The sequence below is a fragment of the Schistocerca americana genome, chromosome 3 (assembly GCF_021461395.2).
Source record: "Schistocerca americana isolate TAMUIC-IGC-003095 chromosome 3, iqSchAmer2.1, whole genome shotgun sequence".
NCBI lineage: Eukaryota > Metazoa > Arthropoda > Insecta > Orthoptera > Acrididae > Schistocerca > Schistocerca americana.
The window spans coordinates 977811787-978938820 of record NC_060121.1 but is presented as its reverse complement, the minus strand read 5'-3'; the positions used below and the strand labels follow the sequence as shown (position 1 = coordinate 978938820).

General features: G+C 43.7%; 1 protein-coding gene and 4 pseudogenes across 1 annotated transcript; 4 read left to right on the top strand and 1 right to left on the bottom strand.

Annotated features, from left to right (window-relative positions):
- The first annotated feature begins 220682 nt into the window (after positions 1-220682).
- LOC124606883 (mannose-binding protein C) lies at positions 220683-1026905 on the top strand. Its single transcript, XM_047138980.1, has 5 exons — positions 220683-220926; positions 667159-667479; positions 998195-998310; positions 1011010-1011118; positions 1026160-1026905. Exons 1-5 carry the CDS (start codon positions 220794-220796, stop codon positions 1026402-1026404), a joined length of 924 nt encoding a protein of 307 aa, XP_046994936.1. The 5' UTR covers positions 220683-220793; the 3' UTR covers positions 1026405-1026905.
- Positions 306756-306873, top strand: LOC124608019 (annotated as a pseudogene).
- Positions 581171-581288, bottom strand: LOC124608099 (annotated as a pseudogene).
- Positions 863626-863743, top strand: LOC124607814 (annotated as a pseudogene).
- LOC124608126 lies at positions 986317-986434 on the top strand (annotated as a pseudogene).
- Positions 1026906-1127034: the final 100129 nt, after the last annotated feature.

The window sequence follows — 1127034 nt, the reverse complement described above, 5'->3', positions numbered from 1 at the left end:
ATATAAACACACACTACAGCAGCACCAAGAGTTGGCATGTCCTCAGTTCCTAAAGCACAGGCTTCGAGTTCATTTACATTGCAAATTGACCTGTTTCCCATTTTCTACCTTCACCGTTACCCTGCTGTTGTTTTATAGCCCAACTCTCGAAACCACATTGTTCAAAACGCTTAATCTCGCATCATCAGACCTGACTTGGCGAGTTTCTCCTTCGTTCTGAAGATTTCAGATCTTTTCCTGTACGAGACAAACTGCACTACAATTGCTCTAGGTTTTGTAGATCCCGGTGTCCTACGTCCCAGTCCATGACTTCTGCCAATGTCGTACAGTGCGACCTGCAGGCCTAAATTCTGAAAACAAGATTCGCCACTAATTTGTCTGTGTTCTCTGTGCTATTCTGTTAAATTCCGTACGGTCTGAGATTATCGCATCTCTGATGTTTTTCGAGTTCGTCAGACTTTTAAATTGTACGACAAACATATCTGGCAAATTACCTGAGTTGTGATGCCGCTTGTCGGACGGAATATGTATTAGGCTTTATCTCGTAGTTGTACGGGGCATGCAGTAGTTAAAAGTTTATTTTGTGCTCTGAAAAAACAAATTTCTTTGTGAAGCTAAGCATATGTACTCTTACAGTACGTGAAGTCTATTTATAGTTTGTACAGTAGATAACTAGACTCACTATTAATATAGTGTAGAAACATTTAAAAGTACCCAAATAAGTTTAAAAAGTATGGCGTCATTTTATACATCGCGCAACCATGTACTGGTACATTTTAAGATAATGTTCGCTGTATATGGTTTACAGCTGATTTGTCTGATAATTGTGCTGCTATACGTATTACCAACTGTAAAAATCTAAATGTTCATGTTTCGAAGACCGAATTTCAGACATCTTATTATTTCATTTTATTTAACCACGAATCGAAACAGGTTCTGTTAAATCTACAGTCTTCAAATATTGTCTAACTACATGTGATTCATCGTTCTACTAAACACGTAATCATAACATACAGACAGACAGAAAAACAGACGGATAAGAAGAAAATTTATGTGATGTAATTACAACTTAGAGTTTTTGGACTTGTTCGATTACTTATACCGTGAAACCTTGCTTTGAGCAAAATTTTATGATTCTTGGTCAGCGGGGAGTACCCTAAGCGTTTTGGTGAGTGAGTGTGCGAGTATCGAAATATGTGACATAAATAGCGTATCTTTTGAGTGAATTCACTCGGAGGCCTAAATTCTTTAAATCGCCAAGGGAAAGTAGACCGTTGTGTGTGACATAAATTTCAACTTGATACTTCTACCCGTTCCTGAGAAAAAGAAGTCTTAACTGTCGGACAGTGAGACAGCAGAAAGACAACAAACAGATCCTATAACGGCTTTGTTTTCACTGACTGGCGTACGGAACGCTAAAAGAGAGTGGAGAAAGATGTTTATCATTTTTAGCCCAATAAAAACGTGTTCCTGCAGTTACAGGAGCCCAAATTACGCAATAACAGTGATAATTATCATTGATAAATATTATTATTATTATTATAGCAATTTTATCAAATTGTCACTTTTCTTGCAAGATTACACTTCTTTAAAAAATGATTCAAATGGCTCTGAGCACTATGCGACTTAACTTCTGAAGTCATCAGTCCCCTAGAACTTAGAACTACTGAAACCTAACTAACCTAAGGACAGTACACACATCCATGCCCGAGGCAGGATTCGAACCTGCGACCGTAGCGGTCGCTCGGTCCCAGACTGTAGCGCCTAGAACCGCTTGGCCACTCCGGCCGGCAATCCACTTTGAGGAGGAGGGTGAGAACAAAAAGGTGAAAACACGAGATGGTTTGAAGAATATGAGAATGATACAGGTCTATTTGTGGAGCTTGAAGACGAACTTTAGGGTCTCATTGTGCTACTTGAAACCCACGTGTTTGGATGTTATCGAACTGACTTGCGAAGGCTAAACTGTGATTTGGCACATGAAAATGAGATGAAACATAGATTTAAATATGGGGTGGCGAGTAAACAGCTTCATGTCTTGGCGTCCTGTACTGTCTCAGCGCCAACCAGATGCTACTTCTACAGCTACAGCATATGGCTTCAAAAAACAAGCTGTCACGAAATTTTCTTTCTGATTTAGTGAACAGCACATGGTTTCCACGCTATGTGGATATGCAATAACGGACAAGACTAGCCCATTCACAGTGTAGAAATCTCAAAAGATCATTCCACGAAGAGGGAAGCTCCAAGCGATGGCTATAGGTAGTACAGAAAGCTGAGCAAAGAGCAAGTGTGTTTGTTGTTTCATTGTTTCGGGCGTGTATATGCCTGCAATGTTAATATTTAAGAGAAACCGATTTTTTTGTGATATAGAACCTGGAACTCTACCTGGAACCGATTTCCCATATTTTCAGACAGTGGTTGGATGATTAGTGATTTGTGTGTCCAGTTGATGGAGCACTTCATCGAAACTGTAAAATCTGATTCTAACGGAAAGGTGTTACTAATATTGCACGGACATGCAACACTTACAAAGAAGTCTTCAACCTGTAACTCTAGCTAGAGGTGATGATGTAATGACGCCTCGGCTATCTACAGACACCGCTCACAGGCTACAACTACTAGATCTCGCATATTTTAAGCCTCTTGCAGATATCTGCAACCGAGTAGCTGGCAACTGGTTTCGCACTAATCCTAACAGCGATATTGGTCAGACAACCGTGCCTCCGATGTTAGGAGTGTCTTATGGCAGGGCTACGACGGTGCAAAGTGCTTCTCCAAAACTGGAATCTGACCTCTCGGGGATCCGCACATTTTTCAGCATTCGGACTTCTTGGAGACTAAATACAATCCATGAGCAGAACTTAGAAATGAGGAAGAAGAAATGAGTGCCCAGACAAATCAATAACTCCCAGGAAAATCAAGACAAACTAATGGAAACTATGCAGTCCCGAAACCTTCAACTCTCATAAAGGAAACCTCTATTAGGAGTGTGTAGGAGTGTGTAGGTAGACCGATAAGTTATCAGAACTATTTTAACACTAATAAAAAGAAAAAGAAGCAGAGCACCATCACCTGCTGTTGAGACCAACGGTAGTCGTTACAAAAGGCGCCTCCTTGACAAAAAAATCTGATAAAAACAAATATAGGCCTAACAAAATTGCAACTGGCAAAATGGAACGTGGCATTACGTTATCAATCTGGTTCTGCGAATTCTGCAGAGTTGACCAGGACGAAGAAATGATTAAGTTCATCAAACGTTTGTATGGTTCCACAGCAGGTGTGCCAAGCTAAATGCGAGAGAGAACCTATTTTATTGTGGTAGTTGCAAACTTGAATGAATAGCTAACGTTCAGTGTGGAAGTCCACCAGCAGCGCAACATTTTAGATAATGAATATTTATTAATGGTTCAAATTTGCTTCCTAATGTCTCAAGAATTCTTATAAATAGTGGTCATACTCACCAAATCTCTATATTCCTTGCAACAGTTGAGTAAATCTTTAGTGGTACACTTTATAATAGCAGTGGTGCAATGTATAAGATCTGCGCCTCTCCACCTACTGTGTTATATCTTTTAAACTACACTTGTGGTCATAAATTAAGGATAATTGCAGAATGTGGTGCCACACAACGTGGCACTACACAAAACTGGTGCTAATAGCATAGGCACATAGGGAACACACACGACGCAGATCTGTAAGTCCGCGGTAATGGTGATAAGTTGAGAAAACCATCCCGAAACACATGTGCTACAAAACGCCACTGTTTCCTGCGCATGTACCCTGATATCAATATGGGATATGACAACCATGCTCACGTACACAGAACACAAAACGGGTTGGCATACTCTGGATCAGGTGGTCGAGCAGCTGCTGGGGTATAGCCTCCCATTCTTGCACCAGTGCCTGTCGGAGCTCCTGAAGTGTCCTAGGGGTTTGAAGATGGGCAGCGATACGTTGACTGAAAGCATCCCAGACGTACTGGATGGGGTTTAGGTCTGGAGAACAGGCAGGTGACTCCATTCGCCAGGTATCTTCTGTTTCAAGGTACTCCTCCACAATGGCAGCTCGGTGAGGCCGTGCATTATCATCCATCAGGAGGAAGGTGGGACCCACTGCACCCCTGAAAAGGCGGACTGGTGCAAAATGACGTCCCGATACACCTGACCTGTTGCAGTTCTTCTGTCAAAGACATGCAGGGGTGTACGTGCACCAATCATAATCCCACCCGACCCCATCAAACCACGACCTCTATACAGGTCCCTTTCAAGCACATTAAGGGGTTGGTATCTGGTTCCTGGTGCACGCCAGATGAAAACCCGGCGAGAATCACTGTTCAGACTATACGTGGGCTCATCCGTGAACATAACCTGGAACCACTGTTCCATTGGCCATGTACTGTGTTCTTGACACCATGTTTACGGGCTCTCCTGTCACCAGGGGTCAGTGGAATGTACCTTGCAGGTCTCCGGGCGAATAAACCACGTCTGTTCAGTCGCCTGTAGACTGTGTGTCTGGAGACAACTGTTCCAGTGGCTGTGGTAAGGCCCCGAGCAAGGCAACCTGCAGGACTCTGTGGCTGCCTACGGGCAATGATGGTGAGATTTCAGTCTTCTTGTGATGTTGTACACTGTGCACATCCCATACTGTAGCGCCTGGACACATTTTCTGTCTGCTGAAATCATTGCCATAATCTTGCTGTGTTTGACCAGTCTCCAGTCGCCCTAGTCTTCTACCCCTCATAATGTTATCAATATGTGTTCTTTGAGCCATATTCAACACACAGTCACCATTAGCACGTCTAAAAACGTCTGCACACTTACTCGCTGCACCATACGCTGACATGCACCAACACACCTCTGCATATGTGGACTGCTGCCAGCACCACCGTGCGACAACTGCAGGTCAAATGCACCGCATGATCATATCCCGAGGTGATTTAAACCCGCAAACCACCCACCAGAGCATTGTTTCACCATGTATAAGCATTATCCTTCACTTATGAGTGTATAAAAAATTTATTTTCGAAAGTTTTGGCATATATGTCTGGTATTACGTTTACCTAATTTATATTAGATCACAAAATCACCAGGAAAATGATGACAGTGGTAAAATTTATCAGACTTTACCCTAATAAAACAAACAAATACCGTCTGAACAGGCCTTGAAGGCCCAACGGTACCGACCGGCCGCCGTGTCATCCTCAAACCTCAGGCATCACTGAATGTGGATATGGAGGGGCATGTGGTCAGCACATCGCCGTCGCTCCTGTTGGCCATTGTCAGTTTTCGTGACCATTGCCTGACAAGGGTTGACTGCACCCTGATAGCCAACAACACTCGGCAGACCCAGACGGAACCAATCCACGTGCGTGTTAGCACTGCGGCGAGGCTGTTGGGATCTTACTGCAATGCCAGACGAAAAAAATGAAGCAACCCGAAGAGAAGGAGGAAACGAAATGAACTTCATGGATTGAAAGGGTTCATGATGTTATTTCAGTGATTAAATACGGACTAAATTTTACAAAGAGCTTGGCAGTAAGAACCCATTGTCAACACCAGGTTCCATCCTCCTTGGCTGGGATGCATCTACTGTTTCAGTTGCGGAAGGTTTCATAGAGGCATTGTATTAGCTCCTGAAACAAGCTGGCCCTTAACTGGCACTTAATATCCTGGATACTGGCGCTGACGTGGAGATGAAGTCAAAGGTGGTGCCACACATGTTCTATTGGGGACAGTCCTGAAGATCCTGCTGGTCACGGCAATAGCTCAGCATCACGCATACAGTTCATAGAGGCACGTGGTATGTATGGACGACCATTGGCCTGTTTAAGAGTACCACCACAATACTGCCACACGAGATGTAACACATACACTACTGGCCATTAAAATTGCTACACAACGAAGATGACGTGCTACAGACGCGAAATTTAACCGACAGGAAGAAGATGCTGCGACATGCAAATGATTAGCTTTTCAGAGCATTCACACAAGGTTGGCGCCGGTGGCGACACATACAACGTACTGACATGAAGAAAGTTTCCAACCGATTTCTCACACACAAACAAAAGTTGACCAGCGTTGCCTGGTGAAACGTTGTGGTGATGCCTCGTATATGGAGGAGTAATGCGTACCATCACGTTTCCGACTTTGATAAAGGTCGAATTGTAGCCTATCGCGATTGCGGTTTTTCGTATCGTGACATTGCTACTCGCGTTGGTCGGGATTCAAAGACTGTTAGCAGAATATGGAATCGGTGGGTTCAGGAGGGTAATACGGAACGCCGTGCTGGATCCCAACGGTCTCGTATCACTAGCAGTCGAGATGACAGGCATCTTATCCGCATGGCTGTAACGGATCGTGCAGCCACGTCTCGATCCCTGAGTCAACAGATGGGGACGTTTGCAGGACAACAACCATCTGCACGACCAGTTCGACGACGTTTGCAGCAGCATGGACTATCAACTCGGAAACCGTGGCTGCGGTTGCCCTTGAAGCTGCATCACAGACAGGAGCGCCTGCGATGGTGTACTCGACGACAAACCTGGGTGCACGAATGGCAAAACCTCATTTTTTCGGATGAATCCAGGTTCTGTTTACAGCATCACGATGGTCGCATCCGTGTTTGGCGACATCGCGGTGAACGCACACTGGAAGCGTGTATTCGTCATCGCTGTACTGGCGTATCACCCAGTGTGATGGTATGGGGTGCCATTGGTTACACGTCTCGGTCATTTCTTGTTCGCATTGACGGCACTTTGAACAGTGGACGTTATATTTCAGATGTTGTAACGTTGTTGCTTTAATTTTCTTCTGCAAGCGGTGCTGATAGACAATAAAAGCGGTTTAAAATCTGCGAGCTGTCTGGGGAAGTTAACCTTGCATTACTGAGCAACTGTTTCACCAGGTATCCAGTCTAGCTTACCAAATTCCCAACGAGACCAACATTAGTTATAATCTTTTAATAGTCATACGACAACCGGTGATATATATATATATATATATAAAAGAGAATTTAAATAAAAAGAAATAAATCAGTTTATATTTGGAAATTTATTTTAACATTGATCATTGAAATTTCAGCATATTAAACTTGAGTCATAACTAAGCTGGTGCCTTATTTAGGATTGTGTAAATGTGAGTTTGTAATCTTACGGAACACATCAAATAGGGAGCCAAGATTGGGAGACTACATACAACACTGCATTCATAAAATAACACACGAAGAACGTTGAAACATATGCAAGAGGAAATTAACCGCAACCAACCGATTCAATTTTCACCCAAAGAAGTTACGTTCGTAGCGCAATCCTGTCCATCATGTAATTACCACACACTGGTACACTAAATGCATACTAACTCTCTGTGAAATCTTCCCGAAAAGAATAGCTGAGGGCTACTTTGATGATTACACCACATGCTTCACGTGGTCAACTTGGTTTACACAAAGAGTGTAACTCCACAATAATTTTGATAATTAAAATAAATTAGATCGAAATGCAATTTACAAAAGAAAAACCTCGAACTGGATACTAACGTCTTACTGTTAACCTGATGGGTCAAACAATTGTATAAGCACGTGGTACTGGTCTCACAAAGTACACCCCACGTGGATTGAACATAAAGAAAAGTTGCTATATTGAAAAATATTGTCAAGACGAGACATTATAATCTCACGCACATTCGCATTTAAGATTGATGATCTTAGTTAGAGTTACTGGTCAACACGTGGTTCCACTTTACTCACAAAGTAGTGACAAAGTAACTACTGGAAGATATTCTGAACTTCACACTCGAAATACACTGCGTTGCAATTTAAGATAACATTAGATATTTTAGAGCTAAACCCGAAATAAAGGTGATTAAATTTTCAGTTAGGCTGAACTTAAGAAATCCATTGTCCTACGGACTTAGTAGACACGCGCTTAGCCGGAGATCTTACCACTTCAGACGCTCGCCGCGGACAGACTGCCGTGGTCCCTTCCTGAGGGTGGCTCACAAATGCAAACGGAAGTGGCCAGAGGGGCAGCTTCCTATACCAACATGGCAAGGGACGGACAGGACCATACTAAGAACAGAAACCTTTCTGCTTTTAGAAAGCGTAGCTACTTGTTCCGACTTTGGTCCTACTGTTCTCTAGCAGACAGGCTTGTCTGCTACCCTCAAGCATGCAACTAGAAATACATTTGCTCCATTCATCCTCTCACCCAGAAGGGAAGGGGGATGCAGTATCTTATCATATACAGTATATAAAAGAAAGCAGATGTAGGTTCTGTATGAGGCTGTGTGACATGAATTACATATAAACTGTGTTTTGAAGTGTAGTAGTGTGACAGATCGTTCTTGTTTATGTGTAAAAGTAACACGTTCCACTACTCAGTCTCCTCCCAGATAGTAGTCAGAAACGCCACAGTAAATTTAGAAGAGGAATTTATGCCGTAAATGACAACAGATTTAAGAAATTAACATGAACGGAATCCAGCAGAAACCTTTCATAACCCGAACGCTCCGGGAAAAGACTGTGCAGGGAATTTTCTGGCCATGCTAGGACATTCCCAAGCAGGCTTCTCACACCCAACGTAAACTAAAAATGTAAATAAAAGGCAAAAGGTCACCAGCTACTTGCTAAAATACAATAATATCAACACATCTTTAGCATCTACCAATTTCAAAGAGAAAAAACAATTTGTGACACCTATTTAAAAGATGGTGTAGACCTAATTCGGTCAGTAAGTAAAAACAGTGGTTCCTGTGTCATTAATATGAAAACAATTTCTGGTTGTTACCCTTATGGAGTTCACCAGTATTTGCTCATTGCAAGAGCCAACTGATCGCAGGAAAATTTATGACTGTTTATTAACAAGTAAAATTTATGAAAATAGCAAAGGTGGCACAGCAATTTAAAAAAAAACATGAAAATAACATCAGTATAATAAAGCAGAACATTACAATGCACAATCCGCAAAAGCAAAAAAGAGACAGGAGAAAAAAAAACATGTTTTACAAAGTGGTTATCACAAAACAATTCTGTATCTTATAAAACTAATAATTTATAGAATTAAAATAACTTTATGGCACTAATTTAATCACTCTACAATATTTCAGTTAGTTATCAAACAATGATCACTGTGTCATTATACTGAAACTACAATTAATTATGTGATTGTTACCCTTAAGGGGTTCCTCACAATAAATATGCCCCATGCAAAGGCTAATCGATCACAGTCCAATGAGAATGAATAGCTATCTGACTGATAAACGAAGCAATGCCACAGGAATGAATTTACGAAACAAAATATCACAAATCTAATACATCACACAAGAACAAACATTGATCAATAAAACAGCTCTGAAAGTACAATAGTCAACATCTAAAAAAAAAACACCAATAAATAAAACACCTGGAAAATACAGGAGTCAAAGTCTAAAAACAAAAAACAATAAATAGAACACCTGCAAAATACAAGAGTCAGTAGAATAAACACCAATGAATCCAACCCCCTGGAAAACACACGACTCAAAGTTTCTCTGACAGAAAAACACGTATATGCATTGAACTAAGAACCGTATAATAACTGTTCGCTGACACACTCAGTAGTTCCACTGTTCTGAGGCACAATACAAGGAGAGGGGAGGGGGGGGGTGCTCGTCACCGCAGCTGTCAGTACGGATTTTTGTCCATCTGTTGCGTGCAATCCCGCCGTCTCTGCCCTCTCATGAAGTTTCTCTTGGTAGCCCGTGCCACGTACATCTCGATTTGGTTCCATGTTTGTGTTGTCAAATTCGTGTAGTATCCTCGTTTGACGCGCCAGGTTGATATTCCTGGGCAAGGATGACACTTAATGGCTCTTCTTTGTGCCACCGTTAGCTACCAGAGAACATCGAACTATGATTTACTGTCGCTTGACAGTGGGCATCCGCCAGGAAATGTTGATAGGCATCGTTGACGTCTGCCAGTTTCTCTGGACAGTATGTGTCAAAAGGCTCCACGCCCCTTGTGTTGTTAAATTCTTGAGTTATCCTCAATTGGCTCGCCGGTTTGATATGCCTGGGCAAGGATGACACTTAATGGCTCTTCTTTGTGCCACCCTTAGCGACCAGAGAACATCGAACCATGATTTACTGTCACTTGACAGTGGGCACCCGTCAGGAAATGTCGATAGGCGTCGTTGACGTCTGCAAGTTTCTCTGGACAGTACCTGTCAAAAGGCTCCACTCCTCTTTATCCCCTGTCTTTTGTCGTTTCACCGCAGCTGTCTCGTCACGGTCGCGTACGAGTGGTGCGTTGCCAGCAGATGGATTTCCACGCGGTGGACTGCTCGGTCATCTCAGGTCATCGCCTCCACGAAGGGTCGCACTGGTGTGGTGGGCCATTAGCTCCGGGCGCAAGGGAAAGTGATTGTCCCGTACCCTTCTTTTGTTGTGACCGCGCTCCCAACGTAGCCCGGTTGACAGTGTGTCCTGCTGGGAAACCCGCCAGTTTTCAACTAGCCCTCCTCCTCGCTGCTCCCACTGTCACATAAGAGTTTAGCTGGTTTGCTTTCACGTTCTCAACTGCATTCACAGAAATTGTTCATCATAGTTACGTGATTACAAAATGTCATACATAATACCACTTAGTAATGTCTTTCACAGTTTTTAAGAACGAAAGTGAGACTTAATTCTTTTTTTTAAATAAAAAATGTTAGATGAATCGACAGTATAAAATTAAAAGTTAAATGGCTTGACAATATAAAAAATAAAAGTGAAATGACTTGACAGTATAAAAATAGAAATTAAGTGAACTGACAATATAATATCTAAATCCATATCACTAATGTGGTTCACTTGCGTTTTAAGAAATCAAATGCTACTTATTAATTCACTAAAATGAATAGGATTATGCTTTGTGGACGTATAGGTCAGGACAGCATAGGGTTCAAATGTTATTTACACACACACATGCACACCTGTTGTCTATACTACAAACTAACTACCCATAAACATGTATTACTCAAAATTCTACTTCAATCCACTACTAGTTAACTCAACAAGCTACTTCAATGCTACTTCAACACAGTGTTTATACTACTACAACATTGTTCCAATTCGTCCTCTTCTTGACGCTCGTGGCACATGTCTTGTCACATGATAAATATGGAGGAACTTTCCTTAAACATACATAGTAAAAAGAACAATGGTTAATTACACGCCAAAACATTTATACCAGTTGACACACCTGATAAGAGACTCGCAATTATACATTTATCATACTCATATATTCACACATAAAACAGTAAGAAAATTTCATCTAAAATTACGTTATCACAAGAATTAATCACACAGATGACTCTGAGCAGGGTAAAAATATTTTCATTATACAGGTTATACTACATTTTCTTACCCATTTCGTTCACTCTTTAAGTTACCTTTCGCTTCCAAATCAGTTATTTCGCCTGTGGTGGTTATTCTGGATTCATTTCTTATGAATGGCAAAATTGTGGTCTCCTCTATTCTGTAAAACAGTTTCATTTTAACATATTGAACTTACAACAAACACAAAAGATCCGAATCCTCCTGTAGTTTAAATGACAAATGTTTTGCTTCACCCTTATTACCTTAAACCAAGCTTTCCTTCGGTCCCATAATCAAAATTATTTAATCTTGCTCTACCTTCAAGAGGGAAATTTCCTCAGTACAAATCATATGGGCTGCAGTGCATCCCGCACCAGCGAAAACAGTAAGCTGTAATGCTCACAGCATCAGCAAAACACATAAACGTCACTTTTCTAGGACAAGTATTAACGCAGAATAATTTTTCAGGCTTTGGCTCAACATCAATCAAGACTACAGAAAGGATCCATATTTCTGTTCCATTCTCCATTTGCTGAAAAACTGCTCGTATTTGACTACCACAATAATATTTCAGGGCCACGTAAATTACACAAACCACAATTCTTCTTTCACCTTGAAGGGAATCAATATATTTACGAAATCCACAGACAGCACTTTACATACTCAGCTATAAAGAACAAAAAAGACATATATCATCAATATTAACATATCATCGCATATTGAGAAGCCAATGGTTAAACAATCGTATTATCGCATCCTGTTTTCAAGATTCTAAACTTACTCATTCCTTTCTCAGAGTTCTCCTATCTTAAAATATTCATACAGCACGCATACTATAGTAAGAGATCCTCATTTATACTGACAGATATAGAACAGTAATAGATAGACAGTAGCACTGAAAGCAGAAAATCGGAATAAAGGCTGGGGACCTGGGTTTGCCAGACCCATAATACCCACAGATCGGATATTCCCCTGAGTTTTGCATTAATTCAACAAAGATCTTGCTTCTCTCAGAAGCGACTCTTTTCAATTTACACAAAAAACCATAAACAGCATTTCACTCATTCACAAAGAAACGTTTTATCTTCACCTTTGAACCAACCTAAATCCTAATTGCACAAGAAAAGAAAAAAAATTTAAAAACATCACTTCAATCAATCACATAGAAACATCTTTATCATTATTTTTACCAACATATTATTCAAAATGCATACGTCACAAATTTAAACTAATCAATTCTTTCTCCTCACCGTCCTCTCTACTTCTCACTGTCCTTTCTACTCATTTGCCATGTCGCTCATTTGTTCCAATTGGGCGCCTTCTGCGCTGATCGTTTGTCATTGCCGGTTTTGTTCATTTCCATTTGCTGGATTATGTCTAGGGTTAGCTGGCCGAATTTCAACATCATGAGGTGCTCCGCCTACAGTCCTATTCCCACCGTATTCATCATAGCATCGATTCTGGTTGCCGTACCTGTAGCGTTCACGATCTTGTCCACGTCCTCGATCGTTTCCGTTGTTCCACCTGTGTTCGCGACTGTTACCCCAGTTTCTATACGGCCGGTCCCGATTATTGTTCCGTTCACGAAGCGACGACCAGTCACGCCCTTGATTAGTACTACGGCCACGACTGCGATCGCGCTGCTGTGCCCCGTGATAACTTTGTGCCTGATTGGGCGGGCATTCTGCTGTATTATATTCCAACTCTTGGAGGAGTGTCTTAAACGTTTCCATCGTCCCGCAAGGATGACGTAGCGCAAGTGCATCGACAATTTGGTGATGCATATCCTAATTAGCTCCGCAGGCCCGTATGGGTCGTAAAGAAATGGATTTGCCTGCAGCATGTGGTCGAATAGGCGTGCTGGGCTGCCGAAACCAGACTGGTTCAAATTTGGCAGCATAATTATGCCATGCTTGACCCTATCTTGTGCCGCTTCCGACCAATAGGCGGACAGAAAGGCTTGTCGAAACTCCCGAGTGGAGTTACAGTGACACGCTGCCGACCTCATGCGAATTGCCGGTTCACCTTCCAAATAGCCACACATATATTCTATCTTATGTGAACTTGCCCAGTTGGGGGGAAGACAGAACTCAAATTGCTCGAGCCATGCTCGTGGATGTATTCCTTTTTGCGAATTTCGAAATATCTCAAACTTTCTCACCGTAAGGAAATGTTTGACATCAATTCCCCGCATTTCCTCCCGGCGAGGCCCTTGAATGATTCTATTTTTCTCATGTCTGCCCCTCAAAATACATTCTTCCCCGTCGTCAAAATCTCCCTCGTGGCCGGAGTCCCTCTCTGCACTGTTCGTACGGCTATTTTTAGTGCTATTGGCGAGTTCGGAATCACACCCAATGCGGCTTTCCAGATGCGCCACGTGTTCTTGTAATTCGCCTGTTACGGCTTTGTGCCGCCTGTTCACTTCGAACTGTCCCTTCTGAAATCTGAGAAGCGAACGCACTTCTTCTGTCTCTGCGACCACTGCCGGTGTAGTATTGTTATCGCTCTCCGTCACCTTCATCGTGCCTACGATGTCCACTAATGCCGCAATCTTATCATGTATTTGTCTGTTGTCCTCCGCCCCAGTCTGCTTCAATTGTTCTACTTGCTGTTCGAGTGCGTGAATCGCTTGACTGTTGTCCGCTACTGTGTTGCTAACGGACGCAGGACAATGCGTTTCCGCCTCCTGGACCCTCGAGAGTAACTGTTGGCGTTCCCTTTGGCAATCTTCTCTCAGCACTTGGAAATTCCTAAGTAGCTGTTCCTCGCTCTCTTTCGATTCCGCATCACGACTCCGCTTGCCCTGTTCTAAGGCTTGCAGACGGTCATCGATTCTTTCATAATATCACTTTTTATTTCACTTGCCAGATTGTTTATTCTTTGTGAGATATCATCGGACACTCTCTGCATCGACTTGTCGACATTATTTGTCTGCTGAATTAGTTTTTCGTCTATTTGTTCGCCTAGCTCGCGGATCGATTTTTCAGATTTCTGCGTCATTTGTTCGCCTAGCTCTCGGATCGATTTTCCAGATTTCTCTGCGTTTTCTTTATTTTATTGCAATAAGGCTTTCATGAGTTCTGCCAAATCAATTTGGTTAGTTGGAGGCAAATTAATTTCTGGCTCTGATGTGAGCCCGTTCGTCCTGTTTTGCATTTCCTCTGAAATATTCCCCAATGCATTTTCGGAACCGTCCGACGCGTTAATATTCGAAATCAAATTATCCCCTTGGTCCATGCCGCTTAAGTTGTTGGACCGCCTACTTTTAGCTTGATTACGTGTCTGCATTAGTTCAATTTATACCCGATACGTGACACACTAATCAAAATAAATGTATCCCCCAAAATTTACGACAGTCACACGAAAGGTACCCAACCTAGTACGCACTTTTTCACATGCAAAACAAATTTATATCTTTGATCGAAGTCAGTGCAATTTACAAGCGAGAAAAAAAACACATACACATAAAACACACAAATATAGAAAACAAAACAAGACAAACAACACAACGCCGCTCAACATTGCCGTAAATCTTTTGAAAGTCTGCTCAGAAACAACGCAGAAATTGTTGAGCGCTGCAGGGGAAAAAAAATTAAGATTATACAACGCTCGCAATCTAACATTTCAGAGATTCCAGAGTCTAGCGGAATCACAGAACAGGGTCGCCATGTGTAACGTTGTTGCATTAATTCGTTCTGAAAGCGGTGCTGATAGACAATAAAAGCGATTTAAAAGCTGTGAGCTGTCTAAGGAAGTTAACCTTGCATTACTGCGCAACTGTTTCACCAGGTATCCAGTCTAGCTTACCAAATTCCCAACCAGACTAACATTAATTATAATCTTTTAATAGTCACACGACAACCTGTGATATATATATAAAAAGGAGAATTAAAATAAAAAGAAATAAATCAGTTTATATTTGGAAATTTATTTTAACATTGATTATCGAAATTTCAGCATATTGAACTTGATTCATAACTAAACTGGTGCCTTACTTAGGATTGTGAAAATGTGAGATTGTAATCTTACGGAACACATCAAATAGGGAGCCAAGATTGGGAGACTGCATACAACAATGCATTCATAAAATAACACACAAATAACGTTGAAACATATGCAAGAGGAAATTAACCACAACCAACCGAATCAATTTTCACCCAAAGAAGTTACGTTCGTATCGCAATCCTGTCCGTCATGAAATTACCACACACTGGTATACTAAATGCATACTAACTCTCTGTGAAATCTTCCCGAAAAGAATAGCTGAGGGCTACTTTGATTCTTTCACCACATGCTTCACATGGTCAACTTGGTTTACACAAAAAGTGTAACTCCACAATAATTTTGATAATTAAAATAAATTACATCGAAACGCAAGTTACTAAAGAAAAACCTCGAACTGGTTACTATGATCTTACTATTAACCTGATGGGTCAAACAGTTGTATAAGCACGTGGTACTGGTCTCACAAAGTACACCCCATGTGGATTGAACATAAAGAAAAGTTGCTATATTGAAAAATATTGTCAAGACGAGACGTTATAATCTCACGCACATTCGCATTTAAGATTGATGATCTTAGTTAGAGTTACTGGTCAACACGTGGTTCCACTTTACTCACAAAGTAGTGACAATGCAACTACCGGAAGATATTCTGAACTTCACACGCGAATTACACTGCGTTGCAATTTAAGATAACATTAGATATTTTAGAGCTAAACCTGAAATAAATGTGATTAAATTTTCAGTTAGGCTGAACTTAAGAAATCCATTGTCCTGCGGACTTAGCAGACGCGCTTAGCCGGAGATCTTACCACTTCAGACGCCCACCGCGGACAGACTGCCGTGGTCCCTTCCTGAGGGTGGCTCACAAATACAAACAGAAGTGGCCAGAGAGGCAGCTTCCTATACCAACATGACAAGGGACGGACAGGACCATACTAAGAATAGAAACCTCTCTGCTTTTAGAAAGCGTAGCTACCTGTTCCGACATTGGTCCTACTGTTCTCTAGCAGACAGGCTTGTCTGCTACCCTCAAGCATGCAACTAGAAATACATTTGCTCATTCATCCTCTCACACAGAAGGGAAGGGGGATGACAGTATCTTATCATATACAGTATATAAAAGAAAGCAGATGTAGGTTCCGTATGAGACTGTGTGACATGAATTACATATAAACTGTGTTTTGAAGTGTAGTAGTCTGACAGATCGTTCTTGTTTATGTGTAAAAGTAACATGTTCCACTACTCAGTCTCCTCCCAGATAGTCAGAAACGCCACAGTAAATTTAGAAGAGGAATTTATGCCGTAAATGACAACAGATTTAAGAAATTGACATGAAAGGAATCCAACAGAGACCTTTCAAGTTGTTTAGCTGTAACTAGTGTTATGCCCAGTCTCGAGGTGCAGAATCGCTCAGACTACAGTAATTTGGGTCATGTTCAGCAAACTAAGTGTAATGAAGTCGTGCGGTGTTTCGATTTGAAATTAATAGACCGACTGGAAACGGCAGCTGAAAATGTAATTCAGGAAACCCCTACACACTTTGACCTAAATGTAATAAAGACAGATGTCAATCACTTTAGTTGGAGACAAATCCAAAAGGAACTATTGGATGAGTTTGAGGAGCAACCTGTACAACCTAGAATAAGCCACCCTATAATAATAGTGAATATGTTGGGTATCAACGTACGTTGCCTCTTAGACAGTGGAAGTGAGGTGAGTGGGATATCTCAGTCCTTCTTTGATGCATTACCCGGTAAAGACAAGCTTACCGTAATGAGGGTATCAGGACTAAGAATAATTGGTGCTACTGGCAAGGTGTCAAAAACGGTAAAACAAGAAGCTTTGCTGCCCCTTAATATTAATGGTAATTTAATTGATCATCCATGCTTAATTGTAGACAATCTCAGTATTGAGGTTTTAATAGGCATAGATTTCTTGTCAAAATATCAGAATATTGTTGACTTTGAAAGAAGCCAGTTAAAAATCGTCTTGCCGATAACCGGAGTAATTACGGTACCTTTTATTGATAAACATGTAGTAACTAATGATGAAAATTGGGAGCTGCCTATACGAGTTCTGAAAAATAGGAGATTTTGGGACGAAGGTGTTAATCTTAGTAAAAGTAAGCTAAACACAGAAGAAGAAGAAGAAGAAGAAGAAGAAGCAATTATTTTGGACAAGATCGAAGCTAAATTGCAGGAAATCGATAAAAATTCAGCTAATCAGAAGGAAGAACTGAGACAGGTTTTAAAAAGGCATCATAAGGTATTTTCAAATCGACCTGGCGTGGTCAAAGGTTATGAATGTCAATTAAAGGTGAAACCTGGCCAAGTGTTTTTCAGGAAGCCATACCAAATACATGTAGCTAGGAAGGAGGCGGTTCGAAAGGAGATGCAGAGAATGCTAGAGTGGGGTGTGATTGAAAAAGCGGTCAGTGAGTACAATAATCCTCTTGTTGTTGTACCAAAAAGAGATGGGAGTGTCAGATTGGTCTTCGACGCTCCTTGGTTGAATGAAATAGTGGTTAGGGAAAGTGATAGACCGCAGAACATGGAGAAGTTATTGCAAAAGTTCCGGGGAGTAAAATTCTTAACCTCTATGGACATCACGTGTAGATATTGGAATTTGCCACTGGCGGAAAGTTCAAGGAAGTACACAGCTTTCTTGTACAAAGGAGTTTGTTACCAATACCGTGTGGTACCTTTCGGACTTAATATCTCTGTTTGTGCCTTCGTACGTGTGATGTGCCATGTTTTAAGACCAGCCTTAAGCAATAAAATAACAGTCTACGTAGATGATCTGTTAATAGCAACTCCTACCTGGGAAGAACACATAGTTTTATTAGAGGAAGTGTTAGAGGCTATTGAGAGAGGTGGCATGAAACTAAATATTGAAAAGACAGAGTGCGTTAAAGAGGAAATAGGTTTCTTGGGGTATATGATAAGTGGAAAAGGTATTCTGCCTGACCCAGGCAAGCTAGCAGTCATTGAAAAATTTGAGGCTCCCAGAAACAAGAAGCAGTTGAGATCGATGTTCGGCCTTTTCGGCTTCTATAGACGTTTTGTCAGTGATCAGGTTTTTAATGTGCCCTGTCTTCACCTCCTGCTGAAAAAGAATACCCCTTGGGTTTGGACAGCAGTATGTCAACAGGCGTTCGAGGTGCTTAAACAATCTTTAATTAATAGTCCTATTTTACATCATCCTGATTTTGAAAAACCATTCTGTATGTCTGTTGATGCTAATGGCTATGATATAGCTGTGGAGGTATTCCAAGTAGAAATAGAGAACGAACAAGAGATGCACAAGACTATAGCTTTCGCAAGTAGATCTTTACAGGCAGCAGAGAGAAATTACGGCATCTCAGAACTGGAAGCATTGGCAATTGTATTTGGGGTACAGAAGTTTGAGCAGTATCTATTAGGTCACAAGATAATTGTTTACAGTGACCATAAGGCGTTGACCTTTTTAAAGACCTGTAAGTTGAGGAATGCTCATTTGGAAAGATGGTCATTGTATCTCCAGCAGTTTGACCTTGAGGTTAGATATATTCGAGGGAAAGACAATCTGGTAGCTGATGGGTTATCTAGAAGTGCAGAGCTCTGTGATGACGCGGGAATTACAGCAACAGACCTAAGTGAAGTACGAATGTTTGCGTTGCACTAAGTAAAGGAAGAAAGTGCATTAAAGAGGGTGGTTAAGAACTTGAGACGTGAGCAGAATGCAGATGACCAGCTGAAATTAGTAAAGAGCTACTTGGAAGATGTGAACTACCATAAGGTTTCGCAATACTACTGTCTGCATAAAGGTATTCTGTTTAGGAGGAAAAAGGTAGGTGTTTCTGAGTGGAAGCTGTGCTTTCCCTCACAACATGTAGACTTACTTACCGACTATGTACACCTGAGGTATGGGCACTATGGTGCAAAGAAGTGCAATGCAAAATTAAAAGAGAAGGTTGTGATTGACAACATGTACCGCCGTGTTGCCAAGCGTCTAGCATCTTGTGTAGTATGCCAGAAAGTCCGTGTTGCTAACTCCAGAATACAAGTGGATATGCATTCAGTAGAGCCAACTGAAACCCTAGAATTACTGGCTTGTGATTTGTTTGGCCCTCTTCCTGCTTCGAGAGGTGGGTGCACCCATGTTTTTGTTGTTGTGGATGGATTTAGTAAATATGTTAAGCTATACCCAATTAAAAGAGCAAATGCAAAAACATTAGTAGAAAAGTTGGAAAAAGATTTCTTCGTGAACGTTGGCATTCCGAAGAATTTTCAGTCGGACAATGGGCCTCAATTTACTTCTGATAGATTTAAAGAATGTCTGGATAAGGCCGGAGTGAAACATCTGAAAATATCTGCCTATTTCCCCCAAGGAAATATGAGTTAACGTATTATGAGAGAATTGAATAGGCTTTGCAGGACTTATTGTGCTCGGAAACACTCAAGTTGGGCAGAGCACATGAAGTATTTTGAAAATGTAATTAACAACTTAAGGCATGATGCAACTGGTTTTGCGCCTTGCGAATTGATGTTTGGCCAAGAACCGCACAATGTGATTGCAGATATGGTAGAATTCCCTATTCTAACGCAAATATCCACAGACGAGAAGAAGTTGAAGGCTAGGGCAAATATAAGAAAAAGAGCATTGGAAAGGAAGAAGCGTCATGACGCAAAAGCTGTACCCACCAGTTTTGAAATAGGTCGGTTAGTCCTTGTCAAAACCAAGGAAAAATCAAAGAAAATAAATGCAGAAACAAAGAAATTCATGTTCGTATACCAAGGACCTTTCAGGATCATAGGAAAACCACATGCCAATGCATATAGGCTAGAGTACCCTAAGAGTAAAAAACTATTCGGTCTCAGGGACGTGATCGACCTAAAGAAGTTCATAGGTAGTGAATGAATTCTGTAGGGAGGAGGTTGTTCTGTAACCTCTAAACAGTGTGGCAGCTGTGCAGTCCCAGCTGTGTGAGATCTTCTTTCCATTTCAGGTCTCACTCATTCTTTATCTTTCCTGTCTACAAAAATGTTGACCCCTTCTTTCCAATATGAAAATTTTAATAAACTAATGAATTCTGTAGGGAGGAGGTTGTTCTGTAACCTCTACACAGTGTGGCAGCTGTGCAGTCCCAGCTGTGTGAGATCTTCTTTCCTTTTCAGGTCTCACTCATTCTTCATCTTTCCTATCCACCAAAGTTTCGACTCCTTCTTTGCAATACAAAAATTTTGCGTCATGGCTATCAAGCCATGAGTTCTGTAACCATTCTATATACCGATTAGTGAAAAAAAAGAACCTAATTTGACAAACCTAACAGTGACATAAACAACAAAGAAGTATAATGTAATTAAGATACAAAGGTATTTGAGTAACAAGTATGTATAGAACCCTGGTAATATTATAAGTACAAAGTAGTTGTTTTATTAGAAATGGTCCACCAACAGTAATTTAAAAAGATATACAAATTCGTGTACAAGCAGGATCTGAAGTGGTAGTGAAACCTAGTGTATGCATTAGAGCTAACTAATTAATAGTAAAAGAGATTGCTTAGCGTTATGAAAAATACACAGATAAGTTGTAAGAATGAACTCACCTTGTGTAGCAAGGAATGGCAGTCTAATAGAATTGAACAGTGTTTGTGGTTGAGACGTGAAGGACACGTCTTTGAAAGGTTGGAGCTGGCCATTATTTTGGTGTTGAGTGCGTGACAGGACACACCTACATGTATTGAGGTTATGAGTTGGAGGCGTGAATGCGACCATAGGTACCCTTATGTTAGATGAGACAGAGCAGCTCATGGTGTCCTATAGGTTTAAGGAATTTAGCATTACGCTCGTCCATAATTACTTAATGCACTTTAGTGGTAGGTCGAGAGAGACTACCTGTGGTTTCAGCGTCCGATCGAGTGGAAATGGATTGCCACGTGAGCAAACTGATCAGCTGCAATACACTATAGATATGAAATAAATGTGCTATCCTATGCTTTAAATGTTAATAGAGTGAGTGTTAAATAAGTACATACACTAGCAACATATTTGAGTAACATAATGGCAGATGTGAAACATTATTTATAGCTCAGCATAAATACACTTCGATGAAGTAAGTACATAATTGCAGATGTGGAACTGACACAGCAGCAGAGGACCAATAAGTGGATTTTGTAGTCAACTAAATGTAGTGTGTTTTGAACACTCAGAACTGTACTATTTCCATAAGTTACTCACATGTACAAAGAAGCTGAGAAGACAACTACTAATCAAATATACTCATACTATCTCTAAGAATAAGGTAATCGAAGATGAGTCAGTTAGGTAAATAAAATACAAATTTGTCAGGAATGTACCGAGCATTGGTTCAGTGTACTGGCACAGAAATAACAAATTGAAATTAAAAGGGATTTATGATTGTATGCCTAGAGCATAAATTTTCTCTAGTACGTGACTAACGGCGGTTTGAGCCATTTGTTTATCGATTTTATGACAGTTAAGTAACTGCGAGAGTAAAATTGAAAAAGTTCTGTTAGCTTTGTTCCAGTAACATATTAAAAGATAAAATGTATATATCCCCATTTTATTGTGACCCACCCTTAGATATTAAGTGAACAGAGTCTGAGGCACTCTTTTTGTTTGTTCTACAGGACAAACCAGATAATGGCAGCCTGGTAGCTGCGTGAAAGCGTGGGGTGACTTTGACACAACTCACAGTGACCCCTCCCCTTTCCCCATGTAATTTAGAGTTAACGTGAAGGGCGCACACCATAGCAACTTCCCCTCCTCTACCCTTGTGAATGGAAGTGTAGAACGCAAGCCAAAGCGGCTACAACCACGTGTGTAAAAATGAAATTGTCATGATTTGTGAAATTTTCTTTCATGTTTAGAAAAGACTGCTAAGATATAATTATCTGTTTATGTATCAGGAATAACTGTGTTATTTTTTTTGAATTTGTGTATGTAAAAATGTATTTAATGGATTTAATATTTTCATAATTTTACATATTTTATGTGTTTTTCTGTCTAAGGCAATATGTATGCCAAAGTGTTTCATTGATTTTGCTTAAATTTTGAGGGATAATGTTGCTTAAGACGCAGTGAACATGCCAGCAATTTAAATAACTGAAGTAGGTAGCCTAATCAGTTTTCTTTTAATATTTCTATATGTTTACATTTCAATTTTAATTTTTCATAGGGAGTTAAGCTGTACTCTTGCTTCCCTTTTTGTAATTAAATTTTTTTTTGTTCATTAACATTCAAAAAAAATTTAAGTAGAGGGTGATGTAGGGAAGCAGCCTACTCACGCCTTATAAAATTCTCATCAGTCTTTCCATTGTGTGCCAGCCTAGTCCGCTGTAACTAGCTCCGACGTCATAAATGTTGCACAATACTTTAAAAATCAAGTAAATAACCTGAAACGTTTCTAGCACGTCAGGAGTAATACTAAATCAATATGTGTTGAATATCAGTTCAATAACTTTAACCATTTTCGAAATTTGGACGTTTTTCTGTAAAAATCATTGGCGCAACAGAAAAGAGCTAGAGATTTCAAATTTATATTTAGATTCCTTTTTCATAATAATTTACTAGAAACAGTATTCTGGATCTCACAAATTAAAATTTTTGTTGAAATTCATGATTTTCTGGTTTTTGTCTTAGAAATTAAGGAAGCAAGATAGATTAAGTAGGCGAATAAATAAAGCTAGGATGTTTAAATTTAAGTAGAAGGGAGATCCGCTATAATCATAAAGATATGAGAAGTTTCAACTGAATAACTATAAAATTATAGCAATAGCGTATCTCCAAAGGGCAAGTTCACTACTGCGTGTAGTGTAATTAAATTCATTCTCTCGCCCAAAATAATTGACTTAGCCACGTCAGACTTTTATTATGATTACTTACCTGTGTGGTGAATGCACATTTAAATTTAGAGCTTCATCGGCCATCAGCATAGGAAGCGATGATTTATTCAATAAGTTGAAGTGGTGCATTACTAGCCCAGCGGCTAGTCGGGAGAGCAATTTTGATCAGGCGTTCCCTTAGCCGTCCGCACTGCGGCTTTACATATAAGAATGCTGCGTGAAGAAGTAAGGCCCCAGTTCTCTCCAGACGCTGATTAGCGCACCATCTGTGCCGGGAGTCGCGTCGCGACGGTATCATTGCTATAAACAGCCTCGGATGCAGTAATAAGACACTCGGGATATGCGTAACCATGAAATCATTTTCGAGTGATATGTTAATTCTGGGATGACTTTAATGATCTATCTTCAGTTTGCGTATGTCGTATTTTCACGTGCCGCGAGGGATAAACATTCTACCATTATTTAGCATGGCGTTTGATGAACATTATCATCAAATTATGGCGAGCATTCACTTAAACATTTAATTTGAATAGTTATAGTTGTATCAGCGCATTAGACTCTGAACTGCTCTGGTAGTTGGATTGTGTGGATTCATTTTTTTGGTCTGTGACTTTCAGAATATAGTGAACATTTTGAGAGAATCGTTTTTGATTATGAATCCCAGACAATCTCCTAATTCCTCAGAACTATAAGCTGTAGCTATAAGTGTATTTCTCAGATGAAGTGGGCACTAGGAGTTCTAATTACAGGCTTCACGTTTTCCTAATCTCTTTCTGGATGCCAATATTGTAGTTAGAGAGCCAGTGTTGAGAATGGCAAACAACAGCATTAAATAAATATAGGAACATTTTATATGACAACATAAATTCCACCAGCCGACCCACTATTTGTGCATCGGCCGGGAAATCCATCTTTTCTACATTACAAAACATTCTACATTTAAATAACAACATAAATTCCACCAGCCGCCCCACATAGTGTGCTCAAAGTTCCCATTATTTTCAACCAAAATTTTCTTTCGTTCTGTATGGATTTTAATTAGGAATGAAAACACATCTATAATGTTCTAATGTTTTCAATTAATGCTAGTGGACTCAAAATCCCCACTATTTTCGAGTAAAATTTTATTTCACTCTCTACAGATTTTAATTAGTGCCCTCAAAACTGGCTTGCATTTTGTAAATAGTAGTAAGTGTGTATGTTGAGTGCACTTGGTTTGTTTGTAATGTGTAACCTTTTACGAATTAATTAAATTAATTAATATATATTAATATATTTATAATATAATATAATGTAATTAATTTGTAAAAAAGCTTATGCATTAAAAACATACCAACTGTTTCGAATGTACCCACTTACTACTACTGTTATTTGAACAAGTAAAAGAATTTTTCCTGAAAACCTTTTATGTGTTTTTGGTGTTTGTGTGTGTGTGTGTGTGTGTGTGTGTGTGTGTGTGTGTGTGTGTGTGTGTGTGCGCACAGAGAGAGAGGGAGAGAGATACCAACTACACTGTTTGAGTGGGGAGTAGATATGAATATAATATAAAATCAAGGATTCGTAGGATACAAGGCAATTAATTTCATACTGACTTAAGAAACCATTTGTAATGTTTCTGTGATTAATTATCTTTGTTTTAAAAATTTATTGCATACTACATAAATTAGCCTTGTACTAGACAATAGTAGATTCAGCTGTTGTGATTTTAAATATTTAACCTAATCTGTCATCTAAGTATCCATGTGAATGTACAATAATCACATAGTAATACCAAGAAAAATTGCATAATACATTTCAGGTGGACAACATGTTAATATTACATTTAAGACATACATTATCTATAGATTGTGGAGTAATATGCTAATTACTGTTTTCAACAATAATTAAATCACTAATATATGCCAATTCTTGAGGTAATATATTTGTGAAAGGAAACATATTAGGGTTCTTTTGCTTGATATGCATAAGTAATTCTCTGTATCAAAATATTTGATCTGTCGTCCACTAACAAAGTTCAGTATAGCTATACTGACAAATCCACATACATAGCAGCATAACTTGTGCACTGAGGTAAGACTATGTGAATATACATGAGTTTGAGTATTCGTATGTAATGAAGTAATTTTAAATGATGTATCCAATTTCATTGTGAACTTACTCAACTATCCTATGATATATTGATATATAAACTGTATCACTTGCAAAAGTAAGACAATCGTAAAATTAGCCTTTTGCATGGCTGTTGTATGAGTATCAGCAATGATTTAGTAACTGAGTAATTCAGCAGTCATAGTGGAAAGAATCAGCATTCAGTGTTCTGAATTCTCTTAATTGTAACTAAGAGCTTAGCCACAGCATTCGACAAGAGCTACGTGATAAAGCAATTGCTACTGGAGTACTGACCACTGAATGCCAAAACTAACAAAACCCACTACACTGTGGAGTCGTTTGTATTAGGAGGTGGCATAATTGTGTGTAATCTAATATCTGTTTGTCTATGTATTTTGCGCAGTTGTCACTGTTTATATGTAAGTTGCATCCACTGTTGCTTTGGAATTTGCTCTATACTAAAGAATGCTATCGTCAAGAAATTTTCGAGAGTATCCAGAGATTTTCAATACATCTGAATATGCTGCTAATCAAACAAGTTAAGTAAGTTTGGGTTTTAAGATTTCCTTTAAATTTGTGACTCTGTGTGAGGCAACCATTTCCAATGCAATCAAAATTAATGAGACCATTCATGAACAGTTCCATATCACTTGATAATGTAGTTTGCGTATTGAGTATAATTTATTGACCAGTCATAGGCTGAACCTTGCTTTTACCAAATAAATTCAGGCACTGTGAACCATAAGTGCCCAAAGCACACTGTCATCGATGCTGTGATTGTAGCATATATGCAAGCTGCTGACATCGGATGGTTTTGCAGTGAACTATCTTTATCTACACATGTAACCCTACTGCAGTAAGGAATACCTCGGCAGGCAGCTCAGTTGAAGAGGGAATGGACGTCTCTAAAAAGGGCAATCACAGAAGCTGGAAAGAAAAACATAGGTACAAATAAGGTGACTGTGAAGAAACCATGGGTAGCAGAAGAAATACTTTAGTCGATCGATGAAAGAAGGAAGTAAAAAAATTGTTCAGGGAAATTCACGAATACAGAAATACTAGTCACTTATGAATGAAATAAATAGAAGTGCAGGGAATCTAAGGCGAAATGACTGCATGAAAAATTGAAATATTTTCAGAAGGAATGGCTCAGCATACAGAAAAGTGAAAACAACCTTCTGGAAATTAAAAGCAAGGATGGTAACATTAAGAGTGCAACGGAAATTGCACTGCTAAATGCAGAGGAGAGAGCAGATAGGCGGAAAGAATACATTGAAGGCCTCTATGGGGGGGGGGGGGGGGAGGGGGATGGGAAATTGTCTGATGGTGTGACAGAAGAAGAAACAGGAGTCGATATAGACATCAGGGATCCAGTATTAGAATCATAACTTAAAAAGAGCATTGAAAGGCTTAAAATTAATTAAGGCAGATGAGATACACAACATTACATTGGAATATCTGAAATCATTGAAGGGGGGGGGGGGGGGGGGGGGTGGCAACTAAACAACTATTCAAGTTGGTATGTAGAATATGAGTCTAGCAATGTACCATCTGACTTTCGGAAAACATCATTCACATAGTTCTGAAGATTGCAAGAGCTGACAAGTGCAAGAATTATCGCAGGAATAATGTGCAGAAGAACTGAAAAGAAACTTGAGGATTTGGTGCAAGATTTACTAAATTGTGGCCAAAATATGGATAAGCTACTGGGAAAGACGGGGAATATACAATATGTACAAGAACCAAGTTGGAATAATAAGAGTGAAAGATCAAGACAAGAATGAAGTGCTCTGACGAAAAGGGGTGTGCCACAGTAATGTAGTCTATCGCCCTTTCTGTTGAATCTATACATCGATGAAGCAATGAAGGAAGTGAAAGAAAAGTCCAGGAGTGTAATTAACATTCAAGTTGAGAGACTATCAATAGGATTCGCTGATGACATTGCTGTCCTCAGTCAAAGGGAAGAATTACAGGACCTTCTCAATGGAATGCGAAGCCTAATGAGTACAGGATGTGGATTGAGAGTAAATCGAAGAAAGATTAAAGTAATGAGAAATAGCAGAGATCAGAACAGCGACAAAATTAACATAAGAATTGTGGATCACGAAGCAGAATAAATTAAGGACCAATGACGCACAGAGCAAGGAGAACATCAAAAGCAGAATAGCACTGGTAGAAACAGCATTCCTAGGAAGAGAATTCTACTAGTATCAAACATAGGCCTTCATCTGAGGAAAAAATTTCTGAGAATGTATATTTGGAGCACCGCATTGTATGGTAGTGAAACATGGACTGTGGCAAAACCAGAACAGAAGAGAATCGAGGCATTTGAGATGGGGTGCTACAGACTAATGTTGAAAATTAGGTGGACTAATAAAGTAAGGAATGAGGAGGCTCTGCACAGTATCAGAGAAGAAAGGAATATGTGTAAAACACTGACATGAGAAAGGCCAGAATGATAGGACATCTGTTAAGACATCAGGGAATAGCTGTCATGATACTAGAGGGAGCTGTAGAGGGAAAAAACTGTTGAGGAAGAAATTGGAATGCATCCAGCAAATAATTGGGGACGCAGGCTACAAGTGCTACTCTGAGATGAAGAGGTTGGCACAGGAGCTGTTGAGATCCGTAAACCAGTTCATTTCAGAGCAACAGGGGCGCATATCAGCCGAGCAGCTTGCACAGAATGTCGGTCAATATAGGGAAAGGCAACAACAAACAACGATCATTTTGAGCACTGCTGTGCCAAGTGTCTTCGCAGCCTTAACTTTTTTATGTGTAGTTTTCATTCTGACCAGGCAGAGAGCCAATTCCAGGAGGGAACCCAGAGTAGTCCAAGTCTCAGTGGATTGGATACCGAGGGCGTGAGACGAGTAGGTAAGGGGTTGATCGAGCAGCGGTCGCCCAGTACGAAATTTTTACATTTTGTTTCATGACATGTGTTTTAAGGGGCACTAGACTACATTTAAGTTTTCTAGAAGTAAGGAAATGTGTCATAGGTGCCGACCCAAACGAGTTAAGAGTTAGGTAAAGGTCGACCCGGTGACCAGGTTTTTCTGAAGGGGAGAATAATGTAGTGGCACCACAGTTTGAGATAGGAAAGGTAGATTCGGTGCAACATTTCTGAGTGCACAAGTTACAGGCAGGCACGAGCCTGCTGACAGTAGGTTACACTGACCAGCGGTTGCGAGGTAGAATGGAGGCCACAGGGACGTCGAACCACTGAAAGGAGTAAATGCAGAGGTTTGCATGTCGCAAATTACAGGCAGAAGGGGCCCACTGGCGCAACCCAGGTGTTGTGAGTTCTTTATTTGTCAGAAAAAATAACTAAAGGGACAACAGTACTTTTTACAGATGACACAAATATCCTAATCAAATCACGTGATGAGGAAAGCCTACAAAAAACAGCTACAGGTATAATACAAAATTTGACACAGTGGTTCAGAACAAACAAACTAATAATAAATAATGAAAAAACAGTGACAGTCAATTTCCACAATTCACAGAAACTACATCCTGCAAGACCAGTTTTTAAAATTGATGGAAAAACTATCTCATCTGTGAGCGACACAAAATTTTTAGGTATACATATACAGCGAAACCTAAAACGAGAGACACATCTTAACCATGTAAATAAAAAGCTAAACACACTTATGTACGCAGTAAGAATCCTCGCACAAAATACAAGCCGTGCGTCTGTGATCACAATGTACCGTGGCAGTATTCAGTCACTGCTGATGTACGGCATTATCTTTTGGGGGAACTCCGTAGGTACAAACAAAACATTTAGGCTACAGAAAAAGATTGTTAGAATAATAAGCCATGCTAAGTACAGAGACTCCTGTAGACCAATATTTAAAAATCTCATCATACTGCCTCTTCCTTGCTTATATATGTATGAAATATTAAATTTCAGAAAAGGTAGTATTTTAAAAGATGGAAATATCTTCAAGTATAACTGTGATTACCACCCTCATGATACTAGGCAGAAACATTACTTGCATGTCAATACAGTAAGTACAAACATTTGTAAGAGAGGAGTGTATCATACTGGCATAATGCTGTACAATCACATGCCATGCTATTTGAAACATACGCAAAATTTACAAAAGTTTAAAGTGAAACTGAAAGAGTACTTGCTTGACCACTGCTTCTATTCTGTTTCCGAGTTTTTAGAGTACCAGAAAAGTGTAGTGTAATTGCTCAAATATTCTTAATAAGTTTATCATTTTATTTGTTATATTAAATTTGTCATCAATATTCAACATGTATTGAATACTTCTTAATTATAATATGTGCATGATGATGTATACTTTGTACCAACCTGACTTGTCCTACATCCAGAATGAGATTTTCACTCTGCAGCGGAGTGTGCGCTGATATGAAACTTCCTGGCAGATTAAAACTGTGTGCCCGACCGAGACTCGAACTCGGGACCTTTGCCTTTCGCGGGCAAGTGCTCTACCATCTCAGCTACTGAAGCACGACTCACGCCCGGTCCTCACAGCTTCACTTCTGCCAGTATCTCGTCTCCTACCTTCCAAACTTTACAGAAACTCTCCTGCGAACCTTGCAGAACTAGCACTCCTGAAAGAAAGGATACTGCAGAGACATGGCTTAGCCGCAGCCTGGGGGATGTTTCCAGAATGAGATTTTCACTCTGCAGCAGAGTGTGCACTGATATGAAACTTCCTGGCAGATTAAAACTGTGTGCGCGACCGAGACTCGAACTCGGGACCTTTGCCTTTCGCGGGCAAGTGCTCTACCATCTGAGCTACCGAAATGAAGCTGTGAGTACCGGGTGTGAGTCGTACTTCGGTAGCTCAGATGGTAGAGCACTTGTCTGCGAAAGGCAAAGGTCCTGAGTTCGAGTCTCGGTCGGGCACACAGTTTTAATCTGCCAGGAAGTTTCTTTGTCCTACATTGTTTGTGCAAAATATGTACCTAAACACAATTTACAGGACCAATAAAGAAATACAAATATGACTCGGAGCGGTGTGTTAGCAAGACAGAGGCGCACAGACACGTAAAAATAGGTGCCAGTTTTCTAACGAGGCATTCAAGTGAGATAGCTCCCCTGGGTGGCGGGGCGTGTCACACCACCAGCTACATGCAGCAGTAGGTGGGATGCCAGAATTCCAGTCACTGGCAGGTCGTTGGTTCGACCCTTTGAGGCTGACGTGGGGTCCATAGCCAGCCAGCGATGGGCCCCTCCATGGCGTGCTGCCACATGCAGTCGTTTCGGCTTCCAACATGCACCGGAGGCATCCCTAGGCGATCACTGAAGATTCGGATGTCAGATTGCAGGTGCTTGTTGTCGCCCGTGATCTGAACCACGATGGTGAAGTAGTAGTAGTAGTAGAGGGGTTTGTGGGCGCACGACAGCAAGGTCTTCAGTGCCCAGGATGTTGAAGAGCATGCAGTGGGCTGCCTGCAGCTCCCGGCGAGCGGCGCTGAGGCGGCAGGGGTGAAGACCGCTGAGTCGAGTGTCAGCACATCCTGACGTCGCGGCAGTTGTAGCTAACACACAGCTGTGTGTCGCATGCGTCTTTGAGGCAGGCATTCTGCCCCAAGCTGTTTCGCAGTCAGCAAAGTGCTGTCCTCAGCATTGCGGGATCTGGTGACACAGACCGAGGGGAATGCGGCACGTCATTGGAAACAATTAATCACTTAGAAAGCTCGGACGAGTTTTAATATGGTGCCTTCTTCCTCTTCCCACTACTTTTAGTGTTGCTGTTACATTCGGTGTCAGAAGTTCCCAGTAAAGCAAGAACCAATGTAACACTACACAAGGCACCTTGGAGGATAAGACCTTTGACAGTTGATTGTTGGAAGAATGGATGTAACAGAGGCAAAAGTAGAAGAAAGCGACACTGGGTGGAGTTGGTCATAGTTTTGGAAAGCCTCAGCATAAGATAGGCGATCCAGGAACTTGTACTCCAGGATCTTCTTGTCACTCTTGCAAGCTGTGCAATCTGGTGAGCGGGGAGAGTGGCGATCGTGACAACTGACACACACAGGTGGCGGAACCCACATTAACCACACAGGGGGGCCTCCGTACAGTGGGAAGACACGTGCTCAAAACGCAAGCACTGAAAGCAGGTCATGGGTTTTAGGATGTATGGCTTCACATCACATCTGTAGAACGTAACCTTGAACTTCTCTGGGATGGTATCTGCCTCGAAAGCCAGAATGAAGGCGACAGTATTGGTGTGGTTGTCTTTACAACTCCTCTGCGCATATTGAACAAAATGAACGCCATGTCGCTGCAGATCAGCCCTATGAAAAATCACTCCCTGGACTGTATTCAGAGACCGTACCTCTTCGTACTTGTGATCGTCTTGACAACAACCCGGGTAACAGAGACTGGGACGTTGCCAAGATGATCACAGGCACCAGAGGTGACGATCAGGCGGCAAAAGAAAATGTGATCAAAAGCGAGCCCGACCACATCTTACTGGAAGACACCAACAAACCTGTCCTCGATATTGTCCACAAAAAACAACAGCTTTTTGGCGGTGGATGTGTCCTCACCCGTCTTAGTACAGACTAGGTTGTGGGAGGTAAGTGTTACATTCCAAAATGGCAAGCCTCGCTCTCCTCCCAGAGTAAAGGCAGAGAAGAGAAGATTTTAGGGTCATACAAAGCAGCATTCAATGATCTACACATGGGAAGAGATGGGCATTTGAGAAGGGTCAGATGTTTGCATCTTGAAATGCTTCATGCACCATACATCTGCCCAGATACCACGCACTACCAAGAGGGACTCACTGCATGGGCTGCACCCAGCCATAGCAAAGGCCGTCTGGCATGGTGAATGTTGCCAGGATGACGAGCACTCCCTCCTTGGTATACATGGGGAGTCAACAGCTCAGGTAGCAGTTGTATGATCCCTGTGTTGTCAGGGGGCCCAGCCAGATGGGTACATAACACCACACAGACTGGCTACACGCGTTGGTGACCTAGTAGGGTGAAGGGGGGCTACAGCAATCATGGAATTCTTTTAGATAAGCTAAATCATTATGGTTTGAGTGGGGCAGTGCACAAATGGTTTAATTCATACTTAACTGGAAGAATGCAGAAAGTCGAAATAAGTGGTTCATGTAATGTTAAAACAACAGCTGATTCCTCAAAATGGGGGGCTATTAAGTACGGGGTCCCACAGGGTTTGGTCTAAGGTCCTTTACTGTTCTTGATATACATTAATGACTTACCATTCCACATTGATGAAGATGCATAGTTAGTTCTTTTTGCTGATGATACAAGTACATTAATAACATTAAAAAACCAAGAACTAAGTGATGTAATTGTAAATGATGTTTTTTACAAAATTATTAAGTGGTTTTCAGCAAAAGGACTCGCTTTAAATTTTGATAAAACACAGTATATACAGTTCCGTACAGTAAATGGCATAACTCCAGTAATAAATATAGACTTTGAACAGAAGTCTGTAGCTAAGGTAGAATTTTCAAAATTTTTAGGTGTGTCCATTGATGAGAGGTTAAACTGGAAGCAACACATTGATGGTCTGCTGAAACGTCTGAGTTCAGCTACGTATGCTATTAGGGTTATTGCAAATTTTCGTGATAAGAATCTCAGTAAATTAGCTTACTATGCCTACTTTCATTCACTGCTTTCGTATGGCATCATATTCTGGGGTAATTCATCGCTGAGTAGAAAAGTATTCATTGCTCAAAAACGTGTAATCAGAATAATTGCTGGAGCCCACCCACAGTCATCCTGTAGACATCTATTTAAGGATCTAGGGATCCTCACAGTAACCTCACAGTATGTATATTCACTTGTGAAATTTGTTGTTAATAATCCAACCCAGTTCAAAAGTAATAGCAGTGTGCATAGCTATAACACCAGGAGAAAGGATGATCTTCACTATGCAGGGTCAAATCTGACTTTGGCACAGAAAGGGGTAAATTATGCTGCCACAAAAGTCTTTGGTCACCTATCAAACAGCATCAAAAGCCTGACAGATAGCCAACTAACATTTAAAAGTAAATTTAAAGAATTTCTAGATGACAACTCCTTCTATTCATTGGCTGAATTTTTAGATATAAATTAAGGGAAAAAAAGCAACTTAAACATTAGTGTCATGCAATATCTTGTGTAATGTAATATCTTGTACAGACATCTTTTATTAACCTGACACGTTCCCCACATCATTATGAAGTGTCGTATTCATGATCTGTGGAATAAGTATTAATCTAATCTAATCTAATCAAGGAAGAAAGAGGCAAAGGAAGGGGGAAAGCTACCCACACCGTAGATGCTAGTACGGTAATTCTTCCCTAGATGGCTCACACTAAAGACAATAATATAGAAGTGGAGTTCAAACCCCAAGTGGGAACCATAATGCCTAAAGGAGGAAAGAGAACAGGCAAGAGGAAAAAATCGTAAGGATTACAGGGAACCAGTTGAATACCCGGGTCTAAATAAATAACAACACCAAGAGGGGTGAAGGAGGGGGCTGTGGGGCAGGAGTGAGGATGGGGAGGGAGGGGCACAATGAAGCAAAGGCAACCCAGGAAAGAAGAATGGGCTGCAGTAGCTTGGGGCACCATGTGTGTTGTACACGAACTTGCAAAAGAATTGTAAGCACCCTGCGGGTGGGGGGTTGTTTACTGGAAAGAAAGGTATCTGGTAAGTAGATACTTCAAGTTACATTTAACTTAGGAAATGCAGTACACAAACATGAATTTCAGTAAGTTTTCATACAAAAAAATTACATTTTTGGAATAGATGTACGCAGAGAATTTTCATTAACGATTTTCATATTGCAGTATGTGGTGATTCGCAATATGAGATAAATAATAGTAATCAGTCAATAATAGTAAATAAATCAAGTTTTCTAACTGTAAGACTGAAGAAATATGCAATTAAAGCACTGCCTAAAGATATGAAAATAATTTTATGTGGTGAAAGAATTTAATTAATTTTTAATCTACATAAATGGATCATATATGATGTCTAAAATGTAAAACATTTACTGACACTCATCTTCCAAATAGAACAACGAAAAATGGAATACAAGGAATTGAAGGAATTTGTGCAATTTGTAGAACTTAAAAAGAGTAAATTCATTAAAAGTTTTGTAGGTGAAGGGGTGAGCACTCAATCTAAGATTCCATCAGGGGATGCACTACCTCACCCTAATGCCATTGCAAAGAAACTTGACTTCAAAGCATTCGTCAAAACTTAGGAAAGTGACAACAAACTAAAGAGATTCCTCAAATCATCACCATGTATACAGCTATGATGTATTCAGATTCCACACTCAAACAAAGTGCTATACTGTGACATACGAACATCACAAATGTGACCATTTGTTACACATTTCTGCCAGCAAACAGTTTCCTTTTACCACAGACTCTCTCTTCTGGGAGTAAGGGCTACTATGCCACTAGTCAAAAAGGCATTTGTTCATCCAAATATTAAGAAAGATTGTAAGGCATTTGTTTATCAGCAGAATAAAATACTTTGACACATTATACCTCAATTTCATACTTTCACACCACCAGTCAACAACTTAAGCCTGTCCATATTGATATCCTTGGTCTTTACTACAATCGGGATACCAATACTGTCCAACAGCAATTGGCCGTTTCTCTCATTGGCCTCATCAAAGTAGATAGTTCCTGCAAAACAGTATGGGTAGAGGTTATACTTGACAATCGGACAAAACTATTAATTGGTTTGTTTTACCAACCCCTCGTCTCAGAAAATAAAGTTGCTGAACACTTCGAAGAAAACTTGAGTCTCATTTCAAGTAGGTTCCCCACTCATACAATTATAGATGGTGGTAACTTCAATGTAGTCTGGATGTGCTGGAAAAATTATACGTTTAAAGCTGATGGCAGGCATAAAATGTCATATGAAATTGTACTGAATGCTTTCTCAGAAAATTATTTTGAACAGTAAGTTCATGAGCGCACTAGAAGCGTAAATGGTTGCAAAAGCATACTTGACCTCTTAGCAACAAATTATGCTGGACAAATAGGGAGTATCATGATGGATACAGGGATCAGCGACCACAAGGCAGTTGCTGCTAGGCTGAATACCGTAACACCCACAACCATCAAAAAGAAATGCAAAGTACACATATTTAAAAACACTGATTAAAATGCTCTTAATGCCTTTTTAAGAGACAGTCTCCACTCCTTCCGATCTGATAATGTAAGCGTAGAAAAGATGTGGAATGATTTCAAAGAGATGGTATTGAAGGCAATTGAGAGATATAGACCACATAAATTAATAATGTGATGGTACTGATACCCCATGGTACACAATAAGGGTCAGATTGGTGTTGCGGAAGCAACAAAAAAAGCATGCCAAATTTAAAAGAACGCAAAATCCTCAAGATTGGCAAAGTTTTGCAGAAGTTAAAAATATAGCGTGTACTTCAATATGACAATGAAACTCTGTCTCTGAATCTCACAGGAAACCCAAAGAGATTCTGGTCATACATAAAGCATACCAGTGGCAAGATGCAATCCTTACCTTCACTGCGCTATAACAACAGTGAAGTCACTGATGACAGTGCCACTAAACCAGAGTTATTAAACACGGATTTCTGAAACTCCTTCACCAAAGAAGATGAAGTAAATATTCCTGTATTCCAGCCAAGAACAATTGCCAAGATGAGAAACATAGATTATATATCCTCAGTGTAGCAAAGCAGCTTAAATCACTTAATAAAGGCAAGGCCTCCAGTCTAAATTGTATACCAGTCAGGTTCCTTTCAGAGGGTGCTGATACAATAATTCCATATTCAGCAATTATATAGAACCGCACGCTCATAGAAAGATACGTACCTAAAGACTAGAAAATTGCTCAAGTCACACCGATACCCAAAAAGGAAAATAGGAGAACTACACTGAATTACAGACCCATATCATTAATGTCGATTTGCAGTAGGGTTTTGGAACATATACTGTGTTCAAACATCATGAATTACCTTCAAGAAAACGATTTATTGACATGTAGTCAGCACGGATTCAGAAAATACCATTCTTACTCAAGAAGTAATGTGTACTATCAACAAATTGATTCCATATTTTTAGATTTCCAGAAGCCTTTCGACACAGTTCCTCACAAGTGTCTTCCAACCAAACTATATGCCTATGGAATATCGCCTCAGTTGTGTGATTGGATTTGTGATTTCCTGTCAGAAAGGTCACAGTTCATAGTAATAGATGGAAAGTCATCAAGTAAAACATAACTAATATCCGGCATTCCCCAAGGAAGTTTACAGGTCCTTTATTGTTCCCGATTTATATTAATTACATAGCAGACAATCTGAGTAGCCCTCTCAGATTGTTTGCAGATGATGCTGTCATTTACAGTCTTGTAAAGTCATCAGATGTTCCAAAATGAATTACAAAATGATTTAGATAATATATCTGTATGGTGTGAAAAGTGACCCTGAATAAAGAAAAGTGTGAAGTTATTCACAAGTACTAAAAGAAATCTGCTAAATTTCTAGTACGCGATAAGTCACACAAATCTAAAGGCTGTAAATTCAACTAAATGCTTAGGGATCACAATTACAAATAATCTAAATTGAAACAATTGCATAGAAAAACTCTACTGTGGGTAGAGCAAAACAAAGACTGCTATTGACAGAACACTTAGAAGGTGCAACAGGTCTACTAAAAGGACTGCTTACACCACATTTGTCTGCCTTATCCTGGAGTATTGCTGTGTGGTGTGGGATCGTCATCAGATGGGACTGATGGATGACATCGAAAAAGTTCAAGGAAGGGCAGCTTGTTCTGTATTATTGTGAAATAGGGGAGATGGTGCCACAGACATGATACCTGAATTGGAGTGGCAATCATTAAAGCAAAGGCATTTTTCGTTGCGACGGGATCTTCTCTTGACATTTCAATCAGCAGTTTTCTCCTCTGATTGCATAAACATTCTGTTGGTACCCACCTACATAGGGAGAAATGATCATCACGATAAAATATGAGAAATCAGGGCTCACACAGAAAAATTTAAGTGCTCACTTTTCCTGAACACCGTTCAAGAGTGGAATGGTAGAGAGACAGCTTGAAGGTGGTTCATTGAACCCAGTGGCAGACACTTTATTGTGAATAGCAGAATAATCACACAGATGTAGATGCAAAGAAAGTTGCAATGGGAACAACTGTAGATACATCTTTCTTTCACAAGTGGATTACTGTTGTACTGTAACAGCCTTAGATTTAATATTATACATGGATAAGGAAGTTTAAGATACCAGTTTACATAGGAGTGGGCAATACACAATTTCAATGTATTACTTGACACAATTTAACTTCTATTATATTGTTGTATATTTATAATTACATTTATTTAAACTTACTGTCACACAAAAGTTTTAATACAAATAATGTATCAGATTTCACCAACTGTTTTATATTTTTATAAGGACTGACACAAGGCTAAGCTAGATGGTAAGATGGAGGTTGTAAAAGTTAGTTAGTGGTGGTTATATTGTCAGAGTTTGAAACAAAAATGTACCATTCTTTACCAGTTTATGCAAAATTTAAATGCTGTATTTGATGTTGAGACAATGCAAAATAACATGAGCTTACAATCAATGTTTTATCCCATAGTTTGAAATATGACCTGGACCTATCGCCAACTACAGACATGTAGCCAATTTCATTAGTTATGTATTTGTCAAATTCAGTATATTCTCTTGTCATAAAATAAAGTACAAAATATGATTATTTTTGTTAATCGGCTGGACTGTTGCAGTTATATATGTGACTGGAGATTGGAATACCTGTCTCCAAATCACTGTAGGTAAGTGCAAACAGTTCGAGTCATACCTGTTTGCACTTTCAACACTACTTGGTGGAACGGAATTCAAACCTATGCTTACTGCTTCACTGCCATCAGTCACACAGAGTAACTCCATCAGATGCCACGTCACAGAGCATTGAGTTGTTAGCCTCCCTATTGTTCATACTTTTATTTTAGTATTATTTTCTTGACACTCCATGATCAAATAAATAAATTTTTTCTTCCCCTTGGTTCTTAAGACATACATATTTTCCCAGTTACTACAGGAAACAATAGTTTTTATTTTTATAGGTTTGGCCGTTTCCACACTCCCATTTTTATTATTTTTGTCATACATTACATTTTTAACACTATATATTTTTAAATGCAGCTCTCACAAACTCCTAACAATAAATAACAAGTAGCACATAATTTTTACACCCTACAAAGAACTAAATTACTCCTCCTAGCAACATAACAAATTACATTCTCTACGACAATGAATATTTTAAAGTAGATTGAAATTTGCAGACATAACTGCACCTATAGTAATTCATTATTGTTAATTTTTTTCTCCAACATTTTAATTATTCATCTGGTGTCTTTTCTTCTATCGATGCCTCAAGTTTCTTCACTTTCCTCCTCCTTTCAAGGTTCACCTTTGAAACCACTCATGTGATCTCCAAGCTAAGCTGCAACCACTGTGCTGCATTCTATGTGGGCATGACAACCAACTAGCTGTCTGTCCGTACGAATGGCCACTGACAAACTGTTGCCAAGAAACAAATGGACCACCCAGATGGTGAGCATGCTGCCCAACACAACAGCCTTCATTTCAATTACTGCTTCACAGCCTGTGCCATATGGATCCTGCCCATCAACACCAGCTTTTTTGAATTTGCTTAGGTGGGAACTTTCCCTACAATATATCCTGCGTTCCTGTAACCCTCCTGGCCTCAACCTTTGTTAGTCATTGTCCTCACCCATCCAGCCCCTTCCCTGTTCCGCCAGCACTACACAGCCCTCCTTCCAACATCGCATCCAGTCTTTTTACATCTCTCTTCTTCCGCTGCCCCCCCCCCCCCCAACCTCTTATCTGCCGTCCATCTAACCTCCAGACTGCATATAGCTGCCTACCCTCTCTCCACCTCATCCCTGCTTGCTCCCTAGTAGCACTTCACTATCCCCCACACCTACCCTATCCCTCCCCCTCCCCACCCAAGCCTCCTCCTTACCCCGTCACAGTTGCCGTCCCATCATGCACTGGTGCTGCTGCTGCTCAGTGTGACTTCAGCTGCCAGAGACTGCAGTTATGTGTGTGAGAGTTGCGTTTGCGTGGTGTGTGTGTGTGTGGGGGGGGGGGGGGGGTCTATTTGGCCTTGCTGGCCAAAAGCTTATTTATGACAGGCTCTCTGTTGTGCCTATCTGTGACTTAGCATCTGTGCTATATGGTGAGTGGCAACTTTCCTTTTCATAACATTCCTACTTTCTGCCCTTTTCTTTTTCAGATTTTCTTGACTCTTATATCTCCTGTGGGCAGCTCTAACTTTGGTCAACAATATTTGGGTAATTGGGATAATCTGAAGGCTCTCATAGAATGTTATTGCATCTTCCACTATTCATTGAGCAACTGAACTTTATTCACGTCAGTTTTTGATGAGCAAATTTTTATTTAATGAAAAATCACACTCAACTGTTGCATTCCTGTTTGAAAAGTCTGAACTCTAATTCATAATTTGCCAATGTTCCTGGTATTTTTTATTACATAGCACGAATCATGAATAAAAGTCATCTATTACTGAAGAACAACTTGTGTTTTCCAAGTTAGTTTAAAAATTTTGTCCAAAAGTGGTAGGGGCTTCCCTGCAAATACTATACTGGGATTTGGTTTTCTTAGCGACAACGTCAGAGATTCTATTAGCAGTATAAAATGATACTAGTAATATGTTAACCATAAGCTTCCCTTCCTCTGCTTGGTTAAGCATTATATTAGGCTTTAATGGCATCAGACAGATGTTCTACCAAGAAAACTAACAAATTATGAGAAGAAATGTTCGCCATGATTTACCTTCAGGAGGTGAAATGTGTAGTACTGCCGGCAGACATATAGCGTGAGGCAAATAAAAGTAGCACTAACAAGTTGATACAAATGGACGTGGATGTATGCGTATAACTACACCCCGTGATATGTACACCATACGTACACCTGCCACATGATCCACGTCGGTTCTGAGCATAGTGCGGGCCGAGTCTGTGTGGGTTTAGTGCTGCAAAGGAGACATTGGTACTCACAGTGGTGCAGCAGGTGTTCACTGTGGAAGGTTACATATGCTGTAGGGCATACTCAGCAACTCTGTGCTGGGTACCCTCAAGACGGACAGTTCTTTTATGACCATTCATGCATTCAGCCAGTTTAGTGGTCATCATACCTACACAAAATGTTGTGCAGTCAGCACAAGCAAGTTGATAAACAACATGTATTGCTCTGCTGGTAGCTCTGCCTTTGATATTCTAGGATTTACCAGTGGTAAGTCTGGAGTAGATGATAAAGGGTGGATGCTTGGAACAAGTTTTACAGTTAAGATAATGGTTTGGGTATGTCATAAGGATGTTAGGCCAGGTGATAGGTGACTAGTGGGTGGTGTATGGAGGATATCAGGGAGACAGTATCTCATTTCAGGGCTTGACTTCAGAAAAACACAGCCTTGTTGGAGTTAAATATTGATGCATTCAAGGCCTGGATGTAACTAGGTCATATTGGGGCTGTGGCTGAATGTTTTGAAACGGTAACTGTATTAGTAAGAAGGTGATAGGATGATACTGCCCGTGAGTTTTTTTTGTGAATAAGATTTTTGAGGTAGTTGCAGGAAAGGAAAACCTGGGAGATGTAGCTGATGTATGTGTTGATGGATTTTGTGACGGAGCAGATACATTTGCCTAGGCTGTAGGAAAGGGAGTGTTTGTTTTACGTGGATTAAAGTTCGGATATGGGCTTCAGTGAGGTAGAGGTCAATTTCAAGGAAAGTTACTCTGTATATGGAAAAGGATCATATGAATTTGAGTTCAGAAATGGAGTTGCATGAAGTGGAGTAGTTCTTCTTCACCATGAGTCCAGACCATAAATATGTCATCAATAAATCAGTACCAAGCCAGGGCCCAGCTTCTGAGTCTTGAGGAAGGCCTCTTCCATTATGGTGAATCTGGTTGCCATAGTAGCCTCTCTGACTTAGCTGTGGGTGTGGCCCTTGAAAGTGGATTAGTTGTGGGTAAGGACAGAGTTGAGGAAAATTTGATGAGTTTTTATTTTTTTCATCTCAGTTTCATGAATATACAATTTATCTCTGCAGTGGTTACCAGTTTCTGGTGAACTCACCCATTCTCAAATTATTAACTGTAACTAGTTACACAGCACAGTACGAAAACACACAAACTGTTACGCACAGGTAAGTCAAACTGTGAACAACAAATACACTGCTTGATACAACAGCCTAAGCAGTTTGTGTCTTTTGGTATGACACTGAGTAACTAGTTGTGGCTAATAACAAGGTCTATTTGAGAATAGGAGTGTCAACCCAAAACTGTTAATTTGTGCAGCAGTAAATTGTATACTCATGTAACTGGGATGGACAAAATAAAAATTTATAAAACTTTTCCTCAATATTTTACAGTTGCAGAGCTACTATTCCAAAGCTGCAGTCTCATATCAGCAAGGATGAAGTTGACTAGTGTGTCAGTGAACAAGGGCTTAGGGAGACTTTCAGGTGGCTGCTGAGGGAAGTAGTGTTCTAGTGCTGAGAGACTGTATGTGCAAAATATGATTGTGCAAAGAAATCACATCACATCAGTGGTGGCACGGAGGGTTCCAGGTAGAAATGGATCTGAGATACTCTAGGAAGTGATTTGTCTTTTGCGTAGGACAGAGCCTCTATATGATGGATGGGAAATGCAGGCAGAACAGGGATGAGATGCATTCGGTGGGGGCTTTAAGGCCAGTCATGGTGGGACGGCCAGGATGGTTGTATTTTGAGAAGTAAGTACAAAGTGGGGAGTATGGCCCTGGTTTTCTATGGAAATAGTTGTGAGCCCTTGTGAGGGACCTAGGGCTTTCAGGATTATCTGCAGCTGTCTAGAGGAAAGGTATGGGGCTATTAGGGACAGTTTTCTGCACTGAGGTGTCTGAGAGCACAATACCCCTCAGTCACATACTCCTCACAGTCAAATACTATAGTAATTGAGCCTTTGTCCTCAGGGATAACACACAAAAACTCCTTTTAAGGGAAGTTAAATCTTCTTTTATTTTATGAACACTCAAATCAGATTTTCTTTTAGAATGAGATATTACAGACTGAGATCCAATGTTTGTAAATCAAAACTTTTCTGTAAACACTGCAGTAAGCTTGTACATTAGTAGGTACCTTTCTTCACCAGCCAACAAATTGAGGGTTGATTTCAGAGTATAATCACTGTTCATTGAAAACATTGTCATTGGAAGTGACAATAGCTGAATTAATGTACAGTGTAATGTAACATATCAAGAATCACATATTTTAGTACAATACATTGGACTACTATACAAGTCGATACACTTCAATTCGATTACATGTACCTGTATAGGATCATATAATTATTTATAACTTACACCAATGGAGTAACTTGTATGAAACAATATGAATTATTAATAAGGAACTGCCACAATTGTAGGAAAGTGCAAGATGAATTTATTTCTGTCCAAAATTATCATTTTGTAATATTTATTGTTAAAAATACTCAGGGTGTAATTTTTGGAACAGAAAGCACGTGTAATTGATAAACTGAATCATAAGAACTATGTTATGTTTTACAATGTGTGTAATATTATACTTAAATAATTTCATAAATGTTTTTGATAATTGTAAGTTAATTAAAATATGTCTAACAACATCCAAGGGTGTCAATATTATTCTAATGTTATATATACTGTATTACAGTGGCTGTAATCACATGGCAGTAGTTTTTGCAATGTGTGTTAGTATCGTTAGAAGGAGCTGTATTTTTGGAAGTAATATTTTTTTAAGATGTAGTTCAGAAGATGTTTTTATGAATAAACAGCACATGTGATCTATAAATAGATTTCAACTACTTATTGTAAGGAAAAGTTACTAAACCAAAATTGCAAGTTTAAATATCAACAAACTCAGCAAGAACTCAGGCTATTTGTAATGATCAGTATGGAGAACAATGATTTCCTCCAAACAATTACAACAGCTAAGCACAAATAATGCAAGCAGCATTACCTTTTCTAATAATAAGTAATATACATTGCAAATATGTGTTGTTCACAATCTGAAACACTTGGAATCAATAAACTGGAAATTTTTCAATTTTATTAATTTATTCTCATGGCACACTTAAGAAAAGGGAATGTTACATTGGACAAACACTACGACTGACTGGAGAATTCTTCACTAGCTCATTAAGCACCAACATTGATGCTTCAGACCACACACAAAATCTACACTTTCAGATCTGCAAACTTTGCCCGGCAGTTTAAATAAACTATCAAAAAATTTTAGATATACACTACTGGCCATTAAAATTGCTACACCATGAAGATGACATGCTACAGACCCGAAATTTAACCGACAGGAAGAAGATGCTGTGATATGCAAATGATTAGCTTTTCAGAGCATTCACACAAGGTCGGCGCCCATTCACACAAGGTTGGTGCCGGTGGCAACACCTACAATGTGCTGACATGAGGAAAGTTTCCAACCGATTTCTCATTCACTAACAGCAGTTGATCTGCGGTGCCTCATGAAACGTTGTTGTGATGCCTCGTGTAAGGGGAAGAAATGCGTACCATCACGTTTCCGACTTTGATAAAGGTCGGATTGTAGCCTATCGCGATTGCAATTTATCGTATCGTGACATTGCTGCTCGCGTTGGTTGAGATCCAATGACTGTTAGCAGAACATGGAATCGGTGGGTTCAGGAGGGTAATACGGAATGCCGTGCTGGATCCCAACGGCCTCGTATCACTCACTAGCAGTCGAGATGACAGGCATCTTACCCGCATGGCTGTAACCGATCGTGGAGCCACGTCTCGCTCCCTGAGTCAACAGATAGGGACGTTTGCAACACAACAACCATCTGCACGAACAGTTCGACGATGTTTGCAGCAACATGGACTATCAGCTCGGAGACCATGGCTGTGGTTACCCTTGACGCTGCATCACAGACAGGAGCGGCTGCGATGGTGTACTCAACGATGAACCTGGGTGCACGAATGGCAAAACGTCATTTTTTCGGATGAATCCAGGTTCTGTTTACAGCACCATGATGGTCACATCTGTGTTTGGCGACATCGCAGTGAACACACATTGGAAGTGTGTATTTGTCATCTCCCTACTAGTGTATTACCCGGTGTGATGGTATGGGGCACCATTGGTTACACATCTTGATCACCTCTTGTTAGCATTGACAGCACTTTGAACAGTGGGCATTACATTTCAGATGTGTTATGACCTGTGGCTCTACCCTTCATTCGATCCCTGCAAAACCCTACATTTCAGCAGGATAATGCATGACCGCATCTTGCAGGTTCTGTATGGGCCTTTCTGGATACAGAAAATGTTCAACTGCTGCCCTGGCCAGCATATTCTCCAGATCTCTCACCAACTGAAAACGTCTGGTCAATGGTGACAAGCAACTGGCTCGTCACAATACGCCAGTCACTACTCTTGATGAACTGTGGTATTGAGTTGAAGCTGCATGGGCCATATCAAGGCCGTTTTTACGGCCAGAGGTGGTTGTTCTGGGTACTGATTTCTCAGGATCTATGCACCCAAATTGCGGGAAAATGTAATCACACGTCAGTTCTAGTATAATATATTTGTCCAATGAATATCTTGTTTATCATTTGCATTCCTTCTTGGTGTAGCATTTTAATGACCAGTAATGTAGTTTATTTTCCAGTTTCAGCCACATATATTAAAAGTATGACTAGTTTCAATCCACCTGGATCATATTCCAGTCTATGTAGTGGTGTCAACAACCCATCATGTCTTTATTGCAAATACACATTAGAATATTGATAACAACTGTCATTCCATACAAACATGATCTGTTATTGATGCAGCTACGGAGATCTGAAGATGAGCTAGAGAGATCAAAACTAGTCACCCTGCCCCTGAAACTAGAAAATTATATATACTCTTAAATATCAATATAGATGCAAGGTCTCTCAAGACAAATATGTCAGTTACAGTGAACACACAATGCAGAGCAACCATTCATTTTGTGGAACTTTCACTCCTATAAAAAAATCATTGTCCAACACGACACCACTGTATTTTCACTACATATGTACAGTTTCATTTAAGAGGTGATCGCCACTGTGTGCCTCTAGTACTGGTTTGAATCCACTCACTATGAATTTCTGTAAAATCAATAGCTTTGACACTTATTCAGCTGTTAACGTAGCTGTGTTTCGTATGTTTGACTATAAACTCTTGACCAATATGCACACAACAGAAGCAAAGACTACAGTTGTTTAACAGTTTGGGCAAGTGCATTTCCTTCACTGTTGGTGCAGCCGTAACATTGTCAAACTGGCTTCAAGTTGTTGAGACATCATTCCATTAAATACTACTTTTTTTTAGTTTATGAAGGATATGTCAACTTACTATGTTTTGCAGCACATTCTCTGATGATTTTATTTACTTGGGTCATTCCATGTCAGTTCAACCAGGGGCTCCAGCTCATAGTCTCAGATTTGACTGAAATTCAGTACACTAATTCTACCATGTGTGGAACATTCGTGTACAAAGTATTAGTTTCCCTGCCAATTAGTTCCAGAATTATGGCTTGTGAAAGAAGGTGGTGTGACCCGGAAATTGCAACCCGCATCTGGCAATCTATCTTCAGACCCAACTTCAGGTCTTAATAACTTTGGAACTATTCCACACAGTCCAGTGAAATTTTTACAACCCAGTAACATCCATTTAGAGAACACACTCCATGAATCAAAATACCAACAACATATTTCTAAGGGAAAATAAAAAATTCCAAAATGTGATTAAAAAAATGTAATACGTTAAAAAGTACATATTGTAGGTGCCCTCTATGCCAAATATAATTCACTCAAAAAGGGTATAATTTTTTTTGTGGTAAGCTTAATGCAGCCTAAACACACACAGAATGCATCATGCCCATATCAATCACAAAAACTGAGTTACATGCACACGAAAATACAAAAATTTGAAAAATTACCTGAAAAACATGTATTTTCTAAGTGTGGTAGCACAAAAGGGACAAGTGGTATCCAAGCCTAATTTCACACACTGCATAAGTAGACCATAATGATATATATCTCAAAATTTCACCATGTTATTGCAAGACATTTGTGTACAATGGAAGTTGACAGATCTATTTGGTGATGTGGCCATTGTTTCACAACACAATTTTGTAAAAACATGTCATAAACTGTTCTGCCTCCTCTTATCCTCTCCCACAACTGTTTAATCACCAAGCAACAACATATAGACAGATATATCATTAATGTTTACTGCACCTTAACTGCTGAAAACCAGTCGATTGTGCTTCGAGCAGAAGTTCTCCCACACTTTAGCTACTGTACTCTGTACATTGAGTGGCAAATTGTACTATCTTCCTGACACTGTGGTAAGAACTGGAACTGTCATAAGAATATGTTCAAAAAGAATCCAACACCTGTCTGCCAAATGTGGCCAATGAAATGAACTTGCTGGTCCTGCTGGTGCCATGAAGTTCACAAATACATCACCTTCTGCTTCACAGCACTCTGCAACACATCCTAAGCACTGTTTGTCATCATAAACAGCAATAACATAGCAACCTGGTTGTATGTTGCTGCTTTTGCTTCTGAATCCTGAGTCAGACACACTGTGAAGACACATGTCGTGCATGAACCTATAGTTATAACTGGACAGTCTGCTCATCTGCACATTATCAGAGTCTGCTGGAGAGAAGTGATATGTCTCCTTGTGCCTGCAACAGTTTTAACGTGTTCTAGTCTGCTTTTTAGCAACTTTTTGACTGATTTAACCTCATCTTTTGAAGCATAGAATGACTGTATACCAGAGATATTTTTCTGTGGTGGTGGTGGTTGGTGGGATGTTTAAGGGGGACTAAACAGCTAAGGTCATCAGTCCCCCATATTTTTCTGTACCCAGGTAAATAACTGAAGAGGTGTTAGAATGCAACCTTCTGTAGGATGCCGCAGACTAGCTTGTGATACCATGCACTTAATGGTAGCACCAATACCATCACATACATTTTTACCATGACTTGTTGCGAAAAAATTCCATTCTGCGTGAATCTGAAAATCATGGTAATGCATGCATAAATTTTTGAGATTTTTACAGTTTTTGTACTGACTAGCTGCTCCATCACTGAAGTATTTCACAAAATGTATGTGAGGCAGCTTGTTTTTCACATATGCCATGACAGTGTGAATGTGGGCATGAACTGCAATGGCATCATGAATTAAACAGTCACTAAAAATGCACAGGTTCATGACAGACACATCACCTGTATCACCTCTATAGTAAATCGCAAATGGCTGGAGAGTTGCTTGACTATTGTCCCTGTGATATCCTTAGATGTCATCTTGAACTATAAATGCATAATTTTCAGAAAAGTCTAGTATTACTATAATTTCATCTTGTTTCAAATTATCCTTACAAAACTGGAGATAAGCCCATTGTGGTGTTGCTGTGAAGCTGTGTGTGGTCAGTTTGTCCATTTTTTGACAACACAATTCAACAAAATCTTCTACCTTACTTTGCTTGGTTTCAAGACTTGTGCAAACCATGTGTGTCCATTGCTTATAAGAAACAAGTTCATTGTCATCCATAACGAGTTCACCATACAGTTTGTTATTCATGTGTTCTGCAAGATTTGCCTTACCATGACACTTTCCACACCTGTGTATCATGCACTGGTAGGAACTTATGTCACACACTAGCAGCTTCATTGCACCTTTGTAATACAGACCAGAATCCTGTATAGCAGCAAACATCAGCTTAGCATTTTGATGGGTCTCACATACACAAATATTGCATCTGCCCCTTGCCCCTACAGGCACAACCCATTTTGGCCGAAGACTGAAAAAAGATGATAAACCTACTTTAGTATTGGAATACTTTTCCTTTAATTCTACATATAGTTCTGATATATTGCTTAGCAACAGTCTTTTTTTGCATCTCTACATGTACATTTCCCATTTTCACTGTTACAGTCTTTTTTTCCAGACATTTTTCAGCTGTAGTCATTATTTTCATAAAACTCCGACACTAGCACCTTTATTTCTGAACTCAATTGCTTACTCTGAGCCTTCTGAAGCTGTGGAAGCACTCCTTGGGTTGCATTTATTTTCCTAGCTTGCTTTACCATATATGTAGAAACATTGAATTCCTTTGCAGTGTAGTCAATAGACCAGCTGGAAGGTGCAAGGGAAAGAATAGCTATTTTTTCTGGTGTGTGGATATGGCACATTTTTCTTTCAAATCATGCACAATTTTGTTGAAATCAAAGCATTTGTGGCATGATTTCTGTTCCTTTGGAGCAGATAGTTCTTCCTCTTCCACCATTAGCATGTCAGCTATTTTGTGTTTTAATTCCATTTGAGCTTCTTGTAATTTTCTTCTACCATAGCTGGGCCTGTCTCTTTTCCCAACTTTGTGTGTCTTCATGGGAGACAAACCAAGAGCAGTCACTGAAGTGTTTAATTGGTCATCCGCTGTGGTTGTAGGTGACTGATACTCTTTTTCACTGTCATGTAAATTATCAGAATATTCTTCATTTTTTAGCAGTGTAACACACCTAGAACATAACTTTTGTCCTGATTTCATGTTAAGTCCCATGCACTGATTCACTTTCAATACTGATTTTATATCAGTTTCTCTGAGGCTACACTTCACTGTCTTTTTATGAGTCCGAAATGGATCAAAACAACTTCTTTGTAGGAAAGAATACTTATCCAGAAACACTTTCATATGATGATAACAAACACTGAAGTTTCCCGGAACTGTACTTCTTGTGCCCACAGGGTGTATCCAGGATCTCCATAGCAACAAATCTTGGTCCGATTCATCCAGATCATATAGTACAAAGCAAATGCCAGATTTTGTTCCATATGTTGTTTTATGACATTCAGATGCTTGTGCTCTACCGTTACTGCAACTTGTTTGAACAAAAGCACCACTAATACACTCTTCTGCCTCCATACTGACTTTCCACAACAGTACTGACCAGTCTGAACTAGAATCTTAAAAACATGAGTAACCTATGATTGTTGCTTGTTTCCTTTGTTGTTTCTGCCTAACAATGACTCATTCTGTCCCTGATAACTACCATTGTTTAATTTTCTGTTGCCTAATGGTTCCTAACAATTGCTGCAGCTTTATCTGAAACAAGCTGTCTGCATCATCACTATTACTTGCTAAATCGTGTTGAAAAAAAAACGTAACCAAATACATCTCTCTCAACTTCTATTGTACACAAATGCCTTGCAATAACAAGTTGAAATTTTGCCACATATTATATTATGGTCTACTTATGCAGTGTTTGAAATTTGGCTTGGAAATCACTTGTCCCTTTTGTGCTACCACACTTGGAAAATCCATGTTTTTAAGGTAATTTTTCAAATTTTTGTATTTTCTTGTGCATGTAACTCTGTTTGTGTGGCTGATATGGGCAAGATGAGTTCTGTGTGTGTTTAGGACACATTAAGATTACCACAAAAAAAAATTATACCCTTTTTGAGTGAATTATATTTGGCATTTAGGGCACCTACAATATGTACCTTTAACGTATTACATTTTTTTAATCACATTTTGGAATTTTTTATTTTCCCTCAGAAATATGTTGTTGGTGTTTTGATTCATAGAGTGTGTTCTCTAAGTGGATGTTACTGGGTTGTAAAAATTTCACTGGACTGTACGGAATAGTTCCAGAGTTATTAAGACCTGAAGTTGGAGCTTAAGATAGATTGCCAGATGCGGGTTGCAATTTCCGGGTCACACCACCTTCTTTCACAAGCCATAATTCTGGAACTAATTGGCAGGGGAACTTTAAATTTTGTACATGAGTGTTCTACACTTGGTAGCATTGGTGTGCTAAATTTCAGCCAAACCTGAGACTATCAGTTGGAACATTTTCTCAAATTGGTTGAATTGACATGGAATGGCCCTTACTTATTTTCTATCTGATTACTCATGTGCTCTCCTGCATTCCTTAATACATTGACTGCCACATGCATTCACTGCCAGACCCGGCCACACCATGGTGTCAGGCATGAGGCTTTGCTGTGGTCACCGGCGAGCAGACGATGTTAGGTGAAAGGCTCTGCTTTGGCTGTTGGCAGCCTTGTGGCAGTCAACATGTCAAATAATATTGGTACTGTTTTTCATAGATTTGAATCGTTTTCTTGTCTCCAGTCCTACTGACTGGTGATCCTTTAGAAGGTCTTTCAATATTATTGGAAATTCCAGTTTACATAATGTAAGAAATATTCTAATACTCCAAAATCATCAATATTTAATTCCAATATAAACACTGACAAACTGAGAGAATATACATATCGTTAATTTAGTCAAATTATGTGCTAAAACACACAGTCAGTCTGAAAGGTACTCGCCCCGACAGGTGAATAAAAATGTACACTGGATGCACAAAAAATTATATTCATTCAGCTATCAACGTTAGCTTTGTCAATACACTCTTAGTTTAGTACAGAAAGTCTTTTCTTTGAATGTCTCTCAGATGGCAATCAATAATGGATCCATGTTGAATTGTTTTGAGAATATACTTAACTTTATGGAAAAGAAAGGAGACTCCTAGTTCCAAATTATGTGCGTACTGGAGAATGAGATGTTTCTGTTGCATGATTTTTGGTCAGTCACATTCTAATACATTCTCATGCAGCAAAACCGGTTCTCAAATTGCTAATGTCTGACTTATTTAAGATAGTAATAAATCAGACATTTGCAGAAAGGTGTAACCTGTGTGACTATGCTGTGGGATTAATGAGGAATACTTTTTAGGTCTAAATAATACATTTTGAATCTCTAACATTGGACTTGTCCCCTTGCAGGTTTGGAGTTTTGTGGATGGACTGTATTTAAAATGCCATATTTCATCACCAGTTGCTGAGTCAAAGGGGTGAAATGCCTAACTTAATTATCTTTCCTGCCACTCTTTGTGGCTTCAAATATCATTAAGATTGCTTTCTTGGTTCACAGATGCACAAAAAAGACTGACATATCTAGAACTTTTGAACCCACAACTTAACTATTGAATTGGTCACAAAGTAAAGTTGCTGCTGTAGATGACCAAAATTATGATATTTTTAATGTGTGCAAGATTTGTTTCCTAGACAAACTCTTACATTTTCCATGAAAATCATTTTGAAAGAAATAACCAGTTTGAAGAAATTGCACATAACCAGATCTCAGCTGTGAGAAGAATGTGATGGAGTCAAAGTCTGCAGTGTGCTTGTTTTGTGCATTGTGTCATGATTTTCAAAGTGAAACAAACATATATGTTAGACCCTCTTTGGAAACTTGACCAAGCGAATTTTGAAAAATGGCGGAGAGCCTGCTTAAGCATATCAATTTGATGGTACCATCCTACAGCTTCAAGTGTGACTGTAGCAATGATTCCATTTGTAGCAAAGAAACCACACACAATTCTTTACCTTTGTTACACCTAAAGAATTGGGGATGCCCATACACATTACAGTTGCTTATCTGTGGATAAAAATGGTAGGTAGTCATGCATTGTTACTAGTTCTGTCAGCAAGAATTAGACCTATCATGCATAATGAACCATGAACCATGGACCTTGCTGTTGGTGGGGAGGTTTGCATGCCTCAACAATACAGATAGCCGTACCATAGGTGCAACCACAACGGAGGGTTATCTGTTGAGAGGCCAGACAAACATGTGGTTCCTGAAGAGGGGCAGCAGCCTTTTCAGTAGTTGCATGGGCAACAGTCTGGATGATTGACTGATCTGGCCTTGTAACATTAACCAAAATGGCCTTGCTGTTCTGGTACTGCGAACGGCTGAAAGCAAGGGGAAACTACAGCCGTAATTTTTCCCAAGGGCATGCGGCTTTACTGTATGATTAAATGATGATGGTGTCCTCTTGGGTAAGATATTCCGGAGGTAAAATGGTCCCCCATTCAGATCTCCGGGCGGGGACTACTCAAGAGGACGTTGTTATCAGGAGAAAGAAAACTGGCGTTCTACGGATCGCAGCGTGGAATGTCAGATCCCTTAATCAGGCAGGTAGGTTAGAAAATTTAAAAAGGGAAATGGATAGGTTAAAGTTAAATATAGTGGGAATTAGTGAAGTTCGGTGGCAGGAGGAAGAGGACTTCTGGTCAGGTGAAAACAGGATTATAAATACAAAATCAAATAGGGGTAATGCAGGAGTAGGTTTAATAATGAATAAAAAAATCGGTGTACGTGTAAGCTACTACAAACAGCATAGTGAATGCATTATTGTGGCCAAGATAGATACGAAGCCCATACCTACTACAGTAGTACAAGTTTATATGCCAACTAGCTCTGCAGATGATGAAGAAATTGATGAAATGTATGATGAGATAAAAGAAATTATTCAGGTAGTGAAGAGAGACGAAAATTTAATAGTAATGGGTGACTGGAATTCATCAGTAGGAAAAGGGAGAGAAGGAAACATAGTAGGTGAATATGGATTGGGGCTAAGAAATGAAAGAGGAAGCCGCCTGGTAGAATTTTGCGCAGAGCATAACTTAATCATAGCTAACACTTGGTTTAAGAATCATAAAAGAAGGCTGTATACATGGAAGAACCCTGGAGATACTAAAAGGTATCAGATAGATTACATAATGGTAAGACAGAGATTTAGGAACCAGGTTTTAAATTGTAAGACATTTCCAGGGGCAGATGTGGATTCTGACCACAATCTATTGGTTATGAACTGTAAATTAAAACTCAAGAAACTGCAAAAAGGTGGGAATTTAAGGAGATGGGACCTGGATAAACTGAAAGAACCAGAGATTGTACAGAGTTTCAGGGAGAGCATCAGGGAACAATTGACAGGAATGGGGGAAAGAAATACAGTAGAAGAAGAATGGGTAGCTTTGAGGGATGAAATAGTGAAGGCAGCAGAGGATCAAATAGGTAAAAAGATGAGGGCTAGTAAAAACCCTTGGGTAACAGAAGAAATATTGAATTTAATTGATGAAAGGAGAAAATATAAAATTGCAGTAAATGAAGCAGGCAAAAAGGAATACAAACGTCTCAAAAATGATATTGACAGGAAGTGCAAAATGGCTAAGCAGGGATGGCTAGAGGACAAATGTAAGGATGTAGAGGCTTATCTCATGACGGGTAAGATAGATACTGCCTACAGGAAAATTAAAGAGACCTTTGGAGAAAGGAGAACAACTTGCATGAATATCAAGAGCTTTGATGGAAACCCAGTTCTAAGCAAAGAAGGGAAAGCAGAAAGGTGGAAGCAGTATATAGAGGGTCTATACAAGGGCGATGTACTTGAGGACAATATTATGGAAATGGAAGAGGATGTAGATGAAGATGAAATGGGAGATATGATATTGCGTGAAGAGTTTGACAGAGCACTGAAAGACCTGAGTCGAAACAAGGCCCCAGGAGTAGACAACATTCCATTAGAACCACTGACAACCTTGGGAGAGCCAGTCCTGACAAAACTCTACCATCTGGTGAGCAAGATGTATGAGACAGGCAAAATACCCTCAGACTTCAAGAAGAATATAATAATCCCAATCCCAAAGAAAGCAGGTGTTGACAGATGTGAAAATTACCGAACTATCAGTTTAATAAGTCACAGCTGCAAAATACTAACATGAATTATTTACAGACGAATGGAAAAACTGATAGAAGCTGACCTTGGGGAAGATCAGTTTGGATTACGTAGAAATGTTGGACCACGTGAGGCAATACTGACCCTATAACTTATCTTAGAAGAAAGATTAAGGAAAGGCAAACCTACGTTTCTAGCATTTGTAGACTTAGAGAAAGCTTTTGACAATGTTGATTGGAATACTCTCTTTCAAATTCTGAAGATTGCAGGGATAAAATACAGAGAGCGAAAGTCTATTTACAATTTGTACAGAAACCAGATGGCAGTTATAAGAGTCGAGGGGCACGAAAGGGAAGCAGTGGTTGGGAAGGGAGTGAGACAGGGTTGTAGCCTCTCCTCAATGTTATTCAATCTGTATATTGAGCAAACAGTAAAGGAAACAAAAGAAAAATTCGGAGTAGGTATTAAAATCCATGGAGAAGAAATTAAAACTTTAAGGTTCGCCAATGACATTGTAATTCTGTCACAGACAGGAAAAGATTTGGAAGAGCAGTTGAATGGAATGGATAGTGTCTTGAAAGGAGGGTATAAGGTGAACATCAACAAAAGCAAAATGAGGATAATGGAATGTAGTCGAATTAAGTCAGGTGATGCTGAGGGAATTAGATTAGGAAATGAGACACTTAAAGTAGTAAAGGAGTTTTGCTATTTGGGGAGCAAAATAACTGATGATGGTCGAAGTAGAGAGGATATAAAATGTAGACTGGCAATGGCAAGGAAAGCGTTTCTTAAGAAGAGAAATTTGTTAACATCGAGTATTGATTTAAGTGTCAGGAAGTCGTTTCTGAAAGTATTTGTATGGAGTGTAGCCATGTATGGAAGTGAAACGTAGACGATAAATAGCTTAGACAAGAAGAGAATAGAAGCTTTCGAAATGTGGTGATACAGAAGAATGCTGAAGATTAGGTGGGTTGATCACATAACTAATGAGGAGGTATTGAATAGATTTGGGGAGAAGAGGAGCTTGTGGCACAACTTGACTAGAAGAAGGGATCGGTTGGTAGGACATGTTCTGAGACATCGAGGGATCACCAATTTAATATTGGAGGGCAACGTGGAGGGTAAAAATCGTAGAGGGAGACCAAGAGATGAATACACTAAACAGATTCAGAAGGATGCAGGTTGCAGTAAGTACTGGGAGATGAAGAAGCTTGCACAGGATAGAGTAGCATGGAGAGCTGCATCAAACCAGTCTCAGGACTGAAGACCACAACAATAACAACATGCATAACGAAATGCCACCTTGTAGGTAAAACTGTCTCATACTGAACCACTGAAAACCTTTCTAAAATACAGGTTTACACATTGGTTAAGGTATGGAACTTGTATTAAAGGGGAGCAGGGGTTCAAATCACCATCCTACTATTCAGATTTAGGTTTTAAAAAATTTTCCTAAATAGCTTCAGGTGAATACTACAGATTAAAAGAGGCCACTGATGATTTTACTTTTTATCCCAGTCCAATATAGTACAAGTTAATGTTTCATCTCTGAAGGCATCAAAGTCAGTGAGATGATACTGACCTTCCTTTTTTTATTAAGAATGTTGAGTAAGATCTTTGAGACAATCTCTGATTCAATCCCATGAGTACACTACATTAACTAGTTTATGCTCAAATTCACTCAAACTGAAAAAAAAAAGAAAAAAAATCATCCCATCTCATGGATTTAGTTTGGTTTCAATTCTATGTCTTACAAAGACTGAATACTGTGCAGTAAACCATAGGAAGTGGTTCTTCCACAATCAATACAGAGTTGTAATCTGTCAGTATAGCCTAAGACTGGATGCAATTACTAGATATTGGTCTAAGAAACGATAGTGGAGCAGAATATGGTTTGTCTGAAAACTTTTAGATTTATCATCGTAATTTGCCACTTGACCTTCCTTTTTTAAATCTGTATGTCCTTCAAGAATACAATACTGGAAAACACTGGGTTTACCACACAATGTAACCATCCACCTCAATTGGTCTTCAACACAGGAAAAATGTCACTGTATGTATGTGCATACCAAACTCAAGTTCATAAACTGATCCACTGTTTTCTCCCTCTTCTTTATATGACTATCTGCTATTGAACATCTCCACTACACAGTGGCTGACTTATTTAGCATTCCATTATTTTGTATTCTACTAAAACATTACTTAATTATATGCTTCAACAGTTTGTTTAAAGGTAGGTGTTCTGCTAATCATGAAGGGCATTAATGTGAAGTCTTTTTAAGTGTGTTGTAGAGAATAGCGTTTTTCTTTGACAAGCATACGCTACTTATCTTTAATGAGAGTTACTAATGCAACTCAAGAAGTGGTTCATTTATCTGTAACTCTATGATGTAGTATTCTACCACTGCCTTTGAGAGCTCTTCCTCATAATACGATCTACAGAAGCAACACGTTGGTGAATGAATAAATCACCGTTTTGTCAGTTCTTGTTCTGTTACAAGACTTTTAGTCATATAGAATACCATTTCAAAAAACAACCTCAAATTTATCATGAAATGTGATGTGTTGGACATTGGCATTTGGTTCTTGCAAAAACATTACTAATTACAAAAAAATGTTCAAATGTGTGTGAAATCTTATGGGACTTCACTGCTAAGGTCATCAGTCTCTAAGTTTACACACTACTTAACCTAAATTATCCTAAGGACAAAAACACACACACCCATTCCTGAGGGAGGACTCGAACCTCCGCCGGGAGGCCACCAAGCTCACTTTATCTTCTTCTGGCTCATTTTTAACAAACCCTGGAAACTTTTTTGTATCACACAATTTGATGAAATCAGTGACTACAGCTTCATTAAAATTATTTCCTATTATGACATTTTAAGTTCTGGAACTTTGATCCTCCAATAACAGCACTGAGCACCTTGTGTGACAAGCATGCTGTTCCCAAAACCCCACAACATACAGTCAGTTCATTTGCAGTGTTCAAGTAGTGTGACGTACACACCTAATCATGACAGTTCCAGCAGCCAAGAACATTCCCTGCCTTTTATCTGAGCCTTAAAGGACATGCAGCTGACAGAGAATGTGGCAAATACCATGTAACAGGTGTCAAATTTTAAGAGGGTAGTAACAAATTATAGGATCACAATAATATTACTTGTTCATCCTCTGTGAGATTCTCCTGGAAATCTTCAATATAAGTGTCACAAAATATCAGTCATTTCCTTTTGTTTGACAATTAATTTAATGTATAAGTTTTTATTTCCTTTTCAAATAGTGATAAAAAGTCCTTTGTGAGTTTGTGAATGCAGAATAAGAGAACTAAATCACTTTTACACATTATTATACAACGGAAGGATTGTTACTCACTGTAATAATGACACACCAAGTGGCATACAGGCACAATGAAAAGACTGTTACACACAGAGCTTTCGGCCAAAACTCTTCTTCAGAAAGGAAGAAGAAGAAGAAGAACAACAACAACAACAACAAACACACACACACACACACACACACACACACACACACACACACACACACACTTTTCACACAACCAAGCACATGGCTTTCACTAATGACTGCTATCTCCTGTCATTCAAATCAAAATGCAACTGTCAAGCTGAGCGGAAGCAGGAAGCTTTGGGGAAGAGAGGAGCGGGGGTGAGTGGAATGGGGAGTGGAAAAGCAATGGAAAACAGAAAGGAAAAAGCCCAGTGAGCGTGAAAGCACAGAGTTGTGCATGATGAGGATGGGGATGTGATAGATTAGAGGGACAGAAACGGTTGGGTAGAGAATGTGGAGACAGTAGATACTGTAGGTTGAGGCTGGGATGATTTCAGGAGTGGAGAATGTGTTGTAAGGATAACTCCCATCTGCACATTTCAGAAAAGCTGGTTGTGGAAGGGAGGATCTACACAGCTCAGGTACTGAAACAGCCGTTGAAATTAGGCATGTTAAGTTCAGCTTTATGTTGTGCCACAAAGTGAGCCACTTTGTTCTTGGCCACAGTTTGGCGGTGGCCATTCATCCTGGTGGACAGCTGGTTGGTTGCCATACGAATATACAAAGCTGTGCAATGATTGTTGCAGAGCTGATGTGACAGCTGTTTATGCAGGTAGGCTGGCCTCTGATGGGGTAGAATAAGTGTGTGACAAGACTGGAATAGGAAGTGCTGGTTGGGTGGATTGAGCAGGTCTTGCACCTGCATCTTCCACAGAGATATGATCCGTGTGGCAAGGGTTTGGGATTGGGAGTGACACGGGGATGGACTAGGATGTTGCTGAGGTCGAGTGGATGATGGAACACTACTTTAGGAGGGGTGGGAAGGATCTCGGGTAGGATGTCCCTCATTTGAGGGCATGATGAATGATAATCAGAGCTCTGACAAAGGATGTGAGACAGCTGTTCCAGTCCAGGATGACGAAGGGGGCACTTCTTTGTAGCTGGTTCTTAGGGATGATAAGGTGTGTGGAGGGGGGGATATGGCATGGGAAATCTGTTTTCTAAGTCCTTCTGCATACTGGGCAAGAGAGTTCTTGTCACTGCAGATATGCTGTCCCCATGTGGCCAGGCTGTATGGGAGGGATTTTTTGGTGTGGAAGGGATAACAGCTGTTGAAATGCAAATACTGTCGGTGGTTAGTGGGTTTACTGTGGATAGAGGTGTGGATGGAGCCATCAGAGGAGAGGAGGGGCTTAAGACTTTAAGCAGGGATTGGAATTTATGCTGGATTTCTGGTATGGGATCACTTTGGTATAGTTTATAGGTGGAGGAGTCAGACAACTGGCAGAGACATCCCACCAGTTACACGATGTGGTCTACCACGACTGCGGCAGAACCTTTGTCGGCAGGTAGGATGTTTAGATCACAATCTGTTTTGAGGCTGCACGTAGCCGTCTTTGCTTCTGTTGAAAGGGCTGCGTATTGCCCTAGCCCTGTGGAAAGCCCTAGTGCAAGACTGTCCAATTCAGTCACTTAGCACTTTCTATTCCAGTCCTGTCATGGGTTTACCCTACCCTATCAGAGGCCAGACCACCTGTAAAAGCAGTCATGTCATATACCAGCTCTACTGGAATCATCGTACAGCTTTTTATATTGGTATGACTATCACCCAGCTGTCCACCAGGAGGAATGGCCACCTTCAAACTGTGACCAAGAACAAAATGGACCAACCTGTGGCATAACATGCAACTGAACATAGCACACTTGATCTCAATGGCTGCTTCACAACGCATGCCATCTGGATGCTCCACTCCATCACCACTTTTTCTGAACTGCACAGATGAGAGATATCCTTACAACACACTGTCTGCTCCCGAAATCATCCCGGTCTCAACCTAGGGTAAGTTACTGTCCTCAAACCCTCCACCCAACAGTTTCTGCCCCTCTGTTCTACCACGACCATCTAATTTACATCCCCTCACCATCATTGTGAGTCGCTGCTCTGCCATTGCACCCACTGGTCTTTTCCCCTCTGCTCCTTTTCCACTACACACTCCCCCTTCCTCTTCCACATTTCCCTATGCTGCGCCTTCCAGCCTTGTCCTGTCACCTAGTCCCCACATGCTCTGCCACACAGCACTGACTCCTCTCCCCCCCCCCCCCCCCCCCCCCGCCCCTCACGTGTATTTTGCTGTCCCTCCCCCTTTCCTGCCTCACTCCAGATTGCTGCTTCCACTTCCACTCTACGTGATGGTTGCATTGTGGCTGGAATGCTCAGATATAATGGTCATGTGTATGTGTTATGTACTTGCTCATGAGAATACGTGTGTTTTTTTCCTTTCTGAAAAAAGTTTTGCTCAAAAACTCAATGTGTAACAGTCTTTTTGTTATGCTTTTCTGCAACTCAGTCTGTCATATTTACGTTAAGTAGCTATCTATCCTTTTCATAATATTGTTGATATTTCAACCTGGACCCTTCAGTGTTACACAGAATCGTAATGTATCACACAATAAATAGTGGCAGGATACTCCACAGTAATGATATGAACCAGCCAAGCTGGACTGCCATTTCAATGAAATATGGAAACATTTGTGAACTTTGCAACACAAATAATAGCAGTTTTGACCAAGATGAACTTTATGTTATGGATTTTTTACCAGAAAATACACTATCATTCAGATTAAAAAACTATATGCGGTCTCCGTCTGAGAATTCAGTATGATGTGAAGACACTACGTCTTACTGCCGTGGTCTCTCGAAGGCATGACATGGAATGAAAGAGGGGCCCAGACATGTTTCTGAGGATCTCCCCGCATGCAGTTCATAAGACAGTCTGCAATGCACAGTGTTTGTTAGAGCACAACAAAGAACAAGTTTCCTATCAATCATACCTCAGACAGTTTTCATGGGTGACATGACAGCAACTGTGGAGCCACGGGGAACTGTGGTACCGATTGTACCTTAAACAAGGCATGCACATTCTACCTGACATATAGCTGTATTTCGTACTTGTGAAAAAATGGAAAGTGGAGCTGCTTGAAGGAGGGCCAATACTTCATGCTATAAAGACTCTGCCACAGCAGTTGCTGTTCATATTAATGTCAACAAGCAGATGAGATTAGCTGTTGTGTCGAACAGCACCCTGGATAGAAAATTTCATTCTGAAAATATCTCCCGGGCTGTGGCTAATCCACGTCACTGTAATATCCTTTTCTCCAGGAGTGCTTGCAGAGGAGAGCTTGTGTGAAGTTTGGATGGAAGGAGACAAGGTACTAGTGGAAGTAAATCTGCAAGGGCACGTTATGTGTTGTGCTTGGGTAGTTCTGTCGGTAGAGCTCTTGCCCACAAAAGGCTAAGGTCCTGAGTTCTAGTCGCGGTCCGGCTGTGTAGTATGTCAATTTATTGTTAATTCTCAAACATATATACACCAAAGCCTACCAGACAGCTTCCTATACCAATCTACATATTTCTAACACTTTGATCATATTGTGTAATTTACAATTACGGCTGCCCATCTTTACCTATATTGATGGGAGTCACAGAGGATAAACTTAGGATAAAGTTAAAAATTGAAAGATCCCCCTACAGTGTCTTTGACAACACTGTCACCAATACAATTTGTAACTGACCAGAAGTAGGGAACTACATTCCATGTCTTGTGAAGCAGCAGAGCAAGCCGAGTCTGTAACTGTTGTTCCAGACCAATCCCACTCATGGCACCCATCCAAGTGTACAAGCTTTCTCTAGGTGCACCCGTGTTGAGGAGGTCCAGTGTTTGTGGTACAAAGAATCCATGTTTTCTTTGATGTTTAAGGTAATAGTTTTATCACTGTACAGTTTGTCATCAAAGTTTCTTTTACAGAAACATGCAGGGAGAATGTACATCATGTGCTGGGAATGTATTTCTTACATTGGAATATTGACAACGTTGCATTGATCATGACTAATAGGTCGAAAGTTGTACAGCTCTAGCATTATAGGGTGTTTTTAAGTTTACTTTAAGAGTCTGCATTTTTGGACCAACTATTTCTGTTACATCAACCACTTTCTTCATCTTTCAAATCTTCGATCTTTTCATAGCATCTGCCCTTTCTTCTATAATTACCAGTTGTTTCCCATCTTCCCTTATTATGTTAACAGTTTTACTCAATTTCCCAATTACATTTCATTTTTCAACCCTAGTATGGTATTTTACTTTTGTTTATGGGAATGGATGTAGTCCTACATTTGTATGTAATATAGTCAGTACAAAATGTTACCTTACCATTAACATTGTTATCTAATTAATTGTAAATAAGACTCCTGACTCCACACTCCACACTTCAACAGTAATCAAGATAACTGTGTCAATGCCAAGTAAGTTATACTGGAAGAACAGCAGTTGTAAAGCGAAATCAGAAATGCAACTGCTTACGAGTAATAGATTCCTGTTAATTATCTCTGTGCAGAACACTGACCTCTCTTGTATGGACAATTTAGATACAATATCACAAAATCCAAACAAATACTCTAATTGGACAATATTCGTACATCAATCCACCACTGACTGGCAATTTGCAAACTTTATTTTGCAGAATGAAAAAATGTGACATGGGTTCTTTATATTTTTTCTTAATTAATGCCTCCATAATCAACCTTAGTCACTTCTAGCATATACGTTTTAATATTGTAAAAATGTAAAACACTGAAATGATGAGAAGCAAAACTACAAATATCATGAAAAAAGGAAGCAAAAGTAGAATATAGTTCAGAATTACAAGGTATATTATATATTATAAAAATATGTGTGTTAAAACCAAACCCGAGAGGTGATCAACAAAAGAGGCAGTATTGAACACCATATAGCCTGCTACAAATGTAGAAATTCTATCAAAATATAGCGAAGCAGGTAACTAATAAAGAGGAATGGAACAACACTGAAGATCAAATAGTATGATAAGAATATTCAAGTTAGAATTTTTTGTGGGGGTTGGTGGCGGGGAGTGGTGGATGTTTGGTCTGCCAGTATCAGATCTGTACCCATGTGAACTAGTTTAATAGTGTCTGTGTATCTACAAATATTACAAGCAATTTAACTCTATGCAATCTGAGTTGTGAAACATGCTCTCTGCTACAGCCTATTGGTGTACAAATAACTATATATTACCTCCAAATCATTCTGTTTCACTGGTGGTACACCATACAAATATCCTTTGCCATTTGATCTGCTGTGTGTCTAATGGATCCACTCTGGAAGGTATGCGGCATTTAATAAGGATGGTTGATACGTATACTGACTGATATGTCCTGAGAGAAGAAAATACACACTGGCAGCTAGAAGAAATTAAGTTAAATTTCTGTTTGCTTAATGTATTGTCTTTCTCACGTACCTTGCAACGTCCAGTTAAACAATGATGGAACTATTTGCATCACAAAAACTTTAGTAGTAGGAAATGTATCTTGTGCTGCACATGTTGATACCAATAAAAAAAAGCAAGGGAAAGAACTTCATTTTATTTTGTGTGAAGTGGCTACCTCACTGAATCAAGGTAAAATAGGAGAGACTGGAATTTACTTCTAGACTGTCAGAATTTTACAATCAGTTTCTTGATCATAAACTACCTACTGAGCAATTGCTGTAATGACCAGAGAGACTAGAATTAAGACCACAGACATTTTACACATATGCTACATCTCCCCTTATCTATGCAGACGCATGCCTTTATTTCACTATATACTTCACGAAAGGTATTGCGGCTGCACTCCTTTAAAAGATGTACTTTATAGGGTGTAGAGAAATATCCGCTACCAGTCACAATGAAAGATTATTTATTCGTCACACGAACGGTTTCGGGATTGTGGCCATTCTCAGGTGTTTATACATTCATGTACATGTTTATATTGCAGGAGATCACTGATAGAATATAAAGAAAATTATTTGCGGGTGACTACACAGATACAACTGGAACAATTGTAAGTGGTAAGGCAGCATTTGTCGAAAATATATCTGTACTTACATAAAGATGAAGTATCGTTATTGTAATTATGTTGTGGTGACAGTTTTTCCAGTCAGTTGCACATTTGTTGACATTTTCACGTCCATGTTTCAGTTTTATTTTTAATTTAGCTGCATATCATGAGTTCATGGCACAGTAGTGAAATAGGCAGCTAAATTTTCAAAAACTCAAACATGGACGTGAAAATGGTACAGGGCTATAGGTAGAGTGGTCGAAGAATGCCCTATGGAAGAGTCAAATCTTAAGCTGCCTGTACACCAGATTGAACAAGTGTACGTGCATCAATGTACAGAGCATTCCTTTTGGTGAAACCGATGGCAAGATGCATTCGTTGTAGTTCGTTTGGCTTTCACAAGTGTTCGTTTATGATCCACAGCTAATCGTGAGTCAGATGTAGAAAGTCTGTGATTTTTTTTTCTTCATTTGTTTCAATTCATAAGCGAATCCCAACAATTTAAGCTGTGTTGCTAGGTTACTCCATAGCCCCATCCTCAAAAGTCATGATATATTCACGGAAAGAAGGCAATGCATTTTTAAGAGTGAAGACTGTAAGCATAACCACAGCTTTGGAAATCTACTAAACCAGCATCTTGCACCCGAAAAAAATAAATTATTTTCAGTGACTATCATTAGCTATTCTATAATATCGCGATATCCAAATAAACGAAGGAATATATTAGAATCTAAACAGTTTTCGTTACCCTGTAACCTAATGGCAAAGTGCTACTCCCACATAATACAAATTTCAAATTCCTATGAACCAAAGGCAATATCAGCAAACTTTATTTACAAAGTGAAAGAAATGAGGAACGACAGTGTTGTTGAAAACCAACATTTGTGCATTATGATGCAAACAAAATATAAACTAACTTCAGCTGAAAGAAATTATGCATGACATTGTTACTGGCTGTCAACACATGGCTTATGACTGGCCGTCATTTTCTGTGTTACGAACAACAACATGTCACTTGAAAACTGTTCACACTAGAAGTGCATTTTAACTGTACCTGCTGAAATACTTTTAATTCCACACAAACAGCTGAAGAAGACGATGATTTGCTTACTTGCTTCATTCAGACATGAACAGTATAAACAGTGTACCATTTCAAGCATGAGTGCTAGAATACCACTCTGAGTGGTTTGTTTTCAAGGCCTCGTCTCTTCTGTTTGTCAAATTTGACGTTAGAAAAAGCAAATGCTCAGAAATAAGATATTGCTTACTGTTGTAGTAACAGTATTTTCTTTAACAGTAACTTTAAAATCACTTACCTTTAGAGTTTAGTGTAGATTTCTGTACACACAATCAGTTTTTTCTATAATGAAACATGATAATGATAAAAAATGATAAGAAATAATGATAATGAAAGAGACAGTGAAGACCACACAGACTGCATTTATGTAAACAACATGCTGGTTACAACTCAGTTGCCTGCGACCAGCAAACAACACATAAAATAACTACCAGATTGGTGCGTAAATCCAAGTTTCCACAGGAATTAATTTCTTACACAAGGATCCACCCACCACCTCTCGAGTAAGTTAACTTATATGTGGAAACACTCAAAATGCACACAATCATGTCAACTTAAATGCAAGTTACAAACATTAAAAGGTGTTCTACTTTCTTGCATGATGTCACTTCCCCCACCATTGTGTATGAGCTTCAACAACTACCAACAGGTGGACTTACTCTCATTCTGCTCTGGATCATTCAACAGCACAGATAGAGAATTGTTTGTTTGTGTATGTATAAAGTTACCATCATGCCAAAATAATGGGCTTAGTCTTCAAATAAGTAAATAAACTCTTTCTAAAGTGGCAAAATGTTCTTGAACATAAGAGTGCTCATATTGGTGCTATCATTGAGTAATGACTGTTCTGCACATAAGTACAAAATTTGGTTACGAAATTAACTACTGTACTAGTAAAACAAATGTGCAGTTATAGCACTTGTAACCTATCAAAACATGGACTAACTCTAAAAATAAAAACGAAGCTGAACTGCTGAGACAAAAATCTTACCTTCCAAAACAACTTCAGTGTACTGTATATAACATAAACATTTAGAATTAGTGTTCTTCAGAATGAAATATGTGTAATGCAATGACTCCAGTCGCCAGGTATTCCAGTTGTTGTTGTTGTTGTTGTTGTTGTGGTCTTCAGTCCTGAGACTGGTTAGATGCAGCTCTCCATGCTACTATATCCTGTGCAAGCTTCTTCATCTCCCAGCACTTACTGCAACCTACATGCTTCTGAATCTGTTTAGTGTATTCATCTCTTGGTCTCCCTCTACAGTTTTTACCCTCCACGCTGCCCTCCAGTGCTAAATTTGTGATCCCCTGATGTCTCAGAACATGTCCTACCAACCGATCCCTTCTTCTAGTCAAGTTGTGCCACAAGCTCCTCTTCTCCCCAATTCTGTTCAATATCTCCTCATTAGTTATGTGATTTACGCATCTAATCTTCAGAATTCTTCTGTTGCACCACATTTCGAAAGCATCTATTCTCTTCTTGTACAAACTGTCTATCGTCCACGTTTCACTTCCGTACATGGCTACACTCCGTACAAATACTTTCAGAAATGACTTCCTGACGCTAAAATCTATACTCGATGTTAACAAATTTCTCTTCTTCAGAACACTTTCCTTGCCATTGCCATTCTACATTTTATATCCTCTCTACTTCGACCATCATCAGTTATTTTGCTCCCCAAATAGCAAAACTCCTTTACTACTTTAAGTAACCCATTTCCTAATCTAATTCCCTCAGCATCACCCGACTTCATTCAACTACATTCCATTATCCTCGTTTTGCTTTTATTGATGTTCATCTTATATCCTCCTTTCAAGACACTGTCCATTGCATTCAACTGCTCTTCCAAGTCCTTTTCTGTCTCTCACAGAATTACAATGTCATTGGCGAACCTTAAAGTTTTAATTTCTTCTCCATGGATTTTAATACCTACTCCGACTTCTTCTTTTGTTTCCTTTACCGCTTGCTCAATATACAGATTGAATAACATCGGGGAGAGGCTACAACCCTGTCTCACTCCCTCCCCAACCACTGCTTCCCTTTCATGTCCCTCGACTCTTATAACTGCCATCTGGTTTCTGTACAAATTGTAAATAGCCTTTTGCTCCCTGTATTTTACCCCTGCCACCTTCAGAATTTGAAAGAGAGTATTCCAGTCAACATTGTCAAAAGCTTTCTCTAAATCTACAAATGCTAGAAATATAGGTTTGCCTTTCCTTAATCTTTCTTCTAAGATAAGTCGTAGGGTCAGTATTGTCTCACGTGTTCCAACAGTTACCAGCGGAAAGTTAGTGAGAAACGTAAACTCTCACTGCTTATGGATCAGATGAATGATAAGGACATGTAATTTCTATCTACTTCTGACAAGACCAATATACTGATCAAAATTCTTTTGAAGTCAGCATGGTGTGTAACGAATTTGTTTTTGTATCTTTAGTGCTGTACCTAACTTGTTTTGTATGAATCGATTATGTACAAAAAAAGATATGATTAAGAGTTGCCATGCCAACCCTGAACCGAGCAGCATGCCTCATCGAACATTGAAGTTCTCCGATCTTGAGCTGTGGACCGTCTTCATGTGAAACCACCACAAGCTGGACAATTGTTATCTGCCAACACTGGCCCAGTGTTGTGTTTATATCAAGTCATACAAGAGTGAAATTTTCGAGGACGATCATTAATGCTAATTTCACATAACTCTGAAGTTATTAACCAGATCAGATTTAGCTTCACACGTAACAAAAGAAAGAACTTCATCGTACTCTGTAAACTATTGAAGTAAAATAACTCAGATTTTTAATGCAGTTAATACATTTATTTAGATAATATAAAATAAATTGACCAAAAACGAATTTTTCTATTGTTGTTGAAAGTGTAAATTTGTATCATACTTCAGACTTGAATCAAAAATTTTAATGTTAAATTGATAGGGTGGCAATGAATGTAGTTAAATTAAATGTTACGATATGTAAGCACAAACATACAATTGTCCTTGAAAATTAAATGTAACTACATCAAAATTTTCATCGAATGCTGAATTGAAGTAAACTTTGTAACAATAACAGACAACTTACTCATACAGAAATCAAAGACCAACATTGAAAACCTGTAAAAATGAATAACGAAAATAAAGGTATTCCTGAAAGTAATTTGTTGTTTGAGGGTCTTAATTGATTGATTCATCAAAGTGCAAATTCCCTTACCAAATATTTGACATGGAGGCACTGTCTCCACACCAGCGATATGTTTGACAGGGACAGGTGCCTACTGCTCGCATCAGGCATGCTGTGCCATCTCACATTAAACTACTAGTGATATTCAAATATCTAGCAACTCGAGTCACTGTTATACATGAATTGAATTCCGAAGAGCAATAGTTCTAAACGTTTATGTTATGTACAGTACACTGAAGTTGTTTTGGAAGATAAGAATTTTGCCTCAACACTTCAGCTTCGTTTTTATTTTCAGAGTTAGTCAGTGTTCTGATAGGTCACAAGTGCTATAAATGTACTAGTATGGTATTAATTTCATAACCAAATTTTGTACTACTGTGCAGAGCAGTTATTACACAATGATAGCACCAATATGCACACTGTTATATTTGCATAGTATTTTAATGATCTTCAAGAATAATTTTAAATCTCTAAATCAATAAATAAATTTTCAGTCCATGGTGACATTCACATTCAAAGTCTAAAGCAAAAACTTATTATAATTGTAGTGAAATAAACAAATACCTTTACAGTACCGTCTGTTCTGCAGTAATACAAACCTCAGCAAGCTCACACTTTCAGTTTAACCACTTTTTAGCAAGTTCTGTATCTTCAAACGATTGTAAGGAGTTGCTGAACACTAGAGTGATGTTCCTATCACACTGTTTAAGTAGCAGATACAGCATTTCATTTGTGGCAAAAGTATATTGACATTAGTTTGATCATACTAGTAATAATCCTGAGGTTTTAATAACAAATAAAAGACAAAAACATAGACATAAATTTTATTAAAATATCTAACACTCTTAGAATTAGATGGAAATGGTAACGTGCTAACTCACACACTTTTCTAACTATGAACAATAACTGGTAAAGCTACATATGGATGACAATGAGTTGTGCTACTTGAGGATTAATGAAGATACATCAAAATACCAAATAAATCTATCTGAAGTATTAGTGCATGAGAGTTGACATGCAATAGGTTTACAGCACACAGATTTTTATAGATTAAAATGTATCTGTACTATAATGGATCTGATTTACAATTATCTCAAGGTGACATCAATGTTATTCAAAGGTTATGTGGTAAAATGTTACATACACCAACGCATCCAACTATACCAAAAACTACACCAGTTTATTATCTACATCAATTGAACCAGTTGAATCATTATGTTAAAATAAGAATATAGGTTATTTCTTATTTGTGAATGGAATATTAGATATTTTTTTATAAAAGATGGATGTGGAAGCTTGATAATGATACAATACCAAACTCACAATTAATAAGTAACTGGTTAACACATTCCCACAAAATTTACGAACTATAACTGGTGTATATAAAAGGCCAAGCTGTGAAGTTGTAATATCTGTCGACAACATGATATATAGCCAGTATTTAGAAACATTACAATTTATTCCAGGATATCCAGAGTCATGGCCCTGGAAAGGTTTCTGTAAATATTCATTATTAAGAAGAACATTTTTATTCTTTAATGATTTTTTTTTCTGTGCTGAGTTGGATGAGTGCAACTTTAAATGTAAAGTATGTGGTACTATAAAAAGACAATTTCTAGCATTACTAGTAGGTATAAATTCTGCAGTAGGTACATTAATGATATGCTGTATTTTTTCTAATACAAGACTTTTATGAGTATAATGAACTCACAAAAATAGTAATAAAAGGTGGATCAAGCGATTTATGACTATTTGGTATAGACTGTATTAAACCATCTTCATTAATACCAGGTCTAACTATTGTATCAAAATGTAAATTATGAAAACTTAATGATTTTATTGCTGTATAAATTGAGTTGGTAGCTAAGCTTATAGTGTCACTAAAACCATTGAAAAAATTGCATGATATTGTTATAGACAATGTGTATCATATTATAGATGTAGATATCATTATTACCAAACTGAGCTATAAAACATTTATAGAGCTCAATAACGATATGAAAATTATATTACCAAACAGCTGTGCACAAAAAAAGGTTAGGATAGTTGTACAGCTGTGAATTATTGTCACAATAAATGAAAAAGTTACATATATATACTGAAAATAAAATTAAGATTCTTATGTCTAATAAATTGTTATCAGTGTAACAATGTAAAAAGTACTGATGAATTTTACTTGGATAAATATCAAACAGATGGTCATGGACATTTATGCTAACAATGTGCATTTTATTATACTGAGAGTATTATGATATTCATAAATATTACAAAAGGTTCCATGTGAATGTGATAGATGTTTAGCTAGGAGCATATACAAATGACATGTAAAAACATTAATTCATAACAATCTCACAGACACTAAAAATTCTTAATAATTATTATAGCTATAAAAAGATAAATCTGTATCTAGGTATGAAAATAATTAATAGTTTTTATATCTATAAAACAGTACATCTAATTGCAAAATCAAAAATAGTCCTTTGATTTTACGTACTTGTTAATTGTTGTTAAATATTATATGTGTCAAAGACACATCTGCATCTAGTTATTCTATCACAGATAGAAAAGGAATTCTCAATAGTTTTTGTTCTATTTAAATGGAGCATATAAATTTGAGAAGTCTAACATCTATTCCAACATTAATTGAATTCAGAACAACTTTGAACATAGCTGACATTTGCAGCAACCGTATACACAAATTTGAAAAATATGTAAAATTCTGCCAACCGGTTGCATAGGTTTTCTGTATAGCTTGACCAGGTTGCGTCACCTCTAAGGGTGACTTCATCAGAAGGTAAGGTAATTACCTGTGTTTAGGATCTTCTTTCTGATGTCTTTGTACTTTGAGACAGCCTTTGATACATGGGTGGGTAAGAAGCGTACAACTTTGAACATGGCTGACGTTTTCAGCAACTGTATACACAAATTTGAAAAATGTAAAATTCTGCCAACCGGTTTCATAGGTTTTCTATATACTGGGTTTCGTTACCTGTAAGGGCGACTTCATCAGAAGGTAAGGTAATTACCTGTGTATAGGATCTTCTTTCTGATGTCTTTGTACTTTGAGACAGGCTTTGATACATGGGCAGGTAAAAAGCGTACAACTTTGAACATGACTGACGTTTGCAGCAACCGTATACACAAATTTGAAAATTGTAGATTTGTAAATAAATAAATACAGCTCTAATGATTTTTTATATAAATGTTTACATTTTCCGGTACATCCCCCCTTAACTTAATGGATGTGTGTGATGTCCTTAGGTTAGTTAGGTTTAAGTAGTTCTAAGTTCTAGAGGATTGATGACCTCAGACATTAAGTCCCATAGTTCTCAGAGCCATTTCAACCATATTTTGAAAACATGTGCCCAGACGACAACACAATCAATCTGTTGTTAAACAAATATCTTCCCCTGGTCTGATGATGTAAAATATTAGATCGGACTGAAGTGGGTTTCATTAAATCGAAATCTCTTTTACGTTCAGGTGACCAAATCCATGCTGTATTTTTATGGAAAAAGACTCAACAGCATTTCGACATGATCCTCCAGAAAAAAATACTAATCCTAAAAATACTTTAAGCCGTTTCTTTGTTCTCATGTATTGGCAGTTGTGAATAGCATTGATTTTTTTCTGGTTTTGGTATTATGCCAGCAGATGATATTATGTGACCTAACAGACTTAGATTTCTAAAGATTTGCTGTTATTCCTGCATTTGCAAATTTCCTTAAGACTCTGGGACATCAATGGGTCACATCGACCACGTAAAGCATGGTCTTTGAACTCTAACTGCTCTGACGTACTGCCATGTTAATGTTCCAGTCAGCCTTTGTACCTTGTATAGTGTACACGTGTATCTTTCTTTGTGCTGAAATATATGTATGTATAGACACTATGGAAACAGTTTGTTTCATATACAATTATCCGTATTCCTGTTTCCCATATTGGTGACCCCAAAGTTTCTACAACTTCAGCACCGGCTGTGTGGAATCAACAGGTTTTACATTCGATGCAATGGCTGCCTCACCCAACGTTTTAAACAAGGATTTGGAGGCTCAGCTACTACTACCAGGCCACTCCAATCCGCTGCCAATGGTTGTTTCGCTGCTAACGGACAGTGATTCACAATCTCCAATGAAGTTAACCTCAAACTTTGCAGCTCTACAATTGCCGAGTGTTATGCTGTTACCTCAAACAATGGACTCAGGTTTTGTGTTGCTGGACTGTGCACGCCAACATGTGAAAGGTGTTAGTGGACGATTTCCAGAATCGTGTAACGACTGAGCCCTCGTGTAGTGTTCAAAGGGACCCGAATTTGCACACGTGCTTTGATCCTCTACACGCCGCAACGTCGGTTACAGTAGTGCCACGTGCAATGCCACCATTCGTGGAAAACGCACACGTGGTCGACCGCTATGACGCTTTGCCAGCTTTGCCTTCCTCACAATTTAATAACAGATATTTTTATACATTGAGTTCGCCAGGACCAACCACCAGATCTGTCGACCAGTTTCTCGACCACATGGGTTCGAGCACACCTGACGGCGCTTCACCACCCAGGAACATTGTACCGCAACAATGTGACAGCCAGCAGGTTTCACCAGTGATTTATGGCCCTACCACAAGGGATGTGTTTCCGATGTGCACAGAAAACTCTCGCTGTTGCCACATCAAGTACCAAACCGCCGCCCCCTACCCCCTCTCACTCACAGGGGACCCGGATTCTGACCATAGAGCCACTCACTCCATCCGCTGTACCGTCTGCGCCTGCTGCGCTGGCCTTTCGCGTCATTTCCGAGATGGTCAATGTGAGTACTGTGCCTTTAACCTTCGGTCCAGTTTATGGGCTTACCTCAAGTGCCGCTCATCCATTTGTTCCCATGATACCAACCGTGCCTGATGCGTCGTGCTTCCGTGACTCATCAGGGACATTGCAACTGGCCATTGTTCAGGACATGTTTGCTAGTAACACGCCCACGTCAGTAGTGCCGGGTTACAGGACAGCCTATCCTATCACGGGACAGCTTGCCAAGATACGCTGAAGCCACCCTAGTCCCCCCCCCCCCGCCCCCCTGACCATCTGCCGAAGCTACCTCCTTTATACGAGGACAACCACATTTCATGGTTCGCGCTTGTGGAGCACCTTTTTGAGTTACATCAGGTGACCGACGACAATTCTAAATTTCTATGTCTCGTCACGCACCTCCATGATCACTCAGATGTAATTTGTGACCGCCTCCTTTCGCCACCATCGCCACCAAAATACGAGTTCGCCAAGAAGACAATATTGGACTGACTCGCCTGCTTGCCACAGGAATGAATAATAAAGATCCTGTACGAGGAACACCTGAGGAACTGCACCCCGTCACAACTCTGGCGCTGCCTTTGGCTACTTGTGAGCGAACACACGATGCCGGATTTTACCCTGTGGGCAGTATGGTCTGCCAAGTTACCAACCAACCTGCAGATACACTCGCTACCACACTCCTTCGAGTCTATCGGCTCTCGCCTTCGCATTGCAGATCAGCTGTATGCACTACATCGACAAAAACAACCAGCACACCTCTCACCACTGGTTGGCACTACGCCGCCTGTATACCGGCCATCTGTGGGCAGAGGCAGGCTCGTTCGGCCTCCATACCATCTACACCACCGGGCAGTACTCGTTCGCTCTCTCCTCTTCCTGAGCACTCAAGAATTGCACACGCACCATACGTCCCGGTTTACATTCCGGAACAGATCAACTAAGACAAACCTCCTCCACTGTCACAATAATTGCCACTGCCACATCCGGCTGTCTTGTACTGTTGGTATCACAAGATTTTTGGGGATGAGGCCAAGAAGTGCAGATTACCTTGCCAGCACCCAAACGCCGACTACGGGATCTAAAAGACGCCGAGTCCTGTGGGGAACTTCACAGGCGTCCTCAAACATTGCACTCCGTCCACTCGTCCTCTTGGCCGAGCGGTCGTTTATACGTGACCGACATTTCGTCACGGCTTGTTTTCCTTGTCGACACAGCTGCTGACGTGTCCATCATACCTACATTGTAACACCCCACCCGTCACTTATCTGGTTTTGGCGTGTGTTCACCCGAGCTAATTGACTAACAGATAAACAGAGAGTGCAAAACTGCCGCAATATCGGATAATGCAAAGAAAGTAATAAGGCCCTGTGACTCCTGATTGAACTGTGATGGTAGTGTTGACATTAATTGATTCAGAATTGATCACTTTTAATTAAAAAGGGGTGCAAATTGATGTCATATTCAGCTATTGAACACCAAATGCAAAAGTAGAACATAACATTAATTAAGAAAGTGACTTGGGATTTCAACTACTTGATTGAAGACAGATGCAGTCGATCAGCACAAATTTATTTTAACTCCCAACCTTCAATCATCACATTACATGAGTCTCCTATGAGGCAGTGGTAATAAATTGCGTTTACGTGGAGTAAAGTGCGATAAATAAAAAATTAATTCCTATCGACTGACCCAGGTGTAATGCGAAGTGCGAGAAGAATTCCCCAATACACGGCCCATGAATCCCTCGTGGAAACTTTGACCCAACAAATTAATCAGTGGACTAATTAAAGCCGGAGCGGGTGCAATATCACCGAATTCAGCATGGCGGGGCGTCGTCGTTGTGAGGACGTCGGCCGATCTCGTGGTGCTGCAAGGCTGCACTCGTCTATTCGCTCCTAGCTATCTTGCTCAGTACATAGCTGAACGATAACTTTCTATCTCCAAGCTCAATCGTTCCGTTTGCTAAGTCCTAAACTGCAGAGATGCCCAATCTCTCTCAAGCAAGCTGAGTAAAAAACGCCACGTCCGCACTCTAGGCACGCTGGGAATGGAAGACCACTATGGAGACTTCTCCCAGTCCGCTCTTCACCTTGGTTTCCCCTCCAGCAAAATCACTTACGCCAGTTGCAGCGCAAGTCGCGTTAATTATGTATCGCTTCCCAGCGCCAACCAATGCCTGCTATGGGAAGTGAACAAATTCCCACAAAATTTCCCTTCCTCTCAACTTCTGCTATTTAGACCCTCCCAGGCCATCCATCAAAATTAGCGTCTGCACAAAACACCAATTTTTCCGGAATTCTGACTCCCAGGAGAGTACTTAAAATTCCTCGGTCCTACGTTCCCATCGGAGGCCAGTGTGTTTCATTCTGTCGCTCTTCACCTGATTTACTTCAGACTCTGTGGACTGTGAATTCAACATGAAGTTGCTATAGTCACGAACACGCATATTTTGGCCTCTGTTGACCGCTCCACCGTAGCTTTGTGCGACTTTCCCGCATGTTTCACTGAAAACGGGACAACAGACATTTACCATCAGGCATACAAGTTCTCCGTCTGCTTCCCGGTACACCAGCATGGGGTCAACCACCCACTCCCTGTCACTCATCTTAAGGCAGCTGGAGGCCACACCCTGTTACCGCTTTTCAGAGCTTGAGCTGCCCTAAGGTGCCTATTGTCACTTCCCTTCACCGCTCCCCAGCAGGCCATGGTCAATTCTGAATACTTCCCTAGGATAAACTAGCTTCCAGTAAATCGACGGGTTTCCACAAAGTTTTCCTGTCGTGTGAATTTCTTTAAAACCATCACCCGACATTAATCATTCCAATACGTCCATACTATACATTCTACAAGATGCATTGTGCCGTGTCAGTCATTTTTGTTCAGCCCTACTGTTCGCTCAACATGAGTTAGGTGATCTCTAATGACGTCATGTAAGGGGCATAGTTCTTGCCATCTTACAACATCGTTGGCTCCTCCCATTTTTTCACCGACGAAGTCGCTTCTATGCTCTGTCAACGAATCAACATTACAAACTGTCAGCTCTGTTAAAGTTATGGTGCATCTATCTCCTTCTCTTCGTTTCCTGTTGAATTTTTACATCGCCGACGTTCACAAACCAATCCTCGGTATGGATTTCTTGTCCCATTACAAACTCTCCCTGAACATAGTCCAAAGTTCAGCGCTACTCCACCCTTCTGACTCTCAGATACGTTGCTCATGCACTTATGCTCATTGTTCCATTTCCACCGCAACATGTGATTTGGTTTGCGAGTGCTCCACCCTCGCCGACAAAATTGTGACCTGCATCACTAATCTACTGTACAAGTGCGACACAGTGGCGCAACTCTGTCGGCAAAACGAAGTGTTGAAACAACGCATTGCTCACACTTTCGAAAAGCTCACTGTGGGTCGTACCTCGCTGCTGCACCTGAAATCCACAGTTCCTTCACCTGATCGACCTTCATCAGCAGACACCAGCGGGGACACTCATCAGCTTAGTTCAAAAACATTCATTGCGTGTGATGATTCGTGTTCAGTGATCTCTGAACCCGCCACTCGCCTGCTATGTGCAGTGCCATGTGTTTCAAACAGTGCTTGTAATAAAGTGACGCATGCAATATGAACACGCCCACCGTGCAGGCAGCCGACCCGTGTGTTGGTAAACATTCCCCCTCTTTCGCGCGCCAACCACGTGATTCGGCAGCCATCGCCGTTCCCTGCGCGACGCCAACGCCTCTCTAGCCTGCGCCGGCTACTCAAGGCATAGCTAACAACAGACAGTCACTGCGCGCGCCGATCCGCTCCATCCTGCGCGTGCAGCCGACCTCTCCTTAACAAGCGCACGCCACGCTCACATAGTAGGCATGTGACTTTGATGCTGCCTTTTCCCACTTACGCTAATGGCTACGCCTTATCGCACCCCACTCATCCCAAAACTTCACATCAGGATATTGGTCAGCCTCGTGTGCAGTTCTCAGTCTCTTCCGTCACTGACGGAATGACACACAAGATAATTACCACTGCTGGCCCTCCTATTAGGCACAAGGTTAGATGCCTCAACCCCATTAAGTTGCATGCGGCCTGGCAGCAAATTAACGAACTTCTGGAGGCAAGCATTCTACAGCCATTGGACAGCAATTGGTCTTCACCAATTCACCTCGTCACTAAACATGACAGTTCTTTTCGAAAGTGTGATGATTACAGACGCTTAAACGCTCGTACCGTCATGCACAATTACCCAACGATGAACATAAACGATTTCACCCATATGTTATAGGGCGCCACAATCTTCAGTGTCATTGACTGTAAACGTGCCTATCACCAGACTCCCGTAGCGCCGGAAGACATTCCAAAGACTGCTATCATCATGCCGCTCGGTTTGTTCGACTACAAATAAATGCCATTCAGCTTAAAGAATGCGGCACAAACGTGGCAACGTTTCATTGACTCAGTCTTACGACAGTTCAAGTTCTGCTTTGCATACCTGGATGACATCCTCATTTTCTGCAAGTCGACTGAGGGCGACGAAGATCATTTATCCCAGGTCCTCCAGACCCTGGACTCCAATGGTGTCGTGGTCAACAAAGATAAATTCCAATTGCGCCAGTCTTCTGTAACATTTTTGGGTTCACCATCTTCGCAGATGAAATACAGCCTCCCAAATCCCGCATGCAGGCTATCACGTCATTGCCACCCCGGCTACGTACGAAGAATTCCGATATTTCCTGGGTACTACAAATTACTAACGCCGACATCTACCTTCTGCCGCCGCCGTGCAGGCCCCTCTGACGGACTCGCTCTCCAGCAAGCAGACTTCAGGCCTTAAGCCAGTCCATTGGACTGAACCTATGCTAGAGGCCTTCAGGGCTCTAAAGACAGTGTTACCTCGCCCACCCTGATCTATCTGCTGAGTTGTTCATCGCTATGGACGCCAGTGACATCGCAGTCGGGGCAGTATTACAGCAACGCAAAGACGACACAGTTTCACCCGTTCATTTCTTCTCTAAAAACCTGTCTATAGCACAGACGAAATATTCCTCTTTTGATATAGAGGTTGTCAGGACCAGATCTTTAGCTTAAGGCAAATAATGGAGAAATCTTATGAGTGGAACAGGGAATTGTATCAATGCTTTATAGATCTAGAAAAGGCATATGACCGGGGTCCTAGGAGGAAGTTATTGTCTGTTCTACAAGATTATGGAATAGGAGGCAAACTTTTGCAAGCTATTAAAGGTCTTTACATGGATAATCAGGCAGCAGTTAGAGTTGATGGTAAATTGAGTTCATGGTTCAGAGTAGTTTCAGGGGTAAGACAAGGTTGCAACCTGTCTCCACTGTTGTTCATATTATTTATGGATCATATGTTGAAAACAATAGACTGGCTGGGTGAGATTAAGATATGTGAACACAAAATAAGCAGTCTTGCATATGCAGATGACTTAGTTGTGATGGCAGATTCGATTGAAAGTTTGCAAAGTAATATTTCAGAGCTAGATCAGAAATGTAAGGACTATGGTATGAAGATTAGCATCTCCAAAACGAAAGTAATGTCAGTGGGAAAGAAATATAAACGGATTGAGTGCCAAATAGGAGGAACAAAGTTAGAACAGGTGGACAGTTTCAAGTACTTAGGATGCATATTCTCACAGGATGGCAACATAGTGAAAGAACTGGAAGCGAGGTGTAGCAAAGCTAATGCAGTGAGCGCTCAGCTACGATCTACTCTCTTCTGCAAGAAGGAAGTCAGTACCAAGACTAAGTTATCTGTGCACCGTTCGATCTTTCGACCAACTTTGTTGTATGGGAGCGAAAGCTGGGTGGATTCAGGTTACCTTATCAACAAGGTTGAGGTTACGGATATGAAAGTAGCTAGGATGATTGCAGGTACTAGTAGATGGGAACAATGACAGGAGGGTGTCCACAATGAGGAAATCAAAGAAAAACTGGGAATGAACTCTATAGATGTAGCAGTCAGGGCGAACAGGCTTAGATGGTGGGGTCATGTTACACGCATGGGAGAAGCAAGGTTACCCAAGAGACTCATGGATTCAGCAGTAGAGGGTAGGAGGAGTCGGGGCAGACCGAGGAGAAGGTACCTGGATTCGGTTAAGAATGATTTTGATGTAATAGGTTTAACATCAGAAGAGGCACCAATGTTAGCACTGAATAGGGGATCATGGAGGAACTGTATAAGGGGGGCTATGCTCCAGACTGAACGCTGAAAGGCATAATCAGTCTTAAATGATGATGATGATGATGATGATGATGATGATGATGATGATAGAGAACTTCTGGCGGTCTATGAAGCCGTCAAACACTTTGTCCCTGACATCGAGGGCCATTCTTTCTTCATCCTTACTGACCACAAACCACTGGCGGATGCTTTCTCCAACCCTCCCGAGGACCCACCCCCTCGGCGTTTCCGCCACTTCGACCTTCTCTCTCAATTTACTACGGACGTACGCTACATCAAAGGCACGGAAAACACCCCCGCTGATTTCTTTTCGCGGATCAATACTGTCTTATGCATCGTCGATTTATCCGACCTCGCCACTCTCCAGTCCTCTGACGAGGAATCTCAAGCTCTCCTTACGGATCCTCAGACATCACTAGTGTTTACCCAAGCCAAGTTCCCCCGTTTCGGACGAAGCGTGGTGCGACTCTTCTACCCTCACTCTGCAGCCGTCGCTCCCTCCCACGTCGCGCCGACAAGCCTTTGACACCTTGCATAACCTCGCCCACCCTGGCGTCCACGCCACCACATGCCTCGTCACCTAGCGTTTTGTTTGGAAAAATGTTAAGCAGGACTGTCAAATCTGGGCACACAGCTGCAGTTCCTGCCAATGCAACAAAATCGGACTTCACATCTCCCACTCCTTGGCAAGTTTGACATTCCGCAAGGACGTTTTCGTCATGTACGTATCGACCCCTACAGGAGGGCTACAAATATATCCTCTCCACAATCGATCGCATGTCTCGTTGGGTGGAAGCTGTTCCTTTACCCAACATCACAGCAGAAACCCTGGCCAAGGGATTTGTCTCATCATGGGTCGCTAGATCGGTTGACCATCCACCATCACCACCGACCAGGGTCGACAGTTCAAGTCTGCACTTTTCACGATTCCTTGTAACATATGCGGTATTAAAAAAATTCATACAACAGCCTACCACCTGCAAAGCAACGGTTTAGTATAACAATGTCACTGCTCCCTTAAAACAGCACTCAGGAGCCATGACTGCCTCTGGTCTGAAGCGCTTCCTTGGGTGCTACTCGGTCTCCATTTGACCTTTAAACCTGACTTACAGGGAACCATCTCCGAATTCTTTTTCGGCTAGAACCCGGTTCTACCTGGGGAATTTATCCTGCCACAAGCACCCGAGGATTTCCCCACCTCCACAGATTTTATTACTAGAATGTGCACCCACTTTAGACACACACAGCTACACCTGCCTATCAGTCATTCCCCGCCTGACACTTATGTGCCAGGTGCACTCAACACGTGCTTCCACGTTACGCTCAGGGACGATTCCGTTAGACAACCCCTGCAGCCCCCACACATCGACCCCTTTGAATTACTCCGGCGGGGCGAGACGATGTTTGACATTATGGTTAAAGATCGCCTGAAGACTGTTTCACTACATAGGCTCGAGCCTGCTTTTATGGACTCCGACGCTCCTCTGCTGTCCCAGTCGGACCATCCGGACGAATTTTCCATTGCTGAGCCTGATAATGAGTTAGCTCATTCCATGGTAGGGGCTTCTCCTTCTAATGATTCATCACCGCAGTTCGCAGGTTTCCCAAGCATGTCGTCATCAACCCCGATGCGCAGGTTTCGATAATGTTTCATTTACTGGAGAGACTTGCTCCCCAACTTTCAACTTGCCCTGCAATGTACCACCTAACCGCGTTGCCAACGTGTTGATTGTCGCTTTCGATGCCAGTGTGCTCGTGCTCCTTACAGACACTGCAGACTCGACACTCAATGAGGAACTAGATGTCAAGATAATGCATAGCCTGTCCCTCCCCCGAGAGTGCGATCCATCAAGAGTTCGCGTGTTCATCTCCTCGGACAGCTAGATCTGCGTTAGGGGCAGGCACGCTTGCATGCCACAACCCTCCCCATACCTCTACTCCTGGGCCTGCCAAAGCATCGTCCGCCCCCGCTGGTTGTCTGATTACGATGTCGACCTGCAGCCCATCATCGTGCCTTTGCACATCGCCCTGACTGAGATGGTGCTTCACCTTGCACTACTCACTCTGACGCCGATGCCCGACGCCTACGCCAACATGACCTCCCCACAGGCCTCACAGGGGCCGTACTGGGGCCAGGGGGGGGGGGGGCTCTGTGGCCGGGGGGGGGGGGGGCCTCTGTGGCATTGATAGGTCACATCGACCATGTAAAGCATGATCTTTGACTCTTAACTGCTCTGACAAGCCGCCATGTTAATGTTTCAGTCAGCCTTTGTACCTTGTACAGTCTACATGTGTATCTCTCTTTGTGCTGAAAAATATGTATGTATAGACATTATGGGAACAGTTTGTTGCATATACAGTTATCCATCTTCCCGATTCCCATAACTCTTCCAATTAAGTCTAAATATTCCTCCCAAGTGGGAGTTGCAATTAGTAGGTCTTCCACGTACAAAACTACCTTGCCTAGTAAGTTCAGGCCTGAGATCGTGTCTAAAGCAGTGATGAATACCCCAGCACTAAAATTTAAACCAAAAGGTGATACAGGGGATGGGTAGCTCTGCTGTGCGAATATAAACACTGTATACTTATGTGATTGTTTAGTAACACCTACCAGTACAATGATTTTGGATCACTGTTTGTTAATTATTTTACTGCATGAAACATCTGTATTTGTTCTTGAAGATTTTCCAGGCACATATGGGCTGTTACTATGATTCGATTGATTTCCCTCACGTCTAAAACCATCCACACACTACCTCCTGACTTAGCCACTACTAACAATGGGCTAGTGTGTATAGAGGGATAAAGAGTGCTCAGTAATTCGCCACAATGTCATTCTCCTAATTTCTTTGTTGAACGCCACTGTTTTGGTCCACAGAACAGAATTGACTGAGTGGTGAAATGTTTTATGAGGGATTACATACATACTGTATACATAGCTTCAGATAATTTTGTTTTTATAGAAAATATGTTTAAGTACTTAGCAAGGAGGTCACAAAGTTGCACCTGTTGTTGTTCACTCAAACACTACATCTTTGTTATGGAAGCCCGACAGACTAGTATCAGCATCATTTTTTTGTGACAAACTATTCACAAACATGCGTTCGGAACACTGGTTACTCATATTTAGTATTTTAGGCTTCCTTCACCTTACTTTCAGACCATGGCAGTATTTGTCATGAACTGCTCAAGTTTTTATTAAACTTAGTATCATCTTCTCCCCATTATCCCTTGAAAACATATACCACTAATAAATTCAAGCTTTCCCCTCTCTCAAGTAGGAATTCAAGACCAAAGAAAGACAAAGAGATGTTTGGAGAAAAGAGCACCATCTGTATGAATATCAAGAGCTCAGATGGAAAACAATTCCTAAGCAAAGAAGGGAAAGCAAAAAGGTGGAAGGCGTATACAGAAGCTCTATACAAAGGTGATGTACTTCAGGGCAGTATTATGCAAATGGAAGATGATGTAGATGAAATGGGTGATATGATATTGCATGCAGAATTAGACAGAGCACTGAAAGACCTAAATCGAAACAAGGCCCTGGGAGTAGACAACATTCCATCATAACTACTGATAGCCTTGGAAGAGCCAGCTATGGCAAAATTCTTCCATCTGATGAGCAAGATGTATGAGACAGGCGAAATACCTTCAGACCTCAAGAAGAATATAATAATTCCAATCCAAAGAAAGCAGGTGTTGACAAGTGCGAAAATTACCATAATATCAGTTTAATAAGCCATGACTTCAAAATACTATCAGGAATTCTGTACAAACGAATGGAAAAACTGGTGGAGGATGGCCTCGAGGAAGCTCAGTTTGGATTCTGTAGAAATGTTGGAACATCTGAGGCAATACTGACCCTATGACTGATCTTAGAAGATAAAGGCAAACCTACATATATAGCATTTGTAGACTTAGAAAAAGCCTTTGACAATGTTGACTGGAATATTCTCTTTCAAATTCTGAAGGTGGCAGGGATAAAATACAGGGAACGAAAGCCTATTTATATATTGTACAGAAACCAGATGGCAATTATAATAGTTAATGGGCATGAAAGGGAAGCAGTGATTGAGAAGGGAGTGAGACAGAGTTGTAGCCTGTCCCCGACATTATTCAATCTGTATATTGAGCAAGCAGTCATGGAAACAAAAGAAAAATTTGGAGTAGAAGTTAAAATCCATGGAGAGGAAATAAAAACTTTGAGGTTTGCCAACAACATTGTAATTCTGTCAGAGTTAGCAAAGGACCTGGAAGAGCAACTTAACGGAATGGACAGTATCTTGAAATGAGGATATAAGATGAACATCAATAACATCAAAACGAGGATAATGGGATGTAGTCAAATTAAATCAGGTGATGGTGAGGGAATTAGATTAGGAAATGAAACACTTAAGGTAGTAAATAAGTTTTGCTATTTGGGAAGCAAAATAACTTATGATGATCGAAGTACAGAGGATATACAAGTAGATTTGCAGTGGCAGTAAAAGCATTTCTGAAGAAGAGAAATTTGTCAACAGTGAGTACAGGTTTAAATGTCAGGAAATCTTTTCTGAAAGTATTTGTATGGAAGTTAAACGTGGATGATAGAACAGTGTAGATAAGAAGAGAATAGAAACTTCTGAAATGTGGTGCTACGGAAGAATGCTGATGATTAGATGGGTAGATCACAAAACTAATGAGGATGTACTGAATAGAGTTGGGGAGAAGAGGAATTTGTGGCACAACCTAACTAAAAGAAGGGATGGGTTTGCAAGAGACATTCTGCATCAAGGGATCATGCGTTTTGTGCTGGAGGGAAGCGTGCAGGGTAAAAATCAAAGAGGGAGGCCAAGAGATAAATACACTAAGTAGATTCAGAAGGATGCAGATTGCAGTTGTTATTTGGAGATGAAGATACTTGCAAAGGATAGAGTAACATGGAGTGCTGCATCAAACCAGTTACTGGACTGAAGACCACAACAATGATGACAACAACAACAAAAACAACTACTACTACTCCAAAACAGTACAAACTAAACAATGAGACTGATATTAAATTGTCACTGTAACTCAAACCTTACTTGAAGGTGCATAAAACTACAATTTTTGATGTAATGTTGTATTTTTTAATGAATTGAGTGGTTAAAATCTGGCATAGACCATTTTACAAAAAGTTGTTTACATTCTTCATTTTAGTTCTCTACTCGTAGAGTATATATTGGCATGCTTCATGCATATTAGCATCTGTTTTAGCACTTTTCCCAGATTTCACATTAAAGTGTACAAAGTAATCTACGTGTGTGAATGCTAATTACTCTATCTTTGTACATCGTATAAGAACAACTGGCATTATATTTTCTGTACGTAAGAAGATATATTTCTGTTCTTTTTGTCCTTCACAGTACAAGTCTCTACAATTTTTTCTTTGTTAACATTAATGTCTCTGTTGTCATACCATAAAGCATGTTTTGTTAAGCAGTTTTGCCCATAAGAGTTTCCCAAACAAGAGTTTTTGTGTTGAGAAGGATCTTTCTGCTGTTGCAGTTTGATACAGGAAAAGAAAGAGTCAATATTAAAGATCTAATTTAAGAGAACATTTATGGAGTGGAAAACAACATAGCCTGGCAGAAGTATTTTGTGTGCATCTTCCCTCTTCCATTTTGCCGCCCACAGCTTGATCTCTGTCTTCCGATTAGAAATGCAGTCACTTTCATCCCTCCTCCTTCCCTCCAATTAATTTGTAGCCTGTTTCTGCATCCATAACCACTGACTTCATGGACCATACTGAAGATGAGCAATTTTGTGATAGAAGTCTGTCTAGACTTAAAATGTGTTTACAGGATGTTGAGTTGCCAAGATGTGACGCTGAGTGTTGGAATATCTGCCAGACTTCCGGCTTGGTGGTACAACAGGGTGAGTTCTACAACCACTTTTTCTTGCTTTTATTTCAAAAATGAGAATTCATCATTCAGGGTCTTGGTTGGTTTGCTAACATCAATACTCTCTTTTTGCAAGATGCAAGACACTTACTGAGATCGCCTTGCTGGATAGCCTATGTGGTGGGTGTATCTAGGGGTGTCACTATGTATCTCCCCCCATGCATCAAGAAGACGAAAATTATCCACCAACATATGCAAATCCAGACATAGTGAGTAGCTGGGAGTCTGGTCCTTTGGACGAAGGACATAGTCGAAGTTGCTTCCTTCTATGTAAGGCTCATATTGCCTCACAAATAAAGGTACTATTTCTTCCATCAAGAACATAGTTTATTTATGTCTGTGTGACAAGCCTGATGGGTTTGTATAAATTAATGACCTGGGGATCAAATGTGGTAAGGGCCATACGAGGTCCAGGTGGGAGGACAACCACATCTGTGAAAGGCATACCTTCACAGATGTAGAGTGCCATAGGCACTCTGTGTGACTGCCGACAGAGGAAAAACAAATGCATAAAGAGTCTGAATTGTAGGAAGACACCTCCTGTAAAAGGGTAACATCAACTTCTGATGCTCTGCAGCTTCACCCTGTTGCTAACCATATTGATACTAACATTGCAAATTTGTATGTATGGTGTAGTGGTGCTGGAAGAGGATCTATCATCATCAGAAGTGGTGAGGGGTGGTGTCAACAGATATCACCACACCATGTTCCACATCACAGATGGGAGTTCTATTGGGTATCAGTGCAGAATGGTGATGGTAACTCTTGGTGGGGTGGGGGTGTGCTGGCTTCTCCTCGACATTGAGCCCCATGCGCACATATCGGGGGACTGTGCTGAGTTCATATAATCTTCTCTGAAGAGTGAGGGTGGTCATGTAATGACTGGGGAGACTGTGGCCTCTACCCATATGTCTGATGGGGAAACATACACAGTAGTCAATGTTGCCAAAACTACTGTCATCCAAAGCTGTTCATCATTGTTGCCACCAGCTGACATCATGATGTGAATGTGTTTTGGGCAGGTAGGATTGGCATCATCATGGGTGTAATGCCTCCAGGCCCTGCAAGTAACCAACAGCGAAATTTGTCCTGGCATGGTGGTTATTCCAGAATGAGATTTTCACTCTGCAGCAGAGTGTGCCCTGATATGAAACTTCCCGGCAGATTAAAAGTATGTGCCGGACCGAGACTCGCACTTGGGACCTTTGCCTTTCACAGGCAAGTGCTATAGCGACTGAGCTACCCAAGCCAGACTGACAACCCAGTCTTACAGCTTTACTTTATGGTTCATTAGTCATGCTTGTTTAGTGTAGTCAGTAGAGCAAAGGTCCCGAGTTCGATTCTCATCTGGGACTCAGTTTTAATCTGTCAGGAAGTTTCATATCAGTGCACACACTGCTACAGATGAAAACTCAGTTCTGGTGCTGAAACAAAGTGGGTACGGAATGATGGCCACCCATCTGCCTTCAGCAGTGCAGTGATGCGGACATGTGACTGTGTTTCGCAGTCAGGTGCAGCTAACCAGTGTTTGTGCTTACCATGGCTGTAACCACGTGCCATCGTCCCTAACAAGACATCATGGAGAACAACTACTGCAAAGTGACATTGCATTTCACTTTTTGCAATGACTTCGCCATCCCAAGGAATTCAGTGGCAAACAATTATGTTTGATAAAGCAAAAATACTGCCGACTGACATCAAACAGATTTATATTTCCATAATAGTACTGGCCATATGAAAATGTTTAAGGATGCAGCAGGTGAAAAGTTACAGGAGAGACCCCCCATGGGCTATACTTCTGTCACTCTACCCACATCATAGGACCTGTCATCATTGACCATAATGGTCTTGCCATTCAAACTTCTTCCGGACATTGTCATAGAGGACTTCCAACCCTATGATACAGTCATGGATTACACTGCTGAAAAGTAGGTGTAGCTCAGGATATATCCCATCCTGAATGGTGTTTGGCAATTTCGCATCGAACTTCTGAGCTATGTACCCTCCTACATCCAGGTCAGAGGTTGCAGGGTCGTAATTTTATACAATGGTCAATCAAGCATGCGCTCTGGTTGCAGGAAAGAGGGTAATTTATGGCCAGAATGCCTTCAACAACATACTGTGTAACTTCCTCTTACAGATGTGCCATCCCTGATCACCACAACTGTCTTGTCAGTGACATATGCTGTGGCACTCACTGTGACGGTACCAGCTCCCAGTCTGTCCCATGGCCACCTCGAACAGCACCATGCATCTCCCCACCATCACTCAGATGTTGTTACAGTCACTAACAATGAGGAGGCTGGCTTACAGCCTTCTCCTCCAGCCTGCAGTGTAAGGAGTGACTACACCCTGCAGCCACTTGATTCATTCATTGTGCCCAGGTGCTCTTCGAACCAGGACATTGCATCTCATTGCAGTCATCTGATATGGAGTAACACATTCGTGAACAATTATCTCCATGCTGAATCAACTTTGCTGTCAGTGACTCACAGGGCCTGGAGAGTTCCCCTACCCAAGATGATGCTGTTCCTGCACATTCGGATGACATTCACACCACGATGTCAGCTGATGGTGACAGCGATGGACAGCCTTGCCCGACAGTTGCCTTGGAGACATTGACTACTATGGATGTTTCCCTGTCGGACATAGGATTGAGACCACAGTTTACCCACAGCTACCTTTCTCATGACCATGTTTGTTGTCAGTGAATCACTGCTACATGGATGTCCTGTGAGCAACATCTCGCTCAGTTCCTTCAACGCTGCTGCGGTGGATCACTTGCACAAAACCTGTGATCTAGAGGGAGTTCAACCAATGCAGCAGAGATGTGGCAACTTCGCACAGGGATATTACACTGTCTTATGTGGGCATGATGACCTGCCACGATTGTCTGATGTCGATCATGAACGCCAACATATCAAAGTCAAACTTCTGTCCCTTCAATGCAGCAAACTGCGAGTCATGATGGTGTATTCATGCTGTCAAGATACCATTGAAGAGGAGCCTCCATCCATGGCTCATATCACATCTGACCTCTGTCATCGAAGACATTCTCTGGTCTCCAGCCTTAGCACTCGGGATAGCAATTGTGTCGACACACAAGCAGCAGTCATCTCAACCATCACTAATCATTACCAACAATTTTACGAACTTGACAGCGGCAGCAGTTTCCAACTCTTTATCCACACTCTTAACAACATGGAAGTGGCAGCTTGGTAACAGTGATCACAGCAGATGAGGTGGTGTATGTGATCGCCAAAAGCGTGAAGAACAAATCCCCAGACCCCGGTGGCCTTCCGGTGAGTTTAATCGGACCTTCAGTGCATTGATGCTTCCACATAGGATGGAGATGTTGGAGGAGTTGTTCAGTCCTTCCTTCCCCATTTCAGCAGATTTTGTCAATGGCATTCTCATACCAGTACCCAAATTTACAGGGAAAACGCACATCATCCACATACGCTCCCTCACATTACTCAACTTGGATTATAAAAGCTATGCGTTTCTCTTCATGGCGCACATCTGTGAGGTGTTACCTGCAGCACTTTCTCCAGAACAAGCATTGTGAAGCTGCGGAGCTACCCTCTGGGCAGCCATAGGTGAATGTTGGAACCTTACTGTGCTGGCTGCGTCCTGCCATCTCCATGCAGCACTGGTGTCGACAGATTTCATCAGCACCTTCAGCTCTGAGTTTGTGACAATTTTCTCCTCTTGGTGACAGAACATATGGGGTTCCCTCCACTATTCATAGACGCCATTCGCTGCTTACTTTGCAGTGCCATGTCTGTGGTCCAGGTGAACGGATAACTGGGTGGACCTATCCCTGTCCAGCATTTGGTCAGGTGGGGATTCCCTTCGTCCACCGTTTTGTATGTGATCATCTTGAGGCATCTTACCAAAGGCCTCCTACCCCATTTTATAGGGCTTACACTGTGAAGCCACATGTTTCACTGCTGGGCCTATGTGGATGATTTCCAGCTTCTTGCGTGCTCACTTATGAAAACGCATGAAGTAATAGCATGGATCCAACATTACAGACAATCATCAGGTAGTCATCTCAATGTTACCAAATCGATGATCATGAACACTGGATGCAGACTACGAAATCAGGGGCCACTACCATTCCCTACTACAACAATGCTCCGTTACCTGAGTATTGACTTCACCAGCTCCACCCAGCACAACACAGCAAAAACATACTGCTGATTGCTGAAGTCCATCAGTAATGCATTCGCCATAACCTCCTGCACAACCTGGATCCGCTACAGAGAGAGAGCCTTATGTCAACATATATATTGGTCCATGCCAAGCAAGTATTCCCTCCACCATCAATCCTGCAAAGTAAGCAGCGAATGGGGTCTATGAATAGTGGAGGGAATCCCATATGTTCTGTCACCAAGAGGAGAAAATTGTACTTGGGTCCTTCATTATACACACACACACACACACACACACACACACACACACGCCATGCTGAGATGTTGGCGTTGGCAGGAACCTTCACCATCCCTTACTCTTACTCACCTGCCCCACTGATCAACGAGCAACATGATGCATGTTGCTCCATCCCTGTCTAACTTCTCCACTTGTTTTGTTGAACTTAGCTACATACACAATGCTCTTCTGAAAATGCACTCCCGGTGGCATTTTTGTAAGTTGTTGTTGTTGTGCACCCCCTGCACTGCATTGGAGACACAGCACACGGTTGTCCAATGATCGACGATGTGGAAGACTGTCCATGCTCCTTTCCTTCCATCTCACATCATGGCATTTTGATACCACGTTGTTAATGGAAAGTTCTCCAACAACCAACGACTATACCGTAGTGGTCTGGCTGTGTCACCACTTTGCACAAAATACCTATGCAAGACACTGATGAGCACCACCTTACACGCGCTACAAAGCACGAAGTCTGGTTCCTAATACAACATATAGTGGCCTGCTATCTCCACACCCCGCCAGCAGTGGTCCACCCCTGTCCCCTACTCCTACCACACATTTCTCATTTACCCCAGCTGAACACCATGCTACCATATGGTCCATGGTCAGGCAATCACCTATCCTTCCTGCAATCCCCCACACTCCACACGTGAATTTTGCTGCCATATAATGAATGGTCACACTATGCCCGAACATTTATCCACATATTGTCAGATCTTTGGCATCTCTTTGCACAGCATTATCAACAACCTGCCCGCCCTCCCCCCCCCCCCCCCTTCCTGTAGTCAGGGAGTACTCAACCTCCTACATTCTTGGCACGCGTGTGATCAATTGTGGCGCGGCTGCTACGGTCGCAGGTTCGAATCCTGCCTCGGGCACGGATGTGTGTGATGTCCTTAGGTTAGTTAGGTTTAAGTAGTTCTAAGATCTAGGGGACTGATGACCACAGATGTTAAGTGTCATAGTGCTCAGAGCCATTTGAACCATTTGATCATTTGTGGTGTACCAGCATGTTCCGGCTGATGGCCTAAATATATACTGGAGGAATTGTACAGTCGACCACTTTTTTTCATGAGTTTAAATTTTAGTTCATGTCAGCCTGTGATATCGCAGGCCTTGGGGCATATGGCTTTCCCCTCTCCCAAGCCCCAAGAATGGCTTGATATGCTGACCCACAGTCATACTATATATATATATATATATATATATATATATATATATATATATATATATATATATATATATATAAACCATTTTGTCAGTTACCTTGAACCAATCCCTTTCCCATTGTAGCGGGTGGGGGAGTACATCACGGCCAGGTCTCAGGTTGCAAACCCTGCCCTCTTCGCCCTCTTGTCCTCCCCACCATGACTCAACGTCATTTTTTTTTAAAAGAAAAAAGCAGGTAGACCACTAGACCACTTGCCCGTGAAAGTCGAAGGTACCGAGTCTGAGTCTCGGTCCGGCGCACTGTTTTAATCTGCCAGTAAATTTCATATCAGTGCACACTCCTTTGCAGTGCGAAAATGTAATTCTGGAGTTCTAGAATATCTTGCTCAAATAAAGTGGATAAGGAATGACGGCCCCCTAGCATAATATTCGCCATAAACGTTGCGAAACCAGTAATATTCTCTTTGTAAGGAATTTTATTGTCACAGAAGAACTTGGCAGTCTCCTGATACAATGTATGACTAGTAGTATCAGCAAGTGGAATCTGTCCTAGAAACGGATCAGTTATTTTGCCAAAGATAAATGTTTTCAGCAACCCTTATCTCTTGATGCAACAACAACAAGGCTAAATTTATTTGTCTTGCGTGTTTCAGTTTCACAGCTACATTTGTTCTGTTACAATGAACACGTATTGCAACTTGTGAATCAGAACACACTGCCTGGATGATTTTTGGTAAATGTTCAATAACCCGAAGTGGAAAACCTTGATCTACGACAAAACTAACAAGGTGAAAGTCACTGGCCTTAACTGTATCATGTAATCTTGTGATGCCACTAACTGATGGGATATCGATTCCACAATTAATTCCATGCGCTTTACCACACGCGAGCCTTACTACATCACTTACTAGGCGTAATTTGTACATAAATGACCTGATGGACAGGGTGAGCAGCAATTAACAGCTGTTTACCGATGACGCTGCGGTGTACGGGAAGGTGTGGTCATTGAGAGACTGTAGGAATATAGAATATACAAAATTTCTATTTGTTGCAATGAATGGCAGCTTGTCCTAATGCAGAAAAATGTGAGTTAAAGCGGATGAGTAACAGAAACAGTCCTGTAACGTTCGAATACAGCATTAGTAGGGTGCAGATTGACACAGTCACTTAGATTAAATACATAGGCATAACGTTGTCAAGCGATATAAAATGGTATGAACACGTCTGGTTGATAATAGGGAAGACGAATGTTCGACTTCGTTTCATTGGGAGAATTTTGGGAAAGTGCAGTTCATCCATAAAGGACGTGACGTATGGAACGTTAGTGCGACCCATTCTTGAGTACTGTTCTAGCCTTTGGAACCCCCACTGCATCGAATTAAAGGAACACATCAAAGCCATTCAGAGGTCGGCTTCTAGATTTGTTATCGGTAGGTTCGATCAGCACGTAGGTATTGCGAAGATGCTTTGGGAACTCAAATGGGAATTTTTTAATCTCTGTTTTGTAATGAAAACAAAGTACTCTCTTTCGGTGGAAGTTCTTCTTAGTTACATCAGTTTTTTTCTTTCTTCTTTCGTTTTGTCCATCGAAGTCTCCACTAAAATGTATTTTGCGATACTAGATATATTGATTTATGATATATATACTTTTTTAATTCGTATTGTGTATCGTGGTTTCCACTTGAGCTGTGGAGGTTTTTTTATGATACTTTCCGATAAAAGTTTCTCTTACTGGTATGTGATTGAGTACTGAAGTTGTAACCCGAAATGTTTCTTTTCCCGACGCAGAAATTCCCATAATCAAAACTGACAGTCTTATATTAGTATCAAAATATGACTGGAGGTATGAAGTTATGGTTGCCAGAGGCAAGTTCACTACGTCACTGGCCACTGAAAGGTGGCTACACTGTGCCACTGCGCCAGAGAGTGCGCCAAAGAGTACTATTAAGCCGCCTCCACAGTGCGTGTTGAGAGTTCATGGCAGTCAGTGATTGTCGGGAGTTCGTAGCACTCTGTGCTAGCAGAGAGCTCGTAGAGGACAGTGTGTGTTCGTACCGAGATGTGCTAGTGGGCACTGCTTGTCGTGAAGTCGGAGCGATATGTTGTAGTAAAGAGTGTTGTTCCATGTTTTAAGCAGTTATTTGAGAGTTCATAGCAGTCAGTGCTAGTAGAGAGCTCGTAGAGGACAGTGTGTGTTAAGGGTTCGTGCCGAGATGTGCTAGTGGGCACTGCTTGTCGTGAGTCGGAGTAAGATGTTGTAGTAAAGAGTGTTGTTCCATGTTTTATGCAGTTATTTGATGGGAGAGATAGCAGATGTTATTGTGTGCATTTCGTCAATATATATGAAGGTAAAAACTACAATGTTCTTTTATTAATTGTGTGTCTGAAATAGTGCGTCACTACAGGTTCAGTCAACAAAGCATCTGGCTTGTGTTCTTGTATTAGAGTGAATTCTGGTTTTCTTGCGTAATTATAGTTTTTCTAAATTTCTTTTGTCACGTCAGTATAATTGATATTTAAGAATTCTTGTCTTGTTTGAGAAGAACCGTGCCAGATGTGGACGTTGAGTCACACTCCCACATATAGAACAGTTACTTTTGTGCTTATTGGTTTGTAGGTTTTATAGTTGCTGGGGGACTTAATTAATTAACTGTGTTCACGAAAATTTTCTTACATTGTTTGTTGCAGTCAGATAGCGTAATAATACTAGTCAGGGCCAGCCGATTACGAGACACAGCGTAATCGGACATACAGTTACTAAAACTAAAAACATTTTCAATTGATAATTTAATTAAGCCAACTCTTCTACTATCAATCTATCTAGTGAGTAAGTGAACAATAACCGAATATGACTAATTGTACCTAAAAGTGACTTTGGAATTTACTGTTTGGACTTATTGTACCTTCAGCAGCATTCATTCGTAGCTTAAATGAAATTTTACCTGTTTGTCTTCGTGACAATATTACTTCTTATGTTGACGACATTCTTATCGCTAAACGTTCTTGGAGTGAACACAACAAAATTTTGGATTCATTATTACGTATTTTTGCAAAAGTGGGCATTACAGTGAACTTGGAAAAATCTGAATTTGGTCGTTCTCAGGTGAAATTTCTCGGTCACATTATTGCTACAGAAGGTATTCTTCCTGATCCAGAGAAACTAGATGCTATTCAGTTCGCAATGACATTCTTTTTAAACGAAAATCGGTCGACAACTTTGTTTGGTTAGTGTGTATTCCTGATGAGTGGGTCAATAAATTGATTTGGTATACGCATTTCAGTTATGCCCACTTTGGTCCCCGAAAATGCTTTCATAAATTACGAGAAAATTGTTACTTCAGTAATATGGAAAAACGTATTCGATCTGTTCTTGCTAAATGCAAATTATGTCAAATGGCTAAGCCTCCAACGATTTCTCACAGAGCACCGTTGTTTCCTGTCATTCCAGCGAAATTAAAGGAGATGGCTGCAGTCGATTTGTTCGGTCCAGTGGTTCGTTCTACTAATGGTTTTGCGTACATTTTCGTAGCAGTGGAATTGAAGTCAAAATATGTGTGTTTTACACCTTTACGCAAAGCAACAGCTCGTTCAGTATCTAATGCTTTCCTCAAACATTTTCTTAAAGAAGTTGGTCATGTTGATAAGGTTATATCAGATAATGGATCACAGTTTCGTTCTAAAATTTGGCTTCGTACTCTACAGCGTCGTAAAATTAAACCAATTTTCATCTCACTTTTTCACCCTCAATCTAACGCTTCAGAGAGGTGGATGAAGGAAATCAATAAATTGTGCCGTCTTTATTGTCATCAGAATCACAGAACTTGGGATCAGTATCTTCATATTTTTCAAAACATTCTGAATGAACTCCCTAATGACTCAACTTCTTTACCGCCTATATTGATATTAAAAAATAAAGTACCAACAAATCGCATATCTGAAATCATTCCTTTTCCGCCTTCACGGAAACTGCGGCATTCTGAAGTTGTCAACCTGGCTCTACAAAATATTGCATCTGCGGCTGCAAGAAGAGAGAAATCAGCTAAGCGTCCTGGTTGTTCAAAATTCTTGTCAGTTGGTCAGAAGGTGTTAATTAAGTCCCACCGTTTGTCTCACAAAGGAAAAGGCTTATGTCGCAAATTTTTTCTGCTTTATAACAGTCCATATAGAATTCGCAAAATTATACATGATAACACTGTTGAAGTAGAAACTCTTAAATCTCGACGCTCTAAAGGAATTCATCATATATCAAACGTTAAAATTTTTGTGGAATGACATACTTTTGAGAAACGAACAGCTAGATGAAAACATGCGGAGAGTACAAGGATACCGCGGTGTGTTTTGGCGGCGGCACATACTCAAAGCAACAGTGAAGTCTGTGAGCCGCACAAGGCAGTCGTTGACCGCGAACAATAGCTTCCTACGTCACGCGCCCACAGCTGATCGAGCGCTCAGTGCGAATGCACTGACAGCCGTAAACAAACACACAGTCTAATTTCTCCGACTAAATTCTGTATAAAGCTATAAGGACTTGTTGAATTGTGATATTAACATTCAGTATTTTGCAGGATACGGTGTATAAAGTATTTAAGACCTTCAGGTAAATTCTGTGCGTGTCCGACGTTAAGACGACTTGCTATCGAGAAATTTTCAGGAAGAATGTAATTTCGAAGAAGAAACTAATAAACTAAAAAAGGGTAATTATTAATTGAGTTCATTTTTCAGGTAACATATTTCCACTTAGGTACGTACTTTAGACGTAAATTGCTGCTCACGATTACGTGATTCATACTTTGTGCTAATTTCATGTTCTATGAATTTACTTGTGAAGCGACATGCTTGCGTACGTTAACTGATTTTGACAATGATTATTAATGAACTGGGTTGTGACTTGTATATATTGTGCATCGCTTGGCTGCACTGCTATTTCACTGATGTCATATTTTTTAATTACGTGCCTGCTGTGCTTATTTATTTAAATTATAATTGTAACCTGATTAGTTGTGCTGATATGTATGTAAGTTATACTTTGTGATTTATCTGCTTGCGCCTTCATGTTTACTTATTAAGATGACATATGAACATTTATTTGCTTTTGCTGATATGATGCTAATGACCTGTTTACTGCTATGCTTATGGATTGCATATTTATACATTTCTGTTTGTCGTCACAACTACTCTTTAATTTAGTATATAGAAATGCTGATATACTGTGTATGAACATAGAGTTTTGGTCACACTATTGTATTAATTATAGATTGTTCGCTTGGCAGAGCCTCGTTGTAGGAATTGTGCTGCATCCACTTGTTGACATTCTGTTCTCTACTGGTATATTCACTCGCTATTGCATGTTTTGCTTACGCTCAGTGTCATATTTTTAAGATAAAGAAAATTAACTGCTATAATTCGACGAACGACATTAGTACAAGAAAGTCATAGAAGTCACATGAGCTGAGGTTTTATGGAAGCTGTATAAATTTATGCTAATAGGAAGGAGGCTAACGACATGACATACCAATACTAGGTTTAGACCATTGACAATTATCACACTGCATTTTCGTGAGCAATTGAAATAGGAAGTGACACTTGACACAAAAAATACTCCACATGTTTGCTTCTGCTATGATTCTTGAAGTGGTGTACACACTGTGAAATATTATGATCATTCACACTCCGTAATCGTACTTAATTACTGAGAGTTATTCGAACTAAGTCTGTTAGAGGTCAGGTATGCATTTCTTTTATTTAATGATGGACAAGGAACCAAAATGTATCTTATAATTTATAATGAGTAGAAAATTTGGGTCAGATGGATTACACAGAGGTTGTGTGTGGACACTGTGTCTTCGGATTGTATGGGATGCTGAATTGAAGTTGCATTAGGATTTTGTCTGTACTTGTTCGAGGAGACTGACTAGAGGAAAGAGTTGTTATGGAAGTGAAATGATATTGGGGCTGAGGTTTATATTTATCGACGTATTATTGTAGGTATTGAGAGTATATGAAGTTGATGATTATTGGAGTTTTTGTGGACAAGAGGTAAGGTAAATGATATTGATGATAAGAGTTATATGTATCGATGTATTGAAGAAGTATTAGTGACGTATTGAGATTATGTGAAGCTGATGATTATTGGAGTTTTGGTGGATAAGAGGTAAAGTAAGGGAGGAGCATATTTTTTTTGTTGGTTTTATGGAACAAGGAGGATGAAGAGAGCAGACTAGAACACTAAAATAGAAGGAAGATAGTCTATACACACACTTTGTTAAATCACTAAGCAGTATATACTTTTTTTTGGAGAGAGGAAGTAATTGCATATCTTGGCTCACTGACAGTTGTTCAACAACAATACATTTTGATCTGGCTTGGCAAACATTGGTCTTGACATGATGACTATGACGTTGACTAACTATTATTGACTATTATACATTGCTGCCAGTACTACTTGATACACATGATGAACATCAGATTTAGACAGAATTTCATTTACACAATTAACACTATTCAGTTACACAGTAGTACTTAATGTGGATGAGAGATGAGTGAGTGTGTTTTGTGTGTTTTCCTTTCCTAATCCTACCCACCTATCTCCTAAATATTATTTTATTTGTTGGTAGTGGCTTGCACTGACACCCATGAATATTATAGGTTTACTGATATTTGTGTATTGTAATAGTTAATAGGACAATTATCTGACATCATTTGTGTGTTTGTTATGATTTGTATGTTACTGTAAAAGCATTTGTATGTGCATTCAAACTATTGTTCATGCCTGAACTGTCTGATTAGTGAAGATAAATATTCTGAACTGTTACCTGCACTTTTCAACATGATGTGTGACATTTGGTCGTGTTTAATTTCTGCTGATGAACTGTGTGATCAGTGATTGTAAAAAAAAATTATGGACTGTTACTTGTACCTTTTCTACATGATTGGTGCCAGCAGGACATGTTTAATTTCTGCTCATAAACTCTGATGAACAGTGTGATCAGTGCTAGTGAATTTGATAGAACTGTTTCTACTGAAATGATGTTACTTGTTGCTGTCTGCACCTACTCAACATTGCTGGGTGCAACTGATGGACTGCTTCTACTGAAATAATGTCACTTGTTGCTGTCTGCACCTGCTCAACATTGCTGGGTGCAACTGATGGACTACTCCTACTGAAATGGTGTCACTTGTTGGTGTCTGCACCTGCACTCAACATTGCTGGGTGCAACTGATGAACTGTTTCTACTGAAATGAAGTCACTTGTTGCTGTTTGCACCTGCTCAACATTGCTGGGTGCAACTGATGAACTGTTTTTACTGAAATGAAGTCACTTGTTGCTGTCTGCACCTACTCAACATTGCTGGGTGCCACTGTTAGAACTGTTTCTACTGAACTAATGTGACTTGTTGCTGGGTGTACCTGCTAAACTTTACTGGGTGCAACTGATGAACTGCTTCTACTGAAAAGATGTCACCTGTTAGTGTCTTTTTTTTTTTGTTTGTATAAACTAATCATTGAAAGCATTTTATGTGAACATTTGTATAAACTGATTTTTTGTATATTGTGTAAACTATTATGTAAAGTCACATGTATGAAAAGAAGTTGTATTGCTTACTGTATTTCATATATTAGGTTAGTAAAAGGTCAGTGAAAAGCCAAAATTTTTAACTAATTATGTGATATTTAGGTATTAATATTATCTTTTATTTTTGTCTATATTTTTCTGGACGAATTTGGTGGTATTTTCACCACCAATGCTGGCAAAAATACCATCAAATTCTGGCCTGTGGAGGAGGGGCATATGAAAGGTGGCTACACTGTGCCACTGCGCCAGAGAGTGCGCCAAAGAGTACTATTAAGCCGCCTCCACAGTGCGTGTTGAGAGTTCATGGCAGTCAGTGATTGTCGGGAGTTCGTAGCACTCAGTGCTAGCAGAGAGCTCGTAGAGGACAGTGTGTGTTAAGAGTTCGTACCGAGATGTGCTAGTGGGCACTGCTTGTCGTGAAGTCGGAGCGATATGTTGTAGTAAAGAGTGTTGTTCCATGTTTTAAGCAGTTATTTGAGAGTTCATAGCAGTCAGTGCTAGTAGAGAGCTCGTAGAGGACAGTGTGTGTTAAGGGTTCGTGCCGAGATGTGCTAGTGGGCACTGCTTGTCGTGAGTCGGAGTAAGATGTTGTAGTAAAGAGTGTTGTTCCATGTTTTATGCAGTTATTTGATGGGAGAGATAGCAGATGTTATTGTGTGCATTTCGTCAATATATATGAAGGTAAAAACTACAATGTTCTTTTATTAATTGTGTGTCTGAAATAATGCGTCACTACAGGTTCAGTCAACAAAGCATCTGGCTTGTGTTCTTGTATTAGAGTGAATTCTGGTTTTCTTGCGTAATTATAGTTTTTCTAAATTTCTTTTGTCAAGTCAGTATAATTGATATTTCAGAATTCTTGTCTTGTTTGAGAAGAACCGTGCCAGATGTGGACGTTGAGTCACACTCCCACATATAGAACAGTTACTTTTGTGCTTATTGGTTTGTAGGTTTTATAGTTGCTGGGGGACTTAATTAATTAACTGTGTTCACGAAAATTTTCTTACATTGTTTGTTGCAGTCAGACAGCGTAATAATACTAGTCAGGGCCAGCCGATTACGAGACACAGCGTAATCGGACATACAGTTACTAAAACTAAAAACATTTTCAATTGATAATTTAATTAAGCCCCCATGCACCACAGATATCGTAGTTTCCATTTCATCTGAGTCATTTGTAGCAGTAAGTACCATTTCCACATGACCTCTTATGCCCGTGATTTTGTTCGTCAGCTAGTTCCTATGGAGAGAAGTTCATTAAAGACTCCACACATTAGCAACACGGGGTGATTCAGGAGGAATATAACTTGTGAGGTGATTCTACATGAGAAAATAAAAGTCCTATGAATATGTGTCCGATTTTAGATCGTTACAGAAATGGATGATACTTGCTTGTCTGGTCCACTGAATCGGCGATCTATGATGTTGCAGGTACATCTGCCGCCGTTGCCCCAGTGTCTCGTCTTTCAAAAGTGCAAATAGGTATCTTCTCAGGAAATGTGCGTATGCAGGGCCGGCATGCGGTTTGGTAGGAACACAGACCTTATCAACTGGTCATCAATTATACCACACTAGACTTTCAATGTGAAACTAATCTTCTCAGTATATCCATTGTGGATGACGAACTGCTACTGTTATTTGAATTATTACCAAACAAACGCGAGAAATTAATCTACACTACTGGCCATTAAAATTGCTACACCAAGAAGAAATGCGGATGACAAACGGGTATTCATTGAACAAATATATTATACTAGAGCTGACATGTGATCATATTTTCACGCAATTTGGGTGCATAGATCCTGAGAAATCAGTACCCAGAACAACCACCTCTGTCCGTAAAACGGCCGTGATACGCCTGTCCATTGAGTCAGAGCTTGGATGGCGTGTACAGCTAGAGCTGCCCATGCAGCTTCAACACGATAGCACAGTTCATCCAGAGTAGTGACTGGCGTATTGTGACGAGCCAGTTGCTCGGTCACCATTGACCAGACGTTTTCAGTTGGTGAGAGATCTGGGGAATGTGCTGGCCAGGGCAGCAGTAGAACATTTTCTGTATCCAGAAAGGCCCGTACAGGACCTGCAACATGCGGTCGAGCATTATCCTGCTGAAATGTAGGGTTTCGCTGGGATCGAATGAGGGGTAGAGCCACGGGTCGTAACACATCTGAAATGTAACGTCCACTGTTCAAAGTGCCGTCTATGCGAACAAGAGGTGACCGAGACGTGTAACCAATTGCACCCCATACCATCACGCCGGGTGATACGCCAGTATGGCGATGACGAATACATACTTCCAATGTGCGTTCACTGCGATGTCGCCAAATATGGATGCGACCATCATGATGCTGTAAACGGAACCTGGATTCATCCGAAAAAATGACGTTTTGCCATTCGTGCACCCAGGTTCGTCGTTGAGTACACCATCGCAGGCGCTCCTGTCTGTGATGCAGCGTCAAGGGTAACTGCAGTCATGGTCTCCGAACTCACAGTCCATGCTACTGCAATCGTCGTCGACCTATTCGTCCAGATGGTTATTGTCTTGCTAACGTCCCAATTTGTTGAATCAGGGATCGACACGTGGCTGCACGATCTGTTACAGTCATGCGGATAAGATGCCCGTCATATCGACTGCTAGTGATATGAAACCGTTGGGATCCAGCACGGCGTTCCGTATTACCCTCCTGAACCCACGGATTCCGTATTCTGCTAACAGTCATTGGATCTCGACCAACGCGAGCAGCAATGGCGCGATACGATAAACCGCAATCCCGATAGGCTACAATCCAACCTTTATCAAAGTCGGAAACATGATGGTACGCATTTCTCCTCCTTACACGAGGCATCACATCAACATTTCACCAGACAACGCCGGTCAACTGCTGTTCGTGTATGAGAAATCGGTTGGAAACTTTGCTCATGTCAGCACGTTGTAGGTGTTGCCACCGCCGCCAGCCTTGTGTGAATGCTCTGAAAAGCTAATCATTTGCTTATCACAGCATTTTCTTCCTGTCGGTTAAATTTCACGTCTGTAGCACGTTATCTTCGTGGTGTAGCAATTTTAATGGCCAGTAGTGTAGTTTCCCTAGTGTCATCCATCTACATCTACATCTGCATCTACATTGATACTCCGCAAGCCACCCAACGGTGTGTGGCGGAGGGCACTTTACGTGCCACTGTCATTACCTCCCTTTCCTGTTCCAGTCGCGTATGGTTCGCGGGAAGAACGACTGTCTGAAAGCCTCCGTGCGCGCTCTAATCTCTCTAATTTTACATTCGTGATCTCCTCGGGAAGTATAAGTAGGGGGAAGCAATATATTCGATACCTCATCCAGAAACGCACCCTCTCGAAACCTGGCGAGCAAGCTACACCGCGATGCAGAGCGCCTCTCTTGCAGAGTCTGCCACTTGAGTTTATTAAACATCTCCGTAACGCTATCACGGTTACCAAATAACCCAGTGACGAAACGCGCCGCTCTTCTTTGGATCTTCTCTATCTCCTCCGTCAACCCGACCTGGTACGGATCCCACACTGATGAGCAATACTCAAGTATAGGTCGAACGAGTGTTTTGTAAGCCACCTCCTTTGTTGATGGACTACATTTTGTAAGCACTCTCCCAATGAATCTCAACCTGGTACCCGCCTTACCAACAATTAGTTTTATATGATCATTCCACTTCAAATCGTTCCGTACGCATACTCCCAGATATTTTACAGAAGTAACTGCTACCAGTGTTTGTTCCGCTATCATATAATCATACAATAAAGGATCCTTCTTTCTATGTATTCGCAATACATTACATTTGTCTATGTTAAGGGTCAGTTGCCACTCCCTGCACCAAGTGCCTATCCGCTGCAGATCTTCCTGTATTTCGCTACAATTTTCTAATGCAGCAACTTCTCTGTATACTACAGCATCATCCGCGAAAAGCCGCATGGAACTTCCGACACTATCTACTAAGTCATTTATATATATTGTGAAAAGCAATGGTCCCATAACACTCCCCTGTGGCACGCCAGAGGTTACTTTAACGTCTGTAGACGTCTCTCCATTGATAACAACATGCTGTGTTCTGTTTGCTAAAAACTCTTCAATCCAGCCACACAGCTGGTCTGATATTCCGTAGGCTCTTACTTTGTTTATCAGGCGACAGTGCGGAACTGTATCGAACGCCTTCCGGAAGTCAAGAAAAATAGCATCTACCTGGGAGCCTGTATCTAATATTTTCTGGGTCTCATGAACAAATAAGGCGAGTTGGGTCTCACACGATCGCTGTTTCCGGAATCCATGTTGATTCCTACATAGTAGATTCTGGGTTTCCAGAAATGACATGATACGCGAGCAAAAAACATGTTCTAAAATTCTACAAGAGATCGACGTAAGAGATATAGGTCTATAGTTTTGCGCATCTGCTCGACGACCCTTCTTGAAGACTGGGACTATCTGTGCTCTTTTCCAATCATTTGGAACCCTCCGTTCCTCTAGAGACTTGCGGTACACGGCTGTTAGAAGGGGGGCAAGTTCTTTCGCGTACTCTGTGTAGAATCGAATTGGTATCCCGTCAGGTCCAGTGGACTTTCCTCTATTGAGTGATTCCAGTTGCTTTTCTATTCCTTGGACACTTATTTCGATGTCAGCCATTTTTTCGTTTGTGCGAGGATTTAGAGAAGGAACTGCAGTGCGGTCTTCCTCTGTGAAACAGAATTGTGGGCCTTCGTGGAACCATTTGCACGTAAATGTAGCCTCATCTGTAAATGAGTGGTATTGCACGACGTCTCCGTGTACAGCCAACCATTCACAAAATTTTTGTCCGCCTACTGAGACACCTGGATGCAGATTTTGCACGGACTGCACGAGGAATGCGTACAGGCCCGTAGAATGTAACGTACGCCACACTCGCGTTTGTGGAATATCGAGCTGACGGCTGATCAAGGGATCACCAATTTAGCATTGGACGGCAGCGTGGAGGGTAAAAATCGTAGAGGGAGACCAAGAGATGAATACACTAAGCAGATTCAGAAGTAAATATGTGTGCAGCTGTTGCCCAGATGAGAGGTCACAGTGCTGCCATCTGTTGGAGAACCTCACACCTCATGCAGGATGGATCAGTCTTCTGTCCCACCATTATTCCCTCCAACACAGCACCTACACAGCATTTCGGTAAGTTATATTAACATGTGTCTTCATTTTCATTGATGTATGTATGTAGTCTTCAACCTGTTCCCGTCCGTTTCGGTTTATTTTCGCCTCACAAACTGTGTGACATTCTCCCTGAATCGCTCTGAATACTGCTGGCATTTCGAGAGACATATCGTCTGCAGTCGACCACTCACTTCGATCCCGCCACACACGAACGATGTACCAAGCGACTCAAACCAAATATGTCGAACGCCATTATGATGGGAAGTTCTGTTATGGAAAATCATTTGCCACTTTTAGCAAAATTGCGTTTGTCGATTATTACTCGTAAAAGAACAGGAGCATGAAATTTGTTAAACTTATTTTGGAACTGCGATCTATCCGCTAGGTAGTGTACAGGTTTTAATTATTTGATAGTTACATAACAATTATTGGAAATGTTCACAATTTTTGGGTCATCTTTCATCAGCTCATTATTAGCCTTTAACAATTTTCACATTTTCCTCCTACGTTCCAAATAGTTTCTATGCTGTTGCTAAAAGTATTTTATCTTCAAAAGATATGCTTCGTATTCGAGGAGACTACGATTCAAAGCTCCATTCAGTTCAGTCAGATTTTCGTGATTTCCCGAAGTCGCTTTCCGTCCCTATCTACACGCAACACGAGCCCCAATGACCTCATAATCCACGGAACACTAAACCATAATCTTCCTTCCTTCCTTGAAAATACATTTTGACTGTATGATGATTTTTCTTAGAATTTCCCAGTACAATTTGTAATGTGATTTAACCTCGTAACCATGACGTCCCTTGATGCTTATTCTGCATGTTGTTGTGATTCTATTTGTAGCCTGGGATTTAGGAGCGTTTAATGTAGGTACACATACTAATTTTTTTTTTACGACAACTTTTTTCAAGTTAAGTAAGCTACGTCTGTATCACAGAATGAAGTATATTTTTCGTTCTCTCCAGGAGTGTTTTGTAGATCTTTCCTGTCTGTATTCCGCCATAGCTTTGGCTGCAACATTTGTTCACATCTCGTCCCGTTCGTTCTATAGATCAAATTAATTGATGTTTGAGATCTAATGCAGACCGACTTTTGATCTAAGTAAAAGAGTTAAATGATCACATATTTTTATCTCTTACGGATTTCGGAAACCAATATTACGTCTCTCTACTGTAATTTATTATTTGATATATTGATTTATTAGTATTGACTGCTACGTAAAATACAATAGAGGCCGTAATAAGAAAATTGATTTGTAGGTGGCCAAAATAAATGTTAAGTTATGATTTACTTGAGCGCCAGGCTCCCGACAAATCATTTCAAAAGCTCTTAGCATCTTTGAAAATATTTAGTTTTTGTCAAAATAACATTATTTAACTTTTCCACTTTAAATAACTTAATGACTTGCAATGATATTTACTACGCTGGCTATTGAAGTAATTTGCACAAAATAGCAATTTTAAATATGCCACGTAATGGCGGCCAATTATTACCACTCAAAGATCACCGCTGCTCGCTTCGCAGCGACTGAAAAATGGTAAATAACCCTTTTCAATTGACACTTTATGAAGAGGTGCTTGTATAGGTTTTTAAATGACACAGTGCACTCACTTTTATACATATTTTCACCAAGCACAGGATACACTCTAATCAATCCCTAAGCAATAGAACAAACAGAACAAATGCTATCCTATACGTAATCTCTCCAATACAATAGCGATCGTACCTTACAGACTGCAGACCAACAGCAGAAGAAAAATTCATTGTCTTTTTTCAGATTATATATAAGAACAAAGACTACATTCTAGGAACTGTAAGTGTGAAAGATAAGCTACGCCAATGAAACGGATCGTCAGCTGAAGAGAGAAACGTAACAAACATTTTAGCCGAGATAATACACAGTCCAGATTTCACAACGAGACGGTTCGGATGTGCGAGCAGGATCAGCCAGATTAGTGATCTGCGAATACCACATCCCGAAGCATTACTTCCCACATTTCACTCCATCAACTGCTTCATGACATTGCCTTTCAGATTTGGTATCAGTTCTGCGGATGGTGTCTGTGAAAACTGCCCTGGCATGCGACCTTTCAATGCAATATTTTGTAACAGATGGAGCATAAACTATGGGCAGATCAGACTTCGCATTACATACCACTGGTCATTTGAAATTCCACGCTGGGTGACCGAAGTGGATAAACGCAGTTGTGGTGCGAGCTTTTCAGGAATTGCATCATTGCCACTGCGGACAATTCCTAATGGATATGCTGCCGCAGTTATTGGAAAACATCCCACTGGATACAGCGCAGTCCGTGTGGGACCAACATGATGCATATTCCACCCATTTCGCACAGATAATTACAGACTTTAACAGCAGAAGACTGGTTGAAGTCTCTCTTCATCCCCCTACACAAGAAAGGCTCAATGAGTAACTGCTCAAACTAATGAACTATTGCTACCGTATCGCAAGCAAATAATTTTGCTCTACAAATTGAACCAGTGTTTGAAGTCCTATATTCATTCCTCACATAACCGCAGAACAAGCAGGTTTTGTCGAAGGAAAGAAACTCGTGAACAGATTCTCAACATACGACGAATGATCGAGAAATCGAGAGTTTTTGTTCCTGTTTTCATCTGCTTCCTTTACAGGAAAGCCTTTGACAATGTTGCCTGGGAAAGTCGTGAAAGGTGCTTGCAGAGTTCCATGTGACATCACAGTTGGCAGCAGTGATCAGTACACAATAATCACTTCACAGCTGTGAAAACAAGTGCTGGCCCGTGTGATTTCTTCAGTGTATCAAAAGACGTCAGCTGGGTTGTCTCAACTGCACAACATCTGTGTAGAACAAGTCATTGTGAATGCTTTTGATAGTTCGACCAAAGGCTACTCAATTGGTTGGGTTGATTTGGGGGAGGAGACCAAACTGCGATGTCATCGGTCTCATCGGATTAGGAAAGGAAGTCGGCCGTTCACTTTAAAGGAACCATCCCGGCATTTGCCTGAAGCGATTTAGGGAAATCACAGAAAACCTAAATCAGGACGGTCGGATGCGGGATTGAACCGTCGTCCTCCCGAATGCGAGTGCAGTGTGCTAACCACTGCGCCACCTCGCTCGGTTCTCAGTTGGTGGTAGAATTATTGACAACCTCCAATTTTCTGACGGCACAGTGCTTTTAGGCAGCAGCGAAGATAAACTTGCTAAGCTACTAACAAAAGTAAAGGACATTAGTCTGTCATATGGATTAAACATCACAGTTAGCAAGTCGAAACTCATGACAACTGATCGAGGGGCACAGGTTCATCTCACAGATTGATTAAAGGAACCGGAAACTGGGCATTCTTTCATCTGCGACACGGGACGTTGTGAAGAGGAGATGAGAAGATGGACCACGCTAGGGCGAGTGGCTATGAAGAAACTCACCAAAGCCGGACGGTGTGGCCGAGCGGTTCTAAGCGCTTCAGTCTGGAACGGCGCGACCACTACGGTCGCAGGTTCGAGTCCTGCCTCGGGCATGGATGTGTGTGATGTCCTTAGGTTAGTTAGGTTTAAGTAGTCCTAAGTTCTACGGGACTGATGACCTCGGATGGTAACTCCCATAGTGCTCAGAGCCATTTGAACCATTTTGAACATCGCCAAGATATGGCAGAAAGAAGCGATAACGAACACCACAGAGGTCCAGCGTGTTAGAAGCACTCGTGTTTTCGGTCTTCTTTTATGGTTGCGACATATGGTCTCCTAACGCCAAAGACAACAGCGTATTGTTGTCTCTCAGTTTTGGTGCTGACGCAGGTTGATGCGCATAAAATGGACCGAAAGTAGAACAAATGCGTCCATTATTAACCAACTCATAATCTCAAGCCGTCTTTCTTCTCGTGTCATCCAAAACAATCTCCAGGTCTTTGGCCATGTTGTGAGAAGAGATGGAGAAAGTCTAAATAAAATAATAATGGAAGGGAAAGTCGGGAGCAACAGGCCTAAGAGATGCAGAAGCCTGGTTCACGCGGTGAAGACGCTCAGCAATGAGCACAACGATCTATGACGATGCATAGCGGAACATTAGGACACCGTTGGACTGGGCGTTCGAAAAACATAAAACACCCAGTAAGCTCGCCATACTTAGGACCTCTGGCATTTAATCGATCGGAAAAATTAAAACAAGAAGTCAAAAGGAAAACATGACAACTTCTGATGGTTCAAATGGCTCTGAGCACTGAGGTCATCAGTCCCCTAGAACTAAGAACTACTTAAACCTAACTAACCTAAGGACACCACACACATTCATGCCCGAGGCAGGATTTGAACCTGCGACCGTAGCAGTAACGCGGTTCCGGAATGAAGCGCCTAGAACCGCTCGGCCACAACGGCCGGTTAACAACTTCTGAAGGCATGAAATGTCGTATAACACTTGCCTGTCCAGATGAAATTCAACGTGCAGTGTTGTCCCTCCGGAGTAGCGAAAGGTCAACATTTCTAGCGCTTAATGACAATCTCATTAATGAACATTCAAATCGTGCCTGAGTTGCATGTTTACCTACAATTGGTGCAGGAGGGGAGGCTTTTGTGGGACCTCTTCTCCTGACGACTGCAATGTGTTTAAACACTCGTAGTTGCCTGCGCTACATGACTACCTACAAAATTGAAGTATAGATGAATGCATAGTAAACAATCAAAATAATCTTTGAAAAAAAATTGACTAAGTTGCAGGTTCGAAAAAAAATACTACGGAATTTGAACGAGAGCTCATCGTCTCGGTTTGTTGTACCGTCATATATACACACGCTAATATTACACTTTACACAAATAAATGGTGACTCAAAAGAAAGGGAAATTCTGGAACGTATCGTGGCAACACTGCGAGGTAGGTGTTGCCGAATGACATATAGAATGCTGCTCGCACTGTCTTGTCTCTTAGTGAACAGTAAACATGGAGCAAGGGTCAGTGTGCTGCGTGCCTTTGCGGTAAAAGCTTATTGCAAGAACGGAAGTGTGGTGGTCGCGCGGCGAGAATTTTGGCGTCGTTTCAACATCGGACGGCATGGTCGTGCTCCCTCGGCGCATGCAATCAACACCTAGGTCCGCGTTGAAGAAGCAATCTGCAGGGAGCCCCTGAACCGCTCGTAGAGGAGGCTGTGCGAACTGCATTCGTAAGAAGCCCACAGCGGTCTGTTCGATGTCGCGCAGAATCTCTACAGTTGCGTCGTTCGAGTGTTCAATGAATACTAAAACTAGATTTCAAGCTCCACCCGTACAAACTGCAGATCGTTCAGCGACTTCAACCTAACGATCTGATAATGCTTGGACAATATGCTGAAATCTTCAACTTTTGTAGTCCTGTCTTCCTCAGTTGCGTGTAATATTACGGTATACTGATAATTTTTACTTATGGACCGTCTGACAGCAACTGAATAAAACACAATTTTAGTGCCATACGCGTTTCGCCTTTATTTTCTGCAATGTTGAAAAACATTGCATTAAAACAAGCGTTCAGTGCATAGTGCTGTGGAATGTGGAAAAAACAGCAAATTGGCGCTCATAGGAAGAAGAACAACACCAAAAATGCAACAGGAGCGTAATATGTAAGAAACTGTCTACGCAATCTGCCACTGATGATGCCTTGCAGAAAATAAAGGCGAAACGCGTATGGCACTAAAATTGTGTTTTATTCAGTTGCTGTCAGACGGTCCATAAGTAAAAATTATCAGTATACCGTAATATGCTGAAAGCCTGTTAGCAGAAATGCACGACGACTAGAATTTCATTAACAACCTGTGGATGTCGGACGAAGCTAACTTCCACCTCAGTGGCTTTGGCAACAAACAGAATTTTCGCTGTTGGTCTCAGCAAAATCCACATCAGCTACACGAGCGTATGCACACCACTAGGGTTATTTGTATGGTGCGCTAAGTAATAATAAAAAAAAATGTTCAAATGTTCGTGAAATCTTATGGGACTTAACTGCTACGGTCATCAGTCCCTAAGCTTACACACTACTTAACCTAAATTATCCTAAGGACAAACACACACACCCATGCCCGAGGGAGGACTCGAACCTCCGCCGGGAGCCAAGCAATCGAAAGGCATTCATTATAGGTCCCTATATCTTTTCTAACACGACAATGTGTACGGAACCACTGTAACGTCTGTTCGGTATGTTGTCATGGTGGAAAGTTGTGTTGCGCATGAACTGCCCCATTTTTCTGCCAACGATTGGTTTCAACGTGACGGGGCAACGGCGCATACGCCACGGATATCGATGGGAGCTGTATGACGATTGTTTGGCAATCGTGTCATTTCAAGGCACAGTCACAATTCGTGACCCTCAGGGTCGGCTGACCTAACAGCGTGTGATTTTTTTATTTTTATTTATTTATTTTTTTGTGGGGCCACCTTAAGGGTGCCGTTTACCGTACTCGACTTGCAACCACTGAAAACCTTAAAGCGAGAATACGCGAGGAAACCTCCATGATTCCTACTGAAATGTTAGGTCGAGCCACGCATCAAGTTCCTACCAAGCTGCAGGAATGTGTGCGCCGGGGGGAGCTCATCTATCGGATGTGATGTTAGAATAAGAAATAAGAAAGAATAAGAAATAAGAAAGAATAAGAAACAAGAATGCTTGTGACATTAATAACGGCATACCCTGTACTGTATACTGACATAAATAAATATGTGAAAAGTAATTGTGCTCATCCATTAATCTCAATTCCAAAATTTCCCGTCCTTTTGAATCACCCTGTACTGCGAACTCCATCAGGAAAAATAAGAGAGAAGAAGTATTAACATTAATTAAACCAGGGCAACTGAAATAATAAAATGTTAATTAGTTTAAGTAGCTCACCAAGCTTAGTCGTTTATTGTCGCAATAGTAGTTACAATGTGGCGTACGTGGGCGCCAATCCTCTCTGAATGTCCAAGACAGAGACGTAATTTCTTAAAACATTTTTCGTAATGGAGCGAGGGAAAAAAGTAGGACGACAAAGATTCAAAAGTTGTGCGCAGAGCGCCTTTGGATTCTTATTATCGCTACGGCAGAGATTATTACTATCGTAGATTCCGCGATTCAACTGAGATCATATTACACGACGGAGCTTTGGCTTGCGACGCCATTATCTCGTATTTGATCAGGTGCCACACTTGTTATGCAGTTAGGGTCTTCTTCGAAAGCTCTTTCCAATACAACCAAAAAGTGTATAGTTTCATTAAACTGAAAAGCAAAGTTGATGTTATAATTCGGCAACAATAAACGTTAAAAATTACTTACGTGTGACAGATTAATTAAACTGAAAAGCAAAGTTGATGTTATAATTCAGCAACAATAAACGTTAAAAATTACTTACGTGTGACAGAAAACCGTCACATTGTCGGTTATAACTTCGCGAAAACAACAGCTCGTTATGTTTACTCGTTGTAGGTACATTTGGGATGGGCTGTGTTATCTGCCTCATTCAGTATGTCCGTAGGCTGGAAAGGAGATTTTTATTTGGGGTGTAGAAACGTTTTTCCGCTCTAACCGTTACAACAAAGTGAAAGTCGTGTGTTGTGTGGGGGCGGTGCACGCTAACAAAGCCAGTATGCAAACACGGAAAGCACAAATCCGCACTTTCCACTCGTTACGTTATCTACAGATCGCGCGCCCGTTGCGAGACACCGCTATCAACCTGGACACCGCCAGTAACAGCGTATGACAGTATCTTATCTCACTCCTTTCTAGCAGTGAAGGGGTAAAAAAACTGGGTTTATTCGTCGCCCAAGGTTCGATGTAATACCGATATCAGGGCAGGCGCCACAGCCGTGGAAACACACGTCATAAACGCCGGCTCACGAAACGGTACTCAACGATATCTGGAACGTTCTCCTTTCTACCTATGCATGGACGAAATTTGATCGGCATGTATGCCGTGCAGCGGACATTACTCTCGCTTCCGCATTTCCTATTTAATGTTCGTACAGACCGTACTACGAGTATAGAGGCCAGACCATTACCAGCAACAGAAGCAGTATGGACGCCGCGTTTACCCTCGACTTCGACAGCTGAGGTCCTCAGTGGAAAGATGATTCGCGCCACAAAAGCAAAATTTTACATAGAAACACGTTTTATTTGCTGTTTCTCCAGTCGGGCTTGTGTCGAACAATGTCACTAATAATTCCGGTACTGCCTTTCGTAATTTCAAAGTTGGAAACCTATTTCTCGTCATATTTGCCACTCCAGCTTCAAGATTCGTCCAAATACTTTCTGTAAATGGCATTATAGACGTCATTTGACTATAAAATTATTTGTTTGTACAACCCATTGCTGCAATTTCAGCGGAGTGGCCATTATCAAATGGAAGTACTTTAAACTCGTTTCACTGGAGTCGGTTTACTTAATCACTTTTGTGACAAGCCAGGTCTATGCGGCTTTGCTGCGGTGGGGACTAACGATGATAAAATTGCTGAAGACAACATAGTGTATGAAATTTGATAAACAGTGTGGAGCCAGCAACGTAAATGCAAAATACACTGCCTTACATGAAAAGTGAAGCACCCAGAGGACATGGTTGCAAGTTTGTACACATGATGACCATCGGCAATTCTCTGTGACAGGTAGAACGGCTACCAAAGTGCATCATCACTACTGTTCCTGTTTAATAATGTTATCAATGGTGGTAGGCCCCCATGAACCATGGACCTTGCCGTTGGTGGGGAGGCTTGCGTGCCTCAGCGATACAGATGGCCGTACGGTAGGTGCAACCACAACGGAGGGGTATCTGTAGAGAGGCCAGACAAACATGTGGTTCCTGAAGAGGGGCAGCAGCCTTTTCAGTAGTTGCAGGGGCAACAGTCTGGATGATTGACTGATCTGGCTTTGTAACATTAACCAAAACGGCCTTGCTGTGCTGGTACTGCGAACGGCTGAAAGCAAGGGGAAACTACAGCCGTAATTTTTCCCGAGGGCATGCAGCTTTACTGTATGATTAAATGATGATGGCGTCCTCTTGGGTAAAATATTCCGGAGGTAAAATAGTCCCGCATTCGGATCTCCGGGCGGGGACTACTCAAGACGACGTTGTTATCAGGAGAAAGAAAACTGGCGTTCTACGGATCGGAGCGTGGAATGTCAGATCCCTTAATCGGGCAGGTAGGTTAGAAAATTTAAAAAGGGAAATGGATAGGTTAAAGTTAGATATAGTGGGAATTAGTGAAGTTCGGTGGCAGGAGGAACAAGACTTTTGGTCAGGTGATTACAGGATTATAAATACAAAATCAAAAAGGGGTAATGCAGGAGTAGGTTTAATAATGAATAAAAAAAATAGGAGTGCGGGTTAGCTACTACAAACAGCATAGTGAACGCATTATTGTGGCCAATATAGACACAAAGCCCACACCTACTACAGTAGTACAAGTTTATATGCCAACTAGCTCTGCAGATGATGAAGAAATTGATGAAATGTATGACGAGATAAAAGAAATTATTCAGATAGTGAAGGGAGACGAAAATTTAATAGTCATGGGTGACTGGAATTCGAGTGTAGGCAAAGGGAGAGAAGGAAACATAGTAGGTGCATATGGATTGGGGCTAAGAAATGAAAGAGGAAGCCGCCTGGTAGAACTTTGCACAGAGCACAACATAATCATAGCTAACACTTGGTTTAAGAATCATGAAAGAAGGTTGTATACATGGAAGAACCCTGGAGATACTAAAAAGTATCAGATAGATTATATAATGGTAAGACAGAGATTTAGGAACCAGGTTTTAAATTGTAAGACATTTCCAGGGGCAGATGTGGATTCTGACCACAATCTATTGGTTATGAACTGCAGATTGAAACTGAAGAAACTGCAAAAAGGTGGGAATTTAAGGAGATGAAACTTGGATAAACTGAAGGAACCAGAGGTTGTAGAGAGTTTCAGAGAGAGCATAAGGGAACAATTGACAGGAATGGGGGAAAGAAATACAGTAGAAGAAGAATGGGTAGCTCTGAGGGATGAAGTAGTGAAGGCAGCAGAGGATCAAGTACGTAAAAAGACGAGGGCTAATAGAAGTCCTTGGGTAACAGAAGAAATATTGAATTTAATTGATGAAAGGAGAAAATATAAAAATGCAGTAAATGAAGCAGGCAAAAAGGAATACAAACTTCTCAAAAATGAGATCGACAGGAAGTGCAAAATGGCTAAGCAGGGGTGGCTAGAGGACAAATGTAAGGATGTAGAGACATATCTCACCAGGGGTAAGATAGATATTGCCTACAGGAAAATTAAAGAGACCTTTGGAGAGAAGAGAACCACATGTATGAATATCAAGAGCTCAGATGGCAACCCAGTTCTAAGCAAAGAAGGGAAAGCAGAAAGGTGGAAGGAGTATATAGAGGGTTTATACAAGGGCGATGTACTTGAGGACAATATTATGGAAATGGAAGAGGATGTAGATGAAGACGAAATGGGAGATAAGATGCTGCGTGAAGAGTTTGACAGAGCACTGAAAGACCTGAGTCAAAACAAGGCCCCGGGAGTAGACAACACTCCATTAGAACTACTGATGGCCTTGGGAGAGCCAGTCATGACAAAATTCTACCATCTGGTGAGCAAGATGTATGAGACAGGCGAAATACCCTCAGACTTCAAGAAGAATATAATAATCCCAATTCCAAAGAAAGCAGGTGTTGACAGATGTGAAAATTACCGAATTATCAGTTTAATAAGTCACAGCTGCAAAATACTAACATGAATTATTTACAGACGAATGGAAAAACTGGTAGAAGCGGACCTCGGGGAAGATCAGTTTGGATTCCGTAGAAATGTTGGAACACGTGAGGCAATACTAACCTTACGACTTATCTTAGAAGAAAGATTAAGAAAAGGCAAACCTACGTTTCTAGCTTTTATAGACTTAGAGAAAGCTTTTGACAATGTTAACTGGAATACTCTCTTTCAAATTCTGAAGGTGGCAGGGGTAAAATACAGGGAGCGGAAGGCTATTTACAATTTGTACAGAAACCAGTTGGCAGTTATAAGAGTCGAGGGGCATGAAAGGGAGGCAGTGGTTGGGAAAGGAGTGAGACAGGGTTGTAGCCTCTCCCCGATGTTATTCAATCTGTATATTGAGCAAGCAGTAAAGGAAACAAAAGAAAAATTCGGAGTAGGCATTAAAATCCATGGAGAAGAAATAAAAACTTTGAGGTTCGCCGATGACATTGTAATTGTGTCAGAGACAGCAAAGGACTTGGAAGAGCAGTTGAACGGAATGGACAGTGTCTTGAAAGGAGGATATAAGATGAACATCAACAAAATCAAAACGAGGATAATGGAATGTAGTCAAATTAAATCGGGTGATGCTAAGGGAATTAGATTAGGAATTGAGACACTTAAAGTAGTAAAGGAGTTTTGCTATTTGAGGAGCAAAATAACTGATGATGGTCGAAGTAGAGAGGATATAAAATGCAGACTGGCAATGGCAAGGAAAGCGTTTCTGAAGAAGAGAAATTTGTTAACATCGAGTATAGATTTAAGTGTCAGGAAGTCGTATCTGAACATATTTGTATGGAGTGTAGCCATGTATGGAAGTGAAACATGGACGATAACTAGTTTGGACAAGAAGAGAATAGAAGCTTTCGAAATGTGGTGCTACAGAAGAATGCTGAAGATAAGGTGGGTAAATCACGTAACTAATGAGGAAGTATTGAATAGGATTGGGGAGAAGAGAAGTTTGTGGCACAACTTGACTAGAAGAAGGGATCGGTTGGTAGGACATGTTCCGAGGCATCAAGGGATCACAAATTTAGCATTGGAGGGCAGCGTGGAGGGCAAAAATCGTAGAGGGAGACCAAGAGATGAATACACCAAGCAGATTCAGAAGGATGTAGGTTGCAGTAGGTACTGGGAGATGGAGAAGCTTGCACAGGATAGAGTAGAATGGAGAGCTGCATCAAACCAGTCTCAGGACTGACGACCACAACAACAACAACAACATGGTGGTAGGGTAAATCAGGGACATGAACAGCCTTGAATGTTGAATGATCGCTGTGAAGGAAACGGAGGTACAGCGTACTCGTGTGAGACCGTTATCCACACCTGGCAGAGTTTGGAAGTGGATCCTTGTGGGTCTCCATTTGGTCGGTTCGTCAAATCGAGCAATAGCCAGATTTGTACGATATTCGGTCGTGGGAGTGACCCAATGTCTAACAGTGTCATTGACCTGATGTTTGGACTACATACGGAAACATGACGGTAGACATACTCGTCATCAAGGTTCTGGTCGACCACTGGAAGGGAGTATCGTCATATTGTATACCAAGCACATCATAATCCCTTTACATCTGCGCCTGTTCTCCGAGTACGAGTAACTGACTATCTGCAACGTTCTTTGCCATCCCGCACCTTTAGTCGGAGGCTAGCAGCAGTTGAACTATGGAATTACCATCCCATGCGTAGACTTATGTTAACAACACAGCGTGAACGGCTGCGTTTGGAGTGCTGGATGGACTCTTGATGAATGGCACTGTACTTGGCTCAGTGGTGAGTTGTAATTCTCATATACCCCAGATGACCATTATCCTACAGTTTGCAGTGACCTCGAGAGAGCTTCCATTCTTCCAATGTTTGGGAGGGGCACAGCAGTGTTACTCTTAGCCTCATGTTGTAGGGTATGACTTCAGTTCACGACTGGTAGTTATTGAGGGAACTCTGCTGATACAACAGTACATCACAGACATCCTTATCTGTTAACCATCATGTGGCAGTATTGTGGTACCATTTTTCAACAGGACAACGCTCATTCTCACACAACACCTGTCTGTTTGAACTGTCTGCATGGCGCCTGTGGCCAGCGATACCCACAGATTTGTCCCCGATAGCACGTGTGTAGGACCTGCTCAGGCGTCAGCTCCAGCCCGGTGTCACTATTCAGGATATCAAGACTTGTTACAATGGTTGTGTCCCACGTTGCCTCAGGAGAAGGCACAACGGCTTTATGGTACCCTTCCAACCGAATCATTGCTTGCAACCAGGCCAGATGGAGTGCAATGCCATACTGGTAAGTGGGCTTATGCTGCAAGTTCTTTGCCAATTTGACTCGATTTTGCAATCACTGCAATAACATGACACACCATCTCAACCTTCAAAGTTTCGTTTCGTTTCCTCCTCCCCTTCTGGGCGCTTCACTTTTTTTTTTACCAGGCAGTGATTTTGACCACTGAATTCACTCACCGCAATTGCGTTCTAACAACATAAAAATGTTCTTCATTGCACCCCAGTAATTACAATTAATCCTACCCCATATACTAAAATTTTACTTTAGAGTTTAATGATTGTACAGTTATCATACTAATATTCAACCAATTTCCTTGGTACATTATGTATAGATATTCCTAGCACATACGAAGGGTTGATTTCAATAGTGGTACAAATCCATTACCTCCACTTTTCTGTCTATAATGCTTCTGAACTTAATGGTCCAAACAAACAGAAAGAAAGGTTCATGTCTAGCAAGAAGCAATATGCTTGAATATTTCTGGTATCTCAAGTGCAGATTTTTCAGCGCTCATTAAACTTTAGGACTCTGTATCTCAGAATGAACAAAAATGGACTTGTACCACTATTGAAATAAACCCTTCATATAACCCCTTCCAAAAAAACAAAACATGTAATAAACTTCTGAATGGTGGGCTCCATGTGGTTCCCAAGTTGTGCAGCGACAGTAAACCATAAAATTACCAAATAAGCAGCAAACAGTCGCAAAATCATGTTTTCTTTAATTACTTTTGCAAATAGATTTCAACTGATTAACAGCCATCATGTTTGACCTTTGCTTAAGACAGTGTTACCACTCAGGGCACATATTCGTTGAAAGCACCGATGATAGTCGTTAATCAGTTGAAATCTATTTGCAAAAGTAAATAAAGAAAACATGATTTTGCGACTGGTTGCTGCTTATTTGGTAATTTCATGTAATGAACTGTTCCTAACACCCCAATCAAATGATGACAAAATAACTTCTTACACTGGAATGAATTAAAATTTTATCTCATTAATCAAACCACTATGTTCTAAACTCCACACACCAAATTTGTGTCTCCATCTTTCTGCCGTCACACACTAAAATTGTGCCTTCGTACTCTCTTTTCGTACATCATAGCATCGTCTGATTATGCAATAACAATAATAATAACTTAACAACAAATCTTACATGCTACACATGAAACTATATGTATTAATTTAAATAAATTGCAGTGAATCAGGAGTGCTCAAAAGCTCCTCCTGGCATATCACTGCAAAACTTCCAAATGTGCTATATGCTGTTCTCCGCTGATAATCTCTTTAAATTTTAATTTCCATGTCTTGCCCTCTTGTTCATATTCGAGGCACTTTTCCTTGCAGTTCAGTAAAGTTCTATATTTGCTCGAACAGTCTATACCCAGCACCACATCTTTCACTAACTCACCGACAATAAAACTGGTCTGGCGTAACCACAAGCGCCGGAACGATGATGAGAAATGGAAGAGCAGAGAAGGTAGTGATACGACGTCGGCCAATGGTGCACTGATTAGGACCGCACCACGACGGGAGCGACACCTGCAAGAAGTGAACATAAGCGCCGCTCCTTCCAGCCACAGGGACATTAGCGATCGAATCGGCTCAGTATGTGGACATCAGTGGACAGACTTGATGAACCTTGTGTATAGCCAAGAGTTTACTGTTTGCATGTCGCCCATCTTTTGTGACTACTCCTTGCAAGTGTCCAAGTTAAGTATTGTCAATCTTCTTTACAGAAATAAAACTACTGATGTTATTTGCTTTAATTGTTGTATAGCATTCCGAGAACGCAGCATCCCTTAGGCATCCTACACGAGACGAGTGGGCAAGACAAAAACAAATCATTCTAAATTCGAACTTACCACACTTAAATTCCAATAAAATTTCATTTAGTATAGGACTACTTCGTCCACCTGCAGCAGTTTTGATTTTTATTGCTTGTTTCTGATTCTTATTTGCATGTAAAAAATTCTCAGATACCACTGAAACATTGCTTGCAAAACCGAGAAACACACACACTCTTTCGTGATAAGCGTTGATCTCGTTACGGGCTGCATATTTTCAATTACTCCGCTCTTTAAACATTTCTCTCTTAACAAACCGCTTTCGGTATGCCTTGCCTCCATCTTGTGGTGCGAAAGCTAACCGCTTCACCTCCCCCTCCAGCACTCTGGGAAATCCCTTCTCCTTTCCGACACATGTGTTCACAGACTCCCCCCCCCCCCCTTTCTCCCCATTGACAGCTCGCCAAAGTTGGCGTTTCCTAACAAGATTATGGCTATTTCTCTCACTCATAAGCTCACCAGACAAAACGTTAGTCACCTCACACTGGTCGCTTTGGAGCCCTGTAGATAGAGTAGAACTGTTGGTCATGTATCCCTCCACCACTAACTCCTAGCAGTGGTTGGGTGTGTATAATGCCAATCGGTTGTATCGAATCAGCGAGGCAAGATGGATCGACCTGGAGACGGGGCAGAGTGGCACTATCGTGTTTGTACTTTCCCATGACCATAGAAATGAAGATGCCCGGTATATTGGTGCATCAATGAGGATAGTCCAATATTTCTACAAGGAATAGTGTATAACTCACTTTCATGAAACACGACGGAAAGAACAGTGGTCATAAAAAGGTTCTAATGAACATATATTGGAGACGTGTGTCACGCCTTCTAAATGTGAGGAATTAGGGCTGTCAGTAAATGCAGGTCCGTCTCAGTTTTCGAGCGAACGTTGAGAAGGGAACTGCATGCAATAGAGATTTGGAGTCAGGTAACTCCAAAAGCCCATTGCTTACAGTGGCACATGAAGCTGCATGTCTTCAATGGTCCAAACAGCACAGCAACTTGACCGTAGCTGACTGGACGCGTGTAATGTAGTCCGACGGTTCGTTACTTTGGCTCTTTTCAAACAATGCAAGATGTAAAGTGTACTGAGGATTCAATGAGGCATTTATATTACAGATTGTGGAGTGTTTAGTTCAGGATGGATGTGACTCTCTAATGTTTTGGTGGTGTCTTTCGTACCATGATTTGGTCTCATTTGTTCAGGTTACCGTTTACATGTTCACCCTTCTCGCTGATGAAAAGCTACAGAAAAATACGGGTAACAAAGAATCGAACACCAAGAACGAACTGCTCGGGCTAGAAAAGGTGTAACACAGGGATGCAATGTTTAGCCTGTACTGTTCAATTTATACATTGAGGACACAATGCCGGAGATGAAAGTAAGTTGCAGGAGTGGGATCAGAATTCAGGGCGAGAAGATATCAACAGTAAAGTTCGATGATTCTATTGCTTTCCTCAGTGAAAATGAGGAAGAACTGCAGGACCTGTTGAATGGAATAAACAATATAACGAGCATACAATGTGGATTGAGAGTAAACGGAAGAAAGGAATGAGGAATAACAGAAACGCAATTAGCGATTACCTTAAGATCTAAATTGGGAACCATGAAGTGGACGAAGTCAAGAAATTCTGCCACCTTGGAGGCAAATTAAGATGTGACGAACAAAGCAGGAACATAAAATGAGACTAGCGCAGGCAGAGGGGCCAAACGAGGTCTATTGGTATCAAGGGCTGGCCTTAACTTGAGAAACAAATTTCTGAGAAAGTGCGTTTAGAGTGCAACATTGCATGAAAATGAATATTGAACTCTGGGAAAACCGGAACGGAAGAGAATAGAATGATTTGAGATGTGGTGCTACAGAAGAATGTTGAAAATAAGGTGGACTGATAAGACAAGCAATCAGGAGGTCCTCTGCAGAATAGGCGAGGACAGGAACACGTGGAAAACATCGCCAAAAAAAGGGGTAGGATGGTAGGACGTACGTCAAGACCTCAAGGAATGTTGGATTACGTTGTGTAGTTAGGTTATCAATATAATAACGCTGGACGTAAGAGATCACACCAGCTATCTATTAAAAGAATTCGGTACCTTATCTAGGTGGGGCATATGAACTAACGCACGTCTTATCTATAATTATTGTTGCTTTCGGCGTCGCTGCGCCTTTGATTAGAGTTTCTGGCTTTATCTTTCTCTTACCGTGTAATGCAGCAAGAGATCGGTAAGGACACGATGCTTCTCTAGCGTTACTTTCATAGTGAACAACACGGAAGCGAGGTACGCTATCTTATCGAAACTATCTGAACACTTACCAATGGACATTAATGTGGATTGTGTCCACATTTCGTCTAATGGCAGTTTGAAGTCTGCTGGAGACACTTTCACTGGGGTGTCTGAAGGAATGGCAGCCCTTTCTTTCTCAAGATCGAGACCAGAGGAAATAGTGACGGTAGACTCTCGGGTCTGGTGCAAAGTTGACATTCTGACTGGTCCCAAAGGTGTTCCAATGAGTTCAGATCAGGACTCTGGGTAGGCCAGTCTGTTTCAGGAATGTTATTGTCTACAAACCGTTGCCTCAAAGATGTTGCTTTATGACAGGGAGCATTGTAATGTCAATACATCGTCTCAGAACTGTTCCCCTACAGCACGCATCTATATAGTTAGTTAGTGACATATTCCATAGACCATTTGAACGATTGTTTTGTCGAAATAATGTGGAACGAGCCAGTTTGCAGAAGATGTATGTGTCATTAGTGTTATCACTAATGAACATGTTGTTCTACTCGTGCAGCTACTCTTAAAAGCAAGTGTTTTCTTACAGGTCAGCAGTTTCAAAAGACGTAAAATTCGTCCATGAAATCGAAGAAGTTTTCTAAAAGAAATGGTTTTAGACTAGGCTAAACTTCCTTTGCAATATGTTAGACCTGGTCAAATGATCCAAAATTTTTGTCGCTGCATACTGAACCCCTTTTTGAGCCACTAACAGCTGAAATAACGGGCAATAAAGGCCATTTTTTCCTCTATTTTGTGTATGGTTATCACTGTTCTTGTCAAATTATGATGGATTATTTATGGCGAAATTCGTTTGTGGTGGTGCAGTTAAAATGCCTGACTCTTTGAAGGGGTACCTACGTGACGACGGCAGATGAACAGCACATATTATTCTTACTGCTCTCTCTTGTGCAATCAACACCCCCGAAAATTGTTCCATAAGGCGTTATTGACTGTAAATGTACAACATTTGTCAAGAAACTGGTTCGTTTGTTTCCAAGGCTAGCAATTATACAAAGAACAAAAGCAGCAGAAGCCAATTGTTTGACCAGATCAGTAATATGTTTCTTCCACTTAAGTTTACATCAATAAACACACAGAAAAGTTTCCCACAAAAAGTTCTTGGGCTGGGATCAAATACCTAATCTGTGTTGTCTGCTTCGAAGAGTTGATATTGTTGCTGTTGATGTCGAAAGCAAGGATAAACTTAAGTCCTGGTGTTACAAATACTGATCAAGTAGGTAGTAATGCCCACATTAATTCGTGCCACATGTAGCTTTGAGTTTCTATCTTGCTGATTTCAAGGTACAGCTGTGAAACGTTGGTACAGTGTGTGCCTTTTAGAATCCATTACATGTTTACTAAACTTTTCGGCACAGATGCCGCGTCTATACTTCAAGCAAAACTGGGGGTACAACAGTGCTTCCACATGGACATTATATACAATTTGCTACAATGACGCGATTGTTAAAAACAGAAAATTAAAGAATTACAATGAATTTTGGCAGATAACGGTGCATTAAATGACAATGAATAAATTGTAAAAGAAAATTACGTTAGATAACGTATGAATTTCGTTACAGAGCAGTCTCATTCATAGTGAAAATAATCAGACACGTAGATATAACAATACATATCATATTTTAGTGGATTATTCCTAAAATGAATTCTTCCTAGCATGTTTCCTAACTTCAATAAAAATATACTTAATTTCAGTAAAATAATCTTTTCAAAACTGAGTATAGCAGACAGGATAATGCGTTGTAATTACATAGTTATACACGTATTTTAGTTGGAATCTGTTCTTTGTATTTTTTAATTGTATTAGTTTGGAACTATGTATCATCGATAATGATTATGACTGGATTTTACCGATTTTAATTACTTTCAAATTACTTCTGTTATCAATAACTATGGTAGAAGAATTTTAGCAATATTACGAGAATAGAATAGTTTTAAGCATTCCTACCAATTGCAGTGTCTACTTGAGGTATAATGAATCCATCATGTAGGTTTATTTCATGGTCACAGTTCCCGAAGTATAGTATTACCAATGTTGCCCATATTTGGCTATGCTTAGGATTGGAGTTGATATGATATTCAATTAATTAATGTAAGTGAGAAACTGCCGGTAACTTGCTTGAAATAAATGGTAACTCTTACGTTTCAACAGTAAAAAATTTGAAGCGTTCTACCTTGTTCACTGACTCCTATTCTTGTGCTACATCAATTGGTGATGTGACTCAGTTCTGTGTACAGAACTGAATATGGTGCGTTTCCTTAAAATTTGAGGAGAGTCCAGTTTTAGAGAACCACTTAATAATTCGCTGGAAAAAACCACTAGCAATCTCTTCGTTGCTTTCTCTCTAGTGGGATTTATTATGAAATTAGTATTATCTGCAAAAAGTACCAATGGTGCTTGGTGCAGCACACAATGCTGTAATGTGTTTTCATATCCATCTGCATTTAGTGTTTTCTTAAGTGCAATAGGGGGACCACGCCCCAACCGCGAGAAATACCCCCATGTCATAACTTCACTGTTGGCACTATACATGATGGCAGGCTCTCCAGGCATTCGACAAATTCAATCCATTTCATCCGATTACCATGGAGCATAGCGTAATTCATCACTTCAAATCACTCCGTGTCCGTCCGTCCGTTATCCGGTAGCGCGGATTTTTACACCAGCTCAGACGTCGCTTAGCACTGGCTTCAGAAATATATGGTTTGTGAATAAATTCTCGGTGCTTTTTGAGTAAATTCTCGACCATTATACGTTATTATTTTTAACGCTGGAAGTGTACACCTGTGTCACTCTGACCGTGGAGTTCTTTGTTTGTTACTGTACTTGCGCTACTGCACGAATACAATCCACTACCACCAATGTAAATTCAGTGATACCCAAAAGAGCACGGATTTCGAAGTTGTGCGACAATGCACCTTCATTAATTTGACAGAAATAATTTTTGAATGGTCACTGTGACCCTGGGGAATACATTGTGCAACTCCAGAATGAAACTTTCACTCTGCGGTGGAATGTGCACTGATACGAAACTTCCTGGCAGATTAAAACTGTGTGCCGGACTGAGACTCGAACTCAGGACCTTTGCCTTTCGTGGGCAAGTGCTCTACCAACTGAGCTACCCAAGCACAACTCACGACCCGTCCTCACAGTTTTACTTCTGCCAGTACCTCGTCTCCTCCTCGTCTCCTTCCAAACAACTCGCAGGAGAGCTTCTGTTAAGTTTGGAAGGTAGGAGGCGAGGTACTGGCAGAAGTAGAGCTTTGAGGACGGGGCGTGAGTCGTGCTTGGGTAGCTCAGTTGGTAGAGCACTTGCCCTTCTTATTAAGGTACATTAAAAGAGAGAGAGAGAGAGAGAGAGAAAACCTACTGCATAATGTATTTAGTGAAAAGAAAAGTGTTATTGAATCATTAAAAGAAACGAATGTTAAAGACGTTTACAACCTTGCTCGGGCTTGGGAAAGCTTTACGATTAAAGTGTCAGTATCTGCGTGGGGCAACTGTGGCCAGATCTTCCTTTATTAAACGGGCACAAAAAATGTTTTAAAGAAGGTAAAGAGATTGAGAGATTGAGGAAAACGTTGAACATATTAACGACGAGGAAATCATGCAGCTCCAAGAGACAATTCACGATATCTGTTCAAATGATTCTGAAACACTGTCTGTTAGCCGTTTAAATGACTGGTTATTCGGAAACCAAGACGAAAATTGTCAGGTGATGAGTGATAACTAGATAACCTGAGACGTGTTAAGTACATATGACATTGAAGAACAATCGGGAACTTTGCCAGTATAGATAGTATTACATGCTATGAGTGCATTTAACGAATGTGTCATGTGAACTGAGGAATACGACGTAGAAGCACCTGATGTTTTAGTTTTAAGGAGGCTAGAAGAGAAAGCTTAAAAAATCTCTTTGATCTCGAAAAATAAAACAAAGGTTGACGACTTCATAGCATAGAAGAAGTCGATTGATGAAGATGAATGTAAAAACGATTAATACATTAAAAATAAAATTGTTTTTGTTTCTCAATTAAAATGTTTGTTGCTGTAAACATGTGCGTAAAATGTTGTTAATATATGATCTCAGTGTTACACAGTATTTTTGTTTTGTTTTGTCAGTCAATTAAATGTTTTAATATAAAAAACCCAGTATTTTTGATAGAAACTCCAATAATCCGACAATTTCTATAATCCGATACATCCCGGTCCAAAATATGTCGGTCTACAGACACTCAACTGTTGTAGAATGCGGTAAGTAAAGAAACAACGTTCACAACGGACAAATAAACGAAAACATCTGCAGGTGGAGTGAACATAAGTTGTATGCACTCCACAAAAAGTGGGTTTTGAGGCGTAAACTGTTGGCGTCCCTTGTCGGGAAAGCGGTGTCATTCGAATCATTGTGTTGCCCCGTAAACACTGTCACGGACGCTGTAAATAGTTTTGATTTTATGCGTTAGGAGCGCTGCTGTCGCTTGACGTGACGAGTCGGTCCGCGAAATTAAGGGGACCACACTGTGGTTCAGGTCGAAAAAAATCGATTTTCGGTTTTCATCATATTTCGATAGATTAAGATTTTAGTTAAGTACTCTGAAAAGGATTTTGCTGGAAAACATTTTTTTTGAGCATTTTGCTACCACGTGTGTTTATGTGCCACGCCCACTTTTCTGTCACCCGCTTTTCTGCATGTATTTTAGATCTTTATATCCCCTACATTGCACCCTAGGGATTTTTTTAACTCCCGAGTGTGTTGGCTATCCTTGGAATGCAACGGTCGGTATTCTTTTGCTTCTACTGCTTGTTAACAACATGCTTTCAAACACGTGGTTAGTTCTGTTCAAGTCTGATTGAGAGTAGTTGTTATGCTTATTTTCGCAGTGCTTGTCTACATGTGTTTTGTTGTGTTTATTGAAGATGACGAAACGTAAAGGCACTTTTCTAGAGGAAACAAGTTTAGAAAGCTTTCTGTACAAGAGGTTATGTCGCCTGGCAACGATATTTCTAATTGTAATTCTTCAACAAGTGCATCATCAAAGAAGCTCTCACCATATCAAGAGAGTTACAACGAATTTAACTGTAAGTAACAAGGGGTGTGGTAACATTATTATAAATTTGAGAATATTATCAGATGTAATTTTTAAATTTGTACAATGTAGACAGCGTGGTGAGTTACAGAGTGTGAAAATTTGTGAGAGTGCGCCAGTGGGAGAAAAGGCCTAGCAATTGCTTTGGATTTAATTTGCAATAAATGCTCAGCTGTGATTTCATTTATGAGCTCTTCAAAACCAGATGTAAGTGGCCCTCATGAAATCAATACTATGCCTTACGATCCATTGGCAAGGGCATGGTTGCAGGGAGAACATTTTGTTCAGTGATGAACTTACATCAACCACCAAACAAATTTGAAAAACAGACTGCAATATTAGAGAAAGCTGTATGCGAGGTCAGTGAGGAAAGCATGAAACTGGCTACTAGGGAAACAGTGGAAGAAAATGATGGATGTTCGGATACTGCAGTTGCACTTGATAGAAGTTGGCAGAAAAGAGGACATACTTCTCTGAATGGAGTAGTGAGTGCCACGAGTGTATACACCGGTAAAGTGTTAGATGTGGAGATAATGTCTAAATATTGCAAATGTTTTAAAGTCAATGAACATAAAGAACGCAACTGTGTGGCTAATTTTAGAGGAACAAGTGGTGGTATGGAAGTTCATTGAGTACAACAAATATTTCATCACTCCATAGAAATAAGAGGCATATGGTACGCCAAATATTTGGGCGATGGTGACAGTAAGGTATACAACAATGTGGTGAACTCTAAGCCATATGGAGATGCCATTATTAGCAAAATAGAATGTGTAGACCATGTTCAAAAACGTTTGGGAACAAGGCTGAGAGAACTAACTGTTGATATGAGAGGAAAAAAATTAGAAGATGGAAAATTGTTGACTGGACAGGGTCGGTTAACTAAAACTGAAATAGAAAACTTGCAGGTATACTATGGGAGGCAGTTAGGAGAAATAAAGAAAACCTGGAGGCAATGAAGAGAGATGTTTGGCCCATATTCTTCCATACGTCCTCTACCGATGATAAGCCATCTCACGGATTGTGTTCATCAGGAGAAAATACGTGGTGCATATACAATAGGGCTCAGGCAACTGGAGAATCTTATTCTCACCAGCATTCTCTTCCTGCTGCTGTTATTACAACAATTAAACCTATTTTCAGAGATTGGGCTCATCCTGATCTTCTAAGGAAATGTCTGCATGGGCAGACACATAACCCAAATGAATCTTTCAACAGCATAATTTGGAACCGCCTTCCTAAAACTGTATCTGTAGGCATGCATACAATGAAACTAGGAGTTCTTGATGCTGTTATTACATTCAGTTGTGGTAATATTGGAAAGTGTTGGGTACTGGGAATTAATCCTGGTGAAAATATGATCACTGGGCTGCAACATTGCGATAAAATGAGGATAGCCGATGCAGACAGGTCTGCATCTAATATGGCCAAGAAAGGAAAACAAACATCCAGGAAGGGGAAAAAGAAGCTGGAAGACCTGCTAGAGGCGAAAGAAGGGCCATCATACACAGCAGGACAGTTTTAATTAAACTGTAAGTAACAAATTTCAAAAGTTGTTTTGTTGAAAGTCAATTTCCAGTAAACTAAAATTTTCAATACATATGCCCCATTATATCAGAAACTATCAGAGATAAATGAATGAAATTTTTCAGCGACTCTGCATAACATAAAAAGCCACCTCTGGCACTACATTCATTAATATTCCCCGATTAGAAAGTTCACAAAAAAATATTTTCTGCAGAAAAAAACTTAATTTTTTTCTTAATAAATTTAAAAAAGTATTTCTTAAAAATTATGAAATGGATAAAGTAGATTTTAGTACAGTTGACTCTATTAGCATCATGTAACATACAGTAAAAATATTAAGGTCCTGCAACAAATAGTTTTTTCAGAAATGGGTCAAATACTTGCCTAAATTAACATGGGTTAGATAGGCAGGCCGTGGTCCCCTTAAGAAAACTGTGAATCAGGCTCGAGGGTCACCTAAGGTTGTTGTCCATGCCTGGACTACACGATCAGCAAACAAAGACAGCAGACTGCCACTACCATTAAGGAGTATCTGTCGAGAGTGAACGGATGCAGAATGGCCACATAAATCCATCCGTAGGAGAGGCAGGCGCCGAATCGGAATTTATCCGAAGAATCCCAATGAAGTGGAAGTCATCCGCGGAGTACGATTCTTACAAAATTCTAGTAAGACTAATTCTTGAATGTCCCAGAACATTTATTTGGTTTGAAGCGGAGCGTGGGCTGTTAGAAAACATTCTGACAGATTAAAACTCTGGGATGGACCTGGACTCTAATCCATACTACCTTTCTAACTATGCTAATCACGTGAGATTTGCCAGACAACATTAGCGCTTTAATTCTTGTACCTCTTCGCCCGTTTTCCAAACTCCAGAGAAGCTGTCCTCCTTAACGCGCTGGACCAGCACTCGTGCTGAAGAGAAAATCGCTGAGAAATATGACTAAGAGTTTCTTTCCAGATCGAATTATCCACTCTGCCGTGGTGCATATGCACTGCCTAATATAAGAAGGGAGAAGGAAACGGAATTAAATTTCACGAGTTGAGGGACCATGTGGTGTTATTTAAGTTATTCCAAATTCGAGATAAATTTACAAAGAACTTGGCAGTTAGTTAGTTGCGTGTTCGATTGGTCAATCGCACGGTACGGTAACCGTTATGATGTGGAACGGGTCAAGTACACAAGAAATGCACGTATGAAACAAGATTCTTTAATGCATATATATATATATATATATATATATATATATATATATATATATATAGATTACAATACAGAGTTAAGCATTAATATTTCTATTATTTACCCCATTCCCTTAAATGGCACAAAATGCATATACTAAATTTATAGATTTATTTATTCCTATTCAAGAATTCATCTATCGTATAGAAGGAGTTGTCAAGGAGATATGATTTCAATGTATTTTTGAAGCTATTCCTGCTGTCTGTCAGACATTTTATTTCATCTGGTAATTTGTCGAAAATTTTTATAGCAGCATATTTTACCTCTTTCTGTGCCAAAGATAGGTTGAGTAAAGGATAGTGTAAGTCTTTCTTTTTTTTCTGGTATTATAATCATGAACGTCACTGTTGTTTTTAAACTGGCCCGTGTTGTTGAGAACAAATTTCATTAGTGAGTAAATGTACTGTGAGGCTTTAGTAAGAATTCCCAATCTTTTAAAAAGTATGAACCCAGTTCCCAAAACGACTTTGCACTCTCTCTGGCCTGGAAGCATAGAGTGTATCATCGGTGTGGAAGGCTGTGATAAAGCAGTTGCATCCTCTTCTGACACAAAGTGGCCCAGAACTGTTTCTTGATATTCTGTGTACTGACCTCGGGAAGGAGTTGACATCCGAGCTGGTCGCACCACACATGTTCCGTGGCAGGGGAGTGCCTCAAAATCACGCAGACAGTTAATGGGTCACGTGCCGTGTATGGGACGAGCTTTGTCCTGCTGAAAAGTGGCACCACGGTGCTGTCACATGAGAGGTAGCACAAGTGGATGTAGGATGTCCGTGACGTACCGACGTGAAGTCAGAGTTCCTTCAGTAGCTACAAGCCGTGACCTGTAGTCACATCCGATGGCTCCACGCCTCATAACACCAGGACTGCGCCTCTCCACAAATTTTGGACGAGTGGGACCTCTGCCCAGGTGGTTGCCGTACCTGCGGAAGACAGTCACCCAGGCTAGTGCTGAACCGCGATTCTTTTGTTGAACACTGTGCGACGCCATTCGTCAGCAGTCCATGCTTCTCAGTCACGGCACCACACCAGACACAGCCGTTTGTGTTGTGGTGTTAGTGGCAGCCTAGGCATGGGACCATTAGTCCCTAGTCTGACGGCCAGTCTCCGACCAATGGTACAGGATAACACAGAATGTCACAGCGTATCCATTATTTATTCTCGGATGGCAGGCACAGATGTGAAAGGATTACGATGTGCCTGGTGCCCAATACAGCGATCGTCCCGTGTGGTGGTGAGACGCGGTCGACCAGAACCTTGACGGAGAGTGTGCCTGCTCTCACGTTCTCATGCAGCCCAACATTGGGCAGGTGTCACATACGAACGGCCCACAAACCTGGATATCGCACGATTCGTGCCAGCCGGCCAAACAGCAATTCACAATGAGGTCCCATTATCTGTCAGGTGCTGATAACGCTGCCTCACACGATTATGTGCCAACTCCGTGTCCTTCATAGCGATCACTCACAGACCTTGTATTCCCTTCCAGACCTGGCAACAACAATGAACACGAACCGCATTAACCTACAATAATGGCTGTTCTACGTGTCACAGACAATTCAGCTCAAATAATTTACGTACCTACCGATGGTGAACACGTGTACCAAGTTACATCGCAGCCAGCCATCTCTTCTGGATGCTTCACATTTTTCTGAGGCACTGTTTCTAAATAATTATTACGTTTGGAATTATCGCTGATGTTTAGGAGCAGGTCTGAGGAGTTCTCTTCCCCTTTTCAGTAAGCCAGTCAAATGGAAACCGAACACCCGTCACGTCGGGGCATGGCATATTTCCATTCAAAAGTAATCACCACACGTCTTAAGACATATATCCACTGGGACACGCGACGATCAATTCCTGTTCCGCAGAACGCCGTAGGCGGCTGATGTCCCCCAAACCCCATCCACTCCTGTACCTTCTAGTCCGACTGAAACCGACGTCCAAGCACATCTTTCTCCAGGTCGCCAGAGATATGAAAATCACACGGTGGAAGATGCGGGCTGTACGGAAGCCAGCAGTGGAAAAATCCCACATCTTCCTCATCAGAGAAGTGCAAAACTGTTCACACAAGTTCCGGCAAAGTCGTCAAGACCTCCTCCTTCGACTGCAGGGGCTCTTTGCTCGTCGAGCACCTCGAGAGTGGATCCACAACCAATGCGCAGTGCTATGAAGACACTTTGCAGAAAGTGCGACTTGCCATAAAGTCAAAACGACCACGAATGCTGTCGGACGGAATCATCCTGATGCACGATAATGGCCGCCCCCACACTGCCAATTGGACGAAGGATACGCTTCAGCAGTTTGGTTGGGAAACAATGCAACATCCTCCGTACAGCCCGGATCTTCCGGCGTGTCATTTTCATATTGCAACAATGGGTGCGGTTGTGGATCCGTCAGCGACCGGCCGCTTTACATCTACATACATACTCCGCAGTCCACCATACGGTGCGTGGCGGAGGGTACCTCGTACCACAACTAGCATCTTCTCTCCCTGTTCCACTCCCAGACACAACGAGGGAAAAATGACTGCCTGTATGCCTCTGTACGAGCCCTAATCTCTCTTATCTTATCTTTGTGGTCTTTCCGCGAAATATAAGTTGGCGGCAGTAAAATTGCACTGCAGTCAGCCTCAAATGCTGGTTCTCTAAATTTCCTCAGTAGCGATTCACGAAAAGAACGCCTCCTTTCCTCCAGAGACTCCCACCCGAGTTCCTGAAGCATTTCCGTAACACTCGCGTGATGATCAAACCTACCAGTAACAAATCTAGCAGCCCGCCTCTGAATTGCTTCTATGTCCTCCCTCAATCCGACCTGATAGGGATCCCAAACGCTCGAGCAGTACTCAAGAATAGGTCGTATTAATGTTTTATAAGCGGTCTCCTTTACAGATGAACCACATCTTCCCAACATTCTACCAATGAACCGAATACGACTATTCGCCTTCCCCACAACTGCCATTACATGCTTATTCCACTTCATATCGCTCTGCAATGTTACGCCCAAATATTTAATCGACGTGACTGTGTCAAGCGCTACACTACTAAGGGAGTATTCAAACATTACGGGATTCTTTTTCCTATTCATCTGCATTAATTTACATTTATCTATATGTAGATTTAGCTGCCGTTCTTTACGTCAATCACAAATCCTGTCCAAGTCATCTTGTATCCTCCTACAGTCACTCAGCGACGGCACCTTCCCGTACACCACAGCATCGTCAGCAAACAGCCGCACATTGTTATCCACCCTATCCAAAAGATCATTTATGTAGGTAGAAAACAACAGCGGACCGACCACACTTCCCTGGGGCACTCCAGATGATACCCTCACCACTGATGAACACTCACCATCGAGGACAACGTACTGGGTTCTATTACTTTAGAAGTCTTCGAGATTGATGCCGTATTCCTGGACTTCAGGAAGGCATTTGATACGGTTCCGCACTTACGTTTAGTGAAAAAAATACGAGCTTACGGAATATCGGACCAGGTTTGTGATTGGATTCAGGATTTCCTAGAAGAAAGAACACAACATGTCATTCTTAACGGTTCAAAATCTGCAGATGTAGAGGTAATTTCGGGAGTACCGCAGGGAAGCGTGATAGGACCTTTATTGTTTACAATATACATAAATGACTTAGTTGACAACATCGGTAGCTCCGTGAGGCTATTTGCAGATGACACGGTTGTCTACAAGAAAGTAGCAACATCAGAAGACTCGTACGTACTCCAGGAGGACCTGCAGAGGATTAATGCATGGTGCGACAGCTGGCAGCTTTCCCTAAACGTAGATAAATGTAATATAATGCGCATACATAGGGGCAGAAATCCATTCCAGTACGATTATGCCATAGGTGGTAAATCATTGGAAGCGGTAACGACCGTAAAATACTTAGGAGTTACTATCCGGAGCGATCTGAAGTGGAATGATCACATAAAACAAATAGTGGGAAAAGCAGGCGCCAGGCTGAGATTCATAGGAAGAATTCTAAGAAAATGTGACTCATCGACGAAAGAAGTAGCTTACAAAACGCTTGTTCGTCCGATTCTTGAGTATTGCTCATCAGTATGGGACCCTTACCAGGTTGGATTAATAGAAGAGATAGACATGATCCAGCGAAAAGCAGCGCGATTCGTCATGGGGACATTTAGTCAGCGCGAGAGCGTTACGGAGATGCTGAACAAGCTCCAGTGGCGGACACTTCAAGAAAGGCGTTACGCAATACGGAGAGGTTTATTATCGAAATTACGAGAGAGCACATTCCGGGAAGAGATGGGCAACATATTACTACCGCCCACATATATCTCGCGTAATGATCACAACGAAAAGATCCGAGAAATTAGAGCAAATACGGAGACTTACAAGCAGTCGTTCTTCCCACGCACAATTCGTGAATGGAACAGGGAAGGGGGGATCAGATAGTGGTACAATAAGTACCCTCCGCCACACACCGTAAGGTGGCTCGCAGAGTATAGATGTAGATGTAGAATCCCGTATGTTCGTACCTTAGTTAGGAGTCTGCAGTGGGGCACCGAGTCAAACGCTTTCCGGAAGTCAAGGAATATGGCATCCGTCTGACACCCTTCATCCATGGTTCGCAAGATATCATGTGAAAAAAGGGCGAGTTGCGTTTCGCAGGAGCGATGCTTTCTAAAGCCGTGCTGATGCATGGACAGCAACTTCTCTGTCTCAAGGAAATTCATTATATTCGAACTGAGAATATGTTCGAGAATCCTGCAACAAACCGATGTTAAGGATATTGGTGTGTAATTTTGAGGATCCGTCCTTCTACCCTTCTTATATACAGGCGTCACCTACGCTTTTCTCCGGTCGCTCGGGACTTTACGTTGGGCAAGAGATTCACGATAAATGCAAGCTAAGTAAGGAGCCAATGCAGTAGAATACTCTCTGTAAAACCGAATTGGAATCCCATCAGGACCTCGCGATTTATTTATTTTCAACCCATCCAGCTGCTTCACAACCCCAGGGATGTCTACCACTATGTCCATACGGGAATCTGTACGAGACTCAAACGGCGGTATGTTTGTACGATCCTCCTGCGTGAAAGATTTCTCAAATGCTAAATTTAAAATTTCAGCTTCCGTTGCCAGGCCAGACTGATCAGTGAGTGACTGGATGGAAGCCTTCGACCCGCTTACCGATTTTGCGTAAGACCAGAATTTCTTTGGGTTTTCAGCAAGATCTTTTGCTAAGGTATGACGGTGGTACTGGTTGTATGCTTCGCGCATCGCTCTTTTTACAGCAGCACGAATCTCTACTAACTTTTGCCTGTCCTCATTCTCCCGATCGTTCTTGTACCGCGAGTGTAACTGTCTTTGATTCCTGAGCATTCTCCGAATTGCGCTGTTAAACCACGGTAGGTCTTTTCCGTCCGTAACCCACTTTTTCGGCACGTACTTCTCCAATGCGTGATTTACAATGTGTTTAAAATTTGCCCACAATTCTACCACGTCCATCGTACCGGAAGTAAATGAAGTCGATTCATTTACTAAGTGGGATGCTAACAACTGCTTATCTGCTCTTTCTAGTAAGAATACTCTCCTAGCCTTCTTGACCTACTTTTTGTACTTTCGTAAGGATTTGATCGTCTCATCTCTCAGTGGGATAAATGTCTTACCGCGGGTGGCGATTACTTTTGAGTGGAACCGTTCCATTGTCCCATTGTGGCAGGTTTTCGTTTTCATTTGACTGCCCTTTATAAGTAAAAATTCAGTTAGGCAGGAAGTGGGGATGAAGACGAATATGCGAGTGGACCTTCATCGCCTGCTAGTTTCTTAGACTCTTCTGATTGGAATTTGACAAGTTTATATTTAATACCACTCGTAATGAGGAAAATGAACGCAAGTAACCAAAGTTTTAACTTTCATTAGAAGATACGTTTACATTATCAATCCGCTTACGTAATTTTAGCTAATAAGAGAATTAACCGTCTTGTAAAGCCATTGCTAATGTCCTCTGTAGTGTCCCATCACAGTGTTTTACTTCGTGTAACCATTTGACTGCGTAAGATATCATTTTCATCCATTCTCGCTCCCATCTTTTGCTTTTTCGTCCTGATGTGTCCAATGCGCACTGCTGTTTTTCTGGGGGGAACCCTGGAGGATGCGTACCCCTAAACTTTTTTACGATGTTGAGAACTTGGAAGAATGCCAAAGATTTATTTCACGGACGTAAATTTTATATCATTTTTTCGTGTTGGTAATTGCAATACGGAACGATACCAGTGCAGTTTTTGGTGGGAAAAGCGATGTCGTCGACTGTTTCAAGCATTTCGAAGCTGCGGCAACCGTTCTCGACAGCTGAATCGCTGGCAGCCAGTTCGACAAGCATGTAGTGCCCTCGCCCGCTAATAGTGGGCGATGGTAGTGCTAAATGGATATGCGTACGCTCAAACGCCGAGCTACCGATAGATGTCTCTACCGTCCCGCTACCATGATCCTTCGCGATTCATTGCCATCTTTCTTTTGTTGTTCTTTATTCGTTTGCGCTTTCTGTTCCGTTCTTGTCGGTTGAGCGAAGTTTTACACTGTGTCCTGTCTTTCGATGCAACTTGTAAGTTAAGTTGGACGTGAGAGATGAGCAGAAAACTAACAAACTGTGCTTCATTTGAGGTGATGTAAACTGAAGTGTTCGATACCACATTCTCTTGTATGTTTGGGTGTTTCTCGGTATAGCTTGCTTCATTTGAGTTAAGTCAACTGAAGAGTCCGATACCATTTTTTTGTAGTTCGACATGCTGATGACGTCATGGCTAAAAGCAGACAGGTGGTATCTCATGCTTCAGTTATAAGTAATTTTCGCTGCATTATATCCAATGTCGGAGTACCGTCAAACTTTTTTTTAGATAAAAAACACTGCCAATGCGTATAGAAAAAGTGATATGGAGAAAGACACGAAATGTCACTGATTAGGTCGGATGACATCGTGACCAAAGAACGTAGTGTTGTCGCGCAATAACATGGCACACAAATCGTGCGATGTTTTGTCGTGTATTTACATGTCCAGCGGAGACCTAGCCTTCAGGGAAACCTGTACCGCACGTAATAAAGACGATGTATTCGCATCAATAACGTTAGAGATGACTAAGAAAAGTATGTTGTTAAAAAATTTCTCATTGGTAATGCAGTTCGATAAGTCTTTTCCATCAATGCTGGAAGGATGTTAGTTGTACATAGATTTGGAGATCGCTTGCCATTTAGCTTGAAATTGGAATCGACGGAGAATTGGACGGGTATCGACTAATGAAAGTCGTGACGGTTATCTGAGTCTGTTTTTGTCCTTAGACGCACGTGCCTTAAATACCTTGACAAAGATGAATTTTAGTCGTTTATAGGCGCTGGAAGTTTTTTTAGCTAATGGCTTTAGATCTCTCAGATGAGTACTCGCTGGAGTTTTCTGATCTCTTTTTAATGCGGTTATAAGTAGCTGAGTTTTCCGACTGCTCCCTAATGTATATATTGGTTGTTATGTGTGCATAAGTAATTAGTCGAAATGACATGTTTGCAGGATGAGTGACTTTTTAACGCCTGTCCTACTAACGTGCCAAAGTCTCTCTTTGGCAGAGACATATTGAAATCACTTCCAGAACAGCCTTCTTTGCAACGACTTTGGAATGTGACGGAAACCCTACTCAAGTTGGGAAATCGCATAAACAATTTCGCAGTTTTCCTGCTTCCTTAGAAGTCCGTGCCTATTATTTACGAACAAATGACCTGGTTGCCAGTAAAATCCATTCGTATTTTATGACGCTATTTTAAATAGAGGTTGAAACCTCCCCTTAGAAAAATTTATGAATGATTTGTGCCGATAAACCCCTTGCGTTATTTGATTTTCAAACAGCTGAGCAAAACTGAACGTACTCAGACATTTCTCTCTTTACTTATTCTGATCACCACTAAACTGACACACAATATTTTTAGCGCAACGCAATCTGACTTCCAATGATCCCTACAAAAGAATGGCCCTGACTAAGAACGACCTATACCTTTCATGAATCACTTACCCCTCAAAAATCTTCGTTACTCGAATTACTGCAATACAGCGAGCGCCACTACTGCCAGCTAAATAAAAGATTCTAACTACTGAAGGCACTAACTACTGATAGGAATAGTTAGCAAATGAAAGATTTCGGTAGAGAACAAACAACGTATTTACCCTAATAGTGTTCAAAAGTCATTATATATATATTTGCTTTGGAGGGTGGAAAATAATTTTAGGAATTTTTTCACGAAAGGGGTGTTAGCTAACTCGGTTTGTTCGTTAAGGATATAGTCTGGGGTGCAGTTTTTGTGTGTGTGTATTTCTATTTCTTCTAATATATTCATAGTGGCTCCTTTTTCTGCTAGATGTAAAATTTTTAAATTGTTCTCAATGTTTGTCTCTGAATGGTTTTCTCCAGCAATATGGGCTGCAAATGCAGGTTGAAGTTGCCAAGCCTTAAAGCATCAATGTGTTCTCTGTACCTAACTTCAAAACTTCTACCTGTCTGTCCAATGTAGAATTTTGGGCATTCATCTCATTTGAGTTTGTATACTCCTAATTTACCGTAGGGCCTCTTGGAGGTATTTACATCATGGATTACTTTTTGTTTTAATTTATTATTTGTGGAAAAGCTGATGATGTTATAATGAAAGTATGAAAACCGTCTGAAGATGAATCGTAATGATTGGAAACTGGTAACGGTACCTTTTGAATAAAGGAACTGAAAATAAATTTGTGGCTGGTTGCTGTCTGAACACCATCAATATTTTTCTTCAAATAACAGCCACGGTCTCCATTTATGTCATCATATGACAAAATTGCATGTCCTAAGTGTTTTTCCGTGTGGTTGCTGTTAATTTTTAGTGAGTATCTCGTGCATTACAGAGAGGAATCTGATAGGTTTATAGTTTTAATTTTATTGTTAGCCTTCTTTCTTGTAAAGTACAATAATTGGAGCTTTATTCCAGTTTTGCGAAATTGTCTTCTTCTGCAGACACGTTTTACACAGTTCTGCGAGTTTGTTTTCTGTTAATTATATTCGGATTTGATCATTTATATTGCAGCATCATTTCCCGTCACCTCGAATGTTTTTATACTTAAACACTACATCCTGAACGCTGTTATTTCTATTATTAACTGTCTATCTTTCTGATTAATTTCTTATACCGTACAAACATTTACAAAAATCTTCCAGCACTTGTGCAGCTCCCTCTCTGATGTTGATTACTCAGCCATTTAGCGTCTTAATTGATGAAACGTAGAGTTAACAGTCGTTTGCGTAGTATTCGAGACATGATCAGCTCAATAATTCAGTTGATTATTAAGTTGTGAAATGAATTTCTTATGTATTTAGCGTAAGTGCTTGCATTTCAGTTCCGTAGTGAGTTGATGGCGTGATGAAACGGTGTAAACATGTTCGGCGGGTACTGAATTCAGTTCCCATTGTAACTACACAGAGTTCGGTTTCGTTTGATTTTTCTGACTCACACTACCAAATCCAGAAAATGTTCCTTAAGAGACTACTACCGATTCGTTATCCCACTTGGCCTGTATCTCTTAAGAATTTCGAGATTGGGGATAATTACAATTCCGCTCAGTACATCAGTAGTTTTCGATCCGACACATGCAAGAAATTTTGTTGCAGACCACACCTCATTTCGTACTGCAGGATCGAATTACTGCCAGCAGATTTATCAATGACAGTTTATCGCTTCAGTTGCGCAGGTGCCTATTTCCCACCACTGAAGAGATAGACATCGAGTAATTGTTACAGCGCCTTGTTTGATACCTGGTTTCAGCAGTGGCGCCTCGGGGCAAGTTAGTGGGTTTGTAATCGCGTGCCGAAGTCAAGAACTAAGGACCGGCCGGTTGAAAAAAAAGGAAAAAAATTGAAACTGTATACAAATTAGAGACACACGCCGTTGTTTATTTTTCTACGTAATTTGTGTCTGTGCAATTTCTTTCATAAGACTTAGTATCGCGAAGCAACTTTTTGAATCTTTATGCATACATTTAAGTTGCCTGGTGTTTAGCTAATTTTCCACTGGTACTTTCTCTCCTCAGTGTCTTACAACCGTTGAAACTTTAGTCTGTTCTGCAGGTGCAGACAGATACGTTAGTCAATGAGTCTGAAGTCCGAAGTACGATTTGGGCTCATTGTTCACGTACTATTCATAACTGAATTTTTGGCACAAGCGAGAATGAGGTGCAAGCAAAATGTGCAAACGCTATTCTCTGGTCCTTGCAAGCGGCTGTTGTAATATTTTCGGAGCTCAACACATTTGCAGTTAAGGACAGTTTAACATTGTCAGTCGTGTTTATGAAATAAATATGTACTCGTAAGGCTACGGCATTGGCTCACTTTCACATTCGTTGGCTGACAGAGATGGTCCGTTTGCATGCGAGTCCTGATATTCCTCTCCTTATCGCAGACATTCAATCCGCTTCCTGGACTCGGTGTTTCTTCTGAGATTGACGTGGATCGTCGTGATTCTTACAGTTGTGAACCCAACAACATTACTTACCTTTGAAGAGGAGTCTTGAACAGACTGCTCAACATCTAGGATCTTTTTTTCCACACCTAATCTTGTCTTTTGGCCAAAGTCACACACACACATTCAGACAGATTGCTGGAAGAAATTATTGCTCAGAGCGCACCAGTCACTTTTTTTGAATAATTATGTTTTATTCCATGAGCCGGTTTCCGAACATTTTCAGGTTCGTCTTCAGATGGTTTCAGGAAGTTACATCATTATTGCTAGCATAATGCTGGGTGCTGGCTCTATGACAAAAAGATGGAATACACTTTAATGTACCGCCATGACTATAGATTATCTGTCGATATGGGTGTAAATTTAGGTTTTTGCTTACTGCGACAGTATAGGCGGCTTCTTTCGGTTAGTGTCCACCTGTCTGCCTCCATTTTGATGTCCAGTTGTTATATCACTCCACACACTTCCACACAAACTATATTAATTTACACTCTGACAGCGAGACTTTTCAGCATCCAGCATGCGCTTTACAGCTGTTGCTTCTAACAAAGATATTGACAGAAAGATATGGCATAGACCTACTTTGCACAGCTTTAGTCCATTACAATCACTATAACTTTTGTACATATACATGTAGCTAAAATAAACATTATCTACTTGTGGGGCGGCGGGTGGAATTTTATGTTTTATATAAAATGTTTTGTAATGTAGAAGAGATGCATTTCCCGGGCAATGAACCATATGTGGGGCGGCGGGTGGAATTAATTGTTTATATAAAAATGTTGTTCCTATTATTTATTTAATGTTGTTTGCCGTTCTCAACACTGGCTCTCTAACTACAATATTGGCAACCAGAAAGTGATTAGCAAAACGTGAAGCCTGTAATTAGAATTCCTAGTGCCCACTTCATCTGAGAAATACACTTATAGCTACAGCTTATAGCTCTGAGGAATTAGGAGATTGTCTGGGATTCACAATCAAAAACGATTTTCTAAAGTTGTTCAGTATATTCTGAAAGTCACCGACCAAAAGAATCCACACAATCGAACTAACAGAGCAGTTCAGAGTCTAATGCGCCGATACAACTACAACTGTTCAAATTAAATGTTTAAGTGAATGCTCGCCATAATTTGATGATAATGTTCATCATACGCCACGCTAAATAATGGTAGAATGTTTGTCCCGCGGCGGCACGTGAAAATACGACAATACGCAAACTGAAGATCGATAATTAAAGTCAACCCAGAATTAAAACTTCACTCGAAAATGATTTCATGGTTACGCGTATCCCGAGTAACTTACTACGGCATCCGAGGCTGTTTATAGCAATGATACCGACGGAACGCGACTCCCGACACAGATGGTGCGCTAATCAGCGTCTGGAGAGAACTGGGGCCTTGCTTCCTCGCGCAGCGTTCTTATATATAAAGCCGCGGTGCGGACGGCTAAGGGAACGCCTGATCAAATCGGCTCTCCCGACTAGCCGCTGGGCTAGTAATGCACCACTTTAAGTTATTGAATAAATCATCGCTTCCTTTGCTGATGGCCGATGAAGCTCTCAATTTAAATGTGCAATCAGCACAGAGGTAAGTAATCATAATAAAAGTCTGACGTGGCTAAGTCAAATATTTTGGGCGAGAGAATTAATTTAATTACACTACACGCAGTAGTGAACTTGCCCTTTGGAGATACGCTATTGCTATAGTTTTATAGTTATTCAGATGAAACTTCTCACACCTTTATGATTATAGCGGATCTCCCTTCTACTTAAATTTAAACATCCTAGCCTTATTTATTCGCCTACTTAATCTATCTTGCTTCCATAATTTTTAAGACAAAAACCAGAAAATCATGAATTTCAACTAAAATTTTAATTTTTGAGATCCAAAATACTGTTTCTACTAAATTATTATGAAAAAGGAATCTAAATATAAATTTTTAAGTTTCTAGCTCTTTTCTTTTGCGCCAATGATTTTTACAGAAAAACATCCAAATTTCGAAAGTGGTTAAAGTTATTGAACTGATATTCAACACATATTGATTTAGTAGTACTCCTGACATGGTAGAAACGTTTCAGGTTATTTACTTGATTTTTAAAGTATTGCGCAACATTTATGACGTCAGAGCTAGTTACAGCGGAATAGGCTGGCACACAATGGAAAGACTGATGAGAATTTTATACAGCGTGAGTAGGCTGCTTCCCTACATACTCTTGCTAATACCCCAGATCATGTTAATAACAGCAGAAATAAGTCAATAGTTCATCTAAAGGTCTGTTATTAATTTAAATTTAAATATGAAGGTCCTACTCACACAAACAACTGCATCTCATTGCAGATACATACACTCTGTGTCACTGATTCCTGGGTATTCATGTTAATGCCAATCATGATAAAAAAAAGAATTGCTATAAACTGCCTGTTTTATACGTAATATACAAATAGAAATAAGATCTCACACCACCTGAAGTTTGTTCTTGTAATCATTTATTTATTTATTTTATTTTGTGCTTTCATGGTATCGCCAGTCTGATTAAAATATTTGCCCTCATATCGACTTTAATACATGTAAAGATGAACAAATTACATCTCTGTGCAAAGAAGGCCTATGCCATATCTTTCTGTTAAGATCTTTGTTACAAGCAACAGCTGTCAGAGTGTAAATTAATATAGTTTGTGTGGAAGTGTGTGTAGTGATAAAACAACTAGACTTCAAAATGGAGGCAGACAGATGGACACTAACCAAAAGAAGCCGCCTATACTGTGGCAGTAAGCAAAAACCTAAATTTACACCCATATCGACAGATAAGCTATAGTGATGGCGGTACATTAGAGTGTATTCCATCTTTTTGTCAGAGAGCCAGCAACCAGCATTATGCCAGCAATAATGATGTAACTTCCTGAAACCATCTGAAGATGAACCTGAAAATGTTCGAAAACCGGTTCATGGAATAAAACATAATTATTCAAAAAAGTGACCAGTTGCACTTTTTCATAACTTATTTACATTCAATATACAGTCACGGTTCTAAAATATCCGTAATGGATAAGCATAACTTTTCAGTTCCACGACTGTAGAAATGACGTGGTTTTAAGGCGAAAAACTCGTCCAGCCATGTTCGGAGCGCATTTTCATACAGAAAGGAAGTTCCCTGAAGGCTGTCCGACAGAGAGCGGAAAAGGTTAAAATCTGAGGGCGCAAGATCAGGTGAATGAGGTGAGTGCGGAGTGACTTCCCAACCCAAATCTTGTGTAGTATTTTTTGTCAGTCGATCAGAATACTGGTGAATGTTATCGTGGAATAGCATCACTTCATGTAGTTTTCTTGGTCGTTGTTCTTGGATTGCGTCGGAAGGGCGTCTCCGCTGTTGACAACAGATGTCAGCAGTGGTGGTTACAACTGAGGAAGCAGTAGTTCACCACGCCATCGCTGGTCTACCAGATGTTGTAAGACGTAAGCGTTGCCGGCGATGGGCGCGGCATGACAGAGTCTCTGACCAGAGAGTAGTATGTCGTTAGTTGTTGCTTGTCGCTAGTCTGCGCTTGTCTGCGCGAGTCGACAGTAGTCTGGTGTTGTCTGCGTTGAGTCGGCGGGAGTCGGCACGTGTCGGCTGTCTGCTCTGCTCGCGACTCTGGTCAGGACTCTGCAGCATGAGTATTGTTGTAGAAGGTAAAGAAGCAGCATTGCGCATAACTAATAATGTTTGTTAATTGTCATTTAATTTGTTCCAAAAAATGCCCCAATTATAATTTTTATAATATAAAGTAACTTTTTTAAAGAAAAGCATTCATTTCAATTTAAAGAATATTTCCAATGCATGATCATTCCTTCCAAGAATCAAAAAAAATATACGCCAGCATTTCACGAAGCTGTGTCGAAAAATTTCTACTTAAGAGCAGATATATTTGCAGTTTTTCCTTTTTTATTCAGAATAAAGGGCCGAAGGGCAGCGTTGCTGTCCTTATAAAATTTATCAGTTACTAATTTTTTTATTATTATTTCCGGGTGTACGAATTGAATTTTGAGGTTACATTAAATGTGAATGCATTTCTGCACACAGACTATAAATGGGAGCAAATTTTGTTCAGAGGTCACAATATTTAAAAAAAATCATTTAATTATTAATTTTGTGAGGAGTTTACGCATGGTTCATGGTCCATTTCCATTTTCATTCATACATATTTTTTCTGTGGGGAGGTTACAATGTATAACATTATCTTTTGCGGATGCGTGCAGGTCTTTGTATGAAGAGTTACTGCTCTGTTTGGGCTCAGCCTTTTCCTTACGTTACCATAAGGACACCACCTCTCGTTACCAGTAACGATACAGGATGAGAATGGTCGGTGGTGTCGAGAGCCAATTGATCACGAAGAAGCAGATATGCTCATATGGCCGCTTGCTGATTTTTGTGATTTTGTCTCAGAACTTGCGGCACCCGTACACCCGATTTGTGGACCTTATCTATTGCATGCAAATGTCGCACGACGGTGGATTGACCACAGTTCATCACATTTGCCAGTTATCAAATACACTGACATGAATCACTGTTTGTCAATGCGCTTGAACGATGTTCATCAAACCCTGAAGGTCTTTGTGCATGTAGAGACACACTCGTGTCAAAATGGTCCTCCTTTAGATGGCAAAACCTTTTTTTAGCCTTGTCCTGTCCCATGGCATTATGCCATACTTGGCACAAAAGTTTCTTCCTCCACCACTGTCACTCTGCTACTGAACTCAAACACAAGAATAAGTCAGAATGTTACGATTACTGCACTTGCCACTCCGTTTTCTAGTGTCCACAGCTCCACTCACTATCTCCAAATGACAAAATGACAATACGTAAACTCAGATAGCAACAGTGAACCGCAAATAAAAAATAACAACCGATAAATAAATCGGTAGCAACCCCGGATACCAACATGCAAAAGAAAAACACTAAGAACTTATGCACCAACTTAATATTTCTCGAAAAGCATATTGTGGACGACCAGCCTCTATAAAAAAAAAAATCTAGTATTACTTCCACTTTCGGCTTTTACTAACCATCAAATACAAGAAGTTTTCCAGTTACAGTACCTGTGTGGGTATATAGATCACGCCCTGACCCACTCTCATGAGCTGGGCACCACACCTCAGTAAACAGAATTTAACACTAGTTCAGAAGACAAATGTGTAGATAACGGAAGAAATCATTCTGCCTCTGGAGACTTGTAAACCGTTGCGACAACGTGATTATTAAACATATGAAGCATTGCTCGGCAAATACCTACTAACTGTACAGAATCAACTACTGATAATACTGCACTAAAATTTTTTAACGAACCATCGAACACAAACTGACTATCGAACACAAACTAACCCATGACCTCATCTAATAGGTATCAAACAGAAAGCCGACATCAGAATGACACCACCAACGTAGGGAGTATTTACTTCACCGCCCAATCCTCGACACCTGTGCAAATCTTATCCATTCCATTCTTAAAGTCATCAGCGTAGTTTTCCTCTCTACACCCCGAAAATTATACCAGTTTTTAAAGGTGCTTCAGGCGGTCGCAGTTTCTTATTTCTCCTCCCTCTCCCCTAAATACACTACTGGCCATTAAAATTGCTACACCAAGAAGAAATGCAGATGATAAACGGGTATTCATTGGACAAATATATTATACTAGAACTCACATGTGATCACATTTTCACGCAATTTGGGTGCATAGAACCTGAGAAATCTGTACCCAGAACAACCACCTCTGGCCCTAATAACGGCCTTGATACCCTAGGGCATTGAGTCAAACAGAGCTTGGATGGCGTGTACAGGTACAGCTGCCCATGCAGCTTCAACACGATACCACAGTTCATCAAGAGTAGTGACTGGCGTATTGTGACGAGCCAGTTGCTCGGCCACCGTTGACCAGACGTTTTCAATTGGTGAGAGATCTGGAGAATGTGCTGGCCAGGGCAGCAGTCGAACATTTTCTGTATCCAGAAAGGCCCCTACAGGACCTGCAACATGCGGTCGTGCATTATCCTGCTGAAATGTAGGGTTTCGCAAGGATCGAATGAAGGGTAGAGCCACGAGTCGCAACACATCTGAAATGTAACGTCCACTGTTCAAAGTGCCGTCAATGCGAACGAGAAGTCACCGAGACGTGTAACGAATGGCACCCCATACCATCACGCCGGCTGTTACGCCAGTATGGCGATGACGAATACACGCTTCCAATGTGCGTTCACCGCGATGTCGCCAAACACGGATGCGACCATCATAGTTCTGTACACAGAACCCGAATTAATCCAAAAAAATGACGTTTTGCCATTCGTGCACCCAGGTTCGTCGTTGAGTAAACGATCGCAGGCGCTCCTGTCTGTGATGCAGCGTCAAGGGTAACCGCAGGCATGGTCTCCGAGCTGACAGTCCATGCTGCTGCAAACGTCGTCGAACTGTTCGTGCAGATGGTTGTTGTCTTGCAAACGTCCCCATCTGTTGACTCAGGGATCGAGACGTGGCTGCACGATCCGTTACAGCCATGCGGATAAGATGCCTGTCATCTCGACTGCTAGTAATACGAAGCCGTTGGCCTCCAGCACGGCGTTCCGTATTACCCTCCTCAACCCACCGATTCGATATTCTGTTAACAGTCATTGGATCTCGACCAACGCGAGCAGCAATGTCGCGAAACTTTAAACCGCAATCGCGATAGGCTACAATCCAACCTTTATGAAAGTCGGAAACGTGATGGTACGCATTTTTTCTTCTTACACGAGGCATCACAACAACGTTTCACCAGGCAACGCCGGTCAACTGCTGTTTGTGCATGAGAAATCGGTTGGAATCTTTCCTCATGTCAGCACGTTGTAGGTGTCGCCACCGGCGCCAACCTTGTGTGAATGCTCTGAAAAGCTAATCATTTGCATATCACAGCATCTTCTTTCTGTCGGTTAAATTTCGCGTCTGTAGCACGTCATCTTCGTGGTGTAGCAATTTTAATGGTCAGTAGTGTATAATTTTCTGTCACTCATACAATGTACCGCAGCTGACTAGTATTTAATAATAATGATAATAATAATAATCTGCTGTCATTAACGCATACTACATTGCTTTAACATAACTTGTAAGATTAATAATTTACACGATATAAAATCCAAGTGTGCTGTCACCATTATCAGTGTTTCAATTAGCAATACGGCTGTGAAGGCAGGGCTGTAGACAATGGCTTCGTGAGAGTGTAGGTATGCAATTTCTTTCAGTCGTTGGCAGCTACGATCTGGTAAGTTAGTGGGTCTGTTGTTTATTTCCTTAGTGGAGGACCTCTCCCTTTCTACCGTGCATTACTCTGCTTCCTGTGGTTTGATACTTCTACCTGTGGATTCAAGAACTAGTGGTGAGCAACAAGCCCCGAAACTGTTAAAAATCGCAGTGAGTGAGAAGTCCCAGTTCTCACGACAACACCTTCACCCTATCTGGCTACACTTTCAACCATAAATAGAAGTCACAGGTACAAGCAGCAACTGAAAGTAGAATTTAAGTTTCAACGGCGTGCGCTATCTGTTGGCCGAAGGTCGTACGTCTTTCTAAGAATCTTTTGTCAGGCTACCGAGTCAGGCTGCGATTTCAGTCACAAGTAGTAACTAAAAGTAGCATTTAATCATTGTAACATTCAACGACACGTGCTGCATGTTGACCGACGTTCGTACTTCGTCCTAAGAAACTTGTGTGTCACGCTATTATTAACTACCTAAGGTCGAAAAAATGAATGAAGAAACTGATTTGTTCCGAGAAAAAGTTTACATTTGGTGTTTTATATGGCAGCAGCACTGATTTATTTGGCTAGAATGTGGTATTGGGAACCACACCGTCTTCTCGGAATCCTGGTTGTGCAGCGAAGCCGAAGGTCTAGGTTAGGTTGAAAGGTGGTTACTCGGTTGAGAGCCGGTGAAACCAATGAATGTGAATGCCAAATAAAGGTTATGGTAACAGGGTGACCTATAGTGTAGCCTGCCGTTTACATTCGGGCCATATTTAAACACACTTAACGAAATTTTCGTCGTAAAAACGAAAACAGAAAGATAATGACAAGACTCCGAAGAGTATTCTGATACGTATCATACACGTATATCCTATATAAACTACAAAAAAATGCAAGAGGGAGTCCAGTTCATAACATCTACGACTTGTTTAACAATAGTGCATTCACAAGATGCCGGCCGGTGTGGCCGTGCGGTTCTAGGCGTTTCAGTCTGGAACCGCGTGACCGCTACGGTCGCAGGTTCGAATCCTGCCTCGGGCATGGATGTGTGTGATGTCCTTAGGTTAGTTAGGTTTAAGTAGTTCTAAGTTCTAGGGCACTGATGACCACAGATGTTAAGTCCCATAGTGCCCAGAGCCATTTGAACCATTTTTTCACAAGATGGATATTTGCCTTCAACTCTACGATATACAGGTAAGCTTTTGTGTATAACTCCAAGTATTGCAGTTGAACTGATTAAGATGTCAGCTTTTACTTGCATATCATTATATAAAGTGATTTCACGTTAAAAATCATGTTTGGTGTACAACAAAAATGAAGAGTGTGCACAAACTTTAGCATTATAACCGTGTAACCTGAAAAACTATAATATCGTGTGGTTCAATTACTTATGATACTTAATATTGCCCATTGTAAAGTGTAGTTTTAAAAAACAAGTTTGGTGCACAAAATTCCGTGCAAGTGGATTGTATCTTTGCTTATGATGTTTGGTTACCTAATAACTAGTGTCCCTTGCAAACGCTGATCAGTTGTTTCCTGAAGTAGGCCAAATAAGCTGAAAACTAGTTACAAAGAAACAAATGTTAGTAGAACAAAGTCAGTGTACTTGCTAGTCAACCTTAAATACTTCATTTGTTGTTTTTTAATATTCGTTATTTTATCTGTTTGAGCAGTAGAACTTTATTTATATTTTGATGATATTAAGCTGAAGAGCAGTAATATGACGATGTGGCAATAATAGAAAAAACGACATAGTATACTGGGTGTTTACTAGACCTAGTGGTAGAAATGGACAGTATTTGTATAATGCTGCACTCATCGTGATGCAAGACCTCTGGCTGCCTCATGCTATCCCCACCTCTCCAACCTGTGGAGCTATGGGCTTGCCTACATCAGTCGGTGTGAGGTCTGCAGAAGGTACTCGGTTTTTCGACTGGGTTGATGCTGTCCTGGACCTTTCCCTAACTTGTGTTAATCTTTCCATCCCTTCAGAGCTACTATATCCGACTTTTTCTAAATGCTTTGAAGACGTGTTCTCGGGTTATCAGTCGAGTCGTATCGTCGAGTTGGCGCAGCGTTGCAACGAGTTTCTCACTCGTCATCTTCAGGCGGAGTGACGGGTTCATGTTCAATTCTATCCTTTAAAGCATCTGGGCTACAGACTCCTCTGCCTAGGGGCCCAAGAGATGGGCCAGTAAGACGTAGCGCAGCTGGTGGTTGAACATCAGAACGTTTCTGGTTTAATTTTGTTAACGCTATACCCCATGCAGAACTGAAATGGAAAACACTGTCCTAGTTGACAAGATCGTCATGTATATCTTATTTTCACTGCCTCTCTGGGGACTCAATAGCTGAATCCATTAGCGTGGCACACTAGCTTTGTCTGCTCAAATATAAACGTAGGTCCTTCGCTGATGCTGTGTTCTGCCACTTCAGACCTGTCAGTTTGGTCGAGGCAAACACTCCTTGCATATTCTGAACAGCAGTGCACGTGGCCGATGTACTGCATTCTGCATTCGTAACTGAAGCTGTAGATGTCAGGTGCCCATCGCCCTAACTCGTCTTCGTCTAATCCAAATATGTCCTTGACTGACCATCTCCATCACGCCACAGCCCCCAACCAACTGGCGCGACGTCTCTGCCAGAGACATGCGACTGGCACAACTGTCGGGCCCTCGGCGGACAAGTCTGCGGTTCAACAGAAGTAAGAGAGTGACCTGGACATTTCGCCTGAAGATGACCAGTAGGAAACTCGTCGAAACGTTGCAACAAGGTCACACCAGGACTCGGCTAATATGACTGAAAAGCCTACAGTCCCATACCTTCTACAAACTGTTTTGCATTTTTCAATTCTGATATACCGTCTACTGTTTCCTGCCGCTACTGCTCCTTCCAGTAACAAGTTAACTATTCCATGATGGTGTGGCAGATGTCCCACTAACCTGCCCCTTCTTATAAGGGACATCTGTAAAATCATTTCCTCACGTATTCTTTATAGTACTACTTCATTTGGCATTTTACCTGTCCTCTTGATTTTTAACACACTTCAGTAGCAACACATTTTAAATGCTTCGCCTTTTTCATCTTCAGATTTATGATCGTGCAGGTTTCACTCCCATAAAAGTGTGGTACACTTTCAGGAACTTCACCCCCACTTCAAAATCAATATCTGATACCAGGAGAGCTCTTTCACTGAAGGAAACTGTCTTCGCTCCGGCCAGCCTACTTCTGATATCTTCCTCGCTTTGATCAAGGGTAAATTTCTTTCCTAGCTAGAATAATTCTTTCATTTCTTCTACTACTACATCGTTCCTGATTTTGACGTTAAGGAAGGCGTTATTATTCATTCTGTTACCCATCGTCACCTGCACCTTTGCTGTGTTTTTGCTTAAGCTGTAGACCCGGACTAAAAAAGCGTGATTAAATAAAATTAACCCGTACTTAATGTCAAAAAGGCAATGTAAGAGCCTACCATCTGGAAATTTTGAATAAATGTTCAAACAAAGTTTTTACTTTTGAGTCCATGGACACGTAGTCCGATTCTTAAAGATCTCTACTGATGTCGTAAAACCTTCCCTTGCGTACCAAGGGTTTTGTGAAACATTTCTAACACAGCATAATATTATATATACGCGGCAAATCACTGTCTAATCGTATAATGAACCTCGTCCTATTGGCTGAGCTGGTGCAGGGCAAATGTGCTTGCCATCTGTTATACATTTACCACTTGAAAAACTAACAAACAATGAGCTGTGGTGATGGGTCTGAAATTAATCAAAGTGCTGTTCCAAGCTGCTTCTCAGGAACTGCGTCACATCATCACACCTGATCGCTGAAATATACTGAGAAAGACAGCTGGCGCATGCGTGGAAAAGTATCATAGCCGCCTTTCTTTCAGAGCAAACAATGCAGGAAAATGGGAGCAGATCCCAAAAGGTAATGTAGTCTCAGTGTGGTAGACAGTGGCATGGACAAAGGAAATCCTGTAATACATTATGCATATAGATGCAAAATGTGGTAAACGAACGTTATAGTGTTGAAAACAGTTTTACATAAATTGTTGTCCCACATGAACAATGCAAATCGTGTCTCAGTTTTGCACAGACTGCCGAAATATGTACTCAGTTGATGAGACCCCATATGAAAGCTGCAAAATGTTTCCCTTGGTTTTTAAAATATACAGTACTGACCATTAAAGTTGCTACACCAAGAAGAAATGCAGATGATAAATGGGTATTCATTGGACATATATATTGTACTAAAACTGACTTGTGATTACATTTCACGCAATTTGGGTGCATAGATCCTGAGAAATGAGTACCCAGAACAACCACCTCTGGCCGTAATAACGGCCTTGATACGCCTGGGCATTGAGTCAAACACAGCTTGGATGGCGTGTACAGGTACAGCTGCCCATGCAGCTTCAACACGATACCACAGTTCATCAAGAGTAGTGACTGGCGTATTGTGACGAGCCAGTTGCTCGGCCGCCATTGACCAGACGTTTTGAATTGGTGACAGATCTGGAGAATGTGCTGGCCAGGGCAGCAGTCTAACATTTTCTGTATCCAGAAAGGCCCATACAGGACCTGCAACATGCGGTCGTGCATTATCCTGCTGAAATGTAGGGTTTCGCAGGGGTCGAATGAAGGGTAGAGCCATGGGTCATAACATATCTGAAATGTAACGTTATGAAAGGTCTCTGTTGGATTCCCTTCATGTCAATTTCTTAAATCTGTTGTCATTTACGGCATAAATTCCTCTTCTAAATTTACTGTGGTGTTTCTGACTCTATCTGGGAGGAGACTGAGCAGTGGAACGTGTTACTTTTACACATAAACAAGAACTATCTGTCACACTACTACACTTTAAAACACAGTTTATATGTAATTCATGTCACACAGTCTCATACGGAACCTACATCCGCTTTCTTTTATATAGTGTATATGATAAGATACTATAATCCCCTTTCCCTTCTGTGTGGACGGATGAATGAGCAAATGTATTTCTAGTTGCATGCTTAATGGTAGCAGACAAGCCTGTCTGAAACTTCCTGGCAGATTAAAACTGTGTGCCGGACCGAGACTCGAACTCGGGACCTTTGCCTTACCAACTGAGCTACCCAACGACTCACGCCCCGTACTCACAGCTTTACCTCTGCCAGTATCTCGTCTCCTACCTTCCAAACTTTACAGAAGCTCTCCTGTGAACCAAAGGCAAAGGTCCCGAGTTCGAGTCTCGGTCTGGCACACAGTTTTAATCTGCCAGGAAGTTTCATATCAGCGCACACTCCGCTGCAGAGTGAAAATCTCAATCTGGGGAACGTCGGAACGGGTAGCTACGCTTTCTAAAAGCAAAGAGGTTTCTATTCTTGGTATGGTCCTGTCCGTCCCGTGTGATGTTGGTATAGGAAGCTGCCTCTCTGGTCACTTCCGTTTGTATCTGTGAGGTACCCTCGGTAGGGGCACAGGCCAGTCTGTCTGCAGCGAGCGTCTGAAGTGGTAAGATCTCCGGCTAAGTGCGTCTCTGTTAAGTCTGTAGGTCAATGGATTTCTTAAGTTCAGCCTAACTGAAAATTTAATTCAGGTTTACATCTAAAATATCTCATGTTATCTTAAATTGCAACGCAGTGTAATTCGAGTGTGAAGTTCAGAATATCTTCCAGTAGTTGCTTTGTCACTACTTTGTGAGCAAAGTGGAACCTCGTGTTGATGATCTGTAACTCTAACTAAGCTCATCAATCTTAAATGCGAATGTGCGTGAGATTATAACGTCTCGTCTTGAGAACATTTTTCAATATAGCAACTTTTCTTTATGTTCAAAAAGTAACACGTTCCACTGCTCAGTCTCCTCCAAGATAGAGTCAGAAACACCACAGTAAATTTAGACGAGGAATTTATGCCGTAAATGACAACAGATTTAAGAAATTAACATGAAAAGAATCCAACAGAGACCTTTCAACGTCCACTGTTCAAAGTGCCGTCAATGCGAACAAGAGGTGACCGGGAAGTGTAACCAATGGCACCCCATACCATCACGCCAGTATGGCGATGACGAATACACGCTTCCAATGTGCGTTCACCGCGATGTCGCCAAACACGAATGCGACCATGATGATGCTGTAAGCAGAACCTGGATTCATCCGAAAAAATGACGTTTTGCCTTTCACGCACCCAGGTTCGTCGTTGAGTACACCATCGCAGGCGCTCCTGTCTGTGTCGTAGCGCCAAGGGTAACCGCAGCCACGGTCTCCGAGCTGATAGTCCATGCTGCTGCAAACGTCGTCGAACTGTTCGTGCAGATGGTTGTTGTCTTGCAAACGTCCCCACCTGTTGACTCAGGGACCGAGACGTGGCTGCACGATCCGTTACAGCCATGCGGATAAGATGCCTGTCATCTCGACTGCTAGTGATACGAGGCCGTTGGGATCCAGCACGGCGTTCCGTATTACCCTCCTGAACCCTGCGATTCCATATTCTGCTAACAGTCATTGGATCTCGACCAACGCGAGCAGCAATGTCGCGATACGATAAACCGCAATCGCGATAGGCTACAAACCGACCTTTATCAAAGTCGAAAACGTGATGGTACGTATTCTACTCCTTACACGAGGGATCACAACAACATTCCACCAGGCAACGCCGGTCAACTGCTGTTTGTGTATGAGAAATCGGTTGGAAACGTTTCTCATGTCAGCACGTTGTAGGTGTGGCCACCGGCGCCAGCCTTGTCTGAATGGTCTAAAAAGCTTATTATTTGCAAATATGACAGCATCTTCTTCCTGTCGGTTAAATTTCGAGTCTGTAGCACGTCATCTTCGTGGTGTAGCAATTTTAATGGCCAGTAGTGTAGTTGTGTGTTCTCCCATGGTGCGTCCCGTTTATGCAAGTGATTCCTTCCAGCGTTTGTTCTTCAATCGTGTAACCGTACAATAACAGGTCTTTCTGTCTACCTGTATGTATTCGCAATACGGTACATTTGTTTATGTTGAAGGACAGTTGGCACTCCGTGGACAAAGTGTCGATCCTCCGCAGGTCTTCCTGAATTTCACTGCAGTTTTCTAGCGTTGCTGTTGCTCCGTATACAACAACACCATCCGCGAAATGCCACTTGGAATTTACGGCGTTGTGTACTAGGTCACTTATACGTGCTGCGGAAAGTAACGGTGCTATGGTACTCCTTTGGGGCACTCCCGAAGTTACTTTTACGACTGAAGATTTTTCGCCACTGAGAATGACTTGCTGTGTTCTGTTTGCTAGAGACTCTTCAGTCCAATCGCACAGTTGTCTCGATATTCTGTAAGCTCGTATTTCGTCCATTAGGTGGCAGAGCGGAACTGTATCGAATGCCTTCCGGAATCAAGGATCACGGCATCTACCTGCACGCTGTAGCTACTGCTCTTTGTGTCTCGTAGACGAACAGAGCGATCTGGATTTCGCACGTACGTTGTTCCTGGAACCCATGTTGATTCTTAAGGAGGACGTTTTCAGTTTCCACAAATGTCATAATACGCGAGTATAAAACATGTTTGAAAATTCGTTTGATAACACTATCAGATATGAAACAGTTTGGTCTACTAGCGGATGCAAGACTTCCGCCGTAATCATATCTAGCCGAGGTGCTTTCTTCTACTTCATTACTGACGGCCGCAGTTCCTGCTGGGCAAATGGAATCACAATTCTACAATTCTCATGCTGCTCTAGTAATTCAGAACGGAGATACCGATGGCACGTGTGTCTTTCATCGTCGCATCGTCCGGTAGCAGAGTTCACAGGATTTACGTCTCGTAGTCTGCCGTCATCTTGCCTTCGAATCCTCTCCAAGTGGACAACACAGTGGATGATCGAATCTTGTTTGTTGGAGGTTTGTGAGGAAAAACTCCAAAATACACTACTGGCCATTAAAGTTGTTACACTACGAAGATGACATGCTACAGACGCGAAATTTAAGACGCTGTGATATGCAAATGATTAGTTTTTCTGAGCATCCACACAAGGTTGGCGCCGGTAGCGACACGAACAACGTGCTGCCATGAGGGGAGTTTCCAACAGATTTCTCGTACACAAAGAGGAGTTGACCGACGTTGCCTGGTGAAACGTTGTTGTGATGCCGCGTCTAAGGGGGAGAAATGCGTACCATCACGTTTCCGACTTTGATAAAGGTCAGATTGTAGCCTATCGCGATTGCGGTTTATCGTATCGTGACAATGGTGCTCGCGTTGGTCGAGATCCAATGACTGTTAGCAGAATATGGAATCGGTGGGTTCAGGAGGGTAATACGGAACGCCGTGCTGGATCCCAACGGCCGCGTATCACTAGCAGTCGAGATGACAGGCATCTTATCCGCATGACTGTAACGGATCGTGCAGCCACGTCTCGATCCCTGAGTCAACAGATGGGGACGTTTGCAAGACAACAACCATCTGCACGAACAGTTCGACGACGTTTGCAGCAGCATGGACTATCAGCTCGGACACCGTGGCTGCGGTTACCCTTGACGCTGTGTCACAGACAGGAGCGCCTGCGATGGTGTACTCAACGACGAACCTGGGTGCACGAATGGGAAAACGTCATTTTTTCGGATGAATCCAGGTTCTGTTGACAGCATCATGATGGTCGCATCCGTGTTTGACGACATCGCGGTGAACGCACATTGGAAGCGTGTATTCGTAATCGCCATACTGGCGTATCACCCGGCGTGATGGTATGCGGTGCCATTGGTTACACGTCTCGGGCACCTCTTGTTCGCAATGACGGCACTTTGAACAGTGGACGTTACATTTCAAATGTGTTACGACCCGTGGTTCTACCCTTCATTCGATCCCTGCGAAACCCTACATTTCAGCAGGATAATGCACGACCGCACGTTGCAGGTCCTGTACGGGCCTTTCTGGATACAGAAAATGTTCGACTTCTGCCCTGGCCAGCACATTCTCCAGATCTCTCAGCAATTGAAAGCGTCTGGTCAATGGTGGTCGAGCAAATAAGCAACTGGCTCGCCACAATACGCCAGTCACTACTCTTGATGAACTGTGGTATCGTGTTGAAGCTGCATGGGCAGCTGTACCTGTACACCCCATCCAAGCTCTGCTTGACTCAATGCCCGGGCGTATTAAGGCCGTTATTACGGCCAGAGGTGGTTCTTCTGGGTACTGATTTCTCAGGATTTATGCACGCAAACTGCGTGAAAATGTAATCACATGTCAGTTCTAGTGTATTATATTTCTTCAATGAATACCCGTTTATCACCTGCATTTCTTGTTGGTGTAGCAATTTTAATGGCCAGTAGTGTACGTGACACCATCTGGTGTTTCACATATGCTTCCTTTTTCTTTCCTTGGTCGGTGTAGTAGGACTTTATTTTGTTGTTTGATCGTTAGATAGAAATTCAACTTCCTTTGTCGTTCTGTTTCTCCTAAAGATGTCTGGTAATATATTCTCGTCCATGCCTTTGGACTGTCTAACAAATGCCGGCAGGGGTGGCCGAGCGGTTCTAGGCGCTTCCGCCTGGAACCGCGCGATCGCTAAGGTCGCAGTTTCGAATCCTGCCTCGGGCATGCATGTGCGTGATGTCCTTAGGTTAGTTAGGTTTAAGTAGTTCTAAGTTCTAGGGGACTGATGACCTCAGAAGTTAAGTCCCATAGTGCTCAGAGCCATTTGTCTAACAAATGTTGGCATCGCCCTGTCTTGCGCCGTCTGCAACGTTCACTTTAATTCACTTCCTTACGTGGAGCTGTCTTTAATTCTGTCTGTAAAAGTTCCCATATCGTTTGGCGTAGATTGTTTCTTCGCTCGGGCTGGATGTTAGTATATAAGTAATTTTCTGCGACTGGTATTGTGTAATAGCTGAGATTACGATCATACGTTTTAGATCCGTCACAGATGTATCAGTTTTAAATACGGTCACTGACTTCCGAGTTTACATGGGTGATATCAGTACCTGTTTTGGCACCTGCGCGACTTCAGAAAGCAACCCTGCTAAGAGACGGTGGGGTTGGGCTGATGTGGGGAAGCAGACCAGACAGCGGGGTCATCGGTGTCATAGGATTAGGAAAGGACGGGGAAGGAGGTCGACCGTGCCCTTTCAGAGGAACCATCCCGGCATTTGCCTGGAGCTATTTAGGGAAATGACGGAAAACCTAAATTAGGATGGCCGGACGCGGGGATTGAACCGTCGTCCTCCCGAATGCGAGTCCAGTGTGCTAACCACTGCGCCACCTCGCTCGGTACTAAGAGGTCTACTCATGAGATGAAATCCAAGTTCTTTTATTGTGTCCTGGAGGCAGAGTGCGCTCTTGTCAGTTACTCTGCTGCTCCACAATGTTGATTTCGCATTTACATCCATCATGGTGTCGACCTACCATTGCTAACAAGTTACTAACTTCTCTGTTGTATCTCCTGACTCTATTGAGAATATTGAGTTGTAATGTAGAATTTGTATTAAGACATTCATTATTTCTCTTGTCACAGCGTGTTCATCGCAGAGAACGACTAACAGAGCAGCAAGCTTTATTTTTTCGAGATGTCAAATAAAACTTTATCCGTCGTAAACACAGGCTGACGCCAAGCAAAAAGAGAGAGTAAAAATTGTGTCATAGCTAATACCGTTAAGACAATTGCTTCATACACGCACCTTCGCACACGCCCACTTGTCGAACAGGATATACACGAGCGACTAAGAGGTTTCACTTTTCTTTTGTTTGGCTTCTGCGTAGACGTTGTCGATTTAGCGGGCGTCCTTTGTCAACATACAAGGACGGACAGCTAACAAGCTGTCGCCCAGTTATGCCTTCAGGGCTTCGCCGATTGAGAACGCGCAGAACAAGTCGGGCGCAACGGCCTTTCTTGGCAACATGCTGTTTTCCCGGTGCACTGTATCATTTTTCACTAACTCAGTCCCAGTTCCAAATTTCGAAAGTTGAGTATCGTATCAAGTGGACGGCCTGAATATCAAAATACCGTCAACAGATCGCAAGAAGCGTATCGTCTTTTGCAGGCAATGAAATGTCGTGTGGCTAGGGCCTCCGGTCGGGTAGACCGTTCGCCGGGTGCAAGTTTTTCGATTGGACGCCACTTTGGCTATTTGCGCGTCGATAGGGATGAAATGATGATGATTAGGACAACACAATACCCAATCCCTGAGCGGAGAAAATCTCGGACCCAGCCGGCAATCGAACCCGAGCCCTTAGGATTGACATTCTGTCGCGCTGACCACTCAGCTACCGGGGGCGGACATTATAGATAATTATCATGATCAGTGTTCTGCCAAAAGGCAGGTTTTCACATGGTAGTTCTCCAGGCTGTCCGGTCTTCTGCCATCCTCTTCAGGTCTGCATAATTTCCTCTTCCCTTTATGTCGTCTATCACCTTGTATCTCCTTCTTCCTCTCAGTCTTCTCCCACAAACCAATCCTTCCAAAGCATCTGCTAGCAAGCACTCCCTTCTCAATGAATGTCCCAACCAGTTCTTTTTCCATTTGTAAGTAGTCTGTTTAGGTTTTTATATTGGTAACGCCACGTAGCGCTCTGTGTGAAAATGACTGGCTGTGCTGTGTGCAGTCTGTGGCTGGTTTGCATTGTTGTTTGCTATTGTAGTGTTGGGCAGCTGGATGTTAACAGCGCGTAGCGTTGCGCAGTTGGAAGTTTTCTAAGGGGACGTTACACTTTCTCTTACAACCTTCAGCAGACATATTCTCTCAACAACCCTTTCCAATACTCTTTCATTACTCACTCTTTCCATCCAGCTTATTCTCTCCATTCTCCTCCACATCCACATCTCAAATGCTTCTAACCTTTTTTCATCCTCTCGTCTCAGCGTCCATGTTTCTGCCCCATGTAGTGCCACACTCCAAACAAAATATTTGCCAAGCCTTTTCCTTAGACCTATATCTAATTTGCCACATAAGAGTATCCTCTTTCTGTTGAATGCCTCCTTCGCTATGGTAATTCGAGTTTTCACCTCCTCGTGCCATCTCAAGTCTTCAGTTATTGAGCTTCCAAGATATTTAAATTCTCTTATTTGGCTAATGGTAGATTGTCCTATTTTAATACTGGACAGTCTGCGTCTTGTACTGATGACCATACTCTTTGTTTTTGCTGTGTTTATTTGCATCCCACATTCCACACCAGCTTCATTAAGATCTTTCAGCATGTTATTCATTGTCCGATCACTTTCTGCCACTAATACCATGTCATCGGCAAATCTGATACATTCTTTTCTCTTTCCACCAATACATATTCCTCTTTTCCCATCTAAGATATCTTATAGATAATGACAGGGACATTTGAATGTAATCAACAGAAACTTTACAATATTCAGTTGGCAAAAGACATGGGATAGAGATGTGCACGTATACAGATGGCGATAGCATGGCTTACACAAGGTATAAAAGGACAGTATATTGGTGGAGCTGTCATTTGTACTCATGTCAAAGCGGTTCTGACGTCATTAAGACCGGACGACGGGAGTTAACAGATTCTGAACGCGGAATGGTATTTGGAGCTACACGTATGGGACATACCATTTCGGAAATCGTTAGTGAATTCAATATTCAAGAGTCCACAGAGTCAAGAGAGCCGAGAATTCGAAATTTCAGGCATTACCTCTCACCACAGACAACGCAGTGTGCGACGGCCTTCACTTAACGACCGAGAGCAGCGGCATTTACGTGTACATGTCAGTGCTAACAGACAAGCAACACTACGTGAAAAAAAAAAAAAAACGCAGAAATGAATTAGGGACGTATGACTAACGTATCAGTTAGGAGAGTGCGGCGAAATTTGGCATTAATGGACTGTGGCAGTAGATGACGTAGGGGAGTGCCTTTGCCAACAGCACGTCACCTGCAGCATCTCTCCTGGGTTCGTGACCATATCGGTTGGACTGTAGACGACTGGAAAACCGTGGCCTGCTCAGATGATCTCCGATTACATTTGGTAACAGCTGATGGTAGGGTTAGAGAGTGGTGCAGGCTCCACGATGCCATGGATCCAAGTTGTCGACGGCCGGCCGCGGTGCACTAGCGGTTCTAGGAGCTCAGTCAGGACCCGCGAGACTGCTACGGTCGCAGGTTCGAATCCTGCCTCGGGCATGGATGTGTGTGATGTTCTTAGGTTAGTTAGGTTTAAGTAGTTCTAAGTTCTAGGGGATTGATGACCACAGATGTTAAGTCCCATAGTGCTCAGAGCCATTTGAACCAAGTTGTCGACAAGACTCTGTGCAAGCTTGTGGCGGCTCCATAATGATGTAGGCTGTGTTTACATGGATTTTATTGGGCCGCGCGGGATTAGCCGAGCGGTCTATGGCGCTGTGGTCATGGACTGTGCGGCTGGTCCCGGCGGAGGTTCGAGTCCTCCCTCGAGCATGGGTGTGTGTGTTTGTCCTTAGGATAATTTAGGTCAGGTAGTGTGTAAGCTTAGGGACTGATGACCTTAGCAGTTAAGTCCCATAAGATTTCACACACATTTGAACATTTTTTGGTTTTATTGGAGCCTCTGGTCCAACTGAACCGATCACTGACTGGAAATGGTTTTGTTTGGCTATTTGGGGAAAATCTGCAGCCAAACAGCGATGGAATGTTTGTGGATGGCAATACGCCCAGCCAGTGGGCCACAATTGTTCGAGCGAGTGATGTGGCCAGCCATCGAACATTTACGGGACATAATTTTGTACACAGTGGTTCCGTATTCGAATCGAGAGTTTGCCGACGTGGTGTTTACTTACGGAAAGGCGAATGGCAAAGGACGGTGGACAGCAAGGTTGCACCAGGAGACCTAGCCCCGCCGACAACAACCACAGCAATCAATGTTTGCAACAGTGTTTCGCCGTTTGTCTGAGACAGGGTCGTTACAAGGAGCTGGAAATCATGAATGACGTACCCGAAATGTTTCGACACCAGACTTGGAGGAAAATGTGATTAACACTGTGGAAGGCGACCGCCGTGTCAGTACCAGGCAGTTGGCCCGCCAGAACAGCGTAAGCCAGACTATATTGTGGAACACTCTCCATGACAATTGTCACTACCCTTATCAGCTACAGCGTGTTCAGAGCTTACCAGTGACAGACTTACCAAATCGTTAACAGTTTTGTCGCTGGTTTCTTCACCAGGCAACTAGAATTCTGGGATTAGTGTCATCCTTCCTATTCACAGATGAGGCCACCTTTCCACAGAGTGGTATCTTCTTCTTTCTTAACAGTCATCTGTGGGATAGTACACAGGACCCTCCATGGTATGGTGACAGCGGTTAGCCGGAATGTGTGGACCGGGATAACTGGTGAGCGTATTTTGGGACCAGTCTTCCGTCCTCGTCGCCTAACAGGCCGGAACTATCGGCGTTTCATGCCGCTGACTTTGCCTCCCCTGTTGGAAGAAGTGCCACTGATGATTCTACATCTACATAGATACTCTACAAGCCACCGTACGGTGAGTGGCGGAGGGTACCCTGTACTACTACTTGTCATTTTCTTCCTTCTCCAATCGCAAATAGAGCGGGGGAAAAAGACTGTGTATGCCCTAATTTCTCATATGCTATCTTTGTGGTCCTTATGTGCAATGTATTCTGGCGGCAGTAGAATCGTTCGGCAGCCAGCTTCAAATGCCGGTTCTCTGAATTTTCTCAGTAGTGTTTCTTGAAAAGAACGTCGCCTTCTCTCCATGGATTCCCATTTCAGTTCCCGAAGCATCTCCGTAACACTTACGTGTTGCTCGAACCTACCGGTAACAAGTCTAGCAGCCCTCCTCTGAATTGCTACGATGTTCTTCTTCAGTCCAACCTGGCACGGATCCCAAACACGCGAGCAGTACTCAAGAATCGGTCGCACCTACCCGTTCTCCATTACAGTTGAACCACTCTTTTCTAAAATTGTCCCAATAAACCGACCATTCGCCTCCCCTACCGGATTTCTCACACGCTCGTTCCATCTCATATCGCTGTGCCCATCGTTATGCTCAGATACTTAAACGACTGGACTGCGTGAAGCAGGACACTAGCAATACTGTATCCGAACATTACAGAGCTCATCTTCCTAAGGGTTATGTGCATGCTACGTGATGGTGCTCCAGCCCACGTCACCGTTAACGTCCGGTCGCATCTCAGTCGTGTCTTCCTAGTCAGTGGATCGGACGAAGTGGTCCAGTTGAACGACCTGCTCATCCACCGGATCTCAACCCGTGCGATTTCTAGTTTTTCGGCCACCTCAAAAGTATCGTGCATGCAGAGCCCATTCTAGATGTAGAGACAATGGAGCAGCGTATTCATTCGGCCTTTGACAGTTCGGATGCAGCCTGGGCGATGTGAACGTGTGAGACAGAACATGCTTCGGCGCGTCCACACATGAGTTGGGGAACATGAAACCCATTTTCAACACATACTGCAACAGCGGCTGTATGGTACAACGCTTATTTGTCCATTAGAGCTTTTTTGTTCCGTGTCCTCTCATCGATCAGTAACTAGAGTTTTCTCCCTAGACGGTGCAAAACAAATGACTTTATATATATATATATATATATATATATATATATATATATATATATATATATATATATATATATATATATCGTGTATATACAGGGTGGTCCATTGATCGCGACCGGGCCAAATATCTCACGAAATAAGCATCAAACGAAAAAACTACAAACAACGATACTCGTCTAGCTTGAAGGCGGAAACCAGATGGTACTATGGTTGGCCCGCTAGATGGCGCTGTCATAGGTCAAACTGCAATCACCTACGTTTTTTTTAAATAGGAATCCCCATTTTTTATTACACATTCGTGTAGTACATAAAGAAATATGAATGTTTTAGTTGGACCACTGTTTTCGCTTTGTGATAGATGGAGGTGTAATAGTCACAAACATATGGCTCACAATTTTAGACGAACAGTTGGTAACAGGTAGGTTTTTTTATAGTAAAATACAGAACGTAGGTACGTTTGGACATTTTATTTAGGTTGTTCCAATGTGATACACGTACCTTCGTGAACTTCTCAGAACGCATGCTGTTACAGCGTGATTACCTGTAAATACCACATTAATGCAATAGATGCTCAAAATAATGTCCGTCAACCTCAATGCTTTTGGCAATACATGTAACGACATTCCTCTCAACAGCGAGTAGTTCCCCTTCCGTAATGTTCGCACATGCAGATCTGGTGAACGTGTGGGCCGTGGTATGGTGCTTCGACGACCAATTCACCTGTCATGAAATACGCTATTCAATACCGCTTCAACCGCACGCGAGCTATGTGCCGGACATCCATCATGTTGGAAGTACGTCGCCATTCTGTCATGCAGTGAAACATCTTGTAGTAACATCGGTAGAACATTACGTAGGAAATCAGAATACATTGCACCATTTAGACTGCCATCGATAAAATGAGGGCCAGTTATCCTTCCTCCCATAATGCCGCACCATACATTAACCCGCCAAGGTCGCTGATGTTCAACTTGTCGCAGCCATCGTGGATTTTCCGTTACCCAGTAATGCATATTATGCCGGTTTACGTTAGCGCTGTTGGTGAATGACGCTTCGTCGCTAAATAGAACTCGTGCAAAAATCTGTCATCGTCCCGTAATTTCTCTTGTGCCCAGTGGCAGAACTGTACACGACGTTCAAAGTCGTCGCCATGCAATTCCTGGTGCATAGAAATATGGTAAATGTGCGGATTAGCCGCGACAGCAGCTAAAACACCTACTTGGGCATCATCATTTGTTGCAGGTCGTGGTTGACTGTTCACATGTGGCTGAACACTTCCCGTTTCCTTAAATAACGTAACTATCCGGCGAACGGTCCGGACACTTGGATGATGTCGTCCAGGATACCGAGCAGCATACATAGGACACGCCCGTTGGGCATTTTGATGACAATAGCCATACATCAACACGATATCGACCTTTCCTGCAATTGGTAAACGGTCCATTTTAACACGGGTAATGTACCACGAAGCAAATACCGTCCGCACTGGCGGAATGTTGACTATTACAGCGCCATCTGTCACAAAGCGAAAACAGTGGTCCAACTGAAACATTCATATTTATTTACGTACTACACGAATGTGTAATAAAAAATGGGGATTCCTATTTTAAAAAACGCAGTTGATATCCGTTTGACCTATGGCAGCGCCATCTAGCGGGCCAACCACAGTGCCATCTGGTTTCCCCGTTCAAGCTAGACGAGTATCGTTGTTTGTAGTTTTTTCGTTTGATGCTTATTTCGTGAGATATTTGGCCCGGTCACTATCAATGGACCACCCAGTGTACACGAAATATTTAAAGAAAGAAAGACAGGAATTAAGCATGCTATGGCCACCCTCCCAGTTATGCACAGACTCGAGAACTGCCAAGGCATGCATACACGTGTGTTGGCAAAGTGGAATAGTGTAGCAACAACACATGTAGAAGTAGGCATAGTTGGAGTTACTCCGCAAACGTTCAGTTATTCCGAGGCTGCCAGTAACATACCTAGTTATACGAGCTGGAAGTTATCCACTGGGAACCTGAGTTTATTCCTTTTATTTTATGTTATTTTTAATTGATTCTTATTTTCGATATTCCGTTTTATTTCTATAGTAATATTACCAATGGTTGCTGCTAACGTAACTTATTACCACATACATCATATGAAATATTATGTCACCATGATTACTGAATATATACGACCAGTTTAGAGTTTTCAGATAACATGTTTAAAATTCGTGGCAGTAAACTGAATCGTATTAGGTTTCGAACAGACTTTAGAGGTTGGAAGATTATTGCTAGATATTGAACTTGGATTACATGTGAAAGTAAATCTGTTTATGTCCAGATATGAAAATTATGTCCAATCGTATACAATAGTTTTCCGCATGAATCACAGCTAGGCACATGATCGTACTGGAAAATTTAATAAAAAATTACCTAGGCAGTTAATACCGCAACGATTTATAGTGGAAATAGCAAAACGAAAATTGAATGTAGGTGAAACTGAGCAACCACATTGTACATTGTAAGATATGTCACGAATCATATAAGAAACGTGGCTTGCAGCCATTTTCAGTGAAAGGGGAATATGCTCCCAGTTTATTGTAGTGATACACGAAACATGATAAACATATTTTCTGTAGAACAAAGCAATGAGCCTCCCCCTCCTACGTCAGCACGAAAACCTACCTTTCTGCTGAAAACATGCATAGAAATGTGAAGTGTAATGTTCATAGTGGTTACTACTATTGTTGACGTGAAATCGGAGAGAAAATCAGAGAATTCTACCACCTGAGGTAACCAAGTAACTCGTTTGAGTCGGCCAGAGTGGCCGAGCGGTTCTAGGCGCTACAGTCTGGAACCACGCGACCGCTACGGTCGCAGGTCCGAATCCTGCTTCGGGCATGGATGTGTGATGTCCTTAGGTTAGTTAGGTTTAAGTAGTTGTAAGTTCTAGGGGACTCATGACCTCAGAAGTTAAGTCCCAAAGTGCTCAGGGCCATTTGAACCATTTTTTAACTCGTTTGAGATCTAGTTACCGTGTACCAACTGTTGAATGCAAATCGGCTTGGTTCATTTAAGAGTAAATAGGAAAATACGTGGCAAGGAGAATGACTGTAAGGAATGTTTAAATTGAAACTCAAGTTTTGTAGATGATCTCAATGAAGTAGGTGAGGCATAACGATACGGGTGCATACCTGTGCCTAGAGAACACGTGACATACAAAATAGCCAAACTGTCCGGAAAATTCAACGAAGTATGATTTAATATACACATCAGAACATTTACGAAGATTCACTTAACTGCCTGTGTCGCCATTCGAATGAATCAATAGCAAGCAGAGTCTCTGCCGAACCTCGAAACTTACTCGCCTCACAAAGACACAAAGAGCCGATAACCACATGTGAGACGCGAGTCCAACACGGGAAAGTTATAGCAATTCCGCGGCGTGAATCAAGAAAAACCTAAGCGCAGAACACACGTATGTCGTGAATGATTAGCGGAATCTGATTGCAAATGTGCGTTTACTGCACGCAACCAAGCTACCTGTTACCACCTGACCATACAGTAACACTGCAACTGCGGCATTCGGCACCGAAGACGTCTTCTGTGCCATGTAAGGTCGTTGGGGAATGAGGGCTGGCTGTTATTGATTGGTATTCGGTTGAAACCAATATTTCTTTTATTTAAATCCTTCATAGAAAATGAGTCGGTTGTGTCCAAGGGACTTTTACTTCCTGCTCGCTGGAGCTAGCAATGGCGCATCTGCAGAATGGCTGCAGATGGAATGCGGCCAGACATGACAGTTACTCTGAAGCAGAGAAGGGAGAGATTAGTGTTTAACGTTCCGTCGACAACAAGTTCGGATTAGGAAAGGACGAGGAAGGAAATCGGCCTTGTCCTTTCAAAGGAACCATCCCGGCATTTGCCTGAAGCGATGTAGGCAAATTACTTAAAACCTAAATCAGGATGGTCGGACGCAAGTTTGAACAGTCATCCTCCCGAATGCGAGTCCAGAGTGTTAACCAACGACCCACCTCACTCGGCACTACTCTCAGACAGAGAGGTCTGTACAAATAATATGGACTTTTACAACTGACAGACTCTTTACAACAATGTCGCGGATTTTGCAGGTGGAAATATTTTTCAGTTCCAACTACGGGCACCAGGTGCTGTGGTCATCATCGTGATTCATAGTCTCACATACATAACACAAGAAAACGTCAATGAATCGCAACGATTTAAATATTAATTAAAATTTTTCAATATCCGTTAAAACGAGCACGTTTCCCTAAAACACCAAAACCAAATGCATTCAGTAACATAATCGAAATCTCTGTTGGATGGCGTCCTCAAAGTCGTAACAACGAATTTGCGATCTCCAAAATTTTGCCGATCTCCACACACACACACACACACACACACACACACACACACACACACACACACCAGCAGCCGTCACAAACGGATAATCAACACAGGTAACCACCGGCCAAAACATCAATAACAAGGTTGGTTAGATCAGACACAATAATTCTGCTTCTCCAGTTATTAACTCCACCATCACAGCCATTTGATACGCTACGGCACAACTACTGTGTATTCTATAACTTAGTAATAAGTGTCGCTAAGTAGATGGCAACGGCCATTAATACTAAGTTTTATTTAAGTTCTCGGGTACTAATCCGCTTATTCTTGGGCGGTGCTACCCGCGATAGTAAATGTACTTTCGTTAACTACGGGGAGTAGTCCCTCCCTTTCTGCACAGGTTCTAGTGTAAGTGAATTAATTCTTACAGTAGAACCTCAATTTGGAACTAGACAGTGGTCAGTAGAGGTGGCAAAAAATAACGTAACTGATAGAAATAACCGGTTACTGAAAAGTAACGGTTACTGCGATAACCGTTCCTCTGATACAGGCAGTTATTTCAATAACTGTCCAATGTCAACAGTGCCTCGCGCCATCTGTTGACCGACGATCGTACTACGCTTTCCCGTCAACTCATCGGAGATCTGGCTAGGAACTAACAAGGGAACCTCCCCATCGCACCCCCCTCAGATTTAGTTATAAGTTGACACAGTGGATAGGCCTTGAAAAACTGAACACAGATCAATCGAGAAAACAGGAAGAAGTTGTATGGAACTGTCAAAAAATAACCAAAAATACAAACTGAGTAGTTCATGCGAAGATAGGCAACATCAAGGACACCGTAAACGCATGAGCGCCGTGGTCTCGTGGTAACGCGAGCAGCTGCGGAACGAAAGGTCCTTGGTACAGATCTACCATCGAGTGAAAGTTTAATTTTTTATTTTCAGTTTATGTGACAAACTCTTATGTTTTCATTACTTTTTTGGGAGTGATTATCACATTCACAAGAAAACCTAAATCGGGCAAGGTAGAAGAATCTTTTTACCCATTCGCCAAGTGTACAAGTTAGGTGGGTCGACAACATATTCCTGTCATGTGACGCACATGCCGTCGTGTTGTATAGAATATATCAGATGTGTTTTCCTGCGGAGGAATCGGTTGACCTATGACCTTGCGATCAAATGTTTTCGGTTCCCATTGGAGAGGCACGTCCTTTCGTCTACTAATCGCACGGTTTAGCGATGCGGTCGCAAAACACAGACACTAAACTTATTACAGTGAACAGAGACGTCAATGAACGAACGGACAGATAAACACTATGCAAAAATAAAGAAAGTAAAACTTTCACTTGATGGGAGGGGTTGAACCGACGACCTCGCTTGCTGCAGCTCCTCACGCTACCACGAGACCACGGCGCTCGTATGCTAAGTGTCACCATGATATTGCCTATATCGCCCATGGGCTACTCAGTTTGTATATCTTGCTTATTTTTTCACAGTTCCACACAACTTCTTCCTGTTTTCTCAATTGATCTGTGTTCAGTTTATCAAGGCCTATCCACTGTGCCAACTTATAACTAAATCTGAGTGGGGTGCGATGGGGAGGTTCCCTTGTAAGGAGATGGTAGACCATTTGGAAGGCGTTCTATAGGCCATGGGAATAACTGTGAGACTGCGCGCCATCTGTTGATAAGAACTGTGTACTACATTATGCGCCTTCGTTACTTTTAGCACAAACAATTAAATAAAGTTAATGTCCGAGCGGTGGCTGATAGGAGCTGCAGTACAGGCATTAACAAGTACGGTCGTTCCCTTAAGCCACCGCCTCATATGTCAATTTAGCTTGGACGGGCTGTATAAAGAGAGGTACCATAAGGAATTCGAGCGACTATGGAAATAACTGTCAGAGATCGGTATTTTCCTCTGGCAGTTATCGTTATTGGCTCACAGTTCTCGCTCTCTGGCAGTTATCAGACTACCATTACAAGTAACCTGGAAGTTGGTAACGGAATAACTGTGCGTCCGTGTTCCTGATACAGTGACTCCAGTCTTAGACCCCGGTGATATTACAGAGACGATAGTTACTGGAGCGAACAAATATTTACGTACTTCTTCGGAAATAGCCGCTGGCCATCGCGAATGACAAATAACATGTCAGAAAGTATAACATAATACAGTTGAATATAATAATTATTATCCTCATTATTTGTCAGGAGATTGTCAAAATATGTGAATATATCACAGTAACTGCTAATATTTACAGAATTGATACACTGTCAGAATAAAACACAGTCACGCACTTTTAATAAATTTATCATACACAGAATACCCGATCTTGACTGTTGTAACCAAGTGCTGTCAAAACTGAAATATAGCAGAATTTTTATCCAAGCTGGTCTATCCGTCTCTGTTACGATATTCATCTACAGAGTAGAAGGAGGGGTCAATGGAAGCGTCTGATTCCACCCGTCTGCTTCGACGTAAAGGTGTTGTGGTGTGTGAATGTCATTACGGCACGGTGTTTATGAGTTGGTTTTTGCGTGTGTGTGTGGGGGGGGGGGGGGGGGGGAGGGGGGGGGGGTGCCGATCTAGTTTGCAGTGCCGGAATTTGCTGGTGGTAATTAATTTTTTTTTCTAGCTGTGATGTTTTGGGTATTTATGGAGTATTGAACGTGATTTAATTTATGTAGGGATGATTGATTTGTGGACTTTTGGGATTGTGGTTTTATTTTTCGCAGTTGTAGGTGTTGGGTTTTTTGGCATCAGTAGCTGTGGTGGACCTATATAGGTCACCGGAAATGTCCGATTCCCATTTTCATAGTTGTATGTGTTGATGTTTTAGTATCGTCATCTGAGGTTGGCCTATGTAGGTCAAGGGAAATGTCCGATTCCAATTTTCGTACTTTTAGTTGTGTGTATTGGTGTTTTGGTATGGTCACCTATGGTTGACCTATATTGTTCAAGGGAAGTGTCCGATTCCTGTAGATTTTTGTTGGTGTAGCAGAATGCTGTATTTTTTTTTTTTTTTTTTTTTTGTTCTTCATTTTGTGTTTTGGGATCATGGTGTTTTTTTACTAGCTTGTCCTCACACTAAAACCCCCAACTTCCCGCAGTTGTCCCGTTGGTTTGATTGTATTTTTGGTGGGAGATGTTATTGTATTATTTATATGTATCTTCGTGTTTGTTGCCATGTGTATGTAGTGACGTCATAGACACACTTAAAATAGCCATTTCCGGCATATTGATGAAGAGTGGAATCAGACACTTCTGTATCAAATAGTCTTTCAAACACACTGTAAACCGTGCTTTATCTGAAACCAAGTTTTTATTGGTTGCTGACTTGCTGGCAGTTTATTGAAAATGCATGTTCCTGAATATTGGACCAAGGTAAGTGATTTTAGGTCTTTATGGTAGATTGCTGTTAACATTTCTAGTACTGATATGTATTGAGCTATTGGTTGGAAATACGTGTAACAAATTTCATTAAGAAATAAAATATACTAGGAAGCAGTGGTTAGAATACAAAGTTCCTTGAACAGGTTCCTACATGATGTTCTTGAATTTATACCACAAACGGTTTTTATTACACGCTTTTACATGCGAAAAACTTTTGCTACGTTTGATAAGTTACCACAGAATATGCTCCCTTATGAAATAATAGAGTGAAAAAATGTTGGCCGGCCGCGGTGGTCTCGCGGTTCTAGGCGCGCAGTCCGGAACCGTGCGACTGCTACGGTCGCAGGTTCGAATCGTGCCTCGGGCATGGATGTGTGTGATGTCCTTAGGTTAGTTAGGTTTAAGTAGTTCTAAGTTCTAGGGGACTGATGACCACAGCAGTTGAGTCCTACAGTGCTCAGAGCCATTTGAACCAAAAAATGTGGTATGCCCTTCCCAACTGCATTTATTATCGAGTTGTAGTCCCAGAAATGTAACACTGTCAACCTTTTCGATCCGTATGTCTTCATATGTTATAAACATGCTGTAGCTGGAGAAATCGACCAGTTTCCAAATCTGACATAAAACTTGGATTAGCGTACTCACACTTTCCCCAATAGGACTAGCTTTTACAGCACAGGAGTAAACGAACCTGTCACATTACGTATATTTTTTGTTGTATTACAAGGCTGTACACTTTATTCTATTATGTGAGCAGCACAAGAAATTAAGCTTCGAATTTAACCTACAGGGTACTCAGTTTTCATATTACTTCATACTTAAAAACGCACGTTGTTAACATTTTACTTAAACAGTGCTGTGGCGAAGTTCCGCGTACTTTATGTCGCAGCTGCGAAGATAATATTTCTAATAGCGACCGATAACCTACATACATATGATATGACACACTAATAATCGTTCTAACATCAACTAAAATGTACCCGGAGTTAATAAGCTGAGGTTATGACACGATTCATACGACATTCCTGCTATTTCACACTACTCGCAGTTATACTGATAACTAAACTGATAGATTCCAACTATGTCGTTATTTAACTGTAGCCCCTCGGAGTATTCGGTATTCGCTAGCGAAAAATAACTTGGCAGTTATTAATAACCGTTAATGATAACGGTTATCAAAGAATAACTGGAACTGTGATAACAGTTACTCCAGAATAACCGTTTGGCCCACCTCTAGTGGTCAGTGTACTAACGCTATTTGTCACTGACAAACAGTTTGCGCTATGGCACCTATTCTTTAAAATCCACTTACAATTAAACACGGTGAAGATACTACACTACACTAATTAATATATGCTATGCGTAATAACCAACACTCACAAATTCACAAAAATTTCACCAAAGACAAAATGACCGCAACAGACCAAGCAGTCACAGCTAGATAAACGACAGCATCAGTTTCCACCCAAAAGCGCGCAACCACTCTCTTCAGAATTTTCAGTAAAGACGAAATTAGGTAAAACAAAGTCGACCCAACGAAGTAACATACATGAAACAGAATCTAAGCTTATCTACGCCCCTCAGACATAGCTTTCAAAATTCCCTCCCCCCCACCCCCTACAGACGGTGGCACACTTCAACCAAGCAACTGTTTAGGCAACAATGGTGTGACTGCGTTGCTAGTTTTTCAAATAATGAACAACAAACACGATTATGGCTTTTTCCTGTATGACATCCAGAATACCTGTTCATAGATCCACAGCCTGCAAAGAACTCACAGGCTATTATACCGGGTGGTTATAATTAAACTTGTCCTATTTAACACGTTATAACACGGAAACTAGTTACCCTAAGAGTACCAAACTTGGTAATATTAATGTTCAGAATATGGGGTGCATGATTTCCACGCGTCACAGAGCCACAGTCCAGTTCCAACTGTGGCCACCAGGTGCCGTGGTCAGTCATCGTGATTCACAGTCTAACACACCTGACCAGTCGCACTCACTTGTTGACGTGTCAACATGAGCTTGGACAAAAGGAGCAGGGCACTTTTGGTGCAGCTCTATTATCAAAACAACAATAATGCTTCGGCTGCACTTCGGGAATATCTCTGGCTGAAAGGATTACGGAAGGGTGCTCTTCCACTGCGGAGCATGATGAAGAAATTGGAATCAGCTCGAGAATTCGGCGTCGCTGTGGGAAGAGGATGACGACCGGTTGCACTACAGGTGGTTGATGAAATCGCTGTTGTTATGGGAAACACGCTACGCGCAATTCGCGATCGCCATGCAGTGAGCGTGCTGCGTCACGACAGTTGAACACCCCATGGTCCACAGTACGGAACGTGCTTCGAACCAATCTCAGTTGGGATCTGTACAAAATCCATACCGTACAGCAGCTTGCACCGAAAGACACACAGCGACGAGTTGACTTTGCTCTCCACTTTCTCGCAAGGATTGAATTAGACGATGGGCTGGCCCTGGACCGACCTATGGACAGACCAAGCTCATTTTTCTCTGACGGATGACGTGAACACGCAGAATTGCCGAGTATGGGGATCTTCACCTCCAGTCACTGTGCACTAAGTTCCTCTGTGTGGTGAACGTGCCACGGTACGGTGTGGCTTCATGGCTACGTCCATCGTTGGCCCATTCTTTTTTGAACAGGTTGGCGCTTAAGGACAAAAGATGTGCAGTGTGACTGGCCAGCGTTACTGCGATATGCTTCGCTAGCATGTTTAATGAAATGAAATTAAATTTAAAAAAATAAAAATAAACAGTTACCTTTTTTTAAAACTTTGTTTTTAGTTAATTTGCCTTTCTTTCTTTCTGTACGTACGAACTTTGTTGTAGAACCCCTTATTTACGTGTGGTAATAAAAATTCATTTAGACAGAATTAAGTACATTTAAAATTACGTGAACTTAGTCAACCCTCTCATGCTGATAAATTCATATTAACTGATTAAGAATATTTAGTTGAGAATTAAATCTTTTACATAATTCGGCCTTGGCACACGTTTTCTAAATGCAGTGGTCTTTTTTTTTTTTTTTAATATTTACTGAATTCTTTCCCGGCGTTAGCTATGGAACACAAGACTGTCTCTATTAGCAGAAAATGGTTAAATATTGCCAAGCCGACCTGAACGTTTAATTATCATTGATAAAACACACTTCGCTATACATTTAAGTTATTTGAAAGAACCAACAAATTGTTAAACTTCAACGTTAACTATCCGCCTATGAATGCACAAATGTGAAACTAGCAATAAATTCCGTCAGTCTCAGGATCGCTGTAAAAGAAAAACATTTACTTAATTCACTGCTAATTTTTATCTGCTCCCGATTTACGGGTTTGGTTAATTTTTCTTAGCGGAACAATTTTTTAAATGTGCCGCCGCTGCAAATCGTTCGGTCGCGGCACAGCCCAGCAACACCAGCGATAGCGATAATTGCTAAAAATGCTGAAAATTCTTTAAAGAAATATTATAGATGAGATGGGCAAGCTAATTTACATTAGTAATACACACTTTTGATAAATTATAATGTATTTAGACTACAACAATAATTCAACTTACATTAGTTTGTAATTTCTCCTCTAATGGCGGCTAAATCTAGATACAGACACATGAAGTCTACCCATTCATAAAATGCTACGTCACAGCTTGCTCTCACTTTCAGCTCTCCAGGAGGACGACTAAGAATGAACACTATGTATTCCTATTTATACGACTATCAACCGTTATTGTCTCTTTGCAATCTGCGGCTGTATTTTACATTTTTCTTATCGCAGATATTGACACATTTCGTAATTACATTATGAGTATAGAAATATTACAATCATAAATACATCGATAATATTATTACAGAAAATATTACAATAATAATGAATGTCCTTTACACAAAATTAAATAATATTTTTTGTTAAATAATTACAGTATATACAAATTGCTTCATAGGGGCGTATATAGTACAATTAAATTTTAGTTTATTAATAATGTGTGTGCGGCCAGGGAACGTTACACATGTCATACCCGCCCTAAGGGATGGAGACGCATTGAAATGACCGAATTATACACTATGTGATCAAAAGTATCCGGACACCTGACTGAAAATGACTTACAAGTTCGTGGAGCCCTCCATCGGTAAAGCTGGAATTCAATATGGCGTTGGCCCACCCTTAGCCTTGATGACAGCTTCCACTCTCGCAGGCATACGTTCAATTAGGTGCTGGAAGGTTTCTTGGCGACAACCAGCCCATTCTTCACGGAGTGCTGCACTGAGGAGAGGTATCGATGTCTGTCGGTGATGCTGCACGAAGTCGGCGTTGCAAAACACCCCAGAGGTGTTCTGCAGGATTCAGGTCAGGACTCTGTGCAGGTCAGTCCATTACAGGTATGTTATTGTCGTGTAACTACTCCGCCACAGGTTGTGCATTATTAACAGGTGCTCGATCGTGTTGAAACATGGAAACGCTATGCCCGAATTGCTCTTCAACAGTGGGAACCAAGAAGGTGCATAAAATATCGATGTAAGCCTGTGCTGTGATAGTGCCACGCAGAACAACAAGGGGTGCAAGACCCCTCCATGAAAAACACGACCGCACCATAACTCCACCGCCTCCGAATTGTACTGCTGGCACTACACACGCTAGCAGATGACGTTCACATGGCATTCGCCATACCCACACCCTGCCATCGGATCACCACATTATGCACCGTGATTTGTCACTCCACACAACGTTTTTCCACGGTTCAATCGTCCAATGTTTACGCTCCTTACACCAAGCGAGGCGTCGTTTTGCGTTTACCGGCGTGACGCACGACCATGAAATCAAAGTTTTATCACCTCCCGCCTAACTCTTATATTACTTGCAGTGGATCCTGATGCAGTTTAGAATTCCTGTGTGATGGTCTTGATAGATGTCTGCCTATTACACATTACGACCCTCTTCAACTGTTGGCGGTCTCTGTCAGTCAGCAGACGAGGTTGGCTTGTACGCTTATGTGCTATACGTGTCCCTTCACGTTTCCACTTCACTATCACATAGGAAACAGTGGACCTAGGGATGTTTAGCAGAGCGGAAATCTCGCGTACAGACGTATGACACAAGTGACACCCAATCACCTGACCACGTTCGAAATCCGTGAGTTCCGCAGAGGGCTCCATTCTGCTCCCTCACGATGTACGAGGGCAGTTCAATAAGTAATGCAACAGATTTTTTTTCTGAAACAAGGGTTGTTTTATTCAGCATTGAAATACACCAGATTATTCCCCAATCTTTTAGCTACACAACACTATTTTTCAACGTAATCTCCATTCAATGCTATGGCCTTACGCCACCTTGAAATGAGGGCCTGTATGCCTGCACGGTACCATTCCACTGGTCGATGTCGGAGCCAACGTCGTACTGCATCAATAACTTCTTCATCATCCGCGTAGTGCCTCCCACGGATTGCGTCCTTCATTGGGCCAAATATATGGAAATCCGACGGTGCGAGATCGGGGCTGTAGGGTGCATGAGGAAGAACAGTCCACTGAAGTTTTGTGAGCTCCTCTCGGGTGCGAAGACTTGTGTGAGGTCTTGCATTGTCATGAAGAAGGAGAAGTTCGTTCAGATTTTTGTGCCTACGAACACGCTGAAGTCGTTTCTTCAATTTCTGAAGAGTAGCACAATACACTTCAGAGTTGATCGTTTGACCATGGGGAAGGACATCGAACAGAATAACCCCTTCAGCGTCCCAGAAGACTGTAACCATGACTTTACCAGCTGAGGGTATGGCTTTAAACTTTTTCTTGGTAGGGGAGAGGGTGTGGCGCCACTCCATTGATTGCTGTTTTGTTTCAGGTTCGAAGTGATGAAGCCATGTTTCACCGCCTGCAACAATCTTTGACAAGAAATTGTCACCCTCAGCCACATGACGAGCAAGCAATTCCGCACAGATGGTTCTCCTTTGCTCTTTATGGTGTTCGGTTAGACAACGAGGGACCCAGCGGGAACAAACCTTTGAATATCCCAACTGGTGAAGGAGTCACAGCTGTGCATGGCCGGCCCGCACGCGGGAGATCAGACAGTCTTGCTTGATCTTGCGGCGATGATGACACACGCTTTGCCCAACGACTCACCGTGCTTTTGTCCACTGCCAGATCACCGTAGACATTCTGCAAGCGCCTATGAATATCTGAGATGCCCTGGTTTTCTGCCAAAAGAAACTCGATCACTGCCCATTGTTTGCAACGCACATCAGTTACAGACGCCATTTTAACAGCTCCGTACAGCGCTGCCACCTGTCGGAAGACAATGAAACTATACGAGACGAAGCGGGAATGTTTGAAAGTATTCCACAAGAAATTTCCGGTTTTTTCAACCAAAATTGGCTGAGAAAAAAATGTGTTGCATTACTTATTGAACTGCCCTCGTATAATGACTACCAAGGTTGCTGATGTGGAGTACCTGGCAATAGGTGGCAACACAATGCACCTAATATGGAAAACGTATGTTTTTCGGGGTGCTCGGATACTTTTAATCGCATAGTGTATATCGATCGTTTCCAAATGCTTGCCCGGCACGAACACCTGATCTCACTCCCTGTGATTTCTGGTTTGTGGGGCTACCGGAGTGACAGGGTTTACCTGGGGAACATTCACGCAGGCGCTAGTCTGAAGCGCAGCGTATCAATAGAGGTAGTTAGCGTGCCTATGGACAAGCTTCGTTCTGCAGTCTTGAGCTTTCAGACTCTTCTGGACAGTGATGGCCGACATGTTGAGCCCCTTTTGTCGCAGTAATAGTACCCGTATGTAATGGCGTGATGTAACGTTGCAGCACATTAAAAGAGTTTCACTTGAATTGATTCTGCATTATTTCTCTTCCCCATGTGCTTGACATTAATGCTACCAAGTCTGCTTGTACGGTAATTAGTTTCCGTGTTATGACGTACTAAACAGGGAAAGTTTAATTATAGCCTCCCGGTACAGTCGAGCTCTAATGCCAGTGCGATAAATTCAGTGGCGTGAGCCAACAGCAGAACTAATGTGCCACACGGAGGAAGAGTCCAGAGTTGCGGCAGATACGAAAACCGATGACTGGCGGTGGATTGTTTTCGAGTTACCGTCTACTTCACTCACAAAAACGTAAGTTAATACACAAAAGAATGATAGACCTTGGCTGCGAGCCGTCATTGATAGAAATCAATGGGGAAAGTAGAAAATTTGCTTATATATAAAAATATACATATACATACTCGTGTCTGCTTTACGAATCGTCACGAGCATTTTCCCTGCTGTTTCGGCAATTATTTGCAATTTCGTATTGGCGATGTGTAGATTGAGGCAGCCCAAACAAGTAGTTCTCATTACGTCTTTGGTGCGACACCCAGCGTCGATGCAAAGCGTCGGTTTGTTTCTAGTTGTGACACTACTAGACAAACGGCCATCTAAATTTACACTACTGGCCATTAAAACTGCTACTCCACGAAGATGACGTGCTACAGACGCGAAATTTCACCGACAGGAAGAAGATTCTGTGATATGCAAATGATTAGCTTTTCAGAGCATTCACACAAGGTTGGCGCCGGTGGCGACACCTACAACGTGCTGATATGAGGAAAGTTTCCAACCGATTTCTCATACACAAACAGCAGTCGACCGGCGTTGCCTGGTGAAACGTTGTTGTGATGCCTCGTGTAAGGAGGAGAAATGCGTAACATCACGTTTCCGACTTTGATAAAGGTCGGATTGTAGCCTATCGCGATTGCGGTTTATCGTATCGCAACATTGCTACTCGCGTTGGTCGAGATCCAATGACTGTTAGCAGAATATGGAATCGGTTGGTTCAAGAGGGTAATACGGAACGCCGTGCTCGATCCCGACAGCCTCGTATCACTAGCAGTCGAGATGACAGGCATCTTATCCGCATGGCCGTAACGGATCGTGCAGCCACGTCTCGATTCCTGAGTCAACAGATGGGGACGTTTGCAACACAACAACCATCTGTATCAACAGTTCGATGACGTTTGCAGCAGCATGGACTATAAGCTCGGAGACCATGGCTGCGGTTACCCTTGACGCTGCATCACAGACAGGAGCGCTTGCGATGGTGTACTCAACGACGAACCTGGGTGCTGGAATGGCAAAACGTCATTTTTTCGGATGAATCCAGGTTCTGTTTACAGCATCATGATGGTCGCATCCGTGTTTGGCGACATCGCGGTGAACGCACATTGGAAGCGTGTATTCGTCATCGCCATACTGGCGTATCACCCGGCGTGATGGTATGGGGTGCCATTGGTTACACCTCTCGGTTACCTCTCGTTCGCATTGACGGCACTTTGAACAGTGAACGTTACATTTCAGATGTGTTACGACTCGTAGCTCTACCCTTCATTCGATCCCTGCGAAACCCTACATTTCAGCAGGATAATGCACGATCGCATGTTGCAGGTCCTGTACGGGCCTTTCTCGATACAGAAAATGTTCGACTGCTGCCCTGGCCAGCACATTCTCCAAATCTCTCACCAATTGAAAACGTCTGGTCAATGGTGGCCGAGCAACTGGCTCGTCACAATATGCCAGTCACTACTCTCGATGTACAGTGGTATCGTGTTGAAGCTGCATGGGCAGCTGTACCTGTACACGCCATCCAAGCTCTTTTTGACTCAATGCCCAGGCGTATCGAGGCCGTTATTACGGCCAGAGGTGGTTGTTCTGGGTTCTGATTTCAAAAATGGCTCTGAGTACTATGGGACTTCTGAGGTCATCAGTCCCCTAGAACTTAGAACTACTTAAACCTAACTAACCTAATGACATCACACACATCTATGCCCGAAGCAGGATTCGAACAGCGACCGTAGCGGTCGCGCGGTTCCAGACTGTAGTGCCTAGAACCGCTCGCCCACTCCGGCCGGCGGTACTGATTTCTCAGGATCTATGCACCCAAATTCCGTCAAAATGTAATCACATGTCAGCTCTAGTATAATATATTTATCCAATGAATACCCGTTTATCATCTGCATTTCTGCTTGGTGTAGCAATTTTAATGGCCAGTAGTGTATAACAAAATTGCTTTTAAAATTTGTCGAAAGATGGCTGTGACATGCTAAGACTGTGTAGAAAGTTTGATATATGTGATGTTGGAGAGGTTTCCAAATATGTGTTTGTAAGATATGTAAAAAAAAAAAAAAAAAGGGAAATATACAATTTACTAAATAATGTTTCGTCATAGATTAACGAAATCAAAATGTTCGTGTATGTTATTTTATATATTTGTGCTCGTTGTCACTTGTATTATACATGGTACACGCTTAGAGATAGCCGAGCGAAGTGGCGCAGTGGTTAGCACATTCGAGAGGACGACGGTTCAGTCTGCAAAATCCAGGTCGTCGCAGAGGGTGGGCTTACTGGTAGTAGGGAGCTCCAACGTCAGGCGCGTAATGGGGTCACTTAGGGATATGGCTGCAAGGTAGGGGAAGAAAACCAATGTGCACTCCGTGTGCATACCGGGGGGAGTCATTCCAGATGTGGAAAGGGTCCTTCCGGATGCCATGAAGGATACAGGGTGCACCCACCTGCAGGTGGTCGCTCATGTCGGCACCAATGATGTGTGTCGCTATGGATCGGAGGAAATCCTCTCTGGCTTCCGGCGGCTATCTGATTTGGTGAAGACTGCCAGTCTCGCTAGCGGGATGAAAACAGAGCTCACCATCTGCAGCATCGTCGACAGGACTGACTGGGGACCTTTGGTACAGAGCCGAGTGGAGGGTCTGAATCAGAGGCTGAGACGGTTCTGCGACCGTGTGGGCTGCAGTCTCCTCGACTTGCGCCATAGGGTGGTGGGGTTTCGGGTTCCGCTGGATAGGTCAGGAGTCCACTACACGCAACAAGCGGCTACACGGGTAGCAGGGGTTGTGTGGCGTGGGCTGGGCGGTTTTTTAGGTTAGATGGCCTTGGGCAAGTACAGAAATGGCAACAGCCTCAACGGGTGCGGGGCAAAGTCAGGACATGCGGGGACCAAGCAGCAATCGGTATTGTAATTGTCAACTGTCGAAGCTGCGTTGGTAAAGTACCGGAACTTCAAGCGCTGATAGAAAGCACCGAAGCTGAAATCGTTATAGGTACGGAAAGCTGGCTTAAGCCAGAGATAAATTCTGCCGAAATTTTTACAAAGGCACAGACGGTGTTTAGAAAGGATAGATTGCATGCAACCGGTGGTGGAGTGTTCGTCGCTGTTAGTAGTAGTTTATCCTGTAGTGAAGTAGAAGTGGATAGTTCCTGTGAATTATTATGGGTGGAGGTTACACTCAACAACCGAGCTAGGTTAATAGTTGGCTCCTTTTACCGACCTCCCGACTCAGCAGCATTAGTGGCAGAACAACTGAGAGAAAATTTGGAATACATTTCACATAAATTTTCTCAGCATGTTCTAGTCTTAGGTGGAGATTTCAATTTACCAGATATAGACTGGGACACTCAGATGTTTAGGAAGGGTGGTAGGGACAGAGCATCGAGTGACATTATACTGAGTGCACTATCCGAAAATTACCTCGAGCAATTAAACAGAGAACCGACTCGTGGAGATAACATCTTGAACCTACTGATAACAAACAGACCCGAACTTTTCGACTCTGTATGTACAGAACAGGGAATCAGTGATTATAAGGCCGTTACAGCATCCCTGAATATGGAAGTTAATAGGAATATAAAAAAAGGGAGGAAGGTTTATCTGTTGAGCAAGAGTAATAGAAGGCAGATTTCAGACTACCTAACAGTTAAAAACGAAAATTTCTGTTCCGACACTGACAATGTTGAGTGTTTATGGAAGCAGTTAAAGCCAATCGTAAAATGCGTTTTAGACAGGTACGTGCCGAGTAAAACTATGAGGGACGGGAAAAACCCACCGTGGTTCAACAACAAAGTTAGGAAACTACTGCGAAAGCAAAGAGAGCTTCACTGCAAGTTTAAACGAAGCCAAAACCTCTCAGACAAACAGAAGCTAAACGATGTCAAAGTTAGCGTGTGGAGGGCTATGCGTGAAGCGTTCAGTGAATTCGAAAGTAAAATTCTATGTACCGACTTGACAGAAAATCCTAGGAAGTTCTGGTCTTACGGTAAATCAGTAAGTGGCTCGAAACAGCATATCCAGACACTCTGGGATGATGATGGCATTGAAACACAGGATGACACGCGTAAAGCTGAAATACTAAACACCTTTTTCCAAACCTGTTTCACAGAGGAAGACCGCACTGCAGTTCCTTCTCTAAATCCTCGCACGAACGAAAAAATGGCTGACATCGAAATAAGTGTCCAAGGAATAGAAAAACAACTGAAATCATTCAACAGAGGAAAGTCCACTGGACCTGACGGGATACCAGTTCGATTCTACGCAGAGTACGCGAAAGAACTTGCCCCCCTTCTAACAGCCGTGTACCGCAAGTCTCTAGAGGAGCGGAAGGTTCCAAATGATTGGAAAAGAGCACAGGTAGTCCCAGTCTTCAAGAAGGGTCGTCGAGCAGATGCGCTAAATTATAGGCCTATATCTCTGACATCGATCTGTTGTAGAATTTTAGAACATGTTTTTTGCTCGCGATCATGTCACTTCTGGAAACCCAGAATCTACTCTGTAGGAATCAACATGGATTCCGGAAACAGCGATCGTGTGAGACCCAACTCGCCTTATTTGTTCATGAGACCCAGAAAATATTAGATACAGGCTCCCAGGTAGACGCTATTTTTCTTGACTTCCGGAAGGCGTTCGATACAGTTCCGCACTGTCGCCTGATAAACAAAGTAAGAGCCTACAGAATATGAGACGAGCTGTGTGGCGGGATTGAAGAGTTTCTAGCAAACAGAACACAGCACGTTGTTCTCAATGGAGAGACGTCTACAGACGTTAAAGTAACCTCTGGCGTGCCACAGGGGAGTGTTATGGGACCATTGCTTTTCACAATATATATAAATGACCTACTAGATAGTGGCGGAAGTTCCGTGCGGCTTTTCGCGGATGATGCTGTAGTATACAGAGAAGTTGGAGCATTAGAAAATTGCAGCGAAATGCAGGAAGATCTGCAGCGGATAGGCACTTGGTGCAGGGAGTGGCAACTGACCCTTAACACAGACAAATGTAATGTATTGCGAATACATAGAAAGAAGGATCCTTTAATCTATGATTATATGATAGCGGAACAAACACTGGTAGCAGTTACTTCTGTAAAATATCTGGGAATATGCGTACGGAACGATTTGATGTGGAATGATCATATAAAATTAATTGTTGGTAAGGCGGGTGCCAGTTTGAGATTGATTGGGAGAGTCCTTCGAAAATGTAGTCCATCAACAAAGGAGGTGGCTTACAAAACACTCGTTCGGCCTATACTTGAGTATTGCTCATCAGTGTGGGATCCGTACCAGATCGGGATGACAGGAGATAGAGAAGATCCAAAGAAGAGCGGCGCGTTTCGTCACAGGGTTATTTGGTAACCGTGATAGCGTTACGCAGATGTTTAGCAAACTCAAGTGGCAGGCTCTTCAAGAGAGGCGCTCTGCATCGCGGTGTAGCTTGCTCACCAGGTTTCGAGAGGGTGCGTTTCTGGATGAGGTATCGAATATATTGCTTCCCCCTACTTATACCTCCCGAGGAGATCACGAATGTAAAATTAGAGAGATTCGAGCGCGCACGGAGGCTATCCGGCAGTCGTTCTTCCCGCGAACCATACGCGACTGGAACAGGAAAGGGAAATAATGACAAAATGGGTCTGAGCACTATGGGACTCAACTTCTGAGGTCATCAGTCCCCTAGAACTTAGAACTACTTAAACCTAACTAACCTAAGGACATCACACACAGCCAGGCCCGAGGCAGGATTCGAACCTGCGACCGTAGCGGTCGCACGGATCCGGACTGAAGCGCCTAGAACCGCTCGGCCACCACGGCCGGCTAGGTAATGACAGTGGCACGTAAAATGCCCTCCTCCACACACCGTTGGGTGGCTTGCGGAGTATAAATGTAGATGTAGTAACACGCACGGATATCCGAGACGGTCCACTGCCCTCCAGGGAAGCTGCCTGAAATCAGTTAGTTGCCAGCCTTAAATGTTTACATGTACAACTACGTACACTGGTGTCCGAAATTAAAGAAACTGGTGTAGAAACCCGCGACCCGCCATCCTGCTTTAGGTTTTTCGTGATTTCCCTAAATCACTTCAGGCAAATGTTCGGATGGTTCCTTCCTCGTCCCGATGGAAGCGATGACCTTGCTGTTTGGTGCCTCCCCCCCCCCCCCCCCCCCCAAATCAACCAGCCAACCAACCAGGCTTAGGGACGATTCGTAGGATACGTGTTATGTAAAAGATGCATTGCTTCTTTACTGTACGGAAGTAACTGTGGGAAGCGTAAAACGTGGCTTGGGTTCTTGGCGCGCTACCTGTGTAGTGCGAGCGGGAACGAGAGGACGCAGTCTGTAGGCAGCAGTGAAAGAGGCAACACTCGAAAGGAGCAGGCGATGCCTTGCCTAGAAATTGTTGCACAGTAGCCTCGGATGACGACTGCTGGATAATTACGGCTTTAGTAAAAGTTGTTGGACTATTTTATGGACGTTGAAACGAGGCCAAGAGGAATTAATTAGTCCGTACTACAAGAAACCTGTACGCCGTACCATGGGTGGTATTGCCGCCACTATCATTCGCCGCACCCAGCGCCTGCATCCAGCAGGTTACGAACCGTATAACTAGAGCTGTAGAAGCGTGCGTGAACCATTAATTCAAAATTAACTTTTTTTGAATAATTGTTGTGTTGAACATAAAATTTGCGCCAGCCTGTTATTTTATTCGTAATCACTCACCTACGTAAGGTCCTTTGTTGCTAGGTGGGGTCGCTTCAAAAATATGAAGGTCAACTTTGTTTTTTTTTTTTTTTAATGGGATGCTATAGTTTGGTACTTATTTTCTGATAACGGCTATCGAGACGAATCCAGTGATGTGAAACAGTAAGGTCTTTGAAGCTGAGCGAAGGTCAAAAAGGTGGCATGAACGTCCATTTACAGAAAGTATTCGAAGTGATGACCATTGGTATCAATGGAGTGCTGCATATCATGAATTGAGTGGTATTCCTTATCACATCAGCACTTATCGAAGCACATGCTCTGACAATTCTCCCTCTCATATCTTCAGGTGTAGTTGCAACGTCTTTATAAACAATGTCTTTTACCAATCGCCACAAGAAAAGAAGCAGAGGTATCAAGTCTGCCGAACGAGCCGGCCACGACACATCTCCCCCGCATCCAATCCAACGATTTTGGAATTGTCTCTGCAACTCATTTCTAGCCATAAGCGAAAAATGTGCCGGACTCCCATCGTGTTGTTACCACATTCTGTGCTCTGTTCCTAAAGGTATTTCTTCCAATAACAGACCTAATGTTTCTTGCAGGAATGTGGTGTACTTCCTACTATTAAGTTTTCCTTCGATGTAATAGGGGCCTATAACTCTGTCCTCCATAATCCGGCACAATACATTCACCGCCCACGGGTTTTGGTGAGCAACTTGCCGCAGCCAACATGGATTTTCAGTTGCCCAGTAATGCAAGTTATGCAAATTAACATTTGCGTGGTTCGTGAATGTAACCTCGCCACTAAATAAAATCAAATTAATAAATGTGTCATACCTCTGAATCTGAAGTTGAGCCCATCGGCAGAATTCAATGCGACGCATACAATCCGTACCAGTTAATTCTACACGGAGGGTGATATGGTAAGGATGATATTTATGGCGATGCAGAAGACGAACAACACTACTCTGGTTCATGCCAGATTCCCTTGCGATTTGACGCGAACTAACACAAGGCTCTCGAACTACAGTGGCAAGAGTACCAATTTCCTTTTCCTCGTTAGTAACTTTCCTTTGCCGGATATGTTTCTGATGCATTAAAGATCCAGTTGTTCTCAATTTATCATACACATATTTAAATATACGACGTGTAGGGTGAGTACGTTATCTTTCAGCGTATAAGTCTCTAGCTCTCACTGAATTTCGTTGGCATTTTCCGTAAATGAGAAGCATATCGACTTGTTCTTCGAAGGAATACACCATTCGCATTCGCTTGATTCGACTATACTGGTGTCATCGTTCCTATTAGTGTTGTATTGCGAAACTGTCGAGTGGTGTTTACATGTGAATGGCACGTTAGATGGATACGCCGTATTCGGCGAATATTTACCATTTGCACTATATACGAGAGAGAATTGTCGGAGCATGTGCTTCGATAAGTACCGAAGTGAAAAGGCATACCACTCAATACATGATAAGAAGATTGCAGCTCTGGACTGATACCAATAGTTATCACTTGGAACACCTTCCGTAAATGGACGTTCGTGCCACCTTTTTGACCTTCTTTGAGCTTCAAAGAGCTTACTGTTAAACATCATTGGATTCGTCTCGATAGCCGCTGTCAGAAAATAAGTACCAAAATATAGCATCCCATTTAGAAAAACGAAGTTAAGCTTCATATCTCTGAAGCGACCCTACCTAGCAACAAAAAATCAACGTCATATTATGGCCCCCGTTGTCCCATGCAACATTTGTCCCACAAACTTTTCAACTACTATCATACTTTCGGAGATATTCTAGGTGACAATAGTTAGTGACTCACCCTGTATACGCGAAAGTGTGTTTGTTATCTTTTCACGACTAAACCGCTGGACAGTTTCTTGGCAGTTCGCGTGCGACAACACAAGTACATGTCCGAAACACCACAGTAGCGTAATTTTGGAAATAATATTACCAAGCGCAACTCGGTTTCCCAAGACGTGATGTCACTGTGCTCTGGAAAACGCACACATGTACACACTGACTGCCTTCGCACAGTGATCAGCTAGTTAGATTGTAACGTAGAGGCAAGCTGCAAAGAAGGTGACCAAATGCGCATCACGCATACGATCCACTGCAGTCTGCGACTACCGACAGTCCACCACGCACACGAGCACCCTTGGCCACGACTCGGCATCGAACTAGGTCCGCCGGTGCACTCTTCTACTTACGAGACCACGAAACCAATTAGCCCGACTTGCATATAAGCCACACTTCACGCAAGTAATTAATCGCGAAACTGCACTTCTCCGCAAGCGTGGCAGACGGCGCCGAATGATGGCCTCTTCTGCTGTGTTCGGTGGCACTGGAAGAGATTCCGTCCTCAACAGGCTCCGAGTAAACGGCCGCTAGGGAGCTCTAAAGTGGTAGTTCAAACTCACGTACGGCAAGCACTTGCTTCATTTCTCTCCACACTATGGAACACAAGAGTAGCTGTCAAATCCATGTCCCAGCATCCTCTGCGAGCAGGCAATGATACGAGCATCACTGGTTTGCTCACCCGGAAGCGAAAGAAGATGTGCAGCATGGAGGTAAGAATAAGGGGAGGTGGCGCTATGTGTCCCAGCCGTACTACGTTTTGAAGCCATGGGGGCGTGGCTCGCTGCCATGACACTCTGACCAAAACATTGCCAGTGTGCTATAGCGCTGCGTGTATTACAGTCGCTAATTGCACCATATGCGCATGTAACGTCATCAGATTGGTTGTTTCAAAGTTTTTGTTTAAAATAAAATCTCGTAAAGGCGAAATTCCGCGTTTCTTCTGATTAAAAATAGTTTTTAATGTAATATTACGAATAGCTAGCCTTCAATGTGAACGATACAATTTTGTTAATTCAGTAATAAACGCATATCACAAACTAAATAATAGAAACTGAAAACTAAGTTAGCTATACCCTCCCTCCAAAGCCCCATAAATACATCTTGTTTGTAATACGTACTGGGACATTTCAGTTACGTTACACTACTGGGAAACACTGTTCATTACCACCAATATTTACTGAAATACGGTACATAGAATGGCAAATCTACACAGTGTCCTGTTTAGGCCTATACTTTACGCCAGTTAATGTAGTGTTAGCTTTTAGTTTGGTACATGATGAAGACAAAGTGAGTTACTCAACACTTCGATTATCGACGATACGTACGTATTATACTGAAACGTGAACTTGAAAACTAAGTATTTAATTCTTTGAATTAACATACCTTTTGCAAATGTTTTGGGTGTGTAGGGAAAACTGATGGTACAGCATTTTCTCGGAGGCTTACTGTTGAAAGGGAAGTTCGGTCTATTCCTCTTCTCGGAAATGCTGAGAACATATAGTGCTCCATTTAGACGCACACCAATTCTTCCTCCTCCACAGAGCTTTCCGACTTTCATTTTTAGGAAATCTAAAATCATACAGGAGAAAAACACGCTATAGTACAAGTACCGATGTAGCGCACGTTCATTCACAATGAAGTTGTAAAATCACACTTAACGAGACAACTTACACATGAAATGTTATTCCCTTCGATTTCGCATCACAATCAGAACGATTCGTACATCCGAACACCACACAAGTCACCATAATAGCGCAAAATCCTTCCAAAAGCGAGCGACAAGCCTATGCACACAAGCTTACAGCAGCAATGTTTTGGTCGGATTGAGATGGCTACCCTCGGCTATACATAGCTTCACAGCTGTGACGTCACGGCGTCTCCCTCTATTCTTACCTCCATGACGTGCAGGGTGCCTCATAGATTAACTCCAAAGATGACTAAATTGTTTGAAGTCGATACTAGGTATAGAATAGCGTCTATGCAGTAGCCCAGCGGTAACTAGCAAGCGAAAATAATTGAACAGTAAAATAGCAAATTTAATATTGAAAGTTGCAATGTAACTGTCAACTTTCGAGGTATACTTCTTCACTCTGGCGATGTTATCAAAATAGTACACGAAATGATAGAAGACTGCTTCAAGCATACAGTGAATTCTTTAATTTGCACATTTCTATTCCGTAATGTGAACTGGGATTTTAATTTTGGGACACCTTAGTTAAGGCTTAAAGGCCACTTAAGTGAAAACACTATATGGTATATCACAATTGTACGTTATGTCAATTAGCGAACATGATTCAGACGTCCTGACACCAGTGCACGTTTGTTTTCTTATGAGATGTATGGTCAACCGCAGTGTACACGGACGGATCACACGACAAAGGAAGCATTATAATCTTCACGTTGCAAGCATATCCTTAGGTACTGTCCGAAAAATACATTTCCTGTAGTCTACCATAAGAACTGAATGATATTATTGATAAATCACAGTTTTCTAACACTAACTTACATCTTCTTCCTCCCCCCACCCCCTGTAAAATTCCTTATGTTCCCTAATGATTACATTAGTTTTACTTAATATGTTAGGCTAATCTGTTTGGTGGCGAGCGGAAGTGTTTAACTAGACGAATACCAATCAGGTTTGCGTAAACATCGAAGCACAACATCCGTACTGATAAAGGTGACAGATGACCTGAAACAATATGGGCAGACAAGAAGCGACTATCATTTGCTTCTTAGATTTCAGCAAAGCATTTGATACTGTCGACTTCGACATCTTACTAGTCAAACTTAGCGGTCTAAATTTCTCACCAAGTTCAGTGCAATGGTTTCGCTCATACATGACGTCTCGTCAGCAACGCGTCCTGTCCGGGAATATAAAATCACAATGGCGGCAGGTAGTGTCAGGCGTTCCCCAAGGCTCAGTATTAGGTCCTATACTCTTCTCTCTGTATGTCAATGATGTGTCATCCGTTCTGACCTATTGCAAATATCGTATGTATAAGTGCGAAACCAAGCAATCTTAAGAAAGCTATCGAAAATTTCAATACTGATCTCGATGCACTATCAAAATGGGCACAGTACATAGGACTAAAACTAAACCCATCTAAAACCCAAGCGGTACTTGTTGCTCACTCTAAGATCATTAGCCCAAAACATCGGGAATCCGTACCATCTCGTATCCTAAATGGAATAAATATTACCTTCTCTCCCTCAGCAAAGAGTTTGGGAGTAATAATAGATGAAAATCTAAATTGGACAGAGCACGTAACTGCAGTGTGCAAAAAAGCATCAGCATCCCTTCACGTCCTACAAATATATAAAAAACTCTTCCCTTTCGATCCGAAAAAGAAATTAGTACAAACGCTTATACTCCCAATCATTGACTACAGCGATATTATCATTCAAGGCCTCTCTCAGGAAAATTCGCGACGTCTGGAACTGGCCATGAATGCCTGCGTCCGATATATCTGTGACGTTCGACTTTTTGATCACATTTCACCAGCATATGCAAAATTGTCCTGGCTGCGCGCAGACAAACGCAGAGATTTCCATACACTCTGTCTCATCTACTGCCTTATAAATGTACACTGTCCCTCATATCTCTCCTCGTCCCTAACGCTCATGTCGGAACAACATGACAGAAACACACGTTCCCATCATAATAAAATCCTCTCCGTTCCACTGCATCGCTCAGTCACCTTCTCCAAGTCCTTTGCAGTAGCGGGAACCCGACTCTGGAATAACCTCCCTGGTTATGTTACAGAACTTAAAAACACGTCCGGCTTCAAAAAACAGTTAATGACGTACCTACTTAAGCAACAGTAATGCCTTCCTCTGTACATTAATACATCTCATTACTTCCCTCTTTCCTCCTCCTTTAATCTCCCTTTCCCAAAACTCGCTATACTAGTAAACATCTACTTTACACGCGAAGATATTAATGTACATCTGCACAAATCTTCATTACTATTGCCAATTTTTCTCATGTTTATCATTATTAATTGTTTTTTTTACTGTTATTATTATTGTTTTTATCATAATTTGTATGTATAGCACCTGTTGTAAAAATACTGGCAGCATTTACTTTATTAGGTCTTAGTCATTACTCTTTATTCATACTGTCACAAGAGTAATCTAATTTTCTTACTCAAACTATTGTCATGATGTAACTCAGATGTGTAAAATGCTGCATGTGTGGAACACTGGTCCGATGTAAGAGAGGGCCTGATGACCCTAATCTGATCAGGTTAAATAAATAAATAAACTCAGAAGAGTGTTCCTAGAGCCACTCAGTAGCAATTCTGGACTTGTGGGGTGTCGCATTATCCTGTTGGAATTGCCCCAAGTCCGTCGAAATACAGAATGGACAAGTATGGATGCAGATGATCAGACAGGATGCTTACGTACGTGTTATCTATCAGAGTCGTATCTAGACGTGTCAGGGGTCCCATATCACTCCTACTGCACACGCCCCACAACATTACAGAGCCTCCACCAGCTTGAACAGTCCCCTGCTGACATGCAGGGTCGCCGGCCGCGGTGGTCTCGCGGTTCTAGGCGCGCAGTCAGGAACCGTGCGACTGCTACGGTCGCAGGTTCGAATCCTGCCCCGGGCATGGATGTGTGTGATGTCCTTAGGTTAGTTAGGTTTAAGTAGTTCTAAGTTCTAGGGGACTAATGACCACAGCAGTTGAGTCCCATAGTGCCCAGAGCCATTTGAACATGCAGGGTCCATGAATTCACGAGGTTGCCTCCATACCCGTACACGTCAATTCGCTCGATAGAATTTGAAACGAGACTCGTCCGACCAGGCAACATGCTTCCAGTCATCAACAGTCCAGTGTTGGTGTCGACGGGCCCAGGCGAGGCGTAAAGCTTGGTGTCGTGTAATCATCGAGGATACACGAGTGGGCCTTCGGCTTCGAAAGCCCATATCGATAATGTTTCGTTGAATGGTTCACATGCTGACACTTGCTGATGGTCCAGCATTGAAATCTGCAACAATTTGTGGAGAGGTTGCACTTCTGTCACGTTGAACGATTCTCTTCAGTCGTCGTTGGTCCCGTTCTTGCAGAATCTTTTTCCGATCGCAGCGATGTCGAAGATTCGATGTTTTACCGGATTTCTGATATTCACAGTACACTCGTTAAATGGTCGTACGGAAAAATCCCCACTTCATCGCTACCTCGGAGATGCTGTGTCCCATCGCTCGTGCGCCGACTATAACACCACGTTCAGACTCACCTCAATCTTGATACACTGGTGTCACCGCCAGACACCACACTTGCTAGGTGGTAGCCTTTAAATCGGCCGCGGTCCGTTAGTATACGTCGGACCCGCGTGTCGCCACTGTCAGTGATTGCAGACCGAGCGCCGCCACACGGCAGGTCTAGAGAGACTTCCTAGCACTCGCCCCAGTTGTACAGCCGACTTTGCTAGCGATGGTTCACTGACAAAATACGCTCTCATTTGCCGAGAGGATAGTTAGCATAGCCTTCAGCTACGTCATTTGCTACGGCCTAGCAAGGCGCCATTACCAGTTACTATTGATGCTGTAAAACATGTACCGTCAAGAGCGACGCTCACCAGTTATGGATTAAAGTTAAGTATTCCAGCAGCTACGTACGTTTTTTGCTAAGTCTAATTTCCTTGTCCTGTTCCAGACCTCACGCCAGCCTGCGTCAGCTAAAACGCGTGCCTTTCGGCTTCCTCTCATAGTGGGTTGGCTGTCTTGCCAATCCACAACAGATACCCTGCCACTACATTTTTCTATTATCACGTTCTTACAATTAACATGTGGTTATACATATTCAAAAATAATAATAATCAAGCAACAAACATGGTTGTCAAACGTAGAAGACTCTTCCTCATACATGTCACGGTACAACGTCCATGATTAGCGGAGGCGCGAAACAGTCACGTAACTGTGTTTACTGATAACTTATAATGTGGTAATGTAGTCCTAAGACATGTTATGTTGAATAAATCACACATTTTAGGCAACTGCTGCATAATTATCTCCGTACTGTTTGTTTCGCATCAATGTATTTTTCAACGGAAAAATTCGAGAGCTCTCGAGCTTTTACGATTAATCTCGAATGTTTTCGAATTAATACAACTTGGAAACGGCAGGTCAGCACTCGTGCAAAATCGTTTTAACCGATGAGTTGTGCAATGTGTAAGGGGCACTCAAATGAAAACGAGAGAGATGGAAAAAAGTAAATAAACAGTTTATTATTTGAAAAGTTATCGGTGTAACTGTTTATACAATATCCCACTGTGAGACAAGACGGTCAGTGCCCTCATGGGAAAATGTTTGCAGATGCCTACGGAACCATGACTGCATCTAGGCGTGAACCTCTTCATCCGAAACAAATCGACGGCCATGTCTTTCTTGAGGACTCCAAGATATGGAAATCGCATGGGGAGAGCTTAGGACTGCATAGAGAATGTGTAAGGGCTTCCCAGCGAAACTTCTACACCACTATTGCGAAGGTTATTTCAACAATGCTCGTATAGAATGTTCGTACAGAAATTAATAGTTGTTGTTGTTGTGGCCTTCAGTCCTGAGACTGGTTTGATGCAGCTCTCCATGCTACTCTATCCTGTGCAAGCTTCTTCATCTCCCAGTACCTACTGCAACCTACATCCTTCTGAATCTGCTTAGTGTATTCATCTCTTGGTCTCCCTCTACGATTTTTACCCTCCACGCTGCCCTCCAATGCTAAATTTGTGATCCCTTGATGCCTCAAAACATGTCCTACCAACCGATCCCTTCTTCTGGTCAAGTTGTGCCACAAACTTCTCTTCTCCCCAATCCTATTCAATACCTCCTCATTAGTTATGTGATTTACCCATCTAATCTTCAGAATTCTTCTGTGGCACCACATTTCGAAAGCTTCTATTCTCTTCTTGTCCAAACTGTTTATCGTCCACGTTTCACTTCCATACATGGCTACACTCCATACCTATACTTTCAGAAACGACTTCCTGACACTTAAATCTATACTCGATGTTAACAAATTTCTCTTCTTCAGAACACTTTCCTTGCCATTGCCAGTCCACATTTTATATCCTCTCTACTTCGACCATCATCAGTTATTTTACTCCCTAAATAGCAAAACTCCTTTACTACTTTAAGTGTTTCATTTCCTAATCTAATTCCCTCAGCATCACTCGATTTAATTTGACTACATTCCATAATCCTCGTTTTGCTTTTGTTGATGTTCATCTTATATCCTCCTTTCAAGACACTGTCCATTCCATTCAACTGCTCTTCCAAGTCCTTTGTTGTCTCTGACAGAATTTCAATGTCATCGGCAAACCTCAAAGTTTTTACTTCTTCTCCATGAATTTTAATACCTACTCTGAATTTTTCTTTTGTTTCCTTTACTGCTTGCTCAATATACAGATTGAATAACATCGGGGAGAGGCTACAACCCTGTCTCACTCCTTTCCCAACCACTGCTTCCCTTTCATGCCCCTCGACTCTTATAATTGCCATCTGGTTTCTGTACAAATTGTAAATAGCCTTTCGCTCCCTGTATTTTACCCCTGCCACCTTCAGAATTTGAAAGAGAGTATTCCAGTTAACGTTGTCAAAAGCTTTTTCTAAGTCTACAAATGCTAGAAACGTAGGTTTGCCTTTTCTTAGTCTTTCTTCTAAGATAAGTCGTAAGGTTAGTATTGCCTCACGTGTTCCAACATTTCTACGGAATCCAAACTGATCTTCCCCGAGGTCCGCTTCTACCAGTTTTTCCATTCGTCTGTAAAGAATGCGCGTTAGTATTTTGCAGCTGTGACTTATTAAACTGATAGTTCGGTAATTTTCACATCTGTCAACACCTGCTTTCTTTGGAATTGGAATTATTATATTCTTCTTGAAGTCTGAGGGTATTTCGCCTGTCTCATACATCTTGCTCACCAGATGGTAGAGTTTTGTCATGACTGGCTCTCCCAAGGCCATCAGTAGTTCTAATGGAATGTTGTCTACTCCCGGGGCCTTGTTTTGACTCAGGTCTTTCAGTGCTCTGTCAAACTCTTCACGCAGTATCTTATCTCCCATTTCGTCTTCATCTACATCCTCTTCCATTTCCATAATATTGTCCTCAAGTACATCGCCCTTGTATAAACCCTCTATATACTCCTTCCACCTTTCTGCTTTCCCTTCTTTGCTTAGAACTGGGTTGCCATCTGAGCTCTTGATATTCATACATGTTGTTCTCTTCTCTCCAAAGGTCTCTTTAATTTTCCTGTAGGCAGTATCTATCTTACCCCTGGTGAGATATGTCTCTACATCCTTACATTTGTCCTCTAGCCACCCCTGCTTAGCCATTTTGCACTTCCTGTCGATCTCATTTTTGAGATGTTTGTATTCCTTTTTGCCTGCTTCATTTACTGCATTTTTATATTTTCTCCTTTCATCAATTAAATTCAATATTTCTTCTGTTACCCAAGGACTTCTATTAGCCCTCGTCTTTTTACGTACTTGATCCTCTGCAGCCTTCACTACTTCATCCCTCAGAGCTACCCATTCTTCTTCTACTGTATTTCTTTCCCCCATTCCTGTCAATTGTTCCCTTATGCTCTCTCTGAAACTCTCTACAACCTCTGGTTCCTTCAGTTTATCCAGGTTTCATCTCCTTAAATTCCCACCTTTTTGCAGTTTCTTCAGTTTCAATCTGCAGTTCATAACCAGTAGATTGTGGTCAGAATCCACATCTGCCCCTGGAAATGTCTTACAATTTAAAACCTGGTTCCTAAATCTCTGTCTTACCATTATATAATCTATCTGATACTTTTTAGTATCTCCAGGGTTCTTCCATGTATACAACCTTCTTTCATGATTCTTAAACCAAGTGTTAGCTATGATTATGTTGTGCTCTGTGCAAAATTCTACCAAGCGGCTTCCTCTTTCATTTCTTAGCCCCAATCCATATGCACCTACTATGTTTCCTTCTCTCCCTTTCCCTAGTCTCGAATTCCAGTCACCCATGACTATTAAATTTTCGTCTCCCTTCACTACCTGAATAATTTCTTTTATCTCGTCATACATTTCATCAATTTCTTCATCATCTGCAGAGCTAGTTGGCATATAAACTTGTACTACTGTAGTAGGCATGGGCTTTGTGTTTATCTTGGCCACAATAATGCGTTCACTGTGCTGTTTGTGGTAGCTAACCCGCACTCCTATTTTTTATTCATTATTAAACCTACCCCTGCATTACCCCTATTTGATTTTGTATTTATAACCCTGTAATCACCTGACCAGAAGTCTTGTCCCTCCTGCCACCGAACTTCACTAATTCCCACTATATCTAACTTTAACCTATCCATTTCCCTTTTTAAATTAATAGTAGCCAGATGAATCATGATACCTCAAAAAGAAACATGTACATTACCATTATTTCCATGACGATTCTGATGGTGTAATCAGATTTTCAATATCTTTATTAGTTTAAAGTTTAGTATCAGACTGTAAATTATACAAGCAGCACCCAGCAACGAATTTCCGAAATCTAAACAGTTCATCCGATTTCGTCGATCTATGTGTCTTTAGAAAGCTATTAGTTTAAACGTAAGTTAGTATGAATTACAGGCATGTAACTTGAATAGTACATGAGTTATTGGAAGTCAAAGTGGATGATTAATACTAATTGCGTCAGGCCATAAGTACTCCACAGTGACACGAAAAACGGTAGCAGCATGCTTGTAAATATATTTATTCGTCTATGTCTGTTTATATCCGATATGTACGACTCATGAAGAAATTGGTTAAATATTTAGAGTGTTTTAGAAAGCACAGAGACATTAGGCTACTGGCCTACCTTTTGTTCTACTCCTTTGATATATGTTTATTTAATTTGTTTATGTATCTAATAATGTGTGTTAGAGCGTGTTTATAGTCCAGCCATAGGAATATTCATTTAATTTCAAGTCAGTTAAATGTAAATCCAGTATTTCGAATGTGTTTCATTACATATTTACTAAGATGGTATCTGTTCTTTCGGACATGTCCGAAAGAACAGATACCATCTTAGTATATATATAGTTAAGGCTCACCGGCCACTTGACCATCTTCTTCTTCTGTGCGAATCCACAAACAGTGCCCGAACTCTTACGGGAATCGGCAACGCGCTGCGAGTAATGAGTATAATGGGCGGGGGCACTACGAATGGTGTAGTGCGGGACAATACGTTGAGAATGTGGGTTTCGCGGGAGGCGTGCCAGAGATAAATCCCTGCAGTCGCGCTATCCTCTGTGTCCTCGGTAGCTCAGATGTAGACCAGCACGGCAGCTCAGCGTGTTCGGTCAGAGGGTTACGTGCCCTCTGTAACAAAAAAAATTGAGTTAATCGATCAACAAAGAACATAAACGGATGTCTTACGACGTCCGCTCCGAGCAGATGCAACGAACAAAATGAGATTTACGAGGTGCATTCAAGTTCTAAGGCCTCCGATTTTTTTTCTCCGGCCTGGAAAGAGATAGAAACATGCGCATTGTTTTAAAATGAGGCCGCGTTCATTGTCAATACGTCCCAGAGATGGCAGCACCGTACGGCAGATGGAATTTTAGCGCCAGCGGCGAGAATGAGAACTGTTTTAAATGGCGACGTTTTCCTTACTTGAACAGCGTGCAATCATTCGTTTTCTGAATTTGCGTGGTGTGAAACCAATTGAAATTCATCGACAGTTGAAGGAGACATGTGGTGATGGAGTTATGGATGTGTCGAAAGTGCGTTCGTGGGTGCGACAGTTTAATGAAGGCAGAATATCGTGTGACAACAAACCGAAACAACCTCGGGCTCGCACAAGCCAGTCTGACGACACGATCGAGAAAGTGGAAAGAATTGTTTTGGGGGATTGCCGAATGACAGTTGAACAGATCGCCTCCAGAGTTGGCATTTCTGTGGGTTCTGTGCACACAATCCTGCATGACGACCTGAAAATGCGAAAAGTGTCATCCAGGTGGGTGCCACGAATGCTGACGGACGACCACACGGCTGCCCGTGTGGCACGTTGCCGAGCAATGTTGACGCGCAACAACAGCACGAATGGGACTTTCTTTTCGTCGGTTGTGATAATGGATGAGACGTGGATGCCATTTTTCAATCCAGAAACAAAGCGCCAGTCAGCTCAATGGAAGCACACAGATTCACCGCCACCAAAAAAATTTCGGTTAACCGCCAGTGCTGAAAAAATGACGGTGTCCATGTTCTGGGACAGCGAGGGCGTAATTCTTACCCATTGCGTTCCAAAGGGCACTACGGTAACAGGTGCATCCTACGAAAATGTTTTGAAGAACAAATTCCTTCCTGAACTGCAACAAAAACGTCCGAGAAGGGCTGCGTGTGTGCCGTTTCACCGAGACAACGTACCCGCACATCAAGCTAACGCTATGCAACAGTTTCTTCGTGATAAAAACTTTGAAGTGATTCCTCATGCTCCCTACTCACCTGACCTGGCTCCTAGTGACTTTTGGCTTTTTCCAACAACAATGAAAGACACTCTCCGTGGCCGCACATTCACCAGCCGTGCTGCTATTGCCTCAGCGATTTTCCAGTGGTCAAAACAGACTCCTAAAGAAACCTTCGCCGCTGCCATGGAATCATGGCGTCAGCATTGTGAAAAATGTGTACGTCTGCAGGGCGATTACGTCGAGAAGTAACGCCAGTTTCATCGATTTCGGGTGAGTGTTAATTAGAAAAAAAATCTGAGGCCTTTGAACTTGAATGCACCTCGTAAAAAAAAAAAAAAAAAAAAGATGGATAGAGCGTCTGCCATGCAAGCAGGAGATCCCGGGTTCGATTCCCGGTCGGGGCTCACATTTTTATCTGTCCCCGTTGACGTCTGTCAACGCCTGTAAGCCAGCCTAAGGCTGTTCATTTCATTGTGTTTCATTATGTTTGTGTGGGTGCGTTAGCTTGAAGACATGGTGCGAGCGCTCTAGCCAATCACAGCGCTCCTAAATGGGGAGGCTGGATGGAAGGGGGAGAAGAGTTTTGGGCAGGATGGCACAGGACACGGGAGGTACTGGACGGCGCGACTGACGCAGAGTGGCGGAAAAGACCTGGAGTGGAGCAGTTTGCGTCTGGTCGCAAGAGATAGAAATATTTCGTAGTGCCGACTTGTGTACTTGTAAGATTTCCGTGGCTTCTGCAGTGAAGACGTAGTACGCGTTTGGAAGTGAATATCTTGTGAGCTATGTTGTTGTTCATAACTAATTACGTGAAGTACGAATCTATTGTTCCTCTGTTATTCATGTTACGTTTTATTTAATTGATGGACCATCGACATCAATAAGTGTTTCGCAGAAATATATCGCATTCTCAAAAGTACTTCTACTGTCGTACTCATCATTTAAACTCGTTCAAAATACTACCTGCAGATTTTATTTAATTGCAATCTTTCATTTATAAATTTCTATATTAATTCACAATTGCCGAGTGATAAGAACCTTCGACCATTCGATTCATGTGCATATTCATATTGTATACTGTAGACTCAGCAGTATTTGGCTTGTAATGCGGTAACTACGTATCTCAGCCCCTGGACAACGAAACCAGCCAAAACTTTTAATATTTCAACTCTGAGTCGGAGGGTACGTACTTGAGCGCCATCACATTTTAATTTGAAAGCCTGCAAGCGGATGCGCTTGATTTTCTACACTCTTTTCACTAACGTTGTTAATTTAATCTTTCCCGGGAGGGTAATGGAAGAAAATAGACTTTTTAGTCGTTATTCAAAAACAAATTGTATTTACAGTTCGATCTAAAGTTAAACTTTACAAGCAGAGTAGTTTCGTAGTAAGAAGTCCAGAGAAATAAAACGATTTAACTGATAATTTTGCGCTGATAAAATTCACAATATTTTGAGGTGAAATTCACACAAACGCCAATTTTACATTTTGTAAGTGTAAGATAAGCGAATTTTTAATATTCAACGACAATTTTACCCAAAATTTCGAGCGGCACGCATACGCTGTAGCTTATGAGGTCTTTGTAGGTCAATTTGAGGTTATTTCCTTGACATATCACATGTGTCGTATGTCAAATTGTTCGTCTCATTGTCTTCTACACCACTGTGGTACGTTGGTAGCAGGTCCCGTTTACGCCCTGTAGAGAGGGGCTACATAAAAAGAGAACTGTTGTGTGAGCGAACAATTCCAGCAACGTAGTTCAACAAACAAATCAGCGAATACAGACTATGATTGTCGGGCGAGAAAAAAATTTAAATCCATTGATACAATAATGAATCAAAGCGAAAGTGTAAACTTTCCACTAGAATTCCTAAATTCACTCATTATTCCCACAGTACCCTCGCAAGAAAGCTTCTAAACAATATCATGGAAACTGAAACATCGACCGGTAAAGAGAAACGCAAGTCAGTACTCATGCCACGAATTCTATTTATTTCATGTAATTTACCGCGCAGCTGAAAAAGACCACAATTACTTTTTTTCCTTCTTCTCATACTTCGTCTTTCTGCCCCTTCTGCTTCGTCCTTCCTCTTTTCTTTTAGCCGGCCTGTGTGGCCAAGCGGTTTAGGCGCGTCAGTCTGGAACCGCGAGACCGCTACGGTCGCAGGTTCGAATCCTGCCTCGGGCATGGACGTGTGTGTTGTCCTTAGGTTAGTTAGGCTTAAGCAGTTCTAAGTTCTAGGGGACTGATGACCTTAGAAGTTAAGTCCCATAGTGCTCAGAGCCATTTGAACCATTTTTGAACCTCTTTTCCTTTCATTCTTTCCCACAAAAGTGCGCCATAATGTATAAGGCCCCCAAGGGCATATGACTGGGCTGGTATACCTTGTTCGCGCCACTGGTCGATAAGCAGTATCTAGCAGACAGACACACACAAGCGCATCGCGTTGAGCAGTCGGCGACGGGGAGCAGTTGTAAAACAAAGCATACGGCTGAATGAGGCGCTTTTGGGTTGTTAAGAAGGCAGGGCGTGAAGCATTCGAGGCCTACCGTAGCAGAATGCTGTCGAAAGATCTCTCAGAAAACCGAAGAAATTCTGGTCATACGTGAAGGCTGTTAGTGGCACCAAAATAAGTGTCAAGACACTCATGGACGAGGCAGGAACTGAAATAGAGGGTAACAAAGTGAAAGCAGAAATGGTGAACTCTGTTTTCAAATATTTCTTTACAAGGGTCACTTCAAGACTAATGGTCCAGTTAGTTCTCGCACCACTGAAAAGATCAGTGAAAAAGATTTTAGAGTCAGTAGCGTTAAGAAACAGCTAAAATCGTTAAAAGTGAGCAAAGCACCAGGCCCCGATGGATTCACAATCACATTCTGCACGGAAGCTGTGGCTGACTTACTCCTCTTCTTAACCGTAATATACCGTAGATCCCTAGAACAAACAACTGTTGGGGACCTACGCAGTGGTTGGAAGGAGGTACAGCACACACCCGTGTACAAGAATGGCAACAGAAATGATCCACTAAGGTGTCTTCTAATGACCACGACATCCATTTGTTGTAGACTCTTAGAACATATTCTGGGGTCAAATGTAGTGAGAATTCTCGCACAGAATGACCTCCTCCATGTTGACCAATATGGATTCTAAAAGCATTGGTCATGCAAAACGCAACTTGTGCTTTTCGCACATGACATACTGAAAGCAATGGATCAATGCAATCAGGGAGCTGCAGTATTTCTCGACGACCATTTGACTCAGTATCCCAACTACGCTTATTATCAAAATCACGACCGTATGTGGAATCAAGCGAAGTCTGCATCTGGGTTGAGTATTTCCTGGTAGGGATGATGCAGTAAGTTACGTCGGATGGATAGCCATTGACAGATGTAGAGGTAACTTCAGGTGTGACCCATCGAAGTGTGTTGAGGCCCTTGGTAATCATATTGCATATTTATGACCCTGCGGATAGTATTAATAGTAACATCAGGCAGTTCACAGATTATGCAGTTATCTTTAACGAAGTACTCTCTGGAAAAGAATGCACAGATATTTAGTTGTATCTTGATAAGAATTAAAAGTGGTGCAAAGGCTGTCATCTTTTTTTTAAATTTTCAGAAATGTAAACTTGTGCTGTTCACAAAACGAAAAAAGCGTAGTATCCCATCAGTATAGTATCAGTGACTCACAGTTGCAATCGGTCAGTATAAAGGCTACAAATATCCAGATGTAACGAAATGCAGCGGTCACATAGGCTCAATCGTAGGTGTAGCAGTTGGAAGAATTCAGTTCACTGGCGGAATACTAGGGAAATTCAATCATTCTACAATGCAGATTGCTTACAAAACGTTAGTGCGACCCATCCTAGAATATTGCTCAAGTGTATGTCACCCGTGCCAAATAGGACTAGCAGGGGATTTTGAATGTATACAGAGAAGGGCAGCACAAGAAGCCACTCTCGGGAGTTTGTCACGGAGATTCTGAAAGAAGTGAACTGGTAAATGTTCGAAGAGAGACGCAAACTATCCGTGAAAGTCTACTTAGAAAGACTTAGAAACGGTAACTGATGAAGCTACGACTATGCTACAACCCCCAACGCATCGCTCCAGTAGGTTGTTAGGTTACTTACAGTGCGCACGGAGGCGTTAAAACAACATTCTTTTCGCGATCCATAGATCTATATCTACAACTACATCTACGTGATTACTCTGCTATTCACAATAAAGTGCCTGGCAGAGGGTTCAAAGAACCACCTTCAAGCTGTCTCCCTACCGTTCCACTCTCGAACGGTACGCTGGAAAAACGAGCACTTATATTTTTCTGTGTGAGCCCTAATTTCTCTTATTTTATCGTGACGATCATTTCTCCCTATGTAGGTGGGTGCCAACAGAATGTTTTCGCGACCGGAGGAGAAAACTGGTGATTGAAATTTCATGAGAAGATCCCGTCGCAACGAAAAACGTCTTTGTTTTAATGATTGCCACTCCAATTCACGTATCATGTCTGTGACACTATCTCCCCTATTTCACGATAATACAAAACGAGCTGCCCTTCTTTGTACTTTTTCGATGTCATCCGTCAGTCCCACCTGATGCGGATCCCACACCGCACAGCAGTACTCCAGAATAGGGCGGACAAGCGTGGTGTAAGCAGTCTCTTTGGTAGATCTGTTGCATCTTCTAAGTGAATCGCAGTCTTTTGTTTTCTCTACCCAGAATATTATGTATGTGGTCGTTCCATGTTAGGTTATTTGTAATTGTAATCCCTAAGTATTTATTTGAATTTACAGCCTTAAGATTTGTGTGAATTATCGTGTAATCGAAATTTAGCTGATATCTTTTAGTACTCATGTGAATAACTTCACATTTTTCCTTATTCATGGTCAATTGCCACTTTTCGCACCATACAGACATCTAATCTAAATCATTTTGCAAGCCGTTTTGATCATCTGATGACTTTACAAGACGGTAAATGACAGCATCATCTGCAAACAATCCAAGACGGCTACTCAGACTGTCACCTATGTCGTTAATATATATCAGGAACAATAGAGGGCCTATAAAACTTCGTTGGGGAACGCCGGATATTACTTCTGTTTTACTCGATGCCTTTCCGTCTATTACTACGCACTGTGACCTTTCTGGCAGGAAATCACGAATCCAGTCGTACAACTGAGGCGATACTCCGTAGGCACGCAGTTTGGTTACAAGACGCTTGTGAGGAACGGTGTCGAAAGCCTTCTGGAAATCTAAAAATATGGAATCAATTTGACATCCCCTGTTGATAGCACTTATTACTTCATGAGTATAAGGAGCAAGTTGTGTTTCACAAGAACGATATTTTTTGAAACCGTGCTGACTATGTGTCAATAAATCGTTTTCTTCGACGTACTTCATAACGATCGAATACAGTATATGTTCAAAACCCCTACTGCAAATCGACGTTAGTGACATAGGCCTGTAATTCAGCGGATTACTCCTACTAGATGAATGGAACGGGAAGAATCTGTAATAACTGGTACAATGGAAAGTACCCTCTGCCGTGCACATCACAGTAGCTTGCAGGGCGTGCAAGGCCATGGGTGTATATGTAGAAATATGATGCGTTCCGTCTCTAAGATGTAGGGTGTGTAATCTTTGAATAGGACACAAGCGAACAAACTCCCCAATCCGAGCTTGTGCGCCGTCTCTAATGACCTTTTCATGCACGGGACGTGAAACCTTAATCTTCATCAGTACAAGAGATGACAAAGAAAACCAAAACGGCAACTTAAAAGAAGGTGGGTGACTGACATCAAAAGTCATGTAGGACCAACAACGAGGTATACAGCTGAAGACGTTGTGTTGTTGTTGTGGTCTTCAGTCCTGAGACTGGTTTGATGCAGCTCTCCATGCTACTCTATCCTGTGCAAGCTTCTTCATCTCCCAGTACCTACTGCAACCTACATCCTTCTGAATCTGCTTAGTGTATTCATCTCTTGGTCTCCCTCTACGATTTTTACCCTCCACGCTGCCCTCCAATGCTAAATTTGTGATCCCTTGATGCCTCAAAACATGTCCTACCAACCGATCCCTTCTTCTAGTCAAGTTGTGCCACAAACTTCTCTTCTCCCCAATCCTATTCAATACCTCCTCATTAGTTACGTGATCTACCCACCTTATCTTCAGCATTCTTCTGTAGCACCACATTTCGAAAGCTTCTATTCTCTTCTTGTCCAAACTGGTTATCGTCCATACATGGCTACACTCCATACAAATACTTTCAGAAACGACTTCCTGACACTTAAATCTATACTCGATGTTAACAAATTTCTCTTCTTCAGAAACGATTTCCTTGCCATTGCCAGTCTACATTTTATATCCTCTCTACTTCGACCGTCATCAGTTATTTTACTCCCTAAATAGCAAAACTCCTTTACTACTTTAAGTGTCTCATTTCCTAATCGAATCCCCTCAGCATCACCCGATTTAATTTGACTACATTCCATTATCCTCGTTTTGCTTTTGTTGATGTTCATCTTATATCCTCCTTTCAAGACACTGTCCATTCCGTTCAACTGCTCTTGAAGATGCTATCGCCTGCAGAAATCTAGACTAGGCTCACACACGGCAAGGGAAGAGACCCCTAGAGACCAAGAATTGTTGTTGATAAGGAAATATTACAAAAAGTTAAATATTTTAGTAATCGATGATGTGATATTACACATGAATCTGATAGAGATGCAGAGATGAAAAGGCGGAGTTCTCAAATGTATGTGGGAGAATTAAGAAGTGTTTGAAAAACAAAATGGAGAGAAAGACACCATCGAATTTTTTTAAAGAAAGTGGCTGTTCCTACTTTATTGTACCGAAGTAAGTAATGGGTAACATATAAACAACAAGGGAGTACGTACGTATTAGGCACCTGAAATGAGATTTCACAGAGCAGTAAAAGGATGTAGCTGGTTATGGAGATTTAGGAATGACGTTGGGAATGAATTGAACATCTATAAAGTAGGAAATACGATTCACGAAAACAGACCTAAATATAATAAACACGTTAACAGGCTCAGTAGCCAAACTACACCTTTCAGAATCACAGCATAACCTAGCAGGAGAAGACGTGAAGCAAGACGAAGGAAAAGTTGGGATCGCAACAGACAAATGCCTGACACTTCAAGAATAGCATAAGAATAAGAACAATGTAATACCAGCACCAAACTGTATACGTTTTATCAAAATTTAAACAAAGAGCTCCACAAAGACATATATTTCACTGTCACAGCACCAGAGAATTAAGCTGAATTATCGCCGGTACAATTTCGCTTTTCATATGTTTCTGAGCGATATTCTGTCCGTCTGTCTCCCTGCCTTCCAGTGAAGCGGGACTGTATAAAGACTTCGGAGCGCAGAGCACGATTTCCGCCATTACATGCACGCTATTTGATGTAATGTAGATAAATGCTAGGACATGGCCACAGGCATTGTTATAAAGCACTGATCACACAGAGAAAAGAGAAGGTACAACTTATATTTTCTTGGAGTTCTTATTTGTACTTAGCAACCTAACTGCACTCCAGCATTAATCTGAAACCCATGTGTTTTTAAGAGAATCTTTCCATATTTGAAAAAAAATGTGTGTTAGACGCCTACGAGTATTGATTCCAGTGGAAAGTAAAAAAATTTCCTTATCGTAAATACTATTCGCCTCTACGCAACAGAAAGTACGTATGTATGAGAGCCTGTACTTCATGTTAATGACGTTCAAAAAATTTTTTAATAATTAACACTCTTGCAAAGATGCATAATAACAAATAAGACACATAACGCCTCTATATAACTGCAACTTGACTAAACAGAATGAATACAAATATTGTGTGTAAAATTATTTTCGCGGACTTCAGATCAAGAAGAAGAAATTTGTGAAATGCCTGGTAGTACATTGAAGGAAATGGAAACTGTCAGTGCCATACTTACAAAGCTTTATAGAAATGTTCATCATTTAACGGGTATTAAATGATTAAACTTTCACTCCATTTGGCCGGCCGCTGTAGCCGAGAGATTCTAGGCGCTTCAGTCTGGATCCGCGCGACCTCTACGGTCGCACGTTCAAATCCTGCCTCGGGCATGGATGTGTGTGATGTCCTTAGGTTACTTAGGTTTAAGTAATTCTAAGTTGTAGGAGACTGATGACTTCAGATGTTAAGTCCCATAGTGCTCAGAACCATTTGAACCATTTTTTCACCCCGTTTGGAACCGACATGCATCATCAAGACGCGGTGTGACCTCGACGTGCGTGAATACAGTCCCGTATTCATCGTGGCGTGGAAGCCGTCTATTGTCATTTTGAGGAATTTCTTACAACTCCAGTAATACATGTTTTATCAGTTCGTAAAGTGCGCTGCTGGAGACTGGTACGAAAGTATACATGCCTTCCAATCACATACCAGACACCCTCTGTAGTTGACAAATCAGGGAGACCAGGCAGACTCATGAAGGACCGGTACACACCGCAAGGCATTTGTGTTGTGAATTTCAGTGTGGCGTCTCGCGTCATCCCGCTGGAATATGACGTTTTCCGTCCTGGTCATGAAGGGTGCGACAACAGTTTTTATCATTCTTGCAGCGTACTGGCGAGCAATCAGCTCCCTTCTGCAATTACCACGTAAGTGTTAGTGTCATATGCAATAGCTCTCCACCCCATGATTCCGGGAGTTGGTGGGGTACGAGAGTCAAGAATATCTGCTTCCCGTGATTTTGCAGCAGGTCGGCTATGGACACGCTTTGCGTCGATCTGACCGCCAGAAATAGAAGCGATCCTCATTGCCGAACACAAGAGAATACCACACGACATCCCAGCTGGCTCTGAGTCCACACCATGCATGTCTATGACATCTATGGTTTGGGGTCAGTGGTAAATGACACACGGAAATTTGAGATCTCAACCCAGCTTCCAGTAACTTGTTCCCGATGGTTGTGGTGACGCTCTGCCTGGTGACCTTCGCCCACATTTCAGCTGTCCATCTGTTCTTGAGAGCCAGTCGATTAGTTGTACTATATTCTCGTGGCGCAATCCTTCTGGAAGGATCCATGTACACTGTTCCTGCCACACCGTTGTCACGAGTCCGTCCGGTCACTACGGGCGGCAGTGTGAGTGATCCCTTGGTATGATGCTCCCAAGTCCCTCATGTCAATTATTTGTCTTCTCTGGGTGTCCAAAAGATGGTGATAAGCTGAAAGTGTACGTCCCCTGAGCACACCTGTGTAGCAACCAACACGTAAAAAATCCAGCAGCATTTGACGCATCCAATAGTCTCCACATACTGACACCATTCATCATCTATAAGAATGGCTCTTTTCTGTATTGATGTTACTGAAAATGAGCTCACATAACGATAGAAATTTTATGAAGATACCTCACAGACATATGAACACGAGCGGTATTCATAAAGTTTTAGTTATCACTAAGAAAAAATCAAGCTGCGACCACAAAACTTGGTGATGGTGTTACCTCTTCTCTAAAAATGTGCCCTTCAATGCGATACATTTTTCCCAACGGTGGATGGTTTGAAGGAGAGATTAGTTGTAAAAATCTACAAAATGGCTGTTCAGAAAATATTCCACCTCGGGAATCATCTTGTCATCATTCTGAAAGTGCCTTCCACGCAATAGTTTTTTCAGCTGGGGAAAGAGAAAGACGACACCAGATACCATACCAGGAAAAAACAAGAGGTGACGCAAAATTTCGTGGTACAAAGAAACTTGTGTGAAAGATGGCTGACGTAGTGTTTAGTGTATCTGGGATTGTAAATCAGTTAAGATTCTTAGACGCCAGAAAGGCATCTGGCCCAGACGGTATCCCCGTAAGACTATATGTTAACTATGCTACAAATATAACACCATTCTCATACATCATCTATCAGAGATCATTGGAACAGCGGGAAGTTCCACGGGACTGAAAGAAGGCTCAGGTCATAGTAATCTATAAAAAGGGGAGAAAATCGGATGCACATAATTACCAGCCAGTTTCACTGACATCGATTTGTTGTAGAATCATGGAACATATTTTGTGCTCAGACATAATGACCTTTCTAGACTCTGAGAAGCTCATCTGCAGAAATCAGCACAGTTTTAGGAAACAGCGGTCATGCGAGACACAGCTGGCCCTCTTTGTGTATGATGTATAACAGGCTCTAGATACCGGCTCCTAGGTTCATGCCATATTTCTCGACTTTGACAGCGGCATTAGACTGTTTCCCGATGATGCTGTAGTCTACAGGAAAGTAGTATCTCACGAAAATTGTGAACAGATCAATGAGGATTTGCAGAAAATAAATGCTTGGTGTAATGACTGGCAGTTATCTCTCAGTATTCGTAGCGTAACCTACTGTGTATAACAAGGCGAAAATCCCCATTAATGTACGAGTACAAAAAATAAAAAAAATGCCCAGTCTTTGGAGCGGTAGCATCCGTCAAGTATCTGGGTGTGCCTATTCGAAATGATCTCAAATGGAATGATCAGATTACACAAGGCGAACTCTAGATTGCGGTTTATTGGTAGAATCCTGAAGCGATGACACTACATCTACATTTATACTCCGCAAGCCACCCAACGGTGTGTGGCGGAGGGCACTTTACGTGCCACTGTCATTACCTCCCTTTCCTGTTCCAGTCGCGTATGGTTCGCGGGAAGAACGACTGTCTGAAAGCCTCCGTGCGCGCTCTAATCTCTCTAATTTTACATTCGTGATCTCCTCAGGAGGTATAAGTAGGGGGAAGCAATATATTCGATACCTCATCCAGAAACGCACCCTCTCGAAACCTGGCGAGCAAGCTACACCGCGATGCAGAGCGCCTCTCTTGCAGAGTCTGCCACTTGAGTTTATTAAACATCTCCGTAACGCTATCACGGTTACCAAATAACCCTGTGACGAAACGCGCCGCTCTTCTTTGGATCTTCTCTGTCTCCTTCGTCAAACCGATCTGGTACGGATCCCACACTGATGAGCAATACTCAAGCATAGGTCGAACGAGAGTTTTGTAAGCCACCTCCTTTGTTGATGGACTACATTTTCTAAGCACTCTCCCAATGAATCTCAACCTGGTACCCGCCTTACCAACGATTAATTTTATATGATCATTCCACTTCAAATCGTTCCGCACGCATACTCCCAGATATTTTACAGAAGTAACTGCTACCAGTGTTTGTTCCGCTATCATATAATCATACAATAAAGGATCCTTCTTTCTATGTATTCGCAATACATTACATTTGTCTATGTTAAGGGTCATTTGCCACTCCCTGCACCAAGTGCCTATCCGCTGCAGATCTTCCTGCATTTCGCTACAATTTTCTAATGCTGCAACTTCTCTGTATACTACAGCATCATCCGCGAAAAGCCGCATGGAACTTCCGACACTATCTACTAGGTCATTTATATATATTGTGAAAAGCAATGGTCCCATAACAACAACAAAGGAAATTGCTTACAATACTTTAGTTCGTTCAGTCAGAGAGTATTTTTCGTCTGTGTGGGACCCTTACTAGTTGGTCTGATTCAATAGATTGAGAAGGTCCAAAGAAGAGTGCCAAGATTCGTGACTGGTACATTTAGCCATCGCGAGAGTGTTACAGATCTCATAGAACGTGTGAAGTGGGACACACTTGCAGATAGACGACGCGATAATCGGAAGGGGCTGCTCACTAAATTCCGAAATCCGATCTTCGCCGAGGATGTAGAGCATGTATTATTACCACCAACTTTCAAATCGCGCAATGATCACCATTCAAAGATAAGGGAAATACGAGCTCGTACTAAGACGTTCAGACAGTCGTTTTTCCCTCGCGCTATCCGCGAGTGGAACACAGGGGGGGGGGGGGGGGGGGGCGGAATATGACTTTGGCGCGAATTGTGCCCTCGGCCACACACCGCTTGGTGGCTGGCGGAGTAGGTGTAGAATGTGTGCTGTGCAGAATAGGCTGGGTCGATGTCGTGGGGCAAAAAGTTCCCAGTGGATATCTTCCCAAGACACTTTGTATTGACAGCCTGCTGTAACCATGACACAAGATTTCGGTACTGTGCTCATGTGACAGTTTGTCCCTTACAAGCATAACCTGTTAGCACCAGACAATGACAGTCTAAAAAAATCGGCTTAGGCTAATAGGATGATTATGGGATTTTAGTGTTTTTCGGCGGTGGTGAGCGACATGTTTTCACAACTTGAGCACCGCATAATGACAATCTCAAAACATATTTAGCATCAGCTTGCCCAATGATGGTTGGATTTTAGTCTTTTTGGGCGGTGGTGAATCGACATATTTCCACTACTTGAACACTTCATAATGGCAACATCAAAAATTACTCAGAATCATCTTGTCCAATTATTGTTAGATTTTAGCCTTTCTCTGGGATGATGAATCGATATATTTCCACTACTTGAGCACCACATAATGGCAAGCTCAAAACATATTTAGCATCACCTTGTTTCGATTAGATTAGATTTACTTTCATTCCAATTGATCGGTAGGAGGAGGTCCTCCAGGATGTAGAACATTGTCCAGTGGTGGTTGGCTTTTAGACTGTTTCGGCGGTGGTGAATCGACATATTTCCACTACTGTTAGTCCCTCATAATGGCACGTTCAAAAAGTAGCCTCAGCTTGTCCATTGGTTGTTGGATTTTAGCCTTTTTCGGTGATGGTGAATGCGCATGTTTCCACAGCTTGCTGTGCTCCTTTGTCTCAGTGTGATATTGATACGCCCATCAATGATCCATGGTAGTAACGAAGGGGCTAAAGAAGTGAAATAGACTGGTCTGACACAGCTGCAACATTTCTGTTGTTGCCTCGGTTCCGCAAGCTTTTTGAACAGGCATGCAGTTGTGGTACCAACGGGCAGTGAGTTTTGTCATGATCAAAATGTCAAACAAGATGTTGACAACTGATCCGTGACTGTTCATCGTCACTGTGATATTTTAGTTTTGGAGCACGAAGGTCTGCGTTTGTCTTGCGACTCCCGTTTCTTCGCAGAGGGATGGTCTGCCACTTCGTTATTCACCATTCGGACTTGTTCGGTCGTATTGGAAGTGCCTGCGCCATCACATAATGATTCATTGTTGCCATACACTTCCAGGAAGTAAGTCCTATCTTGCTTTTACGAAATGTTATCTCGTAAGCTTGTAACCTGCTCATCTGCCGCTTCTTCATCATCCAGGTGTCCAATGCATACTTGAATACTATAGCATACTATGTTTGGCATAAAATTTGCTTGTTTTTTGGTGGTACATAACTGCTCCATAACTAGTTCTTACACTCTGCAGGAATCCATGTGGTTGCCTTCCCCTTTTAATAATATCATTATCATTCCTCCCACTGTCTTTTATTACACTCTCCAAGTTCAAGTAACTTACCACTGTCTAAAGTAGTATCCTCCAACACTTAAACCTGTTGCTACTCTCATGTTATTTTTTTTTCCAGGCTGTCACTATCACTTCACATTTCCTTCTGTTAAATTTCAGTCCATACTGTACCACTTATTTCTCCCACACATTTACCCTTTCTCATAGGTGCGCTTCTCCTTCTCCACTAAACCATCTGCAAACATCACTGCCCATGCGTCAAAATTCAGCCTGTTGCCGAGCTGTTAACACAGAGGACAGCGATGGCGCTGTTGTGGGGAAGTGTGGTTCGTCTGTCAGCTTGAATTTTGACTCATGTGCGGAACACTCACGGCCTGCTATATTAGGGTGGAACGGGGTTGACCTTCGTTCCTCGAACATATCCGAGTCCTCTACACCTCCCGCCGACTTGATCCCCCTCACCCCCTGGTTGCTCCTCTCCTTTCCAACCCCCGCCTGCTGCCGCGCCTTCACTGTTGTGTCCCCCCCTACCCTCCACCCCTACACCCTTCACCCCCTTTTCCAAGGTGACTTCCGTCAACTCCCCCTCCCAGATGATGCCCTCTCTCCCTCCATTTATCCCTCCTATCACCTCCCCCTCCCTCCCTCTGTCCTATTCCCAGGCACCCTCTGCCCCCCTTCCATCCTGTTTTTTTCTTCAACTACCCTCTCTTCATTCTTTCTCGCTGAGTCCTTTTGATTTCCCCTCCACTGCCTTCCCTACTCCTTCTCGCATCCGCCCTGTCCCCCCTCTTCTGTGGCCACTCTATTTGCTTTTCCTCTCCTCCCCCTTTTCCCCCCTCACACATCCGTGTCACCCCTCCCCAATATGCCTTTGTACTCTATAGTGCAGTGTTTCTGTGAGTGTTCAGTATTGTGTGTCCCCCTTTTTTAAGACACTATACCGTCGCTAGGTGTGTTTTTTTTTTTTTTTACTCTTTCGAACAGACACCAGACTGTCCCCATGTTTTTGTAATTGTGCCTGTCTAATTACAATGTGTTTTAATCAGCAACACCAACCCTTTGTCTTTATAATTTCACTTCGCATCTTTTCCCCATGTTACAGTTTTAAACAGTCACCGTTCTATCATCTGTTTTTATTGTTTTGTTATCTCCTCAATATGTTTTTAACTCTTCTGTATTCTGCACAGCGGCATATTACGCTGCTGCCAGCCCCCTACCCCCCCCCCCCCCCACCCTCGCAGAAATTCAATAAAGGACAAAAAAAGATCTTTCTCAGTCTTCGAAGGCTCACTTGAAGATGACTGGTAGGTGCCCAGTCGAAAAATCGTGCAATGAATTAAACGACAACTGGTTGCAAGCCCGAAATTTATTTGAACATTCAAGTCACCAGGAAAATTTTAAAATTAAGGCAACTAATTCTTTTTGATTCGATAATGAGGCCTTTATTGCCACCCCTCATACTGGAGTGTCAGTTTGGCAGCAATCGGTCTAGGTGTTGACGGTGCATCGTTTTCAGTTCCATCAGTGAGTAGTCCAGGAGCTAACAATCTAATTTCCCTTCATTAACATCTTGTAATATAAGATTAAAGGTATTAGTAAAAATGTAAACCATTTTATCATTGAACAAAAGCGAGGAATAGACGTTCGTACATGGTCTATCGAATAAACGAACGACGGTTCACACGACGACGGCGCGTAATCATCTTCCGTTTTAGACTAGATATGAATAACAGAACCCCTCGACCCCCTCTTCATTCTCTGTATTCTCCACCTTAAAATTTCAACTATATTTGATATGTCAATTTGCATAAACGCTATTGTTAACGATAACAAAAAGTTTCAGAGACGATCCCTGTTGAAATAGAGGAATGCCAAAATCTGATATAAACAGCAATTCAAAAATTTACATTTACAATTTTACATTCGGTTTCTTTTTATAAAAAGTCATATAAACTTACGTTTCGGCAATAAAAGACAAATATTTAATTTCTGCACATATCGTACCATCACTTTCGGTTCTAAATAAGACATTAAGAATATTAATACCTTGTAGTATTGTATTACGAGCCTCCCATTATTTTTCTAAATCAGTTACCAACCTTCGTAGCATCTACAGATAGCGTTTGTTTTAAATATACAGTAAAAACGAACCTAAACTTTCCAGTATATGAACGCTATGTAACACCAGTAACTGCGGTCGTGAAATTATTTTTTTAATAGGTGTCAACTTGCCAATATTCATAACTCCATACAAATACAACTGTAATTTCCTCACTTATCTTGAGGGGAAGGTCGAACTGTACCACTATACATGTACTGGAAAGAATCGATACGCGTTTGCGGTATTTTAAAAACCAAACCAATGTGCAGATGATAAAAATGTTGGTAATTCGCCTGATTTAGGAAAATTCCACATCGCTTATAATGCACTATTTCAAGGTTTAATCCTTTTTGCTTTATTGTCTGATCGTGGAGATCAAAAGACTCACTAGAAATTACACAAAACGAATTTTTTTAGTCAAACAAGGAGTGTGAAATAGACAAATTTGATATCAACCTGACCTCGTGAGATTAATTTTTGGAAAGAAAAATTTAATTGCTTGAAAGCAATAAAGGTAATTAAGGAAAACTTAGTGATTTGAGGAAAATCACGCAGGGGATTTTTGTCCGAAATTTCATAGCCAAACGAAGTGTAGGGAACGGACAAATGGGATACAAAATTGACCAGCGTGAAATCTAGTTCTGAAAAAAAATTGCAGTTGAAAATAATTAGGATAACAACGAATCTTAGTGATTTGAGGGAAAATCACACAAAGGATTTTTATCCGAAATTTCGTAGCCAAACGAAAGGGGGGAAATGGATAAATACGATATCAAATTGACCTGCATGAGATCTCCTTTTTCAAAAATAGATTTAATTACTTCAAAATCGTCATCATCATCATCATCATCATCATGAACAGTTTCCATGTTTGGAACATAAGCTCCACCGTCCTCTTTTCCCACCATCATTGTGTGTTCACTCTGGTCCAGTCCTCGCCTCTTTTTTCAACACACTCTTTCACACCTTTCAGCTCTCTCTTCCTTGCTCTTGCTCGTCCTTCGCCTCTCCATTTCATGTACCTTCTTAGGAATCCCCTTGCTTTCTATTCTCTTTAAGTGCACATATTAACTTTTAGCCTTAATGTTTCTATCCTGCTCTGCAAGGGCTCCTCTTTCACTATTTCCCTTACCCTTTCACTCCTCGTCCTATCTCTCCTTGTTGCTCCTATCCCAGTTCGGAGGAACTTCGTTTCACATGCCTGTAATCTGATTACATTTTTTCTTTATTACCCATGTTTCAGATGAAATAACTTCTCTATAGTACTACTTTGCTTTTTATGTAGGACGTCTTTGTTACAAAGCAGGCTCCTAATACTTCGCAGAAATGGTTCTGTCTGTCTGTCACGTTCACTGATCTCTTTCTCAATTCTTCCATTTTCGTTTATGACGCTTCCCAAGTACTTGACCCTCTTTAATTGTTCACCTATAATCCTTATTCTGATAGTTGGTCTGCCTTCTTTTCTATTTGAAACCGGCATGTCACATCTGTTACATTAAAGTTCCTTCCATACTGTCTCACAGTTTCTTTCCAAGCTTTCATCTGTTCCTGACTCTCTTCCTCCGTTTCCCCCTCCGGTTCAAGTCATCTGCGAACGCCATTGATTTCATCTTGTTTTGTCCAGTTGCTTCTGACACCTTAGTCATTATCTCATCCAAAACACAATGAAGAGGAGAGGTGACAATGCACTGCTCTGTTTCACACCACTTGTTTGCTGGAACCAATCCGTTCTTTCGTTTCGCACATTCACGCAACTCCACAATACATCTGCTCCACTCTATTTGTTGTCTCTTTTTCCACTACCTTCTTTTCTAGTGCTCTCCAGATATTTCTTCTATAGACACTATCAAATGCCTTTTGTGTATCGAGAAAAACCCTTACAAGGTCTTTCTCAGATTCATAGCGGCGCTCTTAGAGATGCCTCGCTGCAAATATGACGTCAGCAGCTGATCTCACAGGTCTGAAGCTATACTGTACCTCTCTCAGTTCGGGCATGGGTGTGTATTTTGTCCTTAGCGGAAGTTAGTTTAAATTAGATTAAGTAGTGTGTAAGGTTAGGGACCGATGACCTCAGCAGTTTGGACCCATAAGGCCTTACCACAATTTTTTTAAATAATAATTTGTATGATACTCACATTTGTGGTGTGTTGAACAGCTCTGGAATTATTTATGAGCTTAACTCAAGAAGATCCGTGGGATCGTTATAGTATTGAAAGGTCGAAATTTAGTGCGAGAGTCAATGCGAGATGCTTTTAATAATTTCCACAATGAAATATTGTCTCAAAATAGAAAACCCAAAGAGATTCTGGTCTATGTAAAGTACACCAGTGGCAAAATAACAGTCAATACCGTCACTGCGCGATAGCGATTGAAATGTTACCGATGATGGTGCCACTAAAGTGGAGTTACTAAATACAGTTTTCCGTAATTCCTTCACGAAAGAAGACGAAGTAAATATTCGAGAATTCGAAACCAGAACAGCTGTTAGTATGAGTATGATAAAATTAGATATCTTAGGTGTTGCGAAACAACTCAAATCACTTAAGAAAGTCAAGTCTTCCGGTCCAGATGGTATACCAATCAGGTTCCTCTTAGAGTATGCACACAAATTAGCGCCTTTCTTAGCAATCATATACAACCGCTCACTTGACGAAAGGTCTGTTCCTAAAGACTGGAAAGTAGCACAGGTCACACCAATATTCAAGAAAGGAAATAGGAGTAACCCATTGAATTGCAGGCCCATATCACTGACGTCAATTTGCAGTAGGACTTTGGAACATATACTGTATTCGAACATTATGAATCATCTTGAAGAAAATGACTTATTGATTCATAACCAATACGGTTCAGAAAGTGCAATACAGCTAGCTCTTTATTCCCATGAAGTAATGAGTGCTGTCGACAAGGGATCTCAGATCGATTCCATATTCCTGAATTTCCAGAAGGCTTTTGATACCGTTCCTCACAAGCAACTATTAATGAAATTGCGTGCATATGGAGTGTCGTCTCAGTTGCGTGTCTGGATTCGTGATTTCCTCTCAGAGAGGTCACAATTCGTAGTGATGGACGGTAAATCATCGAGCAGAACAGAAGTGATATAAGGCGTTCCGCAAGGTAGTGTCAAAGGCTCTCTGGTGTTCCTGATTTACATAAATGATCAGGTGATAATCTGAGCAGCCCCTTAGATCGCTTTCAGATGACGCTGTAATTTACCGTCTAGTAAAATCATTAGACGATCAATTCCAATTACAAAATGACCTAGACAGAATTTCTGTATGGTGCGAAAAGTGGCAATTGGCACTAAACAAAGAAAAGTGCGAGGTCATCCACATGGGTACTAAAAGAAATCCGATAAATGTTTGGTATACGATAAATCGCACAAATCTGTCAATTCGACTAAATACCCAGGAACTACAATTACGAGCAACTTAAATTGGAAAGACCACATAGATAATATTGTAGGGCAGGCGAAACAAAGACTGCGCTTTGTTGGCAGAACAGTTAGAAGATGCGACACACCCACAAAAAAGACAGCCTATATTACACTTTTCCGTCCTCTGCTGGAATATTGCTGCGCATTATGGGATCCTTACCAGGTAGGATTGACGGAGGACATCGAAAAAGTGCAAAGAAGGGCAGCTCATTTCGTGTTATCGCGCAATAGGGGTGAGAGTGTCACTGATATGATTCGCGAGTTGGGGTGGCAGTCACTGAAACAAGGACGGTTTTCTTTGCGGCGAAATCTATTTACGAAATTTCAGTCACCAACTTTCTCTTTCGAATGCGTAAATATTTTGTTGACACCCACCTACGTAGGGAGAAATGATCATCACAATAAAATAAGAGAAATCAGAGCTCGAACGGAAAGATTTAGGTGTTCCTTTTTCCCACGCGCCATTCGAGAGTGGAATGGTAGAGAAGTAGTATGAAAATGGTTCGATGAACCTTCTGCCAGACACGTAAGTGTGAATTGCAGAGTAACTATGCAGATGTAGATGTACCAATTCCATCAGGTACACGAGTGCTGTTTGTTTCTTGAATTGCTCATACAGCGTTTTTCAAGAACCTGCTGTCTTCTGAGAGGTTAGACTGAGATCTATTGCTCCTCTCCACGAATTATTAGCAGTTTACTGCACCTATATTTTTTTTCTCGATTTCCTCTTGTGGTGGGTTGTGGTGACGCCTGAACGTTTTATCAGGGCTAGATACTGGGACACTCGTAGGCTCCAGCTCCGGTACAGTGGAGGTGTCGTATCAGTGCGACCCCCATGAAGCTTCTGAGAGTCTGCGTGAAAGTAATCAAGGTAATTAAGAAATGCTTAATTAGTGATGTCAGGGAAAATTTAAATATTTCACGGACTGCTGTGAGCGAAACGATGTATCAAAAAGTTCATCTTGTCAAGGCCTAGCTGTTTTGTTCATAAAGACTCACATTGGTGTGTGCTTTGACTGTCGAAAGAATTTGAACCAAGTAAAAGTTTTTAAAAAAATTGTCAAATATTTTATGAAATGACTTCCCCAACTAAAATCAATAAATAAAATAGATTACAGAAACATCCGACACGCATTTCAATGATGCTCGCTTTCATGTACAGAAAATAAGATGCCGACTGAGATGGTGCTACAGAAGAATGCTGAAGATCAGATCGGTAGATCACATAACTAATGAGGAGGTAATGAATAGAATTGGGGAGAAGAGGAGTTTGTGGCACAACTTGACTAGAAGAAGGGATCGGTTGGTAAGACATGTTCTGAGGCATCAAGGGATCACCAATTTAGTGTTGGAGGGCAGCGTGGACGGTAAAAATCGTAGAGGGAGACCACGAGATGAATACACCAAGCAGGTTCAGAAGGATGTAGGCTGCAGTACGTACTGGGAGATGAAGAAGCTTGCACAGGATAGAGTAGCATGGAGAGCTGCATCAAACCAGTCTCAGGACTGAAGACCACAACAACAACAATGTAGATAGAGAGGTACAAATTGACACACATGCTTTGAATGACATGGGGTTTTATTAGAACGAAAAAAATGCAAAAGGTCAAAAAATGTCCGACAGATAACGCTTTATCTGATTAGAATAGCAATAATTAGCATAACAAAGTATGACAAAGCAAAGATGATGTTCTTTACAGGGAATGCTCAATATGTGCACCATCATTCCTCAACAATAGCTGTAGTCGAGGAATAATGTTTTGAACAGCACTGTATAGGACGTCCGGAGTTAGGGTGAGGCATTGGCGTCTGATGTTGCCTTTCAGCATCCCTAGAGATGTCGGTCGATCACGATACACTTGCGACCTCAGGTAACCCCAAAGCCAATAATCACACGGACTGAGGTCTGGGGACCTGGGAGGCCAAGCATGACGAAAGTGGCGGCTGAGCACACGATCATCACCAAACGACGCGCGCAAGAGATCTTTCACGCGTCTAGCAATATGGGGTGGAGCGCCATCCTGCATAAACATCGTACGTTCCAGAAGGTGTTTATCAGCCAGGCTGGGGATGATGCGATTCTTTAACATATCGGCGTACCTCTCACCCGTCACGGTAGCGGTTTTGCTGTCCAGCGCCATCTGTCGGACATTTTGTGAACTTGGTGTTTTTTTTTTTTTTTTTTTTTTTTTTTTTGTTCTAACAAAACCCCATGTCAATCCAAGCATGTGTGTCAATTTTTACATCTCTGTCTACATTGTTGTTGTTGTTGTTGTGGTCTTCAGTCCTGAGAGAAGCTGCAGCATTAGAAAATTGTAGCGAAATGCAGGAAGATCTGCAGTGGACAGGCACTTGGTGCAGGAAGTGGCAACTGCCCCTTAACATAGACAAATGTAATGTTTTGCGAATACATAGAAAGAAGGATCCTTCATTGTATGATTATATGATAGCGGAACAAACACTGGTAGCAGTTACGTCTGTAAAATATCTGGGAGTATGCGTGCGGAACGATTTGAAGTGGAATGATCATATAAAATTAATTGTTGGTAAGGCTGGTACCAGGTTGAGATTCATTGCGAGAGTCCTTAGAAAATGTAGTCCATCAACAAAGGAGGTGGCTTACAAAACACTCGTTCGACCTATACTTGAGTATTGCTCATCAGTGTGGGATCCGTACCAGATCGGGTTGACGGAGGAGATAGAGAAGATCCAAAGAAGAGCGGCGCGTTTCGTCACAGGGTTATTTGGTAACCGTGATAGCGTTACGGAGATGTTTAGCAAATCAAGTGGCAGACTCTGCAAGAGAGGCGCTCTGCATCGCGGTGTAGCTTGCTAGCCAGGTTCCGAGAGGGTGCGTTTCTGGATGAGGTATCGAATATATTGCTTCCCCCTACTTATACCTCCCGAGGAGATCACGAATGTAAAATTAGAGAGATTAGAGCGCGCACGGAGGCCTTCAGACAGTCGTTCTTCCCGCGAACCATACGCGACTGGAACAAAAAAGGGAGGTAATGACAGTGGCACGTAAAATGCCCTCCGCCACACACCGTTGGGTGGCTTGCGGAGTATAAATGTAGATGTAGATGTAGACTGGTTTGATGCAGCTCTCCATGCTACTCTATCCCGTGCAAGCTTCTTCACCTCCCAGTACCTACTGCAACCTACATCGTTCTGAATCTGCTTGGTGTATTCATCTCTTGGTCACCCTCTACGATTTTTACCCTCCACGCTGCCCTCAAATACTAAATTGGTGATCCCTTGATGCCTCAGAACATGTCCTACCAACCGATCCCTTCTTCTAGTCGACTTGTGCCACACACTTGTCTTCTGCCGAATCCTATTCAACACCTCCTCATTAGTTATGTGATCTACCCATCTAATCCTCAGCATTCTCCTGTAGCACCACATTTCGAAAGCTTCTATTCTCTTCTTGCCTGAACTATTTATCGTCCATGTTTCACTTCCATACATGGCTACACTCCATACAAATACTTTCAGAAACGACTTCCTGACACTTAAATCTATACTCGATGTTAACAAATTTCTCTTCTTCAGAAACGCTTTCCTTGCCATTGCCAGTCTACATTTTATATCCTCTCTACTTCGACCATCATCAGTTATTTTGCTCCCCAAATAGCAAAACTCCTTTACTACTCTAAGTGCCTCATTTCCTAATCTAATTCCCGCAGCATCACCCGACTTAATTCGATTACATTCCATTATCCTCGTTTTGCTTTTGTTGATGTTCATCTTATACCCTCCTTTCAAGACACTGTCCACTCCGTTCAACTGCTCTTCCAAGTCCTTTGCTGTCTCTGACAGAATTACAATGTCATCGGCGAACCTCAAAGTTTTTATTCCTTCTCCGTGGATTTTAATACCTACTCCGAACTTTTCTTTTGTTTCCTTTACTGCTTGCTCAATATACCCCAAAATATTATACCGTATGACATTATGGAGTGAAAGTAGGCAATGTGTGCAAGCTTTTTCATTTTTATGTCGCCTGTGTCAGGTAACACTCGAATTGCAAATACAGATTTGTTAAGGCGTTTCTGCAGTTCTGTGGTATGCTCCTCCCAACTGAATTTATTATCAGTTAGACAGTTCAGGATTTAAGCTAGCTCCCTACTTCTGCAGAGTAGATATGGATGGAGGAGGAGTTGCTACATTTATTAAAAGCTGCCATAAATTCAAGAACATTGACGTTAAGGGGCTCTGGAAAGGCTCAAAATCATGAAAAGTTCAATTTTTACTTTTTTGCGTTTTCTGAGTCTGCAGACTATTACCTTTTAATAGATATATAATTTATTCAATTCCGAAGACTACAACTATTTTTAAATTTTTTTTGAAATGTGTTCTACATGGGCGTGACCCACTGTGGCGCTGTTAAACTGCTGTCAAATGGTGTTATTATTAACGTCCGTGTTCATCAGGTACATTTTAGTGATGTGAGATAAAGTATGTGTTGTGGCTAACCTGTGATGGTTCAATATATATCGCTGGTGTGATTGTCGATTGTGTCATGTTTATTTACTCTGTCGTTATCTCGAAAATATTCGTAATTAATTCTGTTTCTTGAGTCTCTCTTTTGTTGAAGTATAATAATGAGTAAAAGCAAAGTTATTAGAAATCCTCTGAAGGCTTTTAAGAAAAGGAGAAATCTTGGAAAGCCAAAGGTATGTGTTATTACTGTAAACAATAAAGACGATAACTAAGTGAGTGAACCTAACCTCTCAAGTACACCTGCCCATAGCAGTCAAAGTGGGAAAGAAAATAATTCACAGAAGAAGCTTGGTTCAATGAGTGAAAACTATGAATGTTTTATGGGCGAATCGGATGTGAATGAAATATTTGATATGTCGTTTCTCAAAGGAATTTTTTCAAACTGTGTAAGATGTACTCATTGTAGTGAAGTTGGTCTGGAACTCTCCATAATAAAGCACGTAGGACTTGCTAGTGAAATACAACTGAAATGTGATAAGTGTTCATACCTGACCACCTTTTGGAACAGTGTTGCAGTAACTGCAACTGAAGAAAATGGTAGCAAAATCTACGAACACAACAACGAGCGATGCTTGCTTTAGACAAGGAACGCCTTCGGGCTGCAGACAGGGCTGTAAAGAGTCTAGAAATACAAGCAAGAGTAAACAGGAGGAGGAACAAGAGGAAGCTGGAGGAGGAGTTTGCAGAGGATGAAGATAATCCATCCTATGGACCTGGAATGCACTAAAAAGTTAATCCAATCTTTCTCGCTCGACTCGCAAAACTTTTATTTTCTCATATAATTACATGTTTTCTAAGGATCTTCCAAACATATTTGTTTCAAATTTTCAGTAAATGTTACACAGTACCTTTTTCCAAAAAACTGTATATTTTTGAATATATAAATAAAAAATTGCAAAAAAATGTTGTGTATTTTCATTACAATTGAAAAAAATCATCTTTAATAACTGAACTAAAATTTTGTAAAATCCCTGTGTTAAGTTGTAGCCAATATTCCAATAAATAATCTGTAAAAAGTTCAACTTCCTACCTCAAATACTTTGTGAGGAAAGATGTAATTTATAAGCGTTATTTTAACATTGCAAGTATAGGGCGTTCCGGAGCCCCTTAATAGTTTAGAGCAGCATCTAGAAGGACGTGCAACAGAAGTTGAGTCAGTCGAAACGCCTACATACGTCGTTTGTGGGTCGGTTGATCAGTCGGTTGCTCAAGTGTAGAGGGTCCTTTAGGACGATAAGGAGAGGGGTACGAAGGACTGGAGCCACGACGAGGAGTGTGCGAGTGTGTGCGACGGGTTAGCACAGGTGCGGCGGCTCGTCCTTGGTCGGCAGTGGGGCGGCGACTCGCGCAAGAAGTGCCTGAGTGGTGGGAGGGGAGGGGGCGGCGGCTGAGCAGAGCTGCGTCCAGCGGCGCCCGGCGGCCAGTCGGCAGTCAGCCACAGCCACCAGCCCTTCGTCCCGCCAGGTGGCTCAGCACAGTGCAGTGAAGTCGGTCGCGCGCGCGCTACGCTAAGCTACCAGTCAACAGCGGTCCCCAGTTCCGAGGAGATGGCACAGCGGAGGATCGGCGGCGGCGCTCTCGGCTTGGCGGCGGTCCTGCTGGCGGCGATGCTGACGGCCCAGGGTCGAACCCAGTCGCTGCGAGGCGGCCTGGCCAGGAGCGGCGGCGGCAACGACCCCAGTGAGTACCGGCGGACGGGAAGGCGGCTGCTGCCGAAGCGGGCGCACTCTGCTCGCGCTGTGATCGATCACCTGTGCAGGATCCACGGCAGTTCGGGCTGCCACGCCAGGGAGTCCGTAGTCGAAACAACGGTCCCACACTTGCTAAGCGAAAGTGACATTTCCCATCTCAGGCTCTCCTGTTTAGGGCGCTGTCTGTCCGTCTGTTACGCCCCTTTTTCTCAGGGCCCGATAGAGATATCGCGTTGAAATTTCTGTCACATACTGAGGCCTACGGTCACTTGGCGGTGTGAAAAATTTAAGCGTCTAACTCAATGTAATCAAAAGATACTGCCATTTATCACACACATTTTGATACTCGCAAACTCTCTCATTAAAACGTATGGATGAACTATGTATATACATGTTGGATGTGCTGGTCTAGTGGTAAAGTGCGTGCCTAGATATCGTGGGATCAAATCTCGGTCTGACCACGCATTTTTCAGTCCTCGTGTTTAGGGTGCTGTCTGTCCGACTGTTACGACCCCTTTTTCTCAGGGCCGGATAGAGAAATCACTTTGAAATTTCTGTCACATACTGAGGTCTACGGTCTCTTGGCGGTGTAAAAAATTTAAGCGTCTAACTCAATGTAATCAAAAGATACGGCCATTTATCACACACATTTTGATACTCGCAAACTCTCTGATTAAAACGTATGGATGAACTATGTATATACATGTTGGATGTGCTGGTCTAGTGGTAAAGTGCGTCCCTGGATATCGTGGGATCAAATCTCGGTCTGACTACGGATTTTTCAGTCCTCGTGTTTAGGGTGCTGTCTGTCCGACTGTTACGACCCTTTTTCTCAGGGCCGGATAGAGATATCACTTTGAAATTTCTGTCACATACTGAGGTCTACGGTCCCTTGGCGGTGTAAAAACTTTATGCGTCTAACTCAATGTAATCAAAAGATACGGCCATTTATCACACACATTTTGATACTCGCAAACTCTCTCATTAAAACGTATGGATGAACTATGTATATACATGTTGGATGTGCTGGTCTAGTGGTAAAGTGCGTGCCTGGATATCGTGGGATCAAATCTCGGTCTGACCACGGATTTTTCAGTCCTCGTGTTTAGGGTGCTGTCTGTCCGACTGTTACGACCCCTTTTTCTCAGGGCCGGATAGAGATATCACTTTGAAGTTTCTGTCACATACTGAGGTCTACGGTCCCTTGGCGGTGTAAAAAACTTAAGCTTCTAAGTCAATGTAATCAAAAGATACGGCCATTTATCACACACATTTTCATACTCGCAAACTCTCTGATTAAAACCTATGGATGAACGATCTATATCCGTGTTGGGTATGCTGGTCTAGCGGTAATGTGCGTGCGTGGATATCGAGGTGTCGCGACATCAAATCTCGGTCTGGCCACGGATTTTTCAGTCCTCGTTTCAACTTAATCTTCACCTCTCAACGATGTCAGAAGTGGCCAGAAACAACACGTGGTTCGGATTCCACGTCAAACTGGAGGCCTCTTTTCACGATTGGATAACACTGTACATTTACTCAGTAATGAAATTTTTTCTCAACAACATGGTCCAGTTTAAAATCAACAGCGGCATTCATGATTACAATACCAGAAAAAAAGAAAGATCTACACTATCCTTTACCTAACCTATCTCTGGCACACAAAGGGGTAAAATATGCTGCTATAAAACTTTTTGATAAATTACCAGATGAAATAAAATGTCTGACAGACAGCAGTAATAGTTTCAAAAACAAATTGAAATCATACATCCTTGACAACTCCATCTATACCATAGATGAATTCTTGACTATGAGTAAATAAATCTTGAGGTATAATACATGCATTTTGTGCCATTTAAGGAAATGGGATAGATAATAGAAATATTTAGGTATAACACTACAATGTAAACACAAAGAAAAACCTTGTTTCCTGTGCGCATTTCTTGTGCATTTGACACGTTCCACATCTTAACGGTTTTCCGTGCTATTGATCAATGTAACACGTAACTGACTAACTAAATGCGACAGGTTAAGGACGTGGCAGGCACTTCGCTGAAGTGGCGTTTTATAGAAAGACTTGCACCGGGCCACTGAGCCACACCAATCTGTTATCCACATACATAAAGTTTTTACGGAACCTTCATCTCGGGAGTTCTACTCGCGCTTGACCAGTTTATTTTCTTCATTGTACACTTTGTACAATTTCAGTTCTTGACCATCTCAGAAGTATATATAACAATTAGAACTGAAAAACACAATATTGTTTATGCTCTACGGCGTTAATTTATTTCTTTAACAGGTTTTCGGCCTATAAGGTCATAATCACTCTTTAAATAACTATCGTCGTCAAACAGAGTACAATATTGGTGAACGGCACTGGAAAATGTGTTAGACATCGAGCGTGAAGCATTAACCCAAAGTCATCTTTGGTAATACAGTGGTAATGCAATTAAAAATATTAAACAGTAAACGAACACGAAGGGGACAAACCTAAGAAACATTAACACTAAATTCGAGAAGCCAGTGCATTTTTAACAGTATAAGTTAAATTACCAATCCCAATAAAATAAAATTAATGCGTGAAAAGCGTGCTGAAGAATAGCTTGAAGAGGTCTTTCATATGACAGGCGATACAGAAATTAAATACAAGATAGAACTGACAATTGTAACAACAAAACATATGCAGTGATTAGAAACTAACAACAAAATAAATGAATGCAGGCAAAATGCAGGAACAGAACGGGACTCTGCATGGGAAGATGGGAAGCATTGGGTAACAGTAAGCATTACGTGAAGTTTAAGAAATGGGAGGTACTGCTATTGAGCTGTATTGGGTCATTTAATACTGAATCCTCTTTGACGACGATAATCAGTTAAATTTTCATGACGGCCTTGTAAGCCGAAAGCCAGTTAACGAAATAATATTGGGAAAATGCAAAATAATGTTGACTTTTTTTTACAATTATAAAGAGGTTCTACCAAGGAGGACGGAAGAATCTGGTAACATAGCAATAGAAGACAGTGTATTAATAATCGGTTAAACGTTAAATACAGTAACAAATGACATCTTAAAATGTGCTAGGAATAATAGGAACATACCGTAGAAAAATTCAGCGGTGGAACATTACGCCACAGAACACTGCACACGTTAAATTTGTATGGCATCCACTGTCGTCTTTGTTCCTGAGTGCAAATGTCGTTATTTTCAGAAAAACATTGTCACTAACATCGTTAATACGAGTGCACGTCACACACTTAAAATTTTACGTAGCCTATTTCCACGTAACATCGTATTCGACTTCCACTTTATGACCGCGTAATGGTTAATGTGGGCACTTCACTGTGGAAAATGCTGTTACAAAGAGGTTACGGTAGACTACACAGCAGACTTACAGAGATGATGCACACAGCTGTGATGGATATCCTTCAAGTAGAGCTGCGAGTAATGAGATAAGTTAAATAAAACGCTCAAGGTGTATCGTTACTAGTCGAGTAAAATAAAATGCAATAAATGCTTACTCTTAGAGCTATGTAATAAAATCCGTCAATGAGTGCACTGCCTAACATAGTTTATTATTGATGATGTAATTTATATTATTATGTGGCAACAGTGATAAACTCATGGATTTTATTCCCTAACGTCAGTTATTTTATGTGGTCGAATACGATGTTGTAGGAGCTTTTACCAACCTGATGATGGACTGTGGACCGAAACTGATTGTTAAATAAAGAAATTTTATCAGCAGCTCTTGGCGATAATCATGACTTTCTTCACCTCGGCAAATGTTACGTAGCTCAAAATGGCTCTGAGCACTATGGGACTTAACATCTTAGGTCATCAGTCCCCTAGGACTTAGAACTACTTAAACCTAACTAACCTAAGGACATCACACACATCCATGCCCGAAGCAGGATTCGAACCTGCGACCGTAGCAGTCCCGCGGTTCCGGACTGCAGCGCCTAGAACCGCTCGGCCACCGCGGCCGGCTGTTACGTAGCGGACCTCGCTTGCATTTTTCGTAGTTAATGTACGATATATGTATATAAAACGCTTCGAAATACTCGTCTGAGAATTGTACATTATCTGACACGGGTTTTCTGAATTTACCTTGCATAAAATACGGCGGACTGCATTAAATATGATGCTAACATGGACGACAGACTGTGCTACGGTACCTCTTCTTAGTCACGTCATATAGCCATTTTAAGTGTTTACATATTTTAGTGCCAGTAAAAAATCTGTGAGTAACAATTATCTCAGCTGCTGAAATACACATTATGAAACAGCAGACTCAGTAGCAAGGTGTCACTGGCAAGAGGATAGCAGAGAATTCATGCGATTCGTTGCCACTCGCGAAGTGCACCGGCAGTAGAAGTGTTAGCCATCAGGTGCTTTCTTCATGTCTGTGCACCTCGCCGTATGGTGGGCTGTTACGCGCTGTTTCATAATACGTACCGAAGGAGCTGAGGAAAACAATTAGTTACTCATGACTTTCGACGCCCCTACTAACTGCAGAAAACGTAAACAGTATTATGAAGGTCTATATACGGAGTGAACCAGAATGTCATCTACAAAATTTGGGAGATGGTTCGGCGATATTTTCTGAGTACTTCGGTAGGAGGAACCCGTGGTCTCCGGTGACTCGTTACGGAGGAACTGCGCTTCGCTCGGTTGCTTTCACTTTCCCCCTCCCTTCTTTCAATCGTTGCATCTGTATTTCACGACTAGTCATGGGATAGCCATATGAACATATAGAGATCGCTGTAGTATTGCGTACACGGGCAGTACATTGTCGTAGCCGTCATTTGTACTCGGGTGAGTCATGCTTCAGACGTGATTGTGGACACTCAACGGAAATTAACAGACTCTGAACGCGGAATGCTAGTTGCAGCTAGAACTGTCGATATTTTTAAAAATATCGGGTATCGTGTGTATCGGTATCTAAGACGTATCATTACGGGCTCTCGGTATATCGAAAGAAATTATCGATACATCGACGTAAAGTGTATCGAAGCACGGGCCTGTAGAAACATAGACTACACATTGTAAGTATACTGCCCATCTTAGAACTGTATATTTAAGTATTGATCTATTATTAGATATTCTGTACATCAACAAGCTAGCAACTTGCTTAAACCCCTTAGAGCAAGAATTGAAAGGAAAAACGATGCACGTTCAAGCTTGGCGACAACAATGGTAGCCGGCCGAAGTGGCCGTGCGGTTAAAGGCGCTGCAGTCTGGAACCGCAAGACCGCTACGGTCGCAGGTTCGAATCCTGCCTCGGGCATGGATGTTTGTGATGTCCTTAGGTTAGTTAGGTTTAACTAGTTCTAAGTTCTAGGGGACTAATGACCTCAGCAGTTGAGTCCCATAGTGCTCAGATCCATTTGAACCATTTGACAACAATGGTAACTGCTTGTAAGTGGCACAATGAAAGGTATCCGATGGGTGCGTCGTTCTACTTAGTCACATATCGAACTTGTCCGGAATACTTCACGTCGACTCCCCTGTCATTTTTTATTCCTGCATACGCCAGCGACCTACCAGATGCAGGCGGACGACAACAAAAAAAATAGACTGCGCGGAGATTGATGAGGATTGAAAACTTCTTGAGAAGAAACTGTCACGTCGAAATACGCCTTTGTTTATTGCCGTCCCAGTTCACGAATCATATCCGTGGCGCTCTTTCCGCTACTTCGTGATAGTACAAAATGAGCTGTCTTTCTCTGAACTTTTTAGATGTTCATGGGATGGGCGTGATCCGTCAAAAGGGTCTCATAATCCTTGGCAGTAATGCGTCGTTGCAGAGTAACCACGAGGCCCGCGAAGAACCACGGTATGGCTGTACAGATCATCACTGAACCGTCTTCGTGTTTCATTCGTGGGACGTAAACTCGCCCAGAAGCTGGAAACTGTGTGAAACAAGACTCGTGCGACCAAATGACTTTCTTCCGTTGCACCGTAGTCTTGGTTTTAAAGTTTCTGCACCACGTTTTCCAGTTAAGGACATTTGCATGAATAATGAGTGTATTTGGGATCCCAGCTCTCCAGCAGTTCCCTGCTTATGGAGCTCCCTTCGTGTTGTTCTGTTGCTGCGAGTGCTCGCGAGTGCGACATTCTGTTCTGCAGTGACTTTTGCAGCTGTCGTCCTCTTCTCTTACGTCACACAGTGCTCTTCAATGGCTGTCTGCCACGATCACTGAACGCACACTTTCGCCCGCGTTATGACTTAGCGGATGATGTTTTTCCTCTTTCACTGTGTGCGGTACAAATCTTCGGCAGGATCTCTCTTGAAAAACCAGACACTTCGGCTCCCTTCGTTACGGAAGCACCCACCATAAGAGCACCAATAATTTTCCCACGTTCGGATTCCCTTAGTTACGACATAAGCAATCACAATTATACAGAACACTGTTCTGGCCGCGACTGACAACTGCAACGTTTTGTGGGCAAATACAAGAAGGTAACCAGCAGGCTTGGCAAGCATCAGTATTTATGTTGAAGCACGAATTTCTCGTGGTGTTAGTATATTTTTGCCCAACCCCTTTATCTGCAGGGACAGAGCCACAGACCATATATATTCGAGTGTCTTCGACGCAAGAATTCTTATGATTCTGGTAGTAAATGAGTATTTCAGTAACTCGCATTGTGAACGTGCTATTGGTCTGGAAACCAATTTATACCCGGCGAACTTCGTTGCGCCTCTGAAACTCTTTATATGTTATAGCTGGCCCGGCAAACGTTGTTCTGCCATATAAATTATCTCTAGTCTATAAGAGTAATGTATACCTGTAACACAATGTATACGTGTAACACTATAGCCGTTGTTGGCGGGAGTTCGAGACACAAACAATAATAATGGCCGAAAACTGTGTACGGAGTGAGAAAAGGATTAGGGGGAAGTCCGGCAGTATCGGCCGCATTTAGTTCTAGCGTTTCTACGGTAGATCGCGCGGATTTAATAATTGAAGCCGATACTCGGCTCGTCCATGAGCATACAGACATTCGGCATTTAGTGTCGAAACGTGTTCGCCAGCATTATGAATAAGGCCAAGCGCACACGCGTCGATTTTTATCGTACGTAAAGATATTGTACGATTAAATTCCTTTAGAGGAACAAAGGAGAGCATAGGAACTTCTTTGTTCCACTAAAAGAATTTGATCGTACGATATATGTCCGTACGATAAAAATCGATGTGTGTGCGCTAGGCCTAAATGTCGGTTTGGCGAATGACGCGTGCTACCTAGTTAAACTTCTCAGTGTAGTGACGTCGATTCAAAGAGGAATATTACAGTCGTTGCTATTGGTACGTTTTCTTCAATTACCTATCTATCGAATAGTGAAAGACTATAACCGGTAGACACCGGGCGGGAATAACTGATCAAGTGATAATTGATCAGTTATCGACTGGAGTTGAAAATAATGAAATTACTAAAATCGCTATTAAAATATAGGGGTTGGTGGTAGAGGGGTGAAAATTTATGGTTGCGTGTATTTTGTAATGCCACATCATAAAAAATAAAATAAAAAGATCTGTCCAAAAAAAATAAGAAAATTTTTTGGGGTGGACCGCCCTTATCACATAGGGGCGTGAAAAATAGATTACGACCGATTCTCAGACGTACCGACTATACACGTGAAATTTCGTCAGTATCGATCGTGCCGTTGATCAAGTGATAATTGATCAGTTATTGATCGGGGTTGTAAATTATGAAATTACTAAAATCGCTATTAAAAAATAGGGGGTGGTGGTAGAAGGGTGAAAATTTAGGGTTGTGTGTATTTTTTAATGCCACATCATAAAAAAACATAAATAAAATGTTCTGTCCAAAAAAATAAGAAAAAAGTTTGGGGGGTACCGCCCTTATCACTTAGGGGTATGACAAATACACTCCTGGAAATTGAAATAAGAACACCGTGAATTCATTGTCCCAGGAAGGGGAAACTTTATTGACACATTCCTGGGGTCAGATACATCACATGATCACACTGACAGAACCACAGGCACATAGACACAGGCAACAGAGCATGCACAATGTCGGCACCAGTACAGTGTATATCCACCTTTCGCAGCAATGCAGGCTGCTATTCTCCCATGGAGACGATCGTAGAGATGCTGGATGTAGTCCTGTGGAACGGCTTGCCATGCCATTTCCACCTGGCACCTCAGTTGGACCAGCGTTCGTGCTGGACGTGCAGACCGCGTGAGACGACGCTTCATCCAGTCCCAAACATGCTCAATGGGGGACAGATCCGGAGATCTTGCTGGCCAGGGTAGTTGACTTACACCTTCTAGAGCACGTTGGGTGGCACGGGATACATGCGGACGTGCATTGTCCTGTTGGAACAGCAAGTTCCCTTGCCGGTCTAGGAATGGTAGAACGATGGGTTCGATGACGGTTTCGATGTACCGTGCACTATTCAGTGTCCCCTCGACGATCGCCAGTGGTGTACGGCCAGTGTAGGAGATCGCTCCCCACACCATGATGCCGGGTGTTGGCCCTGTGTGCCTCGGTCGTATGCAGTCCTGATTGTGGCGCTCACCTGCACGGCGCCAAACACGCATACGACCATCATTGGCACCAAGGCAGAAGCGACTCTCATCGCTGAAGACGACACGTCTCCATTCGTGCCTCCATTCACGCCTGTCGCGACACCACTGGAGGCGGGCTGCACGATGTTGGGGCGTGAGCGGAAGACGGCCTAACGGTGTGCGGGACCGTAGCCCAGCTTCATGGAGACGGTTGCGAATGGTCCTCGCCGATACCCCAGGAGCAACAGTGTCCCTAATTTGCTGGGAAGTGGCGGTGCGGTCCCCTACGGCACTGCGTAGGATCCTACGGTCTTGGCGTGCATCCGTGAGTCGCTGCGGTCCGGTCCCAGGTCGACGGGCACGTGCACCTTCCGCCGACCACTGGCGACAACATCGATGTACTGTGGAGACCTCACGCCCCACGTGTTGAGCAATTCGGCGGTACGTCCACCCGGCCTCCCGCATGCCCACTATACGCCCTTGCTCAAAGTCCGTCAACTGCACATACGGTTCACGTCCACGCTGTCGCGGCATGCTACCAGTGTTAAAGACTGCGATGGAGCTCCGTATGCCACGGCAAACTGGCTGACACTGACGGCGGCGGTGCACAAATGCTGCGCAGCTTGCGCCATTCGACGGCCAACACCGCGGTTCCTGGTGTGTCCACTGTGCCGTGCGTGTGATCATTGCTTGTACAGCCCTCTCGCAGTGTCCGGAGCAAGTATGGTGGGTCTGACACACCGGTGTCAATGTGTTCTTTTTTCCATTTCCAGGAGTGTAGATTATGACCGATTCTTAGATCTACCAAATATGTATGTAAAATTTCATCAGAATCGATCGAGCCGTTTCGGAGGAGTATGGCAACTAAAACTGTGACACGAGAATTATATATATTTTCGATATATGCAGGGTGCAAGGGGTGTAATTTCTGATATTTCTATACGTGATAGAGTAATATGCTGTTTTTTATCTGCGTCAAACAGTCTTCGCACAAACACGTCCCATAATTCACTGCCTAATGTTTTGTGCAAGGTCGTAACTGCCCCAGTAAGTGGACTACCCCTTCGACACGTCCATTTGTCCACAATTCAACAGCTCACTTGCTGCACAGGAGGCAATAAGCATTAATGGCTTGCTTATAACAGATGCACTTGGAGGCACTACCTAAAATACATATATATGTTCAGGGATACTCTGCAAATCGCATTTAAGTGCCCGGCAGAGGGTTCATCGAACCATCTTCACAGTTTTCTACTATTCCAGTCTCGTATTGCGCACAGAAAGCTCGAACACCTGTATCTTTCCGTACGAGGTTCAAAATGGCTCTGAGCGCTATGGGACTTAACTGCTGTGGTCATCAGTCCCCTAGAACTTAGAACTGCTTAAACCTAACTAACCTAAGGACATCACACACATCCATGCCCGAGGCAGGATTCGAACCTGCGACCGTAGCGGTCACGCGGTTTCAGACTGAAGCGCCTTTAACCGCACGGCCACTCCGGCCGGCTCCGCACGATGTCTGATTTCCTTTATTTTATCGTGGTGATCTTTTCTCCATATGTAGGCCGGTGTCAACAAGATATTTTCGTATTCGGAGGAGAAAATTCATTGGAATTTCGTGATAAGATTCCGTCGCAATGAAAAACGCCTTTCTTTTAATGATGTCCAGCCAAAATCCTGTATCATTTCAGTGATATCTGCCGGGTCTAGAGACAAAGTTCCATTGTGGAAACTGTAATAAGCATCTCGCATTGAAGTCCGCGCTGTATTTCGAGCTTCTGCAAAAGATCGCCAATAAAAAAAAATGGTTCAAATGGCTCTGAGCACTATAGGACTTAACATCTGAGGTCATCAGTTCCCTAGAACTTAGAACTACTTAAACCTAACTAACCTAAGGACATCACACACATCAATGCCCCAGGCAGGATTCGAACCTGCGACCGTAGCGGTCACGTGGTTCCAGACTGAAGCACCTAGAACCGCACGGCCACACCGGCTGGCATCGCCAATCAAACATAGGTCTTGCAATAGCTATAAATATTAGTCTGCAAATGACCTAAATGCCGATGTAATGTTATTTTGTACACCGTCCTCAGTCACTAGAAGAAATATCTGCATTTACACCAGTTTCACCCGGTATACCTCTTCTCCGTTAATTCGAAAAATGGTCAGTCAGCAACAGGTTGATACAAACAGTATCTCCAGGTGGCTAATAATTTTTTTTTTTGTTGCGCAAATCAAAGCAGAAATTGACAAAGCTTTTGTATGACACCTGTGTGATTGGATCGACCCTCTAGTTAAAGCACCACTTCATAAGTTTTGGACCTGCTGATGAGTTGCTACTGAAACAGTTCATGATGATGATCGTAAAAGGCTCAGGCTGTCAAATAAATGCACATAGGAGAGCTGTAGTCATCGGTAGTATCTTACTTATTAAATGCGTTTCCTTTGACGTCTTGCTCCATTTATCTTAGTTTCTGTACGGTACTAAAAGTACCAGCACAACATTGCAAATGTCGGCACTATGGACTGTACAACTTGTTGGGAAACAGCTGTTGGTGACGGTAACACCCACTCTGCTCTTCTCTCACAAGCTTGCCTTCAATACTGCTCGGTTCTGCGTCGGGTCTGTTCCGCTGGCGGTGTTAGTTATACGAGGGCAGTTCAATAAGTAATGCAACACATTTTTTTTCTGAGACAGGGGTTGTTTTATTCAGCACTGAAATACACCAGGTTATTCCCCAATCTTTTAGTTACACAACACTATTTTTCAACGTAATCTCCATTCAATGCTACGGCCTTACGCCACCTTGAAATGACGGCCTGTATGCCTGCACGGTACCATTCCACTGGTCGATGTCGGAGCCACCGTCGTACTGCATCAATAACTTCTTCATCATCCGCGTAGTGCCTCCCACGGATTGCGTCCTTCATTGGGCCAAACATATGGAAATCCGACGGTGCGAGATCGGGGCTGTAGAGTGCATGAGGAAGAACAGTCCACTGAAGTTTAGTGAGCTCCTCTCGGGTGCGAAGACTTGTGTGAGGTCTTGCGTTGTCATGAAGAAGGAGAAGTTCGTTCAGATTTTTGTGCCTACGAACACGCTGAAGTCGTTTCTTCAATTTCTGAAGAGTAGCACAATACACTTCAGAGTTGATCGTTTGACCATGGGGAAGGACATCGAACAGAATAACCCCTTCAGCGTCCCAGAAGACTGTAACCACGACTTTACCGGCTGAGGGTATGGCTTTAAACTTTTCCTTGGTAGGGGAGAGGGTGTGGCGCCACTCCATTGGTTGCCGTTTTGTTTCAGGTTCGAAGTGATGAACCCATGTTTCATCGCCTGTAACAATCTTTGACAAGAAATTGTCACCCTCAGCCACATGACGAGCAAGCAATTCCGCACAGATGGTTCTCCTTTGCTCTTTATGGTGTTCGGTTAGACAACGAGGGACCCAGCGGGAACAAACCTTTGAATATCCCAACTGGTGAACAATTGTGACAGCACTACCAACAGAGATGTCAAGTTGAGCACTGAGTTGTTTGATGGTGATCCGTCGATCATCTCGAACCAGTGTGTTCGCACGCTCCACCATTGCAGGAGTCACAGCTGTGCACGGCCGGCCCGCACGCGGGAGATCAGACAGTCTTGCTTGACCTTGCGGCGATGATGACACACGCTTTGCCCAACGACTCACCGTGCTTTTGTCCACTGCCAGATCACCGTAGACATTCTGCAAGCGCCTATGAATATCTGAGATGCCCTGGTTTTCCGCCAAAAGAAACTCGATCACTGCCCGTTGTTTGCAACGCACATCCGTTACAGACGCCATTTTAACAGCTCCGTACAGCGCTGCCACCTGTCGGAAGTCAATGAAACTATACGAGACGATGCTCGTATGTTTGCAAATATTCCACAAGAAATTTCCGGTTTTTTCAACCAAAATTTGCCGAGAAAAAAAATGTGTTGCATTACTTATTGAACTGCCCTCGTACGTTAATAGTGATAGCAAAGGCACGGACAGGTTCCCTGATGAACAGTTGCCCGGCATGCACCTCGGGTATGAGTTCAGTGAATGCAATAGAAGAGCGGCACAACGATGCAAGCCGAGATGCTCCCACAACGACGGCAACAGCATCACAGTATTTTTGCATCTAAAACTTTTGCAACTCTTCATCAGTAAACCTATCTATACTACTATGTACCGCTGTTAACGTACAGCCAACATTGTCGGAAAAAGAAACCCGAGACAGGACCGAGCAGTAGTGGACTCGAGCTTGAGACCGAAGAGTAAAGTGGGCGTTACTGTTGTCAACAGTAGGTACCGCGAGTGGACGGAACAAATGTGGATTCTCCTATGGCCACTACAGTCACCGGATCTAAATACAGGGTGTCCCACTCAAACCTGCCTGATTTCAAAGACTCAGAGGAAATACATCGCAGCAGATACGACAGTGAAAAATGCACCACATTATAGAGCATCTCAAAGAATTTATGTATTCATCATCAACACACCTCTACATGTGAACCAATTGTAGCACGAAGAATATCGAATCTATATTAAATTTCTTGCCAAGTTTTTTTGCATCATTTCCTCTGTTATTGTTGCAATCGCATCAGTGATACGATGCCGCAATGTAGGAATATCGTCAACTTTGGTCGCACACACGCGGTCCTTCACGAATCCCCCAATGAACACGATCCAACTATTGGAAATTTCCTATCCAGGAACTTGTGAACAGCCGTTTACCAATGCGGCGGAGCTCCATCTTGTTGAAAAATGATGTTATGTTGTAAGTTTTGTATCTGAGGGTGCACAAACTGCTCCAACATGACCAGATACACTGACCCATTCGCTGTTTGTTCTCCAAAGAAGAATGGTCCAACAATCCTGTCGTACATTAGCCCAAACCAGACGTTTAGTTTAGGGCTATCACGAACATGTTCAGTGATGACGTGCGGATTTTGCGAACCCCAAATCCGAACATTATGCCTATTAACCCTTCCTGATAGATGAAAGGTTGCCTCATCTGAGAATAGACATCTTTCCAGGAAGCTCGCTTCCGTATCAATACACTGCAGCATATCCGCAGCAAATTGTTGTCGGCGCGGTTTGTCGTTCGGCGTCAGATGTTGCAGAATTTGCACTTTGTAAGCAAGCATACGAAGATGCTGGTGAACTGCACGATGCAAAGTTGCCTAGATGCTTGACGAACTGACTTATGTGGGCTTCTGAGAAACGTTTGTCTGATGTCCTCCACTGTCTCTTCTGAAACTCCGTAACGGGCACCGCCAGAATGTTTCAGATCAGTTTCTGTTGCGAGAAACTTCGTACACCATTCCTTAATTGTTTTCACATCAGATGAATCACATTCATACACACGACGACAATTTCTTTGCACAACAAACGGCGATTTTGTTTGTGCAAACCACACTACTGCTTGTGCGCGCTGCTCTGGAGTCGCCATTTGCACTTCATGCGACGATGCTGCACTCTGGCGACGATACTTGGCACTTTTGACGCGGGAATATAAATTCTTTGAGATGCTCTACAATGTGGTGAATTTTTCATTGTCGTATCTACTGTGGTTTTTCTCTCCTGGGTCTTTGAAACCAGGGAGATTTGAGTGGGGCACCCTGTATTATTGAGCCTTTGTGGTCTGCTTTGGAGAGAAGGATGCATGATCTCTAACCACTTTCATCTTCGTCCCATAGATTTGCCACTATTTTGTGGGAGGAATTGTATAAGATACCCTTGAAAACGATATAAGACCTGTATTTATCCCTTCCGGGACGAATGGAAGATGTTTTGAATGCCAACGGTTTTGCTACACCGTATTAGGCTTGATAGTATGTCGTGTTTTTGGTCTTTGTCTATTTTTGTCCATCGCTGTAAGCAGCAATGGGGTTCTCAATGAAAACGAGGGATAATCATTTTAACAAAAATGATAGATAAGTACAATGCGTCATCAGTAACATTTTTAACCTGTATCGCAAATAAGGTATAGTAAGTTAGTTAACTTAAGTATTCAAACATATCAAGATGGCCTACGTAGATTTTATTCGGATGTGCCAGGGTTAATCATAACCGCTGCGTTACTTGATAGTATTCTGATTGCTAGGTGTAGAAACGTACAGAAGCTTGATGATATCGAATGAAACCCAGTAGGAGTATAGTAATTGAAGAAGACCTAAACAGGACAAAACAATTCGTGGAATAGTAATGTAGTGGGACGTTGCCTTTTATCGCACAAGAATAAAGAAAAGGAAAATTGCCACTTATAGCAGCTGCGACGTTTTCATGATGTCCAAAATACACACTGAGATCTTGTACATCGTTCTCATCACATCTGGAAGGCTATTCAGTCAGTAGGTTAGTACTTCCATCTTTCGTAGTAAAAAAAAAAATCAATAATATTAACGACAAGGATTTTATCATGGATTCGAAACGCTGAAACCAGGTATAAGGCAAAATATTGTATCTGATCCTGGAATTTTAAACAGAAGATCACCAAAGTTCACTGGGATCGTTGGTGATACCTCCGCAAAAGGCAGCACGAAAAATATTTTATATTGTGAAAAATGAACCAGCAGTCGACGACGCTCTCCCGTAATCTTGTTGCTGACTTGTTCTGTTATATCTATATAAATATTCCATCTGTGATAGTATTTTAAATCTCACAGTTTTACGAGCTTTGACTCTTAACACCTGTCGTTACTGAAGCTTACGTTGATTAGTTGTTTATTGAACGCTTGTAGTACAGCTAATAGTACCCGTATGGGGTCGCAACCTGAATGAAAATTAGGTTGGTTACGTGTTACAGAACGACTGCAGCAACTGACGGAATCCAGCTGCGGTAAAGTGGCATCCAGCGATCTCTTCTGCTATGAGCTACGTCAGATGTTCATTTCCTCTGCTGATGTAACCTGCGTCTGCAATCTCCTTAAATAAATAAGACAGGTTATTTGCTGGATAAGTGCATGTACTGCTTTATTTAGTTTTCGTGTCAACGACGAATAAAATACGCTGCTTCAGTTTTGCCAAGAATAGCCATTCTGGGCACCACGAAAAAGACGAAATTTCCTATCGAACATATGTAGCGGTCGAAGATTTCAGTCTTCACTTTCGGATGATGACTTTCTGTAAGCTTACTCGTTTTTAAACACGGTTACTTTAAGCACTAACTTCTTTTTCTTGGAGCTTTCTGTCACAAAATCGCAATGCAAACGACTACGTTATAGTTTCGAGATGTTAACGAGATGATTACGTTTAAAATTTAGAAATTTCACTTGCATTCTAGAAGCGTTCGTATCATGTAGTTTGCAGTTTTTTGTTCCCGAGCTCTTAAATTTTGCACGGACTATCTTAAAGTAAAAATAAAATGTGATCTGTAGAGAAATCATGCAGGACGGTTTGTCTACGTGTTTCTGTATCCATGAGACTGTTAGAGCTATTGTTTTCAGAGCAGGTCTCGGAATTCAGTGTGCTATAATAGAACAGATGGAACAATTACGCATTTCATAAAATCAGACACTTAGCTACCTGGTTAACAACAAATTTTAAAGAGGAGTACTGTCAAATATGTGCATTTATAGTGAACATTTATCTTAACGCAATTCACGCAGAAAAACTCTTCCAATTTGTAGATGACAGAAAGGCCAAACTCTTCATAGTACTTTTGGTAAGGACAAGACGCAAAGGGGTAGAATTATTTGGAAGTAGTGTTGGTAGTGTGTCATGTGCGCATTCTTTGACCTTCCGTTACCGTAGCGCGCTGAAGCGACCTTGGAGTCGTTTGGTGGTAATTAGGACAACAGGAAGCCTAGGTCTCTACATCTGGTCGGCATGTGAGACTAACAACTCATTCTATATTCCGAATTAGTATGAAAGTATTTCGTAAAAATAAGGACGGAGAGGAAAAGACGAAAGCCTGTCTTGAAACTAATGGTGGTGTTAAATGTAGCGTTTCAATAAATACCATAACTGCATGTATACATTTTCCGTGTTGCAATTTACTCACATGAAGTGGAAAAAAAACTTAGGGGTTTATATAGTTTTCAAAACGTCATGTCGTTCAAGGATGAAGCTAATTAGTCTGTTGCGGTGCGCACCGTTTCCTCGATGTTCCAGAGTCTTACCTGTCGTTAGTAAGATATCTCCAGGTATGCAAAGGGAGACGGTTTGGCGACATACGTGTTAAGATCGTGACTCCAGCGTTTCCTGTACGTCATTATATTACTCAATAAGCAGTAAACTTTTAATTCCCTGCGTATGTCCACGTTCCCGAACTTTTCTTTTCTACAGCATCACTCTAAAATACGATGGAACCTCATTCAATAGGACTGTACCATCGATACTTTTCATTTTATTAGTGTGTAGATTTCCCTTCTCTATAGTAGTTGGTTCAATCCCACGGCCGGTCGATGTGACCGAGCAGTTCTAGGCGCTTCAGTCTAGAACCGCGCGACCCCTACGGTCGCAGGTCCGAATCCTGCCTCGGGCATGGATGTGTGTGATGTCCTTAGGTTAGTTAGGTTTAAGTAGTTCTAAGTTCTAGGGGACTGATGACCCCAGATGTTAAGTCCATAGTGCTCAGAGTCATTTGAACCAATCCTGCGTCCGGTCATCCGGATTCAGGTTTTCCGTGATTTTCCTGAATCACTACAGGCAAATGCTGGGATGGTTCCTTTGAAAGGGCACGGCCGACGTCCTTCCCCATCCTTCCCTAATCCGATGCGACCGATGACTTCGCTGTTTGGTCTCTTCCCCCAAACAACCCAACCCTATAGTAGTGTTGGAATCGCCTTTGGTTTGTAGTAAATTTTTATCCTTGCTTCCTTTATTGCCTTGCTCCTCCATAATGTTCGAATCGTTTCGTACAACTCATTGAATTTACTGGTCTGCGTCAAGGAGAAAACAGCATTTCAAATTCTAAATGTCTCATCTCAAGACAAATATAATCAAACTGTCTTCATCCAAAAAGACGCCCACACCTGCATCACTACTCTGCAAGCCTCTTGGCGGTGTATGGCGGAAGCTACTTCTGGTAAACTCCTCCCCCCCACCCTTTCCTGTTTCTTTTGAGAAGAATGGCACATCGGAAGACTGATTGTTGATAAACGTCCGTATTAAACCCTAATTTATCGGATTTTGTCTTGTTTGTCATTGCGGCCAACTACGTCAGAGGAAGTAATATGTTGCCCAACTCTTTCCGGGAGCTATTCACTTAGAACTTCGACAATAAACCTCTGTGTGATGTACAATGCCTTGTTGTACCGTCTGTTACTGGAATTTTTTTGAGCACCCCTGTAACGCTCTCGGGCCGAGTCGAGGATCCCGTGTCGAAATGCGCCGCTCTTCATTGAATCTTCTCTATCGCATCTATTAGTCCTGCCTGGTAAGGATCGCAGAGTAATGAGCAAGAATCGGCCGAACAAGTGTTTTGTAGGCGACTTCTCTCGTGGGTTAATTACATTTCCTTAAGATCTTCCCGTGAATCTCAGCCTGGCATCCGCTTTTCCTACTGTTTGTTTTGGCCATTGCATTTCAGGCACTTTTGACAGTTACATCTAGGTATTTTATCGTAGTTAGCTGTTTACAATGATCTTTCGCCAATAGAATAGTCAACTTCTTCGGTTATTTATCCGCAATACGTTACATGTATTTCCCGTTCATGGTCAACTGCCACTCGTTGCACCAGCCATCAGTCTTCTGCATTCTTACTGCAAAGTGGTTCAAATGGCTCTGAGCACTATGGGACTCAACTGCTGAGGTCATTAGTCCCCTAGAACTTAGAACTAGTTAAACCTAACTAACCTAAGGACAGCACAAACATCCATGCCCGAGGCAGGATTCGAACCTGCGACCGTAGCGGTCCTGCGGTTCCAGACTGCAGCGCCTTTAACCGCACGGCCACTTCGGCCGGCATTCTTACTGCAGCTCGTTATTGTCTTCTGATATTGCTGCCTTCCTATACCTCATCATCTGCGAATAGCTTCGCGGTGCTTTCTATGTTATCTACTAGATCATTTATACAGTGTGCTTGAAAATCCCGTTGCAAACTTCTAGGACTTTGGAAGGGGAGTGAATACATGATATTTAGAATAAGACACAATGTCGGGAAACGTTATCTAGCTATAGAGTTACAGGCGCCGTCGCCTGTAAATGTATGTATATACAAGATAATTCCCTGATGATGTTACAAACTTTCGAGGTCGATGGAGAAGTATAAATGTATCAATTTGAGGTAAGAGTCCCCGTACCGGAAACGAACGATTCGAAAGTTACAAGCGAAAACCGTTCTGATACCTTTGACAGTGGAATGTTTGTACCGGTACTGTTGTTGCTAAGAATGTAGGATAGGAAACTTTCAGAGGAGGTAGTATGGACTAAAACAAGAAAAAAAAACTACAAAAACATGGGCTCTAAAAAGCAGACCTTGAGAGTTAACGAGTACTTGTTCAGTAGAGGACATGTATTTCACACTAGCGAAGAAAAACAACAGCTCACAGATGCTCAGGTATGCATTTTAGAGCCAGTGTTTCCTAGAAATTTTTTTCGTTGTTTTGTTGAATAAGTACCACCTCTGAAAGTGGCCCACCCTACATTTTTGGCAACAACAGTACCAGCAAATGTATTCAACTGTCAAAGGCATCAGAATGATTTTCGCTTGTAACTTTCGACTCGTTCCTTTCCGAACCAAATTGATAAATTTAATGCCTCAAATTGATACATTTATCCATCATCCTTGAAAATCTGTAATATTATCACGGAATCACCGTGTACTCGTATATACTTACCCTTACAGGCGCCGGCGCCTACAAGTTTGACGGTCTGTAGCGTCATTGGGTGACGTTTCAGGACATGGGTTCCTATTCGAAATATTATGTACTTACTTACTTCAATAATTCCTAGAAGCTTGAAAATGAAATTTTCTAACACCCCGTTGTATTGTAAGCAGTTCTGGTCTGTCGCACCTCCTTGTGCTACATCTAAAATTTCGTTTACATCGGCCGATTTTGTCACGTTAAAAGCGAAGCGTTCTGCTCTGTCAGGAAGATCTTAATGCAGTCGCCAATATGGCTCGATTCTCCATAAATGTGTAACTTTTTTCACTGAACGGCTTTGCTGGGCCATGTTAAATGGCTTCCTTACGTCAAAGAACACGGCAGCAACCTTAGCGCCTTTGTCTATACCTCTATGGATTTCATGAAGATACAGAACGAGCTGAGTTTCGTAAGACCCATGTCTGTGAAATCCATGTTGATTTTTACGGAGATTTTCGTCCTCCAAACACATATTAATACGTGAGCATAAAATACACTCCTGGAAATTGAAATAAGAACACCGTGAATTCATTGTCCCAGGAAGGGGAAACTTTATTGACACATTCCTGGAGTCAGATATATCACATGATCACACTGACAGAACCACAGGCACATAGACACAGGCAACAGAGCACGCACAATTTCGGCACTAGTACAGTGTATATCCACCTTTCGCAGTAATGCAGGCTGCTATTCTCCCATGGAGACGATCGTAGAGATGCTGGATGTAGTCCTGTGGAACGGCTTGCCATGCCATTTCCACCTGGCGCCTCAGTTGGACCAGCGTTCGTGCTGGACGTGCAGACCGCGTGAGACGACGCTTCATCCAGTCCCAAACATGCTCAATGGGGGACAGATCCGGAGATCTTGCTGGCCAGGGTAGTTGACTTACACCTTGTAGAGCACGTTGGGTGGCACGGGATACATGCGGACGTGCATTGTCCTGTTGGAACAGCAAGTTCCCTTGCCGGTCTAGGAATGGTAGAACGATGGGTTCGATGACGGTTTGGATGTACCGTGCACTATTCAGTGTCCCCTCGACGATCACCAGTGGTTTACGGCCAGTGTAGGAGATCGCTCCCCACACCATGATGCCGGGTGTTGGCCCTGTGTGCCTCGGTCGTATGCAGTCCTGATTGTGGCGCTCACCTGCACGGCGCCAAACACGCATACGACCATCATTGGTACCAAGGCAGAAGCGACTCTCATCGCTGAAGACGACACGTCTCCATTCGTCCCTCCATTCACGCCTGTCGCGACACCACTGGAGGCGGGCTGCACGATGTTGGGGCGTGAGCGGAAGACGGCCTAACGGTGTGCGGGACCGTAGCCCAGCTTCATGGAGACGGTTGCGAATGGTCCTCGCCGATACCCCAGGAGCAACAGTGTCCCTAATTTGCTGGGAAGTGGCGGTGCGGTCCCCTACGGCACTGCGTAGGATCCTACGGTCTTGGCGTGCATCCGTGCGTCGCTGCGGTCCGGTCCCAGGTCGACGGGCACGTGCACCTTCCGCCGACCACTGGCGACAACATCGATGTACTGTGGAGACCTCACGCCCCATGTGTTGAGCAATTCGGCGGTACGTCCACCCGGCCTCCCGCATGCCCACTATACGCCCTCGCTCAAAGTCCGTCAACTGCACATACGGTTCACGTCCACGCTGTCGCGGCATGCTACCAGTGTTAAAGACTGCGATGGAGCTCCGTATGCCACGGCAAACTGGCTCACACTGACGGCGGCGGTGCACAAATGCTGCGCAGCTAGCGCCATTCGACGGCCAACACCGCGGTTCCCGGTGTGTCCGCTGTGCCGTGCGTGTGATCATTGCTTGTACAGCCCTCTCGCAGTGTCAGGAGCAAGTATGGTGGGTCTGATACACCGGTGTCAATGTGTTCTTTTTTCCATTTCCAGGAGTGTAGGTTCCATACTTCGACAGTGGAATAACGTCAGCGATATACTCCATAATGATGTACATTCGTTCTTTGTCTCTTCTTGAAAACGGGAAGGACCTTTTTTTTCCAAATCGCTAGCACTCTTTCTCCAGCGACTTACCACGAACCACTGCTAGAAGGCGAGCAAAATCCTTTAGCATAATGTCTGCAGAATCCTACATGTATCTCAACTGGTCCAGATACCTGTCTCCTGTCTCCAAACGGGCGCTTTTAGTTGATTTTCTGTTCATTGACAACTTATCTCAATATCTGCCATTTAGGCGTTGGTGCGATGCCAGTCCGCATTTCTCGTTATCCTGGCAGTGTGATTATGGTAGACAGTAGTAAAGACCCCTGAAGGAAACGACACGCAGCGTAGTAAAACTGACACGCACTGTGACCTTGACGGGTGCGTGGTGCGCTCAATGCAGCGCGTATTTACGCGGCCAGGTCGGTAGCAGCCGGCGGAATGCAGAAAGCGACAACACCGCCGGCTGCGGCATTGACTTTCACTCCATCCTCACTCACTCACTACTCCGGCGGTACGGCACCGCCACCGGCTCTCCGAATGAATAGCGCTACGCAGCACCTCGCGGCACAGTTTCTACTTTGCTAGCCTCTTCACGCTGTCATTACTGTGATACTTTACACATTTTTCGACTCTTGAAGCTCTTAAACATACAAGACGTTTGACCGTACAGGTACAAACCAAAGGGGTGGTTAGAGGATAACGAAATAAGCAAATAATTCCAGTAAACATAGGTCCGGAAACCGATGGTTTCCCCGATACGACGTATGCCCAAGTACATTCATACCAATTTTACAACACTTTTAAGGGGAGTCGTACCGCCCTATCGCGACAATGTTAAATTGGCTATATAAATGTCCCGTTTCCTCAGGAACTGTTGAGTATATAAATGTGGTGTTTTTTATCTAATGTTCTTCCATGTTTTGTGACTGTATTCCTCTACAATTACTTATAATAACAACTGGAAAAAAGTTATGATTTTTTCCCTAAACATATAATTTTTTGGTGTAAATTTTCACAATTTTAATTTATTGAATTTTAACTATCACAGTAAATACTGCTAAAGTAGAGCTACAACATCATTGTACTATCTATGTTATGTGGTAAATAATTCAATGAGGTAGATTCAGAAGTTTCTGAGAAAAAGGGGCTTTTACACTGAAAAATGTCATGTTGAGAAAATTGCGTTTAAAGAAGAAAATTTAATATACAGCCAACTGATACATAACAAATATGTTAGAATCCTACTGGATGGTAGTCCTCATCTCCTCCTTCATCGTCCTTACCCAGTGCTGCCCTCCTTCTCTTGGATCTGGCTTCTTTTGACATAATGTTTGTTGCAATCTCTGCCTTCATGATTCGCAGATGGTCCAAGTCCATCACACTTTTAGTGGTATTGTAACCTTTATGAATCCCAAGATATTCCAAAACCTGTAGTCTTCCAGAATAGCCATCACTAAAAGTAAGAACAGCATCCAAAACACCACGTTCAAAGACTGACCTTTCAACAAAACCTTTTTTTGGTATCCTTGACCATACAACATTGTTCAATGACTCATTCGCTTTTTGTGTTTTGCCCTTGAGACATTTCCTCAACAGCTCTGGTTGGGCAACATCCTGAAACACAGGTTTCATGGCAAGCATAACAGCATTTGGTATAGTAATTTTGTGCGATAAAATGTCTACTTTACTCTCCTCTTTTGCCTTCAAGTATTTACACTATTCAGTGTAACACAGGTTGTGTATTGGTTCAGCATCTGTAGACAGCTTGTGAAAATAAATGGTCCAAACAGCTCTCTTTATACCATCTAAATTATCTTTGTTACTTCTAATAGCCATATTGTAATCTGATCAATTTGTTCTCTCAGTCAGTCGACGTCTTATAATTAGACCATCAGATAACTTGGTACTTGCCAACTGCTGTTTGAGTCTACGTAGTCTCGTGCCCATCCTCTTGTGCACATGATTAATGCACTCTAGTTTTGTAATTGACAAATCACCATATGGTTTACTCTCCACCACTGCCTTATACGATCGTGAGTCTCCATCCCCAAGAAAACTCATATAGCGAATAGCACGGTCATGCTGGGAATGTTGGTACATTTTCACTGCAGAAGCAGCCTCCATCCCTCGACTAGTTCCTTCATAATTTCTCTGACAATCCATTTCATGCTTAGTTTGCTTTTCAGTACTCTTGCCTGCTTGCCTACAACCCTGACAGTACATGGTCAACACACCAACATCCAACACTTTCCCATTGTCGATGCTGATAATAGATGCACATGAATTCTTTGACTGGAAACCTCTTTTTTGCCAGGATCCGTCGAATGATACTGCTATGTCAGAACTACCATTTTCTGCTACAGCCTGCTCTGCTGCATTGACTCCATAGCACACGCTTTGACACTACTTCTTACTATGGAGTTGTATTTGATAGATTTTGCAGGGGGACTAGGGAGGTTCAACAAGCCACAAAGAACCTTATCAGCGTAATGGCCTTTTCCTATGCATCTAAGTCCATAGAAGTATCTTAGATTAGTGTCAAAAAGTCCATTCTTTACACTTACTTCTGAAGTCTTGAAGGTCTTTTCGCTTTTACAGTTGAAACACATTATTTGTGAAGTGGACACCAGGCCATTGCGTTGAGATAGCTTTTCAGAAATTTCAATTTCCCCTCCACATATACGACAACACACTAAGCTGAAATAAGTATAAGGAGATTAAAAATGATATTGCCGTTTGTTTCACTGTCTGAAGCTGCGTTGTATTTTACATCATTACCCAGCAGTTTTTTCTTGGAAGCACTCGGAGGACTAGAAGGACTGTCACTATTTACAACCAAATTATTACGCCCTTCGGCGCTAACCACTCTTTTTACTGCTGCTATATTTGTTCTGTAGTATCTGTTTCCTTTGTTTCGTATTTTTTTAAACACTACTTTTGGTTTAGTCATGACGAAAACTATCACAGGAAACACAGAAACTAAAATGCGGCTAGTGGATAACTGTTGTTGTCAAACACAAACAAATGTACAGTTCAAAGAGTTTACTGCGAAGTACCGCCAGTGTAGGCAACTTATGAAACGGACAGTTCTCTACAAAACAAAAGAAACCACAGCCTTCTAGACTATATAGTTCCAGAGAAGAATGCCAATAAGCGAAATGATGTAAAACAAAATTCATGGAAATGTCATGGCATGATTATTTTGAAATATTTATTTAAAATAGTAAATAATCGAAATTTTCAATAAAACCAACACCAAATTAAGCACAAACATCCATATTTTCATAATTTGCATTAAAATAAAAATGTCAGATTTTGTCATTTTGGGTGGTACGACTCCCCTTAATTGCTAACGCTACGTTTATTTCGAAACACCGTGAGTTAAGCGTAAATCCCAGAACGACTAGCTGTCCTCGGCTGATCTTATCATCATTCCGGGCACATCCGTACTGGCAAACACCATTCCGACAAAAAATAATGTATCGGTCGTGGTTCAGCAGTATCATGGTCTCCCGTGTGACTCGAGTTGAACCCGTCCGATTTGTGTGTGTGTGGGTGGGTGGGTGGAGGAGGGGGGGGGGGTATTTAAAGGCTTTGGTGATTCCAGCCCTGCTGATAGCGTCGATCAACTCTGAAACATATTGTGGATCTTTGTCAATGCACTTGGAACACGCCTGGTATTACGTAGTAGACACCATTGATTTACGGTATGTTTATTAGGATTATTTGCTTGCTCCATTGCTCTATGCTTTCCTTTCTGTCTATAATACTAATAGTTGAAAACTCTTGTATAAGACTTACTGTTTAGCCGATATGTCTGCTTACTTAAATATCCCAATATTATTTTTATGAAATAATACGTACTGCTAGTCACTTGTTACTAATATTTTACTAGCACGACGCGTTTCGGCAGTATGCTACCATCATCAGGTGCATTTACATTTACTTCTAAATCATAATTAGTATGAAGTGAGGTTAGTGCCCTTGAAATTGACTACAATATAAAATTAACTGTAAATGCTTCGTGTTAATGTAAGTTACAATTGACTGTTGAAAAATATAAATTATTTCATAAAAATCTTACAATACAGGTACAACCCTCACATAATGTCCATATAATATGAATAAATTTAAGTAAAAAATCCTAAAATTGTGTTCGTAAATAACGCAACCAGACACAAATGCTTCTATTTTAGAGCCATAACCGCACAAGAATATCTTGATATTAAGTGCCACTTTGCAGGAAGTCTTATTTAAGAGACGCATAGAGCTTATGACGAAATAAACCTTTGTTCACGACCAGTCTCCGTGAACTATTCTTCGTCACCATCAAACAACATTTACTTCAGCCTCTATAGTAATCGGTCATACCGTGGCGAAAGAAAAGTCTTGCGTCACTACTGACGGCGGTTTCGAGAGAGTTTTATATTTCATTACTCGAAAGTATAATTCTAACTACCGGCTGACAAAAAATGAAACGGATTATAGCCGTCAGACCAGAAGCTCTGTGATCATAACGGGTTCGAAACTCAAGATTACAGAGAGAAGGGCGAAATACTAGCGCCTTTCTCCATATTTCACAGAGGAAAAACTTAATGTGGGTCCTTTTTTTAAATAGTCACGCTAACGTCAGAATGACAGACATCGAAATAAATGACGTCAGTTGGAATCGCTCAACAGAGGAAAGGCCACTGGACATACTGTTGTACACAACTGAAAAATAATGTGTTTTCTCAAAATTAAGGGAGAGCTCATTTCAGAGACCCACTTTATAGTTGTTTGAGAAACGTCATTAACAGTTTCTTCTACTGATTTCGCTCTAACGTGATTTATTGTAAGACTAGTACCGTCCACAAAAAGTACCCATTCTGCTCGATGAGTGTTAAGTGGAAGGTCATTCACATTTCTAAGTAATAGGAATGGACACAGAATTGAATTCTTGACTTCTCCCCACTCACTAAAATTTTCTCTCCCTCTAACATTATTAGCATTATTGAGCGTAATGCTTTGTATTCAGCTTTTGAAGTATGATTCAAACTCGTTGATTGGAAAGCCATCAATTCTATAAAACTTAAGTTCTTCTAAGAGCGTAAGGTACGCAATCAAATGCCTTCGCAAGATCTTAAAAAGTACCAACTGCGGATATTTTATTATTTAAGGCTTTCTGGTCTGATGGATTTACCCTAATCATACGTCGCATTACAAGATATCTATGTTTAAATTTATAATTAACTTTAGTTACCGAATGGACTTCATACTACTGGCCGTTACGTACAGTTACCGATCACTGTTCTTTTTCCACACTCAGATTTCTTTCTTTTCGTCGAGATCGATTATTACGAATGTGGTTCATAAAAGATTGTGTCTGATACTGTAAAAACGCAATTAACGTAAAAAGTCATTTATTATCCCAAGATACATTACGCTAAACTCGTCACACGGCAATCGACTATCAGCCACGATTATTGTCCGAACTATCACATTGGACTATTATATTTAATCACGTCAAACAAATGCATTTATCCCAATCCATCCACGTCTTCAATATCAGCCTCGGGGAACCGTTAACTAGCCGTGTCGATGAATACTACAGTATACATAATACGTTCATGCTCTTCGAACGCCCGCCAACGACGACTTTTGCACACTGACTCAAACTACAACAATGTACCTTTTGTTGGGTGCCAGAGAGGTTTACCACTTTCTCCACTGGCTTGGAGATCGACACTGACTAACCACAACGTGAAATTTTTTATATACCTACTGGGGCGCCATATAGCATAAAGATATGTGTATATGACGCTCCAGTAGGTATATAAAACTCGTCCGTATTCGAATGCAACATTGTTTCAATATTTCAAAGCATTTGATGAAGAACTTTCGGAGATTTACGGTTTTTTACAAAAGAACATTAACATCAACATAAATAAAAATAAATGTTTATGTGTTCAAAGTCATAAATCTCCGGAGCTTTTCCATCGATTTTGATAGAACATTGCATTCGAATACAGGAATGTTTTATATACCAGTTTCTAATCACATAATATATAAATAAATATTAAATATATAGCGAGAAACCGCTGTTATCAAAAATCTGGAGAAGTTCTTGATCGATTTACTTTAAATTTTTACACAGCAGTCCAATGAACATCCAGACAGACATAGGCTATGTATATTCTGAGATGAAGAGGCTTGCACAGGATAGAGTAGCATGGAGAGATGCTTCAGCTGCAACCCACATCCTTCAGAATCTGGAGACCGTGTTCATCTCTTGGCCTCCCTCTACGATGTTAATCCGCTACACTTCTCTCCATTAGATTATGCCACAAATTTCTTTTATCCTCAATTCTATTCAGTACCTCTTCATTAGTTACGTGATCTACCCACCTAATCTTCGGCATTCTTTTGTAGCACCACATTTCAAAAGCTTCTATTCTCTTCTTGTCCAAACTGTTTATCATCGATATTCCACTTCTGTACATCGCTACGCTCCATACAAATACCTCCAGGAAAGACTTCCTAACACTTCATTTTATATTTGATAACATATTTATTTTCATCAGCCATTGCCAGTCTACATTTCGTATCCTCTCTACTTCGGCCATCATCAGTTATTTTGCTGCCCAAATAGCAAACCTCGTCTACTAATTAAAGTGTCTCGTTTACTAATCTAATTTCCTCACCGCTACCTGATTTAAACCGATTACATCCATTGTCGCGTTTTGCTTTTGTTGATGTTTATCTTATATTTTCCTTTCAATGCAATGTCCGTTCTATTCAACTGCTCTTACAAGCTGTTTGCTTTCTTACAGAACCACAATGTCATTGGCAAATCTCAAAGTTTTTGTTTCTTCTCCTTGTACATCAATTCTTCCTTTAAATTTTTCTATCCTTTCCTTTACTGCTTGCTCAACTTACAGACTGAAAACATCGTGGATAGGCTACAATCCTGTCTCAGTACCTTCTCAACCACTGCTTCCTTCTCACGCCCCTCAACCCTTATGTCTGTCTTCTGGTTGCTGTACAAGTAGGAAATAGCCTTTCGGTCCGTCTATTTTACCCCTGCTACCTTCAGAATTTCAAAGAGAGTATTCTAGTCAACATTGTGAAAGGGTTTCTGTAAGACGACAAATTCTATAAACGTAGCTTTACCTTTCCTTAAAACTCGCGAGTTTTCGAATGTAACGTTGTAGGGTCAGTACTACCTCGCGTGTACCTACATTTCTCCGAAATAACAACTGATCTTCCCTGAGGTGGGCTTCTAGCAGTTTTTCAATTTTTCTTTAAGGAATTCGTGCAAGAATCTTGCAGCCATGACTTAGTAAATTGATAGTTCGGTAATTCTCACACCTGTCAGCAACTGCTTTCTTTGGAATTGGAATTATTATATTCTTCTTATGGTCCGAGGATATTTCGCCTGTCTCATACATCTTGCACGCTAGATGGAAGAGTTTTACCGTGGCTGGCTCTCCCAAGGCTATTAGTAGTTGTGACAGGATGTTTTCTGCTCCTGGAGCCATGTTTCAGCTTAGGTCCTTCTGCGCTCTTTCAAATTTTTCACGCAGTATCATATCTCCTATCTCATCTTCATCTACATCCTCTTCGCTTTCTGTAATATTGTACTCTTTCCACCTTTCAGCTTCCCCTTCTTCGCTTAGGACTGGTTCTCCATCTGAGATCTTGATATTCGTCTCTGTTCTCCAAAGGCCTCTTTAATTTTCCTGTAGGCGGTATCTATCTTTTCGCTAGTGAAATATAACCGAGCGAGGTGGCGCAGTGTTTAGCACACTGGACTCGGATTCGGGAGGACGACGGTTCAATCCCGCGTCCGGCTATCCTGATTTAGGTTTTCCGTGATTTCCCTAAATCGCTCCAGGCAAATGCCGGGATGGTTCCTTTAAAAGGGCACGGCCGACTTCCTTCCCCTTCCTTCCCTAATCCGATGAGACCGATGACCTCGCTGTTTGGTCTCTTCCCCCAAACAATCCAATCGAATCCAATCCTAGTGAAATATGCTTCTAAATCTTTACATTTGTCCTGTAGCCGCTCCTTTTTAGCCATTCTGCACTACCTGTAAATCTAATTTTTTAGTCATTGAAAAGTCGTTAACAAACAGGGAGGTTTTATTTATGTCATATCGACTTATGGTTATAAAAAAAAGTGTGTGAAATCTTACGGGACTAAACTGCTAAGGTCATCAGTCCCTAAGCTTACACACTGTTTAATCTAAATTATCCTAAGAACAAACACAGACACACACACACACACACACACACACACACACACACACACACACACACACATGCCCGAGGGAGGACTCGAACCTCCACTGGGACGAGCTGCACAGTCCATGACTGCAGCGCCTTAGACCGCTCGGCTAATCCAGCGTGGCTTATGGTTATAAAACTACTACAGAATCTGAATGAGCAGTACCAGTAGATAAGGTGCAGTACCAGTAGATAAGGCTGAAGTTCTGAGAGAAGGGGGAAGAGGGATAGAGGGGTGGGAGGAAATGAAAACAGAAAGTGGAAAGGAGAGAGGGGGCAGGAGAAGATAGAGAGGGGGAGGAAAAGATGGACATTAAAATGGAGGAGGAGGTGATGAACAGAGAAGTGATGAGAGGAGATGGAGAGAGAGGAGGGAGGAGAAGGTAGCGAGAGAAAGAAGCAGGAGGTGGTGAACAGATTGAGGGGAAGACAGAGGGGCAGGAGGAGATGGAGGCAGATGGGGAAGAAGGACGACAGAGAAAGGGGGGGGGGGGGGAGCGGTGATGGATGGAGAGAATGTTTTTTTTTTTGATCTCATTTTGTTCACTTTTGTTCGTTGCATCTGCTCGGGGCAGACGTCGTAAGACATCCGTTTAAGTTTGTTGTTGATCCATTAACTCAGTTTTTTATTACAGAGGGTAGCTAAACCCTCTGACCGAACACGCTGAGCTACCGTGCCGGCAGGGTTAGAGAGTGGGTAGGAGGAGGTGGGGAGAGATGGAGGAGAAGAAGATGGCGAGACAATGGGGGGGGGGGGGGGGGGGGAGAGGTGACGGATAAACAGAGGGGAGGGGAGCAGATCGGCACGTGTATCCAGTTCCCACACATGTTACAGACGTGTGCTTTCTCTACGTACGTGAGGACAGAGTCTCCTCACATTCGGCACGCGCTGCAGCTGGATGCAGAGCATGCGTGGCTCCCGCCCTGCAGCTGCAGAGGTTAGGCGAGGTGAGGTGCCGTTAGGCGCGCGGGTTTCGAAAGCAGCGGGCGCGTGCTGCGGCCAGACGTGACATTCACGGCTGCGGCTGGCATTTCAGCCACGCCGCCGCGGCGACCCGCCCCCCTCGCGGCCGGAAGCAAACCCACACGGGCTTCCCGTCGCTCGCGCAGCCTCTCAAGGCACTCGAATGGAGCCATGTCTGTTTACAAGTACTGAAGATATTTTAAATCTGTTATCAAATGCTTTTCGATTTATTGATATAAACACCATCAGTGACCTGTAATCATATTTTCAATCTGACTTGCTTTCTAGCAGTAAAACCACTTCCTTACAAAAGACATTGAGATATGATTTTATCATTCAGTGAAGCAGCTTTTCCAGAAAGGCTGAAAATTTCAAAAGTGAAGCCATTATTTAAAAACGGCGACAAGTATAAGGTAAAAAACTATCGCCCAATATCTCTCCTCCCAGCATTTTCCAAAATATTAGGAAAACTGATGAAGCACCGAATCAACAAATATCTAAATGACCATAATTTACTAAACACAAATCAGCATGGCTTCCAACCACGTAAAAATACCGAAACAGCAGTAATGTGCTACACTGAACAAATAAATATCTAGAAAAAGATTATACTGTAGTAGGAGTAAATTTAGACCTTTCCAAAGCTTTTGACACAGTGAACCAGGACATTCTTTTAGAAAAATTGGAAGCGTTGAGTATACATGGGATAGGAAAAAAAAATGGTTTGAATCATACCTAAAAAACAGAACACAGGTTGTAGGACTGACATCAACTTACTCCAACCACAAAATAAATTCCGTATCAGAGGCAAAAAATGTAGAAATAGGAGTACCACAAGGCAGCATCCTAGGGCCGATATTGTTTCTTGTCTATACAAATGATTTTCACACCTCAGGTGATGCAGCCAAAGCAATAATATTTGCAGATGATACTAGTGTGATAACAAGTGCACCAAAGCAATTGCTACCAACAACTGCTGATAAAGTACTAAATTACCTCCACTCTTGGTTCAGTGCAAACAGGTTGACTTTGAATGTAAATAAAACAAATTATATGCAGTTTGGGAAAAGATGTCAAAATGTAAATCTCGATCTGGTGTGGGGTGACAAAGCATTAGACAGAGTGACATCCACAGAATTGCTGGGGATTCATGTGGATGATAACTTAAATTTTAATGACCACGTAATAAAACTTGCACAGAAACTTAATTCAGCCTGTTTTGCTCTCAGAATTATTGCAAATGTTTGTACCTCAGAGGGTGCCAGAATGGCATATTTCGGCTATTTTCAATCTCTTGCTACGTACGGAATAATATTTTGGGGTTCCACAACAGGGCGCCTAAAACAAATTTTTTTGTTGCAGAAGAGGGCCATCCGAATAATAACTGACAGTCATCCACAGACACACTTCAAACCCATATTCAAAAAGCTTAGAATACTTACTATACCATCATTATACATACACAAATGTGTATTGTATGTCAGGACGCACATTGCAGATTTTCAGACAAATGCTGACTTTCATAACTACAATACCCGTAATAGCGCAGCACTCCATACTCAGCGAACAAAAAGAACGAATACACAAAGGCATGTGATCCATATCGGTGCAAAACTGTACAACGCACTGCCAGTCAACATCAGGCAGTTACAAGATGATAACAAATTTAAAACAGAATTTAAAAAATTTCTAGTAGAACAGTGTTTTTATTCTGTAAATGACTATATAGGTCAATAAATTTTTTCTGATGATATTTATAAAGGCAAAAGGAAAATACTCTATCTGTACCTAATCATTCATTACATTTACATACTTAAAGGACAGCTGTTGCGCGATGTAAATATATACTTAAGCAATGTTGTGTATATAAGGACTTGCCGTTTAGGGAGGACAAAACTAAAGCCTTATGAAAAACAGACTAAGCATTTAAAATAACAAGCAGGGATGTATATAGGCTGTATTAATTTCATTATATTTATTTAACTTCATTGTATTATTTTGTTTTGTACTTCCTTACGTATATATTGTTTCTGTCCCATTTCTTTGAAGTGGCTTACATGTTCCCTTGACAACATCCATACAATATTTATTGTCAACGGATGGATAAATAAAATAAATAAATAAATTTACTTTATTTTACGACCGATTTTCACTCGCATTACGAAGTGTCTCTGTTTGCATACTTTTGAGGTACTCCTTCGTTTGTCACTGCTGTTCTTTGCCTAATCTCATCATTCCTCAATATCTTTTGTAACGAACTGTTTTTAGATTTAAAAAGCAAACGTATTGTACACGTATTTCATTACAGACCGCTCATGATGGCTTATATCAATAAACGAAACATTTATGACGAGAAGATATACACTTTCTTGTAGCTGCACAGATGGATTTAAAATATCTTCACTAAATCTATTCTTTTTCGTTTTCTTCTTAATTCATTACAAAGCAAAACCTTATTTTTGGAACTTTTTCGAGATTAGTTTCGTGACGAAGTTACTATGGCATCTGTTTCTATACTTGTTATATTGTCTTACTGCAGAAACTTGTTTCAAGAGTAATCCATTTAGAACCAAGGATGCGCCTTATAGTTAATGTCAAGAGAGGTGAACATGATGTTCGTGCGAATTTGCAGATGTAAGAGGGTATCCAATCAGGTAGTAACATACACTGAAGAGCCAAAGAAATTGGTGCACCTGCCTAACACCGTGTAGGGCCTCTGCGAGCACGCAGAAATGCCGCGAAACGACGTGGCGTGGTCTCGACTAACGTCTGAGTAATGCTGGAGTGAGATGACACCATGAATCCTGCAGGTATGTCCATAAATCCGTTAGAGTACGAGGGGGTGCAGCTCTCTTCTGAACAGCACGTTGCAACGCATCCCAGATACGCTCAGTAACGTTCATGTCTCGGGAGTTTGGTGGCCAGTGGAAGCGTTTAAACTCAGAAGAGCGGTCCTGGAGCCACTCTGTAGCAATTCTGGACGTGTGGAGTGTCGCACTATCTTGCCGCAATCGCCCAAGTCCGTCGGAATGCGCAATGGGCATGAATGGCTCAAATGGTTCAAACGGCTCTGAGCACTATGGGACTTAACATCTATGGTCATCAGTCCCCTAGAACTCATAACTACTTAAACCTAACTAACCTAAGGACATCACAAACATCCATGCCCGAGGCAGGATTCGAAACTGCGACCGTAGCGGTCACGCGGTTCCAGACTGAAGCGCCTAGAACCGCACGGCCACACCGGCCGGCGGACATGAATGGATGCAGGTGATCAGACAGGATGCTTACGTACGTGTCACCTCTCAGAGTCGTATGTAGACATACCAGGGGTCCCATATCACTCCAACTGCACACACCCTACACCATTACATAGCCTCCACCAGCTTGAACAGTCCGCTGCTGACACGCAGGTTCCGTGGATTCATGGTTTCCATACCCGAACACGTCCATACGCTCGAAACAATTTGAAAAGAAACTCGTCCGACTAGACAACATGTTTCCAGTCGTCAACAGAGATTTTCTCCGCTCAGGGACTGGGTGTTGTGTTGTCCTAAGCATCATCATTTCATCCCCATCGACGCGCAAGTCGCCGAAGTGGCGTCAACTCGAAAGACTTGCACCAGGCGAACGGTCTACCCGACGGGAGGCCATAGCCACACGACATTTCATTTCAACAGTACAGTGTCGGTGTTGACGGACCCAAGCGAAGCGTAAAGCTTTGTGTCGCGCAGTCATAAAAGGTTATGCTAGTGGGCCTTCAGTTCCGAAAGCCCATATCGATGATGTTTCTTTGAATGGTTCGCACGCTAACACTTGTTGATGACCCAGCATTGACATCTGCAGCAATTTGCGGAAGGGTTGCACTTCTGTCACGTTGAACGATTCTCTTCAGTTGGTCCCGATCTTTCTCCGACCGCAGCGATGTACACATATGTGAAATGGTCGTACGGGAAAATGCCCACTTCATCGTTTCCTCGGAGATACTGTGTACCATCGCTCCTGCGCCGACTATAAGATCATTTTCGAACTCACTTGAATCTTGATAACCTGCCATTGTAGCAGCAGTAACCGATCTAACAACTGCTCCAGACACTTGTTGCCTCATATAGGCGTTGCCGACCGCAGCACCGTATTCTGCCTGTTTACATATCTCTGTATTTGAATACGGATGCCTGTACCAGTTTCTTTGACGCTACAGTGTAAAGAAGGAAGATCTACACTTCAAAACATAATTAAAAGATCAAATTTTCGAACCTCCGTAATTGCCTCCCATTTCGAGGTAGAAGGTGGAGAGTTGGTTTTATGGTCCACCCTGAGACATAGTCCTTGGGCTCGACGATGATTCAAACTGTAAGGTGTCCACACATGCGAGAGAAAGACTAGAGCTCAGAAGTTCATGTGAGGTGTAGGTGGGTTAATGATGTCACGTTGTCACCAAAATTCGCCACAATTATGGCCAACGCCACCGTGAACGTCTCACGCGATGGGAAGGTCGTCACATCTCCCTCTTATCCACGTTCCACCCCTTGTTCTGACCCCCCGGTGATGGAGGTTAGAACCGCGGCGCCCTGCACTGAAATCACGCGGGTGGCCGAGGAAAGCACTTCAGAGACATCATCGCTGAAAATCGACTCGGAATGGCCTCAGGCGGTGGCATAAAGGGCTCAATAAAACCACCCATTCCCTTAAAGCGACCATTCCCACACATTTCGCAGTCGTAAACGAGAGTTAGCAGTATGACGAGCAACGCTACGACGTTCTTGACAACCTTTGACACTGCTCGCAGCTCGCGAACGTTTCAATAGTCGGCTATGCACATCGTTGGCTGGCAACCCCGTTTAACTGATCGCATTCCTTTAAGGAGCATTGTAACCGCAGTTCTTGCTCCGGTGTACAGTGTGAAACCAATACGGACAGTCCAGAACCACTCGACGAAATCTGAACGCGATCCCAAGCAGCCAAAGGTGCTTATGCTACAGATGCGTGAATAAAACTGCAAAGGGCCCTTCTAAGACCACCTACTTCTGCAACACACTCGCTGCCACATGCCATGCCCACCTTTGTTGAACACCTTAAAAATGTACCAGTACAGACAGAACCTGCGACTAGAGTCCTAGGAACTTGTAGGTGAGCTACGCAGCTGCTCTTGCGCCTGCTGGTAGGCTACCTGGAATGGGGCGGTATCGAAGGGGTTGCCTATCTGCAAGCGCCTAGCAATTTGTTACAGGTTGTTTCTGTTCAGGTACATTTTTAAAGTGCTTAACAGAGATTGTTAGTGGCACCGAGTGTGCCGCCAAATTGGAGGGTCTTAGAACGCCCTTTCGCCGTTTTATGCAGGCATACGTCAATTTCGCATCCCTATGCTGATCCCACCACAGGTGGGCTGGAAAAGCATAAGTACTTATTGATTGGCGACCCCATGGTGTGCTGTGTTTTTTTTTTTGGTCATCAGTCTACTGACTGGTTTGATGCGGCCCACCACGAATTCCTTTCCTGTGCTAACCTCTTCATCTCAGAGTAGCACTTGCAACCTACGTCCTCAATTATTTGCTTGACGTATTCCAATCTCTGTCTTCCTCTACAGTTTTTCCCCTCTACAGCTCCCTCTAGTACCATGGAAGTCAATCCCTCATGTCTTAGCAGATGTCCTATCATCCTGTCCCTTCTCCTTATCAGTGTTTTCCACATATTTCTTTCCTCTCCGATTCTGCGTAGAACCTCCTCATTCCTTACCTTATCAGTCCACCTAATTTTCAACATTCGTCTGTAGCACCACATCTCAAATGCTTCGATTCTCTTCTGTTCCGGTTTTCCCACAGTCCATGTTTCACTACCATACAATGCTGTACTCCAGACGTACATCCTCAGAAATTTCTTCCTCAAATTAAGGCCGGTATTTGATATTAATAGACTTCTCTTGGCCAGAAATGCCTTTTTTGCCATAGCGAGTCTGCTTTTGGTGTCCTCCTTGCTCCTTCCGTCGTTGGTTATTTTACTGCCTAGGTAGCAGAATTCCTTAACTTCATTGACTTCGTGATCATCAATCCTCATGTTAAGTTTCTCGCTGTTCTCATTTCTACTACTGCTCATTACCTTCGTCTTTCTCCGATTTACTCTCAAACCATACTGTGTACTCATTAGACTGTTCATTCCGTTCAGCAGATCATTTAATTCTTCTTCACTTTCACTCAGGATAGCAATGTCATCAGCGAATCGTATCATTGATATCCTTTCACCTTGTATTTTAATTCCACTCCTGAACCTTTCTTTTATTTCCATCATTGCTTCCTCGAGGTACAGATTGAAGAATAGGGGCGAAAGGCTACAGCCTTGTCTTACACCCTTCTTAATACGAGCACTTCGTTCTTGATCGTCCACTCTTATTATTCCCTCTTGGTTGTTGTACATATTGTATATGACCCGTCTCTCCCTATAGCTTACCCCTACTTTTTTCAGAATCTCGAACAGCTTGCACCATTTTATATTGTCGAACGCTTTTTCCAGGTTTACAAATCCTATGAAAGTGTCCTGATTTTTCTTTAGCCTTGCTTCCATTATTGCTGTGTATACAACGAGATTATACGTGAAATTAGAAGGAAGGTCAGCGTTGGCCGTAATATTGATGATTTATTGATAGCAAAATCGATTTTCAATCACATAGTGATCATCTTCAGTGCTGTGGTGTACAAATCAAACTCAAAGGCACTGGTATCAAGTTATCAGTAACCAAAACTAAGAAACGATCACAATAACAGCATTGTTATGTCATTATTGTGATCGTTTCTTAGCTTTGGTTGCTAATAATAACTTGATACCAGTGCCTATGAGCTTAATTTGTACACCACAGCACTGAACATGATCATTATGTGATCGAAAATCGATTTTGCTATCAATAAACCATCAATATTACGGCCAACGCTGACCTTCCTTCTAAGCATAAGTACCTTTCGCTTTTCCGGATCGCGTTCGTACTTCATCGAATGGTTTTTTAATGGTCACTAGTGGTTCCACCCTGTACACCAGTAAGAAATTGCGGTCGCGCTGCTCTCCGAACAGTTGCGATCACATTACATGGGGTTGGTGGCCCATGATGTGCTTAGAGAACGTTGAATCGTCCGAGAGCTGTCAACATTGTTAAAGGTTATCGAGAACGTCGTCCACTGGCTCTTCATACTGCGAACTTTCGTTTTCGACCGTGCAATGTGTGGAAATCAACGCCTCAAGGGAAAGGGCTGTTTCATTGACGCCCTTTATGCCATCCCCTAATGCCATTTCGCGGCGATCCTGAGCTGTGGTGTGTCTGAAATGTTTTCCTCTCGGCCACCCACAGCGTGATTTAAACGCTGCGAGTCGCGGTTGTGGGCTCCATCGCAGAGGCGTCAAACCAGGGGTAAAATGTGGGTAAGAGGGGGCGTGATGACCTTTCTCGTCATGTGACACGTGGAGTTCTACGCCGACGTTTCACTTTCGTCGCTGCGTCTGGCAGCCCTTATGCTTACTTGTCGTTCTATCGCATGGTATCATCTTTGCCACGGGACCTCGTACTTCGGACGACACCACACTCCACAAATCACTTTCAAATTTGTTCGTCTGTTCTTCCTGCTGTACTGTATATGAACAATAATTAAAATATCCGTATTTTCTAACCTTCCTGGTGTTGTAGTTTTAACATTGTACATAGTGGGAACTGTTTTAAAGACACTGGACTCGCTTCGGGAGGACGACGGTTCAATCCCGCGTCCGGCCATCCTGATTTAGGTTTTCCGTGATTTCCCTAAATCACTCCAGGCAAATGCCGGGATGGTTCCTCTGAAAGGGCACGGCCGACGTCCTTCCCCATCCTTCCCTAATCCGATGAGACCGACGACCACGCTGTCTGGTCTCCTTCCCCAAACCAACCAACCAACCAACTGTTTTAAAGCGGTAGCATCAGCGTCATTGGTAAGTACGGTTTTCAGTAAACCTGAATTTTAATTTGTAAAAATTGTGCTTGGTTCCCACTACCCCTCCCCTCCGACGACTAAAGTGACATGAGCTGGCGTTGGGCATAATTGAGGTGACAGTGACATGTCGTGTGGCTAGGGCCTCGTGTCGGGTAGATCACTCGCCTGCTGCAAGTCTTTTGAGTTGACTTCGGTGACTTGCGAGTCGATGGAGACGAGATGATGATGATGATGATGATGATCATGAAGACAAGACAACACCCAGTCCCTGAGCGGAGAAAATCTCCGACCCAGCCGGGAATCGTACCGGGCCCCTTACCGTGACCGTTCAGCTCTCGAGGCGGATATTGTGGTGAATTTTGGTGACAGATAAACATCACTAACCCAGAATGAGATTTTCACTCTGCAGCGGAGTGTGCGCTGATATGAAACTTCCTGGCAGATTAAAACTGTGTGCCGGACCGAGACTCGAACTCGGGACCTTTGCCTTTCGCGGGCAAGTGCTCTACCCGCCCGCGAAAGGCAAAGGTCCCGAGTTCGAGTCTCGGTCCGGCACACATTTTTAAGCTGCCAGGAAGTTTCATATCAGCGCACACTCTGCTGCAGAGTGAAAATCTCATTCTGGAAACATCCCCCAGGCTGTGGCTAAGCCATGTCTCCGCGACATCCTTTCTTTCAGGGGTGCTAGTTCTGCAGCGTTCGCAGGAGAGCTTCTGTAAAGATTGGAGGGTAGGAGACGAGATACTAGCAGAAGTAAAGCTGTGAGGACGGGGCGTGAGTCGTGCTCGGGTATCTCTGCTGGTAGAGCGCTTGTCCGCGAAAGGCAAAAGGTCCCGAGTTCGAGTCTCGGTCCGGCACACAGTTTTAATCTGCCAGGAAGTTTCATCACTAACCCACATTACACCTCACGTGAACTTTTGAGCTCTGGTCTTTTTCTCGTATGTGTCAACGCCTTGCTGTCTGAACCGTTGCCGAGCTCGCGGGTGACGTCAGAGGGTGGCACGCCGTTGCGCCATTACAGAGTAAGTCTGTAGGCACCTTTGAGCCAAACCTCAAACTTACGAGTCGCAATGGGCGATAATTACGGGGTTTCGAAAAAGTAATTCCTCAGTTTTGTTGCGCAGTGTAGTTGATATCTGATACGTTCTGCGTTGCGAAGTACCAACAGGTACTGCTGCGTCTTTGGGAGTAAAGGTATCGCAGTTCATTGCCTCTAGAGTGACCTCGCCTTAGCGGGATGAGCTACGACTTATTAGGCTGGCAGACTGTGAGAGCAGGCCTGAGTTACGACTTATTAAACTCACACACACACACACAGGAGGGTGCACTGGGTCACGATCGGACGGCACGCTCTGCCGCCGCTACAGGCGCGGCCATAAATAACGCCACCTAGCGACCCGGCGCGCTCTAATTCGCCACACTTGCCGTCACAGAGCCTCCCTGCTACCGGCTACCTGCCACTGGCAGCAGCCTGTACAGGCACCGACCGACCCAAGAGCTTAGTCAGGGACCGAGGTGTGGGGACGTGCCCTTAACGCTAGGATTTCACCCAGAACAAGTCCCGCCCATTCTCCACGCCTATCCATAGTGCAAGGCCCCCCCCTAAACAGCCGCCAGTTCCACAATCTGGAAGCTACATCAAAGTTGCTATCGTCACAGTCCAACACATGTTACACTGTGATGAAATTCAGTTGTTGTTGTTGTTGTTGTTGTGGTCTTCAGTCCTGAGACTGGTTTGATGCAGCTCTCCATGCTACTCTATCCTGTGCAAGCTTCTTCATCTCCCAGTACCTACTGCAACCTACATCCTTCTGAATCTGCTTAGTGTATTCATCTCTTGGTCTCCCTCTACGATTTTTACACTCCACGCTGCCCTCCAATGCTAAATTTGTGATCCCTTGATGCCTCAATTCAGTAACGATAAGAAATTTAAGTTTTTCTGGATAGTAATGTAATATGAATCTGCATTATTAAAAAAATAAAACTATTTATAGAAATTGAAAACATCGCCCGCAATAGAAAACAAAAAATAACGTGGTGTTATTTAAGGGCAATAAGGACAAATTTTCATTAACTAATTCGCTTATTATAATACGTTTATCTGAGGGAAACAGCAGAGCAAACATACAATGCGAAAACAATGGTCTTGAATCTGTCATGTCGGTAGTAAAGCCACGGATGCAGTCGAATAACTCTGTTGTCTAAAATCAACGTTATATAGAAATAAGTGAAGGTTGTTTTGTTTATGTATGCCCTCATAGTAGCTCACGAAAATTAAAGAATATGAGAATGCCATAAATTAGAAAGTCCTAATGAAAACAGGAAGATATCTGCTTATATGCCATATTTAGTTAGTATTTGCATGGGTAATGGGTGAATTTTAACTTTTAAATTCTTCCAATGCCATACCTGCGCATTATAAACGAGCTTACAAAGACTTGTGGCTATTTCTGTGTGATCAGTGACCTATATGCTGTTGCAAACGTCTCAGGAAAATAATGTGTCGTTATTCTTTGTCCTGTCTGTTTTTAACCAAAAGATTAATTAATTTCGTAAATGTCATTCAAACCATTTTAAAAATAATAATGTGTTGTGTATGTTTGTCACAGAGGAGTTGTGGAGGAAATAAATGCTGCGGTGTTTCACGGCTGTAAAACGTCCTTCATGCTGTGCTAGTTCTTCTTTCACCCCTAAAACTTTTCAGCAAAACTATTCCGTGAATAGCACGCAAAAACAGCTTGGATCGATCTAGCAAGAACAAAGTAATTTTGATGCCCTCTGGAAGTATAGTGAACATTGGCGCTTGTTTCACATATACTGTCTGAGTTCTGAAACTTAAGTGTCGAGTATGCTGTAGTTCCTCTTTCTCCAAGCAAATTATTCTTTGAGGGTAGGTTTATCCTGTGTCAGCTTTGGGTGCTTTTCCTCACATAGAAGTATGTTTCCTCATAGGCTATTCATCTGAATACTGAGTTCTCGTATTTAAAGACTTCAGTGCCAAATTGTTTTCTCTCATGTTTGCTATGGAAGTACCTGGCACTGCTGAGGCCAATTGTGCACGTTTTTTGTAACGTGTCTTTCAACTATCTGGCAAAAAGACCGGGAAGCCCGGGGGTGAGTGGGAGGGACTTGTTCCGGAGGGGTGAGTGGGCGGGACTTGTTCCGGGTGAAATCCTAGCGCTAACGATTCCTGCTATTGGGGCGAGGCGCAGCTCATCTTACTTTAGTCGTCGGAGGGGAGGGGTAGTGGGAACCAAGCACAATTTTTACAAATTAAAATTCAGGATTACTGGAAACCGTACTTATCAATGACGCTGATGCTACCGCTTTAAAACAGTTCCCACTATCTACCATGTTAAAACTACAACACCAGGAAGGTTAGAAAATAAGGGTATTTTAATTATTGTTCATATACAGTACAACAGGATGAACAGACGATTAAATTTGAAAGTGATTTGTGGGGTGTGGTGTCGTCCGAAGCCGGCCGAAGTGGCCGTGCGGTTAAAGGCGCTGCAGTCTGGAACCGCAAGACCGCTACGGTCGCAGGTTCGAATCCTGTCTCGGGCATGGATGTTTGTGATGTCCTTAGGTTAGTTAGGTTTAACTAGTTCTAAGTTCTAGGGGACTAATGACCTCAGCAGTTGAGTCCCATAGTGCTCAGAGCCATTTGAACCATTTTTTGTCGTCCGAAGTACGATATCCCGTGGCAAAGATGATACCATGCGATAGAATGTCAAGTAAGCATAATCGCTGCCAGACGCAGCGACGAAAGAGAAACGGTCGCCGTAGAACTCCGCGTGTCGTCTCTGCTGAACGCTTGCTTACTGCAGAGTGGACTGCCGCTCTGCCCAGCCTCCAACTGTCGCAGAAGACGACACCGTCGTCTCACTACAGAGTCAGCAGTGCGAGAGTTATATTAGACAGAACTATGTGGCAAAAATTTGTAGTCAACTGTATTTTCAAAATTATTCAGTTACACTAAGAAATATACGATAACATAGACAAACTTTGGGGCAGTGATTGTTTCAAAGTTAAATATTTCATCCTGTTCAAGTTGTAATAAAGCGATCTCATATTTGGTGTGTGTTACAGTATGAAGTGGGCCTCCACCAAAAGTAAATCAGAGAACCCATCACAGTGTGGACCAGTGTTTTTTCACCCGCCACAACAGGGGCTACAAAGATGAAGTGTAGTCCCTGGCGCACAGCGTCTGCCTGCTTTCATCTAATACTTTTCCCTCTTTGGGGAAGTTTGGGGGGGGGGGGGGGGAGTTTGTAGCCTTTCGGCTTTTACTCCCCTGTGCACTTGTGTGTGTGATTATTTCTGTACTTTTTTGGTGTCTGTGATCTGTGATGATTGTTCTGTGTGAGTCTGGTACTTGCCTGAGGTTTCGCGAGATAATTGTAGTAATTTGGGTAGGAGCAGGATTTGGGAATGGATATTGGGATTTTTCTCTTCGACTTAGTCGTCGAAGATCGTCATGGGGCGATTGTGTTTATCGCGGGACATGTCATACCGACCTAGGGAGTGGATGAGGGCGTTTTCCGACCTGGAAGTACCTTCATAGAAGGCCCTTGCCAGGTCTTGAAATCGCTCTCTCAGGAGTGGGATTTCCTCAGCGGCATGCAAATCGTCGATAGGGAATCCAAGGGGTAAACGCAGTGCCCTCCTGAGGGCGCGGTTCTGCAGCCTCTGGAGTTTGTCCAGGTGCTGCTTCGCCGCGTATCCCCAGACAGGACACGTGTATTCCATGACTGGCCGGATCAGGGCCTGGTATACGTTCACTCCTACTGAGCAGGAAAGGGAGCTGGATGAGTTGAGGATTGGGTACAGGGTGGACATTCTGGCGCAGACCTTCCTATGGACCTCATCTATGTGGGGTTTCCACGTAAGACGAGAGTCCAAGGTTACGCCAAGATACTTGGCGGTTCTGCGCCAGGGGAGTTGGGTTCCGTTTAGGTGAAGGTGGAGGGGGAGGGGGGCGTTGAGGAGGTTCGCGCCTTCCGAGCCTACGGGTAATCAGCATAGCCTGCGTCTTTTCGGAATTGATGGTGATTCGCCAGCGACGGGCCCAAGTTTCTGTGTCATCTAAAACCCTTTGTAGCCTACGGATGACCAGGTCCTTGTTCACGTTTCTTGTGTAGAAGACTGTATCGTCAGCGTGCTGCGCGGTGTGCACCAGGGGGGCCGTTGGTGTTTCCGCAGTGTACAGACTGTACAAAACGGGCCCCAGGACCGATCCCTGTGGCACCCCAGCACGAATACGCCTCTTGGTGGAGGTGGCTGTTTCTACTTTGACAGAGAAAGTTCTGTTCGAGAGGTAGCTTTTGATCTGCTTAACTATACTCCCGGGGAACCCTTGAGTGTACAACTTGTAGAGTAGCCCTCTATGCCATACTGAGTCAAAGGCTTTGGCTACGTCTAGTAGCACTATCCCGCAGTAGCCTCTGTGGTTGAAGCCCTCTGTGGCTGCTTCAACCACTCTCATGATCTGTTGTGGGGCGGAGTGGTTCTGCCGGAATCCGAATTGGAAATCCGGCAGAATTTGCTCTCTAGTGATATGTTCTTGTATGGGTCTTAGCAGGAGGCGCTCAGGCGCACAGCCTGTTACTGAGCTGCTGACCCAACTGCGGGTGGAATACACCATTTCTTCGCCACAGCACTGGGAGGGGGGGAGGGTGGCGCTCCCGCCGCCCCGGTCGGCCCTACTCCCGAGAAAAATCTCCAGTACTCGATTGATAGCAGACTTAGTGGTCCTGGTCCTGACCTGAAACAGCACGGATTGACATATCCATGTCTGTCATCAAAGGTCAGTTCGACTCGGCTCCCTGCCGAATTAGAGCGATTCTTGCTGCTAGAAGTGTCAGCTGTGGGTACTGAGTTTCTCATCCTCCGTATCCCCTAAACAATTGCCGCGGGGATCTGGGGGGTACAACACAAGACACCAGGATGTCCCAGTCAGAGATAGCTGGTGAAACGAGAAATGCTGTGAGTTTTGGAACAACATGAGTGAAGAAATTACACGTGTATTTTGTACTGAGGATGTGGTTTTTTGTAAGATGGTTCAAATGGCTCTGAGCACTATGGGACTTAACAGCTGTGATCATCAGTCGCCTAGAACGTAGAACTAATTAAACCTAACTAACCTAAGGACATCACACACACCCATGCCCGAGGCAGGATTCGAACCTGCGACCGTAGCGGTCGCGCGGTCCCGGACTGCGCGCCTGGAACCGCAAGACCACCGCGGCCGGCTTTTTTGTAAGATATTGATCTTAGTTTTCCTCAGTTTCTCACTCAATAAACATACACCATTTCAGAATTCTCTCGCAATCATGTCTGCACAACATGTTAGTGAGGTGAGACTGTGTAAACTGCGCTGCTGTGTTTTGGCAAAAGACGCAAATTTTAACATGGCAGCAAGAGAAATGTGTATGTTTTACTGAAAATTCGCCACACGTGACGCTTCTCTTAAAATTACAAATGCTTAACAAGCCACGCGAAAATAAATTGCTGCTTTTGTTGCATTTTCAGCTGTATTATTTTTATATAGTAACTAAAGCAGAGGTGACAGGTCTTTTTCAATGGTTACAATGCAGGGGTGGGTGTGGAGGGGCCTCGCTTAATATTTACAAAAAATCTGAGTGTAGGCTTCAGTTTACCGCGGCACTTGTCCTCCAGCGCTCGGCATTTCCCCTCCAGCGCTTTCCCGCAGCCCCCACCACCGCCACCCTCCCCAAACATGCGCTGCCGCCTGTGCAGCTACCGGCCACAGTATTCTGCGTGGACTCCACCCGCCTCCGCGATCTTCACACTTTGCTGCAGAAGCCCCTCAGAGGGTTGATAAATTTCTTCCTTAGGATGGACACAAAAATAGTTCAAATAACTCTAAGCACTATGGGACTTAACTTCTGAGGTCATCAGTCCCCTAGACTTAGAACTACTAAACCTAACTAACCTAAGGACATCACACACATCCATGCCCGAGGCAGGATTCGAACCTGTGACCGTAGCAGCAACCCGATGCCGGACTGTAGCGACTAGAACCGCTCGGCCACAGCGGCTGGCAATGGACACAAATCACATGCTTAAATTGAACTCTTTACTTGCCTAAGCAGCGGTTTTCCCTTTCTATGCCAATGGAGTTAATAAAAGCCGCTTTGCGGGGTAATTTCAAAGGCTTAACTAATGTTGGTGAGGTTGCTCGGAAAATGATTCAAAAATCTTAATGCATACCATTTAGCAGTGATTGATTTGATGGAATAAATTACTAGGTGAATTATAAGTAATAGCGAAAATTGACGCAGGTATAAGTGCACGATAATAGAAGCAAAAACGTACCAGTTAACATGGGTCTGCAACGACCCAATTGTGAGATAATTTATTTGTGGTTGTCACTTGACAAAGACGTCACGATGAAGAATTGACCAAAGAAGTACATATTTATTTCAAATATAACCCAACATGCAGTCGACGCAGATTCAGAAAATGTCGTTCTTGTGCAGTGCGACTAGGTCGTTACTCTCACGAAGTAACAGGTGCTATTGACAGAGGATCTCAAACTGATTCTGTACGTCTCTATTTCCGAACGGCTTTTCATACTGTTCCTCAAAAACGGCTTCTAATCAAGTTATGTGCGTATGCAGCATCTTCTCAGTCGTGCAGCTGGACTTGTAATTGTATGTTCGTAGTAATTGATGGAAAGTCATCGAGTAGGACGGAAGTGATATCTGGCATTCCTCACGGAAGTGCTGCAGGCCGCCTCCTGTTCCTAATCTATACGCCGGCCGGGGTGGCCAAGCAGTTCTAGGCGCTACAGCCTGGAACCGCGCGACCGCTACGGTCGCAGGTTCGAATCCTGCCTCGGGCATGGGTGTGCGTGGTGTCCTTAGGTTAGTTAGGTTTAAGTAGTTCTAAGTTCTAGGGGACTGATGACCTCAGAAGTTAAGTCCCATAGTGCTCAGAGCCATTTGAACCTAATCTATACAAACGATTTAGGATACAATTTTAGCAGCCCTGTTAGAGTGTCTGCAGATGATGCTGTCACTTACCGTCTAATAAGGTCATCAGAAGATCAAAACCAATTGCAAAATGATTTAGAGAAGCTGCCTGTATTGGTTGAAAAGGGGTAATTGAGTCTAAATAACGAAAAGTGTGAGGCCATCCACATGAGTACTGAAAGAAATCCGTCAAATTTCAATTACACGATAAACCGTACAAATCTATATAGGCTGTCAGTTCAACTAAATACCTAGAGATAACAATTACCAGCAACTTATTTTGATCTGTTACGTAGATAATTTTGTGGGGCAGGCGAACCAAAGACTGCGTTTTATTGACGGAGCGGTTAGAAGATAGAAAAAATCCACTAGAGAGACTGTCGATACTGCACTTTCCCGTTCTCAGTTAGAGTACTCTTGTGCGGTGTGGGATCCATACCAGATAGGATCGGATACCGTAAAAGTTCAAAGAAGAGCAGTTCGTTTTGTATTTGGGGAGATAGTGTCGCGCATATGGTTCGATAGTTGCAATGGCAATCATTAAAACAAAGCCGTATTTCATTGCGGCGAGATCTTTTCACGAAATTTCTAACTCCAGCTTTCTACTCCAAATGCGAACATTTTTTCAAATGGTTCAAATGGCTCTAAGCACTATGGGACGTAACATCTGAGGTCATCAGTCCCCTAGACATAGAACTACTTAAACCTAACTAACCTAAGGACATCACACACATCTATGCCCGAGGCAGGATTCGAACCTGCGACCGTAGCAGCAGCGCGGCTCCGGACTGAAGCGCCTAGAGCCGCTCGGCGAACATCTTTTATTGAAGCCTACTTAGATAAGGAGAAATGATCATCGAAATAAAAGAGAAATTATAGCTCGCACGGAGAGATTTAAGAGCAAGTTTTTTTCCCGCGCGTTGTTCGGGACTGGAACTGTAGAGTAGTGGTGTCGAAGTGGTTCAGTGCACCCTCTGCCAGGCACTTAAGTGTGAATTGCAGAGTAGTCATGTAGATGTAGATTCCACCTGTGAACTACGGCTGGGGAATGTGTGCATGCCTGATGGTGTACCGGCACATTTTGCTGCCGATGCAAGGTGACATCCAGTGCGTTAATTTGGTTCAGTAGGTCGAGTAGGGCGTCCACTTTGGCCTTTGAGATTACCTGACCTAACTCCTCTGGATGTTCCTCTCTGGCGTCATTGCAAAAATGATGCACACAGCACCTCCACTGATAAACTTGTAGAATGGGAGCAACGAACTGCACAGTCTTGCGAAGAGTTGCGTAATAACCAGCAGGGGTTTCAAAGAATTTGTAACTCACTGTAGAGAATAGAGCAGCACTCCATCCAAATGTGAAGACGACACGTGGGCAACCTTCTTCGACAGGCACGAGTGTACAGTAATTTGTAAAATGTAACGTGCTGAAGCAGTATTGCATGCTTGTTAATGTACGCCGTGGTTGAAATTCGAATGCAATTACACGGAGACTTAATCGAAAAGGGCCCATTCAAAAATACTCATGCACTAATTAGGATAATATTTCGTACTGAAATCAGTGGCGGTTTGTAAGCAACCATTTGCAGTTATCTCGCAAACAGTTCGTTTGTGTACGCCTGTTTATTGGAACGTCCATATTTGTATTATCGTAAGATTCCACCTGAGTCAGTTTTCGCTGTCAATTGTGGTAGACCTTCTATTATCAGACGTTATCTCCATACGTTATACGCAACTGAGATAAGAACTTGGCAAAATATAGGTACATGTCGCTGAATAGGGGCCCAGTCAGATCTTAAACCGGCCTTGCGCCACAGTATGTACATCTACATCTACATCTACATCTACATCTACATCTACATGATTACTCTGCAATTCACATTTAAGTGCTTGGCAGAGGGTTCATCGAACCACAATCATACAATCTCCCTACCATTCCACTCCCGAACAGCGCGCGGGAAATACGAACACCTAAACCTTTCTGTTCGAGCTCTGATTTCTCTTATTTTATTTTGATGATCATTCCTACCTATGAAGGTTGGGCTCAACAAAATATTTTCGCAATCGGAAGAGAAAGTTGGTGACTGAAATTTCGTAAACAGATCTCGCCGCGACGAAAAACGTCTTTGCTTTAATGACTTCCATCCCAACTCGCGTATCATATCAGCCACACTCTCTCCCTATTACGCGATAATACAAAACGAGCTGCCCTTTTTTACACCCTTTCGATGTCCTCCGTCAATCCCACCTGGTAAGGATCCCACACCGCGCAGTAATATTCTAACAGAGGACGAACGAGTGTAGTGTAAGCTGTCTCTTTAGTGGACTTGTTGCATCTTCTAAGTGTCCTGCCAATGAAACGCAACCTTTGGCTCGCCTTCCCCACAGTATTATCTATGTGGTCCTTCCAACTGAAGTTGTTCGTAATTTTTACACCCAGGTACTTAGTTGAAGTGACAGCCTTGAGAATTGTACTATTTATCGAGTAATCGAATTCCAACGGATTTCTTTTGGAACTCGTGTGGATCACCTCACACTTTTCGTTATTTAGCGTCAACTGCCACCTGCCACACCATACAGCAACCTTTTCTAAATCGCTCTGCAACTGACACTGGTCTTCAGATGACCTTACTAGACGGTAAATTACAGCATCATCTGCGAACAACCTAAGAGAACTGCTCAGATTGTCACCCAGGTCATTTATATAGATCAGGAACAGCAGAGGTCCGAGGACGTTTCCCTGGGGAACACCTGATATCACTTCAGTTTTACTCGATGATTTGCCGTCTATTACTACGAACTGCGACCTTCCTGACAGGAAATTACGAATCCAGTCGCACAACTGAGACGATACCCCATAGGCCCGCAGCTTGATTAGAAGTCGCTTGTGAGGAACGGTGTCAAAAGCTTTCCGGAAATCTAGAAATACGGAATCAACTTGAGATCCCCTGTCGATAGCGGCCATTACTTCGTGCGAATAAAGAGCTAGCTGCGTTGCACAAGAACGATGTTTCCTAAAACCATGCTGATTACGTATCAATAGATCGTTCCCCTCGAGGTGATTCATTGTGTTTGAATACGACGGGGTATCAAATAGTACGTTATCTATTATTATGGCAGGCCAAGTAACTTTTACTGAATGCTGCACTTCATAGTATTATGGCAGGCCAAGTAACTTTTACTGAATGCTGCACTTCATAGTAGCATAGATACATGACACTGTATTTCAACATTGTTATCAAGTCTGTATTAACAACGATCGGAATGCTACGCCAATCGTTCAGTTCCTCGAAGATAGAAATTCGCTCCTCGAGAACACCTTCCTGTACACCACAGCACACATCAGCAAACAACAGCAGATTGCTGCCCGCCAGATCATTCAAGTTTACAGAAAACAGCAGCTGTCCTGTCGCGCTTCCCCGCGGCACTCGTAACAATAGCCTTGCCCCTGATGAACACTCACCGTCGAGGACAACATACTGGGTTCTATCACTTAAGTACTCTTCGAGCCACTCACATATCTGGGAACATGTTCGATGTGCTCATGAGTTTGCTAAGTCTGCTATGAGGCACCATGTCAAATGCTTTCCGGAAGTCTAGAAATATGTACTTTGCCTGTCCCCCTTCATCTCATCTCTCTTCTGACAACGCTCCACTATTGTTGCGCGGCGGTGGGTCGATATCGGTAACTTAGTTTTTGAATTTTTCTTATGTCCATTTTTCTGATTGAAGGTTTAAGGGACTTTGGGCGTTCACTTACGTAATTAAGTTAAACACTTGCAGCCATCCTTTTGATGTTACACCAGTTTCGCTGATTCAATACGCCACCTTCAGGCCTTAAGGGGCGGTCTACTATCTTTTGCTTCAAAAAATCGATTTTTTTTAAAACTGCATTTTTGGATCCATAAGTGTTTAGAATCCACCCCTGAAACGGTTTTTCCGAATACGGAACGGGAATGTTTGTTATTCGAGGTTGAACAAAAAATTGCACCTGCCTGAAATCGGCCTTTTTCACGTACCAGTTTTCTTTTCTTTCGGAGGACGAGTTATTGTACCAGTGCTTGGGAGGAAACACGCAAAATTCAAATGAAAGTTCGAACGCGTGTATTCGAAGTTAGCCCCCAAGCATTTGCATTCTGCTGCGAAGACTGTGGAGACTGCGACTTTCCTGGCAGCGAGCAGCTTCAACGAAGGGTATTCAGCAATTCTGAAGACCATGACAACGATGGACGTCACCCTGGGACTCTATTCGACGCAGTTCGCTAAGCATTCGTACGACCACCGGATTCAAGCGGCCGAAAACCGCTTGTCACCGGCCGTACGAGCGGCTCTGGAGCAGCGCAGGATGGCCCAGATCGAGCAGAACGCCCTCTGTGAGGAAGAGGAAGGACTAGTTTATGGACCCGGAACAGCAGATTGAACGTCAGTTGCATAATATTGCATTTATATGTAATCAAAACTTCAAACGCGATTTCCTCGAAATGAATTATTTTTATCGCGCTGTATGGCAACTTCAAATCTACTGAATCGATTGGCATGATTCTTTGTTTCCGATGAAGATAACTAAATTGTCTAGGAGTTGTACCACCTTTATGCTGATACATCAACTATAAATATTTTTACTTGGCCGACGAAGTCGAAAAATCGATGGAAAATACCCTATTATTTTTCAAATGGCCGCCATTTTGTTTCCTATGGTGCAAATAACTTAAGCGAGGTACAAGTCCTAAAGAATCTTACATACTTCGCTAGCGTCGACTAAATTTTGATTTCAGACGAGCCGGCTGACCTGTAACATACCGCGCGTGGAGGTCTACATTGAAATTTTGTTTTGTTCCGACGGCACTTCCGCCTTTGCTCTCAAACATTTCCGGTCGAAAAAATTACAGTTTGTAGAGGAAATATCAATAAACATTTTGACCAAATTTGACATTGATATCTATAACACATGCCGAAAACAAAATTCTCAAAGAACATGCTTCTTTCGGGCCAAAGACAGTAAACCTTTCCTTAACTGACGTTGAGGGGGTAACTCCAACCATATGCAGGATCCCATCAGTGGCCAACATCTAAGGTGTGGTAGTTGATGGTTGGACACACATAATCTCTGTTACAGTCTGCGGAAACCAGTTCATACACTACTGACCATTAAAACTGCTACACCACGAAGATGACGTGCTACAGACGCGAAATTTAACCGACAGGAAGAGGATACTGTGATATGCAAACGATTAGCTCTTCAGAGCATTCACACAAGGTTGGCGCCGGTGGCGACACCTACAACGTGCTGACATGAGGAAAGTTTCCAACCGATTTCTCATACACAAACAGCAGTTGAACGGCGTTGCCTGGTGAAACGTTGCTGTGATGCCTCGTGTAAGGAGGAGAAATGCGTACCATCACGTTTACGACTTTGATAAAGGTCGGATTGTAGCCTTTCGCGAATGCGGTTTCTCGTATCGCGACATTACTGCTCGCGTTGGTCGACATCCAATGACTGTTGGCAGAATATGGAATCGGTGGGTTCAGGAGGGTAATACGGAACGCCGTGCTGGATCCCAACGGCCTCGTATCACTAGCAGTCGAGATGACAGGCATCTTATCCGCATGGCTGTAACGGATCGTGCAGCCACGTCTCGATCCCTTAGTCAACAGATGGGGACGTTTTCGAAACAACAACCATTTGCACGAACAGTTCGACGACGTTTGTAGCAGCACGGACTATCAGCTCGGAGGCCATGGCTGCGGTTACCCTTGTCGCTGCATGACAGACAGGAGCGCCTACGATGGTGTACTCGACGACGAACCTGGGTGCACGAATAGCGAAACGTCATTTTTCGGACGAATCCAGGTTCTGTGTCTACATCGTGGTGAACGCACATTGGAAGCGTGTATTCGTCATCGCCATATTGGCGTATCACCCAGCGTGATGGTATGCGGTGCCATTGGTTACACGTCTCGGTTACCTCTTGTTCGCACTGACGGCACTTTGAACGGTGGACGTTACATTTCAGATGTGTTACGACCCGTGGCTGTACCCTGCATTCGATCCCTGCGAAACCCAACATTTCAGCAGGATAATGCACGACCGCATGTTGCAGGTCCTGTACGGGCCTTTCTGGACACAGAAAATGTTCGACTGCTGCCCTGGCCAGCACATTCTCCAGATCTCTCACCAACTGAAAACGTCTGGTCAATGGTGGCCGAGCAACTGGCTCTTCACAATACGCCAGTCACTACTCTTGATGAACTGTGGTATCGTGCTGAAGCTGCATGGGCAGCTGTACCTGTACGCGCCAACCATGCTCTGTTTGACTTAATGCCCAGGCATATCAAAGCCGTTAATACGGCTTGAGGTGGTTGTTCTGGGTACTGATTTCTCAGGATCTGTGCACCCAAATTGCGTGAAAATGTAATCACATGTCAGTTCTACTATATTTGTCCAATGAATACCTGTTTATCATCTGCATTTGTTCTTGGTGTGGCAATTTTAATGGCCAGTAGTGTAGATGTTGGCCACTGATGCGATCGTGTGTACGCGTCAGCGTCAGTAAGGCCTGAAGATGGCGTACTGAACTCCGAAACTGGTAGCTATTTAATAAATAACATCGAAAGGACGGCTACAGGTATTCCATTTTATTAATAGCTGAAGTCGCTTTGCATAAAACGAAATCAGTGGGAAACCGATGTCTCTGGCAATGTTGCGAGTAGGACAATTGAAAAAATGTGCGTTTTAAAGAGCTGAATTGGGCTAATCACATTCGTGGATACGGCTATACGGCTATGAGTGGAGCGCGAGCGGCGAGTGTTGTCCACGACACGGCACGGTGAGTAGGCATCCGTAAGTCCAGTGCTGCGGCAGCGCTCCCACTTTCTACGGCTGCCAGCCGGCGTGTGAAAGGATTCTACCGTTACTCAAAATGCCTTGTGACTTTCAACGCCCGGCCGCCCCTACGATAGCCGTAGGAGGAGCGTCTTATGGCGGCCTTGCGGAGTGAATGTAGAGGAGGAAGAAACGGTTCACCGAGTATCTCACGATCGCTTATTCTGGTTTCGGTGCAGCGCAATAACGTCGTTACCGGCGCGAGACCATCTACGTCCCAGTAATACTTAGATTACGTGCTCGTGTACAAGACCCGGTGGGAGTCAGTCTGAGAATTCTTGGCTGAGAAGGAACACACAATAAGTGAGGTATCTTGACTCAACTGGATAATGCGGAATTGATCACTAGATGCCACGAGAAGCGTATCCTCAAGGAGGTGAGGAGCATTGTGTTGTCAGTAGAGAAGCAATGACAGCAGACTGGATGCCACTTGAGTAACAAATTCCATTAGGGACATTTCACCCTTCTGGTGATATGACCGTGAAGTGAAAACGCGAAGCAACAACCACAACTACATCAAGATCAGGCAAATCTCATATGGTGATGGACAGGGACCGTTGAGCATTGTGTAGGGTTGTTCTGACCAAAATCGCGTGAAATTTCGCAGAAGTAATCACTCGTCAGTTCGAAAATGCTACCACTACTCCAGCCAGTACGATGACTGTGCGTAGAGAATTAATACGAATGGGGTATGTGGCGGAACCGGTTTATAGTATTTCGTGACTATAATGACTTATAAATGGTATTTCAGGTAGATCATATATATATATATATATATATATATATATATATATATATATATACACAGGGTGTTAGAAAAAGGCACGGCCAAACTTTCAGGAAACATTCCTCACACACAAAGAAAGAAAATATGTTATGTGGACATGTGTCCGGAAACGCTTACTTTCCATGTTAGAGCTCATTTTATTACTTCTCTTCAAATCACACTAATCATGGAATGGAAACACACAGCAACAGAACGTACCAGCGTGACTTCAAACACTTTGTTACAGAAAATGTTCAAAATGTCCTCCGTTAGCAAGGATACATGCATCCACCCTGCTTCACATGGAATCCCTGATGCAGACCTGGAGAATGGCTTATTGTATCACAGCCGTCCACAATACGAGCACGAAGAGTCTCTATATTCGGTACCGGGGTTGCGTAGACAAGAGCTTTCAAATGCCCCCATAAATGAAAGTCAAGAGGGTTGAGGTCAGGAGAGCGTGGAGGCCATGGAATTGGTCCGCCTCTACCAATTCATCGGTCACCGAAGCTGTTGTTGAGAAGCGTACGAACACTTCGACTGAAATGTGCAGGAGTTCCATCGCGCAAGAACCACATGTTGTGTCGTACTTGTAAAGGCACATGTTCCAGCAGCACAGGTAGAGTATCCCGTATGGAAATCATGATAACGTGCTCCATTGAGCGTAGGTGGACGAATATAAATGAGCTCTAACATGTTCCGGACACATGTCCACATTTCTTTATTTGTGTGTGAGGAATCTTTCCTGAAAGTTTGGCCGTACCTTTTTGTAACACCTTATATATATATATATATATATATATATATATATATATATATATATATATATATATATAACCAGTTACCTATTGTCAGCGTAACAATTCGTTTGTTCTCAAAAATGATTATCCCGGCTAATATTTGTCACTCAGCTAAAGAAATCTCCACTTGACGTTGTGTAGAAATTTTGTCTGTAAAGGCGTGTGAGTGGCACTAAATTGCATATCATTTATCAGATTTTACACAAGAGTTACTTAAGATGGAAGCACTTTTCTCTAGCAAAGGCAACATTTAGTCACAAAATACTACCCGCGCACAACACTGACGTATGTCTCCTATTAACGAATTTCGTGTAAATCGTCCGAAATAATTAGGCTTCATACATCAGCAAATAAGAAATTGATATTACGTAACGTGTTGTGAGCAATTAAGGATTCAATCTGAGTTGAATTCTGTCTTTTAAAGTAGATTCGGGACCACCAGTGCACATTTACTTCCATTCATTTATATCTAACAATATTTATGTTTGTTAAAATTCTCGATTCAAAACCGCCGAGGAGACATTTATGCTAAGATGGCGGCAGACAGACGATAGTCAATTTGTCTATTGTTATTTTCCATTCCTTTTATATCAAGGTAATATATTTAGATAAAACTCTTTAACCCTTTTATCTCTATACTTTAGCATTTAAAACCATTTTCAATGATAAATACCGACATCTTTTTTACACCAGCTACTAGTAAACTCCGCTGTAAGTTACTAGCGCTAATGGCTGCACCCCTAATTGCGGAGCTCAAAATTAACGCTTAAAATCATTAATTAGATTGGGTTACAACTGAAATAAATACAAATCCACGTCTAGACAATAGCGACTCTATTTTTCAAATAATAATTAACAATATATAGATACAGGTTTTCTCTTAACAGACCTCACACGTCTCACGTCCGAAAAGTTCATCGGTTAGCACAGGAAGAACAACTGAACCACAATTATCACAGATAACAAAAAGAAGATTATAATTGTCGTTGTCCATGAATGCTGTTCTCTGATAATAGTTTTAATTCACACAGAAATTAAATTATTACAGAAATAATGAAATAGTTATCGTCATTTTTACACTATACACTCTTTTTATACGCAGTATCGATAATATTGGTTGAAGTTTGTACACTTAGTTCATTTTAACATCTCGTTGCTAGAACATATTGTCGTGGATATTACAGGTACAAACGTCGAGCCGAACATTTCTGAAGTTTCAAGCAAAGAGTGAAGCGGTGTAAATAGCAACGCCGCTGGACACAACATGACTGGAAAACGAGCCATTTGGAGCGATGAATCACGCCGTACCCTGTGGCAAGCCGAAGCAAGGGTTTGGGTTCGCGAATTGCCAGAACAACATCGCCTGCCATCGTTTGTACTGTCAACAGTGGAGCACGCAGGATATGCCGTCACGATATGGGATTGTTTATCGCTGTCAGGGTGTGGTTCCCCGTACTGCTAGTAACAAAACGCTAAATGAGGAAAGATGTGGACACATCTTACAGCCTTGCCTTATGCTTATATTAGAGCAACAGTTCGGAAACGATGACCGATTGTATCACTTGGCAATGTTGTTGTGGTCTTCAGTCCAGAGACTGGTTTGATGCAGCTCTCCACGCTACTCTATCCTGTGCAAGCTTCTTCATCTCCCAGTACCTACTGCAGCCTACATCCTTCTGAATCTGCTTAGTGTATTCATCTCTTGGTCTCCCTCTACGATTTTTACCCTCCACGCTGCCCTCCAATACTAAATTGGCGATCCCTTGATGCCTCAGAACACATCCTACCAACCGATCCCTTCTTCTAGTCAAGTTGTGCCACAAACTTCTCTTCTCCCCAATCCTATTCAACACCTCCTCATTAGTTATGTGATCTACCCATCTAATCTTCAGCATTCTTCTGTAGCAACACATTTCGAAAGATTCTATTTTCTTCCTGTCCAAACTATTTATCGCCCATTTTTCACTTCCTTACATGGCCACACCCCCATATAAATACTTTCAGAAACGACGTCCTGACACTTAAATCTATACTCGATGTTAACAAATTTCTCTTCTTCAGAAACGCTTTCCTTGCCATTGCTAGTCTACATTTTATATCCTCTCTACTTCGACCATCATCAGTTTTTTTGCTCCCCAAATAGCAAAACTCCTTTACTACTTTAAGTGTCTCATTTCCTAATCTAATTCCCTCAGCATCACCCGACTTAATTCGACTACATTCCATTATCCTCGTTTTGCTTTAGTTGATGTTCATCTTATATCCTCCTTTCAAGACAGTGTCCATTCCGTTCAACTGCTCTTCCAAGTATGGGGCCATAAAGCATTATCTGTGATGCAATGATTGGTCACCAAAAATATGAAATGCGCTAACCTGGTCAGAGTCTCAACCTGAATCCAATGGAATACCTTCGAAATTAGTCAGAAGGTCAACTTCGCTCTAGACCCCAGCGTCCAATATCACTAGCTTCTCTGGTTTCGGTTCTTTCGTCATAACGACGAATGTCGGACCCCCCCCCCCCCCCCCCCCCCCCCCCGCCGCCCCCCAATTAAAGTCTACCAATAGGTGTCCGAATATTTCAGATAATATAAGAATTTAATGTCCCGGCGACAAGAATGGAGAAGGAAAACGAGTGTGTCCTTGTCAGATGAACCAGTCCGACATATTCCTTAAGCAGTGTATGGAAACTGCGGAAAACATAAATCTGGATTTTCGAACGAGGATTTGAAGACGGCACTGCCCGGGTCACTGACCGAGGTGGCGCAGTGGTTAGCATACTGGACTCGCATTCTGGAGGATGGCGCTTCAAACAGGCGTCCGGCCATCCTGATTTAGGTTTTCCCTGATTTCCCTTCCTTACCCACCCTTCCCTAATCCTGTGGGACGGATGTCCTCGCTGTTTGGTCCTATCCCCCAAATCAACCCGAGTCATTCTAGCAGACGGTGACGGCGCATCATGTATAGACCGACAGTCAATCCGCTGGAATCAGCACTGATTAGCCAAAAATGCTAGTGCTTTCTATCCTGCACGAAAATGTAGTTTTTCGCAAAAATAGTAAGTACTAAAGCTACTAGTCAGTGGAAGACCTTTTGCGGACTCCGTTGATGTATGGTGAAATACGTGTTGTGACACCAACTAACCACTAAACTCCAGAATGAGATTTTCACTCTGCAGCGGAGTGTGCGCTGATATGAAACTTCCTGGCAGATTAAAACTGTGTGCCGGGCCGAGACTCGAAGGAAGGTAGGAGACGAAGTACTGGCAGAAATACAGCTGTGTGGACGGGGCGTGAGTCGTGCTTGGGTAGCTCAGTTGGTAGAGCACTTGCCCGCGAAAGGCAAAGGCGCCGAGTTTGAGTCTCGGTCCGGCACACAGTTTTAATCTGCCAGGAAGTTTCAACCAATAAATTAATTTTTGAAAAACTGTATTGTATATTGCCATATCTGGTTTCGGACACACGAGTCTTGTTCCTGCCAGATGTCGGCAGTGCATTACACGTAAATTACTATAGCGATCGAAAAATCAGCTAAGTATTCGAAAGAGGCAATCACAATAAATAATGAAATTCAGCGTCCACTCTGTTAGAGAGCGAAAATTCATTCTGGAAACCATACCCTAGTATGTGGCTAAGCCATTTATCCGCAATATCCACTTTAACAAAAGTGCTAGTTCCTCAAGATACGCACGAGGGCTTCTACGTCTACATCACGCTCCGCAAGCGACGTCACGGTATGTGGTGGAGGGTACTTCTGGTACCACTATCTGATGCTCCCACCCCTCCTTGTTCCTCGCGAATGGCGCGTCTGAAGGACAATTGTCGATAGTCTTTGAATTAGTCGAATTTTCTCGTCATGATCATTTCGTGAGATGTGTGTGGGAAGAAGTAATATGTTGTCCGTCTTTTGCTGGAAAGTTGTCACGCGAAATTTAAAAACTCTCCGTGATGCACAATGCCTCTCTTGTAACGTCTGCCCCTAGAGTTTGTTGCGAATCTCTGTACGCTCTCGTGCCGAGTAAACGAATCCGTGACGAAACGTACCGCTCTGCATTGGATCTCATCTATCTCTTATGTCAGTCCTATCTGGTAGGGATTTCTGATTGAGTCGGTCGAAAAAGCGCCTCGTAAGCTACTTCCGTCGTGGAGGAGTTACATTTCTTTAAGATTCTTCCCGTGAATCTCTGTCTGCCATCTGCTTTGCTAGTGTTGGTGGTATGTGCCCATTCCACTTAAGATCGCCCTGGATAGTTACTCCTAGGCATTTTACGATATATAATATATCCAGCAATTTGTCATCAATATTGTAGTTGCACAATAGTGGATTTGTTTTCCCATGTATGCGCAGTATGTACACTGCGCATATACAGGCAAACAAATCCACTACCGTGCAACTAGACTGTCGCTTCTGTGAAGTTTAGAAGCCGCAAGGGTAGCATTGGCAGTAGCAGAACATCCGTAACGAGGAAGACGGCACTTTGGTTAGCCTACTAAACTTGCATTCGTGAAGAGCAAGCTTCTAATACCCTTTCGACCGGTCTCATTTCGTTTTTTCGCTGTCTCTCTGTCATCTTGGGAGAAAGCTGGAATAGTTGCTTCCAAGAGTAGCAAACGATTTCCTCCCTCATCGCCCGCAGCTTGTGGTCGTGCGGTAGCGTTCTCGCTTCCCACGCCCGGGTTCCCGGGTTCGATTCCCGGCGGGGTCAGGGATTTTCTCTGCCTCGTGATGGCTGGGTGTTGTGTGATGTCCTTAGGTTACTTAGGTTTAAGTAGTTGTAAGTTCTAGGGGACTGATGACCATAGATGTTAAGTCCCATAGTGCTCAGAGCCATTTGAACCATTTTGAACCTCCCTCATCGTCGCTAAACCCCAATCTTCCAGTCTTCAAAATACGGCTGTGGACGTCTTTAGCGCGTGTGTGTTTGTGGAAGCGCCAAGCTGTTCTTCGGAAGGCCCCTTGATTATAGCAATTATTGTTGTTACTGAAACATTAAGAGTACACCGGTCCATTAAATCTTCCGGGAATACCTGCAGAGTTTATGGTGAAGGACAGTAATAATTGCTGCAAGTCGTACATGCGAGGACAGGTTTTTCTGTTATGGCCCGGCGATGGACAGTTTCTTTTTATGGAAACTGGCCGTGACAACTGTAGTGCAAGAAGAAACTGTCCCCTTATAGGGTGTTCGAAGCTCCGCATCACATCCTTCACTTGCGACTCTTTTTCATTTACAATTTTCTAGATAAGGTGTTCTACTGCGTTATCGGTCAACGATTTCGTCACACAACGAGGCTCGGGTGCTAGCATTGTTCAGTACACGGCGACACTACAGTCGTAACTCTTCGATTTTGGACTCCGTGATTAGGACAGACATTTTCGCTATATACTGGGACAACGGAGTGTATTATTCTGCATTTTTTCACGCACTAAGAGACGCACCAGTGAATGACACTCCTGTAGCTTGGAACATAGTAGAATAGGTTTGAATGCATGTATGAATGCATGGTTTCGGGGTGGTATGAATTAAAACTTTCTCGGGCTTCCAGCCGCGTCAGGTGGTTAGAATCCCACGAGACATCGCCTTGGACACGGCTCCAGCTAAGCCAAGTTGCTTTTATCGTTACGTCGATGAGACCTTTATCATCTGGCCCCATGGTCGTGAAAAAAAAGCACTCCGTCTTCAGGCCACGAGTGGCCTACGTGGACCATCCGACCGCCGTGTCATCTATCAGTGGAGGATGTGGATAGGAGGGGCGTGGGATCAGCACACCGCTCTCCCGGTCGTTATGATGGTATTCTTGACCGAAGCCGCTACTATTCGGTCGAGTAGCTCCTCAATTGGCATCACGAGGCTGAGTGCACCCCGAAAAAATGGCAACAGCGCATGGCGGCGTGGATGGTCACCCATCCAAGTACCGGCCACGCCCGACAGCGCTGAACCTCGGTGATCTCGCGGGAACCGGTGTATCCAATGCGGCAAGGCCGTTGCCATGGTCGTGAAAAACTGGGAGAATTCTTAGGACACCTGAGCATCATTCACGGCCACATTAAGGCTACGATAGAAGTCGAGACAGATGGTGCATTGCCCTTCCTCTTTCGACGGAAAACCAATGGGCACCTCAGCCACAGTGTCTACAGGAAACCGAAACACACAGGTCGGTATCTGTACGCTATCAGATACCACCATCATCCGGCACAAAAACATGTCGTTCTGAATACCCCCGTCCATCGTGCTAAAGTCGTCTCAGACGCTGAAAGTCTGCCACTAGAACTGAGCCACCTCGGAAAAGTCTTCCGAGTAGACGGGTACACGCACGGACAGGTGTCACAGGCCATATCTGGTGTGACACGCAAGAAACACGCCAACAGAGAAGAGAGCACCACCGAAGAAGAAAGCAAGAAGCTCGTGTTTTTGTTTTTCTGTGGTACGGTGTCGGGAAATATTAGCCGGCTCCTGAAGAGATGTAACGTTTGATCGGTGTTCAGGCCCCCGGCAAAAATTCGATAGCTCATGAGGCCTGTGAAGGACGATCTACGTCTTACAAGGGAACCTCCCCATCGCACCCCCCTCAGATTTAGTTATAAGTTGGCACAGTGGATAGGCCTTGATAAACTGAACACAGATCAATTGAGAAAACAGGAAGAAGTTGTGTGGAACTGTGAAAAAATAAGCAAAATATACAAACTGAGTAGTCCATGGGCGACATAAGCATCATAATGGATAATGTGAGCTTAGGAGCGCCGTGGTCCCGTGGTAGCGTGAGCGGCTGCAGAACGAGAGGTCCTTGGTTCAAGTCTTCCCTCGAGTGAAAGTTTTACTTTCTTTATTTTTGTATAGTTATTATCTGTCCGTTCGTTCATTGACATCTCTGTTCACTGTAATAAGTTTAGTGTCTGTGTTTTGCGACCGCATCGCAAAACCGTGCGATTAGTAGACGAAAGGACGTGCCTCTCCAATGGGAACAGAAAACATTTGATCGCAAGGTCATAGGTCAACCGATTCCTCCACAGGAAAACACGTCTGATATATTCTATACGACACTGGTGACGGCATGTGCGTCACATGACAGGAATATATTGTCGACCCACCTAACTTGTACACTTGGCGAATGGGTAAAAAGATTCTTCTACCTTGCCCGATTTAGGTTTTCTTGTGGATCTGATAATCACTCCCAAAAAAGTGATGAAAACAGAAGAGTTTGTCACATAAACTGAAAATAACAAATTAAAATTTTCACGTGAAGCAAGATTTGAGCCAAGGACCTCCACAACTGCTCACGTTACCACGAGACCACGGCACTCCTGCGTTCCCACCGTCCTTAATGTTGCATATCTTCCATTGAACTACTCAGTTTGTATATTTTGCTTATTTTTCCACAGTTCCACACAACTTCTTCCTGTTTTCGCAATTGATATGTGTTCAGTTTTTCAAGGCCTATCCACCGTGCCAACTTATAACTAAATCTGAGGGGGGTGCGATGGGGAGGTTCCCTTGTTAGAACGTCTCGCGTGTACAAGATACCATGTCAGTGTGGCTGTTACTACGTCGGCCAAACAGTATGCACTGTGGAGCAACGCCGGATGGAACACGAGAGGTGCTTACGCCTACTCTATCCAGAAAGATCAGCCGTGGAAGAACACGCCTAAGAAAATGGACACCGAATTCTATTCGACGAAGCATCTGTCGTTGCGACGACGAAGGGATTTTCGGGTAGCGTCATAAACGAAGCTATCAAAATAAAAACCTCTGAAAACACCATCAACCAGGACGGCGGTTTGCAGCTCAGCACAGCCTGGGACCCGGCCTTCACGAGGTTAAAACGGGCGCAACGGACGCGGGATGAAAACATTACCGTATATGGCCAACACCGACTCGAAGGAAGGCCTCGGCGCTTGTTGGTGACGTCACGTCAGCTAGGCACAGCGAACGCCAGGTCTGTTGCAGGCATACTCATAATGGTGGTGTCTCCCTCTCTGACACAGGAAAATGTGAAACTATTGGCGGTAGTTGACCGACACACGTTGTTCTGAGAGATTTCTGCAATCAATTAATTGTGCAATTCATTACACTCCTTAACAAATAGTGTACTCCTGAACTTACATTTCCACCTGTTTTAAGGATTGACATACAAAAACAACTTCATGGGCCAGCAGCAACAGAATTCGTGCTTCTTTACCTTATTTGTAAATCTGAGGAAGCTACGTTTGTACTGGGTTGCTTTTACAAGAAACTGTGAACATATTGGTGCTCTTCTTTAGGTATCTTGGTTGACTATGGGGTGAGGAGCACTGAAAGGTAATGAAATATCTTGAGATTGTACACGTTGGGGGAGGGGGTGGGGGACAGAAGAAGAGGCAAAAGAGAGACACTTGTTTTATCAAATAAAATTTTTTATCTTATAAAGTTTTCCTTTCAGTTGCAAGAGGGGAATATTTATCTTTTGTAATGTGCATGTTTAAAAAGTTTAAGCTCAGCAGTATTTTCGATGTATGAAGCTATTTTGTTTCCTGTTTGGAATTCCTTTCGTTGAAAACGACTGTAATCTAATGACTGGCAACAGCTGGACATTTACAGATGTAAATTAGTTCACATTTCCAGTGATGATGTAAAAAGAAAATAAACAAATAAATACAAGAAACGAGTTAATTGTAAGGGGGTTGGGGAAAGTTTCGATAACAGAATGGATCAAGTACATATAATTACTTGAATGTAAAATTTCGGAAGCTTGCAATGGGGCAAAGCATCTTCTCATATTGATCTACGTTTGTTTCGACAGGATTCAGTAATACAGAACTATGATCTTCATTTGTAGCTTTACGTTAGTAGGAAAATCTTACATCTAAATAAAAGTGCAGAATCCAAAACAGTACCAAAAATTTTGTCCAAAAATAAGAGATTTATAGTGATAAGCACGCCCAGGCGTTTCTGCCTGCAACAGACCTGGCGTTCGCCGTGCCTAGCTGACGTGACGTCACCAACAAGCGCCGAGGCCTTCCTCTGAGTCGGTGATGATATGGCGATGAAGAGAGCACCAGTGACGTCACAGCCAGCAGTGCGGCTATATAACGACGCGGCAACGCCGACACAGCAGTCGGTCTTACCACTTGACAATGACTGAGGAGAGCTCGGTCGAAGGCTCGTGGGATTGTAACCACCTGACGCGGCTGGAAGCCAGAGAAAATTTCATTAGTATAGGTTGATTCAAAAAGAATACCACAACTCTGAAAATCTGTATTTAATCAAAGAGACATGTTGGAGCATTGAGTAATTAATCAATGTGAAGAGTTCTTAACAAAGTCTTTCTTTCAATAGAATACAAGTTCATAAATGTTCAATATGACCCCCTCCAGACACTCGAGAACCATCGACCCAATACTCGAACTCGTTCCACACTGTCTGCAGCACCTCCGGCGTGACATTTTGTGTAGCTGCAGTTATTCCTTCTTTTATTAGTCCCTGAATGTAAGCTGGTAGAGGTGATCCAAACACCGTATCTTTAGCGTACCCCCACAGAAAAAAAAATCACAGGGGCTGAGGTCGGTCAGAGCTTCTTGGAGGCCAGTGATCATGTGCTCTATCACGAGCTGCCTGGCGGCCGATCCATTGGGTGCATTTCGTTCAAATACGCACTGACAGGTAAGTGCCAATGGGCTTGGTGCTCCATCCTGCTGAAATAACAATTGACATGCTGCTTATTGAAGTTGACGCGACAGCCAGTTGTGCAACATTTCCGCACAGGTTTGCCCAGTTACGGTTGCACCTTCGATGAAAAAGAGGTCCAAAAACTTTAGTAGCGGAAATGGCAGAAGAAACATTAATCTTGGGTGGATCAAGTTCGTCCTGAATTGTTTCCCGCGGATTCGCAGTGCCCCTTTTGTGGACGCCGTGGCGACTGACTTCCCCCGTTGTGTGAAATGCTGCTTCATCGTTAAGAACTAGCTTCGAAATGAACCGGTGACCCGTTTCCATCTGAAGGGCAAACTCGCATAACTTGATCAGCTTCGGGAAAGGCTTCAACCAATTGTAGACGATAAGGTTTCATTACTAACCTTCTCCTTAGGACTCTCGAAATGGACTTCGCTACATCGTGTCAAAGCAGCTACTGACATAAACATAATTATATTTGTCAGTGGGTGCTTAGACACAGTGTAGCGAACTTTGAATCTGTGTTTTGGTCATCTATTTTATTCCATAACCATATCAAATGAGTAAGTATTGCTAATTGCCAGTAAATTAGCCAATTACATAAATCTTTTCGCATTTACTGTTTGCAAAATTGGTTTGTATGAGCGAAAATACATATATTGACGAAGCCTTCACTTCTACTCAAGTCTGATGATTTTTGAGTCTTGTAACACTTGCAAATGTCTTAGGGCCGAAATCGAGATTGTGGAATAAAACCTGTTGTATAGTGTAATAGCGGTTATATCTTTCAAAACAGCTATGACAGCTTCTTATCGGTGACTTTCACAAATCATTCCAGATAAATGGTGCGATAGTGCTATTGCGTGATATCTTCCGCCGGTCATTCCTTTAAATACTCGTACTTTCTGTACCGTTTGAAATGGCCAATGGTCCCGCTGTCGGTGAGACACGTACCTCTCATAGCCTGTACAGAATTTTTGGTTTCAGCACTGAAAAGGACGACAGATCAATGTCAGTTGTTTGCCCCAAGGTCTAATAAAGGGTGGCGAAGTAGAAATGGAGCGGAAAATATTTGTGAGACTGACGGGGACTGACCCTTGTTAATCACCAGAACAACTCCCGGTCACAGAAAAGGCTGGAAAGCGTGATTCAGTTGCAACAATCGGTTGCTGTCAGATGTCTGCGACTGCATCTCCAATCTGCTCTGTCACGAACACTTTGCTTTGTCGGTACTTTTGAGTGGCACACATGTTAAGTAACCAGCTGAGTGGAACACAAAATGGCGCTCACGATAAAGCAGCGTGTGTTCATTGTCGACCGCTATGCGAAGCAGAATTCGTTGAAAAGAGCCGGCCGGGGTGGCCGAGCGGTTCTAGGCGCTTCAATCCGGAACCACGCGGCTGCTGCGGTCGTAGGTTCGAATCTTGCCTCGGCATGGATGTGTGTGATGTCCTTAGGTAAGTTAGGTTTAAGTAGTTCTAAGTCTAGGGGACTGATGACATATGTTAAGTCCCAAAGTACTCAGAGCCATTTGAACCATTTTTCTCCTAAGGACGTATACCGGTGCTTATCCTCCGGCAGCCAAGAAAAGAGTAACAGCATGTTGGCATTGTTTGAACAGATTTGGTAATAACGTCTCCATAGTTGACTTTTATACATTGACCGCACGCGCATCGGAAAGACACGAATCTCACTATTGTCACTTGCCTATATGTCGGTGCTCATATACCCGCATCTGAGTTGCGATACTCTGCATATATGCTACAACGACAGAATAAAACGCAAACATTTTGATCGCCCCCTTATAATATACACTACTGGCCATTAAAATTGTTACACCAAGAAGAAACGCAGATGAATAAACGGGTATTCATTGGACAAATATATTATACTACAACTGACATGTGATTTCAATTTCACGCAGTTTGGGTGCATAGATCCTGAGAAATCAGTACCCAGAACAATCAACTGTGGCCGTAATAACGCCCTTGATATGCATGGGCACTGAGTCAGAGCTTGGATGGCGTGTACAGGTACAGCTGCCCATGCGGCTTCAACAAGATACCAAAGTTCATCAAGAGTAGTGACTGGCGTATTGTGACGAGTCAGTTGCTCGGACACCATTGACCAGACGTTTTCATTTGGTGGGAGATCTGGAGAATGTGCTGGCCAGGGCAGCAGTCGAACATTTTCTGTATCCAAAAAGGCCCGTACAGGACCTGTAACATGCGGTGGTGCATTACCCCGCTGAAATGTAGGCTTTCGCAGGGATCGAATGAAGGGTAGAGCCATTGGTCGTAACACATCTGAAATGTAACGTCCACTTTTCAAAGTGCCGTCAATGCGAACAAGAGGTGACCGATACGTATGACCAGAGGGACCCCATACCATCACGCCGGATGATACGGAAGTATGGCGATGACGAATACACGCTTCCAATGTGCGTTCACCGCGATATCGCCAAACACGGATGCGACCATCATGATGCTGTAAACAGAACCTGCATTCATCCGAAAAAATGACGTTTTGCCAATCGTGCACTGAGGTTCGTCGTTGAATACACCATCGCAGGCGCTCCTGTCTGTGATGCAGCGTCAAGGGTAACCGCAGCCTTGGTCTCCTAGCTGATAGTCCATGCTGCTGCAAACGTCGTCGAACTGTTGGTGCAGATGGTTGTTGTCTTGCAAACGTCCCCATCTGTTGAGTCAGGGATCGAGACGTGGCTGCACGATCCGTTTCATTCATGCGGATAAGATGCCTGTCATCTCGACTGCTAGTGATACGAGGCCGTTGGGATCCAGCACGGCGTTCCGTATTACCCGCCTGAGCCCACCGATTCCATATTCTGCTAACAGTCATTGGATCTCGACCAACGCGAGCAGCAATGTCGCCATACGATAAACCGCAATCGCAATAGGCTACAATGCGATCTTTATCAACGTCGGAAACGTGATGGTACGAATGGCTCTGAGCACTATGCGACTTAACGTCTGAGGTCATCAGTCGCCTAGAGCGTAGAATTAATTAAACCTAACTAACCTAAGGACATCACACACATCCATGCCCGGGGCAGGATTCGAACTTGCGACCGGTGATAGTACGCATTTCTCCTCCTTACACGAGCCATCACAACAACGTTTCACCAGGCAACGCCGGTCAACTGCCGTTTGTGTATGGAAACTTTCCTCACGTCAGCACGTTGTAGGTGTCGCCACCGGCGCCAACCTTGTGTGAATGCTCTGAGAAATTAAACATTTGCATATCGCAGCATCTTCTTCCTGTCGGTTAATTTTCACTTCTGTAGCACGTCATCTTCGTGGTGTAGCAGTTTTAATGGCCAATAGTGTACGTGTATGTTGGTGTTTTGCTACCGGTTAACAGTAAAGGACTGGGTCTACCATTTCTAAAGCCATATGATGTAAGCTGTCACAGGTGGTGACGTGGTGCATAGTAATTTATATTCTTTTATCATAACAGTTTTCTTTCAGTTTAAATAACCCCACTGTTCAAGTAAAAGTAGTCCCATACTCAGGAAATGAGCGTAGCCAGCAGAGGCAGGACTCCTGCATCACTGTAGCATTCGAGATCCTAGTGGAGGTGATTTGCCATTGCCTCACTCCGAACTGTTATGAAATGTCAGGTACGTTTCTGTGTTGTATGGATGACTATGATGAATGTCTGTACTCTGTAGTTCTGGATGAACGGAAGGGAGAGGCGGAAACCGGGTGCCAGCACATACCCTACTGCGCTCGAATAGCTCTAAGACGTCCTACGAGGTTAATGTCTCCATCTGGCGGACGGATTATCATGAGGAGTGTCACAAGCCCTCACTCCATGAGACACCACGGAGAGGTTTGGAATTTAATCCTCCGGGGCTTTGGGGAACGACAGTGGTCAGAAATTTTACGCCACAACCTCTCTTCCCCTTGCCGGCCAAATACTGGCAGTGAAAACCTTTTCCATCACCAGGATTCGAATCGGCGTACCTCCGACTCGAGTGACACAGCGTCAGCGATTTCGGCTGCGGAGGCGGATAGAATCCTCACCATGAGACTGTTAGAAATTCAAGAATCGTTCTAGTAGCGCATGTTATCTAGGATATTATTATAATACGCACACAGACTGACGTAAACAGACCACACTCCGTATCTGAACGTTTGTTGGAAAAGTTCCACTCCATTTATTTTACGTTATAGCGACGTGTAGCTATATAATTTTGATGGCGCTTGAGCGGAAGTTTAGCTAACGTTGTTGTCAAATACCGATTAGGTCGTTGCACAACTAAGTGGGATGGTAACTTGTTAATGGTATCGACTCTAGGGCAGCCATACGGTATGCGAGACGTCGTTATATTTTACTTAGCCACAAAATGCTCTTACAGCCTTAGATTTCCGTTGCGTAGGGGATAACTTTGTTTTCGGTCTCTGGAATTATTACCATCACGACCAGTTGTTGTCTTATTTTCTGCTTTATTACGTGTCAGAAGCAGATTACAGACTGCCTGAGAAGCCGTTGCATTTGCTTAATTTAAACTTCATTAACTCCACACGGCCAGGTTTGACCTTTTTATTAGGCCATAATGAAGTGTATCTGAAACTGCCAATACATAATACGGATACATAAAAATGTTTTATATGATAGGAATGGAGACAAAGCTTGTACAGGGTGTCCCAGAAGGAGTGGTCAGTATTCAGAGAGATGATAGGAACGGTCATTCGAAGCAAAAAGTTTGCTAAACGTGGTCCTTTAATGGTCACCTTAATAGCTATGAGCAGTTCTTCTCTCCTACTGCAAGTTTTTTGGTTTCCATATTTTTGGAGGCTGTGTATCCAGTTAATAAGGGCTCAAAAACGCATTCACGCATTCCTTAAGAGCTATAGAGACTTCCTCAGTACAAGGGATACGTTTTACAATAGCGAAGATGACTTTTTTTTTATTTTGATCAAAAAGTATGGAAACCTATGAGCTTACAGTAGAAGAGATGTGTTTCACAGTATCGAAATCGAAGAACTGCTGACAGCTCTTAAGATATGCATTTTAGACACGATATTTACTTTATTGCTTCCTGTCACATCCATGAATACTGACCATTCCCGCTGGGACACCCTGTATAAACGTTGTCTCCTCTCTTACCGTATAAAATATTTTTATGTATTTGTATTATGTTGTAGCAGTTCCAGATACGCTTAATAGTGATAAAATAAGAAGGCGGAAATGGTCATATGGATTTAATAAAGTTCTAATTTAGCTACTGGAGCGGCTTTCATTAATTAACAATAGTTGCGGGATCAGCACCATCCAAACATGGAGAAACTAATAGGTTAGGGATTGACTGGCATTTGAAAGACATCTCTGTTTTGCACGTCAACTCGGCGGGGAACTTTCCCGTGCTGACAACCTTTAACACCGTAAAGTTGTGGTCCACACGAGAAAAGACCGTTCAAGGTAAACCGACAGACTGAACACTGCTCTGTGAATGTAGGTTTACTTTTACCTCCGTTTCCGTTAAAAGTGGCTGTACGTAATCAGTTAACTGCGGTCAAAGTGTTGAGAAGGTTCCAGACATACATACACACACACACTCACACACACACACACACACACACACACACACACACACACACACACACACTTGCGCGCGCGCTCAGATCATGAAGATTATGCTTGTCATTCTGAACAGACAGAAATCTTCTTGGCGTATCACGAGAGAGCGTTATAAGACCATTACTTTTAACAATATGCATAAATGACCTAGCGGATAACCACGGAAGCTGCATGGTGCACACAGAGAAGTCGCAATGCTAGAAAATTGTAGCTACGTGGAGGATGATCTCCAGAGGACATACGCTTGCCACTGAGATTGGCCATCGATCGTCAAAGAAACGGTTGCGGCGCACTGGGCGTTGGCGGAAGTTCCCGTTTATGTCTGATGACACTGGGAGCAGTCACGTCCATTTAATATTTGGGAGTTGTTGTTCTTGTTGTGGTCTTCAGTCCTGAGACTGGTTTGATGCAGCTCTCCATGCTACTCTATCCTGTGCAAGCTTCTTCATCTCCCAGTACTTACTGCAAACTACATCCTTCTGACTCTGCTTAGTGTATTCATCTCTTGGTCTCCCTCTACGATTTTTTTCCTCCACGCTGCCCCCCAATACTAAACTGGTGATCCCTTGATGCCTCAGAATATGTCCTACCAACCGATCCCTTCTTCTAGTCAAGTTGTGCCAGAAACTCCTCTTCTCCCCAATCCTCCTCAACACCTCCTCATTAGTTATGTGATCTACCCATCTAATCTTCAGCAATCTTGTGTAGCACCACATTTCGAAGGCTTCTATTCTCTTCTTGTCCAAACTATTTATCGTCCACGTTTCACTTCCATACATGGCTACACTCCATACGAATACTTTCAGAAACGACTTCCTGACACTTGAATCTATACTCGATGTTAACAAATTTCTCTTCTTCAGAAACGCTTTCCTTGCCATTGCCAGTCTACATTTTATATCCTCTCTACTTCGACCATCATCAGTTATTTTGCTCCCCAAATAGCAAAATTCCTTTACTACTTTAAGTGTCTCATTTCCTAATCTAATTCCCTCAGCATCACCCGACTTACAAAATTTTGTACATGGCTGCACGTTCAGAGACCGTGAATAGTTACAATTGAGAGAAAAACAGCCCTCGGTCACTATACCCAGGGCACTATACCGAGGGCTGTTTTTCTCTCAATTGTCACCCGACTTAATTTCAAAAATGGTTCATATGGCTCGGAGCACTATGGGACTTAACATCTGAGGTCATCAGTGCCCTAGAATTTAGAACTACTTAAACCTAACTAACCTAAGGACATCACACGCATCCATGCCAGAGGCAGGATTCGAACCTCCGACCGTAGTAGCTGCATGGTTCCGGACTGAAGCGCCTAGAACCACTAGGCCACAAAGGCCGGCGGATTATATGTACGGAGACATTTTAAGTGAAATACCACATAAAATTAATCTCAGGGAAGACAGGTACGAAACTGAGATTCATTAGACAAACCTTTGGGAAGTGCAGTCCATGTAGATAGCTCACAAAACTCTCATTCGACCTTTTATTAAATATTGGTCGTCAGTCTGGAGCCCCTACCAGATAGGACTGACAGAGGAAATTGATAAGATGGAAAGAAGAATGGCGTTTCTTTACTGGTTCATTCAGCAAATGAGAAAGGGTCGCCGGCCGGTGTGGCCGTGCGGTTCTAGGCGCTTCGGTCTGGAACCGCGTGACCGCTACGGTCGCAGGTTCGAATCCTGCCTCGGGCATGGATGTGTGTGACGTCCTTAGGTTAGTTAGGTTTAAGTAGTTCTAAGTTCTAGGGGACTGATGACCACAGATGTTAAGTCCTATAGTGCTCAGAGCCATTTGAACCCTTTTTGAGAAAGGGTCGTGGAGCTGCTCATCAAATTTCAGGGCAGGTGCCTGATGCGTCGCGATGTGATGTGCTGTTAAAATTCCGAGGGTGTTCGTAGCTAGAAGAATCAACCAACACTTTGTAACGTTGATGCATTAATTTGTTCTGAAAGCGGTGCTGATATGCAAGACAATAAAAGCGGGTTAAAAGCTTAAAAGCTGTGACCTATCTGGGGAAGTTAACCTTGCATTACTGAGCAACTGTTTCACCAGGTATCCAGTCTAGCTTACCAAATTCCGAACCAGGCTAACATTAATTATAATCTTTTAGTAGTCATCTTACGATAACTGGTGAGATATATATATATATATATATATATATCACCGGTTATCGTAAGATATATATATATATTATAAAAGACAATTTAAATAAAAAGAAATTAATCAGTTTACATTTGGACATTTATTTGAACATTGATCATTGTTCCGTTGCAATTTCAGCATATTAAACTTGATTCATAACTGAACTGGTGCCTTATTTAGGATTGTGAAAATGTGAGTTTGTAATCTTACGGAACACATCAAATATGGAGCCAAGATTGGGAGACTGCATACAACACTGCATTCATAAAATAACACACGAAGAACGTTGAAACATATGCAAGAGGAAATTAACCACAACCAACCGATTCAATTTTCACCCAAAGAAGCTACGTTTGTAGCGCAATCCTGTCCGTCATGAAGTTACCACACACTGGTATACTAAATTCATACTAACTCTCTGTGATATCTTCCCGAAAAGAATAGCTGAGGGCTACTTTGATGATTACACCACATGCTTCACGTGGTCAACTTGGTTTACACAAAGAGTGTAACTCCACAATAATTTTGATGATTAAAATAAATTACATCGAAACACAAATGACAAAAGAAAAACCTCGAACTGGTTACTATCGTCTTACTATTAACCTGATGGGTCAAACAATTATATAAGCACGTGGTACTGGTCTCACAAAGTACATCCCACGTGGGTTGAACATAAAGAAAAGTTGCTATATTGAAAAATATTGTGAAGACGAGACGTTATAATCTCACGCACATTCGCATTTAAGATTGATGATCTTAGTTAGAGTTACTGATCAATACGTGGTTCCACTTTACTCACAAAGTAGTGACAAAGCAACTACTGGAAGATATTCTGAACCTCACACTGCGTTACAACTTAAGATAACATTAGATATTTTAGATCTAAATCTCAAATAAAGGTGATTAGATTTTCAGTTAGGCTGAACTTAGGAAATCCATTGTCCTACAGACTTAGCAGACACGTGCTTAGCCGGAGATCTTACCACCTCAGACGCTCGCCGCGGACAGACTGACCTGGGCTCCTACCGAGCGTGCTTAACAGATACAAACGGAAGTGACCAGAGAGGCAGCTTCCTATACCAACATGACAAGGGACGGACAGGACCATACCAAGAATAGAAACCTCTCTGCTTTTAGAAAGCGTAGCTACCTGTTCCGACGTTGGTCCTACTGTTCTCTAGCAGACAGGCTTGTCTGCTACCATCAAGCATGCAACTAGAAAGACATTTGCTCATTCATCCTTTCGCACAGAAGGGAAGGGGGATCATATACAGCATATAAAAGAAAGCGGATGTAGGTTCTGTATGAGACTGTGTGACATGAATTACATATAAACTGTGTTTTAAAGTGTAGTAGTGTGACAGATCGTTGTTGTTTATGTGTAAAAGTAACACGTTCCACTGCTCAGTCTCCTCCCAGACGGAGTCAGAAACACCACAGTAAATTCAGAAGTGGAATGTATGCCGTAAATCACAACAGATTTAAGAAATTGACATGAAAGGAATCCAGCAGAGACCTTTCAACTTTGCTCCCTGCTACGTAAAGGTGCAACTGTGAGACTGGAACACACGCAGAGACACACCAACAAGTGTTGTTCTAGAACACTATTTGGGACTACAGGAGTTAAGGGAGGAAGTGGCGCTGGTATAAGATGTACTCTACGCCACACACCATCAGGTGCCTTGCGAAGTATAGATGTAGGTGTGGCTGCACAAAACGTTTTTTAGCAGCTCATATTTTTATTGGTCCATCTCCACCACGGTGCTTGTTGGTGCTTTACAGCCTCCAGTGATCTCCCGATTCTTGTCATAACGGGCAGGCGCACTCCTTGCGGTCGCAGCAGCGCCCATAGAGTAGAAATATCTCTGGAGTGAGCATAGCGTCCTGCGCATGTTGTCAACATTGAACTGGAATTGTCACGTGATCTAGGGACGACGTCGATTGTTTAACGCCAATTCGCGTCCGCCATCAGGTGGCGTCACGTCTCGTCACGTAACACCAAAACATTCTACAATACCTTTCCAATGGAGGCATTCGCACAGGTCGTCAACGGAACGTCACGTCATTTCACGATACGTCAAGGTTTCTCGGGAAGAAAATTTTGACGGTACCAGTCTGTTAACATCGAAAGTTAACTTATTTTTGCCGCGCTCATTCTCCTTAGAATAGTTGATTTTGTAATGTTGTATCTTCATAATGTTTATTTTATAATAGCGCTTTGGTTCAAATGGCTCTGAGCACTATGGGACTTAACATCTGTGGTCATCAGTCCCCTAGAACTTAGAACTACTTAAACCTAACTAACCTAAGGACATCCATGCCCGAGGCAGGATTCGAACCTGCGACCGTAACAGTCACGCGATTCCGGACTGCAGTGCCTAGAACCGCACGGCCACCGCGGCCGGCTGTAATAGCGCTTTGTTTTAGTGACAAATTGGAGATATTCCATGACGATTGGGACATTTTTTCCACTTTTTTACACAACCGAGGTCGTATATCTGAAGGTGAAAAGTTATTTAGGTTTTACGATAACACACTGGCGCTGACGCCCGCAACGTATATGTATAAGAACATAAGTAGACGAAGCAAATTCCACCATATGACATTTTAAGCAAAAAAGTGAGCTTTAATGAAGGAGTAAAATACAGTTGTTATTAATTTCGTAAGAAACAACATAATGGGTAAGTTTAACGGGCTTCATTAATTCGTTTGAAGCTTTCTTTGATGTGTATGAATGTACATATTTTTCCCTAGCAAATAATTGTCGATGTTTTGAAACGTTGCCTCACTTCCCAGTAATTTACCAAACATAATTGATCAAGAACATGGTTATAAAGTTTGCTTCGGCCATTGACAAATTTTGTCGTTGTTAGCTCCTCAGTTCTGATACTATACTCTAACATTTTATGCATATTAGGGATGGCACTCAAAACTCCAATTTCGCCGTTCAGTACTGTGTTAAGCGACTTGGCGAGATGTGACATGAAAGACATTGTAAATACATGCTGACGTGAAGCTTCTGTGACGTCATGCTCGCTCATTTTGCTCTTCAAAGCTAACAGCCCAATTTATTTCAAATATCAGACGTAAACTGCTATGGTGTCTGAAGAACGTCTATACTAAATCCACAGCACTTACGAAGGGAATCTGTCTTTACTAGCGATATGACAACATTCAAACTTTATAGGACAAATGTCGGACAAATCTACGGCGTCCCGAGATCACGTGATCATTGTGGCAACGTACGTTGACAACACAAAATCAATTCTGCGCTTCTGAATGCTCACTCCAGAGATATTTCTACTCTATGGCAGCGCCGCTAGACCTACAGATAGAAAGCGGCAGACGCGCGGGGCAACACGGGCGGCCGCGGCCGCTACGATGGCGTCACGGCTGCGGCGCGCTGGAATCAAGTGCGCCAGCGAGGTCAGCGCGCGAAGGCCGCCGGCCTTCCAGCGTCCAGCGGGAGTTCGCTGGAGAGCCAGCCAGCCAGACCGGACGCCTCCTCTTCTGGGTGGGACGGGAATGTGGAGCTTCTGGCAGCGAGGAAGCCCCTCCGTGCCAAGTACGAGCCATCCAGCCCCTGGCTGGAGAGGTGCTGCCAGCGGACGCTTTCGCAATCTCCCTGGCTCATTTGTTACAGGTGGTTGTCGCCAGCTCGCCGTTCGATGAGTAGTTAAATGGGTAAAATTAAAGGCAGTGCAGTTTACTGTGACCTACGCATAATAATGTCGTCCGCGAATATAAACTGTAAACACTGACGGCCCTAAAACACACTCTTAGGGTACTCTTAAAATTACTTTTTCATCTGTCAATTTGGTTCTGTTAAGAACGACAACGCGTCCTGTCTAGGAATAACCGCGTCCTGCCTGGGAATATAAAATCACAATGGCGGCAGGTAGTGTCAGGCGTTCCCCAAGGCTCAGTATTAGTTCCTATACTCTTCTCTCTGCTTGTCAATGATGTGTCATCGGTTCTGACCTATTGCAAATATCATATGTATGCTGATGACCTTCAGTTGTATCTAAGTGCGAAACCAAGCAATCTCAAGAAAGCTATTGAAAATTTCAATACTGACCTCGATGCACTGTCAAAATGGGCACAGGACATAGGTCTAAAACTAAACCCATCCAAAACCCAAGCGGTACTTGTTGGTCATTCTAAGCTCATTAGCCCAAAACATCGGGAATCCGTACCACTTCTTATCCTAAATGGAACTACTCTCCCTCAGCAAAGAGTTTGGGAGTAATAATAGATGAAAATCTAAATTGGACAGAGCACGTAACTGCAGTGTGTAAAAAAGCATCAGCATCCCTTCATGCCCTACAAAAATATAAAAAACTCATCCCTTTCGATCTGAAAAAGAAATTAGTACAAACGCTTATACTTCCAATCATTGACTGCAGCGATATCATCCTACAAGGCCTCTCTCAGGCAAATTCCAGACGTCTAGAATTGGTCATGAATGCCTGCGTTCGATACATCTGTGACGTTCGACTTTTTGATCACATTTCACCAGCATATGCAAAATTGTCCTGGCTGCGTGCAGACAAACGCAGAGATTTCCATACACTCTGTTGTGACTTGGCAAGACAGCCAAGCCACTATGAGGTGAAGCCGAAAGGCACGCGTTAAAGCTCACGCAGGCTGGCGTGAGATCTGAATCAGGACAATGTCTTGACACTAGCAAAAAATGTACGTAGCTTCTGGAATACTTAACTTTAATCCATAATTGGTGAACATCTGTCTGACGGTACATGCATCACAAGATAAATAACAAATGATAATGGCGCCTTGCTAGGTCGTAGCAACTGACGTAGCTGAAGGCTATGCTAACTATCGTCTCGGCAAATGAGAGCGTAATTTGTCAGTGAACCATCGCTAGCAAAGTCGGCTGCACAACTGGGGCGAGTGCTAGGAAGTCTCTCTAGACCTGCCGTGTGGCGGCGCTCGGTCTGCAATAACTGACAGTGGCGACACGCGGGTCCGACGTATACTAGCGGACCGCGGCCGATTTAAAGGCTACCACCTAGCAAGTGTGGTGTCTGGCGGTGACACCACACACTCTGTCTCATCTACTGCCTTATAAATGTACACTGTCCTTCATATCTCTCCTCGTCCTTAACGCTTGCGTCGGAACAACATGACAGAAACACACGTTCCCATTATAATAAAATCCTCTCCGTTCCACTGCATCGCTCAGTCACCTTCTCCAAGTCCTTTACAGTAGAGGGAACCCGACTCTGGAATAACCTCCCCCGTTATGTTAGAGAACTTAAAAACATGTCCGGCTTCAAAAAAACAGTTAATCGACGTATCTACTTAAGCAACAGTAATGCCTTCCTCTGTACATGAATGCACTTCACCTCATTACTTCCCTCTTTCCCCCTCCTTAAATCTCCCTTCCCCAAAACTCGCCATACTAGTAAACATCTACTTTACACACCAGGATATTAATGTACATCAGGACAAACCTTCATTACAATTGCCAATCTTTTTGTCATTATTATTTGATTTTGTTACTGTTATTATTATTTCTTTTATCATAATCTGTATGTGTAGCACCTGTTGTAAAAATACTGCCAGCATTTACTTGATTAGGTCTTAGTCATGTTTATCATTATTATTTGATTTTTCTTTTTTACTGTTATTATTATTGCTTTCATCATAATCTGTATGCATAGCACCTGTTGTAACAATACTGCCGCATTTACTTTATTAGGTCTTAGTCACTACTCTTTATTCGTATTGTCACTAGAGTAAGCTAATTTTCTCATTTAAACTATGGTCATGATGTAACTCTGATGTGTGAAATGGCGCATGTGTGGAACACTGGTCTGATGTAAGAGAGGGTCTGATGGCCCTCATCTGATCAGGTTAAATAAATAAATGTTCAGTTCTGTCTGCAAGGAAGTCTTGAAAGCAATTACGAATCTGACCCGGCGCTAGTTTAGCTCGTATTTCTTTCGCTAAACGGCAGGGGGGAACTGCATCAAACGCCATCCTGAAGTTGAGGAACACGGCATCAACCTGGGCATCGATGTCTTCGTCACTCTAGATTTCATGGGCGAGCAGAGTGAGCTGAGTTTCGCAGGATGTCTCTCTGCGTAACCACTATCACTATACACAAAAGAGGTTTTCGTCTCCCAGCGTCGTCATTATGCGATAGCATAGAACATGCATCACAATTCTGCAACACTGAAAAGATGATTTATTTTCCTTTTTGGCGGGAGAAAAACATACATTGAACGGCACGTTTCCGTAGAACTCCACCACTCTTTCGGAAGATTGGGCCTGCGTAAGCGATATATGCGATTCTTGGCTTTCTTCAGGTATATAATCATGAAATGAAAGGACGAGTTTTTGGAACAGCGTAATTAAGGGGTCTTTTTTACTAAACATGTCGGAAACGAGACAAAGGTTTCCAGTTAAAGTTGGTTGGTTGATTTATTTGGTGGAGAGGACCAAACAGGATTAGGGAAGGATGGGTCAGGTAGCCGGCGGTGCCCTTTCAAAGGAACTATCCCGGCATATGCCTGAAGCGGTTTAGGAAAATCACGGGAACAAAAATCTGGATGACCTGCGCGGGTTTGAACCGTCGTCCTCCAAGATGCGAGTCCAATGTGCTAACCACTGCACCACCTCGCTCGGTTACGTTGTATGGCTCTGAGGACTATGGGACTTAACTTTTGAGGTCATCAGCCGTTAGAACTTAGAACTACTTAAACCTAACTAACCTAAGGACATCACACACATCCATGCCCGAGGCAGGATTCGAACCTGCGACCGTAGCGGTCGCTCGGTTCCAGACTGCAGCGCCTAGAACCGCACGGCCACACCTAGACGTATCAGGGATCACTCCAACTACACACGCCCCACACCATTACAAAGCCTCCTCCAGCTCGAACATGGATTCATGACGTTGTCTGCATGCCCGTACGTGTCCATCCGCTCGATACCATTTGAAACGAGACTCGTCCAACCAGCCAACGGGTTTCCAGTCATCAACAGTTCAATGTCGGTTTGACGGGCCCAGATGAGGCGTAAAGCTTTGTGTCGTGCAGTCATCAAGGGTAGACGAGTGGGACTTCGGCTCCGAAAGCCCGTATTGATGATGTTTCGCTGAATGGTTTGCACGCTGACACTTATTGATGGCCCAGCATTGAAACACGTATGTAACGCAGCAGCGATGGCGAGGCATTGTAGCATCTGTGACCAGAGAGTATGCGCTTGACCGCGCGAGTGTTGCGAGCGGTTCTCAGTCAGTTGTAGTCTTTGCGAGTTAGTTGTCGCTATGCAAAGTAGCAGTCAGTCAGTCGTTGCGAGTCTGTCAGTTCAGTCGTTGCGAGTCTGTAGCTCTGTCTAGTTGAGAGCAGTACTCAGTCTGTAGTCGGCATGCAGAGCGGTCGGTCAGTAGTAGCAGCCCAGTGCGGTTGTGTGATGTAGGCGGTCGGCAACAATGGTCAAGATGAGGAATAAGGTATACTGTTAATTAATATAATCATTAGATAATGAAAAATTTTATTTATTGTAATTATTCTCCAACAAGTCTCCCAATAATAATTTTTTATTTCAAAAGCATTTTTTCAAAAGTTTAATTTTTTTGAACTAAAGATCTCGTTGCACTTCCCATTTCATTCCACTTCTTTTTGAAGAAAAATTTCACTAGAATTACAAAAAAAAGGAGAATATTATTATCTGCAATGTAGTTCCTCCAAGTGGTGCGCAACAACAAGAGCAGATATGTGACATCCATTTATTCTGAGGTAAGACTTTAATTCTGATTGTTTTTACACAGGGCCAAAGACCGATATTTCGGTTTAATTGAATTTTCTTGTCACTGAATGGACTTTAATTTTTTGAAGGATTTATAATTGAGTCAGATTGCGAATTTCACATTTGTTGCCATTGTCAGTACATTTGATTGTGGGCAGGTTACGCATAGAGCCATGTCCATCAGCATTTCTAATTAGTATCGTTATTTTCTTTAAAAATTTTTGTGGGGAGGTTACACTCGGCCCCCATTTCTATTAAGTATTGCTAAATTTTCTTTTAAAAATTGCGGTGGGGAGGTTACACTTGGCGACACCCAGTCCAGGATCGTATTTCGTTGAGAGTCTTTTGAGCGACAGTCAGATATCTGCTCTTATTTGCTTAGATAATTAGGATTTGGCGCAACGCTTTTAATAATATTGTGACTTTCTTTCTACAGGTCAACGGCAATTTGCTGCTTTGTTGTATTTGTGTGTTGCTTTTGCATTGTGCTTATTTGTTTTGTGAAAAATTTTGACTATTGTAAAAATGCCGCGAAAGACTGTGAATAGTGTATCGCGAAGTATTGTGAATGAAATTACCGACTTAAACAACGTGACCGATAGTAATTGTGATACGCAACGTAATGATGACAATCCTGCGTTCACTAACAATCAGTGCATTCCAACCACTAATGATGACTTTCACCTTAATGATGAACAAACGAACTCAATTGTCTCGTCTGTTAACTTGACGACAATTGATGACGCAGAATGCTCTATGGTAATGAGCGCTGTAGAGCTTAACACACCCGATTTGGAAAATTCAAGTAATGTACAGTCAAATCTGTCTAATGAAAATGAACAGATCACACAAAGTAGGACAGATGTATTTAATTCCGAAACAATGACTGATAGTATACATTTGACTGACAAACCTTTTTGTAAATTTCAGAATGACCAAATGGTTACAGAAAGTGAAACAATTCCAGATCCACTATTGAACAGTACAGATAATAGAAATGGTAATTTTGGCTCGGATCCAATTATGGCAATACTGATACAACTTAGGGAAGATAATAAACAACAGAGTGAAAATTTCAAACAACTTAGGGAAGATAATAAACAACAGAGTGAAAATTTCAAACAACTTAGGGAAGATAACAAACAACAGAATGAAAACCTCAAGCAACTCAATGAACAGGTCAAACAACTTAGGGAAGATAACAAACACTTAAATGAAAAACTTGACAATAATGACGAAAATTTCAAACAACTTAGTGAACAAATTACAGCCGTTGCCGCGCAGTGCCATGACACTAAGGAACAGTTGCGCGTGGAAATTGAGGCTTGTTCACAAAAAAATAGCGAAGAAATAAAGTCTGTTGCGCAAGAATTAAGGGAAACGCAAACAGCCGCGACAAATACACTCAGAGACGAAATTAGCGGAGTCGCCAAACAGTGCTCTGAAAAAGCTACACAATTACGGGACGAGTTTAGAGCAATGACGGTAGAACTTTCGCGCACTATGGACGCAAAGATAGACACGAAATTCGAACAGCAGAACACTCAGATTAACGAGCGCTTTAGTCAGTACATACAGAACAGTGATACGCGTTTCCGCAGATTTATTCAAGATCAAAACAAAGTAAAACGACAAGTCATGGAAACAATCACTGCACAAAGACAAGAGGACAAACGTAAAATATTCGCGAAAGCGAAGACGTATGTAGACAATAATATTACTACAGTGTCCGACAGAATTAATACCATAGAACAATTGAACGCGGAATTACGGGATGAAATTTCTGACCTTAAATCAAAAACAGATACACACACAGTAAATATTCAAACAGTGACAGATAGATTCGAACAGTTAGATCTAACACAGGATTGTGATGTTATCAAAGCTGATGTTAAAAAACTGAGCGAAACTACGCGCAAGTTGCAAAAACAGATTAATGCGTCTGATTCTAAAACCGATGATCAGGTTAAGATATTGACTGAAAAATGTGATGAATTGGCCAGTCGTATTGATGTTATCGAAAATGCTAATGACAATAAATCAGACGATACTGCACCGGTTTCATTTATCCAAACGCCTGAATTTCAAAATTTACAGCAGACTATTAATGAGATCGATTCATCTAACAACACGTTACGTAGGAAATTATCAAATTTACAACAAGAAGTAACAGAAATGAAAAACACTTCTGTTAATAATACACAACAGACGCCACTTTATGAACATGTGTCAGACTCACGCAGCGCGTATAATTTGGGTAATCTGCAGAGAGTACGGGACTTAGATTCCGAACAACCACAGTTCAATAGATACTCTTACGATCCTGAACCTGTTCCATCATGCAGAGATGATAACTTCGACTACAAACATTTTCTGTCAGTGAGAAAGTTTAAGGTTTTCAAAAACGATAGAACGCAGATTCACCCACTGGATTGGATTCAACAGTTTAGTTTTGCTCTTCCACCGACTTGGCCTGTAACACATAAACTTGAATTTATTTGCAGTTTTTTGGAAGGCGAACCGGCAACTCGTATGAGACCGATCGCGAGACAGTGTTACTCGGTAGAGGAATTTCAGAATGCTTTTCTGTCAGCGTACTGGTCGAAGACGACACAGCGCGGAATTAAAGACCAACTAATTAGTTTGCCAAACTATGAAAACTCAAATTTTCCCAGTGTAACCTCCCCACCGCAATTTTTAAAAGAAAATTTAGCAATACTTAATAGAAATGGGGGCCGAGTGTAACCTCCCCACAAAAATTTTTAAAGAAAATAACGATACTAATTAGAAATGCTGATGGACATGGCTCTATGCGTAACCTGCCCACAATCAAATGTACTGACAATGGCAACAAATGTGAAATTCGCAATCTGACTCAATTATAAATCCTTCAAAAAATTAAAGTCCATTCAGTGACAAGAAAATTCAATTAAACCGAAATATCGGTCTTTGGCCCTGTGTAAAAACAATCAGAATTAAAGTCTTACCTCAGAATAAATGGATGTCACATATCTGCTCTTGTTGTTGCGCACCACTTGGAGGAACTACATTGCAGATAATAATATTCTCCTTTTTTTTGTAATTCTAGTGAAATTTTTCTTCAAAAAGAAGTGGAATGAAATGGGAAGTGCAACGAGATCTTTAGTTCAAAAAAATTAAACTTTTGAAAAAATGCTTTTGAAATAAAAAATTATTATTGGGAGACTTGTTGGAGAATAATTACAATAAATAAAATTTTTCATTATCTAATGATTATATTAATTAACAGTATACCTTATTCCTCATCTTGACCATTGTTGCCGACCGCCTACATCACACAACCGCACTGGGCTGCTACTACTGACCGACCGCTCTGCATGCCGACTACAGACTGAGTACTGCTCTCAACTAGACAGAGCTACAGACTCGCAACGACTGAACTGACAGACTCGCAACGACTGACTGACTGCTACTTTGCATAGCGACAACTAACTCGCAAAGACTACAACTGACTGAGAACCGCTCGCAACACTCGCGCGGTCAAGCGCATACTCTCTGGTCACAGATGCTACAATGCCTCGCCATCGCTGCTGCGTTACATACGTGTTTCAGCATTGAAATATGCAGCAATTTTCGGAAGGGTTCCACTTCTGTCACTTTGAACGATTCTCTTCAGTCGTCGTTGGTCCCGTTCTTGCAGTATCTTTTCCCGGCTGCAGCGGTATCGGAAATTTGATGTTTTGCCGGATTTCTGATATTCACTCGTGAAATGGCCGTATGGGAAAACCCCTACGTTATCACTACCCCCCGAGATGCTGTGTCCCATCGCTCGTACGCCGACTATAGCACCACGTTCAAACTCACTTAAATCTTGATAATCTACCGTTGCAGCAGCAGTAACCAATCTAACAACTGCGCCAGACACTTGTCTAACATAGGCGTTGCCGACCGCAGCGCCGTATTCTGCCTGTTTACATATCTCTGTTTTTGAATACGCATAACTATACCAGTTTCTTTGGTGCTTCAGTGTATATACTTAATTAGATGATAAGCACGTTCTTTAGTTTACTACAATAGCTCCGCGGTGTAAATACGTGCGCATTGGGAACGGACGTCGGGGAGGTATAGTGCATATCTGAATAGTCGCGCTAATCCTTTCCTGCAGCTAGAAAATGGCAGTACGAAGAAGGTACGGAGAAAAGTTCGGAAATAAACATTACATCGACTCTGTTCTGCAAAGGTTCATATACATCTTGACACCAGGACAGCATTGAAATAGAAGCCACGTCAAGAAAACAGCATAATTTCTCACCAACAACGTGATAACGAATCAAAGTTACATAGTCATCGCTAAAGCACAGTATCTTCTGTCCCTCTCGGAAATGCTAAACTTGCGGTTTAGAAGACCCGCAGACAGTCTGTTCCCGAAATATGTGACCATTTTACAATAAGTAAAAAGTCAACACTCTCAGATTCTAGCAAGGGGAGAAATGCTCCTTCTTACCCTTCCATGCCGACTTTGTATGACATTGTATCTCTACAAGACGGAACATGTGTGAAGATTATACAATTACGTATCTTTCAAAACACCTGTTACATCTTCCGTAGGCAGCAGTAGGCTGTCTATAAAAATCGGTCCAGTTTTGTGTGAGTCGGTCAACACGTGTGGCAGCTGGGAATCTGCGAGATTCCTTGGACGCTTCAACTCGTCCGTTTCCCACGCGCAGGGCCTCAGCCAACTGATTAGGCGGTCGGCCTTGACGCGGACTGCACTCCAATAAAAGTTATCCGTTGATTCAGCAGTTCACACACCTTGTTTCCATGCGCACTAAAGCTAGAGTTGCAACACTTATTTCTTCCATATCATTGAAACCTACAATTTTTCTACGCTGCTCCAATTTCGTGTAAAAAGTCGAAAGACGTGCCCACTGCTACTGGAGCTACTGACAAGGTATTCATTGTGATGCAGAGCAATGAGCCGAACCAGTTTAGAGACACACAAAACACTGACTGTCTGGCACCGAACTATACCATACTGCCTGGGTTTTGAAGCGCTTTCCCTTATTCAGTCAGGAACGTTCTGATGTTGTTCTACGTTTCTGCTTCGGACACACTACATGGAAAACTATCTGACATAAAACGAGCTATCTCGTTACAGGATCCGTCTTTAAAGGGGGAGCACTGATTGGGTTATAAAATGGTGGTTGAAATAAACATCTGTGATATTCCTGGTATTCACCTCAAGCGAACCAGACAACTAGCAAAACCTCACGTCAGGAATAATTAGACGCGGTTTTGTCGCCCACATGCCCCGTACACAAGCCACACGGGTAAATAAACAGGAACTACATGCAGTCCGGTATTATCACGGCAGGCTTAGAAAAGTGGAGATGATGAAGGCCAGTGAACCATATGTTACGTCGAACATTCTGCAAAAGTTGGTGAAATAAAGCTTGCAAACGAAGGCGTAGGTCACGTGCATCGCAGCAATGTACGCACTCAATTACATTGTAGCATTTATGGACGTATTCGACGGGTGAGCCACATAGTGTTGACCTTTTTTTTGCGCAACTAGTTTGTCCACGTAGAGACTGTCGCAGGTGGAATATGAAATAAATTAGATCTCTTACGGAGGTTTACCGACAAATATTGTCATATGCCACAGTTAACATTTCTTAAAAATGCATGTGTCTTTTTTGATATTTCCTATTTCATTTTAGGCAACGGCCTTGCCGCAGTGGATACACCGGTTTCCGTGAGATCACCGAAGTTAAGCGCTGTCGGGCGTGGCCGGCACTTGGATGGGTGACCATCCAGGCCTCCATGCGCTGTTGCCATTTTTCGGGTTGCACTCAACCTCGTGATGCCAATTGAGGAGATACTCCACCGAATAGTAGCGGCTCCGGTCAAAGAAAACCGTCATAACGACCGGGAGAGCGGTGTGCTGACCACACGCCCCTCCTATCCGAATCCTCAATGAGGATGACACGGCGGTCGGATGGTCCCGATGGGCCACTTGTGGCGTGAAGACGGAGTGCTATATATTTCATTTTATGTTAACTGTGTATGTGAAAATAAAACTCACACCACCAGGCATAGTGAAGTGACAGAATATTAATAGCAACCATTACACGTCTTCTCTGAAGTAACTGCCAGCCGCATCGGCACGTCAGTTCTGGTTCCGTACGAAAAAGTGATCACGTCTAGGAATTTATCGAATAATATTCACTAGATCAGTTCGACTGATGAGGCAGGCCATGAAGTGGAAGTGGTTGCTAGGCTGTCATTCGTTGAACAGTCTGCTATTATAACAGGACACAGCAAAAGGAAATCGGAAGTTTTAAATCTCGCGTTAAAAAATCATTCATGCAGGAGCATCGTACAAACATATCGTCGTTTGACCGTCGTACAGATTCCCGTATGGAGGACGTAGTTCAAATGGTTCTGAGCACTATGGGACTTAACATCTGAGGTCATCAGTCCCCTAGAACTTATAACTACTTAAACCTAACATACCTAAGGACATCACAAACATCCATGCCCGAGGCAGGATTCGAACCTGCGACCGTAACGGTCGCGCGGTTCCAGACTGAAGCACCTAGAACCGCTCTGCCACAACGGCCGGCTGGAGGACTTAGTAATAAGCATCCCTGGCGTAGAGAAGCAACAGAAAGGGCTGAAAACATGTAAGTCACCAGGTATGATGGAACCCCAATTCTGTTTTAAAGAGAGTACTTTATGGATGTGGCCTCTTACTTAGTTTCCTCATATCGTGAATGCCCAGCCCCGTGCAAGGTTCAAAAATGGTTCAAATGGCTCTGAGCACTATGGGACTCAACTGCTGTGGTCATAAGTCCCCTAGAACTCAGAACTACTTAAACCTAACTAACCTAAGGACAGCACACAACACCCAGCCATCACGAGGCAGAGAAAATCCCTGACCCCGCCGGGAATCGAACCCGGGAACCCGGGCGTGGGAAGCGAGAACGCTACCGCACGACCACGAGATGCGGGCCCCGTGCAAGGTCTCAAGGGACTGGAGGAAGCGCAGGTGACGCCTGTACATGAAAATGGTAAGAGAATGGGTAAGCAAAATTACTGACAAATACCCGTAACACGGATTTGCTTCTGAATTCTTGAACGAATTCTCACTTTAAATATAATAAATTTCCTTAATACGAAAGACCTCCTGTCCACAAAACAGCAAGGATTTAGAAAGCATCGCTCGTGCGAAATTCAGTTTGTACTTTGTCAGATGATACACTACGAACTGCCGGCCGGAGTGGCCGAGCGGTTATAGGCGGTTAAGTCTGGGACCGCGCGACCGCTCCGGTCGCAGGTTCGAATCCAGCCTCGGGCATGGATGTGTGTGATGTCCTTAGGTTAGTTAGGTTTAAGTAGTTCTAAGTTCTAGGGGACTGATGACCTAAGATGTTAAGTCCCATAGTGCTCAGAGCCATTTGAACCATTTTTTGAACACTACGAACTATGGATGAAGTTGAAGACAGACAGACTCCATATTCTTAGATTTCCGGAAAGAGTTCGACATGGTGCCCCAGTGCAGACTACTAACGAAGCTCCAAGCGTAGAGCATAGGTTGTCAGGTATGTGAGTGTCTCGAAGACTCCTTAAGTAATAGAAACCAGTATGTTGTGCTCGACGCCAGGTGTTCATCAGAGACAAGTGTGTCGTCAGGAACGCTCCACGGATGTGTGACTGGACCGCTGTTATGCTCCATGCACGTAACTCATCAGCTGGACAGGGTGGGCAGCATTCTGCAGCTGTTTGCTCATGGTGCTGTGGCGTAATGGAAGGTAATTACAAGGAAATGAACGCCCTTAGCTCCTTACAGGCGTTGAAATACATCAACGGGCAGAGACGAAAATGTGTGCCCCGACTGGGACTCGAACCCGGGATCTCCTTCTTACATGGTAGACGCTCTATCCATCTGAGCCACCGAGGACACAGAAGATAGCGCGACTGCAGGGATTTATCTCTGGCACGCCTCCCGCGAAACCCACATTCTCAACGTATTGACCCGCACTACATTCGTAGTGCCCCCGCCCATTGTACTCATTACTCGCGGCGCGTTGCCGATTCCCATAAGAGTTCGGGCACTGTTTGTGCATTCGCACAGAAGAAGAAGATGGTCAAGAGGCCGGTGAGCCTTAACTATATATATACTAAGATGGTATCTGTTCTTTCGGACATGTCCGAAAGAACAGATACCATCGGTGACCATGCAGCTCGTTAGAATGAAATTACAAGGAAATGAACACCCTTGGCTGCTTACAGGCGTTGACGTACGTCAACGGGGACAGAGGAAAATGTGTGCCCCGACTGGGACTCGAACCCGGGATCTCCTGCTTTTCACCTGTCCCCGTTGACGTGTGTCAACGCCTGTAAGCAGCTAAGGGTGTTCATTTCATTGTAATTTCATTCTAACGAGCTGCATGGTTACCGATGGTATCCGTTCTTTTGGACATGTCCGAAAGAACAGATACCATCTTAGTATGTAATGGAAGGTGTCGTTGTAGAGTGGCTGTAGGAGGATACGAGATGATTCAGGCAAAATTTCTAGTTGGTATGATGAATCATAGCCAGCACGTAAGGACAGAGTAGGGAAGTGAATAGTTGACTTCTGTTTATTGGGGAATTTCTAAGAAAATGTGCTTCATACTGGAGTGTTTTGGATCCCTAGCAGATCAGATTAAATGGAGATATCGAAAAAATTCGGACGTGGGCTGCTAGACTTGTTGCCGGTAACTCAGATCAGAGTATTACAGAGATGCTTGGTGAACTCAAGAAGGAATCGCTGGAGGGGAACCGCCATTCTTTTCGCGGAACACTACTTACAAGGGAACCTCCCCATCGCAGCCCCCTCAGATTTAGTTAGAAGTTGGCACAGTGGATAGGCCTTGAAAAACTGAACACAGATCAATCGAGAAACAGGAAGAAGTTGTGTGGAACTACGAAAAAAATAAGCAAAATATACAAACTGAGTAGTCCATGCGCAAGATAGGCAACATCAAGGATCAGATGATGTTAGGAGCGCCGTGGTCCCGTGGATAGCGTAAGCAGCTGCGGAGCGATAGGTCCTCGGTTCAGTTCTTCGTTGGAGTGAAAAGTTTAATTTTTTATTTTCAGACAATTATCAAAGTTCAGGCACTCACACATAAACAATTTCGCTCTCCAAAATTCCAGGACATGTTCAGATTTGCTTGGACATACGCAGGATTTGACGGTGTACACACGGAAAAATTTGAAAACGTAAAAAACAAATGTTTTGACAGAGCACAGGGAAAACTGTGCGACTCTGAAACTGTTGCATTCATTTGTTGCAGTTTATGTGACAAACTCTTGTTTTCATCACGTTTTTGGGAGTGATTATTACATCCACAAGAAAACCTAAATCGGGCAAGGTAGAAGAATCTTTTTACCCAATCGCCAAGTGTAGAAGTTAGGTGGGTCGACAACATATTCCTGTCATGTGACGCACTTGCCGTCACCAGTGTCGTATAGAATATATCAGACGTGTTTTCCTGTGGAGGAATCGGTTGACCTATGACCTTGCGATCAAATGTTTTCGGTTCCCATTGGAGAGGCACGTCCTTTCGTCTACTAATCGCACGGTTTTGCGGTGCGGTCGCAAAACACAGACACTAAACTTATTACAGTGAACAGAGACGTCAATGAACGAACGGACAGATCATAACTTTGCGAAAATAAAGAAAGTAAACTTTTCATTCCAGGGAAGACTTGAAACAAGGATCTCTCGTTCCGCAGCTGCTCACGCTAACCACGGGACCACGGCGCTCCTAAGTTCGATTATCCTTGATGTTGCTTATCTTGGGCATGGACTACTCAGTTTGTATATTTTGCTTATGTTTTTCACAGTTCCACACAACTTCTTCCTCTTTTCTCGATTGATCTGTGTTCAGTTTTTTCAAGGCCTATCCACAGTGCCAATTTATAACTATATCTGAGGGGGATGCGATGGGGAGGTTCCCTTCTTAGAAAACTTCGAGAACTGGCGTTTCAAGCTGATTGCAGAACGAATATACTGCCACGTGCAGATTTCACGTAAGAACCACTAAGATAAGAGGAATTAAGACGTAAGGTGGTACAGATATAGACATTTTTCCCTCGCTATATTTGCGAGTGGAACAGGAAAAAAATGACTATCGGTGTTACAAGGTACCCTCAACCGCGAGCCGAACGGTGCCTCCTTTCGGCGTCTGTACGTGGATGTAGATGTAAGGCAGAGGCGGGCAGGAAGCGCGTGAGGCGCGTGGCGGAGAGAGCCTGTGGCGGATGCTGGGTGCCCCACTTATCAGCGACACACTTCACCTGCCGCACAGGCCGGCCCGACCAGTACAGTAGCCCCTGCCGCGGCCGCTGGGAGACACGCGCCGTCACTCCACCTGCTGAGCCCGGCTCAGGTGTAAGAGTGCTCCCGTGCGTAGGCTGCTTTTTCCTTCTTTCTTTCTTTTTCTCGTCAGTCTCCTTTGATGCGATCCATCACGACTTCATCCAGCCTCTTCATAACAAAGTAGAACGTACCTACACTCAACGTCTTCAGTTACTTGTTAAATATATTCCAATATCTGTCTTCCCCTTCAGTTCACTTCTTTGCAGCTGCCTCTAGTACGATGGAAGTTATTCCCTCTTGCCAAACACATATCCTATCATCCTGTCGGAATTTATCTACACTAGTAGCCATTAAAATTGCCACACCACGAAGATCACGTGCTACAGACGCGAAATTTAACTGCCAGGAAGAAGATGCTGTGATATGCAAATGATCAGCTTTTCAGAGCATTCACACAAGGTTGGCGACGGTGGCGAAAGCTACAACGTGCTGAAATGAGGAAAGTTTCCAACCGATTTCTCATACACAAACAGCAGTTGACCAGCGTTGCCTGGTGAAACGTTGTTGTGATGCCTCTTGTAGTTTCTATTTTCAGCAATTTTCGTCAGTAATGGAATCGCACCGTAGTCGATTTCTCCGCCTATCTATCCAGTTACAATTATTTAGGTTCAGTGAAGGTCAACTGCGAGTCGCTGCTCGAATCGTCACCCTTCTACACATCTTGCTGCAGTTCTCTACAGTGTATTGGCTTCGCTATCTTCGTGACCATCCTCATGGAGCTTCTGACGCTATCCGCTGGATCATTTATGTACGATGGTAAACCGTAACGTTGTCATCACACTGCCTTAGCGTAGCTTTCTATCGGTCCATCTCGATCCGTTAAGATCGATGGATTGACTTCTATCTCCAAGAATGTCCTCGGTACAGTCACAAACCTAGTTTGATACTCGGTAAACTCACTAAATGGCAGTGCGGAACTGCATCAAACGCTTTCCTCAAGTCTAGGAACACGGCATAAATTTGAGTGCCGATGTCTACGCTTGATTTTGCCTAGAGAGCGACGCCAGTGGACACTGGATGCCTGGAGACGAGTGATTTGGAGTGGTGAATCACGCTGTTCCCTGTGGCAAACCGAAGGCAGGGTTTGCGTTCAGTCGTTGCCTGAGGAACGTCGCCTGCCGTCATGTATAATGTCAACAGTGAAGTACGGAGGAGGCGGTGTTATGGCATGGAATTTTTTTATCGTGGTTAGTGTGTGGTCCCCTTCAGAAAACGTTACATCTACATCCATACTCCGCAAGCCACCTGACGGTTTGTGGTGGAGGTTACCTTGAGTACCTCTATCGGTTCTCCTATTCCAGTCTCGTATTGTTCGTGGAAAGAAAGATTGTCGGTATGCCTCTGTGTGGGCTCTAATCTCTCTGGTTTTATCCTCATGGACTCTTCGCGAGATACACGTAGGAGGGAGCAATATACTGCTTGACTCCTCGGTGAAAGTATGCTCTCGAAACTTCAACAAAAGCCCGTACCGAACTACTGAGCGTCTCTCCTGCAGAGTCTTCCACTGGAGTTTATCTATCGTCTCCGTAACGCTTTCGCGATTACTAAATGATCCTGTAACGAAGCGCGCTGCTGTCCGTTGAATCTTCTCTCTCTCTTCTGTCAACTCTATCTGGTACGGATCCCACGCCGGTGAGCAGTATTCAGGCAGTGGGCGAACAAGTGTACTGTAACCTACTTCCTTTGTTTTCGGACTGCATTTCCTTAGGATTCTTCCAATGAATCTCAGTCTGGCATCTGCTTTACCGACGATTAATTTTATATGGTCATTCCATTTTAAATCACTCCTAATGCGTACTCCCAGATAATTTATGGAATTAACTGCTTCCAGCTGCTGACCAGCTATATTGTAGCTAAATAAGGGATCTTTCTTTCTGTGTATTCGCAGCACATTACACTTGTCTACACTGAGATTCAATTGCCATTCCCTGCACCATGCGTCAATTCGCTGCAGATTCTCCTGCATTTCAGTACAATTTTCCATTGATACAACCTCTCGATGTACCACAGCATCATCCGCAAAAAGCCTCAGTGAACTTCCGATGTCATCCACCAGGTCATTTATCTATATTGTGAATAGCAACGGTCCTATGACACTCCCCTGCGGCACACCTGAAATCACTCTTACTTCAGGAGACTTCTCTCCATTGAGAATGACATGCTGCGTTCTGTTATCTAGGAACTCTTCAGTCCAATCACACAATTGGCCTGATGTCCATATGCTCCTACTTTGTTCATTAAACGACTTTGGGGAAACTGTATCAAACGCCTTGCGGAAGTCAAGAAACACGGCATCTACCTGTGAACCTGTGTCTATGGCTCTCTGAGTCTCGTGGACGAATAGAGCGAGCTGAGGGATGTGAATACATTGGACAGCGTTGTGTAATGTGTACAGTAAAGGAACAGTTGGGAGATGATTGTGTCAGCACGGCAATGCACCCTGTCATAAAGCATTATCTGTGAGGCAATGGTTTGTGAGCAGTAACATTCTTGAAGTGGATTGGCCTGCTGAGATCTCCAGCCCGAACCGAATGGAACATCTTTGGGTCAGGAAGAAGGTCGGCTTCGCTCCAGACCCCAGCGCCACGTCCTGTGGCTTCGTGCCTTGAGGAAGACTCTCAGACCCAAGAGTCTCCAGCAGAGTTCAGTGCGTCAAAAAGGCGAAGGGTGGACACACCCCGTATTAATGTTCACCAACACACGTCCGGATACTGTTGATCAGGTCGTGTATTCTATGGTCTGTTCCTCCGCGTTACCTGGTGGCATATCGCTTTTAGCCGAAATGGGGCGGGGGGGGGGGGGGGGAGGGGCGGGGGGGGGGGGGCACCAGAGCGTCCTTGGTAGAAAGTCTTGACGCCATTTTAACAGTTCAGAGTGGTGTGTCATCAACAGCATCCGCTCACGTAGGTGTGCACAAACTCAAACTGAAACCTTGCACAATAACTGTGGTGCATGGACTGATTATTTCACATCCTATTTGTCGACGTCAGCACTCCAACTGGCTATTGCAGTCTGTACATGATGGGGAGGTTGGTTCAGAAATCCTCTGTTTCTGATGAAGCATCTCTGCATTCATCGGGTTACGTGAATTTGCGAAGTTGGACTTCTGAAAATCCTGATGAGTTACAAAAATCTGCATCGTATGAAAAGAAGAGCATGGTGTGCGATATGTGCACCATGAATTACTGGACTGGGCTATAGCTTCTGATAGCTGCGTGAACAACGTACTTCAACTTTTGATCTGAGAACTAGCAATGACTGGAAATGCCTACGATTATTTCGTAAAGGAAATTGCAAATATACACAATGCCAGTGCGCCTATGACACAATTACAAAGCTGCATTTTCTGCTGTGGATGACTGTGAACACAGGTGCACAGACTGACTGTTCGAACGTGAAAATGGGTGTACTGCTGTTTCCTTCCGTCGTTTCCGCGTCCGTTCGGTAAACGCAGACCTTCTGTTATAATTTTCTTAGTCGAGGACCTTTCCCTTTGTGTCTCTCTTTACTCAACTTCCCGTGGTCTCACGGCCTTGGCTGTGGACTCACGAAACGTGTGGCATTTGTGACCGGCAGCAGTTTACGGTCAGCTAATGTTTGCCTTTTCCTGGCTTGGATGCCTTTCGCAGCCGGATAGTGCGCAAAACGCATCAACGTGAACAGGGCCTCAGGCAAGCAACTGGACAGTATCCTGTGTTAAACACAGTTTCAAACTTTGTAAAATTCCTTGCCTGTTTCGACACAATTGGTTTTCATACTTCTGTATTCCGCGAAACTTAGGTGAGAAATTTTGGAATTGATAGGTGTAGAAATATATACACACTTACATAAATATTCTATGGATGGGGCACGAACAACCTCCCTCCGCCCCCCCCCCCCCCCCGCACGGACTACCTCCCCCAGAAGGGGGGGGGGGGCTCTGCTCACTGGATTTGCACCTGTATACACTTTGCCCCTCGGCGATTGTTCCACAGTGCAGTAGGATCCGCCCTTTCGGGTGTCTCTCTAGATCTTGTACTTGGTCAAAGTGAAGACCGCTGTCTTGAGGTCCATATGGTGGGTCTCTAGCAAACCTAGAAAGGTCTCGCAACAGGTCATCTACCATCGACTTTCAGAGAAGCCCGCTGCCTGCTATTCTTTCTTGATCTGATCGAAGTACGTATCCATATCACATAGACGGCTATGCCTCATCTTCTCAGCTAAAGGTGCCATTCCATACCGCCTGCAAATTACACCGTTGGTCACATGATGATGAAGTGGGAGGCGAAATGTCCAGGAAAGTATTTAAGTTTCTATTACAGCAAGCTTCTGCTTCTTTTGTTGTGAACCAACATTCTACACCGTGCAAAACAACTGAAGGAATGCAGATCAGGCGGCAGCTGTGGCCGAGCGGTTGTGGGCGCTTTAGTCCGGAAACGTCGTGCTGCTACGGTCGCAGATTCGAATCCCGCCTCGGGCATGTAAGTGTGTGATGTCCTTAGGTTAGTTAGGTTTAAGTAGTCCTAAGTCTAGGGGACTGATGACCTCAAATGTTGAGTCCCATAGCGCTTAGAGCCATTTGAACCACTTTTTTAATGGAGATCGATATGTTTTCGACTTGAGCATGATCTTCTTCGCACAAAGCATGCATTTAAACCGTGCACTGCTAAAGCGGTTTGTGATTTCTGAAATGACTGCGATGTCGGCAGGGTTTTTTTGAGCCAAGGTTCACTTGAAGACAAATAAGCACAGCACTACGAATGAATTATCTGAATGGGACGGAAATCGGTAGGTATGATGCTCATGTACAGACAAACAAATGATTACAGTTTCAGAGCAGTTGGGTGATATATTCGCGAAAAATAGCTTCACATAGTGAGCAATTCAATAGTGTGTTTGTCCACCTGTGGCCTTAGGCAAGCCGATATTCGACTTGACATTGATTCATACAGTTGTTGGATCTTTTCCTGGTGGATATCGTGGCAAATTCTGTCCAATTAGTGCGTTAGGTCCTTAAAATCCCGAGATGTTTGGAGCGCCCTGTCTACAATCGTCCAAACGTTCTCAATTGGAGGGAGGTCAGGCGACCTCGCTGGTCAAGATATGTTTGGGAAGCTCGAAGACGACAAGTATAAGCTCTAGCCGTGTGCAAGCGGACGTTATCATGCTGAAACGTAGGCCCAGGAACGTCTGACATGAAGGGCAACAAAACGGGGCATAGAATGTCGTCGACGTAATGACAACCAAAGGAGTCCTGCTATGGAAAGAAATGGCACCCCAGACCACCATTCCTGTTTCTCAGGCCGGATGGCGTGCGAGGGTCTGGTTGGTTTCCCATGCTGTCAGGGGCATCTCTAGCACTATTCAGTCTGCAATGTCATTGTCTGGAGTGGAATTGTCTTCAGCGATGAGTCCTGCTTCGAACTGAGCCCCAGAGACCAGACATATCTGGAGGCTCCCTGGACAGCGGTCGGGTACCAGCCTGACTGTAGCCCGTCTTACAGCCAGATAACCAGGAGTGATGGTCTTCTACGCCATTTCTTTTCACAGCAGCACGCCTTTGGTTGTAATCGGCGGCACAGTTACAGCACAGGGTATGAGAGTTAATTGCTAAGGTCATCAGTCCCTAAGCTTACACACTACTTAACCTAAATTATCCCAAGGACAAACACACACATGCCCGAGGGAGGACTTGAACCTCCGCCGGGACCAGCCGCACAGTCCATGACTGCAGCACCATTAGACCGCTCGGCTAATCCCACGCGGCCGACGGTTCTCTACGCCTTGCTTTGTTGTCCTTCATGGCAAGCCATCCTGGGCTTACATTTCACCGAGATAATGGCCGCCCGCACATGGTGAGTGTTCTACTGTTCGTCTTTGTGCCTACCTTGGCCAGCAAGGTATCCGGAACTCTTCTAAATCGAGAACATTTAGTGCATTATGGGCAGGGCTCTCCAATCAGATCGGAATTTCGACCATCCAACGCGCTAGTTGTACAGAATTTGGCGCGCTATCTCTGAGGAGAACATTCAGGAAATCTATCAATCAATCAATGCCAAGTCGAATAACTGCTTGCGTAAGGGCCAGAGATGGACCATCGCGTTATTGACTTGCTCAATTCGTGTAGATCTTTCCATTGAATGAATCATCCAATTTTTCTAAAACTGTAATCATTCGTTTGGCTGCACATGTACATCACATCCACGGATTTCCGTTCCATTCGGATAATTCGTTCGTGATGCTTCTTTTTTTTCTTCCTTTGAGTGATTTGCCTTTGGCAGATCTGAACTGTTGATCTTTGATCTTGATGGTGTCCAGATGACAGGTATTCAGTATTCTTTCTGCTGAGGTGTAATCCGGACTGTTCAAGACGGTTTTCTACACGCTTGTGCTTGTCGCTGAGCGTCGTTCTTGTCTTCATTGGCCAGAAGAGCAGCATTATTTTTTTAGACAACATAGTTGTATGGAGATAAACAGCGATTAATTTACTTATAATCAATGATTCAAAATGACAGTCACAGTCGCATTATTTATTTTGCCGCCAACCGGTTTCAACCCGCGATGGGGTCATCTTCAGGGCAATTTACACCATTTGGTCGCTCGCTGGAGTCGTCACCGTGCCTGCGCACGATTGGTAACGAGCGACCAAATGGTGTAAATTGCCCTGAAGATGACCCCATCGCGGGTTGAAACCGGTTGGCGGCAAAATAAATAATGCGATTGTGACTGTCATTTTGAATAATTGATTAGAAGAGCACACCCTCCTACGCATCCAAGGTCGCTGACACACACATGCGCAATTGTGCTTGACTCGAAGTTATGTCGTTTAGAATTATGGTGGTGGATGAAATTTTCACTGGCAGTATTTGCCCAGCTTAGTGTGCGTGGGCGGGGGGGGGGGGGGGGGGGGGGGGAGGGGTGACGGAGAGGTGGTGACGTGGTAATTCTGATTACCAGTTTTGCACCAATGTACTGGGTCAGATTCCAAACCTCTCCATAGTGTCTCATGAAGGTAGGGCATGTGACACTGTTGGTGTGATCCGTCCATCCGTCGGATGGGGACGTTAAGCTCCGTAGTCCCCGTGGTGCTACTCCAGAGGAGTAGCCTATGTGCTGACATTGGGGTTCACTTCCTTTTTCTTATCACCACCATCGACATACGACACAAACATAACCCTACGCTACACGCACAATCATTGCACTCACCTGTACTCTACAAATAAACATACGACAGTACTCCCACATATCAGCAAGGGAAGGGGCCAATATATGCAATGGAAGAACACCATTTCCTAATGGTTCTAATGGATCTGAGCACTATGAGACTATGGGACTTAACATCTGAGGTCATCAGTCCCATAGAACTTAGAACTAACTAACCTAAGGGCATCACACACATCCATGTCCGAGCCAGTATTCGAACCTGCGACCGTAGCCTAGAACCGCTCGGCCACACCAGCTGGCCACACCATTTTTGCTAGCTGGCTGAATCCATCGCATAGTATGTACCAGCGATTAATGCCACACCACATTTCTAACGTAGAACGTCATCAGTACACAACAATGTCGAAGGTGTTAATTTCTGAAGACCTTTGGTGACCGTGTCCGTTATGAGGATGAAAAGAAGGGAAGAAGGAGGTTATGGAGACCCACAGAAACGACAGTCGTCTGATGCCCGAGGAGGAGGTACTCGACTTTTAGGATATTGGTAGAGCCACTGGACCCAGTCAACTAGTTCTTCTGGAACTTCATGCCACTCGATCATAAGTATTTTCCAGTTCTGGGAAAGCGAAGTGAAGATGCTTAGAATTCTCACAGTGTTTCTCGATAAGCTAGCGAGTTGCATGGGTAGTCCCTCAGCCTTTCACAAAGCCGTACTGACTGGTGGTAATGTTGACAACCTCGTGTATTCTGCAATCTGTGATGAGCTGCGAGACCTTCATCGTATTTTATAAGAGGCGTATAGGACGATAGTTGGAACATTCAGCCTGGCTGTCCTTCCGTTCTCAAACTGGGACTGTAGCGCTCAATGTCCACTCGCTTGCTATCTTCTTCTTGAATAAAATGTTCTCGGGTTTCCAATCGCGTCAATTGCTTAAAACTACACGAGCTTTCGGCCAAGCACTCCTTGGCCGTTGTCAAGTGGTATGACGCCAGTGGGCTGTTGGTGCGCCCTTATATACGCTACCTGCCGGCTGTGACGTCACTGGTGCCCGTGACATTGCCATATATGGGCATGTTTTGGGTCGGCTTTCGATGTGCCCTCTTCAACCACGCGATCGCTGGATCCCACGCAGCGCTGAGCTGGCCATATATGGCAATGTCACGGGCACCAGTGACGTCACAGCCGGCAGCTAGCGTATACAGGGTGTTACAAAAAGGTACGGCCACACTTTCGGGAAACATTCCTCACACCCAAAGAAAGAAAATATGTTATGTGGACATGTGTCCGGAAACGCTTACTTTCCATGTTAGAGCTCATTTTATTACTTCTCTTCAAATGACATTAATCATGGAATGGAAACACACAGCAACAGAACGTACCAGCGTGACTTCAAACACTTTGTTACAGGAAATGTTCAAAATGTCCTCCGTTAGCGAGGATACATGCATCCACCCTCCGTCGCATGGAAACCCTGATGCGCTGATGCAGCCCTGGAGAATGGCGTATTGTATCACAGCCGTCCACAATACGAGCACGAAGAGTCTCTACATTTGGTACCGGGGTTGCGTAGACAACAGCTTTCAAATGCCCCTACAAATGAAAGTCAAGAGGGTTGAGGTCAGGAGACCGTGGAGGCCACGGAATTGGTCCGCCTCTACCAATCCATCGGTCACCGAATCTGTTGTTGAGAAGCGTACGAACACTTCGACTGAAATGTGCAGGAGCTCCATCGTGCATGAACCACATATTGTGTCGTACTTGTAAAGGCACATGTTCTAGCAGCACAGGTAGAGTATCCAGTATGAAATCATGATAACGTGCTCCATTGAGCGTAGGTGGAAGAACATGGGGCCCAATCGAGACATCACCAACAATGCCTGCCCAAACGTTCACAGAAAATCTGTTGATGACGTGATTGCACAATTGCGTGCGGATTCTCTTCAGCCCACACATGTCGATTGTGAAAATTTACAGTTTGATCACGTTGGAATAAAGCCTCATCCGTAAAGAGAACATTTGCACTGAAAATGAGGATTGACACATTGTCGGATGAACCATTCGCAGAAGTGTACCCGTGGAGGCCAATCAGCTGCTGATAGTGCCTGCACACGCTGTACATGGTACGGAAACAACTGGTTCTCCCGTAGCACTCTCCATACAGTGACGTGGTCAACGTTACCTTGTACAGCAGCAACTTCTCTGACGCTGACATTAGGGTTATCGTCAACTGCACGAAGAATTGCCTCGTCCATTGCAGGTGTCCTCGTCGTTCTAGGTCTTCCCCAGTCGCGAGTCATAGGCTGGAATGTTCCGTGCTCCCTAAGACGCCGATCAATTGCTTCTTACGTCTTCCTGTCGGGACACCTTCGTTCTGGAAATCTGTCTCGATACAAACGTACCGCGTCACGGCTATTGTCCCGTGCTAATCCATACATAAAATGGGCATCTGCCAACTCCGCATTTGTAAACATTGCACTGACTGCAAAACCACGTTCGTGATGAACACTAACCTGTTGATGCTACGTACTGATGTGCTCGGTGCTAGTACTGTAGAGCAATGAGTCGCATGTCAACACAAGCACCGAAGTCAACATTACCTTCCTTCAATTGGGCCAACTGGCGGTGAATCGAGGAAGTACAGTACGTACTGACGAAACTAAAATGAGCTCTAACACGGAAATTAAGCGTTTCCGGACACATGTCCTCATAACATCTTTTCTTTATTTGTGTGTGAGGAATGCTTCCTGAAAGTTTGGCCGTACCTTTTTGTAAGACCCTGTATAAGGGCGCAACAGCCCACTGGCAGTCATACTACTTGACAATGGCCAAGGAGTGCTAGGCCGAAAGCACGTGCAGTTTTAAGCAATTGGCGCGGTTTGAAGCCCTAGAAGATTTTATTCAATGTTATCGCCGAGAGACTCCGCATACATATCTTCTTGTTGTTGGGGAAATCTGTCAGCCGTTCAGCTGCCTCCCAGTGCGCCGATGTCCACAGTCGTACGCTACCGCGTAGTGATGGGGAGCTCGCGAATGAGTCGTTCAAATGAACGCTTCACTCCAGTGAAGTGTGAACTAACCACGCAATTTCAATGAACTGGTACTTCAAACTCTTCACAGATAACACACTCCACACTTTTTTCTAGTTCACTCACTCTCTTCCCCTCTCCCTCTCCCACTACTTCGGCGCTACTGCCTGTCGATGAATCGCGCGGTGTTTGTGGGGAACGAAAGGTGTACACGGGGATTGGGGGGCGAGGGGAATGCAGCGTCAGCTGCTTCCTGCTTTGCTGACATCATTACCCGTGGCTATTTGTGCAGTTAAACTTCGCGTCTACGGGTAGCCTACCGTTGGCAGCGTTCGCAGACAAATGAATATTAAAGATACAAAAGAAGAGGCTGGCTGTGTGAACAGGCACAGCCAACATGAAAATAAGAGCTTTGTTAATAACGCTGAAAGAGGGATTTTACCTGAAATCGTACCAATGACTACAGGTGACAGTTAACGTTTTGAATCTGAAGGGTTATTATTCTCAACAAAAATAAAATCTACAGGAAAACTTCTGAATAATTACTTAACGTAGATATATAGACTTTGTGACAGTGGTAAACATACACATTCTATTTTCGATTAAATTTTAAAAGGAACTTAAAATTGGACTGCATTTTGTTGGTAGCCCTAGTTTTTCAGTCCACGAATACAACAAATAAGGTTTCACTTGGCAGATAAGACTTTTTTGGGCGCTTTTGAGAAAATGTCGAGCAAGATTAAATGTAATAGGCCTACCTTCTTTATATGTGACAGGCTTCTCTGTTTATCTTTCCTCTGTCCCCTTCGACCATGCTCTGTTTAAGTTAGCTCAGATGCTGTAAGAGCGTAAAACGGTGCGTGCACGCTACTGCATAGTTCGGCCATCTGTTGGTAAAATTATGAACTATTACGAAGCTTTATTGTACGAGCGAGGCGAAGCGAGCGTAGCCGCGGCTGAGCGGCGAACTGGGCAACTTCGCCAGCCTCCCGTACTTCATCAATGAACTACTTCATTTGAACGCTTCACGGCAAAGAGTGAAATGAATGAAGTAGTTCACGGGAATGAACGAGTTCGACCCATCTCTACTACCGCGCCACCGAGAGGTGTCACTGCAGCAGGTGAGTGGCAGCTGCTGTCAGTGGGAACGCCCTGACCTGGGCCAACGTGGCGGCCGACCGCAGCTGTCCCGCTCACTTCGCGACTGAGGCTCCCATTTCCCACGGAGCGGAGGCAGCAGCGGGCTCAAGTAACCCAGGCACACAGCGCGCCGAGCTGGAATCGAATAGTGGCGCTTTAGAATTATGCTTTGTGCCAGAAACTCTCCGAGTACAGCACTGACCTCGATCTCTGTGCCGCCACAACGTGCTATCGTGTGTACGCAAATGTGACACAACCCGTCAGCATTAGATACGAGGTGTGATCAAAATGTACGGTGAATGGTTTTATCGGGAATAAAGTACTAATCTTACGTGAAATTTAATTTAATTTCCTTCGAAATACTGTCCTTGTACCAAAAGTTGCCTCCACCACATACCGTAAAGTGGCTTTCAGAGTACTGAATGTAGATTTTAATGACGTAATTGTTCTCTGCCACAACGGGCCAGTGGGATGGGCTGGGTAAGATAGAAAAGACTATGATTCGGGTACTGCGTCAGAAATCACTTGTGTCCAGATACGCGTTTAAGTCCACTCCGCATGTACACATGTTCCTCAAAAATAGGTGCGTTTCATAGTTAAAGGCTCTGAGGCGGAGCTCCTGCAAGGTATATATTAAGATACATTTTTTTTCCAGTAACGGATTATATAATTTAAATTATCAGAACACATTTAGAACATTCCACATACGAATGTACGTAATGACACTCAACATTTTTGGATCTGTTCTGTAGTGACTTGGCAAGACAGCCAAGCCACTCGGAGGTAGCCGAAATGCACGCGTTAAAGCTGACTCAGACTGGCGTGAGGTCTGGAACAGGACAATGTCTTGAGAATCGCAAATAAAGTACGAACATCTTGGAATACTTAACTTTAATCCATAATTGGAGAACATCGCTCTTGTTTATACATAATTATAATCTCGATATAAACTGGTAATGGCGCCTTGCTAGGTCGTAGCAAATGACGTAGCTGAAGGCTATGCTAACTATCGTCTCGGCAAATGAGAGCGTAATTTGTCAGTGAACCATCGCTAGCAATGTCGGCTGTACAACTGGAGCGAGTGCTAGGAAGTCTCTCTAGACCTGCCGTGTGGCGGCGCTCGGTCTGCAATCACTGACAGTGGCGACACGCGGGTCCGACGTATACTACCGGACCGCGGCCGATTTAAAGGCTACCACCTAGCAAGTGTGGTGTCTGGCGGTGACACCACATGTTCATCAAGAGATGTTTTCCAACAGATAGTAGCTAGTCTTAATGCTGTGCCTTGAAATGCTACTTAGATCTTTGTATCAAAATTTTGTGGTGTCGCATCTACGGAGTACATTTCTTCGGGCTTCACGAAGAGCCATACGTCGCGTCTTACGTCGCGTTACGTCATGCCCACGTCACGAGTGGAACCAGAACTTGGGAGACGCCATATTGAGTTTCGTCGTAATCAGCTGAAGCCCGTAACTGGTAGGTTGTATATTAGAACTACGCGCTACGAATAAGTGCTGTTTCTATGCGCCGGCACATTGAGAATCTCTCGAAAGCGCGTCGTTATTCGTACGATTTGTTGTAATAAAATAACGGGAAACGTCATATTCGTGGTTAAACAATTTTCATACTTTGTTGTTTAGATAAAACTTGCGTATTATGAAAGTATGTCGTTTCAAGGCAGTACCATATTGAAGATTTATCAAAAACGCTTCATTCTTGGTACGATTTGTTATACTTAAATGTCAGTTAATGACACGTCGGAGATATATTACATAAGCCAGTCCAACTCGAAAGACGCGTCTTTCTCACGATTTGTTGTGATACGCGCTAAATGCGGTAATGCACAGAAATATGTGGGTCTGTTAGTTACCAATTGTTCAAATGTTCATTACCAGTTAAAGTACGGCTTCTTTGGAAGTGGTACATTTAACCTAGGAGAGTAAAAGCTACGTCTGTTCGGTTTGAGGAAACCAGAAGTAGTCTCTGGCTGGCTGCTTGAATTTATGCGCACGACGACGCGATTGGCTAACTTCAACGCTAAGTAACTCGGAAATGGCGCAAGGAATCGAATTATTTCTTAACAGTTATTCTCAACACAACCTCCCCAGCAACACCCTTACAAGCTTTTCAAACTGTTTCTGACCACGTTGAACATCATCAGCAACAGTACATGGTGTGACTTGCGCAGTTAGAATACTGTCTTCCATTCGCTGTGGAACGGAAGCAAACAGCCTCCGATGCCATTCTCAGGAATTTATTGCCATACCTGAAAAGCATATTGTGTCAATTCATGAAGGCTGGTAAGAAAGTATGCTTCTTATTGTGTGCCACATAGGGAACCATACAGGGCGGTCAAATATACACTCCTGGAAATGGAAAAAAGAACACATTGACACCGGTGTGTCAGACCCACCATACTTGCTCCGGACACTGCGAGAGGGCTGTACAAGCAATGATCACACGCAAGGCACAGCGGACACACCAGGAACCGCGGTGTTGGCCGTCGAATGGCGCTAGCTGCGCAGCATTTGTGCACCGCCGCCGTCAGTGTCAGCCAGTTTGTCGTGGCATACGGAGCTCCGTCGCAGTCTTTAACACTGGTAGCATGCCGCGACAGCGTGGACGTGAACCGTATGTGCAGTTGACGGACTTTGAGCGAGGGCGTATAGTGGGCATGCGGGAGCCCGGGTGGACGTACCGCCGAATTGCTCAACACGTGGGGCGTGAGGTCTCCACAGTACATCGATGTTGTCGCCAGTGGTCGGCGGAAGGTGCACGTGCCCGTCGACCTGGGACCGGACCGCAGCGACGCACGGATGCACGCCAAGACCGTAGGATCCTACGCAGTGCCGTATGGGACCGCACCGCCACTTCCCAGCAAATTAGGGACACTGTTGCTCCTGGGGTATCGGCGAGGACCATTCGCAACCGTCTCCATGAAGCTGGGCTACGGTCCCGCACACCGTTAGGCCGTCTTCCGCTCACGCCCCAACATCGTGCAGCCCGCCTCCAGTGGTGTCGCGACAGGCGTGAATGGAGGGACGAATGGAGACGTGTCGTCTTCAGCGATGAGAGTCGCTTCTGCCTTGGTGCCAATGATGGTCGTATGCGTGTTTGGCGCCGTGCAGGTGAGCACCACAATCTGGATTGCATACGACCGAGGCACAGAGGGCCAACACCCGGCATCATGGTGTGGGGAGCGATCTCCTACACTGGCCGTACACCACTGGTGATCGTCGAGGGGACACTGAATAGTGCACGGTACATCCAAACCGTCATCGAACCCATCGTTCTACCATTCCTAGACCGGCAAGGGAACTTGCTGTTCCAACAGGACAATGCACGTCCGCATGTATCCCGTGCCACCCAACGTGCTCTAGAAGGTGTAAGTCGACTACCCTGGCCAGCAAGATCTCCGGATCTGTCCCCCATTGAGCATGTTTGGGACTGGATGAAGCGTCGTCTCACGCGGTCTGCGCGTCCAGCACGAACGCTGGTCCAACTGAGGCGCCAGGTGGAAATGGCATGGCAAGCCGTTCCACAGGACTACATCCAGCATCTCTACGATCGTCTCCATGGGAGAATAGCAGCCTGCATTGCTGCGAAAGGTGGATATACACTGTACTAGTGCCGACATTGTGCATGCTCTGTTGCCTGTGTCTATGTGCCTGTGGTTCTGTCAGTGTGATCATGTGATGTATCTGACCCCAGGAATGTGTCAATAAAGTTTCCCCTTCCTGGGACAATGAATTCACGGTGTTCTTATTTCAATTTCCAGGAGTGTATTTACAGTGTGAACCGCAATGTGAGGCCCTGCACTATCCTGCTAGGACATGACATTTCCTACCCCAGTCATGAAGAATTTTACAATCTGATTCACCATTCATGCAACATACTGGCGAGCAATTACCAAACCAGTCCTGTCGTTATATCCAATAGCTCCCTACACCACGGTTGCAGGTGTTGGAGAGCTATGAGTCTCAAGAATCGCTGCTTCCCGTGGTCCTTCACCAGGTCGTAACTCAAGACTACCACAAAAAGGAGTGAAACTCACTGTTGAACACCACAAAATGCCGATGTCCCAACTGACACCTTGCAAGCCTGTGTTATCTACGGTATGGTGTCAGTGATAAACATAGCATGGGAGTTCGAGACCTGAACCATGCTTCCAGTAATCCGCTTCAGACTGTACTTGTGACACTCTGCTTGTAACCTATGCTCGGATTTCACCTGCTGTCATCTGTCTATTCGTCAGAGCCAGTCGAACCATCCTAAGACCACCTCGTGGTGTATTCCTTCAGCTGTTGGCCAGTCCATGACGTCATCACCCGGCTTGCAGTCACTGGTCTATATCGACCTGTCTGCGCTGTCAGTATGACGATCCCATCTCCCTCAAGCCAGTAGTAATCCTCTGAGTATACTGTGTTGCCATCTCTACCTGAAAAGTTCCAATAACGATCGACACATTCAACGGCCATCATGTCTTCAGATCACTTTTTATCTGTAGGAATGTCTTTTCTGTGTACTGAAAACACTGAAGGTGAAGTCAGATGAGAATGAAATTTTACTCAACATATCCCACAGACATGTAAATATTGGAATACACTGAAGAGCCAAAGAAATTGGTACACCTGCCTAATATCATGTGAGGACCCCTCGAGCACGCAGAAGTGCCACAACACGACGCGGCATGGACTTGACTAACGTCTGAAGTGTGCTGGACTGAACTGACTCCATGAATCCTGCAGGGCTGTCCAGAAATCCGTAAGAGTACGAGGGGGAGGAAATCTCTTCTCAACAGCACGTTGCAAGGCATCTCAGATATGCTAAATAATGTTCGTGTCTGGGGAGTTTGGTGGCCAGCGGAAGTGTTTAAACTCAGATGAGTGTTCCTGGAGCCGCTCTTAGCAATTCTGGACGTGTGGGGCGTCGCATTGTCCTGCTGGAACTGCCCAAGTCCGTCGGAATGCACAGTGGACATGAATGGATGCAGGTGATCAGACAGGATGCTTACGTACGTGTCACCTATCATAGTCGTATCTAGACGTATCAGGGATCCCATATCATTCCCACTGCACACACCCTAAACCATTACAGAGCCTCCACCAGCTTGAACAGTCCTCTGCTGACATGCAGGGTCCATGGATTCTTCAGTTTGTCTCCATTCACACACACGTCCATCCGCTCGATACAATTTGAAACGAGACTCGTCCGACCAGGCTACATGTTTCCAATCATAAACAGTCCAATGTCGGTGCTGAAGGGCCCAGACGAGGCGTAAAGCTTTGTCTCGTGCTATCATCAAGGCTAGACGGATGAGCCTTCGGCTCTGAAAGCCCATATCGATGATGTTTCTTTCAATGGTTCGCACGCTGACACTTGATGATGGCACAGCACTGAAACCCGCAGCAATTTGCGGAAGGATTGCACTTCTGTCACGCTGAAATAGTCTCTCCAGTCGTCGTTGGTCCCCTTCTTGCAGGATCTTTCTCCAGCTGCAGCGATGTCTGAGGTTTGATGTTTTACCGGATTCCTGATATTTGGGATCCTACGGGAAAAACCCTACTTCATCGCTATTTTGGAGATACTGTGTCCAAACGGCCGTGCGCCGACTATAACATCGCGTTCAAACCCACTTAAATCTTGATAACCTGACATTGTGGCAGCAATAACCGATCTAACAACTGCATCAGACACTTGTTGTCTTATATAAGATTTGCCGATCGCAGCGCCGTATTCTGCCTGTTTACATATCTCTGTATTTGAATACACACGCCTATGCCAGTTTCTTTGGCGCTTCAGTGTATGAGCTCGTTAATATTATCTATGTACTTTGGTTTCAGGAATACACTCGCACAGATTATACGATTGTTTAGTAAACTTTGTTATTGTTCAAAACAGATAACTTTACTGTCTGCGTCATATGTAATTATATTTGTTTGTTTGTTTCAGGTAAGTAGCACATCTTATAACGCTGAAACCGATGCTTCAGCTGACGTGGTACTGGAGTGGCAATAACTTACTGAATCAGAGGAAGATTTGGGAGCTTCATGCAATTCACGAGTAAGTACTGTAAAATATGAACATATTCTCAATGAAAGAGAGAGAAAGAGAGAGAGAGAGAGATGTTTCGTCAAAATCGCTCAGATCGGTGATAGTGGACGACCAAACTACTGGAGATCTGCAGATAATGTTCCTGCTCTCGACCGGAAAGCAAAATCGACTAAACTCTCGTAGAACATCACGGAAAACGACATAGGTGAGTGAAACTTCCTGGCAGATTAAAACTGTGTGCCGGACCGAGACTCGAACTCGAGACCTTTGCCTTTCGCGGGCAAGTGCTCTGGCAGAAGTAAAGCTGTGAGGAGGGGGCGTGAGTCGTGGTTGGGTAGCTCAGTTGGTAGAGCACTTGCCCACGAAAGGCAAAGGTCCCGAGTTCGAGTCTCCGTCCGGCACACAGTTTTAATCTGCCAGGAAGTTTCATATCAGCGCACACTCCGCTGCAGAGTGAAAATCTCATTCTGATCATAGGCGAGTGTTCCCGAGCTGTGGGTGGAACGAATGCAGAGGTGTGTTGGCTTTAAATACGTCCTACTTTGAAGTCGAACATCGCTGATTGTGTATAATACTCAAACGTACATATTTGCAGCATCAGTTCTGATTCATTTGTATCAGACCATGTACACGGCGTTATGCGGCTGAGTACAAGTAAGCATCTGTAGCAATTTGCTCATCCTCTGCCACTGCACTCGCTGAGCCAGTTTGTCACTGAGTGGGTTGGAACAATAGTCGCGCACCGATACTCTACGGTACATATTTCCATAATAAATCAAGCACCTTCTTCCTTGTTTCAGAACTTGTACATTATGCCGTTCCCATAATGTAGAACACAAGTATTTAGCAGCCACAAGTCGCACTGAAATAAATTATGCATTAAGCTCACATTATCCGCTATTTAGATGACCTTCTTTATCCACCCTCCAGGCTGTTAATCCGCTTCACCTGTACTCTGCCAGCTTGCCCTTGCGATGTTCCGTATGCTGATAGTGCAGAACAACGGTACTGTGTGAAGAAGTGTTACTCCTCCATAATGCTTTTATAATGCCCGACGTTGGATAATGTATGGATCTTGAACGGGAATAGAAATGAGAATCAACGTAAATAATGTAGCTGGCGAGTAAAATTGTGATTCATTTGTATTTATTTCCTTGTTGTAATTTCGTGTTGATAATAAAACTATAATGATACGTACACTCAAAAATAACAAGTCTTCAATGTGAAGGCAAATGTACTGATCTTGAACATAAATCAGACCTGAAATTAATACGAGGTGCATTCAAGTTGCTTCCGATTTTTTTTCTAATTAACTACTCACCCGAAATCGATGAAACTGGCGTTACTTCTCGACGTAATCGCCCTGCAGACGTACACATTTTTCACAACGCTGACGCCATGATTACATGGCAGTGGCGAAGGCTTCTTTAGGAGTCTGTTTTGACCACTGGAAAATCGCTGAGGCAATAGCAGCACGGCTGGTGAATGTGCGGCCACGGAGAGTGTCTTTCACTGTTGTAAAAAGCCAAAAGTCACTAGGAGCCAGGTCAGGTGAGTAGGGAGCATGAGGAATCACTTCAAAGTTGTTATCACGAAGAAACTGTTGCGTAACGTTAGCTCGATGTGCGGGTGCGTTGTCTCGGTGAAACAGTACACGCGCAGCCCTTCCCGGACGTTTTTGTTGCAGTGCAGGAAGGAATTTGTTCTTCAAAACATTTTCGTAGGATGCACCTGTTACCATAGTGCCCTTTGGAACGCAATGGGTAAAGATTACGCCCTCGCTGTCCCAGAACATTGACACCATCATTTTTTCAACACTGGCGGTTACCCGAAATTTTTTTGGTGGCGGTGAATCTGTGTGCTTCCATTGAGCTGACTGGCGCTTTGTTTCTGGATTGAAAAATGGCATCCACGTCTCATCCATTGTCACAACCGACGAAAAGAAAGTCCCATTCGTGCTGTCGTTGCGCGTCAACATTGCTCGGCAACATTGCTCGGCAACATGCCACACGGGCAGCCATGTGGTCGTCCGTCGCCATTCGTGGCACCCACCTGGATGACACTTTTCGCATTTTCAGGTCGTCATGCAGGATTGTGTGCACAGAACCCACAGAAATGCCAACTCTAGAGGCGATCTGATCAACAGTCATTCGGCGATCCCCCAAAACAATTCTCTCCACTTTCTCGATCGTGTCGTCAGACCGGCTTGTGCGAGCCCGAGGTTGTTTCGGCTTGTTGTCACATGATGTTCTGCCTTCATTAAACTGTTGCACCAACGAACGCACTTTCGACACATCCATAACTCCATCACCACGTGTTTCCTTCAACTGTCGATGAATTTCAATTGGTTTCACACCACGCAAATTCAGAAAACGAATGATTGCACCCTGTTCAAGTAAGGAAAACGTCGCCATTTTACATATTTAAAACAGTTCTCATTCTCGCCGCTGGCGGTAAAATTCCATCTGCCGTACGGTGCTGCCATCTCTGGGACGTATTGACTATGAACGCGGCCTCATTTTAAAACAATGCGCATGTTTCTATCTCTTTCCAGTCCGGAGAAAAAAAGTCGGAGGCCTTAGAACTTGAATGCACCTCGTACAAATAATGTGACCGACATGTAAAATTGTAGCTCAGCCATATTTATTTTCATTACAGCAATTAGGTGTTGATAATACGACAATATTTGATACACAATCCGATTTCTCAAGAAACACGTCTGCTTTCTGCAAGACTGCGATCTAGAATTTCTTATACTACATTAGTTACTTGTTGATTCTTCGCTTCTTTCAACGATAGATACACCAGTAAAGGAGAGCCAACGTAAGCAATTTCTGTGCATCATCACCCGTTGCTAATATAAGCAATAACACGTAGACGAACTGAAACTTTTATTATCTTTTACTGTGGCAAAAGGACTCCCGTCCCCGATTGCTGCACCTACAGCCTCATTCCCCTAATGGGAATCCGTATGGGACAGAGGTCGACATTATAGACAGGAACGCACGGAGAAAGTGAAAAAGTGTCTCACTAATTTCAGAAATATTTCGGAATGAGTACTGAGTCGTCATAAATAGTCTTCCGAAACTGACAAGACGGTTGTGCTGTGAAGGAATGTGCTGGAATAATTCTCTATCGGAATACCTGCCAGCATTTAAATGCGAAACATTCATCATCAGAAGGTAAGAGTCGCCTTTTTACTTTTTTCAGGCGTGCTTCTGACCTCTCCTCACCTGGAATTCCAGTTGGGTGACTGGTTCACCTCCCAAGTCTTTCACCTTGGAGGGTGCCACGGTAAACGTAACAGGACTGGATACCTCGACTTGTCGTTTCTCACTCTTAATATACAGCAGACACTGCCTCTCCCATTTAGCGATCTTTAGTGTACGTTATTCCTCGTGGGCGCCGGTGTTAACCTCAATTCTGTCTAGAAAGTCGCTTGGGGCTCACGATGACAGTTTCCTAATCCTGTCGAAATTCTCCCGTACGTCACATGGAGAGAAACGAAGTTTTGTTTGCATTTCAGATGCTATTAGCTAATACTCTCTCAACAGGAAGAGTGGACATGCGGTTCGTTATTCCGTTGCACCTGGAATAAAATCGTGCCAGTGTACAGAACTAGTATCTCTACATTCAAATCTGCAATTCAGAAGTGGAGAAGGAGGTTATAGATTTAGTTAACAGGTAGTTAAATGTTTAAAATAATAGTCCCAACAACATAATGATGTTTATTTATTTACTGGTGACCGGTTTCGACCACTGTTCTAGTCAGACCGCTTACTCTGTGAACAGAGTAACATGAATGTACTTAGAAGAATGTACACTACAAGCACAAAAAGAACCGCAGTACATCAACAAACACTTGAAAGAAAGAAAGCCTATACCCAAGTGAGTCTGCTGAAGCTGGCGAGGAGTGGTCGCCACTCTAGGAGGAAAATAACGGCTGCTGAATCACATGCAATTTACATCGCTCAAATAACTGAAGCTCCAGCCACCGTCTCCAGCATTTTATCATCGTCAGACAATGGCCCTAAAACACATTAAATAAGGCCTAAATACAATTATTTGTGTACAATATTTACGTCCATACCATACATATATCGAAAATACAAATAAACCTAGTCAAACGATAACCTAAAACTTAAAATTGAGTAAAACGGAAGAAAATAAGCTGTTAACGTCTCGGAATATGCACTGTACCCTCTATAGGGTCTTGTGTGTAATAACCATGAGGCCAAGGTGTTTAGCAGGGACGCCACCTGTAACCATGGTAACGTTCTTAAGATCAATGTATTGCGACTGCATATCATAGATACATCAGTATTGTCGTACAATCTTTGGCTCGCCAGTAGTCAAGGTACCATTATATATGTATATCTCTAACGTCTATAAGTTGTAGAATTTTGGAACACGTATTATGTTCGAGTATAATGACTTTTCTGGAGACTAGAAAACTACTCAGTAGGAATCAGCATGGGTTTCGAAAAAAACGATCGTGTGAAACCCAGCTGGCGCTATTCGTCCACGAGACTCAGAGGGCCATAGACACAGGTTCCCAGGTAGATGCTGTGTTTCTTGACTTCCGCAAGGCGTTCGATACAGTTCCCTACAGTCGTTTAATGAACTAAGTAAGAGCATATGGACTGTCAGATCAATTGTGTGATTGGATTGAAGAGTTCCTAGATAACAGAACGCAGCATGTCATTCTCAATGGAGAGATGTCTTCCGAAGTAAGAGTGATTTCAGGTGTGCCGCAGGGGAGTGTCGTGGGACCGTTGCTATTCACAATATATATAAATGTCCTCGTGGATAACATCGGAAGTTCACTGAGGCTTTTTGCGGATGATGCTGTAGCGTATCGAGAGGTTTTAACAATGGAAAATTGTACTGAAATGCAGGAGGATCTGCAACCAATTGACGCATGGTGCAGGGAATGGCAATTGAATCTCAATGTAGACAAGTGTAATGTGCTGCGAATACATAGAAAGCTAGATCCCTTCTCATTTAGCTACACAATAACAGGTCAACAACTGTAAGCAGTTAATTCCATAAATTATCTGGGAGTAGGCATTAGGAGTGATTTAAAATGGAATGACCATATAAAATAAATCGTCGGTAAAGCAGATGCCAGACTGAGATTCATTGGAAGAATCCTAAGGAAATGCAATCCGAAAACAAAAGAAGTAGGTTACAGTACACTTGTTCGCCCACTGCTTGAATACTGCTCACCGGTGTCGGATACGTACCAGATAGGATAGATAGAAGAGATAGAGACGATCCATCGGAGAGCAGCGCGCTTCGTTACAGGATCATTTAGCAATCGCGAAAGCGTTACGGAGATGATAGATAAACTCCAGTGGAAGACTCTGCAAGACAGACGCTCAGTAGCTCGGTACAGGCTTTTGTTGAAGTTTCGAGAACATACCTTCACCGAGGAGTCAAGCAGTATATTGCTCCCTCCTACGTATATCTCGGGAAGAGACCATGAGGATAAAATCAGAGAGATTAGAGCCCAGACAGAGGCATACCGACAATCTTTCTTTCCACGAACAATAAGAGACTAGAATAGAAGGGAGAACCGATAGAGGTACTCAAAGTACCCTCCGCCACACACCGCCAGGTGGCTTGGGGAGTATGGATGTAGATGTAGATTATCAAGAAAGATATGTTACTACTACCGATCATAGAATGAAATAGTTATTAAAAGTTGAAAATTATTTCTATCATAATTACATTCAAAAATAACGTGGCCATTATCTATTAAAAGGCGTTACAAGCAAACAGTATTAAGATATAGAGCGTTAGTGCCCTTCTAAGGGGCAAGCGAACAACATACCTCAGACATAAATGGCGAGAAAAATATTACCTGTCATTACGGTAATCGTATGAAGAATGATAGGTTTCTATTGTTAATATTATGTACAATATAACAATTATGTTTAAAACATTAAAGAACCTCAATGTAGTATACCTGACATCTTAATATTTTCTCACAGTTTTCCCGTTTCAATAAATTGCGCTGCTCCAGACATACATTCACTCAAATTTCTGTCACAAATTATGGCTTATGTCTAAAACTAATAGACTTGTCTTGGGCAGGAATACCCTTATTGTCTGTGCTAGTCCGCTTCTTGTCTTCTCCTTGCTTCGTCCGTCACACTATATTTTGCTTCCAGGGTATTACACTGAAGCGCTAAAGAAACTTATATAGCCATGCGTATTCAAATACAGAGATATGTAGACAGGCAGAATACGGTGCTGCGGTCGGCAACGTCTCTAGAAGAGAACAAGTGTCTGGCGCAGTTGTTGGATCGTTTACTGTTGCTACAGTGGCAGGTTATCAAGATTTTAGTGAGTTTGAACGTGGTGTTATTGTCGGCGCACGAGCGGTGGGACACATCATCTCGGAGATAGCGATGAAGTGGGAATTTTGCTGTACGATCAGTTCACGAGTGTACCGTGAATATCAGGAATCCGGTAAAACATCAAATCTCCTACATCGCTGCGGCTGGAGAAAAGTCCTGCAAGAAAGGGATCAACGACGACTGAAGAGAGTCGTTCATCGTGACAAAAGTGCAGCCCTTATTGTTGCAGATTTCATTGCTGGGCCATCAACAACTTTCAGCGTGCGAACCATTCAGCGAAACATCATCGATATGGGCTTTCGGAGCCGAAGGCCCACTCGCGTACCCTTGATGACTGCACGACACAAAGCTTTACGCCTCGCCTGGGCCCGTCAACACCGACACTGAACTGTTGATGACTGCAAATACGTTGCCTAATCGGACGAGTCTCGTTTCGGATTGTATCGATGGATGGGCGTGTACAGGTATGGAGACAACTTCATGAATCCATGGACCCTGCATGTGAGCAGGGGACTGTTCAAGCTGGTGGAAGCTTTGAAATGGTGACGGGCGTGTGCAGTTGGAGTGATATGGGACCCCTGATACGTCTAGCTACGACTCTGACAGGTGACACGTACGTGAGCATTCTGTCCGATCACCTGCATCCGTTCATGTCCATTTTGCATCCCGATGGACTTGGGCAATTCCATCAGGACAATGCGACACCTCACACGTCCAGTATTGCTACGGAGTGGCTCCAGGGAAGCTCTTCTGAGTTTAAACACTTCCGTTGGCCACCAAACTCCGGAGGCATGAACATTATTGAGCATGTCTGGGATGTCTTGCAGTGCTGTTCAGGAGGGATCTCCACCCCCACGTACTCTTACGTATTTATGGACAGCCTTGCAGGGTTCAAGGTGTCAATTGCCTCCAGCGCTACTTCAGACATTAGTCGAGTCCATGCTACGTCGTGTCGCGGCACTTCTGTGAGCTCGCGGGGTCCTACACGGTATTAGGCAGATATGCCAGTTTATTTGGCTCTTCAGTGTAGAATTCATTAACTTTGCGTACTATGTTGCCTCCAGTTTTGATGCTAAGGTGATCGCTAATCTCATTTCTGCTAAGTCTCATCACTTTCGTCTTTCTTTGATTAACTCTCAGTACAGATTATGTGATCGGTTGAACGTTCACTCTGTTCAACGAGTCCTACAGCTCTTCGCCGAGAATGAAAGTTGTCACAGGTATCTTTTAACCCTGAATTCTAATCGCCTTCATGAAACTTTCTTTTGTTTCCTTTAATTGCCTCTTCGAAGTACAGTAAGGGTGAAAGACTTCCCTCTCTTGCACGAGTCTCAGCCGAGGAGTTCTGTCATAATACAGGAAAAGGATACGTGTTTCATAATTCTAATGCGAACGGACGGAAGCAAGGCATTTCCACCTACCAGGTGTACAAGTATGAAACTGTAATTTCCCTACAGATGGTGTTAGCGGCTAGTTTAGGACCCAAGAGACCGTGTCTGCAGCGCCATCTGCTTCTTGCAACGGCTGGCGTCGAATGTCAACACACAGCAACGCAAGATCCATGCATCGGTACCTGTTTCAAACCCGTAAACACGTGGAGTTTTGTGCCTACAAACTACGATTTGAAGACAACATTGGTTTTTTGTTATCATCTGAAGAAAACTGCTGCAGGATCGCATGGAATGTTTGTCGAACCTTTCGACGAACATGCTCTTGGGAAAACGCAGTGTTTAGAGTGGTTCCAAAAATTCAGAAGTGGCGATTTTGACCTGAGAAACGACGAACGCGGGAAACCACTGAAAAAGTTCTAAGACAATGATTTTGCAAACCTTATTGGATGAAGATGATACTCAAACTCAACAGGAACTCGTGGAACTGAATGTGACGCGGAAACCACTTTCTCTTGAATGCTATGGGAAAGGTGCAGAAAGTGGGAAAATGTGTTCCGCATGAACTGAATGAAATACAGCTAGCAAATCGAAAGACCACTTGTGAGATTCTGCTCGCCAGATACAGAAGAAAGTCGTTTCTCCATCGAATAGTTACAGGTGATTAAAAATGGATATATTCTGAGAATTCTGAGCGTCGTAAATGATGGGTGAATCCAAGCAAACCACCGTCATCCACTACAAGACGAAATCGCTTTGGAAAGAAGACAATGCTCTGCGTTTGGTGGATCATAAGGGTGTCACCTGTTATGAGTTGCTAAAACTTGGTGAAACCGTTAACAATGATCGCTACCAACAGCAAATGATCGATTTAAATCGAGCATTACGTGAAAAACGACCGGAATACGGAAAAGGGCAACACAAAGTCATATTTCTCTATGATAATGCCCCAGCACACACAGAAAAAGGGGTCAGGGAAACGACCGAGGCTTTCAGTTGGGAAAGACTAGGGCATGCGGCATATTCCTCAGACTTGGCTCCGTCCAATTATCATCTATTTGCATCACTGTGACACGCTCTCGCTGAACAACGCTTCAGTTCGCATGAAAATGTACGAAAATGGCTCGCTGACTGGTTCGCTTCAAAAGAAGAACTGTTTCTTTGTCGTGGTAGTCATAGCCTCTCGGAGAGTTGGGAGAAATTTATGGATAGCAATGGAGATTATTTTGAACTAAATATTGCTTATCACTTTCAAACAACAGACGTGTAAATATTGTAACTAAATTCCGGTTTTGTACTTCTACACCTGCTACAGTTACTGTTGTGGATTGGCAAGAGGGCCAACCCACTAATGTAAGAGGAAGCCGATAGGCACGCGTTTAAGCTCACGCAGGCTGGCGTGAGGTCTGGAACAGGACAAGGAATTTAGACTTCAGAAAAAAGGTGGTACTTGGTGGAATACTTAACTTTAATCCATTAATGTTGAACGTAGCTCTTGTCTGTACATTCTTTACGATATCAATAGCAACTGATAATGGCGCCTTGCTAGGTCGTAGCAAATGACGTAGCTGAAGACTACGCTAAACTATCGTCTCGGCAATTGAGAGCGTATGTAGTCAGTGAACCATCGCTAGCAAAGTCGGTTGTACAACTGGGGCGAGTGCTAGTAAGTCTCTCTAGACCTGCCGTGTGGCGGCGCTCGGTCTGCAATCACTGACAGTGGCAACACGCGGGTCCGACGTATACTAACGGACCGCGGCCGATTTAAAGGCTACCACCTAGCAAGTGTGGTGTCTGGCGGTGACAGCACAGTTACACGAATCCTTCGGATGGTTCTTTTGGAAACGGAAACGATCTACATATTTTTCGAACTGCTTGGAACGCTTTGTTGCTCCAGCGATCTAACGTAAATTGCTCCCAGGAGTTGCAGAAAATCTTTCGCTTAGTGTCTGTAGGATCGCACAGGTACCGAGTCGGATCCAGTGGTATCAGTTACCTGTAGTCTCAGAGAGGAAGAGGCGGTGGTCTTGTTGAAGAAACCATCCCAGGCTCGCGTACGTCGGCCGTCGTAATTTAATTTATTATTTACTACAGAAATTGGTTGGTAATTGTGATTGTTGCCTACTACTTGATGGACCATAATCAAAATAATATTTCATTCAATTCTGATTTACAATTAAATGCTTTTGTGAAGTTCTCTTTTTTTAACAATATTAAACGTGAGTGGAAATTATTATTTTACGTTAATGAACGTTAGACTCACTGAATCTTAAAGCATGAACATATAAGTTGAACAATGGAATAAACTTTTCATATTAATTTCCTCGGCTAGTCGGTTCACTTTAAAGCAAAAAATCTTTAGTTATTAATTACAATTGCTGCCCCACGCGCGAGAGTATTTTTTCTTACCTCCGTTAACCATTGCCTCGTAGTCGGAGTCCTGGCTCTGGCTCTCGGCTGTTGTACTGAAAATAAGAATCTTAAAGCTACGTATTTTCTACAGCGTCGGGCGGCTGTGGAGAAAAATGTATATTATGTTAACAGCGGACGGGTTTTTCGCTTCCGCTAATTTTTATAAGTTAATATCGCCACGTAAAGGCGTCGTTGGCTGCATCGGCCGCTGCGATTGTTGCACTGTAAATTACTCGAATGCAGGTTAACTAAAGGAAGGCGGATATGAAATCGGGATCACCTCTTACAAATTAAAAGTGAACAATAATATTAAATCAATATATTATCCGCTTAATTAGTACAAATATGCTTACATTTGCAGATGTCTGTCTACACGCAACCAAGACAAGAGAAGAAGTGAAGACGACTAAAAAAATTAACAAAAGAGCGTATCTTGTCGTCTCTTTAGATCATTTTGTTATATTTCTTTGCCCTCGAAATCTACACAGAGAAATTATTATAATACGGTTACGTGAGAAAAATGTATATTATTCAATTTTTAAATGTCTCTTCTTTATAAATAGACATGAAATCGGGATCACGTCTTACAAATTAAAAGTGAACAATAATATTAAATCAATATATTATCCGCTTAATTAGTACAAATATGCTTACATTTGCAGATGTCTGTCTACACGCAACCAAGACAAGAGAAGAAGTGAAGACGACTAAAAAAATTAACAAAAGAGCGTATCTTGTCGTCTCTTTAGATCATTTTGTTATATTTCTTTGCCCTCGAAATCTACACAGAGAAATTATTATAATACGGTTACGTGAGAAAAATGTATATTATTCAATTTTTAAATGTCTCTTCTTTATAAATAGACATGAAATCGGGATCACGTCTTACAAATTAAAAGTGAACAATAATATTAAATCAATATATTATCCGCTTAATTAGTACAAATATGCTTACATTTGCAGATGTCTGTCTACACGCAACCAAGACAAGAGAAGAAGTGAAGACGACTAAAAAAATTAACAAAAGAGCGTATCTTGTCGTCTCTTTAGATCATTTTGTTATATTTCTTTGCCCTCGAAATCTACACAGAGAAATTATTATAATACGGTTACGTGAGAAAAATGTATATTATTCAATTTTTAAATGTCTCTTCTTTATAAATAGACATGAAATCGGGATCACGTCTTACAAATTAAAAGTGAACAATAATATTAAATCAATATATTATCCGCTTAATTAGTACAAATATGCTTACATTTGCAGATGTCTGTCTACACGCAACCAAGACAAGAGAAGAAGTGAAGACGACTAAAAAAATTAACAAAAGAGCGTATCTTGTCGTCTCTTTAGATCATTTTGTTATATTTCTTTGCCCTCGAAATCTACACAGAGAAATTATTGTAATACGGTTACATGAGAAAAATGCATATTATTCAATTTTTAAATGTCTCTTCTTTATATATACTGTTTTTTAAAGACTTTTCTAATTATTTCACTGGGGACGCTATACCAGCGTTTTTCAGCAACAATTAAGATAAACCACAGACATTTTAATCGGCATCGTCGAGCACTGGTTTGAGCTCTGGTTCTCTCCAGTTAAGGGACAATACACTAAGATGTTGGAAGTATGAAACAAACCACTCCACATTTGCAGAGCATTTAAAACACTACAACCATCATCCTACAAACATGGAACAAGAAATGAAAATAATGAGAATGAGCAACCATGACAAACATCTTATACAAATGCAAGAAAACTTCCACATCCAGAAAGCCATAGCAGAAAACATGTGATAAATGAACAAACACACATCAACACAGGCTCCCTACTACACTTAGTAAAGGAAATGATAACATAAAACAAAAAAAAACTCTTCCCCACACCATCTGGAGACACACACACACACACACACACACACACACACACACACACACAAACAGCAAAAAAAAAAAATGATATAACACCGAAATACACACACACACACACACACACACACACAGCACAAAAAAGTATATATCACACCAAAAAAAAAAACACACATACACACACAAACACACACACACAAACGCACACACAAATGCATACACGAACAGACCACAGATACTTCAATAGTTACACTCATAAGTTTGGCAATAACATTCGATCTTTGGCAAAAACATTTGAGAGTCGGCAACAGAAACCAAAACATTGCTTTAAAAGAAGCGTTCAGTGCATAGTGCTGTGGAATGTGGAAAAAAACCGCAAATTGGCGTTCGTAAGAAGAAGAACAACACCAAAAATGCAACAGGAGCGTAATATGTAGGAAATTGTGCACGCAACCTGTAAGTACAGTTCAAAACATTACTACTTAATAGGAAATACCAAACACCAGAACTGTTTATAACCTATAGGCACAATGACAAAAATGTAAATAAAATAGCTAACATATGTACATATTCCAGGCCACTGATGATGCCTTGCAGAAAATAAAGGCGAAACGCGTATGGCACTAAAATTGTGTTTTATTCAGTTGCTGTCAGACGGTCCATAAGTAAAAATTATCAATATACCGTAATACTAAAAGCCTCGCTCAGCAGAAGAAGCGAGAGGAAAGCAACATTGGTGCACCGGTACAACAAAAAGCGGCGTAGCAATTGAGCGTGAGTGGCTGATTACAGATGCAGATTTAGCCGCGGCGCGGTCTGGTGTTCGAGCAAATGGAGTACACGGGTGGGGGCGGTGTGAGTCTATATTCCCCACTAACGGCTGTTCACGTTGAGTCCCGCGTGTTGCCGGAGGTGAAAGGAAACTCTGGGAGGAGGCGGCAGTGCTCCAGTCAGGAATTCCAGGCAAGTCGAGCCTCGCTAATTACCTCTTTCCTACGTACAACAGGTCGCGCGCAAGTGGATCGTTAAAGCGAACGGCCGTTCACCAACACCGGCGCGCCGCGGTTCGTTCTTGTACGTTGCTTTTTTTGTCGTCACGCTTAAGGCGGCTTGTTAAAGGAACGTTGGCTCCGTGAGTCGGAGCGAAATTTCCGTATACAAGTTCGCTCACTTTGGTTCAAACTGCTTCAAAAAGCTATAGATCAGATTGTAAGGGTACAGTACCATTACGTAGTATCGATTATGGACTATGCAGAGATCATACATGGTTTAAGCAAAGACTGCAGTGCAGTCAACAATGTGCGAGTGGGTAAGCAGTAGTCGAGTGTTGGAGTCCGTGGGTGGAAGTCGGGTGTGAAAAGCTAGAGACAGAGATTGCTCGGTTGCGAGGCCGGAGATGAGAGGCAGAATGGCACAGAGTGTCTGATGTTCGTAAATGTTTGTAAATTGAGTGATTTAATTAATAAATTCCAGCATTTAAGAAAGGACATGTTGTCATTTAGTAGTTTTCACAATAACGGAAGTGGACAACAATGAGTCTCATGACAAGGAGGAAAGATATATATTATGCTAAAATAATTAAAATATAACTTCACCTAGAGCGTATGGGAATAATATAGTTCGGTGCGAAACTGGGGGGAGCTTACAAGATGCTTCAAACTCTCTTTTCACAAGGTCAGTGATTTCAGTGTGATAAACTCCTTCACACTGTACGCAACCGAGGTTAACTTGAAGATCACATTTTCGTACCCTGACGGAAAAAATCACAGCACCAAAAAATAATTACTGTAGAGTAATGAAATTTCACAAATGTAAGGATGTAGAGGGCTATCTCACTAGGGGTAAGACAGATACTGCCTACAGGAAAATTAAAGAGACCTTTGGAGATAAGAGAACCACTTGTATGAATATCAAGAGCTCAGATGGCAACCCAGTTCTAAGCAAAGAAGGGAAAGCAGAAAGGTGGAAGGAGTATATAGAGAGTCTATACAAGGACGATGTACTTGAGGACAATATTATGGAAATGGAAGAGGATGTAGATGAAGATGAAATGGGAGATATGATACTGCGTGAAGAGTTTGACAGAGCACTGAAAGACCTGAGTCGAAACAAGGCCCCCGGAGTAGACAACATTCCATTGGAACTACTGACGGCCTTGGGAGAGCCAGTCCTGACAAAACTCTACCATCTGGTGAGCAAATGTATGAAACAGGCGAAATACCCTCAGACTTCAAGAAGAATATAATAATTCCAATCCCAAAGAAAGCAGGTGTTGACAGATGTGAAAATTACCGAACTATCAGTTTAATAAGTCACAGCTGCAAAATACTAACACGAATTCTTTACAGACGAATGGAAAAACTGGTAGAAGCCAACCTCGGGGAAGATCAGTTTGGATTCCGTAGAAACACTGGAACACGTGAGGCAATACTGACCTTACGACTTATCTTAGAAGAAATATTAAGGAAAGGCAAACCTACGTTTCTAGCATTTGTAGACTTAGAGAAAGCTTTTGACAATGTTGACTGGAATACTCTCTTTCAAATTCTAAAGGTGGCAGGGGTAAAATACAGGGAGCGAAAGGCTATTTACAATTTGTACAGAAACCAGATGGCAGTTATAAGAGTCGAGGGACATGAAAGGGAAGCAGTGGTTGGGAAGGGAGTAAGACAAGGTTGTAGCCTCTCCCCGATGTTGTTCAATCTGTATATTGAGCAAGCAGTAAAGGAAACAAAAGAAAAATTCGGAGTAGGTATTAAAATTCATGGAGAAGAAATAAAAACTTTGAGGTTCGCCGATGACATTGTAATTCTGTCAGAGACAGCAAAGGACTTGGAAGGGCAATTGAATGGAATGGACAGTGTCTTGAAAGGAGGATATAAGATGAACATCAACAAAACCAAAACAAGGATAATGGAATGTAGTCTAATTAAGTCAGGTGATGCTGAGGGAATTAGATTAGGAAATGAGGCACTTAAAGTAGTAAAGGAGTTTTGCTATTTGGGGAGCAAAATAACTGATGACGGTCGAAGTAGAGAGGCTATAAAATGTAGACTGGCAATGGCAAGGAAAGCGTTTCTCAAGAAGAGAAATTTGTTAACATCCAGTATTGATTTAAGTGTCAGGAAGTCATTTCTGAAAGTATTCGTATGGAGTGTAGCCATGTATGGAAGTGAAACATGGACGATAAATAGTTTGGACAAGAAGAGAACAGAAGCTTTCGAAATGTGGTGCTACAGAAGAATGCAGAAGATTAGATGGGTAGATCACATAACTAATGAGGAAGTATTGAATAGGATTGGGAAGAAGAGAAGTTTGTGGCACAACTTGACCAGAAGAAGGGATCGGTTGGTAGGACATGTTCTGAGGCATCAAGGGATCACCAATTTAGTATTGGAGGGCAGCGTGGAGGGTAAAAATCGTAGAGGGAGACCAAGAGATGAATACACTAAGCAGATTCAGAAGGATGTAGGTTGCAGCAGGTACTGGGAGATGAAGAAGCTTGCACAGGATAGAGTAGCATGGAGAGCTGCATCAAACCAGTCTCAGGACTGAAGACCACAACAACAACAATGAAATTTCGGGAATACATTTGTCTAGGTAACTTATTTAAGTGATTAACATTGCAAGATCACAGGTAATATATGCGCGAAATAACCCATTGGAAATGTGAAACGTTAATACAGTACATTAATAACCGGTGTAGCCCCCCTTAAAGTTGAATGCAGGCGTGAAAACGTGCATGCATTGTCTGGTACAGGTACCGGAGGTCAGTCTGTGGGCTGAAGTCCCAGACCCGTTGCACTCCGTCGGTGAGTACAAGTTAATGCTGTTTGTGGATGGCACTGGATTTGTCACCCGATGATGCCCTATATGTGCTCGATTGGAGACGGATCTGGTTATCGAGCACGCCAAAAAGAACTTGTCGACTCTCTGTAGAGCATGTTGGGTTAGAACAGCGATGTGTGGGCGAGCGTTATCCCGTTGGAAAATATCCCCTGGAATGCTGTTCGTGAATGGCAGCACAACAGGTCGATTCACCAGATTGATGTAACAACTTACAGTTAGGGCGCGTGGGGTAACACCGTTAGCGCTCGTGCCGTCATACGAAGTCGCACCCCAGACAATAACTGAACTGCGGGTGCAGGTCCAGAGTGACTAGCACGCAGACAGGTTGCTTGGTCTCCTCCTAACCGGCACACGACAAACACTGGCAACAAGACAGAACTGGCTTTCATCAGAAAACACAATTAAGCATCCAGCGCTACAGTCTGGAACCGCGCGACCGCTACGGTCGCAGGTTCGAATCCTGCCTCGGGCATGGATGTGTGTGATGTCCTTAGGTTATTTAGGTTGAAGTAGTTCTGAGTTCTAGGGGACTGATGACCTCAGATGTTGAGTCCCATAGTGCTCAGAGCCATTTCAACCACTCTGCGTAATGTTGAGGTACTCCAGAGGCCAACAACTTGGGCGGGACCAGATCGGCGGCCAACTCCGCCCACTGCCAGCATATAGCATATGAAGGACTAGTTACAACAGTTGTGGGTCAGTCTGCCCCAGGAGAGAATACGACGACGCTGTCATGTCCTTCCGAACCGTATCAGTGCATGCATGCAGACCAGGGAAGGTACAAAGTTATCGTGATAAATGGGCTCATAGAGCCAAGTTGTTTACAGATTTGACGCGTTTTTGTAATCACTGTAATAACATCACACACCTTTCCAATCCGCGAAATTTCATTTAATTTCTTCCTCTCCTTCTCGGTGCTTCACTTCTTTTGTCAGGCAATGGATCTGAAAAAACAAAAGTTTCCATCAGTAATGGTGATCTCGTGATTGGGAGAATTAGTTAATCAGTAGCGGTCTCATACACCTTGGCCCATAGTCAGAGCTAGACCAAAATGATAAATTCAGGGTTAGGTAACATAAATATACGAATTTTATTTTTATGCCTCTTTTTTCTATTTTTGTGCTTAGCATTTTTCTGGATCTGTAGTTGGTCTACGATGACTGAAACCAGTAATTTATTTATTGGTTTTCCAAAATTGTCATTGTGGCAACAGTTTTTTTTCCGTTGTCTTCTCTTCGTTCTTCATTTTCAGATACTTGTGCCCTAATTATGTTAATCAGTATATAAAAATAGTAGCTATGTAAATACAAAACCACAATACATTGTCACTGAAAGTAGCTATTTTGTGAGTTAGTAATCAGTTATTCTTTAAATACAGAACAAAGGGAGCTTAAGTAAGAATGGGTAAAGAAAAAAGAAAAAATGATGTCTCGCATGGAGGATTCATAAGTACTTCTTCATTATTGTATTTTTTTTTCAACCTTTCAAAGCTATTGTGAGAGGATGCTATTGATGAAGCATTAGTTCATACGAAAAGACTCGTTCATAGCTCTGTGACATTATCCTGTATTTATTCGGGATAACTCAAGAAAACTTAACCTGTATCCGAGAGCCAGTTCCTTACAACTGTTTTAAAAAGCGCCTTCTTCGAGTTCTCTTCCTAAGCGTCTTATCCGCTTTGTTTTCGTTTCAGTTCTTCTTATTTTCAAATGTAAGTATCTGGATGGTTAATTAAGGTCATCTTTCTGAAGCTTTGTATATTTTCTTTTGGGCTAGCAGCAGGATGATGTGTTTTGATTAATGATGCAAACACGGATTTCTCAGTCACTTTTTCATACCACGAGCCAAACAAGGATGGAAACGCATAGCAACAAAAATACATTACTTCTTGATTATCTTTCGATTTTCTCCCCTCTCTCTCTCTCTCTCTCTCTCTCTCTCTCTCTCTCTCTCTCTCTCTCTCGTGTGTGTCTGTATTTAAGGGGGGAGAGAGGGAGAGAGAGAGGCATCCGAATCAGAATTTAAATATGGACAGGAGACTTTATTGACTGGGCGCTGGTTGAAGAAGGGGAATTCTAGAGTGCTGAATCAGTCGACATTTCGTATCGATCTTTGTACTCCAACGGCCTATAGCAAACTCTGTCACAGAAGGACTGAAGTTTGTCGCGTGCTTTCCGCAGAGAAAGGCCGCAGATATTTTCTCTCCCGTCGGCATAAAATTTGTATTGCAATGAGTGAAAGCAGCGAAGAGATATATTTACCAAGCTTTCCCTTTTGCATTGGATTTTGATTTCTTATTCCATAACTTCCAGTACATGCAGATTTTCAGAGAGTTTTGTTTCTTACATTCTGTTATCCGTGTACCTTCTGTTGTGACTTGGCAAGACAGCCAAGCCACTAGGAGGTAGCCGAAAGGCACGCGTTTAAGCTCACGCAGGCTGGCGTGAGGTCTGGAACAGTTAAAGGAATTGAGTCTAGTAAAAAAAGTACGGAGCTTCTTGAATACTTAACTTTAATCCATAATTGGTGAACATCGGTCTGACGGTACATGCATCACAAGATAAATAGCAAATGATAATGGCACCTTGCTAGGTCGTAGCAAATGACGTAGCTGAAGGCTGTGCTAACTATCGTCTCGGCAAATGAGAGCGTAATTTGTCAGTGAACCATCGCTAGCAAAGTCGGCTGTACAACTGGGGCGAGTGCTAGGAAGTCTCTCTAGACCTTCCGTGTGGCGGCGCTCGGTCTGCAATCACTGATAGTGGCGACACGCGGGTCCGACCTATACTAACGGACCGCGGCCGATTTAAAGGCTACCACCTAGCAAGTGTGGTGTCTGGCGGTGACACCACACCTTCTTCCCTCGTACTTCCGATTTCTTTACATATGACGTGTGATTCTCACTGTATCACAGCTCGGAACATTAGTGCCTTGTATATTTCTAGGTAATGAACTAAGTGGGCTGCTGGAAAAGTAGTCGAAGTAATTGTGACAATACGATTATTGAAATTAAGAGTTACACAACCAATGAAGTGGGGTCTCTCTCTTTTATCACTTACTGACTCCCATTTATTTATGGATTCTTCCGTCCCTTCTTGATAGAACAATTCCATATTGAGGGTTGAAAAACACATAGGTGATTTTTATTTGTATGAACTAGTTTTCGGCTTATTAGGTCATCTTCAGATGACTGCTGGCTATTGTCCAGAATGTTTGGTTCGTAAGAACACAAGCTCCTTGTAAACAATAGCCAGTAGTTATTTGAAGATGGCCTAATAAGCCGAAAACTAGTTCATACAAATAAAAATCACCTATGTGTTTTTCAACCCTCGACTCCCATTTCTTTTAGTTACTTCATATTCGAGGTTTCTGGAAATGCATTCTCTGGCGTTCATAGCTCATATATACTAGCTATCCAGCACGGAGTCCGGAAATCTTATGTTAACATCTTGCAGAGGAAACATTCTTACGTGAACTCCAAAAGAAATGCTTCCTAGTTTTTAACGAGTCGCCGGACAAGGAGGTAAACAGATACGAAGCACTAGCTCGCTTGAAGAAGGATATAAGTTGGAAGTTACCGTGCTTTTATTCATTAAAATCTCTCGGCATTCTCCTCCAATGGTTTAGACATCGCATTCAGAATGGCTGGATGGAGATTAGATCAACTCTCCGGCTTAGTGCGAGCTCAATATGATAAACAACCTCACTGCTTATCCGTGACTACGTCGTAGCAATCAGCAGTAAAGAGAAGCTTGAAACCCCAGATGCTAGGAGCCTATCACAACAGAGTCACACATTTCACAGTACAAGGCACCTTGCAGAAAGTCCAGGGAACTCGTTTCTTGTCTTACCAGTATCCTTCTGTGATGAGACATCTGCAGTTTTCCCACAGTCCATGTTTCAGTTCCACAGAATGATGTCCTGCAGAAGCACATTTTTAGAAATATCTCCTTCAAATTGAGACCAACGTTTTACACTGGCAGAGTTATTTCGGTGAGGAATTCTCTCACTGCCTGCTTCTTACACTGAGGCGGCGAAAGTCATGCTAATATCGTGTCCGACCTCCTTTTGTCCGACGTAGTGCCGCAACCAGAAGTGGCATGGACTCCACAAGGCATTGGCAGTTCCCTGCAGAAACATTTAACCATGCTGCAAATTGCGAAAGGGTTGCAGCTGCAGGATTTTGTGCGAGAACTGATCTCCTGATTATCTCCCGTAAATGTTCGATGAAATTCGAGTTGGGCCAATTGGTTCGCCTAATCACTCGCTCAAATTGTCCGAATTGTTGTCGAAACCAGTCGCAAACAGTTGTGAACCGGTGACATGACGCGTTGTCATCCATGAAAATTGGGTTATTGTTTGGAAACATTAAATCCGTGAATGGCTGCAAATGGTCTCCAAGTAACCGAACATAACTATTTCCGGTCAATGATCAGTCCACCTCGACCAGAGGACCCAGCCCATTCCATACAAACACAGCCCACACCATTATGGACCCACCACCACATTGCACAGTGCTTTCCTGACAAGTTGGACATTTTACAATAGAAGTGCCCTAAGCGTGAACCACCTTCCAATATACAATGTTTTTCTTCTAAATATATACATATTATAAAATTTCATTGTTTTAAACATCATTTAGCTTTTCCCATATGTTGTTGTTGTTGTGGTCTTCAGTCCTGAGACTGGTTTGATGCAGCTCTCCATGCTACTCTATCCTGTGCAGGCTTCTTCATCTCCCAGTACCAACTGCAACCTACATCCTTCTGAATCTGTTTAGTGTATTCATCTCTTGGTCTCCCTCTACGATTTTTACCCTTCACGCTGCCCTCCAATACTAAATTGGTGATCCCTTGATGCCTCAGAACATGTCCTACCAACCGGTCCCTTCTTCTAGTCAAGTGGTGCCACAAACTCCTCTTCTCCCCAATTCTATACAATACCTCCTCATTACTTGTGTGATCTACCCATCTAATCTTCAGCATTCTTCTGTAGCACCACATTTCTAAAGCTTCTATTCTCTTCTTGTTCAAACTATTTATCGTCCCTGTTTCACTTCCATACATGGCTACACTCCATACAAATACTTTCAGAAACGACTTCCTGACATTAATCTATACTCGACGTTAGCAAATTTCTCTCCTTCAGAAACGCTTTCCTTGCCACTGCCAGTTTACATTTTATATCCTCTCTACTTCCACCATCATCAGTTATTTTGCGCCCGAAATAGCAAAACTCCTTTACTACTTTAGGCATCTCATTTCCTAATCTAATTCCCTCAGCATCGCCCGATTTAATTTGACTACATTCCATTATCCTCGTTATGCTTTTGTTGATGTTCATCTTATACCCTCCTTTCAAGACACTGTCCATTCCGTTCAACTGCTCTTCCAAGTCCTTTGCTGTCTCTGACAGAATTACAATGCCGTCGGCGAACCTCAAGGTTTTTATTTCTTCTCCACGGATTTTAATTCCTACTCCGAATTTTTCTTTTGTTACCTTTACTGCTTGCTCAATATACAGATTGAATAACATCGGGGATAGGCTACAACCCTGTCTCACTCCCTTCCCAACCACTGCTTCCCTTTCATGTCCCTCGACTCTTATAACTGCCTTCTGGTTTCTGTACAAATTGTAAGTAGCCTTTCTCTCCCTGTATTTTACCCCTACCACCTTCAGAATTCGAAAGAATTTTCCCATATATACATCACAATACGTTAATTTTCCTGTCACAAATCAATGACCTTAGTCAGCAAAGAATACACACTTCGTAATTAGTGACACACGTTACATAATATAAACCTACATCTAATCGATATAAGTGTTACAAGCTCATTCTCTAATGAAGTCGGTATCTACTGGACATTAAACTCTTACCACTCCCACTTCACTTTACAGAATATGCTCTGCCCTAGAGATGTTTGTCACAATTGAGGCTACACTGTTGAGGACGTAAACGGCAGTGCTCACTAGCAAGCACGCTTATGTGTTATTCCAAACGACAGTTTTTGTGCTTGTGAGTAGAAGGAATGGAGTAGAGTTATACAAGCGGGATCACACTTGGGTCGTGGTACAATCAGAGTTTACGTCCAGTACGAACTAAATGACCTTTGTTCTCCACCTTGTACGTTCGTTTATGAGGCGAATAATTAACGCTTTTAAACCTCGTGCTCTTCAAACTTTCTTCGTGTTGATTGCGACACGCGAAGGAAATAAACTTTTCGCGGCAGTGCTGTGTAACGGGACGGGCGTAAAGTGCGACGTGTTTCGTAATGGAAGTGCAAGACTGCGACGCCCTCTCATCATGGCAGCGCGTGGGCAGACGTCGTGCGGGCCGAGTGGACGTGGAAAGTGTTCCGCCGTTTGGCGTTCCGACGCCCACGCACGTAATGACAGGCCGCGCGCCATTGTGCTCGCAGGAAAGAGCGAAAACGCGGAAGGAGAAGGTGGGAGGGAGGGGGGAGGGGGGGGGGGGTCAGTCGGGCACTCCCTGCGTGGCTAAGACTTCCTGCGTGGGGCCAGTCTCCGGTTTTCACTGGAGCGATAGAAAGCACGCACTCGAGTCGCCGTCATCCGGGGCAGGGTTTCCGAGGTTTCCACGCCTGTAATGTGAATACTGGCGCTGTGCCACACATTCTTTCCCAATAAATTTCCAATTGAAGGCATAAAGCACCCCACCTCTTCCCCATAATCCCTTTTGCGTCGCCTTTTGAACGTCGCCTTTTGAACGGAATGGATAAATTTTGAGTGGATGCCGTATCACAAATTCTAACCGTTTGGAAAAGTACGACATGCTGCCGAGAAACTGCAGTACGTTTTTACTTTGTTCACGAACTCTTTTCTATAGTGGTATCTTCATCCGGTTGAACGAAATAGTCATAGTGGGTATCCTTGGCGAGCCGGCCGCTGAGGCCGAGCCCTTCTAGGCGCTTCAGCCCCGAATCGCGCTGTTGCTACGGTCGCAGGTTCGAACCCTGCCTCGGGAATGGATGTGTGTGATGCCCTTAGTTAGGTTTACTGGCCATTAAAATTGCTACACCACGAAGATGACGTGACACAGACGCGAAATTCAACCGACAGGAAGAAGGTCCTGTGATATGCAAATGATCAGCTTTTCAGAGCATTCACGTAAGTATGGCGCTGGTGGCGACACCTACAACGTGCTGACATGAGGAAAGTTTCCAACCGATTTCTCATACACAAACAGCAGTTGACCGGCGTTGCCTGGTGAAACGTTGTTGTGATGCCTCGTGTAAGGAGGGGAAATGCCTACCATCATATTTCCGACTTTGATAAAGGTCGGATTGTAGCCTATCACGATTGCGGTTTATCGTATCGCGACATTGCTGCTCGCGTTGGTCGAGATCCATGACTGTTAGTAGAATATGGAATCGGTGACTTCAGGAGGGTAATACGGAACGCCGTGCTGGATCCCAATGGCCTCGTGTCACCAGCAGTCGAGATGACAGGCATCTTATCCGCATAGCTGTAATAGATCGTGCAGCCACGTCTCGATCCCTGAGTCAACAGATTGGCACGTTTGCAACACAACAACCATCTGCACGAACAGTTCGATGACGTTTGCAGCAGCATGGACTATCAGCTCGGAGACCGTGCCTGCGGTTACCCTTGACGTTGCATCACAGACAGGAGCGCCTGCGATGGTGTACTCAACGACGAACCTGGGTGCGCGAATGGCAAAACGTCATTTTTTTCGGATGAATCCAGGTTCTGTTTACAGCATCATGATGGTCGCAGCCGTGTTTGGCGACAACGCGGAGAACGCACATTGGAAGCGTGTATTCGTCGTCGCTATACTGGCGTATCACCCGGCGTGATGGTATGGGGTTCAAATGGTTCAAATGGCTCTAAGCACTATGCGACTTAACTTCTGAGGTCATCAGTCGCCTAGAACTTAGAACTACTTAAACCTAACTAACCTAAGGACATCACACACATCCATGCCCGAGGCAGGATTCGAACCTGCGACCGTAGCGGTCGCTCGGCTCCAGACTGTAGCGCCTAGAACCGCATGGCCACTCCGGCCGGCGATGGTATGGGGTGCCATTTGTTACACGTATCGGTCACCTCTTGTTCGCATTGACGGCACTTCGAACACTGGACCTTACATTTCAGGTGTGTTACGACCCGTGGCTCTACCTTTCATTCGATCCCTGCGAAACCCTACATTTCAGCAGGATAATGCATGACCGCATTTTGCAGGTCCTCTACGGGACTTTCTGGATATAGAAAATGTCCGACTGCTGCCATGGCCAGCACTTCTCCAGATCTCTCACCAATTGAAAACATCTGGTAAATGGTGTCCGAGCAACTGGCTCGTCACAAAATGCCATTCACTACTCTTGATGAACTGTGGTATCGTGTTGAAGCTGCATGGGCAGTTGTACCTGTACACGCCATCCAAGCTCTGTTTGACTCAATGCCCGGACGTATAGGCCGTTATTACGGCCATTGGTGGTTGTTCTGGCTACTGATTTCTCAGGATCTACGCACCCAAATTGCGTGAAAATGTAATCACATGTCAGTTCTGTGTGTGATATCTTAAGGGACTTAACTGCTTAGGTCATCAGTCCCTAAGCTTACACACTACTTAACCTGAATTATCCTAAGGACAAACACACACACCCATGCCCGAGGGAGGACTCGAACCTCCGCCGGGACAGCTGCACAGTGCATGACTGCAGCGCCTGAGACCGCTCGGCTAATCCCGCGCGGAACATGTCAGTTCTAGTATAATATATTTTTCCAATGAATACCCCTTTATCATATGCATTTCTTCTTGGTGTAGCAATTATAGTGGGCAGTAGTGTAGTTCTAAGTCTAGGGGACTCTTGGCGACCCGGTATCATGTGTCGAAAATCATTAAGCATTAGCATTAGTTAGGGTTTGGACAAAAATTTGGAAACACCGCGAGAAACGCATGCTTGGACGGAAATGCAGATGCCAACCAAGCCTGCAGGTTGCGCTGTTATTATGTCTTTTTGTGTATGTAAAATGTTATAAATGTGTTTTAGCAGTATGAATGATGCGTGATTGTGGTTTAAGGTTAATATGAAGATAATTGTATAACGAGTTATGTAGTAGGATTTAGTGTGGGAACATTTCGAAGAAGTATAGATGTGGACAAAGGAGATTTTTGTAGAATAGATTTGTAAAGTAAGCTTATGGTAAAGGGAATGTTAATTCAGGTATAAATAACAATAGTAAATAAATTTGTGCATAAACAAAACTTCATCATATTAGATGATTACGTCGGTAAAAAGTGCAGTCGTTAGGTTTACTATTTTGCGATTGGTTATTGATGAAAAGCATGGACTGACGCGGGAGAATGTTGTTTTGCTATTGGCTGTTGAGTAAACTGACCAATGGTAAAACAATATTCTTCGCGCGCCTTTCTCTGCTGGTAGAGAAGACTTAAGAGTATTCTAGAGAGGAGTCGGAGTCTAGGCGTGAAACAGTTCGAACGTGTGTAGTAGTAATTCCGATGGAAATGATAAGTTGCCGGACCTAGCAGTGTTTCATACATCAAAAGTGTTGTAAAGTGATGCCATAATTATTCCGATGGGTGTGTAGAAATTTCGGAATTTTTAAATGAATTTTGTGACGAGAAAAGACATATATTCCGCGTGGCGTATTGAGCAGGTCGTTGGCTAAAAACTGTGACTGCATTTGGTACCGACATACTTAATATTTGTCGAGCATTCTCAATCAAAAACAATCCGTATTTTTGTAGCTATTACGTTTTCCGGAAATGCCACACCGTAAACTTGCTAACGTGAGTGAAAGGGATTGTGAGTGACTGTGTTAAGGCTAGCACGGGCTTGGCAGTGATACTTGTTCACCTAAGTTTCAGAATATATTAATTGAGAACAAAATTTCCAACCTTTTATTTCGTGAGAAAACTTTCTCCCGAAACGCAGATTAGTGACTTAAATTGCAGCCTGGTTCACGTCGAAGTTCAGTAGGTTTCACTCGGCTTCCTTACTGATGATCTGATGAGACAATGTTCACAGGTAGGTGCAGGTTCGTCGTAAAGGGACGGAAAGAACCGCGCCGCCGCAAGAGGGAGGGTGTACGAGACGACCACGACATTTTCTATATGCACCCACATTAGATTGTTCTCTACCCGGGTGATAAGTCATCCGATTTGACCGAGCGAGGTGGCGCAGTGGCTAGCACACTGGCCTCGCATTCGGGAGGACGACGGTTCAATCCCGCGTCCGGCCATCCTGATTTAGGTTTTCCGCGACTTCGCTAGATCGCTTCAGGCAAATTCTGGGATGGTTCCTTTAAAAGGGCACGGTCGACTTCCTTCCCCATCCTTCCCTAACCCGATGGGACCGATGACCTCGCTGTTTGGTCACCTCCCCCAAATTAACCAACCAAGCAACCATCCGACTTGTTGGATGCGGTCCACCACGAATTCCGCTCCCGGCCAACTTTTTCGTCTCAGAATTAGCACCCTGCGTACTCTGTTATTTGCTGCCTGTATTCCAATCTCTTTCTTGTCCTATAGTTTTTACCCTATACAGCGCACTCTAATACTACAGAGATCATTCCCTGGTGCCTTAACACTCATGCTATCATCCCGTTTCTTCTTCCTGTCAGTCTACATCTACATCTACATGGATAATCTGCAAATCACATTCAAGTGCCTGGCAGAGGATTCATCGAACCACCTTCACAATTCTCTATTATTCCAATCTCGTATAGCGCGCGAAAAGAACGAACACCTATATCTTTCCGCACGAGCTCTGATATCCCCTATTTTATCTTTGCGATCGTTCCTCCCTATGTAAGTCGGTGTCAACAAAATATTTTCGCATTCCGAGCAGAAAGTTGGTGATTGGAATGCTATCATCCCGTTTCTTCTTCCTGTCAGTCTACATCTACATCTACATGGATAATCTGCAAATCACATTCAAGTGCCTGGCAGAGGATTCATCGAACCACCTTCACAATTCTCTATTATTCCAATCTCGTATAGCGCGCGAAAAGAACGAACACCTATATCTTTCCGCACGAGCTCTGATATCCCCTATTTTATCTTTGCGATCGTTCCTCCCTATGTAAGTCGGTGTCAACAAAATATTTTCGCATTCCGAGCAGAAAGTTGGTGATTGGAATGCTATCATCCCGTTTCTTCTTCCTGTCAGTCTACATCTACATCTACATGGATAATCTGCAAATTACATTCAAGTGCCTGGCAGAGGATTCATCGAACCACCTTCACAATTCTCTATTATTCCAATCTCGTATAGCGCACGAAAAGAACGAACACCTATATCTTTCCGCACGAGATCTGATATCCCCTATTTTATCTTTGCGATCGTTCCTCCCTATGTAAGTCGGTGTCAACTAAATATTTTCGCATTCCGAGCAGAAAGTTGCTGATTGGAATTTCGTGAGAAGATTCAGTCGCAAAGAATAACGCCTTTCTTTTAACGATTTCCAGCCCAAATCCTGTATCATTTCTGTGACACTCCCATATTTCGCGATAATACAAAACGTGCTGCCTTTCTTTCAACTTTTTCGATGTACTCCGTCAGTCGTACCTGGTAAGGATCCCACACCGCGCAGCAGTATTCTAAAAGAGGGCTGACAAGCGTAGTGTAGGCAGTCTCCTTAGTAGGTCTGTTACATTTTCTAAGTGTCCTGCCAATAAAACGCAGTCTTTGGTTAGTCTTCCCCACAACATTTTCTGTGTGTTCCTTCCAATTTAAGTTGTTCGTAAGTGTAATACCTAGGTATTTATTTGAATTTACGGCTTTTATTTTAGACTGATTTGCGGTGTAATCGTAGTTTAACGAGTTCCTTTTAGCACTCATGTCGATGACCTCAAATTTTTCGTTATTTAGGGTCAATTGCCAATTTTCGCACCATTCAGATATCTTTTCAAAATCGTTTTGCAATTTGTTTTGATCTTCTGATGACTTTATTAGTCGATAAGCGACAGCGTCATCTGCAAACAGCTGAAGACGGCTGCTGCGATGTCTCCAAAACCGTTTATATACAGAAGGAACAGCAAAGGGCCTACAACACTACCTTGGGGAATGCCAGAAATCACTTCTGTTTTACTCGATGACTTTCCGTCAATTACTACGAACTGTGACCTCTCTGACAGGAAATCGCAAATCCAGTCACATAACAGAGACGATATTCCATAAGCACGCAATTTCACTACGAGCCGCTTGTGTGGTACAGTGTCTGAAGCCTTCCAGGAATGCAGAAATACGGAATCTATCTGAAATCCCTTGTCAGTAGCACTCAACACTTCATGTGAATAAAGAGCTAGTTTTGTTTCACAGGAACGATGTTTTCTAAACCCACGTTGACTGTGTGTCAATAGACTATTTTCTTCGAGGTAATTCATAATGTTCAAACAGAATATATGTTCTAAAATCCTGCTACATATCGACGTTAACCATAGGGGACTGTAATTTAGTGGATTACTCCTATTACCTTTCTTGAATATTGGTGTGACGTGTGCAACTTTCCAGCCTTTGGGTACGGATCTTTCGTTGAGCGAACGGTTGTATATGATTGCTAAGTATGGAGCTAATGCATCAGCATACATCATTTGTAAGTGCGCCTTCGAAGATCTATGGCTGGGAAACAGTATAGCTATTGACGTCGTCCAATGCTGGGCTGATAATTTTAGAAGAGACGACAAGGATCAGAGACCGTGGCTCAAAAGTCCCTGGACACGCAAAAGTAAAAGTAAAGGCGCCGACTGCTGTTTGTCACACTGCGGTTGCAACTCAAGACATTTTCCTCCAACACTGCAGCTGTCCCGGTTTATTACATGACCTCGGATCAAAGTGTTTCTTCACTCTGTTTTTGAGGCAGCCACTTGTCAGTTCTTAAGCTGCAGCTTGTTTGTAAAAGGGACGCAGGGGAGGTCAAGATGGCAAGCGAACTAAAAGTCTTGAAGGGTTCTCAATGCGCAACGTGGGAGCTGCCGGAGAACCAGAGAGGGGATGAGGACCGATCAGCCACATTTCCAGATTTCTCGTACGCTTTCTTGTAGGTCTTTCTGCTGACAGCAGGACTGTCTGCACTTCACCACACAGACTCTGGGCTTATCGTTGTTGTTGTTGTGGTCTTCAGTCCTGAGACTGGTTTGATGCAGCTCTCCATGCTACTCTATCCTGTGCCAGCTTCTTCATCTCCCAGTACCTACTGCAACCTACATCCTTCTGAATCTGCATAGTGTATTCATCTCTTGGTCTCCCTCTACGATTTTTACCCTCCACGCTGCCCTCCAATGCTAAATTTGTGATCCCTTGATGCCTCAAAACATGTCCTACCAACCGGTCCCTTCTTCTAGTCAAGTTGTGCCACAAACTTCTCTTCTCCCGAATCCTATTCAGTACCTCCTCATTAGTTACGTGATCTACCCACCTTATCTTCAGCATTCTTCTGTAGCACCACATTTCGAAAGCTTCTATTCTCTTCTTGTCCAAACTAGTTATCGTCTATGTTTCACTTCCATACAAGGCTACACTCCATACAAATACTTTCAGAAACGACTTCCTGACACTTAAATCTATACACGATGTTAACAAATTTCTCTTCTTCAGAAACGCTTTCCTTGCCATTGCCAGTCTACATTTTATATCCTCTCTACTTCGACCATCATCAGTTATTTTGCTCCCCAAATATCAAAACTCCTTTACCACTTTAAGCTTCTCATTTCCTAATCTAATTCCCTCAGCATCACCCGGCTTAGTTCGACTACATTCCTTTATCCTCGTTTTGATTTTTTTCATGGTCATCTTATACCCTCCTTTCAAGACACTGTCCATTCCGTTCAACTGCTCTTCCAAGTTCTTTGCTGTCTCTGACAGAATTACAGTGTCATCGGCAAACCTCAAAGTTTTTATTTCTTCTCCATGGATTTTAATACCTACTCCGAATTTTTCTTTTGTTTCCATCACTGCTTGCTCAATATACAGATTGAATAACATCGGGCAGAGGCTACAACCCTGTCTCACTCCCTTCCCAACCACAGCCCCTCGACTCTTATTACTGCCATCTGGTTTCTGTACAAATTGTAAATAGTCTTTCGCTCCTTGTATTTTACCCCTGCTACCTTCAGAATTTGAAAGAGAGTATTCCAGTTAACATTGTCAAAAGCTTTCTCTAAGTCTACAAATGCTAGAAACGTAGGTTTGCCTTTTCTTAATCTTTCTTCTAAGATAAGTCGTAAGGTCAGTATATCACCACACACTAATTAAATTACGGATTCAGCGATACAGGGCGATTTGCGCTGATATTATTTCACGTCATTGCATATTGGAACTGTACTCATGCTCGTTCACTACCTATTTTTTACACGTGGCTCATGTGCAGAGGGGGTTAGTAGTGAACGGTTGCATTTGCGCCCCTAATGCTGAGTCATATGTTGGCTAGCCTTTGAACAGCAGTGAACTGAATACACAATTGTCTATACCACAACCTTGCGAAAATGAGGTACACTATACAAGTTCAGACGGAAACTTATTTATTTAAAAAAGCACTTCTAACTTTGTGGCTATGCATTTTTAAGTTCGCCGGCCGCGGTGGTCTAGCGGTTCAGGCGCTGAGTCCGGAACCGCGCGACTGCTACGGTCGCAGGTTCGAATCCTGCTTCGGGCATGGATGTGTGTGATGTCCTTAGGTTAGTTAGGTTTAAGTAGTTCTAAGTTCTAGGGGACTGATGACCATAGCTGTTAAGTCCCATAGTGCTCAGAGCCATTTGAACCATTTTTAAGTTCACAAATAAATCCGAACTGGATAAATAATAATCGGTGCTATTCGTACACGTGGTTTATTGTCTCGCACCTACACACTTTCACGCTGTTCCTGCACAGTTTATTCACGTGCACTGGCGTCCATGCCTACACTCGCAGCACTTTGCTGCTCCGAACTTACCACCACAACGGACAACTGACAAAGACCCCATTTTCCCGCTCGTATCCACAGTCCTGAGTCGGGTCATGTGACACTACATTAATAAGATTAATTCCTAAACATGCCACAATTCATTTACAATTTTTATAAGATTTAAATACGTAAACCTAAATACATTACATAATTTTACATACAATTATCACCACATAATTTTATAATTCGTTGCAATTAAAGAAAACAAAACACTATGCAACGGAACTACGAACGCTCATCAAAACACAAAACAAGTACTTTCATGTCCATTTTGCATTACACTATTTTCACTCTGTATTTAATATGTAATTTTATTCTTAAGCACGGAAAATTAAAATCAGAACTAATTTGTGACATGCTATCAGATTCACATGATTAGGAATAACTGCATCTTTTGGCACGGTTTCACCCTCTCCCTTCATTTAATGAAGTCTTTGTACGAAATATGAGACATACAAATACTTGTCTGGCACTACAAAGATCGAAACTGAATGGTGTCTTCATAATAAAATAACGACTTACTTTGCAATTGTTCTAAACATCTTTATAACTTAATTCTACTATGAAACATTTTGATTGAAGTACACCAGCCCAACATATTATTTCTGCTGCTGTGGTTTAAATTTAAATTACAAACTACTTGGAAGAGCCCCATGTTATCCCCCGTTACCTTACAATATACACTAATCTAATCCCCTATTTACGCCACTCATATCCTTCCAGTGAGTTACATTCAAGTAGTAGATATAGTAGACCTAACAAATGTTTTCATAACACACCTGTTGTACCTCTGCTTTTACTTCCATTTCTATAATTTCATCTGTCCGGAGCAAACGATAGTAAACGGTCTGTTGGCATATACCACGGGTTTATGAAATACCATTCTTGTGAATCACGACAGGGTCATTATTCGCATGCAGTAATGAGTGCTATCGACAGGGGATCTCAAAAAAATGGTTCAAATGGCTCTGAGCACTATGGGACTTAACTTCTGAGGTCATCATTCCCCTAGAATTAGAACTACTTAAACCCAACTAACCTAAGGACATCACACACATCCATGCCCGAGGCAGGATTCGAACCTGCGACCGTAGCGGTCGTGCGGTTCCAGACTGTAGCGCCTAGACCCGCTCGGCCACCCCGGCCGGCCAGGGGATCTCAAATTGATTCCATATTTCTAGATTTACAGAAGGCTTTTGGCACCGTTCCTCTCAAGAGACTTCTAATCAAGCTGTGGAGAATAGTTTCAGTTGTGTGCCTGGATTCGTGATTTCCTCTCTGAGGTCACAGTACATAGTAATCGACGGAGAGTCATCGAGTAAAATAAGAAGTGCTACCCGGCGTTCCTCAAGGAATTGTTATAGGCCCTCGGCTGTTTCTAATCTATAAAAACAATTAAGAGACTATCTGAGAAATCTTCTGTTTGCAGATGATGCTGTTACTTGCCGTATAGTAAAGTCATCGGAAGATCAAAAGCAACAGCACAATTATTTAGACAAGATATCTGTATGGTGTGAAAAGTGTCACCTGTTTGGGAACGAAGAAAAGTGTGAGATCATCCAAATGAGTACGAAGTGAAATCCATTCAATTTAGGCTACTCGATAAATCACACAAATCTAAATGTCGTGAATTAAACTAAATGTCTAGGAATTATAATAACGAGCAACTTAAATTAGAACTATCACGTAGATAATGTTGTGGGAAAGACAAACCAAAGACTGCGTTTTGCTGGCAGAACACTCAGAAAATGTAACAGGTTTGCTACAGAGACTGTTTACATTACTCTTGTCCGCCCTCTGCTACAGTACTGCTGTGCGTTGTGGGTTTCCTAGCAGGTAGCATTGACGGAAGACATCGAAAAAGTCTAAAAAAGGGCAGCTCGATTTGTATTATCGCGAAATAGCGGAGAGAATATCGTGGATATGGTAAGCGAGTTGGAGTGGTAATTATTAAAACAAAGGCACTTTTCGTTGAGGCGAGATCTTTTCACGAGATTTCAATCACCAACTTTCTCCTCTGTATGTGAAAATATTTTACTGTCGCCAACTGACATAGGAAGAAATGATCATCGTAATAGAATAAGAGAAATTAGAGAATGTATAGAAAGATTCAAGTGTTCATTTTTCCGACGCGCTGTTAGTGGAACGTCATAAAAATAGTTTACATTGGATTAGATTAGATTAGTATGAAGGTTGTCCGGAGAATCCTCTGCATTGCAGAGAAATTCATGTACGTGTTGATGCAGACGAATGACTCCAAGGAAAGGCATTCACACTGTAGCACAAGGTCAACCAGAAACAGATAAATTGCATGATTAAACCTCTAATAAGAGTTGTTTTCTCCGCTGGGTTCATAATTAACAACACTTAACTGCAATTGGTTTTCGTGATCTTCCGCCGTGAGTGGTATTTACGCGCCTCTCTGTATTCCACTCACGAGCTTCTGCTGACTGCTACAGCTGGCGCCGTCGTCTCGTTTGCCGGTCAGAGGGGTGTAATTAAAAAAAAAAAAATACTGAGTGAAGGAATCAATGATGAACTTGAACGGATGTCATGTGACGTCCGGCCACAACAAATGCAGCGAACAAAATGGGAAGAGAGAGAGAGAGAGAGAGAGAGAGAGAGAGAGAGAGAGAGAGAGAGGGAGGGGGGGGGGGAGGAGAGGAAAAAAAACAGTGTTACTCTCGCTGTCTCTAGATCGCAGTGACCCGCATTCGAATCCCGGCTGGGTCCGAGATTTTCTTCGCTCGGGGAATGGGTGTTTGTGTCGTCCTGAACATTTCACAACTTCATCACAAAGATGCGCAAGTTGCCGAAAAAACGTCATATAGAAAGACTTGCATCAACTCCAGACAGGGTCTGCTGGCCAATAATGACGTACGAACACGCCATTCATTTCAGTAGGTTCCCAAATCTACAACACGCGTTCATACATATTTATCTTCTGGTCGTTAGTCCGGTACAGCAAATCCACGGTTCCATATGTCTGAAGCGGTTTGAAATTTCTAAACAACAAAGAAAAACATTATGTTTGTTTATTATCATTCAGAAGAGAGAAGTATCGTTCCATTTCAGTGTCGTGTCATAGCTGCCCACAATCAGCTGAGACCCTTTTTTTTGTGGTGACCTGTGCCGTCATCTTTCTGGTACCAAACGAGTCCAACGTTATAATCGCAAAGTGTCTACGAACATTTCTACTATTTCCAATGACGCCGAAGGCTAATTTTTAATATGATTTGGCAGATCAAACTCGTAGTAAGGGATCCTCACAGATTCCTGGATCTGTTTGTATTGAAATTGACTACAGCATACTGACTGAACAAAGCTGACACGGGGATAAAAGGGCTGAAATCATACACAAATGAAAATCGGTACAAAAATGTTAAAATCAAAATCAAACGAAATGTGCTTCATGGGTATATCAAAAGAGTGCATTTTAATCACAGATTACAAATATCGACGGGAGAATGTATCGATGTATTTGTATCAACGCTTTAATTTATGTTAGTTAGAATATTGTTGTTCGGATGAAACAAATTACCTGTATCGAGGAATTTCAACATTTTATTTCGACTGTGACACTTCAGTTGCTTCGGAATGCTTTGCAAAGAAAGTGTCAAAAAGTAATCTGAGTAGCGCTCTCATATCAGACTTTGCAGGATTAATTCAAGGAAGCTGCCCGTCACAGGCAAAACCTGTTATATTACTAAGAATAAGAAGTACTTCTCACTTCAAAAACACGTTAGTAAAGCTACGGGTAAGTTCTGAAAGAGAAACCAAATACGAAAACTTGCACCATGCGAAGAAACCTGATACAGCGAACGCAAAGGTACAGTTCGATATGGAAAGAGGCGGATATTTCCCAGCAGTTTTAGTCAGTCCGACCAAAACGTTCCGAGACTGTTTTTATTCCTGATGTGTATGCGACGTCAGCTCAGTAACTTGAACTAACAACTGTGAACAACAGATGCGCATTCGACCAGGCAATTGGGACCAGGGAGTGTTAGGTGGTGGGCGTACGGCCGAAGAGTGTCAACATTGTTGCGCCACGAATTTCAGTGGAGCAACATGCGTAAGTGAATCGCTGAAGACATTCTCCAGAAGAGGAAAGTGTGTGCAATCTTCGTCCCGCACATCTTAAAAATGACTTGTGGGCGGCTGTCGCGACTGAAATGAAGTGCCAGCCGGGGTGGCCGAGCGGTTCTAGGCGCTACAGTCTGGAACCGCGCGACCGCTACGGTCGCTGGTTCGAATCCGGCCTCGGGCATGGATGTGTGTGATGTCCTTACGTTAGTTAGGTTTAAGTAGTTCTAAGTTCTAGGGGACTGATGACCTCAGAAGTTAAGTCCCATAGTGCTCAGAGCCATTTTTTTTTAAATGAAGTGAAAAATGCGTACCATTCTCTTCCGAAAAAAATTATCTCAATCCGTGGATGGCTAGACTTGGTGATGTCAGTACAGACCTACCAAAAAAAGAACAAAGAGCAGAATGGGCCTTCGGTGGTTCGCCAAAATCGAAGATGATGTTTATGTGACACGCGAGTTGAACAACATCGCACGAAGGACATTTCTGGCACTTCCACAAAATTGTATGAACGCTCTGTGTGTTGTACTCAAGTGGGGAGAGACTACGTTATAACACGTGAAGTATTAAAACCTTCATTTTAGCTTTTCTCTATTTTTTATTAATCCAGTATCGGAACTTTATGGACTGTCGGGGTATGTAGTAGACAAAAGCGTGTGTTACACATAGGGTCCCCTTCTGATAATCCGTTAATATGGGAGTGCTCGCAGTGGATATTTGACCAATTAAGACCAGAGAATTCAGCAAAATTATATCGCATGGTGGCGCCAAAAACGTCGATCAAGCGAACCTCAACTCACGTTCTTTACACACGATGTACTGAGTGTCATCGGCAGAGTTTCTTAACTGTTGAATACTTTTTAATTCAGTCCACGTCGACACATTTTAAAGAAAACACAGTCGCACGGGATATCTAAATGGGTGTGCAAACTTTGCTGATCTGGAGGATGCAGCGCGTTATCCCGAATCGTTAGTCATCCACTTTCTTTCTTCTTCTTTTTTTTTCTTCGTCATTCGTCTGACTGGTTTGGTGCGGCCCACCACGAATTCCTGTCCGGTTCCAACCTCTTCATCTAGAGCAGCACTTGCAACCTACATCCTCAATCATTTGCTGGATGTATTCCAATCTCAATCTTCCTCTACAGCTTTTACCCTCTACAGCTCTCTCTAGTACAATGGAAGTTATTCCGTGATGTCTTAGCAGATGTCCTATCATCCTGTCCCTTCATCTTGTCAGTGTTTTCCACGTATTCCTTTCCTCTTCAATGCTGCGCACTATCTCCTACTTCCTTACCTTATGAGTCCACATAATTTTTGACATTCTTCTGTAGCACCACATCTCAAAGGCTTAGATTCCCCTCTTACCCGGTTTTCCCACAGGAAATGTTTCACTACCATACAAAGCTGCCCTCAAAAAGTACATTCTCAAAACTTTGTTGCTCAAATTAAGGCCTATGTTTGATACCAGTAGACTTCTCTTGGTCAGAAATGCCCTTTTTGTTAGTGCTAGTCTAATTTTTATGTCCGCCTTACTCCGTCCGTCATGGGCTATTTCGCTGCCGAAGTAACAGAATTCCTTAACTTCATCTCGCTGTTCCCATTTCTCCTACTTCTCATTACTTACGTCTTTCTTCGATGTACTCTCAATCCATACTTTGTACTCATTAGAGTGTTCATTCCAGTCAACACTTCCTGCAGTTCTTCTTCACTTCCACTGATAATAGCAATGTCGTCAGCGAATCGTATCATTGATATCCTTTCACATTAACTTTTAATTCCACCCTTGGACCTTTCTTTAATTTCCGTCATTGCTTGTTCGATATACAGTACAGATTGGGCAGTAGGGGCGAAAGACTACATCCCTGTCTTATGCCCTTTTTAAACCGAGCGCTTCGTTCCTGGACATCCACTGTTCCCTCTTGGCTCTTGTACATATTATGTATTATCCGTGTTCCGGTCCCTTTATACTTTTCCTAAAGCCAAACTGGTGTATACTGAAGTAATATATGGTGTGTACTGGAGGAGTGTGATAGAACCGTTAGTTAGCGTATCGTGTGATTTACAATCTCAAGCATTTCGCCGATGTTGCAGTTTTCTCCGAGAAACGTCTATCCGCTAAAAGCTGTAGTGATTTTCAGTTAAATACAATCAAAATACCAGACTGACGTTAAGAATGGCAATTAGCTCTTAATTTAGACAAATTCAGATTTATGCACTTCACGAAACATGAAAGAGTACTATCCCTAGCCGACAGGATTAGTAAGTATTGCGGTTAGCATTAGCTATGTCATGAGGGTGGTATGGAGTAACAGTGTCTTGAGAGATCAGGGGAAAGCTATAGATAAAGAAAACGACAGTCTAAATTCGTCTACAAAAGATATTCCCTTCAGAATCTTGTATGACCCACACTTGACTAGTGGTCGAGTGTATGGTATGGACGTCATCTTTATTGCTAACGAGTAACCCGGTCCGTGGTTCATGGTGCACTAAACAAATTACAGGTTAACCATACAATGTAGGCTTTCACGGCCGGTGTTGTCTTCAGTTGAAACTTCCGGACTGAGAGGCTGTGGTCGATGTATAAAAGTTCCACCTAAAGCCGTCACCGAGCGGGATGGCGCAGTGGTTAGACACTGGACTCGCATTCGGGAGGACGACGGTTCAATCCCGCGTCCGGCCATCCTGATTTAGGTTTTCCGTGATTTCCCTAAATCGCTCCAGGCAAATGCCGGGATGGTTCCTCTGAAAGGGCACGGCCGACTTCCTTCCCCATCCTTCCCCAATCCGCTGAGACCGATGACCACGCTGTCTGGTCTCCTTCCCCAAACCAACCAACCAACCTAAAGCCGTCGCCACACGGACCGTGCTGTCGAACGTCAACGTTGAGCGTGCCAAGTTCAACGTGCTGCTGAACGCTCAGGAACGATGCGACTTGTGCATACGGTACGTGGGCCCCAACGTGGTATACGCGATCGCAACGCACTCCAGCGGCAGTTGATGGATGCTTCTAGTTCGTAAATCACACTGTTTACTCAACGGGCGGGCGTAAAATTCCCACGCTAGCTCTATTAAAACGCACATTTCTCCATCGTCCACGAAAATGAAAGTACCATGTCAAATTAATAAGGACACAGGCTCATAAAAGCTCCATTACAAACAGTGCATTACGGATTCGGAACACTTCTCCGCATAAGATAAACATTATTTCATCATTCCCGCATTTTAGTAAAACCCCAAGGTCAGTCTTACTTGGTCACTGTTCCTACGCAGTAGGAGAATGTTTGCAACACGTGAATTACCCTGCGTAAAAGAAAAAGGAGCCAACTATCTTTATACAAGTAGCGCAGGCTGTCCTGTAGATTAAGCCAATCCAGCGAAGTCATCCCTCAAAAAAAGGTGAACTTATCTTTACATAACATCAAATATTATAGTATATGCTTATATTAAACTAATAATAAAGTATCAGAACCTAATAAAAACACGAATGTTACGAAAGAAAATTTGGAAGAGTCAAGACGGGAACCACTGCTCCACCAAAAATCTCTTCAGTAGTTAGTGACACTACTCATTACGCTAAATCAACATCACCGCCTGTATGTATAACCATGTTATGTTACCCCTTGCTGAAAACCTTAATTATAGATATGTTAGTAATTGAAATTTAATTATAACAAATTGTACCAAGAACAATACGTTTTGGATGGATCTTCAGTGTGTCACTGCCTTCAATTAGCCTACTCTCATTATACGCAAGTTACAATAATTCTTTTACCACATATGATGTTTCTCATTATTTTATTGGAACGAATTGCACAGTTAACAACGGGTTTTCCAGTGATTCTCAATTTGCTGGTGCTCAGAAACAGCATATATACATATAGGCTTGAAATGAATGCCAATATGGCGCCTCACAACTCTGAACGGAAGGGAATGGCGTGCGTGTGACGTAGGTGGCGTTGTGCCATCTCATTGGTCAACGCTCAGACGCACGTTCGGAATGTCTGACATGCCAGATATTGCTCTGCACGTTCGGTAAGACTCCCGAGCGGGCTATTCCACGCTATGACCTAACTAACCTAAGGACATCACACCCATCCATGCCTGAGGCAGGATTCGAACCTGCGACAGTAGCGGTCGCGCCGTTCCAGGCTGTAGCGCCTAGAACCGCTCGCCTACTCCGGCCGGCCATTGTTAAATGCAGTGTGATATTTGACTCTCATTCAATACAAGAATAAGTACACTTGCGACATTATAGAATTGTCCAAAATAATAAACAGCTGTCATTGCGTTCTGAGATCCAAACAAATATGTATCGCCCCTCATACGAACATGGAATTCATTCAAAGCTAAGCATTCCCCATTAAAGAGTTTTAGCGAAACTGAACTAATGTTCTTTATACGCTGCAGCATCCACACTTGACTTGCTCCAGAAGTCAAATCTGTTGAACTGTTGGCTGGGCTTGTTACGACTTTCGGAAAATGCTTAATGTCAAATATTTAACACATTACCTCATTAGTAAAGTAATCTTAAGTTTCAAGCTGTTTTATACGTGAACGTTCGATTCTTTACAGAGTGGAGGTTTACTGATGTAGGGCTCCCAGGAGACATCGAGCGTGGACAAATAAAGATTTCGAGCGAATTTTCAAAGGCTTATTGGAATGGCGAGAGAGTGTAACAGAAATGATGAAAAATCTAAAGTGGCACATGCCTGGAGAAACGCGCCCTACACCTCTCCGGAGCTTGCCTCGGAAACATCGGGAGCCATCTTGGAGGGCAGAACCAAGGATATTCTTCGGTCCCCTACGGATTTATTCCACAGAATCGTGCAGAAGAATTTAGGAAACCAACAGTTCGCACGGGGGCACAGAAGCAGTCTTTCTTCCTACTTGGCATCTGGAATGGAACAGGAAGAAGTAATATGGAGAGTAGCGGTGTGGAAGCTCTTCACAATGATTTGTACTGTAGAGATGTACATATGTTTGGAGAAAGTTTTCGCAGAACTCATTTTTTACTCCGCGCATTCCATCGCATCATCATCATCTTCTCATTCGTTGTCCATTAGATGACTGGTCTTTTTCGTATTTCGGTCTTAATGGTCACGGCTGTGGTATTTCTTTTTCGGGACACCTGCAGCCGCTTTCACTCGATAAGATGTCACCTTAAGAGTCGCTCCAGTGTGCTATGGGTCAAGGACCATCGCAGACACACATGTGCGTAACACCCGGCCAGCCGCTTCCTGCCTTTCACACTCCAATGTGCTGTGTCGGTTCGTTTCGAAACAGTCGCAGCCCGTCCTCGGGGCAGCTCCCGGGCGGCAGATGATTGGACCGACGAGGAAGAAGCCCTGGGGTCAGAGGCTGGAGGCAGGCGGCAGTCCGATGAGGAGGTGAGGCTTCAGCAGCATTTGTCATCATTACCGACCGCTCCTCCAGTGTGTGCTGGACGATTACGGAGAGGACCCTATTCATCGTACTTAGGAGCTTCTGCCCACGGGTGGAGGAGCAGGGAAACCCGCGTGGAAGGCGGCGCCGAAATGTCAAGGTAGGCCCCCGAGCTACTCATTAGGACACGTTTTGGGTGCTGGAAAAACGGCGGCGACTGGCCGCCGCTCTCCAGAGAGACTCAACCGTTAAGCAAGCGGTCCGGTCCCTTTAGCCCAGGAGCGCGACGGCGCCGCGCCGCGCCGCGGCCGGACGAAATGCCAAGGCGGCGGCCTTACCTGCACACGACGAGCCACGCCGACACACTCAGACCCGGGGACAACTCTGCGGCGAGGGACCACCCCAGAGAGAAGCGGAATACCTCGTACTGGCGTTTCTGTAATGACACCATCTGACGTCCAGCAGGGTAAAGTCTCATAAATACACCACTGGCCTTTAAAATTGCTACACAAAGAAGAAATGCAGATGATAAACGGGTATTCATTGGACAAATATATTATACTACAACTGACATGTGATTACATTTTCACTCAGTTTGGGTGTATAGATCCTGAGAAATCAGTACCCAGAACAACCACCTCTGGCCGTAATAACGGCCTTGATACGCCTGGACATTGAGTCAAACAGAGCTTGGACGGCGTGTACAGGTACAGCTGCCCATGCAGCTTCAACACGATACCACAGTTCATCAAGAGTAGTGACTGGCGTATTGTGACGAGCTAGTTGCTCGGCCACCATTGGCCAGACGTTTTCAGTTGGTGAGAGATCTGGAGAATGTGCTGGCCAGGGCAGCAGTCGAACATTTTCTGTATCCAGAAACCTGCAACATGCGGTCGTGCATTGTCCTGCTGAAATACAGGGTTTCGCAGGGATCGAATGAAGGGTAGAGCCACACCTGAAATGTAACGTCCACTGTTCAAAGTGCCGTCAATGCGAACAAGAGGTGACCGAGACGTGTAACCAGTGGCACCCCATACCATCACGCCGGGTGACACGCCAGTATGGCGATGACGAATACACGTTTCCAATGTGCGTTCACCGCGATGTCGTCATACACGGATGCGACCATCATGATGCTGTAAACAGAACCTGGATCCATCCGAAAAAATGTCGTTTTGCCATTCGTGCACTCAGGTTCGTCGTCGAGTACACCATCGCAGGCGCTACTGTCTGTGATGGAGCGTCAAGGGTAACCGTAGCCATGGTCTCCGAGCTGATAGTCCATGGTGCTGCAAACGTCGTCGAACTGTTGGTGCAGATGGTTGTTGACTTGCAAACGTCCCCATATGTTGACTCGGGGATCGAGACGTGGCTGCACGAACCGTTACAGCCATGCGGATAAGATGCCTGTCATCTCGACTGCTAGTGATACGAGGCCGTTGGGTTCCAGCACGGTGTTCCGTATTACCCTCCTGAACCCACCTATTCCATATTCGGCTAACAGTCGTTGGATCTCGACCAACGCGAGCAGCAACGTCGCGATACGATAAACCGCAATAGCGATAGGCTACAACCCGACCTTTATTAAAGTCGGAAACGTGATGCTACGCATTTCTCCTCCTTACACGAGGCATCACAACAACGTTTCACCAGGCAACGCCGGTCAACTGCTGTTTGTGTATGAGAAATCGGTTGGAAACGTTCCTCATGTCAGCACGTTGTAGGTGTCGCCACCGGCGCCAACCTTGTGTGAATGCTCTGAAAAGCTAATCATTTGCATATCACAGTATGTTCTTCCTGTTGGTTAAATTTCGTGTCTGTAGCACGTCATCTTCGTGGTGTAGCAATTTTAACGGCCAGTAGTGTAGTACCAGCCTCAGGATTTTTCTGAAAGTTAATGTACACTGCCGGGAAAAATGCAACACCCTCTAAGACAATGTTATTTTACTGACAAACGAGAAAACATGTGGTTCATCATTCTCACTTCATGATGTCCCATACGTGTTCAATTGGCGAGAGAGCTGGTGGTCTCGCTCGCTGGAGCAGCTATCGAAGACCACGTTGCCTCCAGCAGCCGCATGTGGCCGTGCGTTCTCTGGCTAAAGAACACAGTCCTCGAGGCTGTTGCAGTATACGTTATCTAAATGTGTAGCCCATTCTTCAGACACGTGTGCCGAAAGTGTCGAAAATAAGTTTCCTACAGCTTACCAGATATAAAACAACAGGTGGAGCGGTGCAGCCTGGCAGGTGTTCTATATCGTACCAGTGGTATTATAAATTGAACCAAAAAAATATTTTACTAAATATAGCAACAAATACAGAAAGTTGGTGATTACTGCCGACATTCAGTTTAATTTTTGAGACGTTGGAAAACAAATTTTAACCCCTTAATACATAGTGTATTTGTTATCTAAAATGATTGATGAAACAGTTTCAACATTAGCTACTCATTCAGGTCTGCAACTATCACAGTAAAGTACTTTTTACTTCACACTTACTACTGCACTTTGGGAATGGAATCATTCGCGCACCGAGCGAGTGGCGCAGTGGTTCGGACACTGGACTCGCATTCGGGATGACGACGGTTCGATCCCGCCTCCGGCCATCCTCATTTAGTTTTGCCGTGATTTCCCTGTATGGCTTCAGGCAAAAGCCGGGACGGTTCCTTTGAAAGGGCACGACCGACCTCCTTCCCCATCTTTCCCTAATCCCTTGCAACCGATAACTTCGCTGTTTCCCCCCCCCCCCCCTTCCCCCCCAAATCAACCAACCAGTCAATCATACGTGCAACATTGGAAGAACTTCACGATTTCTTCGTCCTGGTCAACTTCGCAGACCTTTCAGAAGCAGCTTGAAGACGCATTAAGTTTTTCTAGTTTTAGTTTTGTTAGGACTACTTTTGTTTCTCTCAGACAGTCTGTCGACGTGGAGCCTCTTGTAAGGACTACCGGTGGTCTCTACTTCAGACGAAGTTGCTCTCTTTCTTTCTGCTTTTTTTTTTCGTAGAGTTGGGGTAGGGGAGACACTTGTGGCCCCACTGACACTGTCCTACTACAGGTTTGTTGTGGAGGAGTTAAAGGATTCAGGAGTGCGTAAGGTCCATTAGTCTGGCCTGACTTTCTTGGGAGTACATGTCTGTTGACTCATTTCCTATGCCTCATTTCTGGCTTCCGATAATGGACAGCATCTAGTCGCCAAAAGGTCTGAACCCCAAAAAAATGGCCAGATTTCTGTTTTGGAGAAGCCACTGGTGGCGTTTTGTACGATCACAGCCCTATCATATGACTCTCCTACTTGTACCAGCTGATTGGCTGACTAGTATTGCTCAAACGGTTTTTTGCGAAACCATTTGTGAACTGCTTGGTTGCAATAAACAGCAAGTGGCTTAAAAATGCAATGTGTAGCGGCTGTAGTCAATGAGTGGCCCGCGGAGGTAGGTAAATATTACACAATTTTCTAAAATTATAGCAGCCGACAAATATAGCCGGCCGGAGTGGCCGAGCAGTTCTAGGCGCTACAGTCTGGAGCCGAGCGACAGCTACGGTCGCATGTTCGAATCCTGCCTGGGGCATGGATGTGTGTGATGTCCTTAGGTTAGTTAGGTTTAAGCAGTTCTAAGTTCTAGGGGACTGATGACCTCAGAAGTTGAGTCCCATAGTGCTCAGAGCCATTTGAACCATTTGACAAATATAGCAGTACAATTCATAGAAGAATTATCGGATCAGATCAATTGTTGAAACGTGAATGGTGAACATTTTTTCAAAGTACTGGTACAATGTGTAACAATGGAGGTGGTACACTTTATGAGACGACACCATACTTTGTGAACTTACCTTTTACTGCACAGAGGCTACGCTGATTTTAAATGTTTCTACACTATATTGTCACTTAGTAAGTATAGTTACATGCTAGATAAATTGTAAATAGACTTTACATATTTGTAAGAGAACAGATGCTTAGCTTCACAAACCAATATTTACTTCCTTAGAGCAAAAAATAAGCTTGAACTACCCCACGCCAAAACTATCAAGCATCTTTCAAACTGGTCACATATAACACCTAGATAAAGGCTAATAACACACATTCTGTCCAACTTGCCGCGTCACCATGCAGATAGTCTGTTAGATACGTTAATGGTACAATTTAAATTGGGTGCAAAATATAAGACTGTACCCTACTGAATTACTTTCGGACTCCACTGTTCCGGCTTCCACTTGTCTAATTGTAATTTTTTTTAACGATTTTCTCATTTTGGCTGTTCACTGTACATTTCCGATTGCCAATGAATTGTTCGCCACGTGGGGATCCAGTCTGCAGGCGGGCATCATCTTCCGGCTTCTGGAGGACGTCTTACTTATGTGTACCGTGTGAGCTCGCTTGCTTGCTCTGTTAATTGCTAATTACTCCTCTCCTTGTCGACTATTAATTGTTTCATCATTAGCATTATTCGAAACAATGTATTGAGATGTCAGTATTAGATTACTGCATCATTTGTTAAAGCTGGCATTGAATTACAGTAACAAAATCGTGCCACGAAATTCGAATAAAACGTCAAATTTCACGAATGCTTCAAGCTTGGACACGGTTCTCTAATTGCGAACTACTCTTCAACATCGTCCCGACACGACACATCTACATCTACATCTACATCTATACTCCGCGAGCCACCTTACGGTGTGTGGCGGAGGGTACTTATTGTACCACTATCTGATCCCCCCTTCCCTGTTCCATTCACGAATTGTGCGTGGGAAGAACGACTGCTTGTAAGTCTCCGTATTTGCTCTAATTTCTCGGATCTTTTCGTTGTGATCATTACGCGAGATATATGTGGGCGGTAGTAATATGTTGCCCATCTCTTCCCGGAATGTGCTCTCTCGTAATTTCGATAATAAACCTCTCCGTATTGCGTAACGCCTTTCTTGAAGTGTCCGCCACTGGAGCTTGTTCAGCATCTCCGTAACGCTCTCGCGCTGACTAAATGTCCCCATGACGAATCGCGCTGCTTTTCGCTGGATCATGTCTATCTCTTCTATTAATCCAACCTGGTAAGGGTCCCATACTGATGAGCAATACTCAAGAATCGGACGAACAAGCGTTTTGTAAGCTACTTCTTTCGTCGATGAGTCACATTTTCTTGGAATTCTTCCTATGAATCTCAACCTGGGGCCTGCTTTTCCCACTATTTGTTTTATGTGATCATTCCACTTCAGATCGCTCCGGATAGTAACTCCTAAGTATTTTACGGTCGTTACCGCTTCCAATGATTTACCACCTATGGCATAATCGTACTGGAATGGATTTCTGCCCCTATGTATGCGCATTATATTACATTTATCTACGTTTAGGGAAAGCTGCCAGCTGTCGCACCATGCATTAATCCTCTGCAGGTCCTCCTGGAGTACGTACGAGTCTTCTGATGTTGCTACTTTCTTGTAGACAACCGTGTCATCTGCAAATAGCCTCACGGAGCTACCGATGTTGTCAACTAAGTCATTTATGTATATTGTAAACAATAAAGGTCCTATCACGCTTCCCTGCGGTACTCCCGAAATTACCTCTACATCTGCAGATTTTGAACCGTTAAGAATGACATGTTGTGTTCTTTCTTCTAGGAAATCCTGAATCCAATCACAAACCTGGTCCGATATTCCGTAAGCTCGTATTTTTTTCACTAAACGTAAGTGCGGAACCGTATCAAATGCCTTCCTGAAGTCCAGGAATACGGCATCAATCTGCTCGCCAGTGTCTACGGCACTGTGAATTTCTTGGGCAAATAGGGCGAGCTGAGTTTCACATGATCTCTGTTTGCGGAATCCATGTTGGTTATGATGAAGGAGATTTGTATTATCTAAGAACGTCATAATACGAGAACACAAAACATGTTCCGTTATTCTACAACAGATTGACGTAAGCGAAATAGGCCTATAATTATTCGCATCTGATTTATGACCCTTCTTGAAAATGGGAAAGACCTGCGCTTTCTTCCAGTCGCTAGGTACTTTACGTTCTTCCAGCGATCTACGATAAATTGCTGATAGAAAGGGGGCAAGTTCTTTAGCATAATCACTGTAGAATCTTAAGGGTATCTCGTCTGGTCCGGATGCTTTTCCGCTACTAAGTGATAGCAGTTGTTTTTCAATTCCGATATCGTTTATTTCAATATTTTCCATTCTAATTCAGTTCGATACTTGACCACCTTTGCGAATACTTCTTTCGGCCTAGTGCTCACGGCCGATCTGATCTCTAGACTCAACAACTGCCGCGGTGGCGTGCGCTCACATCGGGAAACCGCAAAACTCATTACTGGGTCCAGAAATTCTTAACGGCGCGCTGCCGCACCTTGCATAGGTTGTATTTGTTCTGAAGGTCTGTATTTCTTCTCAGAGTTGTTATGGACAGACATGCAGCAACAGCGACCACACAACAAGTAGTTAATATTCTACTAATGTCTTCTTTGAGGAGGCTTTCTTTCAAAATCGATCTCAGGTTGTGAATATTTTTAATCTTACATTTGTCATTTAAGAGATGTAAATTTTATACTGTCTCCTAGCTAACTTTAGCCCTCCAAACACTTACAGCGCAGACATGTTAATATTGTGAGTGCCTCTCCGGGCCCGTTCAGCTCACGAATCACCATGAAACACGTGCGTAAAGCTGGGTCTACAAGTTAGTTTGATTTATACTTTTGGTACCTAGTGTTTTACTATCTCTCTTTTCTTTCGCTTTAAACAGATCATCTGATAATGACCTGGCAGTACGTTGAAACTGGTAATAATACCGTTTATGTAACCTGAGGCTCAGACAGATAGTTCGCAAAGTTACAGGAAGGTACCTGTCTGTCCCTGAGGGAGTTTGACTGACCTACGAGAGTACGCTAACTGAATTTCCATTGCCTTCTTGTCAGAACGTGGGCACAATATTATGAAAGAAACACTTCCATGATGTTCTGCAAATATTATTTATTTGATCATGAGCCAGCTTTCGGTTCCTTAAGGGCCCTCCACACGCACAAACTTATCGTTCAACCTAGCAACCGACCAATTTCGTTGCGACTTGACTCAGCGTTTCAGCGCGGCCCTTATCCCGTCGCTGGTTGCGAAATGTTTATACTACGTTCAGTGAAGTTATGTTGTGCGAGATGCCGCTTGTTACTGCATAGACACAATAACAGGGACTTTTCTTGACTGTTTTGGAGTTAACAAGGTCAAAAAGAGCCGAGAGGAAGCTGTGGGCAAACCAGTGGCTAATGCAAAAGTAAATATTCACTTACACTCTGGTACTTAAGGAGCTGGGGGCCGATGATTTGCGGAAATATTTACAACGTATTAAAAATGCTTATCGTAGCTACTGAATGTCGTAAAAAATGACTGACGAAAAAGAGAACACCCGTAAAAGAAGCTGTAAGCTGCTCGAAGAGCAGGCTGTTAACTAAGGTTTCTAGCCCCTTGCAGAAGTTACGAAGACCTCAATTGCAGTGCAGTTGGATCCTCACAATTATTATCTAAAATGATTATTGAAACACGCATTGCGTTTCACAGTAGCCTCAAAAAGTACATCTTCGTAAAGCTAAATAAGTGGAACGAATGATATTTCTTGTAAACTTGATTAATAAATTTTTGTATATAACGTAAAAGTTGTCCCCTGTAAGTTTAAGAAACTCATTTCGAATTGGAAGACGGAAGACTTCAAATGGTGGGGGCGCACATCACTTAATAAATACAGCATCAGATACGTAATAAATTAAGCATTTAACAACTGTTAGAACAGTAACGGAGGTTCTACACTTTCCTCTTCATAGTAGAAGACGTGGCGGAAAGCAGGATTTCTTTCAACGCTTCTAACAATGAAGCAAGCGCTCGTATATTTTGTGAATTAAGGTCCAGCGACAGTCTGTATTTCGGTTGTTAGTTTTTTTTATTTGCGATACGAGTAGGAAATGAAATCTCAAAATCTAGTCTGTCTGTATTTCGGTTTCTAGATTTCATTACAGCTGAATCTAGAATCTACTCTATTTCTATTTCGGCCTTTATGTTTCATTTTCGGTAAGTGTCGAATATAAAACCTAAAAACCGAAGTACAGACAATTGACGGACTTTTATTAATAAAAATATGTCTTAATGTCTGTGAGTGCCACATGAAACCGTAATAGAATCCGTAAAAAATGAAATAAAATGAAACATGCGTCGATACTGCTATACTACTCGCGCAATGTCTCCAACAAAAATGAGCAATCTATACATGTCTCGAGAAACTCTGTCATCAATTTCGTCCATCTTCCACTCTGTTATGTTATCCATATCAGAATAGCGTTTAATTTCGCACGCAGTGATAAATAACTTTTGTCGGGCAGCTGGCACAACAGAGCTACAAGAGGCACAGTTGTTTTGGGTGGAGTGGTGGTGATTCGGCTGTCGGAAGGTCATAAACAACCGACCACGTCGTTGTAGTTGTTGTCTTCAATCCAGAGACTGGTTTGATGCAGCTGTCCATGCTACTCTATCCTGTGCAAGCTTCTTCATCTCCCAGTACCTACTGAAGCCTACGTCCTTCTGAATCTGCGCAGTGGATTCATCTCTTGGTCTCCCTCTGCGAGTTTTACCCTCCACGCTGCCCTCCAATACTAACTTGGTGATCCCTTGATGCCTCAGAATATGTCCTACCCAAACGATCTCTTCTAGTCAGGTTGTGCCACAAATTCCTCCTCATTAGTTACGTGATCTACCTATCTAATCTTCAGTGTTCTTCGGTAGCATCACATTTCGAAAGCTTCAATTCTCTTCTTGTCTCAACTGTTTATCATCCATGTTTCACATCCATACATGGCTACGCTCCATACAAATACTCTGAGAAACGACTTCCTGACACTTCAACCTATACTCGATGTTAACAAATTTTTCTTCTTCAGAAACGCTTTCCTTGCCCTTGCCAGTCTACATTTTATATCCTCTCTACTTCGACCATCATCAGTTATTTTGCTCCCCTATTAGCAAAACTCATCTACTACTCTAGGTGTCTGATTTCGTATTCCAATTACGTCAGCATCACCTGATTTAATTCGAATACGTTTTGCTTTTGTTGATGTTCATCTTATATCCTCCTTTGAAGACTCTGTCCATTCCGTTCAACTGCTCTTCCAAGTCCTTTGCTGTCTCCGACAGAATTACAATGTCAATGGCAAGCCTGAAAGTTTTTATTTCTCCTCCATGGATTTTAATTCCTACTTCAAATTTTTCTTTTGTTTCCTTACTGCTTGCTCAATATATGGATTGAATAACATCGGGGATAGGCTACAACCCTGTCTCACTTCCTTTCCAACCACTGCTTCCCTTTCATACCGCTCGACTCTTATTAGTGCCATCTGCTTTCGATACAAATTGTAAATAGCCTTTCGCTACCGGTATTTGACCCTTGCCACCTTCAGAATTTGAAAGATATTATTCCTGACAACATTGTCAAAAGCTTTCTCTAAGTCTACAAATGCTAGAAACGTAGGTTTGCCTTTCCTTAATCTTGCTTCTAAGATAAGTCGTAAGGTCAGTATTGCCTCACGTGTTCCAACATTTCTACGGAATTCAGACTGATCTTCCCCAAGGTTGGCTTCTACCTGTTTTTCCACTCGTCTGTAAAGAATTCGTGTTAGTATTTTCCAGCCGTGACTTATTAAACTGATAGTTTGGTAATTTTCACACGTGTCAACACCTACTTTCTTTGGGATTGGAATTATTATATTCTTCTTGAAGTCTGAGGGTATTTTTCCTGCCTCATACATCTTACTCACCAGATGGTAGAATTTTGTCACAGCTGGCTCTCCCAAGCGTATAAGTAGTCCTAATGGAATGTTGTCTACTCTCGGGGCCTTGTTTCGACTTAGGTCTTCCAGTGCTCTGTCAAATTCTTCACGCAGTATCTTTTCTCCATTTCATCTTCACCTACGTCCTTTTCCATTTCCATAATATTGCCCTCGTGTGCGTCGCCCTCTATATACTCCTTTCACCTTTCTGCTTTCCCTTCTTTGCTCAGAACTGGTTTGCTATCTGAGCTCTTGATATTCGTACACATGGTTCTCTTTTCTCCAAAAATCTATTTAATTTTCCTGTAGGCCCTATCTGTCTTACCCCAAGTAATATATGCCTCTACATTCTTACATCTGTCCTCTACCCATCCTTGCTTGCCATTTTGCACTTCCTGTCCATTTCATTTTTGAGACGTCTGTATTCCTTTTTGCCTGCTTCATTTACTGTATTTTTATATTTTCTCCTTTCATCAACTAAATTCAATATCTCTTCTGTTTCCCAAGGATTTGTAGTAGCCCTCGTCTTTTTACTTACTTGATCCTCTGCGGCCTTCACTGTTTCATTTCTCAAAGCTACCCGTTCTTCTTCTGCTGTATTTCTTTCCCCTGCTCTTGTCAATCGTTCGCTAATGCTCTCTCAGAAACTCTCTACAACAGTTTATCCAGATCCTATCACCTTAAATATCCACCTTCTTGCAGTTTCTTCAGTCTTAATCTACAGTTCGTAAACAATAAATTGTGGTCAGAGTCCACATCTGCCACTGGAAATGTCTTACAATTTAAAACCTGGTTCCTAAATCTCCGTCTTACCAACATGTAACCTGTCTGAAACCTTCCAGTGTCTCCAGGCCTCTTCCACGTATACAACCTTCTTTCATGATTCTTGAACCAAGTGTTAGCTATGATTAAGTTATGCTCCGTACAAAATTCCACCAGGCGGCTTCCTCTTTCATTCCCTACCCCCATTCCATATTCACCTACTACGTTTCCTTCTCTTCCTTTTCCTACTATCGGATTCCAGTCCCCTATGACTATTAAATTTTCGTCTCCTTTCACTATCTGAATAATTTCTTTTATCTCATCGTGTATTTCTTCAATCTCTTCGTCATCTTCGGAGCTAGTTGGCATATAAACTTGTACTAGTGTGGTGGACGCGGACTTCCTGTCTATCTTGGCTACAATAATGCGTTCACTATGGAGTTCGTAGTAGCTTACCCGCGCTCCTATTTCTTTTTATTCATTATTAAACCTACTCTTGCATTAGCTCTATTCAATTTTGTATTTATAACCCTGTATTTACCTGACCAAAAGTCTTGTTCCTCCTGCCACCGAACTTCACTACTTCCCACTTTATCTAACTTTAACCTACCCATTTCCCTTTTTAAATTTTCTAAACTACCTATCCGATGAAGGTATCTGGCATTGCACGCTCCTCAGACACACACACACACACACACACACACACACACACACACACAAATCGGTTGTTCGGTTGGCCATATCGCTTGCACAAGTCCAGTTTGTCGATCGATCAATCGGTCTGTTGATGCGTGTGTGGAGCTCATTAGGCTAGCATCAGATGAAACGACGCGCGACTTACGTACTTACCTGGAATAGGTATTATCCACGGAATGAGCATTCAAATTCGCAAACGTAGTACATCGCCTCCAAAGTCACTTGCCTACGGTGAGGCATAATGTTTGTCCGCAAACGCTTTGCAGATTTTGGTTCTCATTACATCTCTAGTACAGGCAGATACCGTTCAAAACTACTGTGGGTTTTGCATACACGTTTTAGATCCGTGTTGCATTTCCATTCGATGTATGGAGTGAACTTGGCTTGGGGCTATGAACAGATCAATGGAAGGTCATTTCACTCGTTTGCAGAAAGTGTCACAGCTCTGGTATCACAGAACAACTTGGTATAGCAGAAAACGCCTTTGCCGCGATCATTTTATAAGCTTTGTATTGGACTTCACCGTATTGCATAGTCTCTGTTTAAAGAAATACTGCTGAGGCGGCATTGCGAAATCGCTTCCTAGCGTGCCAAAAGTGAAAGTTTCCTGAAAAACGTCGAAGATGGATACATACAACAAATCGGCGATTATTCACACAATAAAACAGTGAAGGAAAATTTTTGGTTTTTATTTTCTAGTCTATATGTTTAATCTTCGTTCATCCTGAAGGAAACTGAAATACGAGTATTAATCGCACAAACTCATTCTTGACGTAATAGCCGCTAGTACTCCATTTTTCTATTGTTACTACTTTAAAAGAAGTAGAATGGCTTTGGATATCTGTACAACCCGAAGGTCATAATTCAGACTATCATACACAGATTTTATCTACAACATTGCTCAGAATGTGAATACGTACATTGGATTGACGGGAAGCACATTCCCACGCTTGTGAAGTCTCATAAACATAAAGCCGCACGTCACACACATTAGCCTCGCGATGTTAACTTTTTTGTAATATGTCTCGTTTTCCCAAGAAATAGGACCTAGAGCGCTTCTTATTAATATAATAACTATAAGTATGAATAGATCTTAGTGGTTACTTACTACGAAAGGTATTTTTCCTCCTTTAACGCATTTCGATTTTTATTCGTGGTGGCAATAATTATTCACCATTTCTGTAACTAATAAATTAAGTATGAGAACAGTTTTTGGACATCTAGTGTTAAAGTTTTGGTCTTAGCTCAAAATGTAAACAGACTGCGTTATACGTAAGTCACTTAAAACTTTCAGTTTCATCCTGGATCACTACTTGGATATTCCAACTGCATGGCGACGTTCAGAGATACTACTGATACAACATAGAATGGGAAGACGCAAAGTGTTTGTAAAGAAAATACAGAATGTTTACTGATTCAGATATTAGTTTTTGCATACATGGGTATCGTTACTTTTAAATATAAATGAAAAATAATGAAAGGTAAAACCGGATTTATTGCTACAATAAATGTCACAGCTAGATATAAAATTGGGTGCGACGTGTACAGATATTATTGTACAGATGATACGTGAAATGATTAGATAGAGAATGTTTACAAACAAAGATGTTAAATTTAACAAAAAATGAAAATTAAAGTTGATTTTGCTACTGTAATCAAAGATTTGCACAGTGGAAACATAATTTAACAGAGGGGTGAAAATAAATCACATTTTCGTATGATTATTGATACATATTAGTGTCAGCTTCCTGATTTTCTAATAAGTATGTGAAACATCACAGTCTACATCTAATCGGTGATTTTCTATTAAAAAGTGTTTCAACGAAAGTTGAATATGACTTTCTTTATGTCCAGCTTCACTCACGTTATAATAATATAACTGCCACAACTCTGTTCCGGGTAACGAACAGTGCATGCGGGTGATTTCATACACACCACTTTGTGCCAAAGGATTCATTGTGTCTTCACTGTTGACTAATAATGTACTACGCAATTTCATTGTAGAACGCTGGTGTGCAGTTGCGAAATAACATTTGACCAACATTTGATCATGGTATTAACGGAGATGGCAAATGTTTGACCGTGAATTTAAGTAAGCTTTAAGGAGATTCAATCGTAGTAATTTTCAACTGTACAACTACATCTTATTTTCCTGTAATGGGTAACAATGGCAAATTTTGTTTAATTTTACTCTATAATGTGATACGATACCAAAAAAATGGCGCTGAGTACTATGGGACTTAACTGCTGAGGTCACCAGTCCCCTAGAACTTAGAACTACTTAAACCTAACTAACCTAAGGACATCACACACATCCATGTCCGAGGCAGGATTCGAACCTGCGACCGTAGCGGTCGCGCAGTTCCAGACTGTAGCGCCTAGAACCGCTCGTCCACCCCGGCCGGCGATACGGTATCATATTTTGGGGTAACTTAATTTTCACTGTGAGAGTACATGATGGAAAATGATTCAATTTAGAAGGAAATGAAGACCAACATGGACGCCGAACAATATAGCAGGTACGCTTTCGGAAAGAAAACCACACATATCAGAACATTCCGTGTTGGCTGTCCTCTGTTTTCGACTGCTGACAGCTTTAAGCGATTTGTCAGTACAGGCTCTTCGGAAGCGTTGCGAAATGTTGTAGTGTGCTAATCAGTTGTCTCATGAATCACGTAACGACTGTATTGAACATGAACGTCCCTACAATCCGATTTTGCGAATCCTTGTTACTCCCGTGTTTAATTTATACCATAGCTGCTGATCGGTACAAGGCGAGTGAATCCGTTGGTTGCCAGTATTGACTGAGAAACGAACAAACATTCGCCCGAAATCTCCTGGCAGATTAAAACTGCGTGCCGGACCAAGACACGTACTCGGGACCTTTGCCTTTCGCGGGCAAGTGCTCTGCCATCTCAACTACTCACGTGCGACTTAAGACACCACCTACTTCCGCCAGTAGCTCATCTCCTACGTTGCAAACTTCATTCTGGAAACATTCCCCCTCTCACAACCCTTCTAGATCACCACGATAAAATAAGAGAAATCAGAGGTTGTACGGAAAGACGTAGGTGTCCGTTCTTTCCGCGCGCTATACAAGATTGGAACAATAGAGAATTGTGAATTGAATAATAGAGAATTGTGAATGACAGAGAAATGTGAAGGTGGTTCGATGAACCCTCTGCCAGGCACTTAAATGTTATTTGCAGAGTATCCACCTAGATGTCGATGTGTGGGCTATGCCATTCGTTCTCCTTTCCTTATATTACCTTGAGCCAAAACATCTTCTTTCTGTAGAAGCGTGAACAGAAAAGAGAATATGTATCGAAAATACTACCGATTACTGGACGAAAACTTTTCGAGTTCTGTCGATCAGCGAATTTAGGCTATTGATAGTACTTTGCGGGATTGAATTTATAACAGTGGTCAGTGACAATACGGGAGAAAGAAGCAGCCAATAAGGGAGCAGCGAGGATTAAAAATAATTGCTGTAGTACTGGAGATCCCGGGTAATACGGGAGAGTTGGTCCCCCTACAGCTTTCAGTGAAATGAAAGAATGAATGAACTGTAGACGAAATTAAATACGACGTAAGGTGTAGCAGTATCGCGGGGAAAACTGGTCAGCGGGAGATTCCAAAATACGAATATTATGAGAATGTTTGAGAGATTTCCGAAAATTATTGCCAGAATTTCTCAGTTCTCTCATTGGCTCCAAATTTAATATGTTCATTGAGAAGGTATACGAGAAATCATCATTTCTACTCGATCTTGAGTCAACAGATGGCGAAAATGCAGTAACGTACCAACAGAAGTGAAAGATGACAGTGTTTGCTTGTAGCCTTGTTGCGACAGGAAGGTGGATTTAGAGCTGCCACTTTAGTGAACGTCAGCACATAACGTTTCACTCCGTTTCCTCTCTTTTTGTCTCTCTCAAGGCGTGCGAAACATTGCACAGAAAAGTAAAATGCTTTTCCTGTGAGTAAAACGCCGGACTGGTCGGGTAGTCACTGGCGAAGGTGAAAACGCTAACGAGGCGTGCGGTGCAGCAAGTAGATGCAGCAGCAGATTGTCGTCTAGCCGTGTAGGCGCTCGTCAGCTGGGAGCTGCGAAGCGAGAAGTCGGCCGCCCCCTGCCCTCGTGTTACGCCCCTTAAGCCGTCGGCACACGGGCCGCGCATCCGAACGTTGAGCGTTGAGCGTGCCGAGTTTCTACCGTCATAGCGTGGAATAGCACGTTCGGGAGTCTTTCCGAACGTGCAGAGCAATATGTGGTATGTCTGATATTCTGAGCGTGCGTCTGAGCGTTGACCAATGAGATGGCACAACGCCCCCTACGTCACACGCACGCCGTCTCCCTTCAGTACAGAGTTGTGAGGCTCCATATTGAAGCCTATATGTATATATGCCGTTTCTGAGCACCAGCAAATTGAGAATCACTGGAGAACCCGTTGTTAACTGTGTGATTCGTTCCAATAAAATAATGAGAAACATCATATTCGTGGCAAAAGAATTATTATAACTTGCGTATTATGAGAGTAAGCTATTTGAAAACAGCGACACACTGAAGATCTACCCAAAATGCATTGTTCTTGGCACAATTTGTTATAATTAAATTTCAATTAGTAACATAATTATCTACAATTAACGTTCTTAGCAAGGGGTAATAGAATATGATTAAGGTCGAGCAGCGTGTTGTTTGTTCAGCATAATGAGTAGCGTCTCTGACCAGAAATGAGTTTGTGTTGGGACGGTGGTTTGCGTCTTAACAGTTCAAAAATATTTTCCCTAACATTCGCGTTTTTATTGGGTTCTGATATTTTATTATTAGTTTAATATAAGTATATGCTATAATATTTGATGTTATGTAAATATAAGTTTATCTTTTTTTGAGGGGTGACTTTGCTGGATTGGCTTAATCTATAGGACAGCTTGCGCTACTTCTATAAAAATATTTTGCTCCTTTTTCTTTTACACTTCGTAATTCACATGTTGTAGAGATTCTGCTACTGGGTAGGAGCAGTGATCAAGTAAAAAAGGCCTTGGGGTTTTACTAAAATGTGCGCATGATGTAATAATAAACTTTATTTATGATTCTTATGCGGAGAAGTATTCCAAATTTGTACCGCACTGTTTGTAATGGAACTTTTATAAGCCTGCGTCCTTATTGATTGGATATGGTACTTTCCTTTTCGTGGAAGATGGAGGAAACGTGCGTTTTAATAGAGCTAACGTGGTGCTTTTACGGGCGCCCGTTGAGTAAACAGAGTGATTTACGAACTAGAAACATCCCTCAACTGCCGCTGGAGTGCGTTGCGATCGCGTATACCACGTTGGGGCCCACGTACCGTGTGCACAAGTCGCATCGTTCCTGAGCGTTCAGCAGCACGTTGAACTTGGCACGCTCAACGTTCACGTTCGACAGCACGATCCGTGTGACGAAGCCTTTAGCCACGTCGCTTGTGGCGGCGGCGGCAGTGAGCCCGTTACGATGCAGCCGTTCTCGTTGCGGTGTGCCAGTGGCCGGCTCATTTCCGACCCTGCAGTGTTTACAAGCGGCAGGAGAGAGAAAGTCCTCGTAACTGGTCAGCTTCGCCTCTGTCCTGCCGCAAGCGCTGATCGAGTCGTGGCGGTAGCGGGGATCCGTTTGTCGTCCCTTCACCGGCTCCACTCGCACAGCTCACTGCATCTGGAATGGGCCAGTTCTGCATCTGACAAGGCGACCGTACGAACCTACCTCACCGATCTGCCTCGTACTGACAGCTTGTGTAGGGCACGATTAGGACTTCAACATACACTACTGGGCCATTAAAATTGCTACACCACGAAGATGACGTGCTACAAACGCGAAATTTAACCGACAGGAACAAGATGGTGTGATATGCAAATGACTAGCTTTTCAGAGCTATCGCACAAGGTTGGCGCCGGTGGCGACACCCACAACGTGGGTTTCCAACCGATTTCTCACACACAAGCAGCAGTTGACCGGCGTTGCCTGGTGAAACGTAGTTCTGATGGCTCGTGTAACGAGGAGAAATGCGTGACATCACGTTTCCGACATTGATAAAGGTCGGATGGTAGCCTATCGTGATTGCGGTTTATCGTATCGCGACATTGCTGCTCGCGTTGGTCGAGATCCAATGACTGTTAGGAGAATATGGAATCGCTGGGTTCAGGAGGCTAATACGGAACGCCGTGCTGGATCCCAATGGCCTCGTATCACTAGCAGTCGAGATGACAGGCATCTTATCCGCATGGCTATAACGGATCGTGCAGCCACGTCTCGATCCCTGAGTCAACAGATGGGGACGTTTGCACGACGACAACTATCTGCACGAACAGTTCGACAACGTTTGCAGCAGCACGGACTATCAGCTCGGAGACCGTGGCTGCGGTTACTCTTGACGCTGCATCACAGACAGGAGCGCCTGTGATGGTGTACTCAACGACGAATCTGGGTGCACGAATGGCAAAACGTCTTTTTTTTTCGGATGAATCCAGGTTCTGTTTACAGCATCGTGATGGTCGCACCCGTGTTTGGCGACATCGCGCTCAACGCACATTGGAAGCGTGTATTCGTCATCGCCATACTGGCGTATCACCTGGCGTGATGGTATGGGCTGTCATTGGTTACACGTCTCGGTCACCTCTCGTTCGAATTGACGGCACTTTGAACAGTGGATACAGAAAATGTTCGACTGCTGCCCTGGCCAGCACATTCTCCAGATCTCTCACCAACTGAAAACGTCTGGTCAATGGTGGCCGAGCAACTGGCTCGTCACAATACGCCAGTCACTACTCTTGATGAACTGTGGTATCGTGTTGAAGCTGCATGGGCAGCTGCACCTGTACACGCCATCCAAGCTCTGTTTGACTCAATGCCCAGGCGTATCAAGGCCGTTATACTGCCAGAGGTGGTTGTTCTGTGTACTGATTTCTCAGGATGTATGCATCCAAATTGCGTGAAAATGTAATCACATGTCAGTTCTAGCATAATATATATGTCCAACGAATACCCGTTTATCGTCTGCATTTCTTCTTGGTGTGGCAATTTTACTGGCCAGTAGTGTATCTTTGATTTCCGGCGGGGTCAGGGGTTTCCAGCTGCCTCGTGATGACTGGGTGTTTGCGTTGTCCTCATTATATCATCATGATTCATGAATGTGACGAGATTGGGCTGAACAAAGGTTCTGGAATTTGTACGGACGCTGATAACCTCGCAGTTGAGCGCCCCCAGAAACCAAACATCACCATCATCATCATCATCATCATCATCATCATCATCACCATAAAACGTGACTCTCAACCGTTTTCGGGAAAATCGAGTCTGAAAATTTTAGGCCTGCTAATACACTTTGAATAGCCGTTAGTATTCAGGGAGCCGGCATTTGTGCGAGTAAGTGGTTAGTTTCACAAACGTGAGGTCTCTGGATCGAGTATGGCTACCGATATCTTTTTTCATTCCACCTTATTCTGCCAACGTGCAGTATTAAAGTAATCCCTCCCAAATGCATTTCACTGTTGCAGCCTAATTTTTACATGCTGGAGAAGAAGCTTATAAAACGACTATAAAAGTGCTCGTACGTCGTCGAACGGAATAGAAAGATAACTTCTCGAGTCTTACACCAACAGTAGTCTGTACCAATAATTGGTGATATGTCCCGATATGCGTGGCACACCGCTGAAGTGTGTGATGACCGAGAACAGTTTATAAATGCAAGCCAAGTTTGTTTTTCAGTAAACACTTTGATGCACACTGGACGTACCCAGCGGTCAGCGGCCCTGCAGACCATGCACTGCTTCCACAAACTGCCTCCATTCTGTTTTGCGCTCGGTTCCTCCATGTGTCTTCAGTCTCTAGAGCTGCCAGCTCGTCCATCCGGCGCTCCCTTAGTCGTCTTACGGGGCGCCTGATCTTAAGTTTCCTCTCAAATGCTTTCTTCGCTTGTTTTCTGGAATACGGGCTACATGTCCTGCCCAATGGATTCTTTTGCGCTTCAGATTCTGTAATATTGTTGGTCGTTGCATCAAGATGTTGATTTTCTCATTCCACCTCCTCCTACATTCTCCTCTAAGATTAGTCCCCATAACTTCCTCATTACTTTCCTTTCAGATGTTAATAGTTTTTCCTTTTCGCGTTTTGTCATGCTCCAGCTTTCTGAAGCGTACATTACTGCTCGGCATATCACTGTGTAAGAGATTCTCACCTTAGTATTTGCTGGTATAGGCTTTGAATTGAGCATCTTCTTGAGTGAATACGTGCATTTCATTCCCACTGCTATTCTTTCTTGATGTCCATTTCAATGTTGTGGTTGCTGATGAACCAAGATCCCAATATTTGAGCTGGTAAACTCTTTTGAACCTCATACTTTCTATCTCCAGAAATTCTTGCTGCTCTTGTCTGCTTTCTAATTGCATGAACTCCGTTTTGTCTTGAGTCACCTTTAGTCCACCCTTCTGTGCGTAATTGCCCATTTTCTGGTACATTTCTTTCGACTCATGGATCGATTCACTTAGGAGTACTGTATCATCTGCATATGGGAGACAATTGCAATAACTATCCATCTGTACACCAGCCCATTGCTGTTGCCTACATACCCTTATTACGCTCTCTATGATGACACTGAACGTAACACATGACGGAGCATCCTCTTGTCTGAAACCTGTCGCAATGTCGAACTTGGAAACGCACAGCTGCCCTTGATCCATACATGCAAGTCTGCACCATTCTCACTAGCTTCTGGTGGGTTCTGAAATCACGCAGTGCATTGTATAGGATATTTCTGTGGATGGTGTCGCAAGCACATTGAAAATCGACGACGAGACTATAGGTATTTTTATCATATTCCCAGTGCTTTTCAAGGTATTGTCTTAGGGTCGAAACGTGATCTATTGTCGATCGGTTTGGTCCAAAGCCACCTTGGTATTCCTGCGTGTTATTCTCTATGAATGGTTGTAATTTTCTGAGGATAATGATCCAGTACTTTGTAGGATACATTCAGCAAGCTGATATCTCTGTAGTTACCACATTCCATTTTGCTTCCCTTCTTGTATATCGCGTATATTATGGCCAGTTTCCATTCTTCTGGCAATCATTCTTCCATATCAGCTGGATCAGTATATATACACCTAAGTGCAAGCTCTCTCTCTCCTTTTTGATTAATTCTCCTGTTTTTCTATTCTTCTCTGGAGCGTGGTTCTTTCTGAGCTTTTTTATTGCAACCCTCACATCTCCTTCAGTCATTTCCCGTTCTTCTTCATATTTCCTTTCCTCCATGGTGTCTGCAGGCAGCATCTCATCTGGCTCTGGACAATTTAAGAGTTCTGAGAAGTAGTCTCTCCATCTTTCTTCAATTGTTTACTTCTTATTTATCAAGTTGTCTTTCTTTTCGCTAATGAAATAGACAGGGCCTGTGAAAAAGTCTTCATTCATCGTACATGCTGTACGTCGCAACAATTATTGTTCTCCATGTTTCTACGATCAGTATCTTCCTCATTCGTGCAGTGCTCAATAGGTTACATATTATACTTGTCGAAATGTGGATACACTAATGTAAATGCCGAAACTGATTTGATTGAAAGTTCCTGTGCATCGTTTTCTTTTTATTTCCAATCTCTGTACGAAGAAAATTTTTCTCGTTTTCCTTCAGGATGAATATTTAATAAATAATAAATGAACTGTTAAATATTGATAATTTGCACAGTTGTAAGAAACCTTTTGTTAGAATTATGTGAGAATGAGAAAAGAGTGCACTGTGCACTGGGGACCGAACCGCACAATAACCCTGGGTTCGGTGTGGACGGCGGAGGGGTGGGTGGACTGCTGTGGTCTGCTGTGGGGTTGTGAACCACTGACGACTACGGCGGAGACGAAGCCTCTCCGTCGCTTCTATGTTCCCAGTTCCATACAATAAAACATACAAGTATACTAAAAATTAAGTAGGCTGATTAGATAAGAAATGAGGAATTTTCCGGCAGACTAACAGGGTCTAGGTGCTACTGCGAGATGAAGAGATTGGCGCAGTATAGGGTGCTGTGGAGGTCCGCATCAAATCAGTCGGAAGACTGATGAACCAGTAAAAAGATAAATAGATTATTGGAAAAGCATACAAAGTAGAAGCAATCGCCTGTCACAAATTCGAAAATGAGAAGGAGTGGCTGAGATGAATCGTCAATGTGCGGCAAATAGACAGGGGCAAAACAAAGACCGGAAAAATGGTACATATATCAGTGTCAGTCCCCAACAAGTATTATGGATGGTCTGATGACGAAGTATACATGGTTCTTGGTCATGGCCGTGATCCGTATTCAACATATCTGTACGAAATGGGTAGATTTTCTCATGACAAGTGCACTTGTGACGACGTCGGAAGAGCAGAGAACATGGTATTTCAAGGCAATGATCATGGCGTATGTGCTGTTGCAGATAAGGAACTCACCAGAGGCCAAAGCGTACACGATATTCTACACTAGTGAAATGAGTGGCGTACTAAGTGTCCTTACTGCCCCGACTTCTTAATTATTGTCCTTTCTTCACAATTGAGAAGTGGTAAGGGAAAACAAAGGTTTCACCGCGAATTTGTCCCTCATGGAGGTATTGTATACGATGGGCAAAATTTAGCCTACATTTTATATAATGAGGAGGTGTCGACGGGATCAACCAAAGAACGAAGAAAATTTATTGAATGTAATATCGCATCCGAAAGGTTATCAATCATGATCTTAAAGTTGTTGTTGTTGTGGTCTTCAGTCCTGAGACTGGTTTGATGCAGCTCTCCATGCTACTCTATCCTGTGCAAGCTTCTTCATCTCCCAGTACCTACTGCAACCTACATCCTTCTGAATCTGTTTAGTGTATTCATCTCTTGGTCTCCCTCTACGATTTTTACCCTCCATGCTGCCCTCCAATGCTAAATTTGTGATCCCTTGATGCCTCAGGACATGTCCTACCAACCGATCCCTTCTTCTGGTCAAGTTGTACCACGAACTTCTCTTCTCCCCAATCCTATTCAATACCTCCTCATTAGTTATGTGATCTACCCACCTTATCTTCACCATTCTTCTGTAGCACCACATTTCAAAAGCTTCTATTCCCTTCTTGTCTAAACTGGTTATCGTCCATGTTTCATTTCCATACATGGCTACACTCCATACAAATACTTTCAGAAACGACTTCCTGACACTTAAATCTATACTCGATGTTAACAAATTTCTCTTCTTCAGAAACGATTTCCTTGCCATTGCCAGTCTACATTTCATATCCTCTCTACTTCGACCATCATCAGTTATTTTACTCCCTAAATAGCAAAACTCCATTACTACTTTAAGTGCCTCATTTCCTAATCTAATTCCCTCAGCATCACCCGCTTTAATTTGACTACATTCGATTATCCTTGTTTTGCTTTTGTTGATGTTCATCTTATACCCTCTTTTCAAGACACTGTCCATTCCGTTCAACTGCTCTTCCAAGTCCTTTGCTGTCTCTGACGGAATTACAATGTCATCGGCGAACCTCAAAGTTTTTACTTCTTCTCCATGAATTTTAATACCTACTCCGAATTTTTCTTTTGTTTCCTTTACTGCTTGCTCAATATACAGATTGAATAACATCGGGGAGAGGCTACAACCCTGTCTCACTCCTTTCCCAACCACTGCTTCCCTTTCATGCCCCTCGACTCTTATAACTGCCATCTGGTTTCTGTACAAATTGTAAATAGCCGTTCGCTCCCTGTATTTTACCCCTGCCACCTTCAGAATTAGAAAATGATCTTAAAGGTAAATGATCTTAAAGGTAAATGATCTTAAAGGTAAATGATCTTAAAGGTAAATGATCTTAAAGGTAAATGATCTTAAACGTAAATGATCTTAAAGGTAAATGATCTTAAAGGTATATGATCTTAAAGGTATATGATCTTAAAGGTAAATGATCTTAAAGGTAAATGATCTTAAAGGTAAATGATCTTAAAGGTAAATGATCTTAAAGATAAATGATCTTAAAGGTAAATGATCTTAAAGGTAAGTCCTAAAATCAGATTGCTTTGCTAGGCTACTACTGTACGTGGTATGCGCTTATGTCCCTGAAAATTGAGAACCAGGTGAATCATGCAGTGACTGTGGAATATGCGATTTAACGTGGAATTCGGATATCGATGCAGCTTGTTATTTCTCTCAGATACAAAACATTATCATAGGAGACGGCATTTTAACTGCCAGTAAGAAATCCTAGAACTGCTTCGGGACTGAAGGCCGGTCTTCGGTATTCGGAGTCCTACCAGCTTTCTTTCTTATTTACGTGAAGACAAGACAAAAATACAGTAAGCGTGTTACTTCTGTATTCAAGTAAAAGGAGTCGTACTTCTAATCCGTGTCTGGAATGCAGGTACGCTTGGCCTTCATCCAGAACTAGCGAGAAGCAGAGCAATATGATCGCGTGCTGCCAGGGTGACGTATAGCTCAAGGCACTGTGGTTGAGGTGACCTTTGTCTTTCTTTAACTGCGTATTGCCCTGCAATAACGGAAGCAATCCGTTATTACAGGATTCTGTAACCGTAAGATGTTACTACAGGTCTACTTTCCGTTGTTTTCTTCCTTTTTTAAACTGCAAGAATCTCTGTGGTTACGCTTCATATGTAACACGTGGAACACACACGTCTATTTATCCAGTATACGATGAAATATCATCTTAGTAGATGAAGTATCACCTTAGTAGTAGAATCTAAAGCAATGCATTGTATTTGCTGCTGGTATTTGCAGTTGAACAGTCTTGGAAAATCGATGCTGGATGGCCGCATTATAATAAAAGATTTCAAATTGAGCAAAGTGGAGTTTCCTGCCCTACGCGACGTTGGAATTGTTGTGGATTGGCAAGACCGCCAACCCACTATGAGGAAGGCCAAAGGCACGCGTTTTAGCTCACGCAGACTGGCGTGAGGTCTGGAACAGGACAAGGAATTGAGACTAGCAAAAAACGTACGTATCTTCTGGAATACTTAACTTTAATCCATAATTGGTGAACATCGCTCTTGACGGTACATGTTTTACAGCATCAATAGTAACTGGTAATGGCGCCTTGCTACGTCGTAGCAAATGACGTAGCTGAAGGCTATGCTAACTATCGTCTCGGCAAATGAGAGCGTAATTTGTCAGTGAACCATCGCTAGCAAAGTCGGCTGTACAACTGGGGCGAGTGCTAGGAAGTCTCTCTAGACCTGCCGTGTGGCGGCGCTCGGTCTGCAATTACTGATAGTGGCGACACGCGGGTCCAACGTATACTAACGGACCGCGGCCGATTTGAAGGCTACCACCTAGCAAGTGTGGTGTCTGGCGGTGACACCACAGGAATCATGATCTCACCTAGAGTTCATCGACCGACAGTATGTAAACGGAAACACGAGTAGGCGAACATTATTGCAATTTTAACTTATATTGTCGATAAATGAGTAGCATGTCCACCTTCTCTTCGTTGGCGTGCCTCGTACTCACGCAAACATTCAACTGGTGACGGTTGACTCAATGACCAATATGCGTTTTTCTGGGTTTCTATCTGTTTAGTGGAGAAGCTATGGAATCCTGATTACCTGCACGGTGTATTAGTACAGGAGAAAGAGAGACAATGATACAATCTGATACCTTTCTGAACATATTTTGAGGAGAGTATGCTGATGCGATAGCTCCATACATAACAGTCACAAACAATAGCTCGCTCGACGAAAGATCCGTGCCCAGAGACTGGAAAGATGCACAGGTTACACCAATAGAAGTAATCCACTGAATTACAGGCCAATGTCATTAACGTCGAAATGCAGCAGGATTTTGGAACATACGCTGATCAGCCAGAACGTTATGACCAGCGATCTACTATCGACATAAACCCGTGCAGGCGGTAGCAGCGTCACCTGGCGAGGAATGACTGCTAGTCAGACACAAGTACGCTGCGTGTACACTACTGGCCATTAAAATTGCTACACCAAGAAGAAATGCAGATGATAAACGGGTATTCATTGGACAAATATATTATACTAGAACTGACACGTGATTACATTTTCACGTAATTTGGGTGCATAGATCCTGAGAAATCAGTACCCGGAACAACCACCTTTGGCCGTAATAACGGCCTTGATACGCCTGGCCATTCAGTCAAACAGAGCTTGGATGGTGTGTACAGCTAGAGCTGCCCATGCAGCTTCAACACGATACCACAGTTCATCACGAGTAGTGACTGGCGTATTGTGACGAGCCAGTTGCTCGGCCACATTGACGAGACGTTTTCAATTGGTGAGAGATCTGGAGAATGTGCTGGCCAGGGCAGTAGTCGAATATCTTCTGTATCCAGAAAGGCCCCAAAAGGACCTGCAACATGTGGCCGTGCATTTTCCTGCTGAAATGTAGAGTTTCGCAGGGATCGAATGAAGGGTAGAGCCATGCGTCGTAACACATCTGAAATGTAACGTCCACTGTTCCAAGTGCCGTCAATGCGAACAAGAGGTGACCGAGACGTGTTACCAATGGCACCCCATACCATCACGCCGGGTGATACGCCAGTATGGCGATGACGAATACACGCTTCCAATGTGCATTCACCGCGATGTCGCCAAACACGGATGCGACCATCATGATGCTGTAAACAGAACCTGGATTCATTCGAAAAAATGAAGCTTTGCCATTCGTGCATTCAGGTTCGTCGTTGAGTACACCATCGCACGGGCTCCCGTCTGTGATGCAGCGTCAAGAGTAACCGCAGCCATGGTCTCCGAGCTGATAGTCCATGCTACTGCAAACGTCGTCGAACTGTTAGATGATTGTTGTGTTGCAAACGTCCCCATCTGTTGACTCACGGATCGAGACGTGACTGCACGATCCGTTAGAGCCATGCGGATAAGATGCCTGTCATCTCGACTGCTAGTGATACGAAGCCGTTGGGATCCAGCACGGCGTTCTGTATTACCCTCCCGAACCCACCGATTCCATATTCTGCTAACAGTCATTGGATGTCGACCGACTCGAGCAGCAATGTCGCGATACGATAAACCGTAATCGCGATAGGCTACAATCCGACCTTTATCAAAGTCGGGAACGTGATGGTACGCATTTCTCCTCCTTACACGAGGCATCACAACAACGTTTCACCAGGCAACGCCGGTCAACTGCTGTTTGTGTATGAGAAATCGGTTGGAAACTTTCCTGATGTCAGCACGTTGTAGGTGTCACCACCGGCGCCAACCTTGTGTGAATGCTCTGAAAAGCTAATCATTTGCATATCACAGCATATTTTTCCTGTCGGTTAAATTTCGCGTCTGTAGCACGTCATCTTTGTGGTGTAGCAATTTTAATGGCCAGTAGTGTACTTAAACTAACCTATGGACACCACACACATCCATGCCCGACGGAGGATTCGAACCTGCGACTGTAGCAGCAGCGCGGTTCCGGACTAAAGCGCCTAGAACCGCTCGGCCACAACGGCCGGCTCACACTCCTTTACCACTTTCACCATTTCCCACGCCTACACTCTAGATTACGTTACGCCCTAGGCTGACCCTAGGCCTGTAGTAATGGCTACGGCAATTTCAATCTATTTTGTTTCTTCTGCTTCAGATTGTTTCCATGTCCCGCGGCACTCAACTTTTCCCTTACTTCGGTTTCATTTCTTTTGTTTTTCGCAGTTGTTTCAATCGTTTTATTCTCAGGAACTCTATATTTATTTCACGTACGAAGCAAAACTCGTACAACCTACCTCGGTTAGGAACGCAGTAGCTCCTGGCCTTGAGACACAATAAAAGGCAGCGTAGCTATATGGTCATGTCATGTCACGTGCAGGCATAACTCACGAATTATTAGCGCTCAGATCTTTCCCGCTAACTGTACAGCGGCATTCATATCCCTTGACATTAAGCGAAAAACTCATGAGTCCTCATAACACCGATGCTACAGTTCATATTCCTTTCTGTAGATCGAAAGCGGAACGTACTATGGCGGAACCTGTTATATTTCGGAACAGCTATGGATTTTAGTTACAACAGCAATAACTCACATTGCACAATGTCGTAATACTACGAAAAGTACTTGATTAATTTTTTTAATACGCCGCTACTGATTGAATTGCGATCGTATTCGGATCATTAAGGTGTCCGTAAGTTTACGGTAAACTAATTTTGGTTAGCCGTTATCGGTTCATTCAGATACACTCCAAAACTGAAGCATTGCATAAATATTTGAAAATAAATACCAAGTGTCATCTGTAGCTTTTAACTTTCTTTTTTTATCTGTTGTATTCAAATTTTCGCATCTGTCTATCTATAATTTTATCCCGGTGAAGCACCACAGGGCTTTGCACGTCTGACTTCTAGTATGGCTAAATGGTATTTTGGAAAATAGCTTTTGTGTGCTTATCTACGTGATATTAGTATGTATGGCTGTTTGTCTATAACTGTTATGCCCTAAATTGTCTGGTGACTGTGGAGACTGGTCTACTATCTTAAGTGTCGGGGTACTGTGAACGTAGCTGGTGAATTAGATGGTGGAACGACGTGGAAGCCCTCTCATAGAGTTTTTCTGACTTCTTTTTGATGCAAATGAGGATCGATAGTTTGTCTAAGAAGTCCATGATGTGTATGCTTGGCGTGTACCGATCTGCATCGGCGATGACTCGGAGTATTCTGATCTGGAGTTTCTGAATTTTTTGCAAATTCCCATCTGTAGCCATTGACCCAACTTCATATGCGTATAAAATAGTTGGGAAGATAACGGACTTGTATATTCCTATGAAACTTACTCACAGATTAAAACTGTGTGCCGGACCGAGACTCGAACTCGGGACCTTTGCCTTTCACTGGAAAGTGCTCTATTCCTTGTTTCGTCTCTACGTCAAGCACCCCACCCTTGAGGAGTGGGTATAATTGGATAGAAGCAGTGCAACCTATGCTCCGTGATCTGTGTATCTGTTTCGCGAAGGCCGAGATAAGTTGCTGAGTTCCCCTATTCTGTTTCTTTGTCTGCCACAGAGGTCTGTGTGACTGGAGGTGTCAACTTTCCCGTGAACGTAACAGCTACAGATTTTTCGGTTTTTTTGCTGATTTTCCATACACTGCTGAATTTTTACAGTTACGCCTGGGAGCTCATGTAGCTTTCGTGCTATGAAGCTGAGGTTGCTGATACTTTTGTACACGGCGCTACCTCACCACCTTCCAATGTTGGCACGACACTGGTATAGAGCGAGTACAGTATGGGGCCCAGAGCTGAACCCTGTGGAACCCCTCCCTGGTCGTGCCGCACCTGACAGAGCACTACACCTTGGCCAGGAACGAGTCAGTCACGTTCCAATACAAAGTTAACTTTCATACAAATGCAGACCGATAAGCGAGTCACTGATGAGGTTGATGGCAGAAGTGAATCGAAAAGTGCCACGCGTGACAGGAGCATCGCAGCCGATGGCAACATTTGTTGTTACAAACAGAGCTTTCATTACAGCAGTCAAATGTATAAAATTCACTCACATCATTCGAGAATGCGATGATAAAAACATTCTCAAGTTAGTGAAAGTAATTAGTTGCTCTCTTACAAGAGCACACTGGTCGCTCTGGAGCACGGTGTAGACGGTGTAGAAGTGATAGCAGGCGAACTTCAACCAGTGAAGTAAGTCGCGGCAGTGAAGCGGTGTGTGTGAAGCAGCTGTGTGGAGTCGGCGCCATGAGACGCATCTACGTGGAGACGTGTCAGAATGTGTGGCAGAAATACATACCTTAAGCCGTTATTTTTGAAAACTTTATTTAGGCTACTAGTTTCAGCGTCTCAGTAGCGTCTTCTTCTTCTTCAGGACCCTATACCGTTACAGAAAAGGCTTAAAACAATCAAGTATAAAATAAGTTCTATAGTACAACAAACCAGTTATATCAGATACAGTAAAAACTATGAACCCAAAATGATATGAATTACGTACTTCATAGACATAAAGGGAAGCAATGGTTGGGAAGGGAGTGAGACAGGGTTGTAGCCTATCCCCGTTGTTATTCAATCTGTATATTGAGCAAGCAGTGAAGGACACCAAAAAAAATTCGGAGTAGGTATTAAAATCCATGGAGAAGTAATAAAAACTTTGAGGTTCGCCGATGACATTGTAAATCTGTCAGAGACTGCTAAGGACTTGGAAGAGCAGTTGAACGGAATGGACAGTCATGAAAGGAGGGTATAAGATGAACGTCAACAAAAGCAAAACGTGGATAATGGAATTTAGTCGAATTAAGTCAGGTGATGCTGAGGGAATTAGATTAGGAAATGAGACACTCAAAGTAGTAAAGGAGTTTTGCTATTTGGGGAGCAAAATAACTGATCATGGTCGAAGTAGAGAGGATATCAAATGTAGACTGGCAATGGCAAGGAAAGCGTTTCTGAAGAAGAAAAATTTGTTAACATCGAGTATAGATTTAAATGTCAAGAAGTCGTTTCTGAAAGTGTAGCCATGTATGGAAGTGAAACGTGGACGATAAATAGATTAGACAAGAAGAGAATAGAAGCTTTCGAAATATGGTGCTACAGAAAAATGCTGAAAATTAGATGAGTAGGTCACGTAACTAATGACGAGGTATTGAATAGAATTGGGGAGAAGAGGAGCTTGTGGCACAACTTGACTAGAAGAAGAGATCGGTTGGTAGGAGATGTTCTGAGGCATCAAGGGATCACAAATTTAGTAATGGAGGGCAGCGTGGAGGGTAAAAATTGTAGAGGGAGACCAAGAGATGAATACACTAAACATATTCAGAAGGATGTAGGTTGCAGTAGGTACTGGGAGATGAAGAAGCTTGTACAGGATAGAGTAGCATGGAGAGCTGCATCAAACCAGTCTCAGGACAGGAGACCACAACAACAGACAAAGTCTGTTAAGACAACTACGTAGCACAATGGTGCCACTGTTATGCGATGTGGCAAACCTACATATTTAACGGCCAAGGTATGAAGTATTTGTAATAAGAAGTAAAAAATAAAAAAATCATAAAGAAGATGTAATATGGTTGGTATAAAAAGATGTTGTCATAGGATATGAAAAGTATGTACAAAGCAATGGCAGAAAATCATAATTAACCGCAATGTAAAATAGTCTAATGTAGGTGAATGTATAATATGTGTGTAACATCAAAATGAATTATTTCTTAGGTTGTAAGGAAAAGAAACTTGCAAGAACATCCCATGCTTCATGGAAACTAAGAGGAAAAGAATTAGTTAGATTTTCCTATTTTTTCTTTTCAACCTAAGAAATAATTAATTTTGATGATACAAAGATATTATACACAATCCTGCCTTAAACTATTTTGCACAGCGGTTAATTATCATAATTTTCTACTTTACGTGGTGCTTTGCAGATATTTTTCATACGCTGTGACTATATCTTTTTACACCGCCCGTATTACATTTTCTTTGACTTTTTCTTCTTACTAAATGTGTATCATATCTTGGAAATTGAATATGTAGATTTGCTACATCCTATTACAGAGGCACCATTGTGTTCCATAGTTGTCTTGTAAACCTTGTGTCCATGAACTACTGTTTTTCATAGTATTTTCAGTTCATAATTTTTTACTTGTACCAGTCTGTTGTAGCAGTTTCTTTGTATTATTGAACTTATTTCGTACTTTACTATTTAAAGTGTTTTTTGTAATGGGAGGGTCTACGGGTTACAACAGCAGTGTTAATCCTTGCGTCTTGATGAGTGGAGTCATCTGGTATGATTTCAGGTCATGGCTCGTAGTATGTGAGGGGACTTTTATATCACAACGATACGAACATTCTGTGTCCTTATGTGTTACCCCTCTTGCGGAAGTATCGTGGTGCCATTTTTCAACAGGATAATGCTCCTCCTCACACGGCACGTGTCTGTAGGAGCCGTCCGTCTGATGCTGAGGTACTAAAGCAGCCAGGAAGTTCCGCAGGCCTGCCCCCAACAGAACGTGTGTGGAACCACTTCGGACGTCAAACCCGCCACAGTGTCAGCAACCAGGGTATAGAGAACCAGTCACGACAACTGTAGGCCAGCTTGCTTCAGCAGAGGATAGGATGACTTTATAACATCTTTCCTAAACGATAAGTGGGTTCATACTGCCAAATTCTGTGTGAAATTGACCCTGTTTTGTATTCGTTGAAATAACATCACATACCCTCTCAACCGTGTAAATTTTATTTCGTTTTCTCCTTGCCTTCTAGCTGGTTCACTTTTTTTAATCGTGCAGTCGATATTTCCCGACAAATCGTGCTAATATAACAGCCACATTTAAATGATCTTCTTTCGACGTTTAAATCATTTTGATAACCGTGTCTAAATCAGTGTATGATATTTTTATCTTACGTGGTAGGAATGTCGAATGAACTTAGAGGTGGCTCAGACTTAATCCTAGCTCTGAGGCTTCGTCGAAAATGCACAGGTAAGTGGGTACGTGAACACTCGTAAATTTGCGGTTGGCTCCATAGGGGGAAGTGAGAGAAGGCCCGGGCATTATGTAGCACCTAACGTCTCGTTACGTTCGTCTGACGCGATAATTGTGCCTGCCATGGACGTGCAAGTCGTAACTTAGCCGTGGACTTAAGGAAAGAAGTGCGTACTTTGAAAGCTGATAATGATAGGTAACTAAGCCCGTGCGTGACTCCGTGGGTAAATTGCTCTGTTTGAGAGAACCATAAATCGCTCGTATTTGCCACGAAGCTGTATTTCAGAGCAATTTGTTTGACTTATGTGGGCATTAACGGTTCACTTACATGCTGCAATAAAAATCACGCAATACTCGTGTGCAAACATTGCTGCGAATTGATGTAACCTCTCGTCAGAATGCGTAAGGAGCACCCCCACCGCCCCCCCCCCCCCACCCACACACGCACGCACACGCACGCACACGCGCGCGCGCATTGGTTTCCTTGCAGATGCTATCAGATAGTGCAGTTTCGATGGTATCTGGCGGCTGTAAAGATTACTTTAGCTGACACCTAGACCGATAGGAATTTCTACATGTAAAAAATCCACACTGTTCTCTAGTACAAGCTATCTGTTTTATTTTATAGTGCTATGGCACTGGAGCAGCATATCTGCTTGGAGACACATTTGACGACGCTGCTATTTCATAGTCTTTCCTCTACACTTAAGAAACAGCCCTCTATTTTGGCGGATGGTGCGAAAAATGTCAAGGAAGCCGCTATGATAAAACTGAAATGTCCCCTTAGAAAAATTATAAACGACTGTGCTTAAACTGACACAATATTTTTAGCGCAACGCAGTCTGACTTTCAAAAACCCCTACAAAAGAATGGCCCTGACTAACAATAACCTATACCTTTCATGAATCACTTACCTCACAAAAATCTTCGTTACTCAAACTACTGCAATACAGCGTGCGCCAATACTGCCAGCTGAATAAAAGATTCTAACTACTGAAGGCACTAACTACTGATAGGCATAGTTAGCAAATGAAAGATTTTGATAGAGAACAAACAATGTATTTATGTGTTTACGTTAATAGTGTTCAAAAGTCATTATATATATATATATATATATATATATATATATATATATATATATATCAGTTCATGACATCCAGTCTTACAAATTTACTGTCTCTGATGGACACACGTCCAGATCATCCGCTCTCGAAACTCCGCAATCTCTCTCCCCACATCCACCACTGCTGGCGGCTCACCTCCAACTGCGCAACGCTACGCGCTGTTAACAGCCAACTGCGCAACAATACAATAGCAAATTCCAACAATGCAAACCAGCCACAGACTGCACACAGCACAGTCAGTGATTTTCATATAGAGCGCTACATGGCGTTACCAACATAAAAACCTAAACAGCCTACGTACAAAATCTATGTTGGAGAGGCTACAACGTATTCGACAGGAACTACGGCACGGTACCGCAGGCAGAGTATACTTTTAACATGACTCCGACCTCATCACATGAAATAATAATGTAACTTAATTACAATAACATTAAGAGTAATACATCAGTAACATGACGCACCCCTTAAGGTATAACGCTCACATTTTTTTCACCGAAGTGCAAGAATCCGTGCACTTTGACGATAACGTAGAAAGCTGCTAAGACGACCGTTAAAATAGGCAACTTTCAGCACAAATTGTAGATTTCCTGTATGCGTAAGACTTCCATATGTATTGTTTTAAGACTGACATCTTATAAAATCCACAGCTAGAATTCACTAACCAATGTTGACTTCAGATTCAGTTTATATACAATCCTGTATTCCTTGAGACGCCATCTATCGTCTGGTGTGCCAAGCACGTATGTGACTGCAGTTATTTCATCGAATCTTTGTAGCTTTATTCTAATCTGACTCATCAGTTCGCCTCGGTGTCTTTCTGACAAAGGATTTTTAATTTCTGTGTGAATTAGTTAATGCATAATATATTGAATTTTTTTAAAAATCGCGTGAGCAGCAACATAGATAACAATATATTACGCGTTTCATTTAAACCAGTAGCTTTTCTATGAACTCAGAGAGGTTCAAGAGTTCTGCACAGTTAAATCTTATACTAAATTTTAAAATTTCATAATGGAAATAATGTAGGTTTCTAATTTTTCCCGCTATTTTTGGCTGTCGATCTACACGTAGGAGTTCCATTTAGAACTGGTGGATGTATTTTAGAACCTCTGTCTTACACACATCTATCCTATAGGCTGAGAGCATTATTATAAACATCAAAAGAAGCCCTCAGACTTTGCAGGAATTTGTATGGGAGTGCCTGAGAAATGCCGAGTCCTTGCAGTGGTGTGCAAGCACTTCAACTTATTCACACTGTAATTACCTCCGAAGAGGCGCAGTAGAGAGAAGGGAACGAGACAAGTCGATATATTTATGACTCCGGAGGAAGAAAGTGGCGAGGCAAAAGCAACTGTGGTTAAACTCGTCTGCAGATCTCAACACTTCATTGGAACGCGAACTTAATCGTGTGTGTGTGTGTGTGTGTGTGTGTGTGTGTGTGTGCGCATCTATTCTTGGAAGCGTCTCTATCTCTTCCGCTAATCGAACTTGCCAGTGATCACAGGTCAATGAAAAAGCCGCTGGAAATGACGGTAAATTGGCCATTCTATTTGAAATCACTCTCAAGTAGATACTCCAATATATATATGATGTTTGTGGCAGATTCCATTGGCTGATTGTCAGTCAAGTATTCAAACCATTTCTTTTAACATACTGACGTATTATATTTCATTTATTTATTTTAAGGTTCAACGGGCAGTATTCGCATCAACCCTTGGCCGTCTCCAGTTCTTCATGCATGTTGTATCACATCCAGATTTAGATTTTTCGTGATTTCCCTAAATCGCTTCGGTCAAATGCCGGGATGGTTCCTTTGAAAGGGCACGGCCGACTTGCTTCCCCATCCTTCCTTAATCCCATGACACCGATGACCTCGCTGTTTGGTCTCTTCCACTAAATCAAGCCAAACCTGACAAAGGGATTGAACTCCGTCGTATGCGATCAATCACAGAAAGTTGAATACGTTGTTAGCCAGGTCTTTCATGTATATCGTGAACAGCGGCCGTCATATGTTTCACTGAGGTTCGCCGGACGGTATTGTCACCCCTGGTCATATCTCCTCTTTACTAATGACATTTTGGCTTCTGTTGGTTATGAATTCTTCTCCTATACTGCGTACCTGGTCTGAAATACCGATAATAATTATATTTCCACGAAGGTACGGTGCAGAATTGGATATAAGGCTTCCGGAAGTTACGAAACTCCATCAGCCTTGTTTCCACCTTCTGAATCAAGTGTAGGAAGAGATCAAGCTGAATTTCCGACGATCGGAGCTTTTGGAATACCTGTTGACTTATTCTGAGAATTTTCCTGCTCCCTACATAAGAGTTCAAAACGTGTGCCGTAAATGATACCAGTGAGACAGGTCTGTAGGTCTGCTCAATTGTCCTACATGCTTTTTAAAGAATGGTATTAATGTCCTTTAAAGTCGTCGAATCTCTTACTGCTCCAAGCAGTGAATCCAAGCATTTCCTCAAAGCTGGACGCATACACGTAATAAACAGCTAGTGCCCCGCAAGACTGTAATGCGGCCACCTTGGATTATGTGATTAGTACCTGCGAGTTCCCTCAGCGCAGAGGTTAGCGCACTCGGCTCGAGTTCGCGAGGAGCAGGGTTCAAATCCCCTTTCAATCAGGTTTTCCATCGTTTCTGTAAATTGGTTAAGGCGAATAATTTTCGAAACATTTGACGACGTGCGCGCGCGCTGTTGCCTACCATTCTCCCTGTATTTTAGAACTAGAGGGGACCAATTTGGCAGAAAGCGTTCATTACCATAAAAAGTACGTGCTTTGTTCATTAATTTATAAAAGACTAGTGACCCGCCTCGACTTCACACGGTTAGCGGTAACAAGCGGACCGTACGAACTTCCTCTCATCGATTTGATTCATATTGACAGGATGTGTGGGATACGACTAGGACTTGAACGTGTCTAAACAAGACGACGCAGCTCCAAGTCGTTTTCAAGAAAATCAAATTCGAAAATTTTAGGCGTGCTTAAGTACTTTGTAAAGTCACTAGTATTCAAGGATTCCACAGAGAGCGAGTAAGTGGTTGGTTTCATAAAAATTTTTCCGCTAAAGATTATGAAAATAACAAATCTGTTGTTGGACTTATGTGGGAACAAAAAAAAAAGTTTAATATCGGCAGGGAGTTTGGATCCAGAGACCTTGCCCTCAGGAGACCAAGCGCTTACTCTCTTGAATACTAGCGACTTGCAAAGTCGCCGACAATTTTCAAGCCGCGCGGGATTAGCCCAGCGGTCTAGGGCGCTGCAGTCATGCAAGGTGCGGCTGGTCCCAGCGGAGGTTCGAGTCCTCCCTCGGGCATGGGTGTGTCTGTTTGTCCTTAGGATAATTTAGGTTAAGTAGTGTGTAAGCTTAGGGACTGATGACCTTAGCAGTTAAGGCCCTTAAGATTTCACACACATTTGAACTTTTTTTTTTTTTATTATTTTGGAAGTGGTAGTATGGACCAAACTAAGAAAAAAAAATTGTCAAGTAAACTTGGGGTCTAAAATGCACACGTCAAGAGCTATGGGCATACGATGAGTACAAGAGATGAGTTTCACTGTGACAAAGATGAGCTCTTAAAGTCGTTTTCGGGCCATTGTTCCTTACCTCAGATTGATACATCTACCCTTGTTCATCATCCCTGAAAGCTTGTAACATCATCACAAAATCAACCTGTACGTATAGAATAGATTACTGTTCCCCCGCGTGGACAAAGTGCAGCTTTCCTGTACAATTCGTGTACTTCACGGCTGACAGTGTTCTTTCTGGCAGAATTGAAGCTGTGAGGACGGGTCGTGAGTCGTGCTCGGGTGGCTCAGATGGTAGAGCACTTGCCCGCGAAAGGCAAAGGCCCCGAGTTCGAGTCTCGGTCCGGCACACAGTTTTAATCCGCCAGCAAGTTTCATATCAGTGCACACTGCGCTGCAGAGTGAAAAATCTCATTCTAGTGTTCTTTCGATGTCGTAAGCTACGTGTGCGGTGCCGCTGCACATCTGATGTGCTCCTTCTCAAAGAACCTCGCCGCAAAGGCAAAGAGAGCGGGCTGATTTGCTGCATGGTTAGATCACCTGATTGGATCTGTGATGAAACTGTCCTCTTGCCATAGGCTGTGTACTGCAGTCCACCTGGGTGGTGTGTTTGCCTTCGGCGGTGGGCTCTGCCCAGGGTACCTCCGGCAGCGCAGGCAGCGGAGGCCAGAGCTAGCTAGCCAGCCAGCTAGCCAGCCAGCCAGCTGCCCGTGGCCTTTGAGCGGACAGCCTGGTCACATTCCCGCGTGGCGCGGTTCTCACGCACAGACCTCGGCTCGCTTCCCGGGGCAGTCGCTTATCGCGGCAGGATATCTTTGCGCCTCTCGCCAGCATCTCGCCAGAGACAAGCGCCGCGTCATCGGCGCAGAGCCTCATCTCGACCAGTGCGAACTGCGTTTGTCTAGCAAAAATGGTTCAAATGGCTCTGAGCACTATGGGACTTAAGTTCTTTGGTCATCAGTCCCCTAGAACTTAGAACTACTTAAACCTAACTAACCTAAGGACATCACACACATCCATGCCTGAGGCAGGATTCGAACCTGCGACCTTAGCAGTCGCGTGGTTCCGGACTGAAGCGCCTAGAACCGCTCGGCCACAGCTGCCGGCTCAGCAATTCAACTATATGGTTTTTACAATTTAAGTTTTAAAGGTTAGCAGAAGGCGGGATATTTACGAGTGTTCAATATTGGATCAGTTGCGTTTTTTCATGGTTTAAAGCTAAACCATTTGTGTAAGAGCAGTCAGTAGTTTCCACAAAAATATCATTTACTATTTTCTCTGTTGATGTATTTTTACTCGGCTGCTTAACAATGTCATCTCCAGACAGGAGTGACTCTGCCTCCTGATTCAGTTGCAATGGTAGACCATTAACACAAAGCAGTAACAGTAGAGGAGGACCAATGATAGAACCCTGTGGGACTCTCATTTTAATTTTGTGCCCATGAGATGATGTGGCGTCCCTCCTTGTACTACTTGAACAGCCTAGGGTAACATTCTACACTCTGTTTATTAAATAACAGCTAATCTAGGTGTGTGCTGAACAATGTATTCTATGAAAACCTAACGTCCATAATAGAATATTATGATTAACACAATCAAATGCTTTCGGTAAGCCACAGAAGGTCCTAACTAGTATTACATCAATCTCAGATTGGTGAAAGCCTGAAGCGCGTATTGGCATAACTGAAGTTAAGTGGCTGGATGCTGTACTTCTGCGTGTAAAATTGGAGGAAGCTGGGTGATACGTTGGCATACCCGTCCTCAAGGTTCTCGTGATCAACGCCTGACCACGATGAATGGTTCAAATGGCTCTGAGCACTATGGGACTTGACATCTGAGGTCATCAGTCCCCTAGAACTTAGAACTACTTTGTTGTTGTTGATGTGGTCTTCAGTCCTGAGACTGGTTTGATGCAGCTCTCCATGCTACTCTATCCTGTGCAAGCTTCTTCATCTCCCAGTACCTACTGCAACCTACATCCTTCTGAATCTGCTTAGTGTATTCATCTCTTGGTCTCCCTCTACGATTTTTACCCTCCACGCTGCCCTCCAATGCTAAATTGGTGATCCCTTGATGCCTCAGAACATGTCCTACCAACCGATCCCTTCTACTGGTCAAGTTGTGCCACAAACTCCTCTTCTCCCCAATCCTATTCAATACTTCCTCATTAGTTATGTGATCTACCCATCTAATCTTCAGCATTCTTCTGTAGCACCACATTTCGAAAGCTTCTATTCTCTTCTTGTCCAAACTGGTTATCGTCCATGTTTCACTTCCATACATGGCTACACTCCATACAAATACTTTCAGAAATGACTTCCTGACACTTAAATCTATACTCGATGTTAACAAATTTCTCTTCTTCAGAAACGCTTTCCTTGCCATTGCCAGTCTACATTTTATATCCGCTCTACTTCGACCATCATCAGTTATTTTGCTCCCCAAATAGCAAAACTCCTTTACTATTTTAAGTGTCTCATTTCCTAATCTAATACCCTCAACATCACCCGACTTAATTCGACTACATTCCATTATCCTCGTTTTGCTTTTGTTGATGTTCATCTTATATCCTCCCTTCAAGACACTGTCCATTCCGTTCAACTGCTCTTCCAAGTCCTTTGCTGTCTCTGACAGAATTACAATGTCATCGGCGAACCTCTATGTTTTTATTTCTTCTCCATGGATTTTAATACCTACTCCGAATTTTTCTTTTGTTTCCTTTACTGCTTGCTCAATATACTTAACTACTTAAACCTAACTAACCTAAGGACATCACACACACTCATGCCCGAGGCAGGATTCGAACCTGCGACCGTAGCGGTCACACGGTGCCAGACTGAAGCGCCTAGAACCGCTTGGCCACTCGGTCGGCGTTTGTCTAACAGTAAAAGGATTGAACCCATTCACCGCTCGTTGAGATACAGTTGTAGGCTGCACGACAAGTGTCGTCGTTGTGTGACTCTAGGAGGATACATACAGGATGGCTTAGGCACAGTTTCTACTTGCTTATCTACTGTCTGTTCTTTCGGCCACGACGGCCAACGATCTCTTCAGTGCAGGTGCACGCAAAGCACGAACTCCTACGGGAATCGGTGAAATGCCGCGAGTAATGAGGTTAATGAGGAGGGTCGCTATATCAGTAGCGCCTGGTATCAGCTGACAACCTGGATCAGACGGGGGTGTGCTGCGGTGCTCCATGTGGTTGTGGTGACCACTGGGTCCGGATGGTGTAGTGGTCAGCTCATCTTCCTAGTAAGCGGGAGATATGGGTTCGAATCCAGGTTCGGTACAAATTTTCCACTTGCTCCGTCGATATAAGTCAATGCCCACTGGCAGCTAATGTCTTTAGTTGGGGGTGGGGGTTGTTTTGGGGAAGGAGACCAGACAGCGAGGTCATCGGTCTCATCGGATTAGGGAAGGACGGGGAAGGAAGTCGGCCGTGCCCTTTGAAAGGAACCATCCCGTCATTTGTCTCGAGCGATTTAGAGAAATCACGGAAAACCTAAATCAGGATGGCCGGACGCGGGATTGAACCGTCGTCCTCCCGAATGTCTTTACTTCCTTTGTGTCTCTTCTACTTGGGTTCGAGAATTCTCAAAATATAGAAAAATGAAAATTAATGCAGATGACCAGGAAAAACATTCCTGTAATGCTCGAATAGAATATTGATGGTATGCTGCTTGACACACTCACGACGATTAAGTATCTAGGCCTGACGTTGCAAAGTGACATGAAATGGAACGAGCAGATTAGGCCCGTGGCAGGGAATGCGAATTGTAGACTTCGGTAGAACATCATGAGTGTGTAGTTCATCTACAAAGGAGCTCGCTCGTAGAACACTAGTCTGACCCGTTCCATACGGCTGCCCGAGTGTTTGTGATCCCCACCAGGTCCCATTAAAGGAAGACATCGAAGCAGTTCAGAGGCATGCTGCTAGATGTGTTAACGGTAAAGTTCGACCAACACGCGAGTATTACAGAAATGCTCCGTGAAATCAAACTGGAATCCCTGGACAGAAGACGGCCTTCTTTTCGCGGAACAATTGTTGAGAAAGCTTAGAGAACCGGCACTTACGGCACTGAAGACCGATTCTATTGTCGCCAACGTATATTTCACGTAAATACCACGAAGACAAGAGGAAATAGGGCTCCTACGGAGGCATATAGATAATCTTTTTCCCTCGTTCCACGTGCGAGTGGAACAGGAAAGGGAATGTTGTGCCATGCACCATGTGCAGGCTCGCGAGTATGTACACACATGAAAAAAATGTTTTGCATCACCTCGGTTCCGAGAGTTCCGGAACCTTTACATAAAATTGGAATAGAGATCAACGCAACCATCATTTCCGCCCTTTCTATTGCTCATGAAAACCACACATTGCATGTTGTACCACCAAACAGCGAGACCTTCAGAGGTGGTGGTCCAGAGTGCTGTACACACCAGTACCTCTAATACCCAGTAGCATGTCCTCTTGCATTGATCCAGGCCTGTATTCGTCGTGGCATACTATCCACAAGTTCATCAAGACACTGTTGGTCCAGATTGTCCCACGCCTCAACGGTGATTCGGCGTAGATCTCTCACAGTGGTTGGTGGGTCACATCGTCCATAAACAGCCCTTTTCAGTCTGTCCCAGGCATGTTCGATGGGGTTCATGTCTGGAGAACTATAGTCGAGCGATGTCGTTATCCTGAAGGAAGTCATTTAGAAGATGTGCACGACTGGGGGCGCGAACTGTCGTTCATGAAGACGAATGCCTGGCCAATATCCTGCCGATATGGTTGCACTATGGGTCGGATGATGACATTCACGTATCATACAGCCGTTATGGCGCGTTCCATGACCACCAGCGGCGTACGTCGGCCCCGCATAATGCCACCTCAAAACAGCAGGGAACCTCCACCTTGCTGCACTCGCTGGACTTTGTGTCTAAGGCGTTCAGCCTGATCGGGTTGCCTCCAAACACGTCTACATCTACATCTACATCCATAGTCCGCAAGCCACCTGACGGTGTGTGGCGGTCGGTACCTTGACTACCTCTCTGGGTTCTCCCTTCCATTCCAGTCTCGTATTGTTCGTGGAAAGAAGGCTTGTCGGTATGCCTCTGTGTGGGCTCTAATCTCTCTGATTTTATCCTCATGGTGTCATTGCGAGATGTACTTATGAGGGAGCAATATACTGCTTGACTCCTCGGGGAAGGTGTGTTATCGAAACTTCAACAAAAGCCCGTACCGAGCTACTGAGCGTCTCTCCTGCAGAGAGATACATTGGAGTTTATCTATCATCTCCGTAACGCTTCAACGATTACTAAATGATCCTGTAACAAAGCGCGCGGCTCTCCGTTGGATCTTCTCTATGTCTTCTGTCAACCCTATCTGGTACGGATCCCACACTGCTGAGCAGTATTCAAGCAGTGGGCGAACAAGCGTCTCTGACGATTGTCTGGTTAAAGTCATATGCGACACTCATCCGTGAAGAGAACTTGATGCCAATCCTGAGCGGTCCATTCGGCATGTTGTTGGGCCCATCTGTACCGCGCAGACATGATGTCGTGGTTGCAAAGATGGACCTCGCCATGGACGTCGGGAGTGAAGTTGCGCATCATGCAGCCCATTGCGCACAGTTTGAGTCGTAACACGACGTCCTGAGGCTACAAGAAAAGCATAATCCATAGGTAGCTGTCATCCACTGGAGTAGTAGCCCTTGGAAGGCCTGAGTGACACATGTCATCGACAGTTCCTGTCTCTCTGTATCTCCTAGATGTCAGAACAACATCGCTTTGGTTCACTCTGAGACGCCTGGACAGTTCCCTTGTTGAGGGCCCTTCCTGGCACGAAATAACAGTGCGGACGCGATCGAACCGCGGTATTGACCGTCTAGGCATGGTTGCACTACAGACAAGACGAGCTTTGTACCTCCTTCCTGGTGGAATGACTGGAACTGATCAGCTGTCGGACCCCCTCCATCTAATAGGTGCCGCTCATGCATGGTTGTTTGCACCTTTGGGCGGGTTCAGTGACATCTCTGAATAGTCAAAGGCACTGTGTCTGTGATACAATATCCACAGCCAACGTCTACCTTCAGGAGTTCTGGGAACCGGGGTGATTAAAACTTTTTTTGGAGTGTTTTCTGTCAGTCTAGCAGAATGCGGGCAGGTGCTACTGCAGAGTGGGGCCATTTCACGCAGCCTGTCTGGTCGTTGTTCTTGGATTGAGACTGCAAGACGCCTCAGTTGTTGACAATAAATGTCAGCAGTGGTGGTCACACCTCGGGGAAACAATTCGTAGTACAGGGCATCGTCGCTATTCCACCAGATGCGTTACATTATCTTTTGTGGTTATGCGCAGGTGTTTGTAGAGGGAGTTCGTGCTTTGTTTGGGCTCAGCTCTTCCTTTCTTTTCCTTATGTTAGCATGAAGACACAGTTACTCGTCACGAGTATATTACAGTATAGTGATGACCGGTGTTGTTCACGAGCCAATTGATGAAGAGCCAGCAGAGATGCAGATAAGATCACCTGCTGGTTCTTTATGATTTTGGCTTACAGCATGCGGTACCTATATACCCGTTTTTTAACTTTCCCCATAGCTTGCAAATATGATGATAGAGCGATCACAAATCATCACATTTTGCTTTTCGAATACATTGACAAGGATCATTGCGGGTTAATCCATTTAAAGGATCTTTATCAACCCCTCAAGGTATTGGTTAACGTGGGGAGTCAGTAATGCCGAAAAGATTCTTCCTAAAACGAGAAAAACATTTCCTAGCTGTACTGTCCAATGGCATTATCCTCACAAACGGTGAAAACGTTCCTGGTTGCCTCCGCTGCTGTCACACCTCTATGGAACAGAAAAATACGAGGGTAAGTCAATTATTATCCGCAATGTAGTTACAAAATTTTATTGTAATCATATAGGAAACTCACAAGAACATCATTTTTCGACATAGTCTCCTTGCGTTTCAACGCACTTGGTCCATCGTTGTACAGGCTTCCAGATGCCCTCATAAAAGAAGGTTCTCGGGTTGAGCTGCGAGCCAGGAATGCACCGCTTCTTTCACTGTTTCGTCCGAGGCAAGTCGACGGCCCCTTAATGCCTGTTTGAGTGGGCCAAACAAGTGATGGTCACAAGGGGCAGGATCGGGACTATATTGAGGATGATCCAGTACTTCAAATTTGAGTGTCTGGAGCATTTCAGCAGTGTGGGCAGCAGTATGCGGACAGGCATTGTCGTGTAACAACACAACACCTTTCGACAGCAACCCTCGGCGTCTGCTTCGAATTGCAGGCTTTAGCCTAGCAGTGAGCATCTCACTGTAACGCACGCTGTTTATTGTTGTGGCCCTTTCCTCATAATGTTCCAGTACTGGACCCTGTGAGTCCCAAAAAACCGTAAGCATCAGTTTTCCTGAGGGCGGTTGGGTCTTGAACTTTTTCTTGCACGGCGAATTTGGATGTTTCCATTCCATAATCTGCCGTTTACTCTCTGGCTCGTAATGATGAATCCATGTTTCGTCACCAGTAATTATCCTGTGTAAGAAGTTGTCCCCTTCGTTACCATAGCGATCCAAATGTTTTTTGCAAATGTCCAAGCGCGTTTGTTTATGCAACTGTGTGAGTTGTTTTGGGACCCATTTTGCACCATCTTTATGAAACGGAAGTCTGTTGCGGATGATTTCGTAGGCAGAACCGTGACTAATTTGTAGACGATGTGCCACTTCGTCAATAGTTGATCGTCTGTCTAAGAGAATCATTTCACGTGAACGTTTCGGAATTTTTCAATCCACTCGTGGACACTCCGTTGTGGCAAAACACTGTTCTCATACTGTACTGAATGTCTTCGATGGATTTCGGCCTCTGATACGCCTTCCGACCACAAAAAAACGGATCACTGAACGTTGCTCTTCTTTGGTGCAAATAGGCAACGAGGCAGCCATGATTAACAGCACGCCAGCGATAACGAAACTAACCTAGCAGCAAGGAAATTGCAAAGGTACAACAACAAATAAACAAAGCATGCGTCATCAACGTAAAACGACAGTACTACCAAACTAAACAAAAATACAACTGAATTGCGGATAAAAATTGACTTACTCTCGTATATCGTAGATGATCCGATTTCTCCACTTGGCATTCTATTTTGTAGTGTCCACACGTTCAAAAAAAAAAAAAAAAAAAAAATGGTTCAAATGGCTCTCTCAGCACTATGGGACTTAACATCTATGGTCATCAGTCCCCTAGAACTTAGAACTACTTAAACCTAACTAACCTAAGGACATCACACAACACCCAGTCATCACGAGGTGTCCACACCTTCACTCCTTATCTCCCAGTGACAAAATGGCAGTAGAAAAACTCAGACAGTAACAGCGAACTACAAATAAAAAATGGCACTCGATGAATAAACCCACAGCAACCGGAATAACAACATACAAAACAAAAACGCTACGTACTTGTGTACTAACCTAATACTTGTGCAAGCACGTATTTCGTAACTATGTACAAGTATTACACAGTGTCGGTACCAGCTAAACAAGCTGAAGGGGTGATCTCTTGGAGAAAGTGTTGTCATCACGAGAATTGGGTAACTCTAATGGGACATTCGTCCTCTCCCCCACACGTCTGGACAGGGTTCGGCTCTCCTGGAAAAGCCGACGGGGAAGAGGAGACACGGAAAAAAAACATGTTAGCCCGACCGTCCGCAAAACCGGACGCCTTAAATGTCAACGGTGGTCCCCTGAGGAAGCGAAACCCGGCAGTGAGACAGCAAAACACGCGTCCGGCGACGCGCCGGCAGGTGAGTGACAGACAAAAAGGGGGAGTGGTGGTGTTGGAGGGGGTAGGGGGTAGGGGGAGGAGGGGGTGAGTGATACGTGTGTTACACGCGCGGCCTACTTGCGGCCTGCCGGGTCAAGTGTACGCTTTCACTGTCCCAACCCAGACGCCCTGGGCGGTGTCGCGGTCCCAGCTGATTCCAGCTCTCCACGGTTTCACTCCAGCCTGCGCGGCTGTGCCGCATTGCGCTGTCTCCGGTGATGCAGCCGCATAACAATGGAACCCAGGGAGCGGCTGATCTGCAGTGGGCGGTGCGTGTCGACGTTACTGTTTATTCCTCTTTCCGTGCCACTACTATGCAAACGGACTGCTTCATTAGAACTGTAGAGGGGCGTACCAGCGACGGTGGAATATATGCGAGCAGCGGGCGGAGGGGAAACATTTCCCCGGTGTACCTACCTAGTACCGGTTGAAACGTCCCCTTAGAAAAATTATACATGACTGTCCTTAAACTGAAACACAATATTTTTAGCGCAATGCAATTAGACTTTCAAACATCCCTACAAAAGTATGGCCCTGACTAACATTAACCTATACCTTTCACAAATCGCTTACCTCACAAAAATCTTGGTTACTAGAACTACCGCAATACAGCGAGCGCCACTACTGCCAGCTAAATAAAAGATTCAAACTACGGAATGCACTAACTACTGATAGGCATGGTTAGCAAAATGAAAGATTTTAACAGAGTACAAACAATGTATTTACCTTAATAGTCATCAAAAGTCATAATATATACAGCAGTTCATGCTATCCAGTATTACAAATTTCAAAACTCCGCCATCTCTCTCCTCACATCCACCACTGCTGGCGGCTCACCTCCAACTGCGCAACGCTACGCAATGTTCACACCCAGCTGCCCAACACTGCAATGGCAGACAACAATGCAAACTAACCACAGATTGCACACAGCACAGCCTGTGATTTTCATACAGAGCGCTACGTAACGTTGCCAATAAGAAAACATAAACAGCCTACTTACACGGTTTACAGCCGTATTCCTGTAGACCTTACTGACTGTATGAGAGGAAGCTCCTTTCAGACCACTGCCAGAAAATGATGCGAGTAACAGGAGGTCTGACGTTGTTCGAGAGTTAATGTACACTGAAGATGATGATGAGTCCCATACTTCTTCAAGGCCGTAGGGGAGCGACACGGGAGACCAGCGCCGCCTTACTAGGAAGGTCCTAGTGGACGTGGTTTGCCATTGCCTTCCTCCGACAGGAATAATGTACACTACTGGCCATTAAAATTGCTACACCAAGAACAAATGCACATGATAAACGGGCATTCATTGGACAAATACAGGGTTATTACAGATGATTGAAGCGATTTCACAGCTCTACAATAAGTTTATTATTTGAGGTATTTTCACAATGCTTTGCACACACATACAAAAACTCAAAAAGTTTTTCTAGGCATTCACAAATGTTCGATATGTGCCCCTTTAGTGATTCGGCAGACATCAAGCCGATAATCAAGTTCCTCCCACACTCGGCGCAGCATGTCCCCATCAATGAGTTAGAAAGCATCGTTGATGCGAGCTCGCAGTTCTGGCACGTTTCTTGGTAGAGGAGGTTTAAACACTGAATCTTTCACATAACCCCACAGAAAGAAATCGCATGGGGTTAAGTCGGGAGAGCGTGGAGGCCATGACATGAATTGCTGATCATGATCTCCACCACGACTGATCCATCGGTTTTCCAATCTCCTGTTTAAGAAATGCCGAACATCATGATGGAAGTGCGGTGGAGCACCATCCTGTTGAAAGATGGAGTCGGCGCTGTCGGTCTCCAGTTGTGGCATGAGCCAATTTTCCGGCATGTCCAGATACACGTGTCCTGTAACGTTTTTTTCGCAGAAGAAAAAGGGGCCGGAAACTTTAAACCGCGAGATTGCACAAAACACGTTAACTTTTGGTGAATTGCGAATTTGCTGCACGAATCCGTGAGGATTCTCTACCGCCCAGATTCGCACATTGTGTCTGTTCACTTCACCATTAAGAAAAAATGTTGCTTCATCACTGAAAACAAGTTTCGCACTGAACGCATCCTCTTCCATGAGCTGTTGCAACCGCGCCGAAAATTCAAAGCGTTTTACTTTGTCATCGGGTGTCAGGGCTTGTAGCAATTGTAAACGGTAAGGCTTCTGCTTTAGCCTTTTCCGTAAGATTTTCCAAACCGTCGGCTGTGGTACGTTTAGCTCCCTGCTTGCTTTATTCGTCGACTTCCGCGGGCTACGCATGAAACTTGCCCGCACGCGTTCAACCGTTTCTTCGCTCACTGCAGGCCGACCCCTTGATTTCCCCTTACAGAGGCATCCAGAAGCTTTAAACTGCGCATACCATCGCCGAGTGGAGTTAGCAGTTGGTGGATCTTTGTTGAACTTCGTCCTGAAGTGTCGTTGCACTGTTATGACTGACTGATGTGAGTGCATTTCAAGCACGACATACGCTTCTCGGCTCCTGTCGCCATTTTGTCTCACTGTGCTCTCGAGCGCTCTGGCGGCAGAAACCTGAAGTGCGGCTTCAGCCGAACAAAACTTTATGAGTTTTTCTACGTATCTGTAGTGTGTCGTGACCATATGTCAATGAATGGAGCTACAGTGAATTTATGAAATCGCTTCAACCATTTTTAATAGCCCTGTATATTATACTAGAATTGACGTGTGATTACATTTTCACGCAATTTGGGTGCATAGATCCTGAGAAATCGGTACCCAGAACAACCACCTCAGGCCGTAATAACGGCCTCGATACGCCTGGGCACTGAGTCAAACAGAGCTTGGATGGCGTGTACAGGTACAGCTGTCCATGCAGCTTCAACACGATACCACAGTTCCTCAAGAGTAGTGAGTGGCATATTGTGATGAGCCAGTTTCTCGGCCACCGCTGACCAGACGTTTTCAGTTGGTGAGAGATCTGGAGAACGCGTTGGCCAGGGCAGCAGTAGAACATTTTCTGTATCCAGAAAGGCCCCTACAGGACCTGCAAGATGCGGTCGTACGTTATCCTGCTGAAATGTAGGGTTTCGCAGGGATCGAATGAAGGGTAGAGCCACGGTTCATAACACATCTGAAATGTAACGTCCACTGTTCAAAGTGCCGTCAATCCGAACAAGAGGTGACCGAGACGTGTAACCAATGGCACCCCATACCATCACGCTGGGTTATAGGCCAGTATGGCGATTACGAATACACGCTTCCAATGTGCGTTCACCGCGATGTCGCCAAACACGGATGCGACCATCATGATGCTGTAAACAGAACCTGGATTCATCTGAAAAAATGACGTTTTGCCATTCGTGCAACGAGGTTCGTCGTTGAGTACACCATTGCAGGCGCTTCTGTCTGTGATGCAGCGTCAAGGGTAGCCGCAGCCGTGGTCTCCGAGCTGATAGTCCATGCAGCTGCAAACGTCGTCGAAGTGTTCGTGCAGGTGGTTGTTGTCTTGCAAACGTCCCCATCTGTTGACTCAGGGATCGAGACGTGGCTGCACGATCCGTTATAGCCATGCGGATAAGATGCCTGTCATCTCGACTGCTAGTGATACGCGGCCGTTGGGATCCAGCACGGCGTTCCGTATTACCCTCCTGAACCCACCGATTCCATATTCTGCCAACAGTCATTGGATCTCGACCAACGCGAGCAGCAATGTCGCGATACGATAAACCGCTATCGCGATAAGCTACAATCCGACCTTTATCAAAGTCGGAAATGTGATGGAACGCATTTCTCCTCCTTACACGAGGCATCACAACAACGTTTCACCAGGCAACGCCGGTCAACTGCTGTTTGTGTATGAGAAATCGGTTGGAGACTTTCCTCGTGTCAGCACGTTGTAGGTGTCGCCACCGGCGCCAACCTTGTGTGGATGCTCTGAGAAGCTAATCATTTGCATATCACAGCATCTTCTTCCTGCCGGTTAAATTTCGCGTTTGTAGCACCTCATCGTCGTGGTGTAGCAATTTTAATAACCAGTAGTGTAGACTATCACAAATGTTCACGTCACGAAAACGCCGTATAAATGTTTCTACATAAGCCGCAATCCGTCATAAGGTTCATGGCGGAGGGTACATTGTACCGCTACTAGCCATTCCGCTTCCTTTCCACTCACAGCTTGAGCGAGGAAAAACCATCCTGTATACGCATCCCTACAAGCCGTAATTTCTTCTGTCCTATCTTCTTTGGCGACAGTTGAACCGTTCTGCAGTCAGCCGCAAATGGCGAAGCTCCAAATTTTCTCAATAGCATTTCGCGCAAAGAAAGTCGTCTTCCCTCCAGGGATTTCCAAAAAAATGTTCAAATGTGTGTGAAATCTTATGGGACTTAACTGCTAAGGTCATTAGTCCCTAAGCTTACACAATACTTTACCTACATTATGCTAAGGGCAAACACACACACCCATGCCCGAGGGAGGACTCGAAACTCCGCCGGGACTAGCCGCACAGTCCATGACTGCAACGCCCCAGACCGCTCGGCTAATCCCGCGCGGCAAGGATTTCCATTAGAATTCACGAAACATCTCCGTTATACTCGCGTTTTGAACGATCCTACCTATAACAGTCTAGCTGCACGTCTCTAAATTGCTTCGATATCTTCTTTTAATCCGACCTGGCAGGGTCCCAAACACTGGACCAATACTCAAGAAAGGGGCGTACTACTGTTTTACACACGGTATCTTTTGTAGATGACCTACATTTTCGTAAAATCCTCGCAATAAACCCAAGTGAAACATTCGCCTTCCCTACAACCTACCTTACAGAACCGTTCCAACCAGCGAGGTGGCGCACTGACTAGCACTCTCGACTCTCATTCCGGGGGGGGCGACGGTTCAGACCCGAGTCGGCCATCCTGATTCAAGTTTTCCGTAATATCCCTAAATCGCTTAAGGCAAATGCCGGGATGGTTCCTTCGAAAGCGCCCAGCCGCTTTCCTACTCCATCCTTCCCTAATCCGAGCTTGTGCTCCGTCTCCTTTGTACGGTCGCAGGTTCGAATCCTGCCTCGGGCATGGATGTGTGTGATGTCCTTAGGTTCGTTAGGTTTACGTAGTTCTAAGTTCTAGGGGACTGATGACCTCAGATGTTAAGTCCCATAGTGCTCAGAGCCATTTGAACCATTTGAACCGTCTCCTTTCATATCGCTTTGCAGCTGTACGCCTACATATTTAAACGACACAACTGTGTCAAGCACCACGTCACTAATTCTGTGTTCGAACGTTGCAGGACCTTGTTTCCTTCACATCCGCATTAGCTTACGTTTTGAAAGGATGTCACATGCCGTAATGAGACAAGTGCATGCGCGATTAGAAGCAAGCTGACAGCATTTTAAACAACATCTACGAATTTCTAGCTTGAGAACCTTCTACAGCGTTCTTTTATTAATGATTCAAAAAATAAGTATTCTCGGATCTAATTTCTTGTTTTAGTGTGAGGAATCCACCCAGTTGTTAGCGGTTTTCGTTCTTCTCTATGGTATAACAGCACATTTTAAACCCACTAGTGTCCGACCAGGAATCCAACCCACGTCATCTGCTTTTCTTCAAGGCACTAAGTTGTCAATCTACGTTCCGTACGGCGGATGTTCGGTAAGGCGAACTGTAGCATGAAGCCACTGTTATAGTTCACATTAACACTTCATTAGAACTGACTGGGGTAAATTGTTGTCAGATAAATTCTTTTGATGAACATGTTTTTCAACACTGAGTAACATACCATAAACACTACTTTGCCTCCAATGTTGGAAAGATTGCCACGCGCGAAATATTAGGCGGCTGGCATTCCTTCGATCTTAAGAGGCAACACAATATCACGGGAATGACACACAATCTGTTAACGGATAGTTTTTCATATATTTTCGTCATATGTTAGTGATGTCAGAAACAGCGTGCCATACATTAAAAAGTGAAAGTTTGTATTCAGTGTCTTTACGCATCTCACGAAATTTAGTTTGCCGCGCGGGGTAGCCGTGGGGTCCTAGGTGTCTTGTCACGGTCCGGACGGCTTCCCCCTCCCGTGGAGGTTCGAGTCCTCCCTGGGGCATGTGTGTGTGTGTTCAAAATGGTTCAAATGGCTCTGAGCACTATGCGACTCAACTGCTGAGGTCATAAGTCCCCTAGAACTTAGAACTACTTAAACCTAACTAACCTAAGGACATCACACACATCCATGCCCGAGGCAGGATTCGAACCTGCGACCTTAGTGGGCGCGCGGTTCCAGACTGTAGCGCCAGAACCGCTCGGCCACCAGCGGCCGGCTGTGTGTGTGTGTGTGTGTGTGTGTGTGTGTGTTTGTGTATGTGTTTGTGTTGTCCTTACCGTAAGTTAAAGTTAGATTAAGTAGTGCGTGAGCTTAGGGACCGATGACCTCTGCAATTTCGTCCCATAGGACCTTACCACAAATTTCCAAACTTACTTTGCAGCAGGTGGGAGAACTTCCTCTTCCAGGCCGCGCTAGTCCGCTGTTTCAGGAAGCTAAGGCGCCACGTGGTAGGCGGGAGGTCACACGTTAACGCAAGTCTGTCTGCTTCGAGGAGGACGAGATCTCACAAGTTACGACGCTTTTGGTTGATCTCGCCGAAGTCGAGGCGCAGCGACGTTAACGAGGCCTTAAATTTCGCCATTTAGAAACAGGTTTGAGAGGTCTGACGGAATACTGCCGAGCAGTTCTCCTCGTTTCTCGAATTCCTCAGTAGAAAGTGATTCTCTCCCAACTCACATGTCTCCATTAGACTAAAATCTAACTTTACGTCAAGGGTGAAGGCATGCAATTTTTTTTCCGTGACAGATCATCTTAAAGTTTTTCCTTTCTTCTCGTCTTTTCAATTCTTTGTCTACTTCCTCGATTTTTTTTTTACTATCTTGAAAGTCTTCCCACTTCTTAACAGTGTCACTACCTTTAGCACTTCTTTTTTTTTTTTTACTTTCCCCACGTGCATGACATTCAGATTACATCGCACTCCTCACGGGGCTGCCTCTTTTAAGCTAAACTTATTAATGTTTTATTTTCAAGTTTATATTCTGTTGATGCTGAACGCTCTGAAACGCTTACGGTGAGAACATAAATGTGATCAAAATTTTTCCGTAATCATATGAAATCTGAACAGAACGATTCCGAAACTCTATCGATATTTTACGTTTTATGACGTCTCTACAGCTTTTCCTTTCCTTTTTCCTTCCTTTTTTAAATTTCTTGCTTCGATTTCTTCCTGTATTTGCCGAAGGGAAACAAGTATTTCCTAGTTTCATCTGTTACGCGTTACCATTTACTTTTATTTAGCTACTGTTCTACTGTCGAATACCGGTCTAACAATCTTTTGTTTTTTTAAAAATGTTTCAACTTCCTCTTTTCCTCCTAATTTATTTTGATTGTAGTTGTGTAACAGCATCCTTTCTGGCGCAGTTCGTTATTTAACAGAGTTCGAACAGATTTCCTAATGGTCGGAACATGCGGTAGGTCTAAGACGTTCGGGAATCTTTACATCTTTGCCATTCGATGAGGAATGGGACCTTAGCTTGAAATAAGACATCTGTCATCAGTTAGACATTTTTTGAATGTTCCAAATGATGTGAAAAGAATGCTAACTAAAACAGATTCAGAAACGGTTATAAAAGTTTCGTAGGAACTTAACATTTTCTTAACAGCATTACGCATGCATTCGTGCATGTCAGAGTTATTTTAGCTCGATGGGTATTCCGCCACAAAAAATAATTCTACGAACTGGTTTTCTGTTGTGGTGTTTTGGAAAAAACCATGTTTACCCTTACGCATAATCTGTTACAGTTTCAAACCCCGTACGCGTAGCAATCTGAATAGTTTCAGAGATATCCCATTCAAATTTTCAGAGATATACCTTTCAGATCTGTCGGTAGACTACACCCACAATTACTGCAACAACCAGAAAATAACTCTTCCAGCAGATCACATCGATCCCACCAGTGCAGTAATATTTGCTACCATAAGGACTGCTGATTAGTGGAAATAATTTCTTAGACTCTCCCGGCGATTCGTTGTCATCTTGTAGAATCGGGTGTACCGTCGGTGGTCGGCATTTTGCCAACACGATAGTTCGACGTCGTAACTGCCATCAGGTGTTTTCCTGATGAAGATGCAGAGATACGACGTCGAAACATCGTGTTGGGAAGACTCGTACACTCAGGTGTACATCCGATTCTGCGTGATGATTGATGGTAAACTTTACGATGGCCTTTGAGAACACTAGAGCACTAGCACTGTAATCAGTTGCGTCAATAAGTGGACTAATCGCAAGAAGCTATTACCACCACCACCATCATCATCATTTGCCAATAAGTTGTTGTGACAAATACGGTTCTTCTCTGTTTAACTTCGCCCTTGCCCCACTTTTATAAATTCCATTCCAGGTTCTGCTGGCTTATTCGTCTGCAGACAAGGTCCACACAACTCGCTGTTGGTCGTCCTTGGCTTCTTTCCACTTCCATATACAGAGTGTTCCGAAACTTTAGGGTCACAATTATGCAGACTGTAGACTGTCACAATCTGATTATTATAAGCTCAAGAAACCAATGTTTGGAAATGATTAGGCGATAAGACGCACTGAACAAGCAGTGCGCGTGGACCAAGCGATTATTCGTTGCCACGCCGTTCGATCGGTTACCTGATGGTAATTAGATATATGCTGTGACAGTGACTGTACGCTGTGCATCTCCTTGTCCGCGAGAAATTGTGATTTCAACGGGACAGTCTAGCACCGCGTCAGTTCATTGCAAACGTATGTGAATTCCTGACCGACAGATACACACATCGTTGGATTGGAATTGGAGATCCTATCGTGTTATGAAACATCCCCTTTGGAAAATTATGAATTACTGTGCTGGTAAATCTCTTACGTTATTTGATTTTCAAACAGCTGAGCAAAACTGAACGTTCTCAGACATTTCTCTCCTTAGTTATTCTGATCATCAACAAACTGACACACAATATTTTTAGCGCAACGCAATCTGACTTCCAATGATCCCTACAAAAGAATGGCCCTAACTGACAATAACCTACACCTTTCATGAACCACTTACCTCACAAAAATCTTCGTTACTCGAAGTACTGCAGTATAGCGAGCGCCAATACTGCCGGCTAAATAAAAGATTCTAACTACTGAAGGCACTAACTACTGATAGGCATAGTTAGCAAGTGATAGACTTTGATAGAAAACAAACAATGTATTTGCCTTAATAATGTTCAAAAGTAATCATATATTTATATATATATATATCAGTTCATGACATCCAGTCTTACAAATTTACTGTCTCTGATGGACACACGTCCAGATCATCCGCTCTCAAAACTCCGCCATCTCTCTCCCCACATCCACCACTGCTTGCGGCTCACCTTCAACTGCGCAACGCTACGCGCTGTTGACATCCAACTGCCCAACACTACAATAGCAAATATTACAACAATGCCAACCAGCCCCAGACTGCACACAGAACAGTCAGTGATTTTCATACAGAGCGCTACATGGCGTTACCAACATAAAAACCTAAACAGCCGACTTACAGTGTCTCACTGCCAGAGCGATTATCGGATCTCACTGCTATGGACTTCTTATCCTATGGCGTTACATGAACTCGTTGGTTCATGGATACTCTCTGAAACTGAAGAGGAAACATCTTGGTTGGATCCTTACTGTGCCACTGCGCAACAGGTAACATAGGTATTCGAGAGTGTGAGGCCAAATTTGTACGTCTTTGAAATGAGTAGACTGAGACTGGAGGTCGACAGTTTGAGCAGCTGCTTTGAGCTCTATCATGTATAGACTGTTGACGTCAGTAAAGAAAGCTAAATACTCATTTTTTCCCAGAGGTTGAAAATATCGCTTTTATTTAGGACACGACCGGTTTCGGCCTCTTATAGGCCGATCTTCAGGTGTCATACTGAAAATAGCAAGAGATGGGAGATAATTTCTACACGCAGCAATAGACGTGAAAAAAAGATTGCACAAAAAAGTTTTTAAAAAACACCGGTCGTGCTAGGTGCTGTAAAGCCTTCTTTTTAAAACCACCGGTAGGGTTAGGTGCTGTAAAACCTAAGTCAACGCCAAAGTGACATAGGACAGTACTACAGACGACTGCCTGGGTAAAAAAATGGTTCAAATGGCTCTGAGCACTATGGGACTTAACTTCTGAGGTCATCAGTCCCCGAGAACTTAGAACTACTTAAACCTCACTAACCTAAGGATATCACACACGTCCATGCCCGAGGCAAGATTGGAACCTCCGACCGTAGCGGTCGCGCGGTTTCAGACTGGAGCGCCTAGAACCGGTCGGCCACTCCGGCCGGCTGCCTGGGTAAAGAAATATGCCAAGAATAGCAGGACACTGACACTTAGTGCTGTACTCCGAGCGCCGTGGTGGATGTATACAAGACGCGACGTGCTAGCAGCGAGCACAGAGCATGGAGTAGCGTACGCGAAGGAGGACGCAAACTGGTAAACCAGAGTGGCAAAAGTACTGCCATCTGTTGACGAGGAGAAGTACGCGGGGCCACTAACCCGGCCGTTCACAATTTGGATTAGTGATTTACATTTAAAATGAAAAATGGTAAAAGGGAAACATTATAGGCCACAGGGGAAAAAGAATTACAGGATTTGGTGGACACCATTGAAACTAACGGAAAAAAACATGGAATGAAAATTAACACAAATAAAACAGAAGTATTGGTGAAACGTCCCCTTTGAACAATTATATAAGACTGTGCTTAAACTGACACACAATATTTTTAGCGCAACGCAATCTGACTTTCAAAAATCCCTACAAAAGAATGGCCCTGACTAACATTAACCTATACCTTTCACAAATCACTTACCTCACAAAAATCTTCGTTACTCAAGCTACAGCAATACAGCGAGCGCCACTACTGCCAGCTAATAACAGATTCAAACTACGGAAGGCACTAACTACTAGTAAGCATAGTTAGCAAATGAAAGATTTTAGTAGAGAACAAACAATGTATTTACCTTAATAGTCATCAAAAGTCATAATATGTACAGGAGTTCATGACATCCATTTTTACAAACTTTCAAAACTCCGCCATTTCTCTCCCCACATCCACCACTGCTGGCGGCTCATCTCCAACTGCGCAACGCTACGCGCTGTTCACATCCAGCTGCCGCTGCCCAACACTACAATGGCAGACAACAATGCAAACTAACCACAGACTGCACACAGCACAGCCAGTGATTTTCATACAGAGCGCTACGTAACGTTGCCAATAAGAAAACCTAAACAGCCTACTTACATTGGCACTAGGAGGAAATAAAGAAATAAAAATTATGCTGAATGGAGAAACACTATAACAGGTGCAAAATTTTAAGTATCTTGGAAGCAGGATAGACACCGACTGGAAGTGCACCACAGAAATTAAAACAAGGATAGCAATGTCAAAAGAGGCGTTTTATAAGAAAAGGAGAATTTTCTGCAGTAGTCTGGACGAGAACTCAGGAAGAGACTCATAAAATGTCTTATATGGAGTGTTCTTCTATATGGCGCTGAAACATGGACTGTGAGGAAGAAAGACAGAGAAGGGCAGGAGGCTTTTGAGATCTGGACATGGCGGAGGATGGAAAGAATAAGTTGGATGGACAGAGTAAAAAATGAAGAGGTACTGAGAAGAGTGGGAGAGAAAAGACAGTTACTAGATGTAATAAAGAGAAGAAAAAGAAATTGGATTGGGCATATATTAAGAAAGAATGACGGACAGATAAAAACAGTTTTAGAAGGTTATGTAGAAGGAAAAAGGAAGCGAGGAAGGAAGGGATTCCAGATACTGGAGGACATAATGGACGGTACAACATACAGCAGCCTTAAGAAGGAAGCAATGGATCGCAGAAAATGGAGAGTCAAAGGACCTGCTAATATAGCAGATAACTGATGATGATGATAGGCCTATAGAAAATTACATGATAGACGTCAAAAGTGCATTATGCGCGGCTAAGAAACATGTTAAGCAGGGCACGCATATCCGGATGATGTGACGCAACGTGCTCCTCGTTGTGTACAGGAACTGCCCAGTCCACCAAGACCACCAGATCTCTCGCCAATTGAGCGCGGGCGGAACGTCATGGAGCGGCAACTTAATCGTTCTTCAGGGTGTGCATAAATCATCGCCGGAATGCAAGAGATGCTTGGGCCAGTCTGTCATAGGGTGCCATTCGCAACTTTTATGCTCGTTTGCATGCGCGAATACACGCTTTCATTGCAACCAGACGGGGGTATATTGTATAGTGCTGCGACTGTTTGGGCACACTTAACAGTGACGTGTTTGTTTCATTTCGTCTGAATTTATCATATACTCCTACTGTGATTGACTACCTGTCAGATCACTTGTCAGTATACCGAGCGAGGTGGCGCAGTGGTTAGCACACTGGACTCGCATTCGGGAGGACGACGATTCAATCCCGTCTCCAGCCATCCTGATTTAGGTTTCCCGTGATTTACCCTAAATCACCTCAGGCGAATGCCGGGATGGTTCCTTTGAAAGGGCACGGCCGATTTCCTTCCCAATCCTTCCCTAACCCGAGCTTGTGCTCCGTCTCTAATGACCTCGTTGTCGACGGGACGTTAAACACTAACCACCACCACCACTTGTCAGTACAATGGCCTTGTCATTGACGGTGTTTCATGTCTTTTCGGTAGCATCGCACACCTCCTAGAGTACTCATTATTTGTGCCAGAGTATTTAACTTTAAAGGTGCACAGCGTGTAAGCAAGAACATCGACTTCCATCTGTTTGGTCAACTAAAGACGGCGTGAAATGTACCCGAAGGCTCTCCCCAAGCTACCAAACACGTGATTACGAAATATCCGAACAGGTATGCAAATGAACAGGTACGAAATGGACTTTTCGTATTAGCTACACACCAAAACGTCAAACGTCAGAAGCAATCACAACGTTCGATGTATTTCGCGGCAGCGTCAGACACCCACCGCTGCTCACGATATAGTCGGGCAGACGGCGCCTGTGGCTCTGTGCGGCTGCTCGTACATGTCGCAGTCGTGCACGGGGCGGTCCAAAACTGTCACGAAGAGCAGGGAGACTTGCTCAGTTCGGAGACGGCCAGCTGACCCGCTACGGGAGAAGAGGAGAGTAATGCGCGACATTAGAGGAACTGATCCGACATGGTTAGTGTATGCGATGTGCTATCAGTAGTATCAGTCACATTCTCCAAGTACACTACTAGCCATTAAAATTGTTACACCAAGAAGAAGCGCAGATGATAAACGGCTATTCATTCGACATATGTATTATACTAGAACTGACACGTGATTACATTTTCATGCAATTTGGGTGCATAGATCCTGAGAAATCAGTACCCAGAACAACCACCTCTGACCGTAATAACGGCCTAGATACGCCTCAGCATTGAGTCAAACAGAGCTTGGAGAGATCTGGAGAATGTGCTGGCCAGGGCAGCAGTCGAACATTTCCTGTGTCCAGAAAAGCCCGTACAGGACCTGCAACATGCGGTCGTGCATTATTCTGCTGAAATGTAGGGTTTCGCAGGGATCGAATGAAGGCTAGAGCCACGGGTCGCAACGCATCTGAAATATAACGTCCACTGTTCAAAGTGCCGTCAATGCAAACAAGAGGTGACCGAGACGTGTAACCAATGGCACCTCACCGAGCGAGGTGGCGCAGTGGTTAGCACACTGGACTCGCATTCGGGAGGACGACGGTTCAATCCCGTCTCCGACCATCCTGATTTAGGTTTTCCGTGATTTCCCTAAATCGCTTCAGGCAAATGCAGGGATGATTCCTTTGAAAGGGCACGGCCGATTTCCTTCCCCATCCTTCCCTCACCCGAGCTTGCGCTCCGTCTCTAATGAACTCGTTGTCGACGGGACGTTAAACACTCATATCCTCCTCCTCCAATGGCACCCCATACCATCACGCCCGGTGATACGCCAGTATGGCGATGACGAATACACGCTTCCAATGTGCGTTCACCGCGATGTCGCCAAACACGGATGCGACCATCATGATGTTGTAAACAGAACCTGGATTCATCCGAAAAATGACGTTTTGCCATTCGTGCACCCAGGTTCGTCGTTGAGTACACCATTGCAGGCGCTCTTGTCTGTGATGCAGCGTCAAGGGTAGCCGCAGCCGTGGTCTCCGAGCTGATAGTCCATGCTGCTGCAAACGTCGTCGAACTGTTCGTGCAGATAGTTGTTGCCTTCCAACGTCCCCATCTGTTGGCTCAGGGATCGAGACATGGCTGCACGTTCCGTTACAGCCATGCGGATAAGATGCCTGTCATGTCGACTGCTAGTGATACGAGGACGTTGGAATCCAGCACGGCGTTCCGTATTACCCTCCTGAACCGACCGATTCCATATTCTGCTAACAGTCATTGGATCTCGACCAACGCGAGCAGCAATGTCGCGATACGATAAACCGAAATCGCGATAGGCTACGATCCGACCTTTATCAAAGTCGGAAACGTGATGGTACACATTTATCCTCTTCACACGAGGCATCACAGCAACGTTTCACCAGGCAACGCCGGTCAACTGCTGTTTGTGTAAGAGAAATCGGCTGGAAATTTCCCTCATGTCAGCACGTTGTAGGTGTCGCCACCGGCGCCAACCTTGTGTGAATGCTCTGAAAAGCTAATCATTTCCATATCACAGCATCCTCTTCCTTTCGGTTAAATTTCGCGTCTGTAGCACGTCATCTTCGTGGTGTAACAATTTTAATGGCCAGTAGCGTACTTCGCGTGAGTGGAACATGAAGGAAATGAAATGGTTCTGGCATATTGCGTACCCTCTGCAGAACACAGTGCGGTCGCTTGATTATTGGAAAAGGACAACCAGGAAACGACAAAATGTCGGCCAATCTTATACATGTATCATCGAGCAGTCGAAGCAACGTTTCTTATGACATTCTACAGTGTTCTGAGCTCCCTATTTTCTGAAACTAGGAAGAAAACGGTATGAAGATTAGTATTTAATGTCCCGTCAACTACGAGGCCATTAGAAACGGAACACAAGTTCGGACCGGGAAAGGAAATCAGCAGCGTCGTCTTCAAACGAACCGTCCCGGACTTCCCCTTAAGCGATTTGGGGGAAACCGCGGAAAATCTGAACCTGGATGCTGGGATGGGGAACTGTACCGTGGCTCTCCAGAGTCCGTGTTCATCGCCGTGACTACTGCACGTCTCCCTCGTACGGCTTCCTGTTGTGAGAGCGAAGCCCATTCAACTCCAGTGGTAGTTAAGTTCGTGTGATGAGAGTCCACGGCCTCTATAATTTCTGTAACTGACGTTATGTTTACTTTTAGCTGTGACTGATTTATTGAGCAATAAATCAGTTACAGTTATAAGCGAACGTGATGTCATTCCAGCGGTAGCTGCTAACAACACAGGCATTGTTTCTCAGGGTATATACAGGGTGTTACAAAAAGGTACGGCCAAACTTTCAGGAAACATTCCTCACACACAAATAAAGAAAAGATGTTATGGGGACATGTGTCCGGAACCGCTTAATTTCCATGTTAGAACTCATTTTAGTTTCGTCAGTATGTACTGTACTTCCTCGATTCACCACCAGTTGGCCCAATTGAAGGAAGGTAATGTTGACTTCGGTGCCTTTACAAGTACGACACAACATGTGGTTCATGCACGATGGAGCTCCTGCACATTTCAGTCGAAGTGTTCGTACGATTCTCAAGAACTGATTCGGTGACCGATGGATTGGTAGAGGCGGACCAATTCCATGGCCTTCTCGCTCTCCTGACCTCAACCCTCTTGACTTTCATTTATGGGGGCATTTGAAAGCTCTTGCCTACGCAACCCCGGTACCAAATGTAGAGACTCTTCGTGCTCGTATTGTGGACGGCTGTGATACAATACGCCATTTTCCAGGGCTGCCTCAGCGCATCAGGGATTCCATGCGACGGAGGGTGGATGCATGTATCCTCGCTAACGGAGGACATTTTGAACATTTAGTGTAACAAAGTGTTTGAAGTCACGCTGGTACGTTCTGTTGCTGTGTGTTTCCACTCCATGATTAATGTGATTTGAAGACAAGTAATAAAATGAAATCTAACATGGAAAGTAAGCGTTTCCGGACACATGTCCACATAACATATTTTCTTTCGTTGTGTGTGAGAAATGTTTCCTGAAAGCTTGGCCGTACCTTTTTGTAACACCCTGTATAGTCCGCTTTTAACTTTCAGAGAGCGTATCTTCCGAGAAGAGAGACATGACATATTACTTCCTCCTAAACATGTCTCGCAATTCGACTGTGACTTAAGAATTAAAGAATTAGAGCTCATACGAAGGTTCACCCAAGAACCCCATCGTGTAAGAACAGTTTTAAGTGGGAGGGGCGTTGAAGGTGTTTGTTCCTTGAATTGGTGCACCCGTAGAGGACTCTTCACATAGATTTTCTTGCCACAGGTAATTAATTTGTGCACGTCAGGGTAATTTGATCGCACCTCTTTGGCAACTCTGTGCAACGCATGTACAAGGCAAATGGCGTGCAACATACTGGGGTAGAGAATCTGAAGCCCTTTGGCTGCTTTACCCATATATGAAGCACTATCTGCTACAAGCAGCAAAACGTTGTCTCTTTTCACACCATCCGGCCACAGTGGCTTCAGAGAGTTGTCAAACAAAATAGCAATCGTCGAATTGTTTACTCTATCGAGAGCTTCACACGTTAGTAGGAACATATCTCCAGGGCCATCAACTTTTAGAACACCAACAACAACATTTGCAATATATCGCCCACTAATATCCGTAGTTTCATCTATCGACAGCCAGATCTTTTGCTCAGCACTAGTAATTCGTTTCTTGTTGAGCACATCATTGTAGCATACGGATAAATAGTTCTTTCTCAGTGTAGAGTAAACTGGAACTGGTTGTGTTGTGTACTTCTCCAAGAACCGTCTGAAGCCTGGATTCTTCAGCTCTTCCAATGGGATGTTGCAGGACACCATCATCTCACACAAATCGTTGCAGAATTGATTGCACGGTTGACAATTGACCTGTCTGTTCAAATAATAGCGTTTGCCTGCTGTTATTTTCAGCACTTCGTTTCACACAGCTGCTGTGTTTAGTGGTATTACAGTGTTATTGCATATTAAAGCGCTTTTCTGCACTAACTTCACACAGTTTAGAAAATAATATTTTTCCATCAGTACTAAAGAAATTCTCTCCAAATTCTCGAACATATCCTCGCAACTTCACGCTGCCGGAGCACTTTGCTTTAGTCATGTTGAACAAGGCAAAGGCTGTATTCAAACCGGTTACTGGGAAAACCTATGCGATGATTATTACGGCAGAAGCCGCCTTTGTTGGCTCTGACAGCGTACTGTCGACTCTGCGCAACAATGTTTTATGTTCGCGAAACGACCGTTGTGGTACACCGATTTTCTGCTACAGTCCTGAGAAATAAAGCTGTGTACTAATTTATCTCCTTATCTTTCATAATAGCACGTTAAATATTGTCTCGTGAGCAACATATTCATTTTCTTATTCGTGTGTCCCGTAAGGTACGAGAAAAACGGTATATCCATGTATGGCAAAAGTTGACCGAAATATGACCTATTATATTAAAAGTTAGCCGCAATATGATCTATTACTAAAATTTGTTGAAATATGACTTTATATGCACGATCAAAATACATTTTTCGACACTAAAATGCCTAGATTTGTGTATAAATTGTTCTAAAATTCCCCCTACAGTTCAGAAAAAAATATGACTTGTCATTAAAATCCGGGCCCTAATAATGAGGTACTGAACCGAGTTAGGGAAAAAAGAAATTTGTGGCACAACTTTAGTTACAGTAGTGAAATGTTGATAGGACACTTACTGACATACTGAGGCATAGTCTGGTAATGGAAGGAAGTGTGTGTCTGAGGGTGGGGGGGGGGGGGGGGGGGAAGGAGTAAGAAGTGTAGAGGGAGACCAACAGATGAATATAATATGGCCGGTATTACACTATCAAATTTCTTTGTCAAAGATTTGATCAAAGATGTGATCAAATATTCCGTCAAATATATTTGACAAAGATCTTTGACGTAGCGCTAGAAGGGGTATTGCACTGTCATCATATTTTTTGTCAAAGTTCAAGATGGCTGACAACAACAACCTGTTATTCAAATGGTTCAAATGGCTCTGAGCACTATGGGACTCAACTGCTGTGGTCATAAGTCCCCTAGAACTTAGAACTACTTAAATCTAACTAACCTAAGGACATCACACACATCCATGCCCGAGGCAGGATTCGAACCTGCGACCGTAGCGGTCGTCCGGTTCCAGACTGTAGCGCCTTTAACCGCTCGGCCACACCGGCCGGCCAACAACCTGTTATTAACCGCAGCAGTTGCATGTACCACAACTGCACTGTGTGCACATGCGGTAGAGAAGCGGGGGGGGAAAAAAAGGAAACGTACCTGGGTGAAGCCGTGGGTTTTACGACGACACGATAAAAGCATTCAACAAAACTTGTTACGTGAGCGTATAGTGCAGGACGTCAAGTTGTACATCAATTACTTAAGAATGTATGAGAATACATTTCTGTATGTGCTCAATGAACTGTATCCTCATATCACAAAGCACAATATTCACTTAAGAACTACTACATCTGTAGAAGACAGGCCCACTGTAACACTCGGATTCCTTGCTGCAGGGAAGGGTTAGGTTAGTTCAGGTTAGGTCAGGTCTTCAATCTTCGTAATCTATTTTTGTATTCAGCGTGTCTCACGTTGTAAAGCGCCTCATCAGCTTCATACATCTCTATTAATTTTGTAGTTCTCGGCAAACACCAGTTGTATTTACCGGCAATCTTCTTGAAGTCTGAGGGTATTTCGCCTGTTTCATACATCTTGCTCACCAGATAGTAGAGTTTCGTCAGGACTGGTTCTCCCAAGGCTGTCAGTAGTTCTAATGGAATGTTGTCTACTCTCGGGGCCTTGTTTCGACTCAAGTCTTTCAGTGCTCTGTCAAACTCTTCACGCAGTATTATATCTCCCATTTCATCTTCATCTACATCCTCTTCCATTTCCATAATATTGTCCTCAAGTACATCGCCCTTGTATGAAGATCAGTTTGGATTCCGTAGAAATGTTGGAACACGTGAGGCATTACTGACCCTACGACTTATCTTAGAATCTAGATTAAGCAAAGGCAAACATACGTTTCTAGCATTTGTAGACTTAGAGAAAGCTTTTGACAATGTTGCCTGGAATAATCTCTTTCAAATTCTAAAGGTGGCAGGGGTAAAATACAGGGAGCGAAAGGCTATTTACAATTTGTACAGAAACCAGATGGCAGTTATAAGAGTCGAGGGGCACGAAAGGGAAGCAGTGGTTGGGAAGGGAGTGAGACAGGGTTGTAGCCTCTCCCCGATGTTGTTCAATGTGTATATTGAGCAAGCAGTAAAGGAAACAAAAGAAAAATTCGGAGTAGAAATTAAAACTTAAGGTTCGCCGATGACATCGTAATTCTGCCAGAGACAGCAAAAGACTTGGAAGAACAGTTGAATGGAATGGATAGTGTCTTGAAAGGAGGGTATAAGAAGAACATCAAAAAAAGCAAAACGAGGATAATGGAATGTAGTCGAATTAAGTCGGGTGATGTTGAGGGTATTAGATTAGGAAATGAGACACTTAAAGTAGTAAAGGAGTTTTGCTATGTGGGGAGCAAAATAGCTGATGATGGTCGAAGTAGAGAGGATATAAAATGTAGACTCGCAATGGCAAGGAAAGCGTTTCTGAAGAAGACAAATTTGTTAACATCGAGTTTAGATTTAAGTGTTAGGAAGTCGTTTCTGAAAGTATTTGTATGGAGTGTAGCCATATATGGAAGTGAAACGTGGACGATAAATAGTTTGGACAGGAAGAGAATAGAAGCTTTCGAAATGTGATGCTACAGAAGAATGCTGAAGATTAGATGGGTAGATCACACAACTAATGAGGAAGTATTGAATAGGATTGGGGAGAAGAGAAGTTTGTGGCACAATTTGACTAGAAGAAGGGATCGGTTGGTAGGACATGTGTTGAGGCATCAAGGGATCACCAATTTAGTATTGGAGGGCAGTGTGGAGGGTAAAAATCGTAGAGGGAGACCAAGAGATGAATACACTAAGCAGATTCAGAAGATGTAGGTTGCAGTAGGTACTGGGAGATGAAGAAGCTTGCACAGGATAGAGTAGCATGGAGAGCTGCATCAAACCAGTCCCAGGATTGAAGACCACAACAACAACAACAACAGACGACAGAATGCAGCGATGCTAGCGCTCCATATGGTAACATGTCACATTGCGGTAAACAGAAGACAAGCGACTTCTTTGATCAAATCTACAGCGAGGCCCTAGTTTTGATCAAATATTGGACGACATTTGATAAAGTTCTCTATTACACCGTCAAATATCTTTGACAAAGATAATGGACAAAGATATTTGACAAAGAAATTTGATTAATACCAGCCTAAGCAGGATATGGGCTGCAGTAGTTATGCAGAAATGAAGACCCTTGCAGGAGATAGAGTAGCTTGGAGAGCTGCATCAAGCTATCTTCGAGCTTAAGACCATAACAAAGGGAACAATAACAACAACCAAAGATGTTGAGTATCAAGAAGTGAGTACAGTTTTTGGACGCCTATATACGCTTCCGTAATGAATTAAAAGATACTGTTTTACACTGTGTGACATCTTTGATACTGCTAGTGTTTCGGGCTTATGTGGGCAACTCTTTAACTACGGCGAGTGTGGGTGACCTATCGCTGCTGCATTCGTGGTGCTACAGGACGAGGTGTCGCTGTCGGTGTGAAGGACCCTCGGTAACGAGCGCTCAAAGAGAGAGAGAGAGAAAGAGACGGAGAGAAAGGGGGGGGGGGGGGGAGTCAACCAGAGATGGGCCCGGAGGAGCGTCCATCTTCGCAGAGCACCGTCCCGACACCCGGTCGTCCGCTTTCGCCGTGGCGGTGCGTCTCCGCCTGCCCGTGGCTTTCCCCGCATCTCTCTGGGGACACGCGGCCACACCACACACCAGCCAGCCGCGGACGTCGCTCTAATTAACTGCCGGCCCGGCCTCTCTATGCAAATACGGATCCAGGCAGCCCGCTGCCGTCTCCACACCTGCAGACCTACTCCAGCCTGTGATGCCAGACACACACTGCTGGGTGTAGTACTTCACAGCGACCACCATTCCACACCAGCTACGACGAAATTAACTTCAGTACACGCATTCGCAAATTACGAATACTGGACAACCACAGCTATACAATTTACTGGAAACAAATGACAATTTATACCGTATCGGGACTCACATTTCCCTCTTTACATGAACGGTTGCGTTAATTTTTCCGGCTATCGGAGCATGCTTCACGGACAGTCCCAAGCTTCCATATGTCCCAGTTTCTGCTTCCCATAGTGCTCGCACTTTGATGTGATCCCTACACAGCAGAGACTTATTCAGTTTTCTTGTCAGATCGCCTTGGCTTTGGGATGAAGCAATTAGTGCAGTGCCTGCGTTTGACAGTGTCTGTAAAGTTTCTTTGTACATGCATTGGTCTGCGCTAATGAATGAAATCAACTTTGTCTGTCGTCGAAATTACAAGTACTCGTATTTTCCCTTCCGTCTTTCGGTCGGAAATATCGCTATGCCTCATTTCTACGGACGGAGGCACGTCGCGGTATTGACACAAAATCTCTCCGTCAGCACAAACCTAGGACCTTCGACTACTCACATACACGCCCCTCACATCATTCTTGAAGTTACTAGAGACGTATTGCAGCGCCGGCCGGTGTGGCCGAGCGGTTCTAGGCGCTTCAGTCTGGAACCGCGAGACCGCTACGGTCGCAGGTGCGAATCCTGCCTCGGGCATGGATGTGTCTGGTTAGTTAGGTTTAAGTAGTTTTAAGTTCTAGGGGCCTGATGACCTCAGAAGTCCCATAGTGCTCAGAGCCATTTGAACCATTTGAACGTATTGCAGCAGTCACTTGTAAGCAATGAAAAAATAGAGATATACCGTTTCTGAAAGTATTTGTATGGAGTGTAGCCATGTATGGAAGTGAAACATGGACGATAAATAGTTTGGACAAGAAGAGAATAGAAGCTTTCGAAATGTGGTGCTGCAGAAGCATGCTGAAGATTAGATGGGTAGATCACATAACTAATGAGGAGGTGTTGAATAGAATTGGGGAAAAGAGGAGTTTGTGGCACAACTTGACTAGAAGAAGGTATCGGTTGGTAGGACATGTTCTGAGGCATCAAGGGATCACCAATTTAGTACTGGAGGGCAGGGTGGAGGGTAAAAATCGTAGAGGGAGACCAAGAGATGAATACACTAAGCAGATTCAGAAGGATGTAGGCTGCGGTAGGTATTTGGAGATGAAGAAGCTTGCACAGGATAGAGTAGCATGGAGAACTGCATCAAACCAGTCTCAGGACTGAAGACAACAACAACATCGCAGAGCAGCCACACCAACAGGGGTGATGGACGTTCTAGCATAGAAAGAAAAAAATGGTTCTAATGGCTGTGAGCACTATGGGACTTAACTTCTGAGGTCATCAGTCCCCTAGAACTTAGGTTTAAGTAGTTCTAACTAACCTAAGGACATCACACACATCCCTGCCCGAGGCAGGATTCGAACCTGCGACCGTAGCAGTTGCGCGGTTCCAGACTATAGCCCCTAGAACAGCTCGGCCACCCCGGCCGGCGTGTGGAAAGAAAGAACTGACATCACACAAGTTAGCATAGGAAATATAAGTCTCCACGACAACAGGAATTATCTGTATATCAATTAGACTACATAAAGCAACAGGACACAAAATGCCTAGACATAAGACAATCAACCACAGATGAGGTTTTTCTGCAGGCAGATTTTCCTTCAGCCGTAAGGCGAATGTCTGGATTAAATAATAATCACATGAGCATCTTCCTCTCATCCACCTGCATTACGTACTATGTTCAAACCAAATAAGAGCCAAAAATTAAAAATAAACAACTTTACTACAACTAACTGAAAAGGACTCCTTCCTACTGCAGCGTACCGTGGCCTTAAGAGATGAAACGAAAAATTAAAGGAAATTACAGCGTAAGTACACAGCGCACATCGAGACTTCGGGCTTTATCCTCGGAAAAATCGCCCTTGGCGTAAATTAAATATAGTTCGAATCCCCACTTTCGATCAAGGTTTTCGGGAGGTTTTCCTTGGTTCTCAGGTAGAAGCTTGATTGGTTGAACCGGTCACATATAATTCTCAAATGGAAACCCGCTTCCTCACTCCCAGCTTGCTGAATTTGGCTGCAAAGAATCTGGCTCTAGAATGGGGTGGATGTGTCTTCCCCTACAGTTTTGCCTTCTACAGTTCCATCTAGTAATACGAATGTTACTTCCTGCTACGTTATGTGCTGTCGTCCCGTCCCTTCATCGATCAGTACTTTCCACATGTTCTTTTCCTCGCCGATTCTGCGTAGAACTTCCCCATTTCTTGTTTTATCTATCAGTTTAATTATCAGCGTCCTACTGTGACACCACGCCTCCATGCTTCGATTACCTTCTTTTGCACTTTTCCGCCAGTACGTATTTCACTTCCACAAAATTCTAAAAAAATTCTTCCTTAAATTAAGACTTATGTTCGATACAATTAGACATCTTTCAGGAAGGAATATAGAATGAAAAGTTACAAAAGACTCTCGGGACACTCACAAACTATCTCTCCAAGTGTGGAGAGGCATCAAACCTATACACACAGAAAAAGCACACAGAGACGCTCGCTGTTATCCTGTTAGAAGAAGCAAACCAAAATATTTGATTCACAGGACATCACTATTCTAACAGAAGAATTGGCAGACATCCTACAGAAATTTCCATACGCTTGCCAACATGAGGAAGAACTGATCATCGAATTATCGGATTCCGGATTATCACTAGTTCTCCTGCAGCATTTCTACGACGGAAGAAGGGATCAACCCATTGCGTACGACATCCAACAACTGCTGATATTGTTCCACTTCCGTTAAAAGCTGAGCAGCCCTGTATAACGCATATTACGATATCAAGGCAACTGAAGCGGTAGATATAATACCGGGTGATCAAAAAGTCAGGATAAATTTGAAAACTGAATAAATCACGGAATAATGTAGATAGAAAGGTACAAATTGACACACATGATTGGAATGACATGGGGTTTTATTAGAACCAAAAAATACAAAAGTTCAAAAAATTTCAGACAGATGACGCTTCTTCTGATCAGAATAGCAATAATTAGCATAACAAAGTAAGACAAAGCAAAGATGATGTACTTTACAGGAAATGCTCAATATGTCCACATCATTCCTCAACAATAGCTGTAGTCGAGGAATAATGTTGTGAACAGCACTGTAAAGCATGTCCGGAGTTATGGTGAGGCATTGGCGTCGGATGTTGTCTTTCAGCATTCCTAGAGATGTCGGTTGATCACGATACACTTGCGACTTCAGGTAACCCCAAAGCCAATAATCGCACGGACTGACGTCTGGGGACCTGGGAGGCCAAGCATGACGAAAGTGGCGGCTGAGCACACGATCGTCACCAAACGACGCGCGCAAGAGATCTTTCACGCGTCTAGCAATATGGGGCGGAGCGCCATCCTGGAATAAACATCGTACGCTCCAGCAGGTGTTTATCAGCCAGGCTGGGGATGATGCGATTCTGTAACATATCGGCGCACCTCTCACTCGTCACGGTAGCAGTTACAAAACCAGAATCACGCATTTGCTTGAAGAAAAAAGGCCCGATAACGGTAGATGTGGTAAATCCAACCCATACCGTGACTTTCTCGTCGTGCAATGGAGTTTCCATGACAGTTCTAGGATTTTTGGTAGCCCAAACGGCGATAGGATCGTAACGCTGAACTAGCACATTCCCCATTCTGATAATACAGCTTCACTAAAAGCGCGTTTTCAGGTAATGTCAACATGCTGCGACTGCTGGCGCATCTGATTCTCTCTTTCACTACAGCTTCTTTTATACACGATTGTCATGCGCAGTCACTGATGTTTTGCTGTCCAGCGCCATCTGTCGGACATTTTGTGAACTCTTTTTTGGTTCTAATAAAACCCCATGTCATTCCAAGCATGTGTGTCAATTTTTACCTCTCTATCTACATTATTCCGTGGTTTATTAAGTTTTCAAATTTATAGTGACTTTTTGATCACCCGGTATTTTTGGTGCTGAGGGTGCTCACAACAGAGAAATTAGCCATTCTGGAATGAATCCCAGTTATCAATCTGGTATTAACACAGCTTCAGCTAAGCAAATGAGAAACGAAGATTGGCATGCTCCAGAATCAGGGGATAGGTTACACAGAAATGTACCCTCCGCTGCCAGTGCACGACTGGTATGACAACAACCTGAGCTTCGGTTATCAGTGCTTCAAGAAACATCAGTGCCGCACTGGTTTTACTTAACCCCCGTTATGTGGATAATGTGAAGAGGAGGACACCCAGCCTCCCCCCCCCCCTCCCCCCTCCTTCTGCAAATGCCCTGCGAACGCTGAACTTTACGCTGTCCATTGCAATGACATTGTCAACGTAGCAACTTGGTCTTCCGCCTCTGATACGATGTTATTATTGAGCCTCACGCAATGTTTTCTGAAATGATCAAGTCGTAAACTGTTAGATTGTACAGTACTAATAGTTATCAAGATAACAGCGCTAGATCTTATCATGTGCCAATAAACAAATGAAAAAAGTTTTCACTTATATTAAATGAACCCGTTTCGCACTAAGTACCACCAATTTGTCCCCGTTGCTCATGCACTTCGATGACTGCCTGTTTTCTTTTCTCTTCTTCGAAAAGTCTTACGCGATAATATGTCACCAAAATTTTTCAGAAAATCTCTGCATTGTTGTTACACGGAATAAAATTACGGGAAAACGGCTTGGAATATGTAATGACGCAGTTCATTCAAGAGATTTACGTTTAAGATACACACTTCCACAACATAGGGCTACAGCATGAAGTAAACAAATGTGTAAACATACGTACAAACGACTTACAAACATTGGCAAAGAGAACTGTAATGGGCAAGCCAAAGAGATTATTATTCTTAAAATGTAGCAGTCAGTTGTCTATGGCTGACAGCCGTTGTGCGGCGAAGCGCACGTGGATTTTGTTGCGTACGTTATTGTGCTTGAAGGAAAGTACGTGAATTATTACGAATATAACGGTAGTTTGTTGAAATGCGGAAGCAGAGAATTATCACATTGTGTTATGTAATAGCAACTGCGACGACAGGATTGAGGGAGAAAACGTCGATCTGCCACTAAAATTCACACGGCCACGGTAACAATCCAGATAAGTTCGACATCTTTCTGTAAAGTGCTACTTCCTTCGACATACGTTCATTAAAAGAATTTGACGAACTTGCTTTTGGTTAATAATTTATTCTACAACCTATCGTCGTAAAGCAGTAATAAATTTGGCACTAAAATGGTATCACTTCACGGATATCATTTCGATAACATCTCAGTAGCCATTCCAGTAACGTAAGAGATTTGATTAGCTTCTCAGTATCTGCTGTATTAATATCAGTGTTGCTTAGTGCATGATTAATAGTGTTGTTTGCTTGACTTAGTGTGTGAGTGGTTACTAGTACTACTATTATTACGATGCAATATTGTCGTTATGTGATTCAGTTCATAGTATATTACGTCATTAGCAGTACAGACATCAGCTTTTTATAATTGTCAATATTTTCTTTGGTTTTGATTTTAATTTCGTATTTATGATCACACAGCAATAAAATATTATTACCGCGTGCACTTAAAAATTTCTGTCGCAGGGCTGCGTAGGGTGTCCACTGTTCAGGGCCACTTTTCTCAAATTGAAGAGGACAATTAAAAAGCAAATGCTGACGGCCACGTTACAAATACCACAGTTACAATCTCCCCTTAGTGCAGCCACCGGAAATGTGATATCATCTGGCACTGAGCGTGCGCAATTCTTCATGAATATGGAACGTACGCGTGGTAGTCTGCCATTTGTGTATCCTACCGTTCTCCGTTCAACTCGGGAGGGTTACAGAGGACGTGTTTGCTGGTTTAAAGACTCGTGCAAGGCTGTTATCTTCGAAGATGAGCCGGATTTAATTTGTAAATATAAGCAGTCGCGTATCGATTAGGTGAATAGCTCGTGATGTAACTCAACTTCTCATCCAACATTTTGCATCGTTTTGAAGCTCATTGCCCTAGACCGCAAATCGAACCACCTACTGCAACCGACATCTGACAGTAATTCATGTATAATTGCTTTGTTACTAGAAATTGCTCTCAATGAATTCCAGGAGGAAAAACTCATTCTTCAACTACAGGTTCCATCAACTGCCACATAAAGCTAAACACGCTACATACAGGGTAAGGTACATGAATGTACACAAGCCACCAAAACCCGTTGATCTCATACGAATGCTTGATTCTGGCATTACTTCTTCCCAGGTATGGTGTCTCTTTTTCTCTTGAAACTGCTACACAGTTTAATTTGAACGAATTTTAATGAGCATAGGAACAGAGCCCTAACTGACAACTATTTTGGTACAAAAAGCATTGCTCACGAACTACAGCGTTTTGTCGCTACATTCAGCTCTTCATCCAGTGAAATATAATTACATATCAAGATTATCTGAAAATCTTGATGTGCATCGCGTCTATGAAACAAGTGTCTTAAAATTCAGTATTACATTACAATATGTACGTTAACTGTGAACAGTCTGTTATTCATTCCGGAACAATGCGAAACGAAGCTCATTCTAACTCTAAATTCTATTAACTTGCACCATAAAACATGAAAAGCATTTATGAAGGCGCCAGAAATACATTAATACGCACCTATCATACACTGTCTTTGGAAGTAGAGTCAACAACATTCATTTCTTTTAACTAATAATCTGTAGCACGTAAAATATTCTTGGTACCGAAAGTATACATAATCCGGCGTTCACATTCAAATTTAAATCATTTCTCCGTCCTGTTAGTCGTATGTATATTACAGTCAAAGCTAGTCGTGAAAACTCGCGCATTTGCAGACCACAATTCTATTCTCCCCGAGCTTCCATGCAACATTCAGCCAAATACCATATTTCTATTCCGTTTGTGTCATCAGTCTTCTGACTGGTTTGACACGGCTATGTTTCCTTCTTCTGCTCATCTCAGAGTAGTACAGACTTTCCACTCACCGGACCGAAATAGCACCTAAATAAGAAATCTTTACATCACGATTACATTAGTTAACACAAAACCTACATTTTTTACCTTGTTTCATGGAAATCAGTGTGTTTAAAATTATCTACATTCCATGAAGCCATTTCATGTTATGCTATTTTTATCCAAGATTCCCTGACATTTCATTGTTTATTGTCGAACAATAAAGATGGAGATCTGGGATGCAATACGAAGATGGCAGTTAAGTTTTTTCGAACAACGACGTCTGTGGATATAGAAAATCTGTATTATTTGTTCAAGTGTTTAAGTTTTGTGTGCTGATTGCATGTTTTACCTATTTTATGGAATATTTAACTACTGTCTCGCCGAAGAACTCGTGTGCGGCCTTGCACTTTGAGTGGTTTCAGACAGCTGTGAAAAACCCAGGTTAGAATATTCAAACAAAGATCCGATCAGTTTTACAACGGTATCACCTCTAGCAGCGAAAGATTTTCGTCCCCACATAAGACATTGAGGTTAGGATAATTCTGTTACTTACCAAGCCTACTGCTCGGTAACGGGAAACACAGGCGACGGAGATAAAAGCCAGAAAACGGATCAACTAGCAGGAGAACAATGGACGACGGATTGAGGTTACGGAGATAAATGCACAGCATTATCGGTTCATTACACTACTGGAGGAGAAACAGGCTTTTGAAAGTATCCGGCACCAAACGGAAACTACGATTTAAATTTGTTCATTGGTCCGCTACATGTTTTGAGGATACGTAGGACAACATGTATTAACCATCATGACGGCAGCATGCAATTTCGAGCAGTTCCTTCAGATCGTTTTCGTAACTGATATTAGTAGAGCGAAACTTGTTCTTCACGGAGAGAGGTGGCCCTCAGTGGGCGTCCAAAATATCCATAAATCACCAGCCAGGAAAAAATCGTAGTTGGAACACGTTACCTTGTCCCCGCAACCGTATAGTTAGGGTGAATGCTTTCTTTTCATATAGCTAAGTACTACGTTCATTCCAGATCTCTACCTCTATGGTAGGCCTTGAAAATGCAGTCAGAATAATTTTGAAATGGTCTGCAGCGGTATTCCCTTCCAGTGTAATAAAAGTCAAAGAACCCTGACCACAATCACGAGATCTGCATCGTGACTCCTAACGTTGATAATTTGAAAATAGACTCTACGCGGTTTACATCAGACCCGTGTGCTGAAACCGGGAAACCACACATTACATCGTGATTAAAATTACGCAAACTGTATTTCCTTTGTTCTACAAGCTTGTCTCGTCACTTCATGCGACATGCGAGTCAGCTCCTAGCAACTGTAGTTGGTCATGGAAACATCAACAATCCTTGCATAGTACGAGAAATAAGTAATGAGGCAATGACAAGGGCTATTACGCTCGTGAGTATAAATGACTGTCAATGTACCAGAACGAATTTATCAACTCTCCATCCTCTCTGCAGTGGCTAGTAATTTATGAGCTACGGACTTGCCTTAGAAGCTTCATTACCTCACGAAACTGTAAGTTGTTGGCTGGCTGTGTTCAGCAAATCAGGACGACCACCACCCACTGGTCACACGGCGGGTAATGCAGCAATCCGATAGCACTCTTTTCTGGTTATGCTCAGCTGTTTTTTGTTACGTGGTATATGCTGACACGACTTTAAAAAATTTAAAGAAAAGAAAAACAATGTAAGTTGACTAGGGAAAGCCACAGTAATGTGAAATGTTAGTACGCATGGCCGACTGCTCCCTCGATGGGCGAGGTTAGTCGATTCTTCTACTGTCCATCTAAATCTGTATCCCAAAGGCCCCGTACAATATGTGGCGGTGCGTGTGCTTTCTCATCTTTTCTATTCCATTTGCAGCTGATACACAGGACGAAATAACGTATTCACCAACGTATCATCCAGTTTCCTCTAATTTTACACGCAGAAGTACAGCATCGAGCCACTCAAGTTATGCCAATACGCGCTTCAGGCTTTCACCAATCTGCGACTGAGGTAATACTAGTTAGGATCTTGTGTGGCTTACCGAAAGCATTTGATTAGTTCAAATGGCTCTGAGCACTATGGGACTTAACATCTGAGGTCATCAGCTCCCTAGACTTAGGACTACTTATACCTAACTAACCTAAGCACATCACACACATCCATGCCCGAGACAGGATTCGACCCTGCGACCGTAACAGCAGCACGGTTCCGGACTGATGCGCCTAGAACCGCTCGGCTACAACGGCCGGCTAATCATTTGATTGTGTTAATCATAATATTCTATTACGGAAGTTAGGTTTTTATGGAATACTTGTTCATCACGTGCCTACATCAGCTGTTATTTAGTAAACAGAGTGTAGAATGTTACCCTAGGCTGTTCAAGTAGTACAACGAGGGACGCCACATCGTCTCATGGGCAAAAATTAAAATGGGGGTCCCACAGGGTTCTATCGTTGGTCCTCCTCTACTGTTACTGCTTTATGTTTATGCTCTACCATTGCAATTGAATCAGAAGGCAGAGTCACTCCTATTTACAGATGATTCTAGCACTGTTAAGCAGCCGACTAAAGACACACCAGTAGAGAAAATAGTAAATGATATTTTTGTGGAAAATAGTGACTGGTTTTACACAAATGGGTTAGCTTTAAACTTTGAAAAAACCCATATCATCCAATTTTGAACAGTATCCCAGCTTCTACTAACCTTTAAAACTTAAACTGGAAAAACTATATAGTTGAGTTGCTAAACGTTTAGGCTTGGCTATTTTTGCCACAAGAATAATTGGCAACTTAGGGGATATAGAAGACAGTAAGTCAATACAGTTAGCATATTTTCGATTATTGATATCTTAGGGGATACTATTCTGGTATAACACCTCGCTTAGGAAAAATATATACATTGTACCACTGCACAAAAAAAAAAAAAAAAATTAGAATTATGGATGGGGTTCACAAACTTTCATCTTCCAGGCATATCTTTAAGCAGAATTCATTTTTCCCTCCTGAAATTTGTTAGCTACGATCCGTCTGACTTTTGAGAGTAAACAGAGATATTCGCAAGTGCAACACTGGAAGGTTCAAATGGCTCTGAGCACTACGCGACTTAACTTCTGAGGTCATTAGTCCCCTAGAACTTAGAACTAATTAAACCTAACTGACCTAAGGACATCACACACATCCATGCCCGAGGCAGGATTCGAAACTGCGACCGTAGCGGTCGCTCGGCTCCAGACTGTAGCGCCTAGAACCGCACGGCCACTCCGGCCGGCCAACACTGGAAGGAAAGTGATCTGCATTACTCTTTAATGAGTCTACTTTTGGCACGGAAAGGGGTGAAATGTGCAGCTACAAAACTGTTTGACAATTTACACATGAAAATGGAACGTCTGACAGATATACAGATATCAGAAGTGTTTGCAACGATAGATTAAACATGCTTGTCCTTAAGAACTCCTTCTATTGAATAGAAGTAATTAGTCATTTTTACAGAAGAAACCTATAAACAGCTAACATGTGGCGATATAATTTTTTTCACTTTTTAGATATATGTGTTTTGTGTTTTTTCTATTGACTCGTTCCACATCATAACGTTTATCGTGAATTTGATCTATGAAACAACTAATTAACTACATTTATATCTTCATCATTACTAAGTTGAAGACTTTATTTTGAATGCTACACCATGCCTCCTATCTGTGTCTTGTAATTGGTTCTTCCATATCCTGATGCAGTGGAGCATTCATACCTGTACAGTTGTCAGAATGCTTATTAACAACCAAAAAGAATACATTACAGAAAAAGCGTATAAGCCGGCCGCGGTGGCCGAACGGTCACAGGTTCGAATCCTGCATCGGGCATGGATGTGTGTGATGTCCTTAGGTTAGTTAGCTTTAAGTAGTTCTAAGGTCTAGGGGGCTGATGACCTCAGAAGTTAAGTCCCATAGTGTTCAGAGCCATTTGATCCATTTGAAAAAGCCTATAAACTGTTGTGAATACTGTGAAAAACAAAAAGAGAGTGCCACAAGAATGTGTTTCATTTTATGTGTAAACATATTCCGTGTGTAGCCTGCACTATTCATTACTGTTCGGAAGAAGGAAAGTAAATGTTCAAATGTGTGTGAAATCTTATGGGACTTAACTGCTAAGGTCATCAATCCCTAAGCTTACACACTACTTAAGCAAAATTATCCTAAGGACAAACACACACACCCATGCCCGAGGGAGGGCTCGAACCTCCACCGGGACCAGCCGCACAGTCCATGACTGCAGGGGCTTAGACCGCTCGGCTAATCCCGCGCGGCAAGGAAAGTAAGATCAGGATTTAACTTCTCGTCGTCAGAAAGGTCATTAGGAACGGTGTAGAAACTCGGATTAGGAAATGAAATCGGCCATGCGATCTTCAAAGAAACCATTCCAAAATTTGCTTTCGACGATGTAGAGAAACCACACCCAAATCTTCATTTGCGCTACGCAAGCTAACGCATGACGTGTTACGGAGACTAGGTAGTGTACCACAGTTAATTTTCCCTCTTCCTGTTCCATTCGTGTGTGAGGAGAAAAATTGTCGCTACCCCTCTGAATACGCTCGAATTTCTCTAATTTTACCGCTTTGGCCACTTCGCAAGATATAAGTTGGAGAATATACCGTTTTTATTGACTGGAATATGATCTCTCCACATTTTTAGAGTAGGGCTCTCCACAGTGGGTGGTGCCTTATTTACAGGAAATCGTTTTCACTGACTGACTATTGCAGTTCCCTTTGACTGAGTCCGTGGTACTAATCATAAGTTTCAAGAACTGCAGTGCCAAGGTCACAATTCGGAGACACTCTAACAGCAGCTTACACACGATTCTCCGACTAGACACCGCCGTTAAGTAGAAGGCAGCTGCGTGTACCTTGAAAATATTGATAGCACATCTGAAACAAGGGGAGGTATGGCTTTTATTTCCAGCTCGTGATCTGCCAATTACTTTCCATTAACGGTTCGGCCTCGGGCGCTGTGTATGATTGTAAGGCTCCCGTAGGCCGCTGATGGCTGTTAACACAGATTCAGCTGTTCGTGACGCTGACAATGGGGGCCACTTTAGCGGGGAAGCTGTTCGCTTTGTTGTTAGCTGCGGCGTGACTGCCTCTCACGTCCAGGATACGTCATGACTGGAGTCCTTAAGATATGGCATAACGCTCATCGCTAGGCTATTTATTTTGGGACCATTAGAAGCTACAGAGCCTCTTTAAACTTAGCTACTGGTAGCACAGTTTATGTAAAATACTCCCAGAGAAATATGTGAATTTTTCATCTATAGGCCTATTTTGAGTCGTTACTAGTATCTTTATGTTCCCCTTACGTGATTCGTGGCTAATGGATTCAGAGTCAGAAGTTTCTGTATTTCATTCCGTTACTCCCAGATCCTTATGTTCGTGCGTGCTTGACCAAAGGACTTAGAGGTGGTAAACAATTGGTAGGGGCTTGTGCATCACGTCTTATTTGCACACTGCGATAAACGTAATGTGCTTGCGGTAATCGTAATGCAGTTTCATTTAATTAGTGGTTTTAATTCAGGTCTTTCTTATGGTGATATAATATTCGTTTCGTGTCTAAACAATAACGGGTGTCTTGGACGAAACGTCTGTACAACTCGTCTCAAGGATATTTAGTGGTGGTTGCTGTAGGAACTAAAAGAGGGCAACTGCGTTGGGAAAGAGTGTCAGGAATTTATTGTCAGCAATTTATCTACATCTAGACATATAAGGTGAATCAGAATTTCACTGGCAAACTTCAGAATGTGGTGCTGTGGACCAAAATAAGAAAAGGGGCTAGTAAACATGCGACGAGCATTTGTGCATCTTCGCTACTGTGATAGACATCTCTTCTACTGAACAAGTGCTTATTGCTCTTAAGTCCATGTTTACTGCCCATATTTTCTTTTTTGGGTCCATACTGCCTCCTCCCAAAATATGGAAAGCAAAGAGCTTGCTGTAGAAGAGATGTTTCACAGTATCGAAGATGACAAGTACTTACAGCTGTTAAGGTATGTATTGTAGAGCCCATATTTAGTAGAGATTTTTATATTATTATGGTTAACATCGAGTATAGATTTAAGTGTCAGGAAGTCGTTTCTGAAAGTATTTGTATGGAGTGTAGCCATGTATGGAAGTGAAACATGGACGATAAATAGTTTGGACAAGAAGAGAATAGAAGCTTTCGAAACGTGGTGCTACAGAAGAATGCTGAAGATTAGATGGGTAGATCACATAACTAATGAGGAGATATTGAACAGAATTGGGGAGAAGAGGAGTTTGTGCCACAACTTGACTAGAAGAAGGAACCAGTTGGTAGGACATGTTCTGAGGCATCAAGGGATCACAAATTTAGCATTGGAGGGCAGCGTGGAGGGTAAAAATCGTAGAGGGAGACCAAGAGATGAATACACTAATCAGATTCAGAAGGATGTAGGCTGCAGTAGATACTGGGAGATGAAGCAGCTTGCACAGGATAGAGTAGCATGGAGAGCTGCATCAAAGCAGTCTCTGGACTGAAGACCACAACAACAACATGGTTCATACTGCAACCTCTCAAAGTTTTTCGGTGCAGTTCTGGTTCACCCTGTATACTTCACATTGTTCGGTACATGCGGAGTGTACAACAAGCTAATAATAACCATTAAATGTCTTACATTCGCGTACCAAGCGAGGGAAAAACGGCGCACTATATTACTCTGTTTGCGCCATACTCCCTCTTATCCTACTCTCATGATTCCTACGCGAAATATGCGACGGTGACGTCAGGACGTTAGCAGTCTTCTTCGAACAGAGGCTCTTTAAATTTTCGCGAGATTATTCCATTTGATTCTCTAATTCATTCCCCCGCTACGCTTTCTTATGGAGAACCTAGCATTGCGTGTGTGAAGTCATTTTGTGCCTGTTGTCCTGCCTACTTGGTAACGACTCCAAACGCTGGAACAATACTCTAACAGTTGGACGCGCTAGCGTCTTGTGTCCCAAACTTTTACTGTCAGGCAGCAAGGGTCTGTTTTATATTAATAATGACCATCGGAGTCGAGACAGCTGTTCGTCTCATTAGCTGTTATACATTGAGAACAGAGTACAGGGTGTAAAGGATAACTGTTTGCGCCGTACCGTGGTGGTCTTGGTGAAGTCAAGAAGAACAAATTTACTTAGGACATTTGCGGTCTATCAAGGCGGTAACGAACCTCGAATTGGCGTGCAAAAGCTACAGCGCTTGGCCTCTGCACAATATTTTGGCAAAAATCTTCCCCATTGCTCTTAAGAAATGTAAAACTGACAATTGTAAATTAGTCTCAACCACAAAATATTCGTCATTTTGATTAAAATCATTCATACTTGTTCTTACAAAATGTAAAACTGTGAATTGTAAATTAGCCTGTATCTCAAAATATTGGGAATATTAACAGTATAAAATTAATAATCATATCTTTTTTTGTCTGGCCATCTTACAACGAAACTACTGTGCTTATAAGGCCTAAGTTTAGATCGAATTGAACTACAACATGCAGAAAGGGCACATCTAACAGAATCTGATATTTTTTGTATAAACCAATAGATGGAATGGAACTCAATATACTGTGCACAAGGGCCACACATATACCCACTGGAACATGATTTCACTGGTTGTTCTTTTTTTTTATCTTGGATGGTGGAGAATGAACATATCTAGCACAGTTATGCCCAGATAAATATTTGCTAGGGCTTCCAGCCACGTCCACTGGTTTAAAATCCACGAGCTTTCGGTCGTGTTCTCCTCAGCCATTGTCAAGTCGTCACTGCCGAATCATTGCTGCTGCCATCCTTATACAGTGCAGCAGTCACCACTTGACAATGGCCAAGGAGAACTCGGACGAAAGCTCGTGGATTTTAAACCAGTGGACGTGGCTGGAAGCCTGAGAAACGTTTGTCAGTATACATCGCCGCAAAACTATGCATTCATTTTCAGTTATTCCATTTAATTTTATCCATATTTTGCAGCTTAAAACGTGACTCTATTCAAAACATTGGAGGTATGAATTAAACAACGCCTTCAGTCACAACCTTTTCCTGTTTTATTAACTACACGATGCATTTCGGACCCCGTGGGTCCATCGTCAGGTGTAATTTGTCTTTATACATGTTTTATTTCTTCTCTTGAATGAGGTGAACTGCATATTCCTGTCACGAAAAGCTTTAATGTTAGGTTATGAATTTCGTAAGTCGAACGCGGAAAATATGTGTAAAATAGTGGAAAATGAACAGTGTAAACTTACCACATAACCCAAGGAAAGCATTTTTAACGTTTTAGAACCGGAAAACATTTTTTTCTCCGTCGTTTTAGTACATGTCACTTCATTCAAGATGTACGTTTGCACATACACGTTTATAAACACTGTCAATATTTTTGTACATGGTGTTGTCAAAGATGAATTTATTCGTAGTGCTAAAGATATAACTATTAAACAATTGGCATATTCAAGAATTAACTTTAGAATAGATCTTTAAAATTACTGAATTAACTATGGCTTGCGAAATCTGGTTGTTCATTTAACATAGATTCTGGTTTAACAAACAGATTTCGCAAGCCATAGTTATTTCAGTAACTTTAAAGACCTATTCTAAAGTTAGTTCTTGCATATGTCAATTGTTTAATAGTCATATTAAATAAATATAAATTTCTACAATACATGCGGCTGTCGGTCAATTATTGCATCAAGAAATACACTCCTGGAAATGGAAAAAAGAACACATTGACACCGGTGTGTCAGACCCACCATACTTGCTCCGGACACTGCGAGAGGGCTGTACAAGCAATGATCACACGCACGGCACAGCGGACACACCAGGAACCGCGGTGTTGGCCGTCGAATGGCGCTAGCTGCGCAGCATTTGTGCACCGCCGCCGTCAGTGTCAGCCAGTTTGCCGTGGCATACGGAGCTCCATCGCAGTCTTTAGCACTGGTAGCATGCCGCGACAGCGTGGACGTGAACCGTATGTGCAGTTGACGGACTTTGAGCGAGGGCGTATAGTGGGCATGCGGGAGGCCGGGTGGACGTACCGCCGAATTGCTCAACACGTGGGGCGTGAGGTCTCCACAGTACATCGATGTTGTCGCCAGTGGTCGGCGGAAGGTACACGTGCCCGTCGACCTGGGACCGGACCGCAGCGACGCACGGATGCACGCCAAGACCGTAGGATCCTACGCAGTGCCGTAGGGGACCGCACCGCCACTTCCCAGCAAATTAGGGACACTGTTGCTCCTGGGGTATCGGCGAGGACCATTCGCAACCGTCTCCATGAAGCTGGGCTACGGTCCCGCACACCGTTAGGCCGTCTTCCGCTCACGCCCCAACATCGTGCAGCCCGCCTCCAGTGGTGTCGCGACAGACGTGAATGGAGGGACGAATGGAGACGTGTCGTCTTCAGCGATGAGAGTCGCTTCTGCCTTGGTGCCAATGATGGTCGTATGCGTGTTTGGCGCCGTGCAGGTGAGCGCCACAATCAGGACTGCATACGACCGAGGCACACAGGGCCAACACCCGGCATCATGGTGTGGGAAGCGATCTCCTACACTGGCCGTACACCACTGGTGATCGTCGAGGGGACACTGAATAGTGCACGGTACATGCAAACCGTCATCGAACCCATCGTTCTACCATTCCTAGACCGGCAAGGGAACTTGCTGTTCCAACAGGACAATGCACGTCCGCATGTATCCCGTGCCACCCAACGTGCTCTAGAAGGTGTAAGTCAACTACCCTGGCCAGCAAGATCTCCGGATCTGTCCCCCATTAAGCATGTTTGGGACTGGATGAAGCGTCGTCTCACGCGGTCTGCACGTCCAGCACGAACGCTGGTCCAACTGAGGCGCCAGGTGGAAATGGCATGGCAAGCCGTTCCACAGGACTACATCCAGCATCTCTACGATCGTCTCCATGCGAGAATAGCAGCCTGCATTGCTGCGAAAGGTGGATATACACTGTACTAGTGCCGACATTGTGCATGCTCTGTTGCCTGTGTCTATGTGCCTGTGGTTCTGTCAGTGTGATCATGTGATGTATCTGACCCCAGGAATGTGTCAATAAAGTTTCCCCTTCCTGGGACAATATTTCACGGTGTTCTTATTTCAGTTTCCAGGAGTGTACATGCAAACCGTTGTCCCACGGTCCGTACTGGATGAACAAAGATTAAAAGTACTTGACTTTTATCACTGGCTGCCGAGGTCTGTCGCTTGGTACAGCTGAGTAGAAATATAGCCCTAGTAGACTGGGCAACATCCATTGCAATGTTACGGGCTCACTAGATATTAAAAACCTGCTCTTTTCGGTTAAATAAAGTCGAGGAAAATGACAGTGTCGTTGTATAAGTACCACCCCGGAAACCACTGTGCATTCCTGGTGGTGAAACGCTGAAGACTTGTCAAGATGATAGAAGCAAGATTTGAGCCAGGATTCTTCAGAATACTTCTACATCTACATCTACATCTACATCCATACTCCGCAAGCCACCCGACGGTCTGTGGCGGAGGGTACCCTGAGTACCTCTATCGGTTCTCCCTTCTATTCCAGTCTCGTATTGTTCGTGGAAAGAAGGATTGTCGGTATGCATCTGTGTGGGCTCTAATCTCTCTGATTTTATCCTCATGGTCTCTTCGCGAGATATACGTAGGAGGAAGCAATATACTGCTTGACTCTTCAGTGAAGGTATGTTTTCGAAACTTTAACAAAAGCCCGTACCGAGCTACTGAGCGTCTCTCCTGCAGAGTCTTCCACTGGAGTTTATCTATCTTCTCCGTAACGCTTTCGCGATTACTAAATGATCCTGTAACGAAGCGCGCTGCTCTCCGTTGGATCTTCTCTATCTCTTCTATCGACCCTATGTGGTACGGATCCCACTCTGCTGACCAGTATTCAAGCAGTGGGCGAACAAGCGTACTGTAACCTACTTCCTTTGTTTTCGGATTGCACATCCTTAGGATTCTTCCAATGAATCTCAGTCTGGCATCTGCTTTACCGACGATCAACTTTATATGATCATTCCATTTTAAATCACTCCTAATGCGTACTCCCAGATAATTTATGGAATTAACTGCTTCCAGTTGCTGACTTGCTATTTTGTAGCTAAATGATAAGGGATCTATCGTTCTATGTATTCGCAGCACATTACACTTGTCTACATTGAGATTCAATTGCCATTCCCTGCACCATGCGTCAATTCGCTGCAGATCCTCCTGCATTTCAGTACAATTTTCCATTGTTACAACCTCTCGATACACCACAGCATCATCTGCGAAAAGCCTCAGTGAACTTCCGATGTCATCCACAAGGTCATTTATCTATATTGTGAATAGCCATGGTCCTATGACACTCCCTTGCGGCACACCTGAAATCACTCTTACTTCGGAAGACTTCTCTCCATTGAGAATGACATGCTGTGTTCTGTTACCTAGGAACTCCTCAATCCAATCACACAATTGGTCTGACAGTCCATATGCTCTTACTTTGTTCATTAAACGACTGTGGGGAACTGTATCGAACGCCTTGCGGAAGTCAAGAAACACGGCATCTACCTGTGAACCGGTGTCTATGGCCCTCTAAGTCTCGTGGACGAATAGCGCGAGCTGGGTTTCACACGACCGTCTTTTTCGAAACCCATGCTGATTCCTACAGAGTAGATTTCTCGTCTCCAGAAAAGTCATTATACTCGAACATAATACGTGTTCCAAAATTCTACAACTGATCGACGTTAGAGATATAGGTCTATAGTTCTGCACATCTGTTCGACGTCCCTTCTTGAAAACGGGGATGACCTGTGCCCTTTTCCAATCCTTTGGAACGCTACGCTCTTCTAGAGACCTACGGTCCACCGCTGCAAGAAGGGGGGCAAGTTCCTTCGCGTACTCTGTGTAAAATCGAACTGGTATCCCATCAGGTCCAGAGGCCTTTCCTCTTTTGAGCGATTTTAATTGTTTCTCTGTCCCTCTGTCGTCTATTTCGATATCTACCATTTTGTCATCTGTGCGACAATCTAGAGAAGGAACTACAGTGCAGTCTTCCTCTGTGAAATAGCTTTGAAAAAAGACATTTAGTATTTCGGCCTTTAGTCTGTCATCCTCTGTTTCAGTACCATTTTGGTCACAGAGTGTCTGGACATTTTGTTTTGATCCACCTGCCGCTTTGACATAAGACCAAAATTTCTTAAGATTTTCTGCCAAGTCAGTACATAGAGCTTTACTTTTGAATTCATTGAACGCCTCTCGCATAGCCCTCCTCACACTACATTTCGCTTCGCGTAATTTTTGTTTGTCTTCAAGGCTTTGGCTATGTTTATGTTTGATGTGAAGTTCCCTTTGCTTCCGCAGCAGTTTTCTAACTCGGTTGTTGTACCACGGTCGCTCTTTTCCATCTCTTACGATCTTGCTTGGCACTTACTCATCTAACGCATATTGTACGATGGTTTTGAACTTTGTCCACTGATCCTCAACACTATCTGTACTTAAAACAAAATTTTTGTGTTGAGCCGTCAGGCACTCTGTAATTTGCTTTTTGTCACTTTTGCTAAACAGAAAAATCTTCCTACCTTTTTTAATATTTCTATTTACGGCTGAAGTCATCGATGCCGTAACCGCTTTATGATCGCTGATTCCCTGTTCTGCGTTAACTGTTTCAAATAGTTCGCTTTACAAACGTTCTGCCTTCGCCTTTCGTCGATTTCACACTAGACTTGTTGACTATGAGTTACGAGGAGGGTGCGAGATTCGATTTGTGCCAGCGTGGCCATTATAATGTCAGCTCTAAAACTGTGCTGATTTCCAGTTTTATATTTGCGCTTTTTTAATCCCGCACGCAAGTACACCACAATGTTTTGTTTTTGTGTATCGGTATGTGGCTCGCTAAATTGGTTTCATTTCGATGATCTCACTAAAAAGTTTAGACCCTCGCATTTACACTGCCTGACAGTTGTTAAGGAACTACGGACACTTGCTAAGGAACAACTGCCAACTGCTGCAAACACCCTCCCTATGATAGTAAAAGGATATGTAGAGGGCGAGACGAGTCAACCGCAGCGAAGCCAGTACGCAATCACTCTGTGTGCATTCCACAGTTCATGCAGTACGGTTTTTGACGAAGTCTTTTATGGAACCGATTAGTGCGCTAGTCCGTGTGGTACGCAAACATGTCTGCAAGACTTCATTTGAGTCCTTACGATCTTGGACGAGCAATAGGACGTCTCAATGCCGGCCAGAGCGTCACTACGATGTCCACAATAATGGATGTGTCCGAATGTATCATCTCGCGATTAAAAAAGATCGCTGAAGGTGGAAGTATTATGCGAAAGCACGCAGGCGGTCGTACACGGACCACCACACCCCAAAAGGATCGATACGTAACCCTAGTGGCCAAAACAAACTGACATTTCACTCTGAGGCAGATGGCTGCAGACTTTGCAACGGCGACCTGTACACGTCCTGTACCAGAACCATCTCCCGTTGATTAACTCAAGCTGGTCTGTACGCTCGGAAGTCTGTTAAATGGATCCCACTTCAACCACGCCACCGTCGAAAAAAAGAAGTTTCTTGGTAGATGGAGCATGTTGTTTAGGGTCAGCAACAGTATTCCAGAGTGATGTTCTCCGACGAATCCCATTTCACTATAGCAAGCGATTCTGGTCACCAGTGAGAGTGGAGAGAGGGGGAAACACATTCACACCACGTATGTCATCTGTATGTCGCAGGCGTTATGGTGTCGGCAGGCATTATACACAATGGCCGAAAACCGCTACATATCTTTGCGCGAAGTATCATTGCAGCACAACGGTATTGCAGGGAGATTATTCTGGATCATGTCCCTCTGTTTAGGGGTGCGGTACGTCCTGACTTTCTGTTTATGACGACAGTTCCCACAGGACCGCTGATGTATCGGACACACTGGAAAATGAAGATACTGAAAGTATGGAACGTTCTGCGTACTTTCCGGACCTAAAGTCTATACAGCATGCTTGGGATGCACTCGGCAGACGGGTTTCTCAGCGAATACCCCATCCATGAACCGTCGAAGAACTGAAAACCGCCTTGAGGGAAGAGTGGGACTACATCCCCCCAAAGACTCCTCAACAATTTGGTAGCCAGCATGAGTAAAAGGTGCAAGATGTGCGTTACAGCCTGACGAGGACATACTCCTTACTGAGAGTCAGATATCGACCTATATGCGTCATGACTTTGTGTGATGTCCTTAGGTTAGTTAGGTTTAATTAGTTCTGAGTTCTAGGGGACTGACGACTATAGATGTTAAGTCCCATAGCGCTCAGAGCCATTTGAACCATTTGGCCTTTATGTTGGGAGCCGGGCCTATGTCAAACATGAACGTTATTTATGTCTGTTGTCCTGATTTCCCGTGTGGTGAAACCTGTACCATGTTTCGTTATAAATATACCGTTCCACTTGTATTACTTATGTTCTGTGTTTCATCTCGTCCATAATTGCGTGTGATTATTCCTGTTCAAGGACGTCTCTGTTCCTTATCAAATGTCAACCAGTGTAAATTTATAGTACAGGTAGTACCGTTTAGTGCGTAGTGGCGATGGTAATTCTTTCTAACATTAATCCATTCTACTCGAGTTTCGTACGGAATGAGAGAAAATTTACTCTTGATGCCCCTGCACACGCCGTAATCTTATTTTTATGATTCCTCCAAGAGATATGCGATGGAGGCAGCGAAATGCTACCGCCCGTAACGTATCACCGGTTTCACTCAACAACGTTTCGCGAAAATGTCGTTCTGTCGACGATCCACATTTAAGTGCAGTAACCTTGTTTTATATTTTGATATCGGTTACGCCGACCACTTTCTGCGTTAGCAGATGGCTATGTTGACAACTCTAGACGCTGCTGCAGCGCTCCAGATTAGGCCGGGCTACAATACTCGATGCGAAGCCATTAGAGGATTCACTGCGTTTTCCTAGAGATATCTCTTCAAATTTAAATCATTCATTCACTTTCCGTAGTTGAGATTGCACCTGCACATTCCAGGTCATATTGCCTTTTGGTGGTAGAATTATGTCAGCGGTTACGTCATGTTTGCAAACTGGCTAGGTTATAAGGGAAAGATTTCATTACAGTTTCTCTTGGTCTTTTTTGGGCATACAGTAAGACAGTGGCAACACTGCTCACTTAATGCAAAATTGATGTACATTATGCCAGTCCTAATCACGTTATTGGAGTGAGCTCATGCAGATAAAGATCTCGTGCAAAAATCTTTGTGCGAAATGAGGGTTTCCTAACACGTATGATAAGCAACCCGTTCCGCCAATTACTGTAAGTTACGGTTAAGGACGCGGACATGGAGTCCCTCGGAAACATTAAAGAGATCCTGTCTCGACAGGTGTTTCCCAAGGACCGGGCCATTCCTTCCTTATTAAGCTCACGACTTGGCAGTAGCGCCGCAAGTGTGGCAGCCGTATTACCTCGGAAGCCCTTGTCTTAATGGCGAGCGGGCAAATAGCGCCAGTAATAGCTGTGAAGCGTGACTGAGTCGAATCCGAGAACGTGGGATCTAGCACGGGGCGGAAGCAAAAGCAAGCGTATCGAAGGTGGGAAACCAGATTCCCGATTATTCTGCGTCCATTTCATTACATTATTTGATTGATTAATCACGTAATACGTGCATGCTATGTAGACAGTGCGGACAAAGTAAATGGGAAGGATTCCACGCAAGTAGTCATACTTCTACAGCAACATCCACCTCTGTATCTAAGAGAGTTATTCTGTAAGTAAGGTCCGATTGCTGGTGACAATTAGATAAGGCTATATTGAAAAAGTGAATGGTTATGTACTGTGTCAAATATGATCTCACTGATATGCTCTACGTATTTTGATTTTTGTAACATATAACAGCTTCCATGATAGCTTAGTATACTTCTTTTTTCTTTTTCATAGCATTAACTGCCTACTGTCTACATCGTATGTAATTCTGTTTTTTTTATTGTTTCAGGTAAGTAGTACATCTTCATAACGCAGAAACAGGTGCTTCAGTTGGCATGGTTCTGGTCTTAATTGTGGGAATGCCTACTTTATTCAGAGGAAGATTTGGAAGTGTGGTGCGATTTCCAAGTAAGTACTCCAAAATATGAACTGAGTCTTATTTATACGTCCGACCTCGCATGTATTAAAACGTTCTATTCTGTCGAGGTTCGCCTCTGTCGGATGAACTATATTTCCGGGAAAGAGGTGTTAAAAAATAAATAATACGTCCTTATGTTGGAGTATGGTGAGCCCAGAGCCGGATGAGATGGGTCAATTACACATTACTGACCAGGATTCCGATTTCGGACTGTGGGAGGTCAAGAAGGCTACTGACAAAGAAGGCTGAAGAAAAGTTATATGTTTGTAGCGTGGGCTTCTAATACCGAAGGAATGGGCACTCCCGAATGTGTAGTATTCAAAGATAGGAGGTTATCAGAGAAAATCGAAATTTAATGTGTGAAGAGTAACTTGTTTCTTACTGGCGGTAGTGCAATGTTGGCGCACATACGGTGCTTCAACGAATGCATTTTATCTGTTTTTCTGTCCAACTGTGTCCATGCCTTTGACTCCTACGACATTGAATGGCACGTAAGATATTTGCGCTTGCGTTTTTTGACGCAAGCGGATGACACACATGAAAGCGAATAGCTTCCAGAGCCTGGTGAGAATGGTGCGCAGTTTGATCGAAAATATCCAGCCGTGATCCGTCGTTTTCCGAAGTGCACAGATGTTCTGTTGGGTATATCTGGTTGCAATGTCTATCAACCATAACGAACGCTAGATTCTGAATAGTGTTGGAAGACTAGTCAGATAGTCCAGTTCATAACAATGTTAGATCAGAATCAGTTCTCAAACTGAGGTAACTGAAAAGACTGCGCAAACTGAAATTTTAAACAAAATCTTTAAAATACAGGTGCGTAAGAGTGACAAACTTCGTCGGTATGGAGCCGTTTGTCTACGAAATGATATCACTTTTACAGTTTCAGAACAATTTACAGTAGCATGTAAGTCAGTAAGTGTTGCATTTCTGTTATTGTAAGACATATGAAAATACCTCGATGGAACGATTTCATAACACGAGAAGTATTTTAAATAGGGCAACGAAACTTCACAGTCGCTAAGAACATTGCTACTGTGTTTTACAGCTTCAGGAGCAGTTACAGAACGTTTTGTTTTGAAATACTAAGTTAGCAGCTGAGACATGTACAGGATTCATCAGTTTTCAGGAAACGAAGCGTTATTGGCGACCTTAAACTCCGCAGAAAGTACATTACGCATAACATTATCTCACTAAAAGATAACTATTATGTTGTCGGTGCAGAATGCGAAAAATCTTCCATAGCAATTGTTATGGAAAAAAAGTGTCATTTTGCATCTTCTGTCTTAAGCGTACTGCATGTTAAAGGTATCTATCCAAAGACACTTTTCACTTTTATTCAAATCATTTTTACTATACTCTCTCTTTTATTCCACTCTTTCTTCGTCTTTCAGAGGTGTACTTTTACTTCAACTGCGTTTTTTATGCAGTTCACTTTAATTTCGTAAAACTTCGTGCAAGTTATTGCGAAGATGCTCATTACCTACCGAATGAATTTAAGGACGTACTGCATGCCGTCCAGGCGATATTATTTCCAGCTATAAATCTGACAAGCAAAGCATGAGCTTCAATTTAGGCATGTTTACTTTCGAGCAATAATACGTTCTTTTCCTATTCCTTGTATGAACGTAAGACGGTAAGTGAAAAAAAAAAAAATACTAACGAGAGAAGGGTTCAGCGATCTGCTGTCACGATTGTCTCCTGTTCTACAGAGAACGATGTAAGCAAGAAACTTAAAAGTCGCTGTACTCGTCATCTGTACTGTAGCTGAGCAGAATTTATATATATGTTTATATCAAATAACTACGTTAGATCATAAACTCCTGAATTCCGAATTACCCGAACGAAAAGAATGCGAGCTTTTGATTGCGTCGAATCACTGGGACGAAGACAAAGGCAAGTTTTGGGGTTATCTGTCAACATAATGTTACTAAAGGTAAAATCTTCACCTTGTCAAGCTGCATCATGTTTCCCTTTAACTTCTTCTTACACAGTCAACGTCTCGACCCAGAACACATGCCGCTCCTTGTCAACATGGAAGACCTTCATGACAACGACACGAAAGCCTGCAGACTTAACAGTTAACAGTGTAGTGTTACTTATTTTGTATCGACAGTGCCCTTCTACCAGTCGCTTGACTGTTAGTGAAAATCAGTTTGTTTTATGGTACTGGGTTCGATAAAACTAATGCAAGAAATATACGAAAGGTTCGATGACTCTAATATAAGTCAATACCATATCTACTATTTTGTACTTTTTACAGAATTGTAATGACATTGGAAGAAGTAAAGAACGTAAATACAGGGTTATTACAAATGATTGAAGCGATTTCACAGCTCTACAATAACTTTATTATTTGAGATATTTTCACAATGCTTTGCACACACATACAAAAACTCAAAAAGTTTTTTTAGGCATTCACAAATGTTCGATATGTGCCCCTTTAGTGATTCGGCAGACATCAAGCCGATAATCAAGTTCCTCCCACGCTCGGCGCAGCCTGTCCCCATCAATGAGTTCGAAAGCATCGTTGATGCGAGCTCGCAGTTCTGGCACGTTTCTTGGCAGAGGAGGTTTAAACACTGAATCTTTCACATAATCCCACAGAAAGAAATCGCATGGGGTTAAGTCGGGAGAGCGTGGAGGCCATGACATGAATTGCTGATCATGATCTCCACCACGACCGATCCATCGGTTTTCCAATCTCCTGTTTAAGAAATGCCGAACATCATGACGGAAGTGCGGTGGAGCACCATCCTGTTGAAAGATGAAGTCGGCGCTGTCGGTCTCCAGTTGTAGCATGAGCCAATTTTCCAGCATGTCCAGATACACGTGTCCTGTAACGTTTTTTTCGCAGAAGAAAAAGGGGCTGTAAACTTTAAACCGTGAGATTGCACAAAACACGTTAACTTTTGGTGAATTGCGAATTTGCTGCACGAATGCGTGAGGATTCTCTACCGCCCAGATTCGCACATTGTGTCTGTTCACTTCACCATTAAGAAAAAATGTTGCTTCAACACTGAAAACAAGTTTCGCACTGAACGCATCCTCTTCCATGAGCTGTTGCAACCGCGCCGAAAATTCAAAGCGTTTGACTTTGTCACCGGATGTCAGGGCTTGTAGCAATTGTAAACGGTAAGGCTTCTGCTTTAGCCTTTTCCGTAAGATTTTCCAAACCGTCGGCTGCAGTACGTTTAGCTCCCTGCTTGCTTTATTCGTCGACTTCCGCGGGCTACGCGTGAGACTTGCCCGCACGCGTTCAACCGTTTCTTCGCTCACTGCAGGCCGACCCGTTGATTTCCCCTTACAGAGGCATCCAGAAGCTTTAAACTGCGCATACCATCGCCGAATGGAGTTAGCAGTTGGTGGATCTTTGTTGACCTTCGTCCTGAAGTGTCGTTGCACTGTTATGACTGACTGATGTGAGTGCACTTCAAGCACGACATACGCTTTCTGGCTCCTGTCGCCATTTTGTCTCACTGCGCTCTCGGGCGCTCTGGCGGCAGAAACCTGAAGTGCGGCTTCAGCCGAACAAAACTTTATGAGTTTTTCTACGTATCTGTAGTGTGTCGTGACCATATGTCAATGAATGGAGCTACAGTGAACTTATGAAATCGCTTCAATCATTTGTAATAGCCCTGTATAAATACTATCTTTGATCACAAAATATTGTTACAATACATCATACCCAATCAGACTTATTTATCATGTTACTTTTTTCGTATTTCGTCCTTTGATTGCGTGTTATCGTTACTACAACAGAAGAATTTATGTTAGATTGTCAAGCTACAGAATAATTCGTGTAGGAAGGCACATAAACTTATTAGCGGCTGGTTTAAAAGGAGATATTTTACGAGTGAAAGCGGCCCCTTGCATTGTTTCTAGGTCTACGATTATGACATGTTAGACGCGAGAGAGGATCCAGGCCAACTAACTAGGTAACACAAGCTGCCCTCAGGAATCGGTAAAATGTAGTCTACATTCTAAAGCAGGGAGGATACACCAAAGGATGTCTGTATGGGAATCACCGTGTGGACAAGCAGGAGTTGGGCAGAAAATGGAAAAACTGCGAGAAGTGCATGCTTTAAAACACATGGGGCTCACAGAATATCCCGATACGGCTGGCCAAATCATTACCGTACCCTCGCCGTGTCTCAGTCTGGGCCACTCGGCCAAAGTTGGAAACAGTGTGTGGCAAGACTCATCCGTCTAAATGACAATATTCCATTGCTCCATAGTCCAGGCCTTATGGCTTTGGCGCCACGATTCCTGTTAAGTGCGTTTACACCACTGACGAGTGGCTCTGGAATACAGCTTGCCCTGCAGCTCCAGCTTATGGAGCTCCTTCGTGTTGGTTTTGTGCTGACAGTCCGCTTCAATGACCATCTGTCGCGATACCTCAACAGCCACTTTCGTCCGCGTTGTGGCTTAACGGATGATGTTTTTCAGCTTTCCGTGTATGCGGTGTAAATCTTCCATACGGTGCCCCTTGAAACACCAAACACTTTGGTTACTTTGGTTACGAAAGCGCGCACCATACTAACACCAACAATGTGCCCGCGTTCAGGTTCACTTAGCTCCGACACAATGCACTCACAACTACACAGAACACAGTTCTGGTCACGTCTAACACGTGCAACGTACTGAGGAAAATGGATCAAATGGCTCTGAGCACTACGGGACTCAACATCTCAGGTCATCAGTCCCCTAGAACTTAGAACTACTTAAACCCAACTAACCGAAGGACATCACACACATCCATGCCCGAGGCAGGATTCGAACCTGCGACCGTAGCGGTCACGCGGTTCCAGACTGAAGCGCCTAGAACCGCACGGCCACACTGGCCGGCCGTACTGAGGAGACTGCGCAGGTGCTGTTAGTGATCAAATACGAGGCGTGTTTTTAAGTAAGTACCGTTTTGAAATTTAAAAAAAGATGTGCTAAAATATCTCAATAATTATATTTTCACATGAAAGACTGTACCTTAATCTACTTTTCCACACAATTTCCATCAATATTGAGGCACTTGTCATAACGTTGTACCAGTTTTTGAACACCCTCCTCATAGAAGTCTGCCGCCTGACTTGTTAACCACTGCATCACCACTGTTTTTACTTCGTCATCGTCTTGAAGACGCTGACCGCCCAGGTGTTTCTTCAATTGCAGGAACAGATGGTAGTCACTGGGCGCAAGATCGGGGCTGTACGGAGGATGATCTAGAGTTTCCTATCGAAAAGATGTGATGAGATCTTTGGTCTGATTCGCCACACGCGGATGGGCATTGTCTTGCAGCAAAACGATGCCCTTGCTCAACTTCCATGGACTGTTGCTTTGATTCTGGTGTGACGTAGGCCACCCATGTTTCATCGCCCGTAACAATTTGGCTTCAGAAATCATCACCGTCGTTGTGGTACCGCTCAAGGAAAGTCAATGCATTGTCTAAACGTTTGGTTTTGTGCACATACGTCAACATTTTCGGTACCCAACGTGCGCTCAATTTTCGGTAATTCAAGTGCTCGGTCACAATGCCATACAAAACACTACGAGAAACATTAGGAAAGTCATCCCGCAAGGAGGAAATCGTAAAGCGCCTGTTTTCTCTCACCTTATTCTCCACTTCCTGCACCAAACTTTCATTAACGACCGAAGGAGGCCCACTCCGTTGTTCATCGTGCACATTTGTGCGGCCATCTTTAAATGCTCTCACCCACTTTCTTACCATTCCATCACTCATAATGTTTTCTCCGTAAACTGTACAGATCTCACGATGAATATCGATCGCGTTTAGGTCTTTAGCACTAATAAATCTTATAACAACCCGTACTTCGCAGTCGGCGGGAATCACGATTATCGGAGGCATCTTAAACACTCAGTACACAACGTTAATAATGAAGAATCAGACTGTAATGGCGTCGGTGCGTACATTAAGGTACAGGCGCTCATGGAAAAATAAAATTATTGAGATATCTTAGCACGTCTTTTTTAAAATTTCAAAACGGTACTTACTTAAGAAACACGCCTCGTACAACAGCGCAACCAGCAGGTTTGACTAGCATTTGCATTTCCGTTCGAGCTACTTTGGAGGGAAACTTGGCACTGTTTAGCAAGAAGAATGTCTTAAGACTGTGTTGAGACCCTTCTTAATCATGTAAAGCGGTCTACAGTACGAAGGTTCAAACCACAGTGTTTATCCATTCCTAGACGACTGGAAGCTCTTGTGAATGCCAGCGGTTTTCCTGCACCACATTGGGCATCAAGATGTGTTGTCTTTTTAGTGTTTCTATATTTTTGGGCAGCCATGCATATGTTGTCTCCCATGTCACAGTGCGCACCATATGGAAAGCCGGAAATACTTCCGAAAAAGAAGTAACTCGATTAGTCGCATCTTCCTCAGCAATACCTGTTTACCGAAAATAGACGTCTGGTACTAGCAGAACGATGTCGCCGGACTGTGAGCTTGATTCCCAGGAATAGACAATCCTTGGCCTTCACGGTCGAATTTGTTATTCAGCGGTTACGGCAGCGGTAGACGCTCGAATAACTCCGACGTACGTGCGCTGCAAGTTGGAACGGAGTGGCCGTTTTCTCCGTGTCGTTCGCGCTGCACAACCTGGGGTTCCGCTGCATTCAGCTGCTAGCGGCGACGAACTCTGACATTCCGAATCCCCTGCGCCGGGTACAGCAGTACGGGCACGTTTTCCCGGGCGCTCCGTATCACGTTATTCTGGTGGCCGGCGAAATTTTTTAATCTCGGTATAATTTCAAGGCCCGCCGCATGAATATGTATGAGGCGGCGCAAAAGAGGCGAGGTCTTGCGCTACTTCTGACCGCATAGGCCGGGGCGACGGCTTCCCGTCTTGCGTGAAAACCGCTCATTGTTCGCAGGGAAGGACGCAGCCGTATCTTCGCCGACGCATCGACGGCCGGGAAAATAGCATCTACGCTGCGAGGAAATTCGCCCCTCAAGGTGAGGGGTCGAAGGTTTTCCTTCTGTGGATGAAATAGACATGAGGCGAGACTCTTTCATCAGATCACTGGAAATGGAAATCGTATGCGTACCTCTTACAAGGAGACGGCACGACCGTGGGGTCGGGGATTTGTCCGCAATTTTGTGTGGTGAAAGAGGACCTCTAACACCTCACTTGGTTAAAATATTAGGACGCACTACTCGGAAAATCCCGAGAAAAATCGATTCAAAGTTTCTTAGGTGGCTTATGAGTATAAAATGTTAATCGACTGCCGAGCCGCCGTGTGACCTACGCGGTTAGCGCTCAGACTCTTACGCCAAAGGTCTCGGGTTCGATTCCTCCTCCGGCATTTTATTTTTTTTTTCTTCTGTTGCTTGCAAAATTGCAGCGCATTGTTACAGAAGAATCGTGAAATCGATTCCCGGGAAGAGTGTATAAAAATTCATTCTATAATTCACCATCAATTATCGTCACCAATATTCCGAGACATGATTCAATATGCCTGGTTTGCCTCAAATTTGTCAGAAACTCGAAACATTTTCGTAAATGTTAAAGGGGCATGTTTTTGTACGGATTTATTGCAAACGCCCTGTGATTGTAAAAAATCTGCTTTTAAATGTTGCGCAAGATGTCGCAAAAATTATTGCTTTGTTATTTTTACGATAATTACCACTGCGGTTCTTGTTTATAATTATTATTATAATTATTATATGTATAAAAATTGAATGTTTTGCAATAGACTTTGTTATTATGATAAAAAAGGCAATGTTTCTCCTCGTATACTTGACAATGAAAAATGGAAAACCCATCGCCATGAATTGTGTTGTTGGACAAAAAGAAAATAATTTTTATTCAATAATGAAACTAATTTGTTAAAGATAATGTAGGTTTGGGAAACTTTCTGAATAATTGGTGGAATAACCAAAGAAAGTGAAACAGAAGAAAAGAAAAAGTACCAGAGGAGGAATCGAACACGAGACCTCTGGCGTAAGAATCCGAGCCCTGAACACCTAGGCCAGACGGCGGCTCGCCAGTGTACTAACATTTTATACTCATAAGGCATCTAAAAAAATTTGGATCGATTTTTCCCGGGATTTTCCAGGTAGTGCGCCCTAATATTATAGCCACGTGAGGTGTTAGGGGTCCTCTTTCACCACACAAAATTGCGGACAAATCCCCGACCCCACGGTCGTACCGTCTCCTCGTTAGTCATGTAAAGCGGTCTACAGTACGAAGGTTCAAACCGTAGTGCTTAAACATGGCACTGTTTTATTTGAGGTTTTGTTCTGTTACCACCCTCTAACCCAGCCGTTCCCAATCTAGTGGGCGGGGGGGGGGGGGGGGGGGGTGCAGACAGCTCAGAAGAAAGGAGAAACATGCGGTCAGACAAGTCAAAAATTTTACATTCTTATTACAGTTAGTGAATGCATTTTTTCTAGAGCTCATGGCACCAGCTTTGCCTCGAGAGTCACCAAGTTTTTGCTGACGTAAGACACTCTTCAGTCTGCGCTCAGTGTTCTTAGCTCTGTATTACGCTTGTTGTGTTCTATATGGATAAATAGTATTTTTATCGGTTTTGTACGTTGAGTGAAAATGTCTGCTGTAAAGAAAATTGCTTAATGAAGAATATATTAAGTATGGGTTCACGTTTATTGCAAAAGACGATGTCCAGCTGCCACAGTGTCTTAATTTTCTCAGTAACGACTCATTGCGACCTGTGCGTCCGGAACGTGATCTAACAACAGCACACCCGGCGTCTGAAAATAAACCAAAAGTTTTTGGTTCCATAATGAGATTTTTTAAATCGCCTGAAACTTGACTCTGCTGGGAGCTTTCGGCTGCAGAATGAGAAAGTTATTGAAGCATCGTATGAAATTTCTCTCTCCATAGTAAAAAAAAAAAAACTCATACTAATGGTGAGACGTTAATCAAATCTTCCGTTCTTATAGCAACGAGAATTGTTACTGGAGAAGACAGGCTGCGAAAAATGAACAGTGTGAAACGTAAGGTCGAAGAAATTGTCCTGAATTTGAAAGAACAGCTAGTTAAAAGACTTGCAGTCTGACTATTCTACTGATGTAGCTCTACAGTGTCACTTAATAATATACTGCCGATTTGTGGACGGGAAGAACTGTTAATTTCCAAAAATTTAGAAATAACAGCAAAAGGTTTTCTTGTATATTCTTCCGTTAATGAATTTTTAGTTGAAAATGGTCTGGCCTGGGACAGATGGAATGATCAGATTACACAAGTAACGGGTAAGGCGAACCTTAGATTGCGGTTTACTGGTAGAATCCTGAAGCGACGCAGTTCTTCAACAAAGGAAATAGTCTTGGAGTACTGTTCGTCTCTGTGGGACCCTTACCAGTTGTGTCTGATTCAAGAGATTGAGAAGGTCCAAAGAAGAGCGGCAAGATTCGTGACTGGTACATTTAGCCATCGCGAGAGCGTTACAAATCTCAAAGAAAATTTGAAGTGGGACACACTTGCAGATAGGCAGCGCGCAAAACGGAAAGGGCTGCTCACTAAATTCCGAAATCCGATCTTCATCGAGGATGTACAGCATATATTATTACCACCAACTTTCAAATCGCGCAGTGATCACCATTCAAAGATAAGGGAAATAAGAGCTCGTACTGAGGCGTTCAGACAGTCGTTTTTCCCTCGCGCGATCCGCGAGTAGAACAGAGGGGGGGGGATATGACTTTGGCGTGAATTGTGCCCTCCGCCACACACCGCTTGGTGGCTAGCGGAGTATATATGTAGATGTAGAGTTATGGGACTTTGTACTGACCGAGGTGACGGATTCGCTTTCTGATTTCACAAATAATGCCAAAAGAAAAAGTCCTGGTCTCATTGACTCTCACTGTATAGTCCACAGACAAGCCCTAGCTTCTAAAACTTTACCCGAGATACTGAACACGGAGCTGAAAGTGGCTATCAGTGCAATTAACAGAATTAAATCAAGTGCTGTGAATATTCGTTGTTTACGAGTCCTATGTAATGATCTCAGTGCTGGAAACCAATCTTTACTCTGTCGTATACAAGTCCGGTGGCTTTCGAAGGGCTATATGCTTAGCAGGCTGTATAAATTGAAATCAGAGGTAGAATTATTTCTTTCGAGTCAAGGGGAAGCTGAGCTTCAACGTTCATTCACTGATGAAGGGTTTATATTTTCCCTAGCATAGGGAAAACCGTAGAGGTGCCGCATGCGGTATAGACTGCTCACCAATCGTAGTTTCAGCGACCGCCTATACAGCGGCGGCACTGTTGTTGCTCTATGACGTCAAGCATAATAAAAGTATTTTACGTTTAGATCGAGGAAGTTTTACATAAGATGTGGGGCAACAACAGGGGTAAGTTTATAAACACCCCTTCAAAACCCTTCTCAGCGTCACGATTAGTTTTTAGTGTATGCTAAATAGTCAAACTTTTCCAAATGTTTGAGTAGTTGTATTAACAGTTAGTTATACTGGGCGTGTTTTGGTTCTAGTGCGGCCATCTTGGCTATCAAGGTCAGGAATTTATGAAGTGCGACCTCTCTACCCTACAGATCCGGATACACGCCGCAATAAAAACCGATACATATGCTGCACACTTTTTAGTTAGGGATATTTCCCTCACAAATCAAATAACGGTTTTAAAAAAGTGAAAACATTCTCGTTTTGTTTGTCTTTTCGTTCAAACGACTTAGCGTGCCCAATGCTTAAGGTTTAGACGACCCGGGTGACGACACAAGAGAGCCAAAAAATGTATCCCCAGATACGTGTAAGGAGTGCGGAGAAGTATACCTGAAATGAGCAAAGAAAAATGACTGCTTATGTTCCCCCAACTTGTAAGTTTTGGTTACAAATAAAATGCACAATTTTTGTTATGTCTTGCGTCAAGTTTGAACGAGAAAATACGAAGAAAGCCAAATGAACTAAGTTTGTAAATCTTACCTTTGTTTTTGATTCAATATTTCACAAGGATTTATTGAGTGTATTAACTAAAGATAAATGTATTATATGTCTTAGTTTTTAAGTTTTCAACTATCGGGAAGCAAACTAGTTATCTAAACCAGTGAGCTACTTAGAAATGCAAATAAGATATTAAAAAAAGTATTGTTAACACTTCATAGTTTTTTCTTCGCTGCACTCATATTTACAACCAAAAATGTTTTTACTTAAAAAACAAGATAGTTTTGCGATTTTTAGCATGCTCCATATCACCAATAGCATAAGAGATAGACGCCGCAATGTAAAGATGTTTTCATGGTCAAGTATTATGATTAAATATTACATTGAAAAAGCCAAAAAAATTGTGTCTCATAGACAACTGAAGTATTTAGTTGTAAAAAAAAAGTTTTACTAAAAGTGAACCATGGCACTTTACATATGCGATCTTGAAAATGTGCGCCATTTCTCTCGGATTTACGCAACCTTGCAGATTTCACTGTAACCCTAAATAATCTGAATTTGAAACTACAAGATAGAAACACCACAACAACGGCCGCCGGTGTGGCTAAGCGGATCTAGGCGCTTCAGTCTGGAACCGCGCGACCGCTACGGTCGCAGGTTCGAATCCTGCTTCGGGCATGGATGTGTGTGACGTCGTTAGGTTAGTTAGGTTTAAGTAGTTTTAAGTTACAGGGGACTGATGACCTCAGATGTTAAGTCCCATAGTGCTCAGAGCCATTTGAACCACAACAACGGATGACAACGATGTCATTGGGTCCTCTTGGAAAAGAAACAGTCATGAAATCATTACGTGGATACTGAACTTTGCGTCATTCTCTCAATTCAGTGAAGATCTAGATTGTGGTGTCAACGAGTGGAGGTTTCATTAGTGAACACCTGGAACCACTTCAAGAAGAGTTCAGACGTTATTTTCCTCATTTGTCTTCAGAAGACTGGCAGTGTAAATTACGAAAATGACCCTTCACAATTTATGTGCTTGTACTCCCTGACGAAACACAAAAAGGTGCAACTGAATTGGAATGTGAGGAACAGTTTCAACAATTGGGATTGGAGAATTTTGGACCAGTTTCCTTCTTGTAGATCCAGGAATGGCGAAGGAAGCCTTAAGTCCTTCTACAGGTCTCATGTACATACCTCTGAGAGATTGAATTCTCGACACTAACCATCATGAAAACAAAACACTACAGTCACCTGTACGTGGAGAGTGACCCTAGATGTGCTTTAACTAGTTGGAAACCAAATATCAGAGAGCTGCTCAAAGAAAAAACAATTTCAAACTCTCATTCATGTACTGAATTTTTCTTGTGGCTTTCATCGCACAAAAAGTGTTGGATGTGAAAAGTATTGTTCAAGTGAAAACATTATCATTGGGTATTTAATAAGACATAAACACATTTCTATTTCGGCTACCAAGTCCTTTGAAACTCCGTAGTTTTGTATTACTGTGCATTTGATATCCCTCTTTTACTAAAGTGTGGTTTGCATATTATTGTCAAGTAAAGTTTTTCGAAAGAAGAAAGAAAATTAATAAATAAATAAATTAAATAAACATAAGGGGCATTCGATACTTTGGAGCTGCAACGGGGGGCACAAGGTAGAAACTCCAACCACCGAATCAGCTTGCCAGACTCAGTAGAAATTAACTTGAAACCCTAATCTCCTAACAACACACACCTTTCATTGCCGGAATTAAAATTCGTGGTATATGTCAGTTCCTGCTTAACACTCGCTTCAGTGAGATTTGGAAACAGGTCACGCTATTTCTATGTTCGGGAGCTTTCTTCAAACATGAGAATAATTTTCTAAGTTGTTTGCATAGTGCATATACTTAATTTTTCTGGCTTTGAAGTATTTAGAGCATTATGCTCTCCTTATGGAATTCCTCATCATTCTTACACAAATGTATGAAAAGGCTCACCATGTGCTGTTCCTGGCTGTTTCCTTTAGTTCTTGCTGTCTTTTTCTACGTCAATTTCTTTTTCCTTCAATTTTCTGGGGACAGTTTTCCCTTAGAATATGTGAAATACAGTTTGCTTTTCTCTTACTAATATATTTCACGAGGATTCTTGGTGCCTTCTCTCTATGAAATACGTCATTATTGTTTGCTGTGTCTACCCATTTAATTATCTTCATTCTTCTCCGTATCTAACCATTAAAGCTTTCCAGACGTCTCTACTTTTGCTTCTTAATTATTCACCTTTCTGTACCGTATGTAACAACAAATACAGCATTTTGCGTAACATAATTCCTCTTTTGCTCTGTTACCAATAATTTTTGTATTTTTCTGAAGGTTTCCTTTCCAGTGCTGTCCTTACTTCTCCGATTCAGTTTGCAACTGACGTAACCCTGTTTTCTAAGTAAACAACGGAGTACACTTGCTCAGATTTTTTCCCCTTTAGTATTATATTTCCTGGGCTGTGTTTCTTCGCTGTTTCCATTAGTCTTGCCTTGAAACAGTTTTTATACATTTCGAAATCCTCCCAAGTCGTTCTCTTGGCCTTTATCGATAGCAGAATTTCTTACTCACTATCCACGTGTCTGTTTCTTTTCACTCACAAGCCTGTCACCATAGCTATTAAATTTCTCTGGAGATACGCAACAACTTAAGTGCTTTCCAGAGATCGGCTAACACCGTATCAAAGAGAAGATGCCTGGCTTCCTCACTTACTAGATTCATAGTCTAAACACAGTAATAACTATTCTCATTCTAATAATTCTTGTTTTTTTATTGAGACTTTTCTCAACAGAGCTTTCTCTACAAAATAACAATACACTCGGAACTTATTACAATGAGCATTACACAAGTACTAACCACAATCTGTTTCGCCAGGTAATTCGATCTTGTTCCGCACGAAATCTCAGTGCCATCTGTACATTTTGGAGCCAGGCAGAGATCGGTCGTCATTATCTTCTTCTTCCTTCAGTTTGCCAACTCAGTTTCATTTCTGATATCCTTATTTCCTCCATTCTTCTTACATGTCTGTACTACTGTAATTTTCTTTGATCCATCACATAACATATTCCTTCTTCCACTTCCATTAAAATAATTCTTACTAATCAATAAAGACGTTGTACAACGAAATATAGCGCGGGTACAGGCAGCAAGCTGTGAATATATCCGTATGGGTTTTCCCATCAGAGATGCTAATACGGGCAGCTTGCCGTGACCTTAGTCTGACCCACTTGATTTCTCATCCAGGCGCGTCTCTTAGTTGATGGGAAAAGGCTGACTCTTTGTCGTGAGAATCGCACGGCTGTGTGACCCTGAACTTCCTGTTCGAGAGTAAAACTTTTCACCTACACGTCTGCTATACTGTTCCAGGATTCACTGAATCCAGAACTGGAAAGTATCGGGTTTCTCTGTATGCGTCTTAGAATAGGTTTTATTACCTTACAACGATCGTAATGTTTGACGTAAACCTATCCCCAGTTTTACGTGTGGTTTAAACAAAATCGAGCTTTTACTTGTCCAGACCTGTTTGAGGTGGTTTGCCACAGGCTTTGCCTGATCTTTGAGCGGACATGTCCAGACAGTTATCAGGGACCTGCAGTTTATAGTGGAAATGGTATTTTCCACATATAGGAGCCATTGTCAGATATGAAACAAGCCGTAAATTGGCGGTCGAATCCTGAGACCGCCTAGCTGTTGAAGGTGAGGCCTTTTGGCTTTTAGTCTGACGCTTATGCACTGAGTTACAGAGCCACACAGTGTCTGAAAGAGGACTTGGATGGATAGTATAAGAATGGAAACAAAGTTTATGAGGAGAAAATTAACAACGTGAAGAACGTATAGAGTTTGTGGATCAACCAGCGAATTTACACTCCTAGCAAAATCAGGCAAAGTAGACGAAACGCTTTACGAAGTCGAAACGCATTCCAAGGAAAACGCGTGGAGCAATGAAAGGCAGACTGAGATCATAAAGTGACAAGAGCCGACCAATAACAGCAGAATGTGGAAAAACTGCACAAAAATGAAAAGACAAGGGGGAACCAAATGAAAACATCCAGATGGTGGGAAAACTAAAGACTGTGGCTGCTTCTTTTCTTTGAAGATGTTTTAGATCAGACATCCAGTACTTTCCAAATAGTAAATTTACTTTAATTCTATCTCGGTTCTGTTCATCAACTTCGAAATTAAATTTGCCATGGTCAGTTTCGTCTTGTACAGAATACAAATTGTGTCTTGTATCTAGTACAAAAACGTGATCGCGTTTTTACAGCTTTCAATCAAATTTCCCTTATTAAAAATTACTGTTCGTCGGAGTATGTAATCTTTCAGAGAGCTTATATCGCTATTTAGTCCAAGGCACACTTTTCCTGGCAGCGTGGATATCGACGGGGGCTGCAGTCCGGAACCGCGCGGCAGCTACGGTCGCAGGTTCGAATCCTGCCTCGGGCATGGATGTGTATGATGTCCTTAGGTTAGTTAGGTTTAAGTAGTTCTAAGTTTAGGGGATTGATGACCTCAGCTGTTAAGTGCCATGGTGCTTAGAGCCATTTCAGCCATTTTTTTGTCCACGGGGTGCGGGGCAAGATAAAACATTGCCTTTTAACAAGACGTGTCCTGTTGCAAGAACTCAGTTTTACACGAACTACACGGAAAGTAGGATGTCTCAAATGATTGATAGTTATCCACCCAATATTTATTGTAGATAGATTACCATGATAGCTAAAAGCTACCTACAAATTGTTAGTATATATCAAGTACAAATGGCTCTGAGCACTATGGGACTTAACTACTGAGGTCATCAGTCCCCTAGAACTTAGAACTACTTAAACCTAACTAACCTAAGGACATCATACACATCCATGCCCGAGGCAGGATTCGAACCTGCGACCGTAGCGGTCACGCGGTTCCAAAATGAAGCGCTTAGAACCGCACGGCCAAACCGGCCGCCTATATCAAGCACATCTTTTGTAATAGTAATACGATTATCGATGTAATTTTTCTAAGCACGTCTTATAGATGCTCTGTTCAGGCACTTTATTCAGAGTGCTTGTCGAGACTTGTTAAGAGTCCAAAAAAAGATAAGAGGCAGCAAGTTGTTTGTGTATGGTGTGGGGCTTCTTATATCAGTCTAATTGCAGGAGATCGCAAAAGATCCACGATCCCTTACGCTGCATTATTAACCATGTCACGAATGTGCATAAAAGTGTATTATCAAGGTGGAAGCGCCTAGAAGGCCATGTCAGTGAGGTTGTTCACCTGTTAAAAATCGCGAAACAGAACTGAGGTAATGGCCGGAGCAGAGTGTGGTTATGCCGCCCTCGCCGCGGGCAAGCCCTCAGCAGAGAGGCGTAATTACACTGACTGCAGGGAATTCGTGGCGGCTGTCGGTCGTGTTTTCTGCGGCGGTGTTTATGTTGTGCTGGTGAGAGGGCAGACAAAAGTGTACACTTCACGCCGGTTGTTCGATACGCACGTTTCTGTAGCTCGATTAGTCTGTGTACAATGAAAAGATAGTGAATGTTTTAGGCACTGTTTGACACTGTTTTTCAAAGGTTCGCATCCGTCTTCATTAGAATATGAAGCCTAAAACTACGCTGAGCCAAAGGAAACGGCATAATTTGCTGCGGAGAGCATGACACATAGCGATTGCGAAGAATACAGTATCTACTGTCAAGCTCGGCCACATAATATCAGAAAAGACTTGATATGCCCTTTAAGAAAATCAGAAATAATCATTTCTACAAATGTATGAGAATTTTGCAATGAATAAAAATTCATCGGAGGAGGGGGAAACTGCCCCCTCCCCCCCCCCCTCCTTTTCCCCCGTTTGGGGTCGCCTTTGCCTGACAGAAGAAAATATAATTTTGTGTAACGTTAAATGTTAACATACATATTTCGGCCATTCTAAAACCGTCACTAGTACACAGTAGTCTATCGTTGTTATGTTAGGAATGGGAACTTATTACTCATACGTATACTAAAAGACTTTAAGAGATGGTTGCATTTAAAAAACAAATCCATGGCTCTCCAACTGATGGCTCTGAGCACTATAGGACTTAGCATCTGTGGTCATCAGTCCCCTAGAACTTACAACTAATTAAACCTAACTAACCTAAGGACATCACACACATCCATGCCCGAGGCAGGATTCGAACCTGCGACCGTAGCAGTCACGCGGTTCCGGACTGCGCGCCTAGAACCGCTAGACCACCGCGGCCGGCTCTCCAACTGATACTTAATACACAAAAGGTGTGTAAATTCACGCCTTTAGATTTTTTGTTCAATCACACTCTATCGATCGTCTAAGTGTAACTATGATGTTATGTGAAAGAATATCACTCGTTCTCGTTTAATGTCTTTTGACAGTGCAAACAGTGAAAGGGGAATATTTCTGTGAGTCTATGGGACGTCAAATAACTTTCGGGCTATCACAATGTCGGAAGCAAAAAGTTGTAAATCACCATTATAAATAACCATTTCAACAAATTCTTCGTTAACTTTATTTCAGATTTTATCATCACCTACTTACAAGAAAGCTGTCGACCCCTTGTTTCTTCCTCCCACGCCATCTTCTTTGCACTTTCATATCGACTATCACTGTGGAAATCGGTGCGGTCCTATCAGTTGCTCCTAGTCCTTGGATGGCTACTTAACCCTACAATATTCAAGAAAGTTTCTGGTCGATCTCTACAAAAAAATAAAATATGCGTTCGGTGGAGGTGTTCCGGTAATACGGAATATGGTAGTAACGTATGTTTTTACTTTTCTTCGCACGTCTTTGTCTATTTAAGGCATAATATTGTGACTATGGGAAGGAAAAACTTTGGATTTATTGATCGCTCACGCTCCTTCCCTTGCCATTACGTATATCTGTATATACCACCGTTAAATATGTTAGACAGAAACGTCCTAGATCATACTGCAAATTTTCACTATTTTACAGAGACAATCATTTGTGAATGGCAGATATGTCATCAGCAAGTCGTTCTATTGATTTTTAGGTTTGCACCAAGGAAGTTGAAACACGTATGTAACGCAGCAGCGATGGCGAGGCATTGTAGCATCTGTGACCAGAGAGTATGCGCTTGACCGCGCGAGTGTTGCGAGCGGTTCTCAGTCAGTAGTAGTCTTTGCGAGTTAGTTGTCGCTATGCAGAGTAGCAGTCAGTCAGTCGTTGCGAGTCTGTAGCTCTGTCTAGTTGAGAGCAGTACTCAGTCTGTAGTCGTCATGCAGAGCGGTCGGTCAGTAGTAGCAGCCCAGTGCGGTTGTGTGATGTAGGCGGTCGGCAACAATGGTCAAGATGAGGAATAAGGTATACTGTTAATTAATATAATCATTAGATAATGAAAAATTTTATTTATTGTAATTATTCTCCAACAAGTATCTCAATAATAATTTTTTATTTCAAAAGCATTTTCTCAAAAGTTTAATTTTTTTTGAACTAAAGATCTCGTTGCACTTCCCATTTCATTCCACTTCTTTTTGAAGAAAAATTTCACTAGAATTACAAAAAAAAAAAAGGAGAATATTATTATTTGCAATGTAGTTCCTCCAAGTGGTGCGCAACAACAAGAGCAGATATGTGACATCCATTTATTCTGAGGTAAGACTTTAATTCTGATTGTTTTTACACAGGGCCAAAGACCGATATTTCGGTTTAATTGAATTTTCTTGTCACTGAATGGACTTTAATTTTTTGAAGGATTTATAATTGAGTCAGATTGCGAATTTCACATTTGTTGCCATTGTCAGTACATTTGATTGTGGGCAGGTTACGCATAGAGCCATGTCCATCAGCATTTCTAATTAGTATCGTTATTTTCTTTTAAAATTTTTGCGGTGGGGAGGTTACACTTGGCGACACCCAGTCCAGGATCGTATTTCGTTGAGAGTCTTTTGAGCGACAGTCAGATATCTGCTCTTATTTGCTTAGATAATTAGGATCTGGCGCAACGCTTTTAATAATATTGTGACTTTCTTTCTACAGGTCAACGGCAATTTGCTGCTTTGTTGTATTTGTGTGTTGCTTTTGCATTGTGCTTATTTGTTTTGTGAAAAATTTTGACTATTGTAAAAATGCCGCGAAAGACTGTGAATAGTGTATCGCGAAGTATTGTGAATGAAATTACCGACTTAAACAACGTGACCGATAGTAATTGTGATACGCAACGTAATGATGACAATCCTGCGTTCACTAACAATCAGTGCATTCCAACCACTAATGATGACTTTCACCTTAATGATGAACAAACGAACTCAATTGTCTCGTCTGTTAACTTGACGACAATTGATGACGCAGAATGCTCTATGGTAATGAGCGCTGTAGAGCTTAACACACCCGATTTGGAAAATTCAAGTAATGTACAGTCAAATCTGTCTAATGAAAATGAACAGATCACACAAAGTAGGACAGATGTATTTAATTCCGAAACAATGACTGATAGTATACATTTGACTGACAAACCTTTTTGTAAATTTCAGAATGACCAAATGGTTACAGAAAGTGAAACAATTCCAGATCCACTATTGAACAGTACAGAGAATAGAAATGCTGACCTTGAGTCGAATCCAATTATGGCTTTGTTGCGACAAATGAGTAAACAACTTAATGAAAATAGTGTAGATAACAAACAATTTAAAGAGAATTTCAAACAACTTAGGGAACAGAACAAACAAGATAACGAAAATCTCAAACAACAACTCAATGAACAGGTCAAACAACTTAGGGAAGATAACAAACACTTAAATGAAAAACTTGACAATAATGACGAAAATTTCAAACAACTTAGTGAACAAATTACAGCCGTTGCCGCGCAGTGCCATGACACTAAGGAACAGTTGCGCGTGGAAATTGAGGCTTGTTCTCAAAAAAATAGCGAAGAAATTAAGTCTGTTGCGCAAGAATTAAGGGAAATGCAAACAGCCGCAACAGATACACTCAGAGACGAAATTAGCGGAGTCGCTAAACAATGCTCTGAAAAAGCTGCACAATTACGGGACGAGTTTAGAGCAATGACGATAGAACTTTCGCGCACTATGGACGCAAAGATAGACGTGAGATTCGAACAGCAGAACACTCAGATTAACGAGCGCTTTAGTCAGCACATACAGAACAGTGATACGCGTTTCCGCAGATTTATTCAAGATCAAAACAAAGTAAAACGACAAGTCATGGAAACAATCACTGCACAGAGACAAGAGGACAAACGTAAAATATTCGCGAAAGCGAAGACGTATGTAGACAATAATATTACTACAGTGTCCGACAAAATTAATACCATAGAACAATTGAACGCGGAATTACGGGATGAAATTTCTGATCTTAAAGCAAAAACGGATACACACACAGTAAATATTCAAACAGTGACAGATAGATTCGAACAACTAGATCTAACACAGGATTGCGATGTCATCAAAGCTGATGTTAAAAAACTGAGCGAAACTACGCGCAAGTTGCAAAAACAGATTAATGCGTCTGATTCTAAAACCGATGATCAGGTTAAGGTACTGACTGAAAAATGTGATGAATTGGCCAGTCGTATTGATGTTATCGAAAATACTAATGACAATAAATCAGACGATACTGCACCGGTTTCTTTTATCCAAACACCTGAATTTCAAAATTTACAGCTGACAATTAATGAAATCGATTCATCTAACAACACGTTACGTCGGAAGTTATCAAATTTACAACAAGAAGTAACAGAGATGAAAAACATTTCAGTTAATAACATGCCACAACAGACGCCACTTTTTGAACATGAGTCTGACACACGCAGCGTGTATAATGTGAATAATTTACAGAGACTACGCGAAGTAAAATCCGAAAAGCCACGCGAATTAAAATCTGAAAAGCTACGCAACTTGAAAACCGAAATGACAGAGACGAACAGATTCACACACAAACCCGAACGTGTTCTCAAATTCAGTGACGAGAACGTTGATAATAAGCAGTTTGCATTTGTAAGAAAATGTAAGGAATTTAATAATGGCAGAACACAGATACACGATTTGCACTGTATACGACAATTTATTTTTGTACTTTCACCGCTATTATCTGTAATGGAGAAACTAGCTTTGAACCTGAAGCGACAAATTGCTATTGTATTTTCATCAGCATTGCCTGTAATGAGGAAACTAGAATTAACATGGATACAACTATTTGCTTTTGAATTTTTACCGCTATTGCGTGCAACGCAAAAGCTAAAATTTATTTGCAGTGCGTAATAGACCTCAGGGGATTCATTACGCTTTAATGAATATGTGCCGTAGCGAGCATAGGGCCCCGAGCTGTAGTAGTGCTGTTTCATCTTTAGTTTTCTGCACTGCTGCCTTCTCTTCTACTATCCTTTATATCTATCCAAACTGCTCTTTAACTATTGCTCTTTGTAGTATTAAGAAATATGTAATGAATATCCGATGTGACAAACTTTTACCGAATGTGACAATTTTCAGTAGGCACTCCCGTAATGACAACTACCGCCGTAATTTTAATTACAGATAAAATCGTAATCATCAGTATGTGTAAAAGTAAAATTAACAGCAAACGCATTTTTTGGTAACAATAGATGTTTTTCACCACAATAGCATGAAAGTCAACCGCTTAGCATACCTAACCAACAATGCAGTCTACAAGGTCAACCAAACTTTAATGTTTCGCCGCGTGCATGTATAGTCTCAGCTCCAACAAATAGTAACGCATGGCAGCAAAGAAATAACTACGTACAGACAACACTCTATTTCAATTCCTATCGCAATACACCGTATAGGAATGATTATTAGGACAGACGTAAAAAGAATGATGAGCACAATTTTCAGCGTACATTTAATAACAGTCGATCTTATGAGCAGCAACAACATCAGCAACAACAAATAATCATGAATGGAACAGACAATAGGTGTCATCCATAGCGTAACACGTCAGTAAGAAATAACAGAACAGTTCATATAGTGGATATGCCACAGCATCCTCCCGTAAATAACAGGACGAACGATAGAATTTAACCAGATACAGCACAGATTGCATACTACAGTAACGCAAACATTACTTTTGACACGCAGAATTTTGTTCACGAGAATGTTATTTGAAACATGCTTTATTGAATGCACCACTATTATCGCACCCAGATCTTACTAGAAATTTTTCCATTGCCACTGACAGTTCCAACACCGCTTTAGGCGTACACATTTTCCAGGAAATTGAAGAAGATGGTTCTACTATAATTAAAAACATCGCATTTGCAAGTCGCATTTTGTCACCTGCTGAACGAAATTATTCCGTCACAGAACTGGAAACATTATGTGTTGTATGGGCTTTTACGAGATTTCGGCACTTTCTTTATGGCAGACATACCACCGTCTACACAGACCATAGAGCGATACAATTTTTACTTTCGGCCAAATTCACGCACGATAGATTAAGCAGATGGAAACTTTATTTACAGGAATTTAATTTTTCAATAGTTCACATTCCCGGTACGCAAAATGTTATAGCAGACGCACTATCGCGTTCTCTCAGTAACAATCAGCAAGACGTAGCAACCAACTTCTGCAAAGCAAATTTCAGTGTCATGTACATTCAGCAGGTTGCATTTGAAAATTTTATTTCATCGTCATTACAGGACATAGCACAAGAACAAAATAAGGACAATGTGTGGAAAGAAATTAAACACCTTTGGCAAGATAGGAAAAATGTTACGATTAGGAACCACTACACTGTACGCAATGACATTCTGTTTCGCCGCTCTCATCCTGACAGCAACATTTGGTTATTATGCATTCCTGACGAACTGGTTAACAAACTAATTTGGTACACTCATTTAAGTTACGCACATTACGGAGCACGAAAATGTTTTCTTATACTGAGACAGAACTGTTATTTTACCAACATGGAAAAACGTATACGACGAGTTTTAGCGTCTTGTAAAATTTGCCAGAAAGCTAAATCAGACACCACTTCACATATTCCTCCTTTATATCCCATTATACCTGTGAAATTAAGACACATGGCCGCAGTAGATATTTTTGGTCCGATTCCGAGAACTAACAGAGGTTTTTGCTACATTTTTGTCGCTGTTGAGCTCACTTCAAAATTTGTTACTTTCACTCCGTTACGCAAAGCTACTGCTAAAACTGTTTCGAAAGCATTTGTAAAACATTTTCTATTTCATGTAGGGCATGTAATGAAAGTAATTTCCGACAATGGATCACAATTTCGTAGTAGTGTATGGACACGCATGTTACGAGCTAGAAACATTTCTCCGATTTATATATCCAAGTACCACGCTTCTTCGAACCCTTGTGAAAGATTAATGAAGGAAATTGGTAAGCTGTGCAGAATATACTGCCACAAAAGACATATTGATTGGGATACACACATACTCTCATTCCAAGATGTAATTAATTCCATTCCAAATGAATCCACTATGCTATCTCCGACTGTTATACTGAAAAACGTTGAACCACCGAACAAAATTAAAGAATTAATAGAATTCCCCAAAAAATCGTCGCCTACGACACCACGAAATAATTGACATTGCGCTGAACAACATCAAACGTGCCGCAGAGCGCCGGAGAAGACAGCAAAAACAGGTTTGTACACGCCGCGACTTTCGCGTTGGACAGAAGATATTAGTACGTACACACTATTTATCCAGCAAATTAAAAGGTAAGTGCAGTAAATTTGAACTTCTATACGCAGGTCCGTATCGGATTCGCAGTATCCCTCACCCCAATGTTGTACACGTCGAAACTTTGAGAACCAGAAAATCGAAAGGCAATCACCATATCTCAAACATTAAACCGTTTATTGAGTGAAACCACTGTATGATTCAACACACTATGATGCCATTTACTAATGCAATTAATTCACCTGACTAATTATTGATGATTATCGTATTTTTTTTTCTTGGCAAGTGCCCGGCAAGGTAAGGTTAGCAGGTCGCTTTTCTTGTCGTTACACATCAGACCGTGCACATTTTCCATTTTTTTGTGTATATGACTGTACTCCAGTTTTGTTTGTATGCACTATGAAATAGTTAAGATATAACACACACCAGTCGACTTTGACATTTTTTTTTGCCTTATGACATCTCAACATCGTGACTGTTTCACATTTTTTTGCTACTGCATTGTATTATTCTGTGTACATTTTTTCGCATCCGAACACTGTCAATGTCTTGGACATATTACGTTTTCTGTCATGTTATGCTGTATGGTTAATTGTGTCACCATAAACCAGTCATTATTTAGTGGGTATAGGATTTAAATGCAAGACATTAATCTTTGTTCATCAATTTCAGAAAGGAATGATGATTCTAAGAAATAAATTTAACATAAATGGGAATTTCACCTACGGAATAAACGAAAGGAGATGCAATAACTTTATGAGGAAGATTAAAGGGATCAGGATTAACAAGCATTAACAAGACTATACTATACTCATCACAGAATAGCAGTCTTAACTAATTTTTTCTTTCAGAATACAAGGTGATTGATGCAGGCTGTCAGAGAGAACTACACATCTTAGTTTTAGTGATGTAATATGCTAGAGATAAGGAATAGTTATGTAATGAGTAATGAAGTGATTTTTTGCAGATGATAGTGAATACTGATGAATAATGATGAAGGAAATGGTATTATGAATAATGAAGTTTTATTTACAGGTGATGATAATGGTGAAGTTATGATGATATGGATAATGAAGTTTTTTTTTCTTTATGCTACGTAGTTATTTAAGTATTTGTTGCGGTTTGCTTTGACAGCAGGTGTTACATTGCATAGTAGGATGACGGAAAGTTTTGGAAAGGACAGCTATGGAACACATTTTATACACATTTCACTACTTGTTAATTCGAAGTTCACTACTTTTCAGCATAGTGTGCGTTTCTTCTTTCAGGTCAATAATCCGTTTTTGTATTTTTTCCAGGAGAAGTTTTTCATGACACTTACTAAACCTGTTACTTATTATACCTGTTCTAGTACTTGCATTTTTATATTTTTTTACCCATTTGTGTTTATCATTTATAAATGTGATCACATGTACTGCCTTGTTACATAATCTTGCTACAGCTGACTCATGACGAATGACGTTACCTATCCTCATTTGCAGCAATAGGTCAAAAGCAAAAAGTATTATGCCTCAGCAATTAATTATCGATCCCAACGCAATGCATTGCTACCAAAAAAAAAAATGTATTACCAGTCCCACATAATGTCACTAGTTTATGATAATTCTGAATAATACTGATCAACTCTGAATAGCATGTCACTCGAGTAATGACCTCTTAATGAGACTATATTCAAAATAATGCTTTGTCACTAGCTAATAACTGCCACTGTTTATTGTAATGCCTGTGATTACTAATGATTTGACTGTAATTAACTGATTTTTAATAATGACTTTGTAATGATCTGAATAATACTGAATGATGAACTATGTTTTATTCTATTCAATACTTGATGGCCACTGAGTGCCAATAATTAATGTCAATCAACGAAATTGTTATTAATTATGCCATTAATTAACTCTTGTTTTCAATGTTCATACTTTGTAATTGGAAATAAATGTGACTGTTTCATAATGCTTTGTAATTAGGAAAAGACTAATGATTCTTAATAGATTGGAATGACACATAATTAATTAACTATGGTACTGTTTAATAATGCTTTGTAATTAATTAAGGCTACAAATGATTAATTAATTAACTGTAATTAGACAAATGATTAATTAACGACAAATGATTAATTAACTGTAATTATACAAATGATTAATTAACTGTAATTAGACAAATGATTAATTAATGACAAATGATTAATTAACTGTAATTAGGAAAAGGTTAATGATTCTTAATTATACTCTGTAACTGAAAAGAATGCGATTATTTCATAATATTTTGTAACCAGGAAAAGAAGGCTACTGATTCTATGTAAAACAATTAATGAACATTTTTCTGTAATACTACATACTTGGTACAGAAATGTTCAATAACTGGGCTATGAATGCCACGAACTATCAATGAAGACTGTAATTGTCAATATTATGTGACTTGATGTCCTTCACCTCATAAGCTGACTACCCTGAATTACTGCAATGTCCATTTGTCCTGTTTATCCCAGTGATCATGGAGCACTATATTTGGTTTTGCACTAATTCTACGTTGGTGTGCCTTGTAAGAGTGTGGTGTTGACACGACATGCTGTCCACCACCATGAGCGATGAAGACATTATTATGGTCCCACTGTTTGGTGTACCTAATGTACTGCCAAAATGAAAACATGGAACATTACTACGACAGTTCAGTGTCTTGGCTACACTGATAAATTCTGATGGGAAAAGAACTTCAAGTTGTGTCACTTGGTGTTGTACTACTGTGGAAAGATATGGACTTTCAGAGCAGCTGTGTGCAATCTAAAGTGCTACAACCATGATGCAATCCTTCCCTTTCCTATCCTGATTCTTGTCACATAAAAAAAAAATTTTTTTTGGTAACATCATTTATGTTCATAGGTTATACATTTTTCGATTCGCTAAACTCCAGTGTGAGTACACTTATGTCACTGGTCGACATGATGTTTGCCATTATGTTTATTTGTTGTGAAAATACTAAAGACATTTTTCAGTGCATGTGCACTTTGGACATGAATTTTTTTTTTTTTGCCATTATGTTTATTTGTTGTGAAAATGCTAAAGTCATTTTTCAGTGCATGTACACTTGTCAACATAATATTTTTTGCCAGTCTGTTTATTTGTTCTGAATATGCTAAAGAATTTTTTCAGTGCCTGTGCACTTTATCTGTCAAAAAGTTTGTATATACTTTTCTGATTTGCTACTATGTTTTGTACTCACATTTTGTCTTTGTCTGATATATTTTGTACTTAGTGCGTGTGCACAACATTTACTTTATGTACTACATCTAATTATTCTTGCCAGTCTGTTTATTTGTTCTGCATATGCTAAAGAATTTTTTCAGTGCCTGTGCACTTTATCTGTCAAAAAGTTTGTATATACTTTTCTGATTTGCTACTATGTTTTGTACTCACATTTTGTCTTTGTCTGATATATTTTGTACTTAGTGCGTGTGCACAACATTTACTTTATGTACTACATCTAATTATTCTTGCCAGTCTGTTTATTTGTTCTGCATATGCTAAAGAATTTTTTCAGTGCCTGTGCACTTTATCTGTCAAAAAGTTTGTATATATTTTTCTGATTTGCTACTATGTTTAGTATTCACATTTTGTCCTTGTCTGATATATTTTGTACTTAGTGCGTGTGCACAACATTTAAATATTCTGTAAGTTGTAGGATTTTATTAATTAAAGAAAAATTTTGCCGCGCTTGGCAAGTCCAAATGACTCACCATCGCTGCCAAATTTTTGCCCCCCGAGTGGAGGGTTATGAAACGCGTATGTAACGCAGCAGCGATGGCGAGGCATTGTAGCATCTGTGACCAGAGAGTATGCGCTTGACCGCGCGAGTGTTGCGAGCGGTTCTCAGTCAGTAGTAGTCTTTGCGAGTTAGTTGTCGCTATGCAGAGTAGCAGTCAGTCAGTCGTTGCGAGTCTGTAGCTCTGTCTAGTTGAGAGCAGTACTCAGTCTGTAGTCGTCATGCAGAGCGGTCGGTCAGTAGTAGCAGCCCAGTGCGGTTGTGTGATGTAGGCGGTCGGCAACAATGGTCAAGATGAGGAATAAGGTATACTGTTAATTAATATAATCATTAGATAATGAAAAATTTTATTTATTGTAATTATTCTCCAACAAGTATCTCAATAATAATTTTTTATTTCAAAAGCATTTTCTCAAAAGTTTAATTTTTTTTGAACTAAAGATCTCGTTGCACTTCCCATTTCATTCCACTTCTTTTTGAAGAAAAATTTCACTAGAATTACAAAAAAAAAAAAGGAGAATATTATTATTTGCAATGTAGTTCCTCCAAGTGGTGCGCAACAACAAGAGCAGATATGTGACATCCATTTATTCTGAGGTAAGACTTTAATTCTGATTGTTTTTACACAGGGCCAAAGACCGATATTTCGGTTTAATTGAATTTTCTTGTCACTGAATGGACTTTAATTTTTTGAAGGATTTATAATTGAGTCAGATTGCGAATTTCACATTTGTTGCCATTGTCAGTACATTTGATTGTGGGCAGGTTACGCATAGAGCCATGTCCATCAGCATTTCTAATTAGTATCGTTATTTTCTTTTAAAATTTTTGCGGTGGGGAGGTTACACTTGGCTCCCATTTCTATTAAGTATTGCTATATTTTCTCTTATAAAAAATTTGCGGTGGGGAGGTTACAAAGTAAAGCCACTAACACGCTCGCAGAAGCAACTGCTTGTGTCGAACCGTCTGATTTGCATGTTGTCTATTTGATAACCATTGTTTTCCAAGGAAAACGCCGGGTTTTCGGCTCCCTGGAGCTTGGTAAGTCTGTGTACACCGAACATAGTTTCTAACAATATGGCTCCAGCATACAATGGAAATTCAGGTGTCTGGAGAAGCTTGCCGTAGTTAGCAATGTTTCAAAACTCTTACGACACAGTGGTCGTCACATACAGATCGCACGAAGTTTGAAGTAGGGATTGTTGACGCATGACTTTGTTTAATTGTCTTGTACGTGTTACGTAATATTCACCAACACGTAGCTCCGTATGAGCAGACAAGCCTACGTTCAAGAAACAAATTTCAAGATGCATACGGTAATGAATAAATCTTACTTTGAAACGCAGTTAATGACTTATTCATGGCTACTGTGCAAAATTCATTTTGTCAAGGATCAACATAGAACGAGGACAAAAGAAAGAATCAACAGTGGACTGGACGGCGGTCTCAGTCTGTCATTTGTCTAAGCCAAAGTTGATGAAATCACAGAAAACCTAAATCACAGTAGTTGAATAGCTATTCTAACGGTGCTCGTCACAAATACGCGCCCTTCGTGTCAACCATCGCTCATGCATCACCTTGTCATCCCATACTATGTGTTCTGTTAGCCAGTGGAAATGTAAACAAAACAAAAAGTGTAGCCTGTGCTTTACCGAAGCACGCAACCTGTCCATGCTAAGGAATCTTTCTACTGCCAGGCCTCAATCTGTTTCACTGAGCGAGGTGGCGCAGTCATTAGCACAGCGGACCCGGATTCGACAGGACGACGGTTCAAATCCATGTCCGGCTATCCAGATTTAGGTTTTTCGTGATGGTTCTTTAAAAGGGCACGGCCGATTTCCTTTCCTATCCCTGAAACAATGCGAGCTCATGCTCCATCTCTAACGACATCGATCTCGACGGGACGTTACACTGTTCCTTTCTACTACCCGTTTCCGCAAAAGCTCAAGATTTTTGGTCGAACTGTCCATGTATAATAACAGATTTCCAATTTGTATCTAACGGAAAACGTTACATCTTCTGTTTCTCCCGTTTCCTCGTAAAGCTGGTTCTGCGCTATCTCTCACGAAGCTAGATAGGCGCATATGGAACGACGTTCAGCTACGGGTGGCGAGACTAAAGATAGATGCCTTGTTAGGCAGAGCCCTATAAGGCGCTCTATGCGGGGAGGTTGAGCCGGCAACTAAGATAACAAGTGGAGAGTCGCTAGCACATTCATTCACGAAGTACATAAATAAATTGTATAGAATTAGCACCTGCTGCCAGACTAGCGGCTGCAGCTAAACGCAAACGGGAATTAATCCACGCCAGTAATAAACAGTATAGTTATCAGGGACTTTACACTACAAACTTAAATTTACTTGATGGCCAAATTCTGCTATCGAAATTTTCTACTTATATAAGCAATCTAACCTAGACAGCTACGCTGAATGTGGGGCTATAGCCTTCAAGTAACGTTCCAAAGGTTAATGTAATCCCAGCTGCAACGGCTTTGATACAATCCTACTGAATTCGTTCCGCTTTTGAGATCGATCTATTCCAAATCAACTGCTCCAGATGAAAACTGCTTATTCATGATAACCTAAATTCCACGCAATAAAAGTTGGTCCTGATGTAGCATAAGAAGCCCTTTTTGAGCGCTAAATAATATTTCTTTTTTACATACATACTCCGCAATCGACCATACGGTGCGTGGCGGAGGGTACCTCGTACCACAACTAGCATCTTCTCTCCCTGTTCCATTCCCAGACAGAACAATTCCTTGAGTTAATCGTCCCTTTCTATATCGATGTTTTTACTTGTATTCCAACATTGTTTCCAAGGCGTTAGAGGCGGCATTCAGCTTTGCACACAATTCTCTGGTCATTATCCGCCGATGAGCACGGGTGAGTTAATGAAGACGCTCTTCATTGTGAGGAATGACAGCTGTGCAGCGTCGGCGGGGTCCTGGCTTTTCATGCACACCCTTTTCACCATCTTGAAAACGCCGAACCCATCGCCTCACACTGCTCACGCCTTTAGCTAGTGTTGATGGATTTCAATCACCCATATTTCTTCAGCAGTGAGGAATTCAATGACACACTGCTGTCTTATAAGTGCATCCTTGTCGGACTCAATTTTCGAACACTACCCTGCTGGCGCCGACTACCGCAGAACAACAGAACGAGCTGCAAATGAAAGAGGAAGGTTCAAGCGTTACAACTACATAAAAAAAACATCTGGCGTGGACATCCGAAATCACCATAAAATAATAGGATTCATTACTTTCGGAATGACCCTCGCAGTTGAAGAAAAGCAGAGCATCTACATCTACATCTACATGATTACTCTGCAATTCACATTTAAGTGCTTGGCAGAGGGTTCATCGAACCACAATCATACTATCTCTCTACCATTCCACTCCCGAACAGCGCGCGGGAAAAACGAACCTTTCTGTTCGAGCTCTGATTTCTCTTATTTTATTTTGATGATCATTCCTACCTATGTAGGTTGGGCTCAACAAAATATTTTCGCATTCGGAAGAGAATGTTGGTGACTGAAATTTCGTAAATAGATCTCGCCGCGACGAAAAACGTCTTTGCTTTAATGACTTACATCCCAACTCGCGTATCATATCTGCCACACTCTCTCCCTATTACGCGATAATACAAAACGAGCTGCCGTTTTTTGCACCCTTTCGATGTCCTCGGTCAATCCCACCTGGTAAGGATCCTACACCGCGCAGCAGTATTCTAACAGAGGACGAACGAGTGTAGTGTAAGCTGTCTCTTTAGTGGACTTGTTGCATCTTCTAAGTGTCCTGGCAATGAAACTCCACCTTTGGCTCGCCTTCCCCACAACATTATCTATGTGGTCATTCAAAAAATGATTCAAATGGCTCTGAGCACTATGCGACTTAACTTCTGAGGTCATCAGTCGCCTAGAACTTAGAACTAATTAAACCTAACTAACCTAAGGACATCACACAAATCCATGCTCAAGGCAGGATTTGAACCTGCGACCGTAGCGGTCGCTCGGTTCCAGACTGTAGCGCCTAGAACCGCACGGCCACTCCGGCCGGCTATGTGGTCTTTCCAATTGAAGCTGTTCGTAATTTTAACACCCAGGTACTTAGTTGAATTGACAGCCTTGAGAATTGTACTATTTATCGAGTAATCGAATTGCAACGGATTTCTTTTGGAACTCGTGTGGATCAACTCACACTTTTCGTTATTTAGCGTCAACTGCCACCTGCCACACGATACAGCAATCTTTTGGAAATCGCATTGCAACTGATACTGGTCTTCGGATGACCTTACTAGACGGTAAATTACAGCATCATCTGCGAACAACCTAAGAGAACTGTTCAGATTGTCACCCAGGTCATTTATACAGATGAGGAACAGCAGAGGTCCCAGGACGCTTCCCTGGGGAACACCTGATATCACTTCAGTTTTACTCGACGATTTGCCGTCAGTTGCTACGAACTGCGATCTCTCTGATAGGAAATCACGAATCCAGTCGCACAACTGAGACGATACCCCATAGGCCTGCAGCTTGATTATAAGTCGCTTGTGAGGAACGGTGTCAAAAGCTTCTCTTCGGCTTGTCAAGTAAAAATGACGGAACTGAGGAAACTGGGAGAAGAGGACGGGTGACGGGGACAGGTGATGTGGTGCAGGGAGAGGCCGGCGCATCCCAGACGCCTGCTGACTCAGCTGCGGGCAGGTAACGGGAGAGGAGAGGAGCCGCGGCCTTGCGGCTGGCGGCTGGGGAGCGGCCTTGGTCCGCCGCGGCAAGTAGTGCGCGACCGCTCACACGCCCACGCACCGCGCCTCGCTGGAGCTGGAGCTGGAGCGGCCTCCGTGGGGCTCTCCTCCACGTGCCTCTCTCACGTCCAGGGTCTCTCTCTCTCGTTACGAGCGTCGCTTACCAAGTGCCAATGCATTGGTCAAATGTCTCTGAGCACTAGAGATGGGTAGTTCGCGAACGAACGGGTGCAAAGGAACGGTTCACCAAGATGAACGAAAGGACCGAGGAACGAATTCCAAGGAACGATCGGTTCATAGTTCACTTCGGTCGCGGCGGTCTACTTATAGTTCCCGGGAACGAGGAACGATCGGCTCATAGTTCACTTCGGTCGCGGCGGTCGGTTGGGCATTTCTCGTTCCAGCCTCGGTCGCGTGCTCGTCTCAGTCTCGGTCTCCCTCGGCCGCACTCATCGTTATTCGCATGACCACCTGTCTTAGTCCCACTGCCGACTGCTCCTAGTTAGTTCAGTATCCAGTTGTTCGTTTCGTTCACTGCGCTCGCCTTTTTTACATGTGTTCCAAACTGTTATTGCACTTGGTTCTGGCTATTCAGCGTCCACGACCGGTAATCAATTACGTTGTATGTAATAGATACGTCTTTTCAGGTAACAAAAGGGCATATTACCTCACTTCATTATATCGATGAACAGCAGAAGACATACTTATAACAAGGCAAAATTTTTTTTATTCATATATTTTTTGATTTCATCGACTTGATTTAGCAGCTAACTTTCAATAATTTCCTTAACTTTTAGTGTAAGAAAATTCGTATAAAGCGATTTTCGTGTATCTTTCATTTACAAAAATTTACATTTAGGAAGGCTCTAATTATTTTTAAGTTTGGTTGTTTCCAATTTCCATTACCTGCTAGTTTGGTTTCTTTGAAAAAAAAAAGTGGGTTGTGGGTCATTTTGGCTGAGTAGGAAAAGAGGTGCCTCTCCATTTAAGAAGACATAGATTGCCATAAAATCGTATTTACTTATTATCTCAAAAACATTTGTTGAGAAGGAGCTTTCAAACCAAAAACTTTAATACCGCGAACTTAATTATTAATATTATTGCTGCATTAACTTTAATAGTGCAACATACCTAATTTTTACTAAGCGTGTGACGCAAGGATGAGAAAACCACATTTTATTTCATGCTTCCATAAAGTCTCTACTTCGCCAACGAACTCAGAGACAACGTGAAGTATATATAGGGTGTAAACCATTATTGTTTACAACGTAGCATAGCTATGTAGTGGAAGTGGAAACGAAGAATTTTATACAAGACACTTGTGGTCTATTAAGTTGGGAAACAGCCGCCAACAGGTTTACAAGTCTACATGAGCTATAGCCCATGCGCGTCGCGCTAGATTTTCATGTTCTTTTCTCCAGCTCTCTACACATCGTCATCGATTGTTTCGCAATTGTTGCTTGCATTAGCTTTTTATTTCTTCACTGCCTAATTATTACATGATTGTCTGTTTGTTGTATCTGCTCATAACGGGCAACACATCTTCCGTGATTGGCGAGCAGTCTCTACTCGGGGCCGGTTTTCCGTACGCCACCCTATATCATTTCCCTGCGATCAGCCACACAAGGCTACGGTTGGCTAAACGAGAAGTTCTGCAGAATCACAGAAATTACTTCTAAAAGTGTGTAAGAATTCTGTAATGAATAAAAGCTCTATACTCCAGGGGGGAGGCAAGTGCCCTTTCTTGGTGCCCTCCATCCGTCAGTCACCTACACTACTAGTTTCCAGTTTTTGTAAGAATCATATACCAAGCACAAATAAACGGTGAACGAGTAAAAATGAACGACTCCCAAAAAAGAACGATCAGCAGTCAACTAGTTCCCAAGGATGAACGAGTTTGCCCATCTCTACTGAGCACTATGGGACTTAACTTCTGAGGTCATGAGTCCCCTAGAACTTAGAACTACTTAAACGTAACTAACCTAAGAACACCAAACACATCCATGCCCGAGGCAGGATTCGAACCTGCGACCGTAGCGGTCGCGCGGTTCCAGACTGAAGCACGTAGAACCGCTCGGCCACACCGGCCGGCAATCCAGTGGTCAGCTTCAAACTTCTCAATGCCAATGCTGCCGTCTCCGGAAGCTGTGACAGAACACGAACCAGTCAGTGGCAGCGAGCAGCCAGTTGGTCTGGAACGCCCCTTTTCGTCCGTGCCTTCGATTATCCGTTGCGGCATTACGAAATCACACCAGCGCCGGCGGCCAGAATCGGCGCACTGGCGTGGCAAGGCGAGTTACGAGATGCGCTGCTCCGAGGGTTAAGTTGGAAATTTTTCCTGGCGGACTCCGATTAATTCTCCCCTATGTAACACTGACAGGTCAGTCTATATAAGGCTTGCCGTCCTCACTTTGACTCAGGACATAGGGTTAAGGGGGGGGGGGGGGGGGTAGTACGTCAAAGGGGCCGACTTGGAGCAGGAGACGCACCACAGGACATTTTATTTTCTACTGTCTATACTTTTACAAGTAAATTCATAAAACTTTCGTCAGCATGAGCAGGAAGGATTCAGGATTCACACTCATGGCAGTGCAAGTGCAAAAACATAACAAAATAATTTTTTTTTAGATATGTAATTTCATCATTTTTTCACCTACTGTTGGCTGCATTTGTTGCTATAGGTACATTTTTCTTCACAAGTAAGAGAGATTATTTGATGAATTTTGCACAGCGTACAAACCATACTTACAGGTGTAAATCTATTAAAAACAGTGGTAAAAATTGAGAATTAACTACAAAATTTAATTTTTTTGTAAACATATAGTTTAAAACGTAACAGCTCATTCATTTTTTTCATAGATTAAATAGATTCTAGAGTTTCAGACACCTGTAAGTATGGTTTGTATGCTGTGCAAATTTCATCGAACAGTCTCTCTTACTTATGAAGAAAAGTGTACCTATGGCAACAAATGCAGCCAATAGTAAGTGAAAAAATGATGAAATTTCACATGTAAAAAAAATTATTTTGTTATGTTTTTTAACTTCCGCTGCTACGAGTGTGAATCCTGAATCCTTCCTGGCCATGCTGACACAGTTTTATGAATTTACTCGTAAAAGTATAGACAGTGGAAATTAAAATGTCCTCTGCTGCATCTCCTGCTCCAAGTCAGCCCCTTTGACGTCCTACCCCCCTTAAGCTTCTCACTACTCCAGTGTCAATAATCAAAGCCCTGTACCGTTCCGAGATCAGACCACTGGCTTGGAGTACGTACGCAAACGCTAAAACTTCATACACGGCGTCCAAGTGGACACTAGTGACATTCGCCGATAATCACCACAACAACAAAACAGAAACACAGTGCATAGTTAGTACGGAAAGAATTACACGAAACCAGCACTCTCAAATTTGCACGGAAACAAATGTGATTCATTGGCATCAATGAACCCTAGTCAAGTCTGTCCACTTTTATCCAGTTTTATTTAGTAACGTTTACAACCTGCAGCACGCAAGTAACGAGCAGCCCTTACTAGCTCGCCATCACAGATTTATCATCTTAAATATCTTTGTGACTAAAGACCTTGTGGCATATTTATTATTTTATAAATGACATGTAAGTACTGCCAGTCTTTCACGATGATTCCGTGCTTATACCCTATCATCCGTTTTTAGTCATAATTCTGTGACCATGTTATAGAATATAGACCATTCTTTGATTTAAATTCTGAGGAACACACTCCTAGCAGTGTTGAAACCCGGTCCATTCGTTAAAAATTAGTGACCGACGGCTGTTTTATTTCAGTTGTAACTATTCACGGTCTCTGAACGTGCAGCCATGTACAAAATTTTGAGTAACGAAAGGTTTGTAAGTTGACCATTTGAGTAACGTGATACTGGAGCGGCAAACTGAATAAAAGTGTGTATTTGACTAGTTTCTGGCCATTCCGTTTATGGTGCATTTTGTTCAAATAAAAGGTCATAATTGAGCAATGTTAAGCAACCTTAGAGGAAAAAAAAAATGGTTCAAATGGCTCTGACCACTATGGGACTTAACATCTGTGGTCATCAGTCCCCTAGAACTTAGAACTACTTAAACCTAACTAACCTAAGGACATCACACACATCCATGCCCGAGGCAGGATTCGAACCTGCGACCGTAGCAGTCGCGCCCTTAGAGGAAAGCTAACTAAAACTATGTACAGTGTATGTCTGAAAAAGTAAAAGTTATGGTATGTGTAATCGTAAGAACGGTGGTCTGGTTTTCAGTTGCTTCACTGAATCTAGTACTCGTAGTGAGCCATACGACCAAGTTTTTAAATAGGCGACCAGGGAGGGGTTCAGGTCTTTTGATATTTGGATTTTGGTTGGCAAGATTGCTTGGTAAGGTTTATGTAGCCAGTGATCCACGTCGGCCTAAGTGTTGCTTTGTACGTAAAAATATGACGATGTGCATCTATTTGGGATTTACAAGGGGACCGCGACTACTCGCCTTGTCCGATTTCGTCCAAATTCGTGGTATATGCAGGGCTTGGCCAGACATGATAATTACAAAACAGGGAGCTCCAAATGGCCGAGCGTTTGGAAAAAATATAGCTTTTGGTGCGGGTCGGGCGAGGTATGGGCCATTTATGCAAGTGACGTTCGCACGCAGCGTTTAGCGCCGCGAGAAGAGTGTAGAATGGTAATCCGAGCGTAATAGGTTGGACCCTATATTCGGATTTTTTTTCTATTTGTACGTCAGTTAGGCTCCAAAAAAACCGAAATAATGTTTAGTGTATTGTACTTATTATTTTCATAAAATGTATGAAAAGGAAATGTCAATGAAAATGTGAACTTGCAAACAAATTTCCAAAAAGTGATTATAAGGCATACACGAAAATATATTTTTATTATCTTTACAGCTGAGGATTTACATGTGTTGGTGTTGCATTCATCGTAAAAAGCAGCAGACGCAACGATTTTCTGTTATCTTGCACACGCCAAAAACGTCGCATGTTTGTAATTTTACGGGTTCTACAGAAAAACTAGTTTGGTTTATGTTTATAAAAGGGGCTCTCTGATCACACAGTGTGCCAGAAAAACACGCGTAACGCATCATCTCACGAAGTATTGCCAATGGAGCGTATTATGCTGCAGTCTTCTCGGGGTGTGAATTCTTTTTCTCTCTTGATCAGACCAGAGCATTTTGTTGCTTTTTAATCAGATTCTTCGCCTAACAGTAAAAAGAGACGTTGCAGCGCTGACTGGCGTGTGTATTTGGTAGGATGGGGCATTCACATTAATACTGCATGATGGCAATCTCCCTTCATCTTAAAAAAGTCTCCTCCTATAATTATAGATTTGTTTGTCCTTCCTACTAGTCACCTAACTGCAGAAATTAGTTATCCTGCATGTAAGGCTTCAGTTCATAAGTAAAAAAAAAAAGTGTAATGTTGTTGTAAGGCTCCCAGATTTTGATGAAGTAACGACAGTCCTATATTTTACCATGTACTCATCCACCAAATTTTCGTCTGTCTTTCATTTTCATGCCTTTTCTGAAAATATTAATAAGTACAGTGAGAATTATTTCGACTTATTTGCAGTGTTAAGCTAGTAAAAGCTGAAAATAAAAGTATAAAAACAGTTTCCGCAAATTTATTAAACCCATGACGGCCGGGTTACCGTTCTGTACTCTCTCCACTGCGCCAACCGCTGGCTGGATACCACACCAACACTAGAGGTTCATGCCTCGCCCGATCTGTGCCAGTAATGCCTTTTTTTTCTAATCGTTTAGTCACCTGGAGCCCCCACATCTGTAACTTCAATTTCTGACCAAGATTTACATACACCATAAATCTGGATGAAAGCGGTAATGACACACAGGCGCGGTCCCTCTGCCCGAAATATTTCGGTGTGTACCAATTTGAAATGTGAGTGACAATATGGCTATCAGTGATTGAACTTTTGCAAGGTGAATCTGTTGCCGTATAAAGTCTTCAGTAAACTATTGAACTTTAGGTATTTACTCAGTTTAAGAGTTTAAGTATTAGGTGCATGGCTCAATTCCTTTTTGTGTTTTGTTACTTGCTGTGCACACTCTGCTTGGACTTAATCATTTGATTTCTTGTCTTTGGTTGTTAAGACCTTCGTACTTTTTATAGTTCGGACAAGAAGAGAATAGAAGCCTTCGAAATGTGGTGCTACAGAAGAATGCTGAAGATTTGATGGGTAGATCACATAACTAATGGGGAGGTATTGAATAGAATTGGGGAGAAGAGGAGTTTGTGGCACAACTTGGCAAGAATAAGGGACCGGATGGTAGGGCGTATTCTGAGGCATCAAGGGATCACAAATTCAGTATTGCTGGGCAGCGTGGAGGGTAAAAATCGTAGAGGGAGACCGAGAGATGAATATACTAAGCAGATTCAGGAGGATGTAGGTTGCAGTAGGTACTGGGAGATGAAGAAGCTTGCACAGGATAGAGTAGCATGGAGAGCTGCATCAAACCGGTCTCAGGACTGAAGACCACAACAACAACTTTTTATTTGAACACTTCTTATACATAAGCAATTTAGGAGCCATTCTGAGCAGCCCTCTTAGATTGTTTGCAGATGGAACTGTCATTTACCGTCTAGTAAAGTCATCACAAGATCAAAATCAATTGCAGAATGACTCGGACAAGATATCTGCATAGTACGAAAAGTGGCAATTGAATCGAAATAATGAAAAGTGTGAACTCATTCATATGTATTCTAAAAGAAATCGGTAAAATTTCGGTTACACGGTAAATCACACAAACCTAAAACTTGTCAATTCAACTAAATACTTAGGGGCTACAGTTACGAACAAGTTAAATTGGAAATCTCACATAGAGAACGTTGTGGGGAAAGCAAATCAAAGAGTGCGTTTTATTGGCGGAACACTTACAAGATAAAACAGGTCTGATGAAGAGACTGCCTACACTACGTTTGTCCGATCTCGTCTGGAGCACTGCTGCGCGGTATGTGGTCTGTTTCAGATGGGATTGACAAATGGGACTGAGCGAATCCAAAGAAGTGCAGCTGGGTTTGTATTGTCGTGGAGTAGGGGGAAGAGTGTCACGGATGTGATACGTTGGTTTGGGTTGCAAACATTAAAACGAAGTCGCTTCTGGTTGCGGCGAGAAATCTCAGTCACCAAATTTCCCTTACAAATGCGAAAATGTTTTGTTGACGCCCACCTGTATACGAGGAAACGGACGTCGTAATGAAATAAGAGAAACAAGAGCTCGCATGGAAAGATTTCTGTATTCTTTTATTCCGTGCGCTGTTAGACAGTGGAACGGCTGAAAAACAGCTTGAAAGTGGTACGATGAAACCTCTGCCATGCACTTAATTGTGAATTTCAGAATAGTCATATAATGGAGACCTCGCCTTGCCGGCCAAATACTGGTATTGCAAATCTTGTCCACCACCTGGACTGGAGCCGATTTACCAGACAGAGAAACGATTTGCACTAGGATGACACTTCCTTAAACATTGTACGGATTGGTATATACTGTTCTGCAGATTCTAGCTTGAATAGGCTTTCAGTAGAAGCAAAATATGTGAATGATAAGCGCACGAATTTCAAATCTAAAAGCTGAAATGCTTTATTTTGGCTCACTGCTTGTATTTTGTTACTTGTTGCGTATACTATCGTAATTTTTTAATTGTTTATTCATCTAAATTTCGTAAGAGCCTCATGTCATTTATGGAGTGTCTCAATCCATGACCGATTAGCTTACACTCTCACGGTCGCTCGGGAGCTCAACGGAAAAAAAAAACATTGTTTTCATCTTCATTAAGTATGTAGCGGTGCCGAAAACGTCTAGCATGACAGGCAATAAAGAAAACATCGTAAGCAGAAATTGATGGTGGGAAATGAGTGCTGTATTATCTACAGAGGTGTAATTTGTAAAGCACTTGATTATGAACTTCATAATGCCAAGGTCGCCGGTGTAAGCGAAATGGGTTCCTCTCAACTGAGGCCCGTGTTCCAGCGTGACTCAAGTGCGGAGCGGAACGGCCCCTTGTGTAACCCGGATTTCTGTTGGCTCATCAGCGCTCTGTGCGTTGTACTCTTGCACATCTTCCCGTTAGCAGTATGAGGCGTCATTTTCCGAACCGGTCGAACTCCCTGCGTTTATCTAAACAGAATGACGGCAGCGACAAAACGTCCGGGAGAAAGGTAAGTGTGTAAAGAAGTCAGGCCTCAATTCCACTGACCAAGAAATGTTTCAAAGATGCAAACATCTCGCTCGTGGGACAGCTGTTCAGGATTAACGCCCTTTCATGACCAGTACTGACGCTTTTATGATAGATACGGTTAGGTATTCCAGAAGAATATAATAATTCCAATCCCAGAGAAAGCAGGTGTTGACAGATGTGAAAATTACCGAACTATCAGTTTAATAAGCCACGGCTGCAAAATACTAACACGAATTCTGCACAGATGAATGGAAAAACTGGTAGAAGCCGACCTCGGGGAAGATCAGTTTGGATTCCGTAGAAATGTTGGAACACGTGAGGCAATACTGACCCTACGATTTAACTTAGAAAATAGATTAAGGAAAGGCAAACCTACGTTTCTAGCATTTGTAGACTTCGAGAAAGCTTTTGACAATGTTGGCTGGAATACGCTCTTTCAAATTCTGAAGGTGGCAGGGGTAAAATACAGGGAGCGAAAGGCTATTTACAATTTATACAGAAACCAGATGGCAGTTATAAGAGTCGAGGGACATGAAAGGGAAGCAGTGGTTGGGAAGGGAGTGAGACAGGGTTGTAGCCTATCCCCAATGTTATTCAATCTGTATATTGAGCAAGCAGTAAAGGAAACAAAAGAAAAATTCGGAGTAGGTATTAAAATCCATGGAGAAGAAATAAAAACTCTGAGGTTCGCCGATGACATTGTAATTCTGTCAGAGACAGCAAAGGACCTGGAAGAGCAGCTGAACGGATTGGACAGTGTCATGAAAGGAAGATATAAGATGATCAACAAAAGCAAAACGAGGATAATGGAATGCAGTCGAATTAAGTCGGGTGATGCTGAGGGAATTAGATTAGGAAATGAGACACTTAAAGTAGTAAAGGAGTTTTGCTATTTGGGGAGCAAAATAACTGATGATGGTCGATTCGTTTGACGTCCTACCACCCTTAATACCAATAAATAACAACAGTTCGAGGCATAGTGTTTTTTTACGCAATTTGTCCGTAGCAATCAACGTTCAGACAACAAAATTTCATTGCTCAGGACATAGTTTACTTTGTGGGACCAAGGGAAAAGTACGTTGATAAACGAATAATTAACTTACACAAGATATGTAGCAAAAGATTTACACAACTCATCCAGGATGGCATGAAAAAAAATAGTTGTTGAGATATGTTGCTCCTTATCGTTCTTACTGAGGCTGAGATTGGAAGCAGCCCAGAATTTGCCGAAACGTTCATGTAATACCCAGGTGCCACGCTCAGGCTGTCCGGTGTACCAGACCAACAAAGTCAAAAAATTCTTCAGAACAGTGGTGGACCTCCTTTATGCTGGGCGGAGTATACACTGTGTTGATTCTATGCGACAAGTTAAAACTGTGAGCCCGACCAGGATTCGAAGCTGGGCCCTTGCATTCCATGGGCAGTGCGCTACCATTTACGCCACGCGGACCGTCTCAAAGCTGGTGCATGCAACGGCGTCCTCCCCTTTCCTGCCAGCCCCTGAGGAGGCTCTCCCACTAGCGTAAAACACTTCAGAGTGATACTTACACTCTCCATCGTGATGGGAATAATAATCTGCTACCGACCGCTGACATGTCTACTTTGTGTGATATCGTAGACACGAGTTTGTTTCCTTTATGATCGGTGATGATAGCAAGCTGTGACTTACACATCACAGATTAGACGTGTGTATGCACGTGTGTATGCACGTGTGTATGAGGCTGCTGGTCCCGAAATCGGTAATGCAATAAAGAAACTGCAAACCATCCTTGCAACAGGAAGCTAATTTATTTATAGTTGCAACTACACACTGAGACAAATCCTGTCTACACCTGAAACAAGCGTCACTGATTACCACGGTTCACTAAAACTACCCACTAACCTCCATTTGACCCAAAATTATGGTACATTTATAACTGGCTTCGATATCCCTCCTGTCCAATTGCGAATCGTATATGTCACTGAGTAACACTGTCCTAGCTTTCCTCAAACCCATCTCTTTCCTTTCCTTTGGTCCTTAGTCTTTTCTTTCAGTACCCCTTCTACTGACTTTGTTACCCTTCCCAGACCAGTTACCAAATACTACAGATTTGGTCACTTCCGTACCGCCACGACGTCTTTCTCTTACTTCATCATTACTAAGACGCGAGAGCACCTTTCCTTTATAGACACATCAAAAAAAGTTTTGCATCACCCCGGTTCCCAGAACTCCTCAACATGGACGTTGACTGTGGATATTGTGTCACAGACACAGTACCTTTGACTGTTCAGAGATGTGACTAAACCCGCCCAAAGATTTAAACAACCACGCGTAAGCAGCGCCTATTAGACGGAGGGGGTCCGACAGCCGATTAGTTCCAGTCATTCCACGAGGAAGGAGGTTCACGGCTCATGTTGTCTGTAGTTCAACCATGCCTAGACGGTCAATACCGCAGTTCGATTGCGTCCGCATTGTTACTTTGTTCCAGGAAGGGCTCTCAACAGGGGAAGTGTCCAGGCGTCTCGGAGTGAACCAAAGCGATGTTGTTTTGACATGGAGGAGATACAGAGAGACAGGAACTGTCGGTGACATGCCTCGCTCAGGCCGTCCAAGGGCTACTACTGCAGTGGATGACCGCTACCTATGGATTATGCTTTTCGTGCAGCTACAGGACGTCGTGTTACGACTCAAACTGTGCGCAATAGGCTGCATGATGCGCAACTTCACTCCCGACGTCCATAGCGAGGTCCATCTTTCCAACCACGACACCATGCAGCGCGGTACATATGGGCCCAACAACATGTCGAATGGACCGCTCAGGATTGGCATCACGTTCTCTTCACCGATGAGTGTCGCATATGACTTTAACCAGACAATCGTCGGAGACATGTTTGGAGGCAACCCGGTCAGGCTGGACGCCTTAGACACAAAGTCCAGCGAGTGCAGCAAGGTGGAGGTTCCCTGCTGTTTTAGGATAGCATTAAGTGGGGCCAACATACGCCGCTGGTGGTCATGGAAGGTGCGTAACGGCTGTACGATACGTTAATGCCATCCTCCGACCGATAGTGCAACCATATCGGCAGCATATTGGCGAGGAATTCGCCTTCATGGACGACAATTCGCGCCCCCATCGTGCACACCTTGTGAATGACTTCCTTCAGGATAACGACATCGCTCAACTTGAGTGGTCAGCATGTTCTCCAGACATGAACCCTATCGAACATGTGTGGAATAGTTTGAAAAGGGCTCTTTATGGACGACGTATCAGAACTACGCAGAGAAGTATCTCAATAACTGATGTGCTGTCCCAACTTCCGGTGGATTATTTTGCGACCTCATCGCGTCTTTTCAAGTATTCCGTGCTGTCCAATCTTCTGGGGGATTATTTTGCGACCTCATCACGCCTTTTCAAGTATTCCGTGCGTTTAGTGTATGATATGGCTTACCAGTGATCCCCGCATTTCCTGCAGCTGTCATATATTTCTTGCTCTTTCAAAATTAATAAAAATTAAAAAATACAGGGCATCGATGGTGATGACGATTTTGGTTTGTGGGGCGGTCAACGGCATGTTAACCGCCCGTACAAATTCCCAATGTTTTCAAAGTCTAGTCTCCCCGTTTTCCCGAACGATGATGAAATGATGAGAACAATACAAACAGCCAGTCCACAGGCCGATAAAATCCCCGACTCGGCCGGGAATCGAACTCGGGACCCCATGATCCGGAGACATCAACGCTAATCACTCTTTTTTCCCGTTGGATTCGGTTGTGGCCGACGTCACATGACAGCCGTTGAAGTTCATCGTTGATCCCTTCACTCTGCTTTTTTATTACAGAGCTTAGCCGCCTCTCTGACCAAACACGCTGAACTACCATGCCGGCACCACTAGACCACGAGCCGCGAACGCAGGGGATCGAATAACGTCTGGTTTCAACGCACGATTTCTTACGGTCTACTTCTTTGTAGCAATGTATACGCCGAAAATGAAAGATGTAAGATAGTGTGAACCATTGTAACAATATATACGCCGACCATGAAAGATGGAAGACAGTGTGAAGCATAGGCCTCCGCACATGCTGTCTCGTCACGACGAATCTCCAGGAAAATGAACAGCCCTTCTCTGGCGCAGCGCCGTTGGACGCAGTGGTCAGGCCACGAGTAGAACGAAATCTGCGGTCAGGTGCTTCAAGGTAACGCTGAGAGCACACGCCAAACACGGTGAGGCGACATTTTGAGGCCGCCCACATTATGGGCTGTGACAGCATTCCAGAGGGCTACTGTGCCAGACTCACCGCCGGTGACGCCACAAGGGACACGGACAACGGCTGGGTGCAGCGTGCCGCGTCTTGCTACCGTTCTTCTCAGACATCGCACGCTAAGATTACATTAGATTAGATTAATACTAGTTCCATGGATCATGAATACGATATTTCGTAATGATGTGGAACGAGTCAAATTTTCCAATACATGACATAATTAAGTTAATTTAACAACATAATTGAGTTAATATAACAACTTTTAAATTTTTTTAATTTTTTTATAATTTTTTGTTTGTCTTTTTTTAAATTTTTTTCTTAATTTATATCTAAAAATTCCTCTGGAGTAGAAGGAGTTGTCATTCAGAAATTCATTTAATTTCTTCTTAAATACTTGTTGGTTATCTGCCAGACTCTTGATACTATTTGGTAAGTGACCAAAGACTTTAGTGGCAGTATAATTCACCCGTTTCTGTGCCAAAGTTAGATTTAATCTTGAGTAGTGAAGATCATCCTTTCTCCTAGTATTGTAGTTATGCACACTGCTATTACTTTTGAATTGGGTTTGGTTGTTAATAACAAATTTCATAAGAGAGTATATATACTGAGAAGCTACTGTGAACATCCCTAGATCCTTAAATAAATGTTTGCAGGCTGATCTTGGGTGGACTCCAGCTATTACTCTGATTACACGCTTTTGTGCAATAAATACTTTATTCCTCAGTGATGAATTGCCCCAAAATATGATGCCATATGCAACCAATCAGTGAAAACAGGCGCAGTAAGCTAATTTACTAAGATGTTTATCACCAAAATTTGCAATGACCCTTATTGCATAAGTAGCTGAACTCAACCGTTTCAGCAGATCATTAATGTGTTTCTTCCAGTTTAATCTCTCATCAATGGACACACCTATTCCGCATTACTCTCATATCGTACCTATAGTCGGCTGATGTTATGACCAGTGCTTAATTTCTAAACTTTAAGGTGACGGAATGCGCCCCCTTCTACCACTTTTCGACCTCCCCCCTGCCCCCCCCCCCCCCCCCGGCCACAAAGAGAGAGTTGCGATACTTACAATGAGAAATCAGTTTTTAGAAAATCCTGTTCTGAAATTCAGGTTTTTAAACCATAATATCTTACAATCAGAAACATAACACCAGTATAAACAACAGCTGCCACCGCCTGGTGCCGTTCCAGTGTCGCTTTGCTCCATAGTTCTGCTTCATACGCATTGGCACAAGTCGGTAGCCTTCGTGACTATGACAGCATGCTTTCAAATGCTGCCAGCCGCAGCGTTCGAACAGTTTCTTTGTAGCTGCTCCATGAACGTGCGTTCAGTATTAATCAACAAGCCATTTAGTGGTTAATGACGATGAAGATATTCCTGCTCCATCTGGGTCTCGTACAATTCCGATTTCCCACGTCTTCACGGAACGTTAGTCCCGTGTGCATGTTGTACCATAGCAGCTGATCGTTGCGTCGCACCTGAGTTGGTAACAAAGCACCCTTCCTCACCCTGAGGCTGCTGTAATCTTCCTCCTCTCCTCTCCTCCCCACATCATGTTACACTGTTATTTCTCATTGACACACATAACATGAGACGTCGCCTTGCTACTACATCGCTGAGGTTGTTGGCAGTCGTAAACAAAAGGCGATATGTACCGATCACAACTTTGGAATAACACTCAACTTATCTTGGGTATACTGTACGTGCGTACACACACGAGAAAAACACACAAAAAATGGCTCTGAGCACTATGGGACTTAACATGTGAGATCATCAGTCCCCTAGAACTTAGAACTACTTAAACCTAACTAACCTAAGGACATCACACACATCCATTCCCGAGCCAGGATTCGAACCTGCGACCGTAGCGGTCGCGCAGTTCCAGACTGCAGCGCCTAGAACAGCTCAAAAAAAAAAAAAAAAAACCACACACAGTACCTCCTGTCCGTCACATGACGTTGGCGACCCATTGTCACGTTCACTTGCGCTGGCGCGGCGGCAAATTATAATTACGTTGTGATTTAATACACGTGTACTATTTCAACTTTCCGGTGCTGAACTGTGAAAGAAAAGAAAACAAAGGGGGTATTTGGGAGGTGCCGGAACGCGTTGCGGCCGAAATTAAGCCCTGGTTATGCCGAACTGAGGATAAAACGGTTAGTACCTGACGACTCTTCCATGCCTAGGTCGCTAGAGACGGACTTACAAAACGAAGTGACTGTGACTGGTTCCAAGGACATGTGATCGTTTGGAGTGATTTATGGAAACCAAAGCAACATTTAATCGGCCTCTCGCTCGATCGTGGTAAGCTCAAACTGGCTGACACAGAAATCCTAGCCATTAGCATTCTGGGAAGGACAGGCTATAGCGGAAGTATTCGGCTGTGCAATGAAGATTTAAGGAAGAGGTGAACATAGGACACGAGATAGACGCTAGGTCGATACCTCTTATGGACCGTATGTTAGTTTTGATTTAAACGCCGTAAATGACTCACTACTCCACGTCAAAGACACTCCGGACTCGCAAAAATTGAGTTTGGTATTACTGCATACACAAACAAGTGAATGGCATCAGAGAGGCTGTTGTGGCGGTGCCCTTGATAGTGGAAACAACAATGTTGCTGGATATTTTTTATCCTTAGAATAACAGAGTTGACGGTAAATTGAGTTCGTGGTTCAGAGTAGTTTCAGGGATAAGACAAGGCTGCAACCTGTCTCCACTGTTGTTCATATTATTTATGGATCATATGTTGAAAACAATAGACTGGCTGGGGGAGATTAAGACATGTGAACACAAAATAAGCAGTCTCGCATATGCGGATGACTTATTTGTGATGGCAGATTCGATTGAAAGTTTGCAAAGTAATATTTCAGAGCTAGATCAGAAATGTAAGGACTATGGTATGAAGATTAGCATCTCCAAAACGAAAGTAAAGTCAGTGGGAAAGAAATATAAACGGATTGAGTGCCAAATAGGAGGAACAAAGTTAGAACAGGTGGACGGTTTCAAGTACTTAGGATGCATATTCTCACAGGATGGCAACATACTGAAAGAACTGGAAGCGAGGTGTAGCAAGGCTAATGCAGTGAGCGCTCAGCTACGATCTACTATCTTCTGCAAGAAGGAAGTCAGTACCAAGACTAAGTTATCTGTGCACCGTTCAATCTTTCGACCAACTTTGTTGTATGGGAGCGAAAGCTGGGTGGATTCAGGTTACCTTATCAACAAGGTTGAGGTTACGGATATGAAAGTAGCTAGGATGATTGCAGGTACTAGTAGATGGGAACAATGGCAGGAGGGTGTCCACAATGAGGAAATCAAAGAAAAACTGGGAATGAACTCTATAGATGTAGCAGTCAGGGCGAACAAGCTTAGATGGTGGGGTCATGTTACACGCATGGCAGAAGCAAGGTTACCCAAGAGACTCATGAGTTCAACAGTAGAGGGTAGGAGGAGTCGGGGCAGACCAAGGAGAGGGTACCTGGATTCGGTTAAGAATGATTTTGAAGTAATAGGTTTAACATCAGAAGAGGCACCAATGTTAGCACTGAATAGGGGATCACGGAGGAATTTTGTAAGGGGGACTATGCTCCAGACTGAACGCTGAAAGGCATAATCAGTCTTAAATGATGATGATGATGATGATGATGATGATGATGATGATGATGAATAACAGGTATACACGAGAAAGGATGACAAGTGATACACAACATATGTAAGAACCTAGAGGGAAGAGTAAGAATAGAAGACCAAGTCACAAGTGCTCGCATTAAAAAGGACTTAAGGCGAGGGACGCAGTCTTCTTCCTCTTCTCCTCAACCTGTTTCGCAGAAGGAATTATGTAAAACAAAGCTTCAATAATGCGATTAAAAGTCAGAGCGAAGGGATATCAGTGGTGAGATTTGCTGACGAGTTCGCTCGCAGTGGTTAGCACTCTGGACTCACATTCGGGAGGACGACGGTTCAAACCCGCATCCAGCCATCCAGATTTAGGTCTTCCGCGATTTCTCTAAATCGCTCCGGGCTTATGCTGAGATGGTTCCTTCGAAAGGACACTGCCGATTTCCTTTCCCAACCTTGACACAATCCGAGCTTGTTCTCGATCTCTAACGACCTCCATGTTCCTCGGGATGTTAAACCCAATCTTCCTTCCTTCCTTCGAGTTTGCTGTCATCTGTAAAATATGATGATTTACACGACCTCCTGAATATGATAGTCCGCTGTGCACAAAATATGGATTGAGACTAACAGAAGATATGCGAAACTATAAAGCAGTAGCAGAAATAAAACTAGCAAAAAACTTAGCATAAAAATTCGGGGCAATTCTGCTTCTTTGTAAACAAAGAAACACTAGGAGGACAAAGCAAGGGGGATATAAGAAGTAGGCTAACATAGACAAAGAGAATAGTTCTCTCTAGACGAAATCTACTAATATCAAACACAGACCAGAAAATTTTTTCCAGAATGCCAGCCAGCATGAATTAAAAAAAAAAATGCTTTGTTCTTGTGAAAGACAACTGGCTCTTTGTTCACACGAAGTAATGAGTACTGCCGATAGGGGAACTCAAATCTATCCCATATTGTTAGATTTCCAGAAGGCATTTGATACCATTCCTCACAAACGGCTTCTCAAATTGTGTGTCTTCGGAGTATCATCACAGTTGTGTGAGTGGATGCGTACTTTCCTGTCACAGAGGCCACAGTTTGTAGTAACTGACCGAAAGTCATCGAATAAAACAGAAGAAGTGTTATACGTCCTCTGCTGTTTCTAATCTACGTAAACGACTTAGGAGACAATCTGAGTAGCCCTCTTAGATTGTTTGGAGATGAAGCTGTCGTTAAACGTTTGTAAAAGCCATCAAAAAATCGATACGAAGCATAAAATGAATTTGATAAGATACCTATATGGTGCTAAAAGTGGCAGTTGATTCTAAACACTAAAAACTGTTTTGTCATCCATGTGAGTATTAAAAGGAATCTGTTAAATTTACTCGATAACTCAGATTTAAAGGTTGTCAACTCAATAAATGCGTAGGGACTACAGTTACGAACAATTTAAATTTGAACCATCACGTAGATAATGTTGGATGAAGGCGTACTAAAGGCTGCGTTTTAGTGGTAGAACACTTAGAAGATACAACGAAACTACTAAAAAGTGTGTCTACACTACGCTTGTCGGCCCTTTTCTGGAAAACTGCTGCGCGGTATAGGATCCTTACTAGACGAGAATGGACGAGATATTGAAAAATTTCACAGAAGGGAAGCTCGTTTTGCGTAATCGTGAAAGGGGGAAAAGTTTGTCAGGTATGTAGTAAGCGAACTGTGTGGCAGTCAACTTTGCAGCGAAATCTTTTTACGAAATTTCAATCACCAACCTTCTCCTCCGAATGCGATAATATTTTGTTGACTCCCCTCTACATGGGGGAAAATGATCATCGCAAGAAAATAAGAGAAATCAGAGCATGCACAGGAAGATTTAAGTGTTCGTTTCTTCCACGTGCCATTCGACAATGATCGGTAGAGAAACCTTCTGCCAAGCTCTCAAGTGTAACTTGCAGAGTAGATGTAGGATCATTTGGAATACAATAGCATCGTATGGGAGAGGAATCGTGGACTGAGGGGAAACCGGGAAAGAAGAGAATCGGAGCGCTTGATGTGTGGTATTACAGATTATGATAATTATGTGGACGAGTAAAGTAAGAAACGAGGATCTTCTCCTGAGAAATGGCGAGGAAAGGAATATATGTCCAACAGTAACTAGAAGAAGGGGTAAAACGATAGAACATGTTTTGAGACATCAGGGAATAACTTCCATGATGCTACAGGCAGGCGTAGAGGATAAAAAATTGTGGTGGAAGAGAGAGATTAGAACAGATAGAACGAATAATTGAGAACGTTGTATATAAATGCTGTTCGGAGATGAAGTGGTTGGCGGAGGAGAGGGGGTCGTGGTGGACCGCATCCGACAAGTCGCAAGAATGATGGCAAAAAAATAAAAGTAGGAAACTGTTGCAAGTGTTGCATCATATACGAGAGAAACGTCTACAGACGTTAAAGTAACCTCTGGCGTGCCACAGGGGAGTGTTATGGGACCATTGCGTTTCACAATATATATAAATGACCTAGTAGATAGTGTCGGAAGTTCCATGCGGCTTTTCGCGGATGATGCTGTAGTATACAGAGAAGTTGCAGCATTAGAAAATTGCAGCGAAATGCAGGAAGATCTGCAACGGATAGGCACTTGGTGCAGGGAGTGGCAACTGACCATTAACATAGACAAATGTAATGTATTGCGAATACATAGAAAGAAGGATCCTTTATTGTATGATTATATGATAGCGGAACAAACACTGGTAGCAGTTACTTCTGTAAAATATCTGGGAGTATGCGTGCGGAACGATTTGAAGTGGAATGATCATATAAAATTAATTGTTGGTAAGGCGGGTATCAGGTTGAGATTCATTGGGAGAGTGCTTAGAAAATGTAGTCCATCAACAAAGGAGGTGGCTTACAAAACACTCGTTCGACCTATACTTGAGTATTGCTCATCAGTGTGGGATCCGTACCAGATCGGGTTGACGGACGAGGTAGAGAAGATCCAAAGAAGAGCGGCGCGTTTCGTCACAGGGTTATTTGGTAACCGTGATTGCGTTACGGAGATGTTTAATGAACTCAAGTGGCAGACTCTGCAAGAGAGGCGCTCTGCATCGCGGTGTAGCTTGCTCACCAGGTTTCGAGAGGGTGCGTTTCTGGATGAGGTATCGAATATATTGCTTCCCCCTACTTATACCTCCCGAGGAGATCACGAATGTAAAATTAGAGAGATTAGAGCGCGCACGGAGGCTTTCCGGCAGTCGTTCTTCCCGCAAACCATACGCGGCTGGAACAGGAAAGGGAGGTAATGACGGTGGCACGTAAAGTGCCCTCCGCCACACACCGTTGGGTGCCTTGCGGAGTATAAATGTAGATGTAGATGTAGAAATAATAGGGCTTAATTTAGCAAGCGGACACGGCGATGATTAGGAGACAACTGCGCCATGGCCTATGCTGTGAGGAAACGCATGGAAAGAGGACGTAGTGGGGGCTCTGAACAGCGGATGGAGAAAGTCCGCCAGCAGCGGTTCATCCTCGGGACTGTTTGCTGAAGGAGCTGCTCTCGGAAAGAGCTGACTTTCGAGTGGTCAAACAGTCGAGGCGTCGGCATGCTCCAACCCAGGAAAGCCCACGCTCACACCACAGGCTTACGGCTACTCTGCCTCTTGACTCCAGGGCGGCCTCACAGGCACAACGGTAACCAAGATGTGAGTTAACATTTAAGGCGGGGGTCACAGCGTGACAGCGCAGCCAGCGTCTCGCGTTCTCATAACACGAGGGCCGTAGTTGCGCAAGTGATGACGAGTGAACAGAACCCGTACCTCGAAAAAACTGGCGAAAGTCTGCACTTGTGTGAGACCCTATCGACCTTCTATTTCAGAGCCGACCTCTGTAGTCGGTGGGAATCTTACCCACACGTACCACATGTGACACAGTAGAAATTATGCACCTCACAGCCAGAGTATTGACAGAGTCTCGAACGATAATCTGAAAAGTTGGTTTAAATATGTCACATCCTTAATGGCACAAGCATTATAACACTATCGCGTGGATTTATTTCTCGACAGATTAAATTATTGTGTTTTCAATCTATTTGCAAGCACGGTGACTTGAATGATCTAAAAAATTGTCCGCTGCTCGTGATCGTGCGGTAGCGTTCTCGCTTCCCACGCCCGGGTTCCCGGGATCGATTCCCGGCGGGGTCAGGGATTTTCTCTCGCTCGTGATGACTGGGTGTTGTGTGCTGTCCTTAGGTTAGGTGTAAGTAGTTCTAAGTTCTAGGGGACTGATGACCATAGATGTTAAGTCCCATAGTGCTCAGAGCCAGCCATTTTTGATCTAAACAATTATCGACCAATTTCCTTACTGGCATCTTTTCTTTGTCAAATATCAAATGGTTCAAATGGCTCTGAGCACTATGGGACTCAACTTCTGTGGTCATCAGTCACCTAGAACTTACAACTACTTAAACCTAACTAACCTAAGGACATCACACACATCCATGCCCGAGGCAGGATTCGAACCTGCGACCGTAACGGCCTCGCGGTTCCAGACTGTAGCGCCTAGAAACGCACGGCCACTCCGGCCGGCTTGTCAAATATCCCAGAATGTAATGTCCTAAAGGGTAGTAGTTACTTAAAAATCATTTGATTAGAACATCACATTTTCGGTTTAGTAATGTCATTGGCAAACTTCAAGCGTTTTTATTTCTTTTCCCTTCTTCCCCTTCCAGAAATATCCTTGGTTTCCTTTACTGCTTGCTCAATGCACAGACTGAATAATATCCAGACGTACTACAATTCTGTCTCACTAACTTCTCAGCTACTGCTTACCTTTCATGTTCTAAGGCTCTTCTGAATACAGTTTGATTTCTGTACATGTTGTATATAATCTTTCGCCCCCTGTATGGTATCTCTGCTAAATTTCCTAGGGTGTATTCAAGTCAATTTTGTAAAAAGCTGCCTCTAAAACTACAAATGTTGTAAATGTAAGTTTGCTTTTCTTCAATTTAGCTTTTAAGATAAGTGTTAGGGCGAGTATTGTCTCGCGTTTTCCAACATTCTCCGAAACCCAAAATGACCTTCCCGAATGTCACCTTCTACCATTTCTTCCATTCTGTAGTAAATAATTCATGTCAGCATTTGGCAACTATGCTTTATTAAGAGGATACTTGGGTAATATGCACACCTGTCGACACGTGACTGTATATATTACCGAATGCTTGAAACGAGAAAGTATTTACCACAAGCCAACAGCACCCATAGCTGAGCACACGGCCACTGAACAATATACCAGTAAGTAGCTTTTCTTCAAAATTAGACGCAATCAAACTATTCTTCTTAAAGGCAAAGAAAACTTCCCATCCCCAGTGCTGTTTTCTTCCTGTGAACATCCTACAATAATACTGATTATGCATGGAAGGTACACGCGTGACGACGGGATCTAATCACTTGGTCGTGTTTTAACTTTAACTTGAGCATGAACTTCATCCTGAAGACCTCCAAATCAAAATGAATATGTTTCCTGCATTAATGGTCGGCTGCAGGAGACATGCGTAGACCTTGATTTTGTTCTCAGGTGCCATGGACATAAACGTGAAAGCAAAGACATTAAAATCTGACTAGCTCATTATTGAAAAATCGCAGGCCAGTTCATTTCGAGGTCGAGACAACTTCTAATTTGAAGGGGGGCCTTTCCGTCACGTTTCCGCCAGACACCGTAATACCAGGAGCCGCCGAAGTGCAGCGGGCGCGCAATCTCTGCAATCCGTCGGCGCGCCGCCCTTGGCTGCTGTGTGCGGATTAACTGTACAGGCGTCCAGAGCCCGGCGCAGCCTTGGTTGTTGCTGTTTCGAACAACGCCAGTGGCTGCCTGCAGCCAGTAACGGGCCGGTCGTTGTCACGGCGCTGCAGCCGGCACAACTGCCCGTGGCGTGCTCCAAGGTTCACCACCAATGTTCCTCTCCCAAGGTGGGCTGACGCACCAAGGCCCACCGCCCACGCTGCAGGCCGGATAACGGACATGTACGGTGACCTACAGAGCCTACACTGAGGTGAAAAGAGTCATGGTGTACCTCGTTTTGCCCGGCGTAGTTCAGCTACTCGACATGGCATGGACTCGACAAGTCGTTGGGAGTCACCTGCAAGAATCTCGAGCCATGCTGCCCCTACAGCCGTCCATAATCGCGAAAGTATTTCCGGTGCAGGATTCCGCGCACGAACTGTCCTCCCGATTATGTTCATAAATATTCGATGGGATTCATGTCGGGAGATCTGTGTGCCCAAATCATTCGCTCGAACTCTCCAAAATGTTCTTCCGACCAAGCGCGAGCAGTTGTGGCCCGGTGGCATGACATCGCTGTTGGCGAATGAATGGCTGCAGATGGTATCCAAGTAGCCGAACATAGACATTTCCAGCCAGTGATCGTCGGTTCAGCTGCGCCAGTGGACCCACCCCATTCCGGGTAAACAAAGCCCACACCATTATGGAGCTACCACCAGCTTGCACAGTGCATTGCTGACAACTTGGGTCCATGGCTTGGTGGGGTCTACGCCACACTCGGACCCTGCCATCAGCTCTTGCCAACTGAAATCGGGATTCGCCTGACCAGGCCACTGTTTTCGAGTAGTCTAGGGTCCAACCGGCACACCCACGAGCCCAGGACAGGCGCTGCAGGCGGTATTGTGCTGTTGTCAAAGACACTCGCGTCGGCCGTGTTTTGCCATAGCCCATTAACGGGAAATTTCACCACACTGTCCTAGCTGATACGTTCGTTGTACGTCTCACATGGATTTCTGCGGTTATTTCACGGAGTGTTGCTTGTCTGTCAGCACTGACAACTCAACGCCGCTGCCCTCGGCCGTTAAGTGAAGGCCATCGGCAACTGCGTTGAGCGTGGTGAGAAGTAATGCCTGAAATTTGTTGTTCTCCGCACTCTCTTGACACTGGCTCTTGGAGTACTGAATTCCCTAACGATTCCCGAAGTGGGACATCCGATGTGTCTAGCACCAAATCCGCGTCCAAAGTCTGTTCATTACCGTCCTGGTGCCGTAATTGCATCGGACACCTTTTCACATAAATTACCCGAGTACAGATGACAGCTCCGCCAATGTGCTGTCCTTTTATACGTTGTGTACGCGATACCACCGCCATCTGTTTGTGTGCACATCACTATCCCGTGACTTCTGTCAGCTCAGTGTCTTTTGGTTATAAAATCAAAAAGCCGTTTAGAGATCAGACTATGCATAAGCGACGATTTTCCCATTCCCGTTCTGTCACTGCTTCTGTCTTGGACTCCTAACTTTAAGACTTTCTTGCCACAAATATCTCTTTTGCTGCTTCTGTCACTGTGTGGCGTACTTTGAGATATAATTTAAATATACACTACTGGCCATTAAAATTGCCACACCGCGAAGATGTCGTGCTACAGACGCGAAATTTAACCGACAGGAAAAGATGCTGTGATATGCAAATGATTAGCTTTTCAGAGCATTCACACAGGGTTGGCGCCGGTGGCAACACCTACAACGTGCTGACATGAGGAAAGTTTCCAACCGATTTGTCATACACAAACAGCAGTGACCGGCGTTGCCTGGTGAAACGTTGTTGTGATGCCCTCGTGTAAGGAGGAGAAATGCATACCATCACGTTTCCGACTTTGATGAAGGTCGGATTGTAGCCTACCGCGATTGCGGTTTATCGTATCGCGACATTGCTGCTCGCGTTGGTCGAGATCCAATGCTGTTAGCAGAATATGGAATCGGTGGGTTCAGGAGGGTAATACGGAACGCGGTGCTGGATCCCAAGGGCCTCGTATCACTAGCAGTCGAGATGACAGGCATCTTATCCGCACGACTGTAACGGATCGTGCAGCCACGTCTCGATCCCGGAGTCAACAGATTGGGACGTTTGCAAGACAACAACTGTCAGCACGAACAGTTCGACGACGTTTGCAGCAGCATGAACTGTCTGCTCGGAGACCATATCTGCGGTTACCCGTGACGCTGCATCAAAGACAGGAGCGCCTGCGATGGTGTAAACGACGAACCTGGGTGCACGAATAGCAAAACGTCATTTTTTCGGATGAATACAGGTTCTGTTTACAGCATCATGACGGTCGCATGTGTGTTTGGCGACATCGCGGTGAACGCACATCGGAAGCGTGTATTCGTCATCGCCATACTGGCGTATCACCCGGCGTGATGGTATGGGGTGGCATTGGTTACGCGTCTCGGTCACCTCTTGTTCGCATTGGTGGCACTTGGAACACATTTCAGATGTGTTATGACCCGTGGCTCTACCCTTCATTCGATCCCTGTGAAACCCTACATTTCAGCAGGATAATGCACGACCACATGTGCAGGTCCTGTACGGGCCTTTCTGGATGCAGAAAATGTTCGACTGCTGCCCTGGCCAGCACATTATCCAGATCTCTCAGCAATTGAAAACGTCTGGTCAATGGTGGCTCGTCACAATACGCCAGTCACTACTCTTGATGAACTGTGGTATCGTGTTGAAGCTGCATGGGCAGCTGTACCTGTACACGGCATCCAAGCTCTGTTTGACTCAATGCCCAGGAGTATCAAGGCCGTTATTACGGCCAGAGGTGGTTGTTCTGGGTACTGATTTCTCAGGATGTATGCACCCAAATTGCGTGAAAATGTAATCACATGTCAGTTCTAGTATAATATATTTTTGCGGTTGTGGATACCGGCCCCGTAGTTACCTAGATGGAGGGGGAAAACCGACCAAAAGCCATATGCCGCCCTAGTCGAGGCGGATTCGGTAATGGGCAGGTTCGCCTCTCGGAATACCCAGAAGTGACGCGATCTCGCGTTTGGCTAGACGGGAGGATCATTCTCTCCGTCTGCTGCGTAGTATTTATTAATTGTATTAAATGTCTTCAGTGGGTGTGTACCGAGTCCACTCCGGATTATTCAAAGGAAAGAGTGCAAATAATTGTTCGCGTATCAGTGCAATAAAATTGTCTTGGGATTCTTGAGGGTCGAATCGCTGTGAGTCCTTGAAGTTCACGAAGGCATGCACTCTCATTCCTTGTTCTGGCGAGGTTAGGATTGTTTGCCTTCCGAAACGTCTGTGGCACACTGCGAATCGAAGCGACAAGGAACGCGAGAAATTTTTATTGTAGGAAAACGAAATTTTATTTACAGCGGCCTCGGTCGGTGCGTAACTAAAGATGGTGTTCTTTTTTTGTTAATGACATGTGTACTTTGTACTTCTCTGAGAGTCAGTCTTTTTCTTTCTCGCATTCTTTTGTCTATTTTTCTTGCTGTTGATGTCCACCGAATGGAAGATGGTTTGCCGGCCGGAGTGGCCGAGCGGTTCTAGGCGCTTCAGTCAGGAACCGCGCGACCGCTACGGTCGCAGGTTCGAATCCTGCTTCGGGCATTGATGTGTGTGATGTCCTTAGGTTAGTTAGGTTTAAGGAGTTCTAAGTTCTAGGGGACTGATGACCTCAGATGTTAAGTCCCATAGTGCTCAGAGCCATTTGAACCATTTTTGTAGATGGTTTCAGCTTTTTACATAGTTCGTTAAAAGACGACAATGATTACGACGTAAAATGAAAAAAATTCTCTGGAACTTCCGTAAATTTTTCGTGAAGGCAAAAGGAAACCTGCTAAATGTAATCGAGAAATAGTTCCTGGATGGAAGCGGTTGTTTCTTTCCTGTATTTTTTTCACAGTGACGACATTTTCTCAGTAAAAAAATTTTCTGGATGACTGTTCTCTAAACAATACGCCAGCAAGCACCCGTTTTACCTGCGACGTCACAGCTTAGCTACAGTGGGTGCTACTCCGAAATCCGCAGTAAGCAGCGCACTGCGTCTCTACTGTGACGGGACCCCAAGTTCTACACCGGTCGGGGAAGTTACTTGTCAGCAGCGCTATTTACCCTCCTCCTTCACCAACAACGCTGTCCTCCGCACTCATCAGTCATCTGCGCTAAAAGTACAGTTAATATAGTCGTACAGCGCAAAGGCAAGCTATCAGTGTATCCAAAAGATAGAAGTTATATTCAGTCACATGGGGTAAAATACACAACTGGCTCTCCGAGCCAACTGTAAAGCACGACTCCCTTGAACTATTATGTATGATATCCTCAGGATGAAATGGGCAATTCCATAACAGTCCTAGTACATTCTGTTTCATTTCAGTTGCTGTTACGCACAAGATACTGTAAGCTGAAACAAGTTACAGAACTATGCTCATAGTGCAGCTGCTGGACTAACTTTGTCTGTCTTTTACTCACGTTATAATCCGGATTCTTTCCATTCGCCTTTTTCTAGGAGAACCGACCGTTGACTAAAGCTGTGGTAGCGACACTGATTGTGAAAACTTCAATTACTAGCCAGCCAAAGGATACTTTTATTCCATTAACAGTTTGCGCTATATTGGTGAACCATCGGTAGCCATATGTATTTTTTTTTCCTTTTTCGACAACTACTTTCAGTTGTTTAGTATTACCGCACAAGGTATCCTTGCTTGCCAACGGGACTCAACCTGTAGGAGAAGCTAGAAGAGCTGTTTGGGATGTAGTCTTCACCGTCGTTCATGCATAAGGATATGTGCAATCAATGGGAGATTATCGATCCAATCAATTAATGGTTCCCGTCTTCAATACTAAACGCGCTGTGATAACTGCGTAAACCCAGAAATTGTGCTAACAGTTCGCGAGATTCACCTTTTGCAACTCCATACATCAAGTAAGGTAATTTGAGGGAAGCAACATATATGTATGAATAGACTAATTGATACGTAACGTTGGTGTCAGGGAGCACAAATGGTTCAAATGGCTCTGAGTACTATGGGACTTAACATCTGAGGTCATCAGTCACCTAGAACTTAGAACTACTTAAACCTAACCAACCTAAGAACATCACACACATCCATGCCCGAGGCAGGATTCGAACCTGCGACTGTAGCGGTGGCGCGGTTCCAGACTGAAGCGAATAGAACCGCTCGGCCACACCGGCCGGCTCAGAGAGCGCAAGAGACATGAAGGCACCGACAATCTATATAGTGCTTGTTATTACCTCACACTTTTGTAGCAGTTCGAGCAAGGATTGCATCCTAAATACGAGGGCATTTCAATAAGTAATGCAACACATTTTTTTCTCGGCCAATTTTGGTTGAAAAAACCGGAAATTTCTTGTGGAATATTTTCAAACATTCCCGTTTCATCTCGTATAGTTCGATTGACTTCCGACAGGTGGCAGTGCTGTACGGAGCTGTTAAAATGGCGTCTGTAACGGATGTGCGTTGCAAACAACGGGCAGTGATCGAGTTTCTTTTGGCGGAAAACCAGGGCATCTCAGATATTCATAGGCGCTTGCAGAATGTCTACGGTGATCTGGCAGTGGACAGAAGCACGGTGAGTCGTTGGGCAAAGCGTGTGTCATCATCGCCGCAAGGTCATGCAAGACTGTCTGATCTCCCGCGTGCGGGCCGGCCGTGCACAGCTGTGACTCCTGCAATGGCGGAGCGTGCGAACACACTCGTTCGAGATGGTCGACGGATCACCATCAAACAACTCAGTGCTCAACTTGACATCTCTGTTGGTAGTGCTGTCACAATTGTTCACCAGTTGGGATATTCAAAGGTTTGTTCCCGCTGGGTCCCTCGTTGTCTAACCGAACACCATAAAGAGCAAAGGAGAACCATCTGTGCGGAATTGCTTGCTCGTCATGTGGCTGAGGGTGACAATTTCTTGTCAAAGATTGTTACAGGCGATGAAACATGGGTTCATCACTTTGAACCTGAAACAAAACGGCAATAAATGGAATGGCGCCACACCCACTCCCCTACCAAGAAAAAGTTTAAAGCCATACCCTCAGCCGGTAAAGTCATGGTTACAGTCTTCTGGGACGCTGAACGGGTTATTCTGTTCGATGTCCTTCCCCATGGTCAAACGATCAACTCTGAAGTGTATTGTGCTACTCTTCAGAAATTGAAGAAACGACTTCAGCGTGTTCGTAGGCACGAAAATCTGAACGAACTTCTCCTTCTTCATGACAACGCAAGACCTCACACAAGTCTTCGCACCCGAGAGGAGCTCACAAAACTTCAGTGGACTGTTCTTCCTCATGCACCCTACAGCCCCGATCTCGCACCGTCGGATTTCCATATGTTTGGTCCAATGAAGGACGCAATCCGTGGGAGTCACTACGCTGATGATGAAGAAGTTATTGATGCAGTACGACGTTGGCTCCGACATCGACCAGTGGAATGGTACCGTGCAGGCATACAGGCCCTCATTTCAAGGTGGCGTAAGGCCGTAGCATTGAATGGAGATTACGTTGAAAAATAGTGTTGTGTAGCTAAAAGATCGGGGAATAACCTGGTGTATTTCAATGCTGAATAAAACAACCCCTGTTTCAGAAAAAAAATGTGTTGCATTACTTATTGAACTGCCCTCGTAGCAACCGGTCATCAGGTAAGAACAGTACACTGCCAGGAAGGCTGGAAAGTATGTTTGAAGGTGGAACAAAGTGTTTGCTAGTGAAAGCGCAAGTTTGCTCTGAAATGTAAACAGCGTGACCACTTCCTTTTTTAACGTTTCCACCGTGTTTGAACTGAGTCCGCTTTCGCTCTTGCAGCGTATTTGGCAACTAACTTCCCCCTTCGGCGTCCACCGCCGCCTCAGCGGACTTGCAGTATCGCGCCAGGCGCGAGTTTCAATTGCAGCTTCGGCTACCGCGGTCGGTAAGGTTGTCGAGCATGACCTGCATCGTTTACTGTGTTTCGCGCGTAGTGCAGCCAGTCGAAGAAAAGACAAGATCTGATTTGTCGAGTCCATGCCACGCCGAGCTGCTGTTCGGGCAGAAGGAGGTCCGCCACGATATTCAGGAGGTATCCCATGGGTCTTGTCTCCTCCTGTCCGTGTTATTTTAGCACGTCGCTGTAGGCGTCCCTTTTACGCTGTGCACTAAAATACTTGTAAAGTGTTCCTCTTCCTACCGTGCGTTGAAGTCTCCACTGTCCTTAAGGCCAGTGGTGTTGCAGTCCTTCGCCCGTCCTTCACATTATCTTCTCCCAACAGGTACGAGGACGCAGAGGTGGTACGCAGTGAGCTGTAAATCCAGAAGAACTGGTCCCCGGCAGGAATTCTCATCTCGCTGGACCATCCTCATTTTAAAAGGGCCGAGTCAAATAACTTTCGCTGCGAGTTCCGTGTAGAGCTGCCTACGCAGACCGTTAAATTATGTCGTGTCCCGTTAACGGCTTGCCAGACGTCTGCTCACATTTGTGGCCACTGCACCAGCTGACATGGCAGTTATTTATGTGCCCTGTAACACGCATTTGCTTACCTGTCAAGGACTGCGTGCGAAATAAGTGCGAGGTTGCGCATCGCTTTTAGACTTTGGAAGAGGCATTACCAGTATATCATTCTGCTAATCGACTGGTATATAAAAAGATAGTTCAACAGAAAATATGGAGCACTTCAGCTGCCGTAGAGCGACTGACTAGTAAGGCTTTTCTTGTGTCACTGTTATTAAAATCTAAAACTCCGTCAATGATTCTGTCACAAAATGCAGATATTTTGGCACGTTTTGTGTGGCTAGTGTTTAGTAGATCACTATCTTTATTAATGTCTCACTTTACCGCACACAGATTCACACACTTCACAGAATCACGTAATTATTCGCATGCCGTCTTGATTATAATGAATTCTACAGCCGTAATTTGTGCGCAATTTTAAGCTTGCTCCTCTATTTCATTTCGTTACTTCTCTTTGGCTTCATAAAATTGTATACCTACACTTCGCGCCGAAATGCCGCTTTGGTGGAAAATTGCACACTTCCCCACCTTCCTTGACTTTAATAGCTGACTTTGCCAGAATTTATTAGCAGAGGCGGACATAATTAAAAGAATAAATTAAAACGATTAGCGCAGCGGCTCCTACTCGTTCTAAATGGTGATCGCGGTCACGCTTTCCATGTTTAGCTTTTTGTTACGCAGTTTCTGGAATGTGGTTCCCGCGTCTACAGGCGTTAATATCTCTTTCTTCATCAGTCGCTGTAGTGCAATTCTCAATCAAGAAATCTTTGGATGAATTAAGATTTAGGGATGAAAGAGTTAATTATTTCGATCAGCCTATTAAATGAATTTGTCTCATACGTTGTGAGACCACAACAGATGAAAATAGGAATGATCAGATTACATAGTTTTCTCAGTCTTTTCATCATTTATACGTGTGATAGAGTGTTATTCAATATTGCTACCTTTCCAAAAAAAACTTCAGCTCTTGCTCGCTAAACTTTAGCATCGGTGCTCTAATGTAATTTACTGTTATTTGTCTAAATCTATTCCAACGTATAAGAGAACAGTCTCTCCAACAAGGTCATAGATGTTATTTTCCCAATTTAATACCATATTGATTTCTTGAATTTTAGTTACAGGAGGCTCAATCAGAACTACACATCTGCGCAAAGTTCTTGGAAATTCGAGCCGTATGAAGGCTCTCTCTTTTCTTTGCTCAGTGGTGCCGTTTTCTATTCATGCTACATGCGTGTTTCAACACACGAAACAAGCGCCTATCCGACAAAAAGTAATTCCGTGTGTAACGAAGGATGCTCATCTAAACAAGTAAGTTTCGTGGGTTAAAAGACGACCAATACCTTAATTTTCGATGTATGTAGTAATGTTTTACTAGTAGAATTAATCGAAGGATGTATTTAAACGTAAATCTCTTATTGTCTCAGCCTTATTGTAGCGCAAGCCACAGGGTTTTTAGGGGCAACAACTTAAGCGCATGCAATCTTTCAAAGTGAGAAGAGAATGTAGGACAAGGTAGTACACTGACAGAAATCAACTTTGATTTCAACATTATTTGTCCCAATTGATTGCCTACATCGCGTAAATCAGGGATTTTACTGCCCTCCTGCGGTACTTTTCACACCATATGCTGCTTTTCTGCATTTCACGGGCAAGTTGGCGGTTGCTTGTTGCTGAATCTTTTCCAACACGATTCAGTACTATCTACTCAAATTATGGTGTGTGAACAAACTTTTCCCTGCGCTATTCCGCGTTCTACCCAATTTCCCGCTCTTCTATCCCCGACGATAAATTTTTTTAGGTTGACCACTGTTGCGAAACTTTTTCCTGTACATTTCTTCGGATTTGCTGGTAATACTTCCTACTGCACCCACAAATTAAACGCATGTCTGAGAGTTACAGTGTCGCATAAAACTCCATCTTCAACAACGAATTGCGAATTGCGAACTGTGATGCACTCCACTGTGTTCACATAGCAGACGCTCCTATATTGTTTTTCACGGATGCACCAACAGCACCGATACGACAGACGGTTGTTTGTAATGGTAGCAAAGCAGTTAAAAACCCCTGCCTCACATACGTTGTTCATTCCACATCTAGGGCAGCTTGAAATATTCATTTCGTTATCTCATAATACTTAAGATCCTCTACCTAAAGGTATGAGACACTGAATATATACAAGACTGCATTAACAACGATCTTTTTAGATGTCAATCGATTAGGAGAGCGATATACTGGTAACGCCTCCTCCAAAGTCTGCACGCGATGCGTAGCCTCTCACCTATTTCTCACGCATAGATGTCAACTGTTACGTGGCTACAAACGTGAGCAGGCGCCACACAAGCCGTTAAGAGAACACTGCCTAACATTCTGCGTAGGCAGCTGTACTCGATATTCGCAGATAAATTTATTTGACGTTGTCCTTTTCTGCCAAAGTGTACGGAGATGCAAGTAGCATAAAGGAGTCCATCAGAAGAATATTTAGGAAGGGCTTTCCATTTACATAATTTTCTTACAATTATAGTAGATTTCCAAAAAAGCTTGGTTTCTGTTGGAAGGTAGGTGAAGAATTTGATCACCCTCCGTGCTGCGCCGACCTAGTACCTAGTGACTACCATTTGTTCTTGCGCTTAAGGGCAGTTCGCAGAGCCTATTCGGCCAATGTTAAATAGCCCAAGCCTTTATCTCTAGAACCAGTGAGGATAACAATGTGAAATTTTTACAGCTATCTAATTCATGTTATCTGTGTCTGTTGGAGCAGAATTCAGAGATAAGATACAAAATAACCAGGGACATACATTTTTTTAATTATGCCATTTTACTATGAATATTTGTACATGTAAGCTCCTAGATTCGCACCTATTCCAATTGCTATCATGATAAAGCTTCTTTAGGTGCAGTGTGTTACAATAAAACGGGTCACAAAATTTCACGTATCTATACAAGTAGTTTTTGATGTAAAGGTACATAATGTATAAAAAAAAGCCAGTTTGAGAAAATCGCGATTGAAGCTCAGAATGATAAAAACGCCCTCATATTTTCAATTTAGGGCTCAAAACCACCTAGCAGAATAGTGAGTATCACGTTCTTTGCCAACCTTCTACTGTAAAATCTTGTTCCTTCTGGCTTATCCTGTTTCTTTGGTGATAAACTCTGCTGCACGCTGTGCCTCGGCATCTCTCGACTTCTTTGGTAAAGTTTGACAGCCTGGGATGACGTTAATATCGGCGAGAACTCTGATCCTCGCTACGTTTCCATCAATAAATATTAATACAGCATCACTAACTGCACGTTTCGGTGTATTTAACCCTATGAACAGATTCTCTGACGCTCTTGTCCAGATAATATTACTGGAAGACTCGTTGAAATTCTGAGTCCACCCATGTAGATATTTTAGGAGGAGGTCTGGATGATCTAGGTTCCCATAAATTCGCTTGATGGCTTCCATAACAGCATCAGGACTAGAGTTCTTGAGTTCAAAATACACTCTGAAACTTCAGCCTTCAGGAATTTACACCATGATTCAGATCCAGGTGGGCAAACTGAAAGTATTGGTTTTTTGTCTGCTGAGAGTTTGTCGAATTATGAGACCAAGGCCGCTTTCTTCACGCTTTCTCAATCATTTCTGTTATTTCTGATGACCATTACATAGTACTGCTCAAGCTGATCTACAGTTCTATTAATCAGTCGATCCCTCAGTGGCCTGGCGTCTGACAATTCGATGGTGGGACGAGTTTCTTTTGGTTTTCTGAGGCATGTGCCCAACCTCTTTTGTAGGTGTCCACTGCATTACAGATACCTTATCTTCATATTTTCATATTGATTTGATTCAACTGCGTACTTGTAGGCTTTAGAAACGCATATAAAGAGATACATATCCGAAATTAGGTAGTTTCGGAGCTACGCAAATAACACAACAAAATTATTGTTTTTTAAATGTCAAAAATTCTGATTTTCTTGCTTGTAGACTCGCCTTAAGGAAGTGCCTTGCTGGTCAACGTTGCTAGAAAGATGACGATGTTAGGACTGGTTTAAAAATCAAGCGACAGCTTTCTGTATGGATGGATTTCAGGAGTTGGTCGTACGACACGGATAAATGCCTTAATAAAAGTGGAAATTATGTTGAAAAGTAGATTAAGGTCCAGAGAAGGGAGAAAGGAAGGTTAGGGTTTAACGGCTCGTGGGGAACGAGTTTATTAGAGACGAAGTACAAGCGCGTAATGGTTCAAGTTTGGGGGAGGAATTCAGCGGTGCCCTTTTAAAGGAACAGTCCCGCAATTTGTCTGGATTGGTTTAGGGAAATTGCGGAAAAACCAAAATGAGAATGCTCGGACGCGGGTTTGAATCGTCGTCCTCCCGAATGCCAGGCCAGTATGGCAACCACTGCGCCACCTCGCTTGGTATTAAGGTCCAGGCTTTCATATAAAATTAGAGTTTTTCCAATACTTTTTTAAAATTTTCTTTGATAACAGTACTTATTGTACGACTGGGCCTTTTACTTTGCGGCAGTATAAACTAAAGCATCATTATTTCTGTCTTGGGATCGAACAAACTACTAGCTCCAAAAATATTTTCCCGTTTTTCTGAGAGCTCTGTGCACGTTGTACCGCAGTTGCGGTATCGTCCAAAGAAGGCGGTGCTGCAACAAAGTCGGCAATTTCCATCGATACCACAGAAGTTAACGATACCTCTCTGCATTCAGCACGGATGAATGGGAGGCCAATATACAACCGAGCAATGGTGCCCTTGGCTGCAGTTCGCGATCAGTGATGACGACAGCATCGTCTTAGGTAGGGCTCCAGTGTATCTCAAGTCTTATAGCGAATTTTAACTGTGAACAGTGTCCCTATGTACTCCAAGTGAAGGTTCTTGAAAAATTGTCTGCATCCAGTGATCAGAGACAGTTGCAAATACTTAGAACATTCCTGTGGAAATGTACACACAGCAAAAAAAAGTTTTGCATCACCCCAGTTCCCAGAACTCCTGAAGATAAACGTTGACTGTGGATATTGTATCACAGTCACAGTCCCTTTGAGTGTTCAGAGATGTCACTAAACAGGCTCAAAGATGTAAACAACATTGCATGAGGAGCGCTTATTAGACGGAGGGGGTCCGACAGCCGGTCATTTCCAGTCATTCCACCAGGAAGGAGGAACACGGATCGGGTTGTTTGTAGTTCAACCATGCCTGGACATCAATACCGAGGTTCGATCGCGTCCGCATTGTTACTTTGTGGCAGGAAGGGAAGTGTCCAGGCGTCTCGGAGTGAACCAAAGCGATGTTGTTCGGTCACGGAGCTGATACAGAGAGACAGGAACTGTCGATGTCATGCCTCGCTCAGGTCGCCCAAGGGCTACTACTGCACTTCAAAAATGTATGTGAAATCTTATGGGACTCAAGTGCTAAGGTCATCAGTCCCTAAGCTTACACACTACTTAGCCTAAATTATCCTAAGGACAAACACACACAACCGTGCCCGAGGGAGGACTCGAACCTCCGCCTGGACCAGCCGCACAGACTACTGCAGTGTATGACCGCTACCTACGGATTATGCCTCGGAGGAACCGTGACAGCAACGCCACCATGTTGAATAGTGCTTTTCGTGCAGCCACAGGACGTCGTGTTGCGACTCAAACTGTGCGCAATGGGCTGCATGACGCGCAACTTCACTCCCGACATCAGTGGCGAGGTCCATCTTTGCAACCACGACACCGTGCAGCGCGGTACAGACGGGCCGAACAACATGCAGAATGGACCGCTCAGGACTGGGATCACGTTCTCTTCACCGATGAGTGTAGCATAAGCCTTCAACCAGACAATCGTCGGAGACGTGTTTGGAGGGAACCCGGTCACGCTGAACGCCTGACACACACTGTCCAGCGAGTGCAGCAATGTGGAGGTTCCCTGCTGCTTTGGGGTAGCGTTATGTGGGGCCGACGAACGCCGTTGGTGGTCATTGATGGCGCCGTATCGGCTGTACGATACGTGAATGCCATCTTCCGACCGATAGTGGAGCCATATCGGCAGTATATTGGCGAGGCATTCGTCTTCATGGACGACAATTCGCGCTCCCTACGTGCAGGTCTTGTGAATGACTTCCTTCAGGATCACGACATCGCTCGACTACAGTTTGGAAAAATTGTGGTAAGGTCTTACAGAGAAAACTGCTGAGGTCATCGGTCCCTAAGCCTACACACTACTTAATCTAACTTACGCTATGGACAATACACACACCCAAGGGCGAGGGATGACTCGAACCTCCGACGGGGGGAGCCGCACGGACCGTGACAAGGCGCCTAAGACCGCGCGGCTACCCCGCGTGGCTCGACTACAGTGGCCAGCATGTTCTCCAGACATGAACCCTATGAAATAAGCCTGGGACAGATTGAAAAGGGCTTATTTATTTATTTAGCTTATGGCATATAACACATCATATAGAAAAGACATAAAAATCATAAGACACAGAAATAAAGAGTAGTCACAGTGTGTAACATATAGTTGTAGATATAAAAGTGTTTAAAAATAGTGTATATAACAAACAAAAGTTCACAAACAAACATCCAGATTTGTGACATAGTCTATTGCACTTTCAGTCGCGGTCAGAAACTCATTGGGGTCTCCTGCAAAACGTCTCAGAGGGCAATCTTCCACGATGTGACGAATCGTCTGCCGGTCCGCACCGCAGTCACATCTCGGGGTGGTGATTTTACCCCACCTGTGGAGGCTGTCTGCACATCTGCCGTTGTTTGTCCGAATTCGATTCAGGGTCGTCCAAGTTTTCCTTGGCAAATTGAATCCTGGTGGTTGGACATTGATGCATGGCATATTCTGCAGGTTTTGGGGCACAGATTCTCTCCGCCGCATTTTCCAGAGGTTGCCATAATCCGGGTTGAGAGGATGCGTATTTTTTGCCTTTTTTAAAGAGGGGTGTCTTGAGCGCTATCTGCTCATCTCCAGGGCGGGAACATCCTTATGGATTGGCAGTTTCTCGTTGTTCAGCACTTTTCCATACTCGCGTATGAGAGCGTTCTCTCTGCGCAGGTCCGGTGGGGGAATGTTGCTCAGTATAGGTAGCCAGTGTAAAGGCGTTGGCTTTATTGTTCCTGATATCATCCTCATTGTGTAGTTTAGTTGAGCATCGATCAAGCCTGTGTGTTTACTGTTTAGCCATACCGGTGCGGCATATTCTGCTGTTGTGTAGACAAGTCCCAGAGCCGAAGATCTCAGTACAGCCGCGGAAGAGCCCCACGTGGTCCCACATAGCTTCTGTATGCTATTATTTCGAGTTTTAAGTTTTGCGGCTGTATTACGTAGGTGTTCCTTGAATGTTAGGGTTCTGTCAAAGGTGACGCCTAGATATCTGGGGTAATTATTATGGTTTAGCTGCCTGTTTTCGAAATGAACGTTGAGCTTTCTTTTTGCTTGGGCATTGTCGAGGTGAAAGCATGTCACCTCCGTTTTTGTCGCGTTTGGCCGTAATCTCCACCTTCGGAAGTAATCTCCCAGCTTTGTTAGATCCGCAGTTAATGTGTTTTCCGTTGCCTCCATTGATCTGCCTCTTGCAGCTATTGCCCAGTCGTCGGCATATCCGAATTTTTGAGAAGTGGTTTCAGGTAAGTCAGATATGTAGAGGTTAAACATCAATGGCGCCAGAACGGAGCCTTGTGGTAAACCATTGTTGAGCTTCATTTGGTCACTTTTTAAGTCGCCCTTTATGACTCTGAAACATCTATCTGTGAGCATGTTATCAATGAGGTTGGCCAGCTTATTACATGGTATGAGGGCTGTTTATGGACGATATGACCCAGCAACCACTCTGAGAGATCTACGTCGAATCGACGTTGAGGAGTCGAACAATCTGGAAAAAAATGTTCAGATGTGTGTGAAATCTTATGGGTCATGACTGCTGAGGTCATCAGTCCGTAAGCTTACACACTACTTAACCTAAAGTACCCTAAGCACAAATGCACACACACCCATGCCCGAAGGAGGACTCGAACCTCCGCCGGGACCAGCCGCACAATCCATGACTGCAGCGCCGTAGAGCGTTCGACTAATCCCGCGCGGCGACAATCTGGGCCAAAGAGCGTTGATGAACTTGTGGATAGTACGCAACGTCGAATACAGGCTTGCATCAATGGAAGAGGACGTGCTAGTGGGTATTAGAGGTACCGGTGTGTACAGCAATCTGGACCACCACCTCTGAAGGTCTGGCGGTATGGTGGTACAACACGCAATGTCTGGTTTCATGAGTAATAAAAAGGGCAGAAATTATGTTTATGTTGACCTCTGGTCCAATTTTTCGTACAGTTCCGGATCTCTCGGAACCGAGGTGATGCAAAACGTTTTTGGTGAGTGTACAAAGTTAAGTAAATCTTTGTATCTGTCTTGAATAAAGTGCTTTAACATTTTACATGTTCTAGTTTCCACTCGTTCTCCTCAGGGAGCAAGTAAGTACTGACGATTGTAGTTTCGTGAGGTTCATCAGTGCTACGCACGCGTGAAGCGAAATGCCGGCGCTGACGGCGGTAACGAGTAAGCGTGCAGTGCTCTGTGGCTGACCCCGGCTCCTAGCACCTCGTCGCTGTCCCGTTAGTACGCGGTGCGCAGCGAGGCATAGCACGTGGCGGAGACACGAGACTGCCGCTAGCCCAAGGACGCAGGGGCGAAGGACCTGACGGCAGCCCACAAGTCCGGGACCCGCACAGGGAGCGCCGGTCCACAGGAGCGACACCTCGCTGCACTCTCCGCGCACCGCCAACAGCCGCCTCGCGCGCCGGACAAACACGTTTTTGGTGTCCCTGCACGCCCGCCAGGTCACAGCGGCTGGGTGTGTCGCGCGGCAGTGGGCGGGTCAGTACCAGCCCAGCATACAGCGACGTGGACCTGCAGACCTGCCCACGGCCCGCCGACGCTGCAGTGTCGTCACCTCCCAAACTCCAGACAAGTGGTCACCAAACTGCGACCCGCGGGCCACATGCGGCCAGCGAGTTCAGTTCATCCTGGCCGGGGTCGATACCTCAATTTGCTTGTGTGACACATCACCCGTCACTCAGCTGGTTTCGGCGTGTGTTCACCCCAGCTAATTGACTAACAGATCAACAGAGAGTGCAAAACTGCCGCAATATGGGACAACGCAAAAAAGTAATTTGGCCCTGTGACTCCTGATTGAACTGCGGCGGCAGTGTTGACATTAATTGATTCAGAATTGATCACTTTTAACTAAGAAGGGGTGCACATTGATGTTATATTCAGCTATTGAACACCAGATGCAAATGTTGAACATAAAATTAATTAAGAAAGTGACTTGGGATTTCAACTACTTGATTGAAAACAAAGGCAGTCGATTAGCACAGATTTATTTTTAACTCTTGACCTTCAATCATCACATTACAACACTCTCCTATCAGGCAGTGGTAATAAATAGCGTTTGCGTGGAGTAAAGCGCGATAAATCAAAAGTAATTCCTATCGACTGACCCAGGCGTAATGCGAAGTGCGAGAAGAATTCTACAATACATGGCCCACGAAACCCTCGTGGAAACTTTGCCGACGTGATCCAACAAATTAATCAGTGGCCGGAGCGGGCGCAATATCACCGAATTCAACGTGGCGGAGCGTCGTCGTTGTGTGGACGTCGGCCGACCTCGTGGTGCTGCAAGGCTGCGCTCGTCTATTCACTCCTAGCTATCTTGCTCAGTACATAGCTGAACCAAAACTTCCTATCGCCAAGCTCAATCGTTCCATTTGCTAAGTCATAAACTGCAGAGATGCTCACTCTTTTCTCAGGCTAGCAGAGTAAAGAACGCCACGTCCGCACTCTAGGCAAGCTGGGAACGGAAGACCTCTACGGGGACTTCTCCCAGTCTGCTCTGCCTCGGTTTCCCCTCCAGCAAAATCACTTACGCCAATTGCAGCACAAGTCGCGTTAATTATGCGTCGCTTCCAAGCGCCGATCAATGCCTGCTCTGGGAAGTGTACAAATGCCCAAAAAATTTCCCTTCCTCTCAACTTCCGCTATTTAGCTCCTCCCAGACCACCCATCAAGGTTAGCGTCTGCACAAACACCAATTTTTCCTGAATTCTGACTCCCAGGAGAGTACTTCAAATTCCTCGGTCCTACATTCCCATCGGAGGCCGGCGTATTTCATTCTGTCGCTCTTCACCTGATTTACTTCAGACTCAGCTGACTGTGACTTCAGCGTGAAGTTGCTATAGTCACGAGGACGCTTATTTTGGCCTCTGTTGTCTGCTCCACCATAGCTTTGCGTGGCTTTCTCGCATGTTTCACTGAAAACGGGACGACGGACATTTATCAACAGGCGTACAAGTTCTCCGTCTGCTTCCCGGTACACCAGCATGGCGTCAACCACCCACCCACTGTCACTCATCTTAAGACAGCTGAAGGCCGCGCCCCGTTACCGCTTTCTCAGAGTTTGAGCCACCCTAAGCCGCCTATTGTGAGTGTACATTCCTAACGAAATGTAATGGACCTGAACGTGTCAAGAATAGTAGTTGGTAAATAATCAATCTGACCATCGGGGAAGGGTACACAGAAAACACGTTTGGAATCTAGTAGATGCAGTGGTGCGCAACAATTAGCGTCCACAATGTGCTAAAGGCTTCTTTTATTTATTTATTTATATATTTATTTTTCCGTGGGACCAAATTAAGGAGAAGTCTCCATGGTCATGGAACGAGTCAATACATGAAATTATAACACGATATTAGAAACAGATGAAATGAAACATAAAAAATAACATATTCAGGTGCAAGTCGTAAGTTTAAATAAAGAAAATCAACAATGTAACACTGGATTTTGCTTAATTTTTTAGCTCTTCCAGGAGCTCCTCGACAGAATAGAAGGAGTGAGCCATGAGGAAACTCTTCAGTTTAGACTTAAAAGAGTTTGGGCTACTGCTAAGATTTTTTAGTTCTTGTGGTAGCATATTGAAAATGGATGCAGCAGAATACTGCACTTCTCTCTGCACAAGATTCAAGGAAGTGCATTCCATGTGCAGATTTGATTTCTGCCTAGTATTAACTGAGTGGAAGCTGCTAACTCTTGGGAATAGGCTAATATTGCTAACAAACGACATTAAAGAAAATATATACTGTGAGGGCAATGTCAGAATTCCCAGACTATTGAATAGGGGTCGACAAGAGGTTCTCGAACTTACACCACATATAGCTCGAACAGCCCGTTTTTGAGCCCAATATACCCTCTTTGAATCAGAAGAATTACCCCAAAAAATAATACCATACGACATAAGCGTATGAAAATATGCGAAGTAGACTACTTTTCGTGTTGAAGTGTCACTTATTTCAGATACTGTTCTAATGGTAAATAAAGCAGCATTTAGTTTCTGAACAAGATCCTGGACATGGGCTTTCCACAACAGCTTACTATCTATCCGAACGCCTAGGAACTTGAACTGTTCCGTCTCGCTTATAATATGCCCATTCTGTCTGATCAAAATATCGGTTCTTGTTGAATTGTGAGTTAGAAACTGTAAAAACTGAGTCTTACTGTGATTTAACATCAAATTATTTTTCAAAAGCCACGAACCTATTTCATGAACTACATTATTTGTTACTGTTTCAATATTACACACAAGATCCTTCACTATCAAGCTGGTGTCATCAGCAAACAGAAATATTTTTGAATCACCTGTAATGCTAGAGGGCATATCATTTACATAAATAAGAAACAGCAGTGGTCTTTAAAAGCTGACCACTGAACACAATTGTATTTTCATTTAATTGTTCGTAGTAAGTAAGTGCAAAGGTTTTGCAGAAGACCCACAGGAACTGCTGTACGACGATTGAGACGCCAGACATCGCATTACGCAGACTGCTGGAACCGAACCCTCGATCTCACGCACGCTAATTCAAAACACCAACTGCACAACACTGCTCCTTTATGCTGACAGAGATAGTTACCGTACAATTGGTTACAGAGTTGCCAAACTACCAATCTTTGGCTTCCATTTTCTGCCCGAAATACGCGCAGGACGAAATTTTGTGAGGGGCATCTTTGTGTTATCAGTATGTGAAAAATCGCGTTGCGAAGTCAGAGTGCGCGAAATTTTCTTTACTCTGTATGTAGCAGTTCCACCGAACCACTGGTGATGCGTAACAATACACTCAGTTTTCATGTTGACTGTTTTTCCATGTACATTGTTGTCTTATAGTTTATGTTCATAATAAATGCTTGTTTTTTTATGATTGCAGTACCAAATCTTTTTGTATGAAAATTGAAATATCTGTCAGTTTTTTTATTGGATTTACGGAATAAAACTGTGAACATTAAAAAAAGGAAAGGTTTACACTCAGGTTGTTGGGTGACACAGCAGTAGCCCTTTGAATAAAAAACCTTTGAACTACAAGTTGCAGAGAATGCCGGACATTTGCTACGCCGGACATTTGCCACACTTGCCTCTTCGCCAGGTAGCGATCCCTCAGGTAAGGGACGCCCTTCCTCGTACTTCTTCTGTCCGCTTTCAGACCGCCGTCTCCACACCTTACTCGATACTACCAGTACGTAAGGGACCTTCTTCTTCGACATCTTGGCGAAATACAGAGCTTATTTCCGAAATCGAAATATTTGTAACTTTTGGGAAACGAAAGCAATACCGACGATTATGTCAGTATGTAATTAGTTCTGCCAAGTATAAATATAGATCCCTCTGTCTGCACGGTAGCTTCCTTTCACGCTTACTGATTGCGATGGAAACAGTCCATCGCCATGGGAGCAACAAGAAAGCAACGACGTAAAGAGGATTCGAGTATACGCTAATCATTTCTTTTTGATCACTGCATTTGTGCCTACTTTAATTACTACAACTAGATGCCCAAAAGACAATAAGGAAAGAAGAAATGGATATGTGAATGTTTGAAAACAAGAACGACATACTCCATATTAAATTACTCTCTAAAATCCGATATCCCCTGCGGCGAAACATTAGCTAATAAAGTGTAGAGTGACAATGTTCAAAACATGACTCAAAATACGTTCACTAAATTGAGATAAGAACATCTGTGATTGACATGTCATCTAAAGGCGACGTACAATTTTAAAATGTCAGAAATAAGGAAATGAAGTAATACAGAATGGTATGCTTGTAACGTACGTTGTTGTTCTACATTGTTTAGCTCTGGTATTTACAGGGTCACAGAGAAAGCATGCTAGGTTTTGGAGGGAAAAGCCGTAATTGTAATGATCTGCACTACAATAGAAACAAGAAGCACAACTTAAGGAAAAATAATGTAATGTGTGTTCCAGCTCACAAGCGACATTGAAGCAGATAGTTCCTGTGACTTAGTATGGGCACAGGCTATATTCGACAACCGGAATAAATAAATAACTGGCTTCTTTTAGCGACCCCCGGTATCAGATGAAACAGTTGCTGAGCAGTTCAAAGAAAACTTGAGTCTCATCACAAATAGGTACCCTACTCACACATTTATAGTCGGCAGTAACAAAAATACATTTCCAGACCCAATAGATAGACCCTATGGGTAGAAAACAACATCCGTAATTGTTCTAGGTTCTTTTTTCAAAATTACTTTGAACAATTAGTTCACTAGGCCATTCAAATTGTAAATGGTTACGATAACAGACTTGAACTCTTAGCCACAAATAATCCTGAGCATCACGACGGATACAGGGATTAGTGAACACACAGTCGTAGCGAGGCTCAATTCCGTAACAAAGAAATTCACCAAAACTAAACGCGAAATATATCTTTTTATAAAAGCAGCTAAAAATTCGTTTGACGTCTTTCTAAGAGACAGTCTCCAGCCCTTCCAAAGTGAAGACCATATGTGTATCAACAGCACTCGAGAGATTCATACCAAATAAATCAATAAGAGACGGAACTGATCCCCCATGGTACACAAAACACGACAGAAAGCTGCTGCAGGAGCATCGAAAAAGGCACGTATAATTTAGACGAACGGAAAATCTCGAAGATTGGCGAAGTTCTGTTGAAGCTCGAAATTTGGTGCGGATTTCAATGCGAGATACATTTAACAGTTTCCACAACGAAACTCTCTCTAGAAATGTGGCCGAAAATCCAAACAGATTCTGGTCCTATGTTAAGTAAACCAGCGGAAAGGCTCAGTAAGTACCTTTACTGCGCGACAGCGATGAGGAGGGGGGGGAGACAAGGGACTCAACCCTTCGGAGCGGGTAATACCGTGGCAAATGTCCGCACACCGTTGCAGAAAGGGCATAGCTAACAAAATTTGAAATCTTCGTTTTTTGCATCAGCCGATAACTGGAGTGTAGCTCTATGCACCGTGGAATAGGGTCGCACATATACCTACTGTAACGTGATTTCACTGGCTGTTGCTTATCTTGAAGGATGCAAAATGGACATATCGAGCACAGTTGTTCCCTTTGTGCAAAGTATGGAATGTCAGCCATGCCACACTGTATGCTTATCATGAAGCAATTGTCAAGAGAACTCCTGGTGGGCCGGCCGGAGTGGCCGTCCGGTTCTAGGCGCTACAGTCTGGAGCCGAGCGACCGCTACGGTCGCAGGTTCGAATCCTGCCTCGGCATGGATGTGTGTGATGTCCTTAGGTTAGTTAGGTTTAATTGGTTCTAAGTTCTAGGCGACTGATGACCTCAGAAGTTAAGTCGCATAGTGCTCAGAGCCATTTTGAACTCCTGATGGACTACGTTCAACAAAATATTAAAGAGCAAGGTGTGTTGCATCTAATATTGTTGAGCGACACGTGTTGTGGACGAAACAGAAATCGTACAATGTTTCGATTTCTGCATAATGTGGTCTATAACGAAACATTGAAAATTGTAATACACTACTTCTCTGTATAGGGACATACTACTCTGTATGAGGACATTCCTTTCTGAATTTGGAGCTGTAAAACGGTTCATCAGGGAGCGCCACAGGAAATATAGTGGAACAATACTGTGAGTCTATGGGAGCAAACGGTGTGTCTGAACGTATATCCATCAAAGTAGATTATATGCTAGTTGTCAAGAAATAAAAGGTGTGCCTATCATATGAGACAGCAGGAAATGGTATTCCCGAGGAAAAATTAGTTTTCAACTGTCTAAGTTGAAACATATTGTATGTAAATGAAATATAAAAGGGAAGATTGTTGTTTATGAGTATATTGATGGACTAGACAAGCATACATTTTTTTTCTTATATGTTACAATATCCCTCCGAGTCAACCTTATTAGTAAGCAAACATCATTGGTAGTAGAGATAAAGAAAGTGTAGTATCTGCAAAAACTTGTACAACATATTCGTGCAGGACACAGTGAGTTTTATGAGACACTTTCGAAACAAATACAGAAGAAGAGGACAATTAATGAGAGGGAAAAGTGCCCAAATCACTCTATTTATGTTTCTCTGTAGACTCTTATCACTTTTGTTCGCCTCTTAATTTTCTATAATGTGAAACAATGATAGCCGACCGATGTGGCCGAGCGGTTCTAGGCGCTTCAGTCTGGAACCGCGCGACCGCTACGGTCGCAGGTTCGAATCCTGCCTCGGGCATGGATGTGTGTACTGTCATTACGTTAGTTAGGTTTAAATAGTTCTAAGTTCTAGGGGACTGATGACCTGAGAAGTTAAGTCCCATAGCGCTCAGAGCCATTTGAACCATTCTTTTTTTGGAACAATGATAAAAAAATGTTTCTTGCAGTTTGTTTCATTACAGTTTTTAAAATTCCTGTGATTGTAAGAGTGGTACTTTACAAAAAGGGCATATGTAGTACAATATACATAACGTTCAATAGTTGACTTATATATCGCATGTCGGAGTAATTTTCTTTCAGTACTGTGACAAAACATACTGGAAAGCTGCGGAAAATGTTCAAGTGCAGACTTTGTGTTTCGAACAGTCTATTAAGTTTTTTGTGTCTACTGAACATTTTCACTTTTGTTGGATATGCCCTTTCTGCATCTTGTAATTCACTTGTTCCAAGAAGACATGTCCTGAGAATCGACCTAAAAAACCGACCAGAGTATGCGCTTGGTTGTTTATTTAAGGATGTAACACTTTTGTGAGAACACGGCTTTCGCTAACACACAGTTACACTGCATTGCGCGCGAGCACGGGTATTCATTAAGCCACAGGAAGCGGACGCAGTTACAGTGTTACCACATGGCAGGAAACGTTCACTCCAAAGGACTGCCGCGGCGCACAGGATGTTCGGAACTGTGAGGTTTCGCCTTTACATTTCCCATGTATCTCGAGAATGACCTCCTTTGACGCCCATATTTTCTTTATCTGCCGTGGACATCGTAAGTCGTTTCTTATGCGATGTCTCGAATCAGCCCATGCGATTGCCTCTGGTTCGTGGTAACTGCCTAACGATACGTCGTACAGGTAGAGATTCATTTATTCTAAACGCGCGGGGTTCGAATCCACTGCAGGCCATCCTGATAAAGCTTCCAATGGCTCTTTGAGTCATTTTCAGCGATTGTCAGGACTGTTTCTTTGACAAATCCCCGATACATTGCTCCCCCCATACTTGTACCGTACATCTAAGCTCATTATTCCGTCTCTATTGACCTTAACATTGGTGGAACATTTAATCTCTCTTCTTCTTTTCTTTACCGCCACGTTGTCTCTTCCACCTACAGCCGAAAGCACTTCAGTGGCGTCATATACGAAGATGACTCTTTCTTTAAAACATTGCTGCATACAAAAGTTTACATTGTTTATTCTTCATTGTTTCTAATATTGTGAACATTTTAACACAATAGGCGGTACTGACGTGCGTTTATGTTATGAGTTCTGCAGGAAAGGTGCTCACTGCATAAACCGAGGTGTTATGTACCTCAGGAGACCTCGAAACGGACGTCGCTGTATCACAGAAGGAAGGAATGAGAGTATTCGAAGACAAAAAAATGGCATTTTATAACGTTTATAATAAAGCGTGGCGAGTTGCTTGATTTATTGTTGTATTAACTGAATTGCAACTAAATATAAGTGCTTATTTTCGTCAACAACGAATTTACTGCATGAAGTTCATTTCATTTAATTAGGAGCCAGATGGACGCTTGCTATTATATCTGTCTAACCCCAGATGCACCATAAAGAACAGTAGACCAATTTTCAGATGACAGCACGTATGAAACTTCGTAACAACTTAAAACTGTGCACAGATGGTGGAATCGAAACAGGGCCTTTGACTTTTGCAGGTTACGCTCTGCTAACTTAATCTAGGGAGCCAGCTTCTCAACTCAGCTGTAAGCTCCAGCCTGACAGTAGCTTTGTATTACTTCTCCAAACTGCAAAAAAGCTCCCCTCATTCCGACGCTACACTAATACCTCTGGGAGAGCGTATATAGTGGTGAAAGGATTATTCCATTCAGATTTATCGAATTTCTACTCCCTTATATACGAGGAATTTCAAAAAGTAAGTTAACGTTATTATGGCAGTCCAGATAACTTTTACTGAATGCTGACAAAGATACACCAGGACATTATTTCTCAATATTGTCACCAAGTCTCTGTAACCAACCAATTGTTTAAGCCCTCGACAACAGAAATCCACTACTTGGTTACGGCTGCATGAATATTCTCATTTTTAGTAAATGTCCTCTCCCTCGCTCCCTCGGCGAGTCTGTGTGGCAGTTTTGACGTTTTGCCCATAACAATAGTACTGTCCCAAATACTTCAACTCTGGAGTATGTTTCTAGTTCCCGCGTCATTTCACTCCTACGCTGTGATGTGCCTTTTAGCGTACCGCAGCAGAAAACCAGGAATGCGTAATCTCTTGTGACAATGCGCCACTCTTGATGTTCGATGGACTTAGCGTGGGATTACATGTGTAGCTTACTTCCTGAAGTCCCTACGTAGTTTCAAGAAACAGTTTATCGTGGTAAATGTTCTAGCACTCCCCACGTATCACTGCCGTAAGTACTGTGAAGATAAGATTAGATCAATTACATCCCTATAAACATATATGGCTGCAGCTGAACATTTACAGGCGTCTTCTCTAAAAATCACTACATATTTCTGTTCAAGAATTCCTCATTGGTATATAAGAAGATGTCAAAGAAAAACATCTGTATCTGAAAATACTATTGCTACCTGTAGGACATTTTATTTCCATGACCAGATCGTCAAAGAGTTTTATAGCTGCGTATTTCATCCCTTTCCGAGCCAAAGCTAGATTTGTTAAAATATAATGCAGATAATTTCTTCCCTAGGGCTGTACTTGTGAATATCTCTGTTGCACTCATACTCACGTGGATTGTTGCTAACGAATTTCATAAGTGAATAAATGTACCGTGAGGCTGTGGTTAAAATTTACAGCTAACTAAAGTGACGCCTGCAAAATGTACTTGCGTGAACTCCACACATAATTACAATTATTTTCTTTTGCGCAGTGAATACTTTTTACCTAAATGTGGAGCTGCCCTAGAATACCGTCCCAGTAGAATAGGTAACAGGGATGTCTGAGACTGTGTCAAAATTTCGTGCGGTATTACTATGCACGCTGGCGATTGCCATTTAGAACATTTACGAATTGTTATAAGGTGCAAGGCCTTCATGCCATTAACAAAAATAATTTAGGAAGGATAATAATGTCTATATCTACAACGCTAAACGAAAAAATGATGTTTATCACCTATTATTAAAGCTATCAGTTCCTTAGAAAGGAGTACAACACATTTTATTTACGCAATTAACATTAAATACCTGACACGTAGCAAAGCTAGTTTTAAATCTAACCTCACATCGTTTCTTCTGGACATCATCTTTCATTCCAGGTACGAATTTTTGTGCAAAAACCGGTAACCTATAAAAAACATGTAGTTGCATGATCAGTACTGAAAAAAAAATACCATCTCAGGATTAAAACTAAATTGAATTTTTGTCAGTGTTGGGAATAACATGACGATGATGTTAAAAAGGAAAACAGATTCTAATGTTCTGCTAAATCACATTTATGTGTGACAAAGAGGCCCTCGGCTTCTCAGGCCATCTTGAGGTGACAACTGACTGTCGCAAACACAGATAAACAAGATATATGACTTACACAGATATTATTTGTGCAGAAGATGTAGAAATGACTGACAATAATTACATTAACACAAAAAGGGAGGGTAAACAAAGTTTTTACGTGAAGAAACATGTAAGAAATGATGAGAAATAAAATGAATTTACAGTTTGAATCTATTATTTGTAAAGAAAACTTAAAATAACGAGGGGGAAAATGGAAACTGAGTCTGATCATGTAATACTAAGCTGGCATTCTTTGTCACGTTTTTGTAGATTTCCGTTATTTCCAGTAGGGTCTTCTTTCTGATTTCTTTTGGTAGAATGTAAAACTTCACATTCTACATCATACGGATGGTTTTCTGCTAAAAGATGATCAATTAAGGTCGAATCTCTCTTCGTTATTCGCCAGCTTCTCTCGTAGCGTAATTGCCACAGCTGTGTCTGATCAATATACGCCTTTTCAGACTCATTGCAAGTGATTTTATATACATCACTCGGTGGGAAGGGCTGCATTTTGAACTGTATTGGTACCATTGGTCTGTAGTTGCAAGACCTTACTTTTTTTGCAAGATTGTCTCAAATATTGATAATGTACGGAATTTCATCAGACTTTGAAACTATTGAGTGATTGCTGCTGGCCAGCGTACAAAAGTGGTGGAATTTTATTCGTTTCCTTTTTTTCGTAGATTATTATCAATAGGGCAGAGCTGTGGCCTTTGCCGAAGCGATTTCTTTGATCGTTTGTAGTTCTGTCTGAAAGGCTGATTTGGATGTTTATCTGTGTTTGCAACAATCAGCTGTCACCTGAAGATGGCCTGGGAAGCAGAATACCGGTTTGTGACCAAATAAATATAATTTTGCAGAATATTGGGAAGTATTTTCCTTTTTAATATTACAACTGATCATTCATCGATATAGTGTAACCGGACTCGTTTCACGTCATTTCGAAAAGAAAAAAAAATCGTTTAAATGATGTATGTAACGTTTAACTATGCTGAAGAGCAAAGAAACTGGCACGCCTGCCTAATATCGCGCAGGACCCCCGCGAGCACGCAGAAGTGCCGCAACACGATGTGACATTGACCCGACTAATGTCTGAAGTAGTGCTGGAGGGAACTGACACCATGAATCCTGCAGCGCTGTCCCTGAATCCGTAAGAGTGCGAGGGAGTGGAGATATCTTCTCAACAGCACACCGCAAAGCATCCCAGATATGCTCAATAATTTTCATGGTTGGGGGAGTCTGGTGTCAAGCGTAAGTCTTTAAACTAAGACGAATGTTCCTGGAGCCACTCTATAGCAACTCTGGACGTGTGGCGTGTCACATTGTCCTGCTGAAATTGCCCAAGGCCGTCGGAACGCGGAATGGACATGAATGGATGCAGTTGATGAGAGACGTGTCAGGTGACCAATATCGCTCCAACTGCACACGCCCCCCCACCATTACAGAGCCTCCACCAGCTTGTGCTGACATGCACGGTCCATGGATTCATGAAGTTGTCTCCATACCCGTACACGTCCATCCGCTCGATACAATTGGAAACGAGACTCGTCCGACCAGGCAACATGTTTCCAGTCATCAACAGTGCAATGTCATTGTTGACGGGCCCAGCAGAGACGTAAAGCTTTGTGTCGTGCAGTCATCAAGGGCCCACCAGTGGGCCTTCGGCTCCGAAAACCCATATCGATGATGCTTCGTTGAATGGATCGTACGCTGACACTTGTTGATGGTCCAGCATTGAAATCTGCAGCAATCTACATCTACATCTACATTTATACTCCGCAAGCCACCCAACGGTGTGTGGCGGAGGGCACTTCACGTGCCACTGTCATTACCTCCCTTTCCTGTTCCAGTCGCGTATGGTTCGCGGGAAGAACGACTGTCTGAAAGTCTCCGTGCGCGCTCGAATCTCTCTAATTTTACATCAGTGATCTCCTCGGGAGGTATAAGTAGGGGGAAGCAATATATTCGATACTTCATCCAGAAACGCACCCTCTCGAAACCTGGCGAGCAAGCTACACCGCGATGCAGAGCGCCTCTCTTGCAGAGTCTGCCACTTGAGTTTATTAAACATCTCCGTAACGCTATCACGCTTACCAAATAACCCTGTGACGAAACGCGCCGCTCTTCTCTGGATCTTCTCTATCTCCTCCGTCAAGCCGATCTGGTACGGATCCCACACTGATGAGCAATACTCAAGTATAGGTCGAACGAGTGTTTTGTAAGCCACCTCCTTTGTTGATGGACTACATTTTCTAAGCACTCTCCCAATGAATCTCAACCTGGTACCCGCCTTACCAACAATTAATTTTATATGATCATTCCACTTCAAATCGTTCCGCACGCATACTCCCAGATATTTTACAGAAGTAACTGCTACCAGTGTTTGTTCCGCTATCATATAATCATACAATAAAGGATCCTTCTTTCTATATATTCGCAATACATTACATTTGTCTATTTTAAGGGTCAGTTGCCACTCCCTGCACCAAGTGCCTATCCGCTGCAGATCTTCCTGCATTTCGCTACAATTTTCTAATGCTGCAGCTTCTCTGTTTACTACAGCATCATCCGTGAAAAGCCGCATGGAAGTTCCGACACTATCTACTAGGTCATTTATATATATTGTGAAAAGCAATGGTCCCATAACACTCCACTGTGGCACGCCAGAGGTTACTTTAACGTCTGTAGACGTCTCTCCATTGATAACAACATGCTGTGTTCTGTTTGTTAAAAACTCTTCAATCCAGCCACACAGCTGGTCTGATATTCCGTAGGCTCTTACTTTGTTTGTCAGGCGACAGTGCGGAACTGTATCAAACGCCTTCCGGAAGTCAAGAAAAATAGCATCTACCTGGAAGGGTTGCACTTACGTCACGTTGAACGATTCTCTTCAGTCGTCGTTGGTCCCGTTCTTGCAGAATCTTTTTCCGATCGCAGCGATGTCGAACATTTGATGTTTTACCGTAGTCCTGATACTCACGGTACACTCCTTAAATGGTCCTTTGGCGCTTCAGTATATGGACCTGTCTAAGCATTCTTTTCTGACCGTTGATTCCTTATCTCAAAGCAGTCAGATTAAGGAGCTCCACCACCTGAAGAGTTTTCACTCCAAACCTTTGGGACATATTATACGGTACAGGAAAGTCGCTTCCAACACCCCCAGTAAGTTGTAAGTCCTCGGGCCGTGAGGCAGTCTCAGGTGATTTGTCGACTCGAAGGTGTGAGTGCGACTCCAGATCCGGAATGCCGCTTAAACCGTTCAGGAAGTGTTGCTATTGCTTTCCAATGCGGAGTAATTGTTCACTTCTCATACTAATAGTGCGTGATTCATTAAACAAAAATGAATCGAAGATTTTTGTCGGCATGATACCTCATTTGCTGGCAGATGATGACCTCAATGAACTATAATTTATTAGGTCATTTTTTCGAGAAAACGACATATTATATCTTTCATAAAATTCCCATGACGTTCACTATAATGCAATGCACATTCGGCCCTGCACAGAAGTGAAGAAAATCCAATGAATTTGTAGTAGAAAAGACACTGGTTTATAAAGAGCGCAACTGATCTGGGAACTATTCTCTCCAGTTGCACGACGTGGAAGCAGAGGAAAGAACGTTACAGCCATCTGGAAGGCTCAGAATATGGAAGAACTTGTGAAGATGACGCTCAAGTGTTTTCTCTGCAAAAAATCACAAATGAAATACTTCCTTTGAAACGGAGAACGAATGCGCTAGTAACTGAAACGTCGAAATGGTCTCGCCCAGTGTCACGAAAAGTGAATACCGGGGAGACAACCGTCCGAAAATTCTACGTAGCCCAATTGTGTCTCAACGGAATTACTGCTAACGAGAACACTTTAATGTCTAAGTTATAATGGTTGGTTGGTTGTTTTGAGGAAGGAGACCAGACAGCGTGGTCATTGGTCTCATCGGATTAGGGAAGGATGGGGAAGGAAGTCGGCCGTGCCCTTTCCGAGGAACCATCCCGGCATTTGCCTGGAGTGATTTAGGAAAATCACGGAAAACCTAAATCAGGATGGCCGGACGCGGGATCGAACCGTCGTCCTCCCGAATGCGAGTCCAGTGTCGAACCACTGCGTCACCTCGCTCGGTAAGTTATAATGCACATTGACTATACAGAGTGGAAAAAGTCGAAATGGATGTTAAGGCACGTAAGCATTTGAAACTGAAATAAAGCCCAGACTGAAGATTATTTTTCTCTCTTCAGATTCTTGTTGGTAGATCGAGAAGTAACATGGATGAAAGAAATGATGCCACTGCGTACGACACCCTGTCCGTGAAGCAGACAGAGGAAGAAAACATGGCAACGTCCTCTTTTCCGTTGTGAAAGTGATTCTTGCTTTTCCAGTTGGTGCTCCACGTTGAGAAGATTAGAAGAGTATGCCAGCAAAATGCCGTCCGGATCAAATCTGGCGGTAAATTTTGAGTAAAATGGTGTATTTTGATGAGTCGAAAGTTTAGATGGTGGGTGGGTGATGAAATTTCAACGTCTGCGAAGACATGATTGTCATATGACACAGCATCGGTGAAGGTGCTCAAGGTAGGGGAAGAAAAACGTCCTTAGCCGTATCGTGCGAACCAGCCTGGCAGTAAAGCTGACACTAGCCTACAATGGTTTAGAGGAACTGTGAAAAAAATCGAGATTCAGGTAGCTTGATGGGAATCGAGCCTCCCCGGTAGAGTTTCAGTCTGGGATAGCAACATAAAAAAAGAAATCAATTCTTAAAAATTTTTTCACTGCCCTGTCGCCTGTTTGCAATGACTAGGCCATTGAAGAAGTAAGATAGAGAACTATTTGTCTGACGGTACCACTCAATATTTTTTTCCTTATTTCCCTTTTTTTTTGCTGCCTTATTGTTGTTCCCGTAACACATTCACGATTTACAACAAGGGATTTTGTTGCCGCCATATGTAACTGGATGCGCAATTGAGCGGAAGTTTAATGCTTCTAATTGTATCTTCTGCAACAATGAAGGATTTTAAACACGTTACTTTGGATTGGTAAAAAGAAGGCCCATAAATACAAAAACATTCAACACAGTTCCTGTCAATTTAGGTTGCCAGCGTTTTCGGGACGCCAGTGTTAAGACATGCTTGTGTGTATAATGACAATTAAAGTTCATTAGTTGTTAGTCATATACTGCAGATCCAATGTGAAAATGTATTTTTTTTAATTTTTAGATTTTTCACACGCATTTAATTGCCCTTCCCCTTCCTCCTCCCCCCCCCCCCCCCCCCCCCCCCCCAACCAAGCGGACAGGCAGAGCTGTTTCAGGTGAGAGCTTATCCTACAATGCGAGTCTTTACAACCAAATGGACCGCAGAACGTCCGAATTAGAAATATTTGGGAGGACAATTTCGGTTGCAGCTCTGACTTGTTAAGCAAAGAAACATCTCTAAAAAACTCCGTGGAACCGGAGGTTAAGGAGTATTTTTAATTTGAGTCTGAACCAACATTGTCCCAAATATAAATTAAATTGGTCTGTGTGTGTGTGTGTGTGTGTGTGTGTGTGTGTGTGTGTCTTCAGCAAGGTAAGAGAGCTTATACAATCACAAGACGTAATTCACAACTTCCGAAGGAGAGATGCCAACTAAATCAACAATAGAGTTCATCTATCCCGTAGATTGTATTGGACGGTAACACAATCCCATAGGGTGTCCTACCAGGAGTTGAACACAATTTTCTCCTTCCTGCCCCACTACTAACTTAAAATTGAAAGCTGTACCGTTGATACTATGTACATAAAAAACACTGAAATTTCAAATGTAATAAACGTGCAAATCAGCAGTATTACAGTATTCGAGAGTGTTCGCTGGTTACCTTCGCATATATTACTCTTTCCTTTTGCACCCTGTTGCGAAGTTCATGCTAACAGCTTCTTCTAGGTCACTCATATACAATGTTATCCGGTGAGCTGAAGAGATTCGTTAAGCGAGGGGGAGTGTCTGTAATATAAGATGATGCGATTCGCTTCCTGTAAACAGCACCTCATTTCTCGTTCAACGACCACACTTTCTCTCTGAGGAACATAAACCAAGACAAAAAGCAACCGCAGACGAGTTAACTAACGGTCTACTCAAGTAAGAAACGAGCACAAAGTAACGCAAAGGTTTCCCCTTATACGCAACGAAGGTCTTCTGTGCAGCAATATTCGGCAAGTTTGCGTTAAACTTTTGAGAAAAAGACGGTAGTATGTGTGTCGGCAGAGAACATCTGATCGTTACTGCCTAAAATTACGGCCCCAACGTCAGGTGAACGTCTGAATGCTGATTCAGCAATTTAAATTACTGGTTCGTCTCGGTGTATCATTTTACGGTTGTGATCCGTTAGCAACTCAGGGAGGTTTTTGGCCAGGGCCGCGTGTAAATGGTTATAAGAGTGCGAAAGTTTTCGGCGTTGTTACGGTGCTTTGCGTTAGTGGGAATAATTACGCAGTAATTTTCGCCCTAAGCTCTTGGGTTTTTCCATTTCGCTTCCCTGTGGTCCCTTCATTTTGATTCCATTTACTGCGCTTGTTTTGTACAGTTACCTCACTTTTAAATTCTCTGTAGAGGCCACACGGAAGACGTTTACTACCCCTTGGAATGGATGCCGATTACGGCATTCTGCATTAGCCTTAACACCAGTACTAGCACCGGAAAAAATTTACATTACTTGCAATATTTGCTTAAAGTAACGATTTTCAACATTTTTCCCTTTATTCGAGCAGAGGAAGTATTTGTAAGTAGGCTGTTTAGGTTTTTATGTCGGTAACGCCACGTAGCGCTCTGTATGAAAATCACTGACTATGCTGTGTGTAGTCTGTGGCAGGTTTGCATTGTTGGAATATTCTAGTGTTGGGCAGTTGGATGTGAACAGCGCGTAGCGTTGCGCAGTTGGAGGTGAGCCGCCAGCAGTGGTGGATGTGGGGAGAGGGATGGCAGAATTTTGAGAGCGGATGATCTGGGCGTGTGTGCATCAGAAAGAGTAAATTTGTAAGACTGGATGTCAAGAACTGATATATATATATTATGACTTTTGAACACTATAAGGGTAAACGCATTGTTTGTTCTCTATCAAAGTCTTTCATTTGCTACGCCTATCAGTAGTTAGTGCCTTCAGTAGTTTGAATCTTTTATTTAGCTGGCAGTAGTGGCGCTCGCTGTATTGCAGTAGTTTGAGTAACAAAGATTTTTGTGAGGTAAGAATTCATGAAAGGTATCGGTTATTGTTATTCAGGGCCATTCTTTTGTAGGTATTACTGAATGTCAAATTGCGTTGCGCTAAAAATATTGTGTGTCAGTTTAGTGAATGTCTGAGTACGTTCAGTTTTGCTCAGCTGTTTGAAAATCAAATAACGTAGGAGTTTATCAGCACAGTCATTCATTAATTTTTCAAAGGGGACGTTTCATATTTATAGGGGAAAAAAAACAAATTGCTTTTGTCTCGACCAACATTTGTTTACCACTAACCGGCTTTCGGTTTATTAAGCCCTTGTCAGTTAATTAGTTACAAGCAACGTAGGCGCGGTTTGATCTGGTGACCAAAGTAACTTAAAAACTACGCGGTCTTCGAAGAAGTGATAAATGGTGTCATGACGTCAGGCTATACAAGCACTAAGTTCTAAACTAACATTTGGTTTCTACATCGTACAGCCATCTCGTCAGTTTCGGACTCGAAGCCACTTTTCTGAGTTAGTTGTGGTCTTCAATCTGAGGCTGATTTGATGCGGCTATTCACGCTGTCCTATTCTGTGCAAACATCTTGATTTCTGAGTAAGTACTCGCAACATACTTCCATTTGGACCTGCTTTCTGTAGTCATCCCTTGGTCTCTCTCTACAGTTTTTCTCTCCACGCTTCCCTACGATACGAAACACGATTCATTCGTGCCTCAGGCTGTGCGCTATCAATCGATCCCTTCTTTTACCTAAGTTCTGTTGTAAATTTCGGTTTTCTTTAGTTAGCTTCAGTTCCTCCTCATTAATTACGCGATATATCCATCTAATCTTAGCATTTTTCTGTAGCAACGCATCAGAAAAGCTTCTAAACTCTTCTTATCTGAAGTACCGCACTGCAGATAAATACTGAAGAAAAAACTTCCTAAAACCTGAACTTGTATTAGGTGCTAGCAAATTCCTCTGCTTTTTCTGACACAGCCAGTCTGTCCTGTGTGTACTGAAGCAACATTTACGTCATCGCCGTCATGGTGGTCGCCGTCGTCGTTGTCGTCAGCTCTTACTACTGGTTGAAGACCACCTCCAGACTTTTCTAAACATTTACACTTTTAGCGACGCACGAGTACGCTGTTCTTGCCTATTTTGTAATGTCATCTGCCCATCCGCCATTAGGTCGTCCTCACAGTCTCTTCTTATCTCTTGGAATGCAGCAATGAACTTCCTCTAATATCCGTTCGTTTGGCTGTATCTTCCTTGTTCTTCTATTTGATGTTGATTATAACCGTAATTACGTCTTCTACTCCAGTCTTCCGGCTCATTTGATTGTTTCCCCTGCCAGACCCAGCAATTCCCAACATGCACCTCTTTATTTCTCACTTAGCTTTCCTCAGGTTTTGAATGGTTTTCGCATTAAAACACCATGTCTCACTCCCATAACTCAAATCTGGCGATGTACAGGGTGATCAAAAAGTCAGTATAAATTTGAAAACTGAATAAATCACGGAATAATGTAGATAGAGAGGTACAAATTGACTCACATGCTTGGCATGATATGGGTTTTTATTAGAACCAAAAAAAAATACAAAAGTTCAAAAAAGGTCCGACAGATGGGGCGCTTCAACTGATCAGAATAGCAATAATTAGCATAACAAAGTAAGACAAAGCAAAGATGATGTTCTTTACAGGAAATGCTCAATATGTCCACCATCATTCCTCAACAATAGCTGTAGTCGAGGAATAATGTTGTGAACAGCACTGTAAAGCATGTCCGGAGTTATGGTGAGGCATTGGCGTCGGATGTTGTCTTTCAGCATCCCTAGAGATGTCGGTCCATCACGATACACTTGCGACTTCAGGTAACCCCAAAGCCAATAATCGCACGGACTGAGGTCTGGGGACATGGGAGGCCAAGCATGACGAAAGTGGCGGCTGAGCACACCATCATCACCAAACGGCGCGCGCAAGAGATCCTTCACGTGATTAGCAATATGGGGTGGTTCTAATAAAAACCTATGTCATTCCAAGCATGTGTGTTAATTTTTACCTCTCTACCTACATTATTCCGTGGGTTATTAAGTTTTCAAATTTATACTGACTTTTTGATCACCCAGTATAGTGATCATAAACTTTCTGTTTCAGATGTATCTGAATCTTTGTTTTAAAAATTCCTTTTTAGTGTACCAAAATCACTGTAGGCCTGTTTTTCTTGTGTTTCTTTTCTTGTCGATCCAGGTGTGTTGCAACGCCTCTAAATTTAAAAAAAGCTCAGATTCTGGTCTGTAATTCCGCTGATAATCTGTTGCAGTCCTTTCCTGTGGATGTGATGATTATATATTATTTTAGCTTTGTTATAATTTAACAGGTTTTCTTTCCCTTACTTATTACCAAAAGGCTTTTGATAATGTAAATCGAAGCTAACTCTGCGAAATTTTAAGATGCAGATTGAATCTATCGCGTAAGAACTGTGTAGGGTTTATATCATAAATAATAAAATAAAATAAAAATAGTGGACAGCAGGCATACTATGGCTGAAATAAACCGATGATGTACAGCAATAAAAGAATTTAAAATTAATAACGTGGACGTCAGTACACTGCTTTCTGCTGATGACTGTGTCATCGCCAGAAAGGCAATGAGCTACAACAAGTCGTCTTTAAGCAAAATAATAAAGGGAGTACAAGCCGAACATCTCTATTACGTGGAACTATACGCAGAACGTTGACAAAGGAAGTCCACAGAGATATTCTACTGAAGCTCTACAAGGGTATGGTTATGCCTGTGCTGCTTTGTGGATGCGAAAACTTGTTCATTAAGAAGAGAGATGAAAAGAGAACAGAAGCACGTGAAATAATCTTGCTTAAATACGTAGCTGGATGTACTTCAAAACGAAAAAAGAGAAATAATGACATTCGGGCTCAAATGAATGTGCAAAACATCAATGGCACAATAAAACAATATCGTTAAAGATGGAAAGAGCACAAACCGCATCCCAGACGTAAGAATCACGAAAAGAATATAAACCAAGAGGAAAAAGTTCTTTACGAACACCGACTAGAAAAATTGCTTGACCAATTTTGAAGGCGACGGAACGGACCAAAAGACTCACCTCCGGGTATAGATGGTGATGATAATTTATTTTCAGCATTGCTTCCGAATTTGCTTCATTTATTCCATCCATTCGTCTTTGAGCTTTATCTACACGAGACCCAAACGTGACCAATGTATCACAAAACAAGAATCAACTCAGATACGTCCCGTTAACTAATATTCGTTCTTGGTTGTCCCAGTTTAACACACTTCGAGGCTCTTTTCATATAGCTCTAGATGGTCAAAACAGTAACTTTAATGTAATTTGGTTTTTAGCAGTTTAACTCCGGAAAGATTCCTTCAGTATGGTTGTTGTCATTGGAGTTTTTGTTGCGCTAGCGAAACATTAAAATATTGTCTTCTGTTTACTTTTCTCATCCAAAGAACGTACGCATGAAATGATCAAACGGCAAGCAAACGTTAATTGAGCTCTTGGATTGGCATTTCATTTCAGATAACGAACTTTTGCTCTCTGGCCGGACAAAAAGTAGAGGGCTGCGCCTAGTGTGCTACGGTGATTGAGAGGGAAGGAATCTGCATTGTGAGAGAATATTAGTCTTGAGTGTTGCGTCGCTGTGTTATCTCCTTTCATCCTCATTTATCTGGAAAAATATCAAACATCTCTTAACGGTGTGTCGAATCTGTTCCCACGATTTGACCCGGATGACTTCTTTTTATTACTTCAACTCTAAACCACGTTTCCCAAGCTTAAGCTCAGGAAATTTAGCACAGACATGTGAAAGTGGCTTCTGGGAAGCACTGCAAAAAAACGCAGAGATGTTCGAAAAGGTATACTGCAAGCTAAGGCACCTTCTCTGAAACATTTGGTATCTGAAATGTTTTAACAGTGACAATAAAACACCTGGCATTCACACGTTTCATACAACCTACTCCAACGCTTATATCGAGCTAAGTTATCCATCGTTAAGATAACAATAGGAAACATACAGTCTTTTCGGAAGGAAGTATTCAAGACGTGAGAAGGGACGCTTCTTTTCGATGCATCCTCGCTAAAGCGACAGCGCATGCTGAGTGAACTTTATTTTCATGGCAGTAAATAGTGGGTTTCAGATTAAACCTTGAGATTGCGCCATTAACAAACTGATTTAAGAGACAGGGAGAAGTAAATAGTCATTGCACTATTACAACATCCGAGATTCCAGCACTTAATAGTGGCTCATGATTAATGAGCAATCTTCGAGTAGCTCGGTACAAGCTGTTGTCCTAAAACATATTCTGAACATCATTCTCCTCATTGTGACTATCGCCTAACAAATCTCTCCTCTATCCTATCATCTTTTTATATTATTCTTAAAGAAACAACAAAATGTTATTTATATTTCAACCTTAAATTATTGTTATTTTGAAAAGTATCATTCTTTGTAAATGTTGTAGATAAAACAAAAGAAAAGAAAACTCTAAAAAGATTAAAAACGAAAATTGTAACATGTACGACCTGTTTTCATCATCAGGTAACATGTCTATAATTTGGCAATAAATAATAATAAATAATATCGGCTATCAGGCCATTGCGACACGCTGAAAACCAATTGTCCGCCCACCAGTAAAGTACCAACGCTTTCTCCAAAGTTTCAGACTGATGTCGTAATTTTCTAATTACGTTCAAGGTGAGCCCAGCTCGATTCAATTAAACCAATCAAATACCAGGTTTGCTCAATGCACCTTCACACACCTACCATCTCTAGCAATTACAACCCGATTCTGAATATTACTCGTCTTCGCCATGCACACGTGCCCACGATCGTACATGAGCAAAATTTATGTCAAAAGTTCATTGAACTTGGTCTGGGAATAATATATCTAAGTTTTCCATCAACCCGGTGTGTCGCGCAGGTGTGTTGCTAATGTGACCTGTGCCAATCGGAAGGTCACCCCTGACGTTGTTTGTCGACACGCGCATAGAACAACAGGTCGAAAGCCGCACTCGAATGGCCTACGGCATTTCAGCTACATCAGCACCTACATACATACTCCGCAAGCCGCCGTACGGTGCGTGGCGGAGGGTACCCTGCGCCACTCGCAGATAGAACCGGGGGAAAACGACTATGTATACGCCGCCGCATGAGCCCTGATTCATCGCATCTTACACACAAAACGTATGTTGAAGGCAACCGAATCATTCTACAGTCAGTTTTAGAAGCCTGTTCCCTAAACTTTCTCAGTAGTATTCTTCGAAATGAGAGCTCCCGGCCGGCCGCGGTGGCCGAACGGTTCTAGGCGCTGCAGTCCGGATCCGCGGGACTGCTACGGTCGCAGGTTCGAATCCTGCCTCGGGCATGGGTGTGTGTGATGTCCTTAGGTTAGTTAGGTTTAAGTAGTTCTTAGTTGTAAGGGACTAATGACCTAATATGTTGAGTCCCATACTGCTCAGAGCCATTTGAACCATTTTTTGAGAGCTCCCGAAGCATATCTGTAACACCTGAATGGTGACCGAACCTACCGGTAACAAATCCAGCAGCTCGCCTGTGAACTGCTTGGATGTCTTCTTTCAATCCGGCCTCGTGCGGATCCCAGGCACTCGAGCAGTACTCAAGAATAGGCTGCACCAGCGTCCTATATACTGTCTCTTTTACAAATTAACCACACTTCCCAAAAATTCTCCCAATAAACCGAAGTGGACCATTCGTCTTCCCTACCGCAGTCCTCACATTCTCGTTCCATTTTATATCGCTAGGGAATGTGGCAGTAATTTCGATTGATAACACTAATGATAAGAATGAACGTAGCTGTTCGTGAAGCATGTACGAGAATAATAGAGGTTTCGATACGCACAGCTTGCAGTACAGTCCGTTCACAATGGCTCCTCTCTGTCTCTGCCAGTCGCCAGCAAAGGTCTCCCTTTATACAAAGAGTAATATCTGCGTTTCCGCGCAACTGCAAGTTTTCGTCATATTCTCTGACAGACTTCACAAAAACGCACGTGCTACTTGTCCCAAGGGGATTCGTGCGTCAGGAACTCCGATACTTTCAGGGTATTTTCACTTCAGGAGGCATTTCCTCTGGGGTGACAAAGTAGTTGATGCCCGATGGAAATTAGTGAGATGTATGTTCATAGCGGTATGTACAGGCAGCACAGCCAGCTTTTGAGTTTCAGAAACATTATACAGTGAAACTTCCTGGCAGATTAAAACTGTGTGCCCGACCGGGACCGAACTCGCGACCTTTGCCTTTCGCGGGCAAGTGCTCTACCAACTGAGCTACCGAAGCACGACTCACGCCCGGTACTCACAGCTTTACTTCTGCCAGTACCTCGTCTCCTACCTTCCAAACTTTACAGAAGCTCTCCTGCGAACCTAGCAGAACTAGCACTCCTGAAAGAAAGGATATTGCGGAGACATGGCTTAGCCACAGCCTGTGAGACCGGGCGTGAGTCGTGCTTCGGTAGCTCAGTTGTTAGAGCACTTGCCCGCGAAAGGCAAAGGTCCCGAGTTCGAGTCTCGGTTGGGCACACAGTTTTAATCTGCCAGGAAGTTTCATATCGGCGCACACTCCGCTGCAGAGTGAAACTCTCATTCTGGAGACATTATACAGTGATTTTATTTATAAATGTCCTTCTTGATCGCCTATGTTATAAAACTCACATCACTGGTTTCGAGTTATTGTCATCATCGGATCTGTTCCGAAAAGAAAATAGAAAAAATAAAAAAATAATATGACAATAAGGCTAAATGGGTGGAAAACCTAGGAGTACATAAAAAGATAACAGCAGCCATACATGTCAGCTACACGTAGTTAGATATCAAGTCCTTTCGCCTTAGCTATAAAAAACTGAGTAAAGGAATCAACGACGACGTCCGGCCAGACCAAACGCAACGAAGAATACCGAACAATATGGAAAAAAAAAAAAAAAAAAAAAGTGGTCAGCGCATCTGACTGGCCTGCAGAGGACCCGGGTTCGATTTCCGGCCCGGTCGGGGATTTTCTCCACTCTGGGACTGGGTGTTGCGTTTTTCTCATCATCGTTTCATCATCGTCGACATGCAGGTCGCCCCATGTGCGTTCAACTGAAAAGCGGCAGAACTTCCCCCAGATGGGGAGCCCCTACCTTCATTTCGATGCTGATCATTGCGATCATTTTATTTTATTTCATTTCATATATGAATATAGTCGTCGAATACTCTGCAGACGTGGTTACATGAACAGTGCTGGTAATGGTCTGGGGGCGTCCTGTACTTACACAAACACAACTAACCCAGTGGAGGGCACTAGTGCTACGTTACATGAATGATCGGTGTCACAAATTCAGTAGGTTAGAACAGAATACGTATGCTAACTAGTTAAACTGGTTCCACGCAGCAAACTGTGTGTCTAATATAAGATGTAGGAATAAAATCCACGATTAAAATATGACTAAAACATGTAAATGTCAAACACTGTTAAAAGAAATCTGTTGGTATGACAATGTAAATAACACAGCAGTGTGTGAAAGTTCGATTAAAAGGCGTAAAAAGTAGTATACAGTAGAAGCTGTTAACAGAAAGACCTTTCAGGATGACGAAGCTTACAAAACGCAACCTTATGTGAAGATCGTAAGTGAAACAATAACTTTATTATAAACGTCCTGGTAGCGGATAGCGCGTTCAGAGTACGAGAACCCAGCTAGGGCCGCTCGTGGCCTCTCTTTAAGCTGTTCTGTTTTCCTGTGGAGTTGCCTGCGGATGGAAGCACCTGTCCCCATACCGCTGACGTCTCCTGTGTACAGCCGGCCGCGAAACCGATGAACCTGTTCATACCAGTAAGTTCCTGAACACGTCTTAGTAAGCGTTCAGGCTAAACAGTTACTGGTCATTGAGCAATAACAGCAAAACAATGGTTGTCGTATTCTATGGATCTACATCTCCATTTCCTCGAATAGGTCCAATCCTTACCGTTCCATATTATCCCGCACATTTCCCGCTGCATGCTTTTCGTTAACCAAATGAGTTCCAAACGCGCTCTCATTTGGGCTTTACGTGTGTTCGCTGACGCGAATTTTGAAATTCCTCCGGGTCTGACCAATATAAAATCTTTCACAGTTGTGGCGGTTGATCTAGCAGACCCTGGATTCCAAATATTGATTCTTGTTGATGCCAGATTGGTGGAGTAGCTTGGAAGCAATCGTGGCTTTTGCCCGAAATCAGATTTTAACTTCACTTTTTTCTGAAAGCGTGTGCACTTCTACCGAAAAGTGCACCATTGCATGACACATTAACAAACCTATGCCGGGCGGGATTAGCCGAGCGGTCTAAGACGCTGCAGACATGAAGTGTGAGGCTGGGCCCGGCGGAGGTTCGAGTCCTCCCTCGGACATGGGTGTGTGTGTTCGTCCTTAGGATGGTTTAGGTTAAGTAGTGTGTAAGCTCAGGGACTGATGACCTTAGCAGTTAAGTCCCGCCCGCAGCTCGTGGTCGTGCAGTAGCGTTCTCGCTTCCTACGCCCGGGTTCCCGGGTTCGATTCCCGGCGGGGTCAGGGATTTTCTCTGCCTCGTGATGGCTGGGTGTTGTGTGATGTCCTTAGGTTAGTTAGGTTTAAGTAGTTCTAAGTTCTAGGGGACTGATGACCATAGATGTTAAGTCCCATAGTGCTCAGAGCCAACCAGTTAAGTCCCCTAAGATTTCACACACACATTTGAATTTTTTTTTTTTTTTTTAACAAACCTATTGTCGACTGATCCTGTTTTCATCATGTAGTTTTTACCGTGGCTTGTTGTATGGGTTCGTTACATCATGGTAATCATATCCATTGGCCCTGGCTACTTGCTTAATAAAGTTCAATTCTTCTGATTTGTCATTACGGTCGAGTCGCAACTTTAACATCCTGTTGGTCATGGCTGTATAGTAAGCCCATCAATACTTTTTAGGATTACAGGATTTCACAATTATGATAAGTGTCAGTAGCTGTTGGTTCCCTAAATATGCTGATCTTTTGTCTTTCATCGTTCTTAGTCAACCTGATATCTATAAAGCTTATACTTCCTTCTTCCTTCACTCCCACTGTGATTTTAATTTTGTCCTGTATCACACTGAATCTTAGTGTTACTTCATGTATTTTTTTTCATCACCTTCATACAGTAGTCTGATGTCATCTACGTACAGTCTGTAATATATATATATATATATATATATATATATTGCAAACTTATCATTCACTTTTTTTATGAAAGTCTCATCAGAAGTGTCTGCGAAACTGTGGCCCATTTTGAGTGCCTCCTTTGGCATGTACTTTAGATGAGATTTTCATAAACCAACTGGAAAACAAGTTTTCCGTGAATACGAGTACTATATGTTAGCTTTTACACCTTTTATTCCTGTACATAGTGGTGTGTTATTTACGTTGTCACGCCAGTTTGGTTCTGTTAAAAGTAAAATTGGAAATTTGTGGTAAGGTCTTATGGGACCAAACTGCTGAGGTCATCGCTCCCTAAGCTTACGCACAACTTAATGTAACTTAAACTAACTTAATCTTAGGACAACACACACGACCACGCCCGAGGGAGGACTCGAACCTCCGACGGTGGGGGCCGCCCGCACCGTGCCAAGACGTCTGAGACCGCGCGGCTACCCCGCGCGGCTTCTGTTAATAGTCTTCATCTTTTCCGTATTTTACGCAAGTTTTAAGCGTGGATTTTTTTCCCACGTGTTATATTTCATTGTTACAAATAGTTTGCCGTGTGACATCACTTTAATCCATTACTATGCATATTTTACGTTAAACTACTAAATTTGTGGCCACTCATACACTCCTCTACTGACTTGGATATGTTTGTATAAGCGTAGAACGCCCGCCGATCGTTACCAGCACTTTGTATGTAACCGTGTCTACAGGTTATTCGACGATGATATTTGTTTCTGAATACTTTCAGTGCTACGTATGGCTGGTATATATTACTGCTAACCAAGGTATCTTTTCGTGTATTCGTAGGAATTCTATATATTTAGCTTCATTGTCACATTTTTTTATATATTTTTTTTGGACCGCGCGGGATTAGCCGAGCGGTCTTAGGCGCTGCAGTCATGGACTGTGCGGCTGGTCCCGGCGGAGGCTCGAGTCCTCCTCGGGCATGGGTGTGTGTGTTTGTCCTTAGGATAATTTAGGTTAAGTAGTGTGTAAGCTTAGGGACTGCTGACCTTAGCAGTTAAGTCCCATAAGATTTCACACACATCTGAACATTTTTTCTTTTTGGAACATATCTGTTGATGACAGTAAGCCGAAAACAGTAACTATGACAAATAAAGTACCAAACGTGATCGGGGATTGTTTACAGACGTCATGGCTTCAGCGAATTATATGTGCACAGTGAGTGAGCGCTTCTTAACCACAGTTGCAATGTTCAGCGCCCAGAATGGATAAGATACAGTTTACATCATATGGCGGCCAATGGAAGACAGAGTACAGGGAACATACCGACATGGGCTAAAGCAAAATTAAGTATGAGAATAAGCTCCAACTGATGGCGGTTCCACTTGCTGTTGTCCAGTATAGTGACCGCACCCAAGTGGCGATCGATTCCGTGGGTCCAATGGCGGTAATTTACAGCTGTTGTAGATTCTTGACACGAGACCTTGAGATGTGACCGTGGGCTGTACCGGTTTGTCGCAATAGATGCGGGCCGGCTACGCTGATACGGCGCATGCAAATCCGGACGGCGGCCCCTGGCTGTCGGCTATCGGCGAATCGTCGACTTTGAAACTGCCGAGTAGCCTTGGGCGCACTTCCTATCTGCCAGCCGAATGGGCGGCATCGCTCGCCGCTTCTCGGATTTCATTGAACGCCGAGTGAAATACCAGCCGAATCTGGCAGGTAACCTCGCGCTAGCGACGCGATGACACGTGGCAACTGGTGGGGACCAGAGCTTGCACGCTTTAGAAGTACCGTGTTTACCGCTACGTGGCCGCATAACTTTCAGATAAAAAAGCGAGCGGAGTTAATTCGCATTTGCATATCAAAACAATGAAATTTTAGTATCACACACGCCAAAAGAACGCATGCCAACGGCTTTCCTGCTCATGTTTATGTTAACTACATCTCTGTAAATTATACATGAGTCTCCTGCGTGGCCGACGTGCTTTTCGAGATTAAACTCTTTTAGCAGTTGTGTACGGTTCGCTATCTAAAGACATTTTTCTCTGTTTTTTTAACTTTGTAAATTAAATTGTCTGACAGAGCAGGTTGGGCAACAAATTCATCACCAACATTTTGAAGGCGGGATACTGCGCTCAAAGTAGAAGGATCGTATTTGAAAGACATGAACACTATTTCTATAAGCCAAGAAACAAAAATGCTATTAGTGAACATTTTTCCTAATGGAAATGAGAGATCTGTAAGAATTTCACTTTCACTTTCTCTTACTACTGATATCTGATTATGGGTTTCACGTGATCGAATTAAAAAAAAAAAATTCTAATCTTAGTGTAAAATACAGGATACACAGCAATAATAGCAATAGGCACAATCTTTCCAGGGTATATTTACCCATGTAAAAAGAGAAAATTATCCGGTTGTAAACTGGAATGAAAAAATAACCGCCGCGCCGGATTAGCCGAGCGGTCTGATGCGCTGCAGTCATGGACTGCGCGGCTGGTCCCGGCGGAGGTTCGAGTCCTCCCTCGGGCATGGGTGTGTGTGTTTGTCCTTAGGATGATTTAGGTTAAGTAGTGTGTAAGCTTAGGGACTGATGACCTTAGCTGTTAAGTCCCATAAGATTTCACACACATTTGAACAATTTTTTTTTTTTTTTTTTTTTTTTTAAATAAGCGAAGGGTCACAGTTTACGCTGCCGTCTGCGACTAGATTATTAGGGAGGCAGCAATGTCTTTTGTGAACAAAGAAGAGCAGTCAGTTGTCACACGGGACACACCAGAAAGTTGAGTGTATCACTGCAGTATATTTGAATCTCACTTCCTCTGAATGTGTGGGAAGGGTCCAAACACATACGCTGGCGCACTTGGTAAACGTAGAAGCAGATCCACAACAGACAAATGAATCGCAAAGTTACCATAGCAACCAGTAAGCTCGGGAGGAAGATCGCAAAGGAGCATTCGAAACATCGAGTTGACTCAGCTTCCAGCCCTGACTTTATGATGAAAGTTTGTCATTGTTGTGGTCTCAAACTGCAAGTTATAAGTTTCCGAAGAACAAATAGGCACCTAAGACAGTACTTAAATTCTATGCGAACAAGAAATTAATCGTGTATACAACTACTGAATCGTTTATACCCTTCAACTTGAAGCTAAATGTTAACTAACAAATCCACAATAAAGTGGAACACTTGCAGTTTTTCGTTTTAGGTAAGATAAGTATTCAAATCTAATAATAGAGGACATCTTGAAAAACTCTTAAAAGCTGCTATTTTAGATGATCATTACATTTCTGCAACTAATTTAGGCCAATGACCATGATTTTACAGACACGTAAACAGAATAAAAATATTAAACTTCCTGGCAGATTAAAACTGTGTGCCGGACCGAGACTCGAACTCGGGACCTTTGCATTTCGCCGGAAACCGCTCTACCGACTGAGCTACCCAGTTTTAATCTGCCAGGAAGTTTCATGTCAGCGCACACTCCGCTGTAGAGTGAAAATTTCATTCTAGAATAAAAATATTGTTTAGCAAAACTACCTTGAAAAGACAATGATGTCAAACAGCAGTCAAAAAATACTCACAAAAATCCTAAATAACAATATTTAGAGTAGTATTTCTTTAAGAAAGCTTGGTTGCTGTCAGTCTCTGTATCTACACAAAATTCTGTTAAGAAACTGAAATTACTTGAGTACAAGCTTTTGTTTCAGACGTTTCTAATTATTTTTAGGATAACTGTTGCAAACCACTCCTTCTAAGAGAACGTAGTTTATCGCGGCGACATTCTTGAATAAATGCTTCACGGAGTTCTTGACGCGTCAGAGTTGTATGCACTCTTAGGCTTTCGATGATTTTGTCAGGAGCTATCCGTAGATCGGGTGGGTCTTTAGTCATGTCGCCGAATTTTGTCATGGAGACATCAAGAAGTGAGGGAACGTCCTTGTGCTACCACAGATTATGTCGACGTTTGTGACGGATGTTGATTTCGGTAGGTGGCGTGTGATTCAGCTTATTTCTTTGTAACCTTTCAGTACCGAGCGCACGTTTGCAGGCACCTTTTAAAGGTGTAACGGCTGTCCCGTCTAAAGTTGTTGCACAACGGCTATACCCAAGGCGCGTGGAAACGTGCCTAATATAGAAATAAGTTGAACCAACTACCATCTATAGAAATCAACATCGCTACCAATGTTCTAGCATACACAGCGACATAATGTCTCGTGACATTTCCACAAATCACTTCGGCCAAATAAATAACGTAACATACGGCCTTCGGATAATTATTGGCGATGGCAACGGAGGACGTCGTCGAAAGCTTGAAAAGGCATCAAAGAGATATGATTTAAGTTCACTTTTGAAACTGTTACTGCTGTCTGTCAGACATTTTATTTCATGTGGTAGTTTGTCAAAAATTTCTGTAGCAGCATATTTTACCCCCTTCTGTGCCAAAGATAGGTTGAGTAAAGGATAGTGTAAGTCTTTCTTTTTTCTGGTATGGTAATCATGAATGTTACTATTGTTTTTAAACTGGTCCATGTCGTCGAGAACAAATTTCATTAGTGAGTAAATGTACCGTGAGGCTGTTGTAAGAATTCTGCATTTTAAAAAAATGCCTACGAGACGTGCGACTATGTACCCCACACATTATTCTAACCACTTTCTTTTGAGCAGTGAATACTTTTTGTCGAAGTGTAGAGTTACCCCAAAATATTATTCCGTATGACATCAGAGAGTGAAAGTTCAAATGGTTCTGAGCACTATGGGACTTAACATCTGTGGTCATCAGTCCCCTATAACTTAGAACTACTTAAACCTAACTAACCTAAGGACATCACACACACCCATGCCCGGGGCAGGATTCGAACCTGCGACCGTAGCGGTCGCGCGGTTCCGGACTGAGCGCCTAGAACCGCTAGACCACCGCGGCCGGCAGAGTGAAAGTATGCAAAGTAAGTTAGCTTGCTAATTTCTATATCCTCAAAATTGGCAATTATTCTGATTGCAGAAGTTGCTGAACCTAGTCACTTTAGAAGATCCAAATATGAATTTTCCAATTAAGATTCTCATATATGTGCACGCCCAAAAACTTAGTATGCTCTACCCTGTCTACTGACTTCTGTTGATGTGTTATATTTATTGAAGGAACTGTACTTTTGCAGCAGAAAATTTGAAGTACTGCGTTTTTTTCAAAATTTAGACCAAGCCCATTTGCAGAAAACCAATTAATAACTTTTCCAAAGACCTTATTTGTATCATCTTCAATTGGAGTTTCTTTTACTGGATTAATAATTATGCTTGTATCATTAGCAAACAGTGTCAGTTCAGCTTCTTGTTTCAGATAAGAAAGGAGGTCGTTCACATACACCAAGAACAGAAGGGGACCCATGATTCAACCTTGTGGAACACCTAATGTAATTTCGCCCCAGTTAGATGAAGTGGCAAACTTATTTAAATCACTTGACCCATATAAAGAACTTTTTGTTTCCTGTTCTGTAGGTATGACTTAAACCACCCATATGCTATTCCATTTATAACATGGAATTGTAATTTCTGTAACATAACGTCATGGTTCACACAATCAAATACTTTGGACAAGTCACAGAAAATTCCTATTGGTGACATTTTACTATTTAAACACTATTATGTGGACACTGAAAATGTATATTGCTGTCTCAGTGGAACAGCATTTTTGAAATCCGAACTGTGATTTACTAAGTATCCCATTACTGTTGAGATGGCTAACAACACTTGAGTACATTATTTTCTGATAGATTTTTGAAAATGCTGTAAGCAAGGATACTGGCCGATAATTATTGACATCTGTGGTGTCCCCCTTTTTGTAGAGAGGCCAGACAATGGCATATTTTAATCTGTCTGGGAAAATACCTTGAGTCAGTGATCCATTACATATGCAACTCAGACTATCAGCTGTAATTGCTCCACATTGTTTTAATATCTTATTAGAGATGCCATCTACTCCAACAGAACATTTATTTTCCAGAGATTTAATAATTTTACTTATTTCGGAAGAGGTTGTTAGGTGAAACTTAATCTGACAAAATTTTTTCAAAACTAACATTGCTATGTATTTCGTGGCTTTTTCTTTTGAACTGTTCTCACCAATTTTTTCCCCTACACTTAAGAAATGGTTTGTTAAATACATTAGCTACTTGTGTACTGTTGGTTAGGATGGTTTCATTCTCTTTAACGGTAATACTACCTACCCCATGCCGGCCGCGGTGGTCTAGCGGTTCTAGGCGCTCAGTCCGGAACCGCGCGACTGCTACGGTCGCAGGTTCGAATCCTGCCTCGGGCATGGATGTCTGTGATGTCCTTAGGTTAGTTAGGTTTAAGTAGTTCTAAGTTCTAGGGGACTGATGACCAGAGATGTTAAGTCCCATAGTGCTCAGAGCCATTTGAACGAACCCACCCCAGTGGTTACTTTTCCTGTCTCCCTTCTAACAACATTCCATATTGATTTGATTTTATTGCCAATGTTGAATTTCTTCTCTAACATACATATTTCTTGATTTCCTTACAACTTTTCTCAGTGTGTTACAATAATTTTTATAGTGTAAAACTACTTCTGGATCTTTACTGGTTCTTGAGGTCTCATACAGTTTTCTTTTTCTTTATGAAGACACTTCAATACCTGTAGTAATCCAAGGTTTCTTTGAAAAGTGTGTGGTATTACATTTAGTAATTTTCTTTGGGAAACAATGTTCAAAAAGGGATATAAATTTATCAAGAAATATGTTGCATTTATCATTAGCATTTGGCTCATTATATACATCTCCCCAATTGACATTTCTTAAACTTTCTCTGAAGTACTCTATAGCTATCGGGTTGAGCGACCTCACACTTTTACTTAATTGTTTCTGAACTGTACACCCTGTTAGGTTTTGTAAGTTAATCACTTGTGGATCATGGTCTGACAATCCATTTACCACAGGGAAAGCATGTGTTTGTTTTACATCCTCCGTCTGTACAAATACATATCTGTTAGAGTGCTACTGTCTTGAGCTATACATGTAGGGAAATTGACCACTGATTATAAGATATATGTTGTTAATAACACTTCTAGTTCACTTTTCCTATCAGATTTACTTAGAAAGTTTACATTGAAATGACAGATTTATAATTTCTTTTTGTCTGACAGACACCATAATAGGGAGTCAAACTTTTTTATGAATAGCTCCCAGTCTCCTATTGGGGACCTGTAGACTGTTTCTGATATCAATACTACATTATCTAGCTGAAGTTCACATGCAGAAACCTCAAAGTGCTGATCAACACAAAATTTGTTCACTTGTACAGTAATTATGCACTGCAATTGGATGCACTGTTTTTACGGTCGGAGCCGTTGTAAAACGGTTTTTCAAATGAAAATTTTGTTCGAGTAAACTCCAGGGGAAGGCGGTATGGCCCTATAGGTAGTGGTAATGTTTCGCTAAAATGCGCGTGGCCGGCTACCTATGCGAGATGACGTAATCGGGAGTCGGATGATGTACCACCGTCACGACGTGATAATGAAATTCGTCTGACATTCTTGCGCCCATCCGCACAGCGAAAGTTCAGGCAAGCTGGGAATGAAGCGTTAGGCATAACGGATTGCGGGATGAGTCGGGCGAAAACACGCGTGCCGGTGGCTTCGGAGCCCCGTATCGCCGACCTCCAGCCTGTCATTACCGCGGTGCGAAATGTGAGTTACTGGCGCGTCCCGTTTTGGAAAGAGCGGTTTCAATTGCTCCGTACGACCGGCACCGTCCTTGGCATTATTAACGAACGCTCAAGATGGGAAAGGGGACCATCAGCCCCAGCTGCCAGTGCCCGGGGTGCGTTGCAAATCCAGAGTCAAGACGAATGAGCAATGTGGATGCCTCATGTGGTTTTTTACGTTCTGTTACATACATCATTAGGTTTCATTTTATTACGGTGTCAGTCTTTTTCTGACAGATGCCATATTTTGTCATACTAAAGAATCTTGACAAGTGGTTCTCCCTTCAACACAGATTCTCTTCTGCTGTTGCCAGAAGGTCCGAGCGTAACCTTTAGGCATTGTGAAAGGTCAGCACCTACTTGCTGTAAGGTTAACGCTGAAATTCGAGTTGTCTGTATTTCCGATGGTAGGGATACCTGTACTGGACTCGTTCTTTATTTTTTGTCTTTGACCGTAAGCAACTATACGAGAAGTCCTACGAGACGTGTAGCGCTACTGGTGCTTACTGTGGAGAGGCAAGGCACGAAATGCAAACTCCTTCAAATGGTTCAAATGGCTCTGAGCACTATGGGACTTAACAGCTATGGTCATCAGTCCCCTAGAACTTAGAACTGCTTAAACCTAACTAACCTAAGCACACCACACAACACCCAGTTGTCACGAGACAGAGAAAATTCCTGACCCCGCCGGGAATCGAACCCGGGAACCCGGGCGCGGGAAGCGAGAACGCTACCGCACGACCACGAGCTGCGGACGCAAACTCCTACGTCACTGGCCAGAAATGTATCTTTACCGGTTCAACGCGTCTATGAGTGTAGCCTAGAGAACTGTCTGTTAAAAAGCAACGTAGGGTTTTATTGGCTAGGATCTCTCTTCTCCAACTTCACCTGAGCTGGGGACACGCGGCCAATCACATGTGACGGATTTCGACAGTATAACGCAACTGCCCGAACGCTCGTCTCCCTGCGTGTGTCTGCGCGAGGGAGGTTTTCTTGCCTTTTTTGGTATAAACAATGTCAACAACTGTCGCCTATACATCGTTTTTTGCTGCTTCTCTGCCGGAATGGGAGCCCCTGCTGGAATGCGTTCGCTCAGTGTTCCCAGAGCTACTGGGTCATAAGATTGCACGAGTGGAAACTAGCAGTCACGTGCTTAAGACAGGCCTGCTAACAAATAGTGTCACTAGATATGTCGATGTGGCCAGCAGAGACCCATTAGTTTAAAGTAACAAACAGCTGTCTGGATCGACTCCAGCCGCTTGAGCTAGACGAGCAGTTCCAGCGTTTCCCCAAGCTTAAGCTTATAGTTTTTATTCCTGTCAATATATTATGTATTTTAATGGTTTTAATCAAACCTTGAAGCTGCCGTACGCTTCTGTTTGTTTATTTGCTAACTGCTGATTAAATGGAACTTTCTTATCCTCATTTTTAGTTTATGAATGGTACATTGCAGTCCATCTTAGTGAATATGCACAATACCTTCACTAGTTGGCGAGACTCATAACTAGCGTGCATGAACAATCTACCATATTGATCATAGCCCTGATTAGATTAGATTAATACTAGTTCCATAGATCATGAATACGATATTTCGTAATGATGTGGAACGAGTCAAATTTTCCAATACATGACATAATTAAGTTAATTTAACAACATACTTAAGTTAATATAACAACTTTTTAATTTTTTGTGTTTTTTATTTTTATTTTTTTTTTTTATTTTTTATTTTTTTAATATTTTTTGCTTTTTATTTTTTTTATTTTTTTATTTATGTCTAAAAATTCCTCTATTGAGTAGAAGGAGTTGTCATTCAGAAATTCATTTAATTTCTTCTTAAATACTTGTTGGTTATCTGTCAGACTTTTGATACTGTTTGGTAAGTGACCAAAGACTTTAGTGCCAGTATAATTCACCCCTTTCTGTGCCAAAGTTAGATTTAATCTTGAATAGTGAAGGTCATCCTTTCTCCTAGTGTTGTAGTTATGCACACTGCTATTACTTTTGAATTGGGTTTGGTTGTTAATAACAAATTTCATAAGAGAGTATATATACTGAGAAGCTACTGTGAATATCCCTAGATCCTTAAATAAATGTCTGCAGGATGATCTTGGGTGGACTCCAGCTATTATTCTCATTACACGCTTTTGTGCAATAAATACTTAATTCCTCAGTGATGAATTACCCCAAAATATGATGCCATATGAAAGCAATGAGTGAAAATAGGCGTAGTAAGCTAATTTACTAAGATGTGTATCACCAAAATTTGCAATGACCCTTATTGCATAAGTAGCTGAACTCAAACGTTTCAGCAGATCATCAATGTGTTTCTTCCAATTTAATCTCTCATCAATTGCCACACCTAAAAATTTGGAATATTCTACCTTAGCTATATGCTTCTGATTAAGGTCTATATTTATTAATGGCGTCATACCATTCACTGTAGGGAACTGTATGTACTGTGTCTTATCAAAATTCAGTGAGAGTCCGTTTACAAAGAACCAATTAGTAATTTTCTGAAAGACAGTATTGACAATTTCATCAGTTAATTCTTGTTTGTCAGGTGTGATTACTATACTTGTATCATCAGCAAAGAGAACTAACTTTGCTCTTCATGAATATAGAATGGCAAGTCATTAATATATATTAAGAACAACAAAGGACCCAAGACTAACCCTTGTGGAACCCCATTCTTGATAGTTCCCCAGTTTGAGGAATGTGCTGATCTTTGCATATTATGAGAACTACTTATTTCAACTTTCTGCACTCTTCCAGTTAGGTACGAATTAAACCATTTGTGCACTGTCCCACTCAGCCCACAATACTTGAGCTTGTCTAGCAGAATTTCATGATTTACACAATCAAAAGCCTTTGAGAGATCACAAAAAATCCCAATGGGTGGTGTTCGGTTATTCAGATCATTCAAAATTTGATTGGTGAAAGCATATATGACATTTTCTGTTGAAAAACCTTTCTGGAAACCAATCTATACGAACAACACATTTAGTCAACAAATATTTGCGCAGCGGAATACCTCAGTGAACCTGTCCCGCACCTCCTAGACTCATAGAGTTTCAAACTTACCTCAAACGCTGAAATACATTTGTGTACCTGTGTGTAATATACGTAGCTCAGCCTATTACAAAAAGACGAAACTGTGACCAAGGGAAAGATGGGCTTATGATTATGGAAGAGTACTTAGAGGGTGTGTGAAATCATTAAAACAGTTTTCCCAATAAGCCTGTATCGAGATGAAAATAGGAAGGAAATACAATGGGGATTACAATCACAGTGCAAGGACAGAGACGATCAAATACTGAAGACAGGCAACGCGTAACTGCGTATTATCGAAAGTGCAAGCGTCGCGAGCTCTTAAAACGGTTAAAATTAGAAAAATGCATTGAAAAGCACATTGGGAATGGCCATAAGAGAATACAAAGAACGAATATAGGGATCAAGAACGTCTATGTTGACCAGAACACTTGTCGCACTCATGATTCGCTTATACTAACTAATCGAGATTCTGCGGCCATAATGCGCCCAGAATATAGTATTAACAGAAATAATAGGAATGATCAAAGGCCTTTCGCGATACATGCATGAGAATAATAGACGTTTCGTTGCCCACGTGTTGCAGTGCAGTGCGTCGTCAATATGCCCTCTCTGTCCCGTGGTCAGGCGGGCCACGGTGGCCGAGCGGTTCTAGGCGCTACAGTATGGAGCCGCGCGACCGCTACGGTCGCAGGTTCGAATCCTGCCTCGGGCATGGATGTGTGTGATGGCCTTAGGTTACTTACGTTTAGGTAGTACTAAGTTCTAGGGGACTGATGACCTCAGAAGTTAAGTCCCTTAGTGTTCAGAGCTATTTGAACCAGTAATGGAGCAAATTCTGGCCCGTTGCAGGAACTACCTACAACTGGGAGAAGGCATTTTAATCAGATATTTAAGCATGTATGATGCATTTTGCAGGCTGTGTCTCAATTTTACTGTCACAGAAGTGTGTATTACAAAGTACATGTGTACAGTGAGTAGACTATGTGAGGAAGGTGTTGATCATACATTTGTTTCGCAAGCTGTAACCACCACGTCGTGCCACATGTTGATGCTAGTGTTAAAAAAAATGTAATTACTGGTAACTTGTGTAATCAGTATTGCAGCTGTACGGAACAATAATACAATTGATCTTTCAATAAAAGTCTAGCTTCATGACTTGAGCTCAGTCATGTCCTTTTGTTTTGACCCCACAGAAGGTTTTATTGTACTCTTCAGGGAGTAGTTACCCGCAGGTTGGGAGCCACTGCATTGCACGGTTTGAACATCAGTGGCGGCTGAACTGTGGCAGAGGTGGTGGCGGCGAGTGTGGTGGGCCAGCCCGGGCTAGGCTGGAATCCCTCCCTGCACGGCGTGCCACACACGCCTGGGCGGCGCGCCGAGAGCTCTGCGGCTGCCGCGTCGACACCTGCCCGCCGCCTCCCGCCCCCAGCTTCACGCCGCCAGACCCACACCGTCCCGCCTCCAGCCCCACGCCGGCATTCGCCGAGCCGTCAGCAACACGCCGCGCCGGGCGCCCGTCATCACCCCGGGCGACACCGCAGTTAACGCGTCGCCGCGGGCCGCGCTACCACGGCACGTGGCTTTTACCTCCCCCTACCCTGGCGGTCACCGTCAAAGATACGTTTTTTCCATCGATGAGCAAAAACGTGACGACCACTCCCTCAACAGCTTGTTGTTATCCATTTGGAACGCAGTACAGAGGCGATTGTACATGACACGAATTCGACGTTTCCTCGATACGTTTCCGGAGCTACGTGGCACCAGATCATTACACACAGGTCACGCAATTCCCGTAATTTACGTGTCGGTGGGTTTTGAGCGCGGTGCTGGCTCTCTGTAGCGTGCCAGGTGCATTCCATTAGGTTCAGTTAATGGGAATTTGGTAGCCAAGACATGAACGTCACTTCACTATGATGACGCTCAAGCCTTCGTAGTATGTCACGTTGGAGATTGGAGTCCTTCCTCGGGCATGAGTGTATGTGTTGTCCATAGCGTAAGGTAGTTTAAGTTAGATTAAGTACGGTATAGGCAGTTTGGTCCCATAAGACCTTACCAGAAATTTCAAATTTTTTCAATGTAATCATCCACGAAAGAAGTGGACTACAAAACACTTGTAAGACCGACTCTTCAGTATTCCTGGGCCCTTACCAGATTGGATAAGGAAAGATGCAGAGAAGATCCAACGAGGAGCGGTGTGTTTCGTCACAGGACCGCTTTGTGGGCGCGAGGGCGTCACGAAGACACTTGACAAACTGCAGTGGCAGGCGCTGCAAGAGAAGCACTGGGTGGCTCAGACGAGGTTACTGTTGACATTCCGAGAGCGCACTTCCCAAGAACAGTGAGATACCATATTACTTTCTCCCATACAAGTCACGCAAAACGACCAAGAAGAGAAAATCAGAGAAATTAGAGCTCATATCGAAGTTAGAGAAAGCAAAGAACTTGGAAGAGCAGTTGAACGGAATGGACAGTGTCTTGAAAGGGGGATATAAGATAAAAATCAACGAAACCAAAACGAGGATAATGGAATGTAGTCGAATTAAATCGCGTGATTCTGCGGGAATTAGATTAGGAAATGAGACATTTAAAGTAGCAAAGGAGTTTTGCTACTTGGGGAGCAAAATAACTGATGATGGTGGAAGTAGAGAGGATATAAAATGTAGACGGGCAATGGCAAGGTAAGCGTTTCTGAAGAAGAGAAATTTGTTAACATCGAGTACAGATATAAGTGTCAGGAATTCGTTTCTGGAAGTATTCGTATGGAGTGTAGCCATGTTTGGAAGTGAAACAAGGACGATAAATAGTTTAGACAAGAAGAGAATAGAAGCTTTCGTAATGTGCAGCTACAGAAGAATGCTGAAGATTAGATGGGTAGATCACATAACTAATGGGGCATGAATGTGTGTGTTATCCATAGCGTAAGTTAGTTTAAGTTAGATTAAGTAGTGTATAGGCTTAGGCACCGATGACCTCAGCAGTTTGGTCCCATAAGACCTAACCACAAATTTTTCCTTCGTAGTATGATTTTCGCCCTCGGACACGGACAGTTATCCTGTCGAAAAACACCATCACGGTCGGGGAAGACATCAAGCCCTAAATGATGCAGGTGGAAGATGGTTCACAGTAATGTTCACGCAGTCCACAGCTGTCGTGGTGTCTTCGACTACCGCCACAGGTCCCATGGAAGCCCAGATGAACGTTCCCCCCATAGCTTAATACTGTTCCCGCCGGCCTCTGTCCGTGGCGCGGTGCATATTTGGAGGACCCGTTCGCCTGGATGACGCCGTATCGGGAGGAGACTGCCGACTCGGTGTAAAAACGAATCGTGACTCATCCGACGAGGCGATACGTTTCCATTGAGTCACGGTACGGTGTCAAGGAGTAAGTGCCAACAGCATTCATAATTGACAATGTCGTTGAGTCAACATGGAAACACGTTGAGGTCATCCGCTGCGGTGCCCTACGTTAATAACGTACGCTGAACAGTACGCTCCGAAACACCCGCCGGCCGGTGTGGCCGATCGGTTCTAGGCGCTTCAGTCTGAAACCGCGCGACCGCTACGGTCGCAGGTTCGAATCCTGCCTCTGGCATGGATGTGTGTGATGTCCTTAGGTTAGTTAGGTTTAAGTAGTTCTAAGTTCTAAGGGACTGATGACCACGGATGTTAAGTCCCGTAGTGCTCAGAGCCATTTGAACCATTTTTTGTAAGCTACTTTCTATATTGTCGACTACAGTTTCTGAGGTTCTTCCAATGAAACCCAGTCCGTCATCTGTCGTACTCCGATTAGTCTTACGTTGTGACCCGACTTTGTCATTTCGTACCTGCACTCCTAGACTCATGTGGAGTGACTGCTCCCAGTGACAGCTCTGCAATCGTGTAATCGTACAGTAATGGGTGCTTCAGCTATTTCTGCGAATTACGTTACATTTGTTTACGTTGAGAGTCTACTGCGAGTCCCTGCAACGTGCGTCGGTCCTCTGCAGGTATTCCTGCATTTCAGTGCGATACTCCAGCTTTGAGAGTTTTCTTTATACACTAGCGTTACGCGCGAAAAGCTTCACGGAATTTCCGACGTTGTTCACTTGGTCATTTGTGTATTACAGTGAAAAGTAATCGTCTTTCAAGACTCCTTTTGGATACACCCGGAGTTACTTGTACGCCGGAAGAGTTCTCTCCGTTGATGATGGTATGCTCTATTCTTTTTGCTGAAATCTCTTCGGTCCAATCACAAAGCTGGTCGGATATATCGTGCATTCGTATTTTGCTCACTAGATAGTAAACTGCAACACGGGATACGTATTGCTCTATGACACCAAGATGACTTACGAAAAATGCATGCAGTTAGGATGATAAAACGATAGTGGCCGGAATATTGTTTCAGTTAACAGTATATGCTGAATGCTGAACCTTGCACGGGGTTTCAGCAAAGCGATATTCAATACATATATCCTGGAGTTGTTTACCTGCGACGCCTGGTGAAATCTGCCGGACTAACAGCCCACCAACAGGCGGAAGCCTTTTAAGTCAGAAGCTGTGCGCTCATTTCTAGCCCCAGAATATGATGATCCTCGCGAATCCCTTCCTTGAGTGGTTTATTATCCTGACACGCTGTCTTGGCACCGTGCCTTAAGAGCCCACCTTATAAGGATGATGTACGAAAGACTGGAGGGGAATGTCGGCTTCGAAGGTCAGTTCTGACTCTCTGAGAGCACCAAGTGGCAAGTAACTTCGCACACCTGTTGTTTCGCGAAGATCAAAGCAGATATTACAGCAGACTTACGAAAATGGCAGTCTAAAATAGTTTCACCATCGCCAAAGCAATTTATATAATGTGGGAGAACTATAGCCATTAGCTGGCGAAGATCTCCAGTCTTATGGAAACTGCTGAAAAAAAGGGATAAAGGAAGATTAGCGTTTAAATTCCTACCGACGATGAGTTCATTACAGATGGGTCAAGGGCTCCAAAAGTGTAGATATTTGCTCGCCCTGTGAACACTCGGAAGACCAAAGTGCTCGCACACCTGCCCCTGGAATGGCTCTCTCAAGCTTTGATATCGCCATGTCTGATGCACATCTGGATCAGGTAATACGGAACACACCTTGCATGAACTCGCCGACACGGTGCACTTCTGGTCGATGACTGCGGAACGACTGGCCCGGAATACACCACCAGCTGGTGCACCAGGTCAGCTTCTGGCAACACTGGAAGCAGCATGGACTGCTATACCCTAAGAAGACATCCAGAGCCTCTTTGATTCAGTGCCGAGACGCGTAGCAGCGGGTATGGTCAGCAATGGCCCAACACTCGGTATTGATTTCAAGATCTTCCTCACTTCTCATGGGGTTGTAGTTTCAATCAAGTGATATTCAGGGTGACAATGATTGCACTATATGAAATAAAATCGTCATAACTTTTGAATAGTTCGCGTTAGGGCGCTTAAACTGCACAGTTGGCCGCAGGGCTTGATGGGAATTAGTATGTGAATATGGTTTGGTTTACCGACGAAGTCCACTTTCATTTGGATGGGTTCGTCAGTAAGCAAGATTGGCGCATTTGGGGGACTGAGAATCCGCATTTCACGGTCGAGAAGTCTCTTCACCCTCAATGGGTGACTTTTGTGGTGTGCAGTGTCCGGTCAGGGAATAATCGGTTTGATATTCCTTGATGGCAAGGTGACTACCAAATGGTACGTGAAGGTTTTGGAGATGACTTTATCCCCATTACCCAAAGTGACCCTGATTTCGACAAGATTTGATTCATGGAAGATGGAGCTCGGCCCTGTCGAAGCAGGAGAGTGTTTGATGACCTGGAGGAGGTTGGGTTGTTTGGGTGAGGTCATCGGTCCCACTCGATTAGGAAAGGATGGGGAAGGAATTCGGCTGTTCCCTTTCAAAGGAACCATCCCCGCATTTGCCTGGAGCGATTTAGGGAGATCACGGAAAATCTAAATCAGGATGGCCGGACGCGGGGTTGAACCGTCGTCCTCCCGAGTGCAAGTCCAGTGTGCTAACCACTGCTCCACCTTGCTCAGTGTCCTGGAGGAACAGTATGGGCCGGCCGGTGTGGCCGAGCGGTTCTGGGCGCTTCAGTCTGGAACCGCGCGACCGCTACGGTCGCAGGTTCGAATCCTGCCTCGGGCATGGATGTGTGTCATGTTCTTGGGTTAGTTAGGTTTGCGTAGTTCTAAGTTCTAGGGGACTGATGACCTCAGATGTTAAGTCCCATAGTGCTCAGAGCCAGTTGAACCATTTTGACCACTATGGGGACCGCCCTCTGGCTCTGGGGTACGCAGAGGTCACTGGTATGGGCGTCGATTGGCCACCATATTCTCCGTATCTGAACACATGCGACTCCTTATTAGTGGGGCTGTATCAGTGTGTACAGCAATAACCTCAAACCACTGCTGAACTGAAAACAGCCATTCAGGAGGCCATCAACAGCATCGATGTTCCGACACTTCAGCGGGTCATGCAGAATTTCGCGCTTCGTCAGCGCCACATCGTCGCCAATGATGGCAGGCATATCGAACACGTCATAACCTAAATCCGAATATCTGTAGTGACGTTTACACGTTGAACCTAACTAACCTAAGGACATCACACACATCCATGCCCGAGGCAGGATTCGAACCTGCGACCGTAGGGGTTCCGCGGTTCCAGACTGTAGCGCCTAGAACCGCTCGGCCACTCCGGCCGGCCAACACGTGAGGTAGCACTAATTCTGTCCCTCTGGTTTTTTCTTTTTTTTTTTTTTTTTTTTTTTTTTTTTTTTTTTTTTGATGAGAGACAGAGCCGGATTCAAAGCAGCATTTAAACAAAATCCGCCATCTCTGATAATGAGGTTGCTTGATAGTCTGATTTTAACAGCTTCCTTAATAACACTATCCCAATAGCTGGACGTGCAAGCCAGAATCTCCGTGTTGTTGTATTCCGTAGGATGACCGGTGTCAAGGCAATGTTCTGCAATAGCGCATTTGCTCGGCTGTTGTAAGCGTGTGTGACGCTTATGTTCAATACACCGGTATTCCACAGTCGTGATTGTCTGACCAATATATGACATGCCACAACTGCAAGGAATAGCCGGCCGCGGTGGTCTAGCGGTTCTAGGCGCTCAGTCCGGAACCGCGCGACTGCTACGGTCGCAGGTTCGAATCCTGCCTCGGGCATGGATGTGTGTGATGTCCTTAGGTTAGTTAGGTTTAAGTAGTTCTAAGTTCTAGGGGACTGATGACCACAGATGTTAAGTCCCATAGTGCTCAGAGCCATTTGAACCATTTTTTGCAAGGAATACGATAGACCCCAGCCTTACCCAAACCAAGATCATCTTTTACGGACGCCAACAGGGCCTTAATCTTAGAACGTGGTCGAAAAACACATTTCACATCATATTTCCGCAAAATACGGCCAATCCTGCTGGAAATGCTTCCTGCGTAAGGCGAAGAGGCCGTAGACTTAGGTGCCACTTCGTTGCTATCGTCACTCACCCGTTGCACAGAAGGCTGATGGCGCAACGCACGTTTGATCTGCCTCTCACTGTAACCATTCTGACGAACGGTGACTTCGAGATGTGCTAGCTCAGCTGCCAAACTTTTAGGGTCTGAGATAACGTGGGCGCTGTGAACCAAGGTGCGAAGTACTCCTTCACGCTGAGCTGGATGGTGACAACTATCGGCTCGCAGATACAAGTCAGTGTGGGTGGGCTTCCTATAAACAGAATGCCCCAACGTACCATCAGTCTTCCTTTTGACCAACACATCAAGGAAGGGAAGGCATCCATTCTTTTCCACCTCCAATAGTGAACTTAATATTCGAGTGGATTGAATTCAGATGTTCCAAAAACCGGTTTAAATTCTCACTACCATGAGGCCACACAGCAAAGGTATCGTCTACATATCTGAAAAAACACGCAGGTTTCAAGGTCGCTGACTCCAATGCACGTTCCTCAAAGTCCTCCATAAACAAATTGGCCACAATAGGTGACAACGGGCTTCCCATTGCTTGCACATTTTTTTCTTCCTCGCATTTGTGCCTTGAGAATGGCAGGGTGTGCTCCTGTCGAAATATCGGCGGTGTTGTCGACGTCACCCGGCAGCAAACCCGTAAGTTATTTGAACAGCGTCTGAACTGTCCTGGTGGGAGGTCAAGAAGCGCGCAGTGGGCGCCAGGGAAACCCGTCGCCAGCTGCGAGAAAGCGGTTCTGGTGGACGTAGCCGGCAGCTGGGAGCCTGGTTGGAGGATTGGGGGGAGGGGGGGGGGGGGCGGCTCGTTGCTAATCCCAGGCCTCAGCTTAATGCGGCATCTTGAAAGGACTCTCCCCCCCCCCCCTCCCCCAGTCCGAATGCTGCCAGAAACCTGTCGCTCTGTATTGAACTTCTCCAGCATATTAAGCTGCGGCCGAATGGACTCTTTTGGTGAACCCGTACATTCTTCGACTGCCTCCGGAGATGAGTGGGGTCTGGGGCGGTGAGGCACGAGACGAGGGAGGGTGGGAGGGTCGTGGCTACGTCCGACGGGAGACAGCCACACAGTGGATCGGTGCTGAGTCACTGCGTGTGATGAACAGAAACTACAATGCACGCAGATGATGTCTTCCGCAGGCAGACTGGATCCGTATGACAATGCACCCTGTCATAAACGAGCCCCTACCGCGCCGTGCCGGAGAAGCGAGGCAACTGCCCCCAATTGAAGCAGCTGATCGCCGCCATTTGCAGGGATGAATCCTAGTACTGGGATTGTGATTTGACGTATATGAGACGCAACAAGAGCAAAATGAAGCACAAATTAAACACATGATTGTTTAAAAAAATACTAAGTATTCGAGTCTATTTTAAAGGTGTACTTAAATGAATGAAGTTTCCTAATTTCCGAAATACGTCTGCATAGAGGCGCGAAATTTAAGAATGTAAGGCTCTTAAAAAAGCGAGTTTACATCGAGATACTTGCATTAGTTAATTACATGAAACTTTTAAAGTAGCAGACAGTACGATTATTATTTAATTCACGTAATTTTCCTGTCAGGTCCTGTTTACTTTTGTTTAGCACAGTATTGTCTACACTCGAATTTTGGTATGATTAATTGTAATAACCCATATCACTTTAAATATCGTAGGAATTTCATTCGCACATTAGCTTTTAACACTGATAGCACCTCTGAAAGTGGTTGAGTTTGCAACATTTGATAAAATATTTGACCATTTACAAAGTATAATCACCACCTGACAACACATGTTAAGTATCTAAACGCAAATGTTCGACCTACCTCTGCTTCATACTTAATATATATTCGATTAAAAATCTTAATACCTATGATGTTCTTGGCTTCGGAGGTTTCCTTGCCTTGGTAACATGGAAAAGGAACGTTCAAAATTGTACACACTGACAATATTTCCACACTATTTAACCTAGGCCTATATTGCACGATTTCCAGGGCACTATACCTTTTTCAAGTGAGTTAGAAATGCAGATACTGTCGGTATAGCATCGTCCTTCAGTTGACGTCTATTTACATAATTTTCCATGTAACAATTCTCTTCAAAATGAAGAGAGCACAGCAAATGATTTGCTGTCGGTTGGAAGTTCTCTCTCTGAGTAGCAACTATCCATTTCAGATTTAGAAAATCATTTGTAAGGGGAAACCTAAACAAAAACAAACGCTCATGATGTATTATTTCTCCATGAAAATACTATATACAAGTAATAGGAAGTAACAAACAACCAGAAATCACTGACCTGTGAAATGTAACATTCTTTCCGTCTTCGTCTTTGCTTCCATTCTTACTGTTACAATTAAAAGCAGCACTGATTCCCTGCAAATGACGGCTTCTGTCACGTTCAATGTGGGGACGCGACACTAGCGCCAATGCGCGGTCTAGTTTTTATTTACTAAGTCTATGGACATAAAGCAGCATCCTTGTAGCCGTGGTTTGCGGAAAATAACATTTCTAAAACGGACTGGCCTGCCCAATATCCCGACCTGAGCCCAATATAACACCTTTGGTATGAGTCACAACTTCGACTTTGGTCCTCAGACCAGTGTGCAACATAACAACCTTGTCTGGTTTCGGATCGTGAGGAAGAATGAGTCACCTTTCCTCCTTAGGCGTCCTTGACAGCTAACTGAAAGTGTCCTCAACAGAGTTCAAGCCGTCAAAGAGTGGAAGGGTGAACGCACACCATATTAATGTCTACGAATAGGTGACTCGATACTTTTGGTCAGATGCATTCTCATTGGCCACTTCCAGCTCCCGTTAATAGCGGTTATCTGTAAAGTGCTGCAGCTTCCTGAAAGGACTTTGCGAAGTATCTCTCCAGTGGGCGCCGTAACACAACGGCTATAATGGAAGAATTACTGGTCCTGAGTGTGCTCCCCCTTACCCCTGCTAACCCAAACTGATCCTCGCATGCACATTAGTGAATAAGAGGTGCACATAAGAACGACTGGGATATGGTACTTTACAGTCTGGTAACCCGCTTACCTGGTCAACTAGCCTGATAACCCGCTCACCCTGTCAACTATAGTGAAGCTTAAAGGAGGGATCTGTACAAAATGCTACTGCCTATAAACTGTGCTGCAGGTAAGATTCTTAACTTAGTTCAAAATTTGAGCTACTGTAAGTAGGCGGTTTAGGTTTTTATATTGGTAACGCCACGTAGCGCTTTGTATGAAAATCACTGGTTGTGCTGTGTGCAGTCTGTGGCTGGTTGGCATTGTTGTAATATTCGCTATTGAAGTGTTGGGTAGTTGGATGTGAACAGCGCGTAGCGTTGCGCAGTTGGAGGTGAGCCGCAAGCAGTGGTGGATGTGGGGAGAGAGATAGCGGAGTTTTGAGAGCGGATGATCTGGACGTGTGTCCATCAGAGACAGTAAATTTGTAATACTGGATGTCATGCACTGATATATATAATATGACTTTTGAACACTATTAAGGTAAATATATCGTTTGTTCTCTATCAAAATGTTTCATTTGCTGACTATGCCTATCAGTAGTTAGTGCCTTCAGTAGTTTGAATCCTTTATTTAGCTGGCAGTATTGGCGCTCGCTGTATTGCAGTAGTTCGAGTAACGAAGATTTTTGTGAGGTAAGTGATTCATGAAAGGTATAGGTTATTGTTAGTCAGGGCCATTCTTTTGTAGGGGTTTTTAAAAGTCAGATTGTGTTGCGCTAAAAACGTTGTGTGTCAGTTTAGTGTTGATCAGAATAAGTAAAGAGAGAAATGTCTGAGTACGTTCAGTTTTGCTCAGTTCATATGAAACGTCCCCTTAGAAAAATTTATGAATTACTGTGCTGATAAACCTCTACTTTATTTGATTTTTAAACAGTTCATGACATCCAGTCACTGTCTCTGATGGACACACGGCCACATCATCCGCTCTCAAAACTCCGCCATCTCTCTCCCCACATCCACCACTGCTGGCGGCTCACCTCCAACTGCGCAACGCTATGCGCTGTTCACATCCAACTGCCCAGCACTACAATAGCGAATATTACAACAATGGCAACCAGCCACAGACTGCACCCAGCACAACCAGTGATTTTCAAACAAAGCGCTACGTGGCGTTACCAATATAAAAACATAAACCGCCTACTTACACTACATGTGAGAGCGCCTTGTAACATATTCCATCACCTGGAATGCTTCTGCGTGTTAGTGTCCCGAACTTTTTCATCGTGCTTCCACGATATGTTTCTAACGTCTGAATAAGACTGAATATTCCGTGGGAGGTAACAGTAATCCGGAGGAGAAGCCGTCTTCGTTGGTGCGGCAGTTGCAGTGTGTGGCTGGCTGACCACGTACGTCGCGCAGCCTGAAGTGCAACACGGGGGGGGGAAAGCCGGACCCCGGGCTTGCCAACTGGGCCGTGGGGGGCGCTCGGATTACCCGGCAGCCAAGGACGCGCCGAGCAGTTCTGCCGCGAAGTGCTGCCCCGTATCCTAGACTCGGTAACTCACCCTGTCAAGTATCTCTTCTCATCTCATTACACATTTGGATTTTATTGTCTTCGAGAAAACTAGTTCGCCTCCTCCAGAACGTGTACACTGAGAGAAACACAATGATAAATTGATAGATTTTCCGTGAAAAAATTCTTCTGATAGAAAAATGGTTCAAATGGCTCTAAGCACTATGGGACTTAACTTCTGAGGTCATCAGTCCCCTAGAACTTAGAACTACTTAAACCTAAGTAACCTAAGGACATCACACACATCCATGCCCGAGGCAGGATTCGAACCTGCGACCGTAGCAGTCGCGCAGTTCCGGATTGAAGCGCCTAGAACCGCTCGGCCACCACGGCCGGCTTTCTCCTTCTTCACTTTTTTGTCATACAGTATAGATGACAAACAGAAAAACCTTATGAAGTACAGTGGAAAGTAGAACAGCGAATGACTTGTTAAACATCAGAACTGCGAATGACAGACGTTGTAGGAGTGAAAGAATTCTGGTATTTTGGGAATAGGACTACACCGATTGACTGCAACAAGGAAGATATCACAAGCAGGATGACAAAGACGAGGAAAGTTTCCTTCAGTAAAACGGGGGAACTGCTGTCAGATACTAATATGAAAATGAGGGCGAAGTACCCTCTTGCGTTCCCCTGGAGCACGGCGTTCTGCTGAAGTGAACGTTGAGCGTAGCAAAACCGGAAAAGAAATTTGATCCGTTTGAAATATGGCGCTATCGATCAATGATAAAAATGAAATCGATGAATAAAAGTAGGAAACGAGAAAGTTTTAAAAGGAATAGATGAACAAAGAACTCTAAGGAGCAGTTACGTACACTACTGGCCATTAAAATTCCTACACCACGAACATGACGTGCTACAGACGCGAAATTTAACTTACGGGAAGAAGATCCTGCGATATGCAAATCATTAGCTTTTCAGAGCATTCACACAAGGTTGACGTCGGTGGCGACACCCACAACGTGCTGACATGAGGAAAGTTTCAAACCGATTTCTCATACACAAACAGCAGTTGACCGGCGTTGCCTGGTGAAACGTTGTTGTGATGCCTCGTGGAAGGAGGAGAAATGCGTACCATCACGTTTCCGACTTTGATAATGGTCAGATTGTAGCCTACCGAGATTGCGGTTTATCGTATCGCGACATTGCTGCTCGTGTTGGTCGATATCCAAAGACTGTTAGCAGAATTTCGAATCGGTGGGTTCAGTAGGGTAATACGGAACTCCGTGCTGAATCCCAACGGTCTCGTATCACTAGCAGTCGAGATGACAGGCATCTTATCCTCATGGCTGTAACGGATCGTGCAGCCGCGTCTCGATCCCTGAGTCAACATATGGGGACGTTTGCAAGACAACAACCATCTGCACGAACGATTGGACGACGTTTGCACCAGCATGGACTATCAGCTCGGAGACCGTGGCTGCGGTTACCCTTGACGCTGCATCACAGACAGGAGCGCCTGCAATGGTGTACCCAACGGGTAACCTGGGTGCACGAATGGCAAAACGTCATTTTTTCGGATGAATCCAGGTTCTGTTTACAGCATCATGATGGTCACATCCGTGTTTGGCGACATCGCGGTGAACGCACATTGGAAGCGCGTATTCGTCATCGCCATACTGGCGTATCACCCGGCGTGATGGAATGGGGTGCCATTGGTTACACGTCTCGGTCAGCCCTTGTTCGCATTGACGGCACTTTGAACAGTGGACGTTTCATTTCAGATGTGTTATGACCCGTGGCTCTACCCGTCATTCGATCCCTGCGAAACCCTACATTTGAGCAGGATAATGCACGACCGCATGTTGCAGGTCCTGTAGGGGCCTTTCTTGATACAGAAAATGTTCGACTGCTCTCCTGGCCAGTACATTCTCCAGATCTCTCACCAATTGAAAACGTCTGGTCAATGGTGGCCGAGCAACTGGCTCGTCGCAATACGCCAGTCGCTACTCTTGATGAACTGTGGTATCGTGTTGAAGCTGCATGGGCAGCTGTACCTGTACACGCCATCCAAGCTCTGTTTGACTCAATGCCCAGGCGTATGAAGGCCGTCATTACGGTCTGAGGTGGTTGTTCTGGGTACTGATTTCTCAGGATGGATGCACCCAAATTACGTGAAAATGTAATCACATGTCAGTTCTAGTATACTATATTTGTCCAATGAATACCCGTTTATCATCTGCATTTCTTCTTGGTGTAGCAATTTTAATGGCCAGTAGTGTAGATATGAGAAGATAGGGGGCACAGCGCGCGTAGAAGTGGGCACAGCTGCCTTCGACTCGGGCGCGCTACATCGTTAAGGTGAGATTGTGGAGGGAGGGCACACGGCATCCACATATGCACCCATAACACACACAAAAAGAAAGAGTAAAGGATGACGCAGCGCGAAGGAACTGTTCAAATGAGACGGAAATCAGTAGATGTGATGACACGTGCAGACAAACAAGTGATTACCGTATCAGAAAAACTGGATGATTTACCCAAGAGAGGGAGCTTACCAAATTGAGGAAGTCAATAACGCTTTGGCCCACCTCTGGCCTATCTGCGAGCAGCCATTCGGGGTGGTATTAATCGACTAAATTGCTGGATGTCCTCTTGAAGAATATCGTGCCAAGTTCTGTCCAGTCGTCGCCTCAGACCGTTAAAATGTCGAACTGGTTGGAGGGCCCCGCTCTCATAATGTTCCAACGTCTTCAATTCAAGCGATCCTGGGCTTACATTTCAACAAGATAATTCCCACCCCCCCCCCCCCCCCGCACACGCTAGAATTAGTACTGCGTGTCTTCCTGCTTACCAGACCCTGCCCCAGCCAGCAGCGTCCCTGGATCTCTCCCCAACTGTGAACGTCTGGAGCATTAAGAGTAGGGTCCTCCAGTCACCTCGGGATTCTGACGATCTATCGCGCCGATTGGACGGAATTTGGCACGGTATCCCTTAGAAGGACAAAAAAAAACACTCCATCTTCAGGCCACGAGTGGCCTATCGGGACCATCCGACCGCCGTGTCATCCTCCGAGGAGGATGCGGATAGGAGGGGCGCGGGGTCAGCACACCGCTCTCCCGGTCGTTATGGTGGTATTCTTGACCGAAGCCGCTACTATTCGGTCGAGTAGCTCCTCAATTGGCATCGCGAGGCTGAGTGCACCCCGAAAAATGGCAACAGCGCATGGCGGCCTGGATGGTCACCCATCCAAGTGCCGACCACGCCCGACAGCGCTTAACTTCGGTGATCTCACGGGAACCGCTGTAACCACTGCGGTAAGGCCGTTGCCTTAGGAGGACATGTAACAGCTGTAAATGTCAAGCGAATAACTGGTTGCATAAGGGCCAGAGGTCTACCAAGCTCTTGCTCCTGAATAAATGATCGAGAGCATACATACGTTTCCAGTCGCTGGTGCTCTGTAGTGTCGTTGGATTATATTTCCGGACATGAGTTCCTATGTGAAACTTGATCTACTAAGTCCCCTCTACAACCTCTAAAAGTGTGTAACACGAATTGTGGAAGACACTGTTTATCTGACACCAAGAGCATTTGGTGAATGTCCGCAGCTCGTGGTCGTGCGGTAGCGTTCTCGCTTCCCACGCCCGGGTTCCCGGGTTCGATTCCCGGCGGGGTCAGGGATTTTCTCTGCCTCTTGGTGACTGGGTGTTGTGTGATGTCCTTAGGTTAGTTAGGTTTAAGTAGTTCTAAGTTCTAGGGGACTGATGACGATGGATGTTAAGTCCCATAGTGCTCAGAGCCATTTGAACCATTTGGTGAATACAAAACGAATAGCATCAAACACTTTGGAAAACGGATAATTGAAATGAGAGACTAAAACGAAGAAAGCAGATGGATAACAGCGACGTGAAGAAATGTCCCTTTGGGTTACAAATTTCTGTTATTAATTACCGGAAGAGGAGTGAGCCGTCTTTGACTCAGGACCCTGGATAACGAGTGCCATAAGGTTCTTCTCAGCTGATCAGAGTATAAGTGATATGCTAGAGGCTTACAACTGGAGTATTACGAAAAGTGATGGACACTGGACCGCTCGGGAAGCGAAGTGCGGGTCGCGAGGTCGCTCGGCTACTGCGTTTCCTCGCGCTGCCGTTGTTTTGGACGGGGTGTCAATTCTCACGGTCGATCTGCGAATCAGGGTGAGCAACTCTGTGGCGGCGCCGCGGCTTCCTCCTGCACTTCCCGTGGCGGTGACCTCGACAGCCGGCCCGCTCTCGCCTGCGTGCGTGCGTGCGGCCGCAGGTGGCGGCCCAGCCGCGGTTTCGAGTTCTGGTGTCGCCAGGGACCACCCGGTAACAGAGAGCACTGTACAGGGAGAGAGTGGCCAGCCGGACGGTACGGCGGCCATATTCCTGCCAAACTGCGGGCGGGACTTTTGAATGGCCAGTAGTGGAGTACACTCTCACCGAATCTACAGCACAAGGCAATATGGCGAAATCGTTCGTTAAATGCCTTTGTTTATGTGTTATAATAATTTCCACACAGCCAGTTTACAGGTCTGTTTTAAAATTTAACCATGCATATTGCAAGTTGTTTTATATGTAGTCAAAAGCAAAAACGACTTCGCATAGATAAGAGTACTTGGTTGGCTCCCACAAGGCTCCTGTTTGATTTATATTAGCCCTGTTGACTGCGACTGCCCACTGCTTTCGTCCTTCTTCATTGCGTGGAAAAGCTAACATGCGAAATCCACCTTCGCCTCGGAACAAATGCAGCACAACCTGGCATCGTTTACGAACGTCTGCAGAACGAATTACAGATGTCAAAAGCAATACTGTACAATTACTAACGTGTTTAATTCAAACATGTAGGCTTACCGACTTCATCACAAAACGCTTCATTATTTCAACTCGTATTTAAGATCGCAAACGCTAATTGCGTACTAAAAACGATATACAACTAAATCTAACATGCATGCATAACGCATAACAAGTCTCTCAATAATTCAAATGCCTTTTACTCGTTTCCAGAAGTCCACTGAACTTCAATTCAACTCAAAAGCGCGGCGAACATAGGAAGCGCGAGAGACGTTTGCCGCCATTTTTCTGCCAAAGCTAATCAACCAATCACGGGCAACTTCACCTGTGGCCACTCCCTCTGTGCACAGGCTCTCTACCCAGTAACAGAGCGACCCGCCGCTGGCGCCCTCGACGTCGTAACAGTCCCCAGTGTTGCTGGGGCTCTGATTTGGAACTGCCAAAGCAAGAAAGGTAAACAACAGGTAGCGTGCGTGCTGTATAACATAATACCGTGTTTCCTGACTTCCGGAAGGCATTATACAGGGTGGTCCATTGAACCTGACCTGGCCAAATATCTCACGAAATATCCGTCAAACGTAAAAATTACAAAGAACGAAACTTGTCTAGCTTGAAAGGGGAAACCAGATGGCGCTACGGTTGGACCGCTAGATGGCGCTGCCATAGGTCAAACGGATATCAACTACGTTTTTTTTAAAAATAGGAACCCCCATTTTTTATTACATATTCGTGTAGTACGTAAGGAAATATGAATTTTTTAGTTGGACCGCTTTTTTCGCTTTGTGATAGATGGCGCTGTAATAGTCACAAACGTATGGCTCACAATTTTAGACGAACAGTTGGTAACAGATAGGCGTTTTAAAATAAAACACAGAACGTAGGTACGTTTGACCATTTTATTTCGGTTGTTCCAATGTGATACATGTACCTTTGTGAACTTATCATTTCTGAGAGCGCATGCTGTTACAGCGTAATTACCTGTAAATACCACATTACTGCAATAAATGCTGAAAATGATGTCCGTCAACCTCAGTGCATTTGGCAATACGTGTAACGACATTCCTCTCAACAGCGAGTAGTTCGCCTTCCGTAATGTTCGCACATGCATTGACAATGCGCTGACGCATGTTGTCAGGCGTTGTCGGTGGATCACGACAGCAAATATGCTTCAACTTCCCCCACAGAAAGAAATCCGGGGACGTCAGATCCGGTGAACGTGTGGGCCACGGTATGGTGCTTCGACGACCAATACACCTGTCATGAAATATGCTATTCAATACCGCTTCAACCGCACGCGAGCTATGTGCCGGACATCCATCTTGCTGGCAGTACATCGCCATTCTGTCATGCAGTGAAACATCTTGTAGTAACATTACGTAGGAAATCAGCATACACTGCACCATTTAGATTGCCATCGATAAAATGGGGGCCAATTATCCTTCCTCCCATAATGGCGCACCGTACATTAACCCGCCAAAGTCGCTGATGTTCCACTTGTTGCAGCCATCGTGGATTTTCCGTTGCCCAATAGTGCATATTATGCCGGTTTACGTTACCGCTGTTGGTGAATGACGCTTCGTCGCTAAATAGAACGCGTGCAAAAAATCTGTCATCGTCCCATAATTTCTCTTGTGCCCAGTGGTAGAACTGTACACGACGTTCAGAGTCGTCGCCATGCAATTCCTGCTGCATCGAAATATGGTACGGGTGCAATCGATGTTGATGTAGGATTCTCAACACCGACGTTTTTCAGATTCCCGATCCTCGCGCAATTTGTCTGCTACTGATGTGCGGATTAGCCGCGACAGCAGCTAAAACACCTAGTTTATTGCAGGTCGTGGTTGACGTTTCACACGTGGCTGAACACTTCCTCTTTTCTTAAATAACGTAACCATCCGGCGAACGGTCCGGACACTTAGATGATGTCGTCCAGGATACCGAGCAGCATACATAGCACACGCCCGTTGGGCATTTTGATCACAATAGCCATACATCAACACGATATCGACCTTTCCCGCTATTGGTAAACGGTCCATTTTAACATGGGTAATGTATCACGAAGCAGATACCGTCTGAACTCGCGGAATGTTACGTCATACCACGTACTTATACGTTTGTGACTATTAAAGCGCCATCTATCACAAAGCGAAAAAAGTGGTCCAACTAAAACATTCATATTTCTTTACGTACTACACGAATATGTAATAAAAAAGTGGGGGTTCCTATTTAAAAAAAACGCAGTTGATATCCGTTTGACGTATGGCAGCGCCATCTAGCGGGCCAACCATAGCGCCATCTGGTTTCCCCCTTCAAGCTAGACGAGTTTCGTTCTTTATAGTTTTTTGGTTTGATGCTTATTTCGTGACATATTTGGCCCGGTCACTATCAATGGACCACACTGTAAACAGCTCAGCACTATACTTTAGGGAACAAAATACAAGCTTACCGACTAACGTGCCAAATTTGTGGTCGCATTCAGGACTTCCTTCCCGATAGCAGCCAACATGACATACTCAAAGACCGAAGTGGTTGGATGTAATTCGGGTGTGACAGGACAGCTACTGTTCCAGTATGTTGGTTGAAACTGAACACCACAGACAAAATATCTGATGTTGTCCACGGGTATGTTCTGAGTATTTTAGTATAAGGGCGCTGTAGTTTCTGATGGCTCGTTGTTGTTGTTGTTGTTGTTGTTGTTGTTGTCTTCAGGCCGATGCTTTGGTTTGGTGCAGCTCTGCACGCTAGCCTATCCTGTGCAAGATTCTTCATTTCTTCGTAACTACTGCAGTATACATCCATTTGTACCTGCTTAATCTATTGAAGCTATGGTTCGCTACTACAATTTCTAATCCGCATACCTCCTTCCATTACCAAATTGACGACTTCTTGATGCCTCAGAATGTGTCCTGTCAACAGATCCCCTCTTCTAGTCAAGTTATCCAACAAATTCCTTTCTTCCCCAGTTCCATTTAGTACTTTCTCATTGTTATTCGATGTACCCTTCTGACATTCTTCTGCAGCGCCACATTTCCAAAGCCTTTTATTCTCTTTTTATCTGAACTGGATATCGTCCACATTTCACATCCGTACAAAGCTATACTCCAAACGAACATCTTCAGAAAAGACTTCACGTCAGTTAAAGCTAATAAACTTCTTTTTTACAGGAATGTTTTCCTTGGTTTTGCCAATGTGCATTTGATACTCTCTCTACTTCGACCGTCGCCAGTTATTTTGCTGAGCAAAAAACAAAACTTGCCCACTATTTTTAATGTCTCATTTCCTTATCTACTTTCCTCAGCATTAGCTGATTTACTTCGGCTACAGTACATAACCTTTGCTTTTACTTTTGTTAATATTCACCCTATAACCTCTTTCCAAGACTCGAACCAGTTCTTTGAACTGCTGTTGCAAGTCCTTTGCAGTCTGCAGTCTGGTTTCTGTACAAGTTGGAAATAGCCTCCCGCTCCATGTACTGTATCCCCATTACATTCAGAATTTCGTAGAGTGTATCCCAGTCAACAACGTCAAAAGCTTTCTCGGTCTAAAAATACTATAAACGTAGGTCTGCCTTCCTTCAGTGTCTCTTCTAAGGTAAATCGTGGTGTCAGTAACGTAATTATGATTTACTCTGTCGGTTATCATAATTACCTTCGTTTCTGTCAAAATACATTCACAATAGTGAAGAAACCTTGTAATATGCCATCTTCAAAGTATACAACACAAAATACAGAGTAATGTACATATTCAAAACTATTATGATGTTGTTGCAGTCACTGCCGAAATTGCTCAGAAAAGCGTATTTGCAGCGCCCGTGCATTGCACGAGATACCTGTCGGGCAGTAAAACTACACATGCTGCTTTACGTTACTGTTACGGTACGATTACCACCGCAGTAGTAGCAGACACGAGACAGAACCCACCAGTACCGAACCCAAGCTTGAGGTCGAAAAGTGAACATTACTGTTGTCAACAGCAGATACCGTGAGTGAATGGAACAAGTTCGCTTCCAAACAAGACACGCGCCAATGACCATCGACATTTGTACTGTTGTGCAGAAGTTTCAGTGTAACACCGATAAAAAAAACTGAGGGTAAGAAATCAAACGAAATGCAGCACACTGTAACGAGCCACCGCAGACCACGAGTCCGTTATACCAAAATATTCAGGTATAATGTTCCCGAACGGTATCCGAAATCTTTTCAATGGTGATCGGGCTCACGCTGCTCATTATTTATGTAAGAGATAATGTCAGAGGCTCCGTGAGATTACCTACGGACGAAGCTGTTGTCTGTAGAGAGGTCACAACGCGAGAAGACAGTAGCGAAATGCAGGAAGACCTGTAGACGATTGCCAGTTGGTGCTGGGATTGGCAGTTGACCCTCAACGTAAATAAATGTCACTTACTCAGTAAAAATAAGCGAAGAGGATCCACTACCGTTCATTACGCTATTGGCACTGGAAAGAGTAACTGAAGCAAAATATGTAGGAGTAACCATCCGTAGCGATATTAAGTGGAATGATCACCTGAAACAAACTGTAGGAAACGCAGATGCCAGGCTGAGAATCACTAGGACAGTCTTGAAGAAATGTAACCGTCGCCCCCGTCGGAGGTTGGACTCCTCCCTCGGGCATGGGTGTGTGTGTTGTCTTAGCGTAAGTTAGTTCAAGTTAGATTAAGTTGTCGTAAGCTTAGGGAGCGATGACCTCAGCAGTTTGGTCCCATAAGACCGTACCACAAATTACAAATTTTTTTTTCAATGTAATCATGCACGAAAGAAGTGGACTGCAAAACACTTGTAAGACCGACTATTAAGTATTTCTGGGCCCTTACCAGATTTGATTAATGAAAGATGCAGAGAAGATCCAACGAGGAGCGGTGTGTTTCGTCACAGGACCGCTTTGTGGCCGCGAGGGCGTTACGTAGACGCTCGACAGACTCAGGGGGCAAGTGCTACGAGAGAAGCACTGGGTGGCCCGGAGAAGGTTACTGTTGAAATTCCGAGAGCGCACTTTCCAAGAAGAGTGAGATAACACATTTCTTTCTCCCATACAAGTCACGCAAAACGACCACGAAGAGAAAATCAGAGAAATTAGAGCTCAATCGAAGTTAGAGAAAGCAAAGAATGTGGGGAGGAAAATAACTGATGATGGTCAAAGTAGAGAGGATATAAAATGTAGACTGGCAATGGCAAGGAAAGCGTTTCTGAAGAAGAGAAATTTGTTAACATCGAGTATAGATTTAAGTGTCAGGAAGTCGTTTCTGAAAGTATTTGTATGGAGTGTAGCCATGTATGGAAGTGAAACGTGGACGATAAATAGTTTGGATAAGAAGAGAATAAAAGCTTTCGAAATGTGGTGCTACAGAAGAATGCTGAAGATTAGATGGATAGATCACATAACTAATGAGGAGGTATTGAATAGGGTTGGGAAGAAGAGGAGTATGTGGCACAACTTAACTAGAAGAAGGCATCGGTTGGTAGGACATGTTCTGAGGCATCGAGGGATCACCAATTTAGTATTGGAGGGCAGCGCGGAGGATGAAAATCGTAGAGGGAGGCCAAGAGATGAATACACTGATTCAGAAGGATGTAGGCTTCAGTAGGTACTGGGAGATGAAGAAGCTTGCACAGGATAGAGTAGCATGGAGAGCTGCATCAAACCAGTCTCAGGACTGAATACCACAACAGCAACAACAACCGAAGTTAATGGAGAGTCGTAGTTCCGAAGAAACATTCACGAACAGGAATCGGCGAAATGCTCGTGATACCAGACGTACCCTGAACCACGAAACCATAAAATCAGTGTATAAAGAGTCTAGATCTCGACGGGACTTTATATCACCGACTTTGGCCTATGCTAAGGCCGTCTTCAGACAGCACCATCAGCTGAAGTTAACGATGCGTACAGCAGCCAGTTGGCCTCAGTCGCTGAAACTGCGCAGGCTGTCGATTCGCTAAATATCTAGGGGCTACAATTAAGAACAGTTAAAATGGGAACCATTACACAGAAAATGTTGCTGGTAAGACGAACCAAAGACTGTCTTTTATTGGCAGAACACGCAGAAGATGCAGCAAATGTACCAAACAGACTGCCAACACTACATTTGTCCGCACTCTGCTAGAGCATTGCTGTGCCTTACGGTATTCTTACTAGGTAGGATTGACGGAGATTTTCAGAAAGTTCAAAGAAGGGCAGCTCGTCTTGTACCACCGCAAAATATGGGACAGTGTCATGGATATGACACGAACTAGAGTAGCAGTCATTAAAACAAAAGCGTTTCTCGTTACGTCGAAATCTTTTCACAAAATTTCAAACACCATGTTTTTCCTCCGAATTTTGAAAATGTTTTGTTGAATCCCACCTATAAATGGGAAAATGACTATGTGTAATAAAATAAGTCGGAGTTCGAACGGGACGATTGAGGCCTTCATTTTTCCCGAGTTCTGTTCGGGAGTGAAACGGTCGAGATATAGTCCTAAAGTAGTTTTGTGAACCCTCTGCCAAGCACTTCAACGGGAATGGCAGAGTAGCGATGTAAACCCAAGAATTATATTCTGCACTTTTTCTTTTGCCGTCCTTACACAATGAAATAGTCATTGCTGTGCTCATTATATATCTTTGGGTGTACCACTACACTTTCTTGAATGCTGTTATTGCTGTTGTTGTTGTCGTGCGGCGTGTCGCAAAGAGATGACTGGAGAAACCAGATTCAAAAGGAGGTAGGTTGCAGTAGTTATTCCGAGGTGAACAGGCTTGCTCAGCATAGAGTAGCATGGAGAACTGCATCAAACCAGTCTTCGGAATAAAGACCACAACAACAGTCTTTTGACAGCACTTCTCGCTTTGATTTCCAACTTAATGATATTGGAAATATAAGAAATTGTGTCTGGAACTCTAGCCCTTAAGTGGGCCCAGCAGACTCGGATCGTACAGCTCATTTTATGGGGACTGGGGAAAGCTAATCCATCAGATTCAAATGGCTTTGAGCACTATGGGACTTAACATCTGAGGTCATCAGTCCCCTAGAACTTAGAACTACTTCAACCTAAGTAACCTAAGGACATCACGCACATCCATGCCCGTGGCAGGATTCCAACCTGCGACCATAGCGGTCTCGCGGTTCCAGACTGAAGCGCCTAGAACCGGTCGGCCACACCGGCCGGCTCCCATCAGATTCAGACCGCAAATTGAAAGTGAGCATCTCTAGACAAAGGGGCTGGTGGAAGTTCCGCTAGGTGCCAGGTCTCACATCGCTAAGAGCTACGATCCGGTCCCTAGGTGCGGCCATCTCTCGTGGCACACTCAGGTGAACATGAGGTCAGTAGCCTAAGTAAAATCGAGATCGGATTTATGTACTCCTCCGAACACCTTTTCCAGCATGTTAAAAGACATCGTAAGTCTCTTCATATACGTTTCAGTGGGTTAATTACGCTATAACACCGCACACACATACACACACACACACACACACACACACACACACACACACACACACACACACACACACACGAGCGCGCCCGCTCGCGCACACTTAGGAGAGATTAAGTGACTGGATTCGTGACTGGCTGCGGGAGTGTCCGACCAGTTCAGCGAACGCTCACCTCTTGTTGGAAGAGCGCCCGCCCTAGGGTGTGGCCAGCAAGCTACATCGAGCTAACATCGGGGCTGTTGACCCAGCGCTGAGGTTCGGCTAGCTCGTGTCTGTGACCCCTGGCACTGGTCGGCAGGCAAGGTCGTGTATGTGTGTGTGGCAAGAGGACGGCAGCGATCTCAAGCGAATGAGGTGGCGAGGACGAAAAAAAAAGAGAGAGAAAGGGACGGACGGCTATTAATGTTTCATGCACCGTACTGACCGAGGTCGCTGCCGGTGGGCCGGAGGTTCGCGCCGCCATGTGTGTCCGTTGTCAGAGCGGTGAAGAACACGGTAAGAGCAAACGCCCTGTGCGCATGCGCAACAGGAGCAGCCAAGACCCAGCTTCTAATGTCAGACGGCTAGTTGTTGGGGTGGCAAAGTTTCCATATTTCTCAGATCATCTAGATATAGGAACAGTATCTTTGGGCAAGTTTCATTCGTAACCATTCATTATTAAAAATACACTGGGCTGTAGGAGTCCGCCGAAATTGCAAGAGAAATGGCGACGTATTTTCTCCAGACTTCTTACTCGTTTTTTTCGAGAGAAGTGTCATAACTGATCATATTTGAGTTACACCTAAATTAGTCTCGAATCGCGCGACCGCTACAGTCGCAGGTTCGTATCCTGCCTCGGGCATGGGTGTGTGTGATGTCCTTAGGTTAGTTAGATTTAAGTAGTTCTACGTTCTATGGGACTGGTGACCTCAGATGCTGAGTCCCATAGTGCTCAGAGCCATTTGAACAAACAGTGAGGTACAAATTTGGAAAACTTCTGCGCATAAGATAAACATTATTTCATCATTCCCACATTTTAGTAAAACCTCAAGGTCAGTCTTACTTGATCAATGTTCCCGCCCGGTAGCAGAATCTTTGAAACATGTGAATTACGAAGCGTAAAAGAAAAAGGAGCAAAATATCTTTATACAAGTAGCGCAAGCTCGCCTGTAGATTAAGCCAATCGAACGAAGTCATCCCTGAAAAAAAGGTGAACTTATACTTACATAACATCAAATATTATAGTATATACTTATATTAAACTAATAATAAAGTATCAGAATCTAATGAAAACGCGAATGTTAGGAAAAAAAATTTGGAAGTATGGAGACGCGAACCACCGCCCCAACAAAACAACTCGTGACAGGACAGTGACGCTACTCATTATGCTTTTTTGTGGGAGAGGGGGGGGGGGGCAGTGGACCGGTGGGGGCAAAGTGGGCAGGGGTCGAAACACGAGGCCTGGCCACAGTGTCCCCCTCACCACCACCGAGCCTGTGGTGCTTAGGGAAGTGGCAGACACAAGAATTAACAGTAGTGGAGGTCGTTGTTGTTATTTATTTATTTGCATGTGTTTTTGTAATATTCACTATTATCATGAAATTACGTGAACACATCGGCGAAAGAGAAAAAATATACAAATTCTTAGTAAAGAAAAGGAAAAGATAAAGGAAAAGCAAAAAGAAATAGAATCCGCGCAATCTGCGACGCCCTCTCCCATCCGCGGAGGTCAGAAGTAGAATCCATCATAGGCAGCTTAAACTCAGACACCGCCGGCGGAGGAGGAGTAGGTGCCCTCAGCTCCAGGCACCCTCCAACTTAGTGGAGGCCTAATAAAGACCGCTCGAAGATAGTTAGGAAATAATGGTCAGTAACGTGGCGTGTTTTCGAGAGCTGCATGGGCTGTTCGTAAATAGGTCCAGAAGTCGGGGCGGGATTTAGGTCCCTCATGAAAGAGATAAGCGACCGCCCACCCTTTGACCCACGTAATAGCGTGACATTTGGCGGCGGGAAAATGTTTGTCCTCCGGGTATACAAACATTCGAGGTTCGATTTTGTATGGTGGCACCCGGGGATAGCAGGCAATGATTCGCTGCACGAAGCGCCAATTATATTACCTTGCTGAAAACCTTAATAGTAGATGTGTTACTAATTGAAATTTAATTACAACAAATTGTACCAAGAACAATGCGTATTGGCTGGATCTTCAGTGTGTAACCGCCTTCAAATAACCTACTATCATAATAGGCAAGTTACAGTGATTCTCTGGGCACGAATATGATGTTTCTCATTATTCTATTGGAACGAATCACACAACTAACAACGGGTTCTCCAGTGATTCTCAATTCGCTGGTGCTCAGAAACGGCGTATATACGTATAGGCTTGAAATGAACGGCAATATGGCGCCTCACAAGTCTGTACTGAACGGAGACGGCGTGCTTGTGACGTAGGTGGCGTTGCGCCCTCTAATTGGTCAACGCTCAGACGCACGCTCAGAATATCTTGACATGCCATATAATGCTCTGCACGTTCGGAAAGACTCCCGAGCGTGCTGTTCCACGCTATGACGTCAGAAACCCGGCACGCTCAACGTTCGGAAGCACGGTCCGTGTGCCGACGCTTTAGAGGGAGTGTTACTTCGTGTGAGACAGGCACTGAGGAGTGTGTACCTCGCGACACAGAGGGCAGTACACAACTAGCCCGCCGCTGTTGCGGGCCTCTGGAGCGCTCGTGCAAAAGTGAAAAAACAAGCGAGGCGGGCAGAGCGGCCCGAGAAATTGCCCCTCCGTGACCAGAGGCAGGGCGCGGCGTGGTGTGGTGTGTAGTCCCACGCGATCTGCGGGCGGCGACCTGCGGATGGCGCAAGCCAAGGCCGGCCGCTGCTGGCGGTGGGTGACTGAACGCCGTGGATCGCGCCCCGGGCTGCCGCAACCTGGACTCCTGGACTGGACTGCCCGCCCATCTCCTCTTCTCCCCCCCCCCCCCCCCCTCCAGCCAACCCGACTGCGGCCGTGACGCGAATCCCGAGTGTGCGCAAGTGCCTGGTTCACACCGCTTAATATTCCGAGAATTTATTGCCAGTTGTGGGCCGGAAATGCCGCTCCGGGGCCAATGTCCAGAAAAACGTCCTCGAACTAACAATCTTTCTTTTGGGTGTTAGCTGTGAGCAATGCAGGTTGTTTTTTTTTTTTTCTTTCAGTGTTTGCTCTCCGCAGCGTAACTGCGAGTTGCCTACGGCTGTAGGCGAGGCGTCTGACCCAACCGCAGTACGCACCTTTCGATCCGAAGATAGCTGGTTCTCATCTACATTTACATCTACCTATACTTCGCAACCGATTTTCCATTCCTTGCGACGTGGCTGCGAGTGATACGTCGTTCCTTGCAGACACGTTGGAGACTCCGCGTTAATACACCAACACATCGGATAGCTCTACGCACGGTCTGCTCACGGACACGCCGGAACGCGGTAGCTCCTCTCTGAAGTTCCTGTCACGCCTCCACATCTCGTTCCATACAACCGATTATCACAAACACACCGCTGCACTGAGCTGACTTTTCAGCGATGGAGGGTCAACAGACTCCCGGACACCACCGAGCTCTTTTAAGCAGGTGACTACTACGTTGCCTGGTGCGCTGTCATTGCAATGAAAGAGACGATGGTTACCTTTGGAATGCGCAGTCTCCGATCGATCCACACTGAAGATCCAGAGAAAGTGGTACACCTGCGTAATATCCGTGTGTAGCCCCCCCCCCTCCCCCCCTCCCCGAGCAAGCAGAAGTGCCGCAACACGACGTGTCATGGACTCGACTACTGCCTAATGTCTGACGTAGTGCTGGAGGGAACTGACACCATGAATCCCGGAGGGCTGTCCATAAATGCGTAACAGTACGAGCGGCTGGAGATCTCTTCTGAACAGCACGTTGCAGGGCACCCCAGATATCCTCAATAATGTTCATGTCTGGGGAGTTTCGTGACCAGCGGAAATGTTTAAACTCAGAAGAGTGTTCCTGGAGCCACTCTGTAGCAATTCTGGCCATGTGGGGTGTCGCATTGCCCTGCTGGAATTGCACACGTCCTTCGGAATGCACAGTGGATACGAATGGATGCAGGTGATCAGACAGTATGCTTACGTACGTGTCAGATGTCAGAGTCGTATCTAAACGTATTAGGGGTCCCATATCACTCCAACTGCACATGCCCCACATCATTACAGAGCCTCCACCAGCTTGAACAGTCCATCGATTCATGAGTTTGTCTCCGTAGCGTACATGTCCATCAGCTCGATACAGTTTGAAACAAGATTCACCCGACTACGCAAAATGTTTCCAGTCATCAACAGCCCATTGTCGATGTTGACGGGCTTAGGCGAGGCGTAAAGCTTTGTATCGTGCTGTCATCAAGGGTACACGAGTGGGCCTTCGGCTACGAAAGCCCATATTCATGATGTCTCGATGAATGCTTCGCACGCTGAAGACTTGTTGATGGCCCAGCATTGAAATCTGCTGCAATTTGCGCAAGGTTTGCACTTCTGCCACATTGACAGATTCTCTTCAATCGTCGTTGATCTCATTCTTGCATGATCTTTTTCCTGCCGCAGCGATGTCTGAGATTTGATGTTTTACCTCATTCCTGATATTCACGGTACACTCGTGAAATAGTCGAACTGGAAAAACCCCACTTCATCGCTACCTCGGAGATTTTGTTCCATTGTTGGTGCGCTGACTATAACACCATGTTCGAGCCCACTTAAATCTTTATAACCCGCTATTTTAGCACCAGTAGCCGATCTAACAACTGCGCCAGACTTTTTTTAAATCTTAGATAGGCTTTGCCGACCGCAGCGCCGTATTCTGCCTGTTTAAATATATCTCTATTTGAATACGCATGCCTATAGCAGTTTCTTTGGCGCTTCAGTGTATATCCAACATGGGATTCTAAATCGACCACGCGGCTGTTACCACGCGATTTATGAGCAGTGTTTACAGCTGTCTAAAGGAACGATAAAAGAAGAACGTTTACTAACTTATAAGCAGTTACAAATGACAGCACTTAGTTCGGTTACTTCACCCATCAAGAGCTAGTCCATTTGTCGTGTAAGTCAATGGAAGCAGTCCTTTGTAGCCGTAACCAGGGTACGCTGCTGCTATGTCACGGAGAAATATCGGCAGAGTATCAGCTGCACTTTTCCACGCACCGTCAGATTGTGGAAATGGACGCACTGAAACAGGTAAAGTTGGTCTCTGTCTCCTGGACCGCGACGCCATCTCTCTTACTGGAAAAGTTGGCTGATTTTCGCTGCCGCTCTGTGTTCTGGGCTTGGGCAAACGGATTGTCCGACGACACAAATTCCGCAGACTGATTCACGAAGTCGCTATCAGATCCTTCTGTCGTTAAGTGTTGTACGATTTGAAGCCGCCTATAATGACCTCCGTGCCTGCTAGTATGAAGTAGTTTATGAGACTGACTAAAGTTTGCTTGTCTCTTGAATAAACTCTTACTATAAAGCTTCGCCCCGATGTTATTCAATCTGTATATTGAGCAAGCAGTAAAGGAAACAAAAGAAAAATTCGGAGTAGGTGTTAAAATCCATGAAGAAGATATTAAAACTTTAAGGTTCGCCGATGACATTTTAGTTCTGTTAGAGACAGCAAAGGACTTGGAAGAGCAGTTGAACGGAATGGACAGTGTCTTGAAAGGAGGATATAAGATGAACATCAACAAAAGCAAAACGAGGACAATGGAATGTAGTCGAATTAAGTCGGGTGATGCTGAGGGATTAGATTAGCAAATGACGTTCTTAAAGTAATAAATGAGTTTTGCTATTTGGGGAGCAGAATAACTGATGACGGTCGAAGTAGAGAGGATATAAAATGTAGACTGGCAATGGCAAGGAAAGCATTTCTGAAGAAAAGAAATTTGTTAACATCGAATATAGATTTAAGTGTCAGGAAGTCGTTTGTGAAAGTATTTGTACGGAGTGTAGCCATGTATGGAAGTGAAACATGGACGATAAATAGTTTGGATAAGAAGAGAATAGAAGCTTTCGAAATGTGATGCTACAGAAGAATGGTGAAGATTAGATGGGTATATCACATAACTAATGAGGAGGTATTGAATAGAATTGGGGAGAAGAGGAGTTTGTGGCACAACTTGACTAGAGGAAGGGATCGGTTGGTAGGACATGTTCTGAGGCATCGAGGGATCACCAATTTAGTATTGGAGGGCAGCGTGGAGGGAGACCAAGAGATGAATACACTAAGCAGATTCAGAAGTATGAAGACCGCAGTAGGTACTGGGAGATGAAGAAGCTTGCACAGGATAGAGTAGCATGGAGAGCTGCATCAAACCAGTCTCAGGACTGAAGACCACAACAACAACAACAATGAAGCACTTACGGGGCTCTCGTTCAATACTGCCAAATGCCGAAATATAGACTTTAATTTTTAACGGTTCTGTTATTTTCTTGTTGCTGTAAAGAACTCGTGTACTTCTACGACGTTTTTTCGAACACCGATGAGAACACTCTCGTCGGTCACAACCACATAACACACCTATCAGCAGAAGCCGAAGTAGTCTTACAGGGTGTTCGTTGATAATTTGGGGGGGCTGTCGCTTGCAGCGTGTTGTCTGTGATGAAGGAAGAAACTAAAATTATGCTTTTCTCGGTTAATAACTTCGAACAGCCAAACTACGCATTTTTTGCCGCAGTTGTTTCCTTCCTACACTTGGCGCCATGAAATTGTAAAGAGATGTCAGCGTCAGAACTTATCTCGCGAAGTTTGGCGAACTTCTCTCCACCGCAGTCTGCTCAATTTCTCTTCTCCTTGTCTGGAAGTAACCCGAATTTCTTGCACATTACACAAATAAAGAATTAAAATTCTCTCCGCCTAAGAACTGTCGGAACAAACGTGAACACCTTCGAATCGATGATTGCTACTCAAAAACGGTATCTATAGAAAACACTTATCGTAACTCGCACGGTAACAGTCGCGTGGGTTATTTAGAATCGCAAGTTCGTTATATACTGTTCGGGGCTCGCGCATTCGGTAGGCAGTCATTCTTGGAAATTACGATATCAGTCTAATGACTGTCAGAGAATTGATGATGTCACATTGGCGACAATTACGTCAACGGTGATGAGGAAATAGATTAGAAGGCGTTGTGATGAAGGGTGTAGGAAGAAGGACGGTGGACGTCGCGAAACACATCGAATGTTTTGCTACTTTAGTTCGCAGAGGTTTCTCGTTTGTCTCCGTCTACCGTAGCCAACACACACGTGTAAAAGTTCAAGAACGAGATGAATATCTCGACAGCGAGATAGCGTCTATATTAATTAGAGCAGTTTGCGAAAGGCGCGGAACGAAGTGGCTGACCAGCCAAGCGGCGCCGAACCGTCGTTACGCCCAGCCTCCACTGGTTGGCAAACCACAGGTCCGGTTCCCCCTCTGCAGAATCCAGCCGCCGTAATATAAGCAAGCGTGCCTGTCATGCTTTGTTGCCTGTGGGTCTCTCTCTCTCTCTCTTTCTCTCTCTCTCTCTCTCTCTCTCTCTCTCTCTCTCTCTCTCTCTCTCTGTGTGTGTGTGTGTGTGTGTGTGTGTGTGTGTGTGTGTGTGTGTGGTTTTTCTCTGTACTTACGATGCGCAGTACATTACGTACAAAAAGAACTTAATAACAAGTTAATAAAGTTATTAGAGCAACCTTTTGAGCATTCTTTTTATCCTACTTGAGATGAATTCCCTCGTCTGTATGCTAATACGAAGCTGACCTTCCGAGGAGATCCAATGTAATGGCTCACTAGGCACCAGACTAATCTGTCTAGCCGCTGGCGACCAAACAGCTACGTCCGATGCGATCTCATGCACTCATAGGGCGTTCTTCGTTAAGGTGTGTGTCCACTAGCAAGGAAATCTCTGCCAGTCACTTGCAGAAGCTGCTGCAAGTTCCTCTGCGTTAAAACACCCTCAGCGAGTCTACTTGCACAGGTTTCGCCAACTTCCAGAAGTAGCTTCCCCGAGTTAGTGGAAACCGTTTCCTACATCTTGCTGTGATCGTGTGACCACCTGCCGAACTTGCCGACTGCTGGAAGTTCTTCTCGAGCTTGCAGATCTTTTGCGTCTCCAGTGCCGGTACAGAAATGTCAATGTTGCAAAGATGAACGGCGGGGATGAGACGAAATAAATGTACCATTTGAACCCATTTACGTACATAACTTGACACTGTAAGCCAAATAAGTACGAAATGTTTACCGATTACATTGTATCGCCAGAAAGGAAACTAGAGTGGCGATATTTATTGTCTTTAAATTACAGCCGATTTTTTCAACGTTATGGTAAACATTTAATACTTTTCGTAAGGATCGAAGAGTAATTAATAGGCGATCTCTTAGCTATATAACGTGCAGCATTTTTTTGTGTCTGGTTTTCGCGTACTTGATTATACAAGCGACCTTCATGGCTTGCATACGACATTCTCAGAAGGGCTTTAATCATAACGGTGTCCCCTCAGTTTAGCTAATTCAACAGTGGTTTTCGAAAATTTAAATATGTACGCTTCTGTATGTACCGCGTGATCAAAAAGTCAGTATAAATTTGAAAACTGAGTAAATCACGGAATAATGTAAATAGAGAGGTACAAATTGACACACATGCTTGGAATGACATGGGGTTTTATTAGAACAAAAAAAAATACAAAAGTTCAAAAAAGGTCCGACAGATGGCGCTTCATCTGATCAGAATAGCAATAATTAGCATGACAAAGTAAGACAAAGCAAAGATGATGTTCTTTACAGGAAATGCTCAATATGTCCACCATCATTCCTCAACAACAGCTGTAGTCGAGGAATAATGTTGTGAACAGCATGTCCGGAGTTATGGTGAGGCATTGGCGTCGGATATTGTCTTTCAGCATCCCTAGAGATGTCGGTCGATCACGATACACTTGCGACTTCAGGTAACCCCAAAGCCAATAATCGCACGGACTGAGGTCTGGGGACCTGGGAGGCCAAGCATGACGAAAGTGGCGGCTGAGCACACAATCATCACCAAACGACGCGCGCAAGAGATCTTTCACGCGTCTAGCAATATGGGGTGGTTCTAATAGAACCCCATATCATTCCAAGCATGTGTGTCAATTTTTACCCCTATATCTACATTATTCCGTGTTTTATTAAGTTTTCAAATCTATACTGAGTTTTTGATCACACGGTATTTCCTCAGCCAAATAAGTCTCGTTCTCAACTTTTTCATTTCAGTTATGATTTTTCTTTAATAATAACACTAATGCAACAATGTGGCAGCTGCTTGAGGTTTTTAAGCGCGGCAATGTCAACTTCGACTGCCCGTCTCACAACGCAAGTCCAACGGGAACACTTCTGCAGTAGTAGCAGCAAGTTTTGGAATAATACCTTCGTCTCTGCAACTTAATAAAAATATCAGTGAGCTCAACAGCCTCGCTCTTTTTTCACGTAACTTATCGAATCTTCGAATACGCTGCATCAGTTCCTCCGATAAGTTACGTCAAAAAAGAGCGAGGCTGTTGAGCTCACTGATATTTTTATTAAGTTGCAGAGACGAAGGTATTATTCCAAAGTTCGCAAAATACCAGGGCTCAGTGTATTGTCGCCAGTATCACCTGAAGATGGCCAGAAGGCTCTGCGCCGAAATATTGAGACAGGAAGTTACAGACATCCGGCAGTTCTCCCGAAATTTTGTGAGACAATAAACCTTTCAGTTCTATAATGTCAACGTCTCCTTTCGAATCCTCTTCAGATATATTACAACTGAAGATTTTTAACGGCAAGTGTGACTATTTTGATGGACCTTTACCGGTAGGCACATGGTCCCATTTTTAGTCTTCAGGTTGTAACAATACCACCACTTGCAAAGTAGGTTAGAAATCAGATTAATAATGTTGCTCGCGCAGCATATGTTCGCTTTATGGTTCAAATGGCTCTGAGCACTATGGGACTTAACATCTTTGGCCATCAGTCCCCTAGAACTTAGAACTACTTAAACCTAACTAACCTAAGGACATCACACAACACCCAGTCATCACGAGGCAGAGATAATCCCTGACCCCGCCGGGAATCGAACCCGGGAACCCGGGCGCGGGAAGCGAGAACGCTACCGCACGACCACGAGCTGCGGACGGTTCGCTTTATCGGGCAACAACAAAGTTATTGACTGTGGATGGTATCGTCAGAATGGAAATAATGAAGTCACTGTAAAAAACGTCATTCATTTTGGCACTTATCTTGAATGGGTTCCCACGTAGATTTCGTCGAAGTTGTTATGCCTCATGTTGTTGATTCTAGGGTGATTCCGCTTTGACTGCTAGAAGGTCCAGCTCTGTATCTTAGCAATATTTGAAGACGTAACAAATGCGTTTTTCAGGAAATTCTTAATGATCGAACAATCCCAAATCAGCACAATGGTATGGTAGAAATAATTTTTGACTTGGTGTCCACGATCCACATTTTTATTAAACTTCTTGTAAATTCACATATACTTCTTAATTGTCACATCATCAAGAAAACAGTTTTGTATCAATCTTCATATATTTAATTTCCACTTTAACCAAACACAAGACTTGACTGTTCTTTTACAAAGCGAAATAACAACTTAACTTCTGCAAAGTGAAACAAAGACTGCTCTGTGCGCATTCGCGCCAAAAACGGTTACAAGTAAGTCAAAGATTATGACAGTCTCACAGAAATGAATACACACAAGAACCATATCACTGTAATATATCGATACATCGGAGTACCTATACATTAATAAAACCAAATGTGAATATTGTCACAAAAATACGTCTGTTACTTCGCACAAAAGTAGTACGACATTACTGGTATCGAGAACTGGGGTTGGACTGCCGTAATGGTCACGTAAATAATGAACCATTACAAGGTGCATGTTTATTGGGAGTAAGATGCCGACTCTAAGCTGCGCAACATAAACACTGGTGCGATCAATACAGCCGGTTTTAGAGCGGAACTTGGCCACGGTAGATACGAATAAGGGAGTGGGCTTCTTCACAACACAAGCCCCTAGGTAATCTCTGTTTGCAGAGTATCACGTCCCGCGCCAGCCAGTCTTTGCCTAGCCCCTGCAGTAGCAGTAGCAGTACTGGAGCCGGGGTGACTCAGGGCCCGCCGGTCCAGACGGCTGTCTAATTACTGGAGAGAGGGCGTGGCCGCGCAGATCTCGCGGCCAGATAACGTCCGTGGGCTGCTGAATGTCGACAGCAGCAGCACGTCACTGCTCCACTGACGCTTCCCCAGCCGCCGTTACCACACACCGGTTATGCAACTCTACCAGAACAAGAGTGAGTTCGTTTATTTGACAAATGGAACTGGCAGCTCAATGTCTGTGTCCGTGGCTGAGTGATCGGCGTTGCTGACTGAAATGCGTGGGACCCGGATTCGATTCCCGGTACCGACAGCGATTTGTCCTTGGTGAGAGGACTGGTACGAAATGCACTGAGCCTCTCAATGCCAACTGAAGGCCTACTAGACCGATTATTAGAAGTTCCAAGTCGAGAAACTCGACAACGACAGGTCGACTGGAGCTTTGACCACTTTCGCCTCCTGACAGCATTAGCAGAGGGTGACACGGCGGTCGGTCGGACCAGATTTTTTTTTTTTTTAAATCTTTATTTCAACATCAATAATAATTATACAACATAACCCACTTCCTTATATGATTAGGGGGTCTTAATTTGTTTAAACATCAATTGCAGCTAATTGTAATTCAATTGATTGTGAGCAACAGCTATAACTAATTACAATGGGAAGCTAAATTTCTACACGTATTAGCATTTAGTGTATAAAATCTTAACTAACTCTACTACCTGCAGCGTCACAGTTGTGTCAGAAATATATATAAACCTATTTTATTGCCTTGCCCATCGAGCTGATCCCGATGGGCGTGCCCCTGGCACTGTGTAGGCCAAGGTGTTATTCGCTGCAGGTTCCTAATACTAATTTCCTAGTCTAAGTCCTACTAACTAGTTCTAACCTAAGTGAAATCCGGTGCTTTGTCTAGTCGGTGATATTGTTCCCCACTCCCCCTAGTCCCGTACGGGGTGGATTTCAGACTACAAGGAAGTCGGCCTATCCACGCGCAGGCGGTACAGGAGAAGGGCACGTATTTGTTTATATATATATATATATATATATATATATATATATATATATATATATATATATATATCTCCATTTTTGACATTAATTTATGTTAATTTATTTCCCTCAGGTTTTCCTTTAGCACTTTTCGTGATACCTCATCTGCTAGTTTATTGAGAGTTTGAGAAGTATCTTGTTGTCTTATTAGGTGGTATGTGTCACGGTCAGGTAATTGGTCACGTAGTGTGGAAGCAACATCATTGAAGAGGGGGCACTCGTAAATAACATGATCGGGAGTGCCCTCCGGTTCACCACATTCACACGCGGGTGTGGCCCTTTTCCCCAACTGACATAACTATGTAGGGTATGGCCCATGTCCGGTGGGAAAATGGATTTGTCCTCTAGTGGGTTCAAAGTATGTCATTTTGAATCGTTCCCTGATGTTTGGAAGAAGTTCATATGTCCTACCCCCTGTTTCATACGCCTCCCATAGCTCTCGCCATAGTTCTACATCTACATCTACATCCATTACTCCGCAAGCCACCTGACGGTGTGTGGCGGACGGTACCTTGAGTACCTCTATCGGTTCTCCCTTCCATTCCAGTCTCGTATTGTTCGTGGAAAGAAGGATTGTCGGTATGCTTCTGTGTGGGCTCTAATCTCTGTGATTTTATCCTCATGGTCTCTTCGCGAGATATAGATAGGAGGGAGCAATATACTGCTTGACTCTTCGGTGAAGGTATGTTCTCGAAACTTTAACAAAAGCCCGTACTGAACTACTGAGCGTCTCTCCTGCAGAGTCTTCCACTGGAGTTTATCTATCATCTCCGTAACGCTTTCGCAATTAGTAAATGATCCTGTAACGAAGTGCGCTGCTCTCCGTTGGATCTTCTCTATCTCTTTTATCAACCCTATCTGGCACGGATCCCACACTGCTGAGCAGTATTCAAGCAGTGGGCGAACAAGCGTACTGTAACCTACTTCCTTCGTTTTCGGATTGCATTTCCTTAGGATTCTTCCAATGAATCTCAGTCTGGCATCTGCTTTACCGACGATCAACTTTATATGATCATTCCATTTTAAATCATTCCTAATGCGTACTCCCAGATAATTTATGGAATTAACTGCTTCCAGTTGCTGACCTCCTATTTTGTAGCTAAATGATAAGGGATCTATCTTTCTATGTATTAGCAGCACATTACACTTGTCTACATTGAGATTCAATTGCCATTCCCTGCACCATGCGTCAGTTCGCTGCAGATCCTCCTGCATTTCAGTACAATTTTCCATTGTTACAACCTCTCGATACACCACAGCATCATCTGCAAAAAGCCTCAGTGAACTTCCGATGTCATCCACAAGGTCATTTATGTATATTGTGAATAGCAACGGTCCTATGACACTCCCCTGCGGCACACCTGAAATCACTCTTACTTCGGAAGACATCTCTCCATTGAGAATGACATGCTGCGTTCTGTTATCTAGGAACTCTTGTTCGCCCCTTTGCCGAATCTCGCCAGATTTCCTCTCTAGGGCCAGAACGCGGAGCTTTGCCTCTATTTAAATACCGGTAGAGCAATGTAGCTATCAGGGAAATGCATTCCGCTCGCGGAATAGAAAAGCAACTACAACGGCGTTAGTAGCGGAAAGAGATCAGGACCAGATGAGATCCCTATAATATTCTACAAAGATTATGCGAAAGAACTTGATCCCTTTCTACCAGCAGTTTATCGTAGATCGCTGGAGCAACGAAAGGTACCTAGCGATTGAATAAAAATGCAGGAAACTCCCATTTTCGAGGGCCGTAGGAGAGATGTACACAGTTACAGACCTAAATCGTGACGTCAATCTGTTGTAGAATTGTTCTACGTGTTTTATGCTCAAGAATTACGAATTTTTAGGAGACCAAAAGTATCCTCTATAAAAATCAACAGGCATTCTACAAACGGAGATCTTGCGAAACTCAGTTTGCTCCGTTCCTCCACGTGATGTACAGCGCTGGACAAAACATCGCTCTCGTTGAAGCCGTGTAGCTCCACTGCAGGGAAGCTTTTGAAACCATCCAGCACTGCCGTTCAGCGAAAGAAAAAAAATGCGAGCTCATCGAGTATCGGTTAAGACTGGATGCAAGACTTCCTTGCCGATAGAACTCAAAACGTCGCTCTTAACGGAACAAAATCGACAGATCCATAAGTGATTTCCGGTGTAATATCTCTTTATATTTGATGATTTATTCTGATACAATTCTACCCTTGAATGACGTTTACTAATTTTCTATCTTCATACTCGCAGAATCCATGCGCAAAGTAGTTTCATACAATAGCTATGCCATGAGCGCATAATTATTCTTTGCAGTACTCTCTGGTGGTTGTTAGAAAAAAGCTTCCGAGATTGTCTTCGTGCCGATTAGCCTGAGCATGGTTTCAAAAATTGTAATCTGAATATTGAGATTTATGACAAAACTCGTGGTCGTGCGGTAGCGTCCTCGCTTCCCACGCCCGGGTTCCCGGGTTCGATTCCCGGCGGGGTCAGGGATTTTCTCTGCCTCGTGATGGCTGGGTGTTGTGTGCTGTCCTTAGGTTAGTTAGGTTTAAGTAGTTCTAAGTTCTAGGGGACTGATGACCATAGCTGTTAATTCCCATAGTGCTCAGAGCCATTTGAACCATTTTTGATCTATTGCTCCTTCATACAAAAGGTGTGTAACAATTTACATTATTTGACATTTGAGAGTTAATGATATTCATCGATATATTGCGTAGTTGTTAATCAGAAGGGAACTTCCGAAAGACTGGATACAAACCTGCATTTTATAATCCAAGAGCTCCATTACTTCTTCGGAAGGTTAAACTTCATCAAAGCCAAATATCCGCTTGATCTGAGGTTTCCCGACTGATCATACAACGCTCCCAAAATTACGAGGCATTTTATTTGTACAGATTAGCAGACTGCCGCAAAGCACGAGCCTCCAGAGAAGAAGAATCATGGCCTGATTTCATTCTAACAAGTAAAATTTCTGAATCATTTTGAGTGACTGAGCTATGACTGTGTTTCCTATTATGAATGATAGATTGCTCGAACGAATTGAGAACTACATAACTACATGATTATATAGATAGGAGGAAAAATTACACCGGTGTACGCCAAGGAAGTATTTCAGGACCATTATTCTTTACAATGTATGTAAATGATCCAGTACAAGCCGTCGGATGCTCCTTAAGACTGTTTGCAGATGATGAGACTGTCTATAACGAAGTATTAACGTCAGAAGACAGTATCTGTTTGTAGAACAGCTTGCAGACGACTGATGAATGGTGCAGGCTCTGGCAGTTGATCCTCAACGTAAATAAATGTAAAATAATGCGCATACATAGGAAGAGATATCAACTACTGCACAACTACATCACTGATGAGAAACTGCTGGAAACGGTATTAACCTTAAAATATGTAGGAGCAAGTATCCAGGGCGACCTTAAGTGGAATGACCGAATAAAATAAATAGCAGGAAAAGTAAATGTCTGACTGAGATTCACTTGGAAGGAAGTGGCTTATAAGGTGTTGCTAATCAAACCTTGGTCTCCCGTCTTCCACTTTCCTCATTACCAAACTAACGAATCCTTGATGCTTTCCGAAAGATTTGGTCGCTACGTACCCTTTGCTGAAGAGGACCCCTGTTGTCCTTTGTCTCCCTTTTATGTTCGCTTTTCTGTTCACCTTATTTCTTTCAGTTTTTGCCCTATGTGTTTTTATTATCATTCTTCGACTCTTAATGCGCCACTCGTTTTACCACTAGGTCTACCTTCTCGGTGTTTTCCACACATGAAGGTGATTGTGTTTACGCTTGGAGCATCTTTTTAACCGGGGATAGATTCGTTCGTCTTACCAACATTATCAAGAATTTATACGCTCGATTGTATATCCGTATTTTTATATGCGCGATATATTTCAATCGATTGTTTCTGGTGAAAACTGGTTTGTTCGTCATAACTCAGTTTCTACGTATTAAAAGATCGCAACGGTATAACATAACAGAAAATTTTGGCCACTACAAAAAATTGCTTGAAATGATCCGTCTTTTTCCATATCGATCATTTTACTCATATTTACTTTAGCAGCATTCGTTGTGAGGTTCAAGTTTTCGTATTTGGTAAGTACCCCCCAGCTTTACTAACAAGTATACTGGAAGTCAGAATCACTTCCTATTCGCAGCGACGTAACAGGTTTTGTGGGGGATGGCTTCAACAATCAGTCGTGCAAAGCCTGGTTTTAGAGCACTGCTTGTCTTAACTTTGCATTTTCTTAGAAAAGCCTTTTGAAGCAGTTAATGTATTTCAATCAAAGCACAGGGTCAAAAAACGTCGATTGTGATCATAAGTTTAACTTAAAATACAATGTTTTAAGATGATGTAGGCTCACATGAAGACGAGTTTCAGGTGCCCAGTCGAAAAATGGTGCATTGCGAAGAGTTTGTTATAAATGTGTCACAGTTCCACCTGATATTAACGAGTGTAGCTGACAGACGTTTTGAGAGCCGCAGATGTGTGCATCCTGTGTATCTTCTTCGTCTTTGGTGAAAGTGCTAACAGTGAGGCAGCGAGATATTTCTGAGCATCGATCTCGTGTTATTGTTTACGCGCCGAACGATAAAAAGCGAACGTTAATCAAAGCTGTCACGTCAAATATGTAATACCATTGTGGAATCTACAATTGTTAGATGGGATTTGGTTAATGACGTTTAAAATAAACTGTAGGTATATCTCACGTGTTAATTGCTATGACCATTTTGCAACTTCAATGGCTGCAGTATCTCTCCTTTTGGCGTCTTCTCTTGTGGTTTTACAATGAGTGACAAGTCAGCAGGCCACCTTGAACAAATTAGAAAGAGACGAAGTATTCGTAAAACTCAGTAGATCACATAAATTGTAGGATTGAAGTCATCTGGATATCTTAACGTAGTAAATGACGTGCCGAGGTTTTGGGCTTTGTTAAGTAGACAATAAAGCGATGAGGTCTTTGTCTACCTTAAGGTAATGACAAAGTGACGTAAGATTTGCACTCCTTGAAAGATGAAAATGAAGTGACGATCATTTGGCTACCATAAGAGATCTATTGAAGTGGCATAGCACCTGTAATTCTGAGGTGACAAGGCAATTGGCTACCTTAATACCAATCAGTAGAGATCGTGTATTTTTATTTAACTGTAGTTAACGTTTTCACTCAAATTTAGGTTTAAACTTAAGTCCTATAGAAGAATTCCTCCATCTGGTGTCGGCCAGTGTGCACTAGTTTAATGGAGTAATGAGGCTTTTGGCTACCTTAAAAAATGATAAAGTGACATGGCATTCGGTTACCCCGAGATAACTTCAAAGTGATGAGATATTTGCCCGTCTCAAGAGAATTGTGGAAGTAAGCAAGCATTTACTGCTTTAAGAGTAAAACAGGGCGATGAGTCATTTGGCAACCTTTACTGAATTACAAAAGTAACAATCATTTGATTACCTTAAGATATCAATTGTAGTGATGAGGGTTTTGACTGCCGTAATCAAAACACACAGAGACGAGGAATTCCGTTACCAAAGGGGGCTAGGACGTCAGACGGGCCGACTTGGAGCAGGAGAGGCACCACAGGACATTTTATTTTCTACTGTCTATACTTTTACAAATAAATTCGTAAAACTTTGTCAGCACGACAAGAAAGGATTCGGGATTCACACTCATAGCAGTGGAAGTGCAAAACCATAACAAAATAATTTTGTTTTTAGATATGAAATTTCATCATTTTTTCACTTACTGTTGGCTGCATTTGTTGCTATAGGTACCTTTTTCTTCACAAGTAAGAGAGATTCTTTGATGAATTTTGCACAGCATACAAACCATACTTACAGGTGTATGAAACTCTAGAATTTTCGAAATCTATTAAAAACTGTGGTATAAGTTGAGATAATTAACTACAAAATTTGATTTTTTTCTAAACATTAAGTTTAAAACGTAATTTAAAACGTAACAGCTCATTCATTTTTTCATAAATTAAATAGATTCTAGAGTTTCAGACACCTTTAAGTATGGTTTGTATGCTGTGCAAAATTCATCGAGCAGTCTCTCTTACTTATGAAGAAAAGTGTACCTATAGCAACAAATGCAGCCAATAGTAAGTGAAAAAATGATGAAATTTCACATGTAAAAAAATTATTTTGTTATGTTTTTGAACTTCCGCTCATACGAGTGTGAATTCTGAATCCTTCCTGGTCATGCTGACAAAGTTTTATCAATTTATTTGTAGAAGTATAGACAGTGGAAATTAAAATGTCCTGTGGTGCCTCTCCTGCTCCAAGTCGGCCCGTTTGACGTCCTACCCCCCTTAACAGAATTACACAGTAATGAGGCATTTGCACTTCCAAAGCACTTGTACATCCGATCTTCGAATGCAAATGTGTGCTGGACACATATGAAACAGCATGGGAGAGCACCATGAAATGCTGAAAAATCTGAACTGGCACATGGAGTGGAGAATCTAGAAATGTACTTCAACACCCTATATATCACAACCGCAGAGAGCGCAAAAACAAGGTCAGACTAATTGTACCGCGCATACAGGCAATTAAGCTGTCGTCCTCACCGCTCTCCATATGGGATTTGAATACACTGTGACGACAAAAATCATGAGGTAGCAATATGCACACATACAGATGGTACTAGTATCGCATACACGAGGTATAAAAGGGCAGTGCACTGGCGGAACTGGTATTTGTACCCAGGTAGTTGATGTGAAAAGGTGTCCGGTGTCATTGTGGCCACATGACGTGAATTAACAGACTCTGGACGCGGAATGGTAATTGGAACTAGACGCATGGGACCATTCATGTCGGAAATTGTTAGGGAATTCAATATTCCGAAATCCACAGCGTCAATAGTATACTGAGGATACCAGATTTCAGGCGTTACCTGTCACCGCGGACAATGCAGTGGCCGATGGCCTTTACTTAACGACCGAGGGCAGCACCGTTTGTGTAGGGTTGTCGGCGCTGACAGACAAGCAACACTGCGTGAAATAACCGCAGAAATGACTGTGGGACGTACGACGAACGTATCCGCTAGTACAGTGCGGCGAAATGGCGCGTCAATGGGCTGTGGCAGCAGGCGACCGACGCGAGTGTCTTTGCTGCGCCTGTCCTGGACTCGTGACCACATCAGAAGGACTCTGGACAACTGGGAAACTGTGGGTGGGTCAAATCAGTCGCGATTTCAGTTGGTAAGAGCTGATGGTGGGGTTCGAGTGAGTCGCAGACCCCACGAAGTCAACGACCCAAGTTGTGAACAAGGCTCTGTGCAACCTGGTGGTGGTTCTGTAATGGTGTAGGCTGTGCTTACATGGGCGATGGAACTTTTACGAATGACAGTGCGCCATCTAACCTGCTGCGATTGAAACTTCCTGGCAGATTAAAACTGTGTGCCCGACCGAGACTCGAACTCGGGACCTTTGCCTTTCGCGGGCAAGTGCTCTAGCAACTGAGCTACCGAAGCACGACTCACGTCCGGTACTCACAGCTTTACTTCTGCCAGTATCTCGTCTCCTACCTTCCAAACTTTACAGAAGCTCTCCTGCGAACCTTGCAGAACTAGCACTCCTGAAAGAAAGAAAGGATATTGCGGAGACATGGCTTAGCCACAGCCTGAGGGATGTTCGCAGGAGAGCTTCTGTAAAGTTTGGAGCGTAGGAGACGAGGTACTGGCAGAAGTAAAGCTGTGAGTAGCAAGCGTGAGTCGTGCTTCAGTAGCTCAGTGGGTAGAGCACTTGCCCGCGGAAGGCAAAGGTCCCGAGTTCGAGTCTCGGTCGGGCACACAGTTTTAATCTGCCAGGAAGTTTCATATCATCGCACACTCCGCTGCAGAGTGAAAATCTCATTCTGGAAACATTCCCCAGGCTGTGGCTAAGCCATGCCTCCGCAATATCCTTTCTTTCAGGAATGCTAGTTCTGCAAGGTTCGCAGGAGAGCTTCTGTAAAGTTTGGAAGGTAGGAGACGAGATACTGGCAGAAGTAAAGCTGTGAGTACCGGGCGTGAGTTGTGCTTCGGTAGCTCAGATGGTAGTGCACTTGCCCAGGAAAGGCAAAGGTCCCGAGTTCGAGTCTCGGTCGGGCACACAATTTTAATCTGCCAGGAAGTTTCATATCAGCGCACACTCCGCTGCAGAGTGAAAATCTCATTCTGGTGCGATTGGTTTGAAGAAGATTCATGAGAGCTCAAGCGATTGATTTGGCCACCAATGTCGGGACATAATCGTGGGGTCAATTCATGTACAAAATCCTGCACCAGAAAGACATTCACAATTGTGGACGGGATATACAGGCAGCATGGCTCAATATATCTGCAGGGGACTTCCAAAGACTTGTTGAGTCCATGCCACGTCGTATGGCTGCAGTATCCCGGTGTCCGGATCTCGTGGTCGTGCGGTAGCGTTCTCGCTTCCCACGCGCGGGTTCCCGGGTTCGATTCCCGGCGGGGTCAGGGATTTTCTCTGTCTCATGATGACTGTGTGTTGTGGGATGTCCTTAGGTTAGTTAGGTTTAAGTAGTTCTAACTTCTAGGGGACTGATGACCATAGATGTTAAGTCCCATAGTGCTCAGAGCCAGTATCCCGGGAAAAACGAGTCCGACAGGATACGAGGTGTCCAACGACTTTTGTGACCTCTGTGTAAAGCCGTCGGCACACGGACCGTGCCGTTGATCGTTAACGTTGAGCGTGCCAAGTCGAATGTGCTGCTGAACGCTCAGGAACGATGCGACTTGTGCATACGGTACGTGGGCCCCAACGTGGTATACGCGATCGCAACGCACTCCAGCGGCAGTTGTGGGATGTTTCTAGTTCGTAAATCACACTGTGTACTCAAGAGGCTGTGTAAAATTCCCACGTTAGCTCTATTAAAACGCACATTTCCTTCATTGTTCATATCCTAGTCACGTTGTTCTATATGTAATATACACAAATAAAAACTTCAATATCGATGTACATGTTTTAAGAGAAAAAGAAAAGTACCATGTCCAATCAATTAAGACACAGGCTTATAAAAGTTTCATTGCAAACAGTGCGATCAAATTTGCAATATTTCTCCACATAAGATAAACACCCTTATTTCTTCCCCACATTTTACTAAAACCCTAAAGTCATTCTTACTTGATCACTGTTCCTACCCAGCAGCAGAAACTTTACAACATGTAAATCACGAAACTCAAAAGAAAAAGGAACATAATATATTTATACAAGTAGCGCAAGCTGTCCTGTAGATTAAGTCAATCGAACAAACTCACTCCTGAAATATTTACATAACATCAAACATTATAGTATATACTTACTAATAATAAAGCATCAGAAACTATTATATACGCGAATATTATGAAAAAAAAATTAGACTAGGCGAGATGTAAACCACCATCACATCACGTACCTGGTCTTGAATCATCAACGCTACTCACTATGCTAAAGTGATAACAATTCATTTACGGACTTCTTATAAGATCTTGCCACTTGCTAAAAGCTTTAACCGTAGCTATGTTACTAACTGAAATTTCATTGTAACAAATTGTGCCAAGAACAATGTGTTTTTCGTGCAACCTCAGTGTGTCGCTACCTTCAAATAATATGCTCTCGCCGGCCGCGGTGGTCTAGCGGTTCTGGCGCTGCAGTCCGGAACCGCGAGGCTGCTACGGTCGCAGGTTCGAATCCTGCCTCGGGCATGGGTGTGTGTGATGTCCTTAGGTTAGTTAGTCTTAAGTAGTTCTAAGTTCTAGGGGACTTATGACCTAAGATGTTGAGTCCCATAGTGCTCAGAGCCATTTGAACCATTTGATATGCTCTCATAATACGCAAGTTACAGTAATTCTTTTGCCACGAACATGATGTTTCTCATTATTTTATTGGAACAAATCGCGCCGACCGGAGTGGCCGTGCGGTTCTAGGCGCTACAGATTGGAACCGCAAGACCGCTACCGTCGCAGGTTCGAATCCTGTCTCGGGCATGGATGTGTGTGATGTCCTTAGGTTAGTTAGGTTTAAGTAGTTCTAAGCTCTAGGGGACTGATGACCTATGAAGTTGGGTCCCATAGTGCTCAGAGCCATTTGAACCATTTTTTTAACAAATCGCACAGTTAACAACAGCCTTTCCAGTGATTCTCAATTTGCTGGTGCTCAGAAACGACGTATATATACGCATGGGCTTGAGATGAATGCCAATATGGCGTCTGACAACTCTGTGCTGAAGAGAGATGGCGTGCATGAGACGTGGGTGGCGTTGTGCCATCTGATTAGTCAACGTTCAGACGCACGCTCAGGATATCTGACGTGCTACATATTGCTCTGCACGTTCGAAAAGACTCCTGAACGTGCTATTCCACGCTATGACGTCAGAAACTCGATACGCTCAACGCTCAACGTTCGGATGCACGGTTCATGGGCCGACAGGAAACGTTAGCGACAGCCCCGGACATTTGCACAAGCCCCGCCCATTTACCCCCCTCCAGACCTACCCCCCGCCACACCAACCAAGAGCGCATCAATATGATCTTTGGTAGCCCTCGTCGCTGTCGTGTTTTTGTTCGTCGTTTTTTGTTTTACCGCGGTTGCTCATACTAGCAGTGTTGTGCTTTTAGTACTTCTTAGCAGTTTGTGTAATACTGTCAAAATGAAATATAGATATGCACTCTCAATAAAGTTATCATACACAAGGTACCTAATCTTGACTGCTGTGGCCAGCTGCTGTCAAAACTGATATATGACAGACATTAAAGTACGATAAGAAGTGTTGGAATGACACTGACGAAATTATGTACATATGTTTAACAATAGGCAGGTCTAAAGCTCTGAAACACTGAAGAAGAACTCAAGGTAATCTCGTGTCTGCTATAAGGAACCAGTCATAAGAGTTCACAAGTAAATATTCACCCATTACACAGGCAAATATTAATGAATAATGTCACTGTATAAATATCTGACTGCTTGCATTACGCATTTCTACATTATCCCACTCTTATATTCTTTAGTCTTAATGAGGGAATCAGAAACAAACCAAGACATCGACTTTGCCTTGTTTATGCACTACATTGACTTTAGACAATCGAGATAATGGACAGCATCCTTGGCGATACTACCAATTAATATTTCCCAACAGAATTTCTTCCACCACGCGAGGTGACGGAAATTTGCGCTCGCTGCAGTTAACAAATATCAGATTTTGTTATATAGTGCAGATGACAGCTCATGAAATAAAAAAGACAGTGTGGATGCCATTTTTATTTTTCATTCTTATTGATGATTTTTCAACTCGCATATTCAATGAACATATTTCCGATTCTTTTCACAATTGTACCGGAAAACTGTATTTCGTACTAACTACTGATTTTCTCTCTTGTTATGACTGGCATATCTTTAATACAAACAACTTTGATGTTGTAACATGCGGCAGACCATGGGCGGAGCTTAGGATATAGATTGGTGTGGAGGGGGGTGATTGGGCGGGACTTGTGCACCGTCCGGGGCTGTCGCTAAAGCCGTCGGCACACGGGCCGTGCTGTCGAACGTCAACGTCGAGCGAGCGAAGTTCAACGTGCTGCTGAACGCACAGGAACGATGCGACTTCTGCATACGGTTCGTAGGTCCCAACCTGGCATACGTGATCGCAACGCACTCCAACGGCAGTTGAGGGATGTTTCTAGTTCGTAAACCACACTGTTTACTCAACGGGCGCGCGTAAAATTCCCACGTTAGCTCTATTAAAAAGCGCATCTCCTCCATCGTCCACTAAAAGGAAAGTACCACGCCCAATCAGTAATGACAGAGACATATAATAGTTCCATTACAAACAGTGCGGTACAAATTTGGAATACTTCTCCGCATAAGATAAACATTATTTCATCATTCCCACATTTTAGTAAAACCCAAGGTCAGTCTTACTCGATCACTGTTCCTACCCAGTAACAGAATCTTTGCAACGCGTGAATTACGAAGTGTAAAAGAAAAAGGAGCAAAATAGCTTTACACAAGTAGCGCAAGGTGTCCTGTAGATCAAGCTAATCGAACAGTCACCCCACAAAAAAAGGTGAACTTGTATTTACATAACATCAGATATTATAGTCTATACTTACATTAAACTAATAATAAAGTGTCAGAACCTAATAAAAACGCGAATGTTATGAAAAAAATTGGTTGTGCCAGGACGCGAACCAACGGCCCAACAAAAAAACACTATACAGGACAGTGACGCTAAACCAGCATCATACATTTTATTGCAAATCTTAGTATCTTACCACTTGCTAAAAACCTCAATCGTAGATATGTTACTAACTGACATTTAATTATAACAAATTGTACCAAGAACAATGCGTTTTGGGTGGATCTTGGGTGTGTTGCTGCCTTCAAATAGCCCACTCTCATTATATGCAAGTTACAATAATTCTTTTGCCACGAATAAGATGTTTATCATTATTTTATTGGAACGAATCACATAGTTAACAACGGGTTTTGCAGTGATTCTCAATTTTCTGGTGCTCGGAACGGTATATATACATATAGGCTTCAAATAAATACCAATATGGCGCCTCACAACTCTGTACTGAAGGGAGACTCCCGAGCGTGCTATTCCACGCCATGAGGTCAGAAACTCGCCACGTTCAACGCTCAACGTTCGGTTGCACGCACCGTGTGCCGACGGCTTAACGTTACGTTGGGCCGACGGGTTAAGTAGAAGCTCTTAACATGAGGTACAGTTTTAAGTACCCTCTGCCATTTACGACACAGTGGTTTGTGGAATAATGTTTTGCGCAGTGTGGTGGTTGGGAGTGGCGCCTGGGCGATTCTGCAACTGTTCCACAGTTCGCCGCTGGCAGATCGTCTGCTGCGGCGGCCTATATAAGCGCCTCTCGTAACGTGGAGCAGCAGGTGCTGGGCGGGTCTGGTGGGCGACCGACAAACCAGGTCACTGTCGCAAGCCGGCCCCCGCTGATTCGCGATACCCTGCCACCACACCCCACACACGCGAACGCGAACGCGCCACTGCGTATCACTGGCCAAACCGCGACACGCACACGCACACTGGTGTCTTAGTACGAAGGCCGGTTTCTGCTGTGGTCTGGCAACACTGTTCGCCCAACTACACTACTTTGTCGATCATTCTATCGAATCAGTATTCGTGCCACACTGTAAACAAAGAATGGTGTTAATGTCGCTTACTGTTACCAAATGTATGGAACTCCACGCGTAATGTCTCTTCAAACGTCGGGATGATGCGTACACTTCTATAACTCATTTCATTGGGAATATATGGCGCTTTTTCCGCCATGTCTTTATTTATGGCTCAGCATTATTTCTTTGCACATTTGTGGTCTTATGTGTGTGTGTGTGTGTGTGTGTGTCATTTCTAGTCTTTCCATTGCCGGCCGCGGTGGCAGTAGGGTTCTAGGCGCTTCAGTCCGGCACCGCGCGACTGCTACGGTTGCAGGTTCGAATCCTGCCTCGGGCATGGATGTGTGTGATGTCCTTAGGTTAGTTAGGTTTAAGTAGTTCTAAGTTCTAGGGGACTGATGACCTCAGACGTTAAATTCCATAGTACTCAGAGCCGTTAGTCTTTCCATTCTTTGTTAGCGATTGATTGGTTTGCCGCCGCTACCGTGTTTGGTGTCGTGAGTATGACGCTAGGAGAAGGAGCAGAAAGACATTTTGCGTCACTGCTCACCAGTCAATTTGCAGAGCGCAAATGAACATGCCTCCTTGACGCACTCTTCCTTCACTTCACTGTACAGCTACGTATTTGATTTGAATATCTGGGGTATATTTCCTGTAACAGCTTAAAATACGCTGTAGATTCAGCTGAAGAACTGGAATTCATTTGGAATACGAGAGACTGACAGTTCCTCTACGTTGAAGGCAATTATCTATTTCAGAGACAGTTGTATAAGTGCGAGCCATTTAATTGTTTCACATTAATTGTTTATTGACGCATGTATTCTGCCTTTCTACAACTGTGGGATCAGTATTCAGTTTCATTTTTGGTTCAGATGGCTCTGAGCACTATGGGACTTAACTTATGAGGTCATCAATCCCCTAGAACTTAGAACTACTTAAACCTAACTAACCTAAGGACATGACACACATCCATACCCGAGGTAGGATTCGAACCTGCGACCGGAGCGGTCGCGCGGTTCCAGACTGAAGCGCCTAGAACCGCTCGGCCACATCGGCCGGCTTTCATTTTTAATTCCCGAACTAAACACTTGTGTCAAAAGCAAGATGTTAATAGCGTTTCATGAGTTTTCTTGAAATAGTCGTAATATCGTAGATCTTCTGACATGCAACATTAATAGCGTGTGTTTTAGCACTTCTGTTAAACGTAAGGTATCTTTCAAGGCCATAGTATTTGAAAAAAATTGCGAAATGCGCTACTGTTTGTTGTACATATGTCAGATTCTTTGTGCAACCAATTTCCAACCATAATAATACGGACGCTGGGCTGATTTCTCGATGTAATGATAGTACCAGATTTAAACTGCGTGCAACTTTGAGCGTTAAAATTTGCATACTTCCAGTGCAATTAGCAAACATTATGCTGACGGAACTCCTGCAGATTTATCTCCAGACAATCGAAGTAGACAGTCTTGCTAATTACTCGTGAGCCGTATGCTGCTGTGCAGGCACAACACGGTTCATTTGTCATTGTCTCAACAAAACAGCCAAGTAATCGAAAAAACTGTATGAAAACAATGTCAAATTTCACTGCCCCTACAAAACAGTCAAGCTCCTACAAGACATGGCTGGACGTCAACAGAGTTTCGTAGAATTGCACGTCATCGGTGTGTATGTAAAAGATTAGGGTTGTGATTTTCTGTGATAGCTAGAACGGCCGCCAGATTGCATTAGTGTTGTTCGTGTTTAGTTTGTTACCAGGGCTTCCAGGGTATATAAGGGACGTGAACAGCGTCAGATGTTGAGTGATTACTGTGAAGGAGACGCAGATGCCACGTACTTGTGTGAAAGAGCTTTATCAGCATCTGGCAGAGTTCGAAAGGGACCTCATTGTGGGTCTCCATTTGGTCGGAAAGTCGAATTGTACAGTGTCCAGATTTGTAGAGCATTCGGATGTGACAGAGGTAGGAAAATTTGGAAATTTGTGGAAAGATCTTATGGGACCAAATTGCTGAGGTCATCGGTCCCAAGGCTTACGCACTACTTAATCTAACTTTAACTTTTACCAAGGATAACACACACACACACCCATGCCCGAAGGAGGACTCGAACCTCCGACGGGGGATGTGACAGAGGTCCAGTGTTGGAATGCACGGTAAAGTGAGGCCAGGTATACCCATCGCAAAAATTTGGGTCGCCCCACGTGTGGCAGCCACGAGCGAGGACCGCCGTGTTGTGGACCAGGCACGTCGCACCCCCTCCAGACCTGCCCGTGGACTCCAGCACTCCGTGTCATGGCACACCACTGGTCGGAGACTGACAGCAGCCAGACTAGGAAACTGCTGTCCCACGCGCAGGAAGCCGTTGACAGCACAGCACAAACGGCTGCGTTTGTGTTGTGCCACGACCGCGAAGCACGGACTGCTGTGTTCTGCATTACCCCGTATGACCACCGTCGGAGAGTATGAATCCGACCTAGGGAATGGCCATATTCTTCCAATATTTTGGAAAGGCAATGCGGTTTCACGCCTGGTGTCGTGGTGTGGGAACCATAGAGTACAACTTCAGTTCGTAGCTGTTAGTGATTATGTTGTTGTTGTTGTGGTCTTCAGTCCTGAGACTGGTTTGATGCAGCTCTCCATGCTACTCTATCCTGTGCAAGCTTCTTCATCTCCCATTACCTACTCAGCCTACATCCTTCTGAATCTGCTTAGTGTATTCATCTCTTGGTCTCCCTCTACGATTTTTACCCTCCACGCTGCCCTCCAATACTAAATTGGTGATCCCTCGATGTCTAAGAACATGTCCTACCAACCGATCCCTTCATCTAGTCAAGTTGTGCCACATACTCCTCATCTCCCCAATTCTACTCAATACCTCCTCGTTAGTTATGTGATCTACCCATCTTATCTTCAGCATTATTCTGTAGCACCACATTTCAAAAGCTTCTATTCTCTTCTTGTCCAAACTATTTATCATCCATGTTTCACTTCCATACATGGCTACACTCCATACAAACACTTTCAGAAACGACTTCCTGACACTTAAATCTATACTCGATGTTAACAAATTTCTCTTCTTCAGAAACGCTTTCCTTGCCATTGCCAGTCTACATTTTATATCCTCTCTACTTCGACCATCATCAGTTATTTTGCTCCCCAAATAGCAAGACTCCTTTACTACTTTAAGCGTCTCATTTCCTAATCTAATTCCCTCAGCATCTCCCGACTTAATTCGACTACATTCCATTATCCTTGTTTTGCTTTTGTTGATGTTCATCTTATACCCTCCTTTCAAGACACTGTCCATTCCGTTCAGCTGCTCTTCCAAGTTCTTTGCTGTCTCTGACAGAAGTACAATGTCATCAGCAAACCTCAAAGTTTTTACTTCTTCTCCATGGATTTTAATACCTACTCCGAATTTTTCTTTTGTTTCCTTTATTGCTTGCTCAATATACAGATTGAATAACATCTGGGGGAGGCTACAACCCTGTCTCACTCCCTTCCTAATCACTGTTTCCCTTTCATACCCCTCTACTCTTATAACTGCCATCTGGTTTCTGTCCAAATTGTAAATAGCCTTTCGCTCCCGGTATTTTACCCCTGCCACCTTCAGAATTTGAAAGAGAGTATTCCAGTTAACATTGTCAAAAGCTTTCTCTAAGTCTACAAATGCTAGAAACGTAGGTTTGCCTTTTCTTAATCTTTCTTCTAAGATAAGTCGTAGGGTCAGTATTGCCTCACGTGTCCCAACATTTCTACGGAATCCAAACTGATCTTCCCCGAGGTCCGCTTCTACCAGTTTTTCCATTCGTCTGTAAAGAATTCGCGTTAGTATTTTGCAGCTGTGAGTTATTAAACTGATAGTTCGGTAATTTTCACATCTGTCAATATCTGCTTTGTTTGGGATTGGAATTATTATAGTCTTCTTGAAGTCTGAGGGTATTTCGCCTGTCTCATACATCTTGCTCACCAGATGGTAGAGTTTTGTCATGACTGGCTCTCCCAAGGCCATCAGTAGTTCTAATGGAATGTTGTCTACTCCTGGGGCCTTGTTTCGACTCTGGTCTTTCAGTGCTCTGTCAAACTCTTCACGCAGTATTATATCTCCCCTTTCATCTTCATCTACATCCTCTTCCATTTCCATAATATTGTCCTCAAGTACATCGCCCTTGTATAAACCCTCTATATACTCCTTCCACCTTTCTGCCTTCCCTTCTTTGCTAAGAACTGGGTTGCCATCTTGATATTCATACAAGTGGTTCTCTTCTCTCCAAAGGTCTCTTTAATTTTCCTGTAGGCAGTATCTATCTTACCCCCAGTGAGACAGGCCTCTACATCCTTACATTTGTCCTCTTGCCATCCCTGCTTAGCCATTTTGCACTTCCTGTCGATCTCATTTTTGAGACGTTTGTATTCCTTTTTGCCTGCTTCATTTACTGCGTTTTTATATTTTCTCCTTTCATCAATTAAATTCAATATTTCTTCTCTTACCCAAGGATTTCTATTAGCCCTCGTCTTTTTACCTACTTGATCGTCTGCTGCCTTCACTACTTCATCCCTCAGAGGTACCCATTCTTCTTCTACTGTATTTCTTTCCCCCCTTCCTGTCAATTGTTCCCATATGCTCTCCCTGAAACTCTCTACAACTTCTGGTTCTTTCAGTTTATCCAGGTCCCATCTCCATAAATGTGAAAGGTATGGAACGGAATATAAAGGATGTAGATAATAGGGTAGACAGTAGTATCAGCATGTTGCTGTCACAAAAAAGATTAACATTTTATTGCAACAAAACGCAGTGTAAACGGTTTCTCGAACAGAGCTCATGTGAATGCGAAATTTTATTGTCCCAAGCAAGTCAAATATTTAGTGAATTCGACTGCTTTAGATTCTTGGGACTGAGGGCAGATGTAAGCCTTTCTTGGAACTATAACATTCAAGATATTGTGCAGAAACTAAATGTTGTTGTGTTCACCGTAACAGTGATGTCCCTTGCCTGATACTGAAACGTGGAGGCTTCTTTACTGTGTTTGCTTTCATTCCATTGTCTCATATGTTGTTATAAAATGGTTCAAATGGCTCTGAGCAGTGTGGGACTTAATATCTGAGGTCATCAGTCCCCTAGAACTTAGAACTACTTAAACCTAACTAGCGTAAGGACATCACACACATCCATGCCGGAGGCAGGATTCGAACTTGCGACCGTAGCGGTCGCGCGGTTCCAGACTGTAGCGCGTAGAATCGCTCGGCCTCTCTGGTCTTATATTTTGCGCCAATTTTGTGCGTACACCAAGAATATTTTTAGCTCAGAAAAATAGGTCAGACTCATCTGCTGTGACAGTTCGCGAACTTCGTGCAGAATGTTCTTAGGGTGTCTCGGAAATTTCACGTTAGCGTCCCTGTGCGTACATATATTCCATCACGGAATTAGTCGTTGGCGAAATTGGCTTCTTCAGAAGAAATTGCAACATTCTCCCAGTTTATATGAGACGAGAAAACGATGAACCCCGAGTAGCCACATCCAAGTTGAAATATTTTCTTCTGACACTCAGTTTCTTTTCTGTACAGGATCTCCTCGTAATAGTTGAAAACTTACCTCGTAATGTGCTGTTTATTCGTGTACTCTGTTACAATTTTTCGTGTGTCTGTTAATTCTTTTTTTTTTAAATTTTCTAATCAGCATCGTGTAAACTATTTACTGACTCGTTAGGACTGACCAGATACCCGTATCTCACATGCTCTCACGGAACCGATAAGTAAATAAATTTAAAAAAAGTACGTAACGTGCTTGTGCCCAATGGACTACCTTTATACTGTCGTCTCCAGCATCTGATAAAATAATAATTTCATATCTGCTCTTGTAGTAAGCGTGAACGAGGGCGTGAAAGCAGTGGCTCCAGCAAGGGCAGCCGACCATCGTCTACCATAGCATTATCAAATCTAGTATAAGACGGCAGTAAAAAGAAGTAGAGGAAGAAGGAGACCGTGAAAGAGAATTGAATTGTATGTTTCCGAACTTGTTAAGGGTGCCAATTCCTAGATAATGCACCTCCACGAGCATATAAAATTGCTTCGGTGAACTAATGCTCAACGCAGACTACTTTATTTTGACACAACAGCCACTCTACTCCACTGCTCTCCTCGAACATGTGCCAGCTCCACTATGGAAAGATAAGAGACCCGCCTGCAGTTACCACACACCGCCGTACGTCACACAGGGACCAGTGTCGCCCTCTCGCACTACGTATGAACCGGTTCAAATAACTCGCATCAGCATGAAAGCCAGCTGCGGCTGTCGCCTAGCGACGGACAGCAACATATCAGAGGCGAGAAAAAGAGAAAGCGCCAACACCAAACAACAAGCCACGAAAAAACTATTTCGCTTTCCATGCGGTCGCTTTCACTGGGTGGACAGCGTCTGCCCGCGCGGATTCCACTGTGCCGCTGGGCGCTGGTGTGGAGCGCCGGACAAAACCTCTCTGGCGCAGACTCATGTTTTACACCCGACAGTCCTCAGAATCTGATTTCCTAGTTTGAATGCTTCGTTTAGAGGAGAATCGCTACTAGGGGAATAACCACCAGGACACAGTTCTTATTTCTTCTTCTTTTAGTCATAAATTCTTTCTTTTGCTGGTGCCTTGTCCCGCAGCATCGCAGGGTCGGCACGGTTAGGAACGGATTTGGCAAGGTTAGATTTTAAGGAGTGCCCGGATGCCCTTCCTGCCGCCACCCCGTACCCCCCAGGAAGGAATGAGTGTACCCCAACTGTCTGCGTCTAGTGTAATCCAAGGAATAGTGCGAACGTGTTGAAATGTCTGCGAGTCGTGTAACGGAGTCGGAACGTGGGGACCAGCCCGGTATTCACCTAGCGGGATGTGGAAAACCGCCTAAAAACCACATCCAGGCTGGCCGATACACCGGCCGCCGTCGTTAATCCGCCGGGCGGATTCGATCCGGGGCCGGCGCGCCTACCCGAGTCCAGGTAGCAGCGCGTTAGCGCTCTCGGCTAACCTGGCGGGTTCTTTTAGTCGTAAATGGAACAGCCTAATACAGTTTTATCACCTTGTCCAGCGTATCCATACGAATTATGTTCTTAGAAGATTATAATGCAGGTTTTTTTTTTCAATGGATTTCTTTTCTGTCAGTTAGAGAATGTATTCTTTATTCTTTCCACTTAATTTTATTCTGCACAGCTTATATCCACTGTTCGAAAGTGGTAAGGCTGTCGTGGCCACTCGTTGACAAATTGCCTTTTGGTTTCTGTCTCCAGTTCTTCTCCCAACATTTGCTTGATGATTTTTCTAGCGTTTCGCCAGCACGTGTGGTCGGCATTCACGAAACTCACCCTCCTCTGGAGTGAGGGTGAAGCTTTGACAATGCCAGCCGCTTGTGCTGGACAAAGATTAGATTATATTAGTACTTGTTCCATAGATCACGAATACGACGCTTCGTAAGGATGTGGAGCGAGTCAGGTTAATAAAAGGTGTCTATACAAGATATTACATTACACAAAATATTACATTACACTTAATATTTTTTTCCTTTGGTAGGGGTTGGGGAAATTACCCACTTACTATATCCAAATATTCATCTAATGAGTAGAAGGAGATGCCATTAAGAATTCTTTTAATTTCCTTTTAAATGCTATATGGCTATCTGTCAGACTTTTGATGCTATTTGAATTCGTTCAGATTGTTAATAAAAAATTTCATATATATATGGTGTTACAAAAAGGTACGGCCAGACTTTCAGGAAACATTCTTCACACACAAAGAAAGAAAATATGTTATGTGGACATGTGTCCGGAAACGCTTACTTTCCATGTTAGAGTTCATTTTATTACTTCTCTTCAAATCACATGGAATGGAAACATACAGCAACAGAACGTACCAGCGTGACTTCAAACACTTTCTTACAGGAAATGTTCAAAATGTCCTCCGTTAGTGAGGATACATGCATCCACCCTCCGTCGCCCGCATCTCGTGGTCGTCCGGTAGCGTTCTCGCTTCCCACGCCCGGGTTCCCGGGTTCGATTCCCGGCGGGGTCAGGGATTTTCTCTGCCTCGTGATGGCTGGGTGTTGTGTGCTGTCCTTAGGTTAGTTAGGTTTAAGTAGTTCTAAGTTCTAGGGGACTGATGACCATAGATGTTAAGTCCCATAGTGCTCAGAGCCATTTGAACCATTTAAACCACCCTCCGTCGCATGGAATCTCAGATGCGCTGATGCAGCCATGGAGAATGGCGTATTGTATCTCAGCCGTCCACAATACAAGCACGAAGAGTCTCTACATTTGGTACCGGGGTTGCGTAGACAAGAGCTTTCAAATGCCCCCATAAATGAAAGTCAAGAGGGTTGAGGTCAGGAGAGCGTGGAGGCCATGGAATTGGTCCGCCTCTACCAATTCGTCGGTCACCGAATCTGTTGTTGAGAAGCGTACGAACACTTCGACTGAAATGTGCAGGAGCTCCATCGCGCATGAACCACATGTTGTGTCGTACTTGTAAAGGCACATGTTCTAGCAGCACAGGTAGAGTATCCCGTATGAAATCATGATAACGTGCTCCATTGAGAGTAGGTGGAAGAAACTAAAATGAGCTCTAACATGGAAATTAAGCGTTTCCGGACACATGTCCACATAACATCGTTTCTTTATTCGTGTGTGAGGAATGTTTCCTGAAAGTTTGGCCGTACCTTTTTGTAACACCCTGTATATAGGCTGGCGTGAGGAGGGAAGGACTATACTGACGTGAGGTCTGGAACATGACAAGGAATTAGAATTCAGAAAGCGGACGTAATTAGTTTGATACTTAACTTTAATCCATTAATGATGAACGTCGATCTTGACGGTACATGATTCACAATATCATCTGTTCAGAATACATTTTTGAAGAAAATGGCGCCTTGCTAGGTCGTAGCAAATGACGTAGCTGAAGGCTATGCTAAACTGTCGTCTCTGCAAATGAGAGCGTATGTAGTCAGTGAACCATCGCTAGCAAAGTCGGCTGTACAACTGGGGCGAGTGCTAGGGAGTCTCTCTAGACTAGACCTGCCGTGTGGCGGCGCTCGGCCTGCAATCACTGATATATATATAGTGAGGCTAAGTGAAGATCTCTAGCTCTTTAAATAAGTGTCTGCAGGATAATCTTGGATGAACTCCAGCAATTACGTCAGAAAAATCATCAAACAAACGTCGGCCGAAGAACCCAAGGCAGAAGCGAACAGGCAGACCAGGGTTGCTCACGTCAGACTGATATATTTTCCCTTCTTCATCGTACTAGAAGTCTGTCCCCGGTAGCTGAATGGGCGCCGGCACGGTAGCTCAGCGTGTTCGGCCAGAGAGCCAGTTGACCTCTGTAATAAAAAACTGAGTGGAAGGATCAACCTCCGAACTTGAACAGGATGTCTTGCGACGTCCGCAACGACCGAACGCAACGATCAATAATGAACAAAAATGAAAAAAAGTAAAAAAAAAAAAAAATGGTCAGCGCGACGGAATGTCAATCCTAATGGCCAGGGTTCGATTTCCGCCTGGGTCGGAGATTTTTTTCCGCTCAGGGACTGGGTGCTGCGTTGTCCTGATCATCGTCATTTTACCTCCATCGACGCGCAAGTCGCCGAAGTGGCGTCCAATCGAAAGACTTGCACCCCGCGACCGGTCTACCCGACGGGAGGCCCTAGTCACGCGACATTTACATTTTATCATACTTGAAGGCGTGTATCATCGTCACGGTAACACCCTGTGTATCGCAGCCGGCGCGGTGTCCACGTAGTCATGGATCCGGTGAGAGGAGGAGGATCAGGCTGGAACCAGTTCCTCTGGAGTTTCTTCCGAGGCCAGTGGGCGACGGCGGCCGCCTGTGACGAAACCAGGTGGGAGCGGCTCCCTACTGCGGCGCCACAGGTACACGAACACGGCCGGACAGGTCACGGGTCACCCGGCCGTGGTCGGCGGACGGCCAGCTGACAAACCGCACATTCCGCGGACACGCCCAGCCGTGGCACAGCGCCGGCTGCGAAACGGACCGACTGATTCAGCTGCCTGCGTGACCACAGAAATTGCCGCTGGCGCACCGATGTAATTTAATATCGTCTGTGTAGGGTATGGTCAAAGGCGTGAAACGAGGACCCAGTGAACCTGTCATTACAGACTCCAGCTATTATTACCTCAATCGCTAAAGTATGCCAATACGATACCTCTCAATTTGAGTTTAGCGAGTACAAGTTTTACTGACACACAGAATGTCGTCCAGCAGTATTTAGTCGACGCTAAGGACAAGGTTTTTTCTCCAGTTTCAGAGGTACAGGGATCATTCCGAGCTGTACCTATAAGCTTAGCAGCTGTTAGCTGAATAACGGATGCTTTTATATCGATGACCAGACGAGGTCAAGTTTACTACACAGAGAAGGCTGGGCCAAAACGTTCGCCAGCGATTGGCCGTTTTCGCGTGACGTCACTGTCGAGAAGCGGCAGCATTGCGAGCTGTATTCTGGAGTTCGGATATGCCACTATTCCGCGTAAACTAACATTACCAAAACTCATGGACAGTGTAATGAGTGATGAGCACGATAGAGATGTACATATACAGGGACTGAATGTCATTACTTTCCGCGACCATCAAACTCGTATGTTGCTTTCCTTGTTATAACAATACTGAAAATAAAAATTGCGACTGCTCTTGATATCTGTATTCCGTTAATACACTACTGGCCACTACACCGAGAAGAAATGCAGATGATAAACGGGTATTCATTGGACAAATATATTATAATAGAACTGGCATGTGATTACATTTTCACACAATTTAGGTGCATAGATCCTGAGAACTCAGTACCCAGAACAACCACCTCTCGCCGTAATAACGGCCTTGATACGCCTGGGCATTGAGTCAAACAGAGCTTGGATGGCGTGTACAGGTACAGCTGCCCATGCAGCTTCAACACGATACCACAGTTCATCAAGAGTAGTGACTGGCGTATTGTGACGAGCCAGTTGCTCGGCCACCATTCACCACACGTTTTCAGTTGGTGAGAGATCTGGAGAATGTGCTGGCCACGGCAGCAGTCGAACATTTTCTGTATCTAGAAAGGCCCGTACAGGACCTGCAACATGCGATCGTGCACTATCCTGCTGAAATGTAGTCTTTCGCAGGGATAGAATGAAGGGTAGAGCCACGGGTCGTAACACATATGAAATGTAACGTCCACTGTTCAAAGTGCCGTCAATGCGGACAAGAGGTGACCGAGACCTGTAACCAATGGCACCCCATACCATCACGCCGGGTGATACGCCAGTATGGCGATGACGAATACTCGCTTCCAATGTGCGTTCACCGCGATGTCGCCAAACACGGATCCGACCATCATGATGCTGTAAACAGAACCTGGATTCATCCGAAAAAATGACGTTTTGCCATTCGTGCACCCAGGTTCGTCGTTGAGTACACGATCGCAGACGCTCCTGTCTGTGAAGCAGCGTCAAGGGTAACCGCAGCCACGGTCTCCGAGCTGATAGTCCATTCTGCTGCAAACGTCGTCGAACTGTTCGTGCAGATGGTTGTTCTCTTGCAAACGTCCCGATCTGTTGACTCAGGGACCGAGACGTGGCTGCACGATCGGTTACAGCCATGCGGATAAGATGCCTGTCATCTCGACTGGTAGTGATACGAGGCCGTTGGGATCCAGCACGGCGTTCCGTATTACCCTCCTGAACCCACCGATTCCATATTCTGTTAACAATCATTGGATCTCGACCAACGCGGCTTTATCAAAGTCGTAAACGTGATGGTACGCATTTCTCCTCCTTACACGAGGCATCACAACAACGTTTCACCAGGCAACGCCGGTCAAGTGCTGTTTCTGTATGAGAAATCGGTTGGAAACTTTCCTCACGTCAGCACGTTGTAGGTGTCGCCACCGGCGTCAGACCTGTGTGAATACTCTGAAAAGCTAATCATTTGGACACAGCATCTTCTTTCTGTCGGTTAAATTTCGCGTCTGTAACACGTCATCTTTGTGGTGTAGCAATTTTAATGGCCAGTGGTGTATTTTCTATTAAAAAATTCTAACATGCTGTCCTCCCACTTTCAGTAGCACTCGAAACGCAACAATAGTGCTGCAGCTGCAGAAACGACCGCGAACATAACATCATGGAGATTCCAGCTCTCGCGGGACCTTACCGTCAACAAATCCTCGCAAGAACCATTCGAGACTGGAAGAGTAGAGTGAGAAATGACAGGTATAAACGTACGCTCCGCGGAGTATAGATGTTGATGTAGAAGATATAGTTCAGGGCTGAGTTGGTTCTGTGATGTTTCGCAGGTAATTTTCATACTATGAAGTGTACCCTCTTACCTAGGTCATCGCGAGCGTGTAACGGGATGTCTACATCAACATTTTCAGAGTCAAGTGCTGCCCTTCTTCTAAATCCTTGCAAGTATTCCGTGAACTCTCTCTTATTCCGAGATGACAACAGCTGTGTTCACAGAGATGCACACATATGTTAACGAATAAACAGGCACACGATTGCACCTCGAACGGCCGAATAAATCACCCTATTTAAATCCCAATAAACAACATCGGGGACCATTTGGAACGGCGGGACCAATGTAGAAATGAACATTCCCTCAGTTTTGTTGTCGTTGTTGTTCTTATAGCCTTCAGTTCTCATAATAGTTTGATGCCAGCCTTCTTAATATCTGCTTACTGTGTTTATATCTCTGTTTCCCTGTACGATTATTACCTCCCCCCCCCCCCCCGACACACACACACGCACACACACACACACACACACACACACACACACACACACACACTTCTCTCCAGTACTAAACTGGTGATTGCTCGATGTCTCAGAAGTGTCCTGTCAACCGATTCCTTCTTCTGATCAGGTTGTACCACTAATTCCTCTTCTCCCCGATTCTATTCAATACCTCCTCATTAATGGTAGGCGCCATATGGTTCCCACATTGTGCAGCGACCGTAAACCATAAAATTACCAAATAAGCAGCAACCAGTCGCAAAATCATGTTTTCTTTATTTACTTTTGCAAATCGATTTCAACTGATTAACAGCCATCATCGGTGCTTTCAACGTATATGGTCCCTGAGTAGTAACACTGCCTAAAGCACAGGTCAAACATAAAGTGATCGCAGGTTCGAGTCCTGCCTCGAGCATGGATGTGTGTGATTTCCTTACGTTAGTTAGGTTTAATTAGTAAGTTCTAGGCGACTGATGACCTCAGAAGTTAAGTCACATAGTGCTCAGAGCCAGCCATTAAGAGAAGTCGTAGTGTCAGTATTGTCCCGCGTCTTCGTACATTTCTACGGAATCCAAACTGATCTTCCCCCACGTCGGCTTCTACCAGTTTTTCCGTTCGTCTGTAGAGAATTCGTGTCACTGTTTTGCAGCCATGACTTATTCAATTGATAGTTCGGTAATGTTCAGACCAGTTGACGCTTGCTTTCCTTGGAATTTGAGTTATTACAGTCTTCTTGAAATCCGAGAATGTATGACCGGTCTTAGTGTGGTATCTCTGTGGAATCGAGTGGTCAGTGTCTTCAACTGGATATGGCGTTCGTAAAGAAAGTAGTAGACTCACTCCCTCGCCAATCTGAGGAAGGTGACAAGGCGAGAGGCGGCGCTGCACGGGACTAGCGCGCTGTCTCCGGTGCGCTTTCCGAGTTGCCGGCCGCAGAGAGCCTCGCCAGAGACTGTGGCGGATGGCGCCGCTCCGTGACACCCAGCGGCGCCACGTGACCACCTGCTGCTGCCCGCTTCCTCCACGCAGCTTCTTCACGCAGACCGGTCTGTCCGGCCGAGCCTCGCGGCGAAACGCCGCAGCCACTAAACAGGTCAGCGAACGCCGGCTGCCCGCTGCCCTTGCGGACGACGATCCCAAAAAACCACTGACCTCGCTCTGTCCACCTGGTTCTACACCGGCGTCACTGCGGTTCAGGTACTCTTACTGTCCGGCCGCCCCGAGGCTTACTTCCACAGCCAGCACCCCATTCTGCGGTAATCCCAGTAATTTCCAGACATGCGAACTGGTCATCCACCACTGTCGGCAGTCACCTTACAATCTGGGTGAGTTAGCTTTGTTATTAAACTACTGGCCATTAAAATTGCTACACCAAGAAGAAATGCACATGGTAAACGGGTATTCATTTGACAAATATATTATACTAGAACTGACATGTGATTACATTTTCACGCAATTTGGGTGCATACATCCTGAGAAATCAGTACCCAGAACAACCACCTCTGGCCGTAATAACGGCCTTCATACGCCTGGGCATTGAGTCAAACAGAGCTTCGATGGCGTGTACAGGTACAGCTGCCCATGCAGCTTCAACACGATACCACAGTTCATCACGAGTAGTGACTGGCGTATTGTGACGAGCCAGTTGCTCGGCCACCATTCACCACACGTTTTCAGTTGCTGAGAGATCTGGAGAAGGTGCTGGCCAGGGCAGCAGTCGAAAATTTTCTGTATCCAGAAAGGCCCGTACAGGACCGGCAACATGAGGTCGTGCACTATCCTGCTCAAATGTAGGGTATCGCAGGCATCGAATAGATGGTAGAGCCACGGGTCGTAACACATCTAAAATGTAACGTCCACTGTTCAAAGTGCCGTCTTTGCGGGCAAGAGGTGACCGAGACGCGTAACGAATGGCACCCCATACCATCACGCCGGGTGATAACGCCAGTATGGCGATGACGAATACACGCTTCCAATGTGCGTTCACCGCGATGTCGCCAAACACGGATGCGACCATCATGATGCTGTAAACAGAACCCATACTCATCCGAAAAATGACGTTTTGCCACTCGTGCACCCAGGTTCGTCGTTGAGTACACCATCGCAGGCGCTCCTGTCTGTGATGCAGCGTCAAGGGTAACCGCAGCCATGGTCTCCGAGCTGATAGTCCATGCTGCTGCAAACGTCGTCGAACTGTTCGTACAGATGGTTGTCGTCTTGCAAACGTCCCCATCTGTTGACTCATGGATCGAGACGTGGCTGCACGATCCGTTACAGCCATGCGGATAAGATCCCTGTCTTGTCGACTGCTAGTGATACTAGGCCGTTGGGATCCAGCACGGCGTTCCGTATTACCCTCCTGAACCCACCGATTCCATATTCAGCTAACAGTCATTGGATCTCGACCAACGCCAGCAGCAATGTCACGATACGATAAACCGCAATCGCGATATGCTACAATGCGACCTTTATCAAAGTCGGAAACGTGATGGTACGCATTTCTCCTCCTTACACGATGCGTCACAGCAACGTTTCACCAGGCAACGCCGGTCAACTGCTGTTTGTGTATGAGAAATCGGTTGTAAACTTTCCTCATGTCAGCACGTTTTAGGTGTCGCCACCGGCGCCAACCTTGTGTGAATACTCTGAAAAGGTAATCATTTGCATATCCCAGCATCTTCTTCCTGTCGGTTAAATTTCGCGTCAGTAGCACGTCATCTTCGTGGTGTAGCAATTTTAATGGCCAGTAGTGTACATGCCTGCTGACAGTGTGTAGGTGTCCGAATTTTCATTGACATACTGACTTACGATCGTCTCTCCTTAGTGCTTCACGTGTTTTGTCAGGCTGTGTATCAACAACTGCGGTGTGGTGTCACAACTTTCCACACTTAACTACTTTCTTCTCCATTACGAGAAAAGCGCCTTCCATCCGTGCACGCACCCCAAAGTCGTTTGATCTCGAGCATAGGAACGCAGAGGGTTGGGAGAAGGCGCAGGCTGGGGTAGTGGCCACAGTAGGCCACATCCGGTCCGCCGTGCTGGGAGGCGCGAGACCCGAACCCCGCCGCATCGGGCCGCGGCCGTGATTTCTCCGGCTCTGATGTAAGCCAAGGCCGCCGCCGCGCCCCACATTCTGCCGCCGAGCTACCTCACTGCAGTGGCTGCCAAGCTAGCAGCCACCACACGTGCCGGCGACGCATCAGGGACGGCGTCGGAGTGCGGAGGGCAGTCGGCGGGCCCGAGGGAACCTCCCCACACGCGAGCGGCGGGTCGCTGCAGTCCGTCTCATAGACGAAATACAGAAACGTACTGTGGTGTGCGTACTGTAAGGCCTTCGGTTCACACACCATCAGATTATTTGACTTGTCGCTCTAACGAAGTAGGCGAGTGTCAGCAATGTGTCTCGTGGTCTTATCGGTGCGTGTTTATCTTCTGCCGTTAGGTCAGACGATAGAAATACCACTTGCACGCTTAGAGTAGCAGATTGACGGTGACCAACTTTAAACAGAACTTGATTAATTTTCACACACATTTATTAAAATAATTACAATCATAAACCTTACTTAACTAGGTTCTGGATGCTATTTACAATTGACAATCTGAAGTTCCTTTGCTTTTGGTACGTTAATCTCATTCTCACATATCTCTGATACTTGACAAAGCGCAGTGGTTAGCACACTGGACTCGCATTCGGGAGGACGACGGTTCAATCCCGCGTCCGGCCATCCTGATTTAGCTTTTCCGTGATTTCCCTAAATGCTTCAGGCAAATGCTGGGATAGTTCCTTTGAAAGGGCACGGCCGACTTCCTTCCCATCCTTCCCTAATCCAATGAGACCGTTGACCTCGTTGTTTGGTCTCTTCCACCAAATCAACCCAACCAACCCCAACTTGACAAAGTGTCTATTCATTTATCTTCATGGCTATGCACAGGAATATGGTAATCTTATTAGGCGCAGACTGAAACTTGACTGGTACAGACAAATGGAGATTAATGCAGACAAATGCAGACTGACTAATCGGTGGTCTGTACGCTCGTTATAATACCTCGAGCGTTCATGTATCACTGCGCGAGTGTGATCCGCGAGGAGAAAAGGTTCTACGTTAGCAGCAATCTCATTGGCTGCGTTGCATATTAATACGCGGATCGGCGAAAGCAGAATTTGGTCCGTCTCTAAGGCAGCGCCATCTCGTAGTGCGGAGACGGACGAGCGCTGCGCTGTTGTGCTTAGCGGGGCGCGCTCTAGTGGGAAAGTTGTGAACGCGCTGACTACGCGGAACTATGTACACAACATGTACATATACCATAAAAAGCCCGTCTCCACGTGGCGGGACACGGGCAACGGTGTGAGTGGGATCGGGAGCCGGGGAGGTGACACATCAGCCACTCCGGGCCCCGAGCCCAGTTACAGCGGCCAAGTGGCATAATACGACCCACCATAAGCAATCAGAGGATGGGTCAGTAAACAAAAAGCAGCAAGTGGAAAAAAAAATCCGTCTCAAGGACGCGCCATCTGTCCGCATATCGCTCGTGTGCGGGCAAATCGCAGATCGCAGCGCTCGATAGCTGATCGCTCGTAATTCCTGTGCAATTCGATGAATCGCATGAGACGTGTGGCAATATGGCTGCCTGGCTGCTACTCGTTCACCTACAGGATCTCCACAGTTAAAGTTCCAGTTTCAAAACGCAGCAGAATGAAAACCACTGCTCAGAATGTCAAATTCGAAAAGGATTTTGTTGGCTCAGTGCGAAATGTCAGCATGAGACAAAAACAAAAAAACTAACGAAAATTTTTGCAATAGATACCGACGTAACCGTCTTAACGTAAATTGGATGTCAGATGAGTCGGAATACTAAGGTTATGCGTCCGTGCTGTTCAATGTACGTGACTGAACAAGCTCGGCAGTCAACAGTTGTGGCACTCTTAGGTAAGATCGCCCACCAAGGCAGTTGAAACGTCCCCTTAGAAAAATTATGAATGTCTGTGCTGGTAAACCTCTTACATTATTCGGTTTTCAAACAGCTGAGCAGAACTGAAAGTACTCTGAGATTTCTCTCTTTACTTATTCTGATCGACACTAAACTGACACACAATATTTTTAGCGCAACGCAATTTGACTTTCAATAATCCCTACAAAAGAATGGCCGTTACCAGCAATAACCTATACCGTTCACGAATCACTTACCTCACAAAAATCTTCGTTATTCGAACTACTGCAATACAGCGAGCGCCGATACTGAAGGCACTAACTACTGATTGGCATAGTTAGCAAATGATAGATTTTGATACAGAACAAACAATGTATTTACCTTAATAGTGTTCAAAAGTCATTATATATATATATATATATATATATATATATATATATATATATATATATATATATGACATGACATCCAGTCTTACAAATTTACTGTCTCTGATGGACACACGTCCAGATCATCCGCTCTCAAAACTCCGCCATCTCTCTCCCCACATCCACCACTGCTGGCGGCTCACCTCCAACTGCGCAACGCTACGCGCTGTTCACATCCAGCTGCCCAACACTACAATAGAGAACATTCCAACAATGCAAACCAGCCACAGACTGCCCACCTCACAGCCAGTGATTTTCATAGAGGCCGCTACGTGGCGTTACCAACATAAAAACCTTAACAGCCAACTTACAGTGTCATACCATACTGGATGGGAAAAATCGGTTCTTAATTGCCCTGGTGCCAAAACCCGCTTAAAAACAAAACGTCATCGGTTTCTGGTTTTTGTGAGACTGGAGCAAGACGTGTTCAATATCCTGTTCACCGTTTTCTGCCACAAGCTGAAATCGAGAAACAGCATGTTCCACAACAGATCGGGGTGCCTCGAGGTCACGTAAGAGAATGCGTTGCGCATTGCGTGCCTTTAGTTCAGCTGCATTCACTATTGCATCACTGAGCATATCTTTCAATATAACACCACAGCCAAAAGTCACACGGATTAAAAGTAGGTAATCTGCACGGACGGGCTCTAGGGAAATGACAGCCAATAATCCTAGCACTTCCGGAATGCCTCTGCACCAGCCGCTTCATTGGCTGTGCAATGTGCGGAGGGGCGAGTCTGTTCGGGTGCCAATATAAAATGACTTTTTTTTTAATAATTTGAATATTTATATATGTGTTTGCAGAGACAGAGAGAGAGACTGATTTTTTATTGAGATTTATACTTTAAGTGGTAACTGGTACGTGAATTTTGGTTGCTGCCTCCTTGAATGACCAGCTTCTGCACCAGTTGTTGACGTATTACAATTTGGAGGAAGTTATTGTTCTTTAAGGTTTAAAATACGACTCTGTAAGTTACTTGGCCGTGTTGCGGATAGCTTTGAACCCAAGTTTTCGTAGCTTTTCATACCTAAGGGCCACTGTTGTAAGTGAATAAGATCAAACAGCAATCTGCTTTTCGTGAGAAAAGGAGATTGCTTGGCACACATACTTCCTTTAAACTACACGTCCTGCTACATCAAAATTGGTCAGTGGAGTTCAGCACCATACTATTGTACAAGAACATAATCCAAGTACTGTAATTAAGAAATTATGAGAGGTTGTTACTTATTGAACAAAAACTATAGAGAATGTATTTCTTTTGCTGTATTTTGGTGAACTTTGTACACTTACAATTCTGTCGGTTGATAGACAGCAACGACAAAGAAGTTTACTTCCTTTTCCAAAAACAAGATATTTCTATTCTTCACTTCCAGAAAATTTGTATACATCAATGTTTGGCAACTCTTACACATACTCGGTTTTGTCACTAAAATATCAATTCTCATTAAATGTAACAATACGTTCTGAGCGACGACCTAGCAACACGTCCTCTTTCGACAAGGTACAGATTAACAGTAATTTTTTTTAATAAATCAGTTGGCGTTTTTTTTTATTTTTTTATTTATTTATTTTTTTTTAGTCCATACTCAAAGATTCACAACTACTATCGTTGCGAAGATTGCGCACTAAAGAGTTTCTCACTGTCGAGCTGCGCTTCACTTCAAGTACTTTTTGAATCAAATTTACATTTACGGTATTCACATAATGAGATTTTCACTCTGCAGCGGAGTGTGCGCTGATATGAAACTTCCTGGCAGATTAAAACTGTGTGCCCGACCGAGACTCGAACTCTGCCAGGAAGTTTCGGTATTCACATACATTACTGAGCTCCTCAGAATAAAATCAGGCACAAATTAGTTAAAGAAAAGAAGCAGTGAGGCACAGATAACATTACAGCCATCTCGTATAAAAGTGAACCTTCCCAAACATCGATATTGTTGAAGGGTTGGAGTGCCGCTGGTGCACAAAAGACTCTCATGGCGTTTACCAATGACGGGCCCTTAGGACTCATATCCTCGAAAAAATACGGCCCTGCAGTAAACGATCCCGCACTACTTAGTAACCTTCGCAGAATCAACTGGTACCGGTTGATGTGCGTGCGGATTTTCGCTTGGCCATATTCTTTAATTGTGCGTACTGACATGTCCCTGGAGACGCAAATGGGCTCCGCCCGTCCGCAGAATGTTCCATGGCCGTTCATTGTGCAATCCCATGCGAGAAAGAAATTCCAGAGTCATCGTTTCTCTTGCTGGCAGGTCAGGTGGCCATTCCTGAACACGGGTTATTTTGTTTCGATGGCAATGCAGGGTATTCCGTAGGCACGCCCGATGTTCGGGCAGTTCCACGAGCACGGCGTGTTCGCACACCACCAGTCGACCCCTCCTGCAGTGCTGTGACTACGTTTTCGACGGATGTCGGAGCAACTGCTTTCATCCCTCTGCCACACTGCACTTCAAAAGAACCTGTATTTCGAATTATGTTACCATTTTCTGCAGACCATCAGCAGACATCGGACCAATGCCTTTTTTCACGTCCCTGAGGGCTACTGGTATACCGTCACCGTTCTCGTAAAAGGGCTTTAACAGCACCGCGCAATCCATGTTGTGCGTCTCGGACGAAATCTGAGGAACATCCGTCTGTCGCGCACCTATTGGTGTGTATATTGTGACACTTACAACGCGATCTATTGGTCAAATTTTCATTAATTAACTTTATTGTTCGACGACGTTTCCCCGTGCGTCAATAACATGCTGTTCAAATTTGACGTCGTTCCGATCAGTAGTTCTCTTTGTACAGCGTTTTGAAACTGGAACTCTAATTGCGGATAGCCTGTAGATATTAAGTGTGGTTATGTACTACAACACGTTAGATTTTATAGTTATTCATGGAGCATAAACGATTCTGAAAACTGAAGTTGAAGCTGGAACTGCTAATTATATTAAGAAGGAATACAAATATAGAAATTGACACCCTCAGATTTTACTGTGTTTAGGATTTCGATGCTTGTGCTGTAGAAGTAGAAATTCGTGGGAAGGTCACAGCTACAGTTACGATATATAGAACTCCATCTGGTGATGTTGAATTATTTACGAAACAATCTGACGCGTTATTAAATTTTTTTAGCTTGTTAACAGAATGAGGCCAAGGGCTTATCTCTTCTACATTTGTATTTAAGTCCTTGTCACTTCATATAATCTGACTCGTGAACTATTTACAAATGGTGTGTAAATCAGCACTGCTGCAATTGGTAACATTTGTCTGGAGACATCGAAATGCGGAAATCACGGTGAAAATGCTTGCAGCTAAAGAAGAAGACCAGTAAATGAAAGGAAGGGAATGACCGCTTTAAGAAGTACTTCCGAGATACAGGGAAGATGTACAGGGCACACTTCGCATTGATGAAATGAAATGTAACGTAGAGTACAGTTCCCATGGATGCCGTTTCAAAACGAGATTCTTAAAATAAAACTCACGTGTCTTTTGTTTTTGCAAGTATTGGTGGGCAAGCGGAGAACAGCCGCCGTGCTCCTACACATAGGAGTTCATTTTCCACAGCAGAAAATATTTTGTTGACACCGACGTACATAGGGAGGAACGATCACCACGATAAAATAAGGGAAATCAGAGCTCGTACGCAAAGATATAGGTGTTCATTCTTTCCGCGCGCTGTACGAGATTGGAATAATAGTAGATGTAGATGTAGATGTAGATCTTCGCGAGACTGGCGTCCAAAATATTGCACAATACTGCTTGGTAGATAGCTCGTGCGTGGCGGAGATGAAGCGAGGGACCGGTTGCAGTCAATATCGAAGTTCTCTGTGGCTGATAGAATGACCACCAGAGGGAATTAGCGTTATTCGTGTATAATGTTGTTACCAGGCCGGGTCGGGTATATAAAAGGCATGAGGAGCAGCAGTTATTGAGTGATCGCTGTGAGGGACACGAAGATGCAATATACTCTTGTGATGCAGCGTTTTCAGCACGTGACAGAAGTTTGAAAGCGGCCTCCTTGTGGGTCTCCATTTGGTCGGCGGATCGAACCGTCCAAAATGATGTGACACTGGACCAATGTTGCACTACATGGAAACACAAAGCCAAGCGTTCTCACAGTCGAGGATAAGGTCGACCAGGTGTGACGACCACAAAGGAGGATCGCCGTATTGTGCACGAAACACATCATGACCGCTTGTCATCTGCGCCGACAATCCAATGCACTCTGTGCAACTATCTGCATCATCGCGCACCATTGGGCAGAGACTAGAAGCAGGCGGAATACAGAATTACCGTCCCATGTGCAGGTTGTTGTTAACACTGCAACACAAACGGCTGCGTCTGGAGTGCTGCCACGACCCGGAAGCAAGAATTGCTCGGGAATGGTGTCGCATTGTGTTGAGCGTCGAACCGCGGTTCTGCGCTACCGCGGATGACCACCGTCGGCGGCGATAGGGTGGCGACGTGGTGATGAGAGGTGCCATTTTTGGAATGTATCGGAGAGGCACAGCCGTGTTACTGCTGGCGCCGGGGTGTGGGCGGCCATCGGGTGTGACTTTTGCTCACGACCGGTGGTGCCTGAGGGAACACTGAGCGCACAGCAGTACTTCAAAGACATCCTGCGACCTGGTGCGTCAGCTCTCATTTGCCAACATCGTGATGCCATTTTTGGACAGAATAGTGCGCGTCCACAGATGGCTCGTATCTTTATAAACTGTCTGCGTGATGTTGAGGTACTGCTGTGCCCTTTGAGAATCTCATACTTGTCCCCGATAGAATATGTGTGGGACAAGTGCGGATGTCAAGTCCGTCCCAGCACCAGCATCCAGGATACCAAAAGACAGTGGCAGTAGTTGTGGGCTGGCTTGCCTCCAAAGGGAATACAACGCCTTTCCCAACCGAATGAGTTGGATCCATGCGAGAGGGGGTGCAACGTCGATTTTGTTATCACTACTATAACATCATATACACTACTGGCCATTAAAATTGCTACACCACGCAGAAATGCAGATGATAAACGGGTATTCATTGGACAAATATATTATACTACAACTGACATGTGATTACATTTTCACGCAATTTGGGTGCATAGATCCTGAGAAATCAGTACCCAGAACAACCACCTCTGCCCGTAAAACGGCCGTGATACGCCTGTCCGTTGAGCCAAACAGAGCTTGGATGGCGTGTACAGGTACAGCTGCCCATGCAGCTTCAACAAGATATCACAGTTCATCAAGAGTAGTGACTGGCGTATTGTGATGAGCCAGTTCCTCGGCCACCATTGACCACACGTTTTCAATTGGTGAGATATCTGAAGAACGTGCTCGCCAGGGCAGCAGTCAAACATTTTCTGTATTCAGAAAGGCCCGTACCGGACCTGCAACATGCGGTCGTGCATTATCCTGCTGAAATGTAGGGTTTCGCAGGGATCGAATGAAGGGTAGAGCCACGGGTCGTAACACATCTGAAATGTAACGTCTACTGTTGACAGTGCCGTCAATGCGAACAAGAGCTGACGGAGACGTGTAACCGATGGCACCCCATACCATCACGCCGGGTGATACGTCGGTATGGCGATGACGAATACACGCTTCCAATGTTTGTTCACCGCGATGTCGCCAAACACGGATGCGACCATCATGATGCTGTAAACAGAACCTGGATTCATCGGAAAAAATGTCGTTTTGCCATTCCTGCACCCAGGTCCGTCGTCGAGTACACCATCGCAGGCGCTCCTGTCTGTGATGCAGCGTCAAGGGTAACCGCAGCCACAGTCTCCGAGCTGATAGTCCATGCTGCTGCAAACGTCGTCGAACTGTTCGTGTAGACGGTTGTTGTCCTGCAAACGTCCCCATCTGTTGACTCAGAGATCGAGACGTGGCTGCACGATCCGTTACACCCATGCGGATAAGATGCCTGTCATCTCGACTGCTAGTGATACGAGGCCGTTGGGATCCAGCACGGCGTTCCGTATTACCCTCTTGAACCCACCGATTCCATATTCTGCTAACAGTCATTGGATCACTACCAACGCGAGAAGCAATGTCGCGATACGATAAACCCCAATCGCGATAGGCTACAATCCGACCTTTATCAAAGTCGGAAACGTGATGGTACGCATTTCTCCTCCTTACACGAGGCGTCACAACAACGTTTCACCAGGCAACGCCGGTCAACTGCTGTTTGTGCATGAGAAATCGGTTGGAAACTTTCCTCATGTCAGCACGTTGTAGGTGTCGCCACCGGCGCCAACCTTGTGTGAATCCTCTGAAAAGCTTATCATTTGCATATCACAGCATCTTCTTCCTGTCTGTTTAATTTCGCGTCTGTAGCACGTCATCTTCGTGGTGTAGCAATTTTAATGGTCAGTAGTGTATATACGTGGTGAATTGCTATATTTGTAGTCTCTCTCAGACAAACTGAGGCATTTAGTAGTCTCTGACACATCATTTTCCTTTTATGTAGACACTCACTGCTGTGACATTTGATGCAGTGTGCTGGTCTTGCGTTAAACAATGTAATCGAACAAGTTAGTACCTAACCTTACGGGACGCCCTGTATGCCGAGGACGGCGTTACGACAGGGCGGTTTTTAACGCTCGGAACGTAACGGGTATGGCCCAAGCGGCGGCGCTCTTCAGGTGAATGCCGCTTAATTAGCTTAGCGGGGAGGCTGGCCTTGCGAGCAGTGAGGCCGGGGAGAAAGGGAGGGCGAAGATCCCCCCGGCCGACAAAGGCGAGAGCGACGCGGGTTGCGCAAGCAGGACAATGCGCGCCCGTCGCGCTACGCAAAGCGTGAAATCAGTGCGCTCTTAAAGTCCGGCTGGACGAGGGGGGGGGGGGGGGGGGGGGGGAGGGTGGAGGGGGGAGGGGGGCGGGAGTCCCAGGCTGGCAGAGCCGGCACACGCCGCTGACAAGCAGACGGCACCACCGTGGGGTCGGGGTTTGGCAGCAATTTTGTGTGGTGAAAGAGGACCCCTAACACCTCACGTGGCTATAATATTAGGACGCACTACCCGGAAAATCCCGGGAAAAATCGATCCAAAATTTCTTAGGTGCCTTATGAGTATAAAATGTTAGTACACTGGCGAGCCGCCGTCTGGCCTAGGTGTTGAGGGCTCGGATTCTTACGCCAGAGGTCTCATGTTCCATTCCTCCTCAGGCACTTTTTCTTTTCTTCTGTTTCATTTTCTTTGGTTATTCCACCAGTTATTCAGAAAGTTTCCCAAACCTACATTATCTTTAACAAATTAGTTTCATTATTGAATAAAAATTATTTTCTTTTTGTCCAACAACACAATTCATGGCGATGGGTTTTCCATTTTTCATTGTCAAGTATACGAGGAGAAACATTGCCTTTTTAATCAGAATAACAAAATCTATTGCAAAACATTCAATTTTTATACATATAATAATTATAAACAAGAACAGCAGTGGTAATTACAGTAAAAATAAACAAAGCAATAATTTTTGCGACATCTTGCGCAACATATAAAAGCGGATTTTTTACAATCACAGGGCGTTTGCAATAAATCCGTATAAAAACATGCCCCATTAACATTTACGAAAATGTTTCGAGTTTCTGACAACTTTGAGGCAAACCAGGCATATTGAATCATGTCTCGGAATATTAGTGACGATAACTGATGGTGAATTATAGAATGAATTTTTATACAATCTTCCCGGGAATTGATTTCACGATTCTCCTGTAACAATGCGCTGCAATTTTGCAAGCAACAGAATAAAAAAAAAAGTGCCGGAGGAGGAATCGTACACGAGACCTTTGGCGTAAGGGTCCGAGCGCTAACCGTGTACGCCAGACGGCGGCTCGGCAGCAGACTAACATTTTATACTCACAAGGCACTTAAGAAACTTTGGATCGTTTTTTCTCGGGATTTTCCGAGTAGTGCGTCCTAATATTTTAACCAAGTGAGGTGTTAGAGGTCCTCTTTCACCACACAAAATTGCGGACAAATCCTCGACCGCACGGTCGTGCCGTCTCCTTGTGAAAAGCGTTGCCTCCGTCACTGAGCGGTTTGCTGATTACCTGTGCAAACAAGGAGGCATTGTCACGTGTCACCAGCAGTGCCTGCTAATTCTACCTTTCGGCTTGGCTCTAAATAGACCCAGTCTCTGGGCGTTCTCAGCCTAGTGACCACCTGAAGCTGCAAACAAGGTCTAAAGAGTGGAATTAATGCCCCACCCAATGTCATTAAAACTTCCTGGCAGATTGAAACTGTGTGCCGGATCGAGGCTCGAACTCGGGACCTTTGCCTTTTGCGGGCAAGTGCTCTACCAACTGAGCTACCCAAGCACGACTCACGCCCCGTCCTCACAGCTTTACTTCTGCCAGTACCTCGTCTCCTACCTTCCAAACTTTTACACTACCTCTGCTGCGAACCTAGCAGAACTAGCACTCCTGAAAGAAAGGATATTGCGGAGACGAGGCGTGAGTCGTGCTTGGGTAGCTGAGTTGGTACAGCACTTGCCCGCGAAAGACAAATTTTCCGAGTTCGAGCCTCGGTCTGGCACACAGTTTTAATCTGCCAGGAAGTTTCATATCAGCGCACACTCCGCTACAGAGTGAAAATCTCATTCTGGACGATGTCATTGCCAACGTTAGGATTGCACAAAGATGACGACTGTGTCCTTTCGAACGAAACACACTCAAAAGAACGACGCACCACGGAGGAATTATGCGAATGGAGCGGCAATCGGTAGATGTGATGTACGTGTACAGACAAAGAAATGATTACAGTTTCAGAAAAATTGGGCGATTTATTCCATAGGAAGAGCTTCACAAATCGAGCAAGTCGATTACGCGTTGGTCCATCTCTGGCCCGTATGAAAGCAGTTATTCGGCTTGACATTGATGGGTAGACTTGCTGAAGGTCTTCCTGAGGGATAACGAGCCAAATTCCGTCTAGACGGCGAATCAGACCGCCAAAAGTCCGAGCTGGTTGGAGGTTCCTGTCCATACTGCTCTGTACGTTTCCAATTGGGGCAGATTCGGCAACCTGGCTGGCCGAGGTAGCCTTTGGTAAGCGCGAAGACAAGTGGTAGAAACTAGCGCATTGTGCGGGCTGCAACTATCTTGTATAATAATAATAATAATAATAGTAAATAAATAATATATAATTAATAAGTTTTTTTAATTTATAATCAATAGTTGATTAGTCAGGAGGAAAGGTAATAAATGAAAAGTAAAATGAATTTAAATTACCTCATTCGCATACACAAATCACTTTCTTAATCTTTTTTACCTTTTTTGTTGTTTGAAGTGAAGATCAGTAGACTCTTAACGTGCTGGAAAAACGTTTAGTTTGCGATCTTAAAATCTCAGGGGAATGCAAAATTGTCTTCTCGCGTCGAGAGAAAATTCAGATCAGTTCTAAATTAATTTCGCGGGTATCGCGTTGACAAAGTAAGAAAAAATGTAGTAAAGCAAAATCTGTAACATTCTATAAATTGGGGATCGATAACCGTTACTACGAAATGAAAGCGGAAATGCCAAATTGAGCAATTATTATTTCACAATCTTAGTTTTTTATACAGACATCTGAAATCTCGAACACTAATCTCACAGTTTTCAACAAAATAAAGAATTGTGCCGAAACACGTAGAAATTAAAGTAATCTCAGCTCGACCCTGGAGCGAAAGAAAAATATTCGTAGTAAAGTCATTTCGGTAATCGCAATTGCCGATAATAATGACACAACTAAACAAATTCCTAGCAGGAATACGATTTCAGTTCATTTGAAACAAAATTGAAGAATATATGAGTCCGACAGCGTAAGATGCTGTCGTAAAGGCGCGCGACTAAAGAGAGAGAAAGAAAAGACGAGCGCGCATTCTTATACGGGACAAAATACAGATGCTAATGCTACGCCGTTCTCATTATCCTGGGCGTACATATCCGCTGACTTGCAGCGCACTTAATTGGCACAAAGATTAAATTATATCTTTAACTTTTGATATTTCGATAGGAAAGGAAAATAGTACATTATTACGTCGCGGGCAGGACACAATATTACGCTTGCTGAAATTTAGGCCCGGGATGGCGTGTCATGAAGGGCGTAGAATATCGTCAACTTACCGCTTTGTTGTACGACTGCCGAAGATTATAGCCAAAGCGGTCCTGCTACGAAAAGAAATGGCGGGCGATCTAGTCGGCATACCACCACTGTCCAGGGCGTCTGAGGACCCGTCTTCGGCCTGGAATCTCATTAACTGGAGTAGTTTTCAGTGATGAGTTCCACTTTGAAGTGAGCCGCGACGACCAGCGGTGCCGTGTCTGGAGAGACCGGACGCCCTGAACAGTGGTGAGAAGCCAGCCCGTCAGGCACGAGTGACGGTCTGGGGGGTGGCTCTTCTACATCTACATCTACATCTATACTCCGCGAGCCACCTTACGGTGTGTGGCGGAGGGTACTTATTGTACCACTATCTGATCCCCCCTTCCCTGTTCCATTCACGAATTGTGCGTGGGAAGAACGACTGCTTGTAAGTCTCCGTATTTGCTCTAATTTCTCGGATCTTTTCGTTGTGATCATTACGCGAGATATATGTGGGCGGTAGTAATATGTTGCCCATCTCTTCCCGGAATGTGCTCTCTCGTAATTTCGATAATAAACCTCTCCGTATTGCGTAACGCCTTTCTTGAAGTGTCCGCCACTGGAGCTTCTTCAGCATCTCCGTAACGCTCTCGCGCTGACTACATGTCCCCATGACGAATCGCGCTGCTTTTCGCTGGATCATGTCTATCTCTTCTATTAATCCAACCTGGTAAGGGTCCCATACTGATGAGCAATACTCAAGAATCGGACGAACAAGCGTTTTGTAAGCTACTTCTTTCGTCGATGAGTCACATTTTCTTAGAATTCTTCCTATGAATCTCAACCTGGCGCCTGCTTTTCCCACTATTTGTTTTATGTGATCATTCCACTTCAGATCGCTCCGGATAGTAACTCCTAAGTATTTTACGGTCGTTACCGCTTCCAATGATTTACCACCTATGGCATAATCGTACTGGAATGGATTTCTGCCCCTATGTATGCGCATTATATTACATTTATCTACGTTTAGGGAAAGCTGCCAGCTGTCGCACCATGCATTAATCCTCTGCAGGTCCTCCTGGAGTACGTACGAGTCTTCTGATGTTAATACTTTCTTGTAGACAACCGTGTCATCTGCAAATAGCCTCACGGAGCTACCGATGTTGTCAACTAAGTCATTTATGTATATTGTAAACAATAAAGGTCCTATCACGCTTCCCTGCGGTACTCCCGAAATTACCTCTACATCTGCAGATTTTGAACCGTTAAGAATGACATGTTGTGTTCTTTCTTCTAGGAAATCCTGAATCCAATCACAAACCTGGTCCGATATTCCGTAAGCTCGTATTTTTTTCACTAAACGTAAGTGCGGAACCGTATCAAATGCCTTCCTGAAGTCCAGGAATACGGCATCAATCTGCTCGCCAGTGTCTACGGCACTGTGAATCTCTTGGGCAAATAGGGCGAGCTAAGTTTCACATGATCTCTGTTTGCGGAATCCATGTTGGTTATGATGAAGGAGATTTGTATTATCTAAGAACGTCATAATACGAGAACACAAAACATGTTCCATTATTCTACAACAGATTGACGTAAGCGAAATAGGCCTATAATTATTCGCATCTGATTTATGACCCTTCTTGAAAATGGGAACGACCTGCGCTTTCTTCCAGTCCCTAGGTACTTTACGTTCTTCCAGCGATCTACGATAAATTGCTGATAGAAAGGGGGCAAGTTCTTTAGCATAATCACTGTAGAATCTTAAGGGTATCTCGTCTGGTCCGGATGCTTTTCCGCTACTAAGTGATAGCAGTTGTTTTTCAATTCCGATATCGTTTATTTCAATATTTTCCATTTTGGCGTCCGTGCGACGGCTGAAGTCAGGGACCGTGTTACGATTTTCCGCAGTGAAACAGTTTCGGAACACTGAATTCAGTATTTCTGCCTTTCTTCATTTCACAGCAGAAGCCCTTTGGTTGTCATCCGCCGCACCCATACAGCACACAGGTACATCGACGATATTCTACTCCCCGTTTTGTTGCCCTTCATTGCAAGCTTCCCTGGGCTTACATTTCAGCAAGATAATGCCCGCCCTCTCACCGCGACAGTTTCTACTGCTTGTCTTCGGGCTTGCCAACCCAGCGAGATTGCCGGATCTCTCCCCAGTTGAGAACCTTGAACCTTGGGATTTTGACCATCTAACGCGTCGGTCGGACAGAATTCGGCACGATATTCCTCAGGAGGATCTAATCCAGGGTTCTCCTCACTAGCCATTCGTCCTGTTAATACAGGAGACTTGTCTAGTAAGGCCATTAATTGTTCTATCCTCTGCGAAATAATCAGCAAAAAATCGTCTTCCATGTCAAGAAACACTGACCGCTTCTCACAAGGGAACCTCCCCATCGCAGCCCCCTCAGATTTAGTTATAAGTTGGCACAGTGGATAGGCCTCGAAAAACTGAACACAGATCAATCGAGAAAACAGGAAGAAGTTGTGTGGAACTATGAAAAAAAAAGCAAAATATACAAACTGAGTAGTCCATGCGCAAGATAGGCAACATCAAGGATAATGTGAGCATAGGAGCGACGTGGTCCCGTGCTTAGCGTGAGCACCTGCGGAACGCGAGGTACTTGGTTCAAGTCTACCCTCGAGTGAAAAGTTTAATTTTTTGTTTTCAGATAATTATCAAAGTTCAGGCACTCACACATAATCAACTTCGCTCGATCAAATGTTTTCGGTTCCCATTGGAGAGGCACGTCCTTTCGTTTACTAATGGCACGGTTTTGCGGTGCGGTCGCGAAAACACAGACACTAAACTTATTACAGTGAACAGAGACGTCAATGAACGAACGGACAGATCATAACTTTACGAAAATAAAGAATTAAAATTTTCACACGAGGGAAGTCTTGAACCAAGGACCTCTCATTTCGCAGGTGCTCACACTAACCACGGGACCACGGCGCTCCTGCGCTAAAATTGTGCTTGATGTTGCTTATGTTGCGCATGTACTACTCAGTTTGTATATTTTGCTTATTTTTTTTCATAGTTCCACACAACTTCTCCCTGTTTTCTCGATTGATCTGTGTTCAGTTTTTCGAGGCCTATCCACTGTGCCAACTTATAACTAAATCTGAGGGGGGTGCGAGGGGGAGGTTCCCTTGTCAGCAGATTTCGCTTCTTTTGGTGCAAAGCCGCAGGTTTCACCCGCGTCCGGCCATCCTAATTTAGGTTTTCCGTGATTTCCCGAAATCGCTCCAGGAAAATGCCGAGATGGTTCCTTTGAAAGCGCACGGCCGAATTCCTTCTTCGTCCTTCCCAAATCCGATGAGACCGATGACCTCGCAGTTTCTTCTCTTCCCCCAAAAACAGCAACGACCCGCGGGTTTCAGCACACTACTTCGATTGCTGTATCGATGAATGGCGTGAAATGTTGTTTGTGTCCACGTTTCATCCACACTAACACTTCGCTGCACGAAATCATTTACACTGTTTAAAATAGACGAAACATATGGGGGATACGAGGGCGTGCTGTAAAGTAATGTCCTCGAATTTTTTATGCGAAAACTCTTAAAATAAAAGAAACGTTACTAATGTTCTATATCTTTATTCTTCATTTCTACGTATTTGTTTCTTAACATAGCCAACGAGAGACCAGTTTGTTGATGCCGTCACTGTAAAACGTTTGACCTTGCCGACGGAGCTACAACCTCACCTCTTCTTGCACCGCTTCATCGCAGTGGAAAAGAAGTCCACGAAGGTGTTCTTTAAGTTTCGAAAATAGATTAAATTCGAATGGGGCCAAGTTGGGACTGTGTGGTGGATGATCGATGACAGTGAACCAAGGCGTCGGCTTGTGGCAGATGTCGCGACGATCGCGTGTGGTCCGGCGTTATCATGCTGAACGAGAGGGCGCACCGTGTGTCGGCGAACTCTTCGAAAGCGAAACTCGTTTACAGTAGGCTGTTTCTCACGAATGTGCACAGTTCGTTACACACACAATGCTACGCGCTGCAGTTCTGAGCCCTCTGGTGGCAGAAGGCTGCAAGTACAATATGTACCCATGAAGAAGAAAGTTGTAGAACGTTAGTAACGTTTAAACTTGAAGAAAGGCAGCTTCTCAGCCAAGACCGCATTTGTAAAACCTTTATTTACGATGATCTGTTTCGTCAAACAGAGCTACCATAAAGTGTAAACATATCCCATTGTGAAATTTAGTGTATATGTCATTAATATAATAAACATATTGAATTATTATTACACATATGATAGTACAGGTTAATATATGTAGCCATCGTGGGTATAATGTACTCCATATGTAAATTAGCCGGTCAGTTCACGTAAGACGCACTGGCATGGCAAAGCTAAAACCAGTATTTACGAAATGTTTGGCCAATTGCATCCGTCCGATATTACAGATGACAATGTACATCACTGATGCAACAGCAAGAGCGCCGCTGGACTGACGTACAGCGAAAGTTACTGGGGAGCATCTTCACATTTAGTGCTGTTGGACGACGCTCGTGTATTCATGTCATCGTCAACTGCAAGCATAAATGTACAGTTTGAATAAAAATGTGGTAATCGCTATACAATTTTTTGTAGCAGATGGGAGCTAAAATATTTATTAAGAAACAGGAGGAAATATGTAAACCGAAAGTCAAAAAAGATAACATCTCGTTAAAGCTAGTACCTAAGTCGTATTTTAAAGTCGAGTCTTTGTATAACGCCAGATATACAAGGGCGTTCAGTATTCAGTAAGTAAGGCAACACATTTATTTCCTCCGCCAGTTTCGGCTGAAAAAAAAATGCGGAATTCGTTGTGGGACACCGTGGAATACGCCCACTTCACATCCTACAGTTTCGCGAAGTTCCAGTAGATGGTGGCACTATACGTAGCCTTCAAAATGGCGTCTGTGACGGAAGTGCGTTCGAAGCAGAGAGCTGTCGTTGAGTTTCTCTCGGCGCAAAACCGGAGCATCGCACATATTCGTAGGCGTATGGAGAATACCTGCGGAGAATTGACAGTGGACAGAAGCAGGGGCAGTCATTGGGAGAGGCGTCTCCCATGATCGCAACAAGGTCGCGCGAAGCTGTCCGATCTCCTGTTTTAGTACCGTGCTGGCGTACACGCCCTGCCAGTAAGATGGCGTAAGGCCGTCGCATTGAACGGAGAGTATACTGAAAAATCGGTTTTTGTAGTCAGAAGAGTGGGGAATAATACGGTGTATTGGAATCCCGAACGAAGCCAATCTGCATTCAGAAAAAAAAGGATTGTTGCATTGCTTATCACCTACTGGATGATTGGAAATTATGATGTAAAACCTCCATCTGCCGAGTACGAACATGTCCACGAAACAGCAGTACTCTCCTAGAAAATCGTAAAATGGCCGGCCGGAGTGGCCGTGCGGTTCTAGGCGCTACAGTCTGGAGCGGAGCGACCGCTACGATCGCAGGTTCGAATCCTTCCTCGGGCATGGATGTGTGTGATGTCCTTAGGTTAGTTAGGTTTAATTAGTTCTAAGTTCTAGGCGACTGATGACCTCCGAAGCTAAGCCGCATAGTGCTCAGAGCCATTTGAACCGTAAAATGCCTAATAAGAATTCCACGACCGCGTACGGCACGGCACTTCTGAATTCTTGATTACTTTCCGTGTTGGAAAACAAACGTTTTGTGTCACGAAAGATCATCAAGCAGAGGAATGCACCGCATAGTATGTGTCGGCGGGTAGTACGGGCCGCCTGATAAAACTCGGGTTTTCCGCAAAAAAAAAAAAAAAATGAAAGTGTACACGCGCGACCGCTACGGTCGCAGGTTCGAATCCTGCCTCGGGCATGGATGTGTGTGACGTCCTTAGGTTAGTTAGGTTTAAGTAATTATAAGTTCTAGGGGACTGATGACCACAGATGTAAAGTCCCATAGTGCTCAGAGCCTTTTTTTTTTTTTTTTTTTTTTTTTTTTTTTTTTTTTTTTTTTTTTTTTTTTTTTTTTTTTGAAAGTGTACAGTGCTTGCAATAAAGCGTTGACATCATTCCCCAGTTTGCTAGAACGTAAGTGGTGTAGTTATTCGATTTGTGCTACAAGTAAATTTTATTGGTTTCTGACTGGCGAAGCTGGTGAACGGTGTAATTTTCAGCATGGGTTTATATTTTTAAAGATGGGAACTAATTTCATCATACTAGTATTAGTGTTTAAGTAGTCTGATGTAGATTGTACGGTAGTAACGAAATCCCGCTCTTTCAAGCTGCTTCCTGTCTCTGCTGTATTTTAATGTGTAGTGTTATCTGGGTAGTATCGGCCATATCATAGTCGCATGGTAGGGGTCGTATAAGTAATTTTTGTTTTGTTTTTGACTTTAGTTGATGAAAAAGCGTGTCCTCGAAAGTGTAGAAAATTAAATAGAGAAAAGAAATTGGCAGGTAACGACTTCTATCAAAATTTTATGAAGAAGCACCTTGAACTGCCTTACAGAAAACATCAGCCCACAAACTCAATACTTGTCAGGTTCAATCGACCACACGTTGAAACGTTCATCAATCAACTGTTTTTTTGTTATCTTGTACTTTTTATTGTACAAATAGATTAATTTTTTGTGAATCACGAAAACACCATTATTGAATAATACATATTTTATTGGCTGGCCTGACTAACTGACACTTTTCTCAACATCTCGAAATGCAAGTCTTAGAAAATCTTTTCTTGTTTTGTGCCGTTTTGGTTAGAAATCTTTATTTCTTCACTAGCACAAATAAAAGTTCAAGTAAAGATTTTAAGCAGTTATACCTTACTGCAAAAAAACAACTGAAGTTTTATAGCACCTTTGAATTAAGTGGCCCATACTAGTAACGGTTCACCTACCGACTTTAGAAATGTTGAACACTTTAAAACAACCTCATAGCAAACCCAATACGTGCCACCTAAGCGCAGGGTGCTGAATGTCGATTCGTCCATCACGCGAGCCCCAACAACGCCCGAAAAAATTTAAACGTTGCGGTCTTTCAGCCAGTTAGCCTGAGGAGTAGCATGGAAGCGTTTTCAGTGATACACTGGTAAAGCCGGGAGGGACATTGGATGTGTTCGCAAGAAGAGCAGACGTCTGTTCTAATTATCCTCGTTTTCTTTGGTAGTGGTCTGTGTCTGTCTTGGTCTGACTATTGTCTCGCAGAAAGTTCCTCCCGCGTATGAGTTCGCCGAACCAACGGAAAGATGTACTTAAGAAAGGAAAATGAAGTCCAAACGGGAAGTTGCTTAAGACGCTTGGGAGCACTCAGTTACATTTTGAAACTGTGAAACGTAATCTCAAGTAAACACCGTCGTTTCTGCTCCACGGTCGGTGCGACTTGATATCGCGTGGAAAACGGTAATGAAGGGCGTTTCAGAACTTCTTACGCCTGTACAACGCAGTGCCGGTAACGGTAGATTGGATGCTTTCATCGCGAGTCTTTCACAAGTGCCATTTTACATAATTATACCGTAGGTTTTGTATATTTCCACAATAAAAACTGTCTACATGAAAACATGCAGATATTTATAGAAATAAGTCTCCCATGGGCTTCGAATCAGGAACGAAGTATAAAAGTGTACAACAGGTGTGGTTTAAGATCAGAGAAATAGTATCGACAGCAGCGGATTTATACCACATAAATTAATTTCGTAGACTGAAATCACCCCCTGTGGTGCAAAAAACAACTCAGAAAACTGTTGCAGAAGCAACGAAAAAAACTCATGCCAAATTTATAAGAACCGGTTCCCGTGAGATCACCGAAGTTAAGCGGTGTCGGGCGTGGTCGGCACTTGGATGAGTGACCATCCACGCCGCCATGCACTATTGCCATTTTCCGGGGTGCACTCAGCCTCGTGATGCCAATTGAGGAGCTACTCGACCGAACAGTAGCGGCTTCGGTCAAAAATACCATCATAACGACCGGGAGAGCGGTGTGCTGACTCCACGCCCCTCCTATCCGTATCGTCCACTGAGGATGACACGGCGGTCGGATGGCCCCGGTAGGCCACTCGCGACCTTAAGACGGAGTGAGTGCAAATTAAAAAGAACGCAAAAGCACCTAGACTGGCGAATTTGCAGAAGTTCAAAATTTAGCGCGAACTTCAATGCGAGATGCATTTAATACACTCCTGGAAATTGAAATAAGAACACCGTGAATTCATTGTCCCAGGAAGGGGAAACTTTATTGACACATTCCTGGGGTCAGATACATCACATGATCACACTGACAGAACCACAGGCACATAGACACAGGCAACAGAGCATGCACAATGTCGGCACTAGTACAGTGTATATCCACCTTTCGCAGCAATGCAGGCTGCTATTCTCCCATGGAGACGATCGTAGTGATGCTGGATGTAGTCCTGTGGAGCGGCTTGCCATGCCATTTCCACCTGGCGCCTCAGTTGGACCAGCGTTCGTGCTGGACGTGCAGATCGCGTGAGACGACGCTTCATCCAGTCCCAAACATGCTCAATGGGGGACAGATCCGGAGATCTTGCTGGCCAGGATAGTTGACTTACACCTTCTAGAGCACGTTGGGTGGCACGGGATACATGCGGACGTGCATTGTCCTGTTGGAACAGCAAGTTCCCTTGCCGGTCTAGGAATGGTAGAACGATGGGTTCGATGACGGTTTGGATGTACCGTGCACTATTCAGTATCCCCTCGACGATCACCAGTGGTGTACGGCCAGTGTAGGAGATCGCTCCCCACACCATGATGCCGGGTGTAGGCCCTGTGTGCCTCGGTCGTATGCAGTCCTGATTGTGGCGCTCACCTGCACGGCGCCAAACACGCATACGACCATCATTGGCACCAAGGCAGAAGCGACTCTCATCGCTGAAGACGACACGTCTCCATTCGTCCCTCCATTCACGCCTGTGGCGACACCACTGGAGGCGGGCTGCACGATGTTGGGGCGTGAGCGGAAGACGGCCTAACGGTGTGCGGGACCGTAGCCCAGCTTCATGGAGACGGTTGCGAATGGTCCTCGCCGATACCCCAGGAGCAACAGTGTCCCTAATTTGCTGAGAAATGGCGGTGCGGTCCCCTACGGCACTGCGTAGGATCCTACGGTCTTGGCGTGCATCCGTGCGTCGCTGCGGTCCGGTCCCAGGTCGACGGGCACGTGCACCTTCCGCCGACCACTGGCGACAACATCGATGTACTGTGGAGACCTCACGCCCCACGTGTTGAGCAATTCGGCGGTACGTCCACCCGGCCTCCCGCATGCCCACTATACGCCCTCGCTCAAAGTCCGTCAACTGCACATACGGTTCACGTCCACGCTGTCGCGGCATGCTACCAGTGTTAAAGACTGCGATGGAGCTCCGTATGCCACGGCAAACTGGCTGACACTGACGGCGGCGGTGCACAAATGCTGCGCAGCTAGCGCCATTCGACGGCCAACACCGCGGTTCCTGGTGTGTCCGCTGTGCCGTGCGTGTGATCATTGCTTGTATAGCCCTCTCGCAGTGTCCGGAGCAAGTATGGTGGGTCTGACACACCGGTGTCAATGTGTTCTTTTTTCCATTTCCAGCAGTGTAGTTTCCACAGCGAAATTTCTTCTCTAAATCTGATAGAAAATCCGAAGATATTTTGGTCGTATGTGAAGTACACCAGCGGAAATCAGTACTCAGTGTCCGATAACGAAGGTAATGTTACCGTTGACACTGCCACTAAAGCCACGTTACTAAACACCATTTCCCGAAATTCCTTCACCAAAGAAGACCGGGTAAGTATTCCAGTGTTCGAATCAAGAATAGTTCCCAACGTGAATAACTTAGAAGTATATTTCCTAGGAGTAGCAAAGCAGCTCAAATGACTTAATATAGTCAAGTCCTCCAGTCAAGATTGTATACCAATTAGATTCCTTTCAGACCAAACTGATATAATTGCTCCGTACTTAACAAATACAACCGTTCACTCGACGAAAGATCGGTACTCAGAGAGTAGAGTCACGGGCAGGCCGCACCAAAGCTCAGGACTGGAAGTAGAAGTAATGGAATGAATTACAGATCCATATCACTGATGCCGGTTTGCAGTAGGATTTTGGAAGGTATACTGTTTCAAACATTATGAATTAACTCGAAGAAAACGATCTGTTAACACGCAGTCATCACGGATTCAGAAAATATCATTCTTTTGAAACACAACAAGCTGTTTATTCGCACGAAGTAATAAGTGCTACCGACAGGGGACGGCAAATTGGTTCCGTATTTCTAGATTTCCAGAAGGCTTTTAGTACCGTTCTTCATAAGCGGCTCCTAATCAAATTAGGTGCCTATAGGGCATCGTGGAAGTTGCGCGAATGGGCTCCTGATTTCCTGTCACAAATATCACAGTTCTTGGTAACTGACGGAAAGTCATCAAGTAAAACAGAAGTGATCTCTGGCATTCCCCAAGGTAGGCCCCTCTGCTGTTCCTAATCTATACAAATGATTTAGGAGCCAATCTGAGCAGCAGTTTTAGATTGTTTTCAGGCGTTACTGTCATTCACCGTCTAGAAAAATTATCACAAGATCAAAACCAATTGCGAACTAATTTAGACAAGATGTCTGTATAGTGCGAAAAGTGACAGTTGACACTAAATAATGAAAAGTGTTGGGTCATCCACGTGAGTACTAAAAGGAATCCGGTAAATTTCGGTTCCACGATGAATCACACAAAGGCAAAGGCGGTAAATTCAACTAATTACTTAGGTATTACAATTACGAATAACTAAAATTGGAACGATCATGTAGCTAACGTTGCGGGGAAAGCAAACCAGATACTGCAATATAGTGACAGAACACACAGAAAATGCAACAGGTCTACTAAAGAAACTGCTGACAGTACGCTTGTCCGTCCTCTACTGGACTATTGCTGTGCGGTGTGGGATTCGTATCAGATATGATTGACAGAGGACACCGAAATGTTTAGTGAAGGTCAGCTTGTTTTGTATTATCGCGAAATAGGGGAGAGAGTGTTGCGAATAATCCTTCAAACAAAGGCGTTTTTCGTTGCGGCGAGATCTTTTCCCGAAGTTTCAACCTCCATTGTTCTCCTTCGAATGATAAAATAATTTGTTGCCACCCACATACATAGGGAGAAATGATCATTGTAATAAAACTGGATAAATCACAGCTCACCTGGAAAGATTTAAGTGTCCGTTTTGGCCTTGTGCTGTTACAGAGTGGAACGCAAAGATATAATGTGAGTGTGGTTCGATGAACCCTCTGCCAGAGCCTTAAGCGTGAACTCCGGAGTAATGATGCAGATGTTGATGTAGAAGCCAAGCTTGCGGGCTGGAGTACTCGGCTATTCAAGTACGCCCCGCGCACAGACACAACGCCTCAGCCTACCAATGCCTTTTAAGTTCCACAATGGCTCGTCTGCGCATCGATGTTCTTCGAGCACGAAAAGAAACTGCCGCAACAGACATGGGAGCCTACAATTACAGCGAGACTGGGCACATTCCGTGTGCGACGTTTCTCGAACACAGTTCTGGGAAGCAGGTCTAGCTGAGTGATGTGTGTTTGGCCTCTTTCGTTGAAAGAAAAGTCAGCGCGACGTGGTCCACCCATTCAGCTGAGAACAAACTTGTGCTGAACAATGGTGGGGAAAGCGCCAGCTGTGAAGGGTCATCATCAGTTGCGATTTGTTCCACTGCAGTGCAGTTTCTATCGCCAGCAGCGCCGCGGGTGTCGAGTCGACGAGAGACTGTCGAGTCACTGTGCGAATAATCTCTCGTCGTCGTAAACACTGAGAAGTTGCCTCTCTTCGTGCACAATGGCACCTTTCCTTCGCGTAATGTTATTGTCGTGCATCAGGTGCATGTTTCTAAAGGAAACATATCGTTTCTTGGCCGCGCAAGTGTGTTCGTTCAAATGGTTCAAATGGCTCTGAGCACTATGGGACTTAACATCTGTGGTCATCAGTCCCCTAGAACTTAGAACTACTTAAACCTAACTAACCTAAGGACATCACACACATCCATGCTCGAGGCAGGATTCCAACCTGCGACCGTAGCAGTCGCGCGATTCCTGACTGAGCGCCTAGAACCGCGAGACCACCGCGGCCGGCGTGTGTTCGTCCCGTTTCCTAAGATGAACGCCAGAGCCAGTTTCCTTTATTCGAGGAACGGAGGGTTTTCTTCAGCTCATGGCCTGGGCTTTCGACAGTCCTTATAAACGGGTTATGGTCAAGACTGACTAGGCCGGGTTACAGTGTAGTGACTTTCCCACGAAGGCAAGTGTTTTCCAACTGGGAAGGAGCAGCACTTTTGCAGCGTAATGCTAACAGTGGCAGCAGAAAATCGTCAACTGAATTGTCTAAGTTCTCCTAATGAAGCTGACTAGCAAAAAAAAGCCTGGATGTAAAATTCAGGCTAATTCATAAATGCTTCTGGGATTTCAGAATACGTCTGCGTGGAAACTACATTACATACACAAAATAGGCACATATTAGTGGATAGAGAATCTCCCCAAATTTTAACTCGTTTTGCATTTGCTCAGTATGATAGCAAAATTCTTAACATACACGTCCTAATAAAACATGATCGATATAGCGATCACATTAGTTATCCCTACTCCCAGTTCTTCCAAATTAGGTGGTGGTGGAGGCAGGAATACACGCTCTTTGATGTAACCCCATAAGAAGCAATTACGTGGACTTAAGTCAGGTGGCCACGGGGAGCGACTGAAGAAGACGGTTCAAATGGCTCTGAGCGCTATGGGACTTAACTACTGAGGTTATCAGTCCCCTAGACTTAGAAGTACTTAAACCTAATTAACCTAAGGACATCACACACATCCATGCCCGAGGCAGGATTCGAACCTGCGACCGTAGCAGCAGCGCGGTTCCGGATGGAAGCGCCTGCAACCGAACGGCCACAGCGACCGGCGACTGAAGAAGAGCAGAGTGATGATGGGAGGCACGTCCAGATCAACAATTAAGCAAGTAAACACGAACCTCTGCAAGAAAGTCTACTGGAGCACCGCGTTTTTACAAAACGAATTCCACAATGTATTGCTGTAATTATGCCATGAGCCATTACTGCATGTCCACGAACATGAAACCAGTCACAGTTTACTCTGAAACGAAAATTTGCCCATACATTTATGAAGAGGACATGGCACAAAAGTTAATTTTAAGCAGATCACGAATGCGTCCCACAGTCTCGTGTGGATATTCAGTGTCTTAAACACGCACGTTACGACGAACTTTTCCGAAGACATGAAACTTGGCTCCCTCAGTGAGAATGTAGATGTAGATGTAGATGTAGAATCAACTGTCCGCGGCTCGTGGTCTAGTGGCTAGCGTTGCTGCTCCTGGATCACGGGGTCCTGCGTTCGATTCCCAGCCAAGTCGGGGATTCTCTCCTCCCGGGGATGGGGTGTTTGTGTTGATCTCATCATTTCATCACCATTCAGGAAGTTTAACCTTTTTAAATGTTCGGATAATAAGTTGCCGTCTCTTTATCTAAGAATAGATGATGAATGCAGCTAGCCGCTATCTCTGTGTAATGTCTTGTCTGTATAGACGTGTATCTGTTGCCTTTAAGATCCCTTCACCTTCACACATAAATCTGTACCGTAAAGTAAGGCCCTCCCAGTTCTTGGCTGATCCGTGATAAGACAGACGAAAAGTTAGACTAATGGAGGATTATTAGTATTATCTCTACTTTCATTCGCTCTCTCTCTTTCTCTCCTTTATCTATGTACAGTTTTTAATATAATATTGTATTACGTGAAATCAGCCAAATAGGATCTTTGGTGGAGTCCTTCGTCTTGGTAATCAGCGGCTGGCTTGCTGTAAGTGATCTTTACATTTATTATTACTGTTAAACACTAGTCAGTCGGGAGAATCAATCGTTTGGACAATTTGTTCCTTTTAGGAAAGATTGCGAATTACAGATGTGTACGAAGCCTTTTTGGACGATTTAACACAGACTCAGTGATTGCAGGCTCTCTTCGACACAGCTGAAACTTCCCCACTAATTACAGGGCCAACGTGATCATCAAATGATTCAGAAAAAAACTCATTCGTTCATTCACTCCAGAACAAAAAAGTCGCAAACCTTATTTATGGAGGAAATTGTTTATTAAAGCCATCTCCATTACATATCCAGATCTCCGGTGATTCCACGCCTCATTATTTTCCGTTTACAGTCTCTTTCTCTTCAAACAAACCGCTAGCGGCACAAATGTTAATTGGCTCGCTTTAGCGAGAAGAAAAGAGGAATATGTATCTCTCAGAAACACGTCCGTCCCTCAACAGATACTCCAGAAGCTGTCCTAGTTACCACTCTAACAACCATGGAGAATGCATATATGCATGTCTGTTATTTCAAAGAATAAACGCACTAGAAAATACTTTGGCGTCGTCGAGCTATCGCCGCATATATTACGAGAAAACGAGATCAGATAACTTTTCCAAAGTGAATGAATGTGGATGGTTTGATTGAAAATGATTAATTGGTGCGTGGTAGAGGGTATTTTCTGTGGGGACATTACAGAAGCTGGCGAGACTGCAAAGCGAAAAGATTTGGAATTTGTAAGGGCGCTGATAACCACGCCCTTGAGTGCCCCACAAACCAAAATCATCACCATCATGATCTGAAAGTATTTTGTGAATAACCATCTCCCTCCAGTCAGAAGCTCATTCGAGTAGTCATCACATGCAGAAAATTGCACATGATTCCACTGCAGTAAAGGTTACGTGCAAAGAAATATTTACTGGGAGATACATTTACCGTGTGCATTCAGCACACATAGAACAACAAATGGTTGCTGAACAAGACACAAAAATGATTACCAGTGAAGATGCCTAACATGAATAGGTGAAACATGTCTTGGTACTCAACAATAAATTTCAGTTGCAAAAGGTGGAAGTTTTCTTATCTTTATGATGAAACTTAATTGAAAGATGAAAGACTATTTTGTACTGTTTCGTTTTCCAGTGTAGGTGTGGGAGAGACGTAAATGGTTATTCGTAACTATCTCTGGAGATTCAGAATATGACTGCGCAAAACACATACAGAAAAGAGGCCGGTAGAAGTGTCCCAAGTTCTTAGCTCAAATTACAGCTGCTCAGTATAAGGATCGCTTGTTACACGGCAGACGTAGAAACGTGCGTGCAGTTCATTGACTCGGAATGTCTGGAAAGGCGCGACGGCACCCCGCTCTGATAACTTACAGGGGATGACATACACTACTGGCCATTAAAATTGCTACACCACGAAGATGTGCTACAGACGTGAAATTTAACCAACAGGAAGAATATGCTGTGATATGCAAATGATTAGCTTTTCAGAGCACTGACACAAGGTTGGCGCCGGTGGCGACACCTACAACGTGCTGACATGAGGAAAGTTTCCAACCGCTATCTCATACAGAAACAGCAGTTGACCGGCGTTGCCTGGTGAAACGTTGTTGTGATGTCTCGTGTAAGGAGGAGAAATTTGTACCATCACGTTTCCGACTTTGATAAAGGTCGGATTGTAGCCTATCGCGATTCCGGTTCATCGTATCGCGACATTGCTGCTCGCCTTGGTCGAGATCCAATGACTGTTAGCAGAATATGGAATCGGTGGCTTCAGGAGGGTAATACGGAACGCCGTGCTCGATCCCAACGGCCTCGTATCACTAGCAGTCGAGATGACAGGCATCTTATCCGCGTGGCTGTAACGGATCGTGCAGCCACGTCTCGATCCCTGAGTCAACAGATGGGGACGTTTGCGAGACAACAACCATCTGCACGAACAGTTCGACGACGTTTGCAGCAGCATGGACTATCAGCTCGGAGACCATGGCTGCGGTTACCCTTGACGCTGCATGACAGACAGGAGCGCCTGCGATGGTGTACTCAACGACGAACCTGGGTGCACGATTGGCAAAACGTCTTTTTTCGGGTGCATCCAGGCTCTGTTTACAGCATCATGATGGTCGTATCCGTGTTTCGCGACATCGTGGTGAACGCACATTGGAAGCGTGTATTCGTCATCGCCATACTTCCGTATCACCCGGCGTGATGGTATGGGCTGCCATTGGTTACACGTCTCGGTCACCTCTTGTTCGCATTGACGGCACTTTGAACAGCGGACGTTACATTTCAGATGTGTTACGACCCGTGGCTCTACCCTTCATTCGATAACTGCGAAACCCTACACTTCAACAGGATAATGCACGGCCGCATGTTGCACTTCCTGTACGGCCCTTTCTGGATACAGAAAATGTCCGACTGCTGCCCTGGCCAGCACATTCTCCAGATCGCTCACCAACTGAAAACGTCTGGTGAATGTTGGCCGAGCAACTGGCTCGTCATAATACGCCAGTCACTACTCTTGATGAACTGTGGTATCGTGTTGAAGCTGCATGGACAGCTGTTCCTGTACACGCCATCCAAGCTCAATGCGCAGACGTATCAAGGCCGTTATTACGGCCAGAGGTGGTTGTTCTGGGTACTAATTTCTCAGGATCCCTGCACCGAAATTGCGTGAAAACGTAATCACATGTCAGTTCTAGTATATTATATTTGCCCAATGAATACCCGTTTATCGCCTGCATTTCTTCTTGATGTAGCAATTTTAATGGCCAGTAGTGTACCATCCAGTGGTAGTTGAAAGGATTAAGGCGCTGTGCTGTACTTTCTCCAATCTCGTTGTATTTAATGTACCGCAGGAGGCCTTGGCATCACGGCGGCAGAAGCACCAACACGCAGGGTGTGGAGTGTAGGCTGACCTTGGCGGGTCTGGCCGCAACCGACGCTCCCCACGCCACGCCCAGTTACGCGGCCCGCAGCTCCCGATAGCCATCGCGTGCTCTTGAGAATATTCTGCGCTCTAATCTCCGCCTTGCATCAGGCGGCTAGCAACAGCTGATCCGGTTTAGCTCCCTTGCCGACGGCACCACAGAGATAGGTGCTAGCAAACGTCCCACGCCGTTTATTTGACGGCACAAGTATTTCCTCCTACATTTTCGGAGCCATATTGGCTCATGTCTGTAGCGAAAACGAGCGAATATTCTTATTCATTCCTCTATTTCCTTGCACACAGAGTGTTTATTTTTAGACAAAATTGTTAACATTCAAAATACAGGCCGTATAAATAAAACAACTTGTGCTAACAAGGGAACCTCCCCATCGCACCCCCCTCAGATTTAGTTATAAGTTGGCACAGTGGATAGGCCTTGAAAAACTGAACACGGATCAATCGAGAAAACTGGAAGAAGTTGTGTGGAACTATTAAAAAAATAAGCAAAATATACAAACTGAGTAGTCCATGCTTAACATAGGCAATAATAAGAAGAGTACTAGATGAGTAGCGCCGTGGTCATGTGGTCAGCGTGAGCAGCTGGGGAACAAGGGGTCCTTGGTTCTAGTCTTCTCTCGAATGAAAATTTTAATTTTTTATTTTCAGACAATTATCAAAGTTCAGGCGCACACACACAATCAACTTCGCTCTCCAAAATTCCAGGACATGTTCAGATTTGCTTGGAAATATGCAGGATTTGACGGTATACACACGGAAAAATTTGAAAACCTTGAAAACATATGTTTTGACAGAGCACAGGGAAAACTGTGCGACTGTTGCAGTCATTTGTTGCAGTTTATGTGACAAACTCTTATGTTTTCATCACTTTTTTGGGACTGATTATCAAATCCACAAGAAAACCTAAATCGGGCAAGGTAGAAGAATCTTTTTACCTATCGCCAAGTGTACAAGTTAGGTCGGTCGACAACATATTCCTGTCATGTGACGCACATGCCGTCACCAGTGTCGTATAGAATACATCAGACGTGTTTTCCTGTGGAGGAATCTGTTGACCTATGACCTAGCGATCAAATGTTTTCGGTTCCCATTGGAGTGGCACGTCCTTTCGTCTACTAATCGCACGGTTTTGCGGTGCGGTCGCAAAACACAGACACTAAACTTATTACAGTGACCAGAGACGTCAATGAACGAACGGACAGATCTTAACTGCGAAAATACAGAAATTAAATTTTTCACTCGAGGGAGGACTTGAACCAAGGACCTTTCATCCTACAGCTCCTCACGCTAAACGCGGGACCACGGCGGTCCTGATCTCACATTGTCCTTGATGATGCCTATCTTGCACGTAGACTACTCAGTTTGTATATTTTGCTTATTTTTTTGAAAGTTCCACACAACTTCTTCCTGTTTTCTCGATTGATCTATGTTCAGTTTTTCAAGGCCTATCCACTGTGCCAACTTATAACTTAATCTGACGGGGGTGCGATGGGGAGGTTCCCCTGTAAGTAGGTAAAACGTGTATCAAGTGCCGGCCGGGGTGGCCGAGCGGTTCTAGGCGCTATAGTCTGTAACCGCGCGACCGCTACGGTCGCAGGTTCGAATCCTGTCATGGGAATGGATGTGTGTGATGTCCTTAGGTCAGTTAGGTTTATGTAGTTCTAAGTTCTAGGGGACTGATGACCTCAGATGTTAAGTCCCGTAGTGCTGAGAGCCATTTGAACCATGTTTGTCTACATGCCAGCCTTCTACCAAGTAGGTACTTCTTAAAGCAAGTTAGAACGCTAACAATATTTAGCATATTCGTGTTAGAACAGTATTTAACAATGTAACAAAATGGAACACTTACAGCCGTCCTTAGGATGTTATTTCTTATATGGCTACCAGTTTCCGTGCTTCAGTGCACTATCTTCAGGTCTTAACTCACGTTGAGGGGATTAACTCCAAACGCATATAGACGATTCCTCAGTGGCCAACATCTATGAGCTGGTTCTCGCAAACCACGACGTTGTGTCTCCAGCCATCAACTACCAACTGGATGGAGACGCGACATCGTTGTTGCACGTAGTATGCGGAAACCAGTTCATAGATGTTCGTGTATACCATTGGAATTAACCCCCTCACGTGAGTTAAGGCCTATAGATGGCGCACTGAAGCACCGAAACTGGTTCCCACATAAGAAATAGCATCATAAGGACGGCTGTAAGTGTTCCACTTTATTAGACAAGAGAGAGGCCGAAATCTCCCCCCCCCCCCCAAACCTCCGATCAAAAAGACGGATATACAAAAACTATTTAGCATCGTCACAACCAGTGGGTATTTCTTTACCTAGGCATTCTATGGCATAATTCAGCAGGCGAGTCATAGTTTGTTCCCGTCCACATTCTCCGATAGCCGTCTCACAGAGAAAACTCTAGTAAAATTGCACTTTTCCGTTGCGCCCTTTACGTGAAGAATGATCGGAAGTTAACACGACAAATCATAAGTGTGACATGAATAGCCAGTCACATTGCTCGTTCATAGCTGACAACTGGATCGCGGTTAGACTGGAATCTAATATCACAGCTCAAATTGCTCCGACTGACGAGCAGAGATGAAATAATGATTTTGTTTGTCAAATAAATTTTGGTTTTTGTTCTGAACATGTTGCGATTTCCGATATTGTGGTTCGCTTGAGACCTAAAACTCCAAGAAAGATTAAAATCGTCTGATGGTTTGGGACTCGAACCTGTGACCCTTGCCTTTCGCGTGCAAGTGTTCTACCAAGTGATCTACCAATTAGGACTAACAACGCGCTCTCACAGCGTCGTGCTTGGGTAGCTCAGTCGATAGAGCACTTGCCCGCGAAAGGCAGAGGTCCCAGGTTTGAGTCCCAATCTGCCTCATAATTGTTCCTGATCTATATTAACGACATAGGAGACAATCTGAGTAGCCGTCTTTTTAGATTGTTTGCAGATGATGCTGTTATTTACCGTCTTGTAAAGTCATCAGATGATCAAAACTACTTGCAAAATGGTTTGGATAAGATATCTGTATGGTGCGAAAAGTGGCAGTTGACCCTGAATAAAGAAAAGTGCGAAGTTATTCACGCGAGTACTAAAAGAAATCAGCTAAATTTCGTTTACGCGATAAGTCACACAAATCTGAGGGCTGTAAATTCAACTAAATACTTAGGGATTACAATTACAAATAACCTAAATTGGAACGATCACATAGATAATATTGTGGATACAGCAAACCAAAGACTGGCAGAACACTTAGAAGGTGCAACAGGTCTACCAAAGAGAAAGCTTACATACACCACGCTTGTCCGCCCTATTCTGGAGTATTGCTGTGCGGTGTGGGGTTCACATCAGGTGGGACTGACGGATGACATCGAAAAAGTGCAAAGAAGAGCAGTTCGTTTTGTATTACCGCGAAATAGGGGAGGTAGTGTCACAGGCATGATACGTGAACTGGAGTGGCAATCATTAAAACAAAGGCGTCTTTCGTTGCGACGGGATCTTCTCATGAAATTTCAATCACCAGTTTCCTCCTCCGATTGCGCAAACATTTTGTTGGCACCCACCTACATAGGGAGAAATGATCATTACGATAAAACAAGAGAAATCAGGGCTCGCACAGAAAAAAATTAAGTGCTCGTTTTTCCCGCGTGCCGTTCGAGAGTGGAACGGTAGAGAGATAGCTTGAAGGTGGTTCATTGAACCCTCTGCCAGACACTTTATTGTGAATAGCAGAGTAATCACGTAGATGTAGATGTATATTTTAATCTTTCATGAAGTTTCAAATCATCGCACACAAGGCAGGAGAGCGAAAATTCATTCTGGACGTTGGGACCCAATAAGTCAGCTTAAACTGCCGCGAGTATAACAGAATACCAGATAACTTCACTTACGAAGCATAGGAAATTACAACGAGCGTTATGAGTGACTACCCACATCTGATTCGTGATTCATCGTGATGACTTCCCATCATTCGTTTCGCGTGCCGTTACCAACAGCTGCAAGAAAAAAAAAAAGCTTTTACTGCATCGTAAATCCAATTGTGCCGACGGAGCTATTCTCATTGGATACCGTATATCATCACTCGATTGGTTATGTCCGACGATAACAGAACTGTCAACATCAACACGCACCGTTAAGAGCCACGGATCCCTTAAGTCTGCCACAGACCCGTTTCATGACATTTGCCTTGGATTTTTCAAACCCAGGTATCAGTCACGGAAGTCTCAGGTGTCCGTGCTTTTTAGTGGCTTGGTGGTTGAATTTCAAGTGTGACTAGCCATCTAACGACCTGGAACCATCCGATCTTCCGGTCATTGGCCAAAGAATAGTTGCTAACTCTTTAATAACTGCATTTATTCCTGAAAGGTACCTAAAATATGAAGCTGTAATTCTGTACTTACAACTCAAAAATACGGAAAAGAGTTAAGAAGTCCCAACAGTTACAGCCGCTTGATCCTTCTCTGTGAACCGCTGACGGGCGAGAGCGAATAATTCCAGAAAGAATGACAGAGCTGCTAGAATACGGTACCCCAAGAATAAGCCGGTGCCGGCCGGTGTGGCCGAGCGGTTCTAGGCGCTTCAGTCTGGAACCTCGCGACCGCTACGGTCGCAGGTTCGAATCCTGCCTCGGGCATGGATGTGTGTGATGTCCTTAGGTTAGTTAGGTTGAAGTAGTTCTAAGTTTTAGGGGACTGATGACCTCAGATGTTAAGTCCCATAGTGCCCAGAGCCAATAAGCTGGTTTTGGAGAGGGAAAAGTTGCTCTTCATAAATCTTTAGTTAATATTTTGAACAGGAATATTCTATAAGCTTTTCAAACCAGTTGTTTAACTCCTCCACTTGTGCTGAGTGGGAGAGCTATGTCTCGGATTTGCCAGTTGCAACATGCAGCATGATAGACAAGATGTGTCTCGCCAGACATTTACTTCATAACTGTCAAAAAGTGCTGTAGGTCTAGTCAGCGTACCGAAACAACTGTTGTTAATCGGAGAAGCAGTTTTGATGTGTTTTATGGCTTAACCCCCTGTCTCGAAGGCCGGCACACTGAGTGTTAAGCTATACGAGAAGGTCAAAGTATCCGTTCGGTGTGCTTGTGTGTACGTCACACGGTGTCACTAACGGACCACAACTGTGGACGGATTTAGGCCATACATTATCGTGTCAAGTTGGAGGTAGGAACGGGAATATGGTGTGTGGTAGCCAATGGCGGGCGCTTTACCGGGCGATGTCTGTAGAGCGGAAATAAGGATTGCTCGTATTGCGTGGAAGACCCTTCTTTCACGTTCTGACTTTGCCGCATTCTCACTCTTTTCGGTGGTGTATACAATCATTTATCATTCGCTTATTGTATTGATATAGTTATTAATGATTCGTATGAAGATGATAGTTTATTTGTGAGTTGGAGAAGGCATTGCATGTAAATACAAAGAGTTTCACCCGAATACGATGTGTTCGTACTCTGACCGCTACTGATTGACGTTACAAACTTGCAACTATTTGTTCGAACGATTGAAAGCAGATAGTGCTATCTGGCTACTGGGAATCATCTGCTACTCCATGATTTTAATTATCCTTTACCGTTTACGGTATCTGTCAAGAAAACACGCTTCGAGTTAGGTGCTCGTAGTGAAAATTTACACATCGACTAATATTGAAAACTTGTTTTCCACTGTGATTAAAATAAACCACTGTCTTTAAATTTTACTTTTAAGTTTCTACAGGTTTTCAGAAGTTACTTCATACGAACACAGTGGCAGAATGAACAGGTTTGTTAAAAAGAATAATAACTGTGAACTGTAAAATTTACACCATAAAAACGTCGTGAAGACGTCAAAATGCTAAATGCAAGTAGTTAAGCAATAACCGCACTAATTACTAATAATTTCAGTTGTTGAACACCTCACATTTATAATTTCCAGTTTGTTAATGCCTACTAACTTCTCAATCAGTGTATGGTCTATCTGCTTTAACTCACTAAATAAACTTCTCAGACTTTCTTAAAGATGAATACCTACCAGTATAGCATGATATATTGCTTCCGAAGCCTTTTCATAAGCCCCTGCCCTAACCAAAGACATTCCCTTCCTTTGCTATCCTCCCCTGTAGGGAATAGAGGAATGTGGTCGCACTCCTTCCATTCGTCTATCTTCACTACAGAAAAATTTTTTGGTATTATTTTTAGGTTTCTTTTATTTGAGACCTGTGGATCATACAAAATATCAATACCAATCTTAAGCAGGGCAGAACTGATTAAGATTCCTTCATGCTGTACGCATCTTCCTCACTGAAAGACCATGCACCAGGATGGTTACTTGGAAACACTGTGAAACATTGGTATTAGTGTAAAATTTTGTCACAATGTCACACGTGGCATCTGTGGGAGTTTCATTTATAAACTTTTGTTGCTTGTGTAATTTGCACAAGTAGCTGGCAAGTTTTGGAAGCCGTGGTGTTCGCTTACTCCCTGGATCAGTAAGTTTTACTTGCGTTGCATTACTAAAGGTTTGCACAAAATAGTTACGTTACTGAAGAGAGAGTGTTTCCTCGACAACAATGAATACTGGTGGTATAGTCGACTTAAAAAAATACGGAGTAAATGGAGCAAAGCCTCGGCGGTTGCGTGGGGAAGGTTGGAGGCTCGCGCTGTTAACCGCTTAACGCCTGTCGGGCAGGCGCCGGGGACCCGACCCATGGCTCCTGAAACTAGCCCGCTGTTTGGTGCGAGATGACGAATGGAAGACGCCGAGTGACGGCCGCTCCTCGTCCCCACAGGTGACGTAGCCCGCCAGAACCAAATCACCCAGCAGATCCTCGCCCAGTACCTGCAGAGGCGGCTGTTCCCCCAACTCAACGCGCCGAGGTTCCCGACCAACAAGTTCTTCCCGCGCACCGCCAAGTCGACGACGACGACGACGTCGACGACGGAGCGGCCGCCGCCGGAGCTGGAGCCGGAGCCGGAGGCGGAGCTGGAACCGGACTACGAACCGGAGCCGGACGAGGACCCTCCGGAGGACATCCTGCACGTGCCAGACAAGCCCGACAGCCTCCAGGAGGGCGAGAGCGAGGAGGTGTCCAACTTCCTCAGCTCCCAAGGTGCCGGGCTGTGTCCCTCGCTTCGTAAGGTGGCGGTCGGGGCTGTAGTGCTTGCCTTGTTGCTTCGGCTCTGGCTTTCTTGTAGTTAGTCACAGGTACATCAACATGCAGAAGCACGTTCTGGAGCTCCCGCGAAGTGCTGCGTTGTCTGCTAGCATATGGCACCAACGACTCTGTTAGAAGCTCTCCTTAGTAGTACGTTCAAGGAAAAAAACAACAACAAAGCAACACGAAGGAATGACACGATAATCGGTAAATGTCATGTACATTACTACAATTTCAGAAAAATTGGATTTATTCAAGAGAAAGAGCTTCACAAATTGAGTCAATGACGTGTTGTTCGACCTCTGGCCGTCATTGGAGCAGTTATTGGGCTCGTCACTGATTGACAGATTTCTTGGATGTCCTCGTGAGGGCATGGTGCCATCTGTCCAAATGGCGCTTCAAATCGTCAAAATCCCAAAATGGTTCTATGGTGCTGTCCATCATGCTCCAAACGTTCTCGATTGGGGTCAGATCAGGCGACCTTTCTGGCCAAGGTAGGGTCTGGCAAGCACGACGACACCCAGTATAAACTCTTGCAGTGTATGGGCAGGCATTATCTTGCTGAAATGTAACCCCAGGGTGACTTGCCATGAAGGGCAATAAAATGGGGCGTAGAATATCACCGACATACCGCTGTGCTGTAAGGGTCCCGCGGATGACAACTAAAAGGGTCTTGCTGTGAAATGAAATGAAATTTCACCCCAGACAATCACTCCAGGTTGTAGGGCTACATGGCAGGCAAGCGTTGGTAAGTATCCAATAGCTGTCCAGTGCGTCTCCAGACACATCCTCACTGGCCACCAGTGCTCAATTGGAAGCGCGACTCATCAGTGAAGACAACTCTACTCCAGTCAATAGGATTACATGCCGAATACGTGTGGTGAGACGCCCTGGAGAGCGGCGGGGTACCAACCAACTGCTGCCCCCTCCGTATAGACCTTCAAGCAGAACTGATGATCGCGGCTGCCATTTATTGCCATTGCAGGACCCTTTTAGTTAACATCCGCGGCAGGGTAGGTAGGTGGACGATATTCTACACCCCATTTTGTTGCCATTCATGGTAATCCATCCAGGGCTTACATTTCATCAATATAACGCCCGTCGGCACACGGCGAGTGTTTCTACTGCTTGTCTTCGAGCTTGGCCAGCAAGATCGCCGGATTTCTCTCCTAACTGAGAATTTTTGGAGCATTATTGGCAGTGCCCTGCAACCACCTAAGGACATTCACGATCTAACGCGCCATTTGGACAGCATTTTACATGTTACCCCCAAAAAGGTTATCCAATAATTATGTCAATGAATATCAAGGCGAATAGCTGTTTGGAAAGTGCCAGAGGTGTACGTCAACTTTCCTAACTGTCTACACACAGTCATTGTCGTAGCGTGGCTCAAATGGCTCTGAGCACTATGGGACTTAACTTCTGAGGTCACCAGTCCCCTAGAACTTAGAACTACTTAAACCTAACTAACCTAAGGACACCACACACATCCATGCCCGAGGCAGGATTCGAACCTGCGACCGTAGCGGTCGCGCGGTTCCAGACGGTAGCGCCTAGAACCGCTCGGCCACCCCGGCCGGCTGTGGTAGCGTGACTGTTGGCAGCACTTTGGAACTCACCAGTAATTCCTTCCACTGATTTCAAGCGATTTTTCACAGTCACAGAACCTGCCACCGTAGCCGTCACGCAGTTCCAGACTCAAGCGCCTAGAACCGCTCGGCCACTCCGCCCGGCCATTGAAACCGCTCATGGATTTGTTACACAGGTGATATTCAGGTTCTCTCCACTCCTCTTTACAGTCAGTCATCAGTTCCACACGATTCACTGCGTGTTGCCACAATGCATTTATTTGCGCGTACATACAGGCAACCCGATGGATAGATTTCCAAGGCACACTGCTGTTACGCACCCCAGGCACTTCATGAACTTCAATGATCTGCAGGCACGTACTGACGATGGTCGCATCGCAAACAGTGCCCACACTGGGCACCTGTAATTTGAATTAAAAATTTGGTGCAATAGTCTACTCTCTGATATGTGACTAGTTTATGTCTTGTAGTTTTCAAGCAGTTATCTTCTGCAACCTCAGAGGTACTGACGAATAACCCTGTACTTCTTCACCGAAAACATTTTCGCAATGGACATCTCTTTATTACGAGATTAAAGTACGTACAGGGTGAACTTGAAATCCACCACGTAAGCGTACCACTCGCCAGAGCCAGGGGCGGTGGTGTACCCATTCTACCGCCGTCGTTCTCTTTGAAGTGCAGCAGGACGTTATTTGAGGTACCAGCGTGGTGTCTGTCGAATCTGGGGCCAGAGTATAAACGTGAGGCGCGTGGTCGTATTGAAGACATGAAAATGGCCGTAACACGGTTAGTTAACAGGGCACAGACGAAACGGCATCGTGAGAGATCTCTGCAGAATGTACCCTACGTTGTTGAATACAGACAACTGGAAGAATTATCGCTGGTAATGTTGATGAAAGGTAGACTTGGGATTACAACAGTTAGGCATCATAGCGACTGATGGGTTCAAATGGCTCTGAGCACTGTGGGACTTAACTTCTGAGGTCATCAGTCCCCTAGAACTTAGAACTCCTTAAACCTAACTAACCTAAGGACGTCACGCACATCCATGTCCGAGGCAGGATTCCAACCTGCGACCGTAGCGATAGCGACTGATATTTGGTATTCCATAAGTGTTGCGAAAGTTGATCTGTCGTCATTCAATATTTCCCTAGTCAGTAAATAGTACATACTCATAATGACTTTAACCAAGATCGTGTTGATTAGGGCAAACGGTCGTTAGTGGAAGCGAATACGCCAAATAGATGTGAGCTATACAACCAATTAAACAGTCTCGTAGCCGAAAACTAATTAAATTGTTATAAGAATTTACTTGTAGGGAGCTTACAAGCGACAAAATTGCGGAGGATATTCAAGGAGATTTCCGAGTATTTCTTGCAAGTTAGGCCGTCGCCTCCCATGGCTCTTTAAGAACAATTGCATTCCTCTTTAGTTTTTACCCTATTCATCTTTGTCTCTGCATTGAACTGACAATATCAGCACAAAAGCGCAAATATGGCCGCTATGCTCTACATCTGTCTTGTTTGGAAACAAACTCGCGATACTTGTTATTGACGTCAATTAGCGCTGGTTCGGGAACATTTTTCTACACAATCAACATATCAATTGGCGATTCCTCACCCCGCCAGTCCCTAACTTCACACAGACATTAGTTGTCTTTCCCTGGGCCCTTCGTAACACCTTTAAAATTAAATCTAAATCTATTGATCGTAAAAATAGTTGTTCTTTCTTTTAAAGTAAGTACTACATGGAAATTTATTTGTAACAGAAATGAAGTTATGAACTTATTCCAGTACTAAATATTAAAGGTGTAATTCATAACATCTTTAACAGTTTTTAGTGACAGAGGAAAGAACTTGACCTCTTTTATTGTTCTGGCTTGCATAAATATGTGTTGCGTACTAAAATGAGTGGCACGAATGAAAATATAAAATTTCAATTTTTTTTATTTAGTAATGGAAGTACTGAGTTACATAATTTAGCTTTAACTAGAAGATACATTGCATGCTTCTTAATTCATGATAAATTTAGACTAGTGTGCACGTAAATATTCTGTGTAGACGGAAACATCAGAACACGCAAATCAAAACACTACCCCACAAGTACACACCTCTAATAACTTTTCGCTAGTGGCTCCCACTGCATCACCACGATGTTTTCTTGCAAAACTTGGTGAAACTCCGAACCACTCACACTATTTTTTTTAAGATATCCGCCCTCTTAAACTTAAATACATTTTCTGTATGGTGTGGCAATTTACACAAGTTACGTGAAAGGAGCTTCTAACGTTGTTTAAAGATGCAGTATTCCAAAATCTGTGTTAGTTCTGTCTCGGATAATTCTAAAAGCTGCTGATAATAGCCCGCGCAAAAATCAGCTGATAGTGCGTAAAAAAATGATGAAATAAAGAAACATCCATTTAAATCAAGAATTAATCAACAACATAGTTTCAATCCTCGAAACCCTAACCCCTGCTCTACTCGCGTACAAGGAAACTGATGTAAACCGTACCTGTCTATATGAATAATTATTTTCCAATAATTATGAAGGCGTAAACAAAAATTAGTTATAAGTTTGAACGGTATCAGTAGTTCTGGGAGCAGCAGCTGCCTTGTAGCTAGGAAATCCAAAGTCGCAATAATCTTTGCTACAAACGTGGATACTACTTCTGTAGCGTCTTCCATGTATAGAACCGTATATCCGGGAACGTTGTGCACCTGATGTTTGAATAGGGTTCGGTGGCACTAAAGCCATTCAAGCGCAGAACCATTATAAGAATGAGGGACGTGGAGATGGGGGCAGATCAAACACTGGAATTAACTTTGCTATGGTCGCTTCTCTTCGCTTTTCCTCTTTGTTTTCAGCTCGGCCTGGTATGAGCTCTCCATATTATGGAGGTAATTTCTGATTGCAGATAAATCGTTTAATCGAATTATAGAGAAAGTTCTGCTACGCTAACGACTTTAAACTCCGAAGTTTTAACTGAAGCTGGCGTACCTCCTTTTTTTGGTGGTAGTTGGCTACTTTTTACAGCAGGTAAACCCGTTTTCCAAGAGCACATTATTTCTTTACTGCTTCTCCTGTTATGCTAATGGGAAACAAAACACGTTCGCAGTCTGGTAGTCACCGTACTTTCCTAGCATCTCGGAAGCAGGCAGTCTTAGGTCAACTGAGAATCTGCTTAACAGTAAAGTCGAAATATCGGATTGTCTCGGCAGTTTTTATTACTTTTGTCTACACCTTTCCGTTCTTTCTTTTTTTTTTTAAGAAAAGTTCCCTTTCGGCATTCGTTTGATCTGTTGTAGCTCCTGTCATCTTAAGCTAATCCACGTGATCGATAAATAATGTTCACTCTTCCTTTTACGGGCGGCAGACCAAGGTCTACATTACTGAAATCAAGTCATGCGACCATGATCCTTTGTGATTGTGGCCACACTTGTTCTTTGTGTGACTGTAGCAGACAGAGTCTGTCGTAGTGTTCGTCGCTTAAGAATAAATTAATGACGTCGAAAAAAGTTTGAAATGGTACGCTGTACCGCACAGAATAGTAGCCGCGTCTCTTTTGACTAGTACCTTAAAAAAGGTATTTATCTCACTTTTGTACCATCAGTTCATAAAGGCATAATGTCAATTTCCTTAGAAAATATATCGTCGAATTTAAAGCAGCGTGTGGAAACTTGTTTAGTGTGAAGCTTTAGGTTATTATTTTCCTATATCTTCGTCCTTTGCAATATGTGTCTGATTTGAAATAGCTAAAAATGAAATGGGAATTAATTGGAACATAACACTTACGGTGAGCAGTAAGCTGTGGTCAGTTTCACCTTCATTGTAATATACTATGTGCTTTGCGCCTAAAGATACATCCACAGGATTACACCCTGCAAGCAAAAACAGTTTCATTTCTGGCAATGTTTCTTGACGTGAAAATTGCAGAGCACCACCGTGGTTCGAGGTACATGCCAAACTTTAGGTCCTGCTGTAAAGGTCGGTCAAAAACAAATGATCCTAATTCCAGCCACTTTAGGACCATCCCAGTAATTACCGTAATGTTCAAAGCAGAATGGTGACAGCTTTAGGAGAGAGTGATGTAATTTGGAACGCTTTTAAGACTTCCGCCTCTTGCAAGCCCTGTAATAGAAGATGAATACATTTTGTTATTCCTTTTTTAAACGACAGTATTCACTTTTTATGTGCTGCAGTGTTTTTCTGATATTAGAAAAAGTACTTCAAAAATGGAAGGTTTTTCCAGATCCAAAAATACTGTTTCAAGGTACGATATGGTCGTGTACCTAGGGACAAATATTCTATTCAAACTGAAAAGGGTTTTCTTGTGCATATTCTATTTAATGTCCCATCTGCATGTAGGCTCTGAAAACCACTGTGAAGCGCGTGGCAGAAGGCACGTACCATTATATCAATTATTAGGTTTTCTTCCCGTTCCGTTCACGTGCGGAGCGTGGGAAGAATGTTTGAACGCCACTGTGCATGCTGTAATTAACCTAATCTTGTCCTCAAGACCCCTACAAGGGCGAGAAGTAAGGGATTCTATCATACTCCTAGAGTCAGCATTTAATGCTAGTTCTTCGAATTTTGTGAGTAGGCTTCCTCGGGATATTTTTTGAATGATTACTTGAAGCCTTCAGCTGCCATTCTCTTTATTTCCAGTACGATTGTACATTTTCGGCGTTAGGACCATTTTGAAGTATTTTATGGATGATTTTTTTAGTAACAGATTATGTCATATACGTCGTTGCTTGTGTAACATCATGTTATGCTCATAAATTGGTTGGAGGTGTTCACGCTATTTTAGGAGCATTATTTAGGAGCTATTTTCCCAGGATGGTTTACGTTTGTCTTCGAGATCTGCCATTTCAGTTCTTTCAGTGTCTATGTGACGCCAAGGGATCAAACAAAGATGTCGCCATTCGTGCCGCCTTTCTCTGTATACGTTCAATGTCGCCGGTTAGACTTATTTGGTATGGGTCCCACACACTTGAGCAATATTCCAGAATGGGTCGTACGATTGATTTGTAAGAAATCTCCTTTGTGGACTGATTGCTTTTCTCTTGTAGTCTACAACTGAACCAAAGTTTGCCACCTAAGTTAACCACGACTTAGTCTATGAGATCGTTCCACCTGATATCCGTGCAAGGTGTTACACCCAAGTATTTGTATGAATTGACCGATTCCAACTGTGACTCACTGATATTATAATCACAGGATACTAGGTTGTTTTCCGTTGTGTGAGCTGCACACTTTCACATGTATGAACATTTAAAGCAAGTTGCCAGTCTGCACCATTTTGAGACCTTATCAAGAACTGGTATTTGTGCAGCTTCTTTCAGACAGTACTTCATCATAGATGAATGCACTTCCTTGGCGCACTCTCCAAGTTACTTGTACGCCTGTTAATGATTCTCCATCCAAGATAACATGATGTGCCCTCCCCACAAAGAAATGCACGCTTCAGTCAACAAATTGCGCCTCATACTCAATACGACCATACTTCTTATAATAATCGTAGACTTGACACTGAGTAAAATGCTTTGCGGAAATCAAGAAACACTGCATCTACCTGACTGCCTCGATCCACGGCTTTCAGTATGTCATGTGAGAAAAGTGCGAGTTGGGTTTCACATGATCGATGTTTTCGTTATCCATGCTGTGTGGCATGTAAGAGGTCATTTTGTTCCAGGTAACTCACTACGTTTGAACGTAGAATATGTTCTAGGATTATACAACAGATGGATGTCAAGGATATTTGCACGGTAGTTTTGTGACTCACTTCGGCTACCCACCTTGAAGAGGTTGCTTTCTTCCAACAGGGCAAGGTTCTTCTTTCTTTTTTCTTCAGGGGACCTACAACAGATTTTAGTTAGAAGATGGCCTCACTCGGCCACAAGTTCACTATGGTGGCATCTGACAGGGATTCCATCAGGCCCTGGAAATTTGTTCAGTTTTAACACTTTCTGATGGATTTCAGACGTTTCTCAGTACCGTTAACTCCACAGCTTATTTCACTTATCTTTTCAGTGGTACGAGAATTAAATTGAGGCAATACTAATGAGTTTTCCTTCGTGCAGGAAAATTTGATAAATGTTAGGCAATTCTGTTTTTGCTTTGTTACCCTCAGTTTGAGTTTCTGTCTCGTCCGTGGGTGAACAGACACTAACTTTGGAGACAACCTTTACATACGACCAGAATTTCTTTGCTTTCTGGGAGAGATCTTTCGATAATTTTATGCTACGGTTGTCACTGAAGATTTCACACATTGCCTCTCTAGACAGGCAAACGTGTATCATTTTGCACCTCTCAAACTGTAGCGATATGCTTTGCTTTATTCCTTCTATGCAGCAGCCTCTGTTTCCTTAGCAGTTTGTTTCCAGTGACTATACCGTAGAGGATTCCTCCCACCATGAACTGTTCTACTGGGTACTCATTATCCAGTGCATTGTCCACTGTCCTTTTGTACTTGAGCCATAGTCCCTGTACATGCTCCTGTCCTGAGTTAAAAGTTTCAAAAGCATCGCTGAGATGACACAGCTGCTTGTTTATCTGGTTTACTAAACATATACATCTTTCTGCTTGTTTCAGTTGCCCTTTGTACTTAGGTAATCACTGTTGGTACAACTGCCTCATGGTCACTGATAACAGTTTAGATGTGGGCACCCTCAAACAGCCCTGGTCTGTTTTTTCCTATTAGGTCTAATATATTTCTATCCAGAGTGGGATTCCGATGTATCCGTTCTAGGTAGTTTTCGGAGAAGGAGTTTCGCAATGTTTCAGAGGATGTCTTGTCACTACCACCGCTAACGAAACTTTACTCATCCTACCTGATTGTTGGATAATTAGTGAAGCGAACTGAGGGTTTCTTTCTAGTTTTAGGCAACAGTAGGTCTCTGGTGGTCGGTAGAATGATCTACCCCACCCCTAATACTGACTCTTGTTCAAATAATCTTGCACGCAGATTCAATTTGTATCTTAGTGGATTTGAGTTTCTTCTTTACTGTGACATATGCACACCCATTTTCCACTAGGCTATGCTTTCGATACGCATTTAAATTCTTCCGAAATATCTCACTGCTGTTAACTTAAGATTTTAATCAGCTTCTCGTATCTCGTGTTATGTGAGCTTCATTGATCTTTAGACGCGCTTTGGACCATGGCAGTTTCTCGTGTATGCTTCGGCAGTTCACCACGAGAATTTCAATGCTCTCGCCTCTGGGGAGGGGAATATTTCTTTGAATGTAACACTCCTACACCTACCATTACATGGATTAGATGGAGAGTCACTTAATCTAAAAAACCCTTGCGTGTAACGCCCTCCCCTCCCTCCCCCGCCCCCCCCCCCCCCCACACACACACACAGTGATCCAACTGTAACTTCGGAACCCAGACGACAAGCATCGTTTGTTCTTACGTGCGCCACAGTCTGTAGTCCGTTGGACTCTGTTCCCTCAATGGCTCCTGGGATAGCGTCTTCAGCATGCTGAAAGAGGCCTCCAGACACAAACATTGAGTGCTTCTGGTGTTGCTTCCCATCGCTTGCTACCATTCCTCTAAGGGGTGCCGTTTCGCCGTACTTTTGAACTACTGACGATTAATAGACCTCTACATTTTTGTCTCTACCTTCCCTTGACATGGGACAGAGCATGTTTCGCAGAGGTGAGGTGGGTCTCACTGGCTCAGTCTGGGTTTCGGTGGAAGGCAGCACCTCTAAACTGTTGGTTTGGGGGATGGATGTAACACCGTGACTCGCCTCTGCTCAGCGTCACACGTGTACAGGACACCTGCGCGTACCACTGACGTCACTCACACTGAAGTGGACGAGTAACGATAGAACCTGTACTTCCTGCAGGAGAAACAGTACGCGCAGGGGAGAAGAGTACCTGCGATACCTTTAGCATCACTGGTCCGTATTGTCAGTAGCTCTTCCAACACACCCAATCGCAGCAGTTTTCATTCGCTTGAGAGTAGTCAGGGTGATTTGCAGATGCAGCAACTAACTCATTTAGTGCCTGAGGACAAAAAACATTATTTCTGTACTGTCTATCAATAAGCAATAAATGAAATCAGATTAAGTAGAAGTATTATTAAGGACCATTTGTTGTTGTTGTTGTGGTCTTCAGTCCTGAGACTGGTTTGATGCAGCTCACCATGCTACTCTATCCTGTGCAAGCTTCTTCATCTCCCAGTACTTACTGCAACCTACATCCTTCTGAATCTTCTTAGTGTATTCATCTCTTGGTCTCCCTCTACGATTTTTACCCTCCACGCTGCCCTCCAATACTAAATTGGTGATCCCTTGATGCCTCAGAACATGGCCTACCAACCGATCCCTTCTTCTAGTCAAGTTGTGCGACAAACTTCTCTTCTCCGCAATCCTATTCCATACCTCCTCATTAGTTACGTGATCTACTCATCTAATCTTCAGCATTCTTCTGTAGTACCACATTTCGAAAGCTTCTATTCTCTTCTTGTCCAAACTAGTTATCGTCCACGTTTCACTTCCATACATGGCTACACTCCATACAAATACTTTCAGAAACGACTTCCTGACATTTAAATCTATACTCGATGTTAACAAATTTCTCTTGTTCAGAAACGATTTCCTTGTCATTGCCAGTCTACATTTTATATCCTCTCTACTTCGACCATCATGAGTTATTTTGCTCCCCAAATAGCAAAACTCCTTTACTACTTCAAGTGTCTCATTTCCTAATCTAATACCCTCAGCATCACCAGACTTAATTCGACTACATTCCATTATCCTCGTTTTGCTTTAGTTGATGTTCATCTTATATCCTCCTTTCAAGACACTATCCATTCCGTTCAACTGCTCTTCCAAGTCCTTTGCTGTCTCTGACAGAATTACAATGTCATCGGCGAACCTCAAAGTTTGTATTTCTTCTCCATGGATTTTAAAACCTACTCCGAATTTTTCTTTTTTTTCCTTCTGTGCTTGCTCAATATACAGATTGAATAACATCGGGGAGAGGCTACAACCCTGTCTCACTCCCTTCCCAACCAGTGGTTCCCTTTCATGCCCCTCGACTGTTATAACTGCCATCCGGTTTCTGTACAAATCGTAAATAGCCTTTCGCTCCCTGTATTTTACCCCTGCCACCTTCAGAATTTGAAATAGAGTATAAGTACCATTTACTACAAGTTAAATACGTTTTGAAATAAGAGCTACTGAAAACTAACGCAAATTTTCATTCTCGAGACAGATGAAATTGTTAAGAAATCAAACGAACTCATATCATTATCAAATGTCACAAGTTTAAAGGCAGAAGACCTCCTTCCGTTTCAAGGTACAAGATGGTGCACGATCGACAAAGTATAGCTCGTCCATATGCTCTATAGTTAGTTTCTGAAATACACAGAATTTTACTCACTATAAAACTCTGAAACTGAAGAATTAAAAATATCCTCGAAATAGTTTCAATATACAGGGTGTTTCAAAATGAATATACGGGTTTTAAGGCTTTGTAGCACATATTCCATCCACCTTACAGTTATAAATAATACACCAAATGAAAGAGAATTATAAATAATACACCAAATGAAAGAGAAACACAAAAAGTGTTTTTTTACTCTTATTCAGCGTGAACACGAATCACACATCGAGTCGATGGGCGAGTTCTTCCGAAACCTTGATCAATGTGTCAGGAGTAACTGTTGCAATAACACTGTTTATAAAGTCGGACAGATCAGCTGGTATCGGAGGCACACATACACACACGATCGCGTCAGATCGTGTGTGAACGTGGAGGCCGTGCATAAAATGCTGTGTCAGCCGGCCTCTTGCACCCCAATCCGCTGGTCGGACGCAACGTCGTTTAACCAGTCGCGTACTCAGTTACGCCAGTGAGTCGGCGCACCATCTTGCTCCGAAATAAAGGTGTGCTGTTCGGCTTCTTCTCATTGAGGCACGGGCCGTAGCTGTCGCACATCAACATAAGCAACATCAGTTAGAGTTGATTCACCGAAAACTTTCCACGGGGATATTTCTTGGGACTAAGCGTGGAAGACTCGCACTCTTTCACCACGTTTTTCAGTCACTCTTTTTGTCATTCCATACTCTTCCCATTGCGCAGAGGTATACAAACAAAACTGAAGCTCCGTTATATGCTTCTTCCAGTTCACGTTTGCATCAATATGTGCACCCAAAATTTTGTAACGCTTTACCTTATTTACTGCTTCCTGCTCATATGCTGCATCAGTTGTTTGTTGCACAGAGCTGAATATAGTGTCTTTTTTTCTTCAAAATTTGGGAAGGGTCCATTTTCTGAGAACCACTTTTAAATTATTTGGAAAATATTATTTACCATCTCTTCTGGTGCTTTCTCTCTAATGGGATTTTTTATAACACTAGTATTGTCTATGAAAAGATTTCAGATTTCAGAGTACCTGACGGCTCAACACAAAAATTTTATTTTAAGTACAGATAGTGTTGAGGATCAGTGGACAGAGTTCAAAAGCATCGTACATTATGCGTTAGATGAGTATGTGTCGAGCAACATCGTAAGAGATGGAAAAGAACCACCGTGGTACAACAACCGAGTTAGAAAACTGCTGCGGAAGCAAAGGGAACTTCGCAGCAAACATAAACATACGCAACGCCTTGCAGACAAACAAAAACTACGCGAAACGAAATGTAATGTGAGGAGGGCCATGCGAGAGGCGTTCAATGAATTCGAAAGTAAAGTTCTATGTACTGACTCGGCAGAAAATCCTAAAAAAGCGGCAGGTGGATCAAAACAAAATGTCCAGACACTCTGTGACCAAAATGGTACTCAAACAGAGGATGACAGACTAAAGGCCGAAATACTAAATGTCTTTTCCCAAAGCTGTTTCACAGAGGAAGACTGCACTGTAGTTCCTTCTCTAGATTGTTGCACAGATGACAAAATGAGTAGATATCGAAATAGACGACAGAGGGATAGAGAAACAATTAAAATCGCTCAAAAGACGAAAGGCCGCTGGACCTGATGGGATACCAGTTCGATTTTACACAGAGTACGTGAAGGAACTTTCCCCCCTTCTTGCAGCGGTGTACCGTAGGTCTCTAGAAGAGCGTAGCGTTCCAGAGGATTGGAAAAGGGCACAGGTCATCCCCGTTTTCAAGAAGGGACGTCAAACAGATGTGCAGAACTATAGACCTATATCTCTAACGTCGATCAGTTGTAGAATTTTGGAACACGTGTTATGTTCGAGTATAATGACTTTTCTGGAAACTAGAAATCTACTCTGTAGGAATCAGCATGGGTTTCGAAAAAGACGATCCTGTGAAACCCAGATCGCGCTATTCGTCCACGAGACCCAGAGGGCCATAGACACTGGTTCCCAGGTAGATGCCGTGTTTCCGCAAGGCGTTCGATACAGTTCCCCACAGTCGTTTAATGGACAAAGTAAGAGCATATGGACTATCAGACCCATTGTGTGATTCGATTGAAGAGTTCCTAGATAACAGAACGCAGCACGTCATTCTCAATTGAGATAACTCTTCCGAAGTAAGAGTGATTTCAGGTGTGCCGCAGGGGAGTGTCGTAGGACCGTTGCTATTAACAGTATACATAAATGACCTTGTGGATGACATCGGAAGTTCACTGAGGCTTTTTGCGGATGATGCTGTGGTATATCGAGAGGTTGCAACAATGGAAATTTGTACTGAAATGCAGGAGGATCTGCAGCGAATTGACGCATGGTGCAGGGAATGGCAATTGAATCTCAATGTAGACAAGTGTAATGTGCTGCGAATACATAGAAAGAAAGATCCCATATCATTTAGCTACAATATAGCAGGTCAGCAACTGGAAGCAGTTAATTCCATAAATTATCTGGGAGTACGCATTAGGTGTGATTTAAAATGGAATGATCATGTAAAGTTGATCGTCGGTAAAGCAGATGCCAGACTGAGATTCATTGGAAGAATCCTAACGAAATGCAATCCGAAAGCAAAGGAAGTAGATTACAGTACGCTTGTTCGCCCACTGCTTGAATACTGATCAGCAGTATGGGATCCATACCAGAAAGGGTTGATAGAAGAGACAGAGAAGATCCAACGGAGAGCAGCGCGCTTCTTACAGGATCATTTAGTAATCGCGAAAGCGTTACGGAGATGATAGATAAACTCCAGTGGAAGACTCTGCAGGAGAGACGCTCAGTAGCTCGGTACGGGCTTTTGTGGAAGTTTCGAGAACATACCTTGACCGAGGAGTCAAGCAGTATATTGCTCCCTCCTACGTATATCTCGCGAAGAGACCATGAGGATAAAATCAGAGAGATTAGAGCCCACACAGAGGCATACCGACAATTCTTCTTTCCACGAACAATACGAGACTGGAATAGAAGGGAGAACCAATAGAGGTACTCAAGGTACCCTCCGCCACACACCGTCAGGTGGCTCGCGTGTGGATGTAGATTAGTTGCAGAAGTACCAAGCCCCTCTGCTGTTGTCAAGTCTTCGAAGGAAACACTCCACAAACGAGTTCATGAAATATAGATATTGATGGCTTCGGTTACTCATATGTCTATATGCATACGGGCCTGAAGATTGCTTTCGTCAGATGCCGAAACTTGTCTAAATAAAATAATCTCTGAAAACCTACGGTTGTTTGGCCGCTTTCCTTTGGTAAATATCTGACCGGCTGCAGCCCCGTATCCACGATGGATCAATAGAGATTTTCAACGAAGAAGTCTGCAGAGCGGTCTGTGACCTGCAGTAATCCGAAATACTACGCCGTTGTTGTATCTCTGGATCCTCCCGTTTCCTCGCTTTACGATTTACCTACCGCTGCGGGGGCTAAGCTGTACACGGAGATCACGTTGAGGCAGGATGACGTGGCATAAATTTATTTTGGAAAGAGCTCCAGCGGTTGTTTCGCTGACATTACGCTCCAGGCAAGAACTCGAGAAATGATAGAGAAAATCGTTCGCCAGCTCAGCGAGAGAAGCGCCCGGCACGCCGTTTTATTCTGGGTGCCGTTTTATGGCGATCGTGAAAGTCAGGGGAACTTCGCTATTACGGCCCACAAAAAGAAAGAAACCAGCGGCTCGTGTGATTTTGGGACTCGCTGCCCCTGGAGAAAACACACACACGCCTGGAAAGGAAGCAGAGAGAGAGAGAGAGAGAGAGAGAGAGAGAGAGAGAGAGAGAGTGTGTGTTCTGCCCTGCTCTCCGCAGCCGGAGAAGGCGGACAGACGAAGACAGACTTTGAGGAGCACTTCCGGCCTCTCTCGCGGCCTTACTCTCCCAACATCCGGCGCCCCACCAGTGCTTTCGCGCAAAGAACTCGGCTGCTAGTTACTCCACTGCAAGCAGACCACCTTGAAGGGTTGAGTTACGTCATTAGCACTCCCGGGCTCATTGAGATCCGACCGATTTGAAGCTTGTTTCCGGTGCACCATCAGGCGAACTGGTCGTGAGGCAGATGTGGTTCCAATTGGGAATAGTTTCGAGGGGATTTCGACAACATCAGTGTATTTCTCCCATAGATATGGCTTTTACAATAAAGTTTTCTACATATTCTGGCGTCCAAACGAAATGGTCCATGAGGCCAGGAGAGGACTAGCAGACGAAGTGGTGCTGTTAGCAGAGGTTCTCGGGGTCGGTCGTCTGCTGCCATAGCCTACTAACGCCAAAAAAATTGAGCCGAGCAGTCCTAAGGCGTACGTTCGACATTCATTTCTGCAGTTATTACACGCAGTGTTGCCTGTCTGTTAGCACTGACAAATCTACGCAAACGCCGCAGCTCTCGGTCATTAAGTGAAGGCCGTCGGCACTGCGTTGACCGTGATGAGAGGTAATGGCTGAAATTTGATATTGTCGGCACACTCTTGACATTGTGGATATCGCAATACTGAATTCTCTGACGATTTCCGAAATGGAATATCCCACGCGCCTAGCTCCAACTACAGTTCAGTGTTCGTTAATTTCCGTCGTGCGGGCGTAATCAAGTCAGAAACCTTTTCACATGAATCGCCTGAGCACAAAAGACACCTCCGCCAATACATTGCCCTTCTATACCCTGTGCACGCGCTACAACCGCTATCTGTATATATAGGTACTGCTATCCCATGACTTTCGTCACTTCTGTGTACATATTCTCTCGGTCCATATATAGGGTGGTCAGAAAAAATCTGAAAAGATTGTAAGGCGTTGCGGGGTAGTTTGTACTCAGAAATAATTATTAGGAAAAAGATATGGTGCGTCGCAGATATTTTTGTATGTGGTACCTTAATACGTACAGACACCAATGTGTTGGTCGTTTCTTCTCTGTGTCGAACAGTATTCCCACAAAAACGTCACAGACTCAAGAACCTGATGTTTTCTGCATGGCTGGAACTGCACCACTAACTCGGAGTAAATCTGTCAACACAGACTAAGCTTTTTGCGACCTTGTGTCCACAAATCACTAGCCCAACTGCTGCCCAGGAAAAAATAAGCGTTATTAGCTTGCCTTTGCCACATGTTCTTGGAGGTACTAATCAACCTAAAAACATACTACACTTAACAGCGATAATTTTTACTCTTCCACACCATCCACCAGTAGAAATATCTGTACTTATACCCGTTACGCCAGTATATATATATATATATATATATATATATATATATATATATATATATATATATATATATGGGATGGCGGGGTGACAAATGTAAGAATGTTTCACTAAGGGAAACAAAGATACTGCCTACAGGAAAATTAGTGGCCTTTGGGGAGAAGGAAAGCAGCTGCATTAATATGAAGAAAATGGCTCTGAGCAATATGCGACTTAACTTCTGAGGTCATCAGCCGCCTAGAACTTAGAACTACTTAAACCTAACTAACCTACGGACATCACACACATCCATGCCCGACGCAGGATTCGAACCTGCGACCGGAGCGGTCGCTCGGCTCCAGACTGTAGCGCCTAGAACCGCACGGCCACTCCGGCCGGCATTAATATGAAGAGCTCAGATCGAAAACAAATCCTAAGCAAAGAAGGGAAAGCTGCAAGGGGAAACAGTGTATAGAGGGCCTATTCAAGGGAGATGATCTTGAAGGCAATATTATAGAAAGGGAAGAGGATGTAGATGGATATGAAATGGGAATATGATACTACGAGAAGAATTTGATGGAGCACTGAAAGGCCTAAGTCGAAACAACGCCCTGGGGAGTAGACGATATTCCGTCAGAGCTACTGACAGCCTTGGGAGAGCCAGCCATGACAAAACTCTTCCATCTGGTGTGCAAGATGTATGGGACATGCGGAATACCCTCAGGCGTCAAGAAGAATGTAGTAATTCCAATTCTAGAGCTTTGTATCAAGTGTCCAATACCCTCTTCATGGAAGGCAGCCTCCTGTGCTTTCGAAAATTTTCTACGCTGTCCTGCAGGTGGTTGTCTGCGCCAAAATGTTGTTTTCGTAGACAGCTCTTCATTCGAGCAGAGATAAAAATCAGAGAGAGCCAAGTCGGGTTGCACGGTTGGTGATCAAACACTTCCCATCGAAAACGCTGCAGGATCGTCGTCATTGCCCCTGCACTGTGCGGCCGAGAACTGCCACGGAGAAGGAAATGCGTGACAGTCGTGTTGCGTGGGGTTGCAGGACATCAGGCGAAGTCTCTCGGCAGGCACCCATACTTCGGGTGGAGACGTCACTTTATAGGGCGTCTTTAAGCCCTCACTGTGAGCTCAGAACTGGAAGGCGCGACATGATACTGTCTACTGGCGTACTGGAGACACTGACCAACACACCTGTCCAAAGCTTCTTCGGATTTTCTCTGTGGTTCCCATTTCGTGGCAGATCGTTCCTTAATTTCCAAACAGCCCTCATATCAAGATACTCTGTTTGGGTTCCCTGTGTGTACATACACTACTGCCCATTAAAATTGCTACACCACGAAGATGACGTGCTACAGACGCGAAATTAAACAGACAGGAACAAGATGCTGTGATATGCAAATGATTAGCTTTTCAGAGCATTCACACAAGGTTGGCGCCGGTGGCGACACCTACAACGTGCTGACACGAGGAAAGCTTCCAAACGATTTCTCATACACAAACAGCACTTGACCGGCGTTGCCTGGTGAAACGTTGTTGTGATGCCCCGTGTTAGGAGGAGAAATGCGTACCATCACGTTTCCGACTTTGATAAAGGTCGGATTGTAGCCTATCGTGATTGCGGTTTATCGTATCGCGACATTGCTGCTCGCGTTGGTCGAGATCCGATGACTGTTAGCAGAATATGGAATCGGTGGGTTCAGGAGGATAATACGGAACGCCGTGCTGGATCCCAACGGCGTCGTATCACTAGCAGTAGAGATGACAGGCATCTTATCTGCGTGGCTGTAACGGATCGTGCAGCCACGTCTCGATCCGTGAGTCAACAGATGGGGACGTTTGCAAGACAACAACCATTTGCAAGAACAGTTCGACGACGTTTGCAGCAGCATGGACTATCAGCTCGGAGACCATGGCTGCGGTTACTCTTGACGCTGCATCGCAGACAGGAGCGCCTGCGATCGTGTACTCAACGACGAACCTGGGTGCACGATTGGCAAAACGTTATTTTTTCGGAAGAATCTAGGTTCTGTTTACAGCATCATGATGTTAGCATCCGTGTTTGGCGACATTGGAAGCGTGTATTCGTCATCGCCATACTATCACCTGGCGTGATGGTAAGGGGTGCCACTGGTTACACGTCTCGGTCACCTGTTGTTCGCATTGACGGTACTTTAAACAGTGGACGTTACATTTCAGATGTGTTACGACCCGTGGCTCTACCCTTCATTTGATCCCTGCGAAACCCTACATTTCAGCAGGATAATGCACGACCGCATGTTGCAGGTCCTGTACAGGCCTTTCTGGATACAGAAAATGTCCGACTGCTGCCCTGGCCAGCACATTCTCCAGATCTCTCACCAACTGAAAACGTCTGGTCAATGGTGGCCGAGCAACTGGCTTGTCACAATACGCCAGTCACTACTCTTGATGAACTGTGGTATTGTGTTGAAGCTGCATGGGCAGCTGTACGTGTACACGCCATCCAAGCTCTGTTTGACTCAATGCCCAGGCATATCAAGGCCGTTATTACGGCCAGAGGTGGTTGTTCGGGGTACTGATTTCTCAGGATCTATGGCAACCCAAATTGCGTGAAAATGTAATCACGTGTCAGTTGTAGTATACTATATTTGTCCAATGAATACCCGTTTATCATCTGCATTTCCTGGTGTAGCAATTTTAATGGCTAGTAGTGTACATAAACCGTCCTTCTGTGTCGGGATGTCTTCCAGATTGTCTCAGCTCGGTGCGGGCAACGGAACTCTAAGGGCAAGGCCAGACCCGCAGCGGTGAAACCTGCCCGCCTCGGTGCAGCCGTGGCCCGCACCGTGCAAACAATGGCCTAGCGGTACACTCAGCTGACGGTGCGCCGGCACTGCGGCTGGGCTCAGCTGCCCCCCCCCCCCCCCCCCCCCCCCGGCGTCACGACGCGCCACCTCGCGTCTTCTCGGTTCGATCTGTTCTCACTCGCTCTTCCGGAAGCGAGTCGTGCCGTAACCACGTGACCCTGCCAAGGCCTCCGCGGGCACGTGAGCTTCGCTGCGGGCACCTTGCCAGCCACACTGCTTTCTCTTACTAGTAAGTACGCCAGGAGCAAAACACTACACGCGGGAGACTGGAAACGAGAAAGGTGGCACTGTGTCGCCAAGGAAACACTGATTTTTTTTAATACTTTTCTAAACAAAACACGATCTTATCACGTGTTATTGCTACCTCGAATGGAACCGACCATATTAGTTCATCAAATCGAAATAGGAACATACACCTACTGGCCATTAAAATTGCTACACCAAGAAGAAGCGCAGGTGATAAACGTGTATTCATTGAACAAATATATTATACTACAACTGACATGTATACCATTTTCACGCAATTTGGGTGCATAGATCCTGAGAAATCAGTACCCACAACAACCACCTCTGGCCGTAATAACGGTCTCGATACCCCTGGGCATTGAGTAAAAACAGAGCTTGGATGACGTGTACAGGTACAGCTGCCCATGCAGCTTCAACAAGATACCACACTTCATCAAGAGTAGCGGCTGGCGTATTGTCACGAGCCAGTTGCTCGGCCACCATTGACCAGTCGTTTTCAATTGGTGAGAGATCTGGAGAATGTGGTGGCCAGGGCAGCAGTCGAACATTTTCTGTATCCAGAAAGGCCGTACAAGACCTGCAACATATGGTCGTGCACTATCCTGGTGAAATGTGGGGTTTCGCAGGATCGAATGAAGGATAGAGCCACGGTCGTAACACATCTGAAATGTATCGTCCACTGTTCAAAGTTCCGTCAATGCGAACAAGAGGTGACCGAGACGTGTAACCAATGGCGCCCCATACCGTCATGCCGCGTGACACGCCAGTTATGGAGATGACGAATACATGCTTCCAATGCGCGTTCACCGCGATGTCGCCAACACGGATGCTACCATCATGATGTTGTAAACAGAACCTGTATTCATCCGAAAAAGTGACGTTTTGCCATTCGTGCACCCAGGTTCGTCTTTGAGTACACCATCGCAGGCGCTCCTGTCTGTGATGCAAGCGTCGAGGGTAACCGCAGCCGTGGTCTCCGAGCTGATAGTCCATGCTGCTGCAAACGTCGTCGAAATGTTCGTGCAGATGGTTGTTGCCTTGCAAACGTCCCCATCTATTGACTCAGAGATCGAGACGTGGCTGCACGATCCGTTACAGCCATGCGGATAAGATGCCTGTCATCTCGACTGCTAGTGATACGAGGCCGTTGGGATCCAGCACGGCGTTCCGTATTACCCACCGATTCGATATTCTGCTAACCGTCATTAGATGTCGACCAACGCGAGCAGCAATGTCGCGATACGATAAACCGCAATCGCGATAGCTACAATCCGACCTTTATCAAAGTCTGAAACGTCATGGTACGCATTTCTCCTCCATCACAACAACGTTTCACTAGGCAACGCCGGTCAACTGCTGTTTGTGTATGAGAAATTCAACTGCTGTTTGTGTATGAGAAATCGGTTGGAAACTTTCCACATGTCGTAGGTGTCGCCACCGGCGCCAACCTTGTGTGGGTTGCCTCTTAAGAGGTAATCACTTGCATATCAGAGCATCTTCTTCCTGTCAGTTAAATTTCACTTCTGTAGCATGTCATGTTCGTGGTGTAGCAATTTTTAATGGTCAGCGGTGTATATAGGTCGTTTGTAAGTTATTGCGACAAATGTCTAGCGATTATTATCATGTAATTGGGAACAACTTTTTTTAGTGACAGAATGTTCGTTGGCGCTTTCTGAGACGCCCAGGGTCGTTTTATTGAATTCACGCGTCCTGAGATGACGAGATTTCACGTATTAGGGATTATTAACCAGGCGCGCTGCTTACGCGTGCTGCCTACCCTAGTATACTGATACAGTGATTTTCAACGAGAAGCCCGTGAGAATGAGTGTCCCTGAGTGGAAAAAGATATTTTATAAGCTCGGTCTACCGCTTTTTACTGGAGGCAGATGACTGGCGTATAGACAACACGCATTGCCCATGTTCGCCGCAGCGTGTTTGCAGGCTTACGTCTCTCAGGAGCACGTCGCTGGGTGTCTCCTCGAACATTTTGTCTCCAACAAAAGTTGTCCCCCACAATGTGATGTATAACCCCTGCATGATTCTTACAAAGATTTTGAAACTCCGTGAATGTGAGACAAAACAATATACGGTGTTCAAAAAAATGTGTCGAATAACAACAAAAGTGGTAGTACTCATCGAAACAAGAAAAATAAGTCCAATAAACATGGTTCCGCAAACGCATACTCTCCGACGTAGACACGTGTTTATAGGGAAGGGTGCGCAACGGTTGACTGAGGATATTACACAGCCGTTGCATTGGCGCTCCGTCAAATGTATGGGCAGAGAATTATGATGTCTTTCTCACAGTACTCTAATTACCATTACGTGGTCTGCAGTCAATAGTTTGTTGTATGCTACGATAGTTTTCGTCGCATTGTGTGCCTCTTTGTGCAGTACCGTCAATCCTAGGTACGTGTCATAGTGTTTTACCATCTTTCAAACGCGGATTCACTTATGTGTTTCCTGTTATTGCGCTGTTTGTACGTGCAAATGGTATAGTACGTTTACATTTCACTCTTGCTCCACTTGTTAGTAATGGACGCGTACTACTCGGCAAGTGAAATGGGACATATGGTATTCTGCTATGGTTTTACCAAATGGAAGTAGCCTGCGAGCCCGTGTCTTCTACGCTAAAAAATATCGACAGTGCAGAGTGCCCTCTGATAAGCAGTTGGGCAGACTTTTCCAGCGCCTGAGGGACACAGGGACTCTTGCACCTCGGAAGACTGACAGTGGAAGGGCCGGCTCAGTCCGCGTGTGTGCGCCACGTTCGGTGGAAGAAACCCCTGGGACCAGTGTGCGGCGTTTAGAGCAGCCGAAGGTGTGTCTCACTCTTTTATCTTGGTGGGGGGGGGGGGGGGGGGGGGGGACACGTCAACAACATTTTCTGTACGTATGTCATCTACAGCGCGTTCATGCCCTAAGGCCACAGGGTGATCATGGCAGATGGCGGTTCTACATCTACATCTATACTCCGCAATCCACCATACGGTGCGTGGCGGAGGGTGCGTCGTACCACAACTAGCGTCTTCTCTCCCTGTTCCACTCCCAAACAGAACGAGGGAAAAATGACTGCCTACATGCCTCTGTACGAGCCCTAATCTTTCTTATCTTATCTTTGTGGTCTTTCCGCGAAATATAAGTTGGCGGCAGTAAAATTGTAGTGCATTCAGCCTCAAATGCTGGTTCTCTAAATTTCCTCAGTAGCGATTCACGAAAAGAACGCCTCCTCTCCTCTAGAGACTCCCACCCGTGTTCCTGAAGCATTTCCGTAACACTCGCGTGATGATCAAACCTACCAGTAACAAATCTAGCAGCCCGCCTCTGAATTGCTTCTGTGTCCTTCTTCAATCCGACCTGATAGGGATCCCAAACGCTCGAGCAGTACTCAAAAATAGGTCGTATTAGTGTTTTATAAGCGGTCTCCTTTACAGATGAACCATATCTTTCCAAAATTCTACCAATGAATCGAAGACGACTATTCATCTGCATTAATTTACATTCATCTATATTTAGAGTTAGCTGCCATTCTTTACACCAATCACAAATCCTGTCCAAGTCATCTTGTATCCTCCTGTAGTCACTCAACGACCACACCTTCCCGTACACCACAGCATCATCAGCAAACAGCCGCACATTTCTATCTACCCTATCCAAAAGATCATTTATGTAGATAGAAAACAACAGCGGACCTACCACACTTCCCTGGGGCACTCCAGATGATACCCTCACCTCCGATGAACACTCACCATCGAGGACAACGTACTGGGTTCTATTACTTAAGAAGTCTTCGAACCACTCACATATTTGGGAACCAATCCCATATGCTCGTACCTTAGTTAGGAGTGTGCAGTGGGGCACCGAGTCAAACGCTTTCCGGAAGTCAAGGAATATGGCATCCGTCTGATACCCTTCATCCATGGTTCGCAAGATATAATGTGAAAAAAGGGCAAGTTGCGTTTCACAGGAGCGATGCTTTCTAAAGCGGTGCTGATGCACGGACAGCAACTTCTCTGTCTCAAGGAAATTCATTAGATTCGAACTGAGAATATGTTCGAGAATCCTGCAACAAACCGATGTTAAGGATATTGGTCTGTAATTTTGAGGATCCGTCCTTCTACCCTTCTTATATACAGGCGTCACCTGCGCTTTTCTCCAGTCGCTCGGGACTTTACGTTGGGCAAGAGCTTCGCGATAAATGCAAGCTAAGTAAGGAGCCAATGCAGTAGAGTACTCTCTGTAAATCCGAATTGGAATCCCATCAGGACCTCGCGATTTATTTATTTTCAACCCATTCAGCTGCTTCACAACCCCAGGGATGTCTATCAATATGTCCTCCATACGGGAACCTGTACGAGACTCAAACGGCGGTATGTTTGTACGATCCTCCTGCGTGAAAAATTTCTCAAATGCTAAATTTAAAATTTCAGCTTTCGTTTCGCTGTCTTCTGTTGTCAGGCCACACTGATCAGTGAGTGACTGGATGGAAGCCTTCGACCCGCTTACCGATTTTACGTAAGACCAGAATTTCCTTGAGTTTTCAGCAAGATCTTTTGCTAGGGTATGACGGTGGTAGTGGTTGAATGCTTCGCGCATCGCTCTTCTTACAGCAGCACGAATCTCTACAAACTTTTGCCTGTCCTCATTCTCCCGATCTTTCTTGTACCGCGAGTGCAACTGTCTTTGCTTCCTGAGGATTCTCCGAATTGCGCTGTTAAACCACGGTGGCTCTTTTCCGTCCGTAACCCACTTTTTCGGCACATACTTCTCCAATGCGTGATTTACAGTGTGTTTAAAATTTGCCCATAATTCTTCCACGTCCATCGCACCGGAAGTAAATGAAATCGATTCATTTACTAAGTGGGATGCTAATAACTGCTTATCTGCTCTTTCTAGTAAGAATACTCCCCTAGCCTTCTTGACCGACTTTTTAACTTTTGTAACCATAGTCGTAATGACAACATCATGATCACTAATCCCTGTCTCAACACTGTCACCGTCGTTGAGGTGTGGTCTGTCCTGTCAGTGGCTGTTGCAGAAGAGTGCGGCAGATCCACTATCCGCATCCAATATTTTATTTACCGATGAGGCTGGGCGTTGTGAATTTCCATAACCAGCATGTATGGGCAAATGTGACTCGCCGTGCAACTCAGGAAAGAAGGTATCAAATAACGATTCTCAATCAGCTTGTGGGCAGGCGTATTTGGCGACAGATTAATATTGCCATACATACTACCACGAAGGTTAAATGTAGCACATTATCTCGAGTTTCTGGTAAGTGTATTGCCTACCTAGCTGGAGACTGTGTCATTGCAGCAACGAATACAAATGTGGTTCATGCATTGTGACGCAACAGCACACTTTCGTCACAAAGTGCGTGAATATGTGACGTAGACATTTCAGGACCGCAGAATTGGTGGTGGCGGCGATGGGGGGGGGGGGGGGGGGGGGACACCTTGGCCTTCTGGTTCCCCAGGCATCAATCCCCTAAACTTTTTGCTATGGGGACGCTACGTGAAGGAATTGGTCTACGCCACGACAATCAACGATGTGCGGATACTACTGGGTAGCTTCTTGAATGCAGCAACCGGGAATACTTCAAAGGATGCGTCATTCCTTACGCCAGAGAGCAGAGGGGTGGATTATCATGAATGGACGCCACGCTGAACATCTCGTATCGCAGAAAGTGTGTATTTACGGTCCCATGTTTATTGAACTTATCTCGGAAAGCATGCGTTTCCGGACCCATGTTTATTTTGTGTCCCGTACAAGCTAAATTGTATGTGCAGACAGTTTATCCACTCCGTGAATCGAGGATCTTGATAATTTTTTTTTCCCTGTTATCGAATCGATACCGGCAAGGTATCTGTCCCAAGGATTCCAAGACTTTCGACGGTGTTCTTATTTCAAGTTTTAACTCGGATGACAAATGACAAAAGAAATACTTTTTCGTGTGGTATGGTTACGAATAAAGTATTTTCTAATTTTTCCCTTTACTTGTGCAGTGAAATCTTGTTTCTTGGCAAATGTCGTGATTCTAGAGCAACCGGAAGGACCCTACAGTTTTTGACGAGTGAGCCTGCGCGTATCGAAATGTGTGACATAAATGGGCGTATATTTTCACTGTATTGACTTAGAGGTTTAACATTTTATATCACGAAAAGACTACAGTTCTCACTATGAGATAAATTTCAACTGGTATATCTACCGGTTCCTGAGAAAAGTTGGTCTTAACAGACGGATAGACAGACACAGTCGTTTTCGTGTAATATAATTACAAATTTCGAATTTTTCGCCTTAATTGTGCTGTGAAACCTTTTTCTTCTTGCCAGATTTCATGATTGTAGGCCAACGGGAAGTACCTGGTAGGTTTTGATGAGTGAGTCTGCGAGCAACGAAATGTGTGACATCAATGACCGTATCCTTTGACTGCACTGATGTAGATGGTAACGTTTATTACACCGCCAGTGGAACATAGACCTTAGTACGGGACATAAATTGCAGCTTGATGCGTCTACCCGTTCGTGACAAAAAGGGTTTGGGTTCAAATGGCTCTGAGCACTATCGGATTTAACTTCTGAGGTCATCAGTCCGCTGGAACTTAGAACTACTTGAACCTAACTAACCCAAGGACATCACACACATCCATGCTCGAGGCAGGATTCGAACCTGCGACCGTAGCGGTCGCGCGGTTCCAAACTGTAGCGACTAGAACCGCTCGGCCACCCCGGCCGGCACAAAAAGGGTTTTGAATAGTCGTACAGGCAGACAGACGGACAACATAAGTGATCCTGCAAGGGTCCCATTTTAAGAAGTGAGATGCGGAACCTTAAAAACGAGGCGCTCGTTCGTGCGCCGTGTGGTCTTCTGCCTTGCAGCGTCATGCGGATGCGGTAACGCGAGGCACGTGGCCAGCACGCCGCTCTCCCGGCCCTCCTGCAGACTTTCCACGCCGCGGAGTCTGCTCACTTTAGTGGCTCCTCAAGTGGCGCCACGAGACCGAGTGCACCCGGTGCCACTGCTACCACCTGCTCAGTAGCCTGCTGATGGACTTTCGGTACGCGCTACACCAACGATCCCGCGTCCCGTGAATTCGTCACGTTTTCAAAATGTTTGTGGCGCTACGCGGCACCACGTGACCACGCACAGGTCACGTTGTTCCCGTAAATTACTGGCCGGTAGGTCGTGAGCAGCTGCCACCCAATAGTGTCCCTGACGAGATACATCGGGTCCAGATCAAACGAATTTTGTGGCCAAGACATCAGTGTGACTTCACTGTCATGCTCTTGAAGCCACAGTAGTGCGATTCTGTTATCCTGTTAGGAGATGACATCGGCATGGGGGAAGATTGTTGTTGTGGTGTTCAGTCCAGACACTGGTTTGATGCAGCTCTCCACGCAACTCTATCGTGTGCAACCTTCTTCATCTCCCAGTACCTCCTGCAACATACGTCCTTCTGAATATGTTTAGTGTATTCATCTCTTGGTCTCCCTCTACGGTTTTTACCCTCCACGCTGCCCTCCAATACTAAATTGGTGATCCCTTGCTGCCTCAGAATATGTCCTACCAACCGATCCCTTCTTCTAGTCAAGTTGTGCCACAAAGTCCTCTTCTCCCCAATTCTGTTCAATACCTCCTCATTAGTTATGTGATCTATCCATCTAATCTTCAGCATTCTTCTGTAGCACCACATTTCGAAAGCTTCTATTCTCTTCTTGTCTAAACTATTTATCGTCCGTGTTTCACTTCCATACATGGCTACACTCCATACAAATGCTTTCAGAAACGAATTCCTGACATCTATACTCGATGTTAACAAATTACTCTTCTTCAGAAACGCTTTCGTTGCCATTGGCAGTCTACATTTTATGTCCTCTCTACTTCCACTATCATCAGTTACTTTGCTCCTCAAATAGCAAAACTCCTTCACTACTTTAAGTGTTTCATTTCCTAATGTAATTCCCTCAGCATCACCGGACTTAATTCGACTACATTCCATTATCCTCGTTTTGCTTTTGTTGGTGTTCAAGACATTGTCCATTCCGTTCAACTGCTCTTCCAAGTCCTTTGCTGTCTCTGGCAGAATTACAATGTCATCGGCAAACCTCAAAGTTTTTATTTCCTTTCCATGGATTTTAATATCTACTCCGAATTTATCTTTTGTTTCCTTTATTGCTTGCTCAATATAGAGATTGAATAACATCGGGGATATGAATTAGTTAATTCCATAAATTATCTGGGAGTATGCATTAGGAGTGTTTTAAAATGGAATGATCATATAAAGTTGACCGTCAGTAAAGCAGATGCCAGACTGAGATTCATTGGAAGAATCCTAAGGCAATGAAATCCGAAAAGAAAAGAAGTACGTTACACTACATTTGTTCGCCTACTGCTTGAATATTGCCCACCAGTGTGGGATCCGTACCAGATAGGGTTGACGGAAAAGATAGAGAAGATCCAACGGAGAGCAGCGCGCTTCGTTACAGAATCATAAAATCGCGAAAGCGTTACGGAGATGATAGATAAACTCCAGTGGAAGACTCTGCAGGAGAGACGCTCAGTGCCTCGGTACGGGCTTTCGTTGAAGTTTCGAGAACATACCTTCACCGAGGAGTCAAGCAGTATATTGCTCCCTCCTACGTATATCTCGTGAAGAGACCATGAGGATAAAATCAGAGATTAGAGCCCACACAGAGGCATACCGACAATCTTTCTTTCCACGAACAATACGAGATTGGAATAGAAGGGAGAATCGATAGAGGTACTCAAAGTACCCTCCGCCAGACACCGTCAGGTGGCTTGCGGAGTATGGATGTAGATGTAGATGGTTCAAATGGTTCAAATGGCTCTGAGCACTATGGGACTCAACTGCTGTGGTCATCAGTCCCCTAGAACTTAGAACTAGTTAAACCTAACTAACCTAAGGACATCACAAACATCCATGCCCGAGGCAGGATTCGAACCTGCGACCGTAGCGGTCTTGCGGTTCCAGACTGCAGCGCCTTTAACCGCACGGCCACTTCGGCCGGCAGATGTAGATGTAGAAAGTGATACGGCCATGGTGTAAAAAAGATCTGAGGATGGCCATTACAGACTGAAACCGTTTATCGTCTAAAGAATTCATTTATGATCATAGACTGGAAAAAGTGATACAGCCATGCTGTAAAAAAGATCTGAGGATGGCCATTACAGTCTGAAACCGGTCATCGTCTAAAGAATTCATTTGTGATGATAGACTGGAATAAAAAAGCGTTTTACAGTATTGGATCACTGTTTGTACACGCGATTATGTCGCAGCTGGTGAAATTTGTGGTAAGTTCCTGTGGGACCAAACTGCTGAGGTCATCGGTCCCTAGGGTTACACACTACTTAATCTAACTCAAACTAACTTACCTTAAGGACGACACACACATCCGTGCTCGAGGGAGGATTCGAACCAACGACGGGGGAAGTCGCTCGAACCGTGGCAAGGCGTCCCAGACCACACGGCTACCCCGCGCGTCCAGGACGGACATTTATTGAGAGTCGAGGGCCTGATATTAACGAATAAATTCGGAATAGCAGTGGCTGTGTTATTAACAAGTACGAAGCAATGTTCCCTTGGGCATGGATGCGTGCCCGAAGGAACAATGCTTCGTACTTGTTAATAACACAGCCACTGCTGTTTCGTATGCAGCCATTACAGAGCAGGTGAGACTTCGACCTCCACGTTACGTAACGAGGCGTGGACGACAAACACCCCGTCGCCCAGCCGTGCTTTCGCCACCCTGCAGTCACTTTCTGTAGACGCTGACGAACAGCTGAGCCGCGTCTCTGGCGCTGCTTCCCCGCCGCCACGCTCTCTGCCAGAGTCGCTCGTATCGACGGATTTCCCAACATGCGTCCCGTATCGACTCTAGAATGGTTCCACATTTGTCTTTGCTTCGTCCTTTGGGGCGTCACGTGCCTGCAGCGTCCCCAAGCAGCATCCAGTCCTGCGGTGAGAAGTGGTTGTAATGTTTTGCCTCATATACAGACTGAACCATAACTCCTACCACAAACTTTCAGCCGTGATATTATGGATAAAAAAAGTCAAAGTAAACACAGAGTTCTAAAATGCATAAATTAAGACATACAAGGCGGCCGGGGTGGCCGAGCGGTTCTAGGCGCTATAGTCTGGAACCGCAAGACCGCTACGGTCGCAGGTTCGAATCCTGCCTCGGGCATGGATGTGTGTGATGTCCTTAGCTTAGTTAGGTTTAAGTATTTCTAAGTTCTAGCGGACTTCTGACCTCAGAAGTTAACTCCTATAGTGCTCAGAGCATCTTGAACCAAGAGATACACACTCACTCTCAACTCAGATACTGCGAAACACGTTTCTACTACTGCAAGCCCTGTGATATCAATATTTTAGGAGGAGTGATATGGACCAAAAACCGAAAAAAGTCCAGTACACATGGGCTCTAAAAGGAACACATTAAGAGCTATGAGCACTTTTTCACTAGAAGAGATGTTTTTCACAGCAGCGAAGATGATCAAGGGCTCATGGGTCTTAATGTATGCCTTTCACAGTCCATGTTCACTGGACATTTTTTTCTTGTTTTGGTCCATATTGCAACTCCTGAAAATGTTCTTTTTTTAAAGAGTGTAACGATATATACTTTTAACGGTGTTCGAAAGCTCATCGGAAGTACCGTCATGTAACGCTTGGAATCCTTGTGTTAAAACTTTCTGTAAAAGTGTGCTAGCAGTGCGCTAAAAATGATAAAGGCAAGGCGGCTGGAGTGGACGGAGCCCGTCGTAAGAGTCACAGATACGCAACAGCAGATGACGACCGCCTCGCCTTTCGGTTTTTGCAATTTTCTTGGATACTTGAATGAAAAGTTTCAACACCAGCGTTACTGCCCTCTATATCACCATAGTCGTTATTTCAAGAATTATTCCTTTAAAGGTCTATCATTCAGTTTGAAAAACCATACTTGCTTCAGTGGGTTGCTTGATACAAAGAGTTAAGATAATTAAAAATGAAATAGAACTACGAATTTCTCCGCACAGTATTATTTGCCACGATACCGACAAGAAATTGTGAAGAATAAATCGTTCGGTTTAATGGTACCCTCTGCAGCAAGACTAAATGTTTCGAAGCTTATCTACGCCATACGCTATAATTTTTGTTTCCATTAGTTTCATGGGAGTTTATTTTAAAAATCTGTATTTACAATACTGCCAAATTGTTTTACCTTTATCATAACTTCGTTTCAAAACGGTAATCAAGCGTCTGTTTATCTCATATGGATCCCCTTCAGTGCGAAACATTCGACGCCCCATATATTGTCTACCAGGCAACCAAAATACTGACTTGTAATGGCAGCAGGGGGCGGGATGGGAGGTATCCATTTATAAGTACATCATGAGGCTACGGAGCGTAGTTGAACTGCCTAGGCCGGCCGGGATGGCCGTGCGGTCCTAGGCGCTACAGTCTGGAGCCGAGCGACCGCTATGGTCGCAGATTCGAATCCTCCCTCGGGCATGGATGTGTGTGATGTCTTTAGGTTAGTTGGGTTTAATTAGTTCTAAGTTCTAGGCGACTGATTGTTGTGACTTGGCAAGACAGCCAAGCCACTATGATTGGTAGCCGAAAGGCACGCGTTTAAGCTCACGCAGGCTGGCGTGAGGTCTGGAACAGTTAAGGGAATTTATAGTAGCAAATAAAGTACGTAGCTGATGGAATACTTAACTTTAATTCATAATTGGTGAACATCGGTCTGACGGTACATGCATCAGAAGATAAATAGCAAACGATAATGGCGCCTTGCTAGGTCGTAGCAAACGACGTAGCTGAAGGCTAAGCTAACTATCGTCTCGGAAAATGAGAGCGTAATTTGTCAGTGAACCGTCGCTAGCAAAGTCGGCTGTACAACTGGGGCGAGTGCTAGGAAGTGTCTCTAGACCTGCCGTGTGGCGGCGCTCGGTCTGCAATCACTGACAGTGGCGACACGCGGGTCCGACGTATACTAGCGGACCGCGGCCGATTTAAAGGCTACCACCTAGCAAGTGTGGTGTCTGACGGTGACACCACAGTGATGACGTCAGAAGTTAAGTCCCATAGTGCTCAGAGCCATTTGAACCATTTTTTGGAACTGCTTAGTCGACGAGTAACTCACAACAGCGCTCAAAATGGTTCAAATGTCTTTGAGCTCTATGGGACCTAACTTCGGAGGTCAACAGTCCCCTAGAAGTTAGAACTACTTAAACCTAAGTAACCTAAGGACATCACACACATCCATGCCCGAGGCAGGATTCGAATCTGCGACCGTAGCGGTCCCTCGGCTCCAGACTGTAGCGCCTAGAACCGCTCGGCCACTCCGGCCGGCACACAACAGTGCTACTGGTGTTGATACAAAGCAGAGCAATAGCACCGATAGACAAAGGGAACATTGCATTGTATTTACAACAGTTGCTGGAGTTGACATTTCGTCAGATGGGAACCCAATGAATTTCGCAGAGTGAGAAAAATAGTGGCAGGTGGAATATTACCGTTTCTGCAAGACGAGTGAGTGGAAAGTGTGGTGTCGTATAAGCTCGGCCGTGCGGATGACGAACATGAGTGCGATGATGACGACACGTGCCCAGCAAGTGAGAACGACATTGGAACAGTTGTCGAAGCCATGCAGTTAATCATTCTTCTCGGAGTGGGAGTCACAAATCCTGTATTCGATATCTTGAACCGTTCATGCAATAATGTTGACGATCGTGTTAAGTTTCATGTGCGAGTACGATTACTAAATGTTGCCATATTAAGCGACATAGACGTACGATGTTCTACAGCTCGTAATACCACTACGTTATCGCCGGTGAAGAAATCATGAATGTGTGTGGACTCGGAGCTACTTCCAAAACTCCCTAAATTTATTATTATTATTATTTTCTGAAAAGTCGGCAGACTGGCTTTGACCAGCGAGGAAAGGGCATAGCATGTACCACACCATTCACTCTGTTTGAGGGTTACTGATCTTATGACACTAATCTACACTCCTGGAAATGGAAAACAGAACACATTGACACCGGTGTGTCAGACGCACCATACTTGCTCCGGACACTGCTTGCTGTACAAGCAATGATCACACGCACGGCACAGCGGACACACCAGGAACCGCGGTGTTGGCCGTCGAATGGCGCTAGCTGCGCAGCATTTGTGCACCGCCGCCGTCAGTGTCAGCCAGTTTGCCGTGGCATACGGAGCTCCATCGCAGTCTTTAACACTGGTAGCATGCCGCGACAGCGTGGACGTGAACCGTATGTGCAGTTGACGGACTTTGAGCGAGGGCGTATAGTGGGCATGCGGGAGGCCGGGTGGACGTACCGCCGAATTGCTCAACACGTGGGGCGTGAGGTCTCCACAGTACATCGATGTTGTCGCCAGTGGTCGGCGGAAGGTGCACGTGCCCGTCGACCTGGGACCGGACCGCAGCGACGCACGGATGCACGCCAAGACCGTAGGATCCTACGCAGTGCCGTAGGGGACCGCACCGCCACTTCCCAGCAAATTAGGGACACTGTTGCTCCTGGGGTATCGGCGAGGACCATTCGCAACCGTCTCCATGAAGCTGGGCTACGGTCCCGCACACCGTTAGGCCGTCTTCCGCTCACGCCCCAACATCGTGCAGCCCGCCTCCAGTGGTGTCGCGACAGGCGTGAATGGAGGGACGAATGGAGACGTGTCGTCTTCAGCGATGAGAGTCGCTTCTGCCTTGGTGCCAATGATGGTCGTATGCGTGTTTGGCGCCGTGCAGGTGAGCGCCACAATCAGGACTGCATACGACCGAGGCACACAGGGCCAACACCCGGCATCATGGTGTGGGGAGCGATCTCCTACACTGGCCGTACACCACTGGTGATCGTCGAGAGGACACTGAATAGTGCACGGTACATCCAAACCGTCATCGAACCCATCGTTCTACCATTCCTAGACCGGCAAGGGAACTTGCTGTTCCAACAGGACAATGCACGTCCGCATGTATCCCGTGCCACCCAACGTGCTCTAGAAGGTGTAAGTCAACTACCCTGGCCAGCAAGATCTCCGGATCTGTCCCCCATTGAGCATGTTTGGGACTGGATGAAGCGTCGTCTCACGCGGTCTGCACGTCCAGCACGAACGCTGGTCCAACTGAGGCGCCAGGTGGAAATGGCATGGCAAGCCGTTCCACAGGACTACATCCAGCATCTCTACGATCGACTCCATGGGAGAATAGCAGCCTGCATTGCTGCGAAAGGTGGATATACACTGTACTAGTGCCGACATTGTGCATGCTCTGTTGCCTGTGTCTATGTCCCTGTGGTTCTGTCAGTGTGATCATGTGATGTATCTGACCCCAGGAATTTGTCAATAAAGTTTCCCCTTCCTGGGACAATAAATTCACGGTGTTCTTATTTCAATTTCCAGGAGTGTATTAATGACGCATTCCGAGCCATAAGCGCTCATCACTTCAGCCATCGAGGCAAGAAAATCACTTCCTGCTGTTGTCCGTCGATCTTAGCGAGTGAAACGTGTGGAACGCCGAATTCGGAGAGGGGATGGTTTTGACACCGAAGTCTTCAGGGGCCAGGCACAAGGAAAGGAAGAGTGGGAGGGAGAGACCGAGAGAGGGGAGGCGGGGGAAAGGCCCAGGCATTTACTTTAAGCGACTTAAGGGGAATCCTGCCGAATTCAGTTTGGCTTATTTACCTATGGCGTCCTGCTGTTCTGGACGAAAGCTAGTCGCATTAATGGCAATTAGATTTGAGGCGCCCTGGGAACCTAATTATGATGGTATAGTATCTTGGAGTCGGTCGTACTCGAATAGAACATCAAACTAAAATGTAACAGTTGTAACGAGAAACCGACGTAATTAGTGGAACAATAAGTTCTGGCAGGTTTTAGATGTTAACTGTCATGTTTGAGAAACACCATTACTTTAGTGGAAGCAGAAAGCAAGTGATTTTCAATATTTTGAACGTGGCTTCACTACAGCAACGGTTACACAACAGTAAATGTGATAGACAGGCAAACAGTTGCCATAAATGGTGGTTTTCAAATAATCTTTACTATATTTTCGAAGGACTTAGACCCGTCTTTCTGGGAAGGACGAACAAACTTCACATTAGCCATCAGCCAGAAAAGCTGTCCCCACATGACATGCGTCGGCAACCGTCTGTATATCCATATGTGAGAATTAGGGAGGCTCCTAGAATCAAGGGCTTGTCATATCGGTAAAACCAATCACTTAAAATAACAGACCATGTTCATAGCTACGTACCGACTGGAATGGTTTCACTGATGTGACAAGTCCTTCATTCTAGGGACCTTAATTTTCACATATGGACATACAGGCCGTTGCCGACACATGTCACATGGAGACAGCTTTTCTGACCGATTGCTAATGTGAAGCTTGTTTGTCCTTCCGAGGAAGACGGATTTAAATCCGTCGTAACCACAGTAAAGCTCATTTGAAAACCACCATTTATTTGCAACTCGTTGGCCGTCTATTACACCTAGCAAGTGATTTTGTTAAGTATGGTTTTAATTGGAACGTGGTGAACACGGTGTGGGTACATTTTCAGCGGCGCACCGTTCGCTGTTAGGATTCCTCTCCGCGTTACACCCGCCGTGTAGGCCCCTCTGAATGCCGCACGGGCCGCTCATTACTACACAGCCGGCATTCACGATTATCGCATCACGTTCCCGCCGTATGCATTTCCGAAACGATGCCATTGCAGTGCTGCCATTTCGATGCAAATGGCGCGATGCACGATTATTTAGAGCTCATCCAAATATGGCCGTGCGTTTGACCTTTCTCTGCGCGGTGTGCACGTAGCTAAAGACTCGCAATTCGACAGAGGCAACTCCAGCACTACGTCCTACTCCTGCGTCCGGTGCACCTCTAAATCAACAACACTGTTGGTTCAGCTCTGTACATATAAATATGATGGAACAACCGTATGTATGAAAGACAGGTTCACTGAATTATTTTCAGACCGAGAACAAATTTACATCATCTGAGTTAGCACATATTTTCATCTTAATATTGTCTACCCTTGCTCAGATTTTATTTATATTGGTACTGCGTAAAAAACGGTGTTTGCTGATCATCCAAATCGAATAAGCAAGCAAAGGAGCAAACGATATTTGGAATATAGTACAATGGGACATTTGCAAGTTGTAAACGAAACTATGAAATGGTGTAATGAATAAGAGCTACAACCTTTCCTGGCATTCGTAGATTTCGAATAATCAGTTGAATAAATTGTAATAAAATTTGTACTAACGGGTTCCCGATTCGTCCTTCGTTAGTATAAAGAAGAAAGTATACTGATTGTTGACTGATACATTCAGAATATTTTGATACAAGTGACCCACAGTATTCGGTGGCTCATTACGGAGTAGTTACAGTTCGTCAGACTTCCTTCTTCAATTTCTTTTTGCATCTGTACTGAAATGAAAGTATATGCAAAATAGTGCAAATAACGACGGTATTCGCCTTATGCCTTGCGTTGAAACAAAATTGTTTCATTCACTCGAGGGTGTTGTCGCTGACAACTGTAACGCGCGCTTTTCTGTTCGCCCTCATGCTTGGACTCAGTGCCGCTGGTTCTGCCTCGAGTTTGTTTTTCAGACAGTGGTAATTCTATGAATAGGTTTGCTGATATACGTTGGTTATAGAATACGTAAAATTACGTTACCAGCGCAAGTGAATGTGATGAACAGTAAGACCAGGCGAGATACCACACAGACGTCTCACAGAAATGAAAACAGCAAATGAACATGTGTGAAGTATCTTGGGTTGTCGGGTGTTCTGCCGGATATCAGCGTCGTACTTGCACGATATTTCGGTCACGTAGCTCGTGACCTTCATCAGTTGCGACCTGATGGTCAGGTCGCACCTGATGAAGGCCACGAGCTACGTGACCGAAATATCGTGCAAGTACGACGCTGATATCCGGCAGAACACCCGACAACCCAGGATGTCATTAGATCGCCGGGAAAGCCTGAAGAGTTACATGTGTGAAGTATGTTACAACAAAGGAATTCAAGAGTCAAGGCTTCGAAAACGGAACGCATCTTTAAAAAAATTGAAATCATATGCTTTGACAGGGCACGGAGAAACTGTGTGATTGTGAAACTGTTGCGTCCATTTTTTGCAGCTTATGTGACAAACTATTATCTTTTCATCATTTCTATAGGAGAGATCACATTCACAATCATACAAACACCTGTATTGGGCAAGGCGGCATATCTTACTCACTCATCTTCCGTACAAGTTAGGTGCGTCCATAAGCAGAGAGATCCCCACTTACTGTCCTTAATGCCGTATATGACACAGTAGACGTGTTGTCCAGTGGGCGATTCGGTTGAGTAGTCGCCTTGTCATCAAACGTTTCACTTCCCATTTGAAAGCCGCTTCCTTTCGGCTGCTAATAGAGAAGTTGTTCAGAATCAACTGTCATTACAGGTCCCCAACCTTACGCATCGCTGTTGCAAACGGATGTTACACCACGACACAAACACAAATTTGAATACAGCGAACAGACACAAATTTGAATAAAGCGAACAGCGGAAAAAGTAAAAAAATGGCATAAGGTAGGTTTGAACATGTCTCGCCCGTTTGGCAGTCCAACACCGTAACCACTTTTTTTCACCTAATTTTGTTCGTTATTGTTCGTTGCATTTGTTCGGGGCGGACGTTCAAGGACACCCGTTCAAGTTCGTCTTTCATCCATTCACTCAGTTTTTATTTTTTTTTATTACAGACGGCAGCTAACGCTCTGACCGAACACGCTGAGCTACCGGGCCGGCATTTAACCAGGACGCCATTTCTGTTCCCACCTGCTCTATATTGCACTTATTGTTGTTGGCTTCCTGTTTTCATTCTTGAGCTGCGTTCAGCTTTTGACGAGCTGTCTACCCTTACCAGTAACTCTATAGGGGGCGGGGGGTTGCGATGGCTAGTTTCCCTTGTGAGTCGCCGCTGAATTGCTGTTTATTCTTTCTATTTTACTGTCTCCGTTAATATAATACCGCTAAAACACATATCGCACTAGACTAACATGGGACCGCTCCACCGAATAGTGACGTAAAATTCCGCTTTAAGAATCATTTTGTTTGTAACGGGAAACAAACCGACGCTTTCCGCCGACACTCAGCGTCGCATGAAAGACCTCAGGAACACTATTTGTTCGCGCTGACTCAACAACGCAGAACCGAAATTGCAAATATATGCCGAATCACCAGTGAAAACGTATCTGACGTCTCTAGGAGAGACACCATATGCGTACACAGTTTCTAGTTCTAATATTTAGCTTATTGGACAATTGGAACGGACGATTATTTTAGCCGTCTAGTAATATAGATACTCAGTAAAAATCCGTGAACAGTGTGTATCATACGTCAAAGCTGCGGTCACAGAGTTGACCAGGGTAGTAGGGGATGCGGAATGGAGAGGGCAGCCAGGGAAAGAGATCTCAAACCCGTAATACTATTGTCAAGCTGTTAGCATGAGTGACATAAAAGTAGATATTTTAGGTGTTGCGAAACTACTCAAATCACTTAAGAAAGGAAGCCTTCCGGCCCAGATGGCATACCAATCAGGTTCCTTTCAGAGTACGCAGACACAATAGCGCCTTTCTTAGGAATCATAGACAACCACTCACTTGACGAAAGGTCTGTTCGTAAAGACTGGAAAGTAGCGCAGGTCACACCAATATTGAAGAAAGGAAAAATGAGTAACCCATTGAATTACAGGCCCATATCACTGACCTCAATTTACAGTAGGATTTTGGAGCATTTACTGTACTCGAACATTATGAATCGCCTTGAAGAAAATGACTTATTGATCCATAACCAACACGGATTCAGAAAATATCGTTCTTGTGCAACACAGCTAGCTCTTTATTCCCATGAAGTAATGAGTGCTGTCGACAAGGGATCTCAGATCGATTCCATATTCCTAGATTTCCAGAAGGCTTTTGATAGCGTTCCTCACAAGCGACTATTAATCAAATTCCGTGCTTATGTAGTATCGTTTCAGTTGTGTGACTGGATTCGGGATTTCCTCTCAGAGAGGTCACAGTTCTTAGTGACAGACGGTTAATCATCGAGCAGAACAGAAGTGATATCTGGCGTTCCGCATGGTAGTGTCATAGGCCCTCTGCTGTTCCTGATTTACATAAATGATCTAGGTGATAATCTGAGCATCCCCCTTAGAATGTTTGCAGATGACGCTGTAATTTACCGTCTAGTAAAATCATCAGGCGATCAATTCCAGTTACAAATTGAGCTAGAGAGATTTTCTGTGTTGTGCGAAAAGTGGCAACTGGCACTAAACAAAGAAAAGTGTGAGGTCATCCACATGGGTACTAAAAGAAATCCGATAAATTTTGGGTACACGATAAATCGCACAAATCTAAGAGCTGTCAATTCGACTAAATATCTAGGAATTACAACTAAGAGCAACTTAAATTGGAAAGACCACATAGATAGTATTGAGGGGAAGGCGAAACAAAGGCTGCGTTTTGATGACAGAACACTTAGAACGTGCGACAAAACCCACTAAAGAGACAGCCTACATTACATTTGTGCGTCCTCTGCTGGAATATTTCTTCGTGGTGTGGTATCCTTACCAGGTAGGATTGATGGAGGACATCGAAAAAGTGCAAAGAAGGGCAGCTCATTTCGTGTTATCGCGCAATAGGGGTGAGAGTGTCACTGATATGATACGCGAGTTGGGGTGGCAGTCACTGAACTAAAGGCAGTTTTTTTTTTTGCGGCGAGATCTATTTACGAAAGTTCAATCACCAACTTTCACTTCCGAATGCGAAAATATTGTGTTGACACCCACCTACGCAGGGAGAAATAATCATCATAACAAAATAAGAGAAATCAGAGCTCGAACGGAAAGATTTAGGTGTTCCTTTTTCCCACGTGCCATTCGAGAGTGGAATGGTAGAGAAGTAGCATGAAAATGGTTCGATGAACCCTCTGCCAGGCACTTAAGTGTGAATTGCAGAGTAACCATGTAGATGTAGATATAGATGTAGAAGGGGCACTAGAGTAAATTTTCAAATCGGTATATAAGGGAAAGATGGGAGAGTTACCTAAAGAGCTTCGTTTTGCTACGCGGTAAATGTCGGTTCAGGTAACTGCCCAATGATTTCTCAGGTATACCTGCGTCGAATTCTGCAAACGAATAGGAATCGTAAGCCAATTGCACCACCGACAGCTTTTTGTTGAGCGCAAAGCAGTTTACACAAGAAGTGAAAACTGGAGACCGTTTCAAAGGGCTAAGACTCGCTTACAGCGCCGTTTCGTCAGCCTGCTTTCAAATGAATGTAGGGGCGCCCGGCGGATAACGGGCGCCGAAATGTATTCACACAGCATTCGACGGCCGCCATTCCGCTCATTTACGCCGTGGCGCGTGAGCGCGCTTTTCGGGTTAACTGCCCCGCGCAACACCACTCGTGACTGGCAGGCCGCTAACTCCACTTAGCTCGCTCTAAGTAACGGCCTGCATGCCTGAGAGGTGGCGGCCGAAACTGCGCGCCCTCACGGGATCGAGGAGCATCCTGTCTGCAGTGAATGCGCCACTGACGAGCGTTTTGCAACAGAGAGCCATTGTTTTAAGTTTTCAAATTGTTTTGTATAAGTATTTACCATTACAGTTTCAGCTGCAAAAGTTCACTCTTGGTTACTACACTACTGGCCATTAAAATTGCTACACCAAGAAGAAATGCAGATGATAAACGGGTCCTCATTGCACAAATATATTAAACTAGAACTGACATGTGATTACATTTTCACGCAATCTGGGTGCATAGATCCTGAGAAATCAGTACCCAGAACAACCACCTCTGGCCGTAATAACGGCCTTGACACGCCTGGGCATTGAGTCAAACAGAGCTTCGATGGCGTGTACAGGTACAGCTGACCAAGCAGCTTCAACACAATACCACAGTTCATCAAGAGTAGTGCCTGGCGTATTGTGACGAGCCAGTTGCTCGGTCATCATTGACCAGACGTTTTCAGTTGGTGAGAGATCTCGAGAATGTGCTGGCCAGGGCAGCAGTCGAACATTTTCTGTATCCAGAAAGGCCCGTACAGGACCTGCAACATGCGGTCGTGCATTATCCTGCTGAAATGTAGGGTTTTTCAGTGACCGAATGAAGGGTAGAGCCATGGGTCGTAACACATCTTAAATGTAACGTCCACTGTTCAAACTGCCGTCAATGCGAACAAGAGGTGACGTGTAACCAATGGCACCCCATACCATCACGCTGGGTGATACGCCAGTATGGCGATGACGAATACACGCTTCCATTGTGCGTTCACCGCGATGTCGCCAAACACGGATGCGACCATCACTATGCTGTAAACAGAACCTGAATTCATCCGAAAAAATAACGTTTTCCCATTCGTGCACCCAGGTTCGTCGTTGAGTATACCATCGCAGGCGCTCCTGTATGTGATGCAGCGTCAAGGGTAACCGCAGCCATGGTCTCCGAGCTGATAGTCCATGCTGCTGCAAACGTCGTCGAACTGTTGGTGCAGATGGTTGTTGTCTTGCAAACGTCCCCATCTGACTCGGGGATCGAGACGTGGCTGCACGATCCGTTGCAGCGATGCGGATATGATGCCTGTCATCTCGAGTGCTAGTGATACGAGGCCGTTGGGATCCAGCACGGCGTTCCGTATTACCCTCCTGAACCCACCGATTCCATATTCTGCTAACAGTCATTGGATTTCGACCAACGCGAGCATCAATGTCGCGATACGATAAATCGCAATCACGATAGGCTACAATCCGACCTTTGTCAAAGTCGGTAACGTGATGGTACGCATTTCTCCTCCTTACACGAGGCATCACAACGACGTTACACCAGGCAATGCCGGCCAACTCCTGTTTGTGCATGAGAAATCTTTTGTAAACGTTCCTCATATGAGCACGTTGTAGGTGTCGCCACCGGCGCCAGCCTTGTGTGAATGCTCTGAAAAGCTAATCATTTGCGTATCACAGCATCTTCTTCCTGTCGGTTAAATTTCGCGTCTGTAGCAAGTCATGTTCGTGGTGTAGCAATTTTAATGGCCAGTAGTGTATTAGTAGCCGTTGCTACTAGAAGATATTTCAGTTCCTGTTTCACAGCCAATTTACTATTAAAATCACTAGTTGATTAAAAACGCTAAGATATTTTGTTGTCACAGTACCTAGAAAAACCACTAGGTCGCACGCCGATCGAACAGAGCCCGAAATGTGACGTAAACTGTTCGAACAGTTCAAATGCAGCCCTGCTGACGCGTCTTCAACTGTCTTACCAAAATTCATCCTAGGGTTAATGCCTACAGGTGGTCGTTTCTCGTTAATCACTTGGAGTCCCACGTCATGACGGTGATGATGGTGACGAAGTGTCCATTCGTTAGATAACACGAATCACTTTACAGAGACCAGTTACGCTTACGTGGAAGGGAATTTGCGCGATTTCGTTTCGCGCAGTCACCTTCGCGAAAGCCATGGTGGCGAAAAGTCGTGTGGGCCTGCTGTGAGCCCTTCTGAGGCAACGGCCCGGCAGCTCAGCTGATTATCGCGGCCCAGATCTGGGCGCTCCGCAATACGTCCCGGGCCGGCGCAATTGTTTGCACTCGCATCTTCTCCTCGCGCGAGGTCTCGTTAGCTGGTAGCGGCCACGGCTGACGTAGCACGAGAGCGAAATGCTAACACGCCTCCTGTGCGGGATGGGGGGGGGGGAGAGTCCATCTGATAGTCGGGTGTGTGCTGCTTTCCAGAACACCTGCGATGGAGTCGTTGCATTAGCAAGGGTTGCTTCATTTCCAGATTAGATTGCAGATCAGCCAGCGGTGTAGCTCGCAAACGGATTGAATAAGGCAACAAAAGCTACGTCCAACCCATCTGGTTTTCACCTGCGGGGTAGGCACAGTAGGGGCTATGCATACTGTTAAGTCCTACTGCTAATATACAAAGATCTCGAGAGAGACCACCATCTCGTGTTTATTGGCCTCCGACTGAGTGCCGGGAATGCATACGTTGCAGGCAATCCGCGCACCGTGTGTGCCAGATTACTACGTCTATGCCATAAAGGACTTGTGTAACAGGATCAAGACAGAAGTCGTAAACCCTGCAGGTCTCGGCGAAGAATTCGAGGCGAAAGTTGGTGTCCACCAAGGATATGCTCTATTCAGTCTGGTCACGAACTGTGCCACGTAACATCGGCAGAAACCTACTACACGAACACTTTTATACGTTATCCAGAGAACCTTAATGTTTTGTCGCGACATGGCACAGATCCAAGCTATCAATACAGAGTTGATCTGCGCTGTGTGGCGCAATCAGGACGTTAACAACAATATCGCTCGATTGTTTTTTCCGTAATTAACCTGTATAATGGAGTTCAAAAATGTTCAAATGTGTGTGAAATCCTATGGGACATAACTGCTATGGTCATCAGTTAGTAAGCTTACACACTACTTAACCTAAATTATCCTAAGGACAAACACACACACACACACACACACACACACACACACACACACACACATGCCCGGGGGAGGACTCGAACCTCTGCCGGGACCAGCCGCACAGTCCATGACTGCAGCGCCACAGACAGCTCGGCATAACGGAGTTCAGGCTGGAGTAGAACCCCCTCGGTTGTTTAGGGATGGTGTTGGGCACAGAGAAGGATCAGTAACTTTTGAGAAATTTCTCCTGGAGACCAGCAGTCTTGTAAAAATTACTTTAAAATAAGCACAAACAGTCTCGACTGAAAAAGAAAAACATTTATTTTATGGTAACTGGTTTCGGTTACTTTTTGACAATGTTTTCAGACCTTCATACCATCATGATAGGCGATGTCGGTGAATGCAGCGGGTGTTATAAATCCACGAACGTCAACTGTGTGGCTCGCTTTACGTGGTGATTAGAAAAATGGTAAGAACATGCTGGCGCCTTGGTAAACTTTCAAGTGATGACTCGCTTCCCGCTGCGTCCAGAGCGTTGTCTGTAGCAAACATCCTGGTCGTCTGGGTGGCTACTCACGTACACATATGCAAGCCTGCCCAGAAGTTTCGTAGGAAGCCGTTCCCCTTACGCTCCGACATTTCACTAAAGTATTCTCTGGTCATCACAGTTTGGTACACAGCACTAGAAAGTGGAGGTCATAGAGTAAGTAGGGTCAAAACGGAGCATCTCAAGAACAGCCACCAGTTCTAAACCACAACTGTATCCAGACAATGACCTTATAACACCAACCGTGAAGTTCAAGTACATCGGATCTGTAATAATATCCACAGCTTTCACAGACAAAACGCATCGACAATCGTATAACAACTGACTGGTTGAAATGAAGGTCAGTAACAGGAGCCATTTGCTATGCGAAAATGCCAGCCGAAGCCAAAGCAAATGTATGGAAATGAGTAGTAAAACCAGCTCAAACGTACTGCTCAGAATGCTGGGCAATGACAGACCTAAGCTCTAGGCTACAGCCACGCGGTCTAGAGCCTCTTGTCACAGTTTCGCGCCGCTCCCCCCTCGGAGATTCGAGTCCTCCCTCGGGCGTGGGTGTGTGTGCTGTCCTTAGCGTAAGTTAGGTTAAGTTAGATTAAGTAGTATGTAAGCTTAGGGACCGATGACCTCAGCAGTTTGTTCCCATAAGATCTTCCCTCAAACTTCCAAATTTCTCTAGGCCGCAAAAACAAAGATACTATGCTGGTCTGGAGAAGTGATCCTAATAGATTGAGAAACGACACGTCCGAGGCTTGTTTAAGGTAGAGAACGCAGTGGAAAGGCTTCAAGAGAATCGCCTACATTGTGACGGGCATGTCATGCGCCAGAATTAAGAATGGCGTTAAAAAACTAGGACGGTCGACGCCAGACATCAGAAAAAAGCGTGGAAGTGAAAGACGAAGCGAAAGTTACTGTGCCGATTAATACTTTCGTACGTTAATCTCGTGATACCTGCCCGACATAATATCAGCGGCCCTGTTCTGTTCGAATACAGGTATTCTTTACCCAACACTGTTTCGCGTCGCCTTGTTTGAATGATACCAGTTTGCCGCACGGGTTGCTATTATTAGGATTAAACCATCCTTTTCTTTTATATTGTTTGTTATTACACAGTTTCGGCGATGTAACCATTACCAGCTGTAGAGTATTACCTGTTAAGTTCACATACTTGTGTTACAGTCAGCGGACTTGTCTGTGTCACACAATTTCAGAAGCAGAGAGTGGCTCACAAGTGTAAAGGATTACTGAACAACGAGAGCGAGGTGTTGTGCAACATTAACCAGTCACAAGACTGATGACAGAGTAGGAAGTGAAACTGTTACGCTGCGGGCAGTGGCCGCGCGGTTTGAGGCGCCTTGTCACGGACTGCGCGGCCCCTCCCTCCGGAGGTTCGAGTCCTCCCTCGGGCTTAGATGTGTGTGTGTTGTTCTTAGCATAAGTTACTTTAAGTAGCGTGTAAGTCTAGGGACCGAGGACCTAAGCAGTTTGGTCCCTTAGGAATTCACACACATTTGAACATTTGAAACTGTTACGGAGTTGTAAACTGTTTGCCGTCAGGGTGGCCGAGCGGTTCTAGGCGCTTCAGTCTGGAACCGCGCGACCGCTACGGTCGCAGGTTCGAATCCTGCCTCGGGCATGGATGTGTGTGACGTCCTTAGATTAGTTAGGCTTAAGTAGTTCTAAGTTCTAGGGGACTGATGACCACAGATGTTAAGTCCCATAGTGCTCAGAGCCATTTGAACCCTTTTTTGTGAACTATTTTTAAATTTCGCTATAGGCCGGCCGAAGTGGCCGTGCGGTTAAAGGCACTGCAGTCTGGAACCGCAAGACCGCTACGGTCGCAGGTTCGAATCCTGCCTCGGGCATGGATGTTTGTGATGTCCTTAGGTTAGTTAGGTTTAACTAGTTCTAAGTTCTAGGGGACTAATGACCTCAGCAGTTGAGTCCCATTGTGCTCAGAGCCATTTGAGCCATTTCGCTATATTATTACTAACCAGCGTAACAGCGCTGGTTGTACGGACCCACCTGAGTTACCATTTGAATAAATTAATAAGCAGAAATAAGAACCTTATCTAACGTACTAGCTGCACCCAGCCACACTTTGTTATGGCTCAGTCTGCTTCAATGGAGAAGAAAGAAGAGGGAAATCACGCGTTCCTAATGTGTATGGGAATTGGATATACATCCTAATCTTCTTCTCTCCCCTGTCTCTGTTTACAGCTACATTTACATCCACATCATACTTCGCAAGCCAGCTAATGGTGTGTGGCGGAGGGTACTTTCGGTATCACTATGTGATCCCTCCAACCCTTCTTCTCTACTCGCGAATAGTGCGTGGGAAGAATGATTGTCGGTAAGCCTCTGCATTGGCTCTTACTTATCGAATTTTCTCCTCGTAGTCAACACGCGAGATGTATGTGGGGGAAGTAATATGTTGTCCGACTCCTCCTGAAAAGTTCCGAAATTTCAATAGTAAATCTCTCCGTGATGCACAACGTCTCTCTTGTAGCCTCTGCCAGCGGAGTTTGTTTAGCGTCTCTGTAACGCTCTCTCGCCAGCTAAACGAACCCGTCACGAAACGCGCTGCTCTTTGTTGGATCTTCTGTATCTGCTCTATCAGTCCTACGTGATAGGGATCCCAGATAGATGAACAATACTGAAGAGTAAGGCGAACAAGCGCCTTATAAGCCACTTCTTTCGTGGATGAGTTACATATCCTTAAGATTCTTACGATGAATCTGAGTCTGGTGTCTGCTTTTCCCACTGTCTGTTTTACGCCTAGACATTTTACGGCAGACGCTGTCTCCAGCTGTTTGTCATCAAGAGTGTAGGTGTACAGTAGTGGATTTCGTTTCCCATGTATGCGCAGTGTGTTACATTTATTTACGTCCAGTGTCAATGTCAGGGTCTGCACCATTTATCAATTCTCTGCAGGTCGTTCTGCAAATTCTTACTATCTTCTGGCGTTGCTACTTTGCTATAGACAACTGCATCATCTGCGAATAGCCTTAAAGAGCATCCGATGCTTTCTGCTAGATCATTTATATATATTGTAAACAGCAACGATCCTATCACACTTGTCTGTGATACTCCGGATGTTACTTTTACATCTGTCGATTTAGTCCCTTTTAAGGGCGACGTGTTGAGTTCCATCTCCAAGAAAGTCTCGAACCCAATCGCAAGTCTGCTCCGGTACGCCGTAATCTCGTATTTTTTTCATTAAACTGTAATGCGGGACGGTGTCGAATGCCTCACTGAAATCAAGGAATACGGCATCAGCCTGAGCGCCTTGTCCACTGAGCTGTGGATCTCATGGACGAACAGAGAAAGAGCTGAGTTTCGCAGGATCTCTCTTTGCGGATTCCATGTTAACTTTTATACGAGGAGATGTTCATTTTCCAAAACGTCATAATTCTTGAGCATAAAACATATTCCACAATTCTGCAACAAATTGTCGTCAGCGATATAGGTCTATAATTGTGTGGATCTGTCTTATGGCCTTTCTTGAAAACGGGAATGACCTGCGCTTTTTTCCAGTCGTTAGGTACCTTTCGTTGCTCAAGCGATCTACGTTAAATTACTGCTAGAAGGGGAGCAAGTTCTTTCGCGAAATCTTTACAGAATCTTATAGGTATCTGATCTGGTCCTGACGCCTTTCCACTGCTAAGCGATTGTAGCTGCTTTTCAACTCCGCGATCGGTTGTCTTAATATCTGCCATTTCGACGTTCGCACGACGATTGGAAGGAGGGTCATTATTACGATCTTCGGCGGTGAAACAACTTCGGAAGATCGAATTCAGTATTTGGGACTTCTCTCTGTTATCTTCCGTTTCGGTGCCGGTGTGGTAGCTGAGAGAATGAATAGATGATTTTGACCCACTTACCAATTTTACGTACGACCTCCCCTTTTCGTTGTCCATCTCCTGCTCCTTCTCCCTCCCTCTGTCCATCTTCTCTTCCCCGCCTCTGTCTCCATCTCCTCCTGCACCTCCCGTCTCCCCCCTCTCTGAGCCGATCACCTCCCCCCCCCTTTCTCTGTCATCTTCTCCCCCTCCCTTCTCTCTCTATCCCTCCTGGCCCCTGTCTCTGTTCACCTCTTCCTTCCCTTCTTCTATGCCCATTTCCTGTCACCTTTCTGTCCATCTTTTTTTCCTTTCTCTGTCTCTCTGTCCTTGAGTCTTCTTATTGTTAATGTTGATTCAGATAATGTAGTGGTATTCTAATTATAAACTAGTAAGCGATAAATACAACTTTTCTGTTTACTAACAGCGTTTCACTATGGTATATTTTATATGTATATGTTGAGTTGGGTTGGGTCGATTTTGGGGGAGCAGATCAAACTGCGACGTCATAGGTTTCATCGCATTAGGGAAGGATGGGGAAAGAAGTCTGTCGTGCCCTTTCAAAGGAACCATCTCGGCATTTGCCTGAAGCGATGTAGGGAAATCATGGAAAACCTAAACCAGGATGACCGGACGCGGATGGAAGTGGTCCTCCCGAATGCGAGTCCAGCGTGCTGTGGACTGCGACACCTCGCTCGGTTATACGTATATGTATATAGCAAAAGTATATAGTCTATATATGTTTAAACGTTTACCACAATAATCTGTAAAATTTTAAAGTTCATTGGAAAGGTACATTTTAAGGTTTTTGGTAACAATGTTTTCCTTTTGTGTATTACATTTACATATTTATATGTTATATGTATTAAAATATTTATATATAAAAGTACTATGTACGTAAAACCACGGCCGTATTAGAATTCAACGTTGTCAAAATTTCAAAGAACTCAAACAAGAACTTCTGGCGATTAACGATTTTGAACAAACGAACATTTACATTTTTATTTATGTAGACAGATTTTTCGTTCTTTTATTCCTACTGAGCAAGCAGAAGAAAACGTTTTGGTAAAGTATGATTAGAAACTTCGTTGTTTAACAAAACTTCATTAGGTTGTCTAAAGTGTTTCATTTGGATTGCTGTCGAAAGTGCTGTTTTTTTTCGACAATTTTTCTTATTTATGATGTTTACACCAGTTTTCTTGTGCCCATTACAACAGTGCCTTTTTATAAAGGGTATATCGCAAGCCGTTATTTCAGTTCTCTTAAGCGCTATGAGATCAGAGGTAATACATCACGTAAAAGATTTGAAACTCTCTTCGTAATTAAAAACTAGAAGTATCAGTGATGACATGTGGATGCGACACCAGCTTGTCTTAAATAATTCTCGTTAATTGGAGAGTACGGAAGGAAGAGGAAAAACGAGGAGTAGTCCGTAGCGAAGCTGTGGGGGCGAACCGTGAGTCGTGCCTTGGTAGATCAGATGTCGAGAGTAGCGGCTGTGAAAGGCGGCGTTCCGGGATGGGATCCCGGTCCGGCTGTATCAATTTCCCACAGACAGCAGCAATCGAACACTTGATATCATAACACTCAACTTCCATGTAACAGTATGCCAGTAATACAGACACTGTTCAGTACTTGTTAAATGGATAAAATCACGTAATGTTCACGTTAGGAAATTCTCAAACAATGGTATTTATACCTCAGTTCTCATTATTTGGCAATGCTGAAACTGTTATTTTCTTGTTGTATTTATTTTAGAGATCGCCTACTGCAGGGTGGAGCAAATAAAAGTGGCCCGGAGAATGGAGTTCCAGAGCACAAAGAAACGCAGCAGACGAAAGGAAATACAGGACTAACCTGACTACAGCAGGTGTTGAAAGTGACCACTATTCGTGTTTTGGCACTTTTGGGCCCCTGGTCAGTAAGTTTCTGAAGGCGGATCGCAGCTGCGATCTTATCCGAAATGTTCTGCTGCAGTTCTTGAACGCTATGAGGGTTGATGCAGTACACCTTACACTTGAGGGCTCCCAAACAAAGCAATCGCAGACCGACAGATCAGGTGACCTGGGTGGCCAGTTAGGCCCGCGACCACACTGACCTGTGCTAACAACTCTTGTCAGGCGTGAAGTTTGTGGAAATGTGCTCCAAGGTTCGGCGGCTGTATGGGCAGTTGCTGCAACCCGTTGGAAGTAACTGTAAGTCTTTTCCTCCTCCTTTAATTCTGCCACAAACGCTTTCAAAATGTCCAGGCCACTTTTATTTACCCTTGTAGAAAATGCAGTTTCGTATGTGTTCAGAGTGTTTCACCACTTTATGGCATCGTCGATGAGCATACGGTATTATTAAAATTGTTTTTAATATTAGTAAACTGCAGTATATAATGATCGTTACATAAAATGACGGAAACCTGTTTTGTTAACGAGACCCTTATATCTAGATATTTCGGGTGATAGTTCCAACTGAAAGGCCTATCTTGTAAAATGAGTGCAAGAGCGTAACACGGCGGCAGGCGAAGTGTGGCTAAAAGTTCGCTTTCACCGCCACCGGTCAGCGGAATGCGGCAGCCCGTCGCTGCACCAGAAACCTGACAAGAAAGTGCGTGCCCAGCCGGGAGTCGAAGGAGGGACCTGCCGCCCTATTTGGACTATTTCACCGGATACGCCCAAAGCACACACTTAAATCTCTCAACTGAGATCAGGCGACAGACCAAATGGTGTACTTTCAGCCTAGCGTGTATCCTTCAGCACGCGACCTAACTGAATGGCATATCTTTTATTCTCTCCGGTTAACGTGTCATCAGGATCAAACAGTCAGTTGAATTTACGTGTTATACTCGTTACACGGTTCACAGTGCTAGAGACTTTTCAACCGAATCTCTCTTTTGCTCAGCTACCGGCAATCAGGTTAGAGTTAGCTACATTAAGTTCCGTGAGTTCAGCAGCATAAACTTTTCTTCTTGTTCGTCTAGTATTTCGACGTATTCCTTTCAGACTTCTTCACAGTGAGCCGGAGACTGAAGCAATAGTATTCGTGCCGTCGTTTTAAACCACAGATACACAAGAGCCAGGTAGATTGACGAATGGCAAGAATATGCATGAATTGAATCTGATGTTAGCGCGGTCGATCCAGTCTGGGATATCGATGTATCATTATTAGTTGCACTGTAGCGCCATATTTGCCAGTTTATTCAAGCAAGCGCCGGATTCCATGATTTTTCCAAGTTGAAGTTACTCTGTTAATTAAATTCTTGGACAAACAAAATTCAGGTTTTCTTTTACCAACGAGTCGCCAAAAGAAATTTCGACATGTTCGTACCGCACAGAGGGATCGGTATACAGGCAGTCCTCTGTCGCAGCCAATTAACTGGCAATAGTAGGCGGGTGTACCTAGGGTGTTCCAAGCATCTGTCGTGGACTGCCACAGATTCACTTTTATGCATGCTCCCTGCCGCTGATCAGCGTCTCTGGTTGAAAATTACGGAACGAGTGCTGTTCCTTTATTCTGTCGTCTGACTCTGAAGACGGCCGAAACGTATACGCCCAAAATATTAGTAGTAGTAGTGGTAGTAGAATAAGAAGAAGAAGAAGAGAAAGAAGAAGAGAAAGAAGAAGAAGAAATATATGGGGCTGCATTCCAGAAATTTTTTGGATCAGTATTGCGCAGTGAAAACATGAAGATGAACAGGTTAGAGTTTGTCAATCCGTCAGAATAAGAATCATTAGGAACATCGCGGAGAAACGTTGAATTTGTATGTGGGAACTGTGCACATTCTACACCAGGTGACTAGTACACTTTCTTAAGCTGTAGACTATTTCACTCTTTTACGAGAAAGTCTGAAGCAAGATCTTCAAGAGCTTAGAACTTCTTTGGGTTGTGATTATTTACAAGATAATTCTTAAAGAAGTAAAAGCGTCAACCACTCGCGGTTAATAATTCAATTCATAAAGAGCAAACAACGCCGTTACCAGTTTAGAGCCGTTAAGTCCACCGTCACACAGCTGTTCACGTTTAAAATCGCTTCGGCTTATGCAGTACAGGCGATGTTTTTCGATGTGGCGAAATCTTCTTAGGGTGGTGGTGCCATCGAAAATCCTATGTTATTTTATGACAGGGCAGACTGCTTTTGAAGTAATTCATACTTCAATGAATAGTAATAAAGGTTCAACACTTCTCTGAAGTTTAAAGAGAGAGACACCACACATGCACATGCTTGCGTCCCCCCCCCCCCCCCCCTTCCCCACACACAAACAGCTAAATATTCCGGCCAGATGGATGGGCGATTTTCGCAAAATAGCGTAATGACAATTTTCTTCGTGTCAGGAATTATGCAAAGCAGAGTTGTAGTTTATTGCCACTATTAGCAAAGAAGCGTCAAAGGCAGTAAAAGAAAATACTAGAACAGAAACAATTGCAAAGGAGGGGGAACGATCCAGTTCTCTTCGACGAAAGTAAGAGAAGTATGCGCAAAAGACTGGAAAAGTAGTAGAGAGAAGAACAGTTATTTTCTCGAACCAAAAGTTGAGGGGGACAAAGTAGAAGAGCTACGGTTCTGCTGCCTACGGAGCAAGTATAACAGGGAAAGAAGCATAGTAGACTTGAGAAGCATACCACCGTTGACGGAGAAATCATACTACAGCTCCTTTACTACACAGATTGAAGTGGAGAATGACAAACACACCGCGCTGGCATCCCTGTTGTTAAATAATCATCGTCAGGAGCTTTCTTTCTCTTGATGAAAATTATTTTTTTTAATTAGGCCTCCTTTCACGTACTGGTCAATAAGACAAAAACATTTTCAGTTATTGTTTTACTGCTAACAAAATAATCAACACAAGAAATCCATTTGTGACGCAGGAAACGCTGCTCCTAACTGTTCTGGTAAGGAAACACCGGCCATAACTATTCTGATAGACGAAATCATCTCTGCAGTTTTTGGTGCAGGACTACCCGGTTCGTTTCCGGCATTAATTGATTGATACAGTTGCCACCGATGGTAATAAAAAAATGATTCAAATGGCTCTGAGCACTATGGGACTTAACATCTATGGTCATCAGTCCCCTAGAACTTTGAACTACTTAAACCTAGCTAACCTAAGGACATCACACAACACCCAGTCATCACGAGGCAGAGAAAATCCCTGATCCCGCCGGGAATCGAACCCGGGAACCCGGGCGCGGGAAGCGAGTACGCTACCGCACGACCACGAGCTGCGGACCCGATAGTAATAAATCGGTGCGCAAAATACGTTCTGTTCTTTTTAATAGTTGCAACCATTGATAATCCATTGGTTTTCGTATTCGTTTTTGATCAGCATTCAACAAATGTAATCTCATAGGTTTATGGCGACGGCTGTTTTCTGTACCTTCAATCGCCGATGATCTTATACCACTCTGCGCACTTTCTCAGGTTTCTCAACTGTTTCTAGAATCAAGGTTTCGCTCTTTTGTAACTTTGTGCCAAATTAAAACTGTGGACAGGTAGCAAGAAGGTCTCGGGTTCGATTTCCGGTCTGGCACACAATTTTAATCTGGCAGGAAGATTTCAACTGTGTTAGCAGAACTGAAGAAACGACCGAAATAGACAACCAAATTGGCATCTGCCTAGATTAGCATATAAGACTTTCTAAAAACCACGCCCAGATAGCCCATGTGCCGACGTCATATTTGCCGACGATGAAGCGGTTGAATGTGAAGAGTATCACGTGAGTGACAAGACCAATGAAAAAGCGAGCACCACAAAATCTAAGAAAGAAAGAACAGTACGACTCATACAGTTTGCTATTGCACAGAATGACAGCGCATCGGACTTCGTCCGTGAGGCGAACGAAGTATTTTGAGTATTGTATTCAATTTCGATCGCCAGGATACTGAACCAAGACATGTATCCAAAGTAAATAAAGAGATTTTTCCGCTGTGACGTAATAAGAGAGAAAGTTAAGACTCTGACCACACTGGATAAAAGGTATTTCGTTTTCGCAATTGCATTGGCAGCTTTGCAGTAAGCTAAGCTACAATTCTTTGGTAGAAGATGAAATATACCGGGTGATCAAAAAGTCAATATAAATTTGAAAACATAATAAACCACAGAATAATGTAGATAGAGAGGTAAAAATTGAGACACATGCTTGGAATGACATGGGGTTTTATTAGAACAAAAATAAAAAGCACCCCATATTGCTAGACACGTGAAAGATCTCTTGCGCGCGTCGTTTGGTGATGATCGTGTGCTCAGCCGCCACTTTCGTCATGCTTGGTCTCCCAGGTCCCCAGACCTCAGTCCGTGCGATTATTGGCTTTGGGGTTACCTGAAGTCGCAAGTGTATCGTGATCGACCGACATCTCTAGGGATGCTGAAAGACAACATCCGACGCCAATGCCTCACCGTAACTCCGGACATGCTTTACAGTGCTGTTCACATTATTCCTCGACTATAGCTATTGTTGAGGAATGATGGTGGACATATTGAGCGTTTCCTGTAAAGAACATCATCTTTGCTTTGTCTTACTTTGTTACGCTAATTATTGCTATTCTGATCAGATGAAGCGCCATCTGTCGGACATTTTTTGAACTTTTGTATTTTTTTGGTTCTAATAAAACCCCATGTCATTTGAAGCATGTGTGTCAATTTGTACCTCTCTATCTACATTATTCCGTGATTTATTAAGTTTTCAAATTTATACTGACTTTTTGATCACCCGGTATATATTCGATTTCCTTGAAAATATGTCGTTGCAGTTCCCACGCTATCCGTTGGGAGGCTAGAGCGACTACCTATATACGAAAGAGTGAGTGAATAGGTCTGTACAAAGACACCCAACTTTTGCGCTCTCTCGCAGTAATCATCCAGAAAAATATTACTCCAACTGCTACAACGTCATTACTCTTACGCAATGGGTTTCCAAGTTACCTACTCAATGAACAGATGGTGTGCTGCTCTTCTTTCTGAAAATGAATGTATAACTTGTCCCTTGTGACTGCAATGGGGTCCGAGTCACCAATAAAACTATCTTCTACTCATGTCGTCTGTAAGCTAAAAGGCTGTAATTCAAGTTTTACAAGAAAAGAAACCGTCTTCAATCTGCAACCTTCCAGAATGAAATTTTCACTCTGCAGCGGGGTGTGTGCTGATATGAAACTTCCTGGCAGATTAGAACTGCGTGCCGGACCGAGACTCGAACTCGGTCCCCAATTATAGTCTCGGTCCGGCACGCAATTCTAATCTGCCAGGAAGTTTCAGCTACTTATATTGTATTCTTAAGAATTCTTAAGAAAATTCGTGAGAATAGGAAATGAATATATCACCATATCAAATAATAATTGATGTACATCTTCGCCGCTGATTTTAAAAAATTCGCCAGTGCTGCTTAGTTTTTCTCACTCGCTCGTAGATGTCACTCTGATCGACAGCTCATGCCGTCTCTATCGAGTCCTTTTTAATCCCAAAATATGGCAATACTCTCATCTGTCACAGATCGCTCTCTCTTTCTCTTCATTGTTTGCCGCATCAAAAACGAAATAAAATCCATTTTAACTACTACTTCCCGGTTCCTACCTAATTTAAAACATTTTACCTTAATTATATTCCATTTTTGTGCTGCGATATATTCAGCATTTCATTGAGAACAAAAACACACTTCTTGTGAACGAAATTCCCTTGAAAATACCGGGTGATCAAAAAGTCAGTATAAATTTGAAAACTGAATAAATCTACATCTACATCCATACTCTGCAAGCCACCTGACGGTGTGTGGCGGACGGTACCCTGAGTACCTCTATCGGTTCTCTCTTCTATCCCAGTCTCGTATTGTTCGTGGAAAGAAGGATTGTCGGTATGCCTCTGTGTGGGCTCTAATCTCTCTGATTTTATCCTCATGGTCTCTTCGCGAGATATACGTAGGAGGGAGCAATATAGTGCTTGACTCTTCGGTGAAGGTATGTTCTCGAAACTTCAACAAAAGCCCGTACCGAGCTACTGAGCGTCTCTCTTGCAGAGTCTTCCACTGGAGTTTATCTATCATCTCCTTAACGCTTTCGCGGTTACTAAATGATCCTGTAACGAAGCGCGCTGCTCTCCGTTGGATCTTCTCTATCTCTTCTATCAACTCTATCTGGTACGGATCCCACACCGATGAGCAGTATTCAAGCAGTGGGTGAACAAGTGTACTGTAACCTACTTCCTTTGTTTTCGGATTGCATTTTCTTTGGATTCTTCCAATGAATCTCTGTCTGGCATCCGCTTTACCGACGATTAATTTTATATGATCATTCCATTTTAAATGACTCCTAATGCCTACTCCCAGATAATTTATGGAATTAACTGCTTCCAGCTGCTGACCTGCTATTTTCTATGTATTCTCAGCACATTAGACTTGTCTACATTGAGATTCAATTGCCATTCCCTGCACCATGCGTCAATTCGCTGCAGATCCTCCTGCATTTCAGTACAATTTTCCATTGTTACAACCTCTCGATATACCACATCATCATCCGCAAAAAGCCTCAGTGAACGGAATAATGTAGATAGAGAGGTACAAATTGACACACACGGTTGGAATGACATGGGGTTTTATTAGAACCAAAAAAATAGAAAAGTTCACAAAATGTTCGACAGGTGGCGCTTCATCTGATCAGAATAGCAATAATTAGCATAACAAAGGAAGACAAAGCAAAGATGATGTTCTTTACAGGAAATGCTCAATATGTCCACCATCATTCCTCAACAATAGCTGCAGTCGAGGATTAATGCTGTCAACAGCACTGTAAAGCATGTCCGGAGTTATGGTGAGGCATTGGCGTCGGATGTTGTCTTTCAGCATCCCTAGAGATGTCGGTCGATCACGATACACTTGCGACTTCAGGTAACCCCAATGCCAATAATCTCACGGACTGAGGTCTGGGGACCTGGGAGGCCAAGCATGACGAAAGTGGCGGCTGAGCACACGATCATCACCAAACGACGCGCATCTGTCGGACATTTTGTGAACTTTGTTTTTGCTTCTAATAAAACCCTATGTCATTCCAAGCATATATGTCAATTTTTACCTCTCTATCTACATTATTCCGTAGTTTATTAAGTTTTCAAATTCATACTGACTTTTTGATCACCCGGTATAAACGCGAATAAGTGTTACCTTACAAGTTTATATGAATTTAATGCGTACTCCCTGTCTGTGAGGTGTCCATAATTTTGTTCTCCTGTCACAGTCAGCATAAACATATCATTCTCAACGTACCCGTACGCAGATCTACTTTTTAGAGATTGCTTTAAAGAAGCAAGTGGAAGTAGTTTAACGCTATATGTGGTCTCGAGTTCCTGCAGCTGCGGTAGCTGCAAGCAGCCACTGTGCTGGGGGGTAATGCCTGCTGCCACTGCACTGCACTTGCGAGCAGACGCCGCTCCGGCTTCGTGATCGTCCGCCACGCCGTGACGCAACGGCGACGACGAGTTGCAGAATCGGAAGCCATTGTTTCTGTGCAAACGACGCTCGCTCATTTCGATCTCGATGCAGGCTCCCTGTCCAGAGCCATCGCACTGTGGAATGCAGCGCCGTATCCTGGAGAAGGGAGGGCGAGGTTTAGCCCGTAGTCTGCCGAACTGCAACTTGCGACTTCCACGAAACGTGGAGATCCCCCGTATTTCAGAAAATGTTATGGTATGTAGTCAGGATTTTCATGTAGTCAGGCAGTGACGTATTAAAGAAAGTGTGTCTTTGTAATAACCGTCAACGTAAATGGAGAACCCGGACATCATCCCAAGGGAAGAGTTAGTCTCTGGAAGTGGGCTCCCGTTCCCTGCGTGGCGAACTCTGGACAGGGCGAGCGTGCGTGACCTACTCTAGATGTAGATACGTACGCCGCAAGCCACCGTAACGGTGCGTGGCGGAGGGTAGCTTGTATCACTGCTAGTCATTTCCTTTCCCGCGAAGGGAAAACGATTGTCTATGTCTGGGTACGAGCACTAATTTCTCGTATCTTATTTTCGTGGTCCGTGCGCGAAATATACTTTCGCGGTAGTAGAGTCGTTCTGCAGTCTGCCTCAAATTCAGGTTCTCTAAATTTACTCAGTAGTATACGAATGAAACTAATACACCACCAAGATATGTTAGAAATAGGATGTGTGATAATCAATAACCTCCTTTATTGTTCCTGTTATAAAATCCTAGAAAACATTTCGCCTTCCGCCCAGAGGTTCCTATTTGAGTCCCCGAAGTATTTTCGTAACACTTGCGTATTGTTCGAACCTACGTGTAGCCCATCTCTGAAATCCTTGGATGTCTTTCTTTAATGCAACCTGGTACGGATGTACAGATCCCGAAGACTCGAGTACACTACTCGCCATTAAAATTGCTACACGAAGAAGAAATGCAGATGACAAACGGGTATTGATTGGACAAATATATAATGGTAGAACTGACATGTAATTACATTTTCACGCAATTTTGGTGCATAGATCCTGAGAAATCAGTACCCAGAACAACCACCTCTGGCCGTAATAACGGCATTGATACGCCTGGGCATTGAGTCAAACATAGCTTGGATGGCGTGTACAGGTACAGCTGCCCATGTAGCTTCAACACGATATCACAGTTCATCAAGAGTAGTGACTGGCATATTGTGAGGAGCCAGTTGCTCGGCCACCATTGACCAGACGTTTTCAATCGGGGAGAGATCTACAGAATGTGCTGGCCAGGGCAGCACTCGAACACTTTCTGTATGCAGAAAGAGTCGTACAGGAGCTGCAACATGCGGTAGTGCATTATCCTGCTGAAATGTAGGGTTTCGCAGGGGTCGAATGAAGGGTAGAGCCACGGGTCGTAACACATCTGAAATGTAACGTCCACTGTTCAAAGTGCCATAAATGGCAACAAGAGGTGACCGAGACGTGTAACCAATGGCACCCCATACCATCACGCCGGGTGATACGCCAGTATAGCGATGACGAGTACACGCTTCCAATGTGCGTTCACGGTGATGTCGCCAAACACGGATGCGACCATCATGATGCTGTAAACAGAACCTGGATTCATCCGAAAAAATGACGTTCTGCCATTCGTGCACGCAGGACCGTCGTTGAGTACACCATCGGAGGCGCTCCTGTCTGTGATGCAGCATCAAGGGTAACCGCAGGCACGGTCTCCGAGCTGACAGTCCATGCTGCTGCAAACGTCGTCGAACTGTTCGTGCAGATGGTTGTTGTCTTGCAAACGTCCCCATCTGTTGACTCACGGATCGAGACGTGGATGCACGATCCGTTACAGCCATGCGGATAAGATGCCTGTCATCTCGACTGCTGGTGATACGAGGCCGTTGGGATGCAGCACGACGTTGCGTATTACCCTCCTGAACCCACCGATTCCATATTCTGCTAACAGTCATTGGAACTCGACCAACGCGAGCAGCAATGTCGCGATACGATAAACCGCAATCGCGATAGGCTACAATCCGACCTTTATCAAAGTCGGAAACGTGACGGTACGGAATCGTCCTCCTTATACGAGACATTTCAACAGCGTTTTACCAGGCAACGCCGGTCAACTGCTGTTTGTGTATGAGAAATCGGTGGGAAACTTTTCTCGTGTCAGCACGTTGTAGGTGTCGCCGCCGGCGCCAACCTTGTGTGAATGCTTTGAATAGCTAATCACTTGCATCTCACAGCATGTTCTTCCTTCGTGGTGTAGCAGTTTTAATGGCCAGTTGTGTAGTACCCAAGAATAGGTCGCTGTAACGTCCTATATGCGGTCCCGTTTACAGATCACCAACGTTTCTCCAAAAGTCTCCCAGTACACCGAAGTCGACCTCCGCCTTCCCTACCACAATCTTCACACGCTCTTTCCGTTTCATATAGCTTTGCAACGTTACGTCCAGATATTTAAACGACGTGCTATTAGTAATGCTGTATCCCAGCTTGTGCCCATCTGTGATAAACTGGTCGATGACTGTCACCATCGGTTAAAAAGAACTGTGAGAAACGACTAGATAGTGCGGACAGCCTTCCCCAGAAGCGGGACAGCACGGTGCACCGCACTTGCCGATTGAGTCTTGGCTGGCCGCTCGTTCCGAAACACAGTTGGCCGATTGGTTAGGCGCCCGCAAGTGTTTACACTCTGCGAAAGGCGTACCGGGTCGGGACCCCGGCTCGTAAATTACGCTTTAGCGCCGGCCGTGTCCACGCGGCGGGCTGCAGCGAGCCACTGTGAACGGCCGGGCCGCCTTCGCTGGCTCGTGCTGCTCACTACGGCCGCCGACACTGCTGAGCGCAGACAGTAGCCGGCGCCGGCAGCGCACGTAGAGGCAGGCGTAGCACGTGGGCGTGGCCCGCCCCCTCACCCCACGTCACGGGGAGCCGCGCCGCAGAGCTAAAGTGATCTGAACGTCTCAAGGGTCTGATTTGGACTTGTTTGTGCCGTTACAAAAAAGAAGAAAAGCCGAGAAAAAACGAGGAGAGGTGAATGCCAGCTGCAGCATCCAAACTGCTGTCGATATTGTACCACTGTAGAAACTGAACATACATGTAATTTGCCAGCTGAAGATGGGTGCAAACCCGAAATGCATATTGGCATAAATAAAACGCATTTAAAAAAAAGTGGCTGGTCGCTGTATTTTTACAGTAAAATATCATTATCCACGGCCACGGAGCTCAACAGTCCAAATAAAATGGACCAATTGTTGTTGGTGAACTTCTCAACTTCAGCTTAGCTTCCTTACGCAAACGATTAACTTCTTGCTTTCTCACGGATTTCGAGTTATCGGCATGCCGCTGAACATACGCATTGTAAAAGTTCTGATACAAATTTATGTTGAACACAATAACATCGGCTTTATATGCGTTGCAGATTATCGTGACTGACCCACTGAACGGCAGGTAGAGATTTCGATAGGCTCGGCAGGGAACCACCCGAATGAAATTTCACACTTGTGCGGTGCTTTTTCAAATCGGGACGTACAAATTATTACCCAACCATGGAAACTAGCCAACGAGGTCATTGCGAGCGTAAATTTAAATGGTTCAAATGGCTCTGAACACTATGGGACTTAACAAAAATGGTTCAAATGGCTCTGAGCACTATGGGACTTAACATCTGAGGTCATCAGTCGCCTAGAATTTAGACCTAATTAAACCTAACTAACCTAAGGACATCACACACATCCATGCCCGAGGCAGGATTCGAACCTGCGACCGTAGCAGTCGCGCGGTTCCAGACTGTAGCGCCTAGAACCGCTCGGCCACTCCGGCCGGCCGTAAATTCAAGCAGCCAGACAGAAACATTATCGCCAAATTTGTTGTCCATTTGTTTTCCTCAAACCGAACAAACGTAGATTGTGCTCACCTAGCTATATTTTATCATTCGCAAGAAAGGCACATTTTCAACTGGTAATGGGTATTCAAACAAGTGGGAACTCACGGATCCATATATGTCTGCTTGAATATGCGAGCGCAACGACCGCACTGGCTAACGTCAATGCAAATTATATGGACTTTTTTTCTTAACAATTTTTCTCAGCAGAACCTATTCTGGAAGACTCTTGCAAGATTTTCAGGCACTTTAAGATCACGCTGTATATAAGGTGTCTTCAGAAAGCAAGTTACACATTATTATGGCAGACCGAGTAAATTATTTTGAATGCTGGACTACAATTCAAAAAAGTGATACGTCTACGTGACGCTATTTTTCAGCATGGTCACCAAGTTTCGGTAAACAACTGTCGGAACTTTTTACCAATTGTTTGATTCCTTGACGATAGAAATCTGGTTCCTGGTGACGAAGCCATTGCAGAATCGCTGTCTGAAAGTCCTCATCCTTGGAAAACCATTATACCCCCTGATGTACTTTCAGGTTGCCGAAAAGGTGAAAATCGCATGGCGCAAGGTGTGGACTGTACGGCGGATGCTTGAAGGTGTGAAATGATGAACTCATGCCACGTCGCCCGGAACTATGCGGCTTAGTTACGCCATAGACCTTGCTCGATGTGTGCACGTTACAGTGGTCGCTGCTGAGTCTGCTGTGAGCCCATATTCCGATACTGTTGACAATACACGACAGTGGAGTGAGCGCTGCCTGTTGGCCCGCTGTAATCAACCTGCAGCCGCGCGGTCTTGGGCGTCTTGTCACGGTTCGCGCGGCTCCCTCCGTCGGAGGTTCGAGTCCTCCCTCGGGCATGGGTGTGCGTGTGTCGTCCTTATCGTAAGTTAGTTTAAGTTAGATTAAGTAGTCTGTAAGCCTAGGGACCGATGTCCTCAGCAGTTTGGTCCCATAGGAACTTACCAAATATTTACAAAAAATCACTCTGCGATTGCTGCGAAACAGTTCCTCGACTTCCTGGACACAGCCGTCCGTGGCCAATGTCGATGGCCTTCCTTCTCGATCAGAAGCTCCAACGTCTGTACCTCCTTGTTCCAGTTGTTGGCACCATTTCACTTCGGCCGTACGCGGCACTGCGGTTGATCCGCACGCCGAAAAAATTTCACGCTGGGTCCGTCTGCAATTTAGACGTTTGCGCAGAAGAACTGTAGTGTCCCGCTCGCACTGGTGTATGTTTCCAGTGGCCGCACCATTTCACTCACTGTGATGCGTCTGTTGTCTGTACCGCAGGAGAACCGTCTTTTCAGGAAACCCGGAATACGGTGCTGTCGTGTGACAGTGCGAATCTCCTGTTGCTCAGTGGTCTTAGCGTGGGACGACACGTGTAATTAAAGTGTCGTACGTATTAATTGCTTATTTGCCTCTATCAAACTTTCATTCACTGTAAAATGGTTCAAATGGCTCTGAGCACTATGCGACTTAACTTCTGAGGGCATCAGTCACCTAGAACTTAGAACTACTTAAACCTAACTAACCTAAGGACATCACACACATCCATGCCCGAGGCAGGATTCGAACCTGCGACCGTAGCGGTCGCTCGGTTTCAGACTGTAACGCCTAGAACCGCACGGCCACTCCGGCCGGTCATTCATTGTACCCAATAATTAGTGACAGTAGCAGCTTGCTAGCTCAATTGACTTAGTTCACTAGTGTCCCTAATGGGGCCAGGTATTTGACAATGAAATTCGCCAAACAGCCGTGCAATTGAGATGTTGTTTTATTTTGTTTTCGCTACCAGTTACGGCAATGTAATATGCCATCTTCAGGCCCAATATACACCTCTCAAAAACAATCGATATTGCTATACTGGAGCCGTATGTTTCTAGATGTCGTGAATTTGTTGCTCAAGTGCTTGCTTCGAAGACTTGACTGAAAACTGCACTTGAGCTATGAATTCACGACATCTAGAAACATATGGCTCCAGTATGGCAATATCGATTATTTTTGAGAGGTGCATATCGAGCCTGAAGATGGCATAATGAATTGATGAAACTGGTAGCGAAAATAAAATTAAATAACATCTCAATTGCAGGGCTGCTTGGCGAATTTCATTGTTAAGTATTTGATCAGCCACCGTTCCATGTCCTTAATGGATCAACAGAGAACGGCGCCAAGTGTCCAATTCTTTACTTTAGTCAGCTACTTTTGTCTGGTGTCAGGCAAGAATACTCTTCCTTTACTGCAGCCTTTACCATTTTTAATAATTTTTATTGTTAGCTTATGAACTTACATAGTTATGTGAACACTGTAAATTGGAAATGATTTGCCACTTGATACAGTTCATTGTGGGCAGGTGTTACTGGGAGACCGAATCACCCTTTGCCTCCGTTCGCCGACTGTTACTGATCTCTTCTTTCACAGGTCTTGATGAGCTGTCTGCTTTAGTTGACAGAGCCCGTCGGTCTTTTGTTGTTGAACAGTTAGGTGACCGACATTCAGCACAGTTTTTTTTTTAAAAAAAAAGGCAGTGTCTAATGCGATAATTTTAAATGATACACAAAATTTGCTTGAAATTTTGATATTTTCCTTGATTTCTCATGTAGGACCCGTAGATAAGCCAGAGACTGTAATGTGTCAGTGTGTCGCAGGTGGGAGATGCAGTGCGCTGCGTGGCCGGCTATCCATGTGGCGGCACAGCTCTGGCTGGCTGGCAAGGAATTCCCTAACGTGCGGTGCTGTCGTCGTTGCAGCGGCAAGTGCGTCCATACGTTTCTGTCCATCAGTCGTAGCGCTAATTTATTAGTTTTGCATACGTATGCGACCATTCGGCACAGAATCCTGTGCTCCTGAGCGTCTGGTTCACTGCAAGTGTCGCAGGCGTCTGTCCTGTGTCCTTATCAGGTGTACGCCTGCTAGTTTTTCATTGGTCTATATCATCCTGTTAACAACCATGTACCACGTGCTCTGGACTTCCGAAGGAAAAAAAAAAAACGCGCTGTGACAGTATGCCAAGCAATGTTCCGTCTTTAGTGCATTGCCTCTGATTGCGCCATACATTATCTTTGCAACCTCCCCTCTGAGATTTAGGGCGCTTCCTATTACATAGCTCTTCCATATGCAGCACTGTTGCATGTAGTCGAGTGTAAATACAATCGTTTTGTGGGCGTTTAACGCTCTTAAGAACTCTGGTGTGTACCTGTATTTGTCTAACAAGACCGCTGCCGCACTCATCAGGTTGTATTTTATGATATTGGATGTCCAGTGTATCAGTAGGGTAGCGCACTGCGACGTAAAATCTGGTTTTAGAGTACATGTGGTGTGTGCAGTCTTAACCCTCTGTTTGACAGACACAGGAATATTCTGAAAAAAGTATTAATTTACGTAAATTAGATGCATATTGGCAAGTTGACACTTTCAGACCCGTTTTTTATTTTTTTTTCAAAATACAGTATGTTGCCCTTAAGTGTCATTTCCCAGAAAAAGCACATGGGCACTACAATAAAAATACTACAGTGTTGATCTTGCGGCTTGAACCAGGTCGCATTTTGCATTATTTCATGTGAATTTTTTAAAACAATACAATTTCGGTTCAAAACAGAGCAATTCCACAATGTCTATAAGTTATAGAAGAACACCCCTAGAATCCAACCCCACATCTTTTTTTCCGGCCCAAAGTCTGGCCTGTGTGCAAAATTTTCTTATCGTACGTTGTTTACTGCCGTTGGAATGGTTCAAATGGCTCTGAGCACTATGGGACTTAACATCTATGGTCATCAGTCCCCTAGAACTTAGAACTACTTAAACCTAACTAACCTAAGGACATCACACAACACCCAGTCATCACGAGGCAGAGAAAATCCCTGACCCCGCCGGGAATCGAACCCGGGAACCCGGGCGTGGGAAGCGAGAACGCTACCGCCCGACCACGAGCTGCGGACCTGCCGTTGGAGCTGGAGTTTTCTTCTTCTTCTGAACTTGCCCATCCAATAGTCAAATCCAGGCTTGCTGTTTCCAATCGCCGGCCGGTTTGACCGAGCGGTTCTAGGTGCTACAGTCTGGAACCGCGCGACCGCTACGGTCGCAGGTTCGAATCCTGCCTCGGACATGGATGTGTGTGATGTCCTTAGGTTAGTTAGGTTTAAGTAGTTCTAAGTTCTAGGGAACTGATGACCTTAGAAGTTAAGTCCCATAGTGCTCAGAGCTATTTGAACCATTTTTGTTTCCAATCGTCAAAGCGAGGCTTGCTCTTTCCGTAAAAGATCAGTCCATTTGCAATACTCTAGATAAACATTCGCTAACACATTTGTATAACAACTCACTTTCAAGACTTCCTCTTTCTGTTTATAAGCAGTTTTAACCGCACATGGAAAAACAGCACAACAAAACCGAAAAAAAAAATGCTACACTGTGTAATCAGCCCCCTTCAAAAAGTTGTTTTCACTAATATTTTCAAAGGTGAAATCTCTTTTTCCAAAACTACGAGAGGAGTAAGATTTACAATAAACTTTTTACTTATCTTCTTTTCTCGTAGTTGGCTCCAATTCTTCATGTCTAGGGGCTTTTAAGTGTGCCAAACATTTCGTAATTTCGAATGTTTCTAAAAAAAATAATTTTAACTGTACATTCAGAGCTAGTACGTACAGATTCTAAAAAATAAAATAATTTCTTTTTATAGATTTTAGCTTGTAATATATCACATCGTGTAAAAAATCGTATGAAATTTTTTAGAAGAACAACTGAGATAGTATTAAAATTCGAAAATATTTCTGGTATTGACAACTTCTGTTGAGGAAAAGTAACGCTAGAGGAGGGTGTCCCTTTTACAACCGTGAACTGATGCTCACGTAATCTTACACGCTGTTTGCTAAATGTACACACTGTTCGGCAACTTCCCACCAGAGACCACAGAATACCACTGGATACGGGAGCTTAATTGTTACTAGCAATCAGTATTGTGTATCCAGAGACGGAACCTGAATGGTGTTACAGGGAATATGAAACAGTGTGCGATTTTGATATTGCTTGAGAACAGCACTGCCAAATAAAGGACTGAATATGTCTCCAGGTCACAGTAAACAGGAGAGCGCTTGTATTGTAGCTCGATACAGTTGTTTGGGTAGGTGATGGCGGAGTGCAGGTTACGAAATCATAACGGCGCCTTCCAGGGCGTGCTGAACTGCACTGTTGAGTGCGAGCTCGCTGTCTTTGTTACGAGCCGAGTGGTACTCAAGTCGCCCTGAGTCGTATAAAGCCGGGCTTTGAGGCTTTAAACGCAGACGTCGGCCCCTTTAGTTGAGTCATCGCCTCTCTGGCCTTGCTGCCTCTCTTCGTTCCCCTCTTCCTCTCTCTTGGAAGTGAGTAACAAAAACTTCTGCATTTCTACCGTTACAGCCATTTTTGCTCCCGAGGCCTCGACCTTGGTGCCACCAAGTTTTGCGCAATGACCTTGCAGGATATCCGCAACAGAGAGGCAGCTGTGTGACAGCTCTTCCGTGGTCCTTCCTCTCTACTGGTTTGTAACAAAGGCTGGAACTAAACTGTGTGTGCCTGTCGTAGCATATCCAGACGAAGAAAAATAGAGGACTGTATGGCATTGTCGGCTGGGACAGCCCTTGGATTAGTTCTGTTGACGTATTGGAGTGGTTGCTTTTCACTCGCAACGTTCACACCTCTCCTCCACGAAATATCAATGATGGATCTCAAACAAAACTGTCGAGATTATTTTACTCTGATAATTGCATATATGGTTCAGCGCTGTGTTTGTATTGATTTTAATGGAGGTGCAAGGATGGAAAGGATGAAAGTCAATGCACAGCTCGCCATGCAACGGCGGACAGCTTACAGTTTTAACGTTCCCATCCGACGAACGGCTCACACTCAGCCGTGCCTCTATTCTCTGTTACACTGTCGTAAAGTTTGACAGGCAACAACAGCACACAGTCCAGTAGTGTACTAGTGCGCTTTCATTTTTCTTGAAATTGTATGATGCGAGTGCAGTTTGGGGAAAACAAAGATTTTTTCTGATCTTTGTGTCCTTAGAATGCTATGCACTTGATCCAGTAACTGTTCATATTTTTCATCCCTTTATAAGAATCGGATGTGTCAAATTCTACAAACAACTTCGTATAGTGATGGCATTAAGTATCTCGCTCGATTATGCTTTTTTTTTTTTTCTTTCTTTCTCAGGAAGCAAGATTTCATATTCATAGGATCTCCTGGATCTAAATGAGGACAATAAGAACAATGAGGAAGCAATTAATTTTAAAACCGGTACAACTAGCCTTTCTGACTGCTACTGGGAGTTGCAAGAGTCCAAAATCCCTTGTGTATCTATAGCGAAGGTTTTCAAATAAATTTCTTCAAATGATGAGGTAATAAAGGATAATCGTACGTGTTCAAGCGCCGCTTCTGGGACAGGGGAGGTGCGGCAGCGCCAGATTGAGTCCGCCAGAGGATTAACGACGAGGATCGGTCTGCCGGACAGCCTGGATGTGGTTTACAGGCGGTTTTCCACATCCCACTAGGTGCATACTGCGCTGGTGCCCAAGTCCCGTCTCCGTTACACGATTCGCTAACACTAAGCAAACATGAGTAACACCACGTGCAGACAGTTGCGGTGCACGTATTTTCGTCTCGAGTGATCACGGGGTGTTGACAGAAACGGCATTCGGGCACCCCTGAAACTAACCACGCCAAATCCGTCAAATAACCATGCCGGCCCTGCTCCGGTGCGGGACAAAGATACAAGTAAAAGAAGAAGTTAGTTGGAGTAATCCGAAGTTATTGCAGTTAATTACAGTGGCCTACCCATCCCTATCAGCAAAAAGGTTTTCGACTTCCTCTGTGCATTTACACCCGCCTCTGACCATTATGTTACTGACGGGGGAACCTCCCTATCGCACCCCGCTGAGATGTAGTTATAAGTTGGCACAGTGGATAGGCCTTGAAAAACTGAACACAGATCAATCGAGAAAACAGGAAGAAGTTGTGTGGAACTATGAAAAAAATAAGCAAAATATACAAACTGACTAGTCCATGCGCAACAAGGGTAACATCAAGGATAGTGTGCGCTCAGGAGCGCTGTGGTTCCGTGGTTAGCGTGAGCAGCTGCGGAACGAGAGGTCCTTCCCTCGAGTGAAAAGTTTAATTTTTTATTTTCAGACAATTATTATCTGTCCGTCCGTCCGTCCGATGCGAGGTAACTGCGCCGTAGTATGGGGACGCTACACCTAAACAAACATCGAAACACACGGCGTCAGTCGACTATAGCGCAAATACGTTAAAAACATATGTTTTGACAGAGCACAGGGAAAACTGTGCGACTGTGAAACTGTTGCATTCATTTGTTGCCGTTTATGTGACAAACTCTTACGTTTTCATCACTTTTTTTGGAGTGGTTATCACATCCACAAGAAAACGAGAATCGGGCAAGGTAGAAAAATCTTTTTACCCATTCGCCAAGTGTACAAGTTAGGTGGGTCGACAACATATTCCTGTCATGTGACGCACATGCCGTCACTAGTGTCGTACAGAATATATCAGACGTGATTTCCTGTGGAGGAATCGGTTGACCTATGACCTGGCGATCAAATGTTTTCGGTTCCCATTGGACAGGCACGTCGTTTCGTATACTAATCGCACGGTTTTGCGGTGCGGTTGCAAAACAGAGACACTAAACTTATTACAGTGAACAGAGACGTCAATAAACGAACGGACAGATCATAACTTTGCGAAAGTAAAAAAAGTAAACTTTTCACTCGAGGGAAGACTTGAACCAAGGACCTCTCGTTCCGCAGCTGCTAACGCTAAGCACGGGACCACGGCGCTCCGGAGCTCACACAATCCTTGATGTTGCCTATGTTGCGCATGGACTACTCAGTTTGTATATTTCGCTCATTTTTTTCATAGTTCCACACAACTTCTTCCTGTTTTCTCGATTGATCTGTGTTCAGTTTTTCAAGGCCTATCCACTGTGCCAACTTATAACAAAATCTGAGACTCGTATTCGGGTGAGAGGCGATTCAAATCCCCGTTCACATCTAGATTTAGATTTTACTTGTTTCCCCAAATCTATTAAGGCGAATGCCGGATGGTTCCCATAAAAGTGGCGCTGCCGATTTTCTACATTATCGTTCCCCAAACCGAGGTTGTGTTCCGACTCTAATGACTTCGTCGTCGGAAAGATTTTGAAACCTTATGACTCTTTCTTTTTTGGCTATTGCTTTGAATCGACTCTGATGGTCAATTCGTCTCTCATCCAGAGTCCCCACTCTTCGTGAAAAGTGCAGCGAAATGCTCTGAACGTTGCCTGATCCAGCGCTGACGTATCGCTGGAGCCGCTTGGAGTGCCGAGCGCCACAAGCCCCCACTTGGGGTCGCAACTGCGAGATTTCCATGCAGGACGTACCATAATTAGCAGAAGCCGCTTGGCGCTCCAAACTGTAAGGTGAGCCGGGGACGTCTAAAAACAAGTTTTGTATACAGTGCTTATCACAATTAGTAGCGAAATTTGACACGGGCGAAAGTGTACGAGGGAGAACGGAGGCGTTGGCGTGTGAAAAATGTCCTCGAACCGACCTTGTGTACTGCTTCGATATGGAATGTGTTCAAAGAAGGAATCACAACACCCAGCGAGCAACTATTTCTTGTCCAGGATAAAGTCCAGATGTTCAGTTGAGATGACTACAACAACTATCTCGCGCAATTTCGTCTTTGAATCTTTCATTGCCATGCTATAAGCTTTTCGGTAGTTTTCCGTAACATGTCCCAATTGGTACAGTGGAGTACGCTTCATATTCAGAAATCATCTGACCAAACTATAAATAAATAGATATACAAATAGTTCCAGTGCCGATGCACAAGCTTCATCTCATTTGATTTTGCGCTGCGAGCAACCTTTCATATGGAAATGTGGAAAATTCCAAGAAACACGTTTTATCCATCTTGTACACCACACGTCACAACGACGACTACAAGGAACTACCAAGAAACAATTGTACCTCGTGTTCCTTTGAAAGCAAAATAAAATATATTGTCAATAAAACAAAGCGTTACAAGGAGCAATGACACGATTCACCGAAATTTCGCAGAATTTCGTAGAATGTAACCATTTTCAACAAATTTTCTTCTTTGATGTGACTTTAAAATTTCTTCTTCCACTAAGATTTGTGGCAGGGATGAAAAACGGAAGTCACAAAGATTTTTTATTTGCGTTTTAGTGTTTAAGACCTGAGGATCATCACACACAGTTGACAAATATAACTTGTCATAACTGACATTTCTAGAATTTTAGGCCAAACCAATTACTTTCATGGGTGATAAATATCCAACAATTTGTGAATTACTACAAATTAATTCTTACATGTTACTATACGTAGAAATTCATTTGCAACAGTGTGACCAATTCGATAAACTTATAAAATAATACTCAAACGTGTTTCTTTAACAACGTTTTCAATATCAATGTTCTCACTGCGTTCAGGATAATAGAACGATAAATATACGTATGTACATACATGTACATGTTGTTTTGTGAGTTTCTCATGAGCGAGCACCAGCGCTCTGCCCTTATCAGTTACGCAAACGGCAATTTTAAACGTCACACTCGACTTTGTACGTTCGTCGTATTAATTTCCAACGTATACACGTTCAGTAGTTAGGAACAAAGCCTGTTGCTGTGTTGTGAGAGTCTGCTTCCCGCAGTGAGGTGTAATCCACCGTGGACGAAGCGGTTCGTACGGAACCAAAACGTGACAGATAAATCCGCGAGTAAAGTTCACGGACGACGTTCAGGGACATATTCGACAATCACACCATGAACAGTTAGGTAAGGGCAAGGGTCTATTATTTTCCTTAATTCCTTACATTTTAACAGAATAACGTCTAAATGGCTTTCTAATTGCAGCTGACAAAAAATCTACCTAAATATAGCAAGTACTTGGCGCGACAGGTTTTGCAACGGTGTGTTACGAAAGTATTGTTCGTAGAGAATCAGGGGTGAGACGTACGTCCATGGCACAGTAATAGAAAACCAGCTATCGGGAACAGAAGGATTGGCGCTAAAATGATCTGGTACACTCTTCGTAGTGATACCTTCTAGCAAACGTACGACATACGATGCACAAAGAAGTTGCTAGTTTGATATCATTGTCCCTACGCTCTTCATCCTGATGAAACTCTCTCTGGTTTAGTTAGCATTCATCTCTATGGTACTTTAAAGGTAGGTGGGTCTTAATCCTCTAATTCGTGCGACAGTCACCTCAGAATAAAATTTCAATTAATCATAAAAGCTTGAAAGTTTTCTTGAAAATGACGTGACGTTCTTATCTACTACCGCTGATTCGACCCCATACCGTTTCCAGGTGGAGATTCTCTATCTTGAAGTTACGCTGCACTGTTCTATGTCTCCAGGGAAAAGCTGGATCCTGTCGCATTACCTTTGCCTTGTTCTGCTTAGTTTTCTTGATGCCATATTTAGGAAGATTATGACGCTCCAGTGATGGCAATCTATCAGTCTTCGATGAAAAAATTCTCTGAAGTTGTACCACCAACTCAGGCTTTCATATAGATGGCATATTCAGAAGCGTACGGTGCTTTGACATATCGAGAGTAGACATCTTATATTTTTAAATCATTATCTGCAATGTGCATGAGGAAGAAGGTTAAGGCTTAACACCAACTTAGCGATGACGTCATTAGGTGAACTGAAGACATAAAACCCATTAACGAGTCCGCAATCGTATCAGGAACTTAATTCGTAAACATCCGTTCAAAATGTTCAAATGTGTGTGAAATCTTATGGGACTTAACTGCTAAGGTCATCATTCCCTAAGCTTACACACTACTTAACCTAAATTATCCTAAGGACAAACACACACACCCATGCCCGAGGGAGGACTCGAACCTCCGCCGGGACCTAAACATCCGTCTTGACCACATATGCCTTACAGTTCCGAATGATCAGTTTCGGCTTATTACCATCATCAGATCATTAAAAATATTCTAGTACAAGTATGATCGTCAAACAATATGTACACGTAGGCACCTAACATTTGTTATACCATATGTTAAAGACCTTGTTACAGTAAGGAATAGCTCTGAAACTCCAGTAAAATATTTACCATGCATCGAACGTTTTCCTCCGTGCCATGTGCAATGCAATGCCTTAAGCCCGCTAAAAAAAGAATATTGCAACACCACATTCTGTAATATTGTACTCGCTTTTGTGTATCTGAAGGCTCGGCTCTGACAAGAGAACCTCCCCATCGCACCCCCCTCAGAATTAGTTATAAGTTGGCACAGTGGATAGGCCTTGAAAAACTGAACACTGATTAATCGAGAAAACAGGAAGAAGTTCTGTGGAACTATGAAAAAATAAACAAAATATACAAACTGAGTAGTTCATGCTCAAGATAGGCAATATTAAGGACAATGTGAGCTCAGGAGCGCCGTGGTCCCGTGGTTAGCGTGAGCAGCTCTGGAACGAGATGTCTTTCGTTCAAATCTTCCCTCGACTGAAAATTTTACTTTCTTTATTTTCGCAAAGTTATGATCTGTCCGTTCGTTCATTGACGTCTCTGTTCACTGTAATAAGTTTAGTGTCTGTATTTTGCGACCGCACCGCAAAACCGTGCGATTAGTTGACGAAAGGACGTGCCTCTCCAATGGGAACCGAAAACATTTGATCGCAAGGTCATAGGTCAACCGATTCCTCCACAGGAAAACACGTCTGATATATTCTATACGACACTGGTGACAGCATGTGCGTCACATGACAGGAATATGTCGTCGACCCACCTAACTAGTACACTTGGCGAATGGGTAAAAAGATTCTTCTACCTTGTCCGATTTGGGTTTTCTTGTGGATGTGATATTCACTCCCAAAAAAGTAATGAAAACATAAGAGTTTGTCACATAAACTGAAAATAAAAAATTAAACTTTTCACTTGAGGGATGTCTTGAACCTCGGACCTCTTTTTCCGTAGCTGCTCTCGCTAGCCACGGGACCACGGCGCTCCTTGACTCCCAGTGTCCTTGATGTTGCCTATCATCGCATGGACTACTCAGTTTGTATATTTTACTAATTTTTTTCATAGTTCCACACAATTTCTTCCTGTTTTCGCGATCGATCAGTGTTCAGTTTTTCAAGGCCTATCCACTGTGCCAACTTATAACTAAATCTGAGGGGGTTGCGATCGGGAGGTTCCCTTGTGAGCACTATGGGACTTAACATCTGAGGTCATCAGTCCGCTAGACTTAGAACTACTTAAACCTAACTAACCTGATGACATCACACACATCCATGCCCGAGGCAGGATTCGAACCTGTGTCTGAAGGACTACGGCAGTATTCACACTGCAATTAAACTACGTACAATTGTTCTTCGGAGTGAAATACAGATCGAATTATTACTTCTCCCATGTGTATTGCATTGGAAAGGATACACTACTAGGTTTCCAGTTGAAGATGACTACTACAGTTACCACTGGCGTCGCTGATTGGTTGTAGTGAGATTGTCATGTGGCCGGAGAAGCTCAAAACTCTGATTCAGTGTACTGATAAGGCATGAACATACTAATTATCACGTATTTATTAGCCTTTGTTTCTTTCCCTAGTCAAAAGCGTGACACCTCCTTGCCACGAGAATATTTGATTCCACAACAATGTTTCTAATTCCTCCACGCTCGTCACATGCAAAAATCAAAGGAATTCTGCTCAACTGCCTTACCCCTTGTGTGTCACAGGATTGTTCAACTGGGCAAAAGATTGCTCTGCTTGCTAACCGAACGTTGACCACTCATTCCCTGCTGGCTATCCCAAAAAATACTGAATCATTCAGAAGGAACTGAAACAGTCATTCGGTGAACACTAGACAGGGAAACGATGTGCGCTTCGATAACACTTCGTTAAGCATTGTACAGAAACGTGTGTAATATTCAGCAGGTTTGATTTTCGGTAAGTTTCCAGAACAACTGAAAAAATGAGTAATAAACCCCAATATAAGTTGAATTTCATTGCGACTCAATCCTTCTATTCAGTACACGAGTTCTTCGAAGTCTCCCAGAACTTTTATCTGCAATGTATTATTTCTTCATACACTCTCTGGAAGTTTCTTCGCATTTTATTAATTCTTTAATTGCCTTGTTTATAAATTTACTAATGGGCATTCTGTAAACTAAATACTGACTTTCTCATGACCAAGCGGCTTTGGTTCTTCATGGTCCCAAAGAATTTAATAAATAAATAATACAAACTATATTTTTCCTTCCTTAAACTGCAGATGCTATTGGAACTTAAACTCATTCCGACGTTAGCGGTCTACCACAACTCGCTTGAATGACCTCTCCGCGACTACGGCTTTGAAAAAGAAACAACTGGAGGCAGCTACCTTTAGCCGGCTGCCATTGTGCTCCTGCTGATTGGCCAGAGCTGCAACAGTCACACCTGTGACACGTTCTGGCAAACAAGCAGACGACTTCTCAGTTACAGCGACTGCAGTTCACAAAATGTCAAATTCAGAACTTGACAGTAACACTGTCAGAAACACATTACTTTTTTAACTCGGGAATGAAATTTTTTCACTTCTACATCAGCTTCTCAAAGGTGCTGCATGATTAAGCTGAAATCAAAGAGCGCAGAAACAATGCAGTGTCGGCATTGCAGCGTAATGCAAATGCAGGTGACTAAGCTGAGTTCTGGTTTCAAGGACACCCGGCACCCACAAGAGTCCACGCATAAGCGCAGCGGATCGCCAGACCGGTGACATTTCGAAAACTCGGCATCCTCCGCTGATGTTCACGGTCGTGATACCTGCCGAGTGAGAATCGCCTTGGATCTACCCTCTGCCTGGTCCTCCGCGTATTCCCTAGACATACAGGCGTCTCACCCACAGAACTGGGACTTCTCAGTACCATGGGTAGTGATTGAAACGACGTATCGATTCGTCGGAAATATCGATATTTTGTAAAGATAATATTGATAGCCGCACACTGATATTATAATGTCGATATATCGGAAATGTTAACGCATTTGTCTGATATAGCGAGCATTCGTAATTCGGTTTTTTTATATAGTTATATTAGTTATTGGGTATAAGTAACCATTGTCCCGTCAAATATTGTTGTTGTGGTCTTCTTTCGAAAGTAGCGTCTGAACCTGCTTAATGTATTCAATCGCCGGCCGGTGTGACCGAGCGGTTCTAGGCGCTACAGTCTGGAACCGAGCGACCGCTACGGTCGCAGGTTCGAATCCTGCCTCGGGAGTGGATGTGTGTGATGTTCTTAGGTTACTTAGGTTTAAGTAGTTCTAAGTTCTAGGCGACTGATGACCTCAGAAGTTAAGTCCCATAGCGCTCAGAGCCATTTGAACCATTGGTATTCAATCCTTGCCTCTATCAATTTTACCACGCACTTCTCTCGTTACCGAGCGAGGTGGCGCAGTGGTTAGACACTGGACTCGCAACCGGAAGGACGACGGTTCAATCCCGCGTCCGGCCATCCTGATTTAGGTTTTCCGTGATTTCCCTAGATCGCTCCAGGCAAATACCGGGATGGTTCCTTTAAAAAGGGCACGGCCGACTTCCTTCCCCGTCCTTCCCTAATCCGATGAGACCGATGGCCTCGCTGTCTGGTCTCCTTCCCCAAACAACGCAACCCAACTTCTCTCCTTTACCGATTTGACTGTTTCCTGATGACTCAAGACGTGTCTTCACTGAATTATTTACTTTCTGATATCTTTATGCCGGCCGCGGTGGTCTAGCGGTTCTGGCGCTGCAGTCCGGAACCGCGGGACTGCTACGGTCGCAGGTTCGAATCCTGCCTTGGGCATGGGTGTGTGTGATGTCCTTAGGTTAGTTAGGTTTAAGTAGTTATAAGTTCTAGGGGACTGATGACCTAAGATGTTAAGTCCCATAGTGCTCAGAGCCATTTGAACCATTTGATATCTTTATTTACATAGGTTTATATAACCAAATCTATAAATTTCTCTTAATTAAAAACCATTGCAAATCTTTTTCTTTTTATAAAAGTTTCTGGTCCAAAAGCGTGTTCATCAACTATTTATATAAATTTCCTTTTAATTCGAAAGGTATGAAAATCTCAACTATTTTATGGAAATTAAAGAAATTTCTGGACCAAAGGTGTGTACAAATCAGCAATAACGGACCTCTCGCAGAACAAGCATATATAATAACGGTTTTCTGCTTCGAACCTAACTTTTCTCATGTAAGAATCTTTTAAATATTTCGGAAGTCCCATATATCATTCGATATATCGTCGAGTTTAACATCAATCAAGCGATTCACTACAAAGTCGATGTATCGATACGTGAGAACATCTTGGCCCTCGGAGAAGTCTCCGGAACTGCCCTACCAGAGAAACTACACACAGGGTGACAATTATAGAACTATACGTAATAAAATAGTCGTAACTCCTGAACGGTTTGCGCTAGAACGTTCGAATTGCACGGTTGGCCACGGCGCATGACGGGGATTAGTTTGCGCACGTGTGGTTTACTTTAGCGACGAAGCCCACTTTATGTGGATGGGTTCGTTAATATTGGGGGGGGGGGGGGGACTGACAATCCAGATTTCGCGATCGAGAAGTCTCTTCACCCTCAACGGCTGACTGTGTGCCGTGCAATATCTAGTCACGGAATAATCGGTGCGATATTCCTTGGTGGCACGTACCTGGAGGTTTTGGAAGATGATTTCATCCCCTTTATCCAAAATGACCCTGATTTCCACAAGATGTGATTCATACAAGATGGAGCTCGACACCATCGAAACAGGAGAGTGTTTGATGCCCTAGAGGAGCACTTTCGGGACCGCATTCTGGCTCTGGGATACCCATAAGCCACTGGTATGGGCCTCGATTGTCCGCCGTATTCTCTGGATCTGAACACAGACGACTCCTTCTTGTGGGGCTATATTAAAGACAAGGTGTACAGCAATAACGCCAAAACCATTGCTGAGCTGAAAACAGCCATTCAGGAGTTCATCGACAGCGTCGATGTTCCGACACTTCGGCGGCTCATGCAGAATTTCGCTACTCGTCTGTGCCACATCATTGCCAATGATGGCAGGCATATCGAACATGTCATAGCCTAAATTCGAATATCTGTAGTGACGTTTACATGTTGAATAAAGTGTGTGCACGCCGTAGTTTGTAGCTAATGTACTTTTGTCATATACACTCCTGGAAATGGAAAAAAGAACACATTGACACCGGTGTGTCAGACCCACCATACTTGCTCCGGACACTGCGAGAGGGCTGTACAAGCAATGATCACACGCACGGCACAGCGGACACACCAGGAACCGCGGTGTTGGCCGTCGAATGGCGCTACCTGCGCAGCATTTGTGCACCGCCGCCGTCAGTGTCAGCCAGTTTGCCGTGGCATACGGAGCTCCATCGCAGTCTTTAACACTGGTAGCATGCCGCGACAGCGTGGACGTGAACCGTATGTGCAGTTGACGGACTTTGAGCGAGGGCGTGTAGTGGGCATGCGGGAGGCCGGGTGGACGTACCGCCGAATTGCTCAACACGTGGGGCGTGAGGTCTCCACAGTACATCGATGTTGTCGCCAGTGGTCGGCGGAAGGTGCACGTGCCCGTCGACCTGGGACCGGACCGCAGCGACGCACGGATGCACGCCAAGACCGTAGGATCCTACGCAGTGCCGTAGGGGACCGCACCGCCACTTCCCAGCAAATTAGGGACGCTGTTGCTCCTGGGGTGTCGGCGAGGACCATTCGCAACCGTCTCCATGAAGCTGGGCTACGGTCCCGCACACCGTTAGGCCGTCTTCCGCTCACGCCCCAACATCGTGCAGCCCGCCTCCAGTGGTGTCGCGACAGGCGTGAATGGAGGGACGAATGGAGACGTGTCGTCTTCAGCGATGAGAGTCGCTTCTGCCTTGGTACCAATGGTGGTCGTATGCGTGTTTGGCGCCGTGCAGGTGAGCGCCACAATCAGGACTGCATACGACCGAGGCACACAGGGCCAACACCCGGCATCATGGTGTGGGGAGCGATCTCCTACACTGGCCGTACACCACTGGTGATCGTCGAGGGGACACTGAATAGTGCACGGTACATCCAAACCGTCATCGAACCCATCGTTCTACCATTCCTAGACCGGCAAGGGAACTTGCTGTTCCAACAGGACAATGCACGTCCGCATGTATCCCGTGCCACCCAACGTGCTCTAGAAGGTGTAAGTCAACTACCCTGGCCAGCAAGATCTCCGGATCTGTCCCCCATTGAGCATGTTTGGGACTGGATGAAGCGTCGTCTCACGCGGTCTGCACGTCCAGCACGAACGCTGGTCCAACTGAGGCGCCAGGTGGAAATGGCATGGCAAGCCGTTCCACAGGACTACATCCAGCATCTCTACGATCGTCTCCATGGGAGAATAGCAGCCTGCATTGCTGCGAAAGGTGGATATACACTGTACTAGTGGCGACATTGTGCATGCTCTGTTGCCTGTGTCTATGTGCCTGTGGTTCTGTCAGTGTGATCATGTGATGTATCTGACCCCAGGAATGTGTCAATAAAGTTTCCCCTTCCTGGGACAATGAATTCACGGTGTTCTTATTTCAATTTCCAGGAGTGTAGTTCAAAAACTGTCGCCCTGCATGTTACAGTCAGCACTGGGCGGACTTAGTCGCATGTAGCTACAGGGTGTTTCAAAAATGACCGGTATATTTGAAACGGCAATAAAAACTAAACGAGCAGCGATAGAAATACACCGTTTGTTGCAATATGCTTGGGACAACAGTACATTTTCAGGCAGACAAACTTTCGAAATTACAGTAGTTACAATTTTCAACAACAGATGGCGCTGCGGTCTGGGAAACTCTATAGTACGATATTTTCCACATATCCACCATGCGTAGCAATAATATGGCGTAGTCTCTGAATGAAATTACCCGAAAACTTTGACAACGTGTCTGGCGGAATGGCTTCACATGCAGATGAGATGTACTGCTTCAGCTGTTCAATTGTTTCTGGATTCTGGCGGTACACCTGGTCTTTCAAGTGTCCCCACAGAAAGAAGTCACAGGGGTTCATGTCTGGCGAATAGGGAGGCCAATCCACGCCGCCTCCTGTATGTTTCGGATAGCCCAAAGCAATCACACGATCATCGAAATATTCATTCAGGAAATTAAAGACGTCGGCCGTGCGATGTGGCCGGGCACCATCTTGCATAAACCACGAGGTGTTCGCAGTGTCGTCTAAGGCAGTTTGTACCGCCACAAATTCACGAAGAATGTCCAGATAGCGTGATGCAGTAATCGTTTCGGATCTGAAAAATGGGCCAATGATTCCTTTGGAAGAAATGGCGGCCCAGACCAGTACTTTTTGAGGATGCAGGGACGATGGGACTGCAACATGGGGCTTTTCGGTTGCCCATATGCGCCAGTTCTGTTAATTGATGGAGCCGTCCAGGTAAAAATAAGCTTCGTCAGTAAACCAAATGCTGCCCACATGCATATCGCCATCATCAATCCTGTGCACTATATCGTTAGCGAATGTCTCTCGTGCAGCAATGGTAGCGGCGCTGAGGGGTTGCCGCGTTTGAATTTTGTGTGGATAGAGGTGTAAACTCTGGCGCATGAGACGATACGTGGACGTTGGCGTCATTTGGACCGCAGCTGCAACACGGCGAACGGAAACCCGAGGCCGCTGTCTGATCACCTGCTGCACTAGCTGCGCGTTGCCCTCTGTGGTTGCCGTACGCGGTCGCCCTACCTTTTCAGCACGTTCATCCGTCACGTTCCCAGTCCGTTGAAATTTTTCAAACAGATCCTTTATTGTATCGCTTTTCGGTCCTTTGGTTGCATTAAACCTCCGTTGAAAACTTCGTCTCATTGCAACAACACTGTGTTCTAGGCGGTGGAATTCCGACACCAGGAAAATCCTCTGTTCTAAGGAATAAACCATGTTGTCTACAGCACACTTGCACGTTGTGAACAGCACACGCTTACAGCAGAAAGACGACGTACAGAATGGCGCACCCACAGACTGCGTTGTGTTCTATATCTTTCACATCACTTGCAGCGCCATCTGTTGTTGAAAATTGTAACTACTGTAATTTCGAAAGTTTGTCCGCCTGAAAATGTACTGTTGTCCCAAGCATATTGCAACAAACGGTGTAATTCTATCGCTGCTCGTTTAGTTTGTATTGCCGTTTCAAATATACCGGTCATTTTTGAAACACCCTGTAGATGGCCCACGTAAACGGTATGAGAGACACTCTCGGCACGACAGATGGATGCCCTTGCACGCGCTGGTCTGTTTGCACTACTCAGGTGGCCTTGCCGCAGATGCAACGAACATTTACCCGTCTCCTCTCTGAGACCGCACCGTGTGCATAATACATAAATTACTGTAAAAGCGAAGTGGATTACTTTGCCACATAATGTTTAAGAGCCTGTCTAAGACGTTTTGTATTACCTTTTATGGAAGCTTGCAAGGAGTGGTAAGTACATTAAGTGCCTGCAGTTAGTTTAAAACAGCCACAGTCAACGTACATGTGATTGATTGTACCGGTACTGGTGCGTATTGCAACTAATATTGCACTGGTTGGTGCGGCTAAAGAAGAAGAAAGATTACAGCCAGTACAGCTGGAGCACAATTCAGCAAGTCTTCAACAGTGACGATCAAATGGAATTTCCGAAAGGCGAATGTCGTGTGTGAATGAAAAAAAGCTATCCTTCTTGCAGACAATTTCAGTCTGTTCTTATGGACGAACCCAAGCTTCAAGACAAGTTTTTTTTAATAAATATTAAAAATTAATAAAAGAATAATAAAACATAAAATATTTTATTGATATATCAAAAGGTCTCTTCAACCTACTCTATTAGTCTTGATGATTATTACTGACAGCGTTACTCCTCCATTAGTAGACGTTTACAACTTGCTAACAGGTTCACATCACGTTGCATACGCTTCACTTGTAGCCTGACATGATAGTTCGAGGACTAAGTTTACTAAAAATGTATGGAAGACGTTAGACATTTCGAACACGAAGTTATTGTAGACTACTGGTAACGGCACACCACCTCGTTCCCTTTAACGAGGTAATGTTCCTGCATACAACATAACCTGGCTCTTGTTAACAGTTGTGTAATAATACTGTGAGCTGCCCTGCGTCGCACGCAGTGGGACGGTTATTTCTTCCAACGTACAGATGCGTTAGGAGTGTAGGCGCTGATCGTGAATCCGATGACAAAACGATAAGTTCCTACACTTCTTCTTAACTTAAGAGTTCAAACGTTATTCACCTCAGCTTCGCGCACTTAGAGTTTCACCTTTCCCGAGCTCTTTCGAGCAACTTTCAAGGATCTTCCTCTCCGTATGACAATGGGCTCCGAACATAGCTCGACGACTTCTTCTCCTCAAAACTGCGCGTTTCCTACAGTTGTTAAACTGAAAGTTATCCCGGCGTTGGCAAACTATTGTAAACAATGGAAGAGAGTACATTAATAATGACTGAAGTCTCTGTTGGGGTTATTAAACTTATGCGAAAACGCTACGAACTTTCTGCACCAACCCAATATTTTTGTCATAGCTGTTGCCAAACCGTATTTGGCCCTGTGAAGAGATTGTTCAGCTGCTGTGTGCAAGCAAGTGGCTCGTAACAGCAAATACCTCGGTGATAGATGGTTCTCTTGTTGCTACGTACACTATGTGATCAAAAGTATCCTGACACCCACAAAAACATACGTTTATCACATTAGGTGCATTGTGTTGCCACATACTGCCAGTTACTCCATATCAGAGACCTCAGTAGTCATTAGACATCGTGAGAGAGCATAAGGGAGCACTCCGCGGAACTCACGGACTTCGAACGTGGTCAGGTGATTGGGTGTCACGCGTGTCATACGCCTGCACGCGAGATTTCCACACTCTTAAACATCCCTAGGTCAACTGTTTCCGATGTGATAGTGAAGTGGAAACGTGAAGGGACATGTACAGCACAAAACCGTACAGGCCGACCTCGTCTGTTGACTGACAGAGACCGCCGACAGTTGAAGAGGGTCGTAATGTGTAATAGGCAGACATCTATCCAGACCATCAAACAGGAATTCCAAACTGCATCAGGATCCACTGCAAGTACTATGACAGTTAGGCGGGAGGTGAGGAAACTTGGATTAAATGATGGAGTGGCTGCTCATAAGCCACACATCACGCCGGTAAATGCCAAACGACGCCTCGCTCCGTGTAAGGAGCGTAAAAATTGGACCATTGAACGGTGGAAAAACGTTGTGTGGAGTGACGAATCACGATACACAAACTTGGCGATCCGATGGCAGGGTCTGGGTATGGCGAATGCCCGGTGAACATCTGCCACCGTGTGCAGCGCAAACAGTAAAATTCGGAGGCGATGGTGTTATGGTGTGGCCGTGTTTCTCATGGAGCGAGCTTGCACCCCTTCTTGTTTTGCGTCGCACCATCACGGCACAGGCCTACATTGATATTTTTAAGCACCTCCTTGTTTCCCACTGTTAAAGAGCAATTCGGGAATGGCGATTCCATCTTTCAACACGATCGAGCAAACTGTTCATAATGCACAGCCTGTGGCGGAGTGGTTACACGGCAATAACATCCCTGTAATGGACTGGCCTGCGTAGAGTCCTGACCTCAATCCTACAGAACACCTTTGGGATGTTTTGCAACGCCGACTTCGTGCCAGGCCCCACCGACCGACATCGATACCTCTCCTCAGTGCAGCACTCCGTAGAGAATGGGCTGCCATTCCCCAAGATACCTTCCAGCACCTGATTGAACGTATGCTTGCCAGAGTGGAAACTGTCATCAAGGCTAAAAGTGGGCTAACACCATACTGAATTCCAGCATTACCGATGGATGGTGGCACGAACTTTTAAGTCATTTTCAGCCAGGTGTCCGGATACTTTTGATCGCATACTGTATATGTGACACCAACTGCATTTGCGGAGTGCATCAAAAACATTAGTTTCCTACCTATCAGTTATGGAATAACGGTTCTCCTCAAAATTCCAAGAGATCCCCGTTACCACCACTGAACGATTATCATTCTGAAAACAGGCATTTGACATTATTCAGACAGGTGGAGCCAAATGGTACGCTGCATTTATGGTCGGTGCGACAAACCGTGTCGTAACCGAGCTCTGCAGCCGGTAGCATTGGCGGTAGGCGTGGCACGTATGCCAAAAGGCGCGTGGGGAGGTGTGTCGCTCCAGCAGTGTCAGGTCGGGCGCATCATTTTCCGAACCCGTCTCGCGGCCCGCTGCGGCACAGAGGCAAGTGGTGGCGGCTTGGAGAGATGGCCCAGACGGCGGGCGGCCTCGCCGGCTCCTCCTCGGTATTCCGCGGCGGTGGCGGCCGCGGTGGAGATGGCGATCCCAACCGGTCTTTCCGGACCGGCCGAGACCGCGGGTCAGCTCCGCTGCTCCCCGTTCAGCTCGCCTTCCACGGGACCGGCAATACAGCGACGTACGTGTGGTGCGGCTGGGCACGGCGAACGATCCCGACCTCCAGCTGCCTCAGCGGCTAGATGGAGTGCAGGCGGTGGGCCGGTAGGCGGCCGGTGCGAACTCAGCGTGTTCGAAATTTAAATCACCTGGGTTTGGCCAGTACGGTAATTGGAACACTGTACTCGCGTTTGGCAAGAAGACGGTTCAAATTCCCATCCGGCCATCTTGATGAACATTTTCCGCAATTTCCATCAATCCCTCCAGGAAAATGCCGGGCCGGCCGAAGTGGCCGAGCCGTTCTAGGCGCTACAGTCTGGAACTGCGCAACCGCTACGGTCGCAGGTTCGAATCCTGCCTTGGGCATGGATTTGTGTGATTTCCTTAGGTTAGTTAGGTTTGAGTAGTTCTAAGTTCTAGGGGACTTATGATCTCAGCAGTTAAGCCATTTGAACCACTTTTTTTTTTTTTTTTAAATCCCGGGATGGTCCCTTTGAACTGGGCTTTGCTGATTCTCTCTCTCCCTCTCTCTCTCTCTCTCTCTCTCTCTCTCTCTCTCTCTCTCTCTCTCTCTCTCTCACACACACACACACACACACACACAGACACACACACACACTCCCCAATCCTTTCGTAACCCGGGTTTTTGCTTCGTCTGTAATGACCACGCTGTCGACGAGACGTTAAACTGTAATCTTCCTTCTTTCCGTGTCAGAGGAGAAAAGGTTGCCCGATCATCAACTGTTCGCCAAGGAACTGATTTAATTCCAGAGCTACATACCACATAGGTCTTGCAGTCTGACGTAACATATAGAGTATCGAAAACTACTGTTTGAAAGATGTCCAGTAGACACATGACACATCGAGTGGTAATACAGCTTACATCACTTTTCTTAAACACCAAAAATAAGCTAGACAGCTTGCAACCAGCATCTACATATACATTCCACTTGTCTACTTTCATGTTCCAGTCGCTATTGCAGTGTGGGAAGAAAGACTGTTGGTAAGCCTCCGTTTGATCTCGAATCTCTTTAATTTTTATCTTCGTAGTCATCCCGCGAGCTGTACGTAGGAGGAAGCAGTGTGTTGATTGACTCCTTTAGCAAACATTCGCTCTCAGAATTTTAAAATCATCCCGCGATGCTCAGCTGGTGTCGTCTCGTGTCTGCCTCTGTCGCTGTATGAGCGTCTTCGTGACGACTTCGCTCTGCCCTTCTTCTCTACTTCCTCTTTGTTAACGCTGAGGGTGAATTGCCAATCCCTGCGTCAAGCGTTGATTCCTCTCAGCTCTTCCTGTCCGTGCAGTTCAGCGTTCTGATTTTTCTGTACACAAAAGCATCATTCGCGAAGAGCTAATGAAACTTTCAACGTTATCCACTAGACCAGTTACGTATACAGTGACCAGTAATGGTCCTACTATATTCCCTTGGAGTAACACCGAAGTCACATTTACTTCTGATTTCCCTCTGTTACAACTGGCATGCTGTGCTACATACGCTGTAAACTCTTCAGTTATAAAATTGGTCTGATATTCCGTACGTTCGCATCTTGTTCGTTATCGAACGCTTCCGGGAGCCAATTAACACGCATGAACTTTTGCACTGCCATCTGTTGCCTTCTGGTATCGTGGAAGATGAAAGTGACCTGGTGATTCCTACACAGGATATTTTTCGGATTCTAAAACGGCCTTAAACATGACTATAAATATGTGCTCCACAGTTCTACAGCAGATTGACGAAGGTTATGAAGGCCTAGTTGCTCAAACACCCTGCGGACAACTGTTGCTGGAAGGGGAGCAAGTCCCTCCTCGTAGAAGGAAACATTCCAGCATGTGACCGAAGTGACTGAGGAAAACAAAAATGATCATGGCGCAAAGGTTATATGAGCTACGCTAATCGTGAACGGTACTACTGTGTGTCAACCACTTCATCTCCTCCAATCTTATGCCGTTTACAAATTTGCAATTTCGACTTGATTATGGAAAACATGCAACGTTTCATTTTGATCAAATGTGATGAATCATGCTAAGTCAGCATGTCAAGGGTTATAGGCTTTAAGAAGCGCGCTTTCTTGCACATATTGTTGTTGCTGTGGTCTTCAGTCCTGAGACTGGTTTGATGCAGCTCTCCATGCTACTCAATCCCGTGCAAGCTTCTTCATCTCGAAGTACCTACTGCAGCCTACATCCTTCTGGATCTGCTTGTTGTATTCATCTCTTCGTCTCCCTCTACCATTTTTACCCTCCACGCTGCCCTCCAAAGCTAAATTGGTGATCCTTTGATCCCTCAGAACATGTCCTACCAACCGGTCCCTTCTTCTAGTCAAGTTGTGTCATAAACTCCTCTTCTCCCCAATCCTATTCAATACTTCCTCATTAGTTATGTGTTCTACCCATCTAATCTTCAGCATTCTTCTGTAGCACCACATTTCGAAAGCTTCTATTCTGTTCTTGTCCAAACTATTTATCGTCCATGTTTCACTTCCGTACATGACTACACTCCATACAAATACTTTCAGAAACGACTTCCTGACATTTAAATCTATACTCGATGTTAACAAATTTCTCTTCTTCAGAAACGCTTTCCTTGCCATTGCCAGTCTACATTTTATATCCTCTCTACTTCGACCATCATCAGTTATTTTGCTCCCCAAATAGCAAAACTCCTTTACTACTTTAAGTGTCTCATTTCCTAATCTAATTCCCTCAGCATCACCCGACTCAATTCGACTACATTCCATTATCCTTGTTTTGCTTTTGTTGATGTTCATCTTATACCCTCCTTTCAAGACACTGTCCATTCCGTTCAACTGCTCTTCCAAGTCCTTTGCTGTCTCTGACAGAATTACAATGTCATCGGCGAACCTCAAAGTTTTTATTTCTTCTCCATGGATTTTAATACCTACTCCGAATTTTTCTTTTGTTTCCTTCACTGCTTGCTCAATATAGAGATTGAATAACATCGGGGAGAGGGTACAACCCTGTCTCACTCCCTTCCCAACCGCTGCTTCCCTTTCATGTCCCTCGACTCTTATAATTGCCATCTGCTTTCTGTACAAATTGTAAATAGCCTTTTGCTCCCTGTATTTTATCGCTGCCACCTTAAGAATTTGAAAGAGAGTATGCCAGTCAACATTCTCAAAAGCTTTCTCTAAGTCCACAAATGCTAGAAACGTAGGTTTGCCTTTCCTTAATCTTTCTTCTAAGATAAGTCGGAAGGTCAGTATTGCCTCAAGTGTTCCAATATTTCTACGGAATCCAAACTGATCTTCCCCAGGATTGGTTTCTACTAGTTCTTCCATTCGTCTGTAAACAATTCGCGTTAGTATTTTGCAGCTGTGGCTCATTAAACAGATTGTTCGGTAATTTTCACATCTATCAACGCCTGCATTCTTTGGGATTGGAATTATTATATTCTTCTTGAAGTCCGAGGGTTTTCGCCTGTCTCATACATCTTGCTCACCAGATGGTAGAGTTTTGTCAGGACTGGCTCTTCCAAGGCCGTCAGTAGTTCTAATGGAATGTTGTCTACTCCCGGGGCCTTGTTTCCACTCAGGTCTTTCAGTGCTGTGTAAAACTCTTCACGCAGTATTGTATCTCCCATTTCGTCTTCATCTACATTCTCTTCCATTTCCATAATATTGCCCTCAAGAACATTGCCCGTGTATAGACCCTCTATATATTCCTTCCACCTTTCTGCTTTCCCTTCTTTGCTTAGAACTGGGTTTCCATCTGAGCTCTTGATATTCATGCAAGTGGTTCTCTTTTCTCCAAAGGTCTCGCAAGTATGGAACGAGTTTTAGTTTTTTAAATTACAAGTTTATCCGAGAGTAAAGGCTTAGAATGGCTGCAAACTGCGCTATCTCGTCCACAACTTGTTTGAGAGAGAGAGAGAAAGCTTTTCCTTCCTATAACCAAAATTCAATCCTGTGGTATTAAAATATCACCAGAATTTACGAAACCTAAACCTACTCGTGCAATTCCTCTGATAAAACATCGAAACATGGAACTAAAACTTGAGAACTACTACAGCTGTTACTACACTCAGAACAAGGAAGAAGGCTGTGCTTCACCCTCAAACCTGTCCAATAATTTAAAGTAGTTCTCGACTGACATACCACTGATTATTATTACCTTTAGCGCACTGCCATTGCTGTCTATGAACGATGTGCTACGCAGTGAAATGCCAGAGCACAGCCTGGACTAGTGAAAGTAGCCAGGCATTAAACAGCTGCTAGTTCTACGTTTTCTGTTAAGTATGTTTCTAATTGGTGTCCACTAAGGCAACTATGCAAAACAGAAATCTACAACAGTTTGCGACTAACTTCCTTTCCGATCAGGTTTTAATCCCGCCAATGTATAGACGTTTCCTACAGAGATTAACAAGACTGCAACCTGACAATGTTCGTCCCTCACCTTATTACGCTAGAGCCTGAAATTTTTGCACCAGCGCATTCCTTCAAGATATAAACTAGCTTGCAGCTGTACAACAAAAACACACTATTATTGAAGTTTTCCCAGCGGATTGAATATTCCATCATCTTTCGCGTATGCGTGTCGGACAGCAACGGTTAATCTACTGGGTACAAGCTTGAATGCTAATTGACTAAAGAAATTCACAAATGAAGGCCCGTTCTTAGTGTCATGTAAATATGTAAATTACGCTATGGAGTGCTAAGCCAGCAAGACCAATAAAATCATATATGATGAAATGAACAAGAACTGGAATAGTTGCAACACACGAAGGGAGTTACATGGGTATGAGGATAAAATTATGAACTCTTACTTTAATATGTAGCACAAAGGAGCCTTGTTTACTGCAAATTTGACGTAATTTGTAATTTTTATGTAAATTACGCCGTTTATATTAATTACGCTTATCAAAAATATGTTATACTGAAGTTTACAGGTATAATTTACGTACAGCCTTGATTTTTTTCAAAACGTCCATCACTCACAATACGTAAAATAGGCCATCTGTTGTCCCCCCCCCCCCACACATACACACACACACACTGCTATACACCGAGCGGTTCTAGGCGTTGCAGTCTGGAACCGCGCTACCGCTACGGTCGCAGGTTCGAATCCTGCCTCGGGCATGGATGTGATGTCCTTAGGTTAGTTACTTTTAAGTAGTTCTAAGTTCTAGGGGACTGATGACCTCAAAAGTTAAGTCCCATAGTGCTCAGAGCCATTTTTGAACTTCTATATATTTTTGCCTTGGTCAATAGTTCAATAGTTTCAATCTTCTGGTTTCAGCTTAAGTTGTCCGGAAGTCTTTCTTCTAAATGGTTACTTTCTGGCAATTGATGGTTGGTATAAGTCCCGCATAGTGCCCATACGTTGGGCTGTGAAGTGGTTACAGATATGTGTTCTGCAAATCAAGTGCTTCGCTGGGGCTAACATTTTTATTTGAACCATTGTTAAGCTATGCTGTGCTTTCTCCAATGATGTCTGAATAAAATGACTACTGATACATATTGGTGTGGCGTGTTCTTTGTCTAATATGCACAGTTTCTACCCAACCGGTATAAAAAGCGTTGGAGAATACTGATTAATTCCACTTTGAAATCAAGTTCGTAGTACTGTTTAAAAATTAAACGTCATCCTTCGAGTTTCTCCTAAACGAAATTTTTCAGCATTACTCAGTACCACAGTTTCTAGACTTTTCACGTTTTTTTTTTACGTTATCGATGTTGCGCAGACTGACGGACAGCGAGGCATTCGTCCAATGCAACTTCAATGCGAAGCACGATGAGAGAAGGAACACATACAGAATCCAGAAAAAGAATGGAATTGTCCAGCCGCAGACAAGTTTAGCAACTTGAGTGGCTAGTTTACCGTTCCCTTTGCTGCATTATGGGTACAAGATCCTAAATTGTCCATTACACTATTTTATTTCGAATATTTGTGGTCATGTTCCCTCATTAACTTGTCTTCAAATTAGCACAGCGTTTATCTCCTGACATCGTAAGTACCATATTCAGCTACATATAGACCGGTGAGCAGGTCGCTCCACGGTCTCCTTTCACACTTGATCTGGAATGCCGGCACGCATTGCTGAGCCCAGAACGTTTGGTGCCTTTCGACAGGAAAAGCTGTCGAAGAGTGTAAACACATTCTGTCAGTTGAACTTTTAATGGGTATTTTCATCTGCGTGAGCGCATCGTGACTGTGGTATGACACACGGAAGCATTCCAGTGTCTGTGTCATTTATTGCCGTATTTCCCACACAGCGTTAAACGCTCTCTGGAGCAGTTACCCAATTACGGAAGCTCTAAATGCCACACGTCTTCCTCTATCTCCCCTCGTTACTGTTGCTTTGAAAGAGGAGCTAATAGTTCTCACATCATCCGGGATGTTAATGAAAGTTTTTACAGCATGTGCATTGTTTTGTGAAGGGAGGACTTCGAAGGCGGTAAAATACGTAGTTTTTAAAATGCGCTGTTTAGCACGACAGAGGACAATTTGTGGCGTTGCTTTTGTTCCACATTTCACTACCATTGTAAATTGTTCAGAAATAATAGTGGAAATAAGACTCTCTCATTTGCCAGCTGTCTCGCTTCCATCGTGATTATGGCAATCAAGGGAGACATGGGGGACATGAAATTGCTGACTTTGATATCTTGTTACTGCATGTGTGTGTGTGTGTGTGTGTGTGTGTGTGTGTGTGTGTGTGTGTCGCAAGTTCATTTAGCGTCCTCAAACCAAGCAGCAACAGCAGTCATTACATTGGCAATCTCTCGTTCTCAGGTGAGCGGTGGGATAGGCAAATTTCATCGTGCTTACAATACTGTGTGTATAAAACCTGCTCCTGGTCCTTCGCAAGGTGTGAAAAATGTCAGCGCAGCCTACAGATTTCGTTCGTGATTTGCAGACACAGTTTTGGAGGTCAACAAGCGATGTCGCCTGTAACACTGTCTGTATCTGGTTCATGCACACTAGGTCGCGACACTTTTCGATATGTTTGCTGTATTCACTAATCTTTACACTCAAAGAGGTGGTCGACATGTGTTTTGCCTCGAAAAACTGATTGAAAAGTCGTTCCCACTCCCAACCCCCCACTTCCATCTAGGACCTTTGCTCGAGGCGGTGTTTACGATTACAAGTTCTTAAATCACCAGAAGCACCAAAGCACCCTATGTCAGCCAGATGCTACGATAGACGTCATTTTTGTGGACGCAGATACGCCCTCAGACCACCTCTCCAAATGGAGAAGCATCAGAGCCATGTATTGGAGAAGGGTGTGGAACTGTTTACTGATATCCTTCTCGTATTTCAAAAAGCTAACGAAAATTCCTGCTCCCACTTGAGATCGCCAACAGGAAAGTGGCTCTCCTTCTACATACAGGCTAACCAACAATCGAAAAAAAAAACTGATCATATAAATGGAATCGACATCAGCGCTTGCGCTCCATTTGCAAATACGCTATGGAGCAAGTAATCATCGGAGTAGTACTATAAGTGGAAACTGCTAATAGTACTCCACATCTGTCAACAAGCAGTCAACATTTACACGATAAAGGTCTATTACACCGCTAAGGAAAACTAAATAATAGACGTTTTGCCAAAGGAAAGGACCCAGTCTTCACCTACATTTACATCTATGTGAATACTCAGCAATTAACACTTGAATGTTTGGCGGACGGTTCATAGAACCACTTTCAACTTGGTTCAAATGGCTCTGAGCACTATGGGACTTAACTTCTGACGTCATCAGTCCTCCAGAACTTAGAACTACTCAAACCTAACTAACCTAAGGACATCACACACATCCATGCCCGAGGCAGGATTCGAACCTGCGACCGTAGCGGTCGCGCGGTTCCAGACTGAAGCGCCTACAGCCGCTCGGCCACACCGGCCGGCCACTTTCAACTATTACTCTTCCATTTCACTCTCGAATAGCACGTGGGAGAACCAAACCACAATTTTTCCGTGAGAGCTCTGATTTGTCCTGTTTTATCACAATGGTCATTTCTCCCTATGCGGGAGAGAGTCAACAAAACAATTTGGTATTCGTAGGAGAAAGTTCGTGACTGAAATTTCGTGGAAAAAACTAGAAAGAGTTTTCGTTTTGATAATTGCCACCTCAACTAGCTTATCATTTCCATGTCACTCTCTTAGCAGTTTCGTCATAATACTAAACCAGCTGTGGTTCTTTAAACTTCTTCGATGTCCTCTGTCAGTCCTTTCCAAATACGGAACGCATATCGCATTATATATACGCATATCCAGAGCAGGACGGAGATGTGTAGTGTAGGCAACCTCTGTAGTGCGAGTAGATTTGTTGAATGTTCTATGAGGGTTTTGCCAATTAAACGCAGTCTTTAGTTCGCCTCCCCTGCAGCATTTTTTATGCGACTAGTCCAGTTTAAGTTCGTAATTGTAATACCAACATGCTTCGTTTTCTCGACAACCTTTAAATTCGTGCGGTTCGTCGTGTAACCGAAACTGAACGCATTTTGTAGTGCTGCTGTGGTGGAGCTTAGACATTTTATTAGTCGTATCTACGAAGAGGAACTTTCGGCAGGGAAGTGTTTCGCGAAGAATTGTAGGGTAAGAGCTTACGGCTGAATACCGAGCCTGGCTCGTATGTCAACTGCCTATGCTCACAAAGCTTGTAAACCAACATCGCACTGCTGAGCCTTTACGACGAAACTGCAAGAAATGTCTTCGGCGCATCGGCTTCACGCCATTTCCCATAGCACGACTGTCAACGCAGACTGTTCATTCTTTCGATTTCATTACAGCTTCCTAACTACGTGCAGATATTAGTTCAATTTATTTTGCACTTCGTGACTTTTGTATTTGAAAAGTGGCTTCAAAGTAAATATTGATGATCTCAAATCGTATCATAACCGAAACCTGGTGATTTGTTGCAAGCTACACAACAGAATATTTTGAATGATGATAATATAATATCGTGCGCCATTCTATTGGACTACGGTGACATGCGTGTTCTGACGCAACAGAAAAAACAATGTCACCAACTTTGTAGATAAAACTTCATTTCCAATGAGTGCTCTGCAGTAAATTACTTTATTAATATTTAAGCCAAACAGTTGGGGAAATTATTTAAGCCAAACAGTTAGGGAAATCCAGTTGTTGGTGCCATTAGTAAACTGGCAGTGCCCTGCAGATAATTCTTACTGAAAATCTTTAATACTAATCTCCTTGGACGTAATACACATTCGCAACATAAATACTGAAAACTGCCTATTTTTTTCTTGGGAATTTATGCAAGTTAAACATTGTCATTAATACCATTTAATCGACCCCGAGACGTAATGGATACCTACTTTTCGCATGTCGAAGGGAATTCAGCAGACGGCTTGTGGGATTGAATATTTAAACCTGAGGCAATTTTAGTCATACAAATCCAAATTTTGAAATTGCTGCAAGAAATTAGATTTCATTAACAGGTTCTGATCGCTGTAAAATTGAAACGGGCAGAATATTTAATCGCAGAAAAGCCATTTTTGGTAATAATATAAAAGCATCATTTTGGAAACAGCTTGCGTAAGACACTTCGCATCAGCTGGTCGTAACATTCTACGCGTCTCGTTTGTGATGCATAAAACGGTAGCTCGCTCGATCGTGCCGCTAGCGCCTCCTTAGATTTGCGGGTCCCGCAAGGCTTTCTGAGTCATCCGAATCTTATTTTTCGGGGTTATCTTAGGTTCATCTTCAACTGTCTGCCAACCAACTTTGTTAAGGGGGTCTTTACAGCAGCTAAAACTTCGCTGCCAGCGGTCCCTGTCGGCGGAAGATTTACAACAGAGAGATCAGCCGGATAGGAAACCAGCCGGCACGACCACGCAGTTCAGAGAATCGCCACCAGTCGGCGTGAGCTATGCGAAATGCAAGGCACGATGTGCTCGGTGCTGGCACGAAAGCTCACAGGGAGCGCGTCTGCAGTTGGTTAACATCGTAGCGGCGGAATAACATTTTCAGCATATATGTTTCAGAAATTAACATTTCTTTCTTTTTTCCAGAAATAATTGTAACGGCAACTTGAACGAATGATTTCGATATGGCGCTGTAGATACGTCTCGAACTTTGAGATGGTTCATTCCCGTTCTGTAGATAGAACTTACGAAGTGTATCTGCTTGTACATTTTTATTGTTGTAGCTGATTCACGATTTTCAGGACACAGCAAAAGAATAACTGCGGTTCTTTGGTGTCACGTATGGCAAGGAACTGTAGACACGTAAAGATGAAAAGCAAACTAGTTGCAGTTTGTTTCATTAATATTTGTTTACTTGGAAACCAATTTTCGGTTCATTATGCTATCATCAAGTAACAGATCAGTAACATCCAAAAAAGTTTAGTACTGAGCGAGAAACCAAACCGGATTCCCCCCCCCCCTACAAGAATAGCTTTTAACATGCCACAGATGATTGTGATATTGATGATGATGTTTGGATTGTGGGGCACTTAACTGCGCGGTTATTAACGCCCATACAAATTCCCAACCTTTGCTCAGTCCAGTCTCGCCACTTGCACGAATGATGATGAATTGATGTGGACAACACAAACACCCAATCATCTCGAGGCAGGTGAAAATACCTGACCCAGCTGGGAATCGTACCCGGGACACCGTGCTCGGGAAGCGAGGACGTGACCGCAAGACCACGAGCTGCGAACGATTTTGATATTATTAACAATAATAACGATAAAATGTATATATTGTGTCGATGGTGGTAACGATAATAATGGTTATAATTTGTTTAGATCAGTGCAATTCGGAGAAACACACAATCTGAGAAAATCAGTTGGAGAGTTATAATAGCAAGAAACCGTCATAACTTTGACAACGTCATAAATCATAATGACTGTCAGTATTACAGCCGGAACTACGACTGTGAGCACACGTCTGCAGACACCCGCTTTGCGAGTGTGTAGAGTCATGGAGAAAGCTGTTTCTTTCAGTCGTTTCCGCTTACATTCGGGTAAGGTCAATTTTTTCTTTAAGAGAACCTCTTTGGTTTCCTGTCTTTTGTTGCTCAACGTCCTCTGGTTTGGCGATTCTGTTGTTGGGCTCTCGAACCGTATTGGATTTTTTTGTTGGCGGCTGCTATGGTCAGCCTTTACGTGGCTGCAAGGTTTTCGGCAGCCCGGCAGCATAGCCTATCAGAAAAGCAACTGCAAAATATCCTGTGCAAAACATACGTTGTAGTTTTCTGAAATCCCTGCCATTTTCGGAACATCCAGTTTCTGTAGATGGAACGGGACTGCAGCTGGTCGAAAACTTGAAGAAAATAAATGCCGACAGCCATAATTTTTTTAGCTACGAGTTTCGGTGCCTCATTGGTACCATCTTCAGGCTTCTACACACGTAGCTAGACAAGACATCTAAACATTTGTGCTGTTATAGGGACCACCATATCCAAATGGTTTCAGTAGACCTCTTCTCGGTAGACGCGGACGGTTCACACTTCTAACGACAACTCGTTACTTGTGTGGGGGCCTGAAGATGTTGCCAATGAGGCACAGAAACTGGCAGCTAAATAAAATTATGGCTGTCGATATTTACGAGTGGCGTTTGAAAAGTCCGTGCAAAGTCAGAGAGATGGCACCACCGGAACGTATCGAGGTCATGTTTAGTTAGTAGCACCTTTGGAAAGAACGCACACCAAGTTTCAGCCATATTGGTCTATTTCTTTGTGTTTGCCATTCGCGTGAATCAAGAAAGTCTAGTGATTGTCAAAAAATGGACAAAAGGAATTTCGTTTGGTGATTAAACATTACTTTATGAAAGGAAAAACGCCTCATGAGACTAAAGAGAAGCCTCTTAAACATTACAGTGACTCTGCAGCTTCGATTAGAACAGATTATAAGTGGTTTCAAAATTTTTAGGGTAACCATATGGGCACAAGTGATGCTGACCGTTCTGGACGCCCTGTGGAGGTTACGACTCCAGAAATCATTGATAAAATCCATGATATGGTGATGGATGACAGAAGAGTTAAGGTGCGTGAGATTGCTATTGCTGTGGGCATCTCGAATGAACGGGTACCTAATATTTTGCATAAACATTTGGACATGAGAAAGCTATCCGCAAGATGGGTTCCACGATTGCTCCATTAATTTGAACATGTATGAAGCATTATAAATAAACGAATTGTTGGCATCAGAGCTGAATAAATTCTTTTAAACCTTATGTCCTGTTCGTCCACTTAGAGGATTCATGTGACATACTTTGCTGATTTCAAGCAGGATTTTCGCAATCTTTGTGACTTTTTTGCTATTTCAGGTTTTTCATTTTCAGTTTCAAACTAACATTATGGGAGTTCAAAGACATGCCTTTGAAATGTTAAATTAGCTTCATTTCATAACTCGTTGGATGTCCTGACTTCATCCTGACGATGTACTTTCACGCCATTGAATCAAACAAGTGACATCCTTATTCACGTTAATAACATAAAAATATGTAGTTTGAAATTACTATTGACATACGCTTGCCTTTTAGGTACCAAAGTACTCTAATTTAAAAATACTAAGAAGATCACTATCAGTCATTTGACAAAGAATAATTTTTGCGTACGCCATGTCAAATGTAGTTCTGAGAGCAGGATATGTTTCATAACTCTTCGACTCAATTATATAAAAACTGGCAACTTTTGAATCTTGCCCACTCTTGGAAAAAATTCTGCGTACGCTCATGTTGGACTACGGAAGCGACTGGTTTTCGCGAATAAGCAGTTGCAGCTATTTGTCCCAAAATATTTCCGCAATAAGGGTTGACAGTCGTGTCATAAGACTATATGTGTAATCCGCACTAGGCAGACAAATGTTTCCAAACACTCCAATTAATAATCTCGGGATTAGTATTACGTTTATCACAGTTACTCTGAATTTTCTTTTTTCTGAATTTTTTCCCTTAAAAGCATTCCCCATGCGTATCAGCATTTTTTCCTAGGGTTGAAGTATTTCTGGACTGCGATTATCAGCATGGCATTTATCTGCTTCAGTCATTCTACCGTCCGCTTTTCAACGTAAGCAAAACGTCACGATTTCATGGTTCTTTTCAGCTTCAGGAATACGATGACCGGACAGGGCGCCATAACTTTAGAATATGAAGGCTGAGACACGCATATCAGCATGGTTTCTAGCCAAAAATTCAAGAAAGGGTGTTGGACTGTAAGGTGGTGTTTTATGGATGTGCAGCTATCACGAATTATTTTGACAGAAACCCAACAATTTCTTTGAATTGCATTACGCAAACGATGTAAAACTTCTAGTTAGTAGTTCCTAGACTGCGTCCACAGTGGCATCGACATCTGTGTTTTCTGCCGACGACCGACATCGGTCTTTTGAAATCAGTCCGCCACTACACACAGCTCGATCTCATCGTCCGAACGTACAGACCTGGGACGACAGTGGGTGGGATTGAGCTCAGTTTGTTGTGTTCGGTCAAATCGACCGACGTTCTCACACACGCATTATTCAGTGTGAGAAACTGAGCAGTTTAGTCCAAGGAAGAGTGAGCCTGTGGCGTCCTGACTATTATAATATCATAGTCTGAATACAATTCGGAATCTGTGGACTGAAATCGCTGGTTTACTGGAAACTACAAGTAAGCAAAACCTTCATTGGAAATTTTAGACGTAAATTATAACCTCAAAAAGTAATTTGTTCAACTGAGAAAGGGGTTGTATCTTACAGCTACAGTAGTGGATATTTTTTGGATTGTGGTAGATTGGCATTGTTGTTGTTGTTGTGGTCTTCAGTCCTGAGACTGGTTTGATGCAGCTCTCCATGCTACTCTACCCTGTGCAAGCTTCTTCATCTCCCAGTTCCTACTGCAGCCTACACCCTTCTGAATCTGCTTAGTGTATTCATCTCTTGGTCTCTCTCTACCATTTTTACCCTCCACGCTGCCCTCCAGTACCAAATTGGTGAACCCTTGATGCCTCAGAACATGTCCTACCAACCGATCCCTTCTTCTAGTCAAGTTGTGCCACAAACTTCTCTTCTCCCCAATTCCATTCAATACCTCCTCATTAGTTACGTGATCTACCCACCTTATCTTCAGCATTCTTCTGTAGCACCACATTTCGAAAGCTTCTATTCTCTTCTTGTCCAAACTAGTTATCGTCCATGTTTCACTTCCATACATGGCTACACTCCATACAAATACTTTCAGAAACGACTTCCTGACACTTAAATCTATACTCGACGTTAACAAATTTCTCTTCTTCAGGAACGCTTTCCTTGCCATTGCCAGTCTACATTTTATATCCTCTCTACTTCGACCATCATCAGTTATTTTACTCCCTAAATAGCAAAACTCCTTTACTACTTTAAGTGCCTCATTTCCTAATCTAATCCCCTCAGCATCACCCGATTTAATTTGACTACAGTCCATTATCCTCGTTTTGCTTTTGTTGATGTTCATCTTATATCCTCCTTCCAAGACACTGTCCATTCCGTTCAACTGCTCTTCCAAGTCCTTTGCTGTCTCTGACAGAATTAGAATGTCATCGGCGAACCTCAAAGTTTTTACTTCTTCTCCATGAATTTTTCTTTTGTTTCCTTTACTGCTTGCTCAATATACAGATTGAATAACATCGGGGATAGGCTACAGCCCTGTCTCACTCCCTTCCCAACCACTGCTTCCCTTTCATGCCCCTCGACTCTTATAACTGCCATCTGGTTTCTGTACAAATTGTAAATAGCCTTTCGCTCCCTGTATTTTACCCCTGCCACCTTCAGAATTTGAAAGAGAGTATTCCAGTCAACATTGGCAAAAGCTTTCTCTAAGTCTACTAATGCTAGAAACGTAGGCTTGCCTTTACTTAATCTTTCTTCTAAGATAAGTCGTAAGATTAGTATTGCCTCACGTGTTCCAACCTTTCTACGGAATCCGAACTGATCTTCCCCGAGGTCCGCTTCTACCAGTTTTTCCATTCGTCTGTAAAGAAGATTGGCATTAGCTATCTAAAAATTATCAGTACTGCTTACTGGCCTTTTTATGCCTGTAGGGTGGTGAGTCTGTTATAAGAAGTGCTTTGCAAATGTGGTGTGCGGTATGACTCCCACTTATCATACTGTAGGTGCTCAGAGTAGCTTATGCTAATCTTTGTACTTGTCTTTCACACATATGCTAAATGACCGTCATTGAAGTTAAGTCTTTAAAGACATAAAGCGAAACAGAGTGTTTTTGACTTCTTTTTCAAGTTCGCCACGAATCATCTGGAGTATTTAACAGCACGTTTCTCCCGTTAACTCATATATTCGTAAAACTTGTTTGGCTATTCAGATAGCTGAGGACAGTCTTTAGAGTTCTGGCCACGTTCTTTTCAAGACAGATGCACCTAACTCGCACGCATTCAGCGATGCAGCACTCGTCTCGGAGTACAGAGACAACGTGGTACCCGTCCCAGCCTAGGAGATTTAAATCTAACCTACTTCATACATAGGATAGACCGTAATGTAACCTAAGCTAACCTCTTTCACTCCGCCAAAAACTGATACGGGACACACTGTGGCCACACTGTCGGCCGACCTCTGGCGGCGCCGTCCACTGTGCTGGTTGCTGGTGCCACTCTGAAAAAATGAAATGTGTGACGAGGGAGGCCCTCCCGTCGGGTAGACCGTTCGCCTGGTGCAAGTCTTTCGATTTGACGCCACTTCGGCGACTTGCGCGTCGATGGGGATGAAATGATGATGATTAGGACAACACAACACCCAGTCCCTGAGCAGAGAAAATCTCCGACCCAGCCGGGAATCGAACCCGGGCCCTTTGGATTGACAGTATGTCGCGCTGACCACTCACCTACCGGGGGCGTACGGTGCCACTCTGAACACAGCCTTACTAACTGGAGGACCCACAGCTCGTAGCTTAATGGTTTACGTCATTGCCTCTAGGTCGCGGGGTCCCGGATTCGATTTCCGGCCGGGTCGGCGACTGTCTTCACTCGGGGAATGGGTGTCTTTGTTGTCCCAATCATTTCCTCTCATCTTCATTGCAAAGACGAGCACGTCGCCGAAGTGGCGTCAAATAGAAAGACGCCCCAACAATTCCAGACCTTGTCTCCCGGTCAATAATGTCGCACGCCGGCCGCGGTGGCCGAGCGGTTCTGGCGCTGCAGTCCGGAACCGCGGGACTGCTACGGTCGCAGGTTCGAATCCTGCCTCGGGCATGGGTGTGTGTGATGTCCTTAGGTTAGTTAGGTTTAAGTAGTTCTAAGTTCTAGGGGACTGATGACCTAAGATGTTGAGTCCCATAGTGCTCAGAACCATTTTTGAATAATGTCACACGATGATCTCATTTACTGAAGGGTGCGTCGGAAAAGCATAACACAGTGCCCAGAGCCTACAAATTCGACTAAACTTTACGAGACTTGTTTCGATGTTTCCTCTACTCAAGAAGCTTCGAATAGAACTATTGGGCCTTAGTTTTGACGTCATGTATGCCTGCGCAGTTTTTGTATATCGTGATCTTCATTCAGCAACTCATTTTGATCGAAATTTAACACTTCCAGGAAGATTTTCTGCCACACGTTTCATACTCAAAACTGTGAAACAATTTCTCTGTTCCGCCATATAACTCGCGAGTGGTTCATGAGGATCTGATACGAGAGATTACGGCGAGTGACAACGCACGTACGCAGTCATTTGTTTCCTCGCACCGTACGCGAATGGAATAGCGGAGAAAGTTACTGATACGAGCATGCAGTATCCACTTTCTTGCAGAGTATGTAGGAGGGGCGTTCAATAAATAATGCAACACATTTTGTTTTCTCGGCCAATTTCGCTTGAAAAAAATTCTGATTTTGTTGTGGGACGTCGTGAAATATCACCGCTTCAGCTCCGATAGTTTCATGCAGTTCTGATAGGTGTGCGCGCGCCATGCGTAGCTTTCAAACTGGCCTTGTAACACGCCCGGGAGTACGAATGGGTGGGTGGGGGGTTCTTTCAACTGACTTCTCGTTTCGTGACCGTGCGGCCTGTCCACACCACGCACCTGGTAATGCCGCGGCTGTCTTGCAGTTCTGCTCCACACTGCTGCTGGCTTGCCTGAAATTATCTACCGAAATATGCAAGCGGGTTTAGGGGGGCCACTCAACGTTAAAACACAACGCTGTTCTACGTGTGGTATGATCAAATATATTCTGAGACGATTAAAGGAAATCACAGGTTGCACTGTTTACATTCTTGGTGATTATCTGTCCACAAAAAAAATCACTAGGACGAGCGTACGCGTAACCGAACACGGCTCGGCTGATTGTTGATGATGCGAAAGCCGAATGATCGCACGAAAGTTCTTACGCCCGTCACGCATACACAGATATTTGGTACCAGTCCTCCTAGACACTAGTAGTGATATAACACTGTTCGTAAAGTTAATTTTTCAGTTTCTTAGTTCTCACTTGTACGGGCGTGCGCGTAACCGTCGCGGCGCGGCTGATTGTTGATAAATGCGGAAACGCGATGATGGAACGCACGTTCTCACGCTCGCTACAAGACACTGGCACTTGACTGCACTCTTTTATGGTAACTAATTTTTACTAATTCACTTCAGTTCATTCTGAGAGACGGAACATGGCGCGGATGATTGATGCTGTACGGTACGACACGCATCGAGAGGATACACAAATACGTTATCAGCAGCACTGCTCATTTTTAAATTACAGGGTGATTCAAAAAGAATACCACAGCTTTAAAAATGTGTATTTAATGAAAGAAACATAATATAACCTTCTGTTATACATCATTACAAAGAGTATTTAAAAAGGTTTTTTTTCACTCAAAAACAAGTTCAGAGATGTTCAATATGGCCCCCTCCAGACACTCGAGCAATATCAACCCGATACTCCAACTCGTTCCACACTCTCTGTAGCATATCAGGCGTAACAGTTTGGATAGCTGCTGTTATTTCTCGTTTCAAATCATCAATGGTGGCTGGGAGAGGTGGCCGAAACAGCATATCCTTAACATACCCCCATAAGAAAAAATCGCAAGGGGTAAGATCAGGGCTTCTTGGAGGCCAGTGATGAAGTGCTCTGTCACGGGCTGCCTGGCGGCCGATCCATCGCCTCGGGTAGTTGACGTTCAGGTAGTTACGGACAGATAAGTGCCAATGTGGTCTCTCCATACAGTTGATTGTGGAATTTGCAGCTCTCTGCTAGCTCTGCGAGTCGATTTTCCTGGGCTGCGAACAAATGCTTGCTGGATGCGTGCTACATTTTCATCACTCGTTCTCGGCCGTCCAGAACTTTTCCCTTTGCACAAACACCCATTCTCTGTAAACTGTTTATACCAACGTTTAATACACCACCTATCAGGAGGTTTAACACCATAATTCGTTCGAAATGCACGCTGAACAACTGTCGTCGATTCACTTCTGCCGTACTCAATAACACAAAAAGCTTTCTGTTGAGCGGTCGCCATCTTAGCATCAACTGACGCTGACGCCTAGTCAACAGCGCCTCAAGCGAACAAATGTACAACTAAATGAAGCTTTATAGCTCCCTTAATTCGCCGACAGATAGTGCTTAGCTCTGCCTTTTGTCGTTGCAGAGTTTTAAATTCCTAAAGTTGTGGTATTCTTTTTGAATCACCCTGTACTTCATGACGCACTTTCCTCTGAATCATTTACTTATTTTATCACTTTACTGCAATAACACTTGTAGCAACACTTCAACCTCCATCCTAACAATGCCTCTCACATGCAGAGCTACACACTACACAACATAACAGTTCCGCATCCCGCGCTCGACTCTCTAGACACGGCTGCCCGCAAAGATACTTTTAGTCCCCCTTAAACATCCAACAACCACCTCCAACAAAGATACTACACAACTAAACCAGCGATGTGACAGTACACTTACAGCCTTTGCAACGGAGGTACGTCCCAAGCAGTAACCTGTCATTGAGTTTCTTTTGACGGAACACCAGACCATCGTAGATATTCACATGCGCTTACAGAATGTCTGCGGAGACCTACCAGTGAACAAAAGCACGGTGAGTCGTTGAGCGAGGCGTCTGTAACCACCACAACAAGGACGCGCGAACCTGTTTGATCTCTAGCGTGCCGGCCGGCTACACACAGCTATGATTCCTGCAATGCTGGAACGTGCGGACACGCTTATCCGACGTGATCGATAGATCACAATCAACCACCTCGCTGCTCATCTTGACGTCTCTGTTGGTAGTACTGACACACTTGTTCAGCAGCTTGCGTACTCAAATGTTTGTGCCTGCTGGCTTTCTCGCCGCCTAACAGAAAACCATGAAGAGCAACGAAGGACCATCTGTGCGGAATTGTTTGCGCGTTACGAGGCACATAGCGACAATTTTTTGTCGAACATCGTCACAGGTGATGAAACATGGCTTCATAACTTCGAACTGGATACAACACGGCAATCCATGGAGTGACGCCTCTAACAATACCGCCACTTGCAAAGTAGGTCAGAAATCAGATTAATAATGTTGCTCACCCAGCATACGTTCGCTTTCTCAGGCAACAACAAAGTTATTGACTGTGGATGGTATCGTCAGAATGGAAATAATGAAGTCATTGTAAAAAAGTAATTAATTTTGGCACTTATCTTGAATGGATTCCCACGTAGATTTCGTCCAAGTTGTTATGGCTCATCTTGTTGATTCTAGGGTGATTCCACTTTGACTGCTAGAAGGTCCAGATCTGTATTTTAGCAATATTTGAAGACCTAACAAATGCGTTTTTCTGGAAATTCTTAATGATCAAACAATCCCAGATCAGAACGATGGTATGGCAGAAATAATTTTTGACTCGGTGTTCACGATCCACATTTTTATTAAACTTCTTGTAAATTCACATATACTTCTTCTCAATTGTCACATCATCAAGAAAACAGTTTTGTATCAATCTTCATATATTTAATTTCCACTTTAACCAAACACAAGACTTGACTGTTCTTTTACAAAGCGAAATAACAACTTAACTTCTGCAAAGTGCGCATTCGTGCCAAAACGGTTACAAGTAAGTCAAAGATTATGACAGTCTCACAGGAATGAATACACACAAGAACCATATTACCGTAATATATCGATACATCGGAGTACCTAAACATTACTAAAACCAAATGCGAATATTGTCACAAAAATATGTCTGTTACTTCGCAGAAAAGTAGTACAATATTACTGGTATCGAGAACTGGGGTTGGACTGCCGTAATGGTCACGTAAATAAAGAACCATTACAAGCTACACCACCTCACTTCCAAAGGTTGGTAAAGCCATGGCGACGGTCTTCTGGGACTCTGAAGGTGTTATTCTGTTCGATGTCCTCCCTCGTGGTGCAACGATCAACTCGGAACTGTATGCTGCTACCCTCAGGAAACGGAAGAAACGACTTCAGCGTGTTCATCGTCACAAAAATGCTAACGACCTTCTCCCCCTCCACGATACGCGAGACCTCACATAAGTCTGCGAACCCGAGACGAGCCCACGACACTTCACTGGACTGTTCTCCCTCTTCCACCCTGCAACCTGGATCTCGCATCTTCCGACTTCCGTATGTTTGGCCCAATGAAGGATGCACTCCGCGGGGAGCAGTGCGTGGGTGACGAGGAGTTTATTGATGCAGCGAGTCGTTGGCTCGGACGTCGACCACAGCAGTGGAGTGGTGTACATTTTCTCCTACTAAGGCGGCGTAGGACCGTCGCATTGAACGGAGATTAGGTTGAAAAGTAGCGTTTTGTAGCCAAAAGAATGGGTAATAATATGGTGTATTGGAACCTGAATAAAACGAACTTGCTTTCAGAAGAAAGGTGTTGACAGATGTGAAATTCACCGAACTATCAGTTTAATAAGTCACGGCTGCAAAATACCAACACGAATTCTTTACAGACGAATGGAAAAACTGGTTAAAGCCAGCCTCGGGGAAGATCAGTTTGGATTCCGTAGAAATGTTGGAACACGTGAGGCAATACTGACCCTACGACGTATCTTAGAAAATAGACTAAGGAAAGACAAAACTAAGTTTCTAGCATTTCTAGACTTAGAGAAAGCTTTTGAAAATGTTGACTGGAATACACTCTTTCAAATTCTGAAGGTGGCAAGGGTAAAATACAGGGAACGGAAGGCCATTTAGAATTTGTACAGAAACCAGATGGCAGTTATAGGAGTCGAGGGACATGAAAGAGAAGCAGTGGTTGGGAAGGGAGTGAGACAGGGTTGTAGCCTATCCCCGATGTTATTCAATGTGTATATTGAGCAAGCAGTAAAGGAAACAAAAGAAAAATTCTGAGTAGGTATTAAAATCCAAGGAGAAGAAATAAAAACTTTGAGGTTCGCCGATAACATTGTAATACTGCCAGACAGCAATAGACTGGAAGAGCAGCTGAATGGAATGGACAGTGTCTTGAAAGGAGGATATAAGATGAACATCAACAAAAGCAAAACGAGGATAATGGAATGTAGTCGAATTAAGTCGGGCGATGCTGACAGAATTAAGTTAGAAAATGAGACGCTTAAAGTAGTAAAGGAGTTTTGCTATTTGGGGAGCAAAATAACCGATGATGGTCGAAGTAGAGAGGATATAAAATGTAGACTGGCAATGGCAAGGAAAGTGTTTCTGAAGAAGAGAAATTTGTTAACATCGAGTATAGATTTAAGTGTCAGGAAGTCTTTTCTGAAAGTATTTGTATGGAGTGTAGCCATGTGTGGAAGTGAAACATGGACGATAAATAGTTTGGACAAGAAGAGAATAGAAGCTTTCGAAATGTGGTGCTACAGAAGAATGCTGAAGATTAGATGGGTAGATCATATAACTAATGGGGAGGTATTGAATAGAATTGGGGAGGAGTTGGTGGCACAACTTGACTAGAAGAAGGGATCGGTTGGTAGGACATGTTCTGAGGCATCGAGGGATCACCAATTTAGTATTGGAGGGCAGCGTGGAGGGTAAAAATCGTAGAGGGAGACCAAGAGATGAATACACTAAGCAGATTCAGAAGGATGTAGGTTACAGTAGGTACTGGGAGATGAAGAAGCTTGCACAGGGGGTAGAGTAGCATGGAGAGCTGCATCAAACCATTCTCTGGACTGAAGACCATAACGACCACAACAACAAAAACATTACTTATTGAACGATTCTCGCATACAGATATAGAATGCCAAACTGTTTCATGAATTAACAGTGTAGGAAGAGACGGATTGCCATCTACCGTAAAGAAGATATGTCAAGGTGCAGACAGGCACAATTAAAAGACACTGACATACAGGATTGGACCACAGCCTTCGTCAGTAACAGACAGAGAGAGACACAAACATACCATTCACACAGTGTGTGTGTGTGTGTGTGGGTTATTTACTGACGAAGGCTGTGGTCCAATCCTGTATGTCAGTGTCTTTTAATTGTGCCTGTCTGCACCTTGACATGTCATCCTTACGGTAAGTGGCAATCCGTCTTTTCCTACACTGTTAATATTCCTACCTGGAATTTCCATTGCTTGTTGTTTCATGAATTATTTAGCCAAACTGGAAACTTCAGCAGTCTAAGATACGTCGTGACCAACTACTATTCCTAGCGATAATGTTGCCGTAAGAATTCGCTGTTACGTTTCTGTGGTAAACGGTACACCGACATTCTCTTCGGAACGCTGTGATCGTCTGGTGGGAGAAATCAGTCTGCGCTGCCGCTACACAATCTCGTTTGCCAGCTTACCGTGCGCGGCACCGACGTAAACAATCGATTAACGTCTTCTGGCGAGTGAACTTGGCATTGCCAGAGCTGGCAAAAAAGAAATACAGAAAAAATGCTGCCACGTCAAGGCCGCCGAGAGGCAAGCGGTGCCGTTAATCGGGCGGGCGTATGATTGTTGTCCGTTTGCTTAGCCGCTACCTGGTGTGTGGTTCATTTAAAAGTAAGTTATTCGTTGCTAAGGATAACTGAAGTCTGCCGCGATATGCACTTCAGTGAAGTCTCCGTCTCACGCATCACAATATTTTTTTCAGGCTGTTGCCAAAGTCAAGAATTACGGCTTTCGATGGTCGGTAGACGGACACTTATACTGTGCACAGCTCCAAGTAGTCGTCAGAAGATGGAATTAAGGTGCACACCTTTCAACTTACAGACGACAAGCAGTTTTATGTGAAATTAATGAGTTCCCGGAGATGACATAAACTGGAATTTTCCTTTATTTCCTGTGTAAGTTGTACTTCTACCAGTAGCATTCACTTCCACATAAACATTTTAATCGCCACAACAAATGTAGACTGAAGCCTTAAATCTTTCTTTAGCTACCGTGTGCTTTTATGACCCACTTTTAAAACAGGTAGTTTTCAAGGTCGTCACAGCCTCCATTTTACATGTTTATTTTTATTTGTTTTTTATTTCTTGTAGTTAAGCGCCAGGTGCTGAGTTAGTCGCTTCTTTTGAGATCAAAATCCAAACGACCCCGTAATCGCGCTTTGTAACATTGTAACACATTAGCAATGACTATGCAGCAGCAAAGGCAATCTCAAAAAGAAAAAAAAAAATGGTTGGTTTTATTATTAAACTCCGGGACGGTATTGACACTTTGTATTTGTAATGTTAGATCTTCAGATCGCCAGAACACCTTGGTGTCCCGAATAAGTACGAAGGCGGATCAACAGGTACCGCCTCCTACGTCACGAAAAGTCAGTAATGAACATATAACAGCGGAACTAGCACAGATCATATCTTGAAATCCACACAACGGTATCGTTCAACATAGTAAACACGCACCTGTACACATTTGTATCGTTGAACCCAGGCGTCAAAACCAGTGTGGAAAGATTCACAGTTTAAGTTTGTATAGTGTGGTTCCATACATTTCACTGTTAATAACGCGACTACCTCCTCGTATCATTTCATCAGCACTCCCTCGATTGGCGTGCGTGACGGGTAATGTATTTCGGCCGCTGCGTGGTTTACATGCAAGGTCCCCGTGTCCGTTAGCGAGCTTTTTCACCCAACGCCGTACATTGCTGTTGTCCGTTACAGTGTTCCCCATATGAGGTTAAAATAGCTTTAAAATCACGGGTCAAGAAGCAAAGCCTGAATATTTCCAAACTGCTTTTGCTGCCTGGGTTCAACGATGGCGCAAATGTGCACAAATGTTTGGTGCCTATCTTGAAATATAGTATTGTATAGAGGGCAGTTCAAGCTATGATCTGTACTAATTCCGCTTATTAAAGTTTCTAAGACTCCCGAAGCGTTACGTTTTGGTTTACCATCGTATAATTTTAATCTTTTTGATGTGTGGATTTGTAGGTTAGTTAACTGTGAAATTACACTCCTGGCCATTAAAATTGCTACACCAAGAAGAAATGCAGATGATAAACGGGTATTCATTGGACAAATATATTATACTAGAACTGACATGTGATTACATTTTCACGCAGTTTGGGTGCATAGATCCTGACAAATCAGTACCCAGAACAACCACCTCTGGCCGCAATAACGGCCTTGATACGCTTGGGCATTGAGTCAAACAGAGTGTACAGGTACAGCTGCCCATGCAGCTTCAACACGATACCACAGTTCATCAAGAGTAGTGACTGGCGTATTGTGACGAGCTAGTTGCTCGGCCACCATTGACCAGACGTTTTCAATTGGTGAGAGATCTGGAGAATGTGCTGGCCAGGGCAGCAGTCGAACATTTTCTGTATCCAGAAAGGCCCGTACAGCACCTGCAACATGCGGTCGTGCATTATCCTGCTGAAATGTAGGGTTTCGCAGGGATCGAATGAAGGGTAGAGCCACGGGTCGTAACACATCTGAAATGTAACGTCCACTGTTCAAAGTGTCGTCAGTGCAAACAAGACGTGACCGAGACGTGTAACCAGTGGCACCCCATACCATCACGCCGGGTGATACGCCAGTATGGCGACGACGAACACACGCTTCTAATGTGCGTTCACTGCGATGTCGCCAAACACGGATACGACCATCATGATGCTGTAAACAGGATTCATCCGAAAAAATGACGTTTTGCCATTCGTGCCCCCAGGTTCGTCGTCGAGTACACCATCGCAGGCGCCCCTGTCTGCGATGCAGCGTCAAGGGCAACCGCAGCGATGGTCTCCGAGCTGGTAGTCCATGCTGTTGCCAACGTCGTCGAACTGTTCGTGCAGATGGTTGTTGTCTTGCAAACGTCCCTATCTGTTGACTCAGGGATCGAGACGCGGCTGCACGATCCGTTACAGCCATGCGGATAAGATGCCTCTCATCTCGACTGCTAGTGATACGAGGCCGTTGGGATCCAGCACGGCGTTCCGTATTACCCTCCTGATCCCACCGATTCCATATTCTGCTAACAGTCATCGGATCTCGACCAACGCGAGCAGCAATGTCGCGATGCGATAAACCGCAATCGCGATAGGCTACCATCCGGCCTTTATCAAAGTCGGAAACGTGATGGTACGCATTTCTCCTCATTACACGAGGCATCACAACGTTTCACCAGGCAACGCCGGTCAACTGCTGTTTGTGTATGAGAAATCGGTTGGAAACTTTCCTCATGTCAGCACGTTGTAGGTGTCGCCACCGGCGCCAACCTTGTGTGAATGCTCTGAAAAGCTAATCATTTGCATATCACAGCATTTTCTTCCTGTCGGTTAAATTTCGCGTCTGTAGCACGTCATCTTCGTGGTGTAGCAATTTTAAGGGCCAGTAGTGTATGATAGTTATAAGGCTTTATACCTTTTCTGCTGCTACACAAGTATAGAAGATAACATAAGTTTCAGTATCTGATTCTACTTTTCTTTCTTTCCTTCATTACCTGTCACATAATGGAACTTCTACATCCAGCGATCGATTTGCATGGAACTGTTTGGAATTTTGTGTCTTGTAAATGTGCTGGCTTTCATTTGGCTATGTGGAATGTGCCAAGTCGCGCCGAGTTTCGACGTGCAGGACAGACCGTACGCCCCCCTTTAAATGACCTGGTGACTCACTTCAGTGGTCAGAGAACAGGGCTGTGCCTAGTAAAGCACTCTGGTGCTCAAATCGGATTTCGGATTGATGGCAAATTCACGTCAATTGTAATGTACCATGTCCAATGCGAAGGGAATGTCGTTACTCACTGTTCCACGGTTTGCTTTGGTATCTTAACAATATGGTTGGGTTGTTTTGGGGGAAGAGACCAAACAGCGAAGTCATCGGTCTCATCGGATTAGGAAAGGATGGGTGAAACTTTCTCGTCTACTTGATATCTCTTTTGTTACGCAACTTCCCCTTCTGCAATAACCTATGAAACCTTCCCTTAGAATTTCTATCTCTTGCTTAATAATAACAAATGAAATCTTGCCTTTGAAATTAATTCTCTTTCTCAATCTTCGAATACAAATTTAAATGCTGCTTATTAAAAGTGATTTTCTGATTATTTCGACGAAACATAGAATGTGTCGTCGCTGTGGCCCTCAGTCGTTACTTGCAATAACCCAAAACTGTTCCTTACCTTTTTTACTGTTACTGGATCGCCATCTGACTGCTACATCGAACTGCGACATGAATATACTTACTCCGTTTTACTATACTCTATTAGCTGCTGGTGGGCTGTCATAATAAGTGGCTGTATTTATTACCAAAGCTGACGTTATTCTTTAATAGCAAAGGTGACGTTGTTCTTTAATTAATTTGACTGAAGTTACGTCGTTCATACTTAAACTTTTTCTTGACAACAATAAAATTTTGCAAAGTTTTGCGTTGATGGTTTTTGGGATGGATTATAATCAGTAATGCAATATTGCTGGCAAAAATTAATTATATTCTGAATGAAATGATTTTAAACGTTCAAATGGGACTTACTTCTTACAATAATCTTACAACTAGCATTGCGCAAACATACCTTCAGTTGTCTTGAGTTTCTCAAAAACATTAATTCAATAATATTAGTTTCTCGTATGATAATAGTTAGCTGATGTCTCTGTACTTCCGTTTATAATCTCTTGTAAATCACAGCTAGTGGCTGGTGGCTGGCAGGCACACCGCTCCTCTCAACCTCTCGCTTCAGACCTGCTACCGACTCGCTTCACATCTCGCTTACTACTGACTTCCTACGAACACTAAAGTGCTGTCTCTCCCGCCAACAGTGCTTTCTGGTGCAGGCAATCCCTGCTACCATTACAAAATGTATCAATGCGCGGTCTTTCCCGCTCTTTTCTTAAAATGTATCCACACGCAGTCTCTCCCGCACTTTTTTAAAATTATATCAATGTGCGGTCTCTCTTGTCAACAATACTTTGGTGCAGACATTCCCTGCTACCACAATTATTTCCAACATGACAAATATTAATTATTCCTACTTAATCCTATTAATAAAATATAAACATCTTTCATAAATTGTGGTTTGACAATGGATGATAGAAATATACACGTCTTACATGGGGAAGGAAGTCGTCCGTGCCCTTTCAAAGGAACCATCCCGGCATTTGCCTAGAGCGATTTAGGGAAATCACGGAAAACCTAAATCAGGATGGCCGGACGCGGGATTGAACTGCCGTCCTCCCGAATGCGAGTCCAGTGTGCTAGCCACTGCTCCATCTCGCTCGGTCTTAACAAAAAAACCATATTAAAATTATATATATGTTTGTAGTGTTCAAAAACTCTTAACTCATTGAAACTCCTCTGCTGTCTTTTCCGATGCGAGAATTGATGACTGTGATGTGCTGGCATTTAACATACCGTCGTGAGATGAAGACATCTCAGAAATGACAGTAGCAGTTTGCTAGGGTATAGCTGATTTTTCCACACATGCATGTTTACACAGTAAGTTCCTACTAACCAAAGCGATTAATCAAAGGTCACAAACTCACCACAGGCCGGTTGTTTGGTAAGTGGGATACAGTGGAAGTCGAACAGCGGACGGTCTGACCTATCTTCTGGCAAAAGGTGGCCGTACCGCAGGGCCAAACACACCCGTAATAGTTCCTAAGTCACCCTCAGCATACATGTGGTGAAAGAAGAGAGGGAACACTTTACAGGAAACTCACACGTTGCGGGTTAGCGATTATAATAAACCTGTTGTTGTTGTTGTTGTTGTTGTTGTAGTTGTGGTTGTGGTCTTCAGTCCAGAGACTGGTTTGATGCATCTCTCCATGCTACTCTGTCCTGTGCAAGCTTCATCTCTCAGTACCTACTGCAAGCTACATCCTTCTGAATCTGCTTAGTGTATTCATCTCTTGGTCTCCCTCTACGATTTTTACCCTCCACACTGCCCTACAATACTAAATTGATGATCCCTTGATGCCTCAGAATATGCCCTACCAACCGATCCCTTCTTCTAGTCAAGTTGTGCCACTTCTCAGGAGGAAAGGTGGAAACGAAGTGATATCTTATCGATCGAGAGTGGATGTGATGTTATCTCAGTGATTATAAAATCTAGTCGTTTAGAAGGAAATTCGCCGCATCAACGCATTTTCCCCAGTTCTATTCAGTACCTCCTCATTAGTTATGTGTATGTGATCTACCCATCTAATCTTCAGCATTCTTCTGTAGCACCACATCTCGAAAGCTTCTATTCTCTTCTTGTCCAAACTATTTATCGTCCACGTTTCACTTCCATACATGGCTACACTCCATACAAATACTTTCAGAAACGACTTCCTGACACTTAAATCTGTACTCGATGTTAACAAATTTCTCTTCTTTAGAAACGCTTTCCTTGCCATTGACAGTCTACATTTTATATGCTCTCTATTTCGTCCATCGTGAGTTATTTTGCTCCCCAAGTAGCAAAACTCCTTTACTACTTTAAGTGTCTCTTTTCGTAATCTAATTCCCTCAGCATCACCAGACTTAATTCGACTACATTCCATTATCCTCGTTTTGCTTTTGTTGATGTTCATCTTATATCCTCCTTTCAAGACACTGTCCATTCCGTTCAACTGCTCTTCCAAGTCCTAATAAACCTGTATGCTGCGTTAAATAAGTAGTTCACAGTAATTACCATGTCATATTACACATTGTGCAAGAGAAAGTCACGGCCAAACTTTGAGGACACATTTGTCAAACGTAACAAATCAAAGTGCTCCGAGCAGGCCTCGGATGTCCCAACGGTACCGACCGACCGCCGTGTCGCCTACAGCCGATACGCGTCACTGGATGCGCTTATCGAGGGGCATGCGGTCAGCACACCGCACTTCCCACCGTTGCCAGTTTTCGTGAGCTGAATTCGTCACACAATGAAGAAGAAAATACACTGCCTGACAAAAGAGAGAAGCACTCAGGAGGAAAGGTGGAAAGGAAGTGATATCTTATGGGTCGAGAGTGGATGTGATGTTATTTCAGTGATTATAAAATCGAGTCGTTTAGAAGGAAATTTGCCGCATCAACCGAGTTATCAGCATGACGCTGCACCTTCTGACTTGGATGCGTGCACTGATTCTGTTGGGAAGGTTATCTTAAAGCCGGTGTACCGTCTCTCGTGACTGGACTCGGATTCGGTAGGACGACGGTTCGATCCCGCGACCGGCCATCCTGATTTAGGTTTTCCGTGATTTCCCTAAATTGCTCCAGGTAAATGCCGGGATGGTTCTCTTGAAAGGGCACGGCCGACTTCCTCTCCCGCCCTTCCCCAATCTGATGAGACCGATGACCACGCTGTCTGGTCTCCTCCCCCAAACAACCCCAACCCTCTCTCGTGGCAATCTGGCCCACAGTGAACCGGACCTCGATATCCTCATTACCGACACTGGGATGGAGTTGACTTCTGAGCTGCCCGCACTCGTTTCTGTCGCGGACATGTCTGGGAATCTTGGTGACCACCGGAGTGCCTCGGCTTCTCGCAGACACGTGCCGCGTGTTGTCCTGCTGAAGAATCACACTGCGATATTGTCACATGAAAGGCAGCATCTGAGGACAGAGGACGTCAGCGACGCGCCGTTGTCCGCTGAAAGTTCCCTCAGTCACTTTCAGCCGTGACCTGACGGCTGGGCACACCTAGACACCAGGAGTAATACCGCTGTGCCTCTCCAACACATCCGAAGGATGGGAGCTCTTACCAGGTCGCCGCCGCACTCACCGCTAATACTCAGCTGGGGTGGTGCGGAACTGCGACTCTTCGCTGACCACAGTGCAGCGCCATTCAGTAACAGTCCATGATTTCCAGACCCTGCCGTTTGTGTTGTTGTGTTAACGGCCGGCAGCCTACGCCTGAGACGCTGATTTCCTTGTCCGGCTGCTGCTAGTCTCCGACCACGGACTGAGGGATAACAACGGAGTGTTGTTGGGAGTCCATTACTTTAGATGTGACCAGGTTGCAGTGTGTTTGTTGCAAAATACGCCTAACCTCCCTTCTGGTGGTCAGACATGATCGATCGAAAACTTGACGCCGTGTATTCCTGGCCTCACCTCCTGCAGCTATACCGCATAGGGCCACTGTCACATCCAGGTGCCTCACAAATAAACTGCGTGATTCGAAAAGCCGGCCAAATGCAAACCCTATGATGAGCCCCCCTGCAAACTCTGTAAAGTGCTGATAACGCTGTCTCATGCAAGTACGCGGCGTATCGGTGTCCTTCCCAGGGATCAGTGAAAATCTGATGCTGTTGACGCTCCTTAGATACCCTACCGGACCTGGTAATAACACTATACACGAACATTGCTACTGAACTCCTGTTGCCGTTCTGCCGGTCACAGAGAATGCCAACTCTAATCATTTCAGTACCCGCCGGTGGTGTGTACGTGTAGGAAGTTACAGTGACGTTCGATCGTCTCTACTACGGGTTGCTTTATTTTTTCTGTCAGTGAATGTGTATCACAGGAGGATGCGTCTGGAAAGACTTTCACCGAGAGAGGTGGCGCAGTGCTCAGCCCTCTGGAGTCGCATTCGGCAGGATGACAGTTCAAGTCTCCGTCCGAGCATCCAGATTTATCTTTACCCTGACTGCAGTAAATCGCTTAAGGCTTGACGAACTCCTCATTCTGCATGCAAACTTTCCCTTACAGTCCATACCTACAACACGAACAACAACTGCAATGTTTCAAAGCAAAGCAATACTGGAATTGATGTATGATTGCACTTCCATTGTTTAAGATGGGCCTCCGATACCCCGTAAAATATCCGTCGAAGCATTCCACAGAACAGTTCGACACTTGCGTAACTACAGTAGCCCTATGCCAGCTGTACGGTTTTCTTCCCTGGGAACTTCCGTCACTCTTACCATTAATCGCAACAGGTATTTTGTGATAAAGTCTTATGGGACAAAACTACTGAGGTCATCGGTCCCTAAGCTTACACACTACTTAATCTAATTTAAACTAACTTACGATAAGGACGACACATACATCCATGCCCAAGGGACGACTCAAACCTCCGTCGGGAGGGGGGGAGAGGGGGGGGGGAGCCGCGCGGACCGTTACAAGACTCCCTAGACCGCGCGGTAATCGCAACGGGACAACAGACGAAGTCAATGCATCGGCAATTGCCAATTAGCGTAGCTTATTAATAGAGCTCCAGTGTTAATAAAACAAACGAAAACTTACAGCAAGAAATGCGCAATTGCACAAAAAATCTAAGCTTAACATTAAGACATTCTCGGAAGCCATGTAATTTCTGGGAGTAATATCGTCCCTATATCGATATCGATACAACGTAGAGAGGCTCGATTCTCTGGATAGATGAAGTATCTATACACATAATTAAGTTCGTACTCACAGCTTTGAGTGCGTGTCATAAGAGCCCTTGCCCCGTTTTATTTTATTTTCTCTTCTATTATGTTGTTGTTGTGGTCTTCAGTCCTGAGACTGGTTTGATGCAGCTCTCCATGCTACTCTATCCTGTGCAAGCTTCTTCATCTCCCAGTACCTACCGCAACCTACATCCTTCTGAATCTGTTTAGTCTTCTATTATATCATTAGACAAATCGACTTGAAACTGTTTTCCTTCTTTTGTCCTTATGAAAATTATCGGCTTCCTAGAGGCCAGCTGGAGAGGTGCGTGGACGGTGATCGGTTCAGACGTCGGATAACGCAATATTTCTGAAAACTGATAGGTAGCTACAGGACTTACATTGTTCACTTTGGAGTAGTCACTAGTTTAACCTTGTCTCGAGGGTAAAAGCGACGCTGGCGACTTTTAAGTGGACAGGTTTTAATAGTGTAACATCTACATCCATACTCCGCAAGCCACCTGACGGTATGTGGCGGAGGATACTTTGAGTACCTCTATCGGTTCTCCATAGTATTCCAGTCTCGTATTGTTCGTGGAAAGATTGTCGGTATGCCTCTGTTTGGGCACTAATCTCTCTGATTTTATCCACATGGTCTCTTCGCGAGATATACGTAGGAGGGAGCAATATACTGCTTGACTCCTCGGTGAAGGTATGTTCTCGAAACTTCAACAAAAGCCCGTACCGAGATACTGAGCGTCTCTCTTGCAGAGTCTTCCACTGGAGTTTATCTATCATCTCCGTAACGCTTTCGCGATTACTAAATGATCCTGTAACGAAGAGCGCTGCTCTCCGTTGGATCTTCTCTATCTCTTCTATCAACCCTGTCTGGTACGGATCCCACACCGGTGAGTAGTATTCAAGCAGTGGGCGAACAAGCGTAATGTAACCTACTTCCTTTGTTTTCGTATTGCATTTCCTTAGGATTCTTCCAATGAATCTCAGTCTGGCATCTGCTTTACCGACGATTAATTTTATATGCTCATTCCATTTTAAATTACTCCTAATGCCTACTCCCAGATAATTTATGGAATTAATTGCTTACAGTTGCCGGCCTGCTATATTGTGGCTAAATGACAAGGGATCTTTCTTTCTATGCAGTGCAGGGAATTAATGTCGTTCTTCCAAGAAAATCTACGGAGCCGTACTTCGCGTAATTTGTCTCGTGCGTCGTTCACGCATATAGAGTGCGTGACTCCTTGCGGCGCGCGAGTGGGTTGCGATTGAAGTTTTGAGACGCAAGCAACTTTTTAAGCATTCTTCGTGAATAGGTCAGTGCATCTAGAATTCGACGCAATGGGAGTTTCATGAAAGTGTCAGTGCTAACGGAGAGCATATTGAAATTATCATGTGAGAAAGGGTTCCCGCTGTACACTGGTTCCTTTTGTTCCATCTGTTTCCATGATTATTGTACTCTGGACAGTTATAGAAAATAGTTTCAGACACGGGAATAGCGCATTTCCGGACCCATATCCATATAAAATATTTCTTCCCCTATTTGTGATGAATCTGCCCTGAAAGTCTGACTGGACCTCTTGGTTGTATAAAATGTTGCTGTATACCAATACTATTCCACTTACCTGATTAGTTATTTCATTGCGGGCTACCACAGTGTCGCTAAGTAAATAGCATTCCTGTGCGATAAGCAGCCGGATTTCTTGAGACGAGTGCTTAACTTGTTTACGTGGCTGAGGAGTCATCAGTAGGCGCAGCAGAGAGATCTGGAGTAGCTCCAGGTAACGCGGCCTGGATACTGTTGTTCACGACCCGTACTAATACCTCCGCAGAACACATCAGCTGCACGTCAAGATTATCTGCAAGTTAGAATGACTGTGCGACGTTAACGTCGTGTACAAACAGACGCTAATCTGTATTTGATAGGCAGGGGCACAGATGGACGAATTGCTCGAAATGATACACTACTGGCCATTAAAATTGCTACACCAAGAAGAAATGCAGATGATAAACGGGTATTCACTGGACAAATATATTATGCTAGAAATGACATGTGATTAGATTTTCACGCAATTTGGGTGCATAGATCCTGAGAAATCAGTACCCAGAACAACCACCTCTGGCCGTAATAACGGCCTTGATACGCCTGGGCATTGAGTCAAACAGAGCTTGGATGGCGTGTAGAGGTACAGCTTCAACACAATACCACAGTTCATCAAGAGTAGTGACTGGCGTATTGTGACGAGCCAGTGGCTCGGCCACCATTGACCAGACGTTTCCAATTGGTGAGAGATCTGGAGAATGTGCTGGCAAGGGCAGCAGTCGAACATTTTGTGTATCCAGAAAGGCCCGTACAGGACCTGCAACATGCGGTCGTGCATTATCCTGCTGAAATGTAGGGTTTCGCAGGGACCGAATGAAGGGTAGAGCCACGGGTCGTAACACATCTGAAATGTAACGTCCTCTGTTCAAAGTGCCGTCAGTGCGAACAAGAGATGACAGAGACGTGTAACCAGTGACACCCCATACCATCACGCCAGGTAATACGCCAGTACGGCGATGACGAATACACGCTTACAATGTGCGTTCACCGCGATGTCGCCAAACACGGATGCGACCATCACGATGCTGTAAACAGAACCTGGGTTCATGATGTTTTGCCATTCGTGCACCCAGGTTCGTCATTGACTACATCATCGCAGACGCTCCTGTCTGTGATGCAGCGTCAAGGGTAACCGCCGCCACGGTGTCCCAGCTGATAGTGCATGCTGCTGCAAACATCGAACTGTTGGTGCAGATGGTTGTTGTCTTGCAAACGTCCCCATCTGTAGACTCAGGGATCGAGACGTGGCTGCACGATCCGTTACAGCCTTGCGGATAAGATGCCTGTCATCTCGACTTCTAGTGATACGAGGCCGTTGGGATCCAGCACGGCGTTCCATATTCTGTTAACAGTCATTGGATCTAGACCAAAGCGTACAGCAATGTCGCGATCCGAGAAACCGCAATCGCGATAGGCTACAATCCGACCTTTATCAAAGTCGGAAACGTGATGGTACGCATGTGTCCTCCTTAAACGAGGCATCACAACAACGTTTCACCAGGCAACGCCGGTCAACTGCTGTTTGTGTATGAGAAATCGGTTGGAAACTTTCCTCCTGTCAGCACGTTGTAGGTGTCGCCACCGGCGCCAACCTTGTGTGAATCCTCTGAAAAGCTAATCATTTGCATGTCACAGCATGTTCTTCCTGTCGGTTAAATGTCGCGTCTGTAGCACGTCATCTTCGTGGTATAGGAATTTTAATGGCCAGTAGTGTATAACGTTACTCAACCTGCCACCCACAATCTGCGGATGTTTTGAGATCTTTCATTATGTTCATTTTCAATAAGACAACTTATATCGTTTTTATTCCTGTACTTTTGTCACATGCAAAAACGGCAAAACTTGCGCCTTCTGAAATTATAAGTTAAAGGTAATTTTATTTATTAAAAAAAGCGGACCCAACATAGAACCCTGTGGTAAGTCATTCGCTTGCTTGCTTTTGAGTGCCTATTACTATTTTTAGTTTACTGTGATAGACTTGCATTACTGCGTGTCTCTCTCTCTCTGTCTGTCTGTCTGTGTCTCTCTCTCTTCCCCCCCCCCCCCCTCTCTCTCTCTCTCTCTCTCTCTCTCTATATATATATATATATATATATATATATATATATATATATAATGTGTGTGTGTAAATTACTGTTAACCTAAGACACTGCTGAGGCACTGCACTTCACCTAGTACGCTTCGCACAGAGGTTCCGTAATGTGACGCAACTGAGTGGTGCTGGATAAGCGATGGAGATCGGCCCCTGGCGCGCTCGCTGCCTTACGCCTCTCCGTAATTGGCAGCCTGATGACTGGCCAGCGCGCGCAGGAACTCCGTCGGCTGCAGTGGATTCCACACCCACTGGCTACACACAGCCTCTCTCCCTCTCTCCCTCTCCCTGGCAGTGCGTGCGCCCCAGTTGACGCAACCGCAGGAGGCACCAGCTTCGCTTCCGGTGGACCGCCTCCACCTCTCACTGCGCCAATTATCTCTGCTCTGGATAGGGCTCGCGTAACCACTCGTCGCTCGCGTAACCTCGCTACACCACTGACCACCGCTATTAAAGAGTTGTATCAAAAGTACTTTTTCAAACTTTGTTGCTGGACCATCACCCTTCAGCAAGATACAAACGTCCGTATGAACGTATCTTTTATTTATTTATTTGCTGGTACTCAGCAGCTGCTTCCTAGGGACTATATGTAGCATGTCGTTTTTATATATGTACGTGACCACTCTGCTATTCACAATAAAGTGCCTAGCAGAGGGATCAATGAACCACCTTAAAGCTGTCTCTCTACCGTTCCACTCTCGAACCGCACGCGGGAAAAACGAATATTTAAATTTTTCTGTGCGAGCCCTGAATTCTCTTATTTTATCGTGATGATCATTTCTTCCTATGTAAGTGGGTGCAAACAGAACGTTTTCGCAATCGGAGGAGTAAACTAATGACTGAAATTTCAAGAGAAGATCCCGCCGCAACGAAAAACGCCTTTGTTTTAGTGATTTTCGCTCCAATTCTCGTATCGTGTCTGTGACACTATCTCCCCTACTTCGCGATAATACAAAACGAGCTGCCCTTCTTTCTACTTTTCCGATGTCATCCGTCAGTCCCACCTGATGCGGATCCCACACCGCACAGCAATACTCCAGAATAGGGCGGGCAAGCGTGGTGTTAAGCAGTCTCTTTAATAGACCTGTTGCACCTTCTAAGTGTTCTGCCAATGAATCGCAGTCTTTGGTTTGCTCTACCCACAATATTATCTATGTGATCGTTCCAGTTTAGGTTATTTGTTATTGTAATTCCTAAGTATTTAGTTGAATTTACAGCCCTCAGATCTGTGTGACTTATCGCGTAATCGAAACTTACCTGATTTCTTTTAGTACTCATGTAAAGAACTACACACTTTCCTTCATTCAGGGTCAATTGCCACTTTTCGCACCACACAGATATCTTATCTAAATCATTTTGCAAGTCGTTTTGGACATCTGATGACTTTACAAGACGGTAAATGACAGAATCATCTGCAAACAATCTAAGACGGCCACTCAGATTGTCTCCTATGTCCTTAATATGCATCAGGAACAATAGATGACCTATAACATTTTCTTGGGGAACGCCGGATATTACTTCTGTTTTACTCGATGACTGTCCGTCTGTTACTACGAACTGTCACCTTTCTCACAGGAAATCACGCATCCAGTCGCACAACTGAGGCGAAACTCCGTAGGCACGCAGTTTGGTTAGAAGATGCTTGTAACGAACGGTGTGGAAAGCCTTCTGGAAATCTAAAAATATGGAGTCAATTTGACATCCCCTGTCAATAGCACTTATTACTTCATGAGTATAAAGAGCTAGTTGTGTTTCACAAGAACGATATTTCCTGAATCCGTGCTATGGGTCAATAAATCGTTTTCTTCGAGGTACTTAATAATATTCTAGTACAGTATATGTTCTAAAACCCTACTGCAAATCGACGTTAGTAATACAGGCCTGTAATTCAGCGGATTACTCCTACTTCCCTTTTTGTCTATTGGTGTGACTTGAGCAACTTTCCAGTCTTTAGGTACGGAACTTTTTGTAAGCGAGCTGTTGTATGTAACTGCTAAATATGGAGCTATTTTATCAGCATACTATGAGAGGAACCTGACTGGGATACAGTCTGGACCGGAGGCTTTGCCTTTATTAAGTGATTTAAGCTGCTTTGTTACGCCGAGTATATCTACTTCTATGTTTCTCATCTTGGCAGTTGTTCTTGATTGGAATTCAGGAATATCTCCGTCGTCTTCTTTGGTGAAGCAGTTTCGGAAAACCGTGTTTAATAACTCTGCTTTAGTGACAATGACGTCAGTGACTTCACCGTTGTTATCGCGCAGTGAAGGTATTGTTTGCGTCTTGCCAATGGTGTGCTTTACGTATGACGAGAATCGCTTTGGGTTTTCTGCCAGATTTTGAGACAGAATTTCGTTGTGGAAATTATTAAAAGCATTTCGCATTGAAGTACGCGCTATATTTCGAACTTCTGTAAAACTTTGCCAATCTTGAGGATATCTATCGTTAGAAGCAAACTGGACACACACCATGAGACATCATCCTGATGTCGTGTAACACTGCCTGTAACTTTGATAATGGCCTCAATTACTTCCATAAATTTCTTCAAAAACTAAATAAACAAAAACGCTGTCCGAACAGCCGTGAAGGTCCAACGGTACCGACCGGCCGCCGTGTCATCCTCAGCCCTTAGACACCACCGGATGCGGATACAGAGGGGCATGTGGTCAGCACACCGCTCTACGGCCGTTGTCAGTTTTCGTAACCGGTGCCGCTATTTCTCAGTCAAGTAGCTCCTCAGTTGCCCTCACAAGGGCTGAGTGCACCCCGCTTGACGACAGCGCTCGGCAGACCGGATGGTAACCCATCCAAGTGCTGGCCAAGCCCGACAGCGCTTAACTTCGGTGATCTGACGGCAACTGTTGTTACCACTGCGACAATATATGCTGTATCCAGATGAAACCACTCATTGAGGATTACATCCCGTGGAGTCATCAAACTTCGGGAATGTTGATTGCTACTTTTCATCCTCTGTTCCAAATAGTCACAGACATTTTCTGTGGGATTAGGATAGGGCGGGTCATTCGAGGTCCCATACGATGCATGAGTTTTTGTCACACGAACGGTTGGATAAAGCCTTCTCGTCTTGTAAGACGGGAGAGTCTACAGCATATTCAAGACGAAGATATAGAAGATAAGGGCAACATTTGGTCACGGCAATCTGAATGAGGAGGCCAAGGTGTTAGTAGGAAATAAACCACCGAAATATCACAGAACGACCTCCGCTGGAGTTATCGTCTCCACACACAGCACGTTAATCTCCTCATTGGACACTTGCCGCCTCCTCACATTTGGAAACGAGCCAAAATCGCGATTCGTCTGACTACACTATAATCAGATATACATATCCTGTAAACTGACTTGTCCCTCTTCATGTAGAGAAAATATTCGTTCAAATGATACGTGGAACATGCAGCTCACTGATTGACCTACGCCAAAACACTTTCACACCTCGTGTTCGTTACTCCAAGCACTGCCGGGGCGCAACACGACCTTGCTGTAGCCGGCAGAACAGACGTGGATACTAGAGAAGCTAGGGCTCACTAGCTAGCGCGTGCAAACGACTCCTGTCAAAAAACATCCTTGCCTTCGGCAGCTGACCGTGACGACAGCGGTTTTCCCTGCACAGTCTCGCAGGTGGGTGGCCCATGTGTCGCGCACATCTGGGTTGGGTAGGGTTGTTTGGGGGAAGGAGAACAGACAGCGAGGTCATCGGTGTCTTCGGATTAGGGAAGGACGGGGATGGAAGTCGGCCGTGCCCTTTCAAAGCGATTTAGGGAAAAGCGATGTAGGGAAATCACGGAAAACCTAAATCAGGAAGGCCGGACGCGGGATTGAACCGTCGTCCTCCCGAATGCGAGTCCAGTTTGCTACCACTGCGCCACCTCGCTCGGTGCGCACATCTGATCTCGATCAGTTGCACTGATACCGCTTCTGCTTTAGTCTGCACTCAACCATCATGCTGATGATCAAAGCGAGGTCTGACGTCACGCAAGCTGTGTAAAACGAGGAACTACAACATTCACAGTGTAGCGAGCCATCTCTCCCCATCAGCTAACATGAACGCATTTATCATACGTTTTAAACTGGTTTGCAGTTAATGCTTACTATATCTTGCTAAATCAGTACTGAGTTTATTTTCGGCTGCATGTAACCTGTCTTCTTTTATGACATTTGCTTTGTTCTAAGTATGACAGCTGAGTAGCTACAAAATTTTAGTTGTTTAGTATAAAGAGCAGGATGTTAAGTCGTCCGTAGTTCACTAATCACACTGTTTCTTTTGTTTACAGGTAAGTTTCGCCTCTCAACCTCCATCAGGAACAGCGAAAGCGTTGAGAGTAAGTAGTGAATTACACTCCATTAGCCAAATGACTCGAACACGAACTTCCGTCGTTTCAGTATCCAAAAACATGTAGAAACCTCCCATATACACACATGAAAAAAAGTTTTGCGTCACCCCAGTTCCCAGAACTCCTGAAGATAAACGTTGACTGTGGATATTGTATCACAGACACAGTCCCTTTGATTGTTCAGAGATGTCACTAAACCCGCGCCGGCCGGAGTGGCCTTGCGGTTCTGGGCGCTTCAGTTTGGAATCGCGTGACCGCTACGGTCGCAGGTTCGAATCCTGCCTCGGGCATGGATGTGTGTGATGTCCTTAGGTTAGTTAGGTTTAAGTAGTTCTAAGTTCTAGGGGACTGATGACCTCAGATGTTAAGTCCCGTAGTTCTCAGAGCCATTTGAACCATTTTGAACTAAACCCGCCCAAAGATGTAAACAACCATGCATGAGCAGCGCCTATTAGACGGAGGGGGTCCGACAGCCGATTAGTTCCAGTCACTCCACCAGGAAGGAGGTACACAGCTCGTGTTGTTTGTAGTTCAACCATGCCTATACGGTCAGTACCGCTGATCGAGCGCGTTCGCATTGTTACTTTGTGCCAGAAAGGGCCCTCAACAAGGGAAGTATCCAAGGCGTCTCGGAGTGAACCAAAGAGATGTTGCTCGCACATGGAGCAGATACAGAGAGACAGGAACTGTCGATGACATGCCTCGCTCAGGCCGCCCAAGGGCTACTACTGCAGTGGATGACCGCTACCTACGGATTATGGCTCGGAGGAACCCTGACAGCAACGCCACCATGTTGAATAATGCTTTTCGTGCAGCCACACAACGACTCAAACTGTGCGCAATAGGCTGCACGATGCGCAACTTCAGTCCCGACGTCCATGGCGAGGTCCATCTTTACAACCACGAGACCATGCAGCTCGGTTCAGAAGGACCCAACAACATGCCGAATGGACCGCTGAGGATTGACATGACGCTCTCTTTACCGATCAGTGTGGCATATGCCTTCAACTAGACAACCGTCGGAGACGTGTTTGGAGGCAACCCGGTCAGGCTGAACGCCTTAGACACACTGTCCAGCGAGTGCAGCAAGGCGGAGGTTTCCTGCTGTTTTGAGGTGGCATTATGTGGGGCCGACGTACGCCGCTAGTGGTCATCGAAGACGCCATAATGGCTGTGCGATACATGAATGCCATCCTCCATCAGCAGCATATTGGCGAGGCATTCTTCGTCATGGAGCACAATTTGTGCGCCCATCGTGCACATCATGTGAATGACTTCCTTCAGGGTAACGACATCGCTCGACTAGAGTGGCCAGCATGTTCTCCAGACATGAACCATATCGAACATGCCTGGGATAGATTGAACAGGGCTGTTTATTGACGACGTGACCCACCAATCACTCCGAGGGATCTACGCGGAATCGCTGTTGAGGAGTGGGACCATCTGTACCAACAGTGCCTTGATGAACTTGTGGATAGTATACCACGACGAATACAGACATCCATCAATGCAAGAGGGCGTGCTACTGGGTATTAGAGGTATCTGTGTGTACAGTAATCTGGACCACCACCTCTGAAGGTCTCGCTGTATGGTGGTACAACAGGCAGTGTGTGGTTTTCATGAGCAATAAAAAGGGTAGAAATGATGTTTATGTTGATCTCTATTCCAATTTTCTGTACAGGTTCCGGAACTCTCGGAACCGAGGTGATGCAAAACTTTTTTTGATGTGTGTATATGTCAGAACTGTCAGCTGATAACTAAGCAGTGAGACCTGTGTGAGAAGCTTTATATTACCGTATGCAATTATTTTCCAAGGCTTAGACAATATTGAATATTACTCAAAACAATCCATGCGACCTGCAAAAATTTGTTCGCAAGTGGATAACAAATAGATGTGCGGTACCCATCTTTTATGCCCCGTAACCACATGATAGGGTGCCTCGTTAGCTTGTAACTGTTGTACTGTGTAATCCAGTGTGATACTTCCCAATAGGAGAAAAAAAGAAGTAGGTCATTGCTATCAGTTGCACTAGATTGCTATGTTCTTGCATTCATCACGTGCTCAGTGCTCTTAAAAATATATCGGTATTAAGATGTTAACTCGTTACGTTGAGTTGTCTAGAGTTGCTATCTTGAGCTATCATATGTTATTGGATACACGCGGTGTTTCTAAAATGACAAGATAAACTTCAAACGACGATAGAGAACCATAAAAGATGGACAGTTATAGAAAAGAACCTCTGTACTGCAACGTCCCATTCAGGAACCGTGCTATAATCTGACAGTAATTATAATACAACGATAGCCTTCAAGTACCAGTACAATAGTAGGCAATCTTGCCATGTAGCTACAGAAGAAGTGCTGGAGCCCTTCCTGCGGAACATTCCACACAAAAAAAAACAATGAAAATTCGTTATTCGATTCATGTATGGGACTTATCAGATGTCAAGAAATCTGTCTACTTTTGACGGTACTTGCCACCCGGAATGACACCACTTGAGCTCACGTCGTGACAGATCGATGTTGCCCATATTTCGGTGGATTTGAATGGAATGTAGTGGAACCAATACTACGTCGACTATAATTGTTCGGAGACGTGAATATTCCTCTCGAATACCACCGAGAGCGCTGCTGAGCTTTGGTTCCAGTGAAGAGTGAACAGTACCACACGTTCTTACATCGTGGGACGCTGTGGAAGGTTTAGAATTTAGCTCAACATTCTGGCGCAAAGTATGAGGACCAACATTACCTCTCCTATTTCTGTCGATCGCAGTACGGGAATAATTTTTTTAAAGTATCTGGCAGTCTAAGTTTAGCCTCCGCTGCCGTATTAGGTACTTTGAGTGGGTGTGAAGGGACGGATACACCTTCATTGCACTCTCTGTCTCATCAGCAACATAATCTTCATGCATTCTTTCCAAGTTTCCTCATACGCCGCTTGTATTGCCCGAGAGCGTTTATTTGTTCTATTTTACAGGCACTACTGTGCTCCAATTTCAGGACCGATTCCAGCTATTTTCTGACATCGTCTTCGAATTTTTGTGCTCTATGCACATGTACCAATGACTTCACGCTCTTATATCTTAATATTTACAGAAAATGGGAAATTTTAGAAGTTTTCATATTCACAGCCACGTATTTTTTGTTTTGTTTTTGTGTTTTTCTTAGTTTCCTATATACATACTTGGAGCTTAGCATTAACTGTAACACTTGCACCCGTCTTCAAAATCACAGTCCGTTCTCTCAAATGGGATAATTAATATCTGAGATATGATAGTGTTTATGAACACGTGTGGATTCAGTAAAGTCAAAAATCTTGGGCTCACTTTGCATATTTACAGATGGCGGCATCCTCCACCACTGATATCGGAGAGGAATTACAGATAATATGATTCTTACTCTGTAAGGCGACTCCAAGATATGACACATTATTTCCATTTTGAGCCTAGCAAATGGGTGTTTGTATTACGTCGACAGAAAATGCCGTCACTTGCAATTGCATCTCAACGTCTGGAATTGATGTTAAAGATGTCTTCACGTACAAAAGGCATTCTACATCTACATCCATACTCCGCAAGCCACCAGACGGTGTGTGGCGGAGGGTACCTTGAGTACCTCTAACGGTTCTTCCTTCTGTTCCAGTCTCGTATTGTTCGTGGAAAGAAGGATTGTCGGTATGACTCTGTGTGAGCTCTAATCTCTCTGATTTTATGCTCATGGTCTCTTCGCGAGATATACGTAGGAGGGAGCAATGTACTACTTGACTCCTCTGTGAAGGTATGTTCTCGAAATTTCAACAAAAGCCCATACCGAGGTACCGAGCGTCTCTCCTGCAGAGTCTTCCACTGGAGTTTATCATCTCCGTAACGCTTTCGCGATTAGTAAATGATTCTGTAACGAAGCGCGCTACTCTCCGTCGAATCTTCTCTGCCTCTTCTATCAACCCTATCTTGTACGGATTCCACACTGCTGAACAGTATTCAAGCAGTGGGCGAACAAGCGTACTGTAACCTACTTCCTGTGTTTTCGGATTGCATTTCCTTAGGATTCTTCCAATGAATCTCAGTCTGGGATCTGCTTTACCGACGATCAACTTGATATGATCATTCCATTTTAAATCACTCCTAATGCGTACTCCCAGATAATTTATGGAACTAACTGCTTTCATTTGCTAACCTGCTGTTTTGTAGCTAAATGATAAAGGATCTTTCTTCTATGTATTCGCAGCACGTTACACTTGTCTACATTGAGATTCAATTGCCATTCCCTGCACCATGCGTCAATTCGCTGCAGATCCTTCTGCATTTCAGTACAATTTTCCATTGTTACAACCTCTCGATATACCACAGCATCATCCTCTAAAAGCCTCAGTGAACTTGCGATGTCATCCACAAGGTCATTTATGTATATTGTGAATAGCAACGGTCTACGGCACTCCCCTGCGGCACACCTGAAATCACTCTTACTTCGGAAGACTTCTCTCCATTGAGAATGACATGCTGCGTCCTGTTATTTGGGAACTCTTCAATCCAGTCACACAATTGGTCTGATAGTCCATATGCTCTTACTTTGTCCATTAAACGACTGTGGGGAACTGTATCGAACGCCTTGCGGAAGTCAAGAAACACGGCATCTACCTGGGAACCCGTGTCTATGGCCATAGCATTTTGCACCTTCAGGATCCGAACCGGGAGCCCCTGGGGCTAACGGAGGAGTATTGTGCGGAGAAAGGAGAGATGACAGGAAGATAACATCGAATCACTTTCGTAGAGCGTTGTCGAGAGAATCGAGGTGAGGAACGACTGTGTATGGTGTGGGTGGGAGTGACGGTATGTGTCGCGCCGAGTGTTGCTGTCCCTGGCGCGCCATTTCCCGGTGCCAACCGCGGCTGACTGCGGGAGAAAGCAGGCGGTCGGTGCGGGCCGGCGTCTGTCTCCAAGCCGGGCGGCGCGCCTATAAGGAGAACGCGCGCCCCGCACTGCAAAGTAGTTGGCGGCTCCGTTCGGGGAGAGGCTCGGCACCAATTACAAGCCTGTCTGCCCTGGTTCTGCTCAGACGTCGCTGAAAGCCGGCCACAAATGCCGGAGAAAGACACTAGCCTACGGAGGAATTCCTATTAGATCTGACATCAAATGCGCGGCTTTAGCTTCATTGTATATGTTACAAAAAGGTACGGCCAAACTTTCAGGAAACATTCCTCACACACGAATAAAGAAAAGATGTTATGTGGACATGTGTCCGGAAACGCTTAATTTCCATGTTAGAGCTCATTTCAGTTTCGTCAGTATGTACTGTACTTCCTCGATTCACCGACACAATTTTCACAATCAACACGAGTGGGCTGACGAGAATCCGCACGCAATTGTGCAATCACGTCATCATCACAGATCTTCTGTGAACGTTTGGGCAGGCATTGTAGGTGATGTCTTGATTGGGCCCCATGTTCCTCCACATAAATGGCTCCGAGCACTATGGGACTTAACACCTGTGGTCATCAGTCCCCTAGAACTACTTAAACCTAACTAACCTAAGGACATCACACACATCCATGCAGGCAGGATTCGAACCTGCGACCATAGCAGCCGCGCGGTTCCGGACTGCGCGCCTAGAACCGCTAGACCACCGCGGCCGGCTCCTCCACCTACGCTCAATGGAGCACGTTATCATGATTTCATACGGGATACTCTACCTGTGCTGCTAGAACATGTGCCTTTACAAGTACGACACAACATGTGGTTCATGCACGATGGAGCTCCTGCACATTTCAGTCGAAGTGTTCGTACGCTTCTCAACAACAGATTCGGTGACCGATGGATTGGTAGAGGCGGACCAATTCCATGGCCTCCACGCTCTCCTGACCTCAATCCTCTTGACTTTCATTTATGGAGGTATTTGAAAGCTCTTGTCTACACAACCCCGGTACCAAATGTAGAGACTCTTCGTGCTCGTATTGTGGACGGCTGTGATACAATACGCCATTCTCCAAGGCTGCATCAGCGTATCAGGGATTCCATGCGACGGAGGGTGGATGCATGTATCCTCGCTAGCGGAGGACATTTTGAACATTTCCTCTAACAAAGTGTTTGAAGTCACGCTGGTACGTTCTGTTGCTGTGTGTTTCCATTCCATGATTACTATGATTTGAAGAGAAGTAATAAAATGAGCTCTAAGATAGAAAGTAAGCGTTTCCGGACAGATGTCCACATAACATATTTTCTTTCTTTGTGGGTGAGGAATGTTTCCTGAAAGTTTGGCCGTAGCTTTTTGTAACACCCTGTATACGCAGGGTGACAATTATTGAACTATATGAAAAAATACGTAAATTAGTTACAAATAACGGCGTTGACACACGCAGTGGTTACGGTTTCTACAAGCCACAGCACAAGTTGGAAAACGGGGCCAAATTTCTAGTAGTTTACTGTCGAGTTGAGATTTTCACAAATGGTTTATTCGTATCTTACAGAAACTAGCAGTACGGCAATGAACAGCCTTTTAAAACACGCCGCTAACAGCAATCAAGTAATTTATAGCAATACAACAACTAAAAAATTTTTTTTAAAAGAACACAGAAGCTAGCAGTACGGCAATAAACTACCTTTTAAAACACGCCGCTAACGCTAATCAAAATTAATTTATAGCAATACAACAATTTAAAAAAGTAAATACAGAACTCTTTTAATAAGGTACGGTGAGGTAGTGAAGCTACCAACACCGCCATTAAAAAAAATTAAACAGGTCTCAGCAAACACGCGATTAATGGCAATACAAGGAATTTACAAACTAGGAGGAATTTAAAAAAAATTTAAACAAAAGTGTCCTCGAATATCATTAGAACATAACAGATATGACACACCCGTGTAAGGCGGCCACAAATCACCCACTCAGGGATGCTCAGGCTAGGCAGAATACTGGCCAGTTTCAATACGCCCGTAAACACAATTGCCACTCTCAGGCTGGTCCCTGCACCGACTTTTAGCCAGCCAAAACTTATTATAAGATGGCTTGACTTGCTGACAGAATTAGAGCTAACCTCGTGCAAGGAAACATTACACCACACAGTCCTGAATGAGCGACCACATGATCGACCAACAGGAAGCATGAATTTACTCATAATCCACGACAGAATAGCGAAACAATTAAACTGCCAAAACTACACCTCCCATCGCACAGTAACGAGAGGAGAAAGAAAGATCACTGTCTTCAATTACACCGGTGCCGGGGACAGGAAACCCGGTCGCCGGAGGCCACAAGGCAGAAGAGACGCTGGTTACACAAAATTATTGCTTAATGATTAAACCTTCCACGAACTTAACTTGCAATTATGCTCGACCAGGCAGTACACGACCTCCGATGGCAAGGATCCACACATCCGACCGCGCACGCGTCGCCAGCGTACCCGACACGCCACGGTCACGCGACAACACGCTCTGTCACCGGAGTTCACGTCTTCTCTGCGACGTTGACGGGTAGTGACCGCTCCTTCATGTTAGGTGACTCCTTTTAAACTCCAGTGTTGAAACGGAGGACTTAAAGAAGCTTGTTAACGTCCCACCGAGGCGAAATGAACAGCAGCTACTCGTGGGGCGATTCTGTATACAACCAATGCGCGGGGAGCTCTTCCGTCAACTCGACCCGCTCGTTACACACAACCGACATACATCACGTGGCGACTCGGTACAGCCGACCATGCCTGCTTCGCGCTGGAGAACCACACTGCCCTCCCGTGTCCACCACACTCTCTGCGCGCAACGCCCCTACTTCCGCGCCACCGCACGAGGTTACAACCGGTCAAAGATCTCACTTCCTCCATAGCAGGTTCCCGGAAGCAAAACGCAGATATCGATAGCAGAGGGAAAAGACAACCAAGCAGCCACTTAACGACAGACAACATATCAAACAAACATGTCAGGGGAAGAAAAGGAAAACCAATGCAATCTAAACACAAGGTGTAGCACGAGTCTATACACGCCTCACGCGTACATACTCTTTACTCAACATGCAAACGTCACTGCAGATATTCTGATGTAGATGATGACAATGATGCCTGCCACCGTTGGCGGTGATGTGGCGCAGACGAATAGCGAAATTCTGTACGACCCGCTGAAGTATCGGAACATCGATGCTGTCGCGACGACTTCCTGAACGGCTGTTTTCAGCTCAGCAATGGTTTTAGAGTTATTGCTGAACGCCTTATCTTTAATATAGCCCCACAAAATGGAGTAGCATTAGTTCAGATCTGGAGAATATGGCGGCCAATCGAGGCCCATCTCAGTGGCCTCTGGCTACCCCAGAGCCAGAACGCGGTCCCCAAAGTGCTCCTCCAGGACGTCAAACTCTCCTCTGCTTCGATGGGGTCGATCTCCGTCTTGCATGAACCACATCTTGTTGAAATCAGGGTCACTTTCGATAATGGGGATGAAATCATCTTGCAAAACCTTTACTTACAGCTCGATAGTCACCGTGCCATCAAGGAATACCGCATCCACTGTTCCGTGACTGGACACCGCCACCACACAGTCACCCGTTGACGGTGAAGAGATTTCTCGATAGCGATGTGCGGATTCTCAGTCGCCCAAAAGCGCCAGGTTTGCTTATTGATCAACCCATCCAAATGAAAGTGGGCTTCGTCGCTAAAACCAAACCGTGCATGCGCATACTAATTCCCATTATGTCCCGCGGGCCAACCGGTCACTTTGAACGTCCTAACGCAAACCGTTATGACGATTTTATCTCATATAATTCATTAAGTCTCACCCTGTGTACGGTGTCTGTTCTTGACTCACACACACACACACACACATATATATATATATATAAGGTGACGACGGCCAGTGTTCCCTTCAGTACGGATGCGCACCAAGCCTGAACTCTTACGGAAATCGGCGAGATGCTACTATCGAGCAGGGCCACTACATCAGCAGCGTGTGGTACAAGTTGAGAAGTTGGGTCTGACGGAAGGCGTGCTGGGGTGGTTCGTGCGGTCGTCTAGACCACTGTGTCCGGACGCCGTAGCGATCAGTGCATTCCCAGTAAGCAGGAGTCCCGGATTCGAATCCTGGCCCGATACAAATTTTCAGCCTGCCCCATTGATATAAATCAATGCCCACTGGCAGCTAATGTGTTTAATTCCCTTCTGTCTTTAGGCTCTTTCCCGATTCATAAACGCCGAGAATCTCGCACGCAGCCTGTAATCCCTAGTAACCGCGAAAGAGAACAATATCCGACCGCAAAACCCTTAAGGCAGTAGATACCTGCTGTATTCCCAGGCACGAGTTCCATCCAGTTGCGTACTGTGGCCTAGAGGACAAAGTGCGAGCGTACGGGATATCAGGAACCCAATCTGTGATTGAACTGAAGAGTTCCTACTAAACAGAGCACACAGCGTGTGATACTTAACTGAGGGAATCCTTCAGACGTAAAATTGACTTTGAACGTAGCTCAAGGGAGTTTTATAGGATCATTACTGTTCGGAATATACACACATGACCTAGACGCCGGCCGGAGTGGCCGTGAGGTTCTAGGCGCTACAGTCTGGAACCGAGCGACCGCTACGGTCGCAGGTTCGAATCGTGCCTCCGGCATGGATGTATGTGATGTTCAAATAGCTCTGAGCACTATGGGACTTAACATCTGAGGTCATCAGTCCCCTAGAACTTAGAACTACTTAAACCTAGCTAACCTAAGGACATCACACACATCCATTCCCGAGGCAGGATTCGAACCTGCGACCGTAGCGGTCGCGCGGTTCCAGACTGAAGCGCCTAGAACCGCTCGGCCACACCGGCCGGCGATGTATGTCATGTCCTTAGGTTAGTTAGGTTTAAGTAGTTCTAAGTTCTAGGCGACTGATGACCTCAGAAGTTAAGTCGCATAGTGCTCAGAGCCATCTGAACAATTTTTTTTTCTTTTTACCTAGACGATAATGTCCGAAGCTCCAGCCTGCTGTCAGTGGATAACGCCGTTGTGCACAGACAATCACAGTGCCAAATAATTGTAGCCAAGTGCAGGAAGACTGCAGAGCATCGTCGCTTGGTGCAGTGATTGGTAGCTGACGCTCAACTGAGACAGTGCTCAAAAGTATAAACCACTCACGAAGGAGGTAGCTAGCAAAATGCTCTTTCACAGACACGTAAGTATCGTCCGACAGTAAGGGATCCCAGGTTTGATACAGGAAGTAAGGAAGATCCAAAGACGAGCAGTGCGTTTGGTTTCAACAAGGTTGGTTGGTTGGTTGGTTGTTTTGCGAGAAGAGACCAAACAGCGAGGTCATCGGTCTCATCGGATTAGGGAAGGACGGGGAAGGAAGTCGGCCGTGCTCTTTCAAAGGAACCATGCCGGCATTTGCCTGAAGCGATTTAGGAAAATCACGGAAGACCTAAATCAGGATGGCCGGACGCGGGATTGAACCGTCGTCCAGTCGAATGCGAGTCCAGTTTGGTTTCAGGCTCGTTTAGTAAACATGAAAGCGTCAATGAAGTGATCAGCCGACCCCAGTGGCGGTCGCAGGTTCGAATCTGGATGTGTGTGATGTCCTTAGGTTAGTTAGGTTTAAGTAGTTCTAAGTTCTAGTTCCATGTTGTATGGGACTGATGACCTTAGAAGTTAAGTCCCATAGTGCTCAGAGCCATTTGAACCATTTTTTTCCCTCATGGCAGCGCGTTGTAGGTGTCGCCACCGGCGCCAACCTTGTGTTAATGCTCTGAAAAGCTAATTATTTGCATATCACAGCATCTTCTTCTTGTCGGTTAAATGTCGCGTCTGTAGCACGTCATCTTCGTGGTGTATCAATTTTAATGGCCAGTAGTGTATTTACCGTACGCGCACAGCCATTTAAACAGCTATTTTTCCCGCCCTCAGTACGCCAGTGTTAACGTGGAGACTCTATGGTATAAACGTTTAGACCCTCTGCCACTGACTTCATAGTGTTTTGCTGAGTACGACTGTAGACGTTGATCCCTCTTGCCAGTTGTACAATGAGACTGACATCTACGATCTTATTAATCAGTTCATCTTCAGTTTCTACTGGTGTTTCTTACGCCAACTACTTCAAGTAAAGCCATGGAGAAAAAGAAGACGCTGGACACACCGCAGAATATTCAGTCATTACTTTCAAAGTAGCGACACGACCTCGATGCAGGAATAGGACTACTTTTAAATAGTTGTAATTCTGGCGTAATAGAGAAAAGCTTTACGATCTGCTGAACATTTTGTAACAAACCACAATGCTCTGTCTCCAATAGTTTCCAAGTTACGCTTTTTTTCGAATTATAGTGGGACTTCACCCTATATTCTTTTCCAGCCAATAATACAGTACGTTAAAGTACTCAGTTTACGATTCAATACCAGGTGTATAATCTTGACGCTTAAGTTCTCAGGCACCCTGCATATCGCACAGTGCTTGTTTAAGACCTCACGCCGCCATAATATCTTCTGGTTGGACCCCTCTACTAGCTGTACATTTTGGACCCTAAGCGTTTGCGGCAACCTGTAGATTCCTTTTGACTGGCGAGAAGGTATATCCTAGCTCCGGAAACAGCTCTTACGACCCTATTCGAAATCGAGCAAGATGGCGCAGTCGCAATGCGCCTCGACTCTTATTCGACACAACTGCGCTTCAAATGACCGCCCTCCCATTTATCTTTCGGCATTCCACGGTCTCGTCGGCGAACACCCCGCTGGTTCCTCTAAAGGCCGATTTCCTTTTCCATCTTCTTTCCATCTTAGCTGGTGTACCATCCCTGATGACTTCGACGTCGACGGCGTCTTAAATTTTAAGATTCCTTAGTTAAACAGTTGAACCTTATCGACACTTTGGTATCGTAGTGTAGGCGAGTTCACCGCATCCATTTTGCTTCTTTCGAGAGATTAAACCGTGTTGCATAGTGCAGCTTCTGTTTTTGGTAGAAAATTGCCAAACGTCTCAGGACATATACCGTCTAAAATATTAAAAGGACAGTCAAATGGAAACGAGAGAGATGGAAAAAAGGTAAGTAAATTGTTTATTATTTCCAAAGTAATCTTCATTACTGTTAATAAATTTGTCCCACTGTGAGACAAGACGGTCAGTGCCTGAGGTTGCGTACGGAACCATGTTTGTACCTCGGCGTGCAACTCCTCGTCCAAAACAAATCGACGACTTCGAATGTCTTTCTTCAGGGCTCCGAAAATATGGAAAACACACGGAGAAAGATCGGGGTTGCACGGTGGATATGTAAGGGGTTCCCAGCGAAACTTCTGCAGTGGAGTCGAAACGACAGGCACGTCAGCTCCAAGAAAGTGGTGACGAACTTTTCTTTGTGAATTTTACAATTTTCTTTGTCTGCAAGGGTCCGCTGCTTATAGACTTTCTGGAACTTGGCGCCGTAATTAACACGCAGCGCCAGGTGGACACTTTGCAAAAACTGAAGCGTGCAATGAAGCCCAAACGCCCAGCTATATTGACGGACGGCTCCGTTCTTTTGCAACATAATGACCGCCCGCGTATTGCCAAAGTTGTTTCGACTATGCTGCAGAAGCTTCGCTGGAGAACCTCCACACACTCTCCATGCAGTTCCCAACTCTCCCATGCGAATGCCATATTCCTGGGGCCCTGAAAAAGACATTCGTGGCGACCGATTTGCTTCAGAAGAAGAGGTTCAAGCCGGGGTACAGTCATGGCTCCACAGGCAACCACAAACAGTTCTTCACGAAGCCACTAACCGTCTTATCTTACAATGGACTAAATGTGTTAACAGTTAACCTATTTTTTCCACTTGTCTCGTTTCCATTTCACTGCCCTTTATACTTTCAAAACTGGCTAATATGACGGTCATCATACTGTCACAGACTAAGAATTCATTGGGTTTCTGTCAGAGGGAATCGAACATTATGAATCACCTTGAAGAAAGTGACTTATTGATTCATAACCAACACGGATTCAGAAAATATCGTTCTTGTGCAACACAGCTAGCTCTTTATAACCATGAAGTAATGAGTGCTGTCGACAAGGGATCTCAGATCGATTCCATATTCCTAGATTTCCAGAAGGCTTTTCATACCGTTCCTCACAAGCGACTATTAATCAAATTGCGTGCATATGGAGTACCGTCTCAGTTGTGTGAGTGGACTCGAGATTTCCTCTCAGAGAGCTCACAATTCGTAGTGATAGACGGCAAATCATCGAGTAGAACAGAAGTGATATCTGGCGTTCCGCAAGGTAGTGTCATTGGCCCTCTGCTGTTGCTGATTTACATAAATGATCTAGGTGATAATCTGAGCAGCCCCCTTAGACTGTTTGCAGATGACGCTGTAATTTACCGTCTAGTAAAATCGTCAGACGATCGATTTCAATTACAAAATGATCTAGAGAGAATTTCTGTATGGTGCGAAAAGTGGCAATTGGTACTAAAAAAAGAAAAGTGCGACGTCATCCACATGGTTACTAAAAAAAACGATAACTTTTGGGTATACAATAAATAGCACAAATCTAAGGGCTACATATTTAGGAATTACAATTAGGAGCAACTTAAATTGGAAAGACCACATAGATAATATTATGGGGAAGGCGAAACAAAGACTGCGCTTTGTTGGCAGAACACTTAGAAGATCCGAGAAACCCACTAAAGAGACAGCCTGCATTACACTTGTTCGTCCTCTGCTGGAATATTTCTGTGCAGTGTGGGATCCTTACCACGTAGGATTGACGGAGGACATGGAAAAAGTGCAAAGAAGGGCAGCTCGTTTCGTGTTATCGCGCAATAGTGGTGAGAGTGTCACTGACATGATTCGCGAGTTGGGGTGGCAGTCACTGAAACAAAGGCGGCTTTCTTTGCGGCGAGAGCTATTTACGAAATTTCAATCACCAACTTTCTGTTCCGAATGCGAAAATATTTTGTTGACAGCCACCTACGTAGGGAGAAATAATCATCATAATAAAATAAGAGAAATCAGAGCTCGAACGGAAATATTTAGGTGTTCCTTTTTCCCAGGCGCCATTCGAGAGTGGAATGGTAGAGATGTAGTATGAAAATGGTTCAATGTACCCTCTGCCAGGCACAGAGTAACCGTGTAGACGTAGATGTTAATTATATTCCAGGATGACCGTAGGTCCATCCTTTGTAACGAAAACAGACCGTAAATTGTGACACCCGGATCTTTATACACTACGTCAGTACTTTGGGAAGGAGATGGGGGAACTGGCATTGAACTATTAATCCTGGCACTCTTTGTAATGACTTACGGAAACCGTGGAGAAGTTTAAATGACGCACATATACCAGCACCAAAAGTCGGATCATCAACAAATGTGGCTTCAAGTTTCAGTTGCGCAAAGTCCAGCAATGCACCACCATTCTGACTGCAAACTTTTTTCTGAGACTTTCTCGTGTAGTAAAACGTAAGTAACAAAGAAAATTCAAGTACCTATAAGTGGAAAGATGGTCTGGATACCTTACCTTAGCTTTTCAATGCGTTATGCACAAAATATCGCGAATCCATCATTCTGCATACAGCTGCTGCAGTCCCCTGACTGACATCTCATGAAGCTCTCAGAAACTAGAACTTGGGTTTTGTTTCCAACATTTTCTGGGTGATTAATTTTGTAGCAGTCCCCTGACATTAAGTTCGAACAGAACTCTCGCGTACATAAACCTCTGTATCCTTAGCGGGTTTTCTGTTCCATTTTTTGCATCGTGACCAAGAGGAGAAAGCTAGTTCCTGTATCAGAAGAAATACAGCGGATCGTGACGTATTCCGACCTACGGAGCTGTTAAAAGAGACATCACATGCTGGTTCTAACGTCGAGAACGTATTACATTCCTCTAAAAGAAAAAGTTCATTCATGATATATCGCCAGTCGCTCCGGTACTGTTAGAAGGCGTGCTTCCTGCTCGTATTCAGCTCTTTCTACTTTCTGACTCGAAGTGTACCTGACTTCGCCGGTTCATTAGATCGACCTGCTCATTAGCAAAAACACAAATACGTGAGGAAATGGTGTGCGAACGTGCTTGTTACGGTTGATGTAGAATACGGAGGCAAACTACTTACAGACTATCGGATCCCAAAGTGGAAGATTTATGATCGAAACACCATATTTCCGTATTCCTACGTACGCTTTAAGTCACAAGTTTTTCAACTCATTTAATACCGTTCTCCATTTCTTGGTATTTTGTGCCAGTTTAACTACTGCCAGATGATGATCCATATGACATGTGCCTCCGTATTTCGGTTTTCAACCATAACTTGAATAAATATTCATATTTTTTTTTCAAGTTCTTGGAGCTGAGCGGTAAGACGTGCACGAAGTGTAACAGATCTTCCCCAAGCAGGCAGAAGGTACTACACCGAAGAGCCAAAGAAACTGGTACGCCTGTCTAATATCGTGTAGAGCCCCCGTACCATGAAGAAGTGCACAACATGACGTGGCATGGATTCGACTAATGGCTGGAGTACTGCTGGAGGGAATTGACACCTTGAATCCTGCAGGGATGTCCCTAAATCCGTAACGGTACGAGAGAATGGAGATCTCTTCTGAACAGCACGTTGCAAGGCGTCCCAGATATGCTCAATAATGTTCATGTCAGGAGAATTTGGAGGCCATCGGAAGTGTTTAAACTCAGAAGAGTGTTCCGGGAGCCACTCTCTAGCCATTCTGAACGTGTGGGGTGTCGCATTGTCCTGCTGGAGTTGCCCAAGTCCGTCGCAATGCACAATGTGCATGAATGGATACAGGTGATCAGACAGGATGCTTACGTACGTGTCAGCTGTCAGAGTCGTATCTAGACGTATCAGGGGTCCCATATCACTCCAAATGCACACGCCCCACACCATTACAGAGCCTCCGCCAGGTTTAACAGTTCCCTGCTGATAGGCAGGGTCCGTGGATTCATGAGGTTGCCTCCATACCCGTACGCGTCCATCAGCTCGATACAATGTGAAACGAGACTCGTCCGACCAGGCAACATGTTTCCAGTCACCAACAGTTCAATGTCGGTGTTGACGGACCCAGGCGAGGCTTAAAGCTTTGTGTCGTGCAATCGTCAAAGGTACGCGAATGGGCCTTCTTCTCCGAAAGCCCATGTCGATGATGTTTCATTGAATGGTTCGCACGCTGACACTTGTTGATGGCTCAGCACTGAAAGCTGCAGCAATTTGCGGAAGGGTTGCACTTCTGTCACGTTGAACGATTCTCTCTTCAGTCGTCGTCGGTCCCGTTCTTGCAGGATCTTTTTCCGGCCGCAGCGGTATCGGAGATTTGATGTTTTACGGGAATCCTGATGTTCACAGTGAGCGGCTAAAAGTGGTCTCCAACTCCTCCCGAGCAGGCCACGAAGGCCCAACGGTACCGACCGGTCGCCGTGTCATCCTAAGCCCATAGGCGTCACTGCATGCGGATATGGAGTGGCATGTGGTCAGCACACCGCTCTCCCGGCCGTATGTCAGCTTCCGCTCCTTCTCAGTCGAGTAGCTCCTCAGTTTGCCTCACAAGGGCTGAGTGCACCCCGCTTGCCAACAGCGCTCGGAAGACCGGATGGTCACCCATCCAAGTGCTATCCCAGCTCGACAGCGCTTAACTTCGGTGATCTGACGGGAACCGGGATATTCACAGTACACTCGTGAAGTGGTCGTACGGGAAAATCGCCACTTCGCCACTACCTCGGAGATGTTGTGTCCCACCGCTCGTGTGCCGCCTGTAACACCACGTTCAAACTCACTTAAATCTACATAACCTGCCATTGTAGCAGCAGGAACCGATCTAACTACTGCGCCAGACACTTCTTGTCTTACACAGGCGTTGCCGACCGCAGTGTCGTATTCTGCCTGTTTACATATCTCTGTATTTGAATACGGATGCCTACAACAGTTTCTTGGCGCTTCAGTGTATACGAGCCTTGCGACGCAACACATTGAAAAATATAAGTATGTCGAACGTAATAAGTTCAATATAGACGGCATAAAGGCTCAATTACTTGCGTATGAAAATTAAATAATGACTTGAGATAGTGGAGAATGTAAAAAATGAGAAATGAAGACAATGGGGTAACGTGAAAGGTGTTCGTAAAAGGAATGTTTATGTAGCGCTTCAGGGAAAATGTTAGGTGGCACTTGAAAAACATATGAATACATAATGTTCAAATGGTTCAAATGGCTCCAAGCACTATGGGACTTAACATCTGTGGTCATCAGTCCCCTAGAACTTAGAACTACTTAAACCTAACTAACCTAAGGACATCACACACATCCATGCCCGAGACAGGATTCGAACCTGCGACCGTAGCAGTCGCGCGGTTCCGGACTGCGCGCCTAGAACCGCTAGACCACCGCGGCCGGCGCAGGATTCGAACCTGCGACCCTAGCGTTCGCGCGGTTCCAGACTGAAGCTCCTAGAACCGCTCGGTCACTGCGGCCGGCCAGTGAAAGTGATGTAGCATTACTTAACCACTAGCACAACGATTATAAACGTAAGATAATTTCAGTAATCACTCAGTTCATTGCATCCTAAATCGCAACGTAACGTTTTCTTTTATTCTCATCGCAACTTTTAAACTACCGCAGAGAATATGATCTTCGCAGACTTTCACTTCCGTTCCAGTAAAAACATGTAAAATAAACGCTGTTTTAGTGGACAGTAAACGCCACAAATGTTCATGGTTTTCTACTTAAAGTGCTCTTGCTCAAATGCGCCATAACTAGAAAACTTCGCGTGTAATGAAGAAACATGTCTTGCAGTAATGTATGCTCCGTTCGCTTCTTGTTTCTCGTTAAAAAATAATTAGTCGTCAGAGAGGTAAAATTTAATTGTACTCATCACATAAACTATTTAATAACGCTATTTTCCACTGTAAACATAGGAGGGTTTGTTTGCCGGTCTTGGTAAATACTGCCACCTACAAAGATATCCGAAGTTTATAACGTCCCACTTAGATTTTTAATGTCTGTTTTAGACTTCATTTCACAAGAACCAGTCTCCGTGTTTGTTAATCGGCGTACGTAGCGGCAGTACACCGCACAGAAACACATCGTCGAAGCAAAGATGTTGAGTCACCGAAGCTTTACTAGCTCGTGTTCTATTGCCATTCATCAACCTTAGAGCCAAACCACCCACTCAATTATGAGTTGGAATTAAAATTTAATAAGGAATTCTAAGCAGGGTTAAAATAGTTTTTTTCAGCGTTCATGTAAGTATTGGCAGAAGTGAATTCGTCTTAAACACAAAATAAATAAATAAATAAAACTAACTGGTGGCCGACCCTCAGTCCTCAACACATTCAGCCTAAAACTCACCCAGTGAGTCAGTTTGTCATTTTATTGAAGGTAAGTTTACATCTACAAAAACCAACTGGAAGTAATGAAACTGAACGGTCAGGTTCGTGTTTAGCAGAATGTAAGGAAATTTTTCAGCTTTCAGTCATTGTTTAATACGTATGTTCAAGAAATAATAAAGGAAACTAAAGAGCGTTACAGTACAAGAATAAACAGGTAAGCAAAACAAATACAGATTCTAAGGTTTGAAGAATACGTAGTCATTCTAGACGTCTATGAAGAAAACTTACAACTAAAGAACCTGAAACCTCCTGGCAGATTAAAACTGTGTGCCCGACCGAGACTCGAACTCGGGACCTTTGCCTTTCGCGAGCAAGTGCTCTACCAGCTGAGCTATCCAAGCACGACTCACACCGCGTCCTCACAGCTTTACTTCTGCCAGTACCTCGTCTCCTGCCTTCCAAACTTTACAGAAGCTCTCCTGCGAACCCTGCAGAACTAGCGTTCCTGAAAGAAAGGAACTAGAGAACCTGCTGAATTGAGTTGATACCATTGTTTTCATTAAATTTTATTTAGTTTCGGAATTACGAGATAACTACTTGTGGTAATCAGATTGGCTGACGTTAGACGCGCCATGAGTGTAGAAGGGCTCGAGATGATCTGATTGGCTGCTTAACATACTAGCCAATAGGAATACAGCATTTCCTGCGCGTTTGAGTAGGGCTTTGTGCCTCAGATCTAAGAGTCGAGATGGTCGCTCAGAAGCCGTCTTCTGGGAAACCGCTCTGATCAGATTCGTACCAAAATGAAGAAATTCGCGCTTTTGATCGGTTCTCGTGTCGTTCACGAAAATCGACTGCAATACTGAGTATTTTGTGAGAGCCTGAGCTTTGTGAGTGGTTTATTTTACGAGATAGGAAACATTCGAGTTTGAATATTTCATGTGGCGTGTGGCGTGTTTCGTGCAGATTACGAGACATTATGCCTAGCATTTCTTTACAAGAAGCCTACTGAACGACTGAATGTGTTAGCTCGCAATTTAGTCGGTGACTGCCTAGCACGCTCAGATAACGGGTCGGACTAAATATCTTCTGGCTGCTTTCGGGTGTGAACCTATAATAGAGACAGTGAGTAACATTGCGTAATTGATGTCGGGAAATTAAATACGGACTTGATAGCCATTTTCGTGTTTTACAGACAATAAACTAACTTAAAGGAAATTTTGGACATTTTTGCAGACGAGTCATGCAAGATTCCCGAACGCTCGGTAGCTACTGCTGGACTGGAGTTCATGCAGGTGATCTGTTAGCTGATCATGTTCGATACTTTTTCTCTCATCCATTACATAAATCCCTGAAGCAGTCATTCTTTCCACACTCCACATACAAATGATTTTAGAAGAAACCTTTACGCATGATACCATTCAAAGTACCTTCTGTCACTCAAAATATAGTAGAGTTCAGACAAAGGTGTAGCTGTACAAGTTGCATTGAAGTTGTAGCGTCAAAATGATACAGGTGGTAGAGGATACTGAACACAGTACTGGGATACAAGAAAAGAATTGTCGGAAGGAATATTTTGTTTACCGACATAATCACCTTACGTCTCCTGTCATGAAATTAAGCTCATAGTCGTTCTCAGTACATGCGTTGCATTGGCACCTAATTTTTTTTTCACTCGTACTTTGTACAAGGAGCGAAAGGCTATTTACAATTTGTACAGAAAGCAGATGGCAGTTATAAGAGTCGAGGGACATGAAAGGGAAGCAGTGGTTGGGAAAGGAGTGAGACAGGGTTGTAGCCTCTCCTCGATGCTATTCAATCTGCATATTGAGCAAGCAGTAAAAGAAACAAAAGAAAAGTTCGGAGTAGGCATTAAAATCCATGGAGAAGAAGTAAAAACTTTGAGGTTCGCCGATGACATTGTAATTCTGTCACAGACAGCAAAGGATTTGGAAGAGCATTTAAACGGAATGGACAGAGTCTTGAAAGGAAGGTATAAGATGAACATCAACAAAAGCAAAACGAGGATAATGGAATGTAGTCTAATTAAGTCGGGTGATGCTGAGGGAATTAGATTAGGAAATGGAACACTTAAAGTAGTAAAGGAGTTTTGCTATTTCGGGAGCAAAATAACTGATGATGGTCGAAGTAGAGAGGATATAAAATGTAGACTGGCAATGGGAAGGAAAACGTTTCTGAAGTAGAGAAATTTGTTAACATCGAGTAAAGATTTAAGAGTCAGGAAATCGTTTCGTTTCTGAAAGTATTTTTATGGAGTGTAGCCATGTATGGAAGTGAAACGTGGACGATAAATGGTTTGGACAAGAAGAGAATAGAAGCTTTCGAAATGGGGTGCTACAGAAGAATGCTGAAGATTAGATGGGTAGATCACATAACTAATGAGGAAGTATTGAATAGGATTGGGGAGAAGAGGAGTGAGTGGCACAACTTGACTAGAAGAAGGGATCGGTTGGTAGGACATGTGTTGAGGCATCAAGGGATCACCAATTTAGTATTGGAGGACAGCGTGGAGGGTAAAAATCGTAGAGGAAGACCCTGAATAAACTAAACAGAATCAGAAGGATGTAGGTTGCAGTAGGTACTGAGAGATGAAGAAGCGTAATGCAGGCTGCAGTTTTCCAGTTTTGTGGAATTCCAATATGCAGTTAATTTCAGTTACACCCTGTTATCACCCCCGGTGCGCCCGCAGCCATTACTAAGTACCCACACTCGGCGACAGTAGTATGTTGACGTAGTGCTCTACTTGCCAAACCACAGTAAAAAGTCCAATCGACGTTCACCAGGACACTGAATATTTATGTGGCCATTACCACGCGGCAATAAACTCCTTCTGACTTTCTGAACTCGCGTGTCTGTTTTAAGGCCCTAGAAAGTAGCTCACCCGCGTACAGCTAGCGGAAGCAAGCGCTGCGAACAGCTGGTTCTGGCTGGTGCCGGAGTCGTTTTCAAAGCGTTATGTCCAGAAGCTGTTGGCTGCCGGTGCGGCTCCAGCCAGTGAATGGCGGCACGCGTGCGAAGATATTCCGATAAAACGGCCTTCGGCTGGAGTATCTCGTGAACGTATCACCCGCCGCATAGAAAGGCAGCCGCTGCTATCGGCTGCTCGGTACATTTCACGGCAGGCCTGCGTGGGTGGAACTTGGAGCTGTTCGGCGCTGCTGACGTCTTGGACGTCTTTTCTTTCTTTCTTAAGTCGGGGATTCTACGGACTAATCCGTTTCCATCATCTCGAACGCCACAGTTGTCTGTTTTGCTAGTTGGTTTCCTGAAATTCCCCAGTTGCTAAATCTCTCTCATCTTGCGGCCACGTGTTTCTCGGGCGACCGCCACTTCGGCGTGTTCATTGACGGTGCTCCAGTATCTTTTCCGGCAGTGTTTCGTCCTGTACTCGTCTAAAATAACGACACAGAAACAATTTTTGATACCCATTTTTGTCAAGTGCTAATGATGTCTTCGGCCATGACGTCTACCTGCACATCACATACGATCAATTTCCTGGGCCGGCCGGTGTGGCCGTGCGGTTCTAGGCGCTTCAGTCTGGAACCGCGTGACCGCTACGGTCGCAGGTTCGAATCCTGCCTTGGGCGTGGATGTGTGTGATGACCTTAGGTTAGTTAGGTTTAAGTAGTTCTAAGTTCTAGGGGACTGATGACCACAGATGTTAAGTCCCATAGTGCTCAGAGCCATTTGAACCATTTTTGAACCAATTTTCTGGTCTTTCAGGGTGTTGTCGGTTCTGTGTGTATTGTGCCAACATTTCTGGCCAGGTTCTGCAACAGGCTGAACCGCGGCTCTGTATAAATTTGTTTTAGTGTTCTTTCTTACCTCGGATGACTATTTCGTATTGCTCTCTAAACTGACTAACTCTCTTTAGTCAGTCATGGACTGTGCGTCTGATCCCGGCGGAGGTTCGAGTCCTCCCTCGGGCATGGGTGTGTGTGTTTGTCCTGAAGATAATTTAGGTTAAGTAGTGTGTAAGCTTAGGGACTGATGACCTTAGCAGTTGGGTCCCATAAGATTTCACACACATTTAAACATTTTTTCTCTTTAGTACGATTACTTTGTGACGAATTAACATCTTTGTCAGACCCGGTCTCAAATCAGCAGTCGCATACCTTTTAGGCTCTTTCAGCATGTCTGCGGATCTGAGTCAAACTTGTATTGTCACTGATATTTGGGGTATACAGTAACAGCACCACTGGGAGAACAGTTTCGTTGCAAGACTGTGGCGTATCCCACTTGGATTGTTATAATTAATGTGCAGCTACTCACAGAGGTTCAGTATGGCAGCGAAACTTGGTAGATATTCTAATGCCTTAATGCGGAGCCTATTTACGCTGGAAAAAAGAATTCTTTCCAATTTTGGCCAACAGGTGCAAATCTGGCGCTGCACAGCATTCCGTCGACGGCTCCACTGCTCATACTGAACAAACTGCGTAACTGACGATTAATAACAACATGAAAATTGTGCCTTTCTCAATTGTATGACATATTTGCTCATGTCTTGTTCATAATCCATTACATGTGCAAACAGTTCTGTACGTCTTTCTTGTATTCACAGCGCCAGATTCGCTCCTGGTGGCAAAAATTGGAACTAATTTTTTTCCAGCATAAATTGTTTCCGCATTAACGACTTAGAATATCTACCAAATTTCGTTACCGTACGGTAATCACAGACCACGCAGCACCTCTGTGTGTAGCTGCACTTCAATTACGACCACTCCGTATGTGCAGTGATTACGCGGTAGTTACAATCCCGCCCCGTTCGGCAGTTGGACGCCAAGCACAGACATTACTAGACTGACTGGACTGACAAAGGCGCATCTGTTACTGAAGCCTGACGCCGCCATCTTACCTCAACAAACGTCAAGAAGTTTGTGTGTGGTACTACTCCGATTTTCTGAAGCGAAGTGACGTTGTAAGCTTTACGAAGTGGTCTAAACAAATTCTGCACTTCAGCTAATATTTACGTACTAGCTGAGTTTAACACATACACTGTAGAACCGTGCTACGAGAATAGCATAAAGTTAGATATACACACGTTTAACGCGGACTGTAGTTTTCGTAAGAATGCTCAAATGAATAAACACACATGTTATCAACGACAAACAGCACGTTCCAGTTATAAGAGAACTCTTATAGCGAGCATACTACACTACTGGCCATTAAAGTTGCTATACCACGAAGATGACCTGCTACAGACGCGAAATTTAACCGACAGGAAGAAGGTGCTGTGATATGCAAATGATTAGCTTTTCAGAGCATTCACACAAGGTTGGCGCCGCTGGCGACACCTACAACGTGCTGACATGAGGAAAGTTTCCAACCGATTTCTCATACACAAACAGCAGTGGACCGCCGTTGCCTGGTGAAACGTTGTTGTGATGCCTCGTGTAAGGAGGAGAAATGCGTACCATCACGTTTCCGACTTTGATAAAGTACGCATTGTACCCTATCGCGATTGCGGTTTATCGTATCGCGACATTGCTGCTCGCGTTGGTCGAGATCCAATGATTGTCAGCAGAATATGGAGTCGGTGGGTTCAGGAGGGTAATACGCAACGCCGTACTGAATCCCAACGGCCTCGTATCACTAGCAGTCGAGGTGATAGGCATCTTATCCGCATGGCTATAACGGATCGTGCAGCCACGTCTCGATCCCTGAGTCAACAGATGGGGACGTTTCCAAGACAACAACCATCTGCACGAACAGCGACGACGTTTTCAGCAGCATGGACTATCAGCTCGGAGACCATGGCTGCGGTTACCCTTGATGCTGCATCACAGACAGGAGCGCCTGCGATGCTGTGCTCAACGACGAACCTGGGTGCACGAATGGCAAAACGTCGTTTTTTCGGATGAATCCAGTTTTTGTTTACAGCATCACGATGCTCACATCCGTTTGGCGACATCGCGGTCAACGCACATGGGAAGCGCGTATCACCCGGCGTGACGGTATGGGGTGCCATTGGTTATACGTCTCGGTCACCTCTTGTTCGCACAAACGGCACTTTGAACAGTGGACGTTACGTTTCAGATGGGTTACGACCCGTGGCTCTATCCTTCATTCGATCCCTGCGAAACCCTACAATTCAGCAGGATAATGCAGACCGCATGTTGCAGGTCCTGTACGGGCCTTTCTGGATACAGAAAGTGTTCGACTGCTGCGCTGGCCAGCGTATTCTCCAGATTTCTCACCAATTGAAAACGTCTGGTCAATGGTGGCCGAGCAACTGGCTCGTCACAATACGCCAGTCACTACTCTTGATGAACTATGGTATCGTGTCGAAGATGCATGGACAGCTGTACCTGTACACGCCATCCAAGCTGTGTTTGACTCAATGCCCAGGCGTATCAAGGCCGTTATTACGGCCAGAGGTGGTTGTTCTGGGTATTGATTTCTCAGGATCTATGCACCTAAATTGCGTGAAAGTGTAATCACATGTCAGTTGTAGTATAATATATTTTTCCAATGAATACCCATTTATCATCTGCATTTCTTCTTGGTGTAGCAATTTTAATGGCCAGTAGTGTATTCTAAGAAAATCCGAAGTTGATCGAGCCTGCTAACAGATTAATAAACACAGTAATGCCACTAAAGCAACGCGACGCGTTATTATACGTATCAGAACGTAATGAATAATAAAGAATAACGCGTGTTTGTGTACTTACATTTTTTTTTAAACTTTCGTAGCCACTAGTATAAAATTTTCGTACTGACTAGTACCATTACCGAACCTTCCAACTCTTCCATCAGTTACCTTTTGCGTGACGACGGATTTCCCATAACAGGCTCATCACGACTTGAGGATGCTCTGTTACAACACACGTGTAATGTTTTATCACCAGCACCTTCACGAACAGGACACTTCCTTGAGATATCCTTTTTCTGACAATACGTTGGAAACAAAGGTAGTACAGAGGAAATAGCTCCTTCTCCAAGTGTCCTCGTCTGCCCATTTAAATCTGCGTCCTCTTTACGAAAGTGCTAAATCATGTTTCACGACAGTGTTCTTAATAAATGGCATCACGACTAAATTGTCAGTACACCGTCGCAACCCCTAGTCGCTTCCACTCAACAGCCTCACAGCCTATGTTGCTGCTAATGCCACATTCCTGCGCATTATGTATATGAAACGAATTAATTCGGTTCAAATATGCCACTTTAGTAGGATAAGCAACGATTAGCTTAAAGTATCATAAATTATTTACTAGAGATTTTATGGCAATATTCTTAGTTTAGTGCCGAATGAAGTAAAAACCACCTTGCGTTAATACCATCGATAGCAAAACGCGTTGCTGTAGTTAATTAATTCTGCATACATACCGTAATTTGTAGGTTGTTCTCAGCACACTGACCGCTGAAAACATGATTTCTATTTGTCTGTTATTAATGAAGAGTAGTTACTCTTTATTGTCTTCAAATGGACTTTCATCAAATAACTACAAGTACGGCCTCGTCAAAGAGAGTGGAGAAGCGGACAGAGGTTCAGGGCACTCTCTTGTCCTAGGTGTGGGAAACTGCCCCTAAAGGCGGAAGAACCAGCAATGATCAACGGCATGAGGACGCATAAGGCAATAAAACCACTGCATTTAAGACACTCAACGTGTCTCAGATGGTTCAAATGGCTCTGGCCACTATGGGACTTAACATCTGAGGCCATCAGTCCTCTAGAACTTAGAACTACTTAAACCTAACCAACCTAAGAACATCACACACATCCATGACCGAGGCAGGATTCGAACCTGCGACCGTAGCAGCCGCGTGGTTCCGGACTGAAGCGGCTACAACCGCTCGGCCACCGCGGCCGGCTTCGTAACGTGTCTCCGCAGGACATGTGGCCTGTAATTGAAAAAGTGTCATGATCATCTCTCCACTGGCAAAAGATTCCGGAATACTCTCCCATGCGGATCTCCGGGAGGGGACTGCCAAGGGGGAGGTGACCATGAGAAAAAGATTGAACAATCAACGAAAAGATAACGTTCTACGAGTCGGGGCGTGGAATGTCAGAAGCTTGAACGTGGTAAGGAAGCTAGAAAATCTGAAAATACAGATGCAGAGGCTCAATCTAGATAAAGTAGGGGGTCAGTAAACTCAAATGGCAAGAAGACAAGGATTTCTGGTCAGATGAGTGTAGTGTAATATCAACAGCAGCAGAAAATGGGATAACGGGAGTAGGATTCGTCATGAATAGGAAGACAGGGCAGAGAGTGTGTTACTGTGAACAGCTCAGTGATGGGGTGGTTCTTACCAGAATCGACAGCAAACCAACACCGACAACGGTAGCTCAGGTATACATGACGACGTCGGAAGACGAAAATGAACAGACAAACAGCATAGTGAACGCATTATTGTGGCCAAGATAGACACAAAGCCCATGCCTACTACAGTAGTACAAGTTTATATGCCAACTAGCTCTGCAGATGATGACGAAATTGATGAAATGTATGACGAGATAAAAGAAGTTATTCAGGTAGTGAAGGGAGACGAAAATTTAATAGTCATGGGTGACTGGAATTCGTCAGTAGGAAAAGGGAGAGAAGGAAACATAGTAGGTGAATATGGATTGGGGGGAAGAAATGAAAGAGGAAGCCGCCTTGTAGAATTTTGCACAGAGCATAACTTAATCATAGCTAACACTTGGTTCAAGAATCATAAAAGAATGTTGTATACCTGGAAGAATCCTGGAGATACTAAAAGGTATCAGATAGATTACATAATGGTAAGACAGAGATTTAGGAACCAGGTTTTAAATTGTAAGACATTTCCCGGGGCAGATGTGGATTCTGACCACAATGTATTGGTTATGAACTGCAGATTGAAACTGAAGAAACTGCAAAAAGGTGGGAATTTAAGGAGATGGGACCTGGATAAACTAAAAGAACCAGAGGTTGTAGAGAGTTTGAGGGAGAGCATAAGGGAACAATTGCCAGGAATGGGGGAAAGAAATACAGTAGAAGAAGAATGGGTAGCTCTGAGGGATGAAGTAGTGAAGGCAGCAGACGATCAAGTAGGTAAAAAGACGAGGGCTAATAGAAATCCTTGGGTAACAGAAGAAATATTGAATTTAATTGATGAAAGGAGAAAATATAAAAATGCAGTAAATGAAGCAGGCAAAAAGGGCGATGTACTTGAGGACAATATTATGGAAATGGAAGAGGATGTAGATGAAGATGAAATGGGAGATAAGATACTGCGTGAAGAGTTTGACAGAGCACTGAAAGACCTGAGTCGAAAAAAGGCCCCGGGAGTAGACAACATTCCATTAGAACTACTGATGGCCTTGGGAGAGCCAGTCATGACAAAACTCTACCATCTGGTGAGCAAGATGTATGAGACAGGCTAAATACCCACAGACTTCAAGAAGAATATAATAATTCCAATCCCAAAGAAAGCAGGTGTTGACAGAATGTGAAAATTACCGAACTATCAGTTTAATAAGTCACAGCTTGCAATATACTAACGCGAATTCTTTACAGACGAATGGAAAAACTGGTAGAAGCGGAACTCGGGGAAGATCAGTTTGGATTCCGTAGAAATGTTGGAACACGTGAGGCAATACTAACCTTACGGCTTATCTTAGAAGAAAGATTAAGAAAAGGCAAACCTACGTTTCTAGCATTTGTAGACTTAGAGAAAGCTTTTGACAACGTTAACTGGAATACTCTCTTTCAAATTCTGAAGGTGGCAGGGGTAAAATACAGGGAGCGAAAGGCTATTTACAATTTGTACAGAAACCAGATGGCAGTTATAAGAGTCGAGGGGCATGAAAGGGAAGCAGTGGTTGGGAAAGGAGTGAGACAGGGTTGTAGCCTATCCCCGATGTTATTCAATCTCTATATTGAGCAAGCAGTGAAGGAAACAAAAGAAAAATTCGGAGTAGGTATTAAAATCCATGGAGAAGAAATAAAAACTTTGAGGTTCGCCGATGACATTGTAATTCTGTCAGAGACAGCAAAGGACTTGGAAGAGCAGTTGAACAGAATGGACGGTGTCTTGAAAGGAGGATATAAGATGAACATCAACAAAAGCAAAACGAGGATAATGGAACGTAGTCAAATTAAATCGGGAGATGCTGAGGGGATTAGATTAGGAAATGAGACACTTAAAGTAGTAAGGGAGTTTTGCTATTTGGGGAGCAAAATAACTGATGATGGTCGAAGTAGAGAGGATATAAAATGTAGACTGGCAATGGCAAGGAAAGCGTTTCTGAAGAAGAGAAATTTGTTAGCATCGAGTATAGATTTAAGTGTCAGGAAGTCGTTTCTGAAAGTATTTGTATGGAGTGTAGCCATGTATGGAAGTGAAACATGGACGATAACCAGTTTGGACAAGAAGAGAATAGAAGCTGTCGAAATGTGGTGCTACAGAAGAATGCTGAAGATTAGATGGGTAGATCACGTAACTAATGAGGAGGTATTGAATAGGATTGGGGAGAAGAGAAGTTTGTGGCACAACTTGACTAGAAGAAGGGATCGGTTGGTAGGACATGTTTTGAGGCATCAAGGGATCACAAATTTAGCATTGGAGGGCAGCGTGGAGGGTAAAAATCGTAGAGGGAGACCAAGAGATCAATACACTAAGCAGATTCAGAAGGATGTAGGTTGCGGTAGGTACTGGGAGATGAAGAAGCTTGCACAGGATAGAGTAGCATGGAGAGCTGCATCAAACCAGTCTCTGGACTGAAGACCACAACAACAACAACATAGCGTTACGGAGATGTTTAGCAAACTCAAGTGGCAGACTCTGCAAGAGAGGCGCTCTGCATCGCGGTGTAGCTTGCTCGCCAGGTTTCGAGAGGGAGCGTTCCTGGATGAGGTATCGAATATATTGCTTCCTCCAACTTATACCTCTCGCGGAGATCACGAATGTAAAATTAGAGGGATTCGAGCGTGCACTGAGGCTTTCCGGCAGTCGTTCTTCCCGCGAACCATATGCGACTGGAACGGAAAAGGGAGGTAATGACAGTGACACGTAAAGTGCCCTCCGTCACACACTGTTGGGTGGCTTGCGGAGTAGAAATGTAGAATGTAGATGTAGATGGCCAGATAGAGATTCCGAAATCAGTTACTGCAAATGTAAGGAATACCTCCCCCCCCCCCCCCCCCCCCCCCCCGAAGAAAAGGACCAACTGTGATATTGCGATCTGTCTCTAATGACCTGGATATGGACGAGACAAAGTCTGCTTCCTTCCTTACATCAATCCTTTTGCCATTTGCGCTCATATGTCCTGGAAGGGGAAAGGACAGAGAAAATGGTTCAAATGGTTCTGAGCACTATGGGACTTAACATCTGAGGTCATCAGTCCCCTAGAACTACTTAAACCTAACTAACGTAAGGACATCACACACACCCATTCCCGAGGCAGGATTCGAACCTGTGACCTTATACTGAAGCGCCTAGAACCGCTCGGCCACTGCGGCCGGCCCTTAACTCATTGCAGCCTTTCACAGCGTACACGCCACAGCACTAATGTCACGCGAGTTATATAGCAGTGCGGCCCAGGCTGTGGTCCGTGTGTTACCAAAGGCTAAGGCCCCTACACCGCGAATGTCCGCGTAAAGACGATAAATAATGGCGGGTGGAGCAGCCGCCTCCGCACGGGACCTCCGCCACTCCGCGACCTTTTCTTGCGACAGCCGGATTACCGCCGTTCGTTGTTCCCTGACACGGAGCCACAGCGATAGCCATGAAACGTGTTCCCATCCCACAGCGCGCTCGAGTATCAAGGGCGCATCGCGACGGGAACCCAGTCAGGAAGATCCCCTCCTAGTGAGACGTTGTTGAAAACCGTTGGAGACTTGTTAGCACACGCATTGAAAAGGCGAACGCTAGTTTGAAACAAGGCAGCTCAGCAGAACGACGCTAGCGGAGCAATTCTTTTCTCCATTCTCTACTGCAGTGGACATAGCAGACTGTGTGAGATACGGCTCATTACCGAGTCGGCCCTTTTCAGCCAGTTTACAGACGAGTCTCTTGTGGGGCAAAGGGGTGGTCCAAATTGGGAATATTTGGAACGCGGGGGGGGGGGGGGGGGGATTACCTGTTCTGGAATTTTCCTTACACCCACAGGAAACCTCCACAACATCTGGGTCAAAACTGGGAATTGGAACTTCCTTTTGCTTTTTACTTATTTCATCCGGTGAAAGCGAGGTAGGGCGTCGTAGAACTTCGTTCTTTTCATTGGGATTAAATCAGGTGATCGTGGGCCGGCCGGGGTGGCCGAGCGGTTCTAGGCGCTACAGTCTGGAACCGCGCGACCGCTACGGTCGCAGGTTCTAATCCTGCCTCGGGCATGGGTGTGTGCGATGTCTGTAGGTTAGTTAGGTTTAAGTAGTTCTACGTCTAGGGGACTGATGATCTCAGATGTTAAGTCCCATAATGGTCAGAGCCATTTTAACCATTTGAAGGTGATCGTCGTGGTCAGGATTTTGTTCCACCACGTCAAATCAAAGTCGGCACATTCCTACGGAGATACGTGACAATTTCACAGTGATGATGTGGTCGCTCGCCATATTGCTGGAAAATAAATTCTGTAGCATCTCTCGTTGATGTATCCGGACTACAAATGTAAGATTGGCGAACTTGTTCAACTGCTCGCCGACACTGACCCAGCGTCCGATGTCATAGACACGGCCAGTTTCGGTGAAACGATTGTACCAGCTAATAACAGTTTGTCTTTGGGGTGGTGACTTGTGATATTTAGTCCGGAATTCTTTCTGAACTGTAGTAGCGGATACGACACTGTAGCCGGCCGAAGTGGCCCTGCGGTTAAAGGCGCTGCAGTCTGGAACCGCACGACCACTACAGTCGCAGGTTCGAATCCTGCCTCGGGCATGGATGTGTGTGATGTCCTTAGGTTAGTTAGGTTTAAGTAGTTCTAAGTTCTAGGGGACTAATGACCTCAGCAGTTGAGTCCCATAGTGCTCAGAGCCATTTGAACCATTTTGAACGACACTGCGCACAGTCTTCACCGTCATAGGATTCCATGACGACTGTTGGAATAGCTAACTCGCGCGCGCCACCTAGTAGGAATGTCAGAAACTCACAGATTAGACGGAAACAAAGCTTTGAAGATACCATGCATTCAGTGCTGTATCAAAATTTCTGTAAGTTATTTACCCTTTTCACAATTATAGGTTACTTTCGTGTAACTAATTTCTAAACGCCCTTTAGAATTATTGATGGTCACCTAAATGGTGGCGACCGCTAGTGACTTCTTTGGTTTGAAGGACGCCAAGAGCGTAGGGACGCATTCCTGCAAGGTATTTTCCTATCGGGACAGCCAGGTAATGACAACCTATCACACCTGAAGTACTTGAATAATCTGGAGTACTTGGATAATCTGGGGCAACGGCCTTGCCGCAGAGGATACACCGGTTCCCGTGAGATCACCGAAGTTAAGCGCTGCCGGGCGTGGCCGGCACTTGCATGGGTGACCATCCAGCCGCCATGCGCTGTTGTCATTTTTCGGGGTGCACTCAGCCTGGTGATACCAACTGAGGAGCTACTCGACCGAATAGCAGCGGCTCCGCTCAAAGAAAACCATCATAACGACCGGGAGAGCGGTGTGCTGACCACACGCCCCTCCTATCTGCATCCTGAGCTGAGGACGACACGGCGGTCGGATGGTCCCGATGGGCCGCTTGTGGCCTGAAGACGGAGTGCTTTACTTGAATGATCTGGAGAGTTCACTGAGGACTCGCTGGTGAGCCACTTTGCTTTCCGTAAGAATGGGCGTTTAGGGTGGCAGCAGAAACCAGTGACTACTCTGACCGTCTGCTGTGTTCTTGCTGCGACCGAGTTCTTAAATGGGAACGAGCTGGGTCACTCAGACTCACTTTTGTCTGTGTCCTGCAGCAGTAACGTGTAGCACACTGTGTCTCTTCCGACAGAGCGAACGTCGGCGATAACACGGCGAGGTGCTGCGGACTACAGGCCTAGGTAACGCGAAATCGCGCCCCACTGTTGCTCCCCATTGCTGGCATTTCTCTCTCCCGATCGTCTCGACCTTATAGGGGCTTCATTGAGTACAATTCTGTAACTTCCGTTTCAACTGATGCTTGATAACATGTGAACTTTGTACTGAACAGCGGCACAAACTTTCCCCCGGGCCGGCCGTGGTGGCCGAGTGGTTCTACGCGCTTCAGTCCGGGACCGCGCGACTGCTACGGTCGCAGGTTCGAATCCTGCCTCGGGCATGTAGTGATGTCCTTAAGTTAGTTAGGTTTAAATAGTTCTAAGTTCTAGGGGACTGATGACCTCAGATGTTAAGTCCCATAGTGCTCAGAGCCATTTGAACCATTTTTCCTCCGGAATTCAGTGCTTAAATATTTTTTGCTGTTACCTTATACATCTTGAATGTATGCATTGATGAGGGGTTGAACTGGAAAAAACGCACTGAGGATCTGCTGAAACGTTTGAGTTCAGCTACTTATGCGATTAGGATCATTGGAAATTTTGGCGATATACAGCTCAGTAAATTAGCTTACCACGCCTATTTTCATTCTCTGCTTTCGTATGGCATCATATTCTGGGGTAACTCATCATTGAGTAAAAGAGTGTTCAGTGCACAAAAGCGTGTAGTCAGTATAATTGCTGGAGCTCATCCAAGATCATCCTGCAGACACTTATTTAAAGAGCTAGAGATCTTCACTGTAGCCTCACAATATACATAGTCACTTATGAAATTTGTTATTAACAATCCGAACGAATTCAAAAGTAATAGCAGTGTACATGGCTACAACACTAGGAGAAAGGATGATCTTCACTACTCAAGGTTAAATCTAACTTTGGCTCAGAAGGGGGTAAATTATGCTGCCTAATAGCATCAAAAGTCTGACAGACAGCTATATAGCATTTAAAAGGAAATTAAAAGAATTTCTTAATGGCAACTCCTTCTACTCATTACATGAATTTTTGGATATAGTAAGTGGGTAATTTCCCCAACCCCAACAAAAAATATTAAGTATCATGTAATATTTTGTGTAAAGTAATATCTTGCATAGACACCTTTTATTAGCCTGACACGTTCCACGTCATTACGAAGTGTCGTATTCATGATCTATGGAACAAGTACTAATCTAATCTAATCTAATCTCTCTAATCAAAGAGTCGAATTTCTGTTCTCTCTATTGTTACACTTGTGGTGCTGCCCTTTCTGTTCATCTAATGTTCAGCCGCGAAATGGGTCATCACTTTGTTTCTGAATAAACACTTCACTGTCAAGACAAATTCAAAGGACCATGGAAAACGCTCAGTGAAAGCTTCTCCCAACTAGGCACACGCTCAGGACGTCTGCCATTTTGATTCCTAACTGTCTCCACAAGAACACTGACGTTAGCGGTAACCCTATGGCACACGTCTTCCGTCCATGATTTCACGGCAGACTTGAAAAATAAGGCGTCTTAGTTCCATTAATTCATCTGAAAGTTTCGGAAGAATTGTTTCCTTTAGCTACTTCGAAAGAAGGAAGTCACATGGGGTTGAGATGTGGACTATTCGTGGTCCCAAATTGTCTGTCACTGAAACGACATGGAAGTAGTAGCAAGAAGCTGTGAAATGAAGTTGTTGCGGAGTATGCTCAAATAAAGCGCACAGTTCAGTTTCTGCAAAGGAAAAGGGTCCAACAGACCCGTGACTGAAAATTGCGACCTTTACTGTAATCCTCGGAGCATGATGTCGTTCATGAAGCACTTGAGGATTTTCAAAGGCACAAAAGGGTAAAATTTGTTAGTTAACCGCATCGTCCAAATGAAAATGCGCCTCATCTAAAAACGTTATGAGACTTTGTTCCCTTTTCTCCACCAATCAGGAAAACGGTAGTCTCTGTCGCTTGTGTTCTGCAGTGAGCGTCTGAGCAGAGGTTATCTTGTATGGGAACACCCGGAGGTCACGTTTAAGAATGCATTGAACGGACCGTCTGGATACGCGCAGTTGCTCTGCTGCCTTTCTGCACGATTTGCCGGGGATTCTCCATAGAGCGGTTCGAAATTAAGAGATGGATCCTAGGTTTAGTATAGATTTTTCGTATGTAGAACGATGGAAAGATAGGTATTTCCGGGTTGTTCCAGGATTCACCGTTATGGGCCACGAACACTGTAATAAAAAAATGACTGTTTATTAAATATTTTACCGCCCTCTTGTGTACCACATAAACAGTTACTTCTACGTAGTGGAATATTTTGACACGTTGTACAGATATCTCATCATGACCTTCATATTCGCCAGCGTACGTACACGACGAGTATGATTGTGAAGATGACAACAACGATGACTGAGACGAAGACAGAGAGAATTACGAGCACGATGAAAGCGATGAAGACACAGAAGCAGCAAGTGAAACAGACATGGGGAAATATGAAGAATACACGGAAATTAAAGAGCAAATGTACCAAGGCAAACTTGCCAGTTTAGGGAAACAGCTCCAGCACTTGAAGGATGGTACACACCCAGAACATAACAGAAAACTGAAGAACTTAGAACAAGGTTATAGAGAGGGGTTGCGTTTAACCGTCATTTCAAGGGATTATTTAAATGTGTCTAGAAAGAGATTACACTATTGAAAAAAGGGCAGTAGCAAAATAATTTGAAGAAGGCAGAACTTTGTGAAACGCTGATAAGCGATTTGGAGGAAAAGAGGAAACTCACAGAATCTGAACGTCACATTATGGAGTTGACAGGCGATTCTATGAAGGTCAGACCGGCCATGACGAGGAAACTACCTCATCGGCCTAATGATCCCGTACCGCTGCAATATAGGCTACGACCGTGGTCGCTTCGCTTCCAGTGTTGATCCTTCCCGTACAATTTCATCATACAGTCTGTGAATAGTTCTCCTGCAAGCGGCGCACTGTGTTTTAAACTGTAGCCGAAAGCGCCTCTGAATCGCAACAGGCCTTTGCGTTTCGTGTAAAGCTAACAAAACTGCCATCGCTACTGCGCTGTCAGTCGTCCAAACGTCGGCCATGTTGTAAACACTGGTCTCCTTGCGGCGGTATCCTGAACTAAGCGTCCTTTCGTAGCTCAGTTGTTTCTACAAGCTCTACTGCTACTGCTGTTGAGATGCTCATGAGCATATCCAGTACGACTCATAAATTATGTACGAAACAAATGGTGACAAATTTCGTGCACCACCCTACACAGGGTGGTCCATTGATCGTTACCAGGCCAAATATCTAACGAAACAAGCGTCAAACGAAAAAACCACAAAGTACGAAACTTGTCTAGCTTGAAGGGGGAAACCAGATGGCGCTATGGTTGGCCCGCTAGATGGCGCTGTCATAGGTCAAACGGATATCAACTGCGTTTTTTAAAAATAGGAACCCCCATTTTTTATTACATATTCGTGTAGTACGTAAAGAAAAATGAATGTTTTAGTTGGACCAATTTTTTCCCTTTGTGATAGATGGCGCTGCAATAGTCACAAACATATGGCTCACAATTTTAGACCAACAATTGGTAACAGGTAGGTTTTTTAAATTAAAATACAGAACTTAGGTACGTTTGAACATTTTATTTCGGTTGTTCCAATGTCATGCATGTACCATTGTGAACGTATCATTTCTGAGAACGCATGCTGTTACAGCGTGATTAGCTGTAGATACCCCATTAATGTAATAAATGCTCAAAATGATGTCCGTGAACTTCAGTCCATTTGGCAATTCGTGTAACGACATTCTCCTCAACAACGAGTAGTTCGCCTTCCATAATGTTCGCACATGCATTGACAATGCGCTGACGCATGTTGTCAAGCGTTGTCGGTGGATCACGATAGCAAATATCTTACAACTTTCCCCACAGAAAGAAATCCTGGGACGTCAGATCCGGTGAACGTGCGGGCCATGGTATGGTGCTTCGACGACCAATCCAACTGTCATGAAATATGCTATTCAATATCGCTTCAACCGCACGCGAGCTATGTGCCGGACATCCGTCATGCTCGAAGTAGATCGCCATTCTGTCATGCAGTGAAACATCTTGTAGTAACATCGGTAGAACATTACGTAGGAAATCAGCATACATTGCACCATTTAGATTGCCATCGATAAAATGGGGCCCAGTTATCCTTCCTCCCATAATGCCGCACCATACATTAACCCGCCAAGGTCGCTAATGTTCCACTTGTCGCAGCCATCGTGGATTTTCCGTTGCCCAGTAGTACATATTATGCCGATTTCCGTTACCGCTTCGTCGCTAAATAGAACGCGTGCAAAAACTCTGTGAGCGTCACGTAATTTGTCTCTTGCCCAGTGGCAGGACTGTACACGACGTTCAAAGTCGTCGCCATGGAATTCCTGGTGCATAGAAATATAGAACGGGTGCAATCGATGTTGATGTAGCATTCTCAACACCGACGTTTTTGAGATTCCCAATTCTCGCGCAATTTGTCTGCTACTGATGTGCGGATTAGCCGCGACTGCAGCTAAAACACCTACTTGGGCGTTATCATTTGTTGCAGGTGGTGGCTGACGTTTCACATGTGGATGAACACTTGCTGTTTCCTTAAATAACGTAACTATCCGGCGAGCGGTCCGGACACTTGGATGATGTAGTCCAGGATACCGAGCAGCATACATAGCACACGCCCGTTGGGCATTTTGATCACAATAGCCATAGATCAACACGATACCGACCTTTTCCGCAATTGGTAAACGGCCCATTTTAACACGGGTAATGTATCACTAAGCAAATACCGTCCGCACTGGCGGACTGTTACGTGATACCACATATTTATACGTTTGTGACTATTACAGCGCCATCTATCACAAAGCGAAAAAACGTGTTCCAACTATAACATTCATATTTCTTTACGTACTACACGAATATGTAATAAAAAGTGGGGATTCCTATTTAAAAAAAAACGTAGTTGATATCCGTTTGACCTATGGTTACGCCATCTAGCGGGCCAACCATAGCGCCATCTGGTTTCCCCCTTCAAGCTAGACGAGTTTCGTTCTATGTAGTTTTTTCGTTTGATGCTTATTTCGTGAGATATTTGGCCCGGTCACTATCAATGGACCACCCTGTATATCCCGATGATTATCTTCGATTAATCATTCTGTACTTTTACTTTCGAAGTGACTGCTTGATTGACACCTGCAAGCAGGAGTGAGTCAGATGGTTCCACGTCCACGCGGTATGGCGTCGCCATCATTGGGTGCCATCTGTTAGCGGAAGTGTTGAGCACAGGCAAGGTGTGACAGCACGGGCCGATTTCGCTCCCTCGTGGCTGCAGAACTTCCCTCAGATCGCTGCACACGTGATGTGCGTACAGTGTTAACTGCTCCTGCTCTACAAAGACCCAGATGCCGGCCAGCAAGGAACGCCCGAACGTCGCGACGATGTCCGGGAGAAACGCCTCTAAATAGGACGACGGCGGGCTAGCTACACGGCGGCGCCTAGGTAAGCGATAGCGGCCGTACGTCAGCGGCGATGACGGATGGCGGTTGACAGCAAGCAGAACATGTGGCGCACACTCGCACAGCATCTGCTCTCTATGCGGTGACACCAACACGCGATACGATCGCCTCTTTCTGCACCTTGGAAAGCGGCTCTTGTCCCTCCTCTCTTCTGAATTCGAGGAACGAGAGTGGCTGGACAACAGCATGCGTGACGATAGGCCACAAGGAAAGTGAGCTCCTTTGGCGAAACCTGTCGACAATGAGGTGTGGCTGATATTTTGCACATGTTCAGTGCAAAGTTTATAGTTTCAGTGAGAAATTAAATGCCTGAAAGAGTGAAACTGTGTTCCCCGTCAGGTTTCAATCTCAGTACGATGCTCTTACCGAAAGAGCTACCACATGTATATCGATATCTACGTGACGGAAGCCATCTTACGGTTTGTAGCAGAGGTTGTTTCTGGTGCCACTAAATTTATCGTCTTTGCCTATCCCACGCGCGAACACTGCGTATGAGCTCTCATTTCTCCGATTTGTTGGTTCAAATGGCTCTGAGCACTATGGGACTTAATATCTGAGGTCACTAGTCCCCTAGAACTTAGAACTACTTAAACCTAACTAACCTAAGGACAGCACAAACATCCATGCCCACGGCAGGATTCGAACCTGCGACCGTAGCGGTCGCGCGGTTCCAGACTGAAGCGCCTAGAACCACACGGCCACACCGGCTGGCCTCGATTTGTTGTTACGGTCATTTCGCGAGACGTGTGTGGGATGACGTAAAAGTAAAGCAAAGCAAAGTCGTACGCCACTGTTGGCTGGGAGAGCCCAACGGGTGCAGATTATGTTCAGCCACCTAGTCGCCCACGGTGGACACTTTCCTTTCGAAGCGGTGGGAGCTGTGTCTTATGCATATTTTTGTCGTGGCACAGTCTTTACCTCTGCGCAATCTGATGCACGTTTAGTTGAAGTGTGATAGGTGGTGGACATATGTTGTAGTGATGCGTTACCTTGCGATGGTATCTGTTAGATAAAGAAAGATTTATTGTAAAGGACAGGAAGGATTAAGAAAGGCGAAAATTCAACAATGTTATTATTTTTGAAGAGAAGTAGTCTGGGGTAAGACTGCAACCCTGCGCAGCTAGGAATGATTCTTGTCAGTTTGTTAACTTGCTAAGAGCTGAGAGAAACACCACCCCACTTCCCTGAGTCATGTATTACCGTATTAACTGATTAAGCTGCTTGCTTTTCTATAGAAATTCTCTGTTAACATTGTACCCCCATTAAATCATTGTACACGTTATTAAGCATATTATCGTTCAGGCCAGTGTTATGTATGAAGATCAGTCGAAGCTTTACTCTTTTTTTTTGAATACATACTTCATTCTAAAATCGTTGTCTTGGTATATCATTTCATAGGAATAGTTATTCTCCCAACCCCACTGTTTATCGTTGTGCATTACCACATGCAACAGTATGAATACATATTTAGAGACAAAAATTTAGCTTAGCCGCTGTCTGCTTGCTGTTTGCTTTTGTGATTTGATAAATCTGCAACAATGTTGTCAAGACGTGATGTAAGTGGAAATTTTGATTAGCGCCACGTAATTGTTTCACTTCAGTTGCGCATTTTAATATAAAGACAGGTTGCATTCTGATCAGTTACAGGTCAAATCAAATTAGGTTCTGTTTAATCAAGGTTATCGCACGAGTTTAAGTTGGAATAACAGTTTGTGGGGACATATTTTTGGTAATACGTACGTTTTTGTAGAGTGGGAGGTAAAGTTGGGCTAAATTCCACAAAGAAACAAATAAAGTGGGAAGTTACATATTTAGGCAACAAAAGAATTTTTCTACAGGTTTTTACCGTATTTTAAGTTCTTTTTTCTTTGACACACGGAAGTTCGACAGTTGTTTTATCTTTGACAAGGATTATCTCTGCCGATCAAGTGTAAACTTCCGCCATGGCCATCTTCCTCAATATTTACATCACTCTCCAACGTCCGGCTGTCAGCGGGCAAGATTCTGGAGAACCAGGGGCTCCTCTCAGGATGTCTAACGCAGCTCTGGACGAAAGTTCAGGAACAAAAATGTCTGACGGATCTCGATAGTACAAACCGGAATATTCACCAGAAACAAAGCCAACTTGTAGTGAAAGCCACCATTGTATCACCGTAACTGGCGTGTGGCAACCACCTAACAAGCGCGGGTCGCTGTTTCTGCCCCCACGTGTTGCGCCCAGCACTTAAGATGATGAGACGGCGAGGGGCGGCACTTCGCATGTTATTCAACTGTCACGACGACTTGCGACACAGCTTCAGTAACATTCATAGTGATCCAGGATTTTTTAAAATAATTATTTCAGTAACGGAACAATATTTTATTTTACTCATGTACTTATCGGCTGTCGCCGGCCCAGTAAACCATACTTTGTGTCAACAATGAGTCTGCACTGTTTTATCTCATTTGCCGTTCCCTCCCAGTGGATTAAGTTCAGAGCATCCGCATCTTTCTCTGTGCCGGCCGCTGTGGCCGAGCGGTTCTAAGCGCTTCAGTCCGTAACCACGCGGCTGCTACGGTCGCAGGTTCGAATCCTGCCTCGGGCATGGACGCGTCCGATGTCCTTAGGTTAGTTAGGTTTAAGTAGTTCAAAGTGAACTTCAGATGTTAAGTCCCATAGTGCTTAGACCCATTTGAACCATCTTTCTCTGAGCCGTCTTCCCACCTGTTTCTTGGCCTACCCAGGGTCCTTTTGTTGTAAGCGAGAAATGAAAGGAGACTCTGCTCTTCTGATATTGCAAAACGTTAGGCTGGTTCATTACCTCATATATTTCATTATTCTTTCTTGTTCTCTCCGGGTTACCTCCGTCTCTCCTTGGGCCTCAGATTCTTCATGTCGCCTTTCTTTCAAGTGTTAGAAGTCTTTGCATCTACGCGTCAGTTAGTGCCCAGCTTTCTCAACCATAGAGGACAGTCGAGTGTACTATGGTATTGTAGATGATCATTTTCGCAGAATGCGATATCGCTTTAGACTTGAACGTATCTCTGAGGGCGCATAGGCATCTGGAGCCAGGAGAAATTTTTTCATTTACAACTACGTATATTCTAGGCAACGGCCTTGCCGCAGTGGATACACCGGTTCCCGTGAGATCACCGAAGTTAAGCGCAGTCGGGCGTGGTCGGCACTTGGATGGGTGACCATCCAGGCTGTCATGCGCTGATGACATTTTTCGCGGTTCACTTAGCCTCGTGCTGCCAATTGAGGAGCTACTCGACCAAATAGTAGCGGCTTCAGTGAAGAAGACCATCATAACGACCGGGAGAGTGGTGTGCTGACCCCACGCCCCTCCTATCCACATCCTCCACTGAGGATGACACGGCGGTCGGATGATCTCGGTGGGCCACTCGTGGCCTGATGACAGAGTGCTATCTACGGATATTTTAAAATAACACTCGTACGAACTTTCCAGTTATTTGAATTGTCCAATAGACTTGTCTTGGGCAACTTTGAACAATATTTTACACCAAGTAGTTAGTTTTCATCCTTATGGGAGTCTTCAAGACCTCAGTGCAAACAATACTCCAGTCACATCGAGCCACGACTTTCCTTTACAGGTGAAATAAAGTCTAGCACAAAAACAGCACACAAAGAAGGAATTGTCCGAATGGGTCGGAAATCGGTAGATGTGATGTCCGTGTATAGGCAAACAAATGATTAAAATTTCATAGAAATTGGATGACTTGTTCAAGAGAAAGAGCTTGATAAACTGAGCAAGTCAGTAACGCGCTGATCCACCTCTGGCCCCTTAGGTAAACAGATATTAGGTTCAAAATGGTTCAAATGGCTCTGAGCACTAAGGGACTTAACATCTGAGGTCATCAGTCCCCTAGAACTTAGAACTAGTTAAACCTAACTAACCTAAGGACATCACACACATCCATGCCCGAGGCAGGATTCGAACCGGCGACCGCAGCGGTCGCGCGGTTCCAGACTGTAGCGCATAGAACTGCTCGGTCACCTCGGCCGGCTTACGTGCGAGGAACACTGTCCACAGCGACGCAGACGTTATCTTGTATGGAAACACCCGGAGGGCACTTTTAAGAATCCATTGAACGGAGCGCCTGGTTCAAATGGTTCTAAGCACTGTGGGACCTAACATCTAAGGTCATGAGTCCCCTAGACTTAGAACTACTTAAACCTAAGTAAACCTTCCAGACTGAAGTGCCTAGAACCACTCGGCCACAACGGCTGGCACAGATATTCGGCTTGACGTTGACTGATAGAGCTGTTGCGTGTCCTCTGGAGGAATATCGTGCCAAATTCTGTCCAACTGGCGCGTTAGATCGTCAAAATCTCGATCTGATTGGAGGGCCTTGCTGATAATGCACTAAGTGTTCTGAATTGAAAAGAGACCCTAGTGGACAAGGGAGGGTTTGGCAAGCACGAAGAGAAGTAGTGGAAACTCTCGCCATGTATGGGCGGCCATTATCTTTCTGAAATGTAAGCCCAGGATGGCTTGCCGTGAAGGGGCAAGAAAACGGTGAGTTGAATGTCGTCAGCGTACCGCTGCGCTGTAGGGGTGCGACATGTGACAACCAAAGCGATCCTGCTGTGAAAAGAAATGTCGCACACTCGTGGTTGTCGTGCCGTAGGGTGGGCGACAGTCGGGATGGTAGCCCAGCGCTGTCCGGGGCGCCTTCATACACGTGTTCGCCGGTCGTTGGGGCTCAGTTCGAAGCGGTGTTCATCACTGGAGACAGTTATACTCCAGTCAGTTAGATTCCTGGCCGAAGACATGCCTCGAGACACCGAGGACAGCGGTGGTGCAACCGAACGCCTCCGTTCGTCGTCCCTGTTGGGAAGGGTACCGTACGAAACGCGTGGGCGGTGGGGGTGGGCGGCGGCTAGTGATGAGCAGGCGGTCGCATTACAGGCGTGGCGGGGTGGGGCGGCTCTGCGAGTCGCGTGGGCGGCGCGCGAGGCCGGCGTGCGACACTGGCAGTGAGTCAGGCGCGGCCCGGCTCTCCTCCTCCGGTGGTGGGCGGCGCCGGCCACTGTGCGTGGGCGGCCGGCGGAGCATCCAGGTCCCACGAGGCTCTCTCCCCTCCTGCCCTGGGTGTGGCCGGGCCGCGTTATACTTAACTGTAACTGCCAGTGCCAGCCGTCAGAGCCTTATCAGGTGCAGCAGTAACTTGAGGCTCTCAGGCTCTGAGCACTATGGGACTTAACATCTATGGTCATCAGTCCCCTAGAACTTAGAACTACTTAAACCTAACTAACCTAAGGACAGCACACAACACCCAGCCATCACGAGGCAGAGAAAATCTCAGACCCCGCCGGGAATCGAACCCGGGAACCCGGGCGTGGGAAGCGAGAACGCTACCGCACGACCACGAGATGTGGGCCAGCAATAACTTGAACCGCGGGCAGTGCTGTAATGTTACTCTTACGCCTTGTTACCGTCCTCCCGCTGATAAGTTTTCACGTCGACACCAAGTTCACAACATACAAATAAAAATTCGCCCAGATACACAACACTCACACATGAAAATTTTACGTAATGTGGACATAGTTTCTGCTAGTAAAGTTCTAATGCTACTCGTCATTAGTGAGTTTGTAAGCAGGCTGTTTAGGTTTTTATATTGGTAACGCCACGTAGCGCTCTGTATGAAAATCACTGGCTGTGCTGTGTGCAGTCCGTGGCTGGTTTGCATTGTTGGAAATTTTGCTATTGTAGTGTTGGGCAGTTGGATGTTAACAGCGCGTAGCGTTGCGCAGTTGGAGGTGAGCCGCCAGCAGTGGTGGATGTGGGGAGAGAGATGGCGGAGTTTTGAGAGCGGACGATCTGGACGTGTGTCCATCAGAAAGAGTAAATTTGTAATATTGGATAACATGGACTGATATATATATATATATATTATGACTTTTGAACACTATTAAGGTAAATACATTGCTTGTACTGTATCAAAATCTTTAATTTGCTAACTATGCCTGTCAGTAGTTAGCGCCTTCAGTAGTTTGAATCTTTTATTTAGCTGGCAGTAGTGGCGCTCGCTGTATTGCAGTAGTTCGGGTAATGAAGATTTTTGTGAGGTAAGTGATTAATGAAAGGTATAGGTTATTGTTAGTCAGGGACATTCTCTTGTAGGGATTATTGAAAGTCAGATTGTGTTGCGCTAAAAATATTCGCTGTCAGTTTAGTGTTGTCCCGAATAGGTAAAGAGCGAAATGTCTGAGTACGTTCAGTTCTGCTCAGCTGTTTGAAAATTAAATAATGTAAGAGGTTTATCAGCACAGTAATTCATTAATTTTTCTAACGCGACATATACATAGACAAATGTAATGTATTGCGAATACATAGAAAGAAGGATCCTTTATTGTATGATTATATGATAGCGGAACAAACACTGGTAGCAGTTACTTCTGTAAAATATCTGGGAGTATGCGTGCGGAACGATTTGAAGTGGAATGATCATATAAAAATTAATTGTTGGTAAGGCGGGTACCAGGTTGAGATTCATTGGGAGAGTCCTTAGAAAATGTAGTCCATCAACAAAGGAGTTGGCTTACAAAACACTCGTTCGACCTATACTTGAGTATTGCTCATCAGTGTGGGATCCGTACCAGATCGGGTTGACGTAGGAGATAGAGAAGATCCAAAGAAGAGCGGCGCGTTTCGTCACAGGGTTATTTGGTAACCGTGATAGCGTTACGGAGATGTTTAATAAACTCAAGTGGCAGACTCTGCAAGAGAGGCGCTCTGCATCGCGGTGTAGCTTGCTGTGCAGGTTTCGAGAGGGTGCGTTTCTGGATGAGGTATCGAATATATTGCTTCCCCCTACTTATACCTCCCGAGGAGATCACGAATGTAAAATTAGAGAGATTAGAGCGCGCACGGAGGCTTTCAGACAGTCGTTCTTCCCGCGAACCATACGCGATTGGAACAGGAAAGGGAGGTAATGACAGTGGCACGTAAAGTGCCCTCCGCCACACCGTTAGGTGGCTTGCGGAGTATAAATGTAGATGTAGATGTAGACGTTTCAAGTTTACTGCTAGCTACTAACAGCTGAAAAATGGCAAGTCAGTGCTAAGCAAAGAAAGTAAAAGAGAAGGCGGAAAGAATATATAGAGTTTATATGTAAGGGAAACGAGCCTGAGTGTGCTGGCGTAAGCTGGAGCCGGCACGCCGGTCGGCAAAGATGAAGCGCGAAGATCGATTAGCAGGAGCTGGATCAAGCGCGTGCCTCAAGAGAGAGGCCGCAGAGACACCCGCAGGCTACAATACACCGACACCCTGATGACCGCACGTATCGTGCAATGCCTGTGTAATAATGGGAAACGTCTACCAGCACTTTCCCGGCTTCGACACTATCAGGATCGCGCACTGTCGTGTCGTGTCGCGGTACTCCTGCTCTCTTTGTCATGGTTGTGAGACTGTCTTACCTGTGGTGTCACCGCCAGACACCACACTTGATAGATGGTAGCTTTAAATCGGCCGCGGTCCATTAGTACATGTCGGAGCCGCGTGTCGCCACTGTCAGTGATCGCAGACCGAGCGCCACCACACAGCAGGTCTCGAGAGACTTACTAGCACTCGCCCCAGTTGTACGGACGACTTAGCTAGCGATGCAACACTGACGAAGCCTCGTTTATTTGCAGAGAAGATAGTTAGAATAGCCTTCAGCTAAGTCAATGGCTACGACCTAGCAAGGCGCCATAGCAATTGATAGTTATCGTATGAAGCATGTCTCATCCAGAACGATGTATACAAATGATGGATTAAAGTTAAGTATTCCAGCAGCTACGTACTTTTCTTTATAGCATTCATTACGTATCCTGTTTCAGACCTCACGCCATCCTGCGTGGGCTTATAGCGTGCATTTCGGCCTTCTCAAGCTATACAACACTACCAATATGGAATCGCTGCACCATGCTTGACGTCATGATCTCAGAGGCCCTACTCAACTAGCGCCAGATAACAGGTATATTATTCACTCGGTCGTGCAGGATAATGCACGCACGTCACGTACCTTGCGCCAAGAAACGCTCTTATTTGCAACAAGACAAGTACGAGGTGCGTTCAAATTCTAAGGCCTACGATTTTTTTTTCACCGGACTGGAAAGAAATAGAAACATGCGCATTGTTTTAAAATGAGGCCGCATTCATTGTCAATACGTCCCAGAGATGGCAGCACCGTACGGCAGATGGAATTTTACTGCCAGCGGCGAGAATGAGAACTGTTTTAAATACTTAAAATGGCGACGTTTTCCTTACTTGAACAGCGTGCAATCATTCGTTTTCTGAATTTGCGGGGTGTGAAACCAATTGAAATTCATCGACAGTTGAAGGAGACATGTGCTGATGGAGTTATGGATGTGTCGAAAGTGCGTTCGTGGGTGCGACAGTTTAATGAAGGCAGAACATCGTGTGACAACAAACCGAAACAACCTCGGGCTCGCACAAGCCGGTCTGACGACACGATCGAGAAAGTGGAGAGAATTGTTTTGGGGGATCGCCGAATGACTGTTGAACAGATCGCCTCCAGAGTTGGCATTTCTGTTGGTTCTGTGCACACAATCCTGTATGACGACCTGAAAATGCGAAAAGTGTCATCCAGGTGGGTGCCACGAATGCTGACGGACGACCACACGGCTGCCCGTGTGGCATGTTGCCGAGCAATGTTGACGCGCAACGACAGCATGAATGGGACTTTCTTTTCGTCGATTCTGACAATGGTTGAGACGTGGATGCCATTTTTCAATCCAGAAGCAAAGCGCGAGTCAGCTCAATGGAAGCACACAGATTCACCGCCACCAAAAAAATTTCGGGTAACCGCCAGTGCTGAAAAAATGATGGTGTCCGTGTTGTGGGACGGCGAGGGCGTAATCCTTACCCATTGCGTTCCAAAGGGGACTACGGTAACAGGTGCATCCTACGAAAATGTTTTGAAGAACAAATTCCTTCCTGCACTGCAACAAAAACGTCCGGGAAGAGCTGCGCGTGTGCTGTTTCACCGAGACAACGCACCTGCACATCGAGCTAACGTTACGCAACAGTTTCTTCGTGATAACAACTTTGAAGTGATTCCTCATGCTCCCTACTCACCTGATCTGGCTCCTAGTGACTTTTGGCTTTTTCCAACAATGAAAGACACTCTCCGTGGCCGCACATTCACCGGCCGTGCTGCTATTGCCTCAGCGATTTTCCAGTGGTCAAAACAGACTCCTAAAGAAGCCTTCGCCGCTGCCATGGAATCATGGCGTCAGCGCTGTGAAAAATGTGTACGTCTGCAGGACGATTACGTCGAGAAGTAACGCCAGTTTCATCGATTTCGGGCGAGTAGTTAATAAGAAAAAAAATCGGAGGCCTTAGAACTTGAATGCACCTCGTATATTCGCTGACAGTGAGACAAGGTCTGTAGCACCAAGTACTATCAGTACGGAAACTAATGTCGCAGTTCTCCTTGACGCGACAACATAGCCAGGAGACGCGCCCAAAGACGATACTGTAAAAAACGATATTATTAACCACCGAGTAGTAGTTTAATAAATGACTTGGATTGACCGCGTCCTAAGCATGAGGGGCTGTTCGGTAATACTGCTGTGAGCAATGTTTCGTATTAGCGTTTCGGTTGCTGAATAATGAACTAACACAATCAGTAAGTATATATATATGAAGACAGTAACTTATTCTCGAAAGAACAGTTACTGTTGATGACCGTGCAGCTTTTTCCTGGGATAAATGATGACTAACTAACAACCTCAGCTGCCGACAGGTGTTGTTGATATACCTCGATGTGGACAGCTGAAAATGTGTGCCGCGACCGGGACTCGAACCCGGCATGGATAGAGCGTCTGCCATGTAAGCAGGAGATCCCGAGTTCCAGTCCCGGTCGGGGCACACATTTTCAGCTGTCCACATCGAGGTATATCAACAACACCTGTCGGCAGCTGAGGTTGTTAGTTAGTCATCATTTACAATCAGTAAGGTTCTGCTGTAATAATAATCGCTTCCGTGTTCCGCTCCAACTGAGAGTTACATTCTTGGTTTTGCGGAAGTGTGAGGCAGTTACTGCTTTCGTCTTACAATTTAAAGACGGCTATACGCATCACAGGTCGCTCTTTGATAATCTCACACGCTGTTGTATTGGGTTGGTCGGGTTGATTTGGGGGGAGGAGACGAAACTGCGAGGTCATCGGTCTCATAAGATAAGGGAGGATGGGTAAGGAAGTCGGCTGTGCCCTTTCAAAGGAACCATCCCGCCATTTGCCTGAGGCGATTTAGGGAAATCGCGTAGAACCTAAATCAGGACGACCGGACGCGGGATTGAACCGTCGCCCAGCCGAATGCGAGTCCAGTGTGCTAGCCACTGCGCCACCTCGCTCCGTTGCTGTTGTATTAATTAGTAGAACCGCAATAGAGTCCTCACTGCATTACAGTTGTAGGTGGCCGTCGCGATTGACGCGAAACGCGTAATCACGACACGACACTTCGAAATAAACCCTCTTGTCACGACTGGTAAACTGCTCAGGGTCAACCAGCGGCATCGGGGACACGCCCAGTCGACAGTGCGGACCTCCGCCATTACACCCCGTGCTGCTCGCCCTGTATGCTGCCTGCACTCCACTTACTAACAACTGCTGGCTCTCCGGCGCTCGTGATGCCCGACTATCGATGTATAGCCCACCTCGACCTGTGTGAGGTAAAACCGTTTATCTTTACGTAAGGGGCTGTGGACCTCTTACAACTGGGATACTACGCCTTCTATTCAGACAAGTTGCTGTTCTACTAAATGTTCAAAAGTGTGTGAATTCCTAATGGACCGAACTACTGAGTTCATCGGTCCCTTGACTATGCCGCGCGGGATTAGCCGAGCGGTCTTAGGCGCTGCAGCCATGGACTGTGCGGCTGGTCCTGGCGGAGGTTCGAGTCCTCCCTCGGGCAAGGGTGTGTGTGTTTGTCCTTAGGATAATTTAGGTTAAGTAGTGTGTAAGCTTAGGGACTGATGACCTTAGCAGTTAAGTCCCATAAGATTTCACACACACACACACTTCCACACACATACATGCGCGGGAGAGGCCGCGAAATGGGTGAATGTTGCCTCTAACCGCTCGGCAACTGTTCTACCTACAGCCCACATGTGGGGATCGAAAATGAATGAACCTTGCCAGATTTCACTTCATCTTCATGGGCCCGGTACCTGACTTTATGGCGGTACATTAGATACTTTTAACCCAACCGTCGCATTTACAGTGTGTTAAGGTCGCTGCAAGAACGCTGTCTTCAAGGTCTCGCTGACGTCGTCTCTCAACAAAATAAGGCACGAACGTATGTTGCGCATTCTGTCGTGAGGTAGTTCGATAGAGATAATGTTCGAGTGTTGCCCAGGACAACACGTTCTCCAGATCATATCATGGGTTGCCGAGAAACTGGTGAGCTAGCAGCCACTACGATTGTTGACCTCAGGCATGGAAGTGAAGCTGCGTCGGGGACCACGAAAAACACGGACCCCCCAACGAACTTGCGACGTCACACTAGTAGCTTGGCTCGCCAAAATTCGCGAACGCCCGGCTCCATTCAAACTCTTAACTATGTCGGTGCCATCGAGAGTTTTCATCCATTTAAACGCAGAGTTACGAATTATAAAACTCGTCTGAAATAGTTACTCGCTCCCGCAGTAGACGGCTGCTGGCACTCGTGAGTCCTGCAGTCACGTGTTGCGACGCAAGCGCCACAGCCTGTGTCTCGTGGGCCTCGAGCTGCATACACTACTGGCCATTAAAACTGCTACACCAAGAAGAAATGCAGATGATAAACGGGTATTCATTGGACAAAGATATTATACTAGAAATGACATGTGATTGCATTTTCACGCAATTTGGGTCCATAGATCCTGAGAAATCAGTGCTGTGAACAACCACCTCTGGCCGTAATAACGGCCTAGAAACGCCTGGGCATTGAGTCGAACAGAGCTTGGATGGCGTGTACAGGTACAGCTGCCCATGCAGCTTCAACACGATACCACAGTTCGTCAAGAGTAGTGACTGGCGTATTGTGACGAGCCAGTTGCTCGGCCACCATGGACCAGACGTTTTCAACTGGTGAGAGATCTGGAGAATGTGCTGGCCAGGTAAGCAGTCGAACATTTTCTATATCCAGAAAAGCCCGTACAGGACCTGCAACATGCGGCCCTGCATTATCCTGCTGAAATGTAGGGTTTCGCAGGGATCGAATGAAGGTTAGAGCCACGGGTCGTAACACATCTGAAATGTAACGTCCACTGTTCAAAGTGCCGTCAATGCGAGCAAGAGGTGACCGAGACTTGTAACCAATGGCACCCCATACCATCACGCCGAGTGATACGCCAGTATGGCGATGACGAAAACACGCTTCCAATGTGCGTTCACCGCGATGTCGCCAAACACGGATGCGACCATCATGATGCTGTAAAGAGAACCTGGATTCATCCGAAAAAATGACGTTTTGCCATTCGTGCACCCAGGTTCGTCGTTGAGTACACCATCGCAGGCGCTGCTCTCTGTTATGCAGCGTCAAGGGCAACCGCAGCCACGGTCTCCGAGCTGATAGTCCGTGCTGCTGCAAACGTCGTCGAACTGTTCGTGCAGATGCTTGTTGTCTTGCAAACGTCCCCATCTGTTGACTCAGGGATCGAGACGTGGCTGCACGATCCGTTACAGCCATGCGGATAAGATGCCTGTCATCTCGACTGCTAGTTATACGAGGCCGTTGGGATCCAGCACGGCGTTCCGTATTACCCTCCTGAACCCACCGATTCCATATTCTTCCAACAGTCATTGGATCTCAACCAAAGCGAGCAGGAATGTCGCGATACGATAAACCGCAATCGCGATAGGCTACAATCCGACCTTTATCAAAGTCGGAAACGTGATGGTACGCATTTCTCCTCCTTATACGAGGCATCACAACACCGTTTCACCAGGCAACGCCGGTCAACTGCTGTTTGTGTATGAGAAATCGGTTGGAAGCTCTCCTCGTGTCAGTACGATATAGGTGTCGCCACTGGCACCAATCTTGTGTGAATGCTCTGAAAAGCTAATCATTTGCATATCACAGCATCTTCTTCCTGTCGGTTAAATTTCGCGTCTGTAGCACGTCATCTTCGTGGTGTAGCAATTTTAATGGCCAGTAGTGTAGAATGGCTACCGGTATCTGTCCTCCAAGCTCAGTTAGACTCTATACGCGGCTAGGCGTCGCACCTGTATGTAGTAAAATATCGCTAAATGTCCACCTACGTATTAGCTACATACAGTATTTAATCACAGAGGCACAATAAGCAAACTGTCGTTATTTGATATCCTTTCAGGTGTTTAATTTTACTGTCCAGCAGTTCTGAGGCTGACGTACCGCACAGAGAGTTCAACCTGATGACGCAGTCTTGTGCCTTTGAAGTCGTTAGCAATTAAATAGCAACTCTATTGTTTGGTGTAGAGGTCCAAAAAGTGGCTGTAAGCACTATGGGACGTAACATCTGAGGTCATCAGTCCCCTAGACTTAGAATTACTTAAGCCCAACTAAACTAAGGACATCACACACATCCATGCCCGAGGCAGGACTCGAACCTGCGACCGCAGCAGCGCGGTTCCTGACTGAAGCGCCTAGAACCGCTCGACCACAGCGGCCAGCTGGTGTAGAGGGAACAGAGGAATAACCAGTATTTGTTTTCCGGCGTGTAATTTTTAACAGCTCAGTTCCGCGTCATCTCGAATCACTGTGGGAAGCTGCAAGACGGGGCAGTCAAGTTGCCAGCGCGCGGCACACCTTCCGCCGGCCGCTACGTACGCGGCGGGAGACGAGCAGTTAGCCAGCCGCCTGCGCTAACGGAACTCGGCGTCCCCGTCACGCGCGTGGCTATTTTCGGAGCCTACTCGGCGTCTGCAGGCCGAGGTGCGAGAGCTCAGCAAGAGCGGTCTCTCACGGGATGACTCACTCCGCCTCGTCCCTGCAGATTCACTCGGCGCAACCGGCCGATTCGCGGAATAAACCTCCGGAGAGAAAGCGGACCTCTGGTTACGTGCCAAGCCGTTTGCGCGAGATTTGTGTCTGGGCCCGCCGAGGCGCGAAATGCCGCCTAGACCTCTCGGGGAGCGATTTGTGACGCTGTAAAACTTGCAGGCCGTGTAATCGGTATTTCATCAGCTCGGGTTAGCCAACGTGTAGTAGTCAATTAATTGATGAAGACACTACGGTTACAAAAAGGTGCACCGGGGGATTCCAGTGATGTACCTGTGCTATTTCGTATTTAATGTATCTGCATGACGTAAGTCTGGTTTTAGTGCTGTAAAATAATAAAAAAGCACTCCGTCGTCAGGCCATGAGTGGCCTACCGGGACCATCCGACCGCCGTGTCATCCTCAGTGGAGGATGTGGATAGGAGGGGCGTGGGGTCAGGTATTCTCGACCTAAGCCGCTACTATTCGGTCGAGTAGCTCCTCAATTGGCATCACGAGGCTGAGTGCACCCCGAAAAATGGCAACAGCGCATGCAGGCCTGGGTGGTCACCCATCCAAATGCCGACCACAACCGACAGCGCTTAACTTCGGTGATCTCACGGGAACCGGTGTATCCACTGCGGCAAGGCCGTTGCCACGCTGTAAAATAAGAATCTAAAAATTGCTTGTGTATGCCTTTACCAAAATCATCATCTACTATATTTCTTTGCTGCAGAGTTACAAAATGCTGAAACAACTTCATTGTTTATTAGATGACTAGTCCCCGTAAACACCACCGTTATCTTTTCGAGGTGCGACTGATAACATTTAAAAATTATAAGGAGTATTTCTCACCATTACGCATCGTTTTTAAACATTTGAAGCCATTGGACAATATCTAAGATTTTTGTAAAATCTAAGTTTGCAAGACCGTCTTTCGCAGCATCTGTTATAAATCGTCTTCCATCTGCTCTTTCCAATTTAAGTTGTTCGTAATTGTAATGCCTAGGTATATAGTTGAATTTACCATATTTATATTTGATTAATTTTTCGTATAACCGAAGTTTAACTGATTCCTTTTAGCCCTCATGTGGATGACCTCACACTTTTCATTATTTAGGGTCAACTGCCAATTTTCGCATCATTCATATACCTTTTCTAAATCGTTTCGCAATTTGTTTTGACCTTCTGACGACTTTATTAGTCAATAAACGACAGCGTCACCTGAAAACAACCTAAGACGGCTGCTCAGATTGTCTCCCAAATCGTTCATATAGATAAGGAACAGCAAAGGACCTATAACACTACCTTGGGGAACGCCAGAAATCACTTCTGTTGTACTCCATGACTTTACGTCAATTACTATGAACCGTGATCTCTCTGACAGGAAATCACGAATCCAGTCAGATGACTGAGACGATATTCCATAAGCAAGCAATTTCACTACAAGCCGCTTGTGTGGTACAGTGTCAAAAGCCTTCTGGAAACCTACAAATACGGAATCAATTTGAAAACCGTTGCCAATAGCACTCAGCACTTCATGTGAATAAAGAGCTAATTGTGTTTCACAGGAACGATGTTTTCTAAATCCGTGTTGTCTGTGTGTCAATACGTTCTCTTCGAAGTAATTCATAATGTTCGAACACAATATATGTATCAAAATCCCTCTGCATATCCACGTAAAGATATCTGCCTTTAATGTAGTGGATTACTGCTACTACCTTTCTTGAATATTGCCGTGACCCGTGCAACTTTCCAGTCTTTGGGTTCGAATATGAGTGTAAGTATGGAGCTATTGCATCAGCATGCTCTGAAAGGAACCTAATTGGTATATAGTCTGGACCAGAAGACTTGCTTTTAAAAAAATGGTTCAAATGGCTCTGAGCACAATGCGACTTAACATCTGTGGTCATCAGTCCCCTAGAACTTTAGAACTTACTTAAACCTAACTAACCTAAGGACATCACACACATCCATGCCCGAGGCAGGATTCGAACCTGCGACCGCAGCGGTCACGCGGATCCAGACTGACTTGCTTCTATGAAGTATTTTAAGTTGCTTCACTACTCCGAGGATGTCTGCTTCTAAGTTGCTCATAGTGGCAGCTGCTCTTGATTCGAATTCTGTAATATTTATTTTGTGCTCTTTGCTGAAGGAATTTGGCAAGGCTCTGTGTAGTAACTCAGCTTTAGCAACACTGCCATTGATAGAATGAGATTTTCACTCTGCAGCGGAGTGTGCGCTGGTATGAAACTTCGTGGCAGATTAAAACTGTGTGCCGGACCGAGACTCGAACTCGGGACCTTTGCCTTTCGCGGGCAGGTGCTCTACCAACTGAGCGTCCCATCGTCCATGACTGGTTCTGTGAGCACGAGGATGAACTGTCTCATGTCTGTGGCCACCCACAACCACATCTTAGTATCATTGATCCTTTGTCGCCTACTTAGGAGGGGATAGTGTATGATCACTGCCTGTCTCCAACATCGTTACCCGAGCTTGCCACTATTTTGCAGGAAAAACGATATACAATTCCCTTGAAAACCATACATAATCTGTATTTATCCATTCCGAGACGTCTGCAAGCTGTTTTTAATGCGCCGGCCGGTGTGGCCGAGCGGTTCTAGGCGCTTCAGTCTGGAACCGCGCGACTGCTGCGGTCGCAGGTTCGAATCCTGCCTCGGGCATGGATGTGTGTGATGTCCTTAGGTTAGTTAGGTTTAAGTAGTTCTAAGTTCTAGGGGACTGATGACCACAGATGTTATGTCCCATAGTGCTCAGAGCCACTTGAACCATTTGTTTTGAATGCCGTCGGGTTTTGCTACACCGTATTAGATATGGTAATATGTTGTGCTCCTTGCATTTGGATAGTTTTGTTCACTCACTGCACATTCCCACACTCTTCGTTAATAGACAGCAGGCCTAGTGGGTTCGCTTTTCTGCTCACTTTCGCGTGAAATAAAGTCGCAGCTCGAGAAAGAATGTAGGGGCACCATAAGGATTTCATGACCAGCTCGGAAAAATCAAGTTGTGATCGTGAAACTTGGTGATGGTATTAGACGTTCTGTACATATATACCCTTCAATGCGTAAAATTTTTCTCATCGATGGATGACTTGCTACAGCTCATGGTCTTAGAAGAATGCGTTTTGGTTTTTCAAGGAACATACCATCTCGGAAATTAACTTGTCATCATTTTGAAAATACCAGTCACGTAATGGTTTCTTCATCTTACAAAGTAGGACTTGACTACTAAGTGTCATGTCAGGAAAATGCAGAGAAGTGGAGGTGGAGAGGCAAAATTTGAAACGCAAAGAAGCCGTACGTATAGCTGTGTCCTGTCCAGAATCAGCAGTGGCGTTGCCGAGGAGCAGAAACAGCGCCTTAGACAGCTTCTGGTGACGCTTCGGCTTCCCTTACCCTCGTCAGGATATTTCGGTAGAATGTTACGCTGACGGTTCGCACCATACGAACATAAACTGTTAGTGTCACATCATGGGAAGCCCAATGGACACTCATCACCACCTTGCTCGATGATAGTTGCGCATTCGTCTTCTTCGGAGGTGGTGAAACTCTGTTTCGACAGGTCGCTTTACGTCGCTTTCTGGGCGTCATAATGATACAGTCAGCACTCCATGGTGGATGGCTGGCTAAAGAAATCATCTGTTTTGACCCAATACAGCCGCAGCATACCCGCTGTCGCCGCGATTGAGCGGGCTTCTTGACTGAGTATGAGCAGTCGCGAAACCTTTGCCATGTTCAAACTGCCGTTCAAGGCACTGATCCATCATCACTTTTCTCGTTTTCCATTATTGCCTCGACTGTAATACAGCAGCAGGGCCTCCGCTCCTGCTGCAATTCTCAGTTCTTCTCAGAGAGGTGGTCTGCTACATTGTTCACTGCCATTCAGAGTTCTTTGACCACACTGGATGCCTCTACGCCAGCTGACTACTGTGTCATACGATGGTGCGTTGTTCCTATACGCTTCCACCGACGCAGTACACATAACTACAGCATTGTTACCCTTCAAATATACAGGGTTTTACAAAAAGGTACGGCCAAACTTTCAGGAAACATTCCTCACACACAAAGAAAGAAAATATGTTATGTGGACATGTTTCCGGAAACGCTTACTTTCCATATTAGAGCTCATTTTATTACTTCTCTTCAAATCACACTAATCATGGAATGGAAACACACAGCAACAGAACGTACAAGCGTGACTTCAAACACTTTGTTCCAGGAAATGTTCAAAATGTCCTCCGTTGGCGAGGATACATGCATCCACCCTCCATCGCATGGAATCCCTGATGCGCTGATGCAGCCCTGGAGAATGGCGTATTGTATCACAGCCGTCCACAATACGATCACGAAGAGTCTCTACATTTAGTACCGCGGTTGCGTAGACAAGAGCTTTCAAATGCCCCCATAAATGAAAGTCAAAAGGGTTGAGGTCAGGAGAGCGTGGAGACCATGGAATTGGTCCGCCTTTACCAATCCATCGGTCACCGAATCTGTTGTTGAGAAGCGTACGAACACTTCGACTGAAATGTGCAGGAGCTCCATCGTGCATGAACCACATGTTGTGTCGTACTTGTAAAGGCACATGTTCTAGCAGCACAGGTAGAGTATCCCGTATGAAATCGTGATAACGTGCTCCATTGAGCGTAGGTGGACGAAACTAAAATGAGCTCTAACATGGAAATTAAGCGTTTCCGGACATATGTCCACATAATATCTTTTCTTTATTCGTGTGTGAGGAATGTTTCCTGAAAGTTTGGCCGTACCTTTTTGTAACACCCTGTAGAAAATAACTTAGGGCGCGATACTTCCCTTTATCAGTAGGCTGCACTGTTTTGTTTAGGCTCCTCTAGCGGCGTAATTCGAGACGCGTCAATTTCAGTGTGTACCAGGTCTATAGAACAAAACTTTAATTATGTCACTTCATTTTTTTTTTTTTTTTTTATTTTTTTTTTTTTTTTTTTTTTTTTTGTAACGATAAATTTATGACTTCCCCACGTACAAATAACAGATACGGATCGCAACAGTTATATTATTTGTAGGGCGGCGGGTGGTATGATTTTTAATGTTCCTATTATTTATTTAATGCTGTTGTTTGCCATTCTCAACACTGGCTCTCTAACTACAATATTGGCAACCAGAAAGTGATTAGCAAAACGTGAAGCCTGTAATTAGAATTCCTAGTGCCCACTTCATCTGAGAAATACATTTATAGCTACAGCTTATAGCTCTGAGGAATTAGGAGATTGTCTGGGATTCATAATCAAAAACCATTCTCTCTAAAATGTTCACTATATTCTGAAAGTCACAGACCAAAAGAATCCACACAACCTGACTAACAGAGCAGTTCAGAGTCTAATGCGCTGATGCAACTATAACTGTTCAAATTAACTGTTTAAGTGAATGCTCGCCATAATTTGATAATAATGTTCATCAAACGCCACGCTAAATAATGGTAGAACGTCTGTCATGCAGCGGCACGTGAAAATACGACATACGCAAACTAAAGATAGATCATTAACGTCATCCCAAAATTAACACTTCACTCGAAAACGATTTCATGGTTACGCTTATCCCGAGTAACTTATTACTGCATCCGAGGCTGTTTATATCAACGATACCGTCGCGACGCGACTCCTGGCACAGGTGGTGTGCTATTCAGCGTCTGGAGAGAACTGGGGCCTTCCTTTCTCCCGCAGCGTTCTTACATATAAAGCCGCGGTGCGGACGGCTAAGGGAACGCCTGATCAAATCGGCTCTTTCGACTAGCCGCTGGGCTAGTAATGCACCACTCTAAGTTATCGAATAAATCATTGCTTCCTTTGCTGATGGCCGATGAAGCTTTCAATTTAATTGTAGTAGTCATAATAAAAGTCTGACGTGGCTAAGTCAAATATTTTGGGCGAGAGAATTAATTTAATTACACTACACGCAGTAGACGAGCTCTGAACTTGCTCTTTGGAGATACACTATAGCTATAGTTTTATAGTTATTCAGTTGAAACTTCTCACATCTTTATGATTATAGCGGATCTCCCTTCTACTTAAATTTAAACATCCTAGCTTTATTTATTCGCCTACTTAATCTATTTTGCTTCCTTAATTTCTAAGACAAAAACCAGAAAATCATGAATTTCAACTAAAATTTTAATTTGTGAGATCCAGAATACTGTTTCTACTAAATTATTATGCAAAAGGAGTCTAAATATAAATTTTTAAGTTTCAAGGTCTTTTCTGTTGCGCCAATGATTTTTACAGAATAACGTCCAAATTTCGAAAATGGTTAAAGTTATTGATCTGATATTCAACACATATTGATTTAGTATTACTCCTGACATGCTAGAAACGTTTCAGGTTATTTACTTGATTTTTAAAGTATTGGTAACATTTATGACGTCAGAGCTAGTTACAGCGGACTGGCTGGCACACAGTGGAAAGACTGATGTGAATTTTATAAGGCGTGAGTAGGCTGCTTCCCTACATATTGGTCACAAGAGTCGTACGCAAGTGACTGTGGTAACTGGGAGTTGAGTTAGCGCAGCGATACGACTAACGTGAACGGCCCAATAGGCTTGATCAAGCTTTTTCTCTGACTGGTTTTCCTGTAAACAAATAGCTGTCAGTCACTTTATTATTCTCATACGAGTGTAGGACAGTTGTACAGGCCGCAATTTCTTTCGCGGCCAGCGGCAGAGACACGGACACGGCGGTGTCTGTCCCCGGAGGGAAGGCCGCGCAAGGCCCTTCTCCGTGAACTTAGCCCCGCCTCGCCTAAACATTCAGCCACCGCAGCACCTGGAGGTCGAGCCTAAGCCTGCAACACAGCCAAAAAGTCGACCCAAGGCCGCTCACACACACCCACCCACACACACACACTCACACACACAGTCTCGCACCGAGGGCGTGGCCGTCCCGAGCCGCCGCGTCAGCACTATTCCGGAGCCGGGCGTGCTGCGACACAGCCGGAGCGAAGGAACCTCGCGGCGCGGGAAAGCGGGCCCCTGCGGTGTAGGCTAACCCGCGTAGCTCGCATGTACACGCTTGAACTGTATATTTCGCCACTGTGTAGCTGGCCATTAAGACATCATTTGTCGTCACATAAAATGTTTAACTATGAAAAATAGCTTGCATTCTGGTTTCACAAACGTGTTTCTTTTCGTGCTGCTTGAGCTACTGCATCAAAAAGGCCACTGTAAATGTGTCACACTGCGAGTTTGTACATCGTTGATATTTCCTCTACAGGAGCATTTCTCAATCTTTTCAATTAGTGGAACCGTTTTTAACGTCCACCTTTATCGTTGAAACCCTGTTTTGTTTCTATAGTATGTTTTTAATGCAATAGTCTGTCTATGGATTAGTTTTGTAACAAAAATTAAAATTAATTCGACTAATATTTACTTGCTTCAAAAATGATTTCAAAATTAATCTAAAAGTTCTTGAAGTAATCTTAAATTTAAGACAACGTATCAAGTAGCACTTATAAATTCAAACAATAAAGAGATGAGTGGTACTGGTTTTTATTTTCGCAGATAAACCTAATATTAGGTGTCGTGGATGAAAGTTGAACCATCATGGCGGGTTTGGCGGCAGTTCTGTTTCGGTATTTAGTTTTTGTCAACACACAATCTGAAAATTCTGTCTGGCACATATATGTAATTGCAAATGGTAAAAATAGCAGCGTTGCCTTTTGGATTAATTCAGGATATTAATCTTTTAAGCTAAACCAGGATTCCGATAACAGCATTAATTTCAATTTATCTTCCAAGGTTGAATGAAATGTCAGTTTAAAAAAATTTCGTGTGCTTCTGCTGAGGAGGTCGAAGCTCATTCATTGATAATAAATAGGCTTCTAATCTACAATTCAAATTTGATATTTAATGTATTGTTCATTTGAAAAAATACTGATTTAAAGTTTCTTTCAAATCTTCCAGGCTACTGATTAACTTCTTCAATAACTGTCTCTCCCATTCCAACTCCTGCCGCTCCTAAGAGGTATTATCTTGTTGAATAGGACTTGAGCTCATGGCTCGTAACTTGTTGCCGCTGCTTCCTGATAAGCACAGCCTCGTCCACTGTCTGTGCCGCATTCGTACGAAGTACCCAAGTTAGCAAGTAGAGGAGAGGGTTAGCTATTCTTCAATTTTTTTTAATTTCGAAGATCTATTAATTTTATTTTTTAGTTACTTTCATTGTTTTCACTTAAAAAACACTTAATTCTGCGGAACCGTCGAGTGATGGCTACAGAACTCCACAATTTAAGAAGCACTGCTCTACAATGGTGTGCACAGTGTTTCGAAGTAAAGAATATGTTTGAGGGTAAAAAAAAATTGAATCGTGCTGCTTCAACTACATCGTTCTGCCACTAGATACAGGTAGAGACATGTTACATCGCACTTAACATCACACGAGTCGTAGTCCATGGATCCCACGGAAAGGGTTCTCTGATCGGTGGAAAAGCTTCAGATATATACTTTCATTGAAGTGCGGTATAATGGAATGATTTAACGTTAAGAACGATTCTTATCTGACAGTGATAGTGATAATTTTTTTTTATAAAGTAACCTAAGATATTTATTTTAAGAGTTTCTTTGAAAATACTCTTCAGTAGAGTAGGGCTGTTCAACAGAATGTTATTTAATTCACTCTTAAACTCAACCACATCTTTTGGCTGTTGTAATGGAAGTCGTATACCTGTTACTTCTACAGACAAGCCAGTCGAAACATTACGTAAAATATGAGACATGTAATGTGCTTTGAAGTAAAAATAAATAAGTTGCATTGAACAAATATAGTGGTATCGAATAACAAGCTGTTGTGAAGAACGCAAAAAACTGCAACAAATTGGTATCTCACAGAGCACGATCGGAAACAGGTATAAATTGAGACATATGGAACACAACTGCCAGGAATTGAGACTGGATTAAGAAACCTGAGGAGGATAGGGCTTTCGTCAAACAAAAAAATGAAGACGTTAACCTAGGGTCCAAAAGATACTGATAGGATGCCTAAGCCGGCAAGGCAAGACAGCTAAACAGGAACATGGAAAATGATTCGGATCATTAGCATTTCATCCATTTAGGCTCAATTCCAATGTAAAGCAGAATATCAGTGCAGTCCTGCATCCTTGCAGCAGATGTATTGGTGTACACAGAAACTGATAATAATGTTAGTGTATAAAGGTTTCTTATAGTATCGACATAGCTGGTGTGTGAAGAGGTTTCGTCAGCTTAGCATCTAATAGAAACCGTTCTAATACGTAATTTTTACTGAATTTTCACACCAATGTACATGAAACTGAATGTCGTTCTAAGTTTTCAAGTAACTATAACTCAAGGAAATTATCTGGGAAAGCTTCCGAATATTTTGCGAGTAACCAACAACTGTACTGTTTGTTTTAAGACCACAAGTAAATATGCTATATCCATATATTTTGTACAAGTAATTAGTGTTCTTCCATTTCTCAAACTTAGGTTTTACGTACCAAGTAAAATGAAAGTAATATCGAAGCACCTTCAATCCAGTTCCTTGTTACGATCAGCATTACCGTTTACGACCGCATAACTTTGGTTGCCTGAAGAAAGAGTTTGGATATGTTAATGAACCAATGTGACACGTTCTTCTTCAGATCCATAGAATGAAATTTTCTTTCGTCTAAACAAATATTGAACTAATTAGTGCGTTGGCAAAAAATGCTGTCTTTAAAGATGGGCCATATTTTACGGCAATGTGTAGCTGCGACAGTGTTGCTGTCAACATTGTTGCGCTGTGGCTGGCATTAATGTGGAATGGCCTGGCAATATTACTCCTGTTGTCCACCTAGGGAGGAGAATACATCCTATGAATGGGCGATATAGAATGTGTCCAGGGAGGAACGGTCAGTATTAAGGGATATGACATGAACGCTCATTGGAAGCAAAAATCTTCATATGGATATATGCCTAATTCCGAATGGTTCCCAAGCCAGAATATGTTTAACGCACATTTGTTTTTGGGCTACTGGCGCACGTATTTTTCTTACCCATCCTACCTTTTAAACGTCTTATTCTACCCCAACCTATCCTGTTGGTTACAACGTCTTTGCTCCTGATATCTTTCTGCCATAGGAATAGGAGTGGACCCAGAACAGAAACCCATGGGACTCCCTTTGTGATTTCTCCCCAGTCATTAAAATTTTCAGCCTTTTAAACATAGTTTGAATTATTCAGCACAACCTTTTGTATCCTGTTTGTTAAGTATGATTCAAACCAGTTGTGTTTGATGCTGTCAGTTTCATAAATAATAATTTACATTAAAGGTGTTCTGTCTCGAAAACTGTTCAAAATATGGCATATATCTGTATGAAGACTTTTGCTTCAGATGAGTTTTCCTGTCATATCACCGAAAATGGACCATCCTTTCTGGAACACCCTATATAGTGCAGTCTGTGAGTGTTTGCCTCTCACTCTCAGCTTTGCTTCATCTTTCTCACGCCGACGGGCCACAGTGCCAAGTCACGAAATCTGAGTGGTGAAACCATCTTCTTTGCGCTTCAGGTCGTTGGCGAGCGATCGCAGAGGCACAGGATTCATTTGTTTGTCTAGAGGAATGTAAAAGCGGACAAACGAGAGAGCCATGAGTTCCATAAATGTGACACATCTACGACCAGAGCAGTGGCACACAGAAAGTAATATATCGAAAGACTGCAGTCTGAATAAGGACAGTCTGTCTTCTGCCGTAGTATTAGCAAATCTGCAGCAGTGAGTCCTACTAACCGTGTTTTGCATACGTTCTTAAGAATTCTAAACTTTTTGCATCTTTCATCGCATGTGTTTCTATCTTCATGAACGGCAACTTGCCAACTGTACTTTCTGTTATTACAATGTTTTCACACATTTCTTTCCACGTTCCACAACCCCGGCCGTTGGTGTACTGCATTTATGAAGTTCATAGTTCGCTAATTGTACTGATGAACCGCAGTAATTTGTTAACACAAATATTTGGTTGTTATTCCAAATTTATCTTGATCAGTTCCAAGACTCCTTTCACCAAAGCATTGCAAAAAATCCGATACCAAGAGGAATATCCAAAGTCCTGAAAAATTCTCTTTGATTCCCCAGTAACCAGAAACCGAAGGATAATACACAACCTGGTTGTAACTGGTACTCAGTCTTCAGTAATGGTATCAGCTGTACCAGTTCTCAAGCCAGTTGCTTGTACAATATTTTAAAAATCGTGTTTCGACATTTTGGTGAAACTCTGGAGAGTATGTAATCATCAGAGGTTCACAAGTTCACTTTACGGATGCAGTTCACTTTCTTAAAAAAGCAAACAATGTCTAATTTCTTGTTTTCTTGCTAGTTTGTTTCCTTATGGAATACAGAAGCAGAAGAGCCCCACTTCCCCCTAGCTTGCTTTCGTCCACTTCGTTGCAAATGCTGTGGACCATTAAATACTTCTGGCCGGAAAATTTGTTGCCGTAATCACTCGGCGCAACTGTAGCCGTGATGTTGTTGAACATTTGGGTGCAACTCGTATGCCCAGCAATGTTGCCGGACAACATTGCGGGGTCATATTTTCGATATAAGAAATATATGACCACAGTAAACGTGCCTTTATAAACGTTATGATTTGCTATGAGATAATGGACATTTTTTCATTCAGCGGTTAAAACTAATGTTGATCGCTAGCTTGATTGTGAACAACAACCGAGAGGTTCTCAAGCAGTGCTTCGTAACAGGTACTGACACCAGCTGGGAAGAAGCATACGATGACTAAACAGTGCAACTTTAGTCACACGAAACAAATAGAGCATCTCTTTCCCAATATCGTTAACAATCGAACTGAGTAAACTTGATTCCATGGACAAAATGCATACACTATATAAGGTATAAACACGTGCATTTATAGAATAAAGATACTTGGTTTCATTGTCTGTCAAACCACGTAATCTCGAGCCCTCATGTAAACTGGGATGATAAGATGTTCATGGGATACTTTGATATCCAATACACTTGAAACAATTAACATATACTGATTCGTAATATGCAAGTCATTTGCTTATATAACACACTGTTCTTCACATTCATGACATTAGCCATTTATAAGGGATAGGAAAATAAAACTACCCCGGACAATGTTTGATGCCCCTCTACATAGGCAAAGCAACTTATATGTTCCGCACCCCGGATAGGTGATGTGAGCTGGTTTACCTATAGTTTAGGTGTATGAAGTATTTTTCAAGCCACTTTTATTCTGCCCACACCTTTGTGCGTCCAACATTGTGTCAAGGCAGACTAGACACAACCATTAATTTGACTAGTGTTTGTTACTACATTAGTACTAATGAACATGGTATTTAGTATACCACTTATACAATGAAGTGAGAAAAGTCGTGAGACACCTCCTAATTTAGTGTCATGCCTCATTTTTCCCGGCGAAGTGAAGCAATTTGACGTGGCGTCGGATCAAGAAGTCGTTGGAAGTCACCTACAGAAATAACAATCCATGCTGCCTCTATAGCCGTGAATTATTTCTAAAAGACTGCCGGCGCAGGATTTTGTCCCGAAGTGACCTATCGATCGTGTTTTATAAATTTTCGATGGGACTCATGTCGGTCGACCTGGGTGGCCAAATTTTCGCTCGATACGCCCACAATGTTCTTCAAATCAATCGCGAACAACTGTCGTCCGTTTATAACACTAGCTTCGTTATACGCCACTCTCCCCTAACAACATACCCTCAAGTCCTGTCACGGAAAAGCCATGTATAACACTAGCCTACCGTGACATAAGCTAATGTTAACCTCTGGAAGGGTTTGGGAAATTTGGCCGTGCGTGTATCTAATGGATGAAGGTATAGGACTATAATTTTGAATATATTGCAGTCAACAGAAGAAACTAAACAGGCTTTAACTTTGCGGATTAATGAAAGTAGAGAAGTTCATATACGAATAAAAAAAAATGAACGGTCGCCAGCCCAGTTAGGCACATTACTTTAGAAATATATGTTTAAGGAAATTGAATATTAGTTATTGAAGTGACTTTCATTAAGATTTCCCTTTGAATAGCACGTAGGATACAAACTGACACAGGACACTCTGAACTGTGGGGAGCAGCAGTTACTGACAGTGCACAAACTAGTAATCATAGAAAGCAAAACTGTATCAAACTCACACTAATAATAGTTACACTCAACATCACTACTTGGAGCAGTACTGAAAAGTCACTGCAAGAAATGCAGAACTACAACTGGCCAGGAGAGGCTTCTAATTTAACTAACATGTAACAACCACTATTAAAAAAACAAACAAATAGTATGACAATTACACTGTTTATATTCCCATTTAAAGAAATATATCATATTTCTTTAGTAGCAACAATATTCCTATTATCTTTCTAACATGAGAAGAATATAATGGGGACCCATAAACTGGTATAGTATCACTAATCAAACCCTATTATTATTTCAGTAGCAAAATTTAATTCAACTAAAGTTAATTCGTAGCTTCACTTGGAATAGTTTATCTTTTTACTTTTCAAGGCAAATTGTTCAACAATGAGCTCAATTAACTTCAAAAAACTCGTTCATGACAGTAATCAAGGCTAAATTATGCTCCAGATAACTTTATCTTATGTGCCTTTTTTCATCACTTGTAAAACAGGTATTTTAGATAGTAACATTTACACAGTCTTGTGCTGAATTTTTGCAAAACGATACTTTGCAATAAACTGAAAGCACTTTAGCAACATTCGAACTAACTTCAACTCTTGCTAATCCTTGCACATTTGACCAACATAAACGAATCACTAGTTCATTTGAAATAGGATACTCGGTTTTCTGAACACTTAGGAGAGGACCCTGCATAGTTTCATGATCAGGATAGAAGATATGGTTCCAAACACAGACTTATAGCACATGGATTATTGTTGAAATCGCTCACACAAATTAACTGGTCCATCCTCTCATACATATCTGTATGCATGAAGTTAGTGGAGCAGTGGTGAAGTTGTGGTGGCAAGCGACGTGGGGGCTAACTGTACTCACGGCTCTTGATGTTTGAATGCTGTATAAAACTTCTTATTGGCAGCGGATTTTTAATGTGTTAGAGCCATTCCTCAATGCTGAGGGTACCACGCAAAAGTCAAGTCTAATTCCGAGGCAAAATTCCTTGCAAAGCGACTTCCAGTTGCCTCCCTTGGCACCATCGATGTGTACCGCGCAACGGCTAGCCACTGACTGCGTCCCGTTCACACCAAGGAGCCGCCCAGTTCGACCACCAAGACCACCTTTTACATCGCCACTTCCGTTGCGGAGAGACTTACCTCGGTCTTTTACATTTTACAATACAAGTGCCCTACGCATGAACCAGCTTCGAATACACATTGTTTATCTTATAAACTTGTTGTTGTTGTTGTTGTTGTGGTCTTCAGTACTGAGACTGGTTTGATGCAGCTCTCCATAGTACTCTATCCTGTGCAAGCCTCTTCATCTCCCAGTACCTACCGCAACCTACATCCTTCTGAATCTGCTTAGTGTATTCATCTCTTGGTCTCCCTCTACGATTTTTACCCTCCACGCTGCCCTCCAATACTAAAGTGGTGATCCCTTGATACCTCAGAACATGTCCTACCAACCGATCCCTTCTTCTAGCCAAGTTGTGCCACAAACTCCTCTTCTCCCCAATCCTACTCAATACCTCCTCATTAGTTACGTGATCTACCCACCTTATCTTCAGCATTCTTCTGTAGCACCACATTTCGAAAGCTTCTATTCTCTTCTTGTCCAAACTATTTATCGTCCATGTTTCACTTCCATACATGGCTACACTCCATACAAATACTTTCAGAAATGACTTCCTGACACTTAAATCTATACTCGATGTTAACAAATTTCTCTTCTTCAGAAACGCTTTCCTTGCCATTGCCAGTCTACATGTTACATCCTCTCTACTTCGACCATCATAACTTATTTTGCTCCCCAAATAGCAAAACTCCTTTACTACTTTAAATATCTCATTTCCTAATCTAATTCCCTCAGCATCACCCGACTTAATTCGACTATATTCCATTATCCTCTTGCAGGTCCTGTGCTGTCTATGACAGAATTACAATGTCATCGGCGAACCTCAAAGTTTTTATTTCTTCTCCATGGATTTTAATACCTACTCCGAATTTTTCTTTTGTTTCCTTCACTGCTTGCTCAATATACAGATTGAATAACATCGGGGATAGGCTACAGCCCTGTCTCACTCCCTTCCCAATCACTGCTTCCCTTTCATGCCCCTCGATTCTTATAACTGTCATCTGGTTTCTGTACAAATTGTAAATAGCCTTTCGCTCCCTGTATTTTACCCCTGCCACCTTCAGAATTTGAATGAGAGTATTCCAGTCAACATTGTCAAAAGCTTTCTCTAAGTCTACAGATGCTAGAAACGTAGGTTTGCCCTTCCTTAATCTAGCTTCTAAGATGAGTCGTAGGGTCAGTATTGCCTCACGTGTTCCAACATTTCTACGGGATCCAAACTGATCTTCCCCGAGGTCGGCTTCTACTAGTTTTTCTATTCTTCTGTAAAGAATTCGCGTTAGTATTTTGCAGCTGTGACTTATTAAACTGATAGTTCGGTAATTTTAACATCTGTCAACACCTGCTTTCTTTGGGATTGGAATTAATGTATTCTTCTTGAAGTCTGAGGGTATTACGCCTGTTTCATACATCTTGCTCACCAGATGGCAGAGTTTTGTCAGGACTGGCTCTCCCAAGGCCGTCAGTAGTTCCAATGGAATGTTGTCTACTCCGGGGGCCTTCTTTCCACTCAGGTTTTTCAGTGCTCTGTCAAACTCTTCACGCAGTATCGTATCTCCCATTTCATCTTCATCTACATCCTCTTCCATTTCCATAATATTGTCCTCAAGTACACCACCCTTGTATAGACCTTCTATATACTCCTTCCACCTTTCTGCTTTCCCTTCTTTGCTTACAACTGGGTTTCCATCTGATCTCTTGATGTTCATGCATGTGCTTCTGTTATCTCCAAAGGTCTCTCTAATTTTCCTGTAGGGAGTATCTATATTACCCCTAGTGAGATAAGCCTCTACATCCTTACATTTGTCCTCTAGCCATCCCTGCTTAGCCATTTTTGCACTTCCTGTCGATCTCATTTTTAAGACGTTTGTATTCCTTTTTGCCTGCTTCCTTTACTACATTTTGCAGGATTTTTAATATATATTACATTTTCTTATAAACTTACACATATTAAAAAGTCATTATTTTAAACAATCATGTAGATATATATATACATACACACACACACACACGTATATATATATATATATTACAAACTTTAAATTTCCTGTCACAAATCAGTGACCTTAACTAACAAAGAGTAAACACTTCATGATTACACACACAAAGTTACATAATACAAACCTACTTCTAATCGATATAAATGTTACACGTTGACACAGCGCATTGCCATTCATAAAAAATTCCTTCGTTGTTTGGGAACAAATAGCCAAACATAACCATTTCCAGTCAATGATCGGTTCAATTGGACCAAAGGATTTTGTCCGATCCATGTAAACACGGCCCACACCGTTATGGAGCGACCAGCCGTTTGCACACAATGCCTTGTTGACAAGTTGGCTCCATGGCTTGGTGGTGTTTGCGCCACACTCAAACCCTATCATCAGCTCTTACCATCTGAAATCGGGACTCATCTGACCAGATCACGGTTTTCCAGTCTTCTAGGTTCCAACCTTTATGGTCACGCTGCAGGCAATGTCGTGGTCCTAACAGGCATTCGCGTCGTTTGCCTGCTGTCATAGCCCATTACCGCCAAATTTCGTCGCGTTGTCCTAACGGATACGTTCGTCGTACCGGTACGTTCTACAATGATTTCCGCGGTAATGATAAATCTAGTCTCTGTACGAGAAAGAAGGCAAGAGACAAGGAGATTAGTTTTGAGGGACGTATTGCAACCACGCTGTCTGTAGTCATCAATATAAAAAGAACGACTTTTATCTATTTGTGTACAGCATTCACACACCCATCATATTCATAAATTTCAAAGAAACTGCCTAAGACTCACTTGAATGCCACACATGCATGTCTTTCAACAGTACTCAGTAAGTCTTGGAAGTGGCTATCAGCAATGACATTCTTTAATGTGGACCTGTGAACAACCTTTCACGTTTGCGTAACTCCAGAAACAAGTTGCACAGGTATTGAAAAACATCGATAGTTTTTGTAGTGCCTCTATGATATTGTCCATGAGCGCGAGCTGTATATGAAGCAGTGGTGCGGTAACTTTGTCACGCCCAACAAAAGGCACACGAAAGAAGTTTTCACCTCCTGGCTATATTCCGTCTCTAATCGGCCATTTCTTCTTTATGTAGTGGTGCTTTCGGTCACTGCTGTGTCACTCGCAAATAAAACAGTACTACTTGGTGTACCCTGTCTGCACTCCCACGAGAATTGCGATTACTTACGTGTTTTATAACATTTGGTGCAGTGCGACAGACGTTTGTTGGACCTCTCCTGCTGACGGTGACAGAGAGGTATGCGACTTCGGTATCGTCTTACTATTTGCCCCCATGTCACGTCATTCAAGTCATCTTTGAAGGCTCTTTGTAATACCAGCGAAAGAATACATAGAACCAATTAAGGGAAAAAAATCAGTAACTGTAAACGTTAAAAGTTTCTTGCGTGTGTCAGAAAAATCGCCACTTTGTCCGCTATGATGTAGCGAAAACACCACATCGATATACTCGTGTTTCAAAACAGAGCCTTCTAGGAGTTCTTGAGGGAGACTAGCAGGTACTTACTAGACCGGACCCTAACGTACAGCTCACACCTCGAAGACACAAAGCAAAAACTAAAATCCCGCAATGCTATCCTTTCAAAACTGGCTGGAACAACATGGGGATGTGGAGCGAGCACTTTGAGAACTTCAGCACTAGCCCTTGTCTACAGTGTAGCTGAGTACTGTTCACCAGTCTGGAGGAGAAGTGCACACGTATCTAAAGTGGATGTCCAGCTGAGGGAGACAATGCGAATAATCTCGGGAACACTCAGGGCCACCCCCTGTGCATGGCTTCCTGTACTAGAGAACATAGAGCCTCCAGAAATCAGGTGATCACAGCTAGCCCTAAAAACCTACAGGAAAATTATAGACAACCCGGATCTCCCTATCCACCAAGATCTGACACCGACAAACAGACCTAAATCCAGATCACCCTTTTGGAAAATCGGTGAAGAACTACAAGCCTTTGAGCCGAGAACGGCCTGGAACGAAGTATGGTCGGCAAGTGAATTTAAGAACAAAAACTTAGTACACGATCCGAACAAGAAGATTGATGGCTTCAACCTACCAAGAAGAGTGTGGACAGCTCTAAACCGGGTCAGAACGAGTGTTGGGAGATGTAAACACCTGATGAACAAATGGGGCCTGGCAGACAGCGCTGTATGTGAGTGCGGTGAAATACAGACAATGGACCATCTACTCGTGTGCAAAGTGTATGGCTATGGTGGTGAACTCATGGACATACATAGACTCAGTGACTCAGCCATAGAGTGGCTCAGAAACATATCTAATATAGTGTAGCATTATATTGTTTTCTTTTTTAGTATATAGTGATAAGAATATTGTAAATTATGCCTCTGTGATGCCGAACGAGTAAATAAATAACTAGCAGGTAAACTTCTGATAGTAAACCCGTGTCTCAGAACCTTTTGAACGTAAAATAAGTTTGAAGAATGTATCACTTTCAGATCTCCCGCTTCACTGTACGCACACAGCGCAAACGATGAGCTCTGGAGGAATGCGCTCTGGAGGAAGCCATGGCATGGGCAGCGATTCGAGCTCTAGACGCCGCGTTCCCTTCTACGTGGAGAACCACAGTCAACACTTCTACTATAGCCCGATAAAAAATATTTGATACTTGGAACTTCACGGGTTGTAGTTGGTTTCCTCCGATGAAAGCGCTCAACTCACGCCCGAACCGATCGCTGTTACCAAACTGCCACAACAGTAGGTCAGTTCACTTATGATTCCTTGTTCAGCTTTTTTCTTGATGTGTTTGGCTCCCGAATCCAGGGTCTCGACATTTCATTTCGTATTTCACCACTCACACACCTATGCTAACGAAATACACTCGTTTCATACACAGTATTAACCAAACACTATTGGAGACTTCTGCACAAGACGTGATTCAGCGTCACATACGAGCGAAAAGCTTCCGTTTCAGATACGTTTGTACAATCTTCGACAATATTACTTTCATACTGAAGTCAGTGGCGTCTCGTTTCGCTGCGGTACACGATGTATATAGGGCATAATTAAGAACGAAACTTCTGTGTGTGTGTGTGTGTGTTCGTGTGTGTGTGTGTGTGTGTGTGTGTGTGTGTATTAGTTTGAATTGATCTTTAATATTAACTGCCGGCCGTTGTGGCCGAGCGGTTCTGGGCGCTTCAGTCAGGAACCGCGCAGCTGCTACGTTCGCAGGTTCGAATCCTGCCTCGGGCATGGATGTGTGGGATGTCCTTAGGTTAGTTAGGTTTAATTAGTTCTAAGTCTAGGGGACTCATGACCTCAGATGTTAAGTCCCACAGTGGTCAGAGCCATTTAGCCATTTAATATTAACTCACGTTTCATACATTACCACCTACATTGATATTCATCTCAATACAAATTAGTACAAGCGCTGAAAGACCTTGGTGTAGACAGACTTAAATTCTATAGTCATCAAAACTACTGTGGCGAGTAGACGGGTTTAGATCAATAGCAGGTCGGTGGTCAAAATGCTCTGGCTCAGCCTTTGTCTCAGAATTCCGGTATCTATCGTTGCAGTACATGTTAAGAAATACACTACTGGCCATTAAAATTGCTACACCAAGAAGAGAGGCAGATGATAAACCGGTATTCATTGGACAAATATATTATACTAGAACTGACATGTGATTACATTTTCACGCAATTTGGGTGCATAGATCCTGAGAAATCAGTACCCAGAACAACCACCTCTGGCCGTAATAACGGCCTTGATACGCCTGGGCATTGAGTCAAACAGAGCTTGGATGGCGATTACAGGTAGAGCTGCCCATGCAGCTTCAACACGATACCACAGTTCATCAAGAGTAGTGACTGGCGTATTGTGACGAGCCAGTTGCTCGGCCACCACTGATCAGAAGTTTTCAATTGGTCAGAGATCTGGAGAATGTGCTGGCCAGGGCAGCAGTCGAACAGTTTCTGTATCCAGAAAGGCCCGTATAGAACCTGCAACATGCAGTGCATTATCCTGCTGAAATGGAGGATTTCGCAGGGATCGAATGAAGGGTAGACCCACGGGTCGTAACACATCTGAAATGTAACGTCCACTGTTCAAAGTGCCGTCAATGCGGACAAGAGGTGACCGAGACGTGTAACCAATGGCACCCCATACCATCACGCCGGGTGATACGCCAGTACGGCGATGACGAATACACGCTTCCAATGTGCGTTCACCGCGATGTCGCCAATCACGGATGCGACCATCATGATGCTGTTAACAGAACCTGGATTCATCCGAAAAAATGACGTTTTGCCATTCGTGCACCCAGGTTCGTCGTTGAGTACACCATCGCAGGCGCTCCTGTCTGTGATGCAGCGTCAAGGGTAACCGCAGCCGTGGTCTCCGAGCTGATAGTCCATGCCGCTGCAAGCGTCGTCGATCTGTTCGTAAAACATATTTGTCCACTGAATACCCGTATATCATCTGCATTTCTTCTTGGTGTAGCAATTTTAATGGCCAGTAGTGTACATGCATCGTGCGTGTCCCTGGCAGGTGACGCTGCTATTGCCTTGACGGGTTTATACCAATAGCAAGTCGGTGCTAAAAATGTTCTGGCTCATCAGTGTATATTCAACAGTAGTATCATTGTATTGTTTTTGAATAGTTAGTATTGTCATCAGTAATATCAAAGCGTTTGTTCTGTCTTATGGTAAGACATTTCGTCCACTAACATCAACGATGCTTCATCCAGGCGTGCAGAAGACAACACAAAGTGTAGAACACCAGGATCAACAGATCGATAATGAAGTCGGTAAGTCCAACCAAGCTTTGATTTGGCCGACATCATGTGAAATGGTTCATATGGCTCTGAGCACTATGAGACTTAACATATGAGGTCATCAGTCCCCAAGAACTTACAACTACTTAAACCTAACTAACCTAAGGACACTACACACGTCCATGCCCGAGGCAGGGTTCGAACCTGCGACCGCAGTAGCAGCGCGGTTCCAGACTAAAGCGCCTAGAACCGCTCGACCACAACGGCCGGCTATCTTGTCTCTTCTGCACACTAGTGTTGATTATGATAAAGAAAGTCTCTAAGTGTTCTTCAGAAATTTTTAATCTGTGGACAGCAAAAAAGTAGTAGGTAGTGAACGCAAGAAAGGGATTTCACCACAAGAAGGCCTCAATTTCTGATTAAGAGAATATGCGATTACTTGCGATGTTTAGTGTTATTAGCAGAGTAGTAAACGAAGTAAAGCCGACCGCTGTGGCCGAGCAGTTCTAGGCGCTTCAGGCCGGAACCACGCGGCTGCTACGGTCGCAGGTTCGAATCCTGCCTCGGGCATGGATGTGAGTGATGTCCTTAGATTAGTTAGGTTTAAGTAGTTCTAAGTTCTAGGGGACTGATGACCTCAGCAGTTAAGTCCCATAGTGCTTAGAGCCATTTGAACCCTTAAACGAAGTAAACACTCTCTTAGAAGGTTTATACTTCCCTTCTTCGCAGGCACGCCATAGCTTTCAGAAGGTGTTGTCCCAGCATGTAAATATTTGAAGAACGTCATGATTTACCACCAAGAGCTGCTGATAAAATTTCGTTACTGAATAACCATGTTCGGTCCGCAGCCCATGATCAGGTTCATAAAAGGGTTACATCATACTAGGCGTTAGAAAATTAAAATCCATGAATTCGTTACTGTAGTCGCATAGTAATGCCAACGGCCTTGCCGCAGTGGTAACACCGGTTCCCGTCAGATCACCGAAGTTAAGCGCTGTCGGGCTGGGCTAGCACTTGGATGGGCGACCATCCGGTCTGCCGAGCGCTGTTGGCAAGCGAGGTGCACTCAGCTCTTGTGAGGCAATCTGAGGAGCTACTCGGTTGAGAAGTAGCGAATCCGGTCTCGTAAACTGACATACATACGGCCGGGAGAGCGGTGTGCTGACCACACGTCCCTCCATATCCGCATCCAGTGACGCCTGTCGGCTGAGAATGACCGTAGCGTTGAGCTTTCATAGCCTGTTCGGGCGGAGTTAAGTTTTTTGTCACGTAGTAATATAAATTACATCGTCAATCATAAAACTGTGCAAACAGTGGACTAGCCCGTGCTATATCAACAGTCAGCATTAGCGTCACGAACATAGGCATTCTATATACTCAATACTACTCTTGACATAGCACGAACAAGTACCTTGTCTGGCAGATTTATGACTGATCAGGTAAATTATCAAGGTATCTTCCATTAGGAATGTGCAATGCACTCATCGACTGTGATAAGGCTTTCAAAATGATGGAGCACAGCAGTCAGTCGTCCTTTCCTTTCAGGTTTTACTGCAGCAAAACTAGACTTGGTATAGCGTCTAAACATTATCAGTGCAATTTTAATACATGACCTGCTACAGTCCCCTGTTGTTCGGGCTCCTATCACAGTTCATTGAAGATTCAAGAATTAGTCTAACTGTGACAGGATCCCGAATAACAGAGGATTGACGTACTAGGACATGTATTAAAACTCTGAGATACTGCACTTGTAATGGCTAGGTACTCGTCGAAATCTAGATTTGCTTTAATAAAGCCTGAAAGAAAAGGACGATTGATTGCTGTGTCCCATCATCTTGATGTAAATTATATTACTATGTTACAACAGAAACGATTTCATGGATTTTACCATCTGACGCCATTGACTTTATATCGCCCAGCATGATGTAAATCCTTTTATGAACCTGGTGGTGGTCCGTGGACCGAAAAATTTTATCGTTTGGCTGCAAATAATGACGTTCTTAAACTTTAAGCTCTATTTATATTCATGCGAAAAGTTTTGTATTGCCATTTTTTGAATGACAATGAGATTATTCCTCGAGACATAGTGCAATATTAAATAATAATAATAATGATTTTTACATTCATGTTATGTACACTACTGGCCATTAAAACTGCTGCACCAAGAAGAAATGCAGATGATAAACGGGTATTCATTGGACAAATATATTATACTAGAACTGACATGTGATTACATTTTCACGCAATTTGGGTACGTAGATCCTGAGAAATCAGTACCCAGAACAACCACCTCTGGCCGCAATAACGGCCCTGATACCCCTGGGCATTGAGTCAAACAGAGCTTGGATGGCGATTACAGGTAGAGCTGCCCATGCAGCTTCAACACGATACCACAGTTCATCAAGAATAGTGACAGGCATATTGTGACGAGCCAGTTGCTCGGCCACCATTGACCAGACTTTTCAATTGGCGACAGATCTGGAGACTGTGCTGGCCAGGGGAGCAGTCGAACATTTTCTGTATCCAGAAAGCCCCGTACAGGACCTGCAACATGCGGTCGTGCATTATCCTGCTGAAATGTAGGGTTTCGAAGCGTAGAGCCACGGGTCGTAACACATCTGAAATGTACGTCCACTGTTCAAACTGCCCTCAATGCGAACAAGAGGTGACCGAGACGTGTAACCAATTACACCCCGTACCATCACGCCGGGTGATACGCCAGTATGGCGATGACGAATACACGCTTCCAATGTGCGTTCACCACGATGTCGCCAAACACGTATGCGACCATCATGATGCTGTAAACAGAACCTGGAGTCATCCGAAAAAATGACGTTTTGCCATTCGTGCACCCAGGTTCGTCGTCGAGTACACCATCGCAGGCGCTCCTGTCTGTGATGCAGCGTCAAAGGTAACCGCAGCCATGGTCTCCGCGCTGATAGTCCGTGTTGCTGCAAACGTCGTCGAACTGTTCGTGCAGATGGTTGTTGTCTTGCAAACGTTCCCATCTGTTGACTCAGGGATCGAGGCGTGGCTGCACGATCCGTTACAGCCATGCGGATAAGATGCCTGTCATCTCGACTGCTAGTGATACGAGGCCGTTGGGATCCAGCACGGCGTTCCGTATTACCCTGCTGAACCCACCGATTCCATATTCTGCTAACAGTCATTGGATCTCGACCAACGCTAGCAGCAATGTCGCGATTCGATAAAGCGCAATCGTGATGGGCTACAATCCGACCTTTATCAAAGTCGGAAACGTGATGGTAAGCATTTCTCCTCCTTACACGTGGCATCACAACAACATTTCACCAGGCAACGCCGGTCAACTGCTGTTTGTGTATGAGAAATCGGTTGGAAACACGTTGTAGGTGTCGCCACCGGCGCCAACCTTGTGTGAATGCTCTGAAAAGTTAATCATTTGCCCATCGCAGCATCTTCTTCCTGTCGGTTAAAATTTGCTGTCTGTAGCACGTCATCTTCGTGGTGTAGCAATTTTAATGGCCAGTAGTGTATTTACCTTGAGCTGTCTTCTTATTAAATTTGTATTTATAAAATGCTGACGTTTAGTGACACTGCAAGTAAGAAACTTGCAGGTAAATAAAAAGACCGGCATACTTGATGTAATGTGTGCCTTGTCGTCTTGAGTGATACGGACACCATGCATGTAAATCGTGACCGTCAAGTTTTTATTCAGCCTCGGCGTTTTAAGATCCGAATTTAGTACTAGAAAAAAAAATTTTTTTTTGATCTGCCAGTAAGCTGAGGTATAAAAGCTGCATCACTTCTTTTTTCATTCGATCTTTGAAACAAAGATCTGGATTCGTGTTAGATATTTGTTGAAATCTACATCTATGGCGTATCCCCTTTTAGACGCTTTGGTGAGATGAAATGTCGTAAGACGTCACCTGATTTGGTATTTCCCTCTGAAGCAGAGATTCCTACTGCTGTGAGAAGACGTAACAGTGCACTGTGCTTATGGTGTACGTATTTTAGTATACGAAATTTTAGCAGCTTAACCCTTGTTTGCTCATGCTCTGATACGCCACGGTTTAATTGAGAATCTATCCTTTACTTCGAAATGCGTCACAAAAGTATCGAACTTGTTTTACATTTTTATTTTATTTTCCATCTCCTATTCCTATTTTGAGCTCTCTATTCAGTTCCCCACACTTTTTTCTGCCTCTTTCATAGTAATTTTAATTTAATATATCACTGTTTCTTAGATTATTTTTCTGTATAGTCTACTATTCACTTGAGATAATCGTAACTGGGTCCTAATGACTACGCATCGTGCGTCCTGATGTAAACATCAACCAGAAACCTGCTAACCACAGCATAGCGTTATTTCTGCATACGCGGATTTTCGCATCAACTATCACTTTCAACAAAGAAAATAATTTGTAAAGTGAAAGCAGTTGCGACGCTGGCCACAAATAAAGTCTTATTATGGCGGTAGCTTTTGGATAGGTAGTAACTGTTATCTTCGCAGCGAAAACACATCTTTGCAAAATATTCTTCAAAATACGAATGCCACGATCCGACAATCCAGATCTGGCCACCAAACGTCAAGTCATTCAGATGAGGGTAATGGTCAATCCGTTTTATGCTTCGTAAGCCATTTAGTGAGAACGAAAAGATGATCCGTCAGCACTTCGCTACTTTCACCAGCATGAGTTGGTGATTCCAGTGCACTTTTCAGAAGAAATTACAACCCTCTAACCTCCTTTTTCGCAAGCGAAGTCTATCCGACCTCATTTGGGACAAAGATAGCGATATATCGCTGTTACAGTTACTAACCAAACTCGGTGGGTACATGATTTTTTTCTCCTCACATAAAAGGAGAATAAAATGATTGCCTCAAGTTGGTCGTAAATGCCACACGTGCTTCGCAGCAACATTTACAATAACTACATCGGTTGAAATGAAAATACGAAAATAGTTAATAAAATCTTCCGTCGGTTCTAAGTAGAACAACATAATAAATGAAAAGCACCAGTTTGCTTTTGTTCTCTAATATACTTGTATTGTGGCAACCGGTTTTCGGCTTACAACGCCAAGTTGCAATGCTTGCAAACAACATTGGAAATAACACGTCTAGACTGAAGCAGAATCATACAGTAAGTAACATCTTTGACAGAGTGGTGGTAATGCAATGAAAAAGTAAAAATTGAACAGTACATAAATAACAGTTGAGTAGACAGCAAAAACCTTTAACACAAAATAGGAATAGCATGCCTACATAACAGTTTCTATTAATAAATTACTTTTGTTTATTAATAGAAACCCTGCATAAATGGCATAGTAGACGGGTGCCTCTTTTTATAGGGAATGTAGGGCTTCATAATTTTCTACAGGGTTTTGCATTGTTAACGAGGATATAAGATGAATATCAACAACACCAAAACAATGATAATGGAATATAGTCGAATTAAATCATTTGATGCTAAGGGAATCAGATAAGGAAACGAGACACTAAAAATAGTAGATCAGGATAACTGTTTCCGTAGAAAAATAGATAATGGTAGCCCAAGTAGAGAGGATATAAAATGTGGACTGGCAATAGCGAGAACAGTGTTTCGAAAGAATATAGATTTTAAGTGTTAAGAAGTCTTTTGTGGAAGTATTTGGCTGGAGTGTAGCAGTGTATGGAAGTGAAACATGGACGATAAACATTTAAGACAAGAAGAGAGTAGAAAAGTGTTGCTTCAGAAGAATACTTAAGGTTAGATTAGTAGATTGTGTGACTAATGAGGAGGTATTGAACTTAGACTGAAACTGGTCATTAGCAAAGAAACAAAACTGGCAGTAGGTAATTAATCAATTTTCATATTTCTAGACACTCTGTGGCTGCATGGAAAAGAAAGGGACCCTTCTTGGTAATAATGTATGCAGACAATGACAACACAGGTGCCCTAAGAGTTTTAACTATTGCAGGTTATCATTCAAGTTGATCATACTCTGCGAAATAAATCTCACTAGGTAATGCTTATACAAGGTTATATTTTTTCACTTAACAGTGCTACGATGTTGTAGCTGTGTACTCACGGGCTAACGAATCGGGCGCGCCTACACTGGCGCGAGCGTAGCTGCACACCCCGTTGGCGGGAGCGCCCAACAAACTCTTCCGCACTCTTTCATGACTCAAGCTGCTGCGCCCCCTCTCTGCTTACAACGCTACAGAGACGCTACACACGCGAAGATAAACAACGGCACAACTACTGCCATTTGGCCGTTGCTATCGACACATTTAAATAAAGTGCCCTTGGCTATTACCCAGCAATATACAATATTTACCTTATAATGACAATTAACAAAGTAAGAGCATATGGACTATCAGACCAATTGTGTGATTGAAGAGTTCCTAGATAACAGAACGCAGCATGTCATTCTCAATGGAGAGAAGTCTTCCGAAGTAAGAGTGATTTCAGGTGTGCCGCAGCATATTGCTATTCACAATATACATAAATGACCTTGTGGATGACATCGGAAGTTCACTGAGGCTTTTTGCGGATGATGCTGTGGTGTATCGAGAGGTTGTAACAATGGAAAATTGTAGTGAAACGCAGGAGGATCTGCAGCGAATTGACGCATGGTGCAGGGAATGGCAATTGAATCTCAATGTAGACAAGTGTAATGTGCTGCGAGTACACACAAAGATAGATCCCTTATCATTTAGCTACAATATAGCAGGTCAGCAACTGGAAGCATTTAATGCCATAAATTATCTGGGAGTACGCGTTAGGAGTGATTTAAAATGGAATGATCATATAAAGTTGATCGTCGGTAAAGCAGATGCCAGACTGAGATTCATTGGAAGAATCCTAAGGAAATGCAATCCGAAAACAAAGGAAGTAGGTTACAGTATGCTTGTTCGCCCGCTTGAATACTGCTCACCGGTGTGGGATCCGTACCAGATAGGGTTGATAGAAGAGATAGAGAAGATCCAACGGAGAGCAGCGCGCTTCGTTACAGGATCATTTAGTAATCACGAAAGCGTTACGGAGATGATAGATAAACTCCAGTGGAAGACTCTGCAGGAGAGACGCTCAGTAGCTCGGTACGGGCTTTTGTTGAAGTTTCGAGAACATACCTTCACCGAAGAGTCAAGCAGTATATTGCTCCCTCCTACGTATATCTCGCGAAGAGACCATGAGGATAAAATCAGAGAGATTAGAGCCCACACAGAGACATACCGACAATCTTTCTTTCCACGAACGATACGAGACTGGAATAGAAGGGAGAACCGATAGAGGTACTCAAGGTACCCTCCGCCACACACCGTCAGGTGCTTGCGGAGTATGGATGTAGATGTAGATGTAGATACATACATTCACAAATAAATACACTATTACCTTCATTACATATTAAGTACGGTTTCTGTAAGAAAGCCTGAATTAGAAGTACAGTACACGTTGTGAACGGGTATTAAACGCCGAAAAATTTTGGATGCTGCGTAAGGTGTTTTATCTAAATTTTCGGTGTTACACCAGGTCTGATACTCATCGAATTCCTCAGGCACGGAAAAACCTTTAACAGTGATGTGTACTATGACACACTCCGCAGCCCACGCAAGTCTATCAAGAGCAAACGGCCCAGGCTGGTCACGGAGGGAGTGATTCAGCTCCAAGATAACACGCCTCCACACATCGCCACAGTCACATACTCGTAAACTGTAATGGCCAAGTTGGAGTGTGAGAAACCTGAGCATCCGCCCTAGAACCCGGACACGACGCCCTGTGTCTTCCACGAAAGCGCTTCCACTCTGGCGACGAACTGAAGGACACAGAGAAAGACAGGCTCTTGTCACAGCCACAACAATTCCGGGAACAAGTAATCCTTCGTCTCGTGAAACAATGGCATAGTTGTGCTCGTGTCCCAGGTGATTAATTTCTAATAAAGGCTTCAGTTCTACGCAGTGAGTTGTTTCGTAACTTTTGTTTTCAAAACCGCTCATAAGTGTCGCAATTCTGGTATTGCGATACACATTCTGTGCAGCTCCTAACTTGCTTATTTCGCTACGCTACTTCTGTTGCTTAGTTTGGTTATAATTTGTGGCATCTTGTAGTAGTAGTAACTGAAATGTCGCGAGCTGCCAGTTAATCAGATCCTTTTTCGCACTTGCTCCATACAGTAATACAGTCTTCCACACTTTTTGTGCTTCCCCACTGTGTTAGTCATTTTATAATTCGATTTGAGCTGTATAGAAATTTCCACTGTGTTTCGTTGTGATTTATGTCATTCATTAAAGCAAATAAATAACTGTTCATCTCTGTCTTGACTTAGATTAGAAAATTGTTTAAAGTGTCCTACAACTTCGCCTGGTGAGGCGAGCGATTAAAAATAAAATGTAACGTATTCTGTACACAACTGGTTCACTTCACTTGGTCGCGTTGTCTTTGTGGACAGTGAGCTACGAGAATAATTTACTTGTTTTTTGTAAAAGCAACGAGCATTGCATTTGATCGTGTTAAATTCGTACGATTTGGTTGCATGTGTTAGGTTGTGATAGCAACGAGAATTGCACTCGCTCTTCTTGCCTTGTGTTGTGTTAATTAACAAAGGGAGCTAGAACTTCCAGCCTCATAGCATTTACTAAGAGACACAGACACCACCTCACTTTCCCTCGCCGTTTAGCAGTGCTGACAGTACTCGAGAACATAGAGTTACATCAAAGCGCCACTTACTATTCTGTCTCTGAGAATCCACCGGCAATACGTTGCCCTTTTTGTCCCTACAGGGCTCAGACGAGAGATTTTTGTTTCTTCATGTGTTCCCTATTTGTTGAAAAATATTACAGTGCCGAGGTGTTGAAACTTACACTGGAATTTCACTGCCACCATACCAGATTACAGTCTGGCAGTAAAAGCAAGGAAGATTGTGGTTTAAAGTCTTGCCGTTGACGGGGTCATTAGAAACGGAGCAGAAGGTAGGATTAAGAAGGACGGGGAAAGAAATCGGTAGTGTAATTTTCAAAGGAACCATACTGACTCTTTTGCCTTAAGCGTTGTTGTCAAAACATGGAAAATATAAACCTGGGTGACTGAAACGGGCATCCAATCCCGGTCAACTCTCTTATCACTGCACCAACTCGCTCGATAAATGCCGGTATATAAAACTCAGGCTGTTCTGAGTTTTCCAGGAGAATGGGGAAGCTTTGTTCTCTCAGAAAGCATATTAAAAATACGAAAAACGCTTTAAATGTTTACTCTATGCATGCATGTATGAGCTACGTAAATGTGACGTCGTCGCATTTAAGGAAGTCGTATCTCGCTGAGTGTATCGTAGTCGTCAATGTCACTTACTGGATTCAAGGTAGTAGTTTAGTGGTAACGCATTTTCAAGATAGGAGTGTAAGGAAAACATTTCGAGTTGAGCCTCTATGGACTGCGTGGTAACAACAAATTTCATTTTAGTGTCTAGGTCTAGTTCCTGTTCCAGCTTTGACTTCCTGCCAGTATCTTCTGCGTCCACCAAGAAGTGCCTATTTATGCTCTTCGGACAAAGGTCCTTTCCATCTTTCGGACGTTGATGCCATTTAAAACCTTGGCAGTTGTTCATCAATCTTCTAAATTTGTTCCTGTCAGAAATTTCTCTTTCTGAGATACCAATCTGCCTAAGATCTTTCTCATACTCTTCGAACCATCTCGGCATTTTTTTCTTAGATTGGATGGAACTCCATATTCTTATTGTTAGTCGGCCACCGTCGATCGTCATGAGATGGCCGTAAAATAGCAATCGTCCCTTCTAAACGGATGCTGTGATAGGTTCTGTCTTGCTCTACAAGTCCTCATTTGCACTCATTCGCCACTGTCTATCAACCCATCTATTACCTGGGATTTTCCTTAATATCCTACGCTCTCGCTTTTCCAGCCACTCAGCTCGACCTTCTCTATTCATGGTCAAAGTTTCGGACCCATATAAGCCCCCGGGTTTTACAACTGTATTATAATGTCGGAACTTGGCCCCTATACTCTAGACGTTTTGTTATAGGTATTCTTTGTCAGTTGGTATGCTTCGTACAACTTCCTCATCCTGACACTAATTGCTTCTTCTTCTACTCCATTCCCCTGGAAGAAAACATTATATTTTCAAGGTAGGAGTTTAGAGGAAAGATTACATTTTCTGCATACTCGGAAGTACTTTGCGGCTCCTGTGCGCACTTGCCACAGCGGTCACAGATACTGTTGGAGGACGCCGTGACCGAGGTCGCTGACGCACACCTGCGCGGCGCTCGACTTGGATGTAAGCCGATTCCGGTCCTGGTGGTGCACAACATTTTCACTGCCAGTACAGATATTTAGCCGGTTGGTGGAGGAGAGGTGATGGCGTAAAATTGCTGAACAACAGTCTTTGCTACAACATCCTGAATTGAACTTTCAACCTCTCTGGCAGTCTCTCATGAAGTGAGGCCATGTGACGCAGTTGATTGTGATCCGTGCGTCGGGTGGGGAGGTTAAGCCCGGCAGCCCCGCCGGTGCTATCCGAGAGAATTAGGCTGCCTGCCACCAGCTGGTGTCACCCTGACTCTTCTCTCATTACCATCATCATCGTCATTATACAGCATAAAAGTGACCGTACATTTCACAGGCATCCATTACACTCATCTACACTCCACAAATACACATACGTCACCACGCTCACATGTTGTTGTTGTGGTCTTCAGTCCTGAGACTGGTTTGATGCAGCTCTCCATGGTACCCTATCCTGTGCAAGCTTTTTCATCTCCCAGTACCTACTGCAACCTACATCCTTCTGAATATGTTTAGTGTATTCATCTCTTGGTCTCCCTCTATGATTTATACCCTCCACGCTGCCCTCTAATACTAAATTGGTGATCCGTTGATGCCTCATAACATGTCCTACCAACCGATCTCTTCTTCTAGTCATGTTGTGCCACAAACTCCTCTTCTCCCCAATCCTATTCAATACCTCCTCATTAGTTATGTGATCTACCCATCTAATCTTCAGCATTCTTCTGTAGCACCACATTTCCAAAGCTTCTATTCTCTTCTTGTCCAAACTATTTATCGTCCATGTTTCACTTCCATACATGGCTACGCTCCATACAAATACTTTCAGAAATGACTTCCTGACACTTAAATCTACACTCGATGTTAACAAATTTCTCTTGTTCACAAACGCTTTCCTTGCCATTGCCAGTCTACATTTTATATCCTCTCTACTTCGTCCATCATCAGTTATTTTGCTCCCCAAATAGCAAAACTCCTTTACTACTTCAAGTGTCTCATTTCCTAATCTAATTTCTTCAGCATCACCCGACTTAATTCGACTACATTCAATTACCCTCGTTTTGCTTTTGTTGATGTTCATCTTATATCCTCCTTTCAAGACACTATCCATTCCGTTCAACTGCTCTTCCAAGTCCTTTGCCGTCTCTGACAGAATTACAATGTCATCGGCGAACCTTCAAGTTTTTATTCCTTCTCCATGGACTTTAATACCTACTCCGAATTTTTCTTTTGTTTCCTTTACCGCTCGCTCAATATACAGATTGAATAACATCGGGGAGATGCTACAGCCCTGACTCACTCCCTTCCCAACCACTGCTTCCCTTTTATGCCCCTCGACTCTTATAATTGCCATCTGGTTTCTGTAAAAATTGTAAATAGCCTTTCGTTCCCTTTATTTTACCCCTGCCACCTTTAGAATTTGAAAGAGAGTATTCCACTCTCACATATCCGCAAAGAAAGGGCCCATGGCGCGCAAGTGAAGAACATCCTTTCCGCTCGGTAAATGAACGCACCACGTGAGATCTCCCAGCCAGCAACGCTCTACGAAACGACCAGGCGCCAATATACTGCGGAGCTGACGTTGGAAAATTAGTGGTGGCAGATGTCGAGCACACTGAGTGGAAGAAACTGGATCATTGCAGCTGTTCAGCACAGTGTGTAGTTCTGCACAGACAGGAAGTACTGCCTGCGTGTACAGGAGCAGAATTCCAGCGCTGTTGAGCAATGGCGGGATGAGCAGGCAGTTCACCGCCGCGGCTCCACTTTCCCAGCCCGCTCACCCCCCACGTCTGTCTTCACACTTCAGACGCCTGCCGCGGTCGGCAAGACTTCAGAGAGGCGACACAAAGGGCTGCCTGCCCGCCCAGTGGTGCTCGCCGAGGCTCCTCGTCTCCTGCCACCTGCTTGCCGTGGCCGACGCTGCAACTCCGGTGAAAGGACGCTTACGGGCAGCGGAAGGGTCAGCGCCGACGTCGCTAAGCTGACGGGTCCGGGAAAGCAATCTGCAGTGCCATTCAATCAATCGTATTTACGTAACCGACCTCAGAACTGAAAAGCCAAGTTTCATCTGCTAATCTGTTCAGCTTAACAAGCATACCTTTTCATGACAGTTGATGTAAGACAATGGTGGCTTGTCAAGAAGTCAAATGTATCTGTACCTCCAGAATAAATCTCTCTCACTGCAGCGGAGTGTATGCTACGAGAGTCACTCCAAAAGAAATGCACACTATCTTTTTTTAAATCTATCTTTAATTCTACATGTTTGAAAGTTTTGCAGTGTGTAGATACGTCCTTTATGAACAATATTTTCATTTCTCCACATAATTTCCATCCCTCTCAACTGCCTTACGCCATCTTGGAACCAGCGCCTGCATACCCGCACGGTAAAATTCTGGACCAAACTGATGGAGCCACTGTTTGGCAGCGTCCACAAGGGAGTCATCATCTTGAAGCCTTGATCCACTAATAGAGTCTTTCAGTTTCCCAAAAAGATGATCCTCACATGGAGCCAGGTCAGGACTGTAAGGCGGGTGTTTCAGTGTTGTCCATCCGAGTTTTGTGATTGCTTCCATGGTTTTTTTGACAGACATGTGGCCGTGCAATGTTGTGTAACAGCAAAACATCCTGCTTTTGCCGATGTGGTCGAACACGACTCAGTCGAGCTCGAAGTTTCTTCAGTGTCGTCACATATGCATCACAATTTATGGTGGCTGCACTTGGCATGATGTCCACAAGACGCTGTAGCCATAACTTTTCCAGCAGAAGGTGTGGTTTTGAGCGACTGCTACCGTCGCTGGTTCGAATCCTGCCTCGGGCATGGATATGTGTGATGTCCTTAGGTTAGTTAGCTTTAAGTAGTTCTACGTTCTAGGGGACTGATGACCCCAGATGTTAAGTCTCATAGTGCTCAGAGCCATTTGAACTATTTGTGGTTTTGAATTGTTTTTTCTTGGGTGAATTTGCATGATGCCACTCCATTGATTGCCTCTCCGTCTCTGGTAAAAAATGATGGAGCCATGTTTCATCACCTGTCACAATTCTTCCGAGAAATTCGTCTCCACCATTCTCGTACTGTTCCAAAAGTTCGCTGCATACCGTTTTTCTTGATTCTTTGTGAGCCACTGTCAACATCCTGGGAACCCACTTGGCACAAACCTTTTTTAACGCCAACACTTTCAGTGTTCTGCAAACACTTCCTTCCCCTATCCCAACGTAGCGTGACAATTCGTTCAGTGTGATGCGTGTGTCAGCAGTCACCAATTCGTTAACTCTCTGCACATTGTCTGGAGTGTGTGCTGTACGAGGCCTGCCGCTGCGAGGACAATCCTCAATATTGCCGTGCCCGCTTTCATCACGTGACCTGCTTGCCCACCGACTAGCTGTACTGCGATCGACAGCAGCATCTCCATACACCTTTTTCAACGTCTTGCGGGTGTTTCCCGCTGTCTCGTTTTCACAGCACAGGAACCCCATGACAGCACGTTGCTTCTGACGAACGTCAAGTGTAGCAGCCATCTTGAAGACATGCTGTGACGGCGCCACTCACGGGAACAGTTTAAAAAGAAGCGGGAAGGATGTATCTACATACTGTAAAACTTTCACACATGCAGAATGAAAACTGTATTTTTACAAAAATAGTGTGCATTTCTTTTAGAGTGACCGTAGTATTATTAAACTTCCTGACGGATCAGACATGTCTGCCAGTCCAGGGTCGAACTTGGAATCACACCTTTCCCACTGCCACCAAAACGCAAAGTTCTGGACTCGACATCGGTTCGGCGCACAATTTTAATCTGCCAGGAAGTACATATATTTGTCTCATACTATTGTCATCCGTTAGGTGTCCAGGAAATCATTTGATTGAACAAGAGAGGGTTTATTTCTGTAGCTGTTGGAGACACGCTTTTGTAGCCAGTGACACCCCATTGCTTCTATCGTCGTAGAAAGCAATGCAACCAGCTTTCCTACTAAGTGAACACTTCCTGGCAAGTGGCGAAATAATGGTCTCCTGCTACAAACATTCCATAAATCCTTCTGCAACAAATTTGTGTTCTCGTCTTTTAATAGCCTTGCACATATTGTCAAATGCAATACACATTGTTAAACAGCGTAGTGTCTCGAACACTGCGACCGAATGAATAGTTTCATGTTAATGAACCCGCTTTTGTTAGGATAACACAAAAGCATAACTTCCAGTTCAGGTGCTACACTAGTCTGAATCTGTCCTGACTACAACTAAGTCCAACATACACTAGAGTCACACTCCAGAGTGCATTACCGACGTTATTAGCAGTCGTGGCTGTGGCCGTTTCTATACACACACCTGATGAAGAGTGTTGACTGCCGACACAACATTGCTGGTTACTTGCTAGGGCACGGCATAAATAATCACGCAGATTGCTACTGGGAATCTGCACTACTGGCTGTGGCCGTCGAGTGATACCATGCGTCCGCTCATTCATTGGCTCCTCAGGCAAAGTAATGTCACCCCTCTGTCTGATTGGTGCACGTAACGGAGATAAGCAAAGTAATGCAGCTGCCGCTAGTAGGCTCTGTGGAAGACCGCCAAAGTACGCTCTGCACTGGCTTCACTTTTATGTGGGCCAAACCTCCGTGCCACCCGTGACAGAAGGCAGGACTACATGGCTACGTGGCAGAGGTTGTGGCGTGGAACACTTCTGACTCCCCAGGGGAGACAGGCGAAGCTTCTTACTCTTCGGCTGTTACTGTGATTACTAGACGATATCTCCCTTCAAACTAGCATCCGCACCATCCCTGCCGGGCCCAGAGTCCATCGGTTCCACTGGTGGCAGGGTTTGGGGCTGGTGGGCTGCAGAGGTTCTGCGGCTCCCCCTTTCGCTTCCAGGGTAGATCTCCTTTCTGCTGCTGAAACAGAAATAGGTCTATAATTGCTGGAAGGAGAAAAAGTATCAACTCGTGGTCGGAGCTAATGCGCTGCAGGATACCCTTCCTTCTTTTCCTACTCTACGCCTCAAACCCACTGGCGATAGTCCTTCCCTGAAGACGAGTTGCAGTGACGGACAGAGAGGTCCTGACCAGCCGTCAGTGCAGCAGCTCCTCGGGAGATGTGTCCTGATGGGGAGAACTTCTGTAAGAAGAGAGACACGTCAATAAGGTGTCCTCTGAAGTATAGTCAGCAGAGAGTTTTTTTCACTTGAGCCTTGAATGTCTGAGCGAAGCATTCTGCAACCCGTTCGACTACGGACTTATCGGCGTGCTATGGAGGTGTTTTATCCCACGAGCTGCGCAGGAAGATTTAAATTACTGAGCAGTATACAGTGCGCGATTATCTGTAACAGTAGCTGTTGGGAAACCTTCCACTGCGAAGATCTGTTTCACGGTGCAGACTTTTTGCGGCGCAAAGACGTAAGAATAATAGCTTCAGCGTCCTCAAGAATAAGCAAATTAGCCTCCAGTTGTGGTCTGGCGCAGCCTAGGTTGGACCAAGTCCAGGGTTCCTTCGCCTTAGGCCAAGGAAATGAAAATCGGGGGTGCGGCTTGCTATTTACCATAAGGTTGTATACATTCCACATTTCCATCCATGACATACATTTGTTTGGCCAAATCCTGAATGTCAACCCAAGTTGCTGAAAAAGATTAAGTCCCGTCATGTTAACAGCTTTTTGAGAGTGCTTCACCAGCAGGGAAGTTTGTTTTTGTGCCGAGTAGCCACTGTTCAACGATCTTTAATTTAAATCGGCTGATCACTGTAACTCATCAGAGTGGCCTTGAGATTCGGCCAACTTTGGAGAAGTAATAACGTTGTAAGTAGCACTGCTTATGAAAGTTTTAGAGGACGTTGTATCAATTTGAACTTGCAGATTTTGTCCAGTGAGTCCAACGTCACTCGAAACTGCTTCCGTACCTTCATAAATAATACTGTAAACGCCATTTTCGAAGTCATCGTCCACATATTCAGCTGCACTTGTGCAGGTACATGCTTCTGCACATAAACGCCTCTTTTGCCCCTTTTTCGATAATGTAAACACTTCATGTTTTACGATCGCCTTATCATGAGTAACATAGTACTGTGACTGATTTCCGAACAAATTTTGACATGTCCCCCTTTGGTTCTGTCTACCCTTGCGACTGTAAAATTTGTTACCGCTATGAAAGTCTGTCGTATAAACCTCGGTTCAAAAGGCTCTATGGGACTCAACTGCTGTGGTCATAAGTCCCCTAGAACTTAGAACTACTTAAACCTAACTAACCTAAGGACATCACACACATCCATGCCCGAGGCAGGATTCGAACCTGCGACCGTAGCGGTCGTGCGGTTCCAGACTGTAGCGCCTTTAACCGCTCGGCCACTCCGGCCGGCTATAAACCTCGGCTCATCCGTGATTGAGAGTCCGCCCTGTTTGCTCAGCAGTCTGAATAACACACAGACATGCTTCCAGCGTGAGTTATTTAAGAGGGTAAGGCAATTCCGTAGCGCTACATCTGGTGCACGAACGATAAGCGTGTCGCTGGCCGCTGAACAGGCATATAACAGATTACAGCCCAGATTTTCACATTTGAATTTACAATCCCTAGTGAGACCTTGCACCATAGCTACCTATTCCGTGAAAGACTGCCAGGGATTCTTATTCACCCTATAGAAATTCAGCGTACCGCCGCCACTACAGTCTTACTTTGAAAATATTCAGTCTTTGTCCTTCGCTTATGCAGAACCTAACACACGTGGGTCTTCACCCGGGAACAACTGTTACATCAGACCGTAGATATGAGCACCGGCACTGGATAATAAGAAAGCTCACTTGGTAATATCGCATACTGTGCCGTGAAGTGTTGCCGCAGTCTGGCGAGGTAACTGGAGCGAGTTTCCTTTGCCGCGTCAAATTGGTGCAACTCCGCCAGCGTCCGCCTGGCTTCATCCAGCCTTTGTAACAGCTTTTCCTGAGTAGCATTAAGGGCCTGCAAGAAGTGTGAGATTTGCACTGTCAAGTCAATTTGCTGCGCCATCTGAAATTAACTGAACACAGATTAATAAAATTATAAACAGCCGACCAGTTACAATGGATAAAGAATTCTTTACCTAGGTTTCAACAAATTTAAATTTGTCTTCTTCAGAAGGTGGCCTAAGGTGTTAAAAAAAAGCTCTCTAATTTGTAATGCAAGAGCTCTCTAATTTGTGTTAAAATCTATTCTTGACTTAAGTTTCATACCTTTCTAATGTAAGCCATGATGTTCATTGTCCTTAGGCCACCTTCTGAAGAAGACAAATTTAAATTTGTTGAAACCTAGGTAAAGAATTCTTTATCCATTGCAACTGGTCGGCTGTTTATAATTTTATTACGCAGAACCGTTGCTGTTGTGCAGCTATGTTTACAATAGCAAAAAAAAAAAAAATACTGAACACAGATTATCGTTCTCAGCTAGAGCGCCTGCGCCGGTCGCTGTGGCCGAGCGGTTCTGGGCGCTTCGGTCGGGAGCTGCGCTGCTGCTAAGCTCGCGGGTTCGAATCCTGCCTCGGGCATGGATGTGTGTGATGTCCTTGGGTTAGTTGGGTGTGAGTAACCGTAAGTTGTAGGGGACTGATGACCTCAGATGTTAAGTCCCATCGTGCTCAGATCCATTTCTGAACTAATTTCGTCCAACTGCAGCAACGACTGCGAGAAAGTGATACGTTCTCAGTTCGGACGGTTAACTACGGTGCTCCACGGACGCACCATAGTGCCGACTTTAAAGACGACTTCTTTTGTCACGTAGAAGAAAACCCGACGACGAGTATTCCATACATTGTCCATTGGCTGAACACACAGGTTACAGTTCATTGTCTCGGTTGTGTGTTACTGTGAAGTGAGAGGTTTGGAAGTGAACCGCTCTAGAAACTTATTTTTCATCCAAACGGTACATTTCTGGACGTGCATTCCTTATCAAGACTTCAACTACTGCACCAGTCCCTTCCACATCCCCTAGAAGCCTGAAATAGAAATTGTCAAACACTCTGTATAACCGGCTAACCAAACATACAACGGTGCAAAATTGCTCTGTTCAGAGCGTAAACAAATGTCTGTGGTTCATAAGTTGATTCAAAAGGTGAAGAAAATGGACGTTGATCAGAGCGAACTTACGTCGACAGCAAATTTACAGGGTGTTACAAAAAGGTACGGCCAAACTTTCAGGAAACATTCCTCACCCACAAAGAAAGAAAATATGTTATGTGGACATGTGTCCGGAAACGCTTACTTTCCATGTTAGAGCTCATTTTATTACTTCTCTTCAAATCACATTAATCATGGAATGGAAACACACAGCAACAGAACGTACCCGCGTGACTTCAAACACTTTGTTACAGGAAATGTTCAAAATGTCCTCCGTTAGCGAGGATACATGCATCCACCCTCCGTCACATGGAATCCCTGATGCGCTGATGCAGCCCTGGAGAATGACGTATTGTGTCACAGCCGCCCACAATACGAGCACGAAGAGTCTCTACATTTGGTACCGGGGTCGCGTAGACAAGAGCTTTCAAATGCCCCAATAAATGAAAGTCAAGAGGGTTGAGGTCAGGAGAGCGTGGAGGCCATAAAATTCGTCCGCCTCTACCAATCCGTCGGTCACCGAATCTGTTGTTGAGAACCGTACGAACACTTCGACTGAAATGTGCAGGAGCTCCATCGTGCATGAACCACATGTGTGTCGTACTTGTAAAGGCACATGTTCTAGCAGCACAAGTAAAGTATCCCGTATGAAATCATGATAACGTGCTCCATTGAGCGTAGGTGGAAGAACATGGGGCCCAATCAAGGCATCACCAACAATGCCTGCCCAAACGTTCACAGAAAATCTGTGTTGATGACGTGATTGCACAATTGCGTGCGGATTCTCGTCAGCCCACACATGTTGATTGTGAAAATTTACAACTTGATCATCAGAATGGAGGAAGTGCAGTACATACTGACGAAACTAAAATGAGCTCTAACATGGAAATTAAGCGTTTCCGGACACATGTCCACGTAACATCTTTTCTTTATTTGTGTGTGAGGAATGTTTCCTGAAAGTTTGGCCGTACCTTTTTGTAACACCCTGTATATTGGGATCTGACGCCTTAGATAAAGCTATTTGTTGAAGTACCCGAAAACTTTCAGATCCTTAGAGAAGTCTGGGTAGGCTGCGTTTTGTCACACATGCTAGTCACTGTTTATTCATTCACAGCAGATATTTCGCGACGCACTGGCGACCTCTGAAACAGGTTTCGTATACTTCCTCTTTCCTTAGTAAAAAAAACTCTTAAAGGGCCATGTTGATGCCACATGAGTATGCCAATTCCGCTATTTTGTGTGCTAGATGTCCGTTGGAAGGATGGAGGCAGTCCGTCATGAGTATTATTCTTATGTAAAAGATAGAACAGCACGTTAGTCGGACATCATAGTATACCACTGTATTCGAATGCACCCAGTCACTCACAACTAAATATTGTACAGATGCAATGCATTTGTTCTACTTTCTGTATGTCTATACCTATTCATGTGTTGTGGATGGCTCCAATAAACCTGACCGAGTCCTCTCATTGATGGATCCACCTTTGAAACCCATCTCAGACATACCACATTGCGAATCATCCTCTATACATTGTTCCAGATATAATGTCTGGTGGATCCACATTCAAACCCTTGTGGACCCACATTCCAACAGGCCCAGTAATGACCCTTCGGAACCCCTTATACCGAAAAATACTGAGAAAATACTCACTGTAAATTAAACGAAACACCGTCGGAATAGGTCTCGGAGGGCCCAAAGGTACCGACCGACCACAATGTCATCCTCAGCAGATGGGAGTCACCTGATGCAGATATGATGGGGCATGTGGTCAGCACATCGCTCTTCCAACCGTTGTCACTTTCATCTTTTTTTCCCCTGCATAGATCCCCTGTACATGCTTTCCACATTTCAGCTACCCTTCTTTCCTAAGTTTGGACTTACTATTTGAGCTCTTGATAGCCATGCTGTCGCTTATCTTCTCCAAAGGTCTCTCTAATTTTTCTGTAGACGACTTTTGTCTTTGCCATAGTTATACATGCTTCTACAGCCTCGCTTCTTTCGCCTAGTCGTTTCTGCTGTGGCATTTTGCACTTCCTGTCAATCTCAGTTTTTTAACACATGTATTCTATTTTGCCTGTTTCATTTTAATATTTTCCCCTTTTATAATTTCGGTTCAGTGTCTCGTGTGCGATCCAATGATTTCTACTGAGCCACACCTTTTGCCTATTTGATCCTCGACCGCAGGCAAAATACAGGACTGAGTTTATAGGTGATTTATGGGTATATGGCCCCCGAAAATTTGTACGCAGGTTGCAGCAACAGTGGCACTCACCAGGCTTGTCATCTCCCCTCAGTGACAGATACAACATGTACGTCACTCCATGCTGGCTGAACTCTGCGCCAGATTTCATCAGCTGTAGTGGCTGCAGACTGCAGGCAACACATGATCAGTGGGTTAGATATGTACAGGGTTATTACAAATGATTGAAGCGATTTCACAGCTCTACAATAACTTTATTATTTGAGATATTTTCACAATGCTTTGCACACACATACAAAAACTCAAAAGTTTTTTTAGGCATTCACAAATGTTCGATATGTGCCCCTTTAGTGATTCGGCAGACATCAAGCCGATAATCAAGTTCCTCCCACACTCGGCGCAGCACGTCCCCATCAATGAGTTCGAAAGCATCGTTGATGCGAGCTCGCAGTTCTGGCACGTTTCTTGCTAGAGGAGGTTTAAACACTGAATCTTTCACATAACCCCACAGAAAGAAATCGCATGGGGTTAAGTCGGGAGAGCGTGGAGGCCGTGACATGAATTGCTGATCATGATCTTCACCACGACCGATCCATCGGTTTTTCCAATCTCCTGTTTAAGAAATGCCGAACATCATGATGGAAGTGCGGTGGAGCAGCATCCTGTTGAAAGATGGAGTCGGCGCTGTCGGTCTCCAGTTGTGGCATGAGCCAATTTTCCAGCATGTCCAGATTCACGTGTCCTGTAACGTTTTTTTCGCAGAAGAAAAAGGGGCTGTAAACTTTAAATCGTGAGATTGCACAAAACACGTTAACTTTTGGTGAATTGCGAATTTGTTGCACGAATGCTACCGCCCAGATTCGCACATTGTGTCTGTTCACTTCACCATTGAGAAAAAAAATCTTGCTTCATCACTGAAAACAAGTTTCGTACTGAACGCACCGTCTTCCATGAGCTGTTGCAACCGCGCCGAAAATTCAAAGCGTTTGACTTTGTCATCGGGTGTGAGGGCTTGTAGCAATTGTAAACGGTAAGGCTTCTGCTTTAGCCTTTTCCGTAAGATTTTCCAAACCGTCGACTGTGGTACGTTTAGCTCCCTGCTTGCTTTATTCGTCGACTTCCGCGGGCTACGCGTGAAACTTGCCCGCACGCGTTCAACCGTTTCTTCGCTCACTGCAGGCCGACCCATTGATTTCCCCTTACAGAGGCATCCAGAAGCTTTAAACTGCGCATACCATCGCCGAATGGAGTTAGCAGTTGGTGGATCTTTGTTGGACTTCGTGCTGAAGTGTCGTTGCACTGTTATGACTGACTGATGTGAGTGCATTTCAAGCACGACATACGCTTTCTCGGCTCCTGTCGCCATTTTGTCTCACTGTGCTCTCGAGCGCTCTGGCGGCAGAAACCTGAAGTGCGGCTTCAGCCGAACAAAACTTTATGAGTTTTTCTACGTATCTGTAGTGTGTCGTGACCATATGTCAATGAATGGAGCTACAGTGAATTTATGAAATCGCTTCAATCATTTGTAATAGCCCTGTAGGCAACATGGTAGCCAGGCTCATGACAGTAGGGGTAACATGGCGTCTTGCGTTATCTTGTTGAAAGACAGCGTCATGAAGGACTCTAAGTTAGGAGGAGCTATCGGTCTTAGTACGTCAGATATTGTCACGCTTGTTGTCCACCTTATGTCTATGGGATACGGAGACGATATTGTGTGCCCAGATGCACCCCACAGCATCGCGCCAAGGGGCTGACCTTGTATGGCGATGACGAATGTATTCTGACAACTTCCGTTCTCCTCTGAGTCTCCACACACCGGTAGCTCCATCGTGATGCTGTACCCAAAAGCGGGAATCGTCGAAACGACAATGTGGGGCAGTTCCTGTGCCTCTCTCTGTCGCTGTGTCAAGGGAAGCTGCAGCTGTGGTCGCCGTGCTAACCGTGCTTCCCCCTTTCAATCATCGAACAAACGACATAGTGTTTAGTGTATCTGGGATTGTAAAACAGTTAAGATCCTTAGACGCCAGGAAGGCATCTGGCCCAGATGGTATCCCCGTAAGACTATATGCTGACTATGCTACAAATATAGCACCATTCGTATCCGTCATCTATCAGAGATCATTGGAACGACGGAAAGTTCCACGGGACTGGAAGAAGGCCCAGGTCATAGCAATCTATAAAAAGGGTAGAAAATCGGATGCACATAATTACCGACCAATTTCACTGACATCGATGTGTTGTAGAATCATGGAACATATTTTGTGTTCAGACATAATGACCTTTCTAGACTCTGAGAAGCTCATCTGCAGAAACCAGCACGGTTTTAGGAAACAGCGGTCATGCGAGACACAGCTGGCCCTCTTTGTGCGTGATATACAACAGGCTCTAGATACCGGCTCCCAGGTTGATGCCATATTTCTCGACTGTCGAAAGGCGTTCCACTCAGTTCCCTACTGTCGCTTGCTACAAAAAGTGCGCGCTTACGGTCTGTCCGATGACATATGCGGTTGGATAGAAAGTTTTGTAACAGAAAGGGAGCAGTATGTCGTCCTGAACGGGGTGACTTCAACAGAAACAAGCGTAACTTCAGGTGTGCCCCAGGGCAGCGTAATAGGTCCTCTGCTTTTTACGATTTACATGTTAACGATCTGGTTGATGGTATTGACAGCGGCCTTAGACTGTTTGCCGATGATGCTGTAGTCTACAGGAAAGTAGTTTAACACGAAGGGTGTGAACAAATCAATGAGGATTTGCAGAAAATAAATGCGTGGTGTAATGACTGGCAGTTATCTCTCAACATTAGTAAGTGTAACCTACTGCGTATAACAAGGCGAAAATCCCCATTAATGTATGAGTACAAAATAAATGATCAGTCTTTGGAAGCGGTAACATCAGTCAAATGTCTGGGTGTGACTATTCGAAATGATGTCAAATGGAAGGATCAGATTATACAAGTAACGGGTAAGCCGAACTCTAGATTCCGGTTTATTGGTAGAATCCTGAAGCGATGAAGTCCTTCAACAAAGGAAATAGCTTACAATACGTTAGTTCGTCCAGTCTTAGAGTATTGTTCGTCTGTATGGGACCCTTACCAGTTGGGTCTCATTCAAGAGATTGAGAAGGTCCAAAGAAGAGCGGCAAGGTTCGTGACTGGTACATTTAGCCATCGCGAGAGCGTTACAAATCTCGTAGAAAGTTTGAAGTGGGACGCGGTTGTGTAGATAGAAGGGGTTGCTCTCTAATTTCCGAAATCCAATCCTCACCGAGGATGTAGAGCATACATTATTACCACCAACTTTCAAATCGCGTAATGATCATCATTCAAAAATAAGGGAAATTAGAGCTCGTATTGAGGCGTTCAGACAATCGTTTTTCCCTCGCGCGATCCGCAAGTGGAACAGAGGGGGGGGGGGGGGGGGGGGATATGACTTTGGCGCGAATTGTGCACTCCGTCACACACCGCTTGGTGGCTAGCGGAGTACATATGTAGATGTAGTTCTTCAGATGTCGCACCGTCCGTCTGGGTACTTGTGTTGCTGCAAACAAGTCCGCTTCCTTACTTAAGGGACGTGCCGTAGGTGTTCCAACCTTCACGACGGAGCGAACAATACGTCTGTCCTTATCGGCGCTAGTCGCTTGGGGCCGCAGAGAGTCTACACAACAAGAAAAGGCAGTCTCCATAAGTCCCGATCTTTCCGCTATCAGTTTCCGACACTTGCTGCTACACGTTTGTCGTTGTTGCAGGACGCGTAACACGGTCTTCTCACAGGTAAACAACATTCAAATGCGATTTCTGGATGAGATACGTGCTGCGCATTCTTTCGATATATATAGAATGTGTATTCCGTTACACGTACCTACTTTCTAGGGTTGCGCTGAAATACTAATCATTTGTATACTGAAGCATGTAAACAAGTCTCTGTGGCTGATAATTTATGCAAAAGTTTTTAAGTGAGCGTAGTCTAATAAGCTGATTCAAATGCGTAAGAACATAGACGTTCATGCCAATTTGACGTTTATTGCTTTTTCACCTACAGAGTATTGCAATTGTGACAGCCATAAGTGTATGCTGAGAAGCACATATAGCTCAAGCCCAGAATGTATACACCTTATCTGATAGCGGCAGCCGGCCGAGGTGGCCGAGCGGCTCTAGGCGCTACAGTCTGGAACCGCGCGACCGCTACGGTCGCAGGTTCGAATCCTGCCTCGGGCATGGGTGTGTCTGATGTCCTTAGGTTAGTTAGGTTCAAGTAGTTCTAAGTTCTAGGGGACTGATGACGTCAGAAGTTAAGTCCCATAGTGCTCAGAGCCATGTGAACCATTTGATATCGGGAAATGGCCAAACATGAGTGGATTTTCTCCTTGTAAGCCTGCTGTGTGCTCTATGCGATGCTCTAATGATGCTACTAAGACTCACATAAAGTTTGGACCTCTAACTTCCTTAGCTGAATCTTGTGAAAGTCGAATCTGTCGTTAGTCTTACAAATATGCATCAACTGCAAAATAAGGAATTTTGAATGTTCGGCTGCCACCTGGTTCAACCAAATCCATATCCGACAGCGGCTCCCCGTCGGTTAGGCCGTTCGCCTGGTGCAGGTCTTTCGTGATGACGCCACTTCGGCGACTTGCGTGTCGATGGGGATGAAATGGTGATGAGAAGGACAACACAACACCCACTACCTAGGCGGAGAAAATCTCCGATCCAGCCGGTAATAGAACCCGGGCCCTTAGGACTGAAATTCTGTCGCACTGACCACTCAGCTACCGGGGGCGGACACTTCTAGGACTTTTGCTTGAGGAACATAATTGGGCGTGAGGAAGTGCAGTTTTTAGGTAACAGTTCGAAAGGAAACATGGCTAAACACTCATTTAATAGTCAAGCACGCTTGTTTGTTTTAACACTTTAAAATTATGTGCCGGGCCGGTTAGCCGAGCGGTCTAACGCGCGGCTTTCCGGATTGGAAAGGAGCGCCTGGTCCCCAGCACGAATCCGCCCGGCGAACTTGTGTCGATGTCCGGTGAGCCGGCCAGTCTGTGGATGGTTTTTGGGCGGTTTTCCATCTGCCTCGGCGAATGCTGGTTGGTTCCCCTTATTCCGCCTCAGCTACACTATGTCGGCGATTGCTGCGCCAACCAGTTCTCCACGTACGCGTACACCACCATTACTCTACCACGCAAAGATAGGGGTTGCACACGTCTGGTGTGAGACGTTCCCGGGGGGTCCACTGGGGGCCGAACCGCACAATAACCCTGGGTTCTGCGTGGGGCGGCGGGGAAGGAGCCGCTCCATCGATTCTAGGTCCCCAGTTAACATACGATACAGTACAATAAACATTGTTGTTTACATTACTCCAAAACAAAAACAAACCCAACGTACCGTACGTACACAACACTAGTAACGCATTACAACAGAGTCTCGATGTGGCGACCACAAACGTTGTCACAGACGTTGTACCCACAAAGCATGTTCTGATAAACAATCTCCTGGTCTCTCCTCAGTTTCTAGTGCCCCGAATTCGTGCCAGTGGACCTTCCTCTTTCTCTACAGGAGTCTAGTAAATTAAACTTCGCCTACGACCTCACAACAAGTATTCCATGGAAGTTAAATCCCGTACACCCTATTGCATAGCAGGGCATGAAACTCCGAGACTTTTCTCTTTCCTTCGGCAGACGTAGACGATTTACACGTCTGAATTGAAACCGTCGTAGAACGGAAACGGTACGATTCCAGTCATGGGTCCCCATTCAAAATATTATGTACTCGCTCCCCTGTACAAGTCCTAGAAGTTTGCAACGGGAATGTCCTGCATAATCTAAATTGGAGCCCTTAAGTTTGGCTGTCTTCGCCTTTCTTCGTATACGTACGGATACGGAAAACTTAAAAGAATGCATCGCTAACACAACTTGAACGTGTCGTATAAGTGAAGTTACAGTAGATGTTGTAGTATCGAACAGGAGGAAGAAACTGCAGTCGATTGCCACACTATCGATCCAAACAACGCCGGCCAGAGTGGCCGAGCGGTTAAAGGCGCTACAGTCCGGAACCGCACGGCCACTACGGTCGCAGGTTCGAATCCTGCCTCGGGCATGGCTGTGTGTGATGTCCTTAGGTTAGTTAGGTTTAAGTAGTTCTAAGTTCTAGGGGACTTATGACCACAGCAGTTGAGTCCCATAGTGCTCAGCGCCATTTGAATCATTTTTGATCCAAACAATATTTAGTAATAGATCGCGCTCATTATTCTGTGTCATTATCACTGCAACAATCAGTGGCGCTGCGAGTTATTTTTGTTTGGAGCGTACCTACATATAAGTTACACAATTCAATTAACTAGGCTGTGCAGACATAAATATTAGACAGTCAGCATGACGTTATTGACAGATGAATTTGGTTTCTTCGTGTGTGTCACCGCTATACAAGCGACTGCAATATTTATTGCCAAATTATTTAGGAATCTACTTTCGTGTGCACATAATGTGGTGCTACAGAAATTTGTAATTAGTTTTAATTGTTATTGTGCGCAGAGGTCTATTTATTAATGAATTATTACCCCGTAATCTGGTGCTAATTTAAGGTCGTATAAATAGTGGTGAAATACGGTGATTGAACCTACAGATGAAGTGTGTGTGTGTGTGTGTGTGTGTGTGTGTGTGTGTGTGTGTGTCAGATAGTGACTCCTCTCCCTCGAAAATGATACATGTTGAAAGTTCTGTATTTGGTATGTATTTCTTTTTGATAAAGTCTATTCGGTGTTCAGAATGTTCCTCTTCTGTTCCTTCAACGACTCCACGTTTCGGCGTTTCTGCTGAGATCTTCTTGAGGTGTCTTCTGGTGTCTGCAGGCGGGTACAAACTGCCACAGTCTGAAGACTTGTATAAATTTGCGTTAGCTGCGAGTCATTCTTCAGTAATATAAGGTACCATCCTACTTTTTCCCCCGTTATTGCTGTTTTCCCCGTAATTGCAGAAACCACTGCCATTCCCTTCATTGGCTTCCAGATGTGTCCTTGCAGGAGTTGTAGAAGATGGAACTGCGTTTCATGGAGCGCACCGCACTTGAGCTGGGCCACGCTGAGAATGAAGTCTGAAGACGCTGCTGCGAATGACTTGAATCATTAATAATAGTTATCGCGTTCGCTTCGCATGGATCATAAAGGAGGTACACTGCGAACCTATAGGAGGTAGTATATGTTGTGCAGTTGGTGTCCCACAGCTTGTGAATATTTGAAGAAAGCGGTGTTTAGGAACTGCCAACAGCTGCTGTGTATTCACTATCAGTTTCCACCCGCCGATTACCAGGCAACAACAAATTACGTAGGCGGCAGCCTGTATGACAGTCTTACTGCGGCATTAGTAAACAAAATAATAGTAAGCCACCCTACATACCTGGAAGTACGGTGAATAGTAAACTGAGAAACATGAGCTTCTCCCTACGTATAAAACGTTCGAAGAATTTATGGGAAGTGTGATAGGATTGAAACGCTGCCTGAAGATTGGAAAAGTGCAATAATTTGTCCCATACACAAGAAAGGAAACAGAGTGGAATGTGGAAATTACAGAGGAATCAGGTCGCTGAACATAACACACAAAATTCTGTCAATGAGCATTCTGGAAAAACTTAAACCTTACGCGGAAAACATTATTCAAGATTACCAGGCTGGATTTCGAACAAACCGCTCCACAACTGATAATTTGTTTACTATTGTTGTTGTTGTGGTCTTCAGTCCTGAGACTGGTTTGATGCAGCTCTCCATGCTACTCTATCCTGTGCAAGCTTTTTCATCTCCCAGTACCTACTGCAACCTACATCCTTCTGAATCTGCTTAGTGTATTCATCTCTTGGTCTCCCTCTACGATTTTTACCCTCCACGCTGCCCTCCAATACTAAATTGGTGATCCCTTGATGCCTCAGAACATGTCCTACCAACCGATCCCTTCTTCTGGTTTGTTTACTATACGACAGATATTTGAGAAATACTGGGAATTTAACAAAAACATCCACTGTCTCTTCATTGACTTCCAGCGAGCCTACGACAACATCCACAGAAGTAGCGTCTACAACGCATTACGAGAATGTAGTATACCCAGTAAAATCTTTAGTATCATACAACTGTGCATGGATGGCTCCGAGGCAGCAGTGAAGTTCAGAGGATCCATATCCCCCACCTTTCCAATTAAAACAGGCTTACGACAGGGAGACGCTCTTTCATGTGTCCTCTTCTACCTTGCATTAGAGAAAGTGGTTCGGGAGAGTAATTTACAACTATACAATGGTCTCCGATTCGAACACAGTGAAGTAAAACTCCCGGCTTATGCAGATGATATAGTGTTGCTGAGTGAAACTGAAGAAGAACTGAAAGACATGTACAGATCTCTCAGGCAGAGTGCCAGCTAAATCGGGCTTTTGATTAACCAAGAGAAAACCGAATATATGGAAATAGATCGAGTCATAAACCCAAATCTTTCCTTTGAAACTGAACGGCCGCAGATTCGAGTCCTGCCTCGGGCATGGATGTGTGTGATGTCCTTAGGTTAGTTAGGTTTAAGTAGTTCTAAGTTCTAGGGGACTGATGACCTCAGATGTTAAGTCCCATAGTGCTCAGAGCCATTTGATTTTTGCATATGTTCCATTACAAACAGGACGATACAAATTTGAAATACTTCTCCACATAAGATAAAGATTATTTCATCATTCCCACATTTTAGTAAAACCCCAAGGCGAGTCTTACTTGATCACTGTTCCTACCCAGTAGCAGAATCTTTGCAACATGTGAATTACGAAGCGTAAAATGTCTTTATACAAGTAGTGCAAGCTGTCCTGTAGATTAAGCCAATCGAAAAAAGTCACCTCTCAAAAAAAAAGGTGAACTTATATTTACGTAACATCAGATATTATAGTATGTACTATATTAAACTAGTAATAAAGTATTAGAATCTAATAAAAACGTGAATGTTAGGAAAAAAAGTTTGGAAATGTCGAGACGCGAACCACCGCCCTAACATACAAGTTGATACGGATCAGTAACGCTATTCACTAAGCTTAACCACCAACACACTACTTATATCCAGTCACAGTATGTTACTACTTGCTGAAGACCTTAATCATAGATATGTAACTAATTGAAATTTAATTATAACAAATTGTACCAAGAACAAAGTGTTTTGGGTGGATCCTCAGTGTATCGCTGCCTTCATATAGCCTACTCTCTTAATAAGCAAGTTACAGTAATTCTTTTGCGACGAATATGATGTTTCTCATTATTTTTTGGAACGAATCACGCAGTTAACAACGAGTTTTCCAGTGATTCTCAATTTTCTGGTGATCATAAATGGCATATATACGTTGTTGTTGTTGTTGTGGTCTTCAGTCCTGAGACTGGTTTGATGCAGCTCTCCATGCTACTCTATCCTGTGCAAGCTTCTTCATCTCCCAGTACCTAATGCAGCCTACTCCCTTCTGAATCTGCTTAGTGTATTCATCTCTTGGTCTCCCTCTACGATTTTTACCCTCCACACTGCCCTCCAGTACTAAATTGGTGATCCCTCGATGCCTCAGATCATGTCTTACTAACCGATCCCTTCTTCTAGTCAAGTTGTGCCACAAGCTCATCTTCTCCCCAATCCTATTCAATACCTCCTCATTAGTTATGTGATCTACCCATCTAGTCTTCAGCATTCTTCTGTAGCACCACATTTCGAAAGCTTCTATTCTCTTCCCGTCCAAACTATTTATCGTCCACGTTTCACTTCCATACATGGCTACACTCCATACAAACACTTTTACAAAAGACTTCCTGACACATCTATACTCGATGTTAACTAACTTCTCTTCTTCAGAAACTCTTCCCTTGCCATTACCAGTCTACATTTCATATCCTCTCTACTTCGTCCATAATCAGTCATTTTACTCCCCAAATAGCAAAACTCGTTTACTACTTTAAGTGTCTCATTTCCTAATCTAATTCCCTCAGCATCACCCGATTTAATTCGACTACATTCCATTATCCTCGTTTTGTTTTTGTTGATGTTCATCTTATACCCTTTCAATTTATCCAGGTCTCATCTCCTTAAATTCCAACCTTTTTGCAGTTTCTTCAGTTTTAATCTATAATTCATAACCAATAGATTTTGGTCAGAGTCCACATCTGCCCCTGGAAATGTCTTACAATTTAAAACCTGGTTCCTAAATCTCTGTCTTACCACTATATAATCTATTTGAAACTTGTCAGTATCTCCAGGTTTCTTCCATGTATACAACCTTCAGTTATGATTCTTGAACCAAGTGTTAGGTATGATTAAGTTATGCTCTGTGCAAAATTCTACCAGGCGGCTTCCTCTTGCATTTCTTAGGCACAATCCATATTCACCTACTATATTTCCTTCTCTCCCTTTCCCTAGTCTCGAATTCCAGTCACCCATGACTATTAAATTTTCGTCTCCCTTCACTGCCTGAATAATTTCCTTTATCTCATCATACATTTCATCAATTTCTTCATCATCTGCAGAGCTAGTTGGCATATAAACTTGTACTACTGTAGTAGGCGTGGACTTCGTGTATATCGTGGCCACAATAATGCGTTCACTATGCTGTTTGTAGCAGCTAACCGGCACTCCTATTTTTTTTATTCATTGTTAAACCTACTCCTGCATTACCCCTATTTGATTTTGTATTTATAACCCTGTATTCACCTGACCAGAAGTCTTGTTCCTCCTGTCACCGAACTTCGCTAATCCCCACTATATCTAACTTTAACCCATGCATTTCCCATTTTTTAACCTACCTGCCCGGTTAAGGGATCTGACATTCCGCGCTCCGATCCGTAGAACGCCAGTTTTCTTTCTCCTGATAACGACATCCTCTTGAGTAGTCCCCGCCCGGAGATCCGAATGGGGGACTATTTTACCTCCGGAATATTTTACCCAAGAGGACGCCATCATCATTTAATCATACAGTAAAGCTGCATATATACGTATAGGCATGAAATGAATGCCAATTTGGCGCCTCACAACTCTGTACTGAAGGGAGACGGCGTGCGTGTGACGTAGGTGGCGTTGTGCCATCTCATTGGTGAAGGCTCAGACGCACACTCAGAATACGAGGTGTGGCTAGAAAAAAACCGGACTAGTACTGGTGAAACAATAAAACGAATGCAATAAGGCTGAAAGTCGCGTGGCCTGTCACGTGACTCTCGCTTCGCCTACTTGCTCGAGTTTCATCTGCCTCCTGCACTCAGTCTGCCCGTGGCGTCTGTTTTAAGTAGTTGACGTTTTGTCTGTGCGTCGGAAAATGTTGAGTGTACAGAAAGAACAGCGTGTTAACATCAAATTTTGTTTCAAACTAGGAAAATCTGCAAGTGAAACGTTTGTAATGTTGCAACAAGTGTACGCCGATGATTGTTTATCGCGAACATAAGTGTTTGAGTGGTTTAAACGATTTGAAGATGGCCGCGAAGACACCAGTGATGAGACTCGCACTGGCAGACCATTGTCAGGAAAAACTGATGCAAACATTGAAAAAATCGGTAAACTTGTTCGACAAGACAACAAGTCAACTCCTGTTAACTCAGACACTGCTCTGATTGTTAAACGGCGATCTTGTCGAACAAGTTTACCGATTTTTTCAATGTTTGCATCAGTTTTTGCTGACAATGGTCTGCCAGTGCGAGTGTCATCACTGGTGTCTTCGCGGCCATCTTTAAATCGTTTAAACCACTCAAACACTTGTGTTCGCGATAAACAATCATCGGCGTACACTTGTTGCAACATTACAAACGTTTCACTTGCAGATTTTCCTAGTTTGAAACAAAATTTGATGTTAACACGCTGTTCTTTCTGTACACTCAACATTTTCCGACGCACAGACAAAACGTCAACTACTTAAAACAGACGCCACGGGCAGACTGAGTGCAGGAGGCAGATGAAACTCGAGCAGTAGGCGGAGCGAGAGTCACGTGACAGGCCACGCGACTTTCAGCCTTATTGCATTCGTTTTATTGTTTCACCAGTACTAGTCCGGTTTTTTTCTAGCCACACCTCGTATCTGACATGCCAGATATTGCTCTGCATGTTCGGGAAGACTCCCGAACGTGCTACTCCACGCTATGACGTCAGAAACTCGGCACGCTCAGCGTTCGGATGCACGGTCCGTGTGCCGGCGGCTTTAAATACGGCCGTGCGTGTCGATTAGTGGTACGTGGGGCCCGCATTACGGATGATCCCGAGACAGTGGCGGGAGGCTGCGAACTGGGCTGTAGGCAGTGAAGGTCGGCCGCGGCAGGGCAGGGAGGGGGCAGGCGAGTGCCTGGTGGCTGCCGGCTGGCGGCTGGCGGCTGGCGGCTCACTCGCCATGGAGACCGCGGGCCGGCCGCTGCTCGGCTGCCTGGTGCTGGCCGCGCTCGCCGCCGCCGCCGCCGCCCACCTCTTCGCCGCGGGCAGCGACGCCGGGGCGCCGCCGGCCGTAGCCGCCGCGCAGGCGCCGCCCGCCGCGGCGATGCAGGCCAGGGACCCCGGCCAAGGTAGGCGCAGGGCGTCCCATTGTGCACCCTTCTAAGGGGTTGTAGGCGGGACTTACTGGATCGAGTTTTACGTAGGAACCCATGTCAGGAGACGTTATACAATGACGCCACATAGCACCAGAGTTACAGGGGCCAGCGCCTATAATGTATGTAAATACAGGGTGATTCTGTGATGATGCTACAATCTTTCTAGGGTGACGGAGAAGGGTATCAATTTGAGGTCAGGGACGCTGGGCCAGAAACGAACAAGTCGAAAGTTACGCCGCGCGGGATTAGCCGAGCGGTCTGACGCGCTGCAGTCATGGACTGTGCGGCTGGTCCCGGCGGAGGTTCGAGTCCTCCCTCGGGCATGGGTGTGTGTGTGTTTGTCCTTAGGATAATTTAGGCTAAGTAGTGTGTAAGCTTAGGGGCTGATGACCTTAGCAGTTAAGTCCCATAAGATTTCACACACATTGGAAAAATGTAAGACTGTATGGTAGGCAACTTTCAGAGGTGGTAGTATGGACGAAAACAAGAAAGACATGTACAGTAAACATGGGCTCTAGAGTGCATACCTTAGAAGCTATGACCGCTTCTTTATCTTCGCTACCGTGAAACGCATCTCCTCTATCGAACAAGTCCTCTTAACTCTTAACGTTGGCAGTTTAGAGCTTACGCCTACTAGACACTTCTTCTTGTTTTGGCCCGTACTACCACCTACCCTACAGTCTTAGCAATAACAGTACCATTAGAAGTGTTCCGCTGTCAGAGGTATCAGAACGGTTTTCGCTTACAACTTTCGATGATGATGATGATGATGATGTTTGGATTGTGCGGCGCCCAACTGCGCGGTTATTAGCGCCCGTACAAATTTCCAATCTTTACTGATTCCAATCTTCCACTGGCACGAATGATGATGAAATGATGAGGACAACACAGACACCCAGTCACCTCGAGGGAGGTGAAAATCCCTGACCCAGCCGGGAATCGAACCCGGGACCCCTTGCTCGCGGAGCGAGAACGCGACCGCGAGGCCACGAGCTGCGGACTATAACTTTCGAGTCGTTCATTTCCGGTGCAGTTACCTTTACCTCAAACTGATACACTTGCCCTTCTCTATCATCCTAGAAAGTTTGTATCATCATCACGGTACAACCCTTTGTATACATACATTCACAGGCGCCTACAACTCTGACGCTGAGCTGCGTCGTTGGACGATGCTTGTGGACATGAGTTCCTGTGTAGAACTTGACCTACTAACCCCTCTCTACAACCTTTACAAGTCTGTAACACGAATTGCGAAACGCCCTGTATATACTTACTGTGCAGAAAAACAGCGTGACAATAAGGTCAGACCCCGGTAGAGCACGTCCAGTGGAGCAAAACCTTACAAATAAACACGGCACGCCAACGCAGCGTTGTCGAGTTACGGACATAAAATATTTGTCAGGCAGCGGCGAGCGCGCGGGAGTTTGTGCATTTAAACTAACTACCGCTAGACAATAACCGCTGATCGCAGCTACTAATTACATGAACAGTGGACAATGGTTTCAGCTCCACAGCCGGAGCTAGACAAACGTGGCTGGTTACGTTACTCGCGATTTTCTGCGATGCTTACTGCCGGACTATTAGTTCGACTACGCTACCAGTACCGGAATGCCACGAATTAAGCTGTACTTCAGAAACAACACTGCTGTCAGACGACTGACCTGTCGTATTCTAAGGTGCAATGTTATTAATAGTAATGGTTACGCTATTATTACGAGAAACATAACTTCAACTGCCTTATGGGCATTCAAATGAATCAGTGGTGGAGGCTGAAAATTTGTGTCTGACCAAGACTCGAATCCGGATGCTCCGCTTTTCTAGAACGATTGCCTTGATCACTAGAGCCATTCGAACGCGCTTCGCAGCCTACCCAAATTGTCATCATGTCATGAGCAAGTAGAGCCCCCTTTCATTAGCCGCAGGTTCGGAAGATACGGTGCATCAGACTGAAAGTACCTAGAGCCGTCCTCGCTTATATATACACGACATGTCTGACACAGAAGATAGCACATTACAAAGTTATAAAGTTATGTATTTTAAATTTTGGTAATGTACGACACAGAGAGCAAGTTGCTTTTGTTGTTGTAGTCCGAAGACCGGTTCGATGTAGCTTGTGAGACGTATGTGTACTTCAGGTTTTCCAGTTTTGTGTCAACTTATTGAATGACGTACCTGTGTGTGTGTGTGTGTGTGTGTGTGTGTGTGTGTGTGTGTGTGTGTGCGTGATGCGTAGTAGTGTATGAAAGACGGACTCGCTGTGTGTGCCCTTGTGTAGCCGCACTCTGATGGCGTGTCTTTGAGTGGAATGATTTATGACGTATATATGCAGACTGAAGCAATGAACGAAATTTGGTACCAAGGCTGGGAATCGAACCCAGACCACCTGCTCACTAGGCCTACCCGCTAACCACTACGCCACCAAGGCACAATAACTGCACGGACTACCCAAGCACGCCTGCCTCCAAAGTACAAATTCCCAAGTGGCACGAATGGGAATTTGGATAGAGGAAGCTGTCGTGGTAGACCGTGCAGTTATGCAAAGACACTGTGGCAGGGTGGCGTAGTGGTTGGCGCATCTGCCTACTCAGCAGGAGGCCCCAATCCTAATCCTAGCCTTGCATTCGTCGCTGCAGTCTGCGAATGAAATCGTATCCCAGACCGCCACTCCTGGTTGTCGCGCCGTGTGGCGGGCGACACTCGTGTTGGTATTCCGTCACTGTCGGGGCGCCTCCAGGCAGGTATTCGTTGGTCATCGAGGCTCTATTCGAAGCGGTTTTCATCACTGAAGACAATCCTGCTCCAGTCCATGGGATTCCAAGCCGAAGATGTGTCTGAAGACTCCCTGGACAGAAGTGAGATCCCAACCTGACTGTCGCCTGCTGTACAAGCCGACAACCAGGAGTGATGGTCTGGGGTGCCGTTTCTTCTCATAGCGGGACCCCTTTGATTGTCATCCCTGGCTCTCATACAGCACAGCGGTACGTCGAAGATATTCTACGCCCTGTTGCGTCGCCCTTCAAGACAAGCCATCGTGGGCTTACATTTCAGCAAGATAAGGCTTGCCCCCACACGGTGAGACTTTCACTGCTTGTCTTCGTGCATGCCAAACCCTACGTTGGGCAGCAACGTCATACCATCTCTGTCCAGTCGAGAAAGTTTGGAGCATTACGGCAGGGCGCTCCAACCTGCTCGGGACTTTGACGATCCAATATACCACTTGGACAGTTTTTCATACGATATCCCCCAGGGAGACATCCAACGATTCTATCAAACAATGCCAAGCCGAATTGCGAAAGGCTCAGAGGTGGACCAAAGAATTACTGACTTACTTAGTTTGTGAAGCTCTTTCTGTTAAATAAATCATCCAATTTTTCTGAAATTTCAATCGTTTGTTCCTTCGTGATGCGTTGATTTTTTTTTCCTTACAGTACATTTCAAGCGCAAACTTTTCGGTGAACTCTTCATCTAATTGGCTTAAATTGCACCCATGGCCTCTCTTACAGAGAAATACAGCACTACTCCAGCACGTAGTAATCTTTCTCTGCATCGTACCTGTTAAAGGAGGTGTTCTGCAAGCCGTCCTCGCTTTTCGATGCACCACCATACTCGTCTCTGCAGACGGTTACAAATCCTTTCAAACATCTCCGGTCGTCTCGTAAATTTTGACAGGACTGTAAGATTCCCTCCTGCAGTTCTTCAACTATGTCGACGAGAGAGCTGTACCCTTCACTTTGGAGAGGATGTCAGTCAAATCCAGAGAGCTGAGGTGAGGTGACCTTGGAGAACAAAATACAGAGCCTGTTCGACCTGTCTGTCTTGGACCATACTGGTGCGTTGGATTTCACAAAAAAATGGTTCAAATGGCTCTGAGCACTATGGGACTCAACTGCTGAGGTCATTAGTCCCCTAGAACTTAGAACTACTTAAACCTAACTAACCTAAGGACATCACAAACATCCATGCCCGAGGCAGGATTCGAACCTGCGACCGTAGCGGTCTTGCGGTTCCAGACTGCAGCGCCTTTAACCGCACGGCCACTTCGGCCGGCTGGATTTCACAATCCAACATACACTATCTGATCAAAAGTATCCGCATACCCTTAAGCAATGCAAAATTTACCACTAGATGTCACGAGGTGCGCACCCACCAATATAAAAGGAGGCGGGGAATACTGCGTCGCCTGTAGAGAAACTGCAATAGCAAGAGGAGCCTGCCAGCAGCGGTCAGTGACTTGGAGAATGTCCTGGTTACTGGATATCACCTGAGTAAACTCAGGAACGTTTTAACCACTCTTAGGTTGGCGAATTCAACTGTTGCTGATGTGATATTGAGGCCGAACGACGGAGGATCAACCACAGCAAACAAAGGGCAGGGCGACCTTGTGGATGACGTCGGAGGTTCACTGAGGCTTTTTGCGGACGATGCTGTACGAGAGGTTGTAACAATGGAAAATTGTAGAGAAATGCAGGAGGATCTGCAACGAATTGACGCATGGTGCAGGGAATGGCAATTGAATCTCAATGTAGACAAGTGTAATGTGCTGCGAATACATAGAAAGAAAGATCCTTTATCATTTAGCTACAATATAGCAGGTCACCAACTGGAAGCAGTTAATACCATAAATTATCTGGGAGTACGCATTAGGAGTGATTTAAAATGGAATGATCATATAATGTTGATCGTCGGAAAAGCAGATGCCAGACTGAGATTCATTAGAAGAATCCTAAGGAAATGCAATCCGAAAACAGAGGAAGTAGGTTACAGTACGCCTGTTCGCCCACTGCTTGAATACTGCTCAGCAGTGTGGGATCCGTACCAGATAGGGTTGATCGAAGAGATAGAGAAGATCCAACGGAGAGCAGCGCGCTTCGTTACAGGATCATTTAGTAATCGCGAAAGCGTTACGGAGATGATAGATAAACTCCAGTCGAAGACTCTGCAAGAGAGACGCTCAGTAGCTCGGTACGGGCTTTTGTTAAAGTTTCGAGAACACACCTTCACCGAGTAGTCAAGCAGTATATTGCTCCCTCCTACGTATATCTCGCGAAAAGACCATGAGGATAAAATCAGAGAGATTAGAGACCACACAGAGGCATACCGACAATCCTTTTTTCCACGAACAATACGGGACTGGAATAGAAGGGAGAACCGATAGAGGTACTCAGGGTACCCTCCGCCACACACCGTCAGGTGGCTTGCGGAGTATGGATGTAGATGTAGATGTAGAGGTATTGAGGCTGTGCTTGTAAAAAATCAGCGGAAGGAATCACTTGTGAATTCCAAAGTGCTGCCAGCAGTCCAGCTAGGACAAAGACAGTGCCTACGGAGTTAAAAGTAATGAGGTACAGTGGTCGAGGAACTCCTCATAAACCATACATTTGCGTAGTCAACGTTAAGTGACGCTTGAGGTGGTGTAAACAGAGACGCCGCTGGACAGTCGGTGACTGCAAACAAGTTCTTTGGATCGATGGATGGCGGTATACGCTGTGGCAATCCGACGGAAGGTTTTGGGTTTCGCCAATGACTGAAGAACGTTACCTGCCGTCGTGTGTAGTGCCAGTAGTGAAATACGGAGGAGGCGGTTAGGCGGTGATCCAGTTCTTGTACTTGAGAAAGCGCTAAATGCCGAAGGATATGAACACGTTTTGCAGCACAGTGTATTGTGTACAGTTCGGAGATGCTGATTGTAAGGGCATGACAGCGCACTTTGTCACAAAGCAGCAGCTGCGAGGCAATAGTTTGTGGACAATAACATTCCTGAAATGGGCTGGCCCACCCAAAGTCCAAACCTGAACGTAATGGAACACGTTTGGGAAGAGTTTCTGGTTCCAACACTCGAGGGGTTATAGGCCGCCGTTCCTCCGCATACATTCAGAGGACTCATTAGAAGTGTTTCTAGCAGAGTTCAAGCCGTTACAGCGAACAGTTGGCACACTCCACCTTCAAGTCCAATAATAGCTGTCCCGATCCTTATGATCAGACTGACTACCTGTTGCTTCCGGCGTTACTATCGCCTCCCATTCGCGCCTCTATTGACCACACTTTTGCAGAACGATCAGACTGGACTATTTCTCATGAATCTGGTTTCGCTTCTTGAGGCCAACTGAGGAGTTCAAACGGTTCAAATGGCTCTGAGCACAATGGGACTTAACATCTGAGGTCATCAGTCCCCTAGAACTTAGAACTACTTAAACCTAACTCACCTAAGGCCATGACACACATCCATGCCCGAGGCAAGATTCGAACCTGCTGCGTCCGTAGCAGTCGCGCGGTTCCGGACTGAAGCGCCTAGAACCGCTCGGCCACAGCGACCGGTAACTGAGGAGTACCTGATCATGATTCCTACGTTGCCTTCAACGAGAGAAGGAGAGACAACGTACAGACTGCATCTTCAAGCACTCTTGTGGAGTTTTAGAATAAAATAAAACACTATGCGGATATAATCCTCGAAACGAAAGTGACAAACTAATTATATCGGATGCTCCTAAGACGTGATAAAGATGTTTAGTGGATGGGACATCTTAAGCTTCAATTTAATCTCAGATATGGGTTTTTCGTATAAAATGTCAGTTTACGTGATGAGAGTGCATCTTAGAACTTCTATCTAGCCATTGCATCAAGGGAGCAAATGCAGTAGTAGAATACCTATAGCAGATATAATCTCTATTCAATGATTTTGGCGTGACGAGGTAACAGTTTGTATTTCGGGGATGGAAAAAATGTAGGCTGCTTCATGTAAAGTGCTGTGGAATTTCTCCGCCGGCCGGGGTGGCCGTGCGGTTCTAGGCGCTACAGTCTAGAACCGCTACGGTTGCAGGTTCGAGTCCTGCCTCGGGCATGGATGTGTGTGATGTCCTTAGGTTAGTTAGGTTTAAGTAGTTCTAAGTTCTAGGGGAGTGATGACCTCAGAAGTTAAGTCCCATAGTGCTAAGAGCCATTTGAACCATTTTTTTTGGAATTTCTCCCGTCTGAAACTGATGGCAATCACTGGCAAGTGTGTATTTCAGTAGATCTCGACCACAGACGCTTAGTCTGTGATTCGCGCACGGAGAGGAACGGTGACGACAAGACTGGCAATAAGCCACTTTCTGTGCTGTTAGGTTTATGTGATTAATTTCTAGCTATTCTAAAGTTACTTCAAACATTTTTAATCCTTTGTGATTTTTTTCCGTACCCCTCTTTTGTATTTTCCTACATTGTCCAGATACTTTTTGCACGTATTTTTTCGAAATATGCCATTAAATCTTGGCAAAACCAGGTAATTTTTTATGCCTCAGTCTGCGTGCGTGTGTGTGTGCGTCTGTTTGTGTGTGTTTACGTGTGTGTGTGTGTGTGTGTGTGTGTGTGTGTTTTGGTTTGTGATACGTGCAGAGAAAGATAAAAAATTCCATAATAGCCTTCACGTATATTTCCCGGTTTTCATGCGAATAAGACAAAGCGAAATTAGTTTCCGGGCTCCACATTAGACTGAAAGAGAAAATACATCAGTTTCTTCGTGTATAAATTAAAATTACGTACAAAGAACGTGAACCTCTTCTCACGTATGAGATCGCCAACGCCTAAAACTTTGTATTATCTTACGAACACGAACGTTATATTTAGCATTTACTGTTGTTGTTGTGGTCTTCAGTCCTGAGACTGGTTTGATGCAGCTCTCCATGCTACTCTATCCTGTGCAAGCTTCTTCATCTCCCAGTACCTACTGCAGCCTACATCCTTCTGAATCTGCTTAGTGTATTCATCTCTTGGTCTCCCTCTACGATTTTTATCCTCCACGCTGCCCTCCAATACTAAATTGGTGATCCCTTGATGCCTCAGAACATGTCCTACCAACCGATCCCTTCTTCTTGTCAAGTTGTGCCACAAACTCCTCTTCTCCCCTATTCTATTCAATACCTCCTCATTAGTTATGTGATCTACCCATCTAATCTTCTGCATTCTTCCGTAGCACCACATTTCGAAAGCTTATTCTATTCTTGTCCAAACTATTTATCGTCCATGTTTCTCTTCCATACAGGGCTACACTCCATACAAATACTTTCAGAAACGACTTCCTGACACTTAAATCTATACTCGATGATAACAGATTTCTCTTCTTCAGAAACTCTTTCCTTGCCATTGCCAGTCTACATTTTATATCCTCTCTACTTCGACCATCATCAGTTATTTTGCTCCATAAATAGCAAAACTCCTTTACTGCTTCAAGTGTCTCATATCGTAATCTAATTCCCTCAGCATCACCCGACTTAATTCGACTACATTCCATTATCCTCGTTTTGCTTTTGTTGATGTTCATCTTATATCCTCCTTTCAATGGAATGTTGTCTACTCCGGGGGCCTTGTTTCGACTCAGGTATTTCAGTGCTTTGTCAAACTCTTCACGCAGTATCGTATCTCCCATTTAATCTTCATCTACATCCTCTTCCATTTCCATAATATTGTCTAGCATTTACTATTACAGGAATTTTATGCGGTTGCTTAGGCTGTATTTCAGCCTCAGACAATAAGACATAGGCTGCTTTGACACGTTTCAACCTCAGTAACACTATTTGACACGTGCGTATATATTTGTGTATTATAGTGATTGTGAGTTTCACAGAAAAATATGTCCAAATTAAGGATCAAAGTATTTAAAAACTCACCTTAGTCACTCCCCTCGTGTGGGGGTTCGCCATCGCTACGTTTTTCTGGTATAACAGGAAATGGACACCTTCGACGGCTAGAAAAAGACAACGAACTGAAAAATGCCGGCTACAGATGGGGACTGGCTCAATGTGGACGACATTCCGGACTCTGAAGGTCGCCCTCAAGGGCCATGGCCGCTGGTTTCTCGCTCTCAGTCTCAGAACACTTCAAATATTGTGTAATGTTTACACTCAAGAGTGTGAGAATGTAGTTGTTTCCACAGTCACCAAAGTTTGTTCTACTCAACAGAAAATGTGTGAGATGAGGTTTCGAAGAAATGATATCGTTGAGAGGCACGACAGAACATCACAAAATTCGCAAGCTCAGTTATTCAGCTTCGCAAATTGCTATAAAATACAAATGAACATTCATTTCCCGCGATGTCCTATTTCCACGTACTTACAGGAGGTAAACTGCACTGTAAAGATGACGTGTAGAAGGAGACACTTATTAAAATATCAGATATTACCTCTTGGTTAGAGGCTTGATGTGTCAAATTGTCCTCCCCCCCCCTCCTCCTCCTCCTCCTTCTTCTTCTTCTTCTTCTTCTTCTTGTTGCATCAATCAGCAAACCTTACGGTCTGTTGCACCTTAGAGTTTGCATCTGTTGGACCCAGCATCTGTTTGGTTTGCCAACAGCTCTTCTTTCTCGTGGGGTGTAAGAGTCCTTTTCGGTATTATTGTTGTTTCCACTAGACATTGCTGTAATCTAAAATCTTTTCCGCTAAGGTCCATATCTTCATGACAGGCGTTTATCATTCTATCACTTCTTGTGACATATGAGACCAAAACCAGAAATCGCATTTCCGCAGCCCGGATTCTTGTCTTGCCCTTTCTTAGAATCCATTGCTCACTGCACATAAGCAGCTTCTCGCAGCCATTATTTTCTAGAATTTCGTAGTGTATTTTCCTAGTTCTTTTGCCCAATGTTCTCCTAACAGTTCGAAGCAGATAGTAAAATACGTCCAACTTAAATCAGTATCTACTTTCTAGATTTACGACTTTCAACAGCACAATAACGAGTCTCGAATAGCGTGCATACTGCTGGCCAGAACCCTACGAAGGACATTAGTTTGTTTTCGTTAATGGAAACGTTGAGCTTGTAAAATTTAATGTAATTTGGAAAATTTTCGCTGTAAAACTGCCTAATATTACGGTAATTCGACAACCTGCCACCATGAGAATAGCAGTAACATTACTTACAGGAATTTCTGAGTAAAATGTTAGAAGTCTCAGACTACTTTCCTTTCTCTGATGGGATTATCAGGCCGTGAAAGAAATAGAGGAATGATAAACTACATCGTTTACGTAATTCCATGTTTGTTTTTCTGTTTATAAGGTCTTATCTTCGTTCTAGTCGTGCCTATAGGTAACGCTACATTGGTCTTTCGCTACTTTAACCACACTAAGTGCGATAACTCTTATCCTTACTGTCCACAGTTGGTCACTTCTATCCACACTCTCAAAAGTTTTAGAATAATCTATGAACTGAATGACTGGCTCATTCTTAAACTCCCGTCCCTTCCCTACGAGTTAAAATCAAAACAATCCATACAGGATCGTCCTTTGCCAAAACCACTCTGCTCTTCCGAGATTATTACGTTTTACATTTCTTAATCTTGCCATTGTCACCTTGGTAAAATATTTATATTCCTTATAAAGGGCAACACTGGAACTTTCACCACTCGACCACGCTACCAAGGGGTCTCTATAATTCTATGGGGAAAAACGAAACAGAAATCGTAAACCTCAAGCAGGTAATGTAAGTCAAATTTTGATTTGTAAAAACTACACTCCTGGAAATTGAAATAAGAACACCGTGAATTCATTGTCCCAGGAAGGGGAAACTTTATTGACACATTCCTGGGGTCAGATACATCACATGATCACACTGACAGAACCACAGGCACATAGACACAGGCAACAGAGCATGCACAATGTCGGCACTAGTACAGTGTATATCCACCTTTCGCAGCAATGCAGGCTGCTATTCTCCCATGGAGACGATCGTAGAGATGCTGGATGTAGTCCTGTGGAACGGCTTGCCATGCCATTTTCACCTGGCGCCTCAGTTGGACCAGCGTTCGTGCTGGACGTGCAGACCGCGTGAGACGACGCTTCATCCAGTCCCAAAGATGCTCAATGGGGGACAGATCCGGAGATCTTGCTGGCCAGGGTAGTTGACTTACACCTTCTAGAGCACGTTGGGTGGCACGGGATACATGCGGACGTGCATTGTCCTGTTGGAACAGCAAGTTCCCTTGCCGCTCTAGGAATGGTAGAACGATGGGTTCGATGACGGTTTGGATGTACTGTGCACTATTCAGTGTCCCCTCGACGATCACCAGTGGTGTACGGCCAGTGTAGGAGATCGCTCCCCACACCATAATGCCGGGTGTTGGCCCTGTGTGCCTCGGTCGTATGCAGTCCTGATTGTGGCGCTCACCTGCACGGCGCCAAACACGCATACGACCATCATTGGCACCAAGGCAGAAGCGACTCTCATCGCCGAAGACGACACGTCTCCATTCGTCCCTCCATTCACGCCTGTCGCGACACCACTGGAGGCGGGCTGCACGATGTTGGGGCGTGAGCGGAAGACGGCCTAATGGTGTGCGGGACCGTAGCCCAGCTTCATGGAGACGGTTGCGAATGGTCCTCGCCGATACCCCAGGAGCAACAGTGTCCCTAATTTGCTGGGAAGTGGCGGTGCGGTCCCCTACGGCACTGCGTAGGATCCTACGGTCTTGGCGTGCATCCGTGCGTCGCTGCGGTCCGGTCCCAGGTCGACGGGCACGTGCACCTTCCGCCGACCACTGGCGACAACATCGATGTACTGTGGGGACCTCACGCCCCACGTGTTGAGCAATTCGGCGGTACATCCACCCGGCCTCCCGCATGCCCACTATACGCCCTCGCTCAAAGTCCGTCAACTGCACATACGGTTCACGTCCACGCTGTCGCGGCATGCTACCAGTGTTAAAGACTGCGATGGAGCTCCGTATGCCACGGCAAACTGGCTGACACTGACGGCAGCGGTGCACAAATGCTGCGCAGCTAGCGCCATTCGACGGCCAACACCGCGGTTCCTGGTGTGTCCGCTGTGCCGTGCGTGTGATCATTGCTTGTACAGCCCTCTCACAGTGTCCGGAGCAAGTATGGTGGGTCTGACACACCGGTGTCAATGTGTTCTTTTTTCCATTTCCAGGAGTGTATATTACTCAGGTATTCTGCGATCGTGGGAAAAATGTTAAAAACCACAAGAGAGACCTCTCGCACTCTGAAAATACATAATACGCCATTAAATGCAGTCGCTGCGAACAGAAATAGCATTGGCACCTGCGACTCGGTAATGCAATGGTTAACGCGCTTATGGTCCATAACAGACGCGTTTTTCGCTATCATTTCAGTTTAGGTTCACTACGCTTGCCCTAGCATGGTACAGGCAATTCCGGGAGCGTACTTTCTGTAAATCCACCTATTCACGTACAGCCGAGTTAACGCACCACCCATAATGACGTTGCTGTGGAAGAGACATTAAGTCGCAATAAACACTAGGATTTTCCACTTAGTAAGGTAAACGGCGGACGTTTCAGTAACGTACCTCGTAATGACCGTAATTTGGGTCAATTTATTTCAGTTTAATAAAAGATTTGGAGTATTTAGGTAACTGTAGCTACAGACGGGAAACACAATCTTTTCAAGGGAAGTATGTATCCAAGGATGATTTGTTACCATATATGAAAAACTTATTTCAATAGTGGTAAAAGTCCATTTTCGTTCATATTGAGATACAGAGTCCTAAAGTTAAATGAGCGCTGAAAAATCTGCAGTTGAGATACCAGAAATATTCAAGCATATGGCTTCTTGCTAGAGATGAACCTTTCTTTCTGTTTGTTTGGTTCATTAATTTCAGAAGCATTATAGACAGAAAAGTGGGGCTAATGGACTTGTACCACTATTGAAATAAGCCCTTCATATTTCGAGGTGAATGGCCGTGGTTGTTTGGTCAGTCCATTGAGACTGGTATTTGAAAAATTCAGAGTTTCATCCCTCGCCACTCACCTCAAGTAATATTTTGTAAGCCGTACCTGAGGGGTGGCAAATATCTCTGCGTTTTGGACCCAATTTAAACGATATGTTCTGCTAGTTGCCCAGATGAGTCGACTCTGGTAGTAAGTAACCAAGGGCCTTGTATATTACATGCAAATGTAGGTCTCAAAAATAGCTTCAGTAGCGGCCTGAAAGTTACTACTTGCTGAGATTCGTTTTCAGTTCAAAGTTTCACTCTAATCTCTTCTTCCAGGTTTCGAGAGTATTTATGTTTGCTCACACTAGGTCAAGGCCTTAAGACATCGACTCTGCACTTCTTAATCATCTAACTGTAAACGGTTGAAGGGTGCGGTTAGCAATATGGAACAGAAATTTAACGCCTAGAACACAGAAACCTGGCCATAGCGGGCCTGTAATATAGCTCGTGGGTAGCTGGATAACATTACGCGCTTCCTGTTTTTCTGCAGCTCTAAATGGCTCGGTGCGGATTAGCTGCGCTCCTCATAGCAAATAGCTGCTAGTACCGCTCCTAGGGCGTGCGTGGGGATTTGATGTGTCCGTCTGATTGTTGCCTTGTCGTAGTTAAGCGATCACCAACGGAACCGGTAGCGATGACCACGGCAAACAGTATGACCCGCTCTGGTGACCAAGAGGAAAAGCATTACTGGTTGGAGTTGGTGATGAGCGTACTACGAGGGTAGCTACAGTTCCTTTACCATGTAAGGCCCCTTCACGTTGATCTGTGCGCTATGCGCTTGTCGGTAAACAGTGTAGCTAAAGTTTCAGCATCGGAGTTGCCCCCTAAGGAAAAGCTGTCTGTTCGGCAAGTCAACATTTCTTCATAAGAACCTTCGCTTTACCAAACGTCGCTACTTCGAATAGTCTCAAAATTATCATCACGTTCTAACAATACCACCACTTGCAAAGTAGGTTAGAAATCAGATTAATAATGTTGCTCACGCAGCATATGTTCGCTTTATCGGGCAACAACAAAGTTATTGACTGTGGATGGTATCGTCAGAATGGAAATAATGAAGTCACTGTAAAAAACGTCATTCATTTTGGCACTTATCTTGAATGGGTTCCCACGTAGATTTCGTCGAAGTTGTTATGCCTCATGTTGTTGATTCTAGGGTGATTCCACTTTGACTGTTAGAAGGTCCAGATCTGTATCTTAGCAATATTTGAAGACCTAACAAACGCGTTTTTCAGGAAATTCTTAATGATCAAACAATCCCAGATCAGAACAATGGTATGGTAGAAATAATTTTTGATTTGGTGTTCACGATCCACATTTTTATTAAACCTCTTGTAAATTCACGTATACTACTTCTTAATTATCACATCATCAAGAAAACAGTTTTGTATCAATCTTCATATATTTAATTTCCACTTTAACCAAACACAAGACTTGACTGTTCTTTTACAAATCGAAATAGCAACTTAACTTCTACAAAGTGAAACAAAGACTGCTCTGTGCGCATTCGCGCCAAAACGTTTACCATTCGGGAGGACGACGGTTCAATCCCGTCTCCGGCCATCCTGATTTAGGTTTTCCGTGATTTCCCTAAATCGCTTGAGGCAAATGCCGGGATGGTTCCTTTGAAAGGGCACGGCCGATTTCCTTCCCCATCCTTCCCTCACCCGAGCTTGCGCTCCGTCTCTAATGACCTTGTTGTCGACGGGACGTTAAACACTAATCTCCTCCTCCTCCCAAAACGTTTACAAGTAAGTCAAAGATTATGACAGTCTCACAGAAATGAAAACACACAAGAACCATATCACTGAAATATATCGATAATCGGAGTACCTATACATTAATAAAACCAAATGTGAATATTGTCACAAAAATATGTCTGTTACTTCGCAGAAAAGTAGTACTATATTACTGGTATCGAGAACTGGGGTTGGAGTGCCGTAATGGTCACGTAAATAACGAACCATTACAACGTTAAACATTTTTATGGTCGTTACAATGAACTGAATCCATACAAATAGCAGTATTGAACCAACATGCCGCGTAATAGACGTCGCCTTAACTTTCAATCTGTTGTGCCGGAGAAAATGAATCTGGTTCGCGTCTAGACCGTAACATTTCGCAAAGGGACATCAATTAACTTAACCACCTGTGAAATTCCAGAAAACATTGTTTGCTAGGTGAGGCGTCGATTTAAAGCTGTTACTAAATGAGGGACATGAAAGGTAAGCAGTGGTTTGAAAGGGAGTGAGACAGGGTTGTAGCCTCTCCCCGATGTTATTCAATCTGTATATTGAGCAAGCAGTAAAGGAAACAAAAGAAAAATTCGGAGTAGGAATTAAAATCCATGCAGAACAAATAAAAACTTTGAGGTTCGCCGATGACATTGTAATTGTGGCAGAGACAGCAAAGGACCTGGAAGAGCAGCTCAACGGAATGGACAGTGTCTTGAGAGCAGGATATAAGATGAACATCAACAAAAGCAAAACGAGCATAATGGAATGTAGTCGAATTAAGTCGGGAGATGCTGAGGGAATTAGATTAGGTAATGAGACATTTGAAGTAGTAAATGAGTTTTGCTATTTGGGGAGCAAAATAACTGATGATGGTCGAAGTAGAGAGGATATAAAATGTAGACTGTCAATGGCAAGGAAAGCGTTTCTGAAGAAGAGAAATTTGTTAACATCGATTATAGATTTAAGGGTCAGGAAGTCGTTTCTGAAAGTATTAGTATGGAGTGTAGCCATGTATGGAAGTGAAACGTGGACGATAAATAGTTTGTACAAGAAAAGAATAGAAGCTTTCGAAATGTGGTGCTACAGAAGAATTCTGAAGATTAGATGAGTAGATCACATGACTAATGAGGAGGTATTGAATAGAATTGGGGAGAAGAGGAGTTTGTGGCACAACTTGACTAGAAGAAGAGATCGGTTGGTAGGGCATGTTTTGAGGCATCAAGGGATCACCAATTTAGTATTGGGGGGCAGCATGGAGGGTAAAAACCGTAGAGGGAGACCAAGAGATGAATACACTAAGCAGATTCAGAAGGATGTAGTTTCCAGTAGGTACTGGGAGATGAAGGAGCTTGCACAGGATAGAGTAGCATGGAGAGCTGCATCAAACCAGTCTCAGGACTGAAGACCACAACAACAACTAAATGACTCCAATTTGTTCGCATGTAGTTTTTAAGCAGTTCGATCTTGTAATATAAGTGATACTTACTGCCGTTAATCGGTGTCTGCGTGACCCTATTACTTACAGGAGCTCAGCAAGAATATTGCACATCTTGATATTCATCTTTCTGAAGATTTATTGTTCACGTTGACGACTTCCTTCAGCTGGTGTACTAGTTACGGACACTGTTACTTCACTAATGTAACTTCTTTTTGTAATACTGTATTTCCATTTTTCCATTAATTTCAATACCAACATCAAAGTAATTACGGTTGGTGGTAGCGTCAACTTCTCTTATTAATTTAACAGCCGTGCCTGTGGTTAGTCTCGCCGTTATCGTTCCGAAAGGAAGCAGAACAAAAGCAAACAAATAAACGAGCATCCTAGGAAGCACTGATGCCTTGATTGTCTATAATCTCTTGCAAAAGCTGCTTGTCTGCAAGTATGCAGTTAGAAGCAGAAGGCCTTGCTTCAAAAGCCAAGGTCTCCTTGTGAGGGGTCAGGAATGCCATCCTGGCGATTTCTTTCGGTTGTACAGAGAGACAAACAGCTGTTTAACGGAAGAAGCTTGTATAATGCGATTGGCAGAGACCCAGGCAGTATCGTTAAAAGAGAAGGTACGTATCGTTCGCGGAAGAAGGAGATAACGTTTTCAGCGGCAGCCTATAGACTCTATAGTATAGAGTTTACGTTACAGTATAAACGGAAACCACCGGTAAGGATCTGTTTATGTCGCTTTGTTACTTAGTTCCTGCTGTCGTACTACCAAGACAGCAGCTAACTAACGACGAAGCTGAGGTATATTGCCCTATTCTTTAAAATACATTACCAGGGACCCAGCGACCCCAGTAACTGGTACCGCAGTTCCACAGCTTACAATACACATCGCAGACGAGATACGAGATACATACAGCCTGTAAACGACTTGAGATATCTGTATGACTACATCGCTAAATAAGGTATTTGGTCTCAGTTGCATGTTGCCTACATAACGGCTTCCAGGGGGCCACAAGAATTTTATTTTCAATATTTCATGTAATTATTAACCCAATTCAGAAACCTAAACTGCTGTCATGATCTATCCATTAAGAAGCACAACCTTACGTTAAGGGTTTGACAGAGTGAGGCAAGTACTACAGTTGAAGCAACATAACTGACTCTGCGCAAATAATCCAAACTAAATTCATCCGGTATTTCGGAGTAAGAGCACTTCCAACAAACTTTACACATAATTTTACACCTTTGTGACACTTTTTGTCGCTACCGCTCTCCACAAAATAACGAAAGGAAAAAAGTTTATCGGTTAGTACATTTTCCCTGTTCATGCAGTACAACTTCAGCATCACACATCACGTTTTTCAATTTATTGCTTCTTTACTACTAACTCTAATCGCAACACATTTTGCAGACTGTATCCAAAGCTACCCGCAAAATTATATCATTTTGCGACACATAGTTCAAAGATACGACGTCATAGACACTGAGCTAAAAAACAGCTTTTCTTGAAACGGAGCTATTTTATACTTGTAGGTTCGATTCTTTAGGGTATGAGAATTTGTGTTATTACTTAACTAAAGATGTGATTTCTGCAATGAAAACTGTAGTAAAAACTCTACTTTTAGTGAACAGGAAGTTCAGTTGAGTCGAGCTCACATCATGCGGTGTTTCTATACGCCTTGCAGTTTCAGCGCAGTCGTCTTCTGAAACCCTGCAGGTATTTATAACTAAGGGAATTGGTGTTCATTGTAAGGGGAATGACGAACTGCTTTATTTGCTTACGTGTTACTATGGTATTCTAAAATGAAACTTGGGGAAAGCAAGAGTAAACTCCACAGCATGAGATATCCCGCGGATTCTGGGAAAATTGGTCCTTCATGCGAGCTTGAATACCCGGTAAAGGCAAAAAAACTGTTTCAAATCCTGGTCTGATTTACACATTAACATATTCTGCCTAGTTTATGATGCACAGTCTTATCAGTCATAGCGGACAATGAGAGTGTTCGGAAGGTAGCTTAACTGAATGAAGAAGGAAAGTAGTTAGATTTAGATTCAACGCCCCGCCGCCGACGAGACCATTAGATACGAAACGCAAGATCAAATAAGGGAAGAAAATCGGCCGTATTCTTTTGAAAGGACTGTAACGTCCCCTTCGAAAAATTAATGAATTACTGTGCTGGTAAACCCCTTAAGTTATTTGATTTTCAAACGGCTGAGCAGAACTGAACGTACTCAGACATTTCGCTCTTATTTTGATCAACACTAAACTGACACACAATATTTGTAGCGCAACGCAATCTGACTTTGAATCATCTCTACAAAAGAATGGTCCTGACCAACAATAACCTATACCTTTCATGAATCACTTACCTCACAAAAATGTTCGCTACTCAAACTACTGCAATACAGCGAGCGCCAATCCTGCCAGCTAAATAAAAGATTCTAACTACTGAAGGCACTAACTACTGATAGGCACAGTTAGCAAATGAAAGATTTTCATAAAGAACAAACAATGTTTTTACCTTAATAGTGTTCAAAAGTCATAATATATATATATATATATATATATATATATATATATATATATATATATATATCAGTTCATGACATCCAGTCTTACAAATTTACTCTCTCTCTCTCTCTCTCTCTCTCTCTCTCTCTCTCTCTCTGATGGACACACGTCCAGATCATCCGCTCTCAAAACTCCGCCATCTCTCTCCACACATCCACCACTGCTGGCGGCTCACCTCCAACTGCGCAACGCTACGCGCTGTTAACAGCCAACTGCGCAACACTACAATAGCAAAATTTCCAACCATGCAAAGCAGCCACAGACTGCACACAGCACAGTCAGTGATTTTCATACACAGCGCTACGTGGCGTTACCAACATAAAAACCTAAACAGTCTACTTACAGGACTATCCAGGTATTTGCCCTATGCGATTTAGGGCTTCGTGGAAAACTTAAATCTGAAAAGCAGGATGGGGAATTAAACCGTCGCTCTCGCAGATGCAAGTCCAGTGTGCTGATCACTGCCCCATATCAAACCCTATCGTATCTGGCTTTGAAGAAGCACCTCGCTCAGTCGCAGCTGAATAAGGACATTGCTTTAGAAACGTAAATCTGTCACCTGTCTGTTCAAAACGGATCGCTGGCTGGCAGCAGTTTCCAGTGGCGGGAAGTACGGAGGATTCTTAACACGTTACGAAGGCTCGCGTAGGAGTGCTTGTACACGCGGGCGGTGTCCTCGGGGGAAACGACGGCTGGGTAGCCAGCTAACAGGCTGGCTGCACCTGCAAACCGGCTGCAGTAGAAAGCTGCCGCCGCCGTCCGCTTCGGGCGAAACCAGGAGCTGCCTCTGCGTCCTGCGTGTAAGTGGGCACCACCAAGAGCAGCGCATCACGAAGCGTGGAGTAATGTCTGTGATCGACCTTTACGATTGGCCAAAACTGACTCTTCAGGAATCAAGTGTAGGTCATGAGTGAGTTGTATTGAGTGGTCAACGGTCGTCGGAAGGCACTGGATGTGATGTTGACAGCGAATCGCTCCTCTGGGAGCTTGGCCTCTAGACACACAATCTTAATCTAGAATTTATGGGGCGCTGTCCGTACCTGTGTAAACTCGATGCATCCAGCCCCAATTACACGAGAACAGTTATGGGTAGCACTGCAATATGCATGGATCAACATTTTTCTAGAATATTCCATTATCTTGTTGAGGCGTTAAGACCACAGTAAAAAGTCGCGAGTCGAGGCATGGTCTCAACGAGATATTGCAATGCTGTGGAAAAATGTCGGTCCACGCATATTTCAGTACTATCCATTGAAACGTGTACCAGCGATGGCGAGGCATGACAGAATCTCTGACCAGAGAGTTATTTATCGTTGCTAGTCTGCGCTTGACCGCGCGAGTGTTCAGTTGCGAGTTGGACTCAGTACAGTTGCGTGTAGCGAGTCGGCAGGAACAGTAGTTGTGTGTGAGGAGTCGGCAGTACGAGTAGCGAATGGACGGTTGTACTGAGCGGCCGTCGACATGGGTCTCTGGTCACGGTTCTGGACCAGGTGTATTGTTATCGAAGGTAATGAAGCAGCATTGCACTCAGCTAATGACATATGTTAATGGTAATTAATTTGTTCAAGAAGTGCCCCAATAATAATTTTTCCACAAAGTAACATTTTTAAAGGAAAAGATTTATTTCAAGTTAAATAATATTTCCTATGCATTCCCTCCAAGAATCAAAATTAAATACGGGCCAGCATTGAACGAAGCTGTGCCATAAAATAAGAGCAGATATAGATGCAGTTTACTGAGGTAAGAATTTTGGTTTTGTGTTCAGGTTTAATTATTGCACAGGGCCGAAGGTCAGCGCAGCTGCCCTTATAAAATTTATAAGGTTCATCTTAACGTTAATTTTGTGGGGACTTAACATATTTGCTCATTTTTATTATCATTGAGTTTTATTACTGTGGGGAGTTTACATTTGGGCCATTATTATTCTTTAATTTTACAAGGAGGTTACCGTTGGCTCATTTTTAATTATGCAGTTTTGTGGGAGGTTACAATTTCACTAATATTGTCCATTAAGAAATTATTGCGGGGAGGTTACACCATAAGTACTCTTGTATAGTTGGAGCAGGATTCGACAGCGTCCCATAAATTCTGGACTGAGTTAAGATTGGGTGTTTGGGGGGCCAAGGTTCGATCATTACCTCAGTGGAGTGTTCATCGAGCCACCTTCGTGAAACATACACAAACATGCCACCTCCGTCAGAGTACCCTAATTCAAGAAAGGAGCACAGACGAGCTGCAAGGATGTCCAAAGAACGTGCATACAGACAGTGTGGGCTAAGAGTCCACGACGTAAACAACAGCTCACGCTATAACTGAGCAACCTCTCTCCTGGACACTACCTTGTAGACACGAAGGATCTACAGCTTCATGTGGCATAAGCCACACTCGCACGCGTCTACCAGCTCGATGCAACTGAAACAAGGATTCGTTGGACTTTGTTACACGCCGCCACTGTCCAGTGACCAGTGACGATATTTTAGAGTCCATCCCAGTCACTAAGCTCTTTTTCGGTGTTTCAGCGAAGGAACAAGAGTCGTCCATGGGTTGCTGAAGCGTGTGCAGTGCCTTCGCCTTCTCGCGATCCTGGTATAAATGGGTTCCTGACACCCCACATTCCGATGTTGTTCAATCTGTATATTGAGCAAGCAGTAAAGGAAACAAAAGAAAAATTCGGAGTAGGTATTAAAATTCATGGAGAAGAAGTAAAAACTTTGAGGTTCGCCGATGACATTGTAATTCTGTCAGAGACAGCAAAGGACTTCGAAGAGCAGTTGAACGGAATGGACAGTGTCTTGAAAGGAGGGTATAAGATGAACATCATCAAAAGCAAAACGAGGATAATGGAATGTAGTCAAATTAAATCGGGTGATGCTGAGGGAATTACATTAAGAAATGAGGCACTTAAAGTAGTAAAGGAGTTTTGCTATTTAGGGAGTGAAATAACTGATGATGGTCGAAGGAGAGAGGATATAAAATGTAGACTGGCAATGGCAAGGAAAGCGTTTCTGAAGAAGAGAAATTTGTTAACATCGAGTATAGATTTAAGTGTGAGGAAGTCGTTTCTGAAAGTATTTGTATGGAGTGTAGCCATGTATGGAAGTGAAACATGGACAATAAATAGTTTGGACAAGAGGAGAATAGAAGCTTTCGAAATGTGGTACTACAGAAGAATGCTGAAGATTACATGGGTAGATCACATAACTAATGAGGAGGTATTGAATAGAATTGGGGAGAAGAGGAGTATGTGGCACAACTTGACTAGAAGAAGGGATCGGTTGGTAGGACATGTTATGAGGCATCAAGGGATCACAAATTTAGCATTGGAGGGCAGCGTGAAGGGTAAAAATCGTAGAGGGAGACCAAGAGATGAATACACTAAGCAGATTCAGAAGGATGTAGGTTGCAGTAGGTACTGGGAGATGAAGATTGGTTGGTTGGTTGGTTTGGGGAAGGAGACCAGACAGCGTGGTCATCGGTCTCATGGATTAGTGAAGGATGGGGAAGGAAGTCGGCCGTGCCCTTTCAGAGGAACCATCCCGGCATTTGCCTGGACTGATTTAGGGAAATCACGGAAAACCTAAATCAGGATGGCCGGACGCGGGATTGAACCGTCGTCCTTCCGAATGCGAGTCCAGTGGGAGATGAAGAAGCTTGCACAGGATAGAGTAGCATGGAGAGCTGCATCAAACCAGTCTCAGGACTGAAGACCACAACAACAACAACAACACATTCAAATCGGCGACTCAAGGCAGCCAGTCTATCGCCGTGGCGTCCGTGCGTCAAACATTTGTGCAGTGCATCACCCGTTTGGAAATCTCTGCTATATTGAAGACTGTAGATGCCGGAAACATTAATTCTTGTCTACAGTCAGCCTCAACTGGTCATCTCATGCGATTTTTTCCCATCATGTGAGTGTCCAGTGCCCCTTTCCTAACCCGCAGGGCTTGGACAAAAAAAAATGGAAACGCCGAGAGAAAGGCATGCTTGAACATAAATGCAGATGTTAGCCAAGCCTGCAGGTTGTTCTGTTCTAACTAAACACGGACGGCACCTCTGCATTGTCCTCAGTACGTTCCAAGCGTCAGCAGTGACCACAACAGTATTCTAGGTAGCTGTGAGTGCAAGCATTATGTCGGAGCTAAGTGAATTCGAGCGTGGGAAAATTGTTGTTTCTCGTACGGTGGGTGCTTCCGTAACCAACGTAGCCGGACTGTTTGGTGTCTGAAGAGGCGTCGTATCGAAGATTTATGCCGCTTTCAGAGAGACCGGAAAAATATCATCCGCTAACCACGCAACACAGGAATGACTGTGCAGGCGATCACTGAAGAGGGTCGTGACGAAGGTTCAGGACAGCAGCTGCAAAATTCGATGCAGAGCTTGATATCGCACTCGAGAAACTCCGTCAGCACCAAAACACCACGGGGGCTTGATAAACAGTAAATTCCAGGGCGAACTGGAATTTCGAAACCACTCAACAGCCACGCAAAAGCCCGTAACAGGAAAACTAGGTGCCGAAGCCGTAAAAGCTGAATTATGGGGTAACAGAAGAAAATGAATTGGTCGGATGAGTCTTGTTTTACACGGTTTTCAACTTGGCCCGGGTTCCCGGGTTCGATTCCCGGCGGGGTCAGGGATTTTCTCTGCCTCGTAATGACTGGGTGTTGTGTGCTGTCCTTAGGTTAGTTAGGTTTAAGTAGTTCTAAGTTCTAGGGGACTGATGACCATAGATGTTAAGTCCCATAGTGCTCAGAGCCATTTGAACCATTTTTTCAACTTGTCGCCAAGTTTACTTGAAACATCGCATTACTGCCGAGGATTATGTGACCATTCTGGCTGATCAGGAGCATGGGGCAATGTTTGGTCCCCAATGGTGAGCCGCTGTCCACACAGCTCGCAGTTCCAGGACTGGTTTTGTGAGCACGAGGATGAATTGGCAGGAGATCTCAGTGTTATTGAGCCGTTGTGTTCTACTTTGGAGAGAATATGCGTGATCGCTATTCAGTTCCATCATCGTTATCTGAACTTCCCACTATTTTACGGGAAGAATCGTATAAGATTCTCTTCAGAACCACACAGGACATGTATTCGTTCACCCTGAGACCACTGCAAGCCAACAGTTTTCATATACCGTATTAAATATGTTGTGTATTTGATGTTTCCATGGTTTTGTTCACCCCTGCACGTGTTCTTTTGTGAAAAAGAGATACACGAGGGGCTGTGGTTTCCGCATTTCACCCTCACCCCTCCCTCCCCCAGTTTCTGCTTCACTACATGGAGTACATTTACAGCCCGAAGCCGTATGTTTCTCGGTTGTCCAGCATCTCTCTTTCCTATAGGCTCATAACCGATTACTTGTCTAACCTGTCTTTTCCCATTCTTTCGGTATGGTGTTTCCATAGAGTGGAAATACTCCTGAATGATACTGTTGCTCGCTGATTGTTGCTGTTGTTGTTCTTTTTGTTCTGGCCAAGCAATGATTCGGCGCAGTTCACTGCACAGTGTGACTTCTGTCCTGTATTGTTTACGCGCGTCAACCCGAGTTTTCCCACGACGCCATGGATTCTGTCCGCGGCAATGGTGTTCTTCGAATGGGGGCACTCATGGTACACCCTTACCTGGACACCTCAGTGTCTGCACGATGTTTGAGAGGTTGTGGCCCATGCGTCACGCACACACTATTTGTTCGTGAATACGCTGATGCCGCGCATCATGCCATCACAGTCCTCGACTACAGTGCCGATGGCCTGTAAAAATGATTGAAGACATGCCAGTCATATTCCCAAAGTCAAGAGCGCTTCCTCTCCGACCAAGCGTATATCTTTAATTCCGCTGGCCATATCGTGTGTTGAACCATGAAATTACGCTCTTCTGGTACTCGACTAGCATCTGCTCCAAGTTCGTTCGTCTCCATAAAGTCTCGTGCCAATCATTTGGAACCGTTTTAGAGAGAGACGCTTTTGGTGAGACAGTACGTTCTCTGCGCCCACAGTAGACTGTGCCAGAAAGGAGATTCATCTTCTACGACGAAGCTAAGATTTCCGAAGGTCCGAATCCAGTCACTCATTTCAGTTCTGATTGCTATTCATGTCCAGGTTCCAAACGGACGTGAACATTGCCATCTTTATAATTACCATTATCATGAACGTCAGCAGTATGAACATCATTATCATTATCGGCACCAACAGTTTAGCTAACTCGGCTGTAAAGTGTCAGCATTTAAGCATGTGTCGACTGTTATATTGTGTACAACAGCCACAATGGTACGAAATATGTTTGACGATATCCAGCGACGTTGATTATTTCATTTTTCCAACACCATTTCTGTGACAGACTTCCTCATCTTCGTCAGGTTCTTCTGTGGTGTCACCGCCAGACACCACACTTGCTAGGTGGTAGCCTTTAAATCGGCCGCGGTCCATTAGTATATGTCGGACCCGCGTGTCGCCACTATCAGTGATTGCAGACCGAGCGCCGCCACACGGCAGGTCTAGAGAGACTTCCTAGCACTCGCCCCAGTTGTACAGCCGACTTTGCTAGCGATGGTTCACTGACAATTACGCTCTCATTTGCCGAGACGATAGTTTAGCATAACCTTCAGCTACGTCATTTGCTACGACCTAGCAAGGCGCCATAGCCTTTGATGATTAATATATTGAAGCATGTACAGTAACGACCGATGGTCTACAAATGTGGATTAAAGTTAAGTATTACCAGATTTTCGTACTTTATTGCAATTCTCAAGACATTGTCCTGTTCCAGACCTCACGCCAGTCTGCGTGTATTTAAACGCGTGCATTTCGGCCTCCTCTAGAAATACGGCATCTTCAAAGGTTGATCTTGCACGTGCTGGAGACCTAGTCCCTGGTCATTCCAGAAACACCTCAGTCGTTAAAGTTATGTGCGCAAAAGTGAAATTTTCAACGACGTCCATTTCCGGAAAAATACCGTCTATCCAGGACACTAGGACTCATGAGTCCTGTAGCATTTGAGTTATAATTCGTATTTTCGTTGTCTTCAGCGTGCAGTTGTGTATGGACAAGGAACAGAAATGGTGCCTAGTGTCTGATAGCAAACGCCGGTGAAAGCGCGCTAGCTGGCACACTTGGATGTCGACAGATACTTAACAGCGTTTAACAGCGCCGCCACACCAGGAGTACCTCTGCCTGCTGCTGCAGAATCCAGCAGTGCCACCCGACACAGCTACAGCCGTTAGTACCACATGTCAAAAACAGATACTGAATACTAGGACCTACTTAGCTGCTTGTACAATCATTGGTAGGCAATGAAAACCTCGTAATTCCATTTTGTTAAATTTTGCAGAAGAAGCAAAACAGGTTTCTTAAAAAGGAATATAAAGTGACACAGGAAGTTGCTACACGTGTAACTGTATAGTAGAAGCCTAGTTTCTTAGAAGTAGATACCTTAGGGGTTGCGAAGCAACTCAAATCGCTTGATACGGGCAAGTCTTCAGGTCCAGATTATATACCGATTAGGTTCCTTTCAGATTACGCTGATGCAATAGCTCCCTACTTAGCAATCATATACAACCGCTCGCTCACCGATAGATCTGTACCTACAGATTGGAAAATTGCGCAGGTAGCACCAGTGTTTAAGAAGGGTAGTAGGAGTAATCCATCTAACTACAGACCTATATCATTGACGTCGGTTTGCAGTACGGTTTTGGAGCATATACTGTATTCAAACATTATGAATCACCTCGAAGGGAACGATCTATTGATACGTAATCAGCATGGTTTCAGAAAACATCGTTCTTGTGCAACGCAGCTAGCTCTCTATTCGCACGAAGTAATGGCCGCTATCTACAGGGGATCTCAAGTTGATTCCGTATTTCTAGATTTCCGGAAAGCTTTTGACACCGTTCCTCACAAGCGACTTCTAATCAAGCTGCGGGCCTACGGGGTATCGTCTCAGTTGTGCGACTGGATTCGTGATTTCCTGTCAGGAAGGTCGCAGTTCGTAGTAATAGACGGCAAATCATCGAGTAAAATTGAAGTGATATTCGGTGTTCCCCAGGGAAGCGTCCTGGGACCTCTGCTGTTCCTGATCTATGTAAATGACCTGGGTGACAATCTGAGCAGTTCTCTTAGGTTGTTCGCAGATGATGCTGTAATTTACCGTCTAGTAAGGTCATCCGAAGACCAGTATCAGTTGCAAAGCGATTTAGAAAATATTGCTGTATGGTGTGGCAGGTGGCAGTTGACGCTAAATAGCCAAAAGAAATCCGTTGGAATTCGATTACTCGATAAATAGTACAATTCTCAAGGCTGTCAATTCAACGAAGTACCTGGGTGTTAAAATTACGAACAACTTCAGTTGGAAAGACCTCATAGAAAATATCGTGGGGAAGGCGAGCCAAAGGCTGCGTTTCATTGGCAGGACACTTAGAAGATGCAACAAGTTCACTAAAAAGACAGCTTACACTACACTCGTTCGTCCTCTGTTAGAATATTGCTGCGCGGTGTGGGATCCTTACCAGGTGGGATTGATGGAGGACATCGGAAGGGCGCAAAAAAGGGCAGCTCGTTTTGTGCTATCACGTAATAGGGGAGAGAGTGTGACAGATATGATACGCGAGCTGGGCTGGAAGTCATTAAAGCAAAGACGTTTTTCGTCGCGGCGAGATCTATTTACGAAATTTCAAACTTTCTCTTCCGAATGCAAATATATTTTGTTGAGCCCAACCTGCATAGGTAGAAATGATCATCACAATAAAATAAGAGAAATCAGAGCTCGAACAGAAAGGTTTAGGTGTTCGTTTTTCCCGCGCGCTGTTCGGGAGTGGAATGGTAGGGAGATTGTATGATTGTGGTTCGATGAACCCTCTGCCAAGCAGTTAAATGTGAATTGCAGAGTAGTCATGTAGATGTAGATGTAGTTATTGAGAGATAAGTGAAGTCGAAGCACTTACAAAGCTCACTTTGATTAAGGAATTAGTGGTTACTGGAATTAAGAGTTTTCACAGACAGTTGGGGTTACGAGGTTTCCACAGCCTACCATCGCTATCGTGCCAGCAGCTATGGAGGCTGCGGACAAGAAGATACCGCCCTGGAGAAGTGATCGATCGCGTGGCTGACGAGAATACTACTGGAATCTATTTGTATCAGGGCACAGACGTAAACGCATATTGCCTTTCACTGTTCAGTGGACTATTTTACTGAATCTTGTGGTTTACGTAGCAGGTACACTGGCCTGCACGTATGTAGGCTTTAGGCGGCTCCCAATGATCGTTTAGGCAAATGGTAGATTGAACGTGAACCACAATTTCAGAGAAGACGAAACGCGGACAGTTAACACAGAATGAGATACACACAATTCAGAGACTGCCGGGGCACACAACTTTCCTTCTCTCGAATTAGATGACGATTCTGACACAAAAGGGAATGCGGTTACAAAGTGAAAACGGAAATAATGGACAAACCGTAAACCAACAGAGAGAAGGAAGGAGGAGACAAAAAATTGCTCTGAGCACTATGGGACTTAACTTCTGAGGTCATCAGTCACCTAGAACTTAGAACTACTTAAACCTAACTAACCTAAGGACATCACACACATCCATGCCCGAGGCAGGATTCGAACCTGCGACCGTAGCAGTCGCGCGGTTCCAGACTGTAGCGCCGAGAACCGCTCGTCCACTCCGGCCGGCCGAAGGAGGAGACAATACAATAGTCTTGTCTATTGATTTCTCCAGAGAGACGCTCTCGAGGCCTGTCTTCTTCTACACCGAAGCACTTCTCGCTTACTGTAACTATTCGGCGTGTCATCTGGTAAATCAGAAAGCATTGGAAAACGACACGGCGAGGCACAGTGAAAGCTCGAACGAGCGATTGTGGATCTGAGACAAAAGGTGTCTTCCGATGGACGCTGTATCTGGACCGCTTTCCCGGACAGATTTCGCACTCGCCACGGGCTCCGATGTGTCGTTTGGCGCCAAAGCGAAAGCTCTTCGAATTCTGTAGCACCCTCCGTAAATGTAAGGCTAGTGCATTAGTTGCACCCTGACGAGATGAGGAATGCGATCTGGCGAAGTATGTCCTCCTCGGAGCATCCACACAGGAGTACGTAGGTGGTGATTCTGCACAGGAAACCGGAAATCTTCTGAACAGTCTTCGTGCTGCAAATGTTGTGCCTTTCTGTGCTGCCGCGTTAAGGGATGCCGCGCAACAATGGCCGCCGTGAGGAAAGTCCATGGTGCTCCAACAGCGACTGTCTTCCTCCAAATAATGCCTTTCCTGACTAAAGGATCGTGACGCTGCAGTTCGATCCTGCACGGCCGAGCGAACGGTATGTCTGTCCTATCTGGCGCTAGTCGCGTGGAGCCATTCCGCAGAATAATAAACCACGGTCTCGATTGGCCACGATCGTGCCGTTATTGAATTCCGCTACGTTCTTCTTCTTACAGGAGGCATAATACGATCTCCTCGCAAACAAACATTTATAACTGGAAAACTCGCTGCGTTGTTTTCCTTGTATACGGAATGTATATGGCATTATTCTAATCTACTTTATGTGGTTGCCTTGGAGTAAATCACCTCTGTGTCTAAGAATGTAATAGACTTCTTATCAATTTGGTGTTTGTTGCGCGTCGGCTTCACAGTGTTACTATTTTACTGGCTAGCGCTGTAGATAGATTCGTTTAAGGAGATTGCGACAGTAGGAAGATAACTTGCCACTGCCAATAGCTCATCTGGTGGAAAAAGCAGTACCACGCCACATGCCACTTCACCCTATGTAGTTTGTATAGTATCGAAGATAATGCCTTAAAAGAGTCATCTCAACTCAGAAACATCAGTTAACAAGTACAGACAAGCTGAATTCAACGTCAGCAAGAGGTATTAAAATATTTCAGAAGTAGTCCAATGTCCATGATACTCCCGGATCAATTTCTCCGTAATTTTGGATACTAGTAATGAGGAAAACTACACTGATGTTCAAAGCTTAATGACGAAAGTAATTTACACATCATATTTCCCTGCCAAGCAACATAACTCGATGAAACTTGGACCATATATAGAAATAATTGCTGCAGTATAGTACAGAAGGTAACGGCACGATATACGCAAGGAGACGAAGAGAAACGACACTTTATTCGTACATGGATAAAAGTGTCAGTTACGTTCGTTCCATTGTGTATTTCTTTCTGTTACCTTCGGTGGTACACTGTAGGTGTTCTTTCTATGTACCTGTGTGGCCCAAGTTTAATCAAGATATTTTACTCGGCAATTACATCATTCCCGAAAGTTACTTTCGTTCTTAAGTTTTTCACACTATTCTACCACAGAAAGCAGGAGAAGTTTTTAATCTGCTGGTACAAATCATTTCCGGGGCTGTTGTTAATCAAATAGGCTCCTGTAGTGCATTTGCGAAAGATTCCGGAAGTGTCGGTTTCTCCCTTACCTGGTAAAATCTCTTAGTTTGATAACCACTTTTTTCTTAGGTTGAAATTACAGGAGAGATGCATAAGGTTATTTTGGACAGTGGGATGGTACAATAAAATACATTAATGAAGATAAGATCCCATTAGCTTTAGGCCGGCCAGAGTGGCCGTGCGGTTCTAGGCGCTACAGTCTGGAACCGCAAGACCGCTACGGTCGCAGGTTCGAATCCTGCCTCGGGCATGGATGTGTGTGATGTCCTTCGGTTAGTTAGGTTTAATTAGTTCTAAGTTCTAGGCGACTGATGACCTCAGAAGTTAAGTCGCATAGTGCTCAGAGCCATTTGAACCATCAGCTTTAGCTACGAAATGATTCTTTGTGTAAAGAAACACTTGCGTTTTTGGCCGACCACTGTGATTTTAGACAAAAGACAAACAGTTAAAGCTACGTCTGTCGACCAAGCCATGGAGGACCAGATGGAAGCGGGTGTCAGTCGTACTGACGTCGGAACACTTCAGACGAAAGCTCAGAAACCCCAGGAGCAACCAACAATCGGTCTGCACAGCGTCCAGACGCACTCAGCCGTCCGAGGACAATGGCCAACGCTCACATGTCACGCGAGGAGAAGTGAGCTGACTATTGTTCTGCGAACTGCGGCTTCTTTCGTACAAATAAAACTTCGTGAGCCTTGGGAACAATGTACTGGTAAAATCTTTGGCTTCAAATCAGTGTCGAAATGACCCTCATTCAGGGAGAAGCTGACATTTGTACATGAGTAACAACCAAACAAAATTTCTGAATGTAATGGCGATTGTTTCTTCAAGCAACAACTAAAATAACGTAAAAAAGCATGTCAAATAATTGGTTTTCACATTTTAAAAATTAACAGCTAGATAATGGACTGAAATCTTTTTTTTCTAAAATCGTCGAGATGTACCTAGATGACTATGTAAGCAGAGATCTTATTACGAACAAACGCTGATTTATTCGGCGGACGCTACGGCCGAGCCTGTGAGGGGCAGCTGCCCGTACTGTAGGACCAGACCCTAAGTAGCCAGTGTGGCAATGCGGCACTGTACCCGCGTGACGAAAACCAGCTGGGGTCCAGTTTTCCAGCGTGCGTGATGCCGAGTGTGGGTTAAGGTCGTCGCTACGCTTTACGCTGGCAATGGGCGTGAGCACTCGACTTTCTCACGAGGAATGCAGCACACGGACTTCGGGTCACTCGACTGGCCAACGCCTTGAGAAGCTCTTCAAGCATTCCAATACGCCCAATTAAACGGAGGTGCGAGAAAGTCGGGACATAACCGTGAAGCCTCCACACTGATAGGCTGTTTCTTTAAAAGAATTTTTAATTTCTAAAGAGGACTTTTACAGGGCAAGAAATTTTGTTTGAGTTACGAGGGTGAGTCAATTGAAAACCTTAAATTTGTAATAACAAATCGAAATTTCGCTCTGCTATCCTGTAAGTTGGTAAGCGTGCTACAAACAGCATGCAGAATGGCCTGTAGGTGGCAGCATAGTGCAGATGCACACATTCCGTCGCAGTATCAGTATAAAGATGGCCGCCCCACTTGCGACTTGCACCAGGGAAGAACAGCGTTCTGTTATTCGGTTTTTGCGTAGTGAAAGTGTGAAACCTATTGAAATTCAATTCAACAAATGAAGCTTCAGTACTGTGATGCATGTTTGTCACAGCAGCAAGTCTACGGATGTAGTAGGAAGTTCGCAAATGGTGTGACACTTCAGTGGAAGATGCTCCTCGTCCAGGTCAGGCACAACGAGTTGTGACTCCACAGAACATTGCAGCAGTTGAAGCCATAGTGAAGGAAAACCGCCGAGTGACACTGAATGACACTGCAGCATGTTTACAGATTAGTCACGGGTCAGCACACCACATTGTGCACGATGTGCTCCAGTTTCACAAAGTGTCTGCAAGAAGGGTGTCACGGCAGCTGACTCCTGAAATGAGAGAACGACGCGTTGATGCTTGTGAATAACTTCTTCGGCGCTTTGAACGATAAGGTGATGGCTTCCTTGCAAGAATCGTTGCTGGGGACGAAACCTGGGTTCACTTCCACCAACCGGAAACGAAGAGAGCGAGCAAGGAATGGCGCCATTTCTCATCACCAAGTGATTTCCATATGTTTGGACCACTCAAAGACGCATTGGGAGGAAGGAAGTACCGTTCTGATGAAGAGGTACGCCACGCGAATTTTTTTCTAAAGGAATTTATGCACTTTGTAAGCGCTGGAGGACTTGAATTGGGCGTGGGGGAAATGATGTTGAAAAGTGATACAGCTTTGTACCACTTCTGCTCAATAAATAATATTTTAAAAAATATTTAAGGTTTTCATTTGACTCACCCTCGTAGTTTCGAGGAGACTATTTCCGATATCCTTTCTGTATTTGTATCAGCAAATGTCTATTTGACTTGCGCACTGGGGCACGGTGTACGAGCTTTCTGACTGGCCAGTGCACTGTGATGGTTGCACACTGACATAGTCACTGAGGGAATTCAGTGGTATCAAATATACGTGTATATGCATTAGGTATGTGACACTCGTATAGAGTTCCAATAGGCAGAGCAGTGAATACGGCCCATACCGACCACTGAACTCATTATTTTATTTTATTTACTTTAGTCGTTGTCGTAGTTGGGGTGGGGAGTGGGGAATGGGGAATGGCATTCCAGCGACCCATGTGTTGCTCTTGAGCTACTGACTGTTAGAAGCTAAGCACATTTTTTTTTTAAATACGAAACTGTTGTTTTGAGGTTGTTTGTGATGATGATGATACGTTCCGTTTCGTAATGTTTGAAGATAAATGTCTTGAGGGCTCCAGGTAACTACGGCATAAGGATCTACGAGGGTTATTCGCAAAGTAAGGTCCGACAGGAATGGAAACGACAGTGAAAATCAGATGAAGCTTCGCATAGACGTGTTGGACAGTGTCTCTAGAATGCCTGTCGATCACGCTACGTCACTCCTTTCAGTTCTGCACACACGGTGAGCACGTCAAGTTGTCCAACATTCTGCGTGGTGTCTGTTTGTTCTAAGTCGTGTCTCCGTACCACTTTCGCGCAACGACGCTCTGAGCGTGTTTTTTAGGGAATTGACTAGTTTGAACCTGGGACCTGTTGCTGGTAAGGAGACGCCAGACCACACATGACATGTAGAGTTCAGTGAGACTAGCGATGACATATTCAAATACTTAATGATTTTAGCGTCAGCTCCACTGCACTCCCTGTAAAGGAATCTTAATACTAACTAAATTTAGTGGAAGGGGTTCAAGGGTTTCCTATTTTTAGTTAGCTGGTAAAATAACGTCGGAAAAGCAGTTAAGTTTACCATTGGAAATTTTATTCTACTCACAAAAAATTGTTTATAAATTGCACTATTGATAAAAGGAAATATTTTAATACAGGATGATAAAAACCAACTGCGTTCAACAAAAATTTGAGCGAATATTCCCTGAATGGGTTTCCAAGTTCTACAATGGATCGAAGGATGACCTATGCCATATCACATCTATAATCTAGGTTTAAGTTAAGTTTCATAAAACAGAAAACTATCCAAATGATCTACAGTGACCCTCACCTATCTTTAATTACTTATTTAACTTGTCGTAAGTTACAGTGGCTGATGTAGCTTCTCAATAAGTATATAACAGAAAAATCGTTGCGTTTCAGATTTTAACTTCATGTAGCAAATAATACCATGAGCTTTAATTGACGATCGACACTAGTATTACGCAAAACGGGGGTGTGAAAGATGAGACTTCTGCAGTTCTGAGTGAAGCTTTATGCGCTGTAATGCGGCATCGAGTGCGTTCATTACCTTGTCAGTGTTTAGGCAGCGTCAGGGGGCGGCGGCCGGCGCAGCTCCACACAGCTCGCCGTCTCGGAAGCAACTCTCTCCTCGCTTCTCCTTACTACAATTTACCGAAGTTGGTTTAAAAAAAAGCTATCTGGCTGTGTTTTCAACTGACCAATCAGGGTCTCAATGTTAACCTTAAGCTCCGCCTACAAAAATTCTGTCTATACAATGAGAAACGTTATACTTTTCGTGGTGGGGCAATATTTTTAACGTTTGCAACGTAACAGAGACGCGAAAAAGTCTCACGCTAAAACTTGCAGCTGGTCTGGCCCTTTTAGTGTTATCGTAAGATCTATACTGTTCTTCTGGAGGGCTCTATCTTTTAACATGGGCTGGGGGAAGGTCCTGGCGGTCAGCCGGAGATATGGGTGTCCGTCCCTTATCCTAGGGCCTTCTAACTTAACACGGTTCTGCTCTCGGCTTCTGTTCTCGTGTCTTCCCTCGGAACTGCGTCTGTCTCACGGTGGGAAGGTATGACATACATTTAGGCGTTCTTGTGTTAGTCTGTGGTATTACATTTGCTCACTCGTTGATCGTATTACTTTGGTTAATTTAATGTCAGGTTTTATTCGGAACTGTGTGACATACTGTTGGATTTGCTATCATGTCAGGGTTTTCATGGAAGGTGTTGGATTTGCCTGACACCTTACAGTTGCCTACAACAATAGTGTCTCCCACCAAGTACGGGCGCCAACTGCGAGGTTTCGCCTGATTTCATGCAGCACTACATTGCGTACCTACCAGGCAATGAGGAAGCCCCTGCAGCGTTTTCAAAAATTGGCTCAAATGGCTCTGAGCACTATGGGACTCAACACCTGAGGTCATCAGTCCCCTAGAAAAATGGCTCTGAGCACTATGGGACCTACCATCTATGGTCATCAGTCCCCTAGAACTGAGAACTACTTAAACCTAACTAACCTAAGGACATCACACAACACCCAGTCATCACGAGGCAGAGAAAATCCCTGACCCCGCCGGGAATCGAACCCGGGAACCCGGGCGTGGGAGTCCCCTAGAACTTAGAACTACGTAAACCTAACTAACCTAAGGACATCACATACATGCATGCCGAGGGAGGATTCGAACCTGCGGCCGTAGCAGTGGCGCTGTTCCGGAATGAAGTGCCTACAACCGCTCGGCCCCCGCGGCCGGCGTAGCGTTTTCGATGGGAAGTGTTTGATCACCCACGAGACAGGTCGGAGTAGGCTCCCTCCGAAGTTCATCTCTACTCACATGAAGACAACATTTCGGCGCAGACAACGAACTGTTGACCAGCGTAGAGAAGTGGCAATAAGCATAGGTGACTGCCTTCTATAACGAGGATATTGGAAAGTTGGTACAGGCAACGGCAGATGTCTAAGTCGAAGCGACTACGTAGAGAAGTGGCTGAAAGGTGTAGCATCTCGTGGTCGTGCGGTAGCGTTCTCGCTTCCCACGCCCGGATTCCCGGGTTCGATTCCCGGCGGGGTCAGGGATTTTCTCTGCCTCGTGATGGCTGGGTGTTGTGTGCTGTCCTTAGGTTAGTTAGGTTTAAGTAGTTCTAAGTTCTAGGGGACTGATGACCATAGATGTTAAGTCCCATAGTGCTCAGAGCCATTTGAACCATTTTTTTGTAGCAACCTGTTGTAAATAAAACATTTTTGATTTTCAGTGCGGTCTGCATTTCGCGGCCGATCCGACTTTACTTTCCGAATAGCCCTCGTAGATACAGGATTCACGTAGATATCTCATGTCAAAACGATGGAGGGTGTACATTCAGGAAAGACCAAACCAATAAGGTGTTGCAAATACATTTGTCGCGTTTCCTGCCGGATAACATTTTTAACTCCCACAATATTTCTTCGAAACATTTCACATCTTCAGGTGGTCGGACGGGGGAGAGGATTACTTAAACTAGGGTGAATAGACTATTAGACAAGGTGAACCTGGTCTGGGAATAGGGAGGCTGTTACATTTAGATGGGAGATGAATTATACGTCTAGGGTTCAAATGGTTCAAATGGCTCTGAGCGCTATGGGACTCAACTGCTGAGGTCATTAGTCCCCTAGAACTTAGAACTAGTTAAACCTAACTAACCTAAGGACATCACAAACATCCATGCCCGAGGCAGGATTCGAACCTGCGACCGTAGCGGTCTTGCGGTTCCAGACTGCAGCGCCTTTAACCGCACGGCCACTTCGGCCGGCATACGTCTAGGGGTATTTATTGAAGCGCTGGGAACGTTTAAAAGGCTGGATGATTTGCAAGGCTGTTGTAACAAATTGTTTAATATCTTTGGTTGATAGAGAAATATGAAAAGAGGTGTTGGGGTGAAGTGGGGATTAACAGCATCGATGGGGGCTGTGATCCCTTGTTTCTTAGGAGGCTTTGCTGATGTTAGAGTGTGTGTTGTGAAGTTGATTACACACATTAGATGTAGGAGGCAAGTTGTATATGACCTGTCTGCACTGCAGCTTTTGTGGGAACTAAGTTTTGAAAAGTTTTGAGGAGGCGTGGTCGACGACACATCAGCGCCCTCCGCAGTTGTGCTCCTTCGGCAAGCTCCTCTTCCGTGTCACTCTCGAAGACCAGAGATAAAAGCTCGACGATTATATCTTCGTTTTGTTAAAACTGGCCATCGAATTATGCTGTTTTATGTTCAGCTGCTGTTGATTTCGGAGTTCTACTTCTGTTATTCTAAAGGTCTACAGGCAGCACAGTATCGTTAACAGGCTTTGTATTATGATTTTTTTAAATATCGTGTGGCGAGTTCTGCATTAGTGTGCAACGCTACATGAGTTACGCAATACATATTTGTTCGTATGGCTTTTATTTAAAGGGTCTCGCTGAGGGGCTACGGCCGTAAACACTGTCGTCACATAACATAAGATAGTTAATCAGTTCGTATGGATGCATAACATTATTTTCACTCGAAATATGTATGTGTTTGCCATTGATGTACGAAGGAAGATATTATGTACAAATTACTGCATTTATCCGTTTCTGTCAATCGTATATTCAAATATAGGCGAAGTAACGGAAATAGGAAAGGAAGACGGAATAGAATACTGCCACGGATCCGTATGGCAGCCTGATCAAGATGATATTCAAACGACCAGGATGCGTAGCTTTGCTGTCATGAAGCAGTACTGTGGTAACGCTACGTTACCTATGACGTCACACCAGGAACATCCAGCGCACTGTCTACAGCAGGGGAGTTACGTGTAGAGGGGCGCACTAAATGTTTACGAGGGCAGCCAAGTCGTGTAGCAGGCATTTGAATATTCTGCCGAGCCGGGGCTGCGTTGCGTGTTGGCTGCTCCTTCGCGGGGTGGCAGCGCATTCAGGCGTTCGAGCTAATCCCATTATTTACGGCACTTCATTAGCAAGTACGTGACCTCGATTCTGTGAGCGTGCCTGCGGTTAACATCAGGAACACGCGGCTCTGGAAGAGAACCTCCAGTTGTACGGGCCGTCTTGGAGATGTTCTCGAGTGCAACCTGTAATCATAAGTGCGTTGTGTGGTCGAGAGATCTTCTTCGGACTTTAAGCAACCGCCAGTTTTGGAGTGAACTACACGGCAGGAAGAGTACAAACAGGCAACAAGTGATTCTTAAGTACGTGTTAGGGGAAAGGTCGCTTACAGCAAATTACGTTTTCTCGTTAACTCAGTGGAACACACACATTCACACAGACACGTCATTCTTATCCTCGCTCACACCTTGCTACTTATACTGCAAACCACTGATGGATTTAAACACATCAATCAGCACAAAGGACGTAAAAGTCACAACTGAAGCAAAGCGTAACACAGCCCCTGGGCATGACTCCACTGCATATCATCACCTTAAGGAATGCTATCCCTCGTTCCTGGAACTCGTAGCAACTGTCTATAACATCATAATGTCCCCATAGCAGTTTAACATCCTCCTCTTCCTAAAATCCAGTAAACCTTCTAACGACCTACGACCCTTACCTCAGTCTTCAGCTAGGTCCTCGAAACCATCTTCTCCGAACGCCTCTACAGTCAATTTGCCAGACACCGAACTCTTTCTTCACGCAGAACGACTTCCGGTCGAACTTTTCCACATATGATGACAAATCCACTTCCTCAAAAAAATGGTCCAAACGGCTCTAAGCGATATTGGACTTCACATCGGAGGTCATTACTACCCTAGACTTAGAACTACTTAAACCTAACTGACCTAAGGACATCACACACATCTACGCCCGAGGCAGGATTCGAACTTGCGACCGTAGCAGCAGCGCGGTTCCGGACTGAAGCGCCTAGAAACGCTCGGCCACAGCGGCCGGCTCCACTTCCTCACCCAACAACAAAAGTGTCAGCGCCTACTCCTCCTCCTTCTAGACTTAGAAAAAGTCTCCGACAGTGCATGGAATGCAGCCTCGTGTTCTAACGCTTCCAAGTAAGTACATCTGCATAATTGCACCTTCCACACTAACTGGGCGTCCTCCAACATTTTCCCTCGCATGCAAGTGAGCTTCAAGGATCCGTCTTATCACCGCGCCATCATGCTCTACATACAGACGACATCCAGCGGTAATTTTCTGCCAAGACGTTCTTCTTCTCATCCATCTTCATGGATCTAAATGATCCCTCCAACTGGAACTCAACAATCTCATCTACTGGTAACCAAACGTATCCCTCTATTAACCCCGCAAAATGTAGTGCAGTAATTATCGATAAAATGGTCCGTCCATTCTGTTGAAAAAATGGCTCAGAGCATTATGGGACTTAACTTCTGAGGTCATCAGTCCCCTAGAACTTAGAACTATTGAAACCTAACTAACCTAAGGACATCACAAGCATCCATGCCCGAGGCAGGATTCGAACCTGCGACCGTAGCGGTCGCACGGTTCCAGGCTGAAGCGCCTAGAACCGCTCGGCCACCCCGGGCGGCCACTCAGCAGTCTAAGCCTCTGTTGTTACTCAGCTTTCTTAAACAATCTACCACTAGCCGTTTCTAATGGCGGCTGACTGGATGAATGTGCGACACGAATGAGGTTTGATGGCAGTTAAGCGCCGCCATTCTTCCGGAAACTGAGCAACACCGCGTTGTCGGTGTGGACGAGGAAAGTCGAACATCGGAGAGCCGCGGGGCTCGAAGCATAAAGTTCGGTGAAAGCGGAACTTCGGGCAGAAGAAGAAGGTGCTCCCACTGGGAGGGTTCTTGTGTTCCGTGTCCGCTTGCTTCCAACGCACCTTTCCGCGCTTTTCTTTATCTCTGATGAAAGGAGAACCACAGAACAGAGGCAGTTACTGGGAAGAAACATGCTGGAGAGCTACGGCAAATAACGACTACTTGCCCTAGTCCGACGGAACGACAATAGTCACCCTTTTTGTTTGTAAATGAAGTACATACAGTTAAAAAAACGATACATAGCTTCTGAGTTGGTCTCTTCTTATTTGCAGTTATTAAACGCCTGAACAGCCGGCCGCGGTGGTCTAGCGGTTCTGGCGCTGCAGTCCGGAACCGCGGGACTGCTACGGTCGCAGGTTCGAATCCTGCCTCGGGCATGGGTGTGTGTGATGTCCTTAGGTTAGTTAGGTTTAAGTAGTTCTAAGTTCTAGGGGACTTATGACCTAAGATGTTGAGTTCCATAGTGCTCCGAGCCATTTTTTAAACGCCTGAACGTTTTAGATCAGTGGTTCCCTACGTCTCTAGCTATGCGGACCACCTATTTTGTGAGAAAAGCTTAGAGGCCCAATAAATATACAAGTATAAAATATAAACACACACAAACATACACATAAATTATAACCCGGACGGAGTGGCCCGAGCGGTTCTAGGCGCTACAGTCCGCAACCGCGCGACCGCTGTTGTCGCAGGTTCCAATCCTGCCTCAGGCATGGATGTGTGTGATGTCCTTAGGTTAGTTAGGTTTAAGTAGTTCTAAGTTCTAGGGGGAAAAATGATTCAAATAGCTCTGAGCACTATGGGACTTAACATCTGTGGTCATCAGTCCCCTAGAACTTAGAACTACTTAAACCTAACTAACCTAAGGACATCACGCACATCCATGCCCGAGACAGGATTCGAACCTGCGACAGCAGTGGTCGCGCGGTTGCAGACTGTAGCGCCTAGAACCGGACGGCCACTCCGGCCGGCAATTCTAGGGGACTGATGACTTCAGTTATATCAGTAGGTGTAATTAGTGAAACATACCATATGACAAGGACTTAAAAGTATTTATATTTATGTATGTTTTTCGTAAAGAAACATTTTTATTGCATTCACTTGGCTGTCACAACTCTATGAAAACTCAAAATCGAGTGGTCAATGTTAAAAACACTCAGTAGGATATTTGACCTTGTTTGTCCACCACCCGAGAATCGATATCCGGATTACAGCTGGTTACTTTTAGCCTTAAACCACTGTCTACAGACAATCTATTTCTCTACTTATTTCTCAAAAAATGAAGTTGAAAAGGCTCCTTCACACAGATAGGTTCTCGAAAAGCCCATCAAGTGTGTCAGTGTGATTTTGACAGTAGCTGGATACTCTTGCTGAACAGAGCGGGGCCAATAATGTTGTTTTAAAAATGATTTTAGAGTTTGGTCACATGATAGTTCAGTTAACGACTTTTCTTCACTTGATGACGTTTCCGACTTCTTTAAGTAATCTTCTTCAAAGGGATTTCTGATCCATTGGATTTCGCTCTCAGTTTTAGGGAAACAGTTCTTGAAAATAACATGAAAAGACTAGTAAAGACTAGTTAGTAGATTTCTCAGTCATGTGAATGAAGAATAAAACATATTATCGCAGTATAAGACAAATAACCGAAAATTACTTTCTGACGTGACAGAATGGACTATTCCCTTGTGACTGCTATCAGATAGCGATAGGGCATTCCAGAGCTTATTTCATTCCGTACTCGCTGATCTTCAAGACTGACGAGTGAAACCCTCGATCATTTTTGTCGTATGTTCGACTCTCGACTTGCTCTCTCGGCTTAGTGGCAGCTGCCCACGGCCCACAAGTCGGCTTCTGTCCACGGGTGGGAACAGCTGGTATAGATCATTTTCCAAGTAGTACACTCATCTATCATCGTTAATGTTTTCATTTATGGTTCTACAATCATATTTTGTGATCTTAAGTAAAACTAAAAAAATTATGTTGGCAATGTTGGGTGGCAGACCCTGAGTTGTTGGTGAAGTGCCAGTTCAGAAATACTTTCTCCCTTCTTTCACATTGACACCTTTCCGTGGAATCGAGGGCATTAAAGACGGAGAGATAGTTCAGATTAGGCATTTCACGGGGTTGGCATTAAACCTTTTTTTTTTTTTTTTTTTCGAGATAGAAAATATGCTAGTGCAAGCTAGTGCGACGGTTCCGTAGCTTTTAAGTAATTATTTTGTTGTTGTTATTGTTGTTGTTGATGATGATGATGATGTTGGTGTTGTGGTTTTCAGTTACTGATCAGTCACTGAGAACTCGCGTTTGTTAAATATTTATAGCTTTTTTTAAAAAGTGGAATGGTCACTTACAGCTAGATGAACGAACAGCAAGTGTCCGACTGAGATTCGGGAGACTATATTCACAAACCAAGGAAGTTTCTTACAAAAACTTGGTCTGCCTGATTCTTATGTATTTGTCGTCTTGTAGCTCGTCGTGTGACTAGGGCCTCCCGTCGGCTAGACCGTTCGCCGGGTGCAAGTCTTTCGAGTTGACGCCACTTCGGCGACTTGCGCGTCGATGGGGATGAAATGACAAGACAGCAGCCATACACTGAGCGGAGAAAATCTCCGACCCAACCGGAAATAGAACCCGGGCCCTTCGGATTGACATTCTGTCGCGCTGACCACTCAGCTACCGGGGTCGGACTTCTTGTTGTTACCGTCACCAGGTTCGGATTAACAGAGGAGGTGGATAAGGCGTAAAGACTGGCAGTGAGTTTCGTAATAGCTTCCTTTAGCAGCCGAGAGAGCGAAACGGAAGTGTTCTTCCCATTAAAGTGGCCGACAAATGGTTCAAATGGCTCTGAGCACTATGGGACTTAAGAGCTGAGATCATCAGTCCCCTAGAACTTAAAACTACTTAAACCTAATTAACCTAAGGACATCACACACATCCATGCCCGAGGCAGGATTCGAACCTGCGACCGTAGCGGTCGCGCGGTAAAGTGGCAGACGCTACAAAAGAAGCGTTGTGCTGCACCCGTAGGTATGTTGCTGCAATTCCATAAAATTCCATTGAAAAACCATGACGGTAAAATCGGAGAAATCAGAGTTCGTGTGGAGGCTTATCTACTTTCTTTCTTTCTGTGCACCATTTTCGTATGGAACATGAAAGCTTGAAATTATAATGGCACAAGAAATATCCTCCATCACACATAGTAAGGTAGCTTCCACTGTGTAGATTTAGCAAGTACGTAGATTACGCCGGCCGCTGTTGGCGGAGCGGTTCTAGGCGCTTCAGTCTGGAACCGCGCGACCGCTACGGTCGCAGGTTCGAATCCTGCCTCGGGCATGGATGTGTGAGATGTCCTTAGGTTAGTTAGATTTAAGTAGTTCTACGTTCTAGGAGACTGCTGACCTCAGCTGTTGTGTCCCATAGTGCTCAGAGCTATTTGAACCATTTAACGTAGATTACCTTCAGAAACAACAAGTGTGAGTTCCGAAACAGCAGTGACCGTCGTATAGTATTTGTGTGAAGGTGACGGTTTACTCTGCTTCGCGTGACTGACAGGCCTCACTCGACCATTGTGTTGGACGGGCCGTGCGAGGCAATCGCCTTGTGCTACATCCGCGGTTTCGCCGCTATTTGTCCATCTTCGATGCATAGCTGCAGAACGTCGCACATGTATCACCGTCCCCGCGATGTAGACGTCAACATTGTTGCATTGAACCCGTGAGGAAAGTCTGTCTATGAGGACGTACCAAGTAGTTCACTCTGACACTAAATTGCCGGCCGGTGTGGCCGAGCGATTCTAGGCGCTACAGTCTGGAACCGCGTGACCGCTACGGTCGCAGGTTCGAATTCTGCCTCGGGGATGGATGTGTGTGATGTCCTTAGGTTAGTTAGGTTTAAGTAGTTCTAAGTTCTACGGGACTAATGACCTCAGAGGTTAAGTCCCATAGTGCTCAGAGCTATTCGAACCATTTTGACACTAAATTAAAACGCAAAATTTTATCTAGAAAGAAACTGAAATGTAACTTACGATCTCTATCTCGTATCGTTCGCTGGCTGCGCGCGAAAATTGCCAGTTACCGTCAAGTACCCAGTGTCTAAACACGTGCCAGGTGTTTTAACAGGGCCATAAGGCTTTTACGGCCATTACTGTTAATTCTCTCCAGGACCATGGTAGTGATTCGGATTGTAATTAGCCTTACGAAACGGCAGTTATCATCTACGTTTCGGCCTCCGCCCGGTTGACGTGTATAAACACTCGGTTTCAAGGACATCTTGAATTAGCAGTGCGTCCGTGGCGGAACGGTAACGAGGATACTTTACGGTAACGACTACGCTAAAGGCTTCCTGAACCAAATTTCACCACCCAGCTGAAACAAAGTTGTTATGTGTTCGCCTTCGAAATGCGAGATTTCGGAAATAAATCCGTAAAGGAAATTTATTTCATCCTTTGCGAAGTAGTCGGGGTTGTGTCTACGGAGTATTTTTTTCGAAATAACTTCTTGCCCTTATGGACAGATTTAGAAAACGTCTTCACGGAGAACTCGACGCTTAGCGTTCTATGGCTCATCCTCTTTTAACAAATCAGTTCGTTACCCGTAAGCTGTTACAGTTGTGTGTGTTCATTTTCATCACCGCTTCTATTGTGTTGGTGGATCAGTTCGTAGCGTTTTTCTGTAAGTTTATAATAAACACAAAACATACACGCAGCAGAGACTTTCGTCATCAGTAATATACAGGGTGATTCAAAAAGAGTACCACAACTTTAGGAATTTAAAACTCTGCAACGACAAAAGGCAGAGCTAAGCACTATCTGTCGGCGAATTAAGGGAGCTATAAAGTTTCATTTAGTTGTACATTTGTTCGCTTGAGGCGCTGTTGACTAGGCGTCAGCGTCAGTTGATGCTAAGATGGCGACCGCTCAACAGAAAGCTTCTTGTGTTATTGAGTACGGCAGAAGTGAATCGACGACAGTTGTTCAGCGTGCATTTCGAACGAAGTATGGTGTTGAACCTCCTGATAGGTGGTGTATTAAGCGTTGGTATAAACAGTTTACAGAGAATGGGTGTTTGTGCAAAGGGAAAAGTTCTGGACGGCCGAGAACGAGTGATGAATTCATATTTCAGCAGGATGGAGCGCCACCACATTGGCACTTATCTGTCCGTAACTACCTGAACGTCAACTACCCGAGGCGATGGATCGGCCGTCAGGCAGCCCGTGACAGAGCACTTCACCACTGGCCTCCAAGAAGCCCTGATCTTACCCCCTGCGATTTTTTCTTATGGGGGTATGATAAGGATATGGTGTTTCGGCCACCTCTCCCAGCCACCATTGATGATTTGAAACGAGAAATAACAGCAGCTATCCAAACTGTTACGCCTGATATGCTACAGAGAGTGTGGAACGAGTTGGAGTATCGGGTTGATATTGCTCGAGTGTCTGGAGGGGGCCATATTGAACATCTCTGAACTTGTTTTTGAGTGAAAAAAAACCTTTCTAAATACTCTTTCTAATGATGTATAACAGAAGGTTATATTATGTTTCTTTCATTAAATACACATGTTTAAAGTTGTGGTATTCTTTTTGAATCACCCTGTATTCTCCTTCACTATTTATAAGTCTGCCAACGCTGCTGAGGTGACCTTCCGATTCCGCGTGGGTTGCTGGTGGGGCGACTAACTCGTCGAGCCATTTTCGGAGCCCATTTTCATCCGAAAAGGAAGTTCGTTGAAGGTTGTTCGACAGAGAGCGGAAAAGGTGAAAATCTGAGGGCACAAGATCAGGTAAATGAGGTGGGTGCCGAATGACTTCCCAACCCTCCTCCGGTATAGCGTTTTTTGTCAGTGAAGATGAAGACGAGCGGGCTTTACCGTTGACTAGCACCACTTCACGAAGTCTTGCAGGTCGTTGTTCTTGGACTGTGTCGCCAAGTGGTCTCAGCTGTCGACAACAAATGTCAGCAGTGGTGGTTACACCTCGGTGTTCCACACTTACTTTTCGTGGGTAAGCGCTGGTCTTTATACTGGGAGTTGCTTCTACGTTTGGGCTCAGGCATTCCTTTCTTTTCCTTATGTTAGTACACTTTTTTTTCACTAGCTGCTTATATTTTATGACCCACCGTCTAATTTCTTATGGTGGGTCGTATGTTGCCACGTAGCCGCTGTGACTGGGTCCGGTGTCCGCAGTGACTGAAAGTGACACCACCCCGGCTCCCGTCCCCACTCACACCGTTGCCCGTGTCCCGCCACGTGGAGGCGGGCTCTGTTTAGATCCATTTGATATCTTTTTTTTGTGTGCAGCATTAGAAAAACTTATAACTAATACAAAATCAAGTAAGAGATTAATAAACAAAACGAAATTAAATATTTAGAAAGAAGGAAGGAATAGAACTGAATAGAGAAGTTATAGGTATAATATTGCCCGTCACCTGGTTGTGGGCGGCGGCCCGGGTCTTGGAATGACCCTCAAGACGCTGACCGTTGCTCACCATGCCTTTAACATCTACCATCCTAAAAACTACCTTAACTAGAAGAGATTAGGGTACGTTAAAGCTAGAAACTAGGACTAAGACCTCCATGTCCAGCCTGCTAAACTATTTACGATATACAATACAGGGGTAACTGATTTTGTGCTTGGCTCAAAGTTGCTAATGAAAGCGTACTCGTGGTAAAAGTAATAAGGTAATGACGCTAACGGTTTGTGTTGAGCCTACAAGGCTCCTAGTAGAGTACATCAGGCGCAAGCACCTCCCGGCCCCGCCGACAACACGACCTGAACGGTGGTTTTCCCCGATCTACCATAGGTATCCGTCGGGTTGGGCTCAAAAGAGAGCAACCACAATTAAGATCCTTCCATCCAGGACGTGCGCCGCCTCTTACCATGGAGGCGTAGGTCCCTTGGAGAGGTGCCCAACTTTAAGCTTCAGATGAGAAGTTCTTAGTATAGTGGAGGTTGAGGTTAGTACAGAGACACCATTAACAATAAAGGACATGAATCGTCGGTGTTGCCCACGAGCCAACTGGCGACGAGCAAGCGGAAATACACGTATGGCCACACGCTGATTTTCGTGATTTTTGGCTTAGAGCATGTGGTACCCGAGCAACCACTTTTTGAACCCTCGCCCTTGCATACAAATGTCGCAAGACGGTGGAATGATGACAGTTCATCACATCTCCGTCACCAAAATGGTACTGAAACAGAGGATGACAGACTAAAGGCCGAAATACTAAATGTCTTTTTTCAAAGCTATTTCACAGAGGAAAACTGCACTGTAGTTCCTTCTCTAGATTGTCGCACAGATGACAAAATGGTAGATATCGAAATAGATGACAGAGGGATAGAAAAATAATTAAAATCGCTCAAAAGAGGAAAGGCCACTGCACCTGATGGGATACCAGCTCGATTTTACACAGAGTACGATAAGGAACTTGCCCCCCTTCTTGCAGCAGTGTACCGTAGGTCTCTACAAGAGCGTAGCGTTCCAAAGGATTGGAAAAGGGCACAGGTCATCCCCGTTTTCAGGAAGGGACGTCGAACAGATGTGCAGAACTATAGACCTATACCTCTAACGTCGATCACTTGTAGAATTTTGGAACACGTATTATGTTTGAGTATAATGACTTTTCTGGAGACTAGAAATCTACTCTGTAGGAATCAGCATGGGTTTCGAAAAAGACGATCGTGTGAAACCCAGCTCGCGCTAATCGTCCACGAGACTCAGAGGGCCATAGACACGGGTTCGCAGGTAGATGCCGTGTTTCTTGACTTCCGCAAGGCGTTCGATACAGTTCCCACAGTCGTTTAATGAACAAAGTAAGAGTATATGGACTATCAGACCAATTGTGTGATTGGATTGAAGAGTTCCTAGATAACAGAACGCAGCATGTCATTCTCAATAGAGACAAGTCTTCCGAAGTAAGAGTGATTTCAGGTGTGCCGCAGTGGAGTGTCGTAGGACCGTTGCCATTCACAATATACATAAATGACCTTGTGGATGACATCGGAAGTTCACTGAGGCTTTTTGCGGATGATGCTGTAGTATATCGAGAGGTTGTAACAATGGAAAATTGTAGTGAAATGCAGGAGGATCTGCAGCGAATTGACGCATGGTGCAGGGAATGGCAATTGAATCTCAATGTAGACAAGTGTAATGTGCTGCGAACACATAGAAAGAAAGATCCTTTATCATTTAGCTACAATATAGCAGGTCAGCAGCTGGAAGCAGTTAATTCCATAAATTATCTGGGAGTAGGCATTAGGAGTGATTTAAAATGGAGTGATCATATAAAGTTGATCGTCGGTAAAGCAGATGCCAGACTGAGATTCATTGGAAGAATCCTGAGGAAATGCAGTCCGAAAACAAAGGAAGTAGGTTACAGTACACTTGTTCGCCCACTGTTTGAATATTGCTCACCAGTGTGGGATCCGTACCAAATAGGGTTGATAGAAGAGATAGAGAAGATCCAACGGAGAGCAGCGCGCTTCGATACAGGATCATTTAGTAATCGCGAAAGCGTTACGGAGATGACAGATAAACTCCAGTGGAAGAATCTGCAGGAGAGACGCTCAGTAGCTCGGTACGGGCTTTTGTTGAAGTTTCGAGAACATATCTTCACCGAAGAGTCAAGCGGTATATTGCTCCCTCCTACGTATATCTCGCGAAGAGAGCATGAGGATAAAATCAGAGAGATTAGAGCCCACACAGAAGCATACCGACAATCCTTCTTTCCACGAACAATACGAGACTGGAATAGAAGGGAGAACCGATAGAGGTACTCAAGGTACCCTCCGTCACACACCGTCAGGTGGCTTGCGAAGTATGGATGTAGATGTAGATGTAGATGTAGATGTAGATCTGCCAGCTCTCGAGTACACTTAAGTGGACCATTGTGGATTAATGCGTTTAAAAGATTTTCATCTAACCCCGAAGGTCTTCCTGAACGTGGATATAACTAATGTCAAAAACAACCCGCCTTAAGACGAAGAAACCATTTTCTAGCCCTTATGTCGCCAATGGTATTATCCCCGTACACAGCGCAAATGTTTCTGCCCGAATACGCTGCGACCACCTGTCTATTGAACTCAAACAGAGGAATACGTCGGAACTGATCCGATTTCTCTACTTGGCACTCCATTTTCTATCGTCCATAGCTACACTCGCTATCTCCAAATGACAAAATGATAATATGTAGCCGGCCGCTGTGACCGAGCGGTTCTAGGCGCTTCAGTCTGGAACCACGCTGCTGCTGCAGTCGCAGGTTCGAATCCCGCCTCGGGCATGGATGTGTGTGATATCCTTAGGTTAGTTAGGTTTAAGTAGTTCTAAGTCTAGGGGACTGATGAGCTCAGATGTTAAGTCCCATAGTGCTTGGAGCCATCTGAACCATTTGATAATATGTAGACTGAGATAGCAACAGCGACCCGGAAATAAAATAAGTCAGTCGACAGATAAACCCATAGCAATCGGAATACCAACATGCAAAACAAAAACGCTGCGAACTTACGCACCAACCTAATAGTAACAAAAGCCAGAGAAATGTACACAGATAAAAATGTATGCATGGCAATGGTTATGAAAAGCCATCAACAGCTGAGTGATTTCTAACTAAACTTTGTAACATCTGGCCCCAAACATGGAGTTGTGTAAGAAACAGAAGTTAGTACTGAAAGCTCTCTCTTATTCTTAATTTTCTTATTTCCTTGGAAGAAAGGTTAATTTTTAACGTCCCGTCAACACCGGTGTTATTAAAGACGGACCAAAAGCTCGGATTGTTTCAAGGGTGGGAAAGGAAATCGCCCATGTCCTTTTGAAAGGAACCTTCCGATACCTTCCTGGAGCTATTTAGGGAAATCACGGAAAACCTAAATCTGCTTCCAGAACGACATTTTCACTCTGCAGCGCAGTGTGCGCTGATATGAAACTTCCTGACAGATTAAAACTGTGTGCCGGACCGAGACTCGAACTCCGGACTTTTGCCTTTCGCGGGCAGGTGCTCTACCAATTGAGCTACCCAAGCACGACCCTTGACCTGTCCTCACAGCTTTATTTCTGCCAATACCTCGTCTCCTGCCTCCCACACTTCACAGAAGCTCTTCTGCGAACCTTTCAGAACTAATCTGTCAGGATGTTTCATACCAGCGCACACTCAGCTGCAGATTGAAAATCTCATTCTGGAAACATCCTCCAGGCTGTGGCTAAGCCATGTCCCCCGCAGTATCCTTTCTTTCAGGACTGCTAGTTCTGCGAGGTTCGCAGAAGAGCTTCTGTAAAGTTTGGAAGGTAAGAGACGAGGTACTGGCAGAAGTAAAGCTGTGTGGACGGGTCGTGAGTCGTGCTTGGGTAGCTCAGTTGGTAGAGCACTTGCCCGCGAAAGGTAAAGGTCCCGAATTCGAGTCTCGATAAGTGCACTTTTTGCCAGTTTGACATTTGTCAGATACCACCTTCAGACCCGGCCCTATTTTAAAGGCCAGCAGTGTATTATGCCAATTGAAAATGATTGAAAACACAAAACGAATCTTCGCATTAATAAAGTTATATAAAAAGTGTCTGGTTGCCACATATATTCAAGTAATTAGTTATGGTGACGCTCTCATACTAGTCCGGACCGCGTTGTGATTAATATTTACAGCTTTGCGATACTACTCCGTTCTGGCTTTGTTTACAGTTCCCGCATACTGTTACAACACTTCACGAGGACAAAGTCGACCTTCGCCCATTTCGTACGCACGGTATGGTTCAGCTGGCCCTGAAAGCGGCTGCCGCAGTCTTTTGGGAGCGGTGTGCCACACTGGGGCGGCGTGTTTCCCACGCCACGCTGCGTTCGCTCCCCACCCTTGCTGTTATAACTTGCTGTGGCGGTAATTGGGCATTCGTCGGGAGCCTGCGCTCAAGGTCACGCCGTGTGGCGAGGCTGCTGCGCGCACGTTTTAATTCGCTCTGCCGCCAACGTCACCCGGATGCCCGCAAATCCGTTTTGTGGGCGCCCGTCGCCAGAGCAACTTCTTTGTTTATGGTGTGTGTTTTGGCAGACCAATTCACTACGTTTACATGCGGCACGTCTTCCGAAAGACGAAAACCGAATTCCGGAAACCGTTTTTCGCCGTCGTGTTTACACGTTAAGGGCTGAAGTGGATTTGCTAGCCCAGTCAAATATGACGTCTGGAAACAGTTGTTGCAGTTCCTGATTTAGTCAGCACAATGTCTGTTTCTCTTCACTAAAATATAGGATGTAGACCGTTTCGTGCTCACAAGGGGAGGCCGCCAATTGCGAAATTCAGATTCGATTCATACTGCGCATAATAAAAGCTCATGGCCAGAGGTGTAATGTGGCAAAGCACCAAGATGCACTTCTCAGCCGTTGTCGAGAAAATCGACAGTTAAAACAAACCGTTGCAGTGAAATACTCTCTACGATTAGTAATTATCTACAGCGTCGTGGCGCAGCGGTAAGCGCTCTGCTTCGTAATCCGAAGGTCGTCAGATCGAATCTCGCGCTATGCAACCTCTTTATTTAGTATTTGTTTTTTATAATTCAAATATATATATATATATATATATATATATATATATATATATATATATATAATTCCCGGCAATCAGTTGCAACAATTATGCATATAATAAGTTGTTGAAAGTCGTTTGTCGTGGAAAAACTGACAACTTCGAACATCATTATGTTTTCCGCAAACAAAGTTGTATTTCACAAATGTTATTAATTGTCTTCATAATGTTAACCACGCATAGTTAACGGAAGACGTAGAAACGATATTCCGAAACGAATACGTATAGCGTAACTCAAACGTTAGAATTAGAATAGAGACCCCACGAACACAAATTTGCTATGGCAGGTATGAAATATAAACTCCGTTACTCGCTCGTTACACTTGAATGAGAGATGTTGAATGGGCCGAAACGAGCCGCCGCATAACAGCGTAGTTGCCTGCTAACTTCGAAAGAAGGTAGATGCGGTCCCTAGCACAACTTATAACATTGTCGAAAATCAGTGCGGACGGGAGAGCTTTGGTACACCCTGTTAAAAAAAACGGAAAAATGGAGGCGGTGCAATTGGAGAGCGATCCGCCTTCACCAACATGCATAAGCAATTCATTAATACTTTATATATATATATATATATATATATATATATATATATATATATATATTTGAATTAGAAAAAACTAATAATAAAAAAAATTGCATGGCGCGAGATTCGATCCGACGCCCTTCGGATTACGAACCAGAGCGTTTACCGTTGCGCCACGTCGCTGTAGATAATTACTAATCGTCGAGAGAATTTCACCACAACGGTTTCTTTTAACTGTCGATTTTCTCGGCAACGGCTGAGAAGTGCATCTTGGTGCTTTGCCACATTACACACCTCTGGCCATGAGCTTTTATTATGCGCAGTATGAATCGAATCTGAATTTCACAATTGGCGGCCTTCCCTTGTCAGTCTAATATTTCCACTTCTCCTTCATTGCAACGTTTACATATTAGCTGAATTTTTGTAGGTGTGTGTTCTGGCAGACTAGTTCGCTGTATTTACACGTCTTCCAAAAGACGAAAACCGAATTTTGGAAACCATTTTTCGCTATCGTATTTACATGAAGCGGATTTCGGCCGGAGTGACCGAGCGGTTCTAGGCGCTACAATCTGGAACCGCGCGACCGCTACGGTCGCAGGTTCGAATCCTGCCTCGGGCATGGATGTGTGTGATGTCCTTAGGTTGGTTAGGTTTAAGTAGTTCTAAGTTCTAGGGGACTGATGACCTCACAAGTTAAGTCCCATAGTGCTCAGAGCCATTTGAACCATTTTGAGGCGGATTTGGTATCCCAGTCAAATACCGTGCGTGGGAAACAACTGTTCCATTTTTCTGATTTAGTCAGCACAATCTTCGTTTCTTTTCATTTAAATACTAGATGTAAACAGTTTCATGCTCAGTCTAATATTTACGCTTCTCCTTCACTGCCCCACGTCCATATTAGTCGTATATTTTGAAAACGAGACGTGAGATGACAATCCAAGTAGGTTTCAAAAACAGTTGTGCGTTTACATTGGAGTGAAAATCGGTGATGGAAGTAGAAAACCGACAGCTAGAAACGAATTTCCAGAATCGATTCTGAAGTGTTTTCAAGACGAACCAGAAAGAATATTGTGTAATCGCTTTACGAAATCCCGTTTAAGGAGGCCCATGCGAACAGTGATTGTCTGGCGCGTTGATCGATAATAACAACAAACAACCAAAGAGCCAGAAAATTGTAGAAATTCATCCATGTCTGGTTTTTCAAGATATCGTGCTCTCGATTCATATCCTCCACTTGTTAAATTTATTATTGATTCACTTTTCTGTTTCATTCACGAATGTACCGAACGAAAAACCATTGACTACTTGGCTCTCACTGTACTGTCCTTGGCGATGATTGGTTGGTTGATTTGGGGGAGCGAGGTCATCGGTCCCATCGGATTATGGAAGGATGGTTATAGGAAGTCGGCCGTTCCCTTTTCAGAGGAACCATTCCGGCATTCGCTTGATGCGATTTACGGAAATCGCGGAAAACCTAAATCAGGATGGCCGGACGCGGGTTTGAACCGTCGTCCTCTCGAATGCGAGTCCAGATTGGTAACCACTGCACCACTTCACTTGTTGCTCCTTGGTTAAATATAATACGGAAACTCAGTAGGTTTGCTTTTGTAGTGTCTGAATCCCTGCACAGCGCCATACAGTTGTGATATGCGTTTATCGAGAGAAACAAAGAACTACACAAAAACGCAAGCAAGGTTCTTTGCGGGTGCCAGAAGCGCATGTTCAGCGATTGTTCCACAATTTGTCAAGTCTGAAGCATGAGCCAAGCCCTTGCTAAGTGACATGATCAAATTTTGTAGTTAAAGTTCAATAAGTATAAAATGTTCAAAAATAATTTTGCAAGAAGCATGAAATTCGTTGTTTCAATTGTAAACAACGTCATCAAGACGAAAGGTAACACAGAAAACTATATTTCATCTACTGAAACACAGGTGGTAATCCTGTCGACAATTTGTGCCGAAACAGAAGTGAATCATAGTGTGGTTAGTCAATTGCTGATGCTGAAGAATATCGTCTAATGTTTCCTCTTACGACATTTACAATGGAAGCCATCAAACCTATATTTACAAACATTTCAAATGAAAACTTATGCATGAAATGACTATATGTCTACATATGTCTGCCTTGTAGCTACACATACATAAACTGAAGTTCCCCACGAGATATCTGTCTGTAGTTGTAAGTTTGAGCTAATCTCAGGAATCACTGTAGGCATGTTGATTCAGTTTTGACTAATAGATAGACTGATTGGCAAGGAACGTTTGTGAACACAGGAGACAGACCTAAGGCCAGCCGACTGCAGTGCCCTGCCACGAGCAACCGACATCTTCCTAAACGACCTGAGTTCCAGGTTGTACGAGATACTAAGCGGATAAGATCATTTGAAATAGAGTTCATGGTTAAGGGGTGTGGAGGTAGAATGAGATTTTCAATCTGCAGCGGAGTGTGCGCTGATATGAAACTTCCTGGCAGATTAAAACTGTGTGCCGGACCGAGACTCGAACTCGGGACCTTTGCCTATCGCGCGGGCATGTGCTCTACCAACTGAGCTACCCAAGCACGACTCACGCCCCGTCCACACAGCTTTACTTCTGCCAGTACCTCGTCTCCTACCTTCCAAACTTTACAGAAGCTCTCCTGTGAACCTTGCAGAAGTAGCACTCCTGAAAGAAAGGATATTGCGGAGACATGGCTTAGCCACAGCCTGGGGGATGTTTTCAGAATGAGATTTTCACTCTTCTTCGGATTAGGGAAGGATGGGGAAGGAAGTCGGTCGTGTCCTGTAAAAGGAACCATCCCGGCATTTGCCTGAAGCGATTTAGGGAAACCACGGAATGGCCGGACGCGGGATTGAACCGTCGTCCTCCCGAATACCGGACAGGTCCGGCAAGGTTTGCAGAAGAGCTTGTGTGAAGTTTGGAAGGTAGGAGACGAGGTACTTGCAGAACTGAAACTGTGAAGACGGGTCGTGAGTCGTGTTTGGGTAGCTCGGATGGTAGAGCACTTGCCCTCGAGAGGCAAAGGTCCCGAGTTCGAGTCCCGGTCCGGCACACCGTTTTAATGTGCCGGGAAGTGCAAGGTAGCTCGCGTGGGACTTGTGGTAGTGTCGAGTGGCTGGCAAGTGGCTGTAGTTCGCGTCAAACTCCATTGCAGTCGTGTGGGCCGCTGCCTTATGGTGCTGTACCTGGGCGGAATAGCAAGCGGCAGTAGCTCGTTCCGAACTGGCGCTGCAGTTGAGCGTACCTGGAGGCGCAGCAGTTCGCAGCTCCTACCATTCCTGCTCAGATGGAAAATGGAAATGAGCGTTTGGCGTCATTGGCCCCTTGTGGGGCTGGTCCGGCCGCCTTGGCGTAGGTCTTATTATATTCGCACCTCATTGGGCGATTTGCGTGCCGGATGGGTACGAAATGATGATGAAGACAATACAACACCGACTCTCTGAGCGGAGAAAATCCCCGGCCCCGCCGGGAATCGAACCCGGGCCCGTCGGACGGCAATCCGTCACGCTGACCACTCAGCTCTCGGGGCGGACGCTGGTCAGATGTGGCATTCTAAATATCAGTTAAATATGGAAGACACAACACTCTTGCCTCCTGCGCCCTGAGAACATTCATAGCGTACGTTGCCTGAATCGTTTATGTTACACGAAAGTGGTGATACTGAATCACCCAATGTTGGTCTCTGTATTCTAATCATAAATCTGCGTTGTTGCCCATGAACAAAATTACCACTATACCAAAAAAGCAGCCCACCTGTAGCTAAATTGTACTAACCGTGTGGAAGGTAGGAGACGAGGTACTTGCAGAACTGAAGCTGTGACGATGGGTCGTGAGTCGTGATTGGGAAGCTCAGATGGTAGAGCACTTGGCCTGGAAAGAGAAAGGTTCCGAGTTCGAGTCTCGGTCCGGCACACAGTCCTCCCTCGGTCATGGATGTGTGTGATGTCCTTAGGGTAGTTAGGTTTAAGTAGTTCTAAGTTCTAGGCGGCCTGATGACCTCAGATGTTAAGTCCCATAGTGCTCACAGCCAATTGAACCATCGGCACGTCAAAATTGAAACAACTATGTACAGAGTTACTGGCCACGTACATCTATTTACGCCACTCGCAACAGAGCACATGATTGCGGACTGGGTGCCACTACACTAGGTCTTTTTAATTTTGACATGCCTATGTATCAGTCTTCTATTCTGTCACGTACCTGCCAATTAATGAGAAAGGGTATTCTTACTGCATTTTATGAAATATGCGATAATCCGACTGTTGACATGTAAAGATGATAGCACTGATTACCAAAACACGTTATCGAGAATAAAGGTTATTATTGGCTATTTCGGCAAACAATTTCATCTTGTCTAATCTATTATCACAGATCGTCCCTAGCGGCTCAGAATTAATATAGTAAAGAAAATGATGGCATTAGTGACCGCGAGACCCCGGCTGGGCTTGTTTGAACGAATGGTGCACGTGTTCTATTTGATGCCACTTCGGCTACTCGCACGTGTATGTGATGAAAACGAGATGAAATGATATGGACGACACGAACGCCCAGTCCCCGAGCGAAGAAACTCTTGTACTACCTGGCCAGACCGAAATCCATAGGTTCTAAAAATCTTTTTACCCAAGAATTGAAAATTTACGTGTTCTTCTCCCCCTCCCCCCTCACCCTCCCCCCCCCCCCTCTCTGCCCTCTCCCTCTCCTTCTCTCCCTCTCTCCCGCTCCCTCTCCGTCTCCCTCTACCTTTCTCTCTCTTTTCTTTCTTTTTGTTCCGAAGTCCCGACATGTACGTTCCTGTCCCGCCAATTTCTTTACACCATCAAGTCCGAGTTTTCTGCATACTGTACGTGGCACGCCAAGGTGTGAGCTATGCACCTCGGTGGCGCGCGCCGCGCCTCTTGCCCACAGCAGCCAGCAGCTCCACACACACACACACCGCGGTGCACCAGATCGCCCACATCGATAGCAGGCCAGCCGGCCAGCCAGCCACCCAGCCACTCGCTAGCAGGCGCCGCCCGCCAGCGCTCTTACTTTCGCCTAAGCTGTCAGACACTCGCAACTGGAGCACACACAGCTACTGCAGCTGACTGTCGTCATTGGTACGGAGCGGGTAAAAAGAAACAGCGAGAGTCTAGCGCCGCTGATGTACGAAACCTGAGACAACGTTGCTGAGGTAACAGAAGTCACGAAAGAGCAGGTTTAGTAAGAAAACTTAATTGTATAGCGTTCCGTTCGCATATCATAACTATTTACAGGCTTAAGACAGGCTCAGGCCATGTGAGATGTGTTGTGGATTGGCAAGACCGCCAATCCACTAGGAGGAAGCCGAAAGGCACGCGTTTAAGCTCACGCAGGCTGGCGTGAGGTCTGGAACAGGACAAGGAATTTATAGTAGCAAAAATAGTACGTAGCTGCTGGAATACTTAACTTTAATCCATAATTGGCGAACATCGCTCTTGACGGTACATGTTTTACAGCATCAATAGTAACTGGTAATGGCGCCTTGCTAGGTCGTAGCAAATGACGTAGCTGAAGGCTATGCTAACTATCGTCTCGGCGAATGAGAGCGTAATTTGTCTGTGAACCATCGCTAGCAAAGTCGGCTGTACAACTGGGGCGAGTGCTAGGAAGTCTCTCTAGACCTGCCGTGTGGCGGCGCTCGGTCTGCAATCACTGATAGTGGCGACACGCGGGTCCGACGTATACTAACGGACCGCGGCCGATTTAAAGGCTACCACCTAGCAACTGTGGTGTCTGGCGGTGACACCACAAGATGTTCAGACAATACGGCGTTACACACGACGCGATTTACCAGAGAATATGACCAGTTTGTAGTAACTGAAATCAGTATCGGCAGATAAATATGTCTCTTAGGGCACAGAGTAGTCCGAATATTTCACCGGCGATATATTGGTTGATTTGTAACGACGACAAAACGAGGCACGTCCATCCCTCTGGCTCTACGCTCTGACTCATTGCGCTAAATCTGTTCCGTTTAGGTGGTGTAGATAAATCGTGCGGTGCATGGCGTCTTCCTGCTTCAGCCAAATATATCTAAGGACTAAGGAATTTGTAAATCGACCAGGTCGTTCCCGTGTTCAGCTAGTAAGTAAGGACTATAGAAATAAAAACTTGAAATGCATAGTTTACGAGAAAAATCTTTGAACGACTTTTTGAAAAGAAGTAAATTGAGTCAAAGAATCGAAAGAAAGCGAAGGTAATGGAAATTATATTTACAAAGCACAATATGTTGCTTATGTTGAAACGTCCCCTTAGAAAAATTATTGAATTACTGTCCTGGTACACCCCTTACGTTATTTGATTTTCAAACAGCTGAGCAAAACTGAACGTACTCAGACATTACTCTCTTTCTTATTCTGATCAACACTAAAATGACACACAATATTTTTAGTGCAACGCAATTTGAATTTCAATAATCCCTACAAAAGAATGGCCCTGACTAACAATGACCTATACCTTTCACGAATCACTAACCTCACAAAAATCTTCGTTACTCGAACTACTGCAATACAGCGAGCACCAATACTGCCAGCTAAATAAAAGATTCTAACTACTGAAGGCACTAACTACTGATAGGCATAGTTTGCAAATGAAAGATTTTGATAAAGAACAAACAATGTATTTACCTTAATAGTGTTCAAAAGTCATACTATATATATCAGTTAATGACATCCAGTCCTACAAATTTACTGTCTCTGATGGACACACGCCCAGATCATCCGCTCTCAAAACTCCGCCATTTCTCTCCCCACATCCACCACTGCTGGCGGCTCACCTCCAACTGCGCAACGCTACGCGCTGATAACATCCAGCTGCCCAACACTACAATGGCGAGTATTACAACAATGCCAACCAGCCACAGACTGCACACAGCACAGCCAGTGATTTTCATACTGAGCGCTACGTGGCGTTACCAATATAAAAACCTAAACAGCCTACTTACAATGTTTACCAAAAACGGCAAAGTTGACCAGTACGTAAAGTATAGAGGTATTATCTCCTTACTTCCTCTTCAGAAATGTGGTCCAGCGGTTCTAGACGCTTCAGTGCGGAACCACACAGCTGCTACGGTCGCAGATTCGAATCCTGAGGCCGTCCGGAGTGGCCGAGAGGTTCTAGGCGCTTCAATCTGGAACCGCGAGACCACTACGGTCGCAAGTTCGGATCTTGCCGCGAGCATTGATGTGTGTGATGTCCTTAGGTTAGTTGGGTTTAAGTAGTTCTAAGTTCTAGGGGACTGATGACCTCAGATATTAAGTCGCAAAGTGCTCAGAGTCATTTGAACCATTTAGAATCCTGCGTCGGGCTTGGATGTGTGTGATTAGGTCAGTTAGGTTTAAGTAGTTCTAAATTGTAGGGGACTGATGACCTCAGATGTTAAGTCCCGTAGTGCTTAGAACCATTTGAACCATTTTATCTTCAGAAGCATATCTCTATTAAGGCAATAACAATTGCCGGTTCATTGTCCAGTGCAGCCACAACTCCAGCTTCGTTCAGGTTGGTTAGTAAAGTCAACCAACCACTGGCGAGCGATATAGTAGTGCAGCAACTCGTCGTCCCATGCACTCAACAAGTTTCTGGATGTCCGCTGCAGAAACATTGAGCCATACCGCCTCAGTAGCCGTCCATAATTGCGAAAGTGTTGCAGGATTTTGGGTACGAACTGACCTGTATATTATGTCCCATAAGTGTTCGGTGGGATTGACGTCGGGCGAACTGGATGGCCAAATAATTCCCTCGAATTGACGAGAATGTTCTTCAAACCAATGGTGGACAAAAAAATGGGTCTGAGCACTATGGGACTTAACATCTGAGGTCATCAGTCCCCTAGAACTTAGAACTACCTAAACCTAACTAGCCTAAGGACATCACACACATTCATGCCCGAGGCAGGATTCGAACGTGCCACCGTAGTGGTCGCGCAGTTCCGGACTGAAGCGCCTAGAACCGCTTGGCCACCGCGGTCGGCCCAATGGTGAACAGCTGTGGCCTGGTGACAGCACATTGCCATCCGTAAAAATTACATCTTTGTTTCGGAACGTTATGTCCATGAATGGCTGGAAATGGTCTCAAAGTAGCCGAACACAACCGTTCATCTATACCAGAGGACCCAGTCCATTCCATGTAAACATAACCCACACCATTATGGAGTCGCCGCCAGCTCGCACAGTGCCGTGTTGGCTACGTGGGGTCTGCGCCACACACGAACCCTACCATCAGCTCTCACCAACTGAAATCGGGACTCATCTGAGCAGGCTAGGGTGTTCCAGTCGTCTAGGAGAGGCGATGCAGGCGATGCCGTGCTGTTAGCGAAGCAACTAGCGCCGGTCACCTGCTACCACAGCCCATTAACGCCAGATTTCGCCGCACTGTCCAAACGGATACGTTCGCCGTGCGTCCCACATTCATTTCTGCGGTTGTTTCGCGCAGTGTTGCTTGTCTGTTAGCACTGACAGCTCTTCGCAAACGCCGCTGCTCTCAGTCGTTAAGTGAAGGCCACTGCGTTGTCCGTGACGAGAGACAGTGTTTGAAATTTGCTTTTCTCGGCAAACTGTTGATACTATGGATCTCTGAATAGTGAATTCGCTAACGATTTGGGAAACTGAATGTCTCATGTGTCTAGGTAGAACTACCACTACGCGTTCCCATCGTGCGGCCGTAATCACTTCGGAAACCTTTTCACACGAATCACCTGAGTACAAAAGACAGCTCCGCATTGCACTGCCGTCTTATGACTTGTGTACGCGCTACGACCGCCGTCCGTATATCCCATGACTTTCGCCACGTCAGTGTATGGTGGCACACGGGTAAAGGACGTTTTTAAATTAGCCAGTACAATCCTCTCATTGGTGGTACGGAGAAAGCGTCTGCTGTTTCAGCCGCAACGCAACAGTCTACGATACAGCATCGCATCTTTTCGCACATTACGAATTGTCCTAAATGGCGAGTCTTTCGTTGCAACACACCAAATATTACGTCGCGATTTTAATGACACTTTTTTAATCAATCATACTGGCTGAAAATTCATCTTGTACATTAGCAGCGTAAATTAGCCAATGTTCCGCTTCGTAACTCAGTCTTAACTTATACAGGGTGTTACAAAAAGGTACGGCCAAACTTTCAGGAAACATTCCTCACACACAAAGTCAAAAAAAGATGTTATGTGGACATGTGTCCGGAAACGCTTAATTTCCATGTTAGAGCTCATTTTAGTTTCGTCAGTATGTACTGTACTTCCTCGATTCACCGCCAGTTGGCCCAATGGAAGGAAGGTAATGTTGACTTCGGTGCTTGTGTTGACATGCGACTCATTGCTCTACGGTACTAGCATCAAGCACATCAGTACGTAGCATCAACAGGTTAGTGTTCATCACGAACGTGGTTTTGCAGTCAGTGCAATGTTTACAAATGCGGAGTTGGCAGATGCCCATTTGATGTATGGATTAGCACGGGACAATAGCCGTGGCGCGGTACGTTTGTATCGAGACACATTTCCAGAACGAAGCTGTCCCGACAGGAAGACGTTCGAAGCAATTGATCGGTGTGTTAGGGAGCACGGAACATTCCAGCCTATGACTCGCGACTGGAGAAGACCTAGAACGACGAGGACACCTGCAATGGACGAGGCAATTCTTCAGCGTCAGAGAAGTTGCTGCTGTTAAAGGTAACGTTGACCACGTCACTGTATGGAGAGTGCTACGGGAGAACCAGTCGTTTCCGTACCATGTACAGCATGTGCAGGCACTATCAGCAGCTGATTGGTCTCCACGGGTACACTTATGCGAATGGTTCATCCAACAATGTGTCAATCCTCATTTCAGTGCAAGGCTTCATTCCAACGTGATCAGATTGTAAATTTTCACAATCAACATGTGTGGGCTGACGAGAATCCGCACGCAATTGTGCAATCACGTCATCAACACAGATTTTCTGTGAACGTTTGAGTAGGCATTGTTGGTAATGTCTTGATTGGGCCCCATGTTCTTCCACCCACGCTCAATGGAGCACGTTATCATGATTTCATACGGGATACTCTACCTGTGCTGCTAGAACATGTGCCTTTACAAGTACGACACAACATGTGGTTCATGCACGATGGAGCTCCTGCACATTTCAGTCGAAGTGTTCGTACGCTTCTCAACAACAGATTCGGTGACCGATGGATTGGTAGAGGCGGACCAATTCCGTGGCCTCCACGCTCTCCTGACCTCAACCCTCTTGACTTTCATTTATGGGGGCATTTGAAAGCTCTTGTCTACGCAACCCCGGTACCACATGTAGAGACTCTTCGTGCTCGTATTGTGGACGGCTGTGATACAATAAGCCATTCTCCAGGGCTGCATCGGCGCATCAGGGATTCCATGCGACGGAGGGTGGATGCATGTATCCTCGCTAACGGAGGACATTTTGAACATTTCCTGTAACAAAGTGTTTGAAGTCACGCGGGTACGTTCTGTTGCTGTGTGTTTCCATTCCATGATTAATGTGATTTGAAGAGAAGTAATAAAATGAGCTGTAACATGGAAAGTAAGCGTTTCCGGACACAAGTCCACGTAACATATTTTCTTTATTTGTGTGTGAGGAATGTTTCCTGAAAGTTTGGCCGTACCTTTTAGTAACACCCTGTAGTTAACACCGGTGTGAAATTGGCGCCTCTGTTGTGGGGCAGGAGCATGGACTGTAGAGACACTCTGTACCAAAACGGTAATGGCGTGCTTTTAAATAGTAAGAACAACCGTATCACCAGCTAATAAGATATCTAATTGGACATCGTCTGCAGTCGCAAATTCAGGAGTAAATCTTCTCTCTAAATTGTGGTTCAAATGGCTCTGAGCACTATGGGACTTAGCAGCTATGGTCATCAGTCCCCTAGAACTTAGAACTACTTAAACCTAACTAACCTAAGGACATCACAGAACACCCAGTCACCGCGAGGCAGAGAAAATCCCTCACCCCGCCGGGAATCGAACCAGGGATCCCAGGCGTGGGAAGCGAGAACACTACCGCACGACCACGAGATGCGGACTCTAAATTGTGGTTTCATAAGATGTATGAGTACATTCTGTTGCCGTTTTCGTAGAACTTACCTCTAATTCGCTGCATGTGACAACATCGACGATCTAGCCACTTTCCTCTTCCATAGTATGAAGTCCAACTGGTATTACAACCTTTTCGAGTTCCTGAAACATATTCGTTTTCAGTATATATACGCTTCAGCACTGTCTTCTACACAAAGTTCTCTTACCCAGCTTTGATTACGTCCCTACTAAATTTTCAACAAAAGATTGTTGATGTCTCATATGGATGTTTCCTGTTCGTTTGTATTCGAAATCATTTTTATTGTACTTGATGTTTCAAAAAGACTCATCTGACATGACAAGACTATGTGCTTCATTCTGCGGCCGTTAGCCACTGAAAATGGAAGCTTCCAGGCCGATGTTAACACCAGTATCGACCATACTGCCGCGTGAAGAGATCCTCAGTAGAAAGGATCAAGCTAAAATGAAGAGTATGCAACATCTGCATGTCTCATTTGAATGCGAGCCAGAAAGTGCAAGAAAACGAGTTCATGGAAATAATGTAACGTATCATAAGTGATCTGTATTTATATTCAGTCATTCTCATTAGGTTAACGAGCTGGTAGAAATGAGGTTGAACCATAAAGTAGCTCGTAAGAACTGACCCATCACCAAAGTGCTCATCAGACTGTTCAGAATGGACGTCCTGAACACAATTCCTCCGTGATGAGTGCTCACAGCAGACGTTCGTAGCATGAAACGCAGAGGAGTGGTGCTCAACCAGAAAGTTATTTTTCTCTCATTTCCACAAATGTCCAGCAACGTTTCCCTTTAAGGTTACTATTCTCCTTTTCGCTGTAGATTTTCCGCTTTTTTTCAATCGTACTACACTTACTGAGGATGTAGATGAAGATGAAATGGGAGATATAATACTGTGTGAAGAGTTTGACAGAGCACTGAAAGACCTGAGTCGAAACAACGTCCCGGGAGTAGACAACATTCCATTAGATCTACCGACAGCCTTGGGAGAGCCAGTCATGACAAAACTCTACCATCTGGTGAACAAGATGTATGAAACAGGCGAAATACCCTCAGACTTCAAGAAGAGTATAATAACTCCAATCCCAAAGGAAGCAGGCGTTGACAAATGTGAAAATTACCGAACTATCAGTTTACTAAGTCACGGCTGCAAAATACTAACGCGGATTCTTTACAGACGAATGGAAAAACTAGTAGAAGCCGACCTCGGGGAAGAACAGTTTGGATTCCGTAGAAATGTTGGGACACGTGAGGCAATACTGACGCTATGACTTATCTTAGAAGCTAGATTAAGGAAAGGCAAACCTAGCATTTATAGACTTAGAGAAAGCTTTTGACAATGTTGACTGGAATACGCTCTTTCAAATTCTGAAGGTGGCAGGGCTAAAATACAGGGAGCGAAAGGCTATTTACAATTTGTACAGAAACCAGATGGCAGCTATAAGAGTGGGGAAGCAGTGGTTCGGAAGGGAGTGATTCAGGGTTGTAGTCTCTCCCCGATGTTATTCAATCTGTATATTGACCAAGCAGTGAAGGAAACAAAAGAAAAATTCGTAGTAGGTATTAAAATCCATGGAGAAGAAATAAAAACGTTGACATTCGCCGATGACATTGTAATTATGTCAGAGACAGCAAAGAACTTGGAAGAGCAGTTGAGTGGAATGGATAGTATCTTGAAAGGAGTGTATAAGATGAACATCAACATAAGCAAAACGAGGATAATGGAATGTGGTCGAATTAAGTCGGGTGATGCTGAGGGAATTAGATTAGGGAATGAGACATTTAAAGTAGTAAAGGAGTTTTGCTATTTGCGGAGCAAAATAACTGATGATGGTCGAAGTAGAGAGGATATAAAATGTAGACTGGCAATGGTAAGCAAAGTGTTTCTGAAGAAGAGAAATTTGTTAACATCGAGTATAGATTTAAGTGTCAGGAAGTCATTTCTGACAGTATTTGTATGGAGTGTAGCCATGTATGGAAGTGAAACATGGACGATAAATAGTTTGGACAAGAGGAGAATAGAAGCTTTCGAAATGTGGTGCTACAGAAGAATGCTGAAGATTAGATGGGTAGATCAGATAACTAATGAGGAAGTATTGAATATGATTGGGGAGAAGAGAAGTTTGTGGCACAACTTGACAAGAAGAAGGGATCGGTTGGTAGGACATGTGTTAAGACATCAAGGGATCACCAATTTAGTATTGGAGGGCAGCGTGGAGGGTAAAAATCGTAGAGGGAGACCAAGAGATGAATACACTAAACAGATTAAGAAGGATGTGGGTTGCAGTAGGTACTGGGAGATGAAGAAGCTTGCACAGGATAGAGTAGCATGGAGAGCTGCATCAAACCAGTCTCAGGACTGAAGACCACAACAACAACAACAACAACAACAACTCCACTTATCGACCCAAGCGTACCGCACATTGTCAATACCTTCCTCCATAATCCGGAGACGAAGGTATAGTCAAGAGTGCCAAAGGAAAGTCTGTTAGGAGCGCTCTTGTTATCTGTTCGCATGAACGATCTGATGTACAAGGTCTGCGACTGTTCACTACTGACGCTGTAGTATACGAACGGTGTCGACTTCAAGTGGCAGTAGAAGGATACATGGCAAGTTGGGCAGAAGTTCTGTTTGGTGTGATGAGTGTGGTGTCACCGCCAGACACCACACTTGCTAGGTGGTAGCCTTTAAATCAGCCGCGGTCCGTTAGTATACGTCGGACCCGCGTGTCGCCACTATCAGTGACTGCAGACCGAGCGCCGCCACACGGCAGGTCTAGAGAGACTTCCTAGCACTCGCCCCAGTTGTACAGCCGACTTTGCTAGCGATGGTTCACTGACTACATACGCTCTCAATTGCCGAGACGATAGTTACCTTAGCCTTCTTAGCCTTCAGCTACGTCATTTGCTACGACCTAGCAAGGCGCCATTACCAGTTATATTGAGCTTATATTAATGTATCAACAAGAGCGATGTTCTACAATTATGGATTAAAGTTAAGTATTATAGCAACTGCGTCCGTTTTTCTAAGTTCTCATTTCCTTGTAATGTTACAGACCTCGCGCCAGCCTGCGTGAGCTTAAGCGCGTGCCTTTCGGCTTCCTCTCATAGTGACTTGGCTGTCTTGCCAAGTCACAACAATGAGAATAGTAGTTTGCTCTAAATGTGGAAAAATATAAATTAATGTAGGTGAATAAGAAAAACAATCCTGCAGTGTTCGAACACAGGTCTAGTGGTGTGCTGCTTGACGCACTCCCGTCGATTAATATATAGGCTGTAACGCTGCAAAGTGACATGATAGGAAGCAAGCTCGTAAGGTAGGTTGTAGGGATTGTGAGTGGTCAGCTTTGGTTTATCGGGAGAATTCTAGGAAAGTGCAGCTAATCTAAGAAGGCGACCACGTACAGAACATTTGTACGACCTATTCTTAAAGTTCGAGTGTTTTGGATATGCAACTAGCGTTGCTGTATTTGATAGGTTCGATCAACACGCGACTGTTTCCCAAATTCTCCTTGAACACAAATGGGAATCCATGGAGGGAGGAAACCGTTATTTTCGAGAAACACTGTTGAGAAAATTGTGACCTCATATTCACTTATGCATGACACAAGACCTTAACGGACACTAATTCGATGTTTTCTTGTTTACTTTTTTATTAATTTGACACTGTATGTTTTTGGAAATCTTTCTTTCGCCACACATGTCTATCCACTGTATGAGTTTTATGATACCGTTTCTTAAGTACGTTTTTCGTTAAGCTACTTCACTGTTTATATCGTTCTTAAATCGATGAACTCCAAAATACTCCAGAGATCTCACATGCACCTGTGATATGGATTCATTATCGACGTTACAGCTACAGTTACTCTCTTGCGATCTTTGTCCAAGATTCATTGCAGTTTGGCTTTGATCTTTGCTGTAAATTTTTTTTTTCTACAAGTCCGTTAAAATTTTCTTCTGTCTGAAATCTATGATCCTCTTGCGTGCATCTCGTACATCTCTGTGTCTTTTGGAGATAATTAATTGTAATAGAAGCTATGTTCGTCTGCCTACATGGAAGTTGTTCACTTCAATTTTTAGTGACAACTTGGTTACGCTTTGTAAATAATTTCTACGTTATTCGACGATTTAATTTTTATTTTGTTAGCATATTACGGCCTCCGCACTTTGAAGTTTTTGTCTGTCCGTTAGGCTCCGGCTTGATAATGGTCTACTGATCGAAACCGATAGCACTGAGCAAGAAATATATAAAATGAAATTTTCACTCTGCAGCGGAGTGTGCGCTGATATGAAACTTCCTGGCAGATTAAAACTGTGTGCCGGACCGAGACTCGAACTCGGGACCTTTGCCTATCGCGGACAAATGCTCTACCAACTGAGCTATCCAAGCACGACTCACGCCCCGTCCTCACAGTTTTAATCTGCCAGGAAGTTTCATATCAGCGCACACTTCGCTGTTGTTGTTGTTGTGGTGTTCAGTCCTGAGACTGGTTTGTTGCAGCTCTCCATTCTACTCTATCCTGTGCAAGCTTCTTCATCACACAGTACTTACTGCAACCTACATCCTTCTGAATCTGCTTAGTGTATTCATCTCTTGGTCTCCGTCTACGATTTTTACCCTCCACGCTGCCCTCCAATGCTAAATTTGTGATCCATTGATGCCTCAAAACATGTCCTACCAACCGGTCCCTTCTTCTTGTCAAGTTGTGCCATAAACTCCACTTCTCCCCAATTCTAATCAATACCTCCTCGTTAGTTATGTGATCTACCCATCTAATCTTCAGCATTCTTCTGTAGCACCACATTTCAAAAGCTTCTATTCTCTTCTTGTCCAAACTATTTATCGTCCATGTTTCACTTCCATACATGGCTACACTCCATACAAATACTTTCAGAAATGACTTCCTGACACTTAAATCTACACTCGATGTTAACAAATTTCTCTTTTTCAGAAACGCTTTCCTTGGCATTACCAGTCTACATTTTATATCCTCTCTACATCGACCATCATCAGTTATTTGGCTCCCCAAATAGCAAAACTCCTTTACTACTTTAAGTGTCTCATTTCCTAATCTAATTATCTCAGCATCACCGGACTTAATTCGACTACATTCCATTATTCTCGTCTTGCTTTTGTTGATGTTCATCTTATACCCTCCTTTCAAGACACTATCCATTCCATTCAACTGCTCTTCCAAGTTCTTTGCTGTCTCTGACAGAATTACAATGTCATCGGCGAACCTCAAAGTTTTTATTTCTTCTCCCTGGATTTTAATACCTATTCCGATTTTTTCTTTTGTTTCCTTTAGTGCTTGCTCAATATACAGATTGAATAACATCGGGGATAGGCTACAACCCTGTCTCACTCCCTTCCCAACCACTGCTTTCCTTTCATGCCCCTGGATTCTTATAACTTCCATCTGGTTTCTGTACAAATTGTAGATAGCCTCTCGCTCCCTGTATTTTACCCCTGCCACCTTTAGAATTGAAAAGAGAGTATTCCAGTCAACATTGTCAAAAGCTTTCTCTAAGTCTATAAATGCTAGAAACGTAGGTTTGCCTTTCCTTAATCTTTCTTCTAAGATACGTCGTAAGGTCAGTGTTGCCTCACGTGTTCCACCATTCCTACGGAATCCAAACTGATCTTCCGCGAGGTCGGCTTCTACCAGTTTTTCCATTCGTCTGTAAAGAATTCGCGTCAGTATTTTGCAGCTGTGACTTATTAAACTGATAGTTCGGTAATTTTCACATCTGTCAACACCTGCTTTCTTTGGGATTGGAATTATTATATTCTTCTTGAAGTCTGAGGTCATTTCGCCTGTCTCATACATCTTTCTCACCAGATGGTAGAGTTTTGTCAGGACTGGCTCTCCCAAGGCCGTCAGTAGTTCTAATGCAATGTTGTCTACTCCCGGGGCCTTGTTTCGACTCAGGTATTTCAGTGCTGTGTCAAACACATCACGCAGTATCGTATCTCCCATTTCATCTTCATCTACATCCTCTTCCATTTCCATAATACTGTCCTTAAGTACATCGCCCTTGTATAAACCCTCTATGTACCCCTTCTACCTTTCTGCTTTCCCTTCTTTGCTTAGAACTGGGTTTCCATTTGAGCTCTTGATATTCATAGAAGTGACTCTCTTTTCTCCAAAGGTCTCTTTAATTTTCCTGTAGGCAGCATCTATCTTGTCCCTAGTGAGGTAAGCCTCTACATCATTACATTTGTCCTCTAGCTATGTGTGAATGCAGATGTAGATGCAGACCGCCGTAATGGTCGATGACAGTGATGTCCAGTCAGTACTGAATGTCTTTCCTTCTAATTCACGTGTTCCGGTCGCGACCCACTCCTAAACGCTCCGGCATATGGCACGCTCGGGAGGGTGGGGACGTCAGTTCAGTGACTCCAGCGACGGCCGTGACCTTAGTCCTGGACAGCGATCTTGGCAACCAGTGGCGGGTCGCGTTCCAGGTTTTCCGCGCGAGCGACCACCGGCGACAGTTGCCTCGTATCTCCAATCACCTCTCCCCCTTCCCCCTTCCCCTGTGTGCCCCACAGGCCTCTGTACTGCCTAGTGGGCGGCGATCAGGGAGACCGCAGCACGTATCACGTTTCAGAATTCCGCGCGGGTGCAGCGTCCAGTCGGAGCGTCGTTCTGCCAACGAGCGATGACCCTGCGGGCACGCAAGGTCGCCTCCAGGTGCCCTGGTCGGCCTTGGCGCCAGGGCACGCATGGGAGAGGTGGGCCTTACAAAGGAGTCACGGCGGCGGCAGACACACACAACCTCAGTTTATCTGATAATAAAATACCTACTGCAAACACCAGACGCTGACGTAAACATGAGTTAAGCTGATGTCCGCACCGTGGCATATGCGAAAAAACTGAAGAACGCTATGATGTCCGGGATAAGCTGTCGCTTGAATGGAAACTTGTTTTGATTACCATTTACGATCACACAGAGCATAACCGTGACCGTAAAAATCAACCCTAAGAACTTCATAAATGACATCGATAATCCGAATGGTTATTTTAGAATCAGATGACCGAGCTAGGTGGCGCAGTGGCTAGCACACTGGACTCGCGTTCGGGAGGACGACGGTTCAATCCCACGTCCGGCCATCCTGATTTAGGTTTTCCGTGATTTCCCTAAATCGCTCCAGGCAAATGCCGGGATGATTCCTTTGAAAGGACACGGCCGACTTCCTTCACCGTCCTTCCCTAATCCGATGAGACCGATGACCTCGCTGTCTGGTCTCCTCCCCCAAACAATCCAATCCAATCCAATCCAAAGAATCAGATGCAAAGGATAACACGTCTTCGTAGCCGAGTTCTAACGCAGTCATGTGCAATGGCGCTCGGCTCCGTACAGCCGGTTCGACTCCTGGTGATAGATGAAATTTTTACTGCGAATATTTGGCCGGCAAGACGAGGAGAGGTGGTGATGTAGCGTTCCTGATCACAAGGGTTTTGCGCCAGTCTCATGGACTAAATTCCACACCTCTCCGCAATGTATCATCAAGTGAGGACATGTGACACTGTTGATGTTGGTCCGTCCATCGGCTGGTGATATTAACCTGCGCGGCCCCGTTGGTTCTACTCGAACGTAGTAGGCTATGTGCCGACGCTAAGTGTCACCCTCTCCCTTCTGTCATCATCATCATCATCATCATCATCATATAATACACACATTACACTACACATGTATCCACTCCACTCACCTACTCTCTACGAATAGACATTCAATACAACACTCACATATCCGGAAGGAAAGGTGTCACTGTGCGCGGAGGAAGAACACCCTTTCCTCTAGACGGCTGAACCCTTTCTGTGTGATTTCCTAGCCAACGATGCCACGCGTCATTTACATACACAGGACCATAAAAATTAAGCCAATAAACTTCGTACAGGTGGTACTATGACATAATTAATGTCAGTACTTATTTCATAATCATGCGCAGTAGATAATCATGTCACATCGTATTTAAAATGGTCAAAAGATATAGGTTACGAGTGTGAATCGACACAGTGCATAAAAACTTATAAGAAGCATTTCTTCAAACATAGTAGTTGATACCATAAGAGCACACTGGACACAATTTTGTATCTCACAGTTTTCTCGAATAAAACGACAATTTTACCGTTATCAACCACCGTTTATTTATTTCCACAACGCGTTTCAAAGATTTAGATCTCCATCATCAAGTAGATTTAAGCGTCTTAATATGACGCGTGTGTCTGTTTAGTACTTTGAGGTAACGTGTGACACTATCTCCAGTGGTTACAGGTTCCTTTCTCTGTCGTAATAGATCTCGTATAAACTGTAACACTTGGTAAACAAAGATCTTTGCTTTCGAAGAATTATAGATGACGTATTAGGACGAAGGAAGGAGCCTGTGATTACTGCAGACAGTACCACACGTTGCCTCAAACTCGTAACAGAAAACGCGCATGCCATATTAATACCAATACATCCACCTGATGACGGAGGTTAAATCTTCGTGAAACACTTTGTAGAAATAAATAAACAGTGACTGGCAAAGTTGTCGTTTCATTCGATATCATTAACAGTCACGATAAAGCTAACCTAAAAATGTTCGGGTTTAAAATATATACTACTGGCCATTACAATTGCTACACTACGAAGATGACGTGCTACAGACGCGAAATTCAACCGACAGGAAGAAGATGCTGTAATATGCAAATGAACAGCTTTTCAGAACATTCACACAAGGTTGGCGCCAGTGGCGACACCTACAACGTGCTGACATGAGGAAAGTTTCCAACCGATTTCTCATACACAAACAGCAGTTGACCGGCGTTGTCTGGTGAAACGTTGTTGTGACGCCTCGTGTAAGGAGGAGAAATGCGAACCATCACGTTTCCGACGTTGATAAAGGTCGGATTGTAGCCTATCGCGATTGCGGTTTATCGTATCGCGACATTGCTGATCGCGTTGGTCGAGATCCAATGACTGTTAGCAGAATATGGACTCGGTGGGTTCAGGAGGGTAATACGGAACGCCGTGCTGGATCCCAACGGCCTCGTATCACTAGCAGTCGAAATGACAGGCATCTTATCTGCATGGCTGTAACGGATCGTGCAGCCACGTCTCGATCCCTGAGTCAACAGATGGGGACGTTTGCAAGCCAACAACCATCTGCACGAACAGTTCGACGACGTTTGCAGCAGCATGGACTATCAGCTCGGAGACCATGGCTGCGGTTACCCTTGTCGCTGCATCACAGACAGCAGCGCGTGCGATGGTGTACTCAACGACGAACCTGGTGGCACGAATGGCAAAACGTCATTTATTGGGATGAATCCAGGTTCTTCTTACAACATCATGATGGTCGCATCCGTGTTTGGCGACATCGCGGTGAACGCACATTGCAAGCGTGTATTCGTCATCGCCATACTGGCGTATCACCCGGCGTGATGGTATGGGGTGCCACTGGTTACACGTCTCGGTCACCTCTTGTTCGCATTGACGGCACTTTGAACAGTGGACGTTACATTTCAGATGTGTTACGACCCGTGGCTCTACCCTTCATTCGATCCCTGCGAAACCCTACATTTCAGTAGGATAATGCACCACCGCACGTTGCAGGTCGTGTAGGGCATTTCTAGATACAGAAAATGTTCGACTGCTGCCCTGGCCAGCACATTCTCCAGGTCTCTCACCAATTGAAAACGTCTGGTCAATGGTGGCCGAGCAACTGGCTCGTCACAATACGCCAGTCACTACTCTTGAAGAACTGTGGTATCGTGTTGAAGCTGCATGGGCAGCTGTACCTGTACACGCCATCCAAGCTCTGTTTGACTTAATGCCCAGGCGTATCAAGGCCGTTATTACGGCCAGAGGTGGTTGTTCTGTGTACTGATTTCTCAGGATCTATGCACCCAAATTGCGTGAAAATGCAATCACATGTCAGTTCTAGTATAATACATGTGTCCAATGAATACCCGTTTATCACCTGCATTTATTCTTGGTGTAACAGTTTTAATGGCCAGTAGTGTAGTTTCCTATTGGGTGTAATTATAAAAGATCCACCCTGATTACATTTTGTTACAGTCGTCAAAGTATTGTCTAGCTTCAGTACAATCTCTTGTTTTTCTCTTTAACGACGTCATTTCTTACTTTAGAGACGCGTCGTACACTTACTTAATTTTCGTGACAGAATTAGTTAAATATCGCTCGTTTTCCGTTGTTATAAGCAAACCGTGCAAGAAATTAGGCACTAACGGGAGACGTCGCGGTAACACTGTGTAACATAGCCTATAGCATTGGCAATGGCCTCAATTAGGAGAAGAAGAGAGTCTGCAAGATTCTTCAGGTGTGCCAAATCCAGACGATGCTGACGATTAGAACCCGCAGATCTACGAAATTGTGCAGATATTCTTATGCTCAGGTGAGACTATACACAAAATTACAGTTGCACATGCTACAGTAGGCACTCGATTATCCGGACCTCGGTCATATGGATTTGTGGTTTTCCAGATTGTCAGTGGTGTCCGAAAGTGTATGGTGTGTAAAACATAAGAAATGCACAGCAACTAAAAATCATACTAAAAGTATCATTATCTAATGCAGAAAAACACCACAGACCGGGGGGGGGGGGGGGTGAGTCGTGCTTGGGTAGCTCAGATGGTAGAGCACTTGCCTGCGAAAGGCAAAGGTCCCGAGTTCGAGTCTCGGGCTGGCACACAGTTTTAATCTGCCATGAAGTTTCATATCAGCGCACACTCCGCTGCAGAGTGGAAATCTCATTCTGTAAAGGAGTGTTGTGACATGCTTGTACAAGCAGGGGGTTTGATTGAAAGAAAGATTTTGAACGGAGCTTGCACCAGAGCACGAAAACGGGAGCACGAAGATTCAGTAACAGATACGGATGATTCTTTTTCGGAGGATATAAATGAACCAATGACGAACATACAAATATGCCAGCAATGTGATGCCGATGATATGAAAAAGTGGCTCAATTGTGACAGTAATAACCAAGGTTTTTGGATCACTTCGGATGAAGAAATTTTGAAGACACATTACAGTCGAACGAACAGCAGGAAAAGCGAGAAGATGAATCAGAAGGCATGTAGATGCAGAACTTAATGTAGGACCATCTCATGCAGATGCATTTCGAGCCCTGGATACAATGTTCGAAAAACAGTGTGTGATTTAGCAGCAATTAAGAGAAAAATTGTTTACATTAAATGACAATTAACAAATTTTTTTACAGAAATTTAAACTACAGTGACTGCCCTATGAGACTTTTGTTAGGTATTTTATGATTAAGATTGCAGTATTTTCATAATTTTAAGAAAATATATATGTACGCACTAAAATGTGTCTCTAATCTCTTACTAAACATTTTTGTTGATTTTAATAAGTTTAATTTGTTTTTGGTGTTCTAAATAAAAGCCGGACATCTTGCAATGTACCTGGAAAGATAACTACATGACAACGTACCTAAAATATAAGCGTATGTGGGTTACACAAGCTATCTTTCTAGAATAAATAATACGTAAACGGCCCCTCTTCATAGATTCAGTCTTCCGTATTTCCGATTTTCCGAGTGACACACGATAACAACTAATCCGGTTAATAGAGTCTCCACAGTATGTAGAATAATAACTTTACGTTCAGTTTGACTTGAACACAAAAATATTAACTGAGTTCACGGCCGGAAGCGGTCAAGGAATTTGTAACACATGGCCAACGACTAGCGCAATTTTTGTAAAATAAATCGATAGTGACACGACAAAATTAATCTGGAGATCATTTACGGAGTCAGAGGGATCTTAATCTGATCTTAACATATGACCTTGTTTCCGCGTCCCATCACGATGGAAATTTTAAATAAATTACTACATATTCGTTTATGTTCCGGCGTAACATCGAGCGCCGGCACGTCGGCCTGGAACGTCACAGCAGAGATGGCTGTGAGACGACGCCAGCCAATAGTGGGCTGGCTAGGACGACGCCGAGGCAGGAGCGGCCCCTATACGAAGAGAATATAAGTGCCGCTCTGCCTAGCCGAGGCCGCACTAGAAGAGGAGCCGCGATGTAAACGCTATAGCAGCCACTTGTGAACTGTGTTATTTGCTTGCATGGAACTTGTATATGTCGAAAGACACTGTTTGTTTGCATGCCGCCATTTGCTTGCGATCCATCTTTGTAAATACGCAAAGTATTGTCAATTTAATTCACTATAATCAACACCATTAATAATATTTGCTTGAATTGCTATCTAGCTATTCGAGAAAACAGCTTCCTAGGCGCCCCATGTTAAACGAGTGGGCAGGATACGACAGTTTATGTGGCAAGGGAGCGGTGCTCTCTATCTGTTTCAATGTATCTCAGGTTAAGTGAGCTGATACACAGATCAGAATAACAAGTCGTTCGGAGGTAGTTTAACATTTAGCGCGCGCTCGGTTGCATGTGTTGGGAGGGAACGATGCTCGAAACTGATTTGTGCCTCTTGATCTGCTATGTTGCGTAACGTGTAGATCAAATGGGCACATGTTTCCCGTAATTACCGCCGCAGCGCGAAGAATCGGCGCGTAGCGGTACAAGACAGCTGGTGTCATTATCTGCTTTTAACTTCATTTCGGCCGAAGGACCTTTGCAAGGACATGACGAAAGCCAGACGGAGGAACTCGTCTTTCATAATCCTGACACGGCAGGAATGATGATCCGCCTTGACTGGCGTGGCGTTTTGCTCGTCTGAAAAGGTCAAGAAAATAATCTTGCAAAAAAGATGTATGTGTACACACACACACTCACACACACACAGAGAGAGAGAGAGAGAGAGAGAGAGAGAGAGAGAGAGAGAGAGACTTCGATCTAAAGAAGAAAATGAGACAGATGACGATTACCTCGTGCAAGCCGGCAAATTGTTTCCACCTCGACATACTTGAGCTTCGAATAATTTACACGAGCAGATATGTAGCTGCTACAATTTAGGAGAAGAGAAATGATTTTTCTTTACTATTTGACTGACGCTTAGAACACGACGAATGGGGTATACGATAATGGCCAATAAAATTCCTACACCACGAACATGACGTGCTACAGACACGAAATTTAACCGACAGGAAGAAGATGCTGTGATATGCAAATTTATTAGCTTTTCAGAGCATTCACACAAGGTTGGCGCCGGTGGCGACACCTACAACGTGCTGACACGAGGGAAGTTTCCAACCGATTTCTCATACACAAACAGCAGTTGACCGGCGTTGCCTCGTGAAACGTTGTTGTGATGCCTCTCACTAGCAGTCGAGATGACAGGCATCTTATCCGCATGGCTGTAACGGATCGTGTAGCCACGTCTCGATCCCTGAGTCAACAGACGGGGACGTTTGCAAGACAACAACCATCTGCACGAACAGTTCGACGACGTTTGCAGCAGCATGGACTATCAGCTCGGAGACCACGGCTGCGGTTACCCTTGACGCTGCATCACAGACAGGAGCGCCTGCGACGCTGTACTCGACGACGAACCTGGGTGCACGAATGGCAAAACGTCATTTTTTCGGATGAACCCAGGTTCTGTTTACAGCATCATGATGGTCGCATCCGTGTTTGGCGACATCGCGGTGAACGCACACTGGAAGCGTGTATTCGTCATCGCCATACTGGCGTATCACCCGGCGTGATGGTATGGGGTGCCATTGGGTTACACGTCTCGGTCACCTCTTGTTCGCATTGACGGCACTTTCATCAGTGCACGTTACATTTCAGATGTGTTACGACCCGTGGCTCTACCCTTCATTCGATCCCTGCGAAACCCTACATTTCAGCAGGATAATGCACGACCGCATGTTGCAGGTCCTGTACGGGCCTTTCTGGATACACAAAATGTTCGACTGCTGCCTTGGCCAGCACATTCTCCAGATCTCTCACCAACTGAAAATGTCTGGTCAATGGTGGCAGAGCAACTGGCTGGTCACAATACGCCAGTCACTACTCTTGTTGAACTGTGGTATCGTGTTGAAGCTGCATGGGCAGCTGTACCTGTACACGCCATCCAAGCTCTGATTCAATGCCCAGGCGTATCAAGGCCGTTATTAAGGCCAGAGGTGGTTGTTCAGAGTACTGATTTCTCAGCATCTATGCACCCAAATTGCGTGAATATGCAATCACATGTCAGTTCTAGTATAATATATTTGTCCAATTAATGCCCGTTCATCATCTGCATTTCTTCTTGGAGTAGCAATTTTAATGGCCAGTAGTGTAATAAATGATAACTAGGTAAATACCGCCTCTGGCTTGGACTCCTCGACTCCGGCAAAACAGTTGTGCAGCATCAGGCTTCAGTTCCGATAAAACGGCCTCTCTACTCGTGGTTGATGAACTGAAGGGAGGGTAATGTGATGCAGATGGGAATCTTGGTAGGAATGTGAGAGTGGTGATGGAAGCGCGGGTCCAGCCGGTGGACAGTGGGGGAGTAGGCGGTGTGCGGGAGGCAGTGACCCAGCCGCGTCTGCCGACTGGCCGCCAAGGCCGCAGCCGACCAGGCGGATGAGCTGCGCTAACTAACGGTCCCCCAGACGCACTCCGCGCTCTCACTTTCCCACAGCCGGCTCCTCCGGCGCAAAGATCAGCAGCTTGTCACGGAAACAGCCGCTAGGGACACCGGGTGACGTGTCGCGGATTTAAGAGCACTGGTCTCCGATCCGGGCATGAGTGTGCACGAAACTGTGGGCCCACTACCAGCCAAATGTCGGCAAGTCACATGTAGAAACAACTTCTGCAAGTCCTTTGGCGTGAAAACACCACAGCGAGGCGACTCTTGCAAGTTTCTTCTACTTCCAGAAGCTGTTTCTGCAAGAGACTGGAGTCAGTTTCGTGCATCTTGCCCTAATTACTCGACGAGCTTGCCATCTGATGGAAGTTTTTCTCAAACTGCCGAAATTTTGTGTGTTCAGTATCAGAAACTGAGGAATACTTCTGGACAGTGAAGGAGCGCTGTTCAAGAACGGTTCAAATGGCTCTGAGCACTATGGGACAACACCTGAGGTCATCACTCCCCTAGAACTTAGAACTACTTAAACCTAACTAACCTAAGGACATCAGACATAGCCATGCCCGAGGCAGGATTCGAACCTGCGACCGTAGCGGTCGCGCGGTTTCAGACTGAAACGCCTGGAACCGCTCGGCCACACAGGGCGAAAAAGCACTATTGTTTATTCTGAAAGTGAAGTGTTTTAGTTTTCGTGGCTTTTACAAATACGCCGTCCGGCCATAAACTTCCGAGACCGATGTTATTGCTGGCGCAGAAGCGACGTCAGCAAAGTAGCTACAGCAGCAGCTTCAACTAGCAACAGTAAACAACAGACGTGCATTCGACCAATCAGTTGTGAGAAGGCAAATTTAAGTAGCAGACGTGCGGCTGTAGTGTATCAACACTGTTTTAGCACAAATCACAGTGGAGAAAGGTATCTAAATCAAGTATTTAAGACATTGGTTCAAATGGCGCTGAGCACTATGGCACTTAACAACTGTGGTTATCAGTCCCCTAGAACGTAGAACTACTTAAACCTAACTAACCTAAGGACAGCACACAACACCCAGCCATCACGAGGCAGAGAAAATCCCTGACCCCGCCGGGAATCGAACCCGGGAACCCGGGCGTGGGAAGCAAGAACGCTACCGCACGACTACGAGCTGCGGACCATTTAAGACATTCTCGAGAATATTTTGAAGAAGAGAAAAATGTGTGCAAAGTATGCCCCGCACACCTTCACCCCCGAACGGTGACAACGATGCATGGATGCCTGTCGTGACTTCGTTGAAGTGCAAGACGCGGACAAATTAATTTAAAACAAAACCCTCATGGACAAAGGTAATTCCGTAACAAAGCCTTTTTCAAAATGTTTTTATGGGCCGTTATGACGTTTCTTCTCCCTGGCGGTTTTTTTTAACGAATATGGTTCAAATATTTTCCAGTAACATGCCTTCTTTCATAACAAACAAAACTTCAAGATGGCTTACAGTGTATATAGATTTCTCACTCGAATTTCAATTGTGAACTTCTCAGTATCATGATAATGTCTGATGGAACCTGTAACAATCAGGCATATTTTCCTAAATATACAAACGGAAACTGAACCATTGCCTCGTATCTCAAAGGTTGTTAGCGAAGATTTTACTAAAATCTTTCTCAAAATCTATGAACCCTAGGCAAAGCAGCAATTCATACACTCATACATATATGTAAGGAAGGGATATGTTGTTTGACGCCGCGCGGGATTACCCGAGCGGTCTGGGGCGCTACAGTCATGGACTGTGCGGCTGGTCCCGGCGAAGGTTCGAGTCCTCCCTAGGGCATGGGTGTGTGTGTTTGTCCTTTGGATAATTTAGGCTAAGTAGTGTGTAGGCTTAGGGACTGATGACCTTAGCAGTTAAGCCCCATAAGATGTCACACACATTTGAACAATTTTTATTTGTTTGATTTTTCTTTGCAGAATTTTAACAATAAGCCTGTCGTGGTGCAAAGTGCTGCTCTTTTAGGGAGGGTCCGCCATTGGAACTAGATGATCTCCATGAAACTTTTACGCAGACTAATGGACTCGTAACGAAACACGCAGCTCTTTCAATTGTCTCTATCTATGAAGAGTACCAGAATGATTAGACGAACTAGGGGCTTGGAAGGCTCCTACCTCCTAAACGTTTTTATTATGATTGTTCCAATGAATCTCTTTAGCAACACACTTCTCAAAACACCTTCTGCCGGCCGCTGGTGGCCGAGTGGTTCTGGAGCTACAGTCTGGAACCGCGCCACCGCTACGGTCGCAGGTTCGAATCTTGCCTCGGGCATGGATGTGTGTGTTGTCCTTAGGTTACTTAGGTTTAAGTAGTTCAAAGTTCTAGGGGACTTATGACCTCAGCAGTTGAGTCCCATAGTGCTCAGAGCCATTTGAACCAACCAAAACACCTTCTGCGTATTTTAAGAATTTTTCGAAATTGTGACGAAGAAATGCTGCATTTCTGCAAAATTGATGCTAATAGTTTTTAGTTGTCATGGCCTGCTGATTTGTGCTCCTCCTGAGCAACGAAATGGAATGCAGTATTTTTCAGTTCTAGAGGCTCTGTCGCCGGCGTGCACTACGATGGCAAGGAGGCCTATTTCTTCGGCGAGAGTTCATATAGAAACTTCCAGCAAACTCATTCTTTTTTACAGTGAATGACAGACTAGGCGACGAACGCAGCGATTAAACGCGCGCCGGGTGCTCTAGTGCCCCTAACGACGCGATGTTTTTGCTCGTTACCGCCCCCTATCCGTGTAATAGCTGCTGCCTGCCGCCCCACGCACTTTCTCGCTCCTAATGCCGTCCTCTCCAGCCACGCCCACTTTCGCTCAGCTGACACATCAGCTCGCTGCACCTCAGTGCAATGGCCGTTCTAATTGCTGCTCTAGCAGAAAATCTCACCAATCTAAATTCCAGTGCATGCCGGCCAGAAAAACCAGTTCAGAAATAATCCCTTATTATGTAAATCACCCGCGCGACTAAAAAAAACACCTTTCCTTGGGATGTTGATCCCTCAACTAGTCCAATGCTTGGGGAAAGCTACAGTGCCTGACAGAAAAGGTGTAGCACCTAGAAGAACCCGTCGGATGACATTGTAACTCCGTACACGCACACGCCATCGGTGGCTGTGTAAATGATTATACTTGAAGAAAGACAACTTCTCAGCCAAGAGCGCACTTGTGAAGCCTTTATTTACGATGATCGGTGTCGGTAAACAGAGATCCCACCAACTGATGTCAGTATAGGTTAATACATGCGGCCAATCTGAGCTATAAATGTAGCCCAAATTGACCACTTGTATGAACATATACTGACATCAGGTGATGGTAACTCTAAATTCTTCATTTGTGTGGTCATATAGTACGTAGTTGCTTTACAATTCCTGAGGGTATTTTCGTTCTGTCGTTGCAACTACAAGAAAATGCGTGTTTTTTTTTCGCAGCATACGCGTTTCGGTTTATTGAGGTAAAGCATAATCAGTGGTCCGTTGTTAAAGATATTTGCAGTTTAATTTGTTTCTAAGATCGAAGAGCAGTTCGTTAACAATATGTTGCTTTTTACGTACGGTGATTTCCGCTTGGTTTCTCGCGTATATCGGGAAACGCCGTATGCTAAGTACACCTTTGGTGTTTTTCTTCATTAGACATTGATACTTGTAGTCTGACTTTTAGTTGCTCTGCGGAACTACGCATTTCTTATGTTTTACACACCACACTCTTTCGCACACCACTGTTTTCTGTTTATTTGTATACTTCTAAGCGTGTATTGTGGTTTGTGTTTTGTTGTGTTGCCAACATAACATTGCCACTAGTTTGTCTTTGACCTAAACTTTTTTATTTTAGTTAATAGTATGTGTGTAATTCTATTTAACTGTATTACTGAGTATTTATATGAATTACACAAATACAACTGACTAAAATAAAAAGAAGTACCGGTATAGGTCAAAGACAAGCTAATGACAATCCCAACATAAGGAACACATAGGATAACATATAAAAAAAAAAAATACTGTTTGAAAAAGTGTGTTGTGTAAAACAAAAGAAATGCATTCTTCTGCAGAGCAACTAAAAATAAGACTACAAGTATCAATGTCTAATGAAGAAAAACACCAAAGGCGTGCTAGCATACGGCGTTTCCCGATACACGCGAGAAACCAAGCGGAAATCACCGTGAGTAAAAAGCAACATATTGTTAACGAACTGCTCTTCGATCTTAAAAACAAATTAAACTGCAAATATCTTTAATTACAGACGACTGATGATACTTCAGCTGAATAAAGCGAAACGCGTCTGGTGAAGAAAACAAAAAACACGCGTTTTCTTGTAGCAACGACAGAACGAAAGTACCCTCAGGCTGGTAACTCGGTTTACCGAAATCGGTAAAGTAAAGTTTTACGGATGCGATCTCGGATGAGAAGTTGTTACTTTTACTCGACGACTTTCCGTCAGTTACTACGAACTCTGATCCCTCTGACAGGAAATGACGAATCCAGTCGCGTTAACTGAGATGATATTCCATAAAAATGCAATTTCACTACAAGCCGCCGGCCGCGGTGGCCGTGCGGTTCTAGGCGCTCCAGTCCGGAGCCACGCTGCTGCTACGGTCGCAGGTTCGAATCCTGCCTCGGGCATGGGTGTGAGTGATGTCCTTAGGTTAGTTAGGTTTAAGTAGTTCTAAGTTCTAGGGGACTGATGACCACAGCAGTTGAGTCCCATAGTGCTCAGAGCCATTTGAACCAACCAGCCACTACAAGCCACTTGAGTGGTACTGTTTCAAAAGCCTTCTGGAACTCTAGAAATACGCAATCACTTCGAAATCCCTTGTCAGTAGCACTCAACACTTTGCGTGAGTAAAGAGCTAGTTGTGGTTTCTAAACCCGTGTTGACTGTTTGTCAATAGACCGCTCTCTTCGATGTGATTCGTAATGTTCGAACGTGTGTTACCTTTCACGTGGCAGTGTCGCGGTGCCATTTGTCAACAGTACAGTGCTCGTTCACGCGTGGTACTTGCCTCAGTGAGCTGCCTGCGTTGTTGAGGTACCCTCGTGACAAGCACGATCTCCAGATGTGTCCCTGGTAGAACGTGCGTGCGGCCAGCGCGGATGTCAAATCCATCCCTCTGTGAGCAGCCGAGATATAAAGCATCAGTTACACGAGTTGTGCGCCAGCTTGCTTCGAGAGAAAATACAGCGGCTGTACGACATCCTGCCCTACTGAATCAGCGCATGCATCCTGGCAGCAGTGGGTGCAACGCCATACTGAGAAGTGGGCTCGTTTTTGTGGTCGCTGTAATAGCATCGCATACCCTTTCAACGCGTTAAGTTTCATTTCGTTTCCTCCTCACCTTCTGGATGCTTCAGCTTTTTTTGTCAGGCAGCGTATATTTCTTTACGGTTTGCTCTACCTGTGAATCTCTCCACGTGGCATTTTGTTTGTCTACCGTAAGAAGCTGTTAACTGGAGATGACTGTTGCTGTAAACCTGACGGCAGTCTAATAAACTACAACTTGATTGTCTCACGCTGATATCAGAATCAATGACAGAGTGTATCGTAGTTACCAGCGACTACTCACTTGGGTGAAAGTGTAAGATTATAGAAACAAAGATATTCCAGTAAACATGGGTCCTGAAACGAGCAGTTTTCGAGATAACGGCTACTGTGTGATTACGACCCGCCACTGACTTCAGTGTAACACATTGCGGTAGTTTGTACAGACGTGTTTGACTTGCAAACGTTTTCCATTCAGTACCCATCTAACTGGGCTCAAATTTCACCCTGGCCTACTATAATATGTAATACAATATCACTTGAGCGAGTTACTTGATACAAGTTACTGTACACTCATATCTGTTAAAGGAGGTGTTCCAAGTGTCGTCCCAGCATTTGTATGCAATATTGTAATGGCTGCTGCTGTAAATTACCAATTCTTTCGTAGTCTCCGTTTCATCCCGCTAACCTGGGCAAGACTGTACAATTTCCTACTAAAGTACTTCAACCTCATCGAGGAGAGTTCTGTAGACTTGACTTCCGAGGTGGACTCAGACAGAACATTCCAAAGGACTGAGGTCACGTGATGTTGAGGGCCAAAGTAAAGACCCCGATCGACCCATCCATCTTGGGCCATATTGGTGCAAAATGTGCCTGTCCGCCCTTCATACCTCTGCCACATTCCGCGTGAAATTTGAGTCAAATTACGTGGGGACTTAGTCGAAATGATTATATTTAAAATATTTCACACTCAAGTCAGAGGTGTCTCGCAACCACACTTTAGCAATTACACCGCAAACGGCTCTTTACGGGCCGATGTTTACTGCAACATTTTCGCTTCTGTTGTCGTATGCTTCTCTCCGTGTCAGTTTTCGCTATTGATTATGACAGACCCTGTACATAAGAATACCACATGCGATTGCGTTACCGACACTCACCTCAAACTGCTCATCTTCCAAGTCCAATGCAGGCTGTAGAGTGTGTGAAATTCTTTTTTTAGATTCTTGTGATCAGATAATGAATGGGTTTCTCGAGAGTGGGAAATCAATAGCCGGCCGCGGTGGTCGTGCGGTTCCAGGCCCTTCAGTCCGGACTGCTACGAAGTGGTTCAAATGGCTCTGAGCACTATGGGACTCCAGTCCCCTAGAACTACTTAAACCTAACTAACCTAAGGACATCACACACATCCATGCCCGAGGCAGAATTCGAACCTGCAACCGTAGCGGTCGCGCGGTTCCAGTCTGAAGCGCCTAGAACCGCTCGGCCACTCCGGCCGGCGTGTGTGTTTCAGTGTCATCCTCGAGTTGGGTGATGATGATGATGATGATGATAAGAAGGGAGAGGGTGAAATCCAGTACCGGCACAAAGCACTAAGGGGGCAACCGAGCTTAAAGCCCACATCCGACGGACGAATCACCACCAGCAGTCTCACATGCGCTTAATGAGACAGTGCGGAGGGGTTTGGATTTAAGTCCAGGACGCTGGCGAAAATACTGGCGTTCAGACACTTTACACAACTACCCCTCCTGTCCCTTGTCCCTTAAAGGTACAAAGAAAATTTTCAACAGCACGCGGCGCAGCGAGACAGTCAGCCATCCAGGTACACCCCATGATGTTTCAGCTCAGCGATGTGACGGGACTTTCGTATCCACTCGGCACGGCTGTTGACGAGAGCTTAAGTAAGGTCGAGTCTGTGAAGTCTGGCACGAAATCACAGTATTCCGCAGAGTCCTGTCGAATACGGTTCATGAAAATGCTTTGGAGGTCATAGCATGAAGCAAACAAGTGTTGTTAGTGTTTAACGTGCGCTCGACATCTAAGCCATAAGAGGCGCAGTACAGCATCACTTTGGACCACGATGTGCAAGAAAATAGATTTGGAACGTCCTTTAGGAATCACCCCAATAACTTACAATATTCATTTCAAGGAACCTCGTGAAATCTGCACCCTGGCAGATGAAGTTTTGAACTCTGTACCTTCCAGATAAGACTAGTATCCCTTGTCTGAGCTAAGGTGCCGTCTCTTTTTGGTCGTGCAATCTGCATTCATAATACAAATGGATGTGTGCAATGCTTTTGGCCGTGTAGGTTCCAGCATAACTCTAGAAAATGCCTCGAACAATTTCAACAAACCTTGCTACGGACATGGTTTACAAACTGGAAAAGAAAAATTTGTGGATAAGTTCCTCGTGCTTCTACATCTAAATCTATTCTTCGTAAGTCACCTTATGGTGTATGGCGGACGTTACCATTGTTTAGTTCGCCCTTTTCCTGCTTCAGTCGCGAATTGTTCGCGAGAAGAACAATTGTTGGTAAGAATCCGTGTGAGCTCGAATCTATAACTTTAATTTCTAGGTCTTTTCGCGATATGTAGGAAGACATATTGGAGGAATCAATATTTTGGTTGGTTCTCCTAGGAACGTACGCTTTCGGAACTTGAACTGTGAATTACAACGAGATGCAAAAAACCTGTCTGCAGTTTCTACCACCGCAGTTGGTTTATCATCTCTACGACGTTTTCGTGTTTACTATTTTAACCTGTAAAGAAACACGCTATCTTTGGGTCTTCTCTATTTCCTCCATAAGTTCTATGTCGTACGGGTCCCAAACTGGCGAGCAGTATTCAAATATTGGTCGTGTGACAGTTTTGTAAGATACATCTTTTGTGGGTGGGTTACACTTCCTGAGCAGCTGAATCTCAGTCTGACCTCTGCCTTATCTGCGATTACTTTTATGTGGTCGTTCCACTTTCAGCCGCTCCTAACGCACACTCCTGCATATTTTGTGTATGTAGCTGCTTCAAGCGATTATTCTGCAACCGTTTAATCATGTAGTAAGGGGTCTTTCTTCGAGGAATGTGAAACGACTGGCGTAGTTGCAAAAGAACTCTATGGAAAAAAAGTGTTAAGGACATCGGGGGAGGGGAGGGGGAGGGGCGAATAACTAGACACGATTACCGTCGTCTGACCCTGGGGATGAGAAGGATCTTACATACGTAAAAACAACTACGGAACACACACGATACTGTATGGCTAATGAAAAGAAAAGTTCCTGGCGGTAAGATACCTCTAGCTTCCCTAGGGCTGTGTGGCATGTAAATATAGTGTGCATAACATCAAGAATAAAAACAATACAGAGAAGACGAATTAAACGAGCTGCAAAATTCGAAAAAAGTTGACTAACTTCCATAACCTTAACAGCGGAATTTAAGGGGCAACAAACGCGCGCACAAGTTACGCTGATTCATATTCCCTTATACAGTTACCTAGAGACTTAACAGCAACTTTTCCCACTTTTGGGAAACACTGTTAAAGAGTTACACCACAGCCACTTTCTTTCGTTATCTGTTTCATAACTACAACAAAGCGAATGAAGCAGAGTTTAAGACAAGGCCAGCGTTGAACTCCCCGTCCGACTAACCAGATTTAGCTTCATCACGGTATCCTAAATCGCTTAATGTAATCATCAGAATGGTTTGTTTGAAAATAGATGGCCGATTCCTTCCCTATCCTTCCGCAATACAACCTTGCGCAACATCTAGAGTAAACTAGTCATCGCCATCAAAAAAATGGTTCAAATGGCTCTGAGCACTATGGGACTCAACTGCTGAGGTCATTAGTCCCCTAGAACTTAGAACTAGTTAAACCTAACTAACCTAAGGACATCACAAACATCCATGCCCGAGGCAGGATTCGAACCTGCGACCGTAGCGGTCTTGCGGGTCCAGACTGCAGCGCCTTTAACCGCACGGCCACTTCGGCCGACTAGTCATCGCCATCACTTAAAGCCTAATCATTCCCTTATCCTTCGATGACACCTTGCTTGATAGTATTGTGCGATGTTATTGAATCTAAATACAAGATTTCATAACCGCAAGATGATACTCCTTACACAAAATCTCTCTTTTCTTGTCTATAAATGAGGTGCGAATGTATTAGATAAATTAAGGTTTTGCGACCCGGCTGTGTTTCACGTATGATGCAGGGCGTGCTCTTACTAGAAGCCTCGAGATTAAATCCCAGCACAGCGGTACATCACCATATTTCCAGCATTTAATTGCTGCAAGTTTAACGTACATCTATTTTCCCAATTATTGACAATAGTACAAAGCAGGGAATTTTCGATGTACCGGGTGATCAAAAAGTCAGTATAAATTTGAAAACTTAATAAACCACGGAATAATGTAGACAGAGAGGCAAAAATTGACAGACATGCTTGGAATGACATGGGGTTTTATTAGAACAAAAAAAGTTCACAAAATGTCCGACAGATGGCGCTGGACAGCAAAACGTCAGTAACTGCTACCGTGACGGGTAAGAGGTACGCCGATATGTTACAGAATCGCATCATCCCCAGCCTGGCTGATAAACACCTGCTGGAACGTACGATGTTCATGCTGGATGGCGCTCTAGACGCGTGAATGATCTCTTGCGCGCGTCGTTTGGTGATGATCGTGTGCTCAGCCGCCACTTTCGTCATGCGTGGCCTCCCAGGTCCCCAGACCTCAGTCCGTGCGATTATTGGCTTTGGGGTTACCTGAAGTCGCAAGTGAATCGTGATCGACCGACATCTCTAGGGATGCTCAAAGACAACATCCGACGCCAATGCCTCACCATAACTCTGGACATGCTTTACAGTGCTGTTCATAACATTGTTCCCCGACTACAGCTATTGTTGAGGAATGATGGTGGACATATTGAGCATTTCCTGTAAAGAACATCATCTTTGCTTTGTCTTACTTTGTTATGCTAATTATTGCTATTCTGATCAGATGAAGCGCCATCTGTCGGATATTTTTGAACTTTTGTATTTTTTTTGGTTCTAATATAACCCCATGTCATTCCAAGCATGTGTGTCAATTTGTACCTCTCTATCTACATTATTCCGTGATTTATTCAGTTTTCAAATTTATACTGACTTTTTGATCACCAGGTATTTTTTCTGTCAGCGGTCGTTCGAACAGCAGTTTTCCGTGACAAACCCTCAAGGGATCAAAATCTGTTCCTGATTCAAGCAACAAGTTTCTAGTCTGCATTTTATGTGCCTAGGTGCAGGTAGGCGAAACGAGTTATCTCCATTTAAAGGGAGAACTGAAACCAGTTTGTACAGACGCACGCTTCACACATTCGCGACCTCTCGGTGAAAGCGGAGGGGCTCGCAGCGTTTCGGTCAAAAATCTGCATCGAAATAAAAAGAACGGTCAGTTAATATGCAGTGTCTAACAGGTTGCAGCGAGTTTCACCTCTGTGCGCCAACAAGTTGCAGGAAGCAAGACGTGTTGAACAAAATACTGGAGACTGAGAAGCCTTAGATCTTGGCAGTAGCACGGTGTCTTATCTAAAAATGAGCCTGTATCTGCTTTTCTGGAAATAAAGTGCGGTTTTTTCCCATCTGTGGTATCATGTGACGGAAGTTACGCATTGTCACTAATATGGCTATAAGCAAATGACGTCGCAAAAACACATATTGAAAGCAAAGTCTCATCTAAAAGATGCTGGTACATCTACATCTACATCTGAACCCACACTCCGCAAGCCACCCGACGGTGTGTGGCGGAGGGTACCTTGAGTACCTCTATCGATTCTCCCTTCTATTCCAGTCTCGTATTGTTCGTGGAAAGAAGGATTGTCGGTATGCCTCTGTGTGGGCTCTAATCTCTCTGGTTTTATCCTCATGGTCTCTTCGCGAGATATACGTAGGAGGGAGTAATACACTGCTTGACTCCTCGGTGAAGGTATGTTCTCGAAACTTCAACAAAAGCCCGTACCGAGCTACTGAGCGTCTCTCCTGCAGAGTCTTCTACTGGAGTTTATCTGTCATCTCCGTAACGCTTTCGCGATTACCAAATGATCCTGTAACGAAGCGCGCTGCTCTCCGTTGGATCTTCTCTATCTCTTCTATCAACCCTATTTGGTACGAATCCCACACTGGTGAGCAATATTCAAGCAGTGGGCGAACAGGCGTACTGTAACCTACTTCCTTTGTTTTCGGACTGCATTTCCTTAGGATTCTTCCAATGAATCTCAGTCTGGCATCTGCTTTACCGGTGATCAACTTGATATGATCATTCCATTTTAAATCACTCCTAATGCCTACTCCCAGATAATTTATGGAATTAACTGCTTCCAGCTGCTGACCTCCTATATTGTAGCTAAATGATAAGGGATCTTTCTTTCTATGTATTCGCAGAACATTACACTTGTCTACATTGAGATTCAATTGCCATTCCCTGCACCATGCGTCAATTCGTTGCAGATCCTCCTGCATTTCAATACAATTTTCCGTTGTTACAACCTCTCGATTTACTACAGCCGCACTACTGGCCATTACGCCATGAAGCTTAGCAAATAAGAAAATACAGTGTAGAAGAAGAGAACATTTTTAATTTTGTAGGTGATTTTGGAGTGGAGGGGGCGAAGGTGCGAAATTTACTACAAAAAGTTGCCATCTCTTGCAGCAGCAATGGGTCTAACGCAGTTGGACATCGAGCCTGGGTGACAGATATAGATACGTCATTCTGTGCTGCTGTGCTTGTAGTCTTGCGTTATCTTTTTGACAAACAGCATCACGGAGATCTCCAAGATAGATCGCACCCACTGACGTTAGCATGACAGAAGCGTAACGTATGCTTTCCTAATATTCCGCGTACTGGAGCCATGCCTGAACATATTGCCTACCCAATAGTATTCCGTACCTTCAGGCCAGGTGCTATTCCTGCATCTCCATGACGAATGCAATCTGGCAACGTGTGAAGATATTACCTGATGCCATTCCACATCTCTCCCGTACCATAAACTGGCCATTGAACTGGATCATACAGTATGCGGTACACTTCAGTGGAGTGCCAGTTTGTACACATGGTAACCGATAGAAAAGTGTTTGAGATAATGGACTCACGTATAAATGAGAGACGCTGCCAGTGATACCAGGGACCTTCAATAATTAAAAAGACAAACTGATGTACAAAACACTGTAGTTTTACTGAATGAGACTTTCACTTTTTCTCAACATAATAACCACCAATATTAACACACTTGCCCCAACGATGAACACTTTTTTTTTAAATACTTGATACAAAGAAGTATTTGTCTGATTGTTTGAGCCACTTTCCCACAAATTCTTTAACCTCCTTGTTGTTGCTAAACTTTTTCTTCCGCGTAATGCCTCATGTGGACGAAACGAATGAAAATCCGAAGGGCCTAAACCTGGATTGTAGGGAGGATGAACTAGTAACTACCAACCCATTCTTGAATGGTCTGTTTTGTCATCTGGGAGTTGTTATCATTAGCATTGTCGTGTAGCAGACCACGTCTTTTGTACGAGATCCACGTCGTTTTTCTGTCATCAGCATGTCTGAGTAGTAGACACTGTTTATTCCACGCTGATCTTCAAAATGATCACGAAAGACGACACCTAGGGCACCGCAAAAAGCAGTCAACTTGACTTGTCCCGCTGATTCTTGCGTTCTGAATTTCGGATTTCAAAATCTTGTTTAGAGAAGGATCAGCTTCCCTTTAACAGCGCCAGCCGCGGTGGTCTAGCGGTTCTAGGCGCTCAGTCCGGAGCCGCGCGACTGCTACGGTCGCAGGTTCGAATCCTGCCTCGGGCATGGATGTGCGTGATGTCCTTAGGTTAGATAGGTTTAAGTAGTTGTAAGTTCTAGGGGACTGATGACCATAGGTGTTAAGTCCCATAGTGCTCAGAACCATTTGAACCCTTTAACAGCGTTCGTTCAAGTCTGTACACACTCTGAGTTCTACTTCGTCGTGTAACTGCGGCAACTCTTTCGGTGCCCGACCTCCACTTGTTTTGCTGTACTTGAGCATGATACTGATAACGTTACGAACTGTGCCAATACTTACTGCAACTGTTTCTGCTATATGTTCAATTGTAACACGTCGGTCTTCATGAATAATGTCGTAAGTGCTAGTTTGAAGCGAAGGAGGTGACACTTCAATTGACCGGGCAAGACATTGCTCGTCAGTCACTGAGATTCGACCGTTTTCGAACTGTTCTACACACTTTTCCGCAATTCGTACAACTTTCACTATACAGTTCGATTATTCTAGAAAAGATTTTAGTCGATTTTCACCGTCAGAAAGCAAAAAAGAAGTATCACCGAACGTTGTTCAACTATCTGGAAGCTTAAGCGCACAAACCATCGTTAAATCCAATATTTAAGTTGTTAGCAAAACAATTTTTATCCGTCAGCTGATGCCTATCTAAAGTCGTGAAAGTATAAAACTTCCCCTACAAACTGTTTCATCTCTACATCAATTCGTCTTTTCAATTATTAAGCGCCTTTGTAATTATATACTTGACACCAAGGGCCCTTCCTTTAACCTGGTGTAACGCTATCCGTGGCCTGAACGAGGTCACTTGGCCAAAACTGGTTGTCGATAAATAAACACACACTGTAGCAGCTTTGGTTGGTTTCATGATGCACTGAAGTCGTGCTGCATCGTTTACGGCAGGTATCCACATTTGGTTTCCGTGGTGTCACTAAATAGATTAAGGAGATGGTTCTTTTGTAAAGGCAACGGCCTTGCCGCAGTGGCTACACCGGTTCCCGTGCGATCACCGAAGTTAAGCGCTGTCGGGCGTGGCCGGCACTTGGATGGGTGACCATCCAGGCCGCCATGCACTGTTGCCCTTTTTCGGGGTTCACTCAGCCTCGTGGTGCCAATTGAGGAGCTACTCGACCGAATAGTGGAGGCTCCGGTGACAGAAAACCATCGTAACGACCGGGAGAGCGGTGTGCTGACCACACGCCCCTCCTATCGGCATCCTTATCTGAGGATGACACGGCGGTCGGATGGTCCCGATGGGCCACTTGTGGCCTGAAGACGGGGTGCTTTTTTTTTCTTTTGTAAAGGACGCAGTCGATTTCCTTCCCTATTCTTGTACTATCCGTCTCTGGTGACAATTTAGCCGACAGGACATTAAATCCAATCTTCCTTCCTACGGTGGTACCTTACCTCCCACAAGATACAAATACCTTCTTTGCACATAACAATAAATGTGAATAAACAAAATTATGTTATGAGTTTTGCATTGTATTACTTCTAATACAAAAATAACTTTCATAATAAGAAGCGATCTTTGCATCTTCACCGATTAAAAAATCTTCACTGATTCTGCTCCCCCAACAATGCTACTCCCACATGGCACGTAAGAGAACCACTGATTGCAGCGTCTGTAAATTATAGATAGAAACATCAGTGACAATGACAGAATGAGCCAGTGCTGTGGAGGATGCTCAGATGGTGTAATATTTAAGGCAACTGCTTGTGAGGAGTACAAAAGACTAGTTAGAGTTCCGATGTGACACTATTTTTCATCAGTCACTACGTAGATGCACTAGGAGGAGGAGCAGGAAGAGGAAAACTAAAAGAACCAAAAATCTGGATAATAATGAACAAGGAATTGTAATTGGCAGTGTATAAATGGTGAGCTAAAGATATTTTTAGAAATTGTGTGTGTAATTTCACAGATCTCGGGGGACAGGTCAGGTCGTAGCCGAGTAATTGCAACACAGTGCTAGGCGTAGACACAAATGATACGAAAGCGGACTGAACGTAAATTAGAATGAAAGGCTCCAGTGTCTCGTCGGTGTTGTTAATGCAAGAAATCTGTGTTTCAGAAATAATGTCTGAGGCTGTGGCTACCCGGAAAACTACGGGGTTGGCACAGTCTGTGGTAATCTCGCAGTCGGACTGTACGTAACCAGGGCAAGTCTCTGTGGAAAGGAGTCACGTATTCATAAGACAAAGTGTGCCGACTGCAAATCTCTCTCAGCACTTTTGGGCGAGGTCAATGTGGCTGGAGTTGCACAGTAATGTTACACACTGCACCAGTTTCTTTTCTACGTATCAAAGCTGCTGCGTCCTCTCTTGTTGTTCGATGTGAAACAAACCTTCTGCACCTACATAAATACTACGCGAACCGGTGTGCAGTGCGTGGCGGAGGTTAGCAATAATTCCGATTTTCAAAAATGGTTCAAATGGCTCTGAGCACTACGGGACTTCACATCTGAGGTCATCAGACGTAGAAGGACATCACACACATCCATGCCCGAGGCAGGATTCGAACCTGCGACCGTAGCGGTCGTGCGGTTCCAGACTGAAGAGCCTAGAACCGCTCGGCCACACCGGCCGGCTCCGATTTTCAGTCCTATTGCATACACATACTGGCGAGGGAAAAATGTGTGCCTCTTTACTTGTCCTAATCTCTGTAATTTTATTCTGATGATTGCTAGATGCACAAGGACGGTAGCGGAGTCATCGTACATTCGTCCTCGAACAACGGTTCCCTAAATCTACCCAACAGCACCTCTCTAGAAAAAAATCGCATCCTAGAAGGTACTGCAAGTCGTGTTTCACAGTTATTGTTATTATTAAGATCCACATCGCATTAAAAAAGTATTTTCGTTGTTTTGCAAATTGTTTACTACGCAGCCCTGAAATCCAACATTATACAACACTATTTAACTGAGATGTTGATCAAAAAGAAGTGGCCTAGAAAACGAGGAAATAGAGGACACAGAGAGACAGTCAAGGGACTAATTTATGACAAAAATATCAGATAACGGGAAAGAGGCTACTAGTAGTTGTTAGAAAATATTGTTGCAGCAGAACCCATTGATCCTAACTCCGCAGCCAATGGCGAGGCGGGCAAGTTAACTGCCTACGAGATTCTGCTGTAGGGCTGGAATACTGCTGAAGCAGCACGGTACAGGGCCCTGGTCCACTCCAGTGGTGAGCTAAATTCCTTGGTGTTGTGCCGCAACGCTGCCTGCCTCTGTTACGTGACTGAAAACGGGGGATTGGTAAGGGTTCACAACAATGCTCGGGAGAGCTACGACAAATACTCGCTGCTGAGACAATAGCAGTTCCTTGTCTTCGACTTCTGCCGACACCAAGACATCTCCGCACCAGCTATCGGCCCTACGTGGGCCTATCAGCGACGTCTGTGTCTAGCGGCGTCATCCACTACCTGTGGGTTTACGACCCGCTGTGAAGCTGGGTTTACACTAGCAATCGCTTGCAGAAGTTATTGCTGCAAGTTATTGCTAGCCGCTTGAAGCTATGTTTACACAACAGCGCAAGAATTAAGCAATATTCTTCCACAAGTTCTTTGGCAAGAGACTTGCGTCAACAACTTGCTGATACTGTTTACATTTGCTTTCAGTGCCACTACGAGTGTCAGCCGAAGTATAAAATAACAAGTAGGTAGGTGAGATATGCTGCATCTCTTGTAATGCAAAACGTGAAAAAGAAAAATATTTGGGTTAGAGAGTGGATAATGAGAAGATCGCAAAATGGTTCCTATAATAACCTTTTGCAAGAACTTAGTATCGAGACCATGGATACTTTTGAAAACTTTTCCAGAATGTCCTGAAATGATCTGGAGTATTTGTTGATGTTAATAGCGCCCGCCATATCAAACCGAGACACAAAGAACGTTTGCTAGTCACTCTACGGTTTATAGCTACAGGCGGGCTACGAATACAATAGGCATTTCATTTATTTATGTGAAACATACAACCAAAAAAAGTTTGCATTTTGAAATCTTTTCTTTGTAGGAGACCCATACAAGTCCCTAATGCACTTGTTTCATATTCCCGTCAGCACGATTTCTCTGATCGTACCCGATGTATGTAGAGCCATTTTTGACGTCTTGAAAAGGGAAAATTATTTGAAGGTATGTGAAAACACAACAATGAAATTAAATTTTTATTGAAATAAACTGCATTTTACAGAATGATATGCTTATAAAAATGTTTTTTTTTCTAATGCTCATAAAATGAAAAGTGACAAGGTAATTAAACAGAACATGTAATAATTACACATCGTCTTTTTCTAGACTCCTAAAACAACAAGCTAGTGGATGCAGGTGGCAAAGGGGTTGTGTCTTCAAGTTATGCTACTTTCTGTGCACTTCTTTCGCAGATGTGTCGAATATCGACGAGATTTCATTTAATGCGCTAATCTTCTTCACTCTCTCCGTAAAGTCCCGGTTATGCACGTTCCATATTTCGCGATAGCTCTCCACGGCTTCAATAAAATGTTCTGTATCCTGCTTCATCGATTCCAGTTTCTCCTCCATTTCTGAAAATTTTTTTTTGCATATAATGCGTAAGATGGTTGCATAAAATTAAGTCGCCACATTAAGTAAAATGTTAAATATGAGTGTTATGCAGACGACATAGTTACTATAACTTGCGCTTCCTACTTGCAGGAAATAGAAATAAATCCTAAAAGCTGCAAGTTACTTGCAGATACTTCTTGCATGGTGTTCACACTGGAAGCGGAAAACCTGCAGCAAGTCACTTCCGCAATAAGTTGCTACGGGCTCAAAAATGGCTCTGAGCACTATGGGACTCAACATCTGTGGTCATCAGTCCCCTAGAACTTAGAACTACTTAAACCTAACTAACCTAAGGACATCACACACATCCGCAGGATTCGAACCTGCGACCGTAGCGGTCACGCGGTTCCAGACTGAAGCGCCTTTAACCGCACGGCCACACCGGCCGGCAGTTGCTACGGTCGCAAGTCGACTTGGCGATATGTTTACACTCGCAACTCGCGCGGTAAGTTCCTCCGCGCAAGTAAATTGCTGCAATAACTTGCTAGTGTAAACCGAGCATTAGACTCGATAATTCTGGTGCTCTGGCTGACGCCACCAACAGGGGACCATTTCCAGGGGGACTTCGTCCGGTCTCTTAGCGACATCAAGGGTCCTGAATTCGGGGCGTGCACATCAGCACAGCACAGCACTGGAGCGGCGGGCGGTCCAGCACACATGCGCATGCTGCCTGCCGAACCCCGCACACGTGTGTCGCGCTGGCGAGGCTACACCAGCCGCTGCCACTTCGCTGAAGCATCTCTCCTGTCCCGCGGCCAAACAGGCCCCCACGTCGCTAGCAGCTGCTGCAAGGTGTCTTCTCACGCCGCCGAGTCACTGAGCTCAATCTCTGTACGTGTGCTAGACTGAATAAAGAATGTTTGTGCCGTGGCGGCTCATATCGATAGTGCCACTCGGGTGGTTTCTCTTTCCTGCCACGGTCAGGGCGGTAAGCAGCGCCCTCTGGGGCCTACGCGAGGAGTGACGAAGCGGAGGTCCTGTGGGGGGGGTGTCCTCCGGGACGTGGTGGAAGACGGTTGTCGGGATGACGCAGCGAGTGTGGGACCGGACCTATCGCACGGAGATATACGAGGGCGGTTCAGAAAGTAACCTCCGATTGGTCACAGTGCTGGTTGTGGGGGGATTAGCGACGCCATCTGTGCGTTCACGCACTCAACAGGTCAGTCGGCATCAAGCCGTGGTCGAGTGAACGTCGTACCTGCGCTAGTTTAGTTTTTGTGGCAGTTTGAAATGTGTGCTGCAATAGAAAACCCCGCCAAATGTGAAGCGCGTGCTGTCATAAGGTTTTTTACAGCCAAAGGATATTCTGCAGCAGCTATTCATCGTGAGCTTTGTGCCGTGTACGGACCAAGAGTTATGAGTGAAGGAGTTGTCCGTGAATGGGTACGTTTATTTAAAAGTGGACGAGAAAACGTTCATGATGAAGAGAGGAGTGGTAGACCATCATTGGTGACTGACGAACTCGTTCAGACAGTTGATGCAAAAGTTCGTGAAAATCGACGTTTCTCAATGTCGGAGTTGTCTACTGGTTTTCCACAGATTTCTAAGACTCTCTTGTACGAGATAGTGACAGCAAGATTGGATTACCGTAAGTTCTGTGCACGATGGGTGCCCAAAATTCTTACCGACCACCACAAAACTCAAAGAATGGCCTCTGCATTAGACTTTCTGTCACGTTATGAGGACGAAGGAGAACCATTGTTAAACAGAATCGTGACCGGTGACGAAACCTGGATTAAGTACGTGAACCCTGAGACAAAAGAACAATCAAAGATGTGGGCACATTCAAATTCGCCTACCAAACCAAGAAAAGCCTCGCAAGATTTTTCTGCCAGAAAACTGATGGCAACGGTGTTTTGGGATGCCAAAGGGGTGTTGTTGGTTGAATTCATGGAACGTGGTATGACCATTAATCAAGACGTGTACTGTGAAACAATAAAAAAGTTACGACGGGCTATACAGAACAAACGCCGTGGTATGCTGACTTCCGGTATCGTTTTTTTGCACGATAACGCCCGTCCTCACTCTGCTCGCAGAACAACGGCCCTTCTTGAGTCCTTCAAGTGGGACGTTATCAACCATCCACCTTACAGCCCACACCTGGCGCCAAGTGATTATCACCTCTTCATGCATTTGAAGAAATGGCTCGGGTCACAGCGGTTTGATGACGACGAAGAGCTCAAAGATGCGGTCACAGGCTGGCTCCAGGCACAAGCGGGTGATTTTTATGCAGAAGGAATTTCAAAGCTTGTGAAGAGATACGATAAGTGCCTCAATCGCTATGGAGACTATGTAGAAAAATAGTGCAAAGATGTAGTTGTAGGATGTATATATTAAAATATTTTTATTTAACTTGGTGTATTTTTTTAAATCAACCAGAGGTTACTTTCTGAACGGCCCTCGTACAAGTTGGCTCTGAACGGAAGGCGCCGTAGCAAGCACCGGGAAGCGGGCATCCTGTAATTTGTGTGAAGGAGTAACGATTTTTGCATTGGATGTCCCAGTGGTTCCTGAGACTTGCGGTGGCTGCTTTCGGAGAAGAGAATTGGTAAGAGCTTGTCTCTACGTTCTTTTTCGTACTATGTTGCTGCCTGCCGTTATAAACGGGTGAAAATCTAGCGCTTGTATTGACTATACGGGAACTGGTGATGTAAAATTACCTTTGTGATTGAGTCTCACTTGTACTGTGACAATTTAGAGGCGAAAACTGCGGTGGTTCCATTAGGTCTGGTTCTTTGCTGTCCAACTAAGGGAGTCAGTTATGTGGGGTAACTGAGGGAGCACCATTATGTTGGTCTAAGTGATACGTTCTTCACGTTTTGTCTATGGCTTTGCGAATCGAAATCGTGGGGGAGTACACGTGTGAGTAATTTGCTATTGTATTGATGGTTATGTTGTAAAGACTGTTCTGTGGTGTGTTAAATCACGCGCTGATTTGTAGCCAATCTAAGCAGAAGTTACCATTGCTACTTGCTTATGTGCTACTGTCCTTATGAATGGCGTTGTTTGTCTTTTGATTGTGGCTGTGCTCACGTTTAAAAAAAATTTACGGCTACTATTCATAAGGGTTGTCTAGTAAGGAAATTGCTTAAGTTTTTATCATATGCTGGTCTGTTTGCCTGTCACATTGGCTTTCTATGCAGTAACTGAAGGAATGTGTATGGTGGTTCAAGATTGTAGGTTGACTAGTATTTGAACTGGTGTTGAGGTTAAGGGCGAGATCAGCATCCCGCAAACCCGCACGCTGCGCGTGGTTAAATGTTCCGCTATTGGAGAGCCGGCTCTCTGTTCTTGGATTTTGTAAGGCTACGGGATGAGTGCATCGCTGTAGTTTTTCGCGTGCTAAATTGCGGGGTGTCGGTGCCGTCCTAGCGTAGACTTGTGATGTATGTTATGTTGAAAGGGAATTAACTGTAACAAACTTAAGAGAGCTTTTAGTTTGTTTTAGGTCTGTGCTTGGAATGATGTTGATATTTTGTCGATTGCGGCAATAACTTCCTGTGTGGGGAGATCCTCTGAGGGACTTGTATTGTACTGTTGCAGTGCAGTCCATCTGAAGCGTGCTGCTTAAAACTTGGGACTGCAGCTCTCTGATGTTATATGTTACTGTTTAACCTTTAATGTCTTGGATGTAATATGGTTGTTGAGGATTATGTAATTAATTTTGATCGCTGGTTCCTTAAAGGAAGTATTTCGTTTTAAAATATGTGCTCGGTCAGAGCCTATTTAAATATGATTTTAACTCGTCATTCAAATTTTCTAGTCTTGCTTTCTTAAAAGGCTTTCAGTTAAATGATTGCTATTTGCCTGTTTAAATGTTTGAGTGACTTAAAGGAAAAGAATATTATTTTGTAATTTGTACCGATTGTTCCTTTTGGGTAATACCTCATGTGGTGTCACCGCCAGACACCACACTTGCCAGTGGTAGCTTTAAATCGGCCGCGGTCCATTTAGTACATGTCGGACCCGGGTGTCGCCACTGTGTGATCGCAGACCGAGCGCCACCACAAGGCAGGTCTCGAGTTACGGAATAGCACTCGCCCCAGTTGTACGATGACTATGCTAGCGACTACACTGACGAAGCCTTTCTCTCATTTGCCGAGAGACAGTTAGAATAGCCTTCAGCTAAGTCCATGACTACGACCTAGCAAGGCGCCATTAACCGTATCTGAAGATAGTCTTATTTGTATTATCAAGAGCGATGTACCACAAGGATTGAATAAAGTTAAGTATTCGAGGAGCTGCATACTTTTCTTATTAGCATTCACTAATTATCCTGTTCCAGAATTCACGCCCGTCTGCGTTAGATAGCGTGCATTTTAGGCTTCCTCTATCTACAAGGTGTTGGCACATTTACCAACACATCACCTGACTTGTGTGTTCAGTAAATGAGTGTCTAGTCAATGGTGATGCACTGTTCTATTGCTAGCCTACCCCTTCCACTTCCAGCTATTGAGATGCTTTGTGTCGAAATTGTGTTCAGAACACCCCTCTGACCTGACACCTCAATGGTAATACCAACTGAGCTCTTGCGATTGCACGAACGCCAGGGAGCTGACAGTACGCACCCTATCGACCTGCACACGACATCCTATAACGACCCCGACACCACTATGTTGCAAAGGAATTACGTTCTAATGCTAGGTGCAGATATTGTCAGAATTCTGGCACGGTTCTATCTGCGCATCACGAGCGTCAAACCGGCAGTCGCAGCACGTATCTCTGTGCCCGGTGCGCTGCAGCACGCCCAGCACGTTCCATCACACTTCCTTCAATCTGACGTTGGACTTCGAGCTTTTTGCCACGTAGGTTGTCATCCAGCGGATGCAGCTGTGGTTCTCTCCGTTGTCCGGCACTGAAGTCTCTGTTGAAGTGACGAGCTGTCTTTCCTTCCTCAATTACTGGAAAACGATGCGTAAGCTCTGGTCTAGGAATGTCCACCAAGCCGAGACCGCTGGTAGGCTTCAAGAACTCTGAATCAGAAGCTCCTAATACACCTTGGGAACATCATGCATTCAGAGCCCAGTGATGACACTTGTCATGCCACTGCCTTCTCTGATGCCGGGTCTACAGTGACGCTGTACTGGTAGTGATTAAGAATTATCATGCTTTCTTCGTCTCTGAAGATTCACATATTTTTGAAGCTCTCTCCTGGAATATGAATCTGATAGTTGTTCAGAACATTATGTGCTTCTTCCTCGTGTATTGTAGCATAGAAACTACAGCCTCTTAAACAATCCATCAACTGTAAGTCTTTGATCGAAGCATGCTATTACTATATTTTCACAAGTTACAATCGCTTCATAAATGCATCTCTAGCTTCTTCTTATGTTAAATATGCGAGAATTTGACTTTGTTAGGAGTCTCCCAACAAACCTGTATGTAGCGTCTGCCTTGACCACGTGCGATCAAACCACGTTAAATCATTCCGGGGCCGGCCGCGGTGACTGTGCGGTTCTAAGCGCTTCAGTCCGGAACCGCGCGACCGCTACGGTAGCAGGTTCGAATCCTGCCTGGATGTGTGTGATGTCCTTAGGTTAGCTAGGTTTAAGTAGTTCTAAGTTCTAGGGGACTGATGACCTCAGAAGTTAAGTCCCATAGTGCTCAGAACCATTTGAACCATTTTTGACCTACATCTGACGCTATATTCGCTTCTAATTACGTTTCTCCATGAGGGATTACCTACTGAGTTCTGATCACTGGAAAGTCTTCAAACAAATCTTACATCTTTCAAAACAATAGAGGATAGCAATCAATCGTCCTTTCCTTTCACGTTTTATTAAGCAAATCTTGATTTCGGCTAGTGCCTAGCCATTACCGATGCACTATTTCATTGTATCAATGCATGTCCTAGTACGTCAGTCCCCCGTCAGTCTTGAACGAACTGTGACAGAAGCCCGAAAAACAGGGGTCTAGTACGTAGTCGAAAACTAGAGTTGCTTAGTGAAACCTCGAAGGAAAGGACGACTGATGTACTCCATCATTTTCAAGGTCACATAACAGTCGTTGAGTACATCCACATTCCTGAAGGAAGTTAACTTGATGAATCGCACATCTGTCCGAATATTGCGTATGCACGTATTTAACAACGCGACGGTGCAGACCTCTGTCGAAGTCTTCCTGTAAGTCAAAGATACGCCGCACGGACCTGTGACGCCAGTCGAGAGCAGAAAAAAACGGTGGTACCAAAATATGATGTACAGATCCCTTACCCCACTACTCTCTACCTCAAAAAATGGCTCTGAGCACTATGAGACTTAACATCTGAGGTCATCAATCCCCTAGAACTCAGAACTACTTAAACCTAACTAACCTACATCTATCTAATCTACATCTACGTGATTATTCTGCTATTCACAATAAAGTGCCTGGCAAAGGGTTCAATGAACCACCTTCATGCTGTATCTCTACCGTTCCACTCTCGAACGACACGCGGGAAAAACGAGCACTTAAATTTTTCTGTGCGAGCCCTGATTTCTTATTTTATCGTGATGATCATTTATCCCTATGTAGTTGGGTGCCAAAAGAATGTTTTCGCAATCGGAGGAGAAAACTGGTGATTGAAATTTCATGAGAATATCCCGTCGCAACGAAAAATGCCTTTGTTTTAATGATTGCCACTCCAGTTCACGTATCATGTCTGTGACACTGTCTCCCTATTTCGCGATAATACAAAACGAGCTGCCCTTCTTTGTACTTATTCGATGTCATCCGTCAGTCCCACCTGATGTGAACCCCACACCGCACAGCAATACTCCAGAATAGGGCGGACAAGCGTGGTGTATGTAAGCTGTCTCTTTGGTAGACCTGTTGCACCTTCTAAGTGTTCTGCCAGTCTTTGGTTTGCTGTACCCACAATATTATCTATGTGATCGTTCCAATTTAGGTTATTTGTAATTGTAATCCCTAAGTATTTAGTTGAATTTACAGCCCTCAGATTTGTGTGACTTATCGCGTAAACGAAATCTAGCGGATTTCTTTTAGTACTCGCGTGAATAACTTCGCACTTTTCTTTATTCAGGGTCAACTGCCACTTTTCGCACCATACAGATATCTTATCCAAACCATTTTGCAAGTCGTTTTGATCATCTGATGACTTTACAAGACGGTAAATGACAGCATCATCTGCAAACAATCTAAGACGACTACTCAGATTGTCTCCAATGTCGTTAATATAGATCAGGAACAATAGAGGGCCTATAACACTTCCTTGGGAAACGCCGGATATTACTTCTGTTTTACTCTATGACTTTCCGTCTATTACTACGAACTGTGACCTTTCTCACAGGAAATCACGAATCCAGTCGCACAGCTGAGCCGAAACTGCGTAGGCACGCAGTTTGATTAGAAGACGCTTGTGAGGAACGGTGTCGAAAGCCTTCTGGAAATCTAAAAATATGGAATCAATTTGACATCCGCTGTCGATAGCACTTATTACTTCATGAGTATAAAGAGCTAGTTGTGTTTCACAACAACGATATTTTCTGAATCCGTGTTGACTATATGTCAATAAATCATTTTCTTCGGGGTACTTCATATACTGCAAATCGACGTTAGTGATACAGGCCTGTAATTCAGCGGATTACTCCTACTTCCCTTTTTGGGTATTGGTGTGACTTGAGCAATTTTCCAGTCTTTAGGTACGTATCTTTCTGTGAGCGAGTGGTTGTATATAATTGCTAAATATGGAGCTATTTTATCAACATACTCTGAGAGGAACCTGACTGGTATACAATCTGCACCGGAGGCCTTGCCTTTATTAAGTGATTTAAGCTGCTTCGTTACTACGAGGATATCTACTTCTATGTTTGTCATCTTGATTGGAATTCGGGAATATTTACTTCGCCTTCTTTGGTGAAGGAGTTTCGGAAAACTGTGTTCAATAACTCTGCTTTGGCGGCACTGTCATCAGCGACTTTACCGTTGTTATCGCGCAGTGAAGGTACTGATTGCGTCTTGCCACTGGTGTGGTTTATATACGACCAGACGGGGAGTAATCTGAAAATGGTGAAAGCTACTCGACAGATGCGTTGAGGGAGCTGAGTGTCTGTTACTCTAACAATCAGCTTCGTCCAACCCAGCTAAAACCCAACTGAGCGCATTTCATCTTAAAGTCAGAAACTTAATACCATGTGGCAAGAGATACAGTTGGTATATTTCACAGCCTGGAACACAGCCCTTCCTGATTAGTGCAGTGTTTATGTGGTGTTTACGTTTTGCAGTGGAGCAGCATGGTGTGACTCGTGCTCTCGTGTGCCCACAGGTGGGGAGTGCACCAACTGCGTGGACGAGAGCGCAGGAGCCGCGGTGGTCAACAGGTGGACCATGCCGCTGCTCAAGCTGGGCGAGAAGCGCTACTACCTCGGCATCTTCTTCAAGGTGAGCGCCGCACGCCGGCCACGGCACTCACTCGCTGCTTGTGCGTGAGCGGTGCACTTGCGGAACCCCTACTCACCGCCTTCTGAGAGGTTTCAGCCGAGACTGTGCTAGTGTAGGCTCAACGCTGTTATATAAAAGCCAACGAAAACAAGTGTGCACCTTCTAGCAAGGAGGTCTAACTATAAGAGTGCGCGCACGTTCGAACACTCCGTCAACGAAAGGGTTTATCTCAGTGTTTCACGAACAGTCAATATGAAGTCATTACAGATGCAGCCCGAGCTCCGACTGGTGTAACGAAAGAAAAATATCTGTTCGTATGCCTTCGTCAGAACCCTAATTTCTCTTAACTTGTCTACAAGGTCCTTGTTGTTGTTGTCTTCAGTCCTGAGACTGGTTTGATGCAGCTCTCCATGCTACTCTACCCTGTGCAAGCTGCTTCGTCTCCCAGTACCTACTGCAGCCTACATCCTTCCGAATCTGTTTAGTGTATTCATCTCTTGGTCTCCCTCTACGATTTTTACCCTCCACGCTGCCCTCCAGTACTAAACTGGTAATCCCTTGATGCCTCAGAACATGTCCTACCAAGCGATCCCTTCTTCTAGTCAAGTTGTGCCACAAACTCCTCTTCTCGACAATTCTATTCAGTACCTCCTCATTAGTTATGTGATCTACCCATCTAATCTTCTGCATTCTTCTGTAGCACCACATTTCGAAAGCTTATTCTCTTCTTGTCCAAACTATTTGTTGTCCATGTTTCACTTCCATACATGGTTACACTCCATACAAATACTTTCAGAAACGACTTCCTGACACTTTAATCTATACTCGATGTTAACAAATTTCTCTTCTTCAGAAACGCTTTCCTTGCCACTGCCATTCTACATTTTATATGCTCTCTACTTCGACCATCATCAGTTATTTTGCTCCCCAAATAGCAAAACTCCTTTACTACTTTAAGTGTCTCATTTCCTAATCTACTTCCCTCAGCAACACCCGACTTAATTCGACTACATTCCATTATCCTCGTATTGCTTTTGTTGATGTTCATGTTATGTCCTCCTTTCAAGAGACTGTCCATTTCGTTCAACTGCTCTTCCAACTCCTTTGCTGTATCTGACAGAATCACAATGTCAAGAACAAACAAGAGAAGGAATTTAAAAATAGCAAAGGATAAAACATGGTGAACACAGATATAAAAAAGGGGGACATCATGGAAGACAATAGAAAAAATAGGGGCGACTGTAAAATGGAGATAAAAACTGTAATAAAGTAGCGCACACAAAAAACCACACACTGGGACAATTAAAGAAACAAGGCGCAGTATGACCGGAGCATAAAAGTATTGACGGATGGGGTAGCACATAACAAACACTGACAGTAACACTAAGTACGAGGCCAGCACACAATTAAAATCACACCTCTCGACGCACAGGAGAAACAGCACTAAACACAACACGGACGTGACACACTGATGACGATCTGCCAGGCGGAAGGAGATGAGGGAGAAGGGAAGAAGGGAGGGAGGGGCCAGCTCGCCCAATGCACTGCTCTTTTATACCTCGTGTAGGCGGTACTACTGCCATCTGTGTATCTGCATGTCGCTATCCTATTACTTTTTTCCACCACGGCGTCTAACAAGGTAGCGCCAACGACGTCTAAGCGGCAGGCAGTTGTTTGTTATGTAAGGTAAGCAGTTCACAAGTTCTGTACGTGCATAATACGCCATTGTTTATCCCAGGCCTGGTACCAACTGAAATATTCAACTCCTAATTCGCAGTTTAAGATCGTTTGTAGTTTGTATAATTTTGATCCTAAAGGCTTGGGACACCGTGTATGTTAGTCTTCGTAGGTCGTACCACTCGCTCCTTCCGGCTCCTGGATTTCTCCCTTACCGTCTGCGGCCGTCCTGTCCGCCTCACCCCCACCCTCACCTACCTCGGCCTCACCATTGACCGTCACCTCACCTGGATCTCTCATCTCCGCTCCATCCAATCCAAAGCCCACAACTGCCTCCGACTCCTCAAACTCCTCTCTGGCCGGACATGGGGGTTGCCCGCCTCTACCATCCTCCACACCTACAAATCCTTAATCCGTCCCATCCTCTGTTATGCCAGTCCCGCCTGGATAGCTGTCCCCCCTCCCCCCCAAATTCTATATGTCACTCCACATCCTCGAGCGTCTCGCAATCCACCTTGCCTTCCGTGTACGCCTCCCGTCCCCCACGCGGATCCTCTACGACCTCACTCCTTTCCCCCATCTTCTCCTATTCCTCAAACATATCCGCATACTCTACACCTCCCGCTGCCTTGATCCCCCTCACCCCTGGTTGCTCCTCTCCTCTCCAACCCCTGCCCTCTACCGCTCCTTCACTGTTGTGTCCCCCCTACCCTCCATCTCTCCACCCTCCATCTCCTTTCCCAAGGTGGCTCCCATCAACTCCCCCTCCCAGATGATGCCCTCTCTCCCTCCATTTATCCCTCCTACCAACTCTGATCCTCACCTCCCCCCCTCCTTTCCTCCATCCTTTCCCTGGGCTCCCTCTTCCCCCCCCCTTCCATCCTGTTTTCTCCCCACCTAACCTCTCCCTACCTCCCTTCTCCCCCAGAGTCCTTTTGTATTCCTGTCCTCTGCCTTCCCCACTCCCTGTCGCGTCTGCCCAGCACCCCCCACCCCTCTTATGGGTCCTCATCCTCCATTGGCTCCTTTCCCCCCTCCCCCCTTCGCTTTTCCTCACCTTCCCCCCTTTTTTATTTTCCCATCATCTGACCAGTTTCCCCCCACCTGCTCTCGACTGTGGCATGTCATATTTTAGTGCAGTGTTCCAGTGAATGTTCACTGTTGTTTCGTCTTTTCACGCATTGCGAACAGAAACCATGCTGTCGGTGGGTGTGAATTTTATGTCTGTTGCGAACAGAAACCAGACTGTCGCCGTGTTTTTTAATTGTCTGTCTATTATTTTACCTGTTGGCTTCGTATGTATTTTATTAGCATCATCATCCCTTTGTTCTCTGTTTTAAGTTCCACGATTTTTTCGCCATGTTACTCTTTGTTTCCGATTTTGTCGCCTGTTTTTATTATATATTATCTTCTCCTTTTTAAAACAAAGTCTGTAGGCTGAAGAGCGGCATACTAAGCTGCTGCCAGCCCGCCCCCTTCAGGGGGAATCGAAATTCAGTAAAGAAAAAAAAAATGTATGTTAATGCGGGAAACGTGGGAACACTCACAGCTCTGCTAGCAGCGGTGGGGCAGGTTTCTTCCAGCCTAATTGAGTGCGCACCAATAAATTGCCGCTAATTCAGTCGTTAGCTGCGGACAGCCCACTGGCGCCAGTTCTACGCGACTGGCAGCGCACGACGCCCCACTTGCCGTATCTCAGTGCGCCATCTCGTCCTGGACTGTTATTGAGGACCGGCCGCGGTCCAGACGGTGCGCGAGGATTGTGCCGCTACTAGTTTCATAAGAATTATGTAGGCCGCGGGGAGGCCAGCCGGAGCGGCGTGGCGTATACCTCTTGGGCAAGCACGACGCCCATTGGCTGAGAGAACCACGTTGCTGGGGGCGGAGTGGGTGTGCGACTGTGAGGCGGATGTAACGCAGGGGAAGGGCCAAGAACCCAAGCAGGGTCAAAAGGCACCTCATCCACATATATATCAAACACATTTATGCAACCCGCCAGAGTAACCGAGAGCGCTAACGCGCTGCTTCCTGGACTCGGGTAGGCGCGCCAGTCCCGGATCGAATCCGCCCGGCGGACTAACGACGAGGGCCGGTGTGCCGGCCAGCCTGGATGAGGTTTTTAGGCGGTTTTCCACATCCTACTAGGTGAATACCGGGCTGGTCCCAATGTCCCGCCTCAGTCACACGACTCACAGACATTTGAAACACATTCACACTATTTCACGATTTACACTACACGCAGACAGCTGGGGTACACTAATTCCGTCCTGGGGGGTACGGGGTGGCGGCAGGAAGGGCATCCGGCCACCCCTAACAATTAACATGTCAAATCCGGCTAATCGTGGCCGACCCTGCGAAACGCGGAACAAGGCGCAAGCGATAGAATAGAATAGAACATATGAGACATTTATGCCAGCTCCTTTTCCAGTCTCGGAAGCACTTCTGGACCTCACTTTTCGTTACGGTGTTCAACCCCTTCAGAGATTCTGTTTTTATCTCATCTGTGGGAATAGGAAGAAGTCCGGCAAATACGGTGGCTGAAGCAACGTCACTGTTTTGTTTCTTTGCCAAAAAATCACGAGCACGCGTTGATGTGTGAACGGGAGTGTTGTCGTGATGCAGTTTCCGCGAGTGATTTTGCCACAATTCTAGTCGTTTCCTCTGGATTTCTTCACGAAAATGGCGCATTACTTCCAGGTAGTATTCCTTATTGACCGTACGACCGTAAGGCAGCTCATGATGCACTTCCCCATTTTAAATGAAGAAAACAGTGAGAAGAACCTTCACATGTGATCGGATCTTTCGAATTTTCTTCAGTTTTGGCACTTCAGGTAGTTTCCGCAGGGACTGTTGGACCTTGGCTTCGACATCGTACCCACATACCAATGTCTCGACACCTGTTATAACCTTATTTATAAATTCTGGACCATTGTCGACTTCACTGATCAATTCCTGAACGCCGTCACTGGTCGAAATTCAACAATTTTGCAGCAAACTTTGCTGGTACACATTTCATGCCCAAAACATCCGAAAAAAATTGCTTGGCGTGAGCCAAAGGATGTGCCGACATCATCGACAACCTCTCTTATGGTGATTCGGCGATTTCCAGAACCATTTTCTTTACTTTTTCCTCAGCATCGTCACTAATCGATGTCCTAGGCAGTCCAGGCTGGTCGTCGTCTCTAACATCTTCTCGACCCTGTTTGAAACGTTTATGCCTCTCGTAAACTCCTAAGACAAATGCCACAGTTAACATTTCGAATGTGATGGTGCACTTTATTGCATTTTCCAAGCAAAATATTATGCAAATGCTTTGATCCATTCTTTTCGAAAGTAAAACTTCGCCGAGCTCTCGAAACAACGTATAACCTTTTCAACTATAAACGATAAACAAAATAATCAAAACAGTTGAAACAGGAAATATACTTAAGAAACATGTGTGGCAACAAGATAAAAAATTGAAAATTGGATGTATCATGCCCGCGAATTTAAAAACTTCACGTTACTTTTTGACCACACTTTATACACTCTGTGCCAAGCAGCATTGAACAACATGTTCGGGTTCAGTGCCGTTCAAATAGAGTCTGGAGCGCCCGTAAGAATGACTGCTTAACCACCTCTGTGCATGCTGTATTGATACTTGTTCTCTTACGTAAGAGGTTGTAGCGTACTCGTAAATAGGTCATTTAAAGTCGATTATTGGAACTTTGTAAGTAGGCTTCCTTGGTATAGTTTGCGTCTTGTCTCCAGACTTCTGAAGCTTCAGCTTCTACAGCATCTTTGTGACACTCTTCCATGGGCCAGACAAACCTGTGACTATTCGTGCTGCCGTTCTCTGGATACGTTCAATATTCCCGCTTAGTTTACTTCGTACTGGTCCCACACCCTTAAACAATATTCTAGAATGGGTCACACTGATATTGTTTAAGCATTCTCCCTGGTCGACTGAATTTTCGCAGTACCGTACCAACGAACCGAAGTCTACCTCCTGCTTTATTTACGATTGCGTCTGTGTGATATTTTCATAACCCAATCTATTTTTATAGCCAGGTATTTGTGGGAATTGATTGGTTCCAACCGTCACTCATTGATGCTATAATCATAGGATACAACTTTTTTTTTTTTTGGTCAGTGAGAATATAGTAACACAGACATACACTGATATAATCAAAGTCATACAGTTAGTCTTCCAACCGTATATCTATATCTACACGTACAGGGTGTTTCGCTATTCATGTTACGCGCTGCTGGAGATAGCAAGAGGGAATTTAGTACATCTAGTTTCACAGAGGAACCCATGTCCAGAAAAGTCATCCAACGACGCTACAGTGCGTCAAAATTAAAGACGCCGACATCTGTAAATATATATAAAGCGTGATTCCGTGATGATGACACTGACTTCCAACGATGATGGAGAAGGATAAATGTATCACTTTGAGGTAAGGCTCCCTGTACCGTAGAGAAAATTACAAGCGAAACCCGTTCGGATACCTGGGACAGGGGAATACATGTACCGGTACTGTTGTTACTAAGATTGTAGGGTAGGCAACTTTCAGAGGTGGCAGTATGGACCAAGACAAGAAAAAGTCGGTAAACATGGGCTCTAAAATGCATACGTTAAGAGCTATGAATAGTTGTTCAATAGAGGAGATATGTTTCACCCTAGCGTAGATAAACAAGTGCTCATAGCTCCTACGAATGCATTTTAGAGCTCATGTTTACTAGACATTTTCTCTTGTCTTGGTACACACTACCACCTCTCAAAGTTTCCTACGCTACAGTCTAAGCAACAACACTACCAGTACGTGTATTCCAGTGTCAGAGGAGTGAGCGAGGTGGCGCAGTGGTTAGCACACTCGAATCGCATTCGGGAGGGCGACTGTTCAAACCCGCGTCCGGCCATCCTGATTTAGGTTTCCCGTTATTTCCCTGTAGTGCTTCAGGGAAATGCCGGGATGGTTCCTGTGTAAGAGCACGGACGACTTCCTTCCCTGATGCGATGGAACCGCTAACCTAGTTGTTTGGTACCCTCCCCCGAATCAACCAACCGACCAACCACTGTCAGAGGTGAAACTTCCTGGTAGATTAAAATTGTGTGCCCGACCGAGACTCGAACTCGACACCTTTGCCTTTCGCGCACACTCCGCTGCAGAGTGAAAATTTCGTTATGCTGTGTTCTGTTTGCTAGAAACTCTTCAATCCAGCCACACAGCTGGTCTGATATTCCGTAGGCTCCGTGTACTCAGTTGAGTTGTAATTTAATTTATTCAGCAAATTCCTCCTATTTCAGTAATTTGAGAAATGTCAAAAATTGAATACAATAAATAAAAGGGTAAGGAAATGTGTTGTCCTCGAGCAGTTGTAAAGGAATTGGTGACAAAGCACAGTAATTGAGGACTGTTTCGAGAAAATGAGGTCTACATCTACATCTACATTTATACTCCGCAAGCCACCCAACGGTGTGTGGCGGAGGGAACTTTACGTACCACTGTCATTACCTCCCTTTCCTATTCCAGTCGCGTATGGTTCGCGGGAAGAACGACTGTCTGAAAGCCTCGGTGCGCGCTCTAATCTCTCTAATTTTACATTCGTGATCTCCTCGGGAGGTATAAGTAGGGGGAAGCAATATATTCGATACCTCATCCAGAAACGCACCCTCTCGAAACCTGGACAGCAAGCTACACCGCGATGCAGAGCGCCTCTCTTGCAGAGTCTGCCACTTGAGTTTGCTAAACATATCTCCGTAACGCTATCACGGTTACCAAATAACCCTGTGACGAAACGCGCCGCTCTTCTTTGGATCTCCTGTATCTCCTCCGTCAACCCGATCTGGTACGGATCCCATACTGATGAGCAATACTCAAGTACAGGTCGAACGAGTGTTTTGTAAGCCACCTCCTTTGTTGATGGACTACATTTTCTAAGCACTCTCCCAATGAATCTCAACCTGGTACCCGCCTTACCAACAATTAATTTTATATGATCATTCCACATCAAATCGTTCCGCACGCATACTCCCAGATATTTTACAGAAGTAACTGCTACCAGTGTTTGTTCCGCTATCATATAATCATACAATAAAGGATCCTTCTTTCTATGTATTCGCAATACATTACATTTGTCTATGTTAAGGGTCAGTTGCCACTCCCTGCACCAAGTGCCTATCCGCTGCAGATCTTCCTGCATTTCGCTACAATTTTCTAATGCTGCAACTTCTCTGTATACTACAGCATGATCCGCGAAAAGCCGCATGGGACTTCCGACACTATCTACTAGGTCATTTATATATATTGTGAAAAGCAATGGTCCCATAACACTCCCCTGTGGCACGCCAGAGGTTACTTTAGCGTCTGTAGACGTCTCTCCATTGATAACAACATGCTGTGTTCTGTTTGCTAAAAACTCTTCAATCGAGCCACACAGCTGGTCTGATATTCCGTAGGCTCTTACTTTGTTTATCAGGCGACAGTGCGGAACTGTATCGAACGCCTTCCGGAAGTCAAGAAAAATAGCATCTACCTGGAAGACTGTATCTAATGTTTTCTGGGTCTCATGAACAAATAAAGCGAGTTGGGTCTCACACGATCGCTGTTTCCGGAATCCATGTTGATTCCTACATAGTAGATTCTGGGTTTCCAAATATGATATGATACTCGAGCAAAAAACATGTTCTAAAATTCTACAACAGATCGACGTCAGAGATATAGGTCATCTAGTCACCTTATTTAGTGTCTGTAACTACCACAGGAGATCTGTGTTGTTGCGCCACTGGATGGTTGTGGTGGTGGTGTTGTTGGTAGTGGTGGTGGTGGAGGGTGGGAGAGTATCGGGGAGACAGACGCTATTAAAAAAGAGGGGGGCGTCATTTTTCGTATCTCGCTCAAGTCGGCAAAACACCTAGCAACGGCCCTGCATGAGTCCGCAGCTGACCTTTGGCCGGCCCGCCGCAGAGAGATGCGCGACTGACGCTCCACTCTGCCGGCGCTCAGGCCGCAGACATCGACGGCTTCGGACTGGGAGGAGCCGGGCCGCTAATTTCCGGCAGCCGTGTGAGGATCGTGGCGGCCATAATTTCCGGCATTTCTGCGGGGTATTGACTATCGGCCGCCTCCTGCGCGGGCCCCCACCACTAGGCTGCGGTACGCACCACGCGTACGAATTTGCGTCCGTCATGAGCCGCTGCTGGGCGTGTAACGCGAGCTGTCCGGAACCACGACCACAGCCCCGCGGGCCGCTGTATACGTGCCTAATGCATGCGTGTTCTACACTGTACTGCACGGTCATCCACAAACGCATCAGTTGCATACGTAACGGATTAAAAAACCTCTTGTTTCCATGTATCAATGGACCGAGAGAGGTGGCACAGTGACAAGAAGGGGTCCGAAGTCGGGACCACGGCCGTTCAAGTCCCTTGTTGCCATCCGCATTCGTGCTGTCGCAGGTTTCCCTAAATCGCTTAGTCCCTTACAACAAAAGCGCAGTATAATGACTTTTCTGCAGACTAGAAATCTACTCTGTAGGAATCAGCATGGCTTTCGAAAAAGACGATCGTCTGAAATCGAGCTCGCGTTATTCGTCCACGAGACTCAGAGGGCCATGGACTCAGGTTCCCAGGTAGATGCCGTGTTTCTTGACTTCCGGAAGGAGTTTGACACAGTTCCCCACAGTCGTTTAATGAGCAAGGTAAGAGTATATGGACTATCAGACCAACTGTGTGATTGGATTGACGAGTTCCTAGGTAACAGAACGCAGCATGTCATTCACAATGGAGAGAAGTCTTCCGAAGTAAGAGTGATTTCAGGTGTGCCGCAGGGGAGCGTCGTAGGACCGTTGCCGTTCACAATAAATATAAATGACCTTGTGGACAACATCGGAAGTTCACTGATGCTGTAGTATGTCGAGAGGTTGTAACAACGGAAAATTGTACTGAAGTGCAGGAGGATTTGCAACGAATTGACGCATGGTGCAGGGAATGGCAATTGAATCTCAATGTAGACAAGTGTAATGTGCTGCGAATACATAGAAAGAAAGATCCTTTATCATTTAGCTACAATATAGCAGGTCAGAAGCTGGAAGCAGTTAATTCCATAAATTATCTGGGAGTAGGCTTTACGAGTGATTTAAAATGGAATCATCATATAACATTAGTCGTCGGTAAAACAGATGCCAGACTGACATTCATTGGAAGAATCCTAAGGAAATGCAGTCCGAAAACAAAGGAAGTAGGTTACAGTACGCTTGTTCGCCCACTGCTTGAATACTGCTCACCGGTGTGGGTTCCGTACCAGATAGGGTTGATAGAAGAGATAGAGAAGATCGAACGGACAGCAGCGCACTTCGTTACAGGATCATTTAGTAATCGCGAAAGCGTTACGGAGATGATAGATAAACTCCAGTGGCAGACTCTACGGGAGAGACGCTCAGTAGGGGCATTTGTTGAAGTTTCGAGGACATACCTTCACCGAGGAGTCAAGCAGTATATTGCTCCCTCCTATATATATCTCGCGAAGAGACCATAAGGATAAAATCAGAGAGATTAGAGGCCACACAGAGGCATACCGACAACCTTTCTTTCCATGAACAATACGAGACTGGAATAGAAGGGAGAACCGATAGAGGTACTCAAGGTACCCTCCGCCACACACCGTCAGGTGGCGTGCGGCGTATGTATGTAGATGTAGATGATCCTTTTGAAAATGACACGCCCAGTTTCATTCCGCACCTGTCCTCTTGCTCCGTGTCTAACGAACTCGCCCTTCCTTCCCTCGCTCAAGGAAAAATAACGAAAATGCACTACCTGACAAAAAAGAGAAGCACCCAGAACACATCATTGGTGGGTTTGTAAATGATTAGCGTTGCAATTCTCTGTGACAGAGTGCGTTAGTTGTTGTTCCTGTTTAGTGCTGCTACTAGGAGTGGTAGAGTATGTAAAGTAGCGTGAACAGCATCAGTGTTGAGTGATCACTGTTGGTTGGTTGATTGGTTGGATGGTTGGTTGGTTGATTTGAAGGAGGGGACCGAACAGCGAGGTCATCGGTCCCATCGGATTAGGGAAGGATGGGGAACGAAATCGGCCGTGCCCTTTCAGAGGAAACATCCCGGCAGATGCCTGAAGCGATTTAAGGAAAGCACGGAAAATCTAAATCAGGATGGCAGGACTCGTGTGTGTACCGTCGTTCTCCCGAATGCGAGTCCAGTGTACTTACTAATGACTGCACCACCTCGCTCGATAAGTGACCACTTTGATGGTCACGGTAGATGCCGCGTACCCCCGTGGAACAGCGCTCCAGCACCTCTCACACACACACACACACACACACACACACACACACACACACACACACACATTGAAAGGGGCCTCATTGTGTTTCTCCATTTGTCCGCCAAGACGACTCGTGCAATACCCAGATTTGTGGGACATCCGGATGTGACGTGACCCGAAGTTGGAGGACAGACAAACTCGTCGCCGAGGTTCCAACCGACCACATCTGACCACCACAGGAGACGATGACTGGACTCGTAGAGGCGGTATAATAATAATAAATACGATTAAGACTGTTTTTGAATAATTGATTAATCATACTAATCGCTCCTTCATCTCCACAACCATGTTGTCCAAAAAAGAAGCATTAACATTTAAGGAGCTGCTCAGTTCTGTCTGACAAGGGGAGGCCGCCAATTGTGAAATTCAGATTCGATTCATACTGCGCATAATAAAAGCTCATGGCCAGAGGTGTAATGTGGCAAAGCACCAAGATGCACTTCTCAGCCGTTGTCGAGAAAATCGACAGTTAAAAGAAACCGTTGCGGTGAAATACTCTCTACGATTAGTAATTTTCTACAGCTTGGTTGTGCAGCGGTAAGCGCTCGGGTTCGTAATCTGAAGGTCGCCGGATCGAATCTCGCTCCATGCAACTTTTTTTTTAGTATTTGTTTTTTGTAATATATATAATTCCCGGCAATCAGTTGCAACAATTATGCACATAATAAGTTGTTGAAAGTCGTTTGTCGTGGAAAAACTGGCGACTTGGAACATCATTATGTTTTCCGCAAACAAAGTTGTATTTCACAAATGTTATTAATTGTCTTCATAATGTTAACCACGAATAGTTAACGGAAGACGTAGAAACGAATACGTATAGCGTAAGTCAAACGTTCGAATTAGAATAGAGACCCCACGAACACAAACTTGAAGTGGCAGGTATGAAATATAAAAAACTCCGTTACTCGCTCGTTACACTTGGAGGACAGATGTTGAATGGGCCGAAACGAGCCGCCCCATAACAGCGTAGTTGCCTGCTAACTTCGAGAGAAGGTAGATACGGTCCCTAACGCAACTTATAACATCGTCGAAAATCAGTGCGGACGGGACAGCTTTGGTACACCCTGTTAACCAAACGGAAAAATGGAGGCGGTACAATTGGAGAGCGATCCTCCTTCACCAACATGCATAAGCAATTCATTAATAGTTTATATATATATATATATATATATATATATATATATATATATATATATATATTTGAATTGCAAAAAAGTAATAATAAAAAAAATATTGCACGGCGCCAGATTCGATCCGGCGACCTTCGGATTACGAACTCCAGCGCTTACCGCTGCGCTATGACGCTGTAGAAAATCATTAATCGTAGAGAGTGTTTCACCGCAACGAACGGTTTCTTTTAACTGTCGATTTTCTCGACAACGGCTGAGAAGTGCATCTTGGTGCTTTGCCACATTACACCTCTGGTCATGAGCTTTTATTATGCGCAATATGAATCGAATCTGAATTTCACAATTGGCGGCCTCCCCTTGTGAGTGTGATGAGATTCCAGTCTTTCAGCGACAGCCCACCGCAATGCGCTCTGCCTACCTCACAGCACCAGCTACCGCTGCCTCGCTGGATGCAGACAACAGTCTGGCGCGGTCCTAGTGCAGTAACAAGAGGCGCAAGTTGTGCGTCGGCTGCTGGGCGCCCCTGCGCTTGGCCGGCTCGCCTGACGCCGGTGTTTTGTTGTGTTTCAGGCCAACTGGTACCGCGCGGCGCAGTACTGCCGCTACCACGGGATGCACTTGGCCAGCATCAACAGCCAGGAGGAGAACGACCGCCTCGAGAAGCACATACGAGACTTCGGTACGTACCGTTCACTGCCAAGGCTAGACACTTTCAACTCGGAATCCTCGTACAGTGTACGGAAACTCTGTGATCCATTGTTTCTAGCTGGCCTTGCATTATCCCAGCTTACGTACGAGGCGTGTGAGAAAAGTAATGACGCTGATACTACTGTAGCCATCTGCGTTGTTCTACTTGTGCAGATCGCTATGTTAATTCCCCTCCAGATGCTCAGTCCGAGTTTCAGCTCTGTACAGCCATCACGTGATCTTTCAGGGCGCCATCGGTTTAGTTGTGTTTTGGGGAGCAGCGTAATTTAGAGCAGTGTCATGCCATCAAGTTTTGTATTAAACTAGGGGAATCTGCGAGCGTGGCCTTTTAAATGTTGAAACAGGCCTATAGGGAACGTTCCTTGTCAAGCTCATAAGTTTTTCGCTGGCGCAAATAATGTTTGGACGGCCAAAGAACACATTGAAGACGCACCTCGCTCAGGGAGGCCTCAACATCAAAAACCGACTTTCTGGCCAATAAGGATGCCGTGCATAAGAAACTAGCTCCTCTGGCACAAAGCACTCCGTCTTCGGGCCACCATCTGACCGCCGTGTCATCCACTGTGAGGATGCGGATAGGAAGGGCGTGGGGTCAGCACACCGCTCTCCCAGTCGTTATGATTGTTTTCTTTGACCGGAGCCGCTACTATTCGGTCGAGTAGCTCCTCAGTTGGCATCACGAGGCTGAGTGCACCCCGAAAAATGGCAACTGCACACGGCGGCCCCGATGGTGACCCATCCAAGTGCCGGCCTCGCCCGACATCGCTTAACTTCGTTGACCTGACGGGAACCGGTGTACCCACTGCGGCAAGGCCGTTGCCCCTCTGCCACAAACTGTCAACCAAATGTTTTAGAAAGATGTCCTTGAAAGGCCTAGGAAAATGGTGAATCGAGGGACTGGATGCCTCGTGTCAAATGGGTACTTCCACACGGAATTTTTGACCTCAAAAGGCATTCCTGCTGTTCCACAGTCCTCCTACTCCCCTGATCTCACTCCTTGCAGTTTTTTTCTTTTCCTGAAATTGAAAAATGTCTTAAGAAGACGTCATTTTGGGACTCTGGAGAACATTGAACAGAACGTGACCGACGTGTTAAGGGCCATACCAGTTGAAGCCTTTCAACGCCGCTGCCAACACTGGCAACAACAGCTCCGTCGGTGTTTAGCTCTCAAAGCGAACTACTTTGATGGGGACAATATTGTTGTTTGAAAAAACAAAAAACTTTGGCAGATAAAAAGTCAGTCTCATTACTTTTCTCACACACTTCAAATTATCCAAAGCGTCTGCTAGCCATGTAAAGGCACCAAATTTATCCACAGGGTTAAATCGAAGCAATTTTATCACCTAATTTAGCCATGTGATTATAACACCCCTTTCTTTTTCCAACTCCTCCATTCCCTGTATTTTAATGTCACTATATTTATGATTTAATGGTTGTTTGATTCATTCTAGAAGGGTCACGGAGGTGGCTTTTTCAATCCGGTTAAACTGGGAATTAAATGTCACCGTGTTCGTCACTAATATCAGTCATTTTCTAACATTTTACATGTCATCACTCCATTCCCAGAGAGAGAGAGAGAGAGAGAGAGAGAGAGAGAGAGAGAGAGAGAGAGACAGACAGACAGACAGAGACAAAGAGAGAGAATTACACAATAGCTCTCAGTTTGTCTCCTACAGATATGTTTCTCCGGCGTAGAAAAATGCCATAGTTTAATTTTAAAAAACCAAGTTTCTGTCTTCATTTCATAATTAATCAAGTTGCAAAAATGTCTTTGCCTTCGTTTGACCTGCCTCTGTTCAAGCATCATCTTGGTGAAAAGAGATTACAAACATCTTGAATGTGTCCCTATATACATGGTGTCTCACAATTACAGGTGCAAACGAAAGGGACGAGTAAAGGACAATGAAACAAGCCAATAATCCTAATAAACGTCTTCTTCTCTCGGTGCCTTTCAGGTTCGTATGATGGCGATAGTGATGGGTCTTCTTCTCTTGTTGGTAGCACCACGGAGTAGTTCTGCTGAAGACATACTGAACCAGCGTCTAAGGTTGTCAGACCAACATATTCCTCTTCTTCCAGGACCTCTTTTGCTGTTGATTTTCCCTTGAAGTATTTTTTGTAACAAATCGTATCTACTTGTATTACGCATCATATGCCCTAGACATTGCAGCTTTCAGCACTTCACTATCTTGATTAATTTACACGTTGTGTTCATTCTTCTCAAAACTTCTACGTTTGTCACTCTCTGGGTCCAAGGTATTCTCAGGATCCGCCTATAAAGCCACAATTCAAAGGCCTCCAGCTTCTTCCCCGCGTTTTTTTTTTTTTTTTTTTTTTTTTTTTTTTTTTTTTTTTTTTTAAGGTCCATGTCTCTACCCCATATAACAGGACAGAATACACATAGCGGAGCAAAAGTTTGATTTTTGTCCTAAGATTTAGATTATGGCTTTTGAAGAAGACAGCACTTATATTCTGAAACACAGTTCTTGCTTTCCCGATACGAATCTTGATTTCTTGCGAGTTATTCCAATTTTCATTTATTATGGTTCCAATAAATGTATATTGTTTTAGCCTTTCTATAGTTCTTTGGTTTATGACAGTGTTTACTCCTGTAATATTTTCCTTATTTACGACCGCGAGTTTTGTTATTCTGGTGTTTGTTTCAAGCCCCTTCTGACTGCTGACTCTTACAATTCTATCCATTAATAATTGTAATGCCTGAATAGAGTCAGCAAATAAAATAGTACCGTCAGCATATCGAATGTTGTTTAATGTTATTCCCTTTATCAAAATTTCTTTTTCTGCTTCTTCCAAGGGTTCTATAAACATGAATTCGGAGTAGATATTAAATAGTATGGGTGACAATATACATCCCTATCTTACTCCCCTGAGAATTTTGACGGTTTAAGTATGTTCTTCGTCAATAAGCAACACTGCTTTTAGACTCCAAAACACGATCTCTATGATTCGCAGATCTCTTACTTCCTTTCCAATATTTCTCAAAATCTCCATCAACTTGACTTGTTTTACTCTATGAAAAGCCTTCTGGTAATCTATTAGGAAAGCAAACACATTTTTATTTACATATCTGCATTTCTGAAACAATACTTGTATACTAACAAGGCTTCTGTCGTACACAAAGCATTAACAGACCCAGACTGATTAGGAGCTATCTGTTCCGCACGTAGTCTGTATGTTCTTTTCTGTATCACCCTCAAAAACAATTTCAAAATATGGCTCATTAAGCTTATCGTACGATAATCTCCGCATTGTTTTGTACTTGGCTTTTTGGCCTGAGTAATGAACTCTGATTTCAGCTACTCCAGTGGAATGTTTCCAGATACATAAATATGACTGAAAATTTGGGTTAACTATTTTATATGATTTTCATCCATTAATTTTAAGAACTCTGCTTCTGCTTTATCTGGTCCCACGGCCTTTCCGTCCTTGATGGCTGTTTGAACCTCTACTGTTAGTATATCTGTGCAATTTATTTCATTTATACTTGAATCAAAAGTACATCTAATGCCATGAAATAAATTTTCTATATATTTTTGTCCATGTATTTTTCGTGTCGTCTAATTCCACCATCAAGTTCCTTGCATCATCCACTAGTTTTCCATTGATGCTCGTCCCATGTTTCCCTGTTACTTGTTTGACTTTCTTGTCTACATTGAATCTATCATACTTACTTTGATAAAACTCGATATCCTCGCATTCCTTCACTTTTTCATTTTCTTTGGCCTCCCTTATTTTTCTTCCGATGTCCTTATTTATCTTTCTGTATTCCGTTGGATTTCTCTTATTTAATCTCCTTTCCTCCAATACATTCAGTATCTTATCCGTGGATTCCTCTTCTTTCTCTCTGGTTCCACGTACTTTCCGTTTATTTCATGCAGAACATTCTGTAATATGTTCAGTTCTAAATTGGCATTGATACTTGTGATGTCTTCTGTGTTAATCGCCGAGCTGAGTTCTATTTGTATATTCTGTTTCACTATCGGGTCCTTCGTTTTCCTCAAACTGTAGATCTACTTTTTCTTCCTCTTCGCTCTCTTCATTCTAACTTTGAAAACTCATACAAGCGGTGTGTGATCACAGTTTAGTTTTGCTTCTGGGTATATTTTTACTGATGTGCAACTGTTCCTGAAACGTTTATTTACTAGCACGAAATCAGTCAGGTTTCTCACACATTTCCCAGGTCTGTCCATTGGAAATTACCATGTATACAATCTTCTAGGTGAAAGTTTAAACTAGATCACTACATCGTTTGAAACCGCCAAACTTTCAAGTCATCCCCTCTAGAATTCCTGTCTCTTAGCCCAACTGGTCCTACCACGTCTGATGTTCTCCTTCCTATGGCTCTGAGCACTATGGGACTCAACTGCTGAGGTCATTAGTCCCCTAGAACTTAGAACTAGTTAAACCTAACTAACCTAAGGACATCACAAACATCCATGCCCGAGGCAGGATTCGAACCTGCGACCGTAGCGGTCTTCTCCTTCCTATACTTTCGAATTAAAATCTCCCATCATAACTGACAACTCATATTTGTAAAGGTTTCTCAAAATTCCTATTTGTGTTATCATAAAATTCCTTTATCTCTTCATCTTCCTTGTCCATTTTAGGAACTTACACTTGCGTTATATTTATATCAGTAAGGCTACCAATCAATCAGCAGCAGTAACATTATATGAGCTGGTATAGGTATGAAACTTTCGTGGCATTTTGCTAATTTTGCTGGTAGTATTACACCGACTCCATGCTCATGCTTCCCGTCTGCTCTTCCCGTGTCCATTTATGTAAATACCTCATGTGTTCGGCCATCGCATCTCAGTAACTCCAAGTATTTATGCTCCAACTCTATCCATTTCTTTAATTTTATTATGTATTTGTACTCATAACTGTTGCTCCCAGAGATCCGACTGAGGAACTTACCACGGATGCTAATTTCGCCATGAGCATAGCAATGACTATTACCAGAACATGCCATAAGGCCTTTAATGTAGTCGTTGTCCAGTGTATTCTACATTCTTATGCCGTCCGTTGACCATCTTCACAGTTCCTCCGCCTTTAGAGCCAGTTTCCCAACTCTAGGCCAAAAGAGTGCCCTAATCTCAATCCGCTCTTGGCAAGAGAGGAGGTGGGTAGTGGGGGACTCCTTATCCCGGGAGTCATTCGGTTGCCAGAGCCTCGTCAGTCTGAAGCACGGTGGACCACGTGCAGTTGAGGATGGCATTTGGGTAGAATCTACCACTTACACCCTAATAAACGTAGATCCTGAAAAACGAATGGTGTCTCCGATACGACGTATGCAGAAGGGCACTCATACAAATGTTACAACACTGTTAGTGTACTCCGAAAGAGGAGCAAATTACAAATTAATAAACGCCCGCGTTTAGTTTTATCATCATTCCAGGTACCAAAAAATGGATGAATAGTGCTTTGACAAAGGTGATCTGTCACGGCTCGGTAATGCTGTGACGTCCCTGGTTCTCGGACTTGAACCCCTCGGAATTTTATTTGCAGGCATATATTACAGCTTTGGTGTACTCTAGCCCTGTTGAGGCCGCGCGGTGTATCCGAGCTGTCTTAGGAGCCTTGTCATGGTCGGTGCGGCTTCCCCCATCGGAGGTTCGAGTCCTCCCTCGGGCTTGGGTGTGTGTGTTGTCCTTAGCGTAAGTTAGTTTAAGTTAGATTAAGTAGTGTGTGAGCTTAGGGACCGATAACCTCAGCAGTTTGGTCCCAAAAGACCTTACCACAAATTTCCAAATATTTTCTAGCCCTGTGGAGAGTGTCGACTATATGTGGGAACCCATTTTAGATGGTTCTCAATGCATTCGGAACAAGACTGGGAGTTCTGAACGTGTACTGGCATCGGTTAGGATGCGTGGTGAAGCCTGCCTTCACATTAACAGTGACTATGTGGACAACTTGCTGTAATACGTTAGTCCTCAAGTTCCTCGGGGCACTGTCTAAGGCAGGCTGTTCCGGAGCGCTCACTGCGGCAGCTCAGAGCCCGCGTGGAGGGGGAAAGCGAACTCACTGCCCCCTGGCCGCATGCAGCCGTAATAGTCCGTGCTCAATGACAGCTATGACTAGCCGCGGGAGCTCTGTACCTCTATTGGAGGATACCTTTCTATTCATTGAGAGGGATGGTCGACCGCAGTGTTTTGTATGTCATAAAGTATTTAATTCTGCGAAGAGGTACAATATACAGAATTAAATACAGTCAGGTAGAAGGCGTTGCACGCAGAGAACTGGTAGCCAGGCTTAAGAACGACATACCAGTAGACGTATGTTTAAAAACGGATTCGTAATACGGAGGGTATCAAAACATGCAACATAGTTCGTGTTCTGTAATGCACCAAGAGGCACTGTGTGCTGAAACAAAGATGTCGTGAACTGTGTGAATTTTGTGCGTCGTCAAAGGATTCCTGAAAGATGTGGAAGCGGAGTATGGGGATATATCTTACCACAGTACAGTTCGTTGGCTGAGTCGGGGAAAAGTTCTTGATGTTTTCTTTGCCATTAGTGAGGAAGTACCCATTTTCTCGAAATGAAAGGGGAAGAAATGCGTTGTCTGAAAGATATAAAATGGATATCAGACCTGGCGTTCCTAGCTGACATAACTATGCATCTGAACAATTTAAATCTGTCATTGCAGGGCAAAGGGCAGCTAATCGTTGACATGCACGACCAGATCAAAGTGTTCATGGAAAAGTCACGTTTATTTGAGAGACAGATGAGTAATGGACATCTAACGTTCTTCAATCATCTTGCTTCTTTAAAACTACCTGATGGTACTACTTTCGGCGATTACCAAGCAAAGTTAAAGCAGCTCATCACGTCGTTTGAGACACGATTCCGAGACCTCACTAGTTTGGAAATGGAACTTAAGGTATTCAGCACTCCTTTTTCAGTTTCCACCGATGACTTGTCATCGTCGCTTCAATTGGAGATTATCGATTTGCAAAATTCAACTTTGTTGAAAGAGAGGTACTACATCACGTTGTATTTGTCACGATGGTAGTGTTCATTACAGAAAAAACATTTCCCAAACTTCACAACAATGCCGCTCAGATCATGTGCATGTTTGGATTTACGTTTTGATGTGAGTAGCTTTTCTGACAAGGGAACCTCCCCATCGCACCCCCCTCAGATTTAGTTATAAGTTGGCACAGTGGATAGGCCTTGAAAAACTGAACACAGATCAATCGAGAAAACAGGAAGAAGTTGTGTAGAACTGTGAAAAAATAAACAAAATATACAAACTGAGTAGTTCATGGGAAGATAAGTAACAATAAAGACGATAGGAACGCAGGAGCGCCGTGGTCTCGTGGTAACGCGAGCAGCTGCGAAACGCAAGGTCCTAGGTTCCAATCTTCCGACAAGTGTAAATTTTTATTTTCAGTTTATGTGACGAACTCTTATGTTTTCATCACTTTTTTGGGAGTGATTATCACATCCACAAGAAAACCTAAATCGGGCAAGGTAGAAGAATCTTTTTATCCATTCGCCAAGTGTACAAGTTAGGTGGGTCGACAACATATTCCTGTCATGTGACGCACATGCCGTCACCAGTGTCGTATAGAATATATCAGATGTGTTTTCCTGTGGAGGAATCGGTTGACCTATGACCTTACGATCAAATGTTTTCTGTTCCCATTGGAGAGGCACGTCCTTTCGTCTACTAATCGCACGGTTTTGCAGTGCGGTCGCAAAACACAGACACTAAACTTATTACAGTGAACAGAGATGTCAATGAACGAACGGACAGATCATAACTTTGCGAAAATAAAGAAAGTAAAATTTTCAGTCGAGGGAAGGCTTGAACCAAGGATCTCTCATTCAGCAGCTGCTCACGCTACCACGGGACCACGGCGCTTCCAAGCACACTTTCTCCATGATGTTGCTTACGTGGCCCATGGACTACTCAGTTTGTATATTTTGCTTATTTTTTCACAGTTTCACACAACTTCTTCCTGTTTTCTCAATTGATCTGTGTTCAGTTTATCAAGGCCTATCCGCTGTGCCAACTTATAACTAAATCTGAGGGGGGTGCGATGGGGAGGTTCCCTTGTGAGCAATGAAAACAGCTATAAAGTAAGGAACGATCGCTTCTTCAGGATGCAACAATGAAGGCCATCCTGCGCATTAACGCTGCGAACACTTTGACGCCATATTTCCGATCTTGCAATGAAAAGAAAATTTCAAACTACAGAGGCCCAATAAATTTCGTATGCAATTTCTTGTAAAACATTTGTTTCTCATTTATTTCCCGAAGATCGTATTTCCTGGTGTAGCACGTCACCACGTCTTAGCAGCTAAGAGTGTGAGGTTGTCGATCTTGTAAGACGCAGCTGGCACATCAAAACGCTTGCCTTGCCGCCTGCCTCAGCCAGCCGTGCCACGTGCCGGCGTGCCGGCCCACTTGACTGGCCACAGCGAGCGACACGGCTCCCTGGAGCAGGGAGCGCTCTGCGGCTCACAGCGGAGCCCACGAGCTGGAACAGCCTGCTCTACGGCGTTCATTTACTCAGCTATAACAAGTCGTATGGAGGAAACAATTGGTTCCCGGGCCTACGTTTATTAGGATCATTTGCTTTTTTCACTGTCGTTTACTCACTCCTTTCGTTTCCACCTGTAAAGCCAAACACTACCTACACACTTCGAACATTGTAAAGGAATAAACTGAGGTTAGGAACCATGTATGGGAACGTCAACCACAGTCACTACTGAAGAGACAAAGCCTCCCGCGTCTTTGCCGTCAAACGTGAGTTTTCACTCAGACGGACCTGAGGAGGGAGGGTGGTGATGTCAGGCGTTGACGCATTCGACGCCGTCACACGACCCGGCTGCTGTTAGGCCCATACCAACTCTTGTTCTCTGCTGAGGGGTGACCTAGCCTCAGACGTTGTTCCCTGCAATTTTGGCGGTCTGTAGCGTGAATGGATAACGTTTCCCAAGATGAGTTCAGTCAAGGCACGCTCTGCAACCTCTTGATATTTATCGCTATCGTGTTGTTACGTCATATACACTATTTGACCAAAAGTATCCAGACCCCTCTACGCCATGGGAATTGATCAGTAGGTGCCACCAGAGGCGAACTCGCCAGTGTAAAATGAGTGTGGGGTTATCAGCACAGCGGCAGTAATAGCGGAATGGATCGTGCAAGAGAGCTCAGTGACGGAACATGGACTAGTCACTTGATGTCACCAGAGTAACATATCAATTGAGGCTGCTTGAGCCTTCTAAAACTGCCCAAGTCAACTTTTGCTGATGTGATTATGAAGTGGAAACGCGAATCTGCACAGTTTAACCAACACCAGCCAGACATAACGTACTGGTGGAGAGGGACCGACGAGCATTGAGGACGGCGGTTTTAGAATATGTCGCGAAATCATCGCAAGGAATCAGTTCGTGAGTTCTAAAGTGCTATGAGCAGTCCAGCTAGCATAATGACTGCGAGTATGGAGTTAAAGACAGTGAGGTACAGAGGTCCAGCAGCTTGTCATAAGCCACATATTTCTGCAGTCGATGCTGAGTGACGCCTGAGGTAGTGTAAAGAGCCACGCCATTGGCCAGTGGATGATTTGAAGTGATGACTCACATTATCCTGTGGCAGTCCTACAGAAGGATTTGGGTTTGGTGAATGGCTGGAGAACGATACCTTACAGGTAGTGCCAACAGTAAAGTACAGAAGACATGCTGTCATAGTATAGGTGTGTTTTTCGTGGGTTATGATGTGGTCCCTTTATTGCACTCAAGAAAACGACAGATCCGGAAGGATTTGAACACATTTTAGCTTTGCATTTTCGATGTATTTTTGTGTCACCATGAAAGAGGACCCTGTCATAAAGCAGCATTTGGTCAGTAATGCTTCTTAAATAGACTGGCCTATCCAGAATTCCACTTGAAACCAGCGTCTATTTTACTCTAGGCCCAATTTCCAATGATAACGAAAAAAAAAATCACTTCCTTCTATGTTTTCGGCTCTTGACGAAGATGGGGCTCCCATTCCTGTACAGGCATAAAGACACTTCATTAAAAGTGTCTCCAGGAGAGTTCAAGCTGTCATAGTATTACAGGTGATTCAAAAATATTTCTGTTTGCTGATGACACCGGCTTGGTAGTGAAGGATCTTGTGTGTAATATTGAAACAGTATCAAATAATGTAGTTCATGAAATAAGTTCGTGGCTTGTGGAAAATAACTTGACGCTAAATCATAGTAAGACTCAGTTTTTACAGTTTCTAACTCACAATTCAACAAGAACCGATATTTTGATCAGACAGAATGGGCATATTATAAGCGAGACGGAACATTTCAAGTTCGTAGGCGTTCGGATAGATAGTAAGCTGTTATGGAAAGCCCATGTTCAGGATCTTGTTCAGAAACTAAATGCTGCTTTATTTACCATTAGAACAGTATCTGAAACAAGTGACAGTTCAACACGGAAAGTAGTCTACTTCGCATATTTTCATACGCTTATGGCGTATGGTATTATTTTTTGGGGTAATTCTTCTGATTCAAAAAGTGTATTTTTGGCTCAAAAACGGGCTGTTCGAGCTATATCTGGTGTAAGTTCGAGAACCTCTTGTCGACCCCTATTCAGTAATCTGGGAATTTTGACATTGCCCTCACAGTATATATTTTCTTTAATGTCGTTTGTTGTTAGCAATATTAGCTTATTCCCAAGAGTTAGCAGCTTTCACTCAGTTAATACTAGGCAGAAATCAAATCTGCATGTGGAATGCACTTCCTTGACTCTTGTGCAGAAAGGAGTGCAATATTCCGCTGCATCCATTTTCAATAAACTACTACAAGAACTCAAAAATCTTAGCAGTAGTCTAAACAGTAGTAGTCTAAACTGAAGAGTTTCCTCATGGCTCACTCCTTCTATTCTGTCAAGGAGCTCCTGGAAGAGCTGAAAAATTAAGCAAATTCCAGTGTTACATTGTTGAATTTCTTTATTTAAACTTACGACTTGTCGCCTAACTATGTTTTTATACTTCAATTTATCTGTTTCTACTATCGTGTTATAATTTCATGTATTGACTCATTCCATGACCATGGAGACTTCTCCTTAATTTGGTCCCACGGAAAAATAAATAAATAAAGCGGAAGGGTCAACATACCCCATATTAATGCCCACTAACGGGATATAGCGTTTTGGTATTTGTCTTGGCTATACTCGTTCTCTGTGCCATGTCGATTCTTGAAGCACGTTCACATTAGTGCCACTGTGTTTCAGGTCTGGACCACGAGCACTTCTGGACGTTGTTGTTAGCAATATTAGCTTATTCCCAAGAGTTTGCAGCTTTCACTCAGTTAATACTAGGCAGAAATGAAATCTGCATGTGGAATGCACTTCCTTGACTCTTGTGCAGAAAGGAGTGCCGTATGCTGCTGCATCCTTTTTCAATAAGCTACCACAAGAACTCAAAAAGCTTAGCAGTAGCCCGAACACTTTTAAGTCTAAACTGAAGAGTTTCCTCGTGGCTCACTCCTTCTATTCTGTCGAGGAGCTCCTGGAAGAGCTGAAAAATTAAGCAAATTCCAGTGTTACTTTGTTGATTTTCTTTATTTAAACTTACGATTTGTCGCCTGAATACGTTTCTTGTATTTCATTTTATCTGTTTCTATTATCGTGTTATAATTTCATGTATTTGGAACGTCCCCTTAGAAAAATTAGTGAATTACTGTGCTGGTAAACCCCTTACGTTAATTGATTTTCAAACAGCTGAGCAGAACTGAACGCACTCAGACATTTCTCTCTTTACTTATTCTGATCAACACTAAACTGACACACAATATTTTTAGCGCAACGCAATCTGACTTTTAATAATCCCTACAAAAGAATGGCCCTGACTAACAATAACCTGTATCTTTCATGAATCACTTACCTCACAAAAAATCTTCAAAAAATCTTCATTACTCGAACTACTGCAATACAGCGAGTGCCAATACTGCCAGCTAAATAAAAGATTTTAACTACTGAAGTCACTAACTACTGATAGGCATAGTTAGCAAATGAAAGATTTTGATAAAGAACAAACAATGTATTTACCTTAATAGTGTTCAAAAGTCATACTATATATATCAGTTCATGACATCCAGTCTTACAAATTTACTGTCTCTGAGGGACACACGTCCAGATCATCCGCTCTCAAAACTCCGCCATCTCTCTCCCCACAACCACCACTGCTGGCGGCTCACCTCCAACTGCGCAACGCTACGCGCTGGTAACAGCCAACTGCCCAACACTACAATAGCGAATATTTCAACAATGCGAACCAGCCACAGACTGCACATTTGTGATGGGGAGCTCGCGAATGAGTCGTTGAAATGAACGCTTCACTCCAGTCAAGTGTGAACTAACCACTCAATTTCAATGAACTGGTACTTCATACTCTTCACAGATAGCACACTCGACACTTTTTTCTAGTTCACTCACTCTCTTCCCCTCTCCCTTCCCCACTACATCGGCTCTACGTCACTCTCCCTCCCTTCACTTCGGTCAACCTTAAGTCCTCCCTCTACTGCCTGTCGACGAATCGTGCTGTGTTTGTGGGGAACGAAAGGCTTACACGGGGTTTGGGGGGCGAGGGGAATGCAGCGTCAGCTGCTTCCTGCTTTGCTGACATTATTACCCGTGACTATTTGTACAGTTAAACTTCGCGTCTACGGGTAGCCTACCGTTGGCAGCGCTTGCAGACAAATGAATATTAAAGATACAAAGGAAGAGGCTGGCTGTGTAAACAGGCACAGCCAACATGAAAATAAGAGCTTTGTTAATAACGCTGAAAGAGGGATTTTACCTGAAATCGTACCAATGACTGCAGGTGACAGTTTACGTTTTGAATCCGGAGGGTTATTATTCTCAACAAAAATAAAATCTACAGGAAAACTTCTGAATAATTACTTAACGTAGGTATATAGGCTTTGTGACAGTGGTAAACATACTCATTCTATTTTGGATTAAATTTTAAAAGGAACATAAAATTGGACTGCATTTCGTTGGTAGCCCTAGTTTTCAGTCCATGAATACAACAAATAATGTTTCATTTGGCAGATAAAGACTTTTTTGGGCGCTTCATGAGAAAATATCGAGCAAGATTAAATGAAATACCTTCTTTATATGTGACAGGCTCCTCTGTTTATCTTTCCTTTGTCCCCTTTGGCCATGCTCTATTTAAGTTAACTCAGACGCTGTAAGAGCGTAAAACGTTGCGTGCACGTTACTGCATAGTTCGGCCATCCGTTGGTAAAATTATGAAGTATTGCGAAGCTTTGTTGTACGAGCGAGGCGTAGCGAGTGTAGTCGCGGCTGAGCGGCGAACTGGGCAACTTCGCCAGGCTTCCGTACTTCATGAATGAACTACTTCATTTGAACGCTTCACGGCAAAGAGTGACATGCATGAAGTAGTTCACGGGAATGAACGAGTTCGACCCATCTCTACTGCACACAGCACAGCCAGGGATTTTCATACAGAGAGCTATGTGGCGTTACCTACTTACATATTGACTCGTTCCATGACCAGGGAAACTCCCCAAATTCTGTAAGTCCCTCCAGATCCTTGAGCGTCATGCACTCCGCCTCGCCTTCCGTATACGCCTCCCGTCCCCCACGCGGATCCTCTATGGTCTCATTCCTTTCCCCCATCTGCTCCTATTCCTCGAACATATCCGCATCCTCTACACCTCCCGCTGCCTTGATCCCCCTCACCCCCTGGTTGCTCCTCTCCTCTCCAACCCCTGCCCTCTGCCGCTCCTTCACTGTTGTGTCCCCCCTACCCTCCATCTCTACACCCTACATCTCCTTTCCCAAGGTGGCTTCCGTCAACTCCCCCTCCCAGATGATGCCCTCTCTCCCTCCATTTATCCCTCCTATCAACTCTGATCCCCACCCCCCCCCCCTCCTTTCCTCCGTCCTTTCCCTGGGCTCCCTCTTCCTCCCCCCTTCCATCCTGTGTTTTCTCCCCGCCCAACCTCTCCCTATCTCCCTTCTCCTCCCCCCCCCCCCCGAGTCCTTTTGTATTCCCCACTCCCTGGCACGTCTGCTCAGCACCCCCCACTCCTCTTATGGGTCCTCATTCTCCATTGGCTCCTTTCCCCCCTCCCCCTTCACTTTTCCTCTCCTTCCCCCCCTTTTTTATTTTTCCATCATCTGTCCAGTTCCCCCCCACCCCCCCACCTGCTCTCGGCTGTGGTATGTCACATTTGTGCCAAAATTTAATGCAGTGTTTAGGTGAGCATTCAGTGTTATGTGTCTTTCCACAGTGTTGCGAACACAAATCATGCTGTCGCTGGGTGTGCATTTTATATCTCTTGCGAACAGAAACCAGACTGTCGCTGTGTTTTTTAATTGTCTGACTTATTTTTCTGCTTCCTGTCTATTTTCTTAGCATAATCAACCCTGTATTTTATATTTTAAGTCCCAGAATTTTCTGCCATTTTACCTTTAAGTCACCGATTTTATCGCTAACTGTTATTTTTCATTATCTTCACTTTTTAAAACAAATTCTGTAGGCTGAAGAGCAGTGCAGTAAGCTGCTGCCAGCCCGCCCCCTTCAGGGGGAATTGAAACTCAATAAAGGAAAAAAAAACACAAAGACCATGGAGACCTCTCCTTAATTTGGTCCCAGGGAACAATAAATAAATAAGTAAAGCGGAAGGGTGGACACACCCCATATTAATGTCCACTAACGGGATATAGCGTTTTGGTATTTGTCTTGGCTATACTGGAGTGGCCGTGCGGCTCTAGGCGCTGCAGTCTGGAGCCGAGCGGCCGCTACGGTCGCAGGTTCGAATCCTGCCTCGGGCATGGATGTGTGTGATGTCCTTAGGTTAGTTAGGTTTAATTAGTTCTAAGTTCTAGGCGACTGATGACCTCAGATGTTAAGTCGCATAGTGCTCAGAGCCATTTGAACCATTGTCTTGGCTATACTCGTTCTCTGTGCCCAGTCGATTCTTGAAGCACGTTCACACGAGTGCCACTGTGTTTCAGGTCTGGGCCACGAGCACTTCTGGACGTCCGGCACCGACCAGGCGGAAGAAGGCACCTTCTTCTGGATGGCGACCGGCCGGCCCATCACCTTCACCAACTGGAACACGGGCGAGCCCAATAACTTCCGCTACGAGAACGGCGAGGAGGAGCACTGCCTCGAGCTGTGGAACCGCGACGGCAAGGGCCTCAAGTGGAACGACAGCCCCTGCTCGTTCGAGACCTTCTTCGTCTGCGAAGTGCAGTGATCGGTCGGACTGGAAGCAGGGGACAGTGAGCGGACTTCCAGCGGGCGGCGACCGAGCGAGCGCGTCTGGACCTCCCAGTTGTCTCGGTCGCGTCCGCTCCGTTTCCAAAGACTAACAAGGGGTGCCCAACTTCCGTGGTGAGCCCCGGCCGTCTTCGCGTGCTCCGGCGAGGGAACTTCGCGAAGCTGACCTCTGGAAACTGGAGAAACGCGATCTCGCCCTGCGGTCACTGCCGCTCTCTCTCACTTTTCTGTGTCCGCGGAATGAAGTGGCTTGAGCGTTTTTCAAATCTTAATTACTACTGAAATGTGTCTCCCAGAGCAAATGGATTCTAGTTAGCTCAGAGGACTAATAATTTCACATTGGTGAGCCTCTAAGTTAGACTTAGGAGAGGAGAGTAACGTTTTTCTTCCCCCCCCCCCCCCTCTCCCCCTCTTCTTGGAACTAACAGACCGGCTCAGTCTATCTATGGTCCAAATGACTACGTTCCTCTCCTGTTATTTCAATCAGGTTTTTCTGTCCGCGAACCAAGTAGGTACCCCACTTTCTTTTTTCAAACAAAAATGTACGTCATGAGAAAGAGTGACAGGTAAGAAATCATGTTTCCTGTTACGAAGCGTTTTGTTACAACCGCCTAGATTCGATCTGTAACCTTGCTAATGTATGGTCTTCCGCCATCGATTTCGGTCCATGAATCTAGGCAGGAATTGCGTGTGAAATTAAACCAACTTTACATATAATCCAAATGTGCTGTACGGTTGCTTATCTGTTGAGTCAACACCCGCTTGAGACACAACACACTCTTCCTGCATCCAGCGACAGTAGCTGGGGAGAAAATGAGGTAATTCCACTGCTCTATTTCGTAAATGCTACCACAACCGCAGGATAGGTCGCAATCCAATCATTCAGCGGGAAAAAAAAACTAATTTCGTATTTCCCTCGCCGGACCGTGGATTGCCTTAGCTGCCATGTGAAACCTAGTTTTCTCATTTCCTGAGACTTAACCCTTTTCTTTGAAATTCCTTAATTTTAACAAGCAGGCCGCTGGCCACAGATCTCCACGTTGCGCCAGTCTTTCTCATTCCAGTTACGTCCGCCCGTGTTCTGTTGCAGTTAACGATCACGAAGTGCCTCAGAACTCGCCAGAAATGAACTTTGCTACATAATATCCGTGTAACTCGAGGAAGACAGCGTGTCTTGCCGGATCACGTCCGGAGGAAAGTGCTTATTTACAACGTAACAGAGACGGCGGATTCAATGGCTGCCACTTCATTCGCACAGTTCATGGTATGTTAGTGTTTTGTCAGGCTGAAAGCGTGAATGTCTGGGTGAAAGCTACCGCCACTTCGTTGCGCCTGTTTGCGTAACGGAGGGCTCATTCAGGGAATACTTTTAATTTCGACCAGTGAATTATACAAAGGAACTTAGTAGAAGAAAAAATAAGTTTATTGTTTCTATTTTTCTGTTTTCGTCGATAACTTAAAGTAACTGATGTTAAAATAATTATTTCAGTCACAGCATCCTTTTATTCAGTCAATTGTTAATGAATTACGAATGTGATCTACTTAATAAAGGCAAAAAATACTCATTATACCTTATGGTATTGTGTAGTTCACCGAAAAAGAATGATAATATTGTATGAAAACTTTTGTATATTTTTCTTTCACTGTTTTTATTGCATTATAAAAATGTGTCTACGAACAATAAAAATTTAATGAATTTCGCCTTATTAAAATTCCACGTATGTAATTAACTCCACTGTAATTCTTTTACAGTATTGTGTACAGATGATTTTATTAATAAAAATCAGTTACTGGTAACATTTTGAGACCTACAACTTTTCTTTCACAATGTTGCCATACTAACATGTTTTATCATGTTTTTACGTTTCGTCTTACAAGCACTGACAAATAAAAACTAATTATGAAGTCAAGCTTAAAATAAGCACAAATAAAAAAATATAAAATACAAGCGAAAATTACAGCTTGAGTAGTGACAGCAAAGTACTCTAAAATACATTACAAACTGGAGTTATTTATTTCAGAGCTGCGAGCGGACACCGTCGTGGGTATCTACAGAAATTTGTCCACCAAAAAGGGAGGGAAGCAAGGTTCTAAAATTACTATCTTTAATACATCATAGTCAATGAGACTGAAGACACGTCATACTCCAGGGCTAAAATTTCACTGGAAAGTTACAAAACTTTTGATACCACACATGACTTATAGTTATGTAGTCATTACTTTACAGGTAGATTACGTGATACTGAGGACGTACACATGATGTCATTACTCTATATTTTAAAAATACTGTCACTGTTTTCTTGTTAATGATCTGAAATTGTTACTTCGAATGAATATGTGCAGTACATATCGTAGGTAAAAAGCTTTCACTACTACAATTTTTATCGCGATATCAATGGCGTTAGGTCGAAATGATACTCGAAATTTGAAACAGATGGTCGAACCACTGAGGTAACTTTAATAGACATCAGTAAAAACAACCGGTGCTAAATTGATTAGCACTCTAGAAAGGTAGACAAGCTGGAAACAAACTTTAAAAGGTGCGTGTTGGACGTTGATGCCTACTACAGGGTGTTTGAGAAATACTTTTTACAAACTTTGGGGTAGATTCCTGAAGCCAAATCAATAGGAAAAATTCTATGCCAACATACGTACCAAGAAACAAACATTTCAAAATTACAATGAATATTTAATATTATGTTCAAAACAAAATTAACTAATTGAAGTCTGTAAACAATAAGCCCCGACCGTTCTTTTCGGCATCCATTACAGCCGCTTTGCGATTTTATTTATTATTTTACAAATTTAGTTCTGTAGAATCAAACGGAGGACCAAATCTCCATGACCATGGAACGAGTCCGCACATGAAATCAACATTGAAAAGTTAATAATAGATCAAATAAAATTTAAACGTGTCCCATGCACTTAAGCTGCTGAGCACATACTAGCATAATAAACATCATTACACAGGAATTTGCTTCATTTTTTTGAGGAACTCTCCAACAATATCGAGTACTAACAGTAGGAGGAGCAGGAAACAGCTTGGCTATCAAGTTAGAGCATAATATTAAAGGTGATCTGGAAGAAACAGGAGCAACAACAACGCACACTTGCATGGGTTTCGGGGAGATTTGGTAGCGCCATGTCCAGCTCAGGGTTATCACAGCTTTTAACAGTGTAAACAAAGAGCTGAGTGGATTCCTTTTGATTCAAAGTATGTGCCACGCCTGTTGCTGCAGTTGGGAGATGGGGATACACGAATTATGGTGTACTGTCGGCTGCGATAACCACCTGATGTGGGTAAAAGTCACCCCCTATACTGTGCCCGGGAAGGGATAAACGGATTCTGAACACTGACTGTACCGTGCCACCACTTACGTACATTGGTCAACAGAACACTACACTTCCCGTACTGTGTCAGTACAGTAAGGAATGTGCAATACTTCCTGTCGAAGCAAAGAGAAGAAAGGCATCGCCCGCAGGGCGAATACAAATTGCAGCGGCATCGACAGGAAACGTTAAGTTAGGTGAACAAAAATAATAAATGTACACGTACAGTTGTGTTTTATGACCCAGCACAAATGTCGCTCGACACTCACTAAAGCATATAAAAAAATAAATTCCTACGAACGGGATTAACAGTAAAAGATATATAACAATTACCGACGTGGAAAGCGGAGCCCTATGCAGATCTTCCTCTTCTAAATTGCGTATAAAAAACATCCAACGAAACCAACACATCTGAAAGTCTATCGTTGAAATAAGATCCAGTGTTCTTTCAGTAATACATACGTGTTCAGCCTAGAAACGTGAAGTTAATCAGTGCAGCCTAATACAGTTAATCATCATATTACTGTGTTGTTATTATTAGCCAGTCCTGTCAATATAATATCAGGAAACATTCTATTATAATTAGTTTTCTATTTATGAAAGAGAAAATGCGTACCTTGTTAATGATTCTTTGTTAGGTTCAATTTCATCGCTGACGCATATGTACGGAAACGCAATCTATGGTTACTTTCCTAGCCTATTATTGTTTTAATATCGTTACAGGATATTTGGTTACTTCCCTAGCCTATTACTGTTTTAATTTCATTACAGGATATTCACACTAACGTCTGAATAAGTTTCATTATTTCAGCATCATTATCAGTTTATTATTTTTACTTCAGAATTGCTTAAAGGCATTCAGGCTTATCTTCTTTTGTCAGACGTAATACAACTGCAAGCAAAGATCAACTTTACTTGTGAATAAGCGATATAATTCAACTCGCATCTTTCTATAGATGGCTTAGCTGCTTACCGTGTAGTTTTATTTATTTATTTATGCTTATTCCTTCTTTCCTCTATAAGTAATGTTCCAGTTTTGTTACTTCTGTCTTTCTTTTCCCTTTCTTGGTATATATATGAATGGGTTATTGTTAAAAGGTACGTAAGGTGTACATATTTTCTTCATTACAAAGATTTATTTAGTCAGTATAGGCGATACGTAATGACAGCTACTCAAGTTTATCGACCTAGGTCATTTAACCGTAAAAATTAGAGGAGAAGACTGCTTTTCTTGTTAAGCTTTCCTTAAATTACGAATACTGAATTCTTTCTTATTTCCGCCTTCATTTTATTTTTTCTTTCTTTATCAATCATGTATCAAAATATTTCGGTGAAAATTTCCAATTACTACCAAGAAATAGTCGAGAGCTAAGAATTACCTCACACTAACAAGTTTTTTTTAAATTAATATTTCACAAATACAGCTTCTTCTGTATTAGGTGATCGAGTGCAGAAACATGCTATACCTCTGTTAAGACGAGAAAGGTCGCCGAAAAGCCGACCGCGGTTGTCTGCGCTTCTAGGCGCGCAATCCGGAACCGCGCGACTGCTACGGTCGCAGGTTCGAATCCTGCCTCGGGCATGGATGTGTGTGATGTCCTTAGGTTAGTTAGGTTTAAGTAGTTCTAAGTTCTAGGGGACTGATGACCTCAGATGTTAAGTCCCATAGTGCTCAGAGCCATTTGAACCATTTTTGAGTCACACAGGATTCAGTTTTGGGTCTACTCCTATTCCTTATATTTGAGAATGTCCGTCCAATTAACATTCAACAATCAGAATTGGCACTTTTTGTAGACGATACTATTGTCATAATAAATCCCATTAGAGAGAAAACCAAAGAAAATACACTCCTGGAAATTGAAATAAGAACACCGTGAATTCATTGTCCCAGGAAGGGGAAACTTTATTGACACATTCCTGGGGTCAGATACATCACATGATCACACTGACAGAACCACAGGCACATAGACACAGGCAACAGAGCATGCACAATGTCGGCACTAGTACAGTGTATATCCACCTTTCGCAGCAATGCAGGCTGCTGTTCTCCCATGGAGACGATCGTAGAGATGCTGGATGTAGTCCTGTGGAACGGCTTGCCATGCCATTTCCACCTGGCGCCTCAGTTGGACCAGCGTTCGTGCTGGACGTGCAGACCGCGTGAGACGACGCTTCATCCAGTCCCAAACATGCTCATTGGGGAACAGATCCGGAGATCTTGCTGGCCAGGGTAGTTGACTTACACTTTCTAGAGCACGTTGGGTGGCACGGGATACATGCGGACGTGCATTGTCCTGTTGGAACAGCAAGTTCCCTTCCCGGTCTAGGAATGGTAGAACGATGGGTTCGATGACGGTTTGGATGTACCGTGCACTATTCAGTGTCCCCTCGACGATCACCAGTGGTGTACGGCCAGTGTAGGAGATCGCTCCCCACACCATGATGCCGGGTGTTGGCCCTGTGTGCCTCGGTCGTATGCAGTCCTGATTGTGGCGCTCACCTGCACGGCGCCAAACACCCTTACGACCATCATTGGCACCAACGCAGAAGCGACTCTCATCGCTGAAGACGACACGTCTCCATTCGTCCCTCCATTCACGCCTGTCGCGACACCACTGGAGGCGGGCTGCACGATGTTGGGGCGTGAGCGGAAGACGGCCTAACGGTGTGCGGGACCGTAGCCCAGCTTCATGGAGACGGTTGCGAATGGTCCTCGCCGATACCCCAGGAGCAACAGTGTCCCTAATTTGCTGGGAAGTAGCGGTGCGGTCCCCTACGGCACTGCGTAGGATCCTACGGTCTTGGCGTGCATGCGTGCGTCGCTGCGGTCCGGTCCCAGGTCGACGGGCACGTGCACCTTCCGCCGACCACTGGCGACAACATCGATGTACTGTGGAGACCTCACGCCCCACGTGTTGAGCAATTCGGCGGTACGTCCACCCGGCCTCCCGCATGCCCACTATACGCCCTCGCTCAAAGTCCGTCAACGGCACATACGGTTCACGTCCACGCTGTCGCGGCATGCTACCAGTGTTAAAGACTGCGATGGAGCTCCGTACGCCACGGCAAACTGGCTGACACTGACGGCGGAGGTGCACAAATGCTGCGCAGCTAGCGCCATTCGACGGCCAACACCGCGGTTCCTGGTGTGCCCGCCGTGCCGTGCGTGTGATCATTGCTTGTACAGCCCTCTCGCAGTGTCCGGAGCAAGTATGGCGGGTCTGACACACCGGTGTCAATGTGTTCTTTTTTCCATTTCCAGGAGTGTATTATTAATGTTTTTCAAAGAATTATTAAATGGTTCTCTGAAAATGGATTCTCACTAAATTTTGAGAAAACGAACTATATTCAGTTCTGTACAACAAACTGTCATACCACAAGTGATGTAGCACAAGAACAGAAGTCAGTAAATAGGGTAGAATACTCCTAATTTTAGTGTGTACATATTGACGAAAATTTGAACTGGAAGAAGCATGTTACTGAGCTTCTCAAACAGTTAAGTTCTGCTACTGTTCCTATTCGCACAACTGTCCATACCTGCAACATTTATCATCCATTATTAAACCTGTTAGTAGCTAAGAAAGGATTTCAATGTGCAGCAATAAAAACGTTTGATCATTTTCCCAATAATATAAAATGTATGACAGGTAGCAAAGCAAGGTTTAAATATAATCTCAAAATCATTTCTCCTGGACAACTCCTTCTATTCTACAGATGAATTTCTATTTAAAAACCGGTACACCAGAAAAAAATTAAGAGTAGTTGCAAGAGTAGGATCAAAAAGCATGTTAACACTAATGGTGTATACATTTCCTGTAAACTGACTCTTTCTACAACACATAAAAGATCGTTTGAATGATATATGGAACACGTAACTAGCTAACTAACAGAACAGAAGAAATGAACTGTTTACTTGAAAGTGCGTGGATTACTACTAAGACGTTTCAATTCTTGTGGTAGCTTACTGAAAATGCAGAATACTGCAGACCTTTCTGCACTAGAGTCAAGGAGGTGAGATCCAAATGCAGATTGGATTTCTGCCTAGTATTAACTGAGTGAAAGATGTTAGTTATTGGGTATAGTCCCATACTGTTAACAACAAACAGCACTAAAGAAAATGTATACTGAGATGCTAGTGTCAGAATTCCCAATGTTTTGAACAAGAGTTGAAAAATGGTAAGCGATATTACATCACATATTGCCAGAACTGCACATTTCTGAACAATACACTTTCTGAATGGGAAGAGTTACCCCAGAATATAACATAAAACAGAACACTTTTCGTGTGTGACTGTCACATATTGTAGATATTATTCAATGGTCAGTATAGCAGCATTCAGTTTTTGAAAAATATCGTGAACATGGCCTTTCCATGACAGCTTGCCATGTATCTGAACGCTAGGAATTTGGACAGTTCAGACTCACTGATCATATGTCCTTTTTGTCAATGTCAGTTTTAGTTCAGTTGTGTATTGGGAACGGTAAAAAGTGTCACGGCCCCACCCCCCTTCCCCCAAAACTTAACTGTGTCGAGTCAGATTCCACATCATAGCCGTTCTCATTACTCTGGAGAGCAACCTTTTCTGACCTACACCTCTTATTCAAAAACGGTCCAACTTCTGCATCAATATTTTACGAGTAACACAATCAAAAGCTTTAGTTAAGCCAAAGAAGACGCCTATAGTTGAATGGACGTAAGTTGATCCCTGATAGTTGCAGTGGGTTGGACGCGGCAGCTACGAGCACCTACCTCAACCAATAACGAAACGCGAGTTTTTAAACGCCTCTATGGCAATGCCACAGTGTTATCGTTGCTCTATAGACAGCTGCTATTTCGCCTGCAGCCGTTAGCTCTCCGCAGTTGATAACTGGCGTCTCGACTACAGTGTTCGCAACTTTTTCTTTACTCCGTTCAGTACCTCACGAAGAAATAGAAACTTTGCATTTTCAGTTGTTAAACTACTTTTAAAACTAAACTGTATGTTTCCTATTAGATAACTTTAGGAAACACAAATTTAATAGAAATAAGTCTAAAATTGTCTACATTATTCCTTTCTCCTTTTTTATGAAGCGGTTTCACAATGAGTACTTCGATCGCTGGGGAAACTCACCACTCCTGTATTACTCACAAATGTGGGTAACTACTGAGCTAACATATGCAATACAGTTCTTCAGTATTTTGGTATATACGGTACCTCATAATATAGATGAGAGTCCTGAGTCTTCAGTGATTTAATTACTGAGTGGATCTCCGCCTTGTCTCTGTGCCCTCTCACGCCCCATGTTAATGCTTTTAATACCCATATTAAGATGAGGCAAACTATGATGAGGAAATAGCTGAACGAAATGCACATTTGTGCCACCAGTTTGAGTAGCTATCTTTTCCAGGTCTCAATCTATATCACACTCCCTGTTCCTATCAAGACTAGTCCCAGCTCCACCCACAATCATTATCTAATCCTCTTTTATGAAATTACTACATAATTCCCCTGTGTTGTCAGCCACCTGAGAGAACCCAGCGCTAGATATCAAAGTGCTGGTGACCTGGCACTCACTCCCAAACACTTCCTGCAATTGTTGGTTTACACCTTTGTCATGGGAACTACCTAACAGCAGGACCATCTTCTTCTTTCTATTTTAATTTACAACAGACTTAGGCTTCTTAACTGTCGAGGTCTGCTGCAAGTTTCTACACCTACAGCTACAAGAGAAACCTCGCCTCTAAACTTGGACCGATGGTCAAATCTGTTGGTCATACACAGGTCTTACTGTATCCTTTTCGTAGCAGCCTTACTACCATGAGCTGTACAGCACACCTCTAGAATGCTACAAATCCTATCCCTGGTGGTCTGCAGGGAAAGGAGCTCCCCATGAGGTCATGCAACTTTAAATTAAGCAGTGTTGCGTAATTGATGTCTTATTAAATAAAAATTAGTGGGGGTGGCCCAATTAAACATGAAATTATGGGTATCACACCTCACACACATATATTAATCAAGACATCCATAAAACTACAAAAGGAAGCTAGTGGCCACTATAACAATTTGGTTTATTACCGTAATACATCAAACAAAAAGATTTATCCACGTAATCAAATATATAACCATTTAATAAGTGGACAAGATATTGCAAATACAAGCTATAGCCTTGGCATTAATGGGTGGATTCATTTTGCACAATACGAAACCACGTCGTGAATACAGTCAGTGATTGTGAAACGTGGTTAGTTATGTAAAGAAAGGCTCCCGAAAAAACAATAAGTAGCTGGTTGTGAATATTGAATCTGTACAATGAAACGCTAACGAAAATTAACTAGCTTCACATCCACGTCACCTCCGCAGCTTCACTCATAAGCAGTGCAAGGGTGGAAGATGGCCGCTGTAGTGACCGGAAATTCTGAGTGCAGCTCAGCCCCTGTACTGTGCTCCAAATCGGAAGCATCTCTCACTGTGAATATCTGTGGTGGCTATGTGAAACGAAGTGCATTCTCGAAGGCGTCCCTGAGGTGTTCTTGCCATGATGCAAGTATGTTCAGACTTACTCGACAAATCTTAGTTTGTTCCACTTTGTAGAATTTGAGTAGGTCGGTGCCGAGAATCGCCTTCACCATCAGGTTCTGTAATCTGATAACTGGCACTAAGCGTGTGTGATTGACGCACGAAATCGGCTCTGACCTACTCCTTTACTTCTGTCCACTTTCTGCGTCCTCCTTCGCTACTCTCAGCCCTTGCACCCTAAACATTGGCCACTTATTATTCTTAGTGCACATTGCATACACATCCTTATCAAGTATCGAGGCCTCGCTGCCTGAATCCAGACAACATGGAACTGTTACCTCTTCCAACACCACATCAGTTAGGATACACAATGTCTTCTGTTCAGCTATCGGGCTGAGTGACGCCTCCTGAAAGTTTCTTTCTTAGCTCTTCACAATTTGTAAGTAAGGTTCCTGGAAGTTGAATCGCATCTAATGTCGGAGTGTTGGCTACTAGTCAAACTCACCTCATATTTCTCTCTCCGTCGCTTTCTCGTGGATCTGGACGGTGTTCCTCGACACTTCCGCACCCTCTCGCCTCTGGTCATCGAACCGTCCATAAATCCGCCTCTCATCTGCCCAATATGGTGGCACCCATAAACCACAGGGACTCTTCCTAAGGCATTTTCTTCTATTTTTTGGGGTGGATGCCTCACTCGCCAGTTCGCAATAGGTGGTCCATGTTATATTGGCCTGTAGTGGGTTTGCGCAAAGTACACCATTTATCTAATCAACTTCATGGGCTTGCCCTGATCATCTAGCAAATGTAAGTACATGTCTACATCATACATAATTCACTCCATGAACAGCCAGCGTAATATCTTTCTGTATCATGTTCAGTGACTGTTTGTCAGTTCCTTATTGACTCTTTCTGCTCAAGCGATGTGTTCAAGAACTGATGTCTTTTCGCCAGTTCTTTAAAATATTGAAAAGGGCTACGAAACTGTGCTCCTGTATAAGGCTCCATCATCAGAATTCGCTTCTCCTGCGCCCAAAACTCGTGCAAAAATGCCTGTTTAAATTCCTCGCAAGTCCTGCATTTTGCCGCAATCACTCGCATCCCGGAGGCTACCATTTCCCAAAGCTGTGAGCAAATGAAATTTATTTTGTGTCCAGAAGACCCTGATCTCAGTAGTCGGTCCTGAAACCGTTCAATCTAAATCTTTCAATGCAAACTATTCGATCTGTTCAGAAATAGCACACACCCGTACAGAAACAAAATGTTTTCTAATTTCATCCTCTTTGACATCCTATTCATATACAAGGGTTATTCGGAAAGTAAGAAATGAAAAATACAGTGAAAATTTGATGAAGCTTTGCACAGATGCATTGGGCACTGTGTCTAGTACATTCGTCGATCGCATCATGTCGCTCTTTTCAGTTCTGAGCTCACAGTGAGAACGTAAAGATGGCTAGAAATTAGCGTCTCCCACCAAGTATGAGGGCGTGGCAAAAGATTTCGGCTGAAGCTATGCAATCCACATAACATAGCTGTCATGCGGTTCGTTCTAATGGCTCTGAGCACTGTGGGACTTAACATCTGAGGTCATCAGTCCCCTAGTACTTAGAACTACTTAAACCTAACTAACTTAAGGATATCACACACATCCATGCCCGAGGCAGGATTCGAACCTGCGACCGTAGCGGCCACGCGGTTCCAGACTGAAGCGCCTAGAACCGCACGGCCCTACCGGCCGGCTGGTTCGTTCTACACGACAATAAATTCTCGGCCGCACTCTGCAGGGTCAATGAAGATGCTCCTGCAGCATTTTCGATGGGAAGTGTTTGATCACCCACAATACAGCCCGTAATTGGCTACCCCTGAGGTTCATCTCTGCTCAAATGAACAGCTGGCTACGAAGAAATTATCTTGACACAGACAACGAGCTGCAGTCCAGGGTAGAAAACTGTCAAAAGGCACTGGTAGCTGTCTTCTATAACGAGGGAACTGAAAAGTTGGTACAACGCTACGACAGATGTCTGAGCGGTGACTGTGTAGAGAAGCAGCTGGAAGGTGTAGCTAACCGTTGCAAATAAAACAGTTTTGATTTTCACTGTGGTTTCCATTTCGCGACCTATCGTTCCTTACTTTCCGAATAGCCCTCGTAGCTACTGCTGGCTGTACGGCTGTAAAGTGTCGCCACGTACATGGCAGATACTTGGTTAGCTGATATAATTCCTCCTCTTCCATCTGCCTATCTTCTTCACCCATTAATATTTCTCCGATTCTCGTACTGTGCCCTGACCACTATTAAGTTCTCTCTCCTTATATAATTCCTCCGGCGCGCCTCGATTTACAATGGTTGATGTCTTCTGTATTTCATTAAATTGGAACGACACTCTCATCTCCTTCCGATCCTTCAAGCTTACTGGTACGATCCTGTCTAGGCCTGCATCGCTGTGTAACGTCAACTGCTCTACTTGTTTAGGAGACTTGTGTTACGTCGTCCGTTACTTCGTCTTTCCATTCTGTAGTGACGTCAGTGTCCTTGCGCAATTCATCAGACGTGCCCTTCACATCCTTAGTTTAACTTATTGACTGATTTATTCCTCAGTTATATGTTTCGTCGTGTCTTTGGATTTCTTAATTTCCTTCTCTATCGTCTTATCCGTGTCTACCGTGTTTCTGTCACACCCTTGTACGTGACTAATTAGCTGCTGTTCTGATTTCGTAAAATATTCCTTATTTTCCTTAAATTCAACTTTCATTCTTTTAAATTACGCATCGTTCCTTTCATCTTGAAGTTTATTGATTAACACGAGTGCCGCAAAGTTTTCCTCTGTCTTTTTGAAAAACTCTTCCGGCTTTTTATGACGTTCATCTGCCTTTTTGTAATGCTCCTCCGCTCTTTTCTGCCGTTCTTCGGTCTTTTTTAAAAACTCATCCGCATTCTTATACCACCAGCCGTTTTTTTTTTTCACACTGACGCTTGCTTTCCAATGCCATCGCTACTAAAAATGCTGGAGATCTGATGAGGACGGTGAAGGAGTTGGCGCGCGATCAGTTAACTCCCTGTTCACCTCCTCGCGTCCACAGGCTGCCGAGTTTTCTGCTGCCTGTGACGTCGTCACATCCTCCTCACACAGTGGTCAGCCTGGAATTGTTGCCTGCATGTTATTTGACTCACTATACGGCGCTACCGACTCTTGCAAATTGCTCTCGTGACTTTCTCTAACTTCAGTAATCTCTGGGACCTGCCTGCCTTGCTTGACTTCCATTTTAAGTTCACGGCTTACATTTACAGATGGACTAGCTTCTTCCCTATCAGATTGCATCCTCTTTTCTAAACTTTGTGCATTGGCATTCGCAGATACAGACACAAATCAAACACTTGTCCCTAATCACCACGTTTCTAAACCAGACACGCCACGAAACACAATGGAATCCTTCCAAAAAAAACACAAACACATTTAAATACACTCTAAGACAAAAAAAAAAGAAAGACGCAGCACGATGGAATTATCCGAATGTGGTGGAAATCAGTAGATGTGATGTATGTGGCAGACAAACAAATGATCAACACTTCAGAAAAGTTGGATGATTTATTCAATAAAAAGAGCTTCACAAATTAAGTGACTCAATAACGCGTTGGTCCACCTCTTGCCCTTATGCAAGCAGTTATTTGGCTTGGCATTGATTGACAGAGTTCTTATATGTCCTCCTGAGGGATATCGTGTCAGAATTCACTCTGCAGCGGAGTGTGCACTGATATGAAACTTCCTTACAGATTAAAACTGTGTGCCGGACCGAGACTCGAACTCGGGACTTTAGCCTTTCGCGGGCAAGCCACAGCCTGGGGGATGTTGCCAGAACACACAGTTTAATCTGCCAGAAAGTTTCGTATCAGCGCACACTCCGCTGCAGAGTGAAAATCTCATTCTGGAAAAATCCCCCAGGCTGTGGCTACGCCATGTCTCCACAATATCCTTTCTTCCAGGAGTGCTAGTTCTGAAAGGTTCGCAGGAGAACTTCTGTGAAGTTTGGAAGGTAGGAGACGAGGTACTGGCAGATGTGAAACTGTGAGGACGGGGCGTGAGTCGTGCTTGGTTAGCTCAGATGGTAGAGCTCTTGCCCAAGAAAGGCAAAGGTCCCAAGTTCGAGTCTCGGTCCGGCACACAGTTTTAATCTGCCAGGAACTTTGATAGTGTGCCAAATTCTGTCCAATTGGCGCGTTACATCGTCAAATTTCCGAGCTGGTTCGAGGGCTCTGCCCATAACGTCCCCAACGTTCTCAGTTGGGGAGAGATCCGGCGACCTTCCCGGCCATGATAGGATTTCGTAATCACAAAGACGAGTAGTAGAAGCTCTCGCAATGTGCGGGCGGGTGTTATCTTGCCGAAATGTAAGCCCAGGGTGGGTTGACATGAAGAGCAAAAAAAACGAGGCATGGAATATCGTCGAATCTGCCGTGGATGGGAACAAAAGGAGACGAGCTGTGGAAAGAAGGACACCCCGGATCATCATTCGTGGTTGTTGGGCCCTGTGGTACGCAACAGTCAGATTGGCACCCACCACTGTCTCGAGCGTCTCCAGACACGACCTCGGCCTGGAATCTCGTTGATTGGAGAAGAATTGTCTTCAGTGACGAGCCCCGCTCCACGACCAGTGAATGAGCAGAAGACGTGTAGTCCACAAATGCGTTACTTTCAAAATTCACAACTAAGAAAGGGTGATTTCGTCACACAGAAGCATACAGCACTTACGTTTTCACCGGATTTCACGTTTTAATAACTTTAAAATCTTTCCAAAAATGGCTCTGAGCACTATGGGACTTAACTTCTAAGGTCATCAGTCCCCTAGAACTCAGAACTACTTAAACCTAACTAACCTAAGGACATCACACACATCCATGCCCGAGGCAGGATTCGAACCTGCGACCGTAGCGGTCACGCGGTTCCAGACAAAATCTTTCCGTAAGTGCTTTATTAGAGGCCATAAGAAATAAATGTATCGTAAACTTTACCAAATAGTGAAAAAAAAAACTTTGTCTATCCCAGTGCAGCAAACCAATAACGAATACAAAATGATGTACCAGCAAGAAATCAACGAAACTTGTAACTAGCATCTGATGACCTATTTATAAAAAATTCGAAACCGGTCATGGTTTGGTCCAAATAAACCTTGTTAAACCATGCTTGTGGCTAGTTGGTGTTCCAGTTATAAATTTCTTACTCTTGTTTTTGTTAAGTGGGAAGAGAGAGGTACTCACTATTCCAGGTATTTTCTATCTCTCGAAATACCAGCAATCAGGACTGACAGTTGCCTGCTGTTGCAGGCGATGACTCGTGCAGACTATCTCGAAATTGATGATGAATTATTGCGTCTCACTTTAGAAAATAAACTGTATCGTATTATATAATACTAATACTAGGCATAATTATAAAATTGTAAAGTTTAAAAAGGTTTTATGCCTCTGGATAGGACAAAATTTTGCGAGACACCCCATAAGACATTGTCACACAGTACAATGTCATTACACATTGTTTGGCTAACCTTGATCTATGTTGTTCTTGGCTGGAAACCTCACAACGCGACATTCGGCGCGAGAGAATGGAGCGCAGTAGCGTATGTTAATGGGCATGTGTGAAAACTACTAGAATGTGTTGAAACTTTGTTGATAAACACACGCCGGCCTGAGTGGCCGTGCGGTTCTAGGCGCTACAGTCTGGAGCCGAGTTAGTTAGGTTTAATTAGTTCCAAGTTCTAGGCGACTGATGACCTCAGAAGTTAAGTCGCATAGTGCTCAGAGCCATTTGAACCAGCCATTTGATAAACATACTGAAAAGGCGCACTGTAGCAGAAAAAAATAATAAAAGAAACATAAATCAGGATCGCATAAGCAGCATTAAGTGAGATGGTGTATCACTAATCTCAGTTCAGATTAATATCTGCCAGACCATGGAAGTATTCTGTTTCTTCGGCTGTCGGCTGTTTCGCTCATCGGCCTATGACGTTTGGTGCATGAGTATATTGCATGAGTATATTGCATGAGTATATTGTTTGGCTAACCTTGATCTATGTTGTTCTTAGCTGGAAACCTCACAACGCGACATTCGGCGCGAGAGAATGGAGCGCAGTAGCGTATGTTAATGGGCATGTGTGAAAACTACTAGAATGTGTTGAAACTTTGTTGATAAACATACGCCGGCCTGAGTGGCCGTGCGGTTCTAGGCGCTACAGTCTGGAGCCGAGTTAGTTAGGTTTAATTAGTTCCAAGTTCTAGGCGACTGATGACCTCAGAAGTTAAGTCGCATAGTGCTCAGAGCCATTTGAACCAGCCATTTGATAAACATACTGAAAAGGCGCACTGTAGCAGAAAAAAATAATAAAAGAAACATAAATCAGGATCGCATAAGCAGCATTAAGTGAGATGGTGTATCACTAATCTCAGTTCAGATTAATATCTGCCAGACCATGGAAGTATTCTGTTTCTTCGGCTGTCGGCTGTTTCGCTCATCGGCCTACGACGTTTGGTGCATGAGTATATCAAGACAGCAATTAATAACTGTCAACAATGTTGTGCAAGTTCGTAACAATGAGCAACAGACCACAGTGGAAAAGTACAGGTAAATAAAACTCTTGTGACTGTTCGTAATACGTAAAATGTAATTTCATAAAACCACTGAATTACGTCGATTGTATTCTTCAAATGTTCAAAAAAGCACACAATTTTATAACAATGATATATCATTTACTATGCTTCAAAAATTCTGCACAACCATGCGCACATTATCCAAAACAGAGTTATTATTTTCACTTCAAAACTGCTAAAGTTCATTTTACCTCGAAAATTAGAGTGTGGTGTGGGGGCACTTGCTACATTAGGTATTTCGATAAACCGTCCCTGTTTGTAGGGTATCGACTTACAACATTTTTGCTATCTCTAACCATCATGGCCATTTTGCTGTCTCTAAATTTCTGTGAGACTGTTTTATTCTTTGACGACGCCGAAAAACAATAGCTAGCGGGGTGTGCAGAGAGTTCGGCACACTGTTTGCTTGGAGTTGGGAGTCTGCGGTCGAAGTTTGACGAGCACAGCAAGAAAATTGTCGAAATACCGCAGAGAGAAAGTGTCAATATTAACAGCTGCAAACCCATAAACCTGCAAATCATTAATTCGCCGAGAAAGCCTGAAAGATGAAATACGGAAGTAGTCTCTGCTCTGATAATTAACTGCACGGATTGTGAATAATACTACGCATAAGCAGTACGCATTATACTCCAAAGGTATATGGAGAACAGTTTGCTGTGTAATCATTATAAACTCGCCGTAGTAGTCATAAGTAAGGTAAGTGAAAAGGATAGAATGTGAAACAGTTCTCCATCTGCACTTAATAGAGTAGACACCCTACACTTCTGTATTACAGCTTAGCCTTTAAGAGAAGAGTTGCTGAATTTGTAACAAGAAAACATTATGTAATTTGCCAGTATTGCAGTAGTTCCACAGTAGTTACGGATAAAACAAGATCATGATGAAGCTGTTAACCACAGAGTAATGTTTTAGATTTATAGATGGGTTCTGAGTGTGCTTCCTTTAGAGTGCCAAACTATTGGTTAATGTTGTCAAAAGCTGAAGAACTGTCATGCGCTGTTGTGGTTGGAAGCTGTTGACACACAGGTGACTATTTATTAATATTTAATTTACGAGTTCCTTAACTCCACTGTATCATTTGAATAAGTAACTGTTATTTAGTTTTGATATTTAGCAAAGTTTTAAATAATGCAGTGGAGAATAAGAATGACAAGAACTGTTATGAGTGGCGCTCTATGATACCGACTTTGCTGTCCACAATACAACACAATATAAATATTGACTACATAAGTTATTATCAGACTTTGTAAAAGATCTCAGTAATTGATATAATTTGTATCCTTTGGCATTTGGCCAATATTGTTGCATTCGTTTACAAAACAGTTTTGTCCTGTTTAAATACTGTCACGTTCTGAAAGCTCAGCAGAAACGCCGTCATCACGTGTATTGCCAACACTGCCGCTGCAAACATCGCCACTAAATTTTAGAATTATTTATTAACATAAGATTTAGCTAATTCAGTAACATTTATGTATCATACAAATGAGTTTCTTTCATAAATTACATACTGGTATGAGTGTAATTAGATAGTCCGTATTTTACACAAAAAGTCGCGTAATCGCAGTTCTTAGGGGAGCAGTAACCGCTAAATAATCTTTCTGCTCCAAAGTACATGTAACATACACAAGTGTGAAAACTGCCGCAAAATAGTGAGAAACGGTCGATACTGTTAAGAGCGCCCACGATTTTTTCCAAGTTGAGTTATGAGAAAATAGACTCGCCAAAAAGGGCAATAATCGCAATTTGTCGGTAAGCAGCAACCGATAAATGCTGTTTTTAGTCGAAAGTAGCCGTGACAGTGCACATATGTGGAAACAGCCGCAGAGTCCTGAGAAATATTCGGCAGTGTGAGGAGCGCCTACGACTTTTTAAAGTTTTATGCTGAGAAGCGAGGATAGATAGCTTTTAGTGCCAGTGATCTGACAGCAGCACAGGCAAAACTAGAACAATTGAGTTCTGCAGTTGGCAGCATTAAAGTCAGGAAGAAGGTAGATGGCATGACTCTGCTCTGTGTAGACTGTAGCCCAAAGTCTCCAGGGAATATAGAAACATTCTGACAAGACAGAGAAAAAGAACAAGCTAAGGTTGGTACTAGCCAGAGAGTTAAAAAGATTATAACTATCGTAAGGAGTAATCGTGAGAGGAGAGTGCCTGTCCTACATAAAGTACAGAGCTCTCTGGGTAGTGAATACCCATAAACTAGTATTGTTCAACCAAGAAGAGGGCTCAGCGAAGTCACCTGTCATTTAGTCTCCCAGGGGGAAATATTTTGGTAAAGATCAGTTTAGTAGTCATTGGGGTATCTGAAACAGTTTAGACATAATCTCACAAGGTTGCAACATACGTGGCATGGTCTACATCTCAGTGTTACCATTAAGGGATTACTTGCACGACTATTTTCCAGAAGCATTTAGTGAAACCAGAAAACTGCCTGTCCAGTGCTTGTGACTTCCAGTATTTATGATAGGCCATTTTTCTGGTAAATGTTTCGGAAAGACAGAGCTGCCAGTTGTAACAATAAATAATGAAATAGAAAATGGCAGGTTGGACAGCAAAAAGATCAACAATCATAATCCATCTGGACTTTACCATCAAAACATAAGAAGCTTATTCAATAAAAAGAATGAGCTTCTGGTATCAACGTAGGACACCGATAATGTTCTAAGAATAACAGACTCTCTCATGGAAGACATACAAATTGAACAGATGCACCTAGATGGATACAAGTTCTCCTCACGTTACTGTAGGCATACTGTATTATGCGAAAGAGGGAATTGTTATGTACACAAAAACTGAAGTGAAGTCCAAGGTCTTACACCGTACTGAATGGTGCATTGAATTGATATTTACGTGCTGTACTTCACTAGTAGACTGGGATGGAGATTTCAATATATTTCATCTTAAATAGTTCTGACTGTTGGTACCTGGAGTTATTGGTATATAGTTTTGATTTTACCCCAAAGTACTATTCCCAATGAGAAAAGGAGACACAGTCCAATGGCAACTGACATATTATTTCTAAAACCAACTGTTTTTAGTGAAACGGATGTGAGCCCCATTGTAAACTGCTTACTTAAACATGATGGTCAAATGGCAACAATAAAGCGTCACCATTATTTAGGTTTAACTAAGAAAGAAAAAGTAGAATTTCACATAATTGTAAATATGCTGAATCAGTTACACTATCCAGATAGAATTTACAGGATGGAGAATAGGAAGAAGTTTAGCAAGGACAAAAAGTATATCAGAAATCTAATTATTACTTAAAAATAATCATACAATTGTATGAATCCATTTTTCCTTCACAACAGGTCAGGGACATTTACGGTCAGAGAGGAATAAAGGTTGGTTAACACCTGGTATGAAAACATTATACACGAGAAAGAAAGACCTTTATTTAATCAAATGAGTACTATAAAATTCATAAGCACGTCATCAGAACAGCAAAAACCATGCACTATGCACAAAATATTCAAAGAATAAAGCAAGAACAATTAGGAGCATTTTAGCCATGAAATGAATAAACCCCCTAGGCAAATGACACTGGATTTCTGGCTTACAGTAGCTAGTAGATAATATTAAATTCCAGACACAGTCCACTAAATTCAATGAATTCTTATTAACAGCAACTGAAAAACATGGTAACAAAAAAATTGCCCATAAAAGCAAACCCAATAAACAATGATGAAATAAAAGAAATTATTCAGATAGTGAAGGGAGACGAAAATTTAATAGTCATGGGTGACTGGAATTCGAGTGTAGGAAAAGGGAGAGAAGGAAACGTAGTAGGTGAATATGGATTGGGGCTAAGAAAAGAAAGAGGAAGCCGCCTGATAGAATTTTGCACAGAGCACAACTTAATCATAGCTAACACTTGGTTTAAGAATCATGATAGAAGGTTGTATACATGGAAGAACCCTGGAGATACTAAAGGGTATCAGATAGATTATATAATGGTAAGACAGAGATTTAGGAACCAGGTTTTAAATTGTAAGACATTTCCAGGGGCAGATGTGGACTCTGACCACAATCTATTAGTTATGACCTGTAGATTAAAACTGAAGAAACTGCAAAAAGGTAGGAATTTAAGGAGATGGGACCTGGATAAACTGAAAGAACCAGAGGTTGTACAGAGTTTCAGGGAGAGCATAAGGGAACAATTGAAAGGAATGGGGGAAAGAAATACAGTAGAAGAAGAATGGGCAGCTCTAAGGGATGAAGTAGTGAAGGCAACAGACGATCAAGTAGGTAAAAAGAAGAGGGTTAGTAGAAATCCTTGGGTAACAGAAGAAATATTGAATTTAATTGATGAAAGGAGAAAATACAAAAATGCAGTAAATGAAGCAGGCAAAAAGGAATACAAACGTCTCAAAAATGAGATCGACAGGAAGTGCAAAATGGCTAAGCAGGGATGGCTAGAGGACAAATGTAAGGATGTAGAGGCTTATCTCACTAGGGGTAAGATAGATACTGCCTACAGGAAAATTAAAGAGACCTTTGGAGATAAGAGAACCACATGTATGAACATCAAGAGCTCAGATGGAAACCCAGTTCTAAGCAAAGAAGGGAAAGCAGAAAGGTGGAAGGAGTATATAGAGGGTCTATACAAGGGCGATGCACTTGAGGATAATATTATGGAAATGGAAGAGGATGTAGATGAAGATGAAATGGGAGATACGATACTGCGTGAAGAGTTTGACAGACCACTGAAGGACCTGAGTCGAAACAAGGCCCCCGGAGTAGACAACATTCCATTGGAACTACTGACAGCCTTGGGAGAGCCAGTCCTGACAAAACTATACCATCTGGTGAGCAAGATATATGAAACAGGCGAAATAGCCTCAGACTTCAAGAAGAATATAATAATTCCAATCCCAAAGAAAGCAGGTGTTGACAGATGTGAAAATTACCGAACAATCAGTTTAATAAGCCACAGCTGCAAAGTACTAACACGAATTCTTTACAGACGAATGGAAAAACTAGTAGAAGCTGACCTCGGGGAAGATCAGTTTGGATTCCGTAGAAATACTGGAACATGTGAGGCAATACTGACCTTACGACTTATCTTAGAAGAAAGATTAAGGAAAGACAAACCTACGTTTCTAGCATTTGTAGACTTAGAGAAAGCTTTGACAATGTTGACTGGAATACTCTCTTTCAAATCCTAAAGGTGGCAGGGGTAAAATACAGGGAGCGAAAGGCTATTTACAACTTGCACAGAAACCAGATGGCAGTTATAAGAGTCGAGGGACATGAAAGGGAAGCAGTGGTTGGGAAGGAAGTGAGACAGGGTTGTAGCCTCTCCCCGATGTTATTCAATCTCTATATTGAGTAAGCAGTAAAGGAAACAAAAGAAAAATTTGGAGTAGGTATTAAAATCCATGGAGAAGAAATAAAAACTTTGAGGTTCGCCAATGACATTGTAATTCTGTCAGAGACAGCAAAGGACTTGGAAGAGCAGTTGAACGGAATGGACAGTGTCTTGAAAGGAGGATATAAGATGAACATCAACAAAAGCAAAACGAGGATAATGGAATGTAGTCAAATTAAGTCGGGTGATGCTGAGGGAATTAGATTAGGAAATGAGACACTAAAAGTAGTAAAGAAGTTTTGCTATTTAGGGAGTAAAATAACTGATGATGGACGAAGTAGAGAGGATATAAAATGTTGACTGGCAATGGCAAGGAAAGCGTTTCTGAAGAAGAGAAATTTGTTAACATCGAGTATAGATTTAAGTGTCAGGAAGTTATTTCTGAAAGTATTTGTATGGAGTGTAGCCATGTATGGAAGTGAAACATGGACGGTAAATAGTTTGGACAAGAAGAGAATAGAAGCTTTTGAAATGTGGTGCTACAGAAGAATGCTGAAGATTAGATGGGTAGATCACATAACTAATGAGGAAGTATTGAATAGGATTGGGGAGAAGAGAAGTTTGTGGCACAACTTGACCAGAAGAAGGGATCGGTTGGTAGGACATGTTCTGAGGCATCAAGGGATCACCAATTTAGTATTGGAGGGCAGCATGGTGGGTAAAAATCATAGGGGGAGACCAAGAGATGAATACACTAAGCAGATTCAGAAGGATGTAGGTTGCAGTAGGTACTGGGAGATGAAGAAGCTTGCACAGGATAGAGTAGCATGGAGAGCTGCATCAAACCAGTCTCAGGACTGAAGACCACAACAACAACAACAACAAAACAACAACAGACAAGAAATTCATACTCCACCACCAGACATTAGTTTTGTGGACTCATCTATTAGAGAGATCACAAAAATCATTAGGTTAAGTAGTAACTCTCGCAGTTATGATGGTATCTGAGTTAAAGCACCAAGATCTTATTCTGACACATTAGTGTCAGCCTTGAGTTACCCCTGTAGCCAATTAAGGATTCAAATTGTTTCTAAATTGAGCAACTGACCTCTAATTATAGAGCATAGTCCGTTCTACTCAAGCTCGCAGAAATTTTTGATAACATATCTTGCAAAGGGATACTGAACCATCTTTCTGAGGATAACTTATTTTTACACTCGCTCAGTCTGACTTCTCTAAAGTCATCTCTAATGAGAATGCAATGGTCTCATGAACTTAATTCTAGTAAAACTAAACAAGAAAAAATACTCTGGACATTTTCTGTGACCTCGCCAAGATTTTTGATTGTGTAGATCAGAAAATTTTCCGAGGAAACTACAGTGATAGGGCATTAAATGTGTCTTCCCCTTGAATGGATGGGGCCATATCACAGGTATAATACGAAAATGTAGTGGGCAAATATTAAATATGGGGTATTGCAAAATTTGGTGCTACGTCCAGTCTCGTTCTTACTCTACAGAAATGATATACCTGGGACAACTGTGATATTTGGTGGTGACACTTCTTTACCAATAAATATCTCAAACACATCCATAGCAGACAGCCAGGAGGATAATGGAGCAAGCGTACCATTGGTTCACAGCCAACAGCGAAACATTTAATCTTAAAGAAACTCGTTATTCACTTCCAAACAAATAAAAATGATTTACTGTTACCAGAAGTGGAGATCAGTGAGCATACACTAGATGGGGCTACACATGTGAATTTCCTGGACAGCAAGATAAATAATAAACTGAGGTGATACTAGCATGTGGATAATTTAATTAAACTGCCCTGTTCTGCCAGGTGTGGCATTGGAAATCTTTCTCACTGTGATGACCTGCAGAGAGGATTGCTAGCATGGGGAACAGCAACTAAAATGAAAAAGTATTTATTCAACAAAATCATGCAATGAGAAACTTCCTGGCAGATCAGAACTGTGTGGAGGAGTGGGACTTAGATCTTGGATGTTTGCCTTTTGCCGCCAAGTGCTCTACTGACTGAGCCATCAAAAGATGACTTGTGGCCCTCGCTCAAAGCTTTACTTCTGCCAGTATTCTTTCTCCTACCTTTCCGACTTCCCGTGAGCTATCCACCATATCTTGTGGGGCTAATACTTCTGGAAGAAAGGATGTGGTGGAGATATGACTTAGCCACAGCCTCGGGGATTGTTTCCAGAATGAATTTTCATCCTGCAGCAGACTATGCACTGCTTTGAAACTTCCTGGCAGCGTGAAACTGTCAGATCACTGCTCGAACCTGGAAGGAAGAATAAGGAGTACTGGGGAAGTTGTTCTGGCATAATCACAAACGCCGGAACGAAGAGGCGAAACGCAAGAGCAGAGAAGGCTGTGAGAAAACAGTGGCCAATGGTGCGCAGAATTGGACAACGCTGCAGCAGGTGCGTCCCTGCAACAAGTGCACATAAACGACGCTCCTGCTAACATTGTCCACTCAGACAGGCCTGAGTCTGGTAACGTGATCGGTGCTACGCTGATTGTCGTGATCCGTGTCAAGTGTTTCCTTGGACTCTGTGTATAGAAAGAACTGTACGGTTTTCACATCGCCTCTCACTAATGACATCTGCAAAAATAAAGTTAAGTATTGTCAGTTTGCTTTCTGGAAATAAAACTACTAGTGTTATGTGATTGAATTGTTGTATAGCATTCTCAGAAATCTGCATTCTGTAGGTACCCTATTAGCGACGAGTGGGCAAGACCCCACAGAAGTAAAGCTGTGAGGGGAGGTTGTGGGTCATGCTTGGATAGCTTAGTCAGCAGAGCAATTGCCTGTGAATAGTTCGGGTCCTGGTCCAGCACACTGTTTTAATATGCCAGGAAGTTTCTTATCAGCACCCTCTCTGCTGCAGAGTGAAAATTCATTCTGGATGCAAAGAAAATTTTCCGTAAAGTTGAAAACAGAACATTTTGTGGAGTCCACTCAGGAACCTAGGGATTCTCACACTTATATGCCACCACATACATTCCGTAGTGGTATTTGTGGTTAATAACAAGAGTGAATGTAGTATAAATTTAGCATTCCACAACCATAAACCTAGAAGAAGAAATAATTTTTATGTACTTCATGATTCTTTCTCTGTGATTCAGAATTGAGTTTTATATTCTGGTGAAAAAGTCTGTGACAGGTTACTGGTCGACATCAGGCAGGAAACAAAATCCTCATATATTTAGAAACAAAATAAGCCACTTCTACAATTTATCAGAATATTTGGACCAAAGAATGTAAAATGTCACGTGACTCTAATATTTGTATTTAACAGATCCTGACTTTGCAGTATGTATAGACCACTGATAGTGTTACGTGTAAAGTTGCATAAATGCTTTGTTTCAAGTATTAGGTGAAGAGAGCTGCTGTGTAGTATAGAAAAAGTAGCAGTTGCTTTGTTCGAAGATTCTGTTTTTCTCCTAACATACATTTATAAGGTAAACTAGAAGTAATTGCCATAATTATCAGTATGAATAGATTGATACTATTTGTAAGATGGTAGCATACTTTACATAAGTAGCTCGCAGTGGTTGTTTTTACCTGGTAATGCATAACCTGACCCAGTCCATGACTTCATAATGGAATTTATGGGACATGAAGCGAGAATGAGTAAATGAATAAATTATAAATATTACTGAAAGTATTCAGTCAAATGTTCTTTTATTTCTTATCCTTCTTTCATTTTTCATTCCTCTAACTCAGTCCCTCACATATATGCAAATTGCAGAGTATTAGTTTCCTCGTAGTTATTTTTTTTTTTTTTTTTTTAAGATTTTAAAATAATTTTGTTTTTGGTTTTTGTTTATTACAGTAAGTCACAAAGTATGTTTATAGGACTGTACCAACTTTCCACAAGTGCTGTTGACATGAGGGAGTAAGTAAATGATAGCAATTTTTGTAGTGAAAACTAATTGTTTGACGCATCTTTTATGCGAAAGTTCATTCCTTTATATTTCCTTCTCCAAGACACTAGAAGATTTTGTATCTCAGGTTTTGTATTTTTATCATCACATACAACCGCTTTGTGAGTAGTAGACTATATTTTGCGAACTGTAAACATTGTCTAATATCAAGTAATGCTTGTTATAAGTTGGAACTAAAAGTCACATTTTGCTGTGAATAAGGTTACTAAAACATTTTGTAGTTAATTGCTCAATTTTTGTTTTAGGTGAATATAACTTTTTACATTAAACAATTTACTCACCAAGCGGCAGCAAGAGAATGCACATATAAAGTTATTAAAGTTTGCAAGCTCTCAGAGCCAATGGCTCCTTCTTCTGGCAGATGTTTTGAAGGAAAAGGAAGAGGTGCGAAGGAAAAGGGATGGTGAGGTCTAGGAAAAAGGGTAGAATTCAGAAAAGTCACCCAGAACCCCAGGTCAGGGTAGACTCACCGGGCTGTATGAGAAGGAAAGGGATGTGAAGACTCTCCTTCTTATCCTGTCTGATAAGTTTTCCCTGACACGGAGTTCTGGGTGACTTTTCTGAACTCTGTCCCTTTTCCAAGACCTCACCAGTCCTATTCCTTCACCTCTCTTCCTTCTCCTTGAACTCTTCTGGCAGAAAAAGGAGCCACTGGTTCCAAAAGCTTGAAAACTTAAATATCTTTATATGTGTGTTCTCCTGCTTCTGCTTGGTGAGTAGATTTCTATCTATTTAATTACATTATATTTTCAAAAACTGATTATTTTCATTGATATAACTTTTTACTTTATATCGTACACCTGAAACACCAATCTGTAGACCTAATTTTTGTGTCTTGTAAAAAAAAAATGCATATAGTGTAATGTGTGTTAAGTGGTTCAGTTCTATTTTTAAGTGTTTAATCTCAATGTGTGATAAGTGTGGATGTTGCTGCAGGGTAGTCAGATAGAAAGTGGTGTTTGTTGATTGTGGGTTGGAATTCCATTGAGACAATTTTAGTCAGGAATAGAAGACAAGATACTCTCTGAACAGGAAGCAAAGATCTATGTCTTTTGGACTGGATTCGATTACACAAAATTTAAATTAGATTGGTTGAATGATGAAAAAATCATGGGAAATGGATGGAGGTAACAAGTAAAATGCAAAAGGGGTATAACTCTTAAACTTCATCAACTACATTTCAGCTTATAGTATCTAATACAATTGACTTGTTAGCTGAAGTAGGTGGGCAAGAGCCTCTTCCAGCTGTTAGTCACAGTAGGATGTGGCAGAGTTCGTGCAAAGAAACTCAGTGCAGGTCAGTAACAAGAGAGATTAGGGAGAAAAGAGTTGCTGCTAGATAGTAGCTGGGGGTTTAGGTCAGATGATACACAACAAATTAAGAAGAGGGTATCATGACACAAGTACAGGGTGATCCAAAAAGAATACCACAACTTTAGGAATTTAGAACTCTGCAACGACAAAAGGCAGAGCTAAGCACTATCTGTCGGCGAATTAAGGGAGCTATAAAGTTTCATTTAGTTCTACATTTGTTCGCTTGAGGCGCTGTTGACTGGGCGTCAGCGTCAGTTGATGCTAAGATGGCGACCGCTCAACAGAAAGCTTTTTGTGTTATTGAGTACGACAGAAGTGAATCGACGACAGTTGTTCAGCGTGCATTTCGAACGAAGTATGGTGTTAAACCTCCTGATAGGTGGTGTATTAAACGTTGGTATAAACAGTTTACAGAGAATGGGTGTTTGTGCAAAGGGAAAAGTTCTGGACGGCCGAGAATGAGTGATGAAAATGTAGCACGCATCCAGCAAGCATTTGTTCGCAGCCCAGGAAAATCGACTCGCAGAGCTAGCAGAGAGCTGCAAGTTCCACAATCAACTGTATGGAGAGTCCTACGAAAAAGGTTAGTTATGAAACCTGAACGTCAACTACCCGAGGCGATGGATCGGCCGCCAGGCAGCCCGTGACAGAGCACTTCATCACTGGCCTCCAAGAAGCCCTGATCTTACCCCCTGCGATTTTTTTCTTATGGGGGTATGTTAAGGATATGGTGTTTCGGCCACCTCTCCCAGCCACCATTGATGATTTGAAACGAGAAATAACAGCAGCTATCCAAACTGTTACACCTGATATGCTACAGAGAGTGTGGAACGAGTTGGAGTATCGGGTTGATATTGCTCGAGTGTCTGGAGGGGGCCATATTGAACATCTCTGAACTTGTTTTTGAGTGAAAAAAAAAAACCTTCTTAAATACTCTTTGTAATGATGTATAACAGAAGGTTATATTATGTTTCTTTCATTAAATACACATTTTTAAAGTTGTGGTATTCTTTTTGAATCACCCTGTATTGTGAAACCAAGTGCTAGGCTATGTCAGGTGACAGATGGCGTAGGAATTTTGTGTAAGCATTTCAATAAAGATGATCTGGTGATAATAGTAGGTAGAGTGGGAAACACCCTGGCTAAACACAGAAATTACAGCATTAAGTATGGCCTGCATGGAGTAGGAGCAGCAACTTCACACACAAGTGTGAATTTTGTGGAAGTACTACAGCACCATGACCAGCCCTCAGTTGCCACTACTGTGAGCCATGTGAACACAGATTTAAGCAGGCTGTTGTGGACTGAAATGAAATACATGTCTGCAATGTCTGTTGCCACAGTTGGGAGATTGGGATACATTAGACATGGCTTGCACCTGACAAATAGCTTGGCTGAACATCTTGCAGAAAATGTGCTGAGTGCCACCATCACACAAAGCAAGATCCCTGTGGTTATTGGTGTCACAAGGGTACCTTTTTTAGGTTAGAGTCAGAAATCAGTTACCTTACTGTGAAAGAATAGTGAGTCTCATAACATACAATTTCTAATCATGTGATAAGTGTACAGGAGACACGTCAAAAAAATGGATAACACAACTTAGGCCTAATTGGTACAAAGGATTTTAACATTAATATAAACTTTTATTTTTCTTTCCTCCATTTTGTGAAGGACAGCTACAGTTACACACAAGACTATATGTAAATTTATCCTGCTCAAATGTTCAGTTCATCCTTCATGAACTCATCAACAGTGTAGTAGCAGCATTTGACAAGTATATTAGATAGCTTTGTTTTCAGTGTCTCTAGGTTCATACTCAGAAAATTCTTTCCTTTTAGCTTGTTATGGATTTTCATTGCCATATACTGAGGAGACTGCGCATCTAGGTTTAAGCGATGAGTGGGAAGCATAAAATTGTCTTTGTTTCTCGTGTTATACATGTGATTGAAACAGTTTTTCTCGAATAACTCCAAATTGCTGTGTAGAAAGATGATAATATCATAGATGTATAAGGAAGGAACTGTCAATAACTGTTCTTTTTAAAATAGTGGGCGACATGATGTCCTTGGATGGGCAGTACACATGTTCCTTATTATTCTTTTCTGTAACTTTAGTATGTGCAATATATTGTTTGAATTTTCCCAAAAAATAATACCATACCTTACAACTGATTGAAAGTAGCTGTGGTATGCAATTTTCCTTGTACTCATGTCTGTTGCAACAGCTAATATTTGCATAGCAAATGCAAAGCTACATAATTTGTTTAACAGGTAGTCAACATGTTTATTCCAATTTAAATTTTTATCTAGGTTTAACCCTAAAAACTTTTCAGAATCCACTTCTTCTGTATCCTGATTTTTATGAGTTATTTTAATTTCTTGGGACTTTCACTGTTTTGTTCTGAATTGGACCATGTGGGTTTTGGGGATGTTCATTCTTAATCCATTCAGTTGGAACCATGTTTCTAGTTTGTTCATTGTGTTTATTATGTAGAGAGGGATGTTTTCTGGCTCCTGGTTTTCAATTAATACAGATGTGTCATCTGCAAATAAAATTGATGGAGCATTTATATTGTTCGGTAAATCATTACATAGAACAAAAACAAAATAGGTCCTAGAATCGAGCCTTGCGGGACACCTTGGACTACTGTTTTCTGTTTGGAATAGTAATTTGCTGCATTTGATGAAACAATCACTCTTTGTTTCCTATTTGATAAGTATGAAGTAAGCCAATTTAGAACATTACCCTTGATCCCATACTTGTCAAGCTTATAGATGAGCAGTGCATGATTTACAGAGTCAAAGGCTTTTGTGAGATCACAAAAGATTCCTGCAACTTTATTATGGTTGTCTAATGATGTGCTGATCTTGTCGATAAACTTGTTAATTGCATCAATAGTACTTTTGCAAAGTTAAAAGAACAGAAAAGCACCATAACATACTTAAGAATGCACAGAAAAACAAGGTTAGCTTATTCCATCATAATATTAGAAAACTGAATTATAAAGTATAAGAGCTTCTCGTCTATTTTGATAATTTAGAAAGTACTCAGAAATATTTCACTTTTACTTTTACCTGCATATAGATCCCCACTGGGATATTTTGAACTGTTTATGAGCCTTATGAATGCCTTTCTATGCTATCTATATAATGGAAGGAAACATTCCACGTGGGAAAAAGTCTTTCCGCTCCCGGGATTCGAATGACTCCTTACCCTCTCCCTTAAAACCCACTTCCTTTCGTCTTCCCCTCTCCTTCCCTCTTTCCTGATGAGGCAACAGTTTGTTGCAAAAGCTTGAATTTTGTGTGTATGTTTGTGTTTGTTTGTGTGTCTATCGACCTGCCAGCGCTTTTGTTCGGTAAATTTTTCTATGCTATCTGTTAGACAGCAGTGAGCAGTTAATAGTCTGTGGTGATTTCAATTTAGATTTTCTAAATCTGGTAGGAAAAAGGATCTGGAAATCTTATTTGGATTCTACAACTTGATATCAGTAACCAAATTTCCAACAGGGATGGATAAGGCAGTAGGACTCTAATTGATGTTTTCTTTGGTGAAGTTCAAAGTAAGGAAATAACTATATACCCAGTAACAAATGCACTCTCAAATCATTATGCACAGTTAGTTAGGATAAACAGATAGTGATTTACGTGTACATCCATACACTGAAAACCACTTTGAAGTGCATGGCAGAAGGTAAGTTCAATTGTACCAAATATTAGGGTCTGTTTCAGTCATGTATGGAGCACTGGAAGAATGATTGTTTGAATACCTCTGTGCTTGCTGTAATTATTCTAACCTTGTCATCATGATTGTTATATGAGTGACATGTAGGGGGTTGTAGTATATTCCTAGAGCCTTCATTTAAAGCTTTTCATTGAAACTTTGTTAGTAGCCTTTCTTGGGGTAGTTTACATCTGTCTTCGAGTCTGCCAGTTCAGTTTCTTTAGTGTCACTGTAACATTATCCCACAGGTCAAACAAACCTGTGAACATTCGTACTGCCTGCCTCTGTGGACATTGAATGTCCCCTGTTATTCCTATTTGGTCCCACACAGTTGAACAATATTCTAGAATGTGTCACACAAGTGATTTGTTAGCAATCTCCCTTGCAAACTGATTGCACTTCCCCCATATTATACCAATAAACCAAAGTGTACCACCTGCTTTACCCATGAATGAGCCTATGTGCCCATTCCATTTCGTATCCTTACACCCAGGTATTTGTATGTGTTTGGTGATTCCAGTTGTGACTTGTTGATATTACAGTCAGAGGATACTATGTTTTTTCATTTTGTGAAGGGCACAATTTTATGTTTCTGAACATTCAAATTGAGTTGCCAATCTTTGCACCACTTTAAAATCTTGTCAAGATTTGAATAAATATTTATTCAGTTTCTTTCAGTCAGTACTTCATTACATTGCATCATCTGCAAAAAATCTGAGGTTACTGTTAATATTGTCCACAAGTTCATTAATATACAGCATGAACAGAGCACCCAAAGTTATTTCTACATCTGACGGTGACTCTCCATCCAAGACGACAAACTGACCCTCCCTACCAAAAAGTCCTCAGCCCAGTCATAAACTTCACTTGTTAGCCCATATGATCGAACTTTTGCAATAAGCATAGGTGTGGTACTGAGTCAGGTGCTTTTTGGAAATAAAAAAAAGTACTGCATCTATTTGACTGCCTCGATCCAGAACTTTCAGTATGTCATGTGAGAAAAATGCAATTTGGGTTTCACATGATTGATGTTTTCAGAATCCATGCTGGTCGGCATGGAGAAGGCTATTCTGTTCAAGATACCTCATTGTGTTTTAGCTCAGGATATGTTCTAAGATTCTACAACAAATCAATGTCAAAGATGCTGGACAGTAGTTTTGTGGATCTCTTCTACTACCAGCCTTGTAGATGGGTGCTACCTGTGCTTTCTTCCAACTTCTGGGCACAGTTTTTGTTCAAAAGATCTATGATGGATTATAATTAGAAGAGGGGCTAACTCAGTCACAAATTCAGTATACACTGATGAGAGCCAAAACATTATGACCACTGCCCACCATGAGGTTGAATGCCTCCTGGCGGACTTGCAAGCATGTCACACAATAAGAAAAGAATGTAAGTGGAAGAGAGATGAATGAGCAGTTATTAGAGTGAAGATATGAGCCACAAATTCAGAAATCCACTGATATAAGCAGTTTTGACAAAGGTTGCAATGTTGTGGCGCTGTGGTTGGAAATGAGAATCTCTGAAGTGACAAAGCCGGTCAGCTTTTTGCGTCCTACTGCCATGAACACCTAGAGAAAGTTGTTGAAGGATTATGAAATAATGAGTGGACCATATGGTATTGAATGTCCACATCTCATCACAAAACATAGTGGTCAGAGGATCCCTTGTTGTGCAATCCAGGATAGGAAGCAATCTGTGGCAGATCTGATGACCAAGCAGAATATTGGCGCAGTCACAAGTGTTTCTGAGCACAACATTGAGAGAGGCCATTGTTGAACATGGACCTCCACATCACATGACCCCTAAGTGTTCTTGTGTTGACCAAATGATGTCGTCACCATGGATCGATAGAAGTGTGTTGCCTCTCAAAATTGCATTTCTCGTTACACCAGGTCGATAGTTGGATCCTTACATGCCATCATCCAGGAGAATGGCTGCTTTAAATGTGCACCACACCACAGACGCAGGCCAATGAGAGCAGAATTATGTTGTGGGCTGCATTGAGTTGGGCTTCCATAGGACCTATGATAGTACTCAAAGACACGGTGACAGCAGAGAACTACGTGAACATTGTTGCAGACTACCTGCACCCCTTAATGGTTGATGTCTTCTCTGATGGCGATGATGACACAAGACCAGAATCATGCTGTAGTGGTTTGAGAAGCATAATAGTAAACTCACATTGGGCACCAGCTGCTTCTCCACAAACCATTATCTCGTAATTTGCAGGAATTTAGTGACCTGTGGGAAGACATCTGGCGTCACATTCTTCTGGAAACTTATGAAGGACTTGTAGAATCCATGCCAAGCAGAATTGCGGCTGTATTGTGTTTGAAAAGGGAACCAATACACTATTGAACAGGTGGTCATAATGTTTTGGCACATGGTTGTATAATATGATAGAGATTTCATCAGGCCCTTGATTTCACTCACTTTTTCAGTGGTATGAGGGTTAAATTGGAACAATGCTCCTGGGTTTTCTTTAGTAAAGAAACATTTGAAAACAGAGTTAAACTTTTCAGCTTTTATTTTGCTACCCTCAATTTCAGTTCCTGTCTCATTCATTGGGGCTGGACACTTAACTTTGTGCCACAAACAGCCTTTACGTGTGGCCAGAATTTCTTTGGGGTTTGTGAAAGATCATTTGATTCACTGAAGGCTTCATACATTACTCTCTTTATAGCCAAACGCATTTCATTCAGCATCTCTCTATCTACAGTCCTGTGCTTTGTTTTACACCTGTTATGCAATAGTCTCTGTTTCTTTAGAGGTTTCTTTACAATGGCTGTATACCATGGAGGTCCTTCCCATTATGAACTTACTTTATACATTGTATTGTATTAAACCAGGGACCTAGAAGTGACGGAGAGGCTTCGTCCCACCATAGCCCTCAGTGGTTCACAACCCCGCAATAGGCCGCAGCAGTTTACCCTCCCCACCACCACCCCACACTGAACCCAGGGTTAATGTGCAGTTCAGCCCCCAGGGGACCCCCCTGGGAAATCTCATACCAGACGAATGTAACCCCAGATTGTTGCATGGTAGAGTAATTATGGTGTACGCATATGTAGAAACAGTTTTCACAGCAATCGCCAACATAGTGATACTTTATACATATTCTTCAGTGAAATCTCTTAGAATAATTAATGATTCCAGGACAAACACTTTTAAGAATAGTTTGAGAGATGATCTGGGATGAAATTTACAATGATCCTACTGCTTACATAAAATTTAATCTATTCTTCGAGAAATTCATACCATTATTTGTAAATAGTTTTCCACATAAATTAATCAGAAAGACCCAAACAGCCGTGTGAAAACCATGGATCAGTGGAGAGTTTAAAGTATCTTGTGAAAGGAAAAGCAAAATGTATCTGAAGTCAAGATCCAGTAAAGGTCCCACAGTAGTTGCACACTACAAAAATGCTCAAAATTAATAAGAAAAGTTATTCAAAAATCAAGTAAAATGCAGATTATGTCAGAAATCAGTAAATCCAACAACAGATTTAAGGCTACATGGAACACAGTAAAATGAGAGAGAGGATAACAAGCCACAGAACACGATAACATCACTGTTGGTGTAATTAGAAGGGCCATAAATGACCAGTCTCAATTAGCAGGCATGTTTAATAATTGTTTCTTAAATGTTGAAAAAAATATTGTGGCAAATAGATGCAAAGAAAAATCAAAGGATTATGTTCGACAAGCAACTTTCATGAAATGCAGTCATTGTATGTCTCACCTTGTTCACATTATGAAATTAATAAAATTATATATTCTCCCAGAGATAAAAGCTCGTCTGGATTTCCTGACATTTCCAACAGACTACTTAAGTCTTGTGCCCATATAATAAGAGCTGTCTTTTCTGAAATATGCTAAGCATCACAAACAAAGGGGATTATTCTACAGAGATTGAAATATGCCATTGTTAAACCCCGCAAAAGGAAATGTGGTGGGAGAGATGGCAATAACTACTGACCCATTTCACTACTGGAATTTTTCACACCAAAATTTTCAGATGGTCATGCATTCTACAATACTATCCCAGATGAGAACACTAACTTCATCGGTAAATCACAGTTTTGACTCCAGAAGAATTATCAACTGAGAATGCCATTTACACTTTCACTTACCATATTTTACAAGCATTAAATAACAAACCAGCACCAGTTGGTATTTTATGTGCCCTATTCACCTGTCACCTGTCATCTTTCTTCGAGCAACATGTCCAGCCCACTGCCATTTCGAGATATTCACTCTTTCTGTTGATGTCACCGACCTTTGTTGTCTGTCCGATATCGACTGCTTTCTTTCTGTCTCTGTTTATGCAGCCCAAAATTGATCTTTCCATTCATCTTAAAGCTGTTATTAGTTTTCTAACCATGAATTCATTTAATGTCCATGGGCACAGCCATATACTGCCAGTAATAACTTATGGCTGTGTGACCAAGAACTGTTCACGAAGAGGAACAGAACTGGCCCCGTAGCCCACCAAACGCCATGATGGCAGAGACAACTCAGGCAAGCACAATTGTGCAAATGTTGCCAGACTGATCAAAGAAATGATGGCTCCTGTGTCCACATGAAAACAGACATCCTCATTATAAGTGCAGAGTGTGTGAAATAACTTTCCCATGAATGGGTCATACAACAGGACTACTGACAGCAGTGCATGTATGATGTCCTGATACCCTTGTGGGGAGGGGCGGGAACACATTATATGGCTGTGACATACCAGAGAGGTCCTTCTTTGCCACAAAGTGTCCAGGACTCTAGTGATCTGGTCATTTGCATGAAAGTGAGCAGAAAAACACTGAGCATGAAGGGAGCTACCCCATGACCTGCAATGTGGTACGACCAGAGACTCATATGCCATAGAGACTTCAGACAAGGTGCAATTGTGACGGTTCTGCAGTCTGGGGATGGTCTTCACATGCAGCACAAGAGTGGAGCGCATGGTAGTGTGTTGACTCCTGCAACTTGTGGCCCCGCCATGAGTTGTTTGTTGGCTGCCTGTACAATTTCAAATGAGTGCGCAATGCGCAAAATGTCCCCAATGATGGGTTATATGGTTTCAATGTCACATGTGGACCTTCGGATCTGGTGCAAGCTGGACCACCATGTCACAAATCAAGGAGTCCATGTATGAAGCCTTGCACCGTTGATTGGTGCAAGTGAAATCACATTTGCGGCTGAGACCTTGCAGATCAGTGACAAGTGGTATGATTATCCTGGCTGTTTATGGTATTGATGGAACTCGAGCCTGCAGGCAACCGTGTGTCGTCTCTGGGAATAATAATCTGTCGGCAGAATGTAAATCTCCTGAAACAGTCTGACAGAGGAGCCGACTTTCGAAGCAGAAAGAATGTTTCTGGTGAGGCCCAAAACTAAGATGTGACCTGAAGTGCTGTTTCAAACAATGCAAGTATGTGTCCCAATCCTCCTTAGTGTCAGTGAAAGGTGGAAATGACAGAGAACATATGGGGGCGTCAGTAGTGGGAGATGCTCAGGCCGTGTGCAGCTGAGCCTCTTGTGTTCCTAGTTTGCCCATCTGAAGCTGAAGTGATTTTTGTAACAAGTCTAACTGGAGCTACTACTGAATTAACTGCTGCTGTTGCTCGAGCAGGCAAACCAGTTGAGCCTCCATGCTTCTAAATAGCTTCCTTTTTCCTCATTGCCAGTTCTATATCTGCATGTAGATGGACATAGGTGCACATGTTAAAGCTCCAGAAGAAATGAAGTCACAGAAGAAGCCACCAGGCTGAAGCCACCTGCAGAAGTAACCCAAACTAACATATGTGAGCAAAATGTGACAGACAGCTGACAAAACAACAGACCAGAACAGGGACAAAACCCTAGACAAGAGTGAGGTGTTCAGCAGAGCCTTCACCACAGTGATGATGACAAGGCCTAGCCAGACCAGTGGAGAGGCAAATCTAAGGCGCAACCGAAGAGAGTAATGGTGGCAGCAGTGTAGTTAACAAGCAATCCTAGTGCAGGGAAGATAGACCCAACAATATCAAGCACAAGCACTGAATTGATCATCTGCCCTCTGGGCACCTGCCTGTATGTAGGCCACACGGAACGCTATGGGCCGCTGTACTCGTATGGCACAAGAAAGTGGTGTTCCTGCTTGTGAACACATTGCTGCACTGCCATGGCACCCCCTAACAACCATCTAAGTCTATTTCCTCTGGCAGGCATTCAAGCTCCATGGCGCCTGATGCCAGAGGGATAATGTTGATATTATTAACTGCTGCTTACACAGTTCATTCAATATGAGCATCAAAGTTGTCAATGAGATGCTATACTGCTCCCAATTTGCACATGGTGGACAAAATTGGAACTAATTTTGTTTCCACTGTTAATCGGTTCCACATTAACACATTAGAATATCTGCCAAGCTTTACTGCTGTACAATGATTACAATCCACACTGGACCTCTGTGAGTATCTGCACTTTAATTGTAACCACCCAGTAAATACATGCTACGTGATGATATTCATAGAAATTCAGAATTTTCCCACGTAAAATATTTTTTTTATTCTGAAAATTTCAAAATTGGGTTTTTTTGTTTTGAGAAAATAAAATGCATGTCAGTCATGCATTATTTGTTAATATGTGTGCCAAATTTCATTATGGTATTGCAGTGGGAACTTGTTAAAGTTTTATTTTACTGATATGTGCAGCATGTGGTGTGGAATCTGTTGGACTTTGGACTTCCTATTGAGTTGTAATGCAAAACTTAAATGTCAAAAATAAAATAAGGGTGTCAAATTATTATTATTAGTTTGGGTTCCCCATGTTGACCATGAAAATATTAATACATCACAACAACACTTGCTCAATAGAGATTACAAATAATTTACTTAACTGTAATTTTATTTTGCGAATATATTAATATTGACTAAACAATGATGTAGCTGTTACTATTTAACAAAGTGTTCTTGAGTGCCTTGGAATAAGAAACTTTATTCATCACCAACAACGAAAACATTATAATGATCTCGTAACAAACTTATTAGTGTCCAAGATTATATATTTGTCTTCTTTTAAATGGTGTAATGCAATTGTATCATGCAATAATGACATTGTTGGTGCACCAGCACATTATTTTCTGATATAGTCTGTGAGGCTTTTCACAGTGTTTGTTTGATAGTCTATATGTTCTTCAGTATGAGTCATGGGACTTAATATACAAAGTATGAAAGGTTTTTTTTTTTTCATAAGCACAAACAAAAAGTCCTGTAATATATTCGAAAGCATGCATCTGCATCAGGACCTCCGAAATTCTCTTATGAACATCAGAATCCTTAAAATCAGAAACAATTTTTCTTTTCCTTTGTCTTTCTTCACAGAAATATCAGCCAAGAATGTCAGCGTGCAGTCAGTATGTTTGCCGGAAGGTCTCGTGTGAGACGTCAAAGAGGCCCTGCTGGCAGCTATCAAGCACACAGGTTGCAGGCAGCTGCATACAGGGACACAGGTCGGCACAAATGATGCCTGCCACGTGGGTTCTGAAAGCATCCCCAGCTCCTTTCGGTGGATGGCTGATTTGGTGAAGGCAACTAGCATCACACGCCAGGGTGCATGCTAAGCTGTCTATTTGTAGCATTGTTCGCAGGGTTGATCATGATACTCTGGTTTGGACTGGAGTGGACAGTCTAAACCAGAGGCTCAGATGACTCTGTGATGGTATTGAATGCGAATTTCTCGACCTCCATTATTTAGTAGAGAATTGCAGAGTTCCTCTTAATAGGTCAAGTATGCACAATGCACAGAAAGTGGCTACTAGGGAGCGGAGTACATGTGGCATGCACATGGGACTTTTTTAGGTTAGAGAAACCCTCTCTTGGGATCAAAGACGATTTGCTTGATAAATTAGCCACAATGTCCTCAGAGAGCATTCGCCACCGAAGGTCAGAGATATAAAAGGTTAATATGCCTTTAGTAAACCGCAGGAGCATTCAAGGAAACGTCCCAGAACTAGTATCACTTACTGAAAGTTATAAAGCACAGATAGTATCAGGAACAGAAAGTTGGTTGCATCCGGACATTAATAACAACGAAATCCTAAGTCCAGATTAGATTATTTATTGTGAGGATAGGTTAGTCACCAATGGTGGTACGTGTATATTGCAGTAAAGAATTCAATAAAATCTAGTGAGGTTATCATGGATTCTGCTTGTGAATTAATCTGGGTGAAGTTAAGTATCAAAGATCAATCAAAAATGGTAATCGGATGCTTTTATAGCCCACCTGGGTCAGGAGCTCTAGTGGTAGAGCACTTCAGAGGGAAGTCATTTTCCAGATCATGCCATTAAAATAGGAGCTGACTTCAACTTGCCATGTATAGATTCTTAGATCTCCTGGCAACAAAAAGATCTAAACTTATGAGATAAGTTAACGTAAAGGAAGGTATCAGTGATCATAAAACAGTGATAGCATCTATGACAATGGAGCTGAGAAAGAATGTTAAGAAAGATAGGAAGATATTTTTGCTTAGCAAGAGTGACAGGATACAAATTTCAGAGTATCTAAGCAGTGAGCATCAAATATTCAGTGATGAGGATGGAGATCTGGAAAACAAATAGAAAGAATTCAAAGCACTTGTGCAGTATTCCCTAGGTCCTAGGCAAATACACTCCTGGAAATTGAAATAAGAACACCGTGAATTCATTGTCCCAGGAAGGGGAAACTTTATTGACACATTCCTGGGGTCAGATACATCACATGATCACACTGACAGAACCACAGGCACATAGACACAGGCAACAGAGCATGCACAATGTCGGCACTAGTACAGTGTATATCCACCTTTCGCAGCAATGCAGGCTGCTATTCTCCCATGGAGACGATCGTAGAGATGCTGGATGTAGTCCTGTGGAACGGCTTGCCATGCCATTTCCACCTGGCGCCTCAGTTGGACCAGCGTTCGTGCTGGACGTGCAGACCGCGTGAGACGACGCTTCATCCAGTCCCAAACATGCTCAATGGGGGACAGATCCGGAGATCTTGCTGGCCAGGGTAGTTGACTTACACCTTCTAGAGCATGTTGGGTGGCACGGGATACATGCGGACGTGCATTGTCCTGTTGGAACAGCAAGTTCCCTTGCCGGTCTAGGAATGGTAGAACGATGGGTTCGATGACGGTTTGGATGTACTGTGCACTATTCAGTGTCCCCTCGACGATCACCAGTGGTGTACGGCCAGTGTAGGAGATTGCTCCCCACACCATGATGCCGGGTGTTGGCCCTGTGTGCCTCGGTCGTATGCAGTCCTGATTGTGGCGCTCACCTGCACGGCGCCAAACACGCATACGACCATCATTGGCACCAAGGCAGAAGCGACTCTCATCGCTGAAGACGACACGTCTCCATTCGTCCCTCCATTCACGCCTGTCGCGACACCACTGGAGGCGGGCTGCACGATGTTGGGCGTGAGCGGAAGACGGCCTAACGGTGTGCGGGACCGTAGCCCAGCTTCATGGAGACAGTTGCGAATGGTCCTCGCCGATACCCCAGGAGCAACAGTGTCCCTAATTTGCTGGGAAGTGGCGGTGCGGTCCCCTACGGCACTGCGTAGGATCCTACGGTCTTGGCGTGCATCCGTGCGTCGCTGCGGTCCGGTCCCAGGTCGACGGGCACGTGCACCTTCCGCCGACCACTGGCGACAACATCGATGTACTGTGGAGACCTCACGCCCCACGTGTTGAGCAATTCGGCGGTACGTCCACCCGGCCTCCCGCATGCCCACTATACGCCCTCGCTCAAAGTCCGTCAACTGCACATACGGTTCACGTCCACGCTGTCGCAGCATGCTACCAGTGTTAAAGACTGCGGTGGAGCTCCGTATGCCACGGCAAACTGGCTGACACTGACGGCGGCGGTGCACAAATGCTGCGCAGCTAGCGCCATTCGACGGCCAACACCGCGGTTCCTGGTATGTCCGCTGTGCTGTGAGTGTGATTGTGGCGGCAGCACCGTCCAACGCACGAAGGGCTGAACTACGGCACTGCCGACACAAGTAGGGGCAGCTGTACCGTTATGCGGAATTTCGGCAACGGTGCGTCGCACACCGGACCGCACGGGAACAAAGCTGCCACCAGTTCGAGCTAGTCGACGCGACGCGACACACGTCTCCCCAGTTCTTCCGCCGCGGACCACGTGCGTCGAGTCAACGTGACTCCGCCGTAAATGCGTACGCGCGGTCGTAAACGCAGTCGCCGTTAAATTGTCTTTCGCTTCTTCGCGGACGTTACGGCGCCTCCGGTCGCACCAAGAGCAGAACATTCTGTGACGCGGCCTTTTGTCTCGCTCGGTCCGCGCGGTCGCGCCACGGCTCGTCACTGGAGTGTGCACCCTCCGGGATCGGTGACCGAGCCGTGCCGCCAGTGCAACGCGCCTATATAGGCAGACATTAGCGAAGTATATTATTTGTCATTTATTGTAACGGCAGGAAAAATAAATGTGTCCTGTCCAGAAACCGCTTTAGTCATTTATTGCCACAAAGCCTCTCCCATGAGCACAGTGCGTGGGCGCGGTGATAATGCCGGTTCACTGCACATGAGCGACTGTAAGCGGGGATACAACACGTTCCCGCTTCATGATCATTGCTTGTACAGCCCTCTCGCAGTGTCCGGAGCAAGTATGGTGGGTCTGACACACTGGTGTCAATGTGTTCTTTTTTCCATTTCCAGGAGTGTATATTCCAAGTAAGGTCTTAAGGGATGGGAAAGACCTACCACGGTATAATAGCCGTGTTAGAAAACTGCCATGTGAACAAAGAGAACTTCACCTCAGATTCAACTGAAGTAAAAGCCTTGCTTACTAACAAAAGGCTGAACAAAGCCAAAATGAGCATAAGGATAGCAATGAGAGAAGTGTTCAGTGTCTCTGAAAGTAAAAACACAAAGAGGTTTTGGTCATTTGTAAAATCAGTCAGTGGGTCAAAACCATCTACTCATTCCCTGAGTGAGCCTTCTGGCACCAAAACAGAAGATGACAGAGAGGAGGTCAAATACTGAATTCATTCGTCCAAAAATGCTCCACTGCGGAAGAGCATAACACGATCCTTCCTTTCAATCATTGTACGAACATCAAAATGGCAGATATTGAGATAACCACTTGTGGAATAGGTAAGCAACTACAACTGCTTAATAGTGGGAAGGCATCAGGACCAAATGAGATACCTCTAAGATTCTATAAAGATTATCCAAAAGAACTTGCTCCCCTTCTAGCAGTAATTTATCATAGATCACTTGAACAATGAGGGGTACCTAGCGACCGGAAGAAAGTGCAGGTCATTCCCGTTTTTAAGAAGGGCTGTAGGGCAGACCTATATCATTTATATCAAACTGTTGTAGAATTATAGAACATGTTTTATGCTTAATAATTATAACATTATTGGAGAAGAAAAATCTCCTCTGTAGAATTCAACATGGTTTCCGCAAACAGAGATCCTGCAAAACTTGGCTCACTCTGTTCCTTCATGAGATCCACGGTGCCATAGAAAATGTTGCTCAGTTTGATGCTGTGTTCCTTGACTTAGCATTTGACTCTGTCCCACACTGCTATTTAATGAAAAAAATACAAGCTTATCAAGTATCAGAGCAGACGTGCGACTGGATTCAAGACTTCATTACAGACAGAACACGTTGCTCTTAACGGAACAAAATTGACAGATGTAAAGGTAATTTCTGGTGTACCCCAAGGAAGTGTGATGGGACCATTATTGTTTACAATATTTATAAATTATCTAGTAGAAAGTGTTGGATGCTCTCTAAGGCTGTTCGCAGATGATGCAGTTGTCTATAACAAAGTAGAAACACCAGAAGAGAGTAATGATTTGCAGAATGAGCTTCAGGGAATTGATGAATGGTGGAGGGTCTGGCAGTTGACCCTGAACATAAATAAATGTAACATATTGAGCATATGTAGGAAAAGAAATCCAGTGGTGTATAGCTACACTATTGTTGGGAAACCACTGGAAACAGTATCTGCCACAGAATATCTAGGAGTAATTATTCAGAGCAACCTTAAGTGGAATGACCATATAAAACAAATAGCGTGAGAACCAGATGCCAGACTCAGATTCATAGGAAGAATCTTAAGAAAATGTAACTTTTGCATGGAAGGAAGTGGCTCATGAGGCACTTATTCAACCCATTCTTGAGTTCTGGGATCCCTACCAGATAGGACTGATAGAAGGGATAGAGAAGATCCAACGAAGAATGGCACGTTTCATCATGGGATCATTTAGTCAGCACGAGAGGATTATGGAGATGCTTAACAAACTTCATTGGCATGTGCATCATGGAGAGATCTACTATTGAAATTTCAGAAGAGTACTTTCCAGGAAGGGTCAGAAAACATATTACTTCCCCCCGAGACATTAGAGCCAATACAGAGGCTTACACAATCATTCTTCCCATGCACTATTCACAATTGGAACGGGGTTGGAGGGTTCAGATTAGTGGTACAAAATGTACCCTCCGCCACACATCATTATGTGGCTTGTATAGTATGATGTAGACGTAGATATAGATGAAATGTGTGGTAACTTCTGGTTTTGTGTGACTGCTATGGTTTTCCAAGTTTCTGTTAAAAAGAAACACAGCAACTGTTATTCTGGTGCATTCATTAAGCCACCAGTTTCATTATACAGGGCGACAATTATTCAACTATATGAAAAAAACGTAAATTAGTTACAAACTACAGCCAGCACACATTTTATTTAACATATACCAGGTGTACCAGTATGAAATGAGCGTTTTCTTGTGAAAATGAAACACTAATTTTGAATTGAAAAGTAAAAACATTTTACTCAAAGTACTGACCATTGCTTTCTATACATTTTGACCACCTTTCTGGCAATTTGTGGACACCACACCAATAGAAATGTTCGACTTATGAAGCAAACCAATCAGACACCCAATTTTCGACTTCTTCATAGGTATCAGAGTGTTCCTCAGCCAATGCGTGTCCCATTGATGAAAACAAATGGTAGTAAGAAGCGCCCAAGTCTGGTGAATACGGCGGGTGGGGTAGCAGCTCCCAGCCAAGTGTTTTGATTGTATCCTGAACCAGTCTTACTCTGTGTGCAGGTGTATTGTCATGTAAAAAAATTATTTTGCCATGTCTTCTGGCCCATTCTGGTCTTTTTTCGATCAATTCCTATTTCAAATTGATCATTTGTTATCTGTAGCGATTAGTATTCACAGTTTCACTGGGTTTTAGAAGCTCATGATATACCACACCTTTCTGATCCCATCAAACACAGAGCATTGTCTTCTTGCCAAATCGATCTGGTTTTGCAGTCGATGTTGATGGTTGTCCCAGACTAACCCATGATTTTTCCCATTTAGGATTCTTAAAATAAATCCATTTTTCATCGCTAGTAACAATTCGATGCAAAATTGATTTTCTTTCATCTTTGAAGCAAAATTTGACAAATGGTTTTTCGGTTTTCCATCTGTCTTTCATTCAATTCATGTGACACCCATTTTCCACACTTTTGGATCTTCCCCATAGCTTTCAAATGGCCAGAAATTGTTTGTTGTGCAACATTTAGCATTGCTGCCAATTGCTTCAGACTCAAAGTATCATCTTCATCCAATATTGCTTCCAATTCGGCGTCTTCGAACTTTTTTGGTGGTCTGCCATGTTCTTCATTTCTTACATCAAAATCATTATTTCTGAACCATTGAAACCATCTTTTGCATGTTGCTTCTGATAGAGCATGATCACCATATGCCTCGATAAGCATTCGATGCGACTGCAGCACTTTTCTTCAAATGAAAACAAAAAATTAATGCTTTCCGCAAATCATCACTTTCTGGTACAAAATTTGACATTGTTAACATGATGAAAACATATGATGTTGTTTGTTCCATGACTTGATGTATACTGAATATCTTTGACAGATGTCATACCAACCAAACAAAAAAAAAAAAAGGCTCATTCACAACAAATGTTCCCTATCGACACCTGATAGACATCACTACAGATATTCAGATCTAGGGTATGACATTTTCAATATGCCTACCATCCTTGGTGATGATGTGGCACAGACGAATAGTGAAATTCTGCATGAGCCGCTGAAGCGGCGGAACATCGATGCTGTCGGTGACCTCCAGAATGGCTGTTTTCAACTCAGCAATGGTTTTGTGGTTATTGCTGTACACCTTGTCTTTAATATAGACCCATAAAAAGGAGTCACATCTGTTCAGATCCAGAGAATATTGCGGTCAATCGAGGCCCATGCCAGTAGCCCCGGCTAACCCAGAGCCAGAATGCAGGCCCCAAAGTGCTTCTGCTGGACATCAAACACTATCCTGCTTCAATGTGGTTGAGCTCCATCTTGCATGAACCACATCTTGTTGAAAGCAGGGTCACTTTGGATAATGGGGATGAAATCATCTTCCAAGACCTCCACATACCATTCAGTAGTCACCATGCCATCAAGGAATATCACAACAATTATTCTGTGACTGGAACATTGCACACCACACAGTCACCTGTTGAAGGTAAAGAGGCCTCTAGATCATGAAACGTGGGTTCTCAGTCCCTCAAATGCACCAGTTTTGCTTATTGATAAACCCATCAAAATGAAAGTGGGCTTTGTCACTAAACCAAACCATACAGCACATACTAATGCCCATCATTCCCCACAGTCCATCATGCAGTTTGAAAGTCCTAATGCAAACTGTTCAGAAGTTACTACAATTTTAGTTCATATAGTTTAATAATTGTCACCCTGTATATGAACATTTTTAGGTGACAAGGTAGCAGAAATGTGCCAGTTTCATGATTTAAAATGCTTCATCACCCAATAAAACACTGAAAGGCACTTGTTGGGAAACTTCTTCTTTTTCTGTTTCTTGTATCTTTGTGCTGCGTTGGCACTTGGATTAGGCTTGACTAATTCAAAGGGTGACTGGATGCCTTTCCTGTCTCAGCCCCCCCCCCCAGGCAGAATATTTTTAGCCCAACTGTACGTGCAAATAGTGTTATTCTTGTGAAAGTGAAGAAAAATCTTCTAAATGTTTGCGAATCATGTAAGTAAGGGAAGTCTTGGGTACCCGCACAGTATTCATCTAGTGGGATGTGGGTAACCACCTAGAAACCATATCCAGGGTGGCAGCACAATGACTTTTGCTATTAATCCACGAGGAAAATTCGATCTGGGGCCAGAGCCTTCCCCTTCCCAGAAGAGGTGCTGTAATGTGCACAGCTTTAAGGGCAAGTACACGTTGGAATGCTACGAGTACAATATTCTCCTTTGTTAGCTGTGTTTGGTACTTCTCATGTTTCATCATGTGCCTATTAGTGTTTTATTGAGCAGTGAAGTATTTTGAATCAAGAGTTCTTCAATTGTGGGTGTTACCATGTGGCATCACTTAATGTTGCTGACCAGCGCCATCTGTTTTCTGGTTTTTGCACTCGTTTTTTGTTTCAATAAAACTCTCATGTCATTTGAGGAACATGTCTCATGTTTCACCTCTCTAACTACATTATTCTGTGAATTAGTGCATTTTCAAATGTTAATGTACTTTTGGGTCAACCTGTGTACTGGTGATAAATATTTTCTATTGTTTTATAAACACAAACAACCACTAAATCAAGTTATATAAAATGAAAAAGACATACTCTCATTCCCCTTACATTATTTAGGTTTATTGTTATGTGGCATGATTTAGTACATTTTTAAAATGATAATCCAGGGTGTGCATAAGTATTACTGAATAATTTGATTTTAACTATAGTTTTATAAGCCAGCCTGCTAACTATGTGCAGCTGTACAGTTGGCAAATGCACATTTCAGTAAAATAAAATTTATTTCACTATGTTCCTATTGCAATACCATCATGGAATCCAGCACACACATTAACAAGTAGTGCATGACATGCATTTTTTTCCAATTAAAAAAATCCAATTTCAAAATTTTAAGGATTTAAAAATAGTTTAGTTTCAAAAAATTAAGCCTTTTTTATAGATATGGTCAAGTAGCTCATATTTTCAAAGCTTATAATAAATAGAATAAAATGGCGTAAATTTCAGATCTGTCTTGTGGGGATATTACCATTTTAAGGCTTCAAAGTGCGACAAAACACTCATAATTTTTGAACCTTCAAAAATTAATAACTCAAAAAACAATATATCCAAAAAATTTTTAATTTTGGATTGTACTTTAGTGTTAAAAGAACAATAAAATAACAGAATTACAAAACATGAAGGTTCAAATTTATTTTTTTGTTGGTTGATGTCTCCCATAATGATGCAATAGTAAAATGTTAGTTCTGTTCTTTCAGTATTCTTATGTTGATAGTGAAAATTCATCCTTTTTAACAATCATGCTCCTACAGACAACGCTTTGGTCAGACTGGGTGCTTCTGGCAATTACCGTATTTTATAAACTATAAGAAAAACCTTAATTTTTAAGCATTTTTTAAAAAGTAACATTTTTACCATTTTTTATTATTAGATTGCAAAGTCAGACTAAAAAAGAATTTATAGTTTATAAAGCAAAAAAACCTTTAAAATTCCTAAAAATTGTCATCTGAACTTGCCCCTTCTTCTTCTTCATCATCACAGTTGTCCTCTTCATATACAAGACGGTCTCCACTGCCATCAAGAGCCTTACTTATTCTGCAGTTCTTGAAAGATGTAACAATAATGTCTTATCTACTTTTGATCATTACTGGTTTGTGCACTGACACACTTGTTTGACTGTAGGTCATTTTAAAACTCCCTTCAACATGAATTTCTGTTGGGTTTCATCCATCATCCATTTTTTCCATTCCTCTCTCATGTCCACTTTAAATGGTTTATTTATTGAAACATCAAGACATTGCAATTACGAAGTAAATCCTCCTGAAATAACACCAAGGTCTGTACTTCTGTCTCAGTTTCTCTTTCACAGAATTTTTCAAATGACTACTAAATTGCTCTAGCACAAGAAGAGAACTCTTCTTTAGCAAAGCACCTTTCCTTCTCTCCCACACTCTGTTAATCCACAATTTCATACCAGCCTCATCCATCCAACACTACTCATGTATGTGAACAACACCACCTGGTGGTATTTCAGAAGGTTTTGGCACTGTTTTGTGCTTGAAAATGGCCATTGGATTAAGTTTACTACCATCAGCATGACAGCACAACATGAAAGGACATTTTTTCATGCTGACTTGTTTTTATGGTTACAGTTTTAGCACCTTCCATGGCAACAGTTCTGTTGCTCAGCACATCAAATATCAGAGGAGTTTTATCCATATTCACTATTTGGCTTAGTCCCACACTGGTTTTCTTTCAGTGTTGAATAATAAGGTGATGGAAAGATAATACAAGGTATGTCCACAAAGTAAGTTCTGCTTGGTTATATAAAACAAACATGTACAGAAACATAAAAAATATTTATTGTACAAAAATCTACAACTGTTAAACTACTTTTCTACATAGCTTCTGAAATTTTGTAGGCACTTGTCATAACATGGCACAAGTTTTTGTATGCCTTCTTCATAGAAGGTTGCATCCTGTGTATTCAACCATGTTGTTTCAGCTTGTCATCGTCGTTGAAGTATTGACCACCAAGGACAGATTTTAGGTATAAGAATAGATGAAAGTCACTAGGAGCAAGGTGCGAGCTGTACGGAGGATGATTAAGTGCGTCGCAGTGAAATTCCCATAACAGTTGTTTGGTAACATTCGCTGTGTGAGGTTGGGCATTATCATGGAAAAAAAAACACCTTTTGACAGTAATCCTTGGCGCTTGTTCTGTATTGTGTGGATCAATTTCTTAATGGTCTCGCAGTAACCATGTGCATTGATTGTTTGGCCTTGTGGTAAGAAATCAATCACCAAAATGCCTCTTATGTCACAAAAAACGGTGCACATGACTTTTCAAGGTGTCAAGATTTGCTTAGGCTTAACCATCGCTGGGGATGGGAGTGAAGATTTGCTTAGGCTTAACCATCGCTGGGGACGAAGTGTGCCTTCATTCCACTGATTGACGTTTTGTTTCAGGGGTGTCATACGATACCCAGGTTTCATCCCCCGTGACTATCCGAGAAAGAAAACCATCACCTTCTTCATTGTAGCATGTCAAAAACTGAAGTGCACTGCCCATCTGCTGTTTTTTGTGTGTTTAGTAAGAATTTTGGGTACCCAGCTTGAACAAAGTTTTCGAAATTTCAGTTTTTCAGTAATAATTTCATGAATCGGTGATCATGAGATTTGCAGAACTTCCATAGCAAGTGCACTAACTGTAAACTTACGGTTGTGCTTAATCTTCTCTTCAGTTGTGTGAACCAGTTCATCAGTAACCACAGATGGGCATCCACTTCGTTCTTCATTGTGCACTTGATCACAGCCTTCATTTAACAGTCTGACTCATCTTCTAACCATTGAATCACTCATAGCATTTTGTCCGTAAACCTTGCAGATTTGCCAATGAATTTCCTTTGGTTTAACTTCCTCTGCATTTAGAAAACGAATTACTGTCTGATTTCACACTCGACAGCATTTTCAATTACGGCTGACGTTATAAAGAAGCACTGCATGCTCAGAACTGCAATCGTAGCGCTGCCGCGGATAGAAATAGAAACTGAACTTACTTTGTGGACAACCCTCGTATTTTTTCTTCATACTCTTGTGGGCATTTTCTGGAATATTTTGGTTTCGGTTTTCATGCGAAGTCCATGATGTTTTATAAACCTGTAGCACCAACCAACTCCACGCTTAAAGTTTATTAAGTTCCACTGTAATGCTAGCTTATGAACATGTATTGGAATCATTTTTGTACTAATGCCATTGCTATTTTGATGATGTCTTTGAAACCATTTCAATATGTCATCGTCTAGTTTTCATTCAGTCCTCCATTTGCACATTTAGTCTTCCTTATTTTTTTCAGTTCTTCTTTACTAGCCTGCCAGTCATGAATGGTTTTTCCTTTTGATGAAGGGCCGAAATGCTGGTCAGCTGCTCAGTTTACATGTTCTTCTGCGTATGCTATTACTTTGAATTTATTACCTACATCATACACTGAAGAGCCAAAGAAACTGGTACACCAGCCTAATATCGTGCAAGGCCCCTGCGAGCATGCAGAAGTGCCGCAACACGACATTGCATGGTCTCTACAAACCTCCGAAGTAGCACTAGAGGGAATTGACACCATAAATCCTGCAGGTCTGTCCATAAGAGTACGAGGGGGTGGAGATCTCTACTGAACAGTGTGTTGCAAGGCATCCAAGATGTGCTTAATAATGCTCATGTCTGGGGAGATTGGTGGCCAATGGCAGTGATAACTCAGAATACTGTTCCTGGAGCCACACTGTAGCAATTCTGGACATTGCCCTACTGGAGTTGCCAAAGTCCGTTGGAATGCACAACGAACATGAATCAATGTGGGTGATCAGACAGGGTGCTTACGCACGTGTCGTCTGTCAGAGTCATATCTAGATGTATCAGGGGCCCATATCACCCCAACTGCATATACCCCACCCCATTACAAGTCTCCATTAGCTTGAACAGTTCCCCTGCTGACATGCAAGGTCAATGGACTCATGTGGTTGTCTCCATACCCATACACATCCATCCACTCAATACAATTTGAAATGAGAGTCGTCCGACCAGGCAGTTTGTTTCCAGTCATCAACAGTCCAGTGTCAGTGTTGACGGGTCAAGGCGAGGTGTAAAGCTTTGAATTGTACAGCCATCAAGGGTACACGCATGGGCCTTTGGCTCTGAAAACCAATATCGATGATGTTTCATTGAATGGTTTGCACACTGACACTTGTTGATGGTCCAGCATCTAAATTGGCAACAATTTGTGGAAGGGTTGCACTTCTATCACACTGAACGATTCTCTTCAGTCATTATTAGTTCCATTCTTGCAGGATCTTTTTCTGGTCACTATGATGTTGGAGATTTGATGTTTTACCGGATTCCTCATATTCACAGTGCACTCATGACATGGTCGTACGGGGAAACCCCCACTTCATTGCTACCTTAGAGATGGTGTGTCCCATCACTTGAGCACAGACTATAACACCACATTCAAACTCGCTTAAATCTTGATAACCTGCCATTGTAGTGGCTGTAACCAATCTAACAACTGGGCCAAAAAATGGTTCAAATGACTCTGAGCACTATGGGACTCAACTGCTGAGGTCATTAGTCCCCTAGAACTTAGAACTGGTTAAACCTAACTAACCTAAGGACATCACAAACATCCATGCCCGAGCCAGGATTCGAACCTGCGACCGTAGCGGGCTTGCGGTTCCAGACTGCAGCGCCTTTAACCGCACGGCCACTTCGGCCGGCTAACGGGGCCAGAAACTTGTTGTCTTATATAGGTGTTGGCAACTGCAGTGACATATTCTGCCTGTTTACATATCTCTGTATGCGAATATGCATGCCTATACCAGTTTCTTTGGCCCTTCAGTGTATGAATACTTTTTATTTTTTTTCCATTACGAAACTAGCTGCTAATAAAAATATTGTACTAGTACTGATAACACAAATCACTTTCAGTTCAAGTTCGCTGGCACCATATACTGCAGTGACCCATCCTCAGCTAGATAGCTTTCTGCTGGGTTTGTGATGTGGGGGTGGGGGAAGGAAGACAGTGTTAGCAAGTTTGTGAATTCCCACAACTCATGTTTGGTGCATCAGTGTGCTGCTGCTACCAGTTGAATCTAATGTTGCCAGATTAGGTTTCCCTGGCATTGAATATATGGCCGTTTTTAAGACTGGTGGGGATTTTAAATCAAACTGGACATTTTTTATTAACTTTGAGTATAAGATGCACCTGAATTTTGGAGGAGATTTTTTTGAAGAAAAAAGTGTTACTTATAGTCCATAAAATATGGTAGCTGTGCAATCAGCCTCATACTGGAAGCATTAAAATGCAAGTCATGGCATATATGATGTGACTGAGTGAGTGAGTGACACACCAGTCACTCCCACATGTGAATGTAACTCTCCCCTGAATTATTTTCAAAGTTCTTCAGTAAAAAATTCCACAAAAGTCTTCATACAGGGCTTATTATACACCACTCAGAGTGTGGTATGATTTTCAGACTAGTGTGAGGAGCATTCTTAGCAATGTGCCTGATGTCATCCTCAGTTTTGTAATGAGGGTTATGATCTAAACAATTGCTGCACCACCTATTATTATTACTATAGTAGAAAAGCTCTTGCAGAATTTAAATAACTTAGGTTGACTAGCTTGAGGTGGAGGCTGTGTTGATGGGGTGGGTCAAGGGCTAGAGAGGCAGGAGGGGGGGGGGGGGGGGGGGGGGGGGGGAGAGAGCTAGCAGCTTGGAAGCAGCAGGTTTGCTGACTAGTGACTAGGAATGTGAGAGGGAGGGATGGCAGGTGAGGTGTTCCAGGCTCAGAATACTCCCACAAGAAAACACAAGAATAAAGTTCTGTCTCCATTTATTAACAAAATGATTTTCCTCGACTTAACACAGAGGACCTACTTTGACCGATAGTGAACTGTAACACAAAGTGCCAAAATGTCAATAATCTGGTAAAAAACCTTAGACTAAATAGAAAGTTCACTGAATGCTTGTTAACACAATCCTTTTATCACTGGAACACAAAAGACCAGACACAGAAATATCTAAGTCCACTCCCACTGGGAGGTGTAAGTCTGAACAAAACGAAACTTAAGGTTCTGGGGAAACCAACATAAATTCAAAGTCCCTTATATCTTGCTGGACGAGTCTAACCATAACAAATGATATCAATAGTTCCAGCGAGCATGTCGCCAAACTTGGTGCTGTTTGCTGGAGATGAAGGGGGCACGCAGTCTGAAGCAGTGCTGGGTCGGTGGCAGAAGACATCAGTCAGCTGGCCTGTGACAGAACTACTTGGATCAGGGCCAGCATGGTGCATTACATGGCAGAGATATACTTGCATTCGACTGGCCGCACATGACACGGCTGATGCAGCAGAGGCTTCTCAGCAGTATTGACACCTGTCACGGATGGCTGCACACGTCACTTGTTTTTCATTTCTGGTGTATGCAAAGGCCCACTGCAGGCTTGAGTTGCAAATTTCTTGCCTCGCTGGCTTGTGCAGTCATTGATTCACAGGGGCTGTGCTTGGTGTAGCCCGCTTGGCAGAGGTGTGCCGCAGGGTGGTATCAGCAGCTGACAACTTCTGTGACATACCAGTCCTTTCCCCCTCCCCCCTTGACATGATCTTGTCCACCTCGTCTGGTTGGGAAAGGGAGGGCGGAGTAGAACTGGCATTCATTTGGATGAAGTGCTGTATGCTCACCATCCCATGTCGCTCAGTGGAGGAGCAGCCAGGTCGTTGTCCCCCAGAGCCCCTTGCTGGCTTGGGGAGTCTGGAAAAGAAAACTGAGTGAGATTTTCAGGCAGTAGATTTGAGTCCTGCCACCGGGTGCTGTCCTGTCGGGTGACCTCCAGCACGGCATGGTTGAGGAAGCATGACACCGTGCAACGAGCCAGCGGAGTTGACCACAGGCAAAATTCGTTGCTCACATGGGGACCTGCAAGGAGAAATGATGCTTCTGAGACTGTGGAGGGCTGTCGCACTTTTCATGGGGATGAAGGACGGAAAGAGAGGATCTGTGCAGTCAACCATGCAGCTGCTCCATGGGGAGGACCCGTCCTGCAGAATGGCATGATAGGATGCCAAAAAGGATGTCAGCATGTCATCCAGGGGATGGTGATGACAGCATTGTCGTTTGCTTCTTGAAAGTGCAGACGAACTGCTCAGTGATGCCATTATATGATGGATGGAATGTCGCTGGATTAATTACAGAGGTGCCATTCACAGCACAAATGGAGGAAAATTTGAGGTCTGAGGGAGGCCTTCCACAGCAAAAATATGAGTAAGCACTTTGGTGGTCTGGGTTGAGGGTGGTGGTTGAGGTGGGGGATGGCATCTGAGTCACAAATGGAAAGCCCATGCTGGCATCAATTGTTATGAGCTAGGAGGCACCAAGCAAGCGAACTCAAAATCGAGATGGATGTAGTGGGCCATGGTAAATATTGTGGACTGGGACAGCTTGCTGGCTTTGGCACATGGAGCAGGCAGCAACCACGTTGGCTATTGCACCATCCGTGTCCCTCCAGTAGATGTGTTGCTGTGCCAGCTGCTTAGAAAGTCCGCATTACTGTGATGTGCTGTGGAGTGGAACTGTATCTTATAGCTGTAGCTGAAGAGGTAGAGAGCCCAGTGTTGCAAGCAGCACACCATCTTCTTGGGGATGCGGGCAGTCAACTTGAACAGTGGAAGCTGTGGTTTATGTTCTGTGATAAGAGCGATCTGATGGCCATAGACATAGTCAGGAAACTTATTAGTTCCAAAGCCTCCTCCTTGATCTGACTGCAGTTACACTGTGTCACATTCAAGAAACACAATATGGGGAGACCCACTCCTATACTGTAATCCAGTGCATCAACTGCCAAGACTAGAGACTTGGAAGGGCCATAGGCACTAAGGCAAGTGGTCTGCAGGAATGTGTGCATCAAGACTTGAAATACCCTGTCATACTGTGGCGACCAGGTACGTGGAATGTTCTTGTCGACCATATGGTACAAAGGTTCCAACACTGTAAATTTCTGGGAAGAAACACCAGTAATAACTGTACTGTACAAGTACTGGTTTCAACTGAGATCTTTCTGTAGCCACTAGGGTGTATTGAATAGCCTCAGTGTACTGAAGGTTAGGGCAAATTCCAGAAGCACTAAACACATGCCCCAAGTAGTCCACTGTCAAATGAAGAGGTCACACTTGTCCTTGTTGCACCACAACTGAACATCATCAGGAATGGAAAAGAGATCATTCAAATTGCGTGAAAGCTCTTCGGCAGACTTGACAGCCACCAGGCTATCATCTAAGTAATTACCTGTTCCAGGGACATCACAGAATAACTCTTCAAAATCTCTCCAAAAAATGACAGGCACACTAGCAATGCAGAATGACAGCCGATTGTACTGAAACAAGCCAAAAGGGGTGTTGATCATGAGCACTTCCCAAGATGCAGTGTCCAATGTCAGCTGTAGATTGGCATTGTGAAGATAAATCTTGATGAGCACTTTAACAGTCCTGAGTGTAGTCAGAATGTCTTCCACTCTGGGAATGGGGTATAGCCTGTCACTGACTGAGAGTTAACTGCAGTACTAAAATCATTACAGATCCTGAGAATGCTTTACTATAGCCACAACAGGAGTGGCCCGTCTGCTACTGGAGACCGATGTGAGAATTCCCTCATCTTGAAGCCACTGCAGTTTCTGCCGAGGCCTGTCACATGGATCAAATAGGACACTGCGGGCCTTACAGAATTCCTGGCCAATATGGGTGAGATGGTGATGTGGGCTTCGAAATTAGGGACCTCAGAGGAATATGCTGAAAACATCAATGGATATTTGCCAAAAAGCTCTGATGTGTAAGAACCACTGTCCATGACATTAACAGTGGGGTTGTGCATCTCTAAGCCCAAGGAATTAAAGAGGCCAGACCATGGAGGTTAGAAGTGCCAGGGGTGACCACCACCAGTATCCAAGCTGTGAGAGCTGGGGAACCATACTGAAGCTGGGCCAAAAAAGCAATGCAGATGAACGTGAGATCGTTACTAAAACTACAGATGGGGGTGTCAAAATGTTGAAGGGGACTTACACCAGTCAATAATGGCAGTAGAGGTGCCAGTGTCTGTCTGCAAGTCCACTGGAACTCCATCATTTAGAACAGAGATAGATATCAACTTCCTGGGCGGTGGGAGAATGAACTGCACAAAAGAGGCATCAAAAAGGTCAGTGTCCTACAAACCCATCCCCAAGTGATGGAGCCATGCGGGGCAGCTGAGCGGTCTGGGGCGTCTTGTCATGGTCCGCACAGCTTCCCCCATTGGAGTTTCGAGCCCTTCCTCAGGCATGGGTGTGTGTGTCGTCCTTAGTGTAAGTTAGTTTAAGTCAGATTAAGTAGTGTGTAATCTTAGGGACTGATGACCTCAGCAGTTTGGTCCCATAAGGGCTTATCACAAATTTCCAAATTTTGCCAAGTCATGAGACTCAACGTGCATCCAGTCAATAGAAATCACAGTAGAAGAATGGCAGACTTTGGCCACATTGCCAAATTTGACACAGGCGGCACACTTTGCCCACCGGAAGTGGCATTGCTGTTGCTGGTGACTGACAAAGAACTAGGTACACTAAGGGAGCTGTCAGAACTGACATGGGTCTGGTGCTTCCTTGTCAGACTTCCAGGACAGTTGAGACAGAGAAGGGTTCTCACAAGCCAAGTGTGAGGCAAACACCAGCAGCGTATCCTGCAAAGCCACTGAAGAATGCAAAGATTGATCTAAGGTGCAGTGACAGGCAGTCATACCTCAAGAGATGGGTATTTGAGTTTCAAGAGGTGACATAATGCTTCATCGGTGAAGTGAGTGAAGAGGCATAGGATTGCTTACATCTGGAGTCAGCACACTGAGAATAACAATCCATAGAGAGCTACTGGAGGTGGGATGTCTGTTCCCTATATGACTAAGAAGATTGTTTATTACAACTAAAAATGTTTGGCGTGCTGTGACCATGTGCACCTGAGAACCGAACTAATGAATAATAATAGATGTCAGTGTGGTGTAAGTGAGGGCATGGGGTTCTGCCTCAGGCTGGGAAGGATACAGATGGTCCAGATTATGAAGCACCCAATGAAATCGCATAAAGCATGTTGTGCTCATCTGCATGTTGTGCAAATGGATGGCATTCATTCTGGTGGACACCTGGACAGTTGTCATACCAACATAAAAAACTGTGTAGTGATTGCAGCAGATGTGGTGTACGACATGGGTGCTTTCACAGGTAGCCCAGCCCATGATGGGGCAGGATAAGACTGTGACAGGAGTGGAGTAGGAAATGCTGGGCGGGTTGATTGGGCAGGTCTTGCACCATGGTCTTCCACAAGGATATGATCCTTGCAGCCAGGGTGTGGGAGAGGGAGTGGCGTGTGGGTGGACCACAAAGTTCTGTAAGTTGGTTGGTGACAGAATAGCACTTTGGGAGAGGTGAGAAGGATCATGGGTAGGATGTGCTTCATTTTTGGACACAATGATAAATAATCCAAGCCCTGGCAAAGGACATAGTTCAGTTGTTCCAGTCCATGGTGATAATTGGTGACAAGGATGCATTCCCTTGTAGCGGACCCTTGAGGGTGGTGGTTGGATTAGGGGTCTCCAAGGATATGGCAAGGAAAATCTGTATGTGGACTGGGTTTGAGGATAGTGCCTGCCTGTGAAGTCCCTTGTGAGGCCTTCAGTATGTTTGATAACAGAGTTGTCACTGCAGATTCAGAAGACAGATAGACAGACTATGGGAGTGGTTTGTGTGTGTGTATGTGTGTGTGTGTCAGGGATACACAAGTCAAAATACAGTTACTGTTTGGTAGTTGGGAGGTTTAATATGGATAGAGGTGTGGATGGAGCCATCAGAGAGGTGGAGGTTAACATCCAAGAAGATGTTGGATTGAGAAGGACCAGGTGAAGTGGGTGGGAGAAAAGTTGTTGAGGTTGCAGAGCAATGTAGAAAAAGTGCCTTGGTCCTGAGTCCAGATCATGAAGATATCACCAGTAAACCTGAAACAGACCAGGTTTACTCTAGATGTCCTATAAAAGAAAGACTTAGGAGGTGCCATACTGGAGATTGGTTTATTTACCTTACCCTCGAAAGAGAAGTAATTGTGTTTCAGGTTATACTTGGAAAGGTGTTACAAGAATGAGGTAGTGGGTTTGGAACCTGAAGGACACTTGGAGAGGCAGTGTTTGATAGCAGCAGTGCCATGGGGACATGAGCAATGTTGGTGTATAAGGAGGTGGCACTAACTGTGATTAGTAGAAATCCAGGAGATAAAGGGTGGGGATGGTGGAGATTCAGTGAAGGAAGTGGTACCCTTGATGTGAGAGGCTAGGTCTTGGAAAATTGATTGGTGGTGTTGGTCAACAAGAGGAGAAATTCTTTCAGTAGGAGCACAATAACCAGCTACAATGGGATGTCCAGGATTGTTGGGTTTGAGGGTTTTGGGGATCATCTAGGAAGTGGGTTTTCAGGGTGTTGTTTGGGTAAAGAGGGAGATGTCGTCCATCCTGTGGCACAACATGCAGCTGAGCACAACATGCTTGATTTGATTTCAGTGGCTGCTTCACAGCCCAGATCATCTGGACCCTTGCCTCCACCGCCATCTTTCCTGAACTACTCACATGGGAGTTATCTTTTCCACACGGCCTCCATCCCTATAACCCTCCTGGCCTCGATCTCCTTAGCCCACTGCGTGCACACCCTCCATCCAATTGTTTCCCCTTCCTCTGGCCTGTCACCCCCTCCCAGCCCAAGTCACCTTCATCATGTGCCACTCCCCATCAGCTCCGGTACTCGTGCATCACATGCCTAGCCTGTCACCTGCCACCCGTTCCTCCCACATTCCCAGCCAGCAAACCTGCTGCCTACCTCCGAGCTGCTAGCTGCCCCCCTCGGCCTCTCTTCCTGCCTCCCACTTCTCTTTCCCTCTACCCATCTGACCCAATACAACCCCCTCCCTACATTAGTCCATCTGCCAAAAAGCAATCCTGGCATTGACTGCACAGCTGGCACAATGTAAAGGCACAGCTGTGTGTGTGTGTGTGTGGGTGGGTGTAGACGTGTGTGTGAGTGCGTGCGTGCACACGCGTGGATGTGTGTGCTTGTTTCTGTCTGTATTTCTTTGCACTCTAGCTTGACAAAGGATTTATTCTGACAGCTAGCAAGTTTTCTTTCACTTTCGTGTGTGCCTATAGACAATTCAACATTTCTGCTATTTGGTTAATGGTCTCCTTTACTCTTAAAATTATTATTACATGGCCTTTGTTCCCAAGGTACTCCCCAAAGAGTCTAAATCACAGGTGAATTCACTTGATTAAAAAATCACTTAGCCCAGTACTAGGTTCAGAAACATTAGTTATCTGGTAATCACTTCCCTTAGAGTTTTGTACCAGTTCTGACATCTCCCTCCCATGACTACTACCCTGCAATAATTCCTTTTTTTTTGCTCTTCTCAGGATTTTTCTTCTTACCTTTCACATGCTCTCTATACTGTCACACTGCTTCTGAACTTTTTCAAGTTATCCTGATAGTTTTGTGTACAGTCTGAATAGGAATGAAGCTATGAGAGGTACCCAAACTGAAGCTCTCTGACTTGCAGTATCTCTTGGAACTTTTCTCTGATTTGTGCTTTTTAACAGTAGCCCAGTTTTCTTATCTAACCCCAACATAATACTGCAAACTGTACCTCACAAAAGTGCTAATTATCTACATCTACATGGATACTCTGCAAATCACATTTAGGTGAGTGTAGGCAGTCTCCTTAGTAGATCTGTCACATTTTCTAAGTGTCCTGCCAAGTGTGCTGAGGTTCTAATTCACCTTGTAGTTAGATAACTTAACCTTGATTATAATGTTTCATTGATATGTGTAAATTCAGCTTTCCTGCAATTTAAAGCTTTTGTAGTTCATGGCTTCCGCAAGTTGGAAAAAATAATTCTGGTGACACATTTCCGTGTTTAAGCTTTCAATGTATTAATAAAAACCCAAGAATTTTTCAACAAACTGGTGCAGACAGTGCTTCACAATGGCTGATATGACTGACACATTTGGTCTCTTCCACGTTATCTTAAATAAAAATACTATAATGGTGTACATTTCATTATACTGTTGAATACATGACATTGATAGGTTTACAATTACAAATGATAATTGTGGAAAAAGCTGCATTATAGTAAGTCACTTTATATTATAAGTATTCTTTCAACATAATAACATTTTTGATTATTTTACGAGCTTTGTGAGAAATTTTTATGAGTTTTTGTAACAATGTTTGTACCTAATGTACAGATTACTTAAATGTGAACATAATATCGGCATCTGTATGTAATTTGTGCTTTGCTGAGCATATGACTTTTGATGTAAAAAGAAGTTAAGACTCAGTGCCAGTAACATTCAAATTACTCTAATGCCTGAATGTTTTATAATTTACTAATTTGTATAATACCGTTCTGTAAGTGAATCAAAGCTACTTAAATATCAAATGTAAACTGAGATAAAGCTCAAATAATAGTAAACATTAATTTCTGTGATATTGTTGACCAGGTGATCCAAAGTTACGTAAGTATTAATGATAAACTGAGATAGTATTCACATGATAATAAACATATGAATGCAGAAGTTAAAAGTGCACACAGTGTGCAAGCAGAATACGCTACTGCAGTATCAAGTATTCAAGCTGATGTGGGATCAATCAAATCAGTAAGTGTAAACTCACTGTGCCATGTTGCAAGGCTTAGAAACAAATAGTTTGCATGTAACAACTAAGTAGGTTTGGTCATAATAATGGCTTAGGAATTATAACTGCAGCAGATGATGTCTTTATCCAGTTAATGTATTAGAAAATCAAGCTACCAGTCATCAAGTAAGTATTACTGTTAAAAAGTAATGTATAAACTGAACTTAGTGTAGCAGTAGGGGAACTAGAATACCTTGTACTTATCCCAAATCTCTCCAAGCAGTAAAGCCCCAATTCTTTAAAAAGTCGAACTCTGAGGCATAAAACGGCTTCAAACTTCTGATTAGCTGACAAATGAGTTAATCTGTTACATATTTTATATTAGATGTAAGTGTGAAAATGTTTAGGAAAGGTTTGGAATTATGTTTATAATTTGCTGGAAGTTGCTAAGTGCTCTCATTATCAAACACTGGATGAATATAATCACAGTAATTTACTCTCCATTTTAAACAGAAACTAGTTTTTTGCACATCTCAACATTTATGATGTCATATTTCCTGAACTATGTATCACACAGTGATACAGTTTTGCAGGTGTATTCAGTAGTATAATGGGATATTGCTTGCAGAAGGTCTTGTGTATAGAGTTTGTAATGAAGAAGTAATAAATTAAAAGATTGTGCTTGATGCCACAATTTTATTGCACAAACAGCGAAAAGGTGGTATGTGATCAACTGTTTTCCTTTCATCATTTTGTGGAGGATGTGAATGAGAAAAAGTTTTGTAAAGGTTTGAAATTTTGTGTTAGAGTTCATTGCACGTCACCAAGTGCTCTTATTCTCAAGTACTGGATGAATACAATCTGGGTAATTTATGTGCCATGAGTTATGCTGCCACAATACATGTGCACTGCTTCTAACTGTAATTCTTGACTTACTGTTTTAAACCTTCAGCATAAGATTATACTTCTTAATGAATAGATTATTAGGGATTTAAAATTTCAGTCAGTAATTATATGAAATATCAAAAATCAAAATATTGTTGCCTCTGGAAGTTGTTAGATAGGAAACCTGCAACTTGGACTTAATGATTGTGCCCCTGATTTATTAATTCAGATCTCTCTCTGATTATTGAATAAAATAATACTTAGAATAGATTGTGGATAATATGGAGAGTCCATTTACACTCTCTACAGGAGTCAAGATGAATGTAAATGGAGTATACACAACAAGCTAGAAAGAAACTCCAGTCATATAATACTATACTTTGCTAACTTTTATTTTTCTATATCTCTAACATGTTCCTTAATAGTCTCCTGTCCTTCCAGTGAACCATAGAGCCTGCATAGCTGTGGTGGCTTGTGTGCCTCAACCACAACAATACACCCAACCATAGCAGAGGGGTATCAATGGAGAGGCCAGACTAAGACATAATTCCTGAAGAGAGGCATCAGCCTTTTCAATAGATGCAGGGACAAAAGTCTGGATGATTGCCTGATCTGGCCTTCTAATGCTAGTCAGCATGGACTTGCTGCCCTGGTACTGTGAATGACTGAAAGCAAGGGGAAACTATAACTGCTATTTTTTTCACAAGGGCAGGCAGTTCTACTGTACGGCTTAACGATGATGGCATCCTGTTGGGTAAAATATTCCAGAGGTAAAATAGCCCCATTTTCGGATCTCTGTGTGGAGGAAACTATCAACAGTAAGTAATGAAAGAAAATGTGTGCGTGCATTTGTGTGTGTGTGTGTGTGTGTGTGTGTGTGTGTGTGTGTGTGGAGGGGGGAAGGCAGCTGGGGGGGGGGGGGGGGGGGGCTTAAATTGTGGATGGTTACCAAGACTTGAATACAGTAAGTAGATTCAAAGCTGATGAACTGATTCAAAGCTGATGATTAAGATGATAGACTCTGTATTACAGAACAGTGCATTCACATTTCCATTCTGTAATCGTCATACTGGTTTTCTGTGCTTTCTGTTAATTGCTACAGGCAAACGTTCATGCTGTGTCAAGGCCTTGTGCCTACTCAGCCAGCAGCACAGACAGATAATGTGGGCACAGACCTCACAGAGTACAGCTCTTCAGATGACAGACAAGGGATGATCATGCTCCACCTGGCCATCTGGTGGCAACCAGTGATCTCTCACCCCATGGACCTCTTCGTCCTCCACAGTCCACATGACAGAAAGTACTACTTGCAGTATCATGGTGCCCAGGCAGAGACAAACTGCAGCTGGAGTTACAGCAGTTGCAGGATGAAGGTATTCTCACTCCCGTTTCTGCTGCCAATGGGCCAACCCCATCATCATCGCAGAAAAACCAAATGGCACATAGCACATTTTTGGGGACTTCAAGACTGCCATTACTGTCCAATCTGTCACAGATGCTTTTGCTATTCCCAAGGTAGAAGGCATAAATAATGACTCACCTTGTGAGCGGCAAAGTGTTTACCAAGACTGAAGTCCTTGATGTGTATCTCCAGATTCCAATAACTGAGAATTCCAAATGGTTCTTGGAGATTAGTACTCCTTTTGTATTTTTTTTTTTTTCGGTATAATAAAATTTTGTTTGGCATTGCCAGTACTCCGGCCATTTTTCATCATCACCTCGAACACCTCACCCACAGTGTGATCTGCACTGTGAACTATTTAGACAACATTCTCATCACAGGTAAGGACACACAGCAGTTGGCTAACAACCTATGTGCACTGTTCATGATCCTCCAAAAGGCCAACCTCAAATGTAATAAATACAGGTGCCTTTTTTCCCTAAGTGTAGTATTTGGGTCATGTTTTTAGTGCATCAAGCATCTGTCCTATCTCACATTATAAAGTGGCGGAGCAAAATCTGCCCCCACTGACACCAGCCAGCTGAAATCAATGTTGGGGCAGCTCAGTTCTTACCATAAATATATTCCACATGCAGCAGCTATTGTAGAACCATAACACCACCTCTTACGCAAAAAGGTTCTCTGGAAATGGACTCTGGCATGTGATAAAGCCTTCCAGTACTTGAAATCGGTCCTTCTTTGCTCCGTGTGCCTCATGGCATACAACCAGCCAAGCTCCTAATTTTGACAGCTGATGAATTGGACTATGGGTTGGGGTTGTCCTTTCACCTGTGTTTGACAGGGTGGAGCGACCAATTGCATCTGTGTTTCAGACTCTCTCTGCTGCACACATAACTACAGTCAGATAGAAAAAGAAACCCTAGGAATCATATTTGGCATAGAAATTTTCATGAATATGTCTACAGCTGCTATTTCAAGCTGTTCATGGACCACAAGCCCTTACTCCATCTTTTCAAAATGTCGTCAAATATTGTGACCAACACAGCATGCTGCCTTCATCAATGGACTCTGTTTCTATGAAGCTATAATTATGACATTCAGTGCTGTTCAGCAACATGGCATGCTAATTCTGACCTCCACTCAGCCAGGACCCTGGCTTCAACATGGATCTTGTCCACCTTGACTTAACCACTGAGGCAGTCATGGCCAACAGCCCTTTGGACACCAAGCTTGTTGCGTGCCAAACCACCGAGGACCCGAGCTCCATGAGTACTATGCCTGATGCAACGAGATTGGTCGCCAGACCACAAGTAGCTGCAACGCCCAAATGTCCAGGTCTACTGTTATTGTCAGAATGAGCTCTTCCCCTGCTCCAGAAAGACATTGGCTGCATCAGGGTCATGACCCCAGCAGCATGTCTTGTCTCTTGCATATCAGGCACTACGGCATTGTGTTTACCAAGCACATGGCCTGCCAGCATGTCTACTGACAGGGCATGGATGCAACGATGACCCACATGGTGACTTCCTGTCCCACCTGCCAGAGCAAGCAGGCCATCCCTCCATGTCATTTTTTCCCTTGGCCAGACACTTCCACCCCCTGTTCCCAGTCACACCTGGATTTCCTGGGTCCCTTCCTGCAATATACCTGGCTGATCACCATAGATTCTGGCAGTTGTGTCACCCATATCTCATGCATGTCTACCATATCCACAGGGCAGATCATTCAAATCCTGTCCTGCATTCTTCCAATTGAAGGGCTGGCAGAAACTATTGTCACAGATAACACTCCTCACTTGGCTTCTCAGAATTCTCCACTTTCTGTGGAGCAAATGGCATGGCACTGATACACACTACACCCATTCATCCGTATTAATCCCAGCTGTCTAAGCTCCACCACCATCACCCCTTGGACGAGGCCCTCGCACTCTTTCTAGCTTCTTATGATTCCACTCCCCGTGACAGCTCAACCCTATCAGAAAAACCCCACAGCTGACGACATCAGCCACAATTATCATCCAGCCCACCAGCACCCACCCATCCTCTCAGTGGTCTAGCCACCAGCCTTTCTCTCTCCAAGATCCTCTTTGGCCTCTTGTCTTCACCAAAGGCCTTCCAGCGGCCATTTCCAATCTCCTGGGTGGGGCCACGACTTGGGTGAAGCTTCAAGATGGCACAGTGTGTCTGAAACACATTAGTCAATTGCTGCCCCACTGTGGTCCTCATACTCGGTGTGGTAGCCTGCCATCATCTTTTATTCCAGAGGCAGAGTCCTCCACAGTGTCCATCCCAGACACTGCTCCATCCTCCAGCATCCCAGATATCACACCAGAGCTAACGCTGACGGAGGTCGACCTCAGCCCTACAGCTGCCCTGGCCACCACTGGGGACCCAGCCCCGTTCAGGGACAAGCTACCACCTCTCTTACCCTTTGTGGTGGTGGTGGTGATGGGTGGGGGGAGGAATGCTGAGTTGATGAGTTTCACCTACTCAGCCAGCAACCAACAACACAGACCAGTTATGTGGGCACAGACCTCACAGGGCACAGCTCTTCAGATAACAGACAAGGGATGGCCGCACTCCAACCAGCTATCATGTGGCAAGCCAAGTGCCAACAGAAGTCACTGGCCCCACAGACCTTTTCCTTCCCTGCAGGGCACATGACCAAAAGTAGGACCTATAGTATTCTGGCACCTGGGCAGTATTATGCCAGCATCCGGGCTGTGCTCAATCAGTTTTTCCTCTGAGCAAGTTTCCTGTATCAGGCGCCACTGCGAAAGCAATTTTCAATTCCGTTATTATTTTTCTCTAATGATCTCCATCCTGATGAGCCATTAAATGCTTACCTTCCATTATTTTTTGTTATCCCGTGGTTATACTGCAGTTAAACACTAAAGTATTATGTAAGTTCAAAACGTAAAAGTTAATATTAACTATTGACAGTGTGTGGACCAGTATACAAGTGTATATTTTAGGAAATTAGTGGAACATGACTTATCAGTGAAGGACTGACAGACACATGTTGAATTATTTCTAATTTAAAAACCACTTTCATCACTGTGAGAAAGGTGTAGATAGGAGTTAAGTAAAATTTAATAACCACTTTCACCACTAGGAGAAAGATGTAGACAGGAGTTAGGTAAAGAAAAGGTGGAAGTATGCTAGAGGAAAGGAAAAGTAGCTCCAAATCATGGATCCTTCAAGAGAAAATAATCTCACCAACCCACCTTCCCTTTATGTCATCTTATTTGATATTTGTTTCAGGAGGTGAGCTGCATCAAGTTTTAAAAACTAGAAGTTAAACTTCAGTCTGTCATCCTTATAATGTTTCTGTTCACCTACAGCAGTAAAATTTTACTTACAATATGGGGAAAAAACTGCAGTAATAATTTACTAAATCGCTAAAATAGTACCCTTGCTTTTTTCACATTGTTTTGGTGCTGATAAGGCATGTAAGTGCAACATTTAATTTTTCAGCTGTTGTTCTCTTGTTTTTCAGCACAATCCTCTTCAATGAAGATCTGTCACAAACAGTCAGTGCGCACTTTCATCCATGTTGTTACTTAGCAGATGACATTTTTCTGCTTCCCTATGTGCATTATAAATCGTCGATGTGATGCCTCTTGAAACACCAAACACTTCAGCTGCATTGACTATGGAAGCACCCACCATACAAGCACTGGCAACTTTCCCTAATTCGAATTCACTTACCTCTAACGTAAACCACTTCCAACTATACAGGACACTCTCCTAACCACCACTGATACTTGAAACAAATTGAGGACATTGCGCAGGTGCGATTCATGGTCATGAAAACAGTGCAACCTGCAGCCTTGTCCAACATCCGAATTTATATTCAACCATCCATTTCTTGCAGTGTTTCCATATTTTTTTCAACCCCTGTACCTCTCTGTGGGAGGTGCCCCAAAACGGAGAATATGTGAGTACAGAGAATACAAGTGCGAAATAAGCACATTGCAGTTACTCAGAACATTAAGTGGATAATTGAAAATGCTTGATCTATTTACTAACTTTTTATGTATGTTCGACTATAGATTATCAACTTTCCACAAATGTCACTGAGACAGCAACAGAAAAAAGTTTCATAATACAAACTGATTACGTTGCTTTTAGGGGATAACCAGGATTGAAAGACATTCTAGCTCATGTAGAGAGCATATCCCTTTGTTGTATGTAGGTTATGTATGTATGGCACTTTGATTTTAGTATAGTGCTGTTGCCTGATTGCTCCTATGTTGGATTGATATAAGGTTAAAGGTCAGAGTCCCATCTTGGGGAATGAACTAGATTTTAAACACACGATAACTGTGTGTGTCTTCCAAAGTAAAAATTATGTATAGAAAAGTTCATGTATGTGTTTGTGTAATGTGTGAAGAATACATATGAGATGGATCTACCTAGAAAATACTGCTCAGATGATTCTAAAGCCTGGTTGAGAAAAAGAAGAAGGAATGATAGATTTTGATATAATCATCATGTTCATGAAACGTACAACATATAACAGCATCAATTGAAGTGGCAGAAAAAATATTTAATAAGAGGCACACTAATGACAAAACATATTAATGGAAGAGATCAAAACAGTAATGCAGTCCCACAGAGTAGACAGAAGGAGAATCCCATAATTTCCAATAGAGATAAGTAATTTGAGTAATAATTCAGATTATTTCCTTTGTCATTGTTATCTGTATTGTTTTTTATCACTATTGTATTTTTGTATTGTATTTGTTTATTATCTTGATTATATTATTGTATTGTACCAATTTTGAATCATTCATCTACCATGTGTAATATACCAGTATGTATTGTATTGTACGATATCTATATTTTATCTGTTTTGACTCGTTCCACATCCATGCGTAATCGTGCCATACTGGATCTATGGAATATGTATCTCAAATAAATAAAATAAAATATTCTTGTACTACGCTAATGGCAACCTAGTGGTGCAATATTTAAGTTGGTAAAATGAAGCATAGTTAGAATAGGACTCAAATGCCAGTTCAGACATTCTGATATAATATTTGAAACTACTATAGGTAAGTGCTATAAATGTCCTCTAAAGTGGGATCTGTCTGCCTCCAATTGAGCTAATTCATAATTTTTCATTACAAGGGTTTCCTGTATCTGTATTAATAATCTCTGAAGTTTCAAGTTTGTGGCCGAGTTAATGATAGTTTGAAGTCAACTTAGCTGACTGCTTGAAGTGTGTCCAATGCAGATCTTTGTTTGGACTCCAATCAAACAATAGTCCTCCATGGCTCAGTTTTCACCTTTGTGACTTTTGATCTTTATTATGTCTTCTCCTTAGTCTTTGTTTTGTGTAGAGATGGTTCTCTTCCTCTTGTGGTTCTGCTCCCCTGCTCAGCAGACAGAAAAGTTTTTTGGTTCATGGAAGATGTGTCATATAGCCTTGTTCTATAGGAACTGCAATTCCTTCATGAGAATTCTTATTGATGTTTTTCAGACGGAGCGACCGAGCAAGGTGGCACATTGTTTAAGACACCAGATTTGGATTTGGTAGAACAGCAGTTAACAACCCTCACCCACCTGTTCAGATTGTTTCCCTCAATTCTATAATCCAGATGCTGGAATGTTTCCTCTGAAAAAGGACAAGATCAATTTCCACCCCTGTCCTTCCACAATGAAAATATATTCTTTATCTCTAATGACCAATTCATGAATAGAACAATAAAAACTAATCTTCCTTCCCTCCTTCCTTCAGACAGAAGATGCATAGTCCATGACTGACCAGTTGTAGATCATGAAGATTTGTTGATCACTTTTAACAGATAGTGGTGATCCTTTGTTGAGTAATGGATAGAAAGCATCCAGGGTTTTTGAGGTCTTTTTACTTAATTCAACCTGTTACCTCCAATTCAACCTCCAGCAAATGGTGAGCACAAAGCAGTTGACTATCAGGGCCAGTTCAATAGACATATTGAATTATTTTTATGTACTTACTTGTTATGTTTAAGCTGAAGTATATAATAAGAATATTTTAGTTACAGTAGAGTCCACAGCCATTGCAACATTGTCTGAATGATAACATTCTGCCACACTGGCTACCACTGCCATTGGATGGATTAGAAAATCCTTTTATTTTGCATTCATTACTGTGAAATTTCATCTAGGTAGTCATTTTCAAATGATTGTGTAGTGTAACACACATGCTTGCATTACAGTCAAGCATTCATCAAGACACATAGTGATGACGAAATGTAATGAGTTGTACAGACTTTACAGTTATAGACATTACACATTGTCTTTCTTTAGCCGCAGTTGAGTGCTTTAAAACAATTGCACAAAAATTGCTGTTTATGATAAATAAAATGACAAATTGGTAGGCTAAAGATGGAATACAAAAAATTATATATGTTTAGGAGAAGAAAGTATATGAACAAACTTCGTGAAGCAGTTAAAATATCTACTAATAGTGGTATTGGTAGATTAAACACAATCCATGACCTAATTTTTTTACATAAATAACATGGCATTTAAACTTACTGTTTACCTATTTTGATTTTTATCCTATGATTAATATATGTAAAACTAAAACTGTGTGCTATTGAAGAACACTCACTGAAAATTATTTTTAACATAAAAGGTAAAACACATCCAAATTTATACACCATTATTGCAGTATGTAAATGGAGCTTTGCTTATAAACAGGTATTTATATAGCTGATATGGAAAATAGCCACTCTAAAAATGTGTTAAGTAATTTATTGCTGGAAATGAATATTCCATTTTTCTTGGTGTATACAACTTACACCTTCTAGGAACGACTTGAGATTGTAGCAACTCTTCAGAGTGTCAGATGAACGCAACCTGTGTACCACACTTTGTCAGGTAGTTCCTGTGAAGAGTACTGTAATGCTCCATCTGCAACAACCAATCATGAACTGTCATCATTATCTTCTTCTTCTTATTCACTTTCAGGTATTAGGGTAACTGCCTGTACGGTTTTCAAAGGCTGTTGTTGATCCCTTCATATTTTGGACATTCCAGGGTTTTTCTCTTCCTCTTGGCCTGTGTCTTAACAGTTGTTTCATTAGTCTATCTTCTGGCATTCTTCTCACATGCTCTTTCCTACCTCTTTCTTTATTCCTCTAACTGTTCGCTGTTCTTAGAAATTTCACTTCAGCTGTCTGTATTTTGTTCTTTGTGAGAACACAGGTTTCACTCTTGCTGCAGTAGAGATGTCACAGCCATGATATAATAAAACTTTATTTTTGTTTCCTTTCTAACTCCATTCATTAAGGTTCTGTTAATAGTGCCTCATTTATTCACTGAAATTGATGAAACTTTTTCTCTATATACCTATTGTGCTAGTAACTTACCTGTGACATTAGCCAGCAAGACTTTGTTGTGCTGGTACTGCAAACATCTGAAAGCAAAAGGAAACTGCAACTGCTCCCCCCCCCCCCCAAATGGCATGCAGCTCCACTGTATGGCTTAATAATGATGTCATCCTCTTGGATAAAATATTCTGGAGGTACAGTAGTCCCCCTTTTGTTTCTTCAGGCAAGTACCACAAAGAGCGTGTAATGTTAGCTCCCTTAATCGGGTAAGTAAGTTAGAAAAGTTGAAAAGGGAAATGTACCTATAGTGGAAATCAGTTGATTTGGGGCAAGGGGGGGGGGGGGTGAGAGTACAGGGTTATCAACAAAAAATCAATGCAGGAGTAGGCTAGATAATGAATCAGGAAATAGGAATGCAAGTAAGCAACTATGAACAGCAGAGTGAACATATTATTGTAGCTAACACGGACACGAAGCCAACCATGGTAGTACAATTTCATACACCAACTAGGTACGCAGATGATGAAGAAATTGAAAGAATGTATGACAAGATAAAGGAAATTATTCAGTTAATTAAGGGAGATGAAGATTAACTGTGATGGGTTTATTTTATTTTATTTGGGTGACTGCAATTTGGTAGCACAAAAAGGATGAGAAAGAAAAATAGTAAGAGAACATGGTCTGTGGGAAAGGAATGAAAGAGGAAGCTACCTGGTGAAGTTTTCCACAGACCATACTTTAATCATTGCTAAAACTTTATTTAAGAATCATGAAAGAAAGCTATATGTCTGTGGAAGAGACGTGGAGATATTGGAAGCTTTCATTGATTGTAGGCCAGAGATTTTGAAACCAGATTGTAAACTATAAGACATATCTAGTGGCAGACATGGACTCTGACCATAATTTATTGGTTAGAAACTGTAGATTCAAACTGGAAAAATTGCAAAAAGATAAGAAATTAAGAAGATAAGACCTGGAAAAATTGCAGGAACTGGTTATTTAGAATTTCAGAGGAGCATGAGGCAGTATTGGACTGAAATGGGGGAAAAGAATACACAAGAAGACAAATGGATAGCTTTGGGAGATGAAATAGGGGAGGCAGCAGAGCAACATTTAGGTAAAAAGACAAAGCCTAGTATAAATCCCTGAACATACTGAATTTAATTCATAAAAAAATAGAAAAATTATTTAGATGATAGGGAATACAAACATTTTAAAATGAGATTACAGAAAGTGCAAAATTGCTAAGAGGAATGGACAGAGGATAAATGTAAGACTATATAAGCATGCATAACTAGAGGAAAGATATATGCCACCTATAGGAAATGTAAAGAGAGATTTCAGAAAAAAGAAGCAACTGTATGGATACCAAGAGCTCAGATGACAAGCCAGTACTAAAAGAAGGGAAGCCTGTAGGTGGAAGAAACATGTAGAGGGTTTATATGAAGGGGACAAACTTGTGGACTATATTATAGAAAGAAAAGAGGAAGTGGGTGAAGTGAGAGGGGAAGTGAAATACTATGACACAACATTGAAAGACTTAAGTGGAAACAAGGCCCCTGGAGCAGATGAGATTCCATCAGAATTACTGAGATCCTTAGAAGGGCCAGCCAAGGCAAAATTATTCTATCTGGTGTGCAAGAGCTCTCAAACAGGTGACCTATCCTCAGCCCTCATGAAGAATTTGATAATTCTAATTCCAAAGAAGACAGTTATGACAAATGAGAATTTTATAGAACTGTCAGTTTAATAAGTCATTTTTTGCAAATATTGTTACAAATTACTTATGGAAGAATGGAAAAACTGATTGAATCCAACCTTGAAGAGGATCAGTTTGGATTCTGGAGAAGTATAAAAACATGTAGGGTAATACTTACCCTATGACTTTCCTAGAAGATAGATTGAAGAAATTCAAACCTAAGCCCATAGCATGGTTGACACTGTTGACTGGCCTACATGCTTTGAAATTCTGAAGTTAGCGGGATTAAAATATTGGGCATGAAAGTTTATTTATAGCTTGTAAAGAAACCAGACTGCAGTTACAAGAACTGAAAGTCATGAAAGGAATTGAGAGGGGAGTGAGACAATTGTAGCATATTCCTAATGTTGTTCAATCTGTAAGCAGTGAAGGAAATCAACAAGACATAATGGAAAGGGAATTAAAAGTTCATGGAGATGAAATAAAAAATTCAAGTTTTGCTGACAGCATTGTCATACTGTCAGAGACGGCTAAGGATTTTGAAAAACAGTTGTATGGAATGGATATTGTCTTGAAAGGATAGTGTACAATGAATATCAGTAAAAGTGAAACAGGTGTAATGGACTGTAACAGAGTTAAATCAGGCCATGCTGATGGAATCAGATTAGAAAATGTGAAACTAAAAGTAGTAGCGAAGTTTTGCTATTTGCACAGTAAAATAATCAATGATGACTGAAATACAGAGGAAATAAAATACAGACTGGCAAACAAGAAAAGCATTTCTGAAAAAGAGGCACTTGTTAACTTGTAATATCAATGAAGTGTTAGGAAGTCTTTTCTGAAAGTATTTGTCTGGAGTGCAGCCTTGTAGAAACTGAAATGTGGATGATAAACAGTTCAGACAAGAAGAGAATGGAAGCCTTTGAATTGTGGTGCCTTAGAAGAATTCTGGAAATGAAATGGTTAGGTGAGATAACAGATGAGGAGGTACTGAATCAGACTGGGGAAAAAACTAATTCTGGCACAACTTGAATAAGAGAAGTGATTGGTTGATGGGACGAATTCTCAGTTTGGCAGAGGAAGGAAGTATGGCGATAATACAGTAAGCGTATTCAAATAGATGTAGGCTGCAGTTGTTATGCAGAGATGAAGAGACTTGCACATGATAGACGAACATAGAGAGCTGCAACAAACCAGTCTTTAGACTGTAAACTACAACAGCAACAAGTAATTAAAACTGTTAACTTATTAAATTAGTCTGTTTTTGATAACAACTTTTGATCCAATTGGCTCAACTCTTTTTAAAGTTATCTTTATTGTATTAACTGAGATTTCCATCTTGTATCCTTTGGCTATTAGATGCAACTTAGGTATAGCATATTGTAATTTTATTTTCACTGTCAAATACAATAAACAGGTCATCTGCAAAGTGGCAGGTGTTTATGTTTCCATACTGTGATCAGTAATAGAGATAATCACCACCATGGACACCAAACAATTGTGTAATGTTTTTCAATGTAACCCCATCAATGTAAATGTGACAGACAGCTGTTTATTACACAGCATTAGTGGTACTGACATATGCCTCATATATTGCTCTACTGCCAGTATAATTTTGAACCTAAACATTCGGAAGAACCGATATAAATTATTACTCTGACTGCTCATGGGCAGGCTGTTATCAAGTGCAACCAGTTTCTGTCAGGAGATTTTGCATTCTGTTGTATCTTTTTATATTTGTAAAATTGTGAATTGTTGATCTACAACTTCTTTTGTTTTTTTTTTTCTTTTTGTCCTTCTGTTGCTAGTGTGTAGGGTTGTCATGATCCTGGAAATTGCCTAAATGCTGATGCAAATCTTTCTAAAAACTTAACAGTGGCCAAGACTCCAGATATTCTTAGGTAAATTCTTTGCATGTTTAACTTTTATGTTTTGTTCCATTTTCATTTCTTGTTGGCTATTGTACTACTCATTACATTGGCAGAGTGAATGATACCCTGTATTATCATAGTAGGTGTTTAAATCTGATTAAGTTGTTTGTTATTACTGTCCCTTTCAGTCGATCTGTTGTTTAGGTTGTGAAATATTGTCTACTTTTGCCAAGGTTTGGTATAGTCTATTTGTTCTCTCTGTATGAATTTTGTTCCTGGTATTTTGTGCACTAGTCCTCAATTTATGCTGTATTTTGTTCTTAATCATATTCTAAGGATTCTTCTTTTGTTCACTGCTATTTTGTTAATGAGAGCATAGAGTGCCATGCATACTGGTGTTGAGTGTTAAAATATTAGCCTTAACCCACCCTTTGGCCTTATTACATTTTATTATTTGTTACATTTTAAGAGTTCTGAATTGAACAAGTGATTTTGCTACTTATGAGTTCTATGAGATTAAGTCTGCTGTGCACTGTGCAATTGAAATTTTTAATGTGCTGTTGCCAGGACAAGTGCAGTTACGGGTAGCTCCTACAAGCTTAGCTGTTTCTCTTAGTGTGGTCTTGTTTCTGCAAAGCATTATGGACCCACATTTACTTTGGTGTGCAGGATATTTGTGATTTGATTTTCTATTTAATCAGCCATGGTTTGAATTTTGCAGTGTACCGTTAGTTTTCAGCTATTGCTGAGAACAGTACGTCATGCTAACAGCTTGCGCTCAAAGCCCCCTCACCCAAAGCCCCCTCACCAACTGTCGACTTATTAGATATTTGCTGCCTATAGATTGATGTTTTGCAGAGTCTTGGTAGCCTTGTTCACCAGCAGTGTATCACGTTTGCCAGAGTTCCATAAGCAAAGAGCTTCTGATGAAGTCCATTGTGCCACAGTTGTCAAATTCCCTCCCTGTAATTAAAAATAGTGCATAGGCACATTCACAGTTATTTAACATTCTTGAGATTTTGTTGGTTCCTGTAGGGACAGGGTCAATTCTTTTGGAAACCAACGTATGTTTTTGCATTATTCTTTGTTCTTCCACTTAATTTTGGAGATTTTCACTCAAATAGCTTACACATTACTGGGAGGAGTGTTCCCAGTTGTTTAAGGCAATGAGCTGTTGGCTTATTTGCCAGCTCCAGGTTGTGACATTTCGTTTTATTTCGTACCCCCATTTACCTATGCAACTATACTGTATGGAAAATGTTGGCAAAACTGAAAAGTAAACACGGTACGTTGTATGTATTTTTTAACTCAGCATTCAGTACTGCTGGGTTATGTCTCGAGTTTGTTGCCGGCCGGGGTGGCCGAGCGGTTCTAGGTGCTACAGTCTAGAATCGCACAACCGCTGTGGTCACAGGTTCAAATCCTGCCTCGGACGTGGATGTTTGTGATGGCCTTAGGTTTAAGTAGTTCTAAGTTCTAGGGTTCTGGTGACATTAGAAGTTAAATCTCATACTGCTCAGAGCCATTTGAACCATTTTTTCGAGTTTGTTTTTCAGGAAATGTTAGTTGTATGTTAAGAGTGATAAACAACGGCAAGGGTAGATTTATTGATGAATAGTTGACTGATATGCATCTCGTGTGTGGGCTAACTGAATGCACTGGAAGAGGGGCATAATGATTCTGTACTGAGGTATTACTGCAGCAGTGACAACCACATACAGTACTTTTGCATCTGCCAGAGTGTTGTTGTATAATTCTGCGTATTACGGCGCTTGTTCTGGTGATGGCATACGCTGCCTGACAAAAAAGTGAAGCACCCAGAAGACATGATAGTATTTCATTGTAACTTCATGCAGGAATACATCATAGGTGGGTATGTAAATGATTGGAGTTACAGTTCTTGGATGCATTAGAGTTGCTCGTGTTTAATGTTGTTGGAAGATCAGGTGAGGCACGTAAGGGGAGTGAATAGTGTCAGTGTTGAGTGATCACAGTAAAGGGCGCAAAGTTGCTACGTACTCGTACTCGTGTGTGATAGCATTATCAGCGCCTGACAAGAGAGTGAAAGGGACCTCATTGGGGGTTTCCGTATGGCTAACTAGTCGAATTGTGGTGTGTGCAGTATTTGTGGGGCATTTGGATGTGACAGTGCCCAGATGTTGCCCTGCAAGGAACGTGAGAACAGGCATACTCCTCGAGGTTCTAGTCGACCACGTCTAACTGCTACAAGGGAGGATCACTGTATTATGCAATGAGCACATCAAACGTCTTCACGTTTGCGCCTACCACTCGAACACGTAACAGACTCTGTAGCACTTTGTGTCATCCCGCACTATTCATTGCAGACTCGCAGCAGCCAGACTAGAGAAATCCCATCCCTCGTATCAACACAACAATACGAATGGCTGCTGTGACTGGGAAGCATCGAGGTTCTGCACTGTCCCAGATGACCATCGTTGGCGATCTGGGGAGAGGTCCCATTCTGCCAGTGGTTTGGAGGGGCATGGCAGTGTTACGTCTGGCATCACGGTGTGGTATGACTTGACATCACGGCTAGTAGTGACTGAGGGAACCCTGGCGGCACGATACGTCACGAACACCCGCATCCCCTCGTGTTAGTTCTCGTGCAGCGGTATCGTGGTGGTATTTTTTTAAAAGGCCAATGTTCCAGTACACATTGCATGTGTCCCTATGAATTGTCTGCGTGATGCTGAAGTACTCTCGTGGCCAGCAAGACCTCCTGAGCCCTCCCACAAAGAACATGTGTAAGACCAGCTCAGACGTCAATGCTGTTCCAGGACCGACATCGAGGATACCAAGGATGAGTTAACAACAACTGTGGGCCAGCTTGCCCCAGGAGAGGCTGTAAGTGTACTGTCATATCGCTGGTTTATTTGTGGAGTATCTTTGCGGGCAGTCGCGTCTAGAGAGTCGAACGCGGGACACGGAACTGTTATGCTGTGTAGTGTGTAGCTCTGCATGCGAGAGGCGTTGTTAGTATGGAAATTGAAGTGTTGCTACAAGTGCTATTACAGTAAAGTGATTAAATAAGCAAATGATTCAGAGGAAAGTGCGTCAAGAAGTAATTTAAAAATGAGCAGTGCTGTTGATAACGTATTTGTGTATCCTCTCGTTGCGTGTCGTACCGTACAGTATCAATCATCCCTGCCGTGTTCGGTCTCCCAGAGTGAACTGATGTGAATCAGTAGAAATTAGTTACCATAAAAGAGTGCAGTCAAGTGCCAGTGTCTTGTAGCGAGCGTGAGAATGTGCGTTCGATCCTCGCGTTTCCGCATTTATCTACAATCAGCCGCGCCGCGACGGTTACGCGCACGCTCGCGCAAGTGAGAACTGAGAACTGAAAAATTAACTTTACGAACAGTGTTATATCATTACTAGTGACAAAGAGGACTATTACCAGATGTGTGGCGAGCGTATAAGAACTTCCGTTCGATCATTCGGCTTCCGCATCATCAACAATCACCCGCGTCGTGTCGGTTACGCGTACGCTCGTCTGAGTGATGTTGAGGACAGATAATCATCAAGATTGTTAATGGGGATAAACATTTACGACTTATAGTGTAAACAGTGCAACCTGTGGTTTCCATATCGTCTCAGTATATAGATGTTCGTACCAGACGTAGGACAGTGTTGTGATTGACGTTGAGTGGCTCCCCTAAACTAGGGTGTCCATTTCATTTTCATTGAAAAAGGGGACATTTAAAATAAATTAGTGAAAAACCTGGGACAATGGAGAAAAAAACGGGACATAAATATTCTACTGACTAAATTTAATACAGATACAAGTTTACCTTTATAACGTGCTCTCAGATTATCCCAAATCACTTTTTACAATTATTCTGCCACACTATCACCGTACTTTTCACTTTTATGTACTTTATCAAGAAGTGCATTTTCGTTTTAAATTGTATCATAAAAGTCAGTACACGATACACCATTAAAGTGTGTTTTAAGAATGAGCAAGGCCCTCACTGTTTCAACTTTCATTCTGTTTTTTTTTTTCATCTGACCACAAAGGGTTCACTAACGAAAACACACGTTCCACAGCCGCATTTGACCGAGAAATTGCCAGACAAAACTCCACCAAATGAATCATGTTTTTCATGTTAATGTTTTTACTTTTGAAATAAGCAAATTTTTTACACCACGTTGCACTAACACTTTCTTTGTCTCCTTCACTTTTTATGAATTTCTGTGCACATGAAAATTCATCGAACAGTTCGTCTTCATCAACAGGAAAATTTGGTACAATAATTTTAACAAAAACACAACAGTCCTGAATATCATTCCACTGTAGCTGCTCCTTTTCAGTATTAACCCAGTCAAATGCTTTAAAAGGTGTGAGAAATGGTAAACACCATTCTTTAATACACTCCTGGAAATGGAAAAAAGAACACATTGACACCGGTGTGTCAGACCCACCATACTTGCTCCGGACACTGCGAGAGGGCTGTACAAGCAATGATCACACGCACGGCACAGCGGACACACCAGGAACCGCGGTGTTGGCCGTCGAATGGCGCTAGCTGCGCAGCATTTGTGCACCGCCGCCGTCAGTGTCAGCCAGTTTGCCGTGGCATACGGAGCTCCATCGCAGTCTTTAACACTGATAGCACGCCGCGACAGCGTGGACGTGAACCGTATGTGCAGTTGACGGACTTTGAGCGAGGGCGTATAGTGGGCATGCGGGAGGCTGAGTGGACGTACCGCCGAATTGCTCAACACGTGGGGCGTGAGGTCTCCACAGTACATCGATGTTGTCGCCAGTGGTCGGCGGAAGGTGCACGTGCCCGTCGACCTGGGACCGGACCGCAGCGACGCACGGATGCACGCCAAGACCGTAGGATCCTACGCAGTGCTGTAGGGGACCGCACCGCCACTTCCCAGCAAATTAGGGACACTGTTGCTCCTGGGGTATCGGCGAGGACCATTCGCAACCGTCTCCATGAAGCTGGGCTACGGTCCCGCACACCGTTAGGCCGTCTTCCGCTCACGCCCCAACATCGTGCAGCCCGCCTCCAGTGGTGTCGCGACAGGCGTGAATGGAGGGACGAATGGAGACGTGTCGTCTTCAGCGATGAGAGTCGCTTCTGCCTTGGTGCCAATGATGGTCGTATGCGTGTTTGGCGCCGTGCAGGTGAGCGCCACAATCAGGACTGCATACGACCGAGGCACACAGGGCCAACACCCGGCATCATGGTGTGGGGAGCGATCTCCTACACTGGCCGTACACCACTGGTGATCGTCGAGGGGACACTGAATAGTGCACGGTACATCCAAACCGTCATCGAACCCATCGTTCTACCATTCCTAGACCGGCAAGGGAACTTGCTGTTCCAACAGGACAATGCACGTCCGCATGTATCCCGTGCCACCCAACGTGCTCTAGAAGGTGTAAGTCAACTACCCTGGCCAGCAAGATCTCCGGATCTGTCCCCCATTGAGCATGTTTGGGACTGGATGAAGCGTCGTCTCACGCGGTCTGCACGTCCAGCACGAACGCTGAGGCGCCAGATGGAAATGGCATGGCAAGCCGTTCCACAGGACTACATCCAGCATCTCTACGATCGTCTCCATGGGAGAATAGCAGCCTGCATTGCTGCGAAAGGTGGATATACACTGTACTAGTGCCGACATTGTGCATGCTCTGTTGCCTGTGTCTATGTGCCTGTGGTTCTGTCAGTGTGATCATGTGATGTATCTGACCCCAGGAATGTGTCAATAAAGTTTCCCCTTCCTGGGACAATGAATTCACGGTGTTCTTATTTCAATTTCCAGGAGTGTATTTAAAATTACTTGCGATTTTTGACAGTTCGGTACATGTTTGAGGTTAGCTGAAAGTCATCACACGCTTCATAGCGTAAATAATTGCGCAGTTAATAGCAAGTCAAACAACCAGTAACTTAAAATACTCTAACCAAGCGGAATCATAAAAAAACGGGACATTTGAGCGTCCCCCAAAAAACTTTCTGGACAGCGGGACATTTTGGTAAAAGACGGGACTGTCCCGGGAGAAACGGGACGAATGGACACCCTACCCTAAACCCCCTCTCACATTTCGATAGATAATTTTAGGCAAGCCAGCAGCAGTGTGGAGCAGAACAACGCGACCGCCGCGGGATTATCAGGTACGTCGTGTGGACAGGGCGCACGGTCACGAAACGAGAACCACCGTATAAGGTCCCCCACCCCCGTTAGTACTCCCGGGCGTGTTACAAGGCTACAAGGGCTTTATGACACCCTCCCTACCTAATCAGTGTATGCATCTAGGACAGAAGGGGAAAAAGGTCATATAGATAAGAGGGCACTTGTTGCCAAGTGCTTTGTAATCACACGAATAATATCAAATACTCCCTGAGATTTCATTTTGTTTTCACTTCTCCTTGGGGTGCTTTCCTTTGTTTGTCAGATAGTGCATTACGGGCTTTTTCACCATTGTGAGTGTACTTCCACAGAAATAAAGGACACAGTAGTAACAAACAGAATAAATCAGTGTTACTTTATTAGTCCGTAATGATCCAGGGGTCCCTCATACGCAAACACTCAGAATATATGCCTGAACAATCTCTGAAATTTAGTCGGTGGCGTCGGAGTTCATCCTGTTTAACTTGTGTTCGTTCGGTTGTAACTCTGTTCGCGGAAAATTATGACGTTTCCACGACGTAGCGGCGGTTCTGCAGTCAAAATGGATACGAATCTTCATAGAACATATCCGAACAGTCCCCGTTCTTTTCTTTGTCGCTTGCTCATACAGAATAGGTGCTTTCCACTATCCTTGCCCGCGGTTTCTGGTGACAGTTCTCAGCACAAGGTAAACATGGCAGCAGTGTACCCAGCACCTGCCAGACGCCCCCCTTCCACTGCAGCACAACGTAATGGCAACGGTATTTTGCGAAACAGATGTTTTATATTGCCTGTCTAAAATTGATAAACTTTTTTAATGACGTGTTTCGACTCCACATGAAACATCCTTAGGTCTGCAGTCAAGAGTAAAATTGTGGTTATTTTTGTTGTTATACAACAAGATTTTATTAATCACTCTTTTTTTAATTGAAGATTTTTATATTTCAGTGTCAACCTAACATTATTGCTATATGGATATTTTTTTGTGGATAATTCGTTATGTATCCTGGATTTAATCGTAAGAAGGATTTAATTTCATATCGTTGACTCAAGAATGTGCCTTTCACATTCATATTAATAACATAAAATACGTATTTTTACATACTAATGTAATATGCTTACCACTTATGCATCAAAGTTATCTACGAGGTGCATTCAAGTTCTAAGGTCTCCAATTTTTTTTCTCCAGACTGGAAAGAGAAACATGCGCATTGTTTTAAAATGAGGCCGCGTTCATTGTCAATACGTCCCAGAGATGGCAACACCGAACGGCAGATGGAATTTTACCGCCAGTGGCGAGAATGAGAACTGTTTCAAATACTTAAAATGGCGACGTTTTCCTTACTTGAACAGCGTGCAATCATTCGTTTTCTGAATTTGCCTGGTGTGAAACCAATTGAAATTCATCAACAGTTGAAGGAGACATGTGGTGATGGAGTTATGGATGTGTCGAAAGTGCGTCCATGGGTGGGACAGTTTAATGAAGGCAGAACATCGTGTGACAACAAACCGAAACAACCTTGGGCTCGCACAAGCCAGTCTGACAACACGATCGAGAAAGTGGAGAGAATTGTTTTGGGGGATCGCCGAATGACTGTTGAACAGATCGCCTCCAGAGTTGGCATTTCTGTCGGTTCTGTGCACACAATCCTGCATGACGACCTGAAAATGCGAAAAGTGTCATCCAGGTGGGTGCCACGAATGCTGACGGACGACCACACGGCTGCCCGTGTGGCATGTTGCCGAGCAATGTTGACGCGCAACGACAGCACGAATGGGACTTTCTTTTCGTCGGTTGTGACAATGGATGAGACGTGGATGCCATTTTTCAATCCAGAAACTAAGCGCCAGTCAGCTCAATGGAAGCACGCAGATTCACCGCCACCAAAAAAATTTCGGGTAACCGCCAGTGCTGAAAAAATGATGGTGTCCATGTTCTGGGACAGCGAGGGCGTAATCCTTACCCATTGCGTTCCAAAGGGCACTACGGTAACAGGTGCATCCTACGAAAATGTTTTGAAGAACAAATTCCTTCCTGCACTGCAACAAAAACGTCCGGGAAGGGCTGCGCGTGTGCTGTTTCACCAAGACAACTCACCCGCACATCGAGCTAACGTTACGCAACAGTTTCTTCGTGATAACAACTTTGAAGTGATTCCTCATGCTCCCTACTCACCTGACCTGGCTCCTAGTGACTTTTGGCTTTTTCCAACAGTGAAAGACACTCTCTGTGGCCGCACATTCACCAGCCGTGCTGCTATTGCCTCAGCGATTTTCCAGTGGTCAAAACAGACTCCTAAAGAAGCCTTCGCCGCTGCCATGGAATCATGGCGTCAGCGTTGTGAAAAATGTGTACGTCTGCAGGGCGATTACGTCGAGAAGTAACGCCAGTTTCATCGATTTCGGGTGAGTAGTTAATTAGAAAAAAAATCGGAGGCCTTAGAACCTGAATGCACCTTGTATCTCAAAAACATTGGCTGAATACCTACCAGTCTTTGAGATACAATACGTTTTGTGAACTTTCTGACAAAATTAGTTCTTGAGCCACGATACGTTGTCAAACTCACTGAAACAACTTGCCCTCTCTTGCATAAATGTGTGCCGACGCCCTTGATAACATGTCGTAAGTTATGCTGCTTGTATTGGTCAGATAATGGTCCAGAAATCCAAGTATCTATCAGCTGTTAGTATTTAAATGTAGTGACATAAAGTATTGTTATACGCTACCTTCACTTATTGCATGGATGTAAAATGATACGTGTTCCCTAACATGGTCCCCGCGATTCACTAGTGCAAGCTGACGGGTGCGAACACTGTTCTGCAGCACTGTCTCCAAAGCCGTGCCCGAAGTTGGCGCCTGCTACACGAGACAGCGATCTTCATATTTCATGTCAGTGTCTCTGGCGACTAGGCGCCAGCTCAGCTAGCTGCCTCAGAGTCGGGCCATTGAGGCACACGAAATTATTATTTGCTGTCTGGCGTAACGTTGACGTTCCTTACCTCATTGGTAAGTGTTTTTCGAACGCCAGCGGTGTACTTCTAAGGATTCTTCGTCGCTATCATGACTTAGCGTCGGTTGCGAAGAAATTCAGTACCCTATATTTGGGTCGATTGTATTTCAGAACATGGCGTCGGCTAATAGCCTGCTAATGAGCAGCTCGCACTGATTAGAGCGCCAGACTTATTATAACACTGATTCTGGGGAGCTGCAAGAGGCGAGAACTTAAATGGTGTCTGTCTTTCTAAAAGCAGCATTGTATTTTAATGTTAAATATTGCTTTTGGAACTTGTAATTTCGTTGTAACAATATTAATTTGCAAAAGAGAACAATAAATGAATTCAACAATGTAGGAATGAGGCTGTTGAAAATTGTGTAAAAGTAAAATGCAATTACGTTTCTATACTATCTTGAAGGCTTTCCTTATTCTTCCCCTTGGCAACTGTCCTCTAGTACGCTTGCATTTCCGTAACAGAAAAATATATATTGTTGCAAAGTGTCTCGATATATATTGCTGGTACGTCCGACTTAAACGTGCATGTGAAAAACTGGCGCGAAGTAACCGTGAACATTCATACCTATGCCCCCGCAACCCATCTTACGGTGTCTGACGGAGTTTCCTTCTTGTATCGCTGTCACCCCTCCCCCTTTTTTTCCTGTTTCAATCGTTAACGACTACTGAGCGTCTCTGTATGAGATAAAATATGTTTAACTGTACTTTCTTAGTCTACACGAGACATATGTGAGAGGAAGCTTGCCCGTAATAGGAAATCTTTGTGCAGAAACCATAAAACCTGTACTGCGGAACAATGAAAGAAAGTCACATGATCAGTTGAATCTTGTTCCACACTGTTTCTAACTTCTGGTCGAGTTTACGTCCCAGGAGTGAAACATGGAAGGGGTTGAGTGATAATTTGGGCACCCGTGTCATGGTATTGCACGAGCCCAGTGGTAACTCTGCAAAGTTGCATTACTGGCAAGCATTATGTTATCAGGCCCATCCCACGATACAGTGTTTGTTCCCCAGCGGTGATGCTGTGTTCGAAGAGACATGACACCTGTTCACACAGGGACTGCTTTTGTGAGCACCAGGATGAACAAATCTATCCTGGCCATCGTAGTCACCAGACCTCAATATCTTTGAGCCTTTGTAGTCTACGTTGGTGAGAAGGGTGCATGATCGCTGCCCGCCATTCTCATTGTTTCCTGAACTTCTTGTCCATTCCCTGTAAAACATTATGCTCACCAGTCGGTTCTCTCATTAAGCTCTCGAGGTAATTTTCGGATAAGGCATTTAGAATAAGATCACGCGGATCCATACCCTTACCTCCCGCTAGAAGCATTTAAATTTCCACTCGATAGCAAGTAAATTGAAATCTCCTCCTGCACTATAACACTGTCGGGAAATTTGTCGGCGATCTTCTCCAAGCATTCCCTGGACTGTTCCGCAACTATGGATCCTGGTCAAATCGGTTTAAAAAGCACTGACTACCATGTTTCATCCACACTTAACACCTATCTTCACTGAAGTTATTTCGCATTCGGTATCTGTACTAATTTCACTAAATATTTTTGTGTCGTGTACGGCTACAAACACGCATCCATCTTCAGCATCCTGCCTATTTTCGCAATGTAAAATCCAATAGGGATTAAAATTTCCTTTGTTGTTCCCTTCTTGCTTCAGGGAAATTTCTGTTACTACTACCATGTGGGCATCGTTACCGTTCATATGGTATGATTAGCTCTGGGACCTTTCTGTGGACGGTTCGGCAGCTAACTAATACAATGTTAACATTTTATTATTTTGTTCTAAAATGTCGAATACTGTACTTTTTAATTAATGAGCCTGAAAACTTTCCCTCTCCGTAATCAGTACTCAGTTCTTATCTGCCCTTTCTGTGGACGGTTCGGCAGCTAACTAATACAATGTGAATATATGCTTTCCCGGCGTATACAGCTGGCGAAGAGTTCTCGGGCTTCCAGCCGGGTGGCGATGTCTTCAAACTGCGACGTTTCGACGAGTGACATACTCATCATCTTCTGGCGAAGTGCCGAGACCAAGGATGCCGAGAGCGCCAACGACACCGCGCCTGTATGGATTGCCCAAGATTCACAAAGATGGGGTGCCTCTACGGCCGATTCTGGACACTATCAACTCGAACAGTTATGGACTGGCCAAATACCTGGCGACACTATTGAAACCACTGGTGGGACACTGCAGTCATCACGTGAAAAACTCCGCAGATTTCGTTAGAAAACTGAAGGACATCCGAATACAGAGTGATGACCTACTCGTGAGTTTCGATGTCACCTCCTTGTTCACGAAAGTACCGCTACAAGACGCCGTGGCGCTCCTTAATCAGTACTTCGAGCCTGAAACAGTGAAGCTCTTTGAATATGCACTTACGACCACCTATGTCAAGTGCAATGGAGAGCATTATGAACAAGTGGATGGAGTGGCCATGGGATCTCCCCTTGCTCCAGGTATCGCGAATCTCTATATGGAACACTTTGAGGAGGTGGCACTACAAACTGCTCACCGTAAACCCAGGCACTTCTTCCGCTATGTGGACGACACTTTCGTGATATGGCAGCATGGCAGGCAGGCACTGGAGGAGTTTATGGACCACCTAAACGGCATACATGAAAATATCACCTTCACGATGGAAGTAGAAGAGAATGGCTGTATTCCATTCCTGGACATACAGATCAGGAAGAAAGCGGATGGCACGCTGGGCCATTCAGTATATAGAAAAAAGACGCACACAGACCTGTACCTCCATGCAACCAGCTGCCACCATCCGGCGTAACGCCAGTCAGTACTCACCACCTTGGTACATAGGGCGCACGTCATTTGTGACAAAGAAAGCCTCTCAGAAGAATTACACCACCTAAGAGAGGTATTTCGGAAAAACGGGTACAGTGAAACACAGATTGGCAGGGCCTTCAAGAGGAGACAGGCTGACAAATTTCAGGAAGAGGAAGAGGAAGTTAACAACAGACTCGCCTTTCTTCCATATTTGGGGCCCACATCAGCCAAAATCGGGAGGCTATTAAGAAAATCGAACATAAATACCGTCTTCCGACCACCGCCGAAGACGAAAGAGCTGCTGGGCTCAGCTAAAGACCCACTCAAACTAAACACACCTGGTATATACAGCATTGCCTGCGAATGTGGTGTGCAGTACATTGGTCAAACGCAGCGCTGCATCTCTAAAAGGTGCGAGGAACACATCAGGCATGTTCTACTTTGACAGATAGCGTAATCTGCTATAGCTGAACATAGCATCAAAGAAAACCACACCTTTGATTTCGAAAACACCAGGGTGCTGTGCCGAGCCGGGAGCTATTGGGATAGCGTCATTAAAGAATCAATAGAAATACGGGTCCACGAGAATCTTGTGAACAGGGACGAAGGCTATCGACTGAGCGCGGCCTGGAATCCAGCATTAGCCGCAGTACGCCAGGAACGCAACAAGAACCGTCCAGCTCACGAGACGCGATCAGAATGCTCTGACGGAGACACGAACGACGCACCCGCTTCCCCCTCCACCCCGCCCGACAGCTCCGCTGGACCCAGCCTCCCGCGGCCAGGTGGTGGGGGGCACACCGCAGGTGTAAAGGGACCGGCATCCTCAAAGTCTCGGTACTTCGCCAGAAGATGATGAGTATGTCACTCGTCGAAACGTCGCAGTTTGAAGACATCGCCACCCGGCTGGAAGCCCGAGAACTCTTCGCCACCTAACTAATACAATGTTAACATTTTACTATTTTGTTCTAAAATGTCGAATTCTGTGCTTTTTAATTAATGAGCCTGAAAACTTTCCCTCTCCGTAATCAGTACTCAGTTCTTATCTGAGCTTTCTGTGGACGGTTCGGCAGCTAACTAACACAATGTTAACATTTTATTACTCTGTTCTAAAATGTCGAATACTGTACTCTTTAATTAATGAGCTTGAAAACTTTCCCTCTCCGTAATCAGTACCCAGTTTTTATCTGACGTGTGGAGGGGGTTTCTCCATCCTAAAAATCCCACATGTACACTCTCACATCCTAGTAGCCGCTTCTTGCGTGCAAGCCTGCCTTATTAGAGAGGTGGAAAGGGAGGTCCTGCAGTTGTCCACCCAATAACGGTCGAAAACTCGGCGCTCAAGATCGTCGGAGAATCGTCACTGCTGCTGCCATCTGTTACTTTCCCCTCTTTGGGGAAATGTGAGGGGGAGATTGTAGCCTTTCGGCTTTTACTCCCCTGTGTACGTGTGTGTGTGATTATATCTGTAGTTTTTTGGTGTCTGTGAAATGTGATGATCGTTCTCTTTGTGTCTGGTACTTGCCCGAGGTTGGCGAGATGATTGGTGTTATGTGGGCGGGAGCAGGATTAGGGATTGGATATTGGGATTTTCTCTTCGACTTAATCGTCGAAGATCGTCATGGGGCGCTTGTGCTTGTCGCGGGACATGTCATACCGACCTGGGGAGTGGATGAGGGCGTTTCCTGATCTGGAAGAACCTTCATAGAGGGCCCTTGCCAGATCTTGGATACGCTCTCTCAGTAGTGGGATTTCAGCTGCGGGGAATCCAAGAAGTAAATGCAATGCCCTGTTGAGGGCGCGGTTCTGCAGCCTCTGGAGTTTGTCCAGGTGCTGCTTCGCCCCGTATCCCCAGACAGGGCACGCATATTCCATTACTGGCCGGATCAGGACCTGATACACGTTTACTCCTACTGAGCAGGGAAGGGAGCTGGATGAGTTGAGGATTAGGTACAGGATGGACATTCTGGCACAGGCCTTCCTGTGGACCTCGTCTATGTGGGGTTTCCACATAAGACGAGAGTCCAAGGTTCTGCGCCAGGGGAGTTGGGTCCCGTTTAGGTGAAGGTGGAGGGGGGGGGGGGCGTTGAGGAAGTTCGCGCCTTCCGAGCCTTCGGGTAATCAGCATGGCCTGCGTCTTTTCGGAGTTGATGGTGATGCGCCAGCGACGGGCCCAAGTTCCTGTGTCATCTAAAACCCTTTGTAGCCTACGGATGACCAGGTCCTCGTTCGCATTACACAATCGTCAAGTCTTCCACGCAACTGCATACCAGAGGGCAGCGTTCGGTTCTGGAACCGACGCTGTGAAACATTAGCTCAGCTTCCATCTCGCATGCGAGGCCAGCTTTCACCGTTTCAGCCAGTCGCCCATTGGAGCCACCGACAGATTCTGAATTCAGACGGCAAGCGACATTCGTACTGACAAGAATCACGATTTGCAGTGGACAGGTCTCAGTATCCCTAATAACTGCCTGAAAAGGCAAATATACTGAGTGACCCCTCTCCTTTCTTCTTGCCCTGCCTGCTATTTCCCCCTGTGTTCCTCTCTCTCCTAGCGTTTCAGCTCTGAGTGACCAGCACACGTACCCTCTGCACTTGTCCAGAACTCAGTCCTAGTAGCAACAGGCAAGGTATCCCGTCGTGCCTCAAACGAGCTCTCGTCAATGGGCGAGACTTAAAATCTGCCGTTAGTGCGGCCAATAACCTCTTTCACCTTCTGCCAGTGCCAGTGTTCGCCATTCGCCATCTCCCTCAAGTAGATGTGAACCAGAGAGGTCCAGAGAATCAGAAGGCGCTACGGCTACGGGAATCCAAGGCGACGCTAGAGGTACCTGAGGTACCATAGGTTTCACCACAGCTGCTTCAACACCGCTGCAGACCAGGACAGCAGCTTGAAGTCTGTCAATGTGGTCAATGCAACTTCGAACCGCTACAAACAGTGGCCAGTTCCCACTGCTGTTATAATTCTATTCAACTTTCTGCGTTTTCCGTGAATCCGAGATCGAATGCTCCTAACTGATCTATTCCAAATCGACTGCTGCAAATGACACTGCTTTGTTCGACATACAAGGTGCATTCAAGTTCTAAGGCCTCCGATTTTTTTTTCTCCAGACTGGAAAGAGATAGAAACATGCGCATTGTTTTAAAATGAGGCCGCGTACATGTCAATACGTCCCAGAGATGGCAACACCGAACAGCAGATGGAATTTTACCGCCAGCGGCGAGAATGAGAACTGTTTTAAATACTTAAAATGGCGACGTTTTCCTTACTTGAACAGCGTGCAATCATTCGTTTTCTGAATTTGCATGGTGTGAAACCAATTGAAATTCATCGACAGTTGAAGGAGTCATGTGGTGATGGAGTTATGGATGTGTCAAAAGTGCTTTCATGGGTGTGACAGTTTAACAAAGGCAGAACATCGTGTGACAATAAACCGAAACAACCTCGGGTTCGCGCAAGCCGGTCTGACGACACGATCGAGAAAGTGGAGAGAATTGTTTTGGGGGATCGCCGAATGACTGTTGAACAGATCGCCTCCAGAGTTGGCATTTCTGTGGGTTCTGCGCACACAATCCTGCATGACGACCTGAAAATGCGAAAAGTGTCATCTAGGTGGGTGCCACGAATGCTGACGGACGACCACACGGCTGCCCGTGTGGCACGTTGCCAAGCAATGTTGACGCGCAACGACAGCATGAATGGGACTTTCTTTTCGTCGGTTGTGACAATGGATGAGACGTGGATGCCACAAAGCACCAGTCAGCTCAATGGAAGCACACAGATTCACTGCCACCAAAAAATTTCGGGTAACCGCCAGTGCTGAAAAAATGATGGTGTCCATGCTCTGGGACAGAGAGGGCGTAATCCTTACCCATTACGTTCCAAAGGGCACTACGGTAACAGGTGCATCCTACGAAAATGTTTTGAAGAACAAATTCCTTCCTGCACTGCAACAAAAACGTCCGGGAAGGGCTGCGCGTGTGCTGTTTCACCAAGACAACACACCCGCACATCGAGCTAACGTTACGCAACAGTTTCTTCGTGATAACATCTTTGAAGTGATTCCTCATGCTCCCTACTCACCTGACCTGGCTCCTAGTGGCTTTTGGCTTTTTCCAACAATGAAAGACACTCTCTGTGGCCGCACATTCACCAGCCGTGCTGCTACTGCCTCAGCGATTTTCCAGTGGTCAAAACAGACTCTTAAAGAAGCCTTCGCCGCTGCCATGGAATCATGGCGTCAGCGTTGTGAAAAATGTGTACGTCTGCAGGGCGATTACGTCGAGAAGTAACGCCAGTTTCATCGATTTCGGGTGAGTAGTTAATTAGAAAAAAAATCTGAGGCCTTAGAACTTGAATGCACCTCGTAACCTAAATTCTATGTAATTAAATTTAGTCCTGATGTAACATAACACACACTTTCGGCCAATGCATACGACTACTTCAAATCATCCGTCCCTTTTCATATTGATTCATTTATTTACCATATTTACTTTATAAGCTTTCTTCGTGTGGCTGGAGTTTTCGATCTGGTTTCTCTTTGAGAGATTATAGTCAGCTTTACTAATGTGTATTGGAAGTCATAATCACCTCTTATTCGCAGTGGCGTAATAGGGTTTTTAGGGGATGCCTTCCCCCATAGCCTGGAGACTTTTCTGACACAAATGAAGCATGTGGAGAAGTCTCTACAACTTAGTCCAACCTCATTACAAAGAGAGAGAGCTAAATTAAATTAAAATCAAAACAGAGTCGTATTGATTATGTGGCCACGACTTAAGTGACACTAAACACGTGTATATGAATTGGTTAATTAAAAAGTCAATGAAGTTAATTAGTCAATTTTTGCATTGAAATCAGTTTTCTTCAGCCAACTTAAACCAACCATGGTTGGCCTGAGTGGAGGAGTTTCGAATGTTAGGGACAGAGCTATTTCATGATCGCCTAGTAATTAATTTAGAAAAAGGAGAAAATGCACAAGATGGCGAAAATCGGTAGAAGTTGGGGACTGTTACTTTCAAATCAAGCTGTAGCCACGCCGACATTGAGGGACACTGGCACTGCCCATGTTCGGAGAACTGGCGCCATCACAGGGTCACCAACATGAACGGCAAGGGGCCGAAGTGCCCCGTTGGTCGAAAGCACTACAAACCGTTTGCTACAGGAACGTCGGAGGACGCATGCTGTTGTGCTGCTCCTGAGGCAACAAAACTCCAGGGACACTCGCTTTCGATCCAATTTCGTTGCAGTTCTTACTCATCTCCGCTTAGCAGTGGTGCAGTAGTTGCCACCATTTCGCGATACATGTGATGACTTTCACATTTTGGAGTCAATTGTGTGTAGATTCTATCATCTGTAGTCGAGACTATTCGCGTGTGAATGCTCGTGGCAACTTGATCATTTATTAAGATGCATATACTCAGTTTACACCGCGAGCTTCGACGTACACTATGTGATCAAAAGTATCTGGACACCTGGCTGAAAATGACTTCCAAGTTCGTGGCGCTCCATCGGTAATACTGGAATTCAGTATGGTGATGGCCCACCCTTAACCTTGATGACAGCTTCCTGTCTCGCAGGCATACATTCAATCAGGTGCTGGAAGGTTTCTTGGGGAATGGCAGCCCATTCTCCACGGAGTGCTGCACTGAGGAGAGGTATCGATGTCGGTCGGTGAGGCCTGGCACGAAGTCGGGGCTCCAAAACATCCCAAAGGTGTTCTATAGGATTCAGGTGAAGACTCAGTGCAGGCCAGTCCATTACAGGGATGTTATTGTCGTGTAACCACTCCGCCACAGGCCGTGCATTATGAACAGGTGCTCGATCGTGTTGAAAGATGCAATCGGCATCCCCGAATTTCTCTTCAACAGTGAGAAGCAAGAAGGTGCGTAAGACATCAGTGTAGGCCTGTGCTGTCATAGTGCCACGCAAAACAAGGATTGCAAGCCCCGTCCATGAAGAAAACGACCACACCATAACAGCACCGCCTCCGAATTTTACTGTTGGCACTACACATGCGGGCAGATGACGCTCACCAGGCATTCGCCACACGCACACCGTGCCATCGGATCACCACATTGTGTACCGTGATTCGTCACTCCACACAACGTTTTTCCACTGTTCAATCGTCCAATGTTTACGCTCCTTATACCAAGCGAGTCGTCGTTTGCCATTTACCAGCGTGATGTGTGGCTTATGAGCAGTCGTTCGACCATGAAATCCAAGTTTTCTCACCTCCCGCCTAACTGCCATAGTACTTGCAGTGGATCCTGATAAAGTATTGAATTCCTGTTTGATGGTTAGCATAGATGTCTGGCTATTACACATTAGACCCTCTTCAACTGTCGGCGGTCTCTGTCAGTCAACAGATGAGGTCAGCCTGTATGCTTTTGTGCTGTATGTGTCCCATCACGTTTCGACTTCGGTATCACGTGGGAAACAGTGGGTCTAGGGATGTTTAGGGATGTGGAAATCGCGCATTCAGACGTATGACGCAAGTGACATCCCATCACCTGACCACGTTCAAAGTCCGTGAGATCCGCGGAGCGCCCCATTCTGCTCTCTCGCAATGCCTAATGACTACTGAAGTTGCTGATATGGAGTACCTGGCAGTACGTGGCAGCACAATGCACCTAATATGACGAACGTATGTTTTGGGGGGTATCCGGATACTTTTGATCAGATAGTGTATGTTAGAGTGGTAGTCTTTGTCGTGCTGCCCCCGTCTGCATTCCCATATCACGTGACACCTCATGGCTGACTGCTTCCGTTCGTGATTCTCAAGTCCCACAATTCATCTCTGTTTTTCCTACTAGCACTCTGTCTAGAGACAGAAGAGTAATCGTTGTTTTCCATTTGATTCTTTATATTCTTCACGTGCCTTTAGCTGGTGCTACTGTGATCTAGCCATACACTCCGGAACTGTGGAATGGCTATATCCCATATGTCGTGGCAAGACTGTCTCGTATTTATATTGGTTTTATCAAGAATACATTTGCTTTAATTTCAGTTAACTACTGGTTACTGATCTGTAGTTCCCTCCAGTTACTTTCATATTTAAGTCGTTTATGCAGGGTGTCGCAAGAGGAATGGTCAACATTCGGGAATATGACAAAACCGTCATTTGAAACAAAAAACTTCCTGGAAACCTTTGTTGAAGGACCTGGATAATTCCTATGCACTGTTACACATATACTGTCACCTTTGATCTGGGTCACCAGCCTCGCTTAGACCCGCGAGTCACTTCCTCTACAGCATTACTCAGTGCCCTGAAGCCATCTAACTACCCCCATAATTGCCCAAGTGCGACCACTGGATTTGACAACAAGCACCGCAATCAGTCAGTATACCATCAGCATTTCAGTACACCATCAACAGTACAGTACACCATTAGCAACTGTTTCCTCCCATCTCCTCTGCAAACGACACTGGAACATTGTCAAGAAGATAAGGACATGCAAGAGAACTCCACCATTCAAATTTCTATCGCAGAAAAATTACATTTATTGTCTTCTAATAACCCTCGACAATGCTGATTCGTTCATTACATAACACCTCCAATTAGTCACGTGCTCCAAGCTCTGTTGGGCGGCCTCTTCCTAAACCGCCCTTGTAAACTCAATAAACAGTAAAACCCAACTCGAAAGCAGGCGATAGACTGAGATTTTTCCCACGCTCGCGCCATGGAATTAACTTCCGAACAATTTATGAACCATTAATATACACTACTGGCCATAAAAATTGCTACACCAAGAAGAAATGCAGATGATAAACGGGTATTCATTGGACAAATATATGATACTAGAACTGACATGTGATTACATTTTCACGCAGTTTGGTTGCATAGATGCTGAGAAATCAGTATCCAGAACAACCACCTCTGGCCGTAGTAACGGCCTTATACGTCTGGGCATTGAGTCAAACAGAGCTTGGAAGGCGTATACAGGTACAGCTGCCCATGCAGATTCAACACGATACCACAGGTCATCAAGAGTAGTGACTGGCGTATCATGACGAGCCAGTTGCTCGGCTACCATTGACCAGACGTTTTCAATTGGTGAGAGTGTGGGGTGGTGGGTGGAATAATTGGTATTAATCTTCCTATTATTTATTTAATGCTGTTGTTTGCCGTTCTCAACACTGGCTCTCTAACTACAATATTGGCAACCAGAAAGTGATTAGCAAAATGTGAAGCCTGCAATTAGAATTCCCAGTGCCCACTTCATCTGAGAAATACATTTATAGCTACAGCTTATAGCTCTGAGGAATTAGGAGATTGTCTGGGATTCATAATCAAAAACCATTCTCTCTAAAATGTTCACTATATTCTGAAAGTCACAGATCAAAAAGAATCCACACAATCCAACTACCAGAGCAGTGCAACGATACCGACGCGACGGGACTCCCAGCACAGGTGGTGCGCTAATTAGCGTCTAGAGAGAACTGGGGCCTTCCTCTTCTCGCGCAGCGTTCTTACATATAAAGCCGCGGTGTGGACAGTTAAGGGAGCGCCTGATCAAATCTGCTCCCCCGACTAGCCGCTGGGCTAGTAACGCATCACTTTAAGTTATCGAATAAATCATTGCTTCCTTTGCTGATGGCCGATGAAGCTCTCAATTTAAATGTGCAATCAGCACACAGGTAAGTAATCATAATAAAAGTCTGACCTCGCTAAGTCAAATATTTTGGGCGAGATAATTAATTTAATTAAACTACACGCAGTAGACAAGCTCTGAACTTGCCATTTGGAGATACGCTATCGCTATAGTTTTATAGTTATTCAGTTGAAACTTCTCACATCTTTATGATTATAGCGGATCTCCCTTCTACTTAAATTTAAACATCCTAGCTTTATTTATTCGCCTGCTTAATCTATCTTGCTACCTTAATTTTTAAAATAAAATTCAGAAAATCGTGAATTTCAACTAAAATTTTAATTTGTGAGATCCAGAATACTGTTTCTACTAAATTATTATGCAAAAGGAATCTAAATATAAATTTTTAAGTTTCTAGCTCTTTTCTGTTGCGCCAATGATTTTTACAGAAAAACATCGAAATTTCGAAAATGGTTAAAGTTATTGAACTGATATCCAACACATTGATTTTGTATTACTCCTGACATGCTAGAAACGTTTCAGGTTATTTACTTCATTTTAAAGTATTGCGCAATATTTATGACATCAGAACTAGTTACAATGGAAAGACCTTACCGTTGTTGGGGAGGCTTGCGTGCCTCAGCGATACAGATGGTCGTACCATAGGTGCAACCACAACGGAGGGGTATCTGTTGAGAGGCCAGACAAACGTGTGGTTCCTGAAGAGGGGCAGCAGCTTTTTCAGTAGATGCAGGGGCAACAGTCTGGATGACTGACTGATCTGGCCTTGCAATACTAACCAAAACGGCCTTGCTGTGCTGGTACTGTGAACAGCTGGAAGCAAGGGGAAACTACAGCCGTAATTTTTCCCGAGGGCATGCAGCTTTACTGTATGGTTAAATGATGACGTCCTCTTGGGTAAAATATTCCGGAGGTAAAATAGTCCCCCATTCGGATCTCCGGGCGGGGACTACTCAGGAGGACGTCGTTATCAGGAGAAAGAAAACTGGCGTTCTACGGATCGAAGCATGGAATGTCAGATCCCTTAATCGGACAGGTAGGTTAGAAAATTTAAAAAGGGAACTGGATGGGTTGAAGTTAGGTATAGTGGGAATTAGTGAAGTTTGGTGGCAGGAGGAACAAGACTTTTGGTCAGGTGAATACAGTGTTATAAATACAAAATCAAGTAGGGGTAATGCAAGAGTAGGTTTAATAATGAATAAAAAAATAGGAGTGCGGGTAAGCTACTACCAGGAGCATAGCGGACGCATTGTTGTGGCCAAGATAGACACGAAGCCCATGCCTGCTACAGTAGTACAAGTTTATATGCGAACTAGCTCTGCAGATGATGAAGAAATTGATGAAATGTACGATGAGATAAAAGAAATTATTCAGGTAGTGGAGGGAGACGAAAATTTAATAGTCATGGGTGAATGGAATTCGAGTGTAGGAAAAGGGAGAGAAGGAAACGTAGTAGGTAAATATGGATTGGGGCTAAGAAATGAAAGAGGAAGCCGTCTGGTAGAATTTTGCACAGAACATAACTTAATCATAGCTAACACTTGGTTCAAGAATCATGAAAGAAGGTTGTATGCATGAAAGAATCCTGGAGATACTAGAAGGTATCAGATAGATTATATAATGGTAAGACAGAGATTTAGGAACCAGGTTTTAAATTGTAAGACATTTCCAGGGGCAGATGTGGACTCTGACCACAATCTATTGGTTATGACTGTAGATTAAAACTGAAGAAACTGCGAAAAGGTAGGAATTTAAGGAGATGGGACCTGGATAAACTGACTAAACCAGGGGTCGTACAGAGTTTCAGGGACAGCATAAGGTAACAATTGACAGGAATGGGGGAAAGAAATACAGTAGAGGAAGAATGGGTAGCTCTGAGAGATGAAGCAGTGAAGGTAGCAGAGGATCAAGTAGATAAAAAGACGAGGGCTAGTAGAAATCCTTGGGTAACAGAAGAACTATTGAATTTCATTGATGAAAGAAGCAGTAAATGAAGCAGGCAAAAGGGAATACAAACGTCTCAAAAATGAGATCGACAGGAAGTGCAAAATGGCTAAGCAGGGATGGCTAGAGGACAAATGTAAGGATGTAGAGGCTTACCTCACTAGGGGTAAGATACACTCCTGGAAATTGAAATAAGAACACCGTGAATTCATTGTCCCAGGAAGGGGAAACTTTATTGACACATTCCTGGGGTCAGATACATCACATGATCACACTGACAGAACCACAGGCACATAGACACAGGCAACAGAGCATGCACAATGTCGGCACTAGTACAGTGTATATCCACCTTTCGCAGCAATGCAGGCTGCTATTCTCCCATGGAGACGATCGTAGAGATGCTGGATGTAGTCCTGTGGAACGGCTTGCCATGCCATTTCCACCTGGCGCCTCAGTTGGACCAGCGTTCGTGCTGGACGTGCAGACCGCGTGAGACGACGCTTCATCCAGTCCCAAACATGCTCAATGGGGGACAGATCCGGAGATCTTGCTGGCCAGGGTAGTTGACTTACACCTTCTAGAGCACGTTGGGTGGCACGGGATACATGCGGACGTGCATTGTCCTGTTGGAACAGCAAGTTCCCTTGCCGGTCTAGGAATGGTAGAACGATGGGTTCGATGACGGTTTGGATGTACCGTGCACTATTCAGTGTCCCCTCGACGATCACCAGTGGTGTACGGCCAGTGTAGGAGATCGCTCCCCACACCATGAAGCCGGGTGTTGGCCCTGTGTGCCTCGGTCGTATGCAGTCCTGATTGTGGCGCTCACCTGCACGGCGCCAAACACGCATACGACCATCATTGGCACCAAGGCAGAAGCGACTCTCATCGCTGAAGACGACACGTCTCCATTCGTCCCTCCATTCACGCCAGTCGCGACACCACTGGAGGCGGGCTGCACGATGTTGGGGCGTGAGCGGAAGACGGCCTAACGGTGTGCGGGACCGTAGCCCAGCTTCATGGAGACGGTTGCGAATGGTCCTCGCCGATACCCCAGGAGCAACAGTGTCCCTAATTTGCTGGGAAGTTGCGGTGCGGTCCCCTACGGCACTGCGTAGGATCCTACGGTCTTGGCGTGCATCCGTGCGTCGCTGCGGTCCGGTCCCAGGTTGACGGGCACGTGCACCTTCCGCCGACCACTGGCGACAACATCGATGTACTGTGGAGACCTCACGCCCCACGTGTTGAGCAATTCGGCGGTACGTCCACCCGGCCTCCCGCATGCCCACTATACGCCCTCGCTCAAAGTCCGTCAACTGCACATACGGTTCACGTCCACGCTGTCGCGGCATGCTACCAGTGTTAAAGACTGCGATGGAGCTCCGTATGCCACGGCAAACTGGCTGACACTGACGGCGGCGGTGCACAAATGCTGCGCAGCTAGCGCCATTCGACGGCCAACACCGCGGTTCCTGGTGTGTCCGCTGTGCCGTGCGTGTGATCATTGCTTGTACAGCCCTCTCGCAGTGTCCGGAGCAAGTATGGTGGGTCTGACACACCGGTGTCAGTGTGTTCTTTTTTCCATTTCCAGGAGTGTAGATACTGCGTACAGGAAAATTAAAGAGACCTTTGGAGAAAAGAGAGCCACTTGTATGAATATCAAGAGCTCAGATGCAAACCCAGTTCTAAGCAAAGAAGGGAAAGCAAAAAGGTGGAAGGAGTATATAGAGGGTCTATACAAGGGCGATGTACTTGAGGACAATATTATGGAGATGGAAGAGGATGTAGATGAAGATGAAATGGGAGATACGATACTGCGTGAAGAGTTTGACAGAGCACTGAAAGACCTGAGTCGAAACAAAGCCCCGGGAGTAGACAACATTCCATTGGAACTACTGACGGCCTTGGGAGAGCCAGTCCTGACAAAACTCTACCATCTGGTGAGCAAGATGTATGAGACAGGTGAAATACCCTCAGACTTCAAGAAGAATGTAATAATTTCAATCCCAAAGAAAGCAGGTGTTGACAGATGTGAAAATTACCGAACTATCAGTTTAATAAGTCATAGCTGCAAAATACTAACGCGAATTCTTTACAGACGAATTTAAAAACTGGTAGAAGCCGACCTCGGCGAAGATCAGTTTGGATTCCGTAGAAATCTTGGAACACGTGAGGCAATACTGACCCTACGACTTATCTTAGAAAATAGATTAAGGAAAGGCAAACCTACATTTCTAGCATTTGTAGACTTTGAGAAAGCTTTTGACAATGTTCACTGGAATACTCTCTTTCAAATTCTGAAGGTGGCAGGGGTAAGATACTGGGAGCGAAAGGCTATTTACAATTTGTACAGAAACCAGATGGCAGTTATAAGAGTCGAGGGACATGAAAGGGAAGCAGTGGTTGGGAAGCGAGTGAGACAGGGTTGTAGCCTCTCCCCGATGTCTTTCAATCTGTATATTGAGCAAGCAGTGAAGGAAACAAAAGAAAAATTCGGAGTAGGAATTAAAATCCATGGAGAAGAAATAAAAACTTTGAAGTTCGCCGATGACATTCTGATTCTGTCAGCGACAGTAAAGGACTTGGAAGAGCAGTTGAACGGAATGGTTGGTTGGTTGGTTTGGGGAAGGAGACCAGACAGCGTGGTCATCGGTCTCATCGGATTAGGGAAGGATTGGGAAGGAAGTCGGCCGTGCCCTTTCAGAGGAACCATCCCGGCATTTGTCTGGAGTAATTTAGGGAAATCACGGAAAACCTAAATCAGGATGGCTGGGCGCGGGATTGAACCGTCGTCCTCCCGAATGCGAGTCCAGTGTCTAACCACTGCGCCACCCCGCTCGGTGAACGGAATGGACAGTGTCTTGAAAGGAGGATATAGGATGAACATCAACAAAAGCAAAACGAGGATAATGAAATGTAGTCGAATTAAGTCGGGTGATGCTGAGGGAATTAGACTAGGAAATGAGACACTTAAAGTTGTAAAGGAGTTTTGCTATTTGGGGAGCAAAATAACTGATGATGGTCGAAGTAGAGAGAATATAAAATGTAGACTGGCAATTGCAAGGAAAGCGTTTCTGAAGAATAGAAATTTCTTAACATCGAGTATAGATTTAAGTGGCAGGAAGTCATTTCTGAAAGTATTTGTATGGAGTGTAGCCATGTATGGAAGTGAAACATGGACGATAAATAGTTCGGACAAGAAGAGAATAGAAGCTTTCGAAATTTGGTGCTACAGAAGAATGCTGAAGATTAGATGGGTAGATCACATAACTAATGAGGAGGTATTGAATAGAATTGGGGAGAAGAGGAGTTTGTGGCACAACTTGACAAGATGAAGGGACCGGTTGGTAGGACATGTTCTGAGGCATCAAGGGATCACAAATTTAGCATTGGAGACAACAACAACAACAACAACAACAACAACATGCTGCTTCGCTTCCCTACAAGAGATCTGCAGAATGTGCTGGCCAGGGCAGCAGTCTAACATTTTTTGTATTCAGAAAGGCCCGTACAGGAACTGCAACATGCGGTCGTGCATTGTCCTGTTGAAGTGTAGGGTTTCGCAGGGATTGAATGAAGCGTAGAGCCACGGGTCGTAACACATCTGAAATGTAACGTCCACTGTTCAAAGTGCCGTCAATGCGAACAAGAGGTGACCGAGACGTGTAACCAATGGCACCCCATACCATAACGCCGGGTGACACGCCAGTATGGCGATGACGAATACACGCTTCTTATATACGTTCACCGCGATGTCGCCAAACACGGATGCGACCATCATGATGCTGTAAACAGAACTTGGGTTCATCCGAAAAAATGACGTTTTGCCATTCGAGCAGCCGGGTTCGTCGTTGAGTACACCATCGCAGGCGCTCCTTTCTGTGACACAGCGTCAAGGGTAACCACAGACACGGTCTCCGAGCTGATAGTCCATGCTGCTGCAAACGCCGTCGAACTGTTCGTATAATATATTTGTCCAATGAATATCCATTTATCATCTGCATTTCTAGTTGGTGTAGCAATTTTAATGGCCAGTAGTGTAAATAAGTGTTGTGTTTCAAGTTATCGTTCCTGTCCTATCCCTCAGTATTGAACATTCCTCCTAGAACATCCTATATAGGCTGTTCATCTCATTTATTTCCTCCCAAGCAACTACAGCATTCACACTGCAAAACCTGGTAGGTATGAGAACACTGCTGATCCTAATTGTGACACTTTTTTAGAAAATGTTTTGAAGCAATTAATCTATATCAGTTAGAACAGGAAGTCACAATACCTCGCGTCTGACAACTAGTTTGACTTAAAAGATAATTGTTTTTTTACTATCGATTAACTGAAACATTGATAAAGACGTATCAGTAACTTTCGTGAGACTAGATGATATCCAATTAGAGTTTTGTAACCCACTGTTTACATCGTTTGACGTACATCATGATAATGATTGTTTTCGCGGTTTTCTAGTGGTTTTTGTTTTTGTGTGTATTTTAGCCCTTTATAACCTTTCGACACGGTCAAATCGAAACACTATAAACACACTTTGCATTCAACCGTAACGGCAAATTTGTGAGAGATTCCCGATGTCATTGGATGCACTGAGCTGTCTGCATCATTAGCCTTTAACATAATTTAAATTTTCACGATACTTAAGACGCGTAGTAACACCCGCGCAGGGCTTTCAGGAGAAAGGCTTAAGGAAGAGGAAATAAATGGATCATCAGATGGAAACAGAGATCTTGGTTCACTGAAGATACGAGAAAGAAAATCACAATTTATTATCCCATCGATTTCATTAAGTGCAGAGTATTAATTCAACAGTAAAAGTATCTTCAAAAAATCATTCAAGCCTTTGGTGAACA

Bases quoted from the DNA above. Each gene is read 5' to 3' on its own strand.
- LOC124606883 (XM_047138980.1), top strand. From the start codon at position 220,794: ATGGCACAGCGGAGGATCGGCGGCGGCGCTCTCGGCTTGGCGGCGGTC. The intron at 220,927-667,158 runs GTGAGTACCGGC...TCGTCCCCACAG, and splicing joins CGGCGGCGGCAACGACCCCA to GTGACGTAGCCCGCCAGAAC. The intron at 998,311-1,011,009 runs GTGAGCGCCGCA...GTTGTGTTTCAG, and splicing joins ACCTCGGCATCTTCTTCAAG to GCCAACTGGTACCGCGCGGC.